Source organism: Mauremys mutica, chromosome 6 (genome assembly GCF_020497125.1).
Source record: "Mauremys mutica isolate MM-2020 ecotype Southern chromosome 6, ASM2049712v1, whole genome shotgun sequence".
In the NCBI taxonomy this organism is placed as follows: domain Eukaryota; kingdom Metazoa; phylum Chordata; order Testudines; family Geoemydidae; genus Mauremys; species Mauremys mutica.
Window position 1 is genome coordinate 67290415 of NC_059077.1, and position 1153433 is coordinate 68443847.

Sequence of the window (1153433 nt, forward strand, 5' to 3'; positions counted from 1 at the left end):
CAAACAAACAAACAAACAAACATCATATTTAATAGATGCTTTAGTTTTGACAATCTGGGGTGTTTCTTGGCTTGCATCCTGCAACAAATGATTAAAAAAAGGAGAGATGGTACCTCTAAAGAATATAAAAGCATTTATTCAGGAGTAACTTAGAAGGACTATGGGAAATGTCCAGAATGCCAGAGGAAATATTTGGCTATTCTCCAACACAAGTGCTGGAGAACACAACACAAGTTATAACAACACAACACAATATAATAACTGTATTTCCTGCATATATGCTCACTTTCACATTCCCCTCACAAACAAATAAGTTTATTGTACACAACTATTTAAATGGTCCTAAATAAAGATTTTTTAAAAGTTTTATCTTGAGGCAATTTCTCTTTTGAAAATATTTATTTTCTTTTTGTCTAAGTTTGAGCATAAAAATAAATAAAATCACCATTTACAATATGACCCTACTATTTCGCTTGAAAACCATTCCTGCATCTAATGCCCCTATGAAACTTTTTGGGGAGGTGGAGGGAGATGAATGGTTCAACCCCTCACTTGAGCAAAGTGTGCTATAGTTTCCTTTCACAATGCTTCTAATTGGTGAAACTGCTCTGTGTGGCCTAAAGCATTTCTGGTAAAGAGATAGATCCAACTAAAATAGTCTGAAATTTCAAACATGTCTGTAATATTCACTATGTTTAAGGAAAACACAGTGTTATTAGAAACAAAACCCACTGAAATTAGAGATCTCTACCCAGCTATATCTTCATCAGGTTTTTAACCTTTGCAAACAATGTAGATAACACCTCATCAGTTCATCCATACAGAAAACTGCCATCTACTAATGGGTAGGTAAGTGGCAAGTTGTAATCACTCCTCCTCGCTGGCTAAGAATTAGGCCTATGCTACAATTGTTATTGTCCCATCTCCCCCACTACGGCCTGCTTGTTTGTCTCATCCATCTGTTGCATCATGTGTTCTTTTAGACTGTTAAGCTCTTTGGGCAGGGACTATCATTTACTATCTATTTGTACAGTGCCTAGCACAACGGGTCCTTGACTTGGTAGTGCTTTTATGCACTATCAACTATAAATGGTAAATAATAAAAAGGAAACAATGAATGTTGAATTAATGGGTTCTTCATCCTTTCCTATTCAGTTGAAATTCCGTCATTATGCACTATTTCCTTTTATATATATTTTTCCCGCACATCAGGGCCTTTCCTTGGACACCAACATGGAGATTTTATGCGCTGTTACTTCCACTCCTCTGTGAAGAGCCAATTGTGATTCCTCAGACCCCCAAAATCCCGCACTTTACATTTAGTTCAGAAACATTTTGGTGGCTTGTTTTTTTAAGGTAATCCAAGCTCAGGGAATGATGACATACTGCATCCCTCATAACCATATGCCAAGGAAGCTCCAGATGGACAGCTATTGTGAGAGTGCTTCCTGGGAATTAGATCCTCAGCACGTTTGATGCCTGTGTTGAGCTATTCTCTTGGCTACTTACATTCCTGCCTATCTGCAGCAGTGGCAAAGTGCCTACTTATGAGTTGACATGTCAGTTTCAATAAGGCATAGATACCACTGGAAAAAATCTCAAGCTTACATAACACTTCAAGTACTCTTTTCTGGAAGGAATCCCTCAACTCTCATAGCAATGTCATATAGCTTTTTTGCACATAACATCAAGTCACACTTGTGCCAGACTTCTGGAGTACAGGAAAAGAAGGCCGTGGGTTCATGGCTGCCAAGATGACAGATTGCACAGCGGTGGGAAACGGGAAGTACTGTGTATTATAATATATGTTTGGATGCCCCATGGTGTTGTACTAAAGGAGTACAACTGACATGCACAGTGCATAAAGGTAGTGAGGTATTGCTCTCAGGCCCCGCCTCGGTGCAATCCATTAAGGGAAAGTTGCAATGTAAAGTAGGATCTTCTAGTCACAACCACCACAAAGAAAAATATCACCAAAAGTACTTCAAAGTGTTGTGTGGTTCTCTGCTTTCCTGTCACAGCTATTTTCATGTAAATAAATTCAGATTACAATACTGTATATATTTTCTTTTTCTAAATGGCAGCCCCAAAACCTCAAATTGGGATTTGAAAGTCAAGCTGAGTTCTTTCCTGCTTGCACATAATCACCAGTAATAAAGGTTCTGCAAGCCAAATTCTGCCTTAATGACATCTGTGCAACCCACTGTTGCCAGTGGACTTGCAGAGGTGTAAATGATTGAAAATTAGTGACCAATTTGGCTGACATACAAGAAAAAAGAGTTCGAATTACTCCTTTAAGATAAGTTGGCTCGAGAGCTAACTGGAGAAAAAAGTAGTAAGAAACTGATTTTTCACCCCCAAGTAAGCAGTTAGAGCAGATCTGTTGAGTAGAAGTATCATTATTACATAGTAACTCCAGAGAGCCACTGGTGTCTCGGTGGGGTGTTGCAGGGCTTTCCCCTCAGTCACCTCCACCAAACAGTCCCTAGGCCTGCTGGTGATTCACCTTTTCCTGTGACTTGGTCCTCTGGCTGGATCACATATAGTCCCACCTCTTCCAGAGTAAACCAGACAGCCAACAAACAGTAATCCACCAACCTCACGTTGGGGCTTCAGCCTGACTGTGCCTTACGAGTCCTTACCCCTTTCTGCACCATCTTCCTCAGTGGTCCAGTAAGAGAACCCAGCCCCTCCCTCCCCTTTGGGTGTCAGTCCAGGGGCCCTTCAGTAAGTAGCCAAGGCTTGCCTATGCAGACCTCTTGCTGGTTCCCTGAACCATTTCCTGGGGACCTCCCCTCTCTGGGGACTTTCCCACAGCCTCTTCCCAGGCTCACAGTGTATCAGCATCTCTTGCTAGGCTTCTTCCACGGGCTCACTGCAGAGCTTCTTAGCACTGTCTGCCATGCAGCTGGAGAACCCTGGACCATCCCCCTTCCCCAGCTTTCCATCACAACCTCATTGTGCTCCTCCCTGCTGAAGGCCTGGCCTAGCTTCCTTCCTTCAGGAAGCAAGGAGCTGTGTACCAGCCATCCCACTCAGCTCCCTAGATCCAGCCAGCCTTCTCTACCTGACTGAGAGCAAGAGATCTACTCTCCTTCCCCATCACTCCCCAACTGAGTTGGGTTCAGCCCTTTTAGTGCCTCCCTCCAGGCTTGACAGCTACTGCAGGTGTAGTGGGGCAGGGCTGATCGAGCCCACTGGGTCTCATTAATCCGCTCTTGCCCTGTGTGGGGTTTGTACACCCCATCGCAGAGTAGAACCACATTTTAAAGTTTGATTTAAATTTAAGTAAGGGGAAAATGGCATCTTGACATGCCATTTATGTCTGGTGACTGTCCAAAGGCACAGACTTTCAAAGTTATTGCAAGATATAGTCTAGTTTATAATTGTTTTAAACATTGTTAGACTGTCTACCTACTACTAATTAGCACAAGTTTGAAAGTCTCTGTCTGCCTCATACATTCAAATGATGAATTTGAATCTTAACATATCACAGACTGGACCCTTTGCTGGGAAGTATTAGTGAAGTGGCAGACCCTGATTGTGAATGCCTTACAGGCATAGTAAAATAGTGATGTCTGTGTTTGGAAACTGTTTTGAAAATTCATGTAAGGAGGCTCTGGTCCTGCTAGTGCAGACTTTTGTGTCCACTTAGAGTCCTGTGGAAGTCAGTGGGATTGTGCAAGGATCTGTGATAGTGGGTCCCAGTGAAGAATCAGGGTCCTAGTATGCATGTTCCTAGTGATCTGCCATGGATTTGATACCCTGTATGATTAGGACTAATTGAAACATTCACTGTTTCATAGTTACCTGCTATATTGGTATCAACAGAATCCAGTAATTTTTCCAGTACATGTGAACTTCCCTCCTCCCCATCCCCTTTTCTTGGGGGAAGATTTGTAGTTTGCATGTATGTGTGTATATATATGGATCAAGAAAAGTGTGCATATTTATATTGGAATACAAAGTTGAATTCAGTAGTGTATAATTATCATTCATAATTCATAACTGCTCTCTGTGAATGGGACAAACGTAGATTAATACAGACATTTTTCTTATTGCAGGCTGGAAGAAACTTCTCATCTATAATTTCTTAATTAAGCTGGATGTGCAATCATAGAGTGAAAGAGAAACTCTGATTATCTCTTAGAGTAAGACAGGCCAAGACATTTTCCAGTGGCAATATAATGGTGTTGCTTAATGAGCAGACTTACTCTAAAATAATTCAATATTGCATTTTACCACAGCTTCATATCATGATTTCGGCTCTTGCAAGATCCCATGATGGATATTTACTTATCTGAATCATTCACCTTTATTGTTTCAAAAACCTCAAGGGGGGGTGTCTTACATATGGTGCAGTATACCCTGCTTTAGAGCAGTATTGTACAATGATCCGTGGCATCTAAACACCCAAAAGATCAATGATCAAAAAAGATCATGGAGGGGAGGTGGGTGAGGAAAAACAGTTGCAATAAGACAAAAATAGACACAAGTCAAACTTTACTGAACTTCAAATAATGTTAACTTTTTCCTTATTTCTCCATCTTCACCTGCCTTAACAATGCCTGGTCCCCCCTACTGGGACTTGAATTGGAAATGCCAAAACACCATGGAAAAGGAAAGCTGCAAGACTTCCAGCCCAATTTTGCCAATTTAGGAGACAGACATTACTGAGTTCCTCTCCAAATACAAGCTTTAAATGTCTGCCCATCACTAGTTATTTTTTAAACAGTTAACTAATGCCATATTGCCCCTCCCTTGCCCTCACCGCCCATAGATAAATCAAATTACAATATACTATTACAAATTAAAATATACTATTTAGATATAATGCAGTAGCTTTCATAATTGTAACCCTTCTGCCAGGTGGAGCCAGCAGCAACAAGGGCCGGGTTCAGTATCTAGGGGTTCCTTCTCAACAATACAACACAAAGCCGGCTCGAGCCCCCACCCAGCGACCTGGGACAATTATACACCACCTCCTGGGTGCCCCTAAGATGCAATACTTCCCCTTTCACAAGCAGAGTCTGAGTGTAGCAAAAACTTTTAACAAAAGGAGGGAATTAACTCAGCATTAATTTGGGAAAACACCGCAGCTAGAGCTCATAAACACAAACCATGAGCAAAAGACCCACCCCACAAGTAAGTTAGGCAGTCCAGCAACCCAAAAGTCCCTTTAATGTGCCCGTCCCTGATCTGTACCCCACTCACAGTTACTGCCCTTGGCCAGTGCAGCCCCAGAGTTCAGAGGTTCATCCGCAAAGTTCACCTCCCACCCTGGATGGAAGGTGGGGCTGGCGGGAGGGGTAAGGAGGCACCTTACATGCTGCACTGCTCCACCACTGCTCTGGCACTCGCTCATCACCCCAATGGCCAATTGCCACGCCTCTGAGGGGCTCTGCTGTGGTCCTCTCTGCCAGCTGCCCTGCTAACCGCTTGCCACACCTCTCCGCCAGCTGCCCACTCACCAAGATATCTTCACCCCCACACACACACTTAACACAGCTCTCAGTGATTTCAGGTGTTAGTGGGGGAGCCTCACTGCTAGTGCACACCAGGCAGTCTCTTGCAATAGAGACACTATCCCAAAGTAGGTCTAATACTTTGACCTAGGTATCAGTGATTTCAGATTTGCAGCTTGTAACAAGACTGTCAGTTGAGTCTAAATTAACTTTTATTATACCATGGAGAAAGGAAGAGTCAAAGGGTATCTAGGACCCTTAAACATGCCACCCCCCAAATACCTGTCCCTACCCTCTGTCAACTCCTTGGACTTTGCAACCCATGTCCCCTGCCTAGTGAGTGCTGGTCAGTTGAGGGTGAGTCCCTCCATTGGGGTATGCTAGGTACAGTTCTGCTGCCCTCGGTTCACACAACAAGGATAGCAACCCTTTATTACTCTGCCCCAATAACAAGGAGACTGGGGATCCAACACCACCCACAAGTGATCATTTGGGCAAGCAGTCCCATCATGCTGAGCACCTAGGCAGGGTGGGTGTGTCCATGCAAACGAGATCAGCTTCTGAAGTCTTTTTCCACAGCTCACCACCAGATGTCAGGGGAGAGCTCATCCAGCCTCTGCTTACATAATTACAATAGCCCAAACACACTTTACAAGCTGCAGCTCAGAAAGAGCCCTCCCCTGATTGGTCCACTTCCTGATTGGTCCCTCCCCTGCATCTGCAGTTGATTGGTCCATTCCCCTGCAAGCCACAGCTGCTAGACCCCACCCACCCAGGCCCTGGGTTCTCAGCCCTGGGATCAGGGTCCCGCAGGGAGGTGCTGACTGATGTCTGTAGCCATGTCCTGGGCTTGTGCCAGCTATCCTGCTACTGTGACAGGGAGCGACACTGCCCCTCACCTCAGTGAGTACCCCCACTGCAGGTAACCCCTCCCACATCCCAACTGTACTCCCCCCCTCCATCTCTCCCCAGGTTCCCTGTCCCCTCCGGCAGTGTCCTCTTTCTGGGAACCTGAAATATGGTAACCCTATGATGGACCAAATACAGAATAAATACCATTCGTAACTGGTAGGGATAGAAAGTAGTTGCCATCTCTTGGTATGTAAAATGAGTTTGGACTTTGATTAATCAGTTTTTAATGGACCAGTATCCATTTTGAAAAGCCATTACAACAATTGGCATCCTTAACTGGCAATTGTAGCAGAGAGCCCAAGCAACTGAATAAGCAGGAGATGTGAAATATTGTCGTCTCTAGAAGAAGTCTATATAACAGTGCAAGGCACATTGACAGAATGGAGTTGGGAAACCTGTATTCTTTCTCCCGTTCTGCATTACCCACTCTACAGGCAGAAGGATTATTTCATTCTTAGGGGGTCTCTAGTCAGACACTACTTATTAGATTTGCTAAAAATCAACTAGTAATGTTCATCAGATACTGTACCATCAGTTGAGCAGATCAAGACTGCGAAAGCAAACCAGTAGCAGAGCAAAACATAGCTGGGCCTGCAACAGGGGTCAGCAACCTTTGGCATGTGGCCCACCAGGGTAATCCGCTGGCAGGCCGCAAGACATTTTGTTTACATTGACTGTCCATAGGCATGGCCCCCCGCAGCTCCCAGTGGCCACGGTTCACCGTTTCTGGCCAATGGGAGCTGCGGGAAGCTGTGTATGTGTAAACTGGTGTTATGAAAAATGGCACTTCTGCTGTACTTATGTTAATGTAGATGGGCGCTAGAGCAACATTTTCCAGACAGAAATTATATGTATGTAATAAAGAGCCATACCATGGACAAAAGTATTGCTCTTGCATAAACCAGCACTCCTATATATATATATACACTCACTCTCTCTCTCCCAACTTAAAAGTGTGTGTGTCTCTCTCTCTCTCGCACAACTTAAAATTAGACACATTCTAGTTAACAAAAGCTGGGGCAACTTCAGCTGGTTCCCCTACAGAGCAGCTGAACATCAGGAATTCAATCTTAAGCAGAATTGCAGACATTCCAAGCCAGTGACTAACATGCTGTTCATATGCACCAACTTCAATTTTCTAGTTACTTGAGAGCAGCAGGAGATGTATGTTAATGGGGAGATTTGTGCACCGAGTAATTCCCACATTGATTTTCTACTGTAATTCTTTTCAATAAGCTATACAGTGTTACTCAGTATGTTGTTATTTATATTAATAAATACAAGTCTGCCAGGGCCAAAGTATTCAAACGTGGGTTCCTGAAGTTTGGCACTGAAAGCCATTGTCCTACATCAGAATAAATGTGATCTGAGTGTTGCTCATACGCTCTCAAAATCTGGCCACATTTATTAGCATTACTAACAATCGATTTAGTTGCCAAACTTCAGGCACTTATTCTAGCCAGCATGCTTTATTGACAAGACAACAAAGTCCCTGCCCCAAAGATATTACAAATGAAAGAGCAAATTAGTGGTTCCAAATCTGCAGGAGAAAAAGACCGTTGTTCACAATTCTTTTCTTTGCAAGCTCAACTAGTGACCTAGTCAGTGCAACCAGTGCACAAGTCCACTGTGTTGTCTGCATTGAGAGAAAAGGTGGAAGAGTGATAAAACAGGGGGGAAAAAATCTTAAACCTGAGTCAACAGGCTGAAAATATAGTGCACCAGTTGCAGGCTTGAACTATGAAGTAGCTGAGGAAAAATCTGAAAGGAGAATCATAGTGCACCGACAGCAGGTAAGCTCTTGACCTCAAACATTGACACATTTAACAGTATTTCTCCAAGTACAATTCCACTGCTAATTTGCTCTTATAACACAAAGTTATTTAGGTTATTCAGGAACAGAGAGGACTGTGAGAAACTCAAAGAAACCTAAACAAGGTAGGTGAACGTGCAATGAAATTCAATATCAATCAATGCAAAGTAATACACATTAGAGAGCAACATTTAAATTATTCATATACCTTACAGGGTTCTTAATTAACTGTATCACTTCTGAAAAGGGACCTATAGACAGTGCAATGAAGAGCTCTTCCCAATGTATAGTTGTGGTCAAAAAAGCAAATATGTGTTAAGATCCATAATGAATGGGATGATGAATAATTCAGAGAATGTTGTAATGTCTTTATAAGAATCAGTGGGGCAGCCACTTCTGGAATATTGTGTGCAGTCCTGGGCACCCCATCTCAAAAAGGATATTTCAGAACTAAGAGGGGTTCAGACAAGGGCAATGAGAATGATCTAGGACATGGAAAAATTCACATGTAAGAGAAAGATTGAAAAGATTGGGATAGTTCACCTTAGAAAGGAGAGGGGGACATAGTAAAAGTGTATACTATGATGAATGGTCTAGACTAGAAACTAGATCAGGATCGTCTGTTCTCCCTGTCTCATAACACAAGAACAAGGGACCTCCACTTAAATTAAAAGTTGGGAAATTCAAAACCCATAAAAGGCAATACTTATTCATACAACATGTGATTAAGCTGCGGAACACAGTAACACAGGAAGTTGTTGAGGCCAAGAACGTATCAATATTCAAAAAAAGGGTTTAACATTTATAAGGATAGCAACACCATTCAGATTTATTATAGCTGATGCTAATAAATTTTGACAGGGATATTAAACCTCATACTTCGGGGTTTAAGTCAACCTCTGTCTATTAGAGAGCAGGATGAAAGCTAATGGGTGTGTGGGGGGCGGGAGGAGAATATACCACTTTTGCCTACTGTTGGGTTTGTACATCTCCCTCTGAAGCACCTGGTGTTGTCCACTGTTAGAAACAGGATTCTGGACTAGATGGATGTGGGTCTGATCTAGTACTGGATGGTGATTCCTGTGTATGGTGACGATGTCCCAATTTTATAGGGACAGTCCCGATATTTGGGGCTTTTTTTAATATGGGCTTTTATTACCACCCACTCCCTCTCCCGATTTTTCACGCTTGCTATCAGGTCACCCTAGTCCTATGTTCCTAAGAACCAATAATAATTTGCAGTGTGGACCTTTCCCTAGTCCTTGGAATTGGTGGCCTTATACTGACATCTGGTGGGTTTTTAACAAAAATTGAAACAAACTTTGAAATATAGTGGACTAGCAGTAATAACCCATTCATTCGGTGCCTGATCTCTTTTCAGAGAAGTTACTACAGGAAGTCTTCACCTTGAAAGAGTTCCAAACCACTCAAGACAGCAAAGCTAACAGCAATACTGCACCAATGACTCATTAAGTTTCATTTTCAAAGCAAGTTACAAACATTTCAGTTACTATTCATATTACTCTCTCTCTACAAGCCCATTTGTGCAAAGCCAGCCACAATGTCATGCATGTTGCCCAGAGTCATGGTCTTTCAGAGTAGGATGCGATTAATGCCCTGCAGACTTCCATCAACATGAGTCCAGTGGTCGACTTTCCCACTCTGAACTGGTTAGCGACCGATCGGTAGCAGTGTGGAGTAGCCAGCTTCCACAGTACAATCGCCACATGCTTCTCCAGCGACAGGGCAACTCTCATTCTTATGTCCTTGCGCCACAGGGCTGGGCTGAGCTCATCACACAGTCCCCTGAATGTGGCTTTCCTCATCCGAAAGTTCTGCAGCCACTGCTCATCAGCCCAGACGTGCAACACGATGTGATCCCACCACTCAGTTCTTGTTTCCCAAGCCCAAAAGCGGCGTTCCACTGTGGTCAGCACCTCCGTGAATGCCACAAGCAATCTCATGTCATAGCTCCTACGCATGATGAGATCAATGTCGCACTCCTCTTGCCTTTGTAGTGTAAGGAATAACTTCACTGCCACTTGTGACATGTTGGTCAGAGCAAGCAGCATACTGGTGAACAGTTTGGGATCCATTCCTGCAGCCCAAAGAGGCAGGGTGAGCAGTACACAAACTGTTGAAAGATGGTGTCAAATGCGGCTGGAAGCACAGGGATTGCTGGGATGCGAAGCAATGCATCACAGGGCATTAGGACAGGACTCAGGATGCCCCGCGACACACTTGCCTTCCCACAAGTGTTAGTGGCAGAAGAGAAAGCAGTGCTCTGAGGGCTAGCTGCCCAGAATGCACAGCTCCAAATACTGTTGCAAGGGTGAACATGCTATTGTGCAGGCAGCTGACAGTGTGAACACAACAGCAGTTTCCCTTCAGCGCTCTCTGAGCGGTGCTGTAACTCCGGGCGCTGTAACTCTTCCAGCGTAGACATGCCCTAAGGCAGCACTTTACTGTGGCTGCGTAGTCGTGGCACCAGCACTGGGAGAGAGCTCTCCCAGCGCTGTAAAAAACTCACTGCCACAAGGGGTGTAGGTAACTCCCAGCGCTGGGAGTGCACTGCCACCTTACAGCACTGAAACTTGCAGCACTCAGGGGGGTGTTTTTTCACACCCGAGGGAGAAAGTTGCAGCGCTGTAAAATGGCAGTGTAGACAAGGCCTAAGATTAACTCCTCTCAAGTTAGTCTAGCTGGAGTGGGAGCCCTCACACTACAAAACAACACCTGAGCTTCACAGTGTGATTGGTTTAATAGCACTGATTGAGCGTTTGTATTAGCACCACATTGGTCTATGCCTAAAACCTAGGTTCCCCCGAGCTACATTGCTCAGGCTGTGAAAAACGTCCTGCCTGTAAGACATAGTTCGGTTGTCCTAACCCCCACTGCAGAGCCAGCAGCCAGGTCGAAGAAAAATGCTTTGTTCGACCTCGCCCCTGCCCGGCCTCTCCAGGGGGTGGAGTAATGGATGTACACCCCCCCCTTCCCGGTGGAGTTGGTACACTCGCCTCCCCCCCTCCCCAGCATTGGTACACGCCGCTCCTCCCTGCAGAGTGGTTTGTCCGGCTCGGGGCATGCTGGGAGCGGGGGTGGAGTCTCTCTCTCTCAGGCGGGACGGGATCGGTCGCGGTGGGTGGTTGCTGCTCGGCCCCTGCACCGGTTGGTTTGGGAGGAGCGGCGGCGGCGGCCTCGTGGTGAACCGGCCCGGCCCGGGCCGCGGGGTTCGAGCGCACGGGCGGGGTAGCCGGCTCCGTAGTGGGGGCGGGGCGAGGGGGTGGTTCGCTCTGCAGCGCCATGTGCTGCGGGTTGGGGGCGGCTGGGCCTGGCGGCGCCTAGCTCCGTGCCCGAGCCCCCCGCGCGCTGCGTCCAGCGCGCGCCCTCCAGCCGAGACTCCGCGTCCCGCGGCACTGGCTGGCCTGGCGCGAGCCCCAGTGCGGCTCCTTCTTCCTCATGGGCCGACCCTGCCGGGCTCGCGCCTCTCGCAGCCCTGCCGCGCTGTGAGCGCTCGGCCCGTCAGGCGGCCCCTTCCCCCCCCGCAGACCCCCGCGTGTCGGGGCCGAACCCCCCGGTTGTCTCCTGCAGGAGCCCGGTTGGGTCGCAGCGGCGTGACTGGGGGGCGGGGGGAGCCGCTGCTGTTCCTGTGACTCGGTCGCGGGTCCGCGTGGAGTTGCCACGAGCGAGTGAGGATTTTGGTACATGCTGTCGGTCCAATGGCTGCTCAGCTCCGCGTGCTGAGTGGTGCACGTGCATGTTTGTAACTAACGCAGGCGACGCCAAGAAAGCCCCAAACCAAAAACCCTTCCTCGCCGCTTTAGCTGTGCGTGCTCGTGCTGCCTGGGGAACGGCGCCCAGTAGACTGATAAATCACACGTGTTAGACCCAGGGTTTGGGTACTTAAAAATGGGACTTGTTGGTGTCACTAGGCCTAAGTAAACCAAAGTTGTGACTACAGGCCTGAGTGAACCAGAAGTCTTCCATGCTGTGAACTTTAACCAGCCTAAGATGCTAACAGACAGCAAGCAAAATGTGTAACTGTCAGCTGTCTCAGCTTGCAGATGCAGGAGTTTGAAACAGCAGAAGCGGCGGGGAGGAGGGGGAGAGCGGGGAGGAAAATCTGTATGCGTTTGTGCTGTGAAGGCCAGAGATAAGCATGCGAATGGGAACTTTTCTAACACGCTGAAATGTAATGTTTAAAGTAACTGCTGTTGGGAAGGGAGGGGTGAGGGGGAAAACCGAACAAAAGGCTTACACAAACAAGTGGGGTATAAATGCTGGGACCCCGCCTGCGCACGGGTGTGCAGGATTTGAGAATGCTTTTTCTCCCTGGCACCTTATTTGAGCTCGAATAAACCTGGTTTTGCTTCTCCACCCTGGTGTGATAATTAGTGTGACACACACCGGGCAATGAACCTGCTGTTGCTCCGCCTCGGGCTCTTTGAGCCGGCAACAGACTGACTGGCCATAGCGTGGTGATGCTTGGGGCAATATTTCTCACACACCTCACTTCTGTGAAAGTCCTGAAAGCTATGGGGCATGTTTTTTTGAGTGAGGGAACAGTGATACTGCTGCTCATCTTCATCTATTCCTTGGTGTCCTGGGAGATCTGTCAAATTTTGTAGAGGTGAAGTCTTCACCTGTTGGAAGATTGGGTTTTCTGCATTCTGTTTTATACATGCATAACTCATATTCCCTAATATACTTAGGTTTTTGACTTTTTTTTTTACTGCACAATGCACCCTTAAAATCAGCATGGCCAGCCATGGGCAGATGACACAATTTGGAGGAGGGAAGAATCCTTCCACTTTGTAGAGCAGTCTCCTCCATAAGGCTAGCATGAAATGTGGCTTGTTCTTCTACATAATCACTGGCTGCCAGAAGAGTCCTATGAGGCTAGTGGCATTGAGGACAAAATGTACTTGTATACAAGATTAGTTTGACTTTAAATTGATCTGTTTAGACATTTGTTATATTTTATCTTTTTTCCTCCTGTTTTTCAGATGTAGGCAGACAATGCCCATTGATGTGCTTTGCCTAGTTGACAAATACCACTTTACAAGAAGTTGATATGACAGTTCTTGAATGGTATGATTATTTTTAATGGAATGCCTGACATTTGTGTATAATTCAAAAATTTACTTATAAATATGTGTCTTTTGGAGGTGACCATTTGTTTATATGCTGTTAAGCTAGGTTTTGCACTGAGAAATGATCACTTACAGATTTAAATATTTGCCTTTGTGTTACCCATTCACTATCTCCCACAGTGAACGTGGTGTCAAAAAAGGCATACAAAAACTCTTGCTGAAAAAGTTTTGGGAGATGGTTATGTACTTTTTCCCTCCACAATTATGCAAGGACAGAATCTCTGTAGAAAAGTTGATTGGATGGTAGGCATGAGTAGTCTTTAAGGTCAGAAGAGACGGTTATGATGATTTGGTAGTATGACCTCCTGCACATTGTAGGCCACACAATCTCACCCACCCCCACTATATCTTGCCTTCAGCATTGTTTTTCTTGACCTTTATAATAGACATCGAATTAAATTCTGGCTAGCTCCAAGAGATCTGATATATTTTGGTAAAATTTAGTTTAATTGCTACTTAATACCTTCAGGGGAGGTTCCTTCATGTCCAAATATAATTATAGAGCCACAAAATTGATTTTAATTGCTAGGCACCTGCTGGCTTAATTTGGTGCTGCACCTAGAAGTGTTTCAGCAGTGTCCAGGGTTGCTCTTAAAACAAAAAATTCTAAGAAAATGGTGATGGGTGGGGTTGGAGCAATACATGTTCATTGTACTAACTTGTATTTGTTTCTGTTCAGTGGAGAAAATTAGTCTGAATGAATAGAAGACTACAGTTTCTGTACATATGGCCTGTATACTATGGTAAGATAGAAATGTGTTTTTTCTTTTGAATTCAGTGCCTACATTGGTTAAAGTGAAAGGTTCCATTTGTATATGGGCAGAACCTTTAGGTCTTCTTCCATAAATGTTGATTATTTACTTGCAGTTTGTCATGTCTGTTTAAAGTTTGGTGAGAGCTCTTACTCTACAAAACTCTAAATCTGTGATAGCAGCGAAGAGTCCTGTGGCACCTTATAGACTAACAGACGTTTTGGAGCATGAGCTTTCCATCCAACGAAGTGGGTATTCACCCATGAAAGCTCATGCCCCAAAACATCTGTTAGTCTATAAGGTGCCACAGGACTCTTTGCTGCTATCACAGATCCAGACTAACACGGCTACCCCTCTGATACTTAAATCTGTGATATTTCTTTCTATTAATACTTAATTCGTTACCTTGCTTGTAAGGTCATGCAGAATGCTTCAGTGTCCAAGGTGGGCAAGGATGATCTAACAAATTTTTACTGATTAAATGTTCATAAGTGTCTTCCAAAACTAAAATTAGTTGCAGAATATTGGTGCAAAATCAAACTTCAGGCAGTTGTCTGACCTATTGCCCCAGAGCTAAACTGCAGCAGTCAGAAGTGAATCATAATAGCTTTTTCTAGTTTCCACTGGAAGTGAAATTTTTAGTTCTTGTTCATTCTTAATGTTTACAAGCATGATAATCTTGCATTAAACCATTTAAATAACACTACAAATAACACAATTTTTAAAAAATACTTTTCTTCCTATAACTTATAGTATAACATTTTGATATTTCTTGGCTAAGATTGCAGTTTACTGGCAAACTTTGCAACTAAGCATTTTTAACAATATGTAGCATTCTTGCCTTTGTGTTGCCCATTCATTTTTGTTATTAATGTTTGTGGTGTCGAGAAAGGCGTAAAAAAAGTCCTTCCGCAGCATTATTTGATGTTGGGAATTCATACCTCCCACGATTCTGCTGTATAAGGGACAGTTTTGTGACTCCGCTTCTATTGTAACTAAATTTAGAATAGTGCTTGTACTTAAAATAGGATCTGAAGTCCTGCTTAATGGAGCAAGGAACTTGGTTTAGGAATTAACCTCTGAAGATGTTCCTAATACATGTAGATACTTTGAAAATGCCTTTGCAGAGACTTAACTGTTTCAAAGCTGAAACAAAACCTGACTTTGTGAAGCTATTTTCTACTGCCCTAGAGGATCTTGCAGATTGCTAAAGAATAATTCATAAACATATCTCATCTGATATTCAATTATTATTTTTTTCAGTAAAGATTTGTACAGAATTTCTACAGCTCAAGTTTGGCAGCTTTTCTTCCACCAGAAGAATGTTCTGGAAGAAATATACAGGTAGATGAGTTTTTAAAAGATGGAATTTGGAAATCTGTAAATCATGGTAACATATTACTGGTATGTTCACAAGAAGATTCAAATAGCTTTTAACTATATGTGGCAGTGGTGGGGGAATGGTCTTGGGTACTAAAAAATAAAGACTATATATTTATTTTTAATTGCTGCATTTGTTGAATTTTTCTAAGTACCACCTTCTCAGTTAACTAAAATAAGTTGTTATACTGTGGTAATAAAATATTGATCCTGATTTACCAGTACATCTACCATGTATTTGGGTGAATATCAAGTTAGTACATTAATATTGAACCAGAATAACTAATAAATGGTGATCGTTATTGCCAAGATTATATGAGAAACTTTTTAACACTTGAAGTGACTGGAAGTACCTGGGTTTTGATAGTGTGAGGAAATATAAATTGTTTATTCAGCTGTTCCATTTGAAAATCTTCACTTTCCAAGTTGCATTGCCTATAAAGTACACTTATACGCATTCAAGCATTTCCTCAATGTAAAGATCAGTTTGTCTTTCAGCATCAATCATAGGCTGTAAACTATACCTTGATCTATTTAAAAAGTAGAATCAAATACACAAGGCAGAAGTTAGTGGTTGGAATTTCTACCTCTATTCAGGCTGAAAGACTTATGCTTTCATTTTACTACCAAGTGACTATTAATTCCAATTTCTAAATACTATTAAATAAAAAATTCCATTCTTGATCAGGCAAATATGTAATGGTTAACTGTGTGTCTTATTTCCAGATTTGCCTCAAGGAAAGGCTTAGACAAGTCTAACTTTTAGTGAAGCAATATGTAATTATTGGATGCAATAGAAAACTCCTGGGTCTTTGATTCTTCGAGCAAGACTATTAGAACTCCCCAAGCTCTTAAGGGTTGCTACCTCTGAGGGAAGCAACATTAGAACACAGTGCAGGCCCCCTACTGGCTGTCAGCAGGCCATCTACTGCTGAGTAGAAATGATATCCAAATATGTCATTTCCTTAACTTTGATCAGCAAGGGAACTCTGCACAGAGGCTTAGGCCTTGTCTATGCTACAGTTTTGTCAGCAGAACAGTGAAGGTGTACACACTGAAATGCTGCTCCTGCTGATATAATGCCCCTGCTATGCTGACATAATAAAACTACCTTGATGAGCATCATAGAGCTTTTTGCAATGTAGTTAGAACAACTGAGCCTCAGTGGAGATGCCCTAATTAGCCTCTAGAAGGTGTCCCACAATGCCCATGACTGCTCCGGTCAGCAGTTTGAACTCTGCAGTCCTGAAAGTACTCAGGTATGTACCTTCCCCAAACTCCCCATTTGCATTCCTCATGTGTTCCTGGTCCCTCTCAGTACCCCATGCGCTCCACAGCTAGAGACTGGCTTCTCAATGAAAGCTGGAGTTATAGCCATCTGTGAGAGCCCTAACTGTGAGACTGACCAAAAGTTTGAGTTTTATCTGGTTATTAAACTCAAGTCTATTTGTGACATACATACAGCCTAAGTGCTAACATTGAAACACAGTGGCTATAGGTAGGATTATTTGCTTAATACAGTTAATGCTCAGGAAGCAAGCACTACAGCAGTAATTCAAGCTGGCACATAAACATTGCTTGGCTGACTGCATCATATAAAGACATTACTGGGACTCTGACAGAATGCTCCTTTAAAGCCTCCCTGACTCATAGACTGCCACTGTGCCCCTCTAGTTGCCTTTCTAGCTGGCTGCTCAAACTCAGCTGATCAGCCTCAGCGGTCCACCCCAGGGAAACATCTCCATACTGCTGGGCCACAGACCATTCCTGTTGTTTGTGGTGGGGCTGGTTCACTATCAGTTCGCAGTATTGCTTTTCGGCCTGTCAGCGGCCCCCTTGAGAAAACAGAACTAATGTATCCCTGCCTCGACAACTGACTGATCAGAGGCTGGTCCAGTGCTCAGGTGGCAGAGCATATGCAATTAATACTGTCAACCTTCTTGATGCTAGGCCTGTTGAACACACAAAAGTCAATCTTTGCCCCCATTCAAAGAATAGAGTTCACAGATGCAGTCCTCTACTCAGTCCAGGCCAATGCCTTCTTACCAGAAGCCAGATATTAGACACTCTGCTCAATCATAGCCTCAGAAAACATCCCACCACCACTGCGAGGACCCACCTGAAGCTCCTGGGGCATGTGGCATTGTGTACATGTGAGGCTGGGACTCAGACCGCTTCAGGCCTGGCTTGTGACAGTGTACCAACCAGGCTGGGACTGCTTGGACAGAGTGGTCACACTTCTCCCTTTGGTGATCGACTCTCTTATGGTGGTTGAACCCCGGGGTGGTAAGTGCGGGTGTTCCATTCAGGAGACCACAACCATCAATGTCTCTAGTCACTGATGCTTCCAAACTAGGATAGGGAGCTCACCTCAGGACTCAAGGCCCTTGGTCCCAGAAGGAGCTCTTGCTACATATCACTGTGAGAGAACTCAGAGCGGTGCGCCTTGCTTGGCAAATGTTCCAGCCCCACCTCTAAGACAAGTGTGTGTCAGTGCTTACAGACAACCCGACTGATGTTCTATACCAGTGGTTCTCAAAATGCCAGTCAGGACCCCAAAGTGGGTCACAACCCCATTTTAATGGGGTCACCATGGCCAGCATTAGACTAGTTGGGACCCAGGCCTGAAGCCTGAGCTCCACCCTCACCTGGGGCAATAGAGCTCTGGCTGCCGTCCCCCCTCCGTGCAGCTGGGGTGGCAGGGCTTGGCCTGCTGCCCCCTTACCTTTCACCCTGGGTAGCTCCTGCCTCCCCTCCCCCCGGGTCATGTAGTAACTTTCTCAGAACAGGGGTCATGCTGTAATGAAGTTTGAGAACCCCTGTTCTGTATCAAGAGACAGGGTGGAGCATGCTTTCACCTATGCCAGGAAGCCTGTGGGAGTTCTGCATAACCTACTCAATCCACCTCAAGGCTTCCTACACTCCAGGGGCCCAGAACGGGCTAGTGCCTTATCTCAGCAGGTCCTTCGCCAAACATGAATGGTCCATTTACCCGGATGTTATGAGGGACATTTTGCAGAGGTGGGGAACTCCCCAGATAGACTTGTTTGCAACAAAACACAACAGGAAGTGTCTACAGTTCTGCTCCTTTCAGAATCTCAGTCTGGGCTTGCTCGCAGATGCATTCCTTCTGCCCTGGAAGGACCATCTTGTCTATGCATTCCCACCCATTCTGCTCATACACAAGGTCCTGCTGAAGGTCAAGAGGGGGATAGGGAATGAGCCTGATCCTGATAGCACCTGCCTGGCTGTACCAACATTGGGTCACCACCCTCCTCTCAGTTGGAAAACCAATCACCCTACCACTGGTTCCAGACTAGATCTCCTAGGAACATGCATGTCTCCTTCATCCAAACCTTGAGTCCCTCCATCTGATGCCCTCGAAGCTGCATGGCTGAACCCTTCGGAATTAGTGTGCTCAAGCCCTGTTCGGGAGCAGAAAGCCACCCACCAGGGTCACATACCTGGTAAAATGGAAAAGAGTAGAGTAGGGCCCTTACTTCAGAATCACCGTACACGTCTTCTTCAAGGACAAGGAGCAGCTGCACCCCCATCCAGCTTTCCTCCCAAAGGTGGTGTCAGAGTTCCACAAATAACCATGACATTTTTCTTCCCGTCTTGTTCCCAAAGCTACATGCCAATAGCCAGGAGCAGAGGCTCCGCTCATTAGATGTCAGGCAGGCGCTGGCCTACATAGATAGGACCCAGATCGTTCAGGAAGATTTCTCAGCTCTTCGTAGCAGTGGCAGACAGGATAAAGGGCCTCCCGGTCTTGGCCCAAAGAATTTCTTCATGGATTACTTCTTATATTCACACATGCTATGACCTGGCAAAGGTCCCTGCTCTGGCATTGATGGCACATTCCATGAGGGCCTTCTGCAGCATTCATGGCACAGGTTTCCATCAAGGGTATCTGTAGAGCAGCAACATGGTCTTTAGTCCACACCTTCATACCTCACTATGCCATCACACAGCAGGCTAGAGATGATGCTGGTTTTGGCAGAGCAGTGCTACACTCCACTTGTCATTGAACTCCAAACCCACCTCCTACATCTGCTTGAGTCTCACCTACACAGGAATGGAAATCAGCAAGCACTCATTAGTACCTTTCTGTAACTGTTGGACATGAGCAACATATCTCAAAGAACATTCCAAAACCTGCCTTCCTACCCCTCTGTCGGAGTTACCGGCAAGAAGGAACTGAGGGGGTGGTGGGTCGGCAGGTTCCTATATAAAGCGCCATGCGGGTGTGACTCCAGAGGGCGCTGGAGACAACCCGATGGATACCACTGAGGGAAAAACCTTCTGGTGACGGTGCATGCGGTGCACATACACCTACCCAGGAATGGACATGCGCAACATATCTCGAAGAACAACAGTTACGGAAAGGTTAGTAACCATTTTTTCTGGTGTCCTTGCACTGCAGTGCTGACGTGAGCTCTGCACACAGTTCCAGGAAGGTGAATTTGCACATCCAAAAGTTCTGCAGCCACTGCTCGTGATCCCATACATGCATCACAATGTGATCCCACCACTCAGTGCTTGTTTCCCGAGCCCAGGACCGATGGTCCACCATGGCTTTTGTGAACAAGGACCGCTAACAGTTTTGAGAGGGAGTTCTCCAGGTGAAGGAGGAACAAATACAGGACCCTTGGGGTAGTGGCTGTCTGTAGTGTGTATTTGTGGTTGGGGGTTACTTGCTGTGTGCTGAGCTTGTGTTTGTTTGGAGGACCCTGTGCTGCGGCCAGCAGTTGGATAGCTCAGTGGTTTGAGCATTGGCCTGCTAAACCCAGGGTTGTGAGTTCAATCCTTGAGGGGGCTATTGGGGGAACTGGGGTAAAAATCTGGGGATTGGTCCTGCTTTCAGCAGGGGGTTGGACCAGATGACCTGAGGTCCCTTCCAACCCTAATATAAAAGAAAAAGAAAAAGCTTGTAAACAAGGTTTGAAATCTAGAAACCTCTGTTCATTGGCTGAGCCTTAGTCAGGGTGTGGGGCTATCAGGAAGGCCAGGGCTTTATAAAGCAGTGAGCAAGCAACCAGGGAGCTTGCGAGCAGGGGGTGCTAAGAGGGAGTTGGGAAGGGGGTGAGGTACAGTTGCCATTCTTTAAAACCTTTAAACTACACTATAATCAAAACTTCTTGATTTAAACAAAAACCTATCATTAACCTAGGTAGCTGTGGGAGAGAATGCAGGCAGAAGCCCAGCAGCAGAGTGGGGGCTATCCTGTTTACAGCGCTCAGTGTAGCATATATGATTACCTGCCCTGTGGGCGGGTGGCTTATGTGTGGATTCGGTGCAAGGAGTTCCTGGCCCTCAGAGACTGCGTACAGGCTTTGGAGGCCAGGGTGGTGGAACTGGAGGAGCTAAGGGAGGCAGAGAGGTATGTTGATGAGGCTTTCCGGGACACTGTAGATTTGTACCACTCCAGCGCTGTTGAGGAGGATGAAAGGGTCAGGGAAGGAGATCAGCCAACGGGAGCAGAGGGAAACCGTCCCATACCTCCTTCCAGATGATGTTGGGGTATCCTCTCTCACTGAGGTTACCTCTCCGGGGGAGGGAACTCCAGTCATTAGGAAAAGGCAGGTGTTAGTAATGGGAGTTCAATCATTAGAAACATGGATAGCTGGGTTTGTGATGACCGGGAGAACCGTATGGTGACGTGCCTGCCTGGTGCGAAGGTTGTGGATCTCTCGAGGCATCTAGATAGATTTATGTGTAGTGCTGTGGAGGAGCCGGTGGTTGTGGTACATGTAGGTACCAATGACATAGGGAAGGGTAGGAGAGGTACAGTGAAATCCCTGCAAGCTGCATGGACACTTCAAAGACACCATAATAGAGGCCCAATTTAAATGTATAACCCAAATTTAAAAACACAGTAAAAGAACTTAAAAAGAGCCACTGTGGCTTAACAACCATGTAAAAGAAGCAGTGAGAGATAAAAAGGCATCTTTTAAAAAGTTAAGTCAAATCCTAGTGAGGTAAATAGCATAAACACTGCCAAATTAAGTGTAAAAATGTAATAAAAAAAGCCAAAAAGGAATTTGAAGAACAGTTAGCCAAAAACTCAAATGGTAATAACAAAATGTTTTTTAAGTACATCAGAAGCAGGAAGCCTGCTAAACAACCAGTGGGGCCCCTGGACGATTGAGATATAAAAGGAACACTTAAAGACCATAAAGTCATTGTAGAGAAACTAATTGAATTCTTTCCTTCAGTCTTCACGGCTGAGGATATTAGGGAGATTCCCAAACCTGAGCTGTCCTTTGTAGGTGACAAATCTGAATTGTCACAGATTGAAGTGTCACTAGAGGAGGTTTGGGAATTAATTGATAAAGTTAACAGTAACAAGTCACCGGGACCAGATGGCATTCACCCAAGAGTTCTGAAAAAAATCAAATGTGAAATTGCAGAACTATTAACTATGGTTTGTAACCTGTCCTTTAAATCAGCTTCTGTACCCAATGACTAGAAGATAGCTAATGTAACGCCAATATTTAAAAAGGGCTCTAGAGGTGATCCCAGCAATTACAGACCAGTAACTCTAACATTAGTATCAGGCAAATTAGTTGAAACAATAGTAAAGAATAAAATTGGCAGACACATAGAAGAACTAAATAGTTGGGCAAAAGCCAACATGGTTTCTGTAAAGGGAAATCATGTCTTACTAATCTATTAGAGTTCTTTGAAGGGGTCAACAAACATGTTGGCATTGGTCACTGTCGGTAGACCGGATACTGGGCTGGATGCACCTTTGGTCTGACCCAGTATGGCCATTCTTATGGCAAACTATTCTGTGAATGCCAGCAGCAATTTCCATGGCATTGTTTCCATGGCAGACAGCAGGGCAGGCATCACAGATTCACTCTTTGTTTCACAGCTCATAAAATACTGCAGGACCAGCTGTACTGTGTTCATAACGCTCATCACCAGATTAGTCAGTAGCTCAGGGTCCATGCTGTCAGGCAGAGAGGGTAGGCACACAGTTTACAAGGGCTGTTGAAAAACAGCGTGAAATGAAGTAGGTAGCTCATGGAATGGTGGGACGGAAAGAACTGCATCACAGGAGGACAAGCACGTCTGCATGGTGCACGGTGATCTGTTCCCAGAGCTCCCAGTGGCAGAGGGTGATGAGGTGCACAGTGGGATAGCTATCCACAATGCAACACTCTTTCTGTCGATGCAAGAGCAACAACTGTGGATGCACTTAGCCAACACAAGGAGTGTGGATGTGCTCTATTGATGGTATTAAAGCTACTTATGATCATCGACATAACTTAAGTCAACTTAACTCTAATGTAGACATGGCCTTGGCTTCATTGGCTATTGATCCAGCTCTTCATTAGGTTCCAACAGTATTTTTTCAGGTGGCCTTTCATTAATATAACTTTTCTTTGTGGTAGTTACTCACATTAGTAAGGCCCCTACTTTTGTGCTGCTATTTTGCAACCCTTACCTGGTTTCAAGTGTAGGCACTTCTCTTAGTATATTAGCAATGTTCTCTGTGCCTTGATTCTCCCTTGCTGATACTCTGCTGCCAGCTTTGTTCTCACTCCACCTAAGACAAGTAGTTTATAGATCAGAAATTATCTATTGGGGATATCAGAATGGATTTCTTCTCCATCCACCTGAATGAGAATTTACCATTCTGCTCATTCTCAGTGTTAGCAAGGAATGCCTTTTTTATCCACTGGAGGGAGAATTAGGTACACCTTTATAACCACTCGCTCAGGTTTCAACTTTTCCCATCAGTCTGAGAAGGTGCCTCGTATCATCCACCACAAGCAGATCATGTTGTTTCATCATAACTCTATCTTAGCTCCTAACAAGGTAGAAAGCTGTAGATGTTGCCTCTGATGTTCCACACAGCCTGCTCAAAGACGTCATCTACCAGATGTCAATCAGCGCCTCTGTGGCAGGGTGCATTTGGGCCCAAATGAGTCCCTTTACTGCCCTCTGTAGATAGTTTGACCACATTCATCTTTCTTAGACTTGAAGAAGAGCTTTGTGTAAGCTTCTCTTTCATCAATAGAAGTTGGTCTAATAAAAGATAACCTCACCCACTTTCACCTGTCAGTCTAAAAGAGACTGATTCTGTCAGGTAACTTGGTAAGTAGTTTGACCTATCAGAAACTAGTTGAAGTTAGACCAGTGTTTCTACAGCCTCTTGTCACTGGATTCTTACAAGGCTTAAAACTTCTGAAAACTCATAGGGAAGGGGGAAAAGCCATTTTCTTGTTTAGGTTACTAATGTGTTTCTGGTTCAAAAGGAGCTATCAGCTTTGTTGATCTATTTTTGTGAGCTTAAGTATCTTAACATTTAAGGTAATTTTCCTGGTGACTTCAGCTCAGAATGAGCTTCAGGCCCCTACTGACTGACCACACCTTACAGTAGACTTAACTAGAAAAAAGTGTTGCTGTGGATTCATTAGGAATGCCTCTCCCACATGATGTTGATACTCCCAACTTTAGGAGTTTCTGAGCCTGCCAACATTCTTCTCATGTCCATACCTTATGTCTGTCATCAAAAGTTACTTCTCTGTCAAGCAGACTGAAAGCCTTTAAAATGCTCACTCAATTTGGTATCTTTTCTACTAGCAAGCTTGACAATGCTATTACCAGAGAGCCTTGCCTAAATGCATGTTCAAGGATGACCTGCTCACAAGAAGTATGGTAAGAAAAAAGATATATGGAGTAGTTATTTACGTGGCCCTTTCTCTTCTTGATCTGGGAGCTATAAAACAAGACGGAAGTTCCCTTTTGCGGTAGTATGTACTGTTTCTTTCATCCATTGCTCACTCTAAGTACCAGTTCCCTCAAAGTCATCTTCACTACAGTAAATAAGCTTTTTCAAGTCCTTACTTCTATGTCCCCGCAGGTTTTATCTTCACAGGATCTTTCAAGTAACATTTCTTACACTGGTACTGTCACAGTATGCCTTTCTCTGGTGTTGCCTTTCCTCGCACTGAGGAAGCATGCTTTTGCAAACCATGCTAGGAGTGGGAGAAGGCTGGGACCCTATAAAATACAAACTCTTTCTACTCAGTAAGAGGAGAAGCAGCACCTGCAAGGTAAGTGCAGCTAATAGGATACTAATAGCTAGGACTCGACTCTATCAGTGAGTGAAACCAGCTGGACTACCCCCTAGGCTGAAGTAGTCAAACTTCCTAAAGCCGGCTCTCTGGTAAGCCTGGCTTCTTAAAGGGCATGGATTTTTCCTTCCACTTGCTCTGTCAGTTTACTCTTACAGGCTCACTAGGATCTGACATTAACTTTTAAAAACTTGGGCAGTGGAGGAGGAATGGTCTTTAGCAGCCATCTGAAAAATCCTGAGTGGACAAGGGAAACTACTGTTTTAATGTCTAGGGCAAGAATTATTAAGCTGGATGTTGCAGCCATATGGCTGGAAGTCACAACTACCTTGCCCTTCCTCCCCTTGTTTGATGGAAGAGGGAGCCTGGTATAGAAAAGGCTGAGAACCCCAGGAGGAAAGGGCTCAATAAAACAACACTGCTACACCACCTTTGTTGTAGTTCTCATTTGGATTCATAGTCTTAATACCAACAAACCACATACAATATTTTTTCAAGCCAGTATAATTTGATTGAGGATAGACTTAATAAATGAAAACAGTCAATATAGATTAGTGGATGACATTTTCTTTCTTACAGCAAATTATTGTTTTCTACTGTCCAGAGTCTCATGACCTACAGAGAGCTTGTTCAGTGATCTTACCATGTATACCAGTATGTGTTGTGACAAGTATTTTCTCACTCATCCTATTCTGCTAATCAGCAAAATAAGAATAAATTAATTCTGATACCTGAGGAGAGCTCACCATTCATTTGGGTGGCACCTTGCCAAAGCCACTGTTACAAGGGAAATAAAAAAGTATTGAATTTAGCTATACTTAAAATCATCATTCAGATTGTTACATTGTCAGGACTCAGGTATAAAACCCATTCAGCAAAGTCACTAATTGCTTGTAATGGTGATAATTTCCCTAGTGCCTGTTCACTGTTCTTCAAAATTGTGGAAAATCTCTTCCTTTCAATTCTCTAGGGGAAGGCAATTGCCTAATCTGTTTTAAGTGGGTACTTATACATCCCCACAATAGTGGGTAGGGTTACTATGCAAGAAATAAGGGAGGAAAAAGGAGAACATGCTTGTTGTGTTCAATTACAGCTAGGCTTACGGGGCATCTGTTTTTTGGTCTGCCTTATTGGGAGTTGTTTGAAAATTATTTTACACTGGTTTCATTTTCTGATCCTGCCCCATGGTGTCCTAAACTCTTGTTTGATTCTCTAGTGATGATTCGAGCATCTCTGATAATCCTGAATGTTTAAGTATAGAGGAGTATCAGCGAGGTAGCCATGTTAGTCTGGATCTGTAAAAGCAGCAAAGAGTCCTGTGGCACTTTATAGACTAACAGACGTGACACCCACAAAAGCTCATGCTGCAATACGTCTGTTAGTCTATAAGGTGCCACAGGACTCTTTGCTGCTTTTAAGTATAGAGAGGAAAGCCTGTTTTTTTCATTAAGGTCAAGCACACAATGAACAGGCAAGTTATTTACATTGAGCAGAATATAGACTGAATTTCTGAAATAGCTTGACTACCAGTCCTGACCAGCCCAAGCATTCTTAGCATAGCTATTGAGTGGATTTTAGTATTGTTTGGCAGATTATGTATATGTAGAGTTGAAAAGTGTCACTATTGTACATTAATCAGAGGAGGAGGATACCATACAGTAATCCAGGGGTCAGCAACCTTTCAGAAGTGGTGTTCCGAGTCTTCATTTATTCACTCTAATTTAAGGTTTTGTGTGCCAGTAATACATTTGAACGTTTTTAGAAGGTCTCTTTCTGTAAGTCTATAATATATAACTAAACTATTGTTGTATGTAAAGTAAATAAGGTTTTTAAAATGATTAAGAAACTTCATTTAAAATTAAATTAAAATGCGGAGCCCCCTTGACGGTGGCCAGGACCCGGGCAGTGTGAGTGCCACTGAAAATAAGCTTGTGTGCCGCCTTTGGCATATGTGCCATAGGTTGCCTACCCGTGCAGTAATCTATCAGATTGCATTATATTTCTTCAAATTCTCACAAGAACCGAAGCACATGGAAATGTTTATGTGGAAGGGAGGTGATTTCCTTTCACTGTATGAGCTATCCAGGAAACAGATGTAGGAAGGAATTAGGGTTGAGAGACTTAAGGAGATGTGTGTCCTTGATTTACAAAAGAAAGCCAGGCAGCTTGATTTATGGAAAATCACACATATTATATTTTAGACCATTCTTTTTGCATTGGGAAGATAGTTTGATGCTTGTCAGTGTTTAAGCAATGGAAACTTCATTCTAAGAGTGAACACTTACTGGCACCACTTTCAGCTACCATGGAATACATTTACTCTGGTGAAGTTATATCCCCAAGTTGATTTTTAGTTGGCATTACACAGGTGTTACCATCAAATTAGTCAGTGATTTTCTTCTCATGTGGTGCAAATAATATACGCAACATGCAAACACAAAATTTACGCTAAAATTAAGTTTTACTTGATTTTAAATAAACCTGGACAAAAGTTTTGACACTGCCACCTATCAACTCAATTTAAAATAAAGCACATGCTGTTTCATGGATAATTTTTAACTTTGTGTGCGTACAGTATATACTTCACAGCCTGATCTGAGATCTTGTATGTATTTTAAAACAGCTATCTTTATAATTAGCTTTATAGTAAAAGTTATCCTGAAATCATGAGGGAGTTAAAATTCACTGCATCTTGATTTGCATCTGAGTGCAACTGTACAAAGATGGTTGGCTTGTTTGGATATTGAACAGAAAAAATGATATAATGTTTTTGGGGCTGAGAGCCCAACAATACAAAGAGATTAGCCTAAATAAGAGTTGCAGATTAAGAATCTGAATAAGAGCTACATGGATATACAGAGGGGCACACTAACAGTAGTTCTCAGTGACAACACTAGCTACTGAGTTAAACCAACATAGGAAATGCAGCAGAAGTCTCCTTAGGGTGGAGAGCGCTATTTAGTGATCAGAACATATGACTTGTCACATAGCATACTCTGAAGAAGCAAGGTCAGTGTTAAAGTGATGGGAAAACATGAGCGATAGATGGTGTATAGGTGGTACAATACCTAGCCCTTATATAGTGCTTTTCATCTGTAGGTCTCAAAGCACCTTACATGGGAGGAACATTATCCCCATCTTACAGATGGGGAAATTGAGGCACAGAGTTGAAATGATTTGCCCAAGGTCACCCAGTAGGCCAGTGGCTGAGCCGGGAGTAGAACCCAGGTCTTGAGTCCCAGCCAAGTGCTCCATTAACTAGGCCTACATATAGTATACATAGGCTTGGAAAGATTAGATTTTTATAGGGAAATGTCAGTAAATGTCAATTTCACTACACACACACACAAACCGACAAAAAATATTTCCATCAATAATAATCAAAATGTACAGCTAGGCAAAGCAAGAAAAATGCTTCTGAAAACTTACTAGAGTTTGATTTTAGGGTATTTACTTTGTATATTTTGACATGTGAAACTGACAATTTGTTTTATTGGTTTATAAAATAACTAACTTTTTGAATCTCAATGTCTGCTGTCATTAAATATTCTCACCATCCCCATAATTTTCCATAACTGTGAAAATTTAAAATACAAATAGGGAAAATGCATAAAATAATATTATCTGTTAAAGTTATAAAAAAATAAAATCAAATTCTGCCAAGCTTAAATATACAGCAGCAACAAAGTAAGTGGTTCTGGTGATTCGCACCTTTGAAAGGTCCTGTTTGTTAAACGATGTTATATAACTAAATTGGCATTTTCTTCAAACTATCTGATGTAAAGCAACTTAAATCCAAGTGACCACAGTTACTCATTAGTATGGAGAATTTTTACCTTATGTTATATAATAAGAGGATACAGTGCTACTACTATGGTCTCTGCTTGCTTCTGGCAGTCAGAACAAGTGTTTGATTTTTCAGTTTATATATTTGAATAAATGAATTATTTTCAGTGTAACCATCATTTGTATATAATTCTTATTTTTTCCCCAATATGTAGACAAAATTGCACCGTGTCTAATCATGCTAACTCTAGGAAAAAGTAGTATTTGTCATTAAGAACTGAACCTTCTAATTGGAAATAAGATCAGTAGTTTAAATCCAGGACCTTTACCTTAGCTTTCTCTCTTATTCTATTAACTAAGCTGTTTCAATGTGGAATTAGTTTTTCAATGTGTGAATGAGAAAAGAGGTTTGAGAATAGGAGGTTAAGTATATTAGTCCTTGAGGAATGGATGGTTTCCTCTTTATCCAAAGGGGAAAAGACTGCCAGCACATAAAGTTAGCTAGATTTTAAAGGATTATTTAAAATAAGCTATGACTAAGATGGCAGCTAATGAGAAGTAAACAAGGTACACAGTAAAACCTGCTAAGTACATTAGAAGTACAGTTGAAACAATTTTCAGTCAAAGATGAGGTACATAATAATATGCACACCTTACAAATGAGAATACAGCTACCAAGAAGCATAAATGAAAAAATGGTGAAGACAGAAAGCCTAGCATTTCTGACACATCGTGGAATAAATGAAATACCACGATTTCTTGCTGTGAGTGCTTAGAAACTACAAAACACATAAACTACACTAGACAGGAAAGAGAAATTAGGTCAAATGTGTAGGAATAGCTTTGTACATACAGAATGCCATAGACTGAAGAGTGCCAGGATGTGATATCTGTGCATATACAAAATTCAGGTCATAAAAGTACAAGTACTGTATAGTAATAGGGATGTTTTACCAGATTATATCTCAGTAAAGAAGTCAGAATGCTGAGAAACGTCAGGGAAGTAACAAAATACCAGTAATAATGGGCAATGAATAAACATCACTGTAAACACATCGTGGAGAATTGCTCCTCGGAACAGCTTATTCTAGAACAAACAAGAGGCGAGGTTTATCTTGATTTACAGTACATTCCTGAATCAATTCCTGTGTGTTACTCAGGATTAAGTATGGTTAGTCATAATTTTGATATCCTTAGGAGCATTCCAAGAGGTGGTACTATGACACAAAACTTCAGTAAGGGTTTTTTTTTTGGTAATGTACTTCTTTAGATTCATCAGAATAGTAGTATGCTGACAGTGGTATTGGGTCCTGTAGGCCATCAGAGTGTAAAAGAGAACAATGACTGTCTCTGTCTGTATTGCCAAAGAAGCAGATTGCAACAGTGAGAAATCTTGTTAAACAGCCTTTAAAAACAGTTTGACCACGCACCGTAAACAAAGCTGAGCCACGTTTAAAAATGTTTTAGCCCAATTCTGTGTGAGTGCCAATCTAAATGAGGTTCAAAAAGCATAAGGAAACTGCAGGGAAACTAAATAGTGCTTTTATATTAGTCTTCACCACAAGGGAAGAGAGAATATCTAGAGCCCTGGGATGATATTATTTTATAACTTTGCAGGGTTTGGGGGGAATTTCATTTTACTGTGGGAGGCCTGGAAACGGGGGGTGGGGATTGCAGAGTGAGCCTGCCCTGCATGCAGCTAGCGGCTCCTTTCCTGCTGGGGTGGGCCCAACTCTCTGCTCTGGGCATTGTGCCCTGGCACTTAGGGTCACATCACTGCTTAGGTTTGGCCTGGCTGCCCCTCTGATGGTGCAGGGGAGAGGGCAGCCACTGAGCCAAACAGCAGTGAGTCAAACCGCAGGTCACAACGCCTGGTGTGAGAGGGCTGGGTTCAGTCCCACAGGACAGTTACCACCGCTGCAGGATTTTCCATTTTTATTTTACAGGCTGTTTTTTGTTTGTTTGTTTGTTTTGTTATTTTGCACTTGCAAAAAAATACTGGACACTGGTAATATTTATCCCAAGATTACTGTACACGGGTAGTGAAGGTGAAGCAATGTCAAAAATAGAAATACTGGGGAAAAAATTAATAGCAGATTTGACTGAAATTCTATGGAGGTAGGGATTGCGTGATAGTATAGTACCTACCACAGAGTGGGTCTGATCCTCATTAGGATTGACACAATACAAACAATACTGAACTGGATGGCATTCATCATTCTAAAGGAACTAAGAATGAAGAATCTACAAATATTAAAATCTGGTCAGAAAAGAGGATCTTTTCCTCCCTTCTCCCCTGGCCCCTGAAAGTTTCCACTTTTGGCCAAAATATTTTGCTGAAAGATTATAACATTTCTAATTCAAACTGATGCCACAATGCATTGCACCAGGAATTGTAGTTTAGGTGCCTTGTACTCCCATTGTCCTCTGGGGCAGGCTTTCTGGCTGGACTATAGTTCCCATGATGCACCACTCACTCTCCTCTTGGTGAATAGAGAGGACATACTATGGGAGTCTGTGTACCTCGAAAGCTCGTCTCTTTCACCAACAGAAGTTAGTCCAGTAAAAGATATTACCTCATCCACCTTGTCTCTTGACAAATTAGTTAGTCTTTCCCAAGTCTTCTGATGAAGTCCCTCTCAAGAGGTGCTTGAGGAAACTTGGTACGTGCAGGATAAGAGGTAAAGGCCTGTTATAGATTAAAAACTGATTTAAACAATAGCATAGAAAAGTAGGGCTAAATAGCCACTTATCGGTATGGAAGAGTAGACTGAGCAAACAGTAGTAGAACAAGTAGTGTATAATGTGGTTAGTCAACCTCTGCCAGACTGTTAGTGGGCTAGAAAATATATACTCAGTACAAAATTACTTATAGGCCTGAGAAGGATTTTGCTTGACTCCATAACAGCCTAGCTGACACAGGAAACTGGTTAGCACAATAGTAGATGAAATTCAATGTTGACAAGTGCAAGGTAAAGCACATTCAAAGAAGCAATGATGGGTTCTAAATTAGACATAACCTCTCAGCAGAAGATCCAGGCATCAGTGTGAACAGCTCATTGAAGATAATATGCTTAACATGCAACAGCAGTCAAAAAAGCAAGTAAGATGTTACACTGTTTTACAAAGCGAATATAGAGTAAAAGATGCCACTAGATAATTCAGTGATATTGTCTTCACTTTGCATATTGCATTCAGTTTTGGTCATCTTATCTCAGAAATGAGTGAGCAGAAGAAACAGTCCAGAGAAGGGCATTACAAATTATTAGAATTATTGGGGGATTTCATATGAGGAGAGCTTAAAAAGACTAGCTTAATGAAGCCTGCATCAAAGAACCAACTGTTAGCCAACCCCATCTTAGGTAGCCACTTTGAAGTGTTTCCAAGGTTTATAGTACAATTTTGTCCAGCCAGCATTTAGAGTCTGTGTGTACTAGGCAGTCTTATTATGCAATTAAGAGATGTGGTAGGGGATATAAAATAGTAGTACAGAGAAGTCTAATCAAGTACTGTCACAATACAATAAGAGGATATTTAAAATTAAAAGGCAATGCATTTAAAATTGGTGAAAGGAAATCCATTTTTACATGACACTCAATGCCACAAGATACAATTGTGGCAATTATCTAAACATGGATTCAACATTTGTATGAACAAGAACAGTGTCTGCAGTTGCATTAGGCTAAAATAAACATAAGAGCTATTATGCTTCAGAGTATAAGCTGATCATCATATGGAGTCAGGAAGACATTTCCTCACTATTATATAGTATTGCACAATTGGCCAAGTGTATGGTGAGGGTTTTACCGCTTCCTCCGAAGCATCCCGTCTTGGCCTCTTGGAAACAGGCATCTGAATGAATTAGACCAAGGTCTGATCTGTCATGACAGTTCCTCTGTTCCTCTTTTGAAAATACAGTATCTGGCAATTGCTGAATTGTAGTAAGACTTTCCCTTCCAACTGTCTAACCAGTCAACTTCTTTGCAATCACGTAAGCAACTGTAACCAGTGATGAAAACAGTGATTGCTCTTCAGAACAAGCAGGTTGGAGTTTTAAATTTAAGGAAATTACCACCACTCCAGTTTACATATTTCTTCTTTTCTTATGCCAAAGAAACATTTTCCAGCTAAAGAGTATCTGAACTGTTGTGTAATTCCCAATTTCAAAGGAACAGAATCCATTCACCGTCCTCCGTTATAGCAATCAAGTCTCTATCTTGAGGCGTGATGCATGTACAGTTTTTATTGTCTTTGCACTGTGTTTTCCATCCAGGCTGGATATCTGAGATTTTTCTTCTATCAGGCTATCTTTGGACCCATTTCGCCTCTGAAGAGAACAAAGACAAATTAAAAATACACTGTTGACAATATAATGAAAAATTAAAATATTACTTCCTTCATCTCTTCCTTTGCTACAATCCTGCACTGGGATCTGCTACCCTAGAGCCCCTCAGAGTCCTGTTGGAGTCAGTGGAACTCCTTAAGAGCACAGGGACCAAGCGCTGGATCCTTATGCAGGACTGGGGCTTAAATATTAAAAATAGACCTTGTTGAATTATTTATAGTGTCCCTTTCAAAAATGCTATCATATTTCTTTGTACAGTGACTCCAAGAAAACAGAGTGAACTGTTACAATAGTGGCAATAATCAGATATAAATGATCCATCAACATTTAGCAGAATGGGATGGGTATTTGCTTACTTTGCAGGTGAAATGTAGGCTAAGGATGTGACAACTCTGATTCACTTACCTATACCAGCATTGTGGGAGAATATTTGCATCTGATCACATACCAAAACTAATTTCCTTTTCTCTCCATTGGCCCAGGCCAGGGTACTTCTGCCACCCCTCCCTGTTGCAGACACCCATTACATGCTTGTTCCTGCTAGCCTGACCCCTTCCCTCGCCCCTATCTGTTGTTCCTTGCCATTGTTTGGATTCATATTCTATAGCCAGCAAATACCAAGACTAAATTATTTGGTATTTGACCAATTATTAAAAACATGCATTCATTAGGCATTAATGACCTGACAGTGCTTGTTTAGCTGATGTGGGATACCCCAATGCTGCTAACTCCTTCCAGGACAACAGATTCAAACCAAACAGAAGGTAAACAAGACCACATACTGAATTCCTGAGTATGCAAAAAATAAATCAGTGAAATTCTCATTATTCCTTAAGGACTCAGTCATGCCAGGTTAATATTTACCCTGTGAAGAATTCATACTTATTAGTGAACTGTTCTTAATTCTTATTAAAAAAAAATCAATCTTTTAAACGTTGTTTAGCCAGACTGAGATGTCAAAAAAAACCCAAAAAAACCACAAACCCCACTGTGATGCTAGCAAGCCAGGTGCCAGCTCATGCCAAGGTCCCCATGTCTCAACTGAACAGACACATAGCTGGAATCTGTTTGGCTTTTAGTGTTTGGATCTGTGAATGCTTGTAAATTGCTGCATGCATTAATCTCACTTGTAATATCTGTATTCCATATTATAATACTGGAGTGGATGTAGTGTGAGCCTCTGTGATCGTATGAATTGCCATACAGAAGAGAGACATTAATTAGTGTGAAGAGCTGCTCTTCTCATTTAGCATGACTTTCAGAATCTTGGGAGGAAAGTCTGAGTATTGCATTTCAACGTGCTCTGACTTAGCTTCCTAATAATTTCATTTCCATAACTGACTCCATCCATTTGATGGTGAAGATAATTTATTTTTCTTGCTAAAAATGTCTAAGTTCTAAAAAGTTAAAAGTAAAAAACACTGTTACTGTTCACTGAACATGCTGGGCCAGAGACGCCTTCCTCACTTCTACCATCAGCAACAAAAGCACCATAAGACACACAAAACTGAAACAAAGTCCGGTAAGAAATGGTTTGCCAGGGAAGCAAAAGGCTTAGTAATCCACTAAATAATCAAGCCGACTACACCTGCATGAGTGCACCCCATTTTCCAGTATATGCTATCAGAGTAGCAGAGCTCTCCTTTGATTCCTAGGAATCCTGTAGCATTGCTGAAAAAAACTCCCAACAAACTGACAGTTGGTACAGACAGTGACTGTTAGTGGCAATCACAGAGGAAGTGGCTCCTACTTTTCTAAGGACCCGGATGTAGGTAGAAACCCACCTGATATTTTTCCCTTGTCCACATTAATTAATGATGTACTTTGGTATTCCTTTAACATTAGATTTTCATAAATAAAAATCTAGATGCTTTTTTGGACATCGGCTGCCACTCTGAAAGGAAACTGGGATAACATGACACATAAAAGAACCTTCCACTTCTTCAGCAAGATCTCAGATCTCAGAATGCTTTACAAAAAAAATCATGAAATAAACCTCAACACATCCGGTAAAGAAGGTAATTAGCCCCATTTTAGATGGGGAAACAGGCTAAAAGTTATGCTCCATGTCACATAACAAGTCTTTGGCAGAGAAAAGAAACCACAACTGGTTTTACTCTGGCATTTTAACCATTAGGCCACACTTCCTCTCATAGTGATCACACTGTTCAGAGTAACACTGATACAACCAACACCATCAAAGCAAACTGTACTTTGCAGTGAGACACTTAGTGAAATGACTTTTAGAAGTACCAGCATTTTGAAATTGAAATCAAGAAGAAAAACAACACTGATCTGGTAGGACAGACTGTGCCTCAGTCTCACCTGTTACCATATAAACTGTCATCTTTGGGGTCCTGAGGGTGCCCTCATCACCGAACTGGGTTGGGGCACATTGGCAGGGAAGCTTTAGTACTTTTGTGTGCAGCTTGGGAGAGGACCACAATCATCACTGCCCCAAGTCTGCCAATTCACTTTCACATGAGGGAAAACAGAAAGAAAGAAAACCCCACAAGTTCTTCCTGTGGTAAGAGTTTGTTTTGGACATTCAGGAAGTTAAAATAATTTTAACCTTTTAGAGTGTATTTAAGATGTTTACATCACAACCACCACATATAGACCTTCCTCTGAAAGCAACTACTGTCTCCATATAGAGGGTTTTGGCTCACAAGAAGAGCTGAGTGGCTAATAAAAGGTGCTGCAATTCTTCATTCTGGGAAGAGGGCAACTAGTGAGGTGAGGATGTGCCACCTTCTCAGGTATAATAGAGAGGGAAAACAATAGGAGCTAAGAATACTTACTGGCTAGAAGGGAGAGAGGTGTAGCAGAGTCAAAATAGCCACTTTAGGACTGCACCTGTTAATCTCTGCCAGATTTAAAGGGCTAGGTATCAGAAGAGCATGCTGGGAAAGGTTCCTTTTGAGCTATGATGTCCATTTAAAATCCTAGTGGAGAGAAGGCACTGTAGTTTTTACCTCGCTGTAGCTTAGGTAATCAAAGTCAACTTCAGATGGGTGGAATATAAGGTTGATCTTGACTAGCTACAGAGAGGTAAAAACCACAGTGCCTTCTCTCCATGAGGATTTCACATTGAGTTACCTACCTCAATGTAAGAAACACATCTTTTTTGTAGCCTACACAGGTGAACCAACACTAGTGAGTTCAGTGGAAATCCCAGGGAAAGAAGTTCCAATTTTCTAAGGACTAGGAATCTAGGTAGAATCCTGTGTGATATTTTCCCTTGTGTGCTTGAATTAAATATGACCTTTGGTTTTCTTTTAACATTATGTTTTTATAATAAAATTCTAGATTTTTTTGGGACATCACCTACTTCTTGTGCCTAAAGTTTACTGCCACTGTATCACAGCTGATATCTGTCCAGTCTCATTTTATGACAACCTGTCTTTATAACTACTACCACCTAGGTTTTTCCCTTCTGAGTCCACCAGACCTCTCAAATGCCTGTCAGCTGAAAGAGGATAGCTCTCTCTCAGCAGTTAGAAAATAAGAGTTACAAACCTGGGACAGCAGCAAGGCACTGTGGAGTGGAGAGAAAATGTTAGTTCAAAAGTTGATTATCTCAGTGGGTGCCTGGGCACATTTGCTTATTTATAGGAATTGCCCTAGTTGATCTACCTTGTATTGAGGGAGGAACAGGCTCCAAAAAGAGGAAATGTCTTCCAAATTACAGAAAGCAGGTAACTGCAGTATGGTACATTATGAAATTCAATGTATCTACATTATAAAAATGAAGTTTATCTTTAAGCAATTACTTCTACATAATGTAAAGCTTCCTGCCAAGTCTGTTTGCTCTACTACAAGTTGAAAGCAAAAGATCAAATGTTAGATGTATTTTCCCCATTAAATATTACTCATAGATAATTCCACCAGGAGAACACGCTAAGCTCATAGACTTTAAGGGCAGAAGGGACCGTCATGATCATCTAGTCTGACCTCCTGCACAATGCAGGCCACAGAATCTCACCCACCCACTCCTGTAATAGACCCATAACCTCTGGCTGAGTTACTGAAGTCCTCAAATCATGGTTTAAAGACTTCAAGTTACAGAGAATTCACCATTTACACTAGTTTAAACCTGCAAGTGATCTATTCCCTGTGCTGCAGAGGAAGGCAAAAATCAAACAAACCCCAGGGTCTCTGCGAATCTGCCCTGGGGAAAAATTCCTTCCCAACCCCAAATATGGCAATCAGTTAGACCCTGAGCATGCAGCAAGACCCACCAGCCAGACATTTGGTAAAGAAGCTGCACAATTACCAACCTGTTGTGAAGCTGGAATGCTGGGACCCTGAGCATCTGAGGAACGAGTCACAGGCAATGGAGGCACAAGGTCTGTTTTTGCACTGGGGAAAAAAATTGAGATTATACTAGTTTGATTACTATTGTGAAAGAAAAAAGAATTCACTGAACAAGCTTGCAGTTTGACAACCCACTTGCATTTTCCCCCATAGGGTAATAACAAAGCTGGTCCTTAACACTTTCATTTTAAGACAAACAATTACGGATCAAAAGGAGAAAACATGTTGCTTTTTCTCCTGTATTTTTTAAACATTAAGGGCAAATTCTGTGGTCTGCTAAAGGGCCATAGAAAGTCTCATTACCAGGTGAACTGGCATGGTGCTGTGCTACATGCAGGTCCTCACCAGAGAAAGGCCACACAAGCAGACTTCCTTTGCACGCTTCTGGGCTGTGCTCTGTAGTGGCTCCCTGCATGACAGGGAGGTGCGGGGAGGTGTACAGCTAGTAGATCTGTGGCTACACAGATGTGCTTTCGGAGACCCCTGATGAAGCAGGAGCATTACTGAGGCCTTGCACAGGGGAACTCTTCTCTTGTCCCTCACGCATCTTCACAACTGCCACTGAGGAGCTCGGTGTATTCATTTTGGTTTCTGCAGTAGATTGCCCTTCCTCCTGAACAGGTCACCATCAAGCAAAGCAAGCATCCAAGGTCCAGAGGCTATAAATGTTTTCTGCTTCACTTAACTCCTTAGCTCTTACAGGATTGCCTGAGCACTATGTCAACACAACAGTCACATATCTGCTACTACTAATTTATCTGTGAGCTCAGGGGAACATCTGCGTCATATTAAAACCATCACATTCCACATACTTCACTTCAGACAGAACAGATCTCTCGCCATCAGAACACTGGGACCGCCGGTACTGCCGGTAGCTTCGGGGGGAATGTGAATGTCTAATGCGGATTGGGTCACCTTGAGTCCTAAATGAGAAACAAAATTCATAGTAGCAAATTAATACATCTGAGACTTTGCGCCGGAAAAGGAAATTTAATTTTGAATTGTAAAATCCTCCCTTTTCCTATTAAGAATAACATACGGCTTCCTGTGCTTACTGAATTCAAAGGACTGGCCCTTTCCGAGACCGCTGATGAACCAGGAGCATTACTGAGGCCTTGCACAGGGGATAGGATTTGGCTCAGTGCTGTGTCTTTTTGGTGATAGCTACCCATATTAGTGCAAAATGTCACAGGAACACCAGATCTGCCAGCACCAAAAGGGTAAATATATTTTCCCATGATTTTTTCTGACTTCAGAAACGAACACAATTTTTCTGTGCAGGCCTATTCATTCACTGTGACGTAAAGATAGAAACAAAGTCCATTTAGGTGACCACAAAACTTCAGCCTGGGACTTGAGTGTGATGGAGTTTAGTTAATAAAGTCACTACTATAAAATAGGTAAGAAATCTGTCTACTGAAGTAACACAAAGGAACAAGTATAACAAACCAAATTGTTGTTTGCCATGTTCTTGATCCCAGGATAGGAGAGAGACCAGGTAGGTGAGGTAATATCTTTATTGGACCAACTCCTGCTGGTGGAAAAAAAAAAGCTTTTGAGCCTCATAGAGCTGACCTGAAGAAGAGCTCTGTGTCTCTCAAAAGCTCGTCTCTTCCACCAACAGTTGGTCCAATAAAAGGTATTACCTCACCCAGCCTGTCTAACTAGATTGCATTCCCTTAAAATGCAATTGGGAAAATCTTGCTTTTTAAGTCTCCAAGTGTATCTTGAAAATGTTTTGGGGAGGAGGGGGAGGGGGGCAGGAGAAGAAGAGAGAGGGAATTGCAGAACGGTCCTCTTACAGGCAGAATCGCTCCCAGCAGGTGTGGGTGCGGGTGGTCAGGGAAGCTCTGCATCACTTCTAGTATTGGCATGTGCCAATAAGGCACAATTGAGCTGCAAACTAGGAAATGGCCCTTAACACAGACCAGGTGGTCATCCTAAATTATTAACCTTTCTGCTCCAAGTGCTGAGGCATTTCTCCATGCCCACCCTCTTTTATTTAATTTCTAGGTGACCTAAAACACAGTCTATTCTGGTAACCTAGCAATGAAGTATGATTTAGGGGCCCTTTATAGGTGATGTTTACCAGTTTCAGACAATGCTATTTTATTTCCCTGAATCTTCCTGTTCTTGAGATCCTAGCCACAGCATGAGGGGATCCTCTGGACTGGCCCTTCCATTATGTGTTTGTACTTCAAACTTTACATTTAAAGTTGTACAGTTCATTCTAAATGATACTGTCATGTGTGTATGTTGGAGAATGACATTGTTGACTAAAAAAATGGAAACAAAAAAAAATCCATGCTGTGGAATTTTACCATCACCGTGTTTTTTGCTCAAGGGTGCAGCAGAAGCATATTGTAAAGCAAACTGGGATTTCACTCCTGTCAGAAGCAGTTGCCCACACCACTACACCGCCTCCCAGATGGCCAGTTGTCAGAGTGAAATGGATGTCCACTCTGAAGGGACCTGCTATGCATTGGCAGCTGCCCATGATAAGCAGGGGAAGAGGGGTCACATAGGTCAAGCAGTGACTTTAAAGAATCCAAATAGAAAGGTAAATTTAAAAAAAATTGAAAAGTTTTGAAAATAAATTTTGCCAAGGCCTTCGTGAGTGTAATGTGAAGAACAAATGCTGACAGATGGCAGAGTAGGAGAGGATGTTGAATTTGTTAGCATTTAGGTAAAGGGAAAGTACCTGGTTTAAAAATGATTCAAGTGTCTCTACCTTCCCTATTTGACCTACTCCATTCTGGATCAACATTTTCTAAGGAGTTCAAAAGATCAGAGGTTATTGGGAGGGCATTCTAGTGTCAGAGAAGCTATTCCACAGTGACAGCCTTGGCTGAAAGGGATATTAGGCTATTAAGCACACATACAGAAAAAAATCCATATTTCATAATGAATAAACTCACTCTATTTTGGTGTATGGAATCTCTTTCAGCTGCTCCTCCGACAGCCCAGATGGATCCACAAGTTCCTTCCTGGAAAGGATTATACAAGGAAGATGAAATTCCAGAAGCTACCAAATCCATAACAATGTATTCCTTCATTTTATTAGACCACAAAGATTTTCTGGAACCAGCTGTGTTCAGCATTAAAGCTATCTAGATGTCAACATAGGAAACCTATTTAGAAGTGTGCCTAAAATCTTGATCACTTCCCCTGTGTGTTGTATCCTATTTCCCCACTCTCTATCTGTTCTAGTCTTTTCAGACTCTATGATCTGTGGCACAGGCACCGTATCTTCATACATGCCCACAACGAGTAGAAGAGGGGCCCTGATCCTAACTGGTGATGTACTGAAAAATAAATAGTAAAAATAAGAGCATTTTGGAGTCTAGATAGGAACACACCTTAAATGTACTAGACAATAGACAGACATCATAGATGGACAGAAAGAAAAAAATTATAAAGTTTTCTAAAAGGCAGTGGGCTTGATTCTTCTCTGCCCTGAGCAGAGTGGATATAGCCATTACCAAATCAGAATGGTAGTGTTTTACATCCACACTGCATGACATAACTGACTAAATAAGGTGCAGAGCAGTAGTACATCTGACCTAATGGCTGTCCTTCCTAAATAGAGGCACCCTATACTGTACCTCCAAGTGTCACTAGTTCCAGCCATGTCCTGTCTTACTGTGTATTACATCCAAATGCTGAACATTCCTAAAGGCTAATTTCATTCTAGCAAAATGTTTTACCCACACATTGGTTTTATAATTTATATAAAGGAACAAAAAGTTTCAAAGTAACAATACTTACTGAATATGTTTCCATAACTCTTCCTTTGCTTGTACATCTGGGCTTCTCCTATAAACACCAAAACACACACAAAAGAGAGTCAGATCTATGAAAATGTCATATTACCTGATGTGTTGCAGCACAGTGATGACCTTTAATGGCACACATCAAGGACAGAAATCATGCCAAGTGTAATCTGACACTGACTTGAATGTTAAACTTTGTTATCTGCGGGAAAGAATTAAAATTCACTGAAACTGAAAAGTCATTTCTTGAATGAAAGGCTCTGAGTTGAATCACAATTTCTTTTCCTCTTGCCTTCAGCAAAAGTATGTATAAACCGTTCCAAGCAAAAGAGTTCTTCATTACAAGCTGAAGCAAGCTAGAGCCACCTCTGCCTCACCCTATCCCACATGAACTTGGCACAGCTGAGGACTGAGGCCTCTCAGGGTGTCTACACTGCATCTGGGAACAAGCCTCCCAGTCTTAGTAGTCAGTCGTGCTAGTAAGGCTCACACGAGTGCTCTACACTGTAAAGGGCTGTCCATAAATTACACAACGCATTAGGTGATGGGTGGGTTCTAAATTTTGCATGTTTGATTCCGTGTAACAGAGTATTACAAGGGAGTAGGTGGGTCTTGAAAATCAACAAATAATGCAGCAAAGAGTCCTGTGGCACCTTATAGACTAACAGACGTTTTGGAGCATGAGCTTTCGTGGGTGAATACCCACTTCGTCGGATGCATGTAATGGAAATTTCCAGGGGCAGGTATATATATGCAAGCAAAAAGCAGGCTGGAGATAACGAGGTTAGTTCAATCAGGGAGGATGAGGCCCTCTTCTAGCCACTGAGGTGTGAAAACCAAGGGAAGAGAAACTGGTTTTGTAGTTGGCTAGCCATTCACAGTCTTTGTTTAATCCTGAGCTGATGGTGTCAAATTTGCAGATGAACTGAAGCTCAGCAGTTTCTCTTTGAAGTCTGATCCTGAAGTTTTTTTGCTGCAGGATGGCCACCTTAAGATCTGCTATTGTGTGGCCAGGGAGGTTGAAGTGTTCTACAGGTTTTTGTATATTGCCATTCCTAATGTCTGATTTGTGTCCATTTATCCTTTTCCATAGAGACTGTCCAGTTTGGCCGATGTACATAGCAGAGGGGCATTGCTGGCATATGATGGCATATATTACATTGGTGGACGTGCAGGTGAATGAACTGATGATGGTGTGGCAGATCTGGTTAGGTTCTGTGATGGTGTCACTGGTGTAGATAAGTGGGCAGAGTTGGCATCGAGGTTTGTTGCATGGATTGGTTCCTGAGTTAGAGTTATTATGGTGCGGTGTGCAGTTACTGGTGAGAATATGCTTCAGGTTGGCAGGTTGTCTGTGGGCGAGGACTGGCCTGCCACCCAAGGCCTGTGAAAGTGTGGGATCATTGTCCAGGATGGGTTGTAGATCCCGGATGATGCGTTGGAGGGGTTTTAGCTGGGGACTGTATGTGATGGCCAGTGGAGTCCTGTTGGTTTCTTTCTTGGGTTTGTCTTGCAGTAGGAGGCTTCTGGGTACATGTCTAGCTCTGTTGATCTGTTTCCTTATTTCCTCACCCATTTGCAGAGGGTCTACACAAGCCCTCTTGCCACTTAAGGACAGTGTAGAGGCAGGAAGGAGAAGATAGCATGATCATGCAGGGGGATATAACGTATCCAGTCCTAGCAGTTTATGTGGATCCAACGATGAGACCCTTTGTGCAGTTTTGGTCACTATATCATCCTATAAACTGGAACAAACAGCCAGGGAGGAGATGCACTGGAGCCCCAGGTCCTCTCTGCAGTTTGGGAGCAGAATTACTACTGAGTTCACTGCACAAAGATTGTTTCCTCTGCTTTATGTGCTGCATGGTGAATTTAACCCAGTGTGATTTTGTCACATACAATGAAAAGATTTTAGTCAGTGCACTGCTCATGGCAAAACATATAGCCAAAAGGTAGGGAAATGTCCTTTACTTTTCAACTGAAGTGAAGCACATAGTAAAGTACGTCTGACATCTTTCTGTCAATTACAGAAAACATTGTCTGGTTACTCTGTAGCCCTGGCACTATATTTTTCTAATTTTTTTCCCTTATAATGTCCAGTAAGTTTGTATTTCATTCAAGGGATCAAGGGATAGTAGGGAAGCACTCTTATAGCTAATGTAACATTTGAAAATTCCCATTCATAGTCACCAAGGACTTTGCAGCCTAGTGGATAAAACATGTGCTTTACACAGCAGAGGGCGTGGACGAAGGTTGTAGTTTTAGTAACATTTCACATAACTCTTTTCATTGTGATTGTAGCTAACATTGGTAAAAATTAAAGCTTTAAAATCTATGCCTCTGAGTTCAGCCATAGAAAGATGTGATAATATAAATATAATATTGAAAAAGTCATATTGGCAAAGGCTCATCTATTTGAATGGTCAAGTTAAGTAAGAAGGACCTGGGATACAGAATAGCTCAAGAGACTTGGTAAATAAGCTACAAAGCATTTTTACTATGATGTCGGTTCAAATCCATTCAAAGGACCAAAGTGTGCTCAGCCCTGCAAGGATGCACAATGGAGAAGAGCGCCTGTCACAATTGTTGATTTTGCTCTCCCTGAGCACAAAGATTGCACAGTGCTAGTGTGCACAGTGGCACTAGCCTCTCCAAAGGGTAAGAGGCTATGACCTGGCCCCACTCCCCTGCACTGGCCAATCATATATTGCATCCTTAAAGGGTATTACAGTTCCTACACTCAGCACAGCTCTGGAAGGCACAATGCCTCTCGGAGCACCCTGTGGGGAGGTACTCCTACATGGGGCAGTGCCTTCAAGGTAGAAGCAACAAAGAGTCCTGTGACACCTTATAGACTAACAGATGTATTGGAGCATGAGCTTTTGTGGGTGAATACCCACTTCGTCAGACGTCAGTCTTATGCTCCAATATATCTGTTAGTCTATAAGGTGCCACAGGACTCTGTTGCTTTTTACAGATCCAGACTATCCCTCTGATACTTCAAGGTAGAAGTGAACAATTACCTTTGTTAAAATGAATTGGTAGTTTCGATCTAATAAGAGCGAACAATAAACCACCATCACAACTGGCACCCTTATAGGCAATCTCAGATCAATAGCTGACTTCAGTGGGAGCCGGAGCAGGTTCTAAGTGAGGAGCCTAGGATTGAATGGGCATGGAGAATGAACCACCATCTCACCTCTTGGGTGTACCCTCTCCACATCAGGGACCAGGCATCCCGACAGGTTAGTGTGCAGGAGCTTCCATTACTCCTCCTTGTGTTGTACCTGCTCTATAGACAGAGAACTTCATCTCTGGGGCTGACATTCTGGCACCATTCATTCTTTGTCAACCTCCTACTGGCACTGGCCAAAATGGCTATCCATCAGGCAAGGAGGAGGAAGCTGGACCAGGGGGTGACCAGCAACTGTGAAGCCTACTTCCATTACCTAATTGTCTCACGCAGCTGGGCAGAATTCTTGTGTGCAGCATCCACCAACTCCCTGGACTTCTTTGCAGAGTGGTGAGGACTGTCCGGGTGTCCTGTCTGCTCAGCATCCACATCCGGTTCCTTTGTTTTAAACACTTGATCCTCACCCATGTTCCTGGTTTTTTCATTTTTTGTCCCATGCATTTACTTGGCTTCTGGGCTCTGTGGCCCTACCCTCATTTGAAGGCCAAGTCTTTAGTTCATACTGGACTTTGGTCCACCTCTTCTCACAATTGAAATAGGTCGGCACCTTTCATAAACTTTAACCTCATTAGAGGAAAAAAGAACAATGAAGATGAAAGTGGATCCCACTTTTGGGTGATGTTTAATCAGGAAGGAAAAGCCAGCATTAACTCCAGTTGTACTTTGTTTATCTCGACCATTTAACTGGTTATGTCTTTTTGGATGTGTATAATAGTAAACAAATAAGTAATAACTATTACTGTAGTTGAACCACAAGTTATAAGCTGGATGCTGGAATTACTGAGTGAATTGATATTTCTGCACTATGCAGGGGGTCCCTTTTGGCCTTAAATCTCTCTGAATAATGGTAAGAATAATTAATTATGTTACATTTACATAGTGCTTTTCTTTCCTAAAGGTCCCATTTTTATACAACCTGTTTTCTCACATTTCTAGACATTAACGGTTCAATTTTTAAAAGCACTCAGCCCTGGCCTAACTCTGCTCTCTCTGAAATCATTGGGTTTCATTGACTTCAATAGGAGCACAATTAGGTTTTTTTGAAACTCTCTCACTGTATACTAGCGGATGGCCAGAAATGTTCTGAAATGAAAGGATACAGAGATCTGAACGAAGAGTGGGGAGAGGTGAGTATGGCAGAGTTTTGCATTTGTGTTAAATGTAAAGAAGCCTCTGCTGAATTGGTATTAGATGCCTTAGTGGCAGAGCCTAATCAAGATAGTTTAAAGTTCCCCTGCAGTGCAGATTGACTTTTCTTTCATGGAAAAATTAAATATGTTTTTGTTTCAACTTTCACATTTTTGAGTTATTTCTAGGTCTCAGCCTAGGGGAATAACATTTAGTAACATTTGTTTTGACTTAATATTAAATGTTTTATAGATGATCTAGAGATAAGAACAGTTAATTTTTGAGATTTTACAGGTGTTGAAAGATACTATAGTGACTGGAACGACAAATACCAGAGAGATCAGAAAGGTGGAAATTACCCTTTGCATTTATGGTTCTCTAATGGCATTCAAAGTAAATCTTTTTACAGTATTTTTAGGTTTTGTCAGGAAACCTGATGGTGGGTTTTTTTGTGTATGTCAATCTATTTCTTCTTTCTATTTCACTTCTCCTTCTCTCTCTCATCTGCCCTCACCTCTTTTTCCTCCTCTTCTTCCTTTCAGGCCATAGTGCTTTCACCTCCCTGAGGTAGCAGCTAGGTATAGGAGTGGGGATATTAATGGCATATTTCACCCCTTAATTCTGAACTGATTTTCTCCTTTCATTCAATCCCAGACTCACAAAGCAGCAGCTGTGAACTCTGCACTCACCCTGGGGCTCTTCTGAGTCTGAATAATCAGCCACTAGGGAATGTGAAAGCTCAATGCAAGATGCACCCCAGCTCCTCAAGGGAGGCTAGTACATTGCTTTTATAATGCTCATAAATCCTAGCTAGCCTGAGGTAGGAGAGCACCCACATCCCTCCTGAACCCAGTGCTCCCACAAGACAATGTATTGTGCAATCCACCAAACCACTGAACTAGATCACATTTTTACCTTTTTATTCACTACTTGGCCCTGGATATCCTACTATCACTCATCATTGCCAGCAACCTGATTTGCATTGAGAAATCCTGACTTCTGGTGTAAAGTCTTAAGACCAGGCAAGATAAGAAGCTACTTTGACTTCATCATTCTCTAAAAGCCACACATCCTGAACCTGTAAACAAGCCCACTGCATATTTCTGAGCTTTCATCCTTAATGCATATCATCACTCAACATCAAGGGACAAGGGGCTTTCCCATTAAATCAAAGGCATCCTTGATCATTAATACCAAGCAGCAGTCTCTCTCTCCCCCCACCCCACGCCCCTCATTTTATAATCCACAGTTCAGAGAAGAGTTCAGCTACTGTGTTATGCATAATGTATATTCAGACTGTCCTGTTATAAATCTGAACTGAGTTCTGAACAGACAGTACCTTCTGGACTGTTCCTAAGATAATCAGATTCTCTAATGCTCAAGGAATCTAATGGGAATTTCCATTAAATATGTCTCCACTTTTTTTAAAAATTTTATTTTAATTTTATTTTTTGTTTGTTTTTTACAAGCTCAAACAGCCCTAGATGCTAATAAGGTCTACATTAATTTTATGCCCACATCTGTACTCTTATTAACAATTCATTTTGAATTCATGATTTGCAAATAGGCAGCATTTAGTGGATTTAAATAGCCAAGGAATTTAAATGGCCATTCTTCTCAATTAAAAAATCCCCTTTGGCTACACAGATGTTTTACTTGAACTGTTGAAAATAAGCCTGGCAGAACTAGAATTTGGAGCTTTTTACATTTGCTGTTGCCATAAAAAGAAACAAGGGTCAAATACTTGTCAAATATTTTTCCAAGAAAAAAAATGTAGCAAAAAACTAACACTGAATGTTATTCTTTATCAAAGAAATTATGGGTGATGAGCCCAAGTTAAACCAGACACAATTAAAGCTGATTTGTCCCTCTACCTCAAGCTACTAAAGTGAGTCCAATTTGTAGTTAAATTGAATGCAGCACTGATAGTAGTTAACACAAAGGCCATGTCTATACTATTAAAATGACAGAGTTCAAAGCATTGTTAAATGTGTGAACTGGAATGAATCGTGTTATGACTAGACTAAAACAAACAAACAAACAAACAACCTCATACCCTGCACTAGGGATCTGATTTTTCTCTGTTTTACATAGGTCACGCCACGTTATCACACAGCTGAGCCACAACCAAGTTTAATAAATGCTGTTACACCCTACTGTAGCTTGAGTCTATCTGTCTTGTTTAATTTTGTATGTAGCGTAGATACACGTTCCAGGATATTAAAGAGACAAGGTGGATGAGATTGGTAATATCTTTTACTGGACTAACTTCTGTTGGTGAGAGAGACAAGCTGTGTCTCTCACCAACAGAAGCTGGTCCAGTAAAAGGTATTATCTCAACTACCTTGTCTCTCATGTTTAATTTTGCCATTCAAATGGTTAAAAAGCTTTTATTTGATCATTTTTGTAAGAAACATCTTTAAAGACCCAATGTTTTCTTTTTCCAGACTATTTTTGTCCATGTCAAATGTTTTTATTGTCAATTTGTTTTGTTCTGTTTTGCTTAGAAAGATAAACAGATGATGCAGATATATTCATCCCTATCACAATGAAGAGGAAAAAAACAACACATAATACTCTAAGATTTGTCTCCTCATCATCTAGGATCTTGTCTTGTTCTGTAAAGCACTGTGTACATTTATATTGCTATATCAATACTATTTAATGAAAATATAACCTTTTTACACCACTGATCTAATTCAGTGTTTCATCATTGCATGAGTTAAACTAGCCACGAGAGGGAGCCTCTGGTGTCTCATTAATGTAACAGAAACTTATCTGGCAAAAAAAAAGTTAGTTACAAATTTTATATAAGGGCTAGAAGTTTAGAGTGCACTTCCTGGTTTAAAACATGCTCTCTATATAGGAGGTAACAAAAAGTAATGGAAATCACACTTTATGTTTTACAGCTTCAACACAAATGAGTTATTAGATTGACACTTTTTAGCTATGTATTTTCTTATAATAAGTCTACCTATTAACATTTGATTTTTAAGTGATGGTGAAAGAAAACAGATCTGTACAAAGCCTATAAAACTCTTAACATTTGGAATTTTAATGGCACTATGCATTTCTCATAAAGGAATCAAAACTGTGACATATGGCGTTAGAGATAAAAATGAGTTCTGATGATTTTGGTAACCATGAGAACGGAACTCAGGTGGCTTGTAATATCAGAACTGTGAAATGTCAACACAGATATACAGCTTTATATCATAGTTTGGTTTTGTTCTTTATATTCAATAGATAACAGTAAAATAGTTGCACATTTGTATGTTGTATGTATTCATCAAATTTCAATTTATATCCTCTGCATCCCGATGAATAAATCCTTCCAGTCACAAGTTATTAAAGTAATTTTGCAGATTTAAAAAAAAATTTAAAGTGTGGTGCAACCCTCTTAAAGGAAAGTCTTTTTTTCTCCATGGAGCTTCACTTTAAGGAGAAGCTCTCTAGAATTAGAACTGCCATCTACTCAAGGCAATGCATTGAAACAATTCAGGACTTACCCTCAACTTACCTATATCTTTTCACTGGGGCATAGGGTGACCAGATGTTCCGATTTTATAGGGACAGTCCTGATTTTTGAGTCTTTTTCTTACATAGGCTCCTATTACCTCCCACACCCATCCCTATTTTTCACACTTGCTGTCATAGAATCATAGAATCTCAGGGTTGGAAGGGACCTCAGGAGGTCATCTAGTCCAACCCCCTGCTCAAAGCAGGACCAAACCCAACTAAATCATCCCAGCCAGGGCTTTGTCAAGCCTGACCTTAAAAACCTCTAAGGAAGGAGATTCCACCACCTCCCTAGGTAACCCATTCCAGTTCTTCACCACCCTGCTAGTGAAAAAGTTTTTCCTAATATCCAACCTAAACCTCCCCCTCTGCAACTTGAGACCATTACTCCTTGTTCTGTCACCATAACTGGGGGTCAAGATCACCCCTCCTTACACAAAGCGTGAGTAAAGCTCTTTGTGTGGGGAGTTAAACAGAGACCAGAAGCAGCTGTTCCATTCTGCGGGCAAAGTAGATGTTACTGCCCCTTTGCAGTCCATGCCCAAGGGTCTGGTACCACTGGATGTGGGTAAGTGTTATTTCTTGGTCCTGCTGTACCAGCATATTTTAAACCAACCTAAAACCCCACTGGTATACAAGAATGCAACCCCACTACCAGGCGTAAGCATGCAAAGGATCCTCTACATCTGGATTTGTTGCACGCTATATGTGGGTTCAACTGTATTTATTCCCCCCACCAAGTTTTTAAAGTATTGGAGCTCTTGGTAGAAAAGTCTGACTCTGCCATTTTTATTAGTTTACATTTTGAAATTAATAGTTAATTTTGTGTTAATTCCTAGCCTCTTGGGTGCCAGAGCTTGGACTGCGTCTACTGGTGACATGGAGGTGCAATATCCCAGCGAAGGCCTGGATCTGTACCCCAATTCTGTATTAGAAACATTTTGTTATTTTTATGGCATACATCTATAAATTGTTATGAGGGGAAATAAATTCAGCAATTTGATGCTTCACACAGATCCAATAGTTCTGGCTTAATATGGAACGTATCTAAAACTTGTATTGTGAGACTGTAGCTGTGTAAGTGTTAGTGTGCATTATCTTGCTACCATATTAAGCCACAGGCATCCTGGGATGGACAATTCATCCATTTTAGACAGGCAACTAGGCTATTGTAGTAGTCAAGCTACTCTCTTGAGTACTATCCCGGGCCTCCCAGCTGGTCTCCTGGCACTCTTCAACATGCTTTCCAACCCTTCTGCTCTGCCATGGATCCTCTGGCACTCTCCTTTAGATACCTGGGAGCTCCACCCTGCTTTTGACTTTCTCTAGTCACAAGTTATGCTGGACATTAACACTACCAAGAATAATATTCCTGGAATCTCTCTAAACCCTGACTATGCACAGAGTAAAAAATAATCAATACAATGTTTTCATTAGTTCACAAGAAAATTAATTTTAGGAACTGGCAACTTCACTGTTCAGTGGATGGCTGAAGATATGCACGGCATTGCCTAGCAACACCGCTCTATCACGGAAATCTTGACAGCAGGTTATAATAAATCCCTGACTGCTGCTTACAAATGGTAATTTGAAATGAAGCTGTTAGTGACTGATCTAATCTGGAACAGTATTTCATAGATTTTTTTTTGGCTAAATTAAATTGTGTGGAAATTTCACAAAGAGCAACCATCACATACTATAGTAAAATAAAATGTCACTTGTAGATCTTCACTCACTGTACAAAGGTAGGGAACATTATTATGCCCATTATAGAATTAGGGCCACATAAAGGTCTGGTGACTTGCTCAAGCTCACATATTGAGTCAGTGGCAGAGTTTCTACTAGAACTCAGATCTTCTTACTTCCAGCCTCATGCTCAAACCACTACACCACTGGAGGGGGATTACAAACTGGACTATTCCTAGAAGTCATCTAATGTGAGATTAAACCAAGTAAACTTCAATAATTCCTGAACAGCTTACAAAGAAGTAATAATAATTAGGTCAGAATTATTTATCCTGGTGCAAAATACATTACAGTGGTCTTTGATTTCATGTCAAAGTGTGGAAATGCTCACGTACGATCGAGATCTGTGCCTGGATCGCCTGTAGTTGGGATCAGCCTGGTTTTTCTCTTTTTGTTGCCTCAGTACTGCTTCCCACTGAGGAGCTGAATCCACCATGTCATTCTCCTGCCGTAACCTGCATAAAGAACAACACATCTAGAGTAAAGATCTGGAGGATCAATGCTTTGGCATTGGTGTGGTTTGCAGTATTTTTTGAGGGAATCCTGGTGTTATCCAAACTACTCTCTGGGCGGGGAAAGCCAGGACATGGATCACCCCAATAATCAGCAGGGGCACTGAACTCCTTTGGCCCTGGGGCTGCGGTGAGGAGAGTGAGGTTCTCTGGCTCCTGGGGCTGTGGTGGGGGCACAAAACGTGCTCCTCCAAAAGCCGACAAATTTCTATTCCTGTGCGCACCCCTGCTGCTACCTTAAAAAGAGCTGATCAGCAAGCTTGGTTATAACCACATTTACATAAGATTTATAACTTTCGTTTTACTTTACTTATTTCCTAAAACCATTACAAAAACAAGAGCTTGTATCAAATAAAATTTATTTAGAAATTTAAAAAAAAATCAGTTTGTACAAGAGGAAAATCAATTCAAACCAGTAAAACAAGGCCTCCAACATGAATTAGACCATCTTCCTAACCTAAGCTGAAAGCACTCCATAGGGCTGTATGCTGATTTTATTTTGCTTTTCAAATCCACAGACTTTTAGTATAAGTCTGGTATTGCAATTCACGTTTTTGCAATTGTTTCTAAATTCTCTGGGCCAGCTTGCTCTCTTCTGTGGCAAAACCACTAACAGGGGCCTAAGGAGTAGGAAGAGTCCACATGGATCTCCTGGCAGAGTACCTGCTCAAAAACAGTCTGCAGGATCAAACCGTAAAGCCTGAAACTCCCTCAGGATCTGGGTATATTCCAGGGAAGAGGAGTCCAGGACTATTTTTACCAGCTGCATGAAGCTCATTACAGCTATGGCTGCAGACCTGGCAGTATGGCTCTAATGAAACCAGGTAACCAGGGCTTCCCTTGCCCACAGCTGTGTTGAGACCTCTCCAACCCACCCACTTCACCCCAAACCTGTCAAGTCCCTGCTGCATCCCCCCTGCAAGGCACTTGGATTCACATGGGACACATTATATGGGATCCAGAAGTGTAAGGGACACTGCCGTGGATGCTGCTGAGTCTCCTCTGCATGCAGGAGGTAGATCTATGCACAGAGGGTTACCTACATGTATGGATCCAGGGGACAAAAATGAAAAGAGGAGTCTAGTAAATGTCCTCAGGGTTTCCCTAGAGAATGACACTGTGAAGTGAAGTGCCTGTTGTTTGTAAGAACAATGCTTAAGAGATTCAGAGTGCCTAGTTACTACAGCAACTGATGCTTTAGAGATAGATGGGATGGACTGCTGTAAGTGAGGAGGTCAAAAATAGTCCAGGCACGCAGAAGTATCCAATCTAGAACACATTCTGAGAATAGATTCTATTTGGAAATTTAAATATCTGTTGTTTAAAATGAACAGTAATAATTCTTTCCAATTGATTCACTGATCTCTAATGTCTAACCCTTATTCTAATAATGCCCAAAACAGGTCAGTGTAAAATGAGGTATAATCTAATGTAATAAATGAGAAATGTACCAATGGGAATCTGCTTAAAGACAGAAACCCATATACAGTGCACCAGCATAGCTAGTGTTTATCTTTTTTGATAGGGTTTAAAAGCAAATCCCCTGTATCCTTCTATATCCCTAAAAATGTCCAAATTCTCTACGAAGAGGTTTCAGTGCCAATTCAACCCACTTATTTTCAAATGCGATATGTTTTTTAAAAAATAACGACAGATCCGTTAATCAGTCCATGATTCACAGCTAGTGCAGATTGGAATGAATGTCAGCAATGAATTATAAGATCTGCACCTCTAATAACAAACTGATCTTATTTCAGGGTGATACCTCCAGCCAAGACAATCAACATGTTAAGGCAAGGTCATTCAGGCCTAGCCAAAAGTTAGCCAGCCTTGGAGGTGGATATGTTTATTGGGGGTGATCAGATGCAAAGATGGAACAGGCAAATAGGATATGAAACTGTTTAGTGACAGCACTGAATATAATCCTGCAGGAATTAAGAGACAGACCATGTGAAATACCACTCTGAGGGAGGAGGGTGTTTGATATGACAACAAACCAGGCATATTAAAGAAACCTGAAAATAGGACTGGGAAGGAAAACTCGAGAAAAAAGATGCCAGAAAGATATTTCTCTGACAGGCTGGCTGATCAAGAGGGTCAGAAAAGAGATATCACTCCCTTGGAAATATAAGCTATTTTATTCTTATTGTTGTTGCCAGTAACAAGCTTTATCTAGATGAATTTTTAATTATATCAGATTAGCGATGTTATGCAAACTGTTTCTGTTTCTTTCATCTGATTTTCTCTATATATGTTTAATGACTCTTGGGCTGGATCCTCAGCTAGTGCAAATCAGCAAAGCTCTGTTGCATGGCACAATGCAGCCAGTACACACTGGCGCATCAAGTCTTCATCTCCTGTAAACATGTAATCAGCAGCAGCAAGAATTAACATAAATTTATATGTTATAGAAATGTAATATAGGAACTCACATATCAACAGGTAATTCATTGTGAAAGGGCGGTGGTGTAAATAGCGTCATATGTCTTGATAAAATACAGTCGTTTAAACCTGTGCAAAATGCTACCAAATCAGAATGGCAGTATTTGACACCAATTTTGCTCATTTGTGACTACACATGTGCCAGGCAATGGAGAACCAGGCCCAGTATCTATTAATAGATAGCATCCAGTCTGTTGAGGAGGCATGTGACCTCTGCTGGAGGTAGGATTTCATAAATATTTAGTTGTCTGGCATAAAAAATTAAAAACCAGCTGCAATACACTACAGATTACAGCAGAGCATGATGTATGCACCCACTGGCTACAATGTGAGTGAGACTGTACACCTTGTGATAGTGTTTGAAATTACACTCCTGCACTGACCATCCACTTTGTCAATAAGCTTCTGATTAATTATCTTTCATTAATAAAATAAACAAGTCCTTTCTTCTGCAGCCCACTCTACTACTGGAAATCCTTGAGGCTAATAGGGAATGAAATTACAACTACAGCAGGAAAGTGCTTTTCTACAGCTGAAAGTCTGACAGTGCTAAAGATAAAGAATGACAAAATAAAAAAGAGAAAAGAAGATCTCGCAGACTGGGTATAGGTTGAAACCATCGTTGGTTTCTGAGCTAGCAAAGATTCAAACACCACAGTTCCGTGTTATTTCAAACTAATACCTTTTGCTTAAACAAATGCAATGTGATGAACAAGAATAGTTTTCAAAGCCGTTTTAGCACTGGTATGACAGTGGTGTGATACAACCATTGTACTAAGTGTCCGTGCCAGGATCAGAACTGTGCAAATAAACACGTCCATAGCTAGAATATTTCTGATTGTAGCATCCTGAAACAACTTCAGTAATTATAAAAGATTCCCAGGGAACCTTCATCCAGTGATTTCCAAGATTTAAATCCAGAATACATGTATAAAATTTGATCACCTTTGGACCTTCCCTCCAGCTATGGAAGAAAGTACTTCTCCCCTTGCTCTCTCCCCAGCATGCACTGGTTTCACACTTTTAAATCTTCTTGATTTGAAAGTGGATGAGGTACTATAGAATAGCGCCTCACAGTGAGGTGCTTCTCTTTGACTGAAATACAGAGAAGGAGATAGTAATTCTTTTCCAAATTTGGGACCCCAGCTAAAATGAGATATTGCCTTGAAGCTTTTCCCCTTTTTGTCATGTAGCAACATCTATCTTCCACAGAGTTTTTGTGAGCTCTGTGTAAAAATTGGAAATTAAACCTGAGCCTGAGAATCCAGATATTTCACTTTCTACTCCTTGTAAAATATCTCTGGAAACTTCATATATTAGATATTAAAAGCATTATGACATAAATGTTAGATACAGGAAAGCAAAGACTTGAACTAGAATTTCTAACAACTTCCTGCTGTTGAAATCAAACGTACAGTTTCCCATCTGGCTCTGTATTTGTCAGTCTTCAGATGCTCTAATTTTTTTATCACGTCTCCTCCCCCTGAAAATATACGTCTGTTTTGGGCATTGGTTTGAGAACACTGATGCAAAAAAATCATTTACTTTTTCAGCACCTCTCCATTTTTTTCAGCTTTCTCTGTCCATAAATTACCCTTACGAGCTCTTAGAGGTGGCATTGTCTCCAACAATGATTTCTTGCTTCACATGTACTTGAAAGATGTCTTATTACTCTGAACCTCTTCTGCAATTTCTTCATCCTCCATCTTTGCTTTTTATAATTTTTACATGTTCTTGCCCTCAGTTGGCATTCTGCCAGCCTTCCTCTACTCTGGAGGCTTTCTTCCTTCTATGCTTCTTTGTTAACCTTTAATATTTTGTGCATGTCTTAGTTAATATATATTGGCCTTCTAAAAATTCTAATATATGTATTTCTGGATGGTAAGAAAATCCTTGGGCATGCATTAATTTATCTCTGAATACTTTATATTTCTGCTGTCTCCTTTCCTACTATTGCTCTAACACAATTTCACCCAACAATAACCATCACATTTACTTATCTGCTTAATTTGCAGCAAATATAGTATTGAAAAATCTCAATATATAAAGTACCAAAGCAGCTAACAAAACAAGCAATATCAGCAAACTAAAAACACTAGTGTTATATCTCTGCAGGATTCAGATTAGATGTGGTTATGAAGCTGTGACGATTTGGGGAATGTGTCTATGTAAAGTTTATGAATTCTGAATTCTGGTTGATACTAGGGACTCTCTGTATCTGTATCAGACTGTCAGCTCCATTTTGAATGTGGAGCTTGTTTGCCTTCCCCGATGTCTTTTGCCTCGATATTGAGCTAAAACCCACAGGAGAAATTCTTCCACCTGGCACAGGGCTAGCAATGGTCATTAAACTGTAATTATCATCCATTCAAATGGAGCACTCTTGGACCAAGAGATAGCTACTGCCCAGGGTAAACCAGTTTTTCAAGTCTGAACTCCAGGGCAGAAGTAACTAGGCAAGGGATCACCTGGTGAGAAATCTCTGATGAGGCCAAACAGGGAGTCACCTGACAAAAGGGGCTGGAGGTTAGAAAAGAGAGGATCTCTCATTGGCCATTTCAGAGAAAGAGAATGGAAGGGCACTGACTGCATGGGTCAGAGAGAGAGAGAGAGATAGACAGATAGACAGAATCCAGGATTAGGAAAGGAAGCAATGTGCAGGAAGGGGATCCCAGATACCCCAGAGGACTCTGACCAAGGCCCAAAGAATGCTCCAGAGTAGCGAGGAAACTGAAGCAGGGAAATGCATATAGGTATTTTTATTTTTTTGTCTAAATCTGTATATTTCTCATGCTAGCTAAAATAAAGAGTGACTGGTTTGGGGAAACCCTTACAATGTCTGTGTACTTCACTATCACATGTACCTGAAGAGAAGAACTCTAAACCCAGAGCACCCATGAGACTGGAGCTCCAAGATAAGATGTGCTCAAGCTATCAGGGGGGTAAACACTGGTCCTGGGGACCTAAGGCAGATGGGTCAGGTGGTCCCATTTCTGTGAAGCAGTAACAGAAAGTCTGTACCTAGGAAACGTGCCAGAGACACCAAGGAAAAAGCCAGTGCTGCAGCCTACCCACCTTAAGAATATGAAGGCTCATTTGACTGCTGAAGTTCCATTTCAAACATATTTGAGAATAGAACAGGAGTACTTGTGGCACCTTAAAGACTAACACATTTATTTTAGCATGAGCTTTCGTGAGCTACAGCTCACTTCTTCGAAGAAGTGAGCTGTAGCTCACGAAAGCTCATGCTAAAATAAATGTGTTAGTCTTTAAGGTGCCACAAGTACTCCTGTTCTTTTTGTGGATACAGACTAACACGGCTGCTACTCTGAAACCTGATATTTGAGAATGTATCTGCTTAATACTTTTTGTGCTATTCTCTAGAGATGTGATCAAATTTCTATGAATATAACCAACTAGAAGGCAATGGTACTATACATAATATCTCATTACTTAAATAAATTTTCTTTTGACCACAGCATGAAAATACAGAGAATGCATCTTTTATTATTTAAATATATTCAGAACAGTTTTTGCTGTACTTTATTTACATAATTTTGCCTCAGAATAAAATATACACAGGTTGTATTGAAATCTAATGTGTTTATTAAGAATGCTTAAATATTTGTTGTTCTCTTAATCCTAACCTTCACCATTTTCACTGTTAATGCCTCACATTTACTCTTGATTTTTCTTTGCATACCAATGCTAGATTTGCTTTCACCTGATACTTGTGAATATTGTCTCCATTTGTTCATTTGTCAAGACGAAAAAGAGTACAATTTAGTGCTCATTTCTGCAATGTGCCTGATCCACAGCACTGGAAAATGAACTCTCATTTATCAACAAAACAGATACAGCCTGGGCAGTGGCAGCACATATTTCCCCATGTCATCCTGCTACTTTAACACTGATCTGGCTGGATTACCTCTGCTAGTAAGAAGATACAGTAAAAAATTCAGTGTCCATGTCCATTCCATAGTTCTGAATACCTGCTGAAACTGCTTACACAAAGGTGGCAGTTGACTGAGGCCAGTGTTTTCCCTGTACCTGGCCATAGGGAACAAAACTAAGACCAACAGCACATTTCATATATGTTACCAAGTAGATGTCAGATTGGTAATGACTTTTGATCTGGGCTGGAATTAAATTGGTGACCTAGAGGTAAAAGGCTCTCTATCATTAACATTCCTATATGCCATCCAGTCCTGAAATCATAAAATATTACAAAAATACATGTGAGCGATGAAATATTTAGCTCTTTAATCTGAACAGAAGAAGGGCTAAAAAAAGATGAAAGAGCAGATTCTTTTTATTCTTAAGAAAATGATAAACAATAAACAACATCCACACTTTCTTGCAGTTCATTCCTTATATTGCAAGAGTCTCTTATTAAGTGAACTCTAACTTTAAAGATGTTCTAAGAATTTCCCAACACAGACAAAAGCCACATCACCATAAGTTGAAGATGGTTTACAACCCCCCTGCATACACATAAGCAGATAGTAAGTTCATGGGCTGAAAATGCTGCCAAGACCATCCCACAAAGGTGTTGAGCCAATCAAAAGGTGACAGCAGCTATTTGGATGCAGTGAAGCCCCTCACCTTCTGTGAGACTATAGAAAGAGAAGAATATAAATCTGTCTGAACTTAGATATCAGCTCAGCACACTCATCTCTGCCTGGTCAACCCCTCTGGTCCAAACAAACAAACAGCTGCAAGATGACAAGGAACAAAGAAGCCACAACACAACATCCAAAAGAAGTAATCTTCCAGCCCAGCACTCCTTCTGCAAGATGATGACATCACCAAGACTTCAGCATCATTGGTGAGACAATCTTGGCAAAATCATTGCCAAGGCAAAGGGATCAGATATAAACTGTTCTTGTAATAATAGTAATGGGATACTGAAATGCTATGGTAATCTAAGGCATTAACATCTTCTCCATTAAACACTGGATCATTCATACTGTGTACTCCTAGAGAGAAGACATAAGCTAACCTTGGCAAACAAAGAGAACCAGTGGGTTTTACTTTGAATTAAAGGTTCTTAATATTCATGAATTTGCTTTTCAAGAACATTCCTGCAAATGAATCAGTTTATAAGAAATATAGTTATTTCAACTGAATAACTCTTGAATGACTTCTTAAGAATCTGAGTTAAATATTTTCTTTATTTTCATAGGTCTTAGTTAATAATACTAACAATCTAGCCCTTACACAGCACTTTTCAATAGTAGATCTCAAAACACTTTACAAAGCAGGTCAGTATCATTAGCCCTATTGTACAGATGAGGAAACTGAGGGGGACAAAGAGGGGAAGTGACTTGCCCAAGGTCACCCAGCAGGCTCTTGGTAGAGCTGGGAACGGAAACCAGGTCTCCTAAGTCTATAGCTAATGCTCTATCCACTAGACTACACTTCCCCTAGTTAAGCTCACTTACCTCTGCCCATTTATACACTGTTTATGTTATCCATGATAAACCAAACCAGATTCACCAAGCCTTCAACAAAATTCCTTTGTTCATGTATAAACCGTTAGTTATCTATGGTACGCTAAAACAGGACTCACTACTGATTGGGGGAATAATATACCTTGGTCTTATCTTACCTAGAGAAGAGTGTCCCCAGCAGGGTGGACCCACTCTCCAATGTATAATATCTCTGTTAAGAGCTCTCCACAGAGCCATACAGAAGAGATTGTGTCTGAAGTAACCATTGCTTACTGCTTGTTTGTGTTCTGGTTTGTTTTTATTTTCTTTCTTTTCCTTTTTTTAATAATAAAATAGTCATAGTTAATAACTGATTATTCTGCTTGTCTTCAATCATGGTATCCCCTCAGGCATGGCAAGCAACCCATGTAATTAAAATAGTGGCATTAAGAGAAGCAGGTATTAAAATTCAGCCTACCATTTCTTGTTTCTCTAGGCTGTACTTTAAAAAAAATGGATAAAAATATTTGACGCCCAACACCTTAAAACATCCCTTTCTACTCAGAATGCACCAGCCACAACCAAGTAATCAGCGTACAGTAAGTAAGGAATTTGATTTGACTGGAGCCAACATATATTTGGGTTCAAGATAGTGATGGGAAAGTTGAACTAAGTTTTCTTTTAGAAGAGATTGCAGTAAGAAGAAATGGAAATGGGGTCATTCAGATCTAAGAACATGATTCCATTCCCTTCCACAGAGACATTGCTGACAATGTGCTGGAGTAATGACATCCTCTTGACACACTCTTTTCTTTTACAAACAGACTTTGTACTTTGAATGGTAGAGTGGGTTGTTTCCCTTCAATTTCAGTCACATTTTGAGATGCTGACAATTCACAAGTATATGTGAATGTCATACACGGCACTGCCAGAGATTACAGGCATCAATAGTCATTAAAACAGTTCACTTTTTCATCACATGATACATTAAAAAAGCAAATCTGTTGTAAACTTCTTCATGTAATTGATTGCATGATGCATTAATAATGAATTCTTCCAAATGACCAGTATGGGGACTAGCATTGATTGAATACACATATGTATATGTGCTTCTCTAATTAAATTACTTATATGCAAATTTGAGCTTTAAGTTGCCACATTGTGTCTCAGTGAGATTGTATAAAACTAGAGCAAGTTAATATAGTCTATAGAAAGATCAGCAGAAAAGCAGAACTGTTACAGAAATATTAATAATCTATTTGTGTTTTGCACTTCAATGCCTGCTGTAATTAAAGTTAACCTGTTTCTCTTCTTCCGATGCTCCCGGTTAGAATTTTCTGACTCACTACCACTGCTGGTATTACAACGAGATCGTGACCTGGGGAGTGGAACAGTAAGAACAAGAATTATCAATATTAACAAGTTAACACTCTCAATATTAACACTCTCAATATTAACTATGTAACATTTTGCAATTAATACTTTATAAATTAAAGAAATTGTGTTCATTTGTTTCCTATTATTAGAATGTCCATAATACTGTAAAGTTCTGTACAAGACTATGAACAATATCCAACAAGAAGGAAGTAGGAAATAGCAGAGATGCAGGGAGAACATAAAACTTTGTCTACACTTGAAAGTGATTTCAGAGTATGTTTTTGTGTGTTAATAATCAGAAACAACGGTTTTGAAAGCAGATGTCCACACTGCTGTGTTTTCTGGGCTTTAGCGAATTCCATTTTGGACCACTGAGTCCACACAGTGCTGCATTTCTTCAAAATAAGTGCACAGCCTTCAGGATGGGCATCCCACTGTGTAGTCACAGAATCAAAGAAATGTGGGGCTGGAGGTGACCTCAAGAGGTCATCTAGTCCAGCCTCCTGTGCTAAGGCAGGACCAAGTAAACCTAGACCATCCCTGATAGGTCTTTGTCTAACCTGACAGGGATTCCACAACCTCCCTTGGTAACCTATTCCAGCGCTTATTTACCTTTACTGTTAGAAGGATATCTATCCTACGTTTCCCTTACTTCAGATTAAGCCTATTTACTTCTTGTCCTACCATCAGTGGACATGGAAAATTGATCACTTCACTCTTTATAGCAGCCCTTAACATATTTGAAGAGTGTTGTCAGGTCCCCCTCCTACCCCCCGTCTTCTTTTCTCAAGACTAAACATGCCCAGTTTTTTAAATCTTTCCTCATAGGTCAGGTTTTCTAAACCTTCTATCATTTTTCTTGCTCTCCCATGGACTCTCTCCAATTTGTCCACATCTTTCCTAAAGTGCCCAGAACTGGACCCACTACTCCAGCCGAGGGCTCACCACTGATAAGTAGAGTGGAACAATTACCTCCCATATCTTACATACAACACTCCTTTTAATACATCACAGAATGATTTTAGCCTTTTTTCACAACTGCATTACATTTTTGATTCATATTGAATTTATGATCTGCTATAACCCCTAGATCCTTTTCAGCAGTGCTACCACCTAGCCAGTTATTCCCAATTTTGTAGCTGTGCATTTAATTTTTCTTCCCTATGACTCCCTACTTTGCACTAGTCTTTATTGAATTTCATATTGTTGATTTCAGACAAATTCTGGATCGCACAGGGGTGCATCTGGCTCCCACCAGCATTTAAACAGTGGGGTGACAGCCATTCTAGATGACCCCAGAACAGTAGAGGGCACACAGGTAAACAGGCTGACCCAAGTGTGCAGCAAAGTAAAGTGGGATTGCAGTGGGAGGTGAAACAGTTGAACTGAAATGGGGATGTGTTCACACCTAACTTCTTGTGAGAAAACTCATCCTGAATGTTGGTAAACTTGCTTCCAACGTGAGTTAATTACAGTAGGTTGAGACACCAGATAATTCTAAACAAAAACATGTCTGTGGAAGCAATGCATTTTATCCTGAAAACCTCAAGTTGATCCAAAATAACTTTCAAGTGTAGACAAGGCCTTAGTAAACTTTAACCAGGCAGCATAGTACGGTAGGGTAACTTCCAGTGAGTTTTGCCGTGGTGAGTCTACAAGCAGTAACTGAGGTCGTATTATGAAGCTTTTCAGCAGACAAAGGATACTTATACAATTTTACATGGGTGGGATTCAACACATTGTTAAATGATCCATTGAAAAAAATTAATACAAAGCTCTAAATGTAGCAATTAGACAGATGGATAAGTAAAAAATAGACAATTTTGTGCTATTGTAGGTTATTAAAGTATTGTAATTAAAGAACACTGTGTATACTACCATTTTGTTGTTTGTATTAGAATGTAAATCATCCCTACTGAGACATAAATACAAAATTCTCCAATATTCTCTTTCCAACCTCTCCTTGTCAAATAATATTTACCTTCTCCTTTGCTTTAGATCTGAATCTTCACCACTGTTCTGGGCTTTCCTATGGCATAAAGATAATTAAGGAAGCTTTGATGAAACATCTATAGGCCTCTTGAAGTCTAATATTAATAGGCACTCACCTTCCCTTCAGATAGAAAATAGTTGATGCTTGTAAAGTGCTTGAAGGATCAAAGTATTCTTATACCATTTTAAAAACTACCATATGCACACGGAACACTGAGTTATTTGTGAGATCTGAAATTCATTTTCTAAAGAGTACTGAAGGACTTTAAAAAACTTAGAATGAATTAAGTGGAGTTTTCAAATAAACAGAAGGAAAAAACAGTCTGATAGGTTGTGATTCTACTGAGTTTAACAGTGTTCTTTAAAAGTGGCCCGAAAAAGATTTTTCATTGATCTTGTGCCCACTTCTGCTTCTGTATGATGTATAAAAAAGGGATTAAGGGCTGATTTTTTTCTCTCTTTGTGTTTTTACATTAGAAATATGAAGAATGTCAAGTTTGGTTCTCCCTGGTTTATTTGGAGGACCTCCTAGGGGAACCAGGAATATATATTCTGATTTCTCGCACCTTAACTAATGAGGAGATATGGTGTTCAATCTTCAACAAGGAGGTTTCTTTTCCAAAAGTCACTGAAGTTAACCAGGACAATTGGGGCCAGATCCTCATGTGAATCAGTGAAGTTGATGGAGCTAAGCTGATCTACATCTGCTGAGGATCAAGTCTGAAGGTTATAAGCAACTGACAAGAGATCCTTTCCCCTCCCAATTATTGTGATGTCAGTTTTACTAGTTCTCCAGTCTTCAGAGAACCTTTCAAAGTAGACAAGTCCTGAATTTTTAAGTATTTAGAAAATAACAAAAACTTTTAGGTCTTCTTTACACATTAATATAAAGCAAAATATTGACACATTTTTTCTTTTTCCCCCTTGAACTTTGCAGGTCATCTTTATCTATGCACAGATGGATTGCTACAGTTCCCTCTAAAGTCAATGACAAAGGTCTCGCATTGACTTCAGTAGGAGCAGGGTAGAGCTCTGCAAGTTAGCCAATAGAGTTCATTCAGTGTAGTAAAGTCTGATTTTTTTCTAGTAAACAGCACACAAACACAACAATTATTCTGTTATAAGGCAGATGAAAAAACAAAGAGCACTAATGAAATTCAAGACTCAGCAGGATATAATTGGGTTAGCACCTGTCAGTGTCCACAAGCTCATGTAAGAGATAAGACTTTGAAAAACATTTCTGTAATGCTGTGGCCCAAGAGAAAATGTGTTATTGGCATGACCACCTATCAGTATTGTAGATATTGCAGATGCTTGTCCCAGGTAATACATGCTACACATCTCAAAAAGATCTCTTATTGCATGGCACACAAGTGTTATACTTTTCATTACATACGGTATTATACATTGCACATCTAAATTTCTTTTTTTTTTAAACTGACCCCAGTGAGCATTCTGATGGCTAAAATTGAACTGAATCAGAATAATGGTCTCAGGAAAATAAAATACATTCCAAGTAAGACTTACAAGCACCAGATACCCAGCAGGTGGAAATCAACATAATCCAATGATTTCAATAGAGCAATGCTGGTTTATACCAGTTGAGGATCTGGCCCACAGGCTCTAGTATGAGACTCAGACAGATTTAATGGGAGAGAGCCTCACCACAGCTCACCCATTCATGCAGAATAAAAGGGCTGCAGCAGCATAAATGGCCCTAAAAACCCCATAATCCAGCTGGGAGAGAATTCCCTCACCTGCAGGGCTGGTCTATGAGGACTCCTTTGCAAGCCCTGATGTCAGAGGCATGCTGAGGACAGTGCTCAGGGCTGCAGCACACAGCACTCTGGAGATTCCAGGAAGTGCTATGGCTGACATAACTAAGATGACCCTGGAGACCTATTGAAAGTATGCCGGGGGTCTCCCCAGCACTCAACGCAGCCCAGGATTGCACCTGCAAAAGGAGGTTGAATTACATTAGCCCCAGTTCTTCCTGGATTGCAAGATCGGGGCTTTGTCTGTAACTAGTGCAGCACAGAATCTCCCCCCATATTGTTTTATTGTATTTGTCTAAGCTACTCAGATGTCTGCATAATTAAAGGAACATACCAAATAGTTCACAGCTCTGTTTTTGCAGACATACTGTCCAGTGTTCTGAGAGTCACCAAAGGCCATATTGAAGAGCGTTTCCTTAATGGCTTCACCAGATTAGTCTTTTTGTTGAAAACAATAGTGCAATACTGATATTCTTTATAAAATCACATTGTCAAACAAGCGGCCTCCCCTCTCTGCTCCACATAGCGCGCAGCAGCAACTGGGATGAGCACACACGGGCAGATCATTCAAATCCCCAAACCAACTGGCACCAGCAACCACAGCAGGCAAAGGGGTTAACTCAAGGCCTTCCAGCCTCCCACCTCTCCCATTGGACTCAGAAGGATTTGTCTGGGTCCCGGGGGCCACACTTTCCTCCTTCCACATAAGGAGCAGTAATTCTGGAATTTTTGTTCACTCATTGATTATTGGTGCAATGTCTCTTCTCTGACACAGCTCTGGATTAAGGAGCCTTTACTGAGCCAAAGCAAGGAGAATCACAAAAGAAGACTTCTGTTGAAAGCAGAAGTTAATATAACTCTCCACATTCTTACCTTCTTCTAGCCTGTTGCCCAGATTCATTTTCACTGCCACCTGATGGGTTCCGTCGTCGAGAGTAAGGAAATTTTGGTGATTTATTGCGGTCATTGGGAGAATTATACAGTCCACTAGAAATAAACAGCAAGAGTAAACAATTGACCTCAAAAATATCAGAAGATTTAGATACCCCAGCCTCATTATACAGAAATACTGCGCAGGCACATACTTCAGTTTTTAAAAACAGCTATAATGGCCATGTTAAGAAGTAGTACATTTCTCTATACTGAATGGAGTGTAGATAAGATTTGGTCAAGCTGAGGTTGAGGATGTTACTGTTTTTCAGAAATAAATATATTACACTGAATCTTGAAAACAAGGGACAATTACACAGAACCCTTCAGAGAGTGATATTACAGAGCACTGCCACTGATTCAGTAGTTCTGAGCAGCCACAAAGAAGAACAGACCCATCCATTATTTCTGGCATAGGACGATTTTTTTAATAAAGCACTGTTGTAGCTGAGAGCTAAACTTTCAAATACACATTTTATTTAAAATGCTAGTGAAAACAGGAGACTAATCCATACTATAATTTACATACGTAGGGACCTTAGCCCCCTCTCCCAATGTCCACATAACTTAAATTAACATAAAACATCCAATTAATGCAAATGGGAGTTACAAGCCCATAACACAGATGCTCTAAAGAATAGCCCTTGTTTTGAAACTAAGAAGGGTTCCAAAGACTTTGTGCACTGAAATAAAAATGTCAGCAATCGCATCTATAAATATTAAAAACAAATATTCTATGGAACCAAACAACATGAACCTAACATATTTTCTTCATTGCAGTTAACCAAAGCTCTCACTCAGGTTTTAGCTCTCCACACTATACCATCCACACAAAAAAACCTTTTATATGAGTCTAGAGATGCTTTGAACACAGCTTGTTTTGAACACAGAGGTATAGGTCAGAGCTCAGCTCTACTTTAACTTGGGCTGGAATATGCTCACTTTGCAGTGTGGCTGCAGACTGTACCCAGGTTACGGAACTCAAGTGCTGAGAGTCCTCCAATGCCTTTCCACAATTCCTCCAGGGTTGTATTTTCCTGCCCTTCTACCTACTCCCTTACTCTACGCCTGCCAGAAGTCACCGCACAGTTTATATACACCAGTCTGGCATTTATGCCCCACATTCCATGAGACCTGCTCCATTTCTGCACAGCACTCAGACAGCACTAGAACAGAGAGGCCATCCAGGAAATCCTCAACCCAGTGTGTTGCTGGCTGGTCAGAGGCTCACACTAAAGGTCTGTTGGACCTCTGGTGTGTGGTCAGTAAGGTCCACAGTTTGTCCCCAAAATCAACATATCTGTGAGACCATCTCCAAGAGACTGGCAGAGGTGAAGATTCATCAAATGGGAATACAGTGCAGGAAAAGTATCAAAAACTTGAAGAGTGCACATTGCAAGGCAAGAGACTCCAACGGCAAGTCTGGCATCTCACCAACAACCCACCCCAACTACAAGGAATACCATCAACTTGCTCCTGGATTGATATGGCCTCTTCATCAGCATGTCCTGGCACTGAAGGGTCAGCACAAGCTCCTCACGCAGCTCCACACAGATAGCCTTCCTCATATGTAGGGAAGACCCAGTGCTGGTCATCCCAGGTCTGCATGATGATGTAGTCCCACCATTCAGTGCTTGTGGTCTTGCTCTAGAACCATCAGTCATGATAGGGGGATTCATAGCAACTAAATCCTGAATCAGCTGTGCTTACTGCATCATATCTGAATGCAGCCTGCCTGATCTCAGCAAGACACATTGTTGCCTTCTCAGGGTGACAAGCCACTGCCAAAATGCTCTCTCCCACATTTCATGTCCTGCACTGGCCAGCTGTTCCCGAAATAAGAGTTTCATTAATGACAACAGCTGGAACAGGTCATGGCCCTGAGCTGGACCCATGCCTTGCTATTTGTTGGAACGGAGGCCATGGACAGCAATGTGGAGCACACCAAGCTGGAAGTGCTTCAGTTTACTGACTTGGTGGGCTAAGACTACTTTCGCAGAGGGGCCTAAGAGGGACAGACAAGTTCTCCCACAATATACTGCAAAACAGTTCATACAGCTGCACAGCACTAAGAATATTCCCCCAGAAATCCTAGTGCCTAACCTGGGTCAGTGCAACACCAATGTGGACACAACTACATGGGTACAACTTGAGCGTGGCTTTGCGGCATGGATGCTCACACTTGGGCTTGGCTAACTCGGGTTCCCAGACCAGGTAAACTGCACTGAAGATGTACCCACAGAGACCACTTCTCCTGTCACTGAAATGCAGCTATTTCTGGGATGAAGTACAATAATGCTTCAACTATGCATAATAACTTTACACAACGTTTTGGTGCTGGAAGTAAAAAAGAATCCAATATCCAACTGATAATGCAGGGGAAACGTAGAATTAATTACGTACATTGGGAATTTGATCAGTGACAGTTAAAGTTCCCATGCTTGCGAAAAGTGCCAAGTGATATTTAATGAAAACATACGCTCAATTCTTCAGCTTAACACTTAGGCTGAATGGCTGAACCCCCGGTAGCCTAGTGCTCATAATCCTATGATGGCACACATTGATTCAGTTCTAACTCAGGGGTGAACAACATCTGAACTGTTGAATTATCAAAACCACTTTGCAGGCCCCCTGAGTTTTCCTTGGAGGTCTCCCATCCAAGCAATGACCCAGTCTGATGCTCTGACTGGATCACAGCACAGGTTAATTAATTTACAATATGGTAATTCCCCACAAATACTCTTTGTATGAAAATATTTAAGCAAAAGATCATGTATATGACAGCATATGTATACTCTGGCCACAATGTCAGGTAGAAGGCAAAACAAGTGCTTCCAAAACCCCAGTGAGTGTATATTTCATTATGACAGTGGTTTATTGGTCTTACAGTAAGTAGCTCCACAATCTTTTTGGATGAGATATGTTAAACTAAGGTCCTAACTTGGTCCACTGAAGATCACTAGGTATTTTTCACAAGAAAAATGATGGTAATACCATGTATTCTGCCCAAAATCCAGTTTGGGTGTTACATTCTGCCTTCCTAAATGCCCTCTGGGGGTTCAGTTATCATCTTCTTCTTCATTCCCTGCCATAAATGGTTGTTTTAGGGTATGGCTACACTTACGGTTTGCAGCGCTGGTAGTTTGCAGCGCTGGTCATCCAGCTGTGTAGGAGCAGCGCTGGTGTGTGGCCACACTCACAGCTACCAGCGCTGGTGTGTGGCCACATTTGGAGCATTTGCAGCGCTGTTGGGAGTGCTGTATTATGGGCAGCTATCCCAGCATTCAAGTGCACCAACGTGCTTTTCAAAAGAGGGGGGGTGGAGGGTGGTGTACTGTGACAGGGAGCGGGGAAGATAGAGAGAATGGATTTTTGGAGCCAACACTGTGTGTTAGCTTCCTGGATTGGAAAAATCACAAAATGTTCATGAGCCCTTAGTCTTAACTCTAATTGCAAACAGCCTGCCTCCAACACGGACTCCCCCCTGTTTCACTCACTCCCTGTGGTGTACTGTGACAGGGAGCGGGGAAGAGAGAGATTGGAAAAATCACAAAATGTTTGCGAACCCTAACAGCCTGCATCCAACACTGTTTCCCCTGCCTCTCATTTGATCGTTCACAGCCAGGTACAGATAGCTCCTGTTTGCTGTGATCAGTGTTTGTTTTTATAGATAAGCAGTTCAAACGGAGCTCCGATCGGCTCCGTTCTGTTTCATTCACTCTCCCTGCCTGACTCTCATTTGATTGTTTACAGCCAGGTACAGAACGGAGCTCTGATCGGAGCTCGTTCACAACAAAACAAAGAGAGGCTGCATAACAAAACAAAGAGAGTAATTTATAAAAGCATTCTGGGATACACCTTATTCCCTGGAGGCCAATCACAGCGCTGGTGTGTGGCCACACTTGATGACCAGCGCTGCAGCACCAGCGCTGGAATCCTTATTCCCCATGCCGAGTGAGGTGTACTGCCAGCGCTGCAGCCAGGGAGTTGCAGCGCTGGAAGTGCCCTGCAGGTGTGGCCACTTACTAATTGCAGCGCTGGTGGAGGCTTTCCAGCGCTGCAAATCGCCAGTGTAGCCATACCCTTAGAGCATTACTCTGCTCAGTTAAAGAGCTGTACTTCATCCCAGAGGTGACTGCATTTCAATGGTGGAAATTCTTTACTAGAGACCATGAAAAACGGCATATGAAGCCAAGTGCTTTGGGATGGAAAGAGCTACATAATTTCAAGATTATCATCATTTGGCTGCTAAAATATCAAACTTGCATCTTCTCAAAAGGATAATTTTAACACGAAAGCAGCAACATTGCAGTTGGATAACATTTCCTCTCTCAAAGGTCACAAAATCATTTTTAATGTCAATTTACCATGAATGTAAAAATATACTAATGTTTCAGCTGGATTAAGCATAATGCTTATTTCTTCTGCAAAAGTGTAATTTGCTACCAGGATATTACTTTTGTACTCTGATTTACATTACTGAAAAATAAATACATGCACTTTGTACTTCTAGCAACAGAATACTTATCAATTGTTTCATTCTTTCCCTGAAAGGGCACTGATCAGAACAAGCCACGATGGCATCCAGAATGTACTGAGGGACTTATGCAGAAATGCCAGGTAACATGCTACACAAACAGGTCTGGCTTCTGGAATGCGTGATATATGTTCACTCTGACCTTGCTACTCATGAATGTATTACATCACCACTCTTGCACCATCAACCAAGCAAAATCTTTGCCATTGCATGATGTTTACCTTACCTCTGGGGGCCATTTTCCTCCCATGGTGCACTTATTTTACTTCTTTGGGTTTCTGGACTATTTTCACTTTTTGCCTTTTTAAAGCTAAGGAAAAATACATATAAATATAAAAACCATGACAATGATAATTTAAAAACACTTTTTTTTTGCCCATGACCTCATTAATGCTCATTCTAGGAACATGCAGGTCTGAGGGCTTGTCTACATTTATTGGGGGATCGATACATGGTGATTGATGCATCGGCGGTCAATTTAGCAGGTCTAGTGAAGACCCGCTAAATCAACTGCAGATCGCTCTCCCGTCGACTCCTGTACTCCACCTGAACGAGAAGCGCAGGGGAGTCGACGGGAGAACGTCTCCCGTTGACATAGCATAGTGTGGACCCCGCGGTAAGTAGATATAAAGTATGTTGACTTCAGCTACGTTATTTACCTAACTGAAGTTGCGTAACTTAGATTGATCTCACCCCGTAGTGTAGACAAGACCTGAGAAAACCCACTTTTCAGGCATAAAGCTGTTGGCCCTCCATCCTGAAGAATTCTTCACAGAAACATCAGCTCTGGAAGTTGGAAAGAGCACCAGCGAATTAGCTCTGCAATATAATTTCTGACTAACTCTGGAAAAAATGTTCCGAGGCAGTCAGGGATAGGACAGTGGACTCACAAGTAGTCAGCAGTGAGCATGTGACTGAACTTCTACACTACCTATGGAGGAGAAGCCATCAATATGTTCTAAAACAGTGGCTCTCAAACTTTCCAGACTACTGTACCCTTTTCAGGAGTCTAATTTGTCTTGCTTACCCCAAATATAAATGCTACAGACATTTCCAAAGTACAAACCACCAACAGAGGCTTCTAGAAAGGTTTAGAGAGACACAAGCCAGCATTTTTCACTGTAAGGGTAAAGTTAGTAACCTCCCTGACAGGGAGTTATTAAGAAAACTTGGATACTTAATTTGTTAATCTACTTTTAACCTCAGCCTTCTGTTACTCCAGGTTGTTGAGTTAATCATTTAATTCTCATATAGTGTAAAAACTGCAAAGCTACCAACAAGGCAGCAGAAAAAGACAGAAATAAAATGGGGTCACTTAAGAAGGTGAATCATATTTTTCTTAATATTGCACCCATTTGGCTGTCAATTCAGATGTATGCAAAGAATCTATTCCCAACCCCAACTCACTTCAGTTGGTGTAAATGAACCTGATAAATAGGCCCTGTCCTGTATTGGGGGAACCACCACGTCCCCACTCCTTTTTTTGTGTGTGTGTGCATAGTATTACAATTACACAATGAGGTGATAATTAGAATGAAGACACAATTTTAAATGCATGTCCAACACAGCTTTAAAAAAAAAGAAAGAGGAATAATCCCGGGTGCTGAATTAACAGTATTAGAATTCTAAGCCATTTCTCATTCAGAGCAGACATACATTTTACAGCTAGAGTGCTGGAGCATGGCAGCTCTTCAGATACTGGCATTATCTTCAGGAATGCAGTTGCAAAAGGGATTGAGCACATTCAGTATCTTTGAAAAAGTTAGCATTGGAATTTCATGAGAGATTACTGGTTTTTTCCTGGTTTATCTTGAATTTATACCATTTATGCATAGGTGAGCAGCTATCTATTTCAGCAGTGAATGAGATGCTAAGCTATGAAGACTCAGCTCAGAGGAGTTGATAAAAGATGCCTTGTAAGCATTCTTAGGGTGTATTACTAGAATGAAGTGGGATGGAGTACCAAACTGTAAATGCCTCACAGAGGAAGTATGCTGTCTGGACCCCATGTTTAGTAGAGGTAGAAAATATTTTTCAAATGCTGATACAGATACAAAGAAAAATCAAGGAATTTTGTTATTTAACTGTCATGGTAGAGAAACTTCTCTCTTAATATCTTCTCTAAAAATGGAGCAAGTCTCTATACAGACAAGTGCCTACAATACACAAGATATGCAGTCTGCAAGGAATAGCAGATATACTCTGAAGTTGTTTTAACCAGTTATTTTAATTTAAAACGATTAACACTGTTTAAAAACATACATTAATGGGAATCTGCTGCAGAATATTTTAGACTTTCAATTTTGTCATGTTTAGGTGTTCAGGTTCAGGTTTTCTTTCCCTCTTAAGTATAACTGTTAACTGGAGAAGTATATTTCAGTTCTGAAAATGAAAGAAAATTGACCACTATATTCAATGGAGTGTTGCTGATTTACACCAGCTCATGATCTGGCCCAAAAGATTCTTAAACTTTGGTCAATATTATGCCTGGCCTTACCAGTGTCTGCAGCACAGCAGAATGGGTGGTGGCTGCAAGGACTGACAGCAGTGCCAGATTTCCCAAAGTGGGCAGTTTGAGTGGGATGGGGCCATGCCCACCTGTTCTCCTGCCTCACTCCGGAAAGAAGAACTGGCCCTGAACAGAGGTGGACAGTAGGAACACATGCTGCGCCCTTTCAGAGGACTTCTCAGACTCCATTCTTCCTCTGCATTCTTGGATGCATTGATCCTTCCTTCTGAAGCTCCCACTGGGGCTGTGGACCTTCACCCCAACCCCAACCCAGGAAATGTCTTTCATGCCATAATCTGGTGGTTTTTTTGTTTAAATCAAGACTGGATGTCTTTCTAAACAATACACTCTTGTGCAGCCAGAAGATAAGGCATTGATACAAGAATTACTGGGTGAAATTCTATGGCATGAGTTGGGCAGAAGGTCCTTCTTGGCCTTAAAAATTTACTAATACTTAATATACTTCTTTTTCTATCCAACACTTTATGGGAGCTCTTCATTAGTAAGCCAAGATTAAACCTTTTTGGTCTCACTACACTTACCTTTTTACTGGGGAAGGTGCAATAATTTTAGTGGTTCCTTCTTTTTCCACAGTTTCCATATTTGCTGTAACCTGATTTATGCTTTTGGATCCTGGGGGAAAAACAAAACCCCAAACCAACTTTTAGTGGCTCTCCTACATATTTTGGCTACTTTGCAGAACTTTACACAATCCTATTGAATGTACCGCGGTATTGTGAAATATAAAAACATACAATTGCTATCTTATTGGTTCCCAGACTGTGGTCCATGAAGCACATGCCAGCAGTCCCAGGGGATAAACTGGTTAAAAAATACTAGCTCCTTAATCTTATTTCTAGCTGCACTGCATTAAAAGAAAGCCAAAAATATATTAAATACTTTCTTAATATTACCTTTCCACATAAGCAATTGCTGCAGTTCCCATAGGAATATTATGCAGCTACAAACAGGAGATGGTTTGCCCAACTATGAATAGGAGGGGAGGTGTCTGGGAGACTACATCTTTATTTAGATGTAGTCCATATTACAAAAGAAATGGTAATCCATGATGTAATAACTGTGTGAAAAGAGGTCACTGAAATAATAATACAGCACAATGGATGGATCTTTTTAAAGGAAAATCTCTCAAATTGATAATTTAACATTGTTTGATGCTTGGATAATTTACCTGTATAACATTCATTATTACAACAGAATTTTGCTAATTTACACTTCTGACCGGAGAACAGCTATAAATTAATGAACTTGTGAATTGACAAGTAAATGGACAAACACAATAAACAATCAAAATAATGCTCATGAAACTTTGTCTTTTGTTCATTTATTTTGTCAGTTGTAGTTTAGTTTTAGAGGAGTGTGGATTAGCTAGATTTTTACCGTATTAGTTATTTATTGGTGCTGACAATTCACTCAACATGTAAACTGACACAATCCCCACCCCCAGGAATTTAGGGCCCAATGTTGATCTGTGGGGGAGTAAGCCACGTAAGGGACTGGGCACTCTGAGTTGCACTCACAGAGTTTGTTTGCTATTTTTCTGTTTGAGGAAGCACAGGCTGTTGGTCCCAAACCTCCCCACCAACCCCCCATACTTGTGGATCACAGGGGATCAGACAGAGACATGGGGCATATGTATAGAGGACACTTGGCAACAGTTTATTCCCAATAATCTGCCAGGTTCCCTCCCTATTTTGGTTCCATCCACCCCAAATCTGTAGGGCTGAAATCTTCTGTGGAATCGATGTAGAGGCTTCCACAGAATGGGAGGAAAATGCAGCACTCCCTCCTTCCATGCCCCACCCCGTTCCGGAATCCAAGGAAACAGGTTCATGCATTTATGCTTTGAGAAGCATAGAGACCTTAAACTCAGATTTATTCACACACAACACACTAGGCTAAGACAGTTAAGCTCAAAGTAGTATAAAAATGTTACGCTGTATATTAATTTCCACATTTCAAAATCATTAAAGGAAAAACTATTTAACCTAGTACATCCTGCAGGTTTGTTACCACCATCAAGATTTGTTTGTTTTGGTCACACTGCCTTTTTGGCTTCCACACTGTGCAATATATATTCACATTTCTGATGCCTTGTTTCTTCTGTGGAACTACCAAGGAAAACATTATTTTGAATATTGAGTAAATATCTAACAGAGTAAAGTATATGGGTGCTAGTAAAATTATCCCAAGACTTTAAAAAAAATGGATAGCATTTAGATATTGTAATATTACAATGCAAGATATTTGCAGCTAGTTAAGAAATTGCTGGACCTCTGGTATACCCTGTAGGATTCATCGTTTTTACCTGAGCCATGGTATTAGCATTGTACTAAAAATAATCTGGGTGAGACTTCTGTGTCTGTCCTCTGTACACAGGCTTTATAAAATAACATTCCCTTCAACTCACTCTCTCTCTTTCCATCTCAATGACAATTTTAGTCACCTCCTACAAAGCTTATCTTCAAAACTGTTCTCGACTCCTGAGACAGAGTACACAAACCACTTTGTAAATCAGTTCCGGATAGGGCTCTTGTATTGTACATCGAAGATAATGTAAGATTTCAATTTAAAATTCTTCACACTGCTACAGATTGATTGACATCTATGAAACTACAGGTCTGTCACATCTTACACGCTTTTAACATGTGCGATTTCAGCTTTATGCGGTTGGCAAAAACAAAACAAAAAAAGAGAAAAATAACAATTTTAATACTGTAACTGTAGTGCGGGCGATTCCGCCCGCCATTCAACTCAATGTAATTTTGACTATACGCGGTTTTCGCTTTATGCGCTAACAGCGGAACGGAACCCCCGCATAAGATGAGACTCGCCTGTACTCATAAGGAAACACTAAGTTTTGTGTTTGGAAGGAACAGCTTTTATAATGTTATGGTATGAAATAATAGCTTTTTTCAGGGTTATAATAACTAGAAATAATGTTTAAAATTTAGTGAGGGCTTATTTGCGCCTTGTAAGCACACCCCACATTAAAGGTCAATGCAGAGAAAAGCCACCACAGAGGTAGCAGTGAAAGGAATTCTGCCTCCTAGAGCTCCTGGGTGTGCAAAGGCTAAGCATCCAACCCCTTCTGGGCTGCAGTTTACTATTTTCCATGTGACTTTGCTGCCCGGTGAATATGGGAGATGGAGCCAAGGCCCTTTCTCCTCCTCCGATCCTCTGTCTCCCCCAGTGAAGTAAGGAGAGAGCCGTCCTTGCATTTCTCTGAGGGCAAAGACTGTGATTCTGTCTGCCCTTTACTCTGGTCACACAAGCATAAGGATTAGGCAGACTCATGCCCTAAATAGTGAAATATTGAACAGGTACCATTTACTTTTGAAGTCATTTGTAAAAACAAAATTTAATACAGTATTTAGGGATTCTAAGTATGCTCCATTTTATAATCAATTAAAGAGAGAACCAAGACTATAATCTGCCTGAAGCAGTGCACATTCATCCATACAGCTTAGTTTCTATTTTCTAGTACAGGTTAATAGCTATGATGCTACACCACCACTTGGATTGTGAAAGAATAGGGGAAGGGAATGGTAGAATAAAGGAGTTAGAAAAACCAAAGACTCTTCCTGATTGAGTCTGAGTATGAAAATCACAGGAAAAAAACCCCAACCTTATTAAAAGAATAAAGAATACTGCAAACATTCCCTCTTTGGAAGGTGCAGCAAGAGATCAAAATGTTTAAGGTCAAAATAAAAAAGGTGACACATAGTAAGAATGATGAAAGGCAATTTCCCCCCTTTTTGTCAGCATATGAGGAGGGAGCAAGTTGGGGCAGTAAGTTATAGGGAGTTGGCAGTGTTTGGCTTGATTAGTTTTGTGGGTAGTGTGGCAAAGTTCCTCCTCTCCTCTAGTAGGTCCTGCGCTTATTGGCGGATTTCCTCCCCTCAGTGGTCTTCCCCTTGGATGAAACCCACAGTCTGGATCACCTCCTCCTATGTCTGATTAGGAGTAGCGAGGCTTGGGGGGAACCCGGGCCCGCCCTCTACTCCGGGTTCCAGCCCAGGGCCCTGTGAATTGCAGCAGTCTCTATAGTGCTACTTGTAACCGCTGCTTGACCGCTACAGCTCCCTGGGCTACTTCCCCATAGCCTCCTTCAAACACCTTTCTTATCCTCACCATAGGATCCTCCTTGTGTCTGATACTGCTTGATTGTATGATGTTTCCTCAATCCTCCAGCAGTACACCCTCTCAGTTCTTAGTTCCTTGTGTCTCTGGCTCCCAGCTCCTCATACACCCTTCCTTCCTCTGGCTCCTCCTCCTTGACTGGAGTGAGCTCCCCTTTTTATACCAGGTGCCCTGATTAGCCTGCCCTGATTGGCTGCAGGTGCTCCAATCAATGTAGCACTCTCCGGTGCCTTCTAGAAAGTTCTTAATTGGCCCCAGGTGCCTTAATTACCCTGGAGCAGCTGCCATTTTGGTTCCCATGGTACTAGGGATTTGCTTAGCCTGGGGCTAACATACCTGTTCCTGAGTACTTTCCTGTAGCCATCCGGCCTTGCTCCATCACAGTAGATGTTATTAGCCTGCCCATGCCATTAGAAGTATGTGAGATAAAAAGGTCACCATTCAAAGCTAGCACACTGTAGTTAATGCTTTTTCTGAGACCAGGGAAATAACTGCAGTAGCTCAGATACTACTGTGTGGTAAATGGAGATTATTTACCTGTAACTGGAAGTTCTTCAAGATGTGTTGTCCCTATCAATATTCCACGTGTGGGCATGCACGTGTACCATGCACCTGAGACCGGAAAATCTTGCAAGTAGTGTCCACCCTGGCCTCCACCCTGGATCTCCTTGTGCTCAGCACCTAGGGTGTAGGGGAGATGAGGACCGACTACCTTTCCAATTCTTTTTCTACCATTAATCCAGTCATGACTTGAAGCAGGGGGAAGGAGGAAGGGTAGCGGAAAACAGATAGGGACCATACATCTTGAAGAACTTCCAGTTACAGGAAAGTAACCTCTACTTCTTCTTTGAGTGCTGGTCCCTATGTGTATTTCACACCTGAGTGTCTGGCAAGCAGTACTCAAATAGGAGGGGAGTGCGAGGATGCAGGTTGTATAGGTGTCTGTAAAACTGCATTCCAAAGGCTGCATCAGCAGAAGGGGCTTGGACCAAAGCATTATGCATCTTAAAAGTGTGCATGGAACTTCAGGTTGCCCCCTTACGTATGTCCAACATAGGCACGTCTTGAAGAAATGCTACTCAGGTTGCCTGTGCTCTAGTGAAATGGGCCCTCATCCTGTCCAGGGGAGTGAAATGCATCAACTGATAGTAAAGGAGGCTACAGCCAGAAATCCATTTATAGTGTCTCTGAGTAGATATTGCTTGTCTCCGTGCTCACTCCACTATAGCAACAAATAGTCTACCTCAGGGGTCTGCAACCCGCGGCTCCGGAGCCGCATGCGGCTCTTCAGCCTCCTTGTTGTGGCTCCCTTCGGCCTTGACAAAAGAAAAAAAAAAGAAAAAAAAAGAATAACGGTTATTTATTAATTTAATTTTTATGTATATATTATTTTATTTTTGTTTATTTTGTTGCACAGTTATCTTGGAGTTCGAGGTGATACTTTAACATCGAATTTTTAAAAAGTTTTTATAATTTGTCAATTAAAATATGCATCACATCCACGTCTATAGCCCTCGCCTTTACCTGCAGGCGGCTTCTTGAGTGTGCGACCCCCGCGGTAAGCTAACCATGAATACATCCCAAAAAAGAAAAATCTCAGAAGAAAATAGAGAGTTTAATTCTGCATGGACAGATTCCTTTGCCTTCACTGCCAACAACGCTGGCTTACCTGTGTGCTTGATATGTGGCGAGAAATTAGCAAACAACAAAAAATGTAACGTTGAAAGACATTTTCAAAACAAGCACTCAGCATTTTCTGAAAAGTACCCAACTGAAGATGGGCGAAAGAGAGCGATTTCGGAACTACTACGGAAAGTTGAGCAGAGCAAACATACTTTCAAGAAGTAGATCAACTCTCCAAACTCAACTACAGCTGCTAGTTTTGTGGCAGCTCATGAGATCGTAAGGAGGGGGAAGCCGTTCACAGACCGAGAATACATGAAAGAATCGTTCATAAAAATATCAGAGCATCTATTCTCCGAATTCAAAAACAAACAGGAAATTATTCAGAAAATTAAAGAAATGCCTCTCTCTGCAAAGACCGTCAAGGACAGGACCATTAAAATGGCAACAAACATCACCAGTAAGCAAATTGATGACATCAATTCAGCTCAAACATATTCAATTGCCTGTGATGAGTCAAGTGATGTAAACGATATTGAGCAGACAGCACTGTTATGCAGATATGTGAACTCTGATGGGCCGCAGGAAGAACTGATTGAACTCATACCGCTAAAGGGCCAAACGCGGGGACAGGACATTTGTGAGGCTGTTTTGAGTTGTCTAAAAGCCAAAGGAATAAACACCACTCACCTGGTGTCAGTGTCTACTGATGGTGCACCCAGTATGAGAGGAGCACAGAAGGGCTTTGTGAATTTACTTCAAAAGTCGCTGGATCGAGAGCTGATGACGTTTCTTTGCATCTTGCACCAAGAAGCACTGTGCGCTCAAACATTCCCCCCTGAATGTGTGGAAGTGATGAACCTCGTTATTAAGATAGTGAACAAAATAATTGCAAACGGGTTAAACCACCGACAGTTTTGTTCATGGTTAGATGAAGTCGAGAGCGCATATTTGGATCTCCTGCTGCACAACAGAGTTCGGTGGCTGTCAAGGGGAGATGTGCTGAAACGCTTCGATGCTTGTCTGGAACATGTGAAAACCTTCTTGGAAAGCAAAGGCCTCAGCTATCCCGAACTGGGAGACCTCGATTTGCTGGAAAAGTTTTATTTCATGGTGGATATGACAAGTCACTTAAACACGCTGAATAAAAATCTCCAGGGAAAGGGAAGCACGGCCCTGCAGTTGCTGGAGGATGTTCTGGCGTTTGAGCGCAAGATGACAGTGTTTGCCAGAGATGTACAGAGAGGTACGCTCTCTCACTTCCCCTCCCTGAGAGAGTTCAAAGAAGAGAACAATCACATAAATTGTGATTATTTACACCGTGCAATTATGGCAATGCAAGCTGCATTTGGAGAAAGATTCAGCGAGTTCAGAAAAGAAAAAAACACTCTGTCCTTCCCTGTCACACCGCTGGACATCGACCCATCCCTGCTGAACATATCTGCATTCACAGGGATAAGTCAGCCCAATCTTGAAATTGAACTGGCCGACATAGCGGATAAAGACTTATGGGTGTCCAAGTTCAAAAGCCTGACAGCGGATCTCGAAGAAGTCGCCCGTCAGAAGGCCACTCTCGCTAAAGAGCACAAATGGAATGATATTGAAAACCTCCCCAAACCCGACAAACTTGTTTTTGAAACATGGAGTGCCATTCCCGACACGTATATATGAACATGAAAAAGTATGCATTTGGAGTCCTGTCCATCTTTGGCTCAACATACTTATGCGAGCAAGTTTTCTCGAGCATGAACTTCATAAAGTCCAAATATCGCTCCCGCCTCACAAATGAGAGCCTACAGTCCTGTGTGAAGATCAAAGTCACATATTACAGCCCCGACATAGGGAAGATCAGCATTGAGCTTCAGAAACAGAAGTCACATTAAACAGGTGAGAACACTAGCATTTAATAGGCTATTATTATTCAGAAAAAAACATTTATTTCAGACCCGGAGCTGAAGTAGTTTTTTATTGTATGTTCAGGTGCTTCGGTTGATTGCTGGCCGAGAAAGAAACCCGAAGAGGATGAGAGCACACTGAAATGGACTTGTCAAAAAACGTTCCTAATTTTATGTTTACTTTTTTAAAACTGCTAAGCTGCAACTATATGTTTTTTTATATTAAAGTGAGCTACGTTTTATTTTAATTTTACACAAATACGGGAAGGACTCAAAAAGGCCTGCATAGTTCAGTGTTTAATTTATTTCAAAGTAGGCCTACAGATGCACACTGCACTTCTGTTTGTTGTATTCTGTTGTTGTAACAGGTAAAATTAAAAAAAGATTAAAACTTTTAAAAGTTTATAAGCAGTGTTATGTTTTGCGGCTCCAGACTATTTTTCTTTAGTGGAAGAGGGGGCAAAATGGCTCTTTTGATAGTAAAGGTTGCCGACCCCTGGTCTACGTGATTTTGTAAATGGTTTCGTTCTTTGCAGGTAGAACACCAATGCTCATCTGACATTGGGAGAGTGAAGTCTCCTCTTCTCGCTGGAGGCATGAGGTTTTGGGAAGAACACCATTAAGTGAATCAATTGGTTTATGTTGGAATTTGTAAATTACCTTTGGGATGAATTTCAGGTGGAGACAAAGGGATACGTTCTCTTTATGAAATGTAGTCTACATGGTTTAGCCATGAGAGCCCCCAGCTTGCCTACCCTCCTGACCGACCTAATGTCAACCAGGAAGGTGACCTTCATAGACAGGTGGGACATAAAGCACACGGCCAACGGTTCAAAAGGTGGCCTAGTAAGTGTTGAAAATAGGAGATAGATGTCCCACTGTGGTGCTGGCTTCACCAGTAGACACTTCAGAAATCTAGTTGTTACTGAGTGAGTAAAAATAAAATAGCCACCTACTGGAGGATGGAATGGACTGATTGCACTAGATGGACCCACAATAAGCTAATAGACAGACCCAATGTCTTGAGAGTGAAGAGAGAGTCTAAAAGAGCAGGAATACCTGCAACCCCTGATGATAACTGCTTCTGGTGCACCCAAGTAGAGAAATGGCTCCACCTGGCTAGATAACATTTTCTGGTAGACACTTTCCTGCTGTAATTAAAAATAGATTGAACAGCCTCCAAACAGGAATGCTTTAGGTCTGATGCCCATCCAAAAACCAAACCATGAGGTGAAGAGAGTCTGGGCTGGGATGTCTAATCCTGCCATTCTCCTGAGTTAGCAGGTCCAGGAAGGACTGAATGCTGATGGGTTGACAGACTGACATTTGTAGGAGGTCTGCAAATTTGAACTGTCTGGGCCAATAGGGTGAGATGAGAATGACTTGTGCTTTGTTGTGACAAATCTTCCATAGAACCTGGGGTATTAGTGGTCTGGGAGAGAAGGCATACCTGAAGTGGCCTGTCCAGGACAGTGGGAGGGCATTGTCCCTTGAGTCTTGACCTTGTGCTTCTCTGGAACAGTATGTTGAACTTCTTGTTCATAGAACCATAGAAAGCTACAACCAGATAGGACCTTGAGAGGTCAGCTAATCCAGCCCCCTGCACTGAGGCAGGACAAAGCACACCTGAGAACTGATTGTCTAACCAGTTCTTTAAAACCTCCAATGATGAGAATTCCACACTCTCCCTTGGTGACTGATTCCAGTGCTACTAAACTATCCTTATACTTAGAAAGTTTTTCCTAATATCTAACCTAAATTTCCCTTGCTGCACATTAAGCCCAGTACTACTTGTCCTACCTTCAGTGGATGTGGAGAACAATTGATCACCATCCTCTTTGAAACAGAGCTTAGCATATTTGAAGACTGTTATCAGGTCCCCCCAAATCTTTTCTCAAGACTAAACATGCTCAGATTTTTTTAACCTTTCCTCATAGGTCAGGTTTTCCAAACCTTTTATCATTTTTGTTGCTCTCCTGCGGACTCTCCCCAATTTATTCACATCTTTCCTGAAGTGTGGCACCCAGAATTAGACACTGTATTCCAGGTCGCAAGAGGGCATTCCCCACCACACGAAGATGTTTATCAGCACTGAATTGTGTAACTCCCAGAGTCTACCAGAGTCTGTGTTGGGGTTTCCCATGAGATGTCGGGTCCTCTGTGTTCAGCAGGGCCAGTCGTCTCCAAGGGTTCCTCCAGTTGCCAGGGTGCAGGCAGGCCGTGAATGGCTTCAATTCCCAGTGCTGTGACTGGCCCTCTGCAGGAGTTTCCCAGGCAGGTCCTTCCCCTACAGCTTCCAGCCCAGAATGAGCTGGGCTCCCTGCCTTTATACTACTAGAGCACTCGGAGCATGCCCAGTCTTGCCAGGGAGGCAGGACTTCCACTGTCAATAACATGGGCTTAAAACCCTGTCTGGGCTAGTGCGGGATAAGCAGACCCCGTCACATCCCCATACCTGCAGAGAAAAGCTTGACAATCTGATCCTACAGGCTCAAAAATCAAAAGTCTAATATAAAAAACACAACACCTATTATCTATGTAAAAATTCCTTATTTTTAAGACAATGCCATGATTTGTTAGCGCCTGACTAATGATTTTGAATGTTTGGGGTTGACAATACTGCATACAAGAAATGAGATGTGCCCTGCAGTATCCCATGATAATACATAGTCTTCTCAGGTGAGGGACTGGGCCTGCATACATGTTTGCACAGTGTCTAGTAGATCTGGGCCCTGATCCTGATAAGACAAGGTATGGTACAGCAGCATAAATATTAATGGCTTAATCTTCCAGACTGCACCTAATCTAGGCTGCTCCTAAATCGGAATGGTAGCATTTTACACCTACTTCTTTGCACAGGTGTAAACATCTGTGCAAGGCACTAGTGAATCAGGTCCTAAAGCAATAATAATAATTTACTGTAAACTATGCATTTTAATTATTGAGTAAATCAGAATCTTTGGGTAGCAGTAAATGGGGTCATATAAACATTGTCCCAGGAAGAATACCCATAAGGAACTCTTATAATGGAACACTTAACAAAAAGGATAAATAACCTTTTCATCAGACAAATGCACCTAGTCTCCAGCATTTTGAAAGCTGCACAAAATGCCATTCTGATCACAATAGAATGCTACAGAACAATGAGGGATCCTGAACACTGCTCCACTGGTGGCATTTTTGATTTATAACCAGAGCAACATTTAACTGTAACCCTTTTCCAACTAAATTAAACCAGAAAGTGAATAAGAGCACAGCACAGTCAGCTGCTCATACCGCAGACTTGAGCCTATGAAAGAAACTCTCCAAACCTAACACCATATTAGAAAATTAACCTTGTCTGTTTGGTGCTAACAGCCTGGAGTGCCAATTAATTTTGTATGAGTGTTTAGCGAGGAGAAAACCAGATTTGCAGATTCTAAGGATAAAGAAAAAATGTATTTTTTCTCTCTTTTTTAAATTAAAGTACAGTGATTAATGTTTATGTTACACTCTTTGGAATTTTACTGCAGTGTTATGGCTCCAAATTCCAAAGTAGAAAAAAATCTAATAGTCAATCTATGTAGTAAATGAACAAACACTGGTTAGTGGTAAACATTAACTACTATGGTCAAACATGGCCCATTTATTTCTCTAAAAACCCATGACAAGTTTTATAGAAAAAAATATTATAAAGAAAATTAACACTAAAGCCTTGATTCTGACCTCATTTATACTGGTGAAATCACAGTAGCTCCAGTGGAGACAATGAAGATACACTGGTTTCATCTCAGTGTAACGGGAGATCTAAATAAGGTTTTATACTTAGCTCATAGTTCATAGATTACAAGTATCTAGCATATGTTTAGAGCACCCAAATCTCCTAATGTGTCTTGGCTACTAGCTTTTTAATCTGTTGCAGTAAAACAGATAATTAAAAAGCCTCCTGTCATTCACTTTAATGGAACAGATACACATCAAATACATAGAGATTAAAGCTTCCTTGTCTGATTTTTCTCTAATACCTGAATGGCTGACATATGTAACGTTTTAAGTAAGGGATAATAAGAGGGATGTTTTTGTATAACTATAATCTTGTTCCCGGGAAGATAATCTGCCAGGCCAAAACCAAACTGTCTATCCCATCAAGAGAACCAGATCATTTTTAATGAATATTTTTAGGAATAAACCTAAAGTTTCCCTCTCTTCACTATGTACACTCCCTCCCCCAGATCTCCATTTTAAGCCCAAAATATATTTAACAAGCACACATAAAAATTAAATGTTTCCATCATTATCCTCTCAGCATCTGCTCCCACTCTTAATATGGGGTTCAGTCACTGGCTGCCATGCTAATGAGTTTAGGCCCATGTGATAATGGGCCAATGTAACAAGGAAGTATTACACGGGATAGCTCAGCATTACATGGGATAGCTAACCCTATCACTACAGTGGTGAGAACAGCGGGAGATGGACAATATGTGATAAATTCAATGTTTTTATATAATCAGCCATGACAATCAGCACAGGGCCACTACAGGAACTGGGATGGCTGGTGGCAGAAAACATTATTTTTATGAGATAAGGGAGGGAGTAGGGATTTTAAGGGCTACATTGTGTGATTTACACACAGTCCCAAATTGGAGGGAATGTGGAGCAGACCCCTCCCAAGGGGAACTCCAGGATAGACTGTGGCTCAGAAAACACAGTACCATCCAGAACTCCCAGGTGTGCACAGTGCACCATCCCTAGCCCTGGCTCTCCATCCTCACTCACCCACCACAGGAGCTCAGACTGTGCCTATCCCTTGTACAGGGGACACAAGCACCTAAATCTAGCCCTAAATTGACCTAACTGAGCTGGCTGCAGAAAGGAAAGGGTTGGGTTTTTTATTTAAATAGATTTTTGTAGTGTTAAAAAGCAGATGAACTATTGAGCCAGGAAGGAGAAAGAGGGAAATTACAAGAGGTATCTTCTTGTACTAAGAACTATGTGCAAGAAATTGAGATCTTTTTGGTAAATATCATTCTGTTTTCTTTTATTAAAAAAAATAAAGCAAAAGTTAAACCATCCCCAGCAGTGCTTGGCACAAAATGGTGCTTGGCACAAAACACTTTAAAGAATGTATAATTCAGATGAGGAGACAGGCAAAATCAAGTCAAATAAATCAGTGTAAAATGCTGAGCAATGCATGTTTAATTCTATTACGCCACACAAAATATAATACTATGAATGATTAGTTATCATGACAACAACTGGTACAATTCTAACTATCCTAAAAAATTGTATTTATTTTAATAAGCTATGTCATATTACTCTCCCAGATACTTTAAGCATGGGAAGCTTTAAATAACTCATAACACTACTTCATCCTACCAAGCTCATCTCCTAAATCAGAATTATTCTGTAGGATTTAAAGTCTGCTATGAGCTTATATTTTTATCAAATGATGCATAATATGAATCAAGTGAGGCAGAATTGATTTACTGGGTTAACTGGACTCACCACCATTACATTCAAGAAAGAGTCTATGTGAAAAAGGTAGGTTTTATACCAATGAGATGTAGCAGAGCCTGTCACATGAGGTATCCAATTATACTCAGCATGAAGAGAGAAACATTAATCAGCCCTCAACCTCCGAAAATCTTTTTAAACATAGAAAGTGGGCTACCCTTGTTTATCAATGTACATGCCCATATGCAAAATAAAAAATGAGGTTTCAAACAGATGCTCATTTATATGCAAGGATGTTACAAGTGTCAGGAAAGCCTGTCAGAGGAACATGCATGTCTTTCTTTTGTAATGCTTCTTGTTCTCCATGGAGAACATTTTGGCTCTCTCACCTTTCCCAAGAGGTTAAGTGATATATGCAACAATTATTTGTTTTTGTGGATAATCATTTAGAAGTAAGGCACACCCATCAACAGAAAGTGGCAGCACTTCTGGGACTCATTTGGTGATAAATGGTTTACTGAGTACACAAATTATATTAAAAATAAAATAATCTACACATCGGTGAATGGGAAAGAGGCTATAGACATATGCATATATAAATGGACATGGGGGAAAAGCTTTTTTTATTTAAATTTGTAAGCTACAAAATTTTGTAAGTCAACAAAACAACACAGATATGCACTTCTTGTGGAATTTTGCACATCACTACAGGCAAACAAAAACATAGAATAGGTTTCAGTTTCCTCACAACCATAGAAAAATGACAGCAACTATCAATGAGCGCAGAACATTTGCCACTGAAACAATAAAGAATAGTAAAGAATACAAGACATTCAAGTGATCATATTGAACAGATACTGGAGATTTATGTTACAGCTGACAGGATCACTCACTGTGATCACTGAGTAGCCATGCACTTTTCTGCAAAATTAGAGGAGAGAGATGAGGCAGGAACTGAAATCCATTTCAGACTATCAACAGAAATACTGAATAGTGCAGCTGAATGGATGTTTATGCCAAATGTTGTGTACAGTGTTTTGTAGCCATGTTGGTCCCAAAATATGAGAGAGACAAGATGGGTGAGGTAATATATTTTACTGGACAAGGTGGGTGAGGTAATATTTTTTTATTGGTCTACCTTGTCTTTCAAAGTCCATCAGAGTCCTACTGCCGTTTTCAAAAAGCAAAAATCAGGCTATGTCTATACCATGAGCTAGGGATGCGATTGTCCTGCTCACGTACACATACTCACACTAGCTCTCATCAAGCTAGCATGAGTATAAATAGCTGTGTACCCACGGTAGCACTCATAGCAGCAACAGAGACACGTCTGAGCCGTGCCAAGTACATACCCACTGGTTTGCGGCGGGTTTGTACTTGGCACATGCCTCTGCTGCCACAAACAGTGCTACCATGGCTACACAGCTACTTACAGTCATGCTAGCTCAATGAGAGCTAGTGCAAGTACGTGCGCGAGCTGGAGCCACACTCCTAGCTCGTAGTGTAGGCATTGCCTTAGTTTCAAGAGGAAGCTAGTCTCTTACATGTTTATGCACCTACACACCTCTGCAGCATAAAGCAGAACTGTGAAGTAGCCTATAAGCAAAGGGAGTGTCTCTCTTCATACACATAGCTCAGACAATCACATATTGTAAACTGATTACATTTTCTGAGAACGGTAAAGTAGTTCCACTCCTTCCTGAGGGCTGCAACTAACAGGCACAGGGGGGAAGTACTAACTTTTGCTTAAACATCAAACAGGTGAGACCTGTAACCAGCACAGAACATTCCTGGATCCAGGTAACTGCCTTTTGCATTCCATTCCAGGAAGCTGTAAGCTCCTTCATTAGAAGGAAATGATATTGAGAAAAGCCTATGAAGAAAATCTTTCAGGGTTTCCAGTGCAGTTTTCCCCTCTAACTCTTGTTTAATACAGGAGGGGAACATCTGCCCCATGATATGAATAGCTATATAAACAGATTAGGAAATACATACATAACAATGATTATCATTTACATGGCACTATATTGGTAGGATTTTTAAAAGCTCTCCGTGTTGGCCTGACTCTGCTCCCAAATCTACCACAGACGTCAGTGAGAGCAAAGTAAAACTGTGCTTTTAAAAATCCCACTCTATATATTTTAAGCATTTAGACATTAATTAATTAATACTCACAACCCCCCTTGCAAGGCAAGTACAGTAGTAACCATTACTATCTCAATTCTGACAGTTGGGGCACTTGAGGCAGAGCGATCGATTGATTGATTTGCCCAAGACCACAGAGCCTGATGGCGGAGATAGGACTTGATCCCAGTTTCCTAGCCCCAATCCATGCTCTAACCAGTAGATAACTATTTAGGTAGCTAGTAAGATGGAATAGATGATAAAAGGGTATCCTCATAAAACATTACCATTCTATAAATGCAAACGATACAGGAATAAATTAAGATAATGACTCACTGGCATTTATTCCACGATCAAACTTGGATTTTAGGGTTGTTTGGATTCTGGTTTTTTGTTTGTTTTGGGGGTTTTTGTTTTGTTTTTTGTTCTCTTTAATGTTTTTTCTGAGAAAGTTTCTTATTTTAGTGTTTCCTATTTTTTCTATAAAAATCTTGTCAAATGTGAATATACAAATATCAGAAAATGTAATGGAGAAAAAATGAAAATATTAAAGACAACATTAACATTAAAAAGTAAAAAATCTAAAATTTTACCACATTAGTATCAGTATAGGCTAGGTTTAAAAAACTGGGGCTCTTGAATGCCTCTAATATTTCAATTACCTTGTGATAAGAGGAAAATTTGGCTAAATTTTCAAGTATTATGGACTAAATCCTCAATCCTGCAAACACTTGTGCACATGTTTAATTTTATGCACACGGGTAATCCTATTTAAATCAATGGAACTACTCATGCATGGAAAGTTAAGTACATGCATAAGTACTCGTATGGATTGAAGCCTAAAATCTTAAAACCTATTGTTTCTATTATGAAAATTCAGGAACTATTTATGATGTTGGGGCCCATTCCTGCAGTCACCGCTTAGTCCTAAATGTCCCCACCTAGCTGCCAGATCTTCCAGCTCCCCCATGACATTTTGACAATGCGGTTATGAGTTTTCAACATACATATCTAAAGCACGCTAAAAATCCAAAGGAGGATGGAAACTTAAATTAAATCTAACATTAAAATAAACGCCACAAGTTATGTTGGACTGGTTGGACTGTACTGGAGAGAAATAGTGAAGGGAAGAATCCTTGGGTTAAATAGTGATGCATAATTCTGGGATCCCAGAGGCATTATGTAGGTCTAATGTTCTACTTAGGACACAAGACCTTGTTCACAGAGTCTTTGGGCTTATCTGCTTGGCTGCACATTTTGGACTACAGGGATATGAATCGCAGCGTACACTAGCATGCTGCACTGTAACTCCCCCATGTGGACACTACAAGCACGAACAAAAGTTTGGGCTAATAAAGTCCTTATTGGCCCAACAGGACTTAAGTTAATGAGAACTAGGTACCTTTTTGTTTGCACCTGCAGCATCCACACAGGGGAGTTACAGTACAGCATGCTAGGGTGAGCTGTAATTCATGCCCACGTAGTCTGAACTGCAGAGTGCTATAAACATCACAAAGAAAATAAATGCCTTTTGATTACATGTTTTCAGGCTACTGTACTGTACTGTACATTTGAGTCTACAAAAATGTACTTCTATCACTAATCCACACTCCTTTATCACTTCTATTCATAAAGTTGGAATTCTTAGCTCCAGTTAACATGAGTATGTTTATGTCAGTCTAAAACAAAAACAGAAAACACATTTTAAAGAAAAACTTCAGGATAATGCAGTAATTTCTTGACTTCCTGAAAACAGAGTGACTCATCTTTGGCCAAAGAAAAGGCTTCTCCTTAGACAAAATAAACAGAAGTGTTCAAATAGGGCTTACCAGTCTGTTGCGTTTGTGCATTTCTTTTTGGATAAGTCTTACTATGACTTCTTTCAACATTTTGGTCAGGCCGAGGAAGCTGGACAGAAAGTTCTCTGCTCATCTGCAAAGCTGTCCTGCCACTTGAAAATGCAACAAAATCAATATGATGGATAAATAGAAAATTGAGAAGTGAACCTTAAAGCAATTTAACATTTTTATTTAGAGAAATTATGCTGGGTTGGGACAACACAGTGAATTAGTTATCAACCTGTTACTCATGGAACCTTGATTCTGGTTCTAATATTCCTGCTCACACAGCAGGCTGTGTGGTATTAACTACAATGCCATTCATTGTGATTTTGTTTCAAATCAAATCTTGGCACAACTGCCAACAGATCATGCCAATCTCTTCTGCATTTGGTATTTTTCAACTGAGTTCCAGAAACAATTCCAGAATCCACACAAAATGCTACTTTATTGAGAATTAAGACAGTAGCCAACACAGATTGGCCCTTTTTGTGGCCTCACGATAACCTTTGAGCATGCAATTTTCTTAAGTAATTTGATTGCTCTAATTTTATTACCTGAATTAATTTTTACAGTCATTTGTCTTACTAAAATATCCCTTTAGCATTGCTCTTTTTGAAGCGACAAATGGCTGCCCTAATATTTCACATAAAATGGGAATGATAAAGCGGCACCAAACTTGGTGCAGTGCCAGATTGCAACAAGCCATTAACACAAAAAAATGATAAGACCTGATTATATTTACACCCATTTTAAAGCTCTGTCACCCATGACTACACAGTGTAAAGCTGCCTTAGTGTAAATGTGAATTAGGCATAGGTTGTAAATATATGCACTTGTTCCTGAAAAGCATATTGTGTTGCGTACCCAGTGCAGCTCTCAAATTTTCTTTTAGACATTAGAAAAAAACAAAAACAATTAATTAAAACCTAAGCGTTCCTGAGTTTACAATAATTGGGAAAGATATTAAACATTTTCAGATTTAAACTGACAAGTAGAGACAAGCTTCTTAACACACAATGAACAAATAAGGTAAATCTCCATATCACAAAAAACTGTGGCTCCTATTTGGACTTATATTACTGAACTGTTTTCAATAAAATTAAGTTACACTTCCCCTTTCCCTGTAAAAAACAAAACAAAACAAAAGCAGATGATAAGACTAAAAATATATTCTATATCTGAATTTAACCTTAAAGTGATATTAACCATAAATGACAAATGCAGGTTTAAACAAAACATCTATGATAAGATATATTATATATTATACTAAGATATATTAACCAGACAGCATTATGAATTTTATTTATTTTCTGATGTCATACAATAAGATCAATTAAACACTAACATTATTTTACTAATAACACTAAAACTATCTAATGGTATTTCAGTTTCAACAAAAATAAAATGCAGAGACGTTTAATTTTTTTTTTATAGATCTCTCTTACATTTATTTTAAATTAAGGTTTTTGGAAAGATCATTTCTAGCAGTAATTCCCAGTTGCCACATCTGCAGTGCAATGATTTAAAAACATTCAGGCGCATTTCTAATGAGTGAAGAGCAATTATACTGTGTGTTAAACATTGTAATTAGTATTTGAGTTATGTGAACATCCATTTGGATGAACACTTTTTTTTTTAATTTCTTTAAACATCAGAAAATATATTTAAGGGGAAAAAAACATCAGAGTGGATCAAAGTATTACTGGTTTTAAGTTTCAAATTATTTTATTCTGCAGGCTTGCCAGAAAACATTAACAAATGTTATAGCTCTGCAACCATGTTAACCTTTGTAACCCTCCAACAGCAGCCTTCATTAATCCCCTTTGGGCAGCACCTAATCTAAACAACTAATCTGATAATGGGGAGTTGCTTACAAACTATCAGACTCCAAACAAACAAATACCCCAGAGGCTAACAAGAAAAGGTTATGACCCCCTCTCCTCAGGCATGGAATTATAGCTTCTGTCTTGAGCTTACATTATATATGCAGAAGTGCAGTTTTATTGTTGCCCCTCAATGATACAACCCACCCCTCCAAAAAATCAAATAATAAAAAAGGTGGGGTAGTGGGAATCAGATCTACAGTGTAAGCAAACAGCTGATGCTTTAAGCACATGAAGATGCTGTTAATTACAGTTGCCAATATGCATTTAATGAAGCAACAGTTACTGAATTTCAAATACCAACCAATTAAATAATATTCACTATCATACTGATAATCAATATGCTTCAAATGCGCAGTAGCTGAACTTTAATGGGATAGCCCCAATCTTTTTTTAAAATTCCAAATTATTAAAACACTAACCCACATCTGGGGAAAACCCTTGTAGATCAACACAGCACAAGTAAGGATTCCTTTTTCCCTTCTGGTGATAAGAGAAGACTTTATCTGGAATGTTTAAAAAACATTTTTGCAGTCGACAACGACCCATTCCAAGAGGTGAATTATCATCACCAGGCACTTTGGTGCTGTATATAGACAGCCTATGACAAATGATGGAGGAAGGTTGGGGATTAGAGCACCAGGGTCAGAAATACTTAAGTGTGGCCAACTGCAACAAAAAAATGTTAAATCTCATGCCATGGGTGTGTGGAGGCAAAGTTTCTTCTCCTACAACAAAGCGTCTGCCACATCCCAATCAGCAGAACTGTTCCAGGCGGTGGACAGCCTGGGTCCTCTCTACTCTGGCACAGAATCAAGTATTTCTCATTGTGAGGCACTTTCACTCCAAATTAATACATAAGATCACTCCAATAAGGAGTAGATTGGAAGCCCCTGTGGAGCCAGATCCTTCTCTACTAAGATTTTGGCCCTCATTTGTTAACTGAGGTTCTGGAGGTGCTTAAGATGTTGAGGGTTATATGACTTATGATTTTAGGTTTGTGTTCCTGGGAGACAGTGATAAGGAGGCTGTACCCCATATTGTGACATTCAAACTTGGCCATGGTTTTCCATGAGTATGGTATAGTATAGTACTTAAGACTTGTATTGCACTTTCTATTCAAATGTTTCTAAACACCTTACAAAGATGAAAAAGTGTTTTTATCTCCCTTTGACAAATGGGGAAACTGACACTGAGGGTATGGCTACACTATAGGGACTATACTGGCATAGTTCCTTCGCCATAGCTATGCTGGCATAACCCCACACAGCATAGGCACAATCTACATTGACAGAAGGGGTTTTTACGCCAGTGTAGGAACAATAGCTCCCCAAACAATGGTAGGTAGGCTGACAGAAGCATTCTTCCATTGACTGCGCTGCATCTACACCGGGGGTTTGGTCAGCATAGCTACTTTGGTCAGTGGTGTGGATTTTTCACACTCTTGACTGATGTCATCAGGCCTGAGAAAAGTAAGTGGCCCGATTTCCATAGGTGGTGAATACCTGCAGCTCACACGAAAGTTAACTGGAGCTGCAAGTGTTCAGCACTTCTGAAAATCACACCATAGCTGACTTACTGAAGGTCACACAGCATATATGTGGCAAAGCTGGGTCTAAAGCACAGGTCTTCTGGCCCCAAATCTTGTGCCCCAACCATTAGACAAGGAAACCTTAAATTCACCAGATGGGTTTGATCTATCCCTAGCTTAACCAAAAAGCACCAGATCCTTAGCCCCACTGTGGCTCATTTGTACTGCTCTGGCACCACTAGGGGCTGTAAAGCTAGTTTAACTGGCTTCCTGAGGGATGCCCATAGTTGGTGGATTTCCCTGTTGCTCTGTGCCATCCCTACTGATAGATCTCTGCATAAGGATCGTGGCCAGGGTCCTACTGTGCCCTGGTGGTCCACACTTGTTAAAACAGCCCCGTCAGGCCATGGGCTGGGTGTAATTTAGAACATTCCTGAGGCTCCTCTATGTTGTGCTATGGGCTGTACTGGCCCCCATCTAGCACCAGGGATCAGGGAGCCACAAAGGCAACCTTGGCCCCTGCCTCATTGCCTCCTTCCCAGTTCCTGCTTTGAGCACAGCTAAGTCAGACCAGAAAATCTGGCCTGCATCTCACATTGTTTAATCTGTGAACTGGAATGTTATTGTTAACAATTTTTCTGAGGGGAAATGATCTGAATGTAAAGATTTTAAGGTGAAACAGATTTACCTGTACCGATGTTTATAACCTATGGATCCAAACTTGCTGAATTTTCTTGACAGAGAGTTTGACTCATTTTCTGGCATTCTACATTATTTTAAAAATAAAACAACACAGTAAAATTACATACACTAAAATATATAGTAAATAAACTACCATAATTAATGTCCATGTAGAATGGTTTTAGGATGATGCAATGCTATTATAAGACAGAGTAATCTCCTCCATTTGTAACAGAAGTTGTGGGCACAAATTTGCAGGTCCAAAAGGGGAAGCATGGCTCCTCTATAAGCTCCTCCTTATCCCCATGTCATGGTAGGCTCTCCATGCGTGCTCCATGGGGCTCAGAGTTCCATGAATCCATGCAGGTGAGGCTAGATCTAGATGGACGGGTTCTTTCTGTGCCATCACCCTTACCCAAACCCCACAGAACATCCCTGTGTAAAGTCCTGGGAACCAACAGCTGAGCCAGCACTCTGGTCATTTAAATACCAATTAATTTCCCCCAGAGTGAACCTAATGGGGCCTAATTAATGGATTTGAACGGGCTAGGGGAGGACTAACAAGCAAATTGGTCCATTAACACAGCATGTATAAGGCAGCACAGGAGAGGGAGGCAGACTAGCAGAGCCTGGAAAGGTCTCTGGGTAGCGAGATCTCTTCCCTCTCTTTGGCAAAGAACTGAGGAGAAACTGACACTATAAATAATTATTGTGTATGGATCAATAAGGTGGTGGGAAGAGCTAATGTAACTGAACTGTGCTTGGGTGTTTAACAACGGAAAGTCTCAGAGTCTGTGTAGACAGAACAGAAGACAGGAACAGGATGTTGCCCTGTCACAATCCCCATAAAAGTTAATGCTGACTGAGGGCATATCTACACTACACCAATGGGGAGCACGGAGCCAAGAGCCCAGGGGGTGCAGCTGGGCTCCCAGCAGGGACATCTATGCCCAGAGTCCAGCTGGCTGCTGTGCTCCTGCCGGGGAACGGGGAGCCAAGAGCCTGGGAGTGGAGGGGGAGCAGCTGGGCTCCTGACGGGGAGATTCACACACAGAGTCCAGTCGGCTGCCATGCTCCTGGTGGGGAGCTGAGAAGCTGGTGTGGCTGCTCTGTTCCTGGCAGAGAGCCCAGGCAGCTGCCCAGATCGGAGAAGGGAGCTGGAAGCCTGGGTACCAGCCTGGCTGGGAGCAGGGGGCTGGAACCTCAGGGGGCAGCAGGGCTCCCTGTGGGGAGCCCAGGCAGCAGCCTGAGCGGGAGCCTGGGTGGCAGCCTGGCTTATAGCAGAGACCGGGGAGCTGGCTTTCTTGTCAATTTCATGACTCCAGCAAAGCCCCCTCGAACATTCCTCTGCACCCCCCCTGGGGTCACACACCCCCGTTTGGGGGAACACTGGTCTACAGACAGGAACACTGTGTCGCCCTAACTACACTGACATAAGCCCTACGCCTCTCGTGGAGGTGAAGTTATCATGTCGGTGTAGGATGGCACTTGTATTGTCGGGAGCAAGGCTGTAGGGTATACACGGACATAGTCAGATTTATGTGAGCTGCCTTAGGTCGACCTAATGCTGCAGTGTAGAGTAGACCAGGCCTGAGTCGCTGTTAACTTGTGCAAGTTCCTCCTTTGTAACGTGGATTACCCTTGAATCATGCACTGGGATCAGCTGCTGATGGGGGAAGAGGGCCAGCAGCACAGCTCCCATATTAGCTGAGGAACAGGAAGCAGTGCAAAGCTACAGGGTCTTGAATGGCCCTTGCCTCCTGTTACTCCCCCAAGTGCCACAGTTTTGGAGGTCCAAAGACCTTGCCACTTCTTTGGTGGTGGGAAAGGTCTTTGGACTTCTATCCCATGAAAGAATGGTGAATAAATTCTGAGAGTGTGAAGTCATGGAGCTTCCTCATCTTTACATTGGGAGAACATGTCTAAGGGAGCATTGTGCCCATTGTTAAAGGCATGTCAGTGTTGCAAAATTATCAGGGCAGGACTTTTACAGGGGTTTGTAACACAACTGAACTAACTTGCTTCCAACTGAAACTTGCTTTGCACAGGGACATGCCCATATAATTTGAAGATGCATACATACAACTCAGGATTTGCTGTACGCTGTCATGCAGTACAACAGTCCAGCTTGTCCCTTTGAGGGCCCGGACACCTGGGGCCAACCTGTTCTGTTCAATTTATCAGACCTAGATGGGGAAGGGGCCAGGGAGCAGGGGTTCAGGTGTGCCTTATAGAGGGGTTGAGAGAGGTTAGTTGAGTGGGAACTACAGGAGGGAGGTGGGCTTCTGCAGTAGGCCCCAAAGCAGGGGGATTGAAAGGAAGGGTGTATCCAGGGCTGGCTCCAGCCTTTTTGCCACTCCAAGCGGCGAAGAAAAATAAACAATTGAGCCACCGCCGAAGTGCCGCCGAAGAGGAAGAGACAGAGTGAAGGACCTGCTGCCGAATTGCCGCCAAAGACCCGGCCGTGCCGCCCCAATAACGGACAGAGTGCCGCCCCTTTCTATTGGCCACCCCAGGCACCTGCTTCCTTCGCTGGTGCCTGGAGCCAGCCCTGGGTGTATCCCCTTTTCAGCACTGCGAGAGTCAAAGGGAAAAGCCTCTGGGAGCTACAGCCCAAGGTGAGCAGAGGAAATGCTTTTTGTGTTTGATGTTTTTGCCTACATTCTATAGTAGAAGAATAAAACTATGCCTGGAAAGAGACTTGGGCAGGGCATGTCTCACAGAGGAGCCCAGAATCAGGAGGGCACAAGAGTGTCTTAAGGCCACCCTAACCTCTCACCCCCTGTGCTGAGAGTCTGTGCTATGTTTCTGAGAGGTGCAGCAAGAATCTCAGCCAGCACATTTATCTTCTGTTGTCATAACATAGTAAAACCTTAATAACTTTACCTCCACTCACCTGAAGAACGTATGGTGCTCTACACAGCATTTCCAAAGATGTTTACATGTGGTTTTGTTACGTGCTTCAAAAAAGAAGGACGTTTCATTGCACTGAAATAAAGAGAGACAACATTACTATGAAAGATTCTTCCTATGGAGTGGATTTTCACTTGTCGAACTACACATGTGGGGCCTGATTCTCCTTTCCCTTGTGCCAGTGTAAATCAGGAGAAACTTCACTGAGGTCAACAATGACATACTGGTGTATGTGAGAGGAGAAGCAGGCCCTAGAAATATATAAAACTGTTTAATTTAAAATAGAATCACAGAAACTGAAAGAAGAAAAGAACGGTAGGTCCTTAAAATACTTTGTTTGTCACTTCTGGTTTTATGTATTATATTACTGACAAGTATTTTACTAGCAAAAACCCATATTTTTTCATATATTCTATTAGGGATGTTTTTTCAAACCACACCTTAGAAGGCCAATCAAAAGCACACATTTCCCCTCAAAATAATTTTTCATTTTATTACATTAAAATGTGTGTGAGATTACAACACTCAATTTATCTGAAACTTCAGACAGTACAAGTAAGTAACATTTATAACTTAATACTTATAAACAAGCAGGTCCTGGGCAAATGACATTAGTAAAACTATGTGCAAGTCAGTGACTAGGATCTTGCAAAGGCTTTATTTACTAATGCACAGAGGAAAGGACAACAGGGAGCAGAGAAAAAACATAAATGAAGGCAAGAATAAGGCAGGTGGGGTGGACTAAATCAAAGCAAAAGGACACACAAAGAGGGGGAAATTAAACCTGGAAATCAAGAAGACAACTGGAAGAAGTGACACAAAGAAAGAGAGAACAGGAAGAAAATTAACTAATTATAGAATGCAATGTTTTCAAACATGTGGGAAAGGGAGCAGAAGACAGAAAATCATGGAAGATAGCAATTGTTGGGAAGGCTTCTACAGATAGAAAAGTGAAAAATGAATGCTCAAAACTTAAAAACTAGCTAGAGACAGATGGAAATCAGTCAGATGGGAGATTGCTATCAGCTTCTACTATCACTGCCATACATGGTATAAAGAAGCCAGATGATGATGATGATGATGGAGGAGAAGGAGGAGGAGAAGAGAAATTTACAAATCATAAAATACCTCAAATGATGTCAACAGGTCTGTATTTTTTTATTTTCTTTGCTTACTGAAACATCATTCCTGGGATATATGTTACAATAGGTGGAAGTGTGACCACGCACCTAGTATATATTTTTAAATATTTTGTTTTGCAGTAAATCACAAATCTGTGCAGTCTGTGCAGACCCTGGCTTGTGTGTGTTACTGCTAATACCAACCTTCACTACGCACACACTGAGAACTCCATTGTCTAATAAAGTGATTCTAAACTGAGCTATACATTTCCTTTCTGATAGATTGCATTCAAAACCCAGCCTATGAAATAAATTGGTATGTACAGTAGTATGTTCAGCAAATGAATCAACTGTGCATATCTGGCACAAAAGGAATTTCAACATTAAGTGGCTAGCTAGCTAGAAGATAGGATTTGGGAGGAAAGGATTCCCCCTTTTTGTAATGTTGTCTACCTAGGCCAAGATTTTCAAAATATGCACACTAAAGCCAAGATCCTAAGCAGCGCACTATTTCTGCCAGGGCTTGCCAGGGCCGAGCCCTGGCACCACTAGGCTTGGCAGTTCATCGCCCCGGAACCTCTGAGCTTGCTGCCTGAGTTATGAAAGTAAAAAAATTGCTTGAGCCCCAGAACCTAATTGCTTGATCACCAGCACCTCTTTCATTACAAATAAGCACTGATCCTAGGAACTAAATCCATATTTGGCATCTTTGCAAATCAGGCCAAAGTGCCTAAACTCAATTGTTGTATGCTGTGTTGTTACAGCTGTGTTGGTCCCAGGATATTAGAGAGACAAGGCGGGTGATATAATGTCTTTTATTGGACCAACTTCTGTTGGTGAGACAAGCTTTCGAGCTTACACAGAGTTCTTCTTCAGGTCCTGAAGAAGATCCTTAAGAAGAGCTCTATGTAAGCTGAAAAGCTTGTCTCACCAACACACAAGCTGGTTCAATAAAAGATATTACCTCACCCACCTTGTCTCTCTAAACTCAGAATTAGAAACCTACCTTTAGACACTCATGTTTGAAGATCTTGTCTATTGACATTAAAATAAGTCTTCCAGGATTATACTAATCTTTTTCAACAAATAATAAAATTCAAGACTCTACATGAAACTCTATCTGTTAACCAGTTAACTTATTAAGGGCCTAGTTCTGTCACACTGAGTACATAGTACCTTACTACCTGAGTAGTCCCACTGATTTCTATGGGATTCATGTAGAAAATTATCACTCAATATGAGTGACAGACTCAGGTCCTAAAAGAGTATCCTCAATAATCTGATAACATATAACAAGTGTTTATAAATGGAATTTTACCTATTTTATTTTTAGTAGCTGGTTTTATAAAATGGATGCCTGCACATACAGCATGATGTGTGGGCGTGCATGAAGAGTCCATTCAGGTTACTCACATTTTTCATTTAAACCACAGCTATGATTTGCAAACAAACCTGCAAATCATGAATTAATCTAGTGCATTCCCCAGAATCCAAAATCTCACTCCTAATAAATAAATAGATTACATCCCTTATTAAAGGTTGTCAGGCAGTTCATGAAAGTTACAAATTACTTGCTTGAAAGCCTTTCTTCAAACATGAAACCAGCAATAAACAATAATAATAATGGGGTGCGGGGGGGGTGCACCGATGATTGGAATAATTAACTAAAGTTTCATTCTCTGACAATGACAAAAACATTAGGGATATACCTGAGCCACTTCATTCTTTGAGAGATTTTATTTATATTTTCCACTGCAGAAGATTACACTGATGGCTGGAATATTTAGGTGAAGTTACCAAGGACTGAATATGCCTCCAGATAAGCTGGAGACCCTTTTTCCTAAAGACATTACAGCAAAAAGAGGGGCCTGCAATAGGAATCATCACCACTGCAAGTACTGGAAACTGGGAGATGAAACTCTTTCATCTAAAGAGACTGATGTGCTGCAGAGTATAGATGATACTTATATTTACTTTGCAACAATATATTCCTGCAATTAATAAAAAACATGATCTCAGATATTACTGGGGTCTGGGGGGTATTGCATTCCAAATCTGCCATATTGGACATACAATAGGAGAATCATACAACATGTGAATCTCTGGCAATCAGGAGCAAGATTCCACCTACTGCAAAATCCAATTCGCTCTTATTGTGTGTGACAAATCCAGAGCTAGGATTTTTAATGAAGTGTCCAGTTTTTTTAAAAAAAGTGAAACAAGAGAAGCAGATTTTAGGATGTTATGACTGTGTCAACATTAAAATGTATACACCAGAGTCTCAACTGGCGTAAATTGACAGACTGATCAGACCCTATGGGACTGCACCAGTCAACATAACATACAGTAACCCTTAGGCTACACTAATTTATGACAGGGACTATTTTGTCCCCCAGCCAGACCAGGTTCATAGAAGCAGAAAAGTGATTTACAGTAACTTCTCCTTCTCCCCATTCTTGTCAGATGAATCGAGTGTAAACTCAGTGCCGGTGAAGATCTGGCCGCATATACATTGCCACTCTGCTTCAGTAAGATGAACAATAGTGGAATATACATATTTGGAAACAGTTGCTGAGAGCGAAACATTATTCTTTGCCAAGTTAGACACATACCTGGAGATTATCATTTGTTTCCTCCAACAGAAAATGTTTTTAAGGGTGTTTTTTTTTAATGCATTTACCTAATGCATACCAATCCTAGCTTATGCAATCAAGACTGTATTACGGGTTACACAAGGTCACCTCAACTCTACAATCAAGAAGATAATTATCTTAAAGTACATCATACAGCTCAAGTATCAAAATAATAATGCATAATAGTGCATAACCACTTCAAGATTTAAAGTACCTTAGCCTCATAAAGTAACAATACAAAAACTTTACTAAACAATAACTCACAAAAGGCTTAAAAAATAAACCTGAAAATTAAGCCACCACTTCAGGTTTGCCAAGGAATTTTATTCCACTGCACTTTAAACAGAAGGCTGTTTAGTGGTGATTCACCTATTAACCACTACACAACTCTTACTGTTACAAGTAGCAGATGGTTGAGTGGGTAAGAGGGAGAAAAAGACACATACAAAACTCTCTAGTTAGTGGATCAAATTCTCTGCACTTGCTTACACTCATACCACCCCATTGGTTTCAATTTGTGTAAACTGACCCACTGTTTGTAATTCTTAAGTAACATGAACAAATTACTCTATTTTTCTGGATGGGATTTTAAGTTAAATTTGCAGCTAGCATGAGAGGGCCAGATCTTCTGCCCTGGTTCTGTCTCTTTTATGCCACAGATGAGGCAGAAAGGAGATGAAGAGCTGCACAAACAGCTCCATGGCTCTCCCTCGTGCACCCCTCCCCACCCCAGCACACTAAGCCTGGTCTACACTACACGTTTATACCGAATTTAGCAGCGTTAAACCGATTTTACGCTGCACCCGTCCACACAACAAAGCCCTTTATATCGATATAAAGGGCTCTTAATACCGATATCTGTACTCCTCCCCGACGAGGGGAGTAGCGCTCAAATCGGTATTGCCATGTCGGATTAGGGTTAGTGTGGTCGCAAATCGACGGTATTGGCCTCCGGGAGCTATCCCACAGTGCATTGTGACCGCTCTGGAAAGCCATCTGAACTCAGATGCATTGGCCAGGTAGACAGGAAAAGCCCCGTGAACTTTTGAATTTCATTTCCTGTTTGGCCAGCGTGGAGAGTTCATCAGCACAGGTAACCACGCAGAGCTCATCAGCACAGGTAACAATGCAGTCTCCTGAGAATCGAAAAAGAGCTCCAGCATGGACTGCACGGGAGGTACTGGATCTGATCGCTGTATGGGGAGAGGATTCTGTGCTAACAGAACTCCGTTCCAAAAGACGAAAGGAAAAAACATTTGAAAAAATTTCCAAGGCCATGATGCAGAGAGGCCACAGCAGGGACTCAGTACAGTGCCGTGTGAAAGTTAAAGAGCTCAGACAAGCCTACCAGAAAACCAAAGAAGCAGACGGAAGGTCTGGGGCAGGGCCGAAAACATGCCGCTTCCACGCTGAGCTGCATGCAATTCTAGGGGGGTCCGCCACCACTACCCCACCCCTGTCCGTGGATTCCGAGGTAGGGGTGGTAATCGCAGCCATGGCTGAGGATTCTGCGGACGGGGAAGATGAGGAGGAAGAGGAGGAGGAGCTTGTAGAGAGCGCACAGCACTCCGTTCTCCCCAACAGCCAGGAGCTTTTTCTCACCCTGACGGAATTACCCTCCCAGCCCTCCCAAGCAACTATCCCAGACAATGAAGCCATGGAAGGGACCTCTAGTGAGTGTACCTTGTAAATATAAGACATGGTTTAAAAGCAAGCGTTTTTTAATGATTAATTTGGCCTGAGGACTTGGGATGCATTCGCGGCCAGTACAGTTACTGGAAAAGTCTGTTAACATGTCTGGGGATGGAGTGGAAATCCTACAGGGACATCTCCATGAAGCTCTCCTGGAGGTACTCCAAAAGCCTTTGCAGAAGGTTTCTGGGCAGTGCTGCTTTATTCTGTCCTCCATGGTAGGACACTTGACCATGCCATGCATGTAGCAAGTAATCTGGTATCATTGCATGACAAAGCCTAGCTGCGTATGGTCCCGGTGATTGCTGGCATTCAAGCAACATCCGTTCTTTATCTCGCTGTGTTATCCTCAGGAGAGTGATATCGTTCATGGTAACCTGGTTGAAATTCAGGAATTTAAGTAAGGGGACAGAGATGGCCATTCCTACTGGGCTGTTTGCCTGTTGCTTAAAAGAAATCCTTCCCTGCAGGTAGCCAAACGGGGGGAACGGGGGGTGGGGACGCGATTGGCGCTGAGCTTTTCCACGTTTGGCTAGCAGGGATCTTTCCTGCTACCAGCCACGCGGTTGGGGGTGGTGGTGGAAAGGGGGGTGTTTAGCAGTGATCTTCCATGATACCAGCCACAGGGTGGTTTCTGCTGCTGCATGTTAACAGGAAAGAAGCAGCACTCAATTTGGGAAAGGAGGGCGCTGGATAGATGAAGGCTGCAGAAGACAAAAGACAATGGCTTACCATGGCCGCATGCAAGCAGAATTCTGATGCCCGGACCTGCGTCTGTAATCTGTAACACCAAAGCCGCAGGCACGCAATATTAAGATGCAAAATGCGACTTTGTAGCGAAAACACATGTGCTATGTAAGGTGAATAGTGTTGTTCACCGTGAAAGAATATGACCATTGTTCTCTAAAATGTATCTTTTTAAATACTTCTCTCCCTTTTTTCCCTCCCTCATGCAGCTGCAAATTTTTCAAGCATCCCTACTCCGTCCCGAAGGCTATCTCAGATAAGGCAGCGGAAAAAAAAGACGCGAGAAGAAATTTTTTCGGAAATCACGGAAGTGACCCGCAATGAAAGAGCGCATCTGAATGAGTGGAAGGAAGTGGTAGCAAAGTACAGGAAAGATGCCAGTGACCGTGAGGACAGGAGGGACCAACGTGAGGACAGGAGCGACGCTCGAGATGAGAGGAGAGATGCTCGAGATGAGAGGTGGCGGCAGGAAGATCAGCGGTGGCGGGATGCAACTCTGGGGCTGCTGCGTGATCAAACTGACATGCTCCGGCGTATGGTGGAGCTTCAGGAACGGCAGCAGGATCACAGAGTGCCGCTGCAGCCCCTGTATAACCACCCTCCCCCCTCACCATGTTCCTTAGCCTCCTCAACCGCCAGACGAGTAAGAACTTGTGGGGGTAGGCTCCGTGCACCCGCCCACTCCACCCCAGTGTACAGCCCAACCAAAAGGCTCTCATTATTATGAAATTATGAAATTTTTATAGTGGCCTTTTACTTCCCTACTATTCTCCTCCGAAACACCACCCAGGCTACCTTGTCAGTTCTCTCCCTCTTTTTATAATTAAGTAATAAAGAATACATGATTTTTAAACAAGAGTGACTTTATTTCCTTAGAAAGCAAACTGTGATCGAAGGGGGGATGGGTGGTTTACAGTGAATGAGTCAATCAAGGGGGGGGATGGTTTCATCAAGGAGAAAGAAACACAACAGTCAGACTGTACCCTGGCCAGTGATGAAACTGGTTTTCAAAGCTTCTCTAATGCGCACCGCTTCCTGGTGTGCTCTTCTAATCGCCCTGGTGTCTGGCTGTGCGTAATCAGCGGCCAGGTGATTTGCCTCAGCCTCCCACCCCACCATAAAGGTCTCCCCCTTACTCTCTGAGATTGTGGAGCACACAGCAAGCAGCAATAACAATGGGGACATTGGTTTGACTGAGGTCTGAGCGAGTCAGTAATGTGCGCCAGCCACCCTTTTAACGGCCAAATGCACATTCTACCACCATTCTGCACTTGCTCAGCCAGTAGTTGAACAGCTCCTGACTACTGTCCAGGCTGCCTGTGTATGGCTTCATGAGCCATGGCATCAAGGGGTAGGCTGGGTCCCCCAGGATAACTACAGGCATTTCAACATCCCCAACTGTTATTTTCTGGTCTGGGAAGTAATTCCCTTGTTGCAGCCGTTTAAACAGAGTAGTGTTCCTGAAGACGCAAGCGTCATGAACACTTCCCGGCCATCCCACGTGGATGTTGGTGAAACGTCCCTTGTGATCCACCAGTGCTTGCAGCACCATTGAAAAGTACCCCTTGCAGTTTATGTAGTGGGTGCCCTAGTGCTCCGGTGCCAAGATAGGGATATGGGTTCCATCTATCGCCCCATCACAGTTAGGGAATCCCATTGCAGCAAAGCCATCCACTATGACCTGCACATTCCCCAGAGTCACAACCTTTCGTAGCAGCAGCTTAGTGATTGCTTTGGCTACTTGCATCACAGCAGCCCCCACAGTAGATTTGTCCACTCCAAATTGATTCCCGACTGACCGGTAGCTGTCTGGCGTTGCAAGCTTCCAGAGGGCTATTGCCACTCGCTTCTCAACTGTGAGGGCTGCTCTCATCTTGGTAATCTGGCGCTTCAGGGCAGGGGAAAGCAAGTCACAAAGTTCCATGAAAGTGCCCTTCCGCATGCGAAAGTTTTGTAGCCACTGTGAATCATCCCACACCTGCAAAACTATGTGGTCCCACCAGTCTGTGCTTGTTTCCCGGGCCCAAAATCGGCATTCAATGGCTAGAACCTGCCCCATTACCAGCAGGATCTCCAAAGTGCAGTGGCCCACAGTTTGACAGAATTCTGTGTCCATGTCCTCATCACTGTCGTCGCCGCGCTGCCGTAGCCGCCGCCTCCTCGCCTGGCTTTGCAGGTCCCAGTTCAGCATTGAGTGCACGAGAATGCGCGAGGTTTTTAAAACCATGATTGCTGTCTTGAGCTGAGCAGGGTCCATGCTTGCTGTGCTATGGCGTCTGCACAGTTCACCCAGGAAAAAAAGCGCGAAACGGTTGGCTGCTGCTGCTTTCACGGAGGGAGGGGTGAGGCTGTACCCAGAAGCACCCGCGACAATGTTTTTTGCCCCATCAGGCACTGGGATCTCAACCCAGAATTCCAATGGGCGGGGGAGACTGCGGGAACTATGGGATAGCTATGGGATAGCTACCCACAGTGCAACGCTCTGGAAATCGACGCTAGCCTCGGTACATGGACGCACACCACCGAATTAATGTGCTTAGTGTGGCCGCGTGCACTCGACTTTATACAATCTGTTTTAAAAAAACGGTTTATGTAAAATCAGAATAATCCTGTAGTGTAGACGTACCCACAGTGTGGCAGGGCAGGAAGGGGTATGGCTGAACCAGCTTATTAATATATTGATTTAGATTTCTAACAGTGATGAAAAAGGACCCTATCCAGAGCTGTAGGCATTCCTGACAAAAGTCACACAAATAAAAATAAAACCTTGCACTCAGGACAACCTGGCCAAAGGAATGGCCCTTAGGGTGCCCTTAGATCTGCTGTAGTTTGGAGTTGTCCTGATACTGCTCTAACTTCCACAATTGACTAGTTTTGTCCCTGAAGTCCTTGGATTCAGCACTGAGCATAGCCTAGCTGGACTTGTGTATCCAGCCCAGAGAGGCTTCTTGAAAGGCCCAGTCTGGCATGTGTGAGCCAATCAGTAGTTAAAATGACTCATTCCTGAGTTTTTCACTGATCAAAACTTATTACAGACATTTGAACTATGAGTTCTTCAAACACATCTGGTAAATCAGAGCTTAATCCCTCAAGCAAACAACCTTTAATTCAATTCAGCATCTACAGGAAGTTACTGCCATGTACAGAAGGTGCAGATTTCAAGAAAAGCTGGTCAGAAAACTTTGATAGGCCTATTTTCCTTTGGAAAATGCAACTCCATCAAAATCTCAACACTTCATAAAATTATGCTGATTTTGCCAAAATTTCATATTGGAGAAAACTGAAAAAACCCTAGTTTCTGACAGTGTCAAAACATCCTGTTTTGACATTGTCACTATGAAACATTTTGATTTTTCATTTTGAAATGACTTTGTTTTGTTTGTTTTAAATTTTGGGTTATATTATAATGCAACAAAAAATTAAAATCAAAACAAATGTTTCAATTTTCTCAAAACAAAACATTTTGATTGATCTGAAGCAATATTTGTTTGTTTTTTCAGAATTTTCCTTTCTGGAGAATTTAGATATTTTCAGGTTTCATTCTGATTAAAAACTAATCAAAATTTAAAAATCCTTTGCAAAATGGAATTTCCATCCTCTGCACAGCTCTAGTTTCAAGAAGGGAAATAGTGAAAAGTATAGTAAGATATTCTGCATGTATAAATACTTTTCGTGTGCACTATTCACAGAACCTGTCAAAGACCCTGCTACAGTCAAGATTTAAGGGTACTTTCTCCTGTAAGTGGGTTTAATTCACTCTCACATACACGTCACTCCCACATACCATGCCCAAATAAAAGGGCTTGGAAGAGAGAACAATGCTGGTGTGTATGAGTACAGAATAAACATCCCAACCTGTGGCCAGAGCAGATACATACCCTCTTTGCAGTTGCTGTACCAGAGCCTGTGATTCCTGCACACTGGTCTAAAAACATTCCTTGAATACATGTAACCACAGTTTTTTTCCATTTCTTTGCCCATTCCTTCAGCCCTTTTCTATAGTGGCCTATGCATCGCTAGTGTGGAACCCAGTTCTGTCACATTCAGGAGGTGCAGTGTCCTCTGTGCACCCACCGAAGTGTTACCCATTCACATGTAGTGTAATCACAACGATCCTGCTGCATGGCGGACTTTCTGTGGCCACCTATGTTCCTGGGTGAATTTCAACAAAAGTGTGCACAGCTGACTTTCACCCTAAGGAGGATTGCACATGGCAACAATCAGACTCAGTAGTTTTCCCAAGGGGAGCTCAACCAAAATATACTTGTTTATCATCAGAATTTGTCTTCACTTTATTTGTCTTACCAAGAGACTGTTCTTTTGCAATCTATAAATGGGAAAGGCTCACTCCTTCAGGCTGCTTAACACATGCTCTTACTTCTGAATTCAGAGCACAGTTCAAGTTGAGGGACAATGTTATATTGATCCAGTGACTAACGTCAATTCAAGAAAATTTCTGCCAGCTGATCCAAGTAACTGGTCTCTTATGCAATAGTAAGCCAGGGACAGTGAAATACTATTTTTAAAAGCATGAGAAAAAATAATGTAGATAGTGTAATGGAGAAAAAAATTAAATGATACAGGATATAAATTACGAGTACATTAAATCCAATTACCTTATAGTAATATTAGTACACAGCAGAAATGGGTTTACAGAAATAGAATAAACAAGTCATAATTATACAAGTGGTTTTCAGGGAAGAGAACTGCTGAAGCACTACAGATCTCAGTACAAGAAACAGAGAAGGTGAAGCTCTTAATTTCATTATAAATGCAGCAACAGTAAATATTTTGTGCTTGTTGAATCATTGAGTTTATGAAAAGTCAAATGATGTAAACAACAGGCTCACTAGCATCAATGATAAACAATTTTCCTGACACAAAAATGCCATATTTTAATCTTTAGCCAGCCTGAGGACCGTGCTCTGTATATTTGGGCTGAAATGTGTAAATCCATCCATTTCCATTAATTTTAATGGGAATTGGGCATCCAAATCCTTTAGACAGCTCTAAAAATCTCAACCTTAATTTTTATTTGCCTTAAGGAGAAACTGAAAACAAGCAAGGTTTTCCATTAAGTAACTGTTAAGGTGCAGCACCAATGCACAAACACAAAGTACTAAAAGTAACTAAGAGACTATTCTGCCTACATTGGTATATCTGTGAGAAGTGGGTTTGATTGCTTTTACTTCACATCTGTCAATAGTTGAAAATATAAATTAAAGCCTATAATTATAACAATGTTTACAGACTTTCCATTGTGATATTAAAACTATGTTCTACATAAAGCATTTAATATATTCAGGATCAGTTTGTTATTATTATTATTATTATAGGGCATTAATTCATTTACTTAATTATGGACCATATCATCAAACAGTAATTGGGACAAAACAGAACATTGTTTTACAAAAGGTAGATTGTGCCAGACCAACCTGATCATCTTCTTGAGAAGGTAACTGATTTTTTAGACAATGGAAATGCAGTAGCTCTAATCTACCTGGATTTCAGTAGGGTAGTTGATACAATTTAACATAGGTTATTAGTTAAATTGGAGAAGATGTGGATTAATATGAGAATTGAAAAGTGAATAAGAAACTGATTAAAGGGAGACTACACGGAGTCATACTGAAAGGTGAACAGTCAGGCTGGAGGGAGGTTACTGGAGGAGTTCCTCAGGGATCAGTCTTGGGACCAATCTTATTTAACATTTTCATTCATGACCCTGGCACAAGAAATGGGAGCATGCCATTAAAATTTGCAGATGACATAAAGTTGAGAGTTACTGCCAATACAAAAGAGGACAGGAATATCATACAAGAAGATCTGGAGGACTTTGAAAACTGGAGGAATAGATATGGGATGAAATTTAATAGTGCAAAGTGCAAGGGACTAACAACATGAATTTTTGCTATAAACTGCGGACGTATCCGTTGGAAGCAACAGAGGAGAAAGACCTGGGTGTATTGGTTGATTACAGGATGACTATGAGATGCCAAAATGATTTGGCCATGAAAAAAGACTAAAGCAATCCTAGGATCCATCAGGCAACGTATTTCCAGTAGAGATAAGGAAGTGTTATTGCACTCATACCAGGCACTGGTGAGACCTCATCTGGAATAGTGTGTGCAATTCTGGCCTCCCAGGTTTAAAAAGATGAATTCAAACTGGAAGGGGTGCAGAGAAAGGCTACTAGGATGATCAGAGTAATGGAAAACCTACCTTTTGAGAGCAGATTCAAGTTGGTGTGTTTAACCTAACAAAACAAAGGCTGAGGGGAGATATGATTGCTCTCTAGTAATACATCAAATGGATAAACACAATGGAGGAAGAGGAGTTATTTAAGTTAAGTGCCAATGATGACACAAAAACAAATGGATATAAACTGGCTATCAACAAGTTTAGGCTTGAAATTAGTTGAAGGTTTCTAACCATCAGAGGAGTGAAGTTCTGGAACACCCTTATCTTTCTGGAAATTGAGGTGCCTGGAAATGAATGCAATATTCCAGGTTTGGTCACACTATATCTGTAAGGAGAAGGAATAGTCCCTTTCTCCTCCAGGGTAGGATGTCTCCCAGAATGTAGCACAATGCAGAAATGGCATTTTTTGCACCCATATCATATGGCAAATTCTTGTCTCAGTTTCCCTGTGAAATGACATGGTGCTGGCATTTATTCCAGGATATAAAGGGAATAGAATAAATTTGGGAATATTCTATAGTATGATGATGTTGGAATTTAGGAGCAGCCAAGCCACACTGGCCAGCTATGCTTATCTGTGTGTGCAGCTGCATAAATCAGCATTATGATGATATAGAATCAGAAAGATAAGACAAATGACACAATTATTTATTTCATCAACCAATCTCCTTTGTATCAAAAACAGGAAGGTGGATATGTTTGGACATTCCGGCATCTCCCTATACTGTCAGAATACAGAGTACTGCAATAGCACTTCAAAGACGCATTAGTTGCAGTGCAGATTTTAATGATCTTTCACACCCTTGTTCTTGCTGTTCTCTTAAACAGTTTTCTAAAAATACCTGTCAGGGCTTGAAACTGCCAAATGCCATCAGGGAGATGGCCTATTATGAGCACAATATAGAACTTTCAACAAGTTTATGAGTCAACCACACCGTAAACCTATGTCTCCTTTCTCAAGCTTCCAGATTTCTCATTCAGTTTGTTACACATCTGAAATAATTCCAGGCATTTCACACAAATACTTACTACATACATGTGCCATCAAATGGTAACTACAGCATTACCTATATGTAATTTACTTTAAAGTAGAACTCAGACTTGTTTGTACATGAATAGACATTCTGCAATATTCTAAAACACAGGCTTTACTGATGGCATAGAAGAACAAATCTTGATAATATACTATACAGTCTCATTCTGCTCTGCTTCAGTAGGGCTTTCCTGAAAGTGAAGAACAGGCACAAGGGAAAGAGAGAAAACTTAACCCTAACTACAAATACCCATCAAGAAAGATTACATTTGGGAATAAATTTAAATATAAGAAGAGTTTTTGTGGTGGTGATTAAAAGCAAAACTGGCAATAATCGTTTCATTTCACTGAACGCACCAAACTGTTAACTTGATTAGTTTCACTGTTTCTTCTTTCAAACTTGAAATAAAAACTTACATCTTTTCCCAGCACTCTAAGTTCAAACTGCATTTCCTTGAAGTGAACTTTTGTAATTCTAGGCCTAAATGTTGAAAAAAAGATAAAGAGACATGTTATGGTATTTAAATCCAACACATCAGAAAGACACAAAGAAGAAACAAAAAAATTGAAAGGAGAGTTTCAGAAAGCCATTCATATATGATCATTTTTGCCAGTGCTCCACATATATTACTCACGAGAAAAATAGTTTCAGAGTGATAGCCGTGTTAGTCTGTATCAGCAAAAACAACGAGGAGTCCTTGAGGCACCTTAGAGACCACAAATTTACTTAAACACTTTAATGGGAGCAGGGAAAGTTAAACCCATCTCTTGCAATATTAGAAACAGAACATAGACAATTTAATCTAGACAGAAAGATCAGTGATTCCAACAAGTACATCAGTTTAGTTCTTATAAAACTAACCAGTCATATCATACATATGTTCAGTATTCAGTTTATTTTTCCTTATAGCCACATTATTTTAATAGTCTGCAATATTATGTTGTACATACCAGAAATACTTCCCTACTTGTTTTTTATTCTTGTAAACAACAACTCCTACAGGTGTTAATCCTAAAAAATATTCAGACTTGTTTTCACCCTGGAAAATAGAACATATGTTATTTTATTACTTACAACCACAATTTTATTTTTTATAGATTTCATCTAAGAAGCAGTGTGGCCTGGTGAATAAAGCACTGGCGTGGGAATCAGGAGAAATGGGTTCTACTACTGGTTCTGCTGCTAGGTAACTTTGGGCAAGTCACTTTAACCTCTCTGTGGCCTCAGTCTCCTCATCTGTAAAATGGGAATAATGATACTGACCTCCTTTGTAAAGCTCTTTGAAATCTGCTGATGAAAACCTCTGTATAAGTGGTTATTATGATCATCATCATTTTAGTAAGCTAGCCACCCAATCCTACAAAATTCTTTCTTCCTTGAGTAACTTTACTCATGGGAGTAATCCTATAACCTTCAGTGGGATTGCTCTCATAAGTAAGGATTACTTACATGAATCAGGTAAGAGTGAGAAACAATTCATCAACTAAATTGCCATATTTCTCTTCTTTAAAAATCTAAAGAAAGTAATTACAGTCAAAACTTCACACTGCATAAGATACAATATTTACTCATAATATAAATATACTTCTGAATGCTAGAACAGATTCATTATACCATACCAACCAAGACACATGAACCATCAGTCTGCTCAACTAACTTCTGGTCCCTACAGAACAGAAAAATGTAATGATCATACTGGGAAATCATGGAGTGGTCAAAAACTGTAATCAAAAGGAGACGCAGAAAATGACACAACCAGTCATCTCCCTGATCTAACCAGCATCCATGTACCACATTTAATAACAGCCATTTTTAAATACTACTAGTTAACCCCACCACATGTAAGGAGGTAGGAGCTACCAATGTGGCAAGGCACAAAGAAGGGACTTCCAGCAGAAGAGAGGTTTCTTGAGATATTCTACAGGCTGTTCTTCTGAACCCTCACTTTCTTGGTACTTTCCTTCAGACAAATGTCCAACTAATTTTTGAACAACCATCATGACAACCCGCCCCCTAAAAATTATTTCCTACCTTAAAATTGTATTTCTGCAAGAGGCTCCACCAATCTGAAATTAATTTGCTACTCCTTCGTCTCCCAAAGACTGATCTGCTGACTTAGATTTCTGCCATCTGGCCTACCCATGTGTGCAGCCCAGCCACAAAGGCCAACGTTTTTCACAAATGAACATGAACTTCTCACCATGTCATGGACAAATGAACATGCACTTTCAGGAAGATCTGGGCCACGAGGGTCTCCATTTTTCCATTGGAAAAGAAAGGATTTCATGAGGGCAGATGAGAGGCATAAAACCCAGAGAATAAATCCCCTATCAAGACATGACACCCAACAAATGCCGTAACTCTTGAATTAAGGTGTATAATGCTAGTTTGACCTGCTTCCCCGTAACATGATTGGAGACACCTTCTTACTGACACACTGTTGCCCTCATGATGCTGGAGAGGGTTCCTAAATAAACCAACTGCAATGAGGGATTCAGAGCACTTTTCTCGCAATGGATAACAAAGCCCATAATAAGGAGGGACCCAGTTCCTTCTCCATAAGAAATACTTCTTGAGTTGTTGGGGTCTATATAGCCAATCAACTTGGTACAGGATAATATGAAAATTCTGATGGCAAATTGCAGCTGCCTCGACAATTCATGGTAAATATTCAAAATCACACAGGATGAAATCCTGAAGGGAAGAGATGAGAACTGACAAGGAATAGCCTCTAAGCCAAGCCAAGGTATTTGTGGTGAGACTCTGTGACTGGAATAAGGAGGAAAGCATCCTTTATTAACACTATATAGCCTCCTGGCTCTACCAGGGCTGTTACTTAGTATTTCACTTTCAAAGCATTTGTAGGCCACGAAGAAATTGGTCTTTTGAGGTTTAAAACCCCCTGGTATTTTGGGCAGGGCACGAAAGAGAAAGAAAACTCTCTGAAACCTTTGTAGGGTTTACATTGAGTCACTACTTAGAATCTCATAAACAATGAATTTTCATCATAATTTTCTTGGATCCATCAGTATTGGGCAAGAGTTAAAATGACTGCTGGGATTGACTCAGTAAAGTTCTATGTGGCATCCAGCTGCGATCATGGATAGAAGCCAGTTGTATGTTCTCTCAGTTTTCAACAACATGCTAACCTGTGTTCCCTGTGAGTTACAGGGCTCATCTATGTTTCTAGCATCAGAAAGATTCCTTTGTTTCTTCAGGGAATTCCTTTATGTTGCGCTCCGGTTTCGGGAGCATTTGCTAAGGAAAACATGGTGGAATTTTTACCTGAATCCAAATTTTGCTGCAGAATGATCAATGACTTAACTCAATCCCTAGTGACTCCCCTCCCATCCCCAGTTAGCAGTGACTGCAGGTAGTTGTCCTCTTTCCTTCTCACTACCAATGAAATGTCTTTGAAGCTACTGAGCTTGAGGAACAGGGATGGAGACAGGCCTGATGGACTTTTCTGGATGATGTGGATTAACTAGAATTGCTCCCCTTCCCCCCCTTGTCCACCAGCAGCAGAGAATTCAGCCAGGACCCACTAGTGGCTCCAATGTTGGCTAAGTTTCCTACTCGTTCCCTTATAGGAGAAAATCATGGCAGGTCTCCACTCCCACAATGTGAAGGGGGCTGGTAACAGGAGAGTAAGAACATCCTGCCTCAGTCTGGAAAAGCCCTGTCCCACTATCCAGGCACTTTTGCCCTAATGTTTTGTCTTTATAAATGGTCACTATTGTCTTGGTATATCCTACTATACTGAAGGTACTATAAAGACTGGAGATCTTAGAGCATGAGGCTGCTCACGGGGACAGGCAATGAATCAAAAATTCAAGAGAGAAGATTAGTCTGTTTACTGATTTACCTGTTTGGAAGAATCTGGTGCAGCCCCATTGGTCCAGAACAGCAAAGCCTGGACCATAAAGATGTCAGTGACGAGATCAAATGACTATAGAAAGTGTGTTTAAGTAAGTAAAAATTCTTAATTGAGAACATCCAAATGAATGACCTCCCTCAATTTCTGTATCTACGGTTAACATATGTGCCATTCTCAGTGCTCTTCAGTGAGCTGACTAACTTCCAAAACTATTCATAGAGAGCTTAATTAGAGTGTAGATGCCTTGGGGAAGGAACCATGTCACTGTACGGGTCTGAATAGTTCTTAGTACAATGGGGTTTTGATCCTGAATGAGGGCTTTTGCACTACTGTAATATGAATATTAAATAATAGTAATAATCAATGGCTAGATGAAGAAGGAGCAGTGAACAGATTGCAGAGATACATTACAATGCATTCTCCCTGCCCAGTTATGGATCTCTGTGTACAGCCCAAACAAGACTGGGCCAAAACAAACTTTCCAGGCTAGACAAATTTTATATGACTAACTTGGCAGTGGAAAAAAACCTGTTCCATGAAGTCTCCCAGCTTCCTATAAGCAGAAGGGGCACATGATACTGCATATGCATGAAGTCCAAAAATAGTAGCACAATCCATGATTTAGTAACAAAGAAATACCTCATCCAGTGGGCGATGCAATTTTCAGCAAATTACATAATTAATCTTTAGGGGCTTTCTTTGGTTTTTCTTTTAACAACTTTCAAAGTACTGAAATTTAAATTAGCTAAATTTAAATTAGCACAATGTTTCCATTAAAGCTCACAATTCAACTTATTTTTGTAGTTTGAAATATTCTTTTGTTTAAAAAAAATGCCATACGCACAATTATTGAAACAAAATAATTTTTAATTGCTCGGTTGACTGAGCACTGTAGCCTTCAAGTGAAAGCTTGAATCCTGCCATACATATTGTTTTGTAATACAGATTGAGTAATCTTCAATATGAGAGCATAAAAAAAGTGAAATGCTGCATTATATTGCAGTGAGATTTTTTTAAACATGCCCTGACTCTTCAGGAACCTTCACAATGAATATTAAAACAAACCTCTGAAGTCCCATGTACTCTTGCCCCAAATCAGCTATTCGTTACCTATTATTTGCAATGACTTTGAAGCCTTTTCAGCACTCACTCATTTATTGTATTATTTTCACATTTCCTGTTCTGAACATGGCAATTATAACCCTCTTTTATCTTGTTCTGACACTTATATTAAAATTCTTACATTTGTTATCCATATTGCTTGTTCAGCACAGTTAATTGTCTTTCAGAGGGAAACAGAATCACATTCTTTCATCCAAAACCCACTAGGCTTCCTTAGGTATAAACTGAATTGATCCATGTTCCTCAAAAATACTTTTTCCTTTGGATTTCTTAAACTCAGTTTTTAAAAAAAGATACCACTTGGTTATTAAGTATCATAATTACAACTTTCCATTTAAGTGTAAAAGACTTTTTGTAATGCCATCAGATTTAAAATATTTAGCTTCAATTAAAACAGTACTTACATAGACAGGATGGAGATCTACTCCATACATTTCCAGTGATTTGGCCACTCCTAAGTAATTCAGCTCTGCCTCAGCAGGAACCTGACCCCTGTAAACAGTATAATGAATAAGAACGCTGCCTCTGAATTCAATGCTACAACAGTTGTTAAAAAAAATCATATTAACAAAGCTTGTTGAATAGATGTGCAATGTTTCCTTAGTATTTACTTAGACCTTCATTCGCTGCATGGCACTGTGCTCCTACTTGCTCCAGATAAAATGGGTTCCAGCCTTCACTGTGTCTGCTACATACTGTTACCTTATATATTAAATATTAAATTGATATTAACTATAGTGGCAAAACCTTTCCTTGTCTACCTGCTGCTAACTCCCAAAAATACTCCTGCTGCTGTCCCAAAAATATTTCACAGCATTCATCTTCAGGCCTAAAAGGCAAAAAGGTCTTATTTTAAATAACTGCATCATTATTATAAATCAGCAAGAGAAAGAGAAACCATTTACGGGATGATTTCCCTATAGCAGCGCTAAACCTGGCAGATATCGTGAGGAAGGCATCAAGAATTTCATGAGTTCAGATAAGATATTCCCTTTTCAATAAATTTAGGGATCTGGGGCAAAAATCTGTCTGGGGATCGGTCCTGCTTTGAGCAGGGTGGTGTACTAGATGACCTCTTGAGGTCCCTTCCAACCCTGATAGTCTATAATTATAAAGATTTGCCTAAAGAAAGGCAAGACCTCTGGAAATCTTAACCTTCTACTGCAAAATCTCAGTTTGGAGTCTGCTGCAGAATAGTATCACAAATCATCTGTAGGAAACCAATTCTTCTTCTCCACGCAAGTATCACTGCAGCAACCAGCAACTTTCACTAGTTATATACCGTAGAGAAACAATGGAGAAAAACAGAATCCTAGGTATGTATTTGAGGAGGGATTCATTACTTTGCATAAAAATATGAGTAAATCCAAAGCCTTTAACAATGTACACACAACCTCAGTGTTTAATTTTACTCTTCCCTTAATAACTGCCATAGATGCAACATACTCAATAAGGCTCTCCATTGTAAGGATGAAGTAATACTTCTGCAATCTCATTCCCAACTGGGATTTACCATACTTTTGTTAATTCCTCCGTAGCATTCATATAAATGTTATTGAGACTGTAACTTATGAATATACCAGCATCAGTTCAAAAGGATTCATCAATGTGTATTCCAAAGACACTTCACATCTTATGCTTTAGCCTGCAGATGTTGCCTTGGTGAAATGTTTCACTACTGTGTTTAATATCATCCATATCCAAGATGTGATATGGGGCCCAGGAGCCTGTCATAAGATTTAAAAAATCCTGTAATACATGCCATCTCTCTTTTTCTTATCTCCCCATTCCTTTCTTTCGGCTAAGAAGAGTGGAGATCTAATCAGCTGGTGTCTTCCCTGGCTGGCACTCCCTGTGTTTGCTTTGTGTGTGACAGGGAAGAGATGCGTGCAATGTAGAGGCAAAAATGGTAGTGAAATGCCAGCCTCCAACATGAATACAGAAACCTCCTATGGATATATAAATGACTTCATCTGTACTGTGGATAGAGGTTGCTCCTCTCTGTGGATGGAGCAGTAGAGATGATGATTGCAGACTTCTACCTCCTTATCAAAACGCAGGAATTGAAGCAAGCTGAGGCTGAGCTTACAGGGCCGGCTCCAGGTACCAGCGCAGCAAGCAGGTGCTTGGGGCGGCCAATGGAAAGGGGAAGCAAGTCCGGGTCTTCGGTGGTGGGACCCTCAGTCCCTCTTGGAGGAAAGGACCTGCCGCTGAATTGTTGCCAATTGCAGCTTTTTTTTCTTTTTTTTGGCCACTTGGTGCAGCAAAAATGCTGGAGCAGGCCCTGTGAGCTTAGCCCCCATTTCCAAGAGTTCATGGGTAAGAAGAGGACCCAAAGCCCTCTACAGAGAAACCTCGCAAGGTCAAGATTTCTTTCTTGGTGGATTTTTGGTTCACTTCTGTATTTACTAATACAGCAGGGTCATATGTATTTCCCAATTCTGTGGAACCACCTCTTATACACCCCATACTGCAAAATTTTGCTCCAGAATTTGATTTTTCATTTAAAAAAATTATGTTTCTAGCCCTCATAATTTTGAAACAAAATGTTCACTGAGGCACTGTTTTCTTCAGAGTCTGCATACAATCTGAAACAACAGTACTAAAAGGTGAAAATTGCACCACTCATCTCAATGAGTTAACTCTTAAATCTATCAATGACAATTTAAATGTCAACACTGCTAACTATTACATTTCTGATTTTGTTTGCAGCAACATCATGCTAAATAACATGCTTCTACCACAATTTCAAACTGCCTCTCAACCTGCCAAATGCCCCAACTGTCCATTCAGTAACCATATATTTGGAAAAATCTCTAAAGAGGAACGGCACTGCTCTGTGAAGATGTAAGCTGTGGCTAGTAAAGAACATGAACAGAGTCTTGCCCAGCATACTCTGACGATATAGGAAACAGGGTGAGGGGAGAGCTAGCTGTAGAAACTCTTCACTGAAAACATTCTCAAACATTCAATATTTCATCATATCTTCCAAGTTAGAAAAAATGAAGGGATCCAGGTACCAAGAAGTAGCTCTATAATTCAACTCAGAGTTTTAAACTTTCTCTCAGTACACACCATTTTCCAAACTTCACAATGTTACTTAGAGTCATAGAAATGTAGGTCTGGAAGGGATCTCAAGAAGCCATCAAGTCCAGCTCCCTGAACTGAGGTAGGATCAAGTAAATCTAAACCATCCCTGATACGGTTTTTGTATAACTTGTTCTTAAGAACTTGCAATGATGGGGATTCCACGGCCTCCCTTGGAAGCCTGTTCCAGAGCTTAACTGCCCCTATAGTTAGAAAGTTTTTTTCCTAATATTTAACCTAAATCTCCCTTGCTGCAGATTAAGCCCATTACTACTTGTCTTACCTCCAGTGGATATGGAGAACAATTGACCACAGTCCACTTTATAACATCCCTTAACTTATTTGAAGACTGTTACCAAGTCCCCACTCAGCCTTCCTTTCTCCAGACTAAACATGCCCAGTTTTTAAAATCTTTCCTCATAGGTCAGGTTCTCTAAATCTTTTATCATTTTTCTTGCTCTACTCTGAACTTTCTTTGGTTTGTCCACATCTTTCCTAAAGTGTGGCACCCAGAATTGGAAACAATACTCTAGATGACTGGGACAATTACCTCCCATGTCTTACATACAAAACTCCTGTTAATACACCCCACAATGATACAAGACCCATATTCAAGTAGTGATCCACTATAAACTTAGATCCTTTTTCAGCTGTAGAGCCTATCACTTAGCAAGTTATTCTCCATTTTGTAATTATGCATTTAGTTTTTCCTTCTCACATGAATACTTTGCACTTATCTTTATTGAATTTCATCTTGTTGAATTCAAACCAGTTCTCAAATTTGTCAAGATCATTTTGAATGCTAATCCTGTCCTCCAAAGTGTTTGCAACCCCTCCCAGCATGGTGTCATCCAGAAGTTTTATAAGCATGCTCTCCACTCTAATATACAAGTCATTAATGAAAATATTAAACAGTCCCTGAGCCAGGACTGACCCCTGTGGAACCTCGCTAACAAACCTTCCCAGTTTGACAGTGAATGCATTTTGACAGTGATAACTACTCATTGAGTGCAGTCTTTCAACCAGTTATAGTAATCACCTTATAGTAATTTCATCTAGACCACTAGTCTAGCTAGTTTGCTAATGAGAATGCCACGTGGGACTGTGTCAAAAAACAGTCAAAAAAGGAAATTTGACAGTGACTGGGACCTGGTGCCCCCTTCCAGTTTATGTATGCCACTGCAGTGGTATTGTCAGAGAGAAACTGAATGTGTTGGGCTTAGATGAGGGGCAGGAATGCACAGCAGGCTAAGCGGACCGCTCGAAGCTCCAGGATGTTGATGCGTTGCATCCATGTTCTTTGTGCAGCATGTCCGTCGAGGTGGGCACTCCAAATGGCTAGAGAGGTGTCCATGGTGATGGTGGCTGTGGGGGCAGAAGTGGTGAAGGGGGTGCCTAGCAACACCTTGGCAGGGTTGGTCCACCACAGTAGGGAGGTCCAGACCAGATGTAGGTCAATCAGTATGACATCCAGGTGGGTCTGCAGACTTATAGGAGCCACAGTTGTAGACAGCGCATGTGTAGGCAGGCAGGGGGCATCACATGGATACAGGCCACCATGTGACCAAGGAGGCAGAGACAGTGATGCACTATGGGGCGTGGATTGCAGCGTAGGGCTACCATGGGGCTCATCAGGGTGGCAAAATGGTCCACCGGGAGGAAGGCCCAAGCTGTCACGGTATCCAGGTGTATCCCGATTAAATGGATTGGAGCAAGCACGGATTTGTCCTACTTGATACAGATGCCGAGAGTGGCATGGAGCGAGTGGAGAGTGCAGATGGACAACGTCATTTTGGTGAGGGTTGGCACCACTAGTAGCAAGTTGTTGAAGTAAGGGAACACAGAGTACCCCTGTTGTCACAGTTGGGTTGCAATGACCGCAAAGACCTTGGTATAAACCTGTGAAGAAGCTAAAAGGAAGAACTCTGAAATGGTAGTGGTTGTCACCCACGCAGAAAGGAAGAAACTTGCAATGGGCCAGATGGATGTTAATGTGGAAGTATGCATCTTTCATGTCGAGGGGTGTGAACCACACCCCCAGGGGAAGGGAAGGGAAATTTGATGGAAACATCATCATACGGAACTTGGTCTTCCTGATTAAGGTGTTGAGTAGTCAGAGATCGAGTACAGGGCAGAGACCTCCCTTTTTTGAGATGAAAAAGTACAGGAAGTAGAAGCCCTTGCCAACGAAGGGGTCAGGAACTAGTTAGATCACACACTTCCTCAGGAGGTTGTGGGGGGGGGCGGTGGGAGGGGAAGGAAAAAACTTGATAGAGTAACCATGTTGTGCAATCTCTAGTACTCAACGGTCCATGGTGATCTCAACCCAGTTGTGGGCAAATAGGGCAAGAGGACCCCAAAGGTTGGGGGGTGGAGGTAGCAATGTGGGGAGCTCGTAGCTCTCGATATGAATGTCAAAACTGGGCCTTTGTTTGATGCTGGAGTACAGCTGAGAAGGTGGCAGTAGCTGATGGTCATGGATGCTGTGATCTTCGGAGGCCGTCGTGCAGGCTCCTGATACTGGCCATAAGCGGGCTGGTTTGGTGCAAGGAGTGTGGTCAGAAAGATGGCCTCTGTTGCTTTCAACAGAGCACAGGGGTGTAAATCCCGAAAGACTGGAATGTCACTCTTAAGTCTTTCAGGGAGTGGAGGGACTCATCTGTCTTCACCAAGAACAACTTATCCTTATTGAAGGGGAGGCCCTCTATCGTGGTCTGGACCTCCCTGGAGAAGCTGTAGGATTGTAGCCAGGAGTCTCGTCATACAACGATGCCTGTGGCAAGAGAGCAGGAGGATGTATCTGCTACATGCACCACAGTTTGGAGGCTAACCTTGACTGTCAGCCGGCCTTCTTCGATTAGAGTCTGGAATGTCTGTTGCTTGTCCTGTAGCAAATCCCCCAGGAACTCTGCCAGCTTGGCATAGTTACTAAAGTCATACTTGGCAAGCAGATCTTTGATATGCGGAACTGCAGGGCTGCAGAGGAATAAACCTTGTGGCCCAAGAGGTCAAGGCACTTTGCTGACCTATCTGGGCGGGGGGGAAAGGTATCGGAGTGCTACCTCGCCCATTCAGTTGCCGCGTGTACCACCAGCAAAGCAGGGTGGGAAAAAAGAAAGTCATCCCTGCTTGGACAGGTAATAGCTGCATTCCACCCTCTTAGGCATGGGGGCACAGGAAGCTGGTATGTGCCAGACTGCTCGTGCAGGTTTATGGGCATTGCAATATGAGATGGTCCCCTGGTCTGGAGGATGTCCACCAGCCGGTGGTGTTGTTCCAGAACTTCCTCCAAAGATATGCCCAAGCCCAGAGATACCCTCTGCAGCAGCTCCTGGTATTGCCCATGATCAGGAGGCAAGAGAACTGGGGAATCAATGCATCGGTGGGAGAGGAAGCGGCAGCTGGCAGTCCTGGTGGAACCAGTGGGATTGGCTCCCATTCCATGTCTGCCTCTGGGTCCAAGCTGAATGGTTCCAGCACAGGCACTCATATGGAAGAATCTGAGGCCTGTGATGGCGGGTTCAGAGGGTGGTGGGTCCCAGGGTGGCCAGTGTGCCCATGGTGTTGGGTCCTGGGGTACTACAGACCCTAAAGATATGTGTATCAAGGTGGCAGTGCCAAAGCGCACCCTGGCTGGTGCAGCGGTCACACTCGGGAGTCTGCGCTGCACCTGGACACTGGGAAGAATGCAGTTCCTCTGCTATCTGTTGCAGTCTAAAGAGATCTCAGGTAGAGGCAGAGCCATCAGTGTGAGTGGTCCCGCAATTGCCAGGTGTGGTCTCTAGCCCAGGATGACTGGTGCATCCATCGGGGAACTAGAGTACCGAGAGCAGTGGCAAGAGTGGATATGGCAGGTCTAAGTGCACCATTGGGAGCAGCGGTTCGACCTGTCCAGGTGTTTAAGGTACATCTCACTGACCACTGAAGTGGGGTGGCATGTGCAGTTAGGAGCGTGGGGACTCCGGTCACACCAGGGGTGCATGCTGCGGAGAGCTGTCCCTTGGTACAGCCGGTACACTGGCTAGTGGTGCCAATACTTCTTTCTTCCTTTTGGCTTTACCCTCTGCATGGGTAAGCTTAGGAGGTGGCATGATCAGCTCTGCACATGACTTCTTGTGCAACCTGGCACAGCTCGGGGAGGAAATGCTGTGCTTCGCTGCAGTCCATGACAGGGACTTGCTGTGAGGGCCATGCAAGCACTTACGACACTCTCACTTGGCAGTGTCCTGCGCCAGTGGTGCTGTTGGATCAGGGTGGGAGTGGTAGGTGTGACACTCATCTCTGGTGAAGGGTGAGGCACCATCAGTTCCTCCAGTCCCAGATTGGACTCCACATATGGCCGGAGAGCCTCCTGCCTAAGGAACTCCTGCCTAAGTCACAGGAGATGAGCCTCACAGGTCTGTGGACAGATTTCACAGCCCGCAACGAGATGCACCTTCCCAAGCAGTACTCGTTGCTCACTGAGACTGAGTGAGGGCATGACACTCAGTCCTTGAACCCTTGGATGCAGGGCATAGTCCTCCGACAAGTGCTCTTGTAGGTGAACTACGAGTGTGGAGAGAGGATTCCAATGCCAACCATGCGGCAGTAAGAGGAAACGGAAGGATCGTCGCCCTGCATGACCTCTTATAACCTAGGCTGGACCACGAGGCAACATGTGACGCACATGCAGGTCTCTGGATACTTGTACTGAAAATGCCTGGCTCCAGCGCATGGCAAGCATGCGTACCGACGTTTGGAATATACATAGGGACCATCACTCAATGAAGAACATGTTTTTACTAAGCACTGTTCTCTCCATAATCACTTACATTCCCTCTCTGATCACCACCTTCTTGTCTTTAGCACTACCAACCTGCCCCCGGCCTCATCCCCTTGCTTCTCAATCTTTCCATGATTTCCAATACATCTATAGCTATAACTTCTTTTCCACCGTTAAGCCCCCGCTTCTCTCTCCTCCGTTGATTCCTGCCATTCCACTCTCTCCTCCAATCTTGACTCCTTTGCCCTTCTCTCCCATCACAATGTCTAACCTTTCCCACTCTTACCCCTGGCTTACCTCCAACATTTGTTTCCTCTGCTCTTGTTCCTGTGCTGCTGAATGTCTTTAGTGGAAGTCCCACAGCAACCATACTGATTGTGTTAATTGCAAATTCATTCTTTTTCTTTTTTTCTACCACTTCCTTAACCAAACAGCTCTATTTCTCCCTCACTGAATTCCATATCCACAAAAACAGCCAACATTTTGCCACCTTTGATTCCCTCCTTAGACCTGACCCTCCATCTCCACACAAAATCGTGTAATTTCTTTTTTTTAAAAATCTATATGATCGAGCATGATCTCTCCTCTAATCCACCTTCAGATCCCTCCTTTAGTCTCACCCTTTGCCTTGATGCTACAAACCCATGCAGGCTAATAATGGCTAGGCAGGCGCAAGCTAATATTACAACTATGGATTGGTTTATTAAACTTCCACATTGTGCAAAATATATGTAAAAACATTCTCTTATTAACATAGCTGTCCTCCATCACCACTCATTTACCCCCATTTGTTTCACACACCCCTGTGTGTTTTGTCTTTAGGACTAAGTTATCTAAAGGCAAGGGCTGTCTTTTACTTTGCACACAGTCTAGCACAATGACTGGGAATACTAGGCACTACTGCAATACAAACAGGGAGGAAATAATGTCCTCAGTTAAGCACTGACCAGGGACTCAGGAGACTGGGAATCAATTCCTGGTTCTGACACAGATTTCCCGTGTGACACTGGGCAAGTCACTTTCTCTGTGCCTTAGTTTCCCATCTTTAAAATGGGAATAATGGTACTTCCCTGCTGCACTGAGAAGTTATAAAGAGACTATACTAGTGATATATTAGTGATTATGAGGCACTCAGACAATAAGGTGATGAGGGCTACATACATAGATAGAAATAAATAATAATAGATAGCTTCCCCTAAAAGGGGAAGGTTCAAGTCAAGGTGTTGACTGGCAAGGACCCCAATGTCAAGGGATGAATGTTCAGGGAGGGGCATGCCTCTATATATCTGAGGGAAGTTAACATCTCCTTTCATTAAGCAAGACATTGATAATGCCAATATGCAGAAACTACTAGCTGAAAGACCCTACCTGGCATTTATCAAAATATGTATTTTTAATGTAGCAAAAGCACCAGGGTATCTACACCTACATACAAGAATGTTAGTCTTTTCAGATAACCCTTTAATACCTCAAACAAAATTAAGAAGAAGGGGATATAGTGCAACAGTCATAAAAGCACCTTGCTGATCAGTTCTTACTGGGGAGATAAGCGTTGTTTCATTTTCTGTGTATTAGAGGACAGCATGCTTATAAATATAAAAGAGAACTCTTTATTAAGAGAACTATTTAGCATTCAACTCTTGTGTACACAGACTAACTTCCTGTGCCTTCTCCAAACTCTTCCCTACTGCAACCTTCCTCCATGTTCCATGAAGATTGTTATATGCGAGGCTCCATTACAGCAGCTAACAATTTGGCAAGGAAAAGGGGGCCCATAGTATTAAGTGCTGTATTGTACACATATTGAGAGACGATGGGGAACTGAGGCACAGAGAGATTAAGTGACTAGCCCAAAATTACACAAGAAGTCTATGGTAAAGCTGAGAATTAAATCCAAATGTCTTGGATCCCAGTCCAGTGCCTTAACCATAAGCTACTATTTTCATTCCCCTCCACTGCAAAATTCAGAATGGATAATCTGAACATTTATATGTTTTAACTAAAGATACCTAAAGTACCATATCTATTCTAGTTATATTTCTAATAAGTTCTTAATATAGCCACTGTATTATCTCTATTTTAGATTTCTGATGAACATAAAAGGATGTTTCATGTCACTAGCAGATTCTGCAGACCTTCATTCTAGCATGATAAAGATACATGACAATATATCAGTTCCTTCTTCCCTTCTACTTAGCACCTGCAGCACATGATTTCCCAGGCATAGTAACAAAACTGAATTCTTACATCAGAGTTTTGTGTATCCGTTCTATTGCATCTTCCAGTTCTTCCTTCTGGTCTGGAACAAATCGGTATTCTGACACATAACCTGCAGTGTGCTTATATGGGTCATAGTCTCCCAGCTCAGCTATGGTGCACAAGAAAAAAAATTGTCACAAGTTTCAAACATTTTCCCATTACCCAAAAGATGTATTGTCTAACCAATCTGCATGTGCCACTGCACCTTCTCCCAAGTAACTCTATGAGCTCATCACTCAGTAGGTAAAATAAAACTGTTTTCTTATTGGAGAGGAAAAATGCATGGCAATGTTTTGCCTTTATATTAGTTTATTAACAAAGCAGTGTAGACCAATCCATGCAAGACTGGAGAAGCAATTTCATTAGTAACATGTTTTTAGAGGAATGGAAGGTTCAAGGGCTAGGAAATATGGTATGAAGTTTGTCACCTCTGCAGAACTGGAGTTAATTTAGTTTAGGTCAGAAATAATTGCTACAATATGCTACTTTGTGGTGCATGTGAAATGAACTGATGTGCTGAGTCCAGTTCTTAGAAGATTTGTGCCCATATAATAAAAACGAACATTCAAATGGGCATCCTGGTTGGGAGTCCTAGAGAAGTCAAGGACTGAATTAGAATGGAGATATAACTATCCTGTCAAGCTTAGAGGTAGTCTTTTGAGAAGAAAGCTGAAGTTCCTATAGGTAAACAAAAGACTTCAGTCTCCAGTTAATTTCAGTACATTTCTTGAATACTAAATTCACTTTAAAAATCAAAACAATGTATTTAAAAGAAATATGGGGACTTTGTTTTAAAATTTAATCAATGATTATGCATTTTAAAATAATTGTTTTTGGAGTGCCCTGGAATTTGCATATACAGGCAAAAGTGACAAACTATTTGTCTGATGAGCCACAATCATATTTTATATCCTTCAAACAGCTGTATATTAAATGTATATCTTAATCAGGGCTCAATTCTACAATTCTAATTTACATTGGGTAACAGTTATATGAGTAACCCCGTTGAAGTTAATGGGATAATTTGCATAATTTGAGTAAAGGCAGTACCATTAGGCCCTCAAGGAGGCAAGGGCTCCTCAGAAGCCCAGCCTTATTGGAGGTTCCCATCCAAATCCCACTGAAGCCATGGACATTGCTATGCCTCTTCACACGCCATGAGGTCAGTGCCATAAATCATAATGAAAAAAATCTCATAAAACATCAGCTTGTTTTCGTTATGGGTTGTTTTATTTATTTTTTTATTTTTTTAACATATTAGTCTTGTCTCCAAAACAAGAGACTGATCTGATCAGCAGAGATACAGGAATTCCCCGCCCCACCGCTCCAACCCCAACCCCACCCCCCAAAAAACCCAACAATAAAACGGTGACCCTCATGCTTGAAACAGAATCAACAGCAGGAATAATGACTTTGGGCTTCACTGTGCACTTCAATAGTGCACAATAGAGTAGGTGTATGTCTGTGTGCTGTAAGGCTTGCCGAATGTATAGTGCATACTGCACTCTACGTTGTTGCCAAGCCTATGGATGGGATTCCTGTGCTAGTGCTTCTGTCTTATAAATTCAGTGTTTTGCACAAACATATGCATTATATGAGGGTCTCTATTTGCATATTTGTTGTCAAATTCAGCCCTGATGTAAGAGGGCATAACTTCTTATGAAGTCAATGGAAGATACGCCCGTTTCTGCCAGAGCTGAATTTAGCCCTTTGTAACTATTGTGTACCTGTTCTAGCTCTCCTATCCAAAATGAACTTTTCTAGCTATTTCCTTGTGGCATTTCAAAGAAAGAAATATTGGTCACTGAGATTAGTATCCTATAAACAATCTTTGACTAGAGCTGCAGATTCCCACAGTTTAGCCACTATGCCTATGACTGGGAAATAGAGTATATACTTGTTCCTATTTCTCTTAATCTGTTTGAAGCTGATGCAGTCACTGCAAAACAATATACCTGACCAATATATATTGCAATATTTCACAGTCAAGGCACAACTGTCATTGAAGTGAACGGCCTATCACAAACAGCCTTCTGGGTTGGGTCATATCACCTTCCATAGCTGGGGAAATGTCAGTGGAAAAAAACCTCAGAATGTGACATGCTTTAACTTTCCTGAGAGACATGTCATATGCCATGAAAGTCTCTAATCTCCTTTTACATTCAATAAGTTACTTCTCTGTTGTGATCTCTCAAACATGTTGTTCTAAAATAGAAATTAAAGGAAGAATATTTTCGGCTTGTATTAGGTAGCTGCTCTGAATCATACTTGGATTAATGATAATCTTCACTTAGTACCTGCCACAGATGAAAACTGTAAATTATGAGTTTTCCATGCATAGTTCCCAAGAAAATATCATAAATGCACATGATATCCCTGACTGCCAAATTTTGCATTTGGATATCTGATTTTAGCCCAAAGATGAGCAAAATCTTACTTCTTACTAACTTTCCATTAATGTGAAGTAGTTCATGTTTGCTCTATCAAATCCATGGGATATACTAGCACTCATGAAATCTGCTTCTCAAGTGCATGCCAATAAGTGAACTGTAGAATTAAAACTTCATGCTTCAAGTCAAAACACATCCCTCCCCTTCATTATCTTCAAGTATTAGTATTGACATAATGTGGTTTTTGTAGGACTGCATCATTTTGGATGATCAACAGATTTGTCTGGAGGCTGCTTCCGGCCCTTCAGATCTACACATTGTTTGATAAAATAGAAAATAGGATATAAATAATATTGGGCTGTAGACATACCCTGACTTGTAATGTTATCAAGCACTGATAAAAAAGTTCTCTCTGTGGTCAGTCTCCATAACTCAACCATCAATAACTGTCAGATATTTCAGAAAAAAGCCCATAGTATCTTCATTTAAAATTAATGTAACTGGTTCTATAGAAACTGTATTGAAGTGTCCCCTATTTATAATTCTCCTGTTAGTCTCTGTAATTTAATTTTTTTTAAATTAACATACAAAGATTTAGATTAAAGTCTCCATTTGGTGGCAATATTTGGAATAAATCCTAACATTAACAAAACAAAAAAGTTATTAGTTGGTCAGAAGAACTCACACTGAATTGCATATGCTCCCAGCTGAGCTGCAATGTTGATGGGACAGGGCATGCGTCCTTGCAAAACATCTTGCTTCACCTGCAAAAAAAATTGATACCTAAAACAGAGAGAGAAAATGAAGTTGTTAGTTCAATATTAAGGATTCTGGTGTATTCAGTAACATTTTACTGCCTTCCGGTTTATCTGGGGGAGGGGAAGGTCTGTAGCTCAGCTTAAAGTGACATGGTCAATTCAAAAATCACGTTTGCATCTTCTGCAACTTTTTTTTTTACTATTAATGTTCAAGTAACATCACGATTATCATCACTGAAAGACTGGAGGAGGAAAAAATTCTCTAGTTTTCCAATTTGTTTCCTTTGTGCATCTGACAGCACAAATTGTGATAGTCAATTTCCCTAGAAAGAGATGGTTCCCCTAGTTTGTGTGGGATTTTCAGATAGCAGCAGGAAAAGAGAAAATATTTTTTAAAAATCAAACAGGAAAATATGATTGTAAACACACATGAGGGACAAATTTTGACCTGGTTAGTGGAGCAGAGCAAGGGAGACACAGGACATAAGGCACTTGCTTACTCGCTTGTGTGGGCTCGTAACAGGGTCTCCAAACCCCATGCTGAACACAGGCAGAGGGGGGAGGAAAGTCTCTCCCATTTACAAGCAAGCAGCTTGATCACAACCCCAGGAATTTGCCAGTCATGGGGGCAGGCATCCACAGCTGCAACCAGTAAAGGAAACAGAGCCTGCTGTAAAGGGAGGAGTTTAGAGACGGAAAGGGAGGCACTAAGGCCTTGCATAGCAAGGTGGTGACAGCTTTGCACTAGGCTGCCTCCAAGAAACGAGCCAGGAGATTGAAAGAGACGGCAAGTCCAAAAAGTGAAGGTCTGACAGGCTTAATGGAAGGTCAGAATCCAAGAACTTACCTGACTGAGAGCAAATAAAGGAGGATCAGTCAGGAGAAGCTGAGGCCCCTCAAGAGACCACCCCAAAAGGCATTGACAGGGCTATACGTACCACCGCCAGCAAATGTGGGAGGAAAAACAGACACCACAGGGCCACTATATTCCATTCCTCCACTTGCAAGTGGGCAGGAAGAGGTGGGGCCCTAGCTCTGCCTCCCGGTGCACCAGCCAGCTGGGCTACGTAACTTTGTTAGTGCAGAGTACTTCCCCCTCAGAGCTGGAGGAAACCAGGAGAGTAGATTGTGACTCTCAATCTGCTTCCAAATCTGCCTCAGGGCAGCACAATGCACTTCCCCTTACCCAGGGCTCATGGCAGGGAAGGGGGCAAGTGGGGCAATTTGCCCCAGGCCCTGCAGAGGCCCCCACGAGAGTTTTTCGGGGCCCCTGGAGCGGGGTCCTTCACTTGTTCTGGGGGCCCTGGAAAACTCTCGTGGGGCCCGGGCCCCCGGAGCTTCTTCCTCTCCGGGCCTTCGGCGGCAACTCGGCAGCAGGGGGGTCCTTCCACTCCAGGACCCGCCGCCGAAGTGCCCCGAAGACCCGTGGCGGGGGGTCCTTCCGCCCCGGGAACCTGCCGCTAAAGTGCCGGGTCTTATGCGGAAATTTGGCGGCAGGGGCTGAATCCTGTGGGCGGCCCTGGGTCATGGTAAAGCCACAACTGAGCCCAAACTTAGCAAGAGGAGTCAGGGGCAGGGGTAGTAATTGTAGTGACTTTTAAGAATATTTTTTAACTGACAACATGTTAAGATGACTGTGTTCTTTTAAGCTCTGATATTGCCCCATATTCACAAAATGTATTGCAAACAACTTCCTTAATCACAACTGCACACATCAAAAACATGTATGGTAAACTGCTCACACAGGCTGGTATAAATTAAATGAGAGTATTTGATACCCCCTCTTTAGCACATGAACACTGAATTCCTGATGAAACAATATGAACAAAAGAGAGGATCAGAGTAATAGTAGGTAAGAAAACAAGTTATCTAGTTCAGTTTTTCAGATACTCTAGTACATTTAAAGGAAATATTTTAAAATGCTGTTTATACCAAATGGATATACATCATACCGTATCACATCATATTGAAAGAATATCAGTGATTTCTTACAACAACAGTTTTTAAAAGATCTTTTTGTGATACAGGCACAAATTGGTCATACTTACATACTGAACTTCCCTTATTCAGGAACTCATTTATTTTACAGAGCCAAATAACTGCATTATACATTATTATTATTATTAAGTTTATTTTGTATTTATTATTGCATTATCATCATTACTCTTGTAAATACTTGGTACTTTCTATGTGTTCATAGTAAATTATTGAAATATTTTTGTCTTTGGGCCATCCAGACTGCAGACTATGTGGCAAATAATCTTTGCATTACTTTGTTAAGCTCAAATAAAAATTGTCAGTGTTCAAGGACCTTTCAGTGCTATTTAATCTGGGATCCTTCCAGCCCAAATTAGCTTATTTTGCTGATGGTCCCCATAGACACCATGGGCATTCCAGGATATACAGCTGTGCCATTTGCACCCTATTTCTTATTGGAGAGGAAAAATGCACAGTTATCTAGGCCTCTCTTCTTCCCAGGGCCAAATGCCTTATATAGTGAGAAGGCACACTACAATGGTATCAGGAAACACAGTGTGCACGCTCGTTATTACTCCTTAGAATTCTAACTAGCAGGCAGACTCTTCTTTGAATGAATTACAATGAAAGAGAAGAAATTTAAGGGTGTTGTGGAACTCACATCTCTCTTGGCTGACAGATTAGAAATGAAGTTCACTTCCAATATATATCTCCTCCCCTCAGCATTTCCAGCAGTTGTACAAGACTGAGTATGGCCTTACTATGTGTAGCCTGCTGCACAGCCATTGTCTACAGCTCGCCTGGATATGGATATTTTCCACCAGTTCTTTGGTATTTCCCTAATAATTACAGAAGTGCAGGGATGCAGGGTTTCCCCTGAGTTCTGAAAAGTATCATTTTAACCACCTCACATTTTCTTCATACATATCTATCCTCACAGTTAGCATAATCTAAAGCAGGGGTCGGCAACCTTTCAGAAGTGGTGTGCCGAGTCTTCATTTATTCACTCTAATTTAAGGTTTCACGTGCCAGTAATACATTTTAACATTTTTAGAAGGTCTCTTTCTGTAAATCTATAATATATAACTAAACTATTGTTATATGTAAAGTAAATAAGGTTTTTAAAATGTGTAAGAAGCTTCACTTAAAATTAAATTAAAATGCAGAGCCCCCTGGACCGGTTGCCAGGACCCAGGCAGTGTGAGTGCCACTGAAAATCAGCTCGTGTGCCGCCTTCAGCTTGCGTGCAATAGGTTGCCTACCCCAGATCTAAAGTAAGACAAAAACAACTTAACCTGCTTTTAAAAAAATTCTAATTACCCCCCAATTTTTAGGTACATGTTGGCTCCATTGATTTGCCTCCATCCGTCACTTTAAAATGTTAACTACTTGGCTCTATATACAGTACAAAATACATACAATTTAACACTGCATGTTATTGCCAGAAGCATATGACACCATTTAATGCAGGGACAGTATTTGCAAAGGTGATAGACTGTGGGAATAGATCTGACAATATATGGGACAAATCATCAGAGAAAAGTTATTTAAAACTAGAAATCAAATTCTGCATGAAAGGGAACTTAGAACTAAATACTCTAAAGTCGGTGGGCAATAAATACCAATTATTTTGCTAAGATGCTAATGTGGATGGGAAAATAATACATTTGGAATAATTATTTAGATAATAAACTAATACAAAATGGGCATAAACATTCAAATCAAAGGCTGTCAAATCAGTGTATATACATCTAAACCATGATTTCAGGCACAAAAATGCTGATTTGGGCACAAAATGCAAAACTGGGGGCCTTATCTTAACTGTCCTTATGTGTGTATTTTCACTGTGGATTTGAGGAAGAAATAGCTTTAAAAAAAACAAAATAAAACAAAAACTCCACAATTTGCAGTCAGAAGCATCAGTTCTGCCTCCTGTGAGGTGATGATGCTCCTAACTCCTAGTGAAGTCAGTGAACGATGGCGATACTTAGCTCCTTTTAGGATCAGGCCTCTAGTCCAAACTTGTACCCCGAGTGCTTGCCATACGCTCTGCCAAATTACATCGATAATGGTGTCTAAACATTGCTTGAGCAAACACACCCAGGAGATATTGATAACCAGTCAGCATTTATTTTTGCCTACAGAACACATCAATTTCTGGTGTAAAGAGATTATAAATTTGATAGGTTTTTACTATTCAAAAATAGAAATTATATAATGTGACAGAAGTATTAACATCAGATAACAGTAGGCTCCATATAACTTTACATAAAAAAGAAAAGTCAGTGACCCATATTCCACAAATAAATACAGATAACAGTGGCAAAACACTGGAATCACATACCTAAAATTATCACAATAAAGAAAAGAAAATTGCTTTAATGCATTCTATGTAGAAGGCAGTGATTCCAGCCTAAGTATTCTTTCTGAAAATGTGTCTATTTCCTATAGGGTTTATGGTAAGAGCCCAAAGAGATAAAGGCTCAAATAGTTTGATGGCATTTGATCATGCAGATTCTTAGATATGTATTATTGAAGATTGCAATTATAAGCTTAGTATTTTTCTATGCCCCCTCCCCACCTAGTTTTAAAAAGCCCAAGTTTTGTGTGAGCAAACATATTTCACACACACACACACAGAGACTCACTAAAAATGCACCGTGCATGCCAAAATGCTTTTGGCATAGATTTATGCACCTAATAAGCAGTGCAAATCATTAACTGATCTTGTTATAAGCAAAATTAATGCATTTTTTTTAAAATTTAGCTCTTAACTGTCATTTCACAGATATGAATCCAACCTGCCTCCAGAGTAGTAATCACAGCAGGTTCTGTTGTCGGAGTTCTCTTCCCAGGGCCATCTTTTTTCCCCTGTGAGCAGGGTTGAAAGTGGTTCTGGAAAAGTACAGGAAAACTATATCAAACTTTCGGGGCAGATGGGGCATTACACTAAGACTAATGCGTGCTTTTTCACTGTACAGAGTCATAGTAGTATTCGTTTTTCCTAGTTCAATATAAATCTTGTCAAACTGGGAGGTTTTGTCACTATGAGGAAAAACTAATGCCAATATGGTAAAAAAAAATTCTTATCATAGTAGTTCAGGAAAAATATTTGTGCTTATTTTTCACCATTAAACCACGTTGGGTTAGGAAATGAAAATTTATGTGTGTATTGTAATAAAGTTTGGCATGTCATGTTTCACTTGAGCATAAATGTGGACAGCAAGACAGGAACATTTCCATGTATTTATTACTGCCAGTCAGCACGCTACATCTGCCTAAATATGTCACTTGAATATCAAATTTCTTTGTGAATCTGAAATGAACTGCCAGAGATCTTTTATACATAAAACATAATAGATAAGCTTGTGTGTGTGTGTGTGTGTGTGTGTGTGTGCGCGCGCGCTTATGCAAGTGTACTTCTATATTGTTGGGGGCGAACTATTATTTAAATGAATCGTAAACATTATTTTGCTTTTCCACATCTTTTGCATATTTTTCAAGAGACCAGGAGAAACACTTCTTTAAAAATAGTTCTGGAATTTAAACCATGGCCAATTAAAAGGAAAGCAGGTATTCCCTACAGCCGTATTTGGATACACAAACTGGGGGGAGGTAATCTAAAACCTCTCTCTAGAAGCATATCCATCACAGGACATGTATAAATCCAAATGTGACAATACATGCTTAAAAAAGAAAAATTCCCAACAATGCATACAAAACCCTGACATCTGCCCATGTATCATATAGCACAGGTTCAATCTGATCTTCCAAACAGGTTTTTACTGAACAATGCAAGCTTTGTCTCAGTTTTCTTACAGACACAGGTGTGTAAGCAAAAACAAACAAAACAGAGCAGCCATGTGCACCTGCATATATGTGATTACAATCTTAATTTTATTAATTATGATTTCAGATCAGCACATCATATGCATATCACCAATATTTAAACTATATGCAATACTATACCTGGTTATTTCTTCCTTAAGTTTGCATGGATCTTCTGCATAGAATTTAACACCAAAATATAGAGTATATGGTGGCCCAGCTAAGGGAAAGAGAGAATAATTAACTTTTGTAGTGCAGATTTATAAAATAAAATCTTTCATTATAGATGAGCTACTAAGCTGCCTATTTATCCAAGGGGCTTACACAGTCCACTGCCGCCCCCCCCCATATCACCACAGAGTGAAGTTCCTAATGGACTCTTTTCCCTTTACAGAGTAGAAAAACTTTGTTGGAACAGGATGTTTTTGGTTTTTTTGGTTATTGTTTCTTATATTTGTTTGTGAGTACAACACCGTGTCCAATGTGGAACATTCCCCATGATAATCAATAACTGAAAGTATAATTATGCCTTATATACCTAGTAAAAAATTTTGAATTTTGTAATTTACTTTTTTAAAAGTTTTAGCTCTCCAATAAAATCCAGTAACTCAATCCTACAATTCCTGTTATGATCATATTTATTCCCATGCACACACTTCCACCAACTTCAGCCAATGTCCCATTGATCCAAGTGACTTCAGTAGGACTATGTGTGATATTAAAGATACACATGGTAGTAACAACCTGCAGAGTCGTGCTCAATCCTGCAAATACCTGCCACCAGGAATTGAGTTTACTACCATGTATAGTCCCACTGACCTCACAGGGCCCATGAAATATAAGTGTATTTAATTTTTGTACAAAACAAATTGAAAAGCAGCTTCTCCTGACAAGCCTAGAGTTCAGATGTCTGTATTTTCCCTAGAGCAGCTACAAGACTTTCCTGTCTCGCAGATGACAATTTAAAACTCTGCAGGGAATTCTGTGATAGGTAGTTATGATGATATTATCTGTTGCAAGCAAATCCTGAATGCAGACCGTGGTAGATACACAAAATTGCTGCTCATCAAATATTTTGTTTTGAAATGTGAATGTCATTTGAAATCCTGCACATACAATGCCAGATTTCCAAAAGTAGCCAGCATCCATAAGTCAGTGGGAGATGCTTTTAAAAATCTGACTGTATTATTTGGGATTTTACTATATTCATTATTAATATTTTTACAAAATGTTTCCAATTTTCTATTAAAGTAATATTATTAACCTTATTAAATAATATTTTAAAGTAGGGGATATTTGTCTTTGATATCTAAAGAATGACACCAATATATAATTCATAAAAAAAACTGGGCAAATTTTTGAATATGGACCTAAGAGGCAATATTTTTCCACTTGTAGAAGGAAAATATCATTCACATCACTTAGCAAGGCAGAGAAATCAAAGCCAGTACAATTCTAAATTATACAAGTAAGAACTATACCATATACCAGTGCTTCTTTTATTCTAAGCAAAGGTTAATCACAGAAACATCCTTAAGTAAGAGAAAGAAATTACATTCAATCAATGTATGTAATTTTGACATGGCTATTAACTGTAATATTTATTACAGCTCAGGAAACTATGAATCTGTCATGCCTCAGAAATCAAGACCCACTACTCTGCACATATGGTGTCCTCTGTCTCTTCATCTTCAAGTAACTGTTTATGAGGTTCAAGTGAAATACATACTGTTTATCAATTCCTTATGTTCTGCAAGGGTCTTTGCAGGATCCAGCCAGTACTGTGAGAATAGATATGAAAATTAGTCATTTACCATGGCAAGCTATTAATGGTTAACTTCAATTTATACATTTATACATTACTGTTTTCCCCAAATTCAGTATGCGTGAATTACAAACAATTATGTTAACTATTGGGCACAATGAATTTAGGGCCCAATCCAAAGGAAATTCACTTTTTCTTCTATATCGGTAAAACACAGAAGGAAGCCTGAGTAATTTGTTGGCGGTGGTTATACGTATTACTATAAAAATCTGAAGTATTGCAGTCTGCAATCTGTAAATGAAAAACTATAACCCAGAGTAGAGAAAAATATTATCTTGACAAGTGTGTTCCTATACATCTTCTCCGAGGAAGGTGTCATAGTAGAGGAATGACACGGTCACGTTCACATTCAGCAATAGCTGTTGAATACTGCCTTACACTCAGAGTTACAAGAACCACTATGTCCGTTCAATCAGCTGTACTTTATTACAGATGCTAACTAGGAATCTCAGCTAAAGCTGGCAGTCCTGAGCTTGACTCTTATTGCTCACAGGGCTTGTCCCACCTGGTGCATTAGTCCACACCTGCTGGGATGGAAACTCTAACACCAGCGTGTCGCACTTAATGGCCCACGTGCATTTTCATGTAGTACTGTTTGAAATAGGATTACAGTAACAAACACTAGGGAACTTTTAGTGCACGCCAGCAACGTCCACATAGGCCAGTTATTGCGCAAAACACTGGTGTGCATTCAAATTTACACTCCAGCTGGTGCAGACTACAGAACTATGTACACAAGCTCATATCAACCCTATTCAGTTAAAACTGATAGCTTCAGGAGAATACAGATAACACATCTGACACTATGATAAAACTTCCTAAACAAAATAAGAAATCTTGCAGTGGCTATACCTCAATAACCCTCCAAAAATAGAAACCTTCTTAAGTTTACAGTGAGAGGGAAGAAAAACAAACAAATCACTTGATAAATTTGTTCAAACATCCTATTGGAGCTCCTAGATGGTGTGGCGTTGTTTTTTGTTTGTTTTGTTTTTAAGGAAAAGGACATAAATAAATTTGGTTACATTTGGTATAACTCCTCCCCTGCTATGGGCCAACAACAGGAACCTTCACCATTGCAGAATAGACTGCTATCACTTGTGCTATAAAACCATGTTCATTAGTAACATGCAAAGGCTGTTATCCTCGAGGGTGTGATGGGCTGCTTGGTCCTTGTGATGAGTCAAGAGAGGCACAAGAGACTTGCCCAGGCCTGGCTCATTTGCTCTATTCTCCCACCCCAAGAGTTGGAGGAGTTCCTGCGCCAGGTAGTGATCCCAGAGGGGAATGGGTCACTGGCAGTGCTGGAATTACAAGGATGCTTTGGGGGATGTGACCCCTTAATACTTTTATGGCTACCTCACCTCTATCTTATTCAAAGGTATTGAGCGGATAAACATGTTTTGGCCCTTTACTTCTCACTAACAATTTCTATAAATCGCGTACACATGCAGCCTTGCAGCAATCTTCCATATACCGTGCATATCACCAGCAGTGCCAGTCACAACTTCCTCTACCTCTGGGGCAGGTGCTGTGATGGCCATACTGGTGATTCGGGCTCCGCAGCCTCTGGGGGTAGAGGTCAGAGCAGGACCTGGAGAGGCTGGAACAGCCACCATGGCACCTGAGATCAGGCTGGGAGCAGATAGGAAGCAGGGTGGTCAAGTCAGAGCCAGGAGCAGCTACCCCTGGCGAGAGAGACACAAACTGCTTGGACCCCCCTTCCCAGCCTGGAGCCAATTGCCCCTCCCCCAGTAGCTCCCCTCGCTCCCCATGCAGAGCACCCACCCTGACTCCCTTTCCTATTCCTGATACCCTGACCTCACCCCGTTGCCCCTGACTCACCCTGCTTCCCAGGAAGAAAATCCACCGCCACTTCCCCACTCTGCCCTGCTCCCCAGGCAGAGCGCCCACCCCGACACCCCCTTCCCATCCCAGACATCCCAACTTCCCCTCTCTACTCCACTGTCCCTGACTCTCCCTTGGGTGCGGGTTCAGCACCGGCAGCATGGTGGCTGTGTCACACAGTGGCTCCCTGTGGTAGAAGAGCTTGGCCCCCTGAGATGGGCCCTATCTTCCTGTGGTAGCCGCACCCCTGTCTGTGCCCTCCCTCTTTCTGGACTTGGCCAGGCTCCACCTGGTCTGTTGGGAGCAAGGCAGCCAGTGACCCAAACCCAGTGACCCCCTCAGTCTCCCTCTCACACACATCCACACCAACTGTACATCCTGCAAGACGTTTTGCTTTCATGGAGTTAGGAAATCAATGTAAGGATCTGAGAATAGGGTCAGAGTTAAATCAGAGGCACAGAGAGGGCCTGATTGTGACCTAAGTACAGTTACTCATCCAAGTCTCCTCACTGACACCAATGGTAATACTATGATGAGTAAGAATTTTCAGGATTGGACTCAGGAACAGTAAAATTAAAAAAAAATGCAGGGGTCACTTGGGTGTAAATGATGGAGGAATTTGCATCACAATGGGCCAGATTTTCAAAAAAGATAAAGCAACTAAATAAAATGGACAGACTCCCACTGAATGCTGCTGGGTATTGGGTACAGAGATAATTACCATAAAATTTAAATTCTGATCTGGGCTTTCAATTATGAACAGCCATAACATCTGGGTGTATTCAGACCCAGATTTCATCTAAATCCATATGTAGTTATAAACAATATGTCAAATTGTCAAATAATTTAGGCTTCAGTCACCAAACACCAAAACCCATTCATAGTTGGTTACAAAGGTCCTACTGGCCATCAAGTCTAAGGTCATTCTACACAACAGGAACTATATTGGCATAGCTATTGTGCTGTAGCTATGCTGGCAAAGACCTGTGGAAACACCACCTCAGGTGGGTTGACGGAAGCATTCATCCTTTGACATAGCTGCGTCACTCAGGGGTGTGGATTTTTCATGCCCCGGGCCCACGTAGCTATATGTCAACCTAACTTTTAAGTGCAGATCAAGCCTAAATACAGGACTGCTAATATTCTCAGCTTAAAAAAAACAAACCCCAATACCTTCTTTTGAACCACTGGCGGGTTGGAGCATATGCTACTGATTCTTAACTTGGATTTTAATATGTGGCTCCATTATGTATATTTAAGCTATTCTAGGTTAAACACAAGCAAAGCAATGTGGAGAGTGTGCAGTAAATTCCATCTGTCCAGTGCATATTATTTCCTAACTACCTTTCTTTAAATGAATGTAAAAAGTATTTTTTTCAAGTTTAATGCCAGGTTTCTGTGTAGGGTCAAATCTTGGTCAAACGCTCAGAACCTGTTTGAAACAAAACATTAACTAGGTTGAAATTTTTTCATTTGCTGTGGTGTCAATCAATGAAGTGACTGGAATCGGTAGGCTTGTCCCCTGCCAGTCCACAAGGCATCTGGTGCTCTAGTCATGCAGCTCAGATTACTATGAAATTGTAATCTTTGTCTCACATGGGGTCACTGCAATGCTATAGCACACAAATTTTTGTTCTAATTCAGAGATTCAGAGCTTTAAAAGCCAGAAGGGACCACTGCAATCATCTCGTCTAACTTGCTGCATAACACAAGCCCCAGGCTTTCCTGAATTAAATCCTGCTTCATGTCCCATAGCTGTGATTGAACCAGAGCATATCTTTTAGAAACATAATCCAATCTTATTTTAAAATGTCCAGTTATGGAGACTCCAGCAGAATCCTTTATAAATTGTTCCAATGGTTAATTACACTCATTGATAAAAACTGCACTTAGTTCTAGTCTAAATTTGTCTAGCTTCAACTTTCAGCAATTGGCTCAAGTTATACCTTAGTTTGCTGAATTGAAGAGCCCTTTATTACTGAATTTCTGTTCCCCATGTAGTTATTTATAGACTGTGATCAAATCATTTTTTAACTTTCTCTTTGATAAACTACATAGATTGAGCTCTTGGAGTTTCACACTTGAAGTGTGGACACCAGAACTCGCTATAGCATTCCAGGAGCAGTGGCACCAGTGCCAAATACAGAGGTAGTAAAACCTCCCTTCTCCTACTCAATATTCCCCGATATAAACATCCAAGGATTGCATTAGCCCTTCTGGTCACAGTATGACTCCAGGAGCTCATGTTCATCAGATAATCCACCATGATACGCCCCTCAAAAATACTTTTCAGAGTCACTGCTTCCCAGGATAAGAGTCCCCCATCCAGCAAATATGGCCTACATTCTTTGTTCCTAAATGTATGACTTTATATTTAGCGGTATGCAATTCACACTGTTAGCTTGCACCCAGTTTATCAAGCATTCCAGATCATTCTAATGAGGAGAACACTTCTCTAATACATTTTACCATTCTCCTAATTTTTGTGTCATCTGCAAACTTTATCAGTAATGATTTTATATCATCTTCCAGGTCCTTGATAAAAATATTAAATGGCATAGGGCCAAGAGCCAATTCCTGCAGGGCGACACTAGAAACACATCTGCTTGCTGAGGATTGTCCATTTACAAATACATTTTGAGACCTATCAGTTAGCCAATTTTTAAGCCGTTTAATATGCCCTTCTAATCGTGTATCATTTTAGTTTCTTAATCAAAATGTCATGTGGTACCATGTTAAATGTCTTACAGAAGTCTATTAGACACTATTACTTCTATCAATCCAACAGGATATTAAGTAGTTTGACAAGATTTATTATCCATAAACCAGTGCTGATTGGCACTAATTATATTACTCTCCTTTAATATTTTTATTAATCAAGACCCATATCAGCCTTACTTTGCCCAGAATTGATGTCAGGCTAACAGGTCTACTATTACCTGGATCATCCACTTTACCCTTATTATGTAATAGCAAACATTAGCAACTTCCAGCCCTCTGGAACTTCTAGGGTTGCCAATTTTGGTTGGACGTATTCCTGGAGGTTTCATCACATGACGTAATCTTTAATTAAAGATTAATGTTTAATTCCTGGAAACTCCTGGATAGCTGACAATCCTAGGAACTTCCCCAGTGTTAGAAGACTTATTAAACATTAACATTAAAGATCCAGAGAGATCCTTGCTCTTTTAAAGCTCTTGAATGCAAGTTATCTGGACCTGCTGATTTTAAAATGTCTAACTTAAACAGCTACTGTTTAACATCTTCCTTAGTTATTGTTGCAATGGAGAGCATTTCATCATCAACATATGATATAAATAAGACATCTGCCTTTTTCCCCAAGTACAAAACAGCAATATTTACTGAGCAATTCTGCCTTTTCTGCATTATTATTGACGCTTCTACCATTTCCATTTGGCAATGGACCAATACCACTGACAGTGTGCCTTTTGTTCCTGGTAGATTTAAAAATACATATTATCTGTAACTCTTCTGGACATAGGTTCACCTAGTGTCCTTTTTCTTCCCTTGTCAATTTTCTACCATTCCTAGCTTCTATTTTATATTCATTGCTATCAACTTCCCATTTCTCCATTTGTGTTATATTGAGGAGTTGTTTTTTAAAGCTGCTTTCACTTCCTTCTAAAACAGGCTAGTTCTTTAACCAGCATAGCCTTCTTTTTCAAGCCTGGTCTACACTACTGCTTAAGTTGATATAACTTATGTCACTCAGCAGTGTGAAAAATACACCCCCCAGAGCAATGCAAGTTACATCAATTTAAGCACTGTCCACACTGGTGCTACGTTGGTGGGAGATGCTCCGTTGCCAACATAGTTTCCACCTCTCATGGAGGTGGAGTAATTATGCTGACAGAAGAGTGCTCTCCCATCAGCATAGCGCGTCTTCACCAGACGTAGTGCAGCTGTGCCGATGTAGCACTGTAGTGTAGACTTGCCCTCAGTTGTGGTTAATTCAGTGTACTATGACTCATCGGGTTTGAGCTGCTAGCCCCTAAAGCTTCTAAAACCTGGTGGTTCCCCATAAATGCTCCAAGAATGGCTTTCACCATCATGCTGCTCCAATGGTCCCCTCCTGATGACTTATGACCCTTCATTGCTGGAAAGAATCAAGCACTCGAAATTTAGGGAATGCCAGATTTACAGTTGTCTGCGCATCCTTAGTTCAGCCCTCTTGTGTGTTTGCATTATGATACAGTCTTCAATTACATGACAGCATGCTACTTTTTCCACTGGATGTCTGTCTTACTCAGTTCATAGGATGGATACACAAGGTGGCAGTTTAAAGGTTGCATGGGTAACCATAAAGGTGGCATTTCCTAATTTTCAAGTGCTTGACTTTGCAAATTAAATAATATTATTTTAACAGAGTTGGTGGTGGGGGGTGTTTTTGTTTGTTTATTTTTATATATGTAAAAATAAAAAATAATGGGAGGAAATAGTTAAACATACCTTTTCAAACCTCAGTAAAAAGATATGTTTCAAGTTTTAAGAAAAAGAGATTTTGTTGCATGTTTTAAAGAGTGTGTGTGTGTGTGTGATCTTATTTCATCTGAACTGTTTTGCTCATTAAACTGTTAATTAAAGAATACTCTAAAACCCCATCAGATCAGAAGCTAGAATATTCCTTTCTGATAGTAATGTGTTAACAAGAGGCACACATTTTTCTATCAGATATTTATTTTGGAGCGTTTCCCATTAAGTAGAGTTTTCAAATAAATTAGCAAATAGATCCATTTGACATCTGGGGCTCTCAAAATGAGACACTAGAAGACTCAAATGTAGGTCTCTTGCATGGCAGTGCAGAACTAATCACCCCCAACACTCCCATGCCTGTCCCTAGTGTTATACCTTTAACAGGTCTGTGAAACATTAGAATTTTTTCATTTACTGTTTTATGCAAGGTCTCATTTACTTCATGGAGTTTTTCCTTTATATTGGCCATTCACTGAACAGCATTTCACTATGAATCACAAACTAGCAAAGACATGAGAGCCTGATTTTCCTTCTCACCTACACAGGTTTTATACAGGTGTAACCGTAATGAGCTCACTGGAGTTACTCCTCATTTACACTAGTGTGAGAGAGAAAAAAATCTGCCCTGATTGTTTTGAGGAGAGCTGATGGGGTTCTGCAATTATTCATTTAACAGAGATTTCCCCTGTCCCTGAAACAGTTGAGGTTACCTGCATTTTTAAAATTCTAAATTAACTAGCTAGTCATTAACTAGAGAGAAAGGCTGGTGGTCTTATTAAGGTGCTCAACTAGGACTCATGACACTTGGGTTCAATTCCTGGCCCTGTTACAGACTCTCTCTGTCATTTAGGACAAGCCACTTATGCCTCATCTATACTAGAATAACTCCCTTCTACCAGCAATGCCGCTCATACTGGCAAAAAGTTACCATTGCTGGTATAATTTATACCAGTTCCCCGAACGAAATAAGCTATACTGTCAAAATGACTTTTTTTTTGCCAGTATAACTGCATCTACACCAGGGCTTTGGCTGGCATGACTATGTCATTTAGGGGTATGATTTTTTCACACTCCTCATCAATGCAGTTATTCTGGCAAAACTTTTAAATGTAGACCAGGCCTTAGTCTCTTTGTAAAATGAAGATAATACGAAGGCTCTCTCTTGACTGATCTATTCAGATTGTAAGCTCTTTGGGGGAAGGGCTGTCTCTACTCTGTGTATGTAGAACACCTATCAAAAAGATCACCACCAACCCCATCGACCTCAAAAAAGAGCCAGTTCATGTGGAGTCCAAAGGTCATTATCATATACCCTTCTTCTCAGGGGATAAGCAGCTACAAGTCAATATATCCTGGCAGCCAAAAGCCTCCTCCAAATAAGTAACATCACTCTAAAACAGTGATCCAGGAAGTGGCCCTGAATTAAACAATTTGTGCCATGCCTGCAAACACTGCTACTATTGCCCCCACCCCCCAACGTTCCCCCAGCTCTAGCCAATCCAGGAATTAGTCACAACAGGTTCACTTCCAAACAGAATTCCGATTCAGGGAAATATCATGGGCTAAGCACTTGTTTGTTTAGTTTAACAGGAAGAATTCAAATAGTACTTTTTATATACAGCATTTTACTACTGGTCATTTGCAACATCTTTTTAAATTTTATTTTCTGTTGTCACATTTCTGCTCCCATTTAAGTCAATAGCTAAAATTCCGCTAACTTCAGTGAGAACAGAAAAAGGCCCTTTCTACAGAAACACAAAAATAGGTCCTCTCAACAGGCAAATTAAAGAAACTGCTACTGGAAATCTTATTTTTTCATGACATATTGAAGGTATGGCAGCCAAGCACACCACTGAGAAAAGTCACCAACAAGGTAAAATTTACAACTGGGAAATCCAATCTGCTGTGTCTTTTACTCACCGTCTGATGACTTCTGTCACAGTAACGCAGTCCAAAGTAATCTATCTCCACGAGGTTTAAGTGACGGAATACGTAGCCCAGGACAACTGACCCTTTCGTTGACTTCTGTGGGAAAGAATTTACAGAGTCTTTTCACAAAAGTGTTCTGTCTTTGTCAGCTATGCACAGTGGTATTCATGCATTCAGTTAGCCTCGTCTAAAAGAGGTGGCAGTTTTATTGATTAGAAACAATTCAAGTTGTCTTCAACGAAAGCCTCAGCTACAACTAGAAAAAATTTCAATTTAATCTTACATACATTTAATCAATTATTTTGTAGACAATATTGAACATTTGGTAATTGTTATAAACATGCTTCCTAAACTATGTTTATGTATGTTAATAAACCTATGAGTTTTCTTAGACATCTGTATTCATGGCACAAATCTGTTCTCTGATCCACATGACAGATTTCAGTTCTAAGATCTTGTGCTCCCTTCAAGCGTGGATCTCTCAGTCAAGCTCTGCCACTGCATATCTAAAGAAAATGTTGCCCTTAATGTGTAAATTATGAACCATAAGGTGCTCTATTATTCTGTGTGAAGAAGGCTTCTTTTTGTTCCTTTTATTTAAAAATATTTTTAAAAGTAGAAATGGGCCCAATCCAACGTTCTGAATCTAAATAACCCCATTGTGTTCTGGAGTGTTGTTGCATCATTTAAGGTCTACACTAATATTTAAACACAATATTAGGGAGGTGGCTCAAATTGCTGCTTCATTGTTGTGGTGTTGGCGTGGTAGATGCTCATTGATATTTAAAGGCCTTTTATTTACATGCTGTCTCATACCTAGTGCGGAAGATCTCGAATTACTGATTGGTCAGATGTGCAACATCAGCAGCAATCTGTCCAGAAAGACTGGGGCTAGCTAAATGAGATTCTCTCTCTTTTGAAATATGGTGGGGTTTGGTTTTGAATGAGGAAATTTGTATCTGGGAGACAGGAGGGGACATTTCTGGGATAAGGTGAGACAATGCTAAAACTATTAAAAGAACTGACTGTATATATTTATTATTTCTACATTACCAGGTTTAATATTTTAATAAAATTAGGGCTGTCAACCGATTAAAAAAATTAATTGTGATTAATCGAATTGTTAAACAATAATTTAATACCATTTATTTAAATATTTGTGGATGTTTTCTACGTTTTCAAATATATTGATTTCAATTACAACACAGAATACAAAGTGTACAGTGTTCACTTTATATTTATTTTTATTACAAATATTTCTGCTGTAAAAAACAAAATAAATAGTATTTTTCAATTCACTTCATACAAGTACTGTAATGCAATCTCTTTATCATGAAAGTTGACCTTACAAATGTAGAATTATGTACAAACCCCCCCCCACATTCAAAAATAAAACCATATCAAATTTTAGAGCCTACAAGTCCACTCAGTCCTACTTCTTGTTCAGCCAATCACTCAGACAAACAAGTTTGTTTACATTTGCAGGAGATAATGCTGTCTGCTTCTTGTTTACAAGGTCACCTAAAAGTGAGAACAGGTGTTTGAATGGCACTGTTGTAGCCAGCGTTGCAAGATAATTACATGCCAGATGTGCTAAAGATTCATATGTCCCTTCATCTTCAACCACCATTCCAGAGGACATGCGTCCATGCTGGTGACGGGTTCTGCTCAATAACGATCCAAAGCAGTGCAGACCGACGCACGTTCACTTTCATCACCTGAGTCAGATGCCACCAGCAGAAGGCTGATTTTCTTTTTTGGTGGCTTGGGTTCTGTAGTTTCCGCAACAGAGTGTTGCTCTTTTAAAACTTCTGAAAGCTCCACACCTTGTCCCTCTCAGATTTTGGAAGGCATTTAGATTCTTAAACCTTGGGATGAGTGCTGTAGCTATCTTTAGAAATCTTACATTGCTACCTTCTTTGCGTTTTGTCAAATCTGCGTGAAAGAGTTCTTAAAACGAACAACATGTGCTGGGTCATCATCTGAGATTGCTGTAACACGAAATGTATGGCAGAATGTGGGTAAAACAGAGTAGGAGACATATAATTCTCCCCCAAGGAGTTCACTCAAAATGTAATTAACAATTTTTTTTTTAACAAGTGTCATCAGCATGGAAGCACGTCCTCTGGAATGGTGGCCGAAGCATGAAGGGGCATATGAATGTTTAGTATATCTGGCACATAAATACCTTGCAATACCGGCTACAAAAGTGCCATGCAATGCCTGTTCTCACTTTCAGGTGACATTGTAAATAAGAAGTGGACAGCATTATCTCTTCTAAATGTAAACAAACTTGTTTGTCTTAGTGATTGGCTGAATAAGAAGTAGGATTGAGTGGACTTGTAGGCTCTAAAGTTTTACATTGTTTTGTTTTTGAGTGCAGCTATGTAAAAAAAAATCTACATTTGTAAATTTCACTTTCATGATAAAGAGATTGCATTACAGTACTTGTATGAGGTGAATACTATTTCTTTCATCATTTTTACAGTGCAAATATTTGTAATATAAACAATAATACAAAAGTGAGCACTGGACACTTTGTATTCTGTGTTGTAATTTAAATCAGTATATTTGAAAATGTAGAAAAACTTCCAAAAATATTTAATAAATTTCAATCGGTATTCTATTATTTAACAGTGCAATCAAAACCGCAATTAATCACAATTAATTTTTTTAATCTCAATTACTTTTTTTTGAGTTAATCGCGTGAGTTAACTGTGATTAATTGATAGCCCTAAATAAAATACATCCAGGAAAATATGACAAATTAGTGAAAATGGGGTTTTAGTCACCTGTTCTATCTAAACATTTTCCCTAAATGATACTGATCCATGGCAAGTACACCATTCTTCTCCTACTTGTGCACAAAAGACAGTTCCTTGCACAACTATTTAAAATGCAAACACTAAACAACACACACAATCAAGCCTTCAGGTCTGAAATCTTTGAAGCCAATGCCAAGTTATAACTGGCCCTCAGGAACTGGCCCTTTCTGCTTTCATCCCAAATATTTCTTTATAATGAAAAGTCTGAGAGACATAAAGGAACAACTAAAAACAAAATCAGTTTAAAAAAAAATACTCAATCTCATCCTTACTTGAAATTGCAGATTAATTTGATAATAGCCTGCCTTTCACCAGCTTTGCTTCTGAGTACAGCTGGTAGTATATTGAAGAAACAGTGTTCATAAACATACATTCATTCATTTTCAAGATGGCTTTTCAGTTTGACCATGTTTTGTTCAGTATTCCTATACATTTAGTCATTCAATCAAGGACTAGGGACAATACAGTGTGACTTCGGTGACTAATCAAACACTAGAACTAAAGAATACCAATTAGTAAAAGCAAACATTTCACTAATGACTCATAGGCTGATTTTTTCCAGACTATTTAGCAAATACAAATATAAATAAACTGATTTTGATTTATGATGATAGATAGATAGATTTTCCTAAACCAAGATCAGTTCTGAAAAATGCACAGTAGGAAAAGGGCAAAATTTATTGGATAATACCTTCACAAGGAATAATTATAACCACTCAATTAACTGTAGCTGTGTCAGTGCCAGGATATCAGAGAGGCAAGGTGGGTGTGGTAATATCTTTGACTGGAGGAACTTCTGTTGGTGAAAGGGACAAACTCAAGCTCTGTGTAAGCTTGCAACTTTGTCTCTCACACCAACAGAAGTTGGCCAACCAAAGATATTACCTCATCCGCCTTATCTATCAACTTACTAGAGACAAGTAAGTAGAATCATATTCTCTCTCAGGATGTACAGTAAAATTCAGTGACTAGCCATTTTGGACAGCTTATTAAAAACTGCCCTATCAATATAACAATGTGTACAGAAAATCATGAAGTATAAAGAATGTTTAAAGGACAAATTATTGAATTAAACTGAAATACATTAAATCCTATTGCCCTTGTCTTGGATAAAGTGCATAAATATAGTTATCCTGATGTCACATTCAGCAGTGTAAAATAGGAGTAACTCCACTATGTAAGTGGAGGGGTTGACAGCTGTAGAACTGATGTGAATTAAGAATCTGGCTCAGTGGCTATATTCCTATTGAAATATATGGAATGAAGTTCAAGAAGGATTGCAGACAGAAAAACGTAAAAATTAGATTAAATTGCAGGCAGCAAGGAAACAAATTGAAGAAACAATTATTCTACCTCCTTTTCTTTCTGATAGTGTCAGTTCTTATTCAAAGTAGTGGTATAGATGTCAACTAGAAGAGGTAGATGCTATCTCATTATCTGTCTTTCATACCAGACAAAATTATCTTGATAGCTGAAAGTTTGATGATGATGATGATTTATTTATACTGTGGTACTTCTTAGGGACCCCAGCAGTAGACCAGAACCCAGTTGTGCTAGGCACTGTACAAACATAACAAAAAGACAGACCCTGTTCTGATGATCTTACAAATGATTCAATTTGGAACTGAACCATTGCAAAAGTTCAAACTCGGTACTGAAGTTATAAAAGGTACAGAGCTGCTGTACAGCAGGCAGGGCCGGTGCTACCATTATGGCGAACTAGGCGGTTGCCTAGGGCGCCAAGATTTGGGGGTGCCAAAAAGCGGTGCCCCCAATTTTTTTTTTTACAGCAGTTCCTCCCCAAGCGCGCGGTCGCTGCTCCACTTCTCCCGCCTCCCAGGCTTGCAGCGCCAATCAGCTGTTTGGCGCCGCAAGCCTGGGAGGAGAATTAGAGCGGGGGCAGCATGCTCGAGGAGGACACAGAGCAGAGGTGAGCTGGGGTGGGGAGGTACCGCACGGCTCCCCAGGGGAGGGAGCTGCCATGAGGGGGGCGCCTCAAGGTGGAAGGGGGGGCAGGGAGCTGCCGCAGGGCTGAGGGTGGGGGGTGCAAGGTGGAAGTTTCGCCTAGGGTGTGAAACTTCCTTGCACCGGCCCTGACAGCAGGAAATCCATACAGGCACAGTTTGTTGAGCTTGTAAACCAGCTTTTGACTAAAACAGCCTCTTCAACAAGCATGTAGAGAATAGTTCCTTCGTGGACTGTTGGGAGAAACTGGGGGTCCTTGAAAGATGAGCTTAGAGGCTGTCACAATGCATCTGGTTCTTTTGAGCCTTATAGATTTATTTCAGTGTTTGTAGGATTTTGATAACTGTTTTGTTTGGCCTGTAATTTGACACTACAGCAAGTGATATGAATGACACCAAAAGAGTAAGCCATTGGCAAAGATACAGTCGTCATTTTAGATTCATAACATCGCCTGAAAAAAAGATATGGTTAATCTATGAAGCCTGGTCCACACTGGAAGATATTATTGATTCTGGACCAACTGAGATATGAGTCTACATAGGTCTTGAGAGAGTCTAATGTGGTGTAACTTATACCTTCTCCTGCACTCTTACACTAGTTTGGAGTCCCTGGCTATGAACTCTATTGGAGCAGAGCTGAGTTTAGCACAGGAATGGGGACAGGGGCAGCCAAAGGCAGCTTTACACTACCTTTCACCTCCTAGATTCAAGGGCCAATGCAGTTCCAGGGTTATGTTTAAATGTTCGACACCTGACTTGGCTGAAATGGCAGGCTCCAATACTTTCCATTTTACAGATGAACAGTAATGATATGTAATAATCTATCCACTATATCTGAATTGTAATGCTAAGCTGAGGGAGGACATAAACAGCCACTAATTTATACTATCATTACATGGTTCAGTTAATATTCCTCCCCATCACAGTATTTATGTTGACAGGCGGCATGTCATGACATAACACTGCATAAAGCTGCCCTAGCTGCACTGATTGAGAGTTCTCCTCCCCTATCCACTAGGTGGAGATGGGGAATCATTCCCCAGGATCTGCAGGACAGGGTCTGCATGAAGGATGCTCAGTGTACACATTTCCTTCTTCCAAGATGAGGTGGGGCAGAAGCCTTAGTAGCACTGTCCTGCTGCACCACTTTGGATCCTGCATCAAACCCTTCGTGTTTTCAAGAATGAGCATATAGGGAGTAGTCAGCAGGGGGACTGAGGCTGAACCAGGGAATGTACAGCAACCCATCATCCTGTGCTTGGAGCATCAAGCTAGCTTTTCTCAGTCCCACACAGTCTCAAAAATAATAAAGGTTCTGCAGGCCAAATCAGACCTTCAGCGGCACCTGCGCAACACCATTTTCTATAAACTATGCCCTCAGTGTACCCTGTCTTCAGTGAGTTGCACAAGTATAAGTGACTGGCTCTGTAGTTGGAATTTAGCAAAGCAATTCTGTTGCTGATGCACCAGGATGAAGAGAGACCAGCTACAGTGATCTCTCAGCTGTGCCAGCACTGCAGAGCTAACAAATGTAAAAAGCAGCACAAACACATTTTTGTCATTAGTTGGCAGGTATGGCTCACAATACACCCAGTACCAGCTCTGTTGTGAAAGAAGATGCCACTTTTACATAAACACTTTTCAGAACAAAACCATATTTTAAATGCACTCTCTTAATTGCAACAAAAATTCAGACTGAATGAGCTTTTCAAACCTTTGTCTGTCAATCCTCAAAAAGAATAGCACTGAAGACATCTTAGTGAAATCACAAAGACAAAGTCAGGGAAGCATATGTTGATTTGTGAATCAGGAGTTGCATATGAATTGTATTACTAGTAGTTAGCATTACCCACTCTTGTTATTTTATCATGAGTCTCACAATATATTGTTTTTCTTAAAACGTCAATTCCTGGTGTCAAGTGATTATGTGAGAATCTCAATTTTCATTCAAACAAAGTAAGTTTCTAGCCCCCAGGGTTTAAGAGGAAATCTTAAAAATATGAAGTGCTAAAGCCTTAGCAACCAGAAGATAATAAAAAGAATCCAAAATGTTTTTTTAAATTGCACGATATTTTAAGTCAATCTCATGATATTTTGAGGCCAGACTTGTGATTTTTTAATGCCTGAGGTTGGCAATATACAGAGTAGCTGAGAGAGGCACATGGCCTTGTGATGTAAAACGAGCAGCCTCAGTAGCATTATAGCACCTCATGCTAAACTTAGTTTGTAGGGAACGCTACCATGCAGCCCACTTTACAAAATGTGAGGCAATAGCTGTCGCTGATAAAATTGTCAGTGCAACAGTTCTGGAGCACAAAACTCTATCAGGGAGTGCCAGCAGGATTACACCCATGGTGTACGAAACTGCAAAAATTATACAATCTACCTTCCATTACGATCAGACTTGCTAGAGGCCTGCATTCTTAGAGGGAAACTCACAGTAGCACAAGTTTATTTGAAAATACCATCGGCAATGCTTTCAAGATAAAACAAAGAACTGTTCAAATGAGTCATAACACTTTGCTTTATATTTTAGCAAAATGACTTTATAAACCAGAAAGGCAGGTTTCTACTGGCTAAACAAAATGACAAGTGGAACATTCAGAAAATACCTGATTTTATTTTTTAAGAAAAGGAAATTGCTCCTTTAAAAATACAATAAAATATTATATTTTAATACATTCACATTCCTGCACTTTTGGGAATTCACTACATTTTCACATCGGACATTGTTTATTGGCTCTAGAGAGGTTGTTGTTGCTGGGTTTTTTTTTTTGTTTTATTTACTCAGTGGTACTAGCAAAGTCAGACCAAGCATCCAAATCAGCAAAACAAGGGATTATACTGTGTCTGCCTGTGCAGTGGACTAGGTATCTCTGGGGATGGAGCAGGCAAGAGCAGGGAACAGAAAAGAATCTTCTCTCTCAGGCCAAGCAATAACGACAGAGTCTCTCTCCAGAAGCTACTTCAGCCCAGTGCCCGCCCCTCTCACTCCAGATACAGTATAGCTAACCCCAAGCACTCAAAAATAATAAGTCAGACCCCAAAAGCTCATAATGCAGTTTTAAGAGTTATGAGAGTTAAAATAAATTTTAAAACTTCAATCACTTCTTTTTTGATCAGCCGTCTGGTTTTTTCATTGTTGAGCCTGTCAGAAATTCACACCTCCTATTTAGTTAACCCTCTCATAGAACTCTGTTCACACACTGCTGCACAACAATAGGAAGAAATACAGTCACTTTTTTTCTGACATTGAACAAGGAACTTTATTACAATAACAGAAACAGTTTCTCAAAAGCTCTCCCTCTCTGTTCCCCTCCCCCCATGCACTGTGGAGCTTCTGCCTAGAATCTTTCCCTCTTCCCAACCTTAGAAACAACACACATATCCTAACATGAACTCCCTCTACCTGTGCAAAAGTGAGCTAAAGTAGCATAGAATCAAGGCCCTTGATGGTCTTTACCTTTATAGGCAGAGCCGCTTTCCCCAGAGGCTGATAACCAGCCAAGTCTCAATTTGCACAGTGCATGTTCAAGCAGAGATCTTTAAATTAACACTGTTTAATATTTACAAATATTCACCTAAATAAATAAGTAGGCCTTAATTTGCAGGGTACATGTTCAAAGAGAGAAGCACTTTAATAATGTTTAATATTTACAGACATTCCCCAAGCCAATCACATAGCACAAATAAATACTTATAGAAACTGTGACAGATTTTTGTTACCAATTTGCCTGAGGCGTCAGGTGATCAGGCTGAGGCCACAGGATTGTTGGGGAGGAGATGATGAAACACACCAAGGGTCTAAGTTTTAAAGCTTTATTAATAAAATAATAAAATAACAGCGGTGAGTGTTGGGACTGCTCCCATGTCAAGAAAGGAAGCAAGAAAGCATTAGTACCCCAGCCCTAACCCACTTTCATACTCACACATGCTTTGCCCAAGGCTGGCCAAGCCTGGGTGTAACATAAGAAGAGCAGGAAGGGTGGATGGGAGTTCTGTCCTAGGCCCAGGTAGTCCAAGGTCCGCTGTTGATCTCCAAATTGCTCCAGCTTTTAGGAGGGTTTTTAAGTCCAGGGTTTCTTCAGGGGTGTTTTGTTCCGTGACCTTTGTTCCTCGTGCTCTTTGTACCAGTACAAACCGGCTTTCTGTGGTCTCCTTAACTTTTTCAAAACACACCGGCCCCAAACACACTGGCAAAACTTTGTTTTCCCCCATGTTGGCCTTCGCTGTCTTGTTTATTTTAGTATCAGAGGGGTAGCCGTGTTGGTCTGGATCTGTAAAAGCAGCAAAGAATCCTGTGGCACCTTATAGACCTACAGACGTTTTGGAGCATGAGCTTTCGTGGGTGAATACCCACTTCGTCGGATGCCACTTGCATCCGACGAAGTGGGTATTCACCCACGAAAGCTCATGCTCCAAAACGTCTGTTAGTCTATAAGGTGCCACAGGATTCTTTGCTGCTTGTTTATTTTAAGCTGCCTCCATTCAGCTAAATCCTTCTTTTTTACAACTAATCACAAAAAAAAACAAACCCTAAGCCCCTCTCTTTCTTAACAAACAACCAAAAATTAAATATATGCTATGGCCTTAAGCTGGCTAAAGTTAGCATCTTATTATTAAACTAAGCTAGCTAGCTACAATGTTAAATTAACCTGTTCTCTGTTCTCTTCCTTCTTCTCCCTCTGGCCTCTCACAACCTGAAAAAAAATCTTCCATTCCACACTCACTCACAGCTTTAACCCTTCCCAAAATGCCCTACAATGCTTGCAACAATATTAACAATATACAATGCTAATCTGCCTTCCCCCAAAAAAAACCTTTAAAAAAAGAGCCATTAAGGTGTAACAAAACTAGAGAGTTTAACATAAGTGAACATAGCATTAGAATCTCCCAAATCCATTCCTCTTTCACTCTTAATTCCCTGACAACCAACATGCCAACCTGCTTTCAATTTCTCTGCCACTGAGAACTCTTCAGGAAGAAGTGATAGGGTGCATACACCTCTCCATTTCAAACATTTTTTTTCCAAGGGAGAACTTCATGCTCACGTAGCTCTTGCCTTATCCATTGGATTTTTATCCAGGTTCAGGCACTGATTTTAAAAATAAATTTGTAATGGTTTCTGCAAGTGCAGGTTAAACACGTTCTGCCGGGTCATGGTGGATTAGGCAAAATGATTTTTAAAAAGTGTTGGAAAATGTTACTAAACTGACTATTTTTGAATAGTATCAGAGGGGTAGCCGTGTTTGCTGCTTTTACAGATCCAGACTAAGAGTCTTGTGGCACCTTATAGACTAACAGACGTTTGGGAGCATGAGCTTTCATGGGTGAATTGGGTATTCACTCACGAAAGCTCATGCTCCCAAACGTCTGTTAGTCTATAAGGTGCCACAAGACTCTTTGCTATTTTTGAATAGTTTTGACTGTTTCCCATTTATCTATATTAGCAAAAAATATTTTAAAAGCCATTTTAAAAGCAATTTCTTAATATAAAACAAAACTCTAATAGCAGGGAGGCCTCTGTGATGTTAGAAGCTGTTCATTAGCCACCCCCTTTCAAACCTATTGTCTAGAGATGCTCTTTGAAGCTTGTTCACAGGTAGATGTGAACTGATCTCGCTCTGCTCTGAGCATCTCTTGTGATAAGATAAATATTTGACTCTCGCTAACTGGAAACTGCTTTCACGAAGCAATGGGTGTCTTTCCTGGACAGTGATGAGCTTGCTGCAGATAAAAATACTCATAATGTGCATACTCCCTTTAGTATTTTCACATGTGAACTATAAAATCTGCCTCTGATCTGAAAGTTCAGAAATCCTATGATTCTGGGTCATCTTATTTTGAATAGTCTTGCACAAGCTTTATAAAGCATAAAGCTAAATGGTTATAGAAGCCAACAGTTTCCTACCTGCATATCTCCCCAGTATTTTTCCCAAATTTGTGACCCATATGTTCCACCAACTCCTTTTTAGACTTAATAGTTACCATAATCTGGTTCAAATCATTCTTCAGAACAGTGTTCCTTTTGTAATTCAGGTTAGTAACACGAGATACATAAACTGAACAAAACACCATTGAACCAGAGTCTCCTATAAGAATGTGCAACTAATGATGTGTGTTTCTTTAGTAAATCAGGAGGTTAACACACTTGCATGCATACACACTTGTGTGAGACACCACCACCACCCCCCAAAAAAGAGTGAAAGGCCAGTGATGAGACAACATCCAAATTATATTGTGTGTAAATAACTAAATTAATGGAGTGGAGAAACAACTGGGCTTCAGAAATGTAATTTTTTTTAAAAATGCTTTGAAATTGATCTCTAAAAGAGAAACAAACAACATTTTGTAAATTAGGTAATATAGTATAAATTAATTTTATGGACAGGATTTCACATAATCTGAATTTATTCAAGAATTTTTTTACTGGGATATTAACTAATACTAACATTATGCAGCTTGTGAGCTTCAGAGCCAACCAAGGTTACATCTGTGTGTATGACAGACCAATTAAATGGTCTTATAATGCTATTTGCCTTGATACAAATAACAGTTGCTGTGTATAGTGGGAAAATGCCAGCTATCAATTATGGGGGCATTTGCTACATATTTTGGAGGTTACCTTACTGCATGCTGAAATATATTACAGGAAGTTACAGAGGTACAGGATAGAATATGACAGCCTCCCAGTCTGAGAGATAACAGTGGTGTCCATTATTAACTATTCTATTCCTGATAAAGTACCAGCTTTAAAAAAACTAAGTAAAAAATTATGTTACCATGTACAGTGAAGAGTTTGGGCTTTAGATTATTTTTTCGTGAGAGTTTTAAAAGAAAACTTTGTAGGCTAAGTAATGTTGTTTGTGCTAAGGCAGAAATGAAGATATTGGCACATTTTACTTTGACAGCAGAATCCTCTGTATTTACTATATTAAGTATCAACACATTAGAGATAAATAAGAAGCTTTTGAGAAAGACAAGCAGTGCTCGAGTTTGAAGGAGTTTGATGTTTGCTGATTTTCCACAGAGGAATTGGAAACAATTCCACACACTTTTAGTAAAACTATAAAAACTGGATATTCTACAGCAGCAAGAGGCAAAGAGCAGCACTACAATACACAATAGGGTATAGTAACTCCTTGCTTAACGTTGTAGTTATGTTCCTGAAAAATGCGACTTTAAGTGAAATGATGTTAAGCGAATCCAATTTCCCCATAAGAATTAATGTAAATAGGGGGAGTTAGGTTCCAGGGAAATTTTATATATTATAAACTAGTCTACTAGACAGACAGACAGATAGATAGAGTATAAGTTTTAAAGAAACAATTTAATACTGTTCACAGCGATGATGATTGTGAAGCTTGGTTGAGGTGGTGAAGTCAGAGGGTGGACGAGGGAATGCCTTACTGTTAAATGATGGACTAGCACTCGGCTGAGCCCTCAGCCTCTCCATCCCCCGCTGTCCCGCCCACCCTGTGAGGCTTGGGGTGGGGCATGAACAACCAGCCCCCACCACCACTTCTCTGACTCTTCAACACCCTCTGTCCCCAGCTCACCAGGTATGGATCAGCCCTGCCTGTGCCACCCTCCGAACCACTTCGTTCTGGGGCCAGCCTCAGTCTGTGCCCCCAATACCAGCCCAGCCCCTGGTCAGGCCTGCTGAGCAGCGCAGACTCTCTCCCTGCTCCCAGCATGACCCCTCCCCTTTCCCTCCACTGGGCCTAGGGAGTTGCCCTGTTCCCTCTCCTGACAGGGCTGGGGGAGTAGCCCCACCTTCCTGAGTGAGTCTGGGGAGGAAACTTGACCCCGGTGGATTGAGCAGTCTGGGAGGGCTCAGAGTTAATCAATCGTATATCTATGCAGAAGTCCCAATTATCCCTTCTCCTACCCATTACCACCACTAAGACAGAAGACTTGGGGAGGTGGGAATGGCTATTGAAAGAGAATTGATTATTGCCTTGTTGTGGGTCCCACCATGCCAGAACTAGTCACTGGAGGGAACTTTAGGAAGGGTCATGTGAGGGGAGGGATTTCTGTGGTTTGAGTATTGGCCTGCTAAACCCAGGGTTGTGAGTTCAATCTTTGAGGGGGATATTTAGGGATCTGGAGCAAAAATCTGTCTGGGGATTGGTCCTGCTTTGAGCAGGGGGCTGGACTAGATGACCTCCTGAGGTCCCTTCCAATCCTAATATTCTATTAACTTAATTTATTCAAAATGAATATGAAAAACAGTTCCCTTACCATCCTGACAATACTAAATACAGGCTCTTACTCTCACAGAATTTTAGAAATTTTAAATACTGTTTGTATTCAGGATTTTTAGGGGTGCTCTGTACAGTCATGTACAGAAAACAGAGTTAATTCCCCAAGCCTGGTTTCTTCATAGTTCACCAGAGCCATCACACTTAGCCTGCCTCTGCAAACTTTCCTCCCTCTTCCCCAATGTAGACTCTCCATTAAGTTACCACCCTGGCCCAAGACTCAGGCCAGGCAAGATTCAGTCCAGCACCAGCAATAGAGATTCTATACCTAAAATGCTATACATTTGAAGTTTGTAACGTCAGAAACAGGAGCTATAGACTATTGGGAAGAGGAGATTTCCAGATGGCCAGAAAAATGACATTTTGATGAAAAACAGAAACATTTTCAATTTCATTCTTCACTGATATAATGGCTCTCATGAAGGAACCAAGCTAATAGCTTCAGAAAACTGAATTAGGTGAAGGGTCTGAGCAGTTTTGTTGAATAATAATGGCGAAACTCAATGAAGTAATGATAAATAAACAGAACTCTTGTGTCTTAATTTAAAAGTTCAAAAGTAGGCTAAGACCAAAACACTATGAGAATGTGCGGGAGAAATCTGGAGTTTGTAGAGACTGTTATTCTCTAGGTAGCTCAACCCATAGAAATATGAGGAAAATAGAGCTTCATTTTAAAAAGGGAGCATTACAGTATATTTAGTCTGCAAAGGTTAGTACATATTTTTCTGCAACATTATGTGGAAAATTCATTTGTCTTCCAAAAAATTATTGTGCCAAATTTGGAGAATAAATTAAATCATTAAACTTTGAAGCAGAGGGATTTTAGACCTGCCACAAGTGCAAAACAGTGCAGCCTTAACAATAGAGTTGCTACCAACACAATTCAAATCTATATCTACTAAAGCACAGTTCAAGTCAACCCCAAATCCCCTGGTTTCATTTCATTTAGTAAGTATCTGCAAAGTCTATGCCTCTAAAAGGATACAATTTACATTATTACAGTACAGAACTTGTAATTCTATGGGATACAGAAGAGCTTCAGGATGTTTGTGGTTTGAAAGGCTTATTTCATTGACAGAATTCCCTTTTTCTTGCCTGCATCACCAGTTTCACATAAACAAAAGGGACCCTTTGTCTCCCAGACAAAATTAACTCTATCTGTGTCATAATCATCTACTCCACAGAAAGGGTTCCACTGTACCACTGTTCTTCTGATTACTTTTCCTTAAGGAATTCCTGTAACATCTCTTGATGTTTAAGGGAATCTGGAATCTTCTTTTAATATCCTTCTCAAACAAATTTGTGATTGTCTTTACTGAAGATCCCAGATTGTTTCTTGTGTGGGAGGACTCCCCAGAAGTCTTGTACTTTTCTCTTATATTTGCACAGATCTGGTTTTGAAGCTTTTCAATTTGCTATTCTAACACCATCTTTTTTTTTCCCCTGACTGTGGTCCCAAAACCATTTTGCCAGATGTTGCTATTATGCCAGTATAAATCCAAAGCAACTCGATTGATATCAACAAAATTACTCCAGATTTATTGTCCCTTTATATAATTTAATAGTTATTTTGTAACAATTTATCCTCTCCTGCAGTTTCTCAAGTTGAGCGAAGTCTAAACTTTTAGATTTGTTCACTTGGGCTGTGTTCCTAATTTTGTCTTTATCAAAGTATGTGTGGGTTACACACCCTCATATTTATCTCATAAATTGTCCATTAAACTTTTGTTTCTATTCCTGGTTTCCTATGTGGAAAATGCACATTGGGTATGTGCACAAGGGAGCTGAACTAGGGATGCACAGGCAACCTTAATTCTGGCATTTCCTAACTTTCATATGCTTGATTTGTCAGCCTGAACATTCTTTTAACATAGCTTTCAGGATGTAATTTATGGAGCACTCTAAGTGTACTGCACATTGTGAACTTAAAACACATGTTAAAGACAAGATCCCTGCCTTCAGGAGCTTGCAATCTAATCATACTTTGGCTAACTAATTTTAAATGCCAGACTGTGCAAGGAGAATGTCAGTAAGGAGATCAAACTGAAAGGCTTTGAGAAAGAAAAGGGTCCTAAGGAAAAAATTGAAAAAGGCGAGAGAAGAAATTGCACTTTGATGAACAAGAAGTGGAAGACTTTCCACACATAAGGGTACCTGATGAAAGAATAACGGTGCAGTTCCAATCATGAAAGAACGCATGAAGCCATGAATGAGAGAAGGCGACAAAGGGAGCAATTAGGAGAGAGGATGGATGGAGTAAGCATGGGAGGAAGTTCAAGTAGCAATATAAGCAGGAAATAGTTGTGTAATCGTGAAGGTAAAATGTGGAGCTTGAATTGGGCAGGAAGACAGCATGAAATCAAGGAGTGGTGTGATGCATTTGGAACAGTGACAGAGTAGGATGACTTCATTCATCATCAGTGTTTTGGATGTACTGGGGACATGGAGAAGAGGTGAAATATGGGGAAGACTACAGAGGAGTAGAAGTGTAGGATTACCAAGGTATGGATAAGGATTTAGCAGAAAGGATTGATTTAAGCAATGGAAAAAGAAGTAATAAAGCTTAGAGCCTGAACATGAGGGTGGGAGAGGGCAGAAAAAGAGCAAGAAGTTGACAATGACATCCAGGTTGAGAGGTTAGGTGACGAGGAGAGCAAAATGAAACTGAAAACAGGACCAGGGAGAGTGAGAAGGTTTGTATTTTGTTCTTGGAGTCTTACTCTTCCATGCAAGCAAGTTTCTGCTTGTATCTTCAGCTGAGACATTACAGCCAATCATCCTAGTACAGAACTATGAAAATGGAGGGTTAGCAAGGTCCAAACAGAGCTAGTGCTCATTTATTGCTCCCCTTTTCTTCTCCCCTCACACCCCACCCAAACAACAACTCTTTTCCAATCCATAATTGTAGCCAACTTCTGCCTACCTAGAACAGGAAGACATTAAAATCGTTGATACTACACTAGGGAGATGAGGTATTACTAAAACACCAACCTACACTGATAAAAAGAGTCAACCCACTACCACTTTATATGATTACACACACAAATTACATTAAAAGAACATTATTAAAGGTTCAGCATCAAGCACTCAAGAATGCTCAAATTCAGGTTGCTTGTGCAACTCTAATTCAGCTCCCTTGTGCATGTGTGATCATGTAATTGAACACTTTTTTCTACAAAATCCCTGCCATATTCAGAGCACGGAATGGATGAACAGTGTTCACTTAATGAGCAGCTATGCAATATTTTGTTTTCTCCTTGTTGTTCAATATGAGGCCTCATGCCACATTAAGTGTACACCTTCCAATTTCTGCACAAAATAAAAGAGGGGACCTACACTACACAACCCCAATTCTTCTAGGGTTGCCAGGCATCCAGTTTTTGACCAGAATGCCCGGTCAAAAAGGGACCCTGGCAACACCAGTCAGCGCCACTGACTGGGCCGCTAAATATCCGATGGGCGGCACAGCGGGACTAAGGCAGGCTCCCTGCCTGCTCTGGCTCCACACGGCTCCCAGAAGCGGCCGTCATGTCTGGCTCCTAGGCGCAGGGCAGCCAGGGAGGCTCCATGCGCTGCCCCTGCCCCAAGCGCCAGCTCTGCAGCTCCCATTAGCCGGAAACCGCGGCCAATGAGAGCTGCGGGGGCAGCACTTGCAGGCGCGGGCAGTGCGCAGAGCCCCCTGGCCCCTCCACCTAGGAGCCAGACATGCCGGCCACTTCTGGAAGCCACCTCAGGTAAGCGTTGCCTGGCTGGAGCCTGCACCCCACACCTTCTCCCGCACCCCAGCCCCCTGCCCCATCCCTGAGCCCCATCCTTCACCCGAAACCCCTCATCCCTGCCCCCATCCCCAGTGAGAGCCCACACCCTCACTCCCTGCTCCAGCTCTGAGCCCCCTCCTGCACTCAAACCCCTCAGCCCTGGCCCCACCCCAGAGCCCTCACTCCACCCCACACCCCAAACCCCTGCCCAATGAAAGTGGGTCGGGGAAAGTGAGTGATGGGGGGGGTCAGAGGGAGAGGGGGTGGGGCCTCCAAGAAGGAGCGGGGCAGGAGTGGGGTCTCGTGGAAGGGGTGGGGTGGGGCAAGAGAGTTCAGTTTTGTGCAATTAGAAAGTTGCCAACCCTAAATTCTTCGCCAGAGCAGTTTCATGTTGTGCACTGAATGAGGCAGGGGTTCTGTGGAATTTAAGACTTTCACAATACATACATACAAACAAGAGGGACAAATTAGTGTTGCACAGGCAACCTTCAATCTGGCATTTCCTAACTTTTGACTGGTAAACTTTGCAATCTTAATTTTTTTAATGTAATTTTTGTGTATGTGATTTTCTAGTTTTTTAAAAAGCAAACTGAGAAAAATTCTGTCATGTTGCATCATGGTGACGCCGTTAGCAGAGTCAGAATCTTTAGCTCCATCACATATAGCTCTGCCACTTGAGCTAATGGAATCATTGATAGCAGTAGTAGGTTGTCTTCTTCTATGTTGACCCAGGAGATAGCGACACTGGCAGTGAGTTTCACAGATATTTGCTTATAGAAGAACAATGGAGAAACTCAGGCATTTTGAATTCCATTCCAGACTCTGAAGGATACTATGCTCTATTGGGCACAGACTGTTCTGCCCATTCCCCCCAAGTTTGACCTCTTCTGCCCTGTCCATTTCAACTTGTTCCTGTCATATCTCTTCCTTATCCCTCCCTCCCTCCTCATTCTGTCCCATGCTTCTCACCTATCCAGTCCCAATCCCCACTCCACAGACTTCACATCTCAGTCCCCATTTCCTTGCCCAGCAAGTCCCACTCTCACCCCTCTGAATTCACAGTCCCAGTCTCCCCTCCCCAGTCCCATTCTCCTTGCCCAGCCAGTCCCAGTTCCCTGATCCTTATCCTGTCTCCCCCATGCCCCTAGGTTCCAGTTCCCGTCTTTTCTATCCAAGTTTCCCACTGGTTCCCAATCCCAGTCTCCCTCTCCAGACTCCTTGTCCTGTCTCAGTGTCCTCTCTGGCTCCTAGTTTCTTGTCCCAGTCCCTTTGCTAATCTCTCTCCCAACTCTGGCCCAGCCTGAAGCAGTGCAGAACTGCAGTTGTAGAGAAAGTCCTGCTCAGCCCTTAGCTAGAGCTAGTCCAGTGCAGGCAGAATCTTCAGGGAAATTAGCTACCAAACTCCAGCAAGTCTCCACTAGGCATGTGAGAACAGTAAGAATGAAAGCTCATAATTAGGGCTACAATTATGTCCCTGAGGTTGTGGAGGCCGCCAGCAGCTCTTAGCCCCTGAGCAGCAGAGAAACCCTGGAAACCCCGGAAACCCCTGGGGGTCCCCCAGAGCTCTCACTCGCAATGGATGGCAGGAGCCCCTCCCCGCCCCACAGCTGCCCAGCTACAGTGGGCGGCAGGGGGAGGGCAGAGGGACCCTGTAGCAGTCCAGCCACAGTGGGTGGTGGCCCCTCCTCCATCCCCATTTTGTCAGGGATATTTTTAGTAAAAATCAGGGACAGGTCACAGGCTTCTGTGAATTTTTGTTTATTGCCTGGGACCTGTCCGTGATCTTTACTAAAAATATCCATGACAAAAATCAGCCTTACTCATAATGTTGCCAAATCTGAGCAGATTTTCATGGGGATGACAAAAGGCACATCCCTGACATAAAAACTATCCTCCTGATAAATTTCAGCTCCCTGATCCAAAGCATGAGGGTGTTTGAGGTTCTCAAAGAAAAGGACACCAGAATTTTTTTTAAATGGCAAAACAATGTATTTTTCCCTATCCTCATTCTCAAATAACTAAATCATTTTGGCTGAAACTTTCCAAAAATATCAGCCTGTGGAAGACACCCAGCATGGAAAATTTCAGCCTAAACACTTCATGTGTGGCAAAGTTATAAACAAGGAAAACCAGGTCTTATAATAGGAAATGTCAGGCAACCTTAATAATAGGCAGTTCTACCAGCCTGGACTATGGTAAACAGTGAGAGCAATGGTCACAGTGGTGGGATTGTAGTTTGAGGTTTCTGAGATCAATATTTTATCTCAAAGACGTGTAGCTATTTTTTTTAACATTGCAGTTTGATCTCAGCTGAAAACAGTTTGACCAAAAAAGAAAGAAAAGTCATATCAACCCTCCAGAGCTTTTTGTTTCTTCGCAGAGGGCAAAATTCTGACTCAACTGAAGTCAATGGCGAAAATCCCACTGACTTTAATGGGGCCAGGATTTCATCCTGAGTAGTTGTCAGAAAATGGTTCGTTCGTTCATTGAAAAAAAATGAGCTAATATGAATCCAAACCCACTTGATAGCGTCTACTCCAAATTGTACCAAAGGATGTAATTCTGGTCCCAGTGAAGCCAATGGGAATTTGTCATTAGTTTCAAGAGTATCAGGACTTCACCCACAGATTTTTAAAGTCATGATTATGTAGCTTGAACTCCTGTGTAACACATGAAAAAGAATTTCACCCAGTAATCCCTGTACTGCAAGGAGTTATTGTTCTCTGATGAAGTCTCACGCTGACGTTGACCTATGAGGATCCAGCAAATGCTACAGGCGAACATGTAGATGCGAGGTCAGACCAATGAGAAAACTGCAAACACAGTTACACGTGGGACAGACAAGACTGTCCATGACCACTGCAGGCTGTTGTACCCTACCTTTGCGCCCTTCACATTTTTCACATAAGGTGTTAATGCACTTGGCTTCAAAGTGGTTAACGGTGACATGACAAATCTGCCGCCACTTTACACTGTCACAAGTTGTTGCGTCCCAGTTGCTGGGATCAACTTGACGTTCTTTCAAGTTTGACTTTAGTGTGTCTTTACATCATTTATACTGGCCAACATGAGAACGGGAGCCTTGCTTTAACCGACCATAAAATATTGCCTTGGGTAGTCTCGAGTCAGCCATACGAATGAGATGCTTACACCAATGCAGCTGAGCTTTTATGAGCATTCTTTGAATGCCAGACATCCAACAATGATTAAGGATTTAAATCCTTATGACATCTTGTGACATCATTTTACTGTGCAAACACACCAAAGATAGTGCATATGGACCTCATCAGGTTTCCTACCATGGCAGTGAAATCTTATCCATGTCTCAGAACCCTATAGAAGCACTGTAAGCACAATGGCCTAATAAATGGGCAGATTTAGCTCAGTGCTTATTCTGATGCCCCTATTGTTCCATAGGTAGTGTGACAGCCTTCCAAATGCAGAGCTGTCTTAGCTGTGGGATGGGTAATATCAATTGTGGCACTCTGTGACAATATACTCCCTAGGTAGCAAAATTTCTCCACAGACTTGAAAAGAGTGTTGTTGATCTTGATAATCTGGCAGACGCGCAACCCCTTGCACAGGTGGGTTTAGCACTTCTATTTTCTCTAGGCTGATTGCGAAACCAAAATTATTGACTACATGAGACAAGGGATCAGTTATAAACTGAATGTCATCAATGGAGTGAGCAACCAGTGCACAGTCCTCAGCAAATAAAAGTTCCTTAATGAGTAAATCTGCAGTAATCCCTGTCCTGCAGAAAATTATTGTTCCCCCGTGCACAAGTGAAAACTATCGAACCTACAAACTTGTGGTGGACGAGATTGTTTAGAAAGACATCCAATTTAAAGGCCCCAAGTGATGATGAGTTTACCACAACGCTACGTAAACTGCTCCAAAGGTTAAGTGCCCACATTGTTAAAAAGTCATGTCTTATTTCCAGTCAGAATTTTTCTAATTTATGACTTGATGTATCTTGTAAAGAACAACTATTATTCATGCATATAAACTGATTAAATTTATTTAGGAATCAAAAATTATATATGCAATGCCACATGGGACACAACTACTTGTCCTAAAGATTCTGTGACACAGCCTCACTTTGGCAGTCATCTTTTATCATTTTTCTTATCAAATCTAATCCGAATCTAAAGAAAATTCCAATTCTCTTTAAAAATTTTCATAAGACTTGTCTAGCAGTTTGTTTAAAATGAAAAACAGATAATACCAAGAGATTTTTTTTATTTACAATGACCTTTTCTTATAGGAGTGCTACAAGGATATGAAAAGTGTACAATGTTGGGAGTATTTTTTTCCAAAATAAAATTTGTTGGTACGCTCACATCTGTTCAAGTCACACATATTACACATAAAAAACTATATTAAAAGAGATTGCAAAGTGAAGGAAGTTAGGAAATATCAGAATCAGTTGGCAAGAGCAAACTGGACAAATGCACAGTTTTGCCAAAAAAAGTGAGGTGCAACCCCTAGCAGCGAGCAGAGGAAAGTTCAGGGGGATAGGGAAGGGTCAGTGGCAACACCAGCCCTGCCCAGGAGGTCTCAAGAGAGTGGCTGGGTCGGGCCAGCCCCATGCAGTAATCTGTTTTCCCCTTGGGAAAATACGGTCACCCTAACTCCACCCATTCCCCACCTCCTGTCCCAGTATCACCAGGCTCCTTGTTCGAATCTACTCCCTTCCCTCCCAACCCCCAAAGCAGCTCTTGTCCCATCTGCAATCAAATAAGGTGATTACCTCCGCCAAGCTGCCTGGCCACAAGCTGGAAGGGCCATTAAGAGCACAGGAGAGAGGCTCTCTGCTCTCGGTTCTGGGGCCTGACCCAATGAAGCAATTAATGAGCAATCTAGTCACACTTAGGGACTGTGAGCAGTTGCTCTCTAGAAATGGCAACATACACACCATGGTCAGCACTAGCAGCTGTGAGAGGCTCGAGAATGCTTAGTGAAGATGGAATCTTCAAAGATTTTATCTGTGAAACTCTAAGAAGCCTCTACTGACCATGTGTGAACTGAGCTTTTTCAAAGGCTTATAATTTGGCCAAATTTGGGCAGATTTTCAAGAGAGCGGCAAAAGGTACATCTCTGATGCAAAGACCATCCCCGGCCAAATCTCAAATCCCTAATTCAAAGCATTACACCTTCTCAAAGGAAAGGTCACCAGAATTCTTTTAAATGGCAAAATAATGTATTTTTCTCTAGCCTTTTCCCAGAAACAGCTGAACCAATTTGGCTCCAGCATTCCAAAAAATATTCAGCCTGAAGCAGAACACCCAGCACAAAAAATTTCAGCCCACAGAGTCAGTGTTTGGCAAAGCTATAAGCAACTGTAAACAGGGACTTATAAAGGAAATAGCGAGCAACCTTAACAAGCAGTTCTGCCAGCCATGCTTGCAATACCTTTCGCATTCAGAGAATCCCCAAAGTGCTTCGCAAACGGAATTTACAGCTGTGAACTCAGATTTTATAAAATAAGGGGTTAGATTGAATTAGTACTCGGGTGGGAACCTCCAACGATGACTTCAGCTTTCACAGAAAATGGTGCTGGCGATTCAATAGGTACCACCCTTCTCTCTGAATCAGTATGGAGCTAAATACCCTTCCTGGTATTAAGGAACACTGTGGTGTATTTCAACAAATACTTAAAACCAAGGTCTTGTCCACTTCCAGTAATTAAATCTCCTGAGGCACTTGAGTTAACTTGATATTAACCCCAGGGTCCTGGATTAACACAAATTTGGTTGAATAAACTACATTCTCTCTACTTAAAATTCACTCTCTATTTTCAAATGATAGTCTTCATTTCCTGTCCAAAGTTATTGTTGTAGCCTGATTTAGGGTCTACTGATAATATTAATTTGGATAATATGGGAATTTATTGGTTTATTTTTAATTAAATTTAATATTAATAAATCATTAATATTAATTGGTATGGATTTTAGGCTCACCAATCTGTTTGATCAGAAGATAAAAATTCTTGTCCTGAATCAGGCTCCACAGAATTTACGAAGGACCCTTGGGGGTATGACAGGAAGCTCACACAGAGATATAGCCTTAAAGACCTTTTATTAAAATCAGTAAGTAAATGGTAAAATAATCAGAGTTACAAAGTTACAGTTGCATTACTGCTATTCAAAAGATACATATGGTAATCTAGTATTATAGGCTACAAAGCTTTGGTTAACATACTCACACTCTTCCTTGATAACCAGGTGGTAAGTGACACAGGAACAGCCTTGTGGTTCAAGTTTCTCAATTCTTGAATGAGGGATGCAGTGCTTAGAAGAAACTAATGCTACGAGCTATTAAAGCGAACTTAGGGTTTACCGGTACTTGACTAACAAACTTAAAATCAAAACCTAATAAACAAAGAATAAAACTTAGGGAAACCAAGCTTAGCCTAGTTCCTTTGAAACTTAAAGTTTAAGAAGAACAAATATAACCTACTAATAGTAGCAGTCATCGTAGACAAATAGAGAGAGTGGAGGGAATAAGTGAGAATGGAGTAAAGTGAGAAATGGAGATGGAGCAAAGTGAGAAATGGAGTAAGTGAGAATGGAGAGCGCTCTATTGAGGAGAGTCACCTCTTTTATAGGGCAAATGCCGGAAATTCTTCCTCTTATGCCCAAATTTCATTCCTCACCCACAGAAATGTTAGGGTACACTTACCCCGGAGGCTAATATGTATGTGCATATTGATGACAGGTATGTACACACATCAGTCTCTTGTGGTGTACTTGTTAAGTCTGTGGGTACAGCACTGAAAAACCCCTATGCCAATCTTCATTGTCTATTGGTCTAGGTAAAGGTTTTAGACCTACGTGTAGGCACTTTATTTGGGTATAGGAAAAACAAGATAAAAGGTCAATGTTGCTTTTCTGGGTAAAAGGGCACAGGATATAGATATGCTAACTTTGCTTTAGCTTAACATACAGGATATGGCCTGTAGGTCTCTTGCATTACAGCCAAACTTACTTTAATATAAATCTATAAACCTATTACAATAAACCAAATACTTAAACTATAAGAAAAGATATATGTATGTAAGCAAGCAGGTTAGTCCTATAGCTACATTGTGTAGTTTTTCTACATGCTATTAAAAAGATATTATGCTTCACTTTGCAACTGCAGTCACACACTTTAATAGTAGGTACAGCAATTTCTCTATATATTCCAAAATGCTTCCAAAATAGGTTGTCTTCTGAAAATCCTGATATTGAATTAAATAAATCTCAGATACGCAAATAATTTTAACTGGCAAAGTGGAGAGAGAGGTGTATAAATATCTTAAAAAATGCATATCTTATAATATTATCTTCTATAATGATTACTCTGGGATTTTAGGTGTGATCTTTTATAAATCAATGGCAAACAACAACCCTGGCAAAGGTAATAAAACTGTCAATGAACTTTTCTTTAAGTTAGATCTTGATACATTAGAAAAATGTATCAAAAACTATACCTAAGTAGTTGTACGCCTTATTCTGAAATCTTCTTCTAAAAACTCTTACCTTTTTGGGCTCAAACCTGTAAGGTGCTGAGCATCTCATCCTTCACTGGCTTCAATGGGAGATGTAGGTGCTCAGTACATCAGAGGATAGAGCCCTTCTTTTTAAAACTGCAGAATTAAGTCTATTCCTCAGTAAAGGTCTCTGTTCACATAGGCTGTTGAATGGTTAACTCTTCAATGCCCACAATCTATCTTTTTTGATTCCCAGTGCTAATGAAAAATGCATTATCCCCCAGCATCCTGAGCACCAGACCCAAGGGATTAATTAATAAAATGCTCCAGGCACGCTACCCTTTGCTAAAGCAGCTCAATGTGTGTTTTATTACATAAATCTGTTTATTATATTACATTTCCCATCCAACAGCTTTAGTGGAAAAACAGTTTTAAGAAGAATTTTTAAAAAATGAACATAATACTCAAATCATAAGATTTTGCATTAGAAATAAAAGCTAATTAATACCAAAGGGCAAAAACACCTGTTTATATAATTAGAAAAAAACTGAGATCCATACAAATAACTTTTTCACACAGAGAGATTTTAATAGAATGAACTGAACAAATACTTCCAGTAAATTCTGTCTCATTTTAGACACTTCAAGGGAAATCTTGACTCCATTAAAGGCAATAGGAGCTTAACCATCTACTTCAATAAGACCAGGATTTCACTCAAACTGGAAATTTAAGATTTCTATATTTCAATGTTATTTTTTTAAAGTAACTAGTTTCTTGTAATTGCAGTCTCCATCACGAGGTATATTGGCCTTGATATAGTTATGAGCCCAAAGTCTTTTGCTTGAGACAGAACTCTAACTCACAACTTGCTTCATGCACAAAGCCTACCATTTTACAATAATTTCATATATAGTAATAGAAATAGCACTGCTGAAAAAGAACAAATTATAAACCCAATACATAATACAAACTTGTTCATCACATTCACTTTTTCATTTTTTGAGGCTTCTATCTCAAGCTATTACACTATTGATATAAGGAATATCATAGAATCATATGGCTTTTGTTCTCAAACCCAACAAACAGTCTGCAACAAAGTACTAGAAAAGACTCCATTAAATGTGCTTGAAAGTGAGTCATTACCAACTAACTGGCAGTGCCCAATACAAATATGTTATGCTAGGTAAATCACAATAGGTATTGTTAACAATAAACAGGAATTTCAAATAGGAAAATCACAGGGTTTTTTTTTTTAATTCCACTTGAAGAGTATTTGGCTGTAATACAGCTAAATATGGTATTGGCGGTACTATCCTTATTTACATTAAATACAGCATACTGTGCAATTAGGGCTTGATCCTGTTCACACTGAAGTCAACAACAAAACTCCCTAAGGCTTAAACAGTGAAAGATCCAATCTTTAGACTTTAATCAGATTGGCTGATAATAAAATACATGTGGTCTACTAGCGGTTTGTAGGGACTGGATAAAGTGGCAGCCCTAATCTTTTTTTCCCTGCATTTTAATTAATAAATAGCACTATTGTGAGCCTGAAAATATCAGTTCTATTTTATTCTATATGGGTTTTTATACCACGCTCATCACTGTACCATCTAAATGCCTTCCAGTAGTGCATTAAGCAATGTAGCTATACATCTGTCACGTGTTTGATCTCTCCTCCTCTCCATGGTGGGAGAAGCATATGCACCAGAGAAGCACATGCACCAGAGAAGCACAGGGCCGGCTCCAGACACCAGTTCAGCGAGCAAGTGCTTGGGGCGGCCAAGGGGAAGGGGCAGCAGGTCGGGCTCTTCGGCACTTTTTTTCCCTCCCCGACGCTTGGGGCAGCAAAAACCCTGGAGCTGGTCCTGGCACCAGAGTGTCTTGTTTTGGTAGCGTGTGTCTTTTATTTATTTATATTATACACACACAGAGACTCGCCTATTGCCATCTGTTTATGTTAAAGAAGGCAACATCAAAGAAATGTGCCTTGCGCTTGGAGTGGAAAGTGGTGAGGTTTGTGATGGATCTTAGCTCCTGGGAGAGTTCATTCCACAATTTCCGACCCCCTCAAAAAAGTTTGTCTCCCACACAGATGAGATTTACCCTTATTGTTGAAAGACTCATTGTGCCAGAGGAGCATAGCTGTCATCATTCCAGAGCTTTAGACAGTCTTTTAGATACTCTGGGCCTACCTCTGAAGATAAGGACAAAGATCTTGGACTAAATTTCATGGGGGAGACCAGCATTTCTCAAATTGTGGGTCCTGACCCAAAAGGGAGTTGCAGGGAGGGTCACAAGGTTATTTTAAGAGGTTGTGGTATTGCCACAATTACTTCTGCGCTGCCTTCAGAGCTGGGCAGCTGCAGAGAGGCAGCTGTTGGCCTGGCACCCAGCTCTGAAGGCAGCGCCCTGCCAGCAGCAGCACAGAAATAAGCGTGGCAATACCATACCAGGCCATCCTTACTTCTGCACTACTGCTGGCGGCGGCTTTGCTTTCAGAGCTGGGCTCCCGGCCTGCAGCCACCGCTTTCCAGCTGCCCAGCTCTGAAGGCAGCACCACCAGCACCAGCAGCACAGACATAAGGATAGCAGTACTGCAACACTCCCTACAATAACCTTGTGAACTCCCCCCAACTCCTTTTTGGGTCAGCACCCCTACAATTACACCATGAAATTTCAGATTTAAATATCTGAAATAATGAAATTTATGATTTTTAAAATCCTATGACTGTGAAATTGACCAAAATGGACCGTGAAATGGACCGTGAAATTGACCAAAATGGGCCCTAAGCATGAATAACTGAGGCCAGGTCATCCTCTGTCAGAATGGGACAGAGTTTCCTAGCCGACCGGAGACAGTAGAAAGCATTACTCATGGATGCTGCTATGTGAGAGCTCATCATAAGCAAGAAATCCAAAATTCCTCCTACAATACAGACAGAATTGACCAATTATGGGAGGTGTGTATCTTCAACCAATGGAGAATGCACGTGGTTGTAAATTCTTCCAAGTACGTTCCTCTGCCCACCAGCATCACCTCTGTTTTATGCAGGTTCAGCTTCAACCAGCTGCTCTTCTTCCAAGCACTGCACCACCTTGGTGGTAATGGTATGGTCATGTGCGCTAAAGGACAGGTTGAGGTGTTTGTCGTCTGCATATAGCTGGCACTTGAGTCCATGTTGTCTGACCAGTTCACCTAAGTTGCATGTAGATATTCAAAAAGACCAGAAAGAGATATGATCCTTGTGGAACTTCACAAGCAGGGGTTCAAGAGGTGGAAGAGCAGTTTCCCATCAACACTCATTAGGTGCATCCTTCCATGAAGGACTCAAACCATTTTAGCACATTACCCTGGAGCTCTGCTACCTCTCTCAGCTGAGACAACAGACTCTCATGATCACCTGTGTCAAATACAGTTCTTGTTGACATGCTCTATATTTCTAGAGCAAAACCTTATAGACAGCATTCCTATAAAGGGATGCCTCCAGACAGTCCCTTATGTCTGAATGAATTGCTTGGAAGTTTTATTATTACAAAGTTAATGGCACTCCACACAAGTGCAAGGATGGAGCCTGCTGAAGGATTTGAGCCTTTATTTGTAAAAGAGCCAGTCTTAATTTAAAATGTTTACATCATACTGGATCTGATGCTGCAAACCCTTATTCATGAAATTTCCCATTGACATTACCTGCATATGGACCATCACAGGAGAGTATCATGCATTTCAACATATTTTAATAGTTCCCTTAAAATGCTAACTATAACTTCCATCTCTAATATTTAAAAGAAGCTCTAAAAATATCTGAGCATTCCAGCAGATTTCAAGCATGGCTTAGAGAGCAGAAACATATTCTGTTTTAGCAGCTGTAATTTAAGATAACTGGCATTATTTATATATATTAAAATAGAGTTTTGTTTAAATCAAAATTTTCTGAGGCAAGAGAGATTTCAGTTTCCATTTGGGAAAATTTAAGCCAAATATCTTGTTTAAGACGAGGTCAGCATTAAACTGTGTCCAACCAATCCACAATGGTGTCTCATGAGATGTGTAGTTTCAGGTCCCTCATTCCCCTTCTATTTCCTATAGGCTCTGCTTTCTGGCTATACTACATCTCTTATGAGGCAACCTGGAGTTCAGCCACAGGAAGGGACTGCAGCCCCTAATGGGAGATGTAGTCCAAGCAGGAGCAGAGCCTATATGATGGGAGAATGAAGGCAAGAGGGACCCAAAACTCCAATTCCCACAAAGAAAAACAGTGGCTCAGATGGACAAAAATATTTCATGTTGACAAAGCAAAACAAAATGTTTTGCTTCAGGATCATCTGAACACTTAATTTTTCTCAAAAATATGGAGAAACAACATTCTGAATTTTATGGAACTTTACATTCCATTAAAAGTTTTGATATTTTCACTTTCTGTCCTGGTTCAGTATGAAAAATAGGACAGAAATTCCTTTTTTCAATCAGCTCTCTGTAGATACAACGTTCAAGTGACTAAAATGTCTTATTGTTCACAGTCTGACATCAGGAATGATTACTTTGATCTACGCCACCAAATATGCATATATAATTTGCACACAAGAATGATAGGAGTTTTATATAAAATGTGTACAATTTGTCCATTAATACATAATTTTGTTCATGCAAATCTGTGGTTTTCACTTTGACAAACTCATCTTCTGTAAACAATAATTTATAGGTTCAGTCAGTAGGCATCTCTACCTGTAAACACAAATTGAAAGGCAGTTTTCCTGAAACTAACCATTGTGATAGATCTAACCACTATCACTATAGAAGCCTCAATAAATAGACTGAGCAGGACAGCAGTGATGGTGAAATTCAGGACTACCTTTAGTAGATTTAGTGCCCTTTAAGTCAAACACTGTAAAACTCACATTAGAGCTGAAGGCCTACAGAACCAGGCTGAAGTGCCATTACTCCACCAAAAGTGTCTCTTAAATAACAACTATGAAGAAATGAGAACTGAAGATGTAGTATAAGGCTAATATAAAAAATCTTGAGCTAAGAATCCCAAGATCAGAGGATTCTACCGCTAAATTACTAAGACTTACTCCCTTACGGAGGCCATTTATGAGAAGCTAGAGGACATCTCTGTCAGACATTTGGAGCAACTTTAAGCAGAGCTCTATGCACCAGAGGTATGATCCAATGCTCACTGAAGTCAAGGGGAGCATTTTCAATCTTTGCAATGGCCACTGGTCAAGGCCCAGGTGAACAAGTTCCCCAAATCATATTTATTATTTGTATTACAGTAGTGTCTAGGGAGACTAATCCTGGATCAGGGACCCACCATAAAACATAACAAAACAGATGGATCCTGACTCAAAGAACCCAAACAGATGGATCCTGACCCTGTATGCTCTAGTTATGGGAGGTTTCTAAGATTCCAACAGAAAGTTAACCAACTCCCGGGGAATAACTATGTTATTAAAGGCTCATGTTCTCAGATTCTACACTGTAAAACTTAAATCTGTGAAAATCAGGGTGATTGAGGTGGCCCTGGTAAACAGACTGTTGAAAAACTGTGTGCTGTCTATACGAGACCAGGGAACAATGGTCTGTGAGGGCAATATGATGTGGTCAAGATTACAGGTGCTCTATCTGGCCTTACTTCCCAAACCATTTTGACAACTAGAGAAAATTGCAGAAAGCTGTACATGAGTTTATCTGTTCAAAGGAAAGAGGTAGTGTATATCTTCCATGCCCAAGAATGTCATTATCGAGAACAAAATGCTGATAACTTCTTGAATGCTAAATTGGAAATAAATTGAGTTGAGCGAGAAACACACTTGGTTGAGGTATCAGAGGGGTAGCCGTGTTAGTCTGGATCTGTAAAAGCAGCAAAGAGTCCTGTGACACCTTATAGACTAACAGACGTTTTGGAGCATGAGCTTTCGTGGGTGAATACCCACTTCGTCGATGATCAAAGATTGTCAAGGCTGATTCCCCACTCTGGCACTTCAAGTATAGGAAGTGGGGGCCCGCAAGGAGTCTAAAAATTAATACTGGCCACTTCAGGCTTGTATTAACCTCTCAAGGTTACAGCTTTTCTCTGACCTTGGATGGGTAGATGCTGCCACCACCCAAGTGCAAAAGACCCCTTTTGGAACCCAGGAAGGCGCACTTGGGAATTCCTTCCTGTAGAGTACCCTCAAGCCCTTTCATCCCCCCTCCCTTCCCCCTTTGCGGAAGAGCTGAGAAAGAAAACAGGAAATCAGCTGTTGCCACCATCTACTTAAACAACATATGGACAAACCTCTTAAAAACACAAAAATCCAATCCTGTTCTTAAAATAAATAATAATAATAATAATGTAAATTTTATTAAAAACAAAAAAGAAAAAATACATCTGGAACTTGAGCTTTTTGCTAGGTTTTAAACAAAACAATCACAAGGATTACAAGGCTCAAGATAGCTTCTTGAGGTCCAACTTAAAGGTTACAAGCAAAATAAAAGCACCTGGGGTTAACACAGAGGAATCCACAAGCCATGAAGAAATAAGAGAGAGAAACCTAATCGTGTCTTCCTAGACATTTCCTGATCTACTTACATATCTGGGGTTTCAAATGAGTAGTTTCTAGGTATGATCTGATGATTTTCATACCTGTCCCAAGCATTTACACATAGCTCCAGCCCTGTCTCTGCTCTGTCCCCTCTCTCCGGAGAACAGAAAGACAAACAAAAGGAAAGTTTTTTCCCAATTTTAAAGTTCTAGCCTTCCCATTGGCTCTTCTGGTGAGGTGCCCACTCCCTTCCTTTTACCTATGGACTTTTTAACCTTTTACAGGTAAAGCAAGTAGAGAACAGCTACTAACAGGGATTTTATAGCTAGCTGGCTGGCTGGGTTTCCATAAAAGGGAGCCACCCTCCCCCCCCCCCTTTCATTTATTACAGATGTCCTAGTTCAGCTCCCACTTGTCTGTTCCCAGGTTGTGACAAATGAAAAAGTCAAATTTGAAGTTTGCCTTGCCCTAGGCATATGTTCCTCTGATAGAATAGCCCTGCTTCTCACAGAATAAAAAGATTCTGGTGGTCTCATGGTTCAGAGTTGTGCACTTTCTTCTTCACTGGCAGTTTTTATATTCTAGCATTTCCCAGCTGTCACTCTCAACATGGAAACCAAACATTCTCCTGGGAATTTTCTGAAAAAGGCTTCAAAGGCATTGATAACTGCTTTGGAGACACTATCAACACCAAAAATAAGTTTAGTGCCATTTGTTCAGGAGAAAGAATTGAAGAATTTAGCGGTGTCACAGCTGCTACTGGGTTTGTACATACACAAAACCAACGTATGAAGTGCCAATGCTAGGAGACCAAGGAGTAAGGGGGAAATACTACCTCTACCCTGCCCATTTTAGATTACTGTGAATCCCCAGGAGAATAGGGATGGCACAATCTCTACATTTCAGAGCACAAATGGGCTGCAATTCTCCTGGGCTCTTATGTGGGCTGTGCATGCATAAAGTGGATGTTCTTATGCCCCTACTCCACTGCATGCCCAAGTAAGGGCTAAGAAGAATATGGCCCACGCTAAGTAGTCCCATCAGAAGCTAGCCACAGTAGGGAGCAAAAAGTGAGCACGGCCACCAGTGTGTGGGTTAAGGGCAAAGAAAAGGTTTTAATTCTGAAACAGTGCCAGAGGACCCCTTAGAATCTTCCTGAGAACAAGTGGTCCCAACAACCTAATGTTACACAGCATTGGAGTGTAAAGAACAATCTGCAAGGCCGCACCAACCACTAGCCATCAGGTTCAATGATCCAGAGCATTTTAATCAATAATAAAGAAGTGCTTTGTTTTGTTTTTTTAAATGATCAGTTCAGCCTCACTGGTTTGCTTACTCCGGCTCCTTGTTGCAAGCGCAATGTACCACCCCTACTTTACTGTACTGCTGCACTGAATGAAATTAATTGTTCTATTGTTTTCTTCAGTGTGGCATTAAATCAAAGCAGTAGTGGCGTTTTCAACTTATGCAGGGGCAATCATCCCTCAGGGGCAAACATTTTCAATCAAGACAATTTTGTAGATGAAAAGGGGGGAATTTCTCATTTTAAATGAATATCTCCTCTAATATAAGCCCTTATATATAGCCTCGTGGTTTAGGTTTCCATTATTACTTTAAAACCTACATTAGGAAAATGGCAACTGCTTTAGGTGGAGAGTTTACCGTTTTACAATAAAACATCTATGAAGCATAAAAATTCCCACATGGTTCCTACAGCAGTCTATTGTGCACCTAACCACACAGGTGAGAAGCAAGTAGTATGCTAATATTCAAAGAGATCTGAGCTGCCGCTGCACTTGTACTGCTTTCCTTTTGATCTTGTGCAGCTTTAGCAAAAAAAGTAGTAGTCGTCACCATATTCTTCATTATCTGACAAGAAAGCCTTATCTGGATTTTGCCCCTTGATACTTTAACAAAAATCAAAGGTTTTCCATTCTTCATATAAGGATTTACAAGCAAGATCACTAGTCTTCGGTCTAGTGAGAACATGCAACAATCAATACAGCAAAACACTACACACAAAATGTTTATTAGCTAAAATTACAATGCCAGCGAATATGCTACAGTGGCTGGGCTAAATTATTTTTTGGTGTAACTCCAGTAAAGTCAATAGAATTATGCCAGAGGAGAATTTGGCCTATTGTTCCTAAACAGAATTTCACCTCCATGAGAGGCACAGAGTCAAGGTCAACACAATTCAGTGAAGGCACTGAGTTGCTTACATCAACTGTTACTGCTTTCAGAAGCCATCCCACAATGCCCCACACTGAGGGCAGGTCTACACTAAGGGCGGGGGTCGAACTAGGGTACGCAAGTTCAGCTACGTGAATAGCGTAGCTGAATTCAAAGTACCCTAGTTCGAACTACTCACCCGTCCAGACGCCGCGGAATCGAAGTCCGCGGCTCCAAGGTCGACTCCGCCACCGCCTTTTGCAGTGGTGGAGTACCGGAGTCGACCGCGGCGCTTCCGGAGTTCGAACTATCGCGCCCAGATTAGACGCGATAGTTCGAACTCCGAGAAGTCGAACTCACCGCGTCGACCCGGCTGGTAAGTGTAGACTAGCCCTGACAGAACAATCAATACAAGCGCTCCTGGTGAGGATGCACACTGCCAACACAAGGAGCAAAGCGCAGACATGCACAAGCAATGTAATTATTGTGGTGGCTGTATGGCAACATAAGTTAAGTTGACTTAATTTTGTAGTATAGATATGCCCTTAGATTGGAAAGTCTATGATTTCTGCTTCAGCCTAGTAGGAAAAGGCAGCTTTGCTCCCCAACTCCAAAAGCCATTCAATTTTGAAAAGGCTCTATCAGGAAAGTAGTGAGTAGGGTAAATTTCCATCTACAAGTACTTGGAGGGAAAGTTCTTTTCTTCCTGCCTAAGCACCACTCCATAAACACATGCTCTGAAACCGTTCGATGGAAATGTAGAAAATTATCATTTTGAGTCCTGGTGGGTTTCCAGTTTTCTATAAAATGGGGCTATTGCCTATCTTACAGGGGTAATATGAAGCTTAATTAATTAATATTTATTCAGCATCTTAAGAACTTCATTTACAAATTGGTATAGAACTGCAAATTATTAATGATTATTATTAACTGCTCTACTTATTGTCACACAACCATAATTATTGCCATGGTATTTCATGTTCAATTTAAGGGCTCTAAGGCACAAATCCACAGAGGGACTTAGGTGCCTAAATCCCAGGTCTAGGTGCTACTATGATCCACAAAATACTTGTTCTGCTCCCACCTAACTCTGTAGGTGCCTAAACTCACAGGGTGCCTAAATTTCCACTGTAAAAAGTTCCCTAGAAGCCTATTTCATGCTTAAGTCCCAGTGCAATGCTCAAACTGGACAGAGAGAGGCATTCCCCATCTACCTTGTCTGCGGCACCCAATCCAGTAGGCATGCTCAAAGCCCACCTAACTCCACACAAAACAGCCAGGGGGAGGAGGTGGTGGCAGCCTCCCTTATAACATTTAGCCCAATGGTTAGGGTACTCATCTGAGATAGGGGAGACCCCAGTTCAATTCCTCCCTGTGCCTAGGGAGAAGGGATTTGAACAGGTGTCTCCCATCTCTCAGGTGAGTGACCTAACCACTGAACTCTGGAATATTCTCATCTGGGTCTGTCTCTCGTTGAAGCCATTCCACTTTGTGTTGGTAAGTCCATTGTTGATGACAAAGATGATATTGTTGCGCTTCTCATGAATGGTTATGCATATGACTCCGAAGTCCGAACCCTGATGCACAGAGTTAGCCGCACAAAGGGCATGGGAAGTCTGTATTTCTGATGTTTGAAGATGCAGCTCTGTGGCGCCTTTCACACGCAGCCTGGAGATGAATTTGTTGATCCTGCTCAAACCTGTTACATGCTGATCTTGTCAGAGACCAACAGTGAGTCCTGTTCTGAATCATTTGCTCAAGTTCTTTGGGATTGATGCCAGCCCACTGGACACTGCTCTTCAGATTACCTTTGAAGCGCTTATATGGACAATCCTTCTTTCTTTTGCCCTGACTCAGCTCCCTATACAAGATCTGTTGTGGGAGACGGTGGTCTTCCATTCTCATGACATGTGCAGTCCACTTAAATTGTGCTCTCAGTAACATTTCCTCAATACTGGTTGTGTTTGCTCTTCCAAGGACCTTAATATTGATCACTCTGTCCTGCCGAAGAATGCTCATTATTGAGCGGAGGGAGCGCATGTGAAATTGATCAAGCTGTTTAATGTGACATCTATAAAGAGTCCACGTCTCCGATCCATACAGGAGAGATGTTAAAACCGCTGTACTATAGCTCTTTAATTTGGTGGAGAGATGAATGTTGTGTTAGTTAAGGACTTTTGTTCGGAGTCGCCCAAGGCCCTGGCTGGCTTTACTAACTGCGGAGGAAATTTCCTTATCAAGGGAACTGTCACTTGAGATTCTGCTGCCCAAATACTTGAACTGATCCACATTTTTCAATTGTGTGCCTTGGATGAAGAGGGCTGGCACTGGGGCATTGGAATGAGGTGCTGGTTGGAACAAGACCTCTGTCTTCCCGAGACTGATGGTGAGGCCAAAGAGTTGGAATGCTTCCGAAAAAAATCTACCAACGATGACCTGAAGGTTGTCATGTCTATGGCCATCAAGGCACAGTCATCTGCAAAAAGTGCCTTGATGAGACTCCTCTCCAACATCTTGGTCTGAGCACTGAATCTTCTAAGATCAAAGAGAGAGATCGAGTCAGTAGTGGATGTATATTCCCTGATCCAAATCCCTTGTGGCATGGCTGAGGACACAGACAAAGAACAAGTTGAACAGCACTGGAGCAAGTACACAGCTTGGCTTCACTCCATTCGAGATTTTGAATGCGTCAGAAAAGCACATGGTGAGCACTTGCACTATCATATAGTCATGGAACAGAAGGATGATTTGTATGAACCTTCTTGGGCAGCCCAGTTTATGCAGAATAGACCATCGACCCTCTCTGTTGACCGCATCAAAAGTCAAATCAATGAAAACTGCATACAGGTCCATGTTCTGCTCTAAACATTTTTCCTGGACCTGCCTTACAACAAAGATTATGTCCATCATACTATGACCCGGTCTGAAACCACACTGCGCTTCTGGCAGATTCTCCTCAGATATAGTTGCAATGAGTCTGTTCAATAGAATGCGATCTAGTATTTTCCCTGCTGTACAGAAGAGACCAATGCCTCTGTAGTTTCCGCAGTCAGCTTTGCTGCCTTTGTTTTTAAACAGTGATACAATAATAGCATCTTTGAAGTCTTGTGGCATTTCTTCTTCCTCCCAAATGCTACACAAGATGTCATGAAACACCTCAATGGCCTTGGCTACTTTATACAATTCTACTGGAATACCATCCTTTCCAGAGGCTTTGCCAGAGTTCAGTTTTTGATGGCTTTCATAACTTCCTCAACTGATGGAGGGAGGTCGAGATCCTCTTTGATGGGTTTCTTGGGTTGATGATCAAGGACACACTGATCAACATGGGTGGTGTATTGAGTAGACTATTTAAGTGTTCAGCCCAACTCTATATAATTCCATTGTCTTTGATGAGGGTTGTGCCATCTGCTGACTTCAAGGGGGCTGTGCCAGATTTAGATGGTCTGTATACTGCTTTGAGAAAATCAAAGAACATCTTTGCATTGTTTGTATCTGCATAATGCTGAAGTTCTGCAGCTTTCTTCTCCCACCACTCATCCTGCATTCTCCTCAGTTCAGACTGGGCCTTGCTCTGTATGTACTTAAACCTGTCTTTCTCTGAGATGGAAGTGAGTTGATTCTATCATTCAACAAATGCTTTCTGCTTGTCACTTAGGAGTTTGGAAATGTCCTTATTGTTCTCATCAAACCAATCCTGGTACCCTTTTCTTTGGCCCCATCACTGATTTAGCTGTGTCAATAATCACAAATTTGAAATGGTTCCATTTTTCTGTTGGGCTGCCAGTGATTGGAGAGCATGAAAAAAAGCTTGTTATCAAGTGACTGCTGAAACTTCACTTGATAGTTGATGTGCTTGAGCTGTTCTATTACGTTTGGGGCACTTGCACTGTGAAGGGACTGTATGCAGGTTAAGCACTGCTCTTACCAATCTGTGGTCTGTCCAGCATTCTGCACCACACATGCTTCTGGTAATTCTGACATCGTGGATGTCTTGTTGGAGGATGGCAACAGATGATCAGGTGCCATTGTTTGGACCGTGGGTGCATACATGTCATTTTATATTTATCATTTTGCCTAAAGATGGAGTTAGTAATGTGTTCTGCACATTTACCCAAGAGGAAGAGTCCGTTGCTGTTCATCTTTCCCACTCCATGTCATCCTATCACAACTCTCCAGTCACTGCTGTCTCTACCAACTCTAGCATTAAAATCTTCCAGCAGGATGAACTTGTCATACGCAGGGGTTGATCTGATGATGGACTCCAGGTCAGAGCAGAACTGCTCCTTGCTTTCCTAGTGCTGGTCAGTGTAGGTGCAGAGGCACTGATGATAGTGACATGCCCTAAAGAATTCAGGGGAAATCGAAGTTTCATGAGCCGTTCATTCATGCCAACAGGGAGGTCAGGGAGTTGTTTCAGGAGAGGCGTTCTTATTGCAAATCCAGCTCCATGGATCCTGTCTTCATTCTCTGCTTTTCCTTTCCAAAAGTGTGTAATCACCTCCTCGCTCACTGATGGAACCATCTCTGGCCACTCTAATCTCACTCAGTGCTGCAATATCAATATTGTAGCAAGCAAGTTCTCTGGAAACAAGAGCTGTTTTTCTCAAAGGTCTTTGGTACATCACTTCCATCCATAAGGGTGCAGACATTCCATGCTCATAGAATGAGTCTTTTCTTATTGTTTTTTACCGCTGTAGAATGATCTGCCATCCACGATAGTCTGTCCAGATGTTATGGGACAAGCAATGTACAGGGCACCTTTTCTAGCCCCTTCCCTTAAAGGGGGTGAGCAGTGCTATCCTAAAAAGGGCTCCTCAATCACCTATGATGCTGCCGAACTTCTCAGCTGCCAGGGGGTTGGAGCAGAACAGCCACTAGTCCCAGGCCGCCTAAATGCAGGATTGTGGCTACGACTGCCACTGGTAATCTCCACCTGTCATTTTGCCACGCCCCCTTCGCCGCAGGACTTGGATTAATGATATAACGTTAATGATTATGAGATTTGATAAAATGATGTTAATGGGATGAGAGTTATGAGAAAACCTATGCAGGAAATTTTTAAATGAGAAAGCCATTGCATAGGGACAGTCCCACTCCCTCAGCAGCAGAAGCCAGATTCCAGTGGCATGAAGAATAGTTACGGCTGGGGACTTCCTTAGCTGCAGTGGGTGACCAAGCCATCTTCAGTGCCTTGTCATGCTCTCCACGACCCACAACATGCTGCTGAACCACCTTCATGGCTGTTGAATCACAAATTGATTTCCTCTGACCAGTCCACCAGAACAGTCTTTGCAGGCTAGAGAAAGGCAGTTTCCCTATCTCTCCGAGAGTAAAAGACCCATTGGCTACCTCCACTTTGTATTAAATAATTAAATATTAATTTGGTCAGAGAAAGAGTGAGAAGACTCTATAGTCCAGTGAGTAGAGCACCCATCTGAGAGATGGAAGATTGTATAGGGAGCCAAGGTGCCTAACTCAGACTTTATGGATTTCAGTGATTTTCAAGGCACCTAATAATTAGATGTTGTGACACTAAGCTACTCAACGCTTAAGCCCCTTTATGGATCCAAGCCTAATATATCTGTAATAATCAGATATTATAAGATCTGGTACATCATACTTATGAGTGTTATGATGTAAACTATATAATCATAGGGTAAAATTTTCAGAAGCACTGAAATGATTAAGTCAACAAAGCAACTTAGGTAATGTAACCAATAATGTGAAATGTACACTTGCAGTGTAAGTCACACTTACAAACACTCTATCACCTGAAACAACGAGGGTTCCGGTGGCACCTTAAAGACTAACAGATTTATTTGGGCATAAGCTTACGTGGGTAAATAACCCACTTCTTCAGATGCATGGAGTGAAAATTACAGATGCGGGCATAAATATACTGACATGTAGAGAAGGGAGTTACCTTACAAGTGGACAACCAGTGTTGACAGGGCCAATTAAATCAATCAGAGTGGATGTGGTCCACTCCCAATAATTGATGAGGAGGTGTCAATACCAAGAGAGGGAAAATTGCTTTTGTAGCAAGCCAGCCACTCCCAGTCCCTATTCAAGCCCAAATTAATGGTGTTAAATTTGCAAATGAATTGTAGCTCTACAGTTTGTCTTTGAAGTCTGTTTTTGAAGTTTTTTTGTTGAAGTATAACTTCTTTTAAATCTGTTATAGAATGTTCAGGGAGATTGAAGTGTTCTCCTACTAGCTTTTGTATGTTACCGTTCCTGATGTCTGATTTGTGCCATTTATTCTTTTACATAGAGACTGTCCGATTTGGCCAATGTACGTGGCAAAGAGGCATTGCTGGCACTTGATGGCATATATCACATTAGTAGGTGTGCAGGTGAATGAGCTCCTGGTGGTGTGGTTGGGTCCTTTGATGGTGTCACTAGAGTAAATATGGGGATGGAGTAGGCAACGGGGTTTGTTACAGGGATTGGTTCCTGGGTTAGTGTTTCTGTGGTGTAGTGTGTAGTTGCTGGTGAGTATTTGCTTCAGGTTGGGGGGCTGTCTGTAAGGGAGGCAACTGGCCTGCCTCCCAAGGTCTGTGAGAGAGAGGTATCGTTTTCCAGGATAGGTTGTAGATCGTTGATGATGTGTTGGAGAGGCTTTAGCTGGGGGGCTGTACATGATGGCCAGTGGTGTTCTGTTACTTTCCTTGTTGGGCCTGTCCTGTAGTAGGTGACTTCTCGATACCCTTATCGCTCTGTCAGTCTGTTTCCTCACTCCTCCAAGTTGGTACTATCTACTGAAAAAGTTACATTTTGAGAGAATACATAACCAGGAAAAAAGTGTGAATAGGATAAATTTAGAGTGCACATTATTGAAAATACTATGCTAAAAATACATTACCAAAGCGTGAGTCCAGAAAATTATTTGAAGCTTTTCAATCAATAATACTTAATTATAGTGAGATATTCTAGTATTAACCAGCAAGCCTGTTTAACCTTACAAAGCAAATACACAATGTTAGATAGTGTTTAAAGTCAATTATAGGTAGCACTGACTTCTGTTTACCTTTAACAAGGTTTCCACAAATGTTAACATCAAGGATTTTTTTTTTTAAATGGAACGTTTAGAAAGGTATAGGCCAACAACACTCATCTAAAATTCCTTTCACTAATTATTAACAGAAGTGTCTCAACTCAAGCTCCCTACCATTCAATAAATTACTCAGCTGTTAACTCCATTTTGAAACAATAATGCAGACAGTGCAGTGATTCATACATCAAAGCCATTCTTTTAAAAAGCAATGTGATCTGATACTTTGGCATTATGTACAATATATATGATTGATTTTGCAATGCTTACATTTATTTTTGTATTTCATGTTTTTCACTTTAATAATTTATCTGTAGGTGCTACTATGGATTATTATTGTTAAGAAGAGAACTGAACAGACTAAGTTGATCTGGCTAGAGACATCTCTTTGTATCATAGTGATACTGCAGATTTTCTGTCAAAAACAAGCCAAAATTTAGTTGTTTACACTTACTGTATGTGTCTGAAGATTGAAAGGCAGTCCAACAGAAACTGCATTCAGTCCCTCATTTTTCAGTAAGCATTAATCATAACACTTGCAAAGACAGATAAAAGGGTTGTTCTATTAAAGTTCCTAGCATAAACACGCCAATGTGCTACAAACGTAGGCTACAGCCATCTGTTTTTACCAAACACTATTGTGCAATGAAAAAATGATTTCTTAAATGAATTACTTCTGTTTACAAGTAAAAATAGATTTCACATATAGATTCTGTGGCTTGAATGTATTGTTGCCAAATGTTCCAATAGGTCAGTATCCTGCCTCATTCATCATTCATATATGGCAATGAAATTTACAGTATCTCAAAAGAGCATAGGCAGAAGAACTGGAAATGTCCGTTTGCAAACTCAGGTAGACATTATTGTATCAGATTATATCACTTCACATTTTGAACGCTGTCTGCAGAACCAGAAGGACTAGTCACAAAATTGCTTTTTTTAAATCTTTTACATTTTCAAGGCCTGGCTAGGTGAATTATGTACTATACAGATTCCCCACTATATGTATATAGCTTAATAAATGAAAAGAAGATTTCTTTTGCCCCTGTTTTTGACCTTAGAACATTACACACACATCTACTGCAGGAAATGTTGGTAAAAAATTTTATCGTCGTTTTATATAGACAAAAATGACAAACTACTTGTTTCAGGAGTTTATAACAATGAAGTCTTCCTGTTTTAATAGTTCATCCAGTAATTAAGGAAACAGCCCTGCCTATGAACAATCAAAGCCTACATTAGATTTTTACATGTTTAATCATCATGTTTCTTCCCCAGCTGGCCAAAAAGAAACACTTACTTATCATTTCCAGCTAGAGAAAGAAGTTACTAGATAGCACAGCACAGAAGACCAAAAAACACAAGTTAGAAAAGTAAAACATGGTTTTATGGAAATCTCAATTTCACATACAACAAACTGAATTTTGCATTAAAGATCAAGTTATAAACAAACTTTTTCAATGTTTATATTTGTCGATATTTTCCTTTTCAAAATGGTGCTTTAAAATGTGAACATGATGATATAATGTAAATTCAAATGTATAAAAACTGTGGTTCTACTCTGAAAAGTGAATCTGTACAAAGGGTCTCACAGGATTGGTTCCATGGTTATGATGTCCGAATAATTTCCATAACAAAATGAGTCAATTTTTTCTTTACCGCCAGCCCCGCAAATTCAAACTGACCTCTGAGGGTATGTCTGCGCTGCAGTTAGGCACCCGGGGCTGACCCATACCAGCTAACCCAGGCTCGTGGGGCTCAGGCTAAGCGGGTGTTTAGTTGCAATGTAGACTTCTGGGTTTGTTTTGGAGCCTCGGCTCTAGGACCCTGTGAGGTGGGAGGGTCCCAGAGCTTGGGCTGCAGCCTGAGCCTGCAAGTGTACACTGCAGTGAAACAGCCCCACAGCTCAAGCCGCAGGAATGATCCCGAAGCAGCTGGCACCAGCCAGCCACAGGTTTTTATCCGCAGCGTAGACATACCCTGAAAGTGAAGCTGGGTTCTTTCCATAATTCTTCATCACCAGTAATAGAGACTTTGTAGGCCAAATGGTGTCTTGTTACACCTGGGTAGTCCCATTGCAGTCACTGGTTTACATAGGTGTAATTGGAATTTAGGAAACATATCTGGTGATGATGCACAAGAAGAAATTGAGTCCAGCTTCCTCATGTCTCCAAGACCAGTAAAAAGAAAAAGTAAAGTCAAAATTTCAGGCCTTGATCCTGCAACAGGATGCATTAGCACAGATCCCTGCACCCCTACAGAGGACCACAGATTTAACTGGAAGCCATGTGAGCAGATCTTAATGTAAAATCATGTAATGGGCTTGATGCAGCTGCCATTAAAAACAATGGAAGTTGGCACATTTAACTGGGAGTTTACACAAGGAACAGATCTGTTGGATAATATCATTCAAGTTTACATAGACATTTTCCACACTAGAAACACAATTTAAACACAAGCACAAAGTTTTAAATATTTCAATGACCAAATTAAAAATGCCAAAACAGGAGTAGCCTGGATTGTCAGCATAACTGCACCACTTATTTGTATGCTATTACACTTGCAATTATTCTACTGCTAAGTCAGTGTTTGAATTAACTTTTCAATAAAGTTGGAAATTAGAATCTGAGCCAGATCTTCATCTAGTGTAAATGAGCAGTTAAGAATCTGTCTTCCGGTACAGTATTTAGAATTTCATGGTTTTTAAACTTTAGAAACTGATTCGAACTCTGTTGATTGTGTAACATTTAGTGTTCTTTAATCATTACACTATTATTTTTACAGAAACAGGATCTTATTTTTAGATTGTATTTGCCATTTTCTATTAGCGCCTGTCGTGGTGCAGGACTCACCCCTGTAGTGCCTCCTGCTGGTCATCTCAGGGAATTAGCGTTTCCAGCCTCCAGAGCACACTCTTCAGGCCGGTGTCCCTCCTAGGACCCAGTTCCCCTTGTCTTTGGGGTGCTGCCCCCTGGCAATACCCCTGCAGTCTCAGGGTCTCCCCACCCAGGGGAACCCCCAACCCTCTATCCCCACCTTGCCTCACTCATGGGCTACTGCCAGTCACCCTCTAGCCCCCGCTAACTGGGGCAGACTGCAGTGTACAAGCCACTCATCCTATGCAAAGGGGGTTTGAACCTGCTGCCTTTGCCTACCCGTGGGCTGCCCCCTGCAATCCCAGTACCTAATTGGCCTTCTACTAGGCCACAGCCTCGGGGATTTCCAGGCCGGAGCTCCCCAGCTCCCTTGGCCTTCCCCCAGCCCTGCTCCACTCCAGGTAACTTCTCTCAGCTCCCTGCAGCCAGGTTCCTCCCTCTCAAAGCTAGAGAGAGTCTGTCTCTGGCTTCTGGCCCCAGCCCTCTTATAAGGGCCAGCTGGGCCCTCATTAAGCCAGCCTCAGCCTGATTTGGGCATGGCCCCCAGCTGAGGCTGGTTTCCCTCAATCAGCCCCACTTTCCCTTCCCTGCCACAGCCCTCTCCCCAGGCCGTTCCAAGCCCTTCAAGGCAGAAGCAGGGGACTACCCCACTACAGCGCCCAAAAGCCACAAACAGGATCAGACTCCCATTCTGCTAGATACTGTACAAGCACATAACCTAATCCCTGGTCTGTAAAGTTTACATTATAATTTCAGACAAGATTCCCTTTTAAAAGAAAATTGTATGAACCACAGAAGGAGGAAAGGTTAAAGAGGAAGGGGTGAAATAAGAGAATCCTAAGAGTGACTCACAATAGATGCTTTGGTGTTTTACTGGACTGAAACTTGGAAGGCTGGATTCTGTTCCTGGCTGTACTACAGAATTCCTGTGTGAACTTGAGCAAGTCTATAATGCCTGCTATTCCCCATCTGTAAAATGAGGATACAATGAACGTTCAAGGTTGAATTCCAACAGCCTGAATCTCACTTAAACTAGGGCACCCTGACACTGCTTTGGGAGTGTAAAGGAACCTTGACATGGGCAAAAATTACAGTCACACCCATTTTAAGGTCCCTGTATATCGCCGGAAGGCCATAATGTCAATGAGAATCAGGCCCCTAACTTTCATAACTCCCAAAACGGCTAACTCTGGCCTTCCCTCATCATTTAAGAAATGTAATAAAAACATGTTCTGATTTTTATTTTATTCTATTCATCATTATTTTATGTTATTAGGAGCCAATGCTGTGAGTTGCTCAGTGACACCTGCAAGGTACTCAGCATTTTCAACTTCAAAACATGCATTATCTCACCACATCCATCTCTTCACTGCCTCAAGACATTTCACATTATTATCATATTTCAAAATCAATCAAATAATTTATTGTCATAAGTTAACAATTGTCTTAATAGACTTCTCACACTTCTAAAGTAAGTCACATACCGGTATTCAGTTCCAAAATGCACTGGCTATGAGATAGCAATAAGAAACAATTACAGAAATCAAATAAGCACACTTGCTCTTGTTTCTACTTCTCTGTAATTTTGTAAAATGTGTGTTAAATCAGGAATTATATTCAATCATCTGTACAGACATAGGACATAAAAGATTTTACCCCAAATCTGTAATGAATATAAAGAACTCGCATGGCCAGAAAATGTCTCAGGTCTTTAACTTTGACACTGTATACAAAAAAGGGATTTTCATTAGAAACTGTATTGAAACCAACACACAAAAGAGAGAAACAGAAGAAAAAGGGACAAATGACTGAAATACTCACTTTCAGCAGCTTTTATAGTTACCTAGTTTGTATTTAAAAGATGTTCAAAATATTTTAAAACTACACAGAAAGAATAAAACAAATACTTGTTGTGACTTCTCTATGGTACTGTAATAACTGTATGTGCCAGCATGATTTTTGTAATGCATTTCTTGAATTTTTAAAAAATATTTTAATTTGATTTTTATCATATACTCACTGTTACACTTCTGAATCTGAAAAGAACTGTACAACTGAATGACATTTTTATTCAAGACAATAAAATACATCTAACATTTTTTTCCTCAAAAGTAATTATGTAAGTACATAATGGAATCCTGTACATTGAACTCAGTATTTTTTTTTTAAATAATGGAGTGAGTTGGTGGGAAGGGCTTGGAGGGGTGCTTCATTACGATTCAGCCCAATGCACTCTCTCCATCTCTGATTTATCAGAGGTGGTAGGTATCAATAACTTGCCTTCCCCATTCTAAAGGATATCCTGAGAGGGTCTCTAATTCCTTCCTTGCTTCCCCAAATTGGGAAGCAGATTCAACAGAAATGCAGTACAACTGAAAGTTCTTGCCATGAGAAAGAGGCTACACTAGTCAAGATTAAAAATTAGCACTATACAAAATCAATGTAGCCCATATTAAATGGATTAAAAATTGGTTAACTGATAGATCACAAAAATTAATAAAAATAAGTGGGGAATTGTCATCCAAAGGGGGTATTTATAGAGGGATACTGCAGGAATCTGTTCTTGGCCTGATGTTATTCAGTATCTTGAGCAATGATCTGGAAAAAGATATAAAACCACTGCTGGAAAAATTTGCAGATGACACAAAAATTGGTGGAGTGGTTAATAATGATGGGCACAGGTCAATTATACAGTTTGGCAAGGTGGGCTCATTTGAACAATGTATGTTTTAACCCTGGCCAAATGCAAGGTCATACAGCTAGGAACAAAGAATGCAGATTATACTTACAAGATAGGGGTTTGTATCCTTGAAAGCAGTGGCACTGAAAAGGGCTTAAAGGTCCTGATAGATAACCACTGAATATGAGCTCCCAGCATGATACTGTAGCTAAGAGAGTGAACATAATGGAGATACAAGCAGGAGACTATCTAGTAGAAGAAGGGATATGTATATGCCATCAGTTAGCCCACTGCTGAAATAATGTGTCCAGTTCTAGTGTCCATACTTCAAAAAGATGTTGAAAAATTGGAAAAAGTTCAGAAGAGGGCTACAAGAATGATTAGGAGTTTGGAAAACATGCCTTATAGAGAGAGAGTAAAGAAGCTCAATCTATTTAGTTTATCAAAGAAATGGTTAAGAGATGACTTGATCACAGTCTACAAGTACCTACATGGAGAATAGATTTCTGACAGTAGACAGCTCCTTTATCCATCTTAAAAAAAGCATGTTAGTGGAAGACGAAGCAAGACAAATTCAGACTAGAAATAAAGCATGCATTTTTAATAGTGAGGGTAACTAACCATTGGAACAATTTACCAACGGATGTGATAGATTCTCCATCACTTGCAATCTTAAAATCAAGACATGGTATGTTTCTGTTTATATATTCACAAATCCCAGCCAGCTCCCCTCCTTGATTCTGGAGGAAGATGGCAGCCAAGGCCACCAGCTCTGCCTTCCTTCAGGCTCTCAGCTTCCCCCCTTCCAGGGCTTCCTTCCTCTCCCCATTTATCTGCTCCCAACTGCTGAGTTTGCTTCCCCCCTCTCATTAGTCCTTCAGCTGTAGCTCCACTTGTTAACTGATCCTCTAATTAGTCCCAACTAACCTATATTGGTAGGGATTTGAGTGACAGGGTACTGAGTCAGCTCCTCTCCTGAAGCAAAATATTTAGTTCACTTACAGTTAAATGCCAATCCCTTCAACATTATCTGTAAAAATCTAGGAAATCACCAGTTATGTTTCACCACCACACCAGGTACAATAATGATCATAAATGTCAGCTCTGCTTGTTCTATTCACTGACATCATCTATACTCAGCTGCAAAGGTTTTTCGTTTGGGGAAAATTTATCAGAGTATTCTTTAAGTAGTACATAGTCAAAGTTGACAGTTATTGAAATGGATGGCTTTCAATATTACATATTGCCCTCTCACTCTGAGTCCTGACTGCCCCCATCCCCACACACAGAGTCCCACCCCCCCGGTGACTTTCACATACCTGCACTCCCCCTCACCACCACGTTCTCACTCTTGCTCCAGAACCCCACCATCTTGGCCCCCGGTGCATGGCCTAGATTGACCCCATGTTCCTAAGCCTCCCACCTTGCATGGTGGTGCTCCACACCATGCCCATAACTCACCTACCACATTCAGCTTTCAAATGCTTACATGTACCACGACTTATTTACAGTCTGGGGAAGGGATGAGGAAAAACATGTGGTGGGGCAGAAGTGTGGAGGAGGGTATGGAGAGTTCTGTGGGTTGTGTGGGTGATGGGATGTGGGAAAAACAGAATTGAATTGGTAGTGGTCTGGGGAGCAAGGGGAAGAAAAAGATGGAGAGTCACTGTGTCCTGACAACCAACAGATGGCTTGCCACAGACCTTCCTGTGCTGCAACTTGGGAATCACTCCCAGTTCAAGACCAACTTCTCCCATATATTCCCCTCCCATAACTATGCACTGTTCACTCCCAATGTCCCCGCTCCATGGGGGCTCCTCTTCACCCTTAGCTCCCCATAGTTCCATTGCATGGTGTGCCAGGGAAGCCAATGTGGTGTTATTGCAGAAATGAGTGGGAAAGGAAGGAAGAAAGTTGTGTGCAAAGGGATGAGACTCTAGAGTTTGGGACACTGGCAGTGATTGGGGGAGGGAGGGAGACCCCAGTGCCTCTGCACCAAGGCATCAGCTTGAAGGGATGCCTCAATACTACTGATTCAATTCCCTCCGAACACCAGGCAGCAGCACCAAATGAAGCTTTTGTGGGTCTTTTCCTGAAAAATGCATGCTTAATTTTATTTGAAAATATACTAGGCTTGAAAATAATGTAAGATCTTAAATACTTAGTTCATAGGGGTTTATAACATGGCCATGTTACATAATTTAGTGCAGTAAATACACTTGATTACTAAATAAGTAGAGCAAGTCATATCTGTTTTTCCTTAGAAATGCAAAGTGAGGTATATAATGTAATACAGTAGTTCTCACCCTGTGGCCTGCAGACCCTTATGTGTCCGCCAGTATAATCAGAGGGGCCAGCAAACGAGCCAGCAACTAAATAATAACAATGATACGCCATGTTCTGATACTTTCAGTTTGCACATTCCAAATCAATAGTGACTTGGCACTGTCCATATATCACCTAGCAATGCTGTAATTTATCATTTAAAACACCTTCAATTTGTGAAAATAATTTTTGTTTGAGAATGATTCACAGGAATACAAGTTTGATGTGTTTAAATTACTGAAGTAAAAGCTGAGGTTCCACTTTTTTTTATTTATCATGTACCAATCACCCGTTATGCCAGTTGTGTTATATGCGTCGGTTCGACATAGACCTTGTAATTTAGTGTGGGAAGAAAAACACGAGTGATCATTTCAGCTGCTATTGTGAAATATAACTATTTCATTTAATTTCTACAGTGGATAAGTTTGTTATTCGTAAAATGACTCAGTCTACTTCAGCAGTTCATGAAGCAGAAAATCTTTCAAGTAAGACAGAAGAGAAAGAAAGTAGCAAAATTGAACCCCCTTCAAAACAACAACTACATTAGACTTAGTTTTATGTATGTATGTGTTAGTGGAGAATCAAGACCCCAGTGTGTAATTTGTGGAGAAGTACTTTCTAATGAAGCACTTAAGTGGGCAAAACTTACAAGACATCTGAGGTCTTTGCATGCAGAAAGCATTGACAAGACAGTGGAGTATTTTGAAAGGAAGCAGAATCACTTACTAAAACAAAAAAAAGACTATACAAGCTGTGTCAACTGTACAAGAGAAGGCTCTCAAAGCATCCTACAAAGGCTGCAATTAGAATCAATAAAAACAGAAAGCCAGATAACATTGCTGAAACTTTACTGATGCCAGCTGCAATTCATATGCTGTGAAATGTTAGAAGGCGAAGCAGCTAATAAATTGAAGAATGTGCCAGTATCAAACGACACCATTAAAAGGTGAATTACAGATGTCGCAACTGATGTGAAAGAACAGTTGTTACGCAGGATTCAAGCAAGTGGGAAATACAGCTAACAACTGGATGAATCTTTGGATGTGTCAGGTGAGGTTCAATTGTTGGTTTATGTGCAATATGTCTGTGATGGGGAAACAGAAATACTGTTTTGCAGATCACTACCAACAAAAACAACCAGTGATGAGATTTTTAAGTGTCTGGATAATGTCATGACAAGCAACAATTTAGACTGTGGGCAGTGTTACAATGTGTTCACAGACAGTGCTGCTTCAATGATGAGGAGGCATAATGGAGTTGCAAAAAAAAAAATTACAGCTGATGCACCATTCACAAAAGTAATGCACTGTGTGCTTCACAGAGAGACCCTAGTCATGAGAAAGATTCCAGATGACCTGAAAGATATACTTGACAGGATAATAAAACTTGTTAACTTTATCAAAGCACAACCATTGCATGCACATATTTTTCAGCAATGTGTGCAGAAATGGGTGGACTGCATCACAATCTTCTCCTCCAAACTGAGGTCAGATGGCTTTCCAAGGGAAAGGTATTGAATCACATTTTTGAGCTTGAGTTTCTGAAGATATTTTTGGAAGAGAAAATGCATGAATCAGCAGGTAGATTCTCAGAGGGGCACTGGCTTGCTTATCTTGCTGATATGTTTGATCACCTGAATCAACTTAATATTAGCATACCAGGGCACCAGTCAACTCTTGTCACACTGTCAAACAAAATGATTGCGTTTGTTGAGAAACTGGATCTATGGCAGAAACGAGTGCACAAAGGGAATGTGAGCATGTTTCCGCTCCATCAGGAATTTTTGAATTTTGACGAAGTCTAGGTGGACCGCCTGACTTTATGTGCTATTATGATAGAACACCTGGATTCCCTTCTTTACAAGTTCAGAACATACTTCAGCAACATGGTAAACAATATTGAAATGATGTGGATCACAAATCCCTTTTTATCTACTGATGTGGAATTGCTTGAGATGATTCCTAAAGAGCAGGATGAGTGTATTGAGCTGCGAAACAACGCTGATATGAAGTGTGCCCATGAAACCATGCCTGTTGCTGAATTCTGGTTGCATGTGTCCTGGTAAATTTCCCAAAATGGCTAACTGTGCTCTGCAAGTCCTCCTTCCATTTGCTACCACTTACCTTTGTGAAAATGGATTCTCAGCCTCACCTGCATTAAAAACAAACACCTTTCAAGAATGAATATTGAAGATGACCTTTGCACTTGCCTAACTGAAATTACTTCTCAATTGGACAAGCTGTGTGCGGCCAAACAAGCACAAGGATCACATTAGTTTCAGGTAAGCTGTCAATATTTTAATTTGCTGTGTTTTTTGTCGATCTGTTCAAATAATAATTTATCTACAGTAACATTCATGATGAAGTAACATGAAAGGAACAAGATAATGAGCAAAGACTTGGGGGTCCACAGGTCTATTTAAGTTTAGGAGTTCCTGGTTAAAAAAAGATTGAGACCCACTGATAATGTATCTCATTCCACAGTTATTTATTAAAAAAAAAGTTTGGTTTGTAGCAAGAAAGCAGTGCTGCATTCAAATGGTGATAGATAAGCTTTCCCTGCTTCCTAATGAGCAAGAAAAAACTTTACGGGGCTGGGGAAGTGACTTTTATATTCAGTTGCAACTGTGATGTTAGTAGATATCTGGAGGCCCTTGGCTTCATTATATAAAAAAGAAATAAAGAAAGATAAAATAACCAAACCAATGTGACAGCAGCAGCAGAAAACAGTAATTTCATTTCAGGTATAAAAGAGTATTCTAATGTAGTTCCCTCTGAAAGTGGATGACTGACAGTTCTTAAGTACTTAGCTTCCCAAAGGTCCTTTTAATAGGCAAGCTGTTCTGTCAAATCTCACTCTCTAGGTTTATATAAATGGAATAAGCTAGCAAAAGTCAGCCAGGAGTTGGGCAGATTTATATAATGTAAACAGTAGCAGTGACTCCAGCTGGCAGTTTAAGGTTGTGTTGAAATTAGCACTCAAAGCAGGAGTAAAACCCTTCACACTTCATGGGACAATTTAATTTTCCTTTCCCCTCCCCCAGAAAAATACTTACCTTTGCAGATGAAAAATGGTCCTATTTTGAAATTTTATCCTCTTTGACTCACGTTTCTTTGGATACATCTAGCTGAAGAACCACAGACCTCACAAATTACACATACACAAACCACACACACACACACACACACACACACTCATATACCAGGTCAGACGTGGGGTACTTCTGAACTTTTAAAACAGAGTATGAAGAGTTATTCTTGTTTTTTGTCATAAATGATTTGATCTATACCAAGAGTAGATGATGGATGCTGCAAGTCAATCTGTCGCTTCACCAGCTTCTCTCTTCACAGAAACAAGAGCGATCCAGGCTGAACAGCAAGGAATATGAAGGGTAAGTATTGGGGGAGAAACTGAGTTTTGGTAAATCATGGGTTACTAAGGAACTGGGAGTGGCAAAGAGAGGTAGGGGGGCTGAAGAGTGCTTTGGAGAACATGAGGGGTTGAGTGCAGAGGTGCAACGAGGCCTTAGAGCAAAAGAGATGTGTTAGGATTCCTACATGAGGGGAGTGGAGTTGAGCTGGGATCCTGGAGTAGTGGGGAGCCTAGTGTCTTTGTTCTGAGGCACTGTATCTTGAAGGGATCCCTTGGTGCTACTGCCACAGCTCCCACATGTGCCAGTGGTGGGAGCTGCACTACAAGGACCAGAGTATCTCTGTGTTGAGCATCAATTCATCAAGAGTTTATTTACATTTTTTTTTAAATGTAAATATGACAAATGTCTTCAAGGTGAGTGTGATGGGGTGTACAAACAGCATACTGGGCCTGAAGAGGTTAATGGACAATACTGGGCCCAGTAGCCAGCTGCTGCAGGAGGGGCAAAAGCTTCATCCCCATTTCACTCTCCCTCTGGTAAGAAGAGGGCAAGGACACTGGAAATCTGATGTGAAGCTAAGCAAAAAACAAAAACAAAAACAGGTGAAAGGCCTAACCATTGCAAGGCGAGGCTGGAATCTGGGTGCACTACCCACTAGACAACTTGGCCCTCCAAGGACTCTATCGCAGTGAGTTTTATATATATATATAAATAAAATGGAGATGGATTTTACAGTTGCACAACTCCAAATGGATTTATAAAACATTTTTAAAAGAAAGTTGGCATCAGTTCTGAATTACTTTCAAACAATTCCAATTCCTAATACAGCAAACTAAATCACCTCTTTTTTTACACAGCAAAAATAGATGCAGAGGGTGAGAAGCAGCAGTTCAGACACACACTCATTTGTTAGTTCTGCCACAGCTGAACACTGTGGGGTGCAAGACTGGGATGCAAAACATTTTTGCTGTTTTCAACCAATTATTTTATACCAATAATTCTTGTTCTGAATAAACTGGTATTGAGAGTGTTGTGAATAACTTAAAATTCAGATTGTCGATAGGGTGCACACAAGAAGCCAAGTCCCCACCTCTACTAGTACTGGTGCTAGGACTTATTTCTGCAATGCCAGCTGCTAAAAGGGGAGGGGAAAATAGGCTACAAATGCCTCTTGTCTAGTCCCCCTGTCAGACAATGAAGACCAAGACATTCCAAAGCATCAGTTCCCTGGACTGCACAAGGCCCCAAGCAATAGCCAGCCCTCCAGTGGCTCTCAGTAGCTGATAAATTACATAATAAACACATAGTAACTGCTTATTTACAAAGTTACTGAGCCAGGACAGAAAGGGATTTCAACTGTGCAGTTGAGTTTTTTTAAGGCAACTCTTGTTTATTGCTGCCTCAGACCAGAATGGAATAACACAGTGCTTCAAAACTTTAGGGATGAATCTTCCTGAAGGAGCACAAGCTAGGCCAGGCAGGGAGAACAGCAGAGGAGAGGAACAGCAGAGGTGGAGAAAACAGTAGGACACTGGATTCACTCTGATTCCCCACAGCAAGTAGTGTGAGCAGCTTCTTGGAACCTATTGTCTCTTACTACAGTACCTAACAGAGCTGGATATAGGGGAAGCTCCTAGGCTGACCAGATAGCAAGTATGAAAAATCGGGACAGGGAGTGGGGGGTAATAGGAGCCTATAGATGAAAAAGCCCCAAATATTGGGACTGTCTCCATAAAATCAGGACATCTGGTCACCCTAGCTCATGAATACAGATTCAGGAAGCAGGTCACCAGCCCAACCTTTGTGTCTACCCTTACAGCATTAATTTCAGCTGTGAAATCAGAGATTTCCATCCCTACAGAACCACAAATGGACGACTCCGACCTTGAACAACGTGTACCTTTCCGGCGAGTGAGGTTATGGAGAGAGAGCTGTGACGGGTTTGGTCACAGAGACCCCCTTAGGATTGTCACCTGATGTGCTGAGACTACCTACCTCTGAGCCCACTTTCTCTGCCAGTTTGGGCCTTCAGAACCCTGCCTTGTTGAGTTAGATACGCTAATCTGCTGCAACACAGACCCAGGGTCTGACCCAGGCCCCCAAACCTGAAGACTTAACTGAAAATGGCTTAGCAAGTGCTCCTGTCTCTAGCACCCAGGCTCCCAGTTCCCAATGGGGTCCAAACCCCACATGAATCCATTTTACTCTGTATAAAGCTCATACAGGGTAAACTCATAAATTGTCCGCCCTCTATAACACTGATAGAGAGATATGCACTGCTGTTTGCTCCCCCAGGTATTACTTACTTACTCTGGGTTAATTAATAAGCAAAAAGTGATTTTATTAAGTATAAAAAGTAGGATTCAAGTGGTTCCAAGTAATAACAGACAGAACAAAGTAAGTTACCAAGCAAAATAAAACAAAACACGCAAGACTAAGCCTAATACATTAAGAAACTGATTACAGATGAAATCTCACCCCCAGAGATGTTCCAATAAGCTTCTTTCACAGACTGGACTCCTTCCTAGTCTGGGTCCAGCAATCACTCATACCCCCATAGTTACTGTCCCTTGTTCCAGTTTCTTTCAGGCATCTCATTGGGGTGGAGAGGCCATCTCTTGAACCAGCTGAGGACAAAATGGAGAGGCTTCAAGGGCCTTTTATATTCTCTCTCTCATGGACAGAAACCCCTTCTGTTCTTCTGTTGTCACAACAACAAGATGGAGTTTGTAGCCACCTGGCCAAGTCTCATGTCCATGAATGATTCAGCTTTTTGCAGGCCGACACCATTGTTTACATGTTAGTTTGAACATTCGCAGGAAAGCTCATATGTGGACTGGTGTCTCCCAAAGTCCATTGTCAGTTAAGTGTTTTTTGATTGGGCAGTTATGAGACTAGTCCTTTCTCGAGAAGCTGACCAAATGCTTCACTGAGGCTACTTAGAATCAAACACATTGAGATACAAGTACATAGCCAATATTCATAACTTCAAATACAAAAATGATACACACATACAGGTAGCATAATCATAACCAGCAAACTACAACTTTTCCATAGACACCGCACTTGACCTCTTCTGTACAAGACCTGGTGCAACCATAGGACCCTGGTTGCAACAATGATCTATACAGTCATAGTTCATGTCAAGAGCAACTGGAGGAGGGGGGCAAAAATCACACAAAAAAGAGAAAAAAATTAATAAAAACAGAGAAAAGATCAGACAAGATGGGAGGTGGGGGAGGGGGAAGAATGAGACGGGGGGGGAGAACTGGGCAACTGTACCAGGGCATGACACTAGTAGAAATGGGGAAGAATTTGCCCAGGCACCAATTTATAACACAGGGAACTCCAACAACAAAAGGTCAACAAGCACTGGACTAATGGCTTAAACATTGTGGATATATTTTCCTCTCGGTATGCACCTAACTCTGATTAAGAATATATTTCCATTAATATTAAATCCAATTAATGCATGCTGGCTTGGCTTTATATCCCCATCATATTCACTCAAATTTCCTGAACCAGGCAACATTCCCCTCAAATCCCATCTTCCTACAAACAAGTTGCAAATAGGGAAATGGCAGGATGAACTGGATTGGGATTTTACATCCAGAGGATGGGGCAAAGCAATTTGTAAGAACTGATCTAGGAATGAAGGTTTCTTGGCAGTTCATGTTGCCAAATAAGGGGAGGAAGAAGAATTTAAACTATTTTACTAGAGAGTTACTTGCATGTCAGTAACTGGAAGCACAGCCTGCAGAAACAAGGAACACTTTGAAACTGAGCTCTAGACGTGCTGTTGAGTTTTACTTAAAAATTAGTTTTTGCACTGTGTTTTTTTTCACTTTTAAAACTGACAAAACACTTTATTCATTTGTGGCTTCACCAGCAAACTACCTAATTCTACTGAGCCAAGACCAGGCACCCTGCAGTCATGTCAGGACAGATTATTTCCATGATGATGCTCAACCAAATCTGTCAAGAAGTAGAGGCTATAGCAGATTTCATTTTGCTACTTTCTTCACACACCCTTATTATTCTCATAAAACCTGAATACCAGATCTAACACCCGACGCCATCCCCAAGTCCCCTAAACTTTTGGAAAGTTCAGATCTGTATCCAAACTTTGCAGCTCAGGATCTTTCTAGTCAAAATATGTGTGCGTGTATGAATGAACACAATGAAACATAACCTGGTTCCCCTATTCCTTCATGCCATGATTGGTTAGAAACTCTGATCATGAAACCAATGGGAGCAGAATAGGGCTCTCTGTGAGGAGTTTTCAGCCCCCACTCCAGGTCCTGTGTGTAAGTTTATCTGTGGCAAGAAGCAAACCTGGTCCAGTGACTGAGCTGCCAGAACTCCCGCCTTAGGCCCAGATTTTTAAAGATATGTAGGTGTTGTGGTGCTTAGCATTGTAACAGCTAACTAAATAAGGCATTACAAAACTGAGCGCCACAGTGCCTAAATACCTTTAAAAATCTGGGCTTTATTCCTTTTCACAAAAAGTGGGAATATATGGAATATGTGTTAGTTACTAATACACACCTAGGATAATCAGTTCTGTCCCTATGGTAATGTCCAGTATAAAACAAAGACATAAAATACCATTTTTATACCAAAAATCACTAAACAGGAAAATGAAATGTTTGACAAAGACAAAGTATTACTAACTAAAAGAAACTTATAAAGCAAACCTTATGAAGACTACTAATTCTGGGCCACTTAAAATCTCCATGGTTTAAGTTACAAGTTTCGGTACAAAAACAGAAAATATGCCATTACAAAAACAGAACATACACTGCCTGGAAAACCTTTATTTATGTTGTCTGATAAAGATGCTAAAATATGTATTTTTTCTTCTCTCTTAAAACCCTAATTCTATTTTTTAGGATTTAAACAGCTAACAATGGAACTTTTCTTGACTTAAATACATTCTGAAGTATAATAACCTAACATAGTATTAAATTTTGCTTTTTCTTATGAAATGCAATCTATTACATCTTAATTAGCCTTTTGTCCACAATGATTAACATACAGAACAATTTTGGTTTTAGTATATAATCTCCTTTTAATGCACATGCATTATTCCCCTTAAAATTAAAGGGACACTGACCATTTGAAAATTTGGAAACTGACTTTCTTTTTTAAGTTCCAATTTCTCGTAGAGCAACTTTTACACCGTACAGCCTGAGATTTTTAATTTTCTTTTAAGAAAATTTGCAACGAAAGGTTTTTCTCCTCTCTTGTTGGTGCTTTTAAGCATGTTTTGAAAAGGAAGTAATTGACACTGGGCCTGATCCAAAACCTACTGAAGTCAAGGGAAAGATTTCCATTTACTTTGATAGGTTTTGGATCAGGCCCTACCTGATTTGTATATAAGAAAAACAGTAAAGCTGGCTCTACATAAAAATGCTGTCATGCACAAAGTAAAGAAACAGATAAAAAAACTAATTTTTTTTTTGCTAATTCTTTCAGTTATTACAATCTTAGGTGCTATATGTAACTATAGCAGTCATACATTTTCAGACCGAAATGCAATTTTTCCAACTTGGACTTCATTTACAGGGACAGGGTCTCATGTTAATCTAGAGGCAATAATAACCCTTTACAGGTACAAAAGATAAAACATGCATTTAACTGCTATCCAGTCTCCAGCTAATTTATATTAAAATATAAGGTGCATCAAGTTTGTTTACTTTAATTCAAATACCCTTTTCAAGCTATTCACTCAAGCATATAAGAAACAGCATTGGTCCAGTAGTTTTTCTTCAAACTGCATTCCTTTGAATCACTATTCTATTGAAGAAAGTTCAGACCCTCTAATTACCCACAAAAATTAAATAGTGATCCATTTGTTTGTCTGTGAGTAGCTGCTGTTTCTAAGATGTCTGATTTGTAGCAATCTTATTAATGACAAGTGTCTGTCTCTCAAGCATTGATAATTCCTTAGAATATAAAATGAAAAATAAATAAGTCCATTAAATTTAAGATTAATCACAATTGCCAAAATACAATTAGTTAGTGTAACTCCACTGTACATTGCAAGACAAACAATTTTTCAGCTGCCTGTCACTGAACTTGTCAGATCAAAGGAACAACATTAAAGAAAGAGACACACAATTCATGCATGACTGTAAAATGCTCATGCCTGTTTTGTATGCGCTGAATCCTTGTTTAAATTGAGAAATGTATACTCTAGACATAATTCCAAGAACACAACAGAATCAGGTACACGGCTTCAAAATAAACACAAAAATGATTTGTACTTTTACTTTACCAAAAACACATCTGCATAATTACTCCATTTTTACTTTATACTATTTATCCACAGTAAAATTACTCAGCAAAAAAAGTGATTTTTACTGTGCATGTTTATAATTAACAATTTATGAATGTTTCCACATTTTCACTGCATCTCCCATCACAGGGAAGAGAGGGAAAGGTTATGAAAGGTATAATTACAGTAGGTAATTTCTGTTCAGTTTCAGGGCAGTGTTTCCAATGAGTAGTCAGTAATGTCAAACCAATTACAAACCTGTGCAGGTAACTTGCAAAGAATGTATTATATGATCAAAAATTCAGAAAATTCATTCTGATAGGCTATGTTTAAACAGAGTTCTACATCTGCAATTATATTGTTTAAAACACCAAAGCTCCTAAAATTGGTTGGGAGATTATATAGGTGGTGCCAGTACCATTTTAAACCAGCTCAGTTTCTGGCAAAACCTTTTGAGAACCATTTGGATGAAGACCTACATAATCCACAAATTAACTAATACGATTAACTGGATTATAAAATATCTTCTTGCTGACAACAGGCTTCTGTTGTATGAGGCAAGATGAAAAGGACAGATTCAGAGGAGGAAAGACTAGGAACCACACTTTCTTCTGTGTGCGAATTTAACCTAAGGCAATATGAAATTACCCAATATTTTCAAGGGGAAATCTTCTAGCATGAACAAACTCAGAAGGCAGAGAGAAAGCTTTTCTTACTGCATACAAACCAACTATTTTAGACCTAAGACAATGGTGCAAACTCCCTCTGAAATTCCATTCAACAATCTGTATCACAAACTATTAAACTGCATTCATGTTAGGAAGATACTTCGTTTCCATTGACCTCTACAGCAATATCATCATAGCACCTTAAGGCTGTATCTACTCTAGGATTTTTCAGAACATAATTCCCAAAGGGTGCAGCTCCACCAGTGGTATCACTGGTAGAGTCCGAAGTACATACAGGGCTCAGGCATTTTATCAACAAGATTAGAGGACAGGGCACTAAAAACACCTGAGACTGCCTGAGCCTTGTCTACAATACAGCTTCCAGAGGTGCTACCACCAATTGAGCTACATGTGTTAGGAATTACTGCTCTGGAAAAGTATAGACCAGGCTTCAGTTCCTAAACCTTCCACACAAGTATTTGATCTAAGCCTCCAAAATCAGTGGGTCTGGGTGGACACTATGTAATTTCATGGAAGCTATTTTGAGAAGAATGAAGGAATGAAATAATCAGCTCTGTTAGTAGACAAGCTTCATTGTGACCTGCTCTAACAGAAACAAAGGAAGAATTTAGAATACAACGCATAAAGTTATATGAAGTTAAATCTACTGCTAATATTGGTCCAGTTAAAAGAAAACTAGTGTAAGAGAAAAGTTGCCTCAATCACTACATTTTATTAAAGAAAAGTAAATCACACAAAAATAGTTTTTAAAAATACAAGATAGAACAAAGAGCTGCCATCCTGGCAATTTGATGACAGAAAGTACCAAAACACTAAAATAATCCACTTTCCCACTAGACAGAATTGGAATACTGCTACCTTTGTTGTCCGCTATGCCCTGCATTTGATTCTCTGCTATTTAGAGCAGAGATCAGCGAGTTTAAAGCAATAGTATATCTCTTACTCATGAAACAAGGCACGCTCAGATTTATCCCTGGTGTAACTCTGTTGCGTTAGTGGAGTTACACACTAGGAATGAATCTGTCCTTACAGTGTGGGCACTATAGTAGTGCATTCATGATTAGTGCATAAAAGAAAATGGAGGTTGGATAGTCTTCAACAGTGGTGTCCATGCTGAAAAGGTTGAGAACTTAACATATTATTTCAAGAAGATCAAGAAGCTACAATCAATATTTTGGGAGCAAATGCTCTTTCCTGTTCTGCTCCCTTTGCACTGCTCAAATTGTGTAAAGAGAGTGGAAACCATTCACAAGTCCCCTGCTGGTGATTCCCCCAGCCCAGAGAAAACCCCTGTATGCACGGAGCCAGCATAGCTTGCTCCCATGCCTCTCTCCCCTCAGGGGTTTTCTAGGGGTGGGGAAAGGGAGTGGCAGGAATGCTGAGTTCTGGCTACAGCCACATGGCATAATGGTTCCTTGGGGATCATAGCAACTAAAGCAAATTAGAGCAGCCTGCTGGCTGCTCTTACCTAGGCTGGGGCTAAATGAGGAGCAAAGCCATAACAAGTTATTGTTTCTCAGCTCCTTTTTTCCTCCCCTGAGCTGCCCTAGGTAGCTGTGTAGGGGAACAGAGCCAACATTTGCTGGCACTCCCCTAGGCTCAGGCAGAGCCAGACAAGCTACTATTCTGCTCCCTCTGGGAATCCCACAGCCTGGCAAGGAAGCAGGCACTGGAACAGCCATAGCTACTCTCCTCCCTCACTTGCAATGAAGTACACAGCCATCAAAGGGGCTGCTGAGCAGCTGTATTAGGGGAAAGAACAGTAACTTCCTGTGTTGCCAACTCACATGATTGTATTGTGAGTCTCACAATATTGGGGGTGGGGGGTTTAAAAGCTTGTGGAGTCATATGATTATGTAAGACTCTCAGTTTTCAGTTAAATTAATAAAAAAAAGTTTCCAGGACTCATATTTGCAGATGAAAGCTTGAAACATGAACACTGAAATGTTCAAAAAACAGAAGGCAAATTTAAAAGAAAAAACACCCCTAATTTTTTTTTAAATCTAATGAATTCTTGGTGCCTGACTCATTTTATTTTTATAATTCTTGGGAATGGCTATATTGAGCTTTGCAGGACCACTCTGAGGCTGTCTCTGCATGGAAGCAACTGGGGAGGCAGTGACCTTTGTCTCCTTCCAACAGCGAGGGTCTGAATCAAACACTTCAGTTTCAAATCCTAGGATGCAGCTCAGGGAACACATTTTCTATTCTTAATCAAATACAAATTTCCTTCTTAATGCAGTTGCCTCTGAAGGGCAATATATAGAACTCTGCGATACCTTCCTCTGAAACATCTGGTGCGGGCCACTGTCAGACAGGATCCTGGACTAGATGGACCCTGGTCTGTTCCAGTCTGGAATTCCTATGACATTATAAATTTGTCCACAGTATAAAAATTATCTATTGCTCACAAACAGGACATATGCTCTCCTAATCCCAGCAAGTGGGGGAGGGGAGCCTGCACATCTTTCAGGATTAGATGCAGAGGGTGAGACTGGAAGGCCGTTGCTTACCACTTGCACTCTCAGCTTTTCCTGGTGCGGACTTCTTTCGAAAAGTAACCTCAAGATCCTGGGAATTTCCACAGTCCCCCTGGGGAGCTCTTCCCAGCTGCTGCTGCTGCTGTTCCCAATGCAGAGGAAGGAAGGGAAGCCACCGGGCCCAGTGCCCAAAGTGGTTCCTTCTGGAGGAGGGGTTAGAGAATAACCTGACTTGCCCCATCACCTTTGGCTGTAACTGGTGTTCACTGCTTTCGGGATTTAATTTAAAAATTATTATTAATAAATAATAATATTTCCAAAAGAGAATAAAGCCCAAAAAGTTCAGAAGGTTCAGTATTCTGCCTGTTTAGAAGTGGTGTCATAAATTTAAGACATTATCTATTCCTTCTTTCACTCCAAAGGTCCAGCAGCAGACTGAAAGCTGCAAAATATGTAAATTTTCTTTTCATGTAAAACCTTTTGCTTGGCTGAATACAGAACACTTGCTTCAATTTTCTTTTCAACAAAAGCCTTCTTCATAAGGAGCACAGCATGTCTTTTCATCTGTGTCTGATGGCACAGGTTTGGAAACAAAAGCAGTCAGCCTTTCTTAAAGTTATCACCCTTATTCTGGATCACAGAGTCCTCTTTCCTTCTCTTACATAAAAGACCTCACAGATTATAGTGTTTTTAACATCATCTTTATTGACTGGCTTCAAACAGCAGCGCCCATAAGATCTCTTAAATGGAGAGGAGGGTGTGATATATTACGATACTGTTAAGAAAATATTAACCTGGTATTGTCCTGTCTGTCTATTCCCTTCAGATGTTAGTCTCTCACAAAAACTCGTAATCTGAGCTTCAACTCTCCTTGCCATCAGCTGAAAAGGGAACAAGGGTTCAAGAATCCACTCTCCTCTCATTTAGGGCAGGGAGACCTTTTCTGTAGTAATTACCTGACAGGATACAGAAGATTCCAGACTCCAGCATGAAGGACAGCATGCAAACTATCCCAAAACAATCTTTAATCGTTTCTCTTTTTAATAGAGATGGTTGGAAAATGATAAGTAATTTTTTTCCTTTGTTTTTTTTTTTTTTGGCACAAATGCAGATTTGTTTGGTTTTTTAAACAATGTTCACAGACATTTTCTGAGTCTTTGATGAAAGAACAAATGTTTTTTCAACAGAAAAATGAAAATTTCAACATAAACATTTTTCACAAACATGGCCATTTTTCACCAAAAAATATATATATATATATATTCCACCAGCTCTATATTTTAACCCAGTATACAAAGGGTCCTGGAACACACAGAAGTCATACAGGGAGGCAAAGGATGATTTGGCTCTCTTCCCCCTCCTCCCTCCCACCTTCTCCCACCCTCTCCCCTTGTCAAGAGAAAGGTTGATTTAGGGATTTAAACAAGACAACTTGTTTACTGAAGGTAAACCAGACAATAGTGTGCTTTTCATTATAGATGAGTTCAACACAGATTAGACTGTCATAGGCTGAGCCAATGGCATTTTGTATTCCCCTTTCATTTTTTCTGTTTGTGGATGGTATCTAGGTCAGAGTTGAAGCACACTGATAGGGCAGAATAAGGCATCTCCTTCGCAGTATAAGGAATCTCCTTTGCTGCTGCCCCTCGTGTAGCTGTAGTGTGGACAAAGAGGCTTCACGTTCAGAGGCTCTCAATCTGGGAACTTTTATAAGCAATAATGGCATTTTAATAAATTACAAAATTAAATAAATATATTTAAACATTATTGTGTTTTATTTACATCCTATACTATGCATTCTGTCACTAACATCCAAAACAGCCATGTTAAAACTTTACTGCACAGGTGTATAAAGAAGCTGTGAAAGCATTCAAAAGGATGCCATTCTTCCACTCTCTCATTATCTCCAGAGTCTGTCATAAGTATTCCCCCTTCCCAATCCCTCTCAATACCCAAATTAGAGTAATTATATATTTTGGATCTAATTCACCACTGAAGTAAGTGGATGCAAATCCAATGATTTTAGTGGAATTGCTCTTTGTGACGGGGCGGGACAGCCCCGCACTGGTACAGCAGGGGTTAACCCTTCTTTGCTAGCAGAGGAAGCCACGCCCAGGAAGCTCTGCTGGGCATGCTCCAACTGGCAGACCGGTATAAAAGCCTGCAGGTCTGCTCAGTCGGGGCTGACCACCGGGGGAGAAGGACGCAGACCGTCAGCTCCTGTGGGAGGAGAGCCAGTGAGCCTGGACCGGGACGTCAGCCGAGCAGAGGCCGTACCGGAGACCCCGGGGAGGGACGCCGGCCGGAGGGGACCTACGGGGGAACCGCTCCCACAACGCCGACGTCAGGCTAGACAGGGTAGGAAGTGACCCAGGGGATTGTAGAGACTGACAGCCTTAAAGCTGCAGTACCGCTCGGCGTGTTGCGGGCGGATCCCCGCCGAGCGGGTGGCAAGGAGAGCTTGCCACAATCAGGGCCCTGGGTCGGGGCTCGGTGGAGAGGGCGGGCCCGAGTCCCCCTACCCCACCCCTTAATACCCCGCCTCGAAGGGGGCGGTTATGGACTCCGGCCGCTAGGCCGCGCTACCCCGCCCCGAAGGGGGCGTTTATGGACTCCGGCCGCTAGGCCGCGCTACCCCGCCCCGAAGGGGGCGTTTATGGACTCCGGCCGCTAGGCCGCGCTACCCCGCCCCGAAGGGGGCGTTTATGGACTCCGGCCGCTAGGCTGTAATACGCCGGCTGCCAGGGGCAGACCGAAGGACAAGTGAGTGGCGCGGCGCTAGGCCCCCAGCCCGCCCCTGCCACAAGGGGGTGCTGGGGTGTCAGACCCGTCACACTCTTGCTTATGCCAATAGTGGATTTGCCCCTTGACTTGGTATGTATTTCTTCCTGCACAACTTTCAGTATATACAACAGAGTAGACTCAGTATTGTTACCAATAAAAAGAAAGACATCTAACAGACTGCAGCCTATTATTCAATTTCTCAAGCTTGCGCTGATTCATAACCCCTTTCTTGCTCACAAGAGGAATGTAGGATAAGCAAATCCAGTCAAATGGTAGCAAAGCGGTGTAACTGAATTTGCTGTGGAGATTGGGTACTGTGTGTACAGAAGATTAAGCAAAAATGTACTGGACCAGTAAAATAACAAGAGCCAGCAAAGTGTCTGTAAACAGCAGGTATATAATATGAAGTTCAACATGCACCCAAACACAGTTTGGAGTCAGCTTAGATCATTATGAACGGTTACCAGAAATAGGAAACCTGATCTGTCTGACAGGCTTTTTGTGTTCGGAACAGGCTTGCAAAGGATTCATAATACAGGGAAAATGTATTCTCCTCAACTCTTCTGTCCAACTCTCAGACAGCCACTTGCTGTTGTGATTTTCTTTAAAGTGTAAACAAAGGAAGTCTTGTATTCTACCTGTCATGAGCACTAAAGCCATATTTATCAGCCAGAGGGTTCTGAACAGTCATTAAACAATACCTTTGATTTCACAGGTTTGTACTCCCTCAACCACAATAAGGCATTTGGATTATTTTAAAAATACACAGCAGTTTCCTCCTATACAAAATGAAACAGTAGAGCAAATATTTTCATACAAATCCAGAACGTACATTACACTTCTTACAATTATTGTTTCCATTGTGCTAGTGCCTAAGAATACACATCAGGAATTAGGGAACTGTACGAATAGGCAACACAAAGATAGACTCTGCCCAAGAGAATTCAAAAGCTAGGATGTACACAGTACAAAAGTGAATAAACCGACAAACAAGGGAGGGGGATGAAAGAAAGAAAGGAAGGAATAATAGTGGATTATGTCCATTATTTTGATCACATATACAAAATTTATGCAATAGACTTTTTTCTTATAAATGATTAGCAATAGAGAATATATTTTCCTACAAGAATATACAAAAAGGCACCTAAGTCCTGATCTACATGCAGATTTTGTACTAGTATAACTATTTTGGTTAGAGGTGTGACTTTTTTTTTTTTAACCAAAACAGTTATTCTGGTACAACCCCTAGTGTGCACACCTTTATAACAGTATAAAAGGGCTTAAATCATCTGGTTCACAATGACATAACAGGAAAAGTAAACTTGAAAACAAAAAAGATGAAAAGGGAAGGATGCAAAGGACCTAATTCTCTTCCTGCCTCAAAAACACCTAAGTAACTAAACTAAAAATCCAGCACAGGGGCCTGAATTCGCAGTTACAAAGTGAATGGACAAATATAATTTACACCCAATTTAAGGCCCATTTACAGGGCCAGAATATGGCTTTAATGCAGTGGTCCCCAAACTGGGGGGTGCGGAGGAACATTCGGTTGGGGAAGCAGCCCCCACAGGGAGTGGGGAAGGAGTACCACCTGTCCCTACTCTGCCCCCAGCACCACCCACAGCTCCAGCCCCCAACTCTGCTCCCGGCTCCAGTCCCAGCCACAGCTCCAGCCTCAGCCCCTGGCTCCAGCCATGGCTCCCAGCTCCAACCACAGCCCCATTCCCAGCCTTGGCCCCCAGATCCCAGTCCCAAGCATGGCCCCACTCCCGGCCTGACCCACGGCCCCACTCCTGGCCTCAGCCCTCAGGGGAGCCCAGACAGATTCCAAGTATCAGAGGGGTAGCCGTGTTAGTCTGGATCTGTAAAAGCAGCAAAGAATCCTGTGGCACCTTATAGACTAACAGACGTTTTGGAGCATGAGCTTTCATGGGTGAATACCCACTTCTTCGGATGCAAGTAGTGGAAATTTCCAGGGGCAGACAGATTCCATTACTGGTAAGGGGGTGACAGAAACAGTTTGGGGACCACTGCTTTAATCTAAATGAGAATCAGGCCCATAAACTAATAGCATGAAGCAACTAGGCATTGTTTTTTATCCTACAACAGAAACAGAAGATCAAGGATTAGATATTGAATAGTGTCTGTGAATCAAAAAAAGAGAAATCAAATCAAATAACTAAATGTAAGTGAAAGTGAATTAAAGTTTTAAGGAACAGCTGTTCTTGCTGATAAAAAAATGTCTGACTCTAAGCTATACTATAATACTTTACATAGGAACTAATTAAAATATATTTTCAAAAGGAGGATTTGACAATCACAAAGCCATTTGTTGCATTTATGAATTGCTACTGAGTTTATAATTGTCACAGCATTGTAACACTTGTGAACTGTGGGTTATAGACTCAGATACCATGAAGGGGAGGCAGAAAGACTCAGGATCATTAAGATATAGGTGGAAATATATGTTTTTAAATTTTAGGTGTCATAGGAAATTAAATCATATAGGTTATAAAGATTCACATACAACAAACAGACACACAACAAAACAAAACAGAACAAGCCTTTGTCCAGGCTAAACAAAATCTTTTCAGTTTAGCTCTTTTTCTAAAACCAATCTTCTCCTAGGGAACTAAATCATCCTGGGCTACAGAAATTCTCTGAGTAGGTTAAACTTCCAGATTTGACTAAGTCTCTCATAACTAGAGCAAACCTCTGCCCAAGGCTCTTGTTCTACCTATAACAAGAATTCCCAATCACGGTGTTGTCAGTTCTCAGAATTTTAATACAAGTGTCATGATTTTGGTGTTTCGCAAAGTTATAACCAACTAAAAATGGTGTCCTATAATGGGAAACACCAGGCAATCTTAACTATAGGTGGTGTTACCACTTCCAAAGCAAATCAGCAGGTTACTAGTTTGAAATGTTGATAACATAGAGGGTTATCTTTTTCTTCTTCCTTGCCCGTCAGCTCTTCATTCTCTTTTTTCAGTCTGTACATCTACACATAATGCTATTATTCATCATTGTATATTCTAAATACAGCATACAATGTGGCAAAGCTCAGACTCGGTAGCCTTAAAATATTGCAGAGGTGATCTCAAGAACCACCAAGATGAAGTACTTTCAGCTCCAAGTAGTCAAAAATCATGAGACAGGCTCCCAAATCACAAGATTTTTAAAAAAAATAAATAAATGTATTAGTCTTGTAGTGTTTGAGTCTTTGGGATTCACATTTACAAGCTTTTCTCCACTACCATAAGGGCTACAAGTTTGCTTTTTTAAAAATGAAAGCTAAGGTTATCACATAATCACATGATTCCTGCAGCTGAGGCTTTAAAAAAAATTGTGACTCTCAATAAAAATCGCACAAGTGAGCCAGACTGAGATGTTGTCTTCTATGCTTTTAAGAGAGGAAGCTCTAAAAGGAGGTCAGTGAGTAGACTGGCTACCGGTTAAGCTAGTAGAAGGGTAGGAGCCAGCTTGAAATTGATTGTATACAAGCTATGGTTACTGTATCCTTCAACTCAGAGAGCAAAATTTAAAGAAGGGAATTTGTGATCTTTTGCATCCGATACCTCAGCAGAATTCAGCAGGAAGTAAAAACATCTTGGAGAAAGGCTGAGGACTGAGTAAGTCCTGGAAAGTTCACATTTTCAAAGGCACATGCATCTACATGTAAGTAATGGATTCTGGAAAAGACAGTTCTGTCATGTGTAATTATTTAGCACTACAGTAAAGTTTGCATATTTGGCTTATTTGATTAATTTTGGTATTTCCCATACATATATTGCCTGTTCCTTTGTTATGATTTTTTGGTTTTTTACTCAGAGTGCTGTTTGTGAAATAAAGAGGATAAATAGCTTATTCAGATGTTCCCTCAAGACACGCTACATTGGAAAGACAAGTACAGAAGAGTAATCAAGGAATTGCACTCTCTTGGGAGAGATTACCACGGAACGGTGGTTGTGCATATAAAGAAATCCTCCAAAACCTATTGGTTGCAACCAAAATTAAATTTCCCAAAGACATCAATGAAATATATAAGAATTACTTCACCCAGCCTCTGGGTGGAACATGGCAGCTATTAAACAGTACACAATACCAGGTAACAGTGCAGAACAAAAATAAAGATTATTGGTGACTGACACTGTAGATAAATTTCTACCTTGTAATTACTTTCTGTCTAACTAGGACACTGGGGTTAAAGTTCTTGCTCTTATGAAAGTACCATGAACCTTTAATAACTGCAACTGGTTGGATGCTCAGTTTTACATTACATCCAACACCCCTACCAACATTCTGGAACTGTGATTTAGTACTGACCTAAAGGGAAGAAAATGCCAGCTACTGAACTGCCAACACCATACCTGGCAGCCCCTAGATTTTCCCTTCATGTTCTCCCATGCAAGCACTGGCCAGTGTCTACCCTGCATTATGTGCTTATGAGACCCATGAGAATTCAGCCCAACAAGACCTTTCCTTTCCAGCACATCTCTCTACTGTACTTCCTCTCTCATGTTACCATAGAGACAAGGAGTGCTGAAGAGAAATGCTCTTAGTACAGGTTCAACAATAGAAAATAGATCAGGCAAAGGCCTGTGGAGAGCATGCATCAATACAGACTGAGCACACCCCTTTCCAAACAGGATAGGATGAAAGGAGAGATGAGAGGAGAGACCAAAGAAGCAAGAGGAGACTTGAACAACTTTTTTTTTTTACCTGCTGACTCAGTCTGTAGAGGAAGATGAATTAAAATACTACCCAAAGGTCAATGAGTTCTGATTCACAAAATACTTGTATCTGGGGACATATGATAAAACGATGGTTTAACCTCCAGGGAATTGGAGATATCTTTGGATATATAGTCAAAAGGTTAGAGGGTTATCTGAAACTTTTTGAGCCTCCTACCATGCATGCGCGCGCGCGCGCACACACTCTCTCTCTCTCTCTCTAACCTTGTGACACTCCAACAGGCCTTAGCTTCCTCCCTCTCGACCCACAACACCCACTCTCGAATCCTATCATTAGGGTAAGCCCTTGAAATTACCTATGCCTGGGGCCGTTCTCTTCAGCATTACATATTCCAGAACATATCTGAGTTCACCAAGGCTGGGGCCCTGCAGAATGTCAGGAAATGTATAGGAGGGGATCTTCAGAAGTGGGTGGAGGGGCTGAAAGACAGTAAGAATGGTCTTCTGATTAAGGTATTGGAATGGCACTCAGAAAATCTGGGTCCAATTCCTGGCTCTGACACTCACTTCCTGTGTGACCTTTGGCAAGTCATTTAACCTCACTGTCCCTCAGTTCCCGATCTGCAAGATGACAATAATCATATTTCCTGTCTCTCAAACTACCTCTTGTTTATTTAGAGTGTAGATTATACAAGGTATGAGCTGACTTCTACTGTGTTGGTATAGCCTCTAGCATAATAGGCCATGATCTCTGTTAGAACCTCTAATTCTACTGTAAATATAAATCATAATAATACAGGGAGGAAAAAATGTATGAGGGAGTATGTCATGTAAGGGGAAAACACTGACTGCTGTCTAAAATCATTCAGAATTATAAAACTACTCTCCTCAAACACAAAATTTCTTAGAAGCCACAAGAGATGGATGAGAGGTGGAGACTTTCAAGATTGTAAATGTGTTCAAACAGAACTCAGGGATTTTGTTTAACCTCAAAGTACATATGAGCCCATTTGACTTTAAAACAGGAATAAGCAGATTTGTTACTCACTGGGATTGATCTTCAAGTCTATTGTGGGCCTGATTTCACATATTTGCTCTTTGATCAAGTTTCCCCCATGTGTCAATATCTCTGTTGCCATGACACTGTCATATCCAACTGCTTTTTCCACATTTCACAGTGCAAAAGGCTCCATCCATTTCTTCAAAGGTAATCTCATCACAAGTTCTTCAACAGTTTGCTGAACAGAGATTTTAGATAAAGGGATACTTATATTTTCAGAAACTCCCCAGTTAAGTCTGTTCAACTAGAACACATTCAAATCTACTTATAAAACAGACTTACATTTTGAGGCACTTTAGTTTATTGAGTCGTCTTATTAGGCAGTTCACACTTACTACATTAGAAAAGTTCTCCAACAGCTCTCCCGCTATCTTGTTCTTGCTTGACCATTACTCGCTGGGCAAAATCTTAACACAGTAATATAAACCAGTAGCTAAGGGACTACACTCTGAGTGCCTCTTCACTCTCCTTTTTAGATGGGAAGAGGGAAATGTCTCTTTCTTGAATAAACCCAAGAGGTGGGGTGTTCAATGCCTGGGAACACCTGCATAAGAACATAGCTAACTGTGCCTCTGCATTGGGTCTTGTTAGGGTTACCATATATTAGGTTCCCAAAAAGTGGACACTGCTGGGAGGGGTAATTGTGGGGGAGGAGAGCTTGAGGGGGGTACAGTTGGGGGTGCAGGCAGGGGTACCTGCAGTGGGGGGTACTCACTGGAGGTGGGGGGCAGTGTCACTACCTGTCACAGTGGCAGGGCACAGCAACAGCCCCTGCAGGAACCTTCCTGCAGGACCCTCTCCCCCAGGGCTGAGTGTCAGGGCCTGGGTGGGAGGGATCCAGCAGTTGCAGCTGCAGGGGAATAGACTAATCAGCTGTGGATGCAGGGGAGGGACCAATCGGGAAGCAGACCAATCAGGCCTCTTTCTGAGCTACAGCATCTGCTCTACAAAAATCCAGGACATTTCCTGTTATTTGAAAAATCTGCCAGGAGAGAGGCCAAAGGCTCAAGAAACGAGGTAATGTCCTGGAAAACCAGGACATATGGTAACCTGAATCCCCCTGCCCAGTCTCTTTTGGCTTACTGCTAACTGCTGCCCCAAGACCCGCACCACATAAGAAGAAGTAGTAGTTAAATTTTATGCTGACCTTTTTAGCATTACACTACCCTCAAGTCCTCTTGGGATGGGGAGAAGGGACATTATTGGAGAGAACTCATGTACTCCAACTCATTGATTCTGGTCTGCCCTTTCTTCCATAGGAGCCCAAACTCCCCCAACCCCTGTGGAGGGGCTTCGGTGGGTGGGACAATGGTGTTAGAAATGACATGATGAATGCAACATACCCCTCCTTCCATGCCTCCTCCTGCCTAGATTTACTGATATTTTAATCCCTTCAGTTGCAGAAATGGAAGGGACATTAGCACCCACCATGACATGTTTGAGCATGACCACCATTCCAGAGCTTCATTAATTATTATTATTATTATTAGAGTAGCATCCAAAACATGCTAGATGTTGTACAAATAGATAAGTATACTGAAGAGCTTATAAACTAAGCAATCTATACCTGTTCTAAGATCTATCTTATGAATAAGATTTTCAAAAATGGATGCCTAATGTGAGGCTCCTAAATCCACATTTAAGGTCCTACATAAGTGTCACAATTTTCAAAAGTGCTGAGCATCTTGCATCACCTATTGACGTCAGTTATCCTATGTCAAACTGATGCAAACTGCAATACTGTGATTCATTACGGCAAACCAAAATGTTTAAGTTAAGGTTAACCCAACCCAAAACAAAATATTTTGTTTCAATTTTCCCGATGGAAATAAATAAAGTCAGTAAATTTGATTTTGTAGAAATTGTATTTTCTGTGAAAAAAAATAGGAAATACAAAGTTCATTAAAAACAACTTCTGTTGAAATGCTTCACACTGTAGCACTGAGACTGTGAATTAAACTGACTAACCCAATATGAAACTGATAAATTTCCTTGTCTAAAATGAGAGCGATACAAAAAGTAAACAGCATCAATAGCAAAAAGTAAATGAGATCTTTAATATTCTTTCAGTTCTAATAGTTTGTAACAAGGTGATATTAGCACAGACAGGGAAATGATTTTGTTTACAATATATTTACCTGATTCTGATCTCATTGGGTATGTCTACACTGCATTGTAAACCTGGTCTCAGTCACAGGTTTGAGCCCACATCCCCTACCCTCCACACACAAATCTGTCTGACTTGGGTCCTGAGTGCTTCCTGACCCAAATCCTAGGACCCATCTGAGGGGGTGGGTCTGAGACCAAGTCCCAGTGAGACTTGAGTCCGAGCCCTGTCATTTTGCAATGTGGATGCAGCTCAAACTGCAGACCCAAGTCCCAAGACCTGCGTAGTGCAGTAGGGACACATTACCATAGTTGAGATGCTCAAGAAAGCCCTCAAGCATGGGTCCCACAGACCCAGGTTTACAATGCAGAGTACACATACATATTTAGATCAATATAAATGAGCAGTAACTGCACTGAAATCAACAGTTACAGTAACGTAAATTGGCATAAGCGAGATCAGAACCTAGCTCAATGGATTTTTAACTTGACAGACTCCCTTTTCGCTTAATCCTGCCAGATGCTAAGCATGCTGGCCCCAATCCAGTGAAGCACATAAGACATGTTTAAGCACATTAGTAGTCTCACTAAAGTTTATTACAAGTTACTCACAGATGCTACAGATTTCTGACCTCCAAATGCCTGTATTGCATGCAAAGATATAAGACCCTCCTTTGCCACTGCTAAGAGATTAATGTAGCAAAAGAATTCCTCCTTGAGATCTTTTAGTTCTTATTTTCCAGGTATACACTGAGGATAGTAGAGTACCAGGGCATTCATTATCAAACTGTACAACCCAGTCACAAGCCTCCTGCTGATTTTACCCACCCATCTGAAACTTCATAAACAGGAAGACAGATTACTTTCTTGTTTCTGGCTTATAAACAAAGAGTCGTTCATTACCATCAGCCAAAAAAAACCTCTTCCTGCCTTTTCTCTGTATTACACTAAAAACAACAATATCAAACTCAACATGTTATGATCTTGGAATATTATTTAGCTAACCAAATGTTTTAAAATTTCTCTCAATATGGATGGCCCTGTTATTAAACATATATACTCATTATTGACATCTCATAGGATGGATTACTGGTCATATGTGCCCGCACACACATACACATTCTTCAGTACACAGTAAAAGATAAAGACTACGATTTCACAAGGATCAGAAGGAAGGAAGGAAAAGATAATACGAGTCATCATTCCAAATAATCCAAGTTTTAAAAAGTAAACCATAGAATTTTTTTTTGAAATCTGGGAGCATTTGTTAATGATGCAGATAACCCAAGATTTCACTGAACAACATTTCACTTGGCTGCATTACAAGGCTAATCTTTACTAAGGGATGACTCCTCAGTTATGCATTAAACATAAACAGACTTCGCTTCAAAAAAACAGACAGGCATGTCAAATTTTGTCACTTATTTTCCATGACAATATGTCTTACTAATTAAAAAAAAACAGCTTTCATTGAGATTTTAGTTGCCATTCCTAAAAGAGAACTATTTATGTTCACATTTAACAAGAGGAATTTTTTATTCTGCTCTGTCACCATAGCCCCATCTTTTCCTTTCTATTCTGTCTTCTGTATTCAGCTGCTTTACTGCGTTATATCCGAATTCATGTTATATCAGGTCACGTTATATCGGGGTAGAGGTGTATTTGAGAATGGGACCAGGAAAGTAAAATTATTGGTAGCTTCTCATCTTTCTAGCAGCTGTTAGTGATTACTGCCTAGTTTTTATTTCTGATACAAGTATAATATTTTCTTGGCAATAGAAATTTCACAAAGTGATGTCAGTTGTAGTTTTCATCATTTTCATTAAATTCTCTCTCTCAGGTATTTCCTGATATGATCCCTTTAAGAGATGAAGATTTTCCTCTAACTTCATGTGACTGCATTTCATAATTTCTGTTAATTCACCAATTAGTAGTTTTATTAGAGTTAGCAATTTTTAATAGGCTAAATGAAATGAGGTTTATGATTAGATGTCACATTTTGGTATTTTAAATGTATTTAAATTTTGTTTTTACTCAGTCAAATATATGTGACTTTTTAAATCTCAAAACTATAGAAATCCAAAAGATAAAGACTTAATAAAAATACTATCTCTGTTTATATTTTTCCTGACTGTATTAGGAAATCACTGCTCATTAAAACCACCAAACATCTGACAACGTTGTTATTCAAACCTCAGGTTGATTAAGAGGTAACGTCATTTAAAAGTTAATGGGTTTTTGTCTTGCTGTCAGACTGGTTTCATTAATTTAGTTAAGTGCACCTAGGGAAAAAGAAAGTGTCTCAGTATTCATTCATTACATGGTTATTCCTTGGAGGACTCAAAATTGCCGGTCTCATCTGTAAAGACACTGAAGAAATTAGTAATCTATTTCAAATATGTGACAGTAATTTTGAAGAGTGGTTAATTTATGGCAAGGTTTGTGAAGTCCTTTGTTCCTTTTACTCCTTCCTAACTGGATGACAAAAATGTTGAAAGGGCTGATTACATATCCAACTACTTGTATTCTATGAACTCTGATTTCTCAGTATTATTTTAAATCAATGTTGTAAAACTTCCCAATGAAATAGAAATTTTTCTTACCATGTTGTATTAAAATAGATCAATTTAAACTTCTGCCTTTAAATGTTTTCTCTACTATTGTTATAAATAACCCTTACAAGTATGATTTAAGTGAGATTAAAGAAAAAAATCTATTTTTCCAATTTATTTACATTGCATATTTGACAATGGTCATTTTCCCCTGTTGTTTGTGTGGGTCTTTCACACAACAATAGGCAACTGATACTTTGTATTTGTTTGTTGTTTTGGGATGGGAGGAAGGGAAGTAAAAGCACAATGTTTCCAAGAACAACTTAGAGACGGGTGCAGTACTTTTAAGCTAGGTTTTTTGTTGTTGTTGTTAACTAGATCAAAAATAAATTTCAAGTTGAGGTCCCTTTAACTTGGGTTTACTTTTTTGTTAATCATTCTTTACAAAGTAATATTATTCTGAATTTCTAAAGGATTTCTCTATCCAGAACAGGCCTTTTAATACTACACCAGATAGGGTAAGGGAAACAAAAAACAGACTAATTTCCATGTTGAGCACTGACAATAAATTACAATTCTGTAGCTCAGAGACAGAAATTACACTTTCCAGAATTATCACAGGTAGAAAATCTTTGCAGTTTAGTGTTAACAGAATTTGCAGAACTTTTAAAAAGCATACGTCCATAACTAAGTGAATTTCTTATCACAAAAATAATACTTTGGATTTTTTAGAGTTGAGAAATATACCATATAGCAAAAATCAATATAGTATATAGTGTTAGTGTGGTCTATGGAAATGGAAAGCGGGGAAGCAGGGACTCCGTTGTTGATACTGATTTTTGCTATATAGTATACTAACAAACACAATATACTAACGCTCATTTGAGTTTTTAACCCAAGTTTCTTTATCAGGCTTATTACAACAAATGATGGCTTTGTACGCAGTTTTATACCCAACTTCCATACACATCCATTATGTATTTGCCTCAAGGAAAATAGGCCTTTTGTAAACAGTCCAGTGAAGTCAATGGAGCTATGTTAATTTATGCCAACAAAAAAATTAACCAACACGTTTCAATATTCTGTAGTATTTTGAAAGTGTCAAATCTGTGATATTTGAATTGCCTAAAATTCAAGTTTAGTTAGAAAAATAATGTTAATCTCTACAAACTGACTGAAAATAACCCCAGAAATAATTAAGAGTTGGTGTCACAGCTAACTGATGATTGGTGGATATTAATTTAAATCATATAGTCAAAACTTTCCAAAGTGTCATTGCTTTCAGCAAATGCATAATTTTTGGAGACCTGAGAAATATCTTCATTAAAATCTTTGAATTTGGTTGGCTAAAGTTAAGCACCTAAATAAGTGGTCTGATTTTTAAAGAGTCTGAGAACTATTTAAAAATTTGGACCTCATTTTATTTGCTTCTCAGTGGAAGATTATTATGGTACAGGAAAATATGCAACCGATTTGCTCATGTTTTAATTTACAAAATAGCCAAGTGCCTTCATAGGGAGTTCTGTGTAAATTAAACAGGATTTGGCCAATAATGTAATTTGTAAACATAGGGTGAAATTCACTCCTGTATAGAGGACTACACAAGGTCCAGGCACCACAAGTCCCACATAAGCCCACCACAAGTCCTACATAAGGTTTCAGTGGTACACAGGCCAGAGTATCAGTGGTTTGATGGTTATATCTGATTACAGAGCTGTTGTCTAATGTGCGCATACTCAGGATATACAACCGTCAAGCAAGAATTAGAATAACTGTCCTGTACACAACTTTCATAACTGCAGCTCTGGTATAGACCTTTTATCCTGTGAACGTTAATTAAATAGGGCAGGGGTTCTCAAACTTCATTGGACCGCGACCCCCTTCTGACAACAAAAATTATACACGACCCTGGGAAGGGAAACCAAAATCTGAGCCCTGTTGCCCTGTGAGGGGGCCAAAGCCAAAACCCAAGCCCCGCCCTCTAGGTGGGGGTGGGGGGAAAGAGAGACAAAGGGCTTCAGCCTCTTGCAGGCAGCCTCAAACCTGAGGCCTGCCACCCAGAGCTGAAGCCCTGAGGCTTCAGCTCTGGCTCTGAGTGGCAGGGCTCAGGCTTCAGCTTTGGTCCCGGGCTCCAGCAAGTCTTACACCAGCCCTGGCGACCCCATTAAAAAGGACTTGCCACCCACTTTGGGGTCCCGACCCACAGTTTGAAAACCGCTGAAATAGGGCTTAAGTGGAAGACTGGTCTTGGGCTGGCCTAGTACATAGGGATGAATTTCACACACAGCGAATATTTTAAAAGTGTATTTCTTGTTAGCCTGAGACTTAAACCTGTTATTTAATGTAACACTGAGATTCCTGTGCTTTAGAGAAGTAGCTAATGTTCTCCTGAGATAGTAATCCTTATTACAAGGAAGACAGAAATACAAAACAGGACAGGGCTGTTTCAGAATAGTTTGATATTATTCTGAACAAATAAACCTGTTTTCTTCTGCAGAACTTCCATTCCATTTCCAAGAAAAATAAATACAGAAGAATTTCTGAGATTCTTGATATCTTTTATTACAAGATACCAGTTATTTCTGAAATCTAATCATTGATCTGTAGCACCAAGTACATTCTTAATCAGCATTTTATAATGAGCTACATAACCATAGCCTCTGATTCCTAAACCAGCAATAACAACTAAATCTACCATGGCAAAACCCAATCTGCAATAAGTAAAGCTGTGCACAGGGAAAATGACTAATTCTTAACAAAAGAATCATATACTGATATGTAATGTTTGGCAACATCTCCATAAATGATCAAAACATTGATGACATGTTTTGTGACACTAACAAATGGGCTAAGCCTGTTTGAAATAAACTATCTCTATCATAAAACCTGCTTAAATTACCGTTTACAAGTATGGAAACTAGTCAAAATAACAGTATTGGGAATCCAGTTATTTCCTTTCAATAAACAACCAATTTCTAACTAATTTATAGTACAAGGCTTTCAACCACCCATTTCTCAATTCATCTGTTTAATTCTAAGAAGGAAGAATGAGTTCTTTTACATGACAGTAGAGATCCTACCTCTATCTTAGCACAATATACATAGATAATATGTGCCATGTTCACAAAGCTTGCCCTTTAAATAACTTGTACTAGATTAAGAACACATTGCTTTATGATCTCACTATATTTATTCTCTGAACTGCATCTCTAGGCACAACGTATGACGACAAAATCAAAATGTGAACAACATGTATAAGGCTGGTTCCATTCCATGCCTTCTCCTGGTTATTTTGCCTGTTTGTACATGAAATAGTGGTCCTTAAAGCTAGACAGCCAAGCTTTTCATTTTCACATGACTGAACTCTTTTTTTAAAAATGAAGATGCAAGAGAAGAATGACGAGCTATCAGAAACAAAATAAGTTTTGGTGACTACAAGAAATATAACATTACAATGCTTCCAAACTGAGTGTAGTCCACTGTATAGGGGTATGGGAGTAGAAGTTGGAGAGTCAGGGTGCTGTTCCGGACTCTGCCATTAACTTGCTGTGTGATCTTGGCCAGGCCACTTCACCTTTCTGTGACTCGGTTTCTCCACCTGTAAAAGGGGGATAATGGTACTTTCCTTTCTTTGTTAAACACTTTGAGGTCTAAAGGTGGAAAGCGCTAATTATTATTAAATTGGGATTCAGAGCTGTAATCTTGTGAACCTCTGCTCATTTTGTTAGTCTGTACAATCGCAAATCCATTCCTATAGTGAAATAACATTTATTAATACACCCCTCAGTTGTCATCATCATTATTCTGTATTGCTGACAGTCCTTGTCATATACGGTAAACCTGCAGCCTTTACAGAAATAATGGTATTGCTTGAAGCAATAGGTAAGAACATAAGAATGACCATACTTGGTCAGATCAATGGTCCATCTAGCTCAGTATCCTGGCCTTCGACAGTGGCCAGTGCCAGATGCTTCAGAGGGAAGGAACAAAACAGGGCAATTACCAAGTGAGGGATAGCTCAGTGGTTTGAGCATTGGCCTGCTAAACCCAGGGTTGTGAGTTCAATCCTTGAAGGGGCCATTTAGGGATCTGGGGCAAAAATCTGTCTGGGGATTGGTCCTGCTTTGAGCAGTGGGTTGGACTAGATGACCTCCTGATGTCCCTTCCAACCCTGATATTCTGTGATCCATCCCCTGTCGTCCAGTCCTAGCTTCTGGTAGTCAAAGGTTTAGGGACATCCAGAGCATGGGGATGTGTCTCTGTCTTGGCTAAGAGCTGTTGATTGATCTAGCCTTCATGAACTTATATAAGTAATTCCTTTTTGAACACAGTTATCCTTTTGGCCTTCACAACATCCCCTGGTAACAAGTTCCAAACATTGACTCTGCTTTGTGTGAAGAAGAACTTCCTTATGTTTCATAGGAGACACCACCAAATTGTCTAGGATTAACTATTATTTATAAAAAATAACTATTTTTATCAACACTTAAGAGTTTTCCCTTCTTCTTGGGCAGTTCTAGGTTTGTTAAACAGTATTTTAGACATTTCCCCCCCCCATGCCCACACATCATTAGACCTAATTAAAAGAATGAGCGCAGAGGAGAGGGTAGATCCAGATGTGAAGCTCCAGCGGAAACTTTGATACAGAGCAAAAAGATAAATAGAAAGGCTTACAACTTGCACCTTATGCCAAAACAGGAATATTATCATAAAACAAAGTAAACCAAACTAATCCCTGGATCTCTAAATGTATACATACAAATAAAGTCACTAACATGAAAAATACTTTAATGATATAGAAGTAAAGTTAATGAGTCAGTTTGAACTTTCATCTGGTAAAACAATATTAGTAAACCTGCTTATTTCAAGGTTAAAATGTCAAATAACGTATTATCAACAAACACCTGTATTACAGAGAAATAATTACAAAGCTTATTGTAAATGGAAATTCCTGGTTAGAATAAGTTAAAACAGACTATTCCTTTCATTGAACTCCATATGGCTCCAACCCTGAAAAAGATTTGCATGTGGGCCCTTATTTTCATGTGGAGTACTGACTTCAACAGGAACTATGTAGGCATAAAGACCCACACATACCAGTGCCCTTTCAGGATTGGGAGGGTCTATGAAATTACTCATAGGAAGTGAGGGAAGTTATTCGTAGAGTTCCTCTAGGCTCAGATTGGGGACCAAGATTTAATATTTGCACTAATAACCACGAAACAAAAAGCAGGAGTGTGCTAACTGCTGAAACAGAAATTGGCTGAAGACAGACTATCTTATGAGAGGAGACTAAAAAGCTTGGCTTGTTTGGCACAGCAAAATGAAGGCTGAGGGGAGATATGATTGCTCTCTATAAAAACCTTGATAGAAGGAAGGGTATAAAATACCAGGAAGGGAAAAATGCTATTTAAACTAAAGGACAATGTTGGCAAAAGAACAAACCAGTGTTAACTGGTCATGAATAAATTTAGGCTGGAAATTAGAAGGGTTCTACATCAGAGGAGTCAGGTATTAGCTGGAGTGTTCTAAGCAAGATCCCAGAAGTAATTCTTCCACTTTACTCAGCACTGATAAGGCCTCAGCTGGAATACTGTGTCAAGTTCTGGGCACCACACTTAGGAAAAGATGTGGACAAACTGGAGAAAGTCCAGAGGAGAGCAACAAAAATGATTAATGGGCTAGAAAATACAAGGAAAGGTTTAAAAATTGGGTTTGTTTAGTCTGGAGAAAAGAAGACTTGGGGGGGGGGGGAAACCTGGTAACAGTCTTCAAGTACATAAAGGGTTGTGATAAAGAAGAGGGTGATAAATTGTTCTCCTTAACCACTGAGAACAGGACAAGAAGTAATGGGCTTAAATTGCAGCAAGAGAGATTTTGTTTAGACATTAGGAAAAACTTCCTACCTATAAGGGTAGTTAAGAACTGGCACAAATTACCTAGGGAGGTTATGAAATCTCTGTCATTGAAGATTTTTAAGAAAAGATTAGACAAACCACTGTCAGCAATGGTCTAGATCAGTGGTTTTCAACCGGGGGTCCACAGACTCTGTCTAGGATTTCCAAAGGAGTTCATACCTTAAAATTTTTTAGGCATCCACAAATGAAAAAAGGTTGAAAACCACTAGTCTAGATCAGGGGTTGTCAAACTTCATTGCACCACAACCCCTTCTGACAACAGACATTACTTCACGACCAGGAGTGGGGACCAAAGCCTGAGCCCGCCCGAGCCCTACTGCTCCTGGTACGAGATCCAAAACCCAAGCCCCACAGCTCTGGGCAGGGGGGCCAAAGCTGAAGCTCAAGAGCTTCAGCCCCAGACAGGGGGCCTGCAACCTGAGCCCTGCCACACAGGGCTGAAGCCCTCAGGCTCTGACTTCAGCCCTGGTGAACCCATTCAAAAGTGGTCGTGACCCACTTGGGGGTCCTAACCCACAGTTTGAGAATCGCTGGTTTAGATAATACTTAGTTCCACCCAGTGCAGGGGACTGGACTAGATGACCTATCGAGGTCCCTTCCAGTCCTACATTTCTATGATTCTGGAACAGCGTTCCGATAGGAATAATGGGGGGGAAACAACCTAATTAGTTTTAGGGTGGATCTTGATAATTCTATTAATGGGATTATATAATGGGGTTGCCTGTGATAGCAGGGGACTGGATTTGATGACCCAACAGGTCCCTTCCAGTCCTGTGTTCTATGCCCTCTCTCTGTAGGAGACTCCTTTTATATCTCTGAGTCCCTGTGTTCATGAGCAACCATATATGTAATTTAATATATATTATAATAAACTATATCAAAATTTTCAAAACTGCATGCCTAAATTTAGATTTCTAAATCCATATTTGAACACTGAAGTCAAATGGCACTGGAAGTTGCTTGGTATTCAACTAAATATGGATTTATTACCCTAATTTCAGGCACCCAGTTTTGAAAATCTTGGTAATACATCTCTGTGTAATTATAGGTGGAGCTGGTAGTACTGCCTTTGCTTAAGGTTGCCCAATACACTTCCTTCCCCTTGTGTCCCAAAGTAGTGGGACCTGCTGCCACCTGAGGAGAGCAACAAACCCCACTGGGCCAGACTGTACTCCATTCTGATCTCATGGCCCACAGATACCAGTTGGTGGCTCACCAATGGAGCCGTGAGCACAGGCATGTACCTGGTGCAGTTCACAAACTCCCCCAAGACCTGTCCTTTCTGGGGTGAGAGGGAGACCCTGCTGTACATCTATATAGAGTGCATCAGTCTTCTTCTGGCCCCTCCAGAACTTCTCACTGAGGTTCTAGCGGCACTTTTCCCTGCACCTCCTCATTTACACACATTCCATCAGTTGCCTCACAAAGTGACAGGACCTCCTCGTCAACCTCCTCCTGGCACTGTCCTACATGGCCATCCATCACTCCAGGAGGGTGAAGCTGCATCAGGGGTTGGGGGGGTGCTCTGAGACTATGGAGCCTATTTCCATTCCAAGTCATGCCTCCAAGTAAAGTTGCTCTGGGTGGTGTCCATTGACTCCTTAGTCAGGTTTAGAGGAGTCGTGGGCTCTGTCAGGGGCTCTCTGCTTGGTGTCCCTCTCCAGTTCCCTGATTTTTAACTTCTTACCTCCATCTCATCCTTGATTTTTTCATTTCTTGTCCCTAGAATTTGCTTTTGGCCTGGGTTTAATGGCAAGGCAGGGCCTTTTGCTTTGGGAGGGTTTAGGCTCACCATCTCCCAACAACCACAACAGGTGCACACCTTTCAGCTCCCACTCTGAATTCCCAATTTTTAACTTTTAACCTTCACTCCCATGTCTGTTTTTTCATGTATTGTCCCCAGTACTCACTTGGCAGCCTGAGTCCAATGGCTCCTCCTGCTTGGTGGAGGGGATGGGCATCTGCCCTAGTCCCCAAAAATAGCATACACCTTTCAGCTTCTGCAACAACTGAGGCAGGGATCTTACAGACTACAGATTCATTCACCACACAGCCCTCATTAATTCCCAGAGCACCAACTATTCTGTACATTGAGTAAGGCACTGCGGAAAAAATAGTATATGATCATAGTTAAACATTATATCATAGGGCACATGCACAAGGGGACAAATTAAAGTTGCAAAGGCAGCCTTAATTCTGGTATTTCCTAACTCTTAAGCAATGGACTTTGAGCTCTTGGGTTTTTTACGTAATAAGTAAGTATCTAATACACAATGTCATGAGTCCTTCAGAACAGCTGGAATCTGTTCAAACAGGTGTATGCCATAAAATAACCCACTTAGCCTTAAGAAATTAACTCTAGCAATTCTTTTAGAAGGCCCCACAATGTTAACACATGTTTTTGTGGTGAATTTCTGTCAATGGAGTAACTGAGAATTAAAGTTATGGAATGATTTTCACCTTTTGGGGCTTTTTAAAAAGTATTCACTATTCAAACTTCTTTTCAGTTAACCAAATGTTAATTAAACTACATAACCTCTCCATTTCACAGTAATTAGCAGTGAGCATTGATAACCACTCTCGAACAGCACCTTCCCAAGCAGGATTTACCCCCCTACTGCTGAGCTTTAGACAAAGCATTTCAAACATTATTGACAAGTGCCTGGGTAACCTTAATGAAAACAACACAGCCTGTGCTTACCTTTATCCCCTGCTGTTGGGTGGTTAGGGTCAACTTTGATTCATCCAGAAGCAAAACCTCACAATAAAATTCCTCCGGGACAGCACAGAAACAACCCATCACTGCTTTGATGTCTGGGGGAAATGGGAACGAGAAATAAAGGCGACCCCAAGCTCCAGAAGAGGGAGAAGCAGCGCGTTTAATTAACGCCACCGCTAATGAACAAGAAATGTATTCAGCTCAGCAGTCCCAATGCAATAGAACCATCCCAGGAGATGCAGGCGTGCGGGTATTTCTTGGATGTTGGAAAGCTGAGTATCCAGTTGTTGCAAAGATGGTGAGCTAAACACCAAGGAACAACTCCCTGGGCATCCTGCAAAAGTCTTCAGCAAGGCCGGGGGAGTTGGAAGCTCCTTCCGCTGCCCTGTGGGAAAGAAAAATCACATTGCAATGGGCCAGGAGCGCGCAGTCCCGGGCCAGGTCCCACCTGCCAAGGTACAGCAGGGTGTCAGTCTCCTCTCTGTTCTTTAAACTCTGTATTAGCACCCACTGTTCTCCGTACCTATTCTCACCGTGTCTCCGGGTTAATCATTTGCCACGTTCCCACTCCCACCCCATTTCTGAGGCTGCTCTTTTGTGCAGAACGAGAGCACAACAAGGCAGGGGAGAGCCACAGACTCCCCCCTTACCCTCTCCCCTGCTTTCGGGGGGGGCAGAGAAAGGGGGGCGAGTTACCTAGGCGGAAAGGAGAGCCGCTGGCGGGCAGCTCATGTCGTGGGGCCATGTGCAGAAGTACCCCGCTTCGCTTCTCCGCCCGGCCCAGCCGGCTCTCGCCTTCCTGCCCCTCCTCCTACTGAGCAGAGCGGAGAGAGCCCCAGCGCCGCCACCCTACTGCTGCTGTTCCCCCGCGTCCTGTGCGCCGCACGTGCGAGCTGCCGCTGGGGCTTCGGGGCGCCTTCGCGCAGCAGCTCTGTCCTTAGGGCTCCCTTAGCGCCCCCAGGGCCAGAGAGCGCGTCATACACTGGGCGGGCGCGGCTCCACCTGCCCCCGGCAGCTGCCCGCACTCGGATTCTGCAAAGCCCAAGTGGCCGGGGGCGCTGCGGCCGCCTCCTCCCCGCGCCTGCCGCGGCGGTGACTTGCCCTGCTCTCCTCGGCTCGCGTCCCAGCAGCAGCGTGTCCCGGGGGCTGGAGGAGCAGCCGCCCCAGGAGCGCGTCCCTGCCGGCCGGCCCGGGACTGGAGCAGCCGCCGCCGCGTCAGCCCTCCAGCAGCATCGCGGTGCCCGCCGGGGCTGGGGGCTGCCGCCGGGGAGCAGCGAGCGCGCAGCCACGTTGTGGCCAGACCCGCCGGCAGCCGCCGCTCTCTGCCCCTCTCCAGTGCCGGCTGCTGGCCGCAGCTCAGCTGTGTCCGTCTCCAGGGGCGATGGTGACGGCTGGTGCCGGGAGGGGAGGGGCAGTAGGGCGGCTGCTCTAGTCCCTGAGCTTCGGGCGCAGCCTCTCCTCCCTCCGCCCGCCTGCTCCGGTCGCCCGGCCCGGCCCTAGCAGCGCCACGAGCTGAGGCAGCAGTGACCCCTGCTGGGCCAGCGCCTCACGCGCCGCTCTCCCCGGGCTGCAGCCGCGGCCCGCGTGCAGGTGCAACGGAGCTGGCTCGGCCCCTGCCTGCAGGCAGCGCGCACCGGGACTGGACTCGGGTAGCGATTGCACAGCTGGTCCGCAGCAGGGCCGCCCGGGCAGGGGCGGTCTAGGTATTTTGCCGCCCCAAGCAGGGCAGGCAGGCTGCCTTAGGCGGCTTGCCTGCGGGAGGTCCCCGGTCCCGCGGATTCGGCCCGGCAGCCTGCGGGAGGTTCGCCGAAGCCGCGGGGCTAAGCGGACCCCCCCAGAAGGCAGCCTGCCTGCCGCCCTCGTGGTGACTGGCAGAGCGCTCCCCCCCGTGGCTTGCCGCCCCTGGCACACGCTTGGCACGCAGGTGCCTGGAGCCGCCCCTGTGCGGGGGGGAAGTGGGGCAATTTGCCCCAGGCCCTGCAGAGGCCCCGAGATTTTTTCGGGGCACCTGGAGCAGGGTCCTTCACTTGCTCCGGGGGCCCTGGAAAACTCTTGCGGGGCCCGGGCCCCCGGAGTTTCTTCCGCTCTGGGACCCGTCGCCGAAGTGCCCCGAAGACCCGTGGCGGGGGGTCTTTCTGCCCTGGGATCCACCGCCGAAGACCCCAGGCCCCCTGAATCCTCTGGATGGCCCTGGTCCGCAGCCGCTTTGGAAAACCAGCCTGAGGGATGGTCCTTTGGGGGCGTGAGGGGGGGATCCTAGATTGCCTCCATCCTGGGGAAATGGGTAGTGGGTGGAGCAGGGTGGGTTTTTTAACCTCACAAAACTTCCACGAGGTTCAGATCCCACCCAGTGCTGGTGCAGTTGGAGGGGGGTGAATAAAAGCTACCTGTTTGAGCCCATCTTGCCTGGGGATATCATGGAGCACCGGGGTTTATACTGGTTGATGAATATGAAATACAAGATAAAAAATAAAGGTCCTGCCCCATGGCACTGCCTCAAGGAGTTTTTTCCAGTTTAAAAGTAGTTTTGTCAGGTGGAAGTGATCGGTATGTACTGTTCTTTAGTTCAAAAGCTTTTCATACTGAAGAAGCATGAGCTGATAGAAATTAGGAATTGTATTGCAATATTTATTTAGTAGCCAAAATTGAGAGGAAAGTCTCGTGTCTTAATTATCACACATTTATATTCCCTTCTCTCCTCTGTTCTTTTGTACTCAAGCAGGTGACTATGGCCCTGAGTCTGCAAACAGCTGTTCATGTGCTTACCTTTGCACACCTAAGTAGTTCAATTGAAGTGAAAGGGACTACTGAGTGGGTAAAAGGTAAGCACTCACATAAGCATGTAAGTAACCCACACTAGGAGTGTGTGGATATTTGTCCCCCTTTAGTGATTGGGTCACATGAGGTGATTGTGGCTTTATGGAGGAGGTTTCTCAGTTGACAAATGATACTGGTTAAGATCCATACCATGCACAGAGGATGACAGTCCAGTAGTAAAGATGCTAACCTGGGTTTGGGAGAACTAAGTGCCATTCCCTGCTTTGCCACAAATTTCCTGTGTGACTGTGGGCAGAGCCCGCTCTAGGCATAGGCAAGCTTAGGCAGCTGCCTAGGGCAGCAAATTTTGGAACTTTTCTCATCTCTTTCCATGGTCAGTGTTGGTGCTGGGGGATGAGGCTGACAGGGCTGCCCATGTGAGAGGTTTGCTGCCAGCTGGGGCTCTGAGGAGCAGGAAGCAGCCCTCAGCCAGGCTGCTGGGGAGGCACCCCTGCCCCCAGCATGGGTAAGATCACAGCCATGACTCAGGCACTGAGCAGTTCAGGGCTCCTCCTGGTGACATAAGTGCTGCCAGGACTTTGGCCACAAGCATAGCTACCCACCCGGCTTCATCTCCACACTCAGCCTGTACCTGCTACTCTGTGCCCAGCCCCCGGAGACCCTGCTGCTGCCCCAGTCACTTGCCACCACTCTAGATTCACACTGTGGCTGCTCCATGCTATGTTCAAAACTGCAGGATCATCCATCAAAAAGCGGGGGGCATGTGGTTGCAGGAGTTGCTGGGACCAGGCAGGGGGTGCAGACTGGGGGGGGGGGGCTGGGCTGGGCCTGTAGAGGACAAGGGGCCAGGCAGAAGGAATGGGATGGGGGTGTGGAGTTCCAGGGGATGCCCATGTCCGGTTTGGATTGAGCTGAGCAGCTGGTTCTAGTGGTGGAGTAGGCTAGGAGAGGTTTTCAGGTCTCTGCCCTGAACTTCTAAGGAGATGGGGCAGGGATGGGGAAACACACTGAAGTTGTGCCTAGGGCAGCAGATTGTCTTGAGCAGCCTCCTCTCTGCTTGGGCAAGTCAATGAGTATCAGTTCCCCACCTGTAAGAAGAATAGTACTTCACAGGAGTGTTGTGGGGATAAAAATTTAAAGAGATCCAGATACTATATGGTACCACAGGCCATATAAGCTAGACAGAGTGCTACATATCCTCATTAACTCAGTGTATTATTTTCAGTTACCAGAAACCTTTTGAGTAGGTTACAAACACTGAAGACATGAAAAAGCTGAAACAAACTAAGAACATTCCCAAACTTTGCTGTCCCTGAACTAGACATTCCAAAACATGTAACCTGGATGAGTTATTTTCTTACATTGGTGGGGAGCAGCAATTTCTTTCAGGTCCATATAAATCACACAGTCCACTCCAGGTGCAGTTCTTGGTATATTCTGGTAATGGACAGTTTTCCAGGACAGGAATATCTGGTTCCTGTCTATTCTGCTCAGTCTATCTATCTCTAGGTATTTACATCAGGCTCATCTCCCTGGTATCTGATCACCTAAGGGCTAGTTTTAATTACTATATATGTATTTATTCTCATATCAGCTATCAGTGATTGATGAGCAAGCAGGTTGGTTCAGTGAACTAAGTATTAGGTTTGAAACCCTTGAAGGGTAACTCTGATGACTCATTTCCAGGTCACAACCCACCCACTGAGAAGTCCTAAACTCACTAATAACAGGTTCTGCATTGGCTGATATTTTAAAAAGAACCTTAAGTTATCCATCTTCACATTTTCAAAATCACTAGAAAACTGAGCTCCTTTTTATTCCACACGAAAAAAAATGGTATAAATTCAGTATTACTACATCACATGTATTTTTGACTTTTGGTTGCCTTTGGAGGGCTATTCGCATTTCTTTTGCTGTGCATGGTGCAAAGAGAAGAGAGGAAAAATTCAATGGGTTTTTGTTTCATGCCCATCTTCCCAGTTACTAGACTGGGATTGTCCTGGAATTTAAATCTCTAATGAAAGGTTAGAGATGAAATCTAAATTCAAATTTTTTTTAGAAGGTTAGCTGAAAAAATACCATCAAAGAAAAGAAAGAAAACCCCACCCTTAGAGCCTATTCCAAAAAACACAGGCTCCTACCACCTGACATAAGAAGAATCTCCATTACCTTCCTTGGTTTTATGGGTTATATCCTTGGTAGGTTAGCAGCCAGAGAGTGACTGCCTTGTCTGTGACCAGACAATTACCTGCCAGCTGAGTGTGTTGGAGATCTAATTATAATGATTGATCCAGCTGCAGGGGATCAGAGAGGACTTATTCAGAGCTGTGAGTGCAGCCTAGAAGAACAGGAGTACTTGGGGCACCTTAGAGACTAACAAATTTATTTGAGCATAAGCTTTCATGGGCTACAGCCCACTTCACTGGATGCATGTAGTGGAAAATACAGTAGAAAGACAGATAGATATGCACACACAGAACATGAAACAATGGGTGTTACCATATACACTCTGACAGAGAGTGATCTGTTAAGGTGAGCTATTACGAGCAGGAGAGAAAAAAAACTTTGTAGTGGTAATCAAAATGGTCCATTTGCAGCAGTTGACAAGAAGTTGAGGGCGGGGGTATAAACATGGAGAAATAGTTTTACTTTGTGTAATGATCCATCCACTCCCAGTCTTTATTCAAACCTAATTTAATGGTGTCCATTTTGAAAATTAATTCTAATTCAGCAGTCTCTTGTTGGAGTCTGTTTTTGAAGTTTTTTTGTTGTAATATTGCAACTTTTAGGTCTGTAAGTGAGTGACCAGAGAGGTTGAAGTGTTCTCCGACTGTTTTTTGAATGTTACCGTTCCTGACATCTGATTTGTATCCATTTGTTCTTTTACGTAGAGACTGTCCGGTTTGGCCAATGTACAGACGTCAAGAATTATAACATTCAAAAACCAGTCAGGAGAGGACTTCAGTGTAGCCCAAGAGAGGCGGAAGAATTATTAGTTTGGCTATTTATTTAGACTTACATTTGGATGTTTGTTACTCTGGAAGGGGATTGAATTTGTAAGTGACCTGGCTGGAGGGCCAGGCTACCGAAGACACAGTTAGGGACAGGCCATAATGGGTACCAAGAAAGGGCTCAGCAGGGAGCACAAGATGTAAAGCCCTTTGCAATGCCACAACTTGCTGCCAGGGAGTGTTATGGGAGGGAAAAACTGCTTACAGTAACATAATCAACTACTTAAGTTCCATCCAGGAGAAGAAAGTATTACACACATACACTATACACTTTCCTCATTCGGGCAAAGCTCTTCCTCAAACAGCTGGGTTTTACAGGAGTTCATGTGTAACATTTGATCACCAGTTATAATTTAATGATTGCACAGATTTGACACTTACAGTATCAGGTGTTCTGCACTAACCACTGGACCAAACTACTAAAGGAAGTAGTGGATTCTCCATCTCTTGGAGTCTTCAAGTCAGGTCTGGTTGCCTTTCTGGAAGATGTGCTTTAGTCAAACAAGTTATTGGGCTCAATCCTGGAGTAAGTGGATGAAAAGTAATAGCCTGTGATATTCAGGAGGTTGGACTAAATGATTAATTGGTCCTTTCTGGCCTTCAAATCTATGAATCTATGCACACCATATAAACTTCATAGTTGTCAGAAGACAGAATTTCTTTTGCACAGACACAGGCCCTAACATTTAAGCTAATCAAGAACCTCCATTACCTGTAGCAGTATTAGGATTTATAGCCTCTTTATGGGTGCACTAGAGGGTGAGGTAATCTCTAGAATTTAAGCAGGAATCCAGGACTAACATTCTCATCAATACAGGGAAATGCAATACGCAATGCATTGCAATATCAACATCCTATTATTATTATTATTCAATTCTACCTTTCACAATATTTTCTACTAATCAGCACTTTAAGTACAAATCGTAAATTTTACTTTTAAGTATTAAGAAACATGTACCTGTAGGAAATTAGGCCTGGTATTTTGTCCCTTTAACCAGTACAATTGCACGTTATTAGAAATGTTTTGAAAAAAAAACTAGCAATAGTAAAAAATTTACCATAACAGAGTTTCAATTACTTGTGACCTGAAAGTATTATAATTATAAATAAAAGGTTCTCCAGTCTAAAAACCCACAAGAAAATCATCAAACTAAAAATCTCAGAATTACAGCTCTGAATAGGAGCCAAAGGGAAGACTGAAATAGGAATAAAAATAAAACATTCTGCAACATTTTACAGTATTACAGAAAGTCTTTGGAAAGTTATCTTTCTGCACCAGTCCTATGGCTGAAAGGACCACTTTGTGCCTCCATAATAATTTTTATATTGTTGTGGTCAAATTAAATGAATAGTCCATTGTGAATATAGTTCCCCGATCCAAATATGGTATGTTAGTAGAAACACTTCCTCCAGACTAGGGGATCCAAGTTTCACAGGTTTGAAGGTTGCTTTACCCTATGTCGCCTCAGTGAAGGATATCTAAAATGTCTTTTTGTTCCCCTTATATTACACAAAGTCCATTGTCTCTGTGTCAAGAGCCAGGATCAGCTTGCCAACTTTCTAAACACACAAAACTGAACACCCTAGCCCTGCTGCTTCATGAGGCCGCACCCCGCACTCTACATTCCCCCTCCCTCAGTGGCTCGCTTTCCCCCATCCTCACTCACTTTCACTGGGGGGTTGGGGTGTGGGAGGGGGTGACGGCTCCGGCTGGGGGTGTGGGCTCTGGGATGGGGCTGGGGATGAGGGGTTTGGGGCTCCAGGCTGGGGGGTGGGGCCAAGGGATTCCGAGTGCAGGAGGGGGTTGTGGGTTGAAGCAGGCTGCAGGAGAGGGTATGGGCTCTGGGCTGGGGGTGTGGACTCTGTGGTGGAGCTGGGGATGAGGAGTTTGGGGTGCAAGAGGGGGCTCAGGGTTAGGGCACGGGCTTACCTTGGGTGGCTCCCAATCAGCTGGGCTAAAGCAGGCTCCCTGCCTGTCCTGGCTCCGCACTGCACCCCGGAAGCAGCCAGCAGGTCCGGCTCCTAGGCAGGGGGACCAGGAGGCTCTGCGCCCTGCTCTCGCCTGCAAGCACCACCATGCCAACTCCTATTGGCCACGGTTCCCAACCAATGGGAGTGTGGAGCCGGTGCTCAGGGCAGGGGCAGCATTTGGAGCCCCATGGCCTCCCCACCTAGAAGCTAGACCTGCTGGCCGCATCCAGGATGCAGCGTGGTGCCAGGACAGGTAGGGAGCCTGCATTAGCCTTGCAACTCTGCCAACCAGACTTTTAATGGCCCCGTCAGCAGTGCTGACCGGAGCCACCAGGGTCCCTTTTGGACCGCTCATTCTGGTCAAAAACCAGACATCTGGCAGCCCTAAGCCAGGAGAACTTCCTGGGAGTGCAGACTCTGTCCCCCAGTGTGCTCAAACTGCCACTTGTTAGCTTGATTGTTCTGTTTACCTTGTATGTAAATGTATTTTCATTGTTCTCTGTCTTACAAAGCTTGACGCAGACAGATAAATCCACATTCCTTTGTCCAAAGCAGGCTGGTTTATCAATTCTCTCCACAACATGTTTTAGGAACATATTACCAGCACACATACATAACTCTTTATATACCACCCATACATGCATCACACAATGATATTCATGACCAGCGTGTGACAAGCTTTCATAAAAACCTTACTCAGTGCACTTTTCTAGTACAATAACATTGTATAAAATCAGTTGATTCAATTGCTTATTCTTTGGGGTTCAGACCCCTTTTTGTCCCCTGGGGGTGTCCATACTTTGTCATACACACAGAAGACAAAAATTATGGCAATTGGAAGACAAGGGGAAGCAGTAAAGATCAAACTCAGACAAAAGAACTAGAACAAGTATAAAAATATGTGCATCTTGGAGGATTAATATCGGAGAATGGGAATTGTGAGGATGACATAAAAAGAATTGGACTTGGTGCTACTGCATTTGGAAAACTCTGCAAGATTTGGAAGGCTAAGAACATTTTGATAAAAGTGAAAATCAGCATATATGAGACAGCTATCATGCCAATACTGCTGTAAGGGTAGGAATGCTGGAGTATGAGGAAAGCCAATTAACAAAAGATTTTGACTGCAGAAATGAACTGACTGAAGGGAACACCAAGTTTCAAGATTGCAGAAACAATGCTATTGCAGAAAATTTAAGTAAGACAACTACAATGGTTTGGATATGTGTCAAGAATGAACCCCGAAAGAATCCCAGACATGGCAATACATACCAGAGTGCAAGAAACTAGAAACAAAGGAAGACTGAGGATGCATTGGATAGACATGGTGAAGAATGAGGTAGAACAAAAAGCTTTAAAGATGAATAAAGCCATGAAGCTGCTTCAAGATAGAAAATGGTAGAAAGACATCTTTCAGCCCCCTTGTCACTCTTGAGTTGACAGATGGGAATCAAAGAAGTCTATCCTTTTAACTGTGGTCCATACCAATAGAAGATAAGCCATTGTCTCTGAAGTAAATTTATCAGGTAGTTACCTCTAAATTGTTCCATTAGGATTGTCAGGCAGCAAGTTTGAACCTATAAATCATTAGCTATACTTAGAGCAGCAGGAAGATCCCAGCTATCATAAGGCTTTCTGTTGCTTCCTGGATAGTATGGATTCCACAACAGCTTTGCTTCCATGTGGTTACCACTTCTGATTGAATGTGTGGAGGGAAATGCTGTGTGAGATACTGTTAATGGGGTTCCATGGGCATCTTCTCCCAATCAGCAGAGGCCCAACTCTCTGGTGTGCCTGCGGAGGGGCTGCTATGGAATTAATGGAAGGGTCAGAACATGCTATGGAACTACCACTTCACTGTCCTCCACATGTGGAGTTCAAGCTCTACTGGATTTGGGTTCCCATTTATACAAGTAGCAGAGGGGAGCAGAGGGCTCTGTATTTAGAAGCTGTACAGCAAATGCAGTCAAGCAGACAATCTGGAGTACTTTGCATCTTCCACCAAAAGACTTCCAAGAGCCCTACTCATCAGTTACAGCCCATTAGAGGTTTGGCCCTCACAGGGGAAATGAAGTAAGTTTGTTTCTTCAGAATTATGCTGCTCTGCTTCAGCATGCCCCCACCTGCCCATATTCCACTGCTGCATGTATCTGCCCCCAGACATTTACAGTCTTTGAAGAGAGAATCTCCAGATGACATTTAATAAGCCATTGAGAGGTACACTTATTGTTACCCCACCCATCCCCAAAGAGAACTGAAATGGGCAAGAGAACAAGAATTGCTTCATCACACTGATTTTCGTGTGCAGAGACTGAGGGTAAATATGTGAGAGGTATGCAAGTACTTGTCCTTCTGTTTTTATTAGCAATTATTCCTACTTGAAAACACAATCCACAATCAGTTCATTACATCTCTGGATGAAACCTGCAACTGGTTAAAATGTGGACAAGATAAAGATTGCATCTTAGAATGTTTTGGACCATACATTCTGTTACTGTGTAAGAAATGTGTATGCACAAGTTGGTGTCTTACAGTATTTCATGTGCCTGTGAAATGGCATGCCATGATGTTTTTTATTACACTTATTAAATGGTCTTTTACTGTATATGTACTTTATAAGAAACTGATCAAAAACATTTCACATATATGAAAAAAACTGTTAGGCAAAGAACAGTTCAGCCATATGAAGCCACTATCATTAGAACAACTGTTAAAGTTTAGAAAAGTCCAAGTTAATCATTTAAATGATCAATGGGGATAACTCGGCACCCCTTTGTGGTTTAAAAAAACACACTTAAGGGAGCTCTGAATTGAAGTGAGATCAAGTTAGTTAATTTTCTTTCTGGTTTACATAACCATTTGAGGTCCTGAAAACACACACATCTAAATGGCTAATGCTTTTTAAAGTATCTCTCTTTTGCTATATCGCACCTCTTGTGATAGCTCTTAAATAGTTCTTTAAAAAGTAGGTGTGTGAAAAATTTGAGAAAATAGCAGAAAACACACTACCAAAAACCCCCTTAAAACACTCCACTGATTGAAAACTATAAGGTTTAAAAATCAGCCCCTGCAGCATCTATTTACTTTTGCATTTAACAACTAATCTTTATATTTACAATAACAACTTTGAGAGTTCACTCAAGCTGTTCTCATACATGTGAAGTGGTTTTACAGTGCCCCTGGTAAATGATTCTGGACATAGTCCCGCATTTCTCAAATGCAGTTACTGTGGCTGCATGTGGCCACCAGAGGCTATTCTTGTGGCCACAGCCTCCTGGGTGGTGATGTGGGGGGGTAGCAGCGAAACCACAAACGCCAGAGGAGCAGGCAGCCAGTGGGAGTTCCCCACCTTCCCGGGGTGGTGGGGTTCAGGCTGAGTGATGGGCTCTGTCCTCTGGCCACACAGCAGCAGGCTCCAGCCTACAGCTGTGGGGCTTTGGGCTCTGGCACCAGCCCCAGGCCCTTGACAACATCGCCCCTGGACCCTGCTGCCTTCCCTGGCCCTCCACTGCCTCCCTTCCCACTCCCCATCTAGAGCTTAATTTGTCTTCCGGCTTACTAGAGCTAAGTCTTGTGAAAAGTGGTATTTTTATGTTTGTTAATATCTCTTTTCACTGACTTCTAGCTATCAAGTCTGCTGCTGTGAAAAGTGATATTAACAAACATACAAATATCACTTTTCACAGAAGCAGATTTACTAGCTAGCAAGTCATAAAAAAGCAACCAAAAAAAAAAAGACAAGAACATGCAAAACACCTCATTTGTGTTTCTATTCTATTTAGATCCAGTAAAGAATACAGACAAGTGTGCATCATTTTTATTAGGGCTGCAAAAACCCCTATATAAATTACCTATTTGCCTACCTGATTTGGACCTACATATGTGCATATATTTATTTATTTTCCTATGGTTAATTAAGAATTTTAGGAAAAATTGTCAGAGTGGCCATCAGCAAGAGGGTTTTTTTGTGTGAGAACCTGACATAGACCATCCCTTATGAAAAAATTTGTGAAGAACCAGATGATCTTGATGTTCAGCTTCTCCAGCAAAGAGTGTACATATTTTTGGATAGTGACGATAATTAAATGTTGAAATATAGTGAGCCACCTGACACCAAGACAGATGCAGATTTTTATTGAAATTACAACTTCTGTGGGATTTGTTTTTGAACTATAAGACAAATATCCTCTCCACTGGAATAAACAGACTTTGCATAGTATCCATGAAAATTTAGAAGTAATACTTTTGCCTTCAGAGGAAGCCCATTTTTTTCCATGAATGCTAAATAAAGGAGCAGATTGTCCCCTGTTTCTGAGAGTGGAAGGGAGCTGGATTGCGTGGATCCAGGCTAGAAGTCCAGAAAGGGGTGAAGGAGTGCCAATTCCACAGTATCATCCCACTTTCCCTTGTTTAGGAACAGTGTTGTCCTGAAACTTTCATGATCTTGAAGACCTGCTGCTATACTCACTGCTTAATTTGTAATGAAAGAGGTGCCAGGGCTCAAGCAATTTTTTTTACATTCATAACTGATAATAGCAAGCCCAGAGGTGCCGTGGATATAAACTGCTCAACTAGACATGCTGGGGCTCAGCCCTGGCAAGCCCTAGCACAAATTAAGCCCTGGTTATATTATCCCAAGAGACTAGACAATCCATGATAGGAAAAGAATGTCTTGCAATCAGGTGGGTGGTAGTTGCTCATGGGTACTACTTGCTGAGGATCTCTTTCATCCTGGTGATAGTCCATGCCCTCTTGGGCTGGCTATAAACCATGAACGACTGCAATCATTGACATGGTAGTATTTTGCATTGTATCCTTTCACTATTCAAGTGTAACACTACTCACAAATAGTATCTGAATGTGGACTTTTTCCTCCCAAGAAGATGAGGGTATCACTATCAAGAGAGAGAGACCTAGGCCCTGCTTCTTAGAGGGATGTATGTGTTTGAGCATGGGCGGCTGGTGAACCGGCCACTGGGGGATGTTAGCCTTCCCTCTCCCTCGCCCCTCCTCCCCTGCAGGAGCCCAGAGCACCCTCACCGTGGCCATCAGCACTCCTCTCCCCAGTCCCAGGCTATCTGAGCACCCAGAGCACCAGGCACCCGCAGTGCCCCCAGCCCTGGAGCACTGGGTGAGTGATGTGGTTGCAGCCCCCAGAGTGCCGGGTGGGCGGAGTGGTCCCAGTGCTCTGAGTGCTGGGCAGCACGGTGCAGACCCAGCGCCAACCACCCAGGGTCCTGGGGACAGACCCAGACCCAGCCAGCCTGGACCACGGAAGAACAGGAACTGCAGGAGGGAGCCTGGGGACGGAGCCTGGGCAGAGCCATGCCAGGCTGTTTGGGGAGGCTCAGTTTCCCCCGGTACCTATGATACTCGCTGCCCCTGTGTGTGGGTGTACTGGTCTTTCAGTGAGCCTGAAAAAAGAATCTGTAGCCCAGACACACTACAGCTCAAAGAATAATCTAGGAGGAGACCTTGACAAGCCAGATATGGCCTGGGAGAATTTTGGGTTAATTCCCAGCAAGAATTCAGAGTCAGCTCAGGGAAGCACTCATCTGGGAGTTAATTAAATGCAGCTGCGCACATTAAAGAGGAGTGGCTTGCACCTGGAAGAGAGGAAAACTGGGTGTGTGCAGATAGGGCAGGAAGCTCTGTGGCAACAGAATTGTTTGCATATTTGTTTTAGAGTTTATTAACTCTGTATTTCCAACCCCAACCATTCAAAAATCATGAGTCTGGGTTCCCCAAATCATGATATTTGCTTAAAAATCATGAGATTTTAAAAATATATATAAATTTGGGGAGAAGGTTTGCCTTCTGTTTCTTGAACGTGTAGGTTACATTTAAGTCACATTTTCAATATTTCCTCTGCAATCACAAAGGCTAGAAACATTTTTTTTAAATGAAAGTGAGATTCTTATGTAATTACTTGATTCCAGAGCTGGGACATTAAGAAAAACATTACTGTGAGATTCATGATTAAATTATCAGAGCTGACAACAATAACTGTTCAGATATATACTAAAGTATGTAATCTACAGCTATCTTTAGAAGTAATGCAGTCAGTGACTTTTGTCAAGTTTGTTATCTTGGTTAACCAGAATTTCTGAAATCTCCTACTGAGAATTTTTGCATTTAAAACTGTCTCCTGTGAACTGTCTCATGCTAGCTATGTCTTAGCCCTATCGCAGATGGACAGAAAATGGAAAGTAATGGCAAGCAGAAATCTGGGGAATGTCACTAATCAAAGGTCACCATAACGGTATCCATAGAGAAACAGAGGAAGAATGACTTGTGTGCAGTGACCCCACATGTATCTGGAGATATTAGGAGAAAGCCAGTGTTTTGTCGTGGGTTTTGTAGCTGCCTGTAGACCCTGACCACCAGAGGGAGTTGCCATTTAGCATGTGAGACAATGAAATGATAACAGGCTGGCTGAACACACATGCACCTCAAGGACCCTCTCCAACAAAGCCCATCACATGCTGATGTGCTACCCTCCCTACCATGAGACCTCTCCATGAGATTCCCTGGCCAGCCCTCTCCACCATACATTCAGAGTCAGATCTGACTCAGGGCAGTGCTGAAAGCTGATGGCTGTGGATCTCCTTCTGCCTCTTGTAGTGGAGGTAAACACCACACTGTGTTAGGTAAGGATGAGAAAAGACAATGGATTGACAGTGTATGATGGTGGGGAGAGGCTGAGGGAGTGGGATGGAGGGATGGACAGGGAGACAGAAGGAATTTGCGAAGGAAAAAGTGACGAAAAGGATGATTATTATATAATATATAGAAGGAGAGAGTGTAGTGACAAAAGGGAAGCACAAGAAATAAGATAGGACTTGAGCAGGAGAGAATTTTTATCTTTTCTAAAGGAGCTGGGCCTACCACATTGTAGAAAATACAACACCGAGGCTGGGACATAGACACAAAAATAAAGGGCTGTTAGGGGACCAGAGAGCAAATACTGTTTTCTCTCACCTTGCTCTTGAATAAGCAGAGGGTGGTGCAGCATTATGGTGAAGGAGGACTGAGTACTCTCTTCTCTCCATTGCCTGCTGCCAAAGCCCTCCCATGCACACCTCCCTAATTCCCACCAAAATCATCCTCAGCTCCTCTCCTCTCCCACCACAAGCATCCTAGCTTTTTACTTTGAAAATCTGGTTGCTCCCACTCAGCCCAATGTGCGTGGTGCTTGTGGGCAGTACAAATGATGCTTGTGTGGATTGTGCAACCTGCTTCATTCCCACATCAACTGCTAGTCATTTTTAATTAAAAATTGTTGGTGTGGCAAATGCCATGTCATATTATCTCTCTCTTGAAACCCCATACAAACGTTTATTCTAAAAACTATACAAAATGAAATAACTGAACAGCAAAACAAAGAAGATATGAAGAAGAATGAAAAAATATTGAATCAATATATTACACAGCATTCTCAGCCTTGGTCCTGCCAAGCTTCCTGCACCAGGTCCAGAATTCCAGAGGACCATCTTCCATACAACTCAAAATGGGAGAACCTCATGGAAGACTAGGGCACCTTCTTGATGGCAAACAGGTATGGCAGCATTTTGTCCCAGTTGCAGTATTCAGCTGTGACAAACTTAATCAGACACTAACGGAAAAGCTGTGCAAAATATTCTACTAACTCCTCCATTTGGGATTGGTAGACTATGTCAAGCAAAGAGCAAATTTCTTGTAGTAACGTTGATATGAGGGTTGTGCCCTGATCAATCAAGCATCACCCTAGGGCAGGGATTGGCAACATTTGGCACGTGGCCCACCAGGGTAAGCCACCTGGCCAGCCGGGCCAGTTTGTTTACTTGCCGCGTCCGCAGGTTCGGCAGATCACAGCTCCCACTGGCTGTGGTTCACTGCTCCAGGCCAATGGGGGCTGCGGGAAGTGGCACAGGCGAGGGATGTGCTGGCCGTGGCTTCCCGCAGCCCCCAGTGGCCTGCAGCGGCGAACCACGGCCAGTGGGAGCTGCGATCAGCCGAACCTGCAGATGCGGCAGGTAAACAAACCAGCCCAGCCAGCCAGGGGGCTTACCCTGGTGGGCCGGGTGCCAAATGTTGCTGATCCCTGCCTTAGGGGCTGCCTACCTGAGAGAACACTGTAATCATTCATCAGCAACTGCCTGGGTCAACACTGACCACAGGGAGAATAGCTTGAGAGTACCAGGTGTTGTAATCCACTATGACTAGAATGTAGCAGCACCTACTAACAGTTAGTTCAAGAGGTCCAACTAAATCTATCTCAGTGCATTCAAATAGGTGTCCTTGTCCTCTTGGTATACATCTGGCCAGAAGAAATGAGCCAAAACCATTTCCTAAGTTTTTTCCACCTCTAAGAGGCCAGACCATGCTACTTCATGAGGGAAACTGAAGACTTTGTGCCTAAAGGACCTGAGAACTAGTAGGTATGACAATCCTATATCTATTTGGGGCTCTTTGACCACCCAAACCAGTACTTCTCCCTCCAGTTCAAAGTGAGGGTTTTGCATGCACCTCATTCTGTTCATGCCAGCCAGATGTCTGTACAAGAAGCTAAACACCCCATTGTTTTGCAGCTCTTGCAGAGAGTCACTGGAACTAGTGAGAGACTGATCATCCATGCCTGGTGTGTGCCTGTCAGGGGTGTCCAAGCAGCACTGGGTGTCAGTGCCCTTCCATGCTCATTTCACCAGTTCTGGTCCAAGGTTTGTAGGACACCTGAGGGTCCACAGACTGTGGTGTCTGGAAGTCTGACCCCTATGGCATTACCTGTGTGGGGTCCAAGCCACATTGGGTATCAGTGGATTTATGGGCCTTACATGTCAGCAGAGCTTGTTTCCAGGGAAGGCAATGCTCCTTATGTGTTGCTCAGGTAGTAAGGCCAAAGAGCTCAGGATCAGTAAAGGGAAAGATCTTTCCAAGCAATCCCCTCTTACAGCACCTCTAGAGGTCTAGGATCCAGACATGAATGATTTGTCTCTTGTAGCAGGCCAGCTACTGGGCTCCAGTACAGACCCCAGCACCACTCGGTATGACAATTCTTTTGCCACAGCCACCAACTCCTCCACACCCCTCCCATTGACACTCTGCTTAATCCTGGTAGTGGGGTAGGGTCAGAAATCTCCATGGATACATCCTATAAGTAACATTTCCCCAGTCCTTGAGAAATTGGGGCCCAGTAGCTGCTCATGTATGAAGGTCTGGCCACAACCAGAGTCCTCTACCCCATTGACTATGATGGGGACAACTAGAGCATGGGGCTTCCTGAGGAATGCTGAGACCTTGGAGGAGCAGACTACAGCATAGTCACATTCCAGACTGGGACAGGAGTGGTAGCAATGGCTGTCCTGCCCACAGGTGAAGCAGATCTGGCCCCTTCCTGCCCCAACCTGGTCACTACTGGTTTTCAGCAAGGAAGCAATTTCTCCACATCCTGTCTGTCAGTCTTCTCTTATGGGCCTCTTCAATCTCCACCCAACGTCACCCTTTGGGGACTGTTTTCACAGTAGAGGTATGGTCTCAGGTGGGGGTCTGCCACAGCTCACAGAACACCCTTCCTGTGACCCTTCCCAGGTTGTCCCTTCTTCAAACTAAAACAGAATAAATCATTAAAAGTAATTCAATTTGGAGTAAAATATGTATTTTGATGATCTAATGTGTTTGCATGACAGGTGAGGAAAATTTATGTTTTAAATATTTTTTTGTCTTGGTAGCGTCCCTTTAACTGGCGGGGCAGGGGTGAACTTTGGCTCCTTTGCAGTTGCTTTTGACAATGAACTCTGCCAAGACAGATCATTGAGACTTCATCCTGATATTTGGCGGGAATGACCAGTTTTAATCAACATGGAGACTGTAAAGGAAAATAGAGGGACAAGGACAGAGCTTTGGGATACACTCATTAAGAGGAGGAAGATGTAAAACCCCTGGAGATGCTATTGAAGGAGTGCTCAAAGATATCAGAAGAGAACTAAGATAACATTACCTTGGAAGCCCAAGGCAGAAAGATATTTGCATACAAAAGGCCAGATATAAGTCTAGGGGAATGAGGAGACAATATGCCATTACATGGTCCAGAATGTCCTAACTTTGGTTACAGCAGTGTTGGTGGAGCAAAGAGGGTGAAACTCAGATTGCAGGAGAGGTGAAGAGAAATTAAGGAATGGAAATGGAGAGTGTAGGAACAGATCACCCCTAGAGGAGTTTGTAGGCAAACAGCGAGACCAGCATTACACTAGTTAGCTATTTTAAGGGCTTAGAGGGGGGGTTTGCTGTACTGAGGACTTCTGGAGTAGTGGGCAATTGAGAGCTCTTCTTCTGGTGCAACATTACAATGATAGTGAGTTTTCCATGACACTTTTACAAGTCAAACTCTACTCTGCCTCATAGTACATGGAAACTTCTTCCATGGAAATGTGTGTTTATAATTTATATTCCCTGACCTAGTAAACTATTGGTAGTTAAGGGACTGCTTGTTACATTACTACCAACCCACATAATTTGTACTGATATTTCATATGCACCTACTCAGCTAAGAAAGACATTCCAAGATAATTTAGAATATTCATAATTTTATACATGCTAGAGGCATATTCTTGCTATGTACTTTTCTCTTTGTCTATGCTTGATTCCTCTTCATTATGGAGAACTTTGGACACCTTCTGAAAGGGTTCACCTGAAAAGGCAGGTGAACCATTCAGTATGCTAGAGTGCTCCCTTTAATATACCATTTATGCAACCTTTAGTAATTAGTTGCTGACAGCATAAATTGTTTACATTTCAATGCAGCAGTTAGCTTTTAACTCTGATTATGTTCTTTGTGGGTTATTAATGGTAAATCATAATTAAAAATTGTGTAGCAAATGATAGTGATAATAAAGGTAAAGCCATTCAGGTATTTTAGTAAGAACACCATGAAACAAATAGGAACTCAATCCTATTTTTCCTGCAGATTTAAATGAAAAATGTAAGTGGTCTCCAGATAGATAGATTTCAGGTAAAGGACTATATTGGCTATTGTAAATGTCTGCTTACAGTATTTTCACTGATTCACACAGTAAATTAGAGGCTGAAAACTATACTGAAAACCTGCTGGGATTTTTTTCTATACACTCTTGGATCAATCCATAAAGGCACTGCATGGCTGAGGGACCAGCAATAGCTTTCAAATCTGCTATTTCACCAGGATTTGCTTCTAGCCCTTTCATGTGGTACAATATTGTATCTTAAAACCACACTGACCTGACTACCATGTTGCTTTATTTCCCCCCCCACACATACTTTCATTTATACATTTTAGCAGCTCTAAGCTTGAGAATCCATGGAGCCAGTTTTGCAGATCACAGTGTTGTTCCCTGTGATTTTCTAAGCACCTGTAAGTTAAGCACTGTGATACTGATGGTCACAACCCGGAAATCTCTTTGTGAATCTAAGCCTCAGCAACTGAGACACCTGAAATTAGAGGCCACTTTAGAAAATGTAGCTGCATCTACCTACTTTTGAAGACACAGCCCAAGCAATGTGAGAAGGGCCCACTCTAGCTCACTGTCTGCTAGAGACAGTGGTTGCAGAGATGTCAATATTCAAGCTGTACAAAAAGAAGCACAGTAGTCCCTTCTGGCCTGACTCTGAGTGAATCATTCATAAACCAATAAGGTGAATATTCAACATGTGTATTAATGTGGTTATTTAGTTATGCAAAATTAACAGTTTGTTCTTTCTTTGTCAAGAATGGATGATCCAATCCCACCACCTTTCCTTTCAGTGACTGCCATGTGGGTGGTCATGCCTAGTAGTTAGAACAGAAGTCAGTAGCCAGGAATTAGAGCCCAGAGTCAGAGCTGGATGCCAGAGCCAAGGGTCAGAGCTGAAGTCAGATATCAAAGCTGAAAGTCAGAGCCAAGTTTACCTGGAACAAGGTAATGCTGGAGCAAAGGCAGAAGTTGGGCTAAACCAACATAGGCACTATCACAGCTGTGGATAAATACTTTGAGCAGCTACTGAACTGCTCCTGCTACTAGGCTTAAGAACTGGTCTCCTGACCTTTCCAACCAATCAGGTGGTGAACCAATCAGGCAGCCTACTACAGGCCAGCTATGCTCATTAGGTTCCTCAAAAACCATCTCTGCTGCAAGCCCTGATTCTTGACACTTCCCTCAATTCCATCTCCTCCCCCTGCAGCCTTGTTGTTTCCCTTGGTCTCTCCATCATTCTCCCTGCTCCTCATCACCTTCCTCTCCTGGAGCACTGTGCTTTTCACATTCACACACACCCTGGCTTTTCCTGAACAAGGCTCTCTGATAAGGGATCCAGTGAGCCTGGCTGCATGGGTCCCATGGTTAAAACCATGTAAGGAGACTACAGGAGCAACACCTGTAACTACAACCCATGGGCTTTAGTAGCAATTGCAGACCAGCTGCATTGGTATGCTATAGTTTGAGAGGAGTATTTTCTTCTCTTCAACCTCACTAGCAATCCCCTCCACAAGCAAGCCCCTTTTCTCAAATTTTTTTTACATATGACTTTGTAATTAACAAAAGTGTGAGGAGAGGAAGGAAATTAAATCTAAAATATTGTAGGTCTCTATCATTAAAGATTAGCTGAGAGGATGATCTTGAGGAGATATTCTGAATCCATGCAAACCTTTTAGAGGATATGCATTCTCAGGCATGAAGAATATTACAGTAGCTATATTTATATTCTGGTCATATTTATGGGTAGCTAAAATATTATGTGTATAATATTTATAACATACTGTCTTTGAGACCATGAAAGAGAGAGAAGTGGAAGAAGTGCAAGAGATCTGATGTCCAAACACCAGATGTCACTCTTGACTCATCTGTGCTTGATTCAAGATTGCTGCAGAGCAAGAAATTTGTCCTTTTTAAAAAAAAAAAATTAAACTGAAGATTCAATTTAAGTCTGTATTATAAGAAATGATACCTGTGCTGCAAGAAAATAAAACATATATACTAAGTCATTATTACAGTAAAACCCACCCAAATTCCAAGCTATAACCTTATATCTATATCCAGCATCACTGACAAGGTGTGGTTCATACATACAGATCATATGACAATAACTTTTCTGGAGATCCCAATGAATAAGCGTCAGTGTATAACACACACACACAAAAACCCAAATACACGTGGATAATAAAGATAAAATAAGTAGAAAAATAATCCAGGTCCCAAAGACCCAAGCCAAATATCATGTAACCCAGATATCTAACTGTGACAGTCTGTATTCTATGTTCACCTCTTTTACAAGACTATGATAAATTTTGTACAAAGTATGCCTTGCGAGTAGGGCTGTCAATTAATTGCATTTAATTTGTTTTGAGTTAATCACTTGAGTTAACTCGATTAAAAATTAACCACAATTAATCACAGTTTTAATTGCACTGTTAAACAATAGTAGAATATCAATTTAAATTTATTATGAATATTTGTGGATGTTTTTCTACATTTTCAAATATATTGATTTCAATTACAACACAGAATACAAAGTGTACAATGCTCACTTTGTAATATTTTTATTACAAATATTTGCACTGTAATAAAGATAAACAAAAGAAATAGTATTTTTCAATTCACCTCATACAAGTACAGTAGTGAAATCTCTTTATCATGAAAATGCAATTTACAACTGTAGATTTGTTTTTGTTACATAACTCCATTCAAAAATAAGGCAATGTAAAACTTTAGAGCCTACAAATCCACTGAGTCCTAATTCTTATTCAGCCAATTGCAAAGACAAACAAGTTTGTTTACATTTAGAGGGTCCTACCTGTAATCCCCCGCCCTGCACTTTCACAATAAAGAGATTGCATACAGTATTTGTATGAGGTGAATTGAAAAATACTATTTTTTATCTTTATTACAGTGCACTTATTTGTAATAAAAATAATATTATAAAGTGAGCATTGTACACTTTGTATTCTGTGTTGTAATTGAAATCAATATATTTGAAAATGTAGAAAACATCCAAAAATATTTAAATAAATGGTATTCTATTCTTGTGTAACAGTGTGATTAAAACTGTGATTAATCACATTTTTTTAATCTCGCAATTAATTTTTTTAATCATTTGATAGTCCTGATTCAAAGACCTTAGTGGTCTGGAAAAGAACTACTCATTCGACATGAATCCGACAAAGTGGGTATTCACCCCCGAAAGCTCATGCTCCAATAAGTCTGTTAGTCTATAAGGTGCCACAGGACTCTTTGCTGCTTTTACAGATCCAGACTAACACGGCTACCCCTCTGATACTTGTCATCTGAGAGACCAGCTCTTACCCACTCATGGTGATTGAGATCAGCAGAGATGCTTGTACTGTCATTTCCTAGGTCTGAACTCTCAAGGGCTGGTGGCAAGTCATTCTCAATTGAGGACCTTCAATTTTGTAATCTCTTCCCGGTGAGCATACCAGAGCTCGAGACTGGCAGCCCTCTAGGCAACATGTAAGACTTTATTTTATCAGTTGGTTAATTGTTTATGGCTATGTTTTATATTTCATCCAACAAATCGTCTAGCTAAGCTTAAGAGAGATCATTTTGGCAGTGGTACTTTTAGTTATGTCACAGTTGCCATGCACTAAGGTGGTAATAGCTGTGTTTTTACATTTTGTAATTAAAGCACCCAACTCCTATGGCAATAGATCCTACAGAAATTAATCAGATAAATACTGAAAGATACATCTCTTTCAGAACAATTTTGTGTCACTTAGGTTAATCATCTGAAATTTTTTTTCAAACTCTTTAATTAAGGATGAGATAAACATGCAAATACATTTTTTTCCTTTTCCCTCCAAATAACAGGCCTAAATCTAAGCAAAGGTTGCAATATTACTGGATAATATCAGATGGATACAAAGCCATACGGTAGGGATATGTCTGTCATTTATTTTGAAATGTTTCCTATTTCTAGCATCTTAAAATTTGAAATCAAACAGATTGCATAATACAAAGCAGCAGTCCTTGTCCCTTAATGTTAAACAGTTCTAAAACACTCTCAAATACCCATTCTGAAAGTAAGGTAAGATATACAAGATATGGTCTCAAACCTGCAAACACTTATGCGTGTACTTAATTTTAAGCAAGTAAGAAGGCTCACTGATCTCAATGGAACTACTCAGGGCATTAGGGTCTAATCTTGTGAGGTGCTCAGCATCCTTAATTCCTATGCAATTTGAAGGCCCTCAGCCTCTGGCAGGATTTGGTCGTTAGCGCTGCCAAAACGAGCAACCCAATTTGCTTTAAAACAGCCTCACTCTTCTGCTCCCTACATCTTTGCCCAGACTACTGAGTTCCATATGGTTTACTTGGAACATAAAAAGTCAGTGATTCCCCTTAGCAGTAACTACAAAATGAGGACTAAAGGCGAAATGCAGGGCTACTCTCTATGGCTGATGACCCTAAGGAGAAAAGAGACAGCTAAATAACTCCAATTATATCTGCTATTGTTCAGTAGCATTCCATGTTCAGTGTTTTCTAGACAGCATAAAAAACAACAGCTTTATCTATAGGGAACAAACATTTTTTCTAAAACATTGTTAACATATGCTAGTTACCATGGCAACACAGAATTGTTAGGTGAAAGAAAATATTACCGAAAGATCCCCAGCTCAAGAGGCTTCACTAGCATGGGACATTAATTTTTATTCTAAATATCTGAAGTGACAACACTTCAAGAAACAAAGAGATGTAAAGGGATATTACTGAATAGATTGACTTGGGTGGGTCTCTCATCTTACAGCCAAATGACATTTAATCTCTGTGTTCAATTCAGTGTAAGTAAGTACTTTCCTAATGAAGGTTATTCATTTCATTTGGCAGAATGAACCAGAATATTAAAGTTGGGGCTCCTGTCCAGATTATTAAACATGGAGCAAAGATACCATTTAATTTTCTGACATTCCTAATAGGCAATATCACAAATCATACTGCAGAGAGAAGCAATCCCGAATTTAAGAGAAAAATGAGGCTTCAAGAGGAAATCTTAAATAGAGTGGGTAAAATTTTCAAAAGCACCTAAGTAACTTATTGTCTGTAGCAATGAATGAAGCCAAGTCCGTCAGTCTGTTCCCGTGGAGCCGCCCCAACGGGGCTGTCCATGTCTATTTATTATAATTGGTTACATAAATCATCCTATTATACGCATGTACTAACACAAGCCAGCGTCTCGCCCCCTCTCCTGATTGGTGCTTTATGCCCTGCGTACTCCAGTAGTAAACACCTGGTCGGCGCTTTATCTGTGTGTCTCCTGACCGGAAGTGTGGGGGTGTGGGAACTACTTCAGCCGCTCTAAATCCGGGGGCGGCATTCCTACCCCCTTAGTGTTTAAGAAGTGTAACGTTCCTACATCCCCTCCTTTTCTGTTTTGTCGACCCGTGCCTGATCCGCATGTTTCATGATTCTATGGGCATACATGACGGCTTGGAATGTAGGCAGGGGTTTGCGCTGACAGGGTGTAAAGCACATCCCAATTATATTAGGAATACACTGAGCAAAGCAACAAAAACCAATCAAGCAGGCAATAACAATCAAAGCATATTACAAAACAGTTCAAACCCATCCCATGGATGGCAGCCAAAAAGATGTACTCAGCCCAACTAAAACGGCTGACATTGGCATTACAATCTGATCTTATGGGGATTAAGCTCCGCCGGCGTCGGGTGCGGGTCTCATTAATTTGGGAATCAGTCAACATTGACCTCGTGGGGAGTATCAATGTGAGCCTGCTTAGGCAACATTGAACTTCTGAAATATTGGCCGGAATATAATTAAAGGTCCTCTGACCACATGTAAAAAACCAACCCTCTGGTAACATGATGTGCCCGTAATTGCTGGACACATTTTGAAAGCGCGCACAATTCCATTTTGGGGTACCCACCCGCAAACATCCTTTTGGGGGCCTGTGACGTGTGCAATTAACCATCCGTGCACAGGTCAAATTGGCGTGATTGGCTACCCATGGGGTAAAGAGGGACAAGGCACTTGCAGATTTCACATAAGTGGCCTGGCCCCATAGGCTCATAAAAAAATATAAATCTCGGTGGCATTCATAAAATTTAACATCCCCAATGCATCTGCAGCATTGCCTGGTGCCTTACATACTGGGACCAGGCAGGTGCCCAACAGGCCATGCATCTCAGGGGCCTGCTGTAAACAAAAGGAAAATTGATTGGCAAGGACCGCAAATCGAGCCCATATATTATAACGCATGCGGCTATACAATTCGGGTTCGGCCCTAGCCGGTAACACACAAAAACAACACAACAATATGGTAAAAGAATTAACAATCAAACAAGCAAAGATAGCAACAGTAAGATTCTCGGGGGTAGGCTTGGCCTTGTTATTCTCCAGCATTTGCTGAGCCTGCTGCGCCAGTCGCTTCACCTGCCCCCAGATAACCCTCGGTGCCGTCGTCATGGCTTGGCACGCTTGAAAGGTCTCGGTTAGGTTCAGATTGAAGTTGGGTATCGGGTTCTTGAGGCTTTGATGCCACATCATTGTGCCACGGTCGCACATTCTTGGCAGGGACCCACAACGGACCTGTGGGAGTAAGCACAGCGGCATGCCCCCGTCCCCAGGTTCTCAATGGAACGGGGCCATACCAATTAGGGTCTGGGCTCTGCCTATATTTGACAGATGGGCATGGGAGCGGGGTTTCCGTCTTAAAATGTCATTCAGTGGCTGAAAAATTCTGAAAGATATTTAAAATATTTAGGGTAAACAATACTATCGCCAATTGATTTTGCTTGGCGCCCAGGGTTGGCCCATCATCCCCCACTGTTTTATTTTGCTTTATCAGGTACTCTTTAAGTGTACAATTGGTCCATTCCACAAAGGCTTGACCTGTGGAATTATACAAAATACCAAAAACGTGGTTAATCTGCCACTGCGTACAAAAATCCGCAAATCTGTGAAAAATGTAGGCGGGGCCATTATCGGTGTTTATCTGTCGGGGGCGGCCCATAACGGCCACCGCAGCAAGAACATAATTAATTACATGTTTGGCCTATTCACCCCGTTGGGGGGTGGCCCAAATGTAATGAGAGTAGGTATCAATGGTAACATGTAAATATTTCCAGGAAAAAAAAAAGGGGGATAAAGCGTGACATCCATTTGCCAAATTTGTTTAAATAAAAGGCCGCGGGGATTAACACCCAGTTCGGGGCAATGATAAAAACTTGCACAATAATTACGGGTTTAAACAATACATTGGGCCTAAATTAGGGGGATCTTAAAATACTTCAATAAAAATTTAGCATTCTGATAAAAAAATGCATGACTATCAATGGAATCCGAAAAGAACAGAATGAATTAACTGAAAAAGTTAAGAAAAAAAAAAACTCTGGCCAGTCAAGGACACCTCTAGCAACTGAAACCTGGCGGACAGCCAAGAGAAAGGGAGGTGCTTGGCGAACAATCAAAAAAAAAGGGAACTTGGCGAACAGCCAAGAAAAGCTGCAATGAAAACGGCAGGACTCGGCCAGGCAATAGCAAAATATATTAACCAAAAATGGAAGGGCCACCATCTGGGCCCAAAAGTCCCCTTGGTGCAACTATTTTGGCATAAGAAAACAAATCTGAACATAAATTCTTCCCATATATTCACTATCTATTACCCTGGGAACTATCTAAATGCCATATTATCCGGCATGGGAACGAGGGAGGATTAACCCCATCGTGCCCGGGGGCAGGGGTCCAAAAAATTGGGTAGGAATCACCACCACCTCCCCGGGGAAAATAAGCTCCCTATCTTTAAAACAAGGAAAAATCATTAAAAAAACCCAATCTTTAAAACCTATTATCATAAGCTAATAATCATATGGGATAAAACTGGGATTTGGGATTCCACACTGCAGGGGTCCCATGGGTTAAATGCAGGCATTAATCGCTCTAAAATCATGGAGCATTCGCCATTTACCAGATTTTTACTTGATAACAAAAACCGGCGAATTCCAGGGGCTAGTGGATTCTTCCACATGGCCCGCCTGGTATTGTTCCTCACATAAGTGATACAAAGCAAAAAGCTTCTCCTGGGGCAGTGGCCACTATTCCACCCACACAGGGGTACTGGTTAACCATACAAGGGGAAGGGCAATAAACTCAGGCATGAATAGTAAAATGTGAACAGAATGAGTTAACTGAAAAAAGGCTGAAGAAAAAAAAAACAACCACCACAGTCAAGGACAGCACTAGCTACTAAAACTTGGCAAACAGCCAAAAAAAAGGGGGGCTTAACTATGCCCAAACACAAGCGGCAAAACTTGGCCAGGCACTAACAGCACTGGCCTCAGTCATGAATGGTAAGATGTAAACCCAAATTTGCTTAACAAGTCTCTTCCCCATAGGGATACAGCAATATCCATGATATAGGGCTTAAGGAGAATCTCCTTTCCCCCTTCTCGCGGAGTTATAGCAATCCATCGGGTGCTTGTTGAGCAGCCTGCAATCCGCCCACTCCCCAAATGGCTGGCACTTAGGATTTGTCCCAGGTGGACGGCTACTGCCGAGCGGAGATGACTGTAACGTCAGCTCCAGTATCTACCAGTCCCTCAAGGGGGATACCGATAAGCGAGCTTCCTCATTAATTCCCACTGGGCATCAGGATTATCTGCCTGCTCTCGTATAGCGGCGAACTGTCCTGCTCCATACAATTGCTCGGGAGTATAGGCCCCCCCCAATGCCTGCCTCTGTTGTAATGCTTCCTGTTGAAATTCACTATCCCAAATAACATACTGCGCGGGGCTTAAAAGCATCCTACAAGGATCCTTCCAATCTTGGGGGAGCATGCTATACCCATTTGCAATCCCTTCTAACATGCCTCGGGTAAAGGTGGATTCCAATCCAGACTCAGTAACCGCTCGTCTCGCCTCTTGGAGAACAGGATAGGGGAGGGCTGTGATCTCCCCTTCAGCCACCCCCTCTGCGTTGCCAGGGCAATGTGTCACTGGGAACGCAGCCAATAACTCCCTTATCTCTTCGGAGCTCTGTCCTCCCTCCTCCTTCTCCCTCTGTAACATTGCCTGAAAAGGGGACAGCCGATAATTCGGCTGTGAAGAGCCATCCGTACCCGGACATGCATCATGGCACTCGGGTACCGCCACAGGCGGCTTAGGGGGCAAGATCCGAGGGTAAGGAGGGGGGGCCAAAGGCACGGGGGCGAGAAGGATAGCCCTGGATGACGCTCCAACCCTGATTGTTTCCAGAGCCTCTGTACATCGCTGCCAAAGCAGGAGCCACTGCACCGCGGCTCTAGGCTCCGCATGCAGTGTCGCCCCTATCTTTATCCAATCATCTACTGACAGTGACCCGTGATCCGGGTACCAAGGACATTGGCGATTGATTTCAATTAATAGCTTTTCTAACTGACCCAGGGAAACTGGCCTGCCAGTCTGTCGTATAATAGCCTGCAGCTCTTTCGCATGAACCTTCTGCGGAGCTGACAATTTACCCCCCATACTCACGGAACGGGGCTATTCAGCGAGGGTCGATGCATCGGAGGCTATTCCAGCCGGTGAGCAGGGGGAATCACGTCGGGGTCACCAGATGTAGCAATGAATGAAGCCAAGTCCGTCAGTCTGTTCCCGTGGAGCCACCCCAACGGGGCTGTCCACGTCTATTTATTATAGTTGGTTACATAAATCATCCTATTATACGCATGTACTAACACAAGCCAGCGTCTCGCCCCCTCTCCTGATTGGTGCTTTATGCCCTGCGTACTCCAGTAGTAAACACCTGGTCGGCGCTTTATCTGTGTGTCTCCTGACCGGAAGTGTGGGGGTGTGGGAACTACTTCAGCCGCTCTAAATCCGGGGGCGGCATTCCTACCCCCTTAGTGTTTAAGAAGTGTAACGTTCCTACAATTGTCCTAACTCACATTTTCAAAAATGATTTAGACACTGAGGAGCCTAAATTTTGAGTTTTAAACTCCGAAGTCACTTTTGAAGATGGCTCCTAAGTCACTTAGGTACTTTTGAACATTTTACCCAGTGTGACTCAGAGGGAGATAGCCTAGAGAACTCCTCAAGATTGGAGTATAGGGAGAGAAGGCCATCATTCAATCTGTCTACACTACACTTGTCACTTGTGCCTTGTGTTTCCATGACTCACTGTGGCATTGGGTACACTTGGATACTGTAAAAGAAACACAATGATTTGAATTTGACAATGGGTGTCAAAAAGGCTTCTTGCCACTGGAGTTGAACATGGCTGTTCCTCTGGTGTAAACAGTCAACTGAGTTCAACACCTGTTATAACAAAGAGTGACTGACTTCATCTAAAGGGCTGGCAACACTTCATTAAGAAAGTGTTAAATTCTTTTGATCCTGTCTGCAGCAGCAGACCAACTGACCTCAATATCTTTTGAGGAAACACTGTGTTTTGGTATCTGTTGTCAAACACAGCTGAAGAGTCTTGTGCCGAGACAGTGTTTGAGTGAGGTTGTTGCACTGATTGGACAGAAAGGAGTAATGAAGCAAAGGGCACCTTTAAGTCCCCGTTGACTTCATGGGGGGCCACAGTGTTCAGCATATTTTAGCATCAGGTCCCTCCTATTCAAGCCTTTCCAGCTGACTTTTAGCAATCTAGGTCTTATGAAACCCAGAACAGTTTCACAACAGAGATAGCATTATACAGACACCAGGTCTAGTTTCCAATGTACAAGAAAAAGTAATTTGCATTGTCTCTGCTGATAGTATTGCCTACCACAGGGGAAGGTCCCAGAGCCCAGGCTCCATCCTAAGCCCAAATATCTACCCAGAAATTTTTAGCCCCACAGCCCAATCCCCACAAGCCCAAGTCAGCTGATCTTGGCCAGCCACAACCATGACACAGGTCTTTTATTCCAGTGTAGACATGACCAAAGGGGCTTAGAGCCAGATTCTTTACTACTCCTAGTTTGTCCCCAATGGAGATGCAGAAGAGTCACTCATGGCTGACTGATTCTGTGTCAGTGCTGACCCTAGGCTCAGCTTACTTCAGATCATTCTCAGGCCTGATTTACACTAGAAAATTAAGTTGATTAACTACATGGGACGGGGATGTGAAAAAATCATACCCCCGAGCAGTGTGGTTAAGCTGACCTAAATCCCCAGCTCCAGGTTGACAGAAGAATTCTTTTGTCAACCTAGCTACCACCTCTGGGGGTGGTGGATTACCAATGGGAGAATTCCTCCTGTTGGTGTAGGTAGTGTCTACTTTATGCTACAGCAGCAAACATGTGTTGCTGCCGCGTTTTAAGTGTAGACAAGCCCTCAGGGTGTAATGACTACACAAGATGAAGCTCAACAGAGAATCAGGCCCATTGAATAGAACTGCTCCTGCCTGTGCCACACCCTTTTTGTAGATAAAAAGGGAATTTTGGTCTCTACACCTGTCAGTCTAGCACTTTATTAAAAATACAAAATTCACATATGCAATGACAAACTGCATTGAAGATTTTCTTTACACTCATTACCCAAAATAAAAACATTCAAGAAATACAAATATATCTGTCTTTAATGGCAACCATCAACTGTAATAGCAGAATTCAAACAGCATTGTAGCCATCCTCCTTACATTGCTTAACTGTGATGAGGAACAATCACTTTATTAAAGGAAAAGCATCTGCCAGTTCTCTGTCTTTCAATCCATGGCCCACCCTGCAGTACCTGTGAGAAGCCAGCCAGAGCAGTAACAGGCAGGCATAACCGGGAGGAAAAGAACTTGTCCAATTGGGTTTTCTTCCAGGTGCTGCACAGACATCGTTTATTGCAGGGATAGGCAATCTATGGCACGTGTGCCGAAGGCGGCACGCAAGCTGATTTTCAGTGGCACTCATACTGCCCGGGTCCTGGCCACTGGTCTGGGGGGCTCTGCATTTTAATTTAATATGAAGCTTCTTAAACATTTTAGAAACCTTATTTACTTTGCACACAACAATAGTTTAGTTATATATTATAGACTTATAGAAAGAGACCTTCTAAAAACGCTAAAATGTATTACTGGCACGTGAAACCTTAAATTAGAGTGAATAAATGAAGACTCGGCACACCACTTCTGAAAGGTTGCCAACCCCTGGTTTATTGATAACCAGGAACCCAAAAGGATAAAGTAAAGCTGGTTGACAAATTTCTAATGGAATATTTTTCTGCCAGAAAATGTCACTTTCTCTAAATTGAAACTTTCCATGGGAATGTATTGATTTTGACAACATTTTGTTTTGACAAAAAATTGAAAGAATATTTTGATAAGATGAAAATATTCCTTGTTGACCTTATCAGAATGAAAAATGAAAATTTCCATTTCAAAATGTTTTAAAATGTATTGTATATTTTATTAGAAAATAGAATAGAAAAAGTCATAATCAGACAAATTTTTTGATTTTATTGAAATGGAACATTTTTATTGACCCAAAGACAATTTTTTTAATTTATTTTATTTTGTGGGCAATTTCCAATTTTGGGGGGTTGTTCTAATTTGAAACAAAAATAAATTTCAGAATGTTGACATTTCCCATATAATGGAAATTCCATGTTTCCATAAGCTCTCAAATAAATGTTTCCTGCAGCCAAAATCCCAAAGTAAAAGGCTTGTGACAGCCTTGACATCTAAACATAAAGGAATAATGTTACCTTAAACTCAAACTTCCTAGTTAGTCCCATTTTCTACCTTTGCTGAATAGAAATGCTTATAAATGAATGCCTCAGCCTGCTCCTTCACAACAAAACCCCAACAATGAGCCGCAGGATAATCATATTTGAGATTATCCAGTTATTGAATCTCTTATATACAACACAATCTGATTTGCAACCCCCACCCAAATGAATGTCACCTTGGATTCATCTTGTAATTGAATCCTAAATGCATGTAAATAGAAACACAACCAAAGAGGCACTATATCCTACACTTGATAGAGGTAACCTTTTACAAGCAAAGAGAACCAAGAGAGGACAGGCAACCCAGAACTGTTTCTGGAAAAACTGTAGTTACAGTAGCACGGTGACCTATTATGCCATAAATAATGTCTCTTTGTATTAACACGGTTTTTTTGTTGTTGTTCTAGTAGATAGCAGCTCCCTTTTACAGAATGGAGTTTTACATGGATGAGATTCTATCTATATGTAAGACAGGCAATAATTCACACATGAGCTAAACTGATAGTTTTTCCTGAGACGAATTGGCTTGCTTTAATAATGCATAAAACATTCAGGAAACTGTTCAACGTTGACATGATGTGAAACTGTTTTTAATATTTAACACAAGTTCAAATTCAATTTTTGTGGAGCATTTATCCAATATTACAGTAGATATTCATTAATTTTCACATTGTTGCAGGAAACCTCATGCTTGCAGCAGGGCTGCATTTAATAGAGCAATAGGTGACTTCACTCCTTTAAGGGTTATGTCTTCTCTTCAATAAAAGACATGTGGGCATGGCTGTGGCTGGCCTGAGTCAGCTGACTCACACTTGCGGGGTTCAGATTGCAGGGCTATAAAATGACAGAGTAGATGTTCAGGCTCGGTCTGGAGCCCAAGCTCTGAGACTCCATGAAATGAGAGGGTCTCAGAATCTGGACTGGAGCCCAAGTCCAAACCTCTACACTGCTATTTTTAGCCCCTCAGCCTGAGCCCCTTGAGCCTCAGTCAGCTGACCTGGGCTCTCAGACTCAGTGCCTTGGGTTTTTTTTATCAAAGTGTGGACGTAACCCTTAAGGGGTGAAAGTTTATGATTGCATTGAAAAAATGGACATTATTTCTGTCTACTCAAATACTGACCAATAATGGGCATTGCCAAATTAGAGAATATCAGAGAGCATTGTAAATGTGGTTGAAGAGGAATATTGCAACTTCCCAGTGGTTCATAAATGTAAATACAGCATCAATATATCTTGATCAGCTATCATGCCTTGTGCACATTTTTGTCTGCTGCTTTCATGGGTTCTTCTATTGTGGATTTAATTTCTCCACCCCTGATCCTTCAAGGAGCACCTGCACAGAGGCCCATTGCATGTAATGGGTGTTGTGTTAATTTCAATGGAATAAATGGCCTCACAGAGGCAAAGGTGTTAAGGTGCCCCTGATGCTGTACAGCACTAAACAGCTGAACAAGAATGGTGGGGTTGGAATACAGAGACCCTGGCCTGTTTAGTCTCATGGCAAACACATCATTAAAATATTTTAACCTTTTATTAAACATATAGAGAAAGAAGAAGAAACAATTAAGGCATTTGAAATGTAAAGTATTAAATCAGGCTTTAATTTTAACAATATCTCCTATTCCCTTTCTCTTTAACTGTAGAGTTTTTATAAGGAAATCTCCCTGCTTGACAATCTTTTAGATGGTATTAAAGATAGTAATAACTTCTTTTGGTGGAAAAGAGAAGACATTAGGTGAGATGGGTCGGAGGTGTGGTTGCTACTGTTGTGCATACAGTCAGATCTACTTTCTTGAAGACAAAGGCAAGACAAGCACACAAAAGGGGAAAGAAAAGACCAGCAGAAATAGAAAATGCAGCTTCTGTCTCTGGTGCTGACTCTTACTAGCAACCTCACTGCTGGAGAAACACAGGCATGGCTCACAGTCTTATTTGACACGCTGAAACCTGGCAAACTTGGACCAGCATCAGGCAGTTTAAGCTATTACTTTTATCTGTTTCTCTGGTCATAGGCTCACAACAATGTTGTGAAAGAGACAGTCTTGGCTGGCTAAGCCAGACTCTTATTAGACAGAAGGCAAAAGGAGAGAGATAGGAAAAAGAATAAATAAGGTGGGGAAAGAAACTGACACACAAAGGAGGGGGTGAGAACAGGAACCCAAGACTCACATTTCAGTGGTGCTCAGAATTTACCCGAAGCTGGTGGAGGCAGTGATGTCATCAGCTCCCTCTCTCTGGCCCAGCCTGATCAGGACATCTCTCAAAATCAGGAAAACAAAGTCCCAGTAGTGTCACGGTGGTACCCGGGATCCCAAGAAATGGTGGTGGTGGCAGCCATGCTGGTGAAGCTTGCTCCTTTCAATCCACTCATTATTCAGCCATTTGGATTCCCCACTGAAGTCTCTTTATTAAGGATCCCAGAAGGGAGTAATGGTAGGAATAGCCCATACCCTCATTTCATCCCCCAATTAGACCTAATTTCTGATTTGGTCCATACATTTCTGATTCCATTCTCTTTTTGTTTATGAGTCATGATCTCAACACAGTCCTCGAGTGGTATTAGCAGACTTGGATTGTCACCGGTACAGTTGAGCACCTCCCTCTTGGCCACTCATTGGACTACTGTGAGGGGATCCAGCCACTGGATCCTGTGTGTTTTAAGCCTCCAGAGTCTGAACAGAGGCCAGGCATTGTCCCAGTCTTGGGTTCCCTAGGAACATTCTTGAGGTGCAGATCCTCTGTCTAGTAAACCTTCCTGAGAATTGCAACCATGTAGTCCAACTGCCCAGCCTCTGGGAACCAGACCTGACCCCTCTGACTCTCCCATAGCTTAAAAACACACCCTTTCCCACAACTCCACCCTTCTGGTTTAGCTCTTCAAGGGGCACATAATACGGTGTAGCACATAACACAGATACTTTGCACAGGGGTCTAAAATGCTATTGTTCTTTCTTTATTAACACGAGAAATAGACAGGTCATATAGAAAACACCAATCACTCTGAACATAATGCCACTCACTCTAGTTCACCCTTCCCTTGGGAGTCCTTAGGGGACAATCTTTGTTCAGGTCAGCAGGGTTACTCCTGCCTCATCAGGTTCCTGAAGCAGTTTCCCTCATCTTGAGATGGTGAAAAAGGCTTACGACTCCAAATAGATTAGCCCTTGGCTTTATAGTTCCTCTGTTAGGTGATGTCCTGATCAGCCTCAACAGGTGATCACTGACCCCTGCCAAGTGACTCTGTGGCCAGGCAACTTCGGGGTGCGGGGGATGACACACCAGTTCTTCTGGGTGGGAGCCCACCTACTGTGTAGGATGTTTGTATTTGAATAGAGGATCATCCCGATTTAATGACCCTCTGTGGTCAGCCCTCTACCCTACAACTTGGAATCTGAGTCTAATATAGAGGCAAAGACAAAGAGACCACAGAGAAGGCAACTAGTCCTCACATTTCAAAATGGATTTTGCAGCTTAGTAAAGATACATCCAGAGAGTTCACAATCTCACACAGAATCATAAATTGCACAGACAGACTCCCAAATCATCTCAAGAACTAATTCAGTCTTTCTACCTTTAACTTTTGCTGACTGTTATAAGGATGTTACGTAACAGGATGAGTTGTATTTTGCCTTGGACAATTTAGAGTACAGACCTCTGCACAACATGGGGATTCACCCACACAGAACTTCTTGAAAGACAGAGACCTTAATATGAAACCTAACGGCCTATGTTATTAGGAAATATTTACTATAACAATGTCACATACTACAAAGGGATTAAAATCTGTGGGTTATAGTTGTGTCTTCTCCCATTGCCGATCCCTCTTCTTTCCTTGTCCTTTATACCTTCCATCTCCTTCATATCTTTCTTTCTACTGCCTACAAAATATAATGGAAAAATACATTAATATAATATTACATTGAGATTTTACTGCATAATAATACCTAACTTATATATATAAACAGTGTTAATCAGTAGCTCTCAAAGCACTTTACAAAGGAGGTCAGTATCATTATTCCCATTTTGCAGATGGGGAAACTGAAAGGTAAAACGACTTGTCCTATGTCACCCAACAGCCCAGTGGCAGAGCTGGAAATTGAACCCAAGGTCTCCCGAATCCTAATCCAGTGCTTTGTCCACCTACCACATTGATAGAAGTCAAGAAATTCAAGGCTGAGTCTCACAATTATAATTAAAGACTGCATGTGTATATTTTAAAGGATTCAAGTTACCCTGTACTAGTAATGCAAAATGTTACATGTGCACAGGAGCTGAGGTACAACTGGCTTCATTAAGACAATAAATTCAACTCAGCATAATTAAAAAGATTGTACGAGCAAACTGAACAAAGTCAAATAATTCTATTTTTGCTGGATTTCACAGAAAGTCCACCCCACTCAGACTTTCACAGCAAAATATCAAGTTACAAGCATATCATCAAAACAAACTCATTGGGTTATCGCAGATTGAAATAAGAAGACTGTTACCTAGCAACTAGTAAGAGCTATGGCTTTTAGAAATTAACCCGTTAATGGGTACCACATGCAGCACAGCTTTGACGGATTTGCACTTACTTGCATGCTTAAACAGATATGTTTCTGGCTGCATTGGAAGAAGAGGAGATGATTTTTTCACAGTTTAAATTAGAGATGGTCCACAACCGTAAGAAATACAAAATAAGATGGATGGTAGGGTTGCACAGCCAACATTCACTCACTCTCTTAAAGTTGTATCTGTCCTGTTACACACTGTGTCATGTTCTAAAGATCCTTAGTATTGAACAGATCTGTATATGATGGAGGTTTGTGCGTTGCACAGGTACACTTACTATTACATTTTGTTATGTCTTTTACATTTTTAGGCAGTAATCAGTCAAACATCAAAATGGCTTTGGTGTAAAAAGAACATAGCCACACAGCACCTTTGAAAATGCTTTTTATACTATGTGAGACAAGGTGGATGAGATAATAACTTTTACTGGACCAACTTCTCTTGGCAGAAGAGACAAACTTTTGAGCTTCACAGAGATCTTCTTCAGGTGTGGAAAAAGTAACCAGACACAGGCCTTGGCTACACTGGCGCTTTACAGCGCTGCAACTTTCTCGCTCAGGGGTGTGAAAAAAGTTACAGCGCTGTAAAGCACCAGTGTAAAGTGCCCCAGCGCTGGGAGCGCGGCTCCCAGAGCTGTAAGCTAATCCCCTCGGGGAGGTGGAGTACCTGCAGCGCTGGGAGAGCTCTCTCCCAGCACTGGCACCACGACCACACTCGCACTTCAAAGCGCTGCCACAGGAGCGCTCCCGCGGCAGCGCTTTGGAGTTTCGAGTGTAGCCAAGCCCACACAGCTAAATACAAAATAGGACAGATTGTCAAGCATAAGAGCTTAACACATATTGCATGAGACCACTTAAAATGAAGTGGGCAATTAACGCCTCTGCAGTCATAGGGCAAAGGAAAGTTAGGCCTGGTTTACACTAGAAAATTAGGCTGGCATAACTACATCGCTCACAGGTGTGAAAAATCCACACCCCTGAGCAAGGTAGGTAAGCTACATCCCCTTGTAGACAGTGCTAGGTCAACGGAAGAATTCGTCCACTGATCTAGTTACCCCTTCTAGGGGAGGTGAATTACCTACACTGATGGGAGAATCCCTTCCACTGGCATAGGTAGTGTCTGTGCTGAAGCACTACAGCACTGCAGCTCATTGTGCATACTCATCGCTTGCTCGTAACTCGCTCATCGCTCGTCAGCCACTGGCTCGTCACTTTTCCAGTGTAGGTTACAAATTGTTGTAATGAGCCATTTTAACCCAGTGTCTCTGAGTCCATAATTTTTAGTGTCCACCAGACAAACAGACCAACTGACAACTCTCCGATGCCACGTACTAAGAACTCAAAGAAGACCCCAAACAATTCACCCAGGAATTTAAGGATATCATCAGATCCTTCTCCAAACAACTCCAAGAGAAACTCTATCAACTCATCTCACACAAACCCACCCCAGGGCCCTTCTACATATTTTCCAAGATACACAAACAAGGTAACCCAGGCAGACGCATCATATGTGGCTATGGTACTCTTCCTGAAGGAATATTAGGACTCATAGAAACCATCTTCAAACCACTGCCACACAAACGGCCATTTTCCTCCAAGATACAACCAACTTCCTCCAGAAACTCCATAATATTAACAACCACCTTCAGAACACCAGCCTTGCCAACATGGATGTTACTTCCCTACACACCAACATCCCTACCATGATGGTATTGCTGCAGACCTAATATATCTACAAGACAGACATTGGACAACACTCAGCTATCCATCCCAAACATATCACTGAACTCATCCATTTCATCCTCACCCACAACAACTTGGCATTCAACAGCAAACACTTGGTCCAAATCTTGGGAACAGCCATGGGTACTAGGATGGCTCCCTGTCACAGCTCTGCTCACTTCTAGAGCATCTCCTAGTAGCTCATCTGGGGATTAGCTCACCACTGGTTTGATACCTCCTCTTGTGGTTTTTCAGTCCCTTGTCCTTATAGCTAACTCCGTGGCCTCTCTCATGCCCCATAAGCTGCAATCTTTCCTCTTTGTGGCTTGCCCTTCCTGTCAGGTCACTCTAGTTTCCCCGCTTTGAGATATCAAAGTTTCTCTAAAAAAATGCATCAGGCAGTCTTCAAAGTCCACTGCCTGTCCCTGCCACTCCCCCACTGGCTGGTAGAGGAACCCAGGTCACCCTCTACACTGGGTTTCCAGCATAGTAACCCCACAATCAGCTGCTAAGGTCCACATGGTCTCACCCTTGCTGCTGTTTTCTGTAGGCTTCTTCCTGCTCCTTTCTCTCAACCTTGAAAGTGACTGCTGACTCTCTCTCTCTCCCTGCAGCCTCCTTGCTGGTCTCCTCTCCCTGGCTTTATACAAGCCACTCCTCTTCCTGCCCAGCTGGGCTTCAGGTTCAATTAGGGCAGTATATCCAGCCTACATCTCACTCATGTGCAGCTCATCCTGTGAAGTAGCCCCTTCTGAGCCATTTTAACCTCTTAGGGGTGGTGTAAGGTGAACACCCCCCATCACACTCCTCAATATGCCAACTTCTTCATGGGACAACTTGAGGAAGAATTTCTAGAAAAATGTACCTTGTACAGTGATATACTTGAGATATATTGATGATAGTTTCATCTTCTGGATGGACAACTTAAACTCCCTCATAGATTTCCATCATGGCTTCAACAACCACCATCCATCCATCAAACGCTCTCAGAACACTTCCACACCAGCATCAACTTTCTGGACACCATGATCAGCTTCAACAATGGAACCCTACCAACAACTCTATATAAGAAACCTACAGGTCATCACACTTACCTCCACAGATCCATTAACTAGATCAGCCACATGAAAAAAACTGTTATCTACAGCCAAGCACTCAAATACCACAGAATATGCTCTGAGGAGAAAGATACCTTAACAGACTTAAAACCACCTAAGGCAAATAAGGGCACTCCACCAGAGAAGTAGATTGCATTATGCAGCAGGCCACCCAGATCCCCGAGAGAACCTGCTTCCATACAGAAAAAAAAACAAAAAAAACTGACCACACACCTCTACTTGTCACCTGCCACACCACACTGGAACCCATACAGAGCATCATCAAATAATTACAATCCATACTCAATGGGGACAACATCCTGAAAGAAATCTTTCCCAATCCCCTCTTTTGGCATTCAAACAACCTCCCAGTTTCTCCAAGTTCATCATCAGAAGCAAGCTCCCCACAGACCAGGATACACCAACTCAAAGCAGCACCAAACCCTGCCAGAACAACAATGCAAAACCTGCAGACTTATCTCCACTGCTATGATGATCAACACATGCCAAAACAGACCACATGCCCGATAACAACTATTTGGTTGAAAAAAAGACGATCATTATGCTCTTGAATGAATTTGCACAGAAAAATGATAAAAATCAAAAATATCATATCACTTGTTGGTGAACACTTTTCACAAAAGAAACCTGCACAACACCTTCAAAAGATGAGCCCAGGAATTTAAATTCATAACTTGGCTAGACATTAAAAATCATGGACTCAACAGAGACACTGGTTTTATGGCTCATTACAACAAAAGGGCTTGGCTACATTTGCAAGTTAGAGTGCATTAAATCAGCCCCAGACACCCTAACTCCTGAGGTGTTCACATTGGCAAGGCACTTAGAGCTCCGGGACTCTGCAGCTGGAGCGCTCCTGGTAATCCACCTCCACGAGAATCTTAAATCTTGCTGCGCCCCGGCTGAAATGCCCAGGTGTCAGTGTGGACGACGTGTTCCATTACTGCGCTGTGATTGGCCTCCAGAAAAATCCCATAATCCCTTGAAGTCAAATGGCCACTCTGGTCATTGTTTTGAACTCGGCTGCAGGCATGCGGATATCCCCTTTCAAAGCTCCCTTTCTCATAGCCAGCATGCTTATCTGCTCCGGGACAAAGCAAACCATAACTGTGGAATGCAGGCTTTTGTGCCTCTGTGTGTGTGTGTGTGTGTGTGTGTATGTGTATGGGGGCGGGGGGGTCTGCTGCTGTCTGAACTTACAAGACAGCATGCTGACACACTCTCTGCACCCCAAAACACACTGTCTCTCCCCCCACATACACACAACACACTCCCAGTCACACTCCCTCCCCACCCCACCTCATTTGAAAAGCATGCTGCAGCCACTTGCACACTAGGATAGCTACCACAATGCACTGCTCTCTGTGGTGTTGCAAGAGCTGCTAATGTGGCCACGCCACTGCGCTTGCAGCTAACAGTGTAAACACACAGCAGCATTTTCCCTGCTGCGGTCTCGGAAGGCTGGTTTAACTCCCAGTGCTCTACATCTGCAAGTGTAGCCATGCCCTTTGTAACCTACTAATCCTCCTTTGTCCTTTGACTGTGGAGGTGTTAATTGTCCACTTCATTTTAAGTGGCCTCATGTGACCTATTAAGCCCTTATGCATAACAATCTGTCCCACCTTATATTTAGCTGTGGCAATCTGGTTACCTTTTCCAGACCTGAAGACGAGCTTGTTTCTTCCAATAACAGAAGTTGGTCCTATAAAAGATATTACCTCATGCCCCGCCCCATCTCTCTCATATCCTGGGACAAACATGGCTACAACGACATTGTGTACTATGTGTCTTTGGAGTTTTATTATCACATAAAAGTTTGTGCAATTTGAAGTTGTTGTTTGGCAGTTATCAATTTGGATAAGAATATAAATTTCTGAGCACAAAACAAGTACTATCTTACAAATATTTGAGCTTTCTGTATGTACAATCAGACAGGAACACTTACTTTACCATTAGGAATTGAAGGGTATTTTATACACTTTGTCATTCAAAAGATAATTTATTCCCTATGTTTGCAGTAAGCTCTCAGTTTAATCTGTGAGCTCAGTGTCAGGAGGTATTAATGATCACCATACTGTATTCTATAGGCAAACATGATTTTTAAATATATTTCTTAGAATTGTATTTAAAATGTGTGGAAAAGCAGGATCAGTCCTGCTGACAGACATAAGAACCAATTCTCTTCTCACGTCAACATACATCTGGACTAACTCCACTGAAGTCAATGGAATTGTACCGATATAAACATGGTGTGAGTCAAATCAGAATAAGGCCCATAGGTCACAAGGCATTTGGGAAAGGGTAGAAAAGCTTACCGTTCCCAATGACTGTGTGTATTGGCTTTTAGTATGTCAAAATAAAGGGATCACTCTTCAGAGTCCAACAGTCTTATTTTAACTCATGCTGCCCAACCCTCTGAAACATGAGCACCTCCAACAAGTTTCTGCAAATTTTCCACTCTTGTTGGGCTCAATGGCAAAACTTTCATGGAAATCAAGAAGAACAGAATCAGACCCGTTAATTCCAATGGGAGTACAGGGTGCCCAGCAATTCATAGGACCAGACCCATAGCGAGCGAATATAAGAAAATCTGACTTCTCTGATATGTAAAGATATGCAGGTGTACACGTGTTTGCAGCACCTCCATATTAAAATATTTGTAACACATAACCAAATTTCAAGGACAGAACCTTCCAAGGGAAAACAGAGGGCAGGCTGGTTGTAGTCAATCAACTGTAAGAAATATCTGTATGTCTATATCTCAGACAGAAATCTTGCCCTCCAAACTAAACTTCAAATATTTAACATCATTGTAAAGTCAGTCTTACTATACAGTGCTGAGACTTGGAAACTCATTAGGACCTTCCTATCTAACTCCAAGTTTTCATAAACAGCTGACTTAGACAAATCCTCAATATTAAATGGTCAGAAAATATCACAAATGAAGAACTTTGTAGGAGGACAATACAGAAACTGGTAGGACAGAAAATTACAGAACAAAAAATGGAGCCGGCTAGGACATACTTGGAGGAAAGACCTGAATAACATAACAAGACAGGTGTTAGACTTGGAATACCCAAGGCAGAAGGCGATGAGGTAGACAAAGGATAACACAGAAGCACACAATAGTAGCAACATTTAAAGCTATTACAATGACATAAGAAGAAGCTAAGATTGCAGCAGGAGACCAACAAAGATGGAAGGCAGTGGTGGAAGCCACGTGTTCCACATGGAATAGAGAGGCATATGAGAGAGACACATCTCTTCTTATACACACATATTGTATACTCCAGAAGTCTCTTACGGTTATATCAACTCTGCTCATATTATCACAGTCCTGATGTATTGTGGTGTTAGTAATAATACTCCTGAGGCCATTCTGCACCAAAAAATTAAGAAATCTGCACAGAGGCTCCAGCATGGCAGTGGGGAGCACAGGCCATTGGCTGCACGAAGGTGGGAGATCACCCTGCAACCTCCCCATCCCAACCCCAGGGACACAGACTCAGTGGTGAGGCTGCACCCAATCCTGACACAGCACAAGGCCTGGGCCTGCCCCATAAACACCCTGGGGCCCTGTCCCTCTACACCAGGTCCACCAGTTATAGGGCAGGCAGGCTCAACTAGGCAGAATCTACATGTAGAGGGGCTCAGTGTGGGGGGATCCAGGTGTGGGGTGAGAGGATTCTATGTGGGACAATCTGGGTGCAGGCAGCTAAGTAGGGTGTCTAGGTGTGGGGGGATCTGGATGCACAGAGGCTCATTGGGGGGTTCCAGGTGCAGGGGCAATGGGATTCTGCAGGGGTTTCCAGGTGAAAGTGGTTGGGGCTCAGTGGAGGAGTCTGAGTATGCGGGTCTCAGGAGGGGAGTCTGGGTGCTGGGGGAGTGGGACTTGGTGTGGTGGGGGTCTGGGTGCAGCTAATTAGGGTCAGTGGCATGGGGGTCTGGATGTGTGGGCTCAGGTTAGCGCAGGAGGCTGAGGCTCATCAGGGTGGGGGTTTGAGTGCAGGGAGCTCAGTGGGGCATGGTCTGGGTGAAGGGGTGGGAATCCAGAGGCAGGGGGTCTGGGTGCAGGGGGCTCCAGGTGCAGGAGTTGAGGTTCAATGAGGTGTGGTTCACATATGGAGGGCTAGAGGGTTCTGGGTGTATGGGGTGAGGCTTGGCAAGGGTGCCTGGGTATGGAAGGTCCACATGCATGGAGGTTGGGTGGATAGGGGAGCAGCTCCCCGTACAGTAACACCGCCCCACACACCCCACAGCTGATTAGCGATGGGGGCAGGAAGCAGGGGAGGATGCTGAGCTTCCTGCAGCTGGAGGAGGTTTCTGAGGGTGGGTCTGATGCAGCTCCAGCCACTCCTTGCAGGGGAAGAGGCAGTCCCGTCCTCTCCTGCCTCCAGCCCAGCTGGACTAGCAGTTGATCCTGGCTCAGGGTAGGAGCCACTGGCAGGGGTGTCCCCAGCCCTGCAGTGATTTACCTCTCCACTGGCTGCTCCAGATGCCTGAAACAATGTACCTGCGCAGCTAGGAAGTGGTGTGTGACTGCTCTTGCATCTTCCCTTTGCTCCCCTGTCAGAAAGTCATTTTTCTGCTGGGAAGCAAAGAAATCTATGGGGGATATAAATTCTGCACATACGCAGTGGCACAGAATTCCCCCAGGAATAAAACATACAAGTGCCTTCCATACCCAGGCACTTAGAACTTTAAGGCCTAACTCTGGCCATTAGGAAGGACAATTTGCTAATTGTTTTTTGGCCACACAAGTCCTAAAACCAAGCAGCTCTGTCTTGGCAACATCAATATCTGGCTTATCAGTAAGAGAAAAAAGAAATGTTATTAGTGAGAGGACCTGTCCAGGGGGAAAAAATGAATGTATGCTGGAAGAGAAAAACTATAAAGACAAAATAAATTGAGATTAAATTAAAATGAAATCTGGAATAGGATTGGGGCATTAGAAAAATGAAATAAACCAAATAAATCAGTTGAAAGAAACCTTAATGACTATAATTGCAGGATTTGTTTTTCTTCTGTGAACAAAATCTTGACTTGCTTGGTGAAGGACAAAAGATGAAGGTCACAGATGTTATGATTGTGTGAAGTGAAATGGAAAACATTTAGTCTAGAAACAATCACATCTCTCTTAAATGCACTTTAGTATGTCTTATCCTATATCTATTCTTACCTACTCATTTCTGTTACAATGTCTTTCCCAGCCAATAATTGGCTCTTTGTTCTAAACTCTTTCCCAGATCGCTTACATTTTGTCACTTCTTTGTTCCAGGGTTTGACTTTTAGTGGTGTCTTTTCTAACCCTATTTTGGCATTCCATGTGTGTAGTTTATTAACCGTATTTTGATTTGCAGCAAATATACTGAAAGGACACCAATTTAATATATGGAGATATCCTATCTCATAAAACTGGAAGGGACCCTGAAAAGTCATCGAGTCCAGCCCCCTGCCTTCACTAGCAAGACCAAGTATTAATTTTGCCCCAGATCCCTCAAGGATTGAACTCACAACCCTGGGATTAGCAGGCTAAAATTTTAAGCAGGACTGTATTTTAGAGTCCTCTTAATGTAATGAAGAAAATCTAATTTCCCTGGCCTTGCAGACTGGGTACTTAAAATCAGGATAAAGCTGTGAACTGCACACATTCCTGAAGACAGCATTCTAGAAAGATGTGAGAAGTAATTAAGTGTCATGAATTATGTCTGCTGCTTCTAGATCATACTTGCTTCAAAAGTGCTAATGTTTGATTGATGTGTTCTTCATTTTGATATCTCAGCTGAAAATACTAAGTCCTGAATGAGCAGATGGTGCACTAAATTGAATGATAAGAGGAAGAGAGTTAGTTCTTTGAACAGGAAAAAAGACGGGCACAAAATGAAAGCTGTGCGTTTTTATCCCTTAAAGGGGAAATCTTTTTCTAGCTGTCGGAGGACCCCACCTTGATTATTCCACTTTTGTAATTGCAGTTGTCTGTGCATTGTGACAGACCCAGACCAGTGGGGTACAGGAGTCTGGTCGAAGGCAAATATACTGGCCACTGGATGAGTAGTTTTCTGTTCCTTGAGTGACCAGAGCAGGGGCTGTCCTAGAGCAATCAGGAACCTGCTAGAATCAATTAAGACAGGCAAACTAATCAGGACACCTGGTTTAAAAAGGACCTCCCAGCAGTTAGTGGGGGGCATGCAAGGAGCAGGGAGTGAGAAGGTGAGCTGCTGGAGGACTGAGGAGTACAAGCATTATCAGGCTTCAGGAGGAAGGTCCTGCAGTGAAGATAAAGAAGGTGCTGGGGGGAGGCTATGGAGAAGTATCCCAAGGAGTTGTAGCTCTCATGCAGCTGGTACAGGAGACGTTGTAGACATAGGTGCTGACTCCAGGGGTGCTCCAGGGCTGAAGCACCCACGGGGAAAAATTAGTGGGTGCTCTGCACCCACTGGAAGCCAAGCTCCCCTCCCCCCTGCCCCACCTCCTCCCCTGAGCGCACCACATCCCCGCTCCTACGCCTACCTCCCAGCGCTTCCCCTGGCCGCCGCCAAACAACTGTTTGGCCAGTCCAGGAGGGAGGGGGAGAAGCAGGAACATGGCGCACTCAGGGGAGGAGGCGGGGTTGGGGCAGGGATTTGGGGAAGGAGTCGGAATAGGGGCAGGGAGGCGAAGGAGACTTTGGAGAAGGGGTTGGAATGGGGGAGGGGCACGGGTGGGAGGGGGCAGGGGAGGAGCAGGGCCTCATGGAAGGGGTGGAAGCGGGGGCAGAGGAGGGTCGAGCACCCACCGGCGGGACCAGAAGTCGGCGCCTATGGTTGTAGACAGCTGCTATCCACAGAGCCTGGGCTGGAACCCAGTGTAGAGGGTGGACCTGGGTTCCCCCATCCCCCTAACTCCCTGTCTGACAGAGGAGAAGTTGACCTGGTCTGTGAGACACACCAAAGGGGAATGTCTAATTTGGAAAGGGATCTGGCCGGTCCCCGACCCACTAGGTGGGACACAGAGACTGCGGGGTTTGTTCTCCATTTCCCCCATGCTGGCCAGTGATGAGATTAGCTGAGTGAATGGCAGGTTTGAGCCACTAGCAAAAGCAGCCAAACTGAGGGCTGCCGTGAACCTCTGAGGTGAGCAAATCTGACAGAAAGCGCAGGACCCATCAAGGCAGAGGAGGGACTTTGTCACAGCATCTAGTTTTTAATATGACTGGAATTAAGTGGTGTTGTAGCTGTGTTGGTTAGAGAGATAAGGTGCGGGAGGTAATATCTTTCTTTTGGACCAACTTCTATTGGTGAGAGAGACCAGCTTTCAAGCTTATACAGAGCTCTTCTTCAGCTCTGGAACAGATTGTTAAGCATAAATAGTTAACAGGTATTTCAAGGGACCATTCAAGGTGAAGTGGACTGTTAAGACCTCTCCAGTCATAAAGTGTTATTGAATCCTGATGACTTAGGTCATCTCATAGAGATTGATGTTCATATTAGTGTGGAAAGGAGGGAGTGCCTCCTCTGTAGCACCATCTCTCTCATCCTGGCCATGTAGATGCCCTTCCACACGTGCTCTGTGCAGAAGTGCCTTTGTAGATTGCCAGAAGAGGAGCAAGAGAGGGTCCATTCTCCATAGCACCTTTCTCTGCTCTATTCCTGGAATTCCAAGTGGAAATATTACCTCCCTCTCAGTACTTAGCAGTGCTGGGAGCCCCAGCCAGTGACAGCAAAACTGCTCCTGGACTTACGCTACCAGAAGGAGAGAGGTCAGCACAAGAGCAGATGTACCTGCAGGTAGCTTCTCGTTCAGTATGGAAGGGAAAGACATTTCCCTAGGCACCTCCAAGATCCATGTGGTTTGGAGGTGGCATGACCTCCTAAATCTGCAGACTCACAATCCGTCCCACCAGATGAAACACTACCAGGAAGAGAGGGCCACCTCATGGAGGTTTTCTAGGTTTTGTCTTTTTTACTTAGGCCTTGTCTACACAACCAAGTTTTGTAAACAAAAACTTCCTTTTGTTGACCAAACAGTGAATGCATACACACTGCAATGTGACTTTTGTCAGGAAAAATGCCTGTTTTTGGCAACAAAATACAACCACCCCAATGAGAGACATCTTTTTCTTTTACATGTTTCTGGACAAAGTGCCAGTGTAGACACCATCTTGATTTCATCGTTTTAATTGGCCTCCAGGAGGTGTCCCACAATGCCCATCATGAGCGCTCTGGTCAGCAGTCTGAACTCCCCTGCCCTGCAGCCAGGTAAATGCTATTTCCCCCCTACCCCCTTGGAAGCCCCAGGAATTTTTGAAATTCCATTTCCTGCTGGCTCGGCGTGGAGAGGTCTCATTGTGTGGAGAGGTCTCATCGCATCTTCCCAGGTGACCATGGTGGGTTATCACACCAAACACTCTCCCGCTTGGACCACTGCAGAGCTGTTAGATCTGATCAGTATATGGGCAGAGGAGGCTGTGCAGTCACAGCTGTGCTTGAGCCAGAGGAATTGGGATACTTACGGGCACATTTCTCAAGGCTTGTTCTAAAATGGCTAAGATCAGGACATGCTGCAGTGCAGAGTGAAGATAAAGGAGCTGAGGCAGGCGTACCATAAGCTAAGGGAGGCAAAGCATCACTCTGGTGCTTCACCTAAGACCTGCTGGTTCTATAAAGAGCTGGGCACTATCCTCGGCCAAGAGCCCCATGGATACTTCAGTGGGCCTGGAGGTGTCAGAAAGAGGACCTAACCCAGGGGTTGAAGTTATTGATGAAGAGGTGGAGTTAGATGAGGATGTGCAGCTCCCAGCGGGGTCGCCTGGTGGGGCAGGCAGCCAGGAACTGTTCTGTACTCCAGAGGGATCTAGCCAGTCTCAGCAGTTGCTCTCTGGCAAGCAAGAAGCAGGAGAGGAGATGCCTGGTAAGTGGCTGTGATTTGTGTAGTGTGGAGGTGGGTTCAGGGCTGCAATCTGCTCTGCCTTCTTACAACACCTAGCGACAGAAGGTGTCGAGCTGGACCGTGGGATAGGTACCACAGTACATTGCTCACTCTGTCAATGATAGTGCCACCACTGTGGACGTGCTCTGCCGACAGAATGAGCGAGCATGAACATGAGATGCTGATTTTTATTATGTCGACTTTTGGGTGTCAACATCACTTTTGTCTACAAAACTTGGTAGTTTATACATGGCCTTAGTTGCTAAATTCAAAATAAATCTAACAGGAATCCCAAGGTTTATATCTCTATTTTATACGATCATATGTCTCACATACAGCATGCTGTATATTCTACTGATGCATCAATAAATCCAGCAGCAGACGTTTTTCTTGTTTCATATCTTCAATCTTAGCCTGATTATGTCTTGTTGTGAGGACATTTTGGCATGTGGCATTTTCTGTTGCAAGTCTATTTGAAGAGGTTGTGTTGCTGTTTCCTTTTTGCTGTTTAATCTTAATCTTTTTTTCCTCCTACTTAAAATAAAATCTTTGAGGGGGCAGTTTACTAGTTTCGCCCACATACAGAAAGAGAACAGATGCGCAGAGTGTTTTTTAATTCCTCTCTGTATCTTTCTGGGGTAGCCTTCTGAGATTAAAGAAAACTATAAGTATATACAGACATGCTTCTTTTGGCTTATGCACATGATTTCTGAAAATGGACTTCTCCAGGATGAAGCATATGCAAACATATTTTACATCAAAAAAACAAAAATCTACTAATTTTGTAAACAATTATATAGAAATCTGTTAGATTCCAGAGGTTGGTCTGAAAAATAACAATTGCTTTAGTATCAGATTTAATTCCCAAACAAATGGTAAAGAGATATCCTGGTTTATTTCTAATCTCCACCCATACAATGCTCCCAGGAAGATATTGTGCTACTATCTTATTATTATCAATATAGTACCTTCAATATACATATAACAACACAAATAAAGACTATGGGACAGATACTCAGCTCGTGTAAAGTGGCATAGTTTCACTAAAGTCAATGGAGCCATGCCAATGTCCTTGCCCCAAGTTCCTGTCCCAAGGAACATAAATTTTATGGGCCCCAAACACTCCTTTAAACCCTTAATAAGTAGTCCTTCTGAGGACTACTCAAGTGAATAAGGTTCCTGTCTTTGCATGGAAGGACAATTAGTGCATATGCCTTGAGGGTTACAAGGTTTTAAAATATGTATACCAGTCTAGTTTGAGTTTGCTCGAAGAATGAGTTTTGAGGAGAGACTGAGGGGGTGTCTAGACAGCAAAGAAAAAATTGTAGTTGACCTATGCCAGCTGACTTGAGCTTGCAGGGCTCGGGCTGTTTTGTTACAGTGTAGACTTCTGGGCTCGGGCTGGAGCCCAGGCTCTAGGATCCTGTGAGGATCCCAGAGCATCAGCTTCAGCCCAAGCTGTCTACACAGCAATGAAATAGCCTTGTAGAGTACAGCTTGAATCCTATGAGCCTGAGTTGACTGGCATCGGCCAGCCATGGGTTTTTCTTTGCTGTGTAGACATATCCTTAAAGAGCAAGAGGGAGGAATCAGGGTGGATAGAATCAGGAAGAGGGTTCTATGCAGACAAGCCCACTTCACAAAAGGCACAGGGGGAAAGGACAAAAAGGGAAAAGTCAAACAATAGGTTTTGACTGACTGAAAACACCATCCTCAACAAATGAAAAACCAAACCAAAGCATGCCATCATCAAAACAGCTTTCATTGGCTGAACATAGTTTGGAAGGATGATTGTTACATAGAGCCCTCATAAACCTATTTAACCCTTTCATGAGGGAAACATACATCATCATACTTGACACCTCATAGAAGTGCTTCTGTAGACTTCTAGGACTGGAGTATTTATTCAGGAAATGTTCCTAACAAGACTACATAGTGAGAGGAAGGATGGTCTTGTGGTTCAGGTACTGAACTCGAACTCATGAGCGCTGAGTTCTTTTCCTAGCTCTACAACAGGTTCATATGTGATCTTAGGTAAATCACTTAGGCCCAGATCCTCAAAAGTATTTGATTTCAATTGGAATTAGGCACCTCAGTACCTTTGCAGATCTGGGTCTTATTAGGTATGTCTCAGAGAGCAGGTTAATTAACTCAGGCTGTGGTGCTAAAAATAGCAGCATAGATATTCCTGCTCTGGCTTGGGCCCAGGTTCCAAGATCTTCCCCCACACACACCAGATTTCAGAGCCCAGCCTCCAGCCAGTAGAGTTGCTGAGGAAACTGAAAAGCAGGCCCTTTAATATTTAGGGGGGAAATAAGTTTGATAAATATGTGTACTATTTACAAATCTAGTCTTTTTAAAGCATATACTTTTATCATTGCTGCCTCAAAAGAGCTAAAGGAATAGCAAAAGCCCATTGTGACAGAAACAATGAAAATGCATTGGCAATGGAGGCCTGTTCCGATTTGTACACTACAAAGAATGGAGACTGAATTTACATAAAAGGTACTGTTATAGACCCAGGCCAGCTGGGACAGCAGAGTAGTCGAAGGGAGATATACTGGCCACTGGATAAGCAGTTTTCTGTTCCCTCAGTGACCAGAGCAGGGGCTGCTCCAGGCTAATGAGAACACCTGACTCCAATTAACCTGCTAAGAGTCAAGTAAGGCTGTTAAGCACCTGACTCTAATTAAGGCCCCTCTGATGCTACAAAAGGGCTCACTCCAGTCAGGCCAAAGGGAGCCAGAGGAGAGGAAGTGTGTGCAAGGAACTGGGAGCAAGAGGTGTGCAAGAAGCTGAGAGTGAGTAGGCATACTGCTGGAGGACTGAGAAGTACAAGCGTTATCAGACATCAGGAGGAAGGTCTGGTGGTGAGGACAAAGAAGGTGTTGGGAGGAGGCCATGGGGAAGTAGCCCAGGGAGTTGTAGCTGTTGTTCGACTGTTCCAGGAGGCACTCTAGACAGCTGCAGTCCACAGGGCCCTGGGCTGGAACCTGGAGTAGAGGGTGGGCCCAGGTTTCCCCCCAAACCTCCCAACTCCTGATCAAACACAGGAGGAATTGACCTGGACTGTGGCTTCTACCAGAGGGGAAGGTCTCTGGGCTGTTTCCTGACCCACAGGGTAAATCTATGAGGCGAGCAAATCTGCCAGTAAGTGCAGGACCCACCAAGGTAGAGAAGGAACTTTGTCACATGTGTGTATTGAAAGTGTGTGAAGTTTGTGTGTGCTCCCAAATTTAGATGGATGCTGGGGACTGAAAATCAGGCCTATGATTCCTAAACATATATGTGAGTATTAGATTCAAATCAAAGTACTTTGCAAATGTACAGGGTCAAGGAAGATGGCTGACTTTCTAATACAGGAAGGAAAAAGATATGGAGGTAAACAGGAGAGCAAAAAAGGGAAATCTCTCAACTATTTCCCATTGTTGTTAGCACTAGAACAGTTCCACCAGTGTTAGCAACAATGAGAGCCCCAGTATAGACAGCCCACTGGCTGCTACTTCGGGAGTGGGGCCTCGGGCCGGAGTGTAGGTGGGGCCACGGCCAGGGCCCCCTTGCGGCGGCGGCTCGCTCCAAAGGCGGTTGGCCAGTTGTTTGGGAAGGCTTAACCTCCCCTTGCCTCTTATACCCACCACCCATGTGCTACCACCATTTTAAGTACCTTGCCAAAAAGACCTGCTTGGAGTAAATTTAGATGACCTAGCATTTAAAACAGTGTTGGCAGCTCGCAGCCTACATTATCTAAATAAAGGCCTTCTCTAGCCTGGGAGAAAAGGGGTTCATTATGAAATCAAATCAGCCTACCATAAGCTCTTCAAGGCAGGCACCATCTCTTTGTTTTGTTTATACACCACCTAGCAAGCATGAGTTCCTGGTCCATGCCTAGGGCTCTTGGGCACTATGGTAACACAAATACATAAAAAATAATTTGAAACACCACTTAAGACCCAGTGTAGGCACAGTTTAACACCCTGAAAATCATGTTGTAACCTATGCTCACCCAAAGGATCGACTCCTATCAACTTACCTGGGTTTAAAGGTGTCAGACTGTGTCTATGATGGGTTCTAAATGGTGTTTCAAATCATGGTAGCATGCATTAATTTTTTTAAAAATAACCTTTCTTCCTAATTTAGACAGGTCCTTAATTGAGATTTGCCAAAACATTTCCCCACCATTAGACTGGATGCAATTAGAATCTAGGAAACAGGAAAATAGATGAATTCGTTATTTTACAATTTTAAAAGTTATTAAACTTTAGAAACAGAGTATTTAAAAAATAATCAGTGCTATTTTATAATCTTCTTCTCTTTAAATGTTTTGTGAAGTGGTGTAGTGATCTCTTTGATGAAGAGGCTGTATAATCCTGAGACTTGTGCATTCACAGAGAGATGGTTCAATGAGTTAAGAGCCTTCTTTAAACACAAAGATCACAGCTTTCATCCAAGCCATTTATAACATTAGTTAATCAGTTAACCTTTCTTCTGAAAAACAGCTAGAAGAAAAAAGCTCCATTTGCAAAAGTAAAGTAGCCATCCTGTTACAATCTGTAGTGCAGTACCTAATGTCACTTTGCAAAGGGGACAATAATAAACTCCTATACTATAAATACTAGTTACTGATAGTAAAATTATTTTCTGTACCATATTTTCTTTTGTCATAGGATATTTTTCAATAAGAGTTAACATAAATCAATACTTGTATTCTGCAGCCAAATGAATTAATCCCAAACATGTATTATCTAGGGATTTCCATTTCTTTGTCTTTAATCGGTGAAGCTCTCTGTCTCTTTCTAGAAAAGACTTAACAGTGTAGTGGTTTCATCAGCTGAAGAATGCACACTAATCTGTGTAGTTACAATGTAATGTTTACATCTATTTTTAGGAAACATTGGGCTGATTTTCATTCCCCAGTATGAGTGTACACATACACTTCAAATACTTGGTGTACATACGTACATTTTTATATACCTACAGTACTTGCAATCTTCTTTCTTTGTGGTATAGAAATCAGTGTGGAGCATATGGAAAATGTGTGGGTCAGGTGGCAACAGAAGTTACTCTTATTAGGGAGGATATGACTGGAATCTAAATTAAACTAAGAGCTGATAACTGCACTTTTATTTTAGATCTGCTGTATCAAAGCCTGATCCAAGTCTTCAAGACTCAAAGTCAGAAGATAGGCAGTAGACTGGCTTTAAAAGGAGTTGGCTCAGCCATTAAAAATATATAAAGTGTAGACTCGCTCTTGTTTTGCTGACCAGTGCTGTCATGTCTCATTTGTGAATTGTATTGGGAATCATTAACTGCCTGAAATAAACTCTGCTGATTTTTTTAAAACTTGTGTCAAAAACCTGTTTGTTGCTTACTGTTTAGCCAATGCATCTCATGAAACCACTGAGCTAACAAATAGCGCACAGTCCCTCAAGTGACATGGCACTGTATGACCTTCGGACATCATGTTCTGTTATTGTTTCTTCCAAAACACTGGAAATAATAGGGCCATGCTACATTAGATAAGAAATGTGCCTATTTGTTGAGTGCCTGGTGGCATGCTTGGCCTGCATAAAACAGAGGAGACACAGGCTTTTCTCCAAGGATTTTATAATCTAAACCCCCCAATCCTGTAAACGAAACTGCCTGGGATTAGGGGTTCACAGCCATGGATTCCTGGGCAAAACCAATGCTTAAGTAATTCTCAGATCTTTGTATTTGCACAATCTGGTTGATATGGAAGGTGGAGATATGCTGTGGAAGTGGAGATTGACGATGAACATGGAACTCGTGGATCCATTTTTAGAGTGGTTTTTTGGAACAGAACTATACTTTACACTGCAGCAGCTATATTAGGGATGGGAGCCGATCACATAATGAGCTGTCTGACAGGAATATTCTTTTCAGTTTACACTGCAGAGAGTAACACAGGCAAGAGAATATACTGACGATTTAAGCTTGATCCTCTCTCTAGTGCCGTCAGTGGGATTCACCTACAGGCAGGATCAAGGTCACTAACGGAAGAAGAGATTGAAAGCTCCGAAGTTTAATATTAAAATACATGTGTTTGGGCTGCACAGTCAGCTGATCCTCAATGTCAGGGGCAGCACTAGGTATTTTGCCACCCCAAGCACGGCAGGCAGGCTGCCTTCGGCGGCTTGCTTGCAGGAGGTCCCTGGTCCCGCAGATTCGGCGCCCCCCCACGGCTTGCCGCCCCAAGCACACGCTTGGTGCCTGAAGCTGCCCCTGCTCAAGGTTGGGTTTTTTGGTTTTTGTTTTTTCCTTCTTATTGTGGTGTTTTGCTGCCTCTCTTATTGCCTGTGCTTTTAAAATAAATTGTGCTCTCTTCAGCTCTCAAAATGCTGCAATTTTTCCTTCCTGGCTGGTTGAATATCCCTGCCACTCCTTCACACCAGGTCTTGAAAGATAACAGAGTTGTGATAACAACGGGGAGTCCTTGTGGCACCTTAGAGATTAACACATTTATTTGGGCATCTATTTGTTAGTCTCTAAGGTGCCACAAGGACTCCTCCTTGTTTTTGCTGATACAGACTAACACGGCTACCACTCTGAGAGTTGTGATGGATTACCAAGGACATAGGAGGGAGGTTTATAGCAATTCAGCTGATAGCCGTGCAGCTTTTCATTTTACTTTTGTCAATGTCTTCTAAAACAGAAGCACTAATAAAATGAAATATCCAAACAATTGAACCTCTGCTGTATTTTTTTTCAGGGGACACTCTGTTGTGAATCTGTTTTTCACCTTTAATCTGACGTATTTGGTTAAATTATTCCATTCCATAGTCACTATCATTTTTCTGCTGAAAACACAAAATCCAAATGCAAAATGCTCAAGTATTTGTGAAGGTAGAAGATGTGACTGTTCCAAAATTTGATCAAGTTAAAATGTTTCCTAATAAATGCTTCCTGTGCATATCATGGTTTTATAGTTAAACTGAAAGAAAACATTCATTGCACTATTTGGACTATTTCCATTATCTACATGCTTAATTGGTCTATCATTGCATTACTTAATTAGGAAAGAGGAAATGAAATAAAATCCAAGTCTCCTTTCAGATCTCTTTCTGCCTGGGTGATCAATTAGAACCTCCCAACTCCCCTCCCTCCTTCAGTATTAAGATAAAAATGAAATTATGTGGACTAATTCCTGCTTCCCATCTGTGAAATTGGACAGTCTCCTTGCAACAATATAGTGAGATAAAATGTAACATTTAAATTAGAGAAAAATCCATAGCATTGTAATGACTGTCTAGCTTAATCTGTGAATTTCAAGGAAAATATCTAAGAGCTTATTTAAATACTTTTGAGTTGGTAATCTGAGAGCAGCAAGAAGTTAGAAACAGTGCACAGTAGAATCTCAGATATAAAGTTAATCTCTTCATCTACTCCCTAGTCATTCAGCAGAATGGTTGCCCCTTGATATAAAATGTATTTAATTTGTTGTATTTTAAACCCATGTTCTATCAACAATGATAGCGTTAACTTGAATTAACTGATCAACTAAAATTCACCAAATCCTTATGTTGTGCATAGACTTTAGGTATGTCTACACTGCAATTAGACACATGTGGCTGGCCCATGTCATCTGACTTAAGCTCACGGGGCTGTGTAATTGTAGTGTAGACTTCTGGGCTTGGGCTGCAGCCCAGGTTCTAGGACCCTGTGAGGTGGGAGGTCCCAGAGCTCAGGCTGCAGCCCAAGCCCAGATGTCTATGATTTAAAGACTTCAGGTCACAGAAAATCCACCATTAACTCTGGTTCATACCAGCAAGTGACCCATGCTGAAGAGGAAAGGGGGGCGGGGAAGCCAGGATCTCTGTCAATCTGAGCTGGGGGAAAATTCCTTCCTAACCCTACATATGGCAATTGGTTAGACCCTGAGCATGTCAGCAAGACCCATCAGCCAGACACCTGGGGAAAAATTCACTATTATAACTCAGATCCCTCCCCAGGTAGTGTCCCATCTCTGGCCATTGGGATATTTGCAACTAGTAGTCACCAGTGATGTAGCTGATCTGCTCAGTGAAGCACATGTAATAATCAGTTACCTTTTTTTAATTGCACTGACTTCTCATCTTCCTCTGGGAGAAATTTAAGAAGTAGGCTTTAATATATAAAGCCTAATTAACCACTCAAGACCCTGCCTCTCTCTGTGGGCACCATGACAATGACAGAGATAAGCTGAGACTTTCCTCTTGGAAAAGTCCTTAGATTTGAACACTTGAGATCAAGAGGCACTGCATTCTCAGTGGAGAATCACCACTGTGCAGCTTGCTTCCTTTGGAAGTATACCACAGCCTGAGATTGTTGGTGGCAGAGTGTGATGGAAGACTCACATTTTTAGGCAAGCATATACTTGAAGTTGGCTGGTACTTTGGAGGTTTGTTCCATCTGGTGAGTTGTGTTATTTCTCTTTAGTGTGGGAACGCTGGTTGATAACTTGTGTTTAATATATGGAATCCTCCCAGAAGCCATAGCAATGGACTCATCACACATGCTTGAAGAAATAAAATAAAGAAATATACAGCAGGGCACTGGCAGGGTGAAAAACTTCTGTTTTTGTTATACTTGAAATTGAAGTTCCACAACACCCTGCCTAAGGAATTTGGAGGGATCTGTTGAGTTCACAAGAGAAGAGTACCCTCATCAGTCATTTGATCCAGGCAGACAGCAGCCTTCTGGAAAGATCTTCTGAATGTGGAACACCCAAATACAACAGAAACTTTCTCCACCCTGGCAGCAGGAAATTGACTGCTATGACTTGGTTTTGGCCCCCATCTTACCCATAGACCTTTGCCAGAAGCTGAACAGTGGTCCTCCCATGTGACCCTCCACAAGGTTGTTAAAACGTATAAAGTTCTGCTTCCATAGAGCGTAGTCCCTAGGAAGCTGAAGCTGACTCTTGCAGTCAGAGGAGCAGCAGATGACTCAGCCCAGCCCCAAATGCCCTTTTTGAGATTTCTTTGAGATTCTGAAAGTGGACCATGATTCATCCTATTTAATTAGTGAAAGGGCAGCAGAATAATTCTCTTTTCTTTTCTTTCTGACATATGGATTGTAATGTGGCATTTCTTTACTTTAAAAAATAATGAAAAAAGAAGAGAAATCCCACTAAGTTTTAGAAAATCAAATGCCCCAACAAAACATGGCCAAAATGTGTGATTTAAAGCATGCTAATATTGTACGGTATACCACCCACAAGGAGGGAGCTAAATGGAAAGAACAGAGAATTAGACATCAAGAAGAAAGTTTCATTTTCAGATTATCTATGACATGACAATAAATTGTGCTCCTTTAAAAGAGCAAAAGCAGCTTTGAAACATTTGTGCATGAGAAACTATAAAGATTTTTTTCTGAGGCAATTCTCCCTTTGTAGAATACCCTAGATATTTTAGCAGTTGTGTATCAAAACATTAAGCTTCTGATTCAGCTGTTTTTAATGTCACATTTTGACTGCTGTAATTTTCCTCTTGCTGTGCTGCTACATATTTTTCTCTATTCCGTTCAACTAGAAACAAAATATACCTGCTTATCTCTTAGGTGGTTTAAAAAACTAATTCTCCCTCTTCCCCACCCCCCAGATTCCTGTGAACTTCACTGGCTCAATAGATACATCTTATAACCTATTGATTTTAAAATTGTACTGCTTACCTCTGGATTTTTGGCTGAAGCCATCCTACAGCCCCTGATAAATCTAATTTCTTATTTATGGATTGGGGTTTTTTTAAGCAAATTTAGTGTGCATGAAAAATGTTGAGCGGGCAAGCTTGGCCAGAAGTCCTATTTGTCCTTTGTGTTTCAAGGATTTGTCCTATTTCTCTTTGTGTTTGGTTTCATAGGCTCTTTGGTATCTCAGAAAGCCAATTATGGGGTTGAAATACTGCAAGGTATGATCTCTCATGAAATATCCATTCCCAGATGGCAGAAGTATCATGAGAAGACTAGATTTAGCTTTATTTTTGCCAAATAAATAGTTCTCTGAGGAAAAAGAGAAACTAAAAAGGCCAGTGAAAAACACGCAGACAAACAATGAGATACTTGGGTTCTTGTGGAAGCAGAATGCACAACTCTAGCAGGGACCACATCCTCTATAACTGCATCTAAATTTGCCTTTTTTCTTAAAATTCCTTACCATCTTGAATCTCCACTGATGGTAGCAACAGTAGATACCAGGTGCCTGCAACTACCAATTTTTTAAGCACTGCATCATCAGTGCTTGAAATCTGAAATGTTTTGGGCCACATAGTGGTTAGAAAACAACACCTAGTCTACACTAGCACTCTCACCATTACTAACCCTGGTGAAGCTATATTACTGGTAGCAATGGTAGGAAATTCTAAAAGAAAAGAACTAATATAGACACAGCCCATAGGTGAGAAGGTAATTCAGCTTCTGTACTTATAAAATAAATGTTCTCCTGTCATTAGCATTAATCTTTAGTGTGTTTACCCTACACCCTTCTGAACAACTCCCTCGCTGCTGGGAAGAGAGACTTTTTTTTTGTGTGTTTTGTCTTGTCAGCCTTATGTTTGAACTCAAATGAGCCTTATCTACACACAAAAGTTGCCCCATTTTCACTATACCAGCATAATTAAATTAGTACAAACCTCCAAGTGGTTTTGACTAATTGACATTTTTCAGCAAAAAGTATTTGATCAGTAAATTCCCAACCACCTCTAGTGTATACTGGTATAGATTATTCCTGTATTGGGGGTGGGGGAAGGAGAGTAAGCTTTATGGATATAAGTATATCTATACTGGTATAACTGCCTCCATACTAGGTGTTATACTAATATAACTCTTATCGGCAAGGAATTACACCCTTAACTGACATAGTTGTAGACCGGATATAAGAATTCTAGTAACAAAGGTTGTCCTCCTAGGTTACTTTAAAAGAAGCACAAAGCACTGTGATGTCTGTTCAACCTTCTTCCTCTCTGCTAAGACTGCCACAGGCCTGGTCTTCATTAAGGAAAAAAGGGGTATTTTTAACATATGTTACAATACTAATTAGAGGATTCTAATTGGTTCCACTTATGGTAATTTTTGTAATGAGGAAACCTGCCCGTAAGAAGCAGGATTGACACTACCAATCCATTTAATATATTCCACTGAGCAGCCAGATCTTATACTAATAGTGAGGACTCTCAATCTCTACTGACTTAGCTTGATTTAAATGGAGGACCTAGACAGGAAAGATTCTAGGGCCATCACTAGTGGCCTGAGCCATTCAGACCCTCAGATCCTAGGCTGCCTATTTAATTAGATATAAACAGGTTTCCAAAACCTACTGACTTCTCTCTAAACTAATCTTCCTGATGATAAAAAGTGTAATCAAAGCCATCATATGAAGTAATAACTACATGTTGCATTTACAGATCAACTTTCATCCATGGATCTCAAAGCACTTCATAAATATTCATTAACTGAGAGGCTCTTGAAAAACCTCTGTTCAAAAGATAATTATTATCTATTTATTATTTATATTATTTGTTTTAAGAGGCAACATTGTGCTCTCAGGTGTGCGGTACTCATACATTAAAAAAAACAGGCCATGTCCCCAGCCAGGTCTTACAATCAAGACAAAGCAAGATTATCCAAATTCATTTACCTGAAATTCTTTATCCAAAAGTAAGATGTTTCCAACAAGGTTTGACTGAGTATCCAGTCACACAGGCATTCTAAGTTCTACAGAACCAGAGAACTCCAGCTCTGCAAAGCTTAGGAAAGGCTGCATGAGAGTCCAGCTGACCAACTAAATGCTGCAGAAAGAGCGCTTGAAACTCTACAGGACTAAAGCTCTAGTGCAGCTCTGCATATTTTCTAAAGTCTGTAAGAGATAAGCAGCAGAGCCAGCAGGATTTAATGAAGCTAGACAACTTCCTATAACTGAGAGAGCCCAGCAGTCTTTGAAATCTTCATAACAGCTATGACTGACTTCATACTGGAAGAAGAAAAGGGTGGTGTTGTTTTTTAAACACTAACTTTTCTGATCATAAGAGCACAAAACTTTTTTAAGAGATACCATGTTTTTATATACTTTAAACTGTTCTCTTTCAATTTTATATACTTTAAACTGTTTTCTTTCAGGGGGGAGGGATAGCTCAGTGGTTTGAGCATTGGCCTGTTAAACCTAGGGGGTTGTGAGTTCAATCCTTGAGGGGGCCACTTAGGGATCTGGGGCAAAATCAGTACTTGGTCCTGCTAGTGAAGGCAGGGGGCAGGACTCAATGACCTTTCAAGGTCCCTTCCAGTTCTAGGAGATAGGTATATCTCCATTATTTATTTATTTTATAATTCTGACTTCTTTTACATGTGAAATATATTTAGATTAGGTAGACTTTGCAAAAGTGTTAAGAATTCATTTATAATTGCATTGAAGAAAAATTACAAGGTTAATAAAATGTAACTTCCTTTGCAGGGAGTTTTGGAGCTCTGAGAAGCATATTTCTAAGAAGCTCAGAGATTATTTGGGGAAAAAAACTCTTGCTTTTGTCTGTTAGTAATATCAATGTGCTTTAAGGTAAAAAATATTATCATATCCTCTATAGACAAGAGTAACACACAGGGGTCTCCTGTTAATGGCTGAGTGACAAAGGTTTAGGAGTCTACTACTGCTCTCTGGTAGATAGCTTAATCCTTTGGCTCAAGAGGCAGACATTTATGCTCAAAGTCCCAGGTTCCAACCTCACTCTCAGCCCAAGGGGAGTTAACACCAAAAAAGGGTCTCCCATTCAGCCACATAGTAAACCAATTTGCCCAAGGCCAACAGTCAGTCTTATGTAATCAGTGAATTACCAGGGGTTTGGATCAGTGCTGAATTTTGAAATCCCAGAGAGCTACTGTCTTATTCACCCCTATATGTTGTAGATAAATTGTTTTTGGGAAGAGGAGTCATAGAAGTTACATGTTTGCCTCAACCAAGACTGAGTGCTCTTGGTACCTGAGGGAGGATGAGTTTAAAATGTTTAAATATCTATTTTGCTCTTCCTTAACATCTTCAGCCCTTTCAGAGCTGAACATGTTCTACTGAAATTTCACAACTGCTTTGGAAGTTGAAGACAAATTATAGAGTTATAAGAAGACCAAGAAAACAGTTCATCTTCTTAAGAATATTAATGCATGGAGTTACATCAAAAAGCAAGTACTCTTAAGTCTAGGTGTCCTATAGCACCATGCAGTGAATTAACTACTGCACTTCCATTCAGCCCAAAAGACCTTTACTAGTTTAAGTTATAGATATGATACTTTTACCCCATTTGGAGCAATCACAAGCCTTTCACCTACAAAAGTATTTGCCATGCAGGCACATAAGAGACCAGAGTATGATATGGATCCATAGGACTCTTTGTGGGTGTAAGGGTCTGCATTGGCAGATTCCTTTGCAAAATTGTGGCCATATTTGTTTCTATTCCCAGCTATTTATAGATTTCAAATGTATTGCTAGGACACTCATCTTGCATAATTACTGCTTCATCCCTATATTGGTTATACATTTAATTGATATCAGTACTTTTATGATACTGGTACTTTACCCTGTGGCTCTATCTTATATTAATATTGATTCAGTTGCTATTTCCAAGCCATCATGACAAATTCAGTCCACAAATGTTTTCTCCTAGATGGACTGTTATTAAAAGGGTAAAAAGGAATTCAGTTAGCTAATTAGTTCACGATTGGATGCATTATTTTGTTTTTATTTTAGTCTAAAAAAATCCTCTGTTGAGACAGTACAAAGTCAAATATAACTCTACAATTCATTTGCTACTAAAAAAGAAAGAGAACAAGTACCTCTTACTCACAAACACATTACTCACTTGGTAACACAAAGCAATAAGGCCTAGATGCTCAAAGGTATTTAGGCTCCTAACTTCCACTGAAATCAATGGAGGGCTGTATACTACTTGAAAATTCAGCAGTTTAGTGATTTTAAAAAGTAGTATGTGACCATTTTACTGACTTTGAAAGTCTGTGGCAAAAACCATATTGTACCTTAAAGAATAGTCTCATGTTTCCAGCAACTTCCCTAATGTAATAGTAAAAAGTTGTCTTTTGGCCTAGATCTACATAGGTATTTAAGTGCCTAAACCCCAGATTTCAGCACTTATATCTCGAGTTTAGGCACCTAAGTCCCACTTTTGGCTCCATTGTGATCCACAAAACTCCCAGTGAACCCTGTAGGTGCCTAAACTCACTTGGGACCTATGTTTTCAGTGTAAAATTTCACTAGTCACCTATATTTCTGCCACTGGGCATGCAATCTGCTGTCCCATTCTAGCCATCTGGATGCCTATCTCAGGTCTAATCCCCAGAGTGATCATGAACTGGAAGAAGATAGTCATCTGGCTACCTAGTGATTTGCAGAGCTGATCCAGTAGGTGGCCTCTGAGCATGCCTACCACACTGGGTCTCATTCAAAATCCAGTTGGAGGAAGAGATGCTGCCCACCTTATAACTTTTAGCCCAGTGGTCAGAGTACTTGTCTGGGATGTGGGAAACCCAGGTTCAATTCCCCCTTCTCTGTCAGAGTGCGGTAGAAAGGATTTGAACCTGGGTTTCCCATCTCTCAGGAGAGTGCTCTAACTATGGAATATTTGCATGTGGGGCTCCCTCAATCTTTCCTCTTGAAGCTGTTGCACTGTGGATAAATAACAAAAGAGTCACCAGGCCAGAGAGAAAAAATGACTTTGTAGTGCAGTGATTTGGGCACCCATGTGGGAGACCCTGGATCCAGTCCCACTGTTCCAATAACTATTTAATTATTACCTGGTTTACTTCCTTGTTAGTTACATCTGCATTCAGGTGTGATTTAGTAGTCTGATCATGGGACTGGAAGTAAGGAACTCTTGAAATTCTAACCAAATGTCTGAAACACTCCTTCTGTGCCTTTGGGAAGGTCACACAACTTCTCTGCCTTAGTTTCCCCTTGTGTAAAATGGTGCAAATACTTGCCTACTTCACAATGATGCTATACAGAGCATTTAGGTAATGCCTGTAAAGTGATGTGATGATAAAAAGCAAAAATATAAATATTTACTATTATTATATCATAAATTATTTTAGGAGATCTCTGAAAGGTGAGTTGCTCATATAATTATACAACTCTAAGAGCTGGAGCTTCAAGAAAAAACACTATATTTAGTGATACTCGCAATAAACATTAGAGGAGTTGTCAACAGCGTTCCAAATTATAGTAGGGGCAAATCAGCAACAACTGATGGTCTCGCTAAAAACAAAATCAGCATTCACGCTGCACAAAAATCACTTGTGGTCGGTTTGACATACCCAGGGTACAATCTAAACTAGTGAGTAACTGTGTCACCCCTACCCTCTAACCTGGGGTGCCTTTACACTGCTTTGCTGTTGTTGCCTCCACTCCTGGACTGCTCACAAACAGCTTCTAGCATGTAAGTCACTCTCAGCTACATCAGTGTACAATTGCAACCTTTAAGTCACACCCAGGCTTTTACCAGCCTGAATTACACTGCAGGGTGACCCCAGCACAATCCCAGTCCCAGATTTCCCCACAGAAATGTGTGTCTTGTACTGCCCAGCCCTCTCCTATATGCTCATATAGCATATAGCAATACAAGCTCATATATGAAGTCTATCATTTATTAATAGAAATGATATGCACAAATTCTGTGATCTCAAATGGCATTTCCCTAACACTTCAATTCAAACACACTGGTTTAGCTAAAACAATAAAACACATTTATTAACTGCAGAGATGCAGATTTTAAATGAATACCAGTAATGATCCATAAAAGTCAGAAATGGTTACGAGAAAAATAAAGATAAAACACATCTAATCGCTAACTTAACTTACCAAACTATTTAACTATGTTAAATTCAAAGTAAAGTTTTTTCTCACCACATGCTCTCAACAGTTTTAATGGGTAAACTTCTTAGTCCAGGACCCCTTCTCCTGTATAATGGCTGTCTCCTTTGTTCCTTCTGATGCAGGGCATCAATGGACAGAGAGAGAGTGAGGTGGAAGGGGTGTCTCTCCCCTTTCTTTTTATAGTCCTCTCCCTCCTTTGAGAGGTATCGCCTATTGAGATTCAGGAGACAAAGTCTGTATGGACAGGAATCCCACCTGTTTCTTTGCTAAAAGGCAGATTTTTCGCCCACATTCCGCTTCCTGTCAAGGAATGACCATTTAGCAGGTAATGGCCAGTTGATCTCGTCTACATCTGACTGAGGCTTTAGTTTGCTCTTTATCTCTGAGGCACTGGTTTGGCCACTCCCCAGACTTAGAACATGCCTTAGTAACACCATAGAGTGGAATCTTATAATTTTACATACAATGTTGCCACGCATATTTTACCAGGATAATAATGACCAGCAAATTATGACCTTTCAAATGATACCTCACAAGGCATACTTTGTACAAAGATTATTACAATAGTGGACATGGGTATGTTTTGTCATAGTCAGCCAATATTTCTCAGGGTAGTATTAAACAACAAGACAGAGATACAATGTTTCACATTAACTCTAAAATAGCTAGAAAGAATGGAGATTGGACAATGAGTGTGGAACCCTGACATGTCATTGTGCTGAAAATGTGCAACACAGTATCACCCCTATTAACTTTACATTGTGGACCACATTTTAAGAGAAGCTGTGTCATGAACAACCCCCTTCTCATTAAAACTTGTAGAACACACACCTCATATTTACAATCTTACAACATCCATGTGGCAACTACAGCAACTATTCACTTGGAACAGTGATATTAAAAAGCACCTTTTTTATAAACAGGTAAAATCAGAAAAATATATTACCAAGAAATCCATATGAATTTGTGATGACTTAACTTGGTGAATTTTGTACAAAGTCATTTGGCAGAAAAATATTTGGCAAAACACAGTTAGGATACATTAGTGCTATAATATATGTTCCTTACTACTGAATACAATATGACTCTATATATTGTAAATGTGACTACAGGATTTGGAATATCTAAAGATTAGAGAGTTACTAATCAATATGAGCTTTTGAGGAAAAAAATTTTTACCAAGAGTTGAAACACAACACAAGTAGAATGAGAGATTAATTTATAAGCCCCCAAAACTCAGAGCCTTCAAATCAAGGATTTTTTTTAAAAAGAGGAATTTAAAATTAAAATATTTCCCTTTATTTTTAAAAGAGTATTTTTCATCTAACCATACAACAGGTAACTACACTGCACCCACCACACAATATTTGCATGTTTCTTGGAGCTTTTAAGGGCCCTCTAGGATGGCCATCTCAAAGAAGCCAAGGTATTGTTTAGTAATACATTCATCACACAGCTTCAGATCAGCCCACTTTAGTCATCTAGGTGTGTTGTCTGGTGACACTTTGGCATCCCAACTGTGGTGGCCTGTATGGATGTGACATCATCATCAAGATGGTCACCGACATGGTCTGAGATAGTGCTCAATGTGCTTGTATGGATTTGAATTTGCTACCTATAATTCTCAAAAGTGAATGAATCAAGGGCTACCACATGGGTAGAAAGAAAGGACAGGGAAGAGGATGCCCAAAAAAAAAATGCAAACTGTTAACAAAGCTCATTAGACCTGAACTAGAAGAAAATCCAGCAAAAAAGCTAAGGAGAGTGAGAAAGGAACAACAAACTCAGCCGACCAAACAAAAACCAATGAGACTGATGAGAAAGGAATCAAAGGGAAAGATGTTAAATCTGGAGCATAGTAATGAACAAGTGTGACAACGTGTGCTTGCAAATTCAGAGACTTTAAGCTATGAACTCTGCCCATGCTGCAACCAAACCACCTTCGTGTCCTGAAGATCACGCATTTTGATTGCCTTAATCACTCAAGGTGTGTGGGAATAGTTTATTGGCAACAGTCAATAATAGACCTGCAATTGTAAAGATAGGGTTCAAATGCCCTTTTCATTTAACATATTTTTATCAGAACATCTCAAACATCTTAGTGCATTAAGCCAGCTTCATCTCTCTGACCTTACTTTCCTTCCTGTTGACATTCATCTTACCAATAAACTGGACCAGTTTAGAACTGGGGCCAATATGTTTTTGTGTAGCATTGGTTTTAGTTATTAATGAGCAAAAAAAAAAGTCATAAACTTTTTCAGGTTTAAAACTATCACAGATCTTTCTCCACCAGAAACTTGAAAACAGTTAAACAAATTATGGTCAAACTGTCCTTAAAAACTCAACTTTGGGCAGAAGCTATGAATGGAAATGGTCAAACCAAAAGAAGAATAACTGAGAAAGTTATAAGCCAGTGAACAGAGAAGATTATAATAGAAGTCTACATGTAACCTTATCTATAGTATAGACATAAAAGAAAATATTTCTATCATGATTTTTAAAAATAGATCACAGTGTCTTCTTAAAGGAAATTGAGCTATGATCTGTAAAATATTTAAGGCAGTCGCATTCACTGGAGAGACTCTTTCTCCCCTTGCCACCACCTTCAGGTTGCCTCTATTAAAGAGAAAATTACCAAGGAGATATAGCTCACAGGGCGTGAATGAAAAGCCATGAAATGTCCATTGCCATTCCCCTTCACTCTCTTGCTGAATAATATAGTTTCACTGATAATGCAAATCTAGTTAGCTCACATTTTACTTTTCTTCATGTAAAACAAAGCCGAGTTCACTACTTGATTTGCAGATGCTGCAGTATGTCAATGACACTGAAGGGCATCCCAATGACTGTGCCATTACACAGAGACTGACATAAAATGCAAGATAAAATACTGCTCTGGTATTTTTTCAGAATGCACATTGCTTTTTCCTCTCCCTCTTTGTCCTTTTCCCTACTTCCCCCGACCCCCACTTCGTCCTTTCTCCTTTTTCATCTATCTAACCTCCTTTTTCAATGTTACTTTTTCTGAAAATAGCATTCTAACATGGGCTTTTCCTTACTTCATCAACTCCAATAAGGGGATATCCCAAAAGAGCCCTCCACTTCCTCAGTGATGGGACTAATCACAAAGAGTTGGATTTTGACTAGTCCTAACATGACCATACAGGGGAATAAGGCTCCCCCTTCCCCTAGGTGGCTACATTATGGCTGCTCCCATCCCAGTTCTGGGTCTGTGCAGAGTGCAGGTCCAGTGCTGCTGCTGCTGCTCCCACACATGCCTTCTTGCAAGCATATGGATGGTGGGAAGCACTGTTGAGCAAGCAAAGCCTTGGTCAACCTCCACTACCATCACCCCTGCACGTTTCTGTTGTCTCAACCAAGCAAGGTACTAACAAACTTCAACAGGACTTTATTTTTAAAGTGGAAACCTCTTTACCAAGCTGCTGCTGCACCCTCTGTAACTCTCACTCTGCCTCCTCAACTCCTCCCCCCTCCTTCCTGTTTCCTGTCCTTTCAGACGCCCAAAAGCCAGTGCTCCCAGTTCTAATAATCAAAAGCAACATCTAAACATCACATTCCCTCCTCTCTTAAGAAACTCTCCCAATTAAAATAAACATTGTTGTTCTAACCACAGGAACAAATAGGAAACAATATACTATTGGCAGAAATATTACACTGAAAACACTGTAGATACTACATAACATAGTCTCTAATCCAGACAGGTGGTTGTCTGGGTCTGACAGGCTGTCTCTCAGCCCCGGTTCCAATGCAATGTCTTGTGTTGATACTACGGTGAAGTCATCCAATACAGACTGGGTGTTGGCATAATCTCCTCTTGGTACATAGGCAGGTGCAAGATAAGAAGCATTCCATACCCGCCCATCAGAAAGTCGATAGGTGTAAGGTCCCTTCTTCTCTATGATTTTAAGAAGAGCTGTGAATTTATGGTCCTCTTAGCGTAAAATTCCAGGTTTTTGTATTCTAATGAAGGAACCGCACTCAAACTTTGGTTCCTTAGCACCCCGCCGCTTGTGTGTGAAAGTCTTATACTTTGCTTGGTTCTGTTCAACTGTTTTTCTCACATCATCCTCTGTTGGGGCCTCAGGTCATGCCTTTAACAATCTAGCAATGTTCAGTTTAGTATTCATCTATTTCCCATGAAGTAACTCTGCAGGTGATCTTTGCATTGTGGCATGTCGTGTAGCCCAATATGCTTGCAAGAAATCAGTAGTGAAGGGTATCCACAATCGCCCTTCCAGTTTAGCCGTTTGCAAACTCTCTTTCAAACTTCTGTTAAACCGTTCAATTTCCCCATTGGCTTGAGGGTAATATAGGGATGACCTTCTGTGTAAAATGTTCCTCTCTGCTAGAAAAGTTTCAAACTCCAGGGAAGTAAATCTGAAACCAGTTCTTTGGGGTTACCTTCCCTCCTAAAAACTGAAGAGAGGAACTTAATTACTATAGCAGAAGAGATTTGCGATGTAAACGCTACCTCAGTCCATTTACTGAAATAGTCTATTAAAGTGATGGCATAACGACAGTCAATTGGAGCAGTATCAAAGGGTCCTACAATGTCAATCACCACTTTTTCCCATGCAGATTCAGGAAGAAGAACAGGCTGTAATGGATGGGTACATGTCACTGCTGTCTTGTCATGCATTTGGCAAGTGACACAGGATTTTATGAGTGCTTCAGTTTGAGAATCCATCCCTGGCCACCAATACAGATCCTGTAGTCATTGTTTGGTTCTGACAATTCCTTGATGAGTATCGCGTGCCAAGTGTATGAGTTTTGACTGTAATTCTTCTGGCACAAGTAGCCGGTGTGTACCTCATAGCACACAGCCATCGAGCAAAGGAAGTTCATCCTGAACTCTAAAATAAGGCAGCAAAAATGGGTCAAGGGCCATCTCTTTGTCAGAAATTCCCATAGTTTTTGTTGAATTGGACACGCTGAACAAGCAGCTTGAAATTGTTCCCGTGTAAGTGCAGTAAGAGTGCTTGTAATAAGCGCAACTACTACATCCTCATCCTCCATTGGATCATCTGGTGAAGGCAAAGGCAGGCAAGAAAGGCAATCAGCTACCACATTTTTGTTTCCAGGCTTAAATTCCAGTTCATAATTGAAAGTGAGTAGTCTTCCAGATCATCTAGCAATAGGATATCCTGCTCTTCCCAGTCCTTTCATGGTGAGCAACATTGTCAAAGGGCTGTGGTCTGTGCTCAACTTAAACGTGCGGCCCCACAGGTAAGTTCTCCATTTTTCAGTAGCCCAGACACAAGTGCTTGTTTTTCAACTGTAGAATATTTTCTCTCAGCATACTTAGTGTCCTTGAAGCAAACGCAACAGTCCTCTCTGTGTTGTCCTCATGAAGTTGTGTGAGGACAGCCCCAAGTCCATAATCAGAAGCATCAGTAGTTACAATTGTGGGCAATGCAGGACTGAATAGTGCAAGTACTGGACTATGTACAATCAAGTCTTTCACTGTTTCGAAACAAGCTTGTGCATCCGTTGTCCACACTAAGGTTGAACTTCTCTGTAGTAATTCTCATAACAGTTCAATGACAGAAGCATAATTGGGAATGAATTTTGCATACCAGGAGGTAAGACCCAAGAAGGAACGTAAGGTTTGCAAGTCTGTTGGAGGAGGAGCATTTGAAATTGCCAGGATATGATCTGGATCAGGTTTTAGTCCAGCCTGTGAAATTGTATGCCCCAGAAAGGAGAGTTCAGTTTGTCTAAATTTGCATTTGGACCTATTGAGCTTGAGGCCTGCTTTGCTGATGCAGTTTAGGACAGACTGCAGGTTATTGTCATGCTCCTCAGTAGTATTTCCAAACACGATAATATCATCCAAATAGCACTGAATTCCATGTTGATTCTTCAGAATCAATGACATTTTTTGGAAGGCACTTGTGTTCCATACAGTCTCACATCAGCCCCGTTTAAAACGAAATAGTCCCTCATGTGTAATAAATGCTGTGAGGTCTCTGCTATCTTCATGCAACATAACCTGGTGGTATGCGCTCTGCAAATCAAGAGTAGAAAACATCTTTGCTCGATGGAGTTCTGCAAATACTTCTTCTGTGTGAGGAAGAGGATGGCTGTCAATCACAATAGCTTTATTTGGCTTCAGCTGTAGCTGACTCAATCTGAGTAGCAATGGTTATTGCTTTTTCTAGTGTAAGTTGTGGTTCTAGAAGTAAGCGTTCTCTTAACGAAGCATGGTTGTTTTCTCAATGAGCTGGTCTCTAATCATCTCATCTGCCATATTCCCAAAGTCACAAGTTACAATCAGACTCCTCAGGGAAGCAATATACTGCATTATAGTCTCCCTTGGTTTCTGCTCACACTGGCGAAATCTGTAGCGATTAGCTACTATGTGATGGATTGGATCACAGAAACCCCCCTGGGAGCTGCCAACTGATGTGCCAAGACTACTTCTATCTTTGTTTTCCCTGCCAGCTCGGGACTTCAGCACCCTGTCTTGCCGAGCCAGACACTCTTGTCTACTTCAACAAAGACCCAGAGTCTGAATCACCTGCCCCAAAGCTTCAGGTTTACCTGAAAACAGCTCACAGAAGTGTGCTTGTCTTTAGCACCCAGATGCCCAACTCCCAATGGGGTCTAAACCCAAATAAATCCGTTTTACCCTGCATAAAGCTTATGCAGGATAAACTAATAAATTGTTCGCCCTCTATAACACTGATAGAGAGATATGCACAGTTGTTTGCTCCCCCAGGTATTAATACATACTCTGAGTTAATTAAAAAGTAAAAAATGCTTTTAATAAATATAGAAAGTAGAATTTAAGTGGTTCAAAGTAGTAACAGAACAAAGTAAGTCACCAAGCAAAATAAAATAAAATGCGCAAATCTATGTCTAATCAAATTAAATACAGATAAGTTCCTCACCAGTTCCAGAATGCTCCCTTTTACAGGCTAATCTCCTTTTAGCTTGGGTCCAGCAATCACTCACACCCCTTGCACCACTGTCCTTTGTTCCAGTTTCCCTTAAGTATCCTGGGAGGCGTGGAGAGGCTCCTTCTTTAGCCATCTCAGGACCCTCATAGAGGGGTCTCCAGGTGTTTAATTAGACTCTCTCTTGAGGGTGGAGACCCCCTCCTCACCCTGTGTAGAATCCAGTCACAAAATGGAGATTTGGAATCACATGGGCAAGTCACATGCCCACGCATGACTCAGGACCTGCAGGTAGCAGTCATTACCCACATGCTATCTTGGATGTCCTCAGGTAGACTTCTTATGTGGATTGGAGTCTTCCAAGCTCTTTTGTCTGTTAAATGCTTCCTGATTGAGCACATTCTTTTCCCAAGGAGTGAACAAATGTTCTAACTAAGGCTACTTAGAAATCAAGCAATTATACAGCCAATGTTCATAACTCTGAACACACAAATGGTGCCTGCATACAACTAGGATGAACATAACCAGTAGATCATAACCTTTACATAGATATGTTATGTGGCATATGTAGCGAAACCCTATTCCAGTTATATCATACATATATAAGCACCCCCCATAAAGCTTTATGGGGTACACTGTCACATACTATATTCACTTTTGGCACAAAAATGCAGTGAGTGCAGTCTCATATTTATCATCTGCAAGGGGAAAAGTGTAAAATATATGCTGCCCTTCTGCTCCAAGGCAGTGGATTAGCAGAGCATGCTTTCTTACTTCAGAAATCTCTGTAGCACTGATTGCAAGCAGATAAGTCTCAAACATATGGATCCAGGCAGTAAAAGCAATTGGAGGCTCACCTGGGCTTTGCAGAAAGAGTGCAGGTAGTTTTCAGAGGCAGAAGATCCATCCTCGTCGCCAAAATGTTGTATCAACCAGGCAAAGTACTAATAAACTTCAACAGGACTTTATTTTTAAAGTGGAAACCTCTTTACCAAGCTGCTGCTACAGCTCCTCTGCCTCCTCAACTCCTCTCCCCTCCTTCCTGTTTTCTGTCCTTTCAGACTCCCAACAGTCAGTGCTCTAATAATCAGTTCTAATAATCACAAGCAACATCTAACCACCACAATTTGGCCTACAGAACTGGCTGGACACAAAGCAGGAAATAATCTGCCCCCTTTTAATTAATGATTTCTCCCTTTCCCTCTTCCCCTCCTCCAAAGAACAAGAGTGAAGTAGAGGAGAAATTGTGACTCCAAGTGTCATCCAGGGGCAATGCAGCTAAATGGTGTCCCTTACTCATAGCTAAGCCTGAAGGTTCCATCTATCCCAAAGTTGTTCTGAGTTTCACTCTAATTTCTTCCATATTTTTTCATCCCCTTCTCCTTTGTAGCAAAGGTAGCAAATGCTACATTCACTGTGTAGCACAGAGAACTAAACAGCTTCCTTAGACTGCAGTAACACTGCAAACTGTCAGGCATGATGCATCCACTTTATCTCTAAAGAAAAAGAACCTGTGGTAAGCTCTTCCATACTCTATCTTCAGTTAACATGTGTGTGGTGAGAGAGACCAGTGATAAATTTACATGTGTAAACAGTAGATGCTCAGAAATTTGAAAATCTGAAGGTCAATATTTAAGGGGCATATTGTCCCCTTCTATGTTAAATAGCTGTGGAAGAGAAGAGAACTTTCTGTGAAAACTTAACAGCTCCTGAAGGAATTTAGTTCATCTCTCTGGAAAAATTTGGAATGAGTAACAGTGCAGAATGAGCAGGTGCAGCCTAAAATCCACACATAGGATAGAAGTCCCGTTCAGAGCAAATACTAGATGCCTCTGATCTCAGGCCATGTGCACGTAACCATGCTGCCTTGATACGGCAATCAGCAGCACCCCAGAATTAGCAGCACAGCTACATTGCTGTGCCGCCATTGGCCCCCTGAAGGCAACTGGTTTCACAGGGAATGTAATGGAAGTTAATTCTTATTTCGTGGTAAATTTAAACATAGGCTCCATAGGTTTAAAAAGGAAACCTGCTATTTAGATTGAACATAATGTAGCTGACTCTTCTGTCCACTGTTCCTATGGTCACATCCATATTTTTCACATGTTGTGTTAGACATGTTCAGCTGGTGCACAGCAGCAGGTGGAGTGGCATATTGTTATAGAAAGACACCACAAAGATGATTTTCTCTTCCATGCAGCCTCAAGAGCACTTTTGGCTACAGCTTAGGTCCATCTGCTCCCTTCCTAACTGTGTGGGTAAATGGCCCTAAGTGAATATTAAAGCCCAGAATTGTCATTATGAAAGGCCCACCTTTTTCTCAGCACCTAGACTTTAAGCTCAGACTCTGGTGATTTTTCTGAAATGGTAAATTCAACCCAATAAGCATTGGAGTGGGGGTGAGGGAAAGTGGCCTAAAGACAGCTTGATAAGTGTTCAATTGTGAGTCCAGAAGTTTACAAAAAATTGAGTGATTGTGGTGAAAATGATGAAAGCTGTAATTTTTATTACACTTGACATTCAGCAGTGGTCTTGGTTATTGTTCAAACGCTTCTGGGAAATGCTTTTTATAGAAACAAGAGTGTTGAATTTTTTTTCCATTTCCATAGAGCACAAGCAATAAAAGAAAAAGACAGACGGTTATACTTGTTCACCTGGTACATCTGAACCACAGGAGGGTACCCATTTGTTATCCTATAGCAGCAGAGGGAGTCATTCTAAATATGTTCATAGAATCCAGCCAGAGGCCAGAACCCAGAAACATTCCCTAAATGGATGGAAGCCAGACGGTCTCTAAAATGGCCAAGAAATAATGAATGTAAACATAATGCCTCTCAGGCACATATTCTAAGAGCTCTCTAATGGTGGCAATAGATATGGGAAATAATTTATATAAGAACCCACTGTGACTTTGAGGATGAGAACTGGAAAGAACAACAGAGTCACAGGAAGGTGGGAACTGGAATTGATCTAGAAGAATTATTTATTGAAAATAGGGACAAATTTCAGGATTGCACAAAGTCAATAGGAGGCAGACGTCTCTCATGCCAGGGCTAAGTTTGTCCCAATATATTTAAACAATTAAATGTTGGACTATGGGTGAAATCCTGGCTTCTCCTTCAAAGCAAGGAATGTTTCTAATCCAGACCAGTGCTGCTGTAAAAAAGGGTAAGGATCTGGGACCTCTTGAATGCCAGAGAGTTCTGCTTATGGGGCGCTTCCTGTATCCCAGTGAAGGTTTGGGGGCAGATCAGGAGCCAGGGGCTTATGGGATCCACTAGCCATTCTCCTCTACAGTGAGGAGCAATTCATGTAGCTGCCACAACCCAGCTCTACTATTGTCTAATGGTCAGGGTGACTGGGAGACTTCCTTCTTGGAGCACCTGTGGAGATCCTCAGCATCCAGATTGGCCACTCAGGTAGCATGCTGGCTCTGTATAGAAGCCTTTGAAAAGATACATAAACAGATACAGGAAGATAAAGGTTTGTCAAAGAAGAAATTGTAAACGTAAATGAGGGGCCAGGAGCACTTGAACACAGTTTACTTGTACTGCCAAGGCAAGGAAAGGAGCTTGAATTATGAAGTTCATTCTCTACTGAGTATGTGGAATTAATTTCTTATGTTTATTGCAGTCACTGTGCAATGCTGGTTGTTTATTGTACTTTTCTGGGAACCAAACCCTCCTTGTTTGTTTCAAGTGTATCATTTTAACAATAAACATCATTGTCAAAACAGCTGAGGCTTTCTGGTTCTATGGCACCTCCCTCTTTATCACAGGCTGGATGGCCTGTACCTTTACTTGATGTCAACATTTTCCAGAGTGCTGAGATTTTATACTACTAGGAGCTCAGCATTTGGAAAAAAAAGCCACTGATCCAAAGGCCAAATGTATACTCAAAAGCCTAGCACTAGGTACTTATTTTTTAAAACCCTGACCCTAAGTTTTGCAACAAATACCTGTGTAGCTTCAATTATTTTTATTTCAATATTAATTCCCAGCTCCAGGCCTTTAAGTACCCCTTTGGTGTACTCCTATCTCCTTTGGCTTTTCCATAGGAAGGGATGCTATAGCACATCATAAATTTGATCTTATTTGATTAGTGTAGTTGACAAGCATTTGGATCACAAGAGGAAGCATTATTAGCGTTTCCAGTTAATACTGATAAAATGCAACCAAAACAAACATGAGAATTAGCATTTGCAAATCAAACACAGAAATCCACAAAAATTCACAATTCTTGCAGTGTTCACATTTTTGATAAAATGGTAATTTCCCCAAGTATAATGGGGACAGGAGGGAAGGAATTAGGGCAAAACTGTTAAAGAGAAAGATATAAATGCCAGTCACCTTTTTAGGGCCTGATTCTGATCTCACAACTGGACAACACACAGTTTTTGTACTGATATAACTATTTCAATTAGATGTGTGATTTTTTTACCTAAATGGTTATGCCAGTACAAAAACTGTGTGTAGGGAAGCAAAACAAACTATACCAGTATAAGGCACCTTTATACCGACATAACTGCGTCCACACTAGTGTGTTAGTACCACTTTAACTTTGTCAGTGGAGTTAAAGTGGTACAACTTGTCTATATACACAAGACCTAAATCAGGAGTAAAGTCATTAAAAATCAGTGAGTAGCACTAGTGTGAAACCAGTATGAGACCAGAATTTTGGGCCTGATTTACTATGCGTTGGTCCCAGGGGAGGCTCTATGTTTTTTGCTGCCCGAAGCACGGCAGTCAGGCAGCCTTCGGTCATGCGGATTCGGTGGCGGCTCTGCGGGTGATCTGCTGGTCCCACGCCTTAGGCCTCCCGCAGAAACGCCGCCGAAGGCTGCCTGACTGCCGCCCTCACGGCGACCAGCACGCCGCCCTCCGCGGCTTGCCACCCCAGGCCCGCGCTTGCTGTGCTGGTGCCTGAAGCCACCCTGATTGCTCTTGCTTTACTCTGGTGTTACTGCACTGAAATTAACTGAAGTAATGCAATAATGAATCAGACCCATTAATTACAAATTTTGTTCTGTAATGTTCAATTTATGGAACCAAAATATTCTTACCAATAAACACCAATTTGCCTTACTATTAAAAAGTCATAACTGCCATAAAAATAAATCTCCCAAATAGAAAATAAATACGAGAAATTGGAATTAAGATACAATGTTAGCATATAAATGACATAAGGAGGGGACTGACTGAGAGGGAGTGGTCCCCTAAAGCTTGTATCTCCGGTTGTGTTGAAATGCAGATGTACATAGTGCTTTTAGACCATATGCATTAATGATTGCTTTAAGTAGTCAAGAAATTATGTTGACTCACCAGTAAAACAGTGCATTTAGGATGGAAGGTTGCTTGTCATCCTAGCCTCAAATGTGAGTGTACCGTTTGTTCAGAATGTACACAGGTGATCTGTGAGAAGGGGACAGGTCAATAAACAAAAATTCACAGAAGCTCCAGGGACCCCACCACAGGTCCAGTGGCTCAGCGCTCCAGGATCCCCCCGTGACTGACAGTTCTTGCCCCACTGCCATGCGTCTGAAGCAGAAAATGTCATGGAGGTCTTTAAAAGTCATGGAATCCATGACCTCTGTAATATAATCTTACCCTTACTCATTAATAACAAAAATTTTACTGGCCAAGTCTGGCCCACATCCTGCAGAGACGTGCACATGGACCTTGAGAGGTCATCTAGTCCAATGCCCTGCACTCGTGGCAGGACTAAGTATTCTCTAGACCATCCCTGACAGGTGTTTGTCTAACCTGCTCTTAAAAATCTCCAATGATGGAGATTCCACAACCTCCCTAGGCAATTCAGGGTCAAATTCGGAAGTTTTTAAATAAAAAAATGTCCATTGACTTCACTGGGAGTTTTGTGAGAGTGAACACTAAGAGATTTTCACTTTAATGAAGACTCACAAACGTTATAAATAAGCAATGTCTTTATTGAGGGCTAGCTATTCAAAAAGAAGAGAAAAAAATCAATCTTAGATTCAATTACACTAGTAAATGGAAGTTCAAATAGACTCATAATTGTTTAATCTGCAGCTTGTGGGAGATCTATAGGATGCCAGTTCACATGGCTCCCTGAAATCCTTAACAATTTCTCTCCTTTAAAAAGTACAAGAGAAAAACCAAGGGTTCTGTCCAAAGGAAATGATTGACCCCCTTGCATTTAAAATGACTCATCTAATTAATAGTGATGCTCATTAAACCCAATCTCTACATTAAATAAATGCAGCATAATATACATGGAGGAGGCATAGCTTGGTGGTTTGAGCATTGGCCTACTAAACCCAGGGTTATGAGTTCACTCCTTGAGAGGGCTATTTGGGGATTAATCCAGTTCTGAGCAGAGGTTAGACTAGATGGCCTCCTGAGGGTCCTTCTGGCCTTGATATTGTATAATGTTAATTCTGTTAAATGTATAATATCACACACACCCCCCAGATATCTAGCAATATGTCTGAAATGTGACTTTTATAATACTTATTAACATCAACCTGTAAGACAAATAGGAAAAAAAGAAAATTCCTCAATCTCTGGGGTACTCAGAGTCAGGGTTAAGCACTTGGGTCTGGTCTTCTGAGGTTATTTTAACCTGAAGATGCTGTGCAGACTCTGTCTCCTGTGTATCTAATTTGGAGCTTTCCTGCAATACAGTGTTACCCCTTTTTGACCCGAGCAGCTAGTCAAGTGCCGGACCCTGGGTCTGTTCCAGTTGGAAGTAGAAATCGATGGAGTCTGACATTTTCTTTGATTCAGTCTTGCTTATTTACAAGGAATGTACAAAGTCTTCCTCTGAATGCAGGAAGAACAAAAACCTAAAGGAGCAGTTTCTTAGCTTACAGCTCCAAGCCTGTTTAGTTAACAGACCCAAAAGCTCTCTAGCTTTTTCCAGGGTCACACTGGGTTCACAGGGTACTGCTTGGCTTTCTTGCATATTGCATCTCTCTTCATTCTTGATCCAGATTTTTCTTCTTTAGTTGAGTACCTGCACTCGCATCCAGGAAGAAATACAGTTAAACCCTGTTATCTCGATGGCCTAGGGGTTTGCCAAAAGCCATCGAGATAACCAATGATCGAGATAAACCCCTATCCACCTCCCAACCCCCTCCCTGCCCCCTTACCGCGCTGCCTGCACGTGGCTGGATCCGGCAAAGCGGAGCCGGGCGGACGGACGGACGGACAGGCGGGCGGGGAAGCGGAGCCGGCGGGCGGGCGGCAGGCGAAGCCGGGACCAGGTATGTGGGGCGGGGACGGGCAGGGACCAGGTATGCGGGCCGGGCGGGCGGGCGGGCGGGGACAGGCAGGGACCGGGTATGCGGGGGCGGGGAAGCGGGGACCGGCGGGCGGGGAAGCGGAGCCGGCGGGCGGGCGGCAGGAGAAGCCGGGACCAGGTATGTGGGGCGGGGACGGGCAGGGACCAGGTATGCGGGCCGGGCGGGCGGGCGGGGACAGGCAGGGACCGGGTATGCAGGGGCGGGGAAGCGGTGACCGGCGGGCGGCAGGAGAAGCCGGGACCAGGTATGTGGGGCGGGGACGGGCAGGGACCAGGTATGCGGGCCGGGCGGGCGGGCGGGCGGGGACAGGCAGGGACCGGGTATGCGGGGGCGGGGAAGCGGTGACCGGCGGGCGGGGACGCGGAGCCGGCGGGCGGGCGGCAGGAGAAGCCGGGACCAGGTATGTGGGGCGGGGACGGGCAGGGACCAGGTATGCGGGCCGGGCGGGCGGCCGGCGGGGACAGGCAGGGACCGGGTATGCGGGGGCGGGGAAGCGGTGACCGGCGGGCGGGGAAGCGGAGCCGGCGGGCGGGCGGCAGGAGAAGCCGGGACCAGGTATGTGGGGCGGGGACGGGCAGGGACCAGGTATGCGGGGCGGGGGCGGGCGGGCGGGGACAGGCAGGGACCGGGTATGCGGGGGCGGGGAAGCGGGGACCGGCGGGCGGGGAAGCGGAGCCGGCGGCGGGCGGGCGGCAGGAGAAGCCGGGACCAGGTATGTGGGGCGGGGACGGGCAGGGACCAGGTATGCGGGCCGGGCGGGCGGGCGGGCGGGGACAGGCAGGGACCGGGTATGCGGAGGCGGGCGGGGAAGCGGAGCCGGGCGGACGGGCGGGCGGCGAAGCGGGGAACCGCGGGGCTGGGGAGCCGGGGAGTGGGCGGCTGGGGACACGGTGGGTCGGGGACGCGGGGAGCCGGGCGGCTGGGGACGCGGGAAGCGGGCGGCTGGGGAACCGCGCGGCTGGAGAGCCGGGGAGCCGGCGGCTGGGGACACGGTGGGTCGGGGACGGGCTCGAGATATTAGGGTTCGCCAAATCGACATAACGGATGAGAAACTCATAAGCCAAAGAGGGAGTTTGGCGGTTCCACTTGTAAACCGTCGACTTAACAGGATTGGCAAGTTAACCGAGGTCGACATAAATGGGTTCGACTGTATATCTTCTGGGGTCCTTGCAGAAGTTTCTTTCATTTTACTGTGCTCTAGATACTCTCCTTTTCCTTTGTATCTGGAACTATAAAGCTAAATAGTGTCCTGTAGTCAATTCTGATGAATTTGCCAATCCTCTGATGTATGTACAACTGTTAGAGAGTATTTGATGGAAGGTGCTATGTATTGTATGTGAGATTTGTAGTTGTAGCAGTATTAGAGATAATTGGGAGTTTTCCATCAAATTGATTGTTTTGACCAAAAATGCAGTTTCAGCAAAATAGAAATTTTACTTGGTCCTGCCTCAGGGAGAGGTGCTGACTTCTTGAGGTTCCCGTCAGCCCTACATTTCTATTAAACTAAGTTATTTGACATTTCTGATTCAAAGTTTTTTGGAATTTGCATAATGCAAAATTTTGATATTTGACTTTTTGTCACAATTCAGGACAAAACAAAACTTCCAAATACACAAATATCTGGTGAGATGGAAAGTCCAATTTTTGCTCAGCTCTAATTATTATTGTAAGTGGTACTGGTAGTGCCATCTAGTAATTAAGGTTGTCTGACACTTCCTATTATGAAACACCGTTTTTCAGTTGCTTATAACTTTACCAAACTTTAACCATTAGGACTGAAGCATTCCAGGCCAGATATCTGCCTCAGGCTGAATTGTTTTGAAAAGCTTCAGCAAAAATGGTTCAGTTGTTTATAAAAACAAAATTAGAGAAAAATGTTATTTCACCAAGTTAAAAACAATTCTTATAACTGTTTCGTTGGGAAGTTCTAGCACCTCCATGTTTTGGAGCAGAGGATTGAAATTTGCCAAGGGATCACCATCACATTTTCCAGTTCCCTGGGAAGGAGGATGGTAGTGGAGACAGACTAGGATGGAGAGGAACAGAGGGGATGGGAGACTGAGATTTGGGGTGGAGACTAGAACTGGCTGCACAAGGAACCTGTGTGGGGGAAAACTGGGATGAGGAATCTAGGGAGAAAGGGGGAAAGGAATCCAGGAGAGCTGGCTGTATTTTAAAGAATCCTTATTGAGGTTGCAGGAAAAAAACATCCTGATGTGTAGAAAGAATAGTAAATATGGCAGGCGACCAGCTTGGCTTAACAGTGAAATCCTTGCTGATCTTAAACGCAAAAAAGAAGCTTACAAGAAGTGGAAGATTGGACAAATGACCAGGGAGGACTATGAAAATATTGCTCAGGCATGCAGGAGTGAAATCAGGAAGGCCAAATCACACTTGGAGTTGCAGCTAGCAAGAGATGCTAAGAGTAATAAGAATTGATTCCTTGAGGACCTGCTCCATAATTTTTTCAGGGACTGAGGTGAGGGGGGAGGGATAGCTCAGTGGTTTGAGCATTGGCCTGCTAAACCCAGGGTTGTGAGTTCAATCCTTGAGGGGGCCATTTGGGGATTGGTCCTGCTTTGAGCAGGGGGTTGGACTAGATGATCTCTTGAGGTCCCATCCAACCCTAATATTCTATGACTAGCCTGTAGTTCCCCAGATCCTCCTCCTTCCCTTTTTTAAAGATGGACACTACATTAGCCTTTTTCCAGTCATCCAGGACCTCCCCCGATCGCCGTGAGTTTTCAAAGATAATGGCCAATGGCTCTGCAATCACATCCGCCAACTCCTTTATCACTCTTGGCTGCAGTGCATTTGGCCCCATGGACTTGTGCTCGTCCAGTTTTTCTAAATAGTCCCGAACCACTTCTTTCTCCACAGAGGGCTGGTCACCTCCTCCCCATACTGTGCTGCCCAGTGCAGCAGTCTGGTAGCTGACCTTGTTTGTGAAGACAGAGGCAAAAAAAGCATTGAGTACATTAGCTTCTTCCACATCCTCTGTCACTAGGTTGCCTCCCTCATTCAGTAAGGGGCCCACACTTTCCTTGACTTTCTTCTTGTTGCTAACATACCTGAAAAAACCCTTCTTGTTACTCTTAACATCTCTTGCTAGCTGCAACTCCAAGTGTGATTTGGCCTTCCTGATTTCACTCCCTGAGCAATATTTTTATACTCCTCCCTCGTTTGTCCAATTTTCAACTTCTTGTAAGCTTCCTTTTTGTCTTTAAGATCAGCAAGGATTTCACTGTTAAGCCAAGCTGGTCACCTGCCATATTTACTATTCTTTCTACACATCGGGATGTTTTTTTCCTGCAACCTCAATAAGGATTCTTTAAAATACAACCAGCTCTCCTGGACTCCTTTCCCCCTCATATTATTCTCCCATGGGATCCTGCCCATCAGTTCCCTGAGGGAGTCAAAGTCTGCTTTTCTGAAGTCCAGGGTCCGTATTCTGCTCCTCTCCTTTCTTCCTTGCGTCAGGATCCTGAACTTGACCATTTCATGGTCACTGCCTCCCAGGTTCCCATCCACTTTTGCTTCCCCTACTAATTCTTCCTGGTTTGTGAGCAACTGGTCAAGAAGAGCTCTGTCCCTAGTTGGTTCCTCCAGCACTTGCACCAGGAAATTGTCCCCTACACTTTCCAAAAACTTCCTGGATTGTCTGTGCACCGCTGTATTGCTCTCCCAGCAGATATCAGGGTGATTAAGTTAATCTCTTATTAAGGCCTGGTCTACACTGGGGGGGGGGTCGAACTAAGGTACGCAACTTCAGCTACGCAAATAGCGTAGCTGAAGTCGAACTACCTTAGTTCGAGTTACTTACCCGTCCTCACGGTGCGGGATCGAAGTCCGCGGCTCCCCTGTCGACTCCGCCACCGCCATTCGCGGTGGTGGAGTTCCGGAGTCGACAGGAGCGCGTTCGGAGTTCGATATATCGCATCTAGATGAGACGCAATATATGGAACTCCGAGAATTCGATTGCTACCCGCCGATCCGGCGGGTAGTGAAGACGTACCCTAAGAATATGACAACAATGTACAGCAATGGTCAAAAAGGGCTTACAACAGTGTTACCATATTATTTTGGTCCATCATTCTAGTTTGATTGTAAAAGGGATTTTACAACATGTGGCAATGCATGCTCATGTAACTAATATCAGGATTAAGCTCTAAATTGGAATACGTAAAACATTTGTTTTGAGAAAACATCGTTTTAAAATGTTACATTTTGGCTGAAGGACTCAGACCATCTTTAAGGAATCTTTAAAGAAGATTTTTCAAATTGGTGCCAACATTTAAACAATGAAAAAAACTAAGATATAAACAAGCTACTCTGAAAGTATATAGCCATAGTCCCCTCACTATAATTATTGGAGCCCTGAATATGTGCTTAGCACTATGGAGTATTCTCAGACATTAATTATCTTTACCAATTACTGCATTTAAGATATTGTTTTTAAAAAAGCTTTATTTTTCATAGCCCAGCTTCTCTATCAGCTTAATTCTGTAGAGAAACTGTAATCCGCTGTTTATGCATTAGTCTCTTGGCATGGAAATGATTTTGATAATGTGTATGGAATGGTATGATTTCATATGAATAAGTTGATAAGAAAAGATGGGATATAAGAAGAAATTCTTGATGAAAATATCTTTGTTTGATGCTAAGACAAACTTTAAAAAGGGGGGAGGAGTTGAGGGTAAATGGTGAGAGAACCCAGGAGAAGCCCTCCAAAACACTGAAGATTTGCAGTCAGCTGTGCTGAGTCTGAGAGGGCACAGATGGCCTGTGACTCACTTTAGCGCTGTATCCATTAATAGAGCCAGCTTGATGAGCATTTGGTCAGCCTCTGAATCTCTTCCTAGTAATATCAAGTTTCTCTTATTTGTCATTTGGGTTTATTTTTTGCAGTTCCCTAAAATGGTAGCTACTATGTAGCCCTTACCTCCAAGGCACCTTTTCCTATGGGTTCCATAATTACTTGCTTAGATGCCACTTACAGGACAGTCCTGTTGTTGTCAGATGGGCTTTTGAAATATGTTCTTGGGCCCTAAGACATGCTAGTCATATTGCATTTGTTACTAGAGCAATGTAGACTTGATTCATATCTCGGAACTAGTTTACTCACAATTCAGTCCTTATTGTGACATTTCAGATAACATTTCTAAAGTTGCCCGGCTCTCTGCTTTACTCACAATGTAGTTTTTGACAGTGTTTAGTGGCTAGGGCCACCATGAATAATTCTTCTGTGAATCACAGACATTTGTGATGTAACAACTGGACTCTGATTCCATTGAAAACTCCACCAATATGTTCTGCCCTTTTAAGGGTTTTTTATAGACTATAATAAAACCACTACAAAAGAACAGTCTAATTCTAAGCACTGTCCCCTTCCACTGTGTGCAACACACTAGTTTTTGAAGTAACTGAAAGAATTATTTTTTAGGTTCTCACTCTGCCAATCTCAGTAGAGATTGTCCAGTTTGGCCGATGTACATAGCAGAGGGGCATTGCTGGCATATGATGGTGATGGTGTCACTGGTGTAGATATGTGGGCAGAGTTGGCATCGAGGTTTGTTGCATGGATTGGTTCCTGAGCTAGAGTTACTATGGTGCAGTGTGCAGTTACTGGTGAGAATATGCTTCAGGTTGGCAGGTTGTCTGTGGGCGAGGACTGGCCTGCCACCCAAGGCCTGTGACAATGATCCCACACTTTCACAGGCTTTGGGTGCCCACATATCTACACCAGCGACACCATCACAGGACCTAACCAGATCAGCCACACCATCACCGGTTCATTCACCTGCACGTCCACCAATGTAATATACGCCATCATATGCCAGCAATGCCCCTCTGCTATGTACATCGGCCAAACTGGACAGTCTCTACGGAAAAGGATAAATGGACACAAATCAGATATTAGGAATGGCAATATACAAAAACCTGTGGGACAACACTTCAACCTCCCTGGCCACACAATAGCAGATCTTAAGGTGGCCATCCTGCAGCGAAAAAACTTCAGGACCAGACTTCAGAGAGAAACTGCTGAGCTTCAGTTCATCTGCAAATTTGACACCATCAGCTCAGGATTAAACAAAGACTGTGAATGGCTTGCCAACTACAAAACAAGTTTCTCCTCCCTTGGTTTTCACACCTCAACTGCTAGAACAGGGCCTCATCCTCCCTGATTGAACTAACCTCGTTATCTCTAGCTTGCTTCTTGCTTGCATATATATACCTGCCCCTGGAAATTTCCACTACTTGCATCCGACGAAGTGGGTATTCACCCACGAAAGCTCATGCTCCAAAACGTCTGTTAGTCTATAAGGTGCCACAGGATTCTTTGCTGCTTTTACATGTAATTATTGTTATTTTTTGTGTGATGGTATCTCCTAGAAGGCCCAACAGAGATTGGACCCCCCACCCTGCGAGGTACTGTGCAAACACATAAAAAGAGACAGTCCCTGCCCTGAAGAACTCACAATATATATAAATAAATTGGACAAAAGCTGGGAGGGAAGACAGTGCGCAGAGAAGTGAAATTACTTCCTCAAGGTCACATGGCAGGTCAGGGAAGAGATAGAATAGAAGTTGATTATCATAGAATCATAGAATCTCAGGGTTGGAAGGGACCTCAGGAGGTCATCTAGTCCAACCCCCTGCTCAAAGCAGGACCAATCCCCAACTAAATCATCCCAGCCAGGGCTTTGTCAAGCCTGACCTTAAAAACCTCTAAGGAAGGAGATTCCACCACCTCCCTAGGTAACCCATTCCAGTGCTTCACCACCCTACTAGTGAAAAAGTTTTTCCTAATGTCCAACCTAAACCTCCCCCTCTGCAACTTGAGACCATTACTCCTTGTTCTGTCATCTTCTACCACTGAGAACAGTCTAGATCTATCCCCTTGGGAACCCCCTTTCAGGTAGTTGAAAGCAGCTATCAAATCCCGCCTCATTCTTCTCTTCTGCAGGCTAAGCAATCCCAGTTCCCTCAGCCTCTCCTCATAAGTCATGTGCTCCAGCCCCCTAATCATTTTTGTGGCCCTCCGCTGGACTCTCCAATTTATCCACATCCTTCTTGTAGTGTGGGGCCCAAAACTGGACACAGTACTCCAAATGAGGCCTCACCAGTGCTGAATAGAGGGGAATGATCACATCCCTCGATCTGCTGGAAATGCCCCTACTTATACAACCCAAAATGCCATTAGCCTTCTTGGCAACAAGGGCACACTGTTGACTCATATTCAGCTTTTCGTCCACCGTAACCCCTAGTCCCCGTAACCCCTAGTATCCTGAGTCCCAAGCCACTGCCCTTGCCACTAGATCATGATGCCTCTCAAATAAGATGTAAAGAAAAGGTAAAACATATTTGTATGTTCTCAGATACATAAAGATAAGAAAATATTCTAGACAACATTGTCATATTGTCTCAGTAATCACAAAACCGTTCCAGACATACAAAGAAGCAAAGGTCTTTCTGTTAGGGATCATCTACTTGGTGTATTGGCATGTCTTGAAGAGAGAGTGATGAGACACTGATAATAGGTATTTGTAGAATCATGACTTGGATGAAGTGCTCTCATGGTTTGTCCCTTACTGAAGACCATCTGGACTGGTCTTCATTCTCTGAGGCAGACAATGGCAAATTACTTTTACAAACTGCCGTTTAAATCCACTTCCATCTTACAATACTGCACCTGCCAATTATAAGAACTTATTTCCTTTGTAGGATGAGATAATAAGTACGATGATTGTATTTACTAATGTAATTAACTTAATTACTGATCGGTTTACTTCTTTTATTTAGCCATAACATAGCTGAATGTAAGCACTTTTGAAAAGGGAGTTGTGAAAGTGTCCCTGGACAAAAGCTTTTTAAAATGGTCCTTCTTATATAAATATTTACAAATGTGGGCATGACGGCTAGTGAATTTTTCTTTTTGGTGAGCCAATTTCATTTAAACTTAGCAAGAGTTATAGCTTGTTCTGTGTTTGATGTCCTCATCCACTTGCGCACTGGCTTCCCTATCAAAGTGTTGATACACCTATGTAACAAATGTTATTACTGTAACTCTCATGCTTTTGTCTCATTACTTTTTAAAATCCGTTTCGGGTGTCTTGTCTTTAAATTTAGATTGTAAAGCTGTTTGAGGCAGGAATCTGTCTGTATAGCACTTAGCTCAATGGCACTCTGATTCTCATTGTCATTTATAAATGTGTGATGGAGCAAGGCCGGATGGCTACAGGAAAGTACTCAGGAACAGGTATGTTAGCCCCAGGCTAAGCAAATCCCTAGTACCTTGGGAACCAAAATGGCAGTTGCTCCAGGATAATTAAGGCACCTGGGGCCAATTAAGAACTTTCTAGAAGGCACCAGAGAGAGCTACATTGATTGGAGCACCTGCAGCCAATCAGGACAGGCTAATCAGGGCACCTGATATAAAAAGGGGGAGCTCACTCCAGTCAGAGGTGGAGGAGCCAGAGGAAGGAAGTGCGTATGAGGAGCTGGGAGTCAGAGACACAAGGAACTAAGAACTGAGAGGGTGTACTACTGGAGGATTGAGGAAACACCATACAATCAAGCAGCATCAGACACCAGGAGGATCCTATGGTGAGGATAAAGAAGGTGTTTGAAGGAGGCTATGGGGAAGTAGCCCAGGGAGCTGTAGCAGTCAAGCAGCGGTTACAAGTAGCACTATAGAGACTGCTGCAATTCACAGGGCCCTGGGCTGGAACCCGGAGTAGAGGGAGGGACCAGGTTCCCCCCAAGTCTCGCTACTCCTAAACAGACATAGGAGGAGTTGATCCAGACTGTGGGTTTCATCCAAGGGGAAGACCACTGAGGGGAGGAAAATCCGCCAATAAGCGCAGGACCTACTAGGGGAGAGGAGGAACTTTGCCACAAATGGTACTGTAAAACAAATCTATAAAATCTATAATAATAATTAGGGCTGTTGATTAATCACAGTTAACTCACGTGATCAACTCAAAAAATTATTCATGATTAAAAAAATTAATCGCGATTAATCTCAGTGTGACGTTGCACTCTATATGATTTTATGAAAATATGCTAATGAGTGTGAATATAATGTAACTGGAATATGCTTCATGCAAAAGGTCTCTTGTAAGGTATCATTACAAAGCTTATAATCTACCGAGTGTGGTCATCCTATTTATATAAATGTATCATTCTTGTATCTGAAACTAGAAATATGAAATATAACTCTGAGGGCCTATTGTAATTATGCAAAGTGTGGGCCATTAATGGTGGTTTGGAATCTTGATGGCTCCCATTAACCCGGATAATTAACTGCAGATGGCTCTGTTTTACTTGTAAGTCTTCCTGTATATGTGTGTGCTGACAAGTGAGTAATGAAGTCTTACAGTGACATGTGATCATGTCACCTGAACTGGAATCCATCTTTAACCTGGTGCTTTTCCATTTAGAAGGGGGGGTGGGGACCTAGAGAGAGACAAAGGATTCCCGCCTTGTGCCACAGCTATATAAGGGGGTGGAACAGAACAAAGGGGGCTGCAATCATGAGAAATCCCCTAGCTACCACCTGAGCTGGAATAAGGGCTGTACCAGGGGAAAGGATTGTGCCCAGACTAGGAAAGCATCCAGTCTGTGATAGAAGCTTATTGAAACATCTCTGAGGGTGAGATTTTATCTGTATTCAATTTTCTTACTGGATTAGGCATAGGCTTGCGTGTTTTATTTTATTTTATTTTGCTTGGTAATTCACTTTGTTCTGTCTGCTATTATTTGGAATCACTTAAATCCTACTTTTTATATTTATTAAATCACTTTTTACTTATTAATTAACCCAGAGTATGTATTAATACCTGGGGAGGCAAACAGCTGTGCATATCGCTCTATCAGTGTTATAGAGGGCAAACAATTTATGAGTTTATCCTGTATAAGCTTTATACAGGGGAAAACAGATTTATTTGGGTTTGGACCCCATTGGGAGTTGGGCATCTGAGTGTTAAAGACAGGAACACTTCTTAAGCTGCTTTCAATTAAGCGTACAGCTGTTAGGGGACATGGTTCAGACCTGGGTCTGGGTTTGCAACAGGCTAGCGGGTCTGGCTCAAACCAGGCAGGGAACTGAAGTCCCAAGCTGCCAGGGCAGGGAAAGCAGGGGCAGAAGTAGTCTTGGCACATCAGTTGGCAGTTCCAAGAGGGTTTCTTTGATCCAACCCATCACACTCAGTTTTAATTGCACTGTTAAACAATAGCATACCAATTGAAATATATTAAATATTTTGCATGTTTTTCTAAGTTTTCATATATATTGTGTTCTGTGTTATAATTGAAATCAAAGTTTATATTATTTTTATTATAAATATTTGCACTGTAAAATGATAAACAAAAGAAATAGTATTTTTCAATTCATCTCATGCAAGTACAGGTTGAACCTCTCTAGTCCGGCATGCTTGGGACCTGGCCATTGCTGAACCATAGAATTTGCCGAACCATAGGAGGTCAATACAGAGTGCCAGAGAGTCTCCATAGGCGTGGGAAGTAGGGTTGTGTGGGGATGCTGCAGCACCACAATGCTTTGTGTACGTGTGGCTCCCCACCCAAGGGCCCCGCTGCCACCCAGGGTTCCAGCCACCAGCCCCTGGCCCTGGGGCTCCGATGCTGGCCCCAGGTCCCAGTCGCCCGCCCCTCACTTGGAGACCCAGGCGCCAGCTCCAGGTGTTCCCCCTCTCTCCTGGAACTTGAATGCCGCAAATTAGCTGTTTGCGGTGCTCCAGAAGCACTAGGAGGGAGGAGGAGGAGTTGGTAAGCACGGGGCTGCCGGTGTGTGAGAGGTGAGAGGGGAGGGGCAAAAGGGGGAGCTTAGTGCCAGTGGATACTCCACCCCCACTAATTTTTCTCCCTGGGTGCTCCAGGGCTGGAGCACCCACGGAGTCAGCACCTATGCCGGACCACAGATGTTGCCGGACCAGAGAGTGCTGGATTAGAGGCTCACCTGTACTGTGGTGCAATCTCTTTGTCATGAAAGTGCAATTTACAAATGTAGGGTTTTTTGTTACATAACTGCACTCAAAAACAAAACAATGTAAAACTTCAGAGCCTACAAGTCCACTCAGAACTACTTCTTGTACAGACAATCACTAAGACACACAAGTTTGTTTACATTTGCAGGAGATAATGCTGCCCTCTTCTTATTTATAGTGTCACCAGAAAGTGAGAACAGGCATTTGCATGGCATTTTTGTAGCTGGCATTGCAAGGTATTTACATGCCAGAAATGTTAAACATCCGTATTCCCCTTCATGCTTTGGCCACCATTCCAGAGGACATGCTGATGACGCTTGTTAAAAAAAATGCATTAATTAAATTTGTAACTGAACTCCTTGGGGGAGAATTGTATGTCCCCTGCTATGTTTTACCTGCATTCTGCCATATATTTCATGTTATAGCAGTCTCAGATGATGATCCAGCACATGTTCATTTTAAGAATATTTTCACTGCAGATTTGACAAAATGCAAAGAAGGTACCAATGTGAGATTTCTAAAGATAGCTACAGCACTAGCGCCAAGGTTTAGGAATCTGAAGTGCCTTCCAAAATCTGAGAGGGATGAGGTGTGGAACATGCTTTCAGAAGTCTTAAAAGATCAACACTCCGATGCGGAAACTACAGAACCCAAACCACCATATCCGCAGGAGGCACATAGCCAATTCCCACACTTCCTTCATGTAAAGGGTGGGGCAGAAGTGGGGAGGGGGAGTGACAGGACCATTCTTCACTATAGCTAATCTCAAGTGGCATATGGTTCCTTGGAAACCATACCCAGCTGGTACAAGTTAGAGCAGCCTGGGCTGCGGCAGATAACCAGGAAACCATATTTAGAGTCTGAACATTGATTCTCAGCTTCTCCTCTTTTCCCTCACATGGGTTTTCCTGAGTGGTTGCGTGTCCTTTGCTAGGCATTCCACTAGGGTCCGGCAGACTCACTCAAGGTCCTATCGTTCTTTCTCTAGGGCTCCCACAGCCTTCACCAAAGCTGTTGATGGAGCAAGTAGAATTGGTTTCCTCCCTCTTGGCATTTCAGCAGGTGTCAATGGGGGAGCTGCTGGGGTGATGTGCAGGCAAGGGCAGTGATGTGATGTGTGGTAGTACCCCCTGTAGTGATGGGCCTGATTCCAACACTTCAATTTAAAAATCAGAGGGGGGGTGGCTCATTTTCCGTTATATAATCTAATGCAAATTTCCTTCATAGCCCTCCTCAAAGGGCACAGTTTAGAGCAAGGCGTCACCAGGACATATTTTGAACACCACTTCCATAGACTTTGTATTTGCTGAATCTTTTTATTTTAAAAAAAGTCTGATTACAATGCAGTTTGCTTGTGCCTCCCTTAAGAAAGCCAATTTTGAAACATTGCATAAGAAAATAATTTTTTTTTTTTAAAAAGTGTTCCTCCATTCCTCTTTTTTATTTTTTGGTCCTTCCTGAATAATGAGATGTACCCTAAGAAAAAAGTCTGATTTAACATTGGGGATTGACAGTTCTTATAAACACTACATTTTCCACCTGACCTACAGAGTTTCAGTCATTAAAGACTCTCTTCTAACATTCATTAAGCCAGTTTTGAAAGGCTCTCCCCATTATGAGGAAACATTTTACTGAGATATTTAAAATCTTGTTCATTCAAATTGTCAAACAGCTTGATGCTCTCTGATTTATTCCAACCCCCTTAGAATTGTAGCTTACTGAGAACTCTCTCATCTTATTTTGTATGAAATATCCCAGAGAACCTTTAGGGGATTAAATGCACAAAGACATTTACCAGGAGGTATTACCTTTGAAACAGCAGTGATCAGTATGCTCAACATAATTTGATGACACAGAATATATAAAATAGTAGTTTCTAATCTTTTTGAGTATCTAGGTCAGGCTATCAAACTAAATCTCCATTATACTGGTTAATGTGTTATCTCCCATTTAGTTGTGCATGCTCTGACCTGTTGTAAAGATTAGGGTTTGTAGCAACTCAGTTCTATGGTACTTGATGCTGAGGGTGCCGTTGGCATGATCAAATAGAATGTAATTCTAGTGGGAACTGATGCTATAAAGTATGCCCTACAAAGAAGCCCTGTTTGTAGACATGGAAGGATTCTCCTTTACTTTTTATGGAATGTAACACATTGTATGTTTTAATTTTCCCTCTGTGTAAATTCTGATTTAACCCTAAAACGTGATTTAGGGGTTTTTTTTGTATGTAGGAGTTGATGATTACTGACACACTTATCAATAAAAATGTAATCTTGCCAAGCTTTAGGCAGTATGTTCCAACAGCATATATTACTATACATCTGAGAGGAGACTGAAATATGCTGTGCCCTGATAATATTCATTCCAGTAATGCTTTAGTAAGACAAGTAATACAAACACTGCCAAAATGTAAAATGGCCAGCTATCTGTCCATGATTATGTTGAAGTTTTTGCCCACGGAGCCCATTTGTCATTAATGGTCATTTCTGATATGGTGGCAGGTTGCCCTATATGCTGTGATGCTACCTCTGTTTCCATTCAGTGTTAAGCACATTTTTTCCCCTCATCACTTTTAAGGAAAGCGTCATTGCTGATAATGCAGAGATATTCACAGATTCTAAGGCCAGAAGGGATCTTTAAATCATTCAGAATGACCTCCTGTTTACCACAAATCATAGAATTTTGCTTTGTTACCCCTCCATGGAGCCCCGTAACTTGGGTTTGACTGTATAACTTGTAGAAAGAAGTCTTGTTCTGAAAACAGCAAGGGATGGAGAATCTACCACAGGAGTTGGCAACCTCTGGCACGCGGCTCGCCAGGGTAAGCACCCTGGTGGGCCGGGCCAGTTTGTTTACCTGACACGTCAGCAGGTTCGGCCAATCGCAGCTCCCACTGACCACGGTTCACCGTCCCGGGCCAATGGGGGTGGCGGGAAGCCACGGCCGGCACATCCCTGAGCCCGCACCGCTTCCCACTGCCCCCATTGGCCTGGGACTGCGGCCGGTGGGAGCTGCGATCGGCCAAACCTGCCAGGTAAACAAACTGGCCCAGCACGCCAGGGTGCTTACCCTGGCGAGCCGCGTGCCAGAGGTTGCTGACCCCTGATCTACCACTTCCATTGGTAGTTTGTTCTAATGGTTAATCACTCTCACTGTAAAAAACATGAGCCTTATTTTTGAGTTTGTCTTTAACTTTCAGCCACTGGTGCTTGTCATATCTTTAGTACCCTCTATTTTCTACTTGTGAAGATACTTACATCTCTCAGTCTTTTATAATTAGCTGAACAGATTGAGCTAGGGTAACCAGATAAAAAGTGTGAAAAATCGGGACAGGGGCTGGGGGTAATAGGAGCCCATATAAGAAAAAGCCCCAAATATCAGGACTGTTCCTATAAAATCGGGGCATCTGGTCACCCTAGGAGCTCTTTGTGAGCTTGGGCACCCTCTTGTATTTTGCATGCTAATACAGAAAGTGTTTGTTTCACTGCTTTTCTTTGTGGGTTTGCCTGCGAGCTGTGGCCCCCACTCTCCCCTGCTGGGTCACTAAGCTTGCAGTGGCCTGAGGGAAAGGTGGCCACCTTGGCAGATATCTCCCGGCTTAGGGTTTGGCTACACTTGCAGGTGTGCAGCGCTGGGAGTTAAAGCTGTCTTCGTACAGCTGTGTAGGGAAAATGCTGCAGTGTGGCCACATTTGCAGCATTTGCAGCAATGTTGGGAGTGGTGCATTATGGGCAGCTATCCCACAGAGCACCTCTTCCCATTCTGGCACGGTGGGTTGTGGGAAGGGAGCGGAGGGTGCGGGTCATTCTGCTTCCTGTCCCATCACCCCATGATGCATCGCTTCACATCCCAGTAATCTCTGTATTTCCGTCCACATTTGGCACCATCTTGACACTCTCAACGGTTTCTGTGCAGCACAATTTCTGTGGGAAATGGAGCCCGAACTGCTGAGGAATATGCTGACAAGTCTCACCAGCACATCACATTTGGCAGTTGAGCTATTCCTTAGGATCCAAAGTGATGAGGAGTCCGACGATGATAGCGAGTCGCGTGACGCATACGACACGAACTTGCTTGTGGCATTCACGGAAATGCTCAGCACTGTGGAATACCGCTTTTGGGCTCGGAAAACAAGCACTGAATGGCGGGATCATATCGTCATGGAAGTCTGGGATGATGAGCAGTGACTGCAGAACTTTCGGATGAGAAAAGCCACTTTCATGGGACTGTGTGCTGAGCTTGCCCTCACCCTGAGGCGCAAGGACACGAGATTGAGCTGCCCTGACAGTGGAGAAAGCGGGTGGTTATTGCAATCTGGAAGCTGGCAACTCCAGACAGCTACCGATCGGTCGGGAACCAGTTTGGAGTGGGAAAGTCGACCGTTGGAATTGTGTTGATGCAAGTTTGCAGGGCCATTAATCGCATCCTGCTAAGAAGAACCGTGACTCTGGGGAACGTGCAGGACATTGTGGATGGCTTTGCACAAATGGGTTTCCCTAACTGTGGAGGGGGGATAGATGGGACGCATATTCCTATTCTGGCACCACCCCACCTAGCATCCGGGTACATTAATCGGAAGGGGTATTTCTCCATGGTTCTCCAGGCGCTTGTGGATCACCGTGGGCATTTCACTGACATTAACACAGGCTGGCCCAGAAAGGTGCATGGCGCACACATCTTTTGGAACACTGGCCTGTTCAGGAAGCTGCAGGCCGGGACTTTTTTCCTAGACCGGAAGATCACAGTAGGGGACGTCAAAATGCCCATTGTGATCCTTGGAGACCCCACTTACCCGTTAATGCCGTGGCTCATGAAACCGTACACAGGGAACCTTGACAGGAGCAAGGACCGGTTCAACTACAGGCTGAGCCGGTGCCGAATGACTGTGGAGTGTGCTTTTGGCCATTTAAAGGGGCGCTGGCGATCTCTGTATGGGAAGCTAGACTTGGGGGAAAGCAGCATCCCCGCGGTTATATCCGCATGCTGTACCCTCCATAATATTTGTGAAGGGAAGGGTGAAAGATTCAGTCAGGCATGGACCTCCGAGGTTCAACGCCTGGAGGCTGAATTTGCACAGCCAGAGAGCAGGGCTACTAGAGAGGCCCAGCACAGGGCTCCAATGATTAGGGATGCCTTGAGGGAGGAATTTGAGGCTGAAAACCAACAGTAATGTTTGGTGCCTTGCACGGGAGTGAAGTGCAGTGGTTACAATGTTAGTAGGAATCTGTGTTTCCTAAGCTGATTTGCAGTGCCTGTTTCTTTCCTGGGCTAAGGTATCTTTGACTTTCTGCAATAATGACTGTTTTCAAAGCCAAGAATTCATTTATTGAAAAGAAAATTACTTTATTGACAGACACACAACTTTTTGGGAACCTAAAAGGGCAGAGGGGGTAGGGTGGGGAACTGTACAGTCACAGGTTTGAATATGTCCTGTCTGGAGTGCTGTGCAATGACTGCTGCACTTCAGGATGGCTATACTGCATGGTGATGGGGGTTGAGTGCAGAGGGTAAGGGTCGTAGTTCTCAGGGCTGGTTGGTGAACGTACCAGTGTTGGAGGCAGCTGGTGGTGGTAAGAACCTGGATGCTGGGGAAGGGGGTTTTGAGCTGACATTGGGGCACAAGGGAAAGGGCTTTGGGACAGGGGGGAGGGGCGGTGCGGTAGTGCTCTGCCTGCATGGCTACGAGCACCTGGATAGAGTCCGCTTGGCACGTCAGGATGCTTATCAGCTGCTTTGTGCTTTTCTTCCTGTCCGCTGTGTTTTTCTGGCAGATCCTGCTTTCCCTTTCCCTCCAGTCCTGCACTTTTTGATTCTCTGTGACAGAGTGCTCCATAACTGCTTGCAACAGGTCTTCTTTGCTTTTTCGTGGCTTCTTCCGGAGGTTTTGTAGTCTTTGAGCTGTTGATAACACGGGCAGCCGAGATCTCAAGGTTGCTTCTGGAAAGGCAAAAAATGCAACTCTTAACAGAGGCAGCATTGTTTATACCAGACAGTTATTCCCACACAGTTAAGGAGTAACATTCTTCAAATAGCATAATTTTCCCATCCCAAAGAGAGCGCACATAACCCACGGGAGCCCCGAAATGGTGAGTAAGGGGGACTGATTGCTTCAGGGCTCTACTGTCCTCGGGGTTTCTGTGCGTTGGGGAAAGCAAACAGCTGCAGGGGGCACCTACACTGAACACTATCCCAACTTTTTCCACAGGAGTTGATCCTGGAAGATATCTCACTGCTGCGGGTCACCTGGGAAGGGGGAATGATTGGTTCAGGGCTGTACTGGGGTTTCTGTGCGTTGGGGAAAGCAAACAGCTGCAGGGGGCACCTACACTGAACACTATCCCAACATTTTCCACAGGAGTTGATCCTAGAAGATATCTCGCTGCTGCGGGTCACCTGGGAAGTGCGGGAGGGTCTTCTACAGCAATGCGGATTCCACCCTGGCCCCTATGCAGCTTGCCCGTGTCTTGCAATGGTCCCCCCACCCCTCATGGCACAGTGGCGCGGACGCGTTAGCCTGACTGGGACAAGGACCACAGTGGCTCTCCCAATAAACTTGTGCAAGCGCATTGCCCACGCTCTGGCTGAAACTTTTGAAGAGATTACCGAGGCCGATTACCGCGACGTGATAGACCACATCAATGTGCTATTCCACATCTAGGCATGCATGCATGCAGCCCTAACCCTCCCTCCTCTCCCGAAAAATTTCCATCCTGAAAATAAGAGCCGCTTACCGGGAACCCGCTCCTCTGTTTGTCCTCCACCAAGTACCGGCTGCTGTGACTAGCTACCTTCCTCCTGGCTTGAGAAGAACTCCTGGCTGCATGCCTCCAGGGACTCCGAGGTGTCTCCCCCCACCCCAGTACCCTCACTCTCGGTTTCCTCCTCCCCTGCACTGAAGTGTCCATCGTGGTCCTCGGATTGGTGGTGGGGTTACCCCAAGTATCGCGTCCAGTTCTTTGTAAAAATGGCAGGTCATGGGGCAGCGTCGGAGCGGCAGTTTCCCTTGCAGGCTTTGCAATAGGCACTCTGCAGCTCCTTCACTTTAACCCTGCACTGCAGGGCGTCCCCATCATGACCCCTTTCCAGCACGGCCCTTGATATCTGCCCATAGGTATCGTAATTCCTACGGCTGGAGCGCAGCTGGGACTGCACAGCTTCCTCCCCCCAAACATTGATGAGGTCCAGCAACTCGCCATTGCTCCATGCTGGGGCTCGTTTGGCACGTGGAGGCACGGTCACCTGGAAAGATTCACTGATTGCACTCCACACCTGACTGAGCAAACAGGAAGTCGATTTTTAAAATTCCCAGAGCATTTACAGGGCGGGTCACCTGAGGCCAGGGCAGTAGAGTTCGAACTGATGAGCAGAGTGGCTGAACAGGCATTCTGGGATACCTCTGAATACCTCCGGAGGCCAATAACAGCGCTTTTGGTGGCCACACCGGCGGAGCAGTGCTGCATCACCAGCGCTATAGTCATTATTCCCCAGGCCGAGGTGGAGTACAGCCAGCGCTGTAGCCAGGGAGATACAGCGCTGTATGTGCCTTGCAAGTGTGGACGGTGAGTGAGTTACAGCGCTGTAAAGCCACTACCAGCGCTGCAACTCTCCAGTGTAGCCAAGGCCTCAGTCTCACACACACACTCTTTCTCACACTCTCTCTCTCTGGAAGCCTCGAGGGTCTGTTTTTTGCTCTTCCCAGTGCTGCCTTTCTTAGTACAGGAACCACCCACCCTCCCCACAGCAAGCCCTGGGCGGGACGGACGCAACCACACGCCCTGCTCGGATGACCACGACGGGAAAGCAGCAGCAACCCAGACTCCCAGCAGCGGCGCGCGGCAGGTGTGTGTAAAGGAAGGGGGACGAAGGCTCCTTCCTTCGCGCGTGCGCATTGACTCCCCGAGCCGATTCCGGTTCTTCCAGGGCCGACTGCTGAAGCCGGGAGTCCCCCGGCCGCGCCTGCGCACTACGCTCTCCCCTCAGGCAAGATGGTGGCGGGGAGACCAGTTCGGGAGGGGGAGTGAGGAGGGGTGGTCGCGTTGTGGGGGCGGCCGGTCACTGACGCCGGAGGGAAGCTTGGAGGGGCCGGGGCTGCCCGGCCCGTGCCGCGGGGATGAGGAGCCGGGACAGCGGGACAGGGGCCGGCCCCTGCCTGTGAGAAGGGGGAGTGTCTGGCGGCCCAGCGCCCTGTATGTGCGGCCGTGTCCGGCCCCGGCTGCCTCTTCCGCCCGCTGCCTGGGGCCGAGCTGGAGTCGGAGGAGTCGCCGCGGCGGCGGCGGCGGCGCAGCTGGGTGGGGAGAGAGCAGGCAGGTGAGTGAGAGAGCCGGGCCCCTCCCCGCATGGCACCGCCAGCCCCCAGCAACCCCCAGGGCAGCACCCCGGCGAGTCCCCGTCTCTTGGCAGCCCCCTCCTGCATGCTGCCCCCGTGGCACCCCCCTCCCCAGCCGGTAGAGCCCTGGTACCACCCCCTGGGTATAGCCCCCCCTGGGGCGCCCAGACCCCTTTACCCCAGTTTATGTGACCTGCTGAGCCGAGCTTCCCACGGATACTGACTCAGTATTTCAGGATTGCATTAAATAACCCTTTCCGATGGTGGGGGAATATCTATTAGTCTACTGACCAATACCTGTCCTGTGCGTTACCCCTTGGAAGGGAGAGGAACGGAAGGGTGGGTGGTGTTTTGGCAGAGGCACTAGACTGGAACTCGTATCGAGATCTGAGTTTAGTTCCCAGCTCCGCTGTTACAAATACGGCTGTAATATACAACTTTCATGTTGTAGTATAACAATATAAAAATTCCCAGATATCTGATCGTCAAAGGCCAGAATGTGTATGTAGTGAAGCCTGACAGCAATGTCTGTGAGAAGCCCAGCTCTTTTTAGCTTCTCTGGAAGGGGATGGAGGGGAGAGGGAATTAAATTTAAAAGTAAAGTCCCAGCCACCCCACCCTTGCTCCGGTTGCTAGAGAGGACCTTCCTCACTTATCCCCGACTCCAGAGCTTTCTGAAGGCTATGAAGGTTTCTTCTGCTGCTGCTTATGGGTCTGTGTAATGTAACTCTACCTTTTGACCACAGCCTCCGTTTTTGAGGTGTTCCTAGCCCTTCTTTCTGCTCATAGATTAAACAGGATATTTACATGACTCTAGTCTGTTTCACTTTCCAACTTCACTGGGTGACAAGGTGTTCTGATTAACAGCTCTAGAAGTTACCAGTGCCCTGTTAGCTTTCACAAAGGGCATCAGTGAAATTATGAATGGTGGTAGCAGCACCCTGAGGAAGGTGGGCCTGCTTCTGTTGACATTTGAAAAGCTTATCTTAGCAGTCATAAGGCTAAAAACCTTAAGACTTCTTGGGGGGAAAAAAAGAAATTCTGCAGAAACTGATAGTTTAGGCTCACTTCCACGAACTCCTGATTCTCAGGAAAAAAAAATGTTTGCCCCTGGTGGGGTAGTAGATTTTTCATGCCCTGCTTATATGGTGTTATATATTTGAAATAGTAGTTTTTTAACTGTAGTTCTTGTAGTGGTCCTGTTTTAATTATCTATGCTCTGATTTAAATGACAAAGGAATATTAATTTATTCTTTACCGTGGGCTTCATGAATTGTGGTATGAAAGCTTTCCTTTTTTTTTTTTTTTTTAAAGTGAGTTTGATGAAGTTGTTATGCCAAGTAGCTCTTGCCAGTCCTAGCAACACAGGAAATGTTAGTCAAGTTAAAGTGGAAGTCATACAATCCTTTACCTTACTTTTTTTGGGTGGACTTCTGTTTTCTTTGATGTCTCTTTCCCTCCCACTCTGTAAAAGGCTTCATCACACATGCAGCATGTTCAGCATGTGCAACTGAAAGCACATCTTCCTGATGGAAGGATAACTACTATGATCTGAGGCCTCAAGAAATATAGGGATATTGAGTTCCACAAAGAATATAAATGACTTACCTGGCAAAAGGCTAGCTATAATTAGTGGTATACTACACAAAAACATAACTGATAATTTTTTTTCAGATTTTATTTAATTCTGCCTCCCCTTGTGTTGGGATGATATGCATATGTAATTTTTTTTGTTCTTGTTTTTCTTGCAATATTTGTAGTGTAATACTGTATGTAATAGTAAGTTTAGTGTAAAAGTATATTAAACTACACGCTGAGCAAGAAAAAGAGGAATAGACAATACTACATGCTCAAATCTGAGATTTAATTTAGCTTTAGATACCTAAACTTTTGCATTTTTACATATTTGTTTTAATTGTAAAAATTGCATTTGCGGTTTCATTTTATTTAAAATATTCAACAGTAAAAACCATAAACAATGTGTTGGTTTTTTTTGCATTTCCCCTTATTGAAAGATACAGTAATCAAACTTGTAGTAGAAAATAAGTCTTGCTAAAAGAGAGCTCAGATATTTGAGAATAAAATGGACTGGTGGAAGAGTAAGTACACAACACAATTTTCAAGTGTTGGGTTTGGCTTGTATGCCTCATCTTTTAATAACTAACTTCTGTAAAGAATCTCCCCAAAGATGGTCATAGGCCCTAGTCCTTGCCAGAAACCAACAGATCAAAACACATTTGTGTCTAGTGAAAACCATTTAAAACAAGTTAAAAAAAAAAAAGTTCAAGAAATCACATTCTTTTTAACTCTATCTCATATGCTTGAATGATTTACCCTAACATTTCTGTTCTTCTAAAGAATCATACATGAAATTTTAGATGCATTCATTTAGGTCAGAGGAGCAATGCTATGCTGATAGCTGCTTATCCCAATGGGCGACTGCATTGTACTTTTATTGAAGTTTATGTATGCTTTTATTCAAGTAGAACTCATTGAGTTAATATTAGTTATTTCTTTTTATGTACTTGCAGATGCCCTTGGTGGGTTGTTTGCAAGATGTGCTTGCTCATATAATTCACCTTCAGATATTCCTTTCAGTGGTCCAACAATAACCAAAAATAAGTGGTCACTAGTATCTTGAATTGCTGTCTTTCTCCAGTTGGATCAGCATAAAACTTTTTAATACATGTTGAAATCATCAAGTTGAACAAACTTAGATGTGGTTCATTTGGTGTTGGCTAACAGACTGAAAATATATTGGTAACCTAAGTGAAAATGAGACACCCAAATTGGCTTATGCTAGTTAACTTTTTCTCTCTGTGTTAAACCATTTAGTGTACACATCTTGTAAAAATGAATAACTTTTCACAGAATTATTAAATGCTAGTTGTCAGAGCATTTTGCAGTACATTAAATATCAGATTGTTCTAAAAGTATGATGAATGACATTCTAATAGACTTAGGTTTAGCATAGAGTTCATCTTACACACACTTTAATTTTGAAAGTGTCCAATAGCCATACGGTAGTTCAGTAGTGTTATAGAATAGAAATCGCAAACTCCAAGGCCCTGTCCACACATCTGAAACCTTTATGGGAAAAAGTGGTAAATCTCAAATATTTTTTTACTCCAAACTAAGTCTGTTGCACAATGGGGACAAATTTTAGTCTTTTCCTTTTTACCTTAAGTATTCATATTTTAAGAATCTGAGTTTTAGTAGCCTGTATGATGATGAGGGAATGAATGAATGGGCCAAGGCTAGTTAGCTAATGGATTGATTACTAAAATGAACATCTGATTAGTTGGTAATTCCTCACATCATAATAGTGACACTGATACTTTGTTCTTAACAATAAAAAAAGCCTATCCTAGCAATATTTTGCAAATTTACGGGTTTTTGTCTTGTTAAACTCAGACTGTAATTATGAGTTTTATTGAAATAATATAAGGTGGGCTTGATAAAGGCGTGCAAATGTATGATAGTGATGTAACTATCAACCATACTATACTGCTGTAGAACCTTTTTGATCATATGTCAAACTATTTGAATTGTAGACTTGCATCTTGTTACAGAAGCTGGAAATATCTGTGCCTCTGTTACATGACTGGATAGGGTTTAGTTCTCGCTCCTTAACTTGAAAGTGAAGAGTATTTTCATTTTGGGCTGGACACTTCCTTAACTGAGTTGACAATTTTTGCCTCGCTAATTTGCATTTGTGGAAGCCATTCTTCTCTTGTTGAGGATAAATGTTTTCTGGCATCCAGAGAACTGTATTTAATGGACATGGTATTGTGGGGAGGCATATGGAAGGGAGAAGAGGCAGTTAGGAAGGATTTAAAATAAAAGGGGAGAGAAGTAGTTGACAGGACTATTTATGAGCACATTTGCCTGTAATACTTCTGATATTGAGCACTGGTTGCCAAGTCATAGTGCATTAGTTTAACTTGATGGAGGAATATTAGTAGACACTTCATAAGACTGTCCATTTTGGTGTCCTAACTGGAGGATTATTGCTTTATTTAATATTAGTTGTCTGTAGTGGGAACCAGAGGACTTGCAACTGGTAGTTGTATTTTAGGAAAGGGGAAGAGATGGGCTCTGCTTGGCCCATGCCAAAGCACAGTATATTTAAAAAAATAAAAAAATCTTGTCCTTTCAAACTAGTTTCGGAACAGTGGGCAGTAGTAGCAAAGGAATTGCACTAACTATGCTCTACTTGGAAAATATCAAATTTTAAAATTTGATCGTTGTATAATACATTTAAATGTACAGGCTGGGTATGTACAATTTCCTAGGAGCAGATTAATTCCTTAGAAACACATTTTTAATCATTAACAGCACTGTTAGACAATAACAGGAAACTAATGACATTACTAAGACTGGGTTCATAATTTAGTGCGAGGATTGAATCAGACTGATGCATAAAATAGTCTGATGGTGCTAATCCCCTGATCTGGAAAAAGGGGTAAACAGTGAAGTGGCAAAACTTGAAGATGATACAAAATTACTAAAGATAGTTAAGACCCAGGCAGACCGCGAAGACCTACAAAAGGATCTCTCAAAACTGGGTGACTGGGCAAGAAAATGGGAGATGAAATTTAATGTTGATAAATGCAAAGTAATGCACATTGGAAAGCACAATCCCAACTATACATATAAAATGATGAGGTCTAAACTAGCTGTTACCACTCAAGAAAGAGATCTTGGAGTCATAGTTCTCTGAAAACATCCACTCAATGTGCAGTGACAGTCAAAAAAGCGAACAGAATGCTGGGAATAATTAAGACGGGGATAGAAAATGGGACAGAAAATATCATGTTGCCTCTCCATAAATCTGTGGTATGCCCACATCTTGAATACTGTGTGCAGATGTGGTTGCCCCATCTCGAAAAAGATATATTGGAATTGGAAAAGGTTCAGAAAAGGGTAACAAAAATGATTAGGGGTATGGAACGGTTTCCATATAAGTAGAGATTAATAAGACTGAGACTTTTCAGTTTGGAAAAGAGATGGCTATGGGGAGATATGATTACGGTCTATACAATTATGACTGGTGTAGAGAAAGTTGTTGTTAGTAGCTACTGGTGTGTTGCTGTGCTCTTGATCGATGATGATAAGTCGCCTGCGTGCGTGTTCCCTCTGTGTGCTGCCCCGGCTCTGTGCAGATAGCTGACACAGCAAACTCCGAAAGAACCCCCAAAGACCACAGACTCTAGTAAGGTATGAAGGAACCCGAGCCAGGTTTATTGTCAAACGAAGCACAGTAATAGTTTCCTATAGACTCTACAGGACATACTACGAATATGTGCTCCTTGGCAATGGACACAGCTCAGTCAGTGGTGGGACTTTCCACTGCCCCCTAGGCTGGACAAAGATACACACTCCGGGACCTACTTTTATACAGTTACAGGACAGATTACTCATCCCTCCTGATGTATTGAGGTACAGCCTCTTGGCTCATTAGGATGCTGTCTCCCTTTTGATCATGTTGTTCCAGACATACAGATCTATCCATCATGCTGTCCTGTCTTTAAGATGCACCTGCCTGTTCCTTGTTATGTCTATGGAGTGTCCTTGTATCAGGCTGTCCAGGTGCCATCTTGGCACAAGTTCCTGTTGTTAGCCCTTATGTGTGAACGCACCTGCTTCTAACAACCCTCTTCTCACCAATTTCTGTGAGTGAGGCCTGCCTCTGGCTCACAGCACAGCTTTTGCTTAGCAGTGCCTGGAAGTACTTTGGTTCAGGCTTCAGGCCTCAGACTAGGCCTCTGACACAAGAGTTTATATTTCAGGGCCTCATCTTACTACAAAGGTAGATAAGGAAGTGTTGTTTACTACTTCTCATAACACAAGAACTAGGGGTCACCAAATGAAATTAATAGGCAGCAGGTTTAAAACAAATAAAAGGAAGTATTTCTTCACACAACACAGAGTCAACCTGTGGAACTCCTTGCCAGAGGATGTTGTGAAGGCCAAGACCATAACTGGGTTAAAAAAAGAACTAGATAAATTCATGGAGGATAGGTCCATCAATGGCTATTAGCCAGGATGGGCAGGGATTGCGTCCCTAGCCTCTGTTTGCCAGAAGTTGGAAATGAGCGACAGGGGATGGATCACTTGATGATTACCTGTTCTGTTCATTCCCTCTGGGGCACCTGGCACTGGCCACTGTCAGAAGACAGGATACTGGGCTAGGTGAACCTTTGCCATTCTTATGTTCTTATTCCCTAAATAAGGGATTGTCAAAGATATAAATTATTTAAACTGTTACAAAATATAGTAGAATTGTAAATAAAAGACTGCTGTGATGCCATTGCAGGCTAGTTATACAGGAATTAATTAATTAAGTGCATAGGGTATTAATTTACTTGGTCTGATAAACAGATATCTGTAATATATTTATAAATTACTTTTAATTGTTTGTGCACTTAATGTTAGTGATATTAATCATGTAGATCTGAACTTAGCTCTTTGTGGTGTGAAAATTGGTTTGTCCTTCTATTATTCAACAACTTGCAAGATAGGGAGAAATGGAAGAGAGATGAAACATATTTCACTAGTGTGTTATAAGAATGTAAAGAAATTTATGAATGCAGCAAACATAATTTAGGTGAGCTGACTCTCCTTTAACTTACTGATGCCAAAAATTCTCAGGTTCACATTGTCTCTTCCCCATTTTAAAGCCTTCATTGTTGAGACACCACATTACAGCCCCTATCATTTGAGTGAAAGACTGTGTAAGAATCAGTTTGGAATTAATCAATGCTATTCCCTAATCAATTACAGAGGTCACAGTTGAGTTGTATATAGATGTGATTCTTTCACTCTAGGGTTAATATGTTGCTAATTAGAGTTTTACACCTTTGTCAGCCTTAGCTCTGGTTCTCATGGAGTATGACCCAAGGGCTGCAAATTAAATTAAAATCTCCCAGTGATGGGCCACAAACTTACTTGGGGAATTGAATGCGACAGTACCTGAAAACATGCCTCTCTGCTGAAGTTTTGGCATTTTGATTCCAAATGTCCAATGAAGTCCGTAGGAGAGTCTTATCAAATGTTGTTTACTCAGTATTAGAAGAGGGGGAAAAATGTCTGAACTACTTAATTGAATGTAACCTTTTTCTATTTAAAGAATGTTCACAAGCAGATTGTGATTTTCATTAATTTTACTTAATCAAATTTGACTAGTCTTCATAATTTTTTTCACTTTATAGATGTCACAAATGGCTTTCTGTGAGCATTTGGTATGATATTGTCCTCACTTTCTAACTGGGTAATAGCTAATAGGGAAAGGACACAAACATGGACAAAGCAAATTAGTTTTAAAATTTGAATATTTGAGGACCAAGCTTTTGCAGTTTGTGCACAGCTTTATTGAATCCAGTTAAGTACTGACAGAAATTTGGACTTAATGTAATGGTTTAACTGGTTAGGCTGAAAGGCTTCAGTTGTTACTTGCAAAGGACTGACAAAATTGCCATGGCTTATTCATAGAATATGAGACTATTTGGGGAAATAAACAATTAAAAGAACACAGAGATCAAAGTAATCTGTGAATCAAGTTCAGATCAGGCAATATATGCTTGCCTTCAGAGAACTTCACGAATACTATAGAAGTAAGATTCAGGTTCCCCAGTGAAGGTGACAGATAATTTTGAACTTCAGTGGCATACCCAGATTTTTTTTTTCCAGTCAAAGGTTAAGGCTTTAAAGTGGTTTCAATTGACTTTATTGCAGCTGCCATCTTGGATTTCCTCTAATGGAAGAGTATCAAAGCAGATGCTTTAGAAGGTTTTAAAGCTTAATTTTTTAGTTTCATCCCTTCTTTCCCAATATATGATTTAATTTTTTTTAAATTAATCTTTTTCTGCATACACTGAGGCAGAAAGAAGGGTACATTTCTTCTCCTTCTTTCCTGCTATATTCCCACAGCTTGGAAGGGCCAAAATTGGAACTGTGTTGGTTGAGAGTGCATGTGGATCTTGCACAGAATTTCCACTGTGTACCAATATGCAGACATCTGTGTTATGCTGCCATTGCCCATCTGGTCCACTGTACAGGCTAAATTTGTACTGATCAAAATAAATACCTGACTTTTTTTTTAACTCACCTCAGTTTACCACCTCAGTGGCACTTGCACTCTGAAGATGCAGCTGAATCAGAAATAAATGTTTGGTGTTTGTTCTTTTGTTTTAAGGTTTTACTGGTCCTCATCTTGAAGCTGTCCTTAACAGTGGAGTTAAAGGCAAATACCAATGCTGTCAACCACTGGCAGCTGGTTAGTATTAAATAAGAGTAAAATGCTGTGTGGTTAATACCTAGATTTGTGCAGTGCAGTAACTTTTCTTCTGTGTTCTTCCTTCTCACCTGTGCTGTTAGCTTGGAAGATGCTCATTCCAGGGTCTGAAGCTTCAGAGCATTCAGCCAAGCTTCTACGTAATAGCTAGAAAGGGCCTAGGGAAGTGCTTGGCTTTCTCAACAGCACTCCTGTCTACTCCAGGGGGTAAATAGTATCCTTGCTGAAGTCAGCAGTTAGTCGACTGATAACGTTTGAATCAACAAAATACAGACTCTTCAGAGATCAGATCTTATGTCAGGTTACATCCAGATAAAGATCTGCACCTGGACTACCAGAGTCTCAGAAGTACAGGCCTCTCTTGAGCCTTACATCAAACACAGTTACCTTTTCAGTACACAGGTAAGTCTTTTTTTGTTTTGCAAAACATGGAATACTGTTACCAGCTTCAAAAGATTTATACATCTTATGTCTGTATTCTTGCATTCATTTAGACTATCACTGCAATGTTATATTAGTGCATGCAGTGCAATCTGTGAACTAAGAGGTCATATGATTTCCTGTAGTTAATATTAGACTAATAGGGTGTTTGAATTGGTATGGAATTAGGTCTTTTGACAAAAGGTTTAGATGCCAGCTCAAGTGATGGCCTACTAATTAAATGTCTGAATGTCATTGTTGGGACCTTGAGAACTGAACTTGATTCATGAAGCTTTTTCCAAAAAATGTTTCAAGTGCAAGAAATTGAAAAGAGTGAATTGAATGGGGAGAAAGAATCCTTGTCTACTTCTTTAACTAGTAGATTTGTGAACTGCTTTATTTGCATGAAAAAGTAGATTTCTGTACATGATTGTCTTTATACTGTTCCAAATCCATCTCTCAATTTTACAAGGGAACAAAATGTCCAGTTCTTTTCTCTAGCTCTGAACTGGTGCCCAGAATGATATAAAGGTACTAGAGGCCCATGTGAAACAAGCTACTATACATGCAGTAATAAAGATCAGAACCCAGTCAGAAATACAGCAGGATCTTCTAGCTTAATCTGCTGTATCATCTTTATAAATCTGTAGCCTCTAATTGCATCTGACAATTTAAAAAATGTCATTTTTCATTGTTTTCTTTATCTGACTTTTACTTATCTGCACCAAGAAAGAGCAGTCAAAGGTAACTTTAGAGGATGGATGACTTTTTAAAAGGCATATATAAATATTTATAATGCAGATTTAGGTAGCTTCTCTGGTAGAGGAGTGTGTTCTCATTATTGCTCTTTGATCTAGTGCCATTTGTATTGTTTGAATCTCTTCCAATAGACTAGAGTGACAAAGGTTTGTTTCTGGACTTGAGGTGGTTGGCCACCTAGCTAATTGAAGTTGAATTATCAATTTATTTTGTTTATACTTCTAAATCAGTGAACCATTTCTAAACATGCGTATTTAAGCACACCAGTCTGGCCCTTCAGGCAGTAATATACATTTGGATCTCTCTGAAATGTCAGGTTATTGTGTGGTCCAAGAGGAATTTTTTTTGAAGCCAGTTTTATGTGGAAAGGACAGCAGTTCATATAACAGCCTCTAAAAGAACTTCAGTCACAAGATAAGAGCACATACTGAGCTGTGGGGGTTTTATGTCAATAGTAAAACATCAATTATAGCAGATAAAATTAATATCAGTGTGGTGTAACCAGTAGTTAGAAAAATGATCAGCCAGGATCTTGGATGCCTCACTGACAGCGGTCAAACTAGGGCACAGTACAGACGACTCTAGTGGTGCTAAAAGACCACCTTATGGTCATGGACACAGCAAAATGTTCATGTTTAGGCTGCTGGACCTCTCTGCAGTCTTTGACACTGTGCTACTGACAAGGAGCCACTAACATACCTATACAACGTAGCAGGAGTAGATGGTCCAGAACTACATTGGCTGCAATTGTTTCTCTCTGGCAGAATTCAAAGAATGATGATGGGTAACTGCTCCTCCTTTCCGAAGTCCCATAAGAATCCATACCCTCTCTGTTTTCTCTTGAATATCTATGTGAGACCGCTTTGGGGAGAGTGAGACCTCATGGGCTCAGTTGCCAATACTATGCTGATGGCCCTCAACTATATATACATTCTCAACTTCTACAACCAGTGCCACTACTATGTAAGAATGCCTACAAGAAATTTAGCTCTTGGGTGAAGAACAGCTGGCTCAAGGTGAACCCAGGGAAGGCTAAAGTGATGTTGATCAGAAAAAGACAAATGCATAGATGAACTGGCAGAGATGTTCTCTCTACCTTTTATTGAAGGCATACAGCTCCCATTTGTCAAAGTGGCATTAGACTCCTCACTGGGTATGCATGACCAGGTTGCATCAGTTTTTAAAAATGCCTTTCCAACTCCAGCTTGCTAGGAAACTTCTTCCCTTCCTCCAGATGAGGATCTGGTCACAGTAATCCAGAATACTGAATTTAGCTTTTGTAACTTCTTTATTATTTCCATTATTTGTAGAAATAGAGGGGATTCTGGCAGTTAAAATGGTAGACACCTAGATTTTTTTCCTACAGGAAGAGATGGAAAAGATTGGGACCATTTACTTTAGAGAGGAGGAAACAAAGATATTCAAAACAATGAATGAATGGTCTAGCAAAGGCAGATTGGGTATATCTGTATATCTTTTTTCCTAAGGCTATGTCTACACTGCGCCCCTTACAACTGTATGGCTGTTATAAGGTGCGCTGGGTAGTTGCTCTTTATCGCTGGGAGAGAGCTCTCCTAGCAACAAAATAAAACCACCCCCAGTGAGGGACAGTAGCTTCATCTCTGGTAGTGCAGATCCCCCTGACAAAGTGCTGTCCACACTGCTGCTTTTTGTCGTTAAAACTTTTGTTGTTTGGGGGCAACAAAAGTTTTAATGACAAAAGTGCCAGTATAAACAAAGCCTAATACAGTGACAAGGAGACAATCAGTGACAGGGTAAAACAGCAAATCTAGTCAAAAGAAATACTCCCATTCTCTCCTCCTTCCCTTCCCTTCCCTCCCCTCCCCAGCAACATAAAGTTAATCTGGCACTCTGCCCCAAGCAGGGCCAGGGAATGCAATCCAAGATTCTAGGACACTATGACATGGAGTCCTTGTGGGTTCTTCCCCCATGTCATTGTACTGCCACCCTTCATTTGGAGTGAGTGGTGGCAGCTTCCTGCCATTTTGTGTGTGTGTGTGTGTGGAGGGAGAGAGTGAGAATTTCTAGTATAGTGGCTCTTGGAGCTAAATCTCCTCTGGGATACTGGGGCAGTCACACCTACAAACTAAGTCTGTAGGGAGCCTCAAAACAATAGAGCTTGTCTACACAGGGGGTTTTGTTAGCATTAATTCAAGCAAGTGTGAATTGAAAATGCCTGTGTACACACAGTGCAAACCCTTAAAGCACACTGACTCTCTTTGCTGCAAATTCTGCTCTATGCTTTCAGAGTGGAGTAAGTTCACTGCAAATGTAGTTAGTGCAGATTGTTGTTCATGTGCCCACAATACTTTTGCACATTGCTTGGCAGTCCTTCCACTGCTATCCACACTGCTGTGCGGGTATCTGTGACCGACCTGTCTGTTTACCTGTGCCCTCTGCTGCTCAGGGATCAAGTTGATTGGATGTCTCCTCCACTCTTTAAAAACTGGTGAGATGCCAGGTTCGGCCCATTTGCTCCTGGATTTCAGTATATCAGCATTACAGCAATATTTGTGCAGCCGCAAGGAGCTGGGGCAAGTTTTTGTTTTGTTTTGTTTGTTTGTTTTTTGATCTTGCAATCTGGTGAGAAATGACAGTACAGCAAACTTTTGCAACCAAACACCACCATAAGAATCTTTTTGAAAACAACACTAAACAGATGGCCAAGCAGGGTCGCAGCCAGGATGTTAAGCAGTACAATATAAAGATCAAAGAGCTCAGAAAAATGTACAAAACCCCCGGGGATGCCAGAAACAAGTCCAGAGGTCCCATGTGACAATCTGCTCTATGAGGAGCTGGCATGCCACTAGAACCCAATCCCCTTGTGAGCAGTGGTGCCCCTGCTGAGGAGACTGTGGCCCCCTGCGGAGGGCCACGATTCATGGGTGGAGGACAGTGAAGTGATCTCCTCATACAGCCATGATCTCTTCAGCACTTGAGACCTTGAGAGAGGCCCAATTCCTAGCCCGAATCTCAGTCCAGGCTACAGCAGAAGATCCTCTCCAGGAGACTTTTGCATGTAAGTATCTATCTTTACAATTTATTATTATGCTATACAGCAGTGCTAGCTTCTGTTCTGGGTGCCCAGTGGCGGCTGCCATTTGGGTTGTATGTGAACTACCAGCCTTTCTGAGCCTCCTGCCCTCACCCAACACTGTTCCTCCCTTTTGTTCTGCCTTTCCTAAGAATATTTTCAAAATGGCAACTGGGCCAGGTAATCAACTTCTATCTCGTGCTAATGCCCCGACCATCAATTGCATGCCCATATAGCTAATAGAGCTAATGATCCCTGCAGAAATGTATATAGTCTGTAACAATGTTGCATTTGTTACATTGCAGGAAAAGATTAGGTTAGGAATTGCATGACTACAGCTCTTAAGGCAATTGACTGAGGTATATAAAATACCAGTTTAATCATTGTTGCAGTAAAGTAAACAAAGGAAGCATAATGGCCTTCCATAGGTTATATATTTAATAGAAAAATGCTGGGAGCTGTTAAGGTTTTAAACAATCAATGTAGAACCCAGACTACTTTTCTTTGCACTTTCTGAATCTCTGCAGGAGAGAGCAGACTGAAGGCTGAGAAAGTGTTCATTTTAGTATGGACATTCAGCAGCACTACCATTGTTCCTGGTATAGCTTGCAACTCCTTTGCACTTCTGGGAGGACCGTCTTGGTGAATAATTCACATCTCTCTAGCGTACCCTTTGCCTTTTAAGCCCCTTCTCTACTCCTAGTCACCTGCCTCAGTGTAAGTCATCAAGAGTCAGGACAACCTAAAGGGATGCAGAGGAAAATGCTATCCAGCTCCCTCCTGATTCATCCTTACCTTCATCTCAGTGGCCCAATCAGGAATATCGTGCACCCATAGAAGTACCTTCAAGGCACAGCATAAACTGCAAGCAAGCCCCAAACCAGGAACACCAATCCCAGCATCCTATTAAGCCCACATGTACACACCACTTATCTCTGAGGTCTTCCGAGACTGGGATGAATCTCAGGGAATGGAATTAAGAAATAGAGGATAAGAAAAGTGCTGTCACTGCTTCTTTGGAAACAGTACTAATATGAACAATAACTATTTGTTTTTCCTTTCTCTGCTCCCCCAGCCATGGTACCTGCAGCAGTGAGACCTTCAAGAACAGAGCCTTCATCAACAGCTCAGTGACTGGCAACCTGAGAGGGAAGAAATGGAGGTCCAAAAGGAGATGTTTAGAGCCCTAGTTACAGGCTTGCAAAAAAACAAAAACCACCCCCCACGCTTATCAAGAACTGGATAGTGTGTTTAATGAATGGGAGGGAGGTATACAGGCAACTATCTAGAGATGCCATTGAACTGGCCCAGGACAGCATTGTTATATGACCAAAGACACAAAAAAGCAGCTCCTGGAGGTGATGAACTGGCAGAAAACTCTGCTGGAATGCATGCTGCTGTTAGGCCAGCAGACAATGCAGTGCCCTTGGCCAGGACTCAGTCGTGTTCATCAGACCCTGGATAATACAGGGAACTGCGAATGACATGGATGTCCCATCCCAAGCCCCAGCACAGGGCAGCAAGAACAACATCAATGGGAGGCCAGGAAATTCAAGTCAACCTGTGCACCTGGCAACTTTGATCCCTGGCAATGAACCTCAGAAGGCAGAAAGATTAGAAGCAGCAAATGCAAGACATGCCCCTGCCTCCAAACAGGAACCCTCCCGCCTCCCCATAACTGCACTGCATGTGAATGTTGCACTTTTTCACTTTAGAGCTGTTTCGTGTTTTAATCACGATGAGAAAAGTTTGTAGTGTTTTCAAAATTTTATTTTTGGTGGTGGTTTACTGGCATAATTTGTTCAATAAAAAAATTGATGTCTCAAAGCATTCACAGTGTATGACACACACAAACACTAATTTTCAACTTAACAAGTTTTAACAAGTTATTAAAGCATACATGCTACAGTCAAACAAAAAATACCATAATGTGCCAACTCTAACATCTGTAAAATCAACTCTGCTGCTCAAAATCCAACCCCACTCCCCCTGAAGACACAGCTGCACATTTTCAGGCATCAGTCTCAAAGAGAGAATAAAATGTTCCCCTGACAGTATTGTCCTCGTGGTTTACATGTTGTACAGGGTGCTTTGCTGGATGGTCATACCGCTGGGCAATTCTCTACACCTCAACCTACCACCCATAACTGAGGCTTTCGCACAAATATTGTGTAAAATATAGCATGCAGCTATAATCCTAGGCAAGTATTGTTGTGCAGCCTCTAACCTAGTCATAAGACAGCACCACCTCACTTTCAAATGGCCAAATGCCCACTCCATTCTCATTTTGTAACTTCTAAGGCAGTGGTTCTCAAACTTTTGTACTGGTGACCCCTTTCATATAGCAAGCCTCTGAGTGTGACCCTCCCTCCCAATAAATTAAAAACACTTCTTTATATATTTTACACCATTATAAACGCTGGAGGCAAAGCGGGATTTGGGGTGGAGGCTGACATCTTGCGACCCCCCCCAGGTAATAACCTCGCAACCCCCTGAGGGGTCCTGACCCCTCAGTTTGAGAACCCCTGTTCTAAGGCAATAGTTAAACTGTTTCTTTCTTCTATCAGCGTGGCTTGAAACAGAGGATAAGCCAGTTCTCCTAGGCATGTATGCAGTTCTGTATAGGGAAGATTGTTTTGATTAGGCACTGTTGATTGTGCAGTGACCCATATGGGTACAAGCTCAAATAAGATCTTGTAGAAGCTCAGATGCCATTGGACCCTTGAAGAATACAGGAAGTAGTTCATCATCCACATTTTATGTTCATGTTGCAATGGTAATGCAATATCTGCTTTACCTGCGTGCGAAGACATGCAAATATTTGTTTGCCAAATGCTCTTTTGACATGCCCTTCAGAACTGTCTTCACATGGTGGGAGTTTGGCCAGTGACTTGTCCATTGTGCTTCAGTCTAGCCATCAAAATCAAGTCAGGTCTCTGTGGGTCTTTTTCCTCTCACTCTGGTCATATGCACTCTTATCAACTTCAGCTGCAATTTCTGCAGCAAGGGTCCATCACTCCAAGTTTAGCAAGATCTCTGAAACAGTAAGCTCCCTTTGTTTTTATAACATTGAACACAGATTCCCCCAATAAAAAATAAGATGATGCAGTCACATTTTGTTACTGTATATACAGTAGCAAGTATATTGCAGAAATCGGGAGTGAGTGCATCACAAATTGCATGCACAGGTATGAAGCGACACTTGTCAGTTATGCTAGTACTGTAATGGTGCCTGTTTCAATTCACATGTTATCTGTGTTCCATTTCTGGAAATCGGTGAACAGCAAGGACAAAAGATCTGTATCAGGTGACCTCTAATTACTGTGGTTCCTTTTACACCGTGAGACCCAAAAGCCATATTGGCATGTACAGCAAGCAGAAGGATCCTTGTCTGCTTCCTCTTAAGTACTGTACAAGTTATGGGCTTCTTCAGCACCTGTATTGGTGATGGACTTTGCTATTTCACTATTGGAAAAGCCTCCAGCAAGGAGGAGTGTTTGTACTGGGTATGCTCCTACACCCTCAGGTACATTTTGAAATATATATTTACAGAGGAATTTTATAATTGACTTGCTTGTTGGATGCCATGTTTGGAAATTTTTCCATGGAGGTACAGTAAGTCCTTGCTTAACATTGTAGTTATGTTCCTGAAAAATGTGACCTTAAGCGAAACGATGTTAAGCAAATCCAATTTCCTTATAAGAATTGATGTAAATGCGGGGGTTAGGTTCCAGGGATGCCCCCCGCCCCACACAGAGTGTATAAGTTTTAAACAAACAATTTAATACTATACACAGCAGTGATGATTGTGAAGCTTGGTTGAGCTGGTGAAGTCAGAGGGTGGGATATTTCCCAGGGAATGCCTTACTGCTAAATGATGATCTAGCACTCGGCTGAGCTCTCAAGGGTTAACACATTGTTAATGTAGCCTCACAGTCTACAAGGCAGCACAAATGGAGGGAGGGGAGACAGCATGGCAGACAGATACACACAGTGCGTGTGTGAGAGAGAGATGCGCATTGCCCCTTTAAGTATGCTGACCCCATTGTAAGTACATTGCCTTTTTAAGTAGAGCAGCAAGTTGAAACAGCAGCTGATGCTAGCCTCTGTCCTGAGCCCTGTCGTGTCCCCTCCACCTCCCGCTCTATAGAGATGGGGTAAGTGGGGAGCAGGGGGGAGGGGAACACCCTGACATTAGCCCCCCTCTTTCCTCTCTCCCTCCACAGCAAGCAGAAGGCTCTGGGGAGCGGCTTCAAGGCAGAGGGCAGGAGCAGCACATGGCAGTGGGGGAAGGGACAGCTGAACTGCCAGCAACTGATAGCCTGCTGGGTGACTGCCGCACAGGGAACTTAGGGGAGCGGGGAGCTAATGGGGGGGTTGCTGGTCCACCCTGGTTCCAAGCCCCCACCAGCTAGCTCCAATGGGCTGCTCTTCCTGCAAGCAGTGGACAAAGCAGGCAGCTGTCAAACAACGTTATAAGGGATCATTATGCAACTTTAAACGAGCATGTTCTCTAGTAGATCAGCAACATAACAATGTTAACCAGGAGGACTTTGAGTAAGGTGTTACTGTACAATGTGTCCACCAATCGCCTAATATTTCTTGCATCTAGCCTTTGATCCTGTCTGGCATGGCCTTTCTGCAGTTTTTAGAGTTGTTGTCTTATCTGTCAAATACTTCAATTATGGAATTAGCTTTGTCAAATGCTTTTAGTGTCTGCCTCAAGTACTCAGCAGCCAATTTAATGAATGTGGTGGAATTTGTCTCTAGCCATCGTTTGTATGACAGCCATGTCATCTCTGATTTCTTTGTTACATGCTCTTAGCTCAAGGATTCTTTGAGTTTGCAGTTGATGCCCTAATTGAGTTTTCTGTTCTTATTGTTCCATCAGCATGGAAGAGGGACATAGGCATGGGGCCTATCAGATGACTAAGAACAATTGCCATTCAAACATCTGTCTTACAAATGACAGGGCTCTATCGGAAAACAATTTCTGGACTGGTAGCTGCTGTGATTCTCTCCCTTGCTAGACTTAAATTTGATGGTCTTGGCCGTGTCCGTAAATGTTTTGGTGACAGATTTCTTGACTGGACTGAAGAAGCTACATATCCCATCAGAATTGAGTCCACTGATCACAAGTCTTTGTTCTTCAGCATCTGCTCCTCTTAGTAGGCACTCTTGTATATCTGACGTTGCATGCAGTCCAGTAGATATGTTGATAAATACCTCTAGAAATAATTCAGGGTCAAAAGGGTTTGCCATATTGTTGATGATGTGGTTGGTAAGAGCTGTAACATGCTCTTCATCCCTCTTCATTATAGAGGCAAGGATTTGTTTGTGGACTTTGTCTTCACTACTACTTATGCAAGAAAGAAGTGTCCTACATCTTTTGCATATTCATTCAGGACATATCTTGTGAGGGTCCATCTGACAAGGGCTGGTTTCTTTCTTGTCAGTCCAATCCCACTGCTGCCCTTTGAGACTGACAGTTTTCTCTGTTCCCATGACATTCAAGATTCCATGGAAAGAGCCAGGAGTCTGATGCACAGCAAATTTCCCAGATTCAAAGACATTATGTACTTCAGAGAGATTTAACATATAAAGAATGTAGATTTGTACCTACTTGGCATAGATGGGCCTGTTTTGCAGTAAAGGAGTATGGAAGCATGGCATGGTATGGGTGTGTGTAAGTGAAGTTTCCAATCACTTTTCACTCTGCGTGGACATCCTGAAGTAGTATCTGGAGAAAATAATCCCAGAACATGAATGTTGGAGACTTGCCATACCATCACATCTGAAATTCCTCCAGTAGTAGTAGCCTATGCTGATTTAAAAAAAAAAAAGTTCATAAGGTGACTGTATTATTGTAGTGTAATGGTTTTGCTTTGGTTCATTTTACTTAAGTTGGAAGAAAGACATTTTGGGTGACAAACTGCATCCTTAGCAATCAAAACTTCCATAGGTCTGCACATGTCAGTTTTTGATATGCTGCATCCCTTAGATTGGTTCCTCTCTCAAATATTTCTATTTTATGAAGTTTCTTGTCTTGTGTGTGTTTCTCAAGCAAACAATGCAACAGGATCAATCAGTAGAGGACATTCTTGCTTTGTTGGCTGTAGAAGCAGGTGAACATGATGCTTTCTGATCAGAGTCAATCTGGTTCTGTTTCCCTTCTCCCCACCCCCGCCCAATAATACAACTCTGACATGCCAAATTTGAATTGCTTGAGTATTTCTTAAAACAACCCCTGTGATAGAGTATTAGTGGCAATCTGAACTAGAAAATTCATCCAGTAGCTGCCAATACAATTAATCTCTCCTGGCATCTGCTGCCAGATTCACAGAATTCTGTCTAGCACCTGGTGGCTTTTGCCACTTTTTTTTTTCATTCTCTTGGTTTTCTTGAAGAAACCCCATTTTTCAAAATTTGTGGAGAGTCTTTTTCTCTTTGGCAATTCAAACTCTACAGGGAAGTTACAGTATATGAAGACTTGGAGAATACGAGACCCTTAAAACTTATATCAAAGTATATTATTAACATTACCACCATTGCTACATTTTTATTTGTTCAAGTATACAGACTTGTGCTAAATTAGATTTATATATTAGCATCAAAATTGCTGTTTTTGATACACAGCTTCATACTGGGCTTCTATTGTTATCACTAATACTGATCTGAGCATAAATGTCACTGAATTAAAAAGCTACTTTCTAGAATATTCAAAGGCTAGTACTGCATGCATAGGCATTTACAAATTAAAATCTTCTACTAGACAGACTAGATACTACATGTAGGTAAAAAGATTACAAATGGAGAAGCATTACATTAAGAATTCACATAAATTTGTCTGCCCACTATGCAGTACATACCTGGGGGCATGGAATGAACTGCTACTTTAGTGGGAGACTGCTCTGGTCAACAAATAATTAAAAATATAGAACACTATTATAATCATTTGAGATACATTAACTGTTAAGAATATGGGGTATGAAAAATTTCATACTAGTATATTGTAAAATATTGATATTCACCATTTTTGCCACATGCTAAACAGCTTCATCATTCTGGGAGGGGGAGGAAGTCTTGCCCATGCAAAACCAATAAAAAAAAACAACATTGTCATTTGATAACTTTGGCCAATAAACACCACATTAAGATGCTGAAATTAATGTAAACAGTAAAAGCTATAGTCAGTCATGATGCAGTCTGGAACTGCAAAAAAGTCTCTCATTTTGGGGTACCATTGTTTCACCTTGCCTGCAAGCTTACAATATCTCTTGACAGCTCCACATCATACCTCATCTAAATGTACACAAAATAAGCATTAAAATGATGTGAGTCCATTAAACTTCAAAAATATGGCCCTTTTTGGAAAATTGCTAATGCCTATATCAGACTACTATACACTGAATTAGAATAATGTGTTAGTCTTAAATGCACATTTATCAGATGACTCTTTATTATAAAGTAATTTATGGTTTATATAACCCAAAAGCTTGCTTGATGGAAGACATGTGAAAGCATTGCATTCTGTTGAACTGTAAGCAAATCCAGAAATAATAATATTAGGGAAGAAAATTATTTTAATGGATCTCTAAGCAATATTTTGTTTTGGGTTTTCAAAAATAATTAACTGAAGTATTAGGTGTATACCTTTAGTTCTGTTATAGGATTAACTTGTTTCCTTGCGTCCCCACAGAGCTGTTTGAAGGATCAGAGTCCTAATTTCCAACAGTTGAATGTTCAGTACTTTGATAGTTACAACCTTATTTTAAAAACTTTTTTTAAAAATGCCTATCCATGTAGGTGTAAAAGATTATTTTTTTTGCAGACTTGGGTAGTTTTTCATTTATTTGAATTTTTTTACTGAAAGAAGAAATCATAGAATTATAATCCTCAGAACATTTTGTGACGTAGACAAATGTGGTCTCAATTTTTACAAATGGAGAGAATTTAAGTTAATGAGTAACACAGTTAGGATTTATAATTGAGGGGTTTCTGGCATTACATTTTGTGCTAAGGAAATGCCTATTTTGTGTATCCGAAATATTTTTTCTAATTCAAAAGCAAGAAAACAAGTCTGCAAGAGGTGGCTTACCCATTGTGCAGGTATACCTATCTGCAGTCTGATTCTAGTTGTCTTTTCAAAACTACTGCTCCATGTTAGAGCACATTGGCATTTGAAAGAGAGAAAAATTATTTAGCATGATATTGGTCTACGCTTGAAGTTGTTCCTGATTAATTCCACATGTGATCGTGCTCATTATGGAATGGTGCTCTTATTTCAGAATAAGAGTGCCTTGTTCTTCTTTAGCTTAACTCGTTTTTGAAAGTGTCCACACATGGAGTTATCCAGGAACAGCTATTGCACTTAAATTCACACACTATCTTAATCCATGTTCAAGTGAAGGCAAGTTCTAATATATTCAATACACAGGGAAGTTAGGTTAGCACAATAGCTATTCTACACAAACCCCTTGTGGATGCTTATTCCATACACACTACCTTTTTTGTAGTTTAGCATAGTCCACTTTAGGAATAGCTCTTGCCCTTTAAATTTGCGCCCTACCTTATTCTGCACTTACTTCCTGTGTAGACAAGTCCATACTTTCCCCTCTTCAAAAATAGTAGTGTTCATCCTCTCAAGATGATCTGTTGAAATTGTTTAGGTATTTTAGTGGTTGTTTACACTTGAAAGTTAATTTGGATTAATCTGGGATTGTAAATTTCAAGCAAAATAGCTGTTCTAAATAACTCCATGTATTTTACATAATAGACAGTAATAGGGAATGGACAGACTCTCAAAATTCACCCTCATTGCTCTGAAAAGTGATTCTTCTCTCCAGATACTTGACATATTAATTTTGGTAACATCTGTTATACCTCATGCTGCTCTATGTGCTGATAATAAGTAATAGTTTGGGATCGTTTTGGCAAATAGTAAATAGAGCAAGATTTGCATTTTTTGGGGGGGGATGTATTTCTCTCCTCCTCCTCCTTCCACTTACTCTCCCCACTCCCATTTCTTCACATTCTCTGTAGCTGTGCTTTGCGATGTTCATTGACAGGATCCCTCCCCTTCCGTCCCCTCTGATCACTCAGACAGTGAACTGACCGGAGTGGGGTGGGGAGCAGCTGTTTAATCCTCTGGATGCGGACCAGGGCGCATCGCATCTTCTAATGCGAGCTGGGCCATTGGCTGGGCTGGGCTAGGCTGGGCGCACGCGTGATTGGAATGTGGTTGTATTGGCTCCGGCTCTAGTGCAGCCAGTGGGTGCGGGCGGAGACTGGGCGCTGGAGACGGAATGGAGGCGCAGCCGACTTCGGAGATGGGGTAGGTGAAACTGGGAGGGCACCGCACGCCGGCCGAGCCATGCTGGGCTGTAATATTTAGTGCCTCTGTCTGTTGCTGTTGGCAGTGCGTGCGCCTTTCCGGGCTGCTGCAGGGAGAGGAGCCTGTTTTATCCCCGCTGCTGCAGCGAGGAGCTCAGGATGGATTTCCTGTGGTTCTGATCAGTGTGTTTGACAGGCGAGGAGGAGGCGGCGGCGAGCTGGGGAAGGGAGAAGAAAGCGGCTTTTGTAGCTAGAAAATAGTGTTTTTTTTAAAAGGTTTGTTGACATAGAAAAGAGGAAAAAACAGTATCTAAGGAAACGGACATAGGGCAACAAAGAATGTAGCAGATTCATTGCGAGGAGGAATGAGCGCTTGAGCCCATTGAAGTCGTCGTCCTCCCTCCTGCCGCAGCAGCCGTGACTGCCAGAGAAAGGGACACAAAGCAGGGAAGGAGATGCCTTGATGTGAATCTAACAGCTCCACAATGAAGGCATTCTGGAGGGAGGATGAGGCAGGTATTGCAGAGTATGGCATTCTCTTGCACTTTTTAAATGTTAAAATTTTGCTTTGGGGCGGTATGCATGCTGTTGTGAAACTGCAAAAGCCACCTCTTTGGGTGTTACAGATACCGGTGTCTTTGTTAGTGACAGGACGCGGTGGTGGCTTATTCTGCAGTTGACTGCAGCAGCTTTTGCTCCTCTGCTGAAAAAGGAGAAAGCTGCAGAGGGATGAGAGGTTGTGCTGCACTGCTGCGCCCAAAAATGCATTTAAAGCATAAGGTTCAGTGGCCAATTGCAACCCATGTAGCAGCAGAAATATTGAGGGATTTAAAAAAAAATGAAAAATAAAGTGTATGTTTGAACACCAAAACACACTGACTTGTTAAAAAATTATTTAACATTACAATGAGATGCTCAGATCTGTGAATTTAACCTGAATACTCTTGGAAATCTTAATAAATTATGTATGAAGCAGTGGTCCTTTCTCTCTCTTTGTCAGACACAGCTTTTATTCTAGTAATTAGGTCATCTGCAACCAAATCACTTTTAGTTTTGCAAAAATGTAAAATAGTTTTTTAGAAGGTGAACAAGATGCTGAATAATTTGAATCAGTATTTAAAATTTACTGTTTAAAATTAGTTGAATTTTAATTTGATTTGTCTGTCATCTTTGGACTTGAATATAAGCCATTAACAGAAGCTTGTTTTTCTTAAGGGATCAGGAAGACAAAATACATTCAAAAATACTTTTTTTAAAAAAGTATATTTTGTACTCTTCCAGTTTGTATAGATATATTTTCAGTAAACTCTGTTATGCATATGTGGTTAGTGTGCTTTAGAATGCCTTAATTTTATATTTTGAATAGCATTTCCCCCCGCCCTCTCCCCCCCAATGAGCAGAGATGGTACTTGTTCTATTGTTTCTAAATCAGTTTTCATGGTTGAAAATGCCCCTTAATGTTCTTTCTTCTTAATATATTAATAAATAGTGAAGTTTTCTGTCAAATCCAATAATTGTAGACTTCTGATTATTTCATCAGAGTAATGGGAGTCTCATGAAGCACTTAATCTTCCTTTTTAAACTGCCTATAATATACACACTAAAAGTAGTTAGTTGGACCAGGACTCTTAAATATTTTTAATAAAGCTCCTAAGAACCTCCTAAAGTGCCTGCCAATAAATTTACTTTTATTTTTGTTAAATGTAAGGTTTTTATCACCAATACTGAATGACACACAGAATGAAAGCATAATAGGAATGGGGACCGATAGAAAGCTTAAACTATAAACCTTAATTTTCTACACACTGTAAATTAGCTTGAGTATAGATCTCAGGCTTCCTATCTGATAACGGGATATATTTTAGCTGGGTTAATATGTTAAAATATGACCTGAGGATTTATAAAACGGTAGTGTAATTGGGATCAGAAGTTAAACACTGTACCGAAGGTGTGTGTTTGTACAAAACTGAATGTGAATTTTAGTTGCTTAATCTGTCTCAAGATACTCGTAATCCTAATGATTCAAAGGCACTTTCCCTTTTTCCCCTGAGAGATACAACACTATGGGGATGTTTCTTGCTTGAATTATTTTTTTAAACCGTACAAGAGCTGTTTTGTACACCTGGCTAAGTAGTTTCCATTTCTAACAGCGGGACAGTTTCTAGTAGCATCATGAGTAAAAGATGGTTACTAAATTTAGGCCCCAATTCCACAAATAATGACTCCCTGCATGGATGATGGACCATGTTTGGGAACCATATTTCTAAAAGGATGCATTTTGTGAGCAAGCTCATAGGACAAGTGTAAATTCAAGGCAAACCTTCACGTTTATAGTCAAAAATCATGATTCATAACTCATGGTGTAACTTCAGTATAATTCAGTGTAGTCTGGGAAATAAATAGATCTAATTGACTCCTTTGGTCTATGACTACTTATTGTGGGTTTATATTTCTATTAAATATTCCATCAACTCAATTGTATTAATATTTTAATTAACTTGATTACTTTTTCATGAATTTAGTGAAAACTAAACTTCTTCATCCTTGGTGGTATAGCTTTAAGTAGGTCATGCTGGTAGGAAACTGGGAGATTAGTAGTGTCAAAAAAAACTGAAGATGAGCTCTGCGTAAACTCAAAAGCGTGTCTCTTTCACCAACGGAAGTCGGTCCAATAAAAGATATTATCTCGCCTACCTTGTCATGCTAAAAAAGACGCAGACTTCCAGCTGGTTGTATTTTTTTAAGATTCATAATGTTGTGTGTGAATACATGCTAACGTACTTCCTTGAAGACTAATGGTTTCCCATTCTCTTTAGGTGTTGGCTGAAGATGATACTAATGGATTACCATAGTGTGAAAAAAGATTAAGGGTGATACAATTCTAACCCTTAATACTTGATATTTTAAAATAAAAAATGTTTTTGTATTGTCCAATTTTGTAAATGTTTGACTGAAATTGATGTTTGCAGTTACGAATGAGCCTTTTATAGATATTAATGCCTAGGACTTTTAAATAATAGTCATTTTTCAGAAATCAGATAAATGGAAGGTTGCAAGAAATAAAAAATAACAAAGCATACATAGAGAAGGCTAATGAGCCATGAGTAATTTAGCCAAAATGATGATTAAGAATGAGTGTACATATTTGTGAATCACCCTTGGACCAGTATAGTTTGATTCATATGATGTCTGAACTACTTTGTGTTAAATGTAGACTCATCTAAGGGCAGATTTTCTTCTTTTCGAGGACTGAATGCAGTGGGACTAACAATCTAGGGAACTTCCCAATCCCGAATTCTAAAGCAAAGAATATTTTTTCCTGGGCTAATAATGAAAGCTGAAGTTAATATGCTTATATATAACTTGTTCAAATTCATGACTTTTAATTTTCCCACTTTACTTTTTGCTAGTAATATGATTATTTTCAGGATCTATAGGTGATATTTTGTAAGAATCAGAACTGTGCTTTCTTCTTTTAAGACCAGAACTGATTTTAAAATAAGATTCCCCTATCCACGACGAGCAAGGGAATTCAGAGTTAAGACTAAATCTCCATCTGTACTGCCCTTGACGTGGGCAGTACCAGTATCCTGCAAAAAAATGTTGGACTATAAGCTGATTCCGTACCTTGTCCACTCAAACCTCAAATGTAGTAGCCCTTGCTGTTAGGAATTGTCATCTCATTTTATGGTTTACCAAGAATGGAGTAGGGGGACCAAGATTGAGACCAGAAACATAGTGCTTTCTTTCCAAGGATTTGATCCATTCACCAGTAGTAGTCAAAGAAGCTGCTGGCAGTCAGGGCTGCCACCTCTAACTCTGGCCCATGCCTTCCTATGTGACTTTTTTTTTTTTTTAAAGTAGGGAACACAAAGGACCCCCCCACCCAGTAATGAGATTGTCAGCACCTCTTTTGATATGGGAAATCTGCCCCTCTCCACAATCCAATAATCCAAACAATTCTTAAAAAAGCACCGCTTGATGTTAGAGACCTTGCATGAGTTCCTGCCCAGTGTTTAACCAAATAATAATAATAATAATAAAGCTTAAGCAAGCTAATTGACACTCTCCGGTGCCACCTGTTGGCTCCCATTATCCTGGATTCTTCTCTCAGGCTTCAGGTCAAGGCACAGAACAAACACAGCACTTGTAGCTTTGGTGAATGACCACCTCCCATCCACATACAATGGAAATCTCTCTATTTACCGTGCAGAACTATTTTGTCATTTGATACCATTGATAGTCATATATTCCTGTTCTGCTTCCAGTAGTCTTCAGGGATAAACTGATATACCCTGAAATAGCTCAGATATGTCCTCTTACACTAAATCCAGAGGGTCATTACAGGCATAGTCCTCAGAGGACTCTGCAACTAAGGTGCAGACCCCTCTCCATAATGAGACAAATGGTGAGATAAACAGTGTGCAGTGCCAGCCATACATATCCTTTGCATTAGATATAAACAGAGCACTGTCTTCTAGCTTCCAATTGAAATCAGTACCTGGATAAAGAGCAGCTGACTAGATCTGAATCCAGACAAGGCTGAGGTGAAGCAGATAGGAAGAGGGAAGTACTTTGGAGAACTTGTCTCTCTGCTGAAGAGGCCATACTAATCTATGTATGTATGAACTTTGAGCTTTATTGTTGCAGTCTCTTTTATCTAGGAAAGAAGCCACATGCCATTAAAAAGCATCAGCTAGTATGAACTGCATTAACAGATCTTTGTATCAGCCCAGCTTCCTATTAATAGATCACTTGGCGTATTGCTTTCTGACTGGCTACCCAGGCCCTGATCCAAAGCCCAATGAAGTCAATTGTTAGACTTCTCAAAGAAGTCTAGTTCAAGGTACATGTCCTGATACTCAAAGCCCTCCATGGAATTAGCCTTAGCTTCTTGAGCAGTTCCTCCATAGCTATGACAGCATTTTTCACCAGAGCAATGAAATTGTTGAACAATAGGAGGAGGCTTGTGAGTTGAAAAGACAGAATTTTTTACAGGGATTGGACCTAGAATATGGGATTTACCCCTGCAGGAAATATGCAGTACTTTAAAATCAAAGTGCCTAAATCCAGTGAGTGTTAAGGGCGTTCAGTAATTTTTCAGGAGGGACTGAGCATCTTACAGGATCAAGCTATAAATGTAAAACTCATTTTTTGGACTTTGGCAAGTTCTACAGACATACCCAGCCAAACAAAAAGTAATCAAAATGCTTCTGTCCTGTCCTGTGTTTGTTTTATTTTTAAATATTTTGAGGCACTCCCAATAGATACTGTGTTGATGAGAGCTAAGCAAGCACTTAGAAAAAGAGTGATATGTTTGCTATGTGAAGCTACTTTGGGAGAAAAATGGAGTACTGTGGCCCAGTGAAAATTCTTTCTATCGCAAACTTTAAATACCAAAATCAGCTTTTTAGGTTAAAACAAACGTATTGGTGTCTTAACACTGACTATGCACATAGCAATTTCCCTGCCCCTTCTTGTGTGTTTACCAGTTGACAAATGTTTTCTTTCTTCTCGCAACAAACACAGTTTAAAATTTATAATAAACTATTAAACTCTTAATTTAAAAAATCTAAAAGAAAATGTCTTAAAGGAAATCCCAACTATTCAGTAATTTTACATTCAAGTGTCTTCCCTTCTTACTGCTTTTAATATGAAAGTTGTATTTGACAGTTTAATATTACTTGATGGGTACTTAATGTATATTCAACATTTGAAATGTAGTGTTCCAAAATGTAGCCATGACCTGAAATGCAAGGGGAAAACCAAGAGCATGGAAATAATTTTAATAAGCAGATAATTAAATGTTTACATGTCCATCAGCAAAGAGCAATTTGACTTTAATCCTATGAGTAGTCTACTATCCTCTCCTGTTTAATGTCTCCATCTCCAAATTAACAGATTTGGGGACAATCTTTAACAGAAATAAAATGCTGGGAATACAGTGCTATACATTTTAGGCCAGTACAATTGCTGATAAAGTCTTTCTTTTCCCCATTCTTTCTCTTCCCCCCCCCCTCCCTTTTACCTTCCTCTACCCTCAGCTCTTTCACTTTTTCTCTTCTGTCACTGATTCCTGCTCTCCTGGATACCCGCCAACTGCCCTGGTGACTCCATCCTCTTCCAGCTGCTGACTTCCCTTGCCTCTACCTTTATTCTCTTCCTTACTTCCCATATGAATTTTTTTCATTCTCCTTTAGCCAGCGCCAATCACAATACAAGCATACCATAATCCTTCCATTCTCAATAAACTGTTCTGCAGTTTCCTCCTTTTTCAAATACTGACTTATCTCCTTCCTTCATCTTTAGGCTCATCAAATGTACTTTTTGTGAAAGCTGCCTCAAGTTTCTCCAACTTCATCATGGATCTCATCTCATCTAATCTGGCTTCTACCCTTTCTGTTCTAGTGAAATTGCTTGTATGTAGGTCTCTGAGTTCTTACTAGCCAGATATAAGAACCCATACTTCATTGTCATCTTTGTTTACCTTTCTGTTGCTTTTGAAACTGCTGATCCTTCTTGCTATCTTGTCCTTCCTTGGCTTTCATAACTGACCTTTTAGGTCTCTTACCTCTTTGAATATTCCCTTCAGTGTCAAGTTCCACTTTCTGTGGGCAATCCCACAGTGCTCTGTCCTAGATCTCCTTTTCTCTCTCAAACTTTCCTGTTAATGGTCTCATTCACTTGCATGGTTTCAATTAGTCCCTTTATGCAGATGACTCTCAAAGCTACCTCTCCACTTTTGCCTGGCTGTCTCTCTCAAATCCTGCATCTCAGGCGGTGTTTTTGATATCTCCCGTTGTCTCACCGTAAGTGTAACGTGGACAAAACTGAATTGTTTTTTTCCCAAGCCCTCTCAACTGTCTCATTTCTCTGTCACTGACTACGTCACTCTCCTCGCTGTCACTTAAATTCACAATCTGGGTGTCCATTTCTACATCTTGCTATATTGTCCCATAAATCTAGGCAGTGTCCCTGTCTTGCTGCTGCTGCTTTCTCCATATCACTAAATTCCAACCTAGTCTCTCAGTACACTCATCTGAAACTCTTTCATCAGGCCTATTCTATCCTGTCTTTACAATTACAACCACTGCCTCTTTAGTTTCCTTGATACCTGCATTGCAGCCCACCTCCACTCCATTCAAAATATAGCTGCCGAGGTCATCATCTTAGTGCAGGGGTCGGCAGCCTTTCAGAAGTGGTGTGCCGAGTCTTCATTTATTCACTCGAATTTAAGGTTTCACGTGCTGGTAATACATTTTAACATTTTTAGAAGGTCCTTTCTATACATCTATAACTAAACTATTGTTGTATGTAAAGTAAATAAGGTTTTTAAAATGTTTAAGAAGCTTCATTTAAAATTAAATTAAAATGCAGAGCCCCCTGGACTAGTGGCCAGGACCCGTGCAGTGTGAGTGCCACTGAAAATCAGCTAGCATGCCACCTTCGGCACCCAGGCCATAGGTTGCCTACCCCTGTCTTAGTGCATCGTTCTGATAATTGGCTCCCTCTTTTTCCCACCACATCAAATTCAAAATGTGTTTTCTTGCCTTGTTTTCTTGCATTTCTGGCCCTCTCTATTTGCTATTGTATCTTATCAAGTTGCTCCCCACTCTCCTAACTTTCTGAACTGGTGCCCTCATCTGCTTGCTGCTTTACATCTCTGAGATGCATTTTTGTGCCTTCCTCCATACACTGCTTACTTACAAAACACCTCCAAAAACAGTAATTAAATTAGCCATGTTCTCTTTCTTCAAACCCTTCCTCAAGACCCTTCTACAGTGGTGCATATCTTTTGTCACTACCACGATACAAATATTTACATAGTAGCAATCTCTCTTGCTTTTGGTCTCTTGTGTTTTGTTCGTTCCTCCTGGTGGCCTTTTTTCTTTCATAGAAAGAATTTTTAAAAATTAATTTACAACTCGTGCTATTATTCCAATTCCTATTTGTGTCCTTACCTTTTCTGTTCCTTCTGTGCCACCTCTCACTGCTTACATAACTCTCCAACCTGAGGTCTGATCTGTTGTGCAACATAGCCTGTGGTGTGCAAAGAAAAGGAAGACACAGGAGAGTCATTTGCATGGAAATGGTTAAGTGGACATGACATAAGCTACATAAAGAAGACAGGAGAGAGTGAATGAGGAAAAATACCCCTGTAGTGTGTGTTTACCAAAAAAAAAAAAAGGCCTACAAATATACCTGCCTAGGGAAACAAACAAATTTGAATTTGAATTCCTAATGATCTCATTTGTTGTTGTATCAGAAAATAGAAACTTGTAGATTATCAATACACGGTGATGTTAAGCAGGACTTTATTCATTTTTATTTTTATAGAGATTTTCTACCAAATTACACAAATAGGAGATAAGGTTTGGAGCAGACATTATATTATAAATAAAATCTTATCTTCTCATGAGCATTGACCACCGCAGACGTTACCTAGAATTTTTCTCACGTGGTAACTGGGGAAAAATGTGAGATTCCATGTGTCAGTTTTAAAAGCCTTGATTTTTCCTGGACTTTGAAAACTGAATAATCCTCTCACAGCTCTAGAGGTGGTCACTCCAGGTCAGGACTGATGCATGTTGGCAATATGATATAAAGAAACGTACTGTTCTCTCCGATGTGGTAATTTGATCATGAAGGAAACATCTTATTTTTATTACAGTAAGGGACTTTTTACAATTACTACATTTGAGAACAATATTTTTTCAAAGATAAAGTTTAGTGCTTGTACTTACTAGTAATGCATACCATCAAACCAATTACTTAGTATAAACTTTAAAATAGTTAAAAGTTAAAATTTCTGTTTTAGTAAATTTTCAAATCTTACTGGTTTTTGAAGACTTTCTGAGGTAGTAGCATCATTGATGTAAAATATTTTTCCTAATTGTCTTAATTGAACAAATACTACTCTCAGGGCTGTCCAGTGAACATACTAAACAGAATCAGTTATATTCATTTTAGCACCATTGGAAAAAAGTAAGAATGGTTATGTGCTAAAGAGAAAAGGACAATATAGGGACAATACTTAATTTTTAAACTTCTAGGAAGGTAGTCTAATAGATTTATTTTTTTTAACTACGTGGTCCTATATAGAGAGAGTACTGACCCTCATTGCCATATTTTTCATTCATGTGAAAAATGGTTACAGATTTTAACTCCCTTATTAAGATAGATTCGACCATACTCTGTGCTTGTGTACCTATATACAATATTGTATATATTATATTATATCGCTCTTCTCCTATATTGTACATATCCCATGCAACTCTTGCATGGGATCATGTAATTACTTTCTTTCAATTCATATGACATTTAAAGAGGCTTTTGTTTGTAATGTAATAGTTCTTTAATAAAAGAAAACAGAAAAAACAAAACAATTCCATCACCTGACACTTTATCAGAGCCCATCTCCTCTACTGGGCATGCAGTACTAGTCCCATTTTACAGACACATTAGTGAAGCTGCATGATTTTGGCATATTCAGTTTGAGAGGCAGTGTAGCTAAGTGATTGAGGCTTGGGTCCACCATACTAGAAGCCTGAGTTCAAATCCCAGTTCTGCCAAAAGTTACCTTGTACAACACTTGAAATCATCTGTTATGTCATATGTGAGATTAAGGAATACTTGCTTGCCTCTTTGATAATGCTAGTCTGTGAAAGAGGTGAGACTAGAACTAGATAGGTAGTCTTCTGACTCCTAACCCAGTGATCCTTCCCTTGAACTGTAAATGATTAGGGGGCTGGAGCACATGATTTGTGAGGAGAGGCTGAGGGAACTGGGATTATTTAGTCTGCAGAAGAGAAGAATGAGGGGGGATTTGATAGCTGCTTTCAACTACCTGAAAGGGGGTTCCAAAGAGATCTGGACTGTTCTCAGTGGTAGCAGATCACAGAACAAGTAGTAATGGTCTCAAGTTGCAGTGGGAGAGGTTTAGGTTGGATATTAGGAAAAACTTTTTCACTACGAGGGTGGTGAGGCCCTGGAATGGATTACCTAGGGAGATAGTGGAATCTCCTTCCTTAGAGGTTTTTAAGGTCAGGCTTGACAAAGCCCTGACTGGGATGATTTAGTTGGTGATTTGTCCTGCTTTGGACTAGATGACCTCCTGAGGTCCCTTCCAACCCTGATATTTTATGACTGTAGAGTGTTTTGATGGATGGCAGAGGAAGAGAAGGTGGCTTGATCTGTTTTGCCTATATCCCTTCTGGAAATCTAGCTCATGCTTATCATATATAGAGGAAACAGAAGGCTTAACAGGGCCTGGGAGAATGGGCTGTGAATTTGGAATTAAAATTAAAAGAGCCTTTAACAAGTTGTTGTCCTTTACAATCTGGTCAGATTTTCTGGGGGAAAGTGAAAGGCACTGCTGTGACCTCAGGAACAGGATCGGCTTTAGGCACCAGCAAACCAAGCATGTGCTTGAGGCGGCACAATTTCAGGGGCGGCATTCCGGGTGCTCTCGGAGGTGTTTTTTTTTGTTTTGCCTTTTTGCTTCAGCTGTTGCGCTCTTGGAGGTTTTTTTGTTTTGTTTTGTTTGTTTTTGCTTGGGGTGGCAAAAAACTTTGAGCCAGCCCTGCTCAGGAGTATCTGTCTGTCAAATTTGTTTTCTACTCCAAATCTTGGAGGATTTAGAGCTGTACACATTTCTTTTATTTAGAAAAACTATCTTTACTAATCTTGTTCTCTGAAATAGCTGTACAGTTTTAGTTCAAACTTTCTCAAAATTCAACCCAAATAAGAAAAATTTCAACCTGAATAGTTAATTCATCAAAGTTATAAACAACTGAAAACAAAGGGTTACAATGGAAAGTGTTGGCCAGCCTTAACTATAGGCATCATTACTACTCCACCTATAATATAAATATATGGAATTTAATATTTTAGAATAAACAAGTTGTTTAGATTTTTAATTTGACATTCTATAACATTTTGTTTCCTCTGGATTCTGACAAGGCCAAGAGTTATATATTCTCAACATGTTCCGTTCAAAAATATGAAGCTATTGGTAACAAAAGTAGTTGTTTAGGCTGATAAATCACTAAAGATGTTTAAAGAAATACTTTTATGAAGCCAAAATTCAGAGTTGTGGGTGTATCCCAGACTGTCATGACTGGCCTGCTTAAGCAGAACCTATTCAGATTACTGAATAGATTGCTACTTTATTTCCAACAAAAAAAAAATGACTAATGCAGACTCATAAGATTTCATATAAGTCAATTATTTTTATCTCTCTCTGTTAGGGTTTCAATCTAAAAACGCTCTGAGTTCTTGACCATTCTTTTACTATCCTATATTGATAATTGTAGAAGTCCTTATTCAGATCTAATGCTATATACATCTAAATCTGACTTTTGAAGACCTTTGTTTAGCTGTCTGAGTTATGCGAAGTGGTCATTCTGCATGGAAGTGTATTGTCAGAAGGAACACTGTAGTGGTTTTATGTTGCTAGGAGAATTCTGCAGTAAAATGGAGAATTTCCAGAGAGAAGACTAAATATTAAGGAAGTGAGACAGTTTGATGGAAAGAGATGCGGTGTTAATCACTGTTTAGTTTGTATACTATCTTTCATATAAAATCACCCTGTACTGTTTTATTAATTGTACACAGATACAGCATAAGGGAATAGTGTGGTTACAAAATGACTTGAGTGACAAGTTGGGAGTAGAATCTAAAAGTAGATAGCAAAAGCAAGAGAAGAGCTGGGAAGAAAATCTGCTGATCTAAAGTGGAGAGAATGAAGGCATGGAGAATAGTAATAACATGTTCTTAGTGCTTCATCCATAGGTCCCAAAGTGTTTAACAAAGGGAGATAAGTATCATTATACCTGTTTTGCAGACTGAGAAACAGAGAGAAAAATGAAATGATTGAGATCACACATCAGGTCAGCGCCAGAGCCAACAATAAAATTTAGGTCTGACTCTCAATCCAGTGCCCTATCCACTGCATCCTGAATAGATAATATGGGCAATATTATGGAGGTTAAAGTAGTTCTTGCAGAAATTGTGGATGTGATGGAAGGAGATTAATTTGGGTTCAAGGAGAATGCCCGTTTCTGGGGGACTTGGTAAAGGAAGAGATGGTTGAAATGGTATTAGAGAAAATGTTACTGAAAATATGATTAAAAGACATCAGACTTAGATACTCAGCTAGAGAAAGCTGGAACAGGAGTTTGTTTGGTGACAAAGATACTAAACTTTGTGCCTATCTCCATGTATTTCATTCTGGGTTGTATACTGTCCTCATCACTGTAGTATATGGGAGTGTTCCAGAGTGCGTTAAGTGACATGACTAACATCTGTCACATGTGGTTCATTCTTTCTCACATAATTTCCCCCACGTGGAGTGGATGAATGTAGTGTAATGTTTTTTTTAATAGGGATACACTGTTAGATATTGTATTACCAATGCCAACATTAAAAAAGCTTGCACTTGGAATGGAAGGTGGGAGGTCTGTGATAATCCTTAATTCCTATGAGAGTTCATTCCAAAGTCTGGACCAGTCCCCAGGAAGGCTCTGATGTCAACAATATGAGTTTTTACCTTTGTGGTATACAGTTTTGTTGTGCTTGAGGAGCAGTTTTATGAACCACAGTTTCATCTGAGATTTAGATGTTCTTTTTAGGTATCTTGGGCCACTGAGCACCTTGACAACGGGGATCAAGATCTTGAGCTTGACTGTGTTCTCTGGGAAGCCAGTGTAGAGAATATGTAGGACAAGTTTGATAGGCTCACTGTAGCCTGTGTGCTGAAGAGATGCTCTGCTGTTTTTCTGTACTAGTTGCAATTTCCTAAAGGCTGATGGCTGCATGCCCAGGAATATTGAATTGCTGTAGTTAGATGGGAGGTGACAAAGCTGTGTATTACTGAGGCCAGGTCATCATCCGCCAGATTGGAATAGTTTCCCTGCCAACCAGAGGTGTTAGAAAGCATTACTCATGGGTGCTGCTATGTGAGAGCTTAGTGTCAATGAGCAATCCAGGAGTACTACTAAATTGCATATGGATCAGAGAGGAGAAAGTGGTAAATACATTTTTCCATTTCATATAAGAACATAACATAAGAACGGCCATACTGGGTCAGAGCAAAGGTCCATCCAGCCCAGTATCCTGTCTATCGACAGTGGCCAATGCCACTGAACTGGATTGTCAGAAGGACCTAACACGTAATAATCAAGTGATCTCTCTCCTGCCATCTGTCTCTACCTTCTAACAAACAGAGGCTAGGGACACCATTCCTTACCCATCCTGGCTAATAGCCATTAATGGACTTAAGCTCCATTAATTTATCTAGTTCTCTTTTAAACCCTGTTATAGTCCTAGCCTTCACAACCTCCTCAGGCAAGGAGTTCCACAAGTTAACTGTGCGCTGTGTGAAGAAGAACTTCCTTTTATTTGTTTTAAACCTGCAGCCCATTGATTTCATTTGGTGGTCCCTAGTTCTTATATTATGGGAACAAGTATTAACTTTCCTTATTCACTTTCTCTACACCACTCATGATTTTATGTACTTCTATCATATCCCCCCTTAGTCTCCTCTTTTCTGAGCTGAAAAGTCGTAGCCTCTTTAATCTCTCCTCATATGGGACCCATTCCAAACCCCTAATCATTTTAGTTGCCCTTCTCTTTTCTAATGCCAGTATATCTTTTTTTGAGATGAGGAGACCACATCTGTACACAGTATTCAGGATGTGGGCATACCATATATAAGGGCAATAAGAGATTCTCCGTCTTATTCTCTGTCCCTTTTTTAACGATTCCTAAATGATTTCAGCTCTTTAGTATTCGATGGCTGAGACCAGTGCCTTGAAGGACTCTATGGATTATAGATTCAGATTGTAATGTATCTAGTTTTAAATGGTCTTCAAAAATTTTTTCTTATTTATGCTTGATCTAGGCTTTCTTAATAAAAATCCTTACCTAAAATTGCTTAATTTCAATTTGATATTTTTAATGATCTTTGAATCAATAAGCATTTCTTTGACTTTATACTAAATTAAGAAATCTGTGCAGTATCTCACAGCTGTTCCACTAATGTTGCTTCACTTTCTAAATTAAAGCTCATGAAAATTTGAAATATTCCAGTAACTTCCGGTAGTTCTGCTCTGCACATAGCAATTTAACGTTATTAGAGTTCTTGGCATTTTTCAATGCCTAAATTTGGAAATAATGGGGGCCTGGGATGTATGTAAAACTTAGTTTTTAGAATGTTGCAAATTTTGTTTAAAAGGGTTCTGTAAAAACGTACTCTTAATTTTTGTGTGTATTTTTTCTGATTAACAAATAATCACAACAAAACATTCTAAACATCTGCAGGATTGTAGACAGATTACAGACAAGATATAAAACTGAAGAAAGGCACAGGTTACAGCAGTTATGCATTGGCCTCAAGTTAGAATATGTATTTTTGGTGGCAAAAGGGTTTGTTGTATTAAAATTTGAAATATGGACATTCAATTTTGTGTAAAATGATAAAGAATGAGATTTTAGGAATGATTTGAGAGAGACAAAAATGAAGGCTGTATGAAAATGTCATTTTACACAAAAAGTTGGATTGTCTGGGAACACTTTAACATTGAATTTTAAAGCACACTAGAATTTTTAAATAAATTATTGTCCTATAATCTTTACTAAAAACCAAAACAATAAGTCTTGCACTGAATCATTTTGCTTATTGTAAACTACTCAGATTAATTACTCATTAAGTAATTCTAACCTGCCAGCAGTACATTCTCACATCCTTTACCTAAATGTCATCTCACAAAGTTCATATCCAGTTCATTTCCTCTGCAGCCAATTTAAAATGCCTAGAAATCATAGCATGATGGTAAGCAGAGGATATCCCTTCCCAGTGTGCCACTCTTTCTCTACCCTTCCTGCTTCTTCCCCTCCCTGCTTCCCCCAATTAGGGCTGATGAAGACTTTCAAGAACACAAAGTAATGACAACACAGCTTTTTATTGTGTATTTAACAGTTGGGCTTTATTAAACTCTTGTATGGAGAATACAATAAAAAAATCCATGTAAAATATCTACATATATTCTAATTTATTTTATGATGTAAAAGCAAATTTGTGTTATTTACATAGGATTAATGTATAGTTGATGCATGCTAGTTAACAGTTCTGCTGTAATAAATCTAAACTTTATTTATAGGGTCCTACTAAATTCACGGTCTGTTTTGGTCAATTTCACGGTCATGGGATTTTAAAAATCATAAATCTTACAATTTCAGGTATTTAAATCTGAAACTTCACAGTGGTGTAATTGTGGGGATCCTGTCCCAAAAAGGAGCTGTGTTTGGAGGAGTTGAAAGGTTTGTTGTAGGAGGGGTTGCAGTGCTGCTACCCTTACTCCTGCACTGCTGTTGGCAGTGGCGCTGCCTTCAGAGCTGAGCAGCTGGAGAGCGACAGCTAAAAGCAGAGCTGACACCAGTAGCAGCACAGATTAAGGAATGCATGGTATGGTATTGCTACCCTTATTTCTGTACTGCTGCTTGCAGAGCTGGGCTCTCAGTTAGCAGCAGCCGCTCTCCAGCCGCCCAGCTCTGAAGGCAGCACAGAAGTAAGGGTGGCAATACTGCAACCCCCTAAAATAACCTTGTGACCCCCCGCCCCCTTTTGGGTCAGGACCTCCGATTTGAGAAATGTTGGCCTCCCCTGTGAAATCTGTATCGTATGGGGTAAAAGCACAGAAAATACCAGATTTCGGGGGGGGGGGGGGAAGAGGGAACAGATTTCACAGTTCTTGACGAGTTTTTCATGGCCATGAATTTGGTAGAGCCCTATTTAATATTCATGCTCATTGTAAAGTATTTTCAATTATGATAACAATTAAAGTCAAACCTGATGTATTTGACTGAACTGCTGTAACCTTATATTGTCTGTATTCCTATGTGAAGATTCGGTATTTAAGTAACTTTCTTTTTAATAAAATGGTTTTTGTAACTGAAAGAGAAATTTAAATTTGTAATGAAAATATTTTTCAGTTCACTTAACTCAGGGAAACAGATAACTATTGACATAGTCTATGGGTAGACAACAGGCAATTAAATTGATTTTGCTTGTTTGAAGTACCCCAGGGGGCACACAATCCAGGCAGCACAAAACGTGTTTCATAACTTCTTCCTTCATATAATTTCTGCATTCTTTCATATAAAATTTGGTCTGTGGACCAAACTTTGAAGACCTCATTCTGTTTTTATTTTTTTGGAGAGTCCAGCTGAAAGAGTACTACTTAAGATTAAGAGCAGCTAGCTCCTGTACTAGGTAATAGAGCTTTATAACTTGTCTAAAGTCTGGTCATGGTACCTTGCTGTGGTTGTGGGGGTAACCTTCAGACTATGAACCAGGGCATTATTACCTGCCTGAATTTGCAGCCAAGCCTCAAGCGATAGCTTAATTCTGTGACCGTGGAATTTGGCATTTTCCCGAGATGCTACAAAATTCAGCATTTCTTCCATGGAACATTCTGTTAGGAGGCCCCTGAAATTGTTTTTTTGTTGCCCTTCCCTTCTAGAACCAGATTATAACTACCTGTTGCTCTCCAGCTTTCCTTGCAAAGGGAATTAATTAAAAATGCTTGTTCCTTGCACTGTGCACTGGAGCTAGGTGCTGGGGAGCTGGGATTCTGAGCTACAGGGCAGCTTGCATTCAGAGAATGGAGATCCAGAAGCATAGGGTGGAGAGCAGTGCAGTAGCTGGAGCAGTGAGCCATTGAAGTTGGCTTCAAGCTCCCCTTTCCTTGATGCACATGCGAGAGAGAGAGACAGTCTAAGACAGGTAAGGGATACAAATATATTAGCATGCTATATTGCAATGGAATAAATTAATGTTGCCACTGAATTTGGTTGTTGCAGTGATATTAGGTCCTATTGTGCTGTGGAGGCTGTGAGACATGGGGTATCAGTAAGAGGGAGAAGTTACAATATAGAAGAAGAATTATTAAACTCTTGGAGCGAGAGAGAGACCAGATGACCAGGGTTAGTGCTAGCCTGGGACCTGGGAAACTCAGATTTAATTCCCTGCTGTGTCCCAGACTACTTGTTTGATCTATTACTACTACTCCTGTAAGTCGCTTTGTCTCTCTGTGCTGTAGTTTCTGAAATATGGGGATACTGACTTCCCCTTTATAAAGTGCTTTGAAATATACAGATGAAAAGCACCGTATATTTAATATTAAGACCTGAAAAATGGAGTAGAGGTGAAAGGAAAGATAACTGCTAATGGACTGTAGGCATTAAAAATATTGTATAGACATTTTCATTAGAGAAAAGTATACTCAGCCGCCTTAAGCAGGTATGGGGAGGAGGTGGTGGGGTTGTTGTGTTTTTTTGGAAGACATGGCAGTGAGGCTATTTCTCACTCTGGTGAGGTGGTTTAGTGCTTCAGCTAGTAGTTGATAGGCACATTTTTGAAGCCCCGTGTCAAAAAAATGGCAGATATTATAGCCAAGTGTCGCTCCTGCAGAATAGACATGAAGAGACGTGATCCTTAAATGGTCTGCAAGTTTTCCTGTTAGGAGTATAACTGGCAAGTCCAGAGAGACATACCAGCTTTCAGTAATTTTCTCCTTCCTCTGCAGCATGGGGCATGGATCACTTGTAGGTTTAAACTAGTGTAAATGGTGAATTCTCTGTAACTTAAAGTCTTTAAACCATGATTTGAGGACTTCAGTAACTCAGCCAGAGATCTGGGTCTATTACAGGAGTGGGTGGGTGAGGTTTTGTGGCCAGCAGTGTGCAGAAGGTCAGACTAGATGATCACGATAGTCCCGTCTGGCCGTAAAATCTGAGTCTATGATTATACTATAAAATTTGTAGTCCTGTTTACCTCATTGAGCTGACTCTTGATCATCTGTTTTTCAGACGTTTTGAGCCCCCTGCAACAGGGGAGAAAGTGAATTGCTTGGGATTATAGCTTTCTGGGGATCATAACAGAGCCTTGGTTTTTCCTGATCATGGAATTCACAGAAAAAGGTGGCTAACAATATTGCCAACACTGAACATTCATGATATTGGCTTAAAAATCATGAATTTAAAAATAAAATGTAGAATTCTTTTTATTTGCTTTCTGGCTTTTAAGACTTTAGGTTACTCATTTCACATTTTCAAGCTGTTCTCTATCTCTAAAAGCATATTTTTAAAAAACATAAAAGCTGAGGTTCTCATGTTAGCACTTGACTCCAGTAGCTAGGGCTTGAAGCAAAACACTAAATATTGACAGACTCACGATAAAAATCAGAAAAGTTGGCAACACTAGCGTTAACCATGCTCTGCCATTTTCTTTTTTCCAACTGCTAAATTTGGTACTGGTCTGATTAGCTTAGCTGTGTTTTTTCAGATTTGAAAGCAAAGATCTTAGCCATAGTTGCAAACTGTGTTGGGCCAGGCATCATCTGGCTCAGTCTGCTCCTCAGGAGAAGAGGATCTCTCTCACTTTATAGGTCACTGTATAAGGTTTCTATAAATGTCATTTTACTTTTTTACTGAACAGGAAGTGATCATGTAGGGAGGAATTGTGCCTTCAGCATATTTTTGCCCTCACTTCTAGGTAACTTTAGTTTGCAAGACAGACTGGTCTTGATGCATTTTTTGGAAATTTGATCCTATGTTTATTGCTTGGGAAGTCCCTATAGTTTTATCCACTTTTTCTCCATAAATGAATTCTGAATTAGGGATAATGGTTTCTAGACTAAGGGACTCTTCTTTTTCTTAGGTTTGTTTTAAGGAATTATTTCCACCTTGCTGAGGAAAAAAGGGTTTAGCTATTACGTCCAGTATTTTAGTGGCTCCATATCTCCCCTGCATATACTTACAATAACCCTCTGTGTGTGGACTGGTATGAGAGTTTCTTCACACAAGGTTTTCTCCAAGATTTTACAGAAATATAGAAGCAAGCTAATAAATATCAGTGTTTGTCTAAAATGGAGAAATTTGGAAACTGAAAAAATGTGAATAGTAGAATTGAGTGAGAACCAGATTTTCTGTTTCATGGGAAATTCTACAAGTTTAAAAAAAAAATAATTCCAGAAAAGAACAAAACCAACGTTTTTCAAAATGTCCGGTGAAAGGAAATATTTATAAAGTGTTTTCATGTCTATCAAAATGTTTTGTTCTGTTTTTGAATTTTTTTAAATTAAAAAGTCAATTTTTCATTTAGAAATTGATTTTACATTATAGTGTTCTATTCCAAAATGTCAAAACAGAATGTTTAGACCTTATCGAAATGCATTTCTCTCCCCTCCATGAAAATTACATACTTCCACAAAACCCTCAGCTTTCAATGAATCTTCAGTTTTTTTGAGAACCCACTCTCTCTTTAATTTTTATATTGGCTTTCTGGTTAATAGCAACAATTTGAGGCAATTAAACAAAATTGGACAGCTGAAGTCAATTTTTAAATTCAGCTCTGAGACTTGCTGGCTCAGTTGAATTAATCTGAGATCAGAGTGTGGAAAAGCAAGCTTCAAATTAACCATGTGCTGCATGCCCCTCTTAACTTGGTTATTTGAAAGCATTCAGTACTTAGTCCTACTGTTGAGGGACTTTCTGAAAGAAAAAAATAAACCTGTTTTTATTACTGTGTTTTAGGGGTGGAAGTTATCCCCCTTTCAATTGAAAAAGTGACCCCACAGTATATAATGTCCAAAGACACGTTAAAGGCTAATATTGTTTACTGGATTTAGGACTGATTATATTAAAACTTCTTATAACCAATTTGAGTTGCGTTTAATCTACCCCATTTACAGTCTGTTTCAGATTTCACTGAGTTTTGGTATACGGAACAATCTTCTATTTTTTTTTTTACTTCCTTTGTGATAAATATCAGAAAAGGTACATTGCCTGAAAAGGCTTTCATTATTAGAACTTTACTGATTTTAACACCCCACCTCCCATAAAAAAACAAACTGAGCTCATTTTTTTATTTCAGAATCTCTTAATCAGGATTATCCACTTACCATTCTTCCACTCTGTTCAGATCCTCTCATCTCCCATTTTTCTCCATTGAATTCTGGGGATCTTTTATGCGACTAGTCCCATGATTTCAAGGAGACTACATGCTTGAGTAAAGACCATGAGCAAGACTGGCAGAGTTTGACCTTTGATTTCATATTCATTACTCTCTTTCTCCCTCCAACCACTGACCAACCTAACTGACCAGATTCTCAATACTCATAATACCACCACCTGTTGATTAAATTTAAAATGCAGTTCTTTAATAAACAGATAGCAAAGTTTGGTGTCTGTCTTCCCGACATTTCAAAGGTCCAACAAATGATCAGTTAAATTTGCCACCTGGTGTAATCGTATAACCTAAATGAACACTGAGATGGTGTTGACATTACAAGCTTTAAGGACCGATAAAATACTGTTTGTGGAAATTAGAGATGGAAAAGTCCATAGATTTAGTCCAGTGCAGGACTAGTGCAGGATTACTCACTGTAGCTATATTTTGGAAGAAAAGGAATACTGCATTTATTAGTTTTATTTCTTAGGTAGGCAGGTAGTTAACGAATGAATGAATGAATGTGTAAAACAAAGAATGTAAAATGGGAGTGTGTGTGCACAGTTTTATGTAAATATTTGTTCATGTAACATCACATGATAATTAAACAATCTATTTAACAGCACTCTGCCTTTTAGGTAGAATTAACTTTTTATCAACACAGAATCCATTAAGTCGAACTAATTATTTTAATGTGCCTTAATTTCTCCAAAATGGAGCCTCATGCCTAATGTGACCACATCATGGAAGAAATTTAGTATTTGGGATTTTTCCAGGACACTCTTGCATCCTCTCACTGCAGTAAGTTCCTCAAATGATTTATCCCCTTCTTAGCCCAGCTTCTTCAATGAGGTGAGATGATTAGGATGTGAAAGTTTGCTTCCTAAAATCAGAGGGGAAAAATGGTTTATCAGATAGCATCTATGTACTTTTCTTCCTATTCTGCCAATCATCAGTGTGGACTTACTTTTTGTCAAGTGAGCTAAACTTAGATCGCTTAGGGAGAATTTTCAAAGTGTATACTGGAAATTTACAGCAAATTATTTTTTTAGGTGGTATTGGGTACAGTTCTGAAGGTACTGAATAGTTTGCAGACTGTACATGTATGCAGTGTATTTAAGACAAGATTTTAAATCTGAAATTTTAGATTTAAGGAAATTCCCAAAGTAGCACAGTCATGACTAGAAGATGAATATACCAACTTCTAAGCCTTCTGTATTTCTCTTTTGAGTTGTAGGTTTAATGTCTTATGCCATATTCAGATAGGAAATTCTTTCTGTAAGGTTGGCAAAGTGATAAGATGATGTGTGCATATATGAAATGTTAAGCCTGCTGTTTCTCTGCTGAATGGCAGATGATTAAAAGATTAATTCTCATTGTGAAATACATCAAACTTGACCAACCTATTTACATTACTTCATACTACTGAATGTTTGTTGCACAATTCTTACCGTGTGTTAACTATTAAAGTCATCATAGGACACAATTTGCTTGAGGTTTTGCAATATAATTATTACAAAATGGCAGAAAAACGTGCATTTGGATTGGTGAATGGCAGTGGGGCTATCTTGGGCAGGAATCACAAATATCATTACTTTCCCAAAAATGAAGACCACTGACCAATCCATGTAGATTTGCTAGTGGTATTGTTAATTTGTAATATTTCAGTTACAGCTTTTGTTGATAAAAATGTTACTAATAATGTAATCAACCCTTTTGGTCATTTCTTACCTTTCCTGCTCTCCCCCTCCCTATTTTCTATGAGTAATATCTTAATTTTAAGAATAATCAGTTATTTCTGCTGCTGTGCAACCAGATCACACATAGTGTTGGAAATATATTGCAGGTCTCTAGAAGTACAGTCTGCTGTAGTTGCAAAATCTCTCTGTTGGGACTGCTGGTACTGTTTTAAGATGTTTTGTTTTAAGTCTCTTGAATGTTTGTCTATTATCCTTTGCCCCACAGTCTCCATAACTGTCTAAGCGTGATCTTGAGAGGTGCTGGTCACCCTCAAATCCCAGTGGCTTCATAGGATTTGTAGGTGATCGTCTTTCAGGAACAGTTTATAAATGCTTATTAATTATTCTAAAAAAGAGCTGTTAATAAGTCTTTACACCGGTCATACACAAAGAGTGAAGAATATTATCTTAATGGCTTTCATACCACCTTGGCCACATCTTTCCTCTTGTTGCTTACATTGCACAGCGATGAGCATAATATAAATATTTAGGTAATTGCCAAATTGCCAATTACTTGTCAACCCCTCATGTGTAATGTGCAGCCTTCCCTGATGTCATTAAGTCTCCCTAAAACCTAGAGCATTATTTGCTCTCACTTACTTTACTTTTTGTCCTCACAAAACTAAGACAGACATTCGCCCATACCTTTTCTCTCCTTCTTGTTTATGCTTAACTTCTTGTACAGCAGCCATAGTAATGGATATTGCATCATATATCTAAATACATATTTCCTGATCAATTTATTTATGTATATTTAAGTTTAGCAAATATAAAACTTTTATCAACTTGTGTTTCGTTCTTCCTTGAATTTGTCATACTGAGTATAAATTTAGTAATTTAATAAATGTTCATATTAAACTTTAGAAACTGGGGAAGAGAGGCAGCATTGCCTGAAAGTTCACAATTCTTTTTTTTCTGAAACTAAAAATCTTCTATTGTGTTTTTTAGGTTCAGGGGTAGCCCAGGATGGCTGCAGCTTCATATGATCAGTTGTTAAAGCAAGTTGAGGCGCTAAAGATGGAGAACTCAAACCTTCGACAAGAACTAGAGGACAACTCAAATCATCTTACAAAACTGGAAACTGAGGCATCTAATATGAAGGTATCAAAAGAGTGTTCCTGTGTACATGGAAGCTTTTGATGTAACCTTTTTGTTTTGGAGTATTTCTGTATAAACATTTTAGGGGTTATTAGATGCTTAGGGGGTCTTGTGTGGTTTTAGATTCCGACAAAAATCCTCTTACAATATCTTTAAAGAAGTGTATCGATCAAGTCTAATTACTTTCCAGAAAGTTTTCATCAAGAAAATAAAAACAAGTTCAAAACTGTTTTTAGAACCATTTTCTGGTTTTTGATATTCTCTCTTATTCTGGCATGTATTAATGATTACTGCCTTTTTTTCGCAACTGAACTTCTTAGCAGGAAGTCTAGTCTGATGACATAGTTCAACAAATATAGTTAAGATTAAGACCAGCTTTCTATTTATAGTGCTACTGTTCAGAGTGCTCTAAAATATTTGACTAATCGGATTGTCCTGAAATTGTGTACCTCAGAGGAGTACAGTGAACTAAATTTGGGGCTATTTGAACAAAAGGTTCCTGAAATACAGTTCCCAATAAACAGTTTTTCTTAAAGTTCACTTTATTCTGGTAACCAGTTTTTGGACACAGATAGATATAAACCAGGGCTGAGATTGTACCAGGTTCTCCAATGGTTGAGGGTTACCTCAACAAAGTGCATGACAGCTATTAACCTGTTGGGGGAAATCAGATTACATATAGTTTCCTTCTCCAGATAGTATCAGAGGGGTAGCCGTGTTAGTCTGGATCTGTAAAAGCAACAAAGAATCCTGTGGCACCTTATAGACTAACAGACGTTTTGCAGCATGAGCTTTCGTGGGTGAATACCCACTTCTTCAGATGCAAGTGGTGGAAATTTCCAGGGGCAGGTTTATATATGCAAGCAAGAAGCAAGCTAGAGATAACGAGGTTAGGTTATCTCTAGCTTGCTTCTTGCTTGCATATATAAACCTGCCCCTGGAAATTTCCACCACTTGCATCTGAAGAAGTGGGTATTCACCCACGAAAGCTCATGCTGCAAAACGTCTGTTAGTCTATAAGGTGCCACAGGATTCTTTGTTGCTTCTCCAGATAGGTGTTCCAGCAAGCATTGCTAAAGCTTGAGCACCTAATGGATTATACTACACATATACAGAGAGCTGGAAAGCCCAGTTTTGTAAGGCACCTAAGATTCACAAGACCTGTGTGTCTCCAAGGAAATGTTCTAGCCAATGAATCTATATTCCCCGTAATCACCGTGAGTTCAAATCTAACCCAGAGCAGAATTTTGAAATGATAATTTAAAAAAAAAAAGGCATGTTGCTCCAATATGGAGCATTTTCATTTTGGGGAAATTTAATCTGAGTACAGCAGAATATTTAGAAGTCACCAAAACTATTTTTGAAAAGAAAATAAATTATACATGCAGTGGTTGCTGGGAAGGGTAGGTGATTAGGGGTAGAAGAGTAGGTGGAAATAAGGAGAGGGAGGTTGGAGTGTAGTGATGGGGGTTAATGGGGAGGGGTATAAATGTGGATGGATGGGGAAGTGAGGGATTGGAAGGGTCAGGTGAATAGGGAGTTGGAGGGATGGGACACTGGGAAGCCTGTAGCCTCTCTCAGGCACTAAAATGCTGAACAACATTTGCTTGTCTGCTGCCTCAATTGATCACAATTCAGATGGCAGCTTTGTTTGCCAGGTGATTTTTCATTTTTATTATAAAGCTTTGCAAAACTTGGTAACTGGCTCACTTTTGCTATTGAATATAGTAATATTTTTTAAAAAGATTATTTTCATTGAACACTCTTTTCCCTGTATATAGCTTGAAAACAACATCCTCATTAGTGAAAGTCTATTTAGACCAGAACACAAAAAAAAAAAAACTACCATCAGACATGATAGTTCTTCAAAGAATTGCATTTTTTGCCAATACAGATATATATTTTAATTCTTGCATTGCCCTTTTACAGTATATTATGAAGATATCTCTGCCTCAGTTTGGGAGGAAATTAGTCTTTTACACTAGCTGCTTGACACTAAATTCAGTTCTAGTCATGTTTTTTCAATGAATATGTACCAGGAAAATTATATTTAAAAAAAAACAACAAAACTTTAAGGAGATCAAGGATGATATGTTCACAAGAGATTTCCAGTGTGCCATCTCCCGCTTCTTTCACTGCAGTCAGGAATGAGGAGTAGGGAGTAGCAGATACTTTCTCTTCTTAAGATTCTGGGATGAAATAAGGAAAATAAGAACACCTAGAGATGGGAAAGTGTTTGTTTCGGATTTACCAGACACATAGTAGCCAAAGGTCTATGTGAAAATGGAGATCACCAGAAAAATCCAGGGATGATGACATAGTAGGAATACTAAGGCTTCTTTTTTTGCAGAAGCTAGTGATAGGGACTGGCTTCTCACTAGCATTACCTTGGACCTCATGTTGTGTGCTGTCTTTTCCCTCTTTAGCTTTCATATTGTCCCCGGCTTGTATGTGAAAAAGTTTTCTAGCCCTGCTTTGATTTATTTTGAAGGCTGATCAGTAGTAGTGGTTGGTCTTATGCAATAAACCCGGGGATGGGAATGGCCTTGGGATTCACAATCTTTGGGTGAACTTGGGCTGCATGCACCATAGATATACTTAAATTCTTTCTTTTTTCTTAATTTTTCTTTCATAGTCTTTAGCATTGTCTAAGTGACTTTGTTCCCTTAGAGGAAGCCACTTGCCTTCATATCTAGTCAGTGTTTGTATAGCACAAATGCCACGATGAAGTATGGATGAGATGTTTATAAAGAAAAATAATTAGCAGAAGTAGACATAAAAATGGAGTGGATGAAAGCACTGTAAATACCATATGAACAAGTGACACTCCAAATACTCTGTTTCTGAAATATTAATCTCTACTTTGGGATGTACTCTGCCATTGTTCGAGAGTGGCTGTAGAGCCTTAGCAGACCCGACACCAAATAAAACCCCAAAAGAAAAAAATAGTTGAGATCTACTGGGTATGTAGAATTTTTACAGAAACATAGTCATAGTTTTTTACATCCTCTATTTGACCTGTTCTAGCATAGTTAAAATCTGTTTGTGGTTATTCTCTGGATTGTTAAAGTCTTTATTTAAATTTGTCACTTTGATCTACAGTTTTGTTCATAATCTTTTAATATTAGCAGATGCAGGGAAAATATATTTATCACATTTTTGTAAGTATATTTTAAAGAAAGCATTTTAAATAGTTAATATTTTAAAGAAATTGGTAATTTCTATAATTATAAGTGATAATTCTTAATCTGCCAATTAAAAAAAAACATGCAAGGGTTTAATATTAGAATTAAAAGTTTATAATTAGCTAATCTTTTATATATATAATACGTGTGTGTGAGAACTAATATGTGTGTGAGAGTTTTGGGGAAGTGTGTTGTCTGACTATTGTTTAAAGCTAGATATAAAGTCTGAAAGAGGAAACTGTTTCTGTGTGTATCTATAAAGAGGGCTACAATGGTAAATGAGGCTGGATGTGCAATATTATAAGGAGTGCTACAAATGATCAAGGAAACAATGTCCAGCTTGTTTTTTAAACTTTGACATTTCAAGGATTAACTGTTTTAAAAAAAAAATACAAACCCCTCTTCAAACCAATTATAGTTTACAGAGGAGATGCAAGTGCTGCCATTGGCTGTGTATCAGATGAGATGCAGCAGTGCAAGAAGGTAAAATATGTTCTGTAAATGAGCAAATATGGTGTCATTTAATGATCAACACAATGCTTATATTGGTCCATAAAAACTGAAGAAAGCTTGAAGATTCTACATGATAAAACAAAAAATTCAGACTATTGATAAATTTGGAAGGAAACTGGAGCGTACAGCTTTATTTACGCTTGGTAAAACCCTGTAAAATCAATAAAGGAACAAAGAAAAGTACAGTGTTAAAGTTGTCCACACCCTTTTTTTAAATCTGTAAGTATAATATTCTACTTGTCAGAAATAGACCTTAGTTTTATTTAAAGTTTTTTAGAAATATATTTAGCATTGTAGTTTATGGGTATAGTAACTACAGGTGTTTTGACTGCACTAGCATTTACATCAGGATAGCTAAGGGTCATTAGTTATCCTGCTGTAAAAAACACTTTTTTTCAATGAAGATATAGCCTTAGTGTTCTATGTATGAACAGATTTCACCCCACTTCTCAGTTTGTAGTATTCTGCTTAACTCTTCTCGAAATTCAACAGCTTCCATTTCCTTTCTCCTCTGTCCACATGTAGCTATAGTAAAATATACAGTATCAAACATTTCACTTAAGTCTAGGAATCAGAATTAATTTATGTGAGCAGCTATCTAATGAATCCTCTGTAGGGGTTAAAAACAGAGGTAATAGTGCAAGCTGGATTCTTTCTCAATACATAAGAGGTTTACATATTTAATTCTCCCATCTGTTCTTTCCCTCAGAGTATTCCCTTTATAAGAGTTAATATACAAGATTAGATTTTTCTCTGTTACGCCGATGTATATCTGGAGTAACTCCACTGAGAGCAGAATCTGGCCCACAATATTTACTGTGACTGCATTTCTTACTATACAGTATAAACTTGAGGATGAACCTTTTATCTCTGTTTGTGCACAATTGTGGTTATGTTTTAAGAATGCCCTATCACTATTCTTGTTTGGACTGATTTAAAGTGATGATTTGGAGCAGTACTCCAAAAGTGTGTGTACATTTTTTTTCCCTTTGCTGTCAATTCAAAAGTTGCTTTTTCATTTTCTTCATAGTGCTAAATGTAAATTATATTCCCATGTTAAAAACATAAGCAGTAGAAAACAAAGCACTTTTATTACACAGTTTGTTAGATCAGAATAGAAACACTTGGTGAAATTAATAAATAAAAGTAAGTTGAAAAAAATACAGGATGTGTATGTTCTGCAGAGTTTCTATGTAAATAGTTTTTAAACTCTAGTTAGCTAAGCTCTGCCAGAAAACCATTGGTTACTTTTTCATTTCAACACCATCCATGATAAATACACGCATTGATGATAACATAGTTGAATAAAAGGGAGCTAGTGGCAGCAGCAGAGCATAAAAACAAAGGATTTGGCACCTTGATGTTTAAGGCTGAGAATTTGTCACAGAAGTCTTGGATTCCGTGACTTTCCCTGACCTCTGTGACTTCTGCACCGGCCGGTGTGCCTGGCTCATGTGCAGCTCAGGCAGCCCTGCACCAGTCGCACTGGCCACTGCTGGGGCAGTCTTGGGCCACCATGTCTCCTACCCTCAGCAGTAGCAGAGTTTGGGTGTGGGAGGGGGAAGGGTTGGGGTAGGACGGGGTGAGACAGGCTCTGGGTGGCACTTACATGGGGGGTTCCCCAGAAGCGGCAACATCCCCCTCGCTCAGCTCCTACGCGAGGGGGCGAGGCAGCTCTGTGCGCTGTTTCCACCTGCAGGCACTGCCCCTGCAGCTCCCATTGGCCACAGTTCCTGGCCAGTGGGAGCTGCGAAGCCAGCACTGTGGGCAGAAGCAGTGTGCAGAGCTGCCTGGCCATGTCTCTGACTAGGAGCTGAGTGAGAGGGATGTTGCCGTTTTCGGGGAGCCCCCCAGGTAAGTGCCACTCAGGGCCCACCTCACCTGGTCCCATGCCCCAACCCCGTGCCCCTTCCCACACCCAAATTCTGCTGCTGCGGGAGGGAGGGAGGGAGAGGCGCAGAGCCAGGTAGGGAGCCTGCCGGCCCCACAAACCCCCTCCCAACACCAGCGGGAGTCCCGGGCCACATGCTGCCCCCTGCTCCCCTGCCCCCCCCAGCACTAGTGGCACCCCCGAGCAGCCCCCCCAGGTTTTAGTTAGAGGTATGTAGTAGAAGTCATGGACAGATCACAGGCCGTGAATTTTTGTTTACTGCCCATTACCTGACACTTATTAAAAATACCCATGACTAAAACATAACTTTAATCATGTTATCTATTTCAATTAAAAAAAAATTAAATACAGAATATTAATGTTGATCTTGATCTAACTGCAAATAATCAGGAAGAGTTTTAGTGCACCATATGCTGTGATATTTGGTGATGGGAAAGAGGATATTTTATTGTTCATTGTTCTGTATACACCTGCCAAAAATTCTCAGCAGTTAAGACTAAGAATCCACAGCGAAAGGAGGCAGTAAGTGTTAACATAGTGCATAAAGACAACATTAAGTAAATGTATTTCTCATGACAGCTATTTTTGGATAAAATTCTGCTATTGTGATTCAGAAAGTGACATGTTTTACGGTGCATTCCTTAACATAAATTCAAAATACTTGGCATCCTCTTAGATAATGTAAGTTATCCAGTTCATTTCTTGCTCTGTTTCTGAACACTGTTGAGATGCATTCCAGCATATTAACTTTGAGCTGTCTTTAAATTTTAGCATTAAGACTATTTTAATGCAAGTTATAGAAACATTTAATTTATTAAATGCATTGTTTTATTTTCCTCTTTGAGATGAAATTACTTTATTTAATTGTTAACATAAGAATGTCCATACTGGGACGGACCAAAGGTCCGTCCAGCCCACTATCCTGTCTACTGACAATGGCCAATGCCAGGTTCCCCAGAGGGAGTGACCCTAACATGTAATAATCAGGTGATCTCTCTCCTGCTGTCCATCTCCACCCTCTGACAAACAGAGGCTAGGACACCATTCGTTACCCATCCTGGCTAATAGCCATTAATGGACTTAACCTCCATTAATTTATCTAGTTCTCTTTTAAACCCTGTTATAGTCCTAGCCTTCACAACCTCCTCAGGCAAGGAGTTCCACAAGTTAACTGTGCGCTGTATGAAGAACTTCCTTTTATTTGTTTTAAACCTGCTGCCCATTGATTTCATTTGGTGGTCCCTAGTTCTTATATTATGGGAACAAGTAAATAACTTTTCCTTATTCACTTTCTCCACACCACTCATGATTTTATATACCTCTATCATATCCCCCCTTAGTCTTCTCTTTTCCAATCTGAAAAGTCCTAGCCACTTGATCTCTCCTCACATGGGACCTGTTCCAAACCCCTAATCATTTTAGTTGCCCTTCTCTTTTCTAATGCCAGTATATCTTTTTTGAGATGAGGAGACCACATCTTTACGCAGTATTCAAGATGTGGGCATACCATGGATTTATATAAGGGCAATAAGATATTCTCCATCTTATTCTCTATCCCTTTCTTAATGATTCCTAACATCCTGTTTGCTTTTTTGACTGCTGCTGCGTGGACGTCTTCAGAGAACTATCCACGATGACTCCAGAATCTCTTTCCTGATTAGTTGTAGCTAAATTAGCCCCCATCATATTGTATGTATAGTTGGGGTTATTTTTTTCCAATGTGTATTACTTTATATTTATCCAGTGTAATGGACATGTTGTCTCATATCAGATATAAATAAGGGGCATAACATTAACAGGCAGGATGCAATTGTAACAGAAGGTTTGCTTTAATTACTATTATTGGCTCTTTATTTTCATTATGTATTTTGACCATGACACTATTGGTAGAGAAAGATACTAATTTTGTAAAGTTTTTTAATTTTTTTATGGCTTTTGTGAAGGACAGGAAAGGTGTAAAGTAGTGATCTTTAAAAATTAATGCATTTGTCAAAACTAAGTATGAATACTTTATTTAGCATAACTTTATTTGTGAATATTTATCTTATGTCTATATAATTCAGGATCAATCAAGCCAATTTACATATATGTTATACATTGGACAATGTCTTTACTTACAACATGAACAATTAATAAATATAACTTATTGTCCAGTGTGAGTGAATATGGCTTTGTTACCTTTGTCTTCTTATTTGATTGTGGTTATTCCTTTATGCTTTACTTCAACCAATAAAACACTTAATTAAAAAAAGGAGAATAGTTGGTGAAAACTGATGCTTCCCTTATGCTCAGTGGTAGAGTGCTGACCTTTGTTCCCTTGCCCATTCGCTACAACCCTTGCTGCATCTTCTTGTATCCCTACAAATTACTGAGAGGCATGCATCCACATTTCCACTTCCTTCAGTCCTGATCTCTTTTGTGTTACAGCTAGAATAAGAAAAGTGGTTCAGCCTAGGTTGGGGCTTGCTATGATCTTGTAATTAACCCTGATCTAATCTTGAACACTTTTTCTAATGTAAACAAACTTTTTGCATGCTTCAGAACACCCAGCAGTGGGATGACTTTAAGGGGGCTATTTGGCTGTTCTGCAAATGAAATAAGTAAGGATCCGATTCTGTCACAGAGGTCATGGATTCCGTGACTTCAACGGACCTCCATAACATCTTCAGCTTCATCCTGCCTCAGCAGCAGGTTGTCAGCCCCCACCCAGGAGCATCAGCCACCGAGTCAGCAGCTGCTGGGGCCAGCAGAGCAGGAGCAGTGGTCCCCAGGCTTGGTCAGTGCCACAGGAGGAGTGTTGTGGGGCTACAGCAGCAGTCGGCAGTCAGCCCCTGCTGGGTATTCTTAGTAAAAGTCAAGGACAGGTTGTGGGCTTTGTGAATTTTTGCCTGCAACCTGTCTGTGACTTTGACTGAAAATACCCATGACAAAAACTTAACCTTACCAATAAGCCCTTTTTTGGTACACTGCTAGCAGAACCTTCTCACAGGTAAGACTACCAAGAGGACCAGTCCCCAAGAGGAGATGCCTCTTGTGTTTGAGGCCCTATTTAATGGGCCGCCTTGTTGGTAATGGGAGTTTGAGGTGGCTTCCTTTTGTGGTGGACCATGACCAGAAGAAACTCCAACACAGATCCCATTCTCCCCCCACCCCGCTTCCCAATAGGGGAAATTACAGTGGAGTCTAAAGGAATTTTTTCTCCTAAGGCAACAGACATTTCTTTGGAAGCTTGTGGAGATAATTCCCATGCTGGATGGCAGTATATTCAGTGGAAGCCCGTTCACTCTTATGCAGTGGGGTCCTTTAAATGGATAAAAGTCTGGGCCCCAAAGGTGGAGAAACTAATGCAACTCAGGGCACTTTTGAGAGCACATGCAGTGTTTGTGATGCCCTCTTTTTACTCTTAAGACTGTAGAGAGAGTATTTTTGTTTACATACAGTGGAAGGTTTCGGTAGGGCAATGAGAAAGGAAAATCTACTTTTTCAAGCGTTGCCTTTAGATTTGGTAATAGTAAAATCTACTGGCGATGTGGAAGCAAGATTTCTGTTTATTTTTAAATTCACATAATAGTTGCTGTTCTAAAAGTTCTACTAATATGGATTAGATTAGTATTAGGCAAACAGATGAGTGTATTTTTATTTTCGGTGACCAAATACAGTACAACTAGTGTTTTCTGTAACTGAAGTGCTTATTTAAAATTTGACGTTAATATACTGCATTTTTCTTTGTGTGTTTTATTATGCAGTAGTCATTAAAATTATAGATTTGAAAACAAACATTTGAGAATCTTGTTCCCAAGGCAGAACAATACATATGCTATAAAAGTTGTATCAGTGGTCCCTCTCATTGGCTTCAGGAGCTAAGATACTGTACCCCCCTTTTGATAGGGGAAAAGTCAACTATATTAGTATAGTTATGGTCTAGAGTAGTTTTGTTACCAGGAACTTTGTAGTCAAAATACCTGTCACCTAATACAGAAGGAAGCAACTGAGGTATATTCTTCAAAGAAATCACAGATAATGAAGTCTTGTCCAAAGTCCTGGAGAGCAATTACCTGAGTAAACTCCAAAAAGTATATTTTTGTGAAAAGTTGATCCCTGCTTTGCATTAACTTGGACTAAAATGTTAGAAAAGTTGTAAGGATATTCTCTGTAGCTTTGTTATACCATTAAATAAAAATGGTTTACATTAAAAAAGCTTTATTACAACAAATTGCTAACTATAAACTATACAATCATGATTATATATCTATCTTGGCGGAACTATATACCAATTTTAGTAACGCCTACTATTTTTGTATAGTAGAAATGCCCACTTTATAGTTAAACCATTACCATTATTAATTGGCTCCTGTCTGGGAACATATCAACTTTAATATATGCTACCAAAGAACTACAGAAAAACATTTGCTGTATTGATTTTAGTTGGCAAAGGTGTTGAAAGTAGAGCTTTTTATATAATACAAAATGTCAGAATATTTGGCTATAGTTAAGGTAATCATTGAAAAATACTAAGTATTTAATGCTGTACTTCTACAAAGCATTGTGAACTTATTGTGCCACCAGTGTCTAGGCAGTTAGTGCACCAAGGCTGCTAAACATAATTGTCACCTTGTGCTTCCCTTGTATTCCACTTGGTTTGGTTTTTCCCAGTCTATTGCTTCTTGTCACATCCTTATAAGCTGTTTGGAACAGGGACTATATTTTTATTACATATGTGAACAGTGTCTACCACAGCAGGGCTCTGGTTGTAGTTTTTGGTCCTGTATCAATAAAAAAAATTATCCTAACAATGCATTTGTGAAGCATGTACGTATTGGGGTGGATTCTCAGACGTGCCTAAGAAGCAATAGGCACAGTAAAGGAAGGATGTGTGCAAAGGAGCTATTTGCAGCTCCCAAATGCTGAGGCCAATTTTATGCCATCCTACTCCCCTAAAATAGTCAACTATAAGAGCCACTGCTGCCAATGGCCACAAAGGGAATTTCTGGCATCTGGAAATTTGTTGGAGCTTACAGGTGCTCCAGAAATAGCCCATTTCATTTGACTGTGCTCCCTATGTCTGAGGTCAATGGGAGGTGGGGTAGAGCAGGGGTTCTCAACCTTTTTCTTTCTGAGGCCCCCCCACAACATACTATTAAAAACTCCAGGGCCCAGTGGGGTAGAGGGCACTTGGGGCTCTGGTCCCGAGGGGGTGAGAACTCAGGCATAGGTGTAGTTTGACTTCTATTTTGGGTGGGCAGGGGGCCAACAGGGCTCGAGCCAACTCTGTTCGGCAAGGTCCAGGGAGGGAGTGCCACCTACACCCCCTGACTCACATCAGCAGGCCCAGTGTCCCCCCAACTCTGCCCATTGGCTCAGGGCTTCTGCCCTATGAGGAGCTTTGGGGTTCCAGAATTCAGACCTGCTGCTCCGGGCTTCAGCCCTGCGGGGGGTCTCAAGAATCAGGGCTTCAGCCCCAATGGCTCCTGGCTTCAGCCCTGTGGGAGGTGCTGGGACTTGGGCTCTGGGTTTGTGGCTAAGGAGCTGGTCATCCTGTTCTCTAGTGTGATTTGGTAGTCTGTAGCAGACACCAACTAGTACCACATCTTATGCTTTATCTTGTGTTAGAACATGGATCATAAACATTCGAGATCATTTATTTCCAAATTGTCAGTGACTTGGAAACAGGCAATACCATTTTTATAAAGAGTGCCACTTTCCCTCCCCTTTTGCCTCTACATCCTTCCTTCCTAAATAGATTATAACCAGCAATTTTTAAATTTCTAATCATGTAAATTTTCTAACCAGATTTCAGTAATACCAACTAAGTTGAATTTATGATAATAAATGAGGAATTGGAATTGCTCTTGTTTATTAGTTAGGCTCCCATCATTGGTGTCTAAGCAATTAAAATCTTCTCTTCCCATCACTTGATGCATTCATTGATGGTTTTTTTGCTTCCTCTGCCTAAAGTGCCATAGAGAGTTGTAATTTGGACACTTCATGCCTCCATTCTCTTCTATAGGATGGGTTCTTTGGCCAGACTACATCTCCCTTGATGAACTGCAATTCTCCGCCCTGCCCCCCAAACCATCCAGTTATATGACATGATGTATGGGAGTCATGTGACTGTGGTGCATCATGAGATGTAGTCCAGGCAGGAAGTCCTGGGCACAGGGAAGAATGAGGGCATGAGGCAACCAAACTACAGTTCCCATGAGGCACTGTGGCACCTTAAGTAGATGTTCAATGTCTAAACTGACTCAAGATGAAATATTTTGATTTAGGAATGTTGAAACATTTTGTTTTAATAGAAAGTATTGAGACAAAACATTTTGAATTTTCTGAATAGACTTTTTTGCAAACTTTCAGCAAAAACTGTTGATATTTTGACTTGCTGTCCCAATTTGGAACAAAAACAGATGTTGAAATTTTAGAACCTCCCCTGTGATGGAAATGCCAATTTTTGCTCAGCTGTGATCTATAGAGTGTTACATTATATGAAGAAACTCAGAGTATTGAGAAAACTAAAATGATAGAAATCTTATACTTTAAATGGCAATTAATACTTTCAAATTTGTTTCAAGTAGCAGTTTTAAATACTATTTTTTGAACTTTTTTGCTTGTTCAAGATAAGCAAGAAATGCTTTCCATTGTTTCTAAACATTTTTTTTTTTTAAAAAAAGATGCCTTGCATGGCAGAATTTAATCCAGACTCTGACCTTAATACTGGATGTCAGCCTCTGCTTAATGTAATACAACATTGATTTTTTTCTATTGCCTTCACAAGTCAATATTCAAATTAATAAAGCACAATCACAGCAGAGCAGTCACTGGCCCTTGTGCAGATTAATTGGAGTAGAAGCGGAAAAAATTGAAAGGGAAAGTAAAAAGATAGGAAGATTAATTAAAAAAAAAGTGGAAGAAATGGGTTAAGGCTTAGGTTTTTGAAAAGGGAATTTAGTAAGATGTTGGAGTAAACCACGGGGGATAAAAATCAATGATTGTTTTTAAAAACAATCAAAAAATCTGATTTTTTTTTTTAAATTTAAATCCTATCTAAAGATAGTTTTAATTAAAATACATTAGCTCAAAGATATCTCATCATGGAATAGGGATTATAAATTCTAATTCTATAGTATGAGACAATATATTCATGTAATGTTTAAGAAAAGTTTTGTAAATGAGTTCCAGTAGTTCATGAATTAGGGACCCAATCTAATGTTGTTCCAGGGGCTTCTGTATAGATTGTTTAGGCTAATCTTTCTATCTACCCTATGGGACTCAGCCTAGAACAGGGCTCGGCAACCTTTCAGAAGTGGTGTGCTGAGTCTTCATTTATTCAGTCTAATTTAAGGTTTCACGTGCCAGTAATATATTTTTAGAAGGTCTCTTTCTATAAGTCTATAATATATAAATAAACTATTGATGTATGTAAAGTAAAATAAGGTTTTTTAAATGTTTAAGAAGCTTCATTTAAAATTAAATTAAAATGCGGAACCCCCGGACCGGTGGCCAGGACCCAGGCAGTGTCAGTGCCACTAAAAATCAGCTCACATGCCGCCTTTGGCATGCGTGCCATAGGTTGCCTACCCCTGGTCTAGAAGACACCATCAGAGATGCTTAGTTTTGCAGTTCTCAAACTGTGGATTTGTGTCTCCAGAGATAACATGCTTGTTAACAGCACAAATGTTTTTAAATAAATAATATAGAGAGCTGAGAATAGTTAAATAAAACAATGTAAATGTCTGTCTGGTGATGTTCTCCTCCTAATACAGCATGGCAAAATAATCCTCCAAATATTATTGATTAACCTGTTGAATTGGAGATAGTTCACCTCCCAATGACTTCATAAATATCTGCTTCAATTACCTTTGGTAAATGAAATAACCAAACAATCATTAATTTTCTGATATAGCTGTAAAACTAATCTGAAAAGTTTTAAAGTGATTTATTTCGAAAAATGTATAGTGTACCGTCTAAAAATTAAACCTACATCTATATCTGAGTTGTGAAGAATGTGTATTAAGGTTATAACAACCAACAAGAATGCACTTTCATGATTAAATTGAGTCTTCCTGACTAGTGATTTAAATCAAATCTACCCTGGAGTAAACACACAAAATTTAATCTATAAAGGGTGGAGAAAATGACTATTTACATTGTAATATTGTATTAATATCCTTTGAATCTAAACGTAGAAACAGTAATCAGTTAGCCATTTGTAAAACTTACTTTGAATTGCTTCATCTTTTTAATTAAAAAAACAAAACAAAACAGCAAGACTAGGAATTCATAAACCAAACTCAGAAATATAATTATAAATATATAAAATGCTTCACAAACTACTGTGTGGAAATAAATAAAAGTATTTTTATCAAACCACTGAGTATGAACTATTCACAAATTAATATCGCATGCATCAACTTAAAGAAGTGAATAAATTATAAGTCTCTTGATAAACGGTTGTCTGAAGGATGAATAAGCTCATGACATAAAGATGGCCTATATTAGGTACTATAATCACCAGTGTGTGCCAAAAAGAGAACTGGAGTAGGGGAGAGCAGAAATAAGTAATAATTCATAATTATAAATTCAAAGTAATGATTATAGATTCTACTTGCATAGTGCAGATACTAGTTATAGGGGTTATTCAGTTGCGTAGATATACACATTACGTTAACATTGGGTAGGGAAATTGGTATAAAATGAAATTATCAAATACTAGAATTGTGAAGTGACATTTTACTTTTGGAACAGAATTTGACTTTGACAAAAAACATATTCAGCGTAGCAATTGCTGTAGTTGTTCTTCACTCCCCCAAAGTGGGGAACTAAAGCTCAGGAAAAGTAGCTGGCAGCAGTATAAACCAGTGATCCTTCAGTTGCTTTTTCTGCAGTCTTTCTGGGGGGCCATTAGTCTGGCACTATCAAACAGGCAATAAATGAACAAACAGTGACACCTGATAACTGTATAAGTTGATAAAAATCCTAGAGTTTACTGCTTTTCTTTAATATGCATAAAGAATATAGCAAAGTTTCTTTAAATTGTCCACATAATCTTCCTCACTTAATACAGCTGCAATGTCTGATCTTGTCTACAAGACAACAAGGTAGTTTGTTTTAGAGAGTGAATGAATTCTCTCTGTGAAAATGAGCAGGTTAGCTTTAAAAAAAAACAAAAACAAAAAACCCAAAAAATAACTCCCAAAAGTATTGGGTTTGAAACACACATAAGTTTAGAAGACAAAAATATCAGCTCATATGCATTTTTATTAATACCTACTATACTAGTCAATGGAAAAGAAATCAAATCAAATACACTCTAAGAATTCGTCTTGTGTGATTATTCAGCTAATGTAATTTGACAAATTTACAAATTGGGATGGGGTTTTTCCAAAATCATATACGCTGAATAATGTTCAAACTTTGAGTACCTGTAAAATTCAGCATAAAAATACGTTTTCAAAACTGTATTTGTTTCAGATATCACTGAATATGTGCATTTAAACAAGAAGTGGGAAGGGATGCCTTTTCTGTGACTGAGTTTTTTTGTATTTGCAGAGTCCTTAGCGATTTTCTGTTACTGCATTTCCAGAAGCATTGGCTTTTGGAGTTAGGCTTTGCAGATGTTCTAAAGGTTGCTTGCAGAAAACCAGTTGATTGAATAATCAAATAAAAACACTTATTTTTGTGAGAAGAGTATTAGGCAAGATCCAGCTGGTGATGTTTATAGTCCCTGACATGACTTTGGACATGTTATTCTTGCTAAGCACAAAATAGGATATTTAAACTGATCTGACATAAACTAAAAATTGAACAGAATTCACTATGTAGCTACAGAAAATGACAGCTCTGGAGCACCATGACATCAGATGAATACAGCTACTAGTTTTCTTACTGAAAACATCATTGTCCAAAGAACCTGATAAGTTAATAGCATTTGTTATTTGAAATGAAGTTATATTTTCCTAAAGTGAAAAGTTGAGCTATCATAGTGTTTCAACAGGCAACAATATGCTATTGACTATTACTATAATTAGTACTACTAACCAGGTGTCAAGTTCAGATTTTTATGGAGGTCAGGTAAGAGATCCTTTAAAGTTATAGTAATATTGGAGAAACCTCCAGCAATGGGTACTTTTGGGAAGCAGGGTTGTAAAACACCTTGTTACCATCTGCCTTGCGCGTGAGGAAGCCGTGTCTATGCCTGCTGTGGGTCAGGGGTCAGTTCCCCAACTCTGCCAGCATTTGTCAACACAAGCACTGCCTTTCAGGCTTCTGCAGGCCCCATTCTCTCTTTAGAGGTTAATGATAGGGACATCCAGCTCCTGAGCACAGAGTGTCCCCCTGTTCCAGTGAACACACTCAGAATTCACAGATCTGCTATTCTCAAAGGAATAGTATACACCAACTTACCAGTTTCACCTCAGGATCACCACTCTGCTCTACACACAGCACTTAAATAAACTTCTTGTTTTTACTATACATGTATCTAACAAAGAACAGAGATTTAAGAAGTAGTAAGTAGAATTCATGGAAATATATGATTACGTATTAAATAAAATCATAGCATGCTTTCTAGAGCCTAAACAAGGCATACTCCTGTTTCAAAAAGGTTGGGTCACTTGAAATTTCTCTCCCAGCATCAGCCAGCCAGATCAGTTGTAATCTTCTATTCATCAGACAAATCAGCTGGCAGCTTGTCTCCTGAGTGAAGAATAGGTGGTTATATCTCTGCACCCTCAATATAGTTCCAGTGATCCATTATCTTCATTTGTTTAAAAAAAAAAAAATTACCCCTGCTGCTTCTTTTTTCCTGTCTAGAATCTCCCATGAAGACTTTGTAATCGCTTGATTAGCATTTTGCTCAGACTGTAAATAGATGTTCACTGAGAAGTATACAATACTCAACCTCATTATAGCCAGGCAGGTAGATACGTGTCTCCTGTCTGAAAGAAACTTACCACCTTCTGGTGACCAGTGCCAAGTCATTGACCTTAAGAACATAATTTTAAGGTCACACACCCACGCACACACGTATAACTCCTTATGTATTATCCATCTATACATTTCACAATGATTGAGTAACAGTGTGACACAGGCTTTCAGTAGAAACCTTACATTACATTCTTTGACGAACTAGTATGTAGAAACCAGAACCTGTAACCCTTATTTATGCCTGTGCCCTCTGCCAGTTGACACCAAGTGGTCTCTGGGTCACACCTCTACAAATGCATAACAAAGGTTTTTTTTCCCCCATTATTTCAATATTTTTTAATGTTGCTCAGTGCATTTGACTATAGACCTACTTGAGTTTGGCTGTAAAATGTAAATATAAAAACATACGTCTATTCCTTTTAAAACCTGTGTTAACGGGAGAGATGCACAAAACTGGAGATGAATATAAAAGATCCATCCACCTTTGTGTGCAGTTACCAAACATTAGGAAACTTTCAGCATTTTTTCATTTGATTAGGTTGCAGTCCTAAATCTTGTCATTCTAAATTATGTAGAATATGTACTAGTTTTTATCTTGTGTTGTACAGTTTGCAATCTCTTAATCTGATACCAGAAAAAGTTGCTTTTACACATAAACATTTAAATCTATTCTGATTACAAACATAGTAAGAAATATATGATGAGGTGTGATGTAATGTGAAAATGAATGTCACTTCAGTTAAGGCCAGGTACATTCATAGATAATATTTGGAACATCAGATTTGAAGACCGTGTCACTAAATATGCAAAATCAGGCTCTGAATTCTTTTTGACTAGGTACCAGAGCTGTCAGTCAAAATCACCAACCCAGACAGCTGACTGTGTCTTTTAAAGCCATTCCATATCTGGATTTTCTCCTGGCATTGACAAGTGTCTGCACCTCCCTTGCATCTCAAAGGAAAGGTCACTTGAATTTAATGACCGACCCTCTTAAAAACAAGAGCTTACATTTAAATGGTCCAGCAAGTTCAATATATCTTGTTTTTTTGCAAATTAACCCAACTTGATGCCAAGATAGGGATAACTGTGGCAGCTGTTTACATCTACCTCAAATGTTATTTCAGGAGAAGTATTGGTTTATTTTGCTACACTCTGAATAAATTTAACGTTTCAGATAAATGAAAGTATCTGAAACAAACAGAAGCTCATTAAAGTTAGAGAAACAAAACATGTAAAGAACAGTGACAGTTCTGTCATAATAAACCCAGACCCAACAGACTACCAGAAGCTGGGACTGAATGATAGGAGATGGATTACTTGATAAATTGCCCTCTGAAGTATCTGGCACCAGCCACTATCTGAAGGCAGGTTACTGGGCTAGATGGACCATTGGTCTGACCCGGTGTGGATGTACTTGTGTTTTTAGTGAGATGGGGCAAGGGCTATGTGCATGTCCCCTTCCCCACTTGACTCCCATTTCCCTTTCCCCATCATTATTTTGCTTTCTGTCTGGGAGATAAATCATTCAGAGTGTCAACATATTAAACTCTATTGGGAGGTTGAGCAGGGGTATAGTTACATAGGAAGGCATTAATTGGTGCCATCAACCAGTTGTTTGATCTATAGACAATTCCACACGTGCTTGAAGCTGTGACTGTGCTAATCAAATGCAGTGTCTCTATTTATTCCCCATGTTCCCCCTGTTTTGGTTTTCTGATTCCTCCTCCTCCTCCTCCCCCAGTCAATAGGATTCTGTATATTGATGCCTAGAAAATTCCTTGAAATTTTGGAAATGATCAGTTGTGATGTTCAAAACTTAATGCATTGCATACAGACAGACAGATAAACACAGAAATTCTGTTGAATTGCGTGTAAGGCCATCACAAGTTCAACCAATAATTTTACTATAAACTGATGTTTCATGGCACTCTACCTTCCATTGCTATCTTTAAATGATTCCTTTGCCTATATCAGTACAAACTTCCCCATGCTTGGCCGTTTTGACAGTGAGGCCTACTCTGCACTTGGGCACAACTACATCACTTCCCCTGAGCGCTGTGCCTATGCCTACCTAAGTCCTAGTGTAGATGCAGCTAGAATGGAAGAATGCTTCTGTTGACCTACCTATCAATGCTGAGGGATGCAGATTACCTACAGTGTTGAGGTGGGGGAAGGGACCTCTTCCATCACTGTAGGAAGCATCTACATGACGGTGCTTCAGCAGCATAGTTGTTCTGCTGTAGCACCTGTAGTGTAGATATGGCATCAGAACTCCACTTCATACAGATGGACTCAGATCTGCTGGAGCCTTGATACTTAGGATCCCACCCTCCTGGAGACCCAAAATAAGGAAAATAGTGTTAAATTAAGCCATCTGTATACAAAATTTGCAATGGTTTAACTTTTACTGTTTAAAAACCAGTTTAGTTAAACTGGTGGAAAACCCTTTGTAGATACTCTTTATTTTGGTATATTTCTAGTTAAAATGGTGCAAATTTGTATGTAGACAAGGCCATACATATCTAACAAAAACGACATCACCAAAACTGTACCTCAGTTCTGAGTAAAGATATAATTTCAAAATCCTTCACTAGTTCTGCAGAAGTCAGTAGGAGTACAGCAGAAGAAAAGCTTGCAGATTGTGTCCTGGACTTGTGTAAAAAAAATTAATTTGAATCACTATGGTGTAAAATATTTTATACCATCTGTGACAACTCTTAAATTTGGCAGGATAGAAAATTGCTACCTGACCTTAAACTAATGGAAAAAAAAAGTTGACATTTAGTTTAACAAATAATTTGACTAGGTTAGAGAAATAAGAAAATATATGAATGAGCAATTCCCTTTGACAACATCACGGCAACCCATTTTTAGTGTTATTTTAATAAATTCTCTATTTTGTTCTCCAGGAGTTTCAAAAAAATATAACTCATTTCAAAGACTTTCTCCCTACCTCTAGCCCTCAGCAGCATGGGAATCATGGGGTCAGGTTATTGCGCCTGAACTACACAGTTCCATTGGTTGAAACACTGGCCTATAATTGAACAGTGTGCCACAACTACTTATGCAGCCCAGAGACTGCAGAGTGATTGTGTAGTTGCTCCATGCTCTGCCTCCTAGTTGATGCAGGGAAAATCATAGCACCCTACCCTGTGGAAGTGTCTCCTCAAAACCCTTATACTTGAAATTTGCATTGGGGACAGTAATTGGAGCCTGAGTAGGACTTCAAGATTGCACCCCTATCATAATATAGAACATCTTAGCTTCTAAGGGAATCCATTCTTTCTCTCTTCCTCCCTACTTCTTAGTGGAGCACAATGTATCTGGTATCTCTGCTGTACGTGTTCCAGGAATTGTTAGCATTGAGGAAGAGTGGCTCAGCAGACATTTCCTTAAAATACAAAGGACAGCAACAGAAAGAGGATATTTGTAATTGTTTGTCTAGAATTCTTTAGGTTTGTAACAGTAAACAAAAGGATGCACAATTCTTGATGTAGGAGCAGTTATCCATGATGTAGGAGCAGTTATGTAATAGCTAAGGGGTACCTCTTTAATTATTTGGACATGGTCTTTCTGTGACTACTGTTTCTTCTAAAAGCAGTTTCTAAATCATGAGACAAGACAAATAATTTTTTATTCCTTTTTGGGGGGAGGGGGGTTGCCTTATGGCAATGCTTTTCAATTTATTTTTGTTATTGATGGAGTCTCCATTATAATAGTGAAAGCTTTCAGACCTAACTCACATTTGATTGTCCACCTGAATTTAGGCCATTGAGCATTAGGGGCCTGGAGGCTTAGAAGCCCCTTTTAATTCAGTAATCAGTGTTTTTTATAGTGAATCTTTTCTGCATCATGTTTTTTCTTTGCTCAGTTATATAATTTGATCAGTTTATAGTTTAGAGCAGAAAGAGATGTTTGCTTCAAATTCTAGGCTGTACATGTCTGAGTCTTAAATCTTTTTCTCATAGGCCAGGTAGTAGCAGCAGTAATATGTTATGACCCTTAATAGTTAGTTACTACAGTGATGAGTCTCTATGGAAAAACTTTGGCAACTGAGCACCTATGCTTCTACTGAAGTCTTTGCGACTTAAAGATGCTCAGTTCCTTTGAAAATTAAGCTACTTTTATTTTGGTGCCTAAATAATAGATTTACAAGACTAATTTTAGGCACAAAAGTTTGAAAATTTTGGCCTTCACTTCTGTGCACCTTGATTTCGCCAAGTGTAACATAAAGATAACGCCTAACTCCTTGAAATACTGAGATGAATTGTGCTGTAAAAGGTGATATGTTATTTTAAGGGAATGAACTCCTGAATGCAATCATGTTTGGAAGAATGTTGAAATCAAGTCAAATAAAATTGTTGAAATGACAGAGGATTACTGTTCAGATGAAATGTCACAATGGACTTGTGACAATATTGCATTATTTATTATAATGAAATCTGATATTTGGGGAGGAAGAGATACATTTGTTCTGTGTTTCAATTGTTGTGGTATGGATTTTTTTTTTAGTTGTGCTCCACTATTTTTTGCAGGAGGTGCTGAAACAGCTACAAGGAAGCATTGAAGATGAGGCAATGGCTTCTTCTGGGCAGATTGATTTGTTGGAGCGACTTAAAGGTAAATTCAGAAAGATTTTTAGGTAGGGTTACTTGCTTGCCAATTGTAGTTGCTGAGGTGTAATATTTTCAAAGGATGCCAAGTCCCAATGACTTTCAATGAAACTTAAGAATCCTACGTGCCTAAATCACTTTTTTAAACGGGACTAAAGATCCAAAATCACATGGGTGCTTTTGGAATGTTTATCCTAAGTCTCCATGCAAAATACTATTGATACACAAGCTACATTTTATTGAACGTCCATAAAACTACACTTGATTTTTATTGCTCAAATAGTGGTTTATTACCTTTTTGTTTAATAACATGATCCTCCAACTGTACTATCAAGGTTGGTTGGTTTACACAATATTTTCCTTTGGGATCTGTAGAAAAACCTGTTTGTTTCCAACAACCCAAAGACAAAAAAAGTTTGTTTACATGACACACACAAAATATAAAATTAAAGTGTATACAGTCTTTCAGGTTTGCTGCTATTAAGCTTCTGCTCTACAAAGCTTTGATCTTTATTTTTCATTCAGAACTGAATTTGGATAGCGGTAACTTTCCTGGAGTGAAGCTAAGGCCAAAGATGTCCTTGCGTTCATATGGAAGCAGGGAAGGGTCCGTGTCAAGCCGTTCAGGAGAGTGCAGCCCTGTTCCCATGGGATCATTTCCAAGAAGAGGGTTTATGAATGGAAGCAGAGAGAGCACAGGTTATTTAGAAGAACTAGAGAAAGAAAGGTAACTTTTTAATTGGTGTTAATTGTGCATCAACTTCTTTTAATTTTAAAAATATAAACTTGGTGAAATCATTAAAATAAAATGAAAAATATCCCCCCATACTAATATTATTCAGCCATCACTTGTATTTATTTTGGGCAACAGCATACTCTGAATTAGATGAACGCTTAAATCTGTTGTAGATTCTTGGTTCCATTAAATACAGAATAAAGTGCAATTAAAACATATACTATTACTTCAAGTGTTTGTCCATATGTGTTCCACTGTTGCACCCCAGGCACTTGATTTTGGATTTTTTGGGCCAGCAGTGTCTGTGAGTTAGTGTTAGCATGTATTTGATACTTAAGTGTTTCCTTTTGATTTAAAAAAAAAGGCAGAAAAAAACTTTTTTCTCTGAAGGACTTCATCTGGTACTGTCCAGCCCTTATGATAGAACAGAGGTCTCCAGGATTTAAGATGTGTCCTTCTTGTGAGGCAGTAATGCCCCTTAATGATGGATATCCATAATGATGGATATTGTGCTTCAGCAATTAAGGCACATTCCAGAGAGATGTGCCATTTGCAAGTTTTTCTCGAACAGACCACAAGATGAGAAGTTTACCTGAAACTGTTTTTAATGAACAGGACTATGGAGTGGAGTGTCTGGAACTGAAATTCTTTAGCAGACGTCTTCAAAAAGTCTTCCATTGTCTCTGAGGGTATCGATACATGGCAAAGAAAAACCCATGGCTGGGTTGGGCTCGTGGGGCTCAGACTGTGGCTCCAACTCTGTTTTGTTGCTGTGTAGACTTCCGGGCTTGGGCTGGAACCCAAGCACTGTGACCCTGCAGAAGCCTGGAAGTCTACACAGCCATGAACAGCTCCAAGCCTGAGCTACACAAGCCTGAGCTGGTTGACATGGGCCAGCTGCAGGATTTTCTTTGCTGTGTAGACATACCTGGAGGGATCTTCCTTAGTGTCCAGTAAAACTTCTGCTTATAGGGGAAGAAAGGATCACTGGTCCTCTAAGGGGTATAGATCTAGGTCCCCCTCATCAGATCCTAGCACTAAACAGCAGGAACCCTCTCATTCTGCTTCTCAGAAGGGTAGTTCAAGGCCCAGGGAGGGTCCCTCTGAAACCCAGGGTGCTGGGTGGGGTATTTATGGCCTGTGATATACAGGAGATCAGACTTAGATGATCTGTTGGTCCCTTCTGGTCTTGAACTCTGACTCTATGACACTCAAACACTGGCCACCCTGCCTTTGGAGCACAGAGGTCCCTGATACTGATGTCTTTGGTACTGGTACTGACCACTTCCATTCACACGTCTTTATGGCTTTGATAGACGTCAGAGTCTCCGTGGTCTTGGAATCACTGCAGTTGTCAGTGGTCAAAATTCCTCTTGTACCATCCACTACTGCCTTTCCAGTACCAAGTACACTTACGATACTGAGTAGACAGTATACTGAGTGATTGCCTAGCACCCCAACTACAACTGCTTCTGCATTAGAAGAGGATTATTCTTTCTCCCTCCTCTGGTTCTGCCTGTACCAGGGAGGTGCCACCTTCTCATTCACTGGAGTGTAGGTCCTTTGCTATCTACATATCAGAAAGGGATTCTAGGGCATACTGCTATTATCCAATGCCCAAAAACTCTAGGAGAAACAATGCCTCTTGGTACCCACCCCAATGGGTGTCATATCGTTGCCAGTACCTTGCTCATACTGAGCACGATGGGGACTACAACCTATCAAAAAGCCTGCTTCTGCCACACAGTCTAGAGCTAGGTCTCCCTCTCTACTGAGCCATCAGGGGGTATAGGGCATCAGTTCCACCTACTGCTCAGCAGGAACAAGGCTTTGATAAGGAAGAGTTAGACTAATGACCAGGCTGTGCCAACTCGTATATCATCACCTCCTAATTAGGCAGTGGTACCTTCAATCTCCAGTACATAGCCTGATGTCTATAAGACCTTTTAGGAGTTACAGCACAGGATCATGGAAGTTATCCAGAAGAAGTCACACAAGCATCTGAACATTTTACATATCTCTGCCAGGTTGCCTTACAATGCTCATAAATGAGGGCCTACACTGACAGATGGCTGCTTTCTTATTGCTGACATCAAAATGGGCACATCACCATTTTCAGGTACTCTGAATGCTATGAGCAATTTTATACTGCCAAGATGATCATGCTGGCACCAGTCTGGTCAAAGCAGTTCTGGTTCTCAGATCTGGTGAATGTCTCAGTTAGTCTTCCAGTCCAATTACTTCTTCATCCAGATGTAATATCACAAATGAAGGGGTAGATGTTCCCTTCAGATCATCCATGCACTTCATACCATGAAGCCTGACTGGCTAACATCGGTAGAGAGAGAAGCTACTGTGTAGAGGTACAGAATATCCTTATCCACAGTAGAAAGGACTCTTCAAAGGTTGGTTTAGTGGTCCCCAACCTTTTTGTGGCGAGTAGCACATTCATGTTTTCAGAAGAGTGTGGCGGGCGCCAACAATTACTCACATACAGGGCCGGCTCCAGGCACCAGTGGAGCAAGCACGTGCTTGGGGCAGCATATGCTATGGGGCGGCATTCCGTCCATTCTGCAGAGTCGGAGTGGTTTGGTTTTTTTTGTTTTGTTTTTGTTTTGGGTTTTTTTGGCGCCAGTTCTGGGCAGTGCAGAGAGAAGCCAGAGAGAAGCCGGGAGGACAGAGAACACTGGCGCCCGCAGCCTGCAGCCCCGGAGTTCTCTGTCCCCACCAGGCGTGGTGCCGTGGCTTCTCTCCCCTGCTGGGCACTAGGCAGGCGCACATAAACCACATTGGGGACCACTGGTTTAGTCACTCAATCCCACCAACATCAGTTATCTCAAACTTGCATACCTGATATACTGGAATATCTCCTGTTCTTAAAGAATTCAAGACAGTCTGTAAATTCCCTTAATGTTCACCTAGCAGCCATTTCAGCTTGACATGCTCCCATTCAGGGCCATTGAATGTTCTCATGTCCCACAGTAGCTAGATTCTTGAAGGGCCTTATGCAGGTACTTCCCCCATCCAGGAAGCCTCTCTTTCCATGGTTTCGACCTAGTGCTGATGGATCCTTCCTTTGAGCCCCATGCTACGTTTCCTCTTCCACTTGTCCATCAAAATAGTCTTCATAGTGGCTATAACATTGGCCAGAAGGGCAGTAGAGTGATGGGACCTCCGTATATGGTGTTTCATAGAGACAGGAGGACCGTGTTACCTTCCCCAAAGTTTTTGCCGAAGCTAGTCTTTGACATCCATTTCAACCAAATAATATACATGCCTGTATTTTTCCCAAGCCACATTCCAACAAATGCAAAAATAAAGTTCACACTTGTATCTAGATAGCACTAAACCATTTAGGGCATCTCCTAGGTTATTTGTTGTTTATGCAGGTATGGGTGAGCAGGCAAGGTCAAAGTGTATCAACACAAGGTCAGAGTGTATCAATACAACACAAATTGAACTGGTTTTCTGCTTGTATTAAATTAGGTTATCAAACAGATAACTGAGATCCACCCTCGAGGACTACAGCCCACTCACCCCACTGAGGTTAAGCAGCTTTCTGCTGCTTCTTTGGAAAGCGTTCCAATAGTAGAAATATGTGGGACAGCAACTTGGAATTATACACATATGCTTACACAACCGTACTTCATAATAGAAACATCAAGATCCAATGCTTATTTTGGCAGAGCCATCTTACAATCATTGTTCAAATAGATTCCTAGTATATATGTCCTGTGAATGACCAAAAGAGGAATGAAAATATATATAAAAAGCACTCAAAGAAGAAGAAAATGTTATTCACCTTACAGTAATTGTAGTTCAAGATGTGTTGTCCAGATGTGTTCCATGCCCCACCCTCCTTCTCTGCTGATGTGGAGTCTGAGAACACCTAGATTTTGCATTGGTGAAGGGACCGAGGGGTGATTGGGGTTGCCTTGCCATTACTCCCTTGGGTTGGAGGCACGATGACCCTTAGGGTTTGTTTTCACTACCAGGGTAAATTGACCTAAGTTATGCTACTCGAGCAACATTAATAACATAGCTGGAGTCGATGTAGCTTAGGTCGACTTACTGTGGTGTCTTCACTGTGCTGCGTCGATGAATGGATGCTGCTGGCCTGAAGAATCCAAACTCAAGTGCCTGGGGCACATGCACAACAACAATGTACTATATAGAGAGAACCTATCTTGAAGAACCACAGTTACTGTAAGGTAACTAACCTAAAAGTATTTTAACTTTATTTTCCTATGTTTTGTGTTTAAATTTGTTTGACATGTTTGCATGCTAACTTTCTATTCTTAAATATAGACATATTTATCAGATATGTATTTTATTTAATTTTAAAAAAACCCAAAGCTTTCTGAAAGTTCAATGAATCTTTGACATACATTAAAAGTTTAAAACAATTTAAACAAGAAAAATAAGTACAACAATTTTCTCAAACCAAAAAGAGAAAAAAGTTCCCACTCCAGTGACCTATTACAGCCATGAAATTCATCCCAATACGCCCACCATAGCCCTCAGCTCCCTGCCAGATTCACACATTTTTACTAAGTAGAAATAAAATGTATGAAAAATCAACTCTTAAGTAAGTTACTCTGCTATAGCTGTTAAATATGTTTTAATGTGTGCTTTCACATGCTTAGAATTCATTTTGTATTACATGTTCTCTGTTTTGTCCGAAGCTCATTTCAGAGGTTTGTTAATAGTGAAACAATATCCCTTCACTAGCACATGTCCAACTGTTAAGTGAGGGTCGAGCCCTGTTTGTTTTTTCTAGATTAGCGAGTTTAGTACCCTGGCCTTTATCACTCCCGTAATACATCAGCAGAGAACTGGACTGGACAACTTGTCTGGGACTGACGAGATGCTGGTAAATGGTCTAAATAAAATATTCTTATTCCTTCTGTTTTGTCTTCCATTTTCTGTGTGTGTTTTCTCTGACCTTTTCTCACCCTTTTTCTGTGTCCGACCACTACTTGCCTCTTTCCGCACTAGCTCACTTCTTTTGCCTGGGCCTCTTTCCTAAGCATTTCTAGTGGCTACCAGTAATGCTTGCTTGTCCTAGGGGATTTTAATGCAACTTCAGTTGTTCCAAAGGTATAAGGTTTGTGTTCAGTCTAAGTATTAGCTATGCTACAGTATTTCTGAGGTTGCACAAACTTAATGTCAGTTTTCTTACATACTAGACTGAAACTTTGACAGTATTTTCAGTCAAAACTAATAGTATATCCCAGCTTTTGCTAATTTAAGCATCACTGCCTAATAAATTAAGTTGCTTTTCCAAGCTACTTTGCTTCAAAGATTTTTCATGTTCATAGATGTTTTATGCATTAGCTGCTTAGAAGAGACAACTGCACATGGTTTGCTTTTGGCATTGAGCAGAAGTTACTGTACTTGGTGAAAAATCAGTCATTTTTATAGGAAATAATTTTTAGGATTTTGGACTGGTTTTAAGGTTCGTTTTCTCATTTTATGGCCTAAGAATATAGCAGATAATATATATTATATATGCAGTTATATAATATAAACAGTGTAGTTGATGTTTTGTTTCTGTCCTTTCTGTTAACAGAGGGATATTACTCCAAACTAGCTCTGGGCCAACTTTCAGTTGAATCCAGGTGCTGCAAGAAAGAACCTTAATGGACATGCCTTGGGAAATCCTAACTTGTCAGAAAAGAAGCCCATGTGGCTATTACTTATGCTATTCCATTGGGGTTAGCATATAACAGAATAAATTACCAACATTTTATATTGAGAAAAACTTTATGGATGTAATGGTCCAAGATATACTTTCATCTGCACTGCTGCAACACCACTGAATTTGCCCACATGTAACTGAGAACAGAAGTATGGCCCAACGTGTTGTGTGTACAGATATGACAAATCTTCAGTTACAAAAATGGGATGATCATTTGTGTTTTTTGATATTTTTCCTTTGATCTGTAACAATTCTTCCATCTTAAACTCTCAAGGTAAAGGGAACTTTGCTTCCGGATAGGCGGGTAAAGTATCCTCCTAAGTGTCTGATACAAATTTCAGTCCATGGATCAGCTAATCAGATGCAGCTGTGTAGTGAATTGATACCATACTATCAAAACAAAGTACAGCAACTCTGCAATGCTGCCTAGCCTCTTCTGCCTGGGGAGTGAGAGATCTAAGGCCACTCTTAAACCTAGAACTCCTATACTGGAGCAGTGATGCCAAACTACTAAGCCAAATACAAAGCCCTGCTCAGTAACAAAAATTACCTTACTAAATTAGCTATCTTTCATTGCTGTCTGTAGTGTTGCTCCATTTTTTTCTCCTGTGTTTCCACCATCATAAACAAACTAGGGAAATTCATCCAAGATGGAGTTACTATAAGGTGGGTGCAAACCTGGTTGGAAAACCGTTCCCAGAGAGTAATCATCAGTGGTTCACAGTCATGCTGGAAGGGCATAACGAATGGGGTCCTGCAGTGGGGGATCACTTCTGGCTCCAGTTCTGTTCAATATCTTCATCAATGATTTAGATAATGGCATACAGAGTACACTTATAAATGTTGCGAATGATACCAAGATGGGAGGGGTTTCAAGTGCTTTTGAGGATAGGATTGAAATTTAAAATGATCTGGACAAACTGGAGAAATGATCTGACGTAAATAGGATGTAATTCAATAAGGACAAATACAAAGTACTCCATTTAGGAAGGAACAATCAGTTGTACACATACAAAATGGGAAATGACTGCCTAGGAAGGAGTACTGCGGAAAGGGATCTGGGGGGGGGGGTCATAGTGGACCACAAGCTAAATATGAGGCAACAGTGTTGCAAAAAAAGAGCAGGTTAGACAAACACCTGTTAGGAATGGTCTAGATCAGGGGTCGGCAACCTGTGGCACGCGTGCTGATTTTTAGTGGCATGCTGCTGCCAGCCAGGGTCCCGGCCGCCGGCCCTGCTCAGCCTGCTGCCGGCCTGGATTATGGAACTCCAAACCAGTAGCGGGATGAGCTGCTCAGCCTGCTGCCAGTCTGGGGTTCTGGCCGCCGGTCCCTTGCCAGCTGGGGTCACAGCTGCCAGCCACGCTCAGCCCGCTTGCCAACCCGGGCTGGGAGTGGCCTGAGCTGGGCCGGCGGCTGGGACCCTGGCTGGCAGGGGTCAACAGACGGAACCCCAGACCGGCAGTGGGATGAGCCTCTCAGCCCGCTGCCTGGCTGGGGTTCCGTCTGCCGCCCGCGCTGCCAGTCTGGCACACAAAACCTTTTACTGGCACGCAAAATCTTAAATTAATGAAGACTTGGCACACCATTTCTCAAAGGTTGCCGACCCCGGTCTAGATAATACTTAGTCCTGCCACGAGTGCAGGGGATGGACTAGATGACCTCTCGAGGTCTGTTCCAGTTCAATGATTCTGTCCTTTTCTGCTTCCACCTGACAAAGCAGATTGTACTGCCACCAAAATGTCTCACTCCTCTTGCTAAGTATTCTTCATCTTATAGAAGCACGGCAATCATTTATGTTCATTTTTATGTTCTGTGAATGGATTTTGGTTGTTTAGAATTCTCTAATATCAATTTTGAAAATCTTTTTTCTGGAGACCTAGCTATGAAAGACTTTTGTAAAAGTACAAGTCTGACATCTGTATTATGTGTTTAACAGATTATTTGAAATTGGAAGTTTACCATAAGATCCACTTGTTTTATTGCACATTAGGATGATGTAGCTGGTGTTTCTCGGAAAATAGTATTGTTTCTTTATGCAATCATAGTGAGTGTACATGTTCCACTGCTCTCTAATGAAAAAAATTGTACTGCTGTATAATTAGGGTAGAAAGCGGAAGTTGCTTTTTAATGGAGGTCTAATCTAATTGATTTCTTGAGATGTCAGCCAAATTAGATTATTTCTTAACTAAAAGACAGTGGTGTCTTTTTTTTTTTTTTTTTTTTTGCTTAGTTGTTGGGTTTTTTATGTTTATTACTGAAGTCAGATCAGTCATTGAAGACAATTAAGCATTTTGGATTTCCTAAATGATTATGCAGTCAAAACATGGCATCTTATAGAAATGTTATTGAAATTATCTGAGAGGGATTGACAAAAGGCATAAGTAATTACCAAATGAAATTTCTTCATTGTTATAGAGAAGTTTATTGATCAATGTCTATTTAAATCAGTAAAGACGTGAAAGAATTAATTTGCAGTCCCTTATGGCAGAGACTGTGTTTTCTTTGTGTTTCTACAGTTTGTACAGTACCTAGCATAGAGGGGCCCCGAACTTGCTTGGAGCCTCAAAATGCTTTTTCTTAAGAAAGAAATTTAAATGTTTGCTACTCCTGCTGCTAGCTGCCTCCTGTGTGCTCTGTGGCCAGGGCTCTTCCAAGATAATGCTTTCTAAGAGCATAGACAGACATTTTATCCATGAGGGACGTGTAGAGGGTTCTAAGCTAACTTCTCTGTCATACAAAGACCAGAATTAGCTAATACAGCCTTTGCCAAAGCCCTCTGCAATGGAAATCAGGATTGTCACTGATTGCAGCTTGTTGAAGCCTATCCCTCTTCTGTAAGACTAAGTGAATGAGGTATGATAAAGGGAAGAAACGTGCTCAAAGGTTTGTCAGTCATTGTTTTCTTTACCCTACAGCTTTGGAGGAGCTGTCACTAAGATATCTGCCTTGCCCAGCTCATGCAGCCACTCCTCAGCCACAGTATATTTCTATTCAGCTAGACCCATTTTGTTCTACCACAGGGCCCCCTGGTGGGACATCAGGAGCTGGGTTACCATCTATCTTGCTGGAATGCAAAACAAGAGGCATTTCTGCCAGATAATAAGTAACCTTACTCCTCTTTGAGGAATAGCCCATGATTTGTCCATTGTTGAAGTCCATATTCAGGTTCAGATCCAGAGGCTTCTCCAGCCAGATCCAATGGGCTGAATCAGGATGTCAGGCTCTGTCAAGGCTAATAAAGAATCTTTTAGACACCAGAGACAAGAGCCATATATTTCGTTTCTTTAGGGAATAGACTTCACTACTTTTTCAAGAACTGTGAAACACAAAAACCTGTTACAGCATGTCAGGGTACCACATAGAATTAAACCCAGCCAAGAGCTGACTTTGTTAGTTCCCCTTGAATCCCAGGAAATGGAGGGGTGGCAGTTACAGCCATCAGCAACATAAAACTAATCTGGGGTATTTCTGATTCCATATGATTAGAAATTCAGTATATATTCTTTCCTATTTATTGCTCCGGATTACCTGGAGACAACTCCTCTGGAGTTTGATCTAATTTGGCTAGATGACATATAAGAAATTAAATATAGAGGCCCTTTGAGACCTAAGTGCAGCAGTTGAGCCAGGAGATTTCCTTGCATCTACCAGTGTTAAAGATGCTTATCTCTATGTTCTAAAATGATAGCTTGTTAGAGCCATGCAAATCTATGGATAACTGTGGACCATGTTTGCTGATCGGATGTGGATACAAATTTTGTATTGACACAGGGTTCTATAGTTCATTGCATTTCAAAGTAGGAAACGCTTTCAGGTAGTTCTCTCTACCCTCAGAGTATTTTTAAGATAGCAATTTCTCTCGGGTATAGAAAGATACACATCTGCCTCCACACTTGATTGATCAGGGCAGCAACAACACAAGATGCTCTCCAGGGTTTGGAACTGAAGTCCTCTTTCCTCAGGGCACTGGACTTTGTCATCAACAAAAAGAAGAGAACCGTGGACCCATCTCAACTACTGGTACATTTGGGGCTCTCTTTAATACAGGTAAGGTCACTGTGATCCCAGTAAAGAACCAGATCTCAAGACCGTGGACGTGATGAATTCTGGGTAGCTTCTTGTTTCAATCCAGAGGTTATGAAACCTTTGGAAATCATTTCACCCATAACAGAGCTGGTATCAAGTGTCTGGTGACATTTTTAACCTCTGACATTATTCCTGCTTTCTCAATGGAGTCTTGAGGACTGTGACTTTGGGAACAGGATCATGATAGACAAGAAGAGTTTCTTGAGTTAGTGAGAAAACCCCACCAATTCTTTTTGGGGACTTCCTCTGCAAAGGTCCCCATTACATGGTGATCGCAACAGATGCCAACAGTAGAATTAGGAGAAACCGTTCATTCTCAGTAAGTCTAGAGACTGTGAACCTGAGTGGAAAATAAATTGCAACAATGGCTTTGAGTTTAAGATGAGTTTGAGAGCTCTGCTCTTGTTCAAAACTCATATTCTTCTTCACTCTATCCTCATCTGTACTGACAGTTCAGCAGTTGTAGTAGGTATCGAGTGAGGGTAAAAAACCAGATCCTTAAAAAGTAGGACACAATGTCTTACGAGATTTGTATTGGGATACAGAGTCTTTCACCTCTAGTAAATTGGGTCCGATCCAGCCAAGATTGCTTATGACTGGAAGTTATTACTGTCTGCTGGTTGCTCTGTGGCCTACATTAAGTAGGCTAGTGTTCTCAGTCCAGTTTCTGACAGACAGGTTACACATCATACAAATTATAATCATACATGAAACTAATTGACACCCTGCTAGCTGTTTCAGCAGACAGTCCTAGGATTAAATAAGCATGGATACTAACTCATTGTCGTGTTCTTAGAGGTGGTCCCTCTAAGTGTTGAGGCACGCTAGCAGAGTGCTGTGTGGGTTGATGATATACCTGTTCTGTGAATAAGCAGATTCCAGTCTCCAGGGCTGTTTAATCTGGCACTTTTTGTGAGCATTACATTATTAATAAAGAAAGAGGTAGAGGTGAAGGCTTGGAAGTGAGTTTAATGCACTTCTCAAATTGGCCAGATGAATTATAGATTAAAAAGATTTTTTTTTAATCTTATATCTTTGTACCTCCTATATTTAAATAGGTATCTGGCACATATTTCATGTTACATATGACTGTTTTCTTCCACTTCCTTTAAGTTAAATCTCCATGCAGTTTTTAAAGTAGTATATTAATACTGCAATATTTTTTTCTGATATACTAGTTCTGTTTTTTACATTGACATCAATAAAATATTGAAAAGAATTTAATTTCAGAGGCCCAAAGTTTTTTTAATGTAAATAGAAGCATTTCTAGAGATTAATATTTTGTGATATCCAAAGCCTCACATTTCAAATAATCGAATCATAGAACTGGAAGGAATCTCAAGAGGTCATCTAGTCCAGTCCCCTGCACTCGTGGCAGGATTAAGTATTATCTAGACCATTCTTAACAGGTGTTTGTCTAACCTGCTCATGGAGACTCCACAACCTCCCTAGGCAATTTATTCCAGTGCTTAACCATCCTGACAGGAAATTTTTCCTAATGTCCAACCTAAACCTCCCTTGCTGCAATTTAAGTCCATTGCTTCTTGTTCTATCCTTAGAGGTTAAGAAAATCAATTTTTCTTCCTCCTCCTTGTAACAACCTTTTACAAACTTGAAAACTATTATCATGTCCCCTCTGTCTTCTCTTTTCCAGACTAAACAAACCCATTTTTTTTCAGTCTTCCCTCATAGGTCATGTTTTCCAGACCTTTAGTCATTTTTGTTGCTCTTCTCTGGACTCTCTCCGATTTGTCCACATTCTTCCTGAAATGTTTTGCCCAGAACTGGACACAATACTCCAGAAGAGGCCTAATGAGCATGGAGTAGAGCAGAAGAATTACTTCTCGTGTCTTGCTTACAACACTCCTGCTAATCCATCCTACAAGGATGTTTGCTTTTTTCGCAACAGCATTACACTGTTCACTCATATTTAGCTTGTGGTCCACTATGACCCCCAGATCCCTTTCCGCAGTACTTCTTCCTAGGCAGTCATTTCCCATTTTGTATGTATACAACTGATTGTTCCTTCCTAAGTAGTGTACTTTGCATTTGTCCTTATTGAATTTCATCTGATTTGCTTCAGACCATTTCTCCTGTTTGTCCAGATCATTTTAAATTTCAATCCTATCCTCCAAAGCACTTGAAACCCCTCCCAGCTTGGTATCGTTCGCAAAATTTATAAGTGTACTCTGTATGCCATTATCTAAATCATTGATGAAAATAATTGAACAGAACTAGACCCAGAACTGATTCCCACTCGTTATGCCCTTCCAGTATGACTGTGAGCCACTAATAACTACTCTCTGGGAACGGTTTTCCAACCAGGTTTGCACCCATCTTATAGTAACTCCTTTGGCTGCATTTCCCTAGTTTGTTTATGATGGTGGAAACACAGGAGAAAAAAATGGAGCAACACTGCAGACAGCAATGGAAGATAGCTAGTTTGTTTATGAGAGGGTCATGCGAGACAGTATCAAAAGCTTTACTAAAGTCAAGATATACCACATCTACTGCTCACCCCCACTTGCAGAAAATTTTTTTACAAATAAAAATTTCTTTTAAAGACAGAATTAATTGCACCTTTGTAGATCTCAGTCAGGGCCGCCCAGAGGATTCTGGGGGCCTGGGGTCTTCGGCGGCGGGGGGGCCCCGCTTCGGCGGTAATTCGGCGGCAATTCGGCGGCGGGGGGTCCTTCCACTCCGGGACCTGCCGACGAAGTGCCCCGAAGACCCACGGTGGGGGCCTCCCGCCGCCAAATTACTGCCAAAGACTGGGCTGCACTTCAGCGGTGGGTCCCGCTTCGGCAGTAATTTGGAGGCGGGGTTCCTTCTGCCTCGGAGCAGAAGGACCCCCCGCCGCCGAAGACCCAGAGTGGAAGAAGCTCTGGGGACCCAGGCCCCGTGAGAGTTTTCCGGGGCCTCTGGAGCGAGTGAAGGACCCCGCTCCAGGGGCCCCGAAAAACTCTCCTGGGGGCCTGGGGCAAACTGCCCCACTTGCCCTCCACCCCGGGCGGCCCTGATCTCAGTTCACAACTGTCACCTCTGTTCCTTCATGCAACACTCAAATAAGTACCCTCTTCTGTCTTTTCCTCACTAGTACAAGTGTAAAATCTGTCTGTCTAAATATGTAGTCCTGTCTCTCTTCATATTATTGTGTAATTGTGGGAGCAGTTCTGGTTCAGCCTAACTGAAACTACAACAGTCTGATATGGAAAGAGACTTCATCAGGTTCATATTTAAATATATTCAGTACTGCAGTCTTTTGGGTCTAAAATGAGGGGGAATCAGTTAGGCGAATGAGAAGTTAGTAGAATAGTGTGCTGCACGTTAATCTATTTTAAGACTAATGTGGCTGTCATTAAGATTACAATTTATTTTTGGTGGATGTCTTTATGCTAGATGTTGGAATTCCAAATAATCCCATTAAAAAAGATCCAAAATAACTAGGCTCCTGTTGTTTTTTCAGATATTTTAAAGCTTGCCATTTCCATAGTAGGTATTGTTCTCAGTTCCACCAAAGTATCCATGAATTAGAAAACAACCTCGGGGGATAGTTTAGGGAATTAATAATGTGATCTAGATCCCATCGCAAAGCTGCCATTCTGAGTCCAGTTAAGGTAACTTGTGATTAAGGTGCTTTCTGTAATTAATATTGAGTTTGTCAGTAAACCAGGTTTTAAACAGTTTGCCAGTGTGGTGAATACCAAGCATAACTATTTTAAAACATAGGTTGAACACTGTTCTAAATTAATCCTTCGTCTTGGACGCTCAATCAAGTCCAGGTCAGCGTGGAAACATTGGCAGGGTAGTAGAAGGAGCTTGTACTACTGCTATCTATTCTGTTTACAAATATTTGTGCACTGTACTCTGTGCTTGACAAGGATTCAAGAAGGGACATGGGTCCTGTCCAAGGAGTTCACAATCTAAGGACAGAGAGATAAAGAGACAGAAGCTAGGGAAAGGAAAATAATAGGCAATTTTATGTGTTAACATCCTATCCTATTACTAAATACCTTACTTCAGTTCTCAGGCTTTTCAGTCCAGTACCTTTTTATGAAAACTGTATTCATTTAATGCTTAAAAATAAATCACCAGAGAGTTTTTTGTCCAGTTGTATAGATATACTGAAACGTTTGGTAGTGAATTCTGAATAGTTGCTATCTTAGGGAAGGTTGTATCCATTACTATTGGGATAAAGTTAACAATAGGTTTATAGGAACCTAGATTGAGAAATCCCTACCTATTGGAGCAATGATTCATCTGAAATATCTATTAGACAGATTTACTTGGACCTACAATTCTTTTTCCTTTTCTCTAATGTCTGTCAAAGAGCAATATGAGCATTTCAGAAGGGAAAAGTACTAACAGGAGAGACTTTTAGAAGAAACTAGTAGATATTTAGAAGAGACTGATCTCAATGGAAGTTTGTATGGAAGTAGGGTCTACCTATATGGATCTAGTTGCAGGATCAAAGCCTTGAAATTAAATATTTTTGGGACTTTGCTATAATGGAGTATTGAGGTGTACAGATTTTCTTGTAGTGCTAGTATCTTATTTTTTAAAAAGGTAGTTAGTTTGCTACATTGGGAGAAGTATACCACCAAAAAGAGAAAATAAAATCGTCTCAAATGGATTGCACAGGATATAAATTAGCACAGATCTAATAATACTAAGCTTTCATATAATGCTTCTCATCTGTGGATTTCACAGTGCTTTTACAAAGAAAGAGAGGTATTATACTTCCATTTCACAGTGGAACTAAGACACAGAGCATTTCCAATGATTTGCCGAAAGTCACACAGCAGGTTGACAGCAGAGCCAGGGACAGAAAAACAGAACATAGATCTCTGAACTTCTTGTTCAGTTCCTTCATCACCAAGTCCCATCTTTTCAATTTGACACTTTATGTATATATCAATGTTTACTTGTATTTGCTGCCATACTTATAATTGAGGATATGTTTTAGTCATTTACGGCCTGTGACCTGGTCTTGACTTCTACCTACACACACACACGCGCGCTCTCTCTCTCTCTTTCTCTCTCTGTGTATACCTACCTACGCACACACACACACACGCACCCCTGACTAAATTTTGCAGAGGCTGGCCCATGGGTGCTCAGCCTGAGGGTGACGCAGGGACTTGGGGGAATGAGGACGGCCCAGGACCCCTGCTGGTGCTGGGAGCAGGGGGTTTGGCGGGGCCAGCAGGCTCCCTTCTTACACTGCACTTCCTGGGAAGTGGGGATGTCCCCATTACTCAGCTCCTGCACGGAGGTGTAGCCAGGCAGTCTGTGCCTGCTGAGAGCGCTGGCTTCGCAGCTCCCATTGCTGGGAACCGTGGCCAATGGGAGCGGCAGGGGCGGTGCCTGTAGGCAGAGGGAGTGTGCAGAGCTTCCTGGCCATGCTTCCACCTAGGAGCTGAGCAAGGGGGATGTTGCTACTTCTGGGGAGCTCCCCCCAAGGCAAGCACCTCCCAGAGCCTGCCACACCCCTGAGCTGTCCCCCAGCCTCCTGAGTTTCCTTCCAACCCTGATATTCTATGAGTCACAGAGATCATGGAAAGTCACAGAATCTGTGACAAACTTGCAGCCTTATTTATAATTGTTAATGGAGACTTACTGATGGGACACTTCCTGGTTTTGTTTTTTAATAGATCTCTGTTGCTGGCTGAGCTTGAAAAGGAAGAGAAAGAAAAGGACTGGTATTATGCTCAGCTTCAGAACCTGACTAAGAGGATAGATAGTCTCCCTCTTACTGAAAATGTAAGTATCTACAATAGCAGCGTATTTTCTCATGTAATTGGTGCTGTGATGTGCATTTTGATGCTCTGTATATTTTATAAACTAGTTAAAATTATTTTTTGTGAAAAGAATGTTTCCTGTGCTCCAAATAAAAAACTAATATTCTGTCTAAATAATATACCAGTACCAGCAATTGCCTGTTTTCAGGTGTCATTTTACAAGCAAAAATCCATGCAAGAAGTCCCCCTCATAGGGGGGAACATAGTAAAATCTCATGCAGGGTTAATTAAAATACGCTATTTTTACTCTTTTGACATTCTACATCAAAGTCCTTAATTTCTAGCAGTTTCATAATTTTCTTCAACTTTGAGAAGCAGTATTATGTTAGCCAAAGATACAACTTCAGTAAGAGCTCTTAATTCAGGACAATGTTACTGGCAAAATGAGTGAAATATGGGTATAGATTTTGCAGATGCAGCTGACCCATCTGGGCCTTCGCTTTGTCACCTGCAGCACCACAAATGGGAATGAAAAAATACCACAGCAACACTGACTTTTTTACTATGAATAATTAAGGCTGAGGACCTTAGCAGGAAACATGTACTGTATTAATAAAGTTTTCTGAAACAGTTCTAACAGTAAATATGTAATGGTAAAGACACAATTCTCATATTATGCCAATTGTCCCCCCTCAGCCCTCTTTTTCTCAATATTAAACATACCACGTTTTTTAATCTTTCTTCGTAGATCTAAACATTTGATCATTTCTATAGCTCTCCTCTGGACTTTCTCCAGTTTGTCCACATCTTTTTTAAAGTATGGAACCCAGAAATGGAGATAGTATTGCAGCTGAGGCTTCACTAGGGCTGAGTACATATGGGAGGTAACTGCCCTGGTCTTCCATTCAACCCTCCTGTTGATACACCCTATAACAGAGGTGGACAAGCTTTTTGGCCCGAGGGCCACATCTGGGTGGGGAAATGAATGTAGGGCTGGGGCAGGGGGTTGGGATGCAGGAGGGAGTGCTGGGTGTGGGAGGGGGTGCGGTGTGCAGAAAGGGGCTCGGCAAGGGATTGGGGCAGAGGAGGGGTGCGAGGTGTAGGAGAGGGCTTAGGGAAGGGGATTGGGGTGTGGAGTGCAGGAGGGGGTTCAGGGCAGGGGTGAGGGAGGAGTGCAGCAGGGGGTTGGGATGCAGGAGGGGTGCAAGGGGCAGCATGGGGCTCAGGGTAAGGAGTTGGGGTGCAGCAGGGGTGTGAGGTGCAGCAGAGGGCTCAGGGCAGGGAGTTGGGGTGCAGGAGGGGTTCGGGGTGTGGGTTCTGGCCTGGCACTGCTTCCCTGGAGCGGCTTCGGGGTGGCAGCAGGGCTAAGACAGGCTCCCTGCTGGCCCCAGCCCTGCGCCACTCCCAGAAGCGGCCGGCACCACGTCCCTGTGGCCCCTGGGGGGTTGGCGGGAAACCACAGCCAATGGGAGCTTCGGGGGTGGTACCTGCAGGTGAGGGCAGTGCACGGAGCCCTCTGTCCTCCCTCCCCCAGGGGCCGCAGGGACATGGTGCCGGCCACTTCCGGGATCGGCGTGAGGCCTGCGGCACCACAGAGGTGGTAATCCTGTGGGCCAGATCCAAAGCCCTGATGGGCTGGATCCAGCCCACGGGCCGAAGTTTGCTCACCCCTGCCCTAGAATGTTAGTCTTTTTTGCAGCTTCATCACATATTGACTCATATTCAGTTTGTGATCCACAGCAATGCCCAGATCCCTTTCTGCAATACTACTGCACAGCCCAGTGGTCCCCAAACTGTGGGGCACACCTCTGTAGGGGTGCACAGAGGAATGTTCAAGGGAGTGCGGCAGGGCCTGGGCCAGCCTCCATGGGGGATGGGAGGGAGCACACCCAGCCCCGCTCTGCTCCCAGCTCCACCCTGGCCCCAGCCTTGGCTCCCAGCCACGGCCCTGCTCCTGTAGTCCCCCGACCCCTACTCCCGGCCCCAGCTCCCAACCCCCGCTCCTTGGGGGGCACGGAGACGTTCCATTATGGGTAAAGATGAGCATGACAGAAAAAGTTTGGGGGCCACTGGCATAGCCAGTTATTCCCTATTTTGTGTTTGTGCTTTTGAGTTTTCCTTCCTAAATGTAGCATTTTGCCCTTTATTGATCTTCATCTTGTTGATTTCAGGCCAATTTTCAAGGTTGTCTTGAATTCTAATACTGTCCTCCAAAGTGCTTGCAACCTGTCTCTTGGTATCATGCATATATTTTAAACACAGACTTTCAACTCCATTAGCCAAGTCATTAATGAAAGTTTGAATAGTACCGGACCCAGAACAGACCCCTCTACGACCTCACTAGATGTGTCCTCTCAGTTTGACAGTGTACATAGATAACTAGTCTTCTAAACTTTTATTTTTATTGTTTTTATATAAAATATAAACACATGCACAAGATGGAAATAGCTATAAATAACAAAATTCAGCATTCATTATTTACAAAACCTGGAAAAAAACGAAAATGAACAAAAAACCCTGAACCCATACATGTCATGCAAGGGATTAATTATTTAAGTGACTAAATAGATAAATAAACGAGAACATAACCTATGAGTATCAGGGACTAATAGATACTAAATTGCAAAAGTATGCAATAGCTTCATGTCTAACCAGACATCCTCATATTTCTTCCAAGCATTTCCGTTAGAGAATTAAAATTCTCATACACTGCAAGATCAAAAAAGTGCTAGGTAGCTTTATTGCAGGAACTCATCTAGCAGAAATAGATGCCAATAGAATCAAGAAGATGTAGGCAGATGCTGAATATCATTCACCATTGAATTCTAAGAGCAGAGGCACATCCATCTTAATGCATAAAAGTATAACTTTTCAATGTATACAGACTTGGTCTGAGCCTGAAGGAAGGTGCATTTTCTTGAAGGCTGTATCAATTTCAAAAAGCTAATTCTAGGAAGCATTTACAATCTAAGTGGAGGTAATTCTGAATTTTTCAAGGACACTGCAGACATTCTTTCTAATAAAAATGACAGTCCTGTAATGCTGGGAAGCAATTGGAATACTATGCTAGATAGACATCTGGACAAATCCAATTTACAAAGCACAATAGGCCAATCCTCATTATTAATGAATTAACTTGATTTAAAATATATATTGAAACTGAGACACCCAAGGACCAGGGCTGTTCATATTTCTCCATAGTACATTCATCTTACTCCAGAACTGACTTTTTTCTTGTGTACTCAGAACTGATTCCGGCATGCCTAGAAGCAACTATTGATAATATATTTAATTTCATATCATGCTCCAATTATACTTACCATTAGGGCTGTCGATTAATTGCAGTTAACTCAAAAAAAAAATTAACTGCAATTAAAAAATGTATCGTGATTAATTGCACTGTTAAACAATAGAATACCAATTGAAATGTATTAAATATTTTTGGATGTTTTTCTACATTTTCAAATATATTGATTTCAATTACAACACAATACAAAGTGTACAGTGCTCACTTTATAGTATTTTTTATTACAAATATTTGCACTGTAAAAATTATAAACAAAAGAAATAGTATTTTTCAGTTCCCCTCATACAAGTACTGTAGTGCAATCTCTAACGTGAAAGTATAACTTACAAATGTAGATTTGTTTTTGTTACATAACTGCACTCAAAAACAAAACAATGTAAAATTTTAGAGCCTACGAGTCCACTACTTCTTGTTTCTCTTAGCGATGGGCTGAACAAGTTTATTTACATTTACGGGAGATACTGCTTCCTGCTTCTTATTTACAGTGTCACCTGAAAGTGAGAACAGGTGTTTGCATGGCACTTTTGTAGCTGGCATTGTAAGGTATTTAGGTGCCATATATGCCAAACACTCGTATGCCCCTTCATGTTTCAGCCACCATTCCGGAGGACATGCTTCCATGCTGATGATGTTCGTTAAAAAAACAGTGTATTAATTACATTTGTGACTGAACTCCTTGGGGGAGAATTGTATGTCCCCTGCTCTGTTTTACCTGCATTCTGCCATATATTTCATGTTATAGCAGTCTCGGATGATGACCCAGCACATGTTCTTTGATTTACGAACACTGTCACTGCAGATTTGACAAAACGCAAAGAAGATACCAATGTGAGATTTCTAAAAATAGCTATAGCACTCGACCTAAGGTTTAAGAATCTGAAGTGCTGTCCAAAATCTGAGAGGGATGAGGTGTGGAACATGCTTTCAGAAGTCTGAAAAGAGCAACACTCTGATGCAGAAATTACAGAACCCAAACCACCAAAATAAATAAATAAATAAAAAATCAACCTTCTGCTGGTGGCATCTGACTCAGATGATGAAAATGAACATGCATCGGTCTGCTCTGCTTTGGATTGTTATTGAGCAGAACCCGTCATCAACATGGACGCATGTCTTCTGGAATGGTGGTTGAAGCATGAAGGAACATATGAATCATTAGCGCATCTGGCACATAAATATCTTGCAACTCCGTTTACAACAGTGCCATGCGAATGCCAGTTCTCGCTTTTTTTTGACATTTTAAACAAGAAGCTGACACCATTATCTCCTGCAAATATAACCAAACTTGTTTGTCTGAGTAATTGGCTGAAGTAGGACTGAGTAGACTTGTAGGCTCTAAAGTTTTACATTGTTTTATTTTTTAATGCAATTATTTTTTTGTACATAATTCCATATTTGTAAGTTCAACTTTCATGATCAAGAGATTGCACTACGGTACTTTTAGGTGAATTGAAATACACTATTTCTTTTGTTTTTTACAGTGCAAATATTTGTATTTAAAAAATAAATAGAAAGTGAGCACTGTACACTTTGTATTCTGTGTTGTAACTGAAATCAGTATATTTGAAAATGTAGCAAATATCCAAAAATATTTAAATAAATGGTATTTTATTATTTTTTAACAGTGCGATTAATCGCATGACAGCCCTACTTACCATAGAAGCTGATTACACTTCATTGAAATTTTCTAGGTGAAACCTGAACACTGCTACTAAAATATGCAAAATTTTGTTCCACAGTTGATTCAGTCATCTCTAATGTTGTACAAGAAAATAAGTACGCAGTTTCTCAGATACTATCTCTTGGGAAACTCTAAAAGCTACTGTAATGGGTGAGTGCATAAAGTATGCCATCCAAAAGAAGAGAGAGAGACTCAATTTACTAGAGACTCTGTCTAAGGAAATAGGTGAGTTGCAGAAAGTGCACAAGATTGACCCAAATAATGAAAACCTCCTATGTTCTCTGATCAATACCAAATATAAATATAATGAAAGCTTATCCAGCCAAGTCAAACTGACACTCAACAGAGTCAGACAAAGATATTACTAATGGGAAGATAAAGCATGTAAGCTACTTTCCATAAGACTTAGGATGGAATTAGCCAACAACCATATTTCTTATTACAAGAAGACGGGAGTGCCATCCTTGAACCAGTAGATATAAATAAACAATTCAACCAATTTTATCAGGCTTTTTATAAATCAGACAACCAGTTTGACTCTAACAAATTTGATCATTTCATTGCAGGCCTACTTTTTAATACCCTAACTTTTTAATACCCCACTTCAGAACAATTGTTGTTTATGGACAAAGCTTTCACAAAACAAGAGATTGAACAGGCTACAAAAAAATATGAATTCCAGCAAGGCTCCTGCGATGGATGGCTTTCTGGCAGATTTCTACAGAACATTTTGTAATCTGCATCTTCTGTTCTTTCAAAGGTCTTCATTGAAACATTCCAAAAAAGGAACCATGTCTCACGAAATGAGAACTGCTTTAATTACTTTAATATCAGAAAACAAAAAAGATAGTCGCAACTGTGGTGACTTCCTCCACATATCTATATTGAACACAGATTGCAAAATTTCAAAAATTGTAATGACATGACTGAACACCATCATCCCATCAGTTATACACTCAAATAACAGTAGTTTCATTAGAGCAAGATTGGCTCCTCATAATAAGAGAAAAATCGATCAATTGATCCAGAAAGTTCAGATATCAAATGTTCTCTCCATACCTTATCTCTAGATGTGCAGAAGGCATTTGAAAAATATTGAATGGCTTTATCTAATGCCTGTCCTAAAAAAATTCGGATTTGGACCAATATTCCTGAATTGGGTCAGTATATTATGCAACTCTCCCTTCACTTTAGTATAAACTAATGGAATTATTTCTCCCATACTTCAGCTAAAAAAAGGGACATGACAGGGCTGTCCCCTCTTGCACCTTTTTTTTAATTGCTCTCTTGAACCACTAGCAATGTATATACTTCAGCACTCAGACATTGAAGGGGTGATTATAAACAGGGAAGAACACAAAATCAGTTTATATTCTGATGACGTTTTTGTACTGTTGAAGAATCCCTCCTCATCAGTCCCGAGTAGTTGACATCTTCGGAGAGATCTTTGGTTTTTACATTAACTGGAATAAATCGCAAGCAATGGATATATGCAAAAGACCAGATCCTTCTCAGTTTCATCATTTTCCATTTCAGATATGCAAGGAAATAACTTATTTAGGTATTAAGATTTGTCCTAATCTTCCCAAAATTGTTTCTGTAAATATGGGCTATATATTAAAAGAAATTTCCAAGGATGTAGAGAGCTGGCATCTCCTCCCTCTATCTTTACTGGGGGAACAGAAATAGTCAAAATGAATATCTGCCAGAGATTGACTGCAAAGTCTCTCCTTCACTCTTTGCTCGAATAAGTGGGCTTATCATGCAATTTATATGGGGTAAAAAACATCTTCATTTGTCACACAATACCCTAAAAAGTGTGGGCAACTGGAGACATTGGGTTGACAGATTTATATCTATATTATCTAGAATTCCAAGTGTGTCCTTTTGTAAGGCGGTTCTCTTCCAGTGGCTTTAAATACACACCAGCTTGGTTTGAGATTCAGAAAAACTTAGCTATGCTGTTTGCTTCTCTCTCTTCTTTTATATACGTAGAGAGGCTACCCATACCCTTAAGGGAAATTTTAATCTTTGCAACTTCATGGGGCATCCTGCAACACGTTATGACAATTACATCATCCAGTCTTACTAAATCTGTTCTTGTATCACTGAGGGAGAACCCACGCCTAAGGATCAAGGCCAACTTCACACTTTCCATCCATGCAGTTTGGATAGAAGAGGATTAACAAAAATTAAAGATAAAATACAAGATAATAGACTGACCTCCTTCAATTGTATGTGTAACAAATATCAGCTACTGCTGTTTTCACAGTTCTTCTTCCAGCAGCTATGCTCAAGGATTCATGCAAGAATAGGGAACAATTGGTCTGTTTCAATTCTCTCACCTCTAGAAGAATATATTAGGAAATAAGGAAACAAAAGTCACTTTGTGGGAATTACTTATAGGTGACTTAATGCTTTGCAGTAACTTCCCACTCTCAGTCTCAAAGAAAAATAGGAAAAAGAACTTCACCATCTCAACAGAAATCTGGGAGGATATCTAGCTTAATGTGAAAGATACTTCAAGCTCTTTATCCTTGTGATGCTTCCAGTACAAGATATTTAAAACGTACACTGGAACTCCAGAACAATTGTTTAAGGCTAAATGGGCAACACACAAACAGCCACATATCAAGTATTCTGTATACCTGTCAGAAAATGCATGTGTTCTCTCTCAAAAACTCAGTGCTCTCTCAAAAACGTTGTCACTATCTTTCCTTTTCCAAGCTTGTATATTTTAGGGGTGCTGGATGAGTTGGTATTACAAGTTAACATTAAGAAAAGAATTGCAGTAACTGTGTTAGTGGTCAAAAGAGTTATTTTGAGAAAATGGAAATCTGTAATTCCTCCCTCATACAGTCTGGTTTAGTGAGCTATCTACAAATGCGTTGATGTGAACAATGACTCTGCTTAATAGATAACTATTGTTTGAGTATGGTTTATTCAACCAATTTTGTATCCACTATACAGTAATTTAATCTAGAATACATTTCCCTAGTTTCCTTATGAGAATGTCATGTGGGATTATTTTAGTAAGATTTTTGACACACAGATATATTGTGCATTTTAATGTATGCACTTTAATTCTATTTTCCACCAATTCAGACAGCCTAATCCTGCAAAGTGCTGAGCAACCTGAGCTCCCACTAAAGTCATGAAAAAAAGCAGTAGACATGGTTTCACTAACTTCATTGGGCAATGAGTTCTCAGCACTTCATAGAAATAGACTTATTCATCTCTCTCACTCCTTTTCTTCTTCCTCCAACCGCTCTCTTACTCCTACTGTCCAGGATCCCAAGTTGTTACCTCCGGAGTGCTAACATGATCAGGGAGAGTAAGTTAGTGAACAGTGCCTCAACCAGAGAGGGTGTTCGTAGCTCAGGATACATTCTGTAACCTATGCAGAGGAAGAACAATGGTTCAGATTTGACATGTGCTGGTATGCAAGACTTGTTCACTATAATAATTTTCTTTTCTTTTAAAGTCTTACTGTGCCCTTTCTGTTTAGAACACATTAAAATCACTGTCCCTGTTCCTTGACTGTCTTCCAGTACCCTCTGCAGAAGAAAAGACACTGCTTTCAGTGTTGGAGGCCAGATAAATCAGAGGATTACAAAATTGAACACCCAGTTTGTTTACTGTTTCTGAATCTTCCCTTGTTAATTTGACTTTAAGCAAATAATCCTTATATTCCAAACATACAGTTGATTCTCCATGCCTTCTCTTCTTTTTTTTATACTGCATCCTTTAAGATCTCAAATAATATTTTCATTTGTCTCAAGAGCCTAAACTAAAGATGTTAGCAGTCTTGTCATTGTTGCCTACTGAGTGATCTGGTTTCTTATTTATCATTGTTCATTGGAGATCTGGAATGTTTGTCCAGAGTACCCATGATTTTAGTTATCATGTACACAGTGTACTATATTTAAGTGGGTTAGTTGAAGAAATATCTCATGAAGGTGCTAGCAGTCAAAATTCCATTGTTATTCATTAGACAGATTTTCTCTTTCGGGCAAGCGTGTAGCACAGAGGCACTCTTTTAATGGAACTCAGATATATTTGAACTCCAACAAATTGCCTGCCACTGTACAAAATTTAGAAGATTTAGTCTCTGCTCCAGATTATTAAACTATATTACAGGCATTACAGTCCAAATATAGCATTGTATAAATGCAAGAAATATAACATTAAAACTAGGGCTGTCAAGCGATTAAAAAGGTTATTCGTGTGATTGATCTTTTTAATATAAATATTTTTGGATGTTTTCTACATATTCAAATATATTGATTTCAATTATAACACAGAATACAAAGTGTACAGTGCTCACTTAATATTTATTTTTTATTACAAATATTTGCACTGTAAGAAACAAAAGAAAAAGTATTTTTCAATTCACCTAATACAGGTACTGTAGTGCAATCTCTTTATCATGAAAGTTGAACTTACAAATGTAGAATTATGTAAAAAAAAACTGCATTCAAAAATAAAACAATATAAAACTTTAGAGCTTACAAATCCACTCAGTTCTACTTCTTGTTCAGCCAATTGCTCAAACAAGTTTGTTTACATTAGTGGGAGATGATGCTGCCTACTTCTTGTTTACAATATCACCTGAAAGTGAGAACAGGCATTCACATGGCACTGTTATAGCTGGCATCGCAAGATTTTTACTTGCCAGATGTGCTAAAGAGTCATTTGCCTGTTCATGCTTCGACCACCGTTCCAGCGGACGTGTCCATGCTGATGATGGGTTTTGCTCAATAACTATCCAAACAGTGAGGATCGATGCATGTTCATTTTCATCACCTGAATCAGATGCCACCAGCAGAAGGTTGATTTTCTTTTTTGGTGGTTTGGGTTCTGTAGTTTCCACCTCAAAGTATTGCTCTTTGAAGACTTCTGAAAGCATGTTCCACACCTCGTTCCTCTCAGATTTTGGAAGGCACTTCAGATTCTTAAACCTTGGGTTGAGTCCTGTCACTATCTTTAGAAATCTTACATTGCTATCTTCTTTGCATTTTGTGAAATTTGCAGCAAAAGTGTTCTTAAAATGAAGAACATGTGCTGAGTCATCATCTGAGACTACTATAACATGAAATATATGGCAGAATGTGGGTAAAATAGAGCCAGAGACATACAATTCTCCCCAAATAGTTCAGTCACAAATTTAATTAATGCATTATTTTTTTAACAAGTATCATCAGCATGGAAGCATGTCCTCTGGAATGGTGGCCAAAGCATGAATGGGCATACAAATGTTTAGCATATCTGGCACTAAAATACCTTGCAATACCGGCTACAAAAGTGCCATGCGAACTCCTGTTCTCACTTTCAGGTGATATTGTAAACAGGAAGTGGGCAGCATTGTCTCCCGTAAATGTAAACATACTTGTTTGTCTTAATGATTGGCTGAACGAGAAGTAGGACTGAGTGGACTTGTAGGCTCTAAAGTTTTGCATTATTTTGTTTTTGAGTGCAGTTACATAACAAAAAAAAATTCTACATTTCTAAGTTGCACTTTCTCGATAAAGAGATTGCACTAAAATACTTTATGAGGTGAATTGAAAAATATTTTCTGTTTATCATTTTTCTAGGGCAAATATTTGTAATAAAAAATAATATAAAGGGAGCCGTGTAAACTTTGTATTCTGTATTGTTTGAAATCAATATATTTGAAAATGTAGAAAAACATCCAAAAACATTTTATAAATTTAAATTGGTATTCTATTTAACAATGCAATTAAAACTGCGATTAATTTTTTTAATCACGATTAATTTTTTTGAGTTAATCGCGTGAGTTAACTGCGATTAATCGACAGCCCTATTAAAACAATATACATTGACATATATGATATATCAGTATACGGTTGAAAACCTTTATGTAGTCTGATTATTTTTTTAATGAAACTTCATGTATAGTGAAGTTTATTCTGTATGGGCAAGTAAATAAAATATATGGCACATGACAATAAATAACATTGTATTAAAAGGTTAGAAAAGTACATTTTAAATTTGGCTCTATAATTATCAGTAAAAACTATATGAATGCCCTAGGGTAAAGAATTCCAACACATCCCATTATCCTGGAGTTAGCATAAATCTGACATACACCAAGAATTGAAGAGAGGCCAAAGTGTATGTGCAACGTATGAGATGGAATGTAAACTTAAATTTGGCAAATATAAAGTTTTGAGATGCATCTCAAGCAAGTAAGAGGTTTTTTTAGTCTTTTATAACGTGTAAATAGGCAAATCATATACACCTCTACCCCGATATAATGCGGTCCGATATAATGCGAATTCGGATATAACGTGGTAAAGCAGCGCTCTTGGGGATGGGGCTGCTTTACTTCGTTATATCTGAATTTGTGTTACCACAAGTGGTTCCTCTGTGCGCCCCCCCCCGTTACTTGCTGCGGCCCTCCCCGGGGGCCCCCGCCGCAGCTCCGCTTCTCCCCCCTCCCTCTCAGGCTTGCCGCGCCAATCAGCTGTTTAGCACGGCAAACCTGGGAGGGAGGAGAGGCGGAGCTGAGCAGTGTGCTCGTGGGAGGAGGAGGAGGCGGAGTGGAGGTGACCTGGTGACCCCTACTTGCTGCACCTCCCCCTCTTCCCCCCCCCCGCCATATTTAGAGAGCTTGCAGAGTAAGTCTTCTGATGGTATGCTGATTTACATATGTTGGTGTCTGAATCCTCCTTGCATGTTGTGGTGTGGTCTTTTGTTTAGACAATTTACATGATTTACAGGAAAAAATCAAGCTATTGGATAGTAGTATGTATCCTTGTTGATAACCAATAATGTTTTATTTTAGTGTTCAGTTTTTGTCTAAATTTATGAAGTTCCAGTATGAAATTCATTGTTTTTATCCAGAATTGCTTGCTAAAATGTCTTTTCCATGTTTGGATTCCAGTTCTCCTTGCAAACAGACATGACAAGAAGGCAGTTAGAATATGAGGCAAGGCAAATCAGAGCTGCCATGGAAGAACAATTAGGTACTTGTCAGGACATGGAGAAGCGGGCACAGGTAATGTAATTTTTTTTAAACTAGGTTTTTCTTTTTAAAGTTAAACTGAATAGAATGGGTTATCCTTTTGATTTTATTAAATTATTGGTGATTTTGTTTTTGAAGTGTTTATTAACATAGCAGTGTCTTAGAGTTTTTTCATATAGATACTCATTTTTATATTTAAAAAGTTATCAAAACATGTATTGTACAAAATCCCTGCTCTCTACAGTAAATGAGCAAATATCCCTCTACTGGATTAGTAGAAGACTTAGGAGAACTTCTGAGGTAGAAAATCCCTAGAAAAGGGGAGTATTTTAAAATATTGGTTGAGTATTTTAAATAGCATATGTCTGAAACTGCCTTTTTTCTAGTCTGCTATACTGTCTTCTTTTAGTTTGCATTATTGAGTTTAAAATAAAATCCCACTGCTTTTGTTAAACTGTCACCAAAGTACATGTATAAAGGGCTAATCATTAAATCCAGATGAACCAACAAAAATATACTCATACTCACTATACCCATAAATTCCTGTTTGCTCCAGCAAAGGGTGTTTTTGCCTTCATGAATGCATGCATAATTTTGCAAGCAGACCATTTCACCCATATTTGAAAATAGAACCCAAAGTGGAGCTGTGTGGCACCAGAAATGGAAATGATCAATTGCTGACTGCTCATGCAGACTATTGTCACTATGTCAATGTTGGATAACCTTCATAATTCATTGCCACCCAGTTCCAAAGCATTAAAGTAAATAACTCAGTAGAATAGCATGCTTTCTTGTGACTGAAAGTTTTATCAAAATTAATTAATCAAAATAATATATTCTTCAATCTTCATTTTCTTCATTGAACTCTCACTTTAATACAAAATACATATGAAGTAATTTTAATTAGTCAAGTGTCTAATTATTTTTAAGAAGCTTTTCATAATGAAACAGGTAAACAAACTAGTGGGACTTTCCTAGTATCCCTGGTTTATGTAAAATTCATTTTTGGCACATAATCTGTAGTTTCTCATTTTAGGACTCAGTCTTTCAGGTGTGTAGATTAAGGCTGTAGGAGAAAGCAATGCTGAACTGCCAATAGAAGTGTTAAACAGAGTCCTTTATTATGCACACTTTGGTACAGTGAAGTAAAATGAGTGGTCACTATAGCCTGGATGCCCAGGTTTTATGGGCACTCAAAAGAGCTGCTTCTGCTGTTTGAAGTAGGAGTAACTGATATATTTAAAATGGCATATCATATCTGTTCACTGGTTTTAACCTTTAAATACTCTGCCTCTCTCTTCTCTCCCTCCATTCCCCGACTGTAGCTGTATTACTTTGAAAGGATGCTATCTCTAAGTAGCTACCTCCTTATATGTTCTGTTTTCTCTTGGGAATTAACATAGGTAGATCTTAGTTCATGAGACCCTTCAAAAATGTTCAGTGTCCTGTTGATTGTAATCACAGCACCATCCCTATATTTCTACAAAATTCAGAGAAAGAAGGGAAGACATGTATGTGTGCAAGAAAACTATAACTTTCTTCTGAACATGAACCCTAGCTCATTGTGGATTTTCCATATCAAGGGTAGAAATTATGATATTAAAAATGGATAAAAGTTAACTGGTTTTCAGATAACTAGGAGTAAACTGACACGTTGATAGTGAACTCTATGTAGATTAGTTCATCATAGTGTTCAAGTAATATAAACTAGGCTATTCATACTGGTAAATACAATGAACTCATATATTCTGCAACTTTCATTCTGCTCCACGGTTTTCTAAGCTTTCAATGTCTTCTGTCAGAATTTATATCTCACACTAAACATTTCACATGTAAAATGTAAGCTTGTGGAAAAAGAAACAAATTAGCCATATACAAATGTGAAAACAATAAAAAGACCCACATTAGAAAGGAGTCAAGTATCAGAGAGGTAGCCGTGTTAGTCTGGATCTGTAAAAAGTGGCACCTTATAGACTAGCAGACGTATTGGAGTATAAGCTTTCGTGGGTGAATACCCACTTCGTCAGATGCATGTGAAAGGAGGTTAGCCATTTAAATAGTTGTTAAGGAAGTTATAATAAACTGACTTCGTCCACTTCCTAGAGTTCATAACTTCATTTGGAGATCTGAATTGACAAATAGAGAAACCAGATTTAACCTGATTGTTTTGTTTAACTTGACCATTTGAACAATTGTGTAATACTGCTGCTGCTAATAGAGGGAGGTCAAAATTGGAACCATGGATTTTAACCTTTTAAGATTTTGGAGAGATTAAAAGTTAAAAATTTTAAACCTGTCCTTACAAATTTTGTTTCTACTTAAATTAAAAATGAGAAGGCTCTTACTTGTCCTGAACATATAATAATAGAAATGGACCTTGAGAGGTGATCTCATCCAGTGTTTTCAAACTTTTTTTTCTCGTGACCCAGTTGAAGAAAATTGTTGATGGCCATGACCCAACATAATTACATCTTTTGACTAGAGTTTTCATAAAATCATAATAATGCAATACATTTCATCTTAACCCACTTTACATAACTAACACTAGACAAAACCATTACTTTTAAACAAAACACTATAAAGGCGATCAGGTTGAGTTTCACTTACTTAATGTGACTGGTGGGCCTGTTTGTTCCTTATGATCTCGTTCCAGTCAGGATCACAGGATGAAAGGGCTACCAGCAAATCAGGTCCACTGTTCAGTCGATTTCTTTCTTTGGCTTTTAATCTTGTCAGATTTGAAAATCCAACGTCACACATGTAGGTTATTGTGAAAGGCAGCAACAAGAGCACTTACTTTACTTAGCTGTGGATATTCTTTGGAAACACTGATCCAAAATGATGACAGGTTTATTGACTTGTGCCGTGTTTTCAGAGTGTTATCACAGGTGAGATGCAGCAGTTCATTCTCTTGCTCAGGTGTCAGATTTAGCTCCATTATTGCCTCTGTGTTTTTGAAAGCAAAAGGATCTTTCACCCAGCGTTTTTCATTCAAATATTCAAACTTCTTTATTGGGAAATAGTGACTAAAACTCTCAGACCGAGCAGCAAGATATAACTGTATGATAGTTTTTATTTAATTCACTTTTTCCTCACTGGTGGTGGTCTCCTCAGTGTGTTGTAACAGTGTTGAGAACATGTAGTAGCTGGGCCGATTACTTTTCAGATGTGCTTGCCACAGTGCCAATGACTTTTGAATTACTTATATCTCTTCACAGTGTTGAAACAAATCATTGCATCTTCCTTGTAACTTCAAGTTTAGTTAATTTAAAATCGAGAAAATGTCAGCAAGGTATGACAACTTATTAACCATCTATCATCATCAAACAAAGTTGCCAAGTTAGACTGTTTCAGCACCAAAAAAAATGAATCTCATTCCTGAGTTCGTACACCCTGGTTGGTAAGCACTCTGCTCCGCGACAGCCACCTTACTTCAGTGTGAAACAGTAAATGCATGTGTTCTGTTACCATGTCTGAGCATAGCACTTCAGAAAGCCTGCTGTTGAGTGAGCTCCCTTTAATGAAGTTTACAGTTTTGACTGCTTCCTTCAGTACTGCCATAAGATCAGGAGAAATACCCCCGTATGCCAAAGCTTCACGGTGAATAAAACAATGATTCCAAACAATATTATTGCCAGCTGCCTCACAGATTTTTTTTCACAACTCCATTGTTCTTTCCGGTCATATTTGCTGCACCCTAGGCAAAGGCACACAAGTGGCTCCACGTGTCTCTCGCCCGCAGGCACACCCCTCTCCCCAGCTCCCATTGGTTGGTTCCTGGCCAATGTGAGTGTGGAGCCAGTGCTCAAGATGGGAGCAGCGCGCGGAGCCCCATGGCCCCCCTGCCTAGAAGCCAGACCTACTGTGGGCCTCTTCCAGGGCGTAGGGCGGTGTCGGAACAGGTAGGGACTTCCTTAGCTGGGCAGCACCACTGACGGGACTTTGAAAACCAACCTCTTGCACTGAGACAAGAAAGACATGTAGAAAGAAAGATGATGCAAGGGATAAGGTTTAATAAGGTTTAATTAGGCCACAACCTTATTATTTAACTCATCTGGGAGCTTACCAGCAATAATTTGTAAAATGCAGGTCATGATTCCTTCCTTAATCACTTTCCTCTAGTGGAAGGCTGCTCCCACTCCTCCTCCCCACATGGTCCCAGCCCATTGCTGGGAGCCCACTGCCCTCTCCGTCTATGAGGGATAAGGTACTGGGGGAAAAAGGGGCTGTCTCAGCTGTACCAGACATTAGGAGCCTAATCCTTTCCCCAGCTTCTTTAGGGCTTGTTTCCCCTAAGTCCACTTCAAATTCTGATTTATCAGTGAATCAGACCCCCTATGGAATGAATACTTAGACGGGATAGGGGCCAGTGTTTTACCTGAGCTCCACCAACTCCCAAAGTGTGTGTGTGGGATCTTAAAGGGCTATACTACCCTTTTTTTCACCCCAGTCAAGGTAAAGGCATCCTGCCTTAAGGTTGTGTAGATTACATTTTCTAGGTTCAGACGTGTCTGAAATTTTGCAAGCATAACTGTTCTTGGCCCAGAGTATCAGAAATCTTGCAAAAACAGGTGGCTTTACAAAATTTCCTACATTTTCAGCCCCAAACTTTTAAACTGTTCAGGATTTCAGCACGGTCAAATCTGTTCACAAATCTTAACCTAAATCTAATCTAGATTAGTGCTTCAATCTAGTATTTATAGATATTGCATCTTTAGATGTCTGAAATATTCTTATATCTAACTTATTTTTCCTAACCTTATTAAATGTTTTAAACCAGATATTATAGTTTTATTTTAGCTTTACAAAAGTAATGATAAATTCACCTGTAATCACACTGATTAGTAAAATTAAAATATTTTTTTAAATAAAGTATTAATAGGATTTGTACACCGTATTTTGCATATGAAGACTCTTTATCCGCAAGTCTTTTGTTAATAATTGTGATGATTTAGAACATAAGAATGGCCATACTGGGTCAGACCAAAGGTCCATCTAGCCCACTGGCCAATGCCAGGTGCCCCAGAGGGAATGAACAGAATAGGTAATCATCAAGTAATCCATCCCTGGTTGCCCATTCCCAGCTTCTGGCAAACAGAGGATAGGGACACCATTTCTGCCCATACTGGCTAAAATAGCCATTGATGGACCTATCCTCCATGAACTTATCTAGTTCTTTTTTTAACCTTGTTATAGTATTATTTTTAAATGAATTTGATAGAATTTAGGGCTGTCAATAGCAGTTAACTCATGCGATTAAAAAAAATCGCAATAAAAAATTAATCGATCAATCATACTGTTAACAATAGAATACCAATTGAAATTTATTAAATATTTTTGGATGTTTTTCTTCATTTTCAAATATATTGATTTCAATTACAACACAGAATACGAAGTGTACAGTGCTCAATTTATATTATTTTTTATTACAAATATTTGTTCTGTAAAAAAGATAAACAAAAGAAATAGTATTTTTCAATTCACCTCATACGAGTACTGTAGTGCAATCTCTTTATCATGAAAGTGCAACTTACAAATGTAGATGTTCTTTGTTAGATAACTGCTCTCAAACAAAAGAATGTAAAACTTTAGAGCCTACAAGTCCACTCAGTCCTACTTCTTCAGCCAATCGCTAAGAGAAACAAGTTGGTTTACATTTACAGGAGATAATGCTGCCCACTTCTTAATTAGTGTCACCTGAAAGTGAGAACAGGTGTTTGTATGGCACTGTTGTAACTGGTGTCACAAGATATTTATGTGCCAGATGCGCTAAAGATTCATATGCCTCTTCATGCTTCGGCCATCGTTCCAGAGGACATGCTTCCATGCTGATGACATTCGTTTAAAAAAAATGCATTAATTAAATTAATGACTGAACTCCTTGGGGGAGAATTATATGTCTCCTGCTGTTTTACCCGCATTCTACCATATATTTCATGTTATAGCAGTCTTGAATGATGACCCAGCACATGTTGTTCGTTTTAAGGACACTTTCACTTCAAATTTGACAAAATACAAAGAAGATACCAATGTGAATTTTCTAAAGATAGCTACAGCACTGGACCCAAGATTTAAGAATCTGAAGTGTCTTCCAAAATCTGAGAGGGATGAGGCATGGAGCATGCTTTCAGAAGTCTTAAAAGAGCAACACAAAAGAAAAGAGAAAATCAACCTTCTGCCAGGGCCGGCCCACAACATTTTGGCACCTGAGGCGGGGAGCTCAAATGATGCCCCCATGCTCCCTCGCTTGGGCCAAAACTTTGAAAGGTCTCAATTCTGCCGCCTTCCTGTTGTACTCCTTTCATGGTACTGCTCTGCTACCTACCCCAATAAAGGAGAACTAACAACTTAAAATGCCTTGTTCAAAAATTTTAAGTAACACTTAACTTTCAAACGCCTGAACAGCAAATGTAACTTTGCTTGTCTGCATAGTAAACACTGGCATTTTTATCTGTTTGAATAATCAAAGTGGTGCTTTCTATGCCTTGGTTGCAAAGATTTGAACTGCTTCCTGCTGAAGGTCCGCAGTCTGGGCCAGCTCATGCTCTATTGAGATGGTTGCAAGGCCGACCAGCCTCTCCTGTGTCACTATGGAGCGTAGATGTGTTTTTATTAACTTCAGCTTGGAGAAGCTGCATTCTCCACTGGCAATTGTTACAGGAAGTGTTAGAAATATGCGCAGAGCAACAGAAGCATTTGGAAAGAGGGTGGTCATCTTATTTGTGCACATATATTCCAGAACAGCCTTTGGAGTTGATCCTGCTGAAATGTGTGTCTACACTACGATATTACTCCGATTTTACAGAATTCAATTTTTGGAAACAGATTGTATAAAGTCAGGTGCATGCGGCCACACTAAGCACATTTAATTCGGTGGTGTGCGTCCATACTACTGAGGCTAGCGTCGACTTCTGGAGTGTTGCACTGTGGGTAGCTATCCCATAGCTTTCCCATAGTTCCCACAGTCTCCCCCACCCACTGGAATTCTGGGTTGAGATCCTAATGCCTGATGGGGCAAAAAACATTGTCACGGGTGGTTCTTGGTACATATCGTCAGGCCCCCCTCTCCCTCCTTCCCTTCCTCCGTGAAAGCAACGGCAGACAACCATTTCGCGCCTTTTTTCCTGGGTTACCTGTGCAGACGCCATACCACGGCAAGCATGGAGCCCGCTCAGCTCAATGCAGCAGTCATGAACATTGTAAACACCTTGCGCGTTATCGTGCAGTTTATGCTGAATCAGAAACTGCAAAACCAGGCGAGGAGGAGGCGGCAGCGTGGCGAGGAGAGTGATGATGACATGGACACAGAATTCTCTCAAACCGCGAGCCCCGGCGCTTTGGAGATCATGGTGTTAATGGGGCAGGTTCATGCCGTGGAACGCCGATTCTGGGCCTGGGAAACAAGCACAGATTGGTGGGACCGCAGAGTGTTGCAGGTGTGGGACGATTCCTAGTGGCTGCGAAACTTTCGTATGTGTAGGGCCACTTTCATGGAACTTTGTGACTTGCTTTCCCCTGCCCTGAAGTGCCAGAATACCAAGATGAGAGCAGCCCTCACAGTTGAGAAATGAGTGGCGATAGCCCTGTGGAAGCTTGCAATGCCAGACAGCTACCGGTCAGTCGGGAATCAATTTGGAGTGGGCAAATCTGCTGTGGGGGCTGCTGTGATGCAAGTGGCCAAAGCAATCACTGAGCTGCTGCTACCAAAGGTAGTGACTCTGGGACATGTGCGGGTCATATTGGATGGCTTTGCTGCAATGGTATTCCCTAACTGTGGTGGGGCGATAGATGGAACCCATATCCCTATCTTGGCACCGGAGCACCAGGGCACCCACTACATAAACCGCAAGGGGTACTTTTCAATGGTGCTGCAAGCAATGGTGGATCACAAGAGATGTTTCACCAACATCAATGTGGGATGGCCGGGAAGGGTTCATGACACTCGCCTCTTCAGGAACACTAATCTGTTAAGTAGCTGCAGCAAGGGATTTACTTCTCAGACCAGAAAATAACAGTTGGGGATGTTGAAATGCCTAAGGTTATTCTGGGGGACCCAGCCTACCCCTTAATGCCATGGCTCATGAAGCCATACATAGGCAGCCTGGACAGTAGTCAGGAGCTGTTTAACTATAGGCTGAGCAAGTGCAGAATGGTGGTAGAATGTGCATTTGGATGTTTAAAGGGTCACTGGCTCACTTTACTCACTTGCTCAGACCTCAGCCAAACCAGCATTCCCATTGTTATTGCTGCTTGCTGTGTGCTCCACAATCTCTGTGAGAGTAAGGGGGGAGACATTTATGGCGGGGTGGGAGGTTGATGCAAATCGCCTGGACGCTGATTACGCGCAGCCAGACACCAGGGTGATTAGAAGAGCACCCCAGGAAGCGCTGCGCATCAGAGAAGCTTTGAAAACCAGTTTCATCACTGGCCAGGCTATGGTGTGAGTTCTGTTTGTTTCTCCTTAATGAAAACCTGCCCCCTTGATTGATTCATTCTCTGTAAGCCAGTCACCCTCCCCGCTTCGATCACAGCTTGCTTTCAGAGGAAATAAAGTCGCTATCATTTTAAAACCATGTATTCTTTATTAATTGATTATAAAAAATAGGGAGAGAACTGACAAGGTAGCCTGTGTGGGGTGGGGGAGGAGGGAAGGAAAAGGCCACTTCAAAACTTGTTGAATTTACAGCCTTTTGCTTGGGCTGTCCACTGGGGTTGAGTGGCAGGGTGCACGGAGCCTCCTCCCCCCCCTTCCCCTCCCCCGGCGTTCTTGGGCGTCTGGGTGAGGAGGCTATGGAACTTGGGGAGGGGGGAGGGCGGTTATACAGGGGCTGCCGCGGCACTCTGTGATCCTGCTGCCGTTCCTGAAGCTCCACCAGACCCTGGAGCATGTCCATTTGATCCCTCAGTAGTTCCAGCGTTGCACGCTGCCTCCTCTGATCTTCCTGCCGCCACCTCTCATCTCGAGCGTCCCTCCTGTCCTCACATTCATTGGACGCTTTCCTGTACTGTGATACTGTGCCCTTCCACTCATTCAAATAAGCTCTTTCACTGCAGGTCGACTGCATGATCTCAGAGAACATTTCATCTCACGTGCATTTTTTTTTTTGCCGCCTTATCTGAGATAGCCTTCGGGACGGAGGAGGGAGGCTTGAAAAATGTGCAGCTGCGGGAGGGGAAAAAAGGGAAAGAAGTGATACATTTTACAGAACAATGAGTATACTCTTTCACGGTGAACAACACTATTCACAGTACATAGCACATGTGATTTCGGTACAAGGTGGCTTTGGTGTTAGAGATCACAGATGCAGGGCTGGGCAACAGAATTCAGCTTGCATGCAGCCATGGTAAGCCATTGTCTATCAGCTTCTGCAACCTTCATAAAAGCAGCACCCTCCTTTCCCATACCAAGCAAAGCCCGCTGAGTGCTGTGGTTTTTGTGTTTAACGTGCAGCAGCAGAAACTTAACTAACACCCGCCCCCCATCCAATTCTCTGGGATGATCCCTTTACCCCTCCCTCCACCGCGTGGCTGGTATCAGGGAAGATCCCTGCTAGCTAAACGCAAACAGCTCAGCGCCAATCCCCCCCCTTCCCCCCTCCCCCGCTTGGCTAACTGCAGAGAAGGATTTCTTTTCAGCCACAGGCAAACAGCCCCATAGGAACGGCCACCTCTGTCCCCTTAATTAAATTCCTGTATTTCAACCAGGTTACCATGAGCGATATCACTCTCCTGAGGATAACAGAGAGAGATAAAGAACAGATGTTGCTTGAATGCCAGCAAACACCGGGACCATAAACTGCCAGGCTTTGTCATGCAGTGATACCAAATTACTTGCTATTAGTATGGTGTAGTAAAGTGTCCTACCATGGAGGATGGAATAAGGCTGCCCTGCCCAGAAACCTTCTGCAAAGGCTTTTGGAGTACCACCAGGAGAGCTTCATGGAGATGTCCCTGGAGGATTTCCGCCCCATCCCCAGACACGTTAATAGACTTTTCCAGTAGCTTTACTGGCTGCGAATACATCCCAAGTCCTCAGGGCAAATTAATCATTAAAAAACATTTGATTTTAAACCGTGTTTTATATTTACAAAGGTACACTCACCAGAGGTCCCTTCTATGGCTTCATGGTATGGGATACCGCCTTGGGAGGGTTGGGAGGCTACTTCAGTCAGGCTGAGAAAAAGATCTGACTGTTGGGGAGAACGGTGTGCTGTGTGCAAGCTCGTCCTCCTCCTCCTCCTCATCTTCCCCGTCCACAAAATCCTCAGGTATGGCTGAGAGTACCCCCTCCGCAGAATCCACGGTCAGGGGTGGGGTAGTGGTGGCGGCCCCCCCGTAGAATTGCATGCAGCTTAGTGTAGAAGCAGCATGTCTGTGGCTCTGCACTGGACTGTCCGTTTGCTTCTTTGGTTTTCTGGTATGCTTGTCTGAGCTCCTTAACTTTCACGCGGCACTGTAGTGCGTCCCTATTGTGTCCTCTCTCCATCATGCCCTTGGAGACTTTTTCAAATGTTTTGGCATTCCATCTTTTGGAATGTAGTTCTGCTAGCATGGAATCGTCTCCCCATACAGCGATCAGATCCAGTACCTCCAGTATGGTCCATGCTGGAGCTCTTTTTCGATTCTCGGACTGCATGGTTACCTGCGCTGATGAGCTCTGCATGGTCACCTGTGTTGATCAGCTCTCCACGCTGGGCAAACAGGAAATGAAATTCAAAAGGCTTTTCCTGTCTACCTGGCCAGTGCATCCGAGTTCAGATCGCTGTCCAGAGCAGTCACAATGGTGCACTGTGGGATAGCTCCCGGAGGCCACTACCGTCGAATTGCGTCCACGCTAACCCTAATTCGAACCGGCAATGTTGATTTCAGCGCTACTCCCCTCGTCAGGGAGGAGTACAGAAATCGATTTTAAGAGCCCTTTATGTCAAAGTAAATGGCTTCGTTGTGTGGACGGGCGCTGCTAAATTTGACCTAAACTCGTAGTGTAGACCAGGCCTTGAAAGGGCTTTCAGTTCATCACCTAAATCACTCACATCAGTATCACATCACGTGTCAATACTGTCTCTAGTGCCCTGCATTGCTGGTCTAGGTCGTCTTCAGTATAGTGAGGAGTTTTGGAATATCATATACAACATCTCAAATATACTGCTGTGTTCCTTGGGCTGCATGAAATGTTCTTCAACTGACTGTATTGCACAATCTAGCACCTGGTTAAAGAAGTCAACTTTGAATTGTTGTTTGGGGTCTCTTACGGGATTATCCCATGCCTTGTAATCAAAATGGCGTCTTCTTTGGTGACTCTTGTATTCTTGAGTGGATGGGAAAATAGCACCCATCCAGTGTGAAGTTCCTCTGCCAACTTCTGTGCACTCTTCAGAACGTTTTGAAATCCCTCATCTGACCAGTAAGACTGTAGATATGACTTTGCTTTGTCCAGTTGTTTCATTGTTCCAGATATATCAAGGTCAACACCTTGGAGTCTCTTGCTTACAACATTTATTTCAAACAGTATGTCATGCCACAACCCTAATCCACATAGAAATTTGAAATTATGTATGTTTCTGGTGATTCCATTTCCCTCTGCCACTGTTTTCCCACGAACAGTTCCTGTCATAGCATTATCCTCCATAATGCTATGACATATGGCAACATCTATCTTCCCAATTTGGTGTTTGATAGGCTTTATCGCCTCCACTCAACTTTCCCATCGTGTGGCACTCAGTGGTTTCAGTGTCAGAGAGGATGTTCCAAGATGTTTCTTCAAAATTTGCCATCGATAAGTTGATGCAGAGAAAAATACATAGATGCTTTGAATTACATTAAAAAATTCAGCAATCTCACTAGAAGCTGATGCTGCATCATGACCACCAAGTTCAATGAATGAGAACTGCTTGGGACAAAAAAGCTCGAGGGTTTAACTCTTGGATCCGTGTCTACACTCCTCTGTTCTTTCCTCTCATGTTGGAACCATTATCATAGCCTTGACCTCTCATGTCAGCTATCACAATTCCCATATCTTCCAGCTTTTTAAGAAGCACATTTGTCATACCAGCTCCTGTAGTATCATCAATGTCAATACATTCTAGAAAATGCTCTCTGACAGTCACCATTGCAGGGACATTTTCACTAGGTTCTGTTGTTGTTACAAAACGCACCATTAAAGTAATTTGTTCCATATGTCTGGTGTGCAATCCAGAATAACAGAGTAATATCTTGCTAACTTCAGATCTGCCACAATCTTCTGTTTGACTTTTCGAGAGAGAGAAGGTAGGTGAGCTAATATCTTTTGTAGGACCAACTTCTCTTGGTGGAAGATACAAACTTTGGGCTTCACAGAGCTCTTCGTGTCTGAGGAATGTAATCAGAGTGTATAAGCTAAATACAAGGTGGGACAGATAGTTATACATAAGGGGCTCATACATGATGTAGGAGACCACTGAAAATGAAATGGGCAATTAAGGGTTAGGAAGCAGAGAAGTGTATTAAAATTGTTGTCATCAGTCTTAAAACCACTGTCTCTGAGTCCCTGGTTTTAGTGTCTAGCAGAGTTCTGAATTTAAGTTCCCATGCTTGTCTTCTGAAGGTGTGGTGCAGGTTACCTTTGAGGACACGGACTGAGAGGTCAGATATGGAGTGATCACTTTGTGAAAATTGTTCACTCATGAGTGACATGATATTTTTGTCTTTTATCATTTTGCTGTGAGAGTTCATTTGGGAGTGTAGTGATTGTCTGGTTTCACCCATATAGTTGTTAGGGCATTTAATGCGCTGGATGAGGTACGCCACTTGTGATAGGCATGTGTAGGACCCATGAATCTTGAAAGGTGTGTTATTGTGTAGTATTGATTATTGTAGCAGTGGCGATATGTCTGCAGGTTTTGCATCTGCTCTGGCAGGGTCTAGTGCCACTTTAAGTTGGTGTACCCTGGTCTGTGGGGAGCTTCTAACGATTAGCTAGGTGACGTTGGGGGAGTTTTTTGAAGGCCAAAAGAGGGAAGATTTCTTTCGGTATAGGGTCTCCATCAAGTATGGGTTGTAATTGTTTGATGATACCCCATATGGGTTCCAATATGGGGTGGGTGGTGAAAACTAGGGGTGTTTGGTCAGCGGGTTGTAGTTTTTTTCTATGTTGAAGCAGGTTGTCCTAGGGTATTTGGGTGGCCCATTCTACGATGCGATCTACTTCTCTGGTGGAGTGTTCTTGTCTGGTGAAGGTGGTTTTAAGTTTGATAAGGTATGAATACCAGACTTTCGCCTTGGAGCAAATTCTGTAGTATTTTAGTACCTGGGTGTACATAACAGATTACTTGGTGTGTCTGGGTTAATTACTGGATCTATGTAAGTGTGGTGATCTGGGATTTTCTTGGATATAGCCCTTCTGTAACGTTCCATTGTTGAAGCTGATCATGTCATCCAGGAAGTTGATGCTAGTGTGGGAGTGTTCTAGAGAGTTTGATGGGTGGTTGGTAGTTGTTGAAGTTGTGGTGGAAATGTAAGATGGCATTTAGGTCATCTCTCCAGAGGATGAAAATATCATCAATGTGTCTCAGGTATATCATTGGTTCCGTAGTACATTTTTCCAGAAATACTTCTTGAGATAGACCATGAAGAGGTTTGCCTATTGGGGAGCCATCTCCTAGTACCCAGGGCTGTTCCCATCGCTTGGACAAAGAGTTTGTTGCTGAATGTAAAATTGTGATGGGTGAGGATGAAATGGATGAGTTTGGTGATGTGTTTAGGGAGGATTTCCTAGTGTTGTACATTATCTTGTAGGTATTTGAGGCAGGCAGCGATGCTGTCATGGTGAGGGATGTTGATGTATAGAAAGGTGACATCCATGGTGGCAAGAATGGTTTTCTGGGGGAGGTTGTTAATACTGCGAAGTTTCTGGAGGAAGTAGCAATTAATGTAAAGATACAGTGTGTAGTTTCGTCCACTGTGGAGTGTCCAGTCAACTGATTCATTTTTCCTCATGATCATCAGTGGGAATGTGCTTATTGTGGGGTGGTTTCATCATTGTTGTGAAAAAATTCCTCGATGTGGAGTCGGCAGAAGAATTCTTCTAGTTCTCCACTTGTTAATATGGTATCAAGTTCTGCGGTGGGGCAGAAGTTCAGTCCCTTGGAGAGTGAAGATACTTCAGTTCTTTTTGGGTGATCTTTATTGATTGACTATGTTGGAGTGTCGTATCGTGTCTCTGTGGTGGGTCCTGGTGTCTTGGTTTTTCTCAGAGATGGTCTGTTAGTGTGGAGTTACTGTAGTTGTTTCCGTGTTTTGTTTTTGTATTGGATGGCTGTCATTGAGTTATTTGATAGTTGTTTTGGGTTTCCTGCAAGATCTCCAGGTAGGTTTCCTGGATTTTTATTTCTTCCAGTGTGTTGGCGCATGTGTTGGGCTCTTTTTTAAGAAGGTCCCTTTTGGAGTATATAAGATGCAGAAGATAATTCCTCAGTTTTTCTGAGGTTCTTCTGCAGAGCTGTTCAGCATATTTGGAGTTGTATGTAGTAGTCAAAGGGTTAGAGATGGTGAGTCCTCTGGGGATGATATTTTATTTCTTGCATCTGCTCAGGAAGCAAATGTTGCTGTTCAGTCTGGCTACTTACTTTGGGCTTGCTTCATGTTGTGAAATTTCTCTTTTAATACTTAGTGTTTTGTTTAATGTTATCTCAATTTTCTCATATGATTTCCAGTAACATAAACACTGCCTGAACATTTTTTGCCTTCTCCTTATCTTTATAATCTAAATCGCTTCAACATATTCTTACTCAGATCCTGATGAATATCCCACAATATTTTACAGTTCGGCATGGACACAGGTGAAAAAGTATCATTTCTCTATGCTTTGTTCAGTGATTCTTTGTCTGTTAGACTAACCTATTTCAGACTTGGACCAGTATGTGAACGAAACAGGATTCCAGACTTCTTTATTGTCTTTATTAGTAGTAGCAGTAAACATAAGCATTTATATTATGGTAGCACTTAAAAGCCATAATTGGGATTTAGGGGCCCAATTATGGCAGACGCTGTACATACATATATAAGACATAGGCGCCGATTCCATGGGTGCTCTGGGGCTGGAGCACCTACAGGAAAAAAAAACGGTAGATGCTGAGCATCCATCGGCAGCCCCCCCCATCAGCTCCTCCCCCTCAATCCTAGTGCCTCTCGCCCACCGTGATCAGCTGTTCCGTGGCATACAGGAGGCGCTTGTGGGGGGGGGGTGAGGGTAGAGTGTGCTCAGGGGAGGGGGTGGAAAGAAGCAGGGCAGGGGTGCAGCGGGGTGGGAAGAAGCGAGGCGGGGGTTGTGCACCCCCAGCACATTAGAAAGTCAGATAAGATACAGTAGAACCTCAGAGTTACGAACACCACAGGAATGGAGGTTGTTCGTAACTCTGAACAAAATGTTCGTAACTCTGAACTGCTTTCAAAAGTTTACAACTGAACATTGACTTAATACAGCTTTGAAACTTTAAAACACAGAAGAAAAATACTGCTTTCCCTTTTTTTTTTAGTAGTTTACATTTAACACAGGATTGTACCGTATATGATTTATTTATTTTTAAATCTTTGCTGCTGCTTGATTGCGTATTTCCAGTTCCAAATGAGGTGTATGGTTGACTGGTCAGTTCGTAACTCTGGTGTTCGTAACTCTGCGGTTCTGCTGTAACACTTTTCCACTCATACTTTCAAACAATAAAGAGGAAAGGATGGTCTGGTATTTAAATGACTGCACCAAGAGTAACATGATATGGGTTTAATTCCTGGTTCTGTCACAGATTTTTTGTGTTGAATTTGGACAAATCATTTAATTTTTCCATTTCTCCATCTGTAAAATGGAGATGTTTCCCTATTGCACAAGGTACTGTACAGATACATTTTTTAATGTTTGTGAGGTACACAAATACTACTGTGATGAAAGCCATATAAGTACCTAGTTAAATATTTCCATTACAGTCTATTAGATTATTTATTTTGCAAGTTTTGTTGCAACTGTTTGTGGCAGAAGTTGCCTCAAATCCTGAAAGGTCTGAATTTTTTTTTTCTTTTATGGACCCATTTTCTCCCATTGCTTTTGTGTAATAAATTACTAATAGCACTTAAACCCAATTTTGGGGCAGTTTTAATCATACATAGAATCATAGTAGAAATAAAATAATCTCTTTGGGTTATCCATTCCATCACTCTACCAATGCAAGATTGTTCCCGACAATATATTTTTAAAATGTTTTTAGTATTATTAAGAAAATTCTTCTGCTCCAATAGAGGGATGATTATCTCCCTGCCTAATGTTGTGGTGTTGCATCTGTTGGTGCAGTCTAAAATTACATTGGCCTTTTCCTCTGCCATATTGCTTAGAAGATTCATGCTAAATACTGTCCACTATTTTGTAACTTTGTCTCCCACTAAATACCAATGTTTAGGGTAATTTTTTGACGGATTTATTAGTCTGCATGTTTCCAAGATGAATATCATTTTGTGATTTATTTTTTCTCCCCACATTTCTAAAACCTCTGGGTTTCTTTGTATTATTACTCTAGTTGCATTGGTATTTACAACTCTTCTCAATTTAGTATCACAGTACTCCTTACTTCCACTTTCAGATCATTAATGAAGATGCTAAGTAAGATTGTGTATAATGCTGATCCCTGCAGTAACTACTAGATTACACAAAGCTCTTCCGCTTTTAATACACTAATATAACTTTCACTCAGGTGTCATGATCAGTTTCTCTTTTTGCAGCCATCCAATTTCCATTGGACAGGAAAATCCTATTTAATAAGCTTCAGGTTCTGGATACACTCCATTATTATTGAGTTAATTATATAATCCTCCAGATGTTAAAGTCAAATATATTATTTTGTTATTGAGCTTACATGTGAATGTTTTCTGGCTTTGACAGTTTTTTGGTTCATTATATATCTTTCACTCATTGTTTCTTGAAATGACAACTACAGTACGTATCTTGCTCTACAACATAACTTTAATGCAGTGTGTGTATTTTGCAGCATGTAATTTTTAGGTACTTTAAACTATCCCACTTAGTAAGCATGAAAATTACACTAAGGGGAAGTGGGGGATACCTAGGAAACAAATCAACTTAATTGCTATCAAAGGTTTTAATAAAATGTCACTGAAACAACCCAAAGAACTAGCACCAAATCATCCTTCAACCTTTTTCTTAGATTGTAGACTCTTTGGGGGCAGAGACTTTCTCTTTATTTTGTGTTTATACAGTGACTAGGATAATGGGGCTCTATAAGTCAACAAACTTGGATGTTGTAGGACCAGTGATAGGCACCATGTTTCATAGTCAAGAGCCTACTTCTTGAAAATATCCTGCTTCCAGCTCCCAGACTTTTAAGTATGGGGTCTTTTAGGTTGAGTGCTTGAACTGATAACCAGCTGCAGCTCTGGTCCCAGCTGCTGCTCTACTCCTCGCTGTGGCTGCAGCCCCGGCTGTGGCTTCACTCCTGGCCATGACCCCAGCCACAGTTGAGACCACAGCTCCCAGCCCTGGCTCTGGCCCCAGCTCCCACAAGGCACTGACAGGTTCCATTACAGGTAACGGGGGCGCAACAAAAAAAGTGTGGGGACCACTGTTCTAAACTAACTAGAATCCATATCACATAGAGCTTTATTGGTCAAAAACATCAACTTGAATTGCATCTGGAAATGAATTTGTAGCATGAATTGGATCACAGGTGTCATTTTCTCCCTTAAAGAAACCATGCTAAGCTACAAGCCACTGCATTCCGCAATAAGTGAAGTTTATGGCCCTTAGGGCTAGCTTCACATAAAGCATAATTGCAGTTACTAAACCGGAAGTGACAACGCCATTTAAAGATTGTTTTGGAACTAACAGGGTTGCTAGATTTATGTACCTTTTCATTTTTTTTTTTAAAAAGGCGAGAAAAAACCTTAATTGAACATCTCATCTAGATGTTTGATCAAACATCACCTCTCTTTTATCTTGATTGATCTTCATCTAAACATCAGTCTCAACTAGAGGCTAGTAAGAGAGCCTGCTGTGTCTTGCTGGTGTTAGTGGAAGAGGATGCATCATCAACACTGGTATAGTATTACAACCCAAACTGCCTCACTCACCTATTTTTACTGCTGCTGCTGCCTCCCCCACCACCACAGCAGCTGCTCCCAGGAGCCCTAGTCAAGGACCAGGACCACATTGTGCTAGGCACTGTACACAGACAGGACACTAAGACAGTCCCTGCGTACGAGCTAACAATCTAAGAATAAAACAGAAGACAGCAGATGGATAGAGACAGAGAGATTGGGAAGTACAGGGAATCAGGAAGATATTGGTCAGTATGCTAGACAGTGGTCTCAGCACACTGGCAGCCTACCCAGGGTTGTTTTTCGTAGATATGGCAGAGGAGAGTTTTATAGAGGAATTTGAAGGATAATGATATCTTTGCAAAGAACCTCCCAAGCATGAGATCAGTGTGGGAGAAAGCACAAAAGTGCTTATTTGAAAATTTAAGAAGGGTTGATGGATGTTGGCATCATGGGCCAGTCAGAAGCAAGCACAGACAGCTCCATAGCAAATGAGAGCGAGGATGGTGACTATTAAGGGACTTGAAAGTGAAGATAATCAGCTTACGTTTGATGCAATAGAAAAGAGGGGGGGTCAGAGGAAGGATTCAAAGAAGGGGGTGATGTGGTCAAAGCAATGTGCTTAAGAAAATTATTTTTGCAGCAGCATTCTGAATAGATATGATTGGGCCAAGAAAGCATTTGTGAGAGCTTGGAAGAGAATTTTAGTTGTGTGGATGGATAAGAAAGGCTGTGTCTTAAAGATGTTAAGCAGAAAGAATTTACAAGATTTAGACATAGCATGCATGTGAGAACCTAGAGAGAGGTCTGTGTCAAAATCAATGCCCAGTTGACAGGCCTGAGTAAAGTGATCAAAAATGAGGTGGCAAGCAGGGTTTGGGTGAGAGTTTAGGAGCTCTGTTTTAGCCATGTTGAGTTTAGCAGAAGCTAAATATCCATGAGGAAGTGTCAGTCAGGCTCAGAGTTTAGTTTTGACAGACAGAGACAGGTCTGCAGTAAAGAGGTACATCTGTGAATTATCAGCATAAATGTAGTAGTGTAATTTGCGTTTGTGGATGATATTGCCTTAAGGTGAAAAGGGAGAAAAGAAGAGGACCAAGGACAGAGCCTTGTGTTACCCCCCACAGAAAGTTGGAGGAGGAATGAGGAGGATCCTCCAAAGCAGTGGTTCTCAAAGCCGGTCCACCGCTTATTCAGGGAAAGCCCCTGGCGAACTGCAGCCAGTGGGAGCCTCGAACCTGCGGATGCGTCAGGTAAACAAATCGGCCTGGCCTGCCAGGGGCTTTCCCTGTACAAGCAGCGGACGAGCTTTGAGAACCACTCCTCCAAAGGACATGCTGAAGGAGCAATTAGAGATGTAAGAGAACTTGGAGCGGACAGTCACAGAAGTCAAAGGAGGACAAGATTTCAAGAAGAGCTTTACTTTGTAAAAGACAGCTGCTGATGGGCCCCTGTGAACACTTGGAATGGGAGTGGGGAACAGCATAGAACTCTACCTACAATGTTAATCCACAGAAGAGAACCCTTACAACAGACGAACACATCCGTAAATCCTCTCATTCCTCCCAAGAGAAAAAAATGGAGCCATTCATATGCCACTCCAGTTCTTGGTTGAGTCCTTTTATTAGATATTGGATCAATTTGTTGTTGCTCTTTAGTTATATTTTTGTATATGCACTTAGAGATACATGATAAGCTCACTTATAAACATTACAAATAAATTAATGCATTATTTCCATTTTCATCTCTTCACAATTAAAACCTGCTTACAAGTGGGAAAAAAAAGTCTCATTATACTCTGGCCCCTACTAGATGTCTGTCTACATCAGAAAACCACTGTTCATTTTGGCATAGTGGTTAGTCACTTCGCAAAAGGTGTCTAAGACTAGACATAAGAATGGCTATACTGGGTCAGACCAATGGTCCATCTAGCCCAGTATCTTGTCTTTCAACAGTGGCCAGTGCCAGGTGCTTCAGAGAGAATGAACACAACAGGCAATCCTCAAGTGATCCATCCTCGGTTGTCCACTCCTCGCTTCTGATGAAGAGAAGCCAGGGACACCCAGAGCATGGTGTTGTATCCATGCCCATCCTGGCTAATAGCCATTGATGGAGCTGTCCTCCATGAACTTATCTAGTTCTTTTTTGAACCCTGTTCTAGTCTTGGCCTTCGCAGCATCTTCTTGCAAAGAGTTCCACAAGTTGACTGTGCGGTGTGTGAAGAAGTGCTTCCTTTTGTTTGTTTTAAACCTGCTGCCTAGTAATTTCATTTGGGTAACACTTAGTTCTTGTTTTATGTGAAAAAGTAAATTACATTTCCTTATTCACTTTCTACACATCAGTCAAGATTTTATAGACCTCTGTCATATCCCTCTTTAGTGGTCTCTTTTCCAAGCTGAAAAGGCCCAGTCTTATTAATCTCTCCTCATACAGAAGTTGTTCCATACCTCTCATCATTTTAGTTATCCTTCTCTGTATCTTTCTCAATTCCAGTATATCTTTTTTGTGATGGGGCATCCAGATCTGTACCCAGTATTCAAGATGTGGATTTATAGAGGCATTATGATATTTTCTGTCTTATCTATCCCTTTCCTAATGGTTCCTAACACTCTGTTATCTTTTTTGACTACTGCTGCACACTGAGCAGATATTTTCAGAGAACTATCCACAATGACTCCAAGATCTTTCTTGAGAAGTAACAGCTAATTTAGACCCCATAATTTTGTATGTATAATTGGGATTATGTTTTCTAATGTGCATTACTTTGCATTTATCAACCTTGAATTTCATCTACCATTTTGTTACCCAGTCACCCAGTCTTGTGAGATCCCTTTGTAACTCTTCACAATCTGCTTTGGTCTTAACTATCTTGAGTAATTTTGTATCATCTGCAAATGTTGCCACTTCACTATTTACCCCCTTTTTCTTGATCATTTATGAATATGTTGAACAATATAGGTCTCAGTACAGAGCCCTGGGGAACACAACTATTTACCTTTCTCCATTCTGAAATTTATTTATTCCTACCCATTGTTTCCTATCTTTTAACCAGTTACTGATCTATGAGAAGACCTTCTCTCTTATCCCATGACTGCTTACTTTCCTTAAGCCTTTGGTGAGGGGCCTTGTCAAAGGCTTTCTGAAAGTTTAAGTGTACTATATCCCCTGAATCACCCTTGTCCACATGTTTGACCCCCTCAAAGAATTCTAATAGATTGGAGAGGCATGATTTCCCTTTACAAAGCCATGTTCTCTCTTCCCCAGCAAACTAGCAGAAGAAATACAAATTAGAATATAGATATACTACAGTAACTAAGCTCTGTGTGAGAAAATGTGTACAGCATTAACCAGTGCTACTAATCCTACTTGTTTGTGCTTATCTGGTCACATTTTTAATGCTATTTTTCCCTATTTTTTATAGTAAAACTAAGGGGAAATATTAAGTAGAAATTAATGTGGGTGTCTATAACTAAGCTGTTCAGTATTTTGGAACAAAATTTAATCATGCGATCCAGGGTGCAATTTTAGTTCTGCTCATGTTTTTCTGAACATCTGAGAACTTTATACCAAAAAACAAAACAAAAAACAAAATCCCAAGAAAACAAAAAAATACCAGCTTTGATCTTATAGTTGATTTGAGTTTGTATGTTTGTCTTGACTCTTTCATACCTAGTGTGATTTCAGTGGAATAGTTGAGTTTTGTATCTAGACTCAGCTGAGTTCACAAATTCATCAGATAAAGGCTGATTAAAAAAGACAAATTCTGAGCATGTCATGAGGACTCTTCATTTCTGGCCTAAAAAAAGATTAAGGAAAACCACCTGTCTTTCATAATCTGTTCTTTGTGCCTGATCTTTTCCCAAACCTTTTTGTTTCTTTTTCTCTCCTGCTGATAATAGCTCAACTTAACTGATCACTCTCCTTATAATGTGTATGGTAACACCCATTGTTTCATGTTCTCTGTGTATATATATATCTTCCTACTGTATTTTCCACTGCATGCATCTGATGAAGTGGGGCTGTAGCCCACGAAAGCTTATGCTCAAATAAATTTATTAGTCTCTAAGGTGCCACAAGTACTCCTGTTCTTTTTGCGGCTACAGACTAACACGGCTGCTACTCTGAAACCTGTCATTGGACAGTGCAAGCTCATTATTTAGTTCGCCACTTTGTCAAAGAAAAGTGGACATGTGCCAGCTTTTGTAATCTGAGCTGAGATTCCCCCAAGCACTTGAAACAAACACACACTGTTTTAGGTAAAATATAAAACAGATTTATTAACTACAGAAAGATAGATTTTAAGTGATTATATATAGCAGGCATAGAGATCAGAGTTGCTTACATCAGAATAAACTCAGTCTAAATTCTACAGACTAAGCAAGATTTGAATCAAGCAGTCTCTCACCCTAATAGATGTTACAGGCAGTTCACAGTTCTCAGTACACAGGCTGGATTCCCTTCCCAGCCTGCGACCAATGCCCCTGTTCCAAGTCTTTGTCTTCCAGATAACCTTCCAAGTGTTGAGGTGCAGAGGGGAGAGGCCAAGTGATTATGTCACTGTCCCTCTTTTATACTTTCTTCCAGTTTCTAGAAAGATTCTTGGTGTGATGTGGCAGGTAAGGCATCTATAACTGTGTATGTGCCCTCCTCAAGAAGTCTTTGGGATAATGGATTCTTCTTGATGGGCCATCAACGCCTGTCTGGCCAGTGATAGTTGCCCCTTTGTTGCTACTGAAAGGCCCCAGCTGTGGGTATCTCCCAACCTCACAACATATTTCAGTACCACATATAGCAATACTTCATAACTTCACATTCAATGATAGTACATACAATTCAACAGGATATTAAAGTCCAACAGATCAAGACTTTTAAAATAATACCTCACAAGGCATGCATCGTACAAAACATATCATGAACATATGACAGTGGTGAACATAGGAGATCCAGGGTGCTACTTTGAGGTGTGTCACATATATACATTTAAAAAAACAGATCAAATATTAGAAAGCAAGGGGCACTAATGCTTGCAAAACTTAAAATTAAGCTACAGGTATGTAAAACTAGGTTTTTAAAAAGTCTACACTCAAAACTATTTCATTGTTTCAAAACAAGAAACAAGATTATAGATTATAACATTTTACCTAAAACTTCATTAAAAGGACTTTAACAGAGCTATACTGAGCTAAAACTGCAGTAGAAACTATTTAGTTTTAAGTATCAGAGGGGTAGCTGTGTTAGTCTGGATCTGTAAAAGCAGCAAAGAGTCCTGTGGCACCTTATAGACTAACAGACGTTTTGGAGCATGAACTTTCATGGGTGAATACCCACTTCGTCGGATGCATGCATATTTAGTTTTAGTTAGGGGTATATTGTACAAGTCATGGACAGGTCACAGGCTGTGAATTTTTGTTTACTGCCCATGACCTGTCCATGACTTACTAAAAATACCCATGATTAAAATGTAGCCTTATTCATAAGCACCAGAAAAATTCAGGCAGTCCTTCCAAATGTTCCAGTTCCATTCTTATGAGTAAGCAGAATATGGACATTTACAAAAATGCTTCAGTCAGAAAAAGATATTTCCAAATATTTCAGTATTCTGTGTGCTCACAGTAAGAAGTCATACAGAGTGGAGTAACAGTATGATGTGACACCCACAACTGGTCACAGGCTAATTAGTTACAAACTGGACATTTTATAGCCGCAACAGAATACCTTTAAATAATAATGTAACACCCATTTTGGGAGGATGAAAATGTTTTCTCGACCCTAAAACTATGAGACAGATCTGGTTTTAGTGTCCGTTAATATCAGACTGTTACTCTTGAGTTCTTTTGAAGTTTGTGTGTATTTTTTTGCCTAGTTTCCTATTGTTACTACTTAGCAAGACTTCTGTATTTAACACTGTCTTACTGCCTTTGGCCTGGTCTACACTAGGAGGTTATGTCGAATTTAGCAGCGTTAAATCGAATTAACCCTGCACCCGTCCACACAACGAAGCTATTTAGTTTGACATACAGGTCTCTTTAGTTCGATTTCTGTACTCCTCCCCTACGAGGGGAGTAGCGCTAAATTCGACATGGCCATGTTGAATTAGGCTAGGTGTGGATGGAATTCGACGTTAATAGCTCCGGGAGCTATCCCACAGTGCACCACTCTGTTGACGCTCTGGACAGCAGTCCGAGCTCGGATGTTCTGACCAGCCACACAGGAAATGCCCCGGGAAAATTTGAATTCCTTTTCCTGTCTGGCCAGTTTGAATCTCATTTCCTGTTTGGACATCGTGGCAAGCTCAGCAGCACTGGCAGCGATGCAGAGCTCTCCAGCAGAGGTGTCCATGCAATCTCAGAATAGAAAGAGGGCCCCAGCATGGACTGACCGGGAAGTCTTGGATCTGATCGCTGTGTGGGGCGATGAGTCTGTGCTTTCGGAGCTGCGCTCCAAAAAACGGAATGCAAAGACCTACGAGAAGGTCTCCAAAGCCATGACAGACAGAGGATACAGCCAGGATGCAACGCAGTGCCGCGTGAAAATCAAGGACCTGAGACAAGGCTACCAAAAGATCAAAGCGGCAAATGGACGCTCCAGATCCCAGCCCCAGACATGCCGCTTCTACGAGGCACTGCATTCCATTCTAGGTGCGGCCGCCACCACTACCCCACCACTGACCGTGGACTCTGACGATGGGATAGTGTCGACGGCCGGTTCCTCGGAGATGTTCGCGGATGGGGAAGATGAGGAAGCAGATGAGGAGGACGAGGCAGTCGACAGCGCTTACAACGCTGATTTCCCCGACAGCCAGGATCTCTTCATCACCCTCACTGAGATCCCCTACCAACCCTCCCCAGCCGTTAACCCGGACCCTGAATCAGGGGAAGGATCGGTCGGTACGTGCTTTAAACATGTAAACATTTATTTTTAACAGAGCAGGAATATTAACTATGTGAAAAGAAGGTCAATATATATGGGGATAGAACAGAAATCCTCTTGGGAGATCTCCACGAAACTCTCCTGGAGGTAATTGAAAAGCCTCCGCAGGAGGTTCCTGGGGAGAGCGGCCTTATTGGGTCCTCCGTGGTAGGACACTTTTCCGCGCCAGGCTATCAGCAGGTACTCTGGGAGCATTGCCTCGACGAGCATGGCGGCATAGGCCCCTGGTTTGTGCTGGCTTTCACGCAACATGCGGTCTCTATCTCTGTCAGTGATCCTCCTCAGGGTGATCTCGCTCAGGGCGTCCTGCTTTGAATTAAGGGAATGTTAGTATTGGGAATGCTTGACTGTTCCTTTACATTACAATAAGCGTCGGTTTACAGCCACGTGGTGGAGGTGGTAGAGGGGCAGCATACAGGGATCTTTCCCGGGGACAGCCGCGAGGGGGTGGAACAGGGGCAGAGTTCATGCTTTCCGGATTGCCGGCAGCAGGAACTTGCAAACGCTATGACCATTGCTTTGAGCGTGAAAGGAGGGCACTGCTATACATTAAGGTTTAAGCAGCCAAAAGTCTACGGCTTACCATGTGTGCCTGCTCCACGAATTCTGCTGTCCTGCCCCGCTTCTCTGATCTCCAGTGCAAGACTCCAGGCAATGAATGCGAAGGCCGAAAATTCGAACTTGTCCTGAGTGCGCATGAGATAGGTGCTGTGCATGGTCTTGTTCACAGAGACAGACTAGACTATGTTCATTGTTCGCAAAAATGTATCTTTGTAAGGAATTCACTCCCTTTTTCCCATCACACAGCTGCGACTGTTTCCCGACCTGCCCCGGCATCCCCCTCACAGAGGTTGGCGCAGATTAGGCGGCGAAAGAAAAGGACACGGGACGAGATGTTCTCTGAACTTATGGGCTGCTCCCGAGCCAAGGCGGCACAGCAGACCCAGTGGAGAGAGAACATGTCTCAGTACCAGCACTCACACAGTGAACGGGAGGACAGGTGGCGGCAGGAGGACCAGCAGGCGACTCAAACGCTGCTTGGACTAATGAGGGAGCAAACGGACACGCTCCGGCGCCTTATGGATGTTCCGCAGGACCGCAGGCAGGAGGACAGAGCCCCACTGCAATGTATCTGTAACCGCCCTCCCCCGCCACAAAGTACCATACCCCCCTCACCCAAAGTAACAAGAAGGAGGGGCGCCAGGGGCCGTGAAAACTGTCACTCCACCCCTGCACAGTGCTCAATTACAGGAAGGCTCTCATTCCCTAAATTTTGAGAAGTCCTTTCCTTCCTGCCTCACCCAATCCCCCATCCCAGTTTCATCCCCTAACTGTCTAGGTGATGATAAAAAAGACTTTTCTGTTAATTACTGTTTCTGTCATGTTCTTTTAGAGGAGACTATGTTTCAAGGGGGAAGGGGGTTGGTAATTGGACAGGTCAGTCACCTTTACCAGGGTACAGACACGGGGGCAGGTTCAGAGCAGGTCACACACACAGTGCAGTCTCTAGGCACCCTGGTCAGTCTGGGAGGTTGTTTTCATGTTCTGTTTTGGGGGTGCTATGTGACTTTGTGGCGGGGGAGGGTAGTTAGAGATCTTATGCAGCGGTCCTTATCCTGGATCACAGAGCCACGCAGCAGCTGATCTGTAACCGTCCTCCCCCACCACAAAGTCACATAGCCCCCACACACAGAGTCCCGAGAAGGAGGGGTGGCAGGCTCCGTTGAAACAACCAGTCCGCCACCGCGGACCGCTCTAGGAGCAGGAGCCTGTCATTCCTCGAGTTTAGAAGCGGTCTTTGTAGCACTACACACCCTACCCACCGCAGTCTGCATCCCAGTTTTAACCCTTTACCGCGAAGTCAGTACTAAAGAAAACGGTGTTTATTAACAAAGTTCCATGTATTTTATTTTTAAACGTGTGTTGGAAGGGGGGGAATGGGGTGAACGGGGTATGCAACTGCAGAGGATAGTCAACATTAACTGGGTAAAGAAACGGGCAGGTTCAGCTTCTCTGTAAACAAACTTAATAGTCACAGGTTACCCTGCTCACTGAGGAACTGAGCTTTCAGAGCCTCCCGGATGCACAGCGCTTCCTGCTGGGCTCTTCTAATCGCACGGCTGTCTGGCTGGGCGTAATCAGCAGCCAGGCTATTTGCCTCAACCTCCCATCCCGCCATAATGGTCTCCCCCTTGCTCTCACAGAGATTGTGGAGCACACAGCAAGCTGCAATAACTACGGGGATATTGGTTTCGATGAGATCCGAGCGAGTCAGTAAGCTTCGCCATCTCCCCTTGAGTCGTCCGAAAGCACACTCCACCACCATTCTGCACTTGCTCAGCCGGTAGTTGAAGAGTTCTTTGTCACTGTCCAGGGCGCCTGTATAGGGCTTCATGAGCCAGGGCATTAGCGGGTAGGCTGGGTCCCCGAGGATCACTGTAGGCATCTCCACATCCCCAACAGTTATTTTGTGGTCCGGGAAGAAAGTACCTTCCTGCAGGCGTCTAAACAGACCAGAGTTCCTGAAAACACGCGTGTCATGAACCTTGCCCGGCCATCCGACGTTGATGTTGGTAAAACGTCCCCTATGGTCCACCAGTGCTTGCAGCACCATTGAAAAGTAGCCCTTTTGGTTAATATACTGGCTGGCCTGGTGGTCCGGTCCCAGGATAGGGATGTGAGTTCCATCTATAGCCCCACCGCAGTTTGGGAATCCCATCGCGGCGAAGCCATCTCTGACGACCTGGACGTTTCCCAGGGTCACTATCTTTGACAGCAGTAGCTCAACGATTGCGTTGGCAACTTGCATCACAGCAACCCCTACGGTAGATTTGCCCACGCCAAAGTGGTTCGCTACTGACCGGTAGCTGTCTGGCGTTGCAAGTTTCCAGAGGGCTATGGCCACTCGCTTCTGCACAGTCAGGGCTGCTTGCATCCGGGTGTCCTTGCGCTTCAGGGCAGGGGACAGCAAGTCACACAGTTCAAGGAAAGTGCCCTTACGCATCCTAAAGTTTCGCAGCCACCTTGATTCATCCCAGACCTGCAGCACTATGCAGTCCCACCAGTCCGTGCTTGTTTCCCGGGCTCAGAATCGCCGTTCCACAGCATGAACATGACCCATTGCCATCATGATGTCCATGGCGCGGGGTCCCGTGCTTTGTGAGAGGTCTGTGCCACTCTCACACTTCATGTCCTCACCGCGCTGCCGGAGCCTCCTCGCCCGATTTCTCAGCATCTGACTGTGAAAAAGGTGGACGATAAGGTGCGAGGAGTTGACAACGGCCATAACTTCAGCGATGATCGCAGCGGGCTCCATGCTCGCAGTGCTGTGGCGTCCGTGCTGTCACTGACCAGAAAAGTGCGCGAACAGATTTCCCGCCGGCGCTTTCATGGAGGGAGGGCGGGAGTGACGGTTGAATGACGACAGTCGACACATATTTTCCCCCAGCAGGCATTGGGGGCTCGACCCAGAATTCCAATGGGCAGCGGGAACTGTGGGATAGCTACCCACAGTGCACCACTTCCAATGTCGACGCTTGCCCCATTAGTGTGGACTCACAAAGTCGAATTACTGTCCTTAGTGTGGATACACACGTTCGACTTTGTAAGGTCGGTTCCACAAATTCGAGTTAAGTAAAATCGAATTACTCTGGTAGTGTAGACATACCCTTTGATTATGCAAATTGGTGTTTCTGAAGTCAGTTTTCAGTAATGTGAAAGTAATTGTGATAGGGCTAACACAGGATTGTAGTAGTACACATAGTTTGACCAAAGAATGGCTAATAAATAATACATGGAAGTTATTCAACGTTTTACAGGCTGAAAACACTCTGCAAATGTAAATCCTCGCAACACCTCTGTATAGGATAGCTATGTATTTAGTTTTATCCATATTTTACAAACAGTGCATCTAAGACAGGTGAAGTAACTTTCTCAAGACTACATGATACAGCAATGACAGCAGGAGGAAACTGTTTAGGGAGGGAAAGTGTATTTTGGCTCATGTGTCTCTTACCATACTTTGATAGTTTATATAGTATGTCAGTTTAAGAATAGATCCAAATTAATGTCAGTTGTAGTAAAAATCCAGCTGACCATTATGTTTTGTTTCATGTATGCCTCTTTTCATGGGTATGGACAGTTACTGAAATTATCACACTAATAAAGTAGTTCTGTTTTCCAGTCAACAGTTTTTGCCATAAACTCTTTTTTTCACATTGTCATTTTCTACAGTAAATATTTCTTTTTTAAAAAAACTATAAATTTGAAAATTTATTCATTTTTAGGTAAGAGTGGCAAGAATTCAGCAAATAGAGAAGGACATACTTCGTATACGACAGCTCTTGCAGTCACAAGCAGCTGAAGCAGAGGTTAGTGAGCATTTGCCTTTTTTTGCTTAGAGGACGTGCGCGCGTGTGTTTGTAGGTTTAAAACAAAGCAAAAAGTAAATCCTACAACACTTAATAGAATGAACTGGGTGGGCTAGAATATTTTGGCTCAACAAATGACATGTTGTAATTACAGTATATCTTTATGTTGGTTCCTCTGCTATAGTCTTTCTTTTCCTAGTCTTATCTTTGCGGGAGAGGAAGAAATATTAGTTTTGCTGCTAGTACTACTGTTCTGTTGCTTTAGCCAAGAAAATGGGTGCCTCTTGCTTTCTCAACCATTGTAGCTTTATGAATTAGTCAGTGGGAATTGCAGTGATAGCCTTCTGTCTTCCTTGGCAGTACATTACTTCAGTGTATTTCAAATGAGCTAAAGCTAGAGATGCAGAGAGCAGACTGGGTTACTGCTGCTCTACAGGTCTGGTGAGTACCGATATTTCAGTTAAAAATCCAGGTTCAAGAATTCAATAAAGAGACAAGACTGCAATGCCTTAGAAAGGTTGGACTGAGATTTAGCAAGTAACTATTATAGCCAAACTATTTGGTCAAAGGATTTGCCATGTTGTTTTCCTAATATATCTGACAAGAGTATAGTAATTCCCTTTCTAAATTTAGAGATCTGATGAGGTGCTACATGGTTTGTTAATTTTCTGAGAAGTACAGCTGGGAAAAGGGTGAATACTTATCCAGTTTGTGTCAGACCTTATTTTAGAAGTCTTATATCACACTTCAGGAAAATGCTGATATATAAATAAAGATAATGGGATTCCTGTGCTATTGCATGCCAAATTCTATTATAGTGGTCACTGGTAGCAACCACTGTAGTTGAGTTGTAAATCAGTTTCCATTATGAGCCCATTTTACATACTTGTATCTTACCCAAACATTCACCACTGAGGCTGAAATTTTCCATAGTTGGTCCGTGTCCAAAATTGTGTTTTTAAGTTCAAGAAAATTTTTGCCATTTTGGAATTGAGGATAAAAACTAGCTTTTTTCTAATATAAAAAGAGTTCTGATTGTTTTTCAGAGAATAACTAACAGAACCTTGAAATTTGACATTATAGGAGGAGATAATAGCAATGACTATAATTAAGGTTGTCTAACACTTTCCATTATAAGCCACAGTTTTCAGTGGCTTATAACTTAGTCATACTTTAAAAATTTTCCCTGCTTGCTTTATGCCTCAGGCTAACTTTGAGATTCAGTGGCAGTGGTTCAGCTATTTCAGAGAATGAAATGGAGGGGGTGATATTTTTTTCGAGTGGCAAGGAATTTTTGGTTTATCTGTGATGGTGGGGTGTTTGTTTTAATTCGCAACCATTTCTTTCAATGCTTCCAGCACTTCCTTACTTTGGAACAGAAACTTGAAATTTGACTAGAGTAGTAGTGGGGCAAAGTGCCTTTTGCTGTCCCCATGAAAATCTTCCCAGATTTAGATGAGTTATTAAAACTTCTGAAAATGACTATTTGCATATGCTCAGTAGAGCTTGTTTGAGCAGGGGTTCTCAAACTGGGTGTCGGGACCCCTTGGGGTCACGAGGTTATAATATGGGGGGTCGTGAGCTTATAACATGGGGGGTCATGAGCTGACAACCTCCACCCCAAATCCCACTTTGCCTCCAGCAGTTATAATGGTGTTAAATATATAAAAAGTGTTCTTAATTTATAAGGGGGGTCGCACTCAGAGGCTTGCTATGTAAAAGGGGTCACCAGTACAAAAATTTGAGAGCCACTGTGTTACAGGCTTGTTGCTAAAAACTTCAAACATTGCAGTGTATTTGGCATGCTCTAGCTTCTCTGATCTGTCTTCATGGCAAATGCATTGAGCATTCTCCCAGTCACACTAAGTCTCCTATGTAGAATGCACAAAGCTAAAGATTGATAGGAGGAACACAGAAGCCACGTGGAAAGATGTACTGTGCTGGAACCCAAGGGGAGATGACCATGAGTTATAGTCTCAGTTGTTCCACTGACTAATATTAATTCTGTGCACTTCACAACCCTTATTATTGAGCAAGCCCTCATAGTCCTACCTTAGGAGGCAGACAAGTATCTTTCTTCCATTTTACATGTTAACTGAGAGGTCACTTCTGGCAGAGCTGGAAATAGAACCCTGATTTAGAATCATAGAATATCAGGGTTGGAAGAGACCTCAGGAGGCCATCTAGTCCAATCCCCTGCTCAAAGCAGGACCAACACCAACTAAATCATCCCAGCCAGAGCTTTGTCAAGCTGGGCTTTAAAAACATGAAGCCTGAAAGGAGTACAGTAGTCTGGAAAGGTTGAGAGCCAGTGTACTAGACCACATTCCCTCTATAGCTAGGAATAGAAACCAGGATTCCTGATCTCTAACATTACTTTTCTGTCTAACAAATTGTTTTGTAAACCACAAAGAGTGTCACATCTGGCTCTCAACCTTTCCAGACTAAGTATCCCTTTCACGAATCTAGCTTGTCTTGTGTACCCCCAAGTTTCACCTCACTTAAAAACTACTTGCTTACAAAATCAGACATAAAAAGACAAAAGTGTCACAGCACACTGTTACTGAAAAATTGCTTACTTTTGTCCCTGCCAGCAGGCAGGGGATCTTGGGGGACAATTACTGCACTGGTGGGGTGCAAAATAAACTTTATTAAGAAAATGCAAAAACAGGGAAAATTTAATAGTGAGGGGTTTGTTAAGGTAGACAATTGGGGAGGGGTTTCTTTTGGTGACCAGTATAGGGGGTTTCAATAGTGGGGTACAATACAGTAGGATAACCAATTAACACAGAAATATATGATGCAACAGGTAGCTAACAATTTTCTATGTACAGGTGTGTCACAGCAGCATATAACCAACTAACAGTTATGGATAAAGTATGTTAAATAGCAAACAATTTTAGGTAAAAATGTGTCACAGTGGTGTAAATGTAGAATGTGAGGTGTATCAGAGAGAAAAAGGGTAACCAATGGGGTTTTATGCTAGATTGAGATGGGGGAAGAGGAGCACGTGGTGGAGCAGCAAAGAAACTGTAACAAGTCAGAGAGACACAGAGAAAGCCCGGGGGGGGGGGTGACAGTGAGAAGACAGACTTAATCACAATTATACAGAACACAGCAAAATCTTATCTATGATCTAACTTAACCAAGACTACACAAATTAGCAAGTAACAAAACACAATGCAACAATTCTTTAAGCCTAACTTACAGAGTACAATGCTAAACCTAACTTAACCACAGCTATGCAAAATGAAATTACAATTTATCTAAACTAAAGGCTAAACCTAACCTAATGGGTGCACCTTATGCTAAGGGTAGTTTCAGAGGGCAGAGTGGTGTGTGCCCAGTGGTGGCTGCAGCAGTGGGGCGGCTGCAAGCTAGAAGCAGATTACAGATACAGACCAAGGAATTAGCTTGGGTCTGTCTGCTGGGGAAAGAAAGCCAGCACCCAGGACAGGGGGAGTTTGCAAGAGGGAGTTCTTACCAATCCCCAGGACAGCAGCAAAGGCAGAGGCAGGCACAGCAGTTTCAGCATCAGAGGACTCAATTCGCTCACAATAATCAGGAGATCTCCAGGCAAAATTCGTTGTTCGTGGGAGGGGAGTTTAAAAACGGGGGTATGCTCAAAAACAAATGAGAGCGGAGAAAGGACCCCCCCCAGAACCCCTGGCTGATCAGACCAGGCAGCCATGCAGGAACCTTTCTAAGGTCTGATCAGAAAATGTCTGGTTATAAAGGCAAACTTAGGCAGTTTCCCGCCAGTAACTTTGATAGGCTCCCTCTGTCACAGGGGAGGAGACACAGGAGACTGCAGGTAGGCATAGAACATGTCTGGGTAAGCTCTAAGCCACAGGCATTATTCATACACTTAGCTATGTGGCCATATTAGGTCTTGCATACCTGGGCGGAGCACCTCTACACCGAGCCCAGGTCTGAACAAAGGAGCCAAAAGCCCCCCTCCCCTGAGCAGAGCAATGACTCCAGTCTGCACAAGTCATTTCCATGAACAGCAGGGCCAGGCTGTGACTTTTGTTAGCCCAAGGCCCGGGAGGGGCGGACACAGAACAACCAGAAAGGAGAGGGAGAAAAAAAAGTGCAGCAGGGGGACAGCTGTAACAGACAACTTTCTCATTTTTCCATATAATTATAAAATAAATCAATTGGAATATAAATATTGTACTTACATTTCAGTGTATAGTAAATAAAGCAGTATAAACAAGTCATTGTATGAATTTTTTGTTTGTACTGACTTACTTTGCTAGTGCTTTTTATGTAGCCTGTTGTAAAACTAGGCAAATATCTAGATGAGTTGATGTACCCCTTGGAAGACCTCTGAGTACTCCCAGGGTATATATACCCCTGGTTGAGAATCACTGACAGAGAGGACAACAGCTTCCTGCTGCTACTACTTACTCATTTAGCTCAACTGGTAAAGATTTGTGCTTTAAAGGTCTTGGGTTCCAACCCCACTGATGACCCATGTGATGGATCAATATAGTTCCCCATGATGGAAAATTTCTCTCTCTCAGTTGAATGTTAAGGTTGGATAGTCAGCACTGAAAAGTTAGGAAATGCCAACATTAGGGGTAACGGTACAAACTTAATTTGGCCCCCTGTGCTTAAATATTATAATGCAGTTTTAATTACTTAATTCTTTACTGTTTGTTCTGCAGGACCTCTGCCTACTTTAGTACACAAGATAGACAGAGAATGAGGTAGAGAGTTGCAAGAAGAGAGAGGATATTCTCTGTGCATGTAAGGCACAGAATGAGGATCCCGGAGAGCTAGGTTCCCGCTCAGCTCTTCCATAGACTTTCCATGTGCTGATTTTGGGCAAGACTATCACAATGCATACTCGCAAGGGGAATGAATTAAAGTTGCAAAGCAACCTTAATTCTCTCATTTCGTAGCTCTTGCATGCTTGGCCTTGCAAACTTGCAAAGCTAATAGCTTGAGAATTCCCACTATTGAATTATGTTTCCTTTTTTCCTCTTCCTGTGTTGCTCTGACATTGACTTAAACCAGCGATTCCAGCAATGTAATGTAAAATATCTTTTTATTTACTATTAATTAACCTTCTTTACTCTAGAGCAAAGAAGAAACAATACAGCAGCATTGCCATAATGGGAGTCAGTTCAGATTTGCCTAGAGACCAGTAGAGCTTATTTAAACTACAAATAGGTTTTGTTTTCTTTTTTTTAAAACTGCACCATAAATCTTTATTTTGTTTGAAATATCTGGTTCTTTCTCTTATACAACTTCACTGGTGTTTTTGGTGTGATTTTTTTTTGTAATAGATTGCTTTTAGTTCAGAGATACACTCTTGTTGTGTGACATTTAGAGGGTTTTTCTCCACTTTTGATGTAGAAAAAAAAACATTGCAGTTCATCTTTATTTCAAGGAGATTAGTTTACTGTCCCTCACAATTCCATGTTCCATGTCGCAAATGATGTCACTTTCTAGTAAGATGCTTACTAGTGATGGGAGGGAAACCCAGAAATTACCTTTTTAGTGTATGGCGTTTTTTTAAATTATGATGCCTTTTTTATTATTAGAAAAATATAATCCTTGACACATTAATTTTTGGACTGCTGTGTTGAAGAAAACGAGTGAGCTTTATTTTAAATATCTGATTTTTACAGTAAATCTGTATCTAAAAATCTGTTCTTAACCCTGGCTTGGTCTCAGAAAGAGAGAGAGCAATCAATGGTACTATCTCTCATGACCGTAATACACCTTGTGTACACATCCAAAAGTGTTCAATCGATAGGGAGTCCACGGTCAATTGATGTTACCTTGATAGCTTGTAGGGATAAAGCCTCGAATAACTGAGGCTTAATTGATTTTTTTCTGCCAGTGTGGATGCAGCACACTAGCACATTCAGTGTAGTTTTATCTAGCAACTATCAGAGCTGACAGGTCCCTCAGCAGGCAAATTAACCAGTTCAAAAGATAGGCCCTGTCCCTGCACCCTACCATGCCCCCTTCAGTGATCTCCCTGCACAGGCCTTCAGCCATGCAATAACCCCTCTGTAATATCCACTTTCCAGTAACAGCTCATCTCCAGCTGTGTGGTGATGCTACTGGAGAGGAGCATGCATGGGGAGCAAGGCTGGAATGAGAAAATATTCTAAGGGGAAGAGATAGCAGTCATAGCTAGTCATCCACAGCTGGATCACCAATTGAGGATCTGCAGAGCTGGTACAGGGTGATATGGGAACCATGGCTGAGCATTTCAGAAACTCGGGCTAAAGGGGGCATGAGAGGGGAAAGAGAGGGAGGTTCTGCCAACAGACTCAGGAGGTTCACTAGTTGAGGGAGATGGTATCTTGCTGTTAAATATTATAGCCACCCCACCACAGTTTGGTGTAAGGCAGTGCTAGCATGGATTAGCATGGAAATATTATACACAGTGTCAAACACTCAGCTTCTATATCACCAATTGTTATGTCTTGTGTAGACAAGGCCTCCCCCTGTTCTGCTGAAGGATTGTAGTACAATATGTAATACCCACCCACTCTTTAGAAACGCTAATAGCACTTGGACACAACTAGGGAATTAAGGACCATATTTGTCTAAACTTAAGTTATCTTGCCAGAGAGTATTTGGAGACTCTTTAATACACAAATAGGCCATGGCAGCATATCACATCAATGCAACTTCAAAAAGGGCTGCTTTTAAGGGCAAGAAATATGTGACTACCTGGTGGTGGTGAGAGTGTCAGTAACAGTGAAATCATTATTGTTTTTACTGAAAACAATAACATTTAAAGCTCTTTGGGACATATATTATGTTTCTTTACAGTGCCTACTATAGTGGGGCCCAACTTTGTTGTGGTCTTTAGATGCTACTATATTATAAATAAGCAATGATTTGTTGTGCCATTAGGTTGACATCTTTATGGCATATATAAGGCTTCTATCCTTGTAGAATCTCAGACCAATAGATACTAGTAGTATAAGCTTAGGTAATATATCATACCAAAAAAATTCAACCTAAAGGAGACAGCCAAAATAGAAAATTTCAGTCCAAAAGGTTAAAATTTGGCAAAGTTTTATAAGCAAGTGAAAATGGGATATTATAATGAAAAGTGTCAGGAACCTTTACTTACAGAGGTGGCAGTGCCACTTCTGCCTTTAAGACCCATTTTACATATATTTTCTGTGGAATGAAATTCTTATGCTGAATTTAGGAGCCATCTACCTGTTCTGTTCGCAGTACATTTTTGAGTGAAGGCACCTCAAAAGATGAACAGTCTTGGTTGGCAGGTACAAATGTAAATTTGCATACAGATAATTTTTTTAAAAAGCCATTTTGCTGTAAGTGCCTTCTTTAAATATTTTACTTTCTTGTTTTAATTTACTGTACAGGTACAAACACTGCCAACATAATATTCATAATTTGTAGTAGGATAAGTGTTTTCTCATTGGATAATATTGATTGCTGTAGACAAGATAAAAGGATTTATTTTACCCAGAGATTATTTTCATCAAGCTTTACACTGTTTTTCTTATGCAACATGAATAATTGCAGCTGTTAGGGATTTGGCAGGCTAGTATTTTTCTTTGTGATTCAGCAGCAGCAAAATTCAGCTTCATTTGTTTTATTCTAGTGATTGGACCCAATTTTTTTGTTCATCCAGTATCCTTTGTTTTCTGTTTCTATTCTTTTTGTATCTGTGGTGAAATACAGTAAAACAAACATTTATTTTTTTGGTATCTTCAGAACGGGGGTGTACCTGCAGTGTTTGACACTCAAAAAAATAAAATGGGCAAGGGGCATTGTGAAGTAACAATTCATTTTTGCCCAGAAAAGTCATCAGTTGCAGCCAACAGCCAACTACCTTTGCAAATGATTAGTCACTGTTGTTCAAAATTAGAGCTATTGCTAGTCAATCAGCACGGTGATGATAAAAGCTCGACTGCTGGAACAGATTTCAGGAAGGGGAGGGTGGGTGTGTGTGTGTGTGTTTCCACCCATGCAATGCCCTGTACTCTAGTAGAAGGTGCACTAACCTGCAAGCCCAGCAGCTATGAGTTCTAGTCCAGGCTCTTCCACCAACTGCTGTTGATATTTTTGTGCATTTCACAACCCATACTATGAGCCAGGGTCTCAAACTGCTACCTTGAGGGATAACTATTCATCCATTTCAGATAAGATAACTTGCACAAGCGGCAGTATTTCAGGCAGTAATTGGAATAGAACCAGGCTTCTAATATAACAGAGCCAAGGCCAGAGTGGATAAAAGTCAAGTTTTTAATTTTAATCTGATTTTTTATTTAAATTGGATGTTTAGATTTCAATTAAATATTTTTCGTTTTACAAATAAACCTATTTAAAATTAAATTCGAAATTGACAACCTATGTTAAGTCTAAACTTACTACAAGCTGTTAAAATAATGTAAATTAAATAAATAAAATATTAAGGAGTACATTGTGCTGCCAAAGTTTTAAAGAGAGTCAAACCATTGAACTGGTAGAAGTCAGTGGCTAAGCACTGGATCACTGAATTCTAATAGGTGGTGAGGCATGATTTCCCTTTTCAAAAGCTGTTAACTTTTCCCCAACATATTGTTTTCCTCTGTGTGTCCGATAATTCTGTTCTTTACTATAGTTTCAGCCAATTTGCCTGGTACTAAAGATAGGCTTACCAGTCTGTAATTGCCAGGAATGTCTGGAACCTTTCTTTAGCGCACTGGATGAGGTACACCACATGTTGTGATAGCCATGTGTCTGACCCCTGGATCTTGAAAGGCGTGTTGTGGGGGTGTTGATCATTGTAGCAGTGGAGATATGTCTACAGATTTTGGATCTGTTGTTCTGGCAGGGTCTGGTGCTGTTTTGAGTTGGTGTGTCCTGGTCTGTGGAGAATTCGCTTCTGAAGATGAAGTAGGAGAGTTTGGAGGGTTGTATGAAGGCCAGAAGAGGGGGTCTGGAAAGACTTTTTTCAGGATGTGGTCCCCATTGAATATGGGTTGTAATTGTTTAATGATACCTTATATGGGCTCCAGTGTGGGGTGCTAGGTGACAAATAGGGGTGTGCAGTCGGGGAGGGGGGTTTATTTCTATATTGAAGCAGGTTCTTTCGGGGGTGTCTGGGTGACACACCTTTCAAGATCCATCAGTCCACACAATATCATAACATATAGAATACCTCATCCAGTGCATTAAATGCCCAAGTAACAACTATATGGGTGAAATGAGACAATCACTATGCTCTCAAATGAACTCTCAGAGAAAAATAATAAAAGAAAAAACACATCATCATCTTTCACAAAGCGATCAGTCTATATTTGACCTCTCAGTCCTCATCCTCAAAGGAAACCTGCACAATGCCTTCAAAAGATGAGCATGGGAGCTTAAATTCATAACTTTGCTAGACACTAAAAATCATGGACTGAATAGAGACACTGGATTATGGCTTATTACAACAATCTGTAACTCACTAACTCACACCCACACCCAGGGTTTTCCCCCCCTCTCTTTTCCCTCCCTGTGACTGGAGAGGTGTTTACTGGACAGGTCACTTAGAATGATCCCATTAAATATGTATTAACTACTTAGGCTAAACAATCTGTATTTAGCTGTGACACTTTGAGTGCATTGCCCAGACCTGAAGGAGAGCTCTGTGTAAGCTCCAAAGCTTGTCGTTCTCACAAACAGAAGTTAGACGCATAGACTTTAAGGTCAGACAGGACCATCATTATCATCTAGTCCAGTGGTTCTCAAACTGTGAGTCAGGATCCCATTTTAATGGGGTTGCCAGGGATGGCTTAAACTTGCAGGAGTTCAGGGCCAAAGCCCAAGCCCTACTGCTCAGGGCCGAAGCCAAAGCCGGTGGGATTCAGGTTACAGGCCCCCAACTGGGTCTGAAGCCTTTAGGCTTCAGTTTTTACCCTTTCCCTACCTGGGGTGGTGGGACTTGGGCGGGCTCAGGCTCCTGGGATTGTATAGTATTTTTTGTTGTCAGAAGGGAGTCGTGGCGCAATGAAGTTTGAGAACCCCTGATCTAGTCTGACCTGCACATTTCAGACCGCAGAACCTCACTCACCCACTCCTGTAAATAAACTCCTAGGCCCTGGCTGAGTTACTGAAGTCCTCAAATAATGGTTTAAAGACTTCAAGTTACACTAATTTAAACCTGCAAGTGACTCATGCCCCATGCTGCAGAGGAAGGCGAAACCCCCCGCCGGTCTCTGCCAATCTGATCTGAGGGAAAATTCCTTCCCAACCCCAGATATGGCAGTCAGTTAAACCCTGAGCATGTGGGCAAGACCCACCAGGCAGATACCTGGAAAAGAATTCTCTATAATAACTAAGAGCCCTCCCCATATAGAGTCCCATCTCCAGCCGTTGGGGATTTTTGCTACTGGCAGTCGCCGATGGGCCACAGACCATCATAGGCAGTCCCATCATACTATCCCTTCCAAAAACTTACCAAGCTCAGTCTGAAGCCATTTAGGTTTTTTGTCCCTACTGCTCCCCTTAGAAGGCTGTTCCAGAACTTCACTCCTCTGATGGTTAGAACCCTTTACCTAATTTTGAGCTTAAACATATTGATGGTATCCCTGGTATTTTTTACTCCGTATTTATAGAGAGCAATCATATCTCCCCTCAGCCTTCTTTTTGTTAGGCTAAACAAGTCAAGATCCTTGCGTCTCTTCTCATAAGGTAGGTTTTCCTTTCCTCGAATAATTCTAGTGGCCCTTCTCTGCACCTGTATCAGTTTGAATTCATCTTTCTTAAACATGGGAGACCAGACTTGCACACAGTATTCTAGATGCAGTCTCAGCAGTGCCTTGTATAATGGTACTAACACTTCCATGTCTCTACTGGAAATACCTCGCCTAATGCATCCTAGGACTGCATTAGCTTTTTTCACGGCCACATCACATTGGTGGCTCATAGTCATCCTATGATCAACCATACATTCAGGTCTTTCTCTTCCCCTGTTGTTTCTGACTGATAAGTCTCCAGTATATAGCAAAAATTTTTGTTGTTAGTCCCTAAATGCATGACTTTGCACTGTTAAATTTCATCCCATTTCTATTCCTCCAGTTTACAAGGTCATCCAGATCTTCTTGTATGATATTCTAGTCCTCCTCTGTATTGGCAATACCATCCAACTTTGTGTCATCTGCAAATTTTATTAGAATACTCTCACTTTTTGTGCCAATGTCAGTAATAAAAATGTTAAATAAGATTGGTCCCAAGACCAATCCCTGAGGAACTCCACTAGTAACCTCCCTCCAGCCTGACAGTGTACCTGTCAGTATGACCAGTTGTATCTCCCCTTTAACCAGTTCCTTATCCACCTTTCAATTCTAATATAAATCCCCATCTTCTCCAATTTAATTAATAATTTCCCATGTGGAACTGTATCAAATGCCATGCAGAAATCCAGGTAGATTAGATCTACTGCATTTTCTTTGTCTAAAAAAGTCAGTTATCTTCTGAAAGAAGGAGATCTGTTTGGTCTGGCACGACCTACCTTTTGTAAAACCATGTTATGTTTTATCCCGATCACCATTCACCTCTATAACTGTAACTACTTTCTCTTTCAAAGTTTCTTCCAAGACCTTGCATACAATTGAGGTCAAACTAACAGGCGTGTAGTTTTCTGGATCACCTTTTTTTCTCTTTCTTAAAAATAGGAAGTGTATTATCAATTCTCCAATCAAAGGGTACGACCTCCGAGTTTACAAATTCATTAAAAATACTTGCTAGTGGGCTTGCAATTTCATGTGCCATTTCCTTTAATAGTCTTGGATGGAGATTATCTAGGCCTCCTGATTTAGTACCATTAAACTGTTTGAATTTGACTTCCACCTTGGATGTGGTAATTTCTACCTCCATACCTCATAGCCATTAGCCACTACCCCTAAACTCTTCATTAACCTAATTAAAAACTGAGGCAAAGTATTTGTTTATATGTTGGGCCATGCCTAAATAATCTTTAATCTCCACCCCATCCTCAGTGCTTAGTGGTCCCACTTCTTTTCTTGTTTTCTTCTTGTTTATATAGCTATAATCATAGTTAACTCATGCAATTAACTCAAATTAATCATGATTAAAAAAATGAATCGTGATTAATTGCAGTTTTAATCACACTGTTAAACAATAGAATACTAATTGAAATTTATTAAATTTTTTGGATGTTTTTCTACATTTTCAAATATTGATTTCAATTACAACACAATAGGAAGTGTACAGTGCTCACTTTTTTTATTACTAATATTTGCACTGTAAAAATGATAAACAAAAGAAATAGTATTTTTCAGTTCACCTCATACATGTATCATAGTGCAATCTCTTTATCATGAAAGCGCAACTTACAAATATAGATTTTTTTTTGTTACATAACTGCACTCAAAAATAAAACAATGTAAAACTTTAGAGACAACAGGTCCACTCAGTTCTACTTCTTGTTCAGCCAATTAAGGGAGACAAGTTTGTTTATATTTATGGGAGATAATGCTGCCCACTTCTTAATTACATTGTCACCTGCAAGTGAGAACAAAACTGCCGGTCTGGGGTCCCAGCCGCTGGCCCCGCACAGCCTGCTGCCGGTCTGGGGTTCTGGCTGCCGGACCCTTGCCAGCTGGGGTCCCGGCTGCAGGCCCCGCTCAGCCCGCTGCCGGCCTAGGTGAACAGAACCCCTGACCAGCAGCGGGCTGAGCGGGCTAGCGGCATAAGATCAACACTTTAATTTAATTTTAAATGAAGCTTCTTAAACATTTTGAAAACCTTGTTTATTTTACAATACAACAATAGTTTAGTTATATAATATATAAACTTAGAGAGAGAGACCTTCCAAAAAAACATTAAAATGTATTACCAGCATGCGAAACCTTAAATTAAAGCGAATAAATGAAGACTCAACACATCACTTCTGAAAGGTTGTCGACCCCTGCAGTATAGGGTCCTCCTTTCCCAAAAGTTTCCCCGGTTCCTAATAAACCTAAATCCCTCTTCACAACACCATTGTCTCGTTCACTCATTGAAATCCTGCAGTTCTGCCTGTTTATCTAGCCCTATGCATAGAACTGGAAGGATTTCAGAGAATGCTACCCTGGATTTCCTAGACTTTAATCTCTTACCTAGCAGCCTAAAATTGGCCTTGAGGACCTCTCTATTACCTCCCCTGTGTCATTTGTACCTACATGACCACTGGCTGCTCCTGAGCATTGCACATAAGTCTATTTAGATGTCTCAAGAGGTCCACAACCTTCATACCTGGCAGGCAATTCACCATGCAGTTCTTTTGGTCATCACAATATTTCTAATAATCAGATCCCCCATTACTATCACTTGTTTCTTCCTAATAACTGGGGTCGTCCCCTCTGCAGGGGTATCCTCAGTGTGAGAGGATATCATGACATCATCTGGAAGGAGATGTTGTAGAACATGTTTAGAAGTGAATTTGGACGTTTCGTTAACATTTGTTTTACTGTTTAATTTTGTGTGTGGTTTTGGTTAATGCGAGCTATCTCTTTAAGAACAAGGTGTAGCAGACTGAGAATGTAGTTGAGCTATGGAGCAAGTGTATGAAATTTTGCCATGTGTTCAAAGTGTGGAAGACCCAGGAAGTTCCAAAAAAGTCAGAACTTGGTTTAATAAACGTATCTTTCCAGAAAGCAAGGCTCATTCTCACCAGCAGTCTCAGGGCATAGCTAATGAGCAATAAAGGTTTTCACCTCTAGGTCATCCGTCTAAATCTTGCCCAGTTCAGCAGAGATTAAAAGTTGTTCCCATCTAATGGATATTTGAGTCCCAGTTCCAGCTCCCACTTGTTAAACTCATCACCATGCTTTGTTCTAGATTGTAAACTCTTCGGGGCAGGAGCTATTTCTTACTCTGTGTTTGTACAATGCCTAGCTCGGTCTCAGTTGGATCCTCTAGCCCAGGGGTGGGCAAACGTTTTGGCCTGAGGGCCACATCGGGGTTCCAAAACTGTATGGAGGGCCAGGTAGGGAAGGCTGTGCCTCCCCAAACAGCCTGGCCTCCGCCCCCATCCCATCCGCTCCCTCCCACTTCCTGCCTCCTGAGTGCCCCCCTCAGAACTCCCGACCCATCCAACCCCCCCTGCTGCTTGTCCCTTGACCGCCCCCTCCCAGGAACCCCCACCCCTAACTGCCCCCCCGCCTGGGACCCCACTCCAACTCCCCCGCACTCTCTCTGTCCCCTGACTGCCCTGACCCCCTATCCACACCCCTGCCCCCCGACAGGCCCCCCGGGACTCCCACACCTATCTAACCCCCCTGTTCCCCATCTCCTGACTGTCCCCCACCCCAAACCTCCACCCCATCCAACTGCCCCCTGCTCCGTGTCCCTTAGACTGCCCCCCGGGACCCCCTGCCCCTTATCCAACCCCTCCACTCTCCGCCCCCTTACCATACTCAGAGTAGCATGTCTGGCAGCCGCATTGCCTGGCCAGAGCCAGCCATTCCGCCGCCCTGCCCAGCAGGCGCTCGCAGCCCCGCCACGAGAGCACTGGCAGCAGGGTGAGCTGAGGCTGCAGCGGGGAGGGGGAAGCAGGGGAGGGGCCGGGGGCTAGCCTCCCTGGCCGGGAGGTTAAGAGCCAGGCAGGGCAGTCCTGCGGGCCATAGTTTGCCCACCTCTGCTCTAGCCAGAGTTCTTGTATTGGGGGCCAGAATCTTCTTTCTTACTATAAACTGGGGAGACTTGACAACATTGTGATTGTCTCTCACACATATTGGTAGGTAGGGGAAGTTTAATCTTTTATTTTAATTAGGATTTTTGGAGGTTGACTCGTGATTTTTTTTTTCAGCGTTTGGGGGTGGTAATACTGATATTAACCCAGGTGCAGCCTGCAATAGCCACATGTAAAATGGCCACTTCTGAGCTTCAGCAGCTTCTTCTTCCCAAATTTAAAGGATCTGCTACCAAAAAGGCATGCCATAAGAGAGTGAATCCACCGTGGGGAAGATCAATGATAACTAAGCAGTCAGAAAGGAGAAGCTCCAGCAGAGGGGGATGATTTCCTCCTTTTTTTTTTTTTCTTTTAAGTTGTAGTGATCCAGGTGGAGGACAGTCAGGTTTTTCAGACCTGACAATCGGGTGTGTTTGAAATAGTTGTCCTTTTATTTTCATGTAGACGTACTTGGATTTCTGTTGTATCTTGCTTAAAATGTACTGCTGTGTCACATGGGAATTGTCCCAAAGCGCTTTTTGAGACTATTTCACACTCTAATAGGTGTAACCATAAGAAAAGTATTCCTGGTATGGGACCTCAGGTTTTTTTTTTAAATATCCCTTTGTTCCACCTATATAATTCATCTTCCATCTTTAAACTATATGTATTTCATTCTTCTAATCATTATTCCTAAATCACTTTCTTGTATTTATTTACATAATCATTTTAATTGCTATTTTCTGAATTCCTTCTGAGTTATCAACAGTTCTTTAGTGTTAGAGAACTGAACACAGTATTCTAGGTGTGATCTCACCAGTGTTTTATAAGAACTTGTCTACATGGTGCTTTAGTCCACACCAGAGGGATGTAGTAAATTTTAGTCCACATTAGTGTCACAAACTAAGTGGTTTGCATGGACTCTGCTGTTGTGCTCTAAAAGTTCCCGAGTGCACGTTAACTATGTTACAGCACAGTAAATTTATTTTGGTAGACAATGATTAGGTTCAGCATGAGCATATTGTTAAAACTTTATTCACATTAAAATGGATACACTTGTGTTGCTCACATTATCAATAAAATGTGGAAGGATTCCTTTAGTATGGTATAAATATACTGTATGTTAACATGCACTAGGGAATTTTAGGGTCCATGTGAACCAGTTAGTTTGCGACACACTAATGCGGGCTAAAATTTACACCCCTCTGGTGCAGACTAAAGCATATGTGGACAAGCCCTTAGAGGCACTACCAAAAATTCCAGTTAACTAAGAGTTTGGGTGCAGGAGGGTACTCAGGGCTGGGGGTTGTGATGCAGCAGGGAGCACAGGATGGAGATTTGGTGCGGGAAGGGACTCGGGGCAGGGGTTGGGGTTCAAGAGGGGTTTCGGGGTGCTGGATCTGGGTGACGCTCACCTTGGGCAGCTGCCAGCAAGCAGCGACATGTCCCTACTGCTGCTAGGCGGAGGTGCAGCCAGGCCAATGGGAGCTGCGGAGCCAGCGCTCGGGGCAGGGGCAGTGTATGGAGTCCCCATGGCTGTTCCTTCACCTAGGAGCAGCGGGGACACGTCGCCACTTGTGGGGAGCCGCACGGATCCAGCAACTCAAAATGCCGGTTTCTAGAGTTTTCCGGTTGGTAAATCGCTGGATAACACAGCTTTTACTGTATTTACAATTCTGATTTTGATCATCTTATGATCACTCTAAGTAGTAGTGACAAGAATCTAGTTTTCATTAGTTAAACAGAGGAAGATTTTACTTCCATAAAGAAGTTTTCACCAGGTTTTCTACATCATTTGTATTTATTTTGGTATACAATGATTAGGTTTGGTATGAGCATATTGTTAAAGCTTTGTTCACATTAAGACGGATACACTTGTGTTGCTCACATTAACAATAAAATGTGGATTCCTTTAGTATGGTATAGATATACTGTCTGTGTATCATTATATCCACCCAGAAAGTGTTTATTTGGTTGTGAAGTTTAAGTAATAATTTAACTGTACTAGCCTTAGCCTCCAGTAAATGCATAGATTGTGTGACATTGCAGAGGAGACAGTTGTTTGCTCCAATTCTGTTATACTTCTGATAGTGATGTGAGCACAGCTGGTGGAGGATGGTATTTCTGTGTCTCACAGCAAATCCTTTGTCTTACAGGGCTATAATCCTCAGAGGACATGCTTCACTTTCATCTTGCAATTTCGCTAAGACAGTCAGTCTCAGCTGCTAATTATTGAGGCTAGAGGTTATGAAATACAAAGCACAGTTCAATGGCTTTCTGAAGCTACGACATTGATGCATTCACAGCTTAGAAAGCTTTGACTGATAAAGTGTACTCCATTTCTATATGTAATGCCATAAACTCTTGCATTAACAGAGGGCACCTCAGAGCAAGCATGATTCAGGCTCACATGAAGCAGAGAGGCAGAATGAAGGTCAAGGAGCAGCAGAAATCAGCATGGCAACTACTGGTAGTGGTCAGGTAAAGTAAATATTTATTTGGTAACATTTTTAAATATAAAAAATGTCACTTTTATGGGTGTGATCTGGAAATTCTGCTCTAGCTATGTAATTGTGCTTCAATGGATTTCTTCAGATGTATTAATTCTGAAAAGGCTGACATTTTTCTTTTATTTCCGTTGGGAGGGAAGAAAGCTGTTACAAAGGATATTTTAATGAGATGGAATATTTAAATATTCCATAACACAAAACTCTATTTTCTTTTGTTTAAAATGGTTAACACGGATACGTTTAACCGGGGATAAGCAAATAGTTTCGTAGAAAAAATATTTTTTCTTATTTGTAGCTATTTGTGTTTGTTATGATTTAATGATGGAATTTACTCAAAAATTTCAGTTCAGAAATGATCACTGAAAACACCACTATTTAAAAAATTAAGTGACAAGTTTCTCATTATAAATAATTACAAATATTATTGTAATTACAAATAATTCCTGTTTCTTAGTTAAATGCATTACATAAACCCCTAGAACCAAAAATCTCATCAGAGGTAATCTCCTGCATGTGTGCTGAAGGGTTATGTACATTCTCATTTCATATTTGTCATTGCTATTCCTTTAATACTGAAATATATTACAGGGTGAAATTTAAGACTACACTAAATTCTTTAAATGTAAATTTATTTAATATTCATCAAGAGATGGGATAGTTTTCTTTGACTAAATAATTTAATATATTGATTTATTTTACTGTGCTGTAATACAACTTGTTTCATTATCTCCAGGTATTGCTCAGACTTTCATTTTAGTAATTCAGATTCTCATAACCTCAATAATATGACAGTGCAATTCATATGTAAGATTTTTCTGTTTCTTACTTTGTGTTTGTGGAATTATTTCAATCCCTTTTAAAGCATCATACACACAATGATTTGTGAGAAGGATTATGTCTGTGGTATGGCTCAAATATTTCATTAGATTAAACATTAAGCACAGTCCATAATTTTTCTATTAAGATATATTTGATCACAGTTTGGAACCAAATTCTCTTTGCTACATCTGAGCAGTTGCCTGAGGCCCCTACTCTAATCCTGATGACAGCATTATTTTAAAGGAGAAAAAATAGTTCAGTGATGCTTTTGGGCTGAAAGCATAATGTGTTTAAATAATTCATGCATTGTGGCCACATGTTCTTTCTCGTGTGAATGGGAAGTTATTTTGCACAAGAGAGATTTTTTGGAGGGGGAGGAAAGGAGTGCCTGTCTTGTACCCAGGAAGAATCATATCAGTTAAGGAGTAGCTCTCTTACTTTGATGTTTGGGGCATAGAATTTGAGCAGTTTTGAGTTAATATCAAGCTACAGGAGGAAAATACTATGGCTGTGGGATCTGAATTTCTGCTGCTATGAGACATAAGGGGATTATTTACTTTTAGTGCAAGGGTAGGAAAAGGAGGCTTAATGGATTGGGCACTAGTGTTTTATTTCTGGGAACCCAGATCAATCCACCTTGTATCCTTGAGCAATGAGGATTAAATAGAGTGCAAAAAAAAATCAACCTAATTGTTTGGGGCTAGCTAGTTTTGCAGTAAGATGAGCAATGCGAATTGAAGATTTGCCCATTGGGGACAGTATTTTTCAGGACTCAGTCATGTTCTCTTCTGTACCACCTCACATCCTCTGCTCTGCCATACTGTGCTGACAGCAAAATGAACTTTACTAAAATCTTGATTTTTGCAACCTGTCTTTAGGATTTTGATGAATTTCACTGCTTTATTAGTAAACTGCATCAAAATACAGGAAAACAATATAAAGGAAGAAAAAATAAAGCACAGATGAAACAACAAGGGCATGAAAGAATATAAGATTAAAAGGAAGGAGAATAAAAGGGGAAATTGTAGGGAAAGATGCTACACAAGAATGGGATTGAAGCAAGGTGGGTGGAGGGAGGGAGCGCACATGAGAATTGGGGAGAGAAGAGAGTCTACACAAGAAGCATGTAAGTTATTAACTTTGGTCTCTTGCCAGTTTGTCAAATCAGTTGCTACCTATTTTCGGTAGTAGTGCTTTCAGTTCAGTCTTTAATGTACCAGTAATAAAGATAATTGGGTTTGATTTGGGCCTCTTAGCAACCTCAAAGTAGAAGGGGCCAAAAGACTCAGTTAGCATGTTAACTACCTCTAAGCTCTGAAGAAAATAGCCTGTCCAGGTCAGGGTTGATATAATTGTTGGGACAGAATGGAAAAATATGTGCTATTTCTGTCTTCACCATAATGGGCTTTAATATCTAGCGTTTCCAACTTGCCATTTTTACCTTCTTGGGTAGAACGCACATATTACAATTTATCAATAGTGTAACATTTTTGGCACATTTTGAATAAAAAAAATACACTGAGTGTGTAACCCTGAGATCACAACTTGAAATCAAGTTGAGTTGAAAGAGATGCTGTCAACATAAAAATAGTATTAGCCATATATTAATAATTATACCTTAGATTATTAAAACTGAAAGAATTGTAGATGTCTACTATACTTTTCACTGTTTACAAATTTTCTTTAATTTTTTAATTTCTCTCATCTTGGACAAGGGAAATAAGGGCTTGTCTCTATGGAAAAGTTATACTTGTATAATGAAAGGTGTGACTTTAAACTGCTATAGTTATACCAGTGTAATTCCCCATGTGGACACTTATTCTAGAATCAGAATGACTTTTTGTGACTAAGGGTATGTCTACACTACGGGATTATTCAGATTTTACAGAAATCGATTTTTGGAAACAGATTGTATAAAGTCGAGTGCACGCGGCCACACTAAGCACATTAATTCGGTGGTGTGCGTCCATGTACCGAGGCTAGTGTCGACTTCTGGAGCGTTGCACTGTGGGTAGCTATCCCATAGCTATCTCATAGTTCCCGCCGTCTCCCCTGCCCATTGGAATTCTGGGTTGGGAGCCCAATGCCTGATGAGGCCAAAAATTTGTCGCAGGTGGTTATGGGTAAATGTCGTCAGTCAATCCTCCCTCCGTGAAAGCAACGGCAGACAATCATTTCACACCCTTTTCCCTCGATTGCCCGAGCAGATGCCATAGCATGGCAACCATGGAGCCTGTTCAGCCTTTTTTCACTGTCACCATATGTCTACCGGATGCTGCTGACAGACGCGGTACTGCAGTGCTACACAGCAGCATCCCCTTGCCTTTTGCAAGTTAGCAAAGACGGTTACCAGCCCTACTGTACCACATGCTGCTTTGCAAGTTGGCAATGACAGTTACCAGTCATACTGTACCGTCTGCTGCTGTCATGGGTGCTCCTGGCCGGCCTCGGTGAGGTCAGTCGGGAGCGCCTGGACAAAAATGGGAATGCCTCCCCAGGTCATTCTCTTCAAGTTTTGTCTAATGGAGAGTCAGTCCTGCCTAGAATATCAGGCAACCCTACTAAAGAACCAGAGAGGCAAACGGCCGCGCTGGGTCAGAGCCCCAGACATCCCGCAGAAATGATGAGCTGCATGCCATTTTAGGGGGTGCCCCTGCAACAACCCCACCCATTGCTTCCCTTCTCCCCCACCCCTCCTGGGCTACCGTGGCAGTTATCCCCACCTATTTGTGTGATGAAGTAATAAAGAATGCATGAATAAGAAACAACACTGACTTTACTGCACGCAGAGATCAAAGGGGAGAGGGGAGAGCGGTTGGCTTACAGTGAAGTAGAGTGAACCACCATTCTGCACTTGCTGAAAATGGGAATCTGTGACAAGCGCTAGGATAGAAGCACAGGCAGGACTGAATCTCCATTTGTGTGTGGGCCTTTGGTTGACACTGGTAAAATACAAAATGTCCCAGGATATGTATGTTGGAGGACAGTTCTAAACGGCAGCTTAATTTTTTTATTTGCAGCAAAATGTAGAGATCTAAGTATCTGATTGTGAGCCCTGGTAGCAAGGAGTAGGCTAGAGTAGGCGCGACCGTGCGGTGCTGCTGACTGGGAGAGCAGCCTGAGGCAGAAGCCTCCAGCTGCCATGATATTCCAGGCAGGACTGAATCTCCATTAGACAAAACTTAAAGAAGAGAATGACCTGGAGTCATTCCCTTTTTTGCCCAGGTACCCCCGGCCGACCTCACCGAGGCCAGCCAGCAGCACCCACGGGATGATGACGGGTATCAGTCATACTGTACCATCTGCTATCCGCAAGGCAAGGCAAGGGGATGCTGCTGTGTAGCGCTGCAGCACCATGTCTGCCAGCAGCATCCAGTAGACATAGGGTGACAGTGAAAAAAGGCGAAAAACGATTTTTTTCCCTTTGCTTTCACAGATGGGGGGGGGCGGTGATGACATATACCCTGAACCACCTGCGACAATGTTTTTGACCCTTCAGGCTTTGGGAGCTCAGCCCAAAATTCAAATGGTTTTCAGAGAGTGCGGGAACTGTGGGATAGCTACAGTTGTCAGTCGCCCCTCCCTCCGTGAGCGTCCATTTGATTCTTTGGCTTTCTGGTACGCTTGTCTCAGCTCCTTAAGTTTCATGCAGCACTGTGTTGAGCCCCTGTTGTGGCCTCTGACCATCATGGCCTTGGAGATTTTTTCAAATGTTCTGGCATTTCGTCTTTTGGAACGGAGTTCTGATAGAACAGATTCATCTCCCCATACAGAGATCAGATTCAGTATCTCTCTACAGTCCATGCTGGAGCTCTTTTTTGATTCTGGGACTGCATGGTCACCTGTGCTGATCAGCGCTCCACGCTGGGCAAACAGGAAATGAAATTCAAAAGTTTGCGGGGCTTTTCCTGTCTACCTGGCCTGTGCATCCCAGTTCCGATTGCTGTCCAGAGTGGTCACAATGGTGCACTGTGGGATAGCTTCCGGAGGCCAATACCGTCGAATTGTGGCCACACTAACCCTACTTTGAAATGGCAATACTGATTTCAGCGCTACTCCCCTCATCAGTGAGGAGTACAGATATCGATATTATGAGCCCTTTATATCGAAGTAAAGGGCTTCATTGTGTGGACGGTTACAGGGTTAATTCGGTTTAACGCTGCTAAATTTGAGATAAACTCGTAGTGTAGACCAGGCCTTAGTTTATGTTGCTTTAGAAGCTATTTAAGCTAAGCTGAAAAGAGCCACTCTTATTTCAGTATAACTGAAAAGATTTCCTGTGTAGACAAACCCCAACTGAAACTTTTATTTATAGTTAGTTCCCCACTCAAATTCAGAGTTCTGTAATGTTTAAGTGGCAAATACTGCAGGGGAGTGGTGGTCCTTTTGTTTATAAAACTGCTTCAGATGGACTTTTAAAAATTATGGAAGTATTTCCAAGTTTTGTAAAACCTTGTTTTTGTAAAATCTAAATTTGGGGCAAATTTTACAATGAGATTATGTGACCAAAAGTAGGGTCTGATAGAATTTACAAACTGAGCAGTAGTTATTCTGCTATTCAATATGTAACTTCACTTTATTCTGTTGTACTGTAGAACTGTTTTTATTCACAAACAAATTGTATACCGTAGGCAGGGATGGTCTTGCTAAAACACAGGCTGAGGAGTCAAGAGTCTATTTTTGGCTCCATTACATACTATCTGATCAGTGTTTGTTTTCCCTGTTTTTAAAATGAGAATACTTCCCTGCCTCACAAGTATATTGTAGGACTTAATTCATTAATGTTTGTAAAGCACTTTGAGATTCTTGAATGGAAGGTGTTAAGAAGGTCTAAGTATTATTATTATGTTCATTTTCTAATTGTTTTTCAAAATTGTGTTGTGATCATTTTCTGTTTGTCCATAAATGGAAGAAATACTAAGTTGTTTTTCTTACACTGTATTGGCTATTTATAAAGCACTTCAAGGAAATCGTGGTTTCATTTAAAACAGCTATTAATTAGGTCTGAGAAAATGTTTTGTTTGGGAAAAAATGATCTTGAGTGAATAAAATAGTTTGAAAATAATTTATTTTAAAAATTATGCTAATAATTTTATACATATATTTTTATTTTTTGCACAATCAGTTGCAGGATTGGGGTCACTTAGCCAGTGGTCAGATAATCAGAGAAACTGAGCACCATAGCCCCCTGTAATGCCAACGGAGTGGTGGGTGCGCAGCATCTATGACAATCTTTGGTGCATAAATAAGAATTTAGGTAATTAACTTTAGTCACCTATATTTGAAAATTTTGGCCTAAGATCATACTAAAGAACTTCTTACTCATTCTCTGTTTCTAATTTGAATCATCTTTTAAAACTAGTATATTTAAAAAACAAAACAAAAAAAACCTACATTTAAAATATTTTAAATTACTCTGGTGCAGGCTTTTAAATGTGTCTTAATCTGGTAAAATAACATGTTTCTTGTAGGATTTGCATCTGTGATTCCATCACAATTTGGGTTTGTTTGTTTATTTGTTTGTTTTTTCAACATTAAGACCCTTCAAGTACCTACAAATTTTAATTAATATAACAGCCAATTGATTCTAGTTTAATTTTTAGATGACTAAAGGGTAGAATTAGTTAGATGGGCAGTATACTGGTGTGGTTTTGGTATAGGGCTATGTCTATACTACAGACCTTACAGCTGCATAGATATACTACTGCAACTGTGCCACTGTAAGGTCTCTCATGTGGCCTCTCTGTGCTGATGGGAGAGAGCTCTCCCACCAGCATAATTAAACCACCCCAATGAGCAGCAGGAGCTATGCTGGTGGGAGAGCATCTCCCGTTGACATAGCTCCGTCTACACCGGCACATTTGTTGGTGAAACTTATGTTGGTCAGGAGTGTGGTTTTTTTCACATCCCTGGGCGACAAAAGTTTTACCGATAAAAGTGCTAGTGCAGACAAAGCCTAAGTCTCTATCGCAGTACCCACTGTACGAGTATGCAACGTATCTTTGATAGGTCTCTCTTCTGTTAAACAGATTCTCTTTAATCACTCTCACTTGTTTGCTGAGAAGGAGGGGAACCACTTGAGAACAGAAAAAGCTAAAGAGGCTCGCTAAGAGTATAAAAAACTTGAATTTGATTTGGTGTAGTTCTATTAAACGTTTAGCCTGGTGGTAGGGTTTGAGATTAAGATTTTAACTCCCTATTCTAGTTTTAAATAGGGAATAGCCATAATTTTTAAAAGCTGCTAAAAATAGCCATATCTTAAAACAATAAAATTTTGATTATTATCCTTTGGTCTTATCAATAACGTCTGACGCTGACTGATTATGTTAATATTTTCACTGGTAATACAGAAGCAAATTGCAATAACTATCCAAGATCCCTACCTCCTGACGTCCAGGCTAGCAGGGATCTGAGATTTCTGCAGAGGCAGAATATTCAGCCCCAGATGGGCAAGAGTGTCTAACGTCTCTCTGCTGTGACTCTTGTGGTCAGTATAAGAGTTCCTTTGATGAACTGCAAGAAAAGCATTTATGCCTTAGGGAGAAGGAGCTCTAAAACTAGTGGGGGAGGTTTCTAGAGGCCTAGAAAAGCATGAGAGAATTTAATCTTTTAACTTTTGGAAGAACTAGAAGTTTTTGTTTTGTGCTGCTGGCCTGAATGTGGAGACTGCATGATTTTGGATACATCGTCCCCTTACTATGTCCCATTAGTAATGTGTTACCAGAGCTACAGGTCAAAGGATGGGAAGCTCCTTGGAAGTCTCCTGCCTTCATTCTATTGTAGGTAGCTACTATGAGAGAAGCTCACCTAGTAGAGGTCTGCAGGCCCATGCACCAACTCAGCTAAAATTCTCTGCTGCTGTGACACTCAGCTGAGTCGTGAGGTAACATGCAGTCCAACTCAATAGAGCTACTCTTAGATGCCCTAAAGAGCATGTAACCTTCCATTAAGTGAATGAGAAGGGCACTATCAGGGATCAGAAGCAAACAACTAGAATGAACTTTAAAAATATATATATACACAGAAGCCATAAAATAAAAAAATAGGACAAGAAGAAGAAAAGAGAAGAATATAGAACAGGGAAGAGACAAAGGGGACAAAGAAAGTGATGGTGACAACTTGATGGTGTCAAGCTATAGCCAAAGGGGGCACCCATCCACAGTGTTTTTCTAGAGGGTCTCCAATAAATAAAAAGGTTAAAAAACACTGTTTAACCTCTTTTCGCTCGACAAACCAGAACTGTGTCCACCACAGATTTGCCTAGCAGCTTTCCTTTTTGACCCCACAGAATCTCTTTCCTTGTCAATTTTTGAATGACTAGTTGTATTCTGAAGTGGTTGAGGTTGTGAGAAGCAGGGTCCGGATCTGTAATATCACTGATACAGAATTCCTACTTGTTCTGTATAAACTGGCCTAAAAGCAGAGTCTGGTTTGTAGTCCCTTGTTCTTGCTTTTATCTGCTGGTTGTTGTTGTTTATTTCAGTTCTCCTTTCTCTTGATAAAAGTAGTTATTTTAAAACTCATTCAATAATTAGAATTAATTTTGTAGAACTGCTTTGAGAGAGAATTAAGGGACAAATGAGTAATAAGCCCTCTTTGTGAATTTTATTTAAGTAACTTCCAAACTGTATTGGAACTGTATTGTTAACTAAAACACAGGGTGACAAATTATGATTGCAAACATGACTAAATGGTCAAATGCTGAAACTAAAATAGTCAACAGTTGGCCCTTCAGTAAAAGACTTTTGGATGCTACCTCATTGTTCTTTAAACTTGTAGGGTTCAACTGCTCGAATGGACCATGAAACAGCCAGTGTTATGAGTACCTATTCAGTTCCTCGAAGACTGACAAGTCATCTGGGTACCAAGGTAACCGAAGATTACAAACCACAGGTCGCTAACGCTACATTTTTACTAATACAATAACTTCATTGTTTCTACCAGTACTATTATATTCACTGAATGATCTTTCCACACATACTAATTTCATGGAATTAATTTTTTTTAAATAGTTTTTCTCAGGCTTTTAAAAATATGCATTAAAAATCCTTCAATTTTAGATGAAAATATGAATTCCCATTGGTAGAATTATTTGTAATGAATAAAATTTGATTGCAGGAAATTGTTGGAGCACCTTAAAATCTTGTATTATTATTAGATGATCCAGATGATTGGTGAAAATGAACCCATCCAAAAGACCAATTTTTTGGTATTTGAAATGCTCATACGAGACTGAATTCTTGAAATAGATGTCGTTTTTGAGAAACTTTCTAAAATGTGACCTGAGCCATTGATGCTGCTAAATCAACATTGTGTCACTAACATAGTTACAGTATGTGAAAGAAACAGTCTCGTTTGACTGAAGAGGTGTTAAATTAAAGGAAACTGGGAATTTAGCATTTCAGTAAAATTTCCTAACTTCACTTCCATTTTTTAAATGAAGATAGGTTCAAGTGGACCTCATTTTGTGCCAAAAGTAGATTTCCAGCATGCATTTGTTCTTAGCAGCAGGTAAATGAGACACATCAATGCAAAGACTTTAAGGAGTTCCTTTTTTTGTGAACTGTGTGTTGGGCAGAAAAAACACTTTCTGTATTAAATATTCATTATTTAAAAGTGCAAAAATGTATAACATTACTATTAATCACACAATTTGTGTACCAAAGAGGTAGCAAAGATATTTTGATTACATTAAACATTTCATTAAGTCTTTACAGAGTATTGTATTAGAAATGTTAAGTGCAATCTATACAGAATATTTTTTTTTAAAATGGTGGGGTAGGAGAAGTGGAGAAGGCTTCCTCCAATTTTCTTTCTAGTGTAGATAGAAATTGGTTCCATATCAGCAGGACCATAGGCACCAACTTCCCCTCTGCCCGATGGGTGCTCAACCACCACCTCGCCCCGCCCAATTCCACCCCCTTCCCCCAAGTCCCTGCCCCTGCCTCACCTCTTTACTGCCTCCTCCCTGGAGCAGGCCGTGTCCCCACTCCTCCCCCTCCCTTCCAGAAAGTCCTGAGTGCCGTCAAACAGCTGTTAGGCAGTGGGCAGAAAGCGCTGGAAGCGGGGAAGAGGGGGCACGCGGTGCACTTGGGAAGACAAGGTGCGGTGGGGGTGGGGGGAGTTTGGCTGCCAGTGGGGGCGGAGCACCCGCTAATTTTTCCCTGTGGCTGCTCCAGCCCTGCAGCACCCACGGAGTTGGCGCCTGTGAGCAGGACTAAAAATATTAGTTTAGTAATGTTTGAAGAAGACTCAATGTCTGAGCCTTCTTCATGAGACACAACGTCACCAGTAGGATTTTTGGACATCAAAACTATTTCTCTCCAATGTCTCAGTACTCAGTACTTGAATTTTATGTTGTTGATTCTTTAAAATAAATAAATAAAATCATCTAGAGATGGGAGATTTTCCCAGAATGAATCCATAGTATGTCAGGGACATGGTTTCAGAGGAGTTCTGTAGAGAACCCTTACAACACTCATATGCCAGTGAATACATTATTATTTATTTTATGCAATTATTGTAGACTATGCTGTCCACTAAGTAAACTGTGCTAAGAGCAGGCCATGAGAGCTTAGTCTAGAGCAGTGGTTCTCAACCTGCAGCCCAATCAGCACAGAGCTGCAGCCCACGTGACGTTCTCGGGGCCATACAGGTAGTATTGGATGCGGCCCACATAACACATTGTGGGTCGCATATGTGGCCCACAATGGTAAATAGGTTGAGACCCACTGGTCTAGAGTCACTAGACAAGTGGTGGGCAACCTGCGGCCCATGGGCCGCACATGGCCCATCAGGGTAATCTGCTGGCAGCCTGCAAGACAGTTTGTTTACATTAACAGTCCGCAGGCATGGCCGTCTGCAGTTCCCAGTGGCCGCAGTTTGCCATTCCCAGCCAATGGGTGCTGCGGGAAACAGCGCGGGCCACAGGGACGTGCTGGCCACCGCTTCCCACAGCTCCCATTGGCCGGGAATGGTGAACCGTGGCCACTGGGAGTTGCAGGTGGCCATGCCTGCAGACGATCAGTGTAAACAAACTATCTTGCGGTCCGCCAGAGGATTACCCTGATGGGCCATGTGCGGCTCGCGGGCTGCAGGTTGCCCACCACTGCACTAGGCTGTACAAACGTACATAATCCTTTTCTTGTAGACCATGGTCACCTAGTCTCTGAGGTAGACAGTAAGGGCTTGCCTAAAAGGGAAGTTAGTGCACAGCAAGTTAGGGTGTGAATTTATAGCACATTAACTACTACACACTAATTCCCTGTGTGGACACTTACTGCACAGTAAAGTGACGAGTAAGTTAATGTAGACTAGCTAGTATGCTGTAAATTCACACCCTAACTTGCTGTGTACTAACATCTCTGTGTAGACAAGCTTTAAAGCTGCTGCCTCAGGTGTCTGCCCAGAGGCATACATTAAGCAGATTGCTTTCATTCTCTTTTGAGTACAAGCATGCCAACTCCATAACATATTTGACTGTTTCCAGTCCAGAAAGTGAGGGTCTCTAAACCTCATTTCTCAGGCACCTGCCACTGTACTGTCACAAAGCTGGCTCACTGCTCTGTCAGGTTTTGATTCTATCATTTTTACATTTAATATTAAGTAGTTTGTGGATCCATATGATCATAGAACTTTACAATGTTTAATACTTCTACTTTTTCAGCGATTTCATTGATTATCATACTGTTAGTAAAATACGTGATTTTCTGAATACTCAATCTAGTATAAATTACCAAGACGCACTCAAACTTTTAAATCTTGTACAACACAGTGGTTTGATCTTATCTTCAGTGATGTTAGATTTTCTCATGTATGTCATAGGATATTTTGTTGAACTTGTGACCATTTGCAGCAATTTAGCTAGGATTAGAGAATCTGATCTAATTTAGTATTTGGCAAATCTGATTTCCTGTCTAGCTGGTACATATGGGATGTATCACTCTGCAGAGACTCATCAACTGCTTCTTCCCTGTCCCAACTGGGTAGCCCACTTACGAGTAGCTTCTCAAACCATGGGTTTTTAATGTTTTTATGTGACTGCCTCAAGAATCCCTCCTAAATTAATACTTAGAAGTGAAATCCACTAGGGTGCTCTGAATTTGGTATCCCAGTAATATGTATATTTGGTACTTTAATAAGGACAGCTGAAAACAAAGCTGAAAACAATTATGAACCAGATCATCTGGGAGAAAGAATTTAATCAGAAAAATGTGAATGATAATTGGGACTCATTTAAGAACACCTTACTAGATGCCCCAAAAGCCACACCTGAAGAAGAAGGCTGTGCTGGTTAAAAAACCAAACCTGGTTTAGAGGGAAAATGAAAGCAGCTGTAAAAAAACATTTTTTTAAATTATATAACAAATAGAAGAAAGTAATGAATATAAAGTTGACAGTAATGAATATAAATCAGAAGGTAGGAACTGTAGAAAATTAATAAGCAAAGCCAAGGGACACAAAGAGAAATCTATGGCCAGCAGAGTTAAGGACACTAAGAAGGAGTTGACAGTAATGAATATAAATCAGAAGGTAGGAACTGTAGAAAATTAATAAGCAAACCCAAGGGACACAAGGAGAAATCTATGGCCAGCCGAGTTAAGGACACTAAGAAGGAGTTTTTTAAATGTATTAGGAATAAAAAGAATCTTGACAATTATATCAGTCCATTACTAGATGGAAATGGTAGAATTATCAATAATAATGCAAAAAAGGCAGAAGTGTTCAATAAATATTTCTGTTCTATATTTGGGGAAGAAACAGTTGATCTAGTCTCTCCATATTATAATTATTACACTCTTTCCATTCCACTAGTATCTCTGGAGGAGGATAACAGAAACTACTGAAGTGAGACATTTTTAAATCAGCAGGTTCTTCTTCGAGATGTGTTGTTCACGTCTATTCCACATGAGGTGTGCACGCGTTGCGTGCACGAGCATTGGAAACTTTTCTCTTAGCGGTACCCATTGGGCCGGAGGGGCCCCTGCCTGAGCGGTGCCACTGCGCCGTGCATATATACCCCCGCTGGCCCAGCCCCCTCCAGTTCCTTCTTACCGTCCATGGTGGTGTTGAAACAACCTCTTGCTCTCGTACAAGAAGCAATCCCTTAGCTTTAGAGTACTTAGCTGCCATCAGTTCGTTAGCATTCTATTGTTGTGGACACTTAATAGATTAGGTGCTTGGAGGCTTCCAGCACCCGCCACGGGGCATGCCGCAGGCCCACGGGTTTAAGGCTTGCGCCATGTGCCGCAAGCCTATGCCGGTTAGTGACCCCCATGACTCCTGTCTACGTTGCCTGGGGGAAGCGCACCAAACAGAGAGGTGTAAGATTTGCAAGGTGTTTAAGCCTAGAACAAAGAAAGAGAGAGACTTTTGCTTGAAGCAGTTGTTGATGGAGGCAGCGCTGCAGCCATCGGGCCCGGAGCACCCGACACCGGGTCCAGCCTCCTCGGTGCGGAGTGCCCCGGAGTCATCAAGAGACCCAGTGCCGGTCAAGCACCGCAAGCCGTCGGTCCCAGAGAAAAGTAGGCCCTGGCACCGCTCATCCTCCCCGGTGCGGCCCAAGACCAAATCAAAAGAAGGGCACAGATGTTCCCTGCAAAGGAGACTGGCGCCATCTAAGGGCCTGGGCACCAGAAAGAGCGGAATGGACATTGTACTCGTGGCACTGGCACCACAAGTCCATCTGAGTCCGGTCATAAGTGAACTAAGTGAGGACGATGGGCTTGAGGAAGTAATAGATCAGCCCTCCTCACCTGACATCTTTGAGGCAGCAAAGGACCTCATCAGGTTGTCGGCGGTGAGCCCCCTCCTGATCAGGGAGAAGCCTCCAGCACCCAGGCCCGTGATGCCGTTGAGGGGAAAGATGGCAATGGTGCACCGTTCGAGGTCACCAAGCTGGCATCGCTCCCGGCATTGGTCCCGGTCAAGTGTCGAGTCTGCGGACTCTCAGTTACCCCTGACGCAGAGGGAAGCCTTGGTGCCAGAGGCGAGTCAGCACACGGGGTTAGTGCAAGGAACCCGATGCTTTCCAGCACCCTCCAGAGACCGGCACCAGGAGAAGGTGAGCCAAGCATCGCCGAAGGCTTCCGGAAGTCACCGGTCCCGGTCCAGGTCTCGGGAGCACCGATACTGGTCCCACGAGCAGCAGTACCGGTCCCGTTCCCGATTGGCAAGAAGCCACTAGTTGACCTCCCGCCAGCACAGATCGATGGCACCACCGTGGCGTTCACGCTCGACGTCACCAGAATCCGGCGCCGACTCAGGCCAGTACAGTTACCCACACCGGCACCGGACAGCAGAGAACACCTGGCTGGATGGCAACCCCAGTGGGGACCGCCGGGACACTGGCCCTTCTGGACCTCCTGGGCCTACAACCAGCAGCAAGTGGCTCCCTCTAGGGCCAGCTACTCGGTGCACCAGTCCTGGTCTCCGCACCGATGCTCCTCCGTGCAGGAAGCTACGGCGTCCAGACCGCCTGCACCATCGCTGAGCACGGGACCGGAGAAACCGGCACCGAGTCTGGTGCTGCCCCAGAATCAGCTGTCTGGGCTCGAGCTGGAAGCCCTTCCTTCAGGGGAGGGGGGACCAAGGGGACCAGCAGGAGGAAGCGGAGCAGCTGCTGACCTCCTTGTCATCCTCAGATGAAGCGGTGGCAGGCACAGCGGTATCAGGACCTCCACCAATAGACCACAGAGCCCACCAAGAGCTATTGCGTAAGGTTGCTCATAACTTGGGGTTACAGGCCGAGGAGACGGTGGAGCAGGAGGACCCCATGGTGGACATCCTGAGCCCAGAGGGTCCATCCAGAATAGCGCTTCCGCTTATTAAGACCATACAGTCGAACTATAAGACTACATAGCAGACCCCGGCCTCCAGCACCCCAACAGCCAAAGATGTGGAACACAAGTACTTCGCCCCGTCAAAGGGGTACGACTTCTTGTTTTGCCACCCAAGCCCATGTTCCCTGGTAGTCTCGGCAATAAACGAGAAAGAGCGCCATGGGCAGCAGGCCCTGGCCCCTAAGGCCAAGGAAGCAAAGTGCCTGGACCTGTTTGGCAGGAAGGTGTATTCCTCAGGGGGCCTCCAGTTGAGGATTGCTAACCAACAGGCCATCCTCAACAGACATAACTTCAACTCCTGGGCGGCAGTGGAGAAGTTTAAGGACAGCCTCCCGCAGAGTTCCCAACAGGAGTTTACGGCACTGGTGGACGAACGCCAGGCCATAGCGAAGACCTCTCTCCAGGTGTCCTTGGATTCGGCGGACGCAGCAGCCAGGACAATGGCGTCTGGTGTGGTCATGCAACGCTCAGCGTGGCTGCAGGAGTCAAGTCTGCTGCCTGAGGTCCAGAACTCGCTCCAGGACCTCCCCTTTGAAGGGTCCGGGCTCTTTTCGGACCAGATAGACACAAAGCTGCATAGCCTCAAGGACTTGAGGGCCATACTCAAGTCGCTGAGTATGCACACGCCGGCGACCCAAAGAAAGCCCTTCAAGCCGCAGCTGCCTCCTCAGCATCACTACCAACCTCGTCCTAGGCAGGAGCCCTACCGCAGGCAAAATGGGGATAACAAGAGGCGGCGCAATAATAATAATAATAATAGTTCCAATAGGCCAGGCCGGAGCCAAGGCCAACATAAGTCTCAGCCCGACCCTAAACCAGGCTTTTGAAGGTGCGCTCAAGGGCAGCGTACTAGACCAATCACCGGATCCATCCCCTTGTTTCCTGGACCGCCTGTCCCACTTCTCCCATGCATGGTCCAGTATTACGTTGGACCGTTGGGTTTTACGCACAGTGCAAAGCGGTTACAGGCTGGAGTTCTCCTCCCTGCCTACCTCCCACCCCCCTTTCCCATCCCTCTTCAGGGACCCTTCTCATGAGCGCCTCCTGGAAAAGGAGGTTCGCATGCTCCTAGAAGCAGGGGCAGTACAGTTGGTAACAAAGGACCTAAGGGGGAAAGGGTTCTACTCCCGCTACTTCCTCACTCACAAGGCCAAAGGGGGCCTTCATCCCATTCTGGACCTGTGCAGGCTCAACGAGTTCCTGGTCAAGGCCCGGTTCTGCATGGTCTCTCTGGGCACCATCATCCCTTCCCTGGATCCGGGGGACTGGTACACTGCCCTCGACATGAAGGACGCGTACTTTCATATCTCCATCCACTCGGTGCATCACTGATTCCTGTGCTTCACTGTGAACCAAGAACATTACCAGTTCACGATTCTCCCTTTTGGCCTAGCTACAGCCCCACGAGTGTTCACAAAATGCATGGCGGTGGTGGCAGCCTTATGGAGGCAGAGGGTTCAAGTTTACCCGTACCTCGAAGACTAACTCCTGGCAGGCTGGTCTAAAGAGGAGGTTCGGTCCCACGTGCAAGTGGCCCTGAGACTATTCCGCACACTGGGGCTCCTGGTCAACATCCCCAAATCCACCCTCATTCCAACACAGAGAGTGGAATTTATAGGGGTGGGCCTAGATGTGGTACAGGCAAAGGTGAGCCTCCCAGTATCACGATTCCTGGCCATCCAGCAAGCAGTGAACTCCCTGTGCCAGTTTCCCACTACAATGGCCAGATGCTGCCTGAGGCTACTTGGCCACATGGCAGCATGCACACACGTGGTCAAGCATGCCAGACTGAAACTCAGGACGCTGCAGGTTTGGCTCGCCTGTGTATACTGCCCAGGCAGGGACCCATGGACTTGGTAGTGACAGCCCCGGGGGACATGCTAGACTCCTTGCGGTGGTGGCTGTCCCAGACTATGGTTTGCGAAGGCAGCCCCTTTGCTACACAACAGCCGGACCTGACGCTTGTGGTGGACTTGTCAGACCTCAGATGGGGTGCTCACCTAGGAAACCTCAGGGCTTGTGGTTGGGAGCGGAGCGATTGCTCCATCTCAGTGTGAAGGAGCTCAGGGCAGTTCATTTAGCCTGCCAGACCTTTCACGCCATTTTGAGTGATCACAGCATGACTGTTCAGATGGACAACACGACCGCCATGTTTTACTTAAACAAGCAGGGCGGAGCCCGCTCCTCACCGCTCTGCCACCAGGCTCTCCTTTGGAACTTCTGCATAGCCCACACCATTCACCTTGAGGTGTCACATCTCCTGGGGGTGCGGAACGAACTTGCGGACCACCTCAGCAGGTCGTACCGCATGTACGAGTGGATGCTCAGAGCAGACATCGTGTATTCGCTCTTCCGCAAGTGGAGGTTTCCCCGGGTAGACCTGTTTGCCGCCAGGGGCAACGCCCAGTGCCTGCAGTTTTGCTCGTTCCAGGGCCGCAGCCCGGGCTCAATAGCAGACGTGTTCGCGATCCCGTGGGGAGGGGAATTAAAATACGCCTTCTCCCCGCTTCCTCTGGTGCACAAGGTCCTGCTCAAGGTGCGCAGGGACGGGGCGGCGGTCATCCTCATCGCCCCGGCCTGGCCCAGCCAGCACTGGTTCACTACGCTCCTCAGTGGAAGCCCCAGTAATCCTGCCCCTACACCAGGACCTCATCACACAGGACAGAGGGCGGCTCCTCCACCCCGACCTGCAGTCACTGCATCTGATGGTGTGGAAGCTCTGTGGCTGAATGCTTTGGACAGCCAGTGCTCCCTCCTGTGCAGCAGGTTCTACTTGGTAGTAGGAAGCCCTCTACCAGGGCGACTTACCTGGCCAAGTGGAAAAGGTTCTTGTGGTGGTGTGGGCCCCAACAGGTCCAGCCACGCCAGGCTCTGGTGCCCACCATTCTAGAGCACCTACTGCACCTCAAGCAGCAGGGGCTGGCCCCGTCCTCGATCAGGGTGCATCTGGCAGCCATCTCCGCCTTCCACCCGGGGTTTTCAGGGGGCTCGGTGTTCTCCCACCCGATGGTGGGGCGGTTCCTTAAAGGACTGGAGAGGGTGTTCCCTTACTCACACCCCCCAATCCCCCATGGAATCTCAACTTAGTCCTTTCTAAGACTATAGGGCCCCCGTTCGAGCACCTTGCTACCTGCTCCCTCCTCCAACTTTCCTGGAATGTGGCATTCCTGGTGGCCATTACCTCGGCCAAAAGGGTATCTGAGCTGAGGGCACTCACCTTGGAGCCGCCATATATAGTATTTCATAAAGACAAAGTGCAGCTCCGCCCACACCCCAAGTTCCTCCCACAGATGGTCCTACAATTCCATCTAGGCCAGGACATTTGTCTGCCAGTGTTTATTCCCAAACCCCATGCGGACCTGAATCACCGCAATCTGCACTCCCTGGATGTCCGCCGACCGTTGGCGTTCTACTTGGAGTGCACCAAGCCCTTCCGTAAATCCACGCAGCTGTTCGTGCCGTGGCGGAAAGGATGAGAGGCCTTCCAGTGTCGGCGCAGCAAATCTCCTCCTGGATTACAGACTGCATTCGGGAGTGTTATGATCTTGCAGGTGTTCTGGCCCCGGCAGTCGTGGCCCACTCAACCAGGGCGCAAGCAGCTTCATTGGCTTTCCTGGCACAGGTCTTGGTCCAGGAAATCTGCAGAGCAGCCACCTGGTCGTCGGTGCATACCTTCACGACCCACTACGCAGTCAACCAGCAGGCCCAAGAGGACACGGCGGTTGGCGTGGCAGTCCTCCAATCAATTGCTCTGTGACTCCTACCCTCCTCCGAAGGTAAGCTTGTGATTCACCTGATGTGGCATGGACGTGAACAAGCACTCCAAGAAGAAAAAACGGTTACCTACCTTTTCATAACTGTTGTTCTTCGAGATGTGTTGTTCACGTCCATTCCACCACTCACCCTCCTACCCCTCTGTCGGAGTTGCCGGTAAGAAGGAATTGGAGGGGGTCGGGCCAGCAGGGGTATATATGCACGGCGCAGTGGCACTGCTCAAGGGGGGCCCCACCAGCCCGACGGGTACCGCTAAGAGAAAAGTTTCCGACACTAGGTGTGCGCGTGCACGAATGTGGAATGGACGTGAACAACACATCTCGAAGAACAACAGTTACAAAAAGGTAGGTAACCGTTTTTTCAGATAACTTGCATCCAAGTGTTTTTAAAGAGTTGTCTGAGGAGCTCATTGGACAATTAATGTTAATTTTTCAATAAGTCTTGACACATTGGGGAAGTTCCAGAAAACTGGAAAAAAGCTAATGTTTCTGTTAATTTTTAAAAAGGGCAAATGGGACAACCTCAGTAATTATAGACCTGTCAGTCTGTGATTGATCCTGTTTAAGTTAATGGAGCAGCTGATATGGGACTCACTTAATAACATGGAGCAGTGGCTGGTGTGGCTGTCCCAGGGGCCACCTGAGCAGCTGGCCCCAGAGCCAGCAGCTTGGATGGTCCTGGGGTCAGCCACACTGGCCCCTGCAGAAGTCACAAAGGTCGCAGAAAATCACAGAATCTGTGACAGACACAGAGGCCTATCCATCACTGACCATTTTAAAATCAAGATTAGATATTTTTCTAAAAGATCTGTCCTAGGAGTTATTTTGAGGAAGTTCTATGGCCTGTGCTGTACTGGAGGTTAGACTAGATGATCACAATGGGTCTTCTGGCCTTGGAAACTGTGGCTCTATAAGCATATTTAATTTGCACTCTAGCAAATTATTTGTCATCAGAGAGCAGCCTTTAAATGAAAGTATTACTCATGTAGATAAATATCTGTTTGAGAGAAAGAGAATTCATAGTAGACATATCCTGGCTTGCTCAGGCTAAAACGTTATTGGGTAGCACATTTTCATTAATATGCTATTGTTTTAATCCTTTAGTACAATGAAAATCCAGACCTGTTCAGTAGAGATCTAGATGAACAAAAATATATATCAGATATCACTGTTATTTCATTCACATTACTACCAAGTGGATTCATTATAATTAATGTTTTAAACAGCAAGGAACCAGTAATAATTATGCAATTATTTTTTTAAAATGATACCGATTCTTGCGCAACTGGGAGGGTGGAGGGGGGAATTTTTTCCTTGCTTTTATATATCATCCATCACTTCATTTCAATTTGATGTATCTTTTTATAGAAAATGTAACTGTGTTTTTAAAATCATTTGGCCTACAGGTGGAAATGGTGTATTCTTTGTTGTCAATGCTTGGTACTCATGATAAGGATGACATGTCACGAACTTTGCTAGCTATGTCTAGCTCCCAAGACAGCTGCATAGCCATGCGTCAGTCTGGATGTCTTCCTCTCCTCATCCAGCTTTTACATGGCAACGATAAAGACTCTGTGTTGTTAGGAAACTCTCGGGGCAGTAAGGAGGCCCGTGCCAGAGCCAGTGCAGCACTGCATAACATCATTCACTCACAGCCTGACGATAAGCGAGGCAGAAGGGAAATCCGTGTACTCCATCTTTTGGAACAGATACGAGCTTACTGTGAAACATGTTGGGAATGGCAGGAGGCACATGAACAAGGCATGGATCAAGACAAAAATCCAAGTATGTCTCATAATGCTTTAAAAAATGGCTAACAATATATTATACAAAAAATTTTAAACCGTGAGTTCCATTTTAAGCTGAATTTTTGGTATGGTAGAAATACTCCTAAATTAAGGATTTTTTTTCATATGAAATTTTTTAAAACAAAAATCGAAGTAATATCTGAAAACAGAATGTCTCATCTGTAATACGTGCTGTCTGTAAATGCTCTGTGGAAAACTACTCTTTAAATCATTGACTGCCTATCTCATAAAAAGTATAATCCCAGTGATTTTTTTTTGTATACCCTATACAAATTTGTATTCATGCTCACTGCTATTTTGTCTTGTTTTACTATATGTTCTGAACACTGAATGCACAAAAGTTTGTTGTTTTTTTAAACCTACCTTTTTCTCATCCCATTTTGTTTTGGTTGCTTGTTTGGTTGGTTGTTGGGGAGGTTAAGGTAGGCACAAAAAGAGCAATCTTGTTCCAATCAGTTCAGTATAACACAGTTTGATATTTGATATTTCTGACATACAATCACAGCCTTGTCAATGTAAAATGAAGTTTTTTCAGAGAGGTTTGAAAGTTTATGTAACCCTTTAACTTCCCTAAGTGCATTTCTGATTTAAGGGAAAATTACAAAAACAGGCCCTGATCCTCCAATATGTTTTATGTTGGTAGTTCTTCATGCCCACAAGAAGTACCATTGAAATCAGTGGGATTGGCATAGGTGCAAGATGGAATCTGATCTCACTACAGGGATCAGACTGCAGAATCAAAGCTCATGATGACATCCTAACACAATCTGTGGCCGAGACAAAATCTGGTACAAAAATGTTTAGAACTACAAATGCTCCTAGTTTGAGATAATGCTGATTATCCTTCAGAAGGAAGGAACAAGACAAATTTATTTTTGTTACTGCATTATTAAACCCAGCCAGAAAACCTAACCTATCCCACTCTCTACACTCCAAAGCCATTGTCAAGATAATTAGGAAATTAAATTCCTTAGCATTAAAATTTGTGTCTCGTAAGTCTGTGAGCATGGAAATTGTTTTTGTTAGAATGATCAGTGACTTTTGTCTTCTCTTGCATTTTCTCAGTGATCCAAATCCTGAAAAAGTGATCTAAATATTTACCTTAAACTTTGAATCTCTTGGTAAGGCGTATTATTTTGACAATGCCCTTCTAATATACCACGTCAATATTAATTGTTGCCCTTTTTCGGGGACAGGGCCAGCTCCAGTTGAACATCAGATCTGTCCTGCAGTTTGTGTTCTGATGAAACTTTCATTTGATGAAGAACACAGGCATGCGATGAATGAGCTTGGTAAGATGAAATATTTTTCTCTATACAGCTGTTGAGAAGTTTTAACTTTCCTTTCTTGTACACTTAATAGAAATCCAGTAGGTTTCTCTGTTACCAGTTCAGATTGATCAAATACTTCAGCAAATACTAAATACTTCAGCAAATCTGGCCTCTGATGTCTTAATTTAGGCACCCAGAAAATTAGGAGTACAGTTAGTGCTCACTTTTACAAATTTGGTTTTCAAAGACTTACCCAGTATAACATGGTGACTCTGTGACTGAGGCAGGGATAGAATTCAGTTTTCCAGGGTGGCATTCAACAGCTTTAACCATGAAACCATCTTTTCTCTTCCTGCAGTCCTCTGCCTCATTCACTATTCACTTTCCAGCTTCTGCAACACATGAGGCAAGGCCCTGCAGGTAATAGCCTCTTTCACTACACAACCCTGATTCGTTCTCTAGAACATGGTTCATCCTGTGCACAGAATGAGGCAGGATCCTGTGGGAAAATGTGATGTAAAGGTGGTATGATAATACACATGCACAAGGGGCTGAATTAGGGTTGCAGAAGTTAAGAATTCTGGCATTTCCTAACTTCTGAATGCTTGACTTTGCAAGCTTAACATTCTTTTAATGTAGTTTTATGTGTAATTTCCTACATTTTTAAAAAAACTTATTGAAACAAGAAGACACATCTATTGAACATATTGACCCCCACACACACACACACACACAGGTCACCAGCAGGACTGGAACCTCTAGATCCACAGCACAGACCTCTGCCACTTGAACTGAAGGTGTAACTGATAGCAGTAGTACACTATTATCCTCTCTGTGAACCAGCCACTCGAGGGGATTAGATGCACACTTCCAATGAGTTATGCAGCTGTTTGCTGACAGAAGAGGAATGGTAAATCCTGGGTTTAATTCTGGGTTTTGGAGGAGAGTGTTCTCAAATGGTAATAGACCTTTTTGCACCACCACTACCCCTTTCTCCTTTCCACCTCACTGGCTCCTATCTCTGTCCCACTCTGCTCCTCTTCCTCCTGTCCTCATTTGTTCTTACCCTTGCCCCCGACCAGCCTCCAGCTCCTTGCTCCTCTGGATTTGAATCTGGGTGCATCCCCTTTTTCCTTCTCACTGTCTGGGCACCAGAGGCAGCCCCTGGCAACTGGGAGCAGGGGCGGTTCTAGACATTTCGCCGCCCCAAGCACGGCACTCTGCCAGTCACCGGTCCCGCGGCTCCGGTAGAGCCGTGGGACCAGTGGACCTTCCACAGGCATGCTGCTGAAGGCTGCCTGCCTGCTGCCCTCCCGGTGACCAGCAGAGCGCCCCCTGCGGCATGCCGCCCCAAGCACACGCTTGGCGTGCTGGGCCTGGAGCCGCCCCTGACTGGGAGGAGCAACTGAATCACAAGTGCTGCTCAGCCCTTACATCCCTGGGGTGGAGCTTGCTCAGTCATGCTGTGAGGATGGCACGTGCTCAGTCTAGCTGGCACATAGGCGCTTTGTGGGGATAATGCGTGCTCAGATGGACTCTTCAGAGAATTTAGCTGCCTGGCCCTAATAAGCCTCAACTGAGTTTGTGCAAACAGCAGTTTTTGAGTAACTTACATGTTGGCCAAATTTGTGTTGATTTTCATGAGGATAGCAAAAAGCTTGTCCTTCATACCGGAGTGACAGGCCACCCACTCCAATTTGAAATCTCTGCTCCAGAGCATGCAGGTATGAGTGCTGCTTAATGAAATGGTTGTAAGTAGGGCTGTCTGCCAATTAATCACAATTAACTCACGCAATTTAGCTAAAAAAAAATTCATTGTGATCAAAAAAATTAATCGCGCTTAATCGCAGTTTTAATTGCACTGTTAAACAATAGAATACCAATTGCAATTCATTACATATTTTGGATGTTTTTCAACATTTTCATATATAGTGTAATTAAAATCAAAGTGTATATTTTTTTATTACAAATGTTTGCACTGTAAAAATAATACATTTTTCAGTTCACCTCATACAAGTACTGTAAAGAATCCTGTGGCACCTTATAGACTAACAGACGTTTTGCAGCATGAGCTTTCGTGGGTGAATACCCACTTCTTCGGATGCAAGAAGAAGTGGGTATTCACCCACGAAAGCTCATGCTGCAAAACGTCTGTTAGTCTATAAGGTGCCACAGGATTCTTTGCTGCTTCTACAGAACCAGACTAACACGGCTACCCCTCTGATACTTGACAAGTACTGTAGTGCAGTCTCTTTATCGTGAAAGTGCAACTAACAAATGTAGATTTTTTTGTTACATAACTGCACTCAAAAACTAAACAATGTAAAACTTCAGCGCCTACAAGTCCCCTCAGTCCTACTTCTTGTTCAACCAATCGCTAAGACAGACAAGTTTGTTTACATTTACAGGAGATAATGCTGCCCACTTCTTATATACAATGTCACCAGAAGGTGAGAACAGGCATTTGCATGGCACTTTTGTAGCCGGCATTGCAAGGTACAGTAACTCCTCACTTAAAGGCATCCCGGTAAACGTTGTTTCGTTGTTATGTTGCTGATCAATTAGAGAACATGCTCGTTTAAAGTTGTGCAGTGCTCCCTTATTACATCGTTTGGCAGCCGCCTGCTTTGTCCACTGCTTGCAGAAAGAGCAGCCTGTTGGAACTACCTGGTGGGGGCTTGGAACCAGGGTGGACCGGCAGCCCCCCTATCAGCTCCCCACTCCCCTAAGTTCCCTATGCGGCAGCTGGCCAGCAAGCTATCAATTGCCAGCAGTTCAGCTATCCCTGTCCCCCACTGCCATATGCTGCTCCTGCCCTCTGCCTTGGAGCTGCTCCTGGGAGCCTCCTGCTTGCTGTAAGGAGGAAGGGGGAGAGTGGGGGGGGGCTAATGTCAGGGTGTGTCCCCCTGCTCCGGCTCTCCTCTTACCCCATCTCCATGGGAGGGAGGGGGACACACTACAGGGCTCAGGACAGAGGGAGCTTGCTGTCAGCCGCTGCTGTCTCAACTTGCTGATCTACTTAAAAAGGCAATGTACTTAGAGTGGGGTCAGCATACTTAAAGAGGCAATGCACATCTCTCTGTCTCACACACACACACAGGGTGTGTGTCTCTGTCTGCCATGCTGTCTCCCCTCCCTCCATTTTTGCTGCCTTGTAGAGTGTGAGGCTACATTAACAACAGTGTGCTAACCATTGAGGGCTCAGCTGTTCTTGTTCATCATTTAGCATTCCCTGGGAAATATCCCACCCTCTTCCACCCTCTGACTTCACCACCTCAACCAAGCTTCACAATCATCATTGCTGTGTACAGTATTAAATTGTTTGTTTAAAAGTGTAAGTGTAAGTGTGTGTGTGTGTGTGTGTGTGTGTGGTGAAAAAAAATTCCGTGGAACCTAACCTCCCCCCCTATTTACATTAATTCTTATGGGGAAATTGGATTCGCTTAACATCGTTTAGCTTAAAGTCGCATTTTTCAGGAACATAACTACAACATTAAGTGAGGAGTTACTGTATTTACTTGCCAGATATACTAAACTTTTGTATGTCCCTTCATGCTTCGGCCACCATTCCAGAGGACATGCTTCCATGCTGATGACGCTCGTTAAAACATAATGCAGTTATTAAATTTGTGACTGAACTCCTTGGGGGAGAATTGTATGTCCCCTGCTATATTTTACCCGCATTCTGCCATATATTTCATGTTATAGTAGTCTCAGATGATGACTCAGCACATGTTCATTTTAAGAACACTTTCACTGCAGATTTGACAAAACACAAAGAAGGTACCAGTGTGAGATTTCTAAAGATAGCTACAGCACTCGCGCCAAGGTTTAAGAATCTGAAGTGCCTTCCAAAATCTGAGAGGGACTAGGTGTGGAGCATGCTTTGAGAAGTCTTAAAAGAGCAACACTCCAATGCGGAAAGTGCGGAACCTGAACCACCAAAAGAGAAAATCAACCTTCTGTTGATGACATCTGACTTAGATAATGAAAATGAACATGCGTCAGTCCGCACTGCTTTGGATTGTTATTGAGCAGAACCCGTCATCAGCATGGACGCATGTCCCCTGGAATGGTGGTTGAAGCATCAAGGGACATATGAATCTTTAGTGCAACTGGCACGTAAATATCTTGTGACGCCGGCTACAACAGTGCCATGAGAATGCCTGTTCTCACTTTCAGTTGACATTGTAAACAAGAAACAGGCAATGTGGTCTTCTGCAAATGTAAACAAACTTGTTTGTCTGAGTGATTGGCTGAACAACTAGTAGTACCAAGTGGACTTGCAGGCTTTAAAATTTTACATTGTTTTATTTTTGAATGCAGGTTTTCTTGTACATAATTCTACATTTGTAAGTGCAACTTTCATGAAAAGGAGATTGCACTACAGTACTTGTATTGGGTGAATTGAAAAATACTATTTCTTTTGTTTTTTTACAGTGCAAATACTAGTAATCAAAAATAAATATAAAATGAGCACTGTACATTTTGTATTCTGTTGTAATTGAAATCAATATATTTGCAAATGTAGAAAACATCCAAAAATATGTAAATAAATGGTATTCTATTATTAAGTGTGATTAATTGCTATTAATTTTTTAATAGCTTGACAGCCCTAATTGTAAGAAATTTTAATATGGGCAAAATGGTGTATTTTTCCCTATCCTCATTCTCAGCAATGGCTGAGCCATTTTATATGAAACTTTCCAAAAAAATTCAATCTGAGGCTGACACATGATATGGTAAATTTCAGCCTGAATGGTAAACATTTAGTAAAGTTATGATAAACTGAAAACAGTGTCTTGTAATGGAAAGGGTTTCGCAACCTCAGCAGTAGGTGATACCTCCAGCGCTGCCTAAAATACATTCTTAATTGAGACCGTGTCTCAGAAATTGACATTAGTCTGCATGTGGTATTAATGTTGTTTAATTAACCTGCTACTACGATTCTCTCTCCACTTCGGAGAAGGAAGACTAAAATACTGTACTCCTAACATTGGCTTCAATTATATTCTTTATGCAGGAGGTTTGCAGGCTATTGCAGAGCTGTTGCAGGTGGATTGCGAAATGTATGGGCTTACAAATGACCACTACAGTGTTACATTAAGGCGGTATGCTGGAATGGCTCTAACAAATTTGACTTTTGGAGATGTGGCAAACAAGGTAGGTTTTTAAATTAGATTTGCATCTAAGTTTTAATTTTATAATATTTTTATTAGAGAGTTGAGTTTAAATTTTAGTTCTTAGAGTGAGAGGGAGAATCTCTAGGGGTAGCATACTGAAGCTGGGCAGAGAGCAGAATTTTCCCAACAACTCTGCCATTGTACTTTACTCCTAACATGCAACAAGGACTGTATATTACATTATAAGCATAATAGCTCCTCTCTTATTAAATGAGGTTAAATGCAGTTTGTCACTCAAGCAGAGATTAATCCTCTTCATTTTATTTTTGTATGAAGAATATAGTTTATCTTCCCCAAGTTTACAACACATAATCTATTGAGAAAGATTTAATTTTCTGTGGATTTTTTATTAAAGCTGTAACTGTTTGAATTAAAATTAAGAAATGGTAATTTTACAAAATTTTCAGTCTGATCACTTTTTGCAACCCTTTTTGCAACCCTTTTGCTAACAAATGGCTGATTTCTTATCTTTCACACTTTTCATATAGTAAAAATTCATTGTAACTATCTTTTTGTGTACATTTAAGGAAATTAGTCTGTAATTAAGCAAAGTTATTAGCAAGTATTTTCTCTTTCCCATTATATTAATAATTTCCCCTTACTCAAAATGTCCACCATTTTGTCTAATTTGCAATGGGATTGAGGCAACTGAATCTGGTTGAAGCTACACAGCTGTGACACTTCTCGGTGTGCCCAGGACTGTGAGTTGTCTTACTAGCCCTGCCCCTGTCTCCAGTGAGAGAGAGACTTGCTGGTGCTGAATTGAGAATCAGTTCCCTGACACCTCCAGTCTGTTAGCCACCCAAACAATCTCCTCTGGGCAATGCTAGCCCTTAATTTGCTTTGTAGGTTAACAGTAGGTGCACCCCCAGCCCCTTTTGAAGTGTTCCCCTGTGACATCCAGCCCTTGTAACTGGCTACTTACAGAAATACCAGGTTTTCTGTCCTCCAGGGGATAGTGTACATACCAACCTGTATCATTCAAGTGAGGATCAGCGCCTATATAACATCACAGCATTGAGATATATTTATAGTGAAACAATCACAAATTTGTTATCAAGAGTGAAGACTTAAGGGATGGTGAGTAAGGATAATGGAAACAGAAAGAAAGGTTACATATAAAAACAAAATCAGTACATGCTTTCTAGAGACTTAACTTTAACAGACTAACCCTCTAAAGCAGTTTATTCTCCCCTAAATGTCCTTCACGGTGCTCCTAACTGGGACAGTTTGGGATCCCATTTTCATAAATGAAATCACCCTGCCCTATTACTTTATCAGATACAGAATAAAGAGATGTCCTTTTGCCTTCTCCTTGTATTCCCCAAAATCCATTTTTGGTCCCCAGAGACAGGATTGACCCCTCACGGTTTATTCCCTGGTGTGCTGACTTCATGTTGACTTTACATCCTCATGTTGACTTCCTGTGTGAATAGGGCTTCCCTTGCATTGGCTTACAATGCTTAATTTACATGTGAACCAAGGCAGACAAGTGAATTATACATCCTTTGTCTGGAAAAAACCTGTTTGTCAATCTTGCCTTGATTCAAACTTTAGGAACATATTTTCATTATGCATATATAACTTTTTACGTAGTATCTGTACATACATCTCATGGTGATATTAATGATCAGCGTGATCCTGGCTTTCATTTAACTCGTAAATGACATCATTTATGGGTAAATGCCATGAAAGCAGTATGCTGAGTTTTTCAGGCCTGATAGGAGTTACTGTTACAGAACAGTGAAACCCTTTGCCAATTGGCCTTGAGGGGTTCTTAGGGTTACAGCATGCCCTCAGTAAAGAGGGCAACTACTTCCCTAGTGGGCATGTGGATTTGCCTCTGATAAAGCCTCAGGACAAATGGGTCCCTTTTTATTAAAGGCTTTGCTATCCTATCTGTCAAATTTAAAATCTCTCTGTTTGTTTTACACATTTCAGTCAGATAGACAAACAAAACTAAATAGTGGAAATGTGCCTTGCTAAGCCAGATTGTGTTTTAATCATAAGAGCTTTTATATTACCTATACTATTTTTAAGAATATTTTTCATTATGTGAATTAAATAAATCTTTTTTTAAAAAGAAAAATAATTGGAAAATCTCCTTAAATTGTGAGCATCTTGAAGGATGGACCATCATTCTTAAGTGTTTGAAAAGTGTTTAGGACGTAGTGAGTGCTAATTCAAATTAAAAAAATGGAAATGTATCATGTGACTCACTTTCAAGTGATACAAACCCTTATTAATTTCTAGCCTCAGAATTTTGCAAGATATTATATTGAACTTTAAAATAACTTCATTTTGATTACCATCTTGCTGTTTTCCTCTTGCTTCAAATTAGGCACATTGCTAGTGGAAGCTATTTCAAGAAGAGATAGAACTATAAACAAATGCTTTATATAATCTGAAATCTTTCAATCCCATCTTTCAAATAGAATAAAGCATTAATCCCTAACACAAGTGAAATGGTTTATGAAATGTTGGCTATTAAAATCATTTGAACAGTAAATGCAGTAATTTCAGTGTTACTGATCTTACAGCATAGACCCAGATGCTGAGTGTTGTAACGCAACTGTCCAGCCAAGGAATAGTGAATTATATTTTTGTCTGTGGAAATGAAGAACATTTTATTTATTAATATTTGGGTCATTTATAAGACGACATTACAATTACATTGTCTTGGCACATGTAGATATGTATCTTATTACAGAATTAACAATATTAAGCAACATATTGTACATAAACCATATACTGTATTGTTATAAATCATTACCTCTTCCCATAGGGACGGGGGGAGGGTGCTAAGTGTTTTCCAGGGGAAAGACTCTCAGGAGGATAGGAAGAAAAGGAAAGCTGGAGGTGGGATGCAATTCAATTATTAATCTCCATGTATATCCTTCTTGACTATCCTGTTAGTATAGGATTTCCATGTCTATATCAAAACAGCTAAATTATTACAGTATTTAGATTGTATTGTTTTCCTATGCAAGATATATTATTATTTTTATTCTTGTTTCTGTTTTAAGAAATGTATATTGTTCTCCTGCTTCTTGGAACATTAGATTAATTTCTAATGCAAGTTGCATAATTTTTAGTTACTAGTTTTAAAAAGTCTTTTTTTTTTTTTCTCAGACAGGTCAAGATGATCTGCTTCAAAACATTATTTACTGCAGGAGATGGGGTGGGGGGAGTATAATCAGGAGAAAACATACCTATAGGTAGAATTTAAATAGATAACAGGTAATGATGCATTGCCAGGTCTAGGTAGCCAATAAAATATCCAGTATTTTTTGGGAACACTCTGTGAATGTCTTCAGGGCTAGTAAACTCTTCCAGGTATCAGGGAGGAAGAACTTGGATCCCTGATTAGTATAGCTATGCCATTTGCAGATCTCCCCAGAATAGAGGCTGACAGTATAGTGCTTACAAAACTTTTTAGTGGTTTATGATGTGGATCAAATGTCTACTGCTAGAAGACTGAGATAATTAAGCTGTTTTTGGAACCCAGAGCACCACAGGTGAATAGTTTAATATATTAAGCCACTGCACCATCAAGTTGCCTAATCTTTCATTTAATAGACTCTCTCTTATTTTATTTTATTTTTTTTTTTTTTTGGTAACAGGCTACATTGTGTTCTATGAAGGGCTGCATGAGAGCGCTTGTTGCCCAATTAAAATCTGAAAGTGAAGACTTGCAGCAGGTAATTTTTCATTGAGAAGGAGAAGTTGCCCTGCCTTCGATCCTTTCACTGTGACCTGCTATATCTTCCATCACATTATATTGAACTCTTCATCTCTGCTCTGATTTCCTTTTTACATTTCCTCACAATCATCCTTAATGATCTCTACATTTCCTCCTTTCATGCTTGATTTCATTAAGGTTTCCCATGCCCTGTCCACCAAGAGCCCTCTCTCTTTCCCTTCAAAAACACTTTTCTCTCTATCCTCAGTTGCTGTTCTGTGTTTGGTTTAGTTGTCTTGTCTGTGCTAAATTAGATGCTCTTTGGTGCAGGGATGTGTGTCTGTCTTCTATAAAGTGCTGTGTACATGTTTGTTACCATATAAAAGCCTAATAATCATGGACTAAATTCTGGTTTCTGGCAAAACAGCATGCAGTACAAGTGTTATAAAGGTCACCTTTATGCATCTTTATGCATCTGATCTTGGGGCCCTTGAATAGAAGTCTGATTTCCTGGGATAAGTTAGAGATGCCTAAGTGCTTGTTTAGCTGACTGCTAATGGCGCTAAGGGACTGAAATTGCAGCTGGGGATGAATGCAATATAGGGGACAGCATGGTCAGGCGTCCTGTCCTCTTAGACTTCCCCTATGCCAACAGCAAGTGAATGGTGGTATAAAAGCCTCTACTCCAAAGAAGAAATCCCCCTTACACTGGACAGGGTGATTCTCCCAGCATCAGATATGCAGGCTCTGTGGCCAGAACCAGCTAGCAATTTGTTACGAAGTGGCCATGCTGCACCAAAGTATCTAGCCCAATGTTTTAGTTAATACAAATCTTCTAAACAACTCTTTTAAAGCAAGTGCTACAAGTGATCCTGGGCATTAGACCAGTAAGCCTTACTTCAGTACCATGAAAAATTGTTTGATAATTAAAAATAAACCACCTAGATGAAATATGATAGGAAGAAATGAGCACGACCTTTGCAAGGGAAAATTCTATTTATCTACTGTTTTGTTGATGCATTTGAAGAATTATAAAGAGAAAGAAGCACTAGTAGATAGAATTAATTTAGACTGTTAAGAAACATTTGACAAAGTTCCTTACAAGCTATTGCTATTAAAGAAACTAAGTAATTGTAGATGAGAAAGTGTCTGAGACAACAAAGGGTAACAATGAGATGTCCCCTGATTTGATTTTAGGACAGGAGATCAGTGAGATGCCAATGTCTGCAGATAACAGAATTATTTAGGTTAGTCAAGACTACTGAAGACTGTGAGGATATTCAGAAGTAGCTAACAAAACTAAGACTAGGCAGCATGATGAAATTCTGTATTGACACATGCAGGGGAATATACATTGGAAGAAATATTTTCAAATCTTCATATACTTCTAGGTTCTTAATTAATTGAAGCTATTCAGGGCAGAGGGAAAGTGCTGGACACCATTGTGGGGACTTCTCAGTATACAGCAATGGTTAAAAGAGCAAACAAAATTTTAGGAGATATAAAGAATGGGATAGAAAATAATATTGAAACTATTAAAATGCTCTCACCTAATATACTAAATTTATCTTTGGTCAGCCTATGGGAGGGGATAAAATTGCAGAACTATAAGGTGACCAAAGATGGGTGAGGAAAATCCTTAGAGGTCTAGAAAGACTTCAGTAGAAAGAGAAACTGAAAAGATAGGGACTGTTCAGTTTAGAAAGGAGACCAGTGAGAGGATATGAGAGAGGTATAATAAAATAATGAATGGTATAAAGAAGGTAAATTATGCACTCCTTCTTACCCTAATACAAGAACAAGAGAACAGTCAATGAAACTGAAAAATAACAAATTAAAAACTGCACATAATTGCCTCTAGGACTTGTTGCCATAAAATATCACTGAGGCCAAGAGCTTCGCAAGACTCAAAAATGGATTACACACACATGGATAATAAGAACATCCATAGCGAAATGTATCTGATATATTTTACTACACACAACAACTTCATTAAAAGAACATTAAGGTGGCAAAGTCAAGCACAGAAAAGTTAGGAAATACCTTGTGCATATATGCCCCCTTGTGCTTCCTCCTTTTCCTTCTTACTACCTGGGCACAAGTAGGGAGGCACTGAGAACAGAAGAGAGGCAGCCCCCCTGGCAACTGGACGGAGCAGTTACATCACAAATCCTGCTTAGCTCTTGCATTCGTGGGAAGGAGCATGCTCAGTTGCTCTGTGGGGATGGTGCATGCACAATTTAGTTACACATAAGAGTTGTGAGGGGATGGAGCATACTCTGTGAGAATGGTGCATGGCGCAGCCTGGTCAGCACTAGGAGCTGTGAAAGGTTCAAGCATGCTCAGTGAGGATGGAATCTTCAGAGATTTTAACTGATAAATTCTAACAAGTATGTGTGAACTGTGATTTTTCAAAGGTTTAAAACTTGGCCACAGTCGAATGAATTTTCACATGGACAGTAAAAAGGCACATCTCTGTCACATAGGCCATCCCTAGCCAAATTTCAGGTCCCTACACTAAAGCATGGAGACTTTGTCCCCCAAAGAATAGTTCACCAGAATTTTTTTAACATTAAAAAACGTTATTTTCCCTACCCTTATTCTCAGTAATAGCTGAACCATTTTGGCTGAAATTTTCCCCCCAAAAAATTCAACCTGAGGCAGACACCCAGCATGGAAAATTTGAGACGAAACAGTTTTTTGAAAGTTAAAAGTAACTGAAAACAGGGTCTTAAACTGGGAAGTGTTAGGCAACCATAATAGGCAGTGCTACTAGCCCTGCTTATAATAAGGGATATAAATTCTCATGCTTCAGGGCTTAACTATGTATTATTTGATAGGGTTAGTTTGTCCATAATTGTCCACTATGGTGTGTGTGTGTTTTTTTTGGGTTTTTTGGCATGTTTCTCTGAAGCATCTGGTAGAAGCTGGTCTCAGAGATAGGATCTGAACTAGATGGATTGTTGGTCTAATATGCCCATTTGTAGTTTGGGGATATTATATTAAAATGTAGAATTTTGCACTTCTAGCACTTTCCATCAGAAGACCTCAAAGAGCTGTATAAACATTAATAAATTTAGCCACACTACAGCTATATGAGGTAGAGAAATATTATCCTGATTTTACAAATGGAGAAACTGAAGAAAAGAGAATTCAAGTATATTGCTGGAGGTTACACAAGAAAGCTATAAGGAGGCAAGAATAGAACTAAGGTCTTGAGTCCCAGTCCAATGTCTCAATCACTAGACCATCCTTCTCTACAAAATATTTCTTTCTTTTACAAAACAAAAAATACACACACACAACTGACACTGAACAAATACATTTTGATATCAAGCTTTGTATTTGCTTGTGAGCCCAAGACAGGCATCAAACCAAAAACAAACTTTAAGGTACAGCCTTGGAGAAAGTGCAGTTGTTAATGGAATACATACTTGTTCTTGGCATCCAGCAGTTATTAAGGGAGTGATGGTAATCTGGTAAAGAAATAAATATATTGATACATTATTTTCCTTTTACATTTTTCAGGTTATTGCAAGTGTTTTAAGGAATTTGTCCTGGCGAGCAGATGTAAACAGTAAAAAGACTTTGCGTGAAGTTGGAAGTGTGAAAGCATTGATGGAATGTGCTTTGGAAGTTAAAAAGGTAAAGGTTTTAAAGGACTATTGTATGATATATTTTCAAGAGACTGTATGAATGTTTCCTATTCTTTTGCATGCAACAGAAAAAGTATTGCTACTCTTTTTGACTGCAGTGGATATCCAGTATTTGGGATATTGCAGGTTGTTTCCATTAGGAGGAAGAATTGATGATGGAGTGAGGTACTGCTTTGATGCAATCCTGATTATTTACAAAAAATGTACACACATTTCTGTTTCCCCAAACACTGTTAGAATCAAACAGGAAACAGTTCCTTTGCTCATGTTTCTAAGTCTCTTTCAAGCCAGCACCATTGCCCAAAAAACTCCCTCTCTTCACTTTCTCTCGGGACTATGTTTTCAGTTCTTCTCATGCTGTCTAATTGACATATTTGGCTGCTGCTCTCTGCCTAATTTCTGGATGTTTTTGGGAACTTCTACTCACAGGTAAGCGCACCTCCATCAAATGATACTCTGCAAAACCCCTCCAACTGCATAGCTCAGTTTTCAACCGGCTTTGCTTGTCATTTGTGTTTTGGGTGATGATTGATTCAGCTATCTTATTCAAAAAAGGAGTTTAGCTGCTTCTTACATTTATCCTGAATAAAGGGTGACCATCATATCTACTGGCTTCGACAAAGTTTCAGCCAACCTCCATCAAAATAGTATATTTCTTACTTCTCAGGTAAGAAAGACAAGCTAAAATAAACATTTGCTATTCCCTTAAAGTTATTACTCATGTGTGCTTTACCACTACTGCTAAAATATGGCATAAATGCTATATATTTATAAGTTAATTGTAATTTAGACTTTAAATCACCAGAAGGAAATATTGTCGTGTTAAAAACATCAGTCGTCACATACAAATAATTGTTAATTTTCTGTCAGGAATACCATAACTATTTAAAAGATAGAGGGAAAGCTAGTTTGTTGAATTTTAGATTCTTCTTCAAATGCTTGCTCATATCAATTCCAATTAGGTGTGCGCGCGCCACGTGCATGTTCGTCGGAAGATTTTTACCCTAGCAACACTCGGTGGGTCGGCTGGGTCGCCCCCTAGAGTGGCGCCGGATATATACCCCTGCTGACCCAACGGCCCTTCAGTTCCTTCTTACCGCCCATGTCGGTCGTTGGAACAGTGGAGCACGGCTTAGCTGATCTCCACTTCCCTAGCTACTTGTAGTTTTCTTACTAATTCTTGTGTATATAGTTATAATTTTTCTATAGTTGTATTTAGTTTTATTCGGCGCTCGCGGTCCCGGCACCGCTCGCAGTCCCGGCACCGCTCGCAGTCCCGGCACCACTCGCAGTCCTGGCACCACTCGCAGTCCCGGCACCACTCTCCATCTTGATACCGGTCGCACTTGCAGCACCGATCAGCGTCCCGTTCGCCAGCCCAGTACTCCCAGCACCGATCCAGATCCCGGCACCGTTCCCGGCACTGCGCCTCTCGCAGCCGCTCCAGATGTCGAGCTTCGAGATCCCAGTCGACCTCCCAGCACTGATCCGGTCGCAGGTCCTGGTCTCGTTCCCGGTACCGGTATGGCGCCCGGTACCGCTCTCCGGTGCCGCACAGAGAGAGATCGTTCAGAGACGGGGACCCTTCCCAGGGCTTCTCAGCTCCCCCTTGGCCGTCTAGACACACCTCAGTGTCGTCTCACGCGGACAGTGCTTCCTATGCACAGGACCGTGACTCAGACGTGCCCAGCCGAGTCTTCCAGGAGACCCAGGCCCAGGAACAAGGACCCCATCAGTGGTCGTTCTGTACACCTTGGGCGTATCACCAAGCCCCCAAGGCGCGCCTCCAGTGGCATCACGGCCCGGTCCATCGGAACACCGGGTGCCAGAGGCGACTGTCAGCCACCCCCCTCCTGCGGGTATGGAGGAAGCTCCCATTCAGCCAACAGACTCTCAGGTTCCACCTGAGCCTGACGTTGCCCAAGAACAGGAGCACACGCAGGACCCTCTTGTCCCTGGCCTTTCCTCTTCCTCCTTTCCAGATGAAGCGGTGGCGGTCACATCCTCCTCTGGCCCTCTCCCAATTGACCTGAGGGCACATCAGGACCTCCTGAGGCGGGTGGCCCTGAATATGAATCTTCAGGTGGAGGAGGTCCCGGAGATAGAAGACCCTGTGGTGGATATTTTGTCAGCTGACACCCCCACAAGAGTGGCCTTGCCATTCATTCGTACTATTCAGGCAAACGCTGATATCATCTGGCAATCTCCAGCCTCTATTCCGCCCATGGCCTTGGGAGTTGAGCGGAAGTACATGGTACCCTCTAAGGGGTACAAGTACCTGTACGTGCACCCTGCTCCCTTGTCGTGCAATTGGTCAACGAAAGGGAGCGCCATGGCCAGCAAGCTCCTGCTCCAAAATCAAAGGAGGCTAGGCGCATGGACTTATTGGGCCACAAGGTATACTCTGCTGGGGGCCTCCAACTCAGGGTGGCAAACCAGCAAGCCCTGCTTAGTCGGTACAACTATAACACCTGGACAGCGATTGGGAAATTTACGGAGCTAGTTCCCCAAGACTCCCGCCAGGAGTTTGCTGCCCTTTTGGAAGAAGGGAAGAAGGTGGCGAGAACCTCTCTCCAGGCCTCGCTGGATGCAGCCGACTCCGCAGCCAGGACTCTGTCTTCAGGAGTCGCCATGAGGAGAATTTCATGGCTTCAGGTGTCAGGCCTTCCACCTGAATTACAACAGACTATACAGGACTTGCCCTTTGACGGCCAAGGCCTATTTTCTGAAAAGTCTGACCCTAGGCTGCAAAGCCTAAAGGACAACAGGGTGATCATGCGCTCGCTCGGAATGCACATCCCGGTGACTCAGTGCAGGTCCTTCCGTCCTCAGCCTCACTGCCCTTACCCCCCGCCTAGGCCACGACAGGACTTCGGCAGAAGGCGCGGCTGAGGCAATTGCAGACGGCAGTCTGGACCCCAAGGGGGTCAAAATCAGGGTCCCTCCAAACCACCCGCGGGACCCAAACCTAACTTTTGAAGGCACGCCCGAGGACGGCGTACCAGTTGTTTCCCAGGATCCTTCCCCTCTCTTTTACAACCGCCTCTCCTATTTCCTCCCTATGTGGACCCAACTAACTTCGGATTGTTGGGTCCTACGCACGGTAGAATTCGGATACCACCTCCAGTTTATTTCGCCCCCACCCCCATCCCTCTTCAGGGACCCCTCTCATAAGCAATTCCTCTTGCAAGAGGTACGGACGCTCCTTGCCATGGGAGCTATAGAGGAGGTACCGAAGGACTCGAGGGGCAAGGGGTTTTATTCCCGCTATTTCCTAATCCACAAGGCGAAGGGAGGTCTCAGACCTATCCTAGACCTGCGAGGACTCAACAAGTTCATGATAAAGTTGAAGTTTCGCATGGTATCCCTGGGGACCATCATCCCGTCCTTGGATCCCGGAGACTGGTATGCCGCCCTCGATATGAAGGACGCGTATTTTCACATTGCAATTTACCCACCCCACAGACGGTACCTCCAGTTTGTGGTCAACCGTCAACATTTCCAATTTACAGTCCTTCCGTTTGGCCTCTCTACAGCCCCATGAGTATTCACAAAATGCATGGCTGTAGTCGCCGCCTCCCTCCGTCGTCGTCGGATACACGTCTTCCCGTATCTCGACGATTGGCTCATTCGAGGGACCTCCGAGACCCAAGTCACCCATCATGTGGGCATCGTCAAGGACCTATTCAGGCGACTAGGCCTGATGATCAATATAGAGAAGTCCACTCTGGTTCCCACACAGAGAATAGACTTCATTGGGGCCATCCTAGACTCCAATCTCGCCAGAGCCTGCTTACCACAGCCTCGGTTTCAGGCAATGGTATCAATTATACAAGGCCTACAAAACTTCCCGATAACTTCGGCTCGCACTTGTCTCGGCCTCCTGGGTCACATGGCTGCCTGCACGTTCATGATCAAACACTCCAGACTACGTCTCCGTTCCCTTCAAACTTCGGTATACCAGCCGGGCAGAGACAGTATAGACACAATCCTCACAATCCCCCCGAACATCCTAGGCTCCCTGGACTGATGGCTGACGCCCTCCCTGGTCTGTGCAGGGATGCCATTCCATCCGCCCTAGCCTTCGATGACCCTGACAACGGACGCATCATCGCTCAGCTGGGGTGCCCACCTCGAACATCTCCGCACTCAAGGCTTTTGGTCAGCTCAGGAACTGGCCTTGCACATCAATGTGCGGGAGCTGAGAGCAGTCCGCCTTGCGTGCCAGGCATTTCAAGAGCATATACAAGGCCGTTGTGTCTCATTGTTCACAGACAACACAACGGCCATGTTTTACATAAACAAGCAGGGCGGGGCACGTTCCTCCCTCCTTTGTCAGGAAGCTATTCAGCTCTAGGACTTCTGCATAGCCCACTCGATAGACCTGGTAGCATCTTTTCTCCCAGGGGTTCAGAACACTCTGGCAGATCATCTCAGCAGATCCTTCCTGTCTCACGAGTGGTCGATTCGTCCGGACGTTATCCATTCTGTTTTCCAGAAGTAGGGCTCTCCCCACATAGACCTCTTCACCTCCTGTGAGAACAGGAAATGCCACGCGTTCTGCTCCTTCCAAGGTCTCTCCCCGGGCTCCATCTCAGATGCATTTCTGATACCGTGGATGAGCCATCTGCTTTATGCCTTCCCACCATTCCCGCTGGTTCACAGGGCCCTGCTCAAGCTCCGGCCGAGGCAACACTGGTACACCATGTTGCTCGACCTGTCGGTGGCCAGCCCAATCCCCCTACCTCTTTGCCTGGATCTCATAACTCAGGACCACAGCAGACTTCACCACCCAGACCTGCAGTCTCTTCACCTCACAGCATGGTTGCTGCGTGGTTAAGCCAGTCCGAGTTACGTTGCTCTGCCTCGGTACAACAAGTACTCCTGGGTAGTAGGAAACCTTCCACTAGGTTAACATATCTGGCCAAGTGGAAGCGTTTCTCCTGCTGGTGCGAACAACGTAATGTTGTTCCCACTGAGGTACCAGTCCCTACCATCTTGGACTACCTCTGGTCTCTAAAACAGCACGGCCTAGCGGTGTCATCATTAAAGGTGCACTTGGCGGCCATCTCTACCTTCCACCCAGGGGAAAGCGGCCGCTCGGTGTTCTCCCACCCCATGGTTTTGAGGTTCCTCATGGGCTTGGAGCGATTATACCCACAAGTACGCCGCCCCGCCCCAACCTGGGACCTCAACCTAGTTCTAGCCAAACTTATGGCTGCTCCCTTCGAGCCACTAGCAACCTGCTCGCTGCTGTACCTGTCCTGGAAGACAGCTTTCCTCGTAGCCATTACATCGGCAAGACGAGTCTCCGAGCTTTGGGCTCTCACGGTGGACCCCCCGTATACAGTGTTTCACAAGGACAAGGTACAGCTGCGACCACATCCGGTCTTCCTCCCTAAAGTGGTATCAGCCTTTCATATCAATCAAGATATCTTCCTTCTGGTCTTCTTCCCGAAGCCACACTCATCACGCCGGGAGCAGCAACTGCACTCCCTAGACGTCCGTAGGGCACTCACATTTTACATCGAGCGAACAAAGCCCTTTCGTAAAACACCCCAACTCTTCGTCGCGGTGGCAGATCAACTGAAGGGACTACCTGTCTCCTCCCAGAGGATTTCATCTTGGGTGACCTCATGCATCCGCACCTGCTATGACCTGGCTCATGTTCCGATGAGCCACCTCACTGCACATTCCACCAGGGCTCAAGCTTCATCTGCCGCCTTCCTGGCGCATGTACCCATCCAGGAGATATGTTGTGCAGCTACCTGGTCCTCAGTCCACACCTTTGCGTCACATTACGCATTGGTACAACAGTCCAGAAATGACACGGCATTTGGCTCAGCAGTTCTACATTCTGCGACATCTCACTCCGACCCCACCGCCTAGGTAAGGCTTGGGAGTCACCTAATTGGAATCAATATGAGCACGCACTCGAAGAAGAAAAGACGGTTACTCACCTTTGTAACTGTTGTTCTTCAAGATGTGTTGCTCATATCCATTCCAAACCCACCCTCCTTCCCCTCTGTCGGAGTAGCCGGCAAGAAGGAACTGAAGGGCCGTTGGGTCGGCAGGGGTATATATCCGGCACCATGGCGACGCCACTCTAGGGGGCGACCCAGCTGACCCACTGAGTGTTGCTAGGGTAAAAATCTTCCAACGAACGTGCACGCGGTGCGCGCACACCTAATTGGAATGGATATGAGCAACACATCTCGAAGAACAACAGTTACAAAGGTGAGTAACCGTCTTTTACTTCTCTTGCTGAATTACAAATTCATCTCTGTACACTTTAGAGTAAGGATGTAAGGAGCAAATGCTATCTAAAATAGTCTCATCCAGTTCTCTGCCTTTTCCATTCCAGGACCTTGCCAAGACCCTCTCCCATTTTACAATGTGGGAAGGGCAGGGTGGTTGCGATCCCTGACATCTGTTCAGAACCATGCTGGGAGTTTTGACCCCTAGGGTTGAGAATCCATGTCATATCTTGCCCTGGAAGAGAATTATTCAGAGGAAGCTGATGCTGATCACAGCCTTATTTGTCAAGGGAAATCTTTGTCTCTTCTGTGAGATCAAACAAGTTATCCAAAACTTTGATACTATGAAAGCCTTATTGTGGAAGAGGAACTGCTGATCTTGAGTGCTCATTTCCTCACCTAAAATAGTGAAATGTGTGCATTGTTGGGCTTACCTTTAATTAAGTTCACAGCTTTTACAGCCTCATCAAGTACATATTTCATTTCTTCTGGAAATCTTCTTTGCCATCAAAGTTCCATGATTAATTACACGAAATGTCCGAATGGCTTGTAGTGCAGTAGATAGGATTTTAGTCATTAGTCTATGCATGTGTTTACCTGTCATATCTCAGAAACCTTCAGTGCAAAGAACAAAAAAACAAAGCCAATTCAACCCGGTTGTGAGAACTAACTGTAGGAAGGCTTCAAAGACTTTTCTTCCCTTATCTCGTGTACTGAGTTGGACAGAAAAACAGGAAGTCCTCATGTAGGAATCCTTTCTACTCATGCTGGGCAAATATTAAAAGTTAGGCAGAAGAAGATACATTGGTAGTTTTCTTCTCGTTGTATTAAGTACAGGGTCTCCTAAACTTTCAAAATGGCTGTTCCCAAATATTTGCAGCCATTTCATGAATACGTCAGCTGACTAGATCATTGGAGAAGGGAGTTGCTTTGACTAACTGGCAGCAACTGATCCCACAAACACAAAGTACAGTCACTGCTTCCCTATTTATGAGGCTTGGCAGCTTTCACTATTTAGCGATTTCAAGTAAAATGACAATCAGACCTTTATTAATGGTGTTGCTGTTTAATGAGTCTTCTGACTTCTGTGAATGCATAAGCTTTTTTCTGAAGAATTCAATGGATGTAAAGATAGTAGGGCTGTCAAGCAACTAAAAAAGTTAATTGTGATTAATGGCACTGTTGAACAACAATAGAATAACATTTATTTAAATATTTGTGGATGCTTTCTACATTTTCAAATATATTGATTTCAGTTACAACACAGAATACAAAGTGTACAGTGTTCACTTTATATTTATTTTTTATTACAAGTATTCACTGTAAAAATACAAAATAAATAATATTTTTCAATTCACCTAATACAAGTACTGTAGTGCAATCTCTTTATTATGAAAGTTGAACTTACAAATGTAGAATTATGTACAAAAAACTGCATTAAAAAATAAAACAAGGTAAAATTCTAGAACTTGCAAGTCCACTCAGTCCTACTTCTTGTTCAGCCAATCGCTCAGACAAACAAGTTTATTTACATTTGCAGGAGATAATGCTGCCCGCGTTTTGTTTACAATGTCACCTGAAAGTGAGAACAGGCGTTCACATGGCACTGTTGTAGCCAGCATCACATGATAGTTACTTGCCAGATAAGCTTAAAGATTCATATTTCCCTTCATGCTTCAACCACCATTCCAGTGGATATGTGTCCATGCTGATGACAGGTTCTGCTCAAAGCAGTGAAGACCAACACATATTCATTTTCATCCACTGAGTCAGGTGCCACCAGCAGAAGGTTGATTTTCTTTTTTGGTGGTTCGGGTTCTGTAGTTTCTGCATCAGAGTGTTTCTCTTTTAAGACTTCTCAAAGCATGCTCCACACCTAGTCAGATTTTGGAAGGCACTTCAGATTCTTAAACCTTGAGTTAAGTGTGGTAGCTATCTTTAGAAATCTCACATTAGTACCTTCTTTGTGTTTTGTCAAATCTGCAGTGAAAGTGTTCTTAAAACGAACAACATGTCATCATCCGAGACTGCTATAACATGAAATTTATGACAGAATGTGGGTAAAACAGAGCAGGAGAGATACAGTTCTCCCCCAAGGAGTTCAGTCACTAATGTAATTATCACATTTTTTTAATGAGTGTCATCAGCATGGAAGCACATCCGATGGCCAAAGCATGAAGAGGCCTATGAATCGTTAGCGCATGTGGCACGTAAATATCTTGCGATGCCAGCTACAACAGTGCCATGTGAATGCTTGTTCTCATTTTCAGGTGACGTAATTAAGAAGTGGGCAGCATTATTTCCCATAAATGTAAACAAACTTGTTTCTCTTAATGATTGGCTAAACAAGAAGTAGGATTGATTGGACTTGAAGGCTCTAAAGTTCTGTTTTGTTTTTGAGTGCAGTTATGTAACAAAAATGCCTACATTTGTAAATTGTACTTTCATGATAAAGCGATTGTATGAAGTACTTGTATGAAGTGAATTGAAAAATACTATTTATTTTGTTTATCATGCAGATTCAGGCAGGCATCACTGAATCAGTTTATGCTTTGTTCACATTTTCAAGGTTATCTTTGCAACCATTAGAGTTAGAAAATGGGAGAAAGATGGCTACCTCCCTGAAACTTGTTTGTGAATCTCCCAGAGGCTCATGGCCAACATGTTGAAAACCCAAGGTCTAATTGTGTCATTTTTACTCTTGTCATAGGAATCCACCCTAAAAAGTGTATTGAGTGCCTTATGGAATTTGTCAGCTCATTGCACTGAGAATAAAGCTGATATATGTGCTGTGGATGGTGCTCTTGCCTTTTTAGTTGGCACATTGACTTACCGAAGCCAGACAAATACTTTAGCCATCATTGAAAGTGGAGGAGGAATACTACGGAATGTTTCTAGCTTGATTGCTACAAATGAGGACCACAGGTAAATGCACCATCTGGTTTTACAAAAAACAAGCATCATGTTTTTTCTGAAAATCTGAATTCTGTAGCAGAAATGTATTTACAAGAGAATTCATAAAGAAGTGTTCTAATGTGACTATATGTACCAAATAAGTATCGTAATCAAGGTTGATTTTATTTTTAAAGACTTTGGTGAGGAAAACCATCCATTTAGATAGTAATAGTCTATGAAAAGGTAAATGCAGTATCCAGAGGTGAAAGTAAGCTGGTCTGGTATGGCGTACTGGTAAGAAAGTCGCCGTCGGTACACAGCTGACGGTACCGGCAGGGCTGCTGGGGGGAGGGAGGAAAAGGGGCAGCAGCCCCGGCAAGCCCTGGGCCTTTAAATCGCCGGGCCCCAGGGCAGCTGCCCTTTTTGCCCCTCCCCACCACCACATCAGTGACCCTGCCGGTACGGTCGGCTGTGTACTGGCAGACACTTTCTTACCGGTATGCCATACTGCGGCAGCAGCCGGAGCCCCGGGCCCTTTAAATTGCCACCAGGGCCCTTTAAATTGCTGCCAGAGCCCTGGGCGGAGTCGGACGGGCAGCACTGAAGGGATGGCTGGGCGAGTCTGGCCCCAGCCCCACCTCTTCCAGGGGCCCAGAGCCACTCCCACCCACCTTGCCCAGGACCCCAGCCTCCTTGCATACCGGTAAGTCCTTTAAGTTACTTTCACCCCTGGCAGTATCAGTTTTGCTTGTTAAATGCTGAATAGTAACGTTAGCATCTCCTGCAAAGATAGGTTTTCATCCATCTGGTCAGCCAGAGGAAACCCCTGGGAAAAGACTGTTGACATAGAGGAAGGTGGGGGGGGGAGAGGAAATGAAGTGATAATGGCAATAGAAAGTGCTTGATATTCAGACTGTAGTTTAGGGAAAGTAACACACTTTTGTGCTGCAGAAATCATAATATTATCTTGATTAAGGACAAAATTTGGCTACAGCCTTGATAGGTTTTTCTTTGTCTTGTTGAAATGCTACTTACTGATTTTTTTTTCTTTCAACTTCTTAATTCCAGGCAAATCTTGAGAGAGAACAGCTGCTTACAAACGTTGTTACAGCATTTGAAGTCACACAGCTTGACAATAGTCAGTAATGCATGTGGGACCCTGTGGAACCTCTCTGCACGAAATGCAAAGGACCAGGAAGCGTTGTGGGATATGGGAGCAGTTAGCATGCTCAAAAACCTCATTCATTCAAAGCACAAAATGATAGCTATGGGCAGTGCTGCAGCTTTAAGGAACCTGATGGCAAATAGGCCTGCAAAGTATAAGGATGCCAATATTATGTCTCCAGGTTCAAGCTTACCCTCTCTTCATGTTAGAAAGCAAAAGGCACTGGAAGCAGAGTTAGATGCTCAGCATTTGTCTGAGACTTTTGACAACATTGATAATTTGAGTCCCAAAACATCTCACCGTAATAAGCAGAGACATAAGCAAAATTTGTATAGCGAATATGTTTTGGATTCTAGTCGACATGATGATGGAATTTGCAGGGCCGAGAGTTTTAATACAAGTAACGTGACTGTACTTTCGCCATATTTAAATACTACAGTGTTGCCTGGCTCCTCTTCATCCAATAGAGGAAATATAGAAAACTCTCGATCTGAAAAGGACAGAAGTGTGGACAGAGAGAGAACAATGGGATTAGGCAGCTATCACCCAGCTACAGAAAATGCTGGGAACGCCTCTAAGCGAATAGGAATGCAGATCTCTACTGCCGCAGCTCAGATTGCCAAAGTAATGGAAGAAGTAACGAATATGCATATTCCACAAGAAGACAGAAGTTCTGGATCCACAGCTGAAATGCACTGCTTGACAGAAGACAGGAATGCATTAAGAAGAACATCCACTGCCCATGCCCATTCGAACACTTATAACTTTCCTAAATCTGAGAATTCAAACAGGGCATGTCCTGTGCCTTATGCAAAAATGGAATATAAGAGAGCTTCAAATGACAGTTTAAATAGCGTCAGCAGTAGTGATGGCTATGGTAAAAGAGGTCAAATGAAACCTTCCATTGAGTCTTACTCTGAAGATGATGAAAGTAAATTTTGCAGTTATGGACAATATCCAGCTGATTTAGCTCACAAGATACATAGCGCAAATCATATGGATGACAATGATGGAGAATTGGACACTCCAATCAATTACAGTCTTAAATATTCAGATGAACAGTTGAATTCTGGAAGGCAAAGCCCCTCACAGAATGAAAGATGGGCAAGACCTAAACATATAATAGAAGATGAAATTAAACAAAATGAACAAAGGCAGTCAAGAAGTCAAAGTACGACCTATTCTGGATATACTGAAGGTGGTGATGATAATCACATGAAATACCAGTCGCCTTTTGGCCAGCAAGATCCTTTCAGATCAAGAGGATCCAACAGTTCAGAACAAAACAGAGCAGGCGCTACTCATGGAATGAATCAGAAAGTAAACCAGTCCTTGTGCCAGGTTGATGATTATGATGATGATAAGCCAACCAACTACAGTGAGCGTTACTCTGAGGAGGAACAACATGAAGATGAAGAAGACAGACCGACTAATTACAGTATAAAGTACAATGAAGAAAAGCACCATGTAGATCAACCTATTGATTATAGTCTGAAATACTCAACAGAAGTTCCTCCCTCTTCTCAGAAGCCATCTTTTTCTTTTTCAAAGAGTTCATCAGTACAAAGCACTAAAACTGACCACATCTCATCAAGTAGTGGGAACACATCAGCCCCCTCAGCTAGCTCAAAGAGACAGAATCAACTTCATCCAAGTGCTGCACAGAGAGGGGGGCATGCTCAGAAGCCTGCCTCCTGTAAGACTCCCTCCATCAACCAGGAAACTATACAGACTTATTGTGTGGAAGATACACCAATATGTTTTTCAAGATGTAGCTCTTTGTCATCTTTGTCCTCGGCTGAAGATGAAATAGGGCGTGATCAAGCCACATGTGTAACAGATGCCAGTAACACTCTGCAGATAGCAGAACTGAAAGACAATAGTGTGACTCTGTCAACTGAAGGTGCAGTTAGTGAAGTCCCATCAACATCACAACATATTAGAACAAAATCCAATAGACTTCAGGCTTCCAGTTTATCTCCTTCTGATTCATCTAGACATAAAGCTGTTGAATTTTCTTCAGGTGCCAAATCTCCTTCAAAAAGCGGTGCTCAGACTCCTAAAAGTCCACCAGAACATTACGTACAGGAGACTCCACTCATGTTTAGCAGATGTACTTCTGTAAGTTCCTTGGATAGTTTTGAAAGCCGTTCCATTGCTAGCTCTGTTCAAAGTGAGCCTTGCAGTGGAATGGTAAGTGGTATTATAAGCCCCAGTGATCTTCCGGATAGCCCTGGACAAACAATGCCGCCAAGTAGAAGTAAAACCCCACCCCCTGCTCAAGCAGTTCCAGTAAAGAGAGAAACAGCTAAAGGTAAAGTACCTATTGCTGAGAAGAGAGAGTCTGGTTCTAGACAAGCAGCTGTAAATGCAGCTGTTCAAAGAGTTCAGGTATTGCCAGATGCTGATACATTGTTACATTTTGCTACAGAAAGTACCCCAGATGGATTTTCTTGTTCCTCCAGCCTAAGTGCTCTGAGTCTTGATGAACCATTTATACAGAAAGATGTAGAGTTAAGAATAATGCCTCCTGTTCATGAAAATGACCATGGAAATGAAACAGAATCTGAACAGCCAGAAGATACAAAGGATAACCAAGAGAAGAAAGCAGAGAAGCCTACTGAAACAGAAAAGGATATACTAGATGATTCTGATGATGATGATATTGAAATATTAGAAGAATGTATTATTTCTGCTATGCCAACAAAATCTTCACGCAAATCCAAAAAGCTTTCTCAAACAACTGCTTCAAAAATACCTCCTCCTGTAGCCAGGAAGCCAAGCCATTTGCCAGTATACAAACTCCTCCCTTCACAAAATAGATTACAGTCTCAAAAGCATGTTAGTTTTACACCTGGAGATGATATGCCACGTGTGTATTGTGTTGAAGGTACACCAATAAATTTTTCAACAGCTACATCTCTGAGTGACCTCACAATAGAATCACCACCAAATGAGTTGGCCAATGTGGAGAATGTGGGTACAAGAGCAGAATCAGGTGAATTTGAAAAGAGAGATACCATTCCTACCGAAGGTAGAAGTACAGATGATGCTCAAAGAGGGAAAGACTCAACTGTGTCTACCTCAGGATTGGATGATGACAAAACAGAAGAAGGTGACATTCTTGCAGAGTGCATTAACTCTGCTATGCCAAAAGGAAAAAGCCACAAACCTTTCAGGGTAAAAAAGATAATGGATCAGATTCAACAAGCATCAGCATCTTCATCTGTAAGTGGTAAAAATCAACCAGAAGGTGAGAAAAAGAAGCTAACATCTCCAGTAAAGCCTATGCCCCAAAGTAATGAGTACAGAGCACGCTTAAGAAAACACACAGAGCCAAAAAGTAATTTTAGTAATGAAAGAACCTATTCAGACAACAAAGATACAAAGAAACAGATCTTCAAAAATAACTCAAGAGACTTTAATGATAAACTTCCAAATAATGAGGAACGTGTAAGAGGAAGCTTTGCATTTGATTCTCCTCATCATTACACACCTATTGAGGGGACTCCTTATTGTTTTTCACGGAATGACTCACTAAGTTCACTAGACTTTGATGATGATGATGTTGATCTTTCTAGGGAGAAGGCTGAATTAAGAAAAGGAAAAGAAACTAAGGAAACAGAAACCAAAGCTTGCACTGATACAGAACAGACTTCAAATCAGCAGTCAACTAGTAGGACACAAGGTCAAAAACATCCAACAGGCAGAAGTCATCCTAAAACTTTGATGCAGAAGCAAACCTCTTTCCCACAACCATCCAAAGATATCCCAGACAGAGGTGCAGCTACAGATGAGAAAATGCAGAATTTTGCTATCGAAAATACCCCCGTTTGTTTTTCTCGCAATTCATCTTTGAGTTCTCTCAGTGATATTGATCAAGAAAACAACAACAACAAAGAAAGTGAACCTACAAAACGAGCTGAACCTCCTGATTCACAGATAGAATCAAATAGACCACAGGCTTCTGGTTATGCACCCAAATCATTTCATGTTGAAGATACACCTGTTTGTTTTTCTAGAAACAGTTCTCTTAGTTCTCTTAGTATTGACTCAGAAGATGACCTTTTGCAGGAATGCATTAGTTCTGCCATGCCTAAAAAGAAAAAGCCCTCAAGAGTCAAGAGTGAAAGTGAAAAGAATAGTTCCAGAAACATGGGTGGTATATTGGCAGAAGACCTGACACTAGATTTGAGAGAGATACAGAGGCCTGATTCAGAGCATGGTTTCTCACCTGATTCAGAGAACTTTGATTGGAAAGCTATTCAAGAAGGTGCAAATTCTATAGTTAGCAGCTTACACCAAGCTGCTGCTGCTTCACTGTCTAGACAAGCTTCATCAGACTCTGATTCCATTCTTTCACTAAAATCTGGAATTTCTTTAGGGTCACCATTTCATCTTACTCCAGACCAAGAAGAAAAACCCTTTACTGGTAATAAAGGTCCAAGAATTATTAAACCAGGGGAGAAAAGTACATTGGAAACTAAAAAAGTAGAGTCAGAAAATAAAGGAATCAAAGGAGGAAAGAAAGTGTATAAAAGTATGATTACAGGAAAAGTTCGCTCTAATTCAGAAGTTTCAAGCCAGTTGAAGCAGCCCCAGCAAACAAATATGCCTTCAATCTCACGAGGTAGGACAATGATTCACATTCCAGGAGTTCGAAATAGCTCTTCCAGTACAAGTCCAGTTTCAAAAAAAGGGCCCCCACTCAAGAACACAGCTTCCAAAAGTCCCAATGAAGGCCAGAGTTCCACTAGTTCCCCGAGAGGAGGCAAATCATCAGTGAAATCAGAGCCAAGTCCTATAACCAGGCAGCCATCTCAACAGAGTGGGTCAAGTAAAGGACCTTCTAGGTCAGGATCTAGAGATTCCACTCCTTCTAGACCTCAGCAGCAGCCATTAAGCAGACCTCTGCAGTCTCCAGGTCGAAGCTCAATTTCCCCAGGCAGAAATGGTATAAGCCCTCCTAACAAACTATCTCAGCTGCCAAGGACTTCATCTCCTAGTACAGCTTCAACTAAGTCCTCGGGTTCAGGACGAATGTCATACACATCACCAGGCAGACAGATGAGCCAGCAAAATCTTGCAAAACAAACAGGATTACCCAAAAGTGCCAGTGGTATTCCCAGAAGTGAGTCTGCCTCAAAAGGTTTGAACCAAATTCTTAATAGTAGTGGCTCAAACAAAAAGGTTGAACTATCTAGAATGTCATCCACAAAATCCAGTGGAAGTGAATCTGACAGATCAGAGAGACCTGTTCTAGTGCGCCAGTCAACTTTTATTAAAGAAGCTCCAAGTCCAACTCTACGAAGGAAATTAGAAGAATCTGCTTCATTTGAATCTTTGTCTTCTTCTAGACCCGATTCTCCCACCCGATCCCAAATACAGACCCCAGTTTTAAGTCCATCACTTCCTGATATGTCCTTATCTTCTCATTCAACTGTACAGGCTAGTGGTTGGCGAAAATTACCTCCTACTCTTAACCCTTCTGTAGAATATAATGATGGGAGACCAGCAAAACGTCACGATATAGCTCGCTCTCATTCTGAGAGTCCATCTAGACTGCCAATCAATAGATCAGGAACATGGAAGCGTGAGCACAGTAAGCATTCTTCATCGCTTCCTCGTGTTAGTACTTGGCGTAGAACTGGAAGCTCTTCTTCAATTCTGTCTGCGTCTTCAGAATCTAGTGAAAAGGCAAAAAGTGAAGATGAAAAGCAACATGGAAGTTCTTTTTCTGGACACATACAAACTAAAGAAAGTCAAGTACCAGCAAAAGGGACTTGGAGAAAGATAAAGGAAAATGAAATTCCTCAAATAATGAGTAATCCTTCTCATAATTCCTCTTCAGATGCTACAAATGGTGGTGATTCAAAATCTTTAATTTACCAGATGGCACCTGCTGTCTCTAAGACTGAGGATGTGTGGGTGAGGATTGAGGACTGCCCTATTAATAATCCTAGATCTGGACGATCACCTACTGGAAATACTCCCCCAGTTATTGACAGTGTGTTAGAGAAGGGGAATGTAAATGGTAAAGATTCTAAAGATATTCAGGGAAAACAAAATGCAGGGAATGGAAATGGTCCTGTTCGCATGATGGGTTTAGAAAATCGCCTGAATTCATTCATTCAGATAGATAGTCCAGATAAGAAGGCAACTGAAACAAAACCTGTGCTGAGTAATCCTGTTCCTGCCTCAGAGACCAATGAAAGCGTTATTAATGAACGTACACCATTCAGTTCCAGCAGCTCAAGCAAACACAGTTCACCTAGTGGAGCTGTTGCAGCAAGAGTGACTCCTTTCAACTACAATCCAAGTCCACGAAAGAGCAGTGCGGACAACGGTTCTGCTCGGCCATCACAGATACCAACACCAGTAAATAACAGCACAAAGAAACGAGATTCAAAGACTGAAAATACAGACTCTAGTGGAACTCAAAGTCCTAAACGGCATTCTGGGTCTTACCTGGTGACTTCTGTTTAAATAAATTTTAAAAAAATGATGTATTATTTGCAAGTGCTATGTAGAAATTTTGTTTCAAATGAAACTTTAAAAGACTGGGGATTGGGGTTTTTTGTTTGTTTTTGTAAATAGGTTTGATTCTTGTAGAGGGTCCTTGTTCTGGAAGCCATATTTGATAGTATACTTTGTCTTCACTGGTAATATTTTGGAGGGATACCTGATTGATAGTTTGGAATAAAATCGCTACAAGCAAGTATATTTGTACAGTATGTTTTACATGTATTTAATTAGCATCCCATCCCATGATCCTTTAAATATTGCTTGTCTTGAAATAATGAACACTTACAGATAGAGATAATACAACTATATTGCTGTTTCAATCTGATTACAAACTGACTAAACTACATCAGGGAAAATTTGGTATTATTTATGCAAAAAATATACTCAGTTTTGGTATTTGTGAATCCATCTAACCCTATAATTAATCATGTGGCTGTGAAATTCACAGTAATATGGTTTCTGCTGAACAAGCTTTCCCAGCCTGCTTTTCTGCATGAATGGAAATGATGGTTCATTTTCTGAAGTAATGATTAACATTTCTGTGGTCACATAATGTGCATAGATAGCTATAGTGTAACAATTTACACTTTCTTTGTGTTCTGCAAAAAAGGAAATCTGTGTAATTGTAAAACCTTGAACAGAATTATTTTACCTGAACTAGATTTTATCTGAAAGTAGGTAGAATTTTTGCTATGCTGTAACTTGTTGTATATTCTGGTATTTGAGGTGAGATGGCTGCTCTTTTATTAATGAGACGTGGGTGATGTCTCAACAGAAACTAAAATGAACATTTCAGAATAAATTATTACTGTATGTAAATCTTGTTGTGTGTTACTTTTGTACTGCTGAAGAAATCAATATTTCATTTTGAGATGTCACCTTAAAATATGTTGTATAATGCACTTAGACTTAAAGCCTGATCCAGCACGTCTTAGACATACCTCATGTTCTCTGGCTTCTATCCTCCATTGATATATGGTTTGTTAAAATGCATGTAAGGGTTGCAGGATTAGGCCCTAGGTCTTCTGTACTCTATTTGCAGTTGACAGACTTTCACGCATCTCGGGTGTATAAAAAGGCTTAAGGCAGAGTATATCTAGAAGCCAAGAAGTGTAGTTGTTTCACAACTGCATAGCCAGCAATATTGTGTGTATAACATGGAGATTTAAAAAAAAAAGTATGGTTATTTCTATATTGTTTTTTTTAAATTGGGAAAGTATGAAATTGGGAGTCTGACAACTTTTTATTCTGATTTCAAACTTCCATACATTTTGGATTTATTTGAAAAAATTAAGGGGCGGAGGGAATAAGCTCTAAGATATTAAATCTTCAGTCTCTTGGTTAAAAAATCAGATTTGGTCCTGAACTATGATATTCAATGCCTGAAGCCTTTTGAAGTGAAATGAGCTTTGGTTTAAAGTAGAGATACTTATTGCACTGTTTCTGAAGGAAACCCTCCGATAAATAATAAAGTGCCTCTGCACAAATATATCGACATGTTTATGCACAATTGATCAAACCAGGAGTAGCAACTCAGCTTTTCTGAAATTTAGCTGGTTTTTGTTATTACAAAATCATCAATCTAACTACTGGTATCAGGATTCAGGATCTCCTGACATCAAGTGCCTTGAGGTGAGGCACTCATACAAACATGTCAGTTTAACAGTATATGAGAGAGTTGTACTGACTATATGGCATTCATAGCCATTGCACTTGATCTACTGTTGAAATTAATCTATTTTTCTTCTTCGAGTGATTGCTCCTATGCATTCCAGTTAGGTGTGCGCGCCGTGCGTGCACGGCATCTCGGAACTTTTTTACCCTAGCAACTCCGGCGGGCCGGCTGGCGCCCCCTGGAGTGGCGCCGCTATGGCGCCTGTTATATACCCTAGCCGGCCCGTCCGCTCCTCAGTTCCTTCTTACCGCCCGTGACGGCCAGTTGGAACTGTGGAGTGCTCTCCGTCCTCCACTACCCTAGCTCTCGCTAAAGGTTTTTTGTATATAGTTCGTTCATAGTACGTGTAGATAGTTGTTATAGTTAGTTAGTTAGTTAGGTTTTAGTGATAAGGTTAGGGGGGTTTCCCCTCCCTTTCCTCCCCCGGTGCGGGCTCATGCCCAAGGCACTGGGCTTTAAGCCCTGCGCAATCTGCCAGAGGTCTATGCCGATCGGGGACCCGCACGACGCCTGTCTTCGTTGCCTCGGCGAAGGTCACCGGACAGACAAGTGTCCGATCTGTTCCGCCTTCAAGCCGAGAACACGTAAGGAGCGGGACAATAGACTTAAGCAGCTCCTCATGGAGGCATCGCTGCAGCCCCCGGCACCGGCCGGGCCGGCACCGAGAGCCTCATCGGTGCAGAGCGCACCAGCTGCTCCGAGCCGCTGCGGCACCGCAGCCTCAGCCAGCAACTGCGAAGTCCTGGCACTGCTCCCTTTCGCCTGCTAGGAAGCGCAGGCTGGCGAAGGCGATCGCTCAGTCCCGCGCTGAGGACTCAGCCAAAACTATTGCGCCACCGGCGACTCCCGCGGTGGCCGTGCACCAGGCGGGCACCGGCCCGTTGACTCCGGCGCCGCAAGGGCCGTCGAGTCCGGCACCGCCACGCTCCCCGGCACCGTCCGTGGTTGAGCCACGACTGCCGTCGACGCCGGAGACATTCTCCGCGGCGCATGAGCTGATACAGCTCGTAGAGGCACCGAGCCTCCGGCCCCCGGCACCGCCGGTGCAGGCTGTCGCGTCCATAGGAAAGCCGGCAATGATGATCCGGCCGCCCTCCACGGACTGCCGACACAAATGACGCTCCCGGTCCTGACGAAGGTCGCCATCCCGTCGATCCCGATCTCGGCACCGCTCGCCGTCCCTGTACCGGTCGCCATCCCGACGCCGGTCGGAGTCCTGGTACCGTTCGTCATCCCGGTACCGGTTGCACTCCCGGCACCAATCCAGGTCCCGATCCCCGTCGTGTCGGCACCGCCGGAGGTCTCAGTCCCGGCACCGTTCCCGGCACCGCGACTCCCGCAGCCACTCCCGGCACCGCGGATCCCGCTCCCGGTCGAGCTCCCGGCACCGCGGTGGCCGACGGTCTCGGTCACCGTCCCGGTACCGGATGGACAGGCACCATTCCGCGGCACCGTCTGCGGACAGACTGCCGCCTTCGGCGGTACAATCCGTCAGCGCCTCAGCGCCTCCTTGGCCATCCTGCCCAGCATCGATGGCCTCCGGCGCTGACAGCAACGCACACCTGCCACCGACCCCACACGGCAAACATCAGGGGGCTCAACGGTGGGGCTTCTGGGTTCCCTGGGCCCAGTATGAAACGCAGGGCGTACCGTTTCCCCCAAGACATTCGGCCTCCGAGCGCAGGGTCCCTGAGGCAACGATTAGCCGGCCGGCCCCTTTGCCTCGACGCGAGCCCTCCGCAGTCAGCAGCCCCTGTGGCGGAGGCTGTCGTGCAGGGCTTGTCCTCATCGTCCTCCCCGGACGAGGCGGTGGCCGGTGCTTCAGCCAAGGAGCCGCCGCCCATTGACCTGAAGGCCCACCAGGACCTGCTTCGCCGGGTGGCGACGGCCATGGATCTCCCAGTAGCGGAGGTCCAGGAGGACGAGGACCCCATTACCAACGTGGTTGGCGCGGACGCTCCCATGCGCGTAGCGTTGCCCTTTGTGAAGACAATCCAGAAAAACGCCACCACGCTCTGGCAAACACCCGCTTCCATCCCTCCGACGGCCCGCGGGGTTGAGCGTAAATACTCAGTTCCCCCTACGGGCTATGAGTATCTTTATACCCACCCGACCCCGGACTCGTTGGTCGTGCAATCGGTTAACGACCGCGAGAGGCACGGTCAACCTGCCCCTGCGCCTAAGTCCAAAGACGCCCGGCGCATGGACCTGCTAGGCCGCAAGGTCTACTCGGCAGGCGGCCTACAGATGCGCATCGCCAACCAGATGGTCCTCCTTGCCAGGTACGTCTATGACATCATGATGTCCCTGGTGAAGTTCACAGAGCTCCTGCCATCAGCCTCCCGCCAGGAGTTCGCGGCGATGTTGGATGAGGGAAGGAGATCATCTAGGTCCTCCATCACGGCCGCCCTCGACGCTGCGGACTCCGGAGCTCGGACCTTAGCCTCCGGCGTGTCGATGCGGCGCATCGCCTGGCTGCAGTCCTCCACCCTGCCACCGGAGGTGCAATATACACTGCAGGACCTGCCCTTTGACACGCAGGGTCTCTTCTCCGAGAAGACGGATTCCCGGATCCAGACCCTAAAGGACGGTCGCGTGGCCATCCGCACCCTGGGGATGCACACGCCGGCGACACAGCGCAGGTCTTTCCGGCAGCAACCCTCCCGGCCCTTCTACCAGCAGCGCTATCGACCGTACAATAGCCGGCGACCGGCTCAAAATCGCCGTCGTCCTTCCGGCAATCGGCGTAGCCAGGGCCAGGCCTCTTCCAAGGCCCCTCAGGGGGCCAAGCAGGCCTTTTGATGGGACGCTCGAGGACGGCCCATCACTCTCCCTACCGGATCCTTCCCCTTTATTTTACAACCGCCTTTCCCATTTCTTTTCGGCGTGGTCCCAATTAACAACAGACAACTGGGTGCTTCGAACGGTCCAGTCAGGATACCGCCTTCAATTTGTTTCGCCCCCACCTTCCCACCCACCCTCCCTGTCCCTCTTCAGGGACCCCTCTCACGAGCAAGTCCTCTTACAAGAGGTTCAGACTCTGTTGAGCGTGGGTGCCATAGAAGCAGTGCCTCAAGACAGGCGGGGCAGGGGATTCTACTCCCGTTATTTTCTCATCCCCAAAGCGAAAGGGGGGCTACGTCCTATCCTGGACCTTCGCGAGCTGAACAAGTACCTGCTCAAGCCCAAGTTTCGCATGGTCACCTTGGGGACCATCATTCCCTCTCTGGATCCGGGAGACTGGTTTGCCGCCCTCGACATGAAGGACGCCTACTTCCATGTCGCGATTTATCCTCCTCATCGACGTTACCTCCGGTTTGTGGTCAACAACGCACACTACCAGTTCGCCGTGTTGCCATTCGGGCTCTCCACAGCACCGAGGGTCTTTACCAAATGCATGGCGGTGGTTGTCGCAGCCCTCCGCCGTCGTCGGATACATGTCTACCCGTATCTCGACGACTGGCTAGTTCACGGACAGTCTCAACAACTGGTGATGGGCCAGTTGACAGACATACTGTCCCTCTTCCGACGGCTCGGTCTTCTCATCAACACGGAGAAGTCCACCTTGACCCCGTCGCAGCGGGTAGAGTTCATTGGAGCGGTCCTCGACTCCTCGCTAGCCCGGGCTTGCCTACCTCGATCTCGACACCAGACGATGGTCTCCCTCATCCGGGACCTCGTCTCCTTCCCGACCACGACGGTGCGCTCCTGCCTCCGCCTCCTGGGCCACATGGCATCATGCACCTACGTCACCGCGTACGCGCGGCTTCATCTCCGCCCATTCCAGACTTGGCTCGCGTCGGTGTACCGGCCGCATCGAGATCCCATCGATATGGTGGTCACAGTCTCCAGGCCAACACTCGAGTCCCTCACCTGGTGGCTCGACCCGGAGATTGTCTGTGCGGGAGTCCCGTTCCATCCCCTTCGCCCGTCCGCCACTCTGACCACGGATGCCTTAGCGCTCGGTTGGGGAGCTCACCTGGGCGACCTTCACACCCAGGGCCTGTGGTCGCCCCAGGAGCTCGCTCTGCACATCAATGTCCGCGAGCGATCCGTCTGGCCTGTCGCACCTTCTGCACCCATCTGCAAGGCCGCTGTGTGACAGTGTTCATGGACAATACAACAGCAATGTTCTACGTGAACAAGCAGGGCGGAGCCCGCTCCTCCCTCCTCTGCAAGGAAGCGATGCTCCTTTGGGACTTCTGCGTGACCCACTCTATTCACCTAGAAGCGTCCTTTCTCCCGGGAGTACAGAACACGCTGGCCGACTATCTCAGCAGGTCTTTCTTCTCCCACGAGTGGTCTCTCCGTCCCGACGTCGTGCACACAATCTTCCGCAGGTGGGGGTTTCCCCAAGTAGACCTATTTGCATCCAAGGCGAACAGGAAGTGCCACCTGTTCTGCTCGTTCCGGGGTCACGCGCCGGGATCCCTGTTGGATGCCTTCCTGTATTCCTGGAAGGATCACCTCCTTTATGCCTTCCCTCCGTTCCCGCTCATCCATCGAGTATTACAGAAGCTTCGGAGGGACAGAGCCACTGTCATTCTCGTAGCTCCGGCCTGGCCGAGGCAGCATTGGTACTCCCTGCTGCTCGAGCTCTCCGTTCGGGATACCATCCCCCTCCCGTTGTGGCCGGACCTCATTACTCAGGACTTCGGCAGACTCCACCATCCATGCCTCCAGTCCCTCCATCTTACAGCTTGGTACCTGAGTGGTTGACCCACGCAGAGAGGGACTGTTCAGCGGCAGTTCAGCAAGTCCTCCTAGAGAGCAGGAAGCCTTCCACTCGCTCCACCTATCTGGCGAAATGGAAGCGGTTCGCGCTCTGGTGTGACCAGCGAGGCCTCAATCCCTTTGTAGTCCCTGTCCCGACCATCCTGGACTACCTCTGGTACCTTAAGGAACAAGGTCTTGCGGTCTCCTCCTTGAGAGTTCACCTGGCAGCAGTCTCCGCCTTTCGTCCATCCGTGGAAGGTCGGTCCATCTTCTCGAACCAGATGGTTTCCCGCTTCCTTAAAGGCTTGGACCGCTTGTATCCGCCGGTACGGCGTCCTGCCCCGACCTGGGATTTGAACCTCGTGCTGGCCAAGCTGATGGGTCCTCCGTTCGAGCCCTTAGCCACGTGCTCCTTGCTCTACCTCTCCTGGAAGACGGCCTTCCTCGTCGCCATTACATCAGCGAGACAAGTCTCTGAGCTACGCGCTCTGATGGTTAGTCCGCCATACACCGTCTTCCACGGAGATAAGGTGCAGCTCCGACCACATCCGGCCTTCCTCCCAAAGGTGGTGTCAGCCTTCCACCTCAACCAGGAGATCTTCCTCCCGGTGTTCTTCCCGAAGCCGCATACCTCGCCTCGGGAGCAGCAGCTGCACACCCTCGACGTCCGCAGGGCGCTCGCTTTCTACATCGAGCGGACTAAGCCCTTCCGGCGCACGCCCCAGCTGTTCGTAGCGGTTGCGGACCGCATGAAAGGCGAGCCGATATCCTCTCAACGGATTTCCTCCTGGGTCACACCTTGTATCCGGACCTGCTACTAGCTTGCTCGCGTGCCACCATGCCGCCTGACCGCTCACTCCACGAGAGCGCACGCCTCGTCGGCCGCCTTCCTGGCCCATGTCCCCATCCAGGACATCTGTCGAGCGGCCACCTGGTCTTCGGTCCACACCTTCGCCTCCCACTACGCGTTGGTGCAGCAGTCTCGAGACGACGCAGCCTTCGGCTCCGCGGTATTACACTCCGCCACGTCTCACTCCGACCCCACCGCCTAGGTAAGGCTTGGGAATCACCTAACTGGAATGCATAGGAGCAATCACTCGAAGAAGAAAAGACGGTTACTCACCGTAGTAACTGTTGTTCTTCGAGATGTGTTGCTCGTATCCATTCCAGACCCGCCCTCCTTCCCCACTGTCGGAGTAGCCGGCAAGAAGGAACTGAGGAGCAGACGGGCCGGCTAGGGTATATAACAGGCGCCATAGCGGCGCCACTCCAGGGGGCGCCAGCCGGCCCGCCAGAGTTGCTAGGGTAAAAAAGTTCCGAGATGCCGTGCACGCGCGGCGCGCACACCTAACTGGAATGGATAGGAGCAACATATCTCGAAGAACAACAGTTACTACGGTGAGTAACCGTCTTTTATCTTCAATTTTGCATATTTATGACCTGTACTATTTCAAAACATATGAGCCACTGCAGACAAAGCATTCCCATTAAAGTCAATCTGGGCTACACTGAATGCAGACTCCAAAAGCCCTCTATGAAGGAGAGAATGTTTTAATTTATTATTTTGTACTTTCTCTCCCATCCCTTTTGTTTGCTGTAACATTCCTAGATATATCACTTATGTAGAAGTGTTGGTGGGTGTAATAATAAATAATTCCCTTAATTTCAATAATATACTAAATGTGAGGTCTCAAAATACTAGTTCTCACAATGCCTCTGTGAGATAAGTACTATTCTAATTTTTCAGATATAGAAATGAAGATACAAAGAGAGGCTAAATGACTTGCTCAAGTCACACAGGAAGTCTTAGAGTAAAACCCAGAATTCCCAGTCTAGTATTTTAGCTGCAAGACCACATTTCATATCAAGGCTGCAATTTTTGTGTCAGAGTCTTCTAATCAAGTAAGCTATATGAAGGCATACCACAATAGTACAGGATGTTCAGTTTACACTAGCCCAGTGTCTGATTCCTGTTAAATTAAATCTCATCCATATCATGAAACTAATTAACATTAAATGTGTGTATATCTAAATATACATTATGTTCAGCATCCATTATCCATGGACCCAGGAAGGATTCAAGCATATACTCTGGTTTCAAGGAGTTAACTCTAGCTTCGCTTCCCTTGTACAGCTCAGCTATAAAAACAGCTGCTGGAGAGAAAAAAAAATTCAGAAATCAGGCTGTGGAAGCACATCCAGATGCTAGACAAACCCCAGACTGGGGAATTTTATTGTTATGTATGTTTTACTTATTGGTAACCTGTTTTGATTTATGTTGCTATAGGTTTTCTCTTGCTCATTATTGTTGTGTTATTTCTGCTGAGCCATTCCACCAGCTTACTAGAGATTTAAAATGGAACCCACGTTGCCAGAATTTAAGACGTGCGCAGGTGGTGTTGGAAAATTAAACTTCATAGCCAAACTTGTGCAGTGAATGGGATTTGAGAATTTTTCACCTTTGCCTATGGATCTTATAAACTGCATAGAAGGGAGAACAAACTTAGTCCACAAATTAATGAATGTTTACTTGTCACATGTGGGCCATGAAACTGCAGAATATTTTGTCTGCTAAGTTGACCGCTGAGTTCCTTCTTACTCATTTAGAATTTTCCTATCTAGTTTTTCCTAGATGAGGGAAAGGAAAATGGAGACAACCAAAAGGATAATGAACATATGCCTCTTGAGTTGAGACTTTATTAGCTGGTGTCTCCAAGCGTCTTTGCCTAACATGTGATGTTTCAGACCTATCTGCCATAGACTTTGAGGCAGCAAAAAAAATTCAGTTTCTGCACAGTCATCCTCAACTGGTGAGAGGAAGTCTTCTAGAGGTAAGCAGTCCAAAAATCGAGTTGGCAGAACTAATACTAAGAATCCAACTTATGGTATATATGTTTCCCTTCCTTTTTTATTTCTTGCAGTCCTGCTTGCAAAAGCCTTTGTCGTGGTCAGAGCTCAGGTGGAGGGTCCTATCCTATTGGCAAAGCCTCACATTTATAAAGAAAAAAACATAGTAAAAGTTCCCTCTATCCTGCTAGTAAAGAAAGTCTAGTTTGTGTGTCCTGAATTAATTTGTTTGTAGCCAATTTTTCGGAGAAACAATTCCTTCCCTCATGAAGACAATATTACCCACTGAATGGACATTCTGATGGTGAAAAGTCATCTGATAGCATATCTTGTTACTTGATGCCGCCATCTACTGTTTGTTCTCAGCCAGGACTTTGATTGAACAGTCTGAGTTCTTTATCCCTACCAGGAGACCACATCTAAAATTCCCAAGGAGAGACTCCTTCTGTAGCTGGTTTCATGTATTTTTATATGTGTGATGCCTTGCAAGATTCCATCCACTTATCTGCCAACTGTATGACTATGTTCACGGTGAGTTGTGTATTCTGAATGAAGTTATGGAGCAGTGGAGAATTGTCAGCCAATTTCAAGTTTAATGCCTTCCTGTAGGCTGAAAGGTGGTTGGGATCTTTTTGATACCAAACTACCCAAATACACTCAGACGCCTCATCACTGCCACCAACTCCTTTACACCTCCACAATATAACCCATCACAATGCCCACACCAAATTTCTCTGCATCATTGAAACATACAATTCCATTCCGACTTCATACTTTCTCAAGTAGTAATAACATATTACAGACTTTAAACACATCTATAAAGAATGTTAATTTAGCTATAGTCGAAGTTTAGGTTGAGATCTGAGTGGGAGGTAGAGGAATTTGTGTGTATACTGTGATTTGTTGTATGTTAGAAGTACAAGGGAGTTACGGTTTTGAAGAGTCTGAGAGCACATGTGTAATGCAGCGGTTGGTATTTTGGTTGCCTTAATTAGTGATTTTGTTGATTCTAAGGGATGGCCAACCTGTGGCTCTGGAGCCACATGCAGCTCTTCAGAAGTTAATATGCGGCTCCTTTTATAGGCACCTTTTCCGGTGCTGGAGCTACAGGCACCAATTTTCCAATGTGCCGGGGTGTGGGGGGAGGCCTCACTGTTCAACCTCTGGCTCTGCCACAGGCCCTGCCCCCACTCCACCCCTTCCCACCCCCACCCCTGCAGTGCTCTCGCTCCTCTCCCCTCCCCCGAGCCTCCTGCACACCACGAAACAGCTGCCAGTGGGCGGGAGGTGCTGGGAGCAGGGTGGGGGAGCTGATGGGGGGCTGCTGATGTATTACTATGTCTCTTTGGCAATGTACATTGGTAAATTCTGGCTCCTTTTAAGGCTGAAATTGGCCACCCCTGATTCTAGGTGATTGTGTCAGGATTTTCACTTGCAACCTTAACTCTTGTGAGTTAATTAAACGCAAGCGCACAGTTCATCTGTTTATTTTGAAGTCCCAAAAAGGTCACAATGCTCTTAAGAACAAACTGTCTAGGTGAATATAAATGTGTATTGCTGATGTCCATGTTTCCTAAAGTCAACCCTGCCCTGTCCAGGTTCAGTCCACAGGATGTACTACCACCTTATAGAAGAAGATGGGTAATCCCCTCTCAAACAGATTTGCAAAGATCCAGTTTGGTCTGTTATAATTTCCAAACCATGCTGAATGTAGGTACTCATGCCTCTGCAGCATTCAGGGGAACTGTTCCCTGCTTGACAAAGAATCCTTTTACTTGTGGCTGTGGGATTGCTATAAAGATCCCAGGAAGACCCAGCGAGAGCCTGTGAAATTGGCTCCTGTGCAGAGGGCCAGCACAATGCTTATACACCAAGTAACTATCTCTGAAACCCTATTTTGAGATTTTTAATGGGATTTAAGTGATGCATAAGCTTTATGCTGGCTCTCTGCATAGAGACAAGTTTCAACTTCAGAGAACATTTTTCCATCCAAAAATGTTACGTCTCTTTAATAAGCTCCATCCACCACAACTTTTCCTTCGGTTTTCATGTTTTGCTTCTGCTTTAGACTCATTCTTGTTGCTGATGTCCTCCTCCGTAATGTATCCTTCCTTCAACAGTATTTGAGTGTATTTTGTTTAACATTCTAATTCTGGATTTAGTCTTGCTATGCAAAAATTATTATATAAAACAGTATTATATAAAATTTCTTTTGATTGCACGTTGCCAGAGTGGAACTTTTTTCTTTTCTAGCATTTACTTAGATCCAGGTGTCTGTCTCCTTTGTCAGTATTATCATTTAATTGCAAAGGCAGTTGCTGATGAGGCAATTAGGAGACGCCAGAGGATAATTGAATTGATGCTGTGACAGGACCAAGTAAATCTAGACCATTCCTGACAGGTGTTTGTCCAACCAGGTTTTAAAAACCTCCAATGATGGGGATTCCACAACTTCCCTTGGAACCCTGTTCCAGAGCTTAACTACCTCTACAGTTAGAAAGTTTTTCCTAATAGCTACCTTAAATCTCCTTTGCTGTGGATTAAGCCCAGTACTTCTTGTTCTACCAGCAGGTCCCCCCCCTCAGTCTTCTTTTCTCAAGACTAAACTTGCCCAGTTTTTTAAATCTTTCCTCATAGGTCAGGTTTTCTAAACCTTTTATTATTTTTGTATTTCTCCTCTGGACTATCTCCAATTTGTCCCCTTCTTTCCTAAAGTGTGGCACGCAAAATTGGACACAGTAATCCAGCTGGGGCCTCACCAGTGCTAAATAGAGTGGGACAATTACCTCCTATGTCTTACGTACTGCACTCCTGCTAATACACCCCAGAATGATATCCTTTTTCATAGTTGAATCACATTGTTGACTCGTATTCAATTTGTGATCCACTATAACCCCCAGACATCCCTTTCAGCAGTACTAGCTATTTATTTACCATTTTGTAGTTGTGTGTTTGATTTTTCCTTCTTAAGTGAATTATGTTGTCTTGTTGGATTCAGACCAATTCTCCAATTTATCAAGATGGTTTTGAATTCAAATTCTGTCTTCCAAAGTGCTTGTAACCCCTCTGAGCGTGGTGTCCTCTGAAAATTTTATAAGCATACTCTCCACTCCATTATCCAAGTCATTAATGAAAACATTGAATAATCCTGGACCCAGGACTGACACCTGCAGTACACCATTAGATATGCCCTCCCAGTTTGACAGAGAACCATTGATAACTACATTCTGACTACAGTGCTGCAACCAGTTGTGCCCTCTCCCTTATAGTAATTTCATCTAGATCACATTTCTCTAGTTTGCTTATGAGAATGTCATGTGGGACTATGTCAGAAATCTTACTAAAATCAATATATATCACATCTACTGCTTTCCTCCTATCCACTAGGCTAATAAGCCTGTTGAAGAAGGAAATTAGGTTGGTTTGCCATGATTTGTTCTTGACAAATCCATGTTGGCTATTCCTTGTAACAGCTGTCCTCCAGGTGCTTACAAACTGATTATTCAATAATTTGTTCCAGTATTTTTCCAGGTATTTAAGTTAAGATGACTGGTCTGTAATTCCCTGGGTTCTTTTTAATCCCCTCCTTAAAGATAGGTACTGTTTCCCTTTCTCCAGTCTTATGGGACCTCACCTGTCCTCTAGCAGTTCTCAAAGATAATTTATAACAGTTCTGAAATTGTTTCAGCTACTTCCTTAAGTACCATAGGATGAATTTAATCAGGCCCTGCCAACTTAAATACATCTAATGTATCTAAATAGTCTTTACCCTGTTCTTTCCCTGCTTTGGCCTGCATTCCTTCCCCCGTTGTTAATATTGTGTTGAGTATCAGCTCACAATTAACCTTTAGAGAACACTGATGCAAAATAGGCATTAAATACCTCAGGTTTTTTTATGTCATCAGTTATTAGCGCTCCATCCCCGCTAAGTACATTTTGAAAATTCTAAGGCTATTCCTAGGCTATTTATGGGAAGGAGATGTGATACCGAGATTGATTTTAGGGCTACATTGTACTGGTGGACAGTGGAAGGTTTTCTGTTATGTGACAAAAAAGATGAGATGTGTAAACACAGTTTCCTGAATTGTAGAAGTGGGGAGGGTATGGGACAGGGCTTTGGCGTGTATGTGTAAAATAAGAGACAAGAGTTTTGTGTAACTGGCTTGTCAACGTGGGGAGAATTGGAGGAGAGTCTGTGGAGGTGAAATAGATGCTTACTGTATTTGGGAGGCTGATGCATATAGTGTTTTGATGGGACATAGTGGAAGTAATATGGCTCAATGTCCCTACTAAGTTGTATTGCATGCAGGTGTAAGTGCTTCATGCATCTGGGTGGAGCATATGCAGGGAAACACAGGGTATCTTACCTCTTGCATTCACGCACATTTTCTGTGTAAGACATTTCTGTAATTCTCATCACTGAAGTACCTCAGAGCTGAATGCAGTAAATTAGATCTGTATGAGATTGCCCATAGCAGCTGAAAAGCTTACATGTAGAACCCTAAAGTTCTGGACGAAATTCACCTTTGTGCAGAAGGCAAGCACCAATAGTCTATACAATACTTAAGTCCCTGTCCAAGCCCTAAAAATAGGACCTGAGTGGGATTTTTAGTACATGGACCTTGTTACCCTGCTACACAAGTGAAATTTACTCGGTGAAATTTACTTTATACTACAATCTCCACAACACCAGTCTGTAAGCAGTGAACATTTTAAAAGCCAATTAGCAACATAGAGTAAGATGTCATTTATTGTTGCGTACCTATCAACCATGCATATTCGGTACTGCAGAGTTTCAGTCCTGTCACTTTACATTTCTATAATGACAACACTTGCCTGCTGCTTAGACTGTATCTCCCATCTTCAGTCAATGTCTGCATTATCTTCCCCTCATTTTTTGTATAAAGTTCAAGCTTCTGCTCATTTCAAATCACTCTCACCCAATTCTGCCTAGACCTACATGAGCATTTTTCTCCTTTACACGCAAGATTTTCCCAAATACTCAATTTAATGACATTGTCCACTTCCAACTTAGTTCATTATTTGATGCAGCACTTGGAACAGCTTCTCAGTTAATATCTCCAGCTCCTACCTCTTTTCTTTTAACCCCACCCACCTCCCCATTCTGTGAAGCACTGCAACACTTCAATGGGGCCAGATCATGGGTGAAATCCTGGCCCCATTGAAGTAAATGGCAAAACTTTAATGGGGCCAGGATTTCACTCAACATATCACTATGTGATTTGTATTATATACAGCTTTGGAGAAGCTCAGGCACTAGCCTTGCTGAAAATATTACTTTCTTTTTTAATAATGTCGTTCTAAATTTTATAAGCGTTTAAAATGGAACAGAATTTAGAAGTCCTACAGCTCACTAGAATCTTGACTACTGCATTTTTCCTCTTCCTGATGTCTTTAATAGTGACAAAACAATGCATGCCTGGCTGAGTGGGTGGCTAACTCCATGCTGACATTGGGTACTACAAGCAAATTTGACAGATCCTCAATTGAAATACACACTTTATATATTGCAAAGTTACTACTTCATCCTTCTCAGTGCCCTACCACTTCCACATCTAGCATTATGTAGACATGACACACAGAATAATTTCATGAGTTTATATAAATCTCTGCAATTTGCATATCCTTGGTGTAAAGACAAGGAATTAATTAGGAATTGTGTAAGTTTGCTTAATATTCAGGCATATGTAGGTACAGTATGCAAGAGCAATTACATCTTAGCTTTATATTGCTTTTAAAAAGATGCACATGCCATCAGGTTTTGAACTTCACTGCTTAATTGTTGAGTTTCTGATGTTAGGGGCACTGGACAGTTGGAGAATGCATATTGCTATAGCATGCCTGATCTAGTCTTTTTTGTGACCTACTTTTGTCTCTGAATTCTGCAGGCCATAAATATGCACAATTCAAGATATAAATAAATTACTTTTGACACTAGAACAAGTGCAGTGACTGTGGATGCCAGATACTCAGTGAAGTCATTTTATAAGAATGGTGGGAATTAAATTGACATGCTTGTACGAACAATTCACCCCAGGCACTTAGTTTCAGGAACCCTGGCACCAATAAGTTAGAACGGTGCATAATAATGAGAGCCAACTGACCTGTAGAAAAGCTGAGATGCTAGCCCTGGTGGGGTAGGTCATGTGCAGAATATAATTCAATTTAAAAGTATACAAACTCAGTAATATTTGTTTAGAGAAAGCTGTCATTTTGTTTTCCAACTGAAATAATCATGACACATTTAATCTCTGTACCATTAACACACATACACGTTTTCATGTAGGATATACAGCTTTCAGTGGTGGTTTAAAAGCAGTACGAATGTGTACCATGCAGAAAGACCACCTCTTAATACTCTTTATGCTGGTGTTAATATGCTAATTCCACCATTCACAGGAAAAAACAAGTGTGTAAACTACCAAATGCTACAACATAAAAAAAAGGCAGTTTGACAAAAGTGTGACTTAATTTAAGTGTTGGAGTACTGCAGTAAATGGATATTTTACAAAGACATCAGCAGGTTTCTTTCTTTCCTAGTTGCCTTATATACATATTGAATGGGAGGACAAAACAGAACCCTGGAGACCTTTCATGTCATACTCCTCATCTCTGATGAACAGTGGTCCATAATTATCTACTGGGCCCTCTCAAACAGGAGCTAAACCAATCTGAAATGATCCCAAGTGCTCCTGCTAGGGACCATAATCACATCAATATCATTATCAGCAGTATCAAAGGCACCTGAGAGATCTAATACAATCAGGAGGAAGGGTGAGTGGGGGCCTTGGGCTGGCCCGGTGTGGGCAGGAGGCAGTAAGGGCTGGGGGCAGTGGCTTGCATAGGGAGGCCCTCAGGCTGGCCCCATGTGATTTTCCCTTTGGGAAAATATGGTCACCCTAATCAACAGCCAACCCAGGTGAGGGAATTCTTCTTTCTTCTGCTTACCTCTCAGTACAGCCCTTATAGCTCTTTAACCTCTCTCTTACTCTAGTGGGTTTTTTAAGGTCCTTTTTAATTTGTACACCTCCATCCGTAAGTGAAAGCTTCTGATCACTAACCATGAATTTAAAAGGAAAGTATGACTATCAGAGAACTCTACAGAATAAGATTAATATTTTCATTAATACATTGTTTAAAACATTTCACTGTTAGTCATTTGGAGCCTGACCAAAGTCCATTGAATTAATGGGTTCCTTTCCATTGACTTCACTGGGCTTTGGATCAGTCACCTTAGCAAACAGTATCCTAGGCACTTTTTTGGTTTATATTCTCGGATTGGGACAACAAATGTGTAATTTAACTTACAACACTGATTCCTTCTGACTCATAATGTGATGTAGTGCTGAATAATATATGCCTTACATATAGGCTTGGCAGAATTTGATTTTTTTTTAAATAATTTTGACAGATATCCATTTATTTAAGCATTTTTTCTATTTTTATTGATTTAAATTCACAGTTGCACAAAATTATGTGGGTTAAGCATTTTTTAATGTTCAGAACTTTCAGAGTTACTGGAAATTGGGGGAGGAGAGGGGAGGGATTCTGAAAATAATTATAGTAAACTTGATTCAAAAAGTTAACACTTTTATAACGGTTAACTGTAAACATCATGTCAAAATATACAAAGTATATATCCTTAAATCAAACTGATTTCCCATTTGTTACTTTTCCTATATGTACCTTTTGATTATCAAAATATTTTATCATTTTTAGGTATGGTGAAATTGACTTATTGATAATCTAGTCCTTCCAAACCCATACTACCTCCTACTGTGGATTTGTCTCACACACACACAGAATAGTGTGGTTTTGTACTTATCAGGCAATTAAGTGAGAAAAATAAAAGGGGTTAGAGATCTAGTCTGTCTCAAGGGGTATGGGGAATCACAGTGTAAGTCACGTAAATAATTGTGTTGCAAGCCTTTTTAAATTTAATTATTGAATTGGATAATCACAGCAACACTTAACCACCATCCCCCTCCCACAATTTCAAAAAAAACAGGGATGTGGCTACAGAATTAGCACTGTCAAAGGTTTCGGTGGTTGTAGCATCACCACTCTTGCAGAGACTAGCAGGCATGCCAGTACTTTTAGTGTCAACATTGCATGTGTTTAATAAAATAGTTGGTTATATTCTACACTAAGGTCCATCCACCTATTTACTCCAGAATATAACTGATTTTGCATATACCCTATAGGCAACTTCTGCCACACAATGCTCAACTGTGAGTACAATTCAGTTTTTGGGGTGCCGACCCAGTGATACTCAACCCAACTACCCACAAATTAAACCCTATCCATACTAAAATAAGATGCTGGCAACGCTGCCCTACCGTGCTAGTTCCCTGCCCCTCGTGTGCACTTTGATCAGCAGGAGTCCTGCCATAAATTACCACCGTATTAGGCCGCGGACTAATGGGAGTGGAAGCTGGTCCAGGATTGCCGACCGCAGGCTTTCAAAAATCATGAGTCAGCCCCCGCGGGAGACATCAGATTATGTGACAGGCCATGTGATTTTCACAAAGGCTGGGCGCTCTGCATTTGCCAGCTGGGCTTTGAACTTTGGGTTTCACGCTTTGAAGCTTGAGTCTGCAACGGCAGGAAACCCTATTTCAATGGAAGCGTTTGCAGTGAATCATCTGCCAGCACGACCTGGGGTTTCAACCCTGTACTAGAGCAACGCCCGCCGCTCCCCGCCCTGTGCTGCCGGGGGGGGGGGGCGTCGCAGTTCCCTCCATCCATCCCCAGGCAGGCAGGGGTCAGACGCTGCTTTGCCGGGGAGCCTGGGCACAGCCCGGCCGCCTGCGGACTGAGCAGCGCGAGCGCCGAGCCGAGCCCGGCCCGGAGCAGCAGCGGGCCCTCAGCGCCCCTCGCGCTATGGAGCCTAACCGGGCAACGGCGGAGGCAGCAACCCGCACTCCGCCGACCTCCCCCGTCCACGGCGCACAGGGCGCGTGCGCACAACAAAACACGTGCGCCGTGCGCCGGCAGGAAGCTGTTCGCCCGGCCTCCCGATTCAAATGTCGCGAGAGTTAAAGAGCACGACCCATAGGATGCCGCTTGCACGATCTTCCTTGAGTGACAGTTCTGTGGTCCAATAGGAATGTGGCAGTGAGGGCATCCGCGAGTCTGTGGGCGGGCCCGCCTCTCGCAATTCCTGCTGCCCTGGCAAGAGCTCAGTCAGTGTTTGTGAGGAGCGAGCGCGTAGTAGTGAGGGAGAGCGGGGGAGGCGGTGCTACCCCCCCCCTCCCGCCCCGCCATGGCCTGGGCCGCCACCTCCCCGGCGGACAAGGAGAGGTAACGACACCCGCGCGCGGGGGCAGCCCCTGTTTGCGGCACCTCAGGGCGGCTGCGGCTCCCGCGCTGCTCGGTCGCTCTGGCCCCTGCGTCGGTGGGGTGGGAGGAGGCGCTGGGGCTCCTCTGCCCGCGGCCCGCGCTCGTCCTGTAGGCCTGGTCCCCCGGAGCAGGCCCCGGGCGGATGGGCGGGCGCTGCCCCCGGGCGGCTCCTGTCCCGCGCTCCCGGCCTATGGAAGGGGGATGGGACCCACCTGCTGGGCGAGCGGGTGACAGCTGCGTGCGGGGCTGGGCGCCACCGCGCTCCGGGGGTGGGGGGTGGAAACGTGTGTGGGGCTGAATAGGGGGCGCGCGGTGTAACGAAGCGGTCCCGCGTGGAGCGGGCGATGGATGGCAGCAGGCGGTGTGTACACTTAGGCCCAGACAGTGTTAACTTAAATGAGCAGCGCCGCGAAGTCAGGCACTCAGAGCTAGCACAGGCGACCTTAAATCTGTCCCCTTGGGCGGATACGTTATGCTTCTCCATGCACTCCCTATCCGTGGCCCCACGAAGTCGCGGGACCTCCTGGTCAACCTCCTCCTCGCCCTGGCAAAAATGGCCATCTACGCGACCAGGGAGAGTCGGTTGGCCAACGGAGACTCCTGCGACTGTGGGGCTTGTTTCCGATCCTTAGTCCGCTCACGTCTCCGGGCGGAGTTCCTCTGGGCGGCGTCCGCTGGCTCCCTTGACGCCTTCGAGGAGCAGTGGGCGCTGTCCGGGGTTCTCTGCTCGTTGTCACCGTCAGGTTCCCTTCTTATGACCCTTTGAACGCACTCCTGTCCCTGTTCTTTTATTAGTTGTCTCCCGAAATTAGTGGGTTTCTGAGGCTCTGTGGCACCTCCCCTTAGGCTGGGGGGGGTTCCGTTAGCATGGGGCGGGCTCGCCCGCCCCATTTCCTGGAAACCCAATAGATACAGCCCCTGGTTACATAGTCACAGAAATGCCCCCACCCCACCCCCGGACCTGCCAGTGCCTCATTCAGTGAGCAGGATGGGCTGTGCTCACTTGGGGAGACGCTATTCAGTATTTTGTTTTCTCCCTATTGTTCAGTGTGCGGCCCTAGGCCTTATGTGCTGTACACTATTCAAATCCTACTCTGTTAATTTTCTCATGGGCTTTTCTATGGGATTATCACTACAGTGTCAGAGTGTTTCATAGAGATTAATTTTATCTTTGCAATACTCTTGTGAGGTGAGGGGGTGATGATATTCTCATTTTACCCATGGTGAACTGAGGCACAGAGACTGGAAGATGAAGAGTATCCACTAATTTTAGGTGCCTGGGACCTGTTTTTTTTCAGGATACTTAGTGTTATATAGCACTCTATATATTCAAGCACAGATCCCACTGACACCTGTTGCAGTTGTGAGTGCTCGGCATTGAGTCCCAGGGTCTCAATTTGGGCACCCAGAAAATGCGGAACAAACAACTTGTGACAACCTATGAAAGGCTGGGTTTAAGTGACTTGATAAACATCACACAGGAACTCTGTGGTAGCATAAGCGCTGACTCTGTGGGTGCTCTGGGGCTGGAGCACCCACCAGTTGCCAAGCTCTCATTGCCTCCTTCTCTGACCCCCAACATGCCACATCCCCACTCCTCCCCCTCCATCCCAGCGCTCCCTGCCTAACAGCTGTTTGGCCGCACTTACGACTTTCTGGGAAGGAGGGGGATGCAGCATGCTCAGGGGAGGAGGTGGAGAAGAGGCAGGGACTTAAGGGAAAGGAGTGGATTGGGGGTGGGGCTGGGGTGGGAGAAGGCAGGGTGGGTGGGGACTTTGGGGAAGGGGTGGAATGGGAGTGGGGCCAGAGGCGAGCACCCACTGGATAGATGGGAAGTCAGTGCCTATGTGTGGCAGTGACATCTAATCCAGAGCAGTATTCATCTACCTTAATCATGTGAACCATCCTTCATCTTCCTGCTGTCTGCTGCCTCATTTACTACATACTTTCCAATTTTGGTGACAAATAAGGCGGGAATTCTGCAGAAAACAGTCTCCTTTACTATACATCCCTGATTCATTTCTTGAGCTCAGTCCATCCATCCTGTGCACTGAATGAGGTATGGGTCCTGTGGCAAAAATAGGAGTTGTATATTTAAAGATAATGCATATGCGCAAGGGGGCTGAATCAAGGTTGCCCAGGCAACGTTAATTCAGGCATGTCCTAATTTTTGAATGCTTGATTTTGCAACCTTAATAATGTTCTTTTATTGTCATTTGTTGTATGCAGTTGCCTAGGTTTTAAAAAAAGCAAACTGAAAAAACAAACTCCATCGTGTAGCATCATACTGATAGCTATATGGTTCATCATCAGGGTTGAAACCTTTAGATTCACTCCATGTACCTCTGTCACTGGAGTAACTGATAAAAATAGTAGGTTGTCATTCTCTGTGTAGATCAGCACTAGAGGTGGAGGGAGAAAGCACTTTGCCAATAGGTTTCCCACGTATTTGCATAGATGCTTAGCCCCATCATTCCCAGTTCTCCCTCTTCTGCTCCAATTCTGGCAGTGTCATATAATGGGAAAAGTCTGGCAATTTCAATATAATCATCAGTGTAGAGAAGATTGGTAAGGAATTCCTGTTTACTCTTTAATAATGCTCGAATTTAGGTTTCCAAATGAAATTGGAAAATGACAAATTAAAACTAACGATTTTTTGTGTGGTTTGTTTGTTTTTGGATAATTAGACAGTGGAGTTATCTGTTGCAAAATATCAAACTCTGGAGCTTAGCAGGATTTAGCAAAGGAATTGATTTTTTTTTATAATAGCTTTCAGAGCTGCTTAAAATAGGACAAAGTTGTAAGGGATAGAAAAACTCATGCTTCGGGGTTTTAGCTAGCCACTAACCTAGTATTAGGGAGACTCTCTCCCTATGGTTATTCCATCATTGTCCACAGTGTGGTTTTTTGCATCTTTCCCTGAATTGTCTGGTACTTTCACAATCTTGCACTTGTACTAGATAAACCAATGGTCTGATTTGGTATGACAGTTTCCAAGTTTTAGAAGTTGGCATTCCTTTGGTTTTTTATGTGCTTTAGAAGATATTACAAAAGCTAGTATTTTCAGAACTTATATTACTTTTTTTTTTTTTTTTTTAGATTCATCTGCATCTATCCAGCATACTTAAATAACAAGAAGACAATAGCAGAAGGAAGAAGAATACCTATGGACAAAGTAATTTGTGGTGGCATGGGAAAACTAAGTTTTATTTCACGATAGCTTGGAGGGAGTTTGGGAAGGAACTAACAATTGTGGACAAGACTACTTAAGTTTTTTTTGATGAGAAGGGGAGGAAATTTGAAGATTGAATTCTCAAATATATTTGAAGACTGACCATTGGTGTCAAAATGTGAATTCAGTATGGGAAAGGCTGGTTTCAGAACCTCTTATTGTCACATGAGCAAGACTCAAACGCATCAGCTGGGAGAGACTGGATGCAACCTTGAAAATCTCTTGAAAACTTACTAGTACAAAATCTTCTTGCCCATCCTTGCAGTGATGAGGGAAACAGATACTGATCACCTGGGCAAGAAGGATTTTGTAAGGCTGCCTTAATAATTTGCTTGTAATTTGATTATCTAACTAGTTTAGATGTGGGTGTTTTGCACTATTGTTTTGACCCTAGAGGCTCCCTGTAATATCAAGGATTATGGGAAATAGAACATATTTGACTCACTGTCTGTAGTGTACCATTTCTTGTCTGTTACATCTGTGTCTACAACTAGTGCTTCAGGATCCAATAGGAGCCCAGCTGATAGTGGAATAGACACATAGTACATGGCTTACCGAGAAGTGATTAAACAATGATTACTAAAACATCCATATTCTCCATATACTTTCTTAGATGTTTTTCCTGTGATAGCAAAAAGTCAGTTGTTTTAACTTGTTACTAGCAGGTAACTCTGTTAATTGAGTGATCAGGCCTTACATCTCTGATAACTGATGCCCTGGCCTTCTGTTCCTTTCTCTTCAGTCTCTAGCTGAATCCTTGGCAAGAGATGCCTATCACTAAGTCAATACTGTCTTAGTTCCTCAGTCTGTAACTGAGGGTGTGTCTACACACACACACACAAACCCTGCAGCAGCAAGTCTCTGAGCCTGGTCTTATAAACTCAGGCTTGTGCTACAGGCTAAAAATAGCAGAGTAGACATTCCTGCTTGATCTGGAGCCCGGCTCTGAAACCCACCGAGCAGAGTGTGTCTCAGAGCTCAGGCTCCAGCCCAAGTGAGAACGTCACACAAGCCCAAGTCTGTAGGCCCAGGCTCTGAGACTCATTGCTGCAGGTTGGTGTTTGGGTCTAGGGGTTTTTTTTCCCCATTCTAATTGCATAAGCCACACACAAAGAAATCTCTTACTCCTATCTCACTCCAAAGAAACCAAAATTGTTTTTCTAAAGTACTAACTCTGTCCCCACTTCTTCCTGGCTTCCTGCCGAGGCCTGTCTACAGCTAATGTTTGAACCCATGCTTCTTCTTTCCTCTCCTTTGGTGCTTTGTTCCTTTCTTTCTGCTATATTCCAGGAAATGTACATGCATTGGCCTGCTAAACCCAGGGTTGCGAGTTCAATCCTTGAGGGGACCACTTAGGGATCTGGGGCAAAATCAGTCCTTGGTCCTGTTAGTGAAGGCAGGGGGCTGGACTCGATGACCTTTCGGGGTGCCTTCCAGTTCTATGAGATAGGTATATCTCCATATATTATATTCTATTACATAAGTGGAGAAACAAGCTGATCTGTTTTCCCTGATCCATCTTTGTGCCCTTCCTTTCCCTGACTGCTGCTTCCCCTGAGGAATTTCAGGAGCTCATCCAATCAACACCTAATTACTGTGGCTTTTTTTCTCAGTAGTAGAATAATTTTTTTAAAAAAGGCAATGTAGTAATTTAAAACATTATTTTAATAGGCCATTGAAAATCCCACATCTACAGAAATCCAAGATGTATGTGCAGCAATTGGACTCAATGTGCTTGTAGAGGTAATGTGAAACTTTATGAATACATTAAAGACTTATTTTTTTAAAAAAATTAAGAAATGCTTTAGAAAAACCATTGTCATGTAAACTTATCAACCAAGTCCTCTGATTTCTTTGAATATAAGTTAACTTAATACTTAAGGGAATGTTGGAAAAATTGGAGAGAGTACAGAAAAGAAATTTAAAAATGGGAGGGCTAGAGAAAACGCCTTACAGTGATAGACTTAAAGAGCTCAATCTCTTTAGCTTATCAAAAAGTACATCATGAGTTTTCTTGATTAGTGTCTAAGTACCTTTATGGGGAGAAAATACAGGTATGAAAGGGCTCATTAACCTATTGGAGAAAGGCATAACAAAAAACAGTGCCTGCAAGCAGGGCCGTCCCTAGGTGGGTGCGGGGCCTGGGACAAATCAGCCTTCCTACTAGTCTCCTTGTGCCCACGCAGTTGCTATTCACCTCGTCATCCCGCCCGCCTCCCCGCTAGTCTCCTTGCTGTCCATCCGGCAGCCCCCTTCCCCGCGCCTGACCGCAGCTCTCCTCGCCATCTTCCCGCCTGCCTGCCTCCTCACCCCCCTCCCACTTTCCCCTCACGTCCCCGTTCGCTTCCTCATCCCTCCTGCCTCACCTGAATATCGGGACAAATAGTGTCCCGATCGTACATTGGTCCGGACGTGGGACAAAGGGCTAAATATCGGGACAGTCCTAATTTTATCAAAGCACAGGTCCCCGGGCAGTCTCTCTGATTCACACTACCCAAGGGACAGCTCTGGCTGCAAGATGAGGCCAGACAAATTCAAATTAGAAATTAGGCACAATTTTGTTAACATTGAAGGTAATTAGCCATTGGGACTAACTAGTAAGAGAAGTGATGGATTCTCCTTCTCTTGGCATCTTCACATCAAGACTGGACACCTTTCTCAAAGATATGTGTTGGCCAAATATAAGTTATTGGGCTTCATGCAGGGGTAACTGGGTGAAATTCTAGTCTGACGTCCTATATGCCACAGGTCATAGATGTCTCTTTTGGAATTAAAATTCTGATAGTTTAACTGCGTTGGCACTTAAAGTGCAGTTTGACAACAGAAAAGAGTAATTACTCCAGTACCTTACATTTACAGTATTCATTTTTAGGTTAAACTTATATCCTCATAAAAAGACTTAGGGTTTTCATCAGTAAGATCTTCCTTTTAATGTATGCATTCAAATACCCTGATAGCATCAACCAAGTCACTAGTCATAATTAAATATAAAGAGATTTTTTCTGAGAAATAAAGAACACTTCAGTTATTCTCTGGCACATGAAATGCCGATTAATATAAAATATAACCAGTAGTACCATAAAACTTGCTCATTCGGGTACGAATTTTGCCAGCGCCATCTTAAATTTTCATAAATCAGATTTTTTCTTTAATCTGTACAATCAACGTTGCTAGCATTATTGTAACAAAAATTGGAAATTAAGTTGACAGTGATATATTTCAATACATATATACCTTTATCATTATGCTTTCAGTGAACTGTCTGTATTTTTTTATCCCTTGGAGACACACAACTATTGATTTACTTTTGTAACAGGAGCAAAGCCAAATAAAAGAGAGGAAGAATCTTTACTAGGAATTACAAAGGGTTTCAGAACTTTCAAGTGAGCATCACATTTTTCAGTAGCAAAAGTTTTTAAGAATTGGTGCATTAGATTGGTTTCATCAGCATCTTCGGGAAAATTTAAAACATTAGTTGTTTGAAAGGAACTGTCAAGTACCTCTGTCTTATGATGATTGCAGTAGTCCTCTATAGCCTTAGACTCTGTGACTCTCTGATGCGTATAGACATTCCCTGGCCTAGACCCAGTGTGTTGGATAGGAGTTATAAAAGTTATCCACCTGGGGAAGAGTTCTTCAGCTGTGGTGGCTGCGTAAGACAGCCTATGGCTCTCACAGGTCAAGCATGGGAAGTATGATGGAGATAGGGCCATAGCACTGTGTTGTGGAGCTGCTCAGAAGCATCCCACATGGGACTGTTCTAACTTTATCTGCCTAAATTATGCCAGGGGCGGTTTCAGTGCTCGAACTACCCAGAATCTCAAGGATTTTAAAGCCACCTTTGCCCCGGGCTTTGAATGTGCAGGATGCAATCTTCCCTATTATCTTGAAGAATGTCAAAGGTTTAGATCTTTCCCCTGTGTCTAGATGACACTTCCCTCAGTATTCTGTATAGATTGCTTAAATGATGCCACCTTCATTTCTAAATTACAAAATTCTAACACAAAATTGACAAAACCTTAATCAGATTTATCAAAATGCAGTGCTGATAGAGCACTGAGATGTAATGTTTCATACTCCTTTCAGATAAGCCACACACTCTGATAAAGTCACTGCTCCCAAAGTTCCAGAGATAACTTCTATCAGGATGTTTAAATACAAATAGGTATGCAGCTAATTTACAAATAATTAATTTTCCTCTCATAACTGCTAGTACATTCACAGCACAATTAACAATCATTAAAATGTGTTGTTTTTTTTAAATCTAAACGAAACTTACACAGAAAATAGACAGATTTTACAGATCCAGACTAACACGGCTACCCCTCTGATAGAAAATAGACAAACACAAATAAATAATTGATGGTAATGTCTGTTTAAAGATAAAATCTTAATTATATTCTTCAGTAAATATAGTAATACACATTGTCATACTTGAATTCTAAGCCCTCTAAATGGTTTCCATATGTCATAGACTCAAGTTTTTTGTTGTTTTAAGGTCAGAAGGGTTCATTAGAGCATCTAGTCTGACCTCCTGAATGTCACAGGCGATTCAATTTCACCCAGTTACCTTGTATTGAGACTAATAACTAGGGCTTGGCTAAAACACATCTTGATTTGAAGTCTCCAAGAGATGGAGAATCCACCACTTTCCTTTGTAGCTTGTTCCTCTGGCTAATCACGCTCACTATGTGGGTTTTATTGTTTTTTTTTAATTGTGCCTAATTTGAATTTGTCTGGCTCTAACTTCTAGCCATGTGTTCTTGTTATGTCTTTCTCCACTGGATTATGGATCTTTTTATTACTCAGCACTTTCTCCCCATGAAGGTTCTTAGACACTGTTATCAAGTCATCTTTCAATTTTTTTGATAACCTAAAATCAGACTTCTGAAAGGGGTACCATAGTCTGGAAAGGTTGAGAACCACTGAGCTAAACAGATTGAGATTTCACAGGCATTTTCTCTAGTTCTCAAATCATTTTTGTGGCTTTTTTTCTTCACCCTCTTCAATTTTTCCACATCCTCTTTAAAACGTGGACATCAGAACTGACAGGGTATTCCAGTATTTGTCTCACTAATGCTAAAATCACCTTCATACTCACTTCTCCCCTCATGTTCAGTTGTCTGTCCACAACGATTTTTTATTTTTTTTCAGTCACTGCTTTCCATGATGCAGTCCCCCGTTTTGTAGGTGTGGCCTGTGTTTCTTGTTCCTACATGTATAACTTTGCATTTGGCTGTATTAAAATGCCTTTTGTTCAGATGGGCCCAGGTTACCAAGTGATATAGATGGCTCTATATGACTGTCCTGTCTACATCATTATTCAGCTCTTCACCAATCTTTGTGTCATCTGTAAATTACTTTTATCAATATGTCTTCAAACCCTCTCTGGTTTTGTGCTGTATGAATTAATCGCTTCTCAGCCTTATGGCTGAGGGGTGAAAACATTTTCTGAAGAGAAATCTGGGTGAGGATAACTATTCTGCTTCCTTTGAAAGAATGTTCTTCTCCAGTGTTTTAACAGTATTCACTTCATCCTCACTAATCCAACCCACACCTAGATTCCCTTAACTTCTGAAATTTTGTTCTGAAGTTCTTTAGTATACATACCACTGGGTTAGTTGTAAAATTCAGAGTATGATCATATTTTCCCAATAAGCATGTGTGACCGTTCACTTTCAAAGCATGTACATAAAGTCTACATGGCTGAGACACCTCCCTCAAAAAGGTGTACATCTATGAGCAGTGTTCACTGGTTATGGGCATTTTAGTACATAGCCATTTTAAATTCATATTTCTTTAATATTTGATGCTTATCTTATAAAATGCCTTTCTGCCTCTTAATCTCTAGTTTAACTATTGTTGTTTTTTCCACTTGCTAGAAGAACAAGTTGTACCCTAGAGAGTGGAACCGTGATGTGCAATATAGAGGCAGAGTGCGAGTTCAGCTCAAGCTGGAAGATGGCAACCCATGTTTACCTCAGTTTCCAACACGTGAGTGGAGTATTTGTTGAGGGGGTATATGCAGTGAGAAAACTTGGGTAACTATATATTCTTACCTACTTAGAAAAAGTTAGGGTCTGTTGCCATAGTGTCAGGCTGTTTGTGTCTCCCATGCTAATGTAATTGTGACCAGTCTGTTTAAAACATTAATAGAGAACTTTGGCATTATGCATTTTAGATCCTACTATTTGAAACATTTGGCCACTATAAGCCATATAAACTGGTAGCTAAATGAGATGAGCCTGTTGTGAGGAAGTTATTCTGTTTTTAGAGTACAGTCTTCAGTCCTGTTTTTCCTTAGATAGTGCTTCATTCTCACTTTAAAAATTGGGAATTGAACATTCTTTTGGGCACACTGGGTGACTACTGTCTCCAACAAAGCAGCAGTGCTACTTTAGTGTACTGTGTTGTAGTAGAAGGTTTCTCTCCAAAAACAAAACAAAAATCTGCTTTAAAACTACTGTATTTCACTTAGTCTTTTCTTGTGTATACTGTTGTCATACCTCTGTTAAATTTCAATGCAGTTGATAAATTGATGTAGTAATCCTGTTTGATATTGCAATTTTCTGCCTAAAATGCTCATAGGAAATCTAAAATACTAACTGGCCTAACTAAAGAAGCCTTGTTAATGTTGACAGGTAAGTGAGGAATTAGTGTGCAGAAACGATAGGGGCAAAGACTAATCTACAGGGTGGGAGAACGAAAGTGCTGGAAACTATAAAGTTCCATTGATGGTATGATGGCCTCATGAGCACTACTGATCAGAAGGGGAAGCTAGAGCCTTGGAGTCTTCTGGTGGGAGTAAATAGTTGGATCAGCATCTTGCTCCCCGTAGCATGTTTTGGTTGTCCAGCCATTTGTCCTTCTGAAGTCCAAACTAGCCCCAGATTGTTACAATATTAGCACGCCAAGTCCATATAAACAGAAGGCAACGTGGTGGCTTTTTTGAGGCTTGGTCTTCCCCTGCATTGTTACCAGTGAAGCGAGTAACTGCTATGGGGAAGTGAGGGGAGGGGGCTGCACCTCATTGTCTGTCTGTGCAAGCTAGTCAGCGGTTCTCAAACTGTGCGTCGCAACCCCATTTTAATGGGGTCGCCAGGGTTGGCATTAGACTTGCTGGGGCCAAAGCCCGAGCTCCACCACCCAGGGCTCAAACCCAAGGGTGGTAGGGCTCAGGTTACAGGCCCCCTCTGGTTTGGCCCCTGCCTTGGTTGGTGGGGCTGGGGCTTTGGCCCCCATGAGGGACGGTGAGGCTCGGGAAGGCTCAGGCTTCAGTCCCCCCTCCTGGGGTCGTGTAGTAACTTTTCTTGTTAGAAGGGGGTCACAATGCAATGATGTTGGAGAACCCCTGAGCTAGATCATAATCTGATTAATAAAGAGCAACTCGATTCCTTGATTAGGTCCAAAATTACTGTGACTTTTCTCTAGGCTTGCTCTGGATTCCATTAATTCTAATGATTCAGTTTAAAACTGTTCTGCACAAGTTCCCCCAGCAAGCACTGAGTGCCGTACTTCAGAGAGCACTCAGTATCCCACCAATACAGGGGAAAGAAGCAGAGCTGGGACTTTGTATCCAACTTGACAGGGGTTCCAGGTAGGCCCTAACATTAGCTAGGGATTCTAATGTTCAGAGTGTTACAAATGTTCATATAAATTAACCCTTGCCTTTTGTTTCTAGGTAAATCAGTGATGCTGTATGCAGCAGAAACAATTCCCAAACTGAAAACAAGGACACAAAAAATGGGAGGTAGTGACCAAAATCTCCAGCCAGGAGAGGGAGGCAAAAAAGGCAAAGGGAAGAAGAAGAAGTGAGCCTATCACTGGCATAATTGTTACTTTATATAGTCATTCTACGACAAATATGGATGGACGTTACCATTTGTGAATCTGAACTGAGATACGAAAACAAGAAAACTGGTGAAGCTGTACAGAATTGTCTTCAATTTTTTACTGAAATGGAAAGCATGTACTGTGCCTGCCATTGTGTATCAGTATTCACAGAACTCCCAAAACCAAAGGTAGCAGCTAGTTTTAAAAGTTACAAACAATGTAGACAATTTGAGGGTGGAAACATGATTCTTTTCATGGATAAATATGCAGTTGTTTGGCTTTCAAAATAAAAACAAAGCCTATTTTATGCAGACTGGATATTTGAAGTTGATTGCCTTAGTACAAAATGTATCTATGCTGATAAAGATAAATTTGTCTTAAGTCTGGACCCTATATATCACTGTACTAGGAAAATTTACAAAGAAGTTATCATTACTCTGTACATTTCACTTTTTAATCATTCACAAATGTTAAGTCTAATAAAGGTGGCAAAAACAAATTTTGAAAATCCAATTGTATAAAATACTTTAGTCGGAGCTTCATCATTGTTTTTTCCCCCCAGAGGCCTATTTGAAGAGAAGATATGTTCTACATCTCACTCCATTAAAAGCTTGTGGCTGGCTGCATTCTACTGAGAATGGGCTTACTGACTTTAATGTTCTTTCCTCTTTAAAAAGTACCATCTATCTTCATTCTTACAATCAGATATAGGAAACACAACTTTATTAATCTCATCATATACAAATATCTGTTTTGTTTTATTTTATTAGAGGTGCGTATTGCCTTGGTGGGGAAAAGTTCACTTGGTGCAGAAGCTTAAGCTGATCTGGATTCATCAGCTGTGGGGTGTAGGATAGAATATGGACGACTCTTGGAAGGAAGGGCCTCGCAGAGAGTAAAAAATGCACTTTGTAAGTTCCAGAGGAAGAGATGGTTTGTGAGCACGAAGGGGGAGAGATTGTAGAGGAAAGAGCAGAGCCTGTTCAATAAGGGATCTCATGTAGGTCTTTTTCCTCCACTTACATGTTAAGTGAACCTCCATGTTTATTAAATAATCTTTCTGTCTCTGTTCAGGAGAACTCTGTAAAAGTGAATATAGTTCTGGTTAATGTGTTTACAGGCACTGGAAACTGATCAGTTTTATTCATATACCTGTACGTAAATTGTGATATTTAGGATGATATTCTTCTCTTCCCTCCTGCATGTTTTCCCTGACATGCATCTTTTATGTGGTAGCTGTTTAAGCAGTGTTAAAATGTATGGAGTGTTAGATTTGACTGTGATGGATTATAAAATCACAAGGATATGCTCACTTAATTTCAGTTCTTACCTCACTGACCTTGCAGTCCATCTCAGCCAGGGTTACTAACACGTGTGTATTCCACTGTGAAGAATCAAAAAGCCTGGTTGTGGGGGAGTTTTAATTCTGGACAGCATAAAGACAAGCCCCACAAGAATTTCAGAGGGTGATCTTCAACTTTTATTAAAACATAGCTAATGTATGATATACCATGCAAAACAATGTGAGTGTCTCCAATTTGACTCATTAATGTAATATTGAGGGTTTTGGTTTTTTTTAAAGCTGCTTACAAAAAATACATAAAAGCACTGGCTCTGAAAAGTGGTATGACAGTTGTTTTATGGTAGGTTTTGACACTGGGTTTGGAAAATTTGGGAAAGTAGATGCTATATTATGCACTTGCTATACAGTCATTGCTTTTTCTGTTGTAAGCAGTTGAAATACAACTAGGTATTTAGTGTGACAGCTGATTAGTATTTTCTCTATGGGGGTAAAGTGTATGCTAGGACATTCTCTGTCGTGAAGATATAGCTATAGTATCTTACTTAGAGTCTCCATGCAGATCTTAGTTTTTATATTAACTGTTTCTGCTGCTCTGTAATTCAGTGTCTTGATAGCTCTTTGGATATCTTACCTGCAGGTGGCATGGGGAATTACTGACACTTTCTGGATTCAGTGCCAGTGGAGTGGCTGTTACTTTGGGCAATCTGGACTGATAATACTTAATTTCCTATATAGTCTTCTAATTGGGAACATAATTATTTTTCTGTAACAGTTGAAATCTGTCATGACTACTCTTAGATTTTGCACAACTGCAAAGGGTGAGAATTTTCACTTACTAACTACACAATACATACTTACACATTAATTACACTGTTTCATCCTTGTTGCAGCTGAGCAAATTCAAAAATTCATGACAAATCTAGAGTCGGATAGCCAAAGGTGCTATGGAGTTCATCCAGGGTAACAGGGCAATAACTCACAAGGCTAGCTGCAGTAAAGGGGCCTGAAGGCCACAGAAGGAAATCAGTTTTGGGAGGGGCATGATGTGGTTATTTTAAAACTTTGAGTTATAGAGGCTCTTTGTGTGAGCCATGCATGCATAATCTACTGTGAATTATTCTTGGAGAATCTGTTTGTAAACATACATTGAGATTTCCAAAAGTAACAGTTAAAGAAAGAAGCTGCATCTATACTGAATGCTTGAACTTCTTGAACTGATGGAAGCCTTACCACGTGAATGCTATGTGGTTGGGACACTGTAGGTGTATGTCTGGCTGAGCAGGATGATGGTAAACATGGGGTGCATTTAGTGGCATGCTCTCCTAGGCAGTGGCAAATGTGGCAGGGATTATTACTTTAGTCACCGTTAACTTCCATTCTGTACTTTATACGTCTCTAGAAAGGGTGGGGTTGTGCAATTGCAATGGGGGAGTGAATGGCAGTATAATTACACGGCATGCTAGAAAGGAAGAGGGGAGACATGGCATTTGTGCCCCAAATACTGGGGCTCAACACTGTGCTATACCTTCTTCCCCCCCTCCTGGTAGCTCCTGTCCACTGTTGAGGAGGGATTGACTTTGGTTTTCTGCAAAATGAAAGCCCCAGGAATGTTGTCCCTCCTGCACGTAACTTTCTAAGAGGAAAAAAAGATAATCTGGCACCAGGGTTTTGATAAGTAAAGGCTAAGTGAGCTTCCTACCTCATTCTTATCCTTGTGAACAAAACTTGAATGTTCAAATTTAGGCAATTGGTATTTTAAAAAATGTATGCGGTTAAATACTGATCGGGTGTGCATCTACTGTTCATAGTGGCCAAGAGTACAATTCAACCTCTATTTTGGTGTACTGTCAGGATAAATAAAAGCATTTTAATTACATTGCCACCTTGGTTATTAAATGCAGTAAATATGTAGTAAAAACAAAATTAATCCATGTTGAGATGGATACTTTGCAATGACCATACTGTAATGCTTTCACAGAGGTGGCTGACTTCCCTAAACTGATTTGATTAAATAAAACTACCAAAACATTGTTCAAAGTTGCTAGGTACAAAACTGGCTGCACCTTTCAGAGGGGGTAGCTGTGTTAGTCTGTATCAGCAAAAACAACGAGGAGTCCTTGTGGCACCTTAGAGCCTAACAAATTTATTTGGGCATAAGCTTTCGTGGGCTATAACCCACTTCAGCAGATGCATGGAGTGGAAAATACAGTAGGCAGGTATAAATATACAGCAGAAGAAAAGATGGGAGTTGCCTTACTGGGTGGGTGGTCAGTGCTAATGAGGCCAATTCAATTAGGGTGGATGATGTGGCTCATTTCCAACAGTTGACAAGAAGGGGTCAATATCAGCAGAGGGAAAATTACTTTTTGTAGTGCTAACAAGAAATTGCAGAACTGGAATTAATTTGTAAACTTGACACTATCAAATTAGGCCTGAATAAAGACTGGGAGTGGCTGGGTACCTGAGTATTGTATTTTCCAATCCATGCATCTGATGAAGTGGGTCATAGCCCATCAAAGCTTATGTCCAAATAAATGTGTTCGTCTCTAAGGTGCCACAAAGACTCCGCTTGTTGTTTCGGCTACACCTTGTACCTTGTGTGTGAAGACAAGTTTAACATGAGTGATCCAACCACCATAAATTGTTTCAGGAGCATCTTAAAGTTAAACTTTGACCCTTCTTTCTGTGAGTTGAAACAGATTGGCCTGTAATTTTCTGGTCTCTAGGCTTCAGTTTTGAACAACTTTGCAAATACTAAGAGCTGTAAAAGACAGCAAAGGCATCGGACTGTTAGGGGACACTGATCCTAAAATCTACTGGTCTTTTTGTTTGTTTTTTTCTCCTTTCCCATGACATCCTTCTCAGGCAGAATGGAAATTTCAATAAACATGCTCCACTCATTGTATGTAATGGAATCTCAGACTCTCCTAGCCTTCAACAACAACTTCTCTTAATAAATATTTGGAATAAAATGTCAGTCACTACAAAAAAATACAGTGAAACTTGGACAAGAGACCACACTTAGTGAAACACCTCTTGTTTTAAGAGCATGGCCCAATTTAAATGTTTTCATCATCCTTTCCACATCATCGTGTACGTAAGGCAGCAGTTAAATGGCACCAATCATCTCTAACCTAGCTCATTTTTCCAGGGCTTCTATACTTTGATCTAAAAATGCTGCTTTACCCCTTATTGTGCTATGCAGTGTGCCTTTAGGGTAACCGCCTTTGTCTATTGCCTGGGGTCACCAAAGAAATACTTTTAGGAAGCTTGTTTTGGGGCAGAGCCAGCACTAGGCATAAGCAGACTCAACAATTGCTTAGGACCATGAGCAACTCCTGAGGGGCCCCCTATTTGCTTTTTATTATTGGGGGGGGGCTTATGCCAAAAATATTGCTGCTTAGGGCCCCCAGTGGGCGAGCACCACCTCTGAAAGATGTTCCATATAAGTCCATCCCTTCTTAGGGACAGCTTTGACTGTAGGGGTGAATAAACTGACCAAGTATGATTCTGTTCTGCCTTTTTATTAGATGGCCACCCCTATTTAAACAACCAATTTGTCAATTAAGACGGGTTGCACTGTATTCATAGCGAATATAGCTTTTTACTTTATAGGTAAGGACATAGTGCAGTTGTTTAGTTCAATAGCATAATAGATGTCTACAAAATTACTCCTCAAGTTGTTATAGCTGGCGGGGGGGTGGGGGAGAGAACTTTTCCAGGTATTTTCCTCTCAGTTGTGAAAAATTGAACCATTCCCTTGTGTGAGTTTCATTTAACCCAGTCGTGGATCCTCTATTTATTTTAAAAGGAGAGGAAGCAGATATTCTAAGTGCCATATGAAAATCCTCTTGGAAGTGTTGAGACCAACAATTCAGGAAGTAAACCTGCTTTGTTTTAAAACCTGGGTGATAAGAGATGACTTTTTAAGGAATTCAGGATCTGGCATCCATAGTAGTTCTTAGCGTAGCTTACACTTTGGCCAATGAGAGTTTACTGGCATGAGGACAGTAAAAACTCACTCAGGTCCTCAAAATTTGCTGCTTGGAGTTAAGAAAAATGAGTTCTTCAAGTGCTTGCTCATGTCCATTCCATATTAGGTGTGTGTGCTTGCCACATGCACCGGTGCCGGAAGTTTTCCCCTTAGCAGTATCCATAGGAGACTGGCTCTGGTGCCCTCTAGAGTGGTGCCCACATGGCACAGTATAAGGAGCGCTGCCGGCTCCCCCCACCCTCAGTTCCTTCTTGCTACCAGTGACAGCGCTGGAACATCTGCTTTGGCTAGTGTTTCATTCTCTGTTCTTGCGAACTTTGAAAACCTGTAAAATAGTTATAGTTATTAGTTTCTTAGTTAAACCCTTAGTAGTAGTTTTCAACTCTTTGTTAGTCCTGAACGGGACTCAGCCAGGGGACAGGGCATGCCCCGGTCCACAGGTTTTAAGCCCTGCGATTGCTGTAAATGGCCTATGCCTGTCAGCAATCCACATACCAGCTGCCTAAGGTGCTTAGGCGGTGCCGTATCTGCAAGTCCTTTAAACCTAGGATGAAGAAGGAGCATGAAACGCATCTAAGGGCGCTCCTAATGGAATTGGCACTCACGCCAGCACTGAAGCAGTGGTCTAACTCCACACCAAGTACCGTGGCCTCCGTGTGCACTGCTCTGCTGGCACCGTCCATGAGCCAGCACCGTTCCCCCTCCATGGCTCCGGTCATGAAGCCAAAGAAGATCGTGAAGGGATGATCTCCTACCTCCCGCAAGGCAAAGGGGAGGGCTGGCGGTGAGCCACGACTGGTGCTGGGCAGCTCAACGCCCCCTTCAGGAAGTCAGGCTCCAGCTCAAGTCAAGCGGTGCAACCCATCCTGTACTTCACCTATGACTCCACATAGCAGAGCAGGCCACAACCAGCTTCAGGTGCCGTCGACGCCCAAAGCCCTTCAAGCAGCTCAGGAGATCCTGATGCTCCCAGTGCCGCCCACACCGGCTCCAGCAGTACCCCGATCTCAGGGAAAACCCACTTTGGGACTTATGCGTGTGTCCCCGCCATTGCTCACCCGTGGAAAGCTGTCATGCCCTGGGACTAGAGAGGCATGCTCAGTGGAGCCCCCCTTCAGTCCCTGCACTGGGGACACCGATTGAGTTATTCGAGGCATTCCTCACTGGTGGATTGGCACAGACCCTCTGGGGCACGTGCCACCCGGCAAGATCTCAGGGACTGGTCCCGACCATCTCCAACGGCCTGGTACTGATCGTGGGACCGATTGGGGAGCAGAGACCACCAATTGCCGTCGTCATCACCCGTCTCCTAGGAGATTGCCCTTTTCAGGAGGTACCTCCTGACAGCTGGCCTGTAGTGGCTGCTGGTCCCGGTCAGGCAGCGTGAGGTGTAGATTGCTGGGTCCGCCGAACACCGTCGCTCTCCAAAACCCCAACCAAGATGCCCGACTCTCTTGGACAGGTTGGCTTCGGGTCTCAGCGACCAGCGCTGGTCAGACAAGAGCCACCACTCCACCCGTTCCTGGTTGCGTGATACTGACCACTCTGCTTACAGCTCCAGCACAGAGCGATGTTCCCTGCCTGGGGGACAAGCACCCCTCAATGGCACCAAAACCTGTTCCATAGCCCCAAGGGCAGCAGCTGGTGACATAGTACCTGTGGAACCCTTGAGGGTTCACCCAACCATCCCCAGCTCCCTGATCGGTGTTGGGAGCCTCGGAGAGGCCAGCGGCCTCGGTATCCCATCCCCCTCCAGTGCTCGAGGCTTCAGGGGGAAGGACGCCGCAGGTCTAGGAGGACCCAGGGGAGAAGCTGCTGGACCACCAATGGACATGGAGATTCCCGCGGCACCAGCATCATACTCATCATCGCCAGACAAGGCTATCACAGGGCCCCCTCACCCAGTTCCTCAGGATGACACCAAAGCGAACCAGGAACTTTTGAAGAGGGTCACTTCCAACCTGAGGCTTCAGGCAGAGGAACTGGAAGAGCCCTCGGACTCTCTGATGTCCTCTGCTCCTGCCAGGGTGGTCCTACCCCTTCATGAAGGGGTTTCCAAAATCATTAATGCCCTGTAGCAGACCCCCGCTTCCTTGGCCCATATCTCTGAGGGCCAAAAGCAAGTACTTTGTGCCAACCAAGGGGCATGAGTACTTATACTCCCACAGCCTCTAATTCCCTGGTGGTAGAGGTGGCTAACTACAAAGAGAGGCAAGGGCAACCAGGGCCACCCCCAAAAATAAAGACTCGAGGAGGCTGGATCTCTTTGAGCATAAGATTTATTGGTCTTCCAGCCTTCAGCTGAGAGTGGCCAACCACCAAGCCCTCCTTGTCCGGTATGACTTTAATATGTGGCAAGCCATGGACAAGTTCAAAGAGTTGCTCCCCGAGGCTTCCAAGGAGTTCCGAGTCACCCTCAATGAGAGCACAACCACAGCCAGGGTGGCCCTCCAGATGTGGCGAGCACACACACCTAATATGAAATGGACATGAGCAACACATCTTGAAGAACACCAGTTATGGAAAAGGTAACTGTCTTTTTCCTCCAAGTGGCAGTATTGGCAAAGGCACAAATCCATTCCGGGAATTAAAAGGCTTTGTCCCATGTAAGTGTGGAATATCTTAAAGGTAATGTTTCTCTTAAAAATAATTGCCAAGATTGTTAAAAGCAGGTGCTTAAAGTTAGGTTCCTAAATCCATATTTAGGCATCTAAATAAGATGCCTAATTTTCCATAAGCACTGAGCATCTTCAACTCCCACTGAAATCAACTACTGAATTGGTTTGTTTAATGATAGAAAATCAGTTCAATTAGTTTCTCTAACATATTTTACTTTGGGAATTTTAAATAAGTAATTGTATGTTCATTCAAAACACTTCCTTTAGGAGTTTGATATCTGTACTTAGCTTTTGCTGCCATAGCAAAACAATATGCCTTAATTTTTTGTATATATATATTTGAAATTACAAGTCGTACCATTTAAAATCTTTTCTGTTTTTCATAACGTGACTCTTACGAGTCATCTTTATTCTGCTTTAGAAGTCTCAAGATCTTTTCTGTATTTGACAATGTGACAGTAAGCTGTTATATCCAGTTCCTAACAATATTAAGCAGCATTTTATACATAAAACATACATGATAAATACTATAATCTATTTTACTATATGTAAAGTAATAGGAATTTTATTAGTAGTGAAAGAAATCTACCTAGAAAAAAAAAAACCTTGTGCGCTAATAAAATGTTTCCACCATGTTTTAAGGAATACTATCAACTTGATTATTTTTTTAAAATAACAGATTTTTAATATTGCAGTTTTTCCGTTGTGCTCTTTAAATAGCATGTCAGCTCCCCTGTCAACATCAGAATCTCTTTGGCCGGAAAGAAACATGACTGCACAAAAATATATAGCAAACTTAAAAAAAAAATGTGGGGGATTGCAGGGCGTGTAACTTGTTTCTTATAATAATGTTTTGTTTTACTTTAAACTAGAATGGGTATGAAAGTTTCTGACAGAAGAGCAATTTTTTTTTCAAAGCTGACAGTGTCCTTGTAACACTTTCTATAAATCTGCAGATAAGAAGATTGATATTAGGCACAGAGCAAAGACTGCTTTGAAAAATGAAGTCACACGATGAAAGAAAAGACTTCTTAAAAATGAAAGAATTCAGCAGTGAGATAGATTATAAATAGGCATTTTATTTACTTTTTCAGGTATTTGAGGACAGAATCTGCTACAGTGGAAATGCAGACCCTTGCACTCGGTTCTTGATGTAAAGAAAGTAAGTGAGTTTCAAATATTTTATTTTAAAATGTATGTTTGATTTGGGGAATGGCATTTAAAAATTACTATATGTAATTGTCCATCCTTATCCACAATGTGCTTGTCACAGAGGACAAACTTTAAGAAAACAACACATAATACAAAGTGTACAATGCTCACTTTATTTTTATTACAAATATTTGCACTGTAAAAAACAAAAATAGTATTTTTCAATTCACCTAATACAGGTACTGTAGTGCAATCTCTTTATCATGAAAGTTGATCTTACAAATGTAGAATTATGTACCAAAAAAACAGTGCACTCAAAACAAAACAATGTAAAACTTTAGAGCCTACAAGTCCACTCAACCCTACTCAAACAAGTTTGGTTAGAATTTGCAGGAGATAATGCTACCCGCTTCTTGTTTACACTGTCACCTGAAAGTGAGACCAGGAATTCTCATGGCACTTTTGTAGCCAGCGCAAGGTATTTACGGGTCAGATATGCTAAACAGGCATATGCCCTTTCATTCTTCAGCCACCATTCCACAGGGCATGCTTCTAATGCTGATGATGCTCATTAAAAAACAAACAAACGTTAATTACATTTGTGACTGAACTCCTCGGGGGAGAATTGTATGTCTCCTGTTCTGTTCTGTTTTACCTGCATTCTGTCATATATTTCATGTCATAGCAGTCTCAAATGATGTTCGTTTTAAGAACCCTTTCACAGCAGATTTGACAAAATGCAAAGAAGGTACCAATGTGAGATTTCTAAAAATAGCTACAGCATTCAACCCAAGGATTAAGAATTTGAAATACTGTCCAAAATCTGAGAGGGACGAGGTGTGGAGCATGCTTTCAGAAGCCTTAAAAGAGCAACACTCAGATACGGAAACTACAAAACCCAAACCACCAAAAAAAGAAAATCAACCTTCTGCTGGTGGCATCTGACTCAGATGATGAAAATGAACATGCGTTGGTCCGTTCTGCTTTGGATCATTATTGAGCAGAACCCATCATCAGCATGGACACGTCTTCTGGAATGGTGGTTGAAGCATGAAGGGACATATGAATCTATAGCAGGGGTCGGCAACCTTTCAGAAGTGGTGTGCCGAATCTTCATTTATTCACTCTAATTTAAGGTTTTGTGTGCCAGTAATACATTTTAACGTTTTTAGAAGGTCCCTTTCTATAAGTCTATAATATATAACTAAACTATTGTTGTATGTAAAGTAAATAAGGTTTTTAAAATGTTTAAGAAGCTTCATTTAAAATTAAATTAAAATGCAGAGCCCCCTGGACCAGTGGCCAGGACCCGGGAAGTGTGAGTGCCACTGAAAAATCGGCTCGCGTGCCATGGGTTGCCTACCCCTGATCTATATCTTGCGGTGCCGGCTACAACAGTGCCATGTGAATTCCTGTTCTCACTTTCAGGTGACATTGTAAATAAGAAGTGGGCAACATTATCTCTTGCAAATTGTAACCAAATTTGTTTGTCTGAGTGATTGGCTGAACAAGAAGTAGGCCTGTGTGGACTTGCAGGCTCTAAAATTTTACATTGTTTTATTTTTGAATGCAGGTTTTTTGGTACATAATTCTACATTTATAAGTTCAACTTTCATGATAAGGAGATTGCACTACAGTACTTGTACTAGGTGAATTGAAAAATACTATTTCTTTTGTTTTTTTACAGTGCAAATACTTGTAATCAAAAATAAATATAAAGTGAGTACTGTATACTTTGTATTCTGTGTTAATTGAAATCACTATATTTGAAAATGTAGAAAGCATCCAAAAATATTGAACTAAATCGTATTCTATTGTTTAAAAGTGCGATTAATCATGATTAATTTTTTTAATTGCTTGACAGCCCTAATCATCATACATACCAAAAAGGGGACAAAATGAGTGCTCTTTTTGAATGCTTGATTTTGCAACCTTATGTTCTTATTGGTGTGTGTGTGTAATTAACTATAAGTGTTAGAGTATTGACATCTGTGCATTATATAAAAGGAGCTCTTCTGACTGTGTACTTCCTTTTTGCTTCAGGGGACTGATTATCAGAGACATAGGTGCTGCAAAGTTAAAAACCTGTGCACATTTTCTCTTGAATTTGCAGAATAGTTAATTAACAGGTTGCACAAAGGTACCCACTGACAGATTGGAATGCAAACTTAGGATAAGGATTCTTGATACAGCCGTTGTTTTGCTTTCATCAGTGAATTATCAGAGTTTAATTTGTTAGTGTGAAAAATTTCTTTAGTGGTTACAGCATTGTTACATTTCCTTCTTGAAGCTATTGCTATATTGCGTTTTGCAGTTGCATGGGATGAGTTAAAATTGGTGGAATATGTATATGCTAGCAGAAAGAAGAGAGGGTATGATTGTTCCGATCTACCATTTGAGCACCCCTGCATTATTGCACAATGTCACTTGGGCCTATATGCTTCCCAAAGGCTAGCAAACCTACAGGAGAGGAAAAGGCTGTCTGAATTCCCTGTAGCTTATATCCAATGTTTCTTCTCTGCATAGCCCTTTTATCACCCAAGGCTTGAGGGTCACTAGGGAGCCGAGGTCACTGAAAGTCAGGAAATCCAGGCTGACATTGCCATATGCTTGTGGATGCTCACTACCTACTGTGGGATAGTCAATTACTTTTTGTCAAGGTCTAGTCACAGTCCAGACTTCAGAGAAGAAAATAATAAAATAAAAAAATAGATTTCGGGGTCTGCCTATTGACTATCCTGCCCTATACTATAGATGCCCACTACCAGCTGTTTGGAGGAGCAGACCTCTGTAACACATAGGCACACAAACTAAGAGCTCCAGCAATGAAGTATTAGGTACCTCTGCAAGCTCCTGCTGGAATGGGGGCAAGGATGAAAAGATGCCTTGCCCTTTTAACCCAGTAGTTTTCTATAGGTTGAGCAGATGGTACTTATTTAAGACATAGTGAAAAGCATTATTCCAGTACTGTAAGAGACTGCTCTTTATTTATATCTTTCTGTTCAGTACATTACATCTTCAGCACAGACAAATTGGCTAAGATATACTAATTTTTTAAACAGCTGCTGTGAGAAGACTTACAGAATGGCACTGAACTGAGTGGCCAGTGCCCACAGGAGTTATTTGCAAATACAGAATGGGTTGCTGCAGGAATCCTTCCCTTCCAAGACTACATGAGTGAACAGGTCCTCTTAATTTACATACCTTTGAAAAATCTTCCCACTCATCTAAAGATTAAATATATCAAGCCTGAAAGCAATTTTAAGAGAATGTTAAGTTTGTAAAGTTTGAATTTCCCATACAGCAACTTTTATTAGCAGTAATGCACACAGCTTGACAAGCAGCACCAAGCCACTTAGTCTAACTGTAAATCAGCTGGAACAAAGAATTGTTTTAAAAAAAAAAACAAAAAAAACACAACCAACCTTGAGGGCTGTGTTGCACTAAACATAGTGTTAACAGCTGTCTGATCAAGAGGGTTTTGTTGTAAACACAAAACATTTAACTATTCAGTTCTGAACCTTATTTAAGAATACTAGAGTAAACTTCCCCTTACACCTGTCTAAAAGGGCTTTGCACCTCTGATTGAGGTGAAGTTTAAAAGATGGGATTCTTCAGAATAAAAATTAACTGGGTTGAGAATCAGGAAGTTATGTTGTGTCCCTAGAGGGACAGCTGGCTGACCTTGGAAAGTCTCTGACCTCTCATTTCCCACCTCTTTAAAATAGGGACAGTATTTAATAGTCCTATAAGGAGTCATTTGTTTACTTATACAGTACTTAGTTCTTTTCAGTTACTGAATACCATGCTTCATGGGTATTTCTCCTGTTAAAACACTTGAGAATTTTTAGGTTTAACATCCTTCTAAAAAGGAAACTGGCAGTAATGTTAGTGGCACAAGCTGACAGGCTTGTGCAGCGCTGATTTAAAGAGCATAAAACAAATTAAAATGGGTTATGGCACCCCAAAATTCCACTAACTCCATTTTAATAGGACCTTCACTAAAATGTAGCACTGAGGACAATGCTAAAGCTTTTCCTCAGACTACCTTTACATTGCAATTCTTAGCAGAAGTGAAACCCAGAGGATGACTACTAGGTTTTTTAGGTTACTATTGCACTTCCATTCCTGTTTTGGCTAAGTTTATACTGTGCTGTTCACACTTTTGTTAGCTGTAGGGGTGCTGTAAGTTAACCAGTGTCATAGCTATCCAATGCTTAATGCTAGGGATTGGCTGTTTTGACTCCTTCCTCATCATCTAAAATAGTTTGTGGGAATTAGTGGCAACACTCCCAACTTTAGGTGACCTGCAGTCACACTGTACCCCTCCTTTGTCCACAATGGCTCTTAGAGACAAAGGGAAAATTTCCTGTTTGCATGGGAAGAGTTGGAAAGATCGCAGCACTTTGAATAGTTAAGTACCCTTCACCCACCCCTTTGCTCTGAGGCATCCCTAAAAGTAGGGCAAGAAACTCAGTTTGAACGGAAAGTTCCAATAGCCCTTCCCATTCAAATTCTAGAGGACTAAGGAGGCAGGGAATGCCACAACAGCACCCAACAGGTATTTAAGGGTAGGTCACAGTTAGTGAGGATATCTGCTTGTGGCACTGCTCCACTTGCTCCATTTCAAAGTTACCTTTATCTGTTGTTCTATGCATTAGGCCAGCTTGTACCAAAAAGTGGTCACAAAGCAAGGGGGAGTTTTACTAGCTAAACATACACAATATATACTTGTCTGCAAGCTGTGCTATTTCAAGTTCTCCGTTCAGCATGCAAACCTGCCCTTTTGGGGGGGGGGGGGGGATATACCGAAGTCACTCCCAACCCCTAATTAGCAAGTTTTCACTACCTCCCATTTTATTTAAATTGCTCTCTTGATTACAGATTATGCTCTAAGGCATATGTGATACCTCTTCATTAGTCTAACTTTGATTTAAAAACCTATTTCAGATATAACCCTGAAGCTGCTATATTACATTTTTGTATTGTTTCATGCATTGAGAGCTCCCTGATAGGTTAAGCCTGGCTGTCTCATTCTCAAGTTGGAGAATTCAGTGTGATTTTGTGGGAAACTAGAAACCTTCACTGGTTTTATTTGCTTCTCTACATTAATTGGAATGCATTTCCCTTAAGGTACATGGGCTGGACCACAATTATAAATATGGAAGAATTATTTATATTTTAAAAATGATGCAAAGCCAGCAAGCTCTAAGGAAACCTCACAGGGCATAATGCCAAGGAAGAGAACATGATGTAAAACTACAGAATTATGTACAGTGTGAATACATCTCAAAATTCAAATAAAATAGTAACAGTAAATGCAAACACAGATTGTAAAGGGCCAGAGTGTTTTGACTTGTAGGAATTATTTTGAAGGCTTTGGTCACATTTGTGTTGCTCTGGTCCTGTCCAATTAAGTAACCTAGGTGTTTTACTTCTTCCCCGTAAGAGGTTTTTTTGATGCCCATGCATTTCATAGGCTCTGATTTAGTGGGTAATAGGGGGAAGACCCACATCTCCTTATGTAGCCAGAGCAGACAACACCTTTTGCATATGCAGAAAAAGCTCATGGAGGAAGGGGTTGATGGGAACAAACAAGATAAAAGGCAAGCCCCATGATTACAGTGTCAATTGTAACTGACTTCAGCAGGTATTTCTACAAATCATTGCAGTAAATCTGATTTTTTACAGTTGCTTTCTGCTTCTCTGAGTGTAATTTGTAAGGCACTCCATTCCTGAATCATTTCACATGCCAATTACATTTAACAAACAAGTCAGGGGTTATGCTTTAGTCAGTTTGCACTAGCTGTTCAATGCATCCATTTCTGGCAAATAACTTCACACCAGTATAACCCTGGTCATTCGCACTAATGTGCTCTTTTCTATGTTTAAGAACTACCCATTTAATATTGAACACACACTTTGTACTGAATACTGCAGGTTACAAGTGGTACATGCAACAATACAGAATCTCCATGACCAAGTGCATAGTGCGGTTGGCTTCACTCGTGGGGAATACATGTATTAAGCCACTTCCCTCTGATACTTTATTTCCTATATATGCAAACATATGCATACAAAAATGATACGTTACAGGAAGAACCAGTCAAATGTTAACAACTGTAAATACAGAGAATGCATGCACAAAGAAACAAACTGTGAAGTGCAGAGCCTGTGGGATACAGATATAATTTTATTTAAGTTTGTGTTCACGGCAGGATGAGACACTACTGAAAGGTCTTTCCCCTGCATGGAGATGAATAAGATAAGTTTTCAATAAGCTTTAGATGCTGCCCATTGCACTGCATTTAAATAGAAGTGCTTACTTTCTATATAGACAACATAAAAGTAAGCAAAATTACAACACATTCCTTTAATATATCAAAAATGTTTCCAAGGCAACATTATTATTAAAATTATTATACCACAGTCCCCAGTAACATCGAGCTGTATAAAGGAGTGGGGGGGGCGAGGAACTTTCTTCATCCTGCTAACAGTTTAAATGCCCTTCTTCTCATCACCAAGTAAGTTCACTGTAGCTTTCTTGGCTGGAGGAGGGGAGAAAACAGTGTTAAATTTCTATCCTGCTACAAATAAGAGGCCTATGTAATCACTATTGACTGCAGTTGTGAGATAATCTACATTTTACCTCCAAGTGCTGAGGGAAAACCAGCATTTTAAAATAGGCAAATAAAATTGACAATAGTGGTGGATCAAGGCTGTGAAGTTTTGTAGAAACAGATTCTGTGAAAATCTTTATTACAGCAAACCAACCATAGGTTGGTAGCACCTCAGTGAAGATCACAGCCCAACGTAAGAAAAAGCAGCAAAGAATCCTGTGGCACCTTATAGACTAACAGACGTTTTGCAGCATGAGCTTTCATGGGTGAATACCCACTTCTTCGGATGCAAGTGGTGGAAATTTCCAGGGGCAGGTTTATAAATGCAAGCAAGAAGCAAGCTAGAGATAACGAGGTTAGTTCAATCAGGGAGGATGAGGCCCTGTTCTAGCAGTTGAGTGAAAACCAAGAGAGGAGAAACTGGTTCTGTAGTTGGCAAGCCATTCACAGTCTTTGTTTAATCCTGAGCTGATGGTGTCAAATTTGCAGATGAACTGGAGCTCAGCAGTTTCTCTTTGAAGTCTGGTCCTGAAGTTTTTTTGCTGCAGGATGGCCACCTTAAGATCTGCTATTGTGTGGCCAGGGAGGTTGAAGTGTTCTCCTACAGGTTTTTGTGTATTGCCATTCCTAATATCTGATTTGTGTCCATTTATCCTTTTCCTTAGAGACTGTCCAGTTTGGCCGATGTACATAGCAGAGGGGCATTGCTGGCATATGATGGCATATATTACATTGGTGGACGTGCAGGTGAATGAACCGGTGATGGTGTGGCTGATCTGGTTAGGTCCTGTGATGGTGTCGCTGGTGTAGATATGTGGGCAGAGTTGGCATCGAGGTTTGTTGCATGGATTGGTTCCTGAGCTAGAGTTACTACGGTGCGGTGTGCAGTTACTGGTGACTATCCACACAATAGCAGATCTTAAGGTGGCCATCCTGCAGCAAAAAAACTTCAGGACCAGACTTCAAAGAGAAACTGCTGAGCTCCAGTTCATCTGCAAATTTGACATCATCAGCTCAGGATTAAACAAAGACTGTGAATGGCTTGCCAACTACAGAACCAGTTTCTCCTCTCTTGGTTTTCACTCAACTGCTAGAACAGGGCCTCATCCTCCCTGATTGAACTAACCTCGTTATCTCTAGCTTGCTTCTTGCTTGCATTTATAAACCTGCCCCTGGAAATTTCCACCACTTGCATCCGAAGAAGTGGGTGTATTCACCCACGAAAGCTCATGCTGCAAAATGTCTGTTAGTCTAGAAGGTGCCACAGGATTCTTTGCTGCTTTTACAGATCCAGACTAACACGGCTACCCCTCTGATACACAACTTAAGAAAAGAACACTATTTAATATGGGATATACCAGGTCTAGCTGTAGTACCTGAAGGTCTGTGTATATTTTGAAAGTTTCACTGTAACATGTCCAGAGAATGAATCAGCCCATCAGTCAGAGTGGGCTGTAGTAACACACTGATTGAGCAGGTATATGCAAACCTTAGTGTCTGAGGGTCAGGGCCAGCTCCAGGGTTTTTGCCGCCCCAAGCAGCAAAAAGGGGAAGAAAAAAAGAAAAAAGGAAAAAAAAGCCACGATGGCGATCAGCTCTACCGCCACCACTTCAGTCTTCAGCGGCAGGTCCTTCGCTCCGAAATGGACTAAGGGACCCTCCGCCGAAGACCCGGACGTGCCACCCCTCACCATTGGCCGCCCCAAGCAGCTGCTTGCTGGGTTGTGCCTAGAGCTGGCCCTGCTGAGGGTGTTGGGGGAGGGGGGAGAGAAAGAAAAGAGAACACGAGGACAAGACTCAAGGAAGAGGAACACAAAAAAAGACAGGCGTAAAGAACACAGGCAATAACTAGGAGAACAAGAATAATTGTGAAGAAAAGTTAGTGCTTTAAACCTTGTCTACAAAACAGATGTTTGTCTCAGTAAAGGTCATGCATCAGGAGCGTAGGAAAAACAAGAAAGAATGAGTCATTTACATTCAAGTAGGAAAACAGAGGTAAGACAGAAAATAAACGGAGAAATCAAAGAAAACTCCTAAAAAATTCTGAAAGGTTCTTTCTTCCTTCAGATTTAGATTCAAACACTCCAGAAAGTTCAACTACATCTCCTTCCTTCATCCATATTTTACGAGGCATTTACAGTGCAAATTTCCTGCCTGGCTTCCTTAGGAGCTAAATAAGGGCTGAAAAGCCTCCGGCCTTCTTCCCTCCATGCGAGCCCCTCTGAACCATTTCAGCATGCTGCTTGAGTTCCGGCAATTGTGCATCTAGGAATCACTATGGAGATTTCACTTTTCTCCCGAGACCTAAATCACTGGGTTTTTTGTTTGTTTGGTGTTTTTCTTTAATAAAAAAAAAGTGGGATTGAGATGTTTTGCTTTCTGGGAGGGGAAAAATAGACACACTTAATAGGTAGGAATTCAACACGAGGTGAAACATTACAAGTAATATTAACAACTTGCCATATAAAACATTTGGCAGTTATTCCACAGCACCAAATTCTAAGTACTTCAGGTGACCCAGAATGCACTGAATACCCAAAGTTGTATGGATTGCCTGTGTGATGAGCTGAATAGATTCTCTCACTAATAACACCACTTTATGGACATGCTAAGCTGTTATAGGGACAAGCAAAATAACTGGACCATTTCATGCAAGCAGTGTCCTTCAAGAGATTTGTTGTTTAACGTAGACACATGCTAAAGAAGTGGTACTTGCTTCATCTATGCCCTCCACAATCCTCTCTCCCCTTTACTTGGCTTCAAAGGCAACACACACCCCGCCAGATATCTGCAAAAGCAGCATCTTTTAAGGCCAAAAAATAATCATTTTAAAGGCATCAGCCCTGAAATCATAAAGGTAAATTCCCACTCCTTGAGGCAAGTTTACATTCTTGGTCTCACCTTCTTTAGTAATGACATCTGCAGTCTCTGCAGCTTTGTCTTTCAGATCCTTCACAACACTGTCCAACTGAGCCTCGTGCTTCAAGAAAAAAGGGCGGATAATTCGGTGGTAGAGAAGCTCTGCTCCATTGGAAGGGCTTGGAGCCATGCACCACAGGAGAAAGCCACACTGCACAGAAAAAACAAAATCAATATTGGCGTTGAGAGAGGAAAGATGAGATTCAGGAGATCTGGGTTCTGTCCCTAACTCTGCCCACAGACTCAGTGACTTACCAAGGTCACTTTTGCTTTTTCTACACACAAAAGTTATACCGGTTTAATTAACCTATCTAGTAAAGTGACATGCACAACCCTCCCTCCAGCATGGACTCAGTTATACTGGTATTGCTTATTTTCATATGCTAAGGGGAGAAATAAGATATACTTGTTTAAGGCTTGTTTATACCAGTAAAACTGCATCCATAGTAGAGGGTTGTACTGTAGAACTGGGTCGGGGTATGGTTTTGTTGTTTCAATCAAGTATTAGTCTCTGTACCTCAATTCCCCGTCTGTAACATTAGGAAACCACCTCACAAGAGTGTTTGGAGGATAGATCTTTTAGCATATGAAAGGCTTATGTACTACTGGAATTGGTACTATAGACATTTCTATAGCAACCATCCCAGTACAGACACACAAAAAGAACATTTAGGATGCAAAGTCAACATCAGAATTAGTCAAAGTCAGCACCTGTGCAACCTAAATTAAGACTCTTTGTACATATATAGTGTGAAAGGACCTGCTCTGAGGTTGAATCAGGGTTGCGTAGTGAAGGCGGCTGTTTTCTGAAGGACACCTACCTCATTTGTTGCAGGAGTTGGCAGGTGCAGTCTTTTCTCTTTCTGTGGTCCCCTATCTGATGGCTAAGCAGTTGACTGCTGCCTTGGAGAATTTGATGCCACCCCTGTCTTTGCTACAGAATTCCTATGTGATGCTGGGCCAGTCACTGAAACCAAGTTTCAGATGTAGTCACAAAGTTCTCTCTTCATTGTCTGGGTGCTCAACTTGAGACCTGGAGTCTGATTTACAGAAGTGCTGAGCACTTTCAGCTGCAATGGAAATCAATGGGAGCTTAAAATGCTAAGTACTGTGAAAAATCCAGTTTTACGTGTCTCAGACTGGGCACCCTAAATAGCAGATTCTTTTGAGTTTAATATCTGCATCTCAGTTCCCCATTTGTAAAATGGGGATAACCACCACTCCACTCACCGCACAGAGGTGCTGTGAAGATAATTAACTAACATTGGTGAAACACTAAGGCAGACCTAAGCCACATATTGAACAAGGAGAAAACAAAATATTGAATAGGTGCTCATTTAAGTGAACCCCATCCATCTTATACACTGAATGAGGTAAGGTGTGTGGGGAGAGGGGGGCACGACAGTAACTCAAGACTGTATGATAACCCACATACACAAATAGGCTGAAATAAGGTTGCACCTTAATCTTGGTATTTCTTAAATTTTTTAAGTGCTTGATTTTGCAACCTGAATGTTCTTTTAGTGTAGATTTTTGGTGCAATTTCCAAAGTTTTTTTTAAAAAAAAACAAACCAAACTAAAAAAAATCCCATCATGTATAATTATGTTGACAGCCATATCAGTCATTGGCAGGACTGGAACCTTTAGATTCATAATACAGGCCTCTGCCATGTGAGGTAATGGAGTAACTGACAGCAATATTTGGTTGTCATGTCTTGTCCACATAGAGGATAAGACATATTTTATCAGTGGATTTCACAGATATGCTCACAGCAGAGGAATGAGGATACTCAGGAATTCAATTCGAGGTTCTGAAAGGGAGTGTTCTCCAGTGATCAGATCCTTCTTGCCCATTCCTTTCCCTCCCCAAAAGTTTGGCCTCTTTTACACAGTACCCTCCAACTGTCCCTGTTCTCTTCTCCTTTGCCACCCTAGCTTCTCCTTCCAGTCCTATTGGCTCAATCAGCACCCTTGTCTAGACTCCCTTCACAGTCTCCCTGTCCAACCACTGCCTGCCTAGAGCTCTCAGTCCCAATTTCCTTTCCAGGCCAGTCCCAGTCTCCCTTTCACCCTGAACTCCCAGTCAGTTTCTCTCTCTTCCCTCCCCCACTGGTCCCAATCTCAAACTCCTTGTTCCAATCTATTCCACTTCCTTCCCTCCTCTGACTTTTTGTCCCCTATCAGGCAGCTTCCTTCTCCATGCTGTCTGGGCACCAGCAGGGGGTCATTGAGAGCAGGGCCGCCCAGAGGGGGGGGCAAAGGGGGCAATTTGCCCCGGGCTCCACAGGGGCCCCCAAGAGAAGAGCGGAGGCTCCCGCCTCCGCCCCTCTCCTGGAGCCTCAGCGCATCAAGCGCCGAGTCTCCGGCCGAGCCCCTGAGCCCCGCCCCGCTCAGAGCAGCGTGGGGAGGGGGCGGGGCAGCTGCCTCTGCTCGGCGTGGAGCTCACAGCCCCGCCCCCTCACCACGCGGCTCTGAGCAGGACAGAGCTCAGGCCCCGCCGGAGACGCGCTCGGGTAAGAGGCTGAGGCGGCGGCGGGGGGGAAGCGGGACCCGCCGCCGCCGCAGCAGCGCAGCCCGGTCTTCGGCGGCGGGGGGCCCCTTCTGTTCCGGGACCCGCCGCCGAAGTGCCCCGAAGACCCGCGGCGGGGACCCCCCCCGCCACCGAATTACCGCCGAAGACCGGGCTGCGCTTCGGCAGCGGGTCCCGCTTTGGCGGTAATTCGGCGGCGGGGGGCTCCCGCCGCGGGTCTTCGGGGCACTTTGGCGGCGGGTCCCGGAACGGAAGGGCCCCCCCGCCACCGAAGACCCCGGGCCCCCGGAATCCTCTGGGCGGCCCTGATTGAGAGCTCAGTTCTAGGGCCTCTCTCTATCTGAAAGCAACTGTCACAGGGAAAGTCCTGCTTCACCCCTGCAGCTGTTGGCTGAAGCATGCTCAGCCACACATGGGTGGGGAAGTGGCGTATATTGAATGAGGTCCCATGTAGGGAATGGAGCATATTCATTGCACAAAGATTTTTGGAAAATTTTAAGAGGCTAAACTTTCATATCTACTGAATGTATGCGAACTGCAATTTTTCACAGGCTTGGCCAAGTTTGTGCAGGTTTTCACAGTAACCACAAAGGTCACCCTTACTGCCAAATTTCAAGTCCCTGCTCCAAAGCATGCAGGCAATAGAGCTTCTGAGAGAAACTGTATTAAGAATTTACATGGGCGAGACACTTTTCCCTAACCATATTCTCGAACAGTTTTGGTTGAAACTTTGAACAATAAAAAAAGCCACACAAAAAACACATTTATTTCAGACTGATGCAGACACACAGCTTGAGAAATTTCAGCCTCAACGGTTGAAGTCTGGCAAAAGTTATAAGCAACTAAAAGCAGGGCTTTATAATGAGAAGTGTCAGGCAATCTTAATAATAATAGGTGGTTGGAACAACCCTGCCTAGAATATAGAAGCTGTGCTATCAAGGGATTAGAATTCAGAAATTGGAGTAAATACAGATCTTTTTATAGCAGCACCTTTGGAGCCTGGTAAGCTTTAGAAAACTCCTGAGAAAGAGGGATCAGTCATCTTATTTAACTATTCATGAACAGATTTTCAGTGTACTCAGACTTTTAAGGTCAGAAGGTCAAATGATGATCATCTACTCTGACCTCCTGCACATTGCAGGCCACAGAACCTCACCCACCTGCTCCTGTAATAGACCCATAGCCTCTGGCTGAGTTACTGAAGTCCTCAAATCATAATTTAAAGACTTCAAGTTAAAAAGAATTTGTCATCTACACTAGTTTAAACCTGCAAATTTTACTACTGGTTTTAATTCCCTTTGCAACGTCTAACTCTGCTTGGCTTTCGGCAGTTCTCACTTTATCTTTACACTTTTTGACCTCCCATCTCCATTCCTTGTAGGCGTTCTGCTTTCTCTTAATCACCTGGTTTGAGATGCTTGCTCATCTTCACCCACCTTGCAACCCTTCCCTATGAATTTTTCCCTGTTACTTGGAATGAAGGCTTCAGATAGTGTCTGTAACTTTGACTTAAAGTAATTCCAAGCCTTCTCCACATTCAGATCATTGAATTCTTCAGTCCAGTCCACTTACCTAACTAAATCCACCCCCCCTTTTTTTTTAAATTAGCTCTTTTGAAATCAAGGACCCTAACTGCAGATCTATTTTTGTTTATCCTTCCATTTAGTTTAAACTGAATTAGCTCATGATCGCTCTAACCAAGGTTTTCCTCTACAACCAGTTCTTCTCCAAGATCCTCACTACTCACTGACACCAAATCTAAAACAGCATCATCTCTTGTTGGTTCAGCAATTATTTGGTGAAGAAATCTGTCAACTATCCCATCCAGGAAAACCTGGGCCCTACTATTATTATAGCACTCGTCCTCCAATCTATATCTGGGAAGTTAAAGTCTCCTATAATCAGAGAATCCTCAGTAGTATTTATTTTAAAACATTAAAGAGGTCTTTAGCCATATCAAAATCCAAATGCATTGCTGAAGCATTGCTTAAAGTTAACTATGCAATCATGTTGTCCTTTCAGAAAAGGATTTTGCCACTTCTCCATTTTCTTTGCTATACTTCAGATTTCCTACTGGGAAATTCAATAGATCATGTTATTACAGCTATTCTTTACTGAGGTAGGTGAAGAAATGGCCTTCAGGGAAAAACATCTAATTATCATTTGGGTCGTTACATGGCTCTCTGCATGATAGTGTCTAAGACAGTTTGATCATTACAAGGAGAGGAAATCAAGTAAGTTTTAATTGATTTTCAATTCTTTTGAGGGAGTAAATCCTCTGTTATAGTTTTCATAATCAAGTTGTCACAGTGGCATATTTCTATTCAATTAAATAAAAATAAAGTATCAAAGGAGTTAGAAGGCAAATTTAATATTTTTTTTATCTTTTTGTTCAGGTAAAAAAATTATAGTACTGAGTTTCAAAGCTCTCCAGATTCCAGCCTAATGAGCAAACTAATCTTTTGAGTCCTGGGCTGAGTTGACTGCGCAAAAAAATTCAACCACCACCACACCAGCCCAAGATACACTTCACACATGGGCTTTATTTCAACTAGAGAGACAGAGGTAAAAACTACCATGTCTTATTTTCCACTAGGATTTTACATCAAGATAGTTAACTTGATGTATTTAAAAAACAAAAACAAAAAAAACCCAAAACACTTTTCTGCAATGAATAAAAAGTCCTAACATTGCATTAATGAACTGGACCCTTGCTAGAAAGAAGCATGGCCCTCTCGATAGAGGGACAATAGTTTCCTTCTGAATCTTTCCTTCTGAACAGTTCAGTTAAGGGCTTTGAGTAGAATCTTGGCTTTAACATAAGGTGTTTCCTGGGAGAGAACATCAAACCTTGTATCATATTACAGTCATGCAATACTGACATGCTGTTAAAATTGTAAGAACCCTGATGGACTAAACTAACACGTAGAATTCAGCATTCTTTGCAAACAGTTGTGACAAAAATAGCAAAGCGCAGAGATATGGGGAGAGAGAAGCGAGGGAGAAAAGCAGCCCACCAAGAAAGATCCAGGTAACTGAGTAGCTTTTTAACTGAGTAATTAACTTATTACTCAGTTAAAAAGCTACTCAGTTACCTGGATCTTCCTCCACCCAGAAGTGTATTAAAAAATAGCCTATTGAAATGAACACAAACAATGTAATGTTTGAAAGTCTGGTAATATCACATCTTTGTTGGCAAAGACAACTTGCAGCATGTTAGGCAAGTTGTAGTTTGTAGTTAAAGTGTAGCTGATTATTTACAGCCTGCTGAAAGTGTTTATGGTGCTGCAAACATAGTTTAGTGACAAGGTACTGTAACTCCATCTCTGCTCTTTCAGAAAGACAAGGGCACGTTAAAGGACATCTGAAGCCCCTATGATCCAAATCTATATCTTCACCCTCTGATTCACCCCCCCCCCCCAAATACACAGGATTTATACTTTTTATTCCTGTCTCTGGAGTTACTTCTGCTAATCCCATAAAGTGGGGGCAAATGACTTGCGTCTCTTCACTGCATGGCACACAGTCACCTTGTCTGAGCCTAGCTAAAGAATTTGGCTAGGGAATCAACTTCCCTATGTTGTACATGCTGTGCTCCTCCTCCCTACTATTGCCATTCTCTTCATTCTCCCCCTAACCTCAAGAGTTCACTCTTATTGTGCCAAAGTGACAATTTATATGCTAATAAATTTAAAAGTTAACTATGACCCAGTATTGGGGAATCTTACTGCCATTTACTACTTTAGTAGATTCTACATTTGATATATTGAGTGTCTTATTTTAAGGGGAACCAACAAACCTTCAGCATGTAGTAGAAAGGGAACCAGGACAGAAAGATATCCGAGAAGAATTCTGCTATGCTGAAGATGCCATACACAACCCAGTAGGTCAGCCACTGGGTGTCATCATCTTTGTTGGGGCTTTCAATAGCCTTGATTCTGAAAAGGAAAGCATAACAGGTGAGCAGTTCAGTAATGCCACCTCATTTACAAAATACATGGATTTGTCCCAAATCTGTTATGATATAGTGGAGAGACCGATCACTTTGATTTGCCTGTGCATATGTACGTGGGAAGATGGGCTGAAACATTCCTTTCATACAGAGGACTTGCCCCAAATCTTTGAACACTAAAACCTTTCTATATACGAAAGGTACCAAGAAACTCAAATATATTTTTAGGTCTCCTACTTGTGACTTTTTGATGATAAAACATACATAAATAGACATCAAACACAGACATCAAATTATTTGTGGCCTTCCATTTCAGTAGATAGTTAAGAAAAGGTTAGGTAACATTAGCAAGAATAATGTGGAGAGTCCTCCATTAAACCGAAGGTGTTCCACCTTAATGAACCACATGGTCTTTCTGTTCACATTCTAAGATAATAAAATGTTCCAGTTCACTGAAGACAAGAAGATAGGGCTCACAGAAAGTTCATTTGCTGTTTCTTTAGTGACCAGCAAGAACGCAAGTTACTCACAGGTTCCATAAGAAACAGCACAGACACTATCCCCCTCAATAATTGGAATGCACCTAGTGCTTCTGCATGCTATTAGAGTCTAAACAGTAGAACTGAAATGCAGATCTGTGCAAGATACTGATGTGATTATACTATAGCTCCCTAGACAAAAGCTGAACTCTGGACTAACAGCTTTTAAAGTGCAATGATTATTTTAGCACTCTCATACACAATGATTCTGCTTGAGCAAGAACCCAAATTTCATACAAGCAAAGGCAAACACATAAAACTATGTGGCTGACCTGTGTCAACCTGCATGTCATATCAAAACACCATTTACCTGTGCAATGCAATCTAAAAAAGTTGCAAAAAACAAGCTCTCATTAGAAAACTAGTGTGGATTCAAGAAAGTCTTACCAGAGCCTGAATATTATTCTTGTTATTTTGTGGGACAGAAGAAAGGTGGTAGCCCTTATTTTAAATTGGATCTGAGCATGTACTTAAGTGTTGTAAATACCGTATTTTCTGGCGTATAAGACGGGTTTTTGGGCTAAAAAACAACCCCCAAAAATCGGGGGTCGTCTTATACGCCGGGTATAAACTCCCGACCGCGGCTGGGATTTAAAAGGCTCTGCGCTGTCCGCCGCAGCGGGCAGCGCAGAGCCCTCTGACTTCCCGCCGCAGCTGGGATTTAAAAGGCTCTGGGCTCCCCGCCGCAGCAGGCAGCGCAGAGCCTTTTACACCCCAGCCGCGGCCGGGAGTCAGAGGGCTCTGGGCTGCCCGCTGCGGCGGGGAGCCCAGAGCCTTTTAAATCCTAGCCGCGGCTGGGGTGTAAAAGGCTCTGGGCTCCCCGCCGCGGCGGGCAGCCCAGAGCCCTCTGACTCCCGGCCGCGGCTGGGATCTAAAAGGCTCTGCGCTGCCCGCTGTGGCGGGGAGCCCCGAGCCTTTTAAATCCTAGCCGCGGCTGGGGTGTAAAAGGCTCTGGGCTGTCCACCGCGGCGGGCAGCGCAGAGCCCTCTGACTCCCTGCCGCGGCTAGGATTTAAAAGGCTCTGGGCTCCCCGCCACGGCGGGCAGCCCAGAGCCCTCTGACTTCCCCCCGCAGAAGGGGGGGTCGTCTTATACGGCAAGTATATGGCAAAACTAATTTTTTAATGAAAAAATTAGGGGGTCGTCTTATACGCCCCGTCGCCTTATACGCCGGAATATACGGTACTGCATCAGTAGCCATTGGGCTTTCTAGAGAGGGCAATCTAGAGTTGCCAGAGTTTCTGTAATATTTGGAATGAAGTTCTAGAGTGGGGGCAAGTAACTAGTACACAGTGCTTGAGAGGCTGGATGGAGTGTGACCCGAACCAGAGAAAACTGGAGTTTGTGTCTTCACATTAGAGAGTGAGCTACTGAAGAAAGAGTGGAGATCAAGGAATCCTATAAGTCCTAGAGAACGCCAGTGAAACGTTACCACTTTGGATAAATTTGAGGAAAATTTCAAGGATTGAGTAGTTATTAGATGACCCAGGTTAAGAGATGTACAATTTGTGAATGTGGCAGTACTGGAAAGAATGTTATTTTGGGTAATTCTATAGTAATAGGATAAAGCGTGTATACTTACCCAATTTGGTTTGTAATTTTCTTGTATATATTATTCCTTTAATTGTTTTTTGTTAAGTCTGGGGGGAACCATCAGTTGCACAAGATTTTTTGAAAGTCTGTAATAATGCTTATTGAACCCTGTGATTCATGGCTACTGACAGTTCTGCCTGTGAATACCACCTCTGTTTTATGAAATGCTAGACTCCTTATAGTGCTTCAGATCCTGGTTCTACAGGTTAAAAAAAACCTTGTCATACTATTGATTTTATGTTTTAGATAAACACTGGAAAAAACACTCCCCGGTTGACTTAGCTCTGTTTGACCAAATTATCTTGAAGCACAATATGGCACAAAGATATTGATTTAACTTACTCGTTATCTGGACAGAGTAAACATCCTCAACTTTTCCTGAGATCCCACAGCAGCATATTAACAGAACCTGCCATGACCCAGCCAGCACAGTTAACCTGTGGTGCTCAAGCCACTTTGCTGGCACAGCAACTGGAAGAACAGGCTTTTCAAGGAGTGCTGTAAAGGACTGCATTTCCACTCCACTGCTGCTCCCACCAACACAGCACTATGATTACACCACTGGCTGGGAGGGATTTTGGAGCAGTGACAGACAGGAGAGGAAGGAGAAAAGAACTGCACTGATGCAGGGGTGGGCAAGCTTTTTGGCCCTAGGGCCACATTGGGTACAGAAATTGTATGAAGGGCTGGGTAGGGAGGGCTGGGGAAGGCTATGCCTCCCCAAACAGCGAAGCATGGCCTGGCCCCTGGCCCCTATCCAGCCCCCTGGAACTCCACCCCCATCCAACCCTGACTGCCCCCCAGGACTCCCGCATCCTATCCAATCCCCCCTGCTCTCTGCCCCCTGACCACCCCCCTCACCCTCTATCCAACCCTCCCTGCCCCACATTACCTGTGGAGTAGGAGAAAGGGGGGGGCTCAGTCTTTTCCTTGTGGGTTTCCCTTGTTTGTTTGGCTGCTCTCCCTGGCAGTCAGGTAGGGCTCGCTCCCTATCTGGGCTTGGCTGCTGGGGACAGGGGCCAAGCATGCTGGAGGTGGAGGGGGGCCCTGGCGTGCTCTGTCCCCAGCAGCAGGGCCCTTGATCACCCCCTTGCAAGCCCCCCTGCTCCTTGCCCCCCCCCGAACTTCCCCTGCTCCCCGCCCTAACTGCACTGCCCTGTGGGGTGAGTGTGGGGCAGATTCATTCTTCCACCTGCCTCTGTGTGACCTCCCCCACTTTAAATGGCACTCTGCAGTCCCTCTATTTAACTCTTGCTATTGGGCCAAAATAGAGACGAGCTAATCCAACTATAACACCTTCTCTGTCAGCTATTATTCACTTCCTTTTATGGGGGGGGGTGAGGGGCAGTCTCCCTCACTACTTGGACTTCACACTTCTGTTCTCTTCTATCCCTTGATCTTTCTGTGCGCCTTTCTTCCCCAAGGCCCACATGGATGCAGCCCCCTCTCTCTGAGCTAATTAGGTGAATTGCAGCTCCTTCAGCTGGCCACAGCAAATTACCAAAGACTAAAGCACTTCCTCCTCACACCCTTGTTTCAACAGAGCTCTTAGCCACTATTGGCTCACAGAGGATTCTCTATCCCAGCTCATATTGGCTAACACAAATAGAGCCCCATGTATTCCATGATGCCCCGGAACTGCCCCTTACTGCGAAATTGTAGAATTCATCTAAACAAAACAAAACACACACACACACAAAAAGGATGTCTCCCTGTTGTGAAGAGAGCCTTGGAAATGTGAGCAGAGTCTCAGCCAATGCAGTGGTTTCTTCCCGAGTCTGGAGAGCCTGAACCAGGCCTCAAAATTGTTAACTATTTAACAGCTGATCGCTTACTGCAAATATCCAGCTAAATTGTTTGCTCACAATTCCAAATGTCCATTTTTAATGTAAATGCAACTACTGAAGAGTTTCCAGTCTGCAGTACCAGAGTGATGCAAAAACCTTGCCATGGAATGTAGGTCCCTATTGGCATTGAACATGGGGAAGGCTTTGCCATTAGAGCAGAAGGGGGCAAACTACGGCCCGCAGGCCACATCCCTTCCCTCTGGCCCCCAAGCTCCTGCTAGGAAGTGGGGTCAGGACAGGCTTGCAGAGGAGCCAGCACAACTCCCCGGCAGCATGATGAGTGGGGCGGAGCCTAGCCCCTGGCCCTTCTTCTGCTCCGCTCCCTCCCTCCCAGTCACAGTTCCCCCAGCACCTTCCCCCCCCTCCACGCTTCTCACACATGAAGAAAGGTGGAGAAACTGTCTTTCAAGTTGATTGTTGGTGATCAGGTAATAAGATATAATAGCACTAGATAGTGGAACCGAGGATTATTTACACTTCTACCTATCCAGCCACAGCCCCCTTATACCAAACTAAAATGCTTCATCCACACTTCCAGTATTGGCCACAAGCTTACACGCTAGAAACAAAGTCTACAGAACACATATCATCTATCACATACAGCCCCAGAGACTGGAACTCGGGCTGAGCTCCAGTGTCAAAACAGTTTTTCCATTTTACCTGAAAGGGGGGAAGAGACAAAAAACATTGCTTTCTGGTTTCATTCAAAAAAGTATATTTATATGTATTATATGGACACTAGAGCTGGCTCAGAGTTTCTGAATGAATTTCTCGTGCCCCTCCCCCCCCCCCCAAAAAAAAAGGTTCTTTGGAAAAAAGTGAAAATTTTCACACCACAAATTTTATATATTTATATATTTATTTGCCTTAATGTGGCTCTGACCTACAGTGAACCCCTGGGCAGAGACAGAGGATCAGAATTAAGTTGTTTATGGAACCTTCAATACATTTCTAGCCCTTCAGTCATGTGCATGTGTGATTTTTCTGTTTGTTTAAAAACAACCAAACTTCAGTTCATGTGACTCTACAGAGCATTATTAATGATGAAGTTTCAGAAATTTGGAAATAATGTGCTAACACTAATATTCCTGTGTGGTTTATGAGAGCATTGCCTTGTTTTGCATCCATAACAAGTGAAATGAAATTTTTATCTGGTTATCAACAGCATTACAAGCAAGGGAGTCTAGATTTGCTTTGTAGATTCAACCCAAAAAATATATACACCTCTAGCCCATTATAACACCACCCGATATAACACGAATTCAGATATAACACAGTAAAGCAGCGCCCCGGGGGGGCGGGGCTACGCGCTCCCACGTATCAAAGCAAGTTCGATATAATGTCGTTTCACCTATAACGCGGTAAGATTTTTTGGCTCCCGAGAACAGCGTTATATCGAGGTAGAGGTGTACTACTAAAATGAAAGATGTGTACTGAAGAATTAATAATATGTCAAGTATGAAAATGCACCTGGAACAAATGAGATGTTCACAAGTGGCTAATGCCCACAATCTGTTCACTAAAAACTCAGATTATAATCGTGATGAACCAAGAACTAACAACTTTATTGCAGCTAGAGTAGTTTGTACTGAAACAACTTATTTCTATAAAAATAATCAAAGTACCCAATCTCCACTTTCTCTTCAATATTTATTTCTGAACATATCTTTACTGAACTTCAGCATTTATACTGCAATAGACTAACAGATGTATTGGAGCATAAGCTTTCATGGGTGAATACCCACTTTGTCAGATGCATGTGGTAGAAATTTCCAGAGGCAGGTATAAATATGCAGGCAAGGATCAGTCCAGAGATAACAAGGTTAGTTCAATCAGGGAGGATGAGGCCCTCTTCTAGCAGTTGAGGTGTGAACACCAAGGGAGGAGAAACTGCTTTTGTAGTTGGCTAGCCATTCACAGTCTTTGTTTAATCCTGAGCTGATGGTGTCAAATTTGCAAATGAACTAAAGTTCAGCAGTTTCTCTTTGGGGTCTGGTCCTGAAGTTTTTTTGCTGCAGGATGGCTATCTTTAAATCTGCTATTGTGTGGCCAGGGAGGTTGAAGTGTTCTCCTACAGGTTTTTGTATATTGCCATTCCTAATATCTGACTTGTGTCCATTTATCCTTTTACGTAGGGATTGTTCAGTTTGGCCAACGTACACAGCAGAGGGGCGTTTATTACACTGGTGGATGTGCAAGTGAATGAACCGGTGATTTTGTGGCTGATCTGGTTAGGTCCTGTGATGGTGTCACTGGTGTAAATATGTGGGCAGAGTTGGCATCGAGGTTTGTTGCATGGATTGGTTCCTGGAGTTAGAGTTACTATGGTGCAGTGTGTGGTTGCTTGGATCGTGTGGTGTGTCCTGGATGGAAGCTTCCACATGAGCCATTGTCTACAGCCAAGCTCTAAGATACAACCGCATTTGTATCAGAGGCAAGCACCTACAAGATCTCCATCAAGCTTTCTTAAAACTACAATAGCCACCTGCTGAAGTGAAAAAAAAACAAAACAGATTGACAGAGACAGAAGAGTACTCAGAAGTCACCTACTACAGGAGAGGCCCAACAAAGAAAATAACAGAACGCCAGTGGCAGCAGGGCTCCGGCAGTGCTTTAAAGGGCCCAGGGCTCTCCTCAGCAGCAGAGCCCCAGGCCCTTTAAATCATGCTGGAGCCCTGCTGCCGCTATCCTAGCCCTAGCCCGAGCCCTGCCGCCCCAGGGTAGCAGCGGCAGGGCTCCTGCGGTGATTTAAAGGGTCCGAAGCTCTGTGGTGGCCGGAGCCCTGGGCCCTTTAAATCATCCCTAAGTCCTGGGGTTCCCAGCTGCCTCTGCAGCTGGTAGCTCTGGGGTGATTTAAAGGCCCCAGGGCCTTTAAATACTGAAAGGCCATGCCTCTTCTGGCTGAGGCCACGCCTTTACTCAGGGCTCCGGCATACTGGTAAATGCTTTAAGTTACTTTCACCCCTGGTTGGGGGGGGGGGGGAGCAGCATATTAATTCATGGAGAAAGGGGGCGGAAGTATTTGGGGAGGCAGATATTAACTAACTGGGAGGCTTGACAATGATGCAGAGGCTTCCAGCTTCTCTCCCGTCCAGCTGCTGGTTCCAATAATGCAGATGTACATGGCAGCTCCTCTCCTTTCCACTAACTGTGGGCTCCTGCTCCATCAGCAGCCAGTCAAAGACCTTGTCTAGAATGGTGATTTGCCCTAACTCCAGCCAGTGACTTAGGTGTCCTGGTGCAACCTTTAGCATTGGCAGGCAAAGACACCACTTGCACCGGTGGAGTCTACCCTTCCTTGAAACCCCAGCATAAGCTATATTAATGCAAAAAGCAGTTACTTGTCTCCCCGATCAATAGAATCAGAGTAGATCCCTATTTTGGCAAGGCCCAATTCAGTTTACTTAAATTAAAAGTAATTTGTTTTGCCTCAAGATGTTGGTAGGTATGTTGAGTCAGGAATGCAGTGAGAACAGTTATTTTGCTATAGGGCCAAAAATCAAGTGTTTCATCCTTCCAATAGAAACAAACTGCATGAGAAACCACTTGCTAACCATCTGAAACCCAATGTTTCAGACTTCCTCTCTGCCTGCAAAGGCTTATTTTATTCACAAACAAAAGAGTGTGTGTGTTTATATTCAGTAACTTCATTTCAACCATGGATGTTCCTTAGATTCTAAAATGGGCCAGTCCTGTATCATAGCTTTAGCACTGAGATCAATCATTAACTTAATGGAACAAGGGGCCTGGGTCATGGGTTGGGAATTGCTCGGGTCTCCCGCACTGCAGGCAGGTGAAGTGACCACTGCAGCTCCCCAAAGCTGCTGCGCGGCTCTTATCCTGGCCGGGCTACGGCTCCGAGAGGAACAGGAGCCTCTGGCCCCCTCCCATTTTTGGGAGGGCTCTGGTCCCTGCTCCACTGCCCTCCCCCAAAGAATCAGGCTTAATTTGTGCAACCATAATTAAAAACACACTTCTCTTCCCCTTGCAATCAAATGAAAACTAACAAATATAGGAAAGTAAAAGGTTACACATTTCTCATCAGCTTGTGCCATATTATGGCTACAAAACATAATAGAGGCAATAACAATGACACCAATATCAACATATTTAACAGTTGGATTTATTGTGATTCAGCAGAAGAATTACCGTTAATTGCTAAGTATGAACATATTTATGTAAATGAAAAAGTTTAGTGTAAGTCATTGTGCTAGAAGGGGCAGTTGGCCTATGAAGTTTTCAGATGTAGTTCTTGGCAAAGCATTTGCACCTTCTTAATTAATCATGACAAAATGTAATACCTTGAGGTTATCATTAATTGGTGTAATCATTCTTGACCAGAAAGTTTATATTTAATTGCAAAAGATGTATTTTAATGTCAGGAACCATTAGGAAAAGGACAGATAAGACAGATAATATCATAATGCCACTATATACATCTATAATACGCCCACATCTTGGATACTGCATACAGTTCTGGTCACCCCATTTTAAAAAAGAGGTGCACTAAAATTCAAAAAACCACAGAAAAGAGCAACAAAAGTGTTTAGGGTTATGTAACTGCTTCCATATGAGAGCTTAAAAAGAGTGGGACTGTTCAGCTTAGAAATGAGGGCTACTAAAAGGGGGATGTGATAGAGGTCTATAAAATCATGAATGGTGTGAAGAAAGTAAGTGTTATTTACCCTTTCATCCTAGGAAATTAATAGGCAATAGGTTTAAAACCAACGTAAGTAGTTCTTCACACAACGCATAATCAACCTGTGGAACTCATTGCCAGGGGATGTTGTGAAGGCCAGAAGTCTAACTGGGTTCAAAAGAGAATTAGATAAATTCACAGAGGCTAGGTCCATCAATGGCTATTACCTAAAATGGTCAGGGACGTAACCCCATGCTCTGGGTGTCCCTAAACCTCTGACTGCCAAAAGCTGGGATGGGACAACAGGGGATGGATCACTTGATAAATTGCCTGTTCTGTTCATTCCCTCTTTAGCATCTGGCATGAGCCACTGTCAGAAGACAGGATATTGGACTAGTTCAGTGGTCACCAACTGGTCGATCCTAGAGGATCTCCAAGTCCATCATGATCTCCGGTGGTGCAGCAGAGCTGCTGCTAAGGTTGCTCCCTGCCTGCCCTGGCCCCACACCACTCCTGGAAGTGGCCAGCGTGGCCCTGTGGGCAGAGGTCTCCCTCTGCATACTGCCCCTCTCTGCAAGCACCACCCCCGCAGCTCCCATTGGCCAGAAATGGGGAGCTGTGGCCAATGGGAGTTGCAGGGGCGGTGCTTGCAGAGAGGGGCAGCGCAGGAAGCCACAGCCCTAAGAGCCCCCTCCTGGAGCCAGCACCCCAAGCCCCCTCTAGCCCCCCAACACTCTGCCCCAGCCTGCAGCCCCCTCCTGCACCCCAACCCCCTGCCCCAGGCTCAGCCCAGAGCCCTCTCCCACACTGCAAACCCCTCAGCCTCAGCCCAGAACCTGCATCCCCTCCTGAACCTCAATCCCCTACCCTAGCCCGGTGAAAGTGAGGGAGAGCAAGCGACGGGGGGGGTGGGGGGGGGAAAGAGGGGAATGGAGTGAGCAGGGTGGAGTAAATCTTAGGTTGCCTTTAAATTCAAAAAGTTATCTTGGGCATAAAAAGATTGGAGACCACTGGACTAGTTGGACCGTTGACCCAGTTTGGCCATTCTTATGTTCTAATAATCAAAGAAATATCAGATTCAATCAATCAGAGGGATGGTTTAGTGTCTAAATCTTCAGATTTAGAAGACCTAATAGACTCCTGGATTCAAATCCCTGCATGGCCTACTCAGCCCTTCATCTGTCTGAAGTTAGATAGTAAACTGCAAGGTACTTGACTACGTAGTAGTCTTTCATGGAAAACTTTTTTAAAAAGAATAATAATAAGGTTTTAGCTGCAGCTTTGGACAGTGACAAAGATCCCCTGACGTTTTTATTTTCTTAAGAGTAAGAGACTGCCCTACAGTCCTTGGCCAAAATTTTCCCTCCTGATACTAGCACATTCTCATTGGTGCTCTCAACCCAGAGGAAGGCTGCATTTCCATTGGGCTGGTGCAGCATTGCCAACTCTCATATTTTTATTGTGAGTCTCACGATATTCAATATATTGTACTTGAAGCCAAAACTGCTGGACACAAATAGATAAAGTAAGGTTTTAGCTCTCAGCTATGGAGAAAAGCCTGAAGATGTAACTAAACTGTACCCTAAAAATCTCAAAAAACAGAAGTCAACTAAAAATAACCCCCAGGGGTTTTTTTGTTTGTTTTTAAGTCTCCTGATTTTTGGTGCCAAACTCATAATTTTTTAATGTTTGGGGCTGGCAATGCTGCATACGTGGCTTGTGAAGCACTCTGGGATCATTAAGGATCAAAGGCACTTTAGGAATATACTGAGCGAGAACTTCAGCTGCTGTAAGTCAAGGTAACTCTACCAGCATCAGTGGAGCTACATGCCTGTTTACAGTAGCTGAGTATCTAGCCCACTTGGTGTAAGAAAAGCACTACATAATGAGACACACACACATACACATATTATATATATATATATAATATGAAAACAGGAAGAGAAAAATAAAAACCAGATTTGACATATGTCCCAAACTGATCAGCAATCCATAATATATATATATATAATATCTGTGTCAGTTATAAGCTGATTGAAGAGAGGCTCTCTTCAGTTTCCCTGCGAAAGGATAAGGAGCCACTTGAAATATGAAAATAAAGATTCTAATTTTCCTACCATTACTGCAAGCTTAGAATATACCTAACTTTAAAAGAAAGCTTGTGACTTATCTAACCACCAGATACAGTGATTTGTTCAAAAACAAAAACAAAGACATAAGACACAGAAATTCAAATGGCAAATAGGTTGAGAGGACCTGACTCTAAAGATCAGGCACCAAGTTGATATATACTGTTCAATGTTTAATCCTCATTAAAAACCTAGAGTGTAGGTTGAGGAAAATGGTAGAAATGAAAACATTTCTGAAAACAAGATTTGGCAGCTTTCCCTTCACATTTAAATTCAGAATCAAATTCCTCAAGCACATTTTCTCATCTCATAATCAGCAATGGACACACAATGGGCCATTTTTCATTTGGAGATTTATGAGAAAAGTTATATGGAAAAAAATAAATAGTGTTCCCCACCAGATCTGGAAAGAGGGAGAAAAGAGAGGATGAAGAAACTCATTGCTCTAATTCTTAGCACTTATATAAATGCTTTACATTTTCAAACTGCTGAACAGTTGCCACAATACCATTGGGTATAGGAAAAATATACGCATTTAGAGATGGAGAAAATGGACACAAAAGGGCTAAAGTGATTTGCTCAAGGCTTCAGTGACAATGCTGGAATTAGAACTCAAGTTTCTGGTTCTCAACTCCTCATCTCAATCCACTAGACTATGCTGCCGCTCATTACATGGGTATTTGTTAGTTTTCGTCCTATGTAGCAAAAAATGTAGCTTAATCAAACTATTAATAGCATAAATTAAGCCAAAGCAGCAGTTTAATTAATGTCAAAAAGCAGAAAAACATTTGAGTTTAGCACTAGCAGTTAGGCAGTTTTACTGCTTCAAGTGACCTCATTTTTAGCAATTACCAAAAAAAAAACAAACAACCCACACATTAAAAGAAAGTTTCAGATGATCCTCATCACTTAGTCATCACCAAAGACATTTCCTGTTCCATTTTCTTTTAAGTGTATGCATATTTTACACACACACACACACACACACACAGTTAGCTATTTTTTTATATATAGCTTTTTTTTCCTTAGGTAGTTCACCACCACTGGTTATGAGTGGGGCTACATTTAACTGACTAATGCTCTGGAATGCATAGGAGAGCGGAAAAAGTATTGACAGCATTATTTAAGCACTGCCAACAATGTTTTCTAATATTCACCTCCTCCCTCCTTTAGTAGTCTGGATATTCCCTTCTTCAGAGTTAAAGCTGGCTGGAAATAAAAAGTTTGCTTCTACGTTCTGTGGCAAAGGACAGCAGGATTGGGTCCTTGATCATATCACATAAGAGGAATAAGTTTAAACATTAAAAAAAAGAATCTTCCTCAGGTAGCAAGAGAGAGAGAGAGAATCAGCCACTGATGGCAACGTAGCTTACACAAAACACACATATAGGAACATCAACTTAAAACAGAATAAAAATCAGACTTATTGAAAATTGTTACCTGCTATTACTACAAATAACAATTTTCCATTATAGTGAGTTTAGATTAACTGGAAAAAACAGATTTCCCCTGGTTTCACTCTATAGCTCATTTCTCCTGTTGCATGAAAGACTCACAAAAACAAGGAAGACAAAACTTAATAGGAAAATACAGTTAATTGTAAAACCATACAAATTAGTAAGGGGACTTGTGAGACAATGCACAGCTACTTTCAAACTCGCATTTTGAAACTGACTAAATTCTAAATTGGTCCCTTTGTGCGTGTCTGTGTTAGTTTAAAAAAAAAGAAAAAAAAAAGAAGAGGAAGGAGTGTGGTTGCCACAGGAAGCAACCCAATGTTAAAATCCTAGTATCACAGAAGTTAGAAATAGACACTAACAATTAAGTGTGTTCCCAGTCTGCTTGGTGTGGACTGAGTTAGGGGAGACAGGGACTTGATATGGTCTCTAGCCCACATGGCTAGCAATACAAGTGAGCGGCATGCCCATCCCATGAACGAGTAGCCAAGGAAAGCATGTTTTTGCAGCAGTGTGCTTGAGTACTTTGTTAAATGTAACTTTAAATGAGACAAGTTACTAGACATACCATGAAAATGAAACTTGGATCCACTTTCTTCTTAAAAAAAAAAAATTAACTGGGAAAATTTTGTTTCCCCCCCTTCACCTTCTGAGATCTGAATCATTTTAACCAGTGATGAGCTGCCAAAATCTTAACAACTGGTTCCCTATAAAAAGTTCTGATTTAAGGGGGGGAGGGGTTGGGGGGAGGGGAGACATACCCGTGGGGCCAGGGGGCCCTGCAGGGCCTGGGGCAAATTGCCCCACTTGCCCCCCAGCAACCCTAGAACTTCCAGCTCCCTCCCCCCTTACCTTTCCGGCAGCTCAAAGCAGCAGAATGACTCAGGAGCTCAGCTGAGCTGCCCAGCTGCTGGCCATGCTGCGGCTCTTCAGGGTGGGGGAAGCGGGGGAGGGCCCGGGGGAGACATCCTCATGGGGCCAGGGGCCCCTGCAGGGCCTGGGCCAATTGCCCCACTTGCCCCCTCCTCTCCCCTCCCCTCCGGCCAGCCCTGGAGCTTGCAGCAGGACCCACACACACCTACCTTGCAGGGCCTCTCAAAAAGCGGCAGCAGGACAACTCCAGAGCTCAGCTCAGCTGCCCAGCTGGTGCTGGCGGCTGGCCACGCTGCAGCTGGGGGGAAGCGGGTGAAGGGCCGGGGGAGCCTCAGCCTCCCCAGCTGGGAATCCTGGGAGCAACAGGATGGTCCGGCCCACGGACTGGAGTTCTTTGCCCACCCCCTGGCCCTTTAACAACCGGTTCTCCATGGAGGTCTAATTTTAGCAACCGGTTCTTGGGAACCGGCTCCAGCTCACCACTGATTTTAACAATGATGCAGCGAACTGCTTTGGTAACAGTCACATTAAGACCCTGTGACAATATGCTGAATTTAGCTCACTTTATTCTCCCACCTCCAACATGAGCCACAGCTTTCAGTTTTACTTATAGTAAGTGTCCCAAGAGCGTGTTATTAGTGAACAGGACTTTTCTATCCGACACCTTTAAGGCAGATTTCACTAATATTGTTATACAATTCAGCATACTCAAATATGTGCATAGCTCTCAAGAAGATCCAATGAGTTATGCACTAAAATTAATCGGACAGCATCGTTAAATTAGTAAGGAGCAGTTTATCCTTACAGCAAGTTTTGATGGGTGAAAAGACCCTGTAGTATGGAATTTTAAGTACTCATTCAACATAAAACAATATCTAACTTAAAAAGGCACATATGTTAAAATGTGTTTGTAACACACAACAATGTAAGTTTTCCCCTGTATTTAGCCTAATATTATGGAGTATTTCCCCCAGAACATCTTTTTCTAAATATAAAAAGAAATAAAACCTAAAGTGAAAATGTGAACTGGGTAAGTATCATATTGCAATATATACATTCATGGATAGTTAGTTTTTAAAACATTAAGCTTTGGCATGTAGCCCAGATCAATGATGTTTGTGTACACACACAGCACTTTTCAATACAAAGTTTACTTACAACACAAGATGGGGGACAGGTTAGCCATAAGATACTTTTCAAAACATCTGCCTCTACCAAGGGACCACCTTACCAGACATGTGTGTTCACTTTACATAGAAGAAAACAAAGTATGGGGGGAAAAGTTAACAAATCGTAAAATGCAAAGCCACTGACCATATCTGATTTGCCACCATTTTGCCTCTGCAAGAATGTGATAAAGAGGTCTTTCTTCTGATTCACCGAACAAAGCTCAGCATCAGTTTTTGGATGCCAGCATGTAGTCATTCTCCATGCACTCATATCAGAATATTTACATACCAAAAGATACATGCAAATACTTAGATTCTACAGTAACTCCTCACTTAACATTGTAGTTATGTTCCTGAAGAATGCAGCTTTAAGTGAAATGATGTTAAACAAATCCAATTTTCCCATAAGATTTAATGTAAATGCGGGGGTTTAAGTTCCAAGGAAATCTTTTGGAGGCAGACAAAAGGCATTATATACTGTACAGTACTGTACTATGGTGGGGGGCTGCCCTGGCTTACCCCTGGGGCTCAGGGCTGGGGGTGCGGGGTCTGGGAGGGAGTTAGGGTGCAGGAGGGCGCTCAGGGTGGGGGTGCAGGAGGCGGCTCAGGGCTGGGGCAGGCAGGAGGGGCAGAGCACTTACCTGGGGCAGCTCCTGTTTGGTGCAGGGGGGTGTGCAGGTGGTTCTGCACAGCGCGGCACCACCCCTATGGCCGCGATTCTGGGAGCTCCCCACCGGCAGGCAGGGCCACCCAGAACACAGGGGCTTTAGGAGCTGCAGGGCCCTGGCCTAAGGGGGCCCCGGGGCCCTAGCCTGCAGCTCTAAGCACCTTTTGGAATGTGGCCCTGCGAGCACGGGCCTGAGGACTCAGAGGAGCAGGGGCAGCCGCGCAGCCAGAGAGAAGCGCCACTTCTCTCCAGCCGGCTTTGAAGGGGAAAGCGCCGCTTCTTTCTGGCCGCTGGCTGCGCGGCTGCCCCTGCTCCTCCTGAGTCCTCCGGCCCGTGCTCGCAGGGCCACATTCCAAAAGGGGCTTTAGAGCTGCAAGCCAGGGCCCCAGGGCCCCTCTTAGCCCAGGGCCCTGCAGCCCCTAAAGCCCCTGCGTTCCAGGTGGTCCTGCCTGCCCTGGGGGGGGGAGGGGGAAGAGGCAGAGAAGAGGAACTTGTGCAATGCTCCCTTGTAAAGTCAGCCAAACTATTTATAAGGGAGCATTGCACAACTTTAAACGAGTATGTTCCCTAATGGAGCAGCAACGTAACTTCGAAACAACATTAAGCGGGAGGATGTTAAGTGAGGAGTTACTGTACTGTGATGAGTGCTGTTAAAAAAAAGCAGCCAATAAAAACAAACCCCATTCACATGTTATATAATTACTTGATGTTGAAGTATACAATGTGACTCAACTAGCCATAGAAAATGTTCCATAATCACAGCTGCCATGTGGATATTTTTTATGAACTGAGGCCAACAAGAAAAAAATAAAGATACCCCCCCCTTATAAATTAAAAACAGTATGTATTTAACACCATTTCAAATGCTGGAGGCAAAGTGGTGTTTGGGGTGGAGGCTGACAGCTTGCGACCACCTGAGGGGTCCCAATCCCCAGTTTGAGAACCCCTGGGCTAAAGGGATGTTTAATTGAGTTGTAGGTGTTTGGGTTTGGACTGGACCCACAGGTCTAGGACCCTGCAAGGCGGGAAGGCCCCAGAGCTCTCAGAGTCCAAACAGCCCTTCAGCCCAAGCCTCACAAGCTCAAGTCAGCTGGCATGGCATGGGCTGTACCCTCAGAGGTTTAGGAACACCCAGAGTATGGGGTTGTGTCCCTGACCATCTTAGCTTAATAGCCATTGATGGACCTATGAACTTATCTAATTATTTTTAATACAGTTAGACTTTTCCATAAACATAATGATCATAAGTTGTTTAAAGAAGGTAGCATTAAACCAGTCACAGCCTGAAGCTGATCCAACCTTCAAGATGTCAGAATAATCAAGAGGAAGAACAAACAGTGCAATATAGTTTGCATTTTCTCTTGCAAACTAGAAAGGGGCTGGCCATCGATTGTGTGCTTACAAATGCTGCTGACTATATTTAAAACAAAAGCACTATTGTGTAAAAGGCAAACAGATTTTGAAAGCATTAGTACAGTTAGAAAAAGTTCCATTTTATGAACAGATTTAGTTAAAATAGGGGTTTTTGAATACATTTCCAAGACCTTTTACAATATTGTATGTTGTATTCTGTCCTTACAGGAAATAGGTTTTATTTTTTCCCATTTTTAAAGTGAATGTAGTACTTGTGAAAGATACCAGATTGACTGCCCTTGCTACAGAACAAGTTCAGACTGCTTCCCCATATTGTCTTGTGGATTTTTAAAAATATTTTTAATCCTCTCTCTCGTTTACTGTGAAATGCTGCTCCTACATGTTACTTCTAGCCTCTTGAACACTAAAGTCATTTTGGAGCAAGGAGGCCTCCTTAAATATGGATCTATTCTCAGATCCTTTATACAATGCTGTTTGTTTTATCATGGCCTAGGTTATATGCTTACACTAGATCACTGTCCTAGTGAATATCTCGAAGTGTACTCTAAACTAAAATATCCATATCAGTCTTATCCAATATTGAAATAATTACGATTGTTACTTTCTCTCATCACTACAAGCAAATGCAACATAGGATTCAACCTTTCATTAAGACATCACACTTCAAAACCAAAAGTTGGAACATAATAAGAACAGGTTTTTAAGCATTAAGATTGCCTAACATAATACCTTACCATCTAGCACATGCAGGGACAAAAAAAAAAAAAAAAAAACCACTACACACACACACACACTCTTGGTGGGGTATTGGGGGGAAAATGACAGATTTTCATGTTTCCACTTTAACCATGTACGACAAGTGAGTTTTCCCATTACCAATTACATATACTAGCATAAACTAAAAATGTTCAAAGGAGTGATAAAATTCAGGAGTATGGCACTTCGATGCCACAGGCACTATAAAGAGCTTAAGCTAGATGACTGATTTTGCAATGGTAATAATAATAAAAAAAAAATCTTTAGAAAAATACCCACTAAACCTGGAAAAATGTGACCCCTTCCTCCTATGGAACTGAGGTACAGTAAAACAGATTGTTCTTGTAATGGAAAAGTTCACACAACAAATATGTACACAAGAGAAGCACCAAAAAGAGGATAGGTATTTAGAAATTTGGCCACCCTTTCTAGCATACTCAAAGGAGGACAGCCTCTTAGCCAGCAAGCTAGAATCTTTAGCCAAGTTATTTGAATATTATGCTGATCCTGAATAAGTAAGGTGTGATGTAATATGTTCATGTTTTATTGTAATTTTGCATTAATACAAAAATTTCAAAACGATAAATAACCTAGATAGATAGAAAGGGCAAAAGCCATGGAAATATTTTTTAAAAGTCACAGGCACTGCCTCCCCATCCAACTGATATTTGATCTCATGTATGTTTCCAAAATTCCAACTCTTTATTAGCTTTCTGGGCAGAGTCTCAACTTTGCAGTACTCATCGGTCTTACTCAACATTGTTCAGTTGTTTTGCAACAACATCTGCCCACCCTGCTTCCAAAGTGGCAAGTCTTTAATTTAAGAAAAATTACAACTTGAAATTCATAATCTATACCAGCTATAATCTATACCAAGGGCTAGCCTTAACACAATCTTACAAAAATAAGCACCCAATGACTAACGTTTCACCTTGTAACAAGGAACCCTATTCGCATAGTCAGAAATCCATAGAGGCATTGTCTTTTTAAAAAGCCACAGGCAATGTTTTCGCAAGCTGTGAACATAAGGCCCTCATGAAGTTTCACCATCTTCACGTTTCACTAGCACGTTCGTCCACCAAATTGTCTCAAACTCAGACAATTTGAATGCAAGAGGAGAAAATAATGAACAGGATAAAATCATCACAAACTTTTATCCCCACAGAGGAAAACCAGCAATGGAATAGTTCTCTTTCTCTAGAAAGGTGCTCCCTCCCCTCCTCCCCTTTCAGATGGCTTGTTTCCGGGACAGCACTGTGCAGCAGGGTGCGTTTGAGGCACTTACGAGATGTAGGCAGGATAAGCAAATCCGATCAGGTTGCACAGCAGAGATGCTCCATAGCCGATCACCAGGTACACGGCCAGCACGCCAATGATAGCTACACAGGAAGAAAGCAGATAGAGCATTAGACAGAGGGAAGCAACCGGTTATATATAGACGGGGCGTTTTCTTAATGGCTCTGGACCAGTGGGAAAGAAACCAAGCTATCCAGTCAGCCACTCGCTCCCCCGCTGCCGCACGGAGCCCCAGTCGCCTATTGCCAGCCCCCGGCAAGCCAGCCCCTAACCTGTGACACTAAAGGGGTACATCATGCCGGATCGGGGCGGGAAGCAGTGTCCAGGCGCAGACACGTCCGCCGCGCTGGCTAGTCAATTTCCACCTCCTGGGAGTAACTCGCCCTTTCCCCTCCTCCCCGTTCCACGCAAATGCGCTGGGCCAGATGCCATCGCCTAGGAAGGGTTTATCCCTGGAGAGGGGGTTTCTTACGGTGCGCGCTTTTTTTGGCGGGGGGGAGGGGGAATTGACAATATGGCTCAGGAGCTTCCATGCAGCAGAAAGCGCCCCAAGGAGAAGGCAGGGCCGAGAAAGCAATAAGGGGGAGGGGGGAGCTGAGCTGGCGTAACCGGAGAGCACAACATTGCTGCTGTCGCTCCTCTGTCTCAGCTGCTGCAGACACCCAATCCCAGACATACAGTACCACCTCCTCCTCCTCCTCCTCCTCTGGTCGCCCGGAGGCTTCCCCACGCCGCCTCCTCCTCGCCGAAACCCGGTTACATAACCCAGAGCAGGGACCCGGGAGGCCACTCCTCGGCAGCGTGTCCCAGGCAGAGCCGCTGCCCGCGCTCGGGGGCACTGACCCAGCTCCTGCCCACAGGCCGGGCGTGCCCGGGGGCCAGCAGCGGCGGAGAGCGGGGCATCCACTCACCGATGGCGATGTAGGATCGGTTCACCCCCGTCTTGGTCTCGATTTTCTCCAGCAGGCTGGTCATGCAGTTCTTCTCGTGGAGAAACTTATCAAACCGCTGCCTCATGGACGCCGTCATGGCGAGGCCGCTGGCTGGAGAGCACGCAACGCCCGGAGCCTTTCGCCCAGCCTTGGCACTGCGAGGCAGGGGCGGCGGCGGCTGCTGTGCGGGCTGGAAAACCCTGGCCGCGGAGACGAGGAGGGTGGGCACGCGGCAGCATCATGGGACACGTGACCTGAGCGTCAGCCCTGCCCAGCTGCCCTCCCCCGCCCCGGCCGCACTGCAAACACCACGCCCAGCCCGGCAGCTGCCGCAGCAGGGGCGGGTCTGCAGGCGCCTTTGCGGTTGCTATGGCAAGAGGGGGGGTGGTGCTGGAAGATGATAAAACACAGGCAAATGGACCAGGCTGTGGGCTGCAGGGCGAGGACGGGCTGGGGACGTCAAACCTTCAGTAAACACAGCCTAGCGCACCCAGTGGGGTTTGGGTATGACCCGCGTGGCGGCAGAGATCTGGTAGATTGTGTTTTCCAGATCTCCAGTTCTCATCCCCCTCTCCCAAACGCAGCTCTGCCCCCCCCCCCAACAGTGCCCCTGTATGCGTGATACCAAATCAGTAAACTGATACTAATTGGATGCTTAGCTGAAAGGCAAGAAAACCTGTCACTGGGAAGGTGTTGAATTTTTTGGAACTTTAGTGATATTTTGTGCGAATAAGCCTGGGTCATCTTTCTTAGTTAGAATCCATTCTTATTTTATATTTGTTTACTTTTGACAGGGCTTACAGTACCCAAAATTGTATACAGATTTCACAGATTAAATAGAAGGCACAGTCTGTGTTGACAATCTAATTATAAATTTGAAGCAATGAGTCAGGGTAACAAACTAGGGAAGGGATGAGGTGAGGAAGAACGAAGTTTGTGTTAAGATGACTGTGCTTTTACTGGGAAGCATGCATGACCTGGAAGTCAGGTCTCCCAGAGGTTTAGAACATTTTCTCTGCTAACAATATGTAATTTACAAAGTATGATGCAATCTTGGAAGCTTTGTTGGCCTGCTGACTACTAAACCCCTTTGTTTTAGCCCTGGTCCCTTACAAGAAGCTCCTTGATATCATTTACTCATGTGACTCAGCTTTATAACTTCTGACTAAAAGGATTTCAGACCTCCCTCAAATCTCTGTAAGCCATAAACATTCAGAAAAAGATTAATGGGCCATGATGGCCAAATGACAAGACAGCTTTGGAGGCTTTGCTTCTTATTACCCATACCTGGGAATGTTTCAAATATAAGTACCACAACCTCCCTTCAAAGGTATAACTTTTCACACTTGCTATCTGTTCATCTCAAGTGCACAATTCTTGTAGTCTATGGAGAAGTGCCTCTTGCAAAGGACTCAGACAATATACCTAGCACTGCAAAACGTCTTCTTTCCCTTGTGTTTCCACCTCTTTCTTTCTTTAATATCTTTTCAGTCTCTTTCTCCAACTTTATCTTCTCTCTTTAGTGATCAAATCCTGTTCTGGCTCCACTTGCCATCTGAGAATAGGAACAACATTGACCACAGAATGACACAAACTACCTGCTCTGATGCTTGCTATGTGACGTATGCAGTGCTGTCGTAGCCATGTCATTCCCAGGATATTAGAGAGAGAAGGTGGGTGATGTAATATCTGTTGGTGAGAGAGACAAGCTTTTGAGTGGCATGCGTGCCAATTTTCAGTGGCACTCACACTGCCTGGGTCCCGGCCACCAGTCTGGGGGACTCTGCATTTTAATTTAATTTTAAATGAAGCTTCTTAAACATTTTAAAAACCTTGTTTACTTTATATACAACAATAGTTTAGTTATATATTATAGACTTATAGAAAGAGACCTTCTAAAACATTAAAATGTATTAGTGGCACATGAAACCTTAAATTAGAGTGAATAAATGAAGACTCAGCACACCACTTCTGAAAGGTTGCTGACCCCTGCTTTAGACTAATCTACTTTCAGCTGCCTCTTACATCTCTCTATTTCAGTTTCTGTTATTACATTTACTTGTGCCCCAGTATCTATCTTGTGTGTCACACAAATGCCATTTCTGCATGTGATGGGGTGTTCACCCAATACTAGCATGGAAAGGGTTAATGAGGTTGAGAAGGGGCCAATTAACCAGGTAGGCAACATATGAGGGGAATTAGGTGGATAAATAACCCTGGATTGATGATGAAGTCTAGCTGAGAAGGAATAGATGGGATGTTGCAGATCTTGGAGGATGGGTCTGGATTCCCATACCACCCACTGGTGAAGTGGTACAGTTAGAGTAGTGGATTTGAAGACTACCTGTCTTGAAGGTCTTTGATACCCCAGAAAAAGCAGCCACAAAAAGCGGCCTGAGTCAGAGATAGAGAGGGAAGCTGCCAGGCATGCAGACAAGCAACAGGAGGGGGAGTCAGATCTGGAAGGACCTAATCCCCAGAGCTGCCAGGAAGAGGTGCCTCAGTGGTGAGTGACCCTGTTATAGTACACATTTTAACTAGATAATTTTTGAGTTGTCATTTTCCTCCTCATTGTGCTTCTGAACAGCTCTTCCTTTTAATTTGAGGAAGCCATTTTTGCCCTTAATACATGCACTGTTCTGCTTTCTCTGTACATCTTGCATAATGGTTGGGCTTATTACAGTTTCTGCATATTTGCCTGAATGCTGGATATTTCCTATACTCAAAATGGTTGCCACATTCCCTGTTCCTCTCCATGGCCAATTCAATTTCTATGAACTTTTTCCTTGCTGGCTTAGCTACAATACTCTGTCAGATGCTCTGTGCCCTTCTCTGGGCTTTTTGTTTGTCTATCCTGCTGCTGGGCATATATATATTGACCTTTCTAATGTCTCATCCATCTCCCTTATTAACCATTCTTGGACTCTTACTATTTACACCCCAGGATAATCTAGTCTGAGTCTTTTAATATTCTGTATTCAGAGGACTGACTTTAGTTTTAATTACGTGACCCCAAACTCATCTATTGTTTCCCCTTCATTCTGTATTCTTGTCCTGTCTATCTCTCATAAATAAGATTTTTTTGGAGGGGGGGTCACAATGATCCTCTAACATTTTTCATTATCTTTTCCTCCCATAAATTGTATGGAATACATAGCCTACATCTAGGGCAGGCCCGCACAACATGCGGCCCCTGGGTCACATGTGGCTCATGTAGGCTCACTGTGCAGCTTGCGGGCAAGTGGCGGGGTGGGGTTGCTGGGTTTGCCCCCTGCCCGGGGGGGGGCTGCCTCACAGCCCCACACGCATGCACCACGCTTCAACCGCCCTAACGGCCAGAACCACACATGTCTCCGTCTCCTGTCCCCCCCCTACCCCGCCCCGCCTGGTGCACAGCGGGTGCGTCACTTCCGGGGCCTGCTGAGGCGGGAAGTGCTGGGCACGAGGCAGAGCCAGTAAGTGCCGAGCGAGGGGAGCGGTGCATAGCCTGGGCTTGAGCCGCAGCTCCGGGGGGGGGAGGACTAGGCCAAGACGCTCCCGTTGATTGGGGTCGGGGCAGCTACTGCGCTGGTTGCTCCCAGGGCAGCCTCCGTAGTGATCAGAGGGTGAGATGAGGATGTGTTGAACTGTCTGTGGGCAGCCAGGAAATCCCTGGGGGAGACATGTGTCTGTGTATTGCACCTGCCCTGCCCCGACTGCTGCCCCCTTCCTTGGTCCAGGGACCTTCCCCCTCCCCAGCCCCTACCACACTGCCCCTTCCCCCCCCCCCGGGCTCCCTATGGCCCCTGTGTTTGTGTGTTGGACATCACATCCAATCCCTTCACCCTGTCCCCCTTTTCCCCTCCCCTTATTTCATGGGAGGAATGATGAGCCGAGCGGGCAGGGATGACAAGGCTTTATACTTCGGGGAGGGTGTTTCTGCAGGGCCGAGTGATGCTGGGGCAGGGGATGTGTTTCGGGGTGGGGCAGGGATGTATTTTGAGGGGGCCAGCCAGGGGGTTTCAGCCCTCAGCTGTTTTCTTTGGAGTAATATGGCCCTCACTGCTTTATGAGTTGTGCAGGCCTGATCTAGGGCTTCTGTGCCTGAGTCAAGAGAGTAAAGAAATAATGTAACAAGACTTCCTATAACTCAGTGTAGCTGCAGCCTGTGGCTGTCCTGTCCTTCTTTCTTTCTGATCCAGCAGGAAGGAAGTGTGTTGTGGTAAACCAAAGACTGCATCTGGAGTGTACAGGATGTATGGTATCTCTACACTTCCTGGAGGATTTACTATTCTTTTGTGCCTTCACTTTGCCCCATCAATTGGGAGTGGTGGGGTTGATCTTTGTCACCAAGCATTCCTATCAAGTGTATTTTCAAAGCTGACATCAACCTTCTTCATGTCCTTAAGCATCTTGAACCATTTTTTCATTTTTCTAGGAGTTCCTTGTGGTCTTTGTCCTGTGAGGACTAGTTCTTAGGTTGTATGCTATATAAAAAGTTTCTCTCTTTGCAGTTCCCGGCCTCATTCGCCATACCACCTTCCATCTTCTGCAACAGATGAGGCAAGGAACCTACAGACAGTAGCTGCCTTCACACAACCCAGATTGATTTCCTCAGACTCATCCATCTTGTGCATTAAATGAGGCTGGGAATCCTGTGGAAAAATGTGGTGTAATTTATCATTCAAATGAGAGAACTTGTGGAAAATGGAATTAATCATTTAATCCTTACTACATAAAGTCTCTAGTTGCTCCAGCTGACACATTCACTGCTGAGTGCTTAAGGCAGATAGAGAAGGCAAGGCTTATCTACACATTTGCATAGCAAATATGCAGTCCTATGGCAGGACAAACTTCCATTGAGTTCAGTGGAAGTTTTGCCTGTGAAAGGAAATAAGGATCATGCCTCAGCTATTTAAAAAATGTATTACTGTATCTTGGCTCTGGCACTGTTTTCCCTCTGAGCTCTTGTACAAGTATCTGTCTCTGCCTCCTTCCCCCACTACCCCTATAAAAATGGAGAGCACCTACCTGGTGCATAGTGTGACCCGTGGTGCCTGGGGCAGCCCTCACTGGAAATGCCAAGGTCAGGGCAGGCTGAAAAAGGGAGCGCAGATACCCACCAGTCTTGAGAGTAACACCGAAGTTAAATTCCCCAACCAGTCACAAACTGCTTCTGATCCCCTACACTGGTTATCAAGAAGCAAGAAAAAGCAATCACGCAGCTCCTTATAGCATTCCAGGTCTCCCACTCCCCATCAGTACCTAGGACCAGTAAAATGAGAAGTTACTTAAAATAACTCTACTCACGTATGCAAATAGTTCTTCTGACCCCAAAAGGTCAGCTACATTACCAGGTCAGTATAGGTTTGGATTTTACCCAAAATACCATGCTGCCAGCCAATCCTTTAGTGTCTAAAACTAAAAATTATAAAGAAAAAACAAGGAGAGATGTTAAATCGTAAAACAGTCACATACATACAAAGACTTCAAAGTCCATATATTAGGTTCCTAGCAGTATTGGTGAGTTTGCTGGCTTGAAAGTCCCTCTGGAACACAGCCACAGCTTGGATGGGTCATTCAGTCCTTTGTTCAGAGCTTCAGTTTGTAGCAAAGTTCCTCCAGAGGTAAGAAGCAGGATTGAAGACAAAATGGAGATGATGCAGCTGCCTTTTATATTCTTTTGCCATGCAGCTTGGCTTGTGCTTCCTTTGTTTCAAACACAAACTGCCTGGCACATGGCTTGGAAGCCTTTTCTGTCCATAGGCATGCAGGGGCGGCTCTACGTTTTTGGCCGCCCCAAGCAGTCATGCGCGGGAGGCGCACCGAAGCCGCGGGAGCAGCAGACCTCCCGCGGGCATGACTGCGGAGGGTCCACTGGTTGCGTGGCTCGGCTGGACCTCCCGCAGCTGCGGACGGTTCGCAGGTCCGGCGGCTCTGCTGGAGCTGCCGCAGGCATGCCTGCGGGAGGTCCACTGGAGCCGCGGGACGAGCGCCCCCTCCACAGTCATGCCTGTGGCAGGTCCGGTCATCCTGGGGCTCCGGTGGACCTCCCGCAGGCATGACTGTGGCAGGTCCGCCGGCCCAGCCTGCCGCCCCCCCGGGAAAGGGCCGCCGCGCTGGGGTCTGGAGCCGGCCCTGTAGGCATGTCCCTGTATGCCTTGCTGAGTCATAAGGTGTATCCTTTGCCTTCTCTCAATGGGTCAGTTGTATAGCTGATTGTCCTTAATGGGTGATCAAGCAGGCTAGGCAGTGCTGCTGCCAAACTGTCTGGGGGTGTCACTCAGATGCATAGCACAGCACAGATTTGAAATATAGACATACATATCTATAACTCATAATACAAAGGTGATACAAACACAAATGAGATTATCATATCTAACAAATAGCTTACATGGCATATCTGGCACAACTCATTGTAATTTTACAGTACTGATGATCCTAATATCTTCAAGTATCCCCCAGATTCCATACAATATCACACATTGTAAACACTTATTGATTAATCTAAGAGTTTCAAGGTTGCAAAGATCTGTGGAAATATTTATTACAATTCTCATCTAATTTTATAACTATGCATTCTTCTACTCGGGTAGATGGTTGGAGCATCTAATTCTTGTTACTGGGTCAGAGTAGCACTATTTCTACTATTATCCTGAATGTTTTTTAGTTTGCTTTTCTTATGTTTGCATAATACTATAAAATGGACAAACAATATAAAGAAACTGAAATAACATCTGCTGCTCTAGTTATATATGAGACTACTCAAGGGGGAACATGACAGAGGTTTAGAAAATCATGAAGAAAGTACAAAAAGTGAATAGGGAAGCATTATTTACTCCTTCACATAACACGAGAACCAGGGGTCACCCAATGAAAGCAGCAGGTTTAAAGAAACATAGAATATCAGGGTTGGAAGGGACTTCAGGAGGTCATCTAGTCCAACCCCCTGCTCAAGGCAGGACCAATCCCCAACTTTTTTTTTTTTTTGCCCCAGATCCCTAAATGGCCCCCTCAAGGACTGAACTCACAACCCTCGTTTAGCAGCTCAATGCTCAAACCACTGAGCCCCCCGCCCCCCCCCCCCATCAACCTGTGGAAGTCATTGCCAGGGATGTTGTGAAGGCCAAAGTATAACTGTGCTTTTTTTAAATTTATTTTTTTTTAAGTTCCTGGTGGCTAGGTAGGTCAATCAATGCTTATTAGCCAAGATGGTCAGGGACTGAACCCCATGCGTGCTCTGGGTGTCCCTAAACCTCTGACTACCAGAAGCTGGGACTGGATGACACTCAATTGCCCTGATTTGTTCATTCCCTCTGAAACGTATGGCACTAACCACTGTCAAAAGACAGGATACAGGGATAGATGGACACTGGTCTGACCCAGTATAACCACTCTTAGGTTCTTATATGCAGACCTCCTTGATGACCACCCTTACAAAAATATATACTGATGATTGTATCTATTCTAGCCTTGTAATGTAAATGACTGTGAGTAAGTCAGTTTATACTACTGGAACAGTACTATATCAAGCTTTAAACTGAACAGTTGACTTCCTGGAGCTGCTGATAGCACACACAAAACATAATGTTGGGTCTATGGAACTTCCAAATAGAATCAGTTTCAGAAAAAAGATGCTCAGGTTGATGAAAGCACTGGACCTACTTTTGCAAAGTGGTGAGCATCTATCTAAAAGTCAGTGGAAGCTGAGGCTGCTCAGCATCTCTCAGGAGGTGCTAAGCACCTCACAAGATCAAGCCCAAAGAAGGGAATTAATTCCCAAACAAATTAGATAGCAGTGGAGATAAATTGAAATAGTAGATGAGGTAGTGAGTTAGCTGAGTATTTGTTCGACTGATAATATTGCAAATACTGCTTTTTGTCCAAAAGCAGTTTAACTCCAATAGCAATAGTATTTCTTGACACATGAGATTCATGTGAGATTGGTCCCTAAAGATGGTCTGGGGTGGGGAGGGTATGGTATGAAATTATCCTGGATGACCTGTAAGATTCAACAGTTCAAAGGTATTGAAGTCCATGCACCCTTGTAAAAAAGGAAAAGTGGGTACCAAAAGAGGGAAGGGTACAGATTCACATAGCCTAGTGTAGTACATTTTGATCAAAATCAAATTTGTTGCCTCTGAGAATGAGCTGGTTGAGTAGAGGCTGACTTTCTTTTAGAATCTCTCTTTTTAAAACTGATTTTGTTGCTTCTGATAATGGTAAGACCAACTGTATGGTTGAGATCTCTGCCTTGAAGAGAACTGTGCCTTATATTGCTTTCTCTTCAAACTTGAGGTGGAGAGGCCTAATGATCAGAGTGTGGTCCTAGAATCCTTCACAGAATGCATTGTTTCATCTGGGTTCCCCCCTTCCTCCCGCAGACTGAATAGATCCCTTTCCTCAAAGGGTAAGTCTTACACTACATTTTTAACTTCCTTAGGTAGACCAGGTGCAGATAACCATGAGACCCTTATCATGGAAATTCCAGTGGCCATTGATATAGCTCCTGTGTCCACAGAAGTTTTTTCAAAAAAAAAATTGACCTTCTGAGCAAATCAATTTAAATTCATCCTTCAGATCTGGAGGTAACTTGTTTGAAAAGTCTGCAACTTTGTTCCATTGGCTATGCGAGCCAAATATAATTATACACAAGTAGTTTGCAATCCTGACCTGAAGAGATGCCACTGAATAAACCTTATGGCCAAACAGATTCAATTTCTTTGGCTCGTTTTAGCTTGTGGGGTGATAAATGTAAGCCTGCTTAGACCTTTCATGCACTGCAGTGACCACTAGAAGCCTGGGAAACAAGCAGGGAGAACTGGAAGTCCTGCACAGTCAAGGAATTATGATGTGATTGGAATAACAGAGATTTGGTGGGATAACTCACATAACTGGAGTACTGTCATGGATGGATCTAAACTGTTCAGGAAGGACAGGCAGGGCAGAGAAGATGGGGGAGTTGCACTGTATGTAAGAGAGCAGTATGACTGCTCAGAGCTCTGGTATGAAACTGCAGAAAAACCTAAGAGTCTCTGGATTAAGATTAGAAGTGTGAGCGACGAGGGTGATGCCATGGTGGGAGTCTGCTATAGACCACCAGACCAAGGGAATAAGGTGGATGAGGCTTTCTTCTGGCAACTAACAGAAGTTATTAGATCACAGGCCCTGGTTCTCATGGGAGACTTCAATCACTCTGATATCTGCTGGGAGAGCAATACTGCAGTGCACAGACAATCCAGGAAGTTTTTGGAAAGTGTAGGGGACAATTTCCTGGTGCAAGTGCTGGAGGAACCAACTAGGGACAGAGCTCTTCTTGACCTGCTGCTCACAAACAGAGAAGCAAAAGTGAATGGGAACCTGGGAGGCTGTGACCATGAAATGGTCAAGTTCAGGATCCTGACATAAGGAAGGAAGGAGAGCAGCAAAATACAGACCCTGGACTTCAGAAAAGCAGATTGACTCCCTCAGGGAACTGATGAGCAGGATCCCCTGGATGAATAACATGAGGGGGAAAGGAGTTCAGGAGAGCTAGCTGTATTTTAAAGAATCCTTATTGAGGTTGCAGGAACAAACCATCCCAATGTGTAGAAAGAATAGTAAATATGGCAGGCGACCAGCTTGGCTTAACAGTTAAATCCTTGCTGATCTTAAACACAAAAAAGAAGCAGAAGATTGGACAAATGACCAGGGAGGACTATAAAAATATTGCTCAGGCATGCAGGAGTGAAATCAGGAAGGCCAAATAACACTTAGAGTTGCAGCTAGCAAGAGATGCTAAGAGTAACAAGAAGGGTTTCATCAGGTATGTTAGCAACAAGAAGAAAGTCAAGGAAAAAGTGGACCCCTTACTGAATGAGGGAGGCAACCTAGTGACAGAGGATATGGAAAAAGCTAATGTACTCAATGCTTTTTTTGCCCCTGTCTTCACAAACAAGGTCAGCTCCCAAACTGCTGCACTGGGCAGCACAGCATGGAGAGGAGGAGACCAGCCCTCTGTGGAGAGAAAAATGTGATTCAGGACTATTTAGAAAAGGTGGACGAGTACAAGTCCATTGGTCCGGATGCGCTGCATCCGAGGGTGCTAAAGGAGTTGGCGGATGTGATTGCAGAACCATTAGCCGTTATCTTTGAAAACTCATGGTGATCTGGGGATGTCCCGGATGTCTGGAAAAAGGCTAACATAGTGCCCATCTTTTAAAAAGGGAAGGAGGAGGATCTGGGGAACTACAGGCCAGTCAGTCTCACCTCAGTCCCTGGAAAAATCACGGAGCAGGTTCTCAAGTAATCAATTCTGAAGCACTTCGAGGAGAGGAAAGTGATCAGGAACAGCCAGCATGGATTCACCAACGGCAAGTCATGCCTGACTAACCTGATTGCCTTATATGACAAGATAACTGGCTCTGTGAATGAGGGGAAAGCAGTGGATGTGTTATTCCTTGACTTTAGCAAAGCTTTTGATATGGTCTCCCACGGTATTCTTGCCAGCAAGTTAAAGTAGTATGGGCTGGATGAAGGGTCTATAAGGTGGATAGAAAGCTGGCTAGATTGTCAGGCTCAACGGGTAGTGGTCAATGGCTCCATGTCTAGTTGGCAGCTGATATCAAGCAGAGTGCCCTGAGGGTCGGTCCTGGGGCCAGTTTTGTTCAATATCTTCACTAATGATCTTGAGCAGGGATCGGCAACCTTTGGCATGCAGCCCGCCAGGGTAAGCCCCCTGGCGGGTCGGGCCAGTTTGTTTACCTTCCACATTCGCAGGTTTGGCCAATTGCGGCTCCCACTGGCTGCAGTTCACCACTCCAGGCCCATGGGAGCAGTGGGAAACAGCAGCCAGCACATCCCTCAGCCTGTGCCACTTCCCGCTGCCCCCATTGGCCTGGAGCAGCGAACCGTGGCCAGTGGGAGCCGCAATCGGCTGAACCTGCAGACGTGGTAGGTAAACAAATAGCCCCGTCCCATCAGGGGGCTTACCCTGGCTGGCCACGTGCCAAAGGTTGCCAATCCCTGATTTGGAGGATGGTGTGGACTGCACCCTCAGTTTGCAGAGGGCACTAAATTGGGAGGAGTGGTAGATACACTGGAGGGTAGGGATAGGATACAGAAGGCCCTAGACAAATTAGAGGATTGGCCAAAAGAAACCTGATGAGGTTCAACAAGGACAAGTGCAGAGTCCTGCACTTAGGACAGAAGAATCCCATGCACTGCTACAGACTAGGGACCAAATGGCTAGGCAGCAGAGAAGGACCTAGAAGTTAGTGCATGAGAAGCTGGATAGGAGTCAGTGTGCCCTTGTTGCCAAGAAGGCTAATGGCATTTTGGGCTGTATAAGTAAGGGCATTGCCAGCAGATCGAGGGACGTGATCATTCCCCTCTTTTCAAGGTTGCTGAGGCCTCATCTGGAGTACTATGTCCAGTTTTGGGCCCCACACTACAAAAAGGAGGCGGAAAAATTAGAAACAGTCCAGTGGAGGACAACAAAAATGATTAGAGGCTGGAGCACATGAATTATGAGGAGCGGCTGAGGGAACTGGGATTGTTTAGTCTGCAGAAGAGAAGAATGAGGGGCGGATTTGATAGCTGCTTTCAACTACCTGAAAGGGAGTTTCAAAGAGGATGGATTTAGACTGTTCTCAGTGGTAGCAGGTGACAGAACAAGGAGTAATGGTCTCAAGTTGCAGTAGTGAAAGTTTAGGTTGGATATTAGGAAAAAAATTTTCACTAGGAGGGCGGTGAAGCACTGAAATGGGTTACCTAGGGAGGTGGTGGAATCTCCTTCCTTAAAGGTTTTTAAAGTCAAGCTTGACAAAGCCCTGGCTGGGATGATTTAGTTGGGGATTAGTCCTGCCTTGAGAAAAGGTTGGACTAGATGACCTCCTGAGGTCCCTTCCAATCCTGATATTCTGTGGTGGTAGGTGCAAATAAAAATATTCATATCCTTTAGGTGGAATTTGTTACTTCTATCCAGCTCTCTAAAGTAGTTTGTAATTCCTTAGCAGATTCAAGAATTCCCTTTTTAATAGGTTGGAGTGTTCTGCCTTGAGTGGTGGATTCCAAAATGTCGTATAGTTTGTCTTGAATAAGTTCCAGAGGAACCTCTACAGAGTTTCAGTCTTTTCAAAGGTTCTTGATATGCTTTAAAGTAACCACCTAATGAAGGTATAGACATTTCCTCAGGGGAAGGTGCAGAGATAGCTGTGGGTGAAGAAGATTCTTCATAAAAAGTGACAGAGTCCTATGGCACCTTTATAGACTAACAGACATATTGGCGCATAAGCTTTCGTGGGTGAATACTCACTTCGTCGGATGCATGTAGTGGAAATTTCCAGAGACAGTCTTAGTGATTAATCAGGGGGAAACCTAGGTCCACCCTCTACTCCAGGCTCCAGCCCAGGGACCCTAATAGTAGCAGCTATGGTAGCTTCCTTTTTGGAAATAGGACATATACAGTTCCCTGGACCACTTCCCCACAGCAGTCCCTACTTCCTTAATATCTACTTCACCATTACCTCAGGATTTCCCACCTTACACCTGATATGGTTTGTACTATTTCGTTTCTCCTACAGCTCCTGACACACATGCCCACCTGACTAACTGGGAGGCTTTTAACTAGTTTCAGCCAGCCCCTAATTGGCTTCAGGTGTCCCAATTAACCTAGATATCTTCCCTGCCTTCTGGAAAGGTCTTAATTGGCCCCAGGTGCCTTAATTGAACTGGAGCAGCTGCCATTTACTTATCCTGGTAACAGGGATTTGTTTAGCCTGGGGCTAATATCTGTTTCCCACTACTTTTTCCTCTAAAAAAAAGAACAGGAGTACTTGTGGCACCTTAGAAACTAACAAATTTATTTGAGCATAAGCTTTCATGGGCTACAGCCTACTTTGCCCCCTTCACACAGGGCAGAGATTATAAAAGCTGCTTCTCTATCTCCCCTCATCCCCTCTGAAAAGATAGTGGGTTTGTCTCCTCTTTATCTCTGCTCCTCCCCCTGGAGTGTCGGAGTACTTATCCCTAAGAACCCAGCCTTTTACATTGTAATGTACAAGCTGGGGGAGGACAGCCAATTGCAATTTGAAGGGAAATGATGACTACCACAGCTTGCTCGAGCCCCACCCCTCTCAAGCAAAGGTATGAATAGATCTGGTGAAAGGCACTCGAAAAGCCCTGAGACTGTGAAACCTGCATTGAGAAAACACTGCTATGAGCTTGGGAATGGACTTGTATGTGAGGCTGTGCAGAACTGATCTGGGTGTTATCTTATTTTAACTGACAGTTCAGCTTATTTTAGCAGTCAGTGAAGATCATGATCATCTGAAGGCTATTCAGGGGGTTCTGTGAAATAAGTTGAGATGTTAGCCCAATTTAACTGTCCCCATCACATCCCTGCTACAGGAGTCATTGTAAATGCACTCTAGCTTAATCTAAAAAGCAACTCTTCAAATATCTTAGGCCTAGTCTTCAGAAGGAAATTAGGTCAGTATAACTATGTTGCTCAGAGGTGTGAAATATCCACACACTTGAGCCATGCAGTTAAATTTACCTAACTCCAGCCTAGAAGGTGCTAGGATGATGGGAGGAGTCTCCCATGGACCTAGCTACTGTCTCTCGGGGATGTGGAGTATCTCTGCCCCTCCTGTCTGTGTAGGTAGTGTCTTTACTGCTGCACTACAGCAGCACAGCTGCAACATTTTGTAGAGCCAGAAATCTTAGAACTCTTCAGATATTCAGATGAGCTTTGGACATGTAGGGACTCTGAGGGAGATCAGGCAAACGTTAGTGAGGAATAGGCTAAGCTATATGTATGTGTGGGTACCTAACCAAAGCAGAGTCACAGACAGAAGAGCCAGGGTTCATGGGAATGTCAAAAAAGGAATTCTGAGAAGCAGGCTGTGAGTTATAGGCTTTTACTCTAAATGCCAGGGAATTGCAATTACTGGCCCCTCCTGCTGTAGTTGAAGTCAGCTGAAGCATGACCCTTGTTTGCAGTGTCATCTAAATAGTAAAAAAGAGCAGTGGACGCCCTCTGGTGGCTGTAGTTATACAAGAAATTGTTTTATGTGAATTTAGATCAAGGGTCAGCAACCTTTTAGAAGTGGTGTGCTGTCTTCATTTATTCACTCTAATTTAAGGTTTTGCATGCCAGTAATACATTTTTTATAAGATCTCTTTCTATAAGTCTATAATATATATATTATATTATATTAAACTAAACTATTGTTCGTAAATAAGGATTTTAAAATGTTTAAGAAGCTTCATTTAAAATTAAATTAAAATGCAGAGCCTCCCCCCCACCCGGACCAGTGGCCAGGACCTGGGCAGTGTGAGTGTCACTGAAAATCACCTTGCATGCTGCCTTTGGCACCTGTGCCATAGGTTGCCTACTCTCTGATTTAGATCTTTTGGCATTTACACAATTTTGTTTTCCTAGCTACATTTAATATATACATATTTCCTCTCATTGGGGTGGTATTTTTAGAGCGCTGCAGCTACACAGTTTCCTTGCACTAAGTGGTTTGGCAGTGTGTATGCCCAGGGGCAGCTCTAGACATTTCGCCACCCCAAGCATGGCGGCATGCTGCAGGAGGCGCTCTGCTGGTCACCGGTCCCACGGCTCTGGTGGCCCTCCCGCAGGCGTGCCTGCCGCCCTCCCAGCAACCGGCAGAGCACCCCCCGCGGCATGCCGCCCCAAGCATGCGCTTGGCATGCTGGGGCCTAGAGCTGCCCCTGTGTACGCCTTGGGAGTTACAGTGCTCAAAGCTGCTTTACTCTGCAGAAGCTTTCCAGTGTTGATGGGGCCTAAGCTAAGTGATTAAAAAAATTTTTTTTGTAAGCATGTTGGTGTTCCGTTTCAGTATATAGCAAACACTGAGGGGTTTTAAGGGAGCACAATAGGTAAGCAGATTCTGGTATTCATAATGCTCTCAACGGTGACAAGGGCCATGGAGAGTTCCTAGTGGGGATATTCTAGTATGACACTGTGCTTAGCTGGAGGGTCATGTGCAGGACCCCAGGCCTCTCCTTTAAGGAAATACTTGATATGAGAGGACATTACAGGTGCAGTAAGGAATAAATCCCCCATGCTGCATTGCCTTGTTGCTCGCTCGCTCGCGCTCTCTCCGTGTCTCAGCGGTGCGTCACCGCGGGGTGAGGGGGCCTTGGTGCAGTGTTTTACGGGAGTTTTATTTCTTTTGGGTCTCTTAGTTCTAGTTAAGTGGGGTTGGGGGCACGGAGTCAAGTAAGGCCAGGATGCGGTGTGAGGAGGCACAGTGGGGTGCGGCCAGGACATGTTCAAATACCTCCCCCCCGCCCCGTGCTTGCAGGTGACCGCTCAGCTGAGCTCTGCCATGACCGCCCCTCCAGGCTAGGGTGACCAGATAGCAAGTGTGAAAAATCGGGACGGGGGTGGGGGGTAATAAGAACCTATATAAGAAAAAGACTCAAAAATCGGGATGGTCCCTATAAAATCGGGACATCTGGTCACCCTACTCCAGGCTGCGAGCGGCGTGGAGCGGAGCGCTGCGTTGAGGGAGGCCCAGCCCCCGGGAGTGGGCGGAGGGGGAACGCAGCGAGCGAGCTTCCCCGTTGCGCGGGGCTGAGCGCTGTGAGGCAGAGCGGCGGGAACGGAGCAGGCAGGAAGCCGGGCCCGGGCTCTCCGCGGCAAACGGGAGCTACACACAGCCGCTCACGCCGAGGAGTTTAAAAGAGAAAGTGCGCATGCTCAGAGAACCTACTACAGTGTCTGTCTACCGTGTCTCACCGGCGATTGGTCAATTCCCCTCCCTAACTCTCCCGATGATTGGTTTGGCAATAAGGTGACGTGGGAACGGTCCCGCGTCGCTCACGGGCGCGCACTGGTGGTTGGTGGAGCAGGGTGTCTGTCCCACGACAGGGCCTGCGCCCAACCCCAGCGGGAGTGGGACAGAAGCGATTGGCCCCGCCCCTTGCTCGGTCGCTGGGTTCGTGCTGTGTGAGGCCTCCCCGCCCCCCTGCGCGGTTCCTGCGGGCCCTGTGGCGTCGGGATGAGCCGCGCTTCCCCATGGAGACCAAACGGGTCGAGATTCCCAGCAGCGTCCTGGACGATCTGTGCAGGTAACGGAGATCCCGCCCCCCCCCACGGCGCGAGCCGAGTCCCTGCCCCCCCGCCGCAGGGCCCCTTGAGCCGGGCCCCTGCCCCTCCTCGCCGCCCCCCCTCGCCGCTCCCCGGCCGCGGGGCGCCTTGAGCCGCCCCCCTGTCCGCACCACGGCTTGAGCTGGGCCCCTGCCCTCTCGGCCGCGAGGCATTTTGAACCGGGCCCCCCTCCCTGTCGTCCCCTTCTTCCCCTCCCCCCCCCCCCCGTCGCGGGGCGCCTTGAGCCGGCCCCCCCGCCCCATGGCTTGAGACGGGCCCCTGCCCCCTCGGCCGCGGGGCATTTTGAACCCGGGTCCCTGCTCCCCGCCGTCGTCCCCCTCGCTTCCCCGCCAGGCCGCGGGGCGCCTTGAGCCGGGCCCCTGCCACCGCCCTCTAGCTTTGTGTTTGGAGCCCAATATTACACCGCTATGGTAATGATAGAATAGTTGAAAGTGAAACTGCGTGGAAAAACAGAAACGAAATTTGCTCGCTATTCCAGTGGTGCCCGTTGCGATAGTCAATAGCAAGTTTAATAAAAAGTACAAATGGGGTAAAGTGAATTTAATAATTAAGATATGGTGTCGTTATTAGTAAGGACCGTTAGAAATTACTCTTACCGTGACATGCTAAGAAGGATAACTGCCGCCTCTTTCACCTTTGCTGTAAGGCTAGGTCCCTGTGTGAGTGGCTTTAAGCTAAAATACCTATAATTTGGGTCACTAGAGAGCTTGGAATGTTGGGGTTCATGTTTTTTAGTGCTCCTGCACTGGAGGTGTGGGGGGAGGGAAGTTTGGGACTGCAGTATGTTATGTGACCTGGCCTGTGATGAGGGAGTTGAAAGATCCGATTGCAGTTCTTTTGAGAAATGTTGCTTTTGAGAAAATCTTTCTTGAGTATACACAATTCCTGGTGAGAATTGAGGTTTGTTCTTTGTTTTGGTAACTTGTAAAGTCACAAAGGATTTATCATACATTTTGCAGTTCAACTTTTGTGAGCTAAGTAACTTGGGTATAGGAAGAACTTGGAAATATATAATCGCTTTCTATAGGCACGCCAGCAGAATTGTTTGTGTGTTGTATTTTCAAGTGTATTAGTGGAAACAGATCAAAAGAGGTCAACAAGTTCATACCATTATAAACTACCTTTTAAGTAGTTTCTTTCTTATTCAGCGTCATCTCCATTGTTGGAGGTTTGCAACTGGTAGCCCATTCTGTATGTTGCTCTGCTAATCTTTTTATGGATGTATAATCTTGTTGAGGCACCAAGAATACCACATTGTCCATCCGAGATCCTTTTTTTTTTTCTTCCTCATGTTCTGCCATTAACTTTCCCTTCCAATGTCCATAAACATACGTTGCTCACTGAACCTCTTAAAGTGTGCCCTGCACATAAAATATATATATTTTTATAAGATCTGATTACAGTTTTCTGAGTTCTGATAATCACCAGTACTTTTTTGTTGGTTATTCAATCTGTCCATGATGTAAGAAGTTTTAGCTAAGAGTAAAATGGCTATTAACTATATTGAACATCTCAGGAAGATCTTCCATTCTAATGGTATGAACTTGTTGACCTCTTTTGATCTGTTTCCACTAATACAGTCACAAAATCACTCTTTAGATTACACAGGTTTACTGACTACTTTTGCATATACTAATCAATATACTTAGTCCTGGATTAATCAACTAGCCATCTGTTAAATCAGATATTAATTCACAGTGTACATTCAACAACATATTGCAGACAGCACCTGATCATTCATTGCAGTGACAGGAGGCAGTACTATCACTTCTATATGTTACCTAAGGCTGTGTCTACACTGCCACGTTCAGTGCTAAAACTTTAGTCGTTCAGGGGTGTGAAAAAACACCCCTCTCCCTGAGCAACAGAAGTTTTACTGCTGAAAAGCACCTGTATAGACAGTGCTTTATCCCAGCAATAAAGCTACCACCCCTCATTCAGGGTGGTTATTTTTTATCGCTGGGAGAGCTCTTCCCCAGTGATAAAGCATGACTACACTGCCCACATCAGCTATGGCCGCGCTGTAATGTGGGCAGTGTAGACATACCTTAAATCTACCTCCGACCAGTCTGCATTTCTAGCTGCCTCTCTGATATCTCCACTTAGGTGTCCAACATTCAGTTCTAACAAAGCCGAATTTGTTTAATCTTGAAACTGTGTCCTCTTTCAGCATTTATAACTCCCCTGCTTTCCAGGTTTGCAACTTTGGTGCAATCTTCAGGGATACGGGAGAGGGAGAAAAGAGCCAATCTCTGAAATCCTGTTGCTTTTTCTCCCTAATGTCTCATAAGTAAGGCTGTGAGTTTGTCACAGAAGTCACAGATTCCATGAATTTCATGACCTCCGTGACTTCTGCAGTGGCCAGTGTGGCTAGGGCTGACCACTGGGCCCACCGCCTCAGCAGCGGGAGGACTTTGGGGGTGGGAGGGGGCTCAGGGCTGGAGGTTGGGGCGCAGGAGGGGGTGAGGGCTCTGGGTGGTCCTTGCCTTTGGGAGCTCCCCGGAAGTGGCAATATGTCCCTCCCTCTCAGCTCCTAGCTCTGCACACTTCCTCTGCCTGCAGGCACTGCCCCCACAGGAGCTTAGGGGAGGGGCATGTCGCTGCTTCTGGGAGGCCCGGTAGAGAGCCTGCCAGTCCTGCCAACCCCAGCAGGGGTGAGCTGGAGCCGGTTCGCACCGGTTCGCACGAACCCGTTGTTAAATTTAGAAGCGGTTTTAGAACCGCTTGTTAACTAGCTTCCCTGCGAGGGAAGCTTTGATGGGCTCTGCGAGGGAAGCCTGTAATTCCTCCTCCCGGCCGCCGGGGGGCGCTGCGCTGTGCTGCGAGAGCCATGTGAGCTGCCTCCTGGCCCTGTTGCTGCTCCTGCTCTTTGGACCTCTGGCCCTGGGGCTCCTGCTGCTGCCCTGTGAGTCCCCGGCTGCGTCCTGCTGCTCCCAGCTCCCCCCCCTGTGTGAGTATCTGCGCCCCTCCCCCGCCTTCCCTGCCCCCAGCCAGCCCCTGCCCTGCCCCCAGCCAGCCCCTGCCCTGCCCCCAGCCAGCCCCTGCCGCCCCCTGCCCACAGCCAGCCCCTGCCGCCCCCTGCCCACAGCCAGCCCCTGCCCACAGCCAGCCTCTGCCTGCAGCCCCTGCCACAGCCACCCCCTGCCTGCAGCCACCCCCTGCCCACAGCCGCCCGCAGCCCGCCCGTCTGCATCACCTGCCCACAGCCAGCCCGTGTCACTCCCTGCCTCCAGCTAGCCCTGCCCCACGCCCCTATCTGCAGCCAGCCCCACATCCACTGGTGCCCTGCAGTTCCCAGGGCAGTAACCCTGCACACCTGCTTTAATGAGGGGGGGGGCAGGGAGCAGCTGGGACCCACACATGTGCACACCCTAGAGTGACCAGACAGCAAGTGTGAAAAATCGGGATGGGGGTGAGGGGTAATAGGAGCCTATATAAGAAAAAGACCCAAAAATTGAGACTGTCCCTGATCACCACCCACACATGTGAAACGGAGCTCATTTCTAGTTCAGCCCCATCTTTTTAAAAAAGAACTTTAGGTAGGGTTAAAATACATCTGTATTTTCCTGGACATGTCAGGCTTTTCGGTTCTTAATCACCTCCTGGGAAAATATGGACGTATGGTAACCCTATTGGTACAAAAAATACATGCAGTCGCACATCCCTTAAATCAGAACTTTTTATAGGGAACCCGTTGTTAAATCAGAACTTTTTATAGGGAACCCGTTGTTAAGATTTTGGCAGCTCATCACTGAACCCCAGCCTCCCCAGCACCCATGGCACTCCCAAGATTTAGTCAGGGGTATAGTATGAGTCATAGATAGACCATGGGCCATGAATTTTTGTTTACTGCCCATGACCTGCCTATGACTTTTAATAAAAATACCTGTGACTAATATGTAGCCTTACTCATAAGTCTACTGTTTTTTTCACTATCTTCTCTGTTCAAACCCTAGTTCTCTCATCTTTTTTTTTTTTTTTTTTTTTTACACTGTAGCCTCCTTGCCTGTCACTCCTCTTTGGACAAACCCAGTTTGATTAAAATGCTGTAACTTAAATTCTTTTCTAGCTTTTAATTTTCTGTTGGACCAAATTCAGATTTATTGTATCTCATTCCCATCTACACTTTTGTTCTTTAATTTCACTGTTTCTCGTGTCCTCCAGTTTCCCCCTTGCCCCCGAGTTCACTTGCGGTACTAATGCATTCATTTTCTTTCCCCACCACTTTCTTTGTGCCTTCTAGAACATCCATGTCTACATCAGAAATACACCTCTACCCCAATATAATGCAACCTGATATAACACGAATTCGGATATAATGTGGTAAAGCAGTGCTGGGGGGAGGAGTGGGGGCGGGGTGGGGTGGCGCACTCCGGCAGATCAAAGCAAGTTCGATATAACATGGTTTCACCTATAATACGGTAAGATTTTTTTGGCTCCTGAGGACAACGTTATATCAGGGTAGAGGTATACTCTCCCTGTCCTTTTCTGCCAAGCATTCTTCATTAAAACCTACCTCTTAAGGCAACTCCAGATCTTCTTATCTGTCTTAAGTTTCATCACCATAGTACCTAAGCACTTTTAATCAGCTCTGTGCGACAGGAAATATGTTCACTTTTTTTGCAGAGAATTGTGCACTTGTGGCACTCCGGTATTTTATAATACTTTTTACCACTAGCAGTGTGCTTGAATCTGTGCAGTCTGAAGAAGGCATTTTTAAAAATCACTTTGTTACCTTAATATGAAATTTATTGCATAGGTTATGTGATCAGAGTGTAACTATATGCAACATAATGCTAGAGTTAAATTCAATCCAGATGAGGACAGATAATGCTAGAACAAAGGACCAAAGACTACATCATTCAAGCAATCTGATCTCTGTTCAAATGGTAATGTAAGTTCTAAAATAAAATCTTCCATATCATGTCACAGCTGTTATTTTAATATTAATCGTAGTCTCTTACAGTGTATTCTGTCTGTGGTGAACATGGTTGAAACACATTTCTTCATTGATGGCTATAGAGCAGATATCCTAAAGTTGCTTTTTGCTTTTTATTTTTTCCTTTGCTTTCCCAAGCCTTTTCCTTTTTGTTCCAATGAACTGCAAAGTTGAAATTGTTTAAAAGGATAATGCCACTGTTAAGCAAAATTGTCCGTCTGGTTTATGTAAAGGCTCATCAACTTGATGTTGTAACAGTAATAAATTACAAGCGTATACCCAGCAATGTTTGCTGGGAAGTTGTATGGCTTCTTCACTGCAGTTGGCAGACAATTTCTGCTCTTTTTAAAAAATTTGCAGTTTACCTTAACGTTGAGCTGTGTTGCTGATTTATTGGATACTACGTGCATGGGTACGTTCTACATTAACTTAAAAAAAAAAAAAAAAAAGGGGGGGGGATTTCTGTTTTCCTGTTGGTGTTCTTATGGTTGGGCCTGAGAGCAGACTGTGCTCTGGTCCTTTCTCCATTTCTCTCTGGATGCTCTCCTGCGTGTTACTTCTTGAATTTGGTGTTCATGTTTATGCAGCTGTCGTTGGAAAATTCCCTTTTGGAAAGGGCATGTACCATCAAACAGTAAAATTCACAAAGTAAACAAACTTATTAAATAGAAAAATACATTTTTCTCTAACGTGCAACAATGCTACATCCTGTGCTTAGAATAATAAATCTTGAAAATGTTGTCTGTTAAAGCATACAGCTATTTCAGTAGAAGAGAACCATCATGCAGCAGGCCTGGCAAAATTTACTTTTTTATATGGGATTATTCAATATAATTAAAACTTATAACAAAATTAACAATCCTTCTGACTCTTAGTTGTTGCATCAGCATCCCATGATCTCCTATGGGGCTTATCTTGCATATCTTAAAAGTTGGGTTCAGAAGTTCAGTGGTGAACTGAACCCTCGGCTGCCAGTGGGCTGAGCGGGGCCGGTGGCCGGGACCCCGGCTGACAGGAGCCAGTGGAACCCCAGACCAGCAGCAGGTGAGCCGTTGCTGGTCTGGGGTTCTGTCCGCCACCCTGCTAAGCCCAGCGCCGGTCTGGGGTTCTGTCCGCCGGCTCCTGCCAGCCGGGGTCACAGCCACCGGCCCCGCACAGCCCACTTCCGACCTAGGGTTCCGTTCACCCAGACAGGCAACGGGCTGAGTGGGGCCGGTGACTGGAACCCCGGCTGGCAGCAGCATGCCAGTAAAAATCGGCTTGCGTGCCGCCTTTGGCACATGTGCCACACGTTGCCGACCCCTGTGTTAGTGCATGAGGAGGTGACAATGTACAGGGAAACCGATCAGTTCTATTTAACCTGTCCACTGCTAGCTTCAAACTGAGAAAACTGTGCACTAAATGTGAAGATAAATGGTGGGGAAAATAGATTAGATTTTATGTTACAGTATTTTTAATAACTCATAATGATGTTAATGCCAGGTGAGGAAACATATATATTTTTCATATATCTTAAACCTGACAGCGTCCATGATGAGTGTATTTTAGCACACCTAATCTGAGTTTATTAAACATCTTTACTGAGAGTTTAAAATTCATTTTTTTTAATGTATACCAGTTGATTGGATGGGCTGTCCCTACCCTTGTCCCCACAACGTCTTATTTTAGATTGATTTGTTTCTAGTTGTTGTGACCCAGGGGTTCTCCATTGTTCACTCTGAATGCAACTTTGTAAGAGAGCATCTCATTATCTGCTTTCCTTCCCAATACTAAAAGCCCCTGCTTTGTGAATTTGAAAACCTTTAATTGTGCAGACTGCTACTGGGGTCCGTACATTATCGTTTGAAACTCCATGCTGTAATGCATTTTCAGTGTTAGAAGTTTTCAAAATAGAATTTGCAGATTGATATCATATCTGTTAATCTAGCTGTCTTCCACCTCCCCCCACCTTTATTTTTTTTTCTTTCCCTCTGGCAGTCGATTTATTTTGCACATTCCGAGTGAGGAAAGAGACAATGCAATCAGAGTGTGTTTTCAGATTGAACTTGCCCATTGGTTTTACTTGGATTTCTACATGCAGAACACACCAGGATTACCTCAGTGTGGGATAAGAGACTTTGCTAAAGCTGATATCCTTTTTATTGGTACAATTACTGTTTTTTGAATGCTTGTGGATAAACTGTATACTGAAGTATGGTAGTGAAATCTTGTTTTCCTGAGTAACTGCTTGCACAACAATCCCTTTGTTTGAGTGACATAAAACTGGCTTCATTAGAAAGTCTTTTAATGTTCATAGCTGCCATAATATTACAGCATTTAAAAAAAAAAAACTATCTTTTTCTAGCTTTCCAAGAGCCCTGAGAATTCAATAGCTTATTGCCTGCTTTGAGGCCTTTTATGACTTCATTCTGTAACTGAGAGTTAACCGTTAAGACTTCCTTCTGTATTCAGCATGGTCAGGGCCAGGAGGCGCTTAATATAATGTTCTCTCTGTGACATATTCCCTCCCCTAACTTAATGGATTTCCATGGAGAAACTGAAATGGGTGTTAATTCTGGTAGAAGTAGTGTAAATTCTCTGGGGATGGTGTGCAACTGTGAGGGGTTATTCCATTTGCAGTGTGGCTTTTTCAAGATGTGTTTACGTAGTAATTCAAATTATTTACATTTTTTTTTATGGTGGGTTTTAATCATGTTCATGAGGGGTCTTAAACCTGAGCACATGGCTTAAGCAACATTATTTTAAATGTGATTAGATCATAAGATACGGTTTTGTCACTGAGGTGATGAAGTCATGGAATCCATGACTTCAGTCCTTGTGGCTGGGAGCTGAGGCAGCGGGCCCCCAAGCTGAGGCTCCCAGCTACCCCACAGTTGCCCAGTCCCTTCCCATTTTATCATGGATATTTTTAGTAAAAGTCAGGGAGAGGTCATGGACTTTATTGCCCATGACCTCTCCCTGACTTTTACTAAAAATATCCATGACACAATCTTAGCCTTAATCATAACTTCTTAAGTATGGTTTTTATGTCACAATTTGGCTATCAACTGTGGGAACCAATATAGTATGCAGCATTCCAGCTTTTATAATGCTTAAATATCTTTGCTCCAGCTCCCATTTGAGGACCCATGCTTCACTAAAACAATCAAGCTATTTTTGTAAACCAAATATTCTATCAGAATAGGGTACATTTCTTTAATTTTACTTCTGCGGTTTTAAAAATTTTCTCATGGTAAGAACTTGGCTCCATTTAAAAAAAAAAATCCCACTATTGGGGTACTTTCCTTTGAACAAAGGAAAGCGTCTCTAACTTTAGAAACCATTGTATAAATGGCTTGTATTGGAGTTGGTAAATCACTGTTTGCTCCCTGAATCTTCAGAATATAACTCAGTATTGGATTATTCGTATTATCTTAATTTCTGGTTCCAAATAAAACCCTATTCCATATAGAAAGCAGTACTTGTAAATATTGGTCGTAGGTGGGTCTAGGTGTGCAGTTCGTTTCCTTGACATGTTTCTATACTCTTTAGCCATTGCCCTTTTTTACTGCCTCAAGGTGAAGATGTGCAAAGGGTTTTGGATGAGTGGAAGGAGTATAAAATGGGAGTACCAACCTATGGTGCAATTATTCTTGATGAGACACTTGAAAATGTAAGTGTAAAACTAATCTGTGAACATTTATACAAGATGGCGAGGGCTGGGCGGAAAGGATGTTAACTAGCTTTTTAACAATCCCAGCAATTTTTTGTACTTTAAAAAACATTTTCAGACTGAAGATCATAAACATGGTCTTTTCACATTTTTGAGTTTCTGTACATCGCTGGTTTGCTGGGTGTATCTTTATTACCATTGTACCAAAGGCAGCTGCACATTTTCTGTGTCTTTACACCAAACTTAATTTTATATGTTTTTTAATATAACCCTATACTAAAATTTGTAATTATTGCAAAGTCTGGTAAGCTGTAATGCTAATGAACATATGCTAATGCCAGGCAAAAGGTCTCTTCCTCCAACCCAAAAGTATCACTTTGGGAATTAAGTCAAATCTATGAGATTAATGGGAATTTCACTACTGCATTGCTTGGATTCTGCAGGTGCTGCTGGTTCAAGGATATTTAGCAAAGTCTGGCTGGGGATTTCCAAAAGGGAAAGTAAATAAAGAAGAGGCTCCACATGACTGTGCAGCTAGAGAGGTGAGTTCCATTGACTGAATGTTTAAAAATTCCTTACTCATACATTTAAATCCTTTTTCTTTAAGACAAAATAGTTTAACACATGTTCCCTTCACCCATGTTGAGAGTAGGATTTTCATACACACCAAAAAGAAATCCTAGCAATCTGGTGGTGTCTTTCTACAGAAAGCTCCTATTCAATCATATATTCTTGTTGACATCTACTGCTGTAGCATTTGGTCTCCTAAATAAGAAAAATGTATGTGAATGAGAGGCCGCGTTTGACCCATGATGGATTGATTTAAATCAGCAAAGTAGGAAACATTGAATTCAATAATCAATTTTGATTGTTTTGCATTTGTACTTTTTATTATGTTCCTAACGAGGCTGATTTTAATTAGTTGGTAACCATTAAAGCAAGTAAGCATAGCCTTTACTTTAAATTTAATGTATCTTTTTGCTAACCAGGATACACATATGTATACATATTTCTTTAAAAGTAAGTAACTTACTTTACCTTTTTCAGATTCTTAATTTTTACATTTTTTTATTTTAGAAAATGATGAAAGATGCATTTCTTAATTACTAGATTATTTTTTATTTTTGTGACTTTTGTCAAGCTCTATTTGGATGGACATTCAAATTCAGTTTAGTATACACAAACAGCCTTTTTACTTGTATTAAATTACCTTTTAAGTGCTGGATACGTAAGGAAAAAAGTTTATCAAAATGTTTTTCATTTATAACTGATCTATTAAACGAAGAAAGTATGATCTCTATTTAATTAATTGAACTGATTGTTTTTGGTCACCATGTCCTTCAAGATTTTAGAACTCTTACATAGTTTTTTATTCATAGCTTAGAAGAGGAAAACAAGCTTTTGTGCTATTTCAACCCCCAGTTGGTTTCTTAACTTTCAGTGAACTAATCATTGAACTGAACTTGTTGAATAAACTGAAATGAAGAAAATATATATTTTTTTTCACTGGCAGAAGAGGCTACCGCTGTAAAAAGCGGGTTTAGGGCTTTAATAGACTCTGGTTCCAGATGCTTAACCAATAACTTCCACCAGTTCAGGAGATTGACTTTTGTTAAAACTTGGCAGCAAATATGTACAGATTAATATTTTTTGCATTTAATTTAAATTATTTTAATAGATTATAGTAAGTTTAGACCTTAACATAGGTTGTTGTCATGTCAAATTTTATTTTAAATAGGTTTATTTAAATAAAACCCAGTATTTAACTGAAATTGAAAATCTGATTTTTTTTAAAAAATCAAAATTGATTTTTATCCATCCCGTTTTGACCCAAATGAAATAATGTACTCTTAATATTTTATCTCATTTTCATGTCTTGTTTTAGGTGTGCTGATTTTAAAGCTGAAACAGACTTTAGAGGATGGTTACTTGTGTTTTCAGTTTGTTTTAAAAATTTGTATTTGTTTTGGAGTTCTGTCCATTTAAAACTTGTATTTATTGTACTATGCACAGTGGCCTGTGGCTAAGACACTATGTTAATAAAAAAAAAAACAGGAGTACTTGTGGCACCTTAAAGACTAACAAATTTATTTATGTTAATAAACTTCCAACTTCACTGCTGCCACTTAAGTTGTTCTGTAATACTGGAACGAGGGTACTGTAAATGTCAGGAAAAGGTTAAGACAATACTTCAGATTGGGGGTTTATAGGCACTATGGAATTTACTATTGAGGAAAGCTAGGAACATAACGCAGCTGCGTGTAAAAAGAGGTTGTATTAATTTTATGACTAATAATATTTGTACAGGTCTGTCGCAACTTAGGCACATTTAACATGTGCGATTTCAGCTTTACCCTGAAGGGCCTGGAGTCCGGGGGGCATGGCCTCAAGATTTAAAGGTCCTGGGGCACCAGCTGTGGCTGGGAGTCCAGGGCCTTTAAATCACCCAGGGGGCTCCCAGCTGCAAAGGCGGCTGGTAGCCCCTGGGGCGAACTAAAGGGCCTGAGGCTCCAGCCACCGTGGAGTTCCGGGCCCATTAAATGCCAGCCCCAGCCCAGCTGCCAAAGCTGCGGGTGGGATTTAAAGGGCTCCTCTGGGCTTCCCACCGCGGCGGGAAGCCCGGTGGAGCCCTTTAAATCCCACCCGCAGCTCCGGTGGCCGGGCCAGGACGGCATTTAAAGGGCTCCTCTGGGCTCCCCACGGTGGCCGGAGCCTGGAGGAGCTCTTTAAATGCCGCCCCGGCCGCCGGAGCTGCGGGCGGGATTTAAAGGGCTCGGGGATATAATTTTCAGTATACAAGGTTTTTGCTTTACGCAATAACCGCAGAACAGAACCCCCGCGTATGATAAGACTTGCCTGTAATTATGTAAAGGTAGGGCTAATAAAGTCTCATGCCGCACTCAAGGAGTTATTGGGAGATGGAATTAGATTACCAAAGGAAGGTTGTAAAAACGAAGAGCATTAGAGGTTTCCTGTCTGGATTAAATGAGTATCTAAGGATTCATAGCTTTTCTAGGTATACCTGTTGAAAGAATGGGTAAATCATAGCCTTTTCATTTCTAATTTCTGGGATGTCTCTACCGTCTTACTCAGGCTAATTTAGAGGATACCTGAAGCTTCATATAAGGAGGAAAATAAGATCAGACTACATCAAGGGATTGTCTGACTTGCACATGGTGCTTGTGTAGAGCATTATTCATATAGCAATAAGTGTGTCACCAATATTTAAAATACGTGGTCTCTGAACAGCCTAATTTCTATATACAGAAATTAACTGCTATTAACTGCTTTGCTGCATGCAGATCCCCAGCACAGTATAACCGTGAAAGTACAGGAATCTCTGAAAGATGTAAAGTGGACCATTCATGTCAGTGGGTGTTCCCATCTTCCTTCCCCCGTATTGAGCAGCTTGTGAGTTTCATCAAGCGTGCCCAGTCTTAACTTCTCACCCCAGTGTCGGTAGCTGATGCTCGGTGCATGCTCCCAGTATGCCTGTTATAAGCTTCACATGCAGAGGTGCAGAGCTTCCCTGGATGCTGGCTTATAATGGGGGGCAGGAAGAAGGGCTCAGACCCCCCCGAGGGATAAGCCCCTCGAATCCCACCTCACATGCAGGAGGGTAGGGAGATGGGCACAAACACCCCCAGAGGGTGGAGATTCCCCCAAAACTGGCTCACGAGAAGGAATGAGGGGAACAGACTGCAATAAAGGGGCAGAGGTCCCCTCCAGCTTCGGACATCCCCAGAAGGGCAAGATCCCCATATATCCCAGCTCACATGAGGGACCAGTGAGAGGTGCTCAGAGGGGCCCACAAGATCCCAGTGTGTGCACGCAGGAAGGGGCTGACAGGAACCACTGCCCCTCTTCTCCCCCAGTTCCCCTGCAACTCACCTCCATGTTTCCTCTCCGAATGTCCTTACTCTACTTCACCTGAGTCCTCCCCAACCCTTTCCCCTATTCCCCCACCCCCAATCCCATCTCAGCAACTATTTGCATGTCATATTTTTGTCCAACAATATTGCGATTAGATTCCTAAGCCGCCGCCCCCCAACATACAGATTTTAGCAGTATGCCCTTCTGACTTCTTCCAGATTTCTGCCTCACATGGGACTTGAGATGACACTAGGTGGGTGGATTTAAAATGAAAGACTTACTGCTTATGCATCTGCAGTGGAAACTATCCACCTACAAATTCTCTTGTGTCCTCTGTCTGCACATGCCCAGTATAATTCATTTAGTTCAAGAGCACTAGGCACACACCTAACTGAAGAAGCAAATTCTTTGGCTAGTACGATTCTGAATTTTATTCCCCTGAAGGGCTAGATGGTGCCATGTGCTCATGAGGAGTAACCCACAAGTGAGTGAGACTCTTGTTCCAGGATCAGAGCCATAGTTTGAGCTCCAGGTCTGGGCAAAAAATATGCTAGTAGAATGTGTCATCCTTGAGAAAAAGCTGTTTTGGGGGTAACTCTATCTCAGGAACTCCTTGGTCAAAAAATCCCAAATTTGGATCATTAGCCCTAGCCAGCTCTCCCATGAGGCACACCAAGTAACAGATTTTACAGTACTTGAAAGGGTTGAGTTTTAAACAGAAAGCTGGTCTTGATCTTAACTATAGTAGACCTAGCGGTCCATTGTAATGTCATCTAGACAGACTCTAATCTAAAATAATGTACAGGGAGAGGATAAAAAACAATTATGCTCATAGATATAAAGATAAGGCGAATCATTTTGAGCATCATAAAAATGTACATTAATGTTGTAAATCAAGTATGAGATACAGAAAACAAATTTAGATAAGCTGCAAGACCTCCCAGCTACACTATATCAGGTGCCATAAAGATGGTGCAAACTCTGTAACGTGGTGGTTTTCTTTGAACTATAAATTACATTGCTCAGAACTCAGGTACTGGTTACAGTGCCAAAAATATGAAGATGGGATATATGTTATACTATTTTAAGTCAATTCCCATGCAAGAAAAAATTAAAATGAGTTCTAACTTACAAAATTAAGAAAGGGTCAAGCCAGCTAATAAGCATAGACCATGCTGTAGCTTTGTCAACTGAACTTTTAATAACCACATCTGTTGGGGTGTGAAAAACAACACTCCTGACTGATGTTTCTAGACCTACCTAATCCCCAGTGTAGATGTAGCTATGTTGATGGGAAAATGCTTCTGTCAATGTAGCTATGGTTCAGGAAGCTGGTGCTTTTATACCAATGGAAAATCCCTTCTATAGGCATAGGCTGCATTTACACTACAGAGTTAGGCCAGCATCACTAAGCTGGTGTAGTATCTGTCATGTAGATGTACCCTTAAGGTGTTTACTCCTGTGGGAATTCTGCACACATGCAGAATTCATGTCCCCTGCAGATTTTGTCACCCATCCCCTGCAGAAAATAGATTCTGCTGGGGAGGTGCTGCAGTTACACTTGTCATGTTCTCTCCCCCAGCCCGGGGTGGGGGCGTTGCTGTGGCACCAGAAGAGAGGACAGCGAGCTCAGGGTCGGAGGGGCCATTGGCTGCACAGTGCACTGCCCTTGGGGCCAATGAGGGGAACACCTGGGCTGCTGAGGTGGTGGTAGTGTCACATAGACTGCGGTTCAGAAGGGGTAGTGCTGGGGGACAGATGGGTGGGGGCAGAGGAGCTAGTAGGGTGACAGGATTGAGCCATTGGCTGAATGGGAAGGGGGAATGCAGGGACACATAGGGACAGGGTGGCAGATGCACCTGACTGAATGGGAGAGGCTAGGGGTCAGCCAGGATCTGTATGGGGTAGGCTCTCCAACTCCCTAACAACATTTCCCCGTCCCTCCCACCCCCCGGCAAAACCAAACACCTGTTCCATACTTCTCCCACCCACACCCAGCAACCCTTCAGGTTCACTCCCAGGCTCCTTCCCAGCAATTACTTCCCTGTCCCTCTGCTCCTCTATTACTTCTGATTCCCCCAAGCCTTTGCAGCGCTGGTGTGGGAAATATGTTTCTGTGTTTGAGTAATAATTCATTTACACTATAAGTTCTGTATAAATATGCCTAGTAAGGAATCTGTTTGTCAAAAAACATAGCCTGAATCTTTTTTTGTTGTCTGTATTGTTAGATATACTTGCTGACAGGTATTTTGAAATAAATTGCCAAAATAATTGAAACTGGCGTGATTATATTGTTTTTGACAAAATATGTAGAATTTAAAAATATTATATGCAGAATTTTTAATTTTTTTGGTACAGAATTCTACCAGGAGTATATACTAAAGAAGGCTGTTGTACAAAATGAATTCATTTTGTACAACGAATTCTGTATTTTAAAAGCTACTACCACCAGGTGACCAGATTGTGCACTGCTATACAATATTTGACAAGACATTGTGGCAGACTGACAATTGCCTGCAATATGCTCAGTGAACTTTGAGTTGACTTAAACCTTATTGAATTAGTTTAAAAATCTTTGGAGTTCATTGTATTGAAAATGAAGTTGTGTATGTGTTACTGTGTGATTTGTAAGTATTTCCATGGGAAGGGTAAGTAGAACAGCAGGGACTGATTGGGCAAACTTACTCAGGTTGTGACACCTCCAGAAAAGCCACCCCCCCACCCTCCCCAGACATGTGCAAATACTAGTTCAAATGGGATTCTTCAGGGACAATACCATCAAACACTTACCTTTCATTAACTAACTGACCACGCTCACCTAACAACCTCCATGGCAAGAAGAGTCCTGTGTCCCCCTACTAATGCAGCCTACACAATGCAACTGAAATAAGGCATACTCCCAAGGTACAAATACACCTCTTTCCTTTGATGGGCCTGCACCCTGTGAGGCCACAGCCCACCAGATCTTCTCATATCCCAGTGATGAGTCTTCAAAGCTGCTCGAGTTATTCCTTCACTGTTCAATACAGCTAACAGTGAATACAGCTGGAGTGCATGCAGATAATTCTCAGTGGCTATTGACCGCTCCAGAGGGTGCAGAGTTAGTTATGTAGGAATGTATCTTAACTCTGTTTTTCCTGGTTTTCACAAATTGGGGTATTGTGGAACTTGATATTCTGGAGGGGCACAAACTACAACCAGGCAACCTTGACTCTGGGTTAACAGTTTTTTGCCACTTAATCTTCTTGTTTGTTCCTTTTGTGTGGAGCTGTGTTGAGAGAATGGGCTTGATCCGACAAAAACCTTGGTTTTCATTTCTGTGTTGTGGGTAGAATTGCTTTTACAAACCATCTATTTAGAACAGGGGTGGGCAAACTTTTTGGCCCAAGGACCACGTCGGGGTTGCAAAACTGTGTGGCAGGCTGGGTAGGGAAGGCTGTGCCTCTTCAAACAGCCTGGCCCTTGCCCCCTATCTGCTCCCTCCCACTTCCTGCCCTCTGACTGTCCCCCTCAAAACCCCTGACCCATCCAACCCCCTGCTCCTTGTCCCCTGACCGCCCCCTCTTGGGACCCCCCTATCCCTAACTGCCCCCCTGGATCCCCACCCCTATCCACACCGCTGCCCCCTGACAGGCCCCCCGGGACTCCCACGCCTATCCAACTGCTCCCTGTCTTCTGACTGCCTCCCTGGAACCCCCTGCCCCTAATCCAACTGCCCCGCTTCTTGTCCCCTGACTGTTCTCCGGGACCCTCTGCCCCTTATCCAACCCTGATCTCCGCTCCATTACCATGCCGCTCAGAGCAGCAGGAGCTCGCAGCCCCGCTGCCAGGCTGGAGCCAGCTGCGCCGCCTGGCTGGAGCAGCCGGCCAGAGTGCTGGTGGTGTGGCGAGCTAAGGCTGTGGGGGGACGGGGGACAGCAGGGGAGGGGAGCCCGTCCCAGAGCACTCTGCAAGCGGCAGGATCGGTCGGATCCGGGGAGAAAAGGCGCGCGTAGAAGGTCCGGGCCCTCTCGCACATCTCCGCCGGATCCGTGAGGGGGGAGCCGTCCTCCGCCAGAAGGCAGGTGACGTGCTTCTTGGCCCCCCTCCTTTTCTCCAGGGCGTAGAAGAAGCGGGAGCCGCGATCCATCTCCCGAAGGAGGCGGATGCGGGATCGAACAAAGGCGCCCCGGGCCCGATAGTCTTCGAGGACCCGGAGCTCCTCCCGCTTCTCCCGGCACGCCCCGCAAAGAGATGGATCCTCGGGGCTGGCGGCCAGACGCCTCTCCAGCTCTAAGACCTCCCGCTCCAACTGCCCTATCGCCGCATCCCTCCGTCGGCTGGCGCCCCGGGTGTAGTCACGGCAGAAGAGCCGGGCGCGCACCTTCCCCACATCCCACCACCGCCGCGCCGAGGGAAAGGCATGCCGCTGCCCTCGCCAGGCCAGCCAGAACTCCCGGAAGGACGCTACGAAGCCCTCATCCTCCAGCAAGCTGTTGTTAAAGTGCCAATAGGCCGGCCCCGGCCTCTCTGCACAGAGAGAGGCCGTCACGGTGGCGAGGCGGTGGTCCGAAAAAGGGGCCGGCCGGACGCTGGAGGACTGGGCCCGTGAGAGATGGAACCGTGACAAATAGATGCGGTCCAACCGGGAGCGGCACGACCGATGGGCTTCCACCCGGACATAGGTGAACGTGGAGGCATCGTCCGGGTGGTGGTCGCGCCAGACGTCCACCAGGGAGTGATGGGTGACAATCTCCTGGAGGACGTCCGCGGCGGCCGGGCTCTGCTCGGTCCCCGAGCGGTCCCGCTCCTCTAGGACGGTGTTGAAGTCACCGCCCAGGACCAGGCACTCACGAGGATCCAAGGAGCCGAGGAAGGCGGACGCCTGCTGATAGAACTGCAGCCGCTCCGGGGGCGATGTCGGGGCATAGACATTGACGAGGTTGACCACGAGCCCCTCCATGCGGACCCGGAGGTGCAGCAGGCGGCCCGGCACAGCCTCGGCGACCCCCAGCACCTCAGGCCGTAGGTCGGGGGAGAACAGGGTAGCCACTCCAGCCCATTGAAGCAGTAGAAGGGTTGTTGCTTCTAGAAAATCTGTACTCCCAACAGTCTGCCCATAACTACATAGAGACTTAATTTACAGATTTTTACAAATTATTTTTCTTATGTATTTGGCAAAATGAATAATCCAGAGAACACTGCTGACTCCATAGGGACAAGCTAGACTGTGAAAACCTGTTTAATCAAGAAGACCCAGTTTATATAGAGGTGGGCACAGATCTCAGTGAAATTTGTCATATGCTGAACAGACTTCTTTTCAAACCAGTTTGTTGTATGTGCTGGTTCACAGATGTACATGCCTTCATTAAGATTCCTCAGGGCTGCATTTTTGTAAGGCATTTTTCAGTCCAGGGCACTGATCAAAAGCTTCCATAAATGTTAGTTTTTCAGTTTCTAAAATGCTGTGTGTGGTGAGAAACTGGAGTCCCCTCACCCCATACATTAATTTGCAAAAAAAGAGACTTAAATGCCAATATTATTATTATCTTATAACTGCATGTTCGGCTTGTCTCAATAGTGATACCTGGTAGGAGTATAAATGTTTTGTTACAATATGAAGTGGATGAAATCTTTTTTTTTTCTTTTTTTTCTTTTTTCTTTTTTAAATTAAATCTACATCTAGGCTTAGTTTGTGTCCATATCTAAGAGGTAGGATCTTCCCCCCTCCAATGGTGAAATGTGAAATACTGTAGTAAAATGTTGATCCATAATACACTTTTTTCAGTGTGTATAGTGATCCTGTGACAGGCTTAGCACTTCAATTCCTTCTTAGTAACAGGTTGTAATAGTATGTCAGCAGACTGAGTAATTCTGAGTTCCGTATCTCCATTATCAGCTTGGATGCCCAGTTTGAATTTAGTAGCTTAATCTGTATGTTAGTAAATATATATTACTCAGCGTAATTTATGGTGCTGCTGAATTTTGATACAAGAACTGACATAAGAATGAATATTTTGTTGGGGGTTCATGGGGCATTAGTAGTACTGTAGGATGGGAGAGAACTAAAGTGTAGAAATCAAGTAAGGAGTTTTTATGTTTTCCTATAACTTTCTGGATGTCTAAACTCTCTTTAGATCCAATATGTTTCACTTTTGTCTGAAGCAAAATACTTTTTCATGTGTTCAGCATCATCAGCAAGCAGGCACGCTGTTTCCCTGTATTTGCTTGTTAGCGTGCTCTTTCACATATTATCTTAATTCTTTTCCACTTCACACTCTTGAGCTGCAGAGGATAAAATCTGTACAGAGGTTATGCTCTTTCATCACGTGTCTGCATATGTACAAATATATTACAATCACTATCTGAGAACTAGTAATAAAGGGTGTCCTTCTGATGATTTAGCCTTTCAAAAATCTATTTGAAGGTATGACTTGAACAATTTTAATTTGATCTGTGTGCTTCTCAGGTGTTTGAAGAAACTGGTTTTGATATCAAAGATTACATCTGCAAAGATGACTACATTGAACTACGAATCAATGATCAGCTAGCACGCTTGTACATCATTCCAGGAGTTCCAAAGGACACAAAATTCAACCCCAAAACCAGAAGAGAAATTCGGGTACACATAGTTATGTTTATTTCTAAAGATTTTTCAGGTTGCCACTACCTCAGCAAAGGTTGATTTAAAGCTAAATATTAAACAAAAGCTGATGAATGCCTCAAATGGAATAAAAGCAGCATGTCATCACTTTAGGTTTTGTCAACTTTCTGCAGGTCATATGTGCGGACTGATTGCTGGCCAACTGCTCATTGTGACACCTGTCTCCATCATAAATTGGCACTGGAGTACAGGCTGACTAACAATAAAGCACATCCCACTTTGTCTTCTCGTAAATATTTTTTGTAGTTAACCTTTTTTTTATCTCTTATACATATTTTTCTGTAAGGATATAAATATTTAAGGATACTGTACGTTAATCTACGCATTGGAAGAGGAAAATGGGGCTTGCCTTATTTCTATAAGCAGTCTGTACAATCCAGATCTAGTGTATGATGGGTAGCAGAGAGTAGACTTGGCTGTGGGACACAGTGGGAGCCAACCCTTGTGTGGGTGAGCTGAACTCAGTGGACTGGAAAGCTGTTGGGATGGAGAAGAAATTAAAGTGCTTAATGTGCTGAGAAATGCTTGTAACTGCCTGCGACATTCAATGCCTTCTGAAACTTGAATTTCTCTCATCATGCAGATAACATTTTAACTTTAACAGTAATCTTGTTTTAAGACTAGAATTAATGCCAACTTTAGCTATATCTTTTGAATACTAAGTGTAATAGGGACAACAGGACCTTGTTAAACATTCCTCTTCTCCCCCTTAGGTTGGTTCCCCAGAGTTGTAAATTACTAGCTCCTCATCTAAGGACCCTCTTGACTTGGTTCTCAAACCCCTTTCAGGGGTTCTCAAACTTCACGTGACCCCCTTCTGACAACAAAAATTACTACACAACCCCAGGAGCCTGAGCCGGCCCAAGCTCCGGGTTGGGGGGGAGGAGGAGGGCAAAGCTGAAGCGCAAAGGCTTCAGCCCTGCCACCCAGGACTGAAGCTGAAGCTCAAGGCCCCAAGTGGGGGGAGGGCGGGCAAAGCCGAAGCCCCAGGGCTTCAGCCCCAGGCAGGGGGCCTGTAACCTGAGCCCTACCATCCAGGACTGTAGCCGAAGCCTGAGCCCCACCGCCCAGGGCCCCAGCAAGTCTAATGCTAGTCCTGGTGACCCCATTAAAGTGGAGTCGTGACCCACTTTGGGATCCCGACCCACAGTTTAAGAACCGCTGGTCTAGTTAAAACCTTGATTTCTATTTTTGTGTTCTGGGTAAAGGCCCTTCAGCATGTTGCATGCTCTCCCCTGAGTGCATATCATGTGAGGTGGCGGGGGGACAGAGACAAGCTTTGAAAGTTATTTGTATCCTCTAATTACCATTGTTCTCTCTAGGACATTCAGTGCATACTCAAGAACTACTGTTGTTGTTGCAGACTTTATTTTAAATAAACTTACTTTCAATACCTGAGGTATTGTGTACTGCATTCCACATTTTAGGGATTCTGTCATCCGACAGTGTTTATGTATTGTAACAGAGACACAAGATGGTATAATATCTTTTAATGGACCACCTTTGTTGGAGTAAGAGACAGGCTTTCGAGTTACACACAGCTCTTCTAAAGGTCCCTCTCTCATTCTGGGACCAACACAGCTACAACAACACTGCAAACTTGCATTGTAATGTCTGTTACATTGTGGTTGTGGTCAGAAAAGTGATCCTAACATTATTTTAAATAACCTGTATTGGCTAGCAGCTCTGTCATGGTTCATTAATTCAGACTCTTGCTGTAGTTTTTTGATTTTAAAGAAAATCATTGTGGATGATGTGTATTTGCTTAAGTCCCTTGATGACTTCACTAAAGTAATTACTTTTTTCTGTGTTTCAGAACATTGAATGGTTCTCAATTGACAAATTACCATGCCATAGAAATGACATGACCCCAAAATCCAAGCTAGGTTTGGCACCTAACAAGTTTTTCATGGCCATTCCCTTCATCAGGTATGTTCAGCATAAGCCAAAGTCTAGCCTTTTGTTTTCAGGACGCTGGACAAAACACTAACTAGTGTTGTAGTGTGTTGACAAAACTCTAACTTGTTCACAGACCTTTGAGAGACTGGCTTTCTCGAAGATATGGGGACTCCTCTGATAGTGACAATGGATTTTCATCCACTGGGAGCACACCATCCAAGCTCAACATGGAGAAAACAAGGTAAGAAACTAGATAATTTTGACATGTCTGTCAACAACATTTTAATAAATCATTGGCTACACAAAGATGAAGAATGTCCATTCTTTTTTACAGAATGGGTTAATATAATAGATTATAGAGAGATCCATAGGACTGTTAGTAGTATGTAGTAGTAGTATGGAGAGGTTAATTGGTGCCCTAATGTGCTTGAAACTACGTATGGAAAATTTTAGAATATGGCAAAACTGAGAGAATGTCCTGAGTTCCTATATAGGAATATGAAAAGCAAGTGAAAGAGAAACTTTTTGTAAAATTGAAATTCTTTATCAGAAGGTAGAACAGGTAGATATGCTTTCTAAAATAATCAGTGTAGTGCTGAAAGGAGGGAGAGGTGTCAAAAATGATGGAACTAAGTCAGGAAGAATCACTAATAGCCATAGTACTTAAAGGTAATTTCAAAGAAAGTTGGATAAAATCAATGTTGTCATGGTGATTTGGGGGCGATTGAAAAAAATGATCTTGTAACATGTTAAATCACAGGGAGGTCTTAGATTAAAATGGACAATTTTGTCGTATGGTTTCCTAGCAGTTATGTGACTGAGCAACTTCTCAAACCAGTTCAGGTTAACAAAGGGAGGTTCCCCATCAGCAATCTGGGTCAGTTCAGCACTGGTGTCATCAATAAAGTATCAAGGTTACCCACTTGGTATCCACACAACACTACAGGTGACAGGATTCTAGAATAAGAAAAATTCTTTTTCTTCTTCGAGTGATTGCTCGTGTATTCCATAGGTGTGCGTGCTCGCCACATGCACCGGTGCTGGAAGTTTTTCCCCTAGCAGTACCTGTAGGGGAGCGCCCCAGCGACCCCTGGAGTGGCGCCTCCATGGTGCGATATAAGGGGCACTTGCGCGCTCCCCCCACCCTCAGTTCCTTCTTGCTGCCAGTGAAGGTGCTTCGGAACAGCTTTGCTGTAGCTCATCCCCAAAACTGCTTGTTCGTTCAGTGCCTGTAGTTAGATAGTTTTAGTTTAGCTAGAGCTCCTGGGTCGGGGCATGCCCCGTGCCCCGGGTTTTAAGTTGTGTGACACTTGTAGGTGATCTGTGACACTGAGTGAGCCACATGCAGACTGTCTGCGCTGTTTGGGGGAAACCCATCTCAGTGATTGCTGCAAGATTTGCAAGTCGTTTAAACCTAGGACCAAGAGAGAAAGGGACATTATGCTCTGGGCTATTCTGATGGAGTCTGTGCTGACCCCGGCTCCAGTGTGCCGCTCCGAGTTGGCACCAGGCACCCTGTTTAATGTGGCCTTACCTCTCCATGAAGGGGTGTCACCCTTTGGCGCCATCGACTAGTTGGCACCGCTCCCTGTCCCCGGCGCACGCTAAGAAGACTAGAAAGAGGCCGCCTTTGCTGTGACACCGGAGTAAACCTGGGACAGAGGCTAGACCCATGTCGGGCAGTCCTCGATTCCCGGCCACTAGGCCTCCGACTCAAGTCGTGCGCAGTAGCCCGGCCTATTTGGGGGCCCTCCACGCCAGAGGCCCTGCAGGTGGCCTGGGATGTTATGTCCATGCCGGTACCAGGAGCACCGCTGATATTGGCCCTGTGCTCCATAGGCAAGCCGCTGCTGGACTCTCCGCAGTTGCCCCCAGCTCGGTACTGGTCTCAGTCAAGGGAACGTTCCTGACACCGTTTGCCACCCAGCAATCGTTCAGGGCAAAGTCCACGTGGATCACCTTCAACACCCACCAGGCTGTCTGGTTGAGACTCTTGGTACTGCTTCGCCTCGAGGAGCGAACACCGACGGGACCAAGGCTGATGTCGTCAGAGGCCCTCATCTCAGAGGGGTTATCATAGCCGGTCACGGCATGGACATCGATGTCGTTCCCTTCCACGTCCCTCTCTAGGACCCCACCACAGCAGCACCTCCGCGGGTCCGCCCGCCTGCCGAGCCGATTGTGGAGTAGCTGTTACCGACTGTACCGGTTCTCCATGTTGGGGTCGTGGTCCCGTGGTTGGCACTGCTCCCGGCGCCGCTGCTTCTCCCAGGCCGGGGACAGCTGCAGATCATACGTCAGCCCAGCCTCCCTTTGTAGTCATCCATCGATGGGCCAGGCCAGCGAGGCTGAACAGCCCACCCTGCTGGTGCCTCAGCAGGTGCAGTGGCACAGGGCCCTGTGGCCGGCCCAATGGTACCAGTGGGCACCGTGGCCTCCAACGTAGCCCCCGGTGGGGGGCTTGCTTGGTGGCTGGAGCCTCAGAAGGACCATTAGCCTCCCTCTCCAGACCTCCGAGGAAGGAGTTGGTGAGATGTACATCCTCGGCACCATGCCCGGAGACCAACCAGGTGATGGACCCTCTGGTGCCAGTGGACACCCAAAGTACCGCGCTGGCCTCCTCGCCATCCCCAGATGCGGCGATTACGACCCCGCCTCCCTCCGTTCTGTAGGAGGACTTGAGGGCCTGCCAAGAACTCTTAAAAAGGGTGGTGTCAAGCCTCCACCTCCAAGCAGAGGAGATGGAGGAGCTCTCGGACTCCCTGTTTAATGTGGCCTTACCTCTCCATGAAGGGGTGGCAAAAATTTCAAATGCCCTGTGGCAAATGCCGGCCTCATTGGCCCTCATCTCCAAGAGAGCGGAATGCAAGTATTTTGTACCCACCAAGGGGCATGAATACTTTTACACCCACCCTGCTCCTAACTCCCTGGTGGTCTAGTCGGTCAGCCACAGGGAGCAGCAGGGCCAGCCAGCCCCTACCCTGAAAAATAAAGGTTAAAGGAGGCTGGACTCTTTTTTGAAAGGAAAATTTATTCGTCCTTGAGCTTCCAGTCACGAGTGGCAAACTACCAGGCTCTCCTGGGCCGTATGAGTTCAATCTGTGAGGCTCCCTGCCCAAGTTCAAGGACTCCCTCTAGGAGCGCGACAGGAAGGAGTTCAAAGCGCTGGTGGAGGAGGGTACTGTGGCTGCCAGGGCAACCCTGCAGGCTGCTTCGGTTGCAGTGGACACAGCTGCACGGTCCATGGCCTCAGCTGTGTCCATGAAAAGGGTGTCATGGCTCTTTCTATCTGGACTGTCCAGCGAGGCGCGGACCTCCCGTTTGACGGTAAAGCTCTGTTTGCGGAACAAACTTGTTACCTACTGTTGCTTTATGAAGTCATATTTTTTCCCCTTTGTGCATAACTCTCCCCCCTATAAGAAAAAACAGTTTAGTGAGTGGAGGAAATATTAAGTTAAGATCCAATGTTTCTCTGCTTTAGCTTAGCTTGTAAGATTGTCTGGAGAAACAGAACAATGTGTATTTCTGTTCTGATCATAATAATCTTGAATCAAAGTTCTTTTTCAGATCTTTTTTTTCTTTTTTTAATGGGATAGATCCAAAATTCGTTATAGCCAGCAGGTGTTTACAGATGGCTCTCCAGGAGACCAGTGGACAAAGTACAGACAACCACAGCAACAGAAGCCATATAACAATCATTCTGACATGTCTGAAGCGCTAAAAATAAAGGTAGGTTTGATTTCCAAATCCATTAGATTTGTTTGGACCCCTTAAAACAGTGGTAGTGCTTTGTTCAGACTCAATTATTATTTATCATCATTTGTAGGGGGATAGACTCTTGGGTTTATTCCTTTAAATGATGGGACCTCATTATATCATGGAAATAGCATTGTCTAGTGATTAGACCAGGGAACTGGGTATCAACAGACCGAGAGTCTTTTCCCACCTCTGCCACTGGCTTGCAGAGTAACCTTGAACAGTAGCTATAACTTCCTTGTGCCTCAGTTTCTAATCCTTAAAATGATTTGAGGTACTTGGATGACAGTTGCTATATAAGTGGTATCATAATGTAGTGGGATATGACACAAGCACTTAACTTTTATTTGTATTACCTTTTTTGGGTGTGGCTGACTCAGAACATGAGGGGTAATGGTAGAAAGCAATATCAAGACACTTCTAACCAAAAGAAGAGGACAAATGGGGTCCACAGTCAGCCAACAAAACAGAACCATACATTGGTAAGATTGACAGCAATAGTTCTCGCATTAACAAATTTTGGTGACATTTAACTGTGTGTGCAAACTAAGGTTTTGGTGATGGAATGTTAAATTGCATGTCCATGAAAACCGATCTTAACGATAGTGTTCAATGTACGCACTGCAGTTGACGTTTCTCATCCCATATACATGTACACTTGCAGAGCATTGACTAATATAATTTATCCAATTAGCATTTTGTAATTGAATTCTAATGCATATTAAAGTGATCTTTCCTGCAATATTCCAGGTATTTGACAGAGAATGGTTTAGTATTGTACATTTGTTGTACCAATATAATAAAAACCAGCAGGATCTTATTAAGAGGGATAAGGCAAAGATGCCACATTTATTGTAAATACCATAACAAAACAAAAGACAATGTTTTCCTACTTGTTTCCATTACTACTTATTCCTTATATATATATATATATATATATATATATATACTCACTCACTCACTCACTCACTCATCCACACAATCATTCATTCAGGTTCTGTATAGATGTTATAGTTACCAGCCTAGATGTTGCTCATGCCAAGTTACTGGCCAGGTATCTTGGTCATGAGGATGGAGCCGAGTCTGTGTCAGATGCATCTGATGCTCCTGGAGGCTGGCAGCAGAACCATAGACTCAAAGTCCTTATTCTTTAGAGTCCAGTTTTATAGGGATTTTTCCCTATGTTAGTTCATAGGAGTTGCTTCATTCTGCTGTTGCTAAATCAATCAGCAGATGGCTGGCTCCATGTTATTAGATGTTTTGTTTTTCCTTCCTTTGAGGTGTGGTGGGTGGATTCCAGTTTGCCTTCTGGGGGTCATCTGGTTGATCCCACTTGACACCTTCTTCAGCCGACACTGAATTCTTCAGGCTGGTGACTCCCTAACCATTCAGTCACATACATTCTCTATCTTAATTACATCTATTTCACTGTTTCTTTACTTTTTGGGGTGTTACCAATTTATGTGAGACTCCCTGTCTTTTAACAATCAAAGATAAAGTGAGATGAAAACTTACAGAGGGTGGGGGGGTCTCTATTTATACACTATAACAGCTACTGTTTTGGCTTACTTAGAGTTAATTAATGTTTAACAAGTTTTATACAAAGTATTTCTTTGAGCAGGCTTCACACAGACACAGCTGGTGGCTTGCAGGTTAGAATCACAAATTTACTTTTAACATAAACCTTTAGTTATGAGGCATCAATTAACAATAAGTCATTTTTCATGTCTAATATAAACCTTCTTTAATATCCCTACACATTGCAATGGCAAAATATCTGCTGCTTAAAAATGAGTGTATAAATATTTTACTGTGGTATGGCAAAACCACTGTGTTTGCAAATGTAAAGTATATGCCTAGTCACTCCCCTCCTTGCTGCCTGGCTACAGTTTGAGGTGTAGGCTTCAAACCTATATCCATGGCACAATGGGATCAAGTTCTGTCTCAACAAACCCTAAATCCCGTGACATTAACTTATTCAGCCACCATAAAATAACATTAATTCCCATCTCCTTACCACCACACAAACACCCTCAGCTGGATCATTGGTCAGGGAAAATCTTGTTATCAAAATTTATCTGACTATTTTTGACAGTGGTATGTTTTGAGGATGGGTTTTTCACCATGCTCTCCAGGTGGCCCAGTTCTACACCCTGTGTCTTGGCTTTTGCAGTATTGTCCATTTGGCCAAGCTCGGAAAACTGCACCATTTTCCCCCCCAACCCCCAGTGGGCCAGGGACTAGAGGGGATTTGTAGTCAGCTTCAGTGGCTCCTCATCTTGACTTCCTAGGCCTCATTTGCTGCACTGTTCTCCAGGCAGTTCATCTTGCCAGCCTACACCTTTGGTTCTCCCTGCTCTTTGGCTGAAAATCTGACTTCAGCTCTGACTTCCCAATTCCCTGCTGTCGGGTTCCATGTAACAGTGTAGGATGCATGCACTGTGGAAAAAAGGGAGCAACAGAAAGCTGCAGGCTGGGTCCTGGTAAGGCAGGGGGTGAGAACGAAATGTCAGGAGGTTGGTGACAGAAGAAATGTTGACTTCTGCAAACTCTGGGAAAACGCCATATTCCACAACCTTGCAAGCATAGAGGACATGGGACCTTGATGAATGGGGCAGTTTACACTTTGTAGCTATTGTTACAGGCAGTGGGCAGACTTGGGCAGGTATTAATGCGTCAGTTTATGCTTGGTTCAGGTTTTAAATGTTGTCCTTACAAACATTAGGCTAGAAAAACTTTTTTTAAATGAAAACTGAGATTCTGAAACAGTTCTGAGTCAAGGATTGATTTTTTGCATCAATTTCCATAGAATCTGTGGTCTTGTTCACTACAGGGGTACAATGTAGATCTAATTGCAGTTAGCACTTATTCTTGGAACATGCACTTCTCACAATATGTGCTTAATGCACCTCAATCTGCCCCTTTTTCTTTAAGCAAATAAGCATTTCCATGAATAAAGTTTCCACATCTCAGATGTTGGTGCGATACCTACACTCTAAAAGTAAATAACTTGTCTTCAGCTCTCAGCAGGCTGCAATAGCAAATACTTACAGGAAAAGAAGCTTTTTAGATTGCTTTAAAAAACCTTTAAAAGAGAGATTTGGCATATGTAAACACCCTATTTCACACTTTCAAAAGATTTATAGGAGTAATCTTGCTAGATAATTCTTTATAGCAATATCACAGAATTCACTTTTTAAAGATAGATTGATAATAAACTAGCTGCTTTGATTTAAAACAAATATTTAATGCCTAATTAAAGAATGGTTGTCACTGCAGAGTGAACTTAATCTACCAGTCTGGTATTAATTAGCAGTTACATTTATTTCCTTGAATGCTGTTAAAATTAAGACCTGTATTTTGAAGAGTATAATGTATGCTCACTTTCTTAATTAGAAATGTGAAAAAAAACTTAATCCAAGAAGACTTCAGGATAACTTTGAAACAGGCAAGTATATTAATTTTCATTTGTATGTGAACATAGTAATTTTTCACTTAAAACAATTTTTGAGACTGCCTCAACTTATTACAGTACATGCCAAAGAGGGAAACCTTTTATTAAATGAAGGTTTAAGATCCCTTACAGTAGTTGTGAAATCTGTAGGATGGTGGAATATACAATTGCTCATAGATCACCACTGATGCAGAAAGTAAAGCACTGTATATCTGGGCTGGGCCTCAGGGAGGCATGCCATGGTGGTGACCATTTGAATAGGTCACTGAAAAGGCTTCTCATGGTAGTATTGGAGCTGGAGCATTTGATGCTGCTGATGGTGCAAGGGCTGTTCTGAAATTGCCACCACTTGACTTAAGGCCCCTGAGGGGCTCTCCAGCCCCTTGTCCAGTCTCCACTTTGGAATGGGACTGTGTCCAAGCAGTTTGTCACCCTAACTTAGGGCAGGTCTACACTATGGGGGAAAATCGATATAAGATACGCGACTTCAGCTACGTGAATAACGTAGCTGAAGTCGAAGTATCTGATATCGAATTACTTACCGTCCTCACGACGCGGGATCGATGTCCGTGGCTCCCCATGTCGACTCCGCTGCCGCCGTTCGCGCTGGTGGAGTTACGGAGTCGACATGAGCGCGTTCGGGGATCGATATATCGCGTCTAGATGAGACGCGATATATCGATCCCCGAGAAATCGATTGCTACCCGCTGATACGGCGGGTAGTGAAGACGTACCCTTAATAGGCAGACTGCAGGCCAAATCCAGACAACCAGATGCCTTTGAATGGACTGCAAACTTTTTATTTACTGGTTGTTTTCTCTGGAGTCTGGACCTTGACTATACCTTGACCAAGAAATTTGGACCTTTGCAAAAAATTATTGCCCTAACCTGTGCTTTACAGAAGAGAATTAACCATTTGGGTAAAAACTGTTGTTAATGTAACTCCTACAAAACTTGTTTTGACCACTAGGTGGCCAATAAAGATAAAGAATTCCTTGCTACACTTTTTTTGTTTGAAATGATGACCAAACTGATAAAATTGCCAGTGTAAGTAAATGCTAATTGAACATGTACAGCTTTTTAAACCTAAATAGTAGCATATTTTTAATGACCTCTTCATTGATCAATACCACTTAACTTTCAACTGTAGAACATATTTTTTCTCTCTCTCTCTCCGTCTTTTTTTTTAAGCAGATGCAGCAGTGTATGATATGTGTTTCTCCATTGAAGACCTGCTGGAACATACAGAGGCACACTCTGTGGCATGTAATGGTCATTACAAAATCACTTTCTCATCAAGAGCTTTCTTAAGCTTCAAGTTTGACCATGATGCCATAATGAAAAGTTTTGACCTCTGACAGCACACCTATTATGGATGAACAAAAATCAAAGACTGACCTTTTACAGTTGAGTGGGTTTCTAATCCAGCCTTACTCGTACTCAGGTGTTTTTATTTTTTTAAAGCAATGCAGGGACTGAAAGGTGATTTGGAAGAGTTCATTCTCTTTGCAGTATGGAAGTGGCATAGTGAAGTGTTGCACTTTAAATGCAGTTCTGCCTTTATCAACGAAAGTACCTTTCCAGTGTTTGGTTCACTAGTTCCTGCTGTTGCATTAGAGGGCATTCTTTTTCTTTTTCTTTTTTTTTTTTTTAACTTTGAAATATTTTAGTGTTGGCTGTATACTAACACACTAAACTTTGAATCTGCTCTGATGTAAAGTTGTTGGAACCTTAGTCTTTATTTTCTAGTACTTTGCTGTAGTATAGCAATTAAAGTAATTCTCAGAGGACACCCATCTTCTGTATCCCAGCAATGTTGAAATCTTGGAGCTTCTGTGCTTTAAAAAATTACAAATTTCAAGTCTACTAGTTTGACCTCATCTTTGCAGTTCTCTTCTTCTCTCTGGTATCTGAGGCAGATACGTGGATGACTAGAGAACATCATGTGCCACCTAATGGCTTAATCAAGTTTGCAATAACTGTTCTAAGTGTCCATTATTGTGTTCTATACTGTTGTCTTTGGAGGTGTCTAGTGTATGTTCTTTTGCTATATATCCAATAGTATTGAATTTGATATTGCAGTTGCATCTCAGTATCTGAAAACTGTAACGAAAATGAATGAGGCTACAGCCTTTTAATAAGTATATCAAAGATGTGAAAAAAATTAGCAGTAGGAATGCAAATGATATTAAGTAAAAAAAAAAAAAAAAAAGTCATACATCCTTGCATCACGATTCACTTGAGAGAGTTTTGAATATACATTTCAAAAGTATTTTATTGGGGGAGGCAAATGAAACTCCTCACTTGTCTCGGCAGCCAGTACCTATGTTTTTCCCCTCTTTTTATTTAAAAAAAGAAGTGGATGGTTCTCTAAAATTAAGCTAGGTGGGTATGATGTGTAATTTGGAGGACTGAATGACTAAATTGCCTTCTATCAATGGCTGTTCCAAGCTGCGTATCTTCTGTGGTCAGAGAATGTACGTTCACCCACAGATAGCCTTTTATATCTTTTTGGTGTGGTATCCACAAAACACAATCCCTGTCTTCTTGCAAACACTCTATAATATCTATGATCTTATATTTGCCCTCACAAAATAGCTTGTTAGCTTATTTTTATCTTCCAATCTTCTCATCCCTTTGGGCCAGGGAATCTAGGAATTTTCAGTTATTAAAACATTTCCCATTAGCCAGGAAAGCTGGACTCCTGTATCAGTTAACAGGAGAAATATACTCCAGTTTTTCCATTTGGATAAGAAAGTCTTACAACAGGTCAGTTTACTTTTAGAATAGTTGTTAAAGTGACTCTTTTGGTTCACCTTGGTATGGTGGCACGGGCGGGTTGACAGCCAGAAATAATGTGCAGATGTTGCTTAAATCAGTAAGGCCCAGATCCTCAAAGTTATTCAGGTTGCCTAACTTCCAGTAATGTTTGTGGGAGTTAGGTACCTAATACCTTTTGAAGATCTGTGCCTAAATGCGTATGTCCTGTTATTTAATTGAGAGGGCTGGATAGTAAAGTTGGGGAGGGATGAATGTGTCAATTTACCTATTCAGATCCAAATGAAAACACAGCTTTGTTCAGTCCTCTTAGAGTAAGTAGTTGATTTCAGGGGTTTGGAGCTGTGCTCCGGCTCGGCTCCAGCTCCAGGCAAAAACCTGCAGCTCCACTGCTCTGCCCTCCAGCTCTGGGCTCCGCTCCAAAGCCCTGGTTGATTTCCCAGAAATAAATGTCTAGCTCATAAGGAATCAGAAGTTAGCACTCAGACCTCCAGGCTGCTAATGCCAGTGAATTTAATGAGACTCTCTTAACGCATGATTAAAAATCAAGCCTTGGAAAAGTTTATTTCTGATAGGTAGATTGACTTTTCAAATCTGTTCCTTTTATGCCTCTTCACTTAATGCGCCATGAATTAATAAGGGGAAGATTGATAGAGCTGTGTGAATTTTAAACTTGAAACTTCCACTTGATGACAGTTTGGGATGTGAGCAAAAGTTTTCATTAATGACAAATACCTGGCTTCCTCACTGAGGAATCCCGAACAAAGGCTGCAGAAAACAGGCCTGATTTTATGAAATCTAGCATAAAAGTGAGAGTTGAAAATAAATTTGATAAATATGCAATAATTTCTATTTCTTTGTGTACAAGGTACTGTTTCAGAAATATGTATTGACAGTTTCCTCCTTTCTCAAGGTCTCAAACAGCTTATTAAATGTGTTTGTATATGACCTGCCTTTGGGTTTCAGGGTGCCCTGCACTGTGAACATTTCAGATTGTTTACTCTTACTAGTTTTTGTATGTCCTTTTTGTGTGTTTTATGTTCAAAATGTTAAATGAATCTTTTATACTTGTACTCCTACACTTTGGAATACACCTTACAGGAATGTCTGTAAAAGAGTGAAGAAACAGCAAATGGATGATTGAGTTTCATTCAGTGGATTTTTTGGTTTTGAGAGTAGGTGGGCATTTGGAGAGGCAAGATTATCTAGTCAAATTGATTGTGAATGGACTTCAGAGATCTAAGCGCTTGTTGGTGTGAAGATGCTTGAAAAGTAAGCATGTCAGTCTACTGTGCTTGGAATAAAACAACTCACCTACAGTTGCTAACCAAATTGTGGCTCACTCATTTGTGTCCTTGAAGTTAAGACTTATGAAATTATGAGGAAGAATGTTTAATGGACAAAAAGCTCAATGCAGGTACTGGAAATTCTGGAATTAGTTCACTTAGCAGTCTCTAGTACTACATAAACAGTAATTTATTTTAGTTTTTTTAGTGCAGTTGTATGCATTTTCCCCCAATTCACTTTATGCAGTGTGTGGGGTTTTGGTTTTTAATTTTAGAGGATTTTGTGGCTATAGACTAACTTAGCATGTTTTGTAACTTGGTTGTCTTTTTAAAAATTTCCATTTTTTCAATACACTTGCGTGCTATTGAATCTTGCACAGAGTTTGAGGTCTGGAGATAGAGGTATGGAAGGGGAAAAAATATTTTTTTATTTCACAATTGAAAGCTTCCCTTTCTGTATGTTTAGTTTATAGTAAGTCTCTCTGACACAACTACAGGTTTACATACTGTGCTCTGATTGCAGTTTACTTTGGAGATCTACAAAAACAATGTTCACTGTGTTTACTCTTTGACTGTTTTAAAATGCTGCATGTATAACAACTGCATTTTAATGTTAAGGCAAACTGCGCAGTCTGGTTATTTCTAACATGTTTCCAATCAGATTGTCATTTTAATATGAAAAATGCATTTTCTTTTGTGATCACTGATTTTAAGTGTTTTTTTTCCAGTGTGATTTCCTCCACCTCCCCTCCCCCCTAAACCCTGGCTGGCCTGAATCAAGCTCTATCTCTGTGTTGGAACTTGGGCCATATGGCCAGTTTTAACACCTCAACTGTATAGTGTTAGCTCAGTGAGCTTTTCATTTTTAGCTACCTGGTTCAAATCCTGAATTAATAAATCATACTGACTACTTCAGTCTAGGAGCTAGAATGTCTTGAGTTAGTCCGGTGTCTTTTCTCTGGGCCAACCCCAAGGTGCACTAATCTTGTAAAACTAAATTTACTGGAATTTATTCTAATCTATATTGGGAAGCCAAAACTTTTGGAAAAGGTGAGCTTGTGGAATAGTGTAAACCTTCTTTATAGACTTAAGTGATTTGCAGTTTAAATATAGGCACAAGACTTTGTTGTTTTAGCTTTGTTGATATAGGTTTCAAATGACTTTTGGAATTACACTAGACCAATGATTTTTTTTTAACCTTTTTGTGGACCCTAAAAAATTTCAAATGGAGGTGCGGGCCCCTTTGGAAATCTTAGACACAGTCTATGGATGCCCAGGGGGCTGCAGACCACAGGTTGAAAACCACTACCCTGGACTGAATTTGAGTCCACTTCAGCATTTTAGTGTTGAAGCAACCAAAATATTTAAGATGTGGAGTTTATACATGAAATTAATTCACCCGTATTACAGTAAACGAGGTGTAGAAAGTTAAGCTCTGGTCATGCTTTTTTGCCCCTTTTATTTTTATATATTTGTAGCAGTGTTCTTATTCAACAATGGAAGGAGCAAGAGAATGGGCTAAAAGCTAGTATTTGCACTGTTTTTTATACTGTACGTAAGCACTGATAAGAAATGCAGTGTGTTCTTCTCCAAGTGTGCATTTCACTACTGTTCCAAGTAAGTTATAAGCCTTACTGTGAGGGTGTGACACTGCATATGTAGCAATTCCTTCCTTCATGGTCACATTCAGGATCATGCAAGAACAAATGCCTCAATTTTAAATGTTCTTCTACTGACCTAATGCTTAGGTTTAATTTTACAGTGACTTTAGATTAAAGAAAAAAGCAAACATTGATTTTCATGGTTTCTAATGTGACTCCAATTTTAGGACAATCTGTAGGAAACATGAACCAAAATGATGGCCTATGCTCCTGATAGTTTGCCAGCTAACACATACAGGATATTTGGGGAAGGATCAGGATGGGATTTAAGGAGTTTTACTCGTGAAATTATCTGTTCAAATGATTTCTGGGTGGCTAGGAAGAAAAAACATACCATTTGGTAATTCTGCAGGAAAAAACTTGTGTGTAAAAATAACTTGTTCATATTTAATTTAACAAAACTGTACCATGAAATTGTTTAAAACATTCATTCTGTATGAATTATTTGCTCAAAAGGTAAATTGTACAAAGAGGTGAAAACTAACAACTTGCTAGTCTCTAATATTACTATGAAGTTTAGATTACATATCTTTTAATAAGATATAGAAATCATGTTCTAAATATGTTGAAAGTGCCACAACTTTTTTGTGATGAGAAATGCAACAAATTTTTCAGTGAGATGTTGATGTACATAAAATGCTATAATTAAAACTTAATTTGCTTTGCTGATTGTGACAAGAACATGATTGAATCTTGTAAGCTCTCGAGGACATTCAGATAGGATTTATTAGCATTTCATCTAATAGTTTTCTTACGTAACAGGATTGTTCCAATCTGGTGAGAATAAAAAGAGATCCCCTCCTACTCTAACAATTCTAAGAGCTACTTGATTTCTAGAGAGCAAATATATTTCTCAGCCTTGTAACAGACAACCACATACAATATCCAAAGAAAAATTATTCCATGCTGTATAAAAAATGTCTAAATTCTATGATTGTCTTGCAGAAACATAAGCAATGACAAGGATTAGTTCTGGGATGAGGAAGTATTCTATTGTATAGGCTAGGTATGAGTGGAACTTTAAGAATGAGGTCCATCTTTACTGGTGGTGAGTGTTATATTTTATTTAAGCCAGTATGAACATTTATTTGTAGTATTATGCTACTTAAGTTACAGGTTTTACTCAGTTTCTATGAGCTAGTCCTGAAGAGCACCATTCAACTCTTCAAATTTAGGTAAGATCTGTAACCGCACTAACAAACAGATTACATGTATTTTTGAAGCATTGTGTATATCTAGACATTGAAGCACATTGTTTGTTAGACCATTAACATTTAGAGTCATTGGCTGTTCCTTTGTAATTCTGACAGTAAAAAATGCTTTAAAGTATGACTTGCTGGATAAAATTTACTGTAATAATGAAGTATGAGTATGAACATCACTGTTGGCGGTTTGAAATTTCATGTCTGTGCTGCTTTGGGCAGCTAACAATCTTACACTGTAGAATGTTTTGACTTATGTTGCCTTAAATGCCCATTAGTAGCACTGAGTCTACATGTGCCAGTTATAGCAAGCATTGCTAAAGTTAAAACTGACTGGAGCTGGACATAAGGGGATTCTTTTGACAATGTTTGGAACATTGGATGAGAGGATTTACTGTCAGACCCCGATCAGTGCTTTTTGAAGTATTTGTGAAATGGAGTGATTTGTCATTAAAAGAATCAAATGTGTTAAACTGTCTATATGTACCTTTCCATTTAAAAATGTTTGCCTTTTAATGTATAACCGGAGGGCCTGTTTCATATTAAATTTATAGAGGAGTTGTACAAGGAGAATGAGGTAGCTGCAGACCTATTTAATACAGTCCTGGAAAGCTCTGTCCACTTTATTGGGGGGGGGGGGGGGGAAGTTATGTGAAGGTGGTAAAACTTCTGTGTTTTTCCTCTTAGAAAAAAAACAACTACTCCACTTAATGTCCTTAAATTGTCAATTCTGACCCCCTCCTGCACCCCAACTCCGTGCCCCATCCCAGAGCCCACAGCCCACACCCAAACTCCCTCCTTAGATGCCTTAAGATATTTTTCAGAGCATTGTGAAAATCAGGGTTGGAAGGGACCTCATCTAGTCCAACCCCCAAACAGCTTTTTGCCCTATAGCCCTAAGTGGCCCCCTCAAGGATTGAACTCAACACTGGGTTTAGCAGGCCCGTGCTCAAACCACTGAGATCTCTCCCCCTCCAAGGAGATGCACTGGTCCTGGAGACGATGCATGGGGTGGACAGAGCAGTCCTCAAATTAAGGACATATCAGATATAACAAATTTTTTCACATCTTAGCTCAGGTGGTACAGACTACCTATCAAGCCTTCAATAGATGTGTGTTAAGTTTTAGAGTGTATGTAACTAGTTACAGGACTGAAACTAACAAATGAAACTCATATGTTAGCATTAGAAATATTTATTCAGAATATAAGAACATTTGTAAAATAAAAAGTATTATAAATGTCTCTGTATAAATAAATGCAGTTTTTACAATTCTATATCAAATAAAACAAACTATTTTACAGCAGCTAAGGAACTAAAAAGCAGAACATGTTTAAGGCAAATCAATTAGGTGAAAAGTCTCTAAAATTACAACCTATAGTACAATGTTAAGTGACATTTTTAAATGAAAAACTTCCAGTATAAACAGTGAAATACTGACATTAATGCAAACTTAGTCACATGTGCTTTCTAATAACTAACAATACATTCAAGCTGATGTAAAGGTTTTTTATACCTTTTAATTAGAAAAGTACTTTTTCAGAACAATATAAAATTTCATGCACACAGACAATTTTTAAAAAGTTATTAGAACAAGATACAAATAATACACTGTTGCACTTGTCTGTTAAGAGACTGAAGGAGAATTGAATAGGTTCTTATGAATAGAACCTAACTCTTAGCTATTGAACTCAAATGAGTTTCTTTTTTTTTTTTAAATTGTGGGAGTTGGGTTGCAGTGTCTACAGGTGATGCAAGTTACTTCTGAAGAAGACAGAATGCACACTTGTCAGTTTAGATAAAGACTACATAATACTTCAAGCTGGTGTTTCAAACAGTTGCATAATTAAATATTAGTTTTTGGAATTTACTGTTTTAAAGTGGTCATTTTTTGTAACTAGTGCACTAGGGCTACTGCTACTTTTAACCAATTACAAGAAGCACTAAACCATTTAACACATTTATTTAGTGGTGAAATAAATAGCTTAACACCAAATCATTTTCTATTAGTCCTATCCCCACTCCCTTTTCTAATATACTAACAAATAAAGCAGTACTTTGTAAGTACCCACATCTCCCTTTTAACTGTTGAAGATTCCATGGCAGAGGTGGTGACAAAGCAAATACTGCCTTACTCATCAACATCATGGAAGAAATGTTGGGTAGGTTACCTTTAATCACTTTGATATGATTTGCTGTAAACTTGCATCTTTATAGTATTCTTTAAATGTATTTGAAATAAAACAAATCCAGAAGGCAGGTTAAAATTGGCACCACCACAAAATAATATGTAATCCTTATGAGTTGGAAAACTTGTACATCATTCCTCATCCCTTTTGAAATCTGAGTAAGGTTCAGGCTCAATATTCCTGCCTAATGAAATTGTCTATACACAGGACAGGTTCTACTCAGCTCAGCCCTATTTTGGAGAGTGACAAAGCAAGCCTGGTCATATAAAAACTTCCACCTAATTCAAAACAGTAAACCCTCTACTAAACAGAACCCCTTTCACTTTCTCCTTGGAAAAGTTAAAAGCCATAACCTAAAATCCCTTGCACTTCAACTTAATTATAACAATTGTTGCAAATGTCTTACTAGTTGGTAGCTCAGGTGTGATATGTTGTACAGCTGTGAGCAGGCCTCCTAAAACTGATACTAGGAAAAATCATCACAAAAACAATCCAGCAATGTGGGGTAGCCAAACTTACATGTGGAAGAATTACAGCTAACTCAACTGTCTTGATTCATCATTACTGAGTTTCCAGAGTGGCTTCCCACAGAATAATGCATCAGGATCTGTCCTTGTTCACCAGGGCTCCATATGGCTAAAGATTGTGGTCAATAACTTGGCTTCAGGAGCTAAAGCCAGAGCCATGGTTTCTAGGGAGCCTGCCCAACAATGCAACAAATTCCTGCTGAAGTTAAGCACATCACAAATGCAAAGCACACCTCACCCTTGCCTTTTCTAATATATAAACAGGGCATTGTCATTTAAAGAACTTAACGCACTCCCTTGGGAGAGGATGAGAGAACTAGCTATCAGTGACAGATCTTAGTAACTTTGCTTAATGGAAGATACCAGGGTGAGGAGGTCAGTATAAGAACATGTGCAGAATAAGAGGGATCAAACACTGAACCCCTGTAGCAGGAATAAAGAGAACAGTGACGTGTTTTCTTCCCTCTCACAAATTACAAAGGAACCAGGAAATGTGAACCATGCCATTGTGTCCCTTTTGTAGCCCCTGAACCATATGCCTATAGGGTTTTTTTTAATTTCAAAATATATAAGTAAGTCAGCTAAGCACTTCAGTGCTTGTGTCAGGCCCTAGCAGTGGCTGCCTCCCACACCAATACATTTTTCCAGCATGGAGATTGCTTTAGCTTACACAGAATTTTGTTAATGAACCATAAACAAGGAGGCTAACTGGTGGTATGTAGTTAATCCAAACTGCTCCAGACAAAAGCTTGGGCTGCATATTTTAAATGGGTTAAGCAAATGATTGGGACATTTTAGTATAAGCAGCCTTTACTTATCCAAAACTCCTGCTAAAGCTAATGTGAGCTTTGCCTGAATAAGGGGACTACAGTTTTGGACCTATTATCTAGCCACTTAATCTAGACTTAACCCTCAGCATCAGACCTAAGGACTTGAACACTGCTGCCTAATGTAGGGCTGATCTCAAGGAGGTAACAAAGTTGATGACTTGAGAGTCCTTGAACCTGTGGGAACTGGCTTAGGCCTTGGCTACACTTGCAAATTTGCAGCACTGCAGCAGAGTGTGAAAACACACCCTCTCCAGCACTGCAAATTGCGGCGCTGCAAAGCGCCAGTGTGGTCAAAGCCCCAGCTTTATTATTATTTATTATTATTATTATTATATTACGTTATTCCCCACAGGGAGGTGGAGTACGGACAGCGCTGGGAGAGCTCTCTCCCAGCGCTGGCGCTTTGACTACACTTAGCGCTTTAAAGCGCTGCCGCGGCAGCGCTTTGAAGTGCAAGTGTAGCCATAGCCTTAGTGCATCTCTCACACTATCATTTCTAAATAGGGTTGCACACATTCTTTCAGCACCAGCAAAGATTTCCCAATGATAAACAGGCATAGCCTTTGATCCTACTTCCACTGAAGTCCCATAACAAAACTCCTGTATTTTAGTGTGTGTGGTACTGGACCCAAAATATAGAAACTACTTTAAAACAAGGCAGAAAAAGCTGTATTTTAGAGGGGTTCCTCCTTTCAAGCTCTCTACAGCCAGCCATCATGGGAAATGGAACACACACAAAAATTCCACAGTTGGGGACACTTGTGGGCAAAACAAATTTTTTTTTAACATTGATCCTGAAAAAAAATTATATATATATATATCTTCAAACTACAGTTAGCTTTCCACTGCAGTGAAGGACAGTTTTAGCTTAGCAAAATAATTCTATGCACAAAGCTGCACTCAGACACTGGAAAATCAATATGAATATTGCTTGGATAATGGGGTTTGCAAAAATCTGCATTTGCAGTTCAAAGTGGGAGATTATACAGTTCTGTGGGTAAAGAGGATTGGCCCCACCAAAACTAAAAGGTGGTAATGGTTGGTTTGGGCCTAATGTTTAAGCCTGACACAGATCCACCCTGAAAGGATCAAGTTGTTTTCTGACCTGACCCAGCACCCCTGCCCAGCTCTCCTCCTGCCTTGGGGTTTGTTCATGGAGGGCTTCATGCACTGGTCTTAACATCTGCTCCTCTCACAGTACACACAGCGCAGCAGTGAGAGCACAGCCACTCCCAACCTAACTCCCTAAGGATCTGCTTGCTTTCCCGCCTGACCCAGACCCAACACATGTAGTTGGGTCCCTGCGGTTGCAAGTCAGGTAGCAGGGTTCCACCAGGTGGCCCTTCTTTTGTAAGTAATGCTGTCTCATTTATGCTGGTGTAGTCAGGAGGCTGGGTTTGGCATGGTTGCAGCTTATGTTGTCTCAGATTTGCTACTCAACCTTCACTGCTTTTAAGGAAAGAGAACAGCAGTTGCCAAAGGAAAGCATTGGAAACCAACATTAAGAACCATTGAAGTTTAAGGCTGTTTTTAACCTGCTCCCTAAAAACCTGAAAGCAAATCCCCTCATTGTGCCTGCTTAACATCTAGAAGCAGCAAAGCATGATACCAGCTAGGAAAGCCAAAGGCTTAGTCTAGGCAAGGGTTACTCAGCGTAGAGAACCATAGCCACAGCTCTTTGGAAATACTTTAAAAGCTAAAGAAGCCTTTAGAGAGAAATTCACATCACTTTAAACATGTCTAGGAAACTCAAGACAAGTCCCAAAACAGACAAAAAAAACCCAACAAATTCCTGTGTGACAGGTGGGAATGACAGCAGACTTTTGAAAATCTATTTGTCAAGGAAAGCACCTCAATCTTGACCAATACTAAACATATCAGCACTGTAGTAATAATAATAACAAAGTTAATTGACTCCAAGTTGATACACTATTAAACTGATGAGGGTGGGTTGTTTTATTTTAAGTGCTCAGACAATCTCAGCGACAGTGAGAAAACAAAAGTCCTGTGAACAAGGCCCAAGGGTGCTGGGATGAGTGCCATGCCTGAGACTACACCTTCTGCTTCCTAGAGGTGGCAACCTGATCTCTCTGCTTCACTCAGCCTCTACTAAAAACACCAGACTCATTCAGTCTTACCATGTGCTAGCTAGCATGACATGAGAAATAGACTGGCTTGAACAGAGAGTCCACACAGTATAACAGTAACTTACTAAAAAATAGCCTATAAATGTAATTTTACAACAGCCATCAGAAGGCTGTGTTCATATAACTTCTACTCACACTGGACTAAGAGCCAGCCATTTGCTCACTCATTTTGTGTGTGTGTGTATCTATATGTATATGCACATTCATGTGCATTTATTTTAATTTTGAATAGGTACATTCCTTATAAATAAGTTCCTTTTTGGTCAATACATTGTAAGTGCAGAGAGGGTTTCTACCTCTTGGTCACATATAGGTGTAATGGAACATTATGCTGGTCTAATATTACTCTGCACCTGACAGCGGCTGCTTTGAGGAAAACCTTGTCTATAATGTATTTTAGAAAAATAAATCCAACTTTTTCTAAATTGACTGTCAGCACTACCATATAACATGAAGGACAAAAACTTCCTTGTAACTTCCTACCCAATCTTGGCCCCTGCACTGTAAATAGAAAGCATGTGGCCACATACAGCCTGTAAGGGCATAAGAAATGAAACAGCATTGTAGACTTGCAGCAAGAGCTTTCTAGTTGCTGTGTTCAGGAATCCTGCCTGGGTAAAACGTCTCTGAATTAGCAGGAGTTATCCTCCTACATCTGCTGGACTGTGTGTGGAGAACTGCAAGTTTGGTGCAGGGTACAAACCAGGCTGTCATCTTGCACACCTCCCCTCACCAAACATGTACATACAATAGATGTAACAGCGAATCTTACTGCAAGATTTCAGGACAAAGAGAACATGGGAGCTGGGAGATCTATCAAACTGGCTTAGTCTGTGTCCAAACAAACATACAAAAGCATCTGAGTAAGTGCTATTTTGGCATTGTTTTAGGAGTAAATTAAAAGCAAGGGAATGCATCAAGATTAAAATGAAAAAAGTGTGGAGGGACTGCCACCCATTAGGATTTGAGGATGGGCAATAATTCTGCATGTGTGTGTGTATATACATAATCACATATACTGTGAATGTAACCTTGGTATGACCAGAAACTTTACCTTCAGACACTGTCCATTTCAAGCAGTGATCAATAAACAATCTTTGCTAAAATAGTCTCCCCATTCCTCCTGGCTTGACTTGACAAAGCCACAAGGCTGATCTATGCCCGTTATGTTTCAGATCCTTAATAGTGTTCACTACCTAAAATCAGTAAAGGAAAAAAAACAACTGGTTTTTAATGGCACTAAATTGTCATCATATATATATATTATATATATAAAGTTTTAAAGCGAAGTTTCATTGGTATGAGGTCTTGAGTTTTCCTCCTCCAGCAATGCTATTCTTTGTTTGAGCATCCTCACTTGAGTCTCATGCCTCTCAACCATGGCCATCATTTGAGACTCCAGTTTCTTCAGTTTGTTTTGATGTTTCTTCTTTGCTTTTTCATAAGCTGCCACAAGGTTACTGTTAGAAACAGACAGCAATACAAGATCATTCATCAAAGCTAGCTCAAGTTAAGCACCTAGAAACAGACACTGAAAACCAGTGGCCACTTTTGAAAATTTGACAAAGGGATTCCACCCCGTAAATTTAATATAAAACTTTGAACATGTTTTTTCAAGGTTTACAAAATGATTCTCTCACAAGCCAAGATGTTGTTTATAAAAACTCTCAGCCATAGGAGAATTAATGTTCCTCCCAGAAAATAAAAAAATATCAAATGGAAGCCCGAGAGGCCCAAATCACAAATCAGGGAGAACAGGGTCTAATTAGTGAATGAAAATATCTACATCAGAATAACTGTTGGTGTTTTATTAATGCCTGTGGCATTAAAGCAACGTATCTAATTGTGATAATTTATTGTGGTGCATCACTATATGCTTGCTGTACTAGTGCGCTATGCAGTTCCAGGTTACCATATGATGTCTGAGGATTGCGGGCCCAATTGTTTGAGGTGCTGAGCACCCGCACCCTCCCTGGTGTGAGTATGAGTAGAGGCTGCTCAGCATATCACCTAGGACTGGGCCCTCAGTGCATATCACAAAGTGTTTTGTTAAGGGGACACTGTCAGGTAGGTTTATGATCAAATTTAGATATTGTAAATAAAAAAGATTTATGGAACATAAATGTTTTAATTAAATAATAATAATAATCACAAATAGTTCAATGGATGAGGTTTTTTTACTGTTTTTGTCCCCTGCCAAGCCTTTCCCAAAAGTGTGGGGTATCAACAAAGGTATGTTAGTGCCTGAGAACTAGAAGTTGACACTGACATGTCTAGTCTCTCCATAGTGAATGAAGTACAAAAAGGAATGAAAGTAGTATATATTTTTAATGCCACATTATTTATGAGAAGGAAGGTGAGTTCTGGAGCAGGGAGGAAGGTCTGGTGGATAGGGAACGGGACAGGGACTTGTGAAACCACTGTTCAAATCCTACCACAGGCATGAACCTGGGCAATTCATTTAATCTCTGTGCTTCAGTTCTGCACCTATAAAACGGGGATAAATAATATTTCCTTGTAAGGTAATGCACTGATGAGTGTGAGGTGATCAGGTATTACAATGATGAGGGCCATACGAGTACCTAGATAGAGCATGAGAGTGTCCCTTTGAAGTCCAAGAATGTATTACATTTAGTTGTCAAATGCCCTCTCTTCAACCTCCCCTTTCACTCAGTAGGAGACACCAAATGGGTGCTGGTTGAAGATCAAGTCTTGCCCACCACCTCAATGGCCAAGACTTTCTCTAACACGTAAAGTATGGCTCATGAGTGACAAATTACATGGTGAATGGTTGACCAACAACAATTGTAACCCCTCAGTCCATCAAAGCCTGTTGATGCAGACCAACTGGGAGATGGGGGCACAGTCTGTATCACTGTCAGTGCTACACTTTAAAGTACTGAGTGGGATTATGGAAGGAAACTTGATAATAGGAGAATCTGAAGGGATAAGAAGAGATGCATGAGCCAGGCCAGGGAGGAGGTGAACGAAAACAGCAATAATTCTCACAAACATGATTAAACTGAGGACTTTTATAATGGATGCTATTTTTAACCACAATAGAATCCCCCTCCCCCCCCGCCATCGGTTATGGAGCACTCAGTGACAAGGATTAGTCTCTTTCCCCAACTCTAACCTTGCATTCTTCAAGACTCTACTGGCAAGCAGCTGAGGATGTAGGAACTGCTCATTAGGGAAAGGAGAGGATTACAGTGTTCTACCAGAATGCAGAAGTCAATGTGTGCATCCATTCACTAGAAGATCCTTTACCTGTTTGCCCTTTTCAGGTCATTAACAAACTCTGCAGACTGCTGATGTCTGATTTCGCTGCTCTTCGTGAGTCTCTCTAAGGCACTCACTAACTCTTGCACTCTCCCTTTCAGTTTCTTCTCTCTGCACCAGGACACAAGGAGTGAGGAAATCAGTTATCCATATAATTTGGACTTGCAAGAGTATAGAATGTATTCAACAAAGTTCCTTCTGTTAGATTTAAAGGAGGAAAACTTTTTTTTATGCTACTTTGATAAGGCAGGATTTAGTTTTATGAGGTTAAATTTTTGTTAAATTGATTTATTTTAAAAGTAAAACAGTAACAATTCACATATTAGAAATATAGGATAAAAAGAAATATGGACAAACATTAGATCATCACTGGGGATGGTCTTGTCCACACTACATCTCTCTCACATAAGCGCAGAATGTGCAATAGCCACAGTTAGGAAAAGAGATGCATGGAAGAATGTTCTATATACCGGTATTATACATTTAAGATCAGAGCCGGTTTTATGAACGGCGGGGCCCGATTTGAATACCAGACAGCGGTCCGCGGCTGTGGTGGCACTTCGGCAGCGGGGGATCCACTCCGGGTCTTCTGCGGCACAGAAAGACTCCCCACTGCCAAAGCCCCAGAGTGGAACCTCCTCCTCACCATCGGGGAGTAAAAAAAATAAATATAAAAGCGCAGGGCCCAATTCCGGGGAATCGGCTTATAGCCAGCCCTTTTTAAGATGGCAACTCAGTAAACAACATAAAGGTAAGTTAAAACCGAAAGCTAATATATATAAAAAAATTAAATACAAACATGGCAGACCCAGGATAACTAGGTAATTTGCTAATCAAACATTATTTGTTTTTATTTTAAAATTGTCTTTATTAGAAAAAACTGCAGGAAGACTCAGTACATAAAAGAGGGAGAAATCAACAACTAAAGAGGGAGACTTCACTAGCATCCAAAATAACAACCAGAGTCACATACTGCAGGGAAAGAAAGGAGGGTCTCATTGTTACGGAAATTAAATGCTGCCCTGGAGTACTGAATTCCAGCCTTTACCTCTGCCTACGTTCCTATGTGATGCTGGGCAAGTCACTGAAACCAAACGATTCGTAAGTGGTCAGTAGTTGTGTGTTTCTCATTTTCTGGGTGCTCAACTTGATTGCCAGGATCTGATTTATAGAGGTGATGAGCAATCACAGCTGCAAATGAAGTAAATGGGAGCTGTGCTTTGAACATATAAAGTGCTATAGAATGGAAAGTACTCTGAAAAATCAAGTGCTAGGTGCCTCAAGTTGGGCACTCAAAATTACTGGAAACTTCTGACCTTAAGCACTCTATCTCCATTGGCAATATCATCAACTTATCACACAGGGGTGTTGTGAAGATAAAGCCATGGTTTTGAAGCACTCAGATACTATAGTGATGACTGCCACTGAAAAACCCACAAGGAAATGAATAATTCTGTCTTCAGAGCAGTGTTTGAATAGCATTCAATAAATAAGACCCAGCGCTACACATCAAACAATGAGGAGAAAACAAGATAGTGAATAGGTGCTCATTACATTCATTCTGTGCACTGAATGCAGCAGGGTCCTGTGGAAAAAAATAGTATGTGGTTATGTAATTAGAGACTGCATAGTTCTAGCATTTCTTAACTTTTGAGTCCTTTGCAAACTTAATAATGTTCTTTTAACATATGTTTATTACACACACAAAGCTATCATGCTATCAATGAGACTATACAATTATCCACTGTAGTGACTTAGAGGGAGCATGGGTATTTTTCAGCATAAAGTATCAGAGCTGTTTGGAGCAGCTTCAGGATTGCATTTAGGTTCTTTGCTGCCAAGGGCATCTTTAATTTCTAGACGCAAGGTGTTGGAACCCTGAATTCATACAGTGCACAAATACTCAAAGGCATATTAGACAATCTACCCAAGGCTAGAGATTAGGTATGCTGTCTGGTAAAGACACTGTAGTGAATGTGTAAAATTAAATCCCTTGTTAAAACTTTTGACTGTGGGCCTGCCTACCTCCTAACATGAAATCCGCTAAAATAGTCTCCATTTGCTGTAAATGTCCCTTTTTCAGTCCAAACTGATCAATAGTATTTTTTTTTAATTGCACTGACATTTTGAGCTTTATTGTGAATTCTATTAACTTCACCCCACTTAGGTTCTTTCAACTACTAAACTTTATTTACACATCTATTTTATTTGATTTACACGTCTCCCGTTTCCCCTCTGGGCTGGCTGTACTGGTACATGGCTCCTAGGTCAGGGGCGCCATTTCAGAATTTGGTGGCTAGGGTGTGTGTATGTGTGTGCAACTTTAACCGTGATTCCAAGGGCTATTTAGTCACCTGAAAACTCTAGGGTTTTTTGCAGATAACTTAGAAATTAGCTGATAGGAGCACTATATTTAATTCCTATGTAAAAAAAAGAGGATTTAATAAATATTAGACCCACTCAGCTCTAATACTAACATATTCTCACATCTTGTGTCAAGTCACTTAAGGAACACTGGTTAGGTTTAAAATGTTAATGTATATTCTTTGTTACTAACTCTTGAATACAACAATTGAAACAATTATAGAAAAATCTAGATTACTTTTATCATTTTTTTTGCAGTTCTTCAAACTTGGACCAGATCATTTAACTTTGGAAACGTTCTATTAGGGCAATGCCCTATGAGTTTATACTGCACCTGCTTGGGACTCTTGAGGTGTGTTACCTCACTACAAACAGACTAGAAACTAATCTTAAACTGGAGTGAAACTGACACTTTCAAGTCACTTTTACAGTATTGCCAATCCCAAATGGTCAAAAATCATGAATCAGACTCAGCAAAAATCATGAGATTATGTACAAACAACAGTTTTGGGGTTCTTTTAATTTGCCTTCTGCTTTTTGAGCCTTTAGGGTGCACTGGGATCACATTTTGAAGCTTTCTGCACAGCCACAAGGACTAGAAACTTCATTTTTCTTTAAGAATGAAGGCTGAATTCATCACATATCCACTCAATTCCAGGAGCTGGGGCTTTAAGGAAAACAATCATCATGAGACTCATGACAAAAATCATGAGAGTTGGCAACACTGCTTTTACTTTCCAGAAGGCTCTTAAACACAACACTACAGTGATTGAGTTGCAGTTCTCACAGGAGGATATTTAAAACCAAACACCAACAAAATTCCATATTTTAAAGGTAAGGAAAAAAACAGACTTCTGAGCTATATCAGGACCACTGCAGGCAGGAAAGGAAAATAAACAGGCAGAGCAGCTCTGGACAGCTCTTCCTTTAGAAAGAAAGTTGGAGGGTCAAATCTTCTAGTCTTTAATCAAGTAAAACTTCTATTGCCATCAGTACCTTCACTCACAGATATAAACATCACAGTGAACATGTGATAACGTGTGGTCAATAACTACACACTCAGGGGGTGAGGGAGGGATAGCTCAGATAGCTCCTGCTAAACCCAAGGTTGTGAGTTCAATCCTTAAGAGGGCCATTTAAGGATTTGGGGATTGGTCCTGCTTTGAGCAGGGGGTCGGACTAGATGACGTCCTGAGGTCCCTTCCAACCCTGCTATTCTATGATATACTTAAATATCTGAGCCATCTTATCCAGAGTTACACATCTTATATGCATTGGCTCAGGGACTGAATTTTCTGGCATATTCTGAACAATGCTGAGCACACAGATGGTGCCCAGTAAATAATGACAATCATTGACTTTACGGACTCCATGGATGCAGTTTCTGTTCTTCATTCTGGAATTTGCCTGGATTACAGCTGAAACCCTAAGAATTTGAGGCATTATCACATCTGATACTTATGACACTCTCTCATTCCTCCTTTTTCTCAAACTCAGAACAAAAAATGACTGAACAAAATGGTTTTCAGTTAAAAAGTAAAATTGCACAGCAGCCATTGCTGTACAACCCAGCATGGGGCAGAACCTGCAACCCCTTGGGAGTTAAGTGGCCTCCTCTCATCTGACTCTCATTCTCCATCCTTCCTAACCTCTGTGCTGCTTTTCATGCTGTCAACCGTGACATCCATCCTGGGACCATTTGCTGGAGTCTCAGAACGGGCCGCCTTGGTTTTGCTCCCATCTGTCAGTGTCCTCTTTTTTTGTAGCATGCAGCAGAGAGAGAGGCTGGTCTGCTGGATAGGGAGCTAGCCCTGAGACACCTGGATTCTACACCCATGGACTTCCTGTCTGGCCCAAGGCCAGTGCTTTAAGGACAGAATTTCAAAGGTTTTTAGGCACCCAAAGATGTAGCTAGATATCTAATGGGGTTTCCAGAGCACCAAACCTTCCAAGTGCATTTGAAAATCTCACTAGGTGCCTAAATACCTTTGAAAATCTGGCCTTTAGTCTGTGTGTGCCTCAGTGCCCCATCTGTACAATCACAGAAGATTAGAGTTGGAAAAGACCTCAGGAGGTCATCTAGTCCAACCCCAACTAAATCATCCCAGCCAGGGCTTTGTCAAGCCAGGCCTTAAAAACCTCCATGGATGGAGATTCCACCCCCCCCCCCCCAGGTAACCCATTCCAGTGCTTCACTACCCTCCTAGTGAAATAGTATTTCCTAATATCCAACTTAGACCTCCCCCACTGCAACTTCAGACCACTGCTTCTTGTTCTGCCATCTGCCACCATGGAGAACAGCTGAGCTCCATCCTCTTTGGAACCCCCTTCAATGCTGTTATCCCCTCAACTACCTGCTCTACCTCACCGAAGGGCTGGGAGGAGAAATAGGTTAGATTTGTGAGCCTCAGGTGATGAGACTACATAAGTACCACAGGTAGACTGGGAACTTCTCTATACACAGGTAGCCCTTCCCTGGGTTTGATCCCTTCTTTTCACCTACGCCCCCACATCTCTCCCTTTTCTGAATGTAACCTAGGCTCAGTGCTTTGTTGTATTTTTTCTGAATCCCCCGTTCTCTCTGAAACAACCCCTCAACATTTTCTCCCCGCCACTGAGGGATTCCTCTTTTACAGGCTAAACTTCCATACCCTTAATTTAATCACCAGCTCTTTCGTATCTTAATCACCCTGCCTCTGTTTGTAAACAAAATACTGACTCCCTGCCCCAGGGGCACATCTCCTCTACAGAACTTACATTTCACACTAATACTGTGCTGTAGTTAAGAGCTCCACCTGGGAGCTTGCACACCTCCTGTATGAAACTCAGGGAGGGGCTCCCGCCCTCCCCTGCTCCCGCCTTCTCCCCCCCATTGGCACCCTTGTTCTAGGTCCTTAACTGGAAATCTATGGTGTCCAATTTATGGCACCACTGATAACCTTAATTTATTGGTTTAATCAACAAACCCCAGTTCTTCAGGACAAGTGTCTGCTGTTTATGCTAGAGGCATCATCATGATATGCAGTTTCCAACTTCTGAAGCCACAAGGGAAATCCAAAAGTTATGGCTGAAAACAAGACAAAGTACTGATCCAAGTTCCACCTCTCCGAATGTGGTCATTGGGCAGTGGTTATTCAACTCTCAAGGTTGTTTGGTAGGGCTCCCCACACAATGTAATTCTGATTTTAAACCAGAGAATTTTTTGTTTACTGTGTTAGCCAAAGAAAATATTCCATAATATGTGTATATAGGAAACATACAAACAAATTAACGCTCTGTGTGCTTTTACCCCATTGGACAAATGATGTAAGTCCCTGTAGTTGTAATAGTGTATCCACCATACCAAATGTACACTCGACCCGCCACAATGGCACTTTCTCAGTTTCTCTTACACAGCTGTAAAATACAGAAGAGCTTGAATTCTAACCCTGCAGTAATATCAAAGTACAGTTCTCTGAAGGTCACTGTAAAATACCACTTTTCTCAACAGATCTACGCCCTGTGTATATTGAGTAACATATCCCTATTACAGTGCCTAAAATAAATGTACAGAGTTGTTTCCTCCTGCTAGCCCTGCAGAGCCAACACAAGTGAGAGAACTGGATTCTAGTTCATCTTGTCCATCATTAACAAACCTGTTTACTAAATTTCAATTACAAAGCTAATCAGTAACACCTGTACAAATCTACTGAGCACTATGGGGGTTGTACAGGTGTCACTTATGACAGAATCTCACTATGATGAGGTTGCACAGGTGCTTAACTTGAAGACAGTGGTCACTAAAACAGGTGTGAAGGCATGATTTGGCCAGCAGAACTGTTGAGAGGTAGCTTGACTTTCTGGGCCTAGCCTGGGTTTGCAAGGCTCACAGTTGGGAAACAAGCATATTTTTAATTGTAAACTGAACACATTTGATACATAATCACTGAGAGTAGTCAAAGAATAGCATTTCTCTAGAGACCCTGTCAGTTTAATAGAGTTGAGGAATGATGCACCTTAAAGACCATTTGACACCAACTTCTCACACTGCAGTGTGTGAAACCTTTTGAATTCCTTTGAGACTATGCTGAGATTTTCTGGAATTGCCTCTTAACCAGACCACAGTTCCAGTGTTGGCCTGAAAGTGGCAGCATTTTATAACCACAGGAAGAGCTGTTTAACTTCTTAGTTTAACAAATTTAAAATCCATCTTCAGCAACAGAAGGGTTTTGCCAAAACAAGTCAGGGAAAAACTGAATGGTAGCTGCTTATGCCAATGTATTGTTGTCAAGGATATACTGGTTAGGTTAGAATGAGAGGGTGGAAAGAATCTTTGTTAAGAAAAGTCTTAAAAATTCTTTGCTGTATAGACTCATGCATATTCTTAAATTTCTAGGGTGGTGGGCTTTTTTTGTTTTTGGGGTTTTTTTTGAGGAAGGGGGCAGGCAGGGGCCTAAGGACCATCACAAATCTCACCACTTTCAGCTCCCAAATGCAAGGTGCATTTCATTGCCCTTGCTTTAGCTAATAGAAACACACAGCAGTGTACAGATAATAGTTTACCTTAGTTAAGCAAAACAACCTCGCCCATTTCACCTTGTGGAGCGAATCAGAGATGAATGAACCAGACATTACAGAAGTTAGTCACATTGCTTTAACACACTTTTGACAGGTGCTCTGATACTACAATGTTAAGAGCCCTTTAAGAACCTGAACAGAGTAGTGCAGAGATTGAGTGGCTGCCTACATTGGAGAGGTGGGTGGTTGGGGACTTTGAAGGGGGGAGGGTATATTTATGCTGGTCTGTGACACAGCATGAGTAGTAGGTGAGCTAGGACGAACATATATAGTAAGTAAAAGGAGAAGGAAAAAAAATGCAGGCCCATTTAAAATCAAGAATCAGCCAGAAAATACTGCACTGAAACAAAGACCACACTGCAGCAACTTGAATAGTAAGGAACCCTGCAAGGCAGCAATTCATTTTAAAGTTCTCAACACATCACCCGTGACAAAGGCCTGGTAGACAGCTCCTACTAAAGTGCTAGGGAAGAAATGATGAAAAGTGGGTTTTTAAAAAAAGATTTCTAGGAGCTTTTCTTGCACTGTGAGCAAACAAGCAACTGACTTGCTTCTATTATTACATAGTGGGTTTTTTTGAAAATCCACTTTGCTAATGAAGGAAGTTCTAAACCTATACACTCTATGGATTAAGGGTACGTCTATACTACCCGCCAGATCGGCAGGTAGCGTTCGATGCATCAGGGATCGGTTTATCGCGTCTCAGCTAGACGTGATAAATCGATCTGCTAATCGACGCCTGTACTCCACCTCGGCAGGAGGAGTAAGCGGAGTCGACGGGGGAGCCGTGCCAGTCGACTCACTGCCGTGAGGACGGCCAGGTAAATCGAACTAAGATACTTCGACTTCAGCTACGCAAATAGCATAGCTGAAGTTGCGTATCTTAGTTCAAACCCCCCCGCTAGTGTAGCCCAGGCCCAAATCTGTACCTTTACCTTTCCTTCCCCATTTCCCCCCTTTTCTGGGTTGTTACAGGGAGGCTGCCTGGGAGAGGAACTGAAACAGCACATCTCCTGCCTGACCTGTCCTCAGTACCTCCTAGATTGGTCAGATTCTTTTCAGGTGCCAGCTCTGAGCCTCCTGGGCATGCAGGAGCTTTCACAGTGTGTATCTGCACCCCCTACTCCTTCCACACTTACTGCCACTAGCAGCCTGCAATGTGGCTATGAAGTGAAATAAATCTCCTAATTTGCAGTGGCAGGATTCAGGTAGCTGTTTTCCTGAGATAGTGCAGTTCGCTGAAAAGAGCATCAAACCATCTGCCCTTTGCAAGAATTCTCATGAAAGACACTGCAGCAATTTGATGGAATGAAACTTCACGAACCCCGGCAAACCAATCCACAGGGATCCAACACTTTTGAATTCTGAATATATACTTATTATTACATTACATTGATTTCAATGGGCTTTCTACAGAAAAGTGCTACTCAGACATATGGACACTGAAGCAGCAGCAAAAGCAGAGAGATATTCATCCAACATCTACTAATTTGTTTTGGAATTAGTGAAACTGAGATTTGTTTGCAGACTGGCTGAACAATCAAAACACATGAATTCAAGTTTTCTCCTCCAAGGTGTGGTATTTTCCATTTTTACCAGTATGCCAGAGACTTCATCACAGCTGCAAATGCTGGTATATCAGCAGTCTCTCTATCCCTTTGTAAGATCTTGTGAAAATATTCTCTGTGCCTTCAGAACTTCCTTAGTATCTACTGTTCCCCAATTAGCTAAGAGATCCCATTTTGGCATGTGAAAATCCTTCTAACATTTGTGCCCTTCCAGTCATTTGTTATGTATTTTGTATCTGAGTGATAAGGAACTTGGAGGTGCACTTTGTATTTAATTAATGCACTAAAGGGCTATATGCATTTATGGAATTCTGAGCACAGCTTCACTCTCCTGATTGCTATTATAAATCAGCAGAATAAGAAGAATCAGCAAATGCAGGTTTAATAAAACAGAAAATGTTAAAATAATTGTGCTATTTATAACACAGCATCTTTTCAGAATGAATCTATGGTGGGTGTCTGAATGTTTATATTTAAATGAGAGAGAGAATTAACTATTTTAAAAGGAACACTCAAACGTCGACACACCCTAAATTCAGTAGCTGTTTCAACCTTACAACTTGTTTTTGTTTAGCATTCTGAAGATCAGCATCACCTTTGCTCTCACCTCCCACACCTTCCTTTTCCAATTGATCCTGCAGCAACAGGGAGTTGAGAAAACATAGCAGCAGCACATCACATCTTGTGTGAGATGCATGCAGAGAAAACTGGTGCATGTGTGCACTGACAGGAAATGAGCCTGTGATCAGAGATATGCCTGCAAGCAAATCACACAGGGGACTATGGTTCTGTTTCAATTAGTTAATAACTCCCTGCTGCAGTGAACAGTCAGCAGGGAACTAAACAAGTCATTTGGGAAAATCTCTGCCTGCAATGTTCTGAAGGGAAAAACTACTTTCTGAGTATGTGTAGCTCACAGGCCTAATGCACAGCAGCAGCCTCTGAAAAACAGTACCACTTATTCATTGAAATTACTGACATGGTAGTAATGGAGAATCTTGGTTTACATTTTTAAGACCAAAACAATTGCTGAGTGGAATTAAAGTGGACAACTGCTGAGTTGCTTTAAAGAGCTTTGGCTCAAGCTTATGGAACGGTTTCAGTGGAAAGGCTAGTTAACAATGTTTCTCTACTTTCATACATCTAGCCACATCAAATGCTCTGAATCCAATTTGGGCAGAAAATCCCAAACCCTGGTCCTATACAAGACAGAGCAAACTTTTTGAAGTTTTCTGTCAATTTGGTCTCCCCATACTTGCTGCAGGTTTGGCCCAGGATGTCTTACCCTACTCACTGTGACTGCTTATGAGGACATGCAATGCATTGTCCTACTCCTGTAAGACAGGATGACACACACTTGTAGTTTCTGATTCTGCCACCAGCCATTCCAGATGAAGCTCAACTTCCCTCTTCTCAAGCGACCACAGATAATGATACGTTTAAAACCATTGCAGTTCAATCCTCTTTCCATTAGCAGCTTAAACTAACAACCAATGTCAGCACTGCATGTAGCATCCCTTAACCAATTAAACAGCAAGGCTACATCGTTCACTCAAGGTGGGACAAGTAATATGGAACACAAAAGAAGAGGGCCACACAGAAATATTTGTTTCCTTAATAGCAAAAAGCTAGAGGGGGAAAAAGCCTTTTCAGACAGAAGAGGGCCTCATCCTCCCTGATTGAACTAACCTCCTTATCTCTAGACCAGGGATGGGCAAACTATGGCCCGCGGGCCGGATCCGGCCCTTCAGGGCTTTGGATCCGGCCCGCGGGATTACCCCTGGTGGTGCTGCGGGCCCGGCGCTGCTCTCAGAAGCAGCCCCCGGGCCGGGAGGCAAAGGGCTCCATGTGCGCAGGCAGAGCCCTCTGCCCCCCCCTCCCCCGCCCAGGGGCCGCAGCACTTCCTGGAGTGGCGTGGGGACAGGGCAGGCATGCAGGGAGCCTGCCCTGGCCCTGGTGTGCGCCACTGCCACCCCGGAGTCACTTTAGGTAAGTGGCACCGGGCTGGAGCTCAAACCCCCGCCCCCCAACTTCCTGCCCTAAGCCCTCTGCCTGTACCTCGCACCCCTCCTGCACCCAACTCCCTGTCCTGAGCCCCTTTCTGCACTCCTGTGCATTCCAACCACCTGCCCTGAGCTCCCTGCTGCACCCTGCACCCCAACTCCCTGCCCTGAGCCTCATCCTGCACTCCGTACCCCTCCTGTACCCCAACCCCCTTCCCTGAGCCCCCTCTTACACTCTGCACCCCTTCTCTGCCCCAATCCCTTGTCCTGAGCCCCTTCCTCCACATCCCGCACTCCACCCGCCCTGCCCCGGCCCTGCATACAATTTCCTCACCCAGATGTGGCCCTCGCCCCAAAAAGTTTGCCCACCCCTGCTCTAGACTGATTCTTGCTTGCATATTTATACCTGCCTCTGGAAATTTCCACCACATGCGTCTGACGAAGTGGGTATTCACCCATGAAAGCTTATGCTCCAATACTTCTGTTAGTCTATAAGGTGCCACAGGACTCCTTGTCATTTTTTCAGATATGACATTTGTCCAACTCACGAGTGTGTTTGAATCACAGACGCCTGCAGTGTTGTTTCCTGCCACCAGTTTGACTGTGTGGAGGAAAAGGAGGAAAGGTGTTAAATGCTTTAAAGTTTGTCTTGCTGTTATGGGCAGGAGCACTGCACTATTCTATGTGTGGCCTGATGATCAGAGGTTCAGAAGTCTCTCAGAAATCCAAGGGAGCTGTGGAGGTTTGGCACTTCTAAAATCAAACCAGTGGTGCTTAGGGATGTGAGGGACTCTTCACTATAATTGGGGGCACAGTGGAGGCGCTCCCTGGTCAAGCTTCCCTGCACAGCTTTGTCCTGACCTGGAACTTTTCCAGTTCTGGGCCGAGTACAGACGGACAATTCTGTCAAGTTGTATAGTTGCTTAGTGATTTGGGTGACTATCCTGTGGTGAGCAGAGCTACTAATTCTATTTAAAAAACAAAGGATACTGGTTATTGGTGAAAAATGTCAAAATAGCTAGCCCCCTCCCCCTGTGTTCTTGAGGAGTCTGTCCCAGTTTGCCAATTCACATCATCTCTTGGGGTTTATCTCCTGGCTGTGATTTATTATATTATACAGCATATAGACCAGTGGTGGGCAACGTGCAGCCCATCAGGGTAATCTGATTGCATGCCGTGAGACATTTGGCTCACGTTGACTGTCCGCAGGCACTGCAGCTCCCAGTGGCTGAGGTTCGCTGTTCCTGGCCACTGGGAACTGCGGGGGCAGTGCCTGCGGACCGTCAGCCTCAGCAAAATATCTCGCAGTGCGCAGACAGATTACCCTGATGGGCCGCATGCAACCCGCAGGCCACAGGTTGCCCACCACTGATACAGACATTTCCACGACCCTGTGCTGCACTTCCCAAATCCCTGGATAATGGTCGAGGCATAAAAAGGCAGGGATCCTTGAATTTTGCAGATGGCTATGTCATTGTGACTTCACTGCAGCCTGTCACAAAATTTGGTTCCGAAATGCTACGAAGTTCCAAGTCCCTTGACCCCATTTAATGTACACAATAATTAGGTCAAGGAAAGAGGTAAATGTGAAATAACTCTACCAAAAAGGAGCAGACAAAATGCTGTGGGAAAATTGACAGGTTGCTTTTTAATACATAAAAGCTTTATTGACATCTGCAGGTACGGTTTGAGCTTCAGCATGGCAGAAAGGGACACTTCACTGTGGCACTTTTTAATTGTCACTCTTCCTTTGGATCATTACAATACTCTGTAGTTTCGCTTTCCTCTTTTGGTCTGCAAGAGCAGGCCCAATCTGTGTTCAAAATACGCCTGAATTTTGGAGACACTTATATCCAAGTCAGGATCCCAACCACATGGCTGGATATCACTGCCATCAAGAGCTGAACCCAAACCTCAGAGCAGGGCTGCCTGGGAGGGGAGGGGGGTGGCAAGTGGGGCAATTTACCCCAAGCCCTGCAGGGACCCCCCCCGAGACTATAGTATTCTATAGTATTGCAACTTTTTTTTATGGAAGGGGCCCCCAAAATTGCTTTGCCCCAGGTCCCCTGAATCCTCTGGGCGGCCCTGCCTCAGATCCAAACAGCCATAAGCAGAACAGAAGATTGAATTCAAACTTTGCAGTTTGGTCCAAAGGTAACTGGCATTACGTGAAGAAATGGCCACCATTATGATTCAGCACAGTTTTCTGTGACATTGCTGATCTCCAAATACCAGGGCGCTGCTACTGCAACAAGCATGGGGATCTTTTTGGGGAATGTGACTGTCTCTCACTAGAGTACACCTAGGAAATTCTAGAAGCTATAGTGAAACGAGGCAACTTTTCAACACACTAATAGAAGTGTCCATTGCTCCGGTTTTGAGGCAGGTGGAATAATGATAAATACTGAGCAATGAGGAGTAATTTCTCTGCAGAACATTTGTGTTGGTGTGTTTAGTACTGGAGGAGGGGCCAGTGTTTGACAGCCCGCAGACCATAGCCTCTTTATGCACAGAACTAGCATAGCATGGGCAGTGCCACTGCCCACTTCACTGTACGGCCTCAACTTTCTTCTGCTAGGCTAGTCTCCATGCCCAGTCGACCTTTGGCCTCTCTGCTGAGGCTGTCACAACAGGGGTGCCAAGTGGAATGGTGGCTTTTGTGATGTGGACATCAATCCACTAGACTCATTTCACACAGGCCCTGAACAGCCATCAGATGTAATGACTTTTGGCCAATATTGACCTGGTCTGGATTTGAAGTGGTGACTGGTGAAGGGCTTTGTATCCCATTACCAATCCTTGGAGCCATCAGTCCTCCTGGCCAAGCATTTTAATAAATATAAAGAACTACAAAAAATCCACGTAGACACCAAAGCTATTATAACTCTAGTTTTGTTGTGGATGGTTAAAGAACGTGAGAAGGCCTAAACATCAGAATATTGCTGTATTGGCCTAAGGGGATGCAGAGATTCTCATCCATTTTTCACAGAAGTTTTAGGAATCAGAGACTAAATAAGACCCAGTTACATCATATCCATCTCCCTGCAGGCAAGTTCGCTCCCTACAGGACATTTTTCTCATTTCCTCCTCCCTGCAGAATAGCTGCCATAAGCATTCATGTCCTGATAATAGATTTATTAAGTATGAAATGAAATGGACAAAGCTACGGTCCTCCCTCCCGCAGCTGGAGAGGAGAGCACAGCAGCAAGGAATGTACTACTTATGGGTCCCCTCAAAGACTGTGTCAGCATCCACTGCCATGCTGAGCCTCCGCTATTCCTGGCAGTTGGGAATTCCAACAAATCCTCTCTTACAGCCCTGGTTTCTGGCATGACACAACACAATGCGATGCCATCAGGCTGCTGGGAATATTTTTTCACTCCATCCTGAACACAAGATATTTCCTGCCAACAATCTGTGCGGCACCATTACTCATTGTCTTGAGACTGTCATATGTCTTCACTTTGGACACCTGTCAAAGCATTCTATTAGACCATAAAAAGAGAAACAAAGCAGTGCTAAATATATATTTTGGGGAATGGGGCAGATTTACATTCAGCCAGAACTTGGCATGAACAAACAAAGCAAGACAGCCCGCCCGCCCGCCCACCCCTGTCTATAATAGTGGAAACCTGGTAGCCCAAATGTGACTTTATAGCATGCAACTTGCAGATAACTGCTACTTTGCATGTGGCTTGTTTATAGAAGAGAAGAGGTCAGAGGTCTACAGTGAAAGCACATTAGGTGGAGTTTCACAGTGTACACAGTCAGGAGAAACAGTCAAGTTGGTTCCAAAGCAACTGTGACAAGGGAACCTGCAAAATTGGTACAAACATAGGTGCCGACTCCGTGGGTGCTCTGGGGCTGGAGCACCCACAGGGTAAAGTTAGTGGGTGCTCTGCACCCACTGGCAGCCAAGCTCCCCTCCTCCCCACCCCCTGCGCGCTGCGTCCCCGCTCTTCCGCCTACCTCCCAGTGCTTCCTGCCACCAAACAGCTGTTTAGCGGTGCTTAGGACTTTCCAGGAGGGACAGGGAGGAGCGGGGTCGCGGCATGCTCAGGGGAGGAGGCGGGGCAGGGACTTGGGGGTGGAATGGGGGCGGGGCGAGGCTGAGCACCCACCAGGAACAGTGGAAGTTGGCACCTATGGGTACAAATATGCACCAAACGAACAAGGTAAGAATATGATCCTTTTGTTGGATCTCCCCAAATCATTCATGAGCACTACACTGACATTTTAGGGAACCCCAAGGCCTTCAGAAGCTAATTCAAGGGTCAACACTGTCTGGATGCAGCAAGAGGTTAAGCAATCACTGCAGCACTGAGCACATTTGGTAGTGACGCTGCTGCAAAACTAGCTACAGGCCATGAAAAAATAAATGCTTCCAAATCATTATGTCAATGTCTATTTTTTTTCCTGCACAAGACAATCTTCCTCTGCTTTTTCACAGCAATACACTATTTTAAAATATAATTAGCATTACTTCAATAGAGAAGGCCCCCATATGCTCTGCAGCAACTGCATAAGAAAGATCATTTAGGGGTGAAGCTATAGGCTTTGACAGCCAATAGGAAACAGTTGGTGCTTTTGGCAACCAGGAAGGTGTGGGAGGCGGTTTGGACCTACAACACTCTGAAGGTGTTTGAGGCTTTTGGCCACATGGAAGAAATGCACCTCCTCTTTCCCTCTCACTTGTGGGCAGGTTTGGAGATGACTGCATTTTGGGGCGATGTGACCTTCTTTTCCCCTCTTAGGCACCAGCTATCTCAGTGCCTCAGTATTCACCATTGTGTCTAACGACCATGGATGATAAGCACAATGGCTGGATGTTTCTGCTAATGAGTAGCACTCAGCAATGTCACTATGAGGTTCCAGAGATAACTTTCAAGAGCTTTTTCCTCCAAGGCTGTTCACAGACTTAGGAAGAGAACACTTCTTCAGTTCACTTGCAGCTTACATTTGGAGGGTTACCTTGGCAAACCTAAGAGCAGAGCACATCTTTTTATTGTATGAGCGGTGACATTCTGATGCACGGTGCTTATTCATCTATGAGCACTACACTGACATTTTAGGGAGCCCTGGATCAGCTGGGTGGACTTCAGAAGCTAATTCAAGGGTCAACCCTGTCTGGACGCAGCAAGAGGTTAAGCAATCACTTATTGCTTAAGCAATGCTTATTCAGGGAGTGGTGTCTTCACAAATTTCACAGATGTGGACTCAGGGAGTACAGGAGGCACTGATAATACTACATCCTCCTGAGATGCAAGTGGGAGCGGGACTGAGAAATCTGCACACCAGCTCTCAGGGCATCAGTCCCGTCCCCCCCCCAACTCTACCCCCAATGTCAAAACTCAGCTCATAGTGGCTGTTAGTGTTGTTGTGCACACACAAACATCATTTATAGTTGCATTAATGATGAAAAGGTCCTTTTGTGGATTCACAGTTACATAAACCTTATTTAGATCTTTAAGGCCCCATCTACACTGAGATCAAAACCAAGTTAAGTACAATGATATAGATTTTTTTTTAAACACAGCTGTTGCCAATCAGGGTTTAGCATAGTTTCCCTCGGCTCTGGGGATAGGACTTTTTCTCTGAGATCTCTCTTAAAAATCAACAGACTACATAAGGCGATTAGCCTATTGCCTGATTTGGCTGGCACAGTTCTCAGTACAAATTCCTGTCCCCACTGATCATGGAAATCGTGCTGGAGCCCAGCTGGCAGCAACAATCGCATGTAACATGGCTGTAACTAACTCAGTCCAATTTCCATTATACAAAGAGCGTAAGCTCCTAACTTTATGAGCAGTTAATCTAATTATTTTTTCTTTCCCCTCCTACCCAATTGGCTGCACTCACTATCTGTTTGCTAGGCCCTTAACTGGAAATCCATGCTAACTGACTTATGGTGCAGTTGATAAACTGAAGTTTTTCTGTGTTTAGTCAGCAAACCACACTTCGTGACTCTACTCAATTTCTGCTAGTTAAGGCCAGTGGTCCCATCTCGAAACCTGGGAGCAAAAGGCAATAAAATTCGAAAGCTACAGCTGGAAAGAAAACATACAATGCTGGCTGAACTCTCAGTGCCAGGACTGTTCTCCATTGGGCTGAGGCAAAAGGCTCTTGGAGAATGATTATTCAACTCACTTACCCAGCCAGGTTTTACCCAGCGGAACACACCCTCACAAACAAATTACAATTTTTTAACCACAACATTTTTTGTTTACTGCACCAGCCAAGCTAAATATTCAGCAACTGCAACTTTGTGACTAGGAAGCAAATAATATTAGCTGTATTGATTTTACAGTAGTAATGACTTTACATTTATATAATGCCTTTCATCCTCAGGGATCCCTGTGTACATTACATACTTAACACTGAAATGAAGTTGCCTCTGGAGTGAAACACAGCAACTGTCTGATAGGCCACACCAACACTATATACAGCTTTTAGGCCAGAAATGCAGATGAATATATTTTTCAAACTGAAATGGTTACTGTAATTTTAGGTAGGTAGAATACAATTATCATAGCAGGAACTGGGCAGCTGGTCTCTTGCAAAAAAAATTGGTGGCTGGCAGAACGTGCATATAAATGACATTTAGGCATCTAAATAACTATTTTCACTTTAAGTCACCACATACAGTGCACAATTGCAGCCATTACATATGGGAATATATAGTAGGTGTGCAACTGCATATGGATTTCAGCTTAAAAGTTTGGCTATTAACGAAAAAAAGTTTTCAAGACATCCGTTTTGTATCTCATCTGAAAGCCAAAACAGCAACCTTATCACCATGCCATGGCACTAGTTTGGTACTCACTCAGAGGGAATGCTGCTTTTGAATCAACAAAACTTCTCCTTGCAGCACCTAGGGGTTCTTCGGTGGTCTCCCATCCAACTACTGACCTGGGGCCAAACCTTCTTAGCTGTAGCTCTGGATTCTAATCCCAGCATTACAACTGATTTCCTGGTGACCTTGAGTGAATCACTTAACCTGTCTGTGCCTCATGTTTCTCATGGGTAAAATGGGAATAACAGTATTTCCCTACCTCTCAAAGGTTTTGTGAGGCTAAAATTCATTTACATTTCTGAAAAGTTTAGGGACCATGGAGATGAGCACCACAGAGCAATTTATAAATTTAAAAAAAAAAAAGTAAAGAACAAGAAGCAGAAAACAAACTGTTAGAAAACTTTAGTCCAGGTTCCTCCGCATGGGCAAACCTCTGACGATCCCTACAAAACGTCCCAGATTAAAAGATACAACCCAGAATTAAATCTTCCCCTAGGACTGTGGAATAAGTAATGTCTCCAGGAAGTGGAAGAGGGTGCTTACCGTCTGAGTGCATTTGTCAGTTCTGCAGCCAGTTCACTGTCGTTGTATGGTCTCAGCTCAGCTAGGGTTAATGGTGTTGTGGTCCCATCTGTGGATTCCTGAGAAATGAGCAAGATCACCTTACTAAGAGTTACTCATCACCTTAAGGGGGGGAGGAGGGAACGACGATGAGCACTTTTAAACTTACAACTGCTTTTAAAACTGAGCTAAAATTAAATCAGTAAAAACAACACAAGAGTCAGGTAAAAACATCACTGCACCAAGAGATGGGTCAATGCATTATATTCCAGAGACTCACTCAATGTTTTGCAAACCATCCCACAATAATAAATAATTTGCAGACATTCTCTGGTGTCTTATTTCACTTTTGACACCGGGTTTGAAGGGAAAAAGCACAGTGGGCAAGCAGAAATTCAAATGATGTGTAGTCAAAAATACAGAGGGACACTTCTGTAATTTTTTTTGCTGCTGGAGCTTTGCAGGGACAGAGGAACAAAGGGATACAGCAGCATAGGCACAGGATTATAGAATTTCTAGGGTTAGGGTGACCAGATGTCCCGATTTTATAGGGACAGTCCCAATTTTGGGGTCTTTTTCTTATATAGGCTCCTATTACCCCCCATCCCCGTCCCGATTTTTCACACTTGCTGTCTGGTCACCCTATCTAGGGTGTCCCTATTTCCTTAGAAAAATTATAAACCTACACAGATTTAATTTAAGGGGAAATTATTTCCCCCCAACCACTGGTACCTACCTGCATTGTGAGGGGGTTTTATAATTAAATCTCCAGCCACTTCCTAGTGAAATGAGCACTAATGTATCTCAGTTTATTTCTGGATGCACGGACCCCATCACTATTGACTTTCAAGGCGATACAACAGTCAGATGACAATAAAGTTGGCAATAGTAGCTAGTATGCTAGTGCCGAATGATTGTCATCTTCCCATAATTTATAACTGCATTTTGCTCAGGGGACATGGGCTTAACTTTGCAGTGTCTGAGATCCCAGGATGGAAGGTGCCATATAATTAAGGGTAAGATTATGTCACAGAGGTCACAGAATCTATGATTTCCATAGACCTCTATGACATTTTCCGCCTCAGCCCAGGTGCGGTAGGGCTGGAGCTGGCAGCCAGTCGGGGCCCAGGAGCTCTCAGCCGCTGGTGGCGGGGGGACCTCACAGCTCTGGCCGTGGGCAGCTTCCACAGCTCCAAGGCACCATGGGCAGCGGTGGGGACTCTGGCACTCACAGCCACCACAGGTGGTGGGGACCCTGGATCTTCGAGCCACCACAGGCGCCGGGGGGACCCGGGAGCTGCGGCAGCAGTGGGTGCTGGATCCGTGCCCCCTAACCCCTGATTTTGTCACAGTAATTTTTAGTAAAAGTCACGGATGGGTCATGGGCTTCTCTGAATTTTTGTTTATTGTCTGTGATCTGTCTGTGAAGTTTACTAAAAGTAACCATGACGAAATCTTAACCTGACATATAAATACATGTCCACTGGAAGATGGAGAAAGATGTGTGTGTGGATGGAAGGGAGAAAGCAGGGATGATTAACATGCTTAAAACTGGTAATGACAGGGAGATGAAATGTCTTTAGTTATGTTTACTCTGATTCTGGAGACTTGCATTAATTCCTGACCTTGCCCAATTTGTCTTTGCTGCCACTACTGGTGGAGCTGAGGGATCTTATTTTCTGTTCTTTTTGCTCTTCTACTTCAGACTTCAGGTGCTCAATGTGAACTAAGTAGGCCTGTTCTTGGGCCTCTCGAGTGCTGAGTTTCAACTCCAGTGCTTTCTTCTCTTTCTCTAGCAGGTACAGTTGTGCCTTAAGCTCTGCCATCTCCTCCTGTTGGAGACACACAGATGATCACATCAAGATACCACTTCACAGAACTGTACACAAAAGGGAGACAGAGTGTTACAGTGAATGAAATCATGTTTGCGCTGCTTGCCAAGATGGGGCTTAAATTTAATTTTCAATGAATTTTTAATTTAGGAATCGCTCATACGATTCAAATGTATTATCTAAACAAAGAACATTTACAGACACAGGCAGCAGTAGAGAATTTTCTGGTGTAAATATATTATTGGTATTGAATACAATTATATATTATATTTATAAGTAAAAATAACCACAAATGTCTGAAAAGCTATCCCCTTGAGCCATAAGAGGTCCTACTCAGAGAGAAGTCTGAACTGGTATAATATATATTTCCTTTTAGTCATACCATCTTGCACTCAGACTAGGGTGACCAGACAGCAAGTGTGAAAAATCAGGACGGGGTGAGGGGTAATAGGAGCCTATATAAGAGAAAGACCCAAAAATCGGGACTGTCCCTACAAAATTGGGACATCTGGTTACCCTAACTCAGACTCCCAGGACCAAATTCAGAGGTGATGATAAAGGAGAAAGTGATATGCTGAAAGCAGGTGTGAAGACCTAAGACAGTCTGTCAGTGTAACTTATCCTAACTGTTGAGAGGTTCTGAAAAAGGTTAACATTACACCAGTTTTGCCTCCTCTCTGAATCTGACACACAGAAGATACTGATACTTTACAAGGAAGTTTAATTTTAAAAGCTTGTTTCCACAAATAATTCTCCTGCTAGTCAGATGGTTACAATATTGTTGGAAACTTTCTCATAGCAAACCCTTGTATGTATGTATGTTATAATGTCAGTGTGTCCATTCCCCATGCCCACAAATCAGATCTGCTCTCATATACCATCTGAACATATCTAGAAGTACAGCAATTCCTTTCTATATGGCTTACTCCAGAAACGTGGCCACAGTTTTTACCTGAAATCATATTCTGAGGCCCAAAAATCTGGAAGGGGTGTCATATTAATCCATAGAATCTTACGTTCCCATGAAAGTCCACGGTCAGTGAAGAAGATATCAAAACATTCCAGTGCTTATTTAGTTAGATTAACATTCTTGTAGAGGGAGGAGAAGGGCAATACTCTCTCTGCCCAAAAACACAGTGCTCAGACTGGGAGAGGAGGCAGCGGACGTAGCTCTGACAGAGGAGAGCCTTGTATCATTCAGCAATGCTGGTCTAACCATAGGCCAGTTAACTTAACATCAATTCCAGGACAAATTGCGGGAAGGCTGATTGGGATGCAATCAGTAAACAATTAAAGAGTGATAGCACAATTAATGCCAATCAACACAGTTATATGGGAACAGATCTTGTCAGACAAACTTGATATTTTTTGATGAGATCACAAGTTTGGTTGATAAAGGTAACTTGCTGACACATTATACTTAGACTTCTGTAAGGCATCTGACTTAGTCCTGCATGGCATTTTGATAATTTAGTATAGTGAATTTTTTGTTAATGTAGCCAATATTAAATGGAGTAAAAACTGACAGACTGGTTAACTGACAGATTGCAAAAAGTAACACTGTGAATGGGGAATCATCACTCAACAGGAGTATTTCTAGTGAGGTCCCACAGGGATCTGTTCTTGTCCTAGTGCCATTCAACATCTTTATCAATCATCCGGAAGAAAATATAAAATCATTGCTAAAATTTGTAGGTGACATAAAAATTAGTGGAGTGGTAAATGATGACAAGCAGAGGTCAGTTATACAGGCAGACCTGGAGCATCTAGTATCATTTGAACAATGTGTTTTAATACGGCCAAATTCATATATCTAGGAATAAACAATGTAGGTCACATTTATAGGATGGGGAACTGTATCCTAGAAAGCAGCGACAATGAAAAGGACTTAGGAGTCAGAGTGGACAACCACCTGAAAAGGAGCTCCCAGTGCAACGGTGTAGCTAGGAGTGTGAACACAATTCCCAGATACTTAAAGAAGGCAATACCAAGGAGGAGTAGGGAGGTCATGTTACCTCTGTATAAAGTATTAGTGTGACTATTAACTGGAAAAAGGTGTCCACACTTCAAACAGGATGTTAGAAAATTAGAAAGGGATCAGAAAAGAGTTAGAAGAATGACTCAAGGTCTGGCCTAATAATGAGAGACTTTAAAAGCTCAATCTATTTAGTTTATACCAGCAAAGGTTAAGAGGTGACTTGGTAAGGGCCTACACAAGGAAGAGATTTCTGCTCTCTTTAATCTAGCAGAAAAAAGCATAATGAGATCTAATAGTTGGAAGCTGATGCTAGACAAATTCAGACTTGTAATAAGGTACAATTTTTAATGAGGGTAATAATTAACCACGGGAACAACTTACCTAGGGATGTGGTGGATTCTTCCTCCTGTGAAATCATTATATTAAGACTAGATATCTTTCTAAAAAAATACGCTATAGCTCAAACCGAAATAATGGGCTTGATATAGAAATTACAGGATGAGGTTCTTAGGCCTATGTTATGCAGGAGGTCAGACTAGATGAGCATAATGGTCCCTTCTGGCTTTAAAATCTGTGAATCGATGCCTATTGCTGAGTGAGAAGTGGTGCCCATGGACTCCAAAGAGAGTCCCTCCCATCAATTTTCCTAGATCAGGAAGATGGTGGCTGTGAAGTAGAGCATCAGAGTGTGAGGATAAAGCAGAAGGAAATAGGAGTGGTTGTCTCTCAATGTTTTAGAAAGCTCACCTCCCTATGCCCCAAAAATTATTCTCAGTGGAAGGAGAGGAAGGAAATCAAATGCAGAATTGAGGATATTGATATGTATGTTTAGGACTTGCCTACACACAGAAGTTGCATTGGTTTAATCTAAAATGATTTTGTTAATCTGATGCAACATTGTGGACACACTTACAATGGTTTAAGCCTGGTTATATTGGTTTAACCTGGTTACAAGCCCAGGCTAAACCAATATAAGAAGATCCACACACAGTGCTGTACCAGTTTAACTAAATTCGTATAAAATCATATATTAGTTATATAAGTACAACTATGTACGTAGATCAGGCCTGAGAGGTCACAGTTTAGTCCTAACTAACCCCACCACTGAAAATCTCCTCTACTCCCACCCCGACTCTTGTGTTGCAGCACAGTGTCAAGACATTGCTCTGAACTGGTGACCACTTAAGTGCCTTCAGGATGATAGCTTTTAACAAGCCCTTCTTCTTTCCTGAGGCAATATGAAATGGAGGTGGCTTTGTTCTACCTCAGTACACAAAGCTTTGAGTGTTTTCTCAGAGTGGTACACGCACACGCTTGTGAGTGAGGTAATGAAACATTACATTAGCAGTGCTGTCTCATGCTTTTGGTCTCCCTTGAGCACCTCTGCTGTCATAGTTCCCTACTGCAAGCATGTGGCTTCTTGATTGTTGTGTCATAAGTTTAGAACCATGGCTTAACGCACACAGACTTGGTCATTGCTAATGCCCTCTCTCACTACCTCGTGGAATGTGACCTCCAACCCAGCTAGACGCCACCCAGGTCTGTGATTCTACCAAACACACTTTCAGAGAGAAAGGGGACTAGGCATGCTATGCCCTTACAGTGAGGGTAGTGAGTATGCCAAGGGCTCCATGTATAATGCAATTACAAATTATTGTTAAGTTGCTGTACAGCTAATTATGTTCCAGAATCAAAGTGTTCTTTAAAAGAGAAAAAAAAGTAAGTGTCTTTCCCTATCTAGGTTGCATCAAAATATGAAGAGGTGCAGTGATGGCTGCCTGTGTCTGCAGGCATGCTGATACTACAGCTTTGATTGCAGAGTGAACTGTTCCCATTCATGGCCAAGGGGCGCTAACAGGAAAGTCTGATGACAAATTAAAATGTCAGCTTTAATTATTTCATTTCTTATCTTTTAGCAGAAATGTCAAGTGAATATGCCAGCTTGTTGCTCTTGGATATAGTGGAGTGCAGTGGGACAGTTATTAGGTGGAGTGCAGTGGGACAGTTATTAGGTGGAGTGCAGTGGGACAGTTAGTTGCTATCAAGAGTGGCTCGAGGAGTTGGGTGGGAAAGGGGGAATGAGAAAATCTCAACCCATCTCCTGGGTGCAAAACACCCCACTGTCACTATCCCAGCGCCTCACTGCCAACTTTCACAATGCAGTTATGCACTGCAATTCAAATACCTGCAGCAGAGGAAAATATGGGGGCAGCACAACAATTTAATATAAAAATAAACAAGCACAAAGGACACTATACTGATTGCACTGGATGTGGTGGGGACAAGCAATGGGGATACAGTGTTGCATAATATTAGGGTCCCTATTGAATAGTTTAGGTCTAATGGACAGGACAGGATACAGGGCTGCGGGTATGCTACAACCTTTCAGCTATAGCACAGGGCATGTGACAGGGTCAGGTTATGCCATAATCTGATAGAGAGTGGTAAATTGGGATGTTCAGGTCTCATAGTGGTCCTGAGCATCACTGTTAGTTACCTCTCTCTAATACCATGAAGCAATCAGGGGCAAAGACAGTGGGTTATAAAATACCTTCATTGCCATGAGTTCCTGCATCAGTACTGCATTTTCCAGATCTAGCCTCTGGCTGTCTCCACGAGGTTTGACATCATAACTAAGGGGATCAATATGGATGCTCTCCAGCTCCAACATGGTCAGCTTGACTGCCGCCCTGTCATTCTTCAGCTGCTGGATGTAATCCTTCAACCTCTGCTCATCCTCCTTTGTGAACTCCGTATCACAGCTACTTGCAGTTGAGCTGGTAGTGCTTCGAAGACCAAAAACAGCATCACTCACTGGGAGAAGGATTCAGGTCTCTAGCCTCTCCCCCTGTCCACCCACCCCCAGCCCCCATTTGAAATTTGTTTAATTAACACCACACACGTGATTCACCCATGCATATTTACACTCACAGTTGCCACAGAGTATAATTTTATCAGGCTCATCATCATCAAACGTGCACAGTCTACTGAGGACCGTTGCATCAGCCTGAACGACAATGATTAAGGTTAAGATTTTGTCATGGTTATTTTTAGTAAAAGTCACAGACAGGTCATGAGCAATAAAAACCCCTGAAATCATCCTTCCCCACAAAAAACCAAAAACAAAAAAACCCCAAAATGGGCTTCCATGAATTTTTGTTTATTGCCCGTGACCTGTACGTGACTTTTACTATAAATAACCATGACAAAATGGGGCTGATGGAGGGATGAGAGCCCAAGCCCTGCTGTGGGAGGGTAGGAGGGGATCCAGCACCCACCGCTGCAGTGGCTGACAGCTCTGCCCCACCCCGAAGCCTGTGGTGGCTCAGAGTTCCAGGACCCCAGCCAGCTAACAGCTCCAGCCCTCCTGCCCTGGGTCTGAAGCAGAAAATGTCACAGAGGTCTCTGGAAGTCATAGAATCCATGACTTCCATGACATAATCTTAGCCTTAACCCTGGTTGATGGCATCGGTATAATCAAGTTACCACATCTGGCTCAATCCTACGAATCCATGAATGGCTTTGCAGGGGGCGCCAGGCAGGGCTGGGGCATGCACCCCCTTGCATGTTGATGGAGAGCTTGAGAGCATGGTGTGCTGGTGTGTTTTTGTCCCTCTGGTGACATGGCTGAAGAGCTTTCCATGCTTTCGAATATAAGGAGCAACTGAAGGAGGGCAAGAATGGCCAGCAGGATCCAGTGTGTATTAATACTGTTACAGAACTACTGTAGTACTATAGAAAATATTAACTTGGGAACACATATCAAACATCCCAGTTTTCAATTTAGTCTGGACCAAGTGTTGCAATATGCAAAAGAAACACACACACACACACACCCCTCTACAACTTTAAAATACAGAAAAGACAAAATATATAGTTCTTCAAACAGAGAATAAAAAATGTTACAATACTGAGTCAATTATTTCTTCACTGCAAAGACAGATAATTAGTTTTGCTGACATAACTGCTTTTGACACAAAACTTTTTTTTTTATACTAAAGAAACAATTAAGTGCTTGTTAAATATGCCATGCTGAGAGCAACAAAAACTAATATCCTTTACCTACAGAGCTGATACTGCACAGGCAGCAGCACAGAAAACTTCTGCATGCTGCATCATGCCTTGAATGGGAATAACAATTTCTGGGTTTGAAAAGTTAGTTCAGATTCCATGCCCCGTCTGCTGATGCCAGTGCCAATTCTTATGGTGATTTTGATGGTCACCTGTATGCAACAGCCTGACGTTGCTTCAGAACGTCCAGCTGCTGTCATAGCACTGTCTTTCAATCACTATTAACCTGGGGCTGGATTTGAAACAGTGACCAGCTACCCCAGTGCTAACTTCCACAAGACAGCCAAATCCCTCAACTTGGAGGTATCGAAGTCATGTTTTACAGGACTTCTATTAGAACACCATCATCTGACTTTATTGTCGCATTCCTTTTCCAAAGGTAGTTTCAAAAGAAAAACTGCCAGACAATTTTAGCTTACTCCACACATGTCACATAATGAAGAGCTTTTACAAAGGGAAAACAATTTCTAGATAAGCACAAGGTGCCTCAATGCCCCATCTCTATCCATGTGCATTCTAGTGTTCTAGGGAGAAGAGATTTATGGAAGTTAATTGCAATGCTGCTTTAGTTCCTTAACATTCCACTGCTGAATATACTTGCAATAACACTAAAAGGAAAAGAAACAGCACTGCATTTTCTACAACCCTACACAGACAAAGCGGCCTGCTGTCTCCTGAGGACCTGTAATCAGCTGCTGGGTGAGGGTTAAGTCATCCATTAACTGTGCCTGTCTGGAATGCTGGATGATCTCAGTTATCAGCAGGGGAATAAATCACATTCTGTATTGGGTTGCATTATTTTTCAGCATTTTTCTGAGGAGGAAAAAACCCCACCCTGTGGACTCCTGCTGGAGCCAGGCTAATGTGTAATGGAAATACACTTTGCTTACACACTTATGCACTGCAGAAAGAAGAAGGGGGAAAAACAGGTTGCTTTTTCTCCTTCCTCTCAATTGTGCTTGTGCTCAAGCGGTGTTGATTTTAAGTTGCATCAGATAATTGCCAGTGGATCTTTCAGAGAATTCCAAGCCCAGGGCAGCCTGAGAGGAAACAGAGAATTGGCAGGGCTAAAAAGACTTCCGTAAGTCTCCCCGCACCCCCATGAAATATCACATTACATGGCTTTACTACAGCTTTCTGCTAATTTTAAATGATTTCTTCTCTCTCTCAGGGATAACAGGCGCCGTGTTTACTAGAAGTGAAAACCACTTTTTTCCCCACTAATTCCCATCTGCAGTAAATCAGAACCCAGCTAGCCTATACTGGGTAAAAATACATTCAGGTTTTAATGAATTCTCCATAATACTTTGCTTTTCATCAGAGGATCTCAAAGCTCTTAATAAACCTTATTTAACTAGCCTCACTAGGCCCTCGGTGAGGTAGATATGATGTGAAAATCAGGCAATACAACAAATTACTATTCAATTCTATATTCAAGTGGTGTTGTAGATCTCTTTGGGTTCCAAAATAAAAAGTTCTCCAGCCTTCCTGGACTACACACACTCAGAGACTAATACTCAGGGACAGTATTTAGGGTCCACACAGCCTGCACATCCTCAGAGTTTTAGTCAATGTTAACCTTAGCTTTCGTTTACAGACGAAAATATGCTCCTTGCCCTCTTTGCTGGAAAGACAGCTCTCAGAATGAAAACTGAGCACTGGACTGTATATCTGCTATGAGGACTATTCCTAAAGCTCCCCAGGTATTCACAGTACCAGCAACAGCTGCACAGGACTGACCTTTCAGGTCCACAGCTACAGGTCTCCATTTTTTGGAGACCAATCCACAGTTGTGGAAGGAAACAGGCAACTTGGGTTGCTGCCAATGATCCTAGGGCTGTCTTTAGCTCAGTCCTGGCTGGCTGCCTGCCTGCAGCTGAGCTGGCTCCTCTGCTGAAGTGCTAGTGAGGCCTCTGGTTACAAGGTGAGGAATTAATGGAGGAGCTGTCTCAATTACAGGCAGCCAGTACAAAGAGGACAGAAGAAAAGGAGAACTGCCCCTTGTCCCCTAACTAGGGTGACCAGACAGCAAGTGTGAAAAATTGGAACAGAGGGTGAGGATGGTGGTGGTAGTGGTGGTAACAGGAGCCTATATAAGAAAAAGCCCCAAATATCACGACTGTCCCTATAAAATTGGGACATCTGGTCACCCTACCCCTAACCTTGGTGCCAGAATCCCCCCATCCAGTGTGAGGAAAGAGAGGCGGCAACATGGCCAGCAGAGGAAAGAGGTACATAGCCTATTCCCCTACTCAAGAGGCAGAGACAGCCCCCCAAACCCCACCCCCATTTCCTGAATTGTGGAGAAAAAATTCAGTCTGCAAGGCTGCATGACTAAGCACTAAAACAATGCCATGATGCATATGTGATCCTGGGTTGTGATGTCACATGGGACTCCTTCAAAACTCACTTTGATGGCTCTCCCAAAAATCCTCAGGCTCAATTTGGCAGACTTAAAGAGCTGAAAGAAACATTCTACCTGCTTGGTTCATCACTGACATCTGCAAGATTCCTAAATGATGCCCAATTAATTTGAATCTATATTTTCTAAAAAGAGCATACTAGATAGTGTGATGTACTATTAAGAGGTGCACATGTACATCTACACAGACGTGTACAAAACACACACATATTACATGTGCATATATACAAGCACACACACTGCATATATAAAATATTTCTCTGTTTACTGATGCTGTTGAGTACATCCTCTCTTTCATTCAAGAAACCCTGTCTGGGTGAAAAGGATACAGTATGAATTTCTATCCATAATAACTGTGGGTTAAGGGTTTATAGAATTAAAATAATGTGGAATGTCCCAAATCCATGTAACACTCTTGAATGGTAATGTCTGCATTTGAACTTTTACTTTAAGGAATATTTGTTAGGTCGCATGCATCTGTCCACCCATCTTCCAGGTCAGAGTGGCTCCATATCAGAGAAAGCACACAACTGGAAGGCAGGGATAACCTTTCAGATAAACTGGCCTTCACTCAGACCAGTAGAATTTGCATTAACAGTATATTGGGCTATAATCTCAATACTTTGGCAAAACTACCTCCCTTCTTTGGAAATCTATTTGCTCCAATGATGAAGTCTGGTACTGAGAGCATGCCACATGCTTCGGGATTTGGAAGCATTAACATGTTTCCATATCAACATTTCCACATTTCAGCCAATATAATCCTTTATTTCAGCTACTTATCCGAAATCCATGAGGTGGTTCTGAGAGGAGGATTTAGCCCTAGGTTTGGATAAGTTCAGATGGGTAGTGGTAAAATATGTTGTAGAAATGTATTTCCTTTGCACGTGATGGGACAGACTGTCCCTCCTGCATCTCAATGGAAGGTTGGGGTTACTAGTAGTGCAATGAATACAAAACAGCACTCTTCGTCATTGTAACAGCAGCAATCTCCATCTCTCTCTCTCTCTCTCATTTCATTCTTTTTACAGGTGCAATCAGTTGGATCTTCTTGGAAATGAATGCTCCTCTGTCCATTAAAACAATTACGACTTCCACAAAGCTACTTTTATTTTCAAAAATGAATTGGTAATATAGTTGGGTTGCTGCCAACCAAATAAATTGAGACGCTAGCTATTATTTTATTCACTTCGCTGGTAACAACCTCTATGCTGGTTTTTCATTTAATCTCAGATGCTCCCTTTTACAATCTTTAACCCCCCTTGTCACCAGCAGTTGCCTGTGCTTGTGTTCTCGGCAATGTGCTCAGTGATTTGACATTCAGCATCTCATTTGTGATGCCAAAGTTAAGGCTGGGTCAGCACTTCCATTATAAACCCGTTTTGTGGGGTTTCAAACTGCAGTGAGAATTATTCACTTTATCACAAAGTCTTAGCCAAAAAGAGGGGGTTTTAACCCTCCTTCTTTACAAAGTTTTAAAGAAAAAAAACATGCCTGGCAGTTTGAGTTAGAGGATCTTCATTATTACTACTTTTGTTTGCAAATATCAGGCTTGTGTATTAAGATTATCTTGTAGTCATATATAATATTAAAATGTTTTCATTTCAGAGGCTAAGTGCAATCAAGTGAGGAATTTGTCCATTAATATGAACGGTTTCCAAACTCTGGTCCACTTGCTGGTCTTATGGAACTGGCTCCCCTCCTTGTTTCCACCTGCTTCTACGGCCCTCAGGTTCTTCCATGACAAAGAAAAAGCCTACAGAAGCAGCTGGAACTAAGGAGTCAGACTTGCTGCCTCTGCTAGGGATTACTGTCACAACTGAGAGGAGACGGAATGCACCTTCAGTGACTGCAACCACCAGTGGGTGGGGCCAGGGCTGCTGCCAGCCTCCAGCATGAAGGAACCATAGAGTACAGAAGGGCACCAAGTCCAGGGTAGCACGGAAAGATGCAGACAAAAGAAGGGAACCAAGTGCAGGGAGGTGTGTGCAAGTGGAGAGGAGGAGCAGGTAGCATGTGCAAGGTGAGATGAAAAAGGGAGGACAGAAGCATATGCAGAGAGGCAGCAGGAAAGAGAAAGGATGAGAAGGGACAGGTATGCATGTAATGAAATGAAGACCAAAAGGAGAGTGAGTGTCTGTTTTCTTCATAAAGGACAAAATGCATACTGAATTAAAGATAGTTACAAATACATACCTATTTTACTAACATCACTGTCTAAGCAAACACTGTAGTTGCCACAAGGATGTTATGTGATTGTGAACAGCAGGGGTGCTCATGAGAGTCTCTCTCTATTGAGATGTGGGCCACACTATGGAGAAGTCTGAGTTACATAGTCTAATTGCCTTTGTCGTCTGGATGAAAACAATGGGAAAAAGAGGAGATTTTGTGCTTAGCTGGGAAAATGTTGCATGTACCCTCTTGAACTTTCAAAAGTATTTGATATGTGGATTTAAAAAAAGGAAATGCAGAGTGGGGCAGTGGAATATGGAGTCAAAATGTCCTGAGTTTTCTAAGCCCTATTCTGACTGCTCCTGACTTGCTGCCCGGGCCACTGACAGTAACTTCTGTTTGTCTCAGAGTCTCTGTCTATAAAAAGGGGATAATATTTAGTTACCTTCTTTGTAAGGAAATCGCAAGGATTAAGTCCACCTACATTGAATGTATACGACATCACAGCTACAAAAGACGGTTACCTTTCGTAACTGTTGTTCTTCGAGATGTGTTGCTCATGTCCATTCCATTGTAGATGTGTGTGCTCGCCACATGCACCAGTGCTGGAAGTTTTCCCCTCAGTGGTATCCATAGGGGACTGGCTCTGGTGCCCTCTGGAGTAGCGCGTGTATGCACTGGTATAAGGGGTGACGTAGGCTCCCCTCTCCCTCAGTTCCTTCTTGCTGGAAGGAGGGGAAGGAGAGCAGGTCATGGAATAGACATGAGCAACATATCTCAAAGAACAAGAGTTACAAAAGGTTAGTAACCATTTTTTCTTCGAGTGATTGCTCATGTTTAGGGCCCTACCAAATTCACAGCCATGAAAAGCGCGTCATGGACCATGAAATCTGGTCTCCCCTGGTGAAATTTTGTCTTTTGTGTGCTTTTACCGTATATTATACAGATTTCAAGGGGGAAACTGACCCAAAAGGGAGTTGCTGGGGGGTCTCCGTATTGTCACCCCTTACTTCTATGCTGCCTCCAGAGATGGGCAACTGGAGAGCAGCAGCTGTTGGCCGGGTGCCCAGCTATGAAGGCAACACCCGCCATCAGCAGCACAGAAGTATGGGTGGCAACACCCTACCATGCCTGGGCAGTGGCCATGGGGCTGCTACAGCCATATCCAGGAGCATGCCGAACCAGTACTGGCGAAGCCAGGCCAGGGCGATCAGAATGACCTGTGCTTTGTCCCTCTTGATTTTTTAAGAGGACTTTGTTGATGAATGGAATTGGTGGGAAGGTGTACATCAGGTCTCCTGACCACCACCAAAGGAAAAAGGCATTGGAGAGAGCTGAGGCCTTGCAGAGAGCAGAATTGATGACACTTTCTGTTCTGTCTGGTGGCGAACAGGTCCACTCGGGAGCTCCCCACTTCTGGAAGAGCATTCTGACGACCTCCAAGTGATGGGACCACCCGTGGTGAGAGAAAGACCTGCTGAGACGATCTGCCTGGGGAAGTACGAGGCTTCCAGATGGATTGCATGCTGAATGCCTGGCACCAAGGCAAGGAACGAGCTCCCGCTGTCTGTTGACACAGAACACGAAGGCTGTTGTTCATCAACACCTGCACCACGCGACTAGACAGTTGGGGAAGGAAGATACCACAAGTCAGACAGATGGCTCTGAGCTCCCTGGCGTTTATATGTAACGCAAACTCTTCTTGAGCCCATAACCCCTGACTCTGCAGAGTATTGAGGTGTGTTCCCCAACTGAGGTCGGATGCATCTGAAATCAGGGAGACCGTGGGTTGCGGGCTTGCAAACGGCACAGCTTCCAACACTAGAATCGGGTCAGATCACTACTGCAGGGAGGTAAGTACCCACTGCAGGATCGTGATGACCTTGTCTAGGTGATGTCTGGCCAAGAGGTAGGCTGACGCCAGCCTTTTCTAGAGGGGACGCAGCCTGAGTCTCACATGTCAGACAACATACGTGCCCCAAAAGTGAGAGACAGACCCATGCAGTGGTGAGCAGATGGGCAGTGACACTGGGAATCAGATCTGACATTGCCCTGAACCTGGCCTCTGGCAGGAATGCTCTACCTCGGGTAGAGTACCCCTCCGATAAACTCTATCCATTGGACTGGGATCGACATTGATTTTTGTTAGTTTATCAAGAGGCCCAGAGCTTGACAAGTGGCTCGCAACATCTCGACGCTGTGCTGGACCTGGAACAGCCTTTGATGAGCCATTCGTCGAGGTATGGGTATATCTGGATACCCTGATGTCTGAGGTAGGCCGCCACCACTGACATGTACTTTGTAAACACCATTGGCACCATTGCTAAGCCAAAAAGGAGCACTGCGAATTGGTAGTGCATGTTCCCAACAATTAAATGTAGGAACTCTCGGTGTCCGTGAAATATCGATATGTGAAAGTGAGTGTCTTTCAGGTTGAGGGCGGCGTACCAGTCTCCCAGATCCAGGGAAGGAATGATGGAGGCCAGGGAGACTATGCTGAACTTCAACTTCTTGAGATACTTGTTGAAGCTCTGCAGCTCAAGGATGGGGCGTAGACCCCCTTGGCCTTTCGGATTAAAAAAAAAATAGCAGGAGTAAAACCCCTTCCCCCTCAAGTGCAGAGGGACTTCTTCCACTGCTCCCACCTGCAGAAGGCCCTGCACCTCCTGAAGAGGGATGGGGAGGGGAAGGATAGAAATAAACTGGAGGGTATATCCCCCTCCTACCATGCTGAGGACCCACTGGTCTGATGTTATAGTGGCCCAGGCAGGGAAAAGAGCAGGTGGGCTGGATCCAGAACACAGTCTGGAAGGTCACTCTCAAGTGCCCATCAAAATGCCTGCTTATTACCCGGTTGGTTGCAGATAGAGCTTGAGTGGGCTGAGGGGGCCGGCTGATGGCCCCTGCCAGTGCTTATAGCCCTGGCCCTTTTTGTGGAAGGGTTCTGATCGAGGTTTGGTCCCAAACCTGTGGGACTGGTGTGGCTTAAACCGCTTCCTCACAGGCCCTGGCATGTAAAGGTCCAGCGAAACCAAGAGTCTTTTAAGCCGTGCAATTTACTGTCTGTTCCGGGAACAGCGCCAGGCCATTGAATGGGAGGTCCTGGATGGACTGCTGCTAAACCTCAACCGACAGCCACAACAACTGCAACCAGGACGCACGCCTCAGAGGAAGAGCCAAAGTCATGGTCCAGGCCACTGAACCTGCCACATCTGAGGCCACTTAAAGGGCTTCCCTGGCCACAGCCATGCCCTCATTGAGGGTTGCCAGGAATTCCTTCCTAGGCTCTTCTGGCAGCGAGTCAACAAACTTGGCCATGGACTGCCAAATATTAAAATCATAGTGGCCAAGCAAGGCCTGATGGTTGGCCACTCTTAGCTGGAGGCTGGACATAGAATAATTTTTTCTACCAAAGAGATTGAGCCTCTTTGCCTCCTTATTCTTAGGCATCGATCCCGGTTGGCCCTATCTATCGCTCTCATTCGCTGCCGACACAACCAGTGAGGTTGGGGCAGGGTGGGTATGTAGATAGTCAAAACCCTTAGCGGGGACGTAGTATTTTCTTTCCACCTGCTTGCAGATGTGGGGAAGGGAGGAGGGTGTCTGCCACAGAGCCTTGATTAGTTTCACCACTCTCTCATGCACTGGCAGTGCCACCTTGGAGGGGGCTGCTGCATTTAATACATTGAACAGGGAGTCTAAGGGCTCCGCCAGCTCCTCGGCTTCCAGCCACAAGTTCGACACCACCCTCTTCAAAAGCTCCTGGTGGGCCCTTGCATCATCCTGGGGGACTGCGTGAGAAAGCCCCACGGTTGCTTCATCGGGCAAAGATGATGAGGAGGCAGGTACAGGTGATTCTGTCAACTCCACTGCTTCTGCCAGGGGAGCCGCAGCCCATGGCCGAGGCTGGCTGTCCCTGGGGAGCTTGATCTGACTCCACATCTGAGTCAGGGGGCAGGCAGGAGACTGTCGCCAACCATCTTTTGGATGCCCCCGAGACCAACCAATGCCCCTCTGACAGATGGGGAAACCCCCAGGAGGGATTCCATAGTTGTCAAGGGGCCGGCCACTGGCCCTGGGCCATGCAGCCACTGGTGGCTCAGAGGGGAATGCCAATGTCTCCAGTGGGTGACCTTGGCCTGCAGGCAGATCTTCCTCCTTGAGCTCTATATACTTCCTCCTCGCTATAAAGAGCCCGAGGAGGGAGAGACTTGTCTGGGGGATCAGGACGGTACTGAGGCCTCCTGTCCACCATGTTCCCATTGGCTCTCTCCGCGGACGTCCACTGGGGACCTGTACCAGGATAATGGCTCTCGGTGCCACGACTCCAATGACTGGTGGCGGCCTTTGGCGGATCGGCGACAGTATCCCGGAGATCGACGCTTCACACTTTGAGAATGGTGCCACTCCAGAGACCTGGAGCAAGAGGATCAATGTCTCAGAGACCGTCGATGTGCTTACAGTGATCTGTACCAGTGATCCGGAGATGGGGCTCCAGGGACCGGTATCTCGACCCTCCGGAATGGTACTGAAGACTGGGAGACTGACTCGGGCGCTCCCAGCACTGGGGCCCTGGGGACTGGTGACGTGCCTCTGCAGGTCTGCGCCAGACTGCCGGCGATCGATGCCAGAACTCCGAGGAACGCTGCCTAGAGTCCGGGAACTAATGCCGGGAACTCTGGCAGGGAAGCCGACCTGCACCCGGCTAGTGGCGCTGTTCAGGTGAATGCTGACAGGGCACCCCCTGCGGCGGGGAGCGGTGCCACACTGATGGTGACCTCTGGAAGGGTCACAAGGCAGGTTTACTCCTCGAATGGGGCACCTCACTGGCCGGTGTGCGCAGCACCAGAAAAGACAGTATATCCTTAGTGGCTTAAAAGGCCTCTGGTGTGGACTGCACCACCAGGTACCGAGTGCATCTGCCGCTTCCTGGGTGGCAGACGGGTCTGAAAGTAGGCTTGCCCGCTCAATGGGAACTGGAGCTTGGCCAATGTCCGAAGAGGAAGAGCTGCCCCACGTGGGTCTTTGCTTTCCTCCCCTTTACAGGATGTAGGAGAACGCCTTCTCCCGGCCTTTCTTTGCTTTTTAGCTGGAACTCGGGATAGGGATTGGTGCCAGTTGGCGGTAGGTGCCGGCAGCATGCTCCGCACCAAGGCTGCAGTGCTTGGAGCAGAGTCCAATCTCGTTGGCTCCGAGGCTGGTGCCAGGGCAGACTCCATAAGGAGTGCTCGGACACAACTGTCCCTCTCCTTTTTGTCCGTGGCCTGAAGCTCTTGCAAATGCGACGCTTGTTGCTAACGTAGGTTTCCCCTAAACACTTGAGGCAGCTTCTATGGGGATCACTGATTGGCATAGGTGTTTTGTAGCAGTCACAAGGCTTGACGCCCGGGGACCAGAGAATGCCTCATCCCTAGGCTAAGTCCTGTACGGGACTAACATATCTAATTCTAACTGAACACTAAGGGAACTATTAACTATACAACTTTAACAACTATAGACAACAAATTCACTGCTATGCACAGTTGAGATAGGAAAGCTTGCCGAGGCAAGGAAACGTTCCAGCACTATCATTGGCGGTCAGAAAGAACTGAGGGAGGGGGGAGCTGACGGCACTCCTTATACTGGTGCATACGCGTGCCACTCCAAAGGGCGCCAGAGCCGGTCCCCTACAGATACCACTGAGGGAAAAACTTCCGGCACCGGTGCATGTGATGAGCACACACACCTACAATGGAATGGACATGAGCAAGCACTCTAAGAACAACATTCATTCAATCATACTCTCTTGTCCTGTGTGTGTGTAACCATTCAACTGTAATATCAGTTCAATATCAGGTATGTTCTCAATATCAGAGAAATTTATCATGTAATGATAGAGGAACAGACTCAAGCTAATAGGTCTCACACACAAATTTACATATATACATAAAATATATAGATACATATCTATATATTCTTTTCATCTGTACCTTCACAGATCTTATTCTATAATTTTCTACCTGTTAAACCTGAAATTCCACTCTATTCTAAGCATGTGTACATGCTGAGACATTGTCTAGTCAACCAAAACAAATTTTACACATACATGCACATAGCCAGTGGAACACAGAGATCATTAGTTTCATTGCGCCACAAAAGCAGAGGGCATGTATGTAGAATGATTTTTTTCAGCTCTATCACTCAGCCAAACGAAATCTGATTTTCACCAGACCAATGAAACTAGGGAGACATCTAGGGACTATATACATCCCTGTCAAATGTCAAGTTTCCAATACCAAAGCAAGACCGCAAAAAACCTACATTTTTCTCTCCTTCCATCCAGGAAATCAATTAAACTGTTTTCAGTGAAACTTTCAGGAAAAAAAATCCTGAGCAACCAAATATCCACAAAAAGATAAAACTTTGAGAATATTATAACCGACCAAAAATGACCCTGTAGAATATAAATGCTTAAGCAACCTCAGCTGTGTGTTGCTATGTCATATACCCAGAAAAAAAACCACACAAATGTATACAACCAGTATTTTTGCACCCAGACTATGACAGACAGGGTCAAGTGACCTGAAATAGTTTTGTATACTGCACTCCTAAGCAGGTCAATTTTTTCGGCATCAAAAGCTATTGATTTGCTAGTAATTAACACTGCGCTACGTGAATGTATGAACTCAAACACATCTCCTCTGCATAGGGTAACTCTGATACTGCAGCATATTTTTCAAGCAAAATGACCCTTTAGTTTTAGATATTTAAATTTATCCTGATGTTTGATGCAGAATTTGACCACATTTCTTAGTCTTTTGCTGCTTTTTAGGCTTGTCAGCCACAATGTAATAAATAGGAATTGTGGGGAAAATGATAAGGTGCTAACTAACTTTGTATAAAAATGTAAAAAAGGAGAAATTTGCTTAAGAAACTGAGTAAACAATTTTAAGTGAATCTGAGGGACAAAAACTGGAAATTAATCAAGAAAAATGTTCACCTATATTTATATAAGATGGTTATCATTTTTATTGCAAGTCTTCCACTCATTCAGATTACCAAAAAACTATCCTGTCTCCTCTAATTTAGGTTGGCAGCGAGCCAAAAATTATTTCAGGCCAGTGCAACAACATGAAGCTGTGATGGGATGGAACATAATGTTGCATCAGGGCATTGTAATGCAACAAATTTGTCCTCAAAACCACTAACAGATCTAATGGACATGATCCTGTGAGATAAAAGTTTCAGCAGAGAATAACTAAATTTTATGTATTTTTAGAGCAAAAAGATATTTTAGAAAGTGTAACAGAAAACACAGACTAGAATTTTTCAATTGATGGGAAAATAGCTGTCTCAGCCCGAGATTTCAGCTATTATATTCCTAAGTCTTTTTTCAACATAAGACAATTTCTTGCCACTGTAAACCTGAACTCGAGTCAACATCTTTATGTACAAACATACACAAAGTATATACATTGTATATAGAGGTACTGAAGAAGTAGCTGCTCCCCAGAAATATTTGAACTAGATAAATGAACTATTATTTACAAAAATTAAGTTTTATTTTAAAGGTCTAAAAAAATAAATAAATCTCAATATCCTGATTTTTCCTTCTGGAAAAATCCACTCTAACCTGCAAAAAGTTTGTCTACCAGTCAATATTTGTCTACAGTGTCAATTGCTAAAGGGAGGTTTTTCGGGATAGTGGGGTTGTTATGAAAAATCATTATAACTGATGACAGAAACTTATTCTGTTTCTGTGAGAAGGGAAATGGTTATAACTGTGACATTTAAAAACAACAATTCTTGAACACTCCAAAAGCTTATGGAAACCTTCCTTGATGGAAGCACTTTTTTGGTTTCCAGTTCCCTGGAAACGTGTGGTGCCCTCATATAATAGCAGTGAACAAGAAGCACATGCTTCGTGTTTCAATGAGATGGGAAGGAGGGGAAGAGAGAGAAACAGAATCACTGAAGTAAAAAAAATGTTATGGTTTTGCCCTTTATGAGCGAGATCAAAGATCAGAATCACCCGCTTGCAACAAATCTATACAAAACCCTTCTTGGATGGAGCTTGCTCAAAGTCTGAGAATATGCTCACTGAAGCAAGGTGCTGATTTAAAAAAAGAACACAGCAGACTGATGTGAGGATGGATAGTTGAATAAATGGAATACAACGTAATCTACTTAGGTCTGAAACCAAAGGCCTGGGGATTAATAGGTTCAATGAGTTGCAGTTACCTGGTGTGGCTGTTGGATGACAGGCTCTCCCAGGGCTGTACGCTACAGCCAGTGATCGCATAGGCTCCCCCGCAGCTGCCGTCTAACTTCATCAGCAGGGCTTTTGCTGCATTCTCAGCTGTCTTCCGGCAGTCGTGAGCTCTCTTGAGCATCTGGGTAATGTTCTCATCACCTGTTTGGTCCCCTAGTTTGCAAGCAAACAATCAGTGTCAGAGCTTCGAAGAGCATAACAACAATTAATACTAGAATACATACTCTTAAAGCTATTTTCACTTAATGCTGTGACATTAACACCTAGCTAGCAATTTGTGATCTAAGTGAGACTAATACAGAGAAAAGGAACAAAGCTATGACTTGTATTTATCTAGAGGTAAACACATACAATGCTGCCATCAGACAGTAAGAGACAGTTTGCTCTGTGCAAGACTGTGCTTTATCCTCATTTGAGCCAAGCATTGTACATCCACATTTTATGCTTGCTAAATAAGCCACATGCCCTTGAATATTAACCCTCCAGAAGGGTTGCCCCAAGACAGCATTAAAATTGCGGAAGCGAGAGTACCAGACAACAGGAGTGGGCTGGTTGGGCTCATCTCCTTGAGAAGATGCAGCAACAACTCCCTTGTATTTTCCATGTAGGTGTGTTGTTGTAAATCCCCACTGATCTTCATAGCCCCATAGAGGAAAATTCTCTCTGTTACCAGCAATAAGGATACACCAGACAGTGTGAAGGGCAGTGAGAGGCAGCATATTCTAGTGGAAAGAGCAGTGGACTGGGAGCTGGGAGATCCGTATTCCATTCCCAACTCTATCACAGACCTGCTGGGGGACTTTAGGCAAGTTGCTTGAACTCTCTATGCCCCAGCTTCCCCTCCCACCCTTTTTGTCTCTCTTGTCTATTTAAACTGTAAGGTCTTCAAGGCAGGACCTGTCTCTTACTATGTGTTTGTACAGTGTCTAGCACTAACAGGGCCTCATTCGGAGCTGGGGTCTTGGTGCTAATGTAACACCAAAAAATAAATAATAAAAAGAAAAAAGCAGAAAATGCCAGGAAATTCAAAGTGGTGAGTTGCGCAACATCCTCCATTCAATCAATCAATCAATCTACTGGTTATGGAAGTTGCAGGAAGAGTAATGCACAATTTCACACTGTACTCCCCATCTATCAAAACTTTAACACTATACACACTTTCAATAAAATAATCACATACAAAACTTAAGCAACATAATATTATCCCAACCCTTTCATCCCCATTCTGGGTTTTCTGATGGTTGACACCAGAGACTGTCATGATCATTCTCTCAAATACCAGGATGTAGAGAAAATCCAGAACTGGGTAAATATGACTTCAGTGTCTTATTCTACATTTCTGTTTACAGGCCAAATCCTGAGGTGCTTACTCAGACTTTATTTGGTCAGTTTTCAAGCAAGTTTCCCCAGTGATGAGCTGCCAAAATCTTAACAACGGGTTCCCTATAAAAAGTTCTGATTTAACAACGGGTTCCCTATAAAAAGTTCTGATTTAAGGGATGTGCGACAGCATGTATTTTTTGTACCAATAGGGTTACCATACGTCCATATTTTCCCAGGAGGTGATTAAGAACCGAAAAGCCTGACATGTCCAGGAAAATACAGATGTATTTTAACCCTACCTAAAGTTCTTTTTTAAAAAGATGGGGCTGAACTAGAAATGAGCTCCGTTTCACATGTGTGGGTGGTGATCAGGGACAGTCTCAATTTTTGGGTCTTTTTCTTATATAGGCTCCTATTACCCCTCACTCCCGTCCCTATTTTTCACACTTGCTGTCTGGTCACTCTAGGGTGTGCACATGTGTGGGTCCCAGCTGCTCCCTGCCCCCCCCCTCATTAAAGCAGGTGTGCAGGGTTACTGCCCTGGGAACTGCAGGGCACCAGTGGATGTGGGGCTGGCTGCAGATAGGGGCGTGGGGCAGGGCTAGCTGGAGGCAGGGAGTGACACGGGCTGGCTGTGGGCAGGTGATGCAGATGGGCGGGCTGCGGGTGGCTGTGGGCGGGGGTGGCTGCGGGCGGCTGTGGGCAGAGGCTGGCTGCAGGCAGGGGGTGGCTGTGGCAGGGACTGCAGGCAGAGGCTGGCTGCGGGCAGAGGGTGGCTGTGGGCAGGGGCTGGCTGCGGGTGGCTGTGGGCAGGGGGTGGGGCAGGGGGTGGGGCAGAGGGCGGCTGCGGGCAGGGGCTGGCTGCGGGCAGGGGGCGGCTGGGGGCAGGGGCTGGCTGTGGGCAGGGGCTGGCTGTGGGTGGCTGGGGCAGAGGCTGGCTGTGGGCAGGGGCTGGCTGTGGGTGGCTGGGGCAGAGGCTGGCTGTGGGCAGGGGGGCGGCTGTGGGCAGGGGCTGGCTGCTGGGGGCAGGGGCTGGCTGTGGGCAGAGGGCGGCTGTGGGCAGGGGCTGGCTGGGGGCAGGGCAGGCGGGGGAGGGGCGCAGATACTCACACGGGGGGGGGGGGGCTGGGAGCAGCCGGACGCAGCCGGGGACTCACGGGGCAGCAGCCGGAGCCCCAGGGCCAGAGGTCCAAAGAGCAGGAGCAGCAACAGGGCCAGGAGGCAGCTCACATGGCTCTCGCAGCACAGTGCAGCGCCCCCCGGTGGCCGGGAGGAGGAATTACAGGCTTCCCAGGCAGAGCCCATCAAAGCTTCCCTTGCAGGGAAGCTAGTTAACAAGCGGTTCTAAAACCGCTTCTAAATTTAACAACGGGTTCGTGCGAACCGGTGCGAACCGGCTCCAGCTCACCCCTGAGTTTCCCACTGAAGTCAATGGTAGTTTTACCTGCAAGGGACTTGAGTAAGGCATTAGGATTTGGCACCAAATTTATTATTTTAACTAACAAACCATCACAACCAGATTTGTGGTGCTAGACAAATCATTAATAAAGACATTCTGGGATTTGTGTAAATTTGGAAAATGTGTATTTCTCCAATATAATGAGATGGTTCTCAGGATCGCGTGGAGGGGTTGTTCTGTGTTTAACTTTAAATATAAACTAATTTTTACTTTAAACTAATGCAAAACAATAACTTTTGTCAGGCCAAGACTCTTCTGACCAAATTTCTCAGTGAAGTAAAGTTTCACAGCCAAGCTATAACCTCCTAAAAACAAGATTTATGATGGAAGTGCTGGCACAGTCTCCACTAAAGGGTGTGAGTGGTAATGCTGCTATTAAAACAAAAGTTGGCAGCAGACACCTATATAAACGTAGGTTACACCCTCTCTTTTATAACATGAACGTGGAGAAGAAAATTAATACTTTCCTTTCTGGATTTACTTCTTGATTAGCAAAATCTAAGGCCTAATACACACTTGCTCCTAATGCCCTTTCATAAAGAAACAGCAGTACAAATTACAGTACAGAATACCAAAAGGAAGGGCTAGAATCTAGAGGGAAAAAAAAAAAGATCTGCTATGACCTTTCCTGCATGACATACTCTGCAAGGAGAAGCACACCTACACAGAGACTTCCACAAACCACAAGAAGAGATGCAAAGTAAACTGCCTGGAAACTGTGGATCATTGCATCAAGCCTGCAGAAACAAGAGGCTGAACTCATCCGTCTTGCGGCTCTGAAACCAGCTGGTCGTTTGGTCCTTAAAAGCTTTCAGTTTACATTTCAGTGGTTCTTGAGAAGCTGGCGCTATAAATTAGCGTCTGAAGGCAGTGTCTAGGTCTCAGCACAGTATGGAAAGCTATTTTTCTGTCTCTGAAGATTTCATATACCTTCTCCCTACCCTCCCCGCAAAGCAAGGTCCAAGATTACTACTACCACTCCCTCCCATCAGTAAGAGGAATGAGCCTCTGTAAAACTAAGAGTTAGTTTCACAGTGAAAAGATTTATTTATTGACAGAAAATGTGACTTGTGTGTGCATAGAACTCACATGCACCATGTTGAAAATGGATTAATAAATGGACTGACTCTGTTATTAGGAAAGCACCATCCTCCAAAGAACATTTTCATTAGCAGTGTTAACTAGTGTCAGTGTGTGCTGCTGAGTAACAAAATGAAACAGAACAACACAGAAAACAGGCCGAAACCTCAGTCCATGCAGTAAAACATGAGAAGGAAATGTAAAAACACAAGAGTACCATGGGAGCTTGGAGGTAAAGACTGCCCATGGTATTTTATCTGCATTATGGTATATTTGAGTGTACAGATTTAAGACCAGATTTTTATGAAACAATTTTTGTGGGCAAATATTGTGGCTATGTACACAACTGTGGTAATTGCAAGTGCAAATTATGTAACCCAAACCACTGCATTCAGTATGTAAAGTGCATACTTGGGTGCTTGGAGATATCATTTAATCACTGTGCTTGGTATATGGTTATTGCCCAACAAAAGTAATCCCACAAGTCCAGAAGATCCATCTCCTGTAATACCATATATGGTTTATTTTAACTTGCTTATAATATTTTGTTTCAGTTCCAGTCCTAATTTTTATGTTTGTCAAACATTTTATTTATTCAGTTGAAAACATGAAAATAAGCACATACTTCGTGGGTAACAAACTGTCAGGAGATGATTCACTGTTGCAACCAGCCCTTGTAAACTGATAAATGTTAACTGAAGTAGGATTTAGAGAGTGACTCAATGAGATCTTACCAACAGACCCAACGCCCGCAGCTCTAAATTGACCAAGAATGAGACTCTGTTCACTTTCTGCCAAAGCCAGCAGCAGCTCGTATGCTTCTATGCACTGTTCGCTGAAATAAAACAAACAAAATATCTGCAACTTAGACAGGATAATCAATATCAGAGATTAACACTGGATAAGTGGTGGTGGAAGAACTAGGCCAGCGGTTCTCAAAATTGGGCCGCTGCTTGTTCAGGGTAAGCACCCTGGCGGGCCAGGCCGGTTTATTTACCTGCCGTGTCCGCAGGTTCAGTCGATCGCGGCTCCCACTGGCCGCGGTTCACCACTCCAGGCCAATGGACTCACTGACTATTTAAATATTTTACACAAAATGGATCAGTGTCAACAGGAGAAACAGAAAGAGATCCACCCCAGAATGCCCTCCTATAACCCGGTGGTTACAGCACTCACTTGAGCAGGGGAAGGCCCAAGTTCAAGTGCTGCAAGAGGGAAGCCCTGGGGTCAAATCACTGGTCCAGAGAGGAGATTTGAACTTGGGTCTTCCACATCCCAGATAATGTGGTTTCTCCCACCAATGGTCCACAAGCCTCCCCTCAGATATGCAGCCTGCGAATGTTGTCCCCAGGCTGGCCCTAACTCATTGAATAGGAAATGGGAGAGGTGGAATGACCAGTGAGAGTTGAGCTTATCTTTCTTCAGAAGTGTGGCGGATACAAGACAGTAATCTGACCAACAGTGGAGGCTATTTCTTGTGAAGTTGCCTTTCCAATTTTCCATGTTATTCAAAAACCTTACCAAAATACTTATGTTTTTCTGATCCTATGTTAAAAAATAATCCCCTGTCCAAGACTTTCCTTAAACCCATTTTCCCCACTGCAAGGAGATCACTACTGAACGCACCTGAGAACCTCTCCTTTCTGCTTTATTTAATATGTAATATATACAATTTATTCAAGGTCAATTCCTTCAAAATGAACAGGATTTGCCCTAATGCCACAAGTGTTTGCTCCAAATTAGTTATGGTCGAAAGAATGCTCTAGACACCATTTTTAACAAATATTTTAAAGCAAATATAGTTATTTGGGACCAAATCCTGAAAGGTGTACCTCACAGTTCCTACAGAAGTCAACTGAAATCACACAAGTCAATGGGAGTTGTGGGTTCTTTCTTTATACCATCAAGCTTGTGAAAGATGCTAGACTGACAGCAGGAGAAACTGAAGTCTCCTATTTATACAACAGACAGCTAAAGCACAGACAACTCCAGCATAAGCTTCTTCACAATGCTTCCCCAGAATGCCCCAACCTTCATCTGGAGGGATAACTGCTAGAGCAGGGGTAGGCAACCTATGGCATGGGTGCCGAAGGTGGCACACGAGCTGATTTTCAGTGGCATTCACACTGCCTGGGTCCTGGCCACTGGTCCGGGGGGCTCTGCATTTTATTTAATTTTAAATGAAGCATCTTAAACATTTTTAAAACCTTATTTACTTTACATAGAACAATAGTTTAGTTATATATTATAGACTTATAGAAAGAGACCTTCTAAGAACGTTAAAATGTATTACTGGCATGCAAAACCTTAAATTAGAGTAAACGAATGAAGACTCGGCACACCACTTCTGCAAGGTTGCCGACCCCTGTGCTAGAGTGTGAGAGGGGAGTTCAGTCATTTTACCTACTGAATCCTTAACCTCTTGTTGGGATGGCTAATGATCATGGCTGCCTATGTGATGAGGACACTGGGCTGCGAGCACCCAACACACTTCAAATAGAGCAAGACACAGATGTAACATTTCTCAGACACTGATTCATTTCTTCTCGCTAAAGAAATATTGGAAAAATATTCCCAGCAACGTCCCTCATATTAACATCACGAGTTGCTTATCATCATCATCACCACCACCACTTTTTTCTTTATTTATTTTCTTCAGTAAAACCTGCAAAGGTTGTTTCATGCACATATGAGAAGGAGGGAGAAAAACTAAACAAATCTTCCCTAATTCTAATCTTCATTCTGTATTACCAAAAAGAAGAGGTAAAGCTATTTAGTGTGACAGAGCTAAATTCATCCCTGATGAAATGCCTCTGACTACAGTTGAGTTACGTATCAGACAATAACTGAATGTAGCTGCCTCATGAACGTATCTAGCCAGTGCATCATTACTCACAGCAGAATGGAACAGAAACAGGATGTTTTGTTGCAGAACAACAGCTTTATCTCCTAAAGTTCTGTAGCAAGTCTTGTCCCCTCACTTTTTAGGCTCAAATTCCCAGGCCACGTATTTACATACCTGTACTGCAGTGCAAGTCTGAGTGCCGTGGCATTGGACTCATATTTCCCAACCAGCATGCTCATCCTCTCAGCATTGCTCTTGCACTCCTCCAGCGTTATTGTCAACAAGTCATTCTGGGATTTTAAGTGCTCAATACGGCTGTAGAGAAGGAAATAATGTTTAACCTTCAAGCAGCGACAGAAGTCTATTTGTCTTGAAAACACCAAAATGATCCCAGTTTAGAATGTCAAAGAACATTTGGCTGACAGTATTTTAAAGTATTACAGCTAAATCCATCGGCTCCATGTACTGTGACAAGAACACGGGAGGATGTTTACTTAGATCTGGGACAATCCCCCACCACTAAAAAAACAACCGAAGAACCAACCAAAGAATAAAACATCCCTTTTTGAATTCCCTGTTGCTTTCTCATTGCAGCAAGCCTATGTAACAGTGTGGTCTTATTACTACTATCCTTCTCCTCCCTCTATCTTGCCTTCCTACCTTTTAGTCACACTTGCACTTTGTCTTAAATCAACTTGTAAGTTCTTTGGGGGCCCGGGCAATGCATAAAACTCCAGGATATAGCCAACTGCCACTGTATTTAGCACCCACAGTCTGACATTATACAGGATCACCCTGGGCTGAAGTGGGACAGTCAGTCCAAAAATAAATGGGAGACAGGATCTGAAGCAGGAACTTGTATAGCGCCCTGGGGTGCACCGTTGAAAGTCCTGTTTTGGTCCACTGGAGTACCTATGAGACCCCAGCTGGGAGGCTGAGGTGGATGGAAGTGGTTGACGGTGCTAGTAACCTCTCCCTTTTCTTTTATAGGGTTCTTGTCTTGGAGGCTGAGCTGAGAAGCATGGTGGCTGCTGGGGCCAGAAGTGCTTCCTAGAAGCAAACAGAGCATTGTGGCCCAGGGACCTGAGTAGTGCCCTTGAGTCCTTCAGGATGTGCAGTCTTGTGTGCATCTGCTCCAAAAATAGTGAGGGAATCCCAAGGACTGAAGCCAAGAGCATCGCCTCAAGGTGACGGCAGAAGCCATTGTCCTCACCACCATGTCTGAGGCATCTAATCCCGCCTGTAGAGAGGCTCTGGCAACATTCTTCCTCTCTTCTAAGAGGGCTGAGAATTCCTGCCTAGAGTCCTTAAATTTGACCAAGGAGTCCCACAAATTGTATCATATCTCCCCAATAAGGCTCACTCTCTGCTCTTTTCAAAGTGGGGGGCAGAGAAGATGGGGTCTGCCACAGGCCTTTGACCAGACCCATTACCGCCTCATTAATGGGGAAGGCCACCTTAGATGGAACTACTGCTGCCAGAACACCAATGAGACTGTGGGATGATTCCTTAAGCTCCTCAATCTCTAGCCCCAGGTTAGCTGCTATCCGCTTTAAGAGCTCTCAATGGGGCCAAAAGTCATCTTGTGGTAATGAGCTGCCCAGCCACAGTGGCGAAGGAATCCCCTTAACAATAAGGGGAGGTTGGTCCTATTTACACTAACCCTATTTATAATATATACACTATAACTAAACTATGATACAGAGAAGAAAAAAGCACTCACAGGCACCTTGCCAAAGCAAGAGGAGACTTTCAGCAACCGTCATAGGCAGTAAGAAGGAACTGAGAGGGTGTATGGCTGACCTCACCCCTTACACTGGCGCATAAGCACACGGCACCAGAGGGCACTACAGCTAGCCCGACACATACTATTGAGGGGAAAATCTCTGGCAATGGTGCATGCCTAATGTGGAAGGGACTTGAGCAAGCACTCCAAGAAGAACAAAAGTTCCATAGTGTGCAATGATTTACCCTGCTTCAAAGTGCACTATGGAACTTCTAGTGTGCACCAACAAGATCCACATGGACAGTTAGTGCAGGGCAGGCTAGTGTGAAGTAGATTTACATCACAGCTTGCTGCCAAGTATGTGTTCACATAAACAAGCCCTAATACTTAAATGTCAACATTGTTGACTACCTCACTGCTTATCATTTTGGCAGAGACATCAAGCTGCGTACTTATCCATCATCGCTGAATATAGTAGCAGGGTACAGCTAACTGCTGTAAAGGTTTACTTAGGTATGGAATAAGGAAATCAACACCAATCACACCTCTCAAAAATTTGAAGTCACCCCCTCATCACCTGTAAATGGGGTAGGAAAAAAGTTAGCGCATCCCTTCCTTGGTAGCCAGAATAAACCCCTGAGTTTTTCAGGTTGCCCAAAGTCCCAGCAGTTCCCTTCCCAGCTGTCAAAAGATCCAGTTCTCTTGACAACTTCTCCAATGTTTGTGTTGTCAATACAAAATTCTGTAGCTCGCTGAAAAGAAGGGGGAGCATTTTCATAAAATTAATTCATATCAAAATAGTCAAATAAAAAGCATAATAGACTGGACTAGAACTGGGAAAAGCAGTAAGGAGGAGTGCAGTGCCACATAATTCTGGGATTTTTTATTTACAGTTTTGAGCTCATGTAATTAATAAGACATAGCACCTTGACTATGGACGAGCTAATACAGTACATGGTCCAGTGATACTAGCAATACTGTTAGACTCATACACTTTAAGGTCAGAAGGGACCATCATGATAATCTAGTCTGACCTCCCTGCACATTGCAGGCCACAGATGTCATTCACCCGCTCCTGTAATAGACCCCTAACCTCTGGCAAGTTACTGAAGTCCTCAAATTATGGATTAAAGACTTCAAGTTACAGAGAATTCACCATTTACACTAGCTTAAACCTGCAAGTGATCTGTGCCACATGCTGCAGAAGAAGACGGAAGACCCCAGGGTCTCTGCCAATCTGACCCAGGGGAAAATTCCTTCCTGACCCCAAATATGGTGATCAGTTAGACCCTGAGCATGTGGGCAAGACCCATCAGGCAGATACCTGGGAAAGAATTCTCTATAGTAACTCAGAGCCCTCCACATCTAGTGTCTCATCACCAGCCATTGGGGATTTTTGCTACTGGCAGTTGCCGATGAGCCACATGCCATCGTAGGCAGTCCCATACTACCATCCCCTCCACAAACTTATCAAGCTCAGTCTTGAAGCCAGTCTGTTTTTTTGCCCCCACTGCTCCCCTTGGAAGGTTGCTAGAGAACTTCACTCCTCTGATGGTTAGAAACCTTTGCCTAATTTCGAGCCTAAACTTGTTGATGGCCAGTTTATATCCATTTGTTCATGTGCCCACATTGGCACTTAACTTAAATAATTCCTCTCCCTCCCTGGTATTTATCCCTCTGATTTATGTATACAGAGCAATCATATCTCCCCCTCAGCCTTTGTCTGGTTAGGTTAAACATGCCCAGCTCTTTGACTCTCCTCTCATAAAGTAGGTTTTTCATTCCTTAGCTCCTCCTAGTAGCCCTTCTCTGCACCTGTTCCAGTTTGAATTCATCTTTCTTAAACACAGGAGACCAGAACTGCACACAATATTCCAGATAAGGTTTCACCAGTGCCTTGTATAATGGTACTAACACTTCCCCCTGTCTTATGGTCACACCACACTGACAACTCATCCTGTGATCAACCAATACACCCATTCTCCACCTCACCTAAAATGTCTCAGCACATTCACTGAGACAATTTGATTCTGAACACTATTACTCAGGTACCCCAGCAGAAAACAAAATACCGTTTCTAGAATGGTGTAGTGGTCATGCAAGTCCTAAGTAATAACGTTTGTATGTTTTAGAAAAAAATGCAAGATCTACTGGTCTGCTCCATGCTTCAGGGATATGGGGAACACATCACAGTTTAGAATTTTGGACATGGAAGAGACATGAGAAATAAACGATTTACTTACTACATAGGACAGAGAGAGATTCAAATCCATTAAAGGCCTTAGCATACATGTTCAAATTATCATATTGGTAGAAAAACTGTTAATGTATGTTAAGATCACCTCTTCATTATCCAAGTTTCACATTTATTTGGAGCTGCCAGAGACGAACTGGGAGTCAAGCATGAACATATGAGATATGAAAATAAAATCAATGTAACAAAACAAATAGTAGGCAAAATACTACAAGTGCGTCTAACCTTCCATCTTACCTATTTAACCTCTCTGTTTCCACTTCAAACTCTCGGATTTTGCTTTCAGAGATAGCAGATCCATGTGAATAGAGTGTCTGAAAGATTTCCTGGATGTTGGAGCAGTCTTGGAGAGAATGGGCCAAGTGCTCAGCCACACTGCTAGACACCTGCACAGAGTGGTTAATAAATCTGCTGTGAGAGGATGGCTAGTTTTTAAAAATACTGTAGATTTAAAAGCACTCACGACTCAGGCTCCCTGGAGAACATCTACACTTCCAGGAAATCTGTGCAAAAGGGCCAAATACTGCTCTCAGTTACACAAGTGTAAATCAGGAGTAGCAATGGTGTTCTGCTGGATTTACACTGGTGCTATCAGAGCAGAATGTGATATACTACTCTTGTAGAGATGTCTAACTTGGGGTGCAGCTGCATAACCCTTATTTATGTGAGTAATCCTCATTCGTATTTATTGTCCCCTTGAAGTCAATATGATTACTCAGATGAGCAAGGGTTTCAAGGATTAGGTCCTTGGCCATCAATTTATGGCAACTGCATGGACTACATTAATGTAAAACTGGGGATTACACAAGCGTATTCATTTATTCTCTCTCTCCTGTTAAATATTTTCCATAAAATTAGCTTTGAAATAGTAAGATACTGTTTTTGTTTTTAACAACGTAACAGTCACCCCGTCTCTTTCCTGCAATACTCACATTAGGATGAGCTGTGTGTGCAGTTTATTATTTTGTTTTATTATTAGCACTCACCCCTATGGTGCTGATTTCTGATCCTAGGACAGGTCGGTCAGACGATGAAGACTCTGACCTTGTCTTTGAGAGCTTCACTCGTTCAGCAATCTAAAAGCCACAAAGCTACACAAGTTACAGACAGGCATCCCACGCCCCATGTTCTCCACAACTATGCAAAATGCATCATCATTCACACATTCACCGTGCTTGGAAATCCCACGTTAAGTTGATAAATGAAAGCTGGCATCTGTGTTGTGACTAAGAGACTTAAAATTATTAGCACTTTATCTCTTCCTGCAGCTTGAGTTCATGGGCCCGCTTAGGGCCCTTGAAAACACCCTTGGGATTCTAGATGATACTTCCCAGTTAATCGCATGCCTGCACAGCAGCTGTGCACAATGAAGTCTGCTTCTTCCAGATAATAAGAGGCATCACTGCAGCACACAACAGCTCACCTTGGCAATGGGAATGTCATTGCTGCTACTGCTTGTGCTCAGCTCTCCAGTACTGGGGTTCACGGGTCGGTTTGCGGAAGTGAGACGACCTGGACTGGATGGGCCTGTTGCCTGGATACTCTGTAAACGTGTTTGCAATTCCCGAACCTAAAATCAAATGTAACATTCTTCTTTTACTTTTATTGTTTAGATAATTAACTAGCTCTTTCCCCCTATTCTGGCATCCAACTGATGATTACTGACTGACAAGACCATCTGATTATTGTAAGGCTTTCACTGTGGTGGGGTGGGCATTGATTCAGAACTCTCCCCCACTGCCAGCCCCTTCTAACTTGTTCAGTGTGGAAATACACAAATCTGCTGACACAGAACAATTCTTTGTTCCAGCTTGTTTTATATAATCCCTTGAATGCAACAACGTTATATGTATAAGAATCTCCTTCTTTGGAATGAAGTTAAAATAATGCTTTGGACTAAAATTAGGAAGTGTAAAGAACATGGTAAGTAGACAAAGATCCTACTGCTAGAGTCTTCAATGGCTGAAGAGAGAGGCTCTAAAACTGATGAAATAGTTCTCATGCATAAATATCCCAGGATGACTTCACTGCATTAAAAGGCCAAAGTAATTGAAATGTAAATAATTTATTAATACTTTGAAAACTACAATTAAATAGAGCACCACGGAGTGAGTAATGTCAAGAATGGGAACTTCTAGAAAGAGCACCCAACCAACAGTTTGCTGAAGCTCTCAATAACCACACATTTTGTAAAAAGCTGCACTGTCCTCATTACATGCCAAAGAAATACAGAACTGCCTTCAAAATAGTTTTACAGATAAGAAAAAAAAGGCTTGAAGAAGCCAAATGGTATTGCTGGGTAAGAGATTATAGGGTTTACCTCAGAATAATACTTGACAAAGAAAGAATAAATGGTCAGCTTGAACACAGCAATTATACCACAGGGGAAAGTAACAGAGCTCATTTTTCTGCAGAACTAGCATCCTGGCATCAAAGGAAAAGGGGGGGAAAAAACACCCTCCCCAGTTTGAAGGGGAAAATTCTCTGAATGAAAAATAGTTTATTTTTACTTATTTAACTTACGTGTGGATTCTGTTAAAACAATGAACAGCCAATGTACAACTGATGATATTTTGCCAAAAATTCTAAAAAATGCAGTAATGTTTGAATTGCGTATGGCCTGTCTCACAGCCACTTGCAAAATTCAGACTACAATTTCTATACCATTGTACAAGTATGATTTTCTACATAAATATATATTAGCACCAAACATAGGTTAATATTTCAAGCATAAGCCCTCAGTCAAACTTAAGGCTGTTGCATTAAGGTTTTGGGCATTCCCAGCTCCAGGGCTCTTAAGGTACATTATTATTGTTATTAATTTTTAGCATTGTTATCAAGAGTGGTGGCCTCATTATGTCCACTGTACAGACACATAGGAAGACAAGGGCCCTGCCCCAAAGAGCTTTCAATCTCATTTAAGACAAAATATTGAGTGTAACAAACAATACAAGGGAAAAGAAGAGAGGGAAGGGATGAAGGTAGCAGTAATAAGAACTTTGGTTACAGAGGTTAATTGTGGGCATAACTTGGTGGCTCATCCAGAATGGGATGCTAACAGCCTTACACAAAGTGCATCCAATAGTTCAACCCCTTTATTTCGTTCAAGGTCCAGAAAAACGGAGTCAAACATGTCTGTGGAGCCCTTAGGCCAGCACATGCACCTCTTCAATACATTTTCATTACACAGTTAAATTAGCTGGGCACATACACGTAAAACACCCACCCATGGCAAACAATTTTCAGTTGGTAACTCAGGCTGGGTTTACATACACATTTGCCACCAATAAAACAGCATTACTGCAACCCTCTAGGGTAGGAGTGCTGCACTGGTATAGAAACTGGTGAACTGCACTGATGTCATGCTCACGCATGTCACTATTTATACTAGTGCAGCTACACTGATGCAAAAAACCAAACCACCAGTGTAGACAAGACCTCAGTCAAATCCACATCAAATTTTACTAACATACACAAGAGCATTTCTCTTAACAAGGCTATCTCCACATCAAACTCTGATTTTCATTCCCCAGTTATTTAGGCTGCAAAGCTGTGTGAAATTTTTTTTTAAAAGAATATATCTATGAGAAAAGTATTTCCTCCCTTTCTCCTTGTATTCAAAATATTCTGTACCGTTTTTGTTCAAACTTAAAAAAAAATCACCTTTGGCCAGAGACCAAACTTGGAAGATTTTGGTTCCAAACTGAAAGTTTTGCAAAGTTATAGGCAACTAAAAACAGAGGGTTAAAGTGAAAAGTGTCTGAAATCTTAACCACAGTGGTCATTACTGTTCCCATGATGCTGTGTACACAGTCTCATACATACATTTTTTAAGCCACCTTACATGGACAATGTTCCATAAAGCTCCTCACAATGCAATCAAACACTGACACAGAGATGTTTCCTTTGGCCTACATTTTATTATCGAGCAGTGATTACTGATCTATCACAATTACAGAGTGAGCTGCTCTAAAGGATTTGTAAAACAATATTTGTAATAGAAAGAAAAATTAACCAAGTTTAGACCTCAGCCAGGAAAACAGTTTACTTAGGAAAGCACATGGTCAAAAACTCAAGAGCACAGCCTAACCATCAATGTACACTATTCACTGCTTCAATATTCTGTTTCAGAAACAAGAAGGTGAAAAAAGAGAGCACTAACAACCCTGAACTGTGTGGTCGCTCTTTTACATACAAATCCAGAGTGTTAGCTGAGTAGATTACAGGCTGAATTAATCATTACAATTTGTAAATGAAATTAAGAATGTGTCCATTTTGCAGTGAATTTATAGTAATGTTGAGTAGTTAAATAGAACAAATTCGTCTTACCTGTAAATAGGTGATCTCATAATGCATACATTCACCAATTCAAAATCTCATTACTGGGTTGCCCCACCCACTGGAGAGCCCAGAGGCAGCTCAGCTAACTATTTCTGGTCACCAAAACCTTCTTGATAGAGCTGAATGCACCATCTCCTCAGAAAGTAACTTTCCAAGCTACAGGTAATGGTAATTCTAGAGAAAAAAATAAAGGAAGACCAGAGAAGAGGGATCGAGAGAGAAAAATGTTATAAGAGGAGGTTTCTCTGGATTGGTGGATGTATGAATTATGAGAAGACTAATTTACAGACAAGGTTAAAATTGTCCTAGCCTCTTACATCTATACATCCGCCTTCTGACTGAGTGTTCAGTGGTGTACAAGATACGTCTAGAGATACAGTCCCTGGCCTAAAGAGCTTACAATGTCAGAAGAAAAATATTGTTTATATAGCACCAGAACTTTCCATGAAATTTTTGTGCCTTACCTAAATGGAAAATGAAGATGACAAAAGAAGAGCTAGGAAAGAGGGTTAAAATAAATAATGTGAGTGACTTTATGTTGAGACTACATCTTACAAGTTCAGATATTTTCTAGACTGATACTGAGGTAGCACCAGGGGATGGTGTAGATAGTACAGTATTGGAAGTCAGTGGTGGAAAGCCAGGTGAAAGAAAATGAGTTCTGAGGAAGGATTTAAAGAAAGAAATTGAGGATTTTTGGTGAGATGGAAGAGGAATGCTATGGCAAGGTTTGAGAGCAATATGAAAGAAAGCATGAAGTTAAGAGTGGGAGGGGAGAGAAGCAGAACACTGGGGTGAGGTGTGGAGGGAGGTGAAAGATTTAAGGTGAAAGATGGTTAAGCAGCATCTACTGAACAACACACACAGCATCCACTGAGGCTCAGAAATCCACTAAGACTTTCAAATCTCCAAAATATTCTCTCTTTTCATGAATGGTCAAATATATGCAGACAACCATCTATATGTGCACTTTCACTCATTGTGCAAGTAACACAACTTACACTTGCAGAACCCCACTTGCACACAAAAAGCGAGCCTGGTTTAGGAATGAGAATGGGGATGTTCCAGTAGCTGTCCTGCAGATTTCTTGCAAGGTCTTCTCTCTCCAATAGAGGGTTCAGAGTGAACGTGATGCTTGGTGGGATTTTATTTGTACATGTGTATAAATCTGATGACCAGCATACCCAATTAATCCCTCTATACCTTAGATTCGATTAAAAGCATATTTTTGGGTGGCAAGGTGTGACCAAGTTTACAGACAACTCTACGCACACCAGTATAACTCCACTGACTTCCACATAGATAATCCTGATTTACATCTTTGTAACTGTGAGAAGGACCAAATCTAACAGTCTAACTCAAGTTTTCTGTTCTACAGGAACAGAACTTTAGAGTCTGCACAGTTTAGACTTGTGTAGCTCCAAGACTTCTAAAATGATTAGAAGGACAAAGAGATGGTGAGAGTACCTGCAATATATACATTAAGAACCTATGATAAAAATTAGACTTCTCTGGGAAACAAAAGCTTGCAGAAAGGGTTGTTGGGTATATTGGTCTCTCAGATCATTTACTCATCTAACAGGGAACATAGGAAAAAGAAATAGTCACCTATCTGCTATGAGCTCAAAGGAAAGTTGCCTGAGAGCTCAAAGAAATAAATGTCATCTTCTTAAATGGAATTACATTTCGTTACTGATCTCAGAAACTAGCTAAAAGAAGGTTAGCTGGCTAGATTCTCTTGGCTTCCAGAGAGATTACAAGAGCTCATGAGGCTCCTGACCTTAAAGTTGTGAAGCCTTGTGGAAGGGGTCTCACAGAAACTCAAATACTTCTGGTTCAATAAGCAGAGCAGCTGGTATCCCAATTCTGAAATTATTTCCCAGACTCAGGGGCTAACCGAACCATCATTTCTTCCCTAGATGCTAGTAGTATCTCTGAGTGGTTTGAGTGTCAATGGATGAATAATCACAAAGTGCAGTCAAATTCCATGTGGTCAGGTTTTGAAGTAATACTGGGTTCAAGGTAAAAGAACTGTGAATTGGAAAATCAAAGGTTCACACACTCTGATACTTCCAGTGGTTTGCAATTCAGGGGTGGTGAAGCCAGTTCATTTGTACTTGGATAATTTAATATTATCCCATTTATTTCCCCTGCTCATCTGGTAATCAGGAGAAGAGATACGGTGTACAGTGGAACCTCACTATGGGAATGAAAAGATAGCCATTAACCATGCCATGAGCTCCTTTTGCCTAGGATAATATATTGACGATAGCCCTGTGTGACGCAAGAGTGGTCATATAAAAGGTACCATAGATGCTGGAACTAGGGATACGGGGAGTGCTGCAGCACCATCTGACTTGAAGTGGATTCCATTATAGACAGGGTGCAGAGTTTGGTTCAGTGGCTCTCAGCACCCCCACTATACAAATTGTTCCAGCACCCCTGAAAGGTATGACATATGGTGGGAGCTGCTATCCACATAGCCGGATGTCAGTATTGCTGAAATACATTGTATCCTGATGTATCTTCTGTCATCCTGAAGGAAAGTGTCTAATAGCTGAGCCAACTGTCTTGTGTGTTCAAGCAACTTCTAAGGGCTGAGTTAGATGAAGCAGTACTTGCCCATGTTGTCTAAAATCTAATGCTGCAAGCAACAAGTCTAACATGATTGATTCCACTGTGATGCAGGAATCCATCTTCCTCCTGGCAGAGGCAAGGACCCAGTAATGCAGAAACCGTCTTCCTGTTCAAAAGCTGGTTTATAACCTCTGCGATTTCTCCATTTAGAGCTTCCTTCATGTTACTAACTTAGGTATACAATACCAGCTGCAGCTGGGCCCCCACTAAGCATCCTCTTAGATAGCAAGTAACAGCTTAGGAAAGGCCTCTGACCTTTGAGGTGTAGCGAGTATGCTCTCAGACAGCATGAGGTTGCATTCTTTGACTTCAGAAGTCTATTGAGTGTCTTCTCAGCGGGGAGGGTGGCTTATGAAAGGCTGTACTGTTGTCTGTGGAGATGATCAGTTTTTGGTTCTTTGTTTGCTTTAAGAGTCTTGTAGATTGTTCTTCAAGGAGAAACCAGGCATGAGATAGCTTTAGTAAAGCAGTGATTTGAGCGGGGAGCACTGTCAGAACATTCACTGATGGAAGCAGTAAACTGGGGAAGGACTGTGCACATAGCACAAATTATGGGGGAAGTTTTCACACTAAGAAAACGTTAACTGCATCCACGATATCTAGTAGACAGGGCAACCCAATTGTGAAACTCAAGACTGGTGTATGTATTGAGAATACTAAATTCATTTACAGAGAAACTTATTTTATATATATGTGTGTTCCCTGCTAGTAAATACTGTCATTGCTATACTAATTGGAGTACAAATTTAAGTAATTTCTAATTAGGTTTATTAATATTAAATAATGCTTAGTAACACAAGCAAAAATGAAAGCAACAACTGTATAATTGTACCTCTAATATTTTTTCCTTAGAATGCAGAGGATTGGATTAGAAGGGGGAAAAAACACAATTAAGAACCACTGAATGAAAAAAAAAATGAAAACAGGGTGGGAGACAGAAAATCCTGTCATACTTTACATAAAGATTGCATTTATAAAGCATTCATAAATGATTAATAGATGTATATAAGTATGTTGGAGACATGAGTAGTATGTGTTACAGATAATTACAAGCACATCAGTAGAGTATGGTCTAGTGCCGAGTGTCGGAAGTGCTGTGCCGAGTCTTCATTTATTCATTCTAATTTAAGGTTTCGCATGCCAGTAATACATTTTAACATTTTTAGAAGGTCTCTTTCTATAAATCTGTAATATATAACTAAACTATTGTTGTATGTAAGGTGAATAAGGTTTTTAAAATGTTTAAGAAGCTTCATTTAAAATTAAATTAAAATGCAGAGACCCCTGGACCAGTGGCCAGGACCCAGGCAGTGTGAGAGCCACTGAAAATCAGCTCACGTGCCTACCCCTGTTCTAGTGGTTATAAGCAACATATTGACTTGTTGGGTTCTATAACGATTGACTATCCATATAGTCAAACATCATTTAAACCTTTATAAACTATTTATAAATTTTCCCTCAATATAAAGTATGACCAAGAACTCTCAATTGGTGTAACTTCTGTATTATTTTGATTAAGAGATAATTAGTGCATTAGTTCCTAATCCAACTTTAAATAAAAAAGGTTTCAGGTGCAACACCATTTCTCCCTCCTCCTTGACCAGTGACCTGATTATTTAATCATTCAATAATTCCTTAAGAAATGGAAGTCTCTTTTACAATTTTAATATTTTCCAATTACACCTCTACCTCGATATAACGCTGTCCTTGGGAGCCAAAAAATCTTACCGCATTATAGGTGAAACCACGTTATATCCAACTTGTTGATCCGCCGGAGTGCGCAGCCCCCCCCCCCAGAGCACTGCTTTACCGCGTTATATTCAAATTCTTGTTATATTGGGTCGTGTTATATTGGGTAGAGGTGTATTATTTTTCTGCTATAAGCAGGACTAAGCGTAACAAAATATTGCAAAATATGCAGCAAAATATTGCATACCATTTCCCCACCTTCTGATTTATTCATGCAGAATGTAAGCCTTGTATATGAATAGGAAAAGAACATAAGAACAACCATACTGGGTCAGACCAAAGATCCATCAAGCCCAGTATCCTGTCCTCTGACAGTGGCCAATGGCAGGTGCCCCAAAGGGAATGAACAGACAGGTTATCATCAAGTGATCAATGCCCTGTCACCCAATCCCAGCTTCTGGCAAACAGAGGCTAGGGACACCATTCCTGCCCATCCTGGCTAATAGCCATTGATGGACCTATCTTCCATGAATCTATCTAGCTCCCTTTTGAACCCCATTACAGTATAGACCTTCACAACACCCTCTGGCAAGGAGTTCCAGAGGCTGACAGTGTGTTGTGTGAAAAAATACTTTCTTGTGTTTGTTTTAAACCTGCTACCTATTAATTTCATTTGGTGGTCCCTTGTTCTTGTATTATGAGAAGGAGTAAATAACACTTCCTTATTTACTTTCTCTATACCACTCATGATTTTATAGACCTCTATCATATCCCCCCTTAGTTGCCTCTTTTGGAATGCAGGATGGAAGAATGCAACACTAGTGTATGACTGAGAGTCTTCTGACAATTAAAGGTGTCTTGAGTGGCCAGTGCCTTTTCCTGTCTCTGGATCTTTATGACTTTTCAGCCACACCCAGACACAGTCATTTTCAATGGGTTGGGGAAGGAGCACTAGTCTGAGCATGGACTGGATGTATGGATCAGGAATTCACACAATGAAAAACAGAAAAGAACCTTCTGCGTCATTTAATGAAGGTGCCAAAATATTCTCTCAAACGTTTCAGAAAATAAATATACATACAAAACTGTACATACTGACTGTAAACCAAAGGAGGCCAAAGTGCACTACGTAACCTACAGCTTTCTACCAAGCATTCTGCAGTTCTTGTAATCTTTGATACAAGATCATAAGTCCCAACATGCAATGCTTTGCACTGATCCTTGCAGACGAGTGTTGGAGCCTGTCTCTCCCTAACAGAAGGAAGATAATGAAGATAAGACCAGCAGCAGAATGCTCCATTTTATGCAAAATGCAAATTGTGTGTATCCTGCAGGCTCATGGCAAAGTTACAGTACCCTTTAACTGTACAATGGTGCACTGCATAAAAGACAGTTACTCATCTTTCATAACTGTTGTTCTTCAAGATGTATTGTTCATGCCCATTCCATTGTAGGTGTGTGCACTCACCACATGCACCAGTGCCAGAAGTTTTTCCCTCAGTGGTATCTAATAGGGGACTGGCTCTGGTGCCCTCTGAAATGGCGTGTGTATGAAGGGGTGCCGCCAGCTCCCTCATCCCCTTTCTTGCTGGAACTCCGACAGAGGGGAAGGGAGGATGGGTCATGGAATGGACATGAGCAACAATCTTGAAGAACAACCAAAAAACTCACAAAAGGTAAATAACCATCTTTCCTTCTTCACTTTCCTTCACTATCAGAGGAGGCACAGCCTGTGCTATCTTGTAGCAAGTACAGATGCAGGTGGTGATTCAGGACGAAATCCTCTGAGAAGACATTGGGAGGCCCATCATCCTGTCAGCTACTGCAATGAAGAGTTGAGTAGATCTGCGTTGTGCAGACGCCTCTTCCTGTTGGACACATGGGCTTTGGACGGAACACTGGGATGAAGATATCCTGGTAGACATGGAAGTGCAACACCACCTTTGGCAGGAAGTCCGGATGGGGATGCCGTCCTTGTAGAACACAGTGTATGGGGGCTCCGATGAGAGACTCGCCTCACCGAGCTAATAGCTACAAGGAATGCCATCTTCCATGACAGGTGTGAAAGGGAGCAGGAAGCCAGAGGCTCGGAGGGAGGGTCAGTGAGTCTGGAGAGGACTAGGTAGAGATCCCACTCTGGGGAATTGGGTCCTGAACTGCCAGGAAAAGCCTCTCAAAGCCCTTCAGGAACCTGACCATCATCTCATAGGAGAATACCGATCTACCCTGGACGCTATAAGTGTATCTTGATTGATGAATAAACAAGGCCCTAATGCTTTAAGTGAAGCAGGCAATCTAGGATGATTGTAGAGATGAATGGATCAGAGACACATTCCGCTCCAACGTCCAGCAGGAGAAGCCCTTCCACTTTACCAGGTAGAGGGGTTTCTGCTTTCCAAGACGACCGGCCATCCTTGAGTAGAGCACGCTTGCGCCTCGGGATTTAACCACGCAGCAACCACACTGTGTGGTGGAGAGAGGCGAGGTTCAGGAATCGTCCAGGATCCTGAGGGCAGGTCTGGGTGGCTGGGGAGAGTCCCTGGGGCTGCCACCACTAAGTCCATCAGCGTGACGAACCAATGCTGCCGCAGCCAAGCCAGGGCGATCACAATGACTAGAGCCTTATCCCTCTTGCTCTTCAAGAGGACCTTGCCGATCAGTGGGGCAGGCAGCAAGGCCTACATCAGATCGCCTGACCACGACAGGAGGAAGGCATTGGATAGCGAGCTGCTGTTGAGACCTTGCTGAGAGCAGAACCAGTGATATTTTCTGTTCTGTCTGATGGTGAATAGGTCCACTCAGAGAGCTCCCCACTTCTGGAAGAGCATCCTTGTGACCTCCAAGTGGAGGGACCACTTGTGGTGAGAGAAGAAGGACCTGCTGAGGCAATCTGCCAGCGCGTCTGGACGCCGGGGCATGCGAGGCTTCCAGGCGGATAGGATGCTGGATACAGAAGTCCTGACAAAGGGTCGATGATCGAGCTCCCCCTGTCTGTTGACATAGAACATGGACGCTGTGTTGTTTGAATTGGAGGGTATACCCCCCTGCAACAGTGCTGAGCACCCACTGGTCTCATGTTATAGAAGCCCAAGCAGGGTGGTAGAGCAATAAATGGTTGGAAAATAAAAAGGGGTGTTGAATTTAGGATACAGGCTGGGAGGTCGCCCTTGAGTGTACCCTCAAAATGCCTGTTTGTTACCCGGCTGGTGGCAGGTACAGCTTGAGTGAGCCAAGGAGGCTGGCGGTTGCCCTTCTTGCGGAAGGGCTCTGATCAGGATTGACTACTGAATCTGTGGGTCTTCTGTGGTTTGAACCACTTTCTTTTGGGCACCAGCATGTAAAGGTCCAGGGAGTGCAAATTAGCCCTAGAGTCTTTCAGGCCATGTAATCTGCGGTCTGTTTGCTCTGAAAACGGCGCCATACCATCAAAGGGGAAGTCCTGGATCAACTGCTGAACCTCCACCAACAGCTCAGATGATTGCAGCCATGATGGTCTCCTCATGAATATAGCCAAAGCCCTGGTCCTGGCTGTGAAGTCTGCTGTGTCTAAGGCTGCTCGGAGGGCAGCCCTCACCACTGTCTTGCCCTCATGAAGAATAGCCAGGAACTCCCTCCTGGGCTCCTCTGGCAGCGAGTCCACAAACTTGGCCATAAACTGCCAAATGTTATAATCATAATAGCAAAGTAGGGCCTGATGATTGGCTACTCTCAGAGATCGAGCCTCTTTGTTCTTAGGGGTTGAACCTGGTTGCCCCATCTGTTGTGCTCATTGGCTATGGATACGACCAATGAACTCGGGAGGGGGGTGAGGAGATGGTATAAAATTATTCAAAGAGAGAGAGAGAGAGAGAGTGTGTAAAAAACACTTTCTACAGGCAATAGCTGCCTCTAGACTTTAAACAGTTTACTTTAGGATGGCTATATCACTCAGTGGTAGCGTAGACCTCTGCATTGTGAAATTAGCAACTACATTACGGGCATCCTACAGAAATAAGTAATTGCCTCATTTACTAATGACCTGTGAGAAACAAAAATCCGTATGCATGTCATTTCTTAACTACTGCTCTGCAAAGTGGCACAATCTGTTAACTGAATGCATTAAATACCTAATTTAATTAAAACTCTAACAAGCCTCCGAAAACCTATTGAGAGCACTTTGTTTGATTACAGACATTGGGCTAAAGTAACAGACCTATTGATCTGATCAGCTTCAGCTATTTTCTCTATCCAATTTAATGTGGGCAGAACAAAAACGAAGTTTTGGCAGGGTCTCCTCCTCCCCCCCCCCGACTTCCTTGGGGAAATAATCTGAAGTGACTCTGGGTTCAGGGTTGCATATATAAAATATTTAACAGGTCAAAGAAAACACTTATTGCGCGGCAGCTATGGACATAGGTTACATTATAAATGCAAACATGCTTTCTAGTGCAACAATTACATAGTGTTCCTGACACGGTCACGTATAATAAATAGACTCCTCCAAGGGGAATTAAATTAATTGTTCTGCATATTAAGTGTGGTATTCAAAAACATATTTTAACAAACATTTAATAAACTTGAATTAATGAAATAGGTAGAAAATTATTTTTTAGTTGTGTGTGTAATCTAGAGTCTGTCTTTGATTTTCTATGTTGTGTCCTAACCCAAAGGTTAGTTAGTGATTTAGTTGCATTTGGGAGCTAACAGGAGATAAATCTATTAAATTTATATTGAGAAGAGTTTTCTTAGCATTTTCTAAAATACTAAGTTGATTTGTTTTGTGGAGTGAGTTGTAGGCTTGAGAGAGAAAAATTCAGGGCTTTTCGCCTGTAGAGTCACTGATTTTAATCCAATTCAGGTCAATAAATAACTTAATATTGTCACCACCCATTAGCTTTTATGATGGGTTATGTGAAATGAGTGAATGGTCTCAGTTCCTACCAGAGAGGCTTCCACACGCATTCAAAAAAAAAAAAAAAGACCACTATATGCAGCACCTTTGTTAGAAGTCCCAGCAGAGATGCCCACGACTGAGCTGACAGAATGGCTGAACTATGCTCTCACTCCTAAATCCTTGTCTAAACAAGTTCAGCTCCACAGGTGTTCAGGATGTTAGAGGTCCTAGTGTAGACTGGCCATCACAGTCATGTTCAACTCCAAACTGATTAGGGTTACAAACATGGCAATAAAAACACTAGCAGCAATCTACTGGCTACTGTCAGGGTTCCCTCCCCACTCTGAACTCTAGGGTATAGATGTGGAGACCCGCATGAAAGACCCATTAAGCTTATCTCTACCATCTTAGGTTAAAAACTTCCCCAAGGCACAAATTCTTCCTTGTCCTTGGAACGGTATCACTGCCACCACCAAGTGAGTTAGACAAAGATTTAGGAAAAGGACCATTTGGAGTTCCTGTTTCCCCCAAATATCCCCCCAAGTCCCTTCACCCCCTTTCCTGGGGAGGCTTGAGAGCAAACAAGGTGAGCACAGACCAGATCCTTGGGTTTCTAGGACACTAAAAACCCAATCAGATTCTTAAAAACAGAACTTTATAATAAAGAAAAAAGTAAAAGCAGCACCTCTGTAAAATCAGGATGGAAGGTAATTTTACAGGGTAATAAGATTTAAAAAACAGAAGATTCCCCTCTAGGCAAAACTTTAAAGTTACAAAAAAACAGGAATAAACCTTCCTCTTAGCATAGGGAAAATTCACAAGCTAAACCAAAAGATAATCTAATGCATTTCCTTCCTATTACTTACAATTTGTAATCTTAGATGCTTAGTTCAGGCATGGCTTTAGGAGATGTATTTTCTCTGAGTGGTTCCTCACTGTCCCAGAGAGAACACAAAAAGAGAGCACAAAACAAAAACCTCCCCCCACAGATCTGAAAGTATCTTCTCCCCTTATTGGTCCTTTTGGTCAGGTGCCAACCAGGTTATTTGAGTTTCTTAACTCTTTACAGGTAATGGAGAGATTTTATGCCACACTTCGCTGTATGTTTATGACAGCTACCAGTGTTGCTGACCCTTCTGGAGCTGAACCAGTGCCAGCAATAGTGGGAAATTTTCTCTTGCACACACAGCATCCTAGATGCAATCCTTTCAGGTGAGGGTTGAGATGCGGGCTGGCCTTCGATGTACTTGTCATTTCACAAGCACTAAATTCATGGGGAGGGGGGGAGGCAGGCGCGATAGCTCAGTGGTTTGAGCATTGGCCTGCTAAACCCAGGGTTATGAGTTCAATCCTTGAGGGGGCCACTTAGGGAGCTGGGGCAAAAATCAGTGCTTGGTCCTGCTAGTGAAGGCAGGGGGCTGGACTCAATGACCTTTTGAGGTCCCTTCCAGTTCTAGGAGATTGGTATATCTCCAATTATTATTACCATACTGTAAAAATATAATTTGCCTTATTTTCTTAATTAATTAAATATTTCTATATTGTTCCCACCAGGTCCCATCCCAGGTCCTTCTCCACTCTGTCTGAAAATTCTGACTTCCTTTTGGGTTCGGCTTCTGAATTTTCTATACTTTTGCTTGCTTTCTTTTTTATGTTCTCATTTTTTCCCTCTTACCTGCCTGCCTCTCTCTCTTCCCCTCAAATTTCTGTGTTCTGGACCGCGACTAGTTCTCCCCCACTTCTCAATCCCTACTCCTTTTCCTCTTGCCCATCCCAAATCTCTCTCCCCTTCCCAAATATTTCTCCTTAGCCAGTCGGAAGACTTTTTCAGTGCTGACTGACCTAAATAATTACATATTGTCTGCAAGTTTTGCCATCCCACTGCTCCTGCTTTTGCAGATAATTAGGAAGTATATTAAACACAATATATATGGTCCTTGTTCACAAGGCACTTTCATGGCATTTTTGCCATGATGAAAATTGACCATTTAGTCCTATTTTTTTTTGTTTTCTGTCACTTATCTATTTTCTGATCCTTTCACTCCATGACTTCTGAGATTCCTTAATAATGTTTTGTAAGGCACTTCTAGAAATCAAATTTATTTGAAATATCAAATAAATTAGGTCAGTTGGTTTTTTTATCCATTATTGTGCTGACATGTTAAATAATTTTAATGGATTTTTGAGGTATAATTTTCCTTTGTAGAACTATACTGGTTAGACCCTATTATATTAGAATAATTTAAGTTCTATTCATTCTATTTTTAAACGACCATTTACATTAATTTATCAGATAAGCAAGTAAGACTTGGGCCATGTCTACACTACCATGTAGGTCGGCAAAACTTGTCACTTCGGGGTGTGCCCCTCACACAGTTACTGCCCCTGGTTTAATTATGTTGATGGAAGAGCTCTCTTCCATTAGCACAGAGAAGCTACACCAGAGATCTTACAATGGTGCAGCTGCATTGGTACAGTTGTGCCACTGTAAGGTCTCTAGTGTAGGCAGAGCCTTACTGATCTGTAATTCCCCAGACCTTTAAAAGAGAGATGCAACATTTGCTATCCTCCAATCCTCTGCTGTGATTTTAATTAGAAGTTGCCTATTGTGAGCTGCTCAGCCAATCCATTCTTAAATTCCTTAGCACATTTGGATGCTAACCATCTAGTCTTCACTGCCCTTTAATTTATCAGTTTGTTCTAGTGCCTCTTCTTTAAACACCTCAACCTCTTATAGTTCCTAAGTTTTATTACCAGAAAATGTAGATCTGGGTTTAGTTATTGCATATGGCCAGGAGGACTGTACTTTCCAAAACCTCCCAAAGGCTGACATAGCAAACAGACATCCTGACTAAGAACATCCTCCAAATAAGTTTTATACAACATCATCCTCATGTTGTCCATAGCCGTGGTAGATTTGCACAGCTGAAGGAAAACAGAAAATAAATAATATCTTCATTATACTGAGAAACCAGCAAACACGTTTTTGAACTTTGTCTGTAACTCAAGATGTGGCAATGGTCCTAGTTACAGTGAAAATACTGTGTCAAGTACTCAGTGTGAACAGGGCTGAGAACTATTTACACTGCATGGTATATGATTACATGGGAGACAAACATTTTGCAAGAGAAAACAAATGCTCAAATGAGGGCTGTCAAGCGATTAAAAAAATTAATCGTTGTTCGTTGCACTGTTAAACAATAATAGAATACCATTTCTATAAATATTTTTGGATGTTTTCCACATTTTCAAATATATTAATTTCAATTACAACACAGAATACAAAGTGTACAGTGCTCACTTTATATTTTTTATTATAAATATTTGCACTGTAAAAATAAAATAGAATTTTTCAATTCACCTAATACAAGTACTGTAGTGCAATCTCTTTATCATGAAAGTTGAACTTACAAACAGAGTTATGTACAAAAAATAACTGCATTCAAAAATAAAACAATGTAAAACTTGAGAGCCTATAAGTCCACTCAGTCCTACTCCTTGTTCAACCAATCGCACTAAAGATTCATATGTCCCTTCATGCTCTAACCACCATTCCAGAGGACATGTGTCCATGCTGATGATGGGTTCTGCTTGATAATGATCCAAAGCAGTGTGGACTGACACATGTTCATTTTCATCATCTGAGTCAGATGTCACCAGCAGAAGGTTGATTTTCTTTTTTCGCGGTTTGGGTTCTGTAGTTTCCGCATCAGAGGGTTGCTCTTTTCAGATTTCTGAAAACACGCTCCACACCCTGTCCCTCTCAGATTTTGGAAGGCACTTCAGATTCTTAAACCTTGGGTCAACTGCTGTAGCTATCTTTAGAAATCTCACATTGATATCTTCTTTGCGTTTTGTCAAATCTGCAGTGAAAATATTCTTAAAACGAACAACATGCTGGGTGATCATCCAAGATTGCTATAACATGAAATATATGTCAGAATGTGGGTAAAACACAGAGCAGGAGACATACAATTCTCTCCCAAGGAGTTCTGTCACAAATTTAATTAACGCATTTTATTTTTTTTAACAAGAGGAATCAGCATGGAAGCATGCCCTCTGGAATAGTGGCCAAAGTATGAAGGGGTATATGAACACTTAGCATATCTGGCACAATACCTTGCAATATCAGCTACAAAAGTGCCATGTGAACGCCTGTTTTCACTTTCAGGTGACACTGTACATAAGAAGTGAGCAGCATTATCTTCAGTAAATGTAAAGAAACTTGTTTCTCTTAGCGATTGGCTGAACATGAAATAGGACTTAGCAGACTTGTAGGCTCTAAAGTTTTACATGGCTTTGTTTTTGAGTGCAGTTATGTAACAAAAAAAAAATCTACATTTGTAAATTGCACTTTCATGATAATGAGATTGCACTACGGTACTTGTATTAGGTGAATTGAAAAATACTATTTCTTTTATCATTTTTACAGTGCAAACATTTGTAATAAAAAAAATAAAGTAAGTACTTACACTTTATATTATGTGTTGTGATTGAAATTAATATATTTGAAAATGTAGAAAAACATCCAAAATATTTAATAAATTTCAATTGGTATTCTATTGTTTAACAGTGCCATTAAAACGACGATTAATCGCAATACATTTTTTAAATCACGATTGATTTTTTTGAGTTAATCATGTGAGTTAACTGCGATTAATCGAGAGCCCCAGCTCAAACACAAATTCTGACATACACACGTGCAATTTTAAACAGCGCATCAGACATAAAGATCTAGTAAGCACCACAACAGATTATAGGTTTAACTGGCCTTAGCAGCAAATAAACTCATTATGTTACAATGGATAGGAAGCTTTGTTGGGTGAGATGATCTATGGCTGGATATCCAAAGACTGGAAATGGCAAATGATATAGTCTTATACCATGCTGAAGAGTACTGATCTCTTAAATATGTAGCATTCAAGGAAGAGGTTGCTCTGCTGCCACTAGGTAAAAAACAACATTTTACGAAGAATACAAAGGTCTCTAAATTTTTACCCACATACAGCACAAGGCTTGGAAGAAAAATCATACACATTCTTCAAAAACAAAATTATTATTTCACATGCAGATGTTTCATGGAACACTGCTAAATTTCCTAACTTGTCTATTAAGGAGAGGCAGTAAACAATTTAAAAGAATACCAGAGACTGACCATGGATTCTTTAAGCTTTCATCTTTTCTGTAACTTAATTTCCTCTTGTCTTAATTCAATGTCTACATAAAGAACAACAGTTTTGTCTGACATAGCAAACAGCTGGAAAATGGAGACAGGGATAGAGGGCATGGCTGGGACTACTCAAAGTTCATTTCACAGAGCATTATTTCCCAGTGACAGGTGTCCTGCTCTTTTACTTTCTCTTAATCACAAATTGAATTCTCATCAAAGACAAAGATCTATTTGTTGTTCACAGGAAAATCCACTAAATGAACATCTGCTTTATCTATAAACAACTTACACATTCTTTCCTGCCCGTGAATACCAGCCTTTCAGTTAACATATATTTTCTGATATGAGGCTTCTGTATATTTTGACGGCTCATCATACAGAAGCTCCTTGCAATTTCTTTCCATTCACTCTGAGCTCTTTACAACTTATATTGCTTCACTTCCAAAAAAATGGTGCAAGAAAGTAAGTGCAGGGTGTCAGCTCTCCCCAGTTACAAACCTATGTGGCCTGAAATGAACTGAAAAGATCCCTGTTACTAGAAAGGCTCTTCTATGTACTCTCTAGAGAGCTGGTAGTCTTACCCTTCTGCGCAATCTGTCCCTTTCTTCCCGGATAGCGTTCATGGTGGCCTTGGTTCTGTTCAGCTCCTCCTCTTTGCTGCACAGCATAGCAGTGAGGCTCTCATTTTCTTCCCTCAGACCAGCCAGCTCCTTTTCCCACCGAGATCTCTCTTCAGATAGGTTTGGATACAGATCCCGTCCCAGCACACCCTCAATCTCCTCTACTGTCTGCAAAAACACAGTCACAATAAGACAGAAAGGAGCAGGAGGGGAGAATATTAAAAAGGGCCAATAATACTGCACTGCCACCACATAAGGATGTAAGGGGAGCTATACCATTACACACATGCATACAAGCAACGCACACGCGCACACACAATGTACTTCTTTTGTTTGAAGTTTAATGAAGGCTGTTTTCATTATTATAGTTTGTAACCTTTCTACTCTTCAGCACCATGAGTATCTGGGCAGACAATGGGTGCTTTATAAATAAAAGTTCACCTCACTGAGATATACACAAACAGCAGCATGCAGTTGGCATTTATACAGCACCTTTCCTCAGATGGCCTCAAAGTATAACACATTCACTATGCCTCACCATGAGTAAGTGTTGTGCCTCTTTTGCAGATGACTTAACTGAGACACACAGGGTATATTTGCACTGCTGCTGGGAATGTGTCCCCCCAACACAGGTAGACAGACATGAGAGTTTGAGCCAGCGTAGAAGGGGTAGCTCATGCTAGCCACCTGAATACGTACCTACTGGGTCCAGGCAGGTTTGTACTCAGGCACTTAGCCTGACTCGCCATCTGTGCTACACTGCTATTTTTAGCACGTTTGTTCAAGCAGAGCTAGTGCTTGTCTGTCTACTTGTGTTGGAAAGCACCCTCCCAGCTGAAGTGAAGATGTACTCACAGTGCCAGGTTGTGCCTGGCTCTTGAATGGGTGCGTAGGGCTGGGGAGGGCGCAAGGAATCCTTCCTCACATACTAGCATGACAGGGACAGGTGCAGTCCCACATTTGGGGGAGCACAAGGATGGTTCTTTACGTGGGTCCCCAGGGACATGTGTTTCCCCCAAGGGCACAAGGAGATATGGGGAGCGGAAGTAGCCATGGCCAGGCACACTGTGTGTGTGGGGTGGGATGGGTACACTATGCCTTAGGACGGTGCAGCCTAGACATTTCTTCTGTGTACCTGGGACCTCAGCGAAGAGCTGGGATTCTCTGACGCACAATCCCTTCCAGAGCTTCCACTCTGCAAGGTGGTGCAGAGCCATACTAACATAGGCCTGTGCACAAAGAGGTTAAGTCACCTATCCAAGGTTATGCAGCAAGTCTATGGAAGAAGTAGGAACAGAACCTGCATGTTCTGACTATCAATTTCCTCCTGCAAACACTGGACCATATTTCTCCCCCATCTCGTTTATAGTTGGTTTACAGTTGTAAATGTAACAATTCGTACAGTTAGGCTCAAGAGTGAATACCAAATACACACTACTCAGGAGGAGGTTCCTACCCTCTTTTTCTGATTAGCAATTCCTTGTAAAACCCAGGCAGTACAAAACAAGCTGCTATGCTTCATAAAGAATGAACCCTCCACCTGAATCTACAGGTCTCCAATAATCAGATTCAGAAAACAAGACAGGTTATTTCAAGATCACATACTGTTTCAAGGAGCATTTATCTTTCTCATTGCATGAATGAACTGCATTCTTGAAATGTGAAGAAGAAATAAAATTTGTTAGAGACAGCAAAAAGAAAAACAGGATATTGCTGGATGTTCTCTTGGAGACAATATACAGAAAGCTACTCAAGGAATCAAATGTCATATTTGGAATAAGAAGTTTTGTATTTATAGTTAAATCTACTTAACAATTATTTCAGATACAATGAAAACTTCCACCTAGTATTCAGTCTTTGTCAGCATTGCTAATCTGTTTTAATGCAGTTTACAGAACATAGTAACTACCACTGCAAGTAAAGGAAGGGAAAGATAAAAAATGAGCCGTAGAAAAGGTAAAAAGATACCAGCCCCCTTTTTCAGTGCTTCCTTTTGGAAAAGTCGCATAATACGTTAAATGCACCCACTCACCTCATTGCTCTGACAGGCACGTTGATAATCACCATGTACAAAATTAACCGAATCCAAGTGTTATTCTGCCCTTACGCTCTCACAAGCTGATGTGACCAACATCCATTTGCTAATTAACGTGTCTGCAGTTCTCTGGATGTGGCATGCTTTGCTTCAGCTCTGGTTTGTTAACTAGCACATACATTATTGCAATGAAGAAGAGACTAGAAGGCAATTGTTACATACATGGAACTATATCTCTGAGGGAACTAATGAATTATTGAGTTTTTCTTCATTCCTGATTATATAGTGTTACAGTTCAGTTTGATAATGCATGCTGATGCATCAAGGATAAATCTGGAATCTAGCCTCACACACTGTAATTAGTCATGTGATCTAATGTTCTGAGCACAAACCTGGATACCAGGAACTCCAATAGCTCCTGTGGCATCCATCACATCATAAATTCTCTGCTGCAGTTTCCTCTTTTCCCTACTTTATAGGGGTGAGGTAAGGAGCTAATGTGCAGAAATATTTACAGCTCTTTCATCTTCAGTTTGTAATTTTTAAATAGCCATTGCTTCCTCTGATAGTTATTATTTACTCTTCTAAATACCTTGACCACTAGTCAGCCTATTCTGTGTAAGGTACTTTAAATAAATGACACGTTTATAACTCCAAAGTCAGGGATTATCTCTGTACCTTACTTTGCGCATCTGTAAAATAAGGATGAGGCTTACCCATATTTGTAAAGTGCTTTGAGATCTATAGATGAAAAGCTCTATACAAGATCTATAGGTAATCTCTGTGTGACTTAGTGCACCCATATGCAAATACAGATATACTACTGTACCTACCTCACAAGACGTTGTGAGGCACAGTAAATCTTTGTGAAGTGCTCTGAGATTCTCAGATGATAGGTATAAATGCAAGGTATTATCATGTATCCCAGTATGCACACAATGCATTTAGTGACTAGTTAATGCTGTTGCACCTTAATAGCTAGATCACAATGTTCGCTGGCAGTGGTGAGTTGTTCAATGTGTCTGTCCACTTCTGCTACAGACAAACTGCAACTGCTCTTCTTCCTCCCGCAGACTACATTCTCCAGCCCCGTCAGCACTCTCTGCAGTTCGGAGTTCAAGTCACTGCAGTTATCTATGAAACAGAAAGAACATGTTAGACATGCACTGGGTGTCGCAAGCTAAAAAACTACCACCATTGAATACTTACCTTCAGCAAGACAGGCTCCACTCCTGTAAAATGGTATATTCCTACAGTCTGACACTGCTCTTCACAAATCTCCAGTCCTGAATACCATCAGCCTATTTGCACAAGTTATTGATTTCTCCTTACAAATCTCTAGGGTTAAATGCCATCTGCCTAAACTCTCAAATTACTCACAATCACACAAATAATCGCCTTGTCCACTTATCTGGAGTGGTCGTTCTTGTTTGAAAAACCTTCTCCGTATTTTAAAGACATCATGTTTTAGCACACTCCCATGTCACTGTCCTGATTTTTTGTTTGTTACTCTTTCCCATTACTGCAGTTTCTCCTTATCTTTGTGCTCAGCAAGAAGACTTTTCCCTCAGAATCAAAATGCTCTTCTGCCCAGTTCACTCAGTGATGATATAATCCAATATCCTCTAAAGGGAAGGACTTTGGGGATTTGTGCTCAAACTACTGCCAAGTGTCCACAAGCTTACACAAAACCCCCAGAGAGACTATTTTACAGAGCTAAAAGTTCAATTTTAAAGCTGTTTCTTCTATGCATGCAACTGAAGAGAAGACTGGAAATACTCGTGGGTCCCCAGTAACAACCCTTGTTCTTGTGAGGCTCCACATCATGATCACATTCACAAGGTGCTTTAGGATGAAAACATCATCATCATTCTCACAAGGCAAGGGCCAGAGGACCCTTCCCCCCAGCAGTCTGACAGCACTGGGTTATGGGGTGTCACCCACTCACTCCCCAATTTTGTGACAACCAAATGATCCCTGTTATCCTGTGAACTAACTTTACAAATTAATTGCATCACTTCCAACTTACATTCAGTGATAAATATCAGCAGTAGTCCCTGATGTGCATCATATGGTTGAACTCATTCTTGGGTTCTGATGCCTCTTGGCTGTATTCACTTATGGGCCATTAATTACCAAGGCATCATGCAATAATCAGTTATTGCATTGTACAACACACAATGGATTTATATATTTCATGACAATGCATTACTTTCACAGGGGTACAAATATTAAAAGAGGTGACATCCATTCAGGTCCTAGGTGAAGCAATACCATAGGAATAACACTGCTCCATCTAGGACCGCATTACAGTCAGACCTTCCAATCAGATATAAAACACATGGCTGGTGTTTTCAAAGGAGCCGAAGGAAGACAGGCATTCAAGTCCCACTGAAATTCAGTGGGAGTTGGGCACCTAACTCCCTTAGTCCACTTTGAAAACCTGAATTTAAAATGAAGGATCACAGAGACTGATTATGAAAGAGTGAGGTGTGAGGGAACAGTGAACTATGACATAGGCGTTGACTCCATGGATGCTCTGGGGGCTGGAGCACCCATGGGGGAAAAACGGTGGGTGCTGAGCACCCACCGGAAGCCCCCCAACAGCTCCCCGCCCATTCCCCCTAATGCCTCCTGCCCGCCAGCGGGCCCCACGGATCAGCACCTTCCCCTCCCTCCCCATGCCTCCCACCCACCGCCAACAGCTGTTTTGTGGCGTGCAGGAGGCAGGGAGGGAGGAGCGAGTAAGCAGTGTGCTCGGGGGAGGGGGTGGAACTGGGAGGGAAGAGGCAGGGCAGAGAGGGGGTAGGGAGAGGCGGGGTGTGGGTGGGGGGTTGGGGGAAGGAGTGGAGTGGGGGCAGGGCCTGGGATAAAGCCAGGGGTCAAGAACCCCCGGCACTTTGGAAAGTCAACGCCTGTGGACTACGAAATAAATAACCTTAAGTTCACAACCAAAAACTCATCTACCTCTTCGATTAACACCAGACAAATTGACAAACTTGACCACCTAAGTTACATCCACAGATATGTACAAAAACCAGACAACTGTATGCAATGCAAGGCTTGCAATGTACAAATTTTGTGGCTGTAATTTAGGCAGTCATTTAAAAAAATGGCCAATTAACGTTTAGGGAGAAATAAAAGCAACCTTAAAACCAAAATACTTATGTCCTCCAATGTGCTAGTGATGTTCTCATTCAGTTACACAGGCTTCACATAGAATTTCAAATCAAGTTCAAGGTCTCAGTTCTTATCTTTAAGGTGGCTCCATGGCCTAGGCCCAGACTATTTAAATGACCACCTAAAGCCCTGGGAGAACACCATGGTCGACAACTATGCTCCTCTGGCACAATGAGTAACATATGGGTGAAGCTTGTCTGTATCGATGATGAGCACAATATAAGAACCCATATAGAACAGAATAGAATTCAAGACACAGACTCAATACTGTTGTTATCTAAAAATCCAAAGGTAGCATTTGTTCCTTTGAGTTTAAATGACAGTGGCAGCAATCATGCGCCCTTGCCTTTATGCAGTATTTCCAGCTTTGCACAGGGAGATAAACAAAAGTGTTCAAAAATTCTCTTTGTGTAGGAATAGGATTGCAAAAAAAATGCAGCCCTGGAGTGAATGTGAAATTAGTGCAGGCAAAAGGGAATTCATGTTAAAAACAAACCTATCAACATATCAATGTAATGACAAATATGGATGGCCAAAGCAGGGTCTGATCCTGCAACCTGTGTGCACGTAAATCTCCTACTGAAGTTGTATGTGTATGAACTTCCCACAAACTCAGCTCACCACCAAAACAATTAATATGCTTTAGCATTAATAATCTGCCAAATAAGTTTATTAATTAATAAAATTCATCTCTGAGACACAGATGCACCATCAAGAATGTTTAATTATAAAACCTACTTGTTTTGCTTGTGCTCCTGAAACTCAATAATGCCTGTATATACATTGTCTCATTTTACAAATCATATCCTTCACAAGGCAAGACCTTATATGCTAAATTCTAGCCCTGAAGGAATGTTTCTCCCATTTATAACAATGTCAGAGACCCATATTTCAAAGGGAAGCTAGCATAAACCCACTCACAGGATTTACAAGATACAGCAGAGAAATTAATAATTTTATCTCTTGATGTTTTTGTTGCCGACAGCAGAAGAGCAGCATATCTAAAAGCATTAGTGTATCATGACACATTGATGTAGTTGGCATGTCAATAAGCTTGCTGCATTAGTACAGTATGCAGTGCCCTGTTATTATTAGGTCATGGTGATTTAGCCTGATGTGCATAACTAACGCAAGGGTTTATTTTTAAAGAGATATTAAAACTAAAATAAACAAAGGACAGAAGGATGCTTGTGTTGGGGAGTAGGAGGAATACCTTATAAGCTTACTATGAAAATTAGTAGTTTTGTGTAGCAATATTTTGTATTTCTACATTTGCCTGCTGTGCTGGAAATGTAAATGTCTCATCCTTGCATTAAGGTATAAAAAACAGATTACTGTCCAGAATCAATGAAGTGGTAAAAGTAAGGAAATAACTAATATTGAAAAGTAAATTGGATTGTGAAAATTCTTTCAATCTGATTAATCTAAAGTATTATTAGTAACATAGGTAAAGAATATAGGCCAAACTTTTCAAATTTGGGCAACTAAACGTAGGCAACTAAATCCATATTTAGACATTAGGCACCCGAATTTGAAAAGTTTGCCTATTGTTTTTAAAATATAGAATTCTTCTACTACTATGTCTTTACTTCACAGAGTTATTAAAAATTTTACAGCACTCTGAAATCCTTGGATAAGAGATACTTCACATGAATTACATTGTTATTACTATTAATACTACTGTGACAGTATTCCTTCAATTGGTAGTTGAAATGTGAGGCTGTTTTATAGTCACTCTTGTATTTGTGATCAGCTACCTTATTTCTGAAGCTAGAGTAATTAATTCAGCTTGAGATGTAAAATGACATACAACAACCTGTTTATTCCTCATGGCTGTTTACAGAAGCCAAGTATTTTCTATGTTATTAAATTTGAACTCAGGACAGTGATTACTATGCCCAAAGGTCAGATTACTCTCGGTGCGATTCTGCTCTAAGGTATTTGTCTGGAAACATTATTACTAATGAAATGCATATGCCTGGTACACTGAAAACATTTTTTTTAAATAGTTTACCACATGTAGAGAAGCAAATACTGCACATTGACTAACAACAGTCACAAGCTCATGGAGAGTTTCAGGCTTCCAAATGTAGCAACAAGAATTAAAAGATTGCTGTTTTAATGATTTCCTATAATGGTGCTTATGTATGGTACATCTCATTCACACACAGATGCAATTTACTTAATAGACAAATGGCAGAGGGAAGGGAGAAAGTGCTATGTATTTATTTAATATACAATATATTTGAGTTTCAGCGATGAGGCGAAACGCAAGAGAAATAATCTTTTAAAAGAGATCATTTGGAAAAGAAATCATAATAAGGATGACCCTTGTGATGTTGCACTCCTTGTGTTTTATGGAAATTTGTTTATAAGTGTGAATATGATGTAACCGGAATATGCTTCATGCAAAAGGTCTCTTGTAAGGTATCATTACAAAGCTTATAATCTACTCAGTGTGTTCATCCTATTTGTATGAATGTATCATTCTTGTATCTGACGCTAGAAATATAAAGTATTACTCTGAAGTCCTATTGTAATTATGCAAAATGTGGGCCATTAATGGTGGTTTAAAATCTTGATGGCTCCCATTGACCAGGACAATTGGTTGTAAATGGCTCTGTTTACTTGTAAGCCTTCCTTTGTTCCTGTGAGTCAGGCCAGAAAGAATGGAGGCTTCAGGTCTCACAGGACATGTGACCATGTCACCTGGTACTGGAATCCATCTTAAACCTGGTGCTTTTCCATTTAGAAGGAAGGGGGGAACCCAGAGAGAGACAAAGGATTCCGGCCTTGTGCCAAAGATATAAAAGGGGGTGGAACAGAACAAAGGGGGCTGCCAGTCATGAGAAACCCCCTAGTTACCACCTGAGCTGGAACTAACAAGAATTGTACCAGGGGAAAGGATTGGGCCCAGACTAAGAAGGAGTCTAGTCTGTGAAAGAAGCTTATTGGAACATCTCTGAGGGCGAGATTTACCTGTATTCAGTTTCTTAAATGTATTAGGCTTAGACTTGCGTGTTTTTTTTTATTTTGCTTGGTAACTTACTTTATTCTGTCTGTTATTACTTGAAAACACTTAAAACCTAATTTTTATATGTAATAAAATCACTTTTGTTTATTAATTAAGTGATTAATACCTGTGTTATAGAGGGCAGACAATTTATGAGTTTACCCTGTATAAGCTTTATACAGAGTAAAATGGATTTATTTGGGGTTTGAATCCCATTGGGAACTGGGTGTCTTGTGTGCTGAAGATAGGTAACCTGCTGAGTGGTTTTCAGTTAAAGCCTGCAGCTTTGGGGGCGTGGTTCAGACCTGGGTCTGTGTTGCAGCAGACTAGCATGTCTGGCTCAACAAGGCAGGGTTCTGGAGTCCCAAGCCATCAGGGAAAACAGGCTTAGAGGTAATTTCAGCACATCAGGTGTCAGTCCCAAGGGGGTCTCTGTGACTGAACCCATTACAACCCTGATAATACCATTCTTCTAATCTATAGCTCTGATTGGCTGAAACGGTAGCCAGCCTACACTAGAGCACTGATGTACATATAGCACATAATTTCTGCTCTCACTGAGTAAGTAAGAGAGAAAAACACACTCTAAACATAATAAGAATCCCACAATAAAAGAAACTAAATGTTTTAACGCTCAAGACCAGATTGAGTGTTCGTTTACACTCCATAAAATCCTTCTGAAGTCAACATGGTTGTGTAAGTCAGTCCTGACTCTAGTTCTTGGTGTCAAGTTAAAGTATCTGACCTCATGTGTTTCACCAAAATACCAAGTTTAAAGACTAAGCCTCTTGTCTTATTTATTTTTTCAATTAAGAATAAATTCTACTGTGACATTCAGGCACATATCCAAAAATGTACATTCATCAGTTTAGCACATGAATTATTGAAAATAAAAAAACTCAACCACAAAACCATAACAAACACAGAGTCTTTCTCTATCACTCTCTAAAGAAAAGCCACATGTTCTTTTTGCCCTCAGTTTTCAGTCAGCAACTACAAACTTGTCTTGGGAAAAAACATGTATCGAGGTCTCAACTACTTGGGTCAAATTCATTCCTGGTGTACCTCCACCGAAATTAATCCCCTCCTGTCCATTATCATCAAGAGTTGGTCACAGACTCCCTGAATTAAGCCTTCCTTTGCAGGAAGGTTTAGAAGACTTGAACAAACTACCACCCCCTTTACTCAGTAAATCTGCATATTTTCTCAGTGGTGGATTAGTCACAGGAATTCAGATACCGACAACCACCCATCCACTGTATAATAGGTGATGTGTCACAGAGTCCTTCTGTGTCTAAGAGGGATCCTCGTTCTTTTTGGAGATGGCAAAGAAGATTCCCCCTTCCATCTGAGATAAAGCTTAAAGTTATAATGGGGAAGAAGGAAGGAGTTTGCCTCTCTTGAGAGATCAGGGCACAACTGGTGTCTGCTAAGCTACTGCAAAAGAAAAGCGTGAAATAAAAATATATTGTTAACTGAGTCTTCACTGGGACACAAACATTGCCTTCAGAGGCACACAACTGCCATTAAAAATCAGCTGAATTTTTGCTGACTTCAGAGTGAGACAGATTTATCAGAGGACAGAATTTGACCCTCTGTATGACTGTAATAAAAGTACGTAGAAAACATCTCTGTGATGTTTTGATCTTTGTCTCTTCTTGGATCAGTCACGCTGGACTTCGGATTTAGTGCAACTTTTTCATCAAGATCCAGTGCATCATGACTTTCCCAAGGCACGCTGGTGTCTAGGCATTGTGGTGATCAGCATCTAATAAATATCTGACAGAAGGAAGGGGGAACTACACTACAGCCAAGGATACATCCCTGATTCACACTGATGTGAATGAGAACAGAATCTGATCCAGTGAGACACACTTTTCCTCCTTAATTTGGGTATCAATGATGCTCCCAAGCCTGCGAAAAGCAGTGTGTCTACGTACCCCAATACTGAACATCTTTATTGCTCGAGCCTGAGAACTGGCTCTCTATCACTAGTACTAACTACCCTTTAATTTCAGCTTTGAAATCCCCTGTCTCAGCACATCTGAAAAACAATATAATGACTGGACTCTTTGCCATAAAGAACCTTCCTTAACATTCCACAGCACAGATAAGTGTCATTTAGAAACTTGCTACCTGTACATAAATTAATGGCTCTCAGAAAGCAACAAGTCTTAAAAGTCATGGCCTGAAGAGAGAAGTTTAACAGCAGCACATTGCTCTGCCATTTATTAATATCTCTAGATGCCTCTCTATTTCATCTCTGTAATTTCCAACCATCAACCTTTTATAGTTAATAAACTAGCAGCATTTAAAACAATCTTCAGTTACTTATAAATAAAATGTTTTTTCTATTTGGTAAAATAACAAAACAGGAACAGGATTTAAAAAAAATAAAAATCAATCCATCCAATTACATGGTCAAGTCAGAACATGTATACTTGTTCTAGAGGGGGTGTGAGTGTTCCCTCCATTTTCCCCTTCCCCAAAGGGCACTCAGTTAGGCACTTCAGTTCTTCCTGACAAGCTCATTTTCTGTTCTTCCTCTGCAGCTATTCTAGCTCTGAAGGCCTGGGAGCAAGGTTCTGAGATTATTTTAAATGCTACCTGTTTATTCTCCTAGAGAATTCCTCAACACCTTTGGTTTGATTAACAAGGCCTGGATGATTTATTTTCTTTCCCCTCTGCGCATTCTGATCAGGATTTTAAAGGCTACAATGGCTTTCTACTAGTAGGAGACATCCTGTCTATTCAGAAAATCACTAACCCATGTCAGCAGTGACCATAGTGGACTGGTTCTCTGGTACTGAAACAGAAGTCTGATCCTGGTCCATGCTGCGTGAATCTTCGTTAGCCTCATGCTGGCTCTGGCTGAGCTCTGATCGTAGTTCAGAATATTCATCTTCCTCCCTGGGGGAGAGGGACAAGAAAAAAATATTATTGAAGGAATATGTAACTCTACAGCCTTTCAGTCCTGTAGTCACAATAAGTAGGGTACATACTGGACAACAAACGTTCTCCAGCTCAACAAGATTATCAAATAGACCAGAGTATGCTTCCCATAAAAGAAAGTGACTTTCTGCATTGTACTCTCAACTGCCAGTTATGTGGCGAGTAGGATCTGGCTCACATTTCTGTATTTTGAAGTTTCACCGAAGTTCTTGTGATCATTCCAAACTAATGTTCACTATAAGAAAATGTATTGCCAGATTAAGAGTATGTGTGTGTCTCTCTCTAAATTATCCTGTTGCCAAGTGGATTTTCATTTGAAATCTATTGGAAGATAATGTACAGATTAATTAAAATGGCAGTGAACTGCTGGAGTTACTGGAACACCAAACCCTTGCATATTACATACCTTCACTGTTATTTGTCAAGTGGGTTCCTTCAAAAATGTTTGAGTGCTATTGGGCATTACCTGAAGTAGTGAGATTTATAAAAGGAGTCTCTTCTCCCTTAGTTCACATGTAAAGTTCAAGGAATGGGGAGAAGCAGATAAGGACAGCAGTGGAATCTGAGATCACAGTGCCCAATGAAGCACTTTAAAATGTTTCTTTTCTTTTTTTAATCCATTTGTTAATCCAACTCAAAAAATGACATTCAGGAAGACGTGATTTTATTAATCAGCTTCAGTTTTTTGTAATTATTATTTTGTCACTTTCAGATATGTACATTTTAACCAGCAGGAAAAACATCAGTAGCATAGGCACAGAAACAACAAACCAAAACCCTTTGATGAGTGAATTTACTGTACATCTATTTGGCTACTCATTAAGCTAAGTATTTTGTAGAGGTTTATTTTGCTGCTGTTTCAGCAGAGAGGTGGATGATTTTAGGGTGGGGAGGAAGCATGGAGCAGGAATGGAGTTCTTTGGTGAGGGAGAGAGAGCACAGAACTGTGAGGGCACCTCCAGCTGGGGGGAAGCCTGTTGTCTAAGGGGGGTAGTTCTGCAGAGTAATGAGCACTTTCCACTTCCATTGGGTCAGCGGGAGTTGAGAGCTCTCAGTACCTTGCAGGAATTAGCCCTAAGGTTTGACAATGTCTGTCAGGCAAAATAGCTGAAAGGAAGATGATCCATACGTATCACTACACTAACTGAAGGAAAGGCTGCTCTCTGTGAAACAGGTCAACTCATAAGAAAAATTCCAGCTGGTTTGCCAAGCAGGATTTCCTTAGTTTATCAACTGTAGTTTTAATAGGAATGATCATACTTTTCTAATCCTGAAAGGCAACTCAGCTCACTACAGAAAGTTACTTTTTTAATCATAAGCACTTAGCATCTATTATACAAAAATTAAGATTATAAGGTTAAAATTAAGTTTTAGATCAAAGCAAGATATTTTAGGTGATGGGCAATACATATTTAAAGCAAGTGAGAGATCCAAACCACAAATAGCATGAATTAAAATACAGGCTACTGAAGACACATAAATGTGGGTTAATGTTCTATGGATAAGTTAATTATTAGGCACAACACAAGCCAATGATAATTAGCTTTAGACAAAAAACAATTACTAAGTGCTCAAAGAGTTGCTTTTTCTTTTGGTCAAAAGAGTAATTTGTTTGTTCATTTATACATCAACCTGCTTTGCAATTAGTGATTCATTTTAAAATGTGAATCTCCTCCATGAATGGATGACAGGCTGACCTGATCATAAAACCAATGGCTTGTATACAGATGCTAATCAGCTCTGACTTGCTCCACTTTCAGACTTAAACTAGTTTTCTTCTTTAAAGGACAATGGCTAAAACTGACAAATTTATCTTTGGTTGTTTGAGCCAAATATTCCAAAATTTGCCTTGAAACATGCATGCAAAACATGCCTCTTTACAAACATGTAACTGCACATTCAAAATAGGTAACTATGAACACAAATGGTAAATTACCCACTTTGTACACATAATAGTATATTTTACATGTGCAATTTACTTTTTCTACCCTACATTTTTGAAGAGCACAAATCAGTGCACCATCTTTTATATATGCTTATATTTAGGACTCAGAGGTGTAATAGCTATATACTAAAACAGAATGTTTAAAAATGGATTGAAAAGTAACAAAAGGTACTAGGCCCGATCCTCCTGTGCAATGAAGCAGCTGTGTGTTGCTCCAGTGGTGCAAAACTGTTTTAAAGCCTGCTTAGTAACTATCAAAATGGCAAACTCTCAGCACTTCCTCCTCCCCATTTAGGAATTCTGATGGGGTGTTGTCAAGGTGTGTACACTGAGATTCTCTCATAGCTTCAAACAGAGAATGGTTTCACCACAGTAGGTGTTGGCTGTTTTACAACTTTCATTATATTTTAATGAATGTTTTGTAAAACACAGAGATCCTCAGATAAAAGGCACTCTGAGTGCCAATCATTATTAATTTTGATGATACTGTCCACTATACCACCTATTCTGTCTCCCCTTTTTCCTCCTGGGTTTCTAGGTGACCCATATTTCTGTATGAATTTTCTGTTGGGTAATGCCATAGAATTCATGGCTGCACAGAATTTAGTTACAAATGGTTGACTGGTTAGATTGTATGTCTTTTGACAGCTGCTAAGAATCCTAAGCAGACACCAGCAGGCAAGAAAGTCCATAAGCTGCACAGACCTATTTCAGCATTGAGATGAAAGACAACTCACTCTCTCCCATTTTTTTGCTGAACTCACAGACAAACTGGAAAGACTGTACATAGCTGATTCTGTTCTCAATCATGTGGCAAGGTTTATTTTTGTATCATTGCATGACAAATGCATTTCCTTGATGAAGCCGTGATTAAAAAATAAATAAAATCTTGTGTTAGGATGAACTTTTCTTGGTCAGTAACATTCACTTTCGAAACAGATACAGTATTATCTAATGTTTTATCATTTAGTTTGGGACCTTCTTTGTTCTTGAGAGGTTAATCTTGTTGAGGTGTAATTGACACACCTTAATATGTATGTGTTTTTAATACACTGATACTGCTGCTTCATGTGGACCTACCCATTTGACTGGCTTTGCCTTTTTGTTACTTGTGCAAACCAGTGGATGGGGAGCAGTCCAGGAAAGAGTGTTAATGAATGTATCAAAGTCTTCTGTGAATGGAAGGAATAGAGGCTGGTGATAATTTTACCTGCCTACTTCCAAATGACAGGTAACAGGGGTTCAGAGCTATGATGCTGCAGTGAAGTAAATTCACATTGAAGAGTATGGAAAGCATATTCTGCATCTTTCCTGCATACATATACTCTGAATTTGATTTAAACCTGTTACTTCAGTTTTGCAAATTTGACCAAACTACATTCACATTATAAGAAAGAAAGATTAGAGTTTGAAACACTGCTCTTGTGTTCTTAGCAAAGTTTTAAACAGGGTAATCTCCCATCTGAGCCTTGGATTTCTTAGGGACTCCACTAAAGCCTCACTGTTTGAGAAACTCTTAGATAATGCAAACAGCGCCAACATTTCTATTCTTGACTATATAAGAAAGAAATTTATTGTTTCTCTCAGCAAGCTACCTTCTTAACTGCTCTACTTCCCTCAAATTACAAACTATTTCTTATGATCTGGTGGTGGGTAAATGATATATCAGCCCCCTTTCAGAAACTAAGCAGGGCTCAACATTATAAGAGTTCAGGCAGCTCTCTTCCAGACCAAATACCAAATTGGTTGCAGCTGTATTTCACAGTTTCCTCTTTTTTTGGTTGGATTCCCAAGCCAGCTGAGCTGTCTCGAACTACAGCAACATCAGTGAGACGAGACAATTAGGAATGATTGTTGGCTTGATCCCATAACCGCTGTGACTTCATTTGCATCAGGAGTGTTGGCAGAACATAATGCAATATCAAGAGCTAGCTTCATGTGGCCATGCATCTGGAACTTGCTGTACCCTATAAAGGCCTTGTCAAATCCAGAAGTTTATTGGAAACATCTAAAAATATTTCATACAATAACTACTACTAAGGACAACTATTTGTGTATGTCTGAGAAGAGGTGCAGCCATGGCACTTGATCTGACATCTCTGCAGTTGGGCTTGCTGAACACTGCATGAGCCATTATTCTGCAACTTCCTGAACCCATTCGCCTTCACCTTCCAAAGTGTTTGAAAAAAGCAATCTTTTCTATATGGAAAATATAAATTAGCTTACGCAAACTGTCAAACTCTCTTAAATCGGTTGCAATTGTTTGTTTAGACTGAAAACCTTGTTCTGCTCATGCATTGCTCACCTCAAAACAACGGCAACAATTTAAAGACTCTAAACTAGACAATCAAATTTACTGTATAACTTTGGTTTCTCTTGACCATCTACATAACAGTATGGTTTATTTAAAAGGAAGCATTAAGAATGGCATAAAGCAACAGTAAATGAAGCCTTTCTACACTACATCAGCTATAAGGTGCAGATGCTGTACAACTTTTTCATGGCAGCACCAGGGAGATGCATTTCTTTGCCCTGTGATTCAGCAGATTTAAATCACTTTCCAAATGATGGCCTGACAATCTTGCGATTTCACAAGTAATGTCTCATCTTTCCATGCACATTTGGAAGCGTAAGAGACACACTCATGGTAAAAAAAATCCCCACTCCTGAGTTTTTTTTCTTAACAGAAAAGTAATAGCAAAATAGAACTACATGAAGCCCTAAACTAAGACTATGTCTACACTATAGAGTTTTGCCGACAAAAGTTATGCCACTTAAATTAAACCATTGTTGCATGTCCACACTGTGCTCCTTGTGTGGACAGAGCACATCCACACTAGCAGCTCTTGCATCGACAGAGAGCAGTGCACTGTGGGTAGCTATCCTGCTGTGCAACTGGCCGTAGGGTGCTTTTGGAAGGGTTTGCAATGCCTCATGCGGCAGGTACAGTGTCACATGATGCAGGTTTCTCAATCGCATCGTTCCATGGGCATCTTGCTAGCTGCTATTCAACTGAAGTGTGGGGTGGAGTAGGGAAGAGTGTGTGTGTGTTGTGGAGAGATAGAAACACTGTGTGTGTTGGGGAAGTCTGAGAGAGACTGTGTGTGTTGGGGGTAGTGTATATGTGAAAGAGACGGGGTGTGTGTGTGTGTGTGTTGGGGGAGAGTGAGTGTCTGGGCATGCTGTCTCTAAGTTCAGACAGCAACTTGAGCAGTCTCTCCACACCCCACACCCCCCAACAGCAGGCCGCTCCGTCTGTAAACCTAGCGAACATGTCTGGTCATGGTAAGGGAGGTTAGGGTATCAGAAAAAGAGGTGCTAAGTGCCAAAGAAAAGTACTGAGGGACAATATCCAGGGTATTATGAAGCCAGCTATTCGCCGTTTGACTCGTCATGGGGGCGTGAAGCGCATTTCAGATCTCATTTATGAGAAGACTCGGGGAACGCTAAAGGTATTTTTGGAGAATATGATCCGAGATGCTTTTAACTTACATCAAGCATGCAAAGCAGAAGACTGAATTCCATGGACGTTGTTTATGCGCTGAAGCGCCAGGGTTGTACTCTGTATGGATTTGGAGGCTAAACCTGTGTCAGTAATTCTCAGAAAAAAATCTGTAACTAGAGTGACCAGACAGCAAATGTGAAAAATCAGGACAGGGGGTGGAGGGTAATAGCAGCCTATATAAGAAAAAGACCCTAAAATTGGGACATCTGGTCACCCTATCTATAACCCAAAGGGAAAACATTCCACATTAATGGTTCCATTTCCCTCTGATTTCTCCCACAGCCTCCTCAGTTACAGGGAGCGGCATCCTCAGCAGCTCTGTGAGCTCTCCAGGCTGAGGAACGTCAAAGCTTCCCAGAGCTTTGAAAGGGGAGGGGCACATGCCTGTATAGCTAAATGCAGGGCAGCCGAGTTCAAAACAATGAGCAGAGTGGTCATGGAAGGCATTATGGGATACTAGGGAAGGCCAGTTAAGTTGATGTAACAAATGGCAGTGTCTACACTGACGTTTTGTCACTTTAACTTCGCCGCAAAAAGCTCTCTATGCCTCTCGTTGAGTTGGTTTGGTTTTGCCAGCAAAACAGCAGAGTTTTGCCACCAAAACTAGTATTGTAGTGTCTACACCTCCACTGTTTTGTCAGCAAAAGGCAGCCTTTGCAGACAAAACTGTGTAAAGTAGACAAGGCCTAAGTCTTTTCCCCAGACTCAGGCTACATCTACACTACAGCCGGGATCGACACTCTGAGATCAATCCACCGGCGGTCAATTTAGCGGGTCTAGTGAAGACCCGCTAAATCAACAGCAGATCGCTCTCTAGTCGACCCCTGTACTCTACCCCTGATGAGAAGAGTAAGCTAAGTCGACGGGAGTGACCCCCCCCAGTGTAGACCCCACAGGAACTCGACCTAAGGTACGTCGACTCCAGCTACATTATTCACGTAGCTGGAGTTGCGTAGCATAGGTCGACTTTGCCTTAGTTGCTCCTAGGATCTCTCTCTCAGAATCTTTGTCCCAACCCACACAAACATCCCTTATATTCAGGTTGGAGTCTACACCTGTCCCAATGAAGCCAGCAGTAATTAACCGACATTTCTTCAGGGTTCCAACACCTGCTAACATAGTGGGGCAAGAGCAGAAGCCTGACATGTTGTTACATGAAAGTATGTAAATGACAGGAGCGAAGAATTAATTTTCTTTCTTCCCACTATGTTTAGAAGCTGAACAGAAGCTCTCTAAGCTCACCTTGTTCAGTTTTTTTTAAAAATGTATTCGTCTGTGAGAAAAAACTAGCTACAATGACCATTAAAGGAAAGCAAAATAAGAATTCATTATTCACTTGCAAATATTTATTATTATCATTACAGCAGAATGACCTCAAATATAAGTGGACAGAGGTGTGGTCTAGGGATCTGAGCACAAAGGACTCTAATGTGGAATGCCAAAGCTGCCGTGGGTGGGGAGAGGTTGTGCCTAGGTGCTCTATCACAGTAGCAGAACTGTGCGTGCCCCTGAAGGCACTTTGGCCTTCAGGGGCATGCACAGACTAGCATCTTTACCTACAGCAGAACTTCCACTATTTACCTATTCATATAATATTAATGCAATGCAATTATATTTATATGCTGTAATTACAATATATTAATATTATCTTCTGTAATTTAAGATACACAAGTTTACTCTTTCACACAAAAATATTTTCCTGGGCATATATTTTAAACAAAAGAGCTCCTGGCTTGATGGCCATATAGACTTTAGTGAGATAAAGAAACGAAACAGCCATTACTGAAAAACAGGCAGGAAAATAAGCCAGAAAACCCACACAGTGCTACATGGGGAAAATTTTAAGTAAGTATAACCTATAGCAGGGGCCGACAACCTTTCAGAAGTGGTGTGCTGAGTCTTCATTTATTAAATCTAATTTAAGATTTCACGTGCCAGTAATACATTTTAACATTTTTAGACGGTCTCTTTCTATAGGTCTATAATATACAACTAAACTATTGTTGTATGTAAAGTAAATAAGGTTTTTAAAATGTTTAAGAAGCTTCAGTTAAAATTAAATTAAAATGCAGAGCTCCCCAGACCGGTGGCCAGGACCCAGGCAGCGTGCATGCCACTGAAAATCAGCTCGCATGCCGCCTTTGGCACGCATGCCATAGGTTGCCTACCCCTGACCTACAGAGATGTGAACTCTTTACTTTCAAAGTGGGTGTTTTGGTTTAAAATCCCTAACTGGCCAAGGATCGAGGAGTTCATGTCCCAATAAGCTTGACAGCTGAAAAGTATTGTGAGGTCTCAGCAAACTCCTTCACGAAGTAACAGCAAAAGGCCTTTGCCTCGCAGTAAGCTAAGAGCAGCTTATATGGACAGATGATTGAAAAGAATGTTCCTCTTTGGTGAAATCTAGAACTTACATGAAGAAATAGCTGGAACTTACTGAGTAATGTCTTAAAAGAGGAGTGCTCAAATTTTTACATTCAGTGAGTATGCAACACTAGTTTGATTTGCACCAATTTTGTATTTTGTGGGAACTGCTGGTGAAAGTAGGCACAGCTCTTGAAGCCAATTTCAGTTGTACCTCTATAATGGGTTTAATTTAGTCTTGGTTATGTTGTGGATAGCAGAAAGATAAAAATGGGAATGGGGAGTTGCTTATCCTATAAGTTGCTTTTCCTGCTACAATTGCCCAGTTTCCAACCCCCTAGTATGCATGTTACACTAATTTTGCACACTCACTGAACCTCAATCATAGCAAGTCTAGCTACACCACTTTTTTGATTAACTTACACCCAATGTATATTGTACACCAGCATGTATACCACTTCTGAATTTTGCCCAGACTTCTATAGGAGTTGCAATACCTTATTGTTGTTCCTTGTAGTCGGTCAATCTTCTTATTTAATTCAGCGATAATGCTGTGAAGCTCTGTGATTCGTTCTTCATAGCGTAGTGTTGTTCGCTCCTGTACATCTTCATGCTCTCTCATTAGATGAGACTGTTCACACTAAAGCAGAAAAACCAAAGTACAAAGGAAGGGAACGGGTGTTAAGATTAACCATACTGAGATTAGATGTAAGGCAAAATTTTATGTGCATTAATGGCTCCTCTACCCACCAATCCTGACACCATTTTTCAATAAGGAGAGGAAAATGGTCTTTAGAAGCCTTCTAACTTGGTACAACCCAGGGCTTTACAGGCAACATGCCAAGAGCCCAAGGATTTCATCTAAATTCAATAAAATAAACCATATTGCAGCTGCCCTCATCTTGAATATAGTGTCACCCACTGCTCAGATCAGCCTGGAATATCACAAGCTGGGATCTATAGTCTTTGTGAAGATGGTCACCCAGGCAGGATTGTCTGGGCTTTTCCCAGGGTTGTCATGCCTTCCCATATCCCACAAGAAGATATTATGTTGGTGGCCTGCATAGTGTCATCACACTATGATGTTGTGTTGTAGCACTGGATTTTATGATAGAATGCAATAACCGTATGCCCCCCCCCAAAAAAAATCCTCCCAAAAACCTAAACCACAAGACTTTCTGTGGTGATGTGCTAGATATCCTGCCATGAAGTTGTGACTGTCAAATCTGTTCCATCAGACAGAGCTACAAGAGGTGCCAATTCCAGACACAAGCAGTGTATTGTAACACTCAGACATACATCTTAGGCCTCCCAAACATTTCAGGTGCATCCAAGGATTTCATGATAGATCGAGGAGAGACTTTGGCATAAGATAACAAAAATGTGTCTCCCACTTTTCCTCCACCATTCTGGTTGAAAGGATTTAGTGGGGTAAACATGTTTAAAATAGACAAAACCTAGAGAATCTGTTAGTAAGTCTTTTTCCTTCCCATTAGGATTTTCTTTTCTCTTTTTTTGGTCTAAGAAGGTACTTTGCATAATTTACTCATTTATAATACAATAAAAAGCTTGTCACTTGAGTGATGAAACAACAGACTTATTGCTTGTATTACTGTATGCTCCACACAACCGACTAACTTTCCCTCCAACAGCGTTTCAATTCAGTCTCGTCATGGTTCCAGATGCCAGAAGCCACATGCATTGCAATTACAGCACTAGCCATGGTATACATTAATTAGGTTTGGTAGAAGACTGGAAATGGCAAGACTTCTAACCTGCTTTTGACCCCATGTAGAAATCAGGCAGGCCCCTGCCTCTCCTGCAGTCACACAATGGAGACTGCTCCTATTAAATGAAATCTCAAACTTACAGTGATCTAAGCATTGGTACATCAACTGAACATATTCAATGCCTTTTTAATAAAACCTATTCTAAATGCTAAATTAGAAGTACCGGTAACTACTGCATGAATCCCCCTGCATTTTTATTTTACTGAAAGTGACTTGCCTGAATATCACTCTATATGGAATTAAAATACAATAAAGTGATGCAATACACAACACATACAAAATTCCTATCTACAGTTAAGGGTCTGACGATATTTTCGTAATATCCCCTATTTTCTTAGGTTCATAACTTATGACTTGGGATCATCACTTATATGAAAATAAACTTCCTCCAAACCGAAACATGATGCTAAGCTTGACAGACTTTTTTTTTTTTTTTTTTAAAGAAATCCATTTCAATATTTTTAAATTCCAGGAGTACACACACAGTGCAGAGTAGTTGTGGTGTTTTTCATTCTAACTGCTGTGAAATATGCAATGACTTTCACACTATATCTACCTTCTAACAAGATAATCTATGTTAGAATTTAATTGACAGGCCACAGTGATAATCTGTACTATGGATACATTAGGTTTTTATGTATTATTTTTGGAAAGAAAAGGGAAGAACAAAGATATATACATATAATAAGGGCAGAGTATATAATAATTATTTTAAAATGTAAATACACATTTATCATCACAGAATAATAGAAATTATGGCTGGAAAATAGGTGAAGCCATCTAGTCCACACCCTGTGCAGGACTGTTCTCTACAGTGTTCTCTGTTCAAAAGAAGACTGCACTAGCTTCTTGACAGAAGTATGACGACCACATATAATTTGCACAAAATGGAGCTGCCTTCATCTTTAATGTAGAAGTACAGGATGCTGACAATACAGGTCCCATTATGCCATGAGATTCATCTTGTTCTTAAATGTAAGGCTCCAACTTTCACAGAGTGGAATTCCTCTTGGATGAAGAGTGTCCCCTTGTGGATGTATCTCCATACTAAAGATGAGGGCAGCTGAGGGCCACATTCTTGAACTCCAGTGAGCCACATTCAGCCTTAAGGCCACACACTGGCTACCTGACATAATTATTACATGCAGACATCACCATATCTTCTTACTTCTCATATGCTATCACGAAAGGCTTTATTTCTCTGTTCCCTCGCCTCCCCTATTCCCTGTTACTTGATTAAATAACTACTCCTTCCTTCAGAGTATAAAAAACAGGTGGCGGAAGTATCAGATAAAAATGTTAAACAACAGTTTAACAAAAATGCTAGACACATTAAGTGCAGAGAAAATGGAAAGAAAAAGCATCTTACTGCACATTTCTAAACCAAATTTCATGTGACACACACTGATACTCACAAACATTGTCTCAGTATTCTCCAGCCCAGTGAGTTATCTGCTCAATGTGGTTTTTTTAAAACTGAAAGGATATTTCAGATGGAGTGTGTAACAATTATTTTCTGACAATAAATAAAAAGCCTACCACACCAGATTTCATCTCTCTAAGCTGGGCACGGAAAAGCTGAATGTTATTTATCTTGGCTGAAGATATACTGACTCTCGCTAATGGACTTCAGCTACAGCACCAGGCTTGCTTTCTCTCCCTCACTCTCTCAAGTCATTGCACAGCCACCATTTTTCACAATAATCTTTATTTGGTGACAGATATACGGTGAGTAACAAAGAGGAAACAATGTGAAACAGGGAAAGTGTATGCACCTGAAGCAGCTTTAAGTTTTTTGTTTAAAAGCGTCTTTTGCTTCCCTGGGGCAACAGAAACTGGGGAAAAAGGGCGGACAGAAGGTGGGGACCCACCATGCTTTGCCTTGGGAGACACTACGAGCTGGTTTTAATGTGAATGATCTGAAGGAAACCTTGTACAAACTGGAGGATGATGATGTGGTGTTCCTGCTGGTGAGCCCTGTCAGGCAATAGTGATTCCCATCTGAGAAGGGTAAAAGTATGCATAACACAGAACATAAGAAAGGCCGTACCGGGTCAGACCAAAGGTCCATCTAGCCCAGTATCTGTCTACCGACAGTGGCAAATGCCAGGTGCCCCAGAGGGAGTGAATCTAACAGGCAATGATCAAGTGATCTCTCTCCTGCCATCCATCTCCATCCTCTGACGAACAGAGGCTAGGGACACCATTCTTACCCATTCTGGCTAATAGCCATTTATGGACTTAGCCACCATGAATTTATCCAGTCCCCTTTTAAACATTGTTATAGTCCTAGCCTTCACAACCTCCTCAGGTAAGGAGTTCCACAAGTTGACTGTGCGCTGCGTGAAGAAGAACTTCCTTTTATTTGTTTTAAACCTGCTGCCTATTAATTTCATTTGGTGACCCCTAGTTCTTGTATTATGGGAATAAGTAAATAACTTTTCCTTATCCACTTTCTCAACATCACTCATGATTTTATATACCTCTATCATGTCCCCCCTCAGTCTTCTCTTTTCCAAGCTGAAGAGTCCTAGCCTCTTTAATCTTTCCTCGTATAGGACCCTCTCTAAACCCCTAATCATTTTAGTTGCCCTTTTCTGAACCTTTTCTAGTGCTAGAATATCTTTTTTGAGGTGAGGAGACCACATCTGTACACAGTATTTGAGATGTGGGCGTACCATGGATTTATATAAGGGCAATAATATATTCTCAGTCTTATTCTCTATCCCCTTTTTAATGATTCCTAACATCCTGTTTGCTTTTTTGACCGCCTCTGCACACTGCGTGGACATCTTCAGAGAACTATCCACGATGATGCCAAGATCTTTTTCCTGAGTCGTTGTAGCTAAATTAGCCCCCATCATGTTGTATGTATAGTTATTTTTTCCAATGTGCATTACTTTACATTTATCCACATTAAATTTCATTTGCCATTTTGTTGCCCAATCACTTAGTTTTGTGAGATCTTTTTGAAGTTCTTCACAATCTGCTTTGGTCTTAACTATCTTGAGAAGTTTAGTATCATCTGCAAACTTGGCCACCTCACTGTTTACCCCTTTCTCCAGATCATTTATGAATAAATTGAATAGGATTGGTCCGAGGACTGACCCTTGGGGAACACCACTAGTTACCCCTCTCCATTCTGAGAATTTACCATTAATTCCTACCCTTTGTTCCCTGTCCTTTAACCAGTTCTCAATCCATGAAAGGACCTTCCCTTTTATCCCATGACAGCTTAATTTACGTAAGAGCCTTTGGTGAGGGACCTTGTCAAAGGCTTTCTGGAAATCCAAGTACACTATGTCCACCGGATCCCCCTTGTCCACATGTTTGTTGACCCCTTCAAAGAATTCTAATAGATTAGTAAGACACGATTTCCCTTTACAGAAACCATGTTGACTATTGCTCAAGAGTTTATGTTTTTCTATGTGTCTGACAATTTTATTCTTTACTATTGTTTCAACTAATTTGCCTGGTACCGACGTTAGACTTACCGGTCTGTAATTGCCGGGATCACCCTAGATCCCTTTTTAAATATTGGCGTTACATTAGCTAACTTCCAGTCATTGGGTACCGAAGCCGATTTAAAGGACAGGTTACAAACCTTAGTTAATAGTTCCGCAACTTCACATTTGAGTTCTTTCAGAATTCTTGGGTGAATGCCATCTGGTCCCGGTGACTTGTTAATGTTGAGTTTATCAATTAGTTCCAAAACCTCCTCTAGTGACACTTCAATCTGTGACAGTTCCTTAGATTTGTCACCTACAAAGGCCAGCTCAGGTTTGGGAATCTCCCTAACATCCTCAGCCGTGAAGATTGAAGCAAAGAATCCATTTAGTTTCTCCGCAATGACTTTATTGTCTTTAAGTGCTCCTTTTGTATTTTGATCATTTTGATCATGCAAAAGGAGACAATACAACCTATTATGCAATGGAGAATCCAGCGATAGAAAGAACCATCTAGAGCAGACCATCTGTCAACTCAGGACTGTACCTCTATTGGCCAATTTTTGTCCTAGGTTTAAACGTGCCACTAGTACTTTTTGATAAATTTTTCTCCCCAATATTCAACCTAAAATTTCTCTTCATTAATTTCACATTGTTATTTATACTCCATTTCATTATGTTAAATTCCTCTCTCCTTGTATTTCATATTCCTCAAATATCAGATTTATCTCGTGCACCCCATAGTTGTTTCTTATCCAAGAGGTACATATTTAGTCCTTTTAATCTATTCTCACATCAATTACTTCCAGTTATGAGATAAATGCCTCAGACCCTCTCTCTTTCTCCTTAGCCTTGTTTTGGTCTCATATCTAAGTTTCTCACTGCAATGATTAAAGGTACCACTTAGCAGAGAAGGAAGACGCAAGAACAAGCCATGGATTCCCGGAGGGGTGTGCACATCAAGAGCAGTTGCCAGGAAGAAAAAAAGTGTTTCCAGTAAAGTTTTCAGCCTAAGTCACCCAGGGTTTCTGGGACAGGCTGCAGAGGTTACTTCATTACAGAACCAAGTTACCATACTTGGGAACACCTTTGGCACTTTAAAGTCTGATCTTCTGGATGAAAGGGAGGTGCTGAGAAAAATCATCGGACCAATAAAAACTGTGAAATGAGAGAGAAGATAAGAGAAAATACTTCAACTTCAAGATGTTGGAACAAGTAGGTTTAACTTCCTACAATGTGCAGCAACCTGCAGTACAAGAAACACTAACAGTATCATCATTTGCATTATACTTATTGTACTCAGCTAGAGGATAATAACAAATCCTAATCTCAGTGCTAAAGTAACAAAATCCCCAGAGCCTCAGGCACCTGCCTGAGGTGGAAGTAATCTCAGTAACACAATATTTCAGGAAGAGTACAAGTCATCACCTGAATCAGCTACAACAATAAACTTGTCTAACAAGTTCTTAGGAGACAAAACCTTTGCTTAAACAATATTGTATTTTAATTTATGACAAGTGGAAGCTTTTTATAATGCCATCAGTTAATTCTTGTCTCTTTTATATATAAGCAACTTTCTGGTGGCCTGAGCCCCATCCTAACAACTCACATGGACAAGAATTCATTGTTTGGGGGTTGAGTCTGTGTAATGCTTGAGGCTGAATGAGAGTATAGGTAAATCACATCTACTTGCTATCCATTTAAACCCTAAGTACTATTTCTAATTATTTGTTTAGCTCAACTATTGATCTTGATTTCATGTCATCCAGCAAACCAGAAGAGCACAAAAGGAATGGCAAAGTTGAATCTTCTGATCAGAACATACAGTATGGCTTTTGGAATTGCCTCTTGTCTAGTTCAGTCCTTTAGTCTTCCACTCTGCATCACTGCAGATCAGAGAAATGAACACTGTAGTCCTGATGGAAAGGTGTAATTTTTGTACGTAGAACAGACACACTGCTGTAGTATTCCAAAAGGAATGGGAAAGGAAGCAGCAGTAACTAATTTAGGATAAAATCCTTAATTACAAAATCCCTAGTTTCCAAGGTCATTTTAGCATTAAGTCCACTGTTTTTGTTTGTTTGTTTTAAAGAAAGAGTAACAACATTGACAAATTCTGAGTAGTATGATGCATCTTGGTAATGTAGTCCTTTAGGAATGTATTCCCTGAATAGTCCTACTCAGGAGGAGGACCACCTTGAACAAACTTTGGAAAAAGAAACATTTATACAAAAAACAACTGTACATGGTCTGTATTTTACTGTGTTCCCTCACCTTCAGTTTTTGCCTGATCCAGCAGTTAAAACGAAAGTAGAGCTTCATGAATATTGGCTGTTCCTGTTTGCACTGGTCCCAACAAACTTTTTCTTCAGTTCTGACCCGTGTGGCTTTTTATCCCCTTTTACCTTTGCTTAAAGCTTCAAATTAATTTGAATCCCAATGAGACAACTATCTTCTCACACCGTGTTTTACTTAAGCTCCATACACTACCTATGGATTATAGTTTGGTTTATATCAAAACCAGAAGTGGACCTTCATACATCTTTGAATGACACATAGTGGGTTGCGCTTGAGGGAGACAGGAAGTCGTTTTATAGATATGGGAGGAGAGTGGTTTTAATTTTAGTTTGTTCTTGCAGCAGTTTGCAGATTTGCAGGAAGTTATTCAGAGTGATATGTCAGAGGAGATGCCAACAGGAGTATATAGCGGGTGAAAGGCCTGATCCTGTCGTCTCTCCTGAAACCAAAGCATAAAAATATGTCTGGCACTAGTTGCGGCTGCTTCCACTATGGCACAAAGGCGAGCTGGTTTTTAGAGTGGGAGGACTTGGGGACGAACTATACACTGTACACCAACCAAAGGACTTTTGCTAACCCCAGAGTGGTGAGAAAGTATAGGTTAATCCCAACAGGATCCATAGATTTAAGACACAGGAAGGTGCAGTTTAGGCAACTGGCTCTAACCAGTGTGCAACCACCAGAACTCCAGAGTCCCCCACTAGTGTGTGGTGATTTCAGTGGGCATGCCCAGCACTGGTGCCCCAATTTCCTACAGTTATATACACAGCAATAATATACACAAGAAATCAAATCACTGATGGTGAAAAAGGAATATGCAGCAGCTGCTAGCAAATGTATCCTCTAGTCTCTCTGTGGCTCACCACTTGCTAATGTAAATAATACTTTTAAAAAAACTACAGGAGATGAGAATTTATGTATGCCTCCATTTAAGGATCTACTGTACACAGTCAGTCAGATCAAATGGTAATGAGAAAGTAATTCAAACTAGTATTGGTGGAAGCAGCATCAGCACGCAGATAGAGAGAATATAGCCAGGTCCCAAACTCTCAGGTATTTTAGAGTATAATGACTTACAGTGCCAGAGTAAAAAAACAAAATAAGTAACTACAAGTGGAGGAAAAACTGGAGAGAGAAAGCGCAAACAAACATTAGTGGCATTATAGCCACTAATATAGCTGACAAATATGCCAGGGAGCTGAGCTCTCTGTCTTTCCAATCTGTTTCTGATGGCCACCCCTCCCAAGCCTTGCATAACTGAAGTAAAGTCAAAATATAAGTAAACAGATATGTTATGTGTCAAGACAACTCTGTATAATGTAGAACACTCTGGAGAAGAATTCTGCACATGCAGTGTTTTCAGAAGATGATATACATGTACATGCTGATGTGACTAAAAATTTCATACACCACTATCATCATCCTGTCCGTGTTCTCAATACTTTTCAAGAACTGTGGCAAAATTTGTTCAGAGGGGAAAACGGGACTGGAACAAAAGTGCCAACATACACAATGTGTACCGTACCATGCTGGCCCCAATGTCTGACAGTATGAACCAAGGTAAGGAGTTGAGCTGTGAAGCCACTCAGCTATTACCTTCTTCAGCTTGTGCAGCCATGCAGATTCAATGTGATTTCTTGAAGACTACAGGGAGAGTATAGCTGCCACATTGTACTGCTGACCCATTCAAAGTCTGCTTTCCTAAAGCAGACCTATGGAGTGCTCTTGACACTTGTAAGTCAGTGTCAGACCTCTGATTAACAAATGTGTTGTGAGGAACTGTCCTGCTCCCAGGGCTGCTCAAGGAACACTGCACATTTGCTGGAACAGTTCTGGGACAGCTTTTGTGGAGAAAAGCACGTGACTTAGTACTATCTGTCAGCAGCACCTCATCCTGGAGCTTCTCATCATCTGAGCGAGAAGGGCAATAAATTGCCGGCCAGTGTTTTACTGAGTAAAAGGGCCATGGAAGTTAGTCTCACACAGAATTGTCTGATGTTGTGCAGTTAATTCCTGACCTCAACCTTACTTTTTCTAGGAGCAATGGAGATTTGGAAACACAAAACACACAATTAGCTTGCAGAACTCATAACCACAAAATACCATTGAGTCCAAGAGCTTAGCAGGATTAAAAAAAAAAAAGATGTAAACATTTATCTGGATAACAAGAATGTCCAGAATTGTCATCGTAAACATTTTTAAAAAATAAGCAAATGTTTTCGAAGGATTAGTGGATGACCCAAAGATTGGCAGACTGATAAACAATAAGGACAACAGGCAGTCATACAGAGCAATCTGGATCATTTGGTAAGCAAGGCCCATTCAAACAAAATGTATTTTAATACAGTCACATGTAAAGTTACATACCTATGAACAAGGAACGTATGCCATATCTACAGAATAGGTGACTGCACCTTGTAAAGCAATGACTCTGAAATGGATTTAGGGGTATAGTAGACTAACAACTCAATATGAACTCCCAATGCGATGCTGTGGCAAAAAAAAAAAGGCTAATGCAATCTTGGGAAATATAAACAGGGGAGTAGGCAGGTGATTTTACCTCTATCTATGACATGGGTGAGACAGGTACTGGAATACTGTGTGCAGTTCTGGTGTCCATATTTTAAAAAGGATGTTGAAAAACTGGAGAAGGTACAGAAAAGAGCCACACATGTGATTTGAGGGCTGGAGAAAATGCCTTACAGTGAGAGAGCTCAACCAATTTAGTTTTTCAAAAAGAAGATAGAGAAGTGACTTGATTGCAGTGTTTAGTACCTTCACAGGGGGAAAATACTGTGTAATTCTAGAAGAGAAAGGCATAACAAGTATCAATGGCTTTGAGTTGAAGTCAGACAAATTTAAGTTAGAAATTGGCACACATTTTTAATAGTAGGGTCACTGACCATTACAACAAATTACTAAGGAAAGTGGTGCATTCTCATTCTCTTGATTTCTTTGGATCAAGAGTGGATGCTTTTCTGGAAGATATGGTTTAGCCAAACAGACTCAGTATAGGGGGTAAGTGGCTGAAACTTAAATGACTTGTGATATATCAGTCTGGTTAGATGATTTAATGGTCCCTTCTGGCCTTAAACTCTATGAATACATGACCATATTTTTATATTTTGAGTCAGTTTAGAAATGTGAAAGGTGCCAGAGTGACTGCATTTGAAAAGAAAGGTTCTGTGTCTAAAGAAGACTACAATATAGAAAACAGTACGAGTTTTCCACATTTGCCTTCCTACCTGTTTTATTCTGACATGAAAGGACCATTTCTAAGGGTCAGAGGGCACCCTGATTCAGTTCTTAGCTTCTCTACTGAACATCAGTTGTGACGTTGATTGTAGTTATATGGACACCTGCCCTCTAGAAACTGGACTGAGATCACCATATAATTTCTCACAGACCCCTGAGTAGCTATCAAGTAGCAATGACTTCTGAGCACTACTAATCTGAACTGGATTTGAACTTGATCTAAAAGTTAAAGACTTTATATTCAATCATCTAAGCCAACTTGGCCTTTCAGTAATTTATATTTCCTGAAACAATATATTTTAAAATGTTCCCTATTACAATTGGTTGTTTATTCTGGCTTCAAACTAAACCAAATTTAATGAAATTATTTCTTGACTTTTTTTAAATACGTACCATCAAAACGTAAAAATTTAACATCTTTGGCAAAAATATTTGTTATGCTTTCTTAAAACTTTTCCCCCACTGATGTCAGTGTTACAGTGCATGTTATCTTTAATTTTTCTTCCTCTGTTTGAAGAAAACAACCCAGACCATTTCCAGGATCTTGAACCATCACTCACCTGCGCCTTTGCCAATTTTTTTTCCAGCAGGTCCCGCTCCCTTTCTGTTTGCTGCAGACGTTTATTAAGCTCCACTATATCTCCCTTTAGTGATGCCAGGGCTGCTAAATGGAGCTGTAAGACAATAAAAATGTATCCAGGTTAAACTTGTCTACCAAATGTACCCTACTGTAAACTACTAGGAGGCATCAGTGTTCACAACTAGTGTGAATTTCACACTTGAGAACTTTTAAATCACAAAATGGGATAAAATAATCCACATGCAGCTGAATGCTTTTCCTGGAACACTCCTGAGGAGGAGCATATATTGTATTAAGAGAGAGAACACACATAACAAGGGTAAAAATAATGCAGTGTAATTTAATTGGAAGCCTGCGTCCATTAGCTTTTTTACACTTTTTTATACTAGCTCAGAGACTTGTACTATAAAAGAAGGTGCAGTGTCCTTTAACCATTTGAATGCTCTCAGACATAAAAGCCTGTGTAACCTTCCTACAAAGAACAATGGGAATATGGCATGCAAGGGTTCAAAATGTTACTTTGAGACTAATACAAATTCCACATACAGAGTTACCATTTTTCAGTTGGTTGAGATAATTTTTTCCCGGGTCTCATGCTAGTGAGTTTAAACAACAAAGATTTACTGAAGTTGTAATGGAAGGACTAGATCTGCATTTCTTTCCTAGATAAATTATCTGGGTTAAGCAATCATACTAAAGGCAAAATCCTGTCCTTACAGTCCGTACAGTCTGGTGGGTCCCAGAGATATTTTACAATTTAAAAATGTGAATTCCAATACTCTTTAGATGCTTTTCAATCTTCACGGTATGTCTGCTGTGTATTAGTGTTAAGGGCTCTTTGTATTTTCCCCCCTTTGTGTAAATATGTAATTCCTCAATTAAAAATATTGGAAATTAAAATGCAGTACACCCAGATATCAGAGAACATGCTACTAACAACTAAACCGAAGAATGGAGAAAGCCATCCAGAATGGGAAAGAACAATAGAAACTGAACCAAAAGCTAGATGAGAGATGGAACACAAGGCATATCCCATACTTAGCTGATGGCATATGCAAGTTTATGATCAGCCAGGAAAATTGTGATAAAATGGGCAATCTAAGAGGAATGAACATCAATTTTTACTTTAAAAAATAAAACTGAAAATATATCTTTCCCCACATATTAATGCCAGTGAGACAGATCTGTAGAGGAGCTGCAGGTGTGGGGGGGGGAGGGGCAGAATGGGACTGGCTGGGCAATGAGATTGGCGGCAAGTAGCTGGGGGGTGGGGTGGGACTGGAAAAGGTTGGACAAGAAGACTGGAAGTATGGAGAAGTGAGACAAGGAATTGATGGACAAGGAGATTAGAACTGGGATCGGAAGCCTGAGGCGTACACACTGAGCCTAGTTAGGTGAGGAGAATGGGACTGGGACAAGGAACCAGTGGTGGGGAAGAGACAAGACTTGGACAAGTGAAAGGGGGTGGGGCAGAAAGGAGTCATGCTTGTGGGGAATGGGAAGAAGAGGCTGTGTCAACTAGAGTATATTCTGTTCCAGAGCCTAGAATAGAATCTAAGATTCCTTAGTCTTACCATTCCTCTGCTGTCAGAAAATATCTGTGGTATCCACTGGCAGAGTATCCCATCACCCTCTAGTGCTGGTCTCCATAGAGGATGACAACCTACTATTGCTATCAGTTACTCTGGTATGTGATCATGTAATTAAACAATGCACATAATGCATATGCACTAGGAGGTTTAAATAAGGTTGCACAGACAACCTAAATTCTGCCATTTCCTAACTTTGAATGTTTGACTGTGTAGGCCTTGCATGAACAATGAAAGAAAACAGTAGTAAGGAAACAGAGGTTAACAATGGACAAGTCATAAATTCACAAGTGGCCTTGTAAATAACATGTCATTAGTCGATAAAGAAATAGTAAGAATAATGTATGATAAGCTTGCAAGTGCAGTTTTGTTTACTAGGACACTTTGCAGCTCATGGACAGTTCATGATCTGTACAGGGATTGGTTTAAAAAATTAGTAGCCCTACCATAAAAGTCGTTAACCAATAGTATTAAGTATAAGTGTGTATATAAACTGACTCATGATTACGTACGTTAGATGTGTACTCTGAACCCATCCCCTACACTTGAGCCTGATCAACTCAAGTGTAGTTTGATTGTATGCCAATAAAGAAACCTCAGTAAAGAGTCCAGCTGAACTGATTTCTTGGAGTCCAGAGAACTGGATAAAGTATTCTCCCAGAACTGGGCAAGATGTTCTGGATAAGACAAGCGGAAAAAATCTCAGAGGGAATCCCAATACTTTGTAACCTTAACAATGTATGTGTGAATAATAACCTTAATAATGTATATATTCACACATACATTATTACACACACACACACACGCCCAATTATGCTGTAGAAATTGTGCCCCTTCATGCACCATGGAAAGCTTCTTACTTCCCAGTGGGACATAGGAAAGTTGATTTTTCAAGCATTAGGTTATATTTTCTACACTATGCACACTAGACACTCTTGCTATTAGCAATGGTCATACATTTCTTATCTTTGTTCTCCTTAATATGTTACTGGCTCTTATAATTAGCTCTCAAGTAATACACAAATTAACACCATACATACTTCACAAAAAAGTGGTGTGCGTTTGTTTTTTGAAAAAATAGTCTTTTCAGTTTTTTGACCAGCTCTACTATAGAGTACAATAAAGTGCATCTGTTTCACAGAACTATTTAACACACACTCTCCTCCAAAGCACTGCCTTCTCTCCACAGGTCAATAATAGCTATAATTCTCTAAGTTTTGTAAAACCAGTATCTCACAGTCAAGTAAACACCTCTCCCCTTTGTATGACTACCAGCTGTGGTCCTAATTAAATAACACGCCAACAATGCTCACACGCTGAGTGGCAGTATAAAAGGACACTGTTCATTTAAAAATCACATTTAAACTCCCCAGGCTTCCTTACCTGTGTTAACATCATCTAAGAGTATCAATACTGAAAGCATATTACATATTTCACCATTTATGCTATTTGTTTTTTTCATGTAATTCATTGTGGACAATAGTTTCATGTTTATTTCTTAGTCAATTTTTCTTTATCACAATGCTGCAATTTTATGATCATTGTAAAAACATTTCTATTAATATTAGGTTTTGTAAAACCTTATGCTTATTATATATTATTTTGTAAAACATTATGTTTATTATTATGTTTATAAAACTTAGATTTTGGACTTTCTTTAACCAAAGAAATCCCATTTCCTTTTAAATTTAGCTTTCTTAGTACTCAATATCGTACAAAGCCAATGGTATACAAAAAGGAAGGAAAAATCTCAAAATACTCAAGTACCATGCCAGACAATATGACATTATCCAGCCAAACAAGACTAGCACAAGGTTAAACAGCTACTAGGGCTTACATACATATTCATAATCTGAGTCTGCATTTACCTCACATTGTTTCCTCTTACTGTAGTATGCCAGTAGTGACCTAACAATTTACAATTTCCCAACTAATTTGATAGCATGGTCACTGAAAACAAGCAGCTTCTACGGACACCCCCAACTTACGCAATCGTTCAGTTCCAGAAAGCCTTGAGTAACTCAAATTTTGCGTAAGTCGGAAACGTACCCATAAGTTGTACAACAATTTCCGCAACTCAAAAATCCTATTTCTGGCTTATGGAACTTTTTCCATAAGTGCAAATTTGCGTAAGTTGGGTCTTGCATAACCTGAGGAGCCTCTGTATCTGTCATAGTCTATGGCAGGAATCAACTTTCCTCTTGATCTCAACAACTGATTTATATCTTTAAAAACTGCTGTACTGGAAGCAAGGGATGTGGAAAGAGGAAGCTGAAACACTCATGATTTTGACGAAAAACCTGCTAACCTCTATTTTGCTCCCATCAAAAATTACGGTGTCATCTCCCCATCTCCCAGCTTATTGGCAGTTCTGCAAACACAGGATGTATAAGGGTCTAAGCCACAATTGACACATTAAAATTCTGGTTAGGAAAAAAGGGACAGTCAGCGAGGGGAGTTCCCAAATGCTCAAGTACTCTATGGACAGAGGAAAGACATCACAAACAAAACATTTAACATTTTAGGCATTTAGTCAATCACAGACTAAACTTACTCTGACTGAATTTTATGCCCTGTTTCAATGCTAGAGGTTTCTGGACTGTGTCTCCAACCTTAAATCTACACCTCTCAAATTTAAAAGGAACAAGGTCTAACTAATGGTTTAGCCTCCAAATTTTAATTTTGTCTGAATGGTGGTATAGGACAGTTTTTTCATTCTAAGTTTAAAACATGTCCTGATCCACATTGAGGCCTAGATATTAATGCAACAGAAATCATCATTCATCAAGGTGAAAATGGCCAGTATAAATGCATGTTCTTATTACTGTTTCCCTTGTCCTCCCTTTCCTTATTACTGTTTGTTACATATACATGACCATCTTTTCTCAGTTAGACTATGCTCTTTTGGTAGGGTTGCCAACTTTCTAATTGCACAAAACCAAACACCCTTTCTCTGCCCCCACCCGAGGCCCCTCCCCTGCCCTCACTCCAGCCCCCCCCCTCCGTTGCTCGCTCCCCCCCACCCTTTCTCACTTTCACTGGGCTGTGGCAGGGGGTTGGGGTGTGGAAAGAGGTGCAGGAGGGGGCTCCGGGCTGGGGCCAAGGGGTTTGGAGTGTGAGAGGAGGCTTAGGGCTGGGGCAGGGCATTGGGGTGTGGGAGAGGGTGCAGGCTCCAGCTGGAGGTGTGGGCTCTGGGGTGGGGCTGGGAATGAGGGGTTTGGGGGCTGGGAGGGGGCTCAGGGCTGGGGTAGGGAGTAGGGGTACAGGAGAGGGTGAAGGCTCTGGAGTGAGGCTGGAGATGAGGGGTTTGGGGTGCAGGAGCAGGGGGCTGGGGTGTGGGAGGGGGTGCGGATTCTGAGGTAGGGCTGGGGATGAGGGATTTGGGGTGCTGGAAGGGACTCAGGGCTGGGGTAGGGGTACGGGACGGGGTGTGGGTGCAGTGTGGGGTGCAGGCTCTGGGAAGGAGTTTGGGTACAGGAGGGAGTTCCGATCTGAGGCAGGGGGGTTGGGCTCTGGCTGGGTGGCGCTTATCTCAGGCGGCTCCCGGTTGGCAGAACAGCAGGGCTAAGGCAGGCTCCCTACCTGCCCTGGCTCTGCGCGGCTCTTGGAAGCGGCTGCCATGTCCGGCTTCTAGGCAGAGGGGCGATCAGGCAGCTCTGCGCGGTGCACGCTGCCTGCATCCAGAGGCAATAATCCCACAGCTCCCATTGGCCGTGGTTCCTGGCCTATGGGAGCTGCGGAGCTGGCGCTCGGGGCGGGGGCCTGTGGAGCTTCCCTGATCACCCCTGTGCCTAGGGGTTGCAGGGACACGCCAGCTGCTTCCAGGAGCTGCGCGGAGCCAGGGCAGGCAGGGAGCCTTCCTTAGTCCAGGTGTGCTGCCGACCGGACTTTTAACAGCCCTGTCAGCAATGCTCATTGGAGCTGCCAGGGTCCCTTTTGACCAGGTGTTCTGGTAGAAAACCAGACACCTGGCAACCATATCTTTTGGGCAGAGACTGTCTTTCATGCTCTGCTTGTATAGCACCTGGCAGAGTGGAGTTGGGGTCTCTAGAAGCTACTGTAATTCAAATTAATAACAAGCAGCTGAGTGATAAGCTAAAATGAACAAAAGGATAAATGGTGAAAAGAACATTTAATTTTTAGAATTTTCAGTTTAAATAATCCAAGTTATTAGTGATAAGAAGATAAGTTATTTTAATTTTTACAGTGTCCCTTTAAGAGAAACCGATTTTCAATAAATAAAAAAACAATTTATTTGCAAAGGAAGTTATAGTTGTAATTTTGTGGTACCTAGTAGTTACAGGATATGAAAACTGGGGAAGCAGAGGGAAGAGAATGGAGGCAGTCAAGTGGGATATACGGCTTTCTCCTTGGTGAACAATGACAGACAAGGCAGCGTTACTGACACAGACTGAAATCAGACACTTAAAGCTCAAGGTGGGCCGCATTTTAATGACACAAAATTAGAAAACATATTAAAGACCCAGCAGTTTATGACAATTAAGTCTGTATAATCAGACATCATGAATCTTTTAGTGTGCACTAAATACTGATTTGAGCCCTTAGGCTGTAACTCCCAGGGAGAATTACATGAGCACAACTAAAAGAGTTCTCTGACAAGGCCTGCATTGTTCATAAATTTTTATATTGATCTAATTTAGTAAGTATTGAATTCTCCCATTCAAGAGAAACAAGTGCATTTAATGGTAAAGCACCCAATCAATCCAACAGAGTAGGCAAGGCCAACATATTTTACTATAATAACTGAAATGGCTCAGAATAGTCCCCTCACTTTTTCTCAGCCAGGGACCCAAGGAAAGCAGAATTCTTCCTGTAAAAGAATTAGTGTCAGAGGATCACTTAGGATATCTTAGTTCAGAAGCCATGGTTTCTAATTTGATTACATAGGCACAAGCATGTGACTCAAGCCTACAGAAGCCACACACAATACCCTTTTATTCTTCCAACCAGCTCTGCTCTTGCCTGTCCGAAGGGTAATGATAAGCACAGGGTTCTTGTAAGTTTCAATATGCCACTAGCTCACAAGACTGGAGCAAGAAAGCTTAGTAAAAGGAGCCACAAAGCTGGGAGATCTATCATAATTTAAGATCCATTATCCTCTCAAGTCTGGACTGAATGTGTTTAAATGGCAGTGTTCACCACTGAAAAGGTGATTTTTGCAAATGCAGTACACGGGTACCCCAGTATAGGGGGAAAAAGGCAACAGGTTAGTTACCACTCTGAGATTACTGGGGCAGATATCAACTTTTTAATGGTGACCACTGTATATCATAACTTCGAGAGATCATGTGATCTAGAACAGAGGTTCCCAAACTGGGGGGCACAATATGTATTCTGGGGAGGCGTGAGAAGCTTTAGAAAAAATAAAAGTACTGCATACATTTTGTCCATCGCAATCAATAACTAACGTAGCTGACTCCTCCAGACATATCAGGTGCTCAGACGGTGCTGTACATTTGACTCTAGTTGGCGCTGTGCATTTTGACAGATTTCTGTTAAACTTGCATAGCATTATACAAAGCTGGTCATCTGTAAATTACCGGTAATCCATTTGCTATGACATGGTGAGCACATTTAATTGTAAGCATCGATCACAATCAGTTTTACTTTTACTCTTATTACAATGGATCGTTGGCTATGTTTGAATCAATGCTTCACAGTTTTTAATATTTAGTGAAAGTTTCATGTTGATTTTTTAAATCAGTATATCTACTTGTATGGGGGGGGTGTAAACTACTACAGATACAAAGAAGGGGGAAAGCGATCAAGTAAGTTTGAGAACCATTGATCTAAAACAATAAGAACAAACCTGGGAGAGACCAACTCTTGAGTTCTAACTCCTTTGTGACCTGGAGTAAATTACTTCATGCCTCTGCCTCAACTCCCCCATTAGTAAAAATGTGGATAGAGGATACCTGCTTCCCTGTCACAAAGAGGTGAGATAAACATTAGTTTATGACTTATTATTTGCACAGTGCTCTAAACACATTGTTTGCATTGTGCTTTGTGAACTGCTCTCTGAAAGTATTATTAACATTATTAGATCTGCAGATAGGCAAGTTTAAATATATTTAAGGATTACTGAAAATCACACAAGGACAGATGGCATGTCAATCTGGATGGAGCCACTGAGCTTGGAAACAGGAAGTCACCATTGTGCCTGTGATAAGTAGGTTGGATGAGTGCTGATACCTGGTAGGTCCTGGGCTGAATTTTAGCAAATAATTTAATGACCACAGCAGTTTATGAGCATGATCCAAAGTCTGATGAAGTCACGTAAAGACAGACTTCTATTGACTTCAATAGGCTTTTAGTGGCAAAATGAAGACCATGAACTATAGGAAACATAAAACCACACAAGAATGCCTAATAGAATGCAATAGTATAATCTGCCATTTTACATATTTTGAAATAATTGTTTATCCTTTATCACTTAACTACGGATCTACTCGTGTCTTTTCCCCAAACTTAACTCAAACTCCTGTACAAGAATAGCTCTGCTAATGACATAATTTTGTTATTTTCAATAGTGCAAAGCCTGTCTTCACTATACCAAACTAAAAAGGGAGCCTATGTACTTCCCTCTGTATTTGAGGTATGGAAAGAGCTAAAAATTCTTTTTCTCTACCCACCCTTTTGTCTCCCATTCACCTCAGCTACAGTATTATGACACATAATTTTAAAACCAGTGACATGTCAAATGAACCACAGAAGCATCAGGATCTAGATGGGAAACGCACAGTCTGTATCTTCATATAGTTAAAAAAAATACTCCACTGTGTCATTAAAACTTCACATTATCTGGACATAGCCAATTACCACCTGATCACCTTAAATTGTTTATTGCTCCCTTTCCCCTGCCTCCATCTTTTGATCTGCTTTGTCTTTCTTAAAATGTTAGCTCTTCAGGGCAGGCACTGTGCTTTCCTTTCTGTTTTTACAGTTCTTAGCTTATTATAGGCACTAAAAATAACTAACACACACACATTCCCTCTGATCTGATCAAATGTCCAAATAAAAATACATCTCCACTCCAAAACCCCACCAAATGTTCATCTTAAATTTCTACAGCACAAATTTGAAATCCCAGGAAGATTCTCAGGCAAGGTACTGAAGATGGTGTTCGATTACTGGAAAATGCAAAATGTAGTTACAATGCCATCTAGGAACTGAAGCAGCAGCAAGAGGACAATAAATGGCGGTTAAAACATTTGTGTAGCATTTCCTGCTCCCCCTCAAAAATGGTACAAACTGCCAGGCAAAAATGGCTAAATACCATACTCACCAAAGGAAAAAGCAGTCTGCAATGTGAACTTCTATGGGAAGTTATGCGTGACATGTCACTGGGATAATGAAAAGCACATTTAAAATACCAATGAAGGAATCTGACCGTGAATTTAGGGATTTTAGTGTTTAGGATTTTGCAATTATCAGGATTTTGTCATTTGTGCATTTCACTAGAAAATGCAGATAAAACAGGGTAGTACGTTCCCCCTGCCCCGGCCCAACTACTGTACCACTGTGCATGTATGTGAAGGGAGAATATGGACAAGAGATGGGATAGCACTAGTCTACTCTCATGATGGCCTTCAACATTAATATACAGCTGAACAGGACAATAAAGTACACAGCAAGAATTTAAGAGAAATTACAGCCAGGATACATACAATTTGGTCACATCTGAGGAAAAAGATTTGAAAACAAAAATATTCCAATATAAAAGTAGGGAATTTTTAACACAAAGGAATTTATGATCTGCAGTTTGTGTGTAGACATTTGTTGACTTTTACAGACATGCTGTTTGCGGTATTATTTACATTTCATCAGCACTACAAAAGGCTACAGAACTACTTGCCCATCAACACTCATTTAAAGAGATTGACATATAAATGAATAGCTCTCTCAACTGTTTTTTACTCTCTTCCACTTATTTTTTATAGCTCTTTTTCTACATGATACACCACAAAGATGCATTTTTATGGTCCAAGTGGTGAAATGAATGTAATCAAAGTCCATTTCGGTGAGTGCGCTGACAAGGCTGGAATGGAAAATCCTACAAAAACAATCACCTTCTAGAATTAGTGAGAGGATAGCTCAATAGTCCCTAAAACAATCTCAGTTGTATAATCCCTAGGGCATAAACCTGAAATACCATAGCCAATTGCCCTTTTAAGTAATTATCTAAGGAAAAGCCAAAATCACTCAAAAATGCTTCCATTGTATTGTTGCAGGTTTCTAGAAAAACACCCAAAGAATTGACATTCATGAAACAATTTTTCTATATTAGTCCCCAAAAAGAACAAAAACTACTAGTATATCAAATGACACATGAAACACACAGCTTGTGACTTTCCTGTTGAAGTAACGAGGTCATATTAGGCATTCCATAGTCATTTCATATGTTTTTTCAATATTAAACAAATGGCATGCCAAAACAAGCCAGGCTGGAGCCATCCAAATTTTAGTAAAACAAAGTATTTATTATGGATTCTTGGTCTTTGAACACATCTTCTGCAGATTCTTCAAATCAAATCAATCTGCTTATGGTTCTTTAAAAATAATATTTTAGAAAAAATATTCACTTATTTTTTCCTGGATATTAACATTTCCTAGTACATTTAATATACCTGTGAATCTTCCTAATCATTCTTTGAAATAATTCCAAACTACTCTTGCTGACCTAGTCACAGTTGGTAAAGATGGGTAAAAATACTGCATGCGGCAAAATCCATAAGGCATTGTAATACTGATCAACATACAATCAGCGCTGCATCCACTGATTCTATTGGGAGTAGGGTCAGGCTCAGAATAATATAAAACACACACATACTATACAGGGAGGGGAAATATCTTCTTTTTAACATTTATATTTATAACTTGCATAGACAAATGGAGTAAAATGGAAAATAGCTAATGTATAGGTTACTAATCTGCACCAGAGCCAGATTAAGCCATAGGCACTATAGGCCTGTGCCTATGGGATTACATAAGAATCTCAGCTTTAATAATAAAAATAAAAGATTTTATCCCTCATGGTTGTGAAGAAAAGATTGAAAATGTGTCCCAAGCGTAACCAATACAGCGATATCTGTCTGAGTTTGGACAGCCTGAAACAATTAGCTCTGATAATTACTAACTGCCCCCATGAATCTCAACAGGGTGTTTAACACCAAGATCCACTGTATGCCTGGCCACCCAGTCATGCAAAGACCCCCTGGCTGCTGGGTTAATTGCTTTGGGCCAACCCTGACTGGAAATTGGGGTGGGGGGAGAGGTGTAGCTCCATTTCAAGTAGGAGGTGAGGTCACAGTACAGGGGTGGAGCTATAAGGGGTCTTATAGTATGTATCAGAGGGGTAACCATGTTAGTCTTTATCCACAAAAACAATGAGTCGTCTGGTGGCACCTTCAAGACTAACAGATTTATTTGGGCATAAGCTTTTGTGGATAAAAAACCCCACTTCTTCAGATGCATGGTATGTAGATTGTCTGAATTCAACCCTGATCTCCATACCCATTAATTGCACTCACAAAATGGAGTCTTCTTCCCAATTCTAGAAAAGATTTGATATGAGAACTTTGTTGTGAGATCACATGTTGTTAAATGTCATTACTTTCACAAAATGCATATCACAGGACAGTTATTACCCTAATGCAGGGGTCGGCAACCTTTCAGAAGTGGTGTGCCGAGTCTTCATTTACTCACTCTAATTTAAGGTTTTGCGTGCCAGTAATACATTTTAATGTTTTTAGAAGGTCTCTTTCTATAAGTCTATAATATATAACTAAACTATTGTTGTATGTAAAGTAAATAAGGTTTTAAAAATGTTTAAGAAGCTTCATTTAAAGTTAAATTAAAATGCAGAGCCCCCCGGATCAGTGGGCCAGGACCCTGGCAGTGTGAGTGCCAGTGAAAATCAGCTCGCGTGCCGCAGGTTGCCTACCCCTGCCCTAATGACTAAACTATTTATAGGTGTGCCAAGCCAATTAACAAGACTCTGTTCAGTTTTACTGTTTTACAGTTTTATTAAGCAGAGCCGGCTTTATTAACTGCGGGGCCCAATTCGAATACCCGGCGGCGGTCTGGGGCTTCGGTGGCGGCGGGGGGTCCGCTCTGAGTCTTCCGCGGCACCGAAGGACCCCCCGCTGCCAAAATGCCACCGAAGCCCTGGACTACCGCCGGGTAAGTAAAAAAAAAAGGCGCCTAAGGCACAAGGCCCGATTCCGGGGAGTTGGGCAAATTGGCCTAAAGCCGGCCCTGCTATTAAGAACACTGTGAGCAACTGTGAAACAGTCAAGATTCACATCAATTTCATATTGTTGCTTCAGAAAGTTAGGAGCAGCAGCAAAAGCATATATGGACTTATTTATGGGATGAAGAGCCCAAAAAATAAAGGACAGGGGAGGGACAGTACAGACTTCTTCTCTAGCGACCCTCAGCAGAAGGCTCTTTGGAGGGGCAGAGTACTGGAAACTCACCCCCCTGACAGCAATCGGAAGTGAGGAAGAATTGTCCTGTGGTTAGGCTCTAGCTTGGGACTCAAAGAAGATTTGAGTTCAATTCCCAGCTCTGCCACAAACTTCCAGCTTCCTCCTCCTGCAGTGATGGATGCTCAGCAACTGTAGCAGGAAGGCAGCAAGGTCTTAAGGATATAAGCATAGGGCTGGGAATCAGCAAGTCCTCAATCTTAACCTGTCTCTGCCATTTACTGTCCTAAGGCAGGTCGCTGTCTCAGTTTTCCCCATCTGTAAAATGGGCAGAGTGAAACTCCCACTCATTGGGAAGACGTGGAGATAAATTCACTAAGTCTGTGAAGCACTCAGAGACTATGGCAGGGGTAGGCAATTATTTTTTTTCCAAGGTCCAAACACCAGAGAAGAAAATTTAAAAAACCAAACCAATAACAATAATAAATAAATAAAAAGATTTTGGGGTCTGTTCAAAAGCATCTGGGAGTCTAGATTTGGCTCACGGCCCACCTATTGACTACCCCTAGACTACAGTGATGAGCACACTAGAGACGATCATGAAGAAATTAATAATTCTGCATTCAGGACAGGATTTGGCTGGGGTATAGTAAACAAGGCATGAGGCCACACATTAAATGACAAAAATAAAAAAAATATTGAATGGCTACCTATTCAGTAAGCACTGATCACTGTGCACTTAATGAGTCGGGGTCCTATGGAAAAATAGTACTGTATATAATTATATAATTAAAAAACTATCATAACACACACAAGGAGGTGAAATTAAGTTGCACAGGCAGCCTTAATGCTGGTATTTCCTAACTTTCAAGTGCTTCATTTTGCAACTTCAACAACAACAATGTAGTTTTTAAAATGTGATTTATGTCTATATCTGTATCTCTCAGTTTGTGCACTGCAAACAGACAGCATGAGACAGAAGTGTGTGATATAAGCTCTTTCTAGTGCCCCCTGCCCAGGGCCGGCACTTCCATTTAGGCAACCTAGGCGGTCGCTTAGGGCACCAGGATTTGGGGGGGGGGGGCATTTTGCCGCCCTTGGTAATTCTGCGGCGGGGGGTCCTTCCGCACTCCAGGTCTTCGGCGGCAATTCTGCGGCGGGTCCTTCACTCGCTCCGGGACCCGCTGCCGAAGTGCCCCAAAGACCGGGAGCGCGGAAGGACCCCCGCCTAGGGCGCCAAAAACCCTGGCGCCGCTCCTGCCCCTGCCCTAGGCTTCAGAGTCTGAGATCCAGCTTGAGACAACTTCAAAGCGCTTTCTATATAGCTATTTTTAGAGCACTAGCACAAGCACCGCTAACCCAAGTCTGTCAGCCTGGGCTCGGAGGCTTCTTCCTCCTCACTCCAAAATGCTGCGTAGACATACCCTCAGTGCCACCACAATATAAATGTTAAATAAATACTAATATAACTAACTCCTTTCTTCAACAGAAAGATGTAAATGGCTCTAAGAGCAAAGACGATAGATGCCATTTCCTTCCTAAAAGCTATGTCCAACATTCCCTCTATTTTTTTTCCTCTCTGAGAAGAAAGAAATGAGAGCGAGAATAGAAATAAACCTTTGAGCAATAAGCTGTCCTCAGCCTGTATGTGCAACTCACATCAATGGAAGTCTCCTGCAGATCAGGGGCTATTTATAGCCCTAAATCTGCAGCTTATGAACCATTTTAACATCCACATCTCCCTCCTAGTTACTTTCAGGGAAGGCCATTTCAACATAACCTATGGGAGGAAGGAGGCTAAATTTCCTCTTTCTAGTCCCCACTTGGTATTTGTAGAAGGAGGAAGTGAGCATCTCCTTTCTTCCTGTCTCTCCCCTTCTTCCCCCCACCCATCTGCCCCAGGAAGCTGGGGAGGATGGAAGGAAGAAGGAGGATGGAAGGAAGCCAAGGAGCCAAGGAGGATGGAAGGAAGAACGTAGCCAAGGAGGATGGAAGGAAGAACGTAGGATGACGTTCCATGAAACTCTTTGTACCTGACAATTCCCATGTCAAGGCCATTTTCTCATTGTCTCGGCTCTCTGGCAACACTTCTGTGACAGGCATTTCACTCCTTTATCTAAACCTAGGGAGAGGGAGCTGAGGACAAATTCCAAGTGTGTCCTTCACTCGATGGGGCCCTGGGATGAGTAGTGTTGTGTTTGGTACTCTTTGCTCTGCTTGAGTGCCAAAGTGGGAAGAGCAACCATCAGGCACAGATAAGCAGTAGGCTTGTGTTCTGTGCTAGAGCACATGGATTTGTTTTCATAATACTCATGACCACATATGAAGCTTAGGACATTGTTTGCAAACCACTTCTGCAGCAAACTAGGTTCTTCACTCACCCTTACCACTCTGCCGGAGAATACAGTAGATCTTCCAAAAGAAGCAGGCTTTAGATACAAGTGTCACTTGTGAAATCCAAATTAAATATTACTGTTACTACTACTAATAATAATGGATTCAAAAGTTCTCCTGCTCTTGTCAAGATCTCTCAGAAAGAAAATTAATTCCTACTTCCAAAGGCACAACTGGGGATTTATTAACAAAACTGCACTAACTGTGCCATTAAGGTTCATTGTCTTTTAGACTGATCCGTATGATCTGCTGACACTGTATATTTAAAAACATAGGGCTTGTCATGCCAGGTTAAACCAGTGGCCCATCAATCCAGCATCCTGCTTTTGGCAGAATCTGATGCCTCAGACAAAACTGGGGGGAAAAAAAGAAAAAAACAACAACCCTATCATGTAGCTGGGCAACCATGCAATGTTGTATGGGGAAACATTCTCCTGAGTCTTACAGGGGTTGAGTAATGCCCCTATTCCTTACTTATTACCAAATCTTAGCATCCAAAACTACAATTATAAATAGTCATAACATTAGCAAACTGTTTCTTAAATACAGATAAAGGATTTGACAATCTCACCACTTGCTACAGCAAAATCCACTGGATGACTGTGCCTGAGTTGGAAAAAGGATTACCTTTAATTTGGTTTATTTATATTGCTGAGCCCCTTTTTCTCATGTAAAGAGATAACGTGCAAAGGAGGGACTGGTCAGTTTTCCCTAAACACTTAATAACTTACATTTAGGAGGAAGAACAGTGGCAGCCCAGTGCTCTTTCCTGATTAATTTATATTTCTATTAACTGGAGGATATTAGTGCAATATGCATTTTAATGAATCAGTGTGTAACAAAGATAATTGTCTAACATGGGCAGACATGATCATGATTCAGCGTTAAAGGTGAGTGAGTATTTCAGAAAGAGGAGTGCCAAAGCGGAAACAACCAGAATTATTTTGAATATTTGTTTACAACATAAGGAAACACAAAGTCATTCTTGAACAGGTTTTGTGTCAGTAAAAAGTATTTATTTATTTGTTATAGTTAGATATATACCTATCCTCAGCTCTAGGAACTGTACTTAAAAATACAGCCAAAGACTTAGTAGAATCATCATCTCAAAGAAAATTCCCAAGACCTACCCAAATAACCTTCCTCCCTACTTATCCCAGTCCCTAATCTTAGTCAAATAAGCTTCTCCACCCCATTGCATAACCCTGTCCAAATACATTTCTGCATTTCTTCATTTAATGACTCCATTCAAAGCCCCTTTCCTTCCCAAGAAAATCTGGAAGAATAAATTGAGCCTTACATTGTTTCATGAGTCATTAAGTTGGGCTGTATCAGACCAAAGACAGCACATGAGTTGTAGAGTCTCGGGGCCTCTCACTGAAAATGCCCTTATCACCCTGCCCCTTCTTATTAAAACCAGGGAGCTATTAGCTTGAGCACCTCTGGTATTCCCAGCTATATGGGGAAGAGAGAGAGAGAGAATATATCTGTAAGGTAGCCAGGATCCAAACCATTTAGAGCGTTAAAGATCAAAAAATTCACGCAGAAATCAATTGGCAGCCTGTGCAGATCACAAGGGCAATGTGCCATCTATGTGAAACAACACTTAGTCCTGCACTTGCTGCAATCCTCAGATGTTTTCCTTCTTCCAGGATAACCCCATGTCACAGCATAAAGAGCAATACAACTCTGAGGTGACAAACACATGGATAACTGTGACGAGGTCCAGACCCCACTGAAAAAGTCAAAGTCTTCTTACCAGCACAAATGACAAGCAGCATTAAGATCTGTTGGGCTGATGTGGGCAAGTTTACACAGAACCAAGGGCAGGCACACTTCAGTCTCTTTGGAGCCAGAAGCAGGGATCCAACACAATACCTCCAATGCGGAACAGAATAACAAATGGCAGGAATAATCTTTTAGGTTATGTCCACATTGGAGCTAGGGATGCGATTCCAAGCTCACATACATATACTCAAGCTAGCGCTCTTCAAGTTAGCATGAGTATTCATAGCAAGGTAGCTGCAGCAGTACAGGCAGCAGCAATGGAGGCACAGCTTAGTCATGTCGAGTACAAACCAGCCCGAAACCAGTGAGTACATACTCAGCATGGCTAAATCATGCTGCCGCTGCCACCGCCCACGTTGCCACAGCTACACTCCTATTTATACCCACACTAGATTTCATCAAATGAGAGTGAGTATGTGTATGCAAGCTGGGAATCACACCCCTAGCTTGTAGTGTAGACATAGCCTTAGTGAAGGGAGCTGATATTTATCCTTGCCACTTTTTCTGGGAGCTTCTCTAAGCCTAAAAGCAAATCCTGTGTACTATTCAGAATTCTGGACCTAATTTCCATGGCAAAGTCTCCTGACAGCATTCCAACCAATCGATGGCAGGACTTGGTAAATATAGCAAACAAGCAAGAGGTCACATGAAGGTACAATTAATTAATTAAAAAGCAAACCTGAAGCTGGGGTCTGGATTGCAGATCCTGATGCAGGGTCGAGCCCTTTGCTTGTATGTTGCATCAGCATCCCTTTCTCCCACCCTCAATCTGTTTTTGCCATTTTAGGTTATAAGATTGTTGAGTGCGGAGGCTGCATCTTCCTTTTTCGTAGACAACCTACTACAATGTAGTCCTGATCCCAACAGCAGTCTTTGGGTACGCCCACAATATTAGAAAACAACAACGAGTGCAAGCTCTCTTGGACTGAGAAAAGAATTTACTCACCGATTCAAAGTCACCTCTAATCTCTGCAGGCTGCTAAACATTTTAATTAGGACTCTCTGTATTGCATATGGTACCCCCATTTTTTTGGTCAAACTAATCACTCACGATCAAAATGTTTTAGAGCGTTTAATGAACAATAAACCTTCACTGTGAGTGGTGCACACACATCTTCAAAGTATAGATAAACTTACAAAACTTAGCTGAAGATTAACACTTTTCAGTCACAGAAGAAGTAATAACAAAGCTTCTCCAATAGTCTGACACAATTTACTCCAAAATTTTTCATTACCATGTTCCCACCCTTCCCTGCTAAGGCAGAATCAATTCTTACATTGGCCTCTGAAAGCCAAATTCTTCTACTCTCCATTCTACCCCATTAAAGCCAGTAGGATGCAGGGTACAAATGAGGCAGGTATTTGGCCCTGAAATTTAAGAGTAAAGACTATACCCCAGTGGCTTGTGGTTTTTCTACTTTAGAGTAATTTCTCTGCTTTCAATCATCACATTTCTATCATCAAATAATCATGCAGCAACAATACAAATCCTCTAAGAAGCCAAAGACAGCAGTGTTAAGTTGCTCTTTAAGCTTTCAATGTAGTATTACAAAAACCCACCAACCACCAAAACACACCAGAGTCAGCATAAGTCACTACTTAGAAATTGAAGGTGTTGCACATGTCACACACTCCTCTTAACACTTCAAAACGTCTGCATCCTTCTTACAACCTCTCCCATCACACTAAAAAGACCCTTTATGAACACGGTCCTGTGCTTTCAGCAGTAATTGACATAGCTGTAAATCCACATAATGTCCAGGAAATAAATCTTGTGCTCTCTGCTGCCAATATAGGAACATTAATCTTAACAAGAGGAGCACAATACAGTACCCCCTTATCTGCTTTAAGTAGGGCAACTATTTGACTCATGTTAATTGTCCTGACAGAAAGGGATCACCACCACATTAATCCATTTTACCGCATGACTCTCCATCCTTTTTTTTTCCCTCTCCCCTGAACTGCTATATAGGAGTAGCACGCTTGCTATTCCCAAAGCTAAAGCTATTTCATTTGCAACTCTCAACACGGGAACTGACTGCCTGACTTCCTCAGGTAAGAAATGCCATATTGTAACACGTAGGTGATAAAATTATCCAAAGATATTGCTAGCAATTCATATTCTAACATACCTTTGGCTACGTGTCCTATGGCTTGCAGATTTATACCCAAAAACCTGGGCTCTTCCTTTCATTTATACTTTGAGAAATTGCAGCACTTCACATACATTATCTAATTAATGTTAAGCTTTATTAATCAACATAAATGAAAAACGGTCCTGGGAAGAAGATATGCAGGTATCATTCCTACTCACTCATTAGGAAGTTGAGATAAAGACATTAAATCCTACATCTGCCAAGATGGGTTCTAATTTGTGGTGCCTGTTTTTAGGCATGCAGCCTACTCTCATTTTTAGAGTTGCTGAGTACCCACAAGTCCAGCTGAAGTCAACAGGAGCTGTGCATACTCAGTATCTGTAGATATCAGTGAAAAGGTGTCTCAAGCCACACATCCAATATTGACATAACCAAAAAGCAAAGCACATTTTTAAAACATTTGTCTCTAAGTGACTTGCCTAAGGCCACACAGCCAACAGTGCTCGCTCTCAGCAGGAGTCTCTGGCTCTCGGCTCCATGCTTAGTCACAAGGCCATGCCGCTGAACTCTTTATTATTGAGCAAGGACACACTGATCTTGTTCCTTGGAAGACAGATGGACCTTCTGCAAAGACTTTGGTAATGAGTGATTTATAAAAAAATTTTACCCCCCTCCCAAAAAATCCACTTTTTTCATCTTTTTGAGAAACTGCTTTCAGAGGTGTGTCATTGCTGGAAAAGGGCCCTACCATTTACAAGTATCAGTCATTTCATTCTTCTTGAATGAGCATGTTGAAAATATACTGTCTTCTACTGTGATTCATTCTAGGAAGAACAGGAGTACTTGTGGCACTTTAGAGACTAACAAATTTATTTGCGCATAAGCTTTCGTGGGCTACAGCCCACTTCATCGGATGCATAGACTGGAACATACAGCAAGAAGATATTTATACATACAGAGAACATGAAAAGGTGGAAGTAGCCATACCAACTGTGAGAGGCCAATCAACTGAGATGAGCTATCATCAGCAGGAGAAAAAAAACTTTTGAAGTGATAATCATCTCAACTGATAGGCCACTTTGAATTTCCTGCAGTTTTAATTTTACTTCAGAAAACAACTAAGAATCTGTTTGTTTTAATTAATAATAAACATTCTATCACACTAAAAAAATCAGAAATTAATAAAGATTTGGAGAAGAATTCAGGGACAGTACAAACCAGCTGACTGTGTGTCACAATGGGACATTTAAACAAATACCTGTCTGTGCAACCTGTGCACTTTTTTCTAACTCTCCTCACAGAAGTTACTGTAAGGGATCCCATAATTTCAATCTTAGCCCATGCCTTAGATGTACAATTACATATTGCATTAGATACAAGTGCACCAGCATCAGCTAATTGGAAATCAAGTTTTGTTTTACATGTTCAGCTGGATGACTATCAATGAGGAGATATATGAAAGTAAAACAGGAACTTTATAGCTTCTGTGAAAATCGCAAACCCAGGTAATAAAAAGAAATCAACATCCCAACCCACAGCTAGAAGCAGCATGAAGATAGAAAGGAATACTTTTTGCAGTCCCAACAGGCGGAGGATGTGAAGGTTTCATTGCTATTTGAACTGATCTAGTCAGCCTGATCCTCAACATGAGATGAAGTCACTCCACACACCCCACCCCAAACACCCACTTACTATCCATTTCATCCTACTTCCTCCACACTCCACCACTCAAATTGGAACAAAGTGCTGAGGGGACCAGTACATGTGTTCTGGTCATAATGAAATTATACTGTGTTCTAAAAGAATGGAGACATAAAACAGAGTTTACTCAGCTCCCCTTCGCTCAACCTTCTAAGCTTGGCAAAACAAAACATGTTTGTGGCATTTAACTGAGGCAGTTTCTGTGCTGTATGACAAGACAAAGTATAATAGAACAGTGATAATTTCATAAGTTTTAAGTCCAGAAGGGACCATTATGATCATCTAAAGTGACCTCCTGTAAAATACTGGCCAGAGAAGTGCACATAGTAATTCCGGCATCAAATTTGTACTAACAGCTGGGAGATTCACTACAGACAACTAAATTTTGTGAATTAGAGAACTTGCAAATACAAAATGTGATTGTAAACGTTCCGACAGCTTCCTATATTTAAAAATGGTATTTGAGGTCTTTGGATGAGAGGTGCTGTATAAATGCCTTACAAACGTGTGCATTATACAAAGGGTAATTTTGAGGTTACTTTTTTTTTTTTTGCCAAGCTTGGACAGTGAGACCCAAATAAAAGAGAAGTGTCTTGTTTCTCAGCCCAGTTCTCTAACCTAACAAGGCCACCCTGTCTCCCAATGTACTTCATTCATTTATTTTGACAAGTGTAGAGTGGTTGCAAGAATTATGTAGTATCCCTAGTGCAGTGGTTCTCAACCTTTTTAGGGCCCAGGACCTATTTGTAAATGTTTAGGGCCTGTCGCGACCCAGTAAATAATTTGAGGGTGGAGGCCCTGTGGTGGTTTTGGTTGGGTTCTGCCTGGCACTAACCCCTTAGTGACAGCTCCTGTGCTATGGGGCTAGCCAGGCTCGGATCTCCACTTTGGGCATTGCAACCTCCGGGTTGCAGTGCCACTCAGGTTTGGTCCCACCCCACTGACTGGACCAAATCTGTGAAATTGTGACCTGGCTCATGGGATTGGAGTGCCACTCACCCAGATTCCTGTCATCATGATGGCTGGGCCAAACCTGAGTGGTGCTGGGACACCAGAGGCTGCAGTGCCTGGAGCAGGGAGGAGAGCCCAGCCAGCCCCAGGGGACGGGAGCCACAGGACGCCACGTGACCCTTTGAAACATTCTGGCAACCCAATTTTGGGTCCCAACCCACAGGTTGAGAAACCCTTTCCTAGGGTATTGTTGTGCAAGTGTTCTGTAGTATTTTATTGATATGAAAGTAATGCTAAACCCAGGGTTGTGAGTTCAATCCTTGAGGGGGTCATTTAGGGATCTGGGGCAAAAATCTGTTTGGGGATTGGTCCTGCTTTGAGCAGGGGGTTGGACTAGACAACCTCCTGAGGTTCCTTCCAATCCTGATATTCTGTGATTCTATGAAAATCTTACAAATATATGGAGGACTCACTTTGGTATTCTACTATTAAATCATTGATGAGAAGTGGTGTGACACCACCACGTTTTTGGTGACAATTAATGCATTTGTGGTTTATGAATACGAGAATTAACAAGGTTCTCCTGTGGTACTAATTGAAAAAAAAAGACATCTCATTCAAGTAAAACCACAAGTTTGCCAGTGATTAATACAATTATATCTGTCTAACAGAAAAAGAGAGAACACTTATTGCTACAATGCTATGAATATGGAAATTAGAGGTTTTCCACTACAGATATCAAAATCACAGGCCCCTTATTATGGTTATTTTGTACTTGATACTATAATTAAGAAATTAAGATGTTCCAGTCTCTGTGCTAACTGTGGAGACACAAAGTCAGTCAAGAGTTAATGCAGGCTGTAGCAGAAGGTTGAACTCTTACAGTTCATTCTGTACCTTAAATTACTGTAATACAGCAGCCAACATCTATGGAAAGGGATAATAATAAATAAATAAATAAATCAGACTTGCAGCCAGGCTTGAGCTAGATCCTATTATCGGGGGACATGAGAAAGGGACCCAGAGTAAAACGAGATATAAATGAGCCATGCTGAGTTCCAATGTTTAGAACAGTGGATGTAAAAAGGGCTGTACATTATTTATAGTTAAGAAGGCAGGCACATCAGATGGGAATTGAAATAAAAAATACAGCTTATGTTAGTTCCAGCTTGTTCACATTTGACGCAAGCTCAGTGCTCATATTGGAACGCCCCGTTTCCTATTATAAATTAATCATAGCAGTGGGGTCTGTTGTCAGACACCATGAAAACACAGAGCCAGCCGAGAAGACTTTCCATCATTTTAAAACAAAAGCAAATTAGTTCTTCACAGAGCAGGTACCAACAGAGAGAGACTCGTTCTGTCCAGAATCAAGGAATATTTGGATATTGCAAGTATGTTATAAAGCTGCACCAATCTATACTTTTGTTTATTTCAACAAGGAGGCAAATATTGGGGACTTCACAGTTTGAAAAATCACTGTTAGATAAACAGTGTTATCAAAAGGCATAATAGATTTAAAGCATTATGAGTTTCCTTTATTAGCTTAAAGAACATCACCAATAATGCATAGCCGAGGGGGTGGTGGTAGTGGGGGAAATCACATGTCATGCAGAAGAACCTTCATAGGCATCTGGAATGCAAACTACACTCACTCAAGGAAAAATAAGAACTGACTGGAGCAGGTCACAGCTAACTGACTTTTAAAAAAATTATAAAACCAGTGGGTGCTGTGAATATGTTACACATAATATATTTGAATTAAAGTAAAACATCCAATAGAGTCTCATGAAATGTTGATCTCAAATTTAATTAACAAGGTCTTATACAAGAATAGTGTCCCGGTGAAGTATATTAACAGGAACGATTACAGGCAATGCACTGGAGCTGTGCAGAAGCATTTACTGATAGTCCCCCATCTTATTTAATATCTTCTTTATTGTGTGGAAGTTGGAGTAAACAATAGAGCAATAACATCTGCAAATGATACTGAACTGGGAACTGCTGCAAATGCCAGTGAAAACAGAAACAATACAAAGGGACTCAGATGGTTTGGAAATTAGCGTGAACTTGGAAAAATGCCAGCTAACATAGCTGGGGAAAAATCATCAGAGAGTATATGGGAGGAAGAATCCTGGAAAGCATTAAAGATGAGACAGGTGTAGGGGAAAATGAAATGGCAGCAAAAAGGGCCGGCAGACATTGGGGCTGCATATATGCAGAGGAATCACGTCATGGAGCAGGGAAGTGACCATTCTTGTCTGTGTGGCTCTTGTAAGAAGCCATCTGCAATAATTCATTCAGTTCTGCGAAATTCAATACCAGGAAGATACTGATGCAATGGAGGAAATTCAGCAAAGAACAACAAAAATATTTAAGGCATGGAAGTGATTAATTTATTTGTCTACATAGGTTTGTATGTCATGCCCATCACAGCACAACTGAGCACCTGTGAAGTTAACATGCAAGATATATAATTTGGCTAAGGGACAGGATAAAAAGAGGCAGAACAACAGCCTAAGTTTTGAAGGATGTAGAACCCAGTGAGGAATAGGACTTACCTGGTGCACAGTAATATAACTAGGAGTAATGGGTGGTATTAAGACATGGAAAAATTAGGCTGAATACCAAGAAAGTTTCCTGACAGAGATCTATTCAACTGAGAACAGGCTCCAACAGGAGGTTGTGGAAACCCCATTACTTGAGAATTTTATAAGGCTGGATAAAGCACTAGAAGGGGTGGGGGCTAGAAAACCTAGAGGTCTTTTCCATAGCTAATCTTGAATGATTCATTTAGAATCTATCTCTGGGTTTAATACTCTTAATCCTCCCTCTTTGGAAAATGGGAAACAGGAATGAAAACAAAAAAGCAAAAATTCAAGAGAAAATGAGAACATAATATAAATAGTCTTCTCTAAAGTTCTGCAAATGTTAACTTGCCTTTGGAACTGTCTATTAAGCCAGCATAACTGCACTTGTACCAAAGAACTGTGTTATATCCCTACCTCTCTCACACAGGCTACTAGCTCTTTTAAAGTGCCCCTCTCTATAGTAGCAGAAGGAGCGTGTTTGGATTTCTTACAACAGCCATACAGTCACAGCACTGAGTGATTATACTTCAGGAAAGCATCTAAAAATCATTCACTGGGTAGCCTGGTCTAGTTCTGATCTATCCTTTGGTTCATATTACTTCTTGCTTGTCAGAGAGGGCTCCACCATAATCCCCTACAGCACTCAGCAATTCCAATAGCTGATGTCTTTCTTGGTAAGGGACACCACTTTACTTTGTAGAGTGCTGACTACAGCTCTTCCCAAACACATTTTTAAGAATCAATTATTTTTGTTTACAACGAATACATCAGGACTTGCACAACAACAAACCAAATGAGAATGTGGGGGGAATAGCAAAGCTAACAAATCCTGGCCTGTACCAAATACAAAAAAGCTGCTTTAGTCCAGTTTGTTAAATTGGGGCAATGTTAAAGATTTTGAAAAAGAATGACACATGGCTGGTGAGACAAAGGAAGCTGGGAGACCAAGGGTACAGCTACACAGCAATTAAAAACCCATGGCTGGCCCAGGGCTCAGGCCAAGGGGCTGTTTAATTGTTGTATAGATCCTTGAGCTGTAGCCCGGGCTCTAGGACTCTGCGAGGTGGGAGGGTCCCAGAGCTGAGTCTGCAGCCTGAGCCCAAACATCTACACTGGAATTAAATAGTCCCTGAGCCTGAGCTCCATGAGCCCATGTCAGCTGGCATGGGTCAGCCACAGGTTTTTAATTGTGGTGTAAACAAACCCTAAGGGAGCTAACCAACTGACTTTGTCAGCGGAAGGAGGCAGGGTTGTTTGTTGTTTCCTTAACTTTCAAGTACTCTACAAGGAAGAACCTGCCACGGGAGGAAAATGGTGTGTTGCCAACATCACTGCTAGCTCTTCCTCTGCCTGCACCTGTGGGGGACCCCGACAGACAGGCATCCATCCAGATGGGGTCTTGACTTGTTGGGAATGCAGCCTGCATATTCGTGCCAACAAAAGCCAGGCAAAGGGACCCACCACGTGAGAGAGGTGTCTGTTGGTGGAGTCCCTCAGGAAGCAGGTAAGATAGGCACAGGAGGTGGCATTTGCGTAGCATCCAAGAGTACCAGGACTTCACTGACAGTGAGGTGGAGAATGTTGGCCAACCATAGATGACTAGAGTAGCACCAAAGGAGGAAATACATTAGGAACAAGAGAAAGATGAAGGAAAGTGCATGTCATCTAGGAGAGCTAATAGTTAATGATATCTAAAAAGCTGTGGTGCTTAATACCAATTTTGCTTCAGTATTTACTAAAAAAGTTTAATGTTACCTAGATTCTAAACACAATTAATATTAACAAGGGAAGGAATGCAAGGAATGAATGCAAACCAAAATAGAGAAAACACAGGTTTAAAGAATATTTAGATAGATTAGACATATTCAAGTTGGCAGAGCCTGATGAAATTCATCTTAGGGTACTTAAGGAACTATCTAAGAAATCTCAGAACCATTAGCAATTATCTATAAGAAATCCCAGAGGACAGGTGAGATCCCAGAAGACTGGAGAAGAGCAAACAAAGTACCTATTTTTAAAAAAGGAATAATGATGGAGGACCTGGAGAATTATAGACCGGTCAGCCTCACTTCAATACTTGTAAAGATATTGGAATAAATTATTAAACAATCAATTTTTAAGTATTTACATAAGAATGGCGAAACTGGGTCAGATCAATGGTCCATTTAGCCCAGTCTTCTGACAGCAAACTAGAGGATAATAGAGTTATAAGGAAGAGCCAGCATGGATTTATCAAGAACAAATCATGCCAAACCAGCCTGATTTCCATCATTGACTGGGTTACTGGCCTAGTGGAGGGGGGGCGGGGAAGAAGTAGAAGTGACATATTTTGATTTTAGTGAGGCTTTTGACACAGTCCCACATGACATTCTTATAAGCAAACTAGGGAAATGTGGTCTAGATGAAATTACTATATGGCGAGTGCATAACTGGTTGAAAGGCTGCACTGAAAGTAGTTATTAATGGTTTGCTGACAAACTTGGAGAGCGCATGTCGTGGGATCCTGCAGGGATCAGTCCTGTGTCCAGTACCATTCAATATTTTCATTAATGACTTGAATAATGGAGTAGAGCGTATGCTTATAAAATCTTTGGATGACAACAAGTTTGGAGGGGTTGCAAACACTTTGGAGGACAGAATTAGAATTCAAAATGACCTTGACAAATTGGAGAATGGGTCTGATTTCAACAAGATGAAATGCAATGAAGACAAGTGCAAATTACTTCACTTAGGAAGGAAAAATCAAATGCACAAATACAAAACTGGGAATAACTGCCTGGGTGATAACTGCTGAAAAGGATTTGTGGATTATAGTGGATCAACTAATTGTATATGAGACAACAATACGATGCAGATCCAGACAGAGTCTACAGTCATGGCAGGAGTCGAGAGTCAGCTGGGTCAGGATACTGCTCAGAAGCAGGAGACAAACTTGAGATCAAAACCATAAGTTTGTACCCTAACCTGGCCTGACAGTGGTTAACAGGGGGTCAGAGGCAAGAGACAAAATGGAGATCAGAACCTCAAGTCAGATGCCTGGAGTAAAGCCAGGCTGGTGTGCCAGGAAGTCAAGCCGGGGAAGCAGGACAGTTCAGAGCAGAACGGATCCCTTTTGTTCGGACAGCTTCCTGTTCCTATCTTAAGTAGGGCCAGTGGGCCAATCGGCTGCTCTGGGATTGCCAATAGGACTTCAGGGGCAGAGCCTCAGACTGGGGCTGGGCTTCATGGGTTCTGAATAAGTAGTTGTCAGCAAGCTGCCAAGTGGAGGGCTGGAGAATGGCTGCTCCTGTGAACCTGGGTTTGAGGGCTGTGGGTCACGACAATGCACTTGCCAAAAAAAAAAAAAAAAGGCTAATCAGTCTAGGGTGTATTAACACAAGTGTTGTATGTAAGACATGGAAAGTAACCATCCTGCTCATCTCGACGCTAGTGATGCCTCAGCTGGAGTACCGTGTCCAATTCTAGATGCCACATTTTAGGAAAAATGGGAACAAACTGTAAAGAGTTCAGAGGAGAGCTACAAACATGAGAAAAGGTTTAGATAACCTGACCTATGATGAAAGATAAAAATAAAACAAACCAGGCATGTTTAGTCTTGAGAAAAGATGACTGAGAGGGGACCCTGATAGCAGTCTTCTCATATGTTAAGAGGATGGTGATCAATTGTTCTCTATATCCACCCAAGGCAGGGCAAGAAGTAATGGGCTTAATTTGCAGCCAGAGAGATTTAGTTTACATATTAGGAAACACTTTCTAACTATAAGGATAGTTAAGCTTTGGAATAGGTTTCCAGGAGGTTGTGGAAAAAACAGGCTGGACATAAACTTGTCAGCTAGGTGTACCTGCCATGGTGCAGGGGGCTGGACTTGATGACTTCTCCAGGTCCTTTCCAGCCCTACATTTCTATGATTCTATATCTCATTGAAACATACAGTAAAATCCTGCAATGCTAGAGGAAGAGACTAAAAACTGTCTAAAAATAAATGTAAAAATGAGGGAATCTGCCTTCAAATGATTATGATTTCGTTGCTCTCAAGCTGGCCTCTCTCCTAGTGAGTGAGAGTGGGATCCACCCTGTTCTGTCTGGACTGTGTGCAAATCTGGGTATGCAACTAAGTTCAGAAAGAAGGAACTTGGAAAATCATCACATATTAAGCTGCTCTCTATTCTGCATATGAAACTGCTACAGACTGAATACTTATGACTTATAGGCATAAATACACAGGGGGCCACATGTATTGTGGCCTTTCAGAATTCATCTGGAATCAGTTTTAGTATAGCCAAAAGGTTCCTCCCACTGGAGCAGAAACTGACAGAAAGGCCACTACTATAAAATTCCTTCCAGCTTCAGGAAGACAAAACGTTTGTGCTTTATAAAAATACCAGGGGAAGGGCAATTTGGACGAGAAGAATGGCAGAGCTAGCTGTTGAATCACAGAGGAAGAAGCCAAGTTAACTCTGTTTAGGAAGCAAATCCAAGCAGTTCTGTGAATATAAGCCTCGGTACCCAGACAAAAACTACAAATGTAGGATGAGAATGAGTTAAATCAAGTTCTTAAATCATTTATATCAGGGGTTAATAGTAACAACAATTAGAAAGGCAGTTTTAACTGTTAGAAGCTACAGTAAAATTGAATCCATAGGGAGGGCCTGGGACAACACAGAAATTCCAAGGGGTTATCCAGACCCCCCGCCCCAAGCTGAGAAACCGCTCAGTCAGGAATTCCCTGCTGGAGCACTTCTCACTAGGTCAGTTAGTGTCTCCAGTACTTTGACAACACTGAACCTCTTTGAAGACAACTGAAAATTGCCAAATGGGTTCCAGCAAGTCACCAAAAACCCAACCCCAACAAATTTCCTTAAAAAACAAAACAAAACAAAACACAACACAACAGAAGATACAACACCGTGGTGGTGTCTGCAGTTTAAAGTGTAGCTCTCATGACCCCACCCTCAAACCTGTCCTTTTAAAACTAATACAAAATAGGTTTTTGGCTTTTAAATATAAAAACAAATATTTTAGTTCTAGTTTCTTTTTAAAAACAAACCTCATCTTATTTTCTGACTGAGAAAAGGCCCTCCCTTGCCATTAGCCATAAATAAGGACAAAGCAGCAGCTGCACACAGGTACCTGCTGCTGACAAGGAAGCTCACTGTTGCCAAACACTTCTAGGGAAAGAAAACTCCCTCTTGTCCTGCCTTCCTCTAGAAAAGGTGTGTGCGCCTACATTGGAAGAGTCTCATTGGCTAGCCTGTGCAGAATGCACAAATTCAAACAGACTGGTGACAGGAGTGTGAAGGCCGTTGTTGCTGCTGCTCTACACACAAGGAAAGCAGTACAATAAACCCAAACCTCTGCAGAGAAGATGGAGTTAGTATCTTTGATTTGCCCTAGGGAGTTGCATGGGGCAAGCTCCCCTATCCCACTAACAGCAGCAACACCACCACACACGCTTTTATTCAAATTTGTTTCTGTAAGCAGTTCTGGAGCTGGAGTGAAGTGGGCAAATACTGCCACCAGCAACGGGAAGCCTTCTGCAAATGCGCAGTGTCTCCTTAGGGCACGCAAGGCATACACTCTCACTTCAGATGCCCTGGTGCATCTTCCTCCCCTGGACCATATCCTTCTGCCAGCTCTTCTCCCTCAAGCTGCCAACATTTACCCCCATGCTTCAAGCCTATGGCAAGTTCACCATCTAATGTCACCAAGTCTTACAACCTTGATACTAATTAAGACTCTGCGCTCTCCCTGCTTAGAATCATAGAACCATAGAGGTTAGACGGGACCACAAGAGTCATCCACGCTAACCCACTTCCAAGATGTAAGATTTGTTGTATCTAAACCATCCAAGACAGATGGCTCTCCAGCCTTTTTTCTGAAAACCTCCAGTGATGGAATTTCCATGATTTCCCCAGGCAGTCTGTTCCATTGTCCTGCTGTTCTTACAGTTAAGAAGTTTTTCCTGAGATTTAATCTAAAGCTGCTGTGCTGTTGTTTGAATCCATTGCCTCTTGTTCTGCCGTCTGGGGCAAGAGAGAACAAGTTTTCTCTTTCCATGGCAGTCTTTCAAGTATTTGAAGACCACTATCATTTCCCGCCCCCATCTCCTCTTTTCCACACAAAACATACCCAGTTCCTTCAGCCTTTGCTCATATGGGTTGCATTCCATTTGATCATCTTTGTCACTTGCCTCTGGATCCTTTCCAGTTTCTCTACATCCTTTCTATACACTGGTGGCCAAAAATGGACACAGTACTCCAGCTGAGGTCTAACCATCGCTGAGTAGAGCTTGTCCCACAATCAGGCTCTTGTTGAACTCTATCACTTCTTCCTCTCTGGTTGCTATATACCAGGTCCACGCTTTGGTCATCTTGATTGTTGCAACCTCCCTGCTCTCCCTCATCTCCCTCTCAGTATATCCAAAACACAAAGGCTAAAATGATCTTTTCCTGACGCTACAGCCATGTCACCCCTTCTCAAATATCTTCACTGGCTTAATTTCTCCTTCTGCATTAAGTATAGGCTCCTTGTCCTGACCATCAAGGCTCTGTACAACACTGAACATGCCTACATCTCTCCTTCCTCCTCACCCTGCCAAGACCATCCCCCTCTTTCCCATCCCTCTCTTCTTCCTGGATTACGCTCAGCTCTTTTAACAGCCTCCTATGTCTCCTTCCCTCACTCTTGTTTTTATACCTTCTTTTTGCAGACCCCTGTTTGCGTGGAACTGTCTCCTATTTTCTGAGGCCTGGTCCACACTAGGACTTTAATTCGAATTTAGCAGCGTTAATTCGAATTAACCGTGCACCCGTCCACACCAGGAAGCCATTTAATTCGACCTAGAGGGCTCTTTAGTTCGAATTCGGTACTCCACCCCGACGAGGGGAGTAGCGCTAAATTCGACATGGCTATGTCGAATTAGGCTAGGTGTGGATGCAAATCGAACTTACTACCTCCGGGAGCTACCCACACTGCACCACTCTGTTGACGCTCTGGACAGCAGTCCGAGCTCAGATGTTCTGATCAGCCATACAGGAAAAGCACCGGGAAAATTTGAATTCCTTTTCCTGTCTGGCCAGTTTGAATCTCATTTCCTGTGTGGACGTCGTGGCGAGCTCAGCAGCACTGGCAGCGATGCAGAGCTCTCCAGCAGAGGAGTCCATGCAATCTCAGAGTAGAAAGAGGGCCCCAGCATGGACTGACCGGGAAGTCTTGGATCTGATCGCTGTGTGGGGCGATGAGTCTGTGCTTTCGGAGCTGCGCTCCAAAAAACGGAATGCAAAGACCTACGAGAAGGTCTCCAAAGCCATGGGACTCAGAGGATACAGCCGGGATGCAACGCAGTGCCGCGTGAAAATCAAGGACCTGAGACAAGGCTACCAAAAAATCAAAGCGGCAAACGGACGCTCCGGAGCCCAGCCCCAGACATGCCGCTTCTACGAGGCACTGCATGCCATTCTCGGTGGGTCTGCCACCACTGCCCCACCAGTGACCGTGGACTCTGAGGATGGGATAGTGTCGAGGGGCAGTTTCTCGGCGATGTTCGCCGATGGGGAAGATGAGGAAGGGTTTGTGGAGGACGAGGCAGGCGACAGCGGTTACAATACTGCTTTCCCCGACAGCCAGGATCTCTTCATCACCCTCACAGAGATCCCCTACCAACCCTCCCCGGCCGTTAACCCGGACTCCGAATCAGGGGAAGGATCAGTCGGTAAGTGCTATAAACATGTAAACATTTATTTCTTAACAAAACAGGAATAAAAACTATATAAAAAGAAGGTCAATGCATATAGGGATCGAACAAAAATCCTCTTGGGACAGTTCAACGAAGCTCTCTGAGAGGTACTCGAAAAGCCTCCGCAGGAGGTTCCTGGGGAGAGGTGCCTTGTTGGGTGCTCCGTGGAAGCACACTCTTCCGCGCCAGGCCATCAGGAGGTATAATGGGAGCATCGCCTCGACCAGCATGGCAGCATAGGGCCCTCGTCTGTGCAGGGATTCACGCAGCATGCGCTCTCTGTTTCTCCTGGAGACCCGCCTCAGGGTGATCTCGCTCGGTGACTGCTGCATCTAATTAGGGGAATTACTTTAATCTTACTATTGTGAATGCTTGACTTTTCCTTTGCATAACAATGACCGTCGTTTAACAGCCACGTGTTGTAGGCTGCAGAGGAAAAGCATACAGGGATCTTTCACGGGGACAGCCGCGAGGGGCTGGAACAGGGTCAGACTTTATGCTTTCCAGATTGCCTGCAGCAGGAGGGCACTGCTATCCATTAACTGTTAAGCAGCCTAAAGTTTACGGCTTACCAGGCCTGGCTGCTACACGGATTCTGCTCCCCTGCCCCGCTTGTCCGATCTCCAGTGCAAGACTCCAGGCAATGAAAGCGAATGCCGAAAATTCGAACTTGTCCTGAGAGCACATGAGATTAGGTGCCCTGTATGGTCTTGTTCACAGAAACTGAGTAGACTGTGTTCAGTGTTCGCAAACATGTATCTTTGCAAGGAAATCACTTCCTTTTTCACATCACACAGCTGCGGCTCTTTCCCGAACTGCCCCGGCATCCCCCTCACAGAGGCTGGCGCAGATTAGGCGGCGAAAGAAAAAGACTCGGGACGAGATGTTCGCTGAACTGATGGCCTGCTCCAGAGCCGAGGCGGCCCAGCAGAGCCAGTGGAGGGAGACCCTCTCTCAGCAGCAGCGCTCACACAGCGAACGGGAGGACAGGTGGCGGCAGGAAGACCAGCAGGCGACTCAAACGCTGCTTGGACTAATGAGGGAGCAAACGGACACGCTCCGGCGCCTTGTGGATGTTCTGCAGGACCGCAGGCAGGAGCAGAGAGCCCCCCTGAACTGTATCTGCAACCGCCCTCCCCCGCCACAAAGTCCTGTCCCCCCCTCACCCAAAAATCACAAGAAGGAGGGGTGCTAGGGGCCGTGAAAACTGTCACTCCACCCCAGCAGAGCGCTCATGTACCAAACAGCTCTCATTCCCTAAAGTATGAGAATTGCTTGCCTTCCTGGCTCACCCGATCCCAAATCCCAGTTTCATCCCACAACTGTGTAGTTGAGTATTAAAAATAGTTTGCTGTTCATTACTGTTTCCGTCATGTTTCTTTGCAGAAGACTTTGTGTGAAGGGGGGAGGGGAGGGGTTTGTTAATTGCATAGGACAGCCACCATTAACAGGTCACACACAGAGTGCAGTCACTAGGCATCCGGGTCACTCTGCGAGGTGTCTGCTGCCCCAGGTCAGTCTGGGAGGTGTATGTTGCCCCAGGGTCCGAGCGCCTAGCATCCACAAATGGCAAGGCAGGCTGCCCTTACCATGCCCTTCCACCCTAGCCATGAACCTCTCCGATGCCCTGAGCCCCAGCCAGACCCATCATCCCCCCACACCTACTCACCCTTCCCACACACCCCTCACCCCTTCCTGCAAACCCACCCCTTCCTGCACACCCTCCGGTAACCGTCCTCCCCACAGAGACCACTGTAGGAGCAGGAGCCTGTCAGTCCTCGAGTGTAGAAGCGGTCTGTACATCACTGCACACCGTACCCACCACAGTCTGCGTCCCTGTTGGAACCCTTGAACGAGAATTCGTTAGTAAAGAAAACTTTGTTAATTAAAAATGTTCCAATAACTTTATTTTTAAACGTCTGTTGGAAGGGGGGAAACCTGGTGAACGGGGTATGTAACCGCTGAAAAAAGTCAATAGTAACTGAAACAGGGGCAGGTTCAGCTTCTCTGTAAAGAGACTGGACAGTCATAGGTTACCCTGCTCTCTGAGGAACCTAGCTTTCAAAGCCTCCCGGATGCACAGCGCTTCCCGCTGGGCTCTTCTAATCACACGGGTGTCTGGCTGAGCGTAATCAGCAGCCAGGCGATTTGCCTCAACCTCCCATCCCGCCATAAAGGTCTCCCCCTTGCTCTCACAGAGATTGTGGAGCACACAGCAAGCTGCAATAACAATGGGGATAGTTTCGCTGAGATCCGAGCGAGTCAGTAAGCTCCTCCATCTCCCCTTGAGACGTCCGAAAGCACACTCCACCACCATTCTGCACTTGCTCAGCCGGTAGTTGAAGAGCTCCTTGTCACTGTCCAGGGCGCCTGTATAGGGCTTCATGAGCCAGGGCATTAGCGGGTAGGCTGGGTCCCCGAGGATCACTGTAGGCATCTCCACATCCTCAACACTTACTTTGTGGTCCGGGAAGAAACTATCTTCCTGCAGGCGTCTAAACAGACCAGAGTTCCTGAACACACGCGCGTCATGAACCTTGCCCGGCCACCCGACGTAGATGTTGGTAAAATGTCCCCTATGGTCCACCAGTGCTTGCACCACCATTGAAAAGTAGCCCTTTCAGTTAATATACTGGCTGGCCTGGTGGGCCGGTCCCAGGATAGGGATGTGAGTGCCATCTATAGCCCCACCGCAGTTTGGGAATCCCATCGCGGCGAAGCCATCTATGACGACCTGGACGTTTCCCAGGGTCACCACCTTTGAGAGCAGTAGGTCAACGATTGCGTGGGCTACTTGCATCACAGCAACCCCCACGGTTGCCAAAGTGGTTCGCTACTGACCGGTAGCTGTCTGGCGTTGCAAGTTTCCAGAAGGCTATAGCCACTCGCTTCTGCACACTCAGGGCTGCTCGCATCCGGGTGTCCTGGCGCTTCAGGGCAGGGGCCAGCAAGTCACACAGTTCAAGGAAAGTGCCCTTACGCATCCTGAAGTTTCGCAGCCACTGTGATTCATCCCAGACCTGCAGCACTATGAGGTCCCACCAGTCCGTGCTTGTTTCCCGGGCCCAGAATCGCCGTCCCATAGCATGAACGTGACCCATTGCCACCATAATCTCCACGGCGCGGCGTACCGTGCTTTGTGAGAGGTCTGTGCCACTCTCACACTTCACGTCCTCACCGCGCTGCCGGAGCCCCCTCGCCCGATTTCTCAGCAGCTGACTTTGGAAGAGGTGTTCGATAAGATGCGAGGAGTTGACAACGGCCATAAGTGCAGCGATGATCGCAGCGGGCTCCATGCTTGCAGTGCTGTGGCATCCACGCTGTCACTGACCAGAAAAGTGCGCGAACAGAGTTCCCGCCGGCGCTTTCAAGGAGAAAGGGCGGGAGTGACGGTTGAATGATGACAGTTACCCAAAACCACCCTCGACACATTTTTCCCCCAGAAGGCATTGGGGGCTCTACCCAGCATTCCAATGGGAAGCGGGGACTGCGGGAACTGTGGGATAGCTGCCCAGAATGCACCGCTTCCAATGTCGACGCTTGCCCCGTTAGTGTGGACTCACAAAGTCGAATTAGTGTCCTTAGTGTGGATACACAAATTCGAATTCATCAGGTCGAATCCACAAATTCGACCTAAGTTAAATCGAACTACTCTTGTAGTGTAGACATACCCTGAGTAAAGTGTGCTTTCTCTCCTTCCTTTCTCCTCCAAATCTCACTTTCTTTGACAAGTTTCCTACAGTGACTTTCTCAGCGAGGTCTCTTTTTATATTTGAAGTTTGTCTCATGTATTGTTTTTGTCAATGTTAATTTATAAGCTCCTCAGGGCAGGGACCTTGTGTTTCTGTGTTTTGTTTAGTGCTGTGCATACTTATGGAGCTCTACGAACAATGATTTATTGGATATTTTTGTCTCTGCTGCATTGCAAAAGCCATGCCTAGGTTGCTAATGACAGGGAAGAAACTGTCACACTGGCAAGTTTGTAAATTTTCTGAATTTGATCTTGAAAATTAATGTGGTACAACAAACTGGAGCATCAACATTCTGAAAAGGAGGTCAGCAGCCTAGCAGAATGCTAGCAGCCCAGAAGCACACTTGCTATCTCACACTCACACCTTCTGAATGTTTTTGGAGACCTCCAGCATCCAGTCTACAGGGAGGTGTGGGGAAGGAGAAATATATCTTCTCTATGAGAGAGCATGTGTGAACAAAAGACAGAGTTTTTTTTAAAAAAAGAAGATAAAGTGTGAACATGCTTGTATCTGCTTCCCCAGCCAGAGGAAAGATGCCCAGGCAACAGATGTGGAATATGCTATGAGTACAAATGAAAAAAAGAGTTATTGCTACAAGGACAAGACCAGTGGACACAGACAGACAAAAAACGTGGGCCAATTCACACTGTGACTTCATTACAGAATGACTGGGGAGCTGAATAGGAGGTCTTTAAAAATAACTATAATTGTGTGTGCTGACTGGGAACATCAGATTTGCCACAGTGGATCAGGATAGTAGTCTGTCAGGTCCAGAATGTTGTCTCTGGCAGTGAGCAATATCTGATGTTTCAGATGAAAAAACCAAACAGATGTGCATAGCCAATGCGATAGAGTCATAGAGTAATTGACTTTAAGGTCAGAAGGGACCATATGATCATCTAGTCTGATCTCCTGCACAAAGCAGGCTGAAGAATCTCACCCACCCACTCATGCAACAAACCCCTAACTTATGTCTGAGCCACTGAAGTCCTCAAATCATGGTTTAAAGACTTCAACGTGCAGAGAATCTTCCGGCAAGTGACCGTGCCCCACGCTGCAGTGGAAGGCCAAATAACCCCAGGGGCTCTGCCAATCTGCACTGGAGGAAAATTCCTTCCTGACCCCAAATATGACGATCAGCTAAACCCCGAGCATGTGGGAAAGACTCACCAGCCAGACACCCAGGAAATAATTCTCTGTAGTAACTCAGATCCCACCACATCTAACACCCCATCACAGGCCATTGGGCATATTTACCGTTAATGGTCAAAGATCAATTAATTGCCAAAATTAGGCTATCCCATCATACCATCCCCTCCATAAACTTATCAAGCTTAGTCTTGAAGCCAGGTATGTCTTTTGCCCCCACTGCTTCCCTTGGAAGGCTGTTCCAGAACTTCACTCCTCTGATGGTTAGAAACCTTCATCTAATTTTAAGTCTAAACTTCCCGATGGCCAGTTTATATCCATTTGTTCTTGTGTCCATATTGGTACTGACCTTTAATTCCTCTCACTACATACCCTATATGAGGGATAAATTCCTTCCTAACTCCACAGAGAAATCAGGCTGAGGTGATTTTAACACAGACTTATAACTCTACTCTGAGCTGCGTACATGATGGTTAAAAAACACCAGAGCCTTGTCTACACTACTGCTATCACTGTTGCTCTCATGGTGGTGGTGAATTAGAGGTCCCATTTCTGCTAGTGCAGATACAACCTTAATAAAGGGTGAAATGCATCACTACAAGTGCCTTACAAAAAAGCAGCAAAAATACACAGCAGATGCAACTAGACAGGTAGGAGATCTGTCTTAACAGTAGCGTGATTTATGGGGAAATTGACATCTCAAAGTCCAGGGAACTGAAAGCCTCTGTATCCATCTATTTCTTCCTCCTACTGCCCCTCACTGTTATTTAAAGTTAGGAAAGGATAGTAGGAGCCTCTTTCTGCAAGAAAAAGGAAAAGTAACAAAAATGACAGATGGTGGCTACTGCCCTGGGCATGAAGTTTTGGCCTATTCAGATTCATACAGCATGCCAGGGGAAGGGGAAATACAGAGGGCTTGAATGGATTACAACAATAAAACAAATACATAAAACAGGAACACAAATGAGTAGGAACTGCCTGTAATGTTACTTTAAAAGACGGCAAAGAAAAAAATTGTTTTAAAAAAAGGCTGCTGCAAACCCTTCCCCCTACTCATTACTGTTAACAAAGCCGTTTGCCCTGCAGACTAGATCTCAATGACTTTTTCAAAGGAGAATTTTTTCTTTAACAAATTCTGTGTTTATAAAAACAAGATAATTAACAATGTTCTGAGGTTCACTAGTCGGCTTGGAAGGGAGTCCCGTCAAACCTCCTTGTCTTCAAGAAGGTTGCTAAGCTACAGGGCCACGGATATGTACAGGCATCACTCAGAAATCCCTGATGACCCATCCCAGCCTGCCAAAACAAGTAGGGACTAGATAGTAGGAGAATACAGTCTGTATTTTCAAGATGCCTCAGATGAGCTGGCCCAATGCAAAGTGCTGAGTTTTAGAACCAACCTCGGAAGTATCACAGAAGATTTCATCGCTTTCAATACATGGCTAGAGGAAGAGGAGTGTGTGAATTGCATACTCCCATCCTCTAGTGTCTGGTCTTGGAAGAATCTGCATAGAGGTAGGCACTTCTGCCTTCTTGAGCCATGTCTACAATATAGAATGTTTTGCTAATTTCTCATCAGCTCCATGACTCTGGTAGGAGCTCTTGCCATATGCCATAGTGGTTAAAGCATCAATGACTGCTAGCTGTTGTCAACAGTAGCATGCCTTCTGAGCTGTGGGAAATTTTTGGTAAAAAGAGCCCAGTGTAGACAAGCCTTGGATGCAGGCTAAAGGCTGTAAGAGCAGCTGCTACAGGATGTGTGGGATCATAAAAGGGGGAAATGACTACTGCAACATGAAAAAAAAATCACTTGGGGTTTCAGAACCATTATTTGTATTGCAGTAGCACCTATGACAAGGTGCAGGAACTCATTGTGCTGGACACGGTACAAACACAGTCCCTACCTCAAAGAGCTTACACTTAGGCTAAGGAAATGCAGAAATTAAAGACCCAACAGCAATGCTAACAACAACTCAGCTGAGTTGTCCATATGTTACCTACTACTACAATTACATATTATGTACTTTCTGAGCTCATATTTACGTGGTGTCCTGCTCCCTTACCTATACCTTTGACATTATCCTTATTTCAGTTTCTTTGCTGAGAACCTCTAAAGTTAGGATTTACTTGTGCGTCTCCCAGTCCAAACTCCTTCCTTCCAAGCCAATGAGTTATTTCAAACAGCCCTAAAACCTATTATTTTCGACCACAATCAACCCTGAGATACAATCTAGTGGTCTGGTCACAGGATTGGGAACCAAGAACTCATGAGTTATAATCTTGGCACTAACCCTGCCTACTTTGTGGCCTTGAACAAGTCACTTAACTATGCTACCTCAGAATCTATAAAATAGAGTAATTACCATGTTGATGAAAAATCAGGACAGCAAATTGACTTGCTACTCTTTCCAGTAATATTATATACCATACAGAGCCATGAAAAAACAGGATGGGAAAATGTATCATCCACCTAAGTCCAAGAGTAGTTTTCAACAACCTTTCTTTAAAAAAAGTGATGCCTTGTCCACACAGGTTGGCACTTGTCTGAAACATCTGTAAAAAAAATTCTGGGCACAATCCATTACATAGCAGAGATGGGAACTAAACCTTAGGCTAAGTCTACACTAGCACTTTTGCCAGTATAACTTATGTCGCTGAGGGGGTGTGAAAACACACACACCCCTGAGTGACATAAGTTACACCAATAGAAGCACTGGTATGGACAGCGCTATGTCGGCAGGAGTGCTCACTGGGGGTGATTTCATGATGTCAAAAGGAGAGCTCTCTCCTGGTGGCTTAGAGCGGCTACACAGGAAATCTTACACCAGCACAGCTGCATCAGTACAGATCTGCAGCTGTAAGCTCTCCAGCGTAAACCTGGCCTTGGCCACAGAAAAGATGCAAAATAAAGAATGGGCATAACACATGGAGCTAGCTATTACTTGCCATCTCACTGCTCTCCTACCTGGATCTTGCATCCTCAGTAATCTAGCCAACATCTACCATTTCTGCAGTCACTGTCTATCGCAGCACATGACTCCTTTCAGAGCCTCCAATTGCAGCCAGAAAATGTAAATACTAAAGGCTTTCCTCTGCTAGGCTGTCCCTCCCTGCCCCCACCTCGTTGGCTGCCTCACTCTCCTCCCCGCCCCCTTAGCCAGTCTTGCCAAACTTTCAATAATACAAACGCAAGGCAGCAACAGTCATGGAAAACGTGGCAAGTCACGATTATCTGACTGTAGTATTCAGCTTAAACAAAATAAAGGGGTGGATGGGGAGTGAATGATTAAAAATTAAGAAGTATTTAGTATTCTACACGGGCGCATACAGAGACATAACAGGAAATAATGACTGTTCCATGCTATTTCCAGAAAAAAAAAATCAATAAACTCACCTAGTACAGACAGTTTGCTCTTGACCCAGATATGTACTTCTGGTTGCTGGTTTTCTAGTCCCGTCCCCTACACACACACGCTGAGTGAGACAGAGAGATGAATGACCTAAGTCAAGTCTCGGGGGAAGCAAGTAGTAATCTACTAACCTACTAACCATCAAAGCTACCCTTTTAGTATCATGTGTCTGGTCTTCTAGATCTTTTTCCTTCTTCCTTTTTTAATCCTTTCAAGTCAGATTCTAGCCACAGCTATGAGTTGTATGATCTGCCTGTGTTCACAGCTGCTTCCTTAGTACAAGCCCTTCGCATGTGTGCGTGTGTATGTGAGAGTATGTGTGTCTGAGGGGGAGGGGTCCTTAAGAGAAGAGACTAGTGCTTTAAATCCAGTCTGAAGCTGCGCCCTGCTTCTTCCCCAGAACAGGAATAAAGTTGCATTCTTCAAACAGGAAAAAGAAATGCAGAATGTTAAACTCAGGGGATTTCTGATTGTTGGTAAATAATCCACATCCTCCTCCTCCCACAGCTAAGGCTTATATATATTCCATAATGGGCCAGCATGGAAGTTGTCAGGTTGTTAATATGTTTCATGCTAACTACTTTTAAGCATGCAAGTCCAATAAAAGAAAGGCATTTTGCATATTTCAGCATTCTAGTCAATGTTTTTCCCATGGCAATGCTGCTATACATCCTAACCAGCCTGCTGCATACTGCAGATATTTAATTCTGCTTCTTTTACAATTTGTACATAATGTCACAAAATGCAGCAGACCGCTAATTATTACTGAGAATTTCTGTTTTCCAGTTTCTCTTTAAGAGCTTCTTATCCACATGATCAGGAAACCTTTTGGTAATCGGACTCCTCCCTTTTGTTCAAAAACATTGATGCTGAGTGCCCGCAAAGCAAAAACAAATCAGTCCTGAGTTCAAAGGCATTTTTGCATTCCAGTTGTTTCTCAGATAATGCCCAGCTACAAAGCAGACAGTTTTTCAGCAGCCCAACAGCAATGTGCACTTTTAAAATATTCTTGTAATAAATCAAGCTTCCAATATCTACTTCTGAAGGACAATGCCCTTACCTTAATTAATGGCTTCTTCCTGCCATAAGTGACGAACAGAGCGATTTTTGCGTAACAAATCCAACAACTGTTCAGTTCATTAGATCCCTTTGCACTCTCAGTCTCTACAATGCCTTTTAATGAACTGAAAGTAACTCAGCTTCAGTCTTCTCTCCCTCCAACACAATTCACTATGAGTGGGTTTCACTGCTTTCCATCACATGTGACAGTAGGACATATCCATCAAGACTAATCTCTTATCAATTAGAGCTTTCAGTTGATCCAGACCAGAGATTACTTTAAGTCTCAACACCACCTTGTTGACCTTCTCAGGAGGCTGAAGAGCATTTTTCCCTTTGCATGTCTCATTTCCAGACAGTACAGGAGATTTCCATTCAGGTAGCCCAGACTGTAGTAAATCTGCATAGTAACCAATCTGCAATATGAAATTTGCATGCTCTACAATGAAGGACTAAGGAATCTGAAGCCTGACACAGAATTAAAAGTTACTTGGAAAAAAACAAAAACAAACCAAGATTTCAGTCTTAAGGAAAGGCTTCACAAGGCAACCATATACATTTAAATAGGCTACTACTGCACATGATAAAAATATTTTTACAAACAATAATTTAGGTATATCTCCAAAGTGTGACCCCTAGCAACCTCCATGTTCTGTTTAATAAGGACTGAATGTTACTTAATATATGAATTACAGTAGCACCCAAAACATGCTAGGCACAGTGCAAATATATAGTAAGGCACATTCCTTACCCCCCAAAAAACTTGCAATCTAAAGAGAGCCAATTGCCTCTAATGACAGCACAAGAGAGATTAAGGACTGGTCTACACTTAAATGCTGTAGTGGTGCAGCTGCACTGCAGCAGCTGTGCCACTGTAGCACTTCAGTGAAGACATGAGCTATGCAGACAGGAGGGCTTTCCCCGTCAGCGTAGATAACCCACCTCCCCGAGAGGCAGTAGCTAGGTCAATGGGAGAATTCTCCTGTCCACATAGTGCTGTCTACACTGGGGATTAGGTTGGTTTAACTGCCTCGTTCAGGGGTATGGATTTTTCACACCCCTGAGCAACATCGTTATATCAACCTGTTTTGTGGTGTAGCTATGCCATAAATATATAACACATTATTAACACCCTGCTGACAAAAGTCAACTGTCACCTGCCTGTAGTCCATTCAGGTGACACTTTGCAAAATCTCAAACGTAGTTCTGAGTTCCATGCCCCCAAAGCACACCCAATATTGAGCAGTGCATCACAGTACAGGCTCTTACAGTATGTCGACATGTGTACACAACACTGTCTGTCCAGCGAGACAGATGTCAGTTGTCATCTTTGCTTTCAAACCCTACTAAAAAGGTAAATAATTGCTGGCACAGACTGATATTTCTGTCTCTCTCCCTTTCGCTACATACACATTATAAAGCACTTTGCTATGGAAGGAACCCACCCGTAAAAGAGTCACGCAGTGACAGAAGAATGCCTGTCTCACACACACACCTTTGCTAAGAAAACAAGAGACAAGGGGATCATATTAAATATACAGACTAAAGCATGCTCAAAGAGATAAACTAATGTGCCATTAAATCCTCCACAGAATGGTAGTGAGTAAACATTATCTTGATAAATTCTGAGGATGGATGAAGGTAGTTCAATCAATAGTACAAACATCAGCAATGATTATTATTGTTATTAATTATTGTTTGGCACTGCACAGAACAAAGAAGTGACATAGGCACTTCCTAGAGGAATTTACAGATTAAGATCAATATACAATTTAAGCATCTGCATACAATTATTATCAAAGGACATTAAGGCCTGGATCCACAAAGTGACTTAGGCATTGTGGAGGGTGAACATTGTAATGACTAAACTTTAGGCACCTAGAACAACACAGAAACAACCCTGCAATCCACAAAGCCTGAATTATGTGCCTAGGCTCCCTATACAATGAAACGTGAGAGATAGTTGCCTACAAATGGGAACCACAAAAGTGAGCCCATGGGGGCTGGCCCGTGCCCTGCTGTCCCGTCCGTCCCCCCAGAATGTTCCTCTACACCCTTCCAGGGGGGTGTGGCCCCATGGTTTGGGGACCACTGCTATAGATTGATTCTTACTCTTTCTGCCCAAATTAATTTTCAATTATTTAATTACAGTGGAACAAATTCAGTGGGAGAGATTGAGGAGCCCCACATAAGACTATTCCATAGCCCCGCGGTTAGAGCCCTCACCTGAGTGGTGGCAGAACCTTGTTCAAATCCCTTCTCCTCATCAGGCAGAGAGGAGACTTGAACTGTGGTATCTACCAGATCCCAGATCAGTCCCATAACCACAGGTCTAAAGCCTATTAAGTCCTTCTCCCCTCCCTTGCACCCACCAACTGTTTTGTGTGAAGTTAGTCACCCTCTAAGCATGCCCTCCCTGTTCGGGCCCCACACCCTATTTTTTCTGCCATTCATGGATCACTCTGGGACTTAGGCAAGAGCTAGAAGCCTGGATGCCTTGAGCAGTGGCTCTCAACCTTTCCAGACTACTGTACCCCTTTCAGGAGTCTGATTTGTCTTGTGCACCCCCAAGTTTCACCTCACTTAAAAACTACTTGCTTACAAAATCAGACATAAAAAAAACAAGTGTCACAGCATGCTATGACACTTGTTTACTTTCTTATTTTTATCATATAATTATAAAATAAATCAACTGGAATATAAATATTGTACTTACATTTCAGTGTGTAGTATACAGAGCAGTATAAACAAATAACCATCTGTATGAAATTTTAGTTTGCACTAACTTCGCTAGTGCTTTTTATGTAGTCCATTGTAAAACTAGGCAAATATCTAGATAAGTTGATATACCCCCTGGAAGACCTCTGTGTGCCCTATGTAGAGAACCACTGGCCTAGAGTGACAAAGCAGTGTGCGTGCTTAGCAGTAGAAACGCAGGCAACCATGTGAACGTCTACTGCAAAAACTTAGGTTCTGAGAGAGTTTAGGCACCTATAGAGTTAGGCGGCAGCCAAGCATGAGTTCTGTGGATTGCAGTGGTGCCTAAAAACGTGACTTAGCCCCTAAATGTGGGGGTTAGGTGCCTAAGTACCTTTGTGGATCTGGGCTTAAGATACCAAGGCTCAACTTTTTCCAACTTTTTTTTAATTATTATTTTCTTGGGGGGAAAGGAAGGCAGCCCTAAGGTCCACACACAAAAAACTGGCCCACAATTACAAATCTTCCATACTCACACAAGCCTATGCTTGCACACATCAGTGGTTATTTAGACATCTTAAATGGTTTTCTGCATATGTAATTGCAGCATTTTGTAAGTATAAGTGGGCCGCTATTAAAAAAAATAATTAGACCTCCTATGTCAAGTTGTGATGCAACACAAAATGAACTTTGTCCTGCCAAACATCTCTAGCCATGCAGGAGTATGAGGAGATTTTATTTATTTATCCTGCAACATTTTTTCCTTATATTTCCAAAATAATTACAACATGTTATTCAAACATCAAATAGTACCATGTTGTGAAATCAAATTTAGCGAAGATTTTCACTTTTTTTTTTTTAATTAACCTATTCTACTTTTCCAAACCAGATGACAACTTTGGGTCAAAACACATGAGAACTGAAAATGCAAACAGCAGGTCAGGACCAGAAGTAAGCCATGCAATCTTACTCTACAATACAGCATTCACAAGGTTCAGTTCTTACACGGACTCCAATTTTTGGCTTTGAGATGTTTAACTCAACACTGAATACCACCACTATCTACATGTAATTAAACAGTCCAGTGCCTAAACACGTCGTTAGTCATCAGTTCCTGCAAAAACCCTACAGTAAATGCAATGAATTAACTTAGAGTTTGCACTGAAAACAAACAATTTTGCTCATTAAATAGGATTCCCTTGTAGAAATAAACGTAATTTTTCTTCTTTGCCTGCTATCCTAGGGCCATACCACTCTTGACATTATTACATTAACAGATTTTTTCCCCCATGCACAGAAGCATAAAAGTTAGAGATGGAGAACAGACATAAGGTCATCCAGTCACATTCCCAGGTAATGCAGGAATAGGCTCCCATGATATATTTTTCATTGTTTTATCTACAAATTTTTAAACATCTCAAGTGATAGTGTTGTTCTACAAGCTAATTATTCAGTCTAGATTAATCTAACTCATTATTCAGCCTTCAAATACTTGTAGATTGTTATATTATTTTAATAAATAAAATGTTCCCTACTTAATTCTTATCTCTTTTATTCTTTCCTCATAAATAAGTATTAATCATTTCACTTGTTCTCCTACAAATGTGTTTCAGAAGGGTCCTCTTGACCCTCTAGTACTACTCTTCAGGTTGTTTATACGCAAATCTGTTCCATTCTACACTGGTGATGGCAAATAAAATTATAGACACCAATCCACTTGCTCCTATTATCTCCACAGTTGGTGTTGTCAATCCTCAGTAGCCCAATGGAGTTACTTTGCCAAGACTCTTGCTAAAATTTTAAAGGAGAGTTAAATAATGTACAAGTTCTGCAAGATATTCTAAAAATTTCTTTAGAAACTTGCATGCTCAGAAGCCTCTTTCTTTGCTATTTTAAACAAACAGAACTGTCTCAAATCAATAAAGTGATACAAACTGCCCAAAATGCACTTTAAGATAACAACTCTCTCTGCTATTATCATACTAAAAAAAGATCCAAAGAACACACAGGGTTCTGCTCTGCTAAACAACAGCACCAAAGCTGTTTAACAAAACTAACTTTAAAGTATCAGCTGTGTGTGGTTCGAAAGCTTGTCTCCCACCAACAGAATTTGGTCCAATAAAAGATATTAGCTTGACCACCTTGTCTCGCCAATATCCTGGGTCTGACACGGCTACAACTACCCTGCTTACAACATTTAAAGTAGCAGACAGGCTGGCTGTTTCTTCCTGTGGTTTAAGACAGTAGCCTGGGCTTTTCACTATCTCCAGGAATTACTGAGAGTAAATGAAACAAACCCACAACTGGCTGCCAGAACTGTGAAAGGATTAGAGCTGCTGATCAGAGCATCAAACTGGTGTCCACTGTGGTGCTACTGCTGGAGCACTCGCAACCGGATGCTATGCAATGTGATATCTAGGCAAGCAGCTTGCCAGCCAATAATGGCAACCTTAAAAGCTGCGAGTAGTTATAAAAAAGAGCCCACAACATAACTGCCTATTGCTAAAAAAAAAACAAAAAAACCCACCACCAGAGTGATTCCTGCACAACTGGCAAGCTCAAAAATGGCTTCTGCAACAGATTTTATCCTTCAGTTTCAGCAACAAAATCCCTTTCTTGACCTTCCAGTGGAAGAAACTTTTTAGGGTCGGATAATGGATTACTAAGGAGAGAAAATGCTCTTTAATTCTGTAAAAGCTGTACTTTTTTAGAGAGAGAAAATAAATCAACTATATTTCCTCCTCCCCCCCCCCAATTTTTTTTTGAGCATCTGAGATATAATACAGTAAAAATAATGACTCTGCACATACAAGTCCCTTAGGAATTGTTCTGTCCTTTTCCTGAGACAATAGTAAGAAAGACGTGTTGTTTTACTGAAAGCCTGTGCCTTACCCAGTGCTCTCGAGGAGGTGGTGTTGCTTCTGCTTTCATACATTAAAGCATTGTTAGCAGCTCCAGCTGGCCTATTTATGGACATGGCTGATTCCACTGAAGAGCTATGCTAGACCATCTGTCTACATGACACAAAAAATTGGTTGGAGCATATCAGCCAAAGGCAGCAGTGGGTTCAATCGAGATATGAAAAGTAAGCTAGCAAATGACATTGAAAGGTCATTAGACGGCATAAGTTTATATACCATCTAATCTGAAATATTCATTTTAGTGAAGGAAAAGCCCTACAGACTTGTCAACCTAGATGAGATACTTGCAATAGATGGAAGAGAGAAGTCTAGAGAACAGTCGTCAACAGACCGATTATTATTACAAAACACTCACTACGTAATTTCTTCTTCTTGTAACTATTGTAACTCTATCTGCTTCTATGATCTCATTTGGATCACTCTGCAGAAAGCTCAGAATTAACACATGGATAAATTAAGGAAGGGCAGCAAGATTTACAGTGGTAGTGACTCAACCCTTATTAAAATATGAACAGTGCTATGATATGTTTCCCAACCCTCTCCCCATTCAAGAATCAAACTTTTTTTCTTCCAGATCAGTACACCAGGCAAAGGAACTGCTTTCTGAGACGCAATGGACTCAAGAAGGGGAGAGCATTATATCTCAGAAAGCCAGCAGACGATTGGAGTAACATTAACTGCTCATGGGGGAAGAAGAGGTATATGTGGTAGAGGCAACAGTGACTAAAAGACTGCAGTTTCTGGGTTTTAAAAATTAACAATACTTATACAAGTATCTTAATAAACAAATCAACTAGTTTCTTTCACTAGTACACTAGTAATTTCTTACAATTTACATACACAGATAAATAATAGATAATATATATTCTGTACATGTGAACTTCAGTTTAAACCCTAGACTCTAATCTCTTGGTATAGCTCTTTCATATCAATTTCCATTACTGGCAGTGTGATTAAGTGAATACCTGATACCTGGCTACATTGTAATGAGGACATTCCATATTGTCGTTGGCTATTATTCAATTGACATGCACAGCCTGATGTTTCAAAACAGACCACAACCACAATTCTGCTTTCAATACGCTAACCAAACCTACTTTGGGGAGCTACCCTGAATGCACTCACCTTTGGTAAACTGTGGAAAATTTAGCAACTCTCATGGGTAAAATGTAGAAATTGACTCATACCTCCGCTCACAGGGTTTCCAGAACAGAAACATAATCTTAACCGGTGTTCAAGTAAACTGAGCCAAATTTTCGATATTTAGACTCTTACATTTTACCTAAAATTGTGCACACAGTTAACATCATGCACATATCTGCTACGAACAAAAAAGTAGGCATGGGTTTATGTGTACAATGTATATGTGCACAATAAAGAGCCCTAAAAGGGCCAGATTTTCAAAGATACTAGCTAAATTGTGCTCACAAAAGTTGCAAATATAAATTTCACAGCTGCATACAAAACCACACATATGCAGTATCAGTTCTCAGGTGCATTTGCACATCTGAACCCAGGATTCTGCAGAAACTGATGGTGAGTTCCTTTCCTTTTTGCAACAACCCAAACTTCCTCTTCCTTCCTACTGGAAGAGTCCTGACTTACGTTACATGGGAGTTATTGCAGACTTGGGGCTGTAGTAACTTACATGGCGCTATTAAAAACAGAAAAACAGAATGGGAAAGGTAACATCTATGGACAGATCCTAGGAAAGAAGGTGGTGACAGGAGGAATTTCATTTGCATAAAGCCTCAGGCAGCTCTGGACTGGCTTCTTGCGGAGTTGGCATGGAGCCCCTCTACCCCAAGTATGTGGCAGGCTCAATTTTCTTCAAGGCAAGATGCAGAACAGCTATGTATGGTGGGAAGGGAGTTCTGCATCCCCTAATCTCTGGTAACATGGGACTATGATTATGTTTTTGCAACGCTAATAATAATATTTTAAATATAATTTGGACGCACATTTACAGAAGGGCTATTCTACTGTGTTAGTTCTTCATCACTTTCATTAAAGATGTCTTTTCTTTTTCATTTATTTAAAAAAAACACTCAAAATAATTTGTACAACAAAAACAATTAAAGTAATGAAACACCAGGAAGGAACTATACTAAAAACCAGCCTCCAGGGCATGGTGACAGGCCTAGGGGTCAGAGCAGCAGCGGTCAGGCCTAGTAGTTGGAGACAGACTCAAGAACCAGAGGTCAAGCCAAGGGGCAGAGCCAGAGTCAGGAACCAGGCAAGGAGCAGGGCTAGAGCAGGACATGAACAAGGCAAGAGCGAAGCTTGAACAAGACCGGGGGGGGGGGGGCAAGGCCAGCACAGGAGTGATCACAGCTATGGGCATTAGCATTGAGCAGACACTGAACTGCTCCTGGGGCTGAGTTTAAGAGCTGGTATGTTGACTTTTCCAACCAACTGGACCATCTGGCCAATCAGGTGATTCTGCTGCAAGCCAAACCTGATTCAGCTGCAAGTCCTCTGTTGCTCACTAAAGAGTTGGGGCCAGCTGGTCCCAGGCTCAGCTGCAAGCCCAAATTCCTGACACTAAAGTAACATCCTGCCTCTGACTTTAAACAATAAAAACTGCAAACTCACAATTAAAGCTTAAATTCAAACAATCAGGAATAGATTTTGTAGTGGTGGCAAACAATGTGTGATGTTATTTACACACATACATACAGAGAAAACTTTGACTGTAAGTTCCTTGGGGCAGGTATTGTCTTTTTGTTCTGTGTTTGTACAGCACCTAATATTATGGAGTCATTTGGCTGTATCAGAATACAAATAAACAACAACAACAACAACAATAATATGGCCTGGTTTTCAGAGGAGTAGAGCAACCACAGCTCCCAGTGACTTCAATCTCTGACCAGCAGTCCCTTGGCCAACTCCTGACTCATCCCCTAAACTCCCTGTATGCTGGGATGACTTGAGCCCCCAAGGAGCATAGCCAGTAAAGTGTAACAACTCTCTGCTAGAAAAGTGGTTTCCTGCAAACTGAACTATGATTTCAGCCTTAATTTTGCATTACCTCACCCGTGTGGCTGCAAGACAGACCTGAATTGCAAGTTTGACCTAGGTGGGGTTTTTTTGTTTTCATCTAGTTCACATAGCTCAACAATGCATCAATGTCACCTCTGCCTCATGTATGTGAAAAACATCTGTGTGAAGAATTCAAGTGTCAGCTGCTAACACTGTATCCAGCAGCAGCAGCTCAAACTCCAGAATACCCCAAATAGAAATAAATATTGTACACTCCAAACACGAGCACAGTCCGTTCATATCAAGGCTGTTGTTGCATCTCTCCCCTGTGGTGTTGGAACACTGACTGAAAACATACTACTGTGGCGACTCATCCTGAATTATCAACTCAACAAAAGGACTAAACCTGACAGAAACATTTCCCTGTACAGTTTATTCTTCCACTTAATACACGTAGATTTGATAAGCAACAGAATTGTGTTGGTGAATTTTCTAATTAAAAAATGTATCTATTGTTAATATAATTCCATTTCACAAGTTGTTTCTCACAGAAATCTGTTTTGCAAGAAAATCTTTGCTATGAAAGGACTTAATTTTGTTAACAGGACATAAGTTTCCCTCTCCCACCAAATTATGGGTGGGAGAGGAAAATTCAAGTTTTATAGCATGCCAGTTTTATCATCACCTTCTACCCCAACAAAACACAGTGAATTATTTTTTACTGTAGCCATGTACACAAAACAAATTTTAGTTTTTAAGCAAAATTATACTCAAAGTGCCAGTTTGTATGAATTAAATTTAATATTTATTTCAGTAATAAGGAGCTAAGTAATGAAAGAAGCAGCAATAAGGAGTTATAGCAGGAAATTTACTTCTACCGCCTGAAAATATTTCTTTGTGTTCTATAGACAAAATTCTGCTCTAACATACACACAGAAGAACATAACTCTGACTGACACATTCTCATTACACATTCTGCATTACTTGGCAAAGAGACTGATCTCGGATGCAATCGGGAGGAGGCGGAATCTGGCAGCAGGTGCAGGGGTGTGTGCGCAACTGGGGTGGAGTTATGAAGTCATGGGGGAGCCCACTCTCAGTTCAGGCACTGTGGTGCAATCAGGGAAAGGGGTAGGAAAGCAGACAAGCACACAAATTTAAACTGTATCAGAGAGGTAGCCATGTTAGTCTGGTTCTGTAAAAGCAGCAAAGAATCCTGTGGCACCTTATAGACTAACAGACGGTTTGCAGCATGATGCTTGCATCCGACGAAGTGGGCATTCACCCACGAAAGCTCATGCTGCAAAACGTCTGTTAGTCTATAAGGTGCCACAGGATTCTTTGCTCCAAATTTAAACTGGTTTAACTTTGGGTATATTTTTTAAGCAATTCAGTTAAACTGCTGCCTGGGCAGATTCTCTTAAATTGAATTTTAAAATGTTTTATATTCCTTTAGCTTAAACTGGTAAAGATTACCTGAGCTCCTAGTTAAAACCTTCAGGTAGACTGTCTTCCTTTTCAGAGTCATTTAAAGAAATCTTCATTTCACTTTAATAGCTTTTCGAAGTTCTATTTTGCTTACCACACTAGCCAATGTTAGCTCCCTTCAACCACAAGAAACTAGATTTCTGTCTACAATACTGTGAGCCACATGTGGACCAAAGTGGTTTCGAAGGGTGTGTCAATGATAAGCAAAAAACCCACTGAATTGACACAGATTTCATGGAATGTTTGGTTGCACCAAATTAATAGAATTTAAGGCCAGAAGGAACCACTATAATAATCTAGGCTGATCTAGGCTTACCCAGGAATTACTCATCCTTGTGACAAGCTTAATGTGGCAATTAAGCAACACTGGTTTTGATATAACCATTTTGGAACGAACATGTTTGCGTGCACATACATGCCTTACAATCTTGGCTGTATCAGTACATCCTGGATCTCCTGAACCACTTTCATCACACAGAGCTCAGCATTGTTGCTGGGAGTAGGGACTTCAGTGTATTATCTAAACTCAAAGGACTGCATTATGGGGTAGTGGCTCCCTACCCACAGTGGGAAGAAACAACTGTAGACTGCACTATTTTATTCAAATTTAAGTTTAAGGTATTTATCCCAGTTGTTGCAACCAATTGGTACAACCAATACTCATAGAACAACCAGGACAGCTGTTCTGGGTGGATGCAAGTTGTTACACATGTCGCAAGCTCAAGGTGTTCCAGTCAATGGCTGATTGCAAAGCCTTTTAATATGGGATACACAGGGCATCAGACAGAATATAGCATAAGTAAAATATTCATTCAATTCAACCATTTACATTTATTTTTAGATTAATTTCAATAAACATTTAATAACACAGCTGAATAAATAATGTCAATGTACTGATACCCATAATTTCAGTTTGAATTTTTTGATGTTCTTTATGTCAGAGGCATATTTTGGAAATAGAAGCACATCCTGCACATCCCAGTGACTTATCCTAGTATTTTAAACATTTTGCCTAGCAATCTGAACACACAACAACTTACATGAATTTAGATTTCTTGTTGGTTTTGGAACAGAGTTTTCATAGGAACCAATTTGGTCCTTAGTCGTCATCTTTTACAAATCTACAGTATCTAAAAAAAAAATTTAAATCCCGAATGGGAAAATATCAACACACATTCAGGCCTTTGGCAGAACATAGAAAACTCTTCCTTTCCAGAGTAATACATTCAGTAATTTGACTGTGGCATGTACACATTCTGGCTGTTCTCTGCTTCTCACTTATCTTCACAAGCGGAAGGAAAAGAAGGATAACTGAAGAGTGGCCTATCTGAGAAATCTACAAGTTAATGATCCCATCCCTCCTTCTAAGTGAAAATAACGGTTAAGGAGATCAGACATTAGACATATAGCTTTCATATACTGTAAATACTTTCCCAACCACTTGGAACAACTGAAACTAAATAGTTGTGGCAATACAAATTGTTTAGAATGCAAAAGCAAAACAGTTGGAGAGTGACTATAGTTAGAAAAATGACTGCAATAATGGGGCACTATTTTACCCTATATGCCTGCCCCGTCTGTCTCCTTAAGTCATAGCTGCTTACAACACTGATAAAAGCAAGGTTCTGTGTGGTATTTTTTTTCCTTTTCCTCTTGTTACTAGAGCTAATACACTTACAAAAAATTGAGCTGGATTCTATTCTGCCCCAGGAAGCACCAAAAAATTGTCAATAATGTTCTAACTGCAAAATTGTTACTGCAATAAAAGTGAAGGTGTCAGAGATGGAAAGACAACAGCATGGCTTTCGGATCACAGTTAAATATATATTTTGAATTACAGTAGTGGTGTTAGGTCTTTAATATTTTTAAAGGAATTAAAAAAAAAGTCAAGGGCTTTTCTGCTTCTCTAGATATTAAGGGTCTTTTGAGCAACACCCATCTAACTCAGGGCTTCAATCCCCAAGCCCTTTCTTTCTGTGCACACACTTGCCAGCAACCTTTGCAATTTTAATTTCTGCTTCGCCACTGCTGTTTAAAACACCTCTTTGCAAAGGAGCTCCCCATTAATGAAACAGAGAAACTGGTGTACTACAAAAAGTACTGTCAAATGCACAGAGTAAACAACTGAAAAGAGAGAGACCTTTTTTTGTTGTTGTAATTGTTCCCTTCCAGTTATAGTAATCTTCTGGGTTAACAAGAGTAAATAACAGACTGGAACATGATTTTCAAGTTTTAAAACTTTAAAACAGGAAAAAGACAAACAAAAAACAAACCAAAGATCACTGTTGAAATACCCACACAAATACAACTTTGTCATAGTGGGAAGAAGGCACTGTAGTTTTTAATTCAATGTAGCTAGTAGAGAGAGGTCAATGCCAGGTGGGGTGCTAGGGTTGACCTTGATTAGCTACACTGACAGAAAAACTAGAGTGCCTTGTCTCTACTAGGATTTTACACTGGGATAGAACACCACACCTCTTTTTGAAGTGAAAATATAGCCTTTTTCGTTACATACCATCTACCATACAAGAAAGGACAGGAAGGGAGGCTAAATAAATCACTTTCCATGCCTTGGGTTCTCCTCAGAAGAGTTTATGTACCATTATGGATATAGATATATAGCTGTTGCATAAATACATATACATATGCCTATTGGGAAATCATTACAACATCATAAGCTATAAAGGTAATAAAATATAAATGTAACAAATTAGAAATCCAGTATTTGCATTTTTCTGGTTGAAACTCGATTATATTCCTTGGTCATTCAAATATTTTACAAGTAATGACCAGATCCTGTGCCTTATTCACAGGCGCAGACCCCTACTACTCAGACAACTACGAGGAGCAGGGTTTTACACTAAACTGGAACCTAAATGAAGACAAAACATCTATACAATTTCTTTTAATGTATCCCCCCAAAATTGCCATTCCAAAATATTTTCTAATTACAAATAATCTCAGTTCAGAGATCATTCCTTGCTGGCACCACACAAACAGTTAATCCTTGTTGTACTGTTTATTTCAGAACACTTTTTAAAAAAATAAGATCTCATATTTGTGTGCACCCACTTTGATATGTATTCTGCAAATCCTTCCTCACTTCAGCAGTCGCATTGTTCTTATTGGGAGTACTCTCAAGAGGAAGGATATGGCTATTATTCATCCTGGTTAACAATCTTACATCTTCTATTTAGTAAATAGTTTAAAAAAAAAAAAGTTCTTCTGTATAATTAATCCCTACTGTTCTTATCCTGCATCACTAAGCAGTTCTCAATTACACCATTCCCAACTGTGTCTGGCATAATCCTTATTATTAATATATGCTAGCTTCACAATTCCCTGTGCATCCAAAATAACCTTTTGTCACAAAAATTATAATTTTAAAAGTGTGTGGGGGGGAAATAAAATTAAGGGTGAAAATAGCACAACCTCCAATTAACTGGAAAATAAAAAGCTATAATTTTGTGAAGTCCCATCTTTGTAAGTATCACCGCAGGTTACCACAAATCAATGTATAATACAAAAAACTGAACTTGAAAGCTCAAATATAGTTAGATGGTTTCTGGTGGGAACTTTAGTAACTGAGATTCAATGCCAACAGCATAAACTGCAGCAGATGGTTTGGTGGGTGCTTTTTCACTTTTTTAATCTTAATATATTTTTTTAAATGAGGATAGTTATGAAAGCACTTGCAAAAACCTCTGGTGTCTATCTCTGATGTTATCTTTGAGCAGATGTATGTGGTGCATTAGAAAACAGAATAAGACATGCTGGTATAAAAGGTGGATAAAAAGGTGGTTTAATTTGTGTCATTTATAGAGCCAAACACAGAGTTCTTTGCTTACCAAACATAAAATAGACAACTGAAATGTAATGCAGACAAGACAAGTCCTGGGTCTGTGATTTAGGTATGGGAGGGTTTGGAAAAATGGATGATGCTTGTATACACAAGCCTTTAGGACTGTAAAATTCTTGAAGTAGGGACCATGTCACTATGTATGTTTGTATATCATCTAACACAAATGGGGCCTGTAGAGAAAAGATTTGAGTTCAGTTTTGGACAGATTTCAGTTTGAGATGCTGCTAGGATGTTTAGGAGGTGACATTGGAGAGACAGTTGGAGATATTAGAGAGGCTGGAGAGAGGAGAAGAGAAATAGATTTGAGTGCTATTAGCATAGACGTGGTAGCTGAAACTGCAGTACCAGATTAAAGCAGACAGCTCTAGGAGAATAATAGAAGAGGGCCTCTTTCATATCGTTAGTTGGTGGGTTGGGAGACTTTGATGATGGCAGACACCACAGCTTTAACGGAACCATTCCAATAGCTGTGTATCACCTGGGTGTCAGAGGCCCATCAGAATACTCTGTATTTACAAAGGGAGGATCCACCAATCACATTTTATGGCTGCTTTCCATTGCCAAAGCAGCACAAAGCAACCAAGGTGCAAGGGAAGATCTAGACCAAAGAGAACAGAATTAATTGGAGAAAGAACTAACTTTTCATAAAAGTCAGCATAGTTGTGGGACTGTATCCAAAACAGCTCAACAGCACAGACACAGGAATAGAGTATGGAAAAAAAGAGTGGAGTGATAGTTTAAACACTTCTTCCAAATCACCTACACTTCCAGTTAAGAGAAAACTGACTCCCTGAGAACACTACTGTTGCTAAGTAGAATCTATTAAGGGTTCTCACTCTAAGAAGTCCTCCAAGGAAGATGGTGGTGACCTTGGTACTACTGAAACAGAGGCCTGCAATAGTAGTATAAGATATGATTGGCACAGAGGATGGTGGAAAGATCGGACTGGTACATAATAGTACTGTGCATCCACCACTGAAACAGACACCTTACTTAGGAAGTTTTACTTCTGTCAAAATTCAACAGAAAATGGACCAACTGAAAGCCAATCACAACTCTATTAAACTGACCAGGCAATGCAATTTATGTTTACAAAAAAATCCGGTGTCAAGATTTTCTTACAACATGTACAGACACTACAAGCACCCCTTAGCAAGAGAGTAAGCCAAAGACATAAGAGCACTGCATCACTGAAAAAGGTGCCACCTATGGGCAACTGGAATATGATGCTAATGTTAAAAGACAAAATAAACTGAGGATAGAAAAGGGGAAAGGAGCCTTTAATGAATGGGCAGCAGCATGAGGCATCAGAGTAATAAACATGACACAGTCTGATCATCTTCACCAGAAAGTTGTTCTTGCCACTTCCAATATATCAATACTTAGCATGGCACTGTATAATACTACACAACATTATTACCCACAATGCCTCAGTAAGGTAACACCACTTATTTCCCTTCTATGGTATTAAGTGGTAGAACTGGGTTTAGAAGTCAGACATTCCTGGCATTTAGTCCCATGTCCGGTGCAGTGAATTAGCCTGAGCAAACTGGCATCAGTGTTTTGGACAAAACAAGGTACAACATTTTGGAGTCATCTGCATTTTCAAAACACACACACTCTTTCATTCACACCCATGCAGATGTCAGAGTTCTAGGTAAGGAGGAGACAACCTGGCATCAGTTAATTAGAACATAAATAGTGCGATTTCTACCCTTATTCCACTACTGAATCCAGCTACTCGAACTCTGGCTAATGCTTGGAATCTATTTTTATAACTTTAAAAACACCTAAAACTTTTCAGGTTTATTCAGTCATTAAGGCCTTAACTGACATCGCTAAAAGATCTGTGACCATTTTTAGTCACTCAGGTTAAATACACTACCATATACCTAAACCTACTTGGAGAAACAACCTATTAGAAATTCAGCTTTTGCAAAATTTGCTCATACATTAGTATTCTCCATCTACAGTGGAGAGAACGTGAGGGGAAAAAAAAACACAGGACAGCATCAAAGTTAGCAGAAGATATTTTCTTGAATGCTAAACAATGGGCATTCAATCATTTGTCCTGCATTCTTAAAATCTTTTGAACCGTAACTATTCAGCCTTCAGCTAGCAAACCTCAACATTTAAAAGTGAGATCACTTCTTGAAGAAACAGCAATATATAATGGCGAATGATTTTATATTGAATGGGATGCAGCAATCAGCAAAGTATTATGAGCTGGATGAAACCTTGTTATGGGTTTGGATAAAATGCCATTGAGGTTGATAACTGAAGTGTGAGTTCACACTTAACGTAAGCGGAAACATAAGCCCAAACATAAAAGGGGTGCATGAATCCAGCCCAGGAACTTTTTGGCAGGTATGTGTGGAAGAACACAGATACTGAGGTGTCAGACAAGAACAGAGAGGCAGCGTAAAAGATGCAAAAAAAGCCAAGCAGGACAGCAGCCTGTAAGCACAGTGTGACCTTGGAATAAACTAGAGAGAGCTTTTGTGACTGGTGTTGGCTAAGGAAGTTTGCGCGGGGAGAGGAGGGGGGCAGTAAGTTAAGACACTGCTCCTTTTGTTTTTGTTTCCTTCTGCGTTTAGAGAAACAGGACTTTGTACATGCCTTATAAAAAAAGAAGACTGCATCAAAGAAAACACCAGGCTCCATCAATTTTTACTTCCAACTGGAACACCCTCATAGCCCCAAATTTAGACTAGCCCCTTGGGTCAAAAGGGATAATGGTATATTTGTTCCACTCTCGTACTCACGCAATTCCAAATATTGGCCATTCTACATTTAATGAGACACAGACTTTCACAGATTCTTGTTTTTTGTTTTTTAACTGAAAAATCTGGTATGGTACCCTCTTCATAACGATTCCCCCTTTCCTTTCTTTCAGGGGAATCTTATTTATAGTGATGTGTGAAGTAAGAAATGCTGCAGAGGGAAGGAGTGAAAACATTGTGCTCTCTACTACAATAAGCATTTTGAAAGAGAAAAGAACTTTCCTAAGGGCAGGAGTCTTGCACCTGTAGGCCCTGTTAGATTTCTATTTTTATTTTTAAAAAATCTTACTGTGAGAGTACCCAGAAATTCCATTAAAAACACTAAACAAGTAAAAATATCTGAATGGGTTGTCAACAGACACTGGGCTAAAGTTAATAGAATCACTCTGGTTTGGCTGAGAGAGCCATTTTGCCTGTCCATCATTTATTGGAGAAGGATTGGGAGTGGTAAATTAGGAGAGGAAAGGTAGCTCGAGCATTTACAGTAGTAAGTGAATCAACAAAGACTCTTGTCTGCTGCTTTCAAAGAAAAACAAATACATGCCTCAACAGCACAGTTACCAACAATTCTTATACTACAGAAGGCTAAGAGTTGGAAAGAGAGAATAATGTACTCAGTAACCAAATACAAATGCTCTAGTTATTACACTGCATCCTCAATATCAGCAGAAGTTACTCTTGGTTAAACATTTCCATCAGTGTTTACAAGAGTAGTGACCCCAGAAAATATGTTGTCTTTATTGAAAGGTTCCTTACAAGCACATTTAACTGGGGAAGGAGCAGAAAGTGGAAGCCAGATGCCCAATTTTCACCCACAAAACTACAATAGATTCATGTTGCACCAAGGGATGCTCTGAGTTACATGAAGAGAACAGCTCAACAGTGTAAATTGTACTGCACATACTTGAGTGGTGTCATTTGTACAAATCCACTGTTTAGATTTTTTTTTTTATAGGTTGGTTGGCATAATGCATGAGAAGAAAAACTATCAGAGAAAAAATGTTTCAACTGAACCTGGGAAGGATGTAGTTACTGTTATGATTTTAATTGCACTCAATAAGTGAAATGCCAACCCGCAGGCTACTGTTCCTCTGCTGGGCCTAAAAATCTAAAAAAACCCTCATTAGAGGTCTATTTTACCATGCAAATGTGTATGTAACTCACCTTGATATTAATAGGTCACACATCCACACCCACCCAGACACCCCAGATCCATAGTTTTTGGGGTAGCTGCAGCAAACTGTAGTGTGCAATCCGTAATTGTTTCCCTTCTGAATATAAGTCCATTTTTCCTGGGTTGCAGAAAAACTGTTCAGAACCTGCCTGACCTACATAGTATTAAAAGCATTTCATACTATATTTCTCCAGCAATGGAATATTGTTCTCCGCTTTGCTTTCTTCAGCTAGCTGCATTTTAACTCAAGTCTTCAGATCCTCTCTCTCTTATTCCCAAAATCTCTATATTTAACTTGCTGCTGAAAAGAGTTGTGGAATGCTCATTTCAGATAGAACTAAAAAGATGCTGCAACCAGACTTTACTGATTCTCTGAAATGGCATTTGCTTTAGTTTGTTCAGTACTACTGCTTCCAATTAAATTAAATTAAAGTACCGGTAACTTATACATTGTATTTTATGCATTTTTATATGAGTTAGAGGTGACCGGGGAGGCTTAGAAAAGCTCTTTAATGGCTTGATCCTACAGTCACCAGAGGCAGTATATTGTACAGAGAGGACAATACTTATTTCAACAGAGTACTCATGAGAGTGAGCACCAGAGCTCAGAAACAGATGGTATGAGCCCATACACCATACTATCACCACTCTCAAGCTACTTGCTTGTTCTCCAGAATCACAGCTTTCATTGTTTTAAAAAGTACATCTCCAGCTATAACTGTTGCAGAGAAGCACTCAATTCACATTTTTGAGGTCAACTGATGTAGAGATGAGTAGTCTACAGAGAGACTGGAACAGCAGCTCTGCGAGATGTGTACTGCCCCATTCATCTCAGTAAGGGGTTAACGCAAATGCTCAGTCATGATAATTTAAATATGAAGATTGTTAACTATTTCATTCTTCACAAGAAAGGAAACTGATTTGCAACGTAGTGTGAATGACAGCTTACCTTGGTGTCATAAAGCAGGAAGCATTTTGGAAATATGACCACATATTTTTTCCTCTCATTAAAGGAGGGGCCAAGCAGTATATTCAAGCCTCACTGAGGAGAGTCAAGATCAAGGAGGCCAATGGAGGTCAGTGGCATGCATGCATGCTATTTTCAATATGTGCATTATCTATTGTGAGAGGCATCACATTTTGACAATTCACATGGACAGAACCTATTATGTGGACGGATTTTGGAAGAATGTAACCACCATGAGCACTGGTGAGCACTATTCCTTGGGGTAGAGTTTTCAGGATCATGCCAGTCATAAATAAACAGATCAGGGTTAAGGTCTCTTTTACCTGGAAAGGGTTAACAAGCTCAGTAACCTGAGAAACACCTGACCAGAGGACCAATCAAGGGACAGGATAATTTCAAATCTCTGTGGAGGGAAGCCTTTGTCTGTGTTCCTTGTTTGCTCTGTGTGCTCTCTTTGGATCTAAGAGAGGCCAGACATGTCTCCAAGTTCTCCTGGAGTATTTCCTACTATCCAGGATAGTGAGTATTAATGAGAAAGGCGGATTAGTCTTTTGAGTTGCTTTCTATATTTGCAATTGTGTGTTTTGCTATAGAATTTCTTTAATTCTGTACTGTTATTGCTTTTACTAAGAAAGAAAGGAGGGGGGATTCTCTCCAGAGATTGATAAGTTTAGACCCTGTGTATTGTTCCATCTTGGTATTACAGAGACAGTTTACTTTCTTTTTATTCTTTAATAAATCTTTTTTGTTAAGGACTTGGTTGATCTTTCCTTGGGTGAATTCTCAGGGAAAGGGGAGGAGGGAGGAGGAAGGCATCCCTCTGTAGTTGAATCCCAGTATCTCTCCTAGGAGAAGGGAGGGGGGAGGAAGCAGGGGAGAATGGTTTACTTCTCCTAGGTGTAAGAACTCCATGGATTTGGGGCTCTTGGGATCCCCAAGGATTTTGGGGAAGGACTGTGTCCCAATACACGTACATTATTGGGTGGTGGCAGCTTTTACCAGATCTAAACTAGGATTTTAGTTTAGGGGAGTCCATGCAGGTCCCCATCTTAGAACCCAACAGCTCCAAGTGGGGGAGAAACCTATGACAATGCCCTTTAAGAAAAAGTGCGTATGTTTTCTTTTTTAGTATCATCATTAAAAAGGAGTCCTGTTATAAAAGGACCTTTTCTGAAGAAAATCCAGCACTGCCCATTCTTGAAATATAAATCTGTGAAATGTGATTTGAAACACTATTCACATGGACGGAGACAACATGCACATAAAACCCACAATTTTAAAGTGCTACTCCATTTCAAATAAATTGTTAATCTTCAATTAAGAGCCAAGTAAGAACAGATGTATTTATGGCTACAAAAGTAATATACACACAATTATACAAATATTGACTGCCTCATAGGGAAAAATATTTCCATTATTTTTACCCAAAAGCAATTTTTTTTTCTCTATAAGCCACTGCTGGCCCTGGAGACCATCACTATCTGTTTTATTATCACTTTGATTTTTATGTAGTGAAGTTTTTATGGCCATACAGACTTCAGTGCTTAAAAACTACACTAGCCAGCCAGCTCCCCCAACACGTTCCATCTCAGAGGAGCTCCCACCCTAACTATTCTTTTTACTATTATAGGTCATACCAGCCTGTGTGCTCTTCCTCCTGTGGAGATAATGGGTTGCCTGGCTCTGCTTCTCAAGAGAGATTTTAGGAGATCCAACTGTCTGCTCTCATGTAAGACTGCAGCACTGGCTTCCAAGAAGGATGGCCTTTTCCAGGTGTCAGTGTCATTTGTCGGAAATGACATCAGATGTAGAGAATTGCATTCCACAGTGTTCTACTATAGCTCTGGAGCACACACACACTGTACACGTATACTTGAGTCTTTTTAATTTAAATTCAGCACATGAAAATGTCTGATAAAATGCAACATTACACTGGTACAGTATTTCACCTTATAAAACTGCAATGTAACGGACTTAACATTAAAAGGGAACTTCTCAGTCCCGTTGTTAAGGAGGGCATGAAGCCACTCTTCTTTTGTCTCAAAAACAAAGGAGGAAAAATCACTTGCTTAAAAGATCAACAGCTAAATCATATTCATTAAACAATATTCTGAGATTTTTCTCTTCCATATTATTTTTAAAACAGTGCTGCACTTATTGATAATGTGCAGAGAGCTCCATAGGTTCACCCAACCAGCTGTAGCTTGTTACAACTTTCTGGCCCCAAAGACCCTCCCTAATTTAGATTGTCGTTACCAGGCCCAGAACAAAGATTTATGTATATACTTGAATCTTAGCCAATGGGGAAGTGACTTGCAAAACTATAAAAACTCTTCTATTGATCTACAGTTAAGGATGATTTTGCAGAAAATAATATTTCGTTCATGCTGTAGTCCTGTAACAGGCTCATTTCTTTCCCTTTCCATCACCTCAAACCAGATTGGATGTTTCTAAATTTATAAGAACCAGTGGATTTTTGATCGGGTTCCCTTCACTAGTACAGCCTTGTGCAGCAACATACAATGCTTGGGGGGGAAGGGATAGCTCAGTGGTTTGAGCACTGGTCTGCTAAACTCAGAGTTGTGAGTTCAATCCTTGAGGGGGCCATTTAGGGATCAGGGCAAAAATCTGTCTGGGATTGGTCCTGTTGTGAGCAGGGGGTTGGACTAGAAGACCTCCTGAGGTCCCTTCCAACCTTGATAATCTGTGATACGACTGGAAGTAAACTCCCCTCCCTCGCTTAATGCACTCTGCAAGAAGGGAGAGGGCAGTATCTTACCATCCTGAGATCCTGGGCCTGGCCAGCTTCCTCCTTTGCACTTCCTTCTTCTCCTTTAACTGTCCCCAGATGACAGGATGATTCCTTTCATTAGCTCATCAGCCTCCTGCCTAATAAAGCCATTGAGAACTCATCTCCCCTCCCCCAGTTAAATCCACTCCAGGGAGAACAGCTAGTACCTTAGGGGACCAGAATGCCAGGTCAGCTTTAGGCTCCTAGCACTTTGTCACAGGTCCCCACATAGATTATAGCGCATGGACCTTGCCAAAACAGACTGCATTGGAGATGGTGGTCTCCCAGAGCCACACTGGCTCACGTATTTTGGGACTGTCAGAGGGTCTAATCCTTTTGGCTAGCAGTAAGCAGGAAGATTAATATGATAAATTAATACCTCTTTAAAAATTACATCCCAGAACTTATGTTTTGGGATGTATCCCATCATCTTAGAAACTCTCCAGTTCACAGAAAGCTTGGTTCTCTAATGCAGGGCTTGTAGCCTAACTGCGCCAGGTTGCAGCCCCTATACCGGCTCCTCACCAATATCCTGTTACGTTTCTGGCTGCACTTTTCCCCTCACCTCCTTCTCTACGCACTCCCTATCCATGGCCCCACAAAGTCACGGGACCTCCTGGTCAACCTCCTCCTCGCCCTGGCTAAAATGGCCATCTACGCGACCAGGGAGAGGCGGTTGGCCAATGGAGACTCCTGTGATTGTGGGGCTTGGTTCCGGTCCTTAGTCCGTTCACGTATCCGGGCGGAGTTCCTCTGGGCGGCGTCCACTGGCTCCCTTGACGCCTTCGAGGAGCAGTGGGCGCTGTCCGGGGTTCTCTGCTCGGTGGCCCCGTCAGGCTCCCTTCTTATGACCCTTTGACCACACTCCTGTCCCTGTTCTTTTATTAGTTGTCTCCCGAAATTAGTGGGTTTCTGAGGTCCCGTGGATCCTCCCCTTAGGCTGTGGGGGAGGGATCCTTTAGTATTGGGCGGGCTTCCGCCCGCCCAGTTTCCCAGAAACCCAATAGATACTCATTGTTTAGATGGAAGAGCAGATTGCCTCCAGGGATAGAAGCCTGGCACAGCAACTAGGCTGACCTGCCTGCTAACAAGTGTGTAACATTTCAGAGAAGGAGGACCCCTGACAAATTTGAAAAGATTTGGTCTGACTTTTTAGAAATCTTAGATTAATTCTTGCAGATGGAAACAAAAGCATCACTCTTCTTTTCCCTCTCTCATTCCCCTCCCTTCCCATTCCCTTTTGATGATTTTTTTTGTCCCCCCCCCTTATTTTGGGGGGTTGGGGGAAATCAAAATACAAAAAAATCACAGAAACAAAATACACAATGCTGAAGTTAAATCTAATGTTTTATAAATAAAGAATAAAAGAGAATGGTAAACGGAGGACTTCTCTTTTTACTGAGCATCTACAGCATGGGAAGCCGCAATGCAAACTTCCCTACAACGCCTTCCCAAGCGTGATCTGGAGAGGACCATTTCCAAGAGTGAAAGGACAGATTCAATCTTTGTGCCTATTTGACCTTGTAGCTGTTCTTATAAAAGTAATGCCAGTTGTGATGGTGGGTTTTGTGATGTTCATACATGTCCTCTAAGACCTGACCTAAAAAACACAACATCCATATGCCCCCTGAACAGGCACTGAATCGTAACAACTTCTGTTCACTACTGCCCGGAGCTGGATTTGAATCACTGTAACAACAGATGAGAGTATTTTGGACATCTATAGCACCTTCTATCAATGGATTTTAAAGTCTTACAGATATTAATGTATTAAGTCTCAAAACATGCATGTGAGTTAGGTAAGGTACAGAAAAGTCTGTGGCAGAGTCAAGTCAGATTTCCCATCTCCCACTCTGGTGCTCTCACTGCAATTTCATGTGTCCTCACTGTACTAGAGGTGAAGGTCCCCATGTCTCATTACCGTAGTCTAAGATTTCAAAATAATGCAGAGCCTAAAGAATTCAGTTCATCCACTGAAATCTTCTGAGAAGATCCCAGACGCTGTCACATTGCACGTTTTATCACAATTTTCAAATTATTAACAAGCTTTAACTGACAGCTTCACTTATTGGATATGCTTTTACCTGACACATTCCTTTCATGCAGTCAAATAAGTTATAAAACATTATCCATACTTATTTGCTAATTCATTGCTAATCTTCTTTAAAGGAAATCCTCCTCCATGTTCTGACAAATTTTTCTGACAGCTGTGAAACTTAAAAACATAGCAGAGCAGCTGATGTGTTTACTGTTGCCCATTTGTCAGTCACTCTGAAAGGAATGACTTGAGAAGTCATGTATTTATTGAAAGATGAGCGGGAAGTTAGAGTATGTGCTATTCCACATTTGCTTCAAGGTTATTTAACACAGTCAACATACGTTATAAATGTCCCAGTCATGACTGTTTACAGTGTTGTTGTAGCTGTGTTGGTCCCAGGATAAGAGAGAAACAAGGCAGGTGAGGTAGTCTTTTATTGGATCAACTTCTGTTGGTGGAAGGTACAAGCTCTGGAGCTACACAGAGCTGTTCTTCATGTCTGGGGAAGGAAGCAGTGTCTGAGCTAAACATAAATAGAGAGAGTGTGCATATAATGCACATCAACTCTATTTATCCATATTACTCTCAGGTTTTATTACATGAAACAATTTATTAACTGGCACTAATTTCTGCAGAGCTTGTACAACTTTAAATTTTAAAAGCCTGACTCTTTACATTCATTGTAGAGTGGTTCAATAAACTATGAAATACAATTATCCAGGCATTCTATTTTCAATTCAACTACCAGGAGCTGTATGTTATTTTAAGAATCGCACACCTTCAAAGACATGCAAAAACAAAAACAAACACTTAAGTCACCCACAATATAGGTTTAGAAGTCTTGTAAAAATGAAAAATCTTTAGAAGGAATCCAGACATGAAAAGCCCTGGTTAAATTTTAACATCCAATTATTCAAATTATCCAAATATATCCAATTATTCAACCACCCTAATAGATGCTGTGCTGTAATAGCTTTTTGCCTGACCCTTTATGCTGAAATACTGAACACTCGTATGTCCATATTGAAGCCACATGCCCAGGTGCTGATTCTGCAGCTTACAGGCAGACCCCTTGCACCCATGTAGAGGCCCCTGACATCAGCGCACACCACACTGCAGAATCAAGGCACACTTGCCAGTCTACCTAACAAGTTTATCTCCCAAACACTTCTGTTTAAATATGACTGTTAATTCACATGAACCAAGAGCTTTCTATTTTTATAAATGTAAAATAAAGATACTATATTCAAATAGAAGTGAAAGGCACACCCAAAACCAGTCCCAAAACTCAGCTAAAGTTAATCTAAGCAGAATTCCAATGGTACTAAGGTTTCCACCCCAACCCCAAGGAGTTAGTTTCATATAACTCTTAAGCAGACCCTCCGTACTATCAAAATTCTACCACCTGGTAGTGACAAGTAGTCAGTTTTGAAGAGGGGAAAAAAAAAAAAAAAAGAGTAGCATCCTGATAACTCTATTGATAGTTAGTGTATTTGTAGGAAAATCCATCATTTATCTCAGGGATTTTTAAATGAATGTGTTTCAGAGTGGTAGCCGTGTTAGTCTGTATCAGCAAAAAGAACGAAGAGTACTTGTGGCACAGTGTCAATCTGTTTCTTCACTTCAGCAAGTGGGTATTGTAGTTGTAAGAATGCTTGACAGAGATCTTGTAGGTGTTTGGATGAAAGCTGGAGGCATGTAGGTAAATAATACTAAGTAAGTAATACTTACCTACATTCCTCCAGATTTCATCCAGACCACACCACACGATCTATTGTCTACAGCCAAGCTCTAAGATACAATCGCATTTGCTCCAACCCCTCAGAAGGAGACAAGCACCTACAAGATCTCTATCGAGCATTCTTACGACAATACTCATCTGCTGAAGTGAAGAAACAGACTGACAGAGATAGAAGAGTACCCAGAAGTCACCTAGTACAGGACAGGCCCAACAAAGAAAGTAACAGAACGCTACTAGCCGTCACCTTCAGCCCCCAACTAAAATCTCTCCAGCGCATCATCAAGGATCTACAACCTATTCTAAAGGACGATCCCTCACTCTCAGATCTTGGGAGACAGGCCAGTCCTTGCTTACAGACAGCCCCTCCACCCCACCTGAAGCAAATCTCACCAGCAACCACACACCACATACCACACAACAACAAAAAAAAACTAACCCAGGAACCTACCCTTGCAACAAAGTCTGTTGTCAACTCTGTCCACATATCTATTCAAGGGACACCATCATAGGACCTAATCACTTCAGCCACACTGTCAGAGGCTCATTCACCTGCACATCTACCAATGTGACAGGGGGGAAGGGATAGCTCAGTGGTTTGAGCATTGGCCTGCTAAACCAGGGTTGTGAGTTCAACCCTTGAGGGGGCCATTTGGGGGAACTGGGGCAAAAAATCTGTCTGGGAATTGGTCCTGCTTTGAGCAGGGGGTTGGACTAGATGACCTCCTGAGGTCCCTTCCAACCCTATGATTCTATGATATATGCCGTTATGTGCCAGCAATGCCCCTCTGCCATGTACATTGGCCAAACCAGACAGTCTCTACACAAAAGAATAAATGGACACAAATCAGATGTCAAGAATCATAACATTCAAAAACCAGTCGGAGAACACTTCAACCTTCTGATCACTCAATTACAGACCTCAAAGTCGCAATACTGCAACTCAAAAACAGACTCCAATGAGAAACTGCAGAATTGGAATTAATTTGCAAACTTGACACCATTAAACTAGGCTTGAATAAAAACTTGGAGTGGATAGGTCATTACACAAAGTAAAACTTATTGCCCCACAATAATTTTTGCCCCTACTGTTACTCACACCTTCTTGTCAACTGTTGAAAATGGGCCATCCTGATTATCACTACAAAAAGTTTTTTTTCCTCCTGCTGATAATATCCCACCTTAACTAATTACTCCCGTTATAGTTAGTATGGCAACACCATTTTTTCATGTCCTCTGTGTATGTGTGTGTGTGTGTGTATATATATATCTTCCTACTGTATTTTCCACTGCATGCATCCGATGAAGTGGGTTTTGGCCCACAAAAGCTTATGCTCAAATAAATGTGTTAGTCTCTAAGGTGCCACAAGTACTCCTCACTGTTTTTAAATGAACATGTATCTAAGATTTGTACTTGTTAAATCAACCGACTAAAAAAAAAAAAAAATTCAATCTGCCTCCTCAGGTGTTAATATGTACTTCTCTGTTCAGAGGTACAGACTACATCTCTACCTCTGAATCTACCTAAGCCAGTGCCCACTGAAATCAATAGGAGTGCTTTCTTGTTGACATCAGTGGGCTTGTTGTTGTTCTTGTTGTTGATGACTTCTTGTTAACTTCTGAACAGGCCTCTGCTGTATTACAATCACTGTAGTTAGAATGGAAAAGATTTACTATGGTAAAACAACCAATCCCCTTCCTGGCAAGTGCAGGACTTTTCCCTGCAATAACTCCAACAGAACTCTTAGACTGAAGTTGTCTAACAGGAAGTTTATTTTACTACAAATTCACGAAATATTGAAGATGCACAATTTGACCAAAGTTCCACCACAATTAGCGGCTAGGCAGACCAACCTGCTAATTTTAGGATATGTATTCATGTGTAGGTCACAGAAGATTTGCAGATTAATTTTAAATTGAGTCAAGTGGATTCTGAGTTGTATAATGACAACTGTAACTTTTCATTCACATTTTTCCTTCAGGTGTACTTTTTGTAACCAGAAAGGAAGTAAAGTGTTTTTTGGCCTAACCTGAGTTAAGTATCTAATGCAATACCAATTACAATAACAAAACAGTAATCAAAACCTCATCCGTATCTATCCAGAAATATAAGGATGACTTGAATATTGTAATCTTGAAACAGAACTTCTGACATTATTAACTTCAATATACTGAGTGGAGAAATGTTTGGAAAAGAAGCTATTGCTTACATTTACGAAAAGTTATCTAATAGCTAATTTAGAATCTTCCTCTCCTACCCAATCAAAAGGGGGGAAACAAGATAGCAGAGAAATCAGTGTTTTTATCTTTCAGTGGGCCAGTTTCTCCAGTCAGGAATGTTTTTTTCAGTTCAAACTGTACATTCTGTTATCTGAGGACACATTAAAGGGTTTTGGGTTTGTTTTTGTTTTTTTTCTTAAATTGAAAGATCAGATCAGCAGTCTAGTGGCAGTGATCTGCATAATCCTAGGTTTAATCCCTGGGCCACTCTCTCTTGCTCTTGTGGGTTGGTGGAGGAAAAATGTAAAACCCCTGGCAAGGAAATGACTGCCTAACTCTGCTCAACAGGGACTCCCCTCCAGTAGATGAAAATAGTACTTATAAATCCAATTCAGACAGATGGCTGATTAAGTTCTACAGCTAAACCAAAGGTGGAATTTTAAAAGCGGGGATGATGGCAGGGTCCTCAAGATGCTGACATATTCACAGAAGGCCCTGGGGGTAAAAGACTGTTATGCAAGGAATATTACCTGTGAATATGTAAATAGAGATCGTGATACATGAGCTGTGAGACAGGTATTGCAGTCTTTCTAGATGGCAAACATGATATAGCTTGTACAGGAATAATGTCTGAATGGATATTCTAATTAAAAAAATTGTCATCGACATCACAAACGGTTAACACTGTATATAGAAAAGTGTGTTCCACTGTAATAAATGCACTGAAGTTTCTGCATTGAGACTGGCTGGCTAGATGTCCTGACTATGCTGAATACAGTTTCTCATGACAAGTGGATATGATGAAGATGGCATACTGACAAAGCAATCAGAAGAAATGTAAGACAATGGTTACATTAAAGTTCTTGATTTTTTTCTTTTTTAAATAGTAATTTTTGTGTCTATTGTGCCACGTAAACACACTAAAACACTAACCCTGATCTACATTTCACCTGACAAGTAAAATATCAACTTGTCTTATAATCACATTAAATTAACCAAACATAGTTCTATATTCAGGGACAAATACCATTTGTCTTACTCACAGAATGAATTCCATTGACATCAATTGGAATACTCACAAGACTAGGCCCCCATGCCAGGTCTATACTGGGAGTACTCCTAGCATGGATACAGCTTACGCCAGCAATACTGCACTTCTGCTAACGCCAGCCCCCTGAGAAAAAATAAGATATACCAACAAAAGATGTTTTGGTGGCATAACTGCATATATACTAGGGCCTTTTGCCAGCCATTTGTCAGGGGTCACACCTCTTCCTAACACAGCTGTGTAGTACAGACCTGGCCACAGTGTCCATCCTGGCCAAGGAAGTGGAAATAGGCATCAAGAGCCACTTTCAACTAGTCAAAGGAAGGATAGGGAAGGAATGAGAGTCATAGGGTTATTAATGTACCTAATCACAGTCAATCCAGACTGGGATTTACTGAAAACTCAAAGAAAGGTAGGATATCAACCTAAGTATAAAACTCTGTTGCGCTCTTTATTCTGGAAATGCTTGGAATTTAAACCTTTCCTCATCGACCCATTTCCAGCAGAAGATTACTATTATTACTACCCACCACATTGTAATCACACTAAGAATTTACAGAGTGCTTTCCATTATGAAAGTACTGTACAAATATTAACTAATTAATTTTCACCACTCTGTTTACACAGGTGGACAAATTGACGCAGAAACATCATAAGAGACTTGTCCGGGACCACATAGTGAGCCACCTTAAACCTGTATACCCAAAGTGGTTAGCTGCAACAATACATTAATGCTACACTAAAAAAGACAATGTGAGAAATAATAGTGATACCAGGGACTATATATAAGACAAAGTTAATCAGTAAAGAAAACTAAATGTGAGTTTTCTTTGTAAGTGGAACTCAACACATCTGTGGAATTTACACAAAATTGCAGTTCACAAGTATAAATCACTTCTTGCATAAAAGGTCCAGTGCATTCTCATTAGAAGATCAGTAGGAAGAGGAAAGGAGAGGAGAAATTCCAAAAGGGGTAGGCAAATAAAGGAGATGCGGAAGGAAGTTTTATCCTAAATTAAATTATCCCTAGAAGCAAAAAACCTTAATCTCCTCCCACCAAAACAAACAGCCCCCCCACAAGTATACAACATAAACTTGCACAACCAACACTTATGTGATTGATCATTAACCAACTGATCTTAAATGGCATTGCAGAAGTAATCCCAAAATAAAAATAAACTGTTCTTGAACTATTTCTTCAATGCACTAGCCGTAAAAAGGATTTCCTCCATCTATCCCAGCATGCATGTCTCTTTCCTAGAAATCTTATATGCACACTGGTTTATATACAGAAGAGAAATATTTTATCCAAAAGAAAAAGTAAAGCAACATCAAAACATTTTTGTTTAAGCAATTAATAAATGTAGCACCTTGTTAAGGAGAAAGATTCCCAGCAGCATTTCTTAAGAATTAATTATCCTTAAAAGCTTACCACTCCTTTGACTTCTGAAATGTGCCCTTGAAAGAGCAATTTGCAGCAGACTAAAATAGAGCAACAAACTGTAGAGTTTGATATTTTACTATTGATAGAAGACATTTCTACAGAAACATTGCACTCTCCATCAGAGTTACTTTTTCTCTAATTTGTTAGTCTTTCTAATTTTCTTGAATTCCCACTTCAGACAAGGAAGGCAGAAACTAAACAATGCTTCTCTGGTAGATATATATAGAAAGCATTTGGAGTTAATACTCGACTCATCTTCCAGCCCACTTCCTGAAGGAAACTCAGGACACCCCCACCCAGCCTCCTACATAATAGTATACTACCTCCTATATACTGGATGCTGGCTTAAAACAAAACAGAAGCTGACTCTGCCAACAGCAAACGTTCCATGTGCAATGAAATCACTGAGACCATTGATAACAGTAAAGTATTACTCTGCTTATGAACATATATAACCTTGTTTACCAAAGTATCCAATCAAGTGTCATCACTCGGTAGCAAGTGTTGGCATAACTGTCCCCAAGACTACTTGAGGCAATGGGCCAGATCTTCAGGTGATTTAATCAGCATAGCTTCATAGAAATCAATATAAATATGAAAATTTAAACCAGCTCAGGCTCTGACCCAGTTTTTACTGAGATGTAAATCTGGTGGCCTCAATTAATTATTGGTCATTTAAATACCTTATTAAAAGAATTAAACCAGGTATCCCAACAAAATTCCAGTTTGGGTGATTATATTCTGCTTATGTAATATTCACTCTGTCTTTTCAAATTGAATAAGGTATTAACTTTTCTCCAAATTTATTGTTTGTGGATACTGTACATACTGTAGTGCTGCAGTATTGCACCCTAAAGTGGCTGTATTTTATTGGAAGAGTGTAGCATTCCTATATGTTTAGTTTTATAAGTCAGTCTGTACAGCACTTGGGGTTCCTTGTTCCTTCTTGATGAAATGCGCTAAAACGCAAGTCATATCACTACTGACATACTAAAACAGTGAAAATGTAATAGGTATTTTTCAGTAAAAAATTGATAAATGAAATTTAAAAATAATGTGCAGGATGAATTATCTAATGGCTTTATTCTGTGGCCCACTTTGTAAGAGAAAATTCCTTTTGTGGACCTTCCTTTAAAACAAAAAACACCCTCTCCCTGCTCCAGTTTAGTTCTCAAAATGTTCCGTTCCTTGGACCACAATGAAGGGTTCCACCAACCACAGTTTGAGATAACCATTGATATAAAGCAACCTTTCAAAGAAACCAAACCAACCAATATTTCTTCAAAGAAATGCCACCAACTACTGGAGGCTCAGAATTAAGCTTTCATAAAGAAAATGTTTTATAACCCTATGTGTCTAGTATACAGATTATGATGTTTTCAAGACATTAAAACATTTCTTCCCCAATGAAAACATAGGCGCATTGCAAGGGGATGCTGGAAACATGAACACAACAGCATTATGCTAGTCATGAGAATGAGAAAGTGAAACTGGCCAGTCTTGGTTCACCACTCAAGTTGAATAAAAGGTACAATGAAACAGAAAACAAAGACTGTGAAAAGCAATTTAAATTTTTAAAAATTCTTTCCATTTCAATAATGTACGGTCTGATTGGAAAGAACACGCAAAGGAAAGAGACTTGCCGGCACTGGAAAGCTAGAAATAAGGACATTTGAGTGGAAAAAAACAGGGACATAACTTTTAACTTCACTTGAAATGTGTTAAGACTACAAGTGCTTTTTGGAGGAACAAAGTGGAAAAATGGCAAATATATCCCTAAAAATGTTAAGACTGTTCCTTTTTAATGGAGAAAAATGACATAAATGAAGAACAAACTTTTAAAAATGAAATATAGGTAAAATGCAATATGGGTAGAATTCACCCTGGTATAGAGGAGTCATGCAGAGCCAGATGTTCTGCATCTTCTGCATGCTGCACCCCAACTGGCACAAAGGGTTACATTAGGAATGGTCCAGGGAGGAACTACTGGATTGGTTTCACAGTAACACAGATCCAGTGGCCCTAAAGTCCTGTGCAAGAAGTGTGTGTGCTGTTCCAGTTCACAGGATGAGTGATGGGGGAAGGATTCACTGTAATCCCATGCTCTGACCTCAGCTTAAGGAGTTGATTTTGATGTCCCCATTCTTCCATATAAACCCTGACAACTCAGATCTTATCGGGGTGAAGTGAATTTCACCTACTTGATTTTTATCTTGACAGTGTTCCTTTAAAATTATTTTATTCAGTTAAATCAAATTGGGTCTTGCCACCAAAAGAACATATTTACTGATAAGAGCTCCTATAATCTAATAAATCATACTTTATTTAGTAGGACATAGAAAAATTTGCATTCAGATCAATTTCAAGAACATATTTCAATAGTACACCTCTACCTCAATATAACGCTGTCCATGGGAGCCAAAAAAATCTTACCATGTTATAGGTTAAACTGCATTATATTGAACTTGCTTTGATCCGTCAAAGTGCGCAGATCCCCCCCGGAGCGCTGCTTTACCGTGTTGTATCCGAATTCATGTTATATCGGGTCACGTTATATCGGGGTAGAGGTGTATGTTTTTACATGACAAGGCATGACTGTTCAAAATACTTAAAAAGCAAACCCCCTGCAGCATTTCTTTTGTAAAGAAATAATTACACTGAAACGACACTCAACAGTATCAACCTAACTAGTGGCATCCTGTTTAATGAAACTGACAAGATTTTCCAATCCTTTTATTTAATTCTTTATGCTTCACATCTTTGTATTTTTAAAGCTAATTTACGTTTTTTTCCTAGAGTGAAAATTTAATAGCTTATAATTTAAAAAAAAAAAATCTGAAAGTTCAATCAGCCATATGAGCTACATAAATTAATTGAGAAGCAGCTAATCATTTTAAATAACTGAAAATACGCTCAGAATTTATTTCAATTATTTTATAATGCTCCTTTGGCTTGCCTGGGCCTCTCTCTCTCTTTTTTTTTTCTTTTAAATCAAAAGCACTTTTCACTGTGCCCTTTTATACTAATGCAGGGGCCATAATTTTAGAAGGCACCATATGAATCAGAAGTGATTAAATTAGCTCTGAACTCCCCCTTTAAAGCCCTGCTGTCCCTGAACTTTTCTCCCTCCCCCAGAGTTCAACACACCCCATTCCATAATTTCTGCAAACCCTGTCTGTCTGGCTACTCTGGTGCACTTATGCGGCTATGCGCAAGCGTGATGTGAGCTCCTCAGCAATATTCCTAGCTGTGTATTTCCCCCTCAGCCCTTTTCTTTATAGCAGACAGAAGGCAATAAAACAGACACTGTCCTGTTTCTTGATTGCTCTGAACTAGGACACAATCCCCCTCACTGGCTGCTGGAGGTTGGAACAGGGCAGCATTAGCTTCCTTCCTGGGCCAGGAGCTCGAGGGCCAAGCAGGACGGTACCATGGGCCAGATGTGGCCTGTGGGCCGTAGTTTGCCCACCCCTGTTCTAGATAGTGTTGTTCCCATTGCGAACCGTTTGAAAAATAGTAGACAAGACTTGTCTATTGAGAGGTGTTACCTTACAAAAGTTACCTTACGATTTCTCTACGTTTCTCTTAATTCACAGCGAATAAAAAAAAAAAGAGGAGAGGAGAATCTGTGCCCTTTGTCTATACCATCTGGTCCTTAATTTATCCAACACTCCACTGAAATATCGAGAACACAGTAGGCTTCTAAGGTTCTGGCTGCTGCACATATATCAGCTTTTGTGTTATATTACTGAACGGTATTATCTCAAAATAGGAACCAGTGGCAGACTAAAATGATGTAGGTTCAACTCTGACATTGACACCAAACAACAACAAAGTAAAATAATCATACACTGTATATCGGGGTGGGCAAACTATGGCCCATGGGCCGAATCCGGCCCGTCAGGGATTTGCACCACATCCCTGCAGACCCGGGGGAGGGGAGAGGCAGAGGGCTCCATGCGCTGCCCTCACTTGCAGGCACTGCGCCCTGCAGCTCTCGCTGGCCAGAAACAAGGAACCACGGCTAATGGGCACTTCAGGGGAGGTACCCATAGGCCACAGGGACATGGTACCGGCCACTTCCAGGAGTGGTGCAGGGCCAGGGCAGGCAGGCAGGCAGGGAGCCTGTCTTAGCCCCGTTGCACTGCCACCCCAGCCAGAGCTGCTCCAGGTAAGTGGCTCTAGGCCGAAGCCCACACCCGGAACCCTCCTGCACCCAGCACCCCAACCCCCTGCCCTGAGCCCCCTGCTGCACCATGCACCCCTCCTGCACCCCAACCCCCTGCCCTGAGCTTCCTCCCGCATTCCACACCCCCTCCTGCATCCCATCCCCTTGCCCTGAGTCCATTCCTGCACCCCATCCCCTTGCCCTGAGCCCCTTCCTGCACACCACACCCCCTCTTGCACACTGCACTCCTTCCCACACCCCAACCCCCTGTCCCAGCCCTGCATTCATGGACCTGCATGCAATTTCCCCACCTAGAGATGGTCCTCGGGCCAAAAGGTTTGCCCCCCCCTCCTGTATATATACAGGATGCCATATACATATACACACATTCCATGAACAATAACATAATTCAATTTGAGAAACCAATAGTTTTATCTCACTGATCAATCTTTACAAATGCAATGTTTCTTGACTGATTCGGGTAAGTTTAAAATGCTGTAGATCTGTGTGGACAGAGTGAAACAGCACTTTGTGTGTGTGCCATATTGATGCAGAGGCTGAAGAGAAGACTGAAATATTCTTAGATAAGTGAAGTGGAAATTCTACTGCAGTAGTCCTGTGCCACCAATATCATTATCTGAATTACATCCTTCAGCAACAAGAAGTCAATTGGATTTGGAAAATAAATGTATTTCCCAGTATTTCCTATCCTTTCCCCCTTCCAGTGTAATCACAGCTAAAATATTTCTGGCTGCTAGATTAGTATCAGGCATCAAGAAAGGAAAGTTAGGTTCAAAACGCACTACACAGAATCACCATTAGTTAAAGCAACATATGTACGTGCCCTGAAGTTACAGAAGCAAAAAATAGTTTCTGCACATAAAATTACATTATACTCTACTCCAATGTCCAATATTTTGCATTTTAACAATGATAGAGGTTATTTTTCCTTTTTGCGGAACATTTCAAACTTAACCTAATGGAGACAATCTGTTGCTTGTATTAGCAAATCACATCAGCTATTAGATTTAAAACATAGATGTAGTTTTGGAAGACACTGGGCCAGTGAGTTGGACATAGGTGGTTTTGTTGTTGTTCTTTCTGCTCTCTCTCACTCAAGAAAGCTTCCAGTGTAAAAGGATTTCTTCACTTCTAGGTTTACAATGGTTTTGTATAAATAAATAAATTTTAAAAAAAGAATTAGTCAAGAAAACACTATAAAAGTTAGGACCGAACCCTGCCTTTGGATACATGCAAGCAGTTCCCAGCGATAACAAGATCCCCATACTCCTGTATCTAAGGGCAGAATTTAGCCCTAAGAGCAGAATGAAACAAAACACAAAACAGTACATTAGGAACACTGGACCCCAATCCTGCAAGCGCTTATGGAATCACTTAACTTTAAGCATATGAATAACCCCAATGGCTTCAGCGGAACTACTCATGGTAGCAAAGTTAAGCATGTGAATAAAGTGTTTGCCTGATAGGGGCCAAATCAGTTTGTAAATATTTTAAATGTTCACAACCAGTTTAATACTTTCTCGTCTCTTCTAATAAACCCTATTTTATAACATAATGCTATATATTTGAATGCTAAAAGTGTAAAACAAGTTATAATCAAATAGATTCATTAAAGACGTCTTCTGACAATTCTCCCCCTCAGATAGTTTACTCAAATTGTAGGCTTCCCCCCCCCCAGCCCTCTAGCTTCAGCAGAATAATGAAGAGAAAGCAGTTTAATTCACAAAGTTAATATATCAGTTGTCAGGCGATGAACAGATGTTCCTAAGCTTTAGTCTTAACAAAAAAAACAATTCTTCAAACTAATAAGAACAGATACTACACTTGATAACAGGTTTTTTAAACTAAAGGGGGCAATTATATTTACAGAAACTTAGGGTTACAGTATATCAGAGCTAGCTGAACCCCCAGCCAATTGCAGAGCAGAGTTGTACAAAGCAAACTGTAGCTGCCCTCACCTTTAATATGGAATTCTGACCCACATGGATTAAGATGGCTCCCTAGATTCTGTAGCCAAATCTCTAGCCTGGTCTACACTAGGCGTTTAAATCGGTTTTAGGAGCGTAAAACCGATTTAACGCCACAACCGTCCACACTAGGAGGCACCTTATATCGATTTTAATGGCTCTTTAAACCGGTTTCTGTACTCCTCCCTAACGAGAGGAGTAGCGCTAGTATCGGTATTACCATATCGGATTAGGGTTAGTGTGGCCGCTGATCGACGGTATTGGCCTCCGGGCGGTATCCCACAGTGCACCACTGACCGCTCTGGACAGCAATCTGAACTCGGATGCAGTGGCCAGGTAGACAGGAAAAGCCCCGCGAACTTTTGAATATTTCCTGTTTGCCCAGCATGGAGCTCCGATCAGCACGTGTGGCGATGCAGTTAAAAATCAAAATAAAGAAAGAGCTCCCGCATGGACCATGCGGATGTGATCGCTGTAAGGGCAGGCAAATCTGTTCTATCAGCGCTCCGTTACAGAAGACGAAATTCAAAATCATTTTTTTTAAATCTCCAGACAGAGCTCCAAATGCTTCTAGGGTCAAACACCGTGTCCGCGGTGGGTCAGGGCATAGCTCGGCAATTTTTGCCCCATCAGGCACTGGGATCTCAACCCGGAAGTTCTAAGGGGCGGGGGAGGCTGCGGGAACTATGGGATAGCTACGGAATAGCTACCCACAGTGCAACGCTCCAGAAATCGACACTAGCCTCGAACCGTGGATGCACACCACCGATTTAATGTGTTTAGTGTGGCCGCGCGCACTCGATTTTATAAAATCTGTTTTACAAAACCGGTTTATGCAAATTCGGAATAGTCCCGTAGTGTAGACGTACCCTCTGTGTCAAAATGAGAGGGACTCCAAACTGCTCCAGTTCATGCAAATGTAGGAGTGGTCCTGGTATGTTGCTAATTTGATTCTCTGATGGACAACGGTTTAACACCTCTGCTTTAAATGAAATCTGTACTTGTATCTCTTTTCCCCCTTCCCTTTAGTTATATAACTATCCCAGAATAAAATGTTTCATTCATTCTGAAATACATTAACTTGTACTGTTACTTTCTTGAAAGGGTCAAGCAAACAAACTATTTTTCAGCCTTAGATCAGAGACTTCTTTGACCTTGGGGGCTGACTGCTCAAGCCAGGAAACGTGTGAAGTACTAACAAACTGAGTGCTGTGTGCTAAAACAATTTTCATTTTACTGTTTTCTTTAAACAAGAACCTTGGCTCATATCAGCCCAAAGCTAAGAAGCAGATTTCCTCCCGCTCCCCGTGTTTTTCAATCAATGTCTGCTAACAGGATAGAAGTAAAAATGTCATATTTAAAATGACAAGAAACACATTTAAAATAGTGGTAACTTATAATTAGAGCCCTACAAATATGCTGATATCCACGGACCATGTTTGCGGATTGGGTGCAGATACAAATTTTGTATTCACACAGGGCTCTACTTATAATAATCTCTCACACACCCACCCACCCACCCCCCCTTTCTTCTTTTCCTGGGTAGGATAATCATTTAAATTACCCCACTAACACAGGAACCTAAAACTTTTGAGAACAGATATAAAAGGACCAAAAGAATGGACACCATTAGAACTCCCATAATCCCTGTTTTGGAGTAATAATTTTCCCATTGGGATTTCTTTATATTATGGTCTCCAGTGTTGCCTCTATTCCAATACACACAACTAAATATTTGGTGCAACACGTTTAATACAAGGTTTCTCTCTCTCTTGTTAATGATTTTCAAGCAGCTGAGTTTCATTTAGAGAGCATGAGGTTCCTATATTTAGGGGCTGGGAGAAGTGAATGGAATAAGAATTTAAGTCATGCTCAACTGCCCTTTTTTAGCAATTTACATTGCAATAGGAAGAATCTCAAAGGTCTTTACAGACTGTTATACAGACATAAAAACACACAGATAGAAAAGCTGTATGGTTACTTATGTGCAAAAGAAAAATGTGCACTGTGGTTCAAAGACCTGGCAGGCGTAGGATCCTCGGACCCTGCTCCTATCCCCACAACCTCTGGAGGGGGGGCACTTTCTGCACAGTTCCTCTACATATAGGCTGAAAAATCTCAGAAGGATGTCCTTTCACGTTTTGTGCCTTTGAGGCATATTTTCACCCTCCTACCAATGCGGTCAAGGTCTAGAGCAGTGGTCACCAACTAGTAGATAATGATCGACTGCTTGATCCTGGAGCCTCTGACAGATGATTGTGATCTCCGTCCGCTAAAAGTCTGGTGGCATAGTGAGGTTAAGGCAGGCTCTCTGCCTACCCTGGCCCCACACCGCTCCCAGAGGCAGCCAGCACGTCCCTACGCCCTCCCGCACTCCCACCCCCAGCCACCGGGGAGGGCAGGGGTCTCCGTGTGCTGCTCCTGCAAGCACCATCACTGCAGCTCCCATTGGCTGGGAAGAGGAAACTGCAGCCAATGGGAGCTGCGGGGATGGTGCTTGCAGGCAGGAGTAGCACATGGACCTATGTGTCCCCCCCGCTGGGGCGTGCTGGCTGCTTCTGAGAGCGATATGGGGCTGGGGCAGGCAGGGAGCCTGCCTTAGCTTTGCTGCGCTGCCACCCGAGAGCCACCTGAGGTAAGTGCCACCTGGCCGGAACCTGCACCCCTCCCATGCCCCAACCCCCCGCCCTGAGCCCCCCTCCCAGAGCTAGCACCCATACCACCTCCCGCATCACAAACCCCCTCCTGCACTCCAAGCCCCTGCCCCAGCCCTGAGCCCTCTTCCAGAGCCAGCACCCCATACCTCCTTCTGCACCCCAAATCCCTGCCCCAGCCCTGAGCCCCCTCCTGGAGCCAGCACCCTGTACCCTCTCTTGTATCCCAACATTCTGCTGCAGCCTGGAGCACCCTCCTGTACCCAAATTCCCTCCCAGAGCTTGCATCCGTCCCCGCCTCTGGTGCCCCATGCTCAGCCCGGAACCCCCTCCCACTAACCTCTAAGCCACAGCCCGAAGCCCAAACCCCTGCCCCAGCACGGTGAAAGTGAGTGACGGTGGGGGAGAGGGATGGAGTGACCATGGCATGGCCTTGGGGAAGAGACGGGGTAGATCCTGGGTTGCACTTAAATTCAAAAAGTGATCTTGTGCATAAAAAAGGTTGGAGACCATTGGTCTAGAGGGTGGTGCTAATGCCCTTTCAGTACCACACTTAACCGGGGAACCTGCTTGCAGATTAAGTTAAACGTCACCTCAAGCATCATTTTCCTTAACTATAAAAAGAACGAATTTGCACTGAAATACAATGGAATGTCTTTTCACTAAGCCGAGTTTTGTTATGTCCTAATTCACTGCTGTCCTGTTCTGCTACGTAGTATCTCTGCGTACACCACTGAAATTCAACTGTATCTGGGGAGAAATGCAGCGATCAAAGGAGTAACAGTTTAAGATGGAAAATGAATATGATCATCTAAGAGGAATTTCCTGTTGGCTGAAAGTAATTAACTGAATTGAAATTTGGCCAACACACTGAGACTAAAACCCCTACTGGTATAACGAGTGCAAGGTCAGGAACTTTGGTATTGTCTCTCATCTAAAACACATCTGCACATGCACACACAACAATATTTTATCAATTTTATTTTAAATGAAAGTCTCTGAAAAAAATAAAAATATTAGATAATTAAATATAGCTAGAGTGTCACAAGAACATATAAATAAGGGTACTAGGATGAAATTAAGGAAAATAATATTTAGAATGAAGAACCATAAAAGATTCCTGACAAAAAATGCATGAGGACTGGGGAAGAGTTTCCCCAAGGGCTGGAAATGTTTAAAACTAGACTGGATAACATACCACAAAATGTACTACACAAAACAGTCTTGGCAGAAAAAAACCCCAATGATTTAACAGGTCTTCTCCATCTCTAATGTGTACTGTTCTATAGCTGAATATATTTTCTACATCATGAAGAAACCTTGAAGCTTTGAAGAATTATTTGTCCATCTCAGCCAGGAAGGAAACTAAAGGAAATGCCAAACTGCAAACTCTACTACTAGAGGAAGTGATTTCACTCAGCTCTATCTTCAAAAGAATAAAGAAACACGTTCTTAAAAAATCTTATATTAAGAAAAAATGTTTCAGTTAACATCCTCTTTTTTACTCACTGGCTTCAGGACTATTATGTCAACAAAGAGCAGCTTGCTCATGACAAACTTTATAAAAAAGAAAGGGGAGTACTTGTGGCACCTTAGAGACTAACACATTTATGTGAGCATAAGCTTTCGTGGGCTAAAACCCACTTCACTGGATGCATGCAATGCCAGTCCTTGCGTAGGACAGCCCCCCAACCTGAAGCAAAGACTCACCAGCAACCACACACCACACAACAAAAACACTAACCCAGGAACCTATTCTTGCAACAAAGCCCATTGCCAACTCTGTCCACATATTCAGGGGACCTAATCACAGGACCTAATCACATCAGCCACACTATCAGAGGCTCGTTCACCTGCACATCTATCAATGTGATATATGCCATCATGTGCCAGCAATGCCCCTCTGCCATGTACATTGGCCAAACCGGACTGTCTCTACACAAAAGAATAAGTGGACCCAAATCAGATGTCAAGAATGATAACATTCAAATACCAGTCAGAGAACACTTCAACCTCTCTGGTCACTCAATTACAGACCTCAAAGTCACAATACTCCAACCAAAAACCTTCAAAAACAGACTCCAATGAGAAACTGCAGAATTGGAATTAATTTGCAAACTGGACCATTAAACTAGGCTTGAATAAAGACTGGGAGTGGATGGGTCATTACACAAAATAAAAACTATTTCCACATGCTTTTTTCCCCCTACTGTTACTCACACCTTCTTGTCAACTGTTGGAAATGGGCCATCCTGATTATCACAACAAACCTTTTTTTTCTCCTGCTAATAATAGGCCACCTTCATTGATTACTCTCGTTACAGTGGGTATGGCAACACCCATTTTTTCAGGTTCTCTGTGTGTGTATATCTTCCTACTGTATTTTCCACTGTATGCATCCGATGAAGTGAGTTTTAGCCCACAAAAGCTTATGCACAAATAAATTTGTTAGTCTCTAAAATGCCACAAGTACTCCTCGTTCTTTTTGCTGATACAGACTAACATGGCTACCACTCTGAAACAAACTTTATCATTATCTACGTCTGTGTGTGGTTCAATGGGTTGACTCTAAGCTAGGAGCTGGATAACTTGGTTCTCAATTTGAACACTTTGGATCGCTGCTCATATCAGCAGAGCTGGGACCAAGGCACTATGGTAATACAAATGATAACACTCTATATTTAATACAATTGTAATGCAGAGGAGTTATAATTCCAGCTATTCCACTGACTCAGGGCTTGTCAATATGGGGAAGTTATACCAGTAAAGTGTGAATTTAAACTTCAGTGGTCACCAACTGGTAGATGGCGATTGACTGGTCGATCCTGGAGACCCTCCCAGTTGCAATCTCTGGCCGCTAAAAGTCCAGTGGTGCAGCATGGCTGCCACTAAGGCAGGTTTGCTCCCTGCCTGCCCAGGCCCCACGCCACTCCTGTAAGCTACCAGCATGCCCCTGCAGCCCCAGTGGGGGGGGGGGAGGAGCAGGGGTCTCCCTTTGCACACTGCTCCTGCCTGCAAGCACCACCCCCGCAGCGCTCATTGGCTGGGAACAGGGAACTGTGGCCAATGGGAGCTGTGGGGGCAGTGCCTGCACAGGGGGGCAGTGCACAGAGCCATATGCCCCTTCCCCAGGGGCCACATGGGCACGTTGGCCCCTTCTGGGAGTGGCGTGGGGCCAGGCCAGGCAGGGAGCCTGTCTTAGCCCCGCTTCGGTGCCACCCGGGAACCGCCCAAGGCAAGTGCAGCCCACCAGGAGTCCAGACCCCAACCCCCAGCCCTGAGCCCTGTCCCGGAGCCAGCATCACTACCCCCTCCTGCACCCCAACACTCTGCTCCAGCCCAGAGCCCCCTCCTGCACCCAAACTCCCTCCCAGAGCTTGTATCCCTCACCCCACTCCTGCACCCTTGCCCAGAGCTCCCTCCCACACTCCAAATCCCTCAGCCCCAGCCCAGAGCCTGTATCCTCTCCCAAATCCCAACCCCTGCCCCATCCCAGTGAAAGTGAGTGAGGGTGAGAGAGAGAGAGAGCGACAGGGGTGGATGGAGGAAGGAGTGAGCGGGGCGGGGCCTCTGAGAAGGGGTGGGGTAGATCTTGGGTTGCACTTAAATTCAAAAAGTGATCTTGTGCATGAAAAGGTTGGAGACCATTGTGCTAGAGTTATACAGGTAAAACAAGCCCATCAAAAGAAATCTGGGGCACTTGGACATCTTGTTCATTTGGGCCCCACTCACGCGCTCCCATTTTACCGCCAATAACAGGTGTTTCGGTGGAGGGGAGGAGGGCCCTGAACTCAAGGCCCTGGTACAATTGTTCCCATTTCCCGACTCTCCTCAGTCCTGGGTATAAGTCCCTGATATTAGGCATAAGTGTGACTTTTCCTAGTTTAGCTTATGTCACTTTCAAAGTGGTATAAGCGAAGACAGAAAACAAAAAGCCATTCTCCTTCCAAAATAAGGCTGTTTACACTGGGAATTATACTAGTATTGTCAGGAACTGGGGCATAGTTGGTCAGGTCTATGGGGTTCAGCCAGAGTCAGTAACTGAGCTCTGGATCCAAGGGTCACGTCAAGGTCAATGACTGAGGAACCAGAGAGTCTAGGGTCAAGCTGGCGTCAGTAGTTAGAAACCAGTGCCCAGGGTCAGGCCAGAGTCAATAACCAGGGACCGGAGGGCTGGGCAAGGAGGCAAAAATCAGGAACAAGGTAAGGAAGCAGGAACCAGGAACAAGGTGGGGTCTGTCTCAGCAGCAGGTCAGGCTTGTTGTACAGGTAACTTCCTGGTATTCCCTCCAAGTTTAAATAGTAGGGCTGGGCCAATTAGAGGTCACAGGACAGTCTGCCAGTCATCTCTACAGTAGGCAACACTACTCACAGTGACTGGTCTCCCAGGAGACCAGGTGTTGACTGAGGCTCTGATGGCAACATGGAAGTTCCTGCTGCCTGCAGCCTCAGGTTCAAGTCCCATGACCCTCATAGTAAAACTGTAGTGGCAGGGCCATCCCTAGCTATTCTGGGTCCCTATGCAGCCCCTCTGCAGTGATGGCACGGCTGGGGCCGGGTCGCTGCACTTCCCGCCGTCGGTGAGTGCAGGCCCAGCCCTGCTGCAGTCCTCGGGGGAGTGGGAGTGGGGTTGGGGTGGAGCAGGGACGGGAAGAGGCGGGGGGCCATGGGGAAGAGGCAGGGAAGAGTCTGGAGCAGCACGCAGCTGTCCAAATTTCCTGGTGCCCTACGCAGCTGCATACTTTGCATATGGGTAAGGATGGTCCTGTATAGTGGATTAAGTATATTGGTGCAGTTATATTGATATAACTGGAAAAATGTCCGATCTAGACACATCCTCACTATGTGGCCTTCGGCAAGTGATTTAACTTCTGTCTCAGTTTTTACATCTATAGTATGGGAATACTTCTACTTTTCTACATAGTAAGAGTGATCATTAGTTACAAGACTCTGAAAATGCAAAATGCTGAATATTCATTAATATTTACCCAACATGAACTTTGAGTCTCTCCAACATTATTCAGTCAGTGCTGCTACCTTAAACCTTTTTAAAATTTCCCTATCTTCAGTGGCTGCACAGTGTGGCAATTCTCCCTTTGGCTAAAGGCAAGATGTGCCTTTGTCTGGAAATATTATTGATGCTGCTCACCTGAGTCTTTTGGAGGGTTTGTTAGAGAAAGCTACTTGGCTCTGCACAGAGCTGAGGCTGCTGAAGCATTCCCAGCCTCCACCATCCCAGAGGCACTAAATCAAAGTCCGGACATTAACTCTAATCCCTTACATATCTCTAGCAACTTATTAGACTACTAGACAGGCAAGTGCAAATCTGATTTAGGAAAAGCAGCTATGCAGTGGTAGTTCTTTAACTGAGTAGAGACTGATCAGACAACTGAGGCCAACATGTCTGAAGTTCACTGGATTTTATTTTAAAGTTTTATTTAATTATAAAAACTCTATGCTGCCAAAACACATGAATCTTGCACACTACTTATTGTGCCAAGGAGCATATGAGATCCACGGAGTAAATAATTTTTGCCAAAGTAAAATTTACAAACTCTACAATCTCTAGAACTGGCCCTTTTGAAGGAAATAACTAAAATGTTGAAACATTACATAGGCAGCAATAGTACAAGTGGATGAGCTGCTAGTAGGTTAAAAAAGCTGCAGTACTCTGTGCATGGACAACCTAGAAAGGCAAACTGAAAGAACAAAGAAACCAACACAAACATCTCCCAGCCTGAGAGCTAGGTCAAGGAGAAGATGCTCCCTAGCAAATCAGTTTAACTGGGTGAGAGGCAAAGTTGACTACATTTGCTGGTTTGAGTAATGACTATCAGGATCGCGGGTTTAGATCTCACACACGAACCTGCTTGCAGAAATATAGGCTGGGATTTTCAAAAGGCGGCTAAGGCACTTAGATGCCCACATTGATTTGAATGGGATTTGGACACCACTCCCATCGGCTCTTTTGAAAAATCCTAGCTAGATTCCATAAAAGAGAAACACCAATTATTTCAGTGCAGGTCTAAAGCAAGATACACAAAGCCACCTGAATGAAGGGCTCTCCTTCCTCTATAGGTGACTATCACTATCATATTTACGGTATACCATATGGTATTCCCCTGAAATAATCAATTAGTTTAATGTAAAATAAATACATCCACCTAGCTTTCAAATCTTCTGATGAAGGAAATACAGTAATACACAATCAGATAACAGTGAAGTCTGATTTCTAACTTTACAGAAAAAACAGCATGTATATTGTCCTTCCGTGATTCTATCTTGTGAATAAGAAGGTGCAAGTATTCGCTCTGAAGTTATGTAATTGAGCACAGTGACTACAATATTATGAAAGCTATTGCAATAATACTATAATGTACAGCAACTCCTCACTTATCATTCTGGTTAACATTATTTCATTGTTATATTGCTGACCTATATACACCATCACCTCAACCAAGCTTCACAATCATCATTGCTGAGTACAGTATTACATTGTTTAAAATTATTTAAAACTTATACTGTATCTGTACATAATGTCTTTTGTGTGGTCAAAAAAATTTCCCTGGAACCTAACACTTCCATCCCCCGCTTCCATTTATATTAATCCTTATGGGGAAATTGGGGGTACATCTTCACTAGCCGCCGTATTGGCGGGTAGCAATCGATTTCTCGGGGATCGATATATCGCGTCTCATCTAGACGCGATATATCGATCCCCGAACGCGCTCCTGTCGACTCCGGAACTCCACCAACCCGAACGGCGGTAGCGGAGTCGACATGGGGAGCCGCGGACATCGATCCCGCGCTGTAAGGACGGTAGGTAATTCGATATAAGATACTTCGACTTCAGCTACGTTAGCGTATCTTAGATCGATTTTCCCCCGTAGTGTAGACCAGCCCTGAGTTTGCTTAACATTGTTTCGCTTAAAGTCGCATTTTTCAAGAACATAACTACAACGTTAAGAGTGGAGTTACTGTAATGTATATTTTTGCTGCCATACACTAGCTTTTTTCTTTGTGTGTTATGTTAAAAGAGAGTCCCCCTTCTTGCTGTGATTAGGACAGTGGAAATTTCAATGATGAAGTTGGGGAGTCTCCTTCACACACGTGTTACAGAGTTTAAGTTTTTCCTCATTTAGCATAATTGTGCAGTTATCACTGCAAGCTATGAATCTCAAGTGCAGGAAAAGAATCTGACCTCTGAGATGTCTTATTATGATCCATAAACTTCTCTGCTATCCGTCCTTCACTCCATCTACTGAAGACCGAAGCACATTCTTTTGTGTAAAATTAAGCCAGAAGGCTAGAATATTGCAATCTATCCACTAATTTACTCTTCCTTATTTTTTTCCTACTCTCCCTTTGCAACTACAAGGTCTATTATGCATTATGCTATAAACTTCACTTGCTTACTATGTTATACTGATAAGCATAAAAATCAATAAGATGACATCTTAAAAAACTCAGTTAAGCTGGTTGCATGTCAACAGCACATTGGTCTGCTTTGCATCCTCCCCTGAGTCCAAGATTAGTTGTTACTCGGCAGTTTGAGGCCATACCGTTCTAATCTGAAGGTAACAAGTGAGAGGGGTCCGCCTACATTGCTTTTATAGCAGCCTTGGACTGGATTGGTATGTGATAGAGAGGATTATTTTAAAGCACTTGATCCCATTTTCACCAATTTCACAACTGTTTCCAGTGGGGACAGAAAAAGAAAAAAGTGACAGTGAGAGAAGAATCATTAGAACTCTAGTAACTTTCAGCAGCTGTTGCTGGGAGCTAAAAGTGCAGTTTTTCACAACTCCCTAAACTGTACAGCAGTTAAACACTGAAAAAAATTTAAAAAATTATTAAAATCCGTACTTTTAAAGACAGAACAAACTTCTTTTAAGTGTCCCTGTATTTAAAGAGAGACCACTTTTCAAAATTAATTGTACATTTTATTGCTGTTATTTTTAAGAAGTGCAAGGTTTTTAAAATCAATAGCTTTAAGAATCAAAGCCAGATTCTTGTACTTCTTGGTTAGTTGGGTGTAACAGGTCAAACAATGTATTTACGTGTAAAAGGTGTAGGTGTTAAGTCATGTTCCATGTCCTCCACGAAAAAAGAGGGAATTCAGGCACAGAGGTTAAGTGACTTGACTACGATCACTTAATGAGTCAGTGGAAGAGTTAAGATTAGTACTGGGGAGTGGGGGGCGGACTAGGTCAATCCTGAGGTGTAATTTTACACAATTAAAATATGTCCAAGCTAAACAAGTAATACTTAATATTCACTTTCTTTATCAATTTTGAAAATGGATTAATAGCACTATTTTAGGGTTGTTTTGCCTTTTCAGTTAATAAGTGCATAGACAAAGATACATTTCCTATCCTGAGAAATTCACAATCTAAGAAGGATCTTATTAACTTAAACAGCAAGTCATGATAATTTAAATTGGCCCTACCACTTAGGGTACATTTACTGAATCCTAAAGCCTATCTGATGGAAGCTGGTATCTAATAGTAAATATATTTAGCATACTGCCCCGTAATGAATGGAAGTGTTATGCCAGTGCACTTTAAGAAGACTGAAATTACTCAATTTAACAGAGAAGTATCCAAAACTTGGAGTCTTATGTAGCTTAATTCTTGGGCAGAATACCAAAAGTGTATAACATTATACTATCTACTTCCTGTTTTCACAGTTGAGTAGAAACCTTGAGAATATGTTTACACTATTAGATAACAATAACAAAATACTTACGAGTATTGCACTCCCTCCCCCGCCCCAAGAAATAGCTTAAATCACAATTTGCTTCCAAAAGAACAAACAACAGATCAATATTGTAATAGGCTGAGTTGGCATCCAGACTATTCTGACAACAATTCTTCTCTGGAACAGTACTCCCCAACCTGCACAGAAAAGAATAAAGTTACTCATTCCTTTAACTTCTAAACCTCAGCAATCTCCTCCACACAGGGAAGTTCAATGAAGTAAACTACTCAGTTTCTGAATGGCAGATGTTGTAACCACATCAGAGTAGACTGAGCCAAGTCAGTCAGAGTCAAGAAGATCATTATATTTTCATAAATGCTACACACTTTTGAAGGAAACATCTTCACTGTATAGCTTAAGTACAACTGCTGTAGTGTAAGATAACAAACTGCAGCCACCTTTGCTTAAATACCACAATGATATGTTGAAAATCTGATCATTTTCTCTTGGCATCGGTGAAACGACATATGAAAAGATGCATCAATAAACAGAGGCAAAACAAATCTCAGGATGAAAGGCTTTGTAAAAGAATCTCAGGCTTTCCATTTGGAAATGGACTTACTTCAGAATGTCATCAAGTTTCTCTAAACCTATGCTTGAGCCCCAATACCCGCCTCCCCACTGGGCCCTGGAGTTTTTATGGCATGTTTGGGGGGGGGGCGGGGGAGGGGGCTCAGAAAGAAAAAGATTGAGAACCCCTGCACTAAAGCAATACAAATTTATCTGTCAAGAACAACCAACCTCCTAAGCAACACAAAACAAAATATTTTATTTGTGCCTGGATGGAAAAGTCTGTAAAACATCTCGTAGAGCCTTGAAGCAATACCCACTGTGACCTATAAAGGAAAAAGGCGGCTAACTTCTCAACAGGTTAAAAGGTTCCTCTAAACCAGGGGTCAGCAACCTTTCAGAAGTGGTGTGCCGAGTCTTCATTTATTTACTCTAATTTAAGGTTTCACGTGCCAGTAATACATTTTAACTTTTTTAGAAGGTCTTTTTCTATAAGTCTATAATATATAACTAAACTATTGTTGTATGTAAAGTAAATAAGGTTTTAAAAATATTTAAGAAGTTTAATTTAAAATTAAATTAAAATGCAGAGCCCCCCGGACACAGGCCAGGACCCAGGCAGTGTGAGTGCCACTGAAAATCAGCCTCTGTGCCGCTTTCGGCATATGTGCCATAGGTTGCCTACCCTTGCTCTAAACTCAGAGAAAATGGTCAGTTTCCTAACCCTTCATTGTCAAACTGTATCAACATCATAGTATTGACCATTACAAATCAGCAATAAAATAGCTCAAATAGGAACTTTGCATGGTCACAGGATGGAAGCTTCTTAAGATGCAAGTTCACAGGCAGGGAACTAGATCAGACAATTCCTAGAATTATGGCCCCTGCTGCAAGAAGCACTGAAGTTACTGGGCAATGCATGCAAATGGAGGCATCCACACACAGACCTGGCTGCAGGGCTGGCGACTAACACAGTAAGCAAATGATCGAAATAACCCATTTGTGAATATCCCCTCTGAAACTTCTTGCAAATATAACAACATATATTCATGAATTATTTCCCTGTGTCACAGGGTGACTGGCCCTTTTAGGGGAGATGGAGTCAGCCCCATCTGTGCCACAATTAATTAGCTGCTTCCTAGCTGGGAGGGCCGTGCTAAAGGAGTCAGCTGATGCTTTAATGGACTCCTGGGTCTTTTAAAAAGCCAAAGAGATCAGTTCACTCCCTGTGGCTTCCCAGACTGAATCAGTCTGGGAGTGAAGCCACAGGGAGGGAGCAGGCAGGCTGGCTCCTGCAGAAGGCCCTGAGCCAAACTCTACTCTATAGTAGAATGGTACTCTACAGGAATCAGCCTGGGGGCCGAGTGCTCTATACCAGAGCAGGGGGAAGACTCAAAGGAAGCTGAGAAATGGGCTGGGACCAGAGCCTCGAGGGCTGACTGAAGAAAAGCCCCTGAAGGACATAAGAACCGTTTGTTTGTTGGGACTCTTTAGTTGGACTTTAGTTACTCCTGGAAGGGGTTAAATTTGTTCCTGATTTGGCCACAGGGCCAAGCCACAACTCAGCACTGACCCATGTGTATGGAGTTTATTCAGAGCCCTAAAGAAAAGGAAAACTGAGATAGGGTACCACAGAGCCACACTTGACTGTTATACCCCTCCTGGATAAACTGGGCAAATGAAGAAATATATATAAAGATAGCTTCAGATTTAAATTTTTTTTTTACATATCACAAAAGTTATCAAATACATTATTAAATGAATGTTATGCGACCAGAACTATTTGTTGAGGCTACACATGCCTCTCACATCAGGATTGGCTGCAACAGTGATATTCAAGGGATGGTACTGAGAACCACTCCCTGCTATAAAGGTGGTATGCTGTGAGAAAAGCCCTCTTCTCCCCGTTATGAAAATGGCAGGCCCATTGGAGGGGCCAGGCCCCCCAGAGGATTCAGGGGGCCTGGGGCAAAACAATTTCGGAGGCCCCTTCCATAAAAAAAAATTACAATACTATATTCTCGTGGGGACCCCTGCGGGGCCCGGTGGAAATTGCCCCACTTGTTCCCCCCCTCACTCCCCCATGGGCGGCCCTGGGGAAAAATAAACCTTCTGCATCTCGGCACAAATCCAGTTTTGAGAAAACTTCTTTACAAGGTATCACTGGTTCTCAGCATCCGCTAGTGCTAAAAGGCACTAAAGCTCATTAAAAGGGTTGGACAAATAAGTGCCATCAAAACTGTTTCTGGATCAAAAACTAGGGGTTTTTAAAAAGCAGAAAAAAATCACAGACAACGTCTGCTTTCCTTCAAAATTTGTTGTGGTTTTTTTAAATTGAAAAGCTGAAATTAGTCTGCCATAACCTGAATATGGTTTGGGGTTTCAGAAGTGTGTGGCCAAATATCTGCTGCTTGCTGTATTTGATTGTTTAAAGAAACAATAAAAAAATTCTGTTTAAAAAAAAAATCTAAAACTTTTTGAACCACCTCAGCTTGTGACCAAACGCCTGAGCCCATCCAGTCAGAAATTTTTCCAGGTTTCTGATACTCTGCTGGCTTCCTTGACTCATATCTGTCTCCATAACTTTGGGTTCATTTAGGTTAGAATATAAGAACAGCTATACTGGGTCAAACCAAAGGTCCATCCAGCCCAGTATCCTGTCTACTGACAATGGCCAATGCCAAGTGCCCCAGAGGGAGTAAACCTAACAGGTAATGATCAAGTGATCTCTCTCCTGCCATCCATCTCCACTCTCTAACAAACAGAGGCTAGGGACACCATTCCTTACCCATCCTGGCTAATAGCCATTAATGGACTTAACCTCCATACATTTATCTGTTTCCTAGAGACTGGCTCCATGGGGTCCCTCACAAACTGGAGACGGTTACTGTGGGTTTGTCTTTAGTATATCTTATGTACATACTCCTCAACTGAGCATTTGAGCTTCTTCCAAATCTGGGATGAGCCTATGTTGTGAAAACTGAAATGCTCAAAATAGCACATGCATGTGAATGGACATAGGATGTTAAAATTAAATTACCCCAGGGGTTCTCAAACTGGGGGTCGGGACCCCTCAGGGGGTCACGAGGTTATTACTGGGGGCCGTGAGCTGTCAGCCTCCACCTCAAACCCCGCTTTGCCTCCAGCATTTATAATAGTGTTAAATATATAAAAAAGTGTTTTTAATTTATAAAGGGGGGGGTCACACTCACAGGTTTGCTATGTGAAAGGGGTCACCAGTACAAAAGTTTGAGAACCACTGAATTAACCCCTCTGGAGCCTCAGGAAATGTAGGGTGGGGGGTCTCCCTTGGTAGGGTTGGGAAGGAGGTAGGTGGTGTAGGATATTGCTCTTCTCATGTGATCCCTCCCCCAGTGACTAATTTTAAATGAAGCTACCCTCCCCTGACATGAATCTCCCTATGGCACTGAAATTAAATATAGACTATAATTTGGCATTTGAGAAGTGAAAGGGATGGTAGCCCTAATGGAAAAGCTAACAGCTTGGCTCTTCTGCAAGCCTCAAACTGCTGAATGAGCTTTAGGGTAGGGAAGGCTGTGCCCCCTATCTGACCCCCACCCACTTCCTGCCCCCTGACTGCCCGCCCTCATCAGAATCCCCGACCTATCCTGCTCCTTGCCCCCTCACCGTCCCTCAGAGACCCACCACCACCACCCCGGGACCCTGCTCCCTGTCCCCTGACTCCCCCAACCCCTATCTACCCGCCCCCCCTCGCGCTGAGTCCTGACAGACCCCCGGAACGCCCACAATCCAACCCCCCCATTCCCTGTCTGCTGACCGCCACCCCCCAATCTCTGCCCTCTCCCTGTTCTCAAGACTTCCTGCCCCTTAGCCAACCCCCCCAGCCCTGGCCCCTTACCCCTGGCTCCCCTCTCACCCGGAGACTCAGCGGATCCAAGAGCTTCGCTCGACAGAGGCACCGTGCCTCGGCGGGGCCTGAGCTCTGCCTCGCTCAGAGCCATGTGGTCAGGCGGCAGGGCTGGGAGCTCCACGCTGAGCTCAGCTCCCTCCGCTCGGCCCGCAGCTCGCAGCCCTGCTCCCTCACCACGCGGCTCTGAGCGGGGTGGGGCTCAGGGGCCCCGCCAGAGCCACGCTGCACCTGTCCAGGACGCTGCTGGATGGGCTGAGGCTCCGGGGCAGGGGCGGAGACGGAGAGGGAGCCTCAGCCATGCTTGTGGGGGCCCCTGCAGAGCCCAGGGCCTGGGGTAAATTGCCCCACTTGCCCCTCCCCCCGGGTGGCCCTGGGAGGGGGCAGAGACTACTGTTGCTCATTCAGGAAAGCAGGATTCTTCAATCTGAAAAACCTTAAAAAAGAGACTCCTTTTCAAAAATAGCATGTGGTATTTTTCAGAGTGTTTTTAAACTGAGAGTCTGTTCTGATGTGAAGTAATATTTGATCAGATTTGTTTTAAAAAAGAGATAGGTTATATTTTCTGTTCCAAAATTCAGTTTATATTTTCAAATACGGCTATTTTTATCTTATTTTTGGCTGGACTATTTTAAATAAAAGATGGAAGAACACTACAGGATGCAGTCTTGAGACAACACAGTTTGTTATTAGTATTTATTTTCCTGGAGCACTATAGCACATGGTAGGCACATCACCGAATAAGCAAAGGCACAGAATCTGTCTCAAAGAACTTATAACATAAGTATTCACATACATTATAAGTAAAACAAAGGAAACTATAAGACTATATCCACAGAGCTACACCAGAACAAGTATTAATAATATATTATTTCTGGGAAACCAGGATTTTCCAGAAAGTCCGATTACCAAGTTCACTTTAAAAGAGATAACATCAATTTAAAAAATCACATTTTTTAAAAAAAGTAACATCTGAGAGAGATTATGGTAAACTTATTACAGAAAAACTTTTTTTAAAATTTGCTCTGTGTTAGGAGAGGAAAAACTAAATACTTTTAAAAAGAGGAAAGTGTGGCTGTAAAGGCACAAAAATTGGCAGGGGTTCTGGGTAGTCCCTGAAACTATTTTTTTTTTAATTACTAGATTTCAAGTGGACAGTAATTTGTATATGTATTGCCACAGCAATATAATACAAAAAAATGTTAAGAATTTTAAAAATGTTTACTCTTAGGATACAATAAACCTAAACATGCAAGTTCATTTAAAGCCTTTAAGGATTAATGACATTTCATAACAAAAGCCTTTAAAGAATTATAGAGACCAATTACAATGAATTAGACACAGAACAAACAAACAAACAAACAAACAAAAAAGAACATTGTTTACTGAGACTTCTGAGTCCTTGCAAATCTAAACAGACACTGACAATGCACCCCACTGATTAACAAAGACTAGTTCAGGACAGTTTCTATTAAAATTAATTTGGCATTTTCGTCTTCCCTTTTCCACAGGGTTCATCTCCACTGAAACTGCCCCTTCCCTGTAAAATAATGATTTATTCCTATGTCAAATCTTTCTCTCTTATTCTTTACGAGACAAGTAGTTAAGAAAGTGAAGTCCACTTAACCCTTCAATATGCAAAGACCCTTGACCTGCCAAGGTGCAAGTTTATGACTTGACAGAATTACATCATAAACTCCCCCTAATCAAATAAAATCATGAAAAGACTTTTAAGATGTAACCATGACTGTGGAGTGGACAAAATTGCAAATCCAATATAAAATAAACAGGGTGGATTGTTTTAAATCAAGGAAATTTAAATCACCAAGTGGCAAGCCTCATTTTAAATAATCAATTGTAATAAACTTTTCCATTTGTACTTCAGTATAAATAAAGATATATTCTCATTGGTTAATATGATCATTAAAACATTTGCAACTGAATAGATCCTTTACAATAGATTTGGAACATATTTTTGCTAACTAGGAAGGTACATTGTAATTATATAAATTCATTTAAGCAATTATATACCTTAATTGTACATTTTCAGTATGTTAGAAAATGATGAATGATATATTGCATATTTACTAGATAATTAACTTTTTGCTTGTGATTCGTGTTAAGATGCATTATGATTGTAACTGGAATTTAATTAAACAATCAGAGCAGCATATGCAATTTTTTTTTCATTAAACAAAAACAATTCCTTAATGCAGTACATTTTGTGCCATATTTATAAAGCATGACCTCAAAAGTTACAATCTAGGGGAAAACATCATTCTTTATTTAGAAAAGCAGCCTCTAGCTCAAAGTTTTGATGGAGACTCATGAATTCTGCATTTATTTTTATTTAAATGTTTTAAGAGAGAGTATAAGCCTTAACATATTTTGTATTAAATTCAAATTTTATTTTAAAACAGGTTTACTTTAAAAAAGAAAAAATTATAACAAAATTAAAAATTCCATTTAAATTAAAAATCCAATTTAAAGAATGATTTAAATTTTTTTTAAATCACTGATTTTTATCCACCCTGAAAATAACCTCTTAAATTATTAAGTTTATTATGTGTCATTATTTCTTTCTATATTTAAGTGAATGTAATTGTACAGAAAGGTGCTAGAGTGACTGATCTAGTAATGGAGGTCCCCTATTAGGGCTTGATACAAAGACAATGAAGTCAATGACCATTCAATTATATTTAAATAATAAATATTTTATTTATTGAAGAGTTAAAAGAATGTTAATAGTAAATCGACTCTAATAAGTGATGTCAATAGTCTTACACATTGGCATCCTCTCAAAAGTAGACCCAATACATGAATGAATGTGTTAACAGATATACATTTACTTTCCACCGACTACACATAAGTGGCCTCCATTGTTACATACCTTCCACAAAAGAGATAAGGAATCAAGACTAATTATTACCATCTTTCTTGTCCTGTCTAATAACTACAGACTATTCAATTGATGTCAGAGGGGACATTTCTTTGGAACACTGTTCAGTCTAGATTTTCAGTAATATCAAAGTCAACTTTATGAGTCACAGAAAACATGGTTTTGAAAATACCAAAGGCTTTCACAAAACTGCCAGATAAGTGTCTATGACTTTAAAACAGCAACTTTGTTTAACAGGTGAAATCATCATTCTTCAAAAGAACTAAAACCTAGTCAGAATGAGCACGTATAGTTGTGGGTTTTTTAATTAATTATTTTCATTCAACTTCATATACCTCACATACCATTACAGTATTTAAAGCCCTTTAAAATAAATATTAACATGTTATGCAGAGTGTCTAACTAGAATATTTTGATTTTACAACCCTAGGACCCTAAGACTAGCATTTTAAAAACTGGTGACAAGTGAAACCCTTTACCCTGGAAACCTGCACACTAACGATGGTGCAAAGCAGCAGAAAACAGCAAATCATCGGAAGAAAAGGTCTTCCGCATCCCACCATTCAATGACTGAAGAAAACATACAGAGAGAAGAAAAGCATAGTATTTCTGAAACCCAGCTAAATGTATTAGAGTCACAATAAAAAGAGGATTCAGAGAGGCCAATGAAGTCCTGACCTAAAACCTTCCATGAGCCAAGGAGGTTGTACAGAAGTCCATTAAAGCTGCCTGAAGACAAATGCAGAGCTGGAGCACTATTGATCAACAGCTTATGAGACACAAATGATCAGACTCCTAAAGGTTAAAATGAATAGTACAAGAGCAATGGGAAAAACACTGACCAAGCATACAGCACACTGCTCACTTTCAAAAGTGTGACTCTGCAAGCACTTCAGTCTCAGCAAAAAAGCCATGCAGTGGTTCTTGCTTTCAGCAACGCCTTTTCCAGAATATTAAATAATATTTCTTTTACAAATGTAATTTATACATAGCAAGATTTAAGAGGATAATAATAATATGAAATGCTAACTGTTGTATTTTCAAAGCACAGGGCAAATATTAACTAATTAATTATCAGAGTACCCTTGTGAGGTAGGTAAACAGGCAGATCAGAAAAAATTCATTTCTCTCCAGACTACAATTAAATGTAGGAAGGGAAGGAATCAGTAAAGTGTCCCCCTCCCAGACCTACCTCACCTCCCTCCAGACAGAAATGTTCTAGTTTTTAAAACAATTAGCCTTTGGAATCTATGCTGTGCTGATGGATTTTTGCTCCACCTAAACTGAAATTCATGCCAAGACTCTTCCACATATTAAAAAGCTCCAAAAAACATTATAACTCTTGAAAGCTATTTGCCTGGGATAATAGTTGACAAGACTACAAATTTAGATGGCTGGAGGACATGCAATTCCCATTACTTTCTTGTTCATGATCTGCAGCTGTCCTATCATATAACTATGTAATAGATCATCTACACTGTCAATTGGGACGCCTGTTTAAAAAAAATATTGAGTTTGGGAAGGTGTATCTTTTGCATTTGTTTCGGCTTGGTTAAACAAATTTGCCCATTTTAAAAAATTAGAAGGAATATCCTTCCCTAAGTGTGTATAAATCCCAGGAAACTCATGGAATAATGTATTTGAATCAAAAAGAAAATGGTCCTATTTTTTTGTAACAGAATTAAATATATATAATAGAATTAAAACAAAATCTGTGGCTTGAGTAAGCAGGTTCAAGAAATGGGACTAATTATCACTGCTTTTGGTTTTTAATTCAGACTTCTCTTTTCCCTCTCCCCCAGATAAAAGTTTCAACTACCAACAGAATCACATGACACTTTGTGTCACTCTAATTGTTAGCTAGTCATAGCACATTTTGAAATATGTAGTGAAATTTTTAATAGAAATGCAAAAGCAGTTATTTTGAAAATTTGTATAGTAACATGCAAAAAATCTTGCATGTGTAGGCCAATTATAAAGATTGCAATGCTCTTTTTACAGTTTTCTTACAATCCTCAGATGTTAACATTTGTGTTTTACAGTCTTAACATATTTTTAAAAAAAATCTTGTCATGTCTTTTATTCCTCTTTGAAGTTTGCCTTCTGGACACACCCCTTTGCCGTCAGTGGTAATGAAATAGTGACATCACACACTTTATGGATATGTCAGTCATTGTGTTGTAATATAAAGCCTTGTCTACAGCACTGAAACTTTCTTCGCTCAGGGGTGTGAAAAAACACCCCCGAGTGACACAAGTTTCAGCGCTGTAAAGTGGCAGTATAGATAGCACTGGTAGTTATTCCCCTCACAGAGGTGGTTTTATTAAAAGCTCTCTCCCAGCGCTGGAGCCACGACTACAAAGCCACGTTAAAGCGCTGCCACAGCACTGGTTTAACGTTGGCTGTGTAGACATACCCTTAGTTCCTACTACTGAGAGCTTCTTCCCCTCCCATACACTGTGGTAAGTGACAGAAAGTAGAAGCTGGGAACTGCAGGCCTAGGCATTTCTGCGCCCTCTCCTGCCAGTTTCCTTTTGCCTCTGGCTGCCTGTGTGCTGTAGATGCCGGAAAGCTACTGCCTAGCCAACTGGAAGTTATTGCCTACTGCTACGGGGAGTATGGTGGCGTACACAAAGAAAAGCACACAGAGCCATTTAAAAAGAGCTAGTACCTTCGTGTATACCAGGGGTAGGCTTTTTTTTTTGGTCCAGGTCCAAATTCTTTGATCAAGGTATAGTCAAGGTCCAGCCTCCAGAGACAATTAAAAAATAGCAGTAATTATGATAATAAAAAAAGTAAAATATTTTTGGGTCCATTCAATCGTGTCTGATGGTCCAGATTTGGCCTCTGGGCCACCTACTAACTACCCCGAAGTACACATGTGTAGGTATCGTATAGTTATAGGGGCTAAGACACACGTAAACAGGAAATTGTTCCAATTGTAATATAAAAGTATGCAAGGCCAGATGGGAACATGTTAGGCCTTATTTAATAAAAACATAAAAAAATAAAATAAAATAAAGAGGCACAAGGGGAAGAGTGTAAGTTGTCTAAGAGGAAAGATTGCAAAACACAATCCAGTTGACTGATAAAATCATGTGATCTTATTTAGCTTATCACTAAGCTAATCAATAGTAGTTGTTGCCTACAACTATTGATCAAATAACACCACTGCTAAACTATTTTAGTCATGAGGTATCATCTCAGCTAAACAACTGTGCTTGACCATTAAAGGTAACCTGCACAACACCTTAGAATCATAGAATATTAGGGTTGGAAGAGACCTCAGGAGGTCATCTAGTCCAACCCCCTGCTCAAAGCAGGACCAACACCAACTAAATCATCCCAGCCAAGGCTTTGTCAAGCAAGGCCTTAAAAACCTCTAAGGAAGGAGATTCCACCACCTCCCTAGGTAACCCAATTCCAATGCTTCACCACCCTCCTAGTGAAATAGTGTTTCCCAATATCCAGCCTAGACCTCCCCCACTGCAACTTGAGACCATTGCTTCTTGTTCTGTCATCTACCACCACTGAGAACAGCCTAGCTCCATCCTCTTTGGAACCCCCCTTCAGGTAGTTGAAGGCTGCTATCAAATCCCCCCTCACTCTTCTCTTCACTTTAAAAATGGGAGCCTGGGAACTTAAATTCATAACTCTGCTAGACACTAAAAACCATGGACTTAACAAGAACACTGGTTTTATGGCTCATTACAACGATTTGTAACATGCCACACTGCCTCCTACCCTTAATTGACCACTTCAAACCCTTCATGCATAACAAGTTAACCCCCAATTGCCCATTTCAAGTGACTGGCTCCAACATGCCTTACCCCTCCTGCTGCACAATCTGTCCCAAATTATATTTAGCTCAGACCCCACCCTTTGCTTCCTTCCCTAGACCTGAAAGAGAACTCTGCAGTAGCTTGAAAGCTTGTACCTTCCACTAATAAAAGTTGGTCCCATATTACCTCACCTACCTTGACTCTATCATTAAAAGATGTAACATACAAATATAGCCACCTCAACAGTGCAGTAAAAATAGTAGTTGTCAGTCGTTTTAGGTTTGTGTTTTATATTTAAAAAAGCACTTTGACAAAAACAGAGAGAGAAGAAAAAAAAATTGCAGGTTCTGTGATTTAGTTGGGGATTGGTCCTGCTTTGAGCAGGGGGTTGGACTAGATGACCTCCTGAGGTCCCTTCCAACCGTGATATTCTATGATTCTATGTCCTATTTACTGTAAACAAACAAACATTATTTCTTACATGTGGTCAGGTTACAAAATAAATTGCTTGGAATCTGGCCATACTAAAATCTGTATTTAATTTTCCTTTACATTGTCCTTTTATTTTGGCATCCATTTTATTGCAGCACAAAATGAGAAACAATATATTTTTCTTAGCCTTGTAAAAATGTCCTGTCTTATCACTAGCCAGGTTTTTTTGATTGATATTGACAAATTAAGTTATTAAATTGCAGTGACTTTGTAATTAATGTTTTTGATGTACATCCATAAACTATGTACCATTTATTACATTTGGTAATTAGGAGCTTCAAGGTCTTTATCTTTTTCTGTATACAATTTTATGCACAAAATGCAGCACTGCTGAAAGCAATAGCCTTGGTTAATATTGTTAATGAGTTTAGCACAGCCAAAATGTCAGTGATTTTCTCTGATCATAAAGGTCTCCGTTTATCCAGTTCAACTGCTTTTCGTAATTTTTACTAAAATGTCAAAGCACAAATTAGCAGACTACTGGACTGGACTAAACTGCGTTACATTATAGTATCATGTTTAGTCTTATAATACAATGTGGTTAATTTTGTTAATTTTTCTTTAGATTTAGATAAAATATCTTCAGTGTGCTCTAATTTATCCCCCCGCCAACTTAAAATTTACATAAGACTGGATGGCTGCATGTGGGAGGAGTGATGGGTTTGCCAGGACTGCCCGGGGCGGGGGGGGCAAGTGGGGCAAATTGCCCCAGGCCCCACAGGTCCCCCCACGAGAATATAGTATTCTATAGTATTGCAACTTTTTTTTTTAATGGAAGGGGCCCCCAAAATTGCTTTGCCCCAGGCCCCCTCAATCCTCTGGGCAGCCCTGGGATTTGCCAGTCACAGGATACTTTCAGGTCACTTCTTGAAATCCAGTCCAAGTCAACAGTGACCAAAATTCATTATTATTTGACAGTTTCCAAACTCCAGTTATGGTGAGAAAGGTTTACCAAAAAGGAAGATCTGGAATTAGAGTCCTGACACCACAGCCACCACACCTAGAGCATCATTTCCAACCAATCCATGGGCACAGTGATATGACTAAAACAGCATCACATTGCCCAGATCTGCGTGAGCTATAGTATTTCCACATTGAGGGACTATGGTCTGGCATAACTGATCTGGATAATTCTGAAAAGCTACCTAGAGTGGCCCCTAGCTAGGGCTGGTCAAACATTTTCCATTTAAATCTTCCACTGAATTTGGGGTTTTGACTAAATAACATTTTTCTTAAATGTTTCTGCTTTCCATGGGAAATTTTGATATTTTGTTGAAAAACTGAATGTCCAAAAAATCTAAAAAGTTTGATTTTCAATATTTAGCCAAAACGTCAACATTTGCAGCAGAAAATTTTAACAAAAAATAAAATTGGTTTTGTCCACATTTTCGGGATAGGGTGGGAGGTGCAAGACCCTCTACTTTCCAACCAGCTCTAACCCAAGCACTAGACATGTGGCCTAGAGCAGTGGTTTTCAAACTGCGAGTCGTGACCCAGTATTGGGTCGCAGAATGTGAGGCACTGGGTCATGGCAGCTCTGGTCAGCACTGCCCACTGGGCCGTTAAAAGTCCCGTCGGCAGTGCTACCTGGCTAAAGCAGGCTAGTCTCTCCCTGTTCTGACACCGCACTGCACTCTGGAAGTGACCAGCAACAAGTCCGACTCCTAGGCGGGAACTGGCCAATGGGAGTGCGGAGCCGGTTCTTGGGATGGGGGCAGCACACAGAGCCCGGTGGCCCCCCTGCCACCGCTTCCCGGGTGCAGCGCAGTCCGCTGTGCCAGAAAAGGCAAGATGCCTGCCTTACCACCCTGCTGCATCTCTGACCGGGAGCCACCCAAGGTAAGCCCAGGCCCCAATCCCCTGCCACAGCCCTTCCCTCCCCCCCCAAGCCCAGAGCCCCTTCCTGTACCCCAAACCCCTCATTTCCAGCTCCGCTGGGTCACAGGCATCAACAATTTTCTTCAACTGGGTTGCCAGAAAAAAGGTTTGAAAACCACTGGCCTAGAGCACCTCTGCCACCAATCTGCAACTCTCCAAATCAAGAGACTGATGCTCCTGGTGGGGAATAGTGCAGAAGGTATCTTAAAAACAGCAACAGCCTGGTGACTATGAGAGATCTAGCAACTGCGAAGTCACCACTACATGAATAAGGAATTTTCACTTTCCACTTCTCCACGCAACCCCTTCATTCTAATATTTTAGTTCAGTTAGAGGTAATTCACTTCCCAGTATCCAGTCCAAGTAGCTAGCCTGGATGCTATGGAGATGTACAGTGGGAGGGGAAAGGAATCCTTCCCCTAAGACCAAGAAGCAGCTGCAGAGCTGCTCTGTGGAAGCAACTTCCACTTAACAACTGAAGAAAGGAATGGACCTTAGAAAATCCCCCCAATAGGGAGGTAAAGAGGACTAGAAGATCTGACACCACTCTTCCCACAGCCGATCTGGGCCCCTCCCATGACCACATGCTGCATGCTATGATGCAGAGAAAACCAATAAACTGAAGTGAAAAGAGTAACTGTGTCAGAAGAGATTTAACAGTGATCTCTTCTCCCAGCTAATATGCATTCAAAGTCCTCCAATAAAATCCTCAGGCATCAAGGCTCAATTTTAAAAAACGTCTTGCTTATTTGCACTACATTTAACTGATTAAGAACAATAAAAAGGATTGATTAAACAATCTGGCTAGCACAGACGCAAATCATCATGCATTTTTGTTCCATATAAACAAGGTCTATTAGTTGAGTATTACCTCCATACTAATTTATTTATGACACTCATTTATTTTTTGACTATTCATTTTATACAAAAGTACATGTAACTTATTTAAATTGCAGGTGTTCCATTGTGGTAGGCACTGTACAAACAGATAGGGAGAAAACCGTAGCTTGATCCAGCAAGGAGATGCCAAGCACTCCTGTTCTGCAAGCTTTTTTTTTGTTGTTTTTTTTGTTTTTTTTTAAATTTAAGCCCGTATTGAAGACACACAGCATTTTACATGATCAAGGCCTAATTAGAAAAAGGCAGACAAAGGTATGAGAACTGCACATATATGCAAGCAAAGTGATCAACAATGGTTGCCAAACACTGTGTAAGGTGCACACTGGGGTTTTTGAACTTTATTACAAGAAACCAGGTAAGGAGAGAGCAGGAGGGATAAGTTAATAGGTTCAAAGCAGTAGGAAGAGGAATGGATAGGGACACTGACAGGGTAGAAGGGCTAGTGAGGGGCATGGGAGAATTAAGAACACTGAGCCATGTAGAGTGTAGTTGGTGGTAAAGGGGCTGTGAGAGAGACTGAAGAGAACAGGTTGGGAGCACCAATAATCAGGAAATAAAAGAATGCTGATGTCACTTGAGCCTACGCCCTAGGGGTTCTGAATACTGATGATGATCTGCCCTAGCTCCCACCGAGGGAAGCTCTCTGCCCCCCACTTGCTGCTGATCTGCCTCTGTAGCCTAAGATTTAGGGAAAGGGGAGGAATTGGAGAGCAGATGCCTCAGGAATTAATAAATATTGTTTTGTTAATTTAAAATAGGGTTATGGTTGTTTAGAGGTCAGGGGCGGCTCTAGACATTTCGCCGCCCCAAGCACGGCGTCATGCCGCAGGGGGCGCTCTGCCACTCGCCGGTCCCGTGGCTCCGGTGGACCTCCCACAGACATGCCTGTGGAGGGTCCTCTGGTCCCGCGGCTCCGGTGGACCTCCCGCAGGCATGCCGAAGGACCATCCCGAAGGCACCCTGCCTGCCGCCCTCCCGGCGACTGGCAGAGCGCCCTCCCCCCCCCCCCGCCCCCCGCAGCATGCCACCCCAAGCACGCGCTTGGCGTGCTGGGGCCGCTCCTGTTAGAGGTGAAAGAAACGTCCACACTGGTGCAATGCTGTTTATTCTGTTGCTTTTTGCTCCAAAGGCAGATGAGTTTTCTTCTTTAAACATACAAGTAGGAGCCACTGTACACTTTTATCTGTAAATCCTGCAAATCAAGCATTATTTTATCTATTGTTTCAAAATTACTAAACCAGAATGCTTCCAACCCTGCCACTCGATACCATCAAATCTGCTTAGAATTTACAACAATATAATTTATTTTTAAGATGTAAGAAGGTCCAAATTCAATCCTCCATTTAATGGATTTTGTAAAATTCTTTTAACTGTATTTCAATGTAATTTCCATCTCCATAACTTCTAATCGTTTAGATATTTATGCCCAGATAGAATGCACTCTCATTTGCAATGCCAAGCCAGAGAACAGGAATTGAGTTATCAGATTGGCTAATACGATTTCTGGCAGTGACTGTAATAAAATATAATTAACAACTTGGAATTTAAGAGCCTCGTCTTTTAACAATATAAATATTTTTTATATTATGTTAGAATTTCAACAAAACACTCCACTGCATGAATTATAGGATATTAATTTACTTTTCAGAGTCATATTGCTTTTCTAGTCTCCTATTTCCAAGTTTTTTTGATATTACAGTCCAATGTTTGTGGTATCACAATCTGCCAGCTGCCTTCTGGCTATGGGGGAAGGGGAAATGATTAGAACTGGCAGGGACAGTGCATGGAAAAAGATTGCAATCTGTGCTTCTGCTAATTTTAAAGCATGGGATTAAGAATCAGGTAACATGGGTTCTCTTCCTGCCTCTCACACAGATTTTGTATGACTGTGTAAATCGCTTAATCTCGCTGTACCTCACTTACACTATCTGTAAAATGGAGATACTACCAATCTATCGCAAATATGCTGAGACACATAACTTAGGTTTTCAACTTGATTTCAGATCCTCAGATGAAAAAGCACTGAATCTTGGTCCGTATAATTGTGCTGAATACATACAAAACTGGAGCTTTCATCAGCCAGACAGATTCCGCTTTTCATAATGTCTTTCTGTCACCCTTGATCAGAAGCTCATTTAGTTCAGTATATGCAGGTGAATGACACACACACAGGATCTGATTTTCAGCTCTAGGCTTCCTTTGCTTGCCCATGAATTGTGAGCGCAAATAATGAGGAATGCAATTTTGCACTCAATAATTTGTATTAATAATTTGTGAGAAGAAAAATGGCTCAAAACCTTGTTTGGTTTTTTGTTTTTTTTTTTAAAAGAAAATTTTTAAAATCCCAGGATTCCTGTGTATTATTTCAAATACTTGCATGTAGGGACATTTCAAATGCCGTTCTATTCTAAAATGTCACAATGTCATTTTTACAGTAATTGCCCATGCTTATTACATCTCTGAGACTCCATTTAAATTTGATTAGTTTACAAATAAAATGGAGTTCAGGTGATGATACATGAGAAGGAAAGAGCCCATTTTGATTCTCAGAGTATAGATTAAGTTTGCATGTTTGGCAAGTAGAAAATAAATCCACATTGTTAGATTTGTAAAATGAGCATATCTGATTTAGTAATGACCGGGATGTAATATGGACACCCTATGATGCCATTTTTATAGTTCCTTTACCGGAGTTAAACTATACAGTACCAAAAGATGGCTGAGTGAACTCCCACTAATATGAAAACCATAGCTTGTCACTCATTCAGTAAAATCCGGTGCTGGAGGACTTGCTTTGAGTATATTATTAGATAACTCATTTTCCCATAGGCTCATTCATAAACCCAGGAAGAGAAGAAGATGATAGGACCAAAAAGGAGCCCAACGGGTTACCATAACACTAGTAGCTTACTGGAAGTCCGATTCTTTAGGTTAAATAGCATTTCAGAGGCTTAGGGAAGATTTCTTCCCGTTAGACATTAATTTTTGTTACATTCAGCTTCAACAAAGTGGTGAATTCAAATTGAAGTATGTGCTTCTCCCAAGACATTTATTTCCACATTATAGTTTTAGAACAGAGAGGTATCTATTTTCCTAATATAAACATTGTTTTGATGTCAAAAGCCACGTTCTACATTTTAGAAATGGAAGAGTTAGATAAATTCTTTGACCAAGAAAATTGCCCCATGTGATAACGTGACTGATTCCCATTTTTCGGAGCCCTTGCACCACCCCATATTTACAACAGATAGAGTCAAGGCAGCAATTTCTCACACATGGGGCACTCTGTACCAGATGATGTTAAATTGTAAGGAGCTCTCCTAACCACACCAGGAATTGTACGGATTATCCTTGGGCTGGACTTACTGCTGAAATGTCTCCTAGGATGTTTCATTTCTTGGACAATGGATTAGCAATAAAATCATTGTAACTAGAAATTCCTGGCTTACTGCACTTCTGTGGCCACAACAAGCACAGAAGCCACAGAACAGAGCTAGAAAATACCAGGAATGCTCAACCTTATCTCATCCCTCTTTTACCACCACTTTTGTTTGGAGATGATGGCTGATGCTTGTTAAACACTGAGTGTCTTTTAAAAAAACCATACACCGGAAACTAGTGAAGCAGGTTTTAGTGCAGACTAGTCACCCAGAAAAGATTTGTCAGAAAGAGCAGCTGACTCTACAGAAAAGCTGGAAACTCTGGTATTGAGACATGTTCTCCCTCTAGAAAACCTATTGTTTTCTTTCATCACTGGGGAGTTCTGGTCTGACAGTCTTGAGTGAGTCTGTTAGACTGGAACTCCTGCTAGGAGGGTTAGGATCTCCCAGAGAACCTGGGAGAAATGGAGAAATGGAGTGAAGTGCAGAGGTTGCCATGTGTGTATGTACTTTTATTATTAAACACATATACACAAAAAGAGTAGTCTGTAAAGTGCTTAGGTTCCTTTAGAGATGACAAATATTATAAATAAACTCACGATATTGTTATTATAGGATTATACTACTCCCATTAGGGAATTCCTTGGTTCATTGCATACATGCAACTGTCAACAATGTAAACATATATTAATAATAAAATAAACTAAATTCTGGACTCAACAATATTATTGTGATACCTGCAAGGTAATTTTTTAACAAAAAAATTATGAAGACAGCAGTCCAAAGGACACAATACGCATGATTTCAACATCCGGTAATAACAAAAACTTTTTAAATCTCCATCTGATATCTCTGCAGGAAGAGTAATTTCATAAAACCACTATGCTTTATTCTGAAAATTAAGATCAACAGGAGGAAAAAAATGTTACAATAAATGTCATGCTACACTGCAGTTAGATTTAGTTTAAAAAGTCATGTGCGAACCACATGAGATTCTGAAGGTACCCTTCTTTAGGTTGCAAGGAAATATTCAAATTGATTAAAAATGTCATTTTTAATTTCAGTCTCATATATGACAACACCCCCATGAGACTGAAATTTTTTGACAGAATTAACCTTCTTACTGCTGTCTCTAGTAAACCCTTTTGAGACTATTTCTTCACAGAAACTATCACCTTTTTGGACTAATATGCACAATGGTACTATTATGCTCATTCCATTTAGGGACAGTAGTTCAAGTGTCTAAAGACATGCTAGCCAATCACCCTGATGAAAACTGAAATCTTATTACTCTGGAGTATTACTATGTAACATTCTGAATGCAGCATGATTGTTACCCATTCCTGATCAGAATCAATTTTTAACTTTTATACTATGATACACAAGAAAATGAATTTAGCACGAAACATACCAATAATATAGAAATATAGGATTTTAAAGCAATTTCCATAGGATTATGAGAATAACTCATCCATGAAAAGTGATTATAATAATTCTTTCACTTTCAAAAGGAATAAGTACTGAAACTCAATTGCATGGATTTTCCTAGTTCTTAAATAAACATAATTACCGATATTCACAAAACCAGGAAGCTGTGCCTGGGGGATGTGGGAGGCAGTCTCTGTGTGGAGGAGTGTGCTTTCAGGAAAGGTAAGGTCTCTATGAAGCCAGGCTGAACATCAGTGTTGAGGCTTTGGTATGTAAACTTCCATGTGTAAATTATCTTGTGGAAGAAATGGAGACTCCATCCACATTTTAAACAAGACTTTGACAAGACAGAAGCCAATAGGAAATTACTTCTCTCATGTACAGCAGCCATCTGATTTACTCCATGGCTAAAATAATATTTAAATAGATTATTAACATCACTGGATATGATCAACATATACATACCGGAAGTATTATTTACTGGTGCAAGTCAAATGACCTAATCATCTCATTTATATTGAAAGCAACAGCATGATTTATTGAACAAGGGCTAGAGGCTTTCTTTGAACATCTTTACTGGTCTACTGGAAGGAATGGTGTTAGTCAGATCAGGCAGAACAATTTCACATGCATGAAGCTTTACAGGGAAAATGCTGAGCTACATGACTATTATATCTTCAGCACTAGTAATTTCAAACATAATTTGGATCTCTAAAAGTAAATAATCTGCTCTTGCAGGAACCAGAATATTAGACATATACTTGGAGAAGGGAAAGGTTGTATTTGTAAAGAACTGCTTGATTCAAAAAGATGGACCAATACAAGTTTGTTTGAACAACAAGAGTCAAATAAATCTGTACATCACAATAACAGCAGCATCACTAATTGGCATAACCTTTGCTAGCTGTGATACAGCACAGCCAATATTTATAGAGGCAGCAACAAGAAGTTCTACATAAAGACTTTAGGTTGGCACTGACAACAGACTATATTCTGTTACCAAGCAGTGTGTACAGGTTAGCATGGTGGCAAGAAAATGCAGAGGATTCTACTTTACTAGGTATTTCTACATTACAGCTGGGAGTGAGCCTTCCAGCCCAAACAGACAAACTTGTGCTAGCGGGGCTCGAGCTATCATGCTAAAAACAGCAGTATAGACTTGGCAGCTTGGGCTGAAGCTCCGGCTCTCAAGTCCAGGGGGTCAGGCGGGCTTGAGAGCACTCAAAAGTTAGAAAGTGCCAGAGTTAAGGTTGGCTTAATTCATTGTGCATATGGAGTCTGAAACAGTCTTTAATTACATGATCACATACTATTGTTTCCACAGGACCCCCAGCTTACATTCCCTGTTCCTGCTGACTCCCAGTCCCCATCTCCCTTCCCTGGGTTCTTCATCTAATCTCCCCTTGTCTCTCACCAGCTCTTTGCCCCATTCTCTTTGCCCAGCCAGTCCTCCACACTTTAACGTCTCATTGGAGGTCTTCCTTCCAGGGGAAGCCCTAGCTTTTTTCCCCCAAGCTCAGCAGTCAGGCAGTCTTCGGCGGCGCGCCTGCGGGAGGTCCGCCAGTCCCACGGCTTCGGCGTACCCGTCGCCAAATTGCCGCCAAATCCACGGGACCAGCGGACCTCCCGCAGGCACTTGGGGCGCTGGTGCCTGGAGCCACCGCTGTTTCCTTCCACTTGCTCCACTGGTTTCTATCTCCCTCTCTACAGCCAGCTACTCGTTCTTCTCTGTCTCCCTCTACCAGCTCCTTGCCCAGCAAATATCAATGTTCTCCATTCCCGGAAACTCTCAATTTCCTTTCCCCACCTGCTGTACTACCAGCCTCTAGTCGTAGATCAGGGTTTCTCAAACAGGGGTCGCCGCCTGTGTAGGGAAAGGCCCTGGTGGGCCAGGCCAGTGTGTTTACCTGCGCCGCCCGCAGGTGCGGCCAATCGCTGCTCCAGGCCAATGGGAGCTGCTGGAAGTGGCGGCCAGTAAGTCCCTCGGCCCGTGCCGCTTCCAGCAGCTCCCACTGGCCCAAAGCAGCGATCCGCAGCCACTGGGAGCCGCGATCAGCTGGACCTGCAGATGGGGCAGGTAAACAAACCGGCCCAGCCCGCCAGGGGCTTTCCCTACACAAGCGGAGACCCCTGTTTGAGAAACCCTGTCGTAGATGGACTCCTTCCTACCCCAGGTCCATCTCTGGGCCCATCTGTATGTGAATCAGGCAGTTTCTCCCTCCACACTGGTTGTATCCAGGAGGGAGAGCACAGACTCCCCGCTCTCAGTTCCAGTACCTGGCCCCAGCCTGGCTCTGAGCAGCCCAGATCTGCAACTGCAAGTAACTCCTGCTAAACCATGAGCTGGAGCGTGCTAGGTGCAGATGGACTCTTCAGAACTCTTAAGAGCTATTAACCTCTTGCAAATCTCTAGTGACCACGTGTGAACTGCGATTTTTCAAAAGTTTATAATTTGGCCAAATCTGGGCAGATTTTCACTGGTATGGCAAAAGAAACATCCCTGACACAAAGGCCACACTCCTGAAAAATTTCAAGTCCCTTCTCCAAAGCTTTGAGGTGATAGATATTTCCGAAGAAAAGACTGCCAGAATTTAACATGGGCAAAACAAGATATTTTTCACTAGTCTTGTTCTTGGAATCATCAGAGCCGTTTTTGGCTGTAATTTTTCAATTCTGGCCTCAGACACTTGGCTTGAAAAATTTCAACCTAAATGGTTAAAGTTTGGAAAAGTTATAAGCAACTGAAACCAGTATCTTTATAATGGGAAGAGTTGGGCAATCTTAATAAGAGCCGGTGCTTCCAGCCCCACCTATAGTACAATAAGAATTATATATTTTTATCACTCCCACGACAGCTAATGAATAATGGCAGTCTATATATACACAAGTCTGCTTATTTATTTTAGATTTAAAAAAAACTTTATCATAAAGGTTAAATATGTCAAAAACTTGGGAAACTGCATTAATGTTTATAAATATTGAATATGCCAGGACAAAGCTGATACTCTTAATAGATATAAGCTGGTTCCACTTTCTTTTTTTCTCCATTGTCTGTACTGCAACGGAAACATTAATTGTTCTTTACAATAAATGTTACTCTCACCAACAAATTTGTATTTTTTTTATTTACTACTGACAACTGAGCAACAGAAATATGTACCGATATAAATATGTTTTCAAAATAAATATTGTATTAGAAAAAGTCACCTAATACACAAGATTGGTAAATATCAAGTAATACCAACAGTTATTCTTGAATTATCACATAACACCAGCTACCCATTTATCTGGGTTAGAATTATTCCATCCTAAACTGAAGACACATTTGGCCACTGTAGATGTAAAATTAAGGTACAAAATTTAGTTAAAAAAAATAAAACACAAATAGCAACACCTTTAAATTTAAATTTTAAATGTAACTTAAAAATACACATTTTAAATTTAGTTTAAAAATAAAACACAAATAGCAACAAAACAATCACTCCTTTTTCAACCTCAAAATAATGTCCATATGCTACATCCAAATACTTACATATGTAGTTTTAAAATATTCTGTACAGCATATATTTGCAATGTACTATATAGATTTTTTTTAACATAAACATTAAGCCATGGAACTTGAACGCAATTCAACAGCACAAAGCAACACTGTACAACATTTCAGAACATGAAATGAAAAAGTATACTGGGGCAGATTTACCAGTGGTGTAAACTATCATAGCTTCATTGAATTTTCATAGCTATGAAAATTTATACCCACTGAGGATCTGCCCCATTGTTTACAGCTTAAGTTGCAGGGGTAATTAACTGCCAGATTTAGAATCTGATCACCATGGGATCCTTAAATGAGCAGAAATATTATTATTTATATTCCCATAACACCTGCAGGCCTCACTGTGCTAGGCATTGTACAAACACCTAAAGAGAGAACATCTCTGGGCAGGACTGTCCCAGAAGAATTTAAAATATAAACAGAGAAAGGGTGATGAGAAGGAATCAGAGGCACAGAGAAGGGAAAGGACTTGCCCATAGTCACACAAATAAACCAGTGGAGAGCAGAAAATAGTATCCACGTTTCCTGAGTCCCAATTCAGTGCCCTATCTACCACACCATGCTGCCTCCCTCTAGTCAAGATCTCAACCCCAGAGAAAATAGAACAGGGATTAATTTAACATTCTTACAATTCTTAGGTTAAAAAAAAATACATCTTTCCAGTAGCACTTATTTGCAACAACAGCAATAATAAAAAAACCCACAGTATAATTTATTCAACTTTACAATAAATACATAATTTATTGCATCTATGTACACAACTATATCTATAAAGATATAATTCAGTGTATGTACAGAATGTATGTATAGAATATATTTGTTCAATGTTTTTTAATTTGGCATGATTGAACTAGAAAATCTACTTCAATCATAAAAAATAAATCCAATCAATATTTTCATTGTAATTACAAAATTTTAATCCTAGAAGTCCACAACAGAGTTGATCTCTTAACATATGATCTTATTGAACACATCTAATGTTATTTGGGTTTATTTAAAAGAATATCTAAATAATGCATGCAGACAGAAGACTCATTTATATGGCAAACCTTGACATCGGATTAATGCACTGTGCCTCCACATGTCTCAGAAATTAAGTCACCAACACTATCCAAATCTACCTCCCTCTTTCACATAGAATCCTCAAATTCAGAGATCACTATATCTCCCCACAGAGTGTGTTTGCACTAACATATTATTACTGTATGTTAAAGGGGAGCTCCCACAGGTTTTCCTATTCTGTTTAGAAATCAACTGTTCCCAGCACACAAGTACAAACTGGAAATGTAACTGATACGCAGTGTCACATCATGAATAACACTTCTTAACCGACTGAAAACAATAGCACTGACATATCAACAAGAACACATTCTGTGCCTTAATATTACATCAGTCTACTGTACCACAGTAGAATCAACATCTCACTATACCCTTACAATAATCATCCAATTTCATATCCAAATCCTTCCTCTTCTCCTCCAAAATTTTATTTCTGCAAACTGGTAACTCTGCAATCCACATCCAGCTCAGAGCAAACAAACAAACAAATTCTGAAAGACAGACACCATCCTCCAGCTTTGGTTTGGGCCTTGATAGCTCCAGGGCTGATCACTTAAAACCATGATTTTCTCTTCCCACAAAGGTTGAGGGGACCTCTTGATCTTTAGCTAAAAATAACCTTTCCCAAGTAATGCGTTTCTGGCACTATAGATCTAGGGATAAAACATTAAACCTTACTAAAAACGTTTAGGGAATCCAGTATGTTATGAATGTTACTCTCCCAATATGCATTTGTCCTTATTAAATCTCCAGGCCGGGGCATTTTTTCAAATGTCCTGTCTTAATAGCTGGAAATATTTTAATATCAGGCAGATAAGTTACATAATCTTTGCCATTTTTTCATTAGGAGTCTGGAGAATAGCATTATCTGCACTGACAGCGTCTGGGCATTTGAGTAATCTTTTTATAGTACTTCAATTTAATAACATCCAAGCCTGAAACACTGTGTGCCTGATAAGCAGCTCACACAAATCCAGAAAGTAAATGTTCTTTGAAGTTCGTATGGTTTTTACACCGGAAATACCATGCATCAGTCACACTGGAAATGACATGCACAGGTCATGCCAAAAATGCAACCCCTCAGACATATAAAGGATCTGAGCTCATGTTCTAACCCAGATTTCTAAATTGGCAGCACAGCACCCTGATAACATGCCATCAAGCCAGCCTGACTAAGACAATCTGTTAATAAACTGTGTGCGCACAGGCATCACAGGAATGTCTCATCTCCCCCTCTTTTAAAAGAATACTTACTTTCATCTATGCAATGCATCAGAAATGATCACAATAAAGCATAAAAATAAATTAGATTTAGCAAAGTTATGAATAACCAGGATTAAAGTGTATCTGATCTGCAAGTTACATCCAGACTTCCTGGCTACCATCCCTGAGCTCTACCATTAAGATTCTCTGCTTGAATCCCCTCCTTAAATTGGATATCTGCAACAATGTGAGATCTACCATAACTCTTTAGGAGATGTGGTTATACTGTCTCTCTGCTGTCTAAGTATCCATTAGGACAACAATCTTGAAAGGGTTTAACACTGAATCCTTTATAAGGTTTAACCTTGAATAAAATCCTGCCATTCAATACGGAGTGGAGCAAAGAGAAAAGATATGGGGCTTAGCTTACCCATAAAGGCACAGAGGGTGCAAATTGCATCTCACTGTCTCTAGGGAAGCTGAACCAGTGCTCTAAGGTGATACAGAACATTCTGTCTCAGATGCTTGGCTGGCTGCTTCTTGCTCACATGCTCTATGTGTAACTGATGGCCCCTACCTTAGGTCAGAAAGCCATTTCCCCCAGGTCAGATAGGCAGTGACCTGGCTTCCCCGCCCCCCCCGCCGCCCCCTCTGAAGCATGGAACATGGGTCACCTTCCAGAATTAACTGGGTATCTCTCATTTAATCAATCCCCTGCCACTGCAGGGCCTTGGGCATTGGTGTGCCTGTTCTCTCCCTTTGGCACACAGTAGCTTAGGCTACATGTACACTACAAGCTTGGGGTGTAATTCCGCTGCTCGTGTATGTATACTTGTGCTCGCTCTCAATAGCATGAGTACAAACAGCAGCATAGCCACGGTAGCGGCACGGTGGAGCCATGGGGAGTACAACCCTGTCTGAAACTGATGGGAAAGTATTTGGCACAGCTCAGCCATGCCTGCGCTGCCACTACCAGTGCTACGCTGCTATTTATACTCGTGGGTGCTAGTGCAAGTATATGAACGCAGGCAGGGGAATTAGACCCCTAGCTCACAGTGTATACATAGCCGTAATCTCCTCAGGGTTCTAATACTTTGGTCTAATTGGGGTTGTTGGGTTTTGCGTGCAGATGGGCTGGGTGCCGTTGGTGGGCTATGATATACAGGAGGTCAAACTACATGGTCTGATGGTCCCTTCTAGTCTTCAAATCTATATGATACCGTTATTCAATGTGCAAGTTCCACCATGCAATGAATCATGTCCATTTGTTTAATCTGATTTAACATACAGGATATTCAGTTCCAGGCTAAGATAAACTACCCATGAAATGCAAAGGGCCAAATGTGACCCTTAGTTTGAGAAGTTCGCTCACTAATGTCAGTCATTAGTGGCCCCTAAGAGTTCAACATGCACATAGGAGGGCAGAAGATTGCCTAACATGTATAACCAAAGGAGAGAAAAATTAAAAAGAAATTTTGAAGGAAGAAAGGATAAACAGGAAAAGAAATTTCTATGCAGTTGACATATAAAATGCAAATTACAGACCCAGTACTTTGAGATGCTGAGCACTTCTTAATACAGTATACGCCCGATTTTCCAAAACTCTATTACCTGATCATCCACATTATCCGAATCCCTGCCTCATTCTCCATGCTGGGGGACAACAAGGAAGGGATTTGGATAATGCAGAGGTCTGAATGACAAAGAAGAAACTCCCGGCCACAGGGAGGCCACCCTGCTGCAGAATGGCTCCTACGGTGGTGCATGGAGCCATCTACAGCCTTGCTGTCATGGGACTGAGGATATGTCTACACAGGGATAAAAAAAACAAACAAAACAAAACAAAAAACCTTGTAGCTTGCCTGGGTCAGCTGACTCGAACTCTCAGGGTTCCAGGACTGAAAAATCGCTGTGTAGACGTTCAAGCTCAGTCTGAAGCCCGAGGTGTGAGTCCCTGTGAGGCTGCAGCCTGAGTGAGACCATCTACACACCAATTTTTAGCACTGCAGCCTGAGTCCCACGAGCCTGAGTCAGCTGACCCAGACCAGCCATGGGTCTTTTATCCATGTGTAGACATGCCCTAAGTGCTCCCTGCACTGCCGCAGGGCCGGTGACACCCAATCCTGCAGAAGTCAGATGCAGGTAAGACTGCAGTCTTGGCACGACAGAGCAGAGTCCTGGCCGCGGGTCTCTGCTCTGCCCTGCCAGGACCGTAACCTCCCCCACTCCACCCTTCGCCCCTGCAATAATCTAGAGAGCAGGAGCAGCAGTGCAGGGAGCCCTTCGCAGCTCTGCTGTCACTGGAGGAAGGGAGGAGGGCCGTAACAGCAGGGCTGCAGAAGGCTTCCTGCACTGCTGCTCCTGCCCTCTTGATTATCTGAGCTCCTGATTATCTGAATAAAATCTGTACCCCCATGTTAGTGTAAACCAGGGGTTCTCAAACTGGGGATCGGGACCCCTCAGGGGGTCACAAGGTTATTACGGCAGGGGGTTGCGAGCTGTCAGCCTCCACCCCAAACCCCGCTTTGCCTCCAAAATTTATAGTGGTGTTAAATATATAAAGAAGTGTTTTAATGTATTGGGGGGGGGTGTCACACTCAGAAGCTTGCTGTGTGAAAGGGGTCACCAGTACAAAAGTTTGAGAACTCCTGGTATATACTGTAGATCAATGAGAACCAAAAGGTACACAGACCAGACCCACAGAAATGATGCTCTAAAATTTGGTGGGTACTTTCTGCTGCTTGAAAGTCATTTTTACATGACATGCAATGTAACATCATTCTAACAGTCAATAAACCAGTGCATTTAGCTTTAATAGATATGAAACATATGAGCTGTTTATTATCACCTTAAGGGTCAGTTTTGCATCTATTCTTCAGTGTTTAAAGTGTTCTCAAAAAGGGCCAGGTCTGCCCAACAGTGGAATGTCCTTTGTAAACAACAAAAAATTAAGGTCTTTTCAACTTGTATAAATACAAGTATCACCAATTTATCGACGAGTACTAGAACACTTATCTTCTAAGTACAGGGGGAAACTGTAATCTCTCCTATATACCAATATGCAGTATATGTTGCCTTTTAATAGCAATCTCTGTACACCTTTAATACTGTTTTTCTTTACCGGAGGTCAGGCACATGTCTTGTAACACTAGATAGTGAAGTGAGAGGGGGATACCAATGTGAGATGAGGTCACTATGCCTGTAAAGGAGTACTGTCACTGCAACCACCCCATTACAGGCTGACCAGTGATGGATTCAGACTGCTTTCTGACTGTCCGATAGCAAGACTGCCAAACTCAAGATTTCAAAACTCACAAGGCAAAAATAAGGCCAGAAGATTTATTTCCAACCTGAAGTATGTACAAACCCATTACCAGTTCCCCACACATACATTACAGCACTAACGCAAGCAGAATCATCTCCTAAAAAGAAGTGAAAACTTACAGAAAATACAGCAGGGTGGGGATTGTCAATGCTGTATTTGCCAATGGGGCTTGTAACCATGTCAGGCTTCCTCATTTGTATCTGCCCCACTCTCTGGCCCCACACAGCAATGTCTTTGTATTGGGTTGCATTTATGACTCGAGCAGCTTCATCCTTTGCATTTTGTTACTCTTCATTACTTTCTTGAAGCAGGAGTAATTAGGGTAGTGGTGGTGAGGTGGACATACAAATGTGAAATTCTGAAGGACATCACTATGTCATGGGTTCTTGTTTCACCCCTGTCAAACCTGGTACTGTCCCTTTCATTCTTCATATCTTGTACTATGTATAGAATTTTGTCATCCTTCTTCCCATGTGCTGTTCTCCTCCAGAGACCTCACTCCTCTACCTCCTCCCACCAAAAATAATAATAGTAAAAAAAAAAATCCCTGGGGGGGGGGAGGAGGATAGTATTCAAACACCACTTTGGTGAAATTTCTCTCTCCCCCTCCTTTAAAAGGAGAGCATAGATTAAGTTCCTGGCATTGTAAGTGATTAAAGAACGGACACCTGTATCCAAGAATGCAAGCAGCAACCTTAATTTTCTGAACTGCAGAAATCTAAGCAGAGGTAATAAAAAGCAAAGGGAAGAAATTATGTACCTGAGAAGAAGGGATTTTTTTTAAATTTGGTGCTTTGGAAAGAACATACCCATTAGAGAAATGATGTCCCCATCACAGCTTACAGAGCAAATGGCAAAAGGAAATGGCCACATAAAACAAACAAACCACATTTTAAAAAATGAATGTTTTGCAAAAATGAGATACCAGCCCTGAGTCTGCAGAAACCTCTCTTGGGGCCCAATTCTGCCTTTGGCAGATGCGCAGTTTCCATTGACTTTGACGGGAATCATTTGTGTATAACCAAGGACAGAATTGGGCCCTTAAATATATACCTGATAAGGCCCCAATCCTGCAAAAACTTATGTGCGTGCTTAACTTTACTACAGCGAGTAACCTCATTGTAGACTAGTCAGCGGGAAGTAAAATTAAGAATATGCATAAACAGCCATCTTCATATATATATATATGGAAATGGACTATGTAATAAGAAAATCTCACTGTGCACATTCATCCAGGTATTCTGCAAAAAAGTGGGAACATTCTGAAGTACAGCCCCACTTTGAACATTGTGAAAACCCGAAGGGGAGGGTGGGTCAGTTACCTTTGTAACTGCAAATAATTTTTCAGCCCTTAATTGGTTGTCTGTAACAAACTGCTTAAGCGGTATTCATGATGTCAGCTTTTAAGAACACATTGTGTATTACACTCAATAGTTAATGGTACCATTGGCCTAAACACATAGACCTGAATAGTGATTATTTAATTCTGGGTGTCCTATCCCCCAACTGATCAAACCTCAAAGTGAAATCTCTCCAAATAATGCTTCACACCACAGCACTGGCAGCAGCTAGCCTGTTTCACAATACTACAACCAGGCCTTGTTGGACCTTATGAATTATTTACAACGTTAACAAAGCCTATCCTACATTCTGACGAGTGGCAGCACAGATTTTTCAGACCAACCTCTCCTAATGTCTCTTTCCCCCCCACTCCAAATTTCTTTTTTGGTGGGAGAGTAGAGGAAGAGGGTCAACTAGAGAAGCTGCTGATATATGCACCAATATTGACAACTTCAACTCTGGAGTTCAGCAATCACTGAAATCATACTGCTCTGATGGGAACATGACTGGCTTACCATGGAAATCAGTTTTCCTTGCTGTATGTGTGAACTTCATTGGGGGAAAAAGGCAAACAAAGGAAAAGGACATATCAACTAGATATCAAGATTTTGTTTACTTTTACAATAAAAATCAGAGATTAGATCAGCATGCTATTTGCAAAGCAAAAGCAAAACACACACACTTTTGCATCCATGGTGGGGGAGGAGGTAAATTTTTGTCAGTTTTTCCTAATACTGGCATAAATCTCAGAAAAAAACCACTCGTTGCAAACTGTATGGATAATGATTAATTTTTACCTTCTGTTTTGTGCAACTGACACACAGAAAGGTATGTGTGTATTAATTTCACACACACACACACTCTATATGTTCAGAGATTTCTACATTATCCACTAGTTCTAATAATGGCAGTTCCATAGTTGGAATTTTGTGCACTAAAGTGAGGATATAACTTCCCTACATAATTATGGCAGTAGGCCAGTAATACACATATTTTTCACCAAACCAGATGCACTAGATAGTGCAAGTAGGGAGATGGCCACAGAGCGAAAAACTCACTAAGACTGTATGATCCTAGGAAAATTCCCAGTGCAGCCATTTTCTCTAAATGACTGTGATGCTACTCTCTCTCTCAACGGGCATAAACAAAAGCCATAAGCAGGAAGGAAAGCCAGAAGAGAATAAAAAGAGAGAGACAGGAAGACCAAAAGAATAGGTACAAAACATGGACACAAACCAAAGATACAAACAGCACTTGCACAGCACTTTAAATTTTTCAAGTACTGCAAACAAAAATTAATATTTCACAGATGGCGAGGAGAACTGGGAAGAGGGAGCCAAAAGAAAAAGATAGCCTTGGAGGCCCTATTGTTCATATCACACCTACTGGGAAGAAAAGGGCTGTGTGTGTCACTTAAATTTAGAGGTGAGCAACCAAACTCTGTCTCAGTAGCTCTAGAACACAAATGTAATCAATTCCATCAAAGCATAGGGGACAGCTAAACTTAAAAAAAATTCCCCAGGGTGAAAGATCACAGAATTTCCTAGATATTTCCTCCCATCACAGATACTCAGAGTGGGAGGGCCTCCTGTGTCAAAATTCCAGGTGAAATCACTGAGTACAAGACTAGAAGAACTATCTTAATATGGCTTAAAGTCCCACCCAGTAATTGAATAAAATGAACTCCTAACCTGTAACAACATTCCAAAGCAATACAACACGATGAAAATGCTATTGTTAAATATTGTCTGCTCTGGATGACTGTCCTAGCATCACCCTCCCAAGACACTGCACTGATTTGAAACTTTTACTTTTGAAACAGGTATAAAACCAAAACATACACAAAAATTGGGAGACATTTGAGATTTTGCTGAACTAGCTTGAAAAGCAAACAAACAAGAAGGACAATCTTGCTCCCATTGAGGTCAATGGCAAAAGCCACCTTGACTTCAGTGGGAATACGACTAGCTTTCAGAAGTGCACAATCCTATTTAAAAGTAGAATGGTCAGAGGTGAAGTACTAATCAAACTGCTGTTGCACTAACACAGGTAATGTAAAAAGAATAGGCTCTCATTTAAAAAAGCAATCAAGCTTATAATACCTTTCATCCCAAAGCTATACAACATATAAAAATAAATTAACACCCCCCCACCCACAACACTATCCTGGGATGGACTCCATCAACCAGCAAGCATATAGTACTGCATAAAAGCTAGAAGAAGGGGGTTAGTATTGGCCAAGGACACCAGGGCAGTCTCCCACTCTACAAAAAGCATCCAGGGATCTTTAGTGTTTATGCTGAGTTGACAAGACCTTCATTCTTAAGTTCCCTTTTGCAAGATCCACACAGAGTTAATGAAATGGAACTCCTATAATTTAAATGACTAATAAAATATACGCACAGTACTTTTATTATGGAAGAAATTTTAAATAAAAATACTGTATTAGTTCCTATCCTGAACTGCATAATTCTACACTGACATGGACCCTCATTCCTCACTAGTACCCTTTCCACAGTGTTCCATTGACCTTCACTCTCACTGGTCTGCTAGAATGCCTGTTTGTCTCCTTATTCATTTTATATTTCCACTCTTTATCTTGGTATATAGTTTTTTTTTTCCTAGCTGTATGACAGTGATCATACCTAACTCTCTAAACCATTTACTCTTTTGTCTCCTTCCTTCTGTGAAACATTATATGATGCTTTTCATAAGACAGTATAAAAGAAAAACTGCATGGCACATAAAATGTGTGTCAAAAGAGGAAAAAGGATTTTTTTAAAGCAAGACAATGTATTCTGTGGAAAATTAAAACCATGTTTTAACCCCAATAAGATGCTCTGGGCTGTATGTTGTGACCAATATCAGCAATTTTCAGTCCAATCAAAGCTACCCGAATGATATGCCCAAGGCATTTCAATAACTGTAAAATATGCAGCTTAGAACAACTGTTTAAATATTTGCATAATACTTGATGGGGCTTTAATTTCAAATCTGCTTAAAAAACACAATGCTGTCAGAGCATAAAAGAAACAGACACACCTACAACAGTAAGTAATAAATATAACAGGTTTTCACCCTATGCTGCAAGAAGTAAAAGTCCCAGTGGCTTATTTCCTCTCCCTTCCCCCAACTAAAATAATATTAATCTAATCTGAAAAAACAGCATTACCTTGGTTGAACATAATCTGTGATTCTATCAAAGTTGTTAGCTTAATAATGCTGTTTGTTTTCCACCCTCGTCTCCAAATTAGTAGCCATCTGCTTAATCTCAATTGGGATCACTGTGTATTTTACCCACTGCAAAGAGGAATGCTGTGTATATAAATGCAGCACTCGGGAAGGTGGGGGAATCCTTGCTGCAGGACGACATAAAAAAAGGTCTCTGCAGAGTTACAACCATTTGCCTTTTACCACTTATTTCTGACTGAAGCAAGTTCAGGTAATTTCCTGACTAGCACTGCAAATTAGAACAAGAATACATTCTATTAATCTTTAATTGAAGTGCCTGCAGACTGAAAGCCAAAAAGAGACTAATACTATATTTAAAAAACAAAAGCATTAAAAAAAACAAAAAACAAAAAAACCCAAGGATATTGAAACTGCTTACCTCACTCAGCTCCGCAGAGGAGTCATTTCCATATTTCATAGCAACTCCAGAATTCATGATTAGACTTTTCAGGGCTTGGCTATTTCTACAGATTTTAATGCTTCCAAGCTTTGCTCAATAGATTCAACACTCTCTTCTTCTCCAAGATTTTTCTGTCTTGCACATTTTGCTCTAGACAGCCATTTTCACTTAACATTTATAGAACCTAAATTAATGATGCAAGGTCTTCTAAAGGAGCCAAACTGGTTTTCATTTCACAAACAATCCATTTCTGCAAGAGACTCAGTAAAGCTGCAGAGTGCAGGGTCACAGAGAATGCAGACAGTCAGTAATGATCTCCTGGATACTAAAACTGCCCAAGTCCATGTGAAACCTGTGTTTCAGCTCTGCCTCTAGTTTTATACTGCCCTTTCCCCAGCTAGGTTTGAGGGCATCTCCCATAGGAGTTTAATATCCTGGCAACTATTTGGTAAGTTTCAGATGGATTCACAGCGAGAACACAATCAAAGTACTGCCAAGGTTTTAGAAGGGGGAAAAAAACCCCGAGACAAACTGATGCTGTACTTCACGCTAAAGTTTCCCCATCCACTACGCCTGGAGTTGTAAGTGGTTTATGATCAAACACAGCTGTCTTGCTTCTAGCTAAAGGGGCGGTGCTAAAGGAGAAAGGGAGGGGAAGGAGAGAGCTGCACCGAGTTCATTTTGGAATTGCAGGCATCTTTCCAGCTTTCTGTACACTAATTACTGCAACCAAAACTACAAGGTAAGCATACAACAGTAAAAAAAGTTACCAGCATAGCCATGTAGCTAAATTCTTATTTCCCCCTATTTCCATATGCAATTAAATGAGTTTCTTTATGATATCAGAAAATTGAAGTGAACCTGAAGCTATATTTGAAAGCCAGGGATTTTACATGGTACATTAAAATTTAAAAAAATTAGGGCAGATATAACTAGATGAATAAAAAAATAAATCATTTGAATTCAGCATTTAACTAGTAGCCCAGGAAATTCCTAGGAATATAGGTTCTTATTAAGAATGTATGTTGTTGGTTTTTTTTAAATCAGCACAACAGAAGATTTAGCGACAACCTTTTCCCCTCAGTCCTTGCCTGTTATAGGTACTCCACTTACCCAAAATTTATACTGCTTTGCATTGCTAGGTTACATTGGTGAAGTTAGAAGCTTAGAGTTCCTTATCCTGTGACTGAAGTATATCTGATCACTTTGTTTAATTAATACAAAGTATGTCTAAACTATTAAATCCTGGGAAGAGTTGATTTTTATAAAGATCAAAAATAAAATCAGGACAAATAGGGCACAACTTCACACTTGGCAAATCCATTTACACAGGGAACAATGCTTGCCAAGAGTAGCATTCTGAAAAAGACCCTCTGAATAGTATGTTTTCCTCACCTATATTAATTACGGGATCAATCATCATCATCAGATACAAGGATAATTCTTCTGAATCATAATAAAGTCTATTAAGACCATAGAAGAAAAGAGAATATTAAAATAATAGCAACTAAACCTTTTGGGTTGGAGCACATCCTGCTTTAATGCATCAGGATCTGAGGGTCCCTCCCCATTTCCCCGTCATGCCAAGACCTAGCAGGTGTCGGTGCTGCAGTCTCACTGTTAAGTACATTCTCTTTCTCCCTCCCCACCCTAGATACACTTTCCATCATTTCTTTTTCTTCCTGACTTTGCTTTCTAACATCACCTGTTTGTTTTCTTTATCTAGTTTCTTCCCTGTCCAAGACACATCCCCTCTACTTTTCACTGTTTTCTGCACCCAATTCTCTTATTTTTGTGTTTCCCTTTCTCACCTTCACCCCCCTCAGTGTTCTCTTATATTCTTGCCTGTTTATCTCCTTTGTCCCCAATGCATGTTCTTATTCACCTTCCCCCAGCTGCTGGCAATGTACTGTGCTGCTCTCTGCTGGTAGAATGCTGCTGTGAAGAGTGCCAGGAACAGCATTGAGTAGAGCTGCCTAAGAAAACAGGGCCAGAGTACATGCCCAGTGGCAGTGGCTCAGCAGCTCTCCAGAAGCAGCCAGAAGGATGGGCATGCCCTACCTCTCTGTAAACTCTGATGTGCCTAACAGGCTGGGAGTCCCAGTGTTGAGGAATATATGTTCTTCTCTTCATATGCAGAGTACTTACACACATTAATTTCCTGCACACTATAATAAGACTATCCATGTTTTCTCCTGTGAAAGCAGACACACCTGATGGTGATTTACTATAAAATGTTTTGATAAACATAGGACTACTCACAGTATATAAAGCAAAGCAGGTTAATTGATCTTTGCAGGATTGGGGCTACACTAAGCTGCTCCCCATAATATGCTTAATGAAAAACCCTTTAAAAATGCAAAATGCCTTTCAATGCTGAGTGTGCAGCGTCAGCACTTACTCTCTGTTCAGGCTTCTGTGTTTTAGTTCATAGTTTATGTTACCCTATATCACCCATTTACAGTGTTCCAGCATTAGTAGTGAGAGTCATCTGGGATTAATGTAAATATAAAACTTTTCCTCAGTGTTTACAGTTTCACTCTACATCCATTTAACTTGAAGGATTGGGGTCTTCTGTTACCATCAGCTTGAGTTATAAAACTCTGGTCTCTATGGAAAATTGTTTTCATTTGGAAATTATTAGATTTATTCTCATGGCAAAGGAGACTGTTTGTTTCTGCAAAGTGTGAAGACGTTGTTTCAAAATGTTTTTGAGTTATAATGCATTAAAAGTACCCTGAATTAAAAATCAACTTACTTCCCCTTCCAACTTTACATATGGCTAAACATCCTTGAAGACCTATGCACTGGTAAATTGGAAGATATAACGAATAAGATGTAACTAAGCATATATATTGCTGGATTTTTCTTGTGAATAGCTTGGTGCCCAATACAGCTTGCACTGATGTCAATGGGAGTTATGAGCCAAATTTACTGCTCGCTAACCAACATCGATGGGATTTATTTTTGTCATAGACTTTCATTTGTTACTATATGTTTGTGTAAGCATGTTGCCCTCTACTGGCTGGTTACAGTTCAGAGAAAACAGAAAGGATCATTCTATCTACATAAGCAGATAACAGACCTCTCCTATCAGCTCAGGGGGCTAAAGGCCTTTGTTGTTGCAGCTGTAAAACCAGGGTTCTAGTCCCAGGTCTGAAGTATTTCGCTTAGTAGAGGTGACGTCTTTTCATCATAGCTATGGTTAGATTTGTTCTCTTTTGCAAAAATAAAATCATCACCATATTAAATTTTTAAAGCTAAGTCTAATTGACAACTAGAACATGTTCTGAAATTTTTGAATAAATTAAGAACTTTTTTAAAGACTTTAAAATGGCTATTTAAAATTTTTATGAAGAGTCAACCATTTCTTGGGGCAGTCTGTCAGACCAATGAAATCATATTACATCACAAAATTCAAAACCTAGACAGATCTAACTGAATATCTCCAGGCAGCCTCACTGTTTATAAACCCATATATAGTGGTCAGGTAAAGTACCATGGTGATAAGAGCCTTATAAATGCTAGTTGATAGATTAGGTGCATTTTTACAATGTCTTGTGCCACAGGCAGCTTTCAAGGGCAAGAACAGTAACCACAAGACTTTTTCTGAACGATTTTAAAGAACTGCAGTGGGACTTACACATCAGGGTTCAATTTCTGGCTCTGCCACAGTCTTCCTGCATGACCACAGGCCATTCACTTATCGTCTGTTCCTCATCTGTAAACCAGGGATAATAATGCTCCCCTTCTCTCAGCCCTTTTCTGTCTTCTCTATTTAGACAATAAGTTCTTTGGGGTAGGGACTTTCTCTTAAGGTATATGTCTACATCAGAGCTAGGGGTGATTCCTCATGTTAGACCTACCTTCACTAGCTTGAAGAGCGCTAGCATGCTAAAAATAGTAGTGTAGCCATAGTAACAGTGGCACGGGCAGCAATGAGTGGTGGCACAGGCTAGCTGTGCTGAGTACAAACCCACCCAAACCCTTTGGGTATGTACTCGGCACAACCAGCTTGTTATACCGGTCACTGCTGCCCATGCTACCATGGCAATGTCACTATTTTTAGAACGGTAGCTCAAGGAAAGTTAGCGTGAGTAGGTCTAAGGCAAGCAAGTCTAATGAGAGCTGGGAATTACAGCCCAGCTCCTAGTGTAAACAATCTTAATATGTGTTTGTACACTACCTCACTCAGTGGTGCCCTTATCTCAGTTGAGGCCTGTAGTTACTACCATAATACAAATAAATAATAATAAACTGGACATGAGTCGCTGTCACTGAAGCTGATGGATAAAGGAAACAGACAATGAAAAATGTATTCTACCAAATCAGAGACAGCAGGGTGAGCTACTTCATGTACATAATGCATTCCCATCAATGAGTGCTTTTTATAACCCTTACCAACTACTGAGGTTGCGTACTGCTTTTAGACAAGTGTAGTTTCACTGACAGTTTCCTGTGATAATTTCAAAACTAGTAGGGTAGTGTGTTATCTAGTAACCATTGTTAGCTGAGCTCTGCTCACTCTGAATTTAATAATCTGGTGGCCACTCTATCCCATTTATTTACAGATTTAAAAAGACTATATATTTACTTACCCACAGGAAAGAAAAATTGAGAGCTATCCAGATATTATGGTGTCCCTTAATCCAGTCACACAAAGTTACTGCAGATGCTACCTTTTTGTTGTCTCTGGAGAGTCAGATCCATTATGTCAGTTTGGGTAATACCATTCTTTTTGGATGGGATACAACTTCCTCACATATTAACCTTTTTACTTTTGAAATTGCTATAAAATATGGAAAAATTTAGTACTATAGTGATTTTACAAGGCCTCCCACTCACAATATCCCCCAGGGAATACAGTCTTCCACTTTCTAACCGTTACTGGAGAGAGCATGACCCAGCTACCACACACAAAGAGTTTTTCCATCATTCTTTTTTTTAAATCAGCTGCAGAGTGAAAACTGCAGTGCAAAAAGCAGCTATTTCTTAAATGTAAATATACACATACACACAAACATCATTACATAAAGTATACAAGTCAAAAAAGGACGTTAGGCAAATGATTCCACTCTGCATGGAACATGAATGATTCGCCCATCACAACTTCAACAAGCGTGAAATGAGGCTTTTTTGGGTTGTTCTCTCTAGTTAACTTCCTAAATGTCACTACTGACATTTCCTAAATATTTTATCATGGTAATTATCATATAATTACTGCAATTAAGGCTGCACCCTTCACAGTCACAAGCACAAATGGATTACCCCCTTTAATTTATTGTAAGCTTTAGTTTATCCTGAACACTATGCAATATTATAAAGGCAGATTCCTGTTTTCATTTCAGCACAAAATATATAGGTATCCTAGTATCAGTGGTTTGTATTTCCTGGGACAGAATACTAGTATTCTGAAAGTTAACATGGAGTTTGGAAGTGGGAATTCAATACAATACTTGGATAAAGTTTCCAGACAGTTCCTTATTCAATAGCACTAATGCACTCTGATTTAAAGGTGGTGGTGAGAAAGGATGGTCTGCTCTTCTTGATGGAAATGATTCCCATCAGTAATACTGAAGGTTACCCACTTGTGTCAAGAGAAGAATGTCCAGCTCATCTGTAACAATTGAAAGTAACCCTGCCCTGAAAAAGTGAAGTACTCAATTTGAAAAACATGAGTCAACTTCACTATCTTGATTAGTCTAAAACGGATAGTATATCTAGAGTAATGGGATTTCCAAACAGCACTTCAATCACAGTTACTCACCCCTTCGCCCCTCTCCAAATACTAAATCTACTTAAGATGTCATGTCCTTGACCAGACCAATCTTCTTTGCAGTTTACATTTGATCCCTTTAATTATCCTAGAACATTTCATGTCACCAAGCCACTCACTAATCTGTCAAAACCAGCAGCCCTAGTTGTTTGTCTTTTCATCCACCCCTATCGTACATTCACAGTGATTCCACCTGACCCCACAGTACCTCAGAAACAGGCAAAATGACAAACAAGGCGCCAGGAAACCCCCACAGAGGCCTGTTACTCAGTTATGGACCTGTCTGAGGACAGCAGAGAGAGATAGTAGCAATTTTTAAGTTCCCTTTCTCTCACAACCACCTCATCTCCCTCATCATCAGCTACTTACCTCTTGCCTCTACCCAATAAACTTGTCCATTCTGTGGACTACAATCCTTCACATCCATTACTTTTCTGCTGCTCTTCCCTACTCTCTCCATCCTCTCCTTAGCTGAGAGGTCAATTCCTCCCCCCACTTGCTCTTTCACCCTTTTTTCTCAGTTCAAAGTAGCCCCCAATTATTAGCTTCCAATCTCAAATATCACTGCACCAGTTCCCATGCTCTGGAGATAGTCCTGAGGTCGTGCACACTTATTCAACTAAAATTTGGTCCTCTCCTCCACTTCTGCTAAATACCTTGCCAAACATCTCTACTTTCCCACCTAACTAGAATCCCATGTCTACAACACCTGTTTATTTACAACCTTCAATTCCCTCCAAAGCCCTTTGCATTTGCATCTTCCTCTCTTTGCACAATATCATACCAGCTTCTTCAAAGAATAGAGCTATGAGATCTGCCATGATAGCCATCTTCCCCCACCCCAACACACACTCCTTTTTCTTCCTGTCACCGATACTGGGGTTTCTTGCCTGATCTACCCCTCATCCCCATTCCATCCTGCTACCTGACATCCCTTACTCTGACTCTCACCTCCTCCCTCACCTCTGGCTCCCTTTCTTCACAAAACAAGCCTGCTGTAGTCCACTCCCCAGTCTCAAAGAGACATCCCTCAAATCCCATCCAATTGCCACCCCATTTCCCTTCAGCTCCAAACTCATCAAGCAAGGAATCTGCAATCATTGCCTGAAGTTCCTCTCTTAACTCCACTCTGATGATTTCCATCATCTCCAGTATATTGAATTAACTTCTCCTCAACAATATTAATATCACCTCCTTCACCTTTGTACTTAGGTGCTTAGTGATAGGCATGGTATGTTAATCTGAATAGAACAGAACCCTCCTGGTACCTCTCCCCTGCTTTCAGGGCTGCTGATCCTGCTTGACATCTTGCCCTTCCATGGCTTTTACAACATTGTTCTGTTCTAGGTCTCCTCCTCCTTGTTTTGCCATTCCTCCGGTGTCTCTTTTGACAAGCCCCCTCACCATTTCCATTTTCCTTATGACTCTCTCAGGGCTCTGTTCTAGTCCTCTCCTCCTCTCCCTCCCCTTCTCAGTGAATAATCTTATCTGCTTACACAGCTTCAACTACAATCTCTATGCCAGCAACTCACAAATTTACCTCTTTGACTCCTGAACAATCACTCCTCCATCCAATCAACGTATTTCAGCCTCTCTCTGCAATATCACCTCTTCCGAACACTTCACTAATTTCAAATGACTGTAAGTGATCTTCTAATCTTCCTCCTGAAGCCCTCTTCACTCTTCCATTCTCTTTCACTGGTGTACACACCACTAGTTATTCACCCAGACCTGTAAACGAAGGATAATTTTTTATTTCCACCCCATCTCCCTGCACATTTACACAATTCCTACACATCTCTGAGATCTATTCTTTTTCCCCCCCTCTCTTTCTGGCTCCAATGAGCATCCAGGACATTCTGATTAATGTAACCTTCTCTCTGGGCTCACTGGTAGGTCTACACTGGAATAAAAGACATGCAGCATGGCCACACCTGGCCCAGGTCAAGTGACTTGGGCTCGCAGGGCTTGGGCTGCAGAGTTAAAAATTGCTGTGTAGATGTTCGGGCTGGAGCCCAGGCTCTGGGTCCCTTTCCCCTTGCAGGATCCTAGAGCTCAGGCTTCAGGCTGAGCCCAAAAGCCTACATAGTAATTTTACAGCCCCACAGCACAAACTCCACGAGCCTGAGTCAGCTGACACGGGCCAGCTGCGGGTGTTTAATTGCTGTGTAGACACACACTGACCGAGACCCACATAACCCCTCCAGTCAATACAAAATGCAGCAGATCTTCCTTGACCACTAATCTAACCACATTACCTTCCCCCTCTTTGAATTCCTCCACTGGCTCACCCTTCTCCAGTGCATGAAGTTCAAGCCTATTGTCATCATCTTCAAGGTCCACTTAACTCTATCCCACACTACTTATCTGACAGTTTCATTCATCCCTTTCACGGCCTATTCTGCTGCACCAATGATGCCATCTTTGATATCATGTTTATCCACTTCTCCTACAACCTTGTCTGCACTTATTTTTATGATACTCCTTAAGCATGGAATGCCTTTCTTGAGCTTGACTGCAAAGATACTATCTTCTCCTTTTAAGCCCCGCTCCCCCGAACCATTTCTTCCACAAGGGCTACAATAACCTTGCTGAATAAATCTACTGCTTATTCATTTGTTTCACTTCTCTCATCCAAAAAACCTTTTAAAAATATTTGTTTTGCTCTATCTTGCAGTACAGTAGCCTAAAAAGAGTAACTGCTTAATATAAGTGCTGCTCCTCTACCACTCCCTACTATCTGGTTTCCCCCTTCTATTGAGTTGCGTCAAAGATAAGTTTCTAGGTTCCTGGGGCAAAGACCTTTTACCTGTATCAGAAAGAACCTAAGACACTTATGGGTGCTGTTAAAACACATACATTTTTTTCTTTCTCTCTCTCTCACACACACACTTCATGTGAAAATCAGATTCAACTAATAAAAAGCACTTAACATCTCTTTAGAAATGCATGGAGCAGAGAGATTCAATGTCCTTTAGCCCCCACTCACTTCCCTAAGATTATAGCTTCAAGTAGGCAGAGTAAAGTAATAGAAAATGCAAAGGATAGGAAATTGGAGCTGGGCTTTTAGCCTAAGGGCACAGCCCTCACTCTGGCACATCGGTAAGGTTCTTATTACATTATGAACTCTACATAGAACAGAAATTGCCTTTTCTGAAATTCAAATAGTTCGTTTTGCTTGCTTCCTACAAAGATGAAAAGTGGTATTTATCAATACATTGCAATATGGTTGTTAACATAATCAGTCTCCCTGCTGTGGAAATCATAATGTGAATTTATACTTTGAAATAAAGCAATTAAACTGAAATGTTTCTCCACAAAATGGAGAAAAAAAAGAAAGAGGTGTGCAGAACCACTCATCTCCCCAGAGAACATTTATTCTGCCCTAACACCAAAACTATTCTTAAAATCAGCAGTGTTGCCAACCAGTCATTCATTAACAACTACACATAATCAAAAATAAGTATGGGGCTGGCACAGGGCCTAGTGGAAGCATTCTGCAACCCTTGGAGTTGATTCCCCAGGGCTGATAGCATGAGGAGCAGAAGTCTCAGCCCCTGGACAGCAGAAGCCCTCTGGCCAATTTAGCTGTGGCACTGATGTGCTCCTATGGAAGCCCTGTTCAGTGTTCCTGGGCCAGGAGGATGATGGTAGGCACAAAACTGGGGACTTGAAGGGGCAAGCAAGGGTGGCTGTTCCATTATGATGGAGCTATTGAAAGCATTGAAAAAGCATTCTAAGAGTTTAGCTTCCCATGAGAACATCGAGCTTTTCATTTTATTTCTGGAATACCCATACCCAGGGCAGCCACAGCATGCAGCTTTATTAATTTATTTAAGTGCATTAGGGTTTACCTAGGCTAAACATTAGCAACTGCAAATGTGTTGGGGCAAGCAGTTTGTGCTCTGAGATCAAATAGAAGACTCTGGCTTTGTAACAGGGGCTGCTTCAAATATCTAGGGGGCAGTTACTCCTGGTGGAATTCTGCGCCACTGCGCATGCACAGAATTAATGTCCCCCACAGACTTCTTTGATTCTCCACAGAAGAATGACTGACAGAGAAGCAAAGGCAAACTGCAAAAGGCAAACAGCAGCGTAGACATGTTGTTTTGGGCACCTGGAGCAGCTGGCTGAAAGGTAAATCATTGTGGTGGGGGAGGGAGATGCTGGGGACATCCTGGACAGTGGCTCCTACACCGGGCTCATCTGCTAGTCCCGGCTAGGCTGGGGAGAACGGGACTTCCTCTTCCTCTGCAAGGAGCGGCTGGGGCCAGAAACCTCCCCCAGCTGCAGGAAGCTCCACACTTTCCCCCACCCCCATTTCCTTCTCCCTCGTCCACCCAACCCCCATGCATCCACACACCCCCATGCATCCAAACACCCCCACCAAGCCTCACCCCCCCGAACACACAATCTCCTCACCAAGCCCCCCGCAGCCAAACCCCCATCCCACCGAGTCTCACCACTGCACCTGTATCTGCCGAGCCCAACCCCTTCACACCCAGACCCCCCGCATCTGGACCCATGCTGAGCCCCTCCCACCTATGTCCAGACCTCCACTCCTGTACACAGACCATCCACACTGAGCCCCCCCCACTCGAACCCCCACCCTGATGAATCCTACCCTCCCTGGACCCAGACCCTCCTGATGAGCCCCCCAGCACCTGGACCCCCTTCCCAAGCCCCATTCCCCCACACTCAGACACCCCCTTCTGAACTTCAACCACCTTCACCTGAACCCCCATGCAGAGACCTATTGTCCCTGCACCCAGAACCCACCCAACCAGCCTCTGTGCAGCCTGATTTCCCCCCCCCCCGCACCAGACCCCCCACTGAGCTTCCCACAGCCAGATTGCCCCACCCAGAACCCTCTCATCCCATAGATGGATCCCGCCACACTTGGATCCTGGCCAAGCTGAGCCTGCCTGCCTCTACTTGGTGCACCTGAGGGGCAGGACTCCAGGTGTTTCTGAGGCAGGCCCAGCCCTTTCCTTCTGCTGTGTCAGGGTCGGGTGCAGCCTCACCACCGGGTCCTTGTCCCGGGCGGCAAAAGGGGAGACAGCAGGGTGATCTCCTGCCTCCATGCAGCCAGTGGCCTGTTCTCCCCACTGCCATGCAGGAGCCTCCACATTTATTTATTGACAAATAAAATGTGCAGAATTTTGCAGAATTTTAAAATAGTGTGTGCAAAAAAATTAATTTTTTTGCACACAATTCCCTCAGGTGTAGAAAATATCAAACTGTGCTCATAGAAGCCCCTGCTGCTACAACTGTTCTGTAACCTTTTTTTGGCACGCTGGAAACCAGCAGTTTAACACTGCTACAAGGTCCTTGTCCTGGGCCTCAGGCTCAGCTTACCACCACCGTATTATGCACAACATCAATACAAAATTCTATTTAACTGTCTGGGTTGGCTTAGTCTGTGAAGCCAATTGCCCTTGATTTTAGTTGACTGGGAAAAGAAAAAAAAGTGTGTGTGTGTGTGTGTGTGTGTGTAAAAAAAAAAAATAGATCTGAAAGTCTGGATATGAGCCAGCACTCTCCTAACTAGGACAAAAAGAAGATGTGTGAAACACTGTTTTTAAACAGCGCAGGTCATTGGTGGGGGGGGGGGGGAGGAACCCTTTAAAATTAATTAAATTAGAAGGCTTGACACTGTCCCCCAAAATTTCACAATCTATTTTTATTTACACACACGTTTGGGCACAGCACACATGGCTGTAGCACCTGGCCCCCTATACCATTTTCAATACACAATTGCCACCATCTGCAAAGGATGGTCAAAACCCACCATTTTGCTGCATGGAGGCTACATGACTTGCCTATAAGGGAAATCATCTCATTGCCACATAAAAGATCCAATTAAAAGCCTCCAGTAAGAGCATTTATTAAAAGGCTGCCTGAACAAACGTGCCTTGTACTGTGCTCGAAGCTTGCCACTTGGGGCTCTGATCTACCACAGAGGGAGAGAGTGCTGGGATGACCTTTTAAATATAACACAAATACAGTATCAAAAATTGTAAAAGGGGACTTTGATGTAGTAATCTACTATTGAAGCAAAAATGGCATCAATCTGCTACAGAAGCAAGCTTTCATAAGAGTTTAATATTTTCCTCTTGCTCATCTATATTTCTGTCATGATCCAGTAAGTTCAAGAGACAGAAACACTATATTTCACATAACACAGATGAGTCCTGGCACATCTAATCTACCATCTCCACTTTTAATTTATATGAGAAAAATGAATGACTGAGCAGTGCTAGAGGGATATAAAAGCCAGGGTCATATAAACACAATGCATAATCCTATTACACCTGATGCCCAGCTCTGAACAAATAAACTCCATTACATATGCTGGCTTGGAATCAAAGACTGCAAAACCAAACGTTTCCCCCATCCCCAAACAAACATGTAAACGTCTGTCAAACAAAACAACTTTCAGCCGCTTTCAGACAAGCCAAGCTTGCTAAATCTATATTCCTATAATCAATTTCCATTTCAATAGAATCACTTTCTAATTTAAGCCTGATAGAATGGAAATGATGGAAGTGAAAGAGCAAATGAGTGTATTTTATAGAAGCAGGCTTCATTGTCCAGACTGCTAGGTTCTTCTTCAGCAGTAAGTTGCCCTATTTAGATGGGTTTCACTGGCAGAAATCTTTAGGCTGCATTTTTGAATACTAGCATAAGATAGACATTGGGATTGTGTGCATATGAGACAGAAGAAGACAGACTAGTGGGTGGAAAACTGGTGGCAGAAGGGTCTGTAACTACTAGAGCACATGACATTCCAGGACTAGGACCAGAATCCTGTATACCTAAGTCCCAACATTCCTCAGCTGTCTACCAAATAGCTGTGAAAACCACTGGCAAAATGTGTCTCATCCCTCTAGTGCCCCCAGAGGAAGGGGGATGGGCCATATGCTGGATGCTGAGGGTATCAAGGGAAAGCCAAGCCCAGCTTTCACCCACTCCTGAAGAGGCTGCCTGATCTTGGGATTCCTAGCACACTGTCTGCTGCTGCAGCAACAATGGTGTAGGCCCAGCCTTACATTGTTTGTTTAATAATAATAATACCAAGTGTGATGGGCCTGAAGGGACTAATGAGCTTATAGGTACAATCAGCCTTGTCCCGCTACACCTGTCATGGCTGGTAGGAGGAGGCAAAAGGACAGCTCACGGGTGGCTGACTTGGAGAGGGAGTAGACTTCTTGAGCTAGCCCTATGAAGGAAGGCAGCTGGGGCCAGAGCTTAATTAGAGACTATCTTGAAGCTGTCTGGCAGGAAGGATCAGCTAAGGCTGGAGCCTAACTAGAGACTCCTACAGGTCAGAGCCTCCTTGGGGCAGGCAGACCTGGTGCAAACCTTTTAGTTCCTCTGCTAGTCTGGATCCCCTCTGTGTTGGGTCCTGAAGAAGAGTCAGTGAGAGAAGAGACTGTGAGGAAGGCCTAGTTGTAGACCATGGTTGGAAGCAGCCCAGGCATATGGCAGAGGCTCTGAATGAACAAATCTCATCTTTTTCATACAGGATCTCTGGGCTGGAACCCAGAGGAGCGGCTGGGCGTGGCTTCCCCTACCAGCCCACAGAGGGTGGGGATATGAAGACACCAGAGCCAAGGGCTGACAGGCCCAAAAGCCTTAAATTGGGCTGAACTTCCAGCATGATGCTGTCAGGCCAGTGGCATGTTGGACTGGAGGGTTCCCTGGAAGGGACAGGACTAAAAGTGATCTGGATGGAGGGTTAAGTCTCAGGAAGAGGCAGACCACTGCAGGGCCAGAGCAGGGCACATCAAAAGACAAGGAGAGCCACTATGCCATGCCCAACCAGCAGGGGGTGACTGGTGGATGAATCACATGCATACAGTAGCTATTTTATAATGCTCTCAGAGCACTTTACAAAGATCAGTATCACTGTCCCTGTGTTACAAACGAATATTTACATTACAGTGTTCATGTTCAATTATTGTTTTGGAATGCTACCGAAATTTTGCTGACAGTGCAACTCAGCACAGAAACTGCAGTTTTCAAAATCTCTCAGCAAAAACCCGAACAGAATTTCATTAGAGAAAGAAAAGACAATTCTCTGGCCCTGGTCTTACACCTGCTGCATAGAACTGAATTGTTATGTATTCTCTAAAAAAGGCTGCAAGAATCATTTACAATGCCAAGTGTTAGACAATCTAACTACAGGAGTTGCTACCAGCTCCTTCTATAATACCCAGAGATTGTACAACTGGTTATCTGCTGGGCTTCTCCCCTTTGATAGGTGTACAGAAGCCACAAGATTTGCTCCCACATTTTTGTGCTCACAAACCTGGCAAGCACAATTCTTTCCACTTTCAAATAAATAAAGGAATCTTGGCTTTTAGAACATTTAATCCATTAGACAAAACACACACACACAATATATGGGGTCAAATTTTTTTAAAGGTGCTCCAAGCCTGTACCCCAATTTGTGTACAAATGCTGTCTGAATGCTCAGATCGTACACACAGACCTGCACAGACAAAATTAGAAGCCATGTTTGAAAGCCTAGCCCACCATACATACAGTTTACTATCTGCTGCTACAAACAGGGCAAGGAATCCTATGTGCCACATAAAGAAAAATAAATTCAGAACAAGAATCAAGAACAAATTTTTTCCACACTGATGAAGAGTCCATGAGGCAAGATTTCTGAGACAAAAGCAATAGAGTTATCCAAGAAACAAGTTAGACGCCATCCTGGGGAAAAATGGGAGTACTAAAAAGTGAGAATCTTGATGGACCCAACAAGCTTTACTCATTGCCAATATTTCTATTTCTTGTACAAATGATTTATTTAGTCATTAATAAAATACAACACTATTCTAAGGATGAGGAGAAGTATCAATTAATATACTATGGACAAAATTCTACATTGGAAAACATGGTTTCTGCAATGGTGTATTATAAAGATGTTCAAAACTAAAATACTTTTTGTTTGTAGCTTAAATACAGGAATGAAAGCTTTATAGTCATAAAAACATGAAAACTAAAGTAAAGATTTCAGAGGTGGCATAATATGCAAGTAGTCTATTTCACTATTACTGCAGGTAGCTTTTTGGTGTTAAACCAGCCACACAGTTACCCATAACATTAAAAATTCTTCCCTCAGACTTTCTTAATACTTTTTCTCTCATGTTCAGGGAAAAAATGAATTAAACATATTCCAAGTTATACATAAAGCAAACAGCAGCTTTAATTTACTATTGTTAACCACCAAAAATAAAAAAGAAACAATGCATCAAATGTATAGCTTCTATAAGAGAGTATGAGTTCACTGAAGTCAATGGCATTGGCATCTGCTCACAGCAGCCCTGAATTTGGCATTGTGTGTTAATTCACAAGTAAAGCCACATGCTACAGGACTAACAGTCTTTAGTCACTACAAAACACATTTTTCCCAGATAATTACATTTCCCTCTTGGACAACAGGCTAGAGTGTTCTGTATTTTTAGGAGTCAATTTGTAAAGCTACTTACATCGAATATATAGATATATATTAGTTTCCAGAGACATTCTTCTGTAATTTTATAGGGAACAAATCAGCATTATCTTCCTTACCTAAATGTTTGAATACTACAGTGATGGGTGATGATACAGTAACCATCTGAAGTGCTCTTTTGGAGGCCCAGTTTCAAGGACAGACTATGGCATTCAATTATTCATTGATTAGATATGGAGAGGTAGAAAGACTATTATAATAAATTATATAAGCATGCCCCCTACCAGTCATTTGGAGAACTACATCAGGCATATATGCTGGGTGCCTTACAACGATAGGGAAAAGGGAGACGGGAAGTAGGCAGAGAAACGGTACATTTTTGAGTATGGTAGGCTCTCATGGGGCAAAGGGAAATACAGATGGATCATATCAATCACTTTACTTCCAATATAGCATTATGATGTGTGAGTAAAAACCCAAGACTGAGAAGGCCTGCAGTGCACTGTTTTAAAGTAATAAAGAAGTTCTGCAATATTAAGCTCTTGCAGATTTTATACTATAGCCCCATTTGCTATATTAAAAGCAATACTCACTGTAAGTGTTGACCATTCATTACTTAATTTATAGCTATATAAATTTATATATATATATATAAATGCCATAGTAGGCAAATGGTTACCCATTATTCAGTGTAAAGAGCCCATTAATGCTGTTTTGGGCAGCCATCCAGAATCCACTGCATTGCAGTCTAAAATAAATTAAATCCTCAATGATAATCTTGAATTTGTTGTTATGTAGATAATCTATGTATATAAGTGGAACACACTACAATGAGCAATTACAATCTGGATTTGATTGATTAAGGGGCACGTTTTCAAGGTGGGAAAGGAAAAATCCACTTACACTATGAGTTTAGGTCAAATTTAGCAGCATTAGATTGATTTAACCCTGCACCTGTCTACACAACAAAGCCATTTTTGTCGACTTAAAGGGCTCTTAAAATCAATTTTGGTACTCCTCCCCAATGAGAGGATTAGCGCTGAAATTGACCTTGCTGGGTCGAATTTGGGGTAGTGTGGACGCAATTCGATGGTATTGGCCTCCGTGAGCTATCCCAGAGTGCTCCATTGTGACCGCTCTGGGCAGCACTCTCAACTCTGATGCACTGGCCAGGTAGACAGGAAAAGCCCCGCGAACTTCTGAACTTAATTTCCTGTTTGGCCAGCGTGGCGAGCTGATCAGCACAGGTGCCCATGCAGAACTCATAAGCACAGATGAGCATGGAGTCCCAGAATCGCAAAAGAGCTCCAGTATGGACTGAATGGGAGGTACTGCATCTGATCGCTGTATGGGGTGACGAATCCGTACTATCCGAACTCCATTCCAAAAGACGAAATGCCGGAATATTTGAGAAAAATCTCCAAGGGCACGAAGGACAGAGGTTATAACAGGGACCCGCAGCAGTGCCACATGAAACTTAAGGAGCTCAGGCAAGCCTACCAAAGATATCAGAGAGCCAAATAGCTGCTCCAGGTCAGAGCCCCTGACATGCCACTTCTATGATGAGCTGCTTGCCATTCTAGGGCGTGCCCCTACAACTACCCCACCCCTGTGCTTCCCTCCTCCTCCAGCCATCCCGGGCTACCTTGGCAGTTATCCGCCCCATTTGTGTGATGAATTAATAAAGAATACATGAATTTGAAACAACAATGACTTTATTGCCTCTGCAAGCGGAGATCAAAGGAGTGAGGGGAGGGCAGCTGGCTTACAGGGAAGTAGAGTGAACCAAGGGGGCGGGTTTTCATCAAGGAGAAACAAACAGGAGAAACAGTCATGAAACTGGTTTTCAAAGCTTCTCTGATGCACAGCGCGCCCTGCTGCGCTCTTCTAACCGCCTCGGTTTCGCTGAGGTCTAACCGAATCAGTAAACTGCGCCAGCGAGCTTTTAAACATCCAAAGGCACATTCTACCACCATTATGCACTTATTCAGCTTACAGTTGAACTGCTCCTTACTACTGTCCAGGCTTCATGAGCCGTGGGAGCAAGGGGTAGGCTGGGGTAGGTGCAACTGTCCGGTGCTGCTGACTGGGAGAGCAGTCTGAGGCAGAAGCCTCCAGCTGGCATGATATTCCAGGCAGGACTTAATCTCCATTAAATGAAACAAAGTCAAAAAGCAAACCAAGCTCTTATCTGTTGGCTTCTATAGATTCAACTGCAAAACCCAACTTTTCTCTGTAGTGTTCAGCGATTGCTCTGGCTGGGAGACCTCCAAAGAATGCTGTATAAAGTGACGCTGGTTATTCAATAGATAGTACACTCCTCTCTGAGGTAGTAAAGAACTAATACCCCTATATGGCATCAGGCAATACTGTATGTTGGAGTTGTCTTTGAGATCAGATGTAAACACAGGGTCCTGATTGCAAGTGGTCATGAAATATACCAGTGTGCTTTTTGCAATGATCAGTATGAAGCTCTGGTGCCCATGTTAACCTCTAACTCAAGTAACTACATCCTAGCTACTTAAATTTCTCCATCAGATGTTTAATAGAAAAATACATTTTTAATTTCCTCTCCTCATCTGTTGTTAGTGTTCTTGCTAAACAGTTCCCATTTCACCACAGAGGTGGATGTATTTTAGTGGCAGCTGGAGTGCACCTAAGTTTAAAGCTTTTGTGTCAGTTTGTAATACATCTGAAGAGCCTTTAGAAGGGAAACGCTATGTAAAATAGATCACAACTTTAGGTAGTGTCCATTTACCTGTGAGGGTAAAAGGGTTACTGGTCATCACCAGCTTAGAAAGCGGACAGTTTAAGAAAATATTTATAGGTCAAATTTTCAAAATGTAGACTCTGTGTGTGTATGTGCTTTTTGAACATTGACATTTGTGTGCACGATAGAATACAGAAATAGAGTATTATCCAAATGTTTTGTGTGTGTAAATTCTATCATTCTTCTCACAAATGTGCTCTACAGTCTTATCGATTATGCATGAGATGAGAGGTGAAAAAAGTGAGCACATAGGTGTTTGTTGCCAAAAAGTGCATATATGTGCATACCAAGACACTAGCTTTGAAAATAAGGCCCTATATAGAAACACATGAAATTTACTTAAAATAATGCATCATTTAGTCTTATTCCATAGTATTCACTTGTGGAGGGAAATATGGTAAAGAGGATCACATTGATCCAAATCCCATTGCTTCATCTCAAGCTCTAGAATTCCAGTGAAAAGGCTGCATATCATATCTGTTGCCATGTGTGGTTTGCAGAGGAAGAGGCACGGACACTCAACTCCTAGCACCTCTGTTAGTTGTACTAGGAAAGAGAAACTGAAGGAGAACCAAGACTGTTTGGATCCCCATAAATGCTACCTGAAGAGGGAGCACAGGTGGCAGCACATAAATCAATTAGCTTTTTCACTAGTCAAGTATGAATACACACACTTGTAACTGTGGTCTGACTCTGATGCTTAAAATGAATGAAATATATACACCAAATTCCTGACAAAGCTGGAACCTTTTGCTATCTGCAAAGAGGAAATGTATATTCTTTACACTCAAGTATAGTTAAAAAAAACTTGCCAATTATTAGATTTAGGTCATATATAATGGCATCTGTATACAACATTTATAGCAGTATTTAACCCATTGGCACTAGCTTGTACATCAACAGTAAAGGGTGATGGTGTCAACCAAAAGATCAATATGTTAGACAAATTTTAGCAACCAGGTGAAGAGGGTCAAGGAAAAATGTGCTTTCAGTATTTGACCTAGTGATGGAAGAGGGGGAAAATGCCACAAGATTTGTCCCTATAAAATTACAGAAGAGTGTCTCTTGAAACAAAGAGCTAAATATGAAGGTGTTAATAAATCAAGGCAAAACAGATAGATAAAGACACACATTCTGGGGCGAGTAGTCAGTAACTGCTGGATATAAGACTGTGAAGATATTTATTAATCAAATCATTCCCTGTGAGTGACCAGAATAATCTGCCTCTAACTAAAGGATCGTCCTCACCTTACATACAGACAATTTCCACTTAGAAAAAATGATGCATTCTTTAAAGAAATTAAAACTCCATATCTCTAACGATAGGTTCAAGTTGTTTGCTGAGATACTTGTACACACTGGGATAAATCAATTCACACTGTACCCAGGGACAAAAGTAAGAGAGATAAATAAGAAACAGGGTGCTGCACAAGCATATCTCCACAAAGCTCTGCAAAGTTGTATATTCACATGGTTTTTTAAATGTATATGGATTTTTCTACTTTGTAGAAAAAGAGTTAAAATTTGGGCAAAGGACTGCTGCCCGTTTAGCTTTTACATCACTGAAAACCTTTGTTTCAATGTAAAGGACATGGGGTTGCTCTGCATTAATTTAGGAATGCTACGTATGCCATATGAGCGTCCAATAGCCGGAAGGGACATTTTCTGTCAGGAATTTATTCAAAAGGAGCTGTTAGGAAAAATAAGTAGGATATAAAATAATGACTAGAGAGAAGACTCCCACGTGGGAAAACACTTCAAAGTCTTTAAGAGAACAATGACTGGGCTATTAAGTTGGAAGAGCCTACCTGTCTTGGCTCCAGCAAAATTACAAGACTTGTCTTGCCAAGGCTGGGAACCTAAGATTAAAAAAAACACTAAACAGTTAAAAAGTCACTGAGAGGAGGGGAGGGGCAATAGTGAGGCGATATACAGGGGAACAGGCTGACACAGAGAGCCTCTTCAGAAGTAGTCTCAACTTAGAAGCTGAGCCTACCTGGCTAGCATAAGGGGAGTTTCTAAGTAGATATGCCTGCATACAGATTGATTCTTTCAAAATCCTTGTTCTCTTTGATGTATGCAGTGTTCTTACTGTTAAGAATAAATAATACCTTGTTTTGAAAAGGCCGTATGGTCACTCTGTATATACCATAGGTCACAGTTCCCAAAGGATAGAACTGCAGGTTCTGAACCTAAGCTGGGCCTGCTGAAGTAATCACAGTTGGCAGACAAGGGTCTGTAATCCAGGTCCTTATCTAAGAGTGGGAGAATTGTATGATTTTACACTGAGAGAGGGGAAAACTTGAGGCTTGTCATCCGCGTCAGTACACTCAGAGAGACCCAAAGACGGGACAGAAGTGAAACTAGCCCTGCACAACCGTTACAAACGCAATGATGTAAAACAAATTTCTGGAGAGAGACTGTATGTGTGTGGGAAGTGGGAGTGCACGTAAGGAATCAATCACAAGAAGCTACTTCTGTCTCTATACAGAGTTAGGGCTTGTCTAAACAGCAAACTGGGGTGTGAATTCACAATGCAACAGCCTGCCACATACTAATTGTCCACGTGGATCCTGCTGTTGCGCACTAAAAGTTCCTTAGCATACACTGACCTACTCCCGTTTCAAATATGGGTAGGTGAAAACATACTACAGAACGTTTAGTGTGCAACAGCAGGGTCCACGAGGAACCTAAGGTGTGGTCTACACTAAAAATTCGGTCGGCATAACTACAGGGATGTGAAAAATCCACAGCCATAAGCAGTGTAGTTAAGCTGGCCTTAGTCAGAAATCTTCTGTCAAACTAGCTACCGCCTCTCAGGGAAATGGATTACCTACATTGATGGGTTAACCCCTCCTGCCACTGAAGTGCTACAGCTGCTTTAGCATTTTTAATATAGTCAAGCTCTTAGTGCCTTGCAGGCTAGTGTGAGGTAGATTTACAACCTAGCTTGTCATGCATTAAGTGTTTGTTCAGACAAGCCCTTACAGTTTAGACTGCACTATACCCATCACTTCAGCTTTCTTGACAGTATTCAGACTAGTATAAAGGAGTGGAAATAAAAACACCTGTACAAAAAGCAGCGATTCTCATCTTTCTTGATTTTAACAAAATTTAAGTAAAATTTTTCATACAACATAGTGATATCAATGTTCAGCAGAAGCCAAAATGGAGGCATTATTGTCTTCATCTCCATATAAATGAGAGACTGTTTATTATGCTATTGTTTGAAGTGCAAGGGAAAAAACATTTAGAAGCAGAGGCATAACATGATATACATTAAACAGATCAGATGGCTTCCATACCAATAAAAATAGAGAAATTTAACATGAATGTGAACACACAAACAGGAACCAGTTGCATATTATATATACTTTTTAAAAAACAGAAAAAAAAGAGTACTATAGTATCTAGGGATTTTTCATTTTATTCGAGTCTTATTTCAGTTATTGGGATTGTGTGTAGTTAGTTTTCTATTTGTCAAGACAGGGCAAGAGTGCTACCATTTTATATTCTGGGGCAACACGTGTTCCTCCAAATCCTCAGGCACATAGGCCTGTACTTTTCCGCTAACTGTGCTGGGGGCTTTGTTTGGAACAATGAAGTTCCCTCCACATGCCAGAAGCTATAAAAGGGGGAAGTGACATCATCCCTTAGCCTCACTCCCCCCACAACTCAACACCTGGAAACACCTCAGGAACAAAGACTTAGACTGGGGAGGTGCTCCCAGACTGGAAAGGAGTTTTGTTTGAAGTGTAAAGGAAAATCTGCTCAGAGACCAGGTCTGGTGCATTGTCCTCTCCACATTGAGAGAGGGCTGGACTGGGTAAATAATTTATGCTGGTCAGGCTTCTGACTAGGGCAAGATGGTACAGCTCTGGGGTCCTAGCCCGGGGGGAGTTGGCTGGAGTCTCTCTATTGTTGATTCATGAGTGGCTGGCAAAAGCATTCATGTAACAGAGCTGGGTATGTCCCTGACTGTGAATATTTGTGAAAGTGCAGGACCTGAAGCTGTTTGCAGCTTGTCACATTATCACAGTGAGAGAGGAAGCTCAAGTTGGTAAGACAGAGGGCACAGCGGTACCCAAATTCCAGGTTGAACCCCAGGGAACCCATCACAGTGTTGTGTTGATTTTACCCATATCAGTTTAATAAATTTCCATTTTCTTCTGAGTGCCCACCCCTCAACACCTAGTAAGCATTAACTAACAGGATCTGTTTCACCGGTACAAAGCTAGTTACTGTCACAAGCAGCCATTCTAAAATGGGTTCCTCAGCTTTTCTCCAATGCCTTTAGTTTGGGCCTTTTTGTTCTCCGACTAAAAGCCTGAGTCCTTGCTCCCTCTTTTCAGTTTAGCAGCATCAACCTTTGACCACCAAAAATGAGCTACAAAATGGCTATAAATTTATGGCACACCTAGTCTAAAGTTACCTAGAATATGTCTACACTGCAATTAAAAACCTGTAGCTGGCCCGTGCCAGCTGCCTTGAGTTTGCAGGGCTCAGGCTAAGGAGTGTTGGTGTAGACATTCAAGCTCAGGCTGGAGCCTGGGCTCTAGGTCCCTGTGAGGGTCCCAGGGTCAGCTGGCACAGGCCAGTCGCTGGTGTCTAACTGCAGTGGAGACGTACCCTTAAAAACCTGAATCCAATGCATAACTGAAAAAAAAACCACTCACTTAACAAGCACATCAGATTTTTACTGCAGAGAATAATGTGGTATGTTTATCTGAAAATACTTTACTATGAAGCTTGCCTATGAGAACAGTAAAACACAGTGCTACACAAAGAGTTCCAAACAGAAATCTTAGCAAATAAAGTGGAAAATCCTGAAATGTAAGGGGAAGTGTTTTCCTGCATGACACTAACTGACTTAATGAGCAGAAAGATGTTTACTTGCACAGTCTGCCACTGTGCTACCCATTTATTTTCCATAAGTAAATGTTTTCACAAGCTGGCTATGTTTTCTAATTAAATCTGTATAAGTTAAAAACTTCAGCTAAATGCCTTACGGAGTATACCAAATCCTTTTTGCTGAAAGCAAGTCCTCAATTATACAAGTAATTTCTAAATACTTCTCATTATTTGCAAAGCTGAAAATTTAATGACGTGGTAAATGAAAATTATAGCAGCCTGATAGTTCCCTCGTGGACCATGACTCAAAAGTTTACTATATTCGAGCTGGGTGGGGGGGGGGGGGGCGGGGAACCCTGAAGAGCTTTATAGTGAAGATAAAGTGTACTTACAGTGTTGGCAAGCTCTAAATAGCTTCCTCCAACTGAGTTGCTAAGATTGGAGGCCTGCGTTAGCAATTTCTGCAGAGCAGCTTGTTGACTCATACTGCTGCCTCCATACTCCAAGAACTTCTGTAGGGTAGAATGGCTCTGCAGGTCAGGACTCTGAAGGTCTCTTGCACCAGAATCATATTCCCAGCTTTCTCTAGCACCTGATAAGGCACCTGAAATGTAGAAACAGAAAAGAGATTCAACTGTAATCCTATAGCAAATTTACAGGGGCTAACATACCCTCCGCCCCCTAAAAATATCTAGTATAGCAGAAATCAGAGTGTTTATGGGACAAAGTATTGATTTTCAAGGCACAGGAGTCAAAGATAAAAGCAGTTTTTCATACAATATTTAGAAATATTACCTACATCTGTAAATAATAGGGAAAATACTATTTATTAGTATGATGGCAGAAATAAATCCAAGTGCACATCATCATAAAAATAGAGACAGAGAGAGAGAGAGAGAGAGACTATCCAGTGATAAGTTTATCAAACACCTGTGCAATTTATCATACATCTATGACCGTATTCCCTCCCCTAGCCATCTCCTAGAATTTATTTTAACAGTCCAACCCCCTGTGGTTTTTGAAAACCAACATAAGAATCACCATATTGGATCAGACAGATGGCCCAAGTTTCCTAGTATTCTGTCTTCAACCAGTGCCCAGCACCAGCTGCTTCAGAGGAAAGTGCACGAACCCTTGCATTATCCTACTTCTGACTAATCTGCCATCCACACTGGGTGTCCTCCTAATCCCTTATAGCTAGAGACTAGCTTAAACTCCAAAACTTGAGGTTTAATACCTCTTCCATAATTTGTTAGCATTCTTGGGTATTCTTGTCATCCAGATAAATATCCAAACCCCTTTGAATCTTGTTACGTTTTTAGTCTCAATGACTTCCTGTGGCATCAAGTTCCACGGTTTAATTATGTGTTTGAAAAAGTATTTCCTTTTATTGGTTTTGAATTCTCAACCTTTTAATTTAATTGAATGCCCTCTTTTTCTTGTGTAACAAGAAGGACCAAATGGAAATTCCTGATCTATCTTCTGTAATATAGGCAGAATTGGATGCAACACATATAGTTAAAGTTGCCTACCAACTTCCATTATAAAACCCTGCTTTTGGTGGCTTATAACTTTGCAAGAAGGTGGGAATGGGCAACAGGGTATGGATCACTTGATGATTACCTGTTCTGTTCATTCTCTCTGAATCACCTGGCATTGGCCACTGTCAGAGGACAGGATAGGATACTGGGCTAGATAGACTTTTAGTCTGACCCAGTATGGCCATTCTTATGTTCTTAAACTGTTTGGGCTTAATCTTTTCTGCAATGGGTATCTGCCTCAGACTGAACATTTTTTGTAAGTTACAGATGAAACAGTTTAGCCATTTCTGATGATTGGCAAAACAATGTATTTTTCTGTAATGTTAACAAAATTTAAACAGTTTCATTTAAAAGCTCTAGAGCCTCCATGCTTTGAGCAGCAACTTGAAATTTATTACCATGGTGTCCCTGCTCAAACTTGGCCAAGTTATAAACTTCTGTAAAATCTCAGTTCGCACATTCAGTAGAGGTTTGTTAGAGTTTGGCAGCTAAATTCCCAAGATTCCATACCCACTACACTGCAGTACATCTGCACTGAGCATGCTCCAACCCCAAACAGCTCCCAACTTGACAACCAAACTGCAAATATTTTATTCCCACAGAGTGACTGACCATGCTCCAGCCCAGGACTCCAGGGATTTAACAGGTATTTTCCTCCTATTTGGGGCCACTGTTGCACCAGAAGAGAGCAGGGAGACACTGTCTTTTGTGCTCTCATTGCTCCCCCTGGTTACTTATCGAGCCCTCAGTTTGAATACCATACAGCAAATAAGGTCTGGGACCACATAATGAATGACAAAGATAAAAACTACTAGTGAATAACTGCCCATTCAGTGAGCACCATCCTTCCTGTGCGCTGAATGTGGCAGGGGAATTGTGGGGAAAACGGTGGAGCAGAATCTCAGCCAATTAAGTCAATGAAACCATGACAATCTACACCAGCTGAGGATCTGCAACCAGAATGTGATCAGGTAATTAAAGACGCACAAGGGAACTAAATTCAAGTTGCACAGCCAACCTCATTGTTTGCATTTCCTAGCTTCTGAGTGCCTGATTTTGCAACCTTAATAATGTACTTTTAACCATTTTAATGTAATCTAATATACTTTCATAGTGTCCCCATGTATTAATCTTCTTTCCAAGGTAAACAACTGTAATCTTTTCAAGCTCTCTTGAATCATTTCTCTAATCATGAGCCCTCCTCTAGTTCTGTAATGTCCTTTTCAAGATGGGGTGACCAGTACTGTGCAGAGCATTCTATATGCGGCTGCTCTGCTGATGTAATTAATGACATTATAATGATTGCTGTATTATTCTCCAATTCATTCCAGGTGTATTCCAGCTTCATGTTTTGAGGTAAACACTGCCAAATTAAGTGTAAAAATGTAATAAGAAAAGTCAAAAAGGAGTTTGAAGAACAGCTAGCCAAAAACTCAAAAGATAATAACAAAATGTTTAAGTACATCAGAAGCAGGAAGACTGCTAAACAACCAGTGGGGCCCCTGGATGATCGAGATACAAAAGGAGCGCTTAAAGACGATAAAGTCATTGCAGAGAAACTAAATGAATTCTTTGCTTCAGTCTTCATGGCTGAGGATGTTAGGGAGATACCCAAATCTGAGCTGGATTTTGTAGGTGACAAATCTGAAGAATTGTCACAGATTGAGGTGTCACTAGAGGAAGTTTTGGAATTAATTCACCCAAGAGTTCTGAAAACTCAAATGTGAAATTGCGGAACTACTAACTATGGTTTGTAACCTGTCCTTTAAAATCGGCTTCTGTACCTAATGACTGGATGATAGCTAATATAACGTCAATATTTTAAAAGGGCTCTAGAGGTGATCCCGGCAATTACAGACTGGGTAAGTCTAATGTCAGTACCTGGCAAATTAGTTGAAACAATCATAAAGAATAAAATTGTGAGACACATAGAAAAACAAATTGTTGGGCAAAAGTCAACATGGTTTCTGTAAAGGGAAATCATGTCTTACTAATCTATTAGAGTTCTTTGAAGGGGTCAACAAACATGTGGACAAGGTGGATCCAGTGGATATAGTGTACTTAGATTTCCAGAAAGCCTTTGACAAGGCCCCTCACCAAAGGCTCTTACGTAAATTAAGTTGTCATGGGATAAGAGGGAAGATCCTTTCATGGATTGAGAACTGGTTAAAAGACAGGGAAAAAAGGGTAGGAATAAATGGTAAATTTTCAGAATGGAGAGGGGTAACTAGTGGTGTTCCCCAAGGGTCAGTCCTAGGACCAATCCTATTCAACTTATTCATAAATGATCTAGAGAAAGGGGTAAAAAGTGAAGTGGCAAAGTTTGCAGATGATACTAAACTGCTCAAGATTGTTAAGACCAAAGCAGACTGTTAAGAACTTCAAAAAGATCTCCCAAAACTAAGTGATTGGGCAACAAAATGGCAAATGAAATTTAATGTAGATAAATTTAAAGTAATGCACACTGGGAAAAATAACCCCAACTATACATACAATATGATGCGGGATAATTTAGCTACAACTGATCAGGAAAAAGATTTTGGAGTCATCGTGGATAGTTCTCTGAAGACGTCCACGCAGTGTACAGCAGTGGTCAAAAAAGCAAACAGACCACTGGAATCATTAAAAAGGGGATAGAGAATAAGATGGAAAATATCTTATTGCCCTTATATAAATCCCTGGTATGCCCACATCTTGAATACTGCGTACAGATGTGGTCTCCTCATCTCAAAAAAGATATACTGGCATTAGAAAAGGTTCAGAGAAGGGCAACTAAAATGATTAAGGGTTTGGAATGGGTCCTATATGAGGAGAAATTAAAGAAGCTAGGACTTTTCATCTTGGAAAAGAGGAGACTAAGGGGGGGGATATGATAGAGGTATATAAAATTATGAATGATGTGGAGAAAGTGAATAAGGAAAAGTTATTTACTTGTTGCCATAATATAAGAACATGGGGCCACCAAATGAAATTAATGGGCAGCAGGTTTAAAACAAATAAAAGGAAGTTCTTCTTCACACAGCGCACAGTCAACTTGTGGAACTCCTTGCCTGAGGAGGTTGTGAAGGCTAGGACTATAACAGGGTTTAAAAGAGAACTGGATAAATTCATGGAGGTTAAGTCCATTAATGGCTAAGGAATGGTGTCCCTAGCCTCTGTTTGTCAGAGGGTGGTGATGGATGGCAGGAGAGAGATCACTTGATCATTACCTGTTAGGTTCACTCCCTCTGGGGCACCTGGCATTGGCCACTGTCGGTAGACAGGATATTGGGCTGGATGGGCCTTTGGTCTGACCCAGTACGGCCATTCTTATGTTCTGCCCATAGCTACGTCTTGAGTCGAAGTCTTCTTGAGGTATCTGCAATGATTCCCAAGTCTTTTCCCTTAAATTATCCAGTTAATTTAGAATGCTCACATGCAGGAAGATGTGTAAAACGTCTTATAGATCTATAGTTGATCAAGTATGAAAGCAGTGGGTCAGGCCTGAACTTGAATCAAGGTGGAGTAACGATACTAAAAACTACAATGTGTATAGTACACACTTCTTTATTAAAATTGAAGGTGGCTGCAGCTGCTCCATTTAATAAAAATTAAGTACATCCATCTGGTTCCTAACAAGCTGCCAATGTAGCCCCTCAGTTAGGTGAAGTGTGGGTACTGCTATAGTAGATGAAACAGTTCATTGGTATGGATAAGGTCTTTGACCTCTTATTTCTTTTCAAACACAAACCAGAAATAATTTTATGAGTGCTAGAATAAATAACTTCGCATCAGACACAAGTTTTCATTCAAATAAGATAGCCAGATAGATGTGTATAGAACATCGCAGATTTTGGATAATACATTTTTACTAGATTATTTTGCTCTTTTTGTAGAAGCATTCCACCCTACACTTAAGTTCTGGCTAGAATTCCATAATCAGCTAGACCATGGTCTGTCTCAAAATAAATCATGGTCTAAAAACCACTAGCATTGTTACTATAACAATTTTGCAGCTAAATGATGCTGATAGACTAGAGAACTCTCCAGTGAACACAGATTGAAAAGTAATTCATCTGAGAAAGTGAACTGATTAGATTAATGTAGGAATAAACTGGCATAAAGTCAGGAAGCAACAGAGAGTCGCAGTCTTATTCTACAGTTCAGAGTTTTTTGCTTATGTATTAAATCAAATGTTACCGGATAAAGCTACCACTCTTAAAAAGGGCCATATCTCCATCCACAGGTGCTCAGCACTTGCTGAGTGCATAGACAGAAACTGATTCCAATGGGAGTATCAGGCAATCCCAGGCACTTCCCAGGATTTAGTCCATACCCATTAAAGCTATTTATTGGGAAGATCTCAATGAACTACTTTAAATAAGCCATCCAATAATAGTCACTGTTTTACCATATGAAAGACTGTGTCCACCGAATTCTCCCATACCCTAATCCATGAATAGTTCCAATTAGCAGAAAGGTACCAGTTTGCCCAAGTTCAGCTCTCCTGGAAATACTGAAGACTGGCCCATTAGCATCAAGTTATTTCCCAAGAAGCAAATGGATCTTCCTGTAATATCTTCAAGACTGACTGCTTTGCAAAAGCCTCAGATGCTGCCACCAGTGAGGACACAAGCATTCCAGTGGTGCCTGATGGACATATTTTATAAAATGAGACCTACCAATCTATTCCGGTCATAAGCAACAGCCTCTCATTCAAGCCTTTAAAAACAGCTACTCATCTTCCATAGCACTTTTAATCCCTAGATCCCCAAACACTTCATAATGGTGGGTATCATTATCCCATTTTACATCTGAGGTAACAAAGACATAAAAAGATTAAGTGACTTGCCCAAGCACACACACAGTAAGGCAGTGGCAAAGTAGACACCAGAATCTAGATCTACTTGACTCTTGGACACTATTTTCAATCCACTAGGCTACCCATAAGCAATTATAAGTAATACTATCAGGTTAACTCTAATGGACTGTGTTCCTCTAAAATATCCATTAACATTCAAAGAAGGCATTTATCAATCAGTGATCATTAATTACTCAATAAAATGCCAGTTAGACATAAATGAAATAATGATCAGCTAGGAAAAAAAACAAGGAGCTTATAAATGAGATAATACAAAATAGGTAAAACATAAGTGTGCCAGCGACATAATCAAGTATAATAAAAGCTTTATACTGGTGTCTGCATGGAGCAAAAATGCATGGTGAGTTGATTCGAAAATATACATATATATTTTCCCCTCAACTCACTAGAAGGGGATATACCATAAAGCTAATATATAATAATCTCATCTTAAAAGGAAATAGAGCTAAATGAAACTAACTCATCAAAACAAATGGTACTCTCCAAAACAAGAACTCACAAGAGAGGCGTGAGGTCTGGTCTATACTGCAGAACAGGTACTGGTATAACCAAAAGGATTAGATACTGCTTTAAACTAATACAGTTTAAGAATGCTTTAAACTGATTTAACTGCATATATATTTTAGCAGTTCGCACCAGTGTAATCTCTTTAATAATATAAGTGCAAGTTGTCCAAAATAGACAAGCCCTTAAATGTTTCTGTCAGAGTAAGTCCAAAATATATTTTCAGGAAATGTGAAGTGTACTAGATGTGGGTACCACTGCCCTCTAGTGGCTGGACTACAGAAAATAAAACCCCTAACTGCCAAAGAAGGTTTCCCTATAGCTGAGTAGCAGAGGCCAAAGGCTGTGTTCTATCCATCTCCCAGGATCCATGTGAACTAAACATATGAGATGACCATTATTTTGGCATGTGCATGACTATGGAGTTAACAGAGTAGACTGTATATTATTCATTCTTGCTTGTATGGAGCTAAAATGACTTATCCTCTGTAGTGTATCTGTATATTAATTCAGACTATTATTCAGACTGTTTTGTTCTGTAAAAAGACTAATTACAAATACACCCCCATTTATTTATTGGCTCAATAATGCCATATCTGTCATGGTTATATACAGACTAGCTCTCCTCTACAGGGCAGGCACAATTACATTTTCAATCTCACAGGTCTCATTCATGATACTATGCTGTCTTGATTTTGGGAGGAGGGAGGCAGGGCAACAATTACCATTCAATTTTAAGATACACCTCTACCCTGATATAACACTGTCCTTGGGAGCCAAAAAAATCTTACCGTATTATAGGTAAAACCGTATTGTAATCGAACTTGCTTTGATCCGCCGGAGTGCGCAGCCCCGCCGCCTCGGAGCACTGCTTTACCACATTATATTGGATCGCGTTATATCAAGGTAGAGGTGTATTTTACAATTAAAAAGCACAAACACTGTGCTCCTTATTTAAAACGGATAAATAAGTGCAAGCGTAGATATAAATGAAAATGCCTTTTTCCATAACAATATATAATTTGGGTTTTACCCCAATTTTTCCACTTTGACTAATTCCTCCACCCCGCCACAAAACCAAAATGTTGATTTTCAAATACTGTCCTCAGAGATTATGCATTTTTGATATCTTGGCTTCTTGCTAGGGAAATAATTAGGTTGCAAAAACTTAGATTTTACTGCTCAACTAGTATTGCACACGTACATACATATAATCAGCACACCCAAATCCTGTGTTTTATAGTAATAGCCAGAGGGAAGAGAGTGGTAAATATGATGAGTTGGAGAGAGGAAGGGAGTGCATTTGTGGGTAGGTGGGGGTAATGTGGGGGTTTTACATGGAGTGAATAATTTCCTCTTTTCTAGAGCTTTACATCTTCAAAAGATATGTACAATCCTCACGACACCCCTGGTAAGTAGTAGCCCCATTTTAAAGATCAGAACACACAGACACAACTCAAGTGATTTGCACAAGGCTACACAGAGAATCGATGGCAGAACTGATATAAGAGTTCAGCAGTTCCTGGATCTCTGAGAATCATTCTTAATAGAATTTATAAATCCCATAGTAGTTCTGTTTGCTACATGGATGTAAGTAACCCTCTACAATAGCAATCAGCAAATAGTAGGGAACTGATGTCAGTAATAGGAGTATACGTATACAAAAGCCTTCAGACAGAGATTCCTAGATAGTGAGCACACGTGTAAATTAATGCTGTTATTGCCACAAGTCAACATAAAATGTTATTTGTACAGTATTTATTTCAACCAAGTAGCTGAACGGAGTACTCCAGCCCTATCTGGAAGTACACTTCAAAGGTTTGGTCCATGGTATTTGGGAAACAAAGAAGATACCCTGGCACCCTTCATTGATTGAGTAAAAGGACAGTGTTCATGCTTTACCCAGGCTTGGCTGAAAACACTGAAGAGAACTTTGGGTGAGATAAATTTCTTTAGACAAGAGAGTAATATGTCCGTTAAATTTAGTCTCTAGAAGGCGCGTACTGCTTTTGTTTTACATGTAACCATTTCTTGCCGATATTCTTATTTGCTATTACTTGAGTCTCTAATCTTTGATGATAAACTTATTCTTGTTTTCACTATAAATATATCTAAGTGACGTGGGGTTAAGCAAAGTGCTGGTCATGAGCTCAATCTTACAACCTGATGTGTACTGTTCCTTTGGGAACAGCAGGCCTGGTCATTCTGTGTGCGTTCAGTGGATAAAGGGCTGGGCAATGCAGGGAACACTAAGGGCCTGGGGATTGATGTGAGTCTATCACTATCTGTACAGCAAGAGCAAGGCTTGAAGAGGCCTGGATGGCAGTGTTTCTGCTGCCAGTGGCTGTTGGTTTCAGAGAGCTGATCCACAGCAGCCAGAAATAAGACTTCCTCATGCTAAGGGCAGGTGTTGGTAAAGCACCTCGCAATCCTGGGTACCCTTGAGGAACATGACAAGTACCTACAAGCAATGCCATCAGGAATAATCACCCAGGAGTGGTTCACTCTGTGTTAAGATTACCAGCCCTGGCCAGCCTCCACTGAGACTAGTGTCTTATTTCAACCAGCTGCCAATCTCCCTCAATCACTGAAGTGCTGGGCAATGGTGCTGTGATGGGAAGGAGTCCCAGAAGTCAACTGAATTTCACTCTCTTCTAGGGATTTTGACTGATTTGTCTAAGACGAGGGACTGGACTGAGCATTGCAGAAGAGCAGATGCCTCTCATGACCATCTAAGGCCACGTTTACACTACAGCTTATGTCAGCACAACTTATGTCACTCAGGGGTGTGACTAAACCACCCCCCTGAGCGATATAAGTTACATCCACGTAAGTGCCGGTGTGGACAGCGCTATGTCGGCGGGAGAGCTTCTCCCACTGACACAGCTAACACCTCACGCAGAGGTGGTTTTATTATGCCAATGAGAGTGCTCTCTTCCATTGGCACAGAGTATCTACCAGATGCGCAGCAGCGGCACAGCTACATCAGTGAAGCTGCATGTGGGACAAGCCCTAAGCCCATCAACACTGTCAGGTCTGTCAGGCAACTTAGTCAAGTGTGGCAGACCCTGCTGAGAGCTAAAGCACTTTGAGCACACGCTTCTATCCATCCTTCACTACAGAAAAGAGACCATCCACCGGGAGCAACCAATGCAGCAGTCTCAGAGCCATATCATGGTCTGCAACCTCACTGTAAAACACAAGTAAGACACTAGTAGAGGTCTGATGTTATTGATGGTAGCTCTACACCAGCTTTTCAATGATCTTGTTCAAGAATAGTAGATACGATGACAAATGATAAGATTGTGGTACTAATAGCTTTCGAAGCACCAGCCAGTCACTACATCATGTGCCAGGGAGCCCAGTAGACTCCCCTCACTGAAGGAGCTATTGACTGAATCAGCAGAGGACCTGGGACCTCATCATTGCTTTTTATGAGGTGTCAGTCACATGTAGTGTTTGAACTTCCCTAAGGACTTTGGACAAACGGTCTAACTTCTGGTTAAGAAATGGACACAGTACACAGCTCTCAATTTCTGGGAGCCAGAGTGCAACCCAGATCCTAGGAATGCACTCTGTATAGCAGGGAGAGAATTTCTCACTGCATTAGGTGAAGGGGCTGAGGATGTGGAAAAAGCAGTCCCATTTGTCAAATGAGTTCACAATATGGAATATTTTAATCAATCAGTCATGGCTACGCAGTCAATAGTGTATACAAATACAGTAAGTATCTTTTTGCATCTCCCTTGTGGCTATAATAGGAATGCAAGAATTCCTTGTGCCATAGTCTGTCAGGTTCAACTTTAAGGTTATTAGTGATTTAATAGAGTTCAGACTGGCAGCTGAGAGATGAAAGGCTCCACATCCTATCACGAAACTCCTGAGCCATCCAGTCTGCCCTTTATTTACCTCTTTGTTGCTGCCATGTCCCTTACTATCCAAGGTTTTAGACTGACTCATGAAGACTTCTCCCACCAGCGGATAATCTGACTGTAAAAATGGCTATTTTCAGCACACCAATTTCCTCTTTGGCAGTTCTTTATTCAATAGGTAAGATATGACTATTGAAAATTAACATCATTCTTTAATAATCTTCAGGGGGCAGCAAAATGACAATGGTGGCTGTGACACAGAGACTCCTTAGCAAAGGGTCCTCTGTTCTTTATAGACAACTCTCACCTCAGACCTGACAAACTCACTACACCAAACACATCTTACAAGATACTTATGCATAAAAAGTAACATGAGATATCTACAGAAAGCTCATAACTTGTCGAGATTCATAATCATTGTGGGATGTATCTACAGGTAATTGTGATGGTTTGCCCTCCTTAGGATGCCACCTGATGTGCTGAGATACCACTGAGCCCGCCTCTTATGCCAGCCTAGGCACCCTTTTTACCTGTCTTTCTGAGCCAGGCTATTAATCTGCCTCCAGCACATACACAAGCAGGGCCACACTGCAGAATGACACAGACACTGAGATCAACTCTGGGAAGTCTCAGCTTAAGGGACTTGCCCAAGCACTCAGGTGTCCACCTAACTTGGAGTGCAGACCCAAACATATATTATGAAATCCGCCTCCTCCCTCAATGTAGAGGAAAGTATGCACAGCCTCTTCCCACCCAGTTATGAATTGCACAAACTGGGTTATATTATAAACAAGAAATAAGTTTATTAATTACAAAAGGTGAATTTTCAGTGAATATAAGAGATAGACAGAACAGAGCAGATTACTGAGCAAATAAAACAAAATATGGACACTAAGCTCAATATACTTGAGGAACAGGTTACAAAATGTAATTTCTTACCCTAAGTGTTGTTTTAGGCAGGTTGCAAAGTTTCTGTAGCTTAGAGTTCCAATTATATTTCTTTTCAGACTGGACCCTGTCTCAGCCTTGGCTCCCCTCTTGCCTTCCCTTAAGGTGTCTTTAGCAGTCTTTCTTCTTGGGCAGACAGGCCATGGAGAGGAGTCCTGTTTGCCTTCCTCCCCACCCTTAAATAAGGTTTACATAAGGCAGGAATACTTTGTTTTCAAACTTGAACCCCCTCCCCTTTTAGTGGAAAGTTAATAAACATTATCTTGAACTTCTTGTATTAGGTGACAAGACCACCTGACCTAGCACTGTCATAGCCTCCCAGGAGGGAGAGAGATTAGTATCTTCACAGTCTTGTTATTCCTTCCTAATGGCCCATCAAATTTGGTGGCCTGTCCTTTGGTGTGTGTCTTCCCAATACACACCCAGTTGTAACTGTTACATAGTTCATATTCCTAACTTCAGATACAGAAATGATACAGGCATACACATTAGATAACTACATTCAGTAAATCATAACCTTTCCAATTATATCCTATATGAGCCATCTTGCGTGCAGTACATCTCACTTATGTCACAGACATATCTTAAGCATATTTCCATAAAGAATATGGAGTGTAACATCACAGTAACATTTAAGGAACAATATATTTAGATTGTAAGTATGATTTATAGACTTGGAGTAGAAATTAGTCACCAGGAGATAATGTGGCTTGGAGATTGCCCATTCAGTCAGGAAGGAGTTGTCAGCCCATCCTCTTGGGCCAGTGATGCAATGCAAGGCTCAACTGTTTAGGCCCCATCTACACTGGCAAGTTTTTGCGCAGTAAACTGTTTTTCTGTGCTGTAACTCCCGAGGTGTACGCACTGCTAAGCCACTTAGTGCACAGAAACTGCGCAGTTGTAGCACTCTTAAAAAAAACCACCCCGATGAGAGGCATACAGCTTTCTGCGCCAGGGCTACAGTGCTGCGGTGCCAGTGTAGACTTCATGGTGATTACAGCGCTGCGATTGGCTTCCAGGAGGTGTCCACAATGCCTGTTCTCACCTCTCTGGTCATCGGTTTGAATTCTACTGCCCTGCCCTCAGGTGACCAACTGTCATCCCCACTCTGTACATTCCTTTGCAAATTTGAAAGTCTCCTTCCTGTTTGCTCAGTGACGTTTGCAGTGGTCTCAGCACATCTTTCCAGGTGGCCAGCCTGCTCCATGCACCAGGCAATGCTGAGCTGCTGGACCTCATGGGCATTTGGGGAGAGGAAGCTGTGCAGTCCCATCTGCACTCCAGCCGTAGGAATTATGATACCTACAGACAGATTTCACAATGCATGATAGAAAGGGGGAATGACCGGGACACAATGCAGTGCAGGGTCAAAGTGAAGGATCTGCGGAATGCTTACCACAAGGCACGAGAGGCAAACTGCCACTCCAGTGCTGTGCCCACGAGCTGCTGGTTCTACAAAGAGCTGGACGCGATACTCGGTGATGACCCATCTCCACTGCGAAGGCCCCTATAAAGATACTTTGTTGGCTCATGTGCCAGTCGAAAGTGGACCGAGCCAGGAGGATGAAATCTTGGACAAAGAGGGTGAGGGGGACCCAGAGGCAGAGGATGGCTCGGAGGCCAGAGATGCATGCAGTCAGGAGCTCTTTTCTACCCCGGAGGAGCCTAGCCAGTCACAGCAATCGGATCGTGGCAAAGCGCGAACAGGAGAGGAGGCCCTTGGTAAGTGGATCTGATTTGGGGAACTCCTGAAGCGATTTGTTGGGGGGCAGGAGGGTTGCAGAAAGCAGGCTTGTCTCCCACCGCACGCCTATTCTGAGCAGCGGAACAGGCTGTTGATAGACTTCCTCACTTCATGGGAATCTCCCTCAGAGATCTCCAGGAAACTCTCATGGAGATACTGGGCAATCTGCTGCCGCAGGTTCCTCGGCAAAGCTGTTTTGTTTCTTGCCTCACTAACGGTAACTTTCCCATGCCACTGTGCCATCACGAGGGTGGGGGAACCATTGCTGCCAGGGAGGAAGCCACAGGCTTGGAGAAGACCCTCCCTTGATTCCCTGCTCACCCTCAGCAGTGAGTTATCTTCCATAATGATCACATCCTGTGGAACGTGTGGGGACAGGAATGATTATCAAGCTGCCCCTACAGTGCTGGCTCTCCCCAAGAGCCACGTGCCCAGTGAACAGCAGGGTCTGGGAAGAGTGATTCACCCTGCCCCTGCAGCTATTCACCATCTTGGGAGTCTTGAGGCTCATGTGTGCTTGCCTGGGGTCAGCCAGTTAGTGACAAGTGTGTGAGTACTGGCTGTGTTTTAAAGCACTGAATCAGTGTTGTCTGTGTTGCAAACAATACTGCTTCTGTAAAATGTTGCATTTAAACTTCACGGAGATGACCTTGGGAGGTCAACCTCCCTTATTGGTGGCAGAACAGCTGTGCAGAATTAGAAAGTGGCCACGAAGAACTAAGGAGGATTTTTTCTGAGAGGTTATGATGCACTCCGCCACTGAGAAACAGGAATTGAACGAGTAGCAGGATAGCAAGAAGAGGGACTGAAAGGAGAAGGTGGCACACCAGAAAGAAGCCACGGAGCAGCTCTTAAATGTTATGGAGTGCCAAGTGGACACGCTCCAGGCGAAACTAGCTCTTCAAACTGAGCAGCTCTGCAACTGCCCTCCCCTGCAGCCGCTGTCACAAAACTCTTTCCTATGCAACCCCCCACACACACCACCACCACCACACTGTTATCAACCTTTCTGGCTGCACGCTCTACCCACAGCATTCCACTCCTCCCTTCTCACAGTCCAGCAGTGTGGACTCCCACTACTCACTGCACTCAATACCCGTCCCTCTAAAGTTTGGCCCTGCTGAAGTACAGCACCTGCTGCATTGTACTCCAAAGAAGAAGGTTGGGTATGATCCCTGGACATACACATATCTGTAGGCATCTCGGGACCCCTCTTCCTCTGGAGACCTTCCCTTCCCTCCTCCACCTCCCTGCTGATGTATTTTTGTCGTTTGACTCTCTCCTCTGGTTGTTGTCTTTTAATAAAAGAATTGTGTTGGTTTGAAAACAATCTTTATTCTAATAAGTGAAAGAAAAAAGAGCACTGCAAAGCAACATACAATTACGTTAAGGCCCTTTCTTGCATCATATGCACCAATCACCTCCTAGCATTACAAGGACTGCAATCCCGAGCATAGCAACAAATATTAGTGGCTTTCAGCTTCAAATTGCTGCCTCAAAACCTCCCTGATCCTTATGGCCCCGCGCCGTGCCCCTCTAATAGCCCTGGTCTCTGACTGTTGAAACTCGGCCTCCAGGCACCGAGCCTCTGTGGTCCAGCCCAGAGTGAAGCTTTCACCCTTCCCTTCACAAATATTATGGAGCGTACAGCACGCGGCTAAAAGCATAGGAATATTGTCATCGGCCAGGTCCAGCTTCCCACACAGGCATCGCCAGGGGCTTTTAAATGGCCAAATGCATGCTCAAGAGTTATTCTTCACTTGCTCAGCCTGTTGCTGAACCACTCCTTGCTGCTGTCAAGTTGCCCTGTGTACGGCTTCATAAGTCACAGCATTAAGGGGTAGGCAGGGTCTCCCAGGATCACAATGGGCATTTCGACTTCCCCTATGGTGATCTTCTGGTCTGGGAAAAAAGTCCCTGCTTGCAGCTTCCTGAACAGGCCAGTGTTCCAATAGACGCGTGTATCATGCACCTTTCCATACCAGCCTGCGTTAACGTCTGTGAAACATCCACGGTGATCCACAAGCGCCTGGAGAACCATTGAGAAAAGACGGTTACTCACCATTGTAACTGTTGTTCTTCAAGATGTGTTGCTCATATCCATTCCATGTAGGTGTGTGCGCGCCGCGTGCACATTCGTTGGAGACTTTTACCCTAGCAACTCAGTGGGTCGGCTGGGTGCCCCCTGGAGTGGCACCACTATGGCCGCGGATATATACCCCAGCCGACCCACCCTCAGTTCCTTCTTGCCGGCTACTCCGACAGTGGGGAAGGAGGGTGGGTGTGGAATGGATATGAGCAACACATCTCGAAGAACAACAGTTACAACGGTGAGTAACCGTCTTTTCTTCTTCGAGTGCTTGCTCATATCCATTCCATGTAGGTGATTCCCAAGCCTTACCTAGGCGGTGGGGTCGGAGTGAGACGTGACTGAGTGCAGAACTGCCGAACCGAAGGCGGCATCGTCTCTAGACTGCTGCACCAAAGCATAGTGTGAGGTAAACGTGTGCACCGAGGACCAGGTTGCTGCTCTGCAGATCTCCTGGATCGGTACGTGCGCCAGGAAGGCGGCCGAGGAAGCCTGAGCTCTCATGGAATGGGCAGTGAGGTGGCCCGCCGGAACATGGGCCAAGTCATAGCACGTGCGGATGCAGGTCGTGAGCCACGATGAAATCCTCTGAGTGTAGATAGGGATGCCTTTCATACGATCTGCTACTGCCACAAAGAGCTGAGGGGACTTACGAAAGGGCCTGGTGCGATCGATGTAGAAGGGAAGTGCCCTGCGGACATCTAAGGAATGTAAGCGCTGCTCTCGGGGAGATGCGTGAGGCTTTGGGCAGAAGACCGGGAGGAAGATGTCCTGATTGGTATGAAAGGCCGAAACCGCTTTAGGCAGAAAAGCGGGATGCGGCCTTAGCTGCACTTTGTCTTTATGAAAGACCGTGTAAGGAGGGTCTACAGTCAGGGCCCGTAGCTCGGAGACCCTGCGGGCCGAAGTAATGGCAACCAGAAAAAACCGTCTTCCACGAAAGGTAGAGAAGAGAACAGGTTGCCAGCGGCTCAAAGGGTGGCCCCATGAGCCTGGTCAGTACCAGATTGAGGTCCCAGGGAGGGGCGGGGCGACGGACCGGAGGGTAGAGGCGTTCCAGCCCCCTGCGGAATCTAATCACCAGCAGGTGAGAGAACACTGAGTGTCCACGTTCGCCAGGGTGGAAGGCGGATATGGCCGCTAAGTGCACTTTCAGGGAAGAAATAGCAAGGCCTTGTTGCTTAAGGAACCACAGGTAGTCCAAAATGGCCAGAACGGGAACCTCCATGGGTACCAAAGTACGTGACTCACACCATAACGAGAAGCGCTTCCACTTGGCCAAGTACGTGGACCGAGTGGAAGGTTTCCTGCTGCTGAGCAAGACGTGCTGCACAGGGGCAGAGCAGCGTAGCTCAGAGGCGTCTAGCCACGCAGGAGCCACGCCGTGAGGTGGAGAGCGGGGAGGTCCGGGTGGCGAAGAGTCCCGTGCTCCTGTGTTATGAGGTCCGGGCAGAGGGGGAGGGTGATCGGTGGGGATACCGAGAGGCTGAGCAACGTGGAGTACCACGGTTGCCTGGGCCATGCTGGGGCAATCAGGATCAGGTGAGCCCCGTCTTGCCGGAGCTTTAACAAAACTTTGTGGACTAGAGGGAAGGGGGGAAACGCGTAAAGCAGTTGGTGCGTCCACTGGATGAGGAACTCGTCTGAGATCGACCCTGGAGAGTGCCCCCGGAACGAGCAGAACGTTTGGCACTTCCTGTTCGCGCGTGTCGCGAAGAGGTCCACCTGGGGAAAGCCCCACTTGCAGAAGATCGTGTGGATAATGTCCAGTCTTATGGACCACTCATGGCACAGGAAGGATCTGCTCAACCGATCCGTGAGAGTGTTCCGAACTCCCGGGAGAAAGGAGGCCACCAGGTCGATCGCATGAGCCAGGCAAAATTCCCACAAGTGGATGGCCTCTGCACAAAGCGGGGAGGAGCGAGTCCCGCCCTGTTTGTTTATGTAGTACATGGCCGTTGTGTTGTCCGTAAGGACGGAGACACAACGGCCGGACAGAGGCCTGCGGAACGCCTGGCAGGCTAGACGAACTGCTCTGAGCTCCCGCACGTTTATGTGGAGGGAGAGCTCCTCTGGTGACCACAGGCCCTGGGTGCACAGATGACCTAGGTGGGCTCCCCAGCCGAGAGAAGACGCGTCTGTCATCAAGGACAGCGTTGGTTGGGGCGGGTGAAAGGGCAGTCCCGCACAGACCGTGGAGGGGTTCAGCCACCAGTCGAGGGACCGAAGTGCACTCAATGGAACGGTGACCAGGGTGTCCAGCGAGTCTCTGGCCGGGCGGTACACTGAATGTAACCATGTTTGAAACGGGCGGAGCCGAAGCCTGGCGTACTTAGTGACGAACGTACACGCCGCCATGTGCCTTATCAGAGTGAGGCAGGTGCGGACCGAGGTCGTAGGGAAAGCACGAAGGCTGCGGACAATGGACGTCAACGCCAGGAACCTTGGCTGAGGGAGACAGGCTTTGGCCCGAGTGGAGTCCAAGGTCGCTCTTATGAAGTCCAGCCTCTGTGTGGGAACCAGAGTAGATTTGTCCGTATTGAGCAACAGGCCGAGATTCGTGAACAGGGACAATGCCACTCGCACATGTTCCGCGGTCTGTTCTCGAGAGACCCCCTTGAGGAGCCAATCGTCCAGGTAGGGGAACACGTGGAGCCCTTGGCGACGGAGGTGGGCGGCCACCACCGCCATGCACTTCGTGAAGACTCAAGGTGCTGTGGAGAGGCCAAAGGGTAGGACTGCAAACTGGAAATGGCGATGGCCCGCTACAAAGCGGAGGTATCGTCTGTGTGGAGGAAAGACAGCTATATGAAAGTAAGCGTCTTTCATGTCGAGGGCAGCATACCAGTCCCCGGGGTCCAAGGAAGGGATAATGGTCCCTAGGGAGACCATGCGGAACTTTAACTTTACTAGAAATTTGTTGAGGCCTCTTAGGTCGAGAATCGGCCTGAGACCCCCTTTTGACTTTGGAATCACAAAGTAGCGGGAGTAAAAGCCTTTGCCCCAGTCGTTCCGTGGAACCTCCTCTATCGCTCCGATATTGAGGAGCGTTCGGACCTCCTGTAAAAGGAGGTGCTCGTGAGAGGGGTCCCTGAAGCGGGACTGGGAGGGAGGGGGGAAAGGCGGGGGTGAAGCAAACTGGAGGTGGTATCCGTGCTTCACAGTGCGCAGAACCCAGACATCCGAGGTCAAGAGGGACCACGCCAGGAAAAAATAAGATAGGCGGTTGGAAAAAGGGGGGGAAGGATCCGAGACAGGAAAAGGTATGCTGCCCCCGGGCGTGCCTTCAAAAGGACGACTTTGGGTCCGACTGCGGCTTAGAGGAGCCGCGATTCTGGCCAGACTGAGGGCCCGAATATCGTCTACGGCCTCCTCGCCCTTGGCGTCTATTGAAATCCTGACCCCGTCGGGGTACAAAGTACGGACGGAAATGCTGAGGGCGGTAGGTGCGTCGCTGGGTTACGGGAGTGTGCATACTCAGGTTGCGCATCATGACTCTGCCATCTTTTAAGTTCTGGAGTCGAGAATCGGTTTTGTCCGAGAACAAGGCACTGCCCTCGAAGGGCAAGTCCTGCAAGGTGTACTGAAGCTCGGGTGGAAGAGTGGAGGCCTGGAGCCAGGCAATGCGCCACATGGTGATTCCGGTTGCTATAGACCTGGCCGCGGAATCCGCCATCAAGGGAAGCCTGCAAGGAGGTCCTTGCCACTTTTTTCCCTTCTGCTAGGAAGGCTTTATACTCCTGGCGGGAATCCGAGGGAAGCAATTCCTGAAACTTGTCCATTTCAGTCCAGGTGTTGAAATCGTAACGACTCAGCAGGGCATGCTGATTGGCTACGCGCAGCTGGAGGGCGCCCGCCGAGTATACCTTACGGCCCAGAAGATCCATACGCCTGGCCTCTTTAGATTTTGGCGCGGGGGCCGGCTGGCCATGACGCTCCCTGTCGTTAACCGACTGAACGACCAGAGAAGAAGGAGGCGGATGCATATAAAGGTATTCATACCCTTGGGATGGCACCATGTATTTCCGCTCGACTCCTTTCGCCGTTGGCGGAATAGAAGCTGGCATTTGCCACAACTTATCCTTTTTTGCCTGGATGGTCTTGATAAAGGGTAGAGCCACCCTGGTAGGCGCGTCTGCCGACAAAATGCTGCAGACCGGGTTGTCTACCTCTGCGACCTCCTCCATCTCGATGTTAATGTTGAATGCCACTCGTCTGAGGAGGTCTTGATGTGCAGCAAGGTCCAGTGGGGGAGGGCTCGTGGACGACGCGCCCGCCACCGCCTCGTCCGGTGAGGAAGAAGAGGGAGCACCGGGTCAGAGGACCTCCTGGATGAGCTCCTCCTGTTGGGGCTCCTGCTCCAGGTGTTCAGGGGACGTGGTGGTAGGAGGCGGCTGAGCATCCGTACCAGCTGGCGGAGGGCGACTCACTGTTGCCTCTGGGGCCCGACATTCGGCAGGGACCGTCCGAGATGGAACTATGGGAGCCCCTTGGGTGTCCAAAAGCCCAAGGTGTCCAAAAAGGCCACTGCTGAACTGCTTGCGATTCAGAGTGGGAGTCGTGGAATAAAGCCTCCGGCACATCTGCTTCCCGATCTTGGGAGTAGAGGCTACCTGCCCGGGACGAAGCCGAGGGATGTCGAGAAGGCCACGGTGGAGCAGATAGGCCTTGGGCAGATGTTCCCACCGACCTGGTGCTTTTGCGCACCGGGGAACAGTGCCGTGAGGTACTCCGGTGCCGCGATCTGGTCCGGGACCTGCGACCTGGACGGTGCCGGGAGGTCGACCGTGATCGAGAGCTTCAGCGTTGAGAGCGGCTCCGAGTGGAGCGGTGCCGGTAACGGTGCCGAGACCTGGAACGGTGCCGAGAGTAATACAAAGGCGACCGGGAACGGGAACAGTGCCGCGAGTCCGACCGGCGTCTTGTCAAGGAGCGGTGCCGGGACTGCGAGCGGCGGGACGACCGTGAACGGTGCCGAGATCTTGAACGGCGACAGGACCGTGATCGGGAGCGGTGCCGGTCCGGGGCACCGACTGAAGGTGGACGGATCAGGGCCGGCTTTCCAAGCGATCGGACTACCCGCACCGGCGGTGCCAGGGGTGGCGGCGGTGCCGCATCCAAGATCGCGATCAAGTCCCTCGCCACTTCACAGACTTCCGGCGTGGATGGGACAATCAACTCAACCGTGGCGGGTGCCGGGGAGATAGGTGCCGGACTCGACGGCCCTTGGCGAACCGGAGTTGACGGCAACGGCTCAGCAGACACTACTGTGGCTGCAGGCACCGGCCGGTGCGTTGGAGCCGTGCCCTCTTGCCGCACCACGGGCGGTGCCGGGTCGGCAGGGGTCTTAGGCTTTCTCGCTTGCGGCAAGAGCGAGCGGCTGTGGCCTGACTTGGAAGCAGGCGTCCGGTGCCGAGGAGTAGACGATGCACCGGTTCGGCCCGGTGCCGAAGAGCCGCTTTTCGGTTCCGAAGGGGGAGTGCTCGGTGCCGAGGACGGAGGGGTTAGAGCCGCCTCCATGAGGAGTTGTTTAAGTCTAATGTCCCTCTCTTTCTTTGTACGAGGCTTGAACGACTTACAAATTGGGCACTTAGCTGTTAAGTGCGACTCCCCCAGGCACTTCAAGCAGGAGGAATGTGGATCCCCCGTCGGCATCGGGCGATGGCAAGCCGAGCACGGCTTGAATCCCGGGGAGCCGGGCATGAGCTCCGGCCCTGGGGCGGGAAGGGCCTAAGCCCAGAACCCGACTAACTAACTAAACTCTAACTAATCAACTAGAACTAACTACACTACCTAAATTAACAACTTAGAGAACTATATACACAAATAGAATAGAAAATTGAGAGAATGCTAGGGAGGTGGAGGTCAGCTACGCTGCACTCCACAGTTCCAACGACCAACACGGGCGGTAAGAAGGAACTGAGGAGTGGGTGGGTCGGCTGGGGTATATATCCGCGGCCATAGTGGCGCCACTCCAGGGGGCACCCAGCCAACCCACTGAGTTGCTAGGGTAAAAGTCTCCGACGAATGTGCACGCGGCGCGCACACACCTACATGGAATGGATATGAGCAAGCACTCGAAGAAGAAATACCCCTTACGATTAACTTACTCAGTGGCTAGGTGGTCTGGTGCCAGAATTGGAATGTGCGTGCCATGTATTGCCCCTCCGCACTTAGGGAAGCCCATTTGTGCAAAGCCATCCACGTCATGCACGTTGACCAGCGTCACAGTCTTTTGGAGCAGGATGCAATTAATGGCCCTGCACACTTCCATCAACACGAGTCCTATGGTCAACTTTCCCACTCCGAACTGGCTAGTGACCAAACGGTAGCAGTCTGGAATAGCCAGCTTCCACAGTGCAATTGCTACGCGCTTCCCAATGACAGGGCAGCTCTCATTCTTGTGTCCTTGCACCACAGGGCTGGGATGAGCTCATCACACAGTCCCATGAACATGGCTTTCCTCATACGAAAGTTCTGCATCCACTGCTCGTCATCCCAGACACGAATCACAATGTGATCCCACCAGTCAGTGCTTGTTTCCCGAGCCCAAAAGTGGCATTCACTCCGTGAAAGCCACAAGTACACAAACAGTTGAAAGATGGCACCAAATGCGGACGAAAGCACAGGGATTGCTGGAATACGAAGCAATGCATTATGGGGCATTGGGACTGGACCCAGGATGCCCAGCAACCCCCTCCACCTTCTCGCAAGTCTTAGCAGCAAAAGAGAAAGAGGTGCTCTGTGGGATAGCTGCCCAGAATACATTGTTCCAAATTGCGCTTCGAGTGTCACAAGTGTGAACATGCTATTGAACAGGCAGCTTTCAGTGTGAACACACAACAGTGGTTTTCCTTCTGTGCTCTCTGAGTAGCACTGTAACTTTGCCACTGTAGACGTGCCCTAAGACTTTCAAGGGAAAACCCTCAGAGGCAACTGCAAACAATCAAAACCACTTACAGGTTAAAAAAAACAAAACAAAAACACTACTACAACAAGGCAGGGGTTTGCCCTGTCTGTGAACAGGAACAAAAGACTGGTTCCAGTACAACACAGAGGAGTGAGAGGGCCTCTGGATTCATTCAAACCCCTTGAGGAGTGGGATGTTTTCATGAATGTTTGGATCTTGGTTCTTGTGAAACTAGCCGGCTTTGTAACAGAGTGCATTTGGGGGGAAACCTACTTTAATTAGCTAGGAACGGTAGCTATTAATAAGTGGGACCCAGGATTGCGTTTTATGACTTTGTTTTGTATTTTAACCATTTGTTTCCATCACTTTCTCATTTCTACTTAAATCTTTACCCTTTCTTAAATAAACCTAGTTATGTTTTATTGTCAGTGCTCACAAGTGTTGTGTGGTTTACAGGAGTGGTGGATTTAAGGTAAAACTGGTAAACTGGGGTACTCTGCACATTTGGGGGCAGAGGATCTGGAACTTTTGAGAATAGCTAGTGTCAGGAGCTCGATATCACAGGGGACTGATTCAAAGGGACTAGGGACAGGGGTACACCCACTGTTAACCTGCAAGATGAAGATGGGGGGGGGCATGACCCAGAAGAAAGTGCCTGAGTGGCTGAAAGGCTGGTGGTGTTATTGGAGGTGACTCTCAGTCCTGGGTACTCCAAGAGCAAGCCCAATGGCATGCATTAAAATAATAGTACTCATTTCTCATGCTTCGCCACTAACACAAAAAGTGCTAGTGACAGAAGCACTATCAGCATGAAGGAAAAGGCTTGCAAAATGAAACAAAGAGAGGCCACCTCCCACCTATAAGATAGTATATATTTACACAGGCTGAGCAAGGAACAAGCCTAAACATTTCAAAACAAAGAAAAAAGGAAAGGAGAAGAATGATTCTAACATCCAGAATCCTCTATTCTCATTTCTGCTTATGCAAAGATTGCTATGATCAAAAGCACTTAAAAAAAACTTAAAAGCTGACTAGACTTCCGATTGTTCAAAGGAGGTATAAAGCACATACAGTAGAGCTCACTGAAGGTCAGGTGAGTTCCAAAGACAGGCAAGGAACAAGTGGGGTCAAGTTTGCAAACTGCCAATTTGGCTCAGGCAGTAAAAACCCAATGGTCATGTTTGGGGCTTCTGAGCACTCTATTTCTATTGTCTTTTCAAAATGAAATGCAACCTCTATCACATCCTGCTGTCTGGGATATTGTTCCCAGAAGAGCTATAAAAATCCAGTGAGGAGGGGGAAAGAAAGAAAGAACAAATGTTCTTGTTGTTCTTGAAAGGTTTTCTGACTAAATTGTGTTAGTAATGAAAATAAAACCTACTTACAATGAGCAGATAATCAAAATGGTCTCTGTGCAAATCAGGAAACAGCTTTAGTGCAGGAGTCAAAGGCCAAAGCCTTCATGGAACTTCACTGTCAATGGTTATTATGCTGCACATAATCTAAAGTGCTAAACTACAGCAGCAATGCTACCTCAGTGAATCCAAATTTATTCAAAGACATATTTACAGCAGACTACATAATGTTCTCCACACAACATGGAAGCAATAAAGGATGGTGAATTATTTGCATCAGGATCCTATAGTTTCTGTGGGATATGCAAACATATGGCAGCTGAAACATGTGTCTAGAAGATGTTTTATTACAGAGAAACCTATTCTCAGCAATGACAATAGAAAAAGCTTTTCATTTACTGAGTGTGGTATGTTGCTTTTATTCATTAGTTTCAATTACCAACAAGGCACCAGCCTCCCATAGCTTGTTATGTTCAAGCACACTTATGCACCAAGCAACAAAGAGTCCTGTGGCACCTTATTGACTAACCGACGTATTGGAGCATAAGCACCCATGAAAGTTTATGCTCCAATACGTCTGTTAGTCTATAAGGTGTCACAGGACCTCTTTGTCGCTTTTTACAGATCCAGACTAACATGGCTACCCCTCTGATACTTATGCACCAGTTAACCAAGTGTGTTCTTGCACTATTCCAGGCACCTCTCTCCTTGGGGTTGTAACTCTGCATCCTTCAATAAGCATCTCAGGTGAGCCAGATAAATAAAAACAAGTCAATTTGCATATGCAAATTAGAACTCTTCCATTTCCTCCTCCAGTCTCCTCCTCCCGATTCCATCCCTTCCTGTCACAGCAGTGAATGCAGATGGCAATGAAGTTGGTTTTACATCTCTGACTGGGCAGAAGTGCTTCCAAATAATCATATCAAGGTTGGAGCAGTCAGAAGCATCTTGTTTTGTCAGTTGTCATTTGTTGAAAGCACAAACCAAAATGGCTTGCAAGCTCTGGAGTAAATTGAACAACTTCATCTACCAATCCTAGGACTGCCAGCTCCACATATCTTCAGACCTTCCTACAGGTCAAAGGAGAAAATCCGCCATTCTATCAGAAACAACTCTCTGATTAGCACTCATTCCCTGCTTCCCCCACCTCTTAGGAAAAGGCAACCTATTATACCTATTCCATGTATGGAAGGACTTCTTCCCCATTCCTTAACATACAGGACAGGCGGAGCTCCTTTCCACCACTGCCCCTTTCTTAACCTGGGAGAGCTCAATCTCGCTGTTCCCCAGCTGGCTCTGCAGCACCTCCTCACCCAGTGACAGTCCTGCCCCTTTCATAGCAGAGGCATGGGGGTAAAGAAAGAAAGAAACTCCCTTTTAGTCTCCCCATACCTGGCTTGCTTGCTGCAAGGTGCACAGGGTTTAAACCCCAGGGACCAAGGCATGCTCCGGTGCCCGGGGGGGAGACAACCCCCAGAACAACTCCTTACTGAAATTCTAACTAACTAATTACAACTACTAACTAATTTAACTATTTACAGAGAGCAGGCCAATGACCACTAGGGAGAAGACTTGCCAAAGCAAGAGAAAATGAGCGTTCCAGCTAACTATCACAGGTGGTAAGAAGGAACTGCAGTGGCGGCGGGTCAGCAGAGCCCTATATACGGCGCCACTGAGGTGCAACTCCAAGGGTGCCTGACCCGACCTGACGGGTACCACTAGGGGAAAAAGCTTCCAGCTACTGTGCACACAGCTTGCACACCTAATTGGAATTGACATGAGCAAGCACTCGAAGAACTCTCAGCTTCTTACAGACCCTACCTCAGGATCTTCCACAGGGGCCTAATTTGCTCCCTGTGGTTTCCTTCTGCTTGCAACCGCTGCCTCCTCTCTGCAGCCTCTGCCACAGCCTCTTCTCCCCAACTGAATTCATTCAAGTGTTTTTGAGGCCCAGGTGTTCATCCTGATAACACCTGATCCCATTAGTCCCACCCCCTCAGACAGTTAATTATGGCACAGGTGAGGTTGGCTCCAGTCACCCCATGACAATGTAGAACACCACTATCATGTTATTGGAACTCCTGCTTGTTTGTTTTTTTAATATAGGTTGAGTTTTCCCAACAGCAAGAAATGCATGTAAAAAACTTCTTAAATCTTTGAGGAGAGGCAGAGGTAGTTAGATTAGCATCAATATAACCCGATCTGACACTCCATAAATATCAACCTGTTTCTGAGGTGGGTGATGAATTCCCTCCTGCACTTTAATGTTCAGGTAGAGATTAATGCCCAATTCTCAGTAGCGTAATCCAAAGTTATAATCATACTGTTCAAAAATAAATGAACCCAAAAAGTAAAGTTTTCAGCACTGAGGTCAGAACACAGGGAGAGGCTGCTACAGGGAGACAAGCAGGCAGTTGGATGGACAGTGAAATTGCTGCAGTACAGTACTCTCTTATTCAGCAAGCAAGCACCTAGGCTAATAGGTCTTACGTGTTTATTTTGCACAGAGCACATGTTGCTTGGAACTTATTTAACAAAACTGCACTTAACGTAGCCTAACACATTCCTCTGGTAACCCTTGTCTCTATCAAGGATTTCAAAACTAACTTTACAATGGATCACGGGATGACAGGGAGCTTGTTTGCCCAAAAGTCTTTTCACAAAAGTCTTTTCACAAAAGTCAAGTAGTAATGCTTCGTTCCACCTATCTGAAGATGAGGAAATGTATCCCAATGGTACAGAACACATATTTCTCACTGTCAAGAGAACACGGGGAGAAATCTCATCCAGCACTTAGTACCAATCAAGTAAGCAGCATACTGCATCAACAATAAAAACCAGAGGATTTGGTCCCTAATTAGTAAGATATCTTGTCATACCTAAACAAAGAGATTCTGGTCATATACATAGTTCTCTACTAAAAAGATAAACCAATCTCATAGGAAACAGACTCTTATTTATCCCTTTATGGGCTTGTGGATTCCTGGTCTGTGACCAGGTATTCAGTAACCTTCTCTGGACCCCACTCCTAAGGTCCGTAACGGCCTTGAGAACTAAATCTGAGTTAGGCACTTGTTTTGCATGTTTATGTTTTACTTATCTCTATCCATTCTATGCAGCAGTTAACCTGCAGAATCAGCGCTTTAGGGTAATTTTCACCTGACAAGCTGGAAAACAGGGCCCAAGGGGTGCATAAGATGCTTTCTGTAAGCTAGACCGAACTGAGCAAAAGGTAGGGCAGAATGGAGGAGGTAACCACTGTGAAGACAGGAAGCAGTTTACTAGGACTATGGTGACCCTCTGAGGGGAGCCCACCTCTTATTCAGGATGGCTTTTCTTTATGGTGTCGGTGAAGAGTTATAGTTCTCGTATTTCATTTGGAAAGCATATGGATATGCAAATATGCTGAATTATGACAGGGATCACCATATGGCACTGTTTCACATACAGTTTCTTACAAGTTCTTTTTCGTTGTGTGCAAGCTAATTATAGTCTTGGAAAAATCGCTGTATTGTTTTTTATGCAAATCCTTTGAAGGACCTATGGCAAGCAGCAAGGGAGTTTGCTCTTTGCCTCAATTTCTTAGCTAGAGTCAATTTTTGAGGCAGATTTGCTTTCTGGGAACTGGGCATTAGTGCTGGAGCTGAAAACCCCTGAAAGTGAGGAAAGCCTGCATGACATTTGTGACCATCTCTGTTCCAGGAGGGGTGTGTGTGTAAATAAGTTGCAATAAGAATATACCCAGACTCTGTATCACTGATTTTTTCTGCGAAAGAAAGCTGAACTGCAATAACCTGACATCTGCTACTGTACAACGGAGAGGTGACAGTATCAAAAGAATATTTAAAAGTCAAACAAACTGATCCATTACTAGTTAATATACATTTATCTACCCCAATGTTTATGTAAATTAAGCCAGACAATCACAATAGCTTTACAAGTCAAATAAATCATGGGTGAAAATTTGTGGGTAAATCTGAGAAAGAATCTGTACTACTTGGGGGTACATCTGAGCTATCACTCTGTAGCTTTTAATTAAATATAGGATAAATAAATTTAATTATCACCACATCAACTTCTAAGCACAATTTATTTATAGGGAGATCAAATGCGGGAATAATGCAGAGCAAAAGCAATGATTTTTAAGCCCCAAATGACCTGCCTCTCATTTACCCATAATCTTAATTTGTGTCTGAAATACTGGTATTCCTTAAATTTTTTCTCATGATTGGTATGTAATGTAAATAAATCATCATATCAGAAGCTTGGGGCTTTTCTTTTTTAGAGGGAGAGAAGGGGAATTGGTTACAAATTAATTAATAATGAACTGCTAAACTAAAACAGCTCAGAATTGCTTATGGTCTGTTTTTTTCTTATTTGAGCACCTGGTCTGTGGAATCATATCAGTAGCCATAGCGCTCCCAATTGGACAGCAAAACCACTCATCTGTCCAACTGAATTAAGATTTTACTGATAAAACAGTTTCATATATCTGTTCTCTCAAAAGTTACAATGTGCCTAGAAGTTGTATTTTTGGAGTTGGATTCCTTTACCAAGGAAGATCCAGTAAATGTACTAGTTGTCTGTAAAATGCCAGGCACGCCTATGGATATAAATATATCATAATTGCATTTATTGTAACTTTTTACATAAAATATGTATAACCTTTCAAAACTTTAAGAAATACAGTACTACCTGTCAGAGACACCACCTTTACTTGGCAACTTTTCTGTTGTAAGAAATCACAAAAAAGTAACCTCAAACATACAGACTATTATTCTGCTTCATTATTACAATGTCCCTTTTGTTAAGCAATCCATTTCTATCAGTCTCTTGAGTGGTCATTTAAGACAGGTTTTAAAGTACCTGTCATGGCTTTATTGCCTCCGTAACTGAGTGGTGCCAACAGGTCTCTTGGAGACACTTGAAATTCTCTCAATAACTTCCTACTGAAGATCCATTCTGATGAGTTATTTTGGACACAGATATTGCAGTTCCCAACAGTAGACTTTCAAAGTTAATTTTACCTTTTATTACTTTTACAGTGTTAAAATAACCCATAACATTTAAGCAACAGAACTTACTTTAATATTCACTTGGGTATACAGTTTGACCCTACTGACTTTGAAGTCAGTGTTAAAACTCCCATTGATTTTAATGGCATAGAATTGGACCCAAAAAGCATTTTGAGAACCCTGGAAGTACGGCATTAATGAAATGAAAAATGTTATTCTAGTGACTTTAAAAGTGTTCTGCTTTATCATGTATTCAAATGGAAGGTTCAGTCCACTGTCCTACTCTGTATCATTTAAATGAAATACAGGTATCTCGCAACTTACGCGCATTTAACATGCGCGATTTCAACTTTACGTGTATGGCCGGAGTGGGGGGCGTGGCCTCAAGCGGGGGGGGCGTGGCCTCAAGGTTTAAAGGTCCTGGGGCACCAGCTGTGGCTGGGAGTCCCAGGGCCTTTAAATCACCCAGGGGGCTCCCAGCTGTAGAGGTGGCTGGTAGCCCCTGTGGTGAACTAAAGGGCCCGAGGCTCCAGCCACCGTGGAGCTCCGGGCCCTTTAAATGCCAGCCCCAGCCGGGCTGCCAAAGCTGCAGGCAGGATTTAAAGGGCTCGTCCGGGCTCCCCACCACGGCGGGAAGCCTGGCGGAGCCCTTTAAATCCCGCCCGCAGCTCCGGCGGACGGGCCGGGGGGCATTTAAAGGGCAGCGGGGAGCCCGGTGGAGCCCTTTAAATGCACCCCCCGCCCAGCCGCGGATTGGGTTTAAAGGGCTTGGGGATATAATTTCAACTATACGCGGTTTTCGCTTTACGCAATAACCGCAAAACGGAACCCCCGCCTAAGACTTGCCTGTAGTAGAAACAGGTTTCATAGATTCTATGGCCAGAAGGGACCATTGTCATCATCTAGTCTGACCTCCTGTATTACACAGGCCAGAGAACTTTCCCAAAATAACTTCCAGAGCAGATTTTTTTGGAAAAACATTCAATCTTGATTTAAAAATGGTCAGTGATGGACAATCCACCATGACCCCTGGTAAACTGTTCCAATGGTTAATTACCCTGACCAATATTGTGGTCTAGTGGACTGAGCACAGAATGCGGGGGACGGGGAAGTCTGATTTCTGACTTCTAATCATGATTAACACTGCCCTTTCCTTGGCCTGAAGAAAGTCACTTAACCTCCCTACCTTCAGCTGCTTCCCCATCTGTAAAATGGGCTTAACAATACTTACTGACAGGGATGTTATGAAGATTCTCTGGTCAATGACTGCAATGACTGAAAAGCGAGATTATCTACAGAAGTCCAGTTGCAACAAAACAGGAGTAATAATTATTATGAAATTTTATTTTTCACTTGCTTTTACATTGGTTTATAATGTGATGCGATGACTGGAGTATTGGACATATAAGTTTAGGTACATATATATATTTTTGCACATCTTTGTGAAGAAGTCAGCTGCAAGGCCTTCTTTTTCACAAGGCCTGAACTATGCGCTCTCTGTACAAGCTCCAAACAAAATCCTTAATGTAAAAGTCCCTTCAAAGAAGGCAGATTCCTTTGTTGCAGGTCACCAGGACCCCTGCTGCTCAGTGGCAGCTAAATGAATTTGGAGTTTCTGTAATTTATGCACTCCATATGGACATTGGATAGAAACTTTCAAGGGATAACAGTGGCTGACACATCACATGGAAATAAATCTTGAGGAAAGGACTATAAACAGTCTTTAAAGAGACCGGTTATTAAAAACAGTGCACTCTCCTCAAAAAAAATCAGCATCCATCAAGTTTATTTGTATTAATTAGCACATTTTTATGTCTCCTGTCTTAAGCAATGTTTACAAAGCAATAGGGAGCAGGTTCAAACAACATCACTAGCTCTCCAAGTCCTGATTAAATAAAAAGAGGATATGTGCCCCTGAAGAGCTGAAAGGCAGTAAAACTTGTAGCTCATTAGTCAGCACTACTAGCATGCTCCAGGTCACATTATGTTTGTGCCCTGTGAAGTGTTTTTAATAGCAGCATGATCACTGAACTTCTCTAGAGCATGAGAAAAATGAAAGCAAGATAACTGTATAGAAATCATGAAGTTTCCAACAGGTATAAAATAGAACCAAAATTAAAGCGAAGTGACAGACATAAAGCTAGGCTTTATCTGCATGGAATGGAAAATACCCACCATGGGCAGGGAATTTAAATGTTCAGACTGCTTCTACCATCTTACTGACATATTATTGATATATTTTCACAAATTTTAAGTAAGAGAAATATTAATGCAATTGTCCACTTAGGAAAATGCATTAAACAAACTTCATGTACAGAACTACTCATCTGGTCAGGTGTTATGGGGGTTTTTTTTGGTTTGGTTTATTTTGGGGTGGGGAGGAAGGGAAGGAGAGGATTTTGTATTCTCTTCAATCATAACATACTGGGCTAGATGAAGTGATTTTCTGACCGAGGCTGGAAACTCTCATGTTACTACAGCAATATACTAAATTCTAAGGAAAATAGAATTGAACACCAGCTGAGAAACAGGGTAAGACTTGCCTGTAGTAGATGGTACTATGTTCTTCTTGTCTTTAACATTTCTACCTATATATTTGTTCAGGCTTTCCAGTCAATGTAGTCCCAGAGTTTCCTAGCACTTTAACCATCAGCTGAGCAATCTGTCTCGGGTCTTTTCTGTGAAGTGAACCTGTTGCTGCAGTCAGGGTCGCAATCTATGCGCCCATAATTTTTACAAAAAGGTTGTTCCATACTTTTTCCTCTTATAAATATGAGTTGACCAGATACCATAGTGATGGGTAGTTTATTCATTATTAATGATAAAAATCTATTATCTGATGATCTTGTGCCAAAGCATATTTGCAAAACCCTTTGAGTGAAATCCTGGCTCCCAAAACGTTAACATAAATATTCCCATTGCCTTAACAGAGCCAGGATTTCAGCATTAATTATTTATCCCTGGAGGAGCATTTGAAATTGTACCTACCCAAACTGTTATTACTGCTCGTTGGCCAGGAGGCTATTCTGTCCCTTAACAACTTCTTTTTACAAGAGTCATCTGATTTCACGGAAAGTTCCACTTCCTCTTTCCTGATTTCTCGCACAAGCTGCATGCGGCACCGAGTAAAATCCCGAAAGGAAATCTTCCCATTTTCATCTGCTCCTAGCTGGTGCATGATCTCAGCAACAGACTCCTCCATATTCAACTGACGGCACACCATCAGCAAGTCATTCCTGTAGTGGGGGGGGGGGGGGGGGGGGGGGGGGAGAAAAGCAATTTAATTCATAAAACAATGCTAACCCTGTCTAATCTGGAAATCCATTTATTCACAGACATTTAAATCTAATACAGCAGCTGTGAATTTTGTGAATCCAATAAAGGAACTGTGAGGTTGGCAGATTTCAATCACAGGAATAATGCCTGAACAAAGTAAAGTTCTGAACTCCCACTGCTTCTCAGCAAAGCTGCACGCGACAACCCCGATGAGGTTGTATGTCCAGATTTTAACCATATTTACCAGAAAGATTTAGACTTCTATTCATTTATGCTGAAGCAAAACGCACCACAGAAAGAGCAGAAAAGGGGGAAAATACTAAAAACAATATTATTGTATAAATCCCCAATTTAACAGTTACTAACATTTCTACTAACAGAGATATACAGAGCCAATGAGAACTGAACCTTGCACCATTACACCACTGCTCCCCCCACTGTGGTAACAACCCCAAACAGAGTCATGGGTCCAACGAGGCAGATTTGCCCCATGAGACACTGCCATCTGCCCCAAACATATCCAGGCCTGCTCCACAAATACCAAGCCAGGAGGCTGCCATTTTAATCTACAAAATGGTGGCATCCACACAGTGTGATCTCACACATACAGTGCATGTAAAAAAGCAGCTTCTTGGCATGGCGTTGGTGGAACAGGTGCAGGCATGTTGGCTGTGGGGAGGTGGCTGTGCAGACACCATTATGCTATTTGCATATCTGGCTGTGCAAGCATCCAAGTGAAAGACTCGAATCCAGTTCCTGGTGAGCAGCAGCCTTATCTCTGCTTGAGTTGGTAGGAGCCTGTGATAACTTTTCTGAGATGGGAATCTGCATTGGCTTGTAAGCACTTTAAGGCAAGGCCCATGTTTTCTTTTATGTCAACCAGAGTACCCTGTTAGCACTCAATAAAGAATCATTCTAAGTCACTGTCTCTGTGCTGCAAGTTCCTCACAGACACAGGTGATGACTGAGGGTATGGCTACACTTACGGTTTGCAGCGCTGGTAGTTTGCAGCGCTGGTCATCCAGCTGTGTAGGAGCAGCGCTGGTGTGTGGCCACACTCATAGCTACCAGCGCTGGTGTGTGGCCACATCTGGAGCATTTGCAGCGCTGTTGGGAGTGCTGCATTATGGGCAGCTATCCCAGCATTCAAGTGCACCAACGTGCTTTTCAAAAGAGGGGGGTGGAGGGTGGTGTACTGTGACAGGGAGCGGGGAAGATAGAGAGAGTGGATTTTTGGAGCCAACACTGTGTGTTAGCTTCCTGGATTGGAAAAATCACAAAATGATCATGAGCCCTTAGTCTTAACTCTAATTGCAAACAGCCTGCCTCCAACACGGACTCCCCCCTGTTTCACTCACTCCCTGTGGTGTACTGTGACAGGGAGCGGGGAAGAGAGAGATTGGAAAAATCACAAAATGTTTGCAAACCCTAACAGCCTGCATCCAACACTGTTTCCCCTGCCTCTCATTTGATCGTTCACAGCCAGGTACAGATAGCTCCTGTTTGCTGTGATCAGTGTTTGTTTTTATAGATAAGCAGTTCAAACGGAGCTCCGATTGGCTCCGTTCTGTTTCATTCACTCTCCCTGCCTGCCTCTCATTTGATTGTTTACAGCCAGGTACAGAACGGAGCTCCGATCGGAGCTCGTTCACAACAAAACAAAGAGAGGCTGCATAACAAAACAAAGAGAGTAATTTATAAAAGCATTCTGGGATACACCTGGAGGCCAATCACAGTGCTGGTGTGTGGCCACACTTGATGACCAGCGCTGCAGCACCAGCACTGGAATCCTTATTCCCCATGCCGAGTGAGGTGTACGGCCAGCGCTGCAGCCAGGGAGTTGCAGCGCTGGAAGTGCCCTGCAGGTGTGGCCACTTACTAATTGCAGCGCTGGTGGAGGCTTTCCAGCGCTGCAAATCGCCAGTGTAGCCATACCCTGAGCATCTCAGTCAGACAGAGGAACAGTCTGCATCCTTTTTCCGCAGTGTGGACATGACAAAGTATCCTTGGGTGCAAGCCTTTCAGTACAAGCTTGATGCCATGGCTCTGCCAGCAGCTGAAATTGAACAACTCAGCAAAATTTCCTGCAATCAATTCTTGCAAGGAATATATGCCCAAACATTCTCTCCCAGAGTTCTGGTTCACTGTCAAAAATGAATACCCTGAACTCTGAACACTCGACTTGAAACTGTCTGGAGTCACAGGAAACAGTAAGTTTCAAAATGGCATCATGGAAGCAAAAAGTTTGGGAACCTCTGCATTATAGTATCCTGTTAGGTAGTTCTAAGGGGTAAGTATCAGGAATAGATAATATTTAAACAACTAATCTCTCAGAAGATGGATGAGTGCTCCAGTTTCCATTTCACTCAGGAGAGGTAAAGCAGTAAGTTAAAAACCCAAGGAGGGAGGGGGAAAAAAAAAAAGGAGAAATATTATTTTGAATACAGTTGAACCCTGTTATCTCGACGGCCTAGGGGTTTGCCAAAAGCCGTCGAGATAACCAATGATCGAGATAAACCCCTATCCACCCCCCCACCCCCTCCCTGCCCCCTTACCGCGCTGCCTGCACGTGGCTGGATCCGGCAAAGCGGAGCCGGGCGGACGGGCGGGCGGCGAAGCGGAGCCGGGCGGGCGGCAGGCGAAGCCGGGACCAGGTATGTGGGGCGGGGACGGGCAGGGACCAGGTATGCGGGGCCGGGCGGGCGGGCGGGGACAGGCAGGGACCGGGTATGCGGGGGCGGGGAAGCGGGGACGGGCGGGCAAGCGGAGCCGGCGGGCGGGCGGCAGGCGAAGCCGGGACCAGGTATGTGGGGCGGGGACGGGCAGGGACCAGGTATGCGGGGCCGGGCGGGCGGGGACAGGCAGGGACCGGGTATGCGGGGGCGGGCGGGGAAGCGGAGCCGGGCGGACGGGCGGGCGGCGAAGCCGGGACCAGGTATGTGGGGCGGGGACGGGCAGGGACCAGGTATGCGGGGCCGGGCGGGCGGGCGGGGACAGGCAGGGACCGGGTATGCGGGGGCGGGCGGGGAAGCGGAGCCGGGCGGGCGGCGAAGCGGAGCCGGCGGGCGGGCGGCAGGAGAAGCCGGGACCAGGTATGTGGGGCGGGGACGGGCAGGGACCAGGTATGCGGGGCCGGGCGGGCGGGCGGGGACAGGCAGGGACCGGGTATGCGGGGGCGGGCGGGGAAGCGGAGCCGGGCGGACGGGCGGCGAAGCGGAGCCGGCGGGTGGGTACGCGGGGAACCGCGGGGCTGGGGAGCCGGGGAGCGGGCGGCTGGGGACACGGTGGGTCGGGGACGCGGGGAGCCGGGCGGCTGGGGACGCGGGAAGCGGGCGGCTGGGGAACCGCGCGGCTGGAGAGCCGGGGAGCGGGCGGCTGGGGACACGGTGGGTCGGGGACGGGCTCGAGATATTAGGGTTCGGCGAATCGACATAACGGATGAGAAACCCATAAGACAAAGAGGGAGTTTGGCGGTTCCACTTGTAAACCGTCGACTTAATAGGATTGGCAAGTTAACCGAGGTCGACATAAATGGGTTCGACTGTAGTTGGTTTCAAACCTGTTCCCAGACTTTCTGATTACCTTTTAAAATCTCAGTTGTTCCAATTGTTCAATGAAAGTGACAAAAGGGAAGGAAAACTCTGAATTCAGATCCACACATTCCTCCAAATCTCAAAAAGCAACAAGAAAGTTGCAACAAAATCAATTCTAAGGATAGGTATAAATGTACATATCTTTTCGTATGAAATGTAATTAAGATTGATGCATGTAAATCAAACTAAACACAGTGCCAAAAATAACCATTCAAGGACACTGGGACTAATGCTATCCTTTGTTTTGTCTGAGGGAGGGAAGAGCTATTGGAGTGTCCCTTGGACTATGATTGGCCGATGAGGAAGAAACCTCCCACAGATGCTTGCACGTCTCCAATCCAGAAGATCCTCCCTTTTGTGTTTTCTCCAAAAGGAGATAGAACAAAATTTGTAAAAGAATAAATGGTAGCAGTTGAAAGGACAGGGAGGATAAGACACAATGGAAAAAAATGCCTTAATACTAACCAGATAAAAACAACATTGTATGGATTAAAAATTGGTTCCTAAAAAGGAACAGGCCATAGTCATAATCAATGAGACTCCTGAGGAACAGTAGGAAGGAACGTACCTCAGGAACCCACAGTTCAAATATCTGATATTCCCATTAATGATCTAGGCTCCGGTTCAGTGAAATACTTAGTTACCTTTGCTAACTCAGGACCCTAGAGCAGTGCTGAAAAAATTCACTCGCTTAGTTACCACTCGTGAGTGAGAAACTCTCCCTAACCAGCAAAGGACCTATGCCATCAATTTCTAGTTTTTGTGAAAAAAATTAAGTTTCTTGCTCATACAGAGCAAATATGAGACTCTGAATTTATACTACTTAGCAAATCAATAATATTCTGAATATTGTGCAGGAAGTTTGTGTGCATGGAATAAGTACCTGAAATTCTTATATAATAAATTTACAGCATATGTTACACTACAGCCATTTGATATTACAGTCAATGTCCATCTGTTCTATAGAAAAACAGTTATAGATTGCCTGGAGCTTTATAAATCTGTAATTCCAGAACAGCTGCCCCACCAGGCCTCCTGGCACAGGCTTTTATGGTAGAACTAGAATATAAAAACAATAATAAAACACATTCTTGATGACAGTGTATTTTAGCCAAAAAATTCCCCACTTAGCTTAAGAATGAGTTTATTATGGAAGATATAAATCGCATGATGCATGCTGACTATAAAAGACTGATAATTCATGATACAATTTTAGGCATATTTTTATTTTTTCTATTAAAGAGAACAAAAACTGACATCAATAATATCTGATATAAAGGTAGTACTTTAATATTACATAGCATGACATGGTAGCCCTTCCTCGAGCACCCTTTTGCAGCAGACCATAGCACAACATGTATGCCTGCCTTGGTTTCACCTTCTTTTGTCAGTAGAAAGGAATAAAGTCTCCCAGTGTCCACTTCAAAGTGCCATCCTTGGACATAATTTATTCACGTAAACATGACAATCCATAGAACCTTCATGATAAAACAACTCTCCACAAAACCCCGAAGTACCATAGGTTCATGGCAGTTTCCAGCTCACCCTCCTGCAAGTCCATCTCCAGTTTATTTCCAGTCTTTTTGCCCTTGTTCTAGGGCTCCACTCTCCAGGCGACTCCCCACCTGAGAGTTCCCAGATTCACTAGTCTCCCACTCGCACCTGTCCAGTAGCCCCAAGTCAGATCTCCTGTGACAGAGCTCCCCGCAGTGTTCCACTCAGCCAGGCCTTTCTTGAGAGTCCTACCTCCACTCAGGCAACAACCCCACAGGACCAGCCCATGTTCTGGGCTCTGGTTCCTGCTGACTTCCACTCAGGTCTGCTGCAAGATGACTTCCCACAGTGTTTCACACACCCAGGCCTCTCTGCCTGTGAGTCCTACCCCTGCTCCTGGGACCCACCATCCAGCATCAAACCTCTTGTTTCAGGCTTAACTTTCCCAACCAGGCTGGTTCTTCACCTTGTTCCTGTGGCCTCTGCAAGAGCTCTCCTGTAACTCGACAGGGTTCCGCAGCTCCAGCCAGTCCTCACCATCAACTTTCCTCATCGTTTGTTCTTCCCAATGGCTCTCTGTTCCAGTGCTTCTCTGCTGCTCCTGTTTCTCCCTGAGTCTCTCCTTCCCTCCTCAGGCAGCTCTCACCTGCCTCTTTCCTGACTGACTCTCCACTGTTTCAGTATTTTCCCATTTTTATACCATCTATATGTCTCAGTTCCCCATCTGTGAAATGGGGATAATACTATTTCCCTACTTTGCATGGGGGAGGGGGGTTGTGGATAAATACATTAAATACTGTGGGGTTCTTAGATACTACTGAATTGGATCGTATAAGTGCCTAAAATAAATAAGACAGAATTCCTACTCATGTGCTTAAAGTTAAACATGTGCATGTGTGTTTTCTGGATTGGGGCTTAAGACAGAAATAACAGAACAAAATGATAAATTGGGGGGGAGGGAGGGTGGGCCCCTACAGGAAGATAAGGATTAAAAGAGTAAGCGATCATGAGATGATCTTATTGTTATATATGCTCCTTGTGATTTCCCTACTTGCTCTCTAAATACAGAGATTAGATAATACCTATAATTTTTAATATACTGCAATCTGGAGACTCTCTCCCAAATGAAGTCAGAAACTTGTGGGAGGTCAGTGAGAAGGGTTAATATGAATTATAAGAAACTGTTTTTTATACTATGATTATCAGACATTAATTAATTAGCTGAAGATCTCAAATGCTAGTGAAATTATTGATCCAATTCACACCTGAGCATGTCAACCATTCTGAAATGACATTAGCTTTATCCTTTTCCCTCTGTTCTCATATCAGAATAATATTTTTAAAAAGGAAAATAATGTAATACAGCAAAAAATATTTTCTAAGGAATCTGCTTAAAAGATACATACACATCACCTAGAAGATGTATGGGAATTTGTTCATGTAAATACCTGCACATAGAGATTAACATCTAACAGGAATACATACTTCCCTTCCATTAAATTCCTGATTATTCCCACTCAAAAATACCCTGAGGCACAAAATTAACCGTTTAAAAATTGCAATTTCAACAGCTACCAATTGTGACATCAGAGGCTTATGGCTTCAGGACTAGAATAAGTTGCAAGATCATCTTAACTAAAGAAATAAAAAATCCTGTATTCATAAAATATTCTTAGTAATACAATTAGTACAAAGTCGTAAAAATATGAACTAGCTCAATTATTATGATTTATAGTCAGTATGACTCAGATTTTCCCATGCTCTCAAGCTTGAATACAGCAAATAAATACGTAAAGCAAATGCTTAACTTTACGAACAGTAGTTGTCCCATGACTTCGAGATCTATTCACATTCTTGAAGTTAATACAGTAACTCCTCACTTAACGTTGTAGTTATGTTCCTGAAAAATGTGACTAAGTGAAACGATGTTAAGTGAATCCAATTTCCCCATAAGAATGAATGTAAATGGGGGGGGATTAGGTTCCAGGGAAATTTTTTTCTGACATACAGTATAGTATTATAGTTGGGAGGTGCCCCCGCCTTACCCCACACAGGCAGAGCCCACTGGCACTGGAGACAATGAGGCAGGCAAGGAGGCTGAAGGTGCTGTAGGCTAGGAGAAGCACATTGTGCAGCAGCAGCAGCGGCAGCTTCTCTTACTCTGCAAGCACCAGGGGCAGGGGCTCAACCCTCGGCCTGTCCATGCCCCCCCCCCCACCCGTCCCACAAGGCCCCACCCTTCCTCTTTACTCCGCATGCTGCATCCTCACTCCTCCCTCCCCTGCCTCCTGCCCGCGGCAGTCAGCTGGTTTGCAGAATTCAGGAGGCAGAGGAGGGAGGGGGAGCCTGCACGCTGAGTCCTTGCTCCTCCCCCCTGAACGCCATAAGCCAGCTGATTGCCTAAGGCAGGAGGCGGGGGGAGGAGGGAGAAGGCAGGTGGGAGCAGGGGCAGCTCTAGGCATTTTGCTGCCCCAAGCACGGCAGGCAGGCTGCTTCGGCAGCTTGGGTCCGCTGGTCCCGTGGCTTCGGCGGACCTCCTGGAGGCGTGCTGAAGCCACGGGACCAGCGGACCCTCCACAGGCACGCCTGCGGGAGGTCCGCCGAAGCTGCGGGACCAGCGGACCCTCCGCAGGCAAGCCGCCGAGGGCAGCCTGCCTGCCACCCTCGTGGCGACCGGCAGAGCGCCCCCGCGGCTTGCCGCCCCAAGCACGCACTTGGCGTGCTGGGGCCTGGAGCCGCTCCTGGGTGGGAGGCATTGTGGGGGGGGGCCTGCCAGATGTGGACAAAGCAGGCAGCCAAACAACGTTATAGCAAAGCATTGCACAACTTTAAATGGAGCATGTTCTGTAAGTGAGCAGGGACGTAAGACCGAAACAACGTTAAGTGAGAGGACGTTAAGTGGGGAGTTACTGTAATGTGTTTAAATTCTTTGCTGAATTGGAGCCTAAGATATGCAAATACTGTCATTAGGTTTTTAACAAAAGTTCTCTTTAAGAGCTAGGTATTACCATCATCATTTTTCCTCTCTTGAGCATAATCCAAAACTGACTGAAGTCAATGGAAGTCTTTGACTTCAACAAGATTTGGATCAGGCCTTTGCTGTGATGAAACACACTGGGATCAACAAAATCACGTGCTGGAGGATATGATTAGGACCCTATCAAATTCAGGGTCCATTTTGGTTAATTTCACAGTCACGGAATTCTAAAAATCATAAAATTTCATGATTTCAGATATTTAAATCTGAAATTTCACAGTGTTGTAATTGTAGGGGTCCAGACCCAAAACGGAGTTGTAGGGGAGGTTGTTAGGGGGCTTATTCCTTTACCCTCTTACTTCCCTGATTCTTCTTGAATGAACACAGAGCAACAATACCCGAAGTCCAAAGGCACAAACAATTTGATGTTTATTGGGGTGAACTTCCAGCAAGCATGATTTTAGTTTTCTTCCTTAGTGTCCCCCTTCTCAGCTCTAACACCACAGAGCCTTGCCTGTGTCCCTGTTCCTGTTCCCATTTTCCCCTCCGCCCCCTTCCTGATTGACACACTGCACATGTCCTGGAAAATAGTTTAACTTTCATTATATTAGCCATATTAATTTTACACAAGGTGTGATTGCTTCTCTTATGCCCAGAGTTTTTATGCACCCCCAAAGCGACAGTCCGATCCCCCAGAGCCACCCCAAGGCTCAGTGTTTCCATCATTGCTCCCCTTTTCCTTTTCCTGTGCGCGCACACAAAATTTTATTTTGTCTAACATTCCTTGCACTATGATTACTCTTTTTACACAACTGTACCCTGATTACACTTCTATTTTGTACAACCAGAGACAGCCGGGGCAGTCAAGTTAAGTTTCAATAGAAACCCCTGACATTCCTTTAGTGATTTTGATTACATTATTAAATAATTTTGATCAGATTAATCCTCCGCCTGCTGCCTGCAGCAGTCCCTATAGACCATTTCTGTGGGAAAAGGGCCCAGTCCCTATAGACCATTTCTGTGGGAAAAGGGCCCAGTCCCTATAGACCATTTCTGTGGGAAAAGGGCCCATTTTCCCCTCAAAATAGCTGTAAAGGCTTCTGGAAATAGAAGCATAGTGGTGGTAGTAGCCACTTACCTGACCCCCTGGTATAATTTAATTACCAAGCTTCCATCCAATGTGACTGTACAGAGTTGCACATGCAGTTACATTTATATAACTGGGTTTTATTATTAAACCAAAAACTTGCTTCTTAACACCACAACTGTTACGTGTTCCATTTTCACAACTTCCAAATGTTTACTTTCCTCCAAACCCTGTATTATTAATTTTTGCAAAAGATATTTTTAACTTTTAACTTACTTTTTTAAATCACTTACTCCTACATTTAGTTCTTTAAGGTAGTGCACTTTGTCTCTAACAACTCAGCCACCAAGTACAATTATTGCCACACAGCTGCCTTAACCTGTGCTGTCTTTACCTTGAGACTGTTGAAAAGGCAGTAAAACATTTGTCTCCATGGTTGCCCATGGATCTTTTACCTTAAAAATTCCAGTGGAATACAGCAGACCTTCATCATCCTTTGTCCCAAACAAAACAAAAATAAACAAAACCCAAAAACATTTCACATAAGTATCCAAAGTACCCTCCATTAAAACTTCAGAAAAACAAAGGTGTGGAAAGGCAGGGGGAGAGGAGGGGAAAGAGGTGGAAAGAAACCAATTAAGCCTGTTAGGTTAGTTTAAAGTACAGGCTACCAGCAGCAAATTAAGTAAACTGAGGAAAAGGAGGAAAGGAAGATAAGGATATAGTTAGCTTTGAACCAAGAGTAGGCTCCCCAGCTTGAAACAGCTGGGAACTCTTACCCCCAGGTTCTTATTCTGGCTCTGGGAGAAGAGTGGGGGTTGTTACCTGCTTCTGCAAACCCCACCACTTTTCACTTTGAAACCTTTTTCTTTTTCCTCCACTCCCCCAGGACCAAGTCTCAGCTCCTGTCTCTAAAGGTGGTCTGTTAACTGTGCTTCTGACTCTAAACTCTGTTGTGCCAAATCATCTTTAACCACCCTAGCTAATTTACAACACTTCAGCAGCCCCTGCTGAAACAGCACCAAACTTGAAAGATTACTGGCAACTTCCCATAATGCTGCCCTTACTTCAAACCTCTCACAAGTGGACTGAAGTGCCTCCTTTCCCTGGAAGGCATCCAGTCCCCATGGGAGGGACCTTCTTCCACTACCCATATACCAAAGGAGGGTGGGCTCCTCAGCCACCCCCCATTCCTCTGGGTCCCCTAACACTTCCTCCATTTCCTTTTTAATCTCATCCCAGGCTGACCCCTGCACCTGGAATGGGCCCTGGTTCTTCCTTATCAATTTATCCAAAAAATCCTTTACCCTGGCTTGCCAGAACTCGCAACTACCATCACGAGAGTTCACTATACCCCCTCCAAGCAGCTGCGCGGACTGTTGGGGAAGGGACTTACAGGCTGCCACTCACCTATGCATCCGAGTCACCGGCACCAAGATGTTAGGGGGCTTATTCCTTTACCCTCTTACTTCCCTGGTTCTTCTTGCATGAACAGAGAGCAACAATACCCGAAGTCTAAAGGCGCAAACAATTTGATGTTTGGAACTTCTGTATAGAACTTCCAGCAAGCATGATTTTAGTTTTCTTCCTTAGTGTCCCCCTTCCCAGCTCTGACACCACAAAGCCTTGCCTGTGTCCCTGTTCTTGTTCCCATCCCATTCCCCCCCCCCCCGCTTCCTGATTGACTGCAGACTATATAGTAAAACCTGCATTTTGCTTAGCTATTCCTTAACCAATCATTTTACTGAAATTTAACTAACCAATCCTAACATATTGTAACATGGGTGTTTAACCAATTATATCCCACCACCCTTAATTGGTTTACACCCAACAAAATTAATTATACAGTAGACAGAAACAATTAGAGAACCAGACAGAGACCATGCAAATAAACATACAAAACAATACAGAAGTGAGGATTTCACAACTACATTTATACAGACATAAGGGTTTTCCAGCTGTGTCTATTGATAAGTGAGTTCTTGCCAGACAGGATGCTATTAAACTAAGTTTCCTTTTACATCTTCTAGGCTATTCCCTTTCTCTGGAGGTGACAGGAATATCAGGACAGGATTGTATTCCTAATAGCCCAATAGCACCTTATTTCAATATGACTAGTTTGGAATGTAAGGATGTGACCACACACTTACCAGCTTATGGCTGCCTAACTACATCTTAGCTGACGGCCTTAGCCGTCAAGATTATTGTAGGGAGGTTGCAGTATTGCCATCCTTACTTCTGTGCAACTGCTGCTGGCGGCAGTGCTGCCTTCAGAGCTGGACTCCCAGTCAGAAGCCTCCGGTCTCCAGCCGCCCAGCTCTGAAGGCAGCTCTGTCACCAGCAGTAGCAGAGAAGTAAGGATGGCATAGCATGGTATTACCAACTTTAGTTCTATGCTACTGCCTTCAGAGCTGCGCCATCGGCCAGCAGCCACCATTCTCTGGCTATCCAGCTCTGAAGGCAGCAGGGCATGAGTAAGAGTGGCTTGGTATGGTATTGCCACCCTTACTTCGGTGCTGCTGCTGGTGGGGTGCTGCCTTGAGAGCTGGGCGCCCGGCCAACAGCCACTGCTCTCTGGTCATCCAGCTCTGAAGGCAGCACAGAAGAAAGGCTGGCAATACTGCAACCCCCCTACAATAACCTTGCGACACCTGTGCAACTCTCTTTTGGGTCGGGACCTCCAGTTTGAGAAACGCTGATCTCCCCCATGAAATTGTGAAATCTGTATAGAATAGAGTAAATTTACACAAAAGACCAGATTTCATGGGGGGAAATCAGATTTCACACTCCGTGATGTGTTTTTCACAGCTGTGAATTTGGTAGGGCCCTACATATGACCATCCCCTCTATGCATATCTAATTTCATGTATACGTGGGCTAGGATTTCAAAGAGGCACAACAGTGTAGGGAGCCTAAACTCTTGCAGGCTCTTTGAAAATCCCAGCAGTAACACAACCATACAAAAAATATGTGCCAAGAAGTTACATACAAACTACTGAGAGTAGATGTATTGGTATGCTATCATGCCAATTCTGCTACAATACTCAAGTCAGTAACAGGTTTCAGAGGGGTAACCGTGTTGGTCTGTATCAGTAAAAAGATGCTACCTACGCCTATGGGACAGCTTCTTTCATCAGCATAGGTACTCCACCTCCCCAACAGGCAGTAGCTATGCTGACAGGAGCTGTCGTCCCATCAACATAGCGTTGTCCCACCAGGAGTTCAGCTGGTATAACTGCATTGCTCAGGGATGTGGACTGAGTGAGTCTTAAAAGAAAGAAGCCAGAAAAATGTTGGATTCATTTTCATCTTCCCATGTATGACAAAAAATAATACTTTACTCTTCAAGGGCCTGGTTCTCCTCTCACTACCTATAATCTGGTTTTACACCCAGTTAACTCATCTAGCTTCACTGCAGATACTCCTGATTCACACTAGTGTGAGATCACAATCAGGCCCATAATCTTTACTCTTTTTAAAATACTCTTTCAAAATCTTTAGCTTTTTAGGGCAATATGGACACCAAGGCACAATGAACAGGGAACCATAACTATTTACAAATACAAAAGAAATAAAGGCCACATGAATCCTTCTTAGCATTTCAAGCAGCTTTGATGTCCATGACTAGGATTTGGCCCTAAGGGAATATCAGCCTTGCTAAATTATACCCTGAGGGGATAAAAGATTTGCCTGATCTTGTTAATAAAAGCAAACAAACAAACAAACAAACCCCCCCCCCCACACACACACACACATTCTTATTGTGTCTAGTAACAAACCACTCTGCCATTTTTCCCTCCAAGACCAGGAGAGGTATTTTCTACATAAAAATGTTGCTGTATCATAATTATATCTTCACTCTATAACACATTCATTTTAGAATTTTTGTTTATTAAGGAGTTCAAAAGTTTAGAGAGAGAAAAAAGCCTCTGCCTAAATAGACCCTTTTAAATTCATGCACCATAACTGCTTAAATGTACCAAATAATAGGTTTTAATGATACTGTGGCAATCAGAGCCAAGATACCTAAACACAAGTCTTGTGGACAATTGATAAGAGAGTTAAAGAAACTAGATTGAGCCCCTGCTGACACACAGGAAATGGTAAACAGTTCTTTTAACAGGATTATACCAGTATGCAGGTTGTTATTCTGTCAAGGTTTTTTAATCATTTAGCAGTTCCTATTTGGCCTCTCTACTTAGAACAACAATACTAAGAAAAGCATTAAGCTTTTCAACTTTCCAAATCTTAGCCATTCAGTTTAGCAAGTGTAGGATTTATGTAAACACGAACAATTATAAAATGGTTTTAATTTTAATAATTAATACTTGGTATATAGAGGGAATTTGAACCATTTAGATTCTTTTTCTCTTCACTGAGAAAAAGTAAACATAAAAATGTATGCAAGTATACCGACTGCATGGTACAACACTATTGTATAACTGAGTGGGTAAATCAGAGGCTCATTTTAGAAATTATGACTGGGGAAAATGTATACATTTATTAATGCTTGTATTCATTAATAGGATTACCAAAGCTTCAATTTATTCATTCTGACAAATTTTGGTAGAGTGAGACACAAACAGCACTTATCAACTACATAAAACTATTTCCCTCTACAATTTACATTTTTAGAATGCAACGTTCGGTTGTACTTTCTTCTGCCCATTGCTTTGGTGAATGAAAAGAACTACCTGCAAAAAAAACCTATGTAGGCATTTGCACATTTACACTGTCATTTATATCATTAACAATAAATTATTGGATTATATAAAATTAACAGCAATTCTGACCCACTTACATTTTTAAACAGCTGCAAATAATAATGCTATTCTGCTAGGAAATTATTTAGTCACTGTCTACACAATCTCCATCCTAATGCATCTTTAATTTTAAATTTTCTGCTTCATAAGAAAGTTTCTGTTCCAAGAGTTCCTAGAGGCAGTTAAAATAAACATCTATTCCCAGATATTTAAACTATAAGATGTATTTCTCGATTTGTAGACAGATAGTGATCTGGTTGGAATAATACTGAAGATCCCATTCTGCCTGAACATTTTGTAACAGCTAAAATAAAGGAAGTTGAGAGAAAAATATTTTATTTTGCTAAATTCTTTAGTTGTTGAAATGTGTTTACTTTTGATAGCACTTAATGTATAATCAGTTTCACAGCTTCCCTTGCATAATCAATTAGACCCTAGTCCCAAAAATATTAACGAGTAAGTACCTTTAAAGACAACAAACAACAACAACAAGATGGAAGTGTGCTTTTGTTTTTTTAGCAGGGACAATTTCAACTTTAAAAAAAATCAGAATTATTTTTACCTACTATTATTACAAATGATGCCTAAGATTACTATAACTGAAAGATATTAGAAGGAAAACTTTTTTTTTATTTCAGTTAGTTTACTTTGTGCATATGGTGGCATTTTAGTGATTTTTAGCTGGTAGGAGGAAAGCCTCAGTGCTGGCACACCACTAGCCCAAAGTAGGTCAAGTGCTAGACCCAGGAATCACCAACTTCAACTCTGTAGTTGCTACACAGTGGAGAGAGGAGGGGTAAGAGTGGCCTTTAGGGCCCTCAGAGGGAGCCCACACTACCAGGTACACATATCTGTCCCCAGATTCTCTAACTAGGCAAGGGAAATCCTCTCTAGCGGTCAATCCTGCAAGGGATCCATGCAAGCATCAGGATCTACCTCTTTGAACCCCATTACAGAATCAAGGATTCAATTAGTAGGTTTCTCTTGGGGTTGAGGTTTTTTTTTTTTTGGTATCTTTCTCACAGCAATAATGAATAGAAACACTAAAAATGAAGGGGAAAAAAAAAAAGGGGGATTGCAAAACCACAAACATTGTCAGGGAGACCTGGGGCTTGTACACACTACCACTTATGTCAGTATAATTTATGTTGCTCAGGGGTGTAAGTAACCCACATCCCAGAGCAACATATGGGTAAGTTACACCGACCTAAGCTCCAGTGTGAACAGCACTATGTTGGCGGGATAGAGTGTCTTCACCAGATGTGCTACAGTGGCGCATTAGTGACTTTTCAAGCTCCCACAACAGTATTTGTGTGGTTAGCAGTATGCACTAATGCTTTTCATACCTAACTGCTTCTTCCCTCATTGCCCATTAACCTTGCTGACTTAGTGACACAGAAGCTGTTATAATCTCACGTCTCCTCAGATTCTCCTCACATGCTTACATAAAACAGCCATTCAAGAGAAAATAGTTACGTTTCCTCATCTTCTCTTTTAAAACAAGTGGTACAGCAACACTGAAACTATGCTAAAGTTTCTGTAATGATTTTAAACTATATAAAACCATCACCTGGACAAGTGAGACTTTGCTGGTAATTTTCTTCTTGTAAGTGGGAACTCAGAAGAGTAGACAAAGAATGCAAAATATGACAAACTGTCTGCTGCAGTAAATCCAACGGGCAGCTGTTGCTCAGGAAAAAGTCCTCATTCTAATCTGAGTTGAAAGCAATACATTCATTCCTGTCACTTTGACTGGTCAGAAAGAGATTGATAAATTTATGTTTGTACACTATCTCTTATTCATATATTCAGAAGGCTTCATGTATTCTGTAACAAAATGGACCTATTGCTGCAATATGCTGGATTCTGCATCACTCTAATGCAAAACACTCGTTTCAATTTAAAAATGGATTTTTGAATGAATTAAATATGAAAATAAATAATGTAGTCAGTGCAATACCCATTGTTATTCATTTTGATATCAAATTTGATTCCATCGATTTATGATATCTCACTGGCAATCAAACAACAATTTATAATACTTAAAATACATTGTAGTCAATCAGGAGTGAAAAAATCATACCCTAAATTGCCAGCCTTGTGCGCAGGGGCAGGCAGAGTTCGGGCGAGCAGCGATGCCAGCCTTGCACAGGGAGGCAGATTCAGGCGAGTGGCTCAGGCTAGGCCCACTCAGTGTCTCGTTTTCCCTTTGGGAAATATGGTCACCCTACTTTAGATGCAGAGTCCTGTTTAAAATTGTGTTAAAGTGAGTTAACACATTTTTTTCCTATCCCAGGAGTAGGCAAAGATCTGGGGAAAAGGAAGTAGCAGCTACTGTTCTGGAGTCACAGGAAGGAGGGGAGGCAAGCTCAAAGGCATGTCTCTCTCACTGACAGAAGTTAGCACAATAAAAGATACTACCTCACCCGCATTGTCAAAGGTTAAAAGAGAGGCAGAAATACTCCAAAGAGGTGAAAGAGGAGCATTAAGAACTTGGAAGGAGAGGTGCAAGCAAGCAGAAGAAACCTTTCCTGGAAACTTGGAGGAAGAGATAAAAAAGTAGCAGTGAAAATAGAAATGTTTTATCAATGATAGCAGGGCAAACCCCTATTCTTACAAAAAAGCATCATCATGCAATCTCATATATAGGCAAAGGAAACAGGGCCTATGTGATTAAGGCCTTGTCCCACAAAAAAAATACCGCATATGAAGAAACTACACTGCATAATACTAAAGAAAAGAAAACACGAGCAGCCAACCTGCCCTAAGTCCACACACTGCTTACAGTCAAAAACTCATCCCCTTGCAGGGGGCTGGCTTTATTAATAAAGAAAGAAACTAACAATAACTTAAGCTTCTTATTAAGCTGTGAGTGCCCTCCTAGACCTGAAGAGCTTAGTGTAGCTTGAAAGCTTGTCTCTTCCACCAACAGAAGCTGGTCCAATAAAAGAGATTATCTCACCTGCTTTCTCTCTCTAATATCCTGGGACCAACACTGCTACAAGAACATTGTAAATAACATAAAAATTCACCTCATCACCTTCTGCCCAGGCTCGGCTACTGCTAGGATCCCACTATTGCTGGATTGCCCAGCCCTCTCTAGAAAGCCACTCCCACCTCTGGAGGAGAAGAGGAAAGCCATCTGCCCCAGTAGGTCCACAGGTTAATCCTTTCCCAGCAGGACCAGTATCTGTTAATAGGGTGTTTTAGGAAAAGACTGTCGGCCTGTTAAGTGAATTGTTTCTTTGACAATAAGCACAAGACAACATTTGTATAATTTACTTATTAGAAATAAAGCAATTAAATGTCCATTTCAAATGTTATTCTGATCCTTTGCCTCAAATTAGCAATACAAACTGCTTCCCAGAAGGAAAAAAAAAAAAGCTTACACTGTCTTCTCTAGCTGCATCTTATGTAAGGTAACAGGACTATTGCTACTGTAATTTTTGTGGGGAAACAAAGCTCTCTTTATCGATAAAACTTTCTGATGTTTTGCGCTTTCCCTTTGTTTTAATCTGCTACTTTTGAACTTTGCTATTTAAAATATAGTAAATTAATTAAAAAAAAAGACAATAAAATAGAATATTTGATATGGCCCACCAATTTCACTGCAGGGTAGGAAATACAAAGAGCTCAATTCTCACACTCCAGATGTAGCATGGGCTTTGTACAAATACATTTTGCATTATTAAATTTAAGAATTCAGTTCCCCGTAAAATTCTCAGTGGGAATGATGTGTTAAATGTGCTCATTAAAGATACCAATGCTAATTAACACCCTAGTGCTAAGGAACAGTCATTGAACAGTGGATATACTCCACAATTACACTGCTAATTCTAGCAGATGCAGGTGACCACTCTCAGTAAAGATAGAAGGAAGATTTAAAAAGCCACATATACTTAGGTGGAAATTAGACCAATTTCCAGACTTGTCTAAACAACGTTCTCACAAACCCATCCTGTTGACTTTACTATTCCCTACCCCATACTTACTGAAACATAAGATGTTTTAGTGCAATTTTCTATAATTTAAAACAGTTTTGTTCTTGTTGCTGACCCCAATCCAGATTCTCAGCAGTGTTCCTCCGTCCAAAGTGTCTGACATGGAATTACATTAACAAATTCAACATTCAGAAGTATCAGAGGGGTAGCAGTGTTAGTCTGGATCTGTAAAAAGCAACAGAGAGTCCTGTGGCACCTTTAAGATTAACGGATGTATTGGAGCATAAGCTTTCGTGGGTGAATACCCACTTAGACGCAGGTAATGGAAATTTCCGGAGGCAGGTATAAATATGAGGCAAGAAGATGGCAATTCATAATCCAAAGTGAAGGGTTAGGGAGGTAACTGAGTTTTTACCTGCTGTAGGCTGTCCTAAAACTCTAAAACCATCAAGGCATGTCTAGCCAACAAGACAGGAATTTCTTGCGCGTGTATGGATCTGCAGAGCAACACTCTATAGACGCAGTTGTAGGTGCATTATCCATTTCAAGGCTTCCTCTGTAATATATCAATATCATCCAATTCACCTTTAAGTCCATATTTGGGGCACTGTGTTATGATGTGGTCAATGATTTGGACAGGGATAAAGAAACTCCAGTGAGGCTGCTGCTTCTGAAAGTCAACATGGGGAATAACTAAGGCATTTGTAAGAACATTATCTCTCAGGAGACCTAGCTCCGATCCACAATGACCCTGAACTGCTTCCTGAAGCAAGTTTAAACACGAGTTACTTCATCCTATATGCATATTTTTAAAACAGTGAATGTGACTTGGATCCAACCACAATGGCCAGTTCAATTGTTTAAAACCATCTGCCTCTCACCCATCTAGTGGCCCACCATAATCTGGCAAGATAAGGGAGGAAGATAGTAATACAAGGAATTAATTACCCAAGTGGTGGGACTCTTCCAGCAACCAAGTATCTCCCAGTACAGGCAATACACACGTTCATTTTTAATTGCAGTATTTAAAAAAAAAAAAAAAACTGAATCCCACTAAAAGGCAAGTATTTCTCCAGTGATTATGCTAAACGATATACACTTCTACCTCGATATAACGCTGTCCTTGGGAGCCAAAAAAATGTTACCGCGTTATAGGTGAAACTGCGTTATATTGAACTTGCTTTGATCCACTGTAGTGCACAGCCCTGCCCCCCTCGAGCACTGCTTTACCGCGTTATATCCGAATTCATGTTATATCGGGTCGCATTATATCGAGGTAGAGGTGTAATTTACTTAAGTCCTGATCCTGCAATTGGTTCTGAGCAGACAAAACTCCACACCTACCCACACAGAGCCCACATGCCAAGTTAATTGCAGTATCAGGTCTTACTTATGCAGCTAAAATGATGACTAGTAGTTTGTACGTTATAACCCAAGTACACAAAATTGAGCATCTTCTGAAAATTATTCTGGTTTTGTAAAGGACCATTCTGGAATCATTAGAGAAAATTTTCAATTGAACACCTCTGTCTTCTCTTGAATAGTTACAGTCCCCTAAGGGCTCCCTCACTGTAATAACCAACATAAGATATTGTACTGTCTTCCAGCCTTATGAACAAGTAATGCAACAAAAATTTAAAAGGACAAGAAATAGCTTCAGCAGAACATTGATTGTTTCAGCATGGTTTTTTCCACTGAGAAAAAGAGGTCCAACAGACGTATTTTCAACTGTGTTCTTAAATGGCAGGTTACTTGCTCAATTTTTCATATTAAAATCTGTATGGATATTAAGGCCACTCAAAAGCAGTGAAAAACCTTATGATAACAAGTTCAAGATTTATATTTAAGTCACTTCTCATATGACTAACACTCAGGAGAAAGAGGAATAGAACAAGCTGTGTAAAACACAGATATGTACTAACTTTCAAATATGAATGACTTCAACTAAAATGAAATACCTCTCCCCCTATATAACGCAACCTGATATAACACGAATTCGGATATAACACGGTAAAGCAGTGCTCGGGGTGGGGGGCTGCGTGCTCCGGTGGATCAAAGCAAGTTCAATATAACGTGGTTTCACCTATAACGCGGTAAGATTTTTTGGCTCTGAGGACAGCGTTATATCGGGGTAGAGGTGTATTGCCATTTTCAAAGATCATCCTGATTTTTACATAAAACTTGGGTAGATGGCTAGATTTTAATAATTAAAGATTCTGAAACTGCCAATTCAAATATCCTCTCCATGCTTGTGTATTAATTCTGACAAATACAGATTCTGAAATGTATAAACCTCTAATAAATATTAATTCCTGGTATGAACGCTAGACCCAGTATTTGACAAAGGGATTATTTTTTCCATCCCAAACCAAGAGTATGGCTGTCTTTAGCTTGCCTGCTTTCTCTATCTCTTCCCCTTATTTCTTCTTCTGGTTAAAATGCTATGAGATGACCTGCAGAGAACAAATGTGGAATTATATCACCTTTATTCTTAAAGCTCTTGAATGTAGAGCAGCTAACTCAAGCAAATCCCAAGAGAGACAGGTGCTGCAAGCAGGACTGTGCTCATGTAAATAACTGTGCACTGCATCCACTAAACTTCTGTTTTTCATACAGTTCTACCATGCACCCATATATAAACACACTAATATTGCAATCGCATTGCCCTTTAGATACATATCGACAGTTCTCATCACTGCTCCATAATGCATAAGCACATAAGAATGGCCATACTGTGTAAGGCAAATGGTCCATCTAGCCCAATATCCTGTTTTCCAATACTGGCCAGTAATACCCACTTCAGAGGGATTGAACAGAACAGAGCAATTATTGAGCGATCCATCCCCTGTTGTCCAGTCCCAGCTTCTGGCAGTCAGAAATTTAGGGATACCCAGAGCATGTGGTTGCATCCCTGACCATCTTGGCTGATAGCCATTGACGGACCTATCCTCCAAGAAATTATCTAATTCTTTTTTTAACCCAGTCAGATTTTTGGCCTTCACAATATCCCCAGGTAAAACGTTTCACAGGCTGACTGTGCGTTGTGTGAAGAAGTACTTCCTTTTGTTTGTTTTAAACCTGATGCCTATTAATTTCATTGGAAGACTCGTGGTTCTTGTGTTATGTGAAAGGTTCTCTATTCACTTTCCCCATACTTCTATTATATTCTGCCCTTAGTCATCTCTTTTCTAAGCTGAACAGTCCCAGTCTTTTTAATGTCTCTTCATATGAAAGCTGTTCCACATCATTAGTCATTTTTGTTGCTTTTCTCTGTACCTTTTCCAATTCTAATATATCTTCTTTGAGATGGAGCAACCAGAACTGCTCACACTATTCAAGACATGGGCATACCATGGATTTATGTTATTTTCTGTCTTATTTTCTATTCCTTTCCTAATGGTTCCTAACATAGTTAGCTTTTTTGACTGCTGCGGCACACTGAGCAGATGTATTCAAAGAACTAACAATGAAAACTCCAAGATCTCTTTCTTGACTAGTATCAGCTAATTTAGACCCCAACATTTTGTATGTATATTTGGGATTACATTTTCCAAAGTGCATTACTTTGCACTTATCAACACTGAATTTCATCTGCCACTGTATGCCAAGTCACCCTGCTGAGTGAGATCACTTTGTAACTCTTTGCAGTCAGCTTTGGACTTAACAATCTTGAGTAATGATCTGTAAACTTTGCCACCTCCGTTTACCCTCTTTTCCAGATCATTTATGAATATGATGAACTGCACTGGTCACAATACAGATCCTTGGGGACCCTGCAATTTACCACTTTTCATTGTGAAAATTGACTCTGTACTCCTACCTTTTGTTTCCTATCCTTTAATCAGTTACTGATCCATGAGAAAACCTTCCCTCTTATCCCATCTGCTTACTTTGCTTAAGTGTCTTTGGTGTGGGACCTAGTGAAAGGCTTTCTGAAAAACCATATGCAGATTGTGGGAGACTTCAAAAAGCCTTCTAAGGAGGCAACAGGATTAAGGAAGAAAGGGTCAAACTACCATAGCTCCTTGGGAACTGCAGCTATTCTCGTGGCATATGGTACACATGGAAGTGAGAATGAATGGTCAAGTTTGATTTTTGCTCAGACAGATACATTTCTGCTGGAGCTCTTGAAAGATAATTGCCAAACTCTCAGGTGGCCCAGGAGAGATGAGTGAGTTTGGTCTAACAGTACTTAAAAGATTGCCAGAGAACAAAATCAGCCTAGTGCATGGATCATGTCCCCCAGCTATTTCAAGGTCTGCAAGCTACTTCAAGATAAAGTTCATTGGGTACAGTACTACTCTAGGGGAAGAATTGTTATCATTGACTGCTAAGCCCATGTTGTTCTTGAAATCTAGGACAAGTAACAGTGGCTACAAGAGTACCAGACCAAACTTGGTTGAGTGTTCACAAAATGTAGTTGTCCCAATTTTCAGGTTGAGGCTTCATTCTCCGAAGTAAATTAAAATGAAATGTTGTTGCTACTGCGATTGTCCAAAGGCTAAAACAACGAGGTAGGGGGCCTCTTTAGGGGATCAAGACAAACATATATGTGAGCATGTTGTGGGTTGCAACTGAAGTGTCTGTAATGGGCCATTCTCTTACCACTTCAAAAGAGATTTGTCCTCCCTTGGTATCCTGCTGTTAATTGATTTATCTTGTTAGATTGACCTCACATTTGGTAAAGCAACCCCCATCCTTTCATGTATTTATACCTGCTCCTATATTTTTCACTTCATGCATCTGATGAAGTGGGCTCTAGCCCACGAAAGCTTATGCCCAAATAAATTTGTTACTCTCTAAGGTGCCACGAGGACTCCTCCTTGTTTTTGCTGATACAGACTAACAGGGCTACCACTCTGAAACCTGACTAAAGGCAGTTTTCTGCATTCTACGTGTTCTATTTTAGATTAATATTACAGAGTCTTTTTTTTATTATTATTCTCTTGTTTGCATTGTGTCTGGTTCTCACTTGGTTTTTCACTGTTGCTGCCTGCTGTTGAGTACTCAGTGTGACCATTCGCAGGTTTTGTTCCTGGTCACCCTTCCAGCCAATAGAGAATAGCCTGAAAGGGTTAGAAAGTATCTGCAGTTGGGACATAAACTGATATGTGCATCAAATCTCAAGAGTGTTTCACTGTTTATAAGATTAAATATAAACTGTTGTCATGATTAAATGTATTGTGGAAAACCCATGTTCTACCATCAACTGCAGTATATCCTGAAAGGCAGAAGAGCCTGAAAATTAAAAGCTTTGTTAAACATGCGTGTGCATGCTGTGGATCTGATATTTTAATGTAATTTTAGAGGCAGCCACTGAGGTAAGGCACTCTCCAGCAGATTGTCAATTCATATAGTGCCATGATGGACTATTTTTTTGGAAGTCACTAGATCACTGTGTTGAATGAAAAGCACTAAAACCATGTGAATGTTCTTTGCTGCTATCCCCTGATATATTTGGCACCTGTACATTCAATGGAAGCTTCGAAGATATAAATCTGATCTTTTTTCTGCACCTTACTCCCCCTCCCCACCAGGGCCCAAAAATACTGCCTTTATATCTGCCATCTATATTAATAAATTTACAGACAGAGCCAGATTTTCTTTTATTGCTGAAAGTTCCAGCACAGCACCCTCCAGCTTTTGCAAAGCCCCAATCAACAAACAAGACAGACTTCAGTCACAACCTACAACATGCTCACATATATGTTTGTCTTGATCCCCTAAAGATGTCCCCTACCTCAGGCTTCATCAGTCTCTAACTCAGCTGCAGCAAAATGCAGCCAAATGATCATCCTTTTAATCATTGTGTCCCAGGCTTTGGACTAAATAGCAACTTAGTGCAGAAGGTGGATGCCTTGGAAACAGGTCACAGTTGTCTCAAAGGAATCAATAAAGGCTACAATTGAAGAAGCATAGTAGCTGTGCAACTAGCTGATGATTTCCGGGAGAAGGATTCCTCCTTCAAGCTCTCTTAGATCCATTTGCAAAGCCTGTGTTCTTGGGCTTATTGCAAGGGGAAGCACTATTTTAACCTTCTAGTGTAGAGCTGCTTTAATATAGGTTTCCTCTGCCCCTTCTAGTCCATGAAAGAACAATAACTGAATCATATTATAGTAGTATGCCGTGGTGTTTACCCATGTTGGTCCCAAGATATGAATGTGTCTGAGCTAAATGAAAGTTGGGACATATTGTAAAGCATAAATGCTAACTTGTATTTAGCTCAGAAACTGGTTTCCTTCCCCAGAGCTCTGCGAAGCTCAAAAGCTTGTACTTTGCAACAGAAGGTAGTCCAATTAAAAATATTACCTCACCCACCTTGTCTCTCTCATATAGTATTAGGTCTATGCTGCACTGAGAGCATGTCATGGCAGTTTGATTAAAGTAGCTTTAAAAAATGCAACTGTACATTTAATACTACAGGAATGTGTGTCAGTCCGAGAGGTATCATTCAAGATCCTGAACTGAACTCCCACATTCTAAAGGATGGTTCAAAGGGGGGGAGGGGGGAAAGAGAGAGAGAAAGACAGAAAGAAAGCTGAGAATAGAGTTTTGTATAGAGGCTTACACAAGAAATCAGTGTTCATACACAAAGAACAACAGAGGCTGCAATTGCTACACTGGTGAATCATTAAGTCTTTAAGGAAGAGATCTAACGGTCTCTCTCCTGGGAATCCCCCTGGCAGCAACCCATCAAGCGGCAGTAGGAACTATCCACTTAAATATACCAAGCTGCTGGATAATGGCCAAAAACTGAGGAAGGGAATAAAGTTACAGAAACAATAGAGCCCACATGAATCTTGTCTACTCTACAGCTTCCCTTCTTCCTACCACTGACGGAGCTGCACTGACAAGCACAGGTGGTGAACTGCAGGCCCCATTTTTGTCAGCACAGATGCAGCCTATTTGACTGCTCTCACTGGCACTGGAGAGTTATTTTATTTTATTAATTTCAGCATACAGGAGTACATTACATAAACGAGAATTTAAGGAAGGAGCCTTCTGATGTACTGCTCTTCATTGCAAACTGGGTACACATTTCTACTCAAATCTGCTGAGCCCTTTGCTCCTCTGCTGGCAATAGATAATAAAATATTGTAGCTTCTACACAACAAGAATGGCTAAACACACACACACCCCTTGGAAGATTATTTTATTTAAATATTCACCAGTTATTAGAATCAGGAGTACAATCCCCATCAGTTTGTTTAAACCATTCCAGGGAGGTCAATTTTGGGATTTAAATTACAAGACAATACTTCTTCCACCTACAGAAATTCTTAATAAAATCAACAGTCCTGTAAATAGATCAAGTTCAAACTAATTAATACAGGAATTTACATGAACTAAAGCATGAAACCCAAATTAAAGTAATAAATACTTTTTCAAATTTTTTTCCAGTGGACTACAAAGACGAGTCATTTAATTATCTTCCAAAAACTGTAACTGGATGTCAATTTGACATGCTATATTGGTATGCTAGACGCAAATTTGAATCTCAAGTACCTCAAATTGCTTCAACCCAATGACCAAATTTATCCCTGGAATAAGTCCACAAACCACAAGAAGTTACACAGATGAATTTGAATCATTTTATTAAAGTTGTGGTTTCATGCTTTTAACAGATATTTCTGTTCTTCTCTTAAACATCAACAATATTTGAAGCATATTATCAAGAGTAGCCATGTTAAAAAAAATTGCATTATATCATTCAAGTTGACAAAAGAACGATTCACGTTCAGTGTTAATCTGTATGTTCAACTAAATATAAAGCACCTAAGAACAGTAGGAATGAAAAAGACCACCAAATTTAGACAAAAATAGTACAGGGAACTGGAGCTTACAAAAAGCATTAGGGCTGCCAATTAATCAAAGCTAATGCATGCAATTACACAAAACAAATTATCTAGATTAAAAAAAGTCATGATTAATTGCAGTTTTAATAGCACCATTAAACAACAACAGAATACCAATTTGAATTTATTATAAATATTTTTGGATGTTTTTCTACATTTTTAAATATATTGATTTCAGTTACAACACAGAAAACAAAGCGTTCAGTGCTCACTTGATATTAGTTTTATTACAAATATTTGCACTGTAAAAAAAAATAGTATTTTTCAATTCCCCTCCTACAAGTCCACTCAGTCCTACTTCTTGTTCAGCCAATTGCTAAGACAATCAAGCTTGTTTACATTTACAGGAGATAATGCTGCACGCTTATTTATGTCACCTGAAAGTGAGAGCAAACGTTCGCATGGCATTGTTGTAGCCCACATTGCAAGGTATTTACATGCCAGATATGTAAGCATTCGTATGCCCCTTCATGTTTCGACTTATAGGCTCTAAAGTTTTACATTGTTTTAATTTCGAGTGCAGTTATGTAAAAAAAACAAAAAACCCTACATTTGTAAGTTGCACTTTCACAATAAAGAGATTTAACTACAGTACTTGTATGAGATGAATTGAAAAATACTATCTGATCTTTTTTATAGTGCAAATATTTGTAATAAAAACAATAATAGAGTGATCATGGTACACTTTGTATTCTATTATTATTTAACAGTGCATTTAAACTGTGATTAATCACAACTTTTTTTTTAAATACTGCAAATATTGTTTTTAATCGACCGCCCTGGAAAGCATAGAAGAAGGAATTACTGCAGTCAGTATGAGGGGAGATGAATGCAGAAATAAAGGTTTCAGCAAAGAAAGGGGTTAAGAAAGAGTATTACATAGACAGTATTTTTTTAAAAAGCTATTATACAAGCAGATTTTCAGAACTCCAAGAGGCAATAGAGTTTAGGGCTTCCTGACAGTAAGAGTGAATATAAAATTTGAGTAGAAGAGAAAGGATGGTGACAGAATATTGACTGAAGGGTTCTCACCAAGCAGACGAAGTACTAGAACAGGGGCGGACAAACTTTTTGGCTTGAGGGCCGCATCGGGTTTCAGAAATTGTATGGAGGGCCGGTTAGGGGGGGCTGTGCCTCCCCAAATAGCCAGGCATGGCCTGGCCCCTGCCCCCATCACCCCCCCCCACACACACACTTTCACCCCCTGACGGCCCCTCCCCCCCCACGGACTCCTGCCCCATCCACCACCCTGTTCCCTGATGGCCCCCCCATGACCCCTGCCCCAGCCACACACCCCACTGCCTGTCCCCTGACTGCCCTTCGAACATCCAGCCCTGACTGCCCCCCACCGCCCCATCCAAGCCCCTCCTCCTTCCTGACTGCCCCCTAGGACACCTGTACCCCAGTTCCCTGCCCTCTGACTGCCCCAACCCCTATCCACACCCTCGCCCCCTGACCACCACCCTGAACTCCCCTGCCCTCTAGCCAACCGCCCCTGCTCCCTGTCCCCAACTGCCTCTGGAACCCCTGCCCCAGACTGCCCCCCCCCACCCCATCCAACCCCCACTCCTTCCTGCCTGCCCCGGGACCCCTGCCCCATTCAACCCTCCTGTTCCCTGCTCTCTGACCACCCCGAACCCATCTACACCCCGAACTCCCCTGCCCTCTAACCAACCCTCCCTACTCCCTGCCCCCTTACCATGCCGCCTGGCTGGAGCCAGCCACGCCACAGCGCAGCACAGAGCACCGGGTCAGGACAGGCTCTGCAGCTGCGCTGCCCGGTTGCCCAGAGCATTGCGCCGGTGGCGCGGTGTGCTGAGGCTGTGGGGGAGAGGCCAGGGGGCTAACCTCCCGGGCCAGGAGCTCAGGGGCCAAGCAGGAGGGGTCCTACGGGCTGGATGTGGCCCACAGGCCGTAGTTTGCCCACTTCTGTACTAGAACATCAGTTATATATACAGTGAGTAAAGTTATGGGAGAGACATGATCTAATGAAACTGAAAAAGAGTCAGAAAGTGAGAGAGCCAAAACAGGTAACAGTTTTGGGGTTCTATTATCTGCACAGAAATTATACTAAGGTCTAAATTTAAAAAGATGACCAACCAGACTGATATAGATGGACAGAAGAGAAGCCAAGGACCGAATGCAAGATGACTCCATAAGAGCAAGCCTCTATGGAGAAGTACCAGTTACAAAAAGAAAAATGGTTGGCTAGAAAAATCTATTAAAAAAAAATGTACTCTTTGCTGGAAACTACTATCAGCAATAGATCTCCTTGAACCAATGCTACAAATAATTTGCCTGCTAATGAAGACAGGTTAAAATTGTCACTCTTTTGGAGGCCTAGAAGTACTGTAATGGAGACCATCCCCTTGCCAACAGAGAGGAGGCTCTGGACAGGAGCTCTGTCTTTCTTCCAGCAACTAGAGAAAGATACATTTAAAAATTATCAAAGAGGCTCTTATGAGAGATGGAGCCCCTAAGAAAAAAAATGGAGTCACCACCCTAGCAGAAATCTCAGCCCTTCTCACCTTCTCCGTTGCACTGGGTGACAGAGAGACTGGGTTTATTACATCACTTGTGGGAGCCACCCACCCTCAAATTTCATCTCTCTCTCAGGCAAGGAGGGTTAGCCTTCCAGCCAGTAGCTGTCTGGTGCACTTTTTCAAGCCTGACTATGCTGTTTATTTGCCTCAAACACATGACAACTAATGAACACTAGTTGTCATGTGTTTGACAACTAGTGAAGTTCTGGCTTCACTGAAGTCATTGGCAAACTCCCACTGACTTCAGGGCAGGTAGGATTTCACCCTAAATCTTTATTCCATGATAAAAATGTTATTAAGCTATAACTAAATTGTAAATATATATTAAAATTAATATACAAGTTTAAAAAAACCTAGACACTGAAAAACTAGGAAATGTGTGTTAAGATAAAACTTTTTTTTAAAAGTTCACAATGTCCCCTTAACTGAGATATTTTTAAACTGTACATGTGGTCCACAACCACAGACTTTCCAGAGCTCTCAAGTGCTTACAGGCACTCAGACACGGGATGAACTGGAGAGGCAGGACTACTATAGCCCATTAAATATGGAAGTTGTGATGTTGCACTCTATATGATTTTATGCAAATATGCTAATAAGTGTGACTATAATGTAACTGGAATATGCTTTGTGCTAAATATCTCTTGTAAGGTATCATTACAAAGCTGATAATCTACTGAGTGTGGTCATCCTATTTGTATAAATGTATCCCTCTTGTACTTGAAACTAGAAATATGAAATATAACTCTGAGGTCCTATTGCAGTTATGCAAATCAGTGTTATAGAGGGCGAACAATTTATGAGTTTACCCTGTATAAGCTTTATACAGGGTTAAACGGATTTATTTGGGGTTTGGCCCCCACTGGGAGCTGGGCATCTGAGTGCTGGAGACAGAAGCACTTCTCAGGCTGTTTTCAGTTAAGCCTGCAGCTTTTGGGGGATGTAGTTCAGACCTGGGGGTGTTTGTAGCAGGCTAGCATGTCTGGCACAACCAGGCCGGGTTCTGAAGTCCCAAGCTGCCAGGGAAAACAGGCTTAGGGGTAGTCTCAGCACATCAGGTGGCAGTTCCAAAGGGGGGTTCTGTGATCCAACCCATCACAGAAGTGTCACTCTGATTGTAGAGCCAGTGAGTGTTCACAGGTCTATATAACTATTAATTCCATTCATGTAATCTGATAAGGCAGACAAATTTATTAAGGAGTTCCTACTGAGAATCACTGTCAAAAGAAGCACTCTTTCAACACGTGTTTTAATGACATGTACCAACTATGTATCAGATAGGCAGGTTTCTTATTCTCTGCGTTTGTCTACCTTACAGGATGACTAGTTTTCTGCATTTTCAGTTTTTACTCATTTTCACTAATAAATTACCATTTTTTTTTATTAAAAGAGTTCAGTTTTTACTGATTTGCACCTATTTATCAATCCACTCAGTATGTTTTCAGGTACTTATTTTTGTTAAACCCTAAAACTTTACACGATTTGTGTGTCCTGCAAACTCTGAGATTGAAGCCGTTCCACAATGTAAAACACAGAACATACACATAGTGGAGGTTGAAAAAAAAATCAAACAATGTTAATATTGCGCTATGATTGGCTCACAAAGAAATGCTGCCTGCCTATTTCTGTGCATCCATTTAGCATGGCACTCAATTTCAACAGTCAATCCTTCACAGATAAAGATATATATTGCCCTCTAGTCACCTGGTTACTTCCTTTAGTGCCCATTTCCTTAAAGGTTTGGATGGGCAGGCCTGGCTTCTTCTGGATTCCCACACTGCCAGTCCTGCCCTTTCCGTGGCTGGCTCCAGACTTCCCCCCAAATGGCTTCTCCCCCATCCAGGGCATCTCACTCCCTACTGGTCAGGCTAGCTCTTCTTCCCAGGCTTTCCCTTGTCACTCATTTCACTATGCCCCTTCCTCTGAGCAGGCACACCTGCAATCCTTCCCCAACCAACAGGGGCCCCTGTTGTTCTACATAGTCTCTCTCCTCTCCCGCTCCAGGTTGCCTAGCAGATTCTGCGTCTGCGCTTGGTTCCCCTTTCCTACCAGGGACAGTGTGCTGCTCCCTGAACTACCAGCCCACAGAGCCCCAGGAACCTAGACAAGCTCCTTGGGGGTTACAGATAGATCACGTAAAAAGGTAAACATGGGGAGAAAAGGCAAATCTATGCCGAATACCAACAAGGAAATCAGTGCTTAGAGATATCCAAGAAAAGTAAAGACGAGAATAAAGAGAATGCATTGAGCTGCAAGTACTGCAGCATTGATGTCAGTGCTCAAACTGACAGAATAAAGGAGAATGTTGAAAGCAAGTGACCCAAGAAGCTTAAAGAAAAAAGTAAGCTTCAGGATAAACAGTCAATATCAGGAGCTTTCACCATGGCTTTAATGAAAGAGAGGACACAGCACGATTGTGTCAATGAATTTGTGCGCACAAATTCATTGACACAATCGTGCTGTGTCCTCTCTTTCATTAAAGCCATGGTGAAAGCTCCTGATATTGACTGTTTATCCTGAAGCTTACTTTTTTCTTTAAGCTTCTTGAGTCACTTCACCACCACCAGCCAAACCACCATTGTTAATTCCAGAGGGGCCTATTGGTGACACAACACTGTCCAGCAGCAAAAAACCCCTAATGCAGACAACCTCACTCATAAGATGCTTTAGTATCTAAACTGATAGAACGATTTGATGGAAATGTGGTGTCTAGTCTGATTTTTGACACATCTCCTGAAGCTTTGATCATCCAATTGTGGGCCTTTTGTTTTCATTTTTTTATTTCAAAGCTAATAAACGCACATTGTTTTGTGCTGATGTGACATTCATCCCCTCTGCTGACAGCCGTTTTATCAACGAAGCAATAACTGACATGCTTGAGATGCATCAACTAATTTGGGAAAATGTGGCCACAATTAACACAGATTCTGCTTCTTACATGGCTAAATTTGCACGAGGGATTAAATGCAATCAGAAACCAGAGCTGCTACATATTACCTGTCCTGCTCATCTGATTAACGTTGCACTGTCAGCACCTACTGCCACAGAAGAAATGAAAGACATGAAATCTTGCATCATTGGATGCAGGGCCGTTTTCATGCAAAAAAGTTGAAGGCTTTGTTTTACAGTGCTAGCTGCTGATTAAACGACACCTGTTGTGCCACATCGGTGGATGAGCTTGTATTTCAGTGCCTGTCATGTAAATAACATGTGGAGTGTCCTAATGCGTCTCCTAGATCATTCTGAGTTTGTTGGTTCTAAAGCAGAAACTCTGCAGAGACTGGCAAATAACCAAAATGACTGCTAGATTCTGCCCACCAAGGTAATGTTGATTGTTGAAAACTCAGAATCACTGTGTGACACACCAAAAACACTGGACCTTTCTCCGACTACTGCCAACACGTTTGCCAATAACAGGCATTTTTCGGATCCTGACAACCAAAATCTCAGCTCAACTGAGCACAAAAGCTGAAGGAGAAACATATGGTGAAAAAAGCCAGCTGTTTCTGGAAGTTCTTCCCACCCCGTAATACAAGAACCAAAAAATCATTCAAAACCTTCAACACAACACTCAGCAAGAAATGGGGGACTGTGGCCTGCAATCTGAACCCTCCAAGCATTTGGTACTGCAGATTCTTTTTGGAATGACATCCAAGTGTTGTACCCATTCCTGAAGATGAATTTTCATAGAATTGTAGGACTGAAAGGGACCTCGAGAGATCATCTAATCCAGTCTCCTGCATTCAAGGCAGGACCGAGTATTATCTAAACCAGAGGTTCTTGCAACAAATGACACTGACACTTTTTCCTAAAATTATTTATTTTTCCTAAAGCTAATAAAGTAATATGTACATATATATATATATCTCCAAATCATTGTAATTTATTTATGTAAGGTTTTGGTGTTTTTTTGCAAACTCAATAATAAAATTCATGCACAGTTATCTCTATTCTTTACTAGACCTAACAGAATAGAAACACAAATAAGGTGCTTTGCATGTTCTTGTCTTTTTTATTATTGTTTCTTTTGCTTTTCTGGTAAAAGTCTATAACAATTCTGAAGTAAATTTAAAAATGCTTTGACATAAAGAAGTCTAAATAATAACGAAAAACTTATCTGGGCTTGGGTCTGGGGAGGGGATGGGAGCGGAGTGGAGGGCAGGGGAGGGGAGCGGCTGGTCCGGGCACGTGGGGACACTCAAGGGTTCAGCCAGCCTGGGGCTCCTCCGGGCAAGGGGGGGGGGGGCGGCGGGACCAGTCTCAGGGCTTCGGCCACCCTGGGGCTCCTCCGCCGTGGCTTGTGGCTCCAGGTGCAGGGGGTCTTGGGGCTCCAGGTGCCGGGGGAGGGGGGAGGGGGCAGAAGCGTGGGCAGAAGGGGTAGAGTCGGGGGCTAGCCTCCCCAAAGGGGGGCTCCACCTGCTGCCCATGCACCCGCCGCTCACCTCCTCACCCCCCCGCCTGCCTCGTCACTCCCACGCTCACAGCCAGACCACCCTGCCCGTCTTGTCACTCCTCCGCTCGCAGCCAGACCCTTCTGGCCAACTCGTCACCCTCCTGCTGGCTCGCTGCTCACCTCCTTACTCCTCCCCCAGGCCCCCCCCGCCACTCAACTCTTGCCTCCTCACCGCCCCCTATTCATGGCTTCCTCCCCCCCCCACCCACTGCTCGCCTCACCATTCTCCTCCTCCTCACACACATCCTTGCTCACCTCCTCACTCCCACGCTCGCAGACAGCCCCCCCACCCACCTCCTCACCCTGCTGCTGGCTCGCCGCTCGCCTCCTCACTCCCCCACCAGCCCCCCCCACCCGCAGCTCATCTCGCTGCTTGCCTCCTCACCCACCACACCCGCTGCTTGCCTCGCTGCTCGCCTTCTCACCCCCTCCTCACTACCTCACCTTTCTCCTTAAGCGCTGTGTGTCCCACCTGTGTCTCCAAAAAGGCGGCACATGCAGGAGCAACAGAGACAAAGGGGAGGGGCTGATGCTTCCCCCCCACAAATTGCCCAGGAAACTGCCGTCGCCACAGAGAAACCTGCTGGCGGCTGCATTCGGTCACAGTGGCCGCATTTGAGAAACTATGATCTAGACCACCCCTGACAGGTGTCTGTCTAACCTGTTCTTAAAAATCTTCAATGAGGGAGATTTTACAACTTCTCTGGGCAATTTATTCCAGTGCTTAACCACCCTGACAGGAAGTTTGTCCTCAAGTCCAACCTAAACCACCCTTGCTGCAATTCAAACCCATTGCTTCTTGTCTTATCTTCAGAGGTTAAGGAGAACAATTTTCTCCCGCCTCCATGTAACAACCTTTTATGTACTTGAAAACTGTTATGTTCCCCCTCACTCTTCTCTTCTCCAGACTAAACAAACCCAATTTTTTCAATCTTCCCTCAGAGGTCATGTTTTCTAGACCTTTAATCATTTTTGTTGCACTACTCTGGACTTTCTCCAATTTGTCCACATCTTTCCTGAAGTGTTGTGTCCAGAACTGGACACAATACTCCAGCTGAGGCCTAATCAGCATGTAGAGTGGAAGAATTACTTCTCGTTACTCCTGCTAATACATCCCAGAAGGATGTTCACTTTCTTTGCCACAGCATTACACTATTGACTCTCATTTAGCTTGTGGTCTGCTATGACCCCCAGATCTCTTTCTGCAGTACTCCTTTCTAGGCAGTTATTTCCCATTTTGTATGTGTACAACTGATTGTTCCTTCCTAAGCAGAGTACTTTGCATTTGTCCTTATTGAATTTCATCCTATTTACTTCAGACTTTTTCTCCAGTTTGTCCAGATCATTTTGAATTTTAACCCTATCCTCCCAAATGCTTGCAACCCCTCCCAGCTTGGTATTGTGCGCAAACTTTATAAGTGTACTCTCTATGCCATTATCTAAATCACTGATGAAGATATTGCACAGAACTGGACTCAGAACTGATCCCTGCAGGACCCCACTCAATATGCCCTTCCAGCTTGACTGTGAACCACTGATAACTACTCTATAAATACAGTGTAATAGTGTCACTGCATTCATCCAGTAAAGAATTCACAGAGTAAAGAAGATAAAGTAATGTAAATACATTTCTAAATTACCTCTCCAAGTTGTAACTAGATTCAGGCTGGCATGATAAAAATATGTACGTATTTCCTTTGGATTCAGTGTTCATTGTTTTTCCTTTCTTTTTTATAATCCTACTGAACATTTGAACACTTGTAAAAATTAAACATTAAAAATATAAAACTGTTGAACGTTTCATGACAGGATTAGACAGATTCATTTCTTCTTGTCCCACCACCTGCGTAATTGCCATAACTTCACTTTTAATACATAAGCATATCTGTTGGTGTTTACTACATGAAACAAAGATATTTAAGGACTGTATAACTTAACTGAAGACTATAGTAAAGCATTTTGGTACATATTATAGTAGGTGTGAAACTCATTAGGAGTCTAAACAGAACACTAATAAAACTACATGGCCATCAAGTTTCAAAAGGAAACATCAATTACTCCACCACCTGTGAAAACTGAACAGGGTTCTCACTTTCCTCATTGACAGTCACAAGTGCCACATATGTTGACCTTATAAAAGAAACAACAAACTACAGGTGTCCTCACCAATGAGCGGACTCTGTGATGCAGAAGAGATGTTTAATTCACTACAGTTTCAGATCTGTAATGTTTTTAAAGCCTCTCAAAAACATAAGCAAAACAAACTGTTACAGCTGTATATTATTCAACTAAGAGATACTTATTAATAAATATAATTCAGTTAACGGTAGAAATAAGTAAAAAAAAAAAATAGAGTCTTTATATCAGTGGTCCCCAACATAGTGCCCACGGGCACCATGGCGCCCGCCGGGGCATCTATGTGGGCCGTGTACTGGCCAGCAGACAAGGTGCTGCCAAAATGCCGCCAAAAAGCGGCGTCACCAAGAGGCGTCGCTGCCGAAAAGCGGCGTCACCAAGAGGCGTCGCCGCCGAAATGACGCTGATTTTCAGCAGCGACGCCTCTTGATGTTGCCGCTTCTCGGAAGCATTTCGGCGGATGCTTGTCCACCGGCCACAGTCCTTGATGGCTCGTAGTCCGGCGCCCGCCACCCGGAAAAGGTTGGGGACCACTGCTTTATATGAACAACCCTGAAAGCCTGAATCTAGCTCCCAATGAGGCGAATCACAAAAGCTCCCACTGACTTTAACAAAGGCAGGACTGGGTCCTAAAAATGTCCTGCATAACAACATTCACAAAGTAACATTATTATTGCTAAACTCCCAAAAGCGTCCTAAGTACTTGTCCTCCATTGAAAGTGAACACAACAGAAGTAAAAAGAACATGCTGGCCAAGTTAAAATTGCAGCATTTGGTTTATACTTTTTTTATTTTGTAAACATTGCTGTACTGAGGTAAAATGGGTCTAAGTGGCTAAAGAACGCAACTTATATAGGTGAGCACCTAAAATTCTTCACCTCATTTTTTTATTTCTTCCTAGTATCAGTCATCAATAATCAAATGGCACATAGTTAGCAATTATGCCTTTATCAATCATTTTAAAATGTCATCTTAACTATTCAGAGACTGACAATTAACTGTTCTCTCAGGAGGTGCCCTTTATCTCCATATGTACCTCTACTTCCCTGCTAATATTTAGAGAGATTTTTGGTTTAATCGACAAGATAGAGTTTCCACAGCTGAGACTCCATATAACTTCATTAGAAATGCAAATAGCTCATCTCCCCATGTGATACACTAAATAAAGATGCATACAATGAAAAACTGCCTGCCTGTACTGCAAGAATAAACACTCTCTCTCCCACAAGGTCTCTGAAGTTTCAGAGGGAGTTCTAAAACCAAGCAGCAACCTTGCAAATGCTCTTCTGGAGGCATTTAGTAAGCAAGCAAAAAAAACTAAATAAACTTCAGGGATGCCAGTGGAATGGCTACTGCAGGGGTCAGCAACCTTTCAAAAGTGGTGTGCTGAGTCTTCATTTATTCACTCTAATTTAAGGTTTTGCGTGCCAGTAATACATTTTAACGTTTTTAGAAGGTCTCTCTCTTTAAGTCTATAATATATAACTAAACTATTGTTGTATGTAAAGCAAATAAAAATTGTAAAATGTTTAAGAAGCGTCATTTAAAATTAAATTAAAATGCAGAGGCCCCCCAGACCCGTGGCCAGGACCCTGGCAGTGTGAGTGCCACTGAAAATCAGCTTGTGTGCTGCCTTCAGCACGCGTGCCATAGGTTGCCTACCCCTGGGCTATTGTGTGCGTATTTTCAATTGTTATAAATTATACTGAACAACAGCTGAAAAATGGGAGGGGAGATCCTTGTTACATTTAAAATAAATTAAAATTTCTCAAAAATGGATGCTCAAAAGAGGAAAAGTCTAACAGTTCTGAAACTGCACTTTGTGACCACCAGTGGCCCAGAGAGAGCAGGCTGGGGGTGATAGGGTGTTGTCTTTGCTTCTTTGTTTCTAGCTGCTTCTAATAGATGTCCACAATCTTTATTACAAAGCTGAACTGCAGGCCTGTAAAAGGAGCAATGAACAAGGAGGGTCCTGCCTCCACTAGAGCTATAGGAGAAAAGGCAAGGAAACAGGAACCAGAGTCACCAGTGGGCAAAGGAAGCAAAGAAAAGTCCAGGGAAGTAGGGCAAGAGAGAATGGGAAGCCAGGCAGCATATCCAGGAGGGCAGAGGAAAAGAGGACCATGGCTGAACTATATGGATAAGAAAGCAGCAGCAGCAAAAGGGAAAGTATAGATAGGAGGATAAAATTAAATTAAGAGCAAAAGCATACAGTGCAATTAACATTGCAAAAAGGACAAATCACTTATTACATCAAAAGGAGATAAAATACCAAACACTTTCCTAATATTATTTTTCATGTAAACAATTGCTACAGAGTGCCACATGGATGTTGTGTTATTGTGAGTGCAAAGGAAATGTCTCAGAGACAACCTCTCTGCAGATGGCCCACACTATGAAAATTCCTGAGAACCACTAGGCAAACCCACTCCTGCATACACAATTTGCCATAAAGTAGATTAGTGGAAAAAATTAGACAGTATGCAATGCCAAGTGAAAGATCCATTCCATTTCCAAGATCAGTGTCCAAGGAAATCAATGTAGTATCTGTGCCATGTCCCCAGGACTGAAACCTAATTGATAGGGGTCAAGAAAATCAGGTGACTCCAGATGATGCCAAAGATACCTTGCCAAAGATCCCTTGATCATCTTCCTAAAAAATATGAAGTTTAAAAGAAGATGGATATCTATGTTATTGCTTTTGGATCCAGGCCATACCACTGCTCACTTGAAAGTACATTCCCCATCCCAAAGTAGGTTATTAACCACCAATAATGGTCCGGATACCTCCTCTTTGGCTTTCAACTACTCTCTTTTGTGCTATATTTGTTTCCTGATGTATTCCAGTGCCCCTCCTACTCCAGTTCTTGGGATTTTAGACACTCAACCCTCATAGCTCTTGGGTGAGATTTAGAACAAGATAGGACTGTAGCATACAGTTTCACTGATTCTCTCATGAATGGCCTAGAAATGCACTTTCATTTAAAATTTTTGAAGTCTGTCTATTATAAATTAAGCTATCATCCTTTTCATCTATCATCTGGAAAGGCTGATGATCCTAAACTTAGAGAGCTATTTTATAGCTCTTCAGAGGGGGAGAGAGGTTCTGTGAAGAACACCAATTTGGTCTCCTTTTCAATATTTCCATTTAGCTGTTTCTGTCTTCAGTGTGATTCTATTTTTCTGGAAAGATGTCAGCATTAAAAGTTTTATCTTTTTTATAGTTCTCTCTTTCATGTTACTTTCAATTGCTTCATGATGTAATTTTTGTTTCTCTTTAATTAAAACTGTTTCCAGGCTTTTGTGATGAACAGGAGCAAAGTTAATTTAAAATACAGCAGTCTGTTTTGGTGGTTCATTAGTGTCCCCTAATTGTCCACATAAAGCAATATATTAACATTCCATTAGCAAGTTTTATGTACACTAACTACAGTATTTGATTAACTCCCACTTCAGTTTACATAGTCAGAAAAAAAGCAATAAGGGTATAGATGAGATAGCATATTATAATCAGGGAACATATATCGTAAACAAGTGTTTCAAATTTTCTGACAAGCAAAATAATGTCTATTACTATGGCATACAAACTAAAAGGAAAATGTCATCTTTACTGGACTTAACACACTGGTATATATAAAAGTGTACATTTTCAGTATTTTCATTTCAGAATAACCACTGATAAAACAGCCCCTTGGTTGAAAAAATACTCAAGATGTCTATTAGATAAGAATAAAATGGCAAAATGATTAATGTAAGATGACTCTTTTTAAACAAAGTACCATTATTTACTGATGCACAGTATTTGAGATTCTCAACAACTGTCTAATCTCAAACTCTGTTGAGAATTATAGCTCACTTGGCCTCTGTTCAGCCTCATGTTCTTAGGTTTCAGAAGAGCTCCTAGCCTAGATTAATAACTTTCTCTCACATCCCAACTCTTCAGAAGTGCAGAGCACCTGCAGCTCCTACTGAATTCATTTGGAGCTGCAGGTCCCCACCACCTTTGAAAATCCTATCCTGATTCTGAAAGCTTATTAAAAAAAATTTAAAGGCCCCTTACAGAAAACACCCTGCCACTAGTCCTCTCCCACTTAAAACAGACTGCTGCTAACTACCGATGTAGGAACATCTAGAAGTGTGATATGTATTTCCAACAACATGCTCAGTGCTGTACACAACACAGTTAAAGCCATCATCACTGCCATGAAATTGATTTTTTGTGGGTACAAGAGTCCACCCATGCACACACAGTTGCAAGAAAAGGGTCTCAAGAAAGGCACAGCCAAAACTATATGCACTGGAAGAGCAAAGGAATTTTTAAGTTACAACAATTTTGTAAGTTTACTGTACACCACTTGTTTAACATGTTAGAGTAAAGAATCAGAGGGGTAGCTGTGTTAGTCTGTATCCACAAAAATGAGGAGTCCGGTGGCCACCTAAATAAATCTGTTAGTCTTTAAGGTGCCACCGGACTCCTTAGAGTAAAGGAAACATCTGACTGATGTGGTTTAATTTTTGTGGGTCACATGGAAGTTACCTTGTCTGATCTAATAGAAATATTAATAAAAATCAAATCTGGTAAATATTTAAAAAATGTTGGCCCCAGGCAATTAGCAACTATATGGTGTGTGTACAAAACTCACCTTGATTCCTAAATATCCATTTGTTAGCACTGACGTACTAAACTTTCAGCTAATCCTTGCTACTCTAATGGAAAGGATGGTTATCCACATAGGAAGCGAGACACTGTGAACTAATTTCACTATCCCAACACAAAAAATTGGAACAGAACACCAAATCAGACACAACATTTCAGAAGAGAATGCCTGCTATTCCTTCATAGCTGATATTCTCATGCTGTAGATCTGAGGCAAATGATTTATCCAAATGTTGTGCTATGAAGTTTGAATACTAGTGGAGCATCATCATGTACCCTGTTACTTAGGAACAACCTTGCACTGGCAGAATGATTGAGTGGATGGAACTAGAGATGTACAAGTCTTGTACATCTCTAACTTCTAGGAGTTTATATAAATTCGCCTTCCTGGCTGCTGCCCACAGTAGCAGGACAGTGCAAGCATCCTGCTCTCTGAGCAGATTATTGCACCCGCAGAAACTAAAGGGGCTCTGATCTACTTCTGTGCTAAAAAGGGCTCGATCTCTTCTTACCACCATCTCAGGCAGTTATTGCAAGAGAAAAGCATCACTTAAGCCAAGGACTCTTGTAATTACTAAACATGATGCCCAGAACCACCCAAACGAAAGACTAACAAACTACTAGCCCCCAAGAAGGTGCCGCAAACTGAACTGAGAAAGGATGGTCCAGTCCAGCCTGCCCCTGTTGCACAGGGAAAGACAGCCCCCATGCACAATGCTGCTGATTGCAAACTACTGCAAACTCTCCCCGAGAAACTTACTTGAGAACTTACGATGTCACTTTTTTTGAGGGGGAAAAGGGCGAAGAGGGGAATCCCCACGCCCAGCTGCACAAACCCTTTCCTGCCCTTACGGCTGTTACCTGCTGATGTAGCCGTCCCCATCGCCATCGCAGGTCTGGAAGAGGCGCCTCATCCTCTCCTCCTCGCCGGTGCTGGATGTGTCGCTGCTGCTGCTCTCAGTGCTGCTCACGCTCACCTCCACCACCACGGCCGCAGCTGCCGCCATCATGCGGCTCTGCTCAGGAGGAGGAGCAGGCAGCGCAACCCGCGGCGCTCGGGACCCTCAGTCGGCAAGAGCCCTCCCCGCCGTGCATGCACCGCGCGGCTCGCGAGCGGCGGCGGCGAGCCCGGGCGCTCAGCCTCCTCGCGCACGGGCGCGGCGCGCGCGTCCCCTCCCGAGCCCCGGATTCCCGTTCCAGCCTGGAAGGCGCCAGGGGAGCGCGCGCCGGGCCGGCTCGCACTTTCCAGGCGCTGCAGCTGGGCTCAGGCGCGTTCGCGAGGGGGAGGAATGCGCAGGAGCCGCGACCGCTGCTGCTGGGGGGCGTCTTGCAGAGCTGCCCGGGGGGCTTTGCCACTGCTGCTCTGCCTGCCCCTGTCGGGAGCGCCCGCCGCAGGACCCGGCTCTGGTTCACTGGGGGGAGGCGAAGCGACTGCCGTATCCCTGAGCCCGGCGCTCTGCCCACGCATGCCCTGCATGCCGGCCGGGCGCTGTGCCCCGGCAGCTGTGCGTGCGCCAGCCTGCCAGGGAGCTTGGGGCCCCGAGCCCGTCTCTTTCCCTAAGCCGGGCCGCTTCCCCTGCCAAGCCTTGGGGCGGTATAGCCCTGGCTGCTGCACGCTCAGGCCGGCGCTTGCACTGTGGGTGTCTGTGTTTCAGGGGACTGGGCGGGGGTTGCCAGAAGTTCTGAACAGAGGCACAAGAGGTCTCTGGATAAATTGTCCTGTTCACTCCCTGCGAAGCAGCTGGCACTGGCTGCTGTTGGAAGACAGGAGGCTGTGCTAGATCAGTGGTTTTCAAACTTTTTTTCTGGTGACCCAGTTGAAGAAAAATTTTTATCTCTGCGACCCAAGGGAGCTGGGGATTAGGTGTTTGGAGTGTAGGAGGAGGTCAGGGCTCAGGCAGAGGATTGAGGTGATGGGGTTCAGGGTGTAGGAGGGGGTTCAGGGGTGGGGCCAGGGATGAGGGATTTGGGGTGTAGGAAGGGGCTCAGGGCTAGGGCAGGGGATTGGGGCATGGGTTTACCTCAGGCAGCTCCCGGTCAGTGGCACAGCTGGGGTTCTAAGGCAGGCTTCCTTCCTGTCTTGGCACCAAAGACCATGCTGTGCCCCGGAGGTGGCCAGCAGCAGGTCTGAGTCCTAGGCTTAGGCACACAAGTAGCTCCACCTGGCTCTCACCTGGTTGGTTCCTGGCCAATGGGAGCATGGAGCCAGTGCTCGTGGCAGGGGCAACACGTGGAGCCCCATGGTCCCCCTGCCTGGTTGCTTCTGGGGCGCAGAGCAGTGTCAGAAAAGGTAGGGACTAGCCTGCCTTAGCCGGGCAGCACTGCCAATGGACTTTTAACGGCCCGGTCAGCAGTGCTGATCAGAGCCTCCACAACCTAGTGCCTTACATTCCACGACTCAGTATTGGGTCACAACCTGCAGTCTGAAAACCACTGGCCTAGATGGACCTTTGGGCTGAACTCCCCTCCCCCCCATGGCCATTCTAATAGCCCCATGGCTATTCTGGATCACTCTATAGGCCTAATGTTCAGAGGTGCTGAGCCTTAGTGCAACCAACAGAAATTGGTAGGGCCCCCTGAAAATTTTATTTTATACTTTTTGCAGGTTTTGGGGGATTACCAGTGCTCCACTCTGCTTGAAGAACTGCCCCTCCTCCTGTCTTCCTCTTATCCCCCAAATTATTTCTCCCTCTGCCAATTTCCCCACAGCTGAGCTTCTTGCTTCTTTCATGGCCTGCGTTGTGCAGGAGGTCAGACTAGATTATCATAATGGTCCCTTCTGACCTTTAAGTCTATGAGTCTATGACCCAATTCATCACTGCATCCAAGTTGAACTTGGCATAGAACCTATAAGGGTCAAGGTGGCTTTTTGCCTTCTCTGTGCCAACTTATCCGATTACCAGCTGGTAGTTTCTTTGGCTCCTAACACAGGTGAAAGTAGCCTCAGAGGCTGCCTTAACTTGCACCAGCTGCCTACGTTGGCAAGGGGACATTGCAGAAGCTAACAAGAGTCAGAGTGCAAGGATGCTTATGTTCTTATAGTTAAGGCACATACAGCTTGTATTAACAATTACATTATTGTTTAATGTAAACATTGCATAACAGAGCAACAAGATCCTGCTGCAAGCAGCCACCTGCCACCATGTATTCTGCCTTTGTTGTCCGGATTCCTGTCCTTTTTCACATTTTTATCAACATTTTCTGTGGAAAGAAATAAAAAAATACAAGTGCCTCCATAGCATTATATGAAAGGTCCCCTGCTGGGTATGTCTTAAGACCTCATTTTTCTTTCAGCCACATCAATTTTACACCTATTTAACACTATTGATTTCAGTGGAGTTACTCCTGATGTACACTGGTGCAAAGGAGAACAGAACTGTCCCATTGTTTTCTAGCAATATCATAAGAAATTTTTCTTGTAAGTATATTTTGTTACTGCAACTTGGACTTGTATGCAAGAAGGAATGTTTATTTCCTGCATTTCTTTACTGTGTATATACATAAAAATATTTTGCATTTTTTCATGTTGTTGATCAAAGTCTGTTCTCTGAACCTAATTCTCTATTATAAAAATGCCATTTTGGTTGAAAAAAATTTAAATTAATCTTTGTAGACAAATGAGTGCTTTTGCCAACTGTGGATGTCAAGTGACTCTCCTAGATGGCTTCCTTTCTGCAGTTTACTGAGAGCTGCAATATTTAAACATGGTTCTGTAGTCAAGCAACTATCTACAGCTCAAGTATAGAGCTGGTCAAAAATGTTCTGAAAAAACAATGTTGTTTTGGAAAGCGCTGAATCAATGGAACTGAAATGTTCCATGAGAACATGTCAATTCTGTCAAAATTTTCAATGGAAACCAGGCAGGTTGCCAGCCTGCCTCCCTGCACGGTTTCCTGCTAGCCAGGCAGCCTGCTTGCCAGGCTCCCCAAGCTGCCCAGCTCTCTGGCTGTGCACCTGCTGGTCTGCTGGGCTCCCCAGCTACATGGCAGCCTGTGACTTCCTAGGTTGCCCAATAACCCAAGGAAGCAGGTACCCTGGGAACTGAGCAGCCCATGGAGGTGACTGCCTGGAGAGTCCTTTATGCAGCACATCTATAAATTAGCCTTTTGTAGAGTCCTCAACACTAGTATCTGTGCAGTTTTCAAATTATTTGGCATATCTAACTTGAAAATGCCAAAAAATAGCCTCCCATATGTAATATCCTTTACTTTTTTCTGCTTCTCAAAGTAGGTTTCAGATTAAATTATTTAACATGTAGGATTTATGCAGATCTGAAACATATTTTAAACTCATGCATACTCAAACTTCTTATCAAAATCCACTTATAGATGAGTTTTATATCATAATTGAATTCAACAGTTTTCCTGTGCTGTGTATGCCCTGTAGGTAGGTACAAATTATTACTTCTCTGATATAATTTAAAGCAAATGTAAAGGTTTCCAGTGAATATGTACCTTGATCTTGCAGCTACTACATGCAGGGTAAGGGGATAGCTGCCTAAATAATCAAAATCCATCAGTTTTAATCTGAATGGCCCAAACAACAAGGGTAAGTAGGGCATTCAACAACTTATTGACTTTAAATTTGTATTTATTTTCTTTTTTTCTATCCAAAGTCACAGGTCACCTGAGTAGAGTTACTTAAATAAAGTTTTGCCAGATCAGGCCTTTTGTTTTTTGCATAATCTTTATTATAAGGCTTGTCTACATAGGAAATTTCCCAGCATAGCTATTTGGCTATAGCTATTCCAGTACAAATTAGCTATTCTGTAGTAACTCCCCTGTGTGGACTCTCTAATTCAAAATAAAAATGATTTTATTCCAGAATAATTACTCCACTTCCAAAGTCCATTAATTTTTCTGGAATAAAGTTACTTTTGTTTGGGAATAAGTGTGTCCACATGGAGAGTTATTGTAGATATACCAGTCAATTTCCTCCTTATTATTGGCAAATGTCCAAACTGGATCATGTTATACATGTAAGAGGTCTAATGAGATTTCTGATGAATCTGCTTATGGCTGACAAGCCCAATTTGAGAGTGACACAGCTTGTTACAATTTTCACAGATCCATGTGTTGTTTGAGTTAGAATCCAAGATTACAACACACTGCTTTCTCACTTTGTTTCCATCCTCTGGATCAAAGCTGCTTCATGTTGAGCTGCACCCAGTGCCAGATATTCCCTCCAAACTGGACTGGATTTTGTATGCTCCTCCCTACATTGATGTTGAATGACTTCATATCATTTTTGCACACATACTGCCATAAAGGGGGACTCTGCTCCCTAGAGCCATCCCAAACCTCTCTGTACAAAATATTCTTGGGGATATGGTCTCTACACCCTGACATGACCAAGCCATCGCAAACTCTTCTTCTTGATAGGTTTCTAAGTGTGTCCGTTCTGTGCACTCCAGCATCTCTGCATTTAGTATTTTATCTTCCCATTTTATTTTCAGAATCTTATACAGGCATCTCATGTTCAGTCTCCTGATGTGCCTAGCATATATAGTCCACCATGTTTCTGAACCATAAAGCAGGGATGATGGCACACAAGTCTCATAGATTTGCATCTTCATCTTAGTCAACAGTTTGCTGCTATTCCATGCACGTCTCTGTAATAGCCTGAAATTCTTAGCTGCTTTTCTGATTCTATTAGTTTAGTCTGAAGGTCAAGATTCCTGCTGATCGTCGAACCCAAGAAGTAGCAAGCCATAGACAAGTGCTATATACTGAAAAGCTAAACCCAAAACATAGTACAGACACAAGCAATTGTTAGAAATACATAGAGAAGAGTGATATAATATAGGGGATGTGGAACTGTAAACAAAAAGTCAGTCGTAGGAGAGAGACTATCCAAACACTAAACACATTCTAATAAACACAACCACTGATGGCATCTCACTGGATTTGAAACTTGCTCTGTTGGCATTACAACTGGAAGACTGAAGAATCACCTCACAAATATGGAAAAATTTCTGTGTCAAAATTTGCATCATTTGACAGTAGGAATCATTTAGAATGTTTACAGTACAAGAATGAATTGAGGAAGTATCACAATGCAAAACAAATTATTAAATCGGGGAAAAGTTTTGGGACCCCAGACAGATTTTATGTTGTAAAATCTATGTAACAATATCACCTTGTAATTCTGCTAGCTATTGAACATTTGTTCATGTTTCCCTGTTTTGCCACCACCAAAAAAATATAACAATAGCAAAAAGTGGAAGATACTAAGTACTAACTAGTACTTGAGACTACACTGAGTATTTACCATAAAATGGCAAGTTTGGAACAGGTTCATCACAGCACAAGGCAGCAACCATCTTAGTGTATTGGAATTATGTTAGAAATATCAGGAACATGGTCTCACCTGATTTTGTTAGTGGTCCAGTGGAATGTATAAAGGAGTTTATTACAAGCACTTATTTTGATTGAAGAAGCAAATTGTCTAACAAAGACTTTCTCATTTCAAAATGTTATTCATTGAAATTAAAGAGGTTTTACAAGAAAACGAGTTTTAAACTGTCTACCTAAAAATTATTTCCTATCTTAATAGCTCAATGTTCATTCTTTTGGCTCTTGTGATTTCACCATTGCACTAGTTCTTCTATCATTGCAGCATCTTCAAGCCTAGGCAGGATCTAACGATGCAAAGTTTTAAAAAAAAGTTTTCTTTATACATAATTTAAAAGAGCGTAGCCCAAATTTGTTTTCTTGGAAGGTCACCTTTATGTTACTGAGCACCAAGTGCAAGTATGAGGGTAGAACATGTCCTGTTGTTTATACCATATCCTCAAAAGAATTTTAATAGCCTGGGAATTGAGGGGGAGCACAGTGACTGACTCAAGGAACTTCAATGTATTATTATTTATTGTCCTATTTATTATGTGGCCCATTTTCAATACTTTTCTATACAATATTTCTAGTAACACTAAATAACTTTAGCTGGGCTATTTACTACTTCTACCCATATTTCCCAAACTGGGGCACCAGACTAACTTAGAAGGTATAGAATGGAAGAGAGGATTAAGGTAATTGAAGAAAACTGTTTGACTCCATATCCACCAACCACCCACACACTTCAAATTTTCTGCTAGATGGTCCTGTGGTTATGGTAGTGGATTGGGACTGAGGAGAGCTGGGTTCAGTTTTTGACTCCGTGACGGACTTCCTACATGACCATGGAAAAGTAGTCACCTAGGGCCAGATTTTTAAAGGTATTTAGGCACAGTGACAAGGTGTACAAACTGCACCAGGTAAGAAGGGGTTAAACAACAGCTTTATTTTATACAAGCAGTCCCATTTCTCTGCACCCGCAAGGCATGCCAATCCTGGAGAAGGAGTCTTCAGAAGGGAGAAGCCCAGTTCAAATGGACCAGTCCTGGAAGATGGCTGGACCTGTCTTGACTAGCTGCTAGGAGAGAGACACCTGTAAGGGAAGGATGGCTTACTGACCCCTCTGAATTTGGCACCAATTGGGGGGAAAGGAGCCAGATGAAGGAGCAGTGAACTGAGGCCTTACAGCTGACCCAAGTTACAAGTCCAGGTCCATAGAGGAGAGCTGAGGGACTCCTGCCTTAAGGAGACTGAATGAGAAACTCCCTGAACTGTGATGTTAGCAAACTAGATGCCAGCTCTTGCACAAACTGAAGGCATTTGCTAAGAACTGGCAAACTCATAGCTGGAGACCAGACCAGTTCACCTGTATGTTTAGTTTTGCTCAAAATAGGTATTAGTCTTATAAGAATGTATTTAGTGTTTAGATCAGTGGTCCCCAAACTTTTCAGGATAGTGCCTCCCTTTACCACTGTCTCCCCCACTCCTCCCGTGAGCCAAGGCCAGGAGCGGGGTTGCATCTCCTGGGTTGGGGAGCATGGACAGGGGTAATGTGGCCAAGGCTGGGGTCAGGGCCGGGAGCAGAGCCCATGCCACAGGCTGAGGTTGGAGCGGGGCTGGGTGGTGCTACCTGTATTCCTGTGGATTTGGAAGCTGAATGAAGGAAATAAAATGAAGTTACAGGAAAATTTTCCATCTCTTTGCTGTTTAAACTGTGACAGAGCCAGAGACTCTAAACTGAGGGAAAGATCCCCAGAGGTTACCCTGGGTCTGGTCTGAAAGACACTTTGAATTGACAGATCATTACAACTCTTTCACTCTTAGGATTTAGATAACTCATATGTGTTTATATGTTTGCTTGCTTTAGCCTGTAAATAACTCTCTTCTTTCTTTTTCCTAGTTAATAAACCTTTATATAGTGTATTACAGGCATTGTCTTTGGTGTAAGATCTAGGGTACCAATTGATCTGGGGTAAGTGACTGGTCTCCTTGGACTGGAAGTAACCTGAACATTGTGTGATTTTGATGTATGTGACCATTTATCACTAAGTCTAGTTCCAGGAAAAGTACTGGGAAGACTAGCAGGACTGTTTGAAATCCAGGTCAGCTACTGTTGGAGAGGTTGGGACTGGCTGAGGAGGCTTCTCAGTAGCTACCTGGAAAGAAGCTGCATGGAGACACAAATCCATAGTGGGAATAATGGTGTTCAGACCTGGAGAAGGTGCTGACAAGCAAGGAAAGATCAGAGCAGCACAAGGAAACAGTATGCGATTGAAGGAACAATCCTTACCTGTCTGGAACAGGGTCCGTGGTCTGGAACCCAGAGGAGACTGCAGGCCCAAGTTCCCCTAACTCTTCTCCAGACCAACAGGAGAAGGGCAGAGTTCCAGACTGAAAGAGGTCAAAAATGACATGCCCCAGATAGAAGCTGAGGGTCTGGCACAGGCTACTAGACTTTAGGTTTTTCCTGTATTTTAGACTGGACTCTGAATTACCTTAAAGTGGGTGAAACACAAGGCAAAGGGGATCAAGAGTGGACCTGGACAGTGTGATGGGTTTGATCACAGAGATGCCCTTGTGACTGTCACCTTATGTGCTGAAATTACCTCTGAGCCCATTTTCTCTGCCAGCCTGGGACTCCTGAACCATGTCTTGTTGAGCCAGACACGCTAGCCTGCTGTAATGCAGACCCAGAGTCCAGGCCATGCCCCCAAAGCTGCAGACTTTAACCAAAAACAGTTCAGCAAGTTACCTATCCAGCACCCAGACACCTAGTTCCCAATGGGATCCAAACCCCAAATAAATCCGTTTTACTCTATATATAGCTTATATAGGGTAAATTCATAAATTGTCCGCCCTCTATAACACTGCTAGAGAGATATGCACAATTGTTTGCTCCCCTACATATTAATCATTTACTCTGGGTCTATTAATAAACAAAAGTTATTTTACTAAGTATAAAAAGTGGGATTTAAGTGGTTTCAAGTAATAACAGACAGAACAAAGTAAGTCACCAAGCAAAATAAAGCAAAAACACGCAAGTCTAAGCCTAATACATTAAGAAACTGATTACAGGTAATATCTCACCCTCAGAGATATTCCAATAAGCTTCTTTTACAGACTAGACTCCTTCCTAGTCTGGGCCCAATCCTTTCCCCGGTACAGTCCTTCTTAGTTCCAGCAGACATCTCAGGTGGTAAGCAGGGGCTCTCTCATGACTGGCTGCCCCTCGGTCCTGCTCCACCAGCTTTTATAGCTTTGGCACAAGGTAGGAATCTGTTTTCTCTCTGGTCCCCACCCCTTCTTCTAAATGGAAAAGTACCAGGTTTAAGATGGATTCCAGTACCAGGTGATATGGTCACATGTCCTGTGAGACCCCAGACTCCATTCTTCTTGGGCTGGCCCACGTACACAGGAAGGTTTGCAAGTAAACAGAGCCATTTACAGGTCATTGATTCTGAAGCACCCTTAATGGCTTCCACTTAATATGTTTTATTCTCCTAACTCCAGATATAGGAATAATACATGCAAATAAATAGGATGAACACACTGAGTAGATTATAAGATTTGTAATGACACCTTACAAATGACTTTTTGCATAAAGCATATTCCAGTTACATCATATTCACATTTATAAGCATATTTTCATAAAGCATATGGAGTGCAACATCACAAACAGCCAGTTGGCAGAACTACACTGGAAAAAAACACAGCAATACTACACCTAGCTGTGAGGGGGGTGCCTAAGCTGGTGAGTTACTTTGCCACAGGCACCTAACTCCCATGGTGCCTTCAATATCTTTAAAAATTTGGCCCTTAATCTCTCTGGATAAAATGTTCAAAGTAACGTGAGTGACTTAGGGAGCCTGAGGGCTTGTCTACATGATTAGGGGTATATGTCTATAGCACTCTAGCCTGCCACTCACTAACTGGCCTTGTGGATTCTGCTACCACGCACTAGAAGTTCTGTAGTGTGCTTTGACAAACTACTATTTGATGTACTGGTCCTTGCCAGTTAGTGCGTGGCAGGCAAATGCACTGTACATTTACCTCATTTGACTCACACTGACAAGTCCTTAGTACCATGTTCAGAAGTGACTTAGATACAGATTTTTAAAGGTATTTAGGTGCCTAGTCCCACTGATATCTAATATTTTTAAAAAATTGTACTTAGTGCTTGGCTTTAGTATATTGTGGTAATGGGTTCCACAGAGTAATATATGCTTTGCATACAAATTATTTCCCTTTATCACTTTTAAATTTGTTGCTTTTCAATTTTATTGAATGTTCCCTTCTGACTAGATACCTACACAATCCTCATCCTCATAATATTGGAATGCCCAGCATTTTTGTTATAAGAACTGGTATGAAGAAGTAAAGCTCTCCTTACTTCCTAACATTGTTTTACGTTGATGTTCCAACAATTGCATATTCACATTTCTACCTTTTCTGAAAATCACTACCTTATTTGTCAGTTTTTGCATTTTATACATCACCCTCCCCCTTTTGGACCTGTTTACTTCTCTTGAATAGTACCCTATTCCACAAATTGTCCCGTTGTAAGAAACAATGCCCCACTTCCAACCCCGCCCCCCTTTTAAAATAAAATATGCTTGGAAAAGTAAAACTAATGCTATTGCAAATGTAAGTTGTATCATGTCAGAGCTCATTGACAAATTTTTAAAGCCTTTTAGGATGGTTTTATTTTTAAGGTTTTATGGTTAAAGTTACAGGAATTGTCCATCCAGAGACAGAGCAGTTCCACAATGTTAGTCTCTTTAGAAATATAATGATAGGAAGATTTGATGATCAGACTATTGACCTATATCATCAACTAATTACAAGAGAAAAATAACATCTATTTCTGAGGTGCTTGATTATAAACCTGACATGATGACACAGGGCCATTATCCACTTTTATTTCAGGCATCAAAGCAAACCTGTAACTGAATTGTTATTAGTAGTTTGTTTATTAATGATTCTCTTAAAGTGGGTTATATACTTTGACATTCTCAGGAAAATATGGATAATGTGAAATTATCATGGGAGATGTTTAACAGCGGATGAAAAATGGGCTTCTGTTGCTGTAGTGCACAAAATGTTATAGACCAGTGCTTCTCACCTTGTTGCTGTTGTTGGAGTCCACTTTGGGATGTATTGGTGGTTGCCCTCTGCCCAGGGACGGTTTTTTGCCGTCCCAAGCAAAAAAAATTTTGGCTGCCCCCCCCGCCCACCAGTACCCCCCACTCACACCCCGTTGCCCCAGCACTGGCCTCCCCCCCAAATGTGGGATCCGCTATCAGCACACTGCAGCCGAGCCCTGGCCCAGCTGCGACTCTGTCCCCATGCGGGTGGAGCTGCTGGGCAGCACGGAGCGGGAGTACTTCCAGGTGGCGGCACGGCTACGGGGTGGCGCAAAGAACACGGCCCCCTCCCTGGGCTTCGCAGCACTGCTGGTGGCCAAGGTGGATCAGTTCGTGCTCACCGCCCTCACCCTCGACATGCTGGCGGCCAAAGACCTGGAGAGCCCCCTGGACCTGCTGCTCTTCAGCCTCACGGTGCCCTGGCCCAGCCCTGGCAGGAGGGAAGGCAAGGATCTCCGGCTGCGGGGCTACCTGCTCAGCACCGACGAACCCAGTCGGCCGCTCACCTCCTCGCACACTCCAGGAGCCCCTCGCCACCATCGCAGCCCGGGCTCGGCTCCAGGGGACCCCGTTTCCCTCCCTCCCCGGCTCCTCACACACACTGGGTAGGGCTGGCCAGAGGATTCAGGGCAAAGCAATTTTGGGGGCCCTTCCATAAAAAAAAGTTGCAATACTTTTAGTAACATGTATTTGGAAATGTAAAAAATAACTAGTGAAAATTAATTTGTAATAATTTGAAAATACACCAAATACATTATTTAAAAACATTAAATGCTTTACTGGTCTGTATACATTTGCAATTACATAATGGGCTGTTGCTGGGTGATGGTGATGGTTGGTGCCAATGGGCTGTCACTGCCTGGAGGTGGTGCTGCTGTTGCCCAGGGCTGGGTGGGGAGCTGGGCTCTGGGGGGTGCCCGGCTCACAGGGGCTGGGCTCAGGACTGTGAGGAGATGGGGTCGGAGGTTGTCTGGCTCAGAGGGGCTCGCCTCAGAGCTGGGGGTCTGGGGTGGGGGGATGGGTCGGAGGGTGCCCACCTCAGAGCAGCTGGGCTCAGAGCTGGGGGTCAGGGCAGTGGGGGATGGGGTCGGGGGTGTCCGGATCAGAGGGGCTGGGCTCAGAACTAGGGGTCAGGGCTGTAGGGGGGAATGGGGTCAGGGAGGTGTCCGGATCAGAAGGGCTGGGCTCGGAGCTGGGGGTCAGGGCTGTGGGGGGAATGGGGTGAGGAGGGTGTCCGGATCAGAGGGGCTGGGCTCGGAGCTGGGGGTCAGGGCTGTGGGGGGAATGGGGTGAGGGGGGTGTCTGGATCAGAGGGGCTGGGCTCGGAGCTGGGGGTCAGGGCTGTGGGGGGAATGGGGTCAGGGGGGTGCCCAGCTCAGAGGGGCTGGGCTCAGAGCTGGGGGTCAGGGTAGTGGGGGATGGGGTCGGGGGTGCCCAGCTCAGAGGGGCTGGGCTCAGAGCTGGGGGTCAGGGCTGTGGGGGGAATGGGGTCAGGGAGGAGTCCGGATCAGAAGGGCTGGGCTCGGAGCTGGGGGTCAGGGCTGTGGGGGAAATGGGGTCAGGGGGGTGCCCAGCTCAGAGGGGCTGGGCTCAGAGCTGGGGGTCAGGGCTGTGGGGGGAATGGGGTCAGGGGGGTGTCCGGATCAGAGGGGCTGGGCTCAGAGCTGGGAGTCAGGGCTGTGGGGGGAATGGGGTGAGGGGGGTGTCTGGATCAGAGGGGCTGGGCTCAGAGCTGGGGGTCAGGGCTGTGAGGGGGATGGGGCCTGGGGGGTGCCCAGGTCCTAGGGGCTGGGCTTGGAGCTGGGGGTCAGGGCTGGGTGGGGAGGATGGGTTTGGGGGGGTGCCCACCTCAGAGGGGCTGGGCTTGGAGCTGGGGGTCAGGGCTGGGCCTGGGGGGTAATGGGGTCGGGGGGTGCCTGACAAACACCTCCCTGAGACCCCCCCAATCCAACCCCCCTTCCCTGGCCCCTGACCACCCCCCCACAGAACCTGTGCCCCCTCCCTGCCCCCTGAGTGTCCCCGGGACTCCCTGCCCCTTAGCCACCCCCCCCGCCCCAGCTGCTTACCCCCGGCTCACCGCGCGGCAGCCGCATGGCTCCGGAGGGGGCTGAGCTCTTCCCCGCTCAGAGCCACGTGGGGAGGGGGCGGGGCCGTGAGCTCCAGGCTGAGCCCAGCTGCCTCCGCTCGGCCCGGAGCTTGTAGCCCCGCCCCCTCACCACACGGCTCCGAGCGGGGCGGGGCTCAGCCCCGTCCCCCCCAGCCAAGCTGCTGCCGGGCTGTTTAGGCCCCGGGGAACAAGCGGCGGAGGAGCTGCCCGTCTTCTGCAGCCAGGCGGGGCCGCGCTACCGGTAAGGGGCTCCCCCTCTCCCCCAAGCGGAGCCGGTAGCGCGGCCCTGCCTGGCTGCAGGGGACGGGCCACTCCTCGGCTCGCAGCGGCAGGATGAGCTGGGGCCCCAGCCCCAGCCTTTTGCCGCCCCCTATATTTTGCCGCCCTAGGCAGCAGCTTGTTTTGCTGGTGCCTAGAGCCGCCCCTGCCTCTGCCCCCGATGATTCCTCACACCATGTCTTGACACAGTATGCATAGATTTTCCTTTGTTCTGTCCATTTACTTATCTTTGCTGCCTATTCTCTGCTTTCTTTCCCTTTTACATGTTCTCTACTGACTTCCCCTCTATTCCTGCTTCAGATAGCACCAAGTCTTCTTTCCATTTATCCACTCACAGGGAACAAGCAGGAAGGGAAAAGGAGTGGCTTTCATTGATCCACTTACCACTTTACCTGCAGACTGTCTATTAACTTTAACAGCTCATGTCTAAGCACCTCACAAACATTAATTAATTTTACAGATTGGCAATTAAAACAAGGAAGTAGTAATTTCAAAAGTCCCTTTTTCAAAAGAGACTTAGACACTCATTGGCTTTGGAATAATGAGAAAATTTATGAGACAGAATTAGAAATGTATGAGGGATATAAATCATCATGCTTCAGAGCATAAGAGAAACACTAATTTCTGGGGTTAGGAAAATATGTTGCCTATGAGTTGTCCAGAATGTTCTATTTCTTATACCTTCCTGTTAAGCATCTGGTTTTGGCCACCGTTGGAGACAGAATGCCAGACAGGATGGATTATTGGTCTAATGCTGTATAGCACTTCCTACATTCATATAAATATCCCCTAGACATCCTCTGGCAAATACCTGTGAGGAGATGAGCTTCTTCTAGCTGATGAGAGGCCTAATCTATATATTTGAGAAAGAACAACAACCCCTCAGAAACAAGTGGATGGCATATATATAGTATGTCTATATATAATTTATATTTTGATTAGAATTTTTCTCAACTCCTCCCTCCTTCCCTTTTTTTAATGGTCTCTCTTTGTCATGGTGCTCACTGGTTAATTTTTCACTTGTGTTCTTAATGATTGTTTCACCCTGTTCTTTTTATGTATGTACTCCTCCTAATGGAAAGCACAATCAATAACCTTGAGTTTGAGACACACATTTTTAAACTCATAACGTTTCAGTGGGTTTATTATTAGTCAAAATAAATGTGTCCATCTCTAGTTTTGAACAAATTAGAATGACAGGGTGGCTGAGTCAGCCATAATTGTTAGCCTAACCCTATAAAAATCTATATCCTCTCACCTGACAGAGGATAAGATGCCATTCCTCCTGCTAGTGAGCACTTACTGACTTTAGTGGGACTACTTGTGTAAGTTCTCACAAACATGAGAAAGGGTTGCAAACCCTAGCCCTAAGTTCCCTGCTCTTAGCACTGGAGTTGAATTGTTACTTTGCCATCTCAAAGAATTTCATTGTACATTTGAACCAACTAGTTAACTGCACTCCACCTGGAAAAGCAACCAGTTTCATATGCATGCATGACATGTATCCGACAAAGTGGGTATTCACCCACGAAAGCTCATGCTCCAATACGTCTGTTAGTCTATAAGGTGCCACAGGACTCTTTGCTGCTTGTACAGTTTCATACGAAAACCATAATTCAGGCTTTATTGCAGTTTGCAGCACAGAATTATACTGTATTTAGTGGCTTTTTGTGTTAGAGCCTTGCAACCTCACCAAACCTGACAGGACCCGACTACAAGCATTGGATTCAGGTTGGGTGGGAAAACAATCCCATCTGCTCAGGTCAGCTCTCCTTCTTCTGCCAATGGGGTTGGTGCAGTAGCAGATACATGCCCCGCTGCCTCCTGCCAGCCACTGCCACCTTGCTGTACTGTGTGCTGATGAGTTGAAGCACCCTACTCTGCAGTTCACACAGCGCAGCAGGTGGCCACCATTGCAGCAAACGTAGGGGTAGAAGGTACAGATGGCACTGTTGGCTCAGTTTCAGCTTGGAAGAGCCAGATTGGGTGGGCTTGTGTTCAAATTAGAAATTAGGCCTAAGCAGACCTCTTTTGAGTAATCTTAAAGCTGTTTCCTCTACTTCAGATCAATGTCTTATTTGGGAATGATTTATTAGCTGCAAGATGTTTATTTTCAAGCATATCTATAAAAAGTCTAAAAATCTATGGTGTGACTTCTGTTCAGTGCCCTAACACTGTCCCTTCTTTATAATGTGATATTTAAATACTGTCCTTCAAGTAAGTCAAACTTCTCACTCTTTCTTTGATATTTTATAAGTTCCTGTCTTAAACTCCCAGAAGGATTAATCCCTGGTATAAATGTATCGATGAGGATAAACTAGGGATGGATTTGGTCCACAAACCTTAAAATGCATTTCTACTCTGGCAAAGGATTATGTACAAATGATACTTTCTTACTCAACAGATCTGCCCCCTTTGTATATTATGAGTCATATTTGCTAACTTTCGTGATTGAAAGTAACTTTTTAAACTTTCACATCTAATATCACTGGAGAGTCAACACAACAATGGAAAAAGAAGGCTGTGTATCATCAATAGATGTAACATAGGATCCAGTTGCAATGTAGGGCCAAATTATGCTCTTAATTAACAAGTTATAACTCACTGAAGAAAACTAGCTAAATACAATGGTTTGCAAAGGTATAACTAGCAAAGAGTCCTGTGACACCTTATAGACTAACAGACGTTTTGGAGCATGAGCTTTCGTGGGTGAATACCCACTTCGTCGGATGCATGTAGTGGAAATTTCCAGGGGCAGGTATATATATGCAAGCAAGAAGCAGGCTAGAGATAACGAGGTTAGTTCAATCAGGGAGGATGAGGCCCTCTTCTAGCCGCTGAGGTGTGAAAACCAAGGGAGGAGAAACTGGTTTTGTAATTGGCAAGCCATTCACAGTCTTTGTTTAATCCTGAGCTGATGGTGTCAAATTTGCAGATGAACTGAAGCTCAGCAGTTTCTCTTTGAAGTCTGATCCTGAAGTTTTTTTGCTGCAGGATGGCCACTTTAAGATCTGCTATTGTGTGGCCAGGGAGGTTGAAGTGTTCTCCTACAGGTTTTTGTATATTGCCATTCCTAATATCTGATGTGTGTCCATTTATCCTTTTCCGTAGAGACTGTCCAGTTTGGCCGATGTACATAGCAGAGGGGCATTACTGGCATATGATGGCGTATATTACATTGGTGGACGTGCAGGTGAACGAACCGGTGATGGTGTGGCTGATCTGGTTAGGTCCCGTGATGGTGTTGCTGGTGTAGATATGTGGGCAGAATTGGCATCGAGGTTTGTTGCATGGATTGGTTCCTGAGTTAGAGTTACTATGGTGCAGTGTGCAGTTACTGGTGAGAATATGCTTCAGGTTGGCAGGTTGTCTGTGGGCGAGGACTGGCCTGCCACCCAAAGCCTGTGAAAGTGTGGGATCGTTGTCCAGGATGAGTTGTAGATCCCTGATGATGCGTTGGAGAGGTTTTAGCTGGGGACTGTATGTGATGGCCAGTGGAGTCCTGTTGGTTTCTTTCTTGGGTTTGTCTTGCAGTAGGAGGCTTCTGGGTACACGTCTGGCTCTGTTGATCTGTTTCCTTATTTCCTTGTGCGGGTACTGTAGTTTTGAGAATGCTTGGTGGAGATTTTGTAGGTGTTGGTCTCTATCTGAGGGGTTAGAGCAGATGCGGTAGTACCTCAGTGCTTGGCTGTAGACAATGGATCGTGTGGTGTGCCCAGGATGGAAGCTGGAGGCATGAAGGTAGGCATAAAGAGGTCCACTTCCTAGACACCACGGTGCAAATAAGTGATGGTCACATTAACACCACCCTATACCAAAAACCTACTTACCGCTATGCCTACCTAGAGTTGATGGACAGATGTCAATGCTTCTTTTAGTTACTTACCATGAGGTGTGTGATACTTTAAATGTATACATTAGAGTGGTTCTAACAACATAATGGTAAACAACAATTTCCTGTAAATTTACAGACATGATCTACTACTCACAACTATATTTTCAAAATATTCCTTGTGGTATTTTTTTCTCTAAAAACTAAGAAAAGCCTTAGGATTCAGATATTAAAACTGTTAGAAGTCCATACAACTGGTGATTCAATATTCTCTAGTCACTGATGAGTCTTTATAGATACAGTTAATAGGTTATCTGCTGGAAGAAACATGATAGGCCATATTCAGCCATGGTGTAAACAGATGCAACTCCACTGAAATTAATGACCCTGATCTTTCATAACAAAATGCAGAGTAGCCCCAGGATGGGAGAATTGGAAAAACTACCTTTGCTTCCCTCTCCAGTTAAATCAAGTCTATCTTCTGTCACAACTGAAGGTCTATCTCAAAAACACTGCATTTATGCACCAGGACTAAATGTGCCCATTTTAATCCAGCAATTGCTTTAATCCAGCAAATCTCACTAGTTTTGCTGGAAGGGGGACTTCAGGGCCTGGCTCACTGTGGTTTGGATTCAGAATCTTGCTATGTAAAAATACACATTTGTTGTACTACCACCACCTTGTGGCTAATTATGTTTAACACAGTAACAGCTGTGGTTAGATGCTGATAGATGTTTGGTTACGTGTGTGTGTTCCCTTGGTGTGCCGCCCCAGCCCTGTGCAGACAGCTGACATTGCAGACCTCAAACGAACCACCCAATGACCACAAGATCCGTTAAGGGATGAAGGTACCCAGCCAGGTTTATTGTCAATGAAGCATGGTACTAGTATCCCGCAGACTCTATCGGACCACTAATACATGTATGCCCATAACAATGGATCAGCTCAGTGAACGGCAGGGCTTTCCATTTCTTCCTAGTCCAGACAAAGATACCCCAAGATACATCTTTATACCCTGATAAAAACAAGTTAGTGCTACCCCTCTGACATAGTTACTGCCCCCTGACGTGGCTAGTTATCACCCATCACCTTGTACATGCTGGTTTGATCAAAACACCTCTATTATGTACTGTCATCCTGACCTTATCTTTTAGGAGTGGTGTGTGTGTTCCTGTTATCCTTTGGGAATGTTTTTATACCATCCTTGGATGTTCTGGTACCACTTGCTATTGGGATGTGTTTGCCTGAATACTCTGTGACTAGCACTTCTTAGGAATGTGTATTTCTGCAATATCAACCCTGTTCTTGCCAGACTCTGTGAGCAGGTCCTGTCTCATACCAGGCCTCTCATACAAGGGCTTATGTCTCAGGGTCTTTTCCTACTACATTCCCCCACTTTTTGTGTTTTTCTGGGGAGGATGTTTACCCATTGTCCCGGAAAGCATTATGCATGGACTGACAATGGTCCAGTGGGCTAAACACTTATGTGGCCACCTTACTTTCCCATTTACCCCCCATCTGTTTCTTAGTTTTCACATTCCCTTGTATGACTGATGGACAGATTTTATTTTCCAATTGTTATTAGTCCCTTATGGTAGGCCTGGGAATGTTAAGCCTGGGATTTTGATTAAGGAACGAGTTTTATGATTGAGGCTTGGGGGCACTCCCAAATAATTAATACATATGAATAATATTGATATAATGTATCTACTTTTAGTGTAAATGGGTATATATATATGTATAGTTTGTATGTGTACATATGATACCACTTTATACTTAAATGCAACTTTTTTTTCAAATTTGGTGTTATAGTTTGTGTCATAAACAATTAGTTAACGGTTAATGCCTCTTTTACCTGTAAAGGGTTAAGAAGTTCACCTAGCCTAGCTGACACCTGACCAGAGGAACCAATGGGGGGGACAAGATGTTTCAAAAGGAAGGAGGGAAGTTTCCTTTGTTTAGTTTTTCAGTTTCAGCAGGAGTGAAAAAGATCAAGGAACCAGCCTGTTATCAGAGTAGTAAGTTTTAGAAAGGAATAAATAGATTTATGTTTATTTTCTTTGTAACTTGTCTGGTACCATTAAGGGAATTATCAAATTTGGGTATTCTTGTGTGTTCTAAAGTTTTTGCCCAGGGGAACATCCTCTGCGTTTTGAATCTGTTGTCTGTGAGAGTAGCTGGTATGCTAATCTCTCCCAGAGGGTTTTCTTTTACCTTTCTTTTCTTTAATTAAAAGCCTTTTTCCTTAATACCTGATTGATTTTTCCTTGTTTTTTAGATTCAAGGGGGTTGGATCTGGATCCACCAGGAGTTGGTGGGAGAAAGGAAGGGGGATGGTTAATTTCTCCTTGTTTAAGATCCAAGGGGTTTGGATCTGTGTTCACCGGGGAATTGGGGAAGTTTCTCAAGGCTACCCAAGGAAGGGAGTGCTTGTGAATGGTGGCAGCGATACCAGATCTAAGCTGGTAATTAAGCTTAGAAGTGTCCATGCAGATCCCCACATCTGTACCCTAAAGTTCAGAGTGGGGAAGGAACCTTGACAGTTTGGCTTTTTTATTTTGGTGCTGTAGATAGCAACATATTTTTATTAGGGCAATTACAGTTGCCATTTGTATTATTATTGGTAGAAGGTTGAGTGTTTTGAAATACTGGGATAAGCATTATTATAGTGTGTTCCACAGTGCTATGTATATGAGAATTAAAACAGAAATTTGGAGTAGTGACATTACAAATGAGGCCTTTATATATATATTGTAATTAGTTACTACCCAATACTGTCCATTCATATTATAGGTTACCCTTACTGCTGGTTGTTACCATTTGGTAAGCTTTGCTGGGTAGGAAACAGGAACAGCTAGCTTTTTTGTTTTATTGGTTGCATTGCTTTGTGATACATCAGTAGTTGATGTAGATTTAGTTGTTTTTTTATGGATGCTGTTTTCCAGATAACCTACTGAATGGACAATAACTAATTTATTAAATACTGCTGTGTTAGGATTTAATGTTGGTACTTAGGCACGGGACAAGATTGTTTTGAATAACATGTGTTTTACTTAGGATGTGGTGTCACTTACCCAAATTATGACTGGTGCTAACATGGAATTTGTTTATCCAATTTGTAGTTACTGTGTTGTTGTTTTTTGCCTTTATGTTGTTTGCTACCATTTGTTTGTTGATTTCTACTTATGTGTTGGTTAAACAGTTGAGCGATGTTATGTAAATGATGTACAGCAATAAGACAACACAATACAGCAATAATACAGTTGCTTTTACATACTAGCTAAGTTTAAATTAACTGATAGTGGTTTTTAGCTGATTACCAACTTAATTGTTTATATATGGCAGATTGATTTTGACCAATTTTTTATTTATAAAGCACTTCAATTTTTTATGCTTGTTTTTTTTCTGTATATTGATTTTTTGGTGTTTTTGTGGTGTATTTGATTTGTGGGATGTAATTTTAAACAGCTAGTTAACATATTTTTGTTTGTTTTACATTTTTTTATTTTGAGTAACCCAATGTAATCCATATATTAATTTAATGTGTTTACAATGTAATAGGAACCAAGTATTTTATAAGGCAAACAAAAATAAAAAAGGGTTAAACATTTTTATTTAACTTTATTAAAACTGATAAACATTTATATTTGCTGAATTTGTTGTTACTTTAGTAATTTAAGGCATTTTAAATTACCTTATATTAAACTTTATTTTAAAACTCTGCAATCTGGAAATAAAGAAAGACCATGTTTCAAATATTAGTTAGTAGTTAGGATTAGCAGCAGAGTCCGCATTTCTGCTGCTTGGCAACTATATCTTGAAGAAAGTTAGGAGTAATTCCAGCTGCTGCATTTCTGAAAGGTTAAAATAATGAATGCACTTGATTTATTTCAAGTAAAGTTGTTTTCTCTTTGTTGTTTTGTTCAGATTTTAATTGCTTTATTTTTGGAGGTTTTTGTAAAAACTGTAACTTTTAAAACAAAGAGAGAGAGAGAGCAGAAGTGACGAGAAGGGGAGAGAAGAGCAACCTAGGAAGGTAAATCCCACTGACCTTTAGGGGCCGCAGGTGGTACGACCTTAAATCAGAGGCGGGGCCCTTCGGAAATTGTAGCCCTAGGCCGATTTGCTGGGGAGGACGAACTGGCATGGAGCCCTGCCTCAGAAACAGGGGCAGACACGAGCAGCAGGCGCTCCTGCCTGACCCGCGTGGGGAGGCGCCAGCCCACAGACAGCTCCTGGGGCCGAGAGGCAACCAGCTGCGGTGAGCGCCCGGCCCGCGGGGTGACGCGCACCAGGCTCGGGGGGTGGGGGTGAGCGCCGGGACACAGAGCTGCAGCTAGGGCGGGCTAAGCCTACACGCCCGCGCGCTGCCCCTAAGGCTGTGATTGGATTGACGCGACCGCCCCCAGCGCATGCGTCCCGCGCGGCGTCCGGTCCTATCTCCTGCGTGCCCCCTTCGCCCCGCCCCCGCCTGAAGGGACGTCATTGCGTCGCGGCTGGTCACGCCCCTTTCACTTTCCCTCTGAGCCGTGGGTGGCCGGCTCGACTGCTGCTCGGTGCCCCGGCCGCCGGCGGGTGCGCGCGCGGCCTGCCCCGGCCGCCAGAGGGAGCCCTGCAGCCCCGGGCCCGGGCTGGGAGCGAGCGAGCGAGGGTCTCGCCCCCGCAGGGAGATGTCGCGGCCCAGCAGCGTGTCCCCCCGGCCGCCCAGCAGCGCCCTGTCCGGCGGGGGCCCGGCCGCAGCCTCCGGCTCGGGCAGCGGCCGGGCCAGGGGGCTGAAGGACATCCGCATCGACGAGGAGGTGAAGATCGCGGTGAACATCGCCCTGGAGCGGTTCCGCTACGGGGACCAGAGAGGTGACGGCGGGCCGGGATGATGTAGAGGCACCTGGGAGGGAGTCGGTGCGTGAGGCCCTGTGGGGGCTGGGGGCCGAGGGGGCTTCTGGGTGAGCAGGGAGATCTGCCTGTCTGGGGAGGGGGTGATCTGGACGGGGTGGGGGGGGGAGGGCAGGGGATGGGGGGACCCTTTGTCAGGGTCCCTTCCCCACTCTGAACTTTAGGGTGCAGATGTGGGGACCCGCATGAAAGACCCCCAAGCTTATTTACCAACTTAGGTTAACAGTAAGTTGCCACCACCAGTCGTGTTCCAAATCTTAGGGGCGAGCCACTTGAGAAATATTTGGGGGAAGACAGAGTTCCAAGTCCCTAACCCCCCCCCCCCTTTCCTGGGCAGACTTTAGACTAATTCCTCCCCCCAAGTCCTTACACTCCTTTTCCTGGGTAGGCTTGAGAGTATACCCTCACAGATTCAAAACTTTTGGATCTTAAAACAATGAAAAATCAATCAGGTTCTTAAAAGAAGGATTTTATTAAAAGAAAAGGTAAAGTTTATCTCTGTAAAATCAGGATGGAAATAACTTTACAGGGTAATCCGATTCAAAGAGTCCAGAGGAACCCCCTCTAGCCTTAGTTTCAAAGTTACAGCAAAACAGGGATAAACCTCCCTCTAGCAAAAGAACATTTACAAGTTGAGAAAACAAAGATAAAACTAACAGGCCTTGCCTGGCTGTTACTTACAAGTTTGAAATATGAGAGACTTATGCAGAAAGATTTGGAGAACATGGATTGATGTCCGGTCCCCCTTAGTCCCAAGAGCGAACATCACCAAAACAAAGAGCACAAACAAAAGCCTCCCCCCTCCAAGATTTGAAAGTATCTTGTCCCCTTATTTGTCCTTTGGGTCAGGTGTCAGCCTGGTTACCTGAGCTTCTTAACCCTTTACAGGTAAAAGGATTTTGGTGTCTCTGGCCAGGAGGGATTTTATGGAATTATATACAGGAGGGTTGTTACCCTTCCCTTTATAGTTATGACACACCTAGACAGGGGCTGTGGGGGGGGAAGGTAGGGGTTGGGTTGCGGGGTGGGGGGGGGCTGGGCAGGGAGTGTGGGGGAGGAGGGCAGGGGTTGGGTGGGGAGTGACCTAGGAAAGAAGTGGGGGGGGGTAGGGGAGGGCTTGGATTGGGTTGTGGGGGGTGATTTGTTTAGGGGGTGTTTGTGTGGGGGAGGGCAGGACAGGACATGGGGAAGGGAAAGGTTATACTGCTGCCCCATTCTGGTGGCTGAAGCTCTTTGAGGGCACTGTGGGGCTCTTGGTTTGGGAAGCAGGTAGAATCATTCTAGCATTAACAGGAATAGCTATTGAGGTGAATTTAGGGTGATGAGGCTGACAGCATGTCATGTCTGAGCTATAATATTCATGGCTAGAACATGTCTCGGTGCTGGTACTTCATGCATGTGTGCCGCCCTAATCTCTTTGGAGGTTCCATGGATGCTTATTGCATCTTGGATCCTTATCAGTTATGTGAGCTCTAACCCAACATAATGAGCTCCTATACCACCTCAGTCCTCTAATTGCCCAAGTGCCATATTGGCCAAAATATTCAGGGGTGAATGGTGGACATGACTCCCTGGCACTTGTACCACTGAGCTCTTACGCTGGGCCTGGCAAATGACTGCAGTTTGCTGACAAAGCTAGGAACCACTACAATAGGTGTTGGCAAGAGTTTTATATGTGTAAGGAGGAAGATACTTCCCACTAACAAAGTAGAACTACAGGTTGGCTTCCCCTCTTGGGAAAAGGTAAATTAGACTAATTTGTTTGGAGGTTAGAGATCTCTGCTCACTAGTTCTTGGTGAGATTGCTTGTTTTGGCATGGAAATAAGCAAATATTTCTCATTTTATTTGAAATAGGGAAGAAGTAACATGCTAATTATGTTGTGTTATATCTGCTAATTTTTTTAAATTTTCTAGAAATGGAATTTCCTTCTTCTTTGACTAGTACTGAAAGAGCATTTATTCACCGACTGAGTCAGTCTCTTGGTCTGATTTCTAAAAGTAAAGGGTAAGTTAATGTGAGATTGGTTGTGTTAATTACTAAAAATGAAGGTCCACATATCTCTTTAAAAGGCAATATATATATTTCCAGTATTTCTTGTAGTTTGACCGAGGGCAGATCATTCAGAAGGGTCAAGTAGGGAAGAGATACTGAGGTTCCTTGCAGGGTTCTTTGAGCACTAGTTCTCTGGTTGAAGGAATCTGGGGCCTGTTCAGTTTGGGAAGCCTTGCCCCCTCTCTACCTTATGGATTCATGAAATTGGCAAAGAAAAAACTCTCTTTACACATAGAGCCAGGAGTCATTCTACTCTGAACTGTATTGCCTCCCGACCAAGATTCTGCATGGAATCTGAGAGCTTGGTAAGGGACATATCATCGAGAGCAGCACCACCCCTACTCCTAGAAATGTGTGAGAGCATCTGTACAGAATAATGGAGGAAAGGAGTTGGATGGTATTGCGGGGATAGGTTTACTCCCCAAGTTGCTCCGCATTTCAGCCTTCTAAGTAGAAAAGGGGAAATCTTCATACAGAGGGCCCCTTCCATGCTGAGATAAACAAAAGATGATCAAGGTCCAAAAGTTGTAGGGTCACACAGCAGAAGAGGAAACAGAGCACAGAGTATATAAAAGACATAAAAATCTGGACTTGCTGATAGATCAGTTTGGGGAAGCATCCTAAGAGACTGAGTTTGAGCAAAACATTTTTTTCTTCTATGATTCTTGAAATAACTTCTGAAGGGGTACTGTCAAGGTTCAAAAGCCTGATCATGGCCACTGAGATGATAGCAGGTCTTTGAGTCAGAATCCTAAAACCAGGTTGACCTTTTGCTTAAGCATCCTGTTGGATCTCTTAATCGTGTGCTGGATGCTTCTCTTATTCTGTGTTTTTTTTGTGGTATTTGATATATTATTAGACTTAACTTTTTTTGTAGATCACCTTAATATAATTTAGGAGTTAATTGTCAGAAGATTTGTATGTATAGGTAAAATAGCTACTATCTAATGAAATGAAAATTTTCTTAATTTTTCTCAGAAAAGGAGCAAACAGATATTTAACCATAAAGAAGAAAGATGGATCAGAATTGGCTCATACAGTAATGGCCTGTAGTTTGACCCCCAATACAAAACATGCTATTAGGAGCCTAATTCAGAGATTTCCTGTGACCAATAAAGAACGCACTGAACTTCTACCAAAAACAGAACGAGGAAATGTGTTTGCTGTTGAAGCTGGTATGTGCAGTATAATCTGATAAGAGTTTGTGAGTTCATATTGTTAGAAAATAACTTGCTTTTAATTTTCTCATGCCATGCTATATTATTGACTTTTTCCTATTAAAGTAAGAAGGAAGCTTATATTTGTATTATATTAATTGTATTCCAATTGTAGACCTGGTCCGTAAACTAAAGAGTTTACAATTCAGACTTCTTAAATCTCCACTAAGTGACAGAACTAGTTCAAATATACATTTGATAAATTATCTAATGCCAGAACACTGACCTTTTAACAGGATTATTACTTGAACAGGTATTCAGCTATGAGGGCTTAATTGTATTTCTGTATAGGAGGTTTGGTCTGGTGCACAGAAAACTCTACTTCATTTGACATTACAGATTTTATGATGGTTCTAAATACTGCACACCTCTTGTTAACCTTATTATAATACAACCTTAAGAACAAGACTAGAGTTTTGTGTGGTTAGGAACCATTATTTATTAACTGTGTGGCAGTGCTTTATGAAGAAGGGTGTGTATGATTTGATATAGCAATGTACGAACAGTAAGTCTATTTACCTATCCAGCCTGCTTAGCCAGTTGTTTGCTCCTGTCCAGTTCAGTCTGTTAGCTTGTGCGAAGAAGTAGTAGATATAAAGGACTCAAGTTTGTACTGAAATTGCATCTTCTGAGTTTTTCATGTGTGAAGGTGTTTCTTGATAGATTTGACATTTTCAGTAAACTTATACTAAAACTGCTTGAATTGATGTTTTGCAAGAAGCATGAAAACCTACCTAGAATTTATTTTTAGTTTATTTAATAGTGATGAACATCAATAGTTTGATTTTTTAGGTAGTTTTAATATTAGACTCTTGCAGAATAGCCTCTTATGCTAAAGATTTTTATGATCCTTGCATGTTTATGGTATGTGCTAGTGTTAAATATGTGGCAGTGTACACTGTATATCTAGAAGTATAGACTCTCAGCAAAATCAGTTTACCGTATTCCAAATTAGACACATGTCTAAGAGTATGTTTACACTGCAATTAGACCCCACAGCAGGTACATGCCTACTGACTTGGGCTTGCTGGGGTTCTTAACTGCAGTGTAGATTCCCAGCTGGGACTGCAGTCTGAGCTCTGGGATCCTCCCACCTCTCAGGGTCCTAGAGTCTGGGCTGCAGCCTGAACCTGGAAGTCTACACTGCAGTTAAACAGCGCTGCAGCCCTAACACCATGAACCCAAGTCAGGTGGCCAGGGTCTGCTGCGGGTTTATAATTGTACTGTAGACATAATCTGTCTGCAGGATTTGGGACTAATTTAAACATGGATACAATGAATGTGGCCAACAAATCATTAGGAAAGGAGTGGGACAAGAACCACATGGGTTACAATATGATTATACGTTAACTCAGAGAAGGCATGTGTGTATCATTGTGGATTATTTAAAAAATCATTAGTCATCTATTATTTTAATATATAACTTCTCTAGGAACTGTAGAAGAAATGGGTCTGCAGGAGAGACTTAAGGCCAGCATGGTAGCCTCACAGGTCAACTTCTTTAAGTCAGTTGCCACCTCTCCTTAGATGCCTAGATGCGTTGCTTTTAAATATAATGGATTGTTCTCTTTCCCTGTGGGGCTGAGTCTGATGTTTTCACAGCACTTGTAGCCTTTCCCCACTTTGGCAGTGAGATATTGGGAAGGTTAATCTTTTTATTCTTTCAGAAACCTTTGTCAAACAACAGAATGACTTCCACCAGTGTTCTGGAATGTGTTCCTTTGTCACTTTAAAATATTTTACTGCACTAACATGAAAACGTGATATTTTGATTTTATTTTAGAAACCTCTGTATTAACAATGTTCAGTTTTTGCGTTGAGTTATAGCATTTTGGGGGACACCTTTGATGCCATGTCATTAATTCTGTCTTGTCTTAGAGAACAGAGAAATGAGTAAGACAAGTGGGCGACTTAACAATGGCATCCCTCAGATTCCTGTGAAAAGGGGGGAATCTGAATTTGATTCCTTCAGGCAATCTCTACCAGTTTTTGAAAAACAGGAAGAAATTGTCAGAATTATTAAAGAAAATAAAGTTGTTCTGATTGTGGGAGAAACTGGATCAGGAAAAACTACTCAGGTATGTCTTTTCGCTTAATGAAATTAAAAGGAATAATTAATTCTTTATACTGTTGGACTAACCATATGTGTTTTATCTGTGTGTCAGAATGAAGTCCTAAAACATTATTTATTTAAATGGGATCTCTTCGTATTACTCTGTTGGCTTTTCTTTGTGTCCAGGTTTGGGTGCCACATTTTAGGAAAGGTGTGGACATACTGGTGAGGGTCCACAGGGGGTCAACAAAATGACAAAAGGTTTAGAAAACCTGACCTATGAGGAAAGATTTAAAAAAACCTACGCATGTTAAGTCTTCAGAAAAGCAGACTGAGGGGGGAGCTAAGAAGTCTTCAGATATGTTAAGGGCTGTTATAAAGAGAATTGCATCCGACGAAGTGGGTATTCACCCACGAAAGCTCATGCTGCAAAACGTCTGTTAGTCTATAAGGTGCCACAGGATTCTTTGCTGCTTATAAAGAGAATGGTGATCAATTGTTATTCAGGTCTACTGAAGGTAAGACGAGAAGTAATCTGCTTACTCTGCAGCAAGGGAGGTTTAGGTTAGATATTAGGAAAAGCTTCCTGAGGATAGTTAAGGTCTGGAATAGGCTTTCAAGGGAGGCTGTGGTTGAAGATTTTTAAGAACAGGTTAGACAAACAGCTGTCAGAGATGGTCTCAAGTATACTTTATCCTGGGTGGGGAGCTGGACTTTGACCTCTCCAGGCAGGTTCCAACCCTACACTTTTTTTATTGTAGTTTATGGCCCCTGCATTATGTGCTGTGTTTTTAACACAATGAACTGGCCTAAGAACACAGGGCCAAATCCTGCTTACTTACTGCACATGGGAAGTTCCATTACCAGGTTACGGGAGCAGGATTTATCCCAGAAAAGTCAACAATTCTTGGTTTTATTTTTTTTTGCTTTATGGCCCAACCCATCCTGATTTAGAGGGGAAGTGAAAGTGGCAATTAAGAAATTGTTGACATATGCACACATACAGAACAGTTGATAGAAATGGCTGCAAATTACAGTTAGGAAATGCAGACAAGTGGTAAGAAAGGGATCAGTGAAAAATCTGTGGTCAGTAGGTGTAAGGACAATAAGAAATAATTTATTTAAATATATTGGAAACAAATAAAACCTACAATGGCATAAATTGATTACTAGATGAGGATGGTAAAATTGACAGCCATGATGCAGAAAGGGCAGTAAATATTTGTTTTCTGTATTTGATTTTTTTTTATTCTAAATAATGACTGTAGAGTTCTCTTAAACTCTACCATGACTACAGGGAGACTCTTCCTAAAAGTTGTCATGGCAAAATTGCGGTGTTATTTCCCTTTTAAGAGAATTGTTAAATTTCTAACCAAATAGATAAAAGAACACTACATCGTTAAAATTTTGTTAGATCATCCTGTGTACCAGTGCTCCTTATCTCTATGTTTTGGGTAAGGAACTTGAGAAAGCAGCATCTGAAATGTTTCAAATTCTCTCTTAAACAGGCTAGAGCCCAAAATAACGTCATCTACCTAAAATCAGATTGAAAGATGCCTGTTCTATTTCCTTGACTTTGTCAGTAATAGCCCATTATGGGTCTATTAAACACTCCTAGAAAAAATTCTTTTTGGCTTTGGATGCCTTCTTCCTGTATCAGGAACCAGCTCTGCCCTCTGCTATGAATCCCAGAGGGATCCCTGTATGTTTCTCATTTGGCAACAACAGGAGTAGTAGTCTCAGCAGAGCCTCCTAAGAAAGGCTAGTATGTAGGAGGAGAGAAAAGAAAGATCGAACACTTCAGCACCCAAAGCCTTGCAGTGATGGGGGTTGGCATCTAGGATAAGAAGCTCTGACCTTTCCTCTCAATAATAAACGACAGAGAGTGAGCAGACAGCCATGAGCTCCTAAACCTCTCACCTCTTGTCTATTTCTGTAGTGATTTATGGTGATCTGCCTCCTTCATGCTGAGTACCAGTATTAAACACCCAAAATACCCTAAAATGAATAATGAAAAAAGAGTTGTAATGGGCTCTTACAGACTGAATCTCCATCTCTTCTTTATAAAATGAGCCAATGCAAACTGCTTTACTCAATGGTGCTTCTCAGGGCTAGTCTACACTTACCGTCCGGGTCGACGCGGTGAGTTCGACTTCTCGGAGTTCGAACTATCGCGTCTGATCTAAACGCGATAGTTCGAACTCCGGAAGCGCCGCGGTCGACTCCGGTACTCCGCCACTGCAAAAGGCGGTGGCGGAGTCGACCTTGGAGCCGCGGACTTCGATCCCGCGGCGTCTGGACGGGTAAGTAGTTCGAACTAGGGTACTTCGAGTTCAGCTACGCTATTCACGTAGCTGAACTTGCGTACCCTAGTTCGACCCCCGCCCTTAGTGTAGACCTGCCCTCAGTTATATATTTTGTTTGCTAAGGTAGAAAGGTTGCAACGCTATCAAACTAAAAAACAAACTCACTTTCTTCTAGATTCCTCAATTCCTTCTTGATGACTGTTACAAAAATGGAATTCCATGTCGCATATTTTGCACTCAGCCAAGACGTTTGGCAGCTATTGCTGTGGCTGAAAGGGTTGCTGCAGAAAGGAGAGAAAAGATTGGCCAGACAATTGGCTATCAGATCCGATTAGAAAGCAGGTATAAATAATATTATGTTTTTGTGTTTAAAAAAAAAAAAAGTTGTATGAATGCATCATACTCTTTGAAGAAAAATTAGATTTTAAGTTCCTCAGGGCAGGTACTGTTCATCTCATGTCATTTAAGCAACATGCTTATCTGTGATGCTGAACAATAAATGATCAAAGAAACACAGATAGTTGGCTACATTGTGTGAAATATAAAATATGAAGTTCCATCTGATCAGACGTCTATGAAAGTGCAAAAACCAGAAATCTCTGCTGACACACAACTTCAGCCTTAGTTTGATCTGAAAATAAATAATAATTTGAGGAAATGTGGATCTAAGTTTTTCCTCAAGCACAAAACCCCAATTCATTTTAGTGAAAATAAAAAAGTTTATTTTTATTCATTATTTGTATAGTTCTGAAAGTCTTAGGAGCTCTGAAGATATGCTAGTAAGACAGGGTCTTATCCTAAATAATTTAATGTAATGCACACTAAACAGTGTTTAAACGTGTAGAAAATAGGAGGAAACAAAAATTAGTTGAGCCCTTGCCTGTTTTTTGTTTTTTTGTTAATGTTTGTTTTTATTTTAATTTGTTCATTAGCTAACCCTTTCAGCAGGAGGTTTATCAGACTGTTGGGAGACCTGTGTTTTTTAAAGTGAGGGGGGGGGAGATTGGTTGGACAGAGGATGTAGGGGTTGGGGGTTTCCAGGCATATGGTGCCATTCAGAAGGTGGTGGGGACAAGTGGGAGGAGGACACTAAGGTCTTGGCTTGTTATGCAGCTTCAGTGGAGTGGAGGTGCTAAAGTGAGTGCAGAAGGTGACAAAAGCAGAGGAATGAAGGAGCTAGGTGGCCTTGAAGGTGAATACAGAGGCGTACGTTTGATGGGGAAAGTCACAGGAAGCTGGTGAAGGGTTTTTAAGAGGGGCTAAAGATTATGAAAATGTCCAGTAAAATGGACTTGCAAGAGTGTTTTGAGAGTCTGAAGAGGGCCGAGGCAAGATGAGTGTCTGTCTGGCAGGCCAGAGAAGAAGATGTTGCAGTAGCTGAGGATAGGAATAAGTAGTTTCTGTAGGGTTTGGTGGCAGAGATGGACAAGAGCAGGTGTTTTCCTAGGCAATATCTCCTAAAAGAACTAACAGGATTCTAGAAGGAGCTTGAATGTGCGAGGGGAATAGAAGAGAGACTGAGAGGATAGTGGAATTTCCATCAGTAATTGACAAGAGGAGAAGAAGAAGGGAGCATTTGGGAGGGAAAGTAGTTAATTTTTTTAGTCCTGTTAAGCATTAGATTAGAGGGGATACCCAGGAAGAGAAGCTGGAGAGGCAGTCATAGATGTCAATCTGAACAGAGGTAGGTTAGGAATGGAGTGGTAAGATACCTTTAGGCTGGTTTCTTCTTTTTGAGAGGCTGAATGGATTCCCAGCTGTTATCCTGTGTGTCTCCCTTTTCGGCTACACTTTAGATGTCTGCAAGAAAAAAAACCCTTGCTAGAGGTGGATGTTAGTCAAGCATTTGTTGAGGCTTGAATTGGTGGGGGAAAAGTAGTAGCAGTCTCCCAAGCTATGTCCACACACCTCGCGTTGCCTATTGGAGGCACCAAAATGAGATGCGAGCACAATACAATTTTGTAGATATTCAAAATATAATCACTTGGGCTCTACTGACATGAGAGCTGAGATTCTGGAGAACAAGATGGAAGCCTCTAGGGCTATGTCTACACTAGCATTTGCTGCAGTATAACTTATGGCACTTAGGGGTGTGAAAAAGCCACCCCTCAGAGTGATGTAAGCGCTGTATAGACAGTGCTATGTCGGCAGGGCTGGATAGTTAAGCAGACCCGAGAGCTCTCTCCCATCAGAGCAGTCACATTAGAGAACTTACTGTAGCACACTTTCATCGCTGTAGCTCCACCACTGTAAACTCTTTAGTGTAGATATAGCCTAAAAAAGACTGGCTTGCAAGTCAGGCTGGTGTGATCCGGCTGTTTTCAAGCACTGACAGTTGAAAATATTTTTCAGTGGTATAAGCTGGAAAGTTCAAGAGCATGTTTTACCTTACATTAAGGAGTCATTTCTTAGTGACCAGGTATTAATTTTTTTGGAGTACCATTAATTTTTAATAAGAATATGAAAGATAGATTGCATATTTTAAATTATATGTAATGTATAACATTGCAAAGAACTGAACGTGTCTGTTCCATAACTGTTTAATTAGGGTTTCTCCAAAGACGCTGTTAACATTTTGCACTAACGGTGTATTACTTCGTACGCTGATGGCAGGAGACAGCACGCTATCGACCGTGACACATGTTATTGTGGTAAGAACCCTTGCATGTTCATGTAGAGTGACATTCCAGAGCCCTTGACAACTGTGAGATCAGGCTTTATTTTTTCTCATTAATTGGCTGTATAGTATACTTAGTCTCAAATATTTATGTCAGCTGAGCAAAATATGAATCATAATTACTGTTTGCTGCCTTTGACTGGTCTATATAGTAGTTCGTGTGTTTTTGTTTTTCTGCATTAAAAATACTGTTTGACAGTTTAATGGGCTCAGGTTTTTTAGTGCATATTTGAAATTTAATAAGAGTGCATAGATATATTGAGGGGAGGATAGAATACTGAATTGTTTGCAACATTCTTTGGAACTAAATACAGTAGTCTTAGGACAGCTCATGTTGATACTGTGGAGTCTGGTGAGCATGTATCAGAATTCCATGTGTCTCACATTTCTGTTTGCAGTCTAAATTGAAGCAACACTTCTATAAGCATTCTGTACTGCAAAGTGCTGAGCACTCTGGCCACAGTCAGGATCATGACCCTATTGTGTTAAGCACTGTACAAACATACAGAGAGGTCCTGCTCCAAAGAGCTTAAACCAATTTAATGTGTGTTGCTTTAGATTGTAACAGAATATCAAAGGTAACAATCGTAGGAACACATGGGTACATAGAGCAAGATACCTTCACAATTTAATGGTTCTGAATTTTTTGACTTTTTAGAAAAAGTTCAAGATGTAAATAATCTCTGGTCAGCTACCTGTGACTGAATTATACTTCATGGAGGATTGTGCGGTTTTTTTGCTCTTATGGTAAATGTTAATCTGAAAAGTTATTTTATAAAAATTAAATTGTGGGGATCCAGGTTTGTCTCCGCGATTTCCAGATCAGATTTGTTCAGTTATCGAGTAAGGAGATTGTTTTGCAACTGCTAGTCTGAAAACCCAACTGAGGATCTAAAAATCTAGCAGTGTTTTGTGGATCATGCATCATCTTCAGTAATAAGATTCAGCAGGCAAATTCTGCTCTGAGATACTTGTACAAAATCCCTCCTCTACAGTTTTTTACTTCATGATATAAAGATGTATTTCCTTTGACAAATATTTGTGTAGTTTATTGGCCATCTATACAGGTTAGCAAAGGGTACAGTTTTCTCAAATATTTTGATCCTGGATCTGGGATGTTTGTCCTTTTTCGTCTTGTTACAGGATGAAGTACATGAGAGGGATCGATTCAGTGACTTCTTGCTAACAAAGTTAAGAGACATATTGCAAAAACAGACAACTTTGAAACTGATTCTTTCTAGTGCTGCCCTGGATGTAAATCTCTTTATCAGATATTTTGGAAGCTGCCCAGTGATACACAGTAAGTCAAGTGATAGCATATGCGCAAGTACTAAATCTGACTAATTTTAAGATCAGTTTTTTCCTAACTAGAATTTATCTATTGCATTTTGCATAACAAAATATTTGAATAAGGGTTTGTTAAACCTATGACACTGGGGGGAGGGATAGCTCAGTGGTTTGAGCATTGGCCTGCTAAACCCAGGGTTGTGAGTTCAATCCTTGAGGGGGGCCATTTAGGGAACTGGGGTAAAGATCTATCTGGGGATTGATCCTGCTTTGAGCAGGGGGTTGGACTAGATGACCTTCTGAAGTCCCTTCCAACCCTAATCTTCTATGATTCTTCTATGATTAAGCAAATCAAAGTTGAAATTGTGTGCTGACACACACTCCTGAGGTTGCTGAATTTTGAAACATTTCTGTAACCATTCCAGATTAGTACATTATTTTTACAGAGTATTTTTATATATATATTTTTTGTGTTTTAGAGATAAAGGAATAAAGTGGGGTACAAAGACAAGAGAATGAGTTCAGCTTGATGCAGAGAAAATTAGAAGCGCTAATAACTTTGAGCATGTAATTCCGGCTGGTATTTTCAACCTTCTTGTAAAATGCTCATCTGCCTTGACTCCACTATTATTAATAAAATGAACCCCTACCAAAGTTATAACTTTTTATTGAAAGAATTATTATTGTTGAATCTTTAAAATAGCCCTTAAAAATTTGTTGAAATCTTTTTCTTCTCCATACCAAGGCAGATGTATTGGTTCCATCATGTAAGGATAACTAACGGAGGCAAGGAAAATCTAAAAATACTAAATATTAATTATTTCTATTTTCAGTTCAAGGAAGACCATATGAAGTTAAGGAGATGTTTCTGGAAGATACCTTACGAAGTACAGGATATACAAATAAAGAGATGGTAAAATACAAAAAAGAAAAACAGCGAGGTTAGTATACTTATTTCGAGGTGGGGAAAAGAGACATTGGTAGCATTGGTTTTCTAGTTGTAAAACATGGCCAACATTTTTGTTCAGAAATAGATTTTTGTTCAAAATATTGAATGGTAAACTTCAGTGGATCAACGCAAGCATTTTTTTTGGCCCTAAATGTTTTACTCTTTTGTGGTACATTTTGTAAAATCTCGAAATAACAATTTCCTGCTGTTTTCTTTTTTACATTTTTTTTTGTTCTCCACTTGGTAAACGTTTTTTGTTTTTTTTTTTACTGTTTCTAATGAAGCAGAATCCTGCATAATTCATTTGTTTACTTTTAGCTGTGTGCAGGCATCATAATATCAACAGGTACTATATAGGCACAACACAATGTCTGCAATGCACAGAAACAGTGACTATTGATGTATAGGGGTTTTGTTTGTCTTTCCAATTGGTGGATATTTAAGAAAAGTAGAATCTAGAAAAACTCATATATTAACCAGTTTAAAGAAGACTATGGTGAGGCTAAATAGACATACATGTCCCTATTTAAAAAAAAAAAATAACAAAAAACCCAACCCCAACTTATACAATGTATGACCTATTAACAAAATATCTTTTAAAACTTAACGTGAGGCATAATTATATAGTGTACATCATTCATGTTGCTCACTTTGATATAGAAATGATAAATCACTGTTGACCTAGTAAAGCTTTTATATTCCTGAGAAATATGTATAATGACCAGTCATGGTCTCCATTATGTTGTTTGTCTAGGAGCTATTTAATTCCTCTTGCTTGATCATTTCAAAAGTTTTCTGCTTGCACAGAAGTAAGAAATTTTGTGTCCATTCCTGTAATAATTCCTTACTTCGAACTCCTCTTCTATTACAGTCTTATAGTACTTTGTCCTGATCATTTCAGGATTGAGTCTTCTGTATATTATGGCTTTATTCCTTGCTCTTAAAGCAAAGGTTTGCAGTAATGAAACTTTGGAAGATCTTTGCTAGTTACTAGACACTGCCCCTGGATTTGAGCCAGCATTCTAACCAAAGGGTTGCATAGACAAACTCTTACTATGTATGCTTTTTGGAAAGTATTTATGCATGGTAATGTCTCCAATACAATTTTAAAGTTAATTATCTTTAATAAATAAAAGTGGGTATTAAAATGTGGATAATAAAATGTTTGCTATGCTTTATTAAAATTATAAATATTTTAGAAGAGAAACAGCAAACCACCCTTACAGAATGGTATTCTGCTCAAGACAACACTAGCAAACCAGAATCTCAAAGACAGAGATCTGTCCCAAGTGTGTCTGAAGAGTATGACTTGTTGGATGATGGTGGTGACACAGTGTTCAGTCAACTGGTATGGTTTTCTTTTTGTCAGAATTCAATTTTCAAATATGCTATATCTATATTAGTAGTCTATCTTTTCTCCCCCATATAATATGTGGCTATAACAGTTACATAAGGCAATTTAATTTTAACAAACAAATTATGGATAGATCCTATACACCTGTGGAAAAAGCAAGTGTGCTCTGCTTGAAATGTTAACAGTAGTATTTAAAAGGGAAGACTTTTTTAATCCCTTGGTGGCAGGAGTGAATGAATATCTCTCAGAAGACGTCGCATTGCTAAGAACAATGAACGAATGTTAAAATATTATGGTCACAAAAGTGACTGTAAAAATCTTATTTACTCAACACACCTGCCTCTCATTTGTGTCTTCTAAGTCGTATTTGCTTGCTTCAGTGACAAAACAGTTATATTGCGTATACTTGTGTAGTGACCCATCCCTTTCAGAGTTCAAGTTGAACTGGCAGTACTGGAAAAATCATCTTTTTTGTTGTAAACTAAGCGAAGTTAATCGGGAAGCCATTGAGACAATAAATGGATCTGTAGGGACCATTTACAGTTAATCTTTAATGTATCACGCTCTTAAATAACATTGGCTATTTATCTAAATGTCTGACAGAATATACTTGATGGAAAAAATGCAATAAAAAGTTCAGACTTAAGGCCATCCTGACAAATTTATTCAAGTACAGATTAAAGGTATTTTTCATTAAAACTTTGTACCTGCCACCCAATTATCATCTTTGCTTAATATATTGTGTTTGTTATGTAGAAAGATGGGACTGCTTATAATGGTATGTCCTTTAACCATAGCATTTTATTAGTTAAACCATGTTATAGAAGTCTTACACTTGTGTACATTTAAAAATAAGGGACTGTTCCTTTGTAAACAGTATTAGGAAGGGAATAAATGACACGTTCACTTGCAGTAATTGCCTGAAGTCACTTCTTTCTTTACAATCCTCTTTGCAGTTCCAAATTAGTTTAATTTAGATGGCATTGTTTGTAGTCTATTCTTAACTGTTGTGTGTCTCAGTCTTGAGTGACGATGTGAAAATGAGTCCTGGTCTCCAGTATTATATGGATATTCATCTGAGAAACTTTCAGCTCCTTGAAAGTGTTTGTCAGAAAATTGATATAGTAAAGGGCTGAATCAAGCATAGGCTACAAGTACAAGTGTACATATAAGATTATAAATTTTATAGATCTGCATGTTTAGAGACAGTGATGTTTACAGTTTTGTGTTTAATAAATGTAGAAAATGGGTTTATAGTGAAATTGTTGATATGGAGGTTTTTTAGAGGGACACAAATGCTTTTAAATGAGTTTTTATTTCAGTTGCTGTTTAGAATATTTTCTTCCACTCTTTTACAGATAAGTGAAAATGACTTAACTGTTTGTTTGTTAAATCTTTATAAAGCATTAGATCTTATCCTATTTTAAAAACTTATTTTGTCTTTATTTAGATAAAGTGCCCTACCATTCTTGTCCTTTTAATAATAATTTAGTTTGAGGACGTGACTTTTGTATGCCACAATTCCATTCATTATGAAAGCTGGAAACTTGTTTTCCTGTCATAATGTAGTGGATTGGCATAGTATCACATTATTAAAATAGTGAGGGGTGGGTGAGTCGGAGGGTGGGTGAGAGTGGGTGTGTGAAGAATGTAAAACATTAGATTAGCAACTGCTTTAGAGAAGATTCAAATATTTTTTGTTTTTCAAGTCTGTTATCTTTTTTCAGACTGAAAAAGATGTGAATTGCCTTGAACCATGGTTGATAAAAGAAATGGATTCTTGTCTCTCCGATATATGGTTGCATAAAGATGTTGATGCCTTTGCTCAGGTGTTTCACCTTATCTTAACTGAAAATGTCAGTGGTAGGTTTCTCTTATTTCTCTAAGCAACCTTGTTTTTCTTACTGGGCTGTGCAGCTTCCTACAGAGACTTTACAAAATAAAAAAATAATGCAATGAGTTAAAAGTGCTATGAATTCTACATCACTTTTAGTTTCTCAATTTTTGTTTAATTTTACATTAAAATACCTCTTTGAGAATTGACTTAAGATTTGTATGATTATTGGATTGTGTCCTTGATTATTGATTATTACCACAGCATTCTTGAAGCGTACATAGAATCATTTTGGGTAATACAATGTTAAGTTCATGAAGACTGACAATGGGAAAAAATGAATCTTTTGGTCCTTCATCCAGAAACTAATCTTTCTGTAGGTGGGTGGAATTTAGCAGTGCTGCTAAATATAATGTTTGGAGGAATCAGTAACACTGTTTGAAGAATTTCCTTTTTGCCCAAAACACTAATGTTTCAATTTTTCCTCATTAGTTGATTACAGACACAGTGAAACCAGTGCAACTGCACTAATGATTGCTTCAGGGAGAGGTTTCTTAAGTCAGGTAGAACAGCTGATTGGAATGGGAGCAAATGTCCACAGCAAATCATCCAATGGCTGGTAAAAACCAATTGAATTCTTTCAAAATCTGATTTGTTTGTTTTCTAAATAGGCAAGTTTTCAGTTTACAACCAGGAATAATTGCATATTTTGATAATGTTACCTTATAGTCTTGAAAAACTAATTTTTTTTTAAATTCTACCCTGTTTTCTTTACTCTTTCTGCCTAATGTCATTTCTCAATTTCAAAAGCTTTTCAAAATATTTACTTGTAAAATCTTTGCTTTGGAATTGTTTTTAAGTGTACTGGCATATAGTTCCCCTTCCAATGGGCCTAATTCAAAATCCATTGAAGTAAACAAGAGTTTTTCCATTTACTCCAATAGGCAGTGGACCAGGGTCAAAATGCTTTGCCTTTTGTATTAATTGGGAGCTATATATGCAAGACTGAAAAGAGAGTACATGGTATTATTCGGACCTTCTTTCTCTTCAGGAATGACTTGTGGTACTGTCTATAAATATAATATCCCTTGACTTTCACACATCTGTAACCATTAATTCGTTGTTCTAGTTATTAGAAAAGATAACTTAGGATCATGGTAGATCGTTGTAATACAAAATGAAGTAGGAATTGGTCTAGCATTGGATTTATATCAGGCAGATACTGATACCAGATGCATGCAAAACAGATTTGATTTAGGGAGAGAAGGGTAAAATTGGCTTTATAAGGAGATAATGAACAGGAATTTTAATTTTAAAAACCAAATCTTTGAGCATATGAATCTCTTAGTCTTCAGAGAATACTAGGTGTGCCATTTCAGAACACTTGCATGTGGAGTATAGGCAGTAGTGAAGGAAAAATACAAAGTGTGACTTAGTATTGCACATAGGCTTATGTTTTCCAACAGAAGAAGTGAAAAATTATTTTTCACTATAACTTGCTTGTACTTGTTCTTGCACAGAGCTGGCAAACTTACTTTGTGGGGATTTCTGTATACTGTATTATTTGGATATCATGTGCTTTCAAGTGTGAAAACATCTAGTGGATACTACAGTGATGAGAGAACAAGAAGTGCACAAGTGTTTAAAAAACGGATACATAGAATCTGTAGTTGACTGATATAAGGTATTTGTAGTTCTGAATGAAACAGTAAAGAACACTTTGTAACTGTTGCAGGATGGCTTTGGATTGGGCTAAACATTTTGGACAGACTGAGATTGTAGATCTTCTGGAATCTTACAGGTAAGGTATTCCTGCTTTGCTGAAACAGTTATTTAACATGTAAATGAACTAAACATGTAAATGAATATTCATACATAACTTTAATGGGTACAACAATGTTTCGTTCTCTGGGTTCTAAAATCTGGCACAAAAAAGCCAATTTGCAAAATTAGCTGTAATAAATCCAGAAGATATTCTTGCTTTTTAAAAAGTAAACCTCCTGTAATAAGACTAGGTGGTTTAAAAATATATATCAAATACATTATAGCAGTGGTTCCCAAACTTGTTCCGCTGCTTGTGCAGGGAAAGCCCCTGGCGGGCCGGGCCGATTTGTTTACCTGCCGCGTCCGCAGGTTTAGCCGATCATGGCTCCAGGCCAATGGGAGCTGTTGGAAGCGGCGCGGGCCGAGGGACATACTGGCTAGGAGCTAGACTAGACATGATAAATCAATCCCCGCTGCCAATCCAGCTGGTAGTGAAGACATACCCTTAGATGAGCTATAAAACAAATCAACTAGAGCAAAATGAAGGGAGAAAAGACACTTAGAGATATCTATTCAGTGCATTTCACTTGCACTTTGGCAATATCACTACTGGCATAGCCAAGTTGAACAAATGTAAACTATTCCTATATTGCACAAGATAGTCTATTACACAGACAATTTGACTATGTATGTTGTTTTTTTCATGCATAAATGTTTTCTATACATATTTTTGTTTGAATGTGCTTTAGCCTTGGTATCAAAGAAAAATAAATATATCAGACTTGAGAGTAGGAGGAAATTTCTAAGGCTTTGTCCTCATAGTTTTTTATAAGGGTGTTATTTTTTTTCTGTCAAAATTGTTTAATTGGTATAATCCTAGAGTGGGCACACTTATATCAATATAAAAGAGCCATTATAGCTTATTCCCCTTCTCTATGGGCATAGCTATCCCAGTATAAGGCACCTTTATACTGATACAAGTATGTTCACACTAAAGTAGTTTTGCTTTAACTGTACAAGTATAGTTAAAATGCTACAATTTTTATGTGCAGACAAGGCTTTAGAGTCCAAGTTAAATCAGTTCAGGTCTTCCAGAGTAAAAGTCCTCTAGTTGAAATGGGATTTAGCCATTTTGAAACTAACATGCAACATAATGACAGGTTTCAGAGTAGCAGCCGTGTTAGTCTGTATCCGCAAAAAAAACAGGAGTACTTGTGGCACCTTAAAGACTAACAAATTTATTTTAGCATGAGCTTTCGTGAGCTAAAGTGTAAACTACATTTCTGTTTTTGGAATATTTTATTCAAAATGTGGTTTTCACTGTACTGTCTTAGCATGATATTATGTATTGACAAGTAATATATGCATATATAATATATACACTGGAACATTCAAAAATAATAGTTTGGATCATAGAAGCTCTCTGGTTATGATAAAAGACATTGGTTTTAGATCATCTTACTACTGCTAAAACGTAACTGTTAAACTGATTTACCACCTACTCAAAAAACTGCAGCTGTGTTTCTTTAAGTGGGTAGAGCTACATGCTGGTGGGGGAAAAAATGCATTTTCCAGCTACTGTTTCCCTTTTAAAAGGTAAATTGGGTGACTGGCATTAAAAACAAGTGAAAGTATAACCATTTAAAGCCCTGATTAAACAAAGCATTTCAGCTCATTAAGCATGTTAAGTACTGAATGGCACTGGCACTTAAATCACTGAAGTCAGTGAATAGTAATTTGCTGTTGTGAATATTCTGTTATTACCTACACCATCTCAAATATTTCAGTATGAAATAAGAACTGGATATCTTGGTAGTTCTGATCTTATTTTGAATTCATGGCTACAGGGAAGCCTAGTTGTCTGATGCACACTTCCACTCTTGTTTCTTGAGGCATAAGCTTATTTTATGTAACATAAGAACGGCCGTACTGGGTCAGACTAAAGGTCCATCCAGCCCAGTATCCTGTCTACTGACAGTGGCCAATGCCAGGTGTCCCAGAGGGAGTGAACCTAACAGGTAATGATCAAGTGATCTCTCTCCTGCCGTCCATCACCACGCTCTGACAAACAGAGGCTAGGGACACCATTCCTTACCCATCCTGGCTAATAGCCCTTAATGGACTTAACCTCCATGAATTTATCCAGTTCTCTTTTAAACCCTGTTATAGTCCTAGTCTTCACAACCTCCTCAGGCAAGGAGTTCCACAAGTTGACTGTGCGCTGTGTGAAGAACAACTTCCTTTCAGTTGTTTTAAACCTGCTACCCATTAATTTCATTTGGTGGCCCCATGTTCTTATATTATGGGAACAAGTAAATTACTTTTCCTTTTTCACTTTCTCCATATCATTCATGATTTTATATACCTCTGTCATATCCCCCCCCCTCCCCCAGTCTCCTCTTTTCCAAGCTGAAAAGTCCTAGCCTCTTGAATTTCTCCTCATATGGGACACGTTCCAAATCCCTAATCATTTTAGTTGCCCTTCTCTGAACCTTTTCTAATGGCAGTATATCTTTTTTGAGATGAGGAGACCACATCTGTACGCAGTATTCAAGATGTGGGCGTACCATGGATTTATATAAGGGCAATAAGATATTTTCCGTCTTATTCTCTATCCCCTTTTTTATGATTCCTAACATCCTGTTTGCTTTTTTGACTGCTACTGCACACTGTGGATAGTCCTCTGAAGACATCCACGCAATGACTGCCAAGATATTTTTCCTGATTAGTAGTAGCTAAATTATCCCCCATCATATTGTATGTGAAGTTGGGGTTATTTTTCCCAATGTGCATTACTTTAAATTTATCCACATTAAATTTCATTTGCCATTTTGTTGCCCAATCACTTAGTGACTCTGTGTGTGTGTGTATTTATATTTCAGCGCTTCATTAGAGTTTGGAAATCTGGATGAAAGTTCTCTAGTGCAGGCAAATGGTGGTGATCTTAGTGCAGAAGACAGAGAACTATTGAAAGCTTATCATCACAGTTTTGATGATGAAAAAGTGGATCTGGATCTGATAATGCACCTACTTTACAACATCTGTCATAGCTGTGATGCTGGTAAGCATGTATTAAAAATGTTTATTTAGTAAGTTACAGGGGAGTTGCATCTTACGCAGGGGTTATGTTCTGAAGTCCGCGCGTAAGGTGAAAATCACGTATAGTCAAACGGTCGTTGAGTGAAATGGCGGGCGGAATCGCCCGCACCACAGGTACAGTATTTAAATTGTTATTTTTCTCTTTTGTTTTGTTTTGCCGAGCGTGTATAGTTAATATCACACAAGTTAAATGCATCTATGATGCGACTCCACTGTACTGTGGATACAGCTTATTTCAGATGTATCAGTGATCGCACTTGTCTTTTGTGGAATAGTAATAACTACATACACTGAAGTACTGCATGTAAATCCTTTGTGTATTTACAAATACATATTACTGGAGCATGTTTTTCTGTGATTTAAAATGAGTTTCCTATGTAACGTCTGTATGCTACTTTTTTTTTTTTAAAGGAGCAGTTTTAATTTTTCTTCCTGGATATGATGAGATAGTTGGCTTAAGGGATCGCATTCTGTTTGATGACAAGAGGTTTGCTGATAATGCTCACAGGTAAATTCTTTAGTTTCTGTTGCTGATTTTAATGCTTCTTAGCATCAAAAATATATATTTAAATTTCACTTCTATTTTGCCATTAGATATCAAGTTTTTATGCTGCATTCAAATATGCAAACATCAGATCAGAAGAAGGTGCTAAAAACTCCACCTCCGGGCATTCGCAAAATAGCAAGTATCAAATTACTTTTTTCAGCTGTTCACTTTGATTTATGCTGTCTTCAGTTCTACAGTTACTATAAAATAACTTTATTGTTGCAGATTCTTTCTACTAATATTGCAGAAACCAGCATCACAGTCAATGATGTTGTCTTTGTTATTGACTCTGGCAAGATGAAAGAGGTATGGTTGTGTAAACTTTGGGTTAATATTGCTGAAAGAAATAGTGCAGAGAAGTGTGAAGTGGTACATATTTTAAGTAAAGATGTTAACAGTACCGGTAGGAAAACTTTATTAGCAGGATTATTACTGGCACATGTAACTGAACTTATTGAGGATTCTTGAATGCAAATCTTGTGACAACTAAAATAATGTTATAAATGTTTAGTATGATTGTATTTTGCACTCAAATACCAAATTTAGGAAAATATGGTAATAATTTACAAATGTGGCAAAGAAGAAATAAAATTTAATCAAGTACAATAACGAGATGTTTATGCTTAGCCCTATGATAAAGCGAGGGGAAATAAAACTCACTTTCTGTGCTATACTAGGCATTATAAATGAAAAGAACCTGATAGCCAGAAAAATTACATTGAACAGATTTTGGATTTGACTTTAATTTAAAAAAGGCCTATATATTTGTAAAGGAAGAGAAGTAGGTTCTAAATAAACACTTGATTATAGTTAACAAACTTTAAACATGCCCAGGTCCAATTACTGTAATTATTGTAGTTGAATTTAGCTTGATAATTTAGGTAATTTATTTATGTTGCTTTGTTTTAATGTACCCTAGTAAATCTATCTCTTGTTCTTGTGATATGAATTCTACCTTAATATTGTAGAAGTCCTTTGATGCGCTGAACTGTGTTACCATGCTAAAAATGGTGTGGATTTCAAAAGCCAGTGCCATCCAGAGAAAAGGCAGGTAATGTACATTTCACGTTGAATCTTATTTCACAAACATTGAACTTTGTATATGTTAAACGTGGCAAGGAGGCAGACCATTGCCTTTATAATAGGAAGTATTTTGATGTCAACTATCAATGAATTCCTTTCATCCAAATGCAATTAAAATAATTTAAAAACTTTGTCTCTCTATTATAATATTGGAGTTACTATTATAAGGAAAACATTGAGACTCAAACAGGCTTAAATAACTTTAAAAGATTTCACCTAACCAGACTTTTGAATTGGGAAAATCGTTATAATATACAAGTCTGATATAGAAATTCACTTATCTGCTCTTTTATTCACAATTCTGAGGGTTTGTCCACACTACAGATGGAAGAATTCTTCTGTTGACCTTGCACTGTCTATACCAGGTCTTAGGTCGGCTTAACTATTTTTTCTCAGGGGTGTGAATTTTTCACATCTCTGAGTGATGTAGCTAGGTTGACCTAAATTTTTGTTGTAGACCAGGCCTTGCTGTTTGCTGTTTTTTGATAACTTTTGGGCCTTATTTTCACTTATACTACAAGCATCACTTCATGCTACTGTGGGAGTGTAAAGGGTCCTTAGAGAGTGAAAATTACATTTATACCTACTTTAAAGCCTCTCTTCACTCGTAGAATCATACAGAGTTTAAGGCAAGAAGGGACCACCAGATCATCTAATCTGACCTTCTATATATCACAGACCCTCACCACTATCTAGCGACCACACACTGCTGCCAGAGTCATTAGAGTTGCTCTTAGTATAATTGACAAATCTATTTGTATTTAAATCAAGTGTTTCTTCCTGAAGAGTTTCCACCTGCTCTTTTTTGATCCTGCAGCGGAGTCATAATTGTCCAGTTTGGTGATTAAATATTTTTGTTTTGGGAAGATTAGATCATTTTCCTGGAAAATCTAAGTCTGCGTGTTTAAAAAAAAAAGTAGTATATTTATTTTTACGTTAAATGTGCTTGACTGTAGCTCTCCTTTCGTGTTTTCATTATGAGCATTTTTTTTTAATACACTTTGTATTTGATTCTCAGCTGTCTTTTAAGTAATATTTTGTTTCTAAGGGCTGGACGCTGTCGGCCTGGAATCTGTTTCCGACTCTTCAGCAGGCTCCGATTTCAGAATATGTTGGAATTTCAGACTCCAGAACTTCTAAGAATGCCACTACAGGTGGATCTTCACTTGAAAACTATTATTTTTTCTGTTGTTTTACCATAAGTCTACACATTGCTTTACAAAACATATGCTGGAAAAAAAGTCCCTGTCTTGAATACTTATAACCTCGGGTATATTATAAGGATGTAAAAATATGATATGGGATAATTGGTCAGGTTCCAATAAAGTGTAGAGGCATTATGGGATCAGAGATAGGGGCTGGGGAGTAACATAAAACCATGGATGGGTGCTTGGTATCTGAATTGGGAAGCTGTTGAAGGCGAGTCATTCATACTTCTAAGTATGAAGTGGAGGATGGGAGGAGAAAACAAGATGGGCAGTTGGAGTGACTCTGGAGAAGCACAAGTGTAGAATAAAATAAGATGAGCTCTAGGTGAATAGTTCTAGAGTTCAGTCAGTGTTTAAATTATTTTTTTTCCCAGGGACCTTTAATTTAAAATGTCTATACAAATATCAGAGAGAGAATACAGAAAATAGATTGCAAGATCTTAGCCTATAGTTAAAATTTGAAGTTGAGGTTCCATTTTATCATTTTACTATCATTTTCATTTTACTAAATTGATATATTATAGTGTACAGTAACACAGCAGCTCTACTCCTGAAGCTGGACTAGTTTTGATTTAAAAGAACTGTTTAGTAATTTGTTAAAGGATATTGTCAATTTAAAAATCACACTTTCTGAAATGTGTCAAGTATCAGAGGGATAGCCGAGTTAGTCTGGATCTTTAAAAAGTAACAAAGAGTCCTGTGGCACCTTATAGACTAACAGATGTATTGGAGCATAAGCTTTCGTGGGTGAATACCCACTTCGTCAATGCTCCAATACATCTGTTAGTCTATAAGGTGCCACAGGACTCTTTGTTACTTTCTGAAATGTTTACCTCCAGTAATCATAAATAACATTGAAGATTCCCATAAATAAGAGATGAGAACAATGTATTAAGTTTTTCCAATTTATTTTGTATATTTGATCGTGCTATAAAGGAAAATATTACTGTTACTCACAAATTTTGGGGGGGGAACTCAGGGCATATGTAGTATGTGATACTCAACTCACTTTTTTGAAATCAGCTAGATTTCAGAGTGACACTGTATTTATACTGTGCTAGTTTTACTTGAAAGAAAAGACAAACTGCAAATGAGCTTTAAAAGTAGCTATATATCCAGTCACTTTTTATAAGTATTTTAGTTTTTGTGTCATGGATAGTGTAATGGATAAATGATCTGTAAAAGTGTGATACTTAAGCTAATTTTTTTCTTTAATTTAAAAAGGAAAAATAAAACTTATTTTTTATTGTTCACTTCATCCATTGCCTCTCTATATTTGTGTTTACATAGTGTTCGATCTTTGATGCATACATGCAGACATATGCAGTACTACGATCTTTTAGTCTAAATATTTCTTTAGTGGCTGTGAAAATCTCTTATTTTTTGGACTAGCCCCATTGTCAACAAACTTGTAAAGAGGCCAAAACTGAGTGTGTAATTTTACCTGTTTTCCATGCACAATGTAGGTGCTTATGTATTATATAGAATACTACATTAATATCTTTGATACAGAGTTGCTGTCTTGCACAGTTTGCATTCACTCCATGCCTAATGATGTGTGTTGTGGGAGGAAAAGATATAGTATTTTACCATTTGCTTTGTTGATTACAAATTTTCTCTCGTTAAGATTTGAATGATGTATCCTATAACATATATTTAAGGTTGCACGTAAAGTCCATATTCAGTATAAGAAACTGATTTTTTGGAGGTTTTCTTAAATAGTTTTCCTAAATAGTTTTCCATTTTTAATTTATAGGAACTTTGTTTGCACACAAAACTGCTAGCACCAATTAACTGTCCAATTGCTGACTTTTTGATGAAAGCCCCAGATCCTCCACCAACCTTAATTGTGAGAAATGCTGTTCAGATGCTTAAGGTGAGTAAATGAAATAGATTTATATGTTAATATTTTGTTTGTTGCTTCTGTTCTTGGTAGCATAGACGTTAATCTAGTTGGGAGACCTACGTTCAAGACGCACATTGTTCCCAGATAAAGCCTGCATTTGGGTAGTGGCGTAATGGAAGTCTTCTTGTTAAGTGTTTTCAGGCTTTCACTTTGTGCTGACTGAGCTAACACTATACCCTGGGTAGGGGAAGAGATTCATTTACTCTTCACCAAACTTAACCATCATTTATCCAAAGCCTTTATCCATACTATACAGGAAAGCAAGGACATAAACAGCTGACTATTTGTATTAGTTTTTTTTTTTTTGTTCTCAGGCACTTTTTTTTTTTGGTCTGTGTTGCCACTACTTACTCCTAGAGATGATATTCTTCTTGACCTTCCTGGCTGAAGGAAGGGGGAAGAGGAATAAAGAAGTCATTACAAACTTGGGTCTGATTATGTTGCTAGTATATGGTATTTTACTAATCTTGTCACTTGGATGGTGTGTTCTTCCTGCTTTTATGCTAAACTTGCTTGCTTCTCTCTCCCTCTTTTTTTTTTTAAATCAGACAATAGATGCCATGGATACCTGGGAAGATCTCACGGAACTTGGTTATCATCTGGCTGACTTACCTGTAGAGCCACACCTTGGTAAAATGGTGTTGTGTGCTGTTGTTTTGAAGTGCCTGGATCCTATTCTTACTATTGCTTGCACTCTTGCATATCGAGACCCTTTTGTCCTACCTACACAGGCCTCACAAAAACGTGCAGCCATGCTGTGTAGAAAACGTTTTACTGCAGGAACATTTAGTGACCATATGGCGCTTCTCAGGGCATTCCAGGTATTATTATTTCATCTACAGAAGGAGTATTGATGGCAATAGTTAGATTATGTATAAAAGTAATGGTATACTTTAAAGTTATAAGTGGACTGTAAGTCCTTTGTAAAGGATTTCAGTATTTCCTAGTATACTTTTCCTGCATTGTCCCACTAGTGAATTTATCTATGAGGAAATTTTTTAATCTATTAAGCGTGATTTTGCTGACCTAATTCAACTCTAAATGTTTTCATTGATGATATAGTTCTAATTTTAAATTACACTTAATATATTACCAAAACATAATAATTTCAAGATGCATTATATTGATTTGAGGAAATATAAAGAGAGAATTTTTGCTTGATGATAACAGAAAAAAAGTCCAGAAGGCTTAATGCCTTTAGGCTTTTGTTTCTCTTTTCAATTGAAGTGCATTGCACTATACTCAAATAAAATACAATAAAAAAATCACATGGAAGTTTTTGATTTTAAACATATTTGTAGGCATTTGAAAAAATATTTTCCTGCAGGCATGGCAGAAGGCACGAAGTGATGGCTGGGAGAGAGCCTTCTGTGAGAAGAATTTTCTCTCTCAAGCTACTATGGAAATCATTATAGGAATGAGAACACAGTTGCTTGGTCAGCTCAGAGCATCAGGTAACTAATTTGTTCAAAAATGTCTTCTGGATTTTTTTTAATCTAGATTTATTATGAAATGAATTATTCAAATTTTAACAAGAATGAAATTCAAGGCCATCCTAACTTCTTATTTGTGTAGTACGTATTAATACAGGCACTCAAGAAGCCAAGTTTGATAATCGCATTATGCCACATAACCTGTTTCAGGTTAAACAGGTTAACACACAGTGAGTTAGTCAGATTCTTAAGTCCGGTTGAGCTTTGAATGGTGCAGGTCCTGAAAAGGAGAAGATGGTTCTAAGATGGCTTTCCTCTCTTGGGCCCAACTGGTGGGCTGAAATGGCTTCTGTGGTGTGACTTGGAGCGACCTAAAGGCTGTTCTAAATTCTTTTGGCTAAAATGGTCCAGGATCTGGTCTAATGTTTCATTAGGATTTCTATTCCATTAAATAACTTACATGTACAAGGTCTTTATTCTCAGTATTTTGTATGCAATAAAGAGCCACTTTATTTTAGTATATCAAAGCCCACTAACTTGAAGGGTCTCAACCAAATTGTTGCATTAAATATGGAAATAGTATATATTATGTTAGCTAGTATGAAAGTTATGAGAATCAGTGTGGGAGTTCATAAAATAAAGCATTAATACATTGTTTTCACTCAAATGGAAATTTAAAACTGTATGATTTTTAAGTATCGGGGGTAGCCATTTTAGTCTGTATCCACAAAAACAACAAGGAGTCCGGTGGCACCTTAAAGACTAACAGATTTAGTTGGGCATTTGAAGAAGTGAGTTTTTTTTTACCCACGAAAGATTATGCCCAAATAAATCTATTGGTCTTTAAGGTGCCACTGGACTCCTTGTTGTTTTTATGATTTTTAAAACATCCAGTAATTTTTTTTCCTCCGTTTAGGTTTTGTTAGAGCCAGAGGTGGAGGTGATATTCGAGATGTTAACACCAATTCTGAAAATTGGGCTGTAGTGAAAGGTGCTTTAGTGGCTGGGATGTATCCAAATCTAGTGCATGTGGATAGAGAGAACCTTGTATTGACTGGCCCGAAGGAGAAGAGAGTGCGATTTCATCCTACCTCTGTTCTTAGCCAGCCTCAGTATAAAAAGGTAACATTTCTAAACAAATAACCCACACGCAAGAACAGATTTCATTGTTTGTGAAAAGTTATAAAAATGTCTCCTCTTAGCTCTCATTCCTTTAAAAGAGTGTGTGGATGCATGAAATTAACCACTATAGGGAAGATAAAGAAAATGTTTTTGTCTGGATGGGTTGGAGTCAGCTTATGTTTAAAAGCAGTATATGTTTAGTCATCTTCACCTGGACCAGAACCAGAATCCTCTTACCTTGGGGAATGAGACACAATTACCAAACAAAAATATCATGGAGTTGTTTTGAATATTTATTGGCATGTAGTGTTGACTGGGTTTGGATTGACAATAGCAACTAGGATTTCTGCCCTGAAGCATTAACCTAGATTTTCTTTGGATTTTTTTGTTTAACTAAAGAAACTTGGCTATAAAGCATAATAGATTTTAATTTTTACTGTACTTTATTTTACAATTGTGAACTGTAATACAGTTTATTGGGCTGCAGATTTGTTATGGCATTTTTATAAAAAAAAATCTGAGCAGTCACAGTAAATTTAGTAAAAGTCACAGGTTTGGGAGGAAATGGTATGTAAAATCATGGCAGTACCATTTAAAGAGTGTGTGGATGAACTATGGGCAGGGGGGAGATGGGTTCTGCCCCTGGGGAATGGGTGGCCCTGCAGGAGCAACTGCTATCCCATAGTGTTGGGCCTGGCTCCCTGATGTGGCCATTACAACCTGGTGTATGGCATCACAGTGCTGCTCAGGTTTGACCTGGCCACTCTTCCCTCATGATGTGGTACTGTCACCCTGTGTGCCAGATTGTCATGGACTAATTGAAAAAATCACAGTATCAGTGACCCGTTTATGACTGTGACAACCCTGCAACCCTAACCTTTTATTTTAAGTCGTTCCTGAATGTTTTGATTATCTAACAAATAAATGGTACAAGAGCCTTGTTTGTTTTTGCTAACAGATTCCTCCAGCAAATGGTCAAGCTGCAGCAATTCAAGCACTCCCCACAGACTGGCTTATATATGATGAAATGACTAGAGCACACAGGATAGCCAACATCAGATGCTGTTCAGCTGTGACGCCTGTCACTGTGTCCCTCTTCTGTGGTCCAGCTCGGTTGCCAAGTAATGCTTTACAGGAGCCCTCATCCTTTAGAGGTACAATGTACTTGGAATTAGACATTTTCAAATAATATACAGTACTCTGACATATTGGAACCTCAGTGCTGCTTATACAGGAATGGTATAACAAACATCCTGGAATTTTTATGAACTATACTATTTAAAGAGTAAATAATAGAATAACAGAAAATAGAAGAAAAAATGAATGCCTTTTGTCTGGTGCATAAGGATTGGACCCTCATTGGACCTGAGGAATAAAAGCAGTATTTTCTGCTGATACTGAAGTAGAAGTAGGTACTCCAAATTAACAAACTCTCTTGTGAGAGTTCTATAGTCATAAATTAAACAGAAAAGTTAGATTCTAACATTCACCTTAATTAGAAGTATAGGAGAAAAAAAGAGAAAATGTTAAACAGAAAAGTTCAAAACTAGTGGGGGAAGAAATTTAATTTTCATATTTAAAATACAAGTACACAGTTTAATAAAAATGCTGACTTAGCTTTTATTTTTTGAATTATGTTAATTTAGTGGATGGTGTTCCTAATGATAGTAGTGATAGCGAGATAGAAGACAGAACAACTGCTAATCTGGCTGCATTGAAGCTAGATGAATGGCTACATTTCAAACTGGATCCTGAGGTAGGTAATGTATGAACTGAATAATTCTACCCCTTTTCAAGAGCAAATACTGTTTGCTTTCTGAATCTCTTCCCTTTACTGTGATTTTTAAAATAGTTGGGTCTTCCAAAATTTCATTGAGAAGTTGAAAATAATTGTGCATCTTTCTTTAAAACACACACAAACATGCACCCCACCCTTAGGAGACCTAAATAGAAACTCTTGGTTTAAATAAGCAACAAGGTTTTTTGTTTGTTTTTTGTTTTTTAAGAATTCAGACTGACTGTGGTCAAGACCTGGGTATAACATATATATTGACATAAATATGCTTACTTGCCCACAACTTTTCTTTAATGTCTTTGCAAATTATCAGAGATATTTATACAAGACAGAAGAGTTTTTTCACAACCTGCCTTCTCCTGAATTAATCAAGAACTGAAGTAATAAATGTAATGTAATCCACTTCTCCTTTTGCAACAAATTAATGTCCTTATGCTGCACTGAGATCCATTAATGCAGATACCTGTATATATGAGTCCCATTTGAAGTCTAAATCTCTTGGAATCTAATAGGTACAGGGATGTGCATTATCAAATATAGGATCAGAACCTGATGTTGTAAACCGGCTTATAACTATACAGATCACTGAAAAGTAAGATGGTAAAGGAGAATATATTATAAATCAGTGGTCCTCAACGCGGTGCCCGTGTGTGCCATGGCATCCACGGGGGCATCTTAATGCGCCTGCGTCCTGGCCCCCAGGAGAGCACCCACCGAAATGCTGCCGAATTTCAGCGGCATTTCGGCGGGGATGCCTCTCGATGACGATGCTTATCGACAACAAGTGATGTCATCGAGAGGTGTCGCTCCTGAATTTCCAATGCTCCACCGCCGCAGTGGTCCTTCGTCTGGCACCCGCCAGACGAAAAGGTTGGGGACCACTGTTATAAATGGAATACAGAAACACTGGAAAGTATTATTATTACTTTTTTAAATCTGGGATTTTGTGATGGGGGGATTATATTTGCTTCCAGTCTGTGTCACTTTTCTAAATCTGTTCACCATGTCCTTTATACCAGAAACCATTGCAAAAATAACACCACTGTTAGATGTACATATCAGAGTTTGCTTGGGGACCAAATAAGGAACAAGCCAGTGAGTCTTCCATTTGGAGAATTCCCTTAAGCTTGTTCAGTAAATAAATGTCTGTCCTTATGCAGTGTCTGTGTGTGGGGGTCATCAAACATTATCGAGATGTGCAGGTCTTAACTGTTTTCTTCTGTCAGCTCCTACATTTCCATAGGGGAAGCTGCCTTTCATATTTTCCTGTTTTAACTGCACGCAGCCATTAAGTGAATCCTGCTGAGCACCAGACACTCAGTTCTATGCTGCTTCCGCTTCCTCTAGGTGGTACTGCACAGCAGAACCTGGTTAGGTAGCCTGAGGAAAGGCGTGCCAGAGACTAGAGCAAGCTGGGGGCAAAGTGATCACTTCTAAAGTTGAAGAGGGCAAGTGGAGAGCGCCAAATATGAGAACTGTCATGGGTGAATCTAGAGAATGCAAATCTGGAGGGAGGTGGGGAGTGAGTGGTAGTGATAATGATAGTAATTGGGAAGTGGCCAATCTTGAGTGAATCTGGGTTGGGAAAGAATCTGACTGGGCACTAGCTCTGTAGGAAGGAGATGTTGGGGTGCAATTTGGAGTTGGCAGGAGAAGGAAAGGGAGATGGGTGGAAGGAAAAATAGGAAATGGTGAGATACAGAGTTTGGGGAGAAGCAAAAGGGAAGAGATTGTTTAAGTAGCGGGTGAAAATACATGAATGAGACAGGCATTTTAGCTTAATGCCCCCTCTTAAAATTGTATTCAGCCTAAAATGGGATGAGGAGCATGGGCTACTAGGCAAAAGACTGTCAGACCCAATGCAGACAAATGTAGAGATCTGCAGAATGCTTTTTTAAAGTGAGCTTGGAAGGGTTTGACTAGTTCACGTAATGTCCACACTGAACTCTTACTTAAACCATCCATTTTAGCTGAAATCTATTTTAAGGGAAGGCATTCAGTTAAGACTTTTTTTTTAATCCGGCTGTGACAGAAGAGTGCATGTATTTGGAAAGAGAATTAACCGAGAAAAGGCATAAGGTAAAAGAAAAACAGGTGAACAAATGAAAACTAGGTTCTAAATAAAAAATTAGAGAGACTGCCGAAAATATGAATAAGGAAAACTCAGGAAACATTCTGTTTTGTTGTATTTATATTTTATATAAAAACAATAAACATTTTTAAAATAAAAAGAAAAGTCAGGAAATGGAATTTCACAAGCAAAAAGTCCTGGGAAAGATTAGACGGAGAAGCAACGTAAAAGTGGTTTTAAAATTATTTCAGAAAAAGGGTGGAGAAGAATATGCAGAAAACGAGACAATGTGATAGGATAGTAGTTTTAAAGCTGATTTTCAGTTTTACTCAGAAATTATGTATGCCACATTTTGGACATTTTTCTCTCTAGAATGTTACATATTGCCTGCTTAGTATATTGAGGGGGCGGGGGGCCCTCTATCTGCAATCAGTTTTTTAACAGAGGTGAAATTCATTACAGGCTGCCAGTCTGCTGCTGCAACTCAGACAGAAATGGCATAGTTTATTTCTGCGCCGCATGCGAGCTCCTTCTAAACCTTGGTCTCAAGTTGATGAAGCAACTATAAGAGCAATCATAGCTGTTTTAAGTACTGAAGAGCAGTCTGCAGGCTTACAGCAACCGTCAGGAATTGGGCAAAGACCAAGACCTATGTCTTCTGAAGAACTTCCCTTAGCATCTTCTTGGAGATCAAATAGCAGTAGGAAAAGCTCAGCAGAAACAGAATTCTCTGATGACTCTTCTAATGCTGAAAAGTAAGTAGGTAGAAACCTTCCAGAGACAATGAGTGGTAGTTTTTGTAGGTGGAAAAGTGTTACCTGTATTTCTGCTTGTGGCAAAATCACAACAGTGATTGTGGAGTAGTGTGAAATAGTAGTTTTCAATGGGACAAACTGTGGAAAGCAAGTCTGGTTCAAATGTGTGTATTCAACAGAAAATTTCACTTTTCACAGGCGACTACTCACAAAGTGAAAATTGGTCATTCTGTGTGGGTCTCGCTTTCTTATTCCACCTGTGCCTATTCACCTTTCTCTCCTCACACTTTTGCTATTCCATTTTAATTCTTCAGTTCCCACTTTGTTTTCATTTATCTCTTTCCTCCACATCTACTCATAAATGGCACTATGAAAAGCTGTGCTCTGTTGAGACAGGAACAAGTTACGAAATTTACTGGCGTAGTCATTTTTATAGTTTGAAGAAAATGTTACTTAATTTTATTTGTGTTTCCAAGGTACTTTGAATTCTTTCAGGTTATATTTCAGGGGGCAAGGTGGAGAAAATAGACTAACTATTTTTACAATAGATTCTACAAAGGTGACCAGATTGAAATCAAAGTCATGCCTGAACTAGATGTGAAATAAATTCTTATTGTGGTGTTGGTAGGTTTATGGCTTTGCTATAGGTTCCAATCCTGTAAAGGATTCTACAAAGACATGGATAGAAACAGATGTTTTTAATTATGTCAGGGTCAATTTCAAATTTGTCATACAGTTGTTTAAACCTTGCAAGGTGTATGGATCATGATGCGAGGCATAGGTCTGTTGTGCAAAAACAAGCACTTTTCTTTTCAAAGGCCTTTTTAAAATAGTTGGTCTGAGGTTTAGTGTCTATTAAATGCAAGTCTAATACTAAGAGAAATGTAAACTTTTAAATAATAAAACACCTAACTCTGCTGTGTGATACAACAGTTTTCATTAGGCACCTAGCAGAGCTGTACATATGGTATATTGTGATAGCATTAAAAATTGCTTCTTGCAGTGGTCTCCCACCATGTTTGTATGTGTCCGTAATGTCAAGTCCCTTCAAAAGTAAAATGTTCTAACTTTACAAAAAAAAAAAATCCACCAAAATGATTTCTTAATTGTAAAATAGCGTTACACTTAAATTCAGAACCAGATTGATTGAGAGGCAGGGAAGGGAGCGATCTGTCTCATACATCATTAGGAAAGAAGATCAACTGAAAGATCTTGCTGTCCTAAGAAGTGTGGGTGTGTGTGCACCCTCTCCACCAAATTTGTCTCTGGAAAGAAGGAGCAGAAGCCCCATCCTCCAAAAACAAATAATAACTGGTATGTAAAGTTAACTGAAAATTGTTTAACCTGTGTAAGTAATGTAATGCATGTAGTCATTCTGCAGATTCTTGGAGATTTAGCTGAAGCTTAAAAAATTTTTTTTGCTATGATTGCTGTTTGTACCAACCATTTGTTATGTTGAATAGTTTTATATCTTCACCTATCCTCCCTCAGAGTCCTAATGAAATCTACATCTCCAGCATTTCACCCACCACAGAAATACAAAGAAAGAGGTATCTTGCATTCTAAACGAAGTTCAGATGACAGGTCAGATCAGTCATCTGTGAAATCCACAGACAGTAGTAGCTATCCCAGCCCATGTGCCAGTCCTTCTCCTCCATCATCTGGAAAGGTAAAGTATCATCTTATTCGTAAGTGTTAAACTATAGTATCTGATGTAATCTTGCTGACGTTCTTCAGAGGTAAAAGGAGCAGCCTATTATTTATATTACAAGGGTACCTGTGGACCCTAATTAAGGATCCTGGTCCCAATGTATAAAGTGCTATATAATTGTAAAGGAGTTCATACCCCTAAGAGCTTACACTCTACAATAATACCCTTAGTACTATAGTTTGAAACAACAAAATTTATTATCAGAGGAATTCTTCATAGAGTGATGAATTAGAGCAAATTGGAAAGCTTTTGACATGCAGCATACAGGGCATGTTGCTACATATGTGTGCAAGAATATGTATCTTCCTTATTTACATGTATACATTACTACTGAATTAAATTCACCTTGCTTTATCCTAATGGTTTTAGAATAATGTACAAAAATCATAAATGCCATGTGCTTAATTATTTAGCAATCAGATTATCAAATTAATTAGTAGCATGACCTAATAGGCCTTTTCATCTCTCTAATGTAAAAAGGTCCCTTTTAATGGGAAAATTTTGGTACAGCCTTAGTATGCAGGTATACCAACATGAATCCATAATCTGCCTTGATAGTAAATTGTCTGATTCTGAGATTACATTTAGGTACCAAGCATACATAGATGGGCAGGGAGCTAGAAAGCTGTGTCTAATCTCTCTTGGGATGATGGGTATAATATCCCCAGACTAATACAGTGCTTGCCACAATTTGAAAGCCATATAATACATTAGGAGACTTCAACTACCATTTTCATAAGGACTAATCTTGCATTCTAGTTCACAGCTGAGCATTAACATTTTTGGATTGTAAATTGATCAGCAATTGTACAACTGTACATCTTAACTGAAATTTTCTTTTGCTACATTGAATACCTCTTACTCATTCTTCCCTTTTCTTTGGGTCTCTTCCATTTTGTCTTCCTTCATGTTCATCTCCCTTTTTTGTGGCTTACTGTTCTAGGAGATAGGGCTTTCCACCTACAATTACACTGTATTCTTTGGTTATCTGTTTAATGTATCTGAAAAATGCAAACTTCTTAACTACAAAAATTTTCCTAAATCAGAATTTAGCCACTATTTCATAAGTCCACTCAAACCGTTTGTTTGTCAGGTGAAAATATTTTTTCATACTTTTTCTAAAAATATAGAAAAGTTATCACATTGCCATGATTGCCAATAAAGTTGGTGTGCAATTTCTTAATAGACTGAGATTTAGCACCTGGACTTCTCCTGCTATTGTGGCTTTTGTTTGAGAGTCTGTTCCTCACCACTTCCTTTAATAGTGTGCATCAGGGCCACACTCTGATTCTCATTTGAATTTTGTGGCACTTGCATTATGTCTTGTAGCTTCACTGTGATAGCTATGTGCACTCCATAAGAAGAAATATTTCAGTGGACTGGTTGAGTTCAGTTCCCCTCACATACGTAGGGAGTATGCCTTCAATCACCATCTCTCTTCCCCTTTCTCACAGTATTTCCATAGATACTGATCCAGTCTGCTTCTTGCATTTCAATAAGTAGGTTAGTGCAGGAGGCTGCTATGTCTGGATCTGCTCTGTTTGTTCCTTTTTTAAAGCAATCTGTCTACCCACCCTCAACACTTCTTCTGTCTCTAACAGATTTAATTGATTCCTTATTTAATTCTTTGACTCTTGATTTCTGGGAGGTGTTGTTTTTTTTTTTGGTCCTAACACTAAAATACAGAGGGGGAAATTTTTTTCATTTCCTGGATGTGAGAAGGACATTAATAATTTACCTCAATCCTATCATAGACTGTAGCCATTCTGATCATCTGCTTTACCAAAAGGGCTGTCAACTTCTAATTGCTGTAGAGTGCTTAGGGCTATCCTTCTATGAACTGTTCTCCTAGTTATATTGTTCCCTAAGTTAATAGCTTTGGAAGATATGCCAAAAATTAATTTGTTCATCTCAGATGGGATGTTCAGCTATTACCATTTTCTTCTTCTCCTTGTTTTGGATAATGTTACACATTTCTCATAATCTGTGTTGGTGGCAATTCATCCTCAAAAATCGGAAGTTCTTACATGGCAGTGCCTGTCTGCAGACTTGTACCAACATCTGTCCTTCAGTTGTCATTAGTCAGATAGCTAGTTTCAGTTGGCGTTTCTTGTCACTTGCTTGCTAAAATGGAAAGTTAATGAATTAACACTTGAAATTTCTGCTTTGGAGGCTGTCAACTGGAGCAGGGTCTGTGGATGAAGGAGTTACAGGTGTTACTCATTGTGCTTGGTGGCCTCCTTGATTTATACATGATGGGAAACAAACCTATCCTGTTTTCACTGGTGGTGTAAGCCTTCCTGCAAGGCTATAGTTCTTCTAGAACTTAGTGAAAAGATGACTAAGCAAGGGATTTTTGCTTTGTTCAAATACTAGAAACACAATTTGCTTCATTTTTGCAGGGATCCAAGTCTCCTTCACCCAGACCAAATATGCCAATTCGGTACTTCATTATGAAGAGCAGCAACTTGAGAAACCTTGATATTTCTCAACAAAAAGGTATCTGGTCTACAACTCCAAGTAATGAGAGAAAACTAAATAGAGCCTTTTGGGAAAGCAGCATGGTTTACTTGATATTTTCAGTTCAAGGATCAGGACATTTTCAGGTGAGTCTTAAATTAGCATTTAAAATTAGGTCAGTCTGGTGGTCTCATAGCAGTGCAACAAATTACCACGCATAGAATGGGAGTTTTGCTTATGATTTTAAATCTTTACAACTGTTTTAAAAAGTAGTGATGGAGAAAGAGCATTTCATATCCCTCTGGGGCCTCCCCTAACTAACACAGGAAAGTCATTGAAAAGCCAAGTAGCTCTGGATGCAGTTCAGTCTTAGAATAATGTTTATGTCCCCCATGAGTTCTCTTGAATTAAAAACCAAGGGGGGGGAATAATTAAGTGTATCCTCATTCTTTTCTTTCTCTGACTGCTAAAAATATATGTAATAATGTACATTTGTGATCTTATTATGGCAACTTCCTCTAACAGTCATGGGGCTCCCTAGACTGGGAGAGATGCCAATACACAGACAGCTCCCACCAAATATTTGTCCTAGATACATAGCTCTTGAGGCCAGAAGGTAGGACCATTATGATCATCTAGTCTGGTCTCCGACATAACACAGGCCATATAATTTCATCCAGTAACTTCTGCATGAAGCCTACAACTTCTGATTGAGCTAGAACCTGTCTTCCTAAAATACATCCAAACGTGTTTTAAAGACTTCACGTGATGGCGAATCCACCACATCTCTAGTTGTTCCAGTAATTAATTAACATGGATCTTAAAAGCTTGTGCCTTATTTCTAATCTGAAGTTGTCTAGCTTCACCTTCTAGCTATTGGATCTTGTTATGTCTTTGCTAGATTAGAGCCTCTTGTGGTCAGAAATCTCTGCATGCAGGTATTTGTGGACCATGATCAAGTAACATTTTAATCTTCTCTTGGATAAACTATATAGATTGAGCTTCTTGGGCGAGACTGTGTTTTGTTTGTAAATTACAAGTGTAATTAGGTCGTGATCACTTGCACGTTGACAACTGATTTTTTTTTTTAGTTCAGCGATCAGATGTTCTAGATATAAATATAAATTGACTGGAAAATTAAAATATTATTGTCATGTACTTTATTGCTTTACTATACTTCTAACTTTGTTTGCATTTCAATATACAAGATAATTGTAGTCAGTATTTTTCTTGTTTAAATTATCAAGACCTTGGGGGCGGGGGGGGAAATACCGCATCAGTGTTAAACTCCCTGTTTAATATATTACATTTAGGTGAAAAAACTGATGCGAAGTTGCAATTAGTTTCAGTTGTCACCATTGAAATTTTCAAGATGGATTACAAAAACTAGTTTCTGCTGAACAGATATTCCTTCTAATCTTAAATTTGCTGTTTTGCATGTTTTGGCCTAATTACATTCCGGTACATGGAACAGATTTTTGTAACTAGATTTTTTTAATATATATATTTGAAGATCATTAAATACTTTCCACGTAACTATACATCTTGTTGATTATTTCTGTCTTTGAATAAGGAAAGAAAAATAGTGCTGGCTGAGGTGTTTAAGTATGTTGAGTTGTTCAGCTTCATTAAATATGAAAATTCTAATACCCCAGTATACAAATCGACGATTCTGATCAAAAAATCCCACTCATATGCACCAAGGGACATGAATTGCATATGGAAAAATTTGATTGATTCCTCTACTTAACTGTTCTATACCTCTTTTTTTTTTTTTTTTTCTCATCTGGAAAAGGAGTAAAATATATTTGTGTGCCTCATGGGGGTGAGGTGAAGGATTGATGTTTGAGTGAAGTACTTTGTACCTTTAATCCAAGAATGTCAATGTAAATACAAATGAATATTTTATTCCAAGATGGAAGGCTATTATTTGATTATATACAATCTGATTAGCTTCATCTTTCAGTTAAATATATGTTGTTTCCCTTTTATTTTATATTTTCCCACAGGGTTTTGCTAGAATGTCTTCAGAGATAGGACGTGAGAAAAGTCAAGACTGGGGCTCTACAGGCTTGGGAGGAGTGTTTAAGGTGGAGTGGATCCGGAAAGAAAGTCTTCCCTTTCAGTTTGCACACCACTTACTCAACCCTTGGAATGATAATAAGAAAGTACAAATAAGCAGAGATGGCCAGGTAGCATTTATTCTCATTTGAAATATGTTTACACTGCTCAGTGTTGAATATATTCTGTATTTAAAAGGATATTGCTAGGGTGGTTTTTGTGGTTTCATTACTCTCCATTTTATATAATAATGCATTTTTTTTTCTTCTATGATTTTTAAACTTCTGCCCACTCTTACCTTTCCTATCTGGTAAACTTCAATTAGGTTATTGGCACACTGGATTGTGTTACCAGTAACTTACTAAAGGCTTGGCTGTAAGGTTTGCTAGGTAAGAAGGAGGAGCCTCTCTTCAAAAGACGTTTGAAATCTTCAATATAGAGCAGAATACGTGGTATTGCAGAAGCAATACTAATTTATCATTCCCGATGTGTTTAACCCATGTATTTTAAAACTGTAGAGAACACCATCTCACAATGAATTATACATGCTCTAAAGCCTCTGGTTTTTTTGTTAAAAGAAATGTCTCTAAAGCAATCAAGTCAGGGTATCGTCTTGCATGAAATGGGAATATAAATGTACTTTTTACTGACTATTTATGAAAGGGAAGGAAATCATAAAATATAGGTCTTTGGAACACTTTCTGCTACATGCTTGACTGTAATGTTTTAAACGATGATAATGTCAGAAAGGAAATGGCACGTAGTTTGATTACTTCATGAACTGAGGGACTGGACTTGGAGAGGATTTTTAGCACATCTGATTTTGTTAGAAATTGACTAGCTGTGATTTTATCCAGATATATAGTACATTAAAATTGTCATCTAATGCTGCCCTCTGAAAGCCTGTAAACTTGTGCCAGTTGTTGTATCTACATGGCAATTTATTTTTAAAAAAAAATTAGGTCCTTATGCTCTAGCAGCTCAGCTGTCCTAAAGAGAGAATGGTTTTGTGTTACTCATCCACATTCTATTGCTAAGATGGTAGTCGGAAATCCTCTGGAATTACTCCTTCTCCTGCACTGTTTTGCCTTGCCTTTATGTGCTGCTTGGTTGAAGCTTGTTCTGAATTGGGGTTGTTTGTTTTTATACAGAGTAAATAGGCTCGTAAAAGCCAGCCAGCTTTTAGTTTAATTTGAAAACAACACAGTCGGTTTTCCCATGTCCAAGAGAACCTCAGTTTATTGGAAACTAACTTGCTTTTCACAGTGTTTAGGAGGACCACAACTTGAGATACATTTCCAGCCATACTGAGATTTGTCATCAATGATGGTTAAAGTCCCTCTCACCCAAAGAAAATTCAAAGCTGAGACCTTGAATTTTTTGTATAGTTTTAGGAGACTGTATCACTATCTTGAGAGATAGTTGGTGGGTGGGGTTTGATTCTCTCTGGCCCCAATTCTCCAGACTGAGGCCACAAGCGACTAGAGGTATCAAACATGTAGTTTGCTGGGGACCATTGCACCAGCCAGAGTGACAGTAGTTGATGGTGTTGCCCCAGGCATCATGTAGTGAAGTTCCCAGATCTGGCTCAATCCTGTGAACCCATGAATATCTGGGATGGTCCCATGGGCAGTATCAAGGCATGCACCCCTTCACGAGTTGATGGAGGATTTGAGAGCATAGTGTGCTGGGGTGTTTTTGTCCATCCTGACAATGTGGCCAAATAGCAGGCAATGCTGCTTTTGAATATAATGAGCAATTGAAGGAAAGCCAGATCTTTGCAAGTCTGTCACATGTGATGCAAAGTCAAACCACTTTATGCTCAGGTTTTTACAGCACATATGGGATGCTTCTAGGGTCCACATAGCAATACAGGCAGTACACGGGTTTGAGAGATCCTGAACTTTCTCAGCCCAAAGATGTTTTTGTGTCCGTAAGCGCGACATGGACTTGAGATAACTTGTGGAGAATTCCCCCTGTGCAGGGAAACTCGCCACTGACAGAGAACCTGTGGAGGCAGCTTTGCTACCTCCTGTGCCCAGCTACCCCCAGTCCCCTAATTCTGAGGGTGAATTATGTCATCAGGATGGGATGGGAGGGGAAGGAGTGTGGCAGAATGGAGCTCTACTGTGCCCAATTCTCTACGAATCCTTATGCCAATGTCCTAAGTTAGGGTTGCTTCTGTGCAACCCTGAGTCGCACTGGAGCTTGGTAGCACAAATTAGTGAACTGTAACCAGTTCCTTATGCCTCACTGTCCATTCATCTGAACTGTTCTTGAACGGAGTGGAGCATATGGACTCTAACTGTTTACATCTGTGTTCTTTTTTTCAGTTGTGCTTAGGGTGTTTTTTTGTATACTCTAATGCTATGTGAAAGTGTTAGAGTTCTATAGCAGGTCTACCAGGAAAGAGCCCTGACCACTATTCTAGGAAAAGTCATGGAGAAAACATATAAACAGTCTGAATCCAGTTTTATCTCAAAATTCTGAGAATACAGCCACATGGACTCCTTACCATTTTACCTTTGCTTTTTTGGCTGAGCCAGGCTAGGTTGTATTCTCAACTTTTCTATTGCATTATAAAAGTTCTTATACCACACTTATCACCATAGTATTTGAGTATCTAACGTGATGATTTCTGTAATATATTTGTTGAACACCTGTATCTGATTGTACTTAGTATGTCTTAATAGCAAATGGGATTCGCTCTTTCAAACAAAACAAAAACCAAACACTGCTAATTTTGTCTTTACTTCCATTTCTGTAATTGGCTTCTTTGTGTTGTGGTCATCCTGTAACATGCCTCTTAAGTTAAGTGACACATTTAATGCTTTTTTTCTTCTGGTCTGCAGGAATTGGAACCACAGGTTGGAGAACAGCTGCTACAGCTTTGGGATCGTATTCCTTTAGGAGAGAAAAACACAACTGATTGATTGACAATATACAGTAACGCACTTGAGGTATTATAGTGACATGCAAAATCATATTTTTTTTGCGGTAGATCATCAGTAAACTTTTCCTGGTCTTTATACTATGTGTTTTCACCATCGTTAATGGTAACTATCAGAGAAAAAAGCTGCTACTTAATTTTGTTGGAGAAAGGATAGATTATTTTAATTTTCTTAATCTTTTTTCCTCCTTTAATTTTACAGTTCTGGACGCTGAGACACATCTGTTTTAAAACCACTAGAATCAGCACTGCTCAGCACCTACACAAATAGAAGAGGGGAAAAGCCATGTAGTGAAATGGGCTGTTGGAATTAATACCATTTCTCTAAAGTTAGCATCATAAAAATAAAACGGAGCAGGTTTTCAGTAAGCTCATAGTAGTAAGTGTGATAACAGCATTTTGCTATTGTGGTTTTGACCGAATGAAAAATGATGTATGTTTTATTTGTGTGACGTTCAGTGTGCAATTTATGTCTGAACAATTTTGAAACTTTAAATATTAAGTTTACAACAATGGAGCAGGATGAAGTTGCTGGTGGGTTTTAAATAGTACAGTAGGCATTAAATACACCCTTTCCTTTCACAACAGCCCAATGCAGCAGAAGGTTTGGGAGCAACTAGTGTAATATTAATTAGTCTTAGAATTTCACATTTTATTGTTTAATTCTTGAGAACAGTATTTTCTAGATGTAGTTGTTGAAGATTTGTCAACGTAGATGCTCAATGCTACTTTTATTATTGGGATAGAGCAGGATATATGCTGACAACTGATGGGGCAGACGGTGCACCTCCTAGCTAAAGACAAATTGCATTTAAATTTGCAGCATGAATGGAAAGAGAAGGAAGGTTCTCCCTTGCCTGAAGGTTGTTCAAGAGAAAGTTTCCAGTCCCCACTATATTTTTAATCTGTGTACCCCGTAATTCCCTCTTCATAAAATGGATTCTTCCCTCATTGCTACTTATTTCTCATCTGTACAGCAATAAGCAAAGTCAATAAGCTTTTTCAAAGGCTGAAGCCAAAGGCAAAAACCTTGGGTTCTAGCAATTAGCATCTTTTGTTGAAGACCTAATCTTCTAATTGCTCTTTTTTCTGACCTGCACATATGCTTTTGTTTTGTTGTACATGTACATAGGGTCCCATACTGTGTTACTTGACTTTTAAGGATATACATGAAGTTCCTGCACTGCTTTGATGGGGAAGATGGAAGGCTAGCAGTTCAGCGATATCTTTCACTGAACTTTAAGTAGAATAGATAGCATACTTTCCCTTTTAACACTCATTATTGTTTAGAGAAGATATCTAATCTTAAAACTTTGGAAAGGACTGGAGTTCCATACTTTAAAACACTCACAAGAGAAAAAAATCATGAGTGGCTTTAACAGCAGGGAAAAGAGAATATAAGAAAATCCTTCTGTTTTATCTGTGGGAACATTGATACATTACATCAACTAAGATATTCTGGATGCCTACTGACTTCTACATGGATTTTTATTCTTTAACTTAAATTTTTTGTGTGTAGGTTTGACACACTTGGTTTGAGATCACCTGCAATTAGATTCTACTGTACATCATTGTAATTACGTTTTTCCTTTTTAAAATTTTACTAACGATGACCTTAGTTTCATATTATGCATTTAACTGTTTAGTGTTTTGAAATTACAAATAAGGAATTTCTGGAATAAAGTTGTTTCAGTTTTAGCTTTGTGATGTCTTCAAATCATTAGTCCGTGTGTATATGGAGTAGATGATCTTAGTAAAAATAATATTTGACCAAATTCAATGTAAATAGTACAGTGAGTAGAAAAACACATTTTAAAAATGCAGTGTATTATATAGAAAGTAAAACTAATTTAGTAAATGTATTGAATCCTTCTTAGTTAAGTGTAGGAGAAGTTAAGTGAATTATGAACTATGATTTTTTTAAAGCACAGTGTAAAATATTTTGAATCAGGAATGGGTAGTAATTTCCAGAATGACCACACTTCCTGCAGTTGTCTACATCTTTCATCTCAATTTATGGGACAATGCTGCAAATGGAGTTTGGAGCCAGCTTTGGATATCAGGATGAGTTTTCCATTGTTTGTTTGTTTGAGCATGCCATCTCTGCTAATCCCTACAAAACCAGGGTAATTCAGTGCTGATAGAGAAAGGACACTGGAAGCTAAATTCTGTTTATCTTTTGAGAAGAAGAAATTCTAGAAATTCTGCCTCTAGTGAGAAGACAATTTACTGGTCCAGTGGTCTTCCTTTTATTGTTTTCTGGATTATTTTTTATAAATATTGTTTTTGTTTTTGTTTTTTTTTCATTTTTCCATGGAAGTAACAAGACCGCTTCCTTTCTTGTTGTCTCTCTTTACGGATATTAGTTCCAGGCATTCACTGTTTGTGTCTCAGAGGGAAAACTGAACTCGAGCCTCAGGCAGGACAAAATAAAAAATGAGTAATGGCTTGAGTACCAAGATCATAGGTAAATAGGGGTTGTGCCATAGAGAAGCTATGAGTATAGGTATGGGAGGGTCTTGAGCAATCTGATGGGTACTACAATAGCTGTTGTGACACGAGGATGCAAAGGAGTTAAAACCTCTAATTCATACATCTGTAAGGTCAGTGTTACAGTATATCAGTAATAATAATAAAATGCTTCCCAATGGTTTATAAGGCCACTTTAACATGAGAGATAAAAAAATCAAGTAATAGTGAATAGTTAGAGATTAGTTAATGCTCAACCTGAAGGTTTTTGACATGCAGCAAAAGTAATTGTGGTATGGTCTGTGGAGAGGATGGTAAATACCTCTTCAATAAATAACAATACAAGTTGATACAGGCAAAAACTTCCAGCAGAGTCCTCTACTAGATCCAAGTGTCTTCAGTCTTTACCACTGAAGAAGCTAAGTTATTGAGAGATGGAATTTTGGAAGACTGAACATCATGATTTGTGGTGTTCTCCTTTTGCTGTTCAAAGTCACTTGCAGGCATTTGTGTATTTCTAAATAAAAATACAGGAGGAAGGTTTATTAATCCTGACTGTCAGTCATTTTCTCAAGTATCAGAGGGGTAGCCGTGTTAGTCTGGATCTGTAAAAGCAGCAAAGAGTCTTGTGGCACCTTATAGACTAACAGACGTTTTGGAGCATGAGCTTTCGTGGGTGAATACCCACTTCGTCGGATGCATGTAGTGGAAATTTCCAGGGGCAGGTATACAAGCAAGAAGCAGGCTAGAGATAACGAGGTTAGTTCAATCAGGGAGGATGAGGCCCTCTTCTAGCAGCTGAGGTGTGAAAACCAAGAGAGGAGAAACTGGTTTTGTAGTTGGCTAGCCATTCACAGTCTTTGTTTAATCCTGAGCTGATGGTGTCAAATTTGCAGATGAACTGAAGCTCAGCAGTTTCTCTTTGAAATCATTTTCTCACCTAAATTAGATAACTACTCTTTCAAGTCAAAGTAACCTAGTTTGATAGCACAAATATTTAAATATAGGATGTTAAATTGCATGATGGAAATTAGTTTCCAATACATTCACACAAACAATTCTTGATGTTTAGACCAGGGGCCTGAATTTTAGCCCGGCCTTTGCTTAGACTCCTCCATAAGACTTACTTTGGGATCTAAAGGCTTGTCTGCATTAGAATGTTCCACTGGTGGAACTGTCCTATTGGTGGGAAGTGCCATGCCCCTATACCCAAATTCTCTTATTGATGGTTCTCCGCACATTTGTCCATTTTAAGTTACCCTAGGGAGTTCATTGATGTAGTGCCAGCCTGGACATTCCTCCCCCCTTTACCCCCACATCTAAGGTAACTGAATTGCTGCAAACAATCTTCTGCAACATGGGACAGTAGCAGGAAGTGATCTGTCTGGTCATTTTTGTATATTCCACTGCTTTGGGGTCATGTCAGCTGTATATCAACCACCTCCTCAGATCCTACTGGCTCAAACATGAGCACTAGAGGCATTTTTTAGGGGGAGCATTCTACTTTACAGAGCCTGTGTACTGATGTTTTTGATCACTAAACCTTTTAATAGATCCAGGAAGATATGCAAAGTAATCTTCATTGCTTTGTGGGGCAAGAACCACATCTTGTTCCAGATACTGATGTGAAGCAGGGGCTTCAGCCCAGGTATCCCTACTCCCAGATGTTCTAATTTGTATAAAATATTTAAATATTAATTGGAGTAGAGACTGGAACCTTGGTTTCCTAGGAGATTGTCCTAACTGCTGGTCTGTAGTCATTCTTTCTCTGGCCTAATGCTTATTTAAGTATTTTATGCAAAGTGAAACAGCCTCAACAAGAAAGATTGAGACCCACCCCAGAATACCCTATAGCTCAGTGGTTAGGACACTTGCCTGGGAGAAGGGAAACCTGGGTTCAAGAACATTCTCTACAACAGACAGTGTGTGGATTTGAGCCTGTCTCTCCTACATGCTGGGTGAGTGCACTAACCACTGAACTATTGGATATAAAGGGGCAACATCACCTCAGTGTTTTGCAAGAAAGGACTGATCTAGCTTAGTGCCCAACTCCAGGAGGGTTCATGGTAAATCTGAAGTAGAGGTAGGTGCTTCCTGTTAGGCACCTAACTCCCTTTGGTGGTGGGGTTTATGCCCTGCTCCTCTCCTCGGCATTCTTTATTGGCTAACTTAGGCAGTCCCCTGCTCAGCTTGCTGGCTTCTTTGAATGGCATCTAGGGTGCTTAACTCTTCCCATGCATTATATAGGGACCCTGCATGCCTAACTTGGGGCTGAGGATTCCACTTGGTGGAAGGGTACCTAAAAGTTAAGTGTTGCAACATTAAGTCTAAGACCCCTTTGTGGGTCTAGCCCACTGGAGGTGGGAGAAGGAGAGATTCTTCTTGAGGATGAGGTTATCTCCAATCTCTTCCCATGTGGTAGCCAGAACCCTGGTTTGGAGGCTGTCGACCAGGATCTGTTCTGGTGCAGACTTAGACCCAGGGGCATATAGTGGCCTTGCCAGAGACAGTGGAGTTTGAGACCAGAGGTCCTCATCCAGTGAGCAAGTTATTTTTATTGTGGCCCTTTTGAGCCAGTTAGGGGGATTTGATCCAGCTAGGAGGTCTGTGAGGGACTTACTTCTGGATTTGCATGGCTACCACCATTACAGATTGTAAAAAGGCAAATACAGTTCTGCCTTTATGTTTGTGTCTATTCCTGGTTCTCCTTCATTGCTGCTCTACCACCACTGTTTCCCCTCCTCACTAGTGGCAGATGGACCACTCACCAGCTGCTAGGATGACCAGATGTCCTGATTTTAAAGGGACAGTCCTGATATTCGGGGTTGCTTCCTATATAGATGCCCACTACCCCCCACTCCCTGTCCTAATTTTTCACACTTATTGTCTGGTCACGCTACCTGCTGTCTACTGTTTTGGCTTAGTTGACTCCTCCCCATCCATCTCAAATCACTGCCCTTCCCTCCCTTCTGTGCACCATATGGTCTCATTGAATTGTGTTGGACACTGGAGTAGTATAACGCAAATACTATCAAATAGCAGTTCTTTGGGACAGGGTTGGTCTGTCTGGCCAGTGCATGATACAAGTTGGAAGTCTGTATAATATAACACTGGTATAGTGTGTGCTGGCCCTTAGTGTCATGTGACCTTCATATACTTGACAGCCTTAGGGACTTTATCTGCATATATGGGACTGAAAATCTGTAGAGGGTCAGCTATGCTGGAAAGAACAGCTTGAAGTGGCTGTAAGACCTCCTGTACAAGAAATAGACTGAAATCTTGTAGCCACGAAGGAGGACAATGTCATCTCAATTTGAAATTCATGTTTTAAGACCATTGTAAAGTGTCAATCAATAAAATATGCACATTAGCCTGTGTCAATCTTATTTCACCCCTATTTTACCCTCTTCTTTCCACTTGTCTTATCTTAAATTGCGAAATCTTTAGGACATGGTACAAGCTCATAGGTAAACGCTATGGTTGCACAAAGGGACATCCATCTAATAGGGGGTCTTTTGAACACTACCACAAAAACTATAATATGTTTGAAAGACCTGCATTGAGAATTTAGCCGAATCCAGATAATCTTAGTGAGCTAATCTTCATGGTCCAGTTTGGAAAAACTGAACTATGGGAACTGGGAAGAGTTTACACATTATAAAGGAAATATTCTTTTCATAAAGAATACCCGTGACTGATACAACATCCATGCAAATTAAAATGCAAGCTCATATATTTATTTGGGAAGAGCTCTATTAAAAGGCAGTGCTCACTAAGGCCAGGGAAGAATGTGACATGGCACAATTTCTTCTACTCCTTGGGGCTGATGTTAATCCCTCAAAGGTATGCAGTTGAAGGCTGACAGTAGAAGGAAGTAAAAATTCCCTTCCGTTGCTCTTGCTCATTAATGCCCTTGACAATTTGACCTGGAAAATAGCCATGAGATACAATTTTGCTGTAAGATAAGGTTATTGAGATTAATTTTGGAGATAAATTCTTGAAATTGTGATATTGAAAGTGAAATTGTTAGGTCTCAAGTAGAGAGTGAAAATCTCTGCTTGTGTTTTCCTTTCAGGTTTTTTGTTAGAGTAAGTTGTTTCAGGTAATCCGTAACCAATTGCAATGAGAGGAAAATGGTTCTCCTGTGCTGGGTTTTTGAGGTTGGTATAGAACACTAAAATTACAAATGGGGAGCCAAAATCTGTATGTTGCACTGCAAACAGTTCGCTCTTCTTTCAAAGCCTGAAATAAAGGTCACCTCTGGGCTGAAATGTGGTGACTTTTAACAGTGCATGGTAGCACTGCGTAATAGCATAAGCTGACTGTGAAAAATAAAGTATCCTGTTGAAACTGAAGGGGAAATCCATAGAAGCAGAATTTAATTTCAGTGTAGCCAAACCCCTGGACTGAATACCCCTACAAACTATGGACACTGTGACAAATCTAAAGGAGGTTTTGATCTGAGTGGTAAATCTGCTTACTAACAAGCAGATTGACACCTGCTGAATCACTAACACCACTTTCTGCAGCATATCGAGGGTTCTTACAGGTCTCCTGTGCAAGGATTGACCCAGCTCAGTTTGAGAGCTAGCAGAATTGCATCACAAGGCAGTAACAATGAAACATGGACCTGGACTGAGGCCTGTAAGTTGTTTGTTTGGATTGACCACGCCATCTTTTCATTTTGACTTTTCAGAGCTAAAATTGACTATCTGAATTTTAGTCACATGGTTAAACTTTGAAACCTCATATATAAAATTACACCCATTACCTGTAAACATCCTTGCTTTAAGATGTTAATTTATTTTTTTAATTTATATTTATCTGTGGTCAACTAAGACATTTTTGTCAACTTTATTGTTAAACCGAGTAGGTGTATATCATGAACCAGCTTGCTCATGGAAACTTCCACATACATATAAGTTGATGATGTGCAGTAGACGTGTGAGGTAGGGGAAGGTGGCTGTATGCATAATACTGCTTTTCACTTGCATCACCATCTTCATTTAATTAAAATGGTGCTATTAGGATGTTCCATTCATTGTGCTCTTCTAATTAAATTATGCTTAGCGGTGTATTGCAAAAAAATCTTACTCTAGTCTTTTCACAGTTCCAGTGTCTATTAGAGGTATAAAGTTGTATAGATTTTAAAATGAAAAATGTTTGGCTTATATGTTTATCATGTTTGGCCCCCTATAAATAGCATTCTGAATAAAGAAAGAGCTAAATTGTGACCCCAGATGCCCATCAATGTCAACTGGCAAAGGTCCCCCTCATACTGTAACTCATATCAAGCCTGACACACTCAGCTTACATGACACCTTTATATATTATGACAACAGTGTGTTGGGGCAGTATCATTTGTAAACTGGTGACACATTGGTCCCAAAAATCACTGTGTGGATTGTGCACAATGAGTTACAGATGTGTACTGGAAATACGTTCTTAAAATGTGTTTTTTGGGGACAGAGCATGCACCCACCCTGCCCTAGACCTGTTTGACTGGCTTGGTAACAGGCAGAGGCAATAGAAGTGCATTTACATATATGCTAAAGCTAAACAAAGCCATCAAGCTAAATAAGAGGGGGAGAGGACTGTTCAGCAATCACATGGAGGGACAGAATCTGCACCCCAGGAAGCTTTTCTGGTTCTTGAAACAGAGACAATAGACTTTGGGTAATATAAGGGGGTCAAAGAGTCATTTTAGTTATCCATCACTTAGGGAAGAAAGGGAACAGCACTCTTTGATTCTGAAAACATTGGGTTCCTTAGTCTGGTGGGCTAGGGATGTTGGCCATAGGCACTGAGCACCCATGGGGAAAAACTAGCGGGTGCTCTGCACCCACTGGCAGCCTCCTCCCCCCACCTGAGTGGGCCTTGTCCCCGCTCCTCCTTCTCCCTCCCAGTGCTACTTGCCCTCCGCTGCCTAACAGCTGTTTGGAGGTGCTTAGGACTTTCCAGGAGGGAGGGGAAGGAGCGGGGATGCGGCGTGCTCAGGGGAGGAGGCAAAGAGGTAGGGCAGGAGTGGGGACTTGGGGGAAGGGGGTGGAATGAGGGGAAGGGAGCGGGGTGGGGACTTTGTGGAAGGGGTGGAATGGGGGTGGGGTGAGGGTAGTGCAGGGGTGGGAAGAGGCGGGGGGGTCAAGCACTCACTGGGCAGAGGGGAAGTCAATGCCTATGATGTTGGCAACTTGATGTAAGTAAGAGAAATGCTTAGGCAAAGATTGTAACTTGCTAAGATTAAGTTTTAGACATTAGAAAGTATCTTATTTTATTTATAACTGGACCTGTCTTCTATTCATACTTAAAATCACTTAAATCTCTGTTCTTTGTTAATAAACTCATTCTTGGTTTATTATGCCACCATCTCAGTGCTGTGCATTAAACTGGAGGGTGACTCCTCAGCTGCCCAAGCAGACTGGTGTGTACTCTTTGGAGCAAGCAAACTTCTGTGAGTGTCCAGTGAGAGGGACTGGATAATGCAGAGAGATGGCTACAGGGAACTCAGGAATTGGGGTTCACTGATTGTTACCTGCAAAGGAAGGTTTGGACAGGCAATTGTCAAAACAGCTCATATCTGAGGATGTCCTGGATGCTGGCAGAAAGTGGAAGAGAAGTTTTAATATGACATGTAAAATAGAGATATTTAATACCCTCCCTTGTTGTAAAGTGCTTGAGATCCTGGGGTGAAAGGAGCTGTCTACAGTAGCAACATAGAGGAGATCTTACCATGATAGGACAACACAGGTAAATGGTTGAGCCACTTATGTGGTAGCTGTTTCTCTCTAAAACATGTAATTGGAATACAAGCTGCTCCTGCTGGATTGTTTCCCATGGTTTTACTTATGCCAGCAATGCAATTGATGATCACCAAAGTGTGTTTTGTTTTTTTTTTAATTTGAAAACAATGTATTGATAGAACACTATTAGTTACAAACACAAACAGCTTTAAAATAAACAATGACTGTTCAGAACTATCAAAATATACGCCATCCCTAGAAACCAATGTATATAACATTATATACATTAAGAATATTTTCATTGAAATATGACACTTCCTCCATTCTGATCTCCAGTGTCTTTAGTAATTATTTTTCCTTACTGATAATGTTTAAAACAGGAGACTAACTTAAAGGTCCAGAAAACTTCTGCTCCAAACAGGAAGAATTTGTGATCTGATTAGAAACATTCTAGACTTCTCTATTACTGATTTTTGAAGAGGTAAACAAAAAGTTCATGACAAATTGATTTTCTTAACTATAAAAGTTAACTTTTTCAATCATTTAATTGCACTCAGCACAGCCCATAACAATTTAGTATTAATATCTATTTATGCAGACATCTGTTGCGGAGTTCCTTGTTCCTTCCGTTACTTCCTTTCATTACTTCCTTGTTATGACAACACAACATCCATGAGGAATATTTTTGTTCTATTTTCTTTAATATTGCTATTATATATATTTAATAACAATTGCCATGATAAGCTGTTGCTGTTTCAGGTGCTCCTGCTGCTAGCTCTTCCCTCTGCTGCTGAAACATATTGCTACCTCTGTTAACTTGGACTATGTCTACACTTAAAATGCTACAGTGATGCAGCTACAGCGCCATAGCACTTTGTTGTAGACACTCGCTACAGCTATGGGAAGGGTTCTCTTGTTGCTGTTAATCCACTTCCTCAAGAGGTGATAGCTAGGTCAATGGACAAATTCTTCCATCAATCTATCCTCCATGAACTTGCCTAATTCTCTGTTGAAGCCTGTCATAGATTTGGCCTTCACAGCATCCCCTGGCAAAGAGTTCCAGAGGTTGACTGTGCATTGCATTAAGTAGTACTTCCTTTTGTTTGTTTTAAACCTGCTGCCTATTAATTTCATTGGGTGACCCCTGGTTCTTGTGTTATGTGAGGAAGTAAATAATATTTCCTTATTCACTTTCTTCACACCATTCACAATTTTATAGACCTCTATTGTATTCCCTCTTAGTCATCTCTTTTCCATGATGAAAAATCCCAGTCTTTTAAATTTCTCCTCCAACAGAAACTGTTCCATACCCTTTTTGTTGCCCTTTTCACTACCTTTTCCAATTCTAATATATCTTTTTTTGAGATGGGAGTAACCTGAACTGCACGCAGTATTCAAGATGTAGTGTACCATGGACTTATAGAGACATTATGATATTTTCTGTCTTATTATCTATCCCTTTCATAATGGTTCCTAACATTGTTAGCTTTTTTGAAAGCCACTCCACATTGAGTGGATGTTTTCGAGAACTATCCACAATGACTCCAAGATCACTTTCTTGAGTGGTAACAGCCAATTTAGACCCCATCATTATATATGTATAGTTGGCTTTATATTTTTCAATGTGCATTACTTTGAATTTATCAACATTAAATTTTGTCTGCCATTTTGTTGCCCAGTCACCCAGTTTTGAGATCCCTTTATAACTCTTCACAGGGCCGGCCCACAACATTTTGGCACCTGAGGGGTGAGCTCAAAAGACTCCCTCATATCCCCTCACTTGGGCCAAAACATTGAAAGGTCTCAGTTCTGCCTTTTTCCTGTTCTACTCTTCTCATGGTACTGCTCTGCTACCTACCCCAATAAAGGAGAACTAACAACTTAAAATGCCTTGTTCAAAAATTTAAAGTAACACTTAACTTTCAAATGCCTGAACAGCAAATGTGAGTTTTGTTATCTGCATAGTTTTTATCTGTTTGAATAATCAAAGTGGTGCCTTTATGCCTTCTTGGTTGCAAAGATTTGAACTGTTCCTGCTGAAGGTCCACAGTCTGGGCCAGCTCATGCTCTATTGAGATAGTTGCAAGGCCGACCAGCCTCTCCTGTGTCATTGTGGAGTGTAGGTGTGTTTTTATTAACTTCAGCTTGGAGAAGCTGTGTTCTCCACTGGCAACTGTTACAGGAAGTGTTAGAAGTATGCACAGAGCAACAAAAGTGTTTGGAAAGAGGATGGTCATCTTATCTGTGCACATATATTCAAGAACAGCCTTTGGAGTTGATCCTGCTGAAATGTATCTTGAAAGGGCTTTCAGTTCATCACCTAAATCACTCGCATCAATATCACACATGTCATCATGCGTCAACACTGTCTCTAGTGCCCTGCATTGCTGGTGTAGGTCTTCTTCGGGTATAGTGAGGAGTTTTGGAATATCACACAACATCCCAAATATACTGCTGTGTTCCTTGAGCTGCATGAAACATTCTTCAGCTGACTGTATTGCACAATCTAGCACCTGGTTAAAGAATTCAACTTTGAATTATTGTTTGGGGTCTTTTATGGGATTATCCCATGCTTCGTAATCAAAATGCCATCTTCTTCGGTGACTCTTGTATTCTTGAATGGATGGGAAAATAGCTTCAGTGTGAAGTTCCTCTGCCAACTTCTGTGCACTCTTCAGAATGTTTTGAAACCCCTCATCTGACCAGTAAGACTGTAGATATGACTTTGCTTTGTTCAGTTGTTCCATTGCTCCAGATATATCAAGGTCAACACCTTGGAGTCTCTTGCTTACAACATTTATTTCAAACAGTATGTCATGCCACAACACTAAGCCACACAGAAATTTGAAGTTATGTATGTTTCTGGTGATTCCATTTCCCTCTGCCACTGTTCTCTCACGAACAGTTGCTGTCATAGCATATCCTCCATAATGGCAACTATGGCATCATCTATCTTCCCAATTTGGTGTTTGATAGGCTTTATCGCCTCCCCTATCATGTGGCACTCAGTGGTTTCAGTGTCAGAGAGGATGTTCCCAAATGTTGCTTCAAAATTTGCCACCAATGAGTTGATGCAGAGAAAAAATACATAGATGCTTTGAATTACATTAAAAAATTCAGCAGCCTCACTGGAAGCTGATGCTGCATCACTGACCACCAAGTTCAATGAATGAGAATTGCACGAGACAAAAAAAGCTCGAGGGTTTAACTCTTGGATCCGTGTCTACACTCCTCTGTTCTTTCCTCTTATGTTGGCACCATTATCGTAGCCCTGACCTCTCATGTCAGCTATCGCAATTCCCGTATCTTCCAGCTTTTTAAGAAGCACATTTGTCATACCAGCTCCTGTAGTATCATCAATGTCAATACATTCTAGAAAATGCTCTCTGACAGTCACCATTGCAGGGACATTTTCACTAGGTTCTGTTGTTGTTACAAAATGCACCATTAAAGTAATTTGTTCCATATGGCTGATGTCAGGTGTGCAGTCAAGAATAACAGAGTAATATTTTGCTGACTTCAGATCTCCAACAATCTTCCGTTTGACTTTTGTTGCCAGTAACTGTATGATCTCATTTTGAATTGTTTTTCCAAGGTAGTGGTTTGTGTACATTTCTTGGGTGGTGACTCTTCTTAGATGCTCCTGGAGTACAGCATCAAACTCAGCCATCAGCTCCACAATTTTAAGGAAGTTTCCATTGTTTGGCACATACAGCTGATCTGAAGTGCCACACAGTGCTAGGTTTTGGGTAGCAAGCATTCTCACAATGGCAATGAGGTAAGGGACTCCCTCTCCTCTTGATTGTTCTGGAGCGCACGATGCACTCAGTACTATTTGTTATAGCTAAAAATTAAAACCCAAGACTAAAGGGTACAGATAAATGTCACTGGATATCTCATTTGGGGGCTTTACAAATAAACAAGAGCTATTAAATGGCAGTCTAATCTGGTGCAGCAGAATTTAAAAATGAAATAAAATCCCAAGCAGTTTGTTAATTTATGATTCAGTGAAAGAGTAAGGGTCCAATCCAGTACATGTTGCAGTCAGTGGAAAGACTCCCAAAGTCTTGAAGGCTTGTTGGATCAGGCCAGAGGTGAGGAAAAATTGGTTTTTAAAGTAAAATGGCTAAACCACATTTTAAAAAGAGAGGAGTTTTAGGAGTGGAAAGAGAGTGTGCGACTGTTTAGCAGCCTATTTAATTGTTTGGCACACATGATAAAGATAGCCCCCAATAAACCAGGTAATATTTGGAAAAGCATTCAAACTCTCGCATGTTACTGCTTTTCTCTGCCAATCAAGATTTAATTCTTACAAAAATAGGCTCTTATCAGTAAAGCAGCTCTGCTTTGCAAATTCACCTCTGATTTACAGTTCAGCTGAGGCAGCAGATAGACTGAAAGTCAAAGGCGGCTCCTTGGCTTCACAACAACAGTTATCTCTTGAAATCAGCAGTGTGAAAACTGACTATTTCAGTGGGGCAATCTTCTGTCAATTACTTGGAGAAAGAGTTATTTATGGTTTTGGTTTTTTTTTTTTTAGAAATTGAAAGTAGAAATGGGGGAAGGAGCCAGTAATCAATAAAAATAGCAAAACACAACAACATAGTGTGTTCATTTAATAGGAAGTTGAAAATGTGTTCTATGCAGAGCCAGCTCCAAGTTCGTTGCGCCCCAAGCGCAAAAAAAAAAAAAAGGAGCCGGAGTGCTGCCCCTTGGAAAGTGCTGCCCCAAGCACATGCATGGAGCACTGGTGCCTAGAGCCGGCCCTGGTTCTATGGACACTTTGTACATTTCTGACTAGAACATAAAAAAGAACAGACCATGTCAGATATTTGATCTATTACACTGTCTGCAAAAAATAGCATTAAATGCTCATTATACAGAAATGTTGTTAGTTTTTATTGAGAGAGAGGGTAAAAATGGAATCTGAGGTAGGTTTTATGAAAGGAAATAAATTGAACCCTGTGCCCAAGCTTTGTTGTATAAAATGGCTTTGGAACTTTACACAGAAGTGAGACTTTGTTATTGACTCTCAGTGATGTCATGCATGTGGCAGAAATGCCCAGGAACTGTGTGCATCTGACCAATTTTACTGCTTTGTATATACATTCTGTTTAATGGTAGTACTAAGGTACCCCAGGCAGTGTGCAACTCTAGGGGATTATTTCACATCTTGGTCTCCTGCTTTATTCTTTTCAGAACATTTTGCCAGTAAAGAGACTCTGATGCAATCTTCTCTTGATGCTGATCATCTATGGTGGCCTTTAACCTTAGTCTCATCTCAAGTATTTTCCACCTATGGAATGCTCTCTGGTGATTTGCTGCCTTCTCATGGCATGCCAGATTTCTAGCCAGATTTTTCCAGTCCTTTGTTCCTGTAGAACCCATTGTGGCTGGAACATTAGACTGCTTAGATAGAAAAGCTTCCTTTGCTTGCTTTCTTTTTCTGAATGCTGCCTCAGAGGGGCGTTTTCTTCTTTCACTCATGACTGTTGTTCTGTGCCAGTTATAGTGGCTCTCAACACTCAATTGAAGGGGACAAATAAGCAGGCTGGTAGCAGGGCCTGGGTGAGGGAAGATATCAGCATCTTAAGGGCCTAACTGGCTCCTACTACTTCAGCTGACTGTCTGTTCTCCTCAAGTGGGTTCAGGGAAGCATCAGGAAACAGCAAGCTCCCTGAGAAGCTGGTGTTAATCAGTCCAGATGATACTGGCTGAGAGAGGGAAGCCAGGTCAAAGCACAAAGCTAGGAATCAGGAAATCATCAGTTCTCATCTCAACTCTTACACAGGCTCTCTCCATGACCTTGGATAATTTCTCTCTTTCCCTACCTGCAATAAGGGGATACTAATTAAATGCCTAGCAGGCCTTTTGTAAGGAATAGTTAATGTTTCTAAAGTGATTTGAATATGAACTATGCTATGTAAATGCTGTTCATGTTGTTTTATTTACTGTATACAGTTGTATACTGTATACAGCTCCAAGTCTGTCAGCACACTGAATATGCCCTATGCCAGTCAGAGGAAGGGTCAGTACGTTCCTTTATACAAATAAACATGTGCTCTCTATTTACTTACTGTTTCTGTTGCCCTAAATAGCTAGCAACAGAAGTTTCACAGTGTCTTTGCTGATCCCACTCATGTCTGTAACCTTGAAAAATGGGTGTGTCTGTGTATATGTGAGAGAGAAAGAGAGTGTGTTTTACTGGATTTCAGAGCTGGGTGACTAGATTTTTTCAATAAATACCTCCTATTTCTTTCACTGATCAGTTTTCTATTACTACTAGAAAGAGGAAGTGCAGAAGTCCTGTTCTTAAAGGTAAGGGACTCCCTCTCCTCTTGATTGTTCTGGAGCGCACGATGCACTCAGTACTATTTGTTATAGCTAAAAATTAAAACCCAAGACTAAAGGGTACAGATAAATGTCACTGGATATCTCATTTGGGGGCTTTACAAATAAACAAGAGCTATTAAATGGCAGTCTAATCTGGTGCAGCAGAATTTAAAAATGAAATAAAATCCCAAGCAGTTTGTTAATTTATGATTCAGTGAAAGAGTAAGGGTCCAATCCAGTACATGTTGCAGTCAGTGGAAAGACTCCCAAAGTCTTGAAGGCTTGTTGGATCAGGCCAGAGGTGAGGAAAAATTGGTTTTTAAAGTAAAATGGCTAAACCACATTTTAAAAAGAGAGGAGTTTTAGGAGTGGAAAGAGAGTGTGCGACTGTTTAGCAGCCTATTTAATTGTTTGGCACACATGATAAAGATAGCCCCCAATAAACCAGGTAATATTTGGAAAAGCATTCAAACTCTCGCATGTTACTGCTTTTCTCTGCCAATCAAGATTTAATTCTTACAAAAATAGGCTCTTATCAGTAAAGCAGCTCTGCTTTGCAAATTCACCTCTGATTTACAGTTCAGCTGAGGCAGCAGATAGACTGAAAGTCAAAGGCGGCTCCTTGGCTTCACAACAACAGTTATCTCTTGAAATCAGCAGTGTGAAAACTGACTATTTCAGTGGGGCAATCTTCTGTCAATTACTTGGAGAAAGAGTTATTTATGGTTTTGGTTTTTTTTTTTAGAAATTGAAAGTAGAAATGGGGGAAGGAGCCAGTAATCAATAAAAATAGCAAAACACAACAACATAGTGTGTTCATTTAATAGGAAGTTGAAAATGTGTTCTATGCAGAGCCAGCTCCAAGTTCGTTGCGCCCCAAGCGCAAAAAAAAAAAAAAAAGGAGCCGGAGTGCTGCCCCTTGGAAAGTGCTGCCCCAAGCACATGCATGGAGCACTGGTGCCTAGAGCCGGCCCTGGTTCTATGGACACTTTGTACATTTCTGACTAGAACATAAAAAAGAACAGACCATGTCAGATATTTGATCTATTACACTGTCTGCAAAAAATAGCATTAAATGCTCATTATACAGAAATGTTGTTAGTTTTTATTGAGAGAGAGGGTAAAAATGGAATCTGAGGTAGGTTTTATGAAAGGAAATAAATTGAACCCTGTGCCCAAGCTTTGTTGTATAAAATGGCTTTGGAACTTTACACAGAAGTGAGACTTTGTTATTGACTCTCAGTGATGTCATGCATGTGGCAGAAATGCCCAGGAACTGTGTGCATCTGACCAATTTTACTGCTTTGTATATACATTCTGTTTAATGGTAGTACTAAGGTACCCCAGGCAGTGTGCAACTCTAGGGGATTATTTCACATCTTGGTCTCCTGCTTTATTCTTATGGAAATGTAGGGCTGGTAGGGACTGGAGAAGTCATCTAGTCCAGCCCCCGTCCTGAGGCAGGACTAAGTATACCTAGACCATCCCTGAGAGGTGTTTGATTAACCTGTTCCTAAAAACATCCAGTGATGGGGATTCTCCAGCCTTCCTTGGAAGCCTATTCCACAGCATAACTACACTAATAGTTAAAAGCTTTTCCTAATAAAAGCTCCACGCCTTCATCCAAGTCATTAATTAAAATAGTTGAACTAAATTTTTAGTTTTGGACCAGGACTGACCCCTGTGGAACCCCGTTAGATACATCCTCCCAGTTTGGCAGTGACCTGTCAATAACTAGTCCTTGAGTATGGTCTTTCATCCAGTTGTGTGCCCATCTTATAGTAACCCTTTAAATCCCCACGGGGTAGTAGTGGCAGGGCTCCCACAGTGATTTAAAGGGCCCAGAGCTCCGTGGCGGCCGGAGCACCGGGCTCTTTAATTTGCCCCTGAGCCCTTGGGTTCCCAGTCACCTCTGCAGCTGGTAGCTCCAGGGTGATTTAAAGACCCTGGGCTCCCAGCCACAGCCAGAGCCCCAGGGCCTTTAACTCTTGAAATGCCCCGCCTCTTCCAGTTGAGGCCCCGCCTCTTCCAGTTGAGGCCACGCCCCTGCTCAGGACTCCGGCGTACCGGTAAGTCTTTTAAGTTGCTTTCACCCCTGGATGTACTAGAGTCATTCAGAAAGGCACTGCCTGTTGTCTTATTGCTGAAACTACAGCAGCTTTGGGTTGTTTCATGCTCAGAGAAAGTGGACAGTTGTTGGGATTCAAGGCCCTCTGTGTGATGCAGGTGAAGGAAAAAGATACTGTATGATGATTGTCTCATTTGGGGACTTTTGACCTGCTCTCTTCCCCAGCTGCTTCTGAAGGCTCAAAGGTCTTGACCTTTATCAGTCTTTCCTCGTTCCCATATCACTTCACTAGAAATGAACTCATTTTTGGCTTTTGATGAATATTCAAAATGCCACCATCTGTCACCCTGTCTTCTCAGAGGGCAGAAGCCTCCTGACTCTCCTAAAAGTTCAGCTTCCTTTTAAAAGAAAGTGAATAGTGATTGCTTCCACTGGGGAATACCACAAAGTGACATTTGCAGAATAGTAATTAAGAGAAACCGTGAGACATACTATAACTGATGGAAAACAGCAGTGCTGTTTCAAGCTGGCATCCCAGAAGCCCTCCTGTGCCCTAGGCTGGAATAGGAGGGGAGACAGAAGCATATTGTACTGAGGTTTGCCTCATTTATTTCTGAGAATGAGGGCCTTTTGGTGCTAGTATTTAAGAATTGGTTTTTAATTTTTTTTCCTATATAATTTTTTGTCTGGGTCTGGCTGCAGTGAAGTGGGGAAGCTCCTTACTGGGGGAAGAGAGAGAAGAACTGTTTTTGTCCGTTTTTGTGTTCCTGGTATATTGGAAAACTGGTGAAACACAATATGTCTACTGATGAAGTCTCAGGAGCCTACTTAGATCCCACCACATACAATCTAAACTAAGGTCCTGTGTACACCAGAAACTGCAGTGGAAGCAGAGGATGGAAGCTGGCCACATGATTCTGTGTAGGAAGTGAAGGAGCGATAACAGTTCTACATGACTTACACTCCAGAGGAGTATTGTGGGACATGGCCAAAATAGTTATTGTGCACGCTCACTAATATAATCAACCTGAGCAAACATGGATGCTACACACAACCCTGTACACAAATTATTCCTATCTTAACAGGAGTGAAACATGAGAGAGGTTCACACATAGGTTGGGACTTGGCCAGGACATTGGAAGCGTTTGCAGCCTGTCAGCGTGCAGCCTTGCATAAATGTATTGTGCATGACCTTAACTAGTTCTGTATTCCCTGGGTTTGTGTCCTTTTCTCTGGCCTCCAAGCCACAGGTTTATTTTACTAGTGGAAGCCCTGATGTTCTTGTTTGTTTTTTGCCTTTATGTTGTTGAAGTGAGAGCTGTAATAATGGAGCATCTATGTAATGAAACAATAAATGGAACTTCTGTATTCATTTGCCTGCGATAATCCTTATAAAATGTATTACTGTCCTACAGTAATGACTCAACTTACAGTAGTGCAGCATTTTGGACCATTAGAATATTGTAGCACTGTTTTTATAGAGATCTAAGAATCTTGGTAAAGCTTTGGTATGTTTTAAGTGGCAAGATGTAGGTTTCTTCCAAATACTGGAGAGCCTAAGAAAATTACAGGCCCGAAGTCACAGTTGTCATGAAAATTGCTCCTAGTTACCCATCCATCCACCTAAATGTATCTTGCTGCCAGCAGAAAACACACACAGCATGAAATGTAAGCCATAAACAGCTAGAAGGTTTCTCTGTTCACTTTCTGCTTTACTGTGTTCAGCATAACTGATGTCTCTGTCTTTTCTTTGGTTAAGCATGGTCCAATTTGTGTCAATGTTTTTAGACAGACAATCCAGTGCCTTTGACAACCATGTACTGTTGTTTATTTTGAAGAGCATCATATATGAAACTTTCTTATTAGAGGCTAAGAAACTGCATAGAATATAACTTTAAACATTGACAGTTCAGGACCCTAGAAAAAATACCTTTCAGCAAATAAAACTATCTAACTAATTCAGATAATGAACAGAGCAGGTAAGCCAAAAAAAAAAAAAGAGTTTTTAAGAGAGCAAAAAACCTCATTGCCTTTTAGAAGCAATTATTTATTGTGTTTTTGATCCCAGCTGCAAGGACCTACCTTTCTGCTTACAGCTCACCAAGATATACTTCTCTAGCAGAGTAAGGTGCATGAGCGATGAGACCAGCTAAAGTCAAAGAGAGAGAAGAAAATGTGAAAGGATAAAAGGGGAAACAATTTTGCAAACAAGACTGTCTGTAATAATAGAATATATAGAATGAGCCCTGTTGAACGGTCTATCTGATGTTTCTTTTAATTAAACCAGCCAGAAAACAATTTCTGTGCTATGGGTTGTCCCATGCTTAAATGTCAGAAATAGAAAATTATCTTTAATACTTTACACTAGAATAGGAGTGCTGCAAACTTTTTTTTTTATAGTTCAAATAATCTTCTCCTCTGAACTGTGTTTCCTTTTAGATCTCCAGTATGGATCTCAGTATTTTGCAGGTAGGAATTAATTGGGTTTTTTTTTAAACTAAGATTTGAAAATTATCATTAAAATAATGATCCCAGTTATGACTAAGATTGTAAAGTGCTGATGCTGAATTTATCTGGTAGAGCCTGTTGTTACTGTCTGGAAACAAGAAATCATTGGGCGCAGGTGGTGGGGGCTTCCCTCTGTCAGCTCTCCTGATGTGTTTGAGTTCTGGCTTGCAGCACTCTACTTGGGCTTGCTCTAGGCAGTGGCTGGCAGTTATGCCTAATTATGTGGCAATTTTGTGATGGGGTTTGAGGTAAACGGAAAAGGACTTACCCTTAAGACCATGGGATACATTTATTGAGATGAACTAACCATCCCCAATTCCTTGTCCATAGATCTATCCAACTGTAGTGGCAGCTTGCTACTAAAGCAATAAAATTCCATTCTTCCCTAGTACTGTCTCTTGCATTTTCACTTCCTGGCTCTTCCATCTGTCCTGTGTCTAGCATGAAACTGCTATGCCATTGTTTGCTGTGTACTGCACCTTTACATTTAAGAACTCTGGTTATCTGTAGAGTCATAGTCCTCCAGTGCAGAACACTCCTCACCCCAGAAACAAAATCCTCTCAATGCACCCACGTGATGAAGCTGAGAAGAAATATTCAAGCCATCATCTTAAAAAGGTGTTGAGGTGCCCTGGGCTCTGTTGCCAACAATACATTGATATCCTTCAGCTGTTCATTTCATTTTTTACAGATGTTGGCTATGCCATCATGAGATGTTGCAATGCCTTCAGATGGTCAGGACCTGGATGAAGAACAGCTGGCTCAAACTCAGCCTGCATAAGGTTGAAATGATGATGCTCAGAAATGGAAAATATTTTTGAAGGGCTAGCCAGGGATGCTGACCCTCCTTTTGCTGAAAGCATCGATTCCCCATTGGTCAAAGTGGTATGAAGCTTGGAGGTCTTGTGACACTCTTAACTTATTTTGGATGACCATGTAGTGACAATACCGTTCTTCATCTAGCTAGGAGATTTTGATGCTTCTTCTCAACTTAACTTTTGGCTACAGCGATCCCGTGTTTGTCATCTCCAGACTGGATTGCTCCTGACTCCTCCTCTTTGACCCTGACATCGATACCACGTCGTTCTCCTTCTTCCTGCACAGATCTGACCATTCCTATCTGCCCATACTGCCAAAACTCTTGTTCATGCCTTGGCTATGTCTTGGCGACTTTAATCTCCTCCTCTCAGGCCCCAGTGCTGCTTGTGGTCTGTAGGTGCCACTGCAATATAAATGTTAAATGAAAATGTTGCGAACATTTGGGGCTTTGCAGGGTGGTTTGCATTTGGACAAGAAGTTGGTTTCCCAAAGGCAGGGAATATTCTTGGTGTAGTCTATTTGCAAATATATACCCATAGTTCTTGTGGAAGTTTAAAGCTCTTTTGCACCCATTTTCACTTTGGTATCTGAACTGATCCATGTTGCCTTTTGCAACTGCCCTTCCTTGGTGGTCAATTCCACGGATCCTGGGCTTTCTAGTCTGAAACAAGCATAAGTGCACAGGTACACAGACTTCCTTATCTTGCAGGCCCCTTGTGCTGTGGGTACCTGTGAGGCATGCTCTCTGTCCCTGTGAAGACTGACTGGTGTGGATTTCCAGACACACAACAGTTTGCTCAAAGACAAGCTATTTATTTAGAAGTTTAAACAAAACATAGAGAAAACAAGCAAACATATCTTATTCTAGCTGAGGTTAGCAATGCCCAGTTGCTACCCAGACAGACTATTTATTCTGCCTTCAGCTTCTCAGACTGTCTAGAGTGCATCTCTGTCTTTCTCATCTCTCTCTGTTCATATTTTACAGTGTCCTTAAGAAGAGGGACCCATTCTGATCCCACCCCAGTCAAGTGCAAACCTTTTTAGCATATCCACTGATATACCATATGTTTTCCCTCATCTAAACTAGTGTCCTAGGAGTTCTGATATAGGCCATCAAAGTGACTAGCTTCTGGTATTGTCCTATCATTTTTAAGCAGAGACTCTTTCTCTCAGTAGAAGAGAGAGAAGGTGCATGAAGTAATATCTTTTTATTGGGCCAACTTCTGTTGGTGAAAGACACAAGCTTTTGAGCTTACTTGAAGAAGAGCTCTGTGTCTGTGAAAAGTACTGAAGCTTGGTCCACACTACAAAATTATGTTGGTATAACTATGTCGCTCAGGGGTGTAGAAAATCCACACCCCTGAATGACGTAGTAATATTGACCTAATTCCAGCGTAGTATCTCAGATATACCTTTGACTTCATGATGCATTTATCCAGAAATTCTTTGTCAGTGGGGCCATGAAGAAATTGGCATACAGGGGAGCCATCCTAGTACCTCTGGCTGTTCCCATAATTTGGACAAAGTGCGTGCTTGTTGAATGTAAAATTGTTATGGGTGAGGATTAAATGGATAAGTTTGGTGATGTGTTTGGGGGGGATATCTGAAGGTTGTCCATTGTCCTCTAAATATTTGAGGCAGGCAGCTATGCTGTCATTGTGAAGGATGTTAGTATATAGGAAAGTGACATCTATGGAAGCAAGGATAGTGTTCTGAAGGAGGCTGTTAATGTTGCGGGAGTTTGTGGAGGAAGTCAGTTTTTGTCCTGGTCAGATGAGATTGTTCTGCCTTGGTTCCCTTGTCTATGTATCTTGAGCAGCATGTAGAAAGTCCCTGGGGTGGGTTTGTGAGAGAGAGAGAGGGTGTTTCCTCTTGGAGCTGTTTGGGGAAGGATTTGATTATATCCTTAAATTCCTGGGTGCAGGATCTTTGGGTCTTCTATTAATTTTTTATAGTACGTGGTGTTGGAGAGTTGTCAATTGGCCTCATTAATGTAGTCATGGTTGAGGACTACGACGTCTCCCCCTTTGCCTGCTGGTTTGATCACTATCTGGTGGTTGGATTTCAGGGACTGTATAAATGTCCTCTCACCAGTGAAGAAAGAGAGTGAGTGGTGGATGTGATTTTATTAAAGATTTCACAGTCAGTTTTTGTCCTGAAGCAATCAATGTAATGATCAAGTGTGTGGTTTTGTATGCTGTGTGGTGTCCAGTGTGATTATTCTTTTTTCTTATGACTGTTGGTGTGGAATTCTCTGAGGTGGAGTCAGTGGAAGAACTTTTTTAGTTCTCCACAGGTTAGTTAGTATGGTATCACTGTTTGTGGTGAGGCAGAAGTTTAGTCCCTTGAGGGAGTACAGATAATTCAGCTCTGGTTAAGGGTAGTACTAATAAATTGATGATGTTGGGGTGTCATGTAGTGGGTCCTGATGTCATGGTTTCTCCCAGAGGTTGTGTTCTGGGTTGTGGAATTGTTGTAGTTGGTTTTGCTTTTCGTTATTGTGCTGGATGATTGTCATCAGGTTCTTTTAGTAGTTTTGGATTTTTTGCGTGATCTCCAGGTAGATTTCCTGGGATTGTACTAGTATAACTCTTTGTTAAAAAGTAATGCCGCTAACTGATAGCTATATTAGTACAAAAACAGTGTGTAGAACAGGCTGATACATGGCTGCTTATCATTTTACCACAAATACCCTAAGGAAAGCTAGGCACACTTAGTACTAGTGGTTTCACTCTCCAGGGTACAGTTGATGTACAGCAAATGCAATCTGCTCTTTTTCAGTGATATTCCTATACTGGAAGTCACAGTGAATTTTCAGATTTGACTAGCACTGCACAGGAGATAATGCAGAACAGCAATCACCACAGTGGAAAAAAGAAAATATGACATGCAATCTAATGAACATGAACAACATGGAGGACACATGCATGTTTCTGCAAGATATACTCCACTGATAGGATAATCATTCAGACTGCTCTGAAACAGGCTGCAACTTGGGACCTTGTGGATAAAAGGGGAAGAAAAGGTGGATGTGGTTCAAGATTGCAGGATGTCTTCCATGGCAAATGATGCATCACTTGCTTCTGTCACTTTACATTACTCTCCTGACTTAAGTTATCGCTCTTTAGGAATATATTATTAAAGATTTATTTGTTGCTCTTTCTAAGTACATGCAGTAGCTAGCCTGCATTATCAAGAACAACACCCTTAATTTAGTAGTTTAGGTAACTGTATTTTAGGGCATTTACAGGTATAGATGCAATTAAAGGTGAGTAATCATTTTATAATCCATATTAGCCATTAACATTGAAGCAGAATTCATTCTGCACTATGAAGTGGTACTGTATGAATTAACATTTCAGTTGTCTTAGGATATATGAGACGATGTGTCTCATAATATCTGATACTGCTGATGAAATTATAGACAGGTAGCCATCATTACTATCCATGACTAATTTATATTAAAAATATATTTTGCCTTGGAACCTGCTAATTGTCACATAGCTAGTATAGGTGACTGTTTCTGTCACTGTTACCCTTATTCTTCCTCTTCCATCTCCTCCATCTATCTGTTCACTCATTTGTTGCATCTTGTCTTAATTTATATTGTAAACTCTTGATTGTCTTTTGTTTGTACAGTATCTAGCATAATGGGGCCCGGATCCTGACTGATGCCTACACAACATCATAATATGTTATATCTTTCTGCACATCTCTTTGTGAGCTAACTTGGAAATTGTCTGCCATCTGTGTATACCTTTTAGATAAGGAAAAAGCTCTGTAATTATGTTGACAAACATACTGATATTTGAACATGGAACTGTGCACACTTTAAACCTCAATCTCTACTATAATTCTTCTTCTCTAATGTTGGCAGGTTTTTCCTGATTTTTCTATTTTCTGTGAGGTGTTTCAAGATGGTATTTGGAATGGGGCCTTCCTATGTCATTATGATATTCATGGATAATTGATATTACATGTTAGGGGATTGTTTTTTAAGGGCCCTCAGTGGGAGCCATGCATTGTGCCTCCTTGCAGGGACAGAATGTGGCACAGTTGTTTCCCTGTCTCTCTATGTCTGTATGTGACCGACAATCCCAAAGTTAATAGTTAATTCAATTTCTTCTTTGAGCTTAGTTATGTTTATTTCACTCTTGGACTTTGTTGTCATTTGTAAAGTATAAGAAGAAATGTTAGCAAAGCCCCCTGCCTAATGTCCCTGGAGGTCCATCTGTTAGACTATAATGGAATGGAATAGACTGAAGGCCTTTGTGCTTTGATATTCCCACATGCTAATAGACATGTCGAACAGGATGACCTCTAACAATGTGTAAGCAGAGTCAGGATGAGCTCTGCCCTGACATCTGGTGGTGAATCGTTGTGAGTTGTGGAAAAGAAGTTCAGGGGCTGATCTTGTTTGCATAGACAAACCCATCCCACTTAGCATGAGCCCACAGCAGCTCAAATGGTCACTTTGGCTGCTGTGGGATCCCCAGTTTCTCTATTATTGGGGCAGGAAGAATAAAGTGTTGTTACCCTGATTATGTGAATCAAGGCCAGTGGAACTGTTTTATGACAGAGGGACTCGCTATCAACTAAGTAGCACTTGCTAGACAAGGGACATGGGTTCCAAAACCCAGTGAATTGAGAGTTGCTGGGGACAGGTATTTGTACCTGATGTTATGGGCCCCTTTAGCAGGCCTGAAATACCAATTGCTCGTCCTTCTCCTCTCCTCCTCGTTTCTCTCTACTGTGGAATATCAGAGCTAGTTTTAATACCATTAGGAGTCTAGTTACAGGCTGCTGAGCTGAATTCACTTTGGGCCAATGGAGCACCAGCATTGAGCTCCCCTACTACAAGTTGAAATAATCAACGAGCTAAAATTACTAAAAGCTGAAATCACTGAGTGCTGTGGGGGGCCCTGAAGATATGTTGCTGAGCAGCTGGTGGAGCAGAACAGTTTGCGGGATGACTGGAGTGGCTCGTGGGACAGCTCATGGAGCGGCTGGCAGACCAGAGCACTTTGTGAAACAGCTGGAGCGGCTCACGGGACGGCTAGTGGAGCGGAGTGGCTGGTGGAGTGGCTCGTTGTGAAGGCTGCAGCAGAACCCCATGGAGAGGCGGGGTAGTCGGCCTCAGACCACGTAAGGTGCCCCTTAGTACCACTGCACCCCCACCCCCCCAGACTGGGAGGTAAAACTCTGCAAATAACTTTTGAACTCTGGGGCTGCACTGACCAGGGACAGAGTCTTTTGGGTTGTTGGACTTTTGGGTGATTTTTGGGTTGCTGCAATCAAGAGACTTTTGGGGTGTTGGACTTTTGGGACTTTCAGTGATTTTTTTTGGGTTGCTGGACTTAAGACCCTGAGAGGAAAAGGATACTGCCAAACTTACTTGGAGGTGGGCCTTTTGCTCATGGTTTGTGTTATGAATCCTGTTTGTGGTATTTCCCCAGCATCATGTCGCATTGTTTCCCTCCTTTATTAAAAGGATTTTGCTACACTCAGACTCCGTGCTTGCGAGAGGGGAAGTATTGCCTCTTAGAGATGCCTGAGGGGTGGTATGTAATTGTCCCAGGTCACTGGATGGGGGCCCGAGCTGGTTTTGCATTGTGTTATTGAAACAGAACCCCTAGATACTGAACCCGGCCCTTGTTGCTGCGAACTCAGACAGGTAGAAGGGTTACAAATGTAAAGAAGTTTTTATGGGGCATTTAGAAGGTCACACACATGTAATGGAATTTACATATCTGGTATGCAAATTCTCCAAATCTATAACACAAGGCACAAAATGCTATAAACCACAAGATAACCAGAGGACCAGATTCTGAAACTTCTAGTTTAGTAGCACCTAGTCCCACTGACTTGGAGTAAGACATAATTCAGTGTGAGTAATGGTGTCATGCACTCCTACAGCGGGTTATGTCAATATTTGTTACTTTGGTCCAGTTTGTCAGAAGACACGTCTGTCTTTCAACTGACTTCCATTACTTGAATGAGTTTCTAAAAATAACACACAAAGCAAAAATAAAGTTGCTGCTAAGGAAACATGCTCCATTTGTCAAACTTGAATCACTTTTCTAGAGAGAACAAAAGAATAACACCACTAACTTTAAAAGCATAAAGTGGAGTCAGGTTATATTGATTCACTTCCTGTTGTAGGCTAGAGATAAATAGGAGGAAAATTCTGATGGTGAACAAAACAAAAACGGCAGAGAAATGATACAGGCTAATTTAAAGTGAGTTGTTGGTCAGTAGGGATAGCTTTTAGAAACACAGTTCAGACTGCTCTTAGATTAATTTGCTGGTTATTTAGCTTCTGGGAACCTGGCTTTAATAGTAGCGTTAGGGTACATATTAAATATTATGCTAATCTAATTTAGTAATAGACTGACCCTTGCCAGACAATTCAGTGTAAATGGACAGTCCTCACAAATGTCCACTCAAATACAACAGGAATGTTTCAGGTCAAGATTGAAATGCATTCATTAGATTTTATGGAGAAACTAGCACAGAGCCTTTGACTCCAATTTACTTTCCTGAGTACTATAATTTGGCAGACATGTAGATAATAAACACTGGGGAAAATCTTCATATAGATGATTTATTTAAAGATTTGGTGCCCATTAGTTTTGAGAATATTGTTAATAGCCATCATGGAAAAAGTGCTAATTTGGGGGATTGGCTGTTTTTTAAAAATTAAATGTTGGGTACAAAGTCCTTCACTCCTGTGTACCTAGGTTCATAACTAGCCAGTGTTGGCAGTGAGTGCCTTAAAGTTATAATTTGATCACTGTTTTGCATACAAGATAGATTGGAGATCTCAGTGAAGATCCAGTGAGTTGGTATCCTTGTCACAAGACTATTAGAAAACCACCTGACTGAATTAATTTGCTCTGTTAAACTAAGAAAAACTAGGCATCCTAATTTGAACTCTACCTTGCTCTCATTGAGGTTAATGGCAAAACTTCTGATGACTTCAGTGGGATTGTATTTGGGCCTTACAATTTGACTCTCAAAGAAGGGCCTCATGTCACCTTTATCTCTGATCTTGCCATGTCTCTAAATTAGTGGTTCTCAGCCAGGGAATACATCAGGTCTTACAGGGGGTACATCAACTCATCTAGATAGTTGCCTAGTTTTACAACAGGCTACATAAAAACACTAGCAAAGTCAGTACAAACTAAAATTTCAAACAGACAATGACTTGTTAAGACTGCTCTATATACTGTACACTGAAATGTAAGCACAATAAGTATATTCCAGTTGATTTATTTTATAATTATATGATAAAAATGAGAGTCAGCAATTTTTCAGTAACAGTGTGCTGTGACACTTTTGTATTTTTATGTCTGATTTTGTAAGCAAGTAGTTTTATGTGAGGTGAAACTTGGAGGTACCAGCCAGACCAGCCAGACTCCTGAAAGGGGTACAGTAGTTGGGAAATGTTGAGATCCACTACTCTAGATAACCTGACATTTTGCCATCAGGTTCAACCACAGTGATGTATGTCTTTTTTCTGAAAGGATTTCCCAAAGGCAGCCTTTGGAAAGATATAGGCATATTTTGCTCTGCAGAGATGCACTAGATGCCAACAGAGTGAAATTAGAGAAGCAATATGGTCCAGCAGATGCAGACCATTTTGATGATAATAAATACTTTCTCTGGGAGATCCTTACCCTTAGGCCTGATTTCTATCTTGACTCTTAAATATCTTAATGAATCATAGATATTAGAGAAGGAAAATACCTATTGGATCATATACAGAAGTCTATCCTCTTGTTGATACAGGACTGGTGCATTTTCTGGTCTAGTTTTTAAATATTCACAAGCAATGTAGTTCCAACCCTTTCCCTTGGTGACTATTCCACTGCCAAACAGATGTCACTCTCAGGAAGGTTTTCCTCATATTGAACGTTTCCTTTAAAAAAAAATCTAATTATTTCTAATTATTTCCCATTGTTACTATCCTAAACTGATCTTAGATAGAGAGAGCTTCTTACCTTCTTAACAAAATTAATATTGCCTCTCAGTCATAGTTGTTAAAAATGCAACTTAGTCTTAGTATACTCCTCCCCACATGCACTTAATAAATTACAGCATTTAGGGTATTCAAAAACAAAAACAAAAATCATGTCAGCACTTTTTTTTCCATGTCTACTAATCTTTTTCTGGAAACTCCCATGAACACTCATTGTCAGTAGGTGGTGGTATTTTGCCAAGGAAAAACATCTGAAATATAGAATCATGAGTACATTTTAAGTAGGGCCCTATATTATATAAGCACAAATGGTTTTTAAAGTACTGCAGCTTTCCTCTTAATGTTTGATGAGACAAATGTGAAATTTTTCAGAAGGACAATCCTGAGTATATTATTTTGAAAAAGTTAATTTTCTATTCTTGGATTTCATTTGGATCTGAGTAATTCTTATCTTTCATGCCATTGTTTTACTCTGGAGTGTTTGAATAAATATACCCACCAACATAATTTAGGCTTAATATCATTGTGTGTAGAACCAGTAGAAGCAATGACATCTGAAACTGGGTAAGAAAAGTTAATGTTTAATAATGTGCTCAGAGCCAATTTACAGTAGTGGGTAAAGAAAAGACTGAATCTCTGACATAAGGTGACCATGCAAAGTATTATTTTAAATGTATGTTTGTGCTCTATTTGTCTGCTTATAACTGAAAGAGGATTTGAAAGTTTAAAAACATTCTGCTGTTTTTAAACCTTGGAAATATCAAGAATGTCAAGTTTTCTGGGGACTTCTTGGAGTCTAAGGCTATTTAATATGTGCTCTCACTTCTTAACTAAAAAAGCATAGGACTTGACTCCTTAACAAAAGCCTAATTTCTCCAAGGCGTTCACTGGGCATGGAAGTTGAAATTAAATAGTTAATGAAATCAAACTAAGAATCCCTTTTGTTTTATGCCATAATTTCACTAGTCCTCCATTTGTCCCCATATAGAGTCTTTGGGGTAGGCAAGATTTGAATTTCTAATGCATAAAACAAGCAGGCTTTGTTTATATATCATAAAGAAACAAAAATATCCATTCTCTTTCCCTGACATACCATTTTTAATAGCTTACCCAGCAGAGCCTCTACTGGAACCCAAGAATACAGAGACTAAGGCAAGCTGTTCTTGTCTCCTCTAATTGAAGCCTGGTCCTCCTTTGGTGTGATAAATTTCTCTGACTCCTAATATTCCTGTACTTCTAGGGTTGTTTGTCTTTGGAGTCCCTTTAATGTAAACAATAAGAGTGATAGAGAGATTAAATAAAAACCATTAAAATCTTGATGGAACTGTCTTTGAAAAATTGTGTGAGGAACCTCTGCACCTGAATCTTTGATACGGTGTGTCACAACTAGCGGGGCTAGAGACTTCAGTTTAATATTGCTTAGATTTTGGAACACAAGATGGCAGCCTCTAGGGATCATCACACCCATCTTCAAATTCAGACTTTTATTCACATAGAGTGCCATGCTCCCTTCATGATAAAAACAGTTCTTCTCAAAACCCCAGAGTAAAAACAAGGTTATCACTCAGCAGCTCTTCAATCCAATTGAAAGGTCACCATCCCCACATTACCCATCCAAGACTCATAACCCACTCTGTCCTAGTTCCTTTAGCCCCTGTTCCAGGGCTCCACTCTTCAGGACTTCTCCCTGAGAGTTCCAAGATGTGCTTGTCTCTCACAAGTCTTCTTCCATAGCCCCAAAGCAGGTGTCCAGCAATAGAAATCCCTGCAGTGTTCCATTCAGCCAGGACTCCCTGCTCAGTCCTACCCCTGCTCAGAGAATGTCTGTTCAGCACCAACCCTTCCTTGTTCAGGACTCAGCTTCCTGCAGTTCTCTACTCAGGCCTGCTTCAAGGAGGATTCCCACACAGTGTTTCATTCACTCAGGTCTCTCTGTCTGCAAGTCCTATCTCTGCTCCTGGGACCCACCCTTCAGCATCAACCTTTTGTTTTGGGCTTAGCTTCTGCTAGTGAGGCTGGTTCCTCCCCTTCTTCATAAGGGTCTTCTCCTTGAGCTCTTCTTTAATTTGGCAGAGATTCCCCAGCTCTAGCCAATCCTCACCATCAACCTTTTATTTTTCCCAAAGACTCTGTACCAGCGCTCTTCTGCTGCTGTCTCCTTGGGTCCCTCCTCTCCTTTCCACACCAGGCAGCTCTTATTTGCCCTTTTCTATCTCTCTCAGGTCTGGTTTACACTACAGACCTATAGCCGTATAACGACATTGCTCAGGGGTATGAAAAAATCCACACCCCTGAGCAGTAGTTTCCCCAGGAATTGAAATTAGGGGGGGTGTTCGAATTTACAGGGGGGATGTCAGGACCAATGAGATATATAAAAGAGATATGAATAAAGTAAATGTTTTGTTAGGATTATGCAAATTTAACATAAGAATAATGCAAGTTACACCAAAACACATAACAGGTCTAGATTTCTAAAAAAATATACATTTTAAAAAAAAGTATTTAATTTAAATTGATTTTTGAAAAGTAAGCCATCATGGGGTAAGAGGGAAGATCCTCTCATGGATCAGTAACTGGTTAAAAGATGGGAAACAAAGGGTAGGAATAAATGATCAGTTTTCAGAATGGAGAGAGATAAATAGTGGTATCCCTGAGGGGTCGGTACTGGGACCAGTGCTGTTCAACATATTCATAAATGATCTGGAAAAATGAGTACACAGTGAGGTGGCAAAATTTGCAGATGATACAAAACTATTCAAGATAGGTAAGTCCCAGGCAGACTGCGAAGAATTACAAAGGGATCTCATAAAACTGGGTGACTGGGCAACAAAAATGGCAGATGAAATTTAATGTTGATAAATGCAAAGTAATGTACACTGGAAAACAATCTCAACTATACATACAAAATGAAGGAGTCTGAATTAGCTGTTAACACTCAAGAAAGATCTTGCAGTCATTGTGGATAGTTCTCTGAAAACATCCACTCAGTGTGCAGCGGCAGTCAGTGATTCCCAACATTCTGTTTGCTTTTTTAAAAAGAACAGGAGCACTTGTGGCACCTTAGAGACTAACAAATTTATTTGAGCATAAGCTTTCGTGGGCTACAGCCCACTTCATCGAATGTAGCCCATGAAAGCTTATGTTCTTTTTGCAATACAGACTAACACGGCTGCTTCTCTGAAACCTTTGCTTTTTAAAGAAAGGGATAGATAATAAGACAGAAAATATCATATTGCCGCTATATAAATCCATGGCACATGTACACCTTGAATACTGTGTGCAGATCTGGTTACACCATCCCAAAAAAGACATACTGGAAATGCAAAAAGTACAGAGATGGGCAACTAAAATGATTAGGGGTATGAAACAGGAGAAGAAATTAAAATGACTGGGAATTTTCAGCTTAGAAAAGAGACGACTAAGGGGGGATATGCTAAAGGTCTATAAAATCTTGACTGATGTGAAGAAAGTGAATAAAGTAAATGTTTTGTTGGGATAATGCAAATTTAACATAAGAATAATGCAAGTTACACCAAAACACATAACAGATCTAGATTTCTAAAAAAATATATAATTTAAAAAAATGTATTTAATTTAAATTGACTTTTGAAAAGTAAGCCATCATGGGGTAAGAGGGAAGATCCTCTCATGGATCAGTAACTGGTTAAAAGATGGGAAACAAAGGGTAGGAATAAATTATCAGTTTTCAGAATGGAGAGAGATAAATAGTGGTATCCTTGAGGGGTCAGTACTGGGACCAATCCTATTCAACATATTCATCTGGAAAAATGGGTAAACAGTGAGGTGGCAAAATTTGCAGATGATACAAAACTATTCAAGATAGGTAAGTCCCAGGCAGACTGCGAAGAGCTACAAGGGGATCTCACAAAACTGGGTGACTGGGCAACAAAATGGCAAATTAAATTCAATGTTGATAAATGCAAAGTAATGCACATTGGAAAGCAATCTCAACTATACATACAAAATGATGGCATCTGAATTAGCTGTTAACACTCAAGGAAGAGATCTTGGAGTCATTGTGGATAGATCTCTGAAAACATCCACTCCATGTGCAGCAACAGTCACAAAAGCAAACAATGTTGGGAATCATTAAGAAAGGGATAGATAATAAGACAGAAAATATCATATTGCCTCTATATAAATCCATGGTACGTGCACACCTTGAATAGTGTGTGTAGATCTGGTCACCCGTCCTAAAAAATATATATTGGAATTGGAAAAGGTACAGAGATGGGCAACTAAAATGATGAGGGGTATGAAACAGGCGGAGAGATTAAAGTGACTGGGAATTTTCAGCTTAGAAAAGAGATAACTAATGGGGATATGATAGAGGTCTACAAAATCTTGACTGGTGTGAAGAAAGTGAATAAGGAAATTTTATTTAATCCTTCACATAACACAAGAACTAACAGTCACCCAATGAAATTAATAGGCAGCAGATTTTAAAAAAACAAAAGGAAGTATTTCTTCACACAATATAAAGTCAACCCAGGGAACTCTTTGCCAGGGGATGCTGTGAAGACCAAAACTATAACAGGATTTTAAAAAGAACTAGATAAATTCCTGGAGAACAGGTCCATCTGTGGCTATTAGCCAGGATGAGAGGGATGCAACGCCATGCTCTGAGTGTCCCTAGCCTGTTTGCCAGAAGCTGGGAATGGGCAACAGGGGATGGATCACTTGATGATTCCCTGTTCTGTTCATTCCCTCTGAAGCACCTGGCCTTGACCACTGTTGTAAGACAGGGTACTGGGCTAGATGGACCATTGGTCTGACCCAGTATGACCATTCTTATGTAAAAATTAATTATAATAAAAATGTTTAGTACAGAAACTCCCCAACATAATGACCTCCCAAGATAGCAACAATGTGAGATAACAACCTTGGCAAATACTGCATTTTAAAAATCTTGGCCTACTGGGAAACATATTTATATAAGTTTCCATTCCCAGTCACAAATCTAGCATTCTGGAGCAAAGTGACTAAAATATAGTCCAACAAACAAATGTTTATTTAACATGCCCCTCACTTTTCCCTCCACCGCATTCCACTCACTGGTGTTGTCCTTGGTCAGTGGAGACTCAGAGTTCAGAGGTGCTTTCACGTGAGTACACCTTCCAGGTGGGGGACAAAAAGGCACAGTTCGCTCTGGCCACGGCTGTTCATTGTGCCACCGTTCACTCCACTGCTCTGTTGCCAATGGCCCTGCACAGTCACCTTCTGCTGTCACCTACCACTGTGACCTCTGCGAGTTGGTCTCTTGAGGTTCCACCAGCTCTCAGTGATTTCAGCTGAGCTCTCAGTGTGGGAACCTCGCTGCTAGTGCAGTCTGGGCTGTCTCTTACACAAAAACACTGTACCCACAGGAACACTGTCCCCACAGCAGGACTAAGCACTTTAACCTGATTGTCAGTGATTTCAGCTGCAGTGGTCACTTAACAGAACAAAAGACTATCTATGGAGCCTAATCAGCTCTGTCTTTAAACAGTGGAGAGGGACAGGTCCTCACCCTCTCTCTTGATGCCTTCAAATCATCACAGGCTAACTACAGTTCTACTGCCCTTTACTCATACAATAAGAACAACATTTCATCCCCCCTTCCCCCCACATTCAAGTGGTTTGTAACCCAACCCCAGCCAAAATCTATCACTTGGACAACACAGCTCTGTTTGCTGGATACCTAGGTAGATTAGGTGTGAATGTAAATATAATCTGGCCCTGAAGCCTTAGCCCCCAGCTCATCACTAGCTGTCAGGGAGAGCTCATTTAGACTTTGCTTACAAATCATCATTTGAAATTATTAGGTTGGCCAACATCACCGAAATGAATGGACTGACATCATAAAAAACAGATGTATAAGGAAGCAAGGAAGCTAGTCTATGTTCATACTTTTCAAATCTATTATACTTTTTCAGATACACATATTTTATCATACACTGTATAAGCTTTTAAAGTGTGTATTAATGTTTCAGTTTAAATTCAGATTTCCAAACAGTCACTAAATTGGTATGTAACTAGCTCACAAAACTGGGGCGGGTGTTGGGAAAATTCAGGGGGGGTGTAGGGAAATCACTGCCCCTGAGTGATGTAGTTATACCTAACCTACTGTGTAGACAGAGCTATGTCTGTGGGAGAGCTTCTTCGGTCAACACAGTGACCCTCTCTTGGGGAGGTGGATTAACTATGCTGATAGGTGAGTTTTCTCCTGTTGGCTTAGAGCATCTTCATTAAAGCGGTGCAGTTGCACTCAGGCAGCACTTCAAGTGTAGATCTGCCCTCAGTAAGTGCTTTCAAGCAGCTCCGACTCATCACCAGTTCTTGCTCCCCTTCAGTGCCCAAGTGTTTTCTTTCAAACCCAATTAGGAGGCAGCTGATGAGCCACAGGTACACTTGCCTCTTCCGTCTTAAAGGGCCAGTGCCACCCTTGGACAACCACATTGATTTTGGTGACGTTTTTTTTGCCAGTTAATTACTCCAGAGCAGACTTTTTTTTGCTGTTGAAAATAGTTCTGGTCAGTGGTGCCTCTAGTAATGATAAATAATGTTTGATAGAAAGTTTTGATGCAATAATAAATTAGCATTAAACTGTGGTAAATCAGTGATTAAACAATGCTCACTGTACATTCTTATCTAGGGCCTTGTCTATACAGGGCAATTGACTGGAATAGTTATTCTGGAGTAAATTATTCTGCAGTAGCTATTTTGGAGTAGCTTCCCATGTGAACACTGTATTTTGGAACAAAAGTGACTTTATTCTGGAATAATTTCTCTGCTCACAAATTAGAGTAATTATTCTAAATTTTATTCAGTTTTATTTTGGAATACAGTGTCCAGGTGAAGGAGACACTCTGGCATAGCTAACTTGTACCAGAATAGCTATTCCCAAATAGTTATTCTGAAATAGTATACCCATTAATTCCCCCCAGGTAGCAAGGCCTAGCAGTTTTTTGTCTTGTGCTTCAATTCAACCTGAAAATTTGAGACTTCCCATTATCCAGATGTGTTTTGATTTGGAATTACATCTGGCAAAGAATAAACATTTGGGCCAAGTTACATAGTGTGGTTGACATAAAACAGCCAAGTTTAATCTGTGTGAAGTTAAAATCCATCCTTTTGTGTAACTATTTTTTATACTTTTAGAAAATGAAGTCTCAATAAATCATTTGGAAACAGTTTCTCTATGCTGCTTACCTGTCACTGCCCATCTCAGTGACCTGCTAACTCTGATGATGATTTGCTCCCTCTGTCTAGTACTTTGGCTTTCTGAACTTGCTGCATTACATTCATTTCAGCTGTGGTGAAAATGTGGAAAATAATGGTTTGAATGTGTCCAGAAAGGAGCTTCTGGCATGTTTTTAGCCATGTAACATATGCACTGGGAGACTAGTATTTGGGTTTCTTTCTTTTTGGGATCCATTTCATTCTCCACCTTTTAGCCATTTACGGATAATTTCTAGGCTCTTGCCTGTACATTTTCATATAACAACCACTTAAATTACATTAGAAGGAGCCTAAGAGCTAGTATGTCTGAAATGGAAGACTATATGTGGGATTGCTGTGCTAGACAAAGACCCAGATCAAAGAGCTGTTTCTTTGGGAGATCGTGCCCAGAACCTTTGTGTGATTTCTTGCTGTTAGTAGCTAGGGACCATGTCAATTTTGACATGATCTTCGCTGCGCTTCAGCTACAGGAGAAATGTCAAGAGCAGAATCGTGAACTCTACACAACTTTTGTGGACCTCATGAAAGCGTTCGACTCTGTCAGTCGCCAGGGCCTGTGGAGGATCATGTCAAAATTCGGCTGTCCAGACAGATTCATACAAATGGTACGTCAATTTCATCACGGTATGATGGTTCGTGTCCTGGATGACGGTGAAACATCTGGGGCCTTCCCAGTCACCAACGGTGTCAAGCAAGGGTATGTTTTAGAACCCACTTTGTTCAGCATGATATTCTCTGCCACTCTGACTGATGCCTTTCAACACTGCACTGAAGGAGTAGGCCTGAAGTACAGAACTGACGGGAAACTATTCAATCTGAGGCGACTGCATGCCATCACCAAGGTGAAGGAAACTGTACTTAGAGACTTTCTCTTTGCCGATGATTGTGCTCTGAATGCTAGTACAGAGCCAGAAATGCAAGCCAGTATGGACAAGTTTTCATCTGCATGCAACAACTTCGGTCTTACCATTAACATCAAGAAGACTGAGGTCATGCACCAGCCAGCTCCCCATGCTCCGTACTCAGAACCGTCCATCATTGTAAATGGACAGAGACTTCAGGCAGTGGACCACTTCACGTACCTGGGCAGTACCCTTTCCCGAGCAGTGTCAGTCGATGAAGTAAACTGCAGAATTGCTAAAGCCAGCTCTGCATTTGGCCGATTGCGCTCCAACGTCTGGGAACATCGAGGGATCAGCCTACCAATGAAGTTGAAGGTCTACCGAGCAGTGGTGCTTCCAACTCTGCTGTACGCCTGCGAGACATGGACTGTGTATCAGAGTCATGCACGAAGGCTCAATCACTTCCACATTTCCTGTCTGCAAAAGCTTCTAAAAATCAGATGGCAGGACAAAGTGCCCGATACTGAAGTCCTTATCAGAGCCAGTCTGCCGTCAGTTCGCACACTGCTGATGAGAGCCCAGACCAGATGGGCCGGACATGTTGTGAGAATGTCAGATGAGCGCATTCCTAAACAGCTCTTCTACGGAGAACTCACCCAGGGAAAGTGCTCCCATGGAGGACAAAAGAAGCGGTTCAAGGACACGCTGAAGACCTCTCTGAAGTCCCTCGAGATCAACACCGCCACATGGGAAACTCTCGCACTGAACTGTCCAGCATGGCGCAGCCTCATTCACACAGGCAGTAATACCTCTGAGGTGAGGCGTACTGCTGAGGCTGAAAGAAAGCATGAGCTTCGCAAGTCCAGAGCTGCCCGCACATCATCGACAGTGCCATCACATGTCTGTCCGACGTGTGACAGGACGTTCCACGCCCGAATCGGACTGATCAGTCATCTTCGGACACACAGAGTCTGGTCATTGAACGAATGAGTTGTTGAGGTCTTCATCGACAACAATGGACGAACATCATCAGCTAGGGACCAGAACTCAAAGGAAGACACAGAAAGCAACACAATTCATTCTTTTAGTAGGAGAACGTTGATTTTGTTTCTCATTAAAAATGAACCTGTTACCATCTCAAAACCCCCTCACTGTTGTAGCTGCAGGAGTGCCAATAGTCCCCTACTAGTGAGGTGATGCTGTGCTGAACTCGTTAAGTGGAGTTGCTCTGTGGGGTATCCCATGATTTATTTACAGTTATCAGTAACTCTGATTGGACGCTCTTTCTGCACTACACAGTGGGTAGTACAATGAGAAGGAAGTTCCAAGATGGATCCTGAAATATCCTCTATGTTATTTCTGTAAATGTACTGTTGAATTTATTTTTGCTTGCTATCTGATTATAGCCCATCTCCCCACCCCCAAAAAGGACTTTGCAAATGATTCTGTTAGAGCCTGATCCAACTCTCACTGAAATCAATGAGGGGGGGAGGAATAGCTCAGTGGTTTGAGCATTGGCCTGCTAAACCCAGGGTTGTGAGTTCAATCCTTGAGGGGGCCACTTAGGGATCTGGGGCAAAAATTGGTCCTGCTAGTGAAGGCAGGGGTCTGGACTTGATGACCATTCAAAGTCCCTTCCAGTTCTAGGAGATTGGTATATCTCCTATTATTTATTTAGTGTGTCCAGTTTTGGGCCCCACACTACAAGAAGGATGTGGATAAATTGGAGAGAGTCCAGCGGAGGGCAACAAAAATGATTAGGGGGCTGGAGCACATGACTTATGAGGAGAGGCTGAGGGAACTGGGATTGTTTAGTCTGCAGAAGAGAAGAATGAGGGGGGATTTGATAGCTGCTTTCAACTGCCTGAAAGGGGGTTCCAAAGAGGATGGATCTAGACTGTTCTCAGTGGTAGAAGATGACAGAACAAGGAGTAATGGTCTCAAGTTGCAGAGGGGGAGGTTTAGGTTGGACATTAAGAAAAACTTTTTCACTAGTAGGGTGGTGAAGAACTGGAATGGGTTACCTAGGGAGGTAGTGGAATCTCCTTCCTTAGAGGTTTTTAAGGTCAGGCTTGACAAAGCCCTGGCTGGGATGATTTAGTTGGGTTTGGTCCTGCTTTGAGCAGGGGGTTGGACTAGATGACCTCCTGAGGTCCCTTCCAACTCTGAGATTCTATGAGTCTGCACCGAGATCAGCAGACTGTGGAGAAAAGGAAAGGGATGAGAAAATATAAGAAAAAGGGAATCAAACAGGAAGGGAACATGAGGAAGAAATGGAGCCCCAAGAGATTGGGAGGAGAATTCCTCTTATAAAATGTAGATACAGTTGAACCCTGTTATGTCGCCGGCCTAGGGGTTTGCCAAAAATAGTCCAGATAACCGATGATCGAGATAAACCCCTATCCACCCCCCCACCCCTGAACTCCCCTGCCCTCTCTCCAACACCCCCTCCCTGCCCCCTTACCGCGGTGCCTGCACGTGGCTGGATCCGGCGAAGCAGGACGGGGACCCGGAGCCGGGCAGCCAAAGAAGCGGGACCCGGTAAGCGGGCCGGGCGGCAGGCGAAGCGGGGACCGGGTAAGCGGGGCGGGCATGGGCAGGGACCGGGTATGCGGGGCCGGGCGGCGGGGACGGGCAGGGACCGGGTATGCGGGGCCGGGCGGCGGGCGGGACGGGCAGGGACCGGGTATGCCGGGGGGGGCGGGCGGCGAAGCTGGGCCGGCCGGGCGGGCGGCGAAGCGGAGCCGGGCGGACGGGCGGGCGGCGAAGCGGGGACCGGCGAAGCGGAGCCGGGCGGGCGGCGAAGCGGGGACCGGCGAAGCGGAGCCGGGCGGGCAGGCGGCAGGCAAAGCGGGGACCAGGTATGCGGGGCCGGGCTGGCGGGGACGGGCAGGGACCGGGTATGCGGGGACGGGCAGGGACCGGGTATGCCGGGGCGGGCGGGCGGCGAAGCGAAGCCGGGCGGAGGGGCGGGCGGCAAAGCGGGGACCGGCGAAGCGAAGCCGGGCGGGCAGGCGGCAGGCAAAGCGGGGACCAGGTATGCGGGGCCGGGCTGGCGGGGACGGGCAGGGACCGGGTATGCGGGGCCGGGCGGGCGGCGAAGCGAAGCCGGGCGGAGGGGCGGGCGGCAAAGCGGGGACCGGCGAAGCGGAGCTGGGCGGGCAGGCGGCAGGCAAAGCGGGGACCAGGTATGCGGGGCCGGGCAGGGACCGGGTATGCGGGGCCGGGCTGGCAGGGACGGGCAGGGACCGGGTATGCGGGGACGGGCGGGCGGGGACGGGCAGGGACCGGGTATGCGGGGGCGGGCGGGCGGCTGGGGACGCGGGGAGCCGGGCTCGAGATATTAGGGTTGGGCAAATCGACATAACAGATGAGAAGCCCATAAGATAAAGAGGGAGTTTGGCGGTTCCACTTGTAAAACCTCGAGTTAATAGGATTGGCAAGTTAACCGAGGTCGAGATAAATGGGTTCGACTGTAATTTGATTATGATGTGAGAGAGCACGTCACATGGATTTTTTTTATATTGAAAATCCTTGTTTTTCAGTAACTTAGGGCTTTTCATATAATAAGTTGCATTGAAATAGTCAATGAGCTATAAATACTTTTCTAAAACATGCAATTCCTATTCCTGGAGGGTTTCCAGTCCAATCTAACAGCAGTACAAAATGCTGGTGCGTGAGGGCCCTGCCCCGGGCATTTTTCTGTCCTATTCTTCCTGCAGAAGTTAAAAACAAAGCAACAAATACAGGGAGAGAGTTTGCAATATGTCAGCAATAGTTTTTGTGATGCACAGCTTTTCATGGTGATTTTCAATTCAAGTGATTATTTATATATGAGTCCGCAGCATGATTGGCATTTCCTCTGGCAAAGCCTCAGGAGGTGAAAGTCAGACTAAATATGAATGACACTACAGAATTACAAAATCAGTCAGAAATGGGGGATGCCTGGAAACTGCTGCTCCTTTTTTTTTTATTTTTCATTGAAGGTAAATCTTCTATGGGGTGCAAAATATAGATTCATTTAAGAGATGCTAATGAATTCCTTTTAATAAGTAAATTCCTTGCGTCACAATAGGTGTTTCTAAGCATACCTTTCAGAAATCAAATGTAGGAGTCAAAATAATTATAGATAATATATTCAAATGAATTAAGCCCATAACAAGGGAATCCCTCTTTCCTTCCTCTTTTTTTTTTTTTTTGTTGCTTGCTGTCAGATAAGTACACTCAAGACATTAAAGGGTAGAAAGCCTCCATCACCTAGAAACAAGCAATTGAAATGGGGTTGCCTGGGAAACACCCATGCTCATAGATTTTCATTTTGCTGCATCGTGTATTTCTAGGTGCAATTATTTTTAATTCAAAATGTGTCCCCTAGTAACAGTGAGGTGGTGTTGGTGGCGAAATTATACTTCATTTCCAGCAAGAGCTAATAGTATTTTCTCATTTAATTTTTACCAATTTCAAAGAGCAGGTTTAAAAAACAATACTTGAGGTGTTAAAAATTCTGCTTGAAAAAGCAGTATGGAAATATGACTCTAGCTGCTTTAAATGCCGCTCACGTATTACTTAGTCTGCCTGCCAGTGGAAAAACCCCACCAATCCTCAGGAGAGTTCCATTCTGATTAGTCTGAGTAGATGATTCCTTCAGCTTTAATAATTCAGACTCCCTGTCTGCCTTGCAGGGAGTTTTCCTCTTGCCTGGAAGACACGCGCTGCTGACTGGGGAGATCCCTGGCCTCCTGCTCATATTTTAAACAAAAGGTTCATTCTTGACACTATCTCCTTAGAAAAAAGAAATTGGTATTTTGATCTTTTCTTTTTAACATGGAATCCAGCTGGGATAAAAAAGGTTTGTGTGAGGTCCTTCCCTCAGGTTATGCAAAGAGAGCAGCTTTGGCTGTCCTGCCCCCTGCCCAGCTCAGAATAAGAGAAACAGGGTCTGAGTGCCATGACTACTTCGTTCCTATAGGTTTCAGTGTTAAAGGAGCCGATGTGCTAGATATCCCTTTTTTATTGGAGCTGTGTACAGTTTGCCAGGTTTGGTTTGCAGAGGTGTTGACTGGCAGAGTAGTCCAGTGCCCAGAAGACGCAGAACTGGAGGCTTCAAAGGTGACATCTTTATATGTCTCCTTGCCTTTCCTTATGCACCTCAGGCACAGCAGAGAATTGGAACTGATGGGTTTGTTTAACTTTTGATTAGAAAAAAGGGGGTTTAGTGGCCATCATGGGAAAATCTCATTTGTAAATGAAGGTTAGGTGGGAAACAGGTTGGGCTTGGAGGAGAAAGAGAGTTGAGGAAGCACAGGAGAAGAAGAAACACCATCAGATTGTTGAAAGAACTGAATTAAATGTGAAAATCTGATTTTGTTGCAAAACAACTTGAAAATCCAAAGTGGCCATATTACACTCAGAGTTCTGGAAAATGATTTTATGGAAACAAATTCCTATGGAATTTGTTTCCATAAAATCATTTTCCAGAACTCTGAGTGTAATATGGCCACTTTGCTCAAAAATAAGATTATTTTAAACATTATTCATTTGACTCAAAACCCATGTTAATTTGATGCACTACCCACAAAATATTTGAATTTCTCAATTTAAGATGAAAATTAAATCTTGTTGACAATGTGGGAAATTTTGAGTTTTCACATGTTTTGATTGGGGAAAATGGCCACACTTGGTGAATAATGACATTTCTGCATGGGAAAAGGACTGGACCTGTGTGAAATACTGTGAAAAATGTAACGTTCTCACATTTGTGTGAGCAAATATTGCCCTCTTTCTGTGAGGTCTCACTCTGTAATCTCTGTCCTCAAGACCCTCTTTCTCCTCCAAGTCACTCCCTTCCAGTTGTCCAAGGATATTGGGGTCAGAACCCAAATTTCTGTCTTTCCCAGGTGAGCATTCTACCAGATAAAACTGAAGCACATGTGACATGTATTTTGAAATGTGTAGTTGCACAGAACACAAATGATTACATCTGATTATCAAACCCAGTTATGGTGCTGTGCACTAATATAGATTCAAGTTTGTGACTCTAGCTTCTCCAGTAAAAGGAAATTTATACTGCAATTATTAACAACTTATTGTTTGTACATATCCATTGTTCCGGTTGCTAAGATTTTAACACGTACTTGTTGTAATAATGTTCAGTTAATTTGTTTTTGCAGCAGGCTTTGGCCATGATGTAGTGCAGGGCTCAGTATCAAAAAAGAGAAAAATCATGGTGCGGAGAATCATAAATTGCTAGCAGCATTGCTCCAGCCCAGAAATTGCTTTTAGCAAGAGAGAATTACTGGAGCACTATTGCACTCGTTCACATAATACAGACTTTGCACTTCTCTAGCACCTTCCAGCTAACCTGCTCAAAGTCTTTTACAAATAGTAAATGTTTTAGCCTGACTATACACCCGTGAAGTGCTTAGAACTATCCCTATTTTACAGATATATAAACTGGGCACGATCAGATTAAATGTGGTATCCAAGGTCCGAAAGCAAATCTGTAGCAGAACAAGAAAGAGACCCATCCCCACTCCTATACTCTACCCAGATGGTGAAGTTCTCTTGGTATGTCTAGTTCCATATCTGGCTGTCTTTTTATAGTACTCTCCATGAAAGAGACTGAAGCTGTGGAAAAGTTTTAGCAGGAACTATTACATCACTATACCCATATCCTCTGGCATGGGGAAGTGCACAGGCAACACATAACTGTGGATGTGGGGGAAGGGAGGCACAATTGAAAGGTTATCTGGGGGCACATGAACCCCTGAAACTTGATGTGTATGTTTTCTACATACACTAGCAACTCCATCCTCCTCCTCCTGCGTTGTCCTGTGGCTGGCCAGCTCCTTGCAGAGCTTGCAGGCATCATTCCCTGTCTGAACTATCCTCAATCAATTTAGCAAGTATTCAAAACAAAATTAACAAAAGGGGCAACAACACAATTGGGATGCACAGTTCTCCATGCACGATCAGGATGGGTGGCACCAGGGTGGGATGGTTCTTGGGGCTGGATTGGAGAATTATCAGTCACTTGGAGGGGGAAATATGACACCCCCAAATTACCTTCTCCTTAATAGGCACATTGGAGACTATTGCTGTTTGAATGCACTCCTGATGTATGATAAGCAGATGGAAAGTTTTTAAGGGAAACCTGTATCAAATCATAGGGCATAATCAACTTCCTTTGCACTGTGATTACTACTGTAATAGCAGACTGGGGACAGAAAGAACCATGGAATCTGAGAGCTTTCTTTGATAGGATAATGAGTCTTGTGGATAAGGGAGAAGTGGTGGATGTGGTATACTTAGACTTTAGTAAGGCATTTGATACAGTCTCATATGATATTCTTATCAATAAACTAGGCAAATACAACTTAGATGGGGCTACTATAAGGTGGGTGCATAACTGGCTGGATAACCATACTCAGAGTAGTTATTAATGGTTCCCAATCCTACTGGAAAGGGTATAACAAGTGGGGTTCTGCAGCGGTCTGTTTTGGGACCGGCTCTGTTCAATATCTTCATCAATGACTTAGATATTGGCATAGAAAGTACGCTTATTAAGTTTGCAGATGATACCAAACTGGGAGGGATTGCAATGGCTTTGGAGGATAGGGTCATAATTCAAAATGATCTGGACAAATTGGAGAAATGGTCTGAGGTAAACAGGATGAAGTTTAACAAAGACAAATGCAAAGTGCTCCACTTAGGAAGGAACAATCAGTTTCACACGTACGGAATGGGAAGAGACTCTCTAGGAAGGAGTACGGCAGAAAGGGATCTAGGGGTTATAGTGGACCACAAGCTAAATATGAGCCAACAGTGTGATGCTGTTGCAAAAAAAGCAAACGTGATTCTGGGATGCATTAACAGGTGTGTTGTGAGCAAGACACGAGAGGTCATTCTTCCGCTCTACTCTGCGCTGGTTAGGCCTCAACTGGAGTATTGTGTCCAGTTCTGGGCACCGCATTTCAAGAAAGATGTGGAGAAATTGGAGAGGGTCCAGAGAAGAGCAACAAGAATGATTAAAGGTCTAGAGAACATGACCTATGAAGGAAGGCTGAAAGAATTGGGTTTGTTTAGTTTGGAAAAGAGAAGACTGAGAGGGAACATGATAGCAGTTTTCAGGTATCTAAAAGGGTGTCATAAGGAGGAGGGAGAAAACTTGTTCACCTTAGCCTCTAAGGATAGAACAAGAAGCAATGGGCTTAAGCTGCAGCAAGGCAAGTTTAGGTTGGACATTAGGAAAAAGTTCCTAACTGTCAGAGTGGTTAAACACTGGAATAAATTGCCTAGGGAGGTTGTGGAATCTCCATCTCTGGAGATATTTAAGAGTAGGTTAGATAAATGTCTATCAGGGGTGGTCTAGACAGTATTTGGTCCTGCCATGAGGGCAGGGGACTGAACTTGATGACCTCTCGGAGTCCCTTCCAGTCCTAGAATCTATGAATCTCTGGTAACCGTATTACAGGTAAAGGAAATGGTCACGTAAGAGCTTTAGTAGACTGTGATAAAGGATAAGCCTTGGAAAGTTTAACTCTGAACTTTAAATCTCTGTACAATTTTTTCTTGTTTTCAATGTACACAAATATCAGTTATCCCTCTTTAATTTTTGTATTTTTTGTGTTCATTATTTATTTAAATACATTACACTCAAAATAATATGCTGATGAACTGTACTGCTCTTTTGTAAGAGTCTGAGGATACATTTCATTTGAAGTTCTAGTAATCTTTGAATGTATGTTGTTTAATAATCACAATTATAAATGCTAATATAGACAGGAAACAAACATTTGTTCCAGGACACACATCTGTTCCTAGTCACATTTAACACGAGGGTTAAACTACCTACCGTTACTGTTCCCTAGGGTTAAGCACAACTAGAAACAGATGTTCAAGAAATTCAAGTGTGGACATACTGAGACATTCCTTGTTCAATTACTTTAGAGGGCTTTGCTTCTGGCCTTTGCCTTAAAAAAATGTCTGTTGGCGGCTCTTCTGCTCTCTCTTTCTGTCTCTTTCTTCATGCTGAACAGCCACCTGGAAACATAAGAAGGGGAAAAAATAACCACAAACAAAAGTAGGATGAAATTGGCTATTAAAAATAATCAGAAAAGATCATTGCAGCAGGTCTCTGGTTTATAAAATCCCATTACCTAACAAGCTCTCCATACATCTCTTTGAAGCTAGCATTCCATGATCTGGTGTCCTGATTTATAGATGTAAGTGCCAAGACAATGGTCTGACAAATCTCATTTCTATTGGAAAGTGTTGTGTGGTCACTTTTAGACATAGGTGTATTCAATGAATACTACCCCAGAGGGAATTCTGTGCCTAAAAATTATGTGCACAATATTTTAAAATTCTGCAAATTTTATTTGTCAAATAAATGTGGCTCCAGCATGGCAGTGGGGAGCACAGGCCACTGACTACATTGAGGTGGGAGATCACCCTGAAGCCCCCACCTCCCCCAGTACAGGGACTCAGCAGTGAGGCTGCACCTGACCCTGATACAGTGCAAGGGCTGGGCCTGCCCCAGAAACACCCCGGGGCTCTGCCCCTCTGCACCAGGTGTGGGTGGGCAGGCTCAGCCCAGCAGGATCCAAGTGTGGAGGGGCATAGTGTGGGGGGATCCAGGTGTGGGGTGAGAGGTTTCTGTGTGGGGCAATCTAGGTGCAGGCGGCTCAGTGGGAGATCTGGATGCACGGGATTGTTGGGGGTTCTGGGTGTGGGGCAATGGAACTCTGCAGAGGATCCAGGTGAAGGTAGTTGGGGCTCAGTGGGGGGGAGTCTGGGTGCTGGGGGAGTAGGGCTTGATGGGGTGGGGGTCCAGGTGCAGCTGGGTAGGGATCAATGGGGTGGGGGTCTGGGTGTGGGGGGCTCGTCAAAGGTGTCCAGGTGTAGGGGGTAGGGCTTGTCAGGGTAAGGGTTCGATGGGCCTGCTTAATGGGGGAGCCCCAGCTGTGCCGAGGGGATGCAGCATGCTGGGGTCCTGCTTCCCCCTGTGATTCTTTCATCCCCTTTTTTCTCCATCCCTCCTCACTCCCCCATTCCAAAAATACATATCATTCTTTTTAAACTAATTTAATTCACTCATAATCCCCTCACATTCCCTTGAGAGCCGATGCAAGTTGTAGAGTCACATTTAGAGTCACCAATGGTATAACACAATTTACAGGAATAACCGAAAGTCAGCATTAAAACCGAAGTATTATTTTCTTCGCGAGGCACTTGAAGAGTCAGGAAAAATGGAACTTTGTCAAAACCCTTCTGAAATCCTTGGAGTGGAACTGTGACAGGCATATTGTCTAACTCTCAAGAGCAATTTCTCAATCACTTTGCCTCTGGATTCCAGAGAAATGCTTCTTAGAAAAACACTATAACTTAGAATCAGGTTCCTCTTTAAAATAGTATTGGAGAGAGAGAGAGGGAGGTTGCAAAACACACATTCTCTGTCTAGTATATTGCTGTACAAACTAACCATAACTGGGGTATAGCATTTTGTGTTTTCATGTATACTGCTTTTAATTTATTGTACTTTGCTTTCTACTGTCATGATCCATGCCAGAACACCCAATTATTGCTATAGCAATGTATTTGTTATAGTCAGTGATTGACAACTCATCAGTGTGTGTTTGGCATGCTGGGACATTGCTCAAGGATAGCAGAGTTGATGCATAGTGAGTGGGTGTACTTTGACCTTCATTTCTTCGTTTTCAGAGGTTTAATTTCATTACTCTCCACATTCTGGAAGAGCATGAGGCATCCCTGGGCAACCTGAACTCTGAGTTAATGAAGTTTTTTTGGGCATTCAGTAAACAAGAGTCATGGGTGCTATACCTTATATGTGAAGTGTGTGCTTTTTTATGTTGCATTATTTTGTACATCCACTATGAAAGAAACTATTTTCTGCCAGCTTCTTGCACATTTTTGACATTAAAATGTTTAAGAGTAGTCTGCTATTGCTCAATACTTTGTTTCAGAGTGTGAAAGAGCAATCACTCCATGGCTTTATAAAAAGCTTCAGTTTAAATGTGTACTTTTTAATGTGACTTTCCTGCTGCCAGGAGTTTTTCATTTGATGTGACAAACTGGTGGAATTAGAGAGGGTTGGCTGGTTGAAATTCTGTTTCATGTGTTTCTCTCCTTAAGTAGGTCAACTGACAAGAGATTTCTTTCATCAGTCCAAGTGTCTCCTGTCCCATTATAGTGACAAATAAAAGAAAAACAACCCTTTCCCCATCACACTGTTTCTCACATGGTGCTCTTTTTAACACATTCTTTAGTCTATAGGAAAAGACTTTACCTGTTTCTGATGTACAGTCAAGATTGTGTATAGCATTAACCAGCCCTATCTTGCTGTGCAAATATTGCAGCATCTTGCTGAATGCTGAAGCTGGCTGAAGACTGCAAAATAGTATTTGCAAATGTTTCTGGATTCAGAGTGGTTGCTCAGTTTGACAATGTTTGCACCTCTTTCTCTTTGCTGTTGATGGACATTTACCTGAGTGGCTTTTTGTTCATGCTGATTGTAAAAGTTAGCCGGTCATCTACATCAAAGTCAAAGTTTATTTGTGCATGAGGAATAAAAGACAGCTAAACACAGACAGCTCACTCTTTCCTCAGGGAAACTGAAATGTTCCTGTGCTAACAGAAGTAACGCAAAAGCACTAGGACCCAGCAAACACAGGCTGCAGGTAGTGGATCCACCTTAGGTCACTGCAGAAAGCACTATCTGAGAATAATAAAAATGGCCATATGATCAGACAGCCATTGAGCTTCAAAGGGTAGAAATGATTGACCCTGGGTGTGAGGCCAGGAGTCCCTCGTAAAGCTTGGGGGTGCTGCAGCACCCCCTCACCCTTAGTTCCCGTGCCTATGCAAGTATATTATTGTGTGATTTAGAGCAGTGACTCTCAACCTTTCTAGACAATTGTACCCCTTTCAAGAGTCTGCTTTGTCTTGCATACCTCACATTTCACCTCACTTAAAAATGACTTGCTAACAAAATCAGACATAAAAATATGGAGTGTCACAGCACACTACAGTATTACTGAAAAATTGCTTATGTTCTCATTCTTACCATATAATTCTAAAATAAACCAATTGGAATATAAATATTGTACTTACATTTCAGTGTATAGTATATAGAGCAGTATGAACACGTCATTGTCTGTATGAAAATGTAGTTTGTACTGACTTTGCTAGCACTTTTTATGTCGCCTGTTGTAAAACTAGGCATATATCTAGATGAGTTGATGTACCCCCTGGAACACCTCTGCATGCCCCTAGGGGTATGCGTACTCCTGGTTGAAACTCACGATTCACAAAAAAGAATCACATTTGTCAGACAATTCCTTCACAATGAATGATGTGACCCCTTAAAACCTAACAGTTTGAAGGGCAAGTTCATCTATGTCTAACATATACATTGTAGACACATTTAATTTCTAATGGACTGTTCTCTTAAGTGTAGCCCTCTTCACCAGCTGCCACTACTTTCCAAATATCAGGGTTGGAATTAATTAGTGTTGTCTGATTAATGAAGTATTTTGTTATCAAGGCGTAGTAGCACAACCTTTGTTACACCACTAATTGCAGGTGGCAAATGGACAAACAACTACACCTCTACCTTGATATAACGCTGTCCTCGGGAGCTAAAAAATCTTACTGTATTATAGGTGAAACCGTGTTATATCGAACTTGCTTTGATCCACCGGAGTGCGCAGCCCCACGCCCCGGAGCACTGCTTTACCGCGTTATATCCAAATTAGTGTTATATCGGGTGGTGTTATATCGGGGTAGAGGTGTATACTGCAGAATCTTTATCTTCATGGTCCAATGAGTTGAGATATATTGTATGCTGTAGCTGAATCCGGAACACTCACTGACCATTTTTCTATTCCCGCTGGCACACCTTGGATGGAGTGCTCTAACTTTTCTTTGGCATATTTGCCAATGGCCATTATCTGGCCCCTGAATGGTGTATATATGTGGGGGCTGGTGCCTTACAACTGAGAAATTCTTTCTCCTACTATCCCCTACCCCTTGCCATCCACCTTAAAAAATCAGAATCAGACAGGGAGTTAAGGCCTATATACTCTTAAATACAATGTACCTTTCTGTAAGCTTGATTACAGAATTGCATGCAATTACTGAAATGAATCAAGGGACAAACAGGCCTGCATCTGGGAAATGGTAATACTTTTTGGCATTGGCACAAGCATTACAGAAATTGTTGCGAGTAGAGCTGGGATTAGGAGCAAGTTACTGGAGCCCATATATTACCCACCTTACTCTTTTTCTGCCCCCATCTCTTCTCCCATCATCTCTCTCTCTCCTGAATCTGCTACTTGTTACCTTTCCCCCTCACTTATTTCCTTCTAATCATCTTCACTCTTGTATTCCTGTTCTCTAATCCTGAAGAGTCAATGGGTGTTCAACTCCCTTGAAGTCAATGGGTCCTGAAGATGCCCAGCACTGTTCAGTATCAGACCCTTAGGCTATGTCTAACCTGCAGTAAAACACCTATGGCTGGCCTGTGTCATCTGACTCAGGCTATGGGGTTGTAAAATTGTGTATAAATGCTCAGGCTGGAGCCTACCCTCTGGGACCCTCCACACCTCAATGAGTGTCCCAGAGCCTGCAGTCCAGCCCCAGACTGAATGTCTACACTGCAATTTTATAGCCTGGCAGCCTGAGCCAGCCACAGGCGTTTTATTGCAGTGTAGACATACCCTTATTTACATATTTCTTCTCTTTCCACATCTCCTCCTTTGTTGTGGCTGTGATGGTGACATTGGTTATATGTGAGAGAACCACATACCTGCAGATCCACTTGCTGCTCAGGGTGCTTGCAATTTTTCTGTTCACCCATCAACCGAAAACAGGCCAGGCTTCTGTTCATAATATGAAAGTTATTGAGCTTAGCTCAGCTTATAGGCACAATAGCCTGGCTATGCTAATGTTTACAGTAGTGTCTTAATGAGATGCTTCATTTCCCCTGTACTGTCTGGGGCTGTTTGCATGATTGCTGTTTTGTGAACAGTAACATGCTAGAATTCAAAAAGAGAGTGAGAGAGATCTTAAAGTCTTGCATTGAAAAGCTAGTGAGAAACAATGCAGTTGACAGGCTGAAGCACATTAGTCCTATTAACCAGGGGTGGCTCCAGGCACCAGTGCAGCAAGCACATGCCTGCGGCGGCAAGCCATGGGGGGCGGTGTGCTGGTTGCTGTGAGGGTGGCAGTCAGGCAGCCTTCGGTGGCTTGCCTGTGGGAGGCCCACTGGTCCCGCGACTTTGGTGGCAACTCGGCGGCAGGTGCCGAAGGCGTGGGACTGGCAGATCACCCGCAGAAATGCTGCCGAATCCACGTGACCAGCCGAAGGCCGCCTGGCTGCCGTGCTTGGGGCGGCAAAAAACATAGAGCCGCCCCTGCTATAAAATAAAAATCCCTCCCAAGCTCATTTCTCCCCTCTGTGTTCCTTTGTGTTCAAAAACCACTGGATCCCTTACCACTGCTTTTTCAAAATATGCTTTCTAGCTGTAGGCATTTTTTCTTCAAAGTCTTGAATGCTCATATTAAAGGAGTGCTTGCTAATAAACAGATGTCTTCAGACAGTTGTGTAGTTGAAAGAAGGAATTCCTCTCTTTTGAATATTCAGATACATCAGGGTATGTACGCCAATAGAAACATAAAGATTTGTTGTGGGGAAAATCAAATTACCACCTATCCTATCCATATTGATTCCTACTACCCACTCCTATAATACTTAGTATCTTCCATCTGAGGATCTCAAAGCATTTTATACACAATTATACCTTAACTTACAACACTGGAAGATTTTTCTTCAAGCAATGCCATAATGCACAGCATGCATCATAGGGTAGCTGATATGACCCTAAGTCAACAAATAAAGCTGGAAACATCTGCCCCAAGTTGGAATGAAGCTCCCTGGGTTTCTGATTTATGGAATCAGGAGAAAACAATGACTAGTGAAGAACAAATTGATAATAACTGCTCCAATCTGATCTTACTTTAAATTTGTGGGACAGGTGAACAGTGTAGAACTAATATAGCCTAAAATTTACATTAAATTTAGCAGAGAAATAAAATGTTAATTTATTTCCATTTCAATTTATTCTTGCCAGGGGCTTTAATTGCAAGTTAGCAAATCCACTTTTAATTTCCTTGCAATTAGAAAAGAGGCTGAATGAAACCTGCACATCTAATAGGTTTAAAATGAAGTGCATGACATATAAATGGCCTCACATAGAGCAAAGTTGTTCTACAGTGTCATGGGCTGGCTGGCCATCTGAGGCAAGCTGGACTCAGTCTTGACTATGACTTAGCAGCTATCCCTCAGCCTCACTGATGAGCTGACAGCATAAGGGCTAATTAGTGAGCCCCAGCTGAGAATAATTGAGCTTAATTAGAAAGACTGACCCCAGATGTGGTGGGGGAATCAGGGTACTATGTAAATAGAACTGGAACGTCGGCAAAGTATCATAGGGGAAAGTGTTGTCCCCCTCCCCCCCAAAAAAGGGGTTACTCTCTGCAGCATAGGGCATGGGATACTTCTTGGTTTGAAATAGAACAAATGGTGGGTTCTCTGTAACTTGATGTCTTTCAATCAAGATTTGAGAGCTGTAGTAGCTTCCTCAGATGTTGTGGGCCTACTGCAGGAATAGATGAGTGAGGTTCTGTTGTGTGCAGCAGGTCAGATTTCAGTAGATGATTGTGATGGTCCCTTTTGGCCTTAATGTTTTTTTGAGGTTCTCAGCACTACAGAGGGCTTCTGTGGGAGAGCCCGGAGTTATGGCCCTACAAGGGTAAGGGAACTGAAATCAAGCACAGGAGGGGAAAAGGACCTTCCGTTTAGAGCTGAACCCTGGAAGGGGACGGAATCATTGCGTGGCTTGACTAGGAAGGCTGAGCCACAGATGACGTGGTGATGGAGTCTGGGGAAGAGACTAGCTTGGACTGGTTACTGATGCTGAGAAAGTGGCTGCCAGAGGTAATGTGAGAGGTGAAGTCCTCTGCAATGATGTGCCCAGGCACAGGGGGATGCCCTGATGATGTGTGTTCATGTAGTATAAGTACCCTGCTTTGGAAATCTTCCTGAATTACATTTGACTACTTAAAATCACTTTTTTTTTCATATTTAAGGTTAAACCCTTTGGGGATTGTAAAGGTATCTTGGGTACTCTGGATGGATGGGATCTCCCCCTAGGTTACTAGGATTTGTTGGTTTTACTGTGTGTCAGTCAAAATATTTCTCTTGTCTTCTCCCTCCCACCCCCTCCCCCAATAAAATCTACATCCTGATAGGGCCCAACTCTGTCACCCTTACTCCTGTTAAGTAGCACTCTACTTCACAAGTAGTCTCATCAGTGGAAATAAAGGTAGCAGAATTGGGTCCTACAGTGTGGGTATATTAAGCCCTGGTTGTGCATGGGTTGGGCTTATGGGCCTGTATAGAGCATCATTGACTTTGACCCCACAGAGGTTTGCCCATGAGCTCCTTTTTGCAGGATTGGGGCCTCTTTTAATAGGGAGTGGTATGGTGTAAAATAAAAGTTTTTGTCAGCATGAGTTTGGGATTGCTGCATTACTCACAAGTAGTGAAGTGCTGAATTGAGATATGCAGGTGACCCCAGCTGAGTGCCAATTAAATCTTTATATTCCACCGTGTTAAGATCTCACATAAAGTGCTGCCATCAGAAGCCAAGTGCTTATGTATTCTGTGAATGACACACATGTTTAGTGTGTTACATGTTTTTATTGGATTGGTTTCAGAGTGGTAGCCGTGTTAGTCTGTATCAGCAAAAAGAACGAGGAGTACTTGTGGCATCTTAGACACTAACAAATTTATTTGAGCTTAAGCTTTCGTGGGCTAAACCCCACTTCATTGGATGCATGCAGTATATAAACAGAGGACATGAAAAAATGGGTGTTGCCATACTAACTAACGAGAGTAATCAGTTAAGGTGGGCTTCTATCAGCAGGAGAAAAAAAAAATCTACTAATGTGATATATGTCATGTGCCAGCAATGCCCCTCTGCCATGTACATTGGTCAAACCGGACAGTCTCTACGCAAAAGACTAAATGGACACAAATCAGACATCAAGAATTATAACATTCAAAAACTAGTCGGAGAACACTTTAGCCTCTCTGGTCACTCGATTACAGACCTCAAAGTCGCTATACTCCAACAAAAAAAACTTCAAAAACAGACTCCAACAAGAAACTGCAGAATTGGAATTAATTTGCAAACTGGAAACCATTAAATTAGGCTTGAATAAATACTGGGAGTGGATGGAATATTACACAAAGTAAAACCTATTTCCCCATGATAATTTTTCCCCCTACTGTTACTCACACCTTCTTGTCAACTGTTGGAAATGGGCCATTCTGATTATCACCATAAAAGTTTTTTTTTCTCCTGCTGATAATAGCCCACCTTAACTGATTACTCTTGTTATAGTTAGTATGGCAACACCCATTTTTTCATGTCTTCTGTGTGTATGTGTGTAATCTTCCTACTGTATTTTCCACTGCATGCATCCGATGAAGTGGGTTTTAGCCCACAAAAGCTTATGCTCAAATAGATTTGTTAGTTTCTAAGGTGCTACAAGTACTCCTCGTTCTTTTTATTGGGATTATTTTTTTGCTATCCTTTTGCCTGGTGCAAATATTTGTGTGGAAGTGGCTCTTCAAGCTTTCTAATTCTTTCTGGTGAATTATTTCCAGTTCCTTGAAATCTTTGTGAAAAATCAACACTTCAGTGTAGTAAAAATAATTTGAAGGAAATTGGCAAAGCATTTTCCATCAGTCTTTTACAGATGACTAAGTCACCAATTTTGCTGGTATACCTATAATCACAATGGTATCTTAATGAGATCTTGTGATCTGGAAAATGTTGTGGTCTTTTTTTAAATGTGAACTTATTGTAACTTTTAATATATCCTTTTAGTAGTCTAACCTTATATAATTGTATGATGTAGTTTAGTTGATGAAACATGCTCTTTTACTGCATAGACCTGAATAACACTCCTCTTGGAGTTTGTAGCCTCACTGAATTGGCTCTGCTCATACAGCTTACAAACACCATAGGATGTGCTGATAGGATTTGAAAATGCATTGAACTGAGCATTTCAGCTGCTGGCACTAATAAACTCTGCAGTGGCATCGTAAAGGGCACAGATCACCTGTATAGCTATGACATTGCGTTACCCAGTAGAGGAGCTGGGGTTTCCATGATCCTACTACTCTCATTTAGGGAGCTCTGATATTTCTTTAGGTTCTGGAGGAGGGCTTAAAAAAGTGTTCTTGTTAAGCTCTAGTACTTCCATGGTTTTGGGCCTCTCTCAACCTTTACCCTAACAGTAATTCTAACTTCACTCTTGACGGTGTCCCTTTTAAAGTGCATACTCCATATGGGCTCTCAACACGTTGAACTATAAAGGCTTGCTCTTGCTCCTGTTCAAGTCAATGGCAAACCTTCCACTCAATAGGAGCAGGAGAAGGCACCACTAGAATTTTCTATGGAAGTGCGAAGAGCACAGTCCAGATGGAAGCAAAATGAACTCATTCTTATGACCTATGCTATTAGGCTAGAAAGAGATAAGAATCCCAAATAATGATGCACTTCAAGTATTGCCAAAAATTTCAGCTGCAGGCTTTGGGCAATACACTGATCAAAATGACACACAGCAATTGCCAGAACAATACTGAAAGGATGTGATTTCATCAATTGCCATGCTGCTAGAAACCCATCTAACCATGCATTCCTTATCTAATGTGCTGTCTTTTAAGAAAAAGTAGCTAGATGCAACATATGCTACGTCCTTAATGTTTCTTGGAAGATAGGTATCTGAGAAACAATGATACAGCTCATCTAACTCTATTTATCTTAATGGGACTGAGCCTGATGGTGCTTACTGCAGTATGATAATACAGGCATAAATAGAATCATTTCTCCATTTTGGAGTAAAACTGGTGCACTGGCCAGTAGAATTACAAAATCATAATGTAAACATAAACACCAGTCTGGGTTTGGGACACTCACCTTCCTGTTCCCTCTCCCTGAAGAAAGTAGCTTCACAGATTAATAGAAATTGCATTTTTAACAATTTTTTTATTTGGCATCCTCCTTCCACTGTACCTGTCAGCTGTCCTTCCTCCTCCTCTCACCCTGTCCCCCCAATCAAAGAACCCAAATGTAATTCTGTGCCACACATCTGCTACTCTGTCACTATCTTTCTTTCAGTACTGCAGTATAAGGCCTTGCTCCTGCAAACACTTATGCACCTGTGTAAAATTAAGCGTATATAGAACCCCTTGAAGCCAATGGCACTACTAACATGCATAAAACTTAACATATATGAGAACATGTTTGCTGGATCAGAGCTTAAATCCAACATGTCTCCAAGTATTTTGGGGTGAACTTTATAAGACAGGCAACTGAGGCTCAAAATTTAAAGTAACAGCTCATCTGTAACCATAGTATCAGTGGTGACAGTAAAGTAAAAAACAAGAGACCACGAGCAAAATTATAAATACAGGTTTGGGTCATGTCATAACCAAAACCCTTTGATTATAGCACTGGAACTCCATGATTTACCTGTAATTTAGTTGTTGGGCTAGACCTTAATAAATACAAAATTCTAAAGGAATTCCTATAAAAAAGTGTTGCATCTATGTGGGTTTCAAGAAATTTCAAATAGTTATTAATGTATTCTGAACAATACATTTGTTCCACTTGAAAGTATACTGCTGTTTGCAGTGTATATATAGTCTACTCATTTTTTTATCAAGTATTATAATACAGATAGCAAAATGTACTCAGACAAGTGTAGTGTGATTCTATCCTATTTCATGAGTGTTATGTTGCTAAATGAATTCTTAGAAAGGACTTAAGTATTAATTTACAGTGCTGGCTATGTGGACATCAGACCTTCACTATGCTTATTTTTATCTATGGGTTAATAAAAACTTAAATCATATATTCAATACTATATTATTGGAACTTATTTCTGCAGTGCCTGATGTCCAGACATAAGGATTTATTTATTTTTTGCCTTGATGAATTTACAGTCAAAGGTCACCTCAAATTTTGTCTCTTTGTGGAATGGTACATATCTTCCAACATTCATAACTATGATCCTGAATTAAATAATTCTGTTAATGTCTGGATAATTGGTACTCTGAGTGGATATTTTTATCTGTCTTAATCTAAACTAATCCATGTTATTTTAAGGTACCTACTATCTTGGTATGTAATGCTTATGGAAGTCAATGGGAGCCTTTCTTTTGACTTTAATGGGAGCTATATAGAAGACATGAAGAATGTAACGATTATGATTGTTGGTGCTTAATGTTTAAGTAACATGCTCATGGCTGAATAAAACCCTGGGGTGGTATACTGGCCACAGTGAAGTTAATGGGAAAAGTCACATTGACCCCAAAAGGGGCAGGATTTCACTGATGGTCCTTGCCCTATTACAGCACAAGCTCTTCTGGAAAGGGCCCTACCTTTTTCTGTTTGTAGAGTGCCTGTCACAATGGAATCCCTAACTTGATTAAGGGAGGGGTCCTTGGTAGCCTTGTGATGCAAATAATCAGTCAGAATGGAACATACACATACAGCAATACAAATGGCCTTGGAGGGCCTTTGAGAAGTTATCATAGGGCACTGTAGATTGTGTTTCCAATTTAGATGGATTAAAATGTAATGTTGCTAGGCTTGCTAGAAGAAGTGTGTTTTAAGGAAGAAGTTGAACCATGACCACAGTCACTTTACTGAAGGTCGTATTTAAATCCCTATACCATACCAGTACTAGGTTGCTTTGTTGTCTATAATGGCTACAGAGGGCTTAGTGCCAGATACAGCAGCCCCTTGGGTGCTCTAAAAAAAAGTGCAGGGAGGACAGCATGCACAGAGCTGTTCTGGGAGAACTGTAGCTCAAAGGAGAGCTTTAAGCTTCCTTTGCACGTTTCTCCCTGACTTGTGTGACTTGGCTATACCTGAGGATCTGGGCAATTGATGGGTGTTGTTGGCTACATCTGGCTCTTAAGGAATGAGAGAGGTCCAGGAATATAGCAAGTACTTACCTTGATTAGTATACAGTACTTTCATGCCAATTTTGCAAGGCTATTTAGGGAATTGAGTAGAGAGAGAAATTCCCTTGAGAGAGGCATTGATATGCATATAATACATTATACGTGCTGAATGTGTCTCCTTTGAGCACCCTTGTACGTACTAACTTCCTTAATGATACTGAGCCAAAAAAGCTGCATACAGTAAAAAGGAGGTGGTCAGGCTCTAGGTTATCACTACATGATGGATAGAACAGTCCATGGAAAATGTCCACCTTTGGACCAGATGACCTGCTGTTCATGGAGCTGGAAAATAAATAAGCAAAGCCAATCTTTTCTCAGCTTCCTAAAACTACTGTAGTGGTGTTTCTTTTAATGGCTAACTGATGGCAGAACTGCATTAGTCAAGCCAATGTTTTTTTAAATTCCTCCCAGTTCCTGATATCAGATTTTTCAATTCTGTTCTTATACATAATCTCTCCAATGTTGTCCTGGTTGCACTGTTGATCAGACATGCCAAACCTGTAAAAAAAAAAAAAAAAAACCCACAGAAATTGGGGTTGGTTTTGGCTTAATTGGCTTGTTGGCTAGTTTTTGGCTTGTGGCTTGTTGCCTTATTTTTTTTTTGATCGGCTCCTGGCAAGCAGGGGCAAGGGCAGGAGAGATTTGGGTGCACAACGGGAGTAGGGGGGATCTAGTCACATAGAGTGTTGGGGTTAAGATTGGCTTGTTTTGGCCTTGTTTTGAAATGGGATTAGCTTGATTTTTGGCTTATTGTGAAAGTCGGGGCGCTTCTTTGCTGCGTGAAAGTTGCAGCTGTGCTGTTGATGTGAGTGAGGATGTGTCAAAGAGAACAACAGTGTTAATGGAGGTCTTCAAAAACCTGGAGGGATGATGTATTGGTATAGTAGTATCTGGTAAACTGTTGTATTAATGTTTACCATCTTACATTCAGTCCCCTTCATCTTCTCTCCTTCCTTCCCCCCTAAAAACCTGCAAAGATATTGGCTTGCGTCACTGACCATTTCAGACTCTAACCCATTCCTTACTGCTGCACACCTGCTCCTGTGGAGTCCTCCCGTTCCAGGCACTGATCCAGTGCTAGGTGCCAAAATCATATTGTGAAACCTTCCCTGCTGCAACAGTAAATTTAAGAAGCAGCCTTCCCCTCCTAAACTTGAAGCTCACCATGTAGATCCTAATTTCTGTTTTGATTTTGTTCCAAACCGTATTAGAAAAGCAGCCACTCCTTATTGTTTTGTAGCTATCATTCTCTTAGTGTTGTTAGGTATAGCTTTCTATTTATACAATAAGCAGTCTTCATTCTGTTAGTGAGACTGTTTATTTAAAGTGTACTGTATTGGTTGAATGCTGCAGTGTAGTTGAGAATCTATACTAGTAATTGCTTAATCTGAGTCCTGATTTAGACAGATGTATTGTGGTAATGCTGTCGTACAAGCAGTGTTCCTAGAGATCCAGAGTGTTGCAGGGTCTCTTGGTTCTGCAGCCTAAATAATCTCTGTTGTGTTTACTGCTCTTAGTCCTGTTTCTTTTCTGTTACAAAAGAGACAACATCAGCCTTCCAGGGTTTTCAAACCACTTCTCTGTAATTGTAATTGTATTGATAAACAAATAAGCAAATGTTTTTGCTCTGAACACGTTTACTTTATAGTAGTCTGTGTAGTAGGTTTAATTGTCTTTTGTTGATAGTAGAGTGAGACAAATTTATATCAGTTACTCATTCATGCTATATTCTGTGCTTTCCTGAAAAGCCTGAAGGTTAGATTTCTTCACCCTACTTGCTTGTATAAATAGTGATACTTTGTCCTGAAACAGCTCACACCGTTAATAACATTTTTATCTCTTCACACACAGCAGCCCCATAGAAGAAATCTATTAAAGATTAGAATGTAAAGTAGCATGGATTTGAAGCCTGGTTTATGCAGATAAGTGATCCAGCATAGGAACAACATGCGTTCTTAATTTTGTGGCTGAAAGAGAACACTTACTGTGAGTTTACGAATGGAAAAAATCTGGTTTTTAGATGTTTTTCCTCTTTGAACAAAGCTTTTTGAAACTATTGGCTGCTAACTTTTCCCATTCAGATTTGGTAAAATTCCTGCAGATATTATAGTATAGATGTCTTACCATGTTGTTTATTTGGTATAAAGATCTGTCCATGTGACAGGAGATACATTCTAAACTCAACTGCTTACTTTACTCAGCCTGAATGTTTGAATTTATTAATTTCTATTATTATGGATACCCAGATCTGGGATTTCCCACCACATTCCTTCTGTAGCTTATCCTCCAAGATCAAGTCTATATCATTTAACCATAGAATTTCCAAAACTTTAGCTTAGCTTGTCTTGACTCTGCAGGGAGTGGACTCAAATGATTAGGAGGAGGATTTTCAACTGCAAATTTCACCCGGATGCAAAAGTCCAATAGAATTGTATAATATTTGATAGCAGGGATATTCTTATTTTTTTCTATATTTCCAGAGGATCTCATTCTCTATTAAGTTGCACAGGTTTTCAGAATAATTGTCATAGAATCCTATTGCTTTTTTCCCCATAAAGTTCTATAGGTTTCTATAGAAATGTTTGATTAAAAATATTTGCATTATTATGGGTACTTTGAATAGATGCACTGGAAGTGCCAGCTGTGGAAGGCAGCACTTACAGGAATGTCATGGCAGCAGCCAATTACTATTTCTAACCCTGCAGTTGTCATGTAGGTAGTAAAATGTCAAATAGCATTAAAAACTTGTGCTCTTTTTAGGGTGGGTGCAGGAAAAGGCTCGGACTGAGAGCAGTATGTATCCCAGTATAAATCTGGAGTAAAGCTCTGACAGTGGCATTACTCTGAATTTACATCATTGTTAAAGAGCAGAGTTCAGTCCATTGTACCTAATCGTCACTATATGGGAAGTATAATGATGATTAGTATTATAGTCTTTCATAGAGACAGATCATCAAGGGTATTTAGGTGTGGAATGGATATTTATCAAACCAAAATCAAGACACTTTTATAGCAAGATGGCAGTAGAACATTGCATAGTTTATAATCCTAATTAAGTTGTATTTTTAGTATGGAAACCTTGCAGATTTCAAGCCTTTGTGATCCATGATGAATGATGCAATCATTCTTGTCTGTAGAGTTAATGTTTCTGCTTGCTGTGCAATACTGATCTGAGGAAGGTTCACTTTGGACAGTCGGAGACTGCTGCTTTTCCTTTCTGTGACAGAAATAGATCTCTAAGTGGCTGAACCTTTTTCTTAGAAGTGCAAGTATTCATTGCGTGTGTCTTCGAGGGTGAGTGGCTGAAATTTGGCTACTTTTAGTTTGGTTTCAGTGGGAAAATCAACAAGCCAAAGTATTTCAGTGTGGGTTAAGTCCACTCACCCACTCACACTGAAATGTTAAGATTTTGAAGCGTTTCATTTAAGGCCAGTTTGACATTAATCGATGTCCACCTGAACTGCTGCAGTACCTCATGGGATTTATAGCTTTGATGCTTCATGCCCCATTCTCTATGGGCTAGGCTTCTTGGTTGGACTACATCTCCCATGTTACACAGCAGTTCAGCCAGAGGGAATTACAGAACTTCATTATGGGAGCCCATGACCATGATGTTTCATGGGGGATGCACTCCAGATTGGGCGCCTATGTCCCAAAGAAGAATGGGGGCATGGTGCATGCTGGCAGCTTCAGGGGATGCAGTTAATGTTCAACTGAGTGGGGTGGTAGTGGTGGTGAGGGAAGCAAGATAGACAAGCAAACAATCTTTGTTTCAGCTTGTTGAAACATTATTTCAACATTCCAGAATATTTTGGGAACTTTTAGTTCTGTGAAATCTTAATATTTCAACTTTGTCCTGATTTGGGACAAAATGTTAAAATCAGAATTTCCTTTGGGTTACACTCACAAAATAACACACAAGTGTCCAATTTACTCTCCCTCTTCTCCCACTGTCCAGAACCCCCCAGTGAAGAGGGTTGTACCCAGCTCATCAAAGCTATATAATTTGCTAGAGGGGAGGTCACTGAGTGGTCAAAAGTCTCCTTCCTCAAAGCTCGTAGAGTTGCAGAACTAGGGAATGATGGATAAAACTGCAAATCCAAACTTCAATTCCCTCTAGGCAGCACTTCTAGGCAACTCTTGCCCCAGGCTGCACTCAGCCTCCTATGCCATGGTTCTACCACATGTGGATGGCAGTGTGGCATTTGGAGAGCTATACTGTGGACATGCATCGCCTATACTTTGTGGAGTCCATCTGCATGGGGTGCTCTGCCTCACCTTGCACAGGAGGGTCATAGAGTGCTGCCAAGGGAGGGACAGAATTGGTCGGTAGGTTGCTTCTGCATGCACTAGCTGTTACCCTTGTAGAACTGGGAGCACACACAGCATGGTTCTGTGTAGGGGGTGCTACTGCTGCAGCAGCGACAGACAGGGTGGCTCTATGTATTTTGCCACCCCAAGCACGGCAGTCAGGCGGCTTTCGGCAGCTTGCCTGCGGGATATCTGCTGGTAACGTGGATTCGGCAGCATGCCTGCAGGAGGTCTGCCAGTCCCACGCCTTCGGCGTACCCGCTGCTGAATTGCCGCCGAAACTGCTGGACCAGTGGGCCTTCCGCAGGCATGCCGCTAAGGCAGCCTGACTGCCACCCTCACGGTGACCGGCAGGCCATCCCCCGCGGCTTGCTGCCCCAGGCACGCGCTTGGTGCGCTGGTGTCTGGAGCCGCCACTGGCCACAGAGCTGTAGTAGCATCCAGCTTCTTTGGTGAATGGAGGCACCTTCCTACCTCATTCAGAGACTCTCATGGGCATAGTCTGTGAACTGCTTGTTATGTAGAGGATTTTGGAGTTAGCTTGGCCAGGAGTTTGGATCACTTGTATTGGGTTGGGCTCGAAAGGATGCGAGACAAAATCAGTAATAACCGACCCTTGAAAGAAACCATCAGGGTTAGACATTAAGTTATGAGTGAAATGGAAGTTATTTCAGCAGTTTATTGTGCATAATCCTTGTTTGTACTCTGACCTCTTCCCTGTTTTACTGTTACATTCAAATGGTGCTTTGGGACACTGTTATTAGCATGGCATTCTTCTGCATCAAGGAGACAAGGATCACTTCACTCTGCATGTGACTAAAGAAGAGCTCCAGTCTCTGCACTGAGGTCATGTTCTACAGCGTCTTGAAAATGGCAGGTAGCTCATCCAGAAAATAGCAGTTCTTCTCTCATCCAGTACAATGAATGGTGGAAGATGAGCCCAAAACCTCCTTGGTTGCACTCAGAAGATGGTAACAACTTTGTGTAGTGAGGAGGCAGTTACAAAGTCAACATGTACCAGCAATTACCAGACAGATTCCCAAAATATTCTGATGTCGTATTTCATAGGGTAGAAAATTAGTCTGGTATCTCACTATTGCTGCATAATACCCATCTTTTAGTACAGTAACTACGAACTTGAACTGGATTCACAATGATGACTTAAAGGTGAAAATATCCATATAGAGTTACCTGGCTTAATCTTGCTGCTGTCTTTTTTTAAAAATAGGCAATTGAGCCCAAGTGAGTTTCTACCACATTGTGTATCATCTGTCCTCAAGTACTAGCTGTGATCATCAGTAGTGTGGCCTTGCAGTTATCTGCTAGAGTTAGCAAAACCAGAAGCATGTTCCAGGCAGGGCTCATAGCTGCATGACAAAGCAAGGTGACTGCTAGATACAAAGGCTGTCTTCAATGCAGTGTTAGCTTGAGCTACCAACAGTCAAGTTAACTGCTCAAGTGGGAATGCTCAGATAGCAAAACACACAGCCTCCACCATATTTGAATTAGCAGCTCAAAGTAACTGCCTCTCTAGTGCATTACTAGCTAAAGCAGCCCTCAAACTTCAACCCATATTCTCTGGTCATAGGGTGGCCAATTTTAGTTGGACATTTTCCTTGAGGTTTCATCATGTGACAATCTTTAATTAAAGATTAATAATCTTTAATTCCTGGAGACTCCAGGAGAATACTGGAGGGTTGGCAACTCTACCTTGTCAGCCAGCTAATTTATGTTTAAGAACCACTCATCTTGAGCTAGAGACTCTTGTGTGTGGATGGGAGTTGGGTGAGGGGCAACACTTGATTTCTATCTTGAACTAACACTCTAGTGAAGGCAAGCCCCTAGAAGCAGAGTGAAAAATAAAATTCTTAAATGCTTTGATTAAATTAGCTAGTAGATCATAACTCTTGGCTGTTAAAACTGGCTGCTCTTTGGCTGAGATATAATCAGTGAACAGGCATATGACAGACCCAGATTTGCTACAGAGCCTGAACAAATATTTGATCCTTTCTCTCCCCCACCCCTTACCAAATGTTTAAACCTCTTTGAAACTCACTGAATAGATAACAGCCCCTCTAACTACTCCAATCTCTCTCCATGACTTACAGTTAATAGGCCAGAAATCTCCCTGTACCATCTTGGTTGTGTAGCTTACACCTTCCTGGCCCAGGTAATTCCCTGTGCCCAAGGCTGGAGGAAGATTCATTTATACTGGAAGGTGGACAGAATTGCCACCACTACTCCCTGCCCAAGTTTCCAGTGTGGGAGGGCAGCTTTAATCCTCACTGGGGGCTGAATAGGAGCCCCACTCTGACTGCTGAGGTGATTACATGAATCCATTCATCTCCTTAGAGTCCCTACCCATGTTTCCCTCCTAGCCAGTACATCTAACTTGTGGGCTGCACTTATCTCAAATGGACTCCTTGAGGGGGGAAGTGAAAGCTGTGGCTGCTTTCCAATGATGCGAAGTGTCATAGTCCTCCCCCCGGTGAACTTTCTGCCTCAAGGACTGCTTTGGGCTGAAGCCAATGTTAGCCTGGTTTGAATCTAACCTAATGTTTTGTAACAAGTGAAGTAACCCATGAGACCCAAAATAACAGAGGATTGAGGCCATGTCTTCACTGCAAAGTTTACCTGAGTGTAGATAACTCAGGTTTTACTCCTCACGGGTTAGTGTAGATTGAGTGAGAGTGGCCACATACAAATCGCATCTGAACTGTTGTACCCACAGGAGTGCTGCACTCACTTGCATGGCACTAAGGCTTTGGGGAGGACATATACCAAGGTGGTTTGCACTGCACTAAGATGAGCTGCTCTATGAATTGTAGGAGAACTTGTCTGCCCTTTCTGGACACATGGAGAAAATTGTGGGAAGGCATTGGAGGACTGGTGGCACTTGAGTGGTGTTATGCTGCATTCACACTGCAGAGTGATCATGTTAGTGCAACTCATCCTGTGAAAACTTGAGTGTTGGCCTGTAGCCTCCAATGGGCCGGTCAACTAAAGTTAGAAGTGCCTCTGTACTTGTATTAAGGCTCTTTAAGAAGGCATGCTCAGAATAAGCACTCCAAGATGTAAAGTGAAAACACTCCTCAATGGTTAGAATGTTCAGAACTGACTTTCTTCACTTCTTGTTCTGCAGTTCAACAGGGCAGAAGTTATTCCTTTGATGAGACTTTATGCAGCGGCATTCTAAGCCAAAAACTTCATCCTGCCCAGTCTCATGTGTATTGCTAGAACTGTGACAAGATGGAGAAGTATCAGATATGGCAGAATTTCCCCATTATAAGTTCTCCTTAAGGTTCCCTGAGTATTAGTTGAAAGGGAAATACTGACTGCTGTGCTGCCCTACAGTTGCCCCTTGTATTTTTCTGATTTCAACATAGGAAGCATCTCAAATACAGTGTGCACCATCTCATTTTGTTAAGTTTATCCTGTCAGTAGCTAGGGTAACAGCCTCTTCTAATTTGTTTTCTGCAGAACTCATTATCTTATTAGCATCCATAAATGGTTATGATTAATTATCCATGAGTAGTCTAATAAAATTTCAGCAATGTTAGTAATGGAGAAGATCGCCTGCCTGGGGAGAGGCAGGCATTTGCTGAGTATGTCTTTATCAGTTAAGGGGTCACTAACTAATTATGCAGAAAGGTCAACAGCTGTCAGGAACGTTTGTCACACTCCACTCTGGGGCTTTTTTCTTTTCATCCCTCAACAGTATGTTAGCTAAACTACTGTGTCGGGATATTTTATAACAGTTTATAACATAGTTTCCCCAACAGTTTTATAGCCTGGTTTGTACTTGGCCGAGTAAATAGCACCAAACTATAATTCAGTAACATGGGTGCTGCATGGTTTGGTCCTATATGTGCAGACAAAACTAAATCCAGTAGGTTGAACTTTAGATTTGACTTCTCCCTGCTCTGACACCAGGCTTGGTGACTTCACTGAGCCAAAAGGCAAATCCCAGTGTCCTCTAGCTCTGTAAAACTTATTTTGAACCAATTTTCCCTAGGTTCATTTACACTTATTTTTTCCCCAAATCTCTCAAATAATTATGACCAAATCCATGCTAATTGTAATGTATTTTAGTAATCAGAGACCTTAACCTAGTGTCTGCCTCTACAATCAGATCTACATGAGAGGATACTGGCCTGGAGAGTAAACTTATAAAGTTTGCAGATACCACCAAGCTGGGAGTGATGGCAAGTGCTTTGGAGGATAGGATTAAAATTCAAAATGATCTGTGGAAAACGGTCTGAAGTAAATAAGATGAAATTCAATAAGGACAAATGCAAAGTACTCCACTTAAGAAGGAACAATCAATTGTACACATACAGAATGGGAAATGACTGCGTAGGAAGGTGTATTGTGGAAAGGAGTCTGGGGGTTACACTGGATCACAAGCCAACTATGAATCAACAGTGTAACAATGTTACAACAAAAAAAAGAAAAAAAAAGTGAACATCGCTCTGGGATGTATTTTGTAAGCAAGACATGTGAAGTAATTTTTGAGCTCTACTCCGCACTGATAAGGCCTCAGCTGGTATATTGTGTCCACTTCTGGGAGCCACATTTCAGGAAAGATGTGAACAAATTGGAGAAAGTCCAGAGGAGAGCAACAAAAATGATTAAAGATCTAAAAAACATGATCTGTGAGGGAAGATTGGGGGAAAAATGGGTTTGTTTAGTCTGGAGAACAGAACACTGAGGGGGGACATTATGTTTTCAAGTGCATAAAATGAAGATGGTGATAAATTGTTCTCCTTAACTTCTCAGGATAGGACAAGAAGCAATGGGCTTAAATTGCAGCAAAGAAGGCTTAGGTTGGACATTAATGAAAACTTCCTGACTGTCGGGGGTGAAGCACTGGAACAAATTGCCTAGGGAAGCTGTAGAATCTCTATCATAGGAGGTTTTTAAGAATTGATTAGACACACACCTGTCAGAAATGATCTAGTTAAGGCAGGGCTATGTAATGAGTGCAGGGGACTGGACTAGATGACCTACTGAGGTCCCTTCCAGCCAACACTTCTATGATCTTTATGCCTGTGTGGAGTCTTGTTGGGTTGCAGAGGTCTGCATATGTGGGTTTGATCTGATGCCAAAGGCCTCAATTTGGGAAACTATCACTACTCAGGACAGCACTTAACTTTTAAACATGTATTTAAGCCCATTTATGTTAATGGAACTAGAGTACGTGCTTAATTGCTTTCCAGATTGCCTAACTCCTTATAATTAGTCAGTCCTCCCACTAGAGATTCTGAATGACATCCTGGGTCCACTGACATCAATGGGAGTTTTACCAGTGACTTCAGTGGGACCTGAATTTCATCCTCTGACTCTTCAAACAGGATTGGTAAATAAATTATGTAGCAATAGCCCTGCTATTTATTATAGCTTGGGAAGAGCAAGTTTTGCTAGAAACAATGTGTGAAGAACCTTATTTCTTCTTCACTAATTCCAAAACTGTTGGGATCAAACATTCAGCTATGGCGAGCAAGAGAACTCCATGCTTCTCACATGCCAATATTTTTTTTCCCCTAAAAATTGGATAATATGATGAGTTTAACTCCTCATTGTGTTGGCCTTCAGTTTCCTTTTGAAGGCTCAATTAAAAATGCTTCGGTAAGCTCACAGAGGACTCAATTTTATGGATGGCTGCTTCAGAAAATAGTCATTACCTTTGAAATAGCCTAATTAAATTCCTGATGGCAGGGGTCAGCTTTATTTTCTTTAAAAATAAGGTAACCTTTAAGTCCGATTACAGGTTTGGTTTTTAACTTCCAAATATCCCTTTGTCACCTGCAAGCTCTGAACGAGAGTGTGCACTTTTAAAGTTCCAAAACAATAGGAGATTGTGTGTGAAGTGGGATATAGAAATACAATCTCACCTGTTGCAGGAGAAGTATTGAAACTTGAATTCAGGACTTGTCAGATGAGAGATTGATATGCTTCTAAAATATTTGATTTTTAAAAGTAAAGACATTTGTAGTCTTTGAAGTGGTGTTCTGCTTTGAATAGTGGCCATGTGAATATGGCATCTTTTTACTCCAGAAATCTGTTCCTATGTGTCTTCAGTCATAGCCAGTGACTTTAGAGACCTTGCAGCAGTGAGACTCAGAGCCAGGCCATCTGACTTGGGCTTGAGCTATGGGGCTAAAGATGGCGGTGTAGATGTTCCTGCTTGGGCCGTGGCTCTGAGAGTGACCCTTTCTCCAGACTTCAGATCCTGGATGGGAACACTGACCCTGCTATTTTTAGCCTTGTAGCATGAGTACCACAAGCCAGAGTCTGTTGATTCAGGCTCTGAGAATCACTACCTCTTTTTTTCCATGGGGATGTAACCTCTGGCTTAAATATTGGCCACAGATTAGTACTCAACTCTTGTGATGCAGCCCTGAGTAAGCATTAGAGTTTATAGCTGTAAAGGGGTGGAATTATTCCCCCAACAATGGAATACCTAGAAAATCATATTTTCTGTTCTACAACTAAAATCTTGTTGCTCCTCAATGGAAATGGAATTCTGTGAAGTTAGAGCTGGAAGAATAAATAGTAAAAAATTTAACACTTTTACAAACCATTGATTTTTTTAAATAATTACAATGACACTTTTGAAAACAGGGGGGAAAGGTGAGCTTTCTGCAAAGTTTTGGAATGCAAACAATGCAAAATTTCCTTGAAGTGATGTTGAGGGCTGCCTGATAAAAGCAGCATGTCATTTAGCTTGTCCCAAATTAGTTACAGAAGTAGTGTTATGAATTGCATCAGACCTCATTGAGACAGACTTCAGGATATTTACTCCTCAGGCCAGTAACAGTTTGTAAGCGTGGTGGGGAGGGGAAAGGCAGGTTATTGGGAAACACTACTGGTAGCTAATCCTGAAATTTCATTGCAATTTTGGAAGAGATTGTCTGCCCCTTCTGCTAGGAGATTAGGGCTGTATATGTGCCTGATCCAGTGTCCACTGATGTCAGTGGAAAAATTTCCATTGACTTAAGGTCTGATCCAATGCCCACTAAAATTACAAACAGCTAGAAGCCAGATTGAGAAACAATCCCCTCTGCAATCTGAGCGAAATTCTATGGAAAACTTACATTGATATAATCATCTCTCTGGAGGCCCTGTCTAGATTAGGAATATTAAATGTGTTTTAGCAAACATATTCGCTTACATATTAACATATTTTTTTAAAACTTGATTTGGCATATGGGTTTGCTGAAAAAGTGAAACATTTTCCCAACCAAGAATGGGTTTAATCTAGGGTTGCCAACTGTCTAATCACACAAACCCAAACACCTCTGCCCCTAAACCTAACCCATCTTCCCCCCGGTCTCTCGCTCTCCCCCAGCTCCCTGGCTGGATTATAACTTCCACAATGCACAGCTGCCTTTATGTTGTTGAATCACAGTGAATCTGGGACCCTGAACTGAAATTTCTATTCTGTGAAGTCTCAATATTTGTTTTTAAATCCCAGTTTAGGTAAAAAACAAATGTCCCATCAGAATTGGAAATTACACTTATCAGTTCTACTTAGCACCCATTATAGAGGAGTCTCACTTGAGTCATTAGAGACCAAAGGCAAGATTTGATGTTTTCTGTAGAATTTTCATGACTTTACAGCCAACAATGAAATAGATGTGTTGCACTTAACAAGGCTTAACAGAATGATTTAACATTATACTACTTTGTTGCTTAATCATGTTCCTACAAGGACAATCCTATTACATATACCCAAATTAATATTTGTGCCTAGGACAGTGGTGGGCAGCCTGCAACCCACAGGCTGCACATGGCCCGTCAGGGTAACCTACTGGCGGGCCGCCAGACAGTTTGTTTACATTTGCATGGCTGCCCACAGCTGCTAGTGGCTGAAGTTCACTGTTCCGGCCAATGGGAGCTGCAGGAAGCGGTGGCCAGTATGTCTCTGCGGCCCATGCCACTTCCCGCAGCTCCCATTGGCTCGGAGTGGTGAACTGCCTCCAGTGGGAGCTGCGGGCAGCTGTGAAAATGTAAACAAACTGTCTGGCGGCCCTCCAGTGGATTACCCTGAGTGGCTGCATGCGGCCCGGGGGCCACAGGTTGCCCACCACTGGCTTAGGAGCTCCAGTCAGAGATCAGAACCCCATTTGTAAGGTGCTTTACAAACACAAGATAGTCTCTGTTTCAAATATCTTACAATCTAATGTACTAATAGTTAGGCCACAGCTTCAGCATATATCTGTATCAGGTTGCCTGCTATGTGTTGAGTGTTCAGACGACGTGCAAAAATTGGCATGCACATCTCTCTTCTGTTAGCCTCTGTCAGATGTTTTCAAATGTTTAATAGTTAATGAATTTATTGTTGGTGTGTGGATCTTTCATTTTAACAAGATGGACTATGTTTTTGATAAGTTTTAAAAATCTCTCTGTAGTTTAATACATATACTGTATGGGCCCAGAACTGTTCAGCATGCAGTAGATATTTCTGGCTAGGATCAAACCCAGCTTCCATAGGTGAAGACTCAGCATTTTTCTAAAAACAAATTGGGATATTATCTCAATCATAAATATCCTAAATGGGAGACATGCAATATAGTCAATATATATAGTAGTCAACAAATCCCCATTATATTTCTATTTGTGCACATGGGAAGCTGCAGACTGAAGTCCTGCAGCAGCTTGTTTGGTGCAGAAGCAGGTTTACTAGGAACTGAATTAATAATAAGAGGGTTTTCAGACATGCCAGACCATCAGATTTCAAATAGTAAAGTCCAGCTTCCTTCAGTCTACAATAACAATGTATCCTTTCTCAGCCCAGTATGGTCTCAAGACAAAAGGTGAAATTCTTTGCAGCTGGGGGGTTCTTAATAGAAGTCTTGCATTCAGACAGATAGGTAGCAAACTTAAGGCTTTTTCAAGGCTTTTGATTCTCTTCCTATTACTTCTTCCCTGTTGCTGGCTTACGTTTCTTGCTTTGTGGGGCTTCAGCTGTGTGCTACCTGTTAGGCTTGTTGACAGCAGGAATTCTAGAAGGTTACAGTGAAGTTAAGCTTGGTGCTGGATTTCAGACTGACAAGAACTCTTACTGATACTCTGCACTGCAATCTCATCAATGGCTGCCAGGCCACCTGGCTGCCAGGTTCCACTCATCTCCTCCCTCCACCTCACCATAGATCCCTATGATTTCTGTATGTGGGTGGAGGGACAATTCTATAAATCTTACTCAGGAAGATAAATTAGATCAACTACAACCATTGGGAGCATAAAAGCATTGCATTTAAGACTGTGGAAGATCTCAAAGCATAAGTAGGGGGCCTACACCCTCCCTATCTCTTGCACACAGGAGTGGGCTTTTTTTTTCTTCTTTTCAAGTTGCATATTAAAAATGCAGCATTGAAGCTTATTTTTTAAGAGTGTCTTAGCACATAGGTGCTGGCCAATTTGTTTTTGTAAATGTTAGACATGTTATGCAACATGCATATAGGGAAAATGTGGTACTTTAAGCTTTTAATCCCTTCTAACTTCACTCCAAGTATGCCATGAAAGTGTAAGACCATGGGGGACTTTTCACTGATGTGAAGAGCTGCAGCAGACGATGGTCTAATATGAGGGGGAATCCTATCATCCTACGGCTGGGAAAACTGATTTTCTCCTGTTCATGCCATTCACTATAGTACGTAGGCACAGGCCTGGATTCTCCCACCCTGGGATTTGCACAGAGGGGTTCCTGTGTACATGGATTTTCCCCCTTTGTGCTTGAAAAGTGGGTTGGCACTAGGCAAAGGGATGGAAACTGAGTGAGATCAGGGCCAGTGTGTGTGGTGCTGGGGATTTGACATCATTTCCCCTCCAACCCTACAGAGCTTAGTCTGAAACAATTGGGAATCCACAAGGTTTGGGAGCAGGCAGAATGTAGAGGGATTACAGTGAGGTGATCCTTGCAGAGATCCTTACTGGGGTGGGGAATAGCCTGGTCCCAAGTAACTTTAAAAAGTAGCATTGTTGGCTGGGAAGGAACAATTGTATCAGCTCCTCCTTTCAGTCAGGTTGTGTCTGGGGAGCCCTAGTGAATAACAACTACGGAAAGAGATCATCTATTAATGCATGGACTCTGGCTTTATTTTCTTCTATATCTTAAATTGTATTTAAAATGAAAATGTACTGAAGTAGCACAGCCACTAGCATTTTAAACCTAACAGCATATAACTAAAAAATGACAAGATTGATTTAAAAAAAAGTCTTTTCATCTGAAATCTGTAAATGGCATATAACCTATAGGTGGCAATGCTTCCTTAGCTGACTTTTCAGAACATTTCATTGCATGCCCTTAGGGTGACAGAAATGGCTTTGCTTCACGTCTGGGTCTCTCCTTTAAGAATGAAGGAGGAGAGACATACTTGAAGAGATGGTAACCCTGTCAATTATCTCTTGTCCAGTGCACTAGAAAGGTACAGTCTAACGTCTGTATAATTTCCTACTCAGGTCAACTAGGAGACTCTCAGCTTTATCTGACAATCATACAAATGCCAAGAATTCCCCCCCCCCCAATTAATCATCTTGGTGACAGCTCTTCAGAGAGGTGCTGAAACCTGTGGCATGTTTGCTAGCTGGTGGCAGGGGGAATAAGGAAAGCCACCATTGCTTCTCTTTTGCTCTGTGGTGTGGAAAAGATATTCCCAGCTCAATTCAGAGCTGACCTCTGTGATGCCACAAACCCAGCAATTGCTCCCTCCCTGACTTGGAAAACAAAGAAGTTAAAGGTTTCAGAGTGGTAGCCATGTTAGTCTGTATCAGCAAAAACAACAAGGAGTCCTTGTGGCACCTTAGAGACTAACAAATTTATTTGGGCATAAGCTTTTGTGGGCTAGAGCCCACCTCATCAGATGCATGAAGTGAAAAATACATGAAAGGATGGGGGTTGCTTTACCAAGTGTGAGGTCAGTCTAATGAGATAAATCAATTAACAGAAGGATACCAAGGGAGGAAAAATAACTTCTGAAGTGGTAGAGTGTGGCCCATTACAGACAGTTGACAAGAAGGTGTGAGTAACAGAAGGGAGAAATTAGTATTGGGGAAATGAAGTTTAGGTTTTGTAACGATCCATCCATTCCGAGTCTTTATTCAGGCCTAATCTGATGGGGCTTCATTTAAAGAATAAGGGAATTCCTAGTCACTTTTATTTATTTATTTATTTTGCAAAGAGCCTTGGAAATGTATCAGATGCAAACAGTTTACTGGGACTGAAAGCTTGTCACTCATCTCTTTCCTAAAGATCTCACAGGTTTTCTGAATTATCTCACAGCCACCAAGAATTTGGCTTTAAAGTCCAGAAAAACCATAATGTGGGTTATTGGAATTTTGGGGAGATGCCAGCTCAAGTTCAAAGTTGAAGGAGGCAGTCCACATAGGCTGGCACTAGGGTTGCTGCAAGAAGCTCTCTCTCACGTGTGGCTGAGCCAGCTCCTCTGCTGAGCAGGGAGTATGAGGGGCCTGTAGGAGGGGCAGCACAACAGAATGAGAGGCATCATGGGCTAATGAACTAAGCAAGAGCCAGAGAGCACTGGGCTAAATTTAACCCTGTGACTGATGTCTTTTGTCAAGTCTCATAAGCCAAAATTTTCAAACACAGGTGTCTAAAGTTAAGTACTAAGCACAATTCCAAATATGTGAACTTAACTGCATATATTCACATGTGAAAACTGTGGCCTTAGCCTCTCTCTGCTTCAGCTTCTACATCTGTAAATTGGAGTTAAGAATTATTAATTACCTCTGATGGGGGTTATGACAATTAAGTGAAAAGGGCAATATGTTGCTGCTGCTGCCAAGTAGCAGAATAAACAAACCTAAATAAAAAGCCTAGAGAAAGGCACAGAGCAGATGACTGAGTATCCTAGCTAAACCTGCCAGGGAAAAGGTCACAAATTAAATTGGCCAGGGACAGAAAAATGGAAAGCAGGAAACAATGCCAGTGAGGAGGCAACCAGTATCAGTATGGAAATGTCCAGCATTCAGACAAATATGTAGAAACTAATAAGCCCAACCATCATGCTAAAAAGTGCAGAGGAAGGAGGGAAGTACATGTGTTAAGTGCAAAAATGGATTCCTCGAGTGAAGAGGAAGGAAGAACTGTTCTAAAGCACAATGGTAGTAGTCTAAGGGTATGTCAATCAAATGTTGCATTGCCCTGCCTACCTGTCACCATAAGCCTCTCCTGCTAGGGTGTTACTTCTGGGGCCAAGATTGACAAGTGACCAGAAACAAGGGGTGACATGTGATCCCTCTAAGAACTCCCCCGGTACCTTTTACCAATCAGGATTTCAGCCCCCTAAGACTGTTCCAGGAGCAGGTTTGCAAGTGCAAACCTAAGTGCAAGTTCCAGGGTGGGATGACCAGTCCAGGAAAGGGTTGTGTGACCCCTCTAAACTCCTCCTGCCTTCTACTGATTGAAGTGGGTTTTGCCCCTACTAGCCTTCCCAGAAGCGAAACGAAGGAATCAGAACGGGTATAGCATGAGGGTCTAGGCAGGAACCTGTGATCTCTGGAGCTTAATGGTTGGCCAGTCAGCAGCACTGCCCTTGGAATGCTAAGAGGAAACATGGCCTTCTTCACAAACCCCATGAAAATGACGGAATTTGTGGGTGCTCAGTCACCTGAAAAGAAAGTGCTACATCTGCAACATTTCTGATGAGGAGGAGGGAGATGCTGAGGGGATCCCTTTGGCTTAGTCTCTGATGGATGCACTAGAGCCTGACCCTACATGCTCCTGAGGCAAACTGATGAGCGTGATGACTGCCCATCATCTGCCCCTATGGAGGAAGGCAACCACAGTTCATTTGAAGTGCTGTCAGACAAGGTGAACAGAGAAGACTGTGCTCAGGTAAATAGATTAAGTAGTGGAGGACAAGAATGGGGTGTAATGGGGTAGGATCTGTCCTGGGGTTGCATAAATCTAATCCCAGGGGTTCTGCAGCTGTTTCTTTTCTGAAAAATCTTTCATCATGAGTGTAAAAGAGTTGTGATCTATTGTACATGTTTCTGTTTTCCTTAATCATTGTCTAATGGAGAAACTCTGAGGGTGGTGTTATAGATGCCCCAAGCCAGCGGTATCATGACTGTGTAAATTGGACTTCAAGAGATATAAACTGGAAGCTCTGGGCCCTGCGTGCTGACCTGTGTCTGGAAAGCTTATTAAACATGATTACTGCTGTAGGTTATGCGATGCAATGTCTGTGCTTAACCCAAGAAAATTTAGCACAAGGGTGACCTTGATAAATGTTGTGCAAAGTTTTCAAGACCCTCACAGTATTGTAAACAAAACTACCAAATTGAAGGATACCCACTTGTTGCATTATATTGAACCCTGCTTAAGAAAAAGTCTATTTGTAAGAAATCTAAAAGGATTAAGTTAGAGAATAGTGTTGGGACCAACATGTGAGATCAAATATAATAAAACACTGTATCTGTAAATAAAAACAGATAGTCAAAGGCCTTTTCAATAGATGTTTCTGTTACAAGGGCTGTGTGGTCCTTAGATAAAGTGAAGGGTTTGAGGGAACATCTTGATTTGTTTTCAAGAGCTTCATGCCTTTTAAATAAATAGTTTGAGGTCCATGTTATTGGTCTCTTTTTCTTAAAGACACTATTTACAGCAAAAAAGCTTAAATGAATGTAGTAGCAACAGGGAAATAAAAATGATGACAATGTGTTTCAAATTACAGTAAAACTCCTCCCATATTTTGATTAAAACATAGATACTTCAGTCCAATGGGGCTGCATCAGCTCTATTGTACTCAATTGGTTTAACTAGCCTCTGTTGAAATGGCTGCCCACACCCCGCATCCTACCCCCACACCCAAGTACCGCCCCCGCAACTCCCATTGGCCAGGAACCATGGCCAATGGGAGATGCAGGGGTGGCGCCTGCGGACAGGGCAGTGAGCAGAGCTGCCTGGCCACACCTCTGCATAGGAGCTGGAGGGGGGGACATGCCGCTGCTTCTGGGAGCTGCTTGAGGTAAGCGCCACCTGGAGCCTGCACCCCAACCCCCTCCTGTGCTCCAACCCTTTGCCCCAGCCCTGATTCCCCTCCCACCCTTCGAATTGCTTGGTCCCAACCCGGAGCACACTCCTGCACCCCCAACCTCTCATCCCCAACCTCAACCCAGAGCCTGCACCCCCAGCTGAAGCCCTCATCTCTCCCTCCCCCCCGCCGCATCCCAACCCACTGCCCCAGCCTGGAGCCACTTTCTGCACCCTGAACTCTTCATTTCTGGCCATACCCCCAGCTGGAGCCTGCACCCCAACCCTCAATTTCGTGAGCATTCCTGGCCCGCCATACAATTCCCATACCCAGATGTGGCCCTCGGGTCAAAACGTTTGCCCACCCCATGCTAAACCACGTTCAGTGAGAAGCTTATCTAGGTATTCTTGAAGCCATTGCCAAATTTGAACTGTTTCTAAGGGTACGTCTACACTACCCGCTGGATCGGTGGGTCGTGATCGATCCCCGATTGCTCTGCCATCGACTCCTGTACTCCACCGTGGCAAAAGGTGGAAGTGGAATCGACGGGGGAGTGGCGGCAGTAGACCTCGCACAGTCAATGGTATTCTTGTAGCTGAATTGCGTATCTTAGGTCAATTCCCCGCCCCCAGTGTAGACCAGGCCTTAGTGAGCATACTAAATGCTATGGAAACAAAGGGAAAGGTCACAAATCCTACTTGTCAAAAGCTATCTGTGATGAGTTCATTGAGCTAATGGGACATAAGGTTTTGGAATTCATTGTGACAGAAATCAAACAGGCAAAATATTACTTTGATAGATTAAACTCCTGATATTGTTAATATTGATCAGTTATCTGTTTTATGATACTGCTTACATGGTGCCTTATATGAGCATTTCACTGGGTTTATACCAATTGAAAGCCACCAGGGCAAGTTGCTCTTCCAGATTGTGAAGTCTTTATTTGGAGGCAAAGAGCACTGCTACTGGAAAAACTGCAGAGGTCAGTGATACAATAATGCAAAAATCATTATTTGGAAAGCATGAAGGTCTTGAAGCTCAGATCAACAGACTAAACTCACTAGTTGTGTATGTGCCATGCACAACTCATTCTCTGAGCTTAGCTAGAACTTGCAGCAATGATTCTTGCATGGCAGCCACAAACTTTTTTCAGTTTTGTTTGGAAACTGTTATTTTTGTGGCATCACCTAGGTGATGGCAGCTTCTATGTAACAATCTTACTAATAGTGAATAAGGAACTCTCCTTGTCCTTAAAACTCTGTCAGATACAAATAGAATCATAGAACCGGAAGGGACCTTGAGAGGTCATCTAGTCCAATCCCCTGCATTCTTGGCAGGACTAAATATAATCTAGACCATCCCTGGCAGGTGTTTGTCTAACTTGCTCTTAAAAATCTCCAGTGATGGAGATTCCATAAACTCCCTAGGCAATTTATTTCAGTGCTTAACCACCCTGACAGTTAGGAAGTTTTTCATAATGTCCACCTTAAACCTCCCTTGCTGCAATTTAAGCCCATTGCTTCTTGTCCTATCCTTAGAGGTTAAGAAAAACTATTTTTCTTCCTCCTCCTTGTAACAACCTTTTACATACTTAAAAACTGTTACCATGTCCCTTCTCAGTCTTCTCTTTTCCAGACTAAATAAACCCTTTTTTTTTTCAATCTTCCCTCAGAGGTCATGTTTTCTAGACATTTAATCATTTTTGTTGCTCTTCTCTGACCTCTCTCCAATTTGTCCACATCTTCCTGAAATGTGGCACCCAGAACTGGACACAATACTCCAGATGAGGCCTAATCAGCATGAAGTAGAGCGGAAGAATTATTTCTCATGCCTTGCTTACAAGCTTCCTGCTAAAAGATTCCCAGAAGTATGTTCACTTTCTTTGAAGCACTGTTACACTGTTGACACATATTTAGCTTGTGGTCCGCTATGACCCCCAGATCTCTTTCCACAGTACTCCTTCCTAGGCAGTCATATCCCATTTTGTATGTGTGCAACTGATTGTTCCTTCCTAAGTAGAGTACTTTGCATTTGTCCTTATTGAATTTCATCCTATTTACTTCAGACCATTTCTCCACTTTGTCCAGATTATTTTGAATTTTAATCCTTATCCTCCAAAGCAATTGCAACTCCTCACAGCTTGGTATTGTCTGCAAACTTTATAAGTAGACTCTATATGCCATTATCTAAAACATTGATGAAGATATTGAACAGAACAGGACCCAGAACTGATCCTTGTAGGACCCCACTCATCATGCCCTTCCAGCATGACTATAAACCACTGATAACTACTCTCTGGGAATGGTTTTCCAATCAGGTTTGCACCCATCTTATAGTAGCTCCATCTAGGTTGCATTTCTCCAGTTTGTTTATGAGAAGGTCATGCGAGACAGTATTAAAAGCTTTACTAAAGTCAAGATATACTACGTCTACCACTTCCCCACTATCCATAAGGCTTGTTACCCTATCAAAGAAAGCTATCAGTTTGGTTTGACACAATTTGTTTTTGACTAATCCATTCTGACTGTTACTTATCACATTATTATCTACTAGATGTTTGCAAATTGATTGTTTTAATTATTTTTTCCATTATCTTTCCGGGTAGTGAAGTTAAGCTGACTGGTCTGTAATTCCCTGGGTTGTCCTTATTTCCCCTTTTTTATAGATTGGCACTATATTTGCCCCTTGTCTGGAATCTCTCCCATCTTCCATAACTTCTCAAAGATAATCACTAATGGCTCAGATATCTCCTCAGTCAGCTCCTTGAGTATTCTAAGATGCATTTCATCAGGCCCTGGTAACTTAAAATAGTCTTATGCTGAATCTTGTAAAATAATTGTTGGGAACTATGAGGGCATTCAGTGTCTGAAAGGAACAATTGACAATGCTGAGGAAAATGGTGAAACTCCAAGCAAAGCATGATTATTGGTTATCAGTTATCAGCATAACTGATTGGTTGCCAGCCTGAGATGCATACAAGACTGATACATTATGGCTATGCACAACCTGAAAAATATATTAGGTTTGGTGTAGGTGAATGCACAAAATTTCATAACTTTCTCTGTGGGTGCAGCGTCACAGCAAAAACTGATCACAAACTTCTGACTGCAGTACACAAAAAGGGAATTGGAGAAGCATCACCTAAGATACAGCCATTACTTTTTTGAAAGTATGATGTGACCCTGGAGTTCCAGTCTGGATGTTCTTAGTAATGGCAAACACATTCTTATTACACGTGGAACATGCTCAGTACACAGCCTGATTTGGAACAAGCAGTAAACATACATGTGACCATAAGTCAGGTGCTGTATCTCCAGACACATAGGATGATTGGAGACCAACTGCTAATGATGAAATGCTACAATCAGTGCCTATTCCTACTGTAAAAATGAGCTTTCAGTAATCTCAGGAATGCTCTTGAAGGGGACACTGATCATGGTTCCCACAGTGAGAGAGAAAATATTGGAATGAATAAATGAAGGGCACCTGAGAATGACCAAATTGAAAAGGAGAGCTAGAGACACTGTATTCTGGTCACATATGAATAGTGACTTCATACAAATGATGAGCAGGTGAGGAACATGTCAGACACACAGATTACCATCAGGAAGAACCAATGATATCGCATGAACAATTCTCTGTTCATGGGACAAAGTTGGAATTGACATGTTCAACCTGGGAAGATTTATCACCTGGTTATAAAGGACTACTTTGCCAATTTCCCAGAAGCAGTCACACTTGAAGATACCACACAAACAACAGTTCCCTAGCATATTAAATCTGTATTAGCACATCATGGAATTCCAAGAACTGTAATAACTGACAATAGACCACAATTGAAGAATAGAGAATTTCTGGCCTATGCTCAAATGTACAATTTTCATCATGAGACATCTAATCCCAGCTATCCTCAAGACAATGGATTAGCTGAATGTGGGGTATGTATAGTGAAGAACTTGTTCAAAAAAGCATTGGATGCAACAGAAGATCCGTATTTAACACTGCTTAACTATAGAGCTACACCTCAGCAATGCCGAAGTCACCTGCTCTACAACAGATTTATAAATACTCCATTAACAGATATGGGACAAAAAACAAGGATGACTACGGAGTCTGGGAAAATGTAATATTTTGTCTGATTGTAATCAAGGAGCCTAAAGACCTCTTTCAGGTAGAAAACAAAGACTTGTTGAGAATTTGTCAAGATGGGCACTAGTCAGTCAAAGCTATGGTGATCAAAGAAGAGCATCTTACTCATACTCTGATCAGAAATGAAGGCAAAATCTCTTACAAAGGAATCAGAAGTGTTTGTCAAGATACCTGACAACTTTGCTGAGACAAGTGAAGTGAGAGTAGACCCACACTAAGCAAAGGCAATTCACCAACTGATCCTATTATTCACCATGAGTGCAAACATTCAGTTACAGACAAGGATTTAAGAGGGTTTGCAATACAGCAGATTGGGAAGAGTGTTTAAATGCCCCAAGAGACTGATTGAGACATGTTAAATTGTGTTTAAGCAACTTTGAAGGGCTGTTAAATCAGCTGTTGTATTTGTTATAGTTTAGTGTTTTAATTCAGGAAATTTAAAAAAGGGAAAATTCACTACAGAGTAAGTCATCCAATAGTGTAGAGATGCCGGGCTTCCTGTAATCTCTAGATGCAGTCTTTAGTTTGCTGGGACACTTCCTTGCTGCTGGGATACAGGACAGGGCCACTTGCAGGCTCCAACTACACAGAATAGTAGAAAGTTTACTACCTCGTTTCTGTACATAGTTTCTGTACATAGTAAAGAGTTCACCTTGACACTGGACTACTCATCAGCAAGATACTACACTGAAGACCTAGAGGATCTTATCCGTCCACTGACTCAATTTCTCCTTCTCGGAGATGCTTCACTTTTTTGACTAGTTGATAAATGATGCACTGGACTTTTCCACTGTCAAAGTTTATTTTGGAAATCCAGCCTATGAAGCAAAATAGGAGTTTGCCTGCTGCTTCTATTGTCCTTTTGTATAATCCATAAAACAAAGCCATTTTGCCATATACATTTATTCACTACTTTATTTTTTTACATTTTTGGCCAATACTAGACATTTAAAGGTATGTGTAAGCTAGAAGTGACAAAGCTCTGTCTTGACTGAGCCTAACTGCTAAGGTGAATTTACACATGTGAAATATTAGATGCTATGGACCTGTTACCTGATGTAGATCCTTGAGTTCCCATTGACTTCTGTGGGAGTTGGGGATGTTAAACACACTGCAGGAGATGTTCAGAACTTTACAGCATAGAACTCATATATAGCTCACTTGGATGCAAGGCCAGAGTATTTGCACTGGATTAGCTCTTCTTTGGTCTGTCCTCATTGGTGGATACAGCGTCAAGAGAACCCTATCCTCACACGTTCTGTGTTTGAGTCCCTATTGTTTTATTCATCAGAAACAAAAAGTCAGTTCAAGAATCAGAAAAGTAGGACTAGTTATGATTTGCTTCACCTTCTAAAGTAGCACAAAAATAGACTATAGTATGAAGTATATTTAAAAAAAAGACTTTGGAACAAGGCAGCAGGAATATAAATGCCCTACTCAGCCATTTTATGCTGATTTAAGTCCCAATCCTGCAAGCTTTATTCAGACTGAGTAGTTCCTGCTCACATAGTCCTATGGGATTCTATGGGCCTTGTGCAAGTGCTACTATGGGCTTGTCTTCATTATGGGGGAGATCGATGCTGCTGCAATTGATGAAGTGGGTGTTGATTTACCAGGTCTAGTGAAGACTGGTTAAATCGGTGGCAGAGGGCTCTCCAGTCGACCCCAGTACTCCACTTTTCTGAGAAGAGTAAGGGAATTTGACCGGAGAGTGTCTCTTGTCAACACAGCACAGTGAAGACACTGAGGTAAGTAGGCCTAAGCTACGTTGATTCCAGCTATGTTGTTAATGTAGCTGGAGTAGCATAACTTAGGTCGACTTACACTGAAGGCTTGTTTTCACTACCGGGGTAAGGTTGTACCAAGAAGGTTACAGTAGGAATTTTTATTGAAGAGCCCTGTAGTTTCCCCTTTGACCCACTTTCAACGGTGATTTGTTAATTGCAGACAGACAGGGCTGTAAAAGAAGGAAAACACATCTGAAAAAAGAAATGACAGTTACAGACAGATTACAACAGTAGAGTTTGGATGGAGGGAGAAGTTAAACATTACTATTTTAAAAAGACCTGATTACAAGAAAATAAAAGAGCAGAAAATATTTATGGAGATGAGAGAGCTTGTGTAGGACTAAACATTAGGCAAACTGAAAAATTCTATGACTGACAATGGGAAGAGTAAGACATGAACAATGTCAAGGAAAAGCACGTCTCTGGAAGAATAGTACAAGGCTGTCTCTTATTACAGTTTGTTCAGCAGCTAGGCAGAATGCACTCTATTTTGGTTTAAACGCTTGAGAACAAACCATATTTGACAAATACAATAGAAGTTTGTGGACATTCAAGGGTGAATGACCATAATGCAATCAGATTTAATAAGCTGTCAAAGGCATACTCAAAGGTAAGTTGCACAAAGATATTGGATTTTCAAAAGGACAGACTTTGAGGGAATGCAAAATAAGGTGTGGGGGCGGGGGTGGAGGGAGCTTAATTAGAATTGATTGTCCAGAAAAGCTACTGCGCAAAAGTGGGAGATGAGAAGAATGCTTAAGCCCTGACATGTAGTGGAGATGGGAAGCCACATGGAGACACTTGCATCTCCCTGATTCAGAGCTGCCCAGCCCTGGCACAAATTAGGGCTGCACGGTAGTAACCCTAATTTATGCCGCTGGTATAAGATCCCTGGAAAATTGGATGTAGTCATGCCTTCTACCCTCCCTGGCTTGCATAGCACCAGAATCACAGCATAAGGGGAAGGAGCGGGTAGAGAAAGGATTGGGCATATAAAGTGGCCAGATTTATGCCATCAGAGTGTTCCCCTGCACAGGGGGAATCTCCACTGGCCATTTCCAGATGCTTTAAGGCCACTTTATGCATCTTAAATTAATGGAACTACACAGTTTATAGCTGCTGAGGATCTGGCCTTGGATTTGGAATCTTTCAATTCTAGATCCACAGTTCAAATTTGGCCCAAGTTAGTACTGACTGAACAGTACCTAGATTTTCAAATTTACTTGGAAGATACTAGCTTTCCTCTGTTTGAATCAGGAGCTGTAACTTAATTTTTGTCTGGCCTTATTGAAAGAAGGTATAATTCTCTGGTTGGTTGTTAATGCCATTTCTATAAAGGCTTCTGCCAGGGTGGATTTGATTTAAATCACTAGTCAGGAAGACTCGATTTAATCATGGATTTCTACATAAAAGTGCATTCTTATTAAGTTATAACAACCAACATATATTCTTCACAACTCAGAGATAGATGTAGGTTTCATTTTTAGAAGGTACACACTATACATTTTTAAAGTGATTTATTTTGAAAACTTTTCAGATTAGTTTTACAGCTATATCAGAAAATGAACGATTGTTTGGTTATTTCATTTACCAAAGGTAATTGAAGCAGATATTTATGAAGTCATTGGGAGCCAATTCAACAGGCTAATCATTAATATTTGGAGGATTTTCTTGCCATGCTGTATTAGGAGGAGAACATCACCAGACAGACATTTACATTGTTTTATTTAACTAAAACAACATTATGTATTCTGGATTTTTTTCTTCAACAGCAAACATATCATATTTTAAGAAAATAAGCATATGAATTTTTGAAATTAGTTAAACATTCAAGCTTTTTAAAATCAGGTTTGTTTTTGTTAAAATTGTTTTTATCTAAAATAGTTAAATGAAATGTTTTAAAAAAACCACAAAAATTAAATAGACTATGTCAGCCAGGTCAACTTGGCTTCTGCAACTATCTCAGTCGTCTTCCCCTTCATTTTCCTGTTTGTTCATAATCTGGAAAAGAAAAACAAGCTTTCCTGCTTTTTCAGGTCTCAAATGATTTCTCAATTTCGAATGAATTAGTCCAAAGGAAGAAAATATTCTTTCTACACTGGCAGAAGAAGCTACTGCTGTTAAAAGTGAGATTATCACTTCAACAATCTCTGAATCCAAGTGCTTAAGTGACTTCCACCAGTTCACTGGTGTGACTTTCTTTAAAACATCATCAGCAAACATATATTTCTTGAACGGTTCACCCTTAGCTCTGAAGTTTATTATAGTTGGCATTTTGGAGGGTATGATTGTTGGATGTCCATGCCATAGCCAACTCCTCTTCTTCAGCAGTTAAGGTTTGACCCTTGTACCGAGTATTGAGAATATTTGCAAGAAAATGAGCTGGAGATAGTGCTTGTCCCATTTGGTTTTTTTAATGCTTGCAATTTAACTCTGTCATTGCATATTTCTCTTTTTAAGATCTCACTCAGTTCCTTTCGAATTTCAACCGCATCAGCAATAAAACAGCTATTGCCCCACAATTTGTTCAAGGCTACAGAAATAGGCTTCAGTGTACTCAGCATGTGTTCAACATTTCTCTTAAGCCCAATGTTGAGAACTTTGGCTGTGACAGTGCCATCTACTTTTTCACAGGGCCGGTGCAACCATTTAGGCAACCTAGGCGGTTGTCTAGGGCGCTGGGATTTGGAGGGCGCCATTTTCTCCAGCAGCGACCGTGGCGGCCGGATCTTCGGCTGCCTCGGTCGCCGCCAGCATTTAGGCGGAGGGAGCTGGGGCAGGGGAGCGTGGGAAGGGCTGCCTGCAGCAAGTAAGGTGGGGGAGCGGCACGCAGGGGAACTCCCCACCCCAGCTCACCCCTGCCCCGCCTCCGCCCAGAGCATGCCGTGGCTGCTTCACTTCTCCTGCCTCCCAGGCTTGCGGCACCTAAGCTGATTGGCACCGCAAGCCTGGGAGGCGGGAGAAGTGAAGCAGCCATGGCGTGCTTGGGGAGGAGGCAGGGCAGGGGTGAGTTGCTTCACTTCTCCCGCCTCCCAGGCTTGTGGTGCCAATCAGCTTAGGCGCTGCAAGCCTGGGAGGTGGGAGAAGTGAAGCAGTGACGGTGTACTCAGGGTGCTCGTGCTTGTGCGCGGAGCAGGGGTGAGCTGGGGCGGAGGGGGTGCCTCAGGGTGGGGGGTGGGAAGCTGCCATAAGGGGGGGCGTTTCAGGGTGGAGGGGGGGAGCTGCCGTGGAGAGGGCATGGGGGGGCACAAGGTGGAAGTTTCGCCTAGGGCGCGAAACATCCTTGCACTGGCCCTGCTTTTTCATGATTTTGTTCACAAACTGTCATCAGATTAGGCCAGTTCTTGATTTAGTGCTCAAAACAGTCCACTACTGAGTTCCATCGCACGTCTTGTGGGAGAGTTAGCTTGGTTCCTCCCTCTTTTTTCAGAGCAGCTGCTGCAAAGTGGTTGTTACAGAAATATTTTGCAATTTCAACAACATTAGCCTTTATTTCTGGAACTCTGAAGTCTTTGGCTAGGAGGTGCATCAAATGAACACTGCAACCGTATGTTATTAGCTTGGGACTCTCTTCACTCTCCTAAATAATTTCTTCTAATCTTGGATACATTTGCAGCATTGTCTATGACCAAGCTGCCTACTAGACATTTGAAATTTTTTTCACAGTTTGTTATAGCTTTTACTCCTACTTCTAGTAAGTATTCTGCTGTGTGTGCATTTCCTGATGTATCATTTTTTTCTGTAAGGAAGACATTCCCTTCTTCTGTTGTCACACAAGCACATACAACAGGATCATTGTGAACATTGCTCCACCCATCAAGACTCAGGTTAACCATTTTACCCTCTAGACCTTTTGCACACTGCTCAATTTCTCTTTCATACACTTTATCCAGCAATTTGCCTGTGACATCTGCTCTGTTGGGTGGACTGTATCCTGGTCTTAATGACTGAACCATGTTAATGAAGTGTGGGTTCTCAGTCATACAGAAAGGAGAGTTTGTTGCATAAACAAATAGGGCAATTTTTTCATCAATTACCTCTTTTTGTAGTCTGCTGGTTCTCATCACAAGTTTATCTATGGTTGTTTCTGGATTATGGATTTTTTTTCTTTTGCTACAGGAGATATACTGTGGCTATGTGACATACATGATGTGACTGAAACACTATCATTGGCATATAACTCTGAAACTATAGAAAATGATGGTGATCTTGAAGGTGGCTTGTCTTCAGAATCCTGTATGTTGAGGATGGATTCTCCTAAACAAAATAAGTCAATGCAGTTATTTATTATTAGCATACTGCTCATTTAGTATTACTCATTGCATTCACTGACACTCAGTACTACTTTAATGGTGAAATTGTAAAAGGAAGATCTGCCTATTTCAGCTATTTATTTTTTATCACAACTGCATCTAAAATGATAGTACCGTAGAGTAACAACTATATTTTTTGCTCAAACATAAGAATTCAAGAATAGTCCAGAAGGAAGACAGGCAGTCCTTAAGAAAGAAATATGAAATAAAAAAGTTTACCAACCCGAAGATCCTGCATGTTCAGACATGTGCCTTTCATCATCTTCAACGCAACTTTCTCCTGAGAAGGAACACCTCTCATGATGTTGTTTCATTTGCACAATCAAGCCTTGCATTTCTTTGTTGCACTATTTGCCTTTTGCACGCATGCCTGTCTTACCCATAGGTAGAGGAACTTCATTAAAATATTCCCAAACTGGGTCTCTTTTATGGCCTGCTGTCATTATAGGTTTTCCCTTCTAGTGAGAGAATGGTATGGGAGATCTCAGATCAATGAAGGCTACACTCAGAAAGACCTCAAGACTTCTGGAATATGCTGCTCAAACAGTTTCACTTTTGTTTCTACTGCCTGTCCCTCCCTTCTCACATTTATCTCCTTGTCCAGATCTATTCCGCCCCCCAACAATCTTCTATTCATTGAAGTTTTTGAAACTTTGCACTTTGAGAGAGGTAAAGGATTGACTCTGTGCACACAAATTTGCAGAGGGACAATAGGGTTGAGTTCTGTTATTTCTCACCTCTATACATTATTTATTTAAAAACATTTGTGCTGTTAACAAGCATGTTATCTTTGGAGACACAAATCCACAGTCTGAGAACTGCAAAACTAAGCATCTCTGATGGTATATTCTAGACCAGGGGTGGGCAAACTTTTTGGCCTGAAGGCCACATCGGGTTTCAGAAATTGTATGGAGGGCTGGTTAGGGGAGGCTGTGCCTCCTCAAATAGCCAGGAGTGGCCTGCCCTCTATCCGCCCCCCTGCTTCTTGCCCTCTGACAGCCCTGCCCCATCCAACCCCCCCCGTTCCCTGACAGCCCTGCTGGGACCCCTTCCCCATCCACCCCCCCACTCCCTGTCCCCTGACCTCCCCCGGAATCCCCACTCCTGACTGCTCCCCGCTGTCCCATCCATCCCCTCCTCTCATTCCTGACTGCCCCCTGGGAACCCCTGCCCCATCCAACCACCTCTTCTCCCTGTCCCCTGACCGCCCCGCAACCCCTGCCCCTGACTGCCCCCCACTGCCCCATCCCAACCCCCCTCCTTTCTGACCCCTGCCCCCATTCATCCCCCCGTTCCCCACCCTCTGACCGCCCCGACCCCTATCCACACACCCCTGCCTCCTGATCACACCCGTGAACTCTATCCACCCCCACCACCCTGCTCCCTGCCCCCTTATTGCACTGCCTGGAGCGCTGATGGCACTTCAGCCGCGCCGCCCGGCTGGAGCCAGCCACACCACTGCTCAGCACAGAGCACCGGGTCAGGCTGGGTTCTGCAGCTGTGCTGCCCCAGGAGCTTGCTGCCCCAGGAGCTCACAGCCCTGCCGCCCAGAGCATTGCGCCGGCGGCGGGGTGAGCTGAGGCTGTGAGGGAGAGGGGACATCAGGGCAGGGGCTGGGGGCTAGCTGGGCTGGGCAGGAGGGTCCCCCAGGCTGGATGTGGCCCACGGGCTGTAGTTTGCCCACCTCTGTTCTAGACTGAGCACTGAGCCCATTGGGTAGATAGAAAGATTAACCTAAATAATCTTTAGAGAAGCCCCTGGAGCCCCATAAGATTGGGTCCCTAATCCATGAACTATTGGAACTGATTTACAAAACTTTTCTTAAACATTACATGAATATATTGTCTCACACTATAGAATTAGAATTTATAATCTCTGTTCCATGATGAAATATCTTTGAGCTATAATGTATTTTAATTACAACTATCTTTAGATAGGTTATTTCCTCAAAAAGCATTTTATAAAAAAAAATCTGATTTTTTTTTTAAATTAAAAAAAAATCATTGATTTTTATCCACCCCGGCTTCTGCTTTATTCCCCTCAATGATGTCTCCCGGCAAGTTCTTCAGATTTATATTTTTTAGGATTCTTGAATAAAATCACTTTCCTCTTATTCTTTCCTCATTTGTCTTACACCATTAGAACACCAGTTAAGTCAGTGGCATTAGTGCTTGTCTGTACTACGCCGCAGTGAGGACTATGGAGTGTAAATTGCAGTGTGTACCAAAATGATGCAATCTAACTGCCCTGTGTGGGTGCTGCCGCTGTGAACTAAAAAGTACCCCGTTCACATTAATATAGTCCTCTTTCAAAGAGAACTATGTTAAATGAGCAAGGTACCTTTTAGTTTGCGCCAACAGCATCCACAGAGGGCAGTTAGATTGCACCATTTTGGTGTGCTCTGCAACACTCAGCGCCACATGGCAGTGCAATGTGGACATAGCCTTATTCTTGTTTTACAGTGTAGATGTAAACAGGAGATGTAGACAGGAGAAACAGGTACAAAGTTCTACAGAAATACAATCCTTGCTCTATTATTTAAAAAGGCAATAGCAGTAGACTACTGGAGCTCTCTGGATGATGAATCTGAGCAAATAAAGTCTGCTTGGATATTTTGTTTTCATTAGAAAACATTTGCTATTTTTTCTAGCTAGACTGTTTTGTTTTTTTAAATCATAGTTTTGTTATGGACTTTTGAACCAGGTTTTCAAAGAGATCTAACTGCATCTTTAGGCATCTAAGTGATGAGTGGGATTTTCAGAGTGCTTAGGCTTCTAGCTCCCCAAACCATGGGGATTAGCTACGTAGGTGCCTATTGAGATTTTCAAAGCATTTATCTGCATGCATTGTTAGGCCTAAATACCTTTGAAAATCTGGTCTTTTGTTAACAGCCACCTGTCGCATCTTGATGCAGTATTAAATATAAGATCGCAATCTGACTGAGGACTTTTCTGTCTTGATCTGAGAAAGTTTGAGAATCCTGGTTTCTATTTTCAGTCTTTTGATTATTCTCTTTATATTCAGGAAAGGATTTGCTGCAGTAAGGACACTAAAGTATTTTGGTGTGTTTTTATAGCTCCAAGTTTTTGGCTACATGCAGTGTGGAAAGGATGAATAACGAATTTTATCTAAGAGGCAGGAAGTCCCTATGTTACAGGGGGACAACAGTTGCTGAGTTTTTGACTCTGGGATGGTAGAAAGATGGCACTGAAAGCTGACTGCAAGACTTCATAATCCGATCCAAAAATCTACAGAGATGCAATCTTAACTCTTGGACCCAGCAATTTTAATAAGAAGAAATCACCCTTTTTAATGGTATTAGCTCTTTGAGGTAGGGATTATGACTCCTTTTGTCAAGTATCAGAGGGTAGCCTTATTAGTCTGTATCCACAAAAACAGCAAGGAGTTCGGTGGCACCTTAAAGACTAACAGATTTATTTGGGCATAAGCTTTCATTGGTAAAAAAAACCCCTCCTTTTGTGTTTGTACACTACAGCATCTAGCTCCTTGTCGGCATTGCTGTAAACCAAGAATAATACTGATCTAGAAAGTTACCTTTTCTGCATTTTCAACTTTGGCTTGTTTCTATTTAGTTTGTAAAAGCTGAAGTTTTCAGCTGGAATGTGTAGTCTTGATTTACAGAGGCATAAAGATTTCATGGCAAAGTACTAGAAGCAGAAAAGGATTTATGTTTCAAAAGCAACCAAACAGCCTGGTAAGCAAATAGTCCATGTACTGCTTATATTATGGTATTCAAGAATTATTAGATTTGTGAGATATTTTGACCTACATTCCAGAACAATACTCTCCTGCTTCAATTTACAAATGTATATATCACAGCTATATGCAGTGTTGTTGTAGCCTTGTTGGTCCCAGGGTATTAGAGAGACAAGGACAAACATTTTGGACCAAATTTTGTTGATGAGAGACACAAGGTTTTGAGCTGGTCCAATAAAAGATGATATCTCCCTCACATTGTCTTTTTATTTTACAGCTGACATTTTGTTAACATAACTTCAAGCTCTTCTATTACCAGATTGAATTTATGATAATTATAGGGTCACACTGGCCAGCTGTAGTTAAACATACATATTGCATTTAAATAGAAAATTTGGCCAACTGATTCTTGTTTGCTTGTTGTGCAGTGACTTGTACCAGTGCAAATTGAATGCCAAGAGGGTGTAAACTGTTACCACTGTGACTTGGTAGCGTTTTATAATCACTATGCACTGGTATAATTAACTGTAGAAAGAGCAGCACTATGGCAAATCAGGCCTATCAGGTTCATTTTCAGTATCTTCTGTACGAATATGCCTTTATAAGACTCCAGTGACTTTTTGTAGCTGGGCTGGCCCTATTAGCCTAGGACAGGGTGGTGTTGGTTTTTAATATCCTAACCTGGTAAAGAGGAGTCAAAAATACACATTAGAAATACATTTTAATTTTAAACTCAAGGAATATTTGGTACACATGAACCTAATGAATTTTGAACATGGGCGAGAGAGGGGCAAACTTCCACACTGCTCTGCCTAATTCTATATTTTCCAGTATGAAATGCAGGGGGTTTTTAATAGAGTGCTCTGGGCTATACTGACTTTACCCTGCATCTCACTGGAATGTAGGGGCTTGATTTTGAGTTGCAGGTGCAGAGTGAACACCACAGCTCCATGGGTAGTTTAGGTGTAACTTAGTGACACCATGCTGATTTTATGCCAGAAGTATACCCCAGTGAATTCAGCAATGTTGGAGTAATGGGAATAGCCAAAGGTATGGACTTTGCATCCACACTGCCATTCCCCTCTGTCCAATGATCCCTTGTCTGTGCAGCAGTTGCTCACAGGACTACTGTAATTCCTGTCACTGCTTCAAGGCAATTTGGAGAGCAGCTCAAGAGTAAAAAGGATCTCAGTTGGGTGTCTGTGAAGATGAGAACAGTCAGTTCCTAAAGCAAATGCAGAATGAATCTGCACAGGGAAAATGTCTCTGAGAAAGCGGTCATTGTTATGCTACAGCAAAGCCCCTTCCCCCATAAATCTCTGATGGAGTACAATGCTGGAGTGTTAGCCTGCAAAGTGACCCTTCATCACTCCTGACTAGCACTGGCTGAATGCTGAGGAGCCCAACCCCAGCCAGTAATCTTCTTGGCAGCCTTGCCACTTTTCCCAGCTCCTCAGTGGCTTTCACATACAGCCCACATTAATGTGTTTGCGTGAGGCCAATACTTCATATTACACAAAGGCAAACAGATGGCAATTTCCACGGTCTATATGCCCGGCAATAATCTTGTACAAGAGAGGTGGTAGCAGGAGAACCCTCTGTCTCAGCAGGGAGTTAGAGGTGGAGTGTAGCACTTCTTTGTTCTTGAGTGGTAGTCCCTGTTCACTAGCTTTACAAGTCAGACTGGCGCAGCCTCATGTAGCTATGCAGATAAGAAACAAATGGGAGGGAAAGGAGAATCCGCCCTTGAAAGTGGAATTAGTTTGGAGAATGGCACAGTGGATTTCCACGCTTAATGGTGTCATTGAGAAACCATATAAGTAAAAGTTAGAAAACTGCAAACTCAATCTGGGGGGAATTAGCATAAATAAACCCCCATTTTGTTGCAGGAGTAAGGGAGTTAAAGCCACCTTTGCAGCTGGAGAGGCAAGTCCCACTGGATCAGTGGCAGTGGGGTAAGATGGGAGCAGAGCTTGGTTGGTGGCTGGAGAGCTCGTGTGTAGCAGTGTGCGCTTCCCCAGCACTTCTGAAGGCACTGCCAATTGTTCTGGCAGTGGACACTGGTGAACAGCCTGTCTTCCACACATCCAGTGTGGGCAGTGGCTCAAAGCTACAATTTGGCCCAAATTCTCATTTTTTTTAAAGGAGAGGCAGCCTCTTTCCCATTCATTTCAACAGTACTACTTTATTCAATGGATTTAATATCTATTTTGCAGTTAACTAGGCCACTGCATAATCTTATGGTCCCTGCAGAGAGAGATGGGGAGTGGTATATTACCATTTGGAAGTCTTACTTCAGGCTAAGTGACCTTTCAACAGTGACTCAATACTTATTCCTCAGAATGAAGTAGCCCTATACAATCATTAGCATCTTATAATATTCTACCATACCTGCCTGCCTGTGGATTTTTCTTTTAAGTCAAAGCATATAGTTGAAGAGTGGGACAAAATTTAGAAGGAGCAAAGGATCCAAAAATCCCACACCCACAGCTAGCTTTACTGCTCATGGCCATTGTGCTAATATCAGAGGGGTAGCTGTGTTAGTCTGGATCTGTAAAAAGCAACAAAGAGTCCTGTGGCACCTTATAGACTAACAGATAGAAGAGGGTGATCAGGCATCCATGGAAACAAGAGCAGCTGAGAGAAAAACATTCACAATGGGCCCTATTGCTTCCAAGTGTACCCAGTGTCTACAGTCACCAGTTATGAATGGTGATACAAAACAGATGCAACCCAGTAAGGATAGCAACAGAGGAGATAAAGCTAAGCTGGTTCTGAAATTTCAGTGTTTGGACAGGCCTGATTAATTAGCAAATGTTGTTTACTATGCGCAACACTCAAATACAAGATTTCTCTTTCCTCTCCATTTCCCTCTCTCTCCATCTTCTTCTCTTGTATGATCCGCTTTCTGTCAGCTGGAAGGAAGTGGGGTAAATGGTTAGTGCAGGCAATATATCATAGCAACATTATAGTAGACAGAGAAATTGAAAAGGATGAATGATTTCATATAAAAAGTGATCATGTATATTTTGATATCACAGCCCTTGTACATAAGCTTAATTTTGTAAAGTAACTTATTTATCATGTCCATAGTTTTGTAGTTTGGTTGCATGTTTGCAACCAATTAATATTTGTACCTATAAAAGACTCCCTTGCTAAGGCAGTCAGGGTGCTGTATAATAATTCATCAAAAACAAATAAAATGGGTATGCGTGTGTGTGTGGGGGGGAACTTCACTGTGGCATAAATCCCAGCCTAGCTACAAAAAGTCACTGTGGTGTTGATAAAGGTGCATTTGTACAGATGATACTGCAAATGAACCTGGTATGGCCTGATTTGCCATAGCTCTGCTCTTTCTACAGCGAAGAACACCAGTGCACAGTAGAATGATTCTGACTGGAGTTTAGCCCTCTGGCCCGGGCTTCTTTCTCCCTTGGAAAAGGGAGTGTCAAGGCAGGCAATCTGTTACTGCTCTCCTCCAGAGAGTTCTTCCTGATGGGTTGAAAGAGAGGGGAGCCCTGCTTCATCCTACAGTACAGGGTTCCTGATCCCAGGTCATTAAAGAAGAGTGTCCTGGCATTTTTCTGACACCCTCCTCCCCATCCCACTCCTAATTCCCCAGGACTACTTCCTCTCTTCCTTTGCCAGGTCATTTTCTGGGCCTTTGTTCAGTCCAACTCTCTGCCCTCCCCTCTACCCTTAAAAGGGCAATATACCCTGTTACACTATAACTAGGGTGACCAGATGTCCCGATTTTATAGGGACAGTCCAGATTTTTGGGTCTTTTTCTTATATAGGCTCCTATTACCCCCTCCCCCCCGGTCCCAATTTTTCACATTTGCTAACTGGTCACCCTAACTATAACATGATATAATATAAAATAAGTGTCCAAACTAAAAAAGTATTGTAACATCAGGGATAGCTGCAGGAAAGAAGCAAGACCACACTATGTCCAAATCTGAAAAATGCTGTCCAAGCCCTAACAGAGCAGTGCCTGCTTTCCTTAGAGCTGACAACAGGGAGAACCAATCACCAAAAGAACACTTGGTTTTAATTTCCCATTTCCTCACCCCCTCTCTCAAACCGCATCTATCTGCACCCCAGCCACTAGAGTAGGGGAAGCCTGTTATCGTGTTACATCCTAGGTTTGCATTCTTTTTGTATCAGACGAGGTCTTACCAGTGCCTTCTACAATGGTATTTATACTGCCCTATCTCTACTGGAAATACCTCGTCTAATACATTCTAGGTTCGCATTTATCTTTTTCATAGTTGCATCACATTGCTGGCTCAGTCATACTGTGATTGACTAATACACCTAGGTCTTTCTCCTCCTCTGTTTCCAACTCACGAGCCTTCAGTTTGTAGCAGAAATTCTTGCCATTAGCCCCTAACTATATAACCTTGCACTTTGTATTATTATATTTCATCATCTCAGTCTTAAAGGTCATCCAATCCTTTCTGTATGATATTGTGATCCTCTCTGTATTGCCTTCCAACGTTGTCATCAGCAAATTTCATTAGTGCCCTCTTACTTTTTGTATCAATGTCATTAGTTATTTATAAATAATTAAATAAGATTGGTCCCAAGATCAATCCTTGAGGAACTCTGCTAGTAACCTCCCTCGTGCCCAATAGTTCCCCTTTCAGCACTATCTGTGTCATCTCCCATTTAGTCAGTTCCTTACCCACCGTACAATTCTTCTACTAATCCCTATATTCTCTAGTTTAACTAATTTCCCATGTGGCATCATATCAAATGATTCTCTTCTTGCTTTTACCAGTTTTATGAAGGTGTAAATAATGCAAATACTTTAATGGTCGTCACATACATTTGTGACACTTTTAGGCATGGGTGGCGTGTATCGTAGGCTGGGGGAGGCTGCCCCTCCCCAAACAGCCAGATGTGGCTCCACCCACACTCTGTCTCCAGGCTTTCCCCATCCTGCTGCTGCTCGGTGCGGCTGCTCCCATAGTGTTGTTGCCAACTCCACATAGCAGGAAGTCACCAGACAAACCCTGAAAAGTCGCTAGATGTAGCAGTTTAAGCAATCAAAAGGTGTCAAAAATGTCACTGAACAAAATTTCCAGAGAATTCAACAGAGAATTATATATATGCACAAACAAGAACACCCCCTCCAGGGGACTATAGTCACAACATTATTCACAAGAAGCTCAATAGTGTTAATAAAATCCATTCCATTCTCTTCTTACTAAATTCTGTTGCACACCAGAAGCAACTACACCAGTACACTATCATCAGCAGGAGGGTGTCCTCTGCTCATTGGGAAGGATGCTCTTCTGTACACTGCAGCCCGGGTTGGCTGGGATTGGTTAATTTCAGCTGACCCTCCCTTTCTTGCCAGCCTGGATTTGAGTCGACAGGTTAGTGAAAGGGAGAGCCCAGAGCCAGGGGGAAGAGGGCATTCACCTGACCTGAGCTTGTCACTGCAGGGAGCCAAGAAAGTAGATTTAAAAATAAAAATGCGCTAGCCGGACCTCTTCCCCCTGCTTTCAAGGTTTCATTTCTGAAAACAGCTGGGCATCTAACCCCAGGCCAAGCCAGGGGAAGGCAGGGCCACCCGGGGGTGGGGGGGAAGTGGGGCAATTTGCCCCAGGCCCTGGGCCCCACAGGGGCCCCCACAAGAGTTTTTCAGGGCCCCTGGAGCGGGGTCCTTCACTTGCTCTTGGGGGCCCGGAAAACTCTCGTGGTGCCAGGACCCCTGGAGCTTCTTCCGCTCCGGGTCTTCGGTGGCGGGTGGGGGTCCTTCCGCTCCAGGGTGGAAGGACCCCCCGCCACCGAATTACCGCCGAAGTGGGACCCGCTGCCGAAGTGCCGAGTCTTCAGCAGTAATTCAGCGGCGGGGCCTGCCCGCCGCAGGTCTTCAAGACACTTCGGCGGCAGGTCCCGGAGTGGAAGGACCCCCCCCGCCGAATTACCGCTGAAGCGGGGGCCCCCCACCGCTGAAGACCCCAGGCCCCCTGAATCCTCTGGGCGGCCCTGGGGGAAGGAGTAAAGGGGAACTGAAATCAAGCTAGCTTCACCTTTGATTCTTTAGTAAGGGCTTCATTCCTGGAGGCATGAACTCCCCCACCCCATTGGAGCACATAGCCCTGTCTCATTCCACCCCCCTTCCATCCGTGTGGCTCTCCTTGCTGGCTAACCTGCCTCCCCTGCCCAGCCCGCTTCATTAGCCATCTTTCCCTGCATCACAGGGTGTGCTACCTACTATGGAGTGGTGACAAAGAACACATTTGTGTAAAAACAAGCCCTGGCTAATGTGCTGCTCTCTCCAAAGTGAGCCTGGCTTTAGCAAAGTATTTAATAATCCTCCACAAACGTCTTTTCCTCACCTGCAGATTATAGTGATCTCAGCCCAAGAAGCCCTGGAATGCAATTCCTTCCGAGGACATGCTGAATTGAGACGTAATGACATTGACTTGGTGTGCAACAGAATGTAGTAAGAAGAGCATTTTATTAACACTATTGAGCTGCTTGTGAATGATTTTGTGACTATAGATATTGGTGACTTCTTTCTCTGAATGTCACCTTAATTGGCAGTAAAAGTCGCTAGATTTGTCACTGGTCACTTTGACACTTATTTTCATGCTAGGGAAACCAAAAAGTCACTAAATCTATTGACAAAGTGACTAAGTTGGCATCCCTGTGGGATGGCCCCAGCTCGGGCCACGCCACCTGCCCTCCCAGTGCGCTGGGGCTGGGGCCATGTTGCCTGCTCTTCTCTCCTGTCGCTCTGGGTTGGTGGTGATGGAGGCTGGGGGCACTCCGGGGTTGGGTGGGGGGCTAGCCTGCGGCAGGGGCTGGTGCCTGCGGTGTGGAGGGGGCTCTGGGCTTGGGCAGGGGGTGCAGAAGAGGCGGGGCTGGGGGCTAGCCTTCCCTAGCCAGTGGTTCACACGCCGGCCAGGCTTTTAGGCATTTTGCATCCATAAACCAAAACTAGTTACTTGCTAGCTACAGAAGTAATTCCTGATCAGTGATATTTAATACAGGCTGTCATTTGCTTTATATAATCCAAGTAAAATTCAGTTGGTGAGTAGTATAAATCTAACATTTAGATTGCCAACTCCCAATTGAAAGCTAAGTTGTTACCCTGACTGCTTCCAGGAACTGCTGAGCACCACAGCTTGGCTCAAAGGGGCAGCCATAGTTACCTTCTGCACCTGTACTAAACGTTCTTCCTACTAGTAGCTTAATGCTCTGGTTATATGCATGTTTGAAGTAGTAGCTGGGGGCATGTTTACAAAGTAATAAAACTAAAATGTCAACCTCCATACTAAGCAGACTGTTGCAAAATAGAGTTATTTGAATACAATGCAATACATGATTTCTGTTCCGCATATAAGATCAATTCGAAAAAGTAGTATAAAAATAACTCAATTAATGAATATTTGGTTATTTAAACAAACTATTTTAATTTGACAGTAACAAGTAGCTTACTGATATTTTTAAAGTTCCCTTCCCATTTTTAGGTATGAGCTTCTATAGAATGATTAAGAAAAGCTCATTAAGAAGCTTAAGTGAAAAGAAGAATCAATGTACTTAATATCAGTGTGGATCAGCAATGCTAACAATCAGTTGAGCTCACATTCTGCCACCTCACTATAGCAAAGATGAAGGGAATGACTAACAAGTATTTAAATGTAACAGGAGAATCTGTGCCACATTTGAATATTTGTATAAGTAATGTTAAAATAGAGGTAAGAGGCTAATAGTGAAAGGTTTGTCATCAGCCAACTTTGATGAACGATTATTCATCTCATGACCCATTTAAACTCACTGATGAGCAGTCAATGCCACAAGGCTCATGCATGGTATACCAGGATCATTTGACTACATTTTGTGTTCTGAAAACACTGTCTCCTAGACCTGCATCAGATGTTGCATCCCAATTGGCAGGTATTTTTCCTCATTATTAGCTGCCCCATATTGTCTTTAAAGTGACAGTGGGGATGAGTTCATTGCTGCTATTATCACAGAGCTTAGGATAATGGGGGAGGAATTAGTGATTGTCCATGCTAGGTCTTGACATCCACAAAGTTAAGGATCTATAGAAGGTGCACATGGAGATATAAGGGAGAAGATTTGTGAAAACTACTAGAATCAATTTAATTCAATTTCACAAAAACTGTAGCTATCATTTGGTGTTAAGGAGATGGCTTTGGAGGAGGCCCTTACCCCTGTTGGTTTTTCCCTTTCTGGGCTTGCTGAAGTAACATTTAACAAAGACTTGACCAGCCTAGGAAACATACTTCTCTCTCACAGACACAATCTTAAAATTTACATCCTGTCCACTAATATATCGTTGCTAAAGTGCTTGAGATCTTTTACAATGAAAGGTGCTATCTAAAAATATTAAATGAAGATGATGAATTGTTTAAGTTTTTCCCCCAGGTTAATAGACAGTCATATCTTTTCCCACCTCTCACCCATGATCTTAAATACCAAAGGCTCAAAATTAAAAGTAACGACTGGCTCGTGTATTCTCATTTTGAAGTGTGTGGCTGTGGAAGTTAAATAGATGAGCCATATTAATGCTAATTGGACCTATTTGGTATACAGTTGCTGTCCACAGAATGGAGAGGTAAGGGACTTGATTTTCAGAGATGGTTAGCAATTGAAATCACGGGTGGCTCTATGTTTTTGCCACCCCAAGCACGGCAGGCAGGCTGCTTTCGGCGGCGCGCCTGCGGGTGTTCTGCTGGTCACGTGGATTCGGCGGCTTGCCTGCGGGAGATCCGCCAGTGCTGCACCATCGGCATCCCCGCCACCGAATTGCTACCGAAGCTGCGGGACCGGTGGACCTCCTGCAGGTGCACCGCCGAAAGCCGCCTGTCTGTCACCCTCACAGCGACCGGCAGGCTGCCCCCTGCAGCTGGCTGCCCCAGGCACGCGCTTGCTGCGCTGCTGCCTGGAGCCGCCCCTGGGAGCTGCAGGTGTTGAAGGATTTAGGAAATAATCCACAGGGGCAAACTTTCAAATGTGTCTGCCTAACGTAAGACACCTGTATCTGAATAACTATTTTAAACATTTTTTTAAAACAGAACTAAAATGGCTAAAACAAGTATTTAGATATTTATATCTTAGACACCCAAGCTTAAAAATTGGGACCTTCAGGCCTGCAATGTTTTATTTTTGAATAGTGATTTTTTCTAACTAAAATGTGTGAAAGTAATTTTAATGATAGTTTGTGCCTCAAAAATTATATCACAAACTTAATTACCTACTCCTCACCTCAATTATTCATAACTTTGTTACCTGAAACAGCATCATGTCCCCTGACATTTGTTAATTACTTTGGTTACTTGAATCTTTGATCAACCAAACATATTCACTGTCACCCCCAATCTCCCATGAAATTGTAATAATCAAAATTGTACTGTATTGACTTTATGGCTCCCTGGCTATAGAGTATCCTTTCAATACCTACAGCCCCTTCTTCTGCATAATGTCTCTACCACTGAAGATCCCTTTGTAGGATTATGGTGGGCTCCAGGTCCTTGCTACATTCAAATATGATATATGTTGGATGCGCTTAAACACAAAACCCCAGAGTGAAAGGATTTAGAAGGTTGGATTCCTACCACCGCTCTCAAGGAAAGGAAGTTCAAATGAAGAGTAATTTTTTAAATACAATCAGGGGCATCACAAATAAAAGCTGCCTAGGTGATGAACTGGCACAGCACATCTCCTGACCCTGTCTCCTGGGCTGGCCCAACCCACTTTTGGGGCTGTGGCAGCCTGCTTTAGGCTCCCATATAAAGCAGGTAATTGCAGGTAATGTGTGCCATTGTGCTCCTACTCCAGAAGACTACTGTTGTTGGAGACCTTCAACTTGGGTTGCACTTGTTTATCCTCATGCAACCCCAGGGAGTGTGTCTGGTCTCTTGTTCTACAACATTTTGATGTGTCCTAGAACAACTGAGGACAGGACTGAGTCTTTGATGTGTCACACGTAGTTATAGTCTGAAACAGATGTAAATGATACCTGCTGATGTCCCTTATGGAGAAGTTTTATGGAATTTAATTGGGATGAAACCAATATGTTCTGTAGAAATTACTCTAACAACCTATTCAATGTAATAGAAAATGATACTCTTGCTATATATTATTTTAAGATATCCTATAGAATATTATAATCCCAGTGATATAGAGTGGGATTTTTGACTTCCAAAGGGACTTGTGCTCCTAGATCACTTAGGTGCTTTTGAAAATGCCACCCATAATTCTCTATTAAAGTCTATAAAACTTTTCCATAGGGGATGATGTAATATGATATGTGAGCATCATAGAACCTAGCCATTTGTTATTTTTTGGTTCTTTCCTCTGAGGCCACTGTCACCCTGTCTGGAGTGGCTCATGACTGTGAGTGCCAACCTCAGGCCAGACTGTCTAGAAGCAGGACAGAGACCCCAAACTGGTTGTATGGTCTATAATTAGATTTCACCATCCCAGTAACATGTGTGAACTCCTAAAGCACTATAACAGTCTTACCATGGAGTCACAGACAGTCCCCCTGGGCATTCTAATCTATCTTGCCACCCAGGCAAGCTGGACTTAGTGATAGATGGTTGCGATACACCAAAGATCACAAAATATTCACGTTACTCCCAGTCCAAAGGGCCAGTCATTTACCCGAGGTCAATTTGTACCTTAGCTCTCACACCAAAGACAACACTTTTAGCCGATCCTATAGTAAACTATCTAAGGATTCATTAAATAAGAAAAGAAATGAGAGTTATTTACAAGGTTAAAGCAGGCAAGCACATATACACAAATGAGTTAGTCTATGGTTCCAAAAGGTGACAGAGTTGTAGTAATCTGTCAGCTCTGAATGTCTTCTAGGACTAACCCGAGTTGACCCTGGGGAATCCCTGCTTCTGTTTCATAGCTCTGAGAATCCAATTAACAAAATCTCTGTATTGAGACGTTCCACAATGGCCCATCGAGTTTTGATAGCCTTCTTGATGAGCAGGAGACAATTCCTCCTGACTGGGTTCACAAAGCAAAAACTGAAATGTTCCCTTATAGCATATGCTAAAGATATTATAAATGAGATGAATGCATACAACAACTTATAACCATTTAATCAAATCTAAACACTAAACCCATTGTTACAAGTTCAATATCCATTTTAACCATACTAACACAGGTGAAACAGACTGGTTTCCAGTGATGAGTTTGTCAGTGCTCAGCTGAGGCCCAAAGTCTTGGCAAGAGCTGGTACCTGGTCAGCCAGTGTCACGGCCACTAACTGCAGATATTTCAATTACCTGCATTTTAAACTGCAGATCGCATTCCGTCTCTTCCTTTTAGTGAGCTGAGGTCTTGTAATTCTTCCTTTTGCAGTGGAACTAACACTAAGAGAATAAAACATCTACACAAGCTGTATTTTGCTTGGCCAGTCATTTTCTCTGTTCTCCTTGCAATTATTGCTGATATCTGAGGTTGAATAATAGCTGCCTGTCCCCCACTCCCTGCTCAGCTTCAGCTTCTACTTGACCCTGCATTCAAGTTGTAATCTTATGTTCGTAACATCAGTGTGTTTCCATAGAAATGAATGTGAAGCTTTATGGCACAAATAGATTCAATAATCAACAAATGTGACAGAACAATTACAAACTCTAAGCAAAAGTAACTCAGAGTAACCCCAGAATATGTGGTCTAAGTACACGGGTTGCATGCTCCAGCAGTTTCATGTGGGAAAGAGGTATTAATGCAGCCTCAGGATGTCAGTAGACTCCATAGCTGCTACCCCTACTCCTCCATCAGTGGGAGCAGCCACAGTCAGGGGCGGCTCTCAGGGCCGCCCAGAGGATTCCGGGGGCCCGGGGTCTTCGGTGGCGGGTGGCCCTTCCATTCCGGGACCCGCCGCCGAAGTGCCCCGAAGACCCGCGGCGGGGCCCCCCGCTGCCGAATTACCGCCGAAGCAGGACCCGCCGCCGAAGCGCAGCCCGGTCTTCGGCGGTAATTCGGTGGCGGGGGGGGGTCCCCGCCGCGGGCCTTCGGGGCACTTCGGCGGCGGGTCCCGGAATGGAAGGGGCCCCCCGCCGCCGAAGACCGGGCTGCGCTTCGGCAGCGGCGGGTCCCGCTTCCCCCCAGCCCCAGCCCCGGCCTCTTACCTGAGCGCGTCTCCGGTGGGGCCAAAGCTCCGTCCCGCTCAGAGCCGCGTGATGAGGGGGTGGGGCTGGGAGCTCAGCCCGGAGCTCGCAGCCCCGCCCCCTCCCCACGCCGCTCTGAGCGGGGCGGGGCTCAGGCCCCGTTGGAGCTCCCAGCCCCGCCCCTTCACCACGCGGCTCGGATCGGGGCGGGGCTCAGGGGCTCGGCCGGAGACTCGGCGCTTGATGCGCTGAGGCTCCAGGAGAGGGGCGGAGGCGGGAGCCTCCGCTCTTCTCTTGGGGGCCCCTGCGGAGCCCGGGGCCTGGGGCAAATTGCCCCCTTTGCCCCCCCCCCGGGCGGCCCTGGCGGCTCTACGTTTTTGGCCGCCCCAAGCAGTCATGCCCGGGAGGCGCCCCGGAGCCGCGGGAGCAGCGGACCTCCCGCGGGCATGACTGCGGAGGGTCCGCTGGTCGCGCGGCTCAGCTGGACCTCCCGCAGCTGCGGGCGGTTCGCTGGTCCGGCGGCTGCGGTTGAGCTGCCGCAGGCATGCCTGTGGGAGGTCCAGCCGAGCCGCGGGACCAGCGAACCGTCCGCAGTCATGCCTGCGGGAGGTCCACTGGAGCCGCGGGACGAATGCCCCCTCTGCAGTCATGCCTGCGGCAGGTCCGGTCGTCCCGGGGCTCCGGTGGACCTCCCGCAGGCATGACTGCGGCAGGTCCGCCGGCCCAGCCTGCCACCCCCCCGGGAAAGGGCCGCCCCACGCGCGTGCTTCCCGCGCTGGGGTCTAGAGCCGGCCCTGGCCACAGTAGATATGCAGTCACAGATGCAGTGGCCCCACCGCTACTTCTTCTCTGGCCTGCCTCTGCCCTGGATCCATACTACTCTTCTGTGCTGGGATTCAGGTTGTCTTCATGGAACTGTGCTTTGTGGTATCTAGTGGCCAGCACTTCCTGCACAGGTTGCCAAAATCTGCCTTAGCTGGCTCCACCCTAATCTGCTCTGATTGAACCACACTGGTTCCATCCTGGTCCTGGCTGCCTACATCTGTGAAAGGGGGCAGGATTTTTCCCTAAGTGATTTTCTGAAAGTGCTCTGCCCCCTCACCCTCTGCACCCAGGACAGTTAAGTCTCCTGCCTTGTTTGCACAGGTTCCCACTAGAATAGCAGTAACTGTAAGGGACTACTGTGATAACAATGTGTTTGGTTGTGGTATATGTAACGTTACTGCCCATATTCTCAATAGAAATATTGTTATGAATATGGCATAACTAATATGTTTTATGCAAGATGGGTCACGTAATGTATCATTTTAAAGGTTATGATCTACTGAATGTGATTATCCAATTTGTATGCATGTATCACTTCTGTATCTGAAGTTAGGAATATTGACTATGTAACAATTACAACTGTGTGTGTATTTGGGGGAATGCCCACCAGACATCAGTCTGGATTGGACCATTAAGAAGACAATAGAACTTCAAAGATACTAATCTCCCACCTTCCTATGAAGCTTCCTGGGATGTTGCTTTGACACTGCAAGATCATCTGTTGCTGTCACCTGGTACGGAGTACCACCTTGGACACTGCTGGTATTTTTCCACTAGAAACAGAGGGTTCCCACTTTATGTAAATCCTACTTAAGGCTGGGAAGTAAGGCAATCAGGACTCTCCTCCGTTGCCTGCCCAGGAAGGAAGACTGCTAAAACACCTGGAGGGAAAGGCAGGGTTGAGTCCAGTCTGTAAAGAGAAATAACTGGAACTCTAAGCTACAGAAACTCTGCAACTTGCCTAAAACAACATTGAGGGTGAGAAATTACATTTTGTAACCTGTTCCTTGAGTGTACTAAGCTTAGTTTGTGTGTTTTGTTTTATTTGCTCAGTAATCTGCTTTGTTCTGTTTGCTTATAATCACTTAACATCTACCTTATTTAACTTACTTCTTGTTCATTTCAAAACCCAGTTTGTGCAATTCATATTGGGGGAATGAGAGGGGAGAGCAAAAAGCTGTGCATATCTCTGTCCACCTTGGCGGGGTGTGTGTGTGTGTGTGTGTGTGTGATTTTTATGAGCTTGCGTTATGCATATCTCTCTATACAGCGCAAGACAATATTATTTTTGGCTTACACCCCAAAGGAGGTATGCACGTGATGTGAGTGCTGGATAAATCCCTGAGCTGAATCTTCCCTCACAGAGCTGATTTCAGTCTGTGTCGCAGCTGGGTGTGGCCTTACCTGTGAGTGTGCTAGAGAAGGCTTGAGGGCTGGCACAGCAAGGACAGGCTGAGGAAGCCCAGCCTGGTGGAACGGGTGGACACAGGGGGGACCCCAGCACATCAGGTGGCATCTTTGGCGTGGGGTCCAACCCGCCACAATATGTAAGATGGGAAGGTGGATAGATGAGTTGGACATAAGCAGAGAATCAAATTGTGGCATTTAGCCATTGACCCAGGTGAGTGGTCATGTAGAGGTGCAAAGAAGCTGGGGAAGGTTTGTGCCTCTTTGAGGAATAATCCCCCCTTATGGGCCAGTGCACAGGGGTAAGTGGGGGCCTCAGCTTGTCTCCAGGCATGCCTGACCTGCTCTGTGAGCCAGTACTGGTGAAAGGTAGAGCCATGGATCTAACTCCTTCCTCCCCCTCCTCTGCCTTCAAGCACTGCATGCCCGGGGAGGCACAGGGAGGGAAGCAGTCCTTGTGCTCTATCAAGCATAGAGACTTCAGGTATGGTAGGTGCTTATTGAGGCAGCGTGTAAGTGTAGGGCTCTTTGAGCTCCCTCCCTCTCTCCCTGCAAAGCTCGGATAAGGTCAACTACTGTTAGGCCCAGAGCATGGGCGCCAACTTATATGGGCTCGTGGAGCTAAAGCCCCAGGAATATTCAAAATCAGGGGCTCTGCTCCACCAATATTTGGAGATAGGTTTCGCCCCTTTAAATCCCAGCCGCGGCCGGGAATCAGAGGGCTCTGGGCTGCCTGCAACCGCGGGGAGCCCAGAGCCCTTTAAATCCCAGCCGCGGCTGGGAATCAGAGGGCTCTGGGCTGCCTGCAACCGCGGGGAGCCCAGAGCCCTTTAAATCCCAGCCGCGGCCGGGAATCAGAGGGCTCTGGGCTGCCCGCTGCGGCAGGGAGCCCAGAGCCCTTTAAATCTCAGCCGCGGCTGGGAATCAGAGGGCTCTGGGCTGCCTGCAACCACGGGGAGCCCAGAGCCCTTTAAATCTCAGCCGCGGCTGGGAATCAGAGGGCTCTGGGCTGCCTGCAACCGCGGGGAGCCCAGAGCCTTTTAAATCCCAGCCGCGGCCGGGAATCAGAGGGCTCTGGGCTGCCTGCAACCGCGGGGAGCCCAGAGCCCTTTAAATCCCAGCCGCGGCCGGGAATCAGAGGGCTCTGGGCTGCCCGCTGTGGCAGGGAGCCCAGAGCCCTTTAAATCTCAGCCGCGGCTGGGAATCAGAGGGCTCTGGGCTGCCGGCAGCAGTGGGGAGCCCAGAGCCCTTTAATTCTCAGCCACGGCTGGGAATCAGAGGGCTCTGGGCTGCCGGCAGCAGCGGGGAGCCCAGAGCCTTTTAAATCCCAGCCGCAGCCGGGAATCAGAGGGCTCTGGGCTGCCTGCAACCGCGGGGAGCCCAGAGCCCTTTAAATCTCAGCTGCGGCTGGGAATCGGAGGGCTCCGGGCTGCCTGCAACCGCGGGGAGCCCAGAGCCCTTTAAATCTCAGCCACGGCTGGGAATCGGAGGGCTCTGGGCTGCCCGCAGGGGCAGAGAGCCCAGAGCCCTTTGAATCCCAGCTGCGGCGGCTGGGATTTAAAGGGCTCAGGGCTCCCCCCGGCTGCCAGCAGCTCAGAGCCCTTTGAATCCCAGCCCCTGGCTGCTGATTGCCCCCTCCCCAGACCCCTGCCCCCCAGGACTCCCACCCCCTATCTAAGCACCACTGGTCCTTGTCCCCCGTTACCCACTCCCGAGACAACTGCCCCTAACTGCCCCTTGGTACCCCAGCCCCTATCTAAGCCTCCCTTCTTCTTGTCCCCAACTGCCCCCTCCTGAGACCCGACCCAACTTCCCCCCAGGACCCCACCCCCTACCTGTCCCCTGATAAACCCCCTGGACTCCCATGCCTATCCAATTGCTGCCTGTCCCCTGACTGCCCCTCTGAACCTCTGCCCCATCCAACCCCCCCTGCTCCTTGTCCCTTGACCGGCCCCTGGAACCCCCTACCCCTTCTCCAACCTTGTAATCTTGTGGCACTGACGCGTTGTAGCTTCATTTTATATCGGCTTACAGGGCAGGAGTGGGGGGGGCACCACCATTTTGGGCCCCACCAAAAATTATACAAACCTGCCGCCTATGGCCCAGAGCTAAAGAAAAATAAAAAGAGAAAGCACCATTCCATGATGTTGTTGAAAGCCATAGAAATATGACTACCTTGCTCAAATCCCCTTTGTTTTTACCCTTTCATGAAACTGTTGAGAGGATTATTTTTTTTCTTTTCTTTTCTTTTCATCATAAGGTTTTTGGTTCATGCAAACCCTGTATTTCTTACTGTCTTTCTTTTGCAATGTGTTTGCTGGCACCATATTTTTAGGTAGTTAATTGTTTTGTTTAACAGTCTCCCACTCCTGCCATGACTTCAGCTTCTCCACTGAATGGGAGGGAACTTTTTGTGATGATTTTTGTGTCCCTCAGACATTTTAACAGTAGCACTTTTATTTAGATCTGTATCCTGCCAAGGAAACAACCTTCCACCCACCTGCCTGCCTTTTACACGACCTTATTTTTCTATTGGATAGCAGCACAGGGGTGGACTGCATGGGAACAGTAGCGTTTAAAGACAGTTTCTGTTGCCAAAGGACACATTTTTAACTCAAAAGTAAAATCTGTGAAATAATAAAGATTCATAAGTGGAAATTCTACCTCTTATTTCATCAGGGGAACTCTCCCCTTATCATTAGATCTGTTTTGCTCTTTAACATATAAAACATGACTAGACTTTTTTTCTGCTTCTATATTCTGCTTATCTTACTGCTGCAATGCTTTGTTTTGCTGCACCGTGAGATATTCATGTCCATCTGGCTGGCTTCTCCTTTCTACTGCATTCCTCTGCAGTTTTTTTGCATTCTCGGTGGTGGTGCTCTTACACCATTCTTCCCTACCCACCTCATGTTTGAGAGATGCACTTAGTTCTCAGTGCTCTGGATAATTTTCTGACTAGTATTAACCTTTGCAATTTCAAAGAGCAATCGGATTGGATGATTCCAGGCATAAGCTGCAGTGGTGAGGACACAGTTTCTTCTTTCACATATATTGCCTCTTAAAAAAAGAAAAAGTAATGCTGTATTATACAAAAATAGCCAAAACCACAGTAGTGACATTATTCTAAGCTATTGTGTTCAGATGACTATTGTAAGGGATAGCACATTGGTAAGTGCTGGCTTTTTGCTTCCCCTAAAACATGAGGTATTGGCAATACCAGAGATATGATGCTGAACTAGATGGATCAGTGGGTCTGAGCCAGAGAGTCCAAAGCCTGTGTTGAACTGCTTACTTTTTTTTAACCTTTCTAAATTCTTCAAAAGCCACAAAGCAAGTTGGAGATGACATGTGACTCTTCTAAATCCACACACAGGTTTTATTCCTTTAAAAAGAATGTCTCTCTCCCTTCACAATTGTAGTAAAAGAGAATCTAGGCAGCCTCCCTGCTGATGAATTATACTGATAGCCTTATCTGCCCTATGTGTACTTCAGCTGAACCTCTGTAGCAGCTGTAGAACCGCTTGTGCATGGAAATGCTGTTCAGTCAAGGTGCATTATTTTGATCATGTTTTTAATCTACTCATCTTTTAAAATCCTCCCTTGGAAAAATAGGACCTGCCACACTACAAGTTTGATTGAGAATAATCATTCTCCACCTTTTAATAATGATCACAATTATCATACATTGAGCGTACTTGGATTGCTGCAGTAAATGTTGTTATAGGTTTAAAAAAAATCTCTCTGACAGCTTTGAAGGCAGCCTCCTGCCGGTTTTTAATCATAGGCACTGTTCTCTGCCTAGCACTGCAGGAGCAATTAGAAAAAAAAAAAAGCAAGAAATGTGTAGCTGATGTGCGTGGGCGGCACTGTCTGAGGAATGTGTGCAGGGATCTCTTGTAGGAGAATTCTCATTTATGAAGGATTTCCCTGGCTCTGCACTGTGATGAAATAACAGATGGGTTTTCTGCTTCACAGAAGGGAAATACCTTTTGTCTTAGAAAGTGCCCTTCACTGCAGGCAAGAAATGTCAGTGCATTGCAGGTGCTGTTCATGACAGTCAGTGGATGCAGCCTTTCTGCTTTCTTTTTTATTATTAATTTTTACAGTTTGCTGCTTATGAAAGATGCCAGCCAAGAAGAATAAAATACCCTTGTTTACAGAGACAGTGTATGAAACACTAGAGCAACAACAACAAAAAAAGCAACTCCTAGATTTCAATATCTTCTTTAATTTACAGTTGAAGGTTCATTTAATGATTTAGTTGTTTGTTGCATGCCATACCTTTTTACTCCACACTTATTGTTTCAGATCAGTGTTATATATAAACAAAGTCCCCCGGAGAAGGTCAGATGTGTCTATAAACGTGGAGGAAACAATTCAGCAAGTGCAATTTCTGTAGCCATACCATACCTCTGTGATTCAGATGTCTTTGCTCAGAAGCAGCATAGCTCTTTGATAAAGGGAAACATTAAAAATAAAGAAACAGGGTATGGATCAAAATCAAAGGGATATTTATAAAAACAGGGTAAGGAGGCACCAGCTGTAAATGGAATCGATTTGGAAGGATGAAAGTTCAACTGGTATTTTAAAATGATTGGTTTCGATAGTCCCTGTCCTCAATGTCCTCAGTGTCTTCAAACACTCAGGCGAGGAGGAAAAGAAAGAGAAATATGTTGACGAAAGTCTCATCAATACATTTAAAAGGCACCATGGGCAGTGCTGATCTTCCCTGAAGGCAGACAGATAGTAATATAATTCCAGGATTTGTTGCTTTAATTTAATATGAATAAAATGTACGGGCTGGTACAAAATGGGCTAACTGAAGGAAGGGATTCCAGGAGGACCAGTACAGGTCCAGGACCATGTTTAACTCTGGACTTCAGGGGCCTGATCTTCAGCTGGTGTAAATCAGCATAGCTCCATTAATTTTAGGAGCTGGTCCATTGTTTTCTCCCACTCAAGGCTCCATGTCACTTTTGTTGCCTGGAATAGCCTCTCTTTCTGGTCCTCAGTCTCCTTCCCCTCCTCCAAGCTCCCTCTTCTTCAGGGCACCTGATCCTACCTTTCATGCCTGATATTAATTATAAAAATAAAATTCTTTCTTCAGAACAGTGTTTTCCCTTTCTATAGACATTCTTCTTTCTCACACCCTCTACTCCCATAGCCTGTTGTCTTTTCAATAGAGCGGTCTAAATTAGTTCCTGTCTATACTACTTTATTTGCACCAGTGTAGCTATGTCAGTGTAATCCCCAACTACATAGGCATAAAATGGAGTTTGCATTGGTAAATGAGCCTGCGAACGCTCCAGGTAAACAAAATGTCCCGGCCCAACAGTAGCTTACCCTGACGGTCCGGGAGCCAAAGTTTGCCAACCCCTGAAATATTGGGTTGGCTTATGAAAGGGTCATATAGTTTTTGCCATTTTTACCTATCCATTTTTTGGGGGTCAGCTTATAAACGAACAGGCTAATGAATGAGTATATATGGTAATTTATCTCCCACCTGTATAACAGCAGACCTTGTCACATACAGTTATCTGCAAAAGATCGGGGTGAGGTGATTATTTGGCTATAATTCTATTGTTGTTTCTGGTGGCACAATAAACTACAAGTGCTTTGCGGCAGCAAAACCGTGGCATGAAAATTTTGCCTTTACAATTGCCCCTTGCTCATGCAGCATTCTCTATAATATAGAGAGTGCTTTCAAAAAAATAAAGCTGCAGCTTTGAGCTGCTTTTTCGCTCACATATACGATCAAAATGCTATTCTCACTGCTTAGGCCTTTTGTGCTACGGAATCTTTTTGTTCTAAAATATCAGATGCACGAGAAGCTAGTTAACACTGCAGTCTTCTTGGAACCATATGAGTGTCTTTTTTTGGTAAAGGTTATATAGAATATGTAATCTGATTATGAGATATACTGTGACCTGGCAATTCGTCTCAGAAAAACAGGGTAAAAGGTGAATTGCATGAATATTTCAGTATATTTTAAACTGGTATACATGATATAGTGGCTTAAGGTTGGGCTGAGAGCTAGGGACTCCTACATTTTAATCCTGGCTTTGTCACTGACCCATTGATAAGTCACTCACACCCATCTGTGTCTGTTCCTTCATCAGTGAAATGGGGATTAATGATGATGTGAGGATTAATTAATGTTATATAGTACTTTACATTTTTTACAAAGTGTTATATAAATCCTATGGCTTATTGTTCTGTTCAGCCATCCATCCCTAGATTGCTGCTTTCTGCAGTGCTGACTGCAACAGACAGGAGCAATGAGGGCTATACATTGATGGTGCTTCTTGCTTTGCCTGGCCTGGTCCGGCCAGCAGGCACCATTCGATCCACAGACAGCTTAGGTGTTGCTGGCTCTAGCACCTTCCAGGGTGGGAACCTATTTCCCTTGCACACCTTCCATTGCCCTCACTACCACTATACCGACCATCCCCCTTTCATTTTAGGATGCCCCTTCTTTGGTGCCTAATGTTCCACTTACATGCAATGAATAAAGAGCTATCAAAATCCATTTGATTGGACAACAAGTATGTTTTTGAGCAACAATCCTGTGATATACAGGTCTGATTTTTGTATTGTGAATTAAAAAGTGAGGGCTGTGTCCTATATTTCCTTGACAACTACAATATCCCTTCACCCCAGCTCTATTCCCAGCCTCCAAGAGGGAAGTGAAGATCCCTGTTGGTGCTTGGATCCCCAACTCCTGAAAGGGTATTAGCCTCCTCATTACCCCCCTTCCCCAAATACAGAGAGGCTACAGGAAAAGAAGGTAGGAATGTGGGGAAAGGAAACCTATTTGATGGGTGTCCATGCTGTAGGACACTTAGTCACAGATTTCGTGGTCAGAGTGGTGTCTGAAAGATGATGTTAGCATTTTATATAACCTAAGATACTTCAGATTTTCTGGGAGGAACTCTGCCTAAAAGTCACAAAATTAGGACATTTTCAGAGCTGAAAGTCTATCCGTTCAGGAGACTTTAGGCCATTACCTATAGCTGATAAACTCTACAAAAGAGTGAAATCAGTCTGGATTTTTTCTAAAGGGCTGCCGGCGCCACATGGAAAAGCTTGATTAACATCCCATGGAGAATCAATTGTGCTTCTGTCTCTGATGTTCTGTGGTATTTTATTTTTACTCATTCTCTCTCACTACCAAGGAAAGCAGATCTTTAATTTAGAGTCCATCTGCTCTTGCTGCTTTCTACCTGCTAGAAGTGATATTTCACTGTGACATACCAACCTTTTTCACAGCCATTGCCAGGAGTGTGGGGAAAGTCCCAAATGTCTGCTGGTGAATCTTATTCTGCTGGATGTTTGCCCTATTGTTTCTGATTCCAGATCAGCTAGCTGGGTTTGCTTGGAGGGAACTAGTGTCAGGAATGTGATTCAGGCTGAAGTGGATGGGCCCATTGGGATTTTAGGCCAGAAGAAACAAGTGAAAATGTGTGTTGCGAGAGCAATAATGAGGAAGGAAGGTGACACTGTGGGCTGTGCAGCTCAGTGAGTTTGGCATGGCAAAGAACAGCAATTCCAGATCATAGCACCCTTCCTTCTGCAATCTGACAAGAAGGCACTGCAGCAATGCAGCTACTAGAAGCTGGCTGGAGACTATAACCAAATTTAGTGCAGCAGCAATGTAAATCTCTGGGGGGCTCAGGGAATCCAAGAGTGAGGTATCAAGAAGACCTTCCTTGGCAAATCAACTTGATTCACATTGTCACTGCCAGGGCCAGCTCCAGGCACCAGCAAAGGAAGCAGGTGCCTGTGGTGGCCAATAGAAAGGGGCGGCACGTCCGGGTCTGTGGCAGCAATTTGGGAGCGAGTCCTTCAGTTCCTCTTTGGTGGCATTTCGGTGGCAAGTCAATCACTCTGCTTCTGTCTTCGGCGGCAATTCGGCGGTGGGTCCTTCACTCCCTCTCTCAATCGGATTTTTCTTTGTTTTTTCTTTCTTTGCTGCTTGGGGCAGCAAAAAAGCTAGAGCCAGCCCTGGTCACTGCTGTGTCTTGAAATCTGAGGTGGTGATACTGTGATATTGTGATGGCTGCCAAACCCGGGACTGAACCAGGGAAACTCCAGAGCTAAAAGCATGAGCTGCTACAGCTTTAACTGAAGCACTCTAGATGGTGCAATAGCAGATTCATATTCCCTGTGAATAGGGCAAAGATGGCACCTGAAACACATGCTCACCAGAGCTACATACATCCTCTGCTCAAAGGAAGCTTGTCTTGCACATCTGAAGCCCACAGCAGTTTGAATCCCAGATAATCCCCCACTTATGTGATGGCTGCCATCTTTAGCTGATGTCAGGGATTGAACTGAGCTAAAAGCGTGAGCTAAAGAGCCAAGATTCTCCAGCTGGAGCTGTAACACACTCCTATCCTCTGTGCTTTGAGTACAATACACACTCACCAATGGGAGTCCCAGGGAGAGACAGATGCTGTTCCATTGCTTATTGCTGCGGGAGTGTTCACTAGCTTCAGTTTCCCACTGAGTGTCAAACATCCCCTCCTGATCCTCAGTGTACTTTACCTATGTCTCTCTGTATTTCACATGCTGGAGAATGTGGGCATACAAGGCCTTAACATCTTGGCCCCTAGTAGTTTTTGCCACACGATTTGGGGCAGTAGCTGGGTTTTACTAAGGAAGGAATCTATATATAGCAAAACACAACACATTTTCTGATACGTAGTGTGAATTTTTGTCATACAACCAGTCCCTGAAAACTATTTTTTGCTTTCATTTTGCTCAGGTGAAAGCAAGGAATGAGTATTGGGCCTCTGACAGATCATATCCAGGCTAGGGGGAGGCAGAGAGATGTTCTGTCATTTTGCTGTTATATATCCAATATATGAACAGAACATTTTTGCATTATGTGAAAATAACTTCTACGTTTTTAAAGTGTCTTTGAAATCTCTTAATTTGCTCAGAGCTTTCTGGGAATCACAAACAATCTGAATATGCTAAGATGAATGGCAATTGTCCCTCTTGAAAGAAGATGGTGTAATTGTCAAAGCAGTTCAGTTACTGCGTGTCATGCTGCAGCATCATGAGTGGATAAAAAAATCCAGTTCTTGAGTGACAATCATTGACAAAATAATGTCTCGGGGCAGAAGATGAAGCTACTAGTGCTTGAAGCCTGTGGCATTTTCCTCTTTCATCTCTCCTCTTAACCACCTCTCTTCGATCTCTTTGACTTCCTGGTACTGCATAGCCCTTCAGTATGGCCAGCTGCAAGCTGCATCTTCCCAGCTTGCATTGTTAATCTTGAAAAATTTCAAGTCCCTCTTGTAAACATCCTTGAGCTTTGGCCCCGGTTGGCCAAGTGGCCTTGGAGCATCCAAAATTCTCCACACAGGAGATCCTTTGGTATGCATTCATTGTCCATCTGGTGCAAATAACTAAGCTGACAGAGATGTCTGTGTTTTGAGAATAGTGATTGGACTTGGTAATTTTGCTTTCTCAAATACTTCCATGTCAGGAATCTTTGGTTTCCCACTTGAAATTTAGAATACACCGAAGACAGTGGGTGTGGAAGGTGTATAGCCTTCTCTCATGCTTGCTGTAAATGGTCCAGATTTCGCTACCATGCTCAAAACACACATCTGGTACACTCATACCTTGGTATTCAATATCTATTTCCTATTATTGCACACGTGCTCGGTCAGTTGGTCAAATATGGTGTCTGCCTTTTTGATGCAAGAATTAAGCTCATTGTCTAGAAATAAATTATCCAATACAATTTATCCTAGATAGCAGAACTTGCACACAATTTCAGTCATGATGCTAGCTATTAAAACTTCTGGTGCAGTCAACACACTTTGTGCCATAATCTTTATTTTCATTAGACTGATTGTTAGTCATAATTCATCACAAGCTAACACAAAGCTATTGTGAAGTTGCTTGAACTCCCCTTCACTGTGTGTGATGAGCACTGCGAAGTTGGTGAAAAGAAATTGTCTTAGGTGTTTGACTTTGATTTTTGCTCTAAGACATGCGATTGTGAAGAGTTTTCCATTTGATCTTATATGGAGATGTACACCGTTGGTGGCAGATGAAAAAGCATGCAGAAGCAGCAGATAGAAGAATATACTGAAGAGTGAGAAAGCAAAAGCAGAAAGATGAATATACCAAAGTACTTGAGAACACAAAATTACCAAGACTAATCACTATTCTCAAACACTACAGATTTAATCATCACCCGTAATAAACACTATCTGGGGAGCCTCTACAAAACCGTATGGTGATGACTACCTTGGATGTAGGAGTTGATAAGGCACATCCTCAGGGAGCAGGGCCATTGCCCACTGTTGTTCATTTTTGATAAGATACCATGACATTAACTGCAATATAAATAGAATCATAGACTTTAAGGTCAGAAGGGACCATTAAGATCATCTAGTCTGACTAGCTAGAAGGAGAGACAAAGAGCTACTTTGTACAAAGTGTTTTAGAAAAAGTTATTGAGCAATCACCTGCTTTAAGTTAGGATTGTATTTAAGTGTCTTGCTAAATCAAGGCCTTAAATCAGAACTAATTTTGCAGGTATCTATCTTGTTGGAAGTTACTATTCCAAATTGGATACACGGAATGGATCTGAGATTCTATTGTATTTGATACAACTATTGAGACAAAGGGTAACCTTTTCACAAGGCTCTACAGCTGCTTACATTGCAAATAGCTCCAAGGAAGAGAGCTGTGGGGCTGAGCAGAGAGCACACCCAGGGGAGAAGAATACTCTAGTCAGTTAGGGCTCGCGAGGATGAAATTTGGACTCTGAAGACTTTATTTTGATTGGAGCATTATATGATGATAAACCAGGGCATTGCTGGAGCAGAGAGCCTGCGTTCAGTTCCTAAGGAGTCTGGAAAGGAAACCTGAGACAGGGCACTGCTGAGCCATGCTTAGCCAGACTGCCTGTTTACAATCCCATTTAGTTTCAATGCAACTTAGGTTCCAAAGTGCCAAAGTCACTTTTGAAAATGGGACTTAAATTCTTTTGAAATAATTTCATTTGAAGCACTTAGAAGCCTGTGGCAATTAACCAACTAGTGAATTCAATGTGTCTGCCTCCCTGGGAATTTGTACTATGCTCATCACCATGATTTCTGGGAACCCATGTGTTTAGTCCTATTTTCTGTATTTAATACAATACAAGCTGAGCAAGACCAATACAGGGAACAAAAAGACAACTTACTTTTGAGCTTTTTCAAACATCTCCATGTGTGCAGGAGAATCTAAATCTCTTGTAACCAATGGCCTGATTTTCAAACCAGCTGAGTACCTCTTGCACTCTTTGAGTTCAGTGGGAGTTGTGGGCACTTACCTATTCTGGAAATGAGGCCATGAGGTCTTACATGGTTTGATCATGTAAATATACTTTTTAAAATAACATTTCACCTTGTGTGTAGATGGAATTATTTCCTGAAGCTTTTCTTTGAAGCTTTCAGTCTTTTCTGTCTAGCAAAGAGCAACAGTGAACTGTCCATCAGAGTAATATTGTTGTGAGTAAGCTCTCGCGTGCGTCTATAAAATATGTATAATAGGTTTTTCTTTCTGACTACTCTTCAGGCATGCATCAGTCTTATGAATTGTATCTCCTTTGTACTGAGTTTGATAGGTACAGCTTGGCTGGGATGGAAAGTCTGCGACTTCACCAAGCTTGTGTGTCAGGCTCTGCTCTGAAGTAGCTTTAACATATAGAAATGGGTCCAAGATGCAAAGTATGGAGTTGACTCTAATTACACACACCTGAATGGTGGAAAAGTTTGGATGTCTGGAATTTTGGGACATATACAGGAACCAGCTGCAAAGTTTAAACCAGGATCTGGACTCTTTGGAAGTCTTTCAGGTCTAGGTCCATCTCTGTTTACAGTTGGTCTGGAGTGTCTGTCATATTTGGAAGAAGCATCAAGAAAAGCTGCATATGTTTAGCTATGAAATTTTTCTCCTAACTGGGGCTAAAACTAAGCTCAGCATAAAGCAGGATGAGAGGAGGAGAAGGAAATCCGCAGCTAGGAGGAGAGCCAAGAAAGTGCCATGTGTTTTATTTTAAAATATGTATGTTTATTTGGGCTCCAAATAACGGGACTCCTTGCCAAAAAGGGAAATGTCAAAAGTATTTTTTAGGTCATCACTGGAGGACATGTATTTGCTTCTGTAGTGCACTGGAGCACGAGGCCTCTGAAGTGGTAGCAAGAATTTTGTAAAGAGTGAGCAAGCCATTTCAGCTAAGAACCTGTTTGCCAATTCATTTTGTTAAGCTGTGAGTAAAACACTCATGGAGTACTTATTTTAAATGATGCTGCATTCCCGTTCATAACACAGATGGCATGGAGCTGAAACACTCAAGAAACCAGCTCCCATGTATAGTAGAAGGTGACCTAAATGAAATGAACCACTAATTTACATTATTCTAACAGTGATAAATTCCTTGTAACGTTTATTGAAAGCTGATGGCATGAAATAGCAGTGGTGTGTGCATGAAGAATGACCTCAGGATGATGGGAATAATTGAGTTAGATCAGAAAAGAGCAAATCCTTTGGAAATTCTCAAAGTCCATTGACGCTGGGAGGTAGGTTTAAGAATAAAGCATTTTTAGTGCATATGTGGATATTGTTGTAAAAACAATCTAAAAGTTCTCTCACTTCCACTCCATCCACCACAGGCAAATAAATGATTGGGGGAAAATCTGCTGGCTGCTCTTGCTTCTAAGTAATAATCCCAATTTATACCCCCATACTTCCCTAAAGTTTTACTGTCCTGATATTATGATCATGTAAAGTTTGGATTTGGATCCAGGTCCTGTTAGAAATATTATGACCCAGGCCCACAGCTAATAATTGGGGGAATTCAAACCCAACTCATCCTCCCCACCCTTCATGAAATTCTTGGGGCCTAGTCTGGCCCATCGCTACACAGAGTATGCACCTCAGACACCTTCTATGAAACTCTTCAGAACAAAGGGCTAGAGCCTCAGTCGGTCTCATCGGTGTAGTTCCTGAATTTACAACAGTGGCAGGTGCAGTGGTGGTAGAGATGGTATGAAAAGTACTTCAGACCTACTAAGGATGTAGTATGAAGTACATGGACACTGAATAAAATGTTGCTGTAGTCAAAAAGGGAGAAACAGACAGAAATGCACTTTTTCATCAAGCACAGGGTTCCAAACCTTTCATGTGTTGTAAGACATAAATATTACATACTGTGTGTCCATTTATATAAAGTAAGTATGAAGTAAAAATAGCAGAGTTAAAATAAAATAATCTTCCAGGTCTACAGAAGTTCTATGTGATTAGCAGCTCTTTATCAAGGGGTGGGGATGCCCCCAAAATGAGTCCATTGCTGTTTTTCCTTTTTCTTTTTTAAAGCCCTTCCAATAGCAACTGTGAGATTTCTAACTATCATTTAGACAGGGTGACCTAGATGTGGGTATTGTCATTATTCAAGAGAAGAAACTACTTCAGAGAGATAATAAGGAACAAGTAAATCTTGCTATCTCCCTTCAGGCTTTTCATTATTAGCACAGTTAGTGAAATGAGAGGAGGACTTACCTTAGCTATTGGAGCTGCAGCAATCACTAGAGATGTGTGAATAATAGATTTTTTTTGTTTTTGTTTGATGGCAATTCCAAATAATCGAAGAAAAAAATTCTTGTGGGCGGAGCAAAATGCTTTCTTAAAAAAATGGTTTGGATTTTGAGTGATTTATACCATTTAAATTAAAAAATAAAATAAAATTGAGGGACATTTTAAAATGAGAAAGTCATTTCAGATTAAAAAATTGGAACATTTCACTTTGAAAATGATTGTCCATGACAAAAATCCCGATTTTTAGGACTCTGCCATAAAAGACACGGGACCCTACTATCACCTTCCTTACACCATTTTATTCCATTGACATCAGTGGAGTTATTTCTAATTCATTCCACTGTAAATTGGGACTCAGGCCCATGGACATTTTCACCCTAGCCTATGTGCTATAGAGCAAGACTCTGACATAAGAATGCTTGCACATTTGGCTCATTTTTGATGCTTTGCTGCTTTTGTACGTTTTTGAGCTATTGATGACAGCTATATAGTACTTTTTTTTCTAATGGAATAGAAATTTCCTTGAAATTAAAATATTGGGTTGCTAGTTGTGATAGTGGCCAAGTGATGTGCAACCTCTCTACTAGGGACTGGACCACCATCTGCTATCAGAGACCTCCTAAGAGCTGTCAGATTGTAACAACTTTTTGTAACTATGTACCTTAGTTGGATTAGAACTAGACTGCTTAGCAGTCAAAGGCTCCATGTTTATCCCCTTTCCTGGAGATATATATATATATGTTTTTGACTTGTGCTTTTAGATGCAATAAATTATAACATAGCAAGTTAGTGTTTTTTGACTTTAGGGTGAACTTATGTCAAAAGGATGACAGATATGCATTTTCATCAGAAGCAATCAAAACATTAATTTATCTGGGCTAGGTGGCATAAAGTTCTCCAAGATTAATTGTTTAGCCTATTAAAGCTAACCTCCCTACTGGTTTATCTAGGAACTATCCATTAATACTCTAAATGCTCTCAAGCACTCTATTTTAAAGGTTATCTACAGAGGAAAAGATGAATTTAACCTTTTTTCCTTCTTTATTATGTAAGAAGGTGACCTGATACACTTTTTCAAAACAGAAGTTTGTTTTTTACATTGGAAATTCAGGTCTTGTCTACTCTGTTTTCTTGGAGCTTTCCTGGATGGCTAGAGAACTGGGAAGTTTAGACACTGCAGGTACCAAGGAAGTGAAATCTGATTAATTGAGATGAGAAATGATTTTACTCAGATTCCTTAAAAACTTATTTATTTTTATTTTTTTGTGAATATTTAACTTAAATTTAGATTAAACAGAAGAAAAAATCTTTTATATCCAGCATCTCCCGTTCCTCAAGTAATGGCTGAGAGCTTCCAGTCCATGACAGCAGGTCCTTCAAATAAGACTACCAGCAAAATCTGAAGTAAATAATTGACATTCCTGATATTTCTAAGGTAAAAAATGAGTAAGGCTCTCGACACTATTTTTTTTGTGTAACAAAGAAAATAACTTTTTTTTAAAATACTTTCTCCTTCAGCATTAAAAAAGAGAGCATAGTCTCTAACCTCAGCCCTCCGTTTTCCTTTTGTTTTAGAAGAGTTGATGAGCCCAGACTACAAAATTTGGATCCAAATTTCAAACCACACCAAAGTTTGGTGTATGTTTATATCTGGGGGTTTTGATCTGGCTTCACCTCTAGAGTTAAAGGCTTACTTCCTTTCGTACATTATATTTTAAACTATCTGGAGTTGTTTGAAGCAGAACTGCTTGAGCATTAGGTTCTAGTGCACAGATCTAAAAGACTTTCTTAAAATGTTTTAGCAAGTGTCTTGTAAAACTTCATAAGTCCAGTTTAATTTTGTTCTAAGTTGGCATTGTGAGTGCAGTATCCTGCATATAGCACTTTAATATTAAAATGTGACCTCTCAGCAACTGGCTTCAGGGGAAGACACAAAGAGTTCTCTTCTAGTTGAGCTATGGAGCAGATATGTTGCTGTAGTCAAGGAAGTATTTACTGTGGAACTAATTCATCTATCTACCTGTGATCTCCAGTGATTGCCCTTTCTTTATATGACATAACCCCACCATAATAGTGAACATGTTTAGACTTACAGTGGCATGAGGCATACAGGCACTACACACGTAGCTACATTAGGGTGACCAGATAGCAAGTGTGAAAAATTGGGATGGGGGTGGGAGGTATAGACACCTATATAAGAAAAAGCCCCAAATATCAGGACTGTCCCTATAAAATCAGGACATATGATCATGCTAAGCTACATGCAGCTGTGAAAAGCAGGCTGCATCCACACTTGTCACTGTGCTGTGTAGCTACACTTGGCAGGGAAAGGCTCAGGCAGTGGGACACTATGCTGCTAAAAATAGCAGTGTAGATGGGGGTGGCACTGCTTGGGTGAATAGAAAGACATGTAGGGTATATAACCCAGGGTTTGGGCATATAGAGCACTCTGTTCTGTTCTTCTTGCCTAAGCTGTACCTCGCCATCTACACTGTGTTGTTTGTACCTGTGCTAGTTGGATGTGCAGTGCCTGTATTCTACATGTACCTTGAGAGAGCCAGGAATTAGCTTGCTAACTGTCTTGGCTATATCATTTCCTGACTTACACCTCACACAACCATTTGACCTCAATATGGGGTTAAGATAGATTTGGCCCTCTGTTTAAATGTTAGTTATTTGACACAGATCACTGATTACTCAGTAATGGCCCTTTATATGCTTTTGGGCAAAAGATATACATTCATTATTTATACAGACATTATTTATATATAATACATATACATAATACATACAACATATGCCTACATACAACAAACTACATTAAAAGAATCAAAAGTTAGGAAATGCCAGAACTAAGTCTACCTGTCAGGAATGAGGCACACAAAACTAGCGCCATCTGTGAATAGTTTGGTTTAAGTATCAGTATCATGCAGGAACTCTACGGCAGAGGCAGAAATAGAATCTAATTCACAAGGGCAGCATTCAACTACCTTAATTGCAAGATCATCCTTTCTCTTCCTGGAATCCCCAACGTCATTCGCTACATTCCTTCCAGTTTCTGCAGCAAATGAGGCAGGGGTCCTATAGATATGTCTTCATTAGACAACCCTGATTCATCCTCAGAGCAGGTCTACTTGTACACTGAAAGAGGCAGGGGTCCTATGGAAAAAATAGTATGTGATCATATAATTAAGTACTGTATCATAATGCACACGCACAAGGGGTCAGAATTAAGACTGTATAGGCAACATTAATATTGGCATTTCCTAACTTTTGAGTGTTTGTCTTTGCAATCTTAATAATGATCTTTCAACATAGGAAATTGCACAGAAAATAACTAGGTTAAAAAAAGCAAATTGAAATACACAGAAATTTCACTATGTGGAATCATGTTGACACTCACATGGGTCGTCAGCAAGGCTGGGACCTTTTGGTAGACAGCACAGACCTCTGCCGCTTGAGCTAATGGAGTAACTGATAGTGGTAGGATGTCCAGCTCAGTGGACTAGCCACTAGAGGGTATGTGATGTATGCTTTGCCAGCATTTTCACAGTTATTTGCTGAAAACAGAGGAATGTTAAGACTCCACCATCTTGAGTGCAATTCTATGTTCTGGAGAGGAGTGTTCTTTAGCCTCTGACCCTCCCCCCAGCCCCATCTGCTTCTTTCTATGTTCCCTCCAGTCCATCCCTGTGCCAGTTATGTCTCTCTCTCCACCTACCCTGGGCTACTCATCTCTGTCCCAGTCTTTTTCCAGTTTGTCTTCCCCACCCCCAAAGCTCCTTGTCCCAATTGACTCCCTTTTCCCCAAGCCCAGCTCCTCTGACCTCTCACAGGAATTGCTCTCTAACTACCCCCTGCAACACCCAAAGGGAAAGACAAAGAATGGGCAGAACCACAGCTCTGCAAATCTGTGCACTGGCCACCGGAGTTGGCTGGTCACACAAGGAGGAATCATGGAAAGGATGTGGCAGTTTGTACACGTCTCTGAGCATGAGGGAATTCTGGAAGACAAAGTGCCATCCCCCATGCAAAGCACACAGGGAGGGAGCACATTTGAATTCCAGTTTCCTGAACATAACTTGACTGAATAGCTTTTTTTTGTGATAGGTGTAGCTATAAAGAAAATCTTTATTGGTCCCAAAGCTGACTTATCTGAATGGTGGGTTGTGAATTAGCAGGAAGAATTTGTTTCTAATTTTTGCTGCTAGCAGCTTGAGATAGCACAGAAAGATAAGTGATATGCAAACAGAAGGCCATTTGCACCTCTTGTGTGTTCACAAATATTTGTAAATTTTCCTAACACATTTGGTTTAGAAGACTTGCTTTCTGTAGAATATATTATTCATCTCCACAGAGGGGTTATTTACTTACTCAAGGTAAAAGTAAAAATTATAGTTAGCTGTTAGGGAAATAACTTCTTGAAGAGTGCAATTGCTTTCTGGAATTTATGGCATTGCACTTCAAGATCTCAAGAAGCTTCGGATCAATTTACATTTTATATGGTAAGATGTTTATTATTATCAAGGCACTTTATTAATCTAAAATGCATTTTGTGGTGTTTTTGTCCTTGCAAAGTTATGTTTCTGCATTAGAAAAGCTTTGTTACAGACCTCATATTAGTCAATGAAACAAGGTCTTGTGCCTTTTTTATGTTGCTTCAGACCTTTTTTTAGTGCATTTTGATTTTTTAAAACAGAATTTATTTTTAAATCAAATATTTCTTTTCCTATTCTCCAGTGAAAGTAAAAAAGATGAATGCTGCTCGCAAGGGTTCCTAGAGCCTCTCTGACATGAGTAACTGCTCTGTTTAGTGTTGGTGGGGAGAGAGCCACTACGCCCACCTGGAAATTAGGAGATATAGAGGACAGTGAATCTCTGTCCCCTCAATCTTGTCTCCTGATGTGGACATTGCCATATTTGTGCTCTTTTATGAGTCTCCTTGACCAAATCTCCGGTTTTAATCTATGGTATTACTAAGGCACCTGTCACCTACTTAAGGACCAATGATTTTCAGAGCTACATGACCCCACTACCTCTGCTTGACTGACAGTTCCAGTGCAGAGCTCAGCAAGGAATAGCTTGCTTGAGCTGCAAAGCCCTTCACGTTTCTGTTCTTCTCTGTATGGCATTTTCTGTTGTCACTACTCCTCTCTATTGTGTTCACTTTCCCATAAACTTTGGTTCCCTCTCTTTTTCTCATGTGCATTTTAATTTTTGTCTCTTTCTGCTCTGTTTGGCTGGATAAGTGTCATTTGAGTGATTTATGCAGACATCAAGGGCCAGAATTTCAAGAAGCCTTAGCTTTCCACTACAATATTGAGTGGCATTGTGAATACAGTTGTGTCCACACATTGGTTATTTGTGCACACGGTGACTAGTTCAAATCATCATCAAGCTGGTGTAAATGACAAAATTATTTTTTAGTGTGCGCGATGATAGTAAATATGCATGCAAATTAGTCAGCGATGGCATCTATGTCAGGACATTCTTGAGAGTTCACTTACATGCTCAGTGAAGTTCAAACAGCCAAATGAAAATAAGCGTGAACCAGACATGTTGTGAAACTTGCATTACTACTTATTTAAGCTACTACTCAATGAATAATGAAAGTTATGTGAGAAGGGATATCACAATATAGCTTATTCACTGTAACAGTTATAACTATAAAACTGTGATCCAGTTTCATAGCAAATATCTCAACTGAGTCCTCTCTGAGAATTAAACCCATCTCAAGTCTCCAGCTGAAGAAAGTTGTTTCTGAGAAATCAGGTACAAATAATAACACCTACATAAACTCTTAATCTGATGATGAAAAACTGTGTTCATGGCTTGAATGGAATTGGGTCTTTTTTTTTTTTCAATATGTTTTTACTGCTGAGATGTGAAGGGTCATTGCAAATTTTATTCCACAGAGGAACTTTGAATTGAAAGTTTCAATAGCCTGAAAACTAGATCTTGAAGTGGAAAAAACTTTTCAGCCATTATCATTTCTTTATTTGTGTGATTGCATATGGTAGAAACAGGGGAAAGAAGGAAGTGTGTGAGTGTGAGAGAGAGGCAGCGAGGGAGATGGAGGGTGGAAAAAATAGTAGAAATAATGGGAGTAGTTATCTTTTAAAAATATTCTAAAAGGAGGAAGAGTAGAAAAAGAGAACGCAGAAGGACAGAAAGGAAAGTATTTCAATATAAAATGATGTTTTCCCAAAGTTTTGACTCCTCTCTGACACACTTGCCTGTGTCTAGAAACAAGAACCAGAACGTTTTCAGGTTTTCTCCCCATCAACTTCTCATAGGTGACATGGGATTCTTTATTACAAAATGTGTATATATTTGTCTTTCGTAATCTTTCTAATAATCTGTTTTATTTAGGCTTGTCTTGCACAGTAGTCTGTAATTGTAATGGCTAGTCACTTGGGATAACATAGTTATAATTACATAATGGAATGATGGGTGTTATCGGTATTTAACACAAGGTGAGATCAAAGGTCCTGGTGAAGAGTATGTTGGCAGGAAATAAAATTTTCTTTCTATCTCCTCTTATCTGCAACACAGAGGAGGCATTTGGTCCTATCTTTCCTCAAGGTGAATGTGACCTGCATTTGTAAGATTCATTTCTATAAAAACATGAAAAGGGAGAGTGCTTGTAAGATCTGATATGATCTTCAGGGATGGTATAACTGAACTGACCTTAGACGAAGCAGCTTAATTTTGTACAAAGAATTATACTGTGGTTGTGTG

At 42.1% G+C, this 1153433-nt stretch overlaps 7 protein-coding genes, 6 long non-coding RNA genes and 2 other non-coding genes across 31 annotated transcripts; 11 read left to right on the forward strand and 4 right to left on the reverse strand.

The window, feature by feature from the left end:
* The first annotated feature begins 11294 nt into the window (after positions 1-11294).
* LOC123372450 lies at positions 11295-15600 on the forward strand. 3 transcript variants are annotated; one of them, XR_006580294.1, is made up of 4 exons: positions 11295-11328; positions 13197-13281; positions 14023-14086; positions 15359-15600. It is a non-coding gene; the product is annotated as an uncharacterized LOC123372450 (long non-coding RNA). The 3 variants fall into 3 exon arrangements; XR_006580295.1 differs by having other exon boundaries at positions 11304-11358; XR_006580296.1 differs by lacking the exon at positions 11295-11328 and adding an exon at positions 11505-11891.
* On the forward strand, positions 13430-13561 carry LOC123373468. The gene has a single exon (XR_006580749.1). It is a non-coding gene; the product is annotated as a small nucleolar RNA SNORA13 (small nucleolar RNA).
* Positions 14934-15067, forward strand: LOC123373469. Its single transcript, XR_006580750.1, has one exon. It is a non-coding gene; the product is annotated as a small nucleolar RNA SNORA13 (small nucleolar RNA).
* Positions 15601-27996: 12396 nt separating the features above from the next.
* Positions 27997-226934, reverse strand: EPB41L4A (erythrocyte membrane protein band 4.1 like 4A). The gene is made up of 24 exons (XM_045020531.1): positions 226827-226934; positions 226113-226515; positions 143541-143645; positions 135183-135234; positions 133595-133673; positions 127576-127673; positions 124489-124609; positions 114797-114884; positions 110344-110432; positions 109810-109873; positions 95949-96040; positions 93060-93137; positions 88946-89067; positions 72423-72513; positions 69598-69681; positions 64778-64891; positions 62119-62166; positions 60061-60138; positions 50710-50829; positions 40784-40831; positions 39934-40002; positions 37828-37938; positions 36979-37060; positions 27997-32680 (listed from the first exon to the last, which is right to left on the reverse strand). The coding sequence occupies exons 2-24, from the start codon at positions 226209-226211 to the stop codon at positions 32558-32560; spliced, it is 2055 nt and encodes a 684-aa protein (XP_044876466.1). The 5' UTR covers positions 226212-226515; positions 226827-226934; the 3' UTR covers positions 27997-32557.
* Positions 34393-41532, forward strand: LOC123372451. The gene is made up of 3 exons (XR_006580297.1): positions 34393-34466; positions 38082-38235; positions 39963-41532. It is a non-coding gene; the product is annotated as an uncharacterized LOC123372451 (long non-coding RNA).
* Positions 226935-260680: 33746 nt separating the features above from the next.
* Positions 260681-309069, reverse strand: LOC123372637. The gene is made up of 3 exons (XR_006580376.1): positions 309012-309069; positions 301926-302015; positions 260681-261406 (listed from the first exon to the last, which is right to left on the reverse strand). It is a non-coding gene; the product is annotated as an uncharacterized LOC123372637 (long non-coding RNA).
* On the forward strand, positions 276572-279155 carry LOC123372638. The gene is made up of 3 exons (XR_006580377.1): positions 276572-276626; positions 277066-277113; positions 278955-279155. It is a non-coding gene; the product is annotated as an uncharacterized LOC123372638 (long non-coding RNA).
* A 13878-nt stretch (positions 309070-322947) lies between the features above and the next one.
* APC (APC regulator of WNT signaling pathway) lies at positions 322948-515526 on the forward strand. Its single transcript, XM_045020885.1, has 16 exons — positions 322948-323199; positions 367780-367932; positions 388977-389061; positions 389580-389781; positions 405235-405343; positions 417217-417330; positions 446586-446669; positions 463699-463803; positions 472431-472520; positions 483672-484050; positions 485270-485365; positions 490368-490507; positions 494151-494228; positions 497738-497854; positions 506833-507047; positions 508086-515526. The coding sequence occupies exons 2-16, from the start codon at positions 367798-367800 to the stop codon at positions 514666-514668; spliced, it is 8532 nt and encodes a 2843-aa protein (XP_044876820.1). The 5' UTR covers positions 322948-323199; positions 367780-367797; the 3' UTR covers positions 514669-515526.
* A 17586-nt stretch (positions 515527-533112) lies between these two features.
* On the forward strand, positions 533113-544686 carry SRP19 (signal recognition particle 19). Its single transcript, XM_045022103.1, has 5 exons — positions 533113-533269; positions 536408-536483; positions 538212-538283; positions 542423-542534; positions 544222-544686. The coding sequence occupies exons 1-5, from the start codon at positions 533232-533234 to the stop codon at positions 544353-544355; spliced, it is 432 nt and encodes a 143-aa protein (XP_044878038.1). The 5' UTR covers positions 533113-533231; the 3' UTR covers positions 544356-544686.
* Positions 544687-553381: 8695 nt separating this feature from the next.
* On the forward strand, positions 553382-556648 carry LOC123372709. The gene is made up of 2 exons (XR_006580414.1): positions 553382-553450; positions 556503-556648. It is a non-coding gene; the product is annotated as an uncharacterized LOC123372709 (long non-coding RNA).
* A 2816-nt stretch (positions 556649-559464) lies between these two features.
* Positions 559465-588959, reverse strand: REEP5 (receptor accessory protein 5). 2 transcript variants are annotated; one of them, XM_045021052.1, is made up of 5 exons: positions 588712-588959; positions 587790-587883; positions 569310-569448; positions 562962-563130; positions 559465-559988 (listed from the first exon to the last, which is right to left on the reverse strand). In XM_045021052.1, exons 1-5 carry the CDS (start codon positions 588827-588829, stop codon positions 559939-559941), a joined length of 570 nt encoding a protein of 189 aa, XP_044876987.1. In that variant the 5' UTR covers positions 588830-588959; the 3' UTR covers positions 559465-559938. The 2 variants fall into 2 exon arrangements, with proteins under 2 accessions (XP_044876987.1, XP_044876988.1); XM_045021053.1 differs by lacking the exon at positions 588712-588959 and adding an exon at positions 588073-588112.
* A 2049-nt stretch (positions 588960-591008) lies between these two features.
* On the forward strand, positions 591009-651950 carry DCP2 (decapping mRNA 2). 7 transcript variants are annotated; one of them, XM_045022370.1, is made up of 12 exons: positions 604627-604797; positions 611754-611905; positions 613301-613428; positions 613872-613970; positions 623750-623902; positions 625761-625873; positions 625977-626084; positions 629440-629572; positions 629980-630081; positions 632996-633047; positions 634248-634459; positions 651577-651950. In XM_045022370.1, exons 1-11 carry the CDS (start codon positions 604745-604747, stop codon positions 634409-634411), a joined length of 1257 nt encoding a protein of 418 aa, XP_044878305.1. In that variant the 5' UTR covers positions 604627-604744; the 3' UTR covers positions 634412-634459; positions 651577-651950. The 7 variants fall into 7 exon arrangements, with proteins under 7 accessions (XP_044878308.1, XP_044878306.1, XP_044878307.1 ...); XM_045022368.1 differs by lacking the exon at positions 651577-651950 and adding an exon at positions 636541-641223 and having other exon boundaries at positions 634248-634460; XM_045022373.1 differs by lacking the exons at positions 604627-604797; positions 651577-651950 and adding an exon at positions 591009-591238 and having other exon boundaries at positions 634248-634919.
* MCC (MCC regulator of WNT signaling pathway) lies at positions 643888-965112 on the reverse strand. 8 transcript variants are annotated; one of them, XM_045022358.1, is made up of 21 exons: positions 964903-965112; positions 924254-924501; positions 892819-893030; positions 889384-889434; positions 747887-748000; positions 737035-737177; positions 728539-728681; positions 720549-720712; positions 717505-717711; positions 699637-699783; positions 699200-699289; positions 698451-698599; positions 694408-694548; positions 692123-692223; positions 687496-687679; positions 673162-673396; positions 668426-668632; positions 666783-666880; positions 648943-649065; positions 647030-647132; positions 643888-646868 (listed from the first exon to the last, which is right to left on the reverse strand). In XM_045022358.1, exons 1-21 carry the CDS (start codon positions 965049-965051, stop codon positions 646773-646775), a joined length of 3105 nt encoding a protein of 1034 aa, XP_044878293.1. In that variant the 5' UTR covers positions 965052-965112; the 3' UTR covers positions 643888-646772. The 8 variants fall into 8 exon arrangements, with proteins under 8 accessions (XP_044878293.1, XP_044878296.1, XP_044878300.1 ...); XM_045022361.1 differs by lacking the exon at positions 889384-889434 and having other exon boundaries at positions 964903-965111; XM_045022360.1 differs by having other exon boundaries at positions 646803-647132; positions 964903-965111.
* LOC123373368 lies at positions 870244-884062 on the forward strand. The gene is made up of 3 exons (XR_006580691.1): positions 870244-870305; positions 879384-879476; positions 882868-884062. It is a non-coding gene; the product is annotated as an uncharacterized LOC123373368 (long non-coding RNA).
* Positions 965113-986304: 21192 nt separating the features above from the next.
* On the forward strand, positions 986305-1030390 carry YTHDC2 (YTH domain containing 2). Its single transcript, XM_045021810.1, has 30 exons — positions 986305-986592; positions 988547-988637; positions 989664-989860; positions 991781-991980; positions 994437-994603; positions 996810-996912; positions 998082-998238; positions 999059-999166; positions 1000374-1000522; positions 1002256-1002391; positions 1002855-1002981; positions 1004098-1004163; positions 1007009-1007187; positions 1007637-1007733; positions 1007820-1007907; positions 1007998-1008078; positions 1008741-1008823; positions 1009904-1010009; positions 1011820-1011939; positions 1012518-1012790; positions 1013297-1013423; positions 1014319-1014524; positions 1015483-1015678; positions 1016171-1016280; positions 1018853-1019145; positions 1020637-1020814; positions 1023259-1023462; positions 1025326-1025508; positions 1028230-1028337; positions 1028530-1030390. The coding sequence occupies exons 1-29, from the start codon at positions 986409-986411 to the stop codon at positions 1028308-1028310; spliced, it is 4290 nt and encodes a 1429-aa protein (XP_044877745.1). The 5' UTR covers positions 986305-986408; the 3' UTR covers positions 1028311-1028337; positions 1028530-1030390.
* Positions 1030391-1153433: the final 123043 nt, after the last annotated feature.

What these genes read in the sequence shown, in the direction of transcription:
- REEP5 (XM_045021052.1), bottom strand. Translation starts at nt 588,829, where the DNA reads ATGACGGCGTCCATGAGGCAGCGGTTTGATAAGTTTCTCCACGAGAAG. An exon ending in GCTTATCCTGCCTACATCTC is followed by an intron (nt 569,449 to 587,789) that starts GTAAGTGCCTCA and finishes TTTCCTTTTCAG; the next exon opens with AATCAAGGCTATTGAAAGCC. An exon ending in AGATGTCATTACTAAAGAAG is followed by an intron (nt 559,989 to 562,961) that starts GTGAGACCAAGA and finishes CCCCTCCTCCAG; the next exon opens with CCAAGAAAGCTACAGTGAAC.
- YTHDC2 (XM_045021810.1), top strand. Translation starts at nt 986,409, where the DNA reads ATGTCGCGGCCCAGCAGCGTGTCCCCCCGGCCGCCCAGCAGCGCCCTG. An exon ending in ACACAGTGTTCAGTCAACTG is followed by an intron (nt 1,000,523 to 1,002,255) that starts GTATGGTTTTCT and finishes ATCTTTTTTCAG; the next exon opens with ACTGAAAAAGATGTGAATTG. An exon ending in AGCAAATCATCCAATGGCTG is followed by an intron (nt 1,002,982 to 1,004,097) that starts GTAAAAACCAAT and finishes TAACTGTTGCAG; the next exon opens with GATGGCTTTGGATTGGGCTA.
- DCP2 (XM_045022370.1), top strand. Translation starts at nt 604,745, where the DNA reads ATGGAGACCAAACGGGTCGAGATTCCCAGCAGCGTCCTGGACGATCTG. An exon ending in AAGAGACTTTGCTAAAGCTG is followed by an intron (nt 611,906 to 613,300) that starts ATATCCTTTTTA and finishes ATGTTTCTATAC; the next exon opens with TCTTTAGCCATTGCCCTTTT. An exon ending in ATGGCCATTCCCTTCATCAG is followed by an intron (nt 625,874 to 625,976) that starts GTATGTTCAGCA and finishes ACTTGTTCACAG; the next exon opens with ACCTTTGAGAGACTGGCTTT.
- MCC (XM_045022358.1), bottom strand. Translation starts at nt 965,051, where the DNA reads ATGATGGCGGCAGCTGCGGCCGTGGTGGTGGAGGTGAGCGTGAGCAGC. An exon ending in TTTTGCTGGAGCCAAGACAG is followed by an intron (nt 748,001 to 889,383) that starts GTAGGCTCTTCC and finishes ATTGTCTTACAG; the next exon opens with CTCCATTTAGCAGCCCTGGC. An exon ending in GAAACAGAGAGGTTAAATAG is followed by an intron (nt 694,549 to 698,450) that starts GTAAGATGGAAG and finishes CCTTCTCTACAG; the next exon opens with CCGTATTGAGCACTTAAAAT.
- APC (XM_045020885.1), top strand. Translation starts at nt 367,798, where the DNA reads ATGGCTGCAGCTTCATATGATCAGTTGTTAAAGCAAGTTGAGGCGCTA. An exon ending in TTTGTTGGAGCGACTTAAAG is followed by an intron (nt 389,062 to 389,579) that starts GTAAATTCAGAA and finishes TTTTTCATTCAG; the next exon opens with AACTGAATTTGGATAGCGGT. An exon ending in GCATGCGATGAATGAGCTTG is followed by an intron (nt 485,366 to 490,367) that starts GTAAGATGAAAT and finishes TTCTTTATGCAG; the next exon opens with GAGGTTTGCAGGCTATTGCA.
- EPB41L4A (XM_045020531.1), bottom strand. Translation starts at nt 226,211, where the DNA reads ATGGGTTGTTTCTGTGCTGTCCCGGAGGAATTTTATTGTGAGGTTTTG. An exon ending in TAGATCTCCATCCTGTCTAT is followed by an intron (nt 110,433 to 114,796) that starts GTAAGTACTGTT and finishes TCTATTTTCCAG; the next exon opens with GGTGAAAACAAGTCTGAATA. An exon ending in TTAGAGTGCTGGGAAAAGAT is followed by an intron (nt 96,041 to 109,809) that starts GTAAGTTTTTAT and finishes TCTTTATTTCAG; the next exon opens with TGCAATGAAACGTCCTTCTT.
- SRP19 (XM_045022103.1), top strand. Translation starts at nt 533,232, where the DNA reads ATGGCCTGGGCCGCCACCTCCCCGGCGGACAAGGAGAG. An exon ending in TCCCCGGCGGACAAGGAGAG is followed by an intron (nt 533,270 to 536,407) that starts GTAACGACACCC and finishes TTTTTTTTTTAG; the next exon opens with ATTCATCTGCATCTATCCAG. An exon ending in GACTCAATGTGCTTGTAGAG is followed by an intron (nt 538,284 to 542,422) that starts GTAATGTGAAAC and finishes TCCACTTGCTAG; the next exon opens with AAGAACAAGTTGTACCCTAG.